Below are 1,153,433 nucleotides of genomic sequence, written 5' to 3'. Positions count from 1 at the left end.
CCGCATCCACGGCTAGACTCAAACAGACCCGCAGCTGTCCCTGGTGCGACATATTAGTCTATATGGAGTCCAGCACCGCACCTTGATGGGAAACCTGTTGGCATACACCAACAAGATCCCCGAATTAAGCATTGAGGATGGGGTCATCTTGTGGGGGACGCGCATGTTGGTTCCCGAGCACGGATGTGAGCCACTTTTGCAGGGCCTCCACAATGGGAACCTGGGGGTTTCCAAAATGAAGATGCTGGCCTATAGCTACATGTGGTGGGCAGGGATTGAAGTGGACATCGTTCTGGAACTGCTTTCGCGAGTGTGGATTTTGGGGAGTTCTTTGCTGCAAACAGCATTTGACACATGTGTACCGCCCCATACAACCCAGTGTCAAATGGATTAACAGGTTTTAAACTTGGAATGAAGAAATAGACCTTGGGTTTCCGGGAGATTTGGCTGGCATGATTTCTCTTCTGTTACCAGACAACGCCGCATGCCACAATGGGGGTTGCTCCGGCTGAATTACTGATGGGCTGGCTTTTAAAAATCGTGATACTGGTGCCCTAGCTGATGAGGAAGAGAGAGGAGGAAGGACATGGAGAGGCGCGACCGGGGGCTGCTGGTTCTGACACTGGCGGGCAGGCTGGGGTGGCCCTGTCAGGGCCGGGGATGGTGGTTATGGGGGAATGGGCCATGTAGCTGGGTGACCCCCCTGCAGGGCCCTGGACGGTGCCCAGGCATGGACCGTCATAGCTGTTGCCTGCAAGGCAGCTAGCTTGCTCTGCACTCCACTGACCACCCTCCGGCCATATGGATACCCCCACCACATCACCCTAGCCCCCATTCTCTCACCTCACCATCCCTGCACCCCAGTCGCCAACCGACCGCAGATAACTAAAGGGTTAATTATAACATCTAGCTGTAACACTACCACTAGACGGCACCATAGATCTCACTATAAGTATCAGCTCCCAGAGGATCTTGGTCTCTTTCCACCCAGGAGTGACTCGACAGCAGTAGTGTTGGAGAGATAGATCACAGCATATTTCGCACGTGTAGTTTTGAATCAGTTAATACATTAATATTTAATTACTTGTAATAGTTCTGCAGCGTGTCAAACTCAATTATAATTAACGTTACTTAATAAATTAGTTTGCTTTACGTTTAGACTCGTGGCTTCTTCAGAAACACACCATCAGACCCTTCTGGGTATACAGTAACTAGTAACTAAAGACATCACTGAACCCAGCAATATAACACGTACCACCTCGCCCCCCCCGCATCCCAGACCCCATCGTACAACCCCCCTGCACCCCACCCTCCGCCATACTCACCCCCAACCATCGGCAGGGCATCAGGCGTCCCACCCAGGGCAACGCCCACTGTAGTTCCCTATGGGGGTGCCAGCATTCTGCTAGCAAGGGCAGTGCCAGCCGATGGTACCCTTGGCAGCACAGACCGGCGCCAGGGTCAGAGGTCCCCACGATTCAGGCCATCGACGGGGCCTGGGTGCAGAGTGGAGGGCGGGAGGGGAACATGCAGGAGCAGAGCCCCAACCGGGGCACCATGTATCCTGTTGGACCTGGTTGGGCGCAGGGGTATGCACCATGCTAAGATGTCGGCATTTCACCCCCTACAGACAATCGATATTAGAATACAACCAACAACTGTGGTCTTCCTGCTGATTGCCACAGCCCTGGGGGATGCCCTGCAGCTGTACAAGCTGGAGCTGCTTGAGGAGGAGGAAGCCGCAGCAGCAGAGTATGTAACAGCGGGGCGTGCAGCAGTGCAATAGGAGGCAGTTGACCAGGATGGAGAGCCGGCCACCCAACAGGCCGAGGAGGATGAGGAGGTGCAAAGGAGGTGCCGCATGAGGCCTCGTGTGCACCGGCAACGCCTGTCAGTCGAGGACCTGTTGGGCCAGGCAGGGTGTCGAAGACTCCAGCTGAGCAGGGGGCAGCTCGACATATCTGCCAGATCATAGCATACCTGGCACCCGGTGGCCATCGAGGTGATGGTCGCCCTGAACCTCTATGCCACGGGGTCCTTCCAGGTGCCGAGTGTGGACCTGTCCAAGATCTCACAGAGCTCGGTGCACAGGTACATCCGCACCATCACGGAGGCCCTATATGCCCAGTCTGCACAGTACACCCATTTCAATGTGGACTGAGCGCACCAGGATGCCCAGACAGCGGGGTTTGCCACCATCGCTGACATGCCCCAGGTCCATGGGGTGATCGGCGGGATATATGTCGCTCTACGAACACCTGCAGGTGACAGGCCGCTCTACACAAACCAAAATGGGTTCCACTCAAAGAACAAACAAAGAACAAAGAAATGTACAGCACAGGAACAGGCCCTTCGGCCCTCCAAGCCCGTGCCGACCATGCTGCCCGACTAAACTACAATCTTCTACACTTCCTGGGTCCGTATCCTTCTATTCCCATCCTATTCATATATTTGTCAAGATGCCCCTTAAATGTCCCTATCGTCCCTGCTTCCACTACCTCCTCCGGTAGCGACTTCCAGGCACCCACTACCCTCTGCGTAAAAAACTTGCCTCGTACATCTACTCTAAACATTGCCCCTCTCACCTTAAACCTATGCCCCCTAGTAATTGACCCCTCTACCCTGGGGAAAAGCCTCTGACTATCCACTCTGTCTATGCCCCTCATAATTTTGTATACCTCTATCAGGTCTCCCCTCAACCTCCTTCGTTCCAGTGAGAACAAACCGAGTTTATTCAATCGCTCCTCATAGCTAATGCCCTCCATACCAGGCAACATTCTGGTAAATCTCTTCTGCACCCTCTCGAAAGCCTCCACATCCTTCTGGTAGTGTGGCGACCAGAATTGAACACTATGCTCCAAGTGTGGCCTAACTAAGGTTCTATACAGCTGCAACATGACTTGCCAATTCTTATACTCAATGCCCCGGCCAATGAAGGCAAGCATGCCGTTTGCCTTCTTGACTACCTTCTCCACCTGTGTTGCCCCTTTCAATGACCTGTGGACCTGTACTCCTAGATCTCTTTGACTTTTAATACTCTTGAGGGTTCTACCATTCACTGTATAATCCCTACCTGCATTAGACCTTCCAAAATGCATTACCTCACATTTGTCCGGATTAAACTCCATCTGCCATCTCTCCGCCCAAGTCTCCAGACAATCTAAATCCTGCTGTATCCTCCGACAGTCCTCATCGCTATCCGCAATTCCACCAACCTTTGTGTCGTCTGCAAACTTACTAATCAGACCAGTTACATTTTCCTCCAAATCATTTATATATACTACAAAGAGCAAAGGTCCTAGCACTGATCCCTGTGGAACACCACTGGTCACAGCCCTCCAATTAGAAAAGCATCCCTCCATTGCTACTCTCTGCCTTCTATGGCCTAGCCAGTTCTGTATCCACCTTGCCAGCTTACCCCTGATCCCGTGTGACTTCACCTTTTGTACTAGTCTACCATGAGGGACCTTGTCAAAGGCCTTACTGAAGTCCATATAGACAACATCTACTGCCCTACCTGCATCAATCATCTTAGTGACCGCCTTGAAAAACTCTATCAAGTTAGTGAGACACGACCTCCCCTTCACAAAACCGTGCTGCCTCTCACTAATACGTCCATTTGCTTCCAAATGGGAGTAGATCCTGTCTCGAAGAATTCTCTCCAGTAATTTCCCTACCACTGAAGTAAGGCTCACCGGCCTGTAGTTCCCGGGATTATCCTTGCTACCCTTCTTAAACAGAGGAACAACATTGGCTATTCTCCAGTCCTCCGGGACATCCCCTGAAGACAGCGAGGATCCAAAGATTTCTGTCAAGGCCTCAGCAATTTCCTCACCAGCCTCCTTCAGTATTCTGGGGTAGATCCCATCAGGCCCTGGGGACTTATCTACCTTAATATTTTTTAAGACACCCAACACCTCGTCTTTTTGGATCACAATATGACCCAGGCTATCTACACCCCCTTCTCCAGACTCAACATCTACCAATTCCTTCTCTTTGGTAAGCACTCGATGAAGGTGCAGCTGATACGTGACCATCAGATGCGCATCATGCATGTCTGCACCCGATACCCAGGCACTATACATGATGCCTTCATCCTGGCACTCGAGACAATTCCGGGCCTCTTTGAGACGCCCCTTGGCTTGGGGCTGGCTGCTGGGCGACAGGGGTTATCACTGCAGTCATAGCTGGTGATACCTATCTGTAGACCACAAACCGACATGGAGACTCGTTACAACAATGCCCATGCAGCGACAACGAGCATGATCGAGCAGTGCTTCGGCCTCCTGAAGATATGGTTCAGTGCCTTGACCGTTCTGGAGGGACTGTCCAGTATGGCGCTGAGAGGATTGCTCACAATGTGGTGGCCTGCTGTGTCCTCTACAACATCGAGCAGCAGAGGGACGAACGCCAGGCCTCCTCCGATGAGGGGAATGTGGGAGGGCGAGGATAGGCAGGACATGCAGCCCAGGCTGGCACGGTTGGCCGCACAAAATGTGCGCTAGGGCCAATCCGCACAGGGCGTTCTGGTTGCCTCCAGATTCACCGATTAGGGGGAGGGTTGGAGAAGGCCATGGACACCGCATCCCACCCGCACAATCCCCTACCCCCAGCCAACCCCCTGCCTGCAACCCTTCTCCGTGATACATACCTGCCACACTACGGGGATGTAGCCCTGGTTTGGAGGATGCTGACAACTCGCTCTGTGGTGAGCTCTGTTGCTCCGCATAATTCGTCAACTTCTGACTCCTGCCCACAGTAGTACTTCCCACCATCTACCTTGGTGACTCCCGCATGAGAACTGCCCATCGGATCTAGGGGGGCGGATGTGGGGACCGTGAGGGGGAGGGGGTGGAGCCCAGTCCACCCACAATGGCTGCCCATTCCCCCTCACCCTCCCATGCCCCTTCTCTGACCATCCCAGATCAGTCCACCCCTCACATCCATCTGATCGAGCACCAAGACAGCTTTTAACAGTTTGAACAATTGTTTAATGTGAACAAATATATACAGAGTCGTGCCGTAGCCCCTATCACTGTACTGTTCCCTGCAGCCATGTCAACTTAATTGGTGTCTAAATTTCTGACCTTACAGGCCCTAATGCTATGATTAGGTGGATCCCCAGACGGTACAGCAGGCGTGAAGGCGGCCTACTGTGATTCCCGCCTTGTGACCTGAGACCCTGTTGGCGGCCATCTTCTGGGGCGACTGTGCCTGGATGGGCCTGGCTGCTGTTCAAGTGTCCCAGGTGGCATGGTGCTGCCCTGTTCTGCCGATGCCTACCAGAGACAGGAGGGGGGGCGGGGGGAGTCCAAGGTACTGTGGTGTTCCGGCACCCCCCTTGCGGAAGTCACCGGCACGGCCCCTTTATCTCCTCCTCCCTCGGGATGCCCGATGGGCTACCCCATGGGACAGGGATGCGAGCTGAGCTAACCCCTGAGGCTCCCCGCCACCTGGTGTTGCCAGTCCTGGAGGCCCGTTCTGGTCTTCACCAGGGTCTGCACGTTCACAGCCATGCAGCACAGGGGGTGGCCCACATGTCTGGGACTGCGCCGCATCACCATTGACTGTGCCACCACCTTCTGGGTCTGTGTCACATCAGTCAATGACTGCGCCATCTCCCTCTGGGACTGGGTCAACTCCCTCTGTTTCTGTGCCATGTCGGCCAGCGCCTGCGCAATGCCGCCGACACTCTCAGCCATGACCCGCTTGTGACATTATGGGAAATGTTCAGAATACAAAGGGTTAATGTCATATCATAATTAACCACTAGATGGGGCCAGATGCAGAACTATATAAAGCACTGACTCACGGACTTCTGGGAGAGACCTGGAGGAGAGCTAGAGAGAGCAGTGATAGAGAGTACAATTCCGTAACAGATAGAGTGTGGAGACTAGTGTTAGTTGAGTGTAGATTGTAGATTACTAGAATATTGTTTACTATAGGAGTAAGTGGTCGAACTTAATTAAGTAGTGTAAATAAATGTTAGCTTTAAGAATGAACTTAGCTTCTGTGGTCTTTGTAAACACTATGAAATGAAAATCACTTATTGTCACAAGTAGGCTTCAAATGAAGTTACTGTGAAAAGCCCCTAGTCGCCACATTCCCACGCCTGTTCGGGGAGGCTGGCCTTGTTCTGCTTTACAAGCCAGCTGTTTAGCCCACTGTGCTAAGCCAGCCACTACAACATCTACCCTGAGAAAAATAATCACAAAGAGCATCACATGATTCCATGCATGTGTCCTTAAAAGTAAGCAGTAAGTGTAGAAAGTTAGTATAGCTTCTCGAAAGAAGGAAGGACAATCAAGCCGCTACCTGATCTCAAAGACAGCACCAAGTTACTGAGAGTAAGATGGAAGATCTGAAAAAAACAGAACACTTCAGGCTGACTGGTAAACTAAGTCTAAACTGGAAAAATTTCAAACAGCAATTTGAAGTTTTTTTATCTGCCTCCGTGTTAGAACCAGCTCCCGATCATAGATAAAATGTGCTCCTCCTCAATTTGGCTGGATCGCAGGCATTAGACTTGTTTACTTTATTTGAATTCAGAGACAGTGTGAATAAAAAGAAATTTGAACGGGTCGTGGAGAAATGTGATGTGCATTGCAAAGCGCAAGTAAATGAAAACGAACGATACATGTTCAGAAAAAGGCTGCAGCTTAAAGGAGAATGGACAGATGCGTTTATTACTGATTTAAGGCTGAGAGCGCAGTTCTGTAATTTTTCCTCCGTTGTGGATTTGATGTTGTGGGATCAAATAGTGTTTGACATAAATGATGACCGCTTGTGAGAAAGATTATTAAGAAGACTGATTTTGTCCTTTGAAGAAGCCATAAACCTGTGCAAAGCCAGTGAGCGATCTATTAACGAATATGCAGAGTTCAGGGCAAAGGAAAAAGGCGCAAACGCGGGCAACGTGGCCGACGCCGTTAATGTTGTGTCGCAATACAGAAAACAGCGCACCACTGATGGTGGCCATTTTGAAAGTAACATCATGAACGTGATGATGTGCACACGCTGTGGAAACGCCCACGATAGAAAAAATTGTCCTGCAAAAGGGAATGCTCGCGATGTAACAAGTTCAATCAATTTGCCTCACAATGCCGTTTTACTTCAGCGATACCGGCAAACAACTTTAAAAAATCATTCTACACAAATAAAAGGATACAGAGTATACAAAGTGAAGGACCTGACGAAAAAATTGTAACTTCATATAATGATTCCTCTAACTTTACTCTGCAGGATGACTTCATGGTAGAAGCGATAACTGTCATAATATACACCAGTATATCATGGTGCAGATACACACACACTGATGGACACACAGCAAGACCAATCAACGCACACAACACAGCAGCCAATCACCAGTTAGAGCACACTCACTATAAAGACGGGGGGGCATCAGAGTTCTCGCTCATTCGGGATGCTGCCTCCTAGAAGGACAGAGCTTACAGCTTACAGCACAGATCTTCACCATGTACTGCGTGCATAGACTGGTTAGGACAGGCAAAGGTCTTTAGTTTAATCTAAGTGTTAACCCACAGTGAAAGTATGTTCAACAGTTCCTAACTTAATAAAATAGTGTTGCACTATTTTAAGTGTTGGTGGCCTGTATGTGTTCCACGGATCCAGAGCACCCAACACATCAATAACCAGGGCAGCACGGTGGCGCAGTGGGTTAGCACTGCTGTCTCACGGCGCCAAGGTCCCAGGTTCGATCCCGGCTCTGGGTCACTGTCCATGTGGAGTTTGCACATTCTCCCCGTGTTGCCGTGGGTTTCACCCCCACAACCCCAAGATGTGCAGGGTAGGTGGATTGGCCATGTTAAATTGTCCCTTAATTGGAAAAAATGAATTAGGTACTCTAAATTTATTTTAAAAAAAGAAGTGATAACCAGAGTTAATGCACTGGACACTAATGATAAACAAATATTGCAAATCTCCAATTTAATTGAAGATTGGACTGTAACTTTGAATATAAATGAGTCTGATGTTCCATTCAAGCTAGGCACAGTGCACATGCACATTTAATCACAGAAGCAGATCTGAGACAAGTGCACAAAATTCCAAAAATAAGAGAATCAAACTGCAGATTGGCAGATTACAATGGCAATGTCATACTGACCAAAGGGTCCTGCTGCCTCACGGTGCAGCATGGTGACATCTGCATGCCAGTAGACTTCAAAATTATGGATGATACGAAGTCATCACTATTTGGAGTAGATGCATGTATTATGGACCAGCGTTTAGAGAACACCAAAGTATATCATGGAGTTTACCTGACCCACAACTTTTAATAGATTTTGGTTATGGGGAGCACAAGGCCCACTTTACAGGTGTGTTACAACAGAGATCTAAAGTATTTTTAAACAAAACAATGTTTATTCTATGAATCCAGTTAATATTTTATAAACACACAGTAAACATCCTATCAACTACCAACACTGATAACCCCCCCAAAGATACAATACTCTATAGATAACCCTTAGTAACTCTCCTAACAATATCCATAAGTCCAAGACCCTTTTTAACAAAGACAGGTATTACTTTGAAATAATCAAGTGATCTGGAAACATTCTTTAGCCTGCAGAGAGAGAGACCAAAATACACTTCCTTGGTTTGAATGCAGCTCTCCAACTGAAAACGAAACTAAAACTCAGAGCCAAAAACAGCTTCCAGCTCAAAACTAAAGTAAAAAACAGAGCCAGAGTCCAGCTCCACCCACACAATGACATCACTGCAGTCACTTGAGAAGACCAGCATTTCTTAAAGTGACATTCCCATGACACATGCATTAAACTAAATTTGGTCCAAACAACACACACAGCCAGAAGTTTAAATGGATCACTCAATCATCCAATTGAGGACATTTTGAGCAACTTCAAGCATGTCCTTAGGGCACCTTACCATTCACATATAGCATTAAACTCAAAAATCATGCTAAGCCAGCAATACATGCGCCCAGAAGAGTGCCAGCACCATTAAGAGACCGTCTCAAGGGCAAGTTAGATAGAAGGCAACAATGCGATATCATATCAAAGGTGACTGAGCCGACAGATTAGATAGGCTCTATGGTGTGTGTGCGTAAACTGAATGGGGACCTAAGGGTATGTATTGATCCGAAAGACTTGAACATTAGCATAAGACGAGAACACTATCCCATACCTAAAACAGAAGAGATAACTGCAGAAATGGCGCATGCCAAATATTTCACTAAATTGGACGCTTCCAAGGGATTCTGGCAACTACGTCTCGATAGTAGAAGAAGAAAATTGTGTCCCTTTAACACTGCCTTTGGCCGATATTGTTTTAATCGATTACCTTTCGACATTATATCAGCTTCCGAGATTTCCCACTGTGCAATGGAAAGCATCATTGAAGGCATACCAGGTGTTTGTGTGCATGCAGATGATGTAATAATATGGTCCAACACTCCGGCAGAATACTGTGAAAAGCTTCTGAAAGTCCTAGCAAGGGTTAATTCCTATGGGTTAAAGTTGAACAGAGAAAAGTGTCAATTTGGCATACAGAAACTAAATTTTCTTGGAGATGTCATATCAAAAGAAGGTATACAACCAGATCAAGCTAAGATTCATGCCATTGGTCAGATGCCAATCCCGACGGATAAGAAGGCAATTCTACGGATGCTGGGTGTAGTTCATTTTATGAGCAGAACAGCAGCTTTACGAAACCTGATCAAAAAGAAGGTAGAATTTCTGTGGACACCTCAGCATGTAGCTGAGTGGCAAGACACAAAATCAGCACTAACCACAGCTCCGGTGCACATATTTCTTGATTCCACAAAGGAAACATTAATATCAACAGATGCCAGTCAGAATGGCATTGGTGCAGTTTTGTTACAGAAGGCTGATGATGATCAATGGAAGCCAGTTGCGTGTGCATCTCACGCTATGACTCAGAGGTATGCACAGATAGAAAAAGAATACCTAGGCCTGTTAATGGGCATCAGTAAATTTCACTATTATGCATATGGCCTACCACACTTTGTTGTGGAAACAGATCATCAAAGATCTCAATGACATGTCGCCGAGACGTCAGCGTATGCTGATGAAGATAAGAAGATATGACTTCACGTTAGTTTATATCCCGGGCAAAGAGCTAGTTGTTGCAGATGTAGTGTCAAGAACCACAAGTTACAATGATGAGAATGCATCAGAAATAGTACTCAATGTCGAAGCACAAGCCACATTTGACGCAGACATGTTACCCTTGTCTGCCGCAAAACTAAAGTTAATGTGGGATGAAACTGGAAAAGACACAATACTTTAACGGGTAATCAAAAACCTAAGAGAAGGATGGCCTAACGGCAATTGTAGAAGTTTTCAAAGCATTAAGGATGACCTTACTGTGATAAACGGATTCCTGTTGAAAGGAGACAGAATAATAATACCCTCCTGCCTAAGAAGAAGTATTCTGGAAAAGATACATGAAGTGCATCAAGGGATAGAGAAGTGCCAGACAGTCAGTGTACTGGCCGGACATTAATAGAGATGTTGACAACTACATGCAAGAGTGTAGTGCCTGTCAAACACATCAACCATCCCAGTGTAAAGAAACCTTTGTAGCAAGTGAGATGATCACAAACCCATGGTCAAAGATTGGGATGAACCTGTTCTATTTCAGAGGGAATGATTATTAAATTATTATTGATTACTATTCTAATTATCCTGAAGTCATAACATTGTCAGATTCGATTGCTCACTCAGTGATAAGAGCAACGAAGTCTGTATTTGCTCGACACGGAATTCCTGTAAAAGTCGTGACGGATAATGGACCCTGTTTCAGTAGTTGGGAATAGTTGTCATTTGCAGAAGCATACAACTTCCAACATGTTACGTCTAGTCCATTATATCCCCAATCTAATGCGAAGGCCGAGAAAGGAGTCGGGATAATAAAGCAACTCTTCAGGAAGGTGTATAATGACAAAAAGGACTTATCGTTAGTGCTGGTAAGCTACAGAGCTATGTCTTTATCGTTAGGATTTTCATAGAATTTACAGCGCAGAAGGAGGCCATTCAGCCCATCGAGTCTGCACCGGCTCTTGGAAAGAGCACTCTACCCAAGCCCGCACCTCCACCCTATCCCCATAACCCCACTCAACACTGAGGGCAATTTTGGACACTAAGGGCAATTTAGCATGGCCAATCCATCTAACCTGCACATCTGTGGACTGTGGGGGGAAACCGGAGCACCCGGAGGAAACCCACACGGTTTCACACGGGGAGAACGTGCAGATTCCGCACAGACAGTGACCCAAGCTGGGAATCAAACCTGAGACCCTGGAGCTGTGAAGCAATTGTGTTAACCATTATGCTACCGTGCTGCCCAAATGCTCATGGGAAGGAAGATTCGTACAAAATTGCCTGCCATCACAGTTCTTAACATTGATGAACAGTTAATTCATGAACGAATCAAGCAAAAACAATGCAAGCAAAAAGCATACCACGACATGCATGCAAAACAATTGCAACCACTCAAAGAAGATGATACGATCAGAATAGGAAATCCAAATGGTGGTTGGTCAGAAGTTGCGTAGGTATTAAATGAGGTTGCACCACGATCGTATGTGGTACAAACTGCGGCTGGACTGATGTTTCGCAGAAATAGACGAGCATTACTCAAAGTTAAGAATTCGCTGCAGTTTACAAAGCCAAATATAACAAACCCAGACACCATGTTTTCTAACACTGACTTACCGGCAGCCTTATTATCAACTACACAAATGGAACAAATGACAGAAAACTCCAATGACAATGAAAGGACATCGAGAAGATCAAAAAGAACAAACCACCATATAGACTGAATTTGTAAAAACACTAACACTGTAACTCTGAAAATGAAATTATGAAATGTAAAATAACTTTAAAGCATGAAATGTATGAAAGCATTCTCAAACATGTAGGTAAAAAAAATGTTAGTAAGTATTTAAAATATTTTTTCTCAAAGAAAGGGGGATGTGGCATTTAGGGAAATGTTCAGAATACAAATGGCAAATGTCATATCATAATTAAGGCGTGGAGATGCCGGTGTTGGACTGGGGTGAGCACAGTAAGAGGTCTTACACCACCAGGTTAATGTCCAACAGGTTTGTTTCGAATCACTAGCTTTCGAACCACTGCTCCTTCCTCAGGTGAATGAAGAGGCGGGTTCCAGAAACATAGGAAAGTCTACATTAAACTGCATTTATTTCAATGCAAGGGGCCTGACGGGCAAAGCGGATGAACTCAGGGCATGGATGGGCACATGGGACTGGGATATTATAGCTATGACTGAAACATGGCTAAGGGAGGGGCAGGACTGGCAGCTCAATGTTCCGGGGTACAGATGCTATAGAAAGGATAGAACAGGAGGTAAGAGAGGAGGGGGAGTGGCGTTTTTGATTAGGGAGAACATCACGGCAGTAGTTAGATCATAGATCATAGATCATAGATCATAGATCAGAGATCATAGATCATAGATCATAGAATTTACAGTGCAGAAGGAGGCCATTCGGCCCATCGAGTCTGCACCGGCTCTTGGAAAGAGCATCCCACCCAAGGTCAACACCTCCACCCTATCCCCATAACCCAGTAACCCCACCCAACACTAAGGGTAATTTTGGACACTAAGGGCAATTTATCATGGCCAATCCACCTAACCTGCACATCTTTGGACTGTGGGAGGAAACCGGAGCACCCGGAGGAAACCCACGCACACACGGGGAGGATGTGCAGACTCTGCACAGACAGTGACCCAAGCCGGAATCGAACCTGGGACCCTGGAGCTGTGAAGCAATTGCGCTATCCACAATGCTACCATGCTGCCCCCAAGGGGCATTAGAGGGGATATATCCGAAGGTTCGCCCACTGAGTCTATATGGGTGGAACTGAAAAATAAGAAGGGAGAGATCACCTTGATAGGACTGTACTACAGGCCCCCAAATAGTCAGCGGGAAATTGAGGACCAAATATGTCAGGAGATTACAGATAGCTGCAAGAAAAATAGGGTGGTAATAGTAGGGGACTTTAACTTTCCCAACATTGACTGGGACAGCCATAGCATTAGGGGCTTGGATGGAGGGAAATTTGTTGAGTGTATTCAGGAGGAATTTCTCATTCAGTATGTGGATGGACCGACTAGAGAGGGGACAAAACTTGACCTCGTCTTGGGAAATAAGGAAGGGCAAGTGACAGAAGTGTTAGTGAGGGATCACTTTGGGACAAGTGACCATAACTCCATTAGTTTTAAGATAGCTATGGAGAATGATAGGTCTGGCCCAAGAGTTAAAATTCTTAATTGGGGCAAGGCCAATTTTGATAGTATCAGACAGGAACTTTCAGAGGTAGATTGGGGGAGACTGTTGGCAGGCAAAGGGGCGGCTGGTAAATGGGAGGCTTTTAAAAATGTGTTAACCAGGGTTCAGGGTAAGCACATTCCCTTTAGAGTGAAGGGCAAGGCTGGTAGAAGTAGGGAACCCTGGATCACTCGAGATATTGAGACTCTGGTCAAAAAGAAGAAGGAGGCATATGACGTACATAAACAACTGGGATCAAGTGGATCCCTTGAAGAGTATAGAGATTGTCGAAATAGAGTTAAGAGGGAAATCAGGAGGGCAAAAAGGGGACATGAAATTGCTTTGGCAAATAATGCAAAGGAGAATCCAAAGAGCTTCTACAGATACATAAAGGGAAAAAGAGTAACTAGGGACAGAGTAGGGCCTATTAAGGATCAACAAGGACATCTATGTGCAGAGCCACAAGAGTTGGGTGAGATCCTGAATGAATATTTCTCATCGGTATTCACGGTGGAGAAAGGCATGGATGTTAGGAAACTAAGGGAAATAAATAGTGATGTCTTGAGAAGTGTGCATATTACAGAGGAGGAGGTGCTGGAAGTCTTAAAGCGCATCAAGGTAGATAAATCCCCGGGACCTGATGAAATGTAACCCAGGATGTTGTGGGAGGCTAGGGAGGAAATTGCGGGTCCCCTAACAGAGATATTTGAATCATCGGCAGCCACAGGTGAGGTGCCTGAAGATTGGAGAGTAGCGAATGTTGTGCCCTTGTTTAAGAAGGGCAGCAGGGAAAAGCCTGGGAACTACAGACCAGTGAGCCTAACGTCTGTAGTAGGTAAGTTGCTAGAAGGTATTCTGAGAGACAGGATCTACAAGCATTTAGAGAGGCAAGGACTGATTCGGGGCAGTCAGCATGGTTTTGTGCGTGGAAAATCATGTCTCACAAATTTTATTGAGTTTTTTGAGGGGGTGACCAAGAAGGTAGATGAGGGCAGTGCAGTAGACGTTGTCTACATGGACTTTAGCAAAGCCTTTGACAAGGTACCGCATGGTAGGTTGTTGCAGAAGGTTAAAGCTCACGGGATCCAGGGTGAGGTTGCCAATTGGATTCAAAATTGGCTGGACGACAGAAGAAGAGGGTGGTTGAAGAGGGTTGTTTTTCAAACTGGAGGCCTGTGACCAGTGGTGTGCCTCAGGGATCGGTGCTGGGTCCACTGTTATTTGTGATTTATATTAATGATTTGGATGAGAATTTAGGAGGCATGGTTAGTAAGTTTGCAGATGACACCAAGATTGGTGGCACAGTGGATAGTGAAGAAGGTTATCTAGGATTGCAACGGGATCTTGACCAATTAGGCCAGTGGGCCGACGAATGGCAGATGGAGTTTAATTTAGATAAATGTGAGGTGATGCATTTTGGCAGATCGAATCAGGCCAGGACCTACTCAGTTAATGGTATGGCGTTGGGGAGAGTTATAGAACAAAGAGATCTAGGAGTACAGGTTCATAGATCCTTGAAGGTGGAGTCGCAGGTGGACAGGGTGGTGAAGAAGGCATTCGGCATGCTTGGTTTCATTGGTCAGAACATTGAATACAGGAGTTGGGACGTCTTGTTGAAGTTGTACAAGACATTGGTACGGCCACACTTGGAATACTGTGTGCAGTTCTGGTCACAGTAAGGATATTATTAAACTAGAAAGAGTGCAGAAAAGATTTACTAGGATGTTACCGGGACTTGATGGTTTGAGTTATAAGTAGAGGCTGGATAGACTGGGACTTTTTTCCCTGGAGCGTAGGAGGCTTAGGGGTGATCTTATAGAGGTCTATAAAATAATGAGGGGCATAGATAAGATAGATAGTCAACATCTTTTCCCAAAGGTAGGGGAGTCTAAAACTAGAGGGCATAGGTTTAAGGTGAGAGGGGAGAGATTCAGAAGGGCCCAGAGGGGCAATTTCTTCACTCAGAGGGTAGTGAGTGTCTGGAATGTGCTGCCAGAGGTAGTAGTAGAGGCGGGTACAATTGTGTCTTTTAAAAAGCATTTAGATAGTTACATGGGTAAGATGGGTATAGAGGGTTATGGGCCAAGTGCGGGCAACTGGGACTAGCTTAATGGTAAAAACTGGGCAGCATGGACTGGTCGGGCCGAAGGGCCTGTTTCCATGCTGTAAACGTCTCTGATTCTATGATTCTATCTATGATATGTAAAGACAAAGTCAATGATGCAAGACGATACTTTGAATGCAAGTCTTTGCAGGTAATTAAGTCTTTACACGTCCAGACAGAGCAACTGGAGAGAGGGATAATCACAGGTTAAAGAAGTGTGAATTGTCTCAAGCAAGGTCAGTTGGTAGGATTTCCCAAGTCCAGGCCAGGTGGTGGGGGGTGAATGTAATGCGACATGAATCCAAGGTCCCGGTTGAGGCCGTACTCATGTGTGCGTAACTTGGCTATAAGTTCCTGCTCGGCGATTCTGTGTTGTCGTGTGTCTCGAAGGCCGTCTTGGAGAATGCTTACCCAAAGATCAAAGGCTGAATATCCTTGACTGCTGAAGTGTTCCCCGACTGGAAGGGAACATTCCTGCCTGGTGATTGTTGCGCAATGTCCGTTCATCCATTGTCGCAGCATTTGCATGGTCTCGCCAATGTACCACGCTTCGGGACATCCTTTCCTGCAGCGTATGAGGTAGAGAACATTGGCCGAGTCGCACGAGTATGTACTACGTACCTGGTGGGTGGTGTTCTCACGTGTAATAGTGTCGATGATCTGGCATGTCTTGCAGAGATTGCCATGGCAGGGTGTGTGGTGTCGTGGTCGCTGTTCTGAAGACTGGGTAGTTTGCTGCAAACAATGGTCTGTTTGAGGTTGTGTGGTTTTTTGAAGGCAAGTAGTGGGGGTGTGGGATGACCTTGGCAAGATGTTTGTCTTCATCGATGATGTGTTGAAGGCTACAAAGAAGATGTCGTAGTTTCTCCGCTCCGGGGAAGTACTGGACGACGAAGGGTACTCTGTCGGTTGTGTCCCATGTTTGTCTTCTGAGGAGGTTGGTGCGTTTTTTTGCTGTGGCGCGTTGGAACTGGCGATCGATGAGTCGAGCGCCATATTCCATTAGTACGAGGACATCTTTCAGCATCTGTAGATGTCTGTTATGCTCCTCCTTGTCTGAACAGATCCTGTGTGTATGAGGGCTTTGCCATAGGGGATGGCTTCTTTAATGTGTTTAGGGAGAAAGCTGGAGAAGTGGAGCATCGTGAGGTTATCCGTGGGTTTGCGGTAAAGCGAAGTGCTGAGGTGACCGTCCTTGATGGAGATGAGTGTGTTCAAGAATGCAACCAATTCTGCAGAGTATCCATGGTGAGTCTGATGGTTGGATGGAACTTATTGATATCATCGTGTAGTCATTTCAGTGATTCTTCGCCGTGGGTCCAAAGGAAAAAAATGTCATTGATGTATCTGGTGTATAACGTTGGTTGAAGGTCCTGTGCGGTGAGGAGGTCTTTTTCAAACTTGTATATGAAGATGTTGGCATATTGAGGTGCGGATTTGGTCCCCATGGCTGTTCCATGTGTCTGGATGAAGAACTTTGTTGTCGAAGGTGAAGACGTTGTGATCCAGAATGAAGTGGATGAGTTGCAGAATCACGACTGGAGATTGGCAGTTGTCTGTGTCGAGTACTGAGACTGTTGGAGCAATGCCGTCGTCATGGGGGATGCTGATGTAGAGTGCCGTGACGTCCATTGTGACGAGGAATGTTCCTGGTTCAACTGGTCCATGGGTGCTGAGTTTCTGTATCATAATTAACCACTAGATGGGGCCAGATGCAGAACTATATAAAGCACTGGCTCACAGACTTCTGGGAGAGAGCTCGGGGAGAACTAAAGAGAGCAGAGATAGAGAGTTCAGTTCCGTTACAGACAGAATGTAGAGACTAGTGTTAGTTGAGTGTAGGTTGCAGATTACTAGACTATTGTTTACTATAGAAGTAATTGACTAGTGTAAATAAATGTTTTTGTTAATGAACTTAGCTTCTGTGGTCTCTGCGAACACGACAACATCCATCCTGAGAACAGGAATCACAAAGAACACCACACCGCTGTGACTGGACCACACTCAGGAGCGCCGCTGCAATGCCCAGGTGGCTCTGACACATGGCTTCTTGTGCGAGGGCAGCCCTGTCCTGGGACTCGGCTAGCGCCTGCACAGATTGCCCCAGGCCTTGGACACACTGATCCATCGCCAAAACCCTTGCCCTCAATGCCTCCACCGTGAACTATGTGGTTTTGGCCTGGGTGGCACGCATGGTCGGTTCCACCTCCTGCTTTGCATGTGGTTGGACTCCTCCACCTGCACCTTCAGGTGCTGGATGCTCACCGACAACCCCTCATGCAGTTTCTGGCTCTGCGGATTCATCTCCACTATAGGTTGGACTGTCCATTCCAGAAGCCCGAAAATTGTCTGGATGGCAGCTAGTGCTCCAACCGTCCACCCCACGGGAGTTCCTACTTCCACCTGATGTACTAGAGCAGCTATGTGGTGAGCACCAGAGAGTGTCCCAGGAGCCTCCTCACTAAAGCCCAACTGAGGTGAGTGTCTTTGGGATGGTGGAGGGTGTTGGAGACAGCTGTGGCGGTAAATCAACATTGGAATCGAGCTCAGGTGTCCTGGGTTTCAGGGGGGGTTAGTGGGTGTGGGACTGAGGATGGTGCGGGGGTGAGGGTGGTGTGGGAGTGAGGCTGGCATGAGGGTGGTGTGGGAGTGAGGCTGGTGTGAGGGTGGTGTGGGAATGAGGCTGGTGTGAGGGTGGTGTGAGGGTGGTGTGAGGATAGTGTGAGGGTGGTGTGGGGGTGAGGGTGGGGGTGGGCCTGGTGTGAGGGTGGTGTGAGGGTGGTGTGAGGATGGTGTGAGGGTGGTATGGGGGTGAAGGTGGTGTGAGGGTGGTGTGGGAATGAGGCTGGTGTTAGGGTGGTGTGAGGGTGGTGTGAGGGTGGTGTGAGGGTGGTGTGAGGATGGTGTGAGGATGGTGTGGGGGTGAGGGTGGTGTGAGGGTGGTGTGGGAATGAGGCTGGTGTGAGGGTGGTGTGAGGGTGGTGTGAGAATGGTGTGGGGGTGAGGGTGGTGTGAGGGTGGTGTGGGAATGAGGCTGGTGTTAGGGTGGTGTGAGGGTGGTGTGAGGATGGTGTGAGGATGGTGTGAGGGTGGGGGTAGGCCTGGTGTGAGGACGTTGAGGGTGGTGTTGGGGGGGTGGCTGGGTTGACTCATGTGGCACGGGAACTGCAACTATGCAGGGTCTCACTTCCTCGCTCGCGGCCGTTTTCCCCCCCAGCGACCTCCCTTTCCTCAGGCCCGCCAACCACATCCAGGACCCACTGCTCTGCCGCAGTGAGGTTGAGCAAATCCTGCCGTCCCCTCCAGTTTTCTCCTGCTCCCGGTGGCTATGGGCAGCCTTCTCCAATGGGGGGGGGGGGGACAGATAATGCACAGTGTTAAACAGTCCGACGCGTGCAGCCCAGGGAATGGGTAACTTCAGTGCCAGGACAGCCGTCCATGTCGGCCGATATGGGTACCAGTATGTGGTGCAGGGTGGGGGTTCGACCGCCCTCTGAGAAGGGTGTGTGGGTTATGGGTGTATGGGACGGGGGTTGGTACCAGGGGCACAGTGCTGCCTACTCACCCTGCCCTCCCTGAGGAGGTTGTGTAGTTCCTTCCTGCACTGCAGGCCAGTGCAGACAGTGTTGCTCATAGTGCTCACTGCCTCTGCCACCTGCGCACAGCAGTGGGTGGCACCTCGTCCTGGGCTGGAGTACAGGGTGGTCTGCCTCTCCTCCACTGCATCCAGGAGGGTCTCCAGCTCGGCTAGTGGGGCCGTATGGAACAGCGCGTCTTGCTGCCATCTTATTGGCTGGAATGGTGTGTGTGGGGAGCGACGTGTGTATAATAATAATAATAATCTTTATTAGTGTCACAAGTAGGCTTACATTAACAATGCAATGAAGTTACTGTGAAAATCCCTGAGTCGCCACATTCCGGCGCCTGTTCGGGTCCACAGAGGGAGAATTCAGAATGCCCAATTCACCTACAGCACGTCTTTCGGGACTTGTGGTAGGAAAGCGGAGCACCCGGAGGAAACCCGTGCAGACACGGGGAGAACGTGGAGACTCCGCACAGACAGTGATCCAATCCGGAATCGAACCTGGGTCCCTGGCGCTGTGAAGCAAAAGTGCGGCTGCAGCTTGTCAGCCTCCTGAGTGTCAATAGCGAACCTGGCAAATCCAGCACCGTTTTTCATTGGAATTGACAGTCACTCGGTCCAGGTGAGGCGCCAGTTTTGCTGTCGTGGCGTTCCAGAATCCTGCCCAGCATCAACACTTAGTCTCAGGAACAGAGATTCCTGCTGCCAGTCTTTGTTTTCTACCTGCTTGTCTATGTGTGCTACTTTGGCAGATTCTACAATCACCCAAGTCCGGAATCGAATCAGGGTCTCTGGCGCAGTGAGGCAGCAGTGCTATCCGCTGTGCCAGCAGTTTGATGATGCATTGGGCTTGTTTGCTGATGTTTAATCTCTGGAATTTGAGTTTGTGTCCAGCTCAGATACTTGGGATGAAAATCTGGCTGGTCATCACCCCACTCAAGATCAGAAACAAACTGCTTAGTTAATTCAAAAATTAAAATTTTAAGTGAAAATTATGTTGTGTACATTTGAAATTAGATTGTATAGGACAATTTCTTTGGTACTTGAAAAATACCTATTGACAAAGAAGGCATGTTATTTCCTATGTGTCAGTGATGCTAATGCATATGATTTATATTCAGCCTGAGTATGAGGAAATACATTGCATTTGGTGCATTGATATTAACTTGACCTTCAATTAAACTTTACCGGAGAACTCTGCAAACACACTATTTATTTGGATTGAACAAAATGTGAATTATTAATACAGTTACAATTTTGAAATGCATTTCAGATCCAATATTTGGATTGAGAAAGGTAGCTATTATACAGTATCTTATACTTAAAATTGCAAAGCAAATATCGAACACTTTGCACAAAAACATATATTGAAGAATGATTTAGAATTTACAGTGCAGAAGGAGGCCTTTCGGCCCATCTAGTCTGCACGGCCCTTGAAAGAGCATGCTACCCAAGGTCCACACCTCCACCCTACCCCCGCAATCCTTTTGGACACTAAGGGTAATTTAGCGTGGCCAATCCACCTAACCTGCACATCTTTGGACTGTGGGAGTAAACCAGAGCACCCGGAGGAAACCCACGCACACACGGGGAGAACGTGCAGGCTCTGCACAGACAGTGACCCAAGCCGGGAATTGAACCTGTGACCCTGGAGCAACTGTGCTAATCACTATGCTACCGTGCTGCCCACGATTTTATATATAATGTTGTCCTAAGTCTGTAAAAACCTTTAAGGCTTTGATCTCAGTGAAAGTGCGGAGTGAAAAATTAATTTCAGAACTGGAGTTATAATGCCGCCCAACGGACAATAGATTCAACTGAAACTTATCTCCCTGCTTGTTCAGAGTGGGTAGTTTTGATGCTTTGACTCATTTCGTCAACTAATACCATAAAATGGGTTAATTTGTCATTCATGGCAATGCTATTTGTGGAGATTCTTGCTCGGTGATATATGCCTGTCATATATACTGAGTTACTACATATTGAAGAAACTCACTCCCACAAAATGATTTGAAAGGTTTCAACAAAGCAAATATAAATGCGAATTTATTTAACAAATGAAGTTTTTAGTGATGAATTAACAATGCTGTGCTCCCGTGTTGAGTTGCATTTCATGGAGAATGACTCAGAGAGAACTGTGAAGCCATCATTCTCTAAAATCTGATGAGATGAACCCAGCTCTCTGCTGGAAGACAGGATTGCAAACTCTTCCCCTATCAGCCCATGCACTTCCATTCAAAAGGCTACATGTTTCAATGCTATGTTTTGAGGTTAAAAGGTTGAATCGATCAATTGACTGCATGCATTGCCAATCTGCTACAGAAATAGTGACAAGTGGATAAAATGGATCAACCCTTTTCTTCCTGTTAAACGACGTACCTGGACAATGTAGATTTTCTACACAAGGACACCAAAATATAATTTACTTTGTTCATTTCCTTCAGAACAAAACGTTCACTATTGATTCCATAAATACTCCAGTAACATCATCATTTATCAACCAAATTTTGTTACTCAGGTACATAATATTTAGATTATTGTCATCTAATAATGATTACACAGCTCTTTTACATGATGACCGAGATACTGCAGTTAGTGGATGGTAAACGATTGGGCTTGGCAGCTAATAGAGTCAGAAATCTATTACATATACCCATCATGGTGCCAGCATTTACTGCATGAACAGAGGTGCAAACAACCTGTGGGGAGATCGTTTAGAAAGGATTTCATGCACGGGGGAACAAACTACTACAAGGAACATTACACAGAAACTTACATAGAAAATGGAAGCAGGAGAAGGCCATTCAGCCCTTTGAGCCTGCTCTGCCATTCATTATGATCATGGCTGATCATCAAGTTCAATACCCTGATCCTGCTTTCCCCCCCATATCCCTTGATCCCTTTAGCCCGAAGAGCTATATCTAATTCCTTCTTGAAATTAGATAACATTTTGGCCTTAACTACTTTTTATGGTAATGAATTCCACCACTCTCTGGGTAAAGGAATTTCTCCTCACCTCAGTCCTAAAAGGCTTACCCCATTTCCTCAAACTATAACCCCTATTTCTGGGCTCCCCCACCATCAGGAACATTCTTTCTGAATATGAACATTCTAGAGCACATCATTAGCATCTTTGGAGGAGCCCTGCAATACTCAGCTGAGTGGGAATGGGGAATGCATGCATTAAGCACCCCCAATCTGGACATCATGATGGAACAGCCATTAATCAGGCCACAAGCTGAGGAGCAGGAGGAAGAGAAGGAATAGAACAAGAAGTTGGGGGACAGGAAGAGGAAGGGAGAATGCAGTATAGACAATCCCTTTCTTGCCTGATCAAATAATTTATCATCAATAGTAGCAATGTCAACCACACCTCCTGATTTACCAACAGTCCCAGACTCTACACCTTTTCTCTATCACTGATGAGCAAATTGTCCTCTTTCCAAAAACACAAAAGTAAAAAGCCATCGAAAAATACTTATTTCAAACCAGTTTTTAAAAATTCAATCATCTAATTCTGTATACAATACAGAATTGTGCTGGCTTTACGCCCCCTCGTGTACCGAGCTTCCCATGTGTTGAAGTGTGGCTGGTGGAAGGCTGCTGACATTCGGTTGAGGAGGCTGCACACGGCCTTGGATAGTGACCACAAGCAGTTCTGGGCTTAGGGAGCTAGAGTCTGACTGACTGCAGATTAGCAAGGGCAGGGTGGAATGGCTGCAATTCACCCATACTTAGAGTGGACTGTGGGATTGTGCTCCATGAAGCCACTTCCAATATTCTGGGATGGCACCGGCAGGACAAGGCGGCGCGGGCGGGCTCCGGGGTCCTGGGGGGATCTGAACCCGGGGACTGCCCCCACGGTGGCCTGGCCCGCGATCGTGGCCCACCGATCCGCGGGCGGGCCTGTGCCGTGGGGGCACTCTTTTCCATCCGCCTTCGCCACGGTCTCCACCATGGCGGAGGCGGAAGAGACTCCCTCCACTACGCATGCGCGGGGATGCCGTGAGTGGCCGCTGACGCTCCTGCGCATGCGCTGCCCGGCAATGTCATTTCCGCGCCAGCTGGCGGGGCACCAAAGGCCTTTCCCGCCGGCTGGCGGGGCGGAAATCAGTCCGGCGCGGGCCTAGCCCCTCAAAGTTAGGGCTGGGCTGCTCAAGGGGCGGAGGATTCCGCACCTTTGGGGAGGCGCGATGCCGGACTGGTTCGTGCCGTTTTTGGCGCCGGTCGGCAGTCATCGCGCCGATGACGGAGAATTCGCCCATGATTTGAAATGTTTTTGAAATTGACAATTCCTTATTCTAATTGAGTACGAAGAACAAAGAACAAAGAAAAGTACAGCACAGGAACAGGCCCTTCGGCCCTCCAAGCCCGTGCCGACCATACTGCCCGACTAAACTACAATCTTCTACACTTCCTGGGTCCGTATCCCTCTATTCCCATCCTATTCATGCATTTGTCAAGATGCCCCTTAAATGTCACTATCGTCCCTGCTTCCACCACCTCCTCCGGTAGCGAGTTCCAGGCACCCACTACCCTCTGTGTACAATACTTGCCTCGTACATCTACTCTAAACCTTGCCCCTCGCACCTTAAACCTGTGCCCCCTAGTAATTGACCCCTCTACCCTGGGGAAAAGCCTCTGACTATCCACTCTGTCTATGCCACTCATAATTTTGTAGACCTCTATCAGGTCGCCCCTCAACCTCTTTCGTTCCAGTGAGAACAAACCAAGTTTATTCAACCGCTCCTCATAGCTAATGCCCTCCATACCAGGCAACATTCTGGTAAATCTCTTCTGCACCCTCTCAAAAGCCTCCACATCCTTCTGGGAGTGTGGCGACCAGAATTGAACACAATACTCCAAGTGTGGCCTAACTAAGGTTCTATACAGCTGCAACATGACTTGCCAATTCTTATACTCAATGCCCCGGCCAATGAAGGCAAGCATGCCGTATGCCTTCTTGACTACCTTCTCCACCTGTGTTGCCCCTTTCAGTGACCTGTGGACCTGTACACCTAGATCGCTCTGACTTTCAATACTCTTGAGGGTTCTACCACTCACTGTATATTCCCTACCTGCATTAAACCTTCCAAAATGCATTACCTCACATTTGTCTGGATTAAATTCCATCTGCCATCTCTCCACCCAAGTCTCCAAACAATCTAAATCCTGCTGTATCCTCTGACAGTCCTCATCGCTATCTGCAATTCCACCAACCTTTGTGTCGTCTGCAAACTTACGAATCAGACCAGTTACATTTTACTCCAAATCATTTATATATACTACGAACAGCAAAGGTCCCAGCGCTGATCCCTGTGGAACACCACTAGTCACAGCCCTCCAATTAGAAAAGCATCCTTCCATTGCTACTTTCTGCCTTCTATGACCTAGCCAGTTCTGAATCCACCTTGCCAGCTCACCCCTGATCCCGTGTGACTTCACCTTTTGTACTAGTCTACCATGAGGGACCTTGTCAAAGGCCTTACTGAAGTCCATATAGACAACATCCACTGCCCTACCTGCATCAATCATCTTTGTGACCTCCTCGAAAAACTCTCTCAAATTAGTAAGACACGACCTCCCCTTCACAAAACCATGCTGCCTCTCACTAATACGTCCATTTGCTTCCAAATGGGAGTAGATCCTGTCTCGAAGAATTCTCTCCAGTAATTTCCCTCCCACTGACGTAAGGCTCACCGGCCTGTAGTTCCCTGGATTATCCTTGCTACCCTTCTTAAACAGAGGAAGAACATTGGCTATTCTCCAGTCCTCCGGACATCACCTGAAGACAGTGAGGATCCAAAGATTTCTGTCAAGGCCTCAGCAAGTCCCTCTGTCGCCTCCTTCAGTATTATGGGGTAGATCCCATCAGGCCCTGGGGACTTATCTACCTTAATATTTTTCAAGACGCCCAACATCTCGTCTTTTTGGATCTCAATGTGACCCAGGCTATCTATACACATTTCTCCAGACTCAACATCTACCAATTCCTTCTCTTTGGTGAATACTGATGCAAAGTATTCATTTAGTACCTCGCCCATTTCCTCTGGCTCCACACACAGATTCCCTTGTCTATCCTTTAGTGGGCCAACCCTTTCCCTGGCTACCCTCTTGCTTTTTATGTACGTGTAAAAAGCCTTGGGATTTTCCTTAACCATATTTGCCAATTACTTTTCGTGACCCCTTCTAGCCCTGCTGACTCCTTGCTTAAGTTCCTTCCTACTTTCCTTATATTCCACACAGGCTTCGTCTGTTTCCAGCCTTTTTGCCCTGACAAATGCCCCCTTTTTCTTTTTGACGAGGCCTACAATATCTCTCGTTATCCAAAGTTCCCGAAAATTGCCGTATTTATCCTTCTTCCTCACAGGAACATGCCGGTCCTGAATTCCTTTCAACTGACAATTGAATGCCTCCCACATGTCAGATGTTGATTTACACTCAAACATCCGCCCCCAATCTAGGTTCTTCAGTTCCCGCCTAATATTGTTATAATTAGCCTTCCCCCAATTTAGCCCATACATCCTAGGACCACTTTTATCCTTGTCCACCAGCACTTTAAAACTTACTGAATTATGGTCACTGTTCCCGAAATGCTCCCCTACTGAAATTTCTACCACGTGGCCGGGTTCATTCCCCAATACCAGCTCCATACAGCCCCTTCCCTAGTTGGACTGTCTACATATTGTTTTAAGAAACCCTCCTGGATGCTCCTTACAAACTCTGCCCCATCTAAGCCCCTGGCACTAAGTGCGTCCCAGTCAATTTTGGGGATGTTGAAGTCTCCCATCACCACAACCCTGTTGTTTTTACTCTTTTCCAAAATCTGTCTCCCTATCTGCTCCTCTATCTCCCGCTGGCTTTTGGGAGGCCTGTAGTAAACCCCCAACATTGTGACTGCACCCTTTTTATTCCTGATCTCTACCCATATAGCCTCACTGCCCTCTGAGGTGTCCTCCCGTAGTCCAGCTGTGATATTCTCCCTAACCAGTAACGCAACTCCACCACACCTTTTACATCCCCCTCTATCCCGCCTGAAACATCTAAATCCTGGAATGTTTAGCTGCCATTCCTGCCCTTCCCTCAGCCAGGTCTCTGTAATGGCAACAACATTATGGGCGAGATTATCCAAGCCCCCGCCGGGTCGGAGAATCGCCGGGGGCTGGCGTGAATCCCGCCCCCGCCTGTTGCCTAATTCTCCGGCACCGGATATTTGGCTGGGGGCGAGAATCACGCCTCGCCAGTTGGCGCCCCCCCCCCCCCCCCCCCGCGATTCTCCGGCCCGGATGGGCCGAAGTCCCGCTGCTAGAATGCCTGTCCCGCCGGCGTAGATTAAACCACCTACCTTACTGGTGGGACAAGGCGGCGCGGGCCGGCTCCGGGGTCCTGGGGGGGGGGGGGGGGGGGGGGGGGGGGCGATCTGGCCCGGGGGGGTGCCCCCACGGTGGCCTGGCCCGCGATCAGGGCCCACCGATCCGTGGACGGGCCTGTGCCGTGGGGGCACTCTTTTCCTTCCGCCTTTGCCACGGTCTCCACCATGGCGGAAGCGGAAGAGACACCCTCCACAGCTCATGCGCAGGGATGCCGTGAACGGCCACTAACGCTCCCACGCATGCGCCACCCGGAGATGTCATTTCCGCGCCAGCTGGCGGGGCTCCAAGGGCCTTTCCCGCCAGCTGGCGGGGCGGAAATTAGTCCGGCGCGGGCCTAGCCCCTTAAGGTTGGGTCTCGGACCTCTAAGATGCGGAGGGTTCCGCACATTTGGGGCGGCGTGATGCCCGACTGATTTGCGCCGTTTTGGGCACCGGTCGGCGGACATCGCGCCGATACCGGAGAATTTCGCCCCATAGTTCCAAGTACTAATCCAAGCACTGAGTTCATCTGCCTTACCCGTACTACTTCTTGCATTAAAACATATGCACTTCAGGCCACCAGACCCGCTGTGTTCAGCAACTTCTCCCTGTCTGCTCTGCCTCAGAGCCCCACTGTCCCTATTCCCTAGTTCTCCCTCAATGCTCTCACCTTCTGACCTATTGCTCCTGTGCCCACCCCCCTGCCATACTAGTTTAAACCCTCCCGTGTGACACTAGCAAACCTCGCGGCCAAGATATTTATGCCTCTCCAGTTTAGATGCAACCCATCCTTCTTATGTAGGTCACATCTGCCCCGGAAGAGCTCCCAGTGGTCCAGATAATGGAAACCCTCCCTCCTACACAAGCTGTTTAGCCACGTGTTTAGCTGCTCTATCTTCCTATTTCTAGCCTCACTGGCACGTGGCACAGGGAGTAATCCTGAGATTACAACCCTGGAGGTCCTGTCTTTTAACTTTCTGCCTAGCTCCCTGAACTCCTGCTGCAGGACCTCATGCCCCTTCCTGCTTATGTCGTTAATACCAATATGTACAACGACCTCTGCCTGTTTGCCCTCCCCCTTCAGGATGCCCTGTACCCGTTCGGAGACATCCTGGACCCTGGCATAAATTATAATTTAGATGGGTATCTAAGCCAGAGATTGGAAAGCACTGTATTTAGCTTTCACATTTATAGTAGAAATCTAGTGCTAGGAAACATATAGTTAACTGTAACTTTAAAAAAAACTTTTAACTTTAATTGACTAATTAATTGACGCAATGTCAGTTAGAGGGGTGCAGTGCTCTCTCTGACTGTGAGATGTGGCAGGTCCGGGAGGCTTCCAGCGTCCCGGATGGCTTCATCTGCAGAAAGTGCACCCAACTGGAGCTCCTCACAGACCGCATGGTTCGGTTTGAGCGGCAGTTGGATGCACTTAGGAGCATGCAGGTGGCGGAAAGCATATAAATGTGGTCACACCCAAGGTGCAGGCAGAGAAATGGGTGACCACCAGAAAGGGCAGGCAGTCAGTGCAGGAATCCCCTGTGTTTGTCCCCCTCTCGAACAGGTATACCCCTTTGGATACTGTCGGGGGGGATAGCCTATCAGGGAAAAACAGCAGCAGCCAGAGCAGTGGCACCACGGCTGGCTCTGATGTTCAGAAGGGAGGGTCAAAACGCAGAAGAGCAATAGTCATAGGGGACTCTATAGTCAGGGGCACAGATAGGCGCTTCTGTGGACGTGAAAGAGACTCCAGGATGGTATGTTGCCTTCCTCACCTGAGGAAGGAGCAGCGCTCCGAAGGCTAGTGACATCGAAACAAACCTGTTGAACTTTAACCTGGTGTTGTAAGACTTCGTACTGTGCTCACCCCAGTCCAACGCCGGCATCTCCACATTATAATTAAGTAATTATGTTTAATTTGTTTGCCAATGCTTAATTTTTTAAATTTAGTGTAGATTCCCAACCAGCTAATCAGGTCACAGCTTTTCTGTGATGTCACTTAAATTCCCCCCCACACACACACACACAACTTGAAAAGGTAATAAAAGTAAAAATGAGTAAAGATCACTTACTTACCTTCTGAGGGTCTCAGATGCTCTCAGGTTCTCTCCCTGCTGATTAAAAGTTACAGGCCAGAAGAAAGAGAGAGAACAAAACAGTAAGGACAAAGCACCTTCTCCCACTCTGCACCGAATTACCTCACTGCACCAAATTACCAAGTTTCAAATTCCCACTCTGGATGTGTCTCACTCACTCAGGCTGTGACTCTTTGACCTGCGCAAAGCTTACTGAGTGCGCTTTCTGTCTGTCTTTTATACAGACTTCAGGATGACTCACACTACTTAAACTTCAAAGAGAAGAATACAATGTGTACCTTTGTGCCCCTAAACAGGCCTCAGGTGACTGCCAGATAACTGCCTCTCAGCAATTAGTGTGGGGGCAACTTCAGCCAATCAGACACAAATCTACACTGCACTTTTAACTGAAAAACAGCAGAATTAGATTTACCACTTACCTTTCCTGGTTACCTCCCTGCACCAAATTACTAAGTTTCAAATTCCCACTCTGGATGTGTCTCACTCACTCAGGCTTTGTTTCTTTGACCTGCGCAACGAGTAAATGGACAAAATAAATCTGTCTTAAAATTAAAATGCATACAAAATGTTCTTAAGATACATTAGAGTTCCCTTAGAGCAATTCCATATTTTTTTTTAAAGAAAATGCATTTCAGTTTCAATTTAATATTTCTGCTTCATGTATCTTTGCAGCAGTCAGAAATTCATTCTAGAAGATCCACTTGCCGAATGATGAAGTCATCTGCATATAAATTCCATCAGAATTCCCAGTCATTGTCGAGCTTGTGTGAGGAAGAAGCACTTGGCTGGACCTCATTATTTTATTTAGGTGACATTGCAAGGAAAAGACCACTTAGCTAGCCAGTACATGTCAACCTTTATTATCCAGGGACCAAACAGTACCACTTGTAATTATAAGAGACTAAACGCAGACTGGGTGATCACTTTGCTGAGCACCTTCGGTCTGTGTGCATTCAGGACCCTGACCTTCCCGTTGTTTGCCATTTTAACAAAAGACACTGCTCCCATGCCCACATGTCTGTCCTTGGCCTGCAGCAATGTTCCAGTGAAGCTCAATGCAAACTGGAGGAACAACATCTCATTTTCCGGTCTCAACATCGAATTGAACAACTTCAGATGAGTATCTCTACCCAATCTTGACCCATTTGTCTTCATCCCATTTCATTTTAACAGTCTATTACCATTTCTCTCTCTCTTGTCTTTCTTTATATATATTTACCTCCCCCACTTTTCCTTACCCTTTCTCCCCTTTACTCCCCTCCTCCCCCACATCTACATCTGATGTTAGTTCCTCTGCAGTTTGGCCTTTCACACCTTTTGTTCTCTCTGGGGACTGCTATTAGCACTCTTTAGATCATAGATCATCGAATTTACAGTGCAGAAGGAGGCCATTCGGCCCATCGAGTCTGCACCAGCTCTTGGAAAGAGCACCCTACCCAAGGTTAACACCTCCACCCTATCCCCAGAACCCAGTAACCCCACCCAACACTAAGGGCAATTTTGGACACTAAGGGCAATTTATCATGGCCAATCCATCTAACCTGCACATTTTGGACTGTGGGAGGAAACCGGAGCACCCGGAGGAAACCCACCCACACACGGGGAGGATGTTCAGACTTCTCACAGGCAGTAACCCAAGCCGGAATCGAACCTGGGACCCTGGAGCTGTGAAGCAATTGTGCTATCCACAATGCTACCGTGCTGCCCTTGGTTTCGGTGGCTATTAGCACCCCGTTTCCCTGGATTTCTGTGGCTATGACTCATCTTTCATTCTCACTCCACTTTCCCACTATTTCCCACTTTCTCTGTCTTTAGCTTTGACAAAGGGTCATCTGGTCTCGAAACGTTAGCTCTTTTCTTTCCGTACAGATGCTGCCAGACCTGCTGAGATTTTCCAGCATTTTCTCTTTGGTTTTAGATTCCAGCATCTGCGGTAATTTGCTTTTAACCACTTATAATTTACCCACTCACATTGATGTTAATTTAATTACCAATCTGGAATGAACATTATTTGCACAAGATTCCTCCAGGTTGACAGAGAAACTCACACTTAACAATTTCAAACTTGCTGCCTGACATAATATAAAATTGTTCAGCAGTGTCTTACAGAAACATCGAAGCAGGAATAGGCCATTTGGCCCTTCAAGCCTGCTCTGCCATTCAATAACAATCCTACCATTTTAGGAGTCAGCCTGGTGAACCTTTGTTGCCCTCCCTCTATGGCAATATATCCTTTCTTGGTAAGGAGACCAAAACTGCACACAATACTCTAGCTCAGTGTTTTTAAAAATTTTTGCCCGGGGTCAATATTTACCAACCAGCCAACCTTCGTGACCCACGCCAGCCAATCTTAGCGACCCATGCCAGCCAAACTTGCTGAACAATGCTGGCTGAACTTCGTGACTGACTTTTTTGCTTACCTTTAATGCAACAGGTGAACCTGCTTTGTCCTCAAGATCTCACTTGCTTTGTTATTCAATGTTACATTTCTGCTTAGGGCTGCAGCTGATGATTTAAGTTTTCGCTGAATCGTTTGAAAACAAAGAGGTTTGTCCTCAAACACGCCATGCTTTATATTAATTGCCTCCCCCACTTTTCCTTACCCTTGAAATACTTTTGAAGTTTTGAATGTTTAATTTTTCATTTTCACTTCGCTGCACATAATGCACATGGGCATAAAACCTGATTTGCATTAGCACAATTAATAAAGTCATATCTCAAGAAATCATCTTTATACTGCTTTGTTTCTGATTTCAGTTGAATAAACTCGGTTTGTTCTCACTGGAACGACGGAGGTTGAGGGGCGACCTGATGGAGGTCTACAAAATTATGAGGGGCATAGACAGAGTGGATAGTCAGAGGCTTGGCCCCAGGGTAGAGGGATCAATTACTAGGGGGCATAGGTTTAAGGTGCAAGGGGCAAGGTTTAGAGGAGATGTACGAGGCAAGTTTTTTACACAGAGGGTAGTGGGTGCCTGGAACTCGCTACCGGAGGAGGTGGTGGAAGCAGGGACGATAGGGACATTTAAGGGGCATCTTGACAAATACATGAATAGGATGGGAATAGAAGGATACGGACCCGGAAATGTAGAAGATTGTAGTTTAGTCGGGCAGCATGGTCGGCACGGGCTTGGAGGGCCGAAGGGTCTGTTCCTGTGCTGTACATTTCTTTGTTCTTTGTTTGTTCAGCTTCTTCTTAATGGGTTGTTCATCAGAGGCCCTGGAGCTCACACCAGCACTGTTTTGTCCACTATTATTGCTCTCTATTATATTACTGTTTCTGATAGTGATGTTGTATTGCTTTGTGCAATATAAGTTACTCACTTGCGTCTTCCAGAATGACCCTTAGCTCGATGTTGATTAACACTCATAGTTTTAAAATTAGAGCAAATACTTTATTGAGTAACGTTGATGAATTAACTGTGAGTTTGTTCTCTCTCCAAAGCCTGTGAAGAGAGTGATCCTCGCTTCCGTCTGTCTATTTATACGTCTCTTGAGCTGTCCTCTAGTGATTGCTCAGTTGTGGTGCCTTTACATTAACCCCTTGTGTACATACAGATATGCAATCACTACACTCTCTGCGGCAGATCCAGTTGTGAGATCCTGGCCTTTTTTTTTGTCTCTGACTCTCTGTTCCTTATTACAAAATGTTCCATCTTCAGTTGTTCACAGTCCTGTTGCTTGCTTGCTGGCAACTACTAAGTGGAGCATTCTCTCTTTCAGGATTTTGCAGCCAAAGCACGGGTTGCGTGATATCAGTGTACGTGCTGGGCACGTGACTTGCTCTCTCAAACCACTTCTGGGGCGTCATTCTCCGACCCCCCAGCGGGTCGGAGAATGGCCGTTGGCCGCCGTGAATCCCGCCCCCGCCAGTTGCCGAAGTCTCCGGTACCGGATATTCGGTGGGGGCGGGAATCGGGTCGCGCCGGTTGGCGGGCCCCCCCGCTGGATTCTCCGGCCCGGATGGGCCGAAGTCCCGCCGATAAATTGCCTGTCCCGCCGGCGTAAATTAGAGTACCTATTAACGGCGGGACAAGGCGGCGTGGGCGTGCTCCGGGGTCCTGGGGGGGGCGTGGGGCGATCTGACCCCGGGGGGTGCCCCCAAGGTGGCCTGGCCCGCGATCGGGGCCCACCGATCCGCGGGTGGGCCTGTACCGGGGGGGCACTCTTTCCCTTCTGCCTCCACAACGGTCTCCACCATGGCGGAGGCGGAAGAGACTCTCCCCACTGCGCATGCGCGGGAAACAGTCAGCGGCCGCTGACGCTCCCGCGCATGCGCCGCCCCGACATGTCATTTCCGCGCCAGCTGGCGGGGCAACAAAGGCCGTTTCCGCCAGCTGGCAGGGCGGAAATCCCTCCGGCGCCGGCCTAGCCCCTCAATGTTGGGGCTCGCCCCCCAAAGATGCGGAGCATTCCGCACCTTTGGGGCGGCGCGATGCCCATCTGATTGGCGCCGTTTTGGGCGCCAGTCGGCGGACATCGCGCCGTTTGGGGAGAATTTCGCCCCTGGTGTGCAGACTCCCGTTTTTAATGAGAAATTTGGTCCTGGGACAGCAGGCTAACGTCAGCAGGAGGTGGTATGGGGACAGCGTGCTGACATCAGGAGGAGGCGGTACTGGGACAATGTGCTGAAGTTAGGGCGAGACGGTACTTGGAATATCGCGCTGACGTCAGGAGGTGGCATTTTGCACCACTGGGCACTGGGTCTGTGCACTGCCACATCTGCCTGAGGTGGCATGCATACGGACGGCATTTTCTTTTTTTTTTAAACAGCACATGGTGTCCCACAAGTTTTATTTGTAAAGGCTGAAAACTTATAATACACCATTATAGTGACACGATTGCAGAGGTTTCAAACATTTTCACACAGATTTCACATGCTGATGCTTAAATTTCACTTGCCCTGCCCCAGAGGAGAATCACACATCATTTATTTTCTGTGATTGCTGCTGGTACCTTCTTCTTGGATCTCAGTTTGAAGAACAATCAAATTTCTGCAATCCCTGTTTATGTAGCTATCATATAATTCCCTTTCCCTATGATGGTGTAGGTATTGAAGTACTTATGGGAGCCAATGAACTGGTGCTGACTGCCAGCTCTGTAACCCACCATTCACATCCCTCACATTGGAGCCCCTCAGCTAGTTGTGCTCTGGGCAGAGTGGTACCCTGGCACTCCTGCTGCCACCCAAGCACCTTGGATTATAAATGTAGTGGGCAATTTAAGGGTTAAACAAAGAACAAAGAACAACAAAGAAATGTACAGCACAGGAACAGGCCCTTCAGCCCTCCAAGCCCGTGCCGTCCATGCTGCCCGACTAAACTACAATCTTCTACACTTCCTGGGTCCGTATCCCTCTATTCACATCCTATTCATGTATTTGTCAAGATGCCCCTTAAATGTCACTATCGTCCCTGCTTCCACCACCTCCTCCAGTAGCGAGTTCCAGACACCCACTACCCTCTGCGTAAAAAACTTGTCTCGTACATCTACTCTAAACCTTGCCCCTCTCACCTTAAACCTATGCCCCCTAGTAATTGACCCCTCTACCCTGGGGAAAAGCCTCTGACTATCCACTCTGTCTATGCCCCTCATAATTTTGTACACCTCTATCAGGTCTCCCCTCAACCTCCTTCGTTCCAGTGAGAACAAACCGAGTTTATTCAACCGCTCCTCATAGCTAATGCCCTCCATACCAGGCAACCTTCTGGTAAATCTCTTCTGCACCCTCTCTAAAGCCTCCACATCCTTCTGGGAGTGTGGCGACCAGAATTGAACACAATACTCCAAGTGTGGCCTAACTAAGGTTCTATACAGCTGCAACATGACTTGCCAATTCTTATACTCAATGCCCCGGCCAATGAAGGCAAGCATGCCGTATGCTTTCTTGACTACCTTCTCCACCTGTGTTGCCCCTTTCAATGACCTGTGGACCTGTACTCCTAGATCTCTTTGATTTTCAATACTCTTGAGGGTTCTACCATTCACTGTATATTCCCTACCTGCATTAGACCTTCCAAAATGCATTACCTCACATTTGTCCGGATTAAACTCCATCTGCCATCTCTCCGCCCAAGTCTCCAAACAATCTAAATCCTGCTGTATCCTCCGACAGTCCTCAACGCTATCCGCAATTCCACCAACCTTTGTGTCGTCTGCAAACTTACTAATCAGACCAGTTACATTTTCCTCCAAATCATTTATATATACTACAAAGAGCAAAGGTCCCAGCACTGATCCCTGTGGAACACTACTGGTCACAGCCCTCCAATTAGAAAAGCATCCTTCCATTGCTACTCTCTGCCTTCTATGGCCTAACCAGTTCTGTATCCACCTTGCCAGCTCACCCCTGATCCCGTGTGACTTCACCTTTTGTACTAGTCTACCATGAGGGACCTTGTCAAAGGCCTTACTGAAGTCCATATAGACAACATCCACTGCCCTTACCTGCAGCAATCATCTTAGTGACCTCCTCGAAAAACTCGATCAAGTTAGTGAGACACGACCTTCCCTTCACAAAACCGTGCTGCCTCTCACTAATACGTCCATTTGCTTCCAAATGGGAGTAGATCCTGTCTCGAAGAATTCTCTCCAGTAATTTCCCTACCACTGAAGTAAGGCTCACCGGCCTGTAGTTCCCGGGATTATCCTTGCTACCCTTCTTAAACGGAGGAACAACATTGGCTATTCTCCAGTCCTCCGGGACATCCCCTGAAGACAGCGAGGATCCAAAGATTTCTGTCAAGGCCTCAGCAATTTCCTCTCCAGCCTCCTTCAGTATTCTGGGGTAGATCCCATGAGGCCCTGGGGACTTATCTACCTTAATATTTTTTAAGACACCCAACACCTCGTCTTTTTGGATCCCAATGTGACCCAGGCTATCTACACACCCTTCTCCAGACTCAACATCGACCAATTTCTTCTCCTTGGTGAATACTGATGCAAAGTATTCATTTCCTCTGGCTCCACACATAGATTCCCTTGCCTATCCTTCAGTGGGCCAACCCTTTCCCTGGCTACCCTCTTGCTTTTTATGTACGTGTAAAAAGCCTTGGGATTTTCCTTAACCCTATTTGCCAATGACTTTTCGTGACCCCTTCTAGCCCTCCTGACTCCTTGCTTAAGTTCCTTCCTACTTTCCTTATATTCCATGCAGGCTTCGTCTGTTCCCAGCCTTTTAGACCTGACAAATGCCTCCTTTTTCTTTTTGACGAGGCCTACAATATCTCTCGTCATCCAAGGTTCCCGAAAATTGCCGTATTTATCCTTCTTCCTCACAGGAACATGCCGGTCCTGAATTCCTTTCAACTGCCACTTGAAAGCCTCCCACATGTCAGATGTTGATTTGCCCTCAAACATCCGCCCCCAATCTATGTTCTTCAGTTCCCGCCTAATATTGTTATAATTAGCCTTCCCCCAATTTAGCACATTCATCCTAGGACCACTCTAGGACCACTAAAAGCCTGGGGTTAGTGTGGTTTTGATTAGGGAAGTGGCTAGAGAGTTAATGATTTGCAACCTGCGGTGATGCTGAGCTGGATTCTCCGTCAGGCAACATCGAAAACGGGAAAGGTGATTGTGGTGATCTTTGTGAGGGGGTTTCCAGGATTGTTGACATGGAGATCACAAAAATACACAAAGCTCTTTTTAAAGAACTAAACTAACTTTATTTTAACACTACTAAATGTGAGGTCGACACTTATTCCAAAAAGCAAAAAAAAATAAGAATTTATCTACACCTACTAACACTATCTATATCTATATCACCTGAGGAAGGAGCAGCGCTCCGAAAGCTAGTGACATCAAAACAAACCTGTGGACTTTAACCTGGTGTTGTAAGACTTCGTACTGTATATCTATTAACTATAGCAATTATATTTTAACTAACTCTGCATTACACTATGAATCTAATCTCTTCGTGCTCCAACCTAATCTGCCCCAGGAGTCCCAAGAGCCTGTGCAATGTATAGCACTGTCCCTTCGCTCCCTCTAGTGGTTAGGCTTAACATAACATTAACACTTTACATGCTGTACATTTGTATAATGACATAGTGATTGGGCGGAGAATCGGTTTTGACGCCAAAATGGTGATGTGTGCTGGGTCCATGACAAATCCCAATTCTCCTGAACCTCGACAGCGGCGTCAATGCATTCCACCCTGCATGTACAGTAAACGCAGTTTGCATATCATTCGTGGGCCTGACCTGGTATTCTCTGAGGCCGCCACGATTTTTCGCCTCCATCTGTGGGGGGATTCCTGACGTCGAGGTTCACTTCTACTTTTAAAAATCGGAAAACAGGTACCGTAGCTGATGAGGGAGAGAGAGAGGAGGTCGGACATGTAGAGGCATGACTGTGGGCTGCAGCTCCCGACACTGGCCAAGCTGATTAGAGGAGGGGGGAGGGCCTGGGGTGGGAGGCCCTACCAGGTCCAGGGGGGTGGTGATGGGGGGACGGGCCATGGGGCCGGGGTGACCCTCACGTGACTGGGACTGAGACTGTGTCAGGGATGGACCGCCATTGCTGTGGCCAACAAGGCAGCCACCTTGCTGCGCACCCCACTGACCACCCACCGTGGCCTGTGGTTCCGCAGAATGCCACCAGCCAAATGGGTACCTCCACCCATTAGGTACCGCCCACCCCTGCACCCCACACTCTGTCATACCACTCTCACAAGGCATCACGTGACCTACCCAAGGGCAACAGGGGGCGCTAGGTGGGGGCAGCACCAGCCGATGTCCCCGTGGCAGCGGGGATGGGCACCAGGGTCAGAGGCCTCTACGTTCCAGACACAAATGGGGCCAGTGGTGCGGGGATGGGGGAGACATTTGGGGACAGGGTCCGCAGTGCCAGCCAGGGCTATCATATTGCCCGGTAGACCTGGTTGGACACAGGAGAACGCACCACGCTAACATGTCGTCCTTTCACCCCCTGCAGACATGGATATTGGAATTCAACCAGCAATGGTGGCCTTCCTCCTAGACACTGCAGCCCTGGGGGATGCCCTGCAGCTGCACGAACTGGAGCTGCTTGAGGAGGAGGACTGTGTAGGAGGAGAGCTTGCCCCAGAGGAACAGGATGCAGCAGGTGAGGATGGAGAGCCATCCACCCAACAGGCTGAGGAGGAGGAGGTGCAAAAGAAGTGCCGCATGAGGCTTCGTGCGTAATGGCAACGGCTGTCATTCGAGGACCGGACCGGGCAAGTCGTCAAAGACAAATAATGGGACCTATGTGTCATGATATTCAAACACACACATCATGATAGACACACCAACAGACAAATCAGAACACACAACACCACAACCAATGACAGAAAGATATAAAAGCACAGACACGACCCCCGGTGGTCAGTATTAGCTGCAGAGGAGGACCAGGACACATCTGCCACCAAACACACTCAGGGAGACAGCACGTGCAGAGTATCCAGAACGAACTGTATTATAAGAGTTAAAATAAAATAGAGTTGTACCACATACAACTGTGTTGGTTCATCTGTGCACCAGAGCACCCAACACCACATGGTACAGGAGTGGATCGATACCTGCCGGCATACCTCAGTGTACAGAGACAACCAGCAGTGCCCAGGCAAAATGATAGAGCTCCCGGTTCCGCAGCCGCTCCAGTGCCACGGCGACCTCCGCGAAAACTGGCGGCGATTCCGGCAATGGTTCGAATTGTTCCTGGTGGCAGCTGAACTCCAAGACCTGGATGATAGCGAAAAAATTGAATTTCTCCTCACCATCGCCGGTGCAAGGGCAAGAGAAATATTCACAAGGTTCAGGTTCTTCAGGAGGCAGCAAAGGTACGATTACCAGGCAGTCCTGGGCAAATTCTCCAAGTACTGTGAAGAAAACGCAATCCAATCGGCAAGTACAGGTAAGAAAAGCTGCAGTACTCACCTCGTGGCTGGGATCCCGGAGCCCGAATTCCCAGAGGCCGAAATCCCGGGCCTGAGAGAGGGCTGGGTCGAGGTCGGCGGCCATCTTGCTAAAGGTATCACGCTAGCACAGTTGCGCGAGCAGTGCGCAGAACCGGAAGTATCGTTTGCGCATGCGCGAGATGCTGCGCATGCGCAGTCAAGAAAACGGCCATCGGTAAAGGAACAGCAATTTGAGCATGCGCAGTCGCTTCCTACGTGCTACATACCGAGCGTCAGGATGTCAGAGGCCCCAGACTGCACCAATTTAAAGGGGAAACGTCCCAAATCCAATTTAAAAGGGAAACATCCCAAATCAAAAAAACAAAAATCTGTTAAAGCGGTAAAACAACCTTCCCTCACCTGGAATGACAGCACAGTGCCGCAAATTGACCCAGGAGATGAATTTGACCTCCGAAGAACCCTCCGACAAGCAGTTACCTACGCACAAGCCGATGATTCCGACCTCGAATACTTCGATGACGATCTTTACAGTGTTTCCGGACCTCGCGAGCCCAATGATAGCTCCGTGGTCCTATACGACTATGACTCGGACGAACCTTTCGTGTTGCACATTGGCGGCCCCCACATTGAATCCGACGCAGATGCGGATTCATTTTTCGGATTTGAGGATCTTCAATCCAGCAGATATGACGTTCCAACTTATCAGTACCGGATGATGCTGCAGCCTGACATTAACAGACAGGGAGCGGTGCAAGCACACGGAGAGTGCCCTGCTGCCACACAGAGCGTGGTCCACATCCCGCTCAACGTTCCCGACTCTATGAAAGAAGACATGCAAGACTCCAGAGTGCAGTCCTCGCATGAACCAGAAGTGACTCCAGTGTCACAAGCTTCCACAGCAAGCTCGTGGACAGACTCCACAATTGCAGAAATGCAAGACTCCAGAGCGCAGTCCTTGCACGGACAAGAAGTGACTCCAGTGTCACAAGCCTCCACAGAGAGCTCGTGGACAGCCTCCACGATAGAAGCAACGCAAGACTCCAGAGCGCAGTCCTTGCACGAACAAGAAGTGACTCCAGTGTCACAAGCCTCCACAGAGAGCTCGTGGACAGCCTCCACGATAGAAGCAATGCAAGACTCCAGAGCGCAGTCCTTGCACGAACAAGAAGTGACTCCAGTGTCACAAGCCTCCACAGAGAGCTCGTGGACAGCCTCCACGATAGAAGCAACGCAAGACTCCAATGTGCAGTCCTTGCAGGAACAAGACCATGAGGGTCTAGCAACCTCTCCTGACCAACCAGCGGCAGACGGTGCAAGTCTGCCATGCTCACGTGAACAGCAAGAAGGCTATAACAGCCTACCATGCTCCACTACACAGCAGCATGACCATGACGGTCTCTCATGCTACAATGAAGGGCACAGCGCTGAAGACTGTTCAAGCCCAACTGAAGACAAGCCAAAGGAATCGCCTCGTCCAAGCCCGAAGAAAAAAGGTTTATGCGCTGACCTTCAGGATCATTATAGCCGAACAGAGATTAATAATGCTGCACGGCCACAGAAGGATGCTGAGGATTTGCTAACAAAATTAATTGAATGTTTAACTTGCAAGGAGCAGACTGAGAATTGCCAGTGTTTTAGTACGGATCGAAAAAATGGACAAGACATTGATCCTCAGGTAATGGAAATAACACAACCTGAATCATATCTACAGCAGGGACAAATGTCTCCCTTCAACACAACGCCGCAAAATCCCAACTTCGGAGACCAGCAGTTAGTCAGTAATGACTCTTCAAACCTTGAGGGGAACATTAATTGCATTGAACCTATACACACTCCACTGATTATTGAGCAGAACATTGGAGCAAGAATCCTGAGGACACCGACATCGAGTAGCCAGATAACGAATTTAAAACCCACAGCAGTTTCAAGTGAACCAAGTGTGCTTTCCACTAATGGTGAAGATGCAGATAAGGTCGACCTGATTATCCATTGTACCACACTAACCCCAGTGATTAAGCAGTTATGTATGGGGAGTATAATGTGGGCAATTGAGAACAGTAAAAGAGAGACTGTGACCATGCCAGTCCCAGCAAAATCAGACCCAGAGACCATGAAGGCATGTACATTAGACAAAGTTACATATGAGGTACCTGAGAAGAAAAGTGAAACGGAATGTTCTTTGGAAAATAGTACAATGTCGATAGAAACATTGGATCCTATATTCGAGACCATACATATGGGAGAATTTGGGGGTAATAAACAAGGTTCTGCAATGTCTGGGGGAAGATTTAAAATTCCAAAGAAGAAAAGCCCAAATGAAGGACAATGGCAAGACAATGACAGTCCACCGACATGGTGTGCACCACCAGATGAAAACTCTGACAATTTACCCAACCCTAGTGAACAGCAAGCTGCTAATGAGGATCTATCCACGGGATGTGAGACGAGTGACGACAGCATCCCACTTCCCATGCAAAAGGTGCAAGGTGACAGACCTCGCCTAGTGCGTACCGAGGCACTCGACGATCACGGTGGGACCACTGACGACTGCGGTGGCGGCGCACCGCTTCCACCCTCGATGGCTCGAGCCTCTCCACTGGTTGGTGCATTCCTGCATGTTCCGACTCCAGAAGTGCAGCTTCAGGGAATCTCGGCTGCCTCCAGTGAACCTGTTGGGACTCCGGACGGGGGGCATCGACGGAAGGCAGACCGGACTCCAGATGGGGAGCAGCCAAGCGCCGACTCTGATTTGCGCACGCCAGACCTTGCTCCGGACGGGCGGTGTCGCGGCCTCGGTGATGGCACGCTCAGGGTGACGGCGGATGCCACGGCGACAGGGAATGGATCGCGTGGCAGTCCCACTGGGTCGGCAGTGGCAACCAGCACCGGCGGTCCAAGATGGACACACCAATTCGCGCCATCGCCAGACGTTGATGCGAGCAACAATTCTCTCTCCAAGGCGACATGCTTCGACGTTTCTCTGCGGAGTCGCCCTTCCGGCACAGCAGGTGGCCGGAACCAGCGCACACGGTCTCGATAAACTTCCACATCTGGCACAGTCATCGCCTTGCATGATATTAGTGATGGTGCTACTTCGATGGCAACGACCCATCGGCTACAAGATGCCGTCCACCACAAACATAAAAATAAAACAGACTCCACCTTGTTCCTGGCATGCAGGGCGGATGGATTGGTGCGTAGGCGCAATCAGCGGGCTTTGCGCCGCCTTCCACGCTCGCAACTGAACCGTACGCACACGCCGGATCCTCCACTGGTTCCCAAGGATGACTTCGTGGAGATGCCACGGATCATGCCCCTTCCATCGCCACCAGAACCAAACCACAGCCAAGGCACCACTAACAAAGATGTTGAATGTTATATTTGCACGAATGAAAAAACCAAGCACTGCACGAAGTACAACAAATGGTAAAGTAGAGACTTCGGCAACAGCATCACCTCCAACAGTCCAAGGTGAACCAATGTGACCCCAAATCTCCACAGCTGAACCGGCTTGAGGACCAGCCCATTCTTGAGGCGGTCACCCATTAGACTGGACTTATAACGCTGTTCATACGTTCAAAAAGTCAAACACTTCTGTATTATAACCTGTTGTTGTTTATTGTTCCAGATATCGTCTGACCAGACCAATGTTCAAGTTTTTTTTTCTCTCGCATCCAAGTTTTGTTATGGTACAACCTTGTTAGTGTGACGCACCCGACATCGCCCCATGTAAATAGTTACGTTCAATACACACGCTGTACACAACACACACACACACTCTTAGATGCACTCACGACACAATTATATTTACAACCACGTAGGCACATATCTTTGTAAAAAGGGGGGATGTCATGATATTCAAACACACACATCATGATAGACACACCAACAGACAAATCAGAACACACAACACCACAACCAATGACAGAAAGATATAAAAGCACAGACACGACCCCCGGTGGTCAGTATTAGCTGCAGAGGAGGACCAGGACACATCTGCCACCAAACACACTCAGGGAGACAGCACGTGCAGAGTATCCAGAACGAACTGTATTATAAGAGTTAAAATAAAATAGAGTTGTACCACATACAACTGTGTTGGTTCATCTGTGCACCAGAGCACCCAACATCACACTATGCCTTTAAGATGGACTTCACCTTTAATTTTAAACAAAAGGAAACTTCAGCAGGATGTGCATTTTGGTCTGATATCAGTGATGACACGTTTGCTGGACTTGGCTGTCGGCCCATAGACTATTTTGAATTGCTGGTCTTCATCAATGGATCGTGCTGATTGATCAGGGTTTTCCCTGGAATGTTCCTTCCTCTGTGAGACTGTGTTTCCATTTTTAGTTTTGTTTTGAACTCAGAACTAAAGGAGGCTATTATGAGTTTCTCTCTCTCTGAAAGGGTGAATCTCTCTGAAACACCCAGTTGGAGACACAATTTTCTGTTCAGTAAAGCTGGAGGATATTCTAGTGAGACTGGAAACCAAGTAAGAATTAAATCCTGGCTCAGAACTGGGTTTTAGGGGAGACAAAGAAAACCTTCAGGAAATCCAGACAGGCCACCAGATGAAAGCAGGTTCAGTTGTTTAAAAAACCCTTTTTTAAATCTTGTGTGGGGAACTTTTCTTGTTTCAGAAAGGCTGTTGGTCATTCTGGTGGAGTTAGAAATAAATGCGAATTGTTCAGTCCTGAGGATGTCAGGGAGTCCTATAGCTGGGAATTCTGACTGAATGCTACTGGCAGAAGATCCTTGTTAGGGATCCAACTGGTGGTTCCAATCACTTTGCATCTTGGGAGGACAGCCTGCTAAATGACTTCAACATCTGTAGCAAGGACACTCATCATCCATTTCATATTCCCCTCTCTCTGTGTATCTGTCTTGTGTGTGTTTGGATAGAGGATGGGACGGTAAAAGGGGGGGGGGGGGGGGTTATTCTATTGTAATTATGCATGTCCTATCTCTATTTTTGTTACAAATAAACAATTGTTGTGTTTCACTTACAAATCTGGCGTCTAAGTTATTGGCGCAGTTAAGGGCCAGAAATCTCAGAAACTTTATATAAATTATTGGTTAATTTTGTTGTGACTTTGTGGTCTGTGGGGCTGGAATTGACTGTGCACCTGCCCAGGATGTCATAACACTTGCTGTTTGAGATTGCCTGAAATCAAAAGTTAATGTTTGTTAGCCTTTTGATTGAATGACATCCCATTCTTACTATTTCATTCAAACTGAAATATTCTTGCAAATTTCTTTCTTATTAAGGGTTCATCACCTTCTTGCAACAGCTTTGGTTATATTTCAGCTTGTTTGCATTTGGAATGAGAAATCCTCTTAATATATTGAAAACAATATGGTTCATCTTCAAATTGATTACTTCTTTGGTCAGTTGACTTTTTTTTCATCAAAATCATAATGAAAACATCATTGATATCTCACATCTTATTTGACTTGGAACAATATTAGCCAGTGCATTCGGCTTTACTCTTGATGATCAGTATCATTGAATTTTATTATCCCCTATGTCATAACCTTGACCATGTCTAGCTTAAGGATATTACCTAGAGTGCCACCTTACTGCTATATTGAGGTGTTAGTATTATATGCGGATCACAGTCACCCAGTGCTCTAATTAAGGGGCAGACTGTCTAAGCCAACAGAATCACACTGGGCATGCCAATAGATGTATTATTGGGTTTTAACTTCAGAAAAAAAGATTACCAATGTGGGTTCTTTTCACAATTTCACTATAAATAATCAAGCAGGAGTCTTCCTCCCCCTCTCCCATCAAGTGTTGCCTTGCCGACTGGTAGCTTCCGATCCGTCCATTAGAGAACTAAATAAATGCCACAATGGTTGTGATGATAGTTTGTCTAAACCAGCCAGCACAATTATCCATCCATATTTTCCATACATGCAAGGTTTAAAAGAATACAGCACTCCTGATGGTAAGGTCAGTTATAATATTGTGAAGATTAAATATATAACGTTGTCACATGAAATAGATGGTTAGGCAATTTTTTCCATTTCCAATTTATTTCTTTGCCTGAGGACAAGGTTTTATTATTAAAGAGGCTTCATTCCCACAGTAAGGGAAGTCTGCACAAAATAATGTCGACCTAAATTGCAATCATTCAAGATTACAGAGTGAATGCAAGACATGTGTAGCAGTGTCTTCTCATACCGAGTTAATAAGACTGAGGGAGAAGGTGGTCAGTGAGGATTTGAGTGATGATTTTCCTGGCGGTGGAGAATAGGGAGATTCCTTGGTAGTTAAGAGCACCAGCCTCGAGGCAATGATCATCCAAAACCAACACTGCTGGGCCAGCCAGGTGCTTCGGATGTCAAAGTCTTGAATGTCAAAGAAAATCTTCTTTGCCCAGCTCAAGGAAGGCTTCTGAACAAGAGGAGGACAAAGGACGCATTTTAAAGACACCCTAAAGGTTTACTTAACACTCTGCATGGGACCTACACGATGGGAATTATACATGATATATGGGAATGATATATGAATATGGAACAGCTTTATTAGAGTTAGAGTCATAGATGTTTACAGCATGGAAACAGGACCTTCGGTCCAGCTTGTCCATGCTATCCAGTTTCTATCACTAAGCTAGTCCCACTTGCCCGCATTTGGCCCATATCCCCCTGTACCCACCCTGCCCATGTAACTGTCCAGCATTGTACCTGCCTCTATCACTGCCTCTGGCAGCTCGTTCCAGATGCTCACCACCCTGAATAAGCTCCGTAATTGGTTGGTCTGCGGCATAAATAATATGGAAACACAAAGGAAACTTTTGGGCAAAATCTCCTTGACTTTTCAACAGGTGCTGCAGGTCTCTTTGTCCTGAGAAAGCACGGGATGCAGAATCCAAGAGATACAAGGAATGGAGGTGAATTGTTTGGGAAGATGCTCCTCACCTTTTATCCCCACAGCCCGGACCGACCGCTGCGGCGACTCGGCCTCGGGACGAAGAGTAGGTGGCAGAGCAGTGAGGTTTCCCTGAACTCGGCTGAAGGCAAATCTGGCCTGTGTGCGATGTGCAGGTGCCGGTCCAGGCATACTCATAGGCTGCAGGAGGGCCAGTGTTCCTGCCGCCACGGTCGAGATAGGCATCAGTCCTGGGGCCAGAAATGCCCCAGAACAGGCCGACGGTGTAGTTAAACTGTTTGGCAGTGCTCCTTGTGGCCCCTATTCATGTCCCAATGCAAGTGGATGGCCATATGCTCCAAATGGAGTTGGATCGGGAAGCTGCCATTTCTGTGGTGGCACAAAGCACCTTTGATCCTATTAAACACGGTGTGCATACTTTAACTTTGGCTAACCTTTGCAGAAGAAGAACATTCGGCTCATCGAGTCTGCACAGGCCCTCAGAAAGAGCATTCTACCTAATCCCACACCCCGACCCTATCCCCAGAATCCAGTAACCCCACCTAAACCTTTGGATACTAAGGCAATTAATCATGGCCAATCCACCTGCCCTGCACATCTTTGGACTGTGGGAGGAAACCGGAGCACCCGGAGGAAGTCCACGCAGACACTGATGAAAGTGCAAACTGCATGTGCAGTATTTTAGCGCGCTATAAGAAACCTGTTCCAGATCCTTCGGCCTAATTGCCGAACCAGCCTGCTGTGACGCCGCCAGTCTCCCTCGACACCGACATGCCCGGCATTGTGTCTTCTGACTCTGAAATGAAGACGCAGACATCTGGGGCGGGATTCTCCCTTCTGGGGACTAAGTCCCCACGCCGGCGGGAAAACCGGCGGCAACCACTCCGGCGTCAAATGCGGAATTCTCAGCATTTCCGGGGTCTCGGTGGATGGCGGAGGGGATAGCACTGCTCCAGCCAGTGCGGAAGGGTCAGCGCGAGTTCGCGCCTGCACGGAACGGCCGGTGTGATTCCGCGCATGCGCAGACCGGCGGCATATTGTTGCGCATGCGCGGGGGGTTCTCTTCTCCGCACCGGCCCCTGGGCAATATGGCGGAGCCCTACAGGGGCCCGGCGCAGAAGAAAGAAGTGCCCCCACAGAACAAGCCCGCCCGCAGATCGGTGGGCCCCGATCGCGTGCCAGGCCACCGTGCGGGCCTCCCCATGGTCAGATCCGCCTGCGCTCCCACGAGGACTGCCCCCGCATACTCACCTGCCAGGCCCCACCATGCGTGAGGTGAGTAATTCACAGCGGCGGGGACACAGCATCATGACCAAAAATGGACGGCCACTCGGTCCATCGGGGCCGGGAAAATCACCGCTGTCAACGGCCCCCGACCGACGTGACGGGAATCCTGCCACCCCCCAAAAAACGGCGCCAAAAATATGGCAGCCGCGTTGGGGCGGCGGTGCGGGATTCGCGCCTCCCCCCGGGGATTTTCAGGTCCGGCGGAGGGTCGGAGAATCCCGGCCCTGATGTGTCAGCCGCCGATTCAACAGTTCAACCCCCACCCTGACAATCATCCTCCACAACATTCCTGCCGTAGCCGACCTTCATCGCCGAGGTATACGACGACTGATTCAGCGCATTGGGAACATGATGAAGAGAGTCTGACATCCTCCACCTGATCCTGCTCCTTCTCCTCATCAGTCATCAAGTGAGTCTTTGGATTTTGGGGAGGAGGAATGTTGATATCCCGCGCGACTCCTACGGGGTGGGAATGGTTATCTTCCTCGTGGTCCTCCCGGAGTATGAGCTCCCCTGCTAGGGGTAGTGGAACTCTAATTAACCAATGTACAAAAGGTCAGCCAGTAAGGCACCGATCTGAAAGAGACCCGGTAGGGAGCTACCAGGCAGTGTATATACCGTATTGTAAAATCAATTTGTCACTTTACTCGGTCTCCTCGTGTCCTTATGAAACTTATCCCAAGAAATGCCGCATCGACGTCAATCCCTGGGAGACTTTGCTCAGGAGAGACCTACTTTTAGGAACCTCCTGAACCTCGAGGACACCTGACGGTAAGAAGGAGGCCTGGAAAAGGAGCTTGAGAAAGGAATACCAGTTATCTAGAGTCAAAGAACCGTTCCCATGTCCCCAAAAAAGCTGCCACGTGTGCGATCAAAGATGCGGCTCTAGGATCGAGCTCAGCAGCCACACAACGCATGACCAGTAACCACAGATACTTGTACACGTTAGCGAGTGATCGCCGAAGAAGAAGAAATAAGACTGAAATTAAGGTACATATTAATTTGCTTCCCAATTCTGCAGTTTCCCCTGATGTATTACAGATGGTTGTGGAACGTGGCGTCTCACCCAAAAAAGTTGTAACATGTCTCTTTAGGTTACAATGAGAATGGACTATGTTCAGCGTATTACCCAACAACTCAACAGATCTGTGGTTTAGGTTCACTAGTATAATTTAGTGTCAATTTCAATTTGCTTCTGTTGCCTGTTTAGAACAAGTTGTAAACTCTTGTAGTGAATTGATTAAGCAGCATGAAGATGAATAAGGAAAGACGTTGAGACCTACACAGAAATACATTATGCAGTAACTATGTAGGATACATAGTTACTGCAACCAGTAAGGATACAAAATTGATGTACGCTTAGGTGATTTGTATTGCTTTGTCTATGTGCTTAATCAGCTATGTAATTTGTAATTTTTTTTGTCTTGTAAACCCAGGACTTCAAAACAATCAATTATATGGGAGAATTTCGAACCAGAGACCAATATAAATCACTTGAGTATCCAAATGTATAGTCAATGCCACAGGACAAATCCACAATCAAATAATTCTGCATGGAAAGCTTTTCAAAGTTGTGGTAAGTGTAAGATATTGACATTATTAGGTTAATAAGAACTGATAAATGTTTAGAAGGTGACTAAAGAAAAAAAATGGAAAAAATAAGTAAGCAAAGGAGAGAGATATTCTTCATCGAGAGCGATCAGATACATGACCTGTTTCAAGAAGAATGAAGAGCCAATCGTTCATGTCTGTTTCTGCCAGGGATTATGTAATCTGTTGCTAATGAGCATAATTAGATGTTTCATATACTTCACTAGAGATCAAGAGCATCATCTCAAATTTCACCAGAGCTCTGTTCAGAGTAGCAACTTAACAAGGCTTTTGATGTACTGAGGAAAAATCAAACGTTTCAGGAATATTACAAAATGATACTCAATGAGGCGGTGGTATTGAACCATAAGTGGCTGTTTTATCATAGAATTTACAGTGCAGAAGGAGGCCATTCAGCCCATCGAGTCTGCACCGGCTCTTGGAAAGAGCACCCTACACAAGGTCAACACCTCCACCCTATCCCCATAACCCAGTAACCCCATTCAACACTAAGGGCAATTTTGGACACTAAGGGCAATTTATCATGGCCAATCCACCTAACCTGCACATCTTTGGACTGTGGGAAGAAACCGGAGCACCCGGAGGAAACCCATGCACACACGGGGAGGATGTGCAGACTCCGCACAGACAGTGACCCAAGCTGGAATCGAACCTGGGACCCTGGAGCTGTGAAGCAATTGTGCTATCCACAATGACACCGTGCTGCCCACGGTTCTTCCAGACAGTTTCCTTTACACTGTCTGACTTGCCTCTTTTACATATGGGAATTGTTTTAGATTAGATTTTTGTATTGATTCATGAAATTAGGGAACTAATAGCATGGGTGCAACTTTGCAGCCTTGTCGTGGCGGAGGCTGAGCCCAGGAAATGTGGTGAGAATGGATGTTCTTGGCAGCAGGAGGAGTGGTACAATTCTGCCCCACATCTGCCTGAAAATTAAATTTCACACCCCGGCGATAAGTTTCTGATTTAGACCCAAAGAGCTATTTTGTACATATGAGACCAAATGAGTGTTCAATCTGTTGGTAACTCAAATTATTTTACTGGGCACACCATTTAAATGAAGGTGCCCAGTGGACTAATCCCATGTTAAATTCAAGAAGGTAGATTCATTTAACTGGTTAATTTTCTGCCTATTTTTGTGCATGGCCTCGGGAGATAGGGGGCATTGTAGATAAATGAGGAGAAACTCACTGCTGTATCAGGGGAGCCAGGAATTATCCACTAAAGGATGCAGCGTCATTCAATCGTTCAGGGAAATATATATGTTCAATGGTCTGCATCCTTACTTCCTCGCTTTTTCCAGTTTCACAGAAGCGATTACAGATGGCTGGAGAAGTAAAAGCACGGGAAAATTAGATACAATTTTGAAGCAGAGGAAGAGTTGTGAGGCCTCTTCTGATTACTCTCGGTATCATCAAACTGGTGTGGAAGCAAGTTATCCCCAATCCCAGGATTGATTCTGCCCAAGAAGAGATTTCCCCATTTTTGGAGACAGTGCCATCAAGCTATCCTAGGTTAAAGCACCAAGGGTGTTGACAAGAGCTCCCTTTGTAAGTGCATCAGGTCATGCCCATAACACATGAGATCACAAACTGCTTGAGTTCAATCTGGATGAGTCTGAAGTGATGCACTTGTGAGGTGTGGGGTGAGTCAGGACAAACAAGGCAAGGGAATACATCATGAATGGCAGGGCCCTGGGTAGCACCGAGGATCAGAGAGACCTTGGTGTGAATTTACACCGGTCCTTTAAGGTAGCAGAGCAGATTGATACAGTGGTTAAGAAGGCATATGGTATACATGCCTTTATTCTCCGATCCCACGGCCAAGTTCTGATGGCGGCGTCAAAAGCGGCACGAGACACTACGGCATCAACCGCCCACCAGGCCCGGGTATTCACGCCTTCCTAGTTGGCTAGTACAGCGCCAGAGTGGTGTCCGCTGCTCCGGAGCTCGAAAGCCGGCGCCCCACGGCCAGCGGGAAACCGCGCATGCGCGCCGTGGCACCATGGCAATATGGCAGAGTCATACAGGGGCTCGGCATGGAGGAACATAGACCCCCCATGGAACTAGCCCACCTGCCATTCAGTAGGCCCCAATCGCGGGCCAGGCCACCGTGGAGGGCCGCCCTGGGGTCAGATCCCCCCGCCCCCCCCCCAACAGGACGGTCCCCGCAGCCAGAACTCCGAGGTCCCGCCCGGTAGGACCATATGTAACCTATGCCGGCAGGACTCGGCCGAACCCGGCGGGCACTCGGCCCGTTGAAGCACGGAGAATCGCCGGTGGGGGGGAACCGCTTTCAACGGCCCCCGACCGGCGTGGCGGTGATCTCCCAGGCGCCCGGGAATTGGCGCCGGAGAATTGGCGGGCCGGCGTCGGAGCGGCGTGGCGTGATTCTTGCGCCCCTCCGGCGGTTCTCCGACCCGGCGCGGGATCGGAGAATCCCGGCCAGAGAGTTTAACGGCAGGAGGTTATGGTGGAGCTGTATAAACGTTCGTTCATCCACAGTGAGAGTTTTATGTGCAGTTCTGGAGTCCACATTGTGGGAGGGATGTGATAGCACTAGAAATGGTGCAGAGGAGACTTACCAGGATGTTGCCTGGGCTGGAGAGTTTATCTTTTAAATAAGGTATAACACAATCCGTACAGTGCAGAAAGAGGCCATTCAACCCATCGAGTCTGCGCCGACCCTCTGAAAGACATCCTACCTATGGCCACAACCCCATAACCACACCTAACCTTTTGACACTAAGGGGCAATTTATCTTGGCCAATCCACCTAACCTGCACATCTTTGGACTGTGGGAGGAAACCGGAGCATCTGGATGAAACCCACGCAGACATGGGGAGAACGTGCAGACCCCGCATAGACTGTCACCCAAGGTCGGAATTGAACCCGGGACTCTGGCGCTGTGATGCAGCAGTGCAACTGTGCCAATCCCTGGTTCTGTATGGTCCGTTTCCTGATGTTGGTCAAGAAGGGATGGGGTCGCCTAAGCCAACCGGGCTCCGCCCCCCCCCCCCCCCCCCCTGCTGGAGACTAGGTAGCTGACTGCCTGGGCTCGGTCGAGTCAGAATGTTGGAAGTAATGAGCTTTGTGTTCCAATCGTTGGAATCCCTGGAAGATCCTGAAGAGTTTTCTCCATTTCAAATCCTGCTTTATGCTGGGTATCAGCAGAATGATCTTTGACCTGGTGACTGTGGTGATGTGCATCAATGTAAATGCATGTAGGCTAGCTAGACACTAGAGGGAGCACAAGAGACATCACACACACACACTCAACCAATAGATCAAGTAGATAGGACACGACCAATAGACATTCACGATGCACAAGGAGGTGACACGACCACAGGGGGGCATTACCCCAACCCATATGGGTAGCTATAGTAGGATTAGCAGTAGTGTCGAACCCGAGTAATAGAAGTGTAAATAGTTTAATAAACGTGTTGAAGTTATCTCCACGTCTGAACCTTCCTTTGTCAAGTGCACCACAAGGAAGCCGCTTATGTTACACCTACAACATAACAAATCATGGTACCAGCAGTGAACTGTTTCAATCACATAACCATACCTCAGCGTACAGTGACAACCAGCAACGATACCCAGGCAAGATGTTCGAGATCCGGGTTCCGCAGCAGCTCCAGTGCCACGGCGATCTCCGCAAAACTGGCGGGCATTCCGGCAAAAGTTTGAAATCTTCCTGGTGGCAGCCAAACTAGAAGACCTGGCTGATGCTGAAAGGACAGAGCTTTCCCTCACCATAGCCAGTGCCAGAGCAGATGAAATCTTTTAAAAATTCAAATTCTCCAAAGGGAAAAACAGGAGCGACTTCCAGGCAGTCCTGGACAAATTCGGCGAATACTGTGAGGAAAACACACTCCAACCAGCAAGAAAAGGTAAGAGAAGCGCCAGTACTCACCACGAGGCCGAGATCCCGGAGCAGAGAACAGTTTTGATTGGCGGCCATCTTTCTAAAGGTACTGCACTTGCGCAGTTGCGCGAAGCCGCGCATGCGCAAATGAGAACAAGGCCCAAAGTAAAGAAACAGCGATCTGCGCATGCGTAATCGCTTCCTACGCGCTACGTCAAGTGCGTCATGACGTCAGAGGCCCCGGACCACGCCCATTTAAAGGGGAAGCGTCCCAAATCAAAGAAAAAATCTTTTAAAGCCATAAAACAACCTTCCTTCACCTGGAATGACAGCACAATGCCTCAAATTGAACCAGGGAATGAAATTAACCTCCGAAGAACCCTGCAACCAGCAGTTACCTACGCCCAAACCGATAATTCCGACCTTGAATACTTCAATACCGACCTTTACATTTTCTCTGGACCTTGCGAGCCCAATGCCAGCTCCGACGCAAACAGTGATGATATGGTCCTAGAAGACTATGGCTCAGATGAACCTTTCACCTTGGGAGGCTACCCCAGTACCAAATCCGAACCGCAACTAGACGTGTTGCAGATTGAAGACCCCCGTCCTGAATCCGATGCAGACGTGGATTCGTTCTTCGGATTTGAGGATCTTCAGCCCAGCAGATATGACATCCCGACTCGTGAGTGCCGGATGATGCTGCGGCCTGACACCAAGAGACAGAGAGTGGTACAAGCCCAGAGAGAGCGGCCTGCTGCCACACAGAGCGTGGTCCACGCACCGCTCAGGGTTCCCGACTCTACGAAAGAAGACATGCAAGACTCCACACCGCAGTCCTTGCACGAACAAGAAGTGGCTCCAGTGTCACAAGCCTCCGCTGCGAGCTCGTGGACAGCCTCCACGATAGAAGCAACAAAAGACTCCGACGCGCAGTCCTTGCAGGAACAAGACCACGAGGGTCTAGCAATCTCCTCTGACCAACTAGCAGCAGATGATACAATTCTGCCATGCTCAAGTAAACAGCAAGAAGACTATGACAGTCTACCACACTCCAAGGCACAGCAGGATGACCATGATGGTCTATCATGCTACAGCGAAGAACAAAGCGAAGATGACAGTCCAACCCCAAATGCAGGACAACAGCAAGACAATGACAGTCCACCCACATTGTTTGCACCATCAGATGAAGACTCTGACAATTTACCCAACCCAAGTGAACAACAAGCAGCTACTGAGGCTCTACCCACGGTATGTGAGACGAGTGACGACAGCATCCCACTTCCCATGCAAGATGTACAAAGTGACAGACCTCAGCTGGTGTGTACAGAGGCACTCGACGATCACTGTGAGACCACTGGTGATTCCGGTGACACCATGATACTTCCACCCTCATTCGCTCGAACCTCTCCACAAGTCAATGCATTCCTGCATGTTCCGACTCCAGACATGCAGCTTCAAGAAATCTCAGCTGACTCCAGTGAACCTGCTAAGACTCCAGACGGGGAGCATCAACAAACCAACACTGACTCAGTTAAAACAGACCAGACTCCAGATGGGGAGCATCCAAACGCCGACTCTGATTCACGTCTGATTCATCCTCCAACTGTATTTTAAATTCCACCATATTGTGGTCGCTCCTTCCAAGAGGATCCCGAACTATGAGATCATTAATCAATCCTGCCTCATTACACAGGACCTTGTTCCCTTGTAGGTTCCATTACATACTGTTCCAGGAAATTATCCCAGGCACATTCTATAAACTCCTCCTCAAGGCTGCCTTTACCAACCTGGTTAAACCAATCTATATGCAGATTAAAATCTCCCATGATAACCGCTGTACCATTTCTACATGCATCCGTTATTTCTTTGCTTATTGCCTGCCCTACCATCCTGTTACTATTTGGTGGCCAATAGACTACTCCTATCAGTGACCTTTTCGCCTTACTATTCCTGATTTCCACCCAAATTGATTCAACCTTGTCCTCCATAGCACCAATATCATCCCTTACTATGAGGAATACACCAATATTCACCATAGCTATATCCACACATTTTTTCCACACCAGCAGTGCAGCCAATGACAGCTCTTGCTGGTCAAACCCAGTATTCAGGCATGCAGCAGCCAGCAGTCTGTGCAGCATATTCTCAAACAGGCCAGCACTACGGATTGCCCACTAATGGAATCAAGACCGAAGGAGGAAAACTGCAAGCGCAATCTGCACTACAGACTGGATGCCTTAGTTACAGCCCAGGATTTGCTGCACCCCAGCCTGGCCAGACGGTATATTCCTATCAGATGCAAGGTTCTAGTTTCACACCATCACCAAGTATTTATGCGAGCAGCAATTCTGTTTCCAATTCGACAAGCTTCAATGGTTCTCAGCAGGATCACCCTTCCTGCACAGCATGTGGCCAGAACCAGTATGTACAGTCTTATCCAACTTCAACATATGGCACATCCATGACCTCGAATGATACTGTTGATGGTTCCTCTTCAACGTCAACACCTTATCAGCTACAAGATCCCATCCGACAGCACCATCACAAACATTGGAAAAAGAAAGGGACTCCAAATCAGACAGCGAAGTGATTTGACCACTTCTTGGTTCCTGTGGCACAGGGACGTTGATGGTATTCATACCCAAGAGAGACATTTGACCATGATGATTGATGGTTTTTGGACTCACATGAATGATTTGGACTTATTGGTTAATCACTGTTCCCATGACTTGTATATACCTTACCTTATCAACCTGTTCTTTGTTCAATTTTCTCAAAGCGTGCAGAAAATATGTGACATAAAAAGGGGGGGATGTGGTGATGTGCATCAATGTAAATGTATGTAGGCTAGCTAGACACTAGAGGGAGCACCAGAAACATCACACACACACACTCAACCAATAGATCAAGTAGATAGGACACAACCAATAAACATTCACGATACACAAGGAGGTAACACGACCACAAGGGGGCATAACACCAACCCATATATAAAGGACACCACACACATGATCTGCCTCTTTCCAGTGGAGACAGTCCGTGAGTACAGACACAGGGTTGATTCAATATTACACCCACCACGTGTCTGTGCGGAGTCTGCACATCCTCCCCGTGTGTGCGTGGGTTTCCTCCGGGTGCTCCGGTTTCCTCCCACAGTCCAAAGATGTGCGGGTTAGGTGGATTGGCCATGCTAAATTGCCCATAGTGTCCAAAACTGGTTAGTCAGTCTGGGTAACTATAGTAGGATTAGAAGTAGTGTCGAACCCGAGTAATAGAAGTGTAAATAGTTTAATAAACATGTTGAAGTTATCTCCACGTCTGAACCTTCCTTTGTCAAGTGCACCACAAGGAAGCCGTTTATGTTACACCTACAACATAACAAATCAGTGACTGCCTCGTTTCTCAGTTGTTATCCTGGATTTTATTCCCTGGTAATCATGTGGTTTGCTGTGTTGTCAATTTATTTGTTTGTGGGGTAGTAAATATTTTGCGTGTTATGTCCTAGTTATCTTGATTTCATATGTTTTTATGATGTTCGGCAGCACGGTAGCATTGTGGATAGCACAAATGCTTCACAGCTCCAGGGTCCCAGGTTCGATTCCGGCTTGGGTCACTGTCTGTGCGGAGTCTGCACATCCTCCCCGTGTGTGCGTGGGTTTCCTCCGGGTGCTCCGGTTTCCTCCCACAGTCCAAAGATGTGCGGGTTAGGTGGATTGGCCATGCTAAATTGCCCATAGTGTCCAAAATTGCCCTTAGTGTAGGGTGGGGTTACTGGGTTATGGGGATAGGGTGGAGGTGTGGACCTTGGGTAGGGTGCTCTTTCCAAGAGCCGGTGCAGACTCGATGGGCTGAATGGCCTCCTTCTGCACTGTAAATTCTATTATAATCTATGAAATTGATTTGGGGATTTTTGCAGTTTCTTTCCCTTAATATATCCTTGGGGACAGGATGATCAAAGCGGAGCTGAGGAGGGGTACGGGGTCATGTTGGTAATGTTAGATTTGTCCTTGCTACGTTTGAGGAAGGTTCCCCACAGAGTTGTATATTTTTTATTTTTTAGCCGTACCTTGTTCTTCTTCAGGCTCAGGCAGACTTTGTATGATCCTGTTGAGGACTCAGGTGGAGGTGGTGCTGGAGGGTACGCCTTGATATGGTGGAGTTTCGGATGCGGTTCGAGAACAAGGAGCAAAGAACAATACAGCACAGGAACTGGCCCATCCGGCCCTCCAAGCCTGTAACGGTCATGATATCACACTTGGCCAAAACCCTCAGCACTTCCTAGTGCCGTATCCCACTATATCCATCCTATCCATGTATTTGTCAAGATGCCTTTTGAACTCAGTTAATGTATCTGCTTCCACAACCTCCCCTGGCAACGGGTTCCTGAGTTCCAGGCACTCACCACCTTCTGTGTAAAAAATCTACCTTGCATATCTTCTCTAAACTTTTCCCCACGGATCTTAAGCCGATGCATCCTGGTGACTGGCCCCTCCACCCTGGGAAAGAGCGCCTGCCCATCCAATCTATCCATGCCCCCCATAATCTATCAGGTTGCCCCTCAACCTCCATTGTTCTAATGAAAACAGTCCGAGTCTATTCAGCCTCTCCACATAGCTAACACCCTCTAGACCAGGCAACATCCTGTTAAACCTCCTCTGCACCCTCTCCAAATCCTCCACATCCTTCTGGTAGAGTAGCGACCAGAATTCTGCGCAATATTCCAAGTGTGGCTTTACCAACATTCTATACACTGTATCATGACGTGCCAGTTTTTGTACTCGGTGCCCCGTCCAATGAAAGCAAGCATTCCGTATGCTTTCTTGACTACCTTGTCCACTCGTGTTGCCACTTTCAAAGATCTGTGGACCTGCACGCCCAGGTCTCTCTGACTTTCTATATTCCTAAGAGTTTTGCCATTTACAGTATAACTCCCCTCTGTGTTAGACCTACCAAAATGCATTACCTCACATATGTCCGGATTAAACTCCATTTGCCATTTCTCTGCCCAAGTCTCCAACCTACCTATGTCCTGCTGTGTCCTCTAACAACCCTCAACACTATCTGCCACTCCACCAACCTTGGTGTCATCTGCGAACTTACTAATCAGACCAGCTACATTTTCCTCCAAATTGTTTATCTACAAACAACAGATCCCTGCAGAACACCACTAGTCACAACCTTCCATTCAGAAAAACACCCTTCTACTGCTACCCTCTGCCTTCTGTGACTGAGCCAGCTCTGTATCCAACTTGTCACCTCACCTCTGATCCGGTGTGACTTCACCTTCCCCAACCCCCCCGCTGTCCTGAAGTGGTCCAATCCTTTCCCTAGCCACCCTCTTGCTTTTTGCATATGAATGAAAAGCTTTGGTATTCAACTTAATCCTGTGTGCCAAGGACTTTTCATGACCCCTCCTAGCCATCCTAATTTCCCGCTTAAGTATCTTCCTACTTGCTTTATACCCCTCAAAAATTTGACTGCCCCACTCTTCTAGACCGTACGAAAGCCTCCTTTTTCTTTTTGATGGGATTCACAATATCCCTCGTTATCCAAGGCTCCCTAAACTTCCCATACTTATCCTTTATTTTCTCAGGAACGTGATTTTCCTGAATCCTAATCAACTGTCGCTTGAAGGACTCCCACATGTCCGATGTTGATTTACCCCCCAACAGCCGCACACAATCCAAATTCTTCAATTCCTGTCTAATGTTATCGTAATTTGCCTTTCCCCAGTTAGGCATCGTAACGCGAGGGTTACCGTCATCTCTATCCAAAATACCATAAAACGTACCGAATTGTGGTCACTCCTCATAAAATGTTCCCCTACTGAAACCTCAACCACCTGTCCAGACTTATTCCCCAATACCAGGTCCAGTACTGCCCCATCCAAGCCTCTAGCACAAAGTCAGTAACAGTCAATATAGGGGAAGTTAAAATTCCCTACCACAACAACCCTGTTAGTTTTGCACCTATCCAAAACCTCTCTACCTATCTGCTCTTATATCTCTTGTTGGCAGTTTGCGGGCCTGTAATAAACTCCCAACACTGTGATTACCCCCTTCCTGTTCCTGAGCTCTACCCAGATTGCCTCATTGTATGAGCCCTTCAAGATGTCCTCCTGCAATATGACTATAATATTTTCCTTAACCAGTAATGCTACTTAGACCCTTAGACATCACCCCTCACCCCTTAGACATCCCCACTATCTCTCCTGAAGCACCTATATCCTCCAATGTTCAGCTGCCAATCCTGCTATTCCTTTAACCATGTTTTTGTGATAGCCACAACATCATTGTTCCAAGTACTAATCAGTTCACCTGCCTTATCTGCTGTACTCAATGTTGGCCGTTGGCTGGCATAGTCCTTTTCTTTACTTGAGCAGTCCTGGTTGTGGGCAGAGGGGGAGGACCCGTGGCTCTGGTGGGGGGTGGGGTGCCGGGGTAGGTCGTCCTTCCCTCCCAGGGCGCTCCCCAGTTTGGGTATCACACTGACAGCCCTCCTGTCCTGGAGTGGGTCAACGATTGGAATCAGTCTATGCTCCATTTTATTATTGGCCTCATGATATCTGGTTGTCCTATTGGTGTCGGTGGTCCGGGGATCTGTTTTGTCCATCGGTGGGGGGTTGCCCCTGGGTGAGGGGGTGGGTATCCCATGACACTCCCTGGATGTCTGTACCCATAGCGGGGGCAGCTGTCTGCTGCCTATCTGTGCCACCGACCACCCATTACCCCCACTCCGGTGACCTCCGGATGCACAGCTGAAAGCCATTGCTAATGGGAAATTGACAATTATAGTAATGTGAGCACTCCACAGCTCCCAAGTGGATTCCTGTAGGTAGACATGCCATGTTGCAGGTGAGAGTTCCTGCCTCGCATCCCAACCAGACTGTTTGGCATGGACATTCTGCCTGAACACCGGAGGCTTCAACACCACAAGACAGCAGCCAACATCCAAACATCCAAGAGCTGGGCCTCAGCACCTGGGACATCCCCACAATCAGGGGAGGGTGGGGGGGAGGGGGGGTGTACCGGGGGGTGGGGGGGTGGGGAGGGACCAGCACCCCGCCCAGGTAACGTTATCAGTGGATGCCTGGGGTACAGTGTCTGGGGTCCGTTGCCCAGGGGCTCCCACTGCGATCAGGGGCTCATGTGCAGGGCATATTGGATTGTACCCTGAAGGATGGCAGGGGATGTGAGCGGGGGATGTGAGGAGGGAGTCTTGGGGGACCGGAGGGTACCAGCCTGAAAGCCATAGTTGATTGTCTGTCCATCACCCTCATCCTTGCCTTACAGATATTGCACGAGATGAATATTATCTTGGACCCCATAGTGGCACTATCATGGTGCTGGAGGCAGGCCACGAACCCAGACGCCGGAGAAGGTGGCGGCAGAAGCGTCGACGGAGGCTCGAAGTGGCAGCGCATGTGCAGGGGCCCACCTCACACTCTGTGGACTCGGCCTCTATTAAGCCAGGGAGGGACCTAAGGGGGAGGCTGGTGACAATCCAAGGTGTACAGGCATCACTGATCATTCGAACAAATGACGAACAGCATGTGCCACCAAAGGCTCCACCCCAGAAGGGAACGGTGCGGCACCGGTGCCTTTCCTTGTTGACTTGGCACCACATGGAGGGGGAAGGTACCCACTCCCGGTGGCTGCCATGGTCACCGCAGCCCTGAACCTTAATGCGTTCTGATCATTCCAGGGCTCGATAGGGGACTTGTGTGTCATATCCCAACCAACAGCCCACTAGTGCAACCGTGAAGTCACAGATGCTCTGTTTACCCAGGCAGCAACATATAGAAACTTTGACCTAGACCAGGCCCAACCAGATGCTCGAGCAGCAGGATTCTCCTCCATTGCCAGGTGCCCGGGTCCAGAGCATTATAGACGGTATGCATGTCGCCTTGCGCGCACCAGGGCGTCAGTGAGTGCCCTTCATCAACAGGAAGGCATTCTACGCATAGAATTTTCAACTTGTGTGTGACCACCATGTGCAGATCATGAACATGTCTGTGCACTCTTCACAGGGAGTGTGTATGACAGATACATTCTGGGGCAGTCGGAGATCCACAGCCTCTTTGAGGACCACTCCAGGTGACCGGTTGGCACTTGAGGGATAAGGGGTATACACTTAGGATCTGGCTAATGATGCCAGTGCAGAAGCCGAAGACCGAGCTGGAGACCCAATATAACGAGGCCCATGCAGCCTCCCAGGCTGGCATTGAATGGTGCATCGGACTCCTCAAAATGCGCTTCCGATGCCTTGACTGGTCTGGTGGTGCCTTGCAGTACACCCTCCGGACGGGCGCCCGCTTTACATAGATACCTAGAAGATAGGAGCAGGAGGAGGCCTTTTGGCCTTCGAGCCTGCTCCGCCATTCATCACGATCATGGCTGATCATCCAACTCAATAGACTGATCCTGCTTTCTCCCTATAGCCTTTGATCCCATTCTCCCCAAGTGCTATATTTAGCTGCCTCTTGAATATATTCAAAGTTTTAGCATCAACTACTTCCTGTGGTAATGAATTCCATAGACTGACCACTCATTGTGTGAAGAAATGTCTCCTTATCTCTGTCCGAAATGGAATCCTCAGACTGTGACCCCTGGTTCTGGACACACCCACCATTGGTAACATCATCCCTGCATCTACCCTGTCTAGTCCTGTTAGAATTTTATAAGGCTCTATGAAATTCCCCCTCATTCTTCTGAATTCCAGCGAGAACAATCCCAACCTAGTCAATCTCTCCTCATATGACAGTCCCGCCATCCCTGGAATCAGTCTGGTAAACCTTTGCTTCATTCCCTCGAGAACAAGAACATCCTTCCTCAGAGAAGGACACCAAAACTGCACACAATACTCCAGGTGTGGCCTCACCAAGGCCCTGTACAATTGCAGCAACACATCCCTGCTTCTATACTCGAAACCCCTCGCAATGAAGTGTGGCGGTATCCACGCTACTCACCAGAACTGACTTTATATTAAATCATGTATTAACTCTATATTAAAAGCTGATGAATTGTATTAACTCTATATTAAAAGCTGATGAATTGTATTAACTCTATATTAAAAGCTAATGAAGCCATGTATTTCTTGTAAACCATAAAATTGATGCTACTTTTGGCAATAATGTCTTTCAACAAGTACTGCAGACATTACCTTTGTGGATGCCCAGCTGCAGTGAGCTTACTAGTCTAGTGGCCTTGTTTAGTGGCCTTATCTAGTGGCCTTGTCTAGTGGCCTTGCCAACTACGGGAGGCTTCTGTTTGTCTCGAAATGGCTGTTGGGTGTTAATCTAGTATCTTCAGAAGCAGAGGTCTGCTAAAAACTCCCTAGAACTCCCTAAGTAAAAACCATATAAAGTTTAAGCAAAAAGCTGCGGAGGCAATCACTTCAAGAGCTGTTTAGAAGATTGCTGAGCGTTTACCTGACCAAGCCGCTGCCTTTATCTCGACTCGTAGAGTTCTGCTCTTGGTTGAGTATTGAATTCCGAGACTACTAGCTGTTGTGAGTATGAATTGTTCATAGCTTAGGTAACAATGTAGTTAGGGAATTCAAGGGCTAACTCATCTATATCTTGTATTTGCCGAACTGTATCATTTACTAAAAACTTGTATTAACCTTATTCTTTAAATAAATTGCGTATATATTTTACCGCACAGATCTGTGTCTATTTTCAAAAATAAGTGTGATATTTAACGAAGGCTCATCATATCCTCACCTCTGAGGCTACTGGAGGATGACTTACCCATACCCGGCTCTCAGAATAAGAAAGATTTAGTTACAGTTAAGGATAAGATAGCCCGCTAAGTGATAGTCTCTCTCGTATACTGACATTAGTGAAAGCAAGGAACATTGTTGATACTACAATTAGACTTCACAAACAGCGAGTCTTATTTTAGACATTGACAAGACCTTGGCTGGTAGCTTACAACCTCAACTAATCGGGAAGATCTTAGGTAGAATACTCCTCGACTGTCACATCTGGTGCCAAATGTGGGGCCCGAGATTTAATCTTGAGCCTCAAAAAATAGACACAATAACTCTGTCACTGGAATGTAGTTAATTTATAAACCAAACTAAAAAAGTGCAAAATTAGACCCTTAAGTAAGGTCAGAACAACATAAAATGAAGCGCTAATACCAGCAAAACTAAATCGAATTCGACTACTATAGTTAGACTGTGTTTACTAGTAGAAAAGACCAAGTATATATTCTTAAAATACTTTGGCTATGGCCCACCTATGGCGCGACCTTCCAGTAATCGCTGATGCCCTCACGGGTCAAACATTTAATGTCCAAAAGGAACATTACTGTCGATCATTTACTCGCACTGCAACCTCCTTTCGTAGGCGGACAGAGGTTTACACTAGAAATAACAGAATTTTTCGCGGGGAAAAACCACAGACAGGGCTGCCAGCTAGAATTAGCAAGCTGCCTAATCAGACCAGGTTGTAGTGTACAACCTAATGACTAGTTCTCTTTGTGGTATGTCACTCAGAAGATATAGACCCGCGCAATGCTAGCAGGGTCTTGGGGTTAACAGTGCATGCTTATCCCGTTCCGGTCCCGCAAACCCCTGCCTTTGACCCAGGGAATCCCTGGGGAGATGCAATAGTTATTCTTAGTGACCTTAATATCCTCGCACTTCTGACACCGGCTCAGACAGATATAGCGAGAAGAGCCATTGCAGGGATGAATCATACCCTCCTAACAGCACCTAAACCAGCAGGCGGACCAGCGGTCCCTGTCAGGATGAGATCAATAATTGGGGAACACACCGTGTCCGTATTTAAAGATACCTTCGGACCAGGGGGTCCTGGGGGACCAGACGATAAACAAGCCCTTAAATGGTTTTTTGAAAAAATGTCCATGCTCGAAATATTTTTCGGACCTCTAACACCAAGAGATAAACAACAACTATTGCGCGTAACACCTGGAATCTGGAACCCTGTTTCAATTCCTAGCTGCAGCACATAAGAACATTTACGGACATGGCATACAAGGAGGATTCCGAAATATTCTTTTAAACGCCCTTAAAGTAGGAAGCATCAGAGAAGCTTTCCAGCTAGTCCTACAATTACAATTTGACTTTCCTCAAGTCAGCAGATTGTTACTAAAATCAGTCACAGACTCAGCCCATCGCCTGCACCTACAGGACACAGCGCACGGTCAACAAAACTAGGCTGCTAAATACCACGCAGTTATTCAGGCATGTGGAGACCTTGAGGAACTCTGCCAACTGTCGGCTGCCGAACTAGGAGGACTTAGGGACGCTCCCTCCACCTCTGGGACACAACCCAGAGGGGGAGCAGGAGCATCGGTTGCCCCTCGTACTCCATGCAGGAGACAAACCCCCGCCGGAAAGTCCCCAGGAACCTCTGCGCGAGCCCCAGCCTCAGGTCCCAGACAGCAGCCTTTCAGACAAACTCCCAGGCAGACACCACCGGAACCTCCTCGGGACCCACAACAGGCAGTACCTCGTCGCCTATTCGAGGGCAGAGGTCCGTGATACCCCCAGTACCCTCCTCAACAAGGACGGTATGCGTTCCAAGATCGAGCTAATATCCGCCCCCCTGGAAGATACCAGGATGATAGAAATCCACAGAGGCAACAACAACAATACCAGGATCAGCCTAGAACTAATGGCAGTACTGGACAAAACAGAGCTAGAAATTCTAGAGGCGGCTGCGTTCCGGCCACCAACCGAATGTACACCGCCTCTAAGAATCGCTATTGACTAACAGGCCGGTCCGCTCACAAATTCTCCCAAATCGCTCCCGCTCAATTCCCATACATAAATGCCACCCTGTACCTTAACCCAAAATTACTAACCACTATGATAGGGGTAATTTTACTCCTAGATACTGGGGCAGAAATGCCCCTCATAGACGAAGGATTTGCCCGCTACCATTCCTTAAATAAATCCATAACAAGGACAATGAACGTAAAAGGCATAACTTCAGAAGTAAGACAAATACCATTGGTACAGATTACCCTTTTAGCTAATGATCAAATAATTAGATGTCAAGCTGGACTATGGCCTGATTTAGACAAAGACCATGATTGCGACATTATCCTATCCCAAGACATAATTCAAAAATATGACTTACTTCTATTAGCCCCTCACGATAACAGACGAGAACAGTTAGAGGAAATTCTTAGGGATAACCCGGACAAACAAACAAAAGCACAAATTAAGAACTTAATTCTCAGACACTGGGATTTATTCCAAAAACATCAGAATCACTGCGGACTGCTAAAAATTCAACCAGTCACAACCGGAGTCAACGACTTCCCGGTTCAGAAACAATGGTTCATCCAAGACCCGGAGTGCAGAGCCGCGCTCCAAAAAACAATCGACTCCTTATGCCAACAAGGCGTTCTGATTAAAAAATCATCTCTGTATAACTCCCCTATGTTTGGGATTCCCAAAGCTAAAGGCGGAGTCAGACTTTTAGTCGACTACCGAGAACTAAACCGCGTTACGATTCCAAATGCAGCCCAATCCACTAGCATGCAACAAGTTACACAACAGATCAGCCGAAAAAAGTACAAATCCACTTTAGACTTATCCAACGGCTTCTGGTCACACCCGATCCTCCCCGAGGAGTATGATTACACAGCGTTCACTGGTGCTAACGGCCACCAGTACGTCTGGGCCCGACTCCCGCAGGGCTTCCGCAATTCGCCTCAGCTCTTCGCGGCCTGTGCTATTTCAGCATTAGCGCCCAGACGTCATAAGTACGATACTGACGTCTATGTAGACGACGTGTACGTGACAACCGACACCCGTGAACAACACCTAGAAGCCCTGGACAAAATTGTTACCCTTTTAAAGATCCATGGATACATAGTCGGCCTTAAGAAATGCCAATTACTTAAGAATTCAGTTGAATACCTCGGCATCAATGTCACAGACACAGGCCGAGGCCTCACTGACTCCTTTTCCGAGAAACTCTCGGCTATTAAAAATCCTACTTCCCTTAAACAACTATAATCTATACTGGGACTGCTTAACGTTTGTACCGGCATTCGCTCCACTTTCAGCTCCCTTGTATGAGTACTCTACCCCAACAAATAAACCTTTCTGCTTCCCGGAGCATGCAAAGGAAGCCCTTACACAGCTCATTCTTGCAGTAAAAAATGCCACTGACCTTAGCTCAAGAGACCCATCCAGGGATATCTGTCTCATCCCTTGGATCACCTTTCGTGCAGCCCGAGCAGCCCGAGCAGCCCGTGCAGCCTGTGCAGCCCGAGCAGCCTGTGCAGGCTGTGCAGCCCGAGCAGCCCGAGCAGCCTGTGCAGCCCGAGCAGCCCGAGCAGCCTGTGCAGCCCGTGCAGCCCGAGCAGCCTGTGCAGCCCGAGCAGCCTGTGCAGCCCGTGCAGCCCGAGCAGCCTGTGCAGCCCGTGCAGCCCGAGCAGCCTGTGCAGCCCGTGCAGCCTGTGCAGCCCGAGCAGCCCGAGCAGCCCGTGCAGCCTGTGCAGCCCGAGCAGCCCGTGCAGCCCGAGCAGCCTGTGCAGCCCGAGCAGCCCGTGCAGCCTGTGCAGCCCGAGCAGCCTGTGCAGCCCGAGCAGCCCGTGCAGCCCGTGCAGCCTGTGCAGCCCGAGCAGCCCGTGCAGCCTGTGCAGCCCGAGCAGCCCGTGCAGCCTGTGCAGCCCGAGCAGCCCGTGCAGCCTGTGCAGCCCGAGCAGCCCGTGCAGCCTGTGCAGCCCGAGCAGCCTGTGCAGCCCGTGCAGCCCGAGCAGCCCGTGCAGCCCGAGCAGCCTGTGCAGCCCGAGCAGCCCGTGCAGCCCGTGCAGCCTGTGCAGCCCGAGCAGCCCGTGCAGCCTGTGCAGCCCGTGCAGCCTGTGCAGCCCGAGCAGCCTGTGCAGCCCGAGCAGCCCGTGCAGCCCGTGCAGCCTGTGCAGCCCGAGCAGCCTGTGCAGCCCGTGCAGCCCGAGCAGCCTGTGCAGCCCGTGCAGCCCGAGCAGCCCGTGCAGCCCGAGCAGCCTGTGCAGCCTGTGCAGCCTGTGCAGCCCGAGCAGCCTGTGCAGCCCGAGCAGCCCGTGCAGCCCGAGCAGCCCGTGCAGCCTGTGCAGCCTGTGCAGCCCGAGCAGCCTGTGCAGCCCGAGCAGCCTGTGCAGCCCGTGCAGCCCGTGCACCCCGAGCAGCCCGTGCAGCCCGAGCAGCCCGTGCAGCCCGAGCAGCCTGTGCAGCCCGTGCAGCCCGTGCAGCCTGTGCAGCCCGTGCAGCCTGTGCAGCCCGAGCAGCCTGTGCAGCCTGTGCAGCCCGTGCAGCCTGTGCAGCCTGTGCAGCCCGAGCAGCCTGTGCAGCCCGTGCAGCCTGTGCAGCCCGTGCAGCCTGTGCAGCCCGTGCAGCCCGTGCAGCCTGTGCAGCCCGAGCAGCCCGTGCAGCCCGTGCAGCCTGTGCAGCCCGAGCAGCCTGTGCAGCCCGAGCAGCCCGTGCAGCCCGAGCAGCCCGTGCAGCCTGTGCAGCCCGTGCAGCCTGTGCAGCCCGTGCAGCCCGTGCAGCCTGTGCAGCCCGAGCAGCCCGTGCAGCCCGTGCAGCCTGTGCAGCCCGAGCAGCCTGTGCAGCCCGAGCAGCCCGTGCAGCCCGAGCAGCCCGAGCAGCCTGTGCAGCCCGTGCAGCCCGAGCAGCCTGTGCAGCCCGTGCAGCCTGTGCAGCCTGTGCAGCCCGAGCAGCCTGTGCAGCCCGTGCAGCCTGTGCAGCCCGTGCAGCCTGTGCAGCCCGTGCAGCCCGTGCAGCCTGTGCAGCCCGAGCAGCCCGTGCAGCCCGTGCAGCCTGTGCAGCCCGAGCAGCCTGTGCAGCCCGAGCAGCCCGTGCAGCCCGAGCAGCCTGTGCAGCCCGAGCAGCCTGTGCAGCCCGAGCAGCCTGTGCAGCCCGTGCAGCCCGTGCAGCCTGTGCAGCCCGTGCAGCCTGTGCAGCCCGTGCAGCCTGTGCAGCCCGTGCAGCCTGTGCAGCCTGTGCAGCCCGAGCAGCCTGTGCAGCCCGTGCAGCCTGTGCAGCCCGTGCAGCCTGTGCAGCCCGTGCAGCCTGTGCAGCCCGAGCAGCCCGTGCAGCCCGTGCAGCCTGTGCAGCCCGAGCAGCCTGTGCAGCCCGAGCAGCCCGTGCAGCCCGAGCAGCCTGTGCAGCCCGAGCAGCCTGTGCAGCCCGAGCAGGCCGAGCAGCCCGAGCAGCCTGTGCAGCCTGTGCAGCCCGTGCAGCCCGAGCAGCCCGTGCAGCCTGTGCAGCCCGTGCAGCCTGTGCAGCCCGAGCAGCCCGTGCAGCCCGAGCAGCCCGTGCAGCCCGAGCAGCCCAAGCAGCCCGAGCAGCCCGTGCAGCCCGAGCAGCCTGTGCAGCCCGTGCAGCCCGTGCACCCCGAGCAGCCCGTGCAGCCCGAGCAGCCCGTGCAGCCCGAGCAGCCTGTGCAGCCCGTGCAGCCCGTGCAGCCTGTGCAGCCCGTGCAGCCTGTGCAGCCCGAGCAGCCTGTGCAGCCTGTGCAGCCCGTGCAGCCTGTGCAGCCTGTGCAGCCCGAGCAGCCTGTGCAGCCCGTGCAGCCTGTGCAGCCCGTGCAGCCTGTGCAGCCCGTGCAGCCCGTGCAGCCTGTGCAGCCCGAGCAGCCCGTGCAGCCCGTGCAGCCTGTGCAGCCCGAGCAGCCTGTGCAGCCCGAGCAGCCCGTGCAGCCCGAGCAGCCCGTGCAGCCTGTGCAGCCCGTGCAGCCTGTGCAGCCCGTGCAGCCCGTGCAGCCTGTGCAGCCCGAGCAGCCCGTGCAGCCCGTGCAGCCTGTGCAGCCCGAGCAGCCTGTGCAGCCCGAGCAGCCCGTGCAGCCCGAGCAGCCCGAGCAGCCTGTGCAGCCCGTGCAGCCCGAGCAGCCTGTGCAGCCCGTGCAGCCTGTGCAGCCTGTGCAGCCCGAGCAGCCTGTGCAGCCCGTGCAGCCTGTGCAGCCCGTGCAGCCTGTGCAGCCCGTGCAGCCCGTGCAGCCTGTGCAGCCCGAGCAGCCCGTGCAGCCCGTGCAGCCTGTGCAGCCCGAGCAGCCTGTGCAGCCCGAGCAGCCCGTGCAGCCCGAGCAGCCTGTGCAGCCCGAGCAGCCTGTGCAGCCCGAGCAGCCTGTGCAGCCCGTGCAGCCCGTGCAGCCTGTGCAGCCCGTGCAGCCTGTGCAGCCCGTGCAGCCTGTGCAGCCCGTGCAGCCTGTGCAGCCTGTGCAGCCCGAGCAGCCTGTGCAGCCCGTGCAGCCTGTGCAGCCCGTGCAGCCTGTGCAGCCCGTGCAGCCTGTGCAGCCCGAGCAGCCCGTGCAGCCCGTGCAGCCTGTGCAGCCCGAGCAGCCTGTGCAGCCCGAGCAGCCCGTGCAGCCCGAGCAGCCTGTGCAGCCCGAGCAGCCTGTGCAGCCCGAGCAGGCCGAGCAGCCCGAGCAGCCTGTGCAGCCTGTGCAGCCCGTGCAGCCCGAGCAGCCCGTGCAGCCTGTGCAGCCCGTGCAGCCTGTGCAGCCCGAGCAGCCCGTGCAGCCCGAGCAGCCCGTGCAGCCCGAGCAGCCCAAGCAGCCCGAGCAGCCCGTGCAGCCCGAGCAGCCCGTGCAGCCTGTGCAGCCCGTGCAGCCCGTGCAGCCCGTGCAGCCCGAGCAGCCCGTGCAGCCCGTGCAGCCCGAGCAGCCCGTGCAGCCTGTGCAGCCCGAGCAGCCTGTGCAGCCCGAGCAGCCCGTGCAGCCCGAGCAGCCTGAGCAGCCTGTGCAGCCCGTGCAGCCCGAGCAGCCCGTGCAGCCTGTGCAGCCCGAGCAGCCTGTGCAGCCCGTGCAGCCCGTGCAGCCTGTGCAGCCCGTGCAGCCTGTGCAGCCCGTGCAGCCTGTGCAGCCCGTGCAGCCTGTGCAGCCCGAGCAGCCCGAGCAGCCTGTGCAGCCCGAGCAGCCCGTGCAGCCCGAGCAGCCTGTGCAGCCCGTGCAGCCTGTGCAGCCCGTGCAGCCTGTGCAGCCCGTGCAGCCTGTGCAGCCCGAGCAGCCTGTGCAGCCCGAGCAGCCTGTGCAGCCCGTGCAGCCTGTGCAGCCCGTGCAGCCCGTGCAGCCTGTGCAGCCCGAGCAGCCCGAGCAGCCTGTGCAGCCCGAGCAGCCCGTGCAGCCCGAGCAGCCTGTGCAGCCCGTGCAGCCTGTGCAGCCCGTGCAGCCTGTGCAGCCCGTGCAGCCCGAGCAGCCTGTGCAGCCCGTGCAGCCCGTGCAGCCCGAGCAGCCTGTGCAGCCCGAGCAGCCCGTGCAGCCCGAGCAGCCCGTGCAGCCCGAGCAGCCTGTGCAGCCCGTGCAGCCCGTGCAGCCTGTGCAGCCCGTGCAGCCTGTGCAGCCCGAGCAGCCCGTGCAGCCCGAGCAGCCTGTGCAGCCCGAGCAGCCTGTGCAGCCCGAGCAGCCCGTGCAGCCCGAGCAGCCTGTGCAGCCCGTGCAGCCCGTGCAGCCCGAGCAGCCTGTGCAGCCCGTGCAGCCCGAGCAGCCCGTGCAGCCCGAGCAGCCTGTGCAGCCCGAGCAGCCTGTGCAGCCCGAGCAGCCCGTGCAGCCCGAGCAGCCCGTGCAGCCCGTGCAGCCTGTGCAGCCCGAGCAGCCTGTGCAGCCCGAGCAGCCTGTGCAGCCCGTGCAGCCTGTGCAGCCCGAGCAGCCCGTGCAGCCTGTGCAGCCCGTGCAGCCTGTGCAGCCTGTGCAGCCCGAGCAGCCCGAGCAGCCCGAGCAGCCTGTGCAGCCCGAGCAGCCCGTGCAGCCTGTGCAGCCCGAGCAGCCCGAGCAGCCCGAGCAGCCTGTGCAGCCCGAGCAGCCTGTGCAGCCCGAGCAGCCTGTGCAGCCCGAGCAGCCTGTGCAGCCTGTGCAGCCCGAGCAGCCTGTGCAGCCCGTGCAGCCCGAGCAGCCCGAGCAGCCCGAGCAGCCTGTGCAGCCCGAGCAGCCTGTGCAGCCCGAGCAGCCTGTGCAGCCCGAGCAGCCTGTGCAGCCTGTGCAGCCCGAGCAGCCTGTGCAGCCCGAGCAGCCCGAGCAGCCTGTGCAGCCTGTGCAGCCCGTGCAGCCTGTGCAGCCCGAGCAGCCTGTGCAGCCCGAGCAGCCCGAGCAGCCTGTGCAGCCTGTGCAGCCCGTGCAGCCTGTGCAGCCCGAGCAGCCTGTGCAGCCCGAGCAGCCCGAGCAGCCTGTGCAGCCTGTGCAGCCCGTGCAGCCTGTGCAGCCCGAGCAGCCCGAGCAGCCCGAGCAGCCTGTGCAGCCCGAGCAGCCCGTGCAGCCTGTGCAGCCCGTGCAGCCCGAGCAGCCTGTGCAGCCCGTGCAGCCCGTGCAGCCTGTGCAGCCCGAGCAGCCTGTGCAGCCCGAGCAGCCCGAGCAGCCCGAGCAGCCTGTGCAGCCCGAGCAGCCTGTGCAGCCCGAGCAGCCTGTGCAGCCCGAGCAGCCTGTGCAGCCCGAGCAGCCCGTGCAGCCTGTGCAGCCCGAGCAGCCTGTGCAGCCCGAGCAGCCTGTGCAGCCCGAGCAGCCCGAGCAGCCTGTGCAGCCTGTGCAGCCTGTGCAGCCTGTGCAGCCCGAGCAGCCCGTGCAGCCTGTGCAGCCCGAGCAGCCCGTGCAGCCTGTGCAGCCCGAGCAGCCCGTGCAGCCTGTGCAGCCCGAGCAGCCTGTGCAGCCCGTGCAGCCCGAGCAGCCCGTGCAGCCCGAGCAGCCTGTGCAGCCCGAGCAGCCCGTGCAGCCCGTGCAGCCTGTGCAGCCCGAGCAGCCCGTGCAGCCTGTGCAGCCCGTGCAGCCTGTGCAGCCCGAGCAGCCTGTGCAGCCCGAGCAGCCCGTGCAGCCCGTGCAGCCTGTGCAGCCCGAGCAGCCTGTGCAGCCCGTGCAGCCCGAGCAGCCTGTGCAGCCCGTGCAGCCCGAGCAGCCCGTGCAGCCCGAGCAGCCTGTGCAGCCTGTGCAGCCTGTGCAGCCCGAGCAGCCTGTGCAGCCCGAGCAGCCCGTGCAGCCCGAGCAGCCCGTGCAGCCTGTGCAGCCTGTGCAGCCCGAGCAGCCTGTGCAGCCCGAGCAGCCTGTGCAGCCCGTGCAGCCCGTGCACCCCGAGCAGCCCGTGCAGCCCGAGCAGCCCGTGCAGCCCGAGCAGCCTGTGCAGCCCGTGCAGCCCGTGCAGCCTGTGCAGCCCGTGCAGCCTGTGCAGCCCGAGCAGCCTGTGCAGCCTGTGCAGCCCGTGCAGCCTGTGCAGCCTGTGCAGCCCGAGCAGCCTGTGCAGCCCGTGCAGCCCGTGCAGCCTGTGCAGCCCGAGCAGCCCGTGCAGCCCGTGCAGCCTGTGCAGCCCGAGCAGCCTGTGCAGCCCGAGCAGCCCGTGCAGCCCGAGCAGCCCGTGCAGCCTGTGCAGCCCGTGCAGCCTGTGCAGCCCGTGCAGCCCGTGCAGCCTGTGCAGCCCGAGCAGCCCGTGCAGCCCGTGCAGCCTGTGCAGCCCGAGCAGCCTGTGCAGCCCGAGCAGCCCGTGCAGCCCGAGCAGCCCGAGCAGCCTGTGCAGCCCGTGCAGCCTGTGCAGCCCGTGCAGCCCGTGCAGCCTGTGCAGCCCGTGCAGCCCGTGCAGCCTGTGCAGCCCGAGCAGCCCGTGCAGCCCGTGCAGCCTGTGCAGCCCGAGCAGCCTGTGCAGCCCGAGCAGCCCGTGCAGCCCGAGCAGCCTGTGCAGCCCGAGCAGCCTGTGCAGCCCGAGCAGCCTGTGCAGCCCGTGCAGCCCGTGCAGCCTGTGCAGCCCGAGCAGCCCGTGCAGCCCGTGCAGCCTGTGCAGCCCGAGCAGCCTGTGCAGCCCGAGCAGCCCGTGCAGCCCGTGCAGCCTGTGCAGCCCGAGCAGCCTGTGCAGCCCGAGCAGCCTGTGCAGCCCGTGCAGCCCGTGCAGCCTGTGCAGCCCGAGCAGCCCGTGCAGCCCGTGCAGCCTGTGCAGCCCGAGCAGCCTGTGCAGCCCGAGCAGCCCGTGCAGCCCGAGCAGCCTGTGCAGCCCGAGCAGCCTGTGCAGCCCGAGCAGCCTGTGCAGCCCGTGCAGCCCGTGCAGCCTGTGCAGCCCGTGCAGCCTGTGCAGCCCGTGCAGCCTGTGCAGCCCGTGCAGCCTGTGCAGCCTGTGCAGCCCGAGCAGCCTGTGCAGCCCGTGCAGCCTGTGCAGCCCGTGCAGCCTGTGCAGCCCGTGCAGCCTGTGCAGCCCGAGCAGCCCGTGCAGCCCGTGCAGCCTGTGCAGCCCGAGCAGCCTGTGCAGCCCGAGCAGCCCGTGCAGCCCGAGCAGCCTGTGCAGCCCGAGCAGCCTGTGCAGCCCGAGCAGCCCGTGCAGCCCGAGCAGCCCAAGCAGCCCGAGCAGCCCGTGCAGCCCGTGCAGCCTGTGCAGCCCGTGCAGCCTGTGCAGCCCGTGCAGCCTGTGCAGCCCGAGCAGCCCGTGCAGCCCGAGCAGCCCGTGCAGCCCGAGCAGCCCAAGCAGCCCGAGCAGCCCGTGCAGCCCGAGCAGCCCGTGCAGCCTGTGCAGCCCGTGCAGCCCGTGCAGCCCGTGCAGCCCGAGCAGCCCGTGCAGCCCGTGCAGCCCGAGCAGCCCGTGCAGCCTGTGCAGCCCGAGCAGCCTGTGCAGCCCGAGCAGCCCGTGCAGCCCGAGCAGCCTGAGCAGCCTGTGCAGCCCGTGCAGCCCGAGCAGCCCGTGCAGCCTGTGCAGCCCGAGCAGCCTGTGCAGCCCGTGCAGCCCGTGCAGCCTGTGCAGCCCGTGCAGCCTGTGCAGCCCGTGCAGCCTGTGCAGCCCGTGCAGCCTGTGCAGCCCGAGCAGCCCGAGCAGCCTGTGCAGCCCGAGCAGCCCGTGCAGCCCGAGCAGCCTGTGCAGCCCGTGCAGCCTGTGCAGCCCGTGCAGCCTGTGCAGCCCGTGCAGCCTGTGCAGCCCGAGCAGCCTGTGCAGCCCGAGCAGCCTGTGCAGCCCGTGCAGCCTGTGCAGCCCGTGCAGCCCGTGCAGCCTGTGCAGCCCGAGCAGCCCGAGCAGCCTGTGCAGCCCGAGCAGCCCGTGCAGCCCGAGCAGCCTGTGCAGCCCGTGCAGCCTGTGCAGCCCGTGCAGCCTGTGCAGCCCGTGCAGCCCGAGCAGCCTGTGCAGCCCGTGCAGCCCGTGCAGCCCGAGCAGCCTGTGCAGCCCGAGCAGCCCGTGCAGCCCGAGCAGCCCGTGCAGCCCGAGCAGCCTGTGCAGCCCGTGCAGCCCGTGCAGCCTGTGCAGCCCGTGCAGCCTGTGCAGCCCGAGCAGCCCGTGCAGCCCGAGCAGCCTGTGCAGCCCGTGCAGCCTGTGCAGCCCGTGCAGCCTGTGCAGCCCGTGCAGCCCGTGCAGCCTGTGCAGCCCGAGCAGCCTGTGCAGCCCGTGCAGCCCGAGCAGCCCGTGCAGCCCGAGCAGCCTGTGCAGCCCGAGCAGCCTGTGCAGCCCGAGCAGCCCGTGCAGCCCGAGCAGCCTGTGCAGCCCGTGCAGCCCGTGCAGCCCGAGCAGCCTGTGCAGCCCGTGCAGCCCGAGCAGCCCGTGCAGCCCGAGCAGCCTGTGCAGCCCGAGCAGCCTGTGCAGCCCGAGCAGCCCGTGCAGCCCGAGCAGCCCGTGCAGCCCGTGCAGCCTGTGCAGCCCGAGCAGCCTGTGCAGCCCGAGCAGCCTGTGCAGCCCGTGCAGCCTGTGCAGCCCGAGCAGCCCGTGCAGCCTGTGCAGCCCGTGCAGCCTGTGCAGCCTGTGCAGCCCGAGCAGCCCGAGCAGCCCGAGCAGCCTGTGCAGCCCGAGCAGCCCGTGCAGCCTGTGCAGCCCGAGCAGCCCGAGCAGCCCGAGCAGCCTGTGCAGCCCGAGCAGCCTGTGCAGCCCGAGCAGCCTGTGCAGCCCGAGCAGCCTGTGCAGCCTGTGCAGCCCGAGCAGCCTGTGCAGCCCGTGCAGCCCGAGCAGCCCGAGCAGCCCGAGCAGCCTGTGCAGCCCGAGCAGCCTGTGCAGCCCGAGCAGCCTGTGCAGCCCGAGCAGCCTGTGCAGCCTGTGCAGCCCGAGCAGCCTGTGCAGCCCGAGCAGCCCGAGCAGCCTGTGCAGCCTGTGCAGCCCGTGCAGCCTGTGCAGCCCGAGCAGCCTGTGCAGCCCGAGCAGCCCGAGCAGCCTGTGCAGCCTGTGCAGCCCGTGCAGCCTGTGCAGCCCGAGCAGCCTGTGCAGCCCGAGCAGCCCGAGCAGCCTGTGCAGCCTGTGCAGCCCGTGCAGCCTGTGCAGCCCGAGCAGCCCGTGCAGCCCGAGCAGCCTGTGCAGCCCGAGCAGCCCGTGCAGCCTGTGCAGCCCGTGCAGCCCGAGCAGCCTGTGCAGCCCGTGCAGCCCGTGCAGCCTGTGCAGCCCGAGCAGCCTGTGCAGCCCGAGCAGCCCGAGCAGCCCGAGCAGCCTGTGCAGCCCGAGCAGCCTGTGCAGCCCGAGCAGCCTGTGCAGCCCGAGCAGCCCGTGCAGCCCGAGCAGCCCGTGCAGCCCGAGCAGCCCGTGCAGCCCGAGCAGCCCGTGCAGCCCGAGCAGCCTGTGCAGCCTGTGCAGCCCGAGCAGCCCGTGCAGCCTGTGCAGCCCGAGCAGCCTGTGCAGCCCGTGCAGCCCGAGCAACCCGTGCAGCCCGAGCAGCCCGTGCAGCCTGTGCAGCCTGTGCAGCCCGAGCAGCCTGTGCAGCCTGTGCAGCCCGTGCAGCCTGTGCAGCCTGTGCAGCCCGAGCAGCCTGTGCAGCCTGTGCAGCCCGAGCAGCCTGTGCAGCCCGTGCAGCCCGAGCAACCCGTGCAGCCCGAGCAGCCCGAGCAGCCTGTGCAGCCCGAGCAGCCTGTGCAGCCTGTGCAGCCCGAGCAGCCTGTGCAGCCCGAGCAGCCTGTGCAGCCCGAGCAGCCTGTGCAGCCCGAGCAGCCCGAGCAGCCTGTGCAGCCTGTGCAGCCCGTGCAGCCTGTGCAGCCCGAGCAGCCTGTGCAGCCCGAGCAGCCTGTGCAGCCCGAGCAGCCTGTGCAGCCCGAGCAGCCTGTGCAGCCCGAGCAGCCTGTGCAGCCCGAGCAGCCTGTGCAGCCCGAGCAGCCTGTGCAGCCCGAGCAGCCCGAGCAGCCTGTGCAGCCCGAGCAGCCTGTGCAGCCCGAGCAGCCTGTGCAGCCCGAGCAGCCTGTGCAGCCCGAGCAGCCCGTGCAGCCCGTGCAGCCTGTGCAGCCCGAGCAGCCCGTGCAGCCCGAGCAGCCTGTGCAGCCTGTGCAGCCCGAGCAGCCTGTGCAGCCCGAGCAGCCTGTGCAGCCTGTGCAGCCCGAGCAGCCTGTGCAGCCCGAGCAACCCGAGCAGCCCGAGCAGCCTGTGCAGCCTGTGCAGCCCGAGCAGCCTGTGCAGCCCGAGCAGCCTGTGCAGCCTGTGCAGCCCGAGCAGCCTGTGCAGCCCGAGCAGCCCGAGCAGCCTGTGCAGCCCGAGCAGCCCGTGCAGCCCGAGCAGCCCGTGCAGCCCGAGCAGCCTGTGCAGCCTGTGCAGCCCGAGCAGCCTGTGCAGCCCGAGCAGCCTGTGCAGCCTGTGCAGCCCGAGCAGCCTGTGCAGCCCGAGCAGCCCGAGCAGCCTGTGCAGCCCGTGCAGCCCGAGCAGCCCGTGCAGCCTGTGCAGCCCGAGCAGCCCGAGCAGCCTGTGCAGCCCGAGCAGCCTGTGCAGCCCGAGCAGCCCGAGCAGCCTGTGCAGCCCGAGCAGCCTGTGCAGCCCGAGCAACCCGAGCAGCCTGTGCAGCCTGTGCAGCCCGAGCAACCCGAGCAGCCTGTGCAGCCTGTGCAGCCCGAGCAGCCCGAGCAGCCCGTGCAGCCCGAGCAACCCGAGCAGCCCGAGCAGCCTGTGCAGCCCGAGCAGCCTGTGCAGCCCGAGCAGCCCGAGCAGCCCGTGCAGCCTGTGCAGCCCGTGCAGCCTGTGCAGCCCGAGCAGCCTGTGCAGCCCGTGCAGCCTGTGCAGCCTGTGCAGCCCGAGCAGCCTGTGCAGCCCGAGCAGCCCGAGCAGCCCGTGCAGCCCGGGCAGCCTGTGCAGCCCGTGCAGCCTGTGCAGCCCGAGCAGCCTGTGCAGCCTGTGCAGCCCGAGCAGCCTGTGCAGCCCGAGCAGCCTGTGCAGCCCGTGCAGCCCGAGCAGCCTGTGCAGCCTGTGCAGCCCGAGCAGGCTGTGCAGCCCGAGCAGCCTGTGCAGCCCGAGCAGCCCGTGCAGCCTGTGCAGCCCGAGCAGCCTGTGCAGCCCGAGCAGCCTGTGCAGCCCGAGCAGCCCGAGCAGCCTGTGCAGCCCGAGCAGCCTGTGCAGCCCGAGCAGCCCGTGCAGCCTGTGCAGCCCGAGCAGCCTGTGCAGCCTGTGCAGCCCGAGCAGCCTGTGCAGCCCGAGCAGCCTGTGCAGCCCGAGCAGCCCGAGCAGCCCGAGCAGCCTGTGCAGCCTGTGCAGCCCGAGCAGCCTGTGCAGCCCGAGCAGCCTGTGCAGCCCGAGCAGCCTGTGCAGCCCGAGCAGCCCGTGCAGCCTGTGCAGCCCGAGCAGCCTGTGCAGCCTGTGCAGCCCGAGCAGCCTGTGCAGCCCGAGCAGCCTGTGCAGCCCGAGCAGCCCGAGCAGCCCGAGCAGCCTGTGCAGCCTGTGCAGCCCGAGCAGCCTGTGCAGCCCGAGCAGCCTGTGCAGCCCGAGCAGCCTGTGCAGCCCGAGCAGCCTGTGCAGCCCGAGCAGCCTGTGCAGCCCGTGCAGCCTGTGCAGCCCGAGCAGCCTGTGCAGCCCGAGCAGCCCGAGCAGCCCGTGCAGCCTGTGCAGCCCGAGCAGCCCGAGCAGCCCGAGCAGCCTGTGCAGCCCGTGCAGCCCGAGCAGCCCGAGCAGCCCGTGCAGCCTGTGCAGCCCGAGCAGCCTGTGCAGCCTGTGCAGCCTGTGCAGCCCGAGCAGCCCGAGCAGCCCGTGCAGCCTGTGCAGCCCGAGCAGCCTGTGCAGCCCGAGCAGCCTGTGCAGCCTGTGCAGCCCGAGCAGCCTGTGCAGCCTGTGCAGCCCGAGCAGCCCGAGCAGCCTGTGCAGCCCGAGCAGCCTGTGCAGCCCGTGCAGCCTGTGCAGCCCGAGCAGCCCGAGCAGCCTGTGCAGCCTGTGCAGCCCGAGCAGCCTGTGCAGCCTGTGCAGCCCGAGCAGCCCGAGCAGCCCGAGCAGCCCGTGCAGCCTGTGCAGCCCGAGCAGCCCGAGCAGCCTGTGCAGCCCGAGCAGCCCGAGCAGCCCGAGAAGCCTGTGCAGCCCGAGCAGCCTGTGCAGCCCGAGCAGCCTGTGCAGCCTGTGCAGCCCGAGCAGCCTGTGCAGCCCGAGCAGCCTGTGCAGCCCGAGCAGCCTGTGCAGCCCGAGCAGCCTGTGCAGCCCGAGCAGCCCGTGCAGCCCGAGCAGCCTGTGCAGCCCGTGCAGCCCGAGCAGCCTGTGCAGCCTGTGCAGCCCGTGCAGCCTGTGCAGCCCGAGCAGCCTGTGCAGCCCGAGCAGCCCGTGCAGCCCGTGCAGCCCGAGCAGCCCGTGCAGCCTGTGCAGCCTGTGCAGCCCGTGCAGCCCGTGCAGCCCGTGCAGCCTGTGCAGCCTGTGCAGCCCGTGCAGCCCGTGCAGCCCGAGCAGCCCGTGCAGCCTGTGCAGCCTGTGCAGCCCGTGCAGCCCGTGCAGCCTGTGCAGCCCGAGCAGCCCGTGCAGCCCGAGCAGCCTGTGCAGCCTGTGCAGCCCGTGCAGCCCGTGCAGCCTGTGCAGCCCGTGCAGCCCGTGCAGCCCGAGCAGCCCGTGCAGCCTGTGCAGCCTGTGCAGCCCGAGCAGCCTGTGCAGCCCGTGCAGCCCGAGCAGCCCGTGCAGCCTGTGCAGCCCGTGCAGCCCGTGCAGCCCGAGCAGCCCGTGCAGCCTGTGCAGCCCGAGCAGCCTGTGCAGCCCGTGCAGCCCGAGCAGCCCGTGCAGCCTGTGCAGCCCGTGCAGCCCGTGCAGCCCGAGCAGCCCGTGCAGCCCGTGCAGCCCGAGCAGCCCGAGCAGCCCGAGCAGCCCGTGCAGCCCGAGCAGCCCGTGCAGCCCGTGCAGCCCGTGCAGCCCGTGCAGCCCGAGCAGCCCGAGCAGCCCGAGCAGCCCGTGCAGCCCGAGCAGCCTGTGCAGCCCGAGCAGCCCGAGCAGCCCGTGCAGCCCGTGCAGCCCGAGCAGCCCGTGCAGCCCGAGCAGCCTGTGCAGCCCGAGCAGCCTGTGCAGCCCGAGCAGGCCGAGCAGCCCGAGCAGCCTGTGCAGCCTGTGCAGCCCGTGCAGCCCGAGCAGCCCGTGCAGCCTGTGCAGCCCGTGCAGCCTGTGCAGCCCGAGCAGCCCGAGCAGCCCGAGCAGCCCGTGCAGCCCGAGCAGCCTGTGCAGCCTGTGCAGCCCGTGCAGCCCGAGCAGCCTGTGCAGCCTGTGCAGCCCGAGCAGCCCGAGCAGCCCGTGCAGCCTGTGCAGCCCGTGCAGCCCGTGCAGCCCGTGCAGCCCGAGCAGCCCGTGCAGCCCGTGCAGCCTGTGCAGCCCGTGCAGCCCGTGCAGCCCGTGCAGCCCGAGCAGCCCGTGCAGCCTGTGCAGCCCGAGCAGCCTGTGCAGCCCGAGCAGCCCGTGCAGCCCGAGCAGCCCGAGCAGCCCGAGCAGCCTGTGCAGCCCGAGCAGCCTGTGCAGCCCGTGCAGCCCGTGCAGCCCGAGCAGCCCGAGCAGCCCGAGCAGCCTGTGCAGCCCGAGCAGCCTGTGCAGCCCGTGCAGCCCGTGCAGCCCGAGCAGCCCGAGCAGCCCGAGCAGCCTGTGCAGCCCGAGCAGCCTGTGCAGCCCGTGCAGCCCGTGCAGCCCGAGCAGCCCGAGCAGCCCGAGCAGCCTGTGCAGCCCGAGCAGCCTGTGCAGCCCGTGCAGCCCGAGCAGCCCGTGCAGCCCGAGCAGCCCGTGCAGCCTGTGCAGCCCGAGCAGCCTGTGCAGCCCGTGCAGCCTGTGCAGCCCGTGCAGCCTGTGCAGCCCGAGCAGCCCGAGCAGCCTGTGCAGCGCGTGCAGCCTGTGCAGCCCGTGCAGCCTGTGCAGCCTGTGCAGCCCGAGCAGCCTGTGCAGCCTGTGCAGCCCGAGCAGCCCGAGCAGCCCGTGCAGCCTGTGCAGCCCGAGCAGCCCGAGCAGCCTGTGCAGCCCGAGCAGCCTGTGCAGCCTGTGCAGCCCGAGCAGCCCGAGAAGCCTGTGCAGCCCGAGCAGCCTGTGCAGCCCGAGCAGCCTGTGCAGCCTGTGCAGCCCGAGCAGCCTTTGCAGCCCGAGCAGCCTGTGCAGCCCGAGCAGCCTGTGCAGCCCGAGCAGCCTGTGCAGCCCGAGCAGCCCGTGCAGCCTGTGCAGCCTGTGCAGCCTGTGCAGCCCGTGCAGCCTGTGCAGCCTGTGCAGCCCGTGCAGCCCGAGCAGCCTGTGCAGCCCGAGCAGCCCGTGCAGCCTGTGCAGCCTGTGCAGCCCGTGCAGCCCGTGCAGCCCGAGCAGCCCGTGCAGCCTGTGCAGCCTGTGCAGCCCGTGCAGCCCGTGCAGCCCGTGCAGCCTGTGCAGCCTGTGCAGCCCGTGCAGCCCGTGCAGCCCGAGCAGCCCGTGCAGCTCGTGCAGCCTGTGCAGCCCGTGCAGCCCGTGCAGCCTGTGCAGCCCGAGCAGCCCGTGCAGCCCGAGCAGCCTGTGCAGCCTGTGCAGCCCGTGCAGCCCGTGCAGCCTGTGCAGCCCGTGCAGCCTGTGCAGCCCGTGCAGCCCGAGCAGCCCGTGCAGCCTGTGCAGCCTGTGCAGCCCGTGCAGCCCGTGCAGCCTGTGCAGCCCGTGCAGCCTGTGCAGCCCGAGCAGCCTGTGCAGCCCGTGCAGCCCGAGCAGCCCGTGCAGCCTGTGCAGCCCGTGCAGCCCGTGCAGCCCGAGCAGCCCGTGCAGCCTGTGCAGCCCGAGCAGCCTGTGCAGCCCGAGCAGCCCGAGCAGCCCGTGCAGCCTGTGCAGCCCGAGCAGCACGTGCAGCCCGAGCAGCCCGAGCAGCCTGTGCAGCCCGAGCAGCCTGTGCAGCCCGTGCAGCCCGAGCAGCCCGTGCAGCCCGAGCAGCCCGTGCAGCCCGAGCAGCCTGTGCAGCCCGAGCAGCCTGTGCAGGCCGAGCAGCCCGAGCAGCCTGTGCAGCCTGTGCAGCCCGTGCAGCCCGAGCAGCCCGTGCAGCCTGTGCAGCCCGTGCAGCCTGTGCAGCCCGAGCAGCCCGAGCAGCCCGTGCAGCCCGAGCAGCCCGAGCAGCCCGTGCAGCCCGTGCAGCCCGAGCAGCCCGTGCAGCCCGAGCAGCCCGTGCAGCCCGAGCAGCCTGTGCAGCCCGAGCAGCCTGTGCAGGCCGAGCAGCCCGAGCAGCCTGTGCAGCCTGTGCAGCCCGTGCAGCCCGAGCAGCCCGTGCAGCCTGTGCAGCCCGTGCAGCCCGTGCAGCCCGAGCAGCCCGAGCAGCCTGTGCAGCCCGTGCAGCCCGAGCAGCCCGTGCAGCCCGAGCAGCCCGAGCAGCCCGAGCAGCCCGTGCAGCCCGAGCAGCCTGTGCAGCCTGTGCAGCCCGTGCAGCCCGAGCAGCCTGTGCAGCCTGTGCAGCCCGAGCAGCCTGTGCAGCCCGTGCAGCCCGTGCAGCCCGTGCAGCCCGAGCAGCCCGTGCAGCCTGTGCAGCCCGAGCAGCCTGTGCAGCCCGAGAAGCCCGTGCAGCCCGAGCAGCCCGAGCAGCCTGTGCAGCCCGTGCAGCCCGAGCAGCCCGTGCAGCCTGTGCAGCCCGAGCAGCCTGTGCAGCCCGTGCAGCCCGTGCAGCCCGTGCAGCCTGTGCAGCCCGTGCAGCCTGTGCAGCACGAGCAGCCTGTGCAGCCCGAGCAGCCCGAGCAGCCTGTGCAGCCCGAGCAGCCCGTGCAGCCCGAGCAGCCTGTGCAGCCCGTGCAGCCTGTGCAGCCCGTGCAGCCTGTGCAGCCCGTGCAGCCTGTGCAGCCCGAGCAGCCCGAGCAGCCTGTGCAGCCCGTGCAGCCTGTGCAGCCCGTGCAGCCTGTGCAGCCCGAGCAGCCTGTGCAGCCCGTGCAGCCTGTGCAGCCCGTGCAGCCTGTGCAGCCCGAGCAGCCCGAGCAGCCTGTGCAGCCCGAGCAGCCCGGGCAGCCCGAGCAGCCTGTGCAGCCCGTGCAGCCTGTGCAGCCCGTGCAGCCTGTGCAGCCCGTGCAGCCCGAGCAGCCTGTGCAGCCCGTGCAGCCCGTGCAGCCCGAGCAGCCTGTGCAGCCCGAGCAGCCCGTGCAGCCCGAGCAGCCTGTGCAGCCCGTGCAGCCCGTGCAGCCCGAGCAGCCTGTGCAGCCCGTGCAGCCCGTGCAGCCTGTGCAGCCCGTGCAGCCTGTGCAGCCCGAGCAGCCCGTGCAGCCCGAGCAGCCTGTGCAGCCCGTGCAGCCTGTGCAGCCCGTGCAGCCTGTGCAGCCCGTGCAGCCCGTGCAGCCTGTGCAGCCCGAGCAGCCTGTGCAGCCCGTGCAGCCCGAGCAGCCCGTGCAGCCCGAGCAGCCTGTGCAGCCCGAGCAGCCTGTGCAGCCCGAGCAGCCTGTGCAGCCCGAGCAGCCCGTGCAGCCCGTGCAGCCTGTGCAGCCCGAGCAGCCCGTGCAGCCCGAGCAGCCCGTGCAGCCCGAGCAGCCCGTGCAGCCTGTGCAGCCCGTGCAGCCTGTGCAGCCCGAGCAGCCCGTGCAGCCCGTGCAGCCTGTGCAGCCCGTGCAGCCTGTGCAGCCCGAGCAGCCTGTGCAGCCCGTGCAGCCTGTGCAGCCCGAGCAGCCCGTGCAGCCTGTGCAGCCCGTGCAGCCTGTGCAGCCTGAGCAGCCCGAGCAGCCCGAGCAGCCTGTGCAGCCCGAGCAGCCTGTGCAGCCCGAGCAGCCTGTGCAGCCCGAGCAGCCTGTGCAGCCTGTGCAGCCCGAGCAGCCTGTGCAGCCCGAGCAGCCTGTGCAGCCCGAGCAGCCCGAGCAGCCTGTGCAGCCTGTGCAGCCTGTGCAGCCTGTGCAGCCCGAGCAGCCTGTGCAGCCCGTGCAGCCTGTGCAGCCCGAGCAGCCCGTGCAGCCTGTGCAGCCCGTGCAGCCCGTGCAGCCCGAGCAGCCCGAGCAGCCCGAGCAGCCTGTGCAGCCCGAGCAGCCTGTGCAGCCCGAGCAGCCTGTGCAGCCCGAGCAGCCTGTGCAGCCTGTGCAGCCCGAGCAGCCTGTGCAGCCCGAGCAGCCTGTGCAGCCCGAGCAGCCCGAGCAGCCTGTGCAGCCTGTGCAGCCTGTGCAGCCCGAGCAGCCTGTGCAGCCCGTGCAGCCCGTGCAGCCTGTGCAGCCTGTGCAGCCCGAGCAGCCTGTGCAGCCCGAGCAGCCCGAGCAGCCTGTGCAGCCTGTGCAGCCTGTGCAGCCCGAGCAGCCTGTGCAGCCCGAGCAGCCCGAGCAGCCTGTGCAGCCTGTGCAGCCTGTGCAGCCCGAGCAGCCTGTGCAGCCCGTGCAGCCTGTGCAGCCTGTGCAGCCCGAGCAGCCTGTGCAGCCCGAGCAGCCCGAGCAGCCTGTGCAGCCTGTGCAGCCTGTGCAGCCCGAGCAGCCTGTGCAGCCCGAGCAGCCCGAGCAGCCTGTGCAGCCCGAGCAGCCCGAGCAGCCTGTGCAGCCTGTGCAGCCTGTGCAGCCCGAGCAGCCTGTGCAGCCCGTGCAGCCTGTGCAGCCTGTGCAGCCCGAGCAGCCTGTGCAGCCCGAGCAGCCCGAGCAGCCTGTGCAGCCTGTGCAGCCTGTGCAGCCCGAGCAGCCTGTGCAGCCCGTGCAGCCTGTGCAGCCCGTGCAGCCTGTGCAGCCCGTGCAGCCTGTGCAGCCCGTGCAGCCCGTGCAGCCTGTGCAGCCCGAGCAGCCTGTGCAGCCCGTGCAGCCCGAGCAGCCCGTGCAGCCCGAGCAGCCTGTGCAGCCCGAGCAGCCCGTGCAGCCTGTGCAGCCCGTGCAGCCCGAGCAGCCTGTGCAGCCCGAGCAGCCCGTGCAGCCTGTGCAGCCCGAGCAGCCTGTGCAGCCTGTGCAGCCCGAGCAGCCTGTGCAGCCTGTGCAGCCCGAGCAGCCTGTGCAGCCCGAGCAGCCCGAGCAGCCTGTGCAGCCCGAGCAGCCTGTGCAGCCCGTGCAGCCTGTGCAGCCCGAGCAGCCTGTGCAGCCCGTGCAGCCTGTGCAGCCCGAGCAGCCTGTGCAGCCCGAGCAGCCCGAGCAGCCTGTGCAGCCTGTGCAGCCCGAGCAGCCCGTGCAGCCTGTGCAGCCCGAGCAGCCCGTGCAGCCCGAGCAACCCGTGCAGCCCGAGCAGCCTGTGCAGCCTGTGCAGCCCGAGCAGCCCGAGCAGCCTGTGCAGCCCGAGCAACCGTGCAGCCTGTGCAGCCCGTGCAGCCTGTGCAGCCTGTGCAGCCCGAGCAGCCTGTGCAGCCCGAGCAGCCTGTGCAGCCCGAGCAGCCTGTGCAGCCTGTGCAGCCCGAGCAGCCTGTGCAGCCCGAGCAGCCCGAGCAGCCTGTGCAGCCCGTGCAGCCTGTGCAGCCCGAGCAGCCTGTGCAGCCCGAGCAGCCCGAGCAGCCCGAGCAGCCCGAGCAGCCTGTGCAGCCCGAGCAGCCCGAGCAGCCCGTGCAGCCTGTGCAGCCCGTGCAGCCCGAGCAGCCTGTGCAGCCCGAGCAGCCCGTGCAGCCTGTGCAGCCCGAGCAACCCGAGCAGCCCGTGCAGCCTGTGCAGCCCGTGCAGCCCGAGCAGCCTGTGCAGCCCGAGCAGCCCGTGCAGCCCGAGCAGCCCGTGCAGCCTGTGCAACCCGAGCAGCCCGAGCAGCCTGTGCAGCCCGTGCAGCCCGAGCAGCCTGTGCAGCCCGAGCAACCCGAGCAGCCCGAGCAGCCCGTGCAGCCTGTGCAGCCTGTGCAGCCCGAGCAGCCTGTGCAGCCCGTGCAGCCTGTGCAGCCCGAGCAGCCTGTGCAGCCCGTGCAGCCCGAGCAGCCTGTGCAGCCCGAGCAGCCCGTGCAGCCTGTGCAGCCTGTGCAGCCCGAGCAGCCCGAGCAGCCCGTGCAGCCCGAGCAGCCTGTGCAGCCCGAGCAGCCCGTGCAGCCTGTGCAGCTCGAGCAGCCTGTGCAGCCCGAGCAGCCCGTGCAGCCTGTGAAGCCCGTGCAGCCCGTGCAGCCTGTGCAGCTCGAGCAGCCCGTGCAGCCCGAGCAGCCCGTGCAGCCTGTGAAGCCCGTGCAGCCCGAGCAGCCTGTGCAGCCCGAGCAGCCTGTGCAGCCCGAGCAGCCCGTGCAGCCTGTGCAGCTCGAGCAGCCCGAGCAGCCTGTGCAGCCTGTGCAGCCCGTGCAGCCTGTGCAGCCCGAGCAGCCTGTGCAGCCCGAGCAGCCCGTGCAGCCTGTGCAGCCCGAGCAGCCTGTGCAGCCCGAGCAGCCCGTGCAGCCTGTGCAGCTCGAGCAGCCCGTGCAGCCTGTGCAGCCCGAGCAGCCCGAGCAGCCTGTGCAGCCCGTGCAGCCCGAGCAGCCTGTGCAGCCTGTGCAGCCCGAGCAGCCCGAGCAGCCCGTGCAGCCTGTGCAGCTCGAGCAGCCCGTGCAGCCTGTGCAGCCCGTGCAGCCCGAGCAGCCTGTGCAGCCTGTGCAGCCCGAGCAGCCCGAGCAGCCCGTGCAGCCTGTGCAGCCTGTGCAGCCCGAGCAGCCCGTGCAGCCTGTGCAGCTCGAGCAGCCCGTGCAGCCTGTGCAGCCCGAGCAGCCCGAGCAGCCTGTGCAGCCCGTGCAGCCCGAGCAGCCTGTGCAGCCCGTGCAGCCCGAGCAGCCCGAGCAGCCCGTGCAGCCTGTGCAGCTCGAGCAGCCCGTGCAGCCTGTGCAGCCCGTGCAGCCCGAGCAGCCTGTGCAGCCTGTGCAGCCCGAGCAGCCCGAGCAGCCCGTGCAGCCTGTGAAGCCCGTGCAGCCCGTGCAGCCCGTGCAGCCTGTGCAGCCCGTGCAGCCCGAGCAGCCTGTGCAGCCCGAGCAACCCGAGCAGCCCGAGCAGCCTGTGCAGCCCGTGTAGCCCGAGCAGCCTGTGCAGCCCGAGCAGCCTGTGCAGCCCGAGCAACCCGAGCAGCCCGAGCAGCCTGTGCAGCCCGAGCAGCCCGAGCAGCCCGAGCAGCCTGTGCAGCCCGAGCAGCCCGAGCAGCCTGTGCAGCCCGAGCAGCCTGTGCAGCCTGTGCAGCCCGAGCAGGCTGTGCAGCCCGAGCAGCCCGAGCAGCCTGTGCAGCCCGAGCAGCCTGTGCAGCCTGTGCAGCCCGAGCAGGCTGTGCAGCCCGAGCAGCCCGAGCAGCCTGTGCAGCCCGAGCAGCCCGAGCAGCCTGTGCAGCCCGAGCAGGCTGTGCAGCCCGAGCAGCCCGAGCAGCCTGTGCAGCCCGAGCAGCCCGAGCAGCCTGTGCAGCCTGTGCAGCCTGTGCAGCCCGAGCAGCCTGTGCAGCCCGAGCAGCCCGAGCAGCCTGTGCAGCCTGTGCAGCCCGTGCAGCCCGTGCAGCCTGTGCAGCCCGAGCAGGCTGTGCAGCCCGAGCAGCCCGAGCAGCCCGAGCAGCCTGTGCAGCCTGTGCAGCCCGAGCAGCCCGTGCAGCCTGTGCAGCCCGAGCAGCCTGTGCAGCCCGAGCAGCCCGAGCAGCCTGTGCAGCCTGTGCAGCCCGAGCAGCCTGTGCAGCCCGAGCAGCCTGTGCAGCCCGTGCAGCCCGAGCAGCCCGAGCAGCCCGTGCAGCCTGTGCAGCCCGAGCAGCCCGAGCAGCCCGTGCAGCCTGTGCAGCCCGTGCAGCCCGTGCAGCCCGTGCAGCCTGTGCAGCCCGAGCAGCCTGTGCAGCCCGAGCAGCCCGTGCAGCCCGAGCAGCCCGTGCTGCCTGTGCAGCCCGAGCAGCCCGTGCAGCCCGAGCAGCCCGTGCTGCCTGTGCAGCCCGAGCAGCCTGTGCAGCCCGTGCAGCCCGAGCAGCCCGTGCAGCCCGAGCAGCCCGTGCAGCCCGAGCAGCCTGTGCAGCCCGAGCAGCCCGTGCAGCCCGTGCAGCCCGAGCAGCCCGTGCAGCCCGAGCAGCCTGTGCAGCCCGAGCAGCCTGTGCAGCCCGAGCAGGCCGAGCAGCCCGAGCAGCCTGTGCAGCCTGTGCAGCCCGTGCAGCCCGAGCAGCCCGTGCAGCCTGTGCAGCCCGTGCAGCCTGTGCAGCCCGAGCAGCCCGTGCAGCCTGTGCAGCCCGTGCAGCCTGTGCAGCCCGTGCAGCCCGAGCAGCCCGTGCAGCCTGTGCAGCCCGAGCAGCCCGAGCAGCCCGAGCAGCCCGTGCAGCCCGAGCAGCCTGTGCAGCCTGTGCAGCCCGTGCAGCCCGAGCAGCCTGTGCAGCCTGTGCAGCCCGAGCAGCCCGTGCAGCCCGAGCAGCCTGTGCAGCCTGTGCAGCCCGTGCAGCCCGTGCAGCCCGTGCAGCCCGAGCAGCCCGTGCAGCCTGTGCAGCCCGAGCAGCCTGTGCAGCCCGAGCAGCCCGTGCAGCCCGAGCAGCCCGAGCAGCCTGTGCAGCCCGTGCAGCCCGAGCAGCCCGTGCAGCCTGTGCAGCCCGTGCAGCCCGTGCAGCCCGTGCAGCCTGTGCAGCCCGTGCAGCCTGTGCAGCCCGTGCAGCCTGTGCAGCCCGTGCAGCCTGTGCAGCCCGAGCAGCCCGAGCAGCCTGTGCAGCCCGAGCAGCCCGTGCAGCCCGAGCAGCCTGTGCATCCCGTGCAGCCTGTGCAGCCCGTGCAGCCTGTGCAGCCCGTGCAGCCTGTGCAGCCTGAGCAGCCCGAGCAGCCTGTGCAGCCCGTGCAGCCTGTGCAGCCCGTGCAGCCTGTGCAGCCCGAGCAGCCCGTGCAGCCCGTGCAGCCTGTGCAGCCCGTGCAGCCTGTGCAGCCCGTGCAGCCTGTGCAGCCCGAGCAGCCTGTGCAGCCCGTGCAGCCCGTGCAGCCCGAGCAGCCTGTGCAGCCCGAGCAGCCCGTGCAGCCCGAGCAGCCCGTGCAGCCCGAGCAGCCTGTGCAGCCCGTGCAGCCTGTGCAGCCCGTGCAGCCTGTGCAGCCCGAGCAGCCCGTGCAGCCCGAGCAGCCTGTGCAGCCCGTGCAGCCTGTGCAGCCCGTGCAGCCTGTGCAGCCTGTGCAGCCTGTGCAGCCTGTGCAGCCCGAGCAGCCTGTGCAGCCCGTGCAGCCTGTGCAGCCTGTGCAGCCCGAGCAGCCTGTGCAGCCCGTGCAGCCTGTGCAGCCCGTGCAGCCTGTGCAGCCCGTGCAGCCCGTGCAGCCTGTGCAGCCCGAGCAGCCTGTGCAGCCCGTGCAGCCCGAGCAGCCCGTGCAGCCCGAGCAGCCCGAGCAGCCCGAGCAGCCCGTGCAGCCCGTGCAGCCTGTGCAGCCCGAGCAGCCTGTGCAGCCCGTGCAGCCTGTGCAGCCCGAGCAGCCTGTGCAGCCCGTGCAGCCTGTGCAGCCCGAGCAGCCTGTGCAGCCCGAGCAGCCCGAGCAGCCTGTGCAGCCCGTGCAGCCCGTGCAGCCTGTGCAGCCCGAGCAGCCTGTGCAGCCCGAGCAGCCTGTGCAGCCCGTGCAGCCTGTGCAGCCCGAGCAGCCTGTGCAGCCCGAGCAGCCCGAGCAGCCTGTGCAGCCCGAGCAGCCTGTGCAGCCCGAGCAGCCCGAGCAGCCTGTGCAGCCCGAGCAGCCTGTGCAGCCCGTGCAGCCTGTGCAGCCCGAGCAGCCTGTGCAGCCCGTGCAGCCTGTGCAGCCCGAGCAGCCTGTGCAGCCCGAGCAGCCCGAGCAGCCTGTGCAGCCTGTGCAGCCCGTGCAGCCTGTGCAGCCCGAGCAGCCCGTGCAGCCCGAGCAACCCGTGCAGCCCGAGCAGCCCGTGCAGCCTGTGCAGCCCGTGCAGCCTGTGCAGCCTGTGCAGCCCGAGCAGCCTGTGCAGCCCGAGCAGCCTGTGCAGCCCGAGCAGCCCGAGCAGCCCGAGCAGCCTGTGCAGCCCGAGCAGCCCGAGCAGCCCGTGCAGCCTGTGCAGCCCGTGCAGCCTGTGCAGCCCGAGCAGCCTGTGCAGCCCGAGCAGCCCGAGCAGCCCGAGCAGCCTGTGCAGCCCGAGCAGCCCGAGCAGCCTGTGCAGCCTGTGCAGCCCGTGCAGCCCGAGCAGCCTGTGCAGCCCGAGCAGCCCGTGCAGCCCGAGCAGCCCGTGCAGCCTGTGCAACCCGAGCAGCCCGAGCAGCCTGTGCAGCCCGAGCAGCCCGTGCGGCCCGAGCAGCCCGTGCAGCCCGTGCAGCCCGTGCAGCCTGTGCAGCCCGAGCAGCCTGTGCAGCCCGTGCAGCCCGAGCAGCCTGTGCAGCCCGAGCAACCCGAGCAGCCCGAGCAGCCTGTGCAGCCCGAGCAACCCGAGCAGCCCGAGCAGCCCGAGCAGCCTGTGCAGCCCGTGCAGCCTGTGCAGCCCGAGCAGCCTGTGCAGCCCGTGCAGCCCGAGCAGCCTGTGCAGCCCGAGCAGCCCGAGCAGCCTGTGCAACCCGAGCAGCCCGAGCAGCCCGAGCAGCCTGTGCAGCCCGTGCAGCCTGTGCAGCCCGAGCAGCCTGTGCAGCCCGTGCAGCCCGAGCAGCCTGTGCAGCCCGAGCAGCCCGAGCAGCCTGTGCAACCCGAGCAGCCCGAGCAGCCCGAGCAGCCTGTGCAGCCCGTGCAGCCCGAGCAGCCTGTGCAGCCCGAGCAGCCCGAGCAGCCTGTGCAACCCGAGCAGCCCGAGCAGCCCGAGCAGCCTGTGCAGCCCGTGCAGCCCGAGCAGCCTGTGCAACCCGAGCAGCCCGAGCAGCCCGAGCAGCCTGTGCAGCCCGAGCAGCCTGTGCAACCCGAGCAGCCCGAGCAGCCTGTGCAGCCCGAGCAGCCTGTGCAGCCCGTGCAGCCCGAGCAGCCTGTGCAGCCCGAGCAGCCCGAGCAGCCTGTGCAACCCGAGCAGCCCGAGCAGCCTGTGCAGCCCGTGCAGCCCGAGCAGCCTGTGCAACCCGAGCAGCCCGAGCAGCCCGAGCAGCCTGTGCAGCCCGTGCAGCCCGTGCAGCCCGAGCAGCCTGTGCAGCCTGTGCAGCCCGTGCAGCCCGTGCAGCCCGTGCAGCCCGTGCAGCCCGAGCAGCCTGTGCAGCCCGTGCAGCCCGAGCAGCCTGTGCAGCCTGTGCAGCCTGTGCAGCCCGAGCAGCCCGTGCAGCCTGTGCAGCTCGAGCAGCCCGAGCAGCCCGAGCAGCCCGTGCAGCCCGAGCAGCCTGTGCAGCCCGAGCAGCCTGTGCAGCCCGAGCAGCCCGTGCAGCCTGTGCAGCTCGAGCAGCCCGAGCAGCCTGTGAAGCCCGAGCAGCCCGTGCAGCCCGAGCAGCCCGTGCAGCCCGTGCAGCCCGTGCAGCCCGTGCAGCCTGTGCAGCTCGAGCAGCCCGTGCAGCCTGTGAAGCCCGTGCAGCCCGTGCAGCCTGTGCAGCTCGAGCAGCCCGAGCAGCCCGTGCAGCCCGTGCAGCCTGTGAAGCCCGTGCAGCCCGAGCAGCCCGTGCAGCCCGTGCAGCCTGTGCAGCCCGTGCAGCCCGAGCAGCCTGTGCAGCCCGAGCAGCCTGTGCAGCCCGAGCAGCCCGAGCAGCCCGTGCAGCCCGTGCAGCCCGAGCAGCCCGAGCAGCCCGAGCAGCCTGTGCAGCCCGAGCAGCCTGTGCAGCCCGTGTAGCCCGAGCAGCCTGTGCAGCCCGAGCAGCCTGTGCAGCCCGAGCAACCCGAGCAGCCTGTGCAGCCCGAGCAGCCCGAGCAGCCCGAGCAGCCCGAGCAGGCTGTGCAGCCCGAGCAGCCTGTGCAGCCCGAGCAGCCCGAGCAGCCCGAGCAGCCCGAGCAGGCTGTGCAGCCCGAGCAGCCCGAGCAGCCCGAGCAACCCGAGCAGCCTGTGCAGCCCGAGCAGCCCGAGCAGCCCGAGCAGGCTGTGCAGCCCGAGCAGCCCGAGCAGCCCGAGCAACCCGAGCAGCCCGAGCAGCCTGTGCAGCCCGAGCAGCCTGTGCAGCCCGAGCAGCCCGAGCAGCCTGTGCAGCCCGAGCAGGCTGTGCAGCCCGAGCAGCCCGAGCAGCCTGTGCAGCCTGTGCAGCCCGAGCAGCCCGAGCAGCCTGTGCAGCCCGAGCAGGCTGTGCAGCCCGAGCAGCCCGAGCAGCCCGAGCAGCCTGTGCAGCCCGAGCAGCCTGTGCAGCCCGAGCAGCCCGAGCAGCCTGTGCAGCCCGAGCAGGCTGTGCAGCCCGAGCAGCCCGAGCAGCCCGAGCAGCCCGTGCAGCCCGTGCAGCCCGAGCAGCCCGAGCAGCCCGAGCAGCCTGTGCAGCCCGAGCAGCCTGTGCAGCCCGAGCAGCCCGTGCAGCCTGTGCAGCCCGAGCAGCCTGTGCAGCCCGAGCAGCCTGTGCAGCCCGAGCAGCCTGTGCAGCCCGAGCAGCCTGTGCAGCCCGAGCAGCCCGAGCAGCCCGAGCAGCCTGTGCAGCCCGTGCAGCCCGTGCAGCCCGTGCAGCCTGTGCAGCCCGAGCAGCCCGAGCAGCCCGAGCAGCCCGTGCAGCCTGTGCAGCCCGAGCAGCCTGTGCAGCCCGAGCAGCCCGAGCAGCCTGTGCAGCCCGAGCAGCCTGTGCAGCCCGAGCAGCCCGTGCAGCCTGTGCAGCCCGAGCAGCCCGAGCAGCCCGAGCAGCCTGTGCAGCCCGAGCAGCCTGTGCAGCCCGAGCAGCCCGTGCAGCCTGTGCAGCCCGAGCAGCCCGAGCAGCCCGTGCAGCCTGTGCAGCCCGAGCAGCCTGTGCAGCCCGAGCAGCCCGAGCAGCCCGTGCAGCCTGTGCAGCCTGTGCAGCCCGAGCAGCCCGAGCAGCCTGTGCAGCCTGTGCAGCCCGAGCAGCCCGAGCAGCCTGTGCAGCCCGTGCAGCCCGTGCAGCCCGAGCAGCCTGTGCAGCCCGAGCAGCCCGAGCAGCCCGTGCAGCCCGAGCAGCCTGTGCAGCCCGTGCAGCCCGAGCAGCCTGTGCAGCCCGAGCAGCCCGAGCAGCCTGTGCAGCCTGTGCAGCCCGAGCAGCCCGAGCAGCCTGTGCAGCCCGAGCAGCCCGAGCAGCCTGTGCAGCCCGAGCAGCCTGTGCAGCCCGAGCAGCCCGAGCAGCCTGTGCAGCCCGAGCAGCCTGTGCAGCCCGAGCAGCCTGTGCAGCCCGAGCAGCCCGAGCAGCCTGTGCAGCCCGAGCAGCCTGTGCAGCCCGAGCAGCCCGAGCAGCCTGTGCAGCCCGAGCAGCCCGAGCAGCCTGTGCAGCCCGAGCAGCCCGAGCAGCCTGTGCAGCCCGAGCAGCCTGTGCAGCCCGAGCAGCCTGTGCAGCCCGAGCAGCCCGAGCAGCCTGTGCAGCCCGAGCAGCCTGTGCAGCCCGAGCAGCCCGAGCAGCCTGTGCAGCCCGAGCAGCCCGAGCAGCCTGTGCAGCCCGAGCAGCCCGAGCAGCCTGTGCAGCCCGAGCAGCCTGTGCAGCCCGAGCAGCCCGTGCAGCCCGAGCAGCCCGAGCAGCCCGTGCAGCCCGTGCAGCCCGAGCAGCCTGTGCAGCCCGAGCAGCCTGTGCAGCCCGAGCAGCCTGTGCAGCCCGAGCAGCCCGAGCAGCCCGTGCAGCCCGAGCAGCCCGTGCAGCCCGAGCAGCCTGTGCAGCCCGTGCAGCCCGAGCAGCCCGAGCAGCCCGTGCAGCCCGAGCAGCCCGAGCAGCCCGAGCAGCCCGAGCAGCCCGTGCAGCCTGTGCAGCCCGAGCAGCCTGTGCAGCCCGAGCAGCCTGTGCAGCCCGAGCAGCCCGAGCAGCCCGTGCAGCCTGTGCAGCCTGTGCAGCCCGAGCAGCCCGAGCAGCCTGTGCAGCCCGAGCAGCCCGAGCAGCCTGTGCAGCCTGTGCAGCCCGAGCAGCCCGAGCAGCCTGTGCAGCCCGAGCAGCCCGAGCAGCCTGTGCAGCCTGTGCAGCCTGTGCAGCCCGAGCAGCCCGTGCAGCCTGTGCAGCCCGAGCAGCCTGTGCAGCCCGAGCAGCCCGAGCAGCCTGTGCAGCCCGAGCAGCCCGAGCAGCCTGTGCAGCCCGAGCAGCCCGAGCAGCCTGTGCAGCCCGAGCAGCCCGTGCAGCCCGAGCAGCCCGAGCAGCCCGTGCAGCCCGTGCAGCCCGAGCAGCCTGTGCAGCCCGTGCAGCCTGTGCAGCCCGAGCAGCCTGTGCAGCCCGAGGAGCCTGTGCAGCCCGAGCAGCCTGTGCAGCCCGTGCAGCCCGTGCAGCCCGAGCAGCCCGTGCAGCCCGAGCAGCCCGTGCAGCCCGAGCAGCCTGTGCAGCCCGTGCAGCCCGTGCAGCCTGTGCAGCCCGAGCAGCCCGTGCAGCCTGTGCAGCCCGAGCAGCCCGTGCAGCCCGAGCAGCCTGTGCAGCCCGTGCAGCCTGTGCAGCCTGTGCAGCCCGTGCAGCCCGTGCAGCCCGTGCAGCCCGAGCAGCCCGTGCAGCCCGTGCAGCCTGTGCAGCCTGTGCAGCCCGTGCAGCCCGTGCAGCCTGTGCAGCCTGTGCAGCCCGAGCAGCCTGTGCAGCCCGTGCAGCCTGTGCAGTCCGAGCAGCCTGTGCAGCCTGTGCAGCCCGTGCAGCCCGAGCAGCCCGTGCAGCCCGAGCAGCCTGTGCAGCCCGTGCAGCCCGTGCAGCCTGTGCAGCCTGTGCAGCCCGTGCAGCCTGTGCAGCCCGAGCAGCCTGTGCAGCCCGTGCAGCCTGTGCAGTCCGAGCAGCCTGTGCAGCCTGTGCAGCCCGTGCAGCCCGAGCAGCCCGTGCAGCCCGAGCAGCCTGTGCAGCCCGTGCAGCCCGTGCAGCCTGTGCAGCCTGTGCAGCCTGTGCAGCCCGTGCAGCCCGTGCAGCCCGAGCTGCCTGTGCAGCCCGTGCAGCCCGTGCAGCCCGAGCAGCCCGAGCAGCCCGTGCAGCCCGTGCAGCCCGTGCAGCCTGTGCAGCCCGAGCAACCCGTGCAGCCCGAGCAGCCCGTGCAGCCTGTGCAGCCCTTGCAGCCCGAGCAGCCCGTGCAGCCCGTGCAGCCCGTGCAGCCCGAGCAGCCCGTGCAGCCCGAGCAGCCCGTGCAGCCTGTGCAGCCCGTGCAGCCCGAGCAGCCTGTGCAGCCCGTGCAGCCCGTGCAGCCCGAGCAGCCCGAGCAGCCCGTGCAGCCCGTGCAGCCCGTGCAGCCTGTGCAGCCTGTGCAGCCCGAGCAGCCCGTGCAGCCCGTGCAGCCCGAGCAGCCCGTGCAGCCCGTGCAGCCCGAGCAGCCCGTGCAGGCTGCTTTGATGATGGGGCCACGATGCCGTTCCAATTCCTCTCCCTTAACTCCTCCCCCTGTGAACAGAGATTGACCGCCTTAGAACGCTGCATGGTCCTCATCCTACATGCCGTAAGATCCTTACGGAAGGTTCAGGCCAATACAAGCATTATAATTAAAATGGGATTTCCCCAACTAAGATGACAGGAAGGAATGCCAGGGAACGAACGCAAGACACTAAGTGGCACCATCTTTTATATGATACCTCACTGAGCTTTGAATACAATGGAAAATACTCGCAGGACATACTCCGTTTCCCCGGTTTTGAAAAACTAGACAAAGAGGAGCCGGATATTCCGAGTCTCAAATTTACCGTAACTCCCCTAGAGGACGTCGACCGTGTAATTTACTGTGACAGATCGGCAATGCCCATCCCTGGTAGACAAGGCAGCATGCGCACGATAGCTGGTAGTAGTTACTAGGTTCTCATTCAAATAGAAAATAGAACATAACAGCGCAGTATAGCCCTTCAGCCCTCGATGTTGCGCCGACCTGTGAAACCACTCTAAAGCCCATCTACACTATTCCCTTATCGTCCATATGTCTATCCGATGACCATTTGAATGCCCTTAGTGTTGGTGAGTCCACTACTGTTGCAGGCAGGGCATTCCACACCCTTACTACTCTCTGAGTAAAGAACCTACCTCTAACGTCTGTCTTATATCTATCTCCCCTCAATTCACCTCTTAACCTTCTTCTCTCTAACAAAAACAGCCTCAAGTCCCTCAGCCTTTCCTCATAAGATCTTCCCTCCATACCAGGCAACATCCTGGTAAATCTCTTCTGCACCCTTTCCAATGCTTCCACATCCTTCCTATAATGCGGCGACCAGAATTGCATGCAATACTCTAAATGCGGCCGCACCAGAGTTTTGTACAGCTGCAACATGACCTAATGGCTCCGAAACTCAATCCCTCTACCAATAAAAGCTAACACCCCGTACGCCTTCTTAACAACCCTCTCAACCTGGGTGGCAACTTTCAGGGATCTATGTACATGGACACCGAGATCTCTCTGCTCATCCACACTACCAAGAATCTTACCATTAGCCCAGTACTCTGTCTTCCTGTTATTCCTTCCAAAATGAATCACTTCACACTTTTCTGCATTAAACTCCATTTGCCACCTTTCAGCCCAGCGCTGCAGCTTATCTATGTCCTTCTGTAGCTTGTAACATCCTTCCGCACTGTCCACAACTCCACCGACTTTAGTGTCATCTTCAAATTTACTCACCCATCCTTCTACGCCTTCCTCCAGGTCATTTATAAAAATGACAAACAGCAGTAGCCCCAAAACAGAACCTTGTGGTACACCACTAGTAACTGGACTCCAGTCTGAACATTTCCCATCAACCACCACCCTTTGTCTTCTTCCAGCTAGCCAATTTCTGATCCAAACTGCTAAATCACCCTGAATCCCATGCTTCCGTATTTTCTGCAATAGCCTACCGTGGGGAACCTTATCAAACGCTTTACTGAAATCCATATATATCACATCAACTGCTTTACCCTCATCCACCTGTTTGGTCACCTTCTCAAAGAACTTAATAAGGTTTGTGAGGCACGACCTACCCTTCACAAAACAGTGTTGACTATCTCTAATCAAATTATTCCTTTCCAGATGATTATACATCCTATCTCTTATAAACCTTTCCAAGATTTTGCCCACAACAGATGTAAGGCTCACTGGACTATTGTTACCGGGGTTGCCTCTACTCCCCTTAAAATGGAACCTTTAACCCCACCAAATCAATTTCAAGGACCCTGGATCCCCATAATGCCCAATATGCAGAGGCACTGGCATTATTATTAGCCTTTCAACAAATACCTTCTAATGACACTAAAACATTAATCTGCACTGATTGCGCCTATTGCCAAAAGGCTGCAAATACTTTCTTACCAATATGGAGAAAAAATACCTTTAAGACAGATGAAGGAAAACCAATAGCTCATATATCCTTATGGCAAAAAATTGCTCAGCAACTAGACAACAAGCGTCATGTTACCATTATGCATGTCCCGGGCCACACAAAAGGAGGCCCCCACAGCATCGGGAACCAAATGGCAGACAACGCTGCAAAACAAGCAGTGACCCTAGATAGGGACAGAACATGTAAAGGTCCTGATAATTACAAGATAAATGTACAGTGACAATCAGGATGATGAGTTACGTCTACTTATTTCCGGGAAAACCCCGCACGGGTACCCATCCAGCTATAACTATCATTGCAATGAAATTGGAAGAGTCTTGGTTCCTCTTCCAGGAAACAGGCTAAGGTTATCCCACCAACAAAGAAACGCCGAAGTTTAATACAGGAGGCCCACGTTAGCCATGGTTCCGGCCATCCTGGAGCCAAAGCAACAATGGCTAAACTACTGCTCACCTATTGGTGGCCTTATATATTAACTGATTGCAAAAAATTCGTGGCAAATAGTCCTCAGTGCCTCCAGACATCGAAAGGAGGAGGAGTCACCAGATCTAAATTCATCTCAAGAACAAAACCAGACGCCCTCCACCATGTGTGTCAGGCTGATTATGTGGGACCCTTTACTGGGCACCCTCCTTATACAGGACAAAACCAGTACATCTCAGTAGTTGTTGACACCTGTACCTCCTACACGTGGTTGGTGCCCACAACCCGCTGTACGGAAAACGCAACTGTACATGCATTTGAATACATCATTTTTCCTTACGCTGGTTCCCCCATCTGTCTCCACACAGATCTGCCTTTGTTGGAAAGGCGTTCCAGAAAATGTGTATCGACAGAGGTATTAGATTGGAACACAGCACTCCTTTGCATCCACAATCAAGTGGGTCAGTGGAGCGGCGCTACCAAGATGTGAAGCTTTGTGAGGCCTGAAGATGTGAGGCCCGAAGTGCATATGTTTTAATGCAAGAAGTATGACGGGTAAGGCGGATGAACTTAGAGCTTGGATTAGTACTTGGAACTATGATGTCGTTGCCATGACAGAGACCTGGTTGAGGTAAGGACAGGATTGGCAGCTAAACGTTCCAGGATTTAGATGTTTCAGACGGGATAGAGGGGGATGTAAAAGGGATGGCGGAGTTGCGCTACTGGTTAGGGAGACTATCACAGCTGTACTACGGGAGGATACCTCAGAGGGCAGCGAGGATATATGGGTAGAGATCAGTAATAAGAAGGGTGCAGTCACAATGTTGGGGGTTTACTACAGGCCTGCCAACAGTCAGCAGGTGATAGGGGAGCAGATAGGTAGACAGATTTTGGAAACGAGTAAAAACAACAGGGTTGTTATGATGGGAGACTTCAACTTCCCCAATATTGACTGGGACTCACTTAGTGCTAGGGTCCTGGACGGGGCAGAGTTTAAGGAGCATATATTTCATAGAATTTACAGTGCAGAAGGAGGCCATTTAGCCCATCGAGTCTGCACCGGCTCTTGGAAAGAGCACCCTACCCAAGGTCAACAGCTCCACCCTATCCCCATAACTCAGTAACCCCACCCAACACTAACGGAAATTTTGGACACTAAAGGCAATTTATCATGGCCAATCAACCTAACCTGCACATCTTTGGACTGTGGGAGGAAACCGGAGCACCCGGAGGAAACCCATGCACACACGGGGAGGATGTGCAGACTCCGCACAGACAGTGACCCAAGCCGGAATCGAACCTGGGACCCTGGAGCTGTGAAGCAATTGTGCTATCCACAATGCTACCATGCTGCCCTATCCAGGAGAGCTTCTTAAAACAATATGTAGACAGTCCAACTAGGGAAGGGGCTGTACTGGACCTGATATTGGGGAATGAGCCCGGCCAGGTGGTAGAAGTTTCAGTCGGGGAGCATTTCGGGAACAGTGACCACAATTCAATAAGTTTTAAAATGCTGGTGGACAAGGATAAGTGTGGTCCTCGGGTGAATGTGCTAAATTGGGGGAAGGCTAATTATAACAATATTAGGCGGGAACTGAAGAACCTAGATTGGGTGAAGATGTTTGAGGGTAAATCAACATCTGACATGTGGGAGGCTTTCAAATGTCAGTTGAAAGGAATTCAGGTCCGGCATGTTCCTGTGCGGAAGAAGGATAAATACGGCAAATTTCGGGAACCTTGGTTAACAAGAGATATTGTAGGCCTCGTCAAAACGAAAAAGGAGGCATTTGTCAGGGCTAGAAGGCTGGGAACAGACGAAGCCTGTGTGGAATATAAGGAAAGTAGGAAGGAACTTAAGCAAGGAGTCAGGAGGGATAGAAGAGGTCACGAAAAGTCATTGGCAAATAGGGTTAAGGAAAATCCCAAGGCTTTTTACACGTACATAAAAAGCAAGAGGGTAGCCAGGGAAAGGGTTGGCCCACTGAAGGATAGGCAAGGGAATCTATGTGTGGAGCCAGAGGAAATGGGCGAGGTACTAAATGAATACTTTGCATCAGTATTCACCAAAGAGAAGGAATTGGTGAATGTTGAGTCTGGAGATGGATGTGTAGATAGCCTGGGTCAGATTGAGATCCAAAAAGACGAGGTTTTGGGCGTCTTGAAAAATATTAAGGTAAATAAATCCCCAGGGCCGGATGGGATCTACCCCAGAATATGAAGGAGGCTAGAGAAGAAATTGCTGAGGCCTTGACAGAAATCTTTGGATCCTCACTGTCTTCAGGTGATGCCCCGGAGGACTGGCGAATAGCCAATGTTGTTCCTTTGTTTAAGAAGGGTAGCAAGGATAATCCAGAAGAACATAAGAACTAGGAGCAGGAGTAGGCCATCTGGCCCCTCGAGCCTGCTCCACCATTCAATGAGATCATGGCTGATCTTTTGTGGACTCAGCTCCACTTTCGGGCCCGAACACCATAACCCTTAATCCCTTTATTCTTCAAAAAACTATCTATCTTTATCTTAAAAACATTTAATGAACGAGCCTCTACTGCTTCACTGGGTAAGGAATTCCATAGATTCACAACCCTTTGGGTGAAGAAGTTCCTCCTAAACTCAGTCCTAAATCTACTTTCCCTTATTTTGAGGCTATGGCCCCTAGTTCTGCTTTCACCCGCCAGTGGAAACAACCTGCCCGCATCTATCCTATCTATTCCCTTCATAATTTGATATGTTTCTATAAGATACCCCCTCATCCTTCTAAATTCCAATGAGTACAGTCTCAGTCTACTCAACCTCTCCTCGTAATCCAAACCTTGCAGCTCTGGGATTAACCTAGTGAATCTCCTCTGCACACCCTCCAGTGCCAGTACATCCTTTCTCAAGTAAGGAGACCAAAACTGAACACAATACTCCAGGTGTTGCCTCACTAACACCTTATAAAATTGCAGCATAATCTCCCGAGTCTTAAACTACATCCCTCTAGCAATGGAGGACAAAATTCCATTTGCCTTCTTAATCACCTGTAAACCAACTTTTTGCGACTTATGCACTAGCACACCCAGGTCTCTCTGCACAGCAGCATGTTTTAATACTTTATCATTTAAATAATAATCCCTTTTGCTGTTTTTCCAACCAAAATGGATAACCTCACATTTGTCAACATTGTATTCCATCTGCCAGACCCTAGCCCATTCACTTAGCCTATCCAAATCCCTCTGCAGACTTCCAGTATCCTCTGCACTTTTTGCTTTACCACTTATCTTAGTGTCATCTGCAAAACTGGACACATTGCCCTTGGTTCCCACCTCCAAATCATCTATGTAAATTGTGAACAGTTGTAGCCCAACACTGATCCCTGAGGGACACCACTAGCTACTGATTGCCAACCAGAGAAACACCCATTAATCCCCACTCTTTGCTTTCTATTAATTAACCAATCCTCTATCCATGCTACTACTTTCCCCTTAATGCCATGCATCTTTATCTTATGCAGCAACCTTTTGTGTGGCACCTTGTCAAAATCTTTCTGGAAATCCAGGTATACCACATCCATTGGCTCCCCGTTATCTACCGCACTGGTAATGTCCTCAAAAAATCCCAATAAATTAGTTTGGCACGACCTGCCCTTTATGAACCCATGCTGCGTCTGCCCAATGGGACAATTTGCATTCAGATGCCTCGCTATTTCTTCCTTGATGATAGATTCCAGCATCTTCCCTACTACCGAAGTTAAGCTCACTGGCCTATAATTACCCGCTTTCTGCCTACCTCCTTTTTTAAACAGTGGTGTCACGTTTGCTAATTTCCAATCCGCCGGGACCACCCCAGAGTCTAGTGAATTTTGATAAATTATCACTAGTGCAGTTGCAATTTCCCTAGCCATCTCTTTTAGCACTCTGGGATGCATTCCATCAGGGCCAGGAGACTTGTCTACCTTTAGCCCCATTGGCTTGCCCATCACTACCTCCTTGGTGATAACAATCCTCTCAAGGTCCTCACCTGTCATAGCCTCATTTCCATCAGTCACTGGCATGTTATTTGTGTCTTCCACTGTGAAGACCGACCCAAAAAGCCTGTTCAGTTCCTCAGCCATTTCCTCATCTCCCATTATTAAATCTCCCTTCTCATCCTCTAAAGGACCAATATTTACCTTAGCCACTCTTTTTTGTTTTATTTATTTGTAGAAGCTTTTACGATCTGTTTTTATATTCTGAGCAAGTTTACTCTCATAATCTAACTTACCCTTCTTTATAGCTTTTTTAGTAGCTTTCTGTTGCCCCCTAAAGATTTCCCAGTCCTCTAGTCTCCCACTAATCTTTGCTACTTTGTATGCTTTTTCCTTCAATTTGATACTCTCCCTTATTTCCTTAGATATCCATGGTCGATTTTACCTCTTTCTACCGTCCTTCCTTTTTGTTGGTATAAACCTTTGCTGAGCACTGTGAAAAATCACTTGGAAAGTTCTCCACTGTTCCTCAACTGTTTCACCAGAAAGCCTTTGCTCCCAGTCTACCTTAGCTAGTTCTTCTCTCATCCCATTGTAATCTCCTTTGTTTAAGCACAAAACACTAGTGTTTGATTTTACCTTCTCACCCTCCATCTGTATTTTAAATTCCACATATTGTGATCGCTCCTTCCGAGAGGATCCCTCACTATGAGATCATTAATCAATCCTGTCTCATTACACAGGACCAGATCTAGGACCGCTTGTTCCCTCGTAGGTTCCATGACATACTGATCTAGGAAACTATCGCGGATACATTCTTTCAACACCTCCTCAAGGCTGCCTTGACCGATCTGGTTAAACCAATCGACATGTAGATTAAAATCCCCCATGATAACTGCTGTACCATTTCTACATGCATCAGTTATTTCTTTGTTTATTGCCTGCCCCACCATAATGTTACTATTTGGTGGCCTATAGACTATTCCTATAAGTGACTTTTTCGCCTTACTATTCCTGATGTCCACCCAAATGGATTCAACCTTATCCTCCATAGCACCGATGTCTTCCCTTACTGTTGCCCGGATGTCATCCTTAAATAACAGAGCTACACCACCTCCCTTACCATCCACTCTGTCCTTCCGAATAGTTTGATACCCTTGGATATTTAACTCCCAGTCGTGACCATCCTTTAACCATGTTTCAGTAATGGCCACTAAATCATAGTCATTCACGATGATTTGTGCCATCAACTCATTTACCTTATTCCGAATGCTACGAGCATTCAGGTAAAGTACACTTATGTTGGCTTTTTTACCTCTGTTCTGGATCTTAACACCGCGATCAGTAACCTCTCCTAAGTTATATTTCCTCTTAAACTTTCTCCTAATTTTCCTTGTCGTTGAACCCATATCTTCATGTAACAACCTGCTGCGTCGCTTACCATTAATGTTTTCACTTCCAGTTTTATTCCTTTTAGTATTCCTGGTCCAATTCACTGAGCTCCCCTCAGTCACTGTACCTTGTACTGTCGCCCTTTTTGATTTTTGACTATGGCTTCTCTGCCTTACACTTTCCCCCTTCCTGCCTTTTGTTTCTGTCCCTGTTTTACTACCTTCCAACTTCCTGCATCGGTTCCCATCCCCCTGCCACATTAGTTTAAACTCTCCCCAACAGCTCTAGCAAACACCTCCCCTAGGACATCGGTTCCAGTCTTGCCCAGGTGCAGACCGTCCGGTTTGTACTGGTCCCACCTCCCCAGAACAGGTTCCAATTCCCTAGGAATTTGAATCCCTCCCTCTTGCACCATCTCTCGAGTCAACCATTCATCCTATCTATCCTGACATTCCTACTCTGACTAGCTCATGGCACTGGTAGCAATCCTGAGATTACTACCCCTTTGAGGTCCTACTTTTTAGTTTAACTCCTAACTCCCTGAATTCAGCTTGTAGGACCTCATTCCGTTTTTGACCTATATCGTTGGTGCCTATGTGCAGCACGACAGCTGGCTGTTCACCCCCCCCCCCCCCCCCCCCCCCCCCCCAGAATGTCCTGCAGCCACTCCGAGACATTCTTGACCCTTGCACCAGGGAGGCAACATACCATCCTGGAGTCTCGATTGCGTCCGCAGAACCGTCTGTCTATTCCCCTTACAATTGAGTCCCCTATCACTATAGCCCTGCCATTCTTTTTCCTGCCCAGCTGCGCAGCAGAGCCAGCCACGGTGCCATGAACCTGGCTGCTGCTGCCTTCCCCTGGTGAGCCATCTCCCTCAACAGTATCCAAAGCGGTATATCTGTTTTGCAGGGAGATGACCGCAAAGGACACCTGCACTGCCTTCCTACTCTTGCTCTGTCTTTTGGTCACACATTTTCTATCTCCGTCAGTACCTTTCACCTGCGGTATGACCAACTCGCTAAATGTGCTATCCACGACATCCTCAGCATCGCGGATGCTCCAAAGTGAGTCCATCCGCAGCTCCAGAGCTGTCAAGCGGTCTAACAGGAGCTGCAAATGGACACGCTTCTTGCACGTGAAGGAACCAGGGACAGTGGACGTGTCCCTGAGCGCCCTCATCGCACACAAGGAGCATGACACGGGTCTGAGATCTCCTGCCATGTCTTAAACCTTCGGTTAACTTCAACAATTACAATTCCCCCCCCCCCCAAAAAAATAAAATAAATAAACAACAAAGAAAATAAATAAATAAATATACCAATGACAAGAAAAGGAAAACAGAAACACTACTTACCAGTCAATCCAGGGAACTAAAGGCCGGTGAGCCTTAAGTCAGTGGTAGGGAAATTACTGGAGAGAATTCTTCGAGACAGGATCGACTCCCATTTGGAAGCAAATGGACGTATTAGTGAGAGGCAGCACGGTTTTGTGAAGGGGAGGTCGTGTCTCACTAGCTTGATAGAGTTTTTCGAAGAGGTCACAAAGATAATTGATGCAGGTAGGGCAGTGGATGTTGTCTAAGTGAACTTCAGTAAGGCCTTTGACAAGGTCCCTCATGGTAGACTGGTACAACGGTGAAGTCACACGGGATCAGGGGTGAGCTGTCAAGGTGGATACAGAACAGTCTAGGTCATAGAAGGCAGAGAGTAGCAATGGAAGGGTGCTTTTCTAATTGGAGGGCTGTGACTAGTGGTGTTCCGCAGGGATCAGTGCTGGGACCTTTGCTGTTCGTAGTATATATAAATGATTTGGAGGAAAATGTAACTGGTCTGATTAGTAAGTTTGCAGACGACACAAAGGTTGGTGGAATTGCAGATAGCGATGAGGACTGTCAGAGGATACAGCAGGATTTAGATCGTTTGGAGACTTGGGCGGAGAGATGGCAGATGGAGTTTAATCTGGACAAATGTGAGGTAATGCATTTTGGAAGGTCTAATGCAGGTAGGGAATATACAGTGAATGGTAGAACCCTCAAGAGTATTGAAAGTCAGAGAGATCTAGGTGTACAGGTCCACAGGTCACTGAAAGGGGCAACACAGGTCGAGAAGGTATTCAAGAAGGAAGAAGGCATACGGCATGTTTGCCTTCATTGGCTGGGGCATTGAGTATAAGAATTGGCAAGTCATGTTGCAGCTGTATAGAACCTTAGTTAGGCCACACTTGGAGTATAGTGTTCAATTCTGGGCACCACACTAACAGAAGGATGTGGAGGCTTTAGAGAGGGTGCAGAAGAGATTTACCAGGATGTTGCCTGGTATGGAGGCAATTGGCTATCAGGAGCGGTTGAATAAACTCGGTTTGTTCTCACTGGAACGAAGGAGGTTGAGGGGCGACCTGATAGAGGTCTACAAAATTATGAGGCGCATAGACAGAGTGGATAGTCAGAGGCCTTTCCCCAGGGTAGAGGGGTCAATTACTAGGGGGCATAGGATTAAGGTGCGAGGGGCAAGGTTTAGAGTAGATGTACGAGGCAAGTGTTTTACACAGAGGGTAGTGGGTGCCTGGAACTCGCTGCCGGAGGAGGTGGTGGAAGCAGGGATGATAGTGACATTTAAGGGGCATCTTGACAAATACATGAATAGGATGGGAATAGAGGGTTACGGAACCAGGGAGTGTAGAAGATTTTAGTTTAGATGGGCAGCATGGTCGGCACCGGCTCGGAGGGCTGAAGGGCCTGTTCCTCTGCTGTACTTTTCTTTGTTCTTTGCATGACCAAACTGCTAATGACACGAGGACGCAGTTGGGCCAAATTGGTGCTGGAGGTACAGCTGGCAGTCAACAATGTACTCCTGGGTCACGTAGGACCTGAAAAACACATCACACCTTACTTTTTAATGTTTAAGGTACAAATGAATACCGCCCAGCAGGCGTCCGAAGGAGTAATTTTTCAATACAACCCAGAATTAGCTTATTGTCTCAAATGCAGCCTCCTAAACCGCCAGTGTCACCACAAGAAGGTGACTGGGTACAAGAAAAGAAAAATCCTAAGAATACCTTACTTAGACCTAAATGGAAACCCCCCGTTTGTGTCAAACAGATCCAGGGTCGGACACTTCTAGTTGACCATGGGACGAAAGGTTACAAACTAATATCCATTGATAACTGTCGACCAGTTCCCAAAGCCTTCGAACCACAGGTAACAACAAAATGACAAGTTGGTATGCACGATATGAGGTTAGATCCCATAACGAGACAGAATTAGATGAACCTCCAGAGGAAATACCTCTGACTCAAGTTATTACTACACCTAGGAAGACCTGTCTCAAAGGTAACCCTCAACTTTTAAAGTTTAAGGCCAAAGTACAAAAGATTATACGTTCCCAAAAGACATGGTCCAAAAAGCACAAATGCCAGTGCTGCTGCCTTACCGCACTCGGCATTACCTTTTCACTTATCCTTTTTAGCCTCAAACTTGGCACTATTACGGTCTCCCTCACTGCAACGCAAACTTTTGACCTAAACTCTAATATGGGCCTGGACCTTAATTATACAGAACTGAATAATAATGACAATAATAACAGGCAAAAGCGACACCTTCTTTCATTGGAAGAACCAAACTCCACGGTCTCCGTACCGTCAGAGACACCGGTTCAACGATCTTGGGTCAAGAAGAACAAAGAAAAATTATAGCACAGGAACAGGCCCTTCGGCCCTCCAAGCCTGCGCCGATCCAGATCCTCTATCTAAAACTGTCGCCTATTTTCTAAGGATCTGTATCCCACTGCTCCCTGCCCATTCCTGTATCTGTCTAGATACATCTTAAATGACGCTATCGTGCCCGCCTCTACCACCTCCACCGGAAATGCGTTCCAGGCACCGACCACCCTCTGCGTAAAGAACTTTCCACGCATATCTCCCTTAAACATTTCCCCTCTCACCTTGAACTCGTGACCCCTAGTAATTGAGTCCCCGACTCTGGGAAAAGCTTCTTGCTATCCCCCCTGTCTATACCTCTCATGATTTTGTAGACCTCAATGAGGTCCCCCCTCAACCTCCGTCTTTCTAATGAAAATAATCCTAATCTACTCAACCTCTTTTCATAGCTAGCGCCCTCCATACCAGGCAACATCCTGGTAACCTCCTCTGCACCTTCTCCAAAGCATCCACATCCTTTTGGTAATGGGGCGACAAGAACTGTACGCAGTATTCCAAATGTAGCCGAATCAAAGTCTTATACAACTGTAACATGACCTGCAACTCTTGTACTCAATACCCCTTCTGATGAAGGAAAGCATGCCGTATGCCTTCTTGACCACTCTATCGACCTGCGCAGCCACCTTCAGGATACAATGGACCTGAACACCCAGATCTCTCTGTACATCAATTTTGCCCAGGGCTTTTTCATTTACTGCATAGTTCGCTCCTGAATTGGATTTTCCAAAATGCATCACCTCGCATTTGCCCGGATTGAACTCCATCTGCCATTTCTCCACCCAACTCTCCAATCTATCTATATTCTGCTGTATTCTCTGACAGTCCCCTTCACTATCTGCTACTCCACCAATCTTAGTGTCATCTGCAAACTTGCTAATCAGACCACCTATACCTTCCTGCAGATCATTTATGTATCTCACAAACAATAGTGGTCCCAGCACGGATCCCTGTGGAACACCACTAGTCACCTTTCTCCATTTTGAGAAACTCCCTTCCACTACTACTTTCTGTCTCCAGTTGCCCAGCCAGTTCTTTATCCATCTAGCTAGTACACCCTGGACCCCATGAGACTTCACTTTCTCCATTAGCCTACCATGGGGAACCTTGTCAAATGCCTTACTGAAGTCCATGTATATGACATCTACAGCCCTCCCCTCATCAATCAACTTTGTCACTTCCTCAAAGAATTCTATTAAGTTGGTAAGACATGACCTTCCTTGCACAAAACCATGTTGCCTACCACTGATAAGCCCATTTTCTTTCAAATGGGAATAGATCCTATCCCTCAGTATCTTCTCCAGCAGCTTCCCTACTACTGGCGTCAGGCTCACCGGTGTATAATTACCTGGATTATCCGTGCTACCCTTCTTAAACAAGGGGACAACATTAGCAATTCTCCAGTCCTCCGGCATCTCACCCGTGTTCAAGGATGCTGCAAAGATATCTGTTAAGGCCCCAGCTATTTCCTCTCTCACTTCCCTCAGTAACTTGGGATAGATCCCATCCGGACCTGGGGACTTGTCCACCTTAATGCCTTTTAGAATACCCAACACATCCTCCCTCCTTATGCCGACTTGAGTGATCAAACATCTATTCCTAACCTCCACATCCGTCATTTCATTCTCCTCGGTGAATACCAATGCAAAGTACCCGTTAAGAATCTCACCCATTTCCTCTGACTCCACGCATAACTTTCCTCCTTTGTCCTTGAGTGGGCCAACCCTTTCTCTAGTTACCCTCTTGCTCCTTATATATGAATAAAAGGCTTTGGGATTTTCCTTAACCCTGTTTGCAAAAGATATTTCATTCCCCCTTTTAGCCCTCTTGATTCCTTGTTTCAGATTTGTCCTACATTCCCGATATCCTTCCAAAGCTTTGTCTGTCTTCAGTCGCCTAGACATTATGTATGCTTCCTTTTTCCTCTTAGCTAATCTCACAATTTCACCTGTCATCCATGGTTCCCTAATCTTGTCATTTCTGTCCACATTCATATCAAATGTGGATTTATCTTCAAACAGCTGCTCCCAATCTACATTCCCCAGCTCCTGCCGAATTTTGGTATAGTTGGCCTTCCCCCAATTTAGCACGCTTCCTTTAGGACCACTCTCGTCTTTGTCCATGAGTATTCTAAAACTTACCGAATTGTGATCACTATTTCCAAAGTAATCCCCGACTGAAACTTCAACCACCTGGTCGGGCTCATTCCCCAACACCAGGTCCAGTCTGGCCCCTTCTCGAGTTGGACTATTTACATACTGCTCTATAAAACCCTCCTGGATGCTCCTTACAAATTCTGCTCCATCTAGACCTCTGACACTAAGTGTATCCCAGTCAATGTTGGGAAAATTAAAATCTCCTATCACCACCACCCTGTTGCTCCTACATCTAGCATTGCACTGGTCAAGGATACACAGCCTGAGTGAGTGAGACACAGACAGAGTGAGAATTTGGTATTTTGGTGCAGTGAGGGAACCAGGAAAGGTAAGTGGTTAATCTAATTGTGCTGTTTTTCAGTTAAAAGTGCAGTGTAGATTAGTGTCTGATTGGCTGAAGCTGCCCCCACCCTAATTGCTGAGAGGCAGTTATCTGGCAGTCACCTGAGGCCTGTTAAGGGGCACAAAGGTACACGTTGTATTCTTCTCTTTGAAGTTTTAGTGTGAGTCATCCTAAATTCTGTATAAAAGACAGACAGAAAGCGCACTTAGTAAGCATTGCGCTGGTCAAGGAGACACAGCTTGAGTGAGTGAGACACAGACAGAGTGAGAATTTGGTAATTTGGTGCAGTGAGGTAATTCGGTGAAGAGTGGGAGAAGGTGCTTTTTCCCTACTGTTTTGTTCTCTCTCTTTCTTCGGACTTAATTTTGGGAGCCGTTCGGAGGAGGAGGAGCAGTCTCTGTGAGTATAAAAAACTAATGGTAACTTCCTGTTTTACAGTTTGTTTGTTTCCAAAAGTGACGTCAGAGGGAAGCTGTGATCTGATTGGTTGATAGCAAATCTGCCCCAAATTTAAAAACAAAACACAGCTAAACTCGTAAACTTAAATTAAACTAATTAATTAATTAATGATGGCTGGTCAGGTGATGTGCTTGAGCTGCTTGATGTGGGAGCTGGCAGATCCCATTGCGAGCTGCAGCGACCACATCTGCAGTAAGTGTTGGCTGCTCGAAGAGCTCCGGCTCAGAGTTGATGAGCTGGAGTCTGAGCTTCAAACACTGAGGCACATCTGGGAGGGGGAGACTTACCTGGACACTGTGTTTCAGGAGGCAGTCACACCTGTCAGAGTAAGTAGTTTAAATCCTGCCAGTGGCCAGGGACAGCAGGGTGTGACTGCAAGTCAGGCAGGGAAAGGGAACCAGCAGTCAGGAACTCAGGAGCCTCAGCTCTTGACCCTGTCCAACAGGTATGAGGCACTTGCTCCCCGTGTGGATGGCGAACAGGGCTGCAGGAAGGATGAGTCAGCTGACCAAGGCACCATGGTACAGCAGGCCATTCAAGTGGAGGGAGTAAATAGGCACGTTGCAGTTGTAGGGGATTCTATTATCAGGGGGATAATAGTATCCTTTGTGAGCAGGATAAAGAGTCCCGCATGGTATGTTGCCTGCCCGGTGCTAGGGTGCGGGACATCTCTGACCGGCTTGAAAGGATACTGGAGAGGGAGGGGGAGGATCCAGTTGTTGTGGTCCATGTCGGTACCAACAACATAGGCAAGTCTAGGAAAGAGCACCTGTTTAGAGATTATAAAGACCTAGGATTCAAATTAAAAAACAGGTCCTCAAGGGTCATAATCTCCGGATTACTGCCCGAGCCATGTGCAAATTGGCATAGCGAGGCAAGAATAAGGGAAGTTAACACGTGGCTGAAAGAGTGGTGTGGGAAAGAGGGGTTCTTTTTCATGGGGCACTGGCATCAGATTTGGGACAGGGGGGACCTATACCGTTGGGATGGTCTCCACCTGAACCGAGCTGGGACCAGTGTTCTGGCGAAAAGAGTAAATAGGGTGGTCAATAGGACTTTAAACTAGAGATTGGGGGGGGGGGGGGGGGGGGGAAGGGAAAGTCAGGGAACCAAGAGGTGAAGTAATCAGTGGGAAGCATAGCTGCTTAGGAATACAAAAAAGCACGAAAAGACAGAACTCAGGAGAGGTTACGATAGTCCTCATCCCACAAAATATGACACAGTGTATGGAAAGGCTCAGTAAACCAAGGTCCACCACACTAAGAAAACAAAAAGGGACGGTCAATAGAGAATTAAAGGTGCTATATTTAAATGCGCGCAGTGTACGGAACAAGGTAGATGAGCTTGTGGCCCAGATTGTGACTGGCAGGTATGATGTGGTAGGCATCACAGAGACGTGGTTGCAGGGGGTTCAGGACTGGCATTTAAACATCCAGGGATTCACAACCTATTGAAAAGACAGAGAGGTGGGCAGAGGGGGCGGGGTTGCCTTGTTAATTAGGAATGAAATTAAATCAATAGCACTAAACGACATAGGGTCAGATGATGTGGAGTCTGTGTGGGTAGAGTTGAGGAACCACAAAGGCAAAAAAACCATAATGGGAGTTATGTACAGGCCTCCTAACAGTGGTCAGGACCGGGGGCACAAAATGCACCATGAAATAGAAAGTGCATGTCAGAAAGGCAAGGTCACAGTGATCATGGGGGACTTTAATATGCAGGTGGACTGGGTAAATAATGCTGCCAGTGGACCCAAGGAAAGGGAATTCATTGAATGTTTACAGGAGGGCTTTTTGGAACAGCTTGTGATGGAGCCCACGAGGGAACAGGCCATTCTGGACTTAGTGTTATGTAATGAGCTAGACTTGATTAAAGATCTTAAAGTAAGGGAACACTTAGGAGGCAGTGATCATAATCTGGTAGAATTCAATCTCCAATTTGAAAGAAAGAAGGTAGAATCAGATGTAAAGGTGTTACAGTTAAATAAAGGTAACTACAGGGGCATGAGGGAGGAACTGACAAAAATCGACTGGGAGCAAAGCCTAGTGGGAAAGACAGTAGAACAGCAATGGCAGGAGTTTCTGGGAGTAATTGAGGACACAGTACAGAGGTTCATCCCAAAGAAAAGAAAGGTTATCAGAGGGGGGATTAGGCAGCCATGGCTGACAAAGGAAGTTAGGGAATGCATCACAGCAAAAGAGAAAGCCTATAATGTGGCAAAGAGTACATAGAACATAGAACATAGAACAATACAGCGCAGTACAGGCCCTTCGGCCCACGATGTTGCATCGAAACAAAAGCCATCTAACCTACGCTATGCCATTATCATCCATATGTTTATCCAATAAACTTTTAAATGCCCTCAATGTTGGCTACTGTAGCAGGTAGGGCATTCCACGGCCTCACTACTCTTTGCGTAAAGAACCTACCTCTGACCTCTGTCCTATATCTATTACCCCTCAGTTTAAAGTTATGTCCCCTCGTGCCAGCCATATCCATCCGCGGGAGAAGGCTCTCACTGTCCACCCTATCCATCCCCCTGATCATTTTGTATGCCTCTATTAAGTCTCCTCTTAACCTTCTTCTCTCCAACGAAAACAACCTCAAGTCCATCAGCCTTTCCTCATAAGATTTTCCCTCCATACCAGGCAACATCCTGGTAAATCTCCTCTGCACCCGCTCCAAAGCCTCCACGTCCTTCCTATAATGCGGTGACCAGAACTGTACGCAATACTCCAAATGCGGCCGTACCAGAGTTCTGTACAGCTGCAACATGACCTCCCGACTCCGGAACTCAATCCCTCTACCAATAAAGGCCAACACTCCATAGGCCTTCTTCACAACCCTATCAACCTGGGTGGCAACTTTCAGGGATCTATGTACATGGACACCTAGATCCCTCTGCTCATCCACACTTTCAAGAACTTTACCATTAGCCAAATATTCCGCATTCCTGTTATTCCTTCCAAAGTGAATCATCTCACACTTCTCTACATTAAACTCCATTTGCCACCTCTCAGCCCAGCTCTGCAGCTTATCTATATCCCTCTGTAACCTGCTACATCCTTCCACACTATCGACAACACCACCGACTTTAGTATCGTCTGCAAATTTACTCACCCACCCTTATGCGCCTTCCTCTAGGTCATTGATAAAAATGACAAACAGCAACGGCCCCAGAACAGATCCTTGTGGTACTCCACTTGTGACTGTACTCCATTCTGAACATTTCCCATCAACCACCACCCTCTGTCTTCTTTCAGCTAGCTAATTTCTGATCCACATCTCTAAATCACCCTCAATCCCCAGCCTCCGTATTTTCTGCAATAGCCTACCGTGGGGAACCTTATCAAACGCTTTGCTGAAATCCATATACACCACATCAACTGCTCTACCCTCGTCTACCTGTTCAGTCACCTTCTCAAAGAACTCAATAAGGTTTGTGAGGCATGACCTACCCTCACAAAGCCATGCTGACTATCTCTGATCATATTATTCCTATCTAGATGATTATAAATCTTGTCTCTTATAATCCCCTCCAAGACTTTACCAACTACAGACGTGAGACTCACCGGTCTATAGTTGCCGGGGTTGTCTCTGCTCCCCTTTTTGAACAAAGGGACCACATTTGCTGTCCTCCAGTCCTCTGGCACTACTCCTGTAGCCAATGATGACATAAAAATCAAAGCCAAAGGTCCAGCAATCCTGGCCTCCCAGAGAATCCTAGGATAAATCCCATCAGGTCCCGGGGACTTATCTATTTTCAGCCTGTCCAGAATTGCCAACACCTCTTCCCTACGTACCTCAATGCCATCTATTCTATTAGCCTGGGGCTCAGCATTCTCCTCCACAACATTATCTTTTTCCTGAGTGAATACTGACGAAAAATATTCATTTAGTATCTCGCCTATCTCTTCAGACTCCACACACAATTTCCCATCCCTGTCCTTGACTGGTCCTACTCTTTCCCTAGTCATTCGCTTATTCCTGACATACCTATAGAAAGCTTTTGGGTTTTCCTTGATCCTTCCTGCCAAATACTTCTCATGTCCCCTCCTTGCTCGTCTTAGCTCTCTCTTTAGATCCTTCCTCGCTACCTTGTAACTATCCATCGCCCCAACCGAAACTTCACACCTCATCTTCACATAGGCCTCCTTCTTCCTCTTAACAAGAGATTCCACTTCCTTGGTAAACCACGGTTCCCTCGCTCGACGCCTTCCTCCCTGTCTGACCGGTACATACTTATCAAGAACACGCAGTAGCTGATCCTTGAACAAGCCCCACTTATCCAGTGTGCCCAACACTTGCAGCCTACTTCTCCACCTTATCCCCCCCAAGTCACGTCTAATGGCATCATACTTGCCCTTCCCCCAACTATAACTCTTGCCCTGCGGTGTATACTATTTCCCTTTCCATCATTAACGTAAACGACACCGAATTGTGGTCACTGTCCCCAAAGAGCTCACCTACTTCCAAATCCAACACCTGGCCTGGTTCATTACCCAAAACCAAATCCAATGTGGCCTCGCCTCTTGTTGGCCTGTCAACATATTGTTTCAGGAAACCCTCCTGCACACACTGTACAAAAAACGACCCATCTATTGTACTCGAACTATATCTTTTCCAGTCAATATTTGGAAAGTTAAAGTCTCCCATAATAACTACCCTGTTACTTTCGCTCTTATCCAGAATCATCTTCGCCATCCTTTCCTCCACATCCCTAGAACTATTAGGAGGCCTATAAAAAACTCCCAACAGGGTGACCTCTCCTTTCCTGTTTCTAACTTCAGCCCATACTACCTTGGAAGAAGAGTCCCCATCTAGCATCCTCTCCGCCACCGTAATACTGCTCTTGACTAGCAGCGCCACACCTCCCCCTCTTTTGCCTCCTTCTCTGAGCTTACTAAAACACCTAAACCCCGGAACCTGCAACATCCATTCCTGTCCCTGCTCTATCCATGTCTCTGAAATGGCCACAACATCGAAGTCCCAGGTACCAACCCATGCTGCCAGTTCCCCTACCTTGTTTCGTATACTCCTGGCATTGAAGTAGACACACTTCAAACCACCTACCTGAACACTGGCCCCCTCCTGCGACGTCAAATCTGTGCTCCTGACCTCTATACTCCCATTCTCCCTTACCCTAAAACTACAATCCAGGTTCCCATGCCCCTGCTGCATTAGTTTAAACCCCCCCAAAGAGCACTAACAAATCTCCCCCCCAGGATATTTGTGCCTCTCAGGTTCAGATGTAGACCATCCTGTCTGTAGAGGTCCCACCTTCCCCAGAAAGAGCCCCAGTTATCCAGAAATCTGAATCCCTCCCGCCTGCACCATCCCTGTAGCCACGTGTTTAAATGCTCTCTCTCCCTATTCCTCATCTCACTATCACGTGGCACGGGCAACAACCCAGAGATAACAACTGTGTTTGTTCTAGTTCTGAGCTTCCATCTTAGCTCCCTGAAAGCCTGCCTGACATCCTTGTCCCCTTTCCTACCTATGTCGTTAGTGCCAATGTGGACCACGACTTGGGGCTGCTCCCCCTCCCCCTAAGGACCCGGAAAACATGATCCGAGACAGTGGGAAGTCAGAAGATTGGGAAGGCTACAAAAACAAACAGAGGATAACAAAGAGAGAAATAAGGAAAGAGAGGATCAATTATGAAGGTAGGCTAGCCAGTAACATTAGGAATGATAGTGAAAGTTTCTTTAAATACATTAAAAACAAACGGGAGGCAAAAGTAGACATTGGGCCGCTCCAAAATGACGCTGGTAATCTAGTGATGGGAGACAAGGAAATAGCTGAAGAACTGAATAAGTACTTTGCGTCAGTCTTCACAGTAGAAGACATGAGTAATATCCCAACAATTCAGGAGAGTCAGGGGGCAGAGTTGAATATGGTAGCCATCACAAAGGAGAAAGTGCTAGAGAAACTAAGAGGTCTAAAAATTGATAAATCTCCGGGCCCAGATGGGCTACATCCTAGAGTTCTAAAGGAGATAGCTGAAGAAATAGTGGAGGCGTTAGTTATGATCTTTCAAAAGTCACTGGAGTCAGGGAAAGTCCCAGAGGATTGGAAAATCGCTGTTGTAACCCCCCTGTTCAAGAAGGGAACAAGGAAAAAGATGGAAAATTATAGGCCAATTAGCCTAACCTCGGTTGTTGGCAAGATTCTAGAATCCATTGTTAAGGATGAGATTTCTAAATTCTTGAAAGTGCAGGGTCGGATCAGGACAAGTCAGCATGGATTTAGTAAGGGGAGGTTGTGCCTGACAAACCTGTTAGAGTTCTTTGAAGAGATAACAAATAGGTTAGACCAAGGAGAGCCAATGGAAGTTATCTATCTTGACTTCCAAAAGGCCTTTGATAAGGTGCCTCACGGGCGACTGCTGAGTAAAATAAGGGCCCATGGTATTCAAGGCAAGGTACTAACATGGATTGACGATTGGCTGTCAGGCAGAAGGCAGAGAGTTGGGATAAAAGGTTCTTTTTCGGAATGGCAACCGGTGACGAGTGGTGTCCCGCAGGGTTCAGTGTTGGGGCCACAGCTGTTCTCTTTATATATTAACGATCTAGATGACGGGACTGGGGGCATTCTGGCTAAGTTTGCCGATGATACAAAGATAGGTGGAGGGGCAGGTGGTATGGAGGAGGTGGGGAGGCTGCAGAAAGATTTAGACAGTTTAGGAGTGTGGTATAATCAATTAAAGATCTGTCTAACTCATCCTTAACTTTACTCACATTCCCAGCATCCACTGCACTCTGGGGTAGCAAATTCCACAGATTCACAACCCTTTGGGAGAAGTTGTTTCTCCTCAACTCTGTTTTAAGTTTGCTGCCTCTTATCATAAGACCTTTTATCCATACCTTCTCTTACTTGTAAGAAAATGATTCATCTGCACCATCCTCTTGCCTTGCTTGCCAGCAGCTAGAAATGGAAGTAGCTCTCCTCGGTGATTTGGCCACAAAAGCGCATACATACAAGGCGCTTGACGTCAAGGGTGCGTGCAGAGTGCGTAATGTGCTCACTGCTGCCGCTTCTGGCCGGAAGACTGCACACAGCCTCATCTCCTTCTTATTTAAAAGCCGTCAGTGGCCTCCATTCTTAATAAAAATGGCGCTTGCGGCCATTGGATGCTTCTCCCGCGATCGGGACCACCATTGGAGTGCTGTGATTGATCGCTCTGCGTCTCTCCCGACTTACACCCGCAACCCACCCATGGGTCATGACCCGGACTTTGAAAAACCCTGCCAGAGAGAACACTGGTTTGGCCTCAGCTGGTGTATTGTGTCCAACTCTCAGCAGAAGAGGGAAATGAAGGCATTCGGAAGGGTAGAGAAGGGATTTACCAGAATGGTTCCAGGGATGAGGGGTTATAGCTTTTTGGAGAGATTGGAGAAGCTGGGGTTTTCCTTCTTCGAACAGAGAAGACTAAGAAGCGGGTTAATAGAAAGTGTTTAAAATTATGAAGGGTTTAGATAGAGAACATAATGATCAATTGTTTCCAATGGCTGTAGAGGACCATATTCTGATAGCCAAAGGGCACAGATTGAAGGTAATTTATATAATCATTCATTATAATCTAATTCCACTGTCCCCACTTAAAGAATGACATGGCAGCATTTTCCATTGCTTCCTGTTGCTACAAACACTGCAAAACCTGTTATTATTATCATTCCATTGCTGTCATGGCATCAGTCAGGTTTAACAATTTTACTCTTTCACGTCACTGTCCTTAAATCGATTATTACACATGAATAAATGGCCTTTGTACTTACAGAGCATATAATTTGTAATTTGGACAACTACATGTATTTTAATAACACTTTCATTAGGCAGATGTGATCACTCCAGGGATTTTGTAATGTGTGTAATATTCATGAATGCCCTCAGAAAATGTGTTGAAATTAAGATGTTTAAGTTTACAAATGATGTTAAGTTTAGGGAAAAGGTGAATACCTTTTAGTATTCTTCAAAAACATGGTGTAAGAAAGATCTTTGGGCAATAATGTAAGACTGATGGTAGCAAGTCAACAACTTATTTTACATTTTCACAGTTATTGTTTCCACTGAAGTCAATCAGGTAGATATGAAATGGGTTCCCAACTCATACTCTCCTATTTCACATTGTCAAACAAAGTTAAACACTCAATTTCACTTCCATTCAGGTTAGGAATGCTGAGGGCGCCTTGCATCAGCTGGCAGAGACTCTTCATGTGAACAATCAGAATTTATTGATAACAGGTACAGAGGCCACACAGAGCTGCTGCTCCAGCCTTTTCATCTTCACTACATGGCTCCCCGATGCATTCTGCCCGGGAGGGGACTCCACCCTCTGGCGCATGATCACCCGCTCTCGATCCCTATTGGTCCCTGGAGTCAGGTGACCCTCCACTCTACTGTCTTAAAGTGACAGGCACCTCAATCTACGACAGGTGTGTTCAATTCTGTATATTGCACTAGAAGCAGGGTCAGAGAAATTGATGTAAATTATCAAAATTTAGAAATCATTGTTTCAATTGCAGATGGAGTATTGTGTCCGAAACTTTCAGAAGGATGTAAAGGCCTTGGACAGAGTGCAGAGGACATTTCCCAGAAGAATAACAGGACTAAGAGAATTCAGTTACGTGGAAAGCTTAGAGACTGGGACTGGGACGAAAAGAAGGAGATTAAGTGAGGTATTCAAAATTATGCAAGATTGAATTGAGTAAATAGAAGAAACAGTTTGCACTCATGGGTGAATTTATAAGTAGAGGACACCGATCTGCCATTGGCAAAGTGACCAAATTTTAATGCAGTGAGTTCCTGTCATCTGGAATGCACTGCCTGGAGTTTCGAGAGCATTGCCACTCAATGACAAACAAGAATGCATTGAGCCACAGAGGTGAGAATAACTGTCTCACCTCAGTGTCTCAGGATGCAAATTCAGATTGTGCACGTTTGGCATCGGTGAATTCCTCCTCCTCAAGACAGACTCATTCATCTGGGCCCTGATGCCAGATATAGGATTACATTTATATTGTAACCAAAACCGTTCTTACCCAATGCTGCAATTGGAGTGTAAATACTACTGAAATATAAACTATCCTTCTCTAAACAACACTAATTGAATGCAAAGCACCTGAGAAACTATCTTACAGATGATTGAACTAAGTCACCTCTCTCAAAAAGTACAGGTTTCAAATGCTGAATGGGAAGTTAGAGGAATGCTGATGAGAAGTCATTTTGAATTAACATTACTTTATCTTGAGCAGTACAGCTGGGCTATCATGGATAATTTGAATAAATTTATCATGCTTGCTTACATCTTTTGAAATAAATTATTTTGCAGGTGTTAATGACAATCTAATAATCATTTCCTAGGAATTGAGTTCAAAGGATTTTAGGCTAATTAATTCAGGGTTATAAACATTATAATGAATGAATGTCAATTATTATGAAGGAATGTCATAATCAGGATTTCAATGAAAAAAATGGAATGTCATGGAGTCTTAGAGTCCTATAGCACAGAAAAGGCCCTTTGATCCACCGTGTCAGTGCTGGTCAAAAACAACTACCTAACCTAATCCCATTTCCCAGCACTTGGCCCATAGCCTTGTATGCCTTGGCATTGCAAGTGCACATCTAAATACTTCTTTTTTTAAAATAAATTTAAAGTACCCAATTCATTTTTCCAATTAAGGGGCAATTTAGTGTGGCCAATCCACCTATCCTGCACATCTTTGGGTTGTGGGGGCGAAACCCATGTAAACACAGGGAGAATATGCAAACTCTACAATGACAGTGACCCAGAGCCGGGATCGAACCTTGGACCTCGGTGCCGTGAGGCAGCAATGCTAACCACTGCGCCACTGTGCTGCCCCCATCTAAATACTTCTTAAATGTTATGAGGGTCTCTGCCTCCACCAGGATTAGAGGGATCTTGGTGTGCATGTATACTTGTCCCTTTCAGGTAGTGAGTTCCAGACTCCCACCATCCTCTGGGTAAAAAGGTTTTCCCTCACATATATTCTATACCTCCTGCCCCTTAGCTTAAATCTATGCCCCCTGGTCATTGACCCCTCCACCAAGTGTTAGTGCTCTTTGGGGGTGGTTTAAACTAATACAGCAGGGGCATGGGAACCTGGATTATAGTTTTAGGGTACGAGAGATTGGGAGTATAGAGGTCAGGAGCACAGAATTGACTTCGCAGGAGGGGGCCAGTGTTCAGGTAGGTGGTTTGAAGTGTGTCTACTTCAATGCCAGGAGTATACGAAATATATAGGGGAACTGACAGCATGGGTTGGTACCTGGGACTTCGATGTTGTGGCCATTTCGGAGACATGGATAGAGCAGGGACAGGAATGGTTGTTGCAGGTTCCGGGGTTTAGGTGTTTTAGTAAGCTCAGAGAAGGAGGCAAAAGAGGGGCAGGTGTGGCGCTGCTAGTCAAAAACAGTATTACGGTGGCGGAAAGGATGCTCGATGGGGACTCTTCTTCCAAGGTAGTATGGGCTGAGGTTAGAAACAGGAAAGGAGAGGTCACCCTGTTGGGAGTTTTCTATAGGCCTCCAAATAGTTCTAGGGATGTAGAGGAAAGGATGGCGAAGATGATTCTGGATAAGAGCGAAAGTAACAGGGTAGTTATTATGGGAGACTTTGGGCGAAATTCTCCGTTATCGGCGGAAACTCCGCCGATCGGCGCAAAAAACGGCGCAAATCCCACTTGCGTCACGTCATAAAAATGGGCCGATAGTCTGCGGCCCGAAATGGGCTAGCAGCGACGTAACGGGATCCGCGCTTGCGCAGTGGTTCACGCCGTGCAGCGTCATACGCGCTGCACGGCGTGACGGCTCATAAGGCCGCGCAGCTCCCCCCCCACCCGACCGGAACAGCCGACCGCAACACCCGACTTGATGGCTGGCCGTCGCTCAGCCCCGAGGTTCGAGTCACGCGATGTGGAGGCGCTCCTGGATGCGGTGGAGCAGAGGAGGGACGCCCTGTATCCCGGGCACGGCCGCAGAGTTGCCCCACGCCACAGCCGGCGTCTGTGGAGGGAGGTGGCAGAGGCCGTCACCGCTGTGGCCCTGACACCACGGACAGGCACCCAGTGCCACAAGAAGGTGAACGACCTCGTCAGAGCAGGCAGGGTGAGCGTCCCCCATATCCCCCATATCCCCTCTCCCCCAAATCCCCCCCTCCCCCATATCCCCCATATCCCCCCTCCCCCATATCCCCCATATTCCCCCCTCCCCCATATCCCCCCCTCCCCCATATCCCCCATATTCCCCCCTCCCCCATATCCCCATATCCCCCCTCCCCCATATCCCCCCTCCCCCATATCCCCCCCTCCCACATATCCACCCTCCCCCATATCCCCCCCTCCCCCATATCCCCCATATTCCCCCCTCCCCCATATCCCCATATCCCCCCCTCCCCCATATCCCCCCTCCCCCATATCCCCCCCTCCCACATATCCACCCTCCCCCATATCCCCCCTCCCCCATATCCCCCATATCCCCCCTCCCCCATATCCCCCCCTCCCCCATATCCCCCCTCCCCCATATCCCCCCTCCCACATATCCACCCTCCCCCATATCCCCCCTCCCCCATATCCCCCATATCCCCCCTCCCCCATATCCCCCCCTCCCCCATATCCCCCCTCCCCCATATCCCCCCTCCCACATATCCCCCATATTCCCCCCTCCCCCATATCCCCCCTCCCCCATATCCCCCATATCCCCCCCTCCCCCATATCCCCCATATCCCCCCTCCCCCATATCCCCCATATCCCCCCTCCCCCATATCCCCCCTCCCCCATATCCCCAAGTGAATCCAGCCCTAACCTTAACCTCTGCAATGCACGCGCAACCGATGGCGTGCATTCATATACCTGCCTAACACTGTTGCCTTTTACCCCTGCCACCACCCCCCCCCCCCCCCCCCCAGGAGAAGCGCGCACACAACAATAGGGAGCATGTGAGGACTGGAGGAGGGCCCGCTGATGAGAGGCCACTGACCGTACACGAGGAAAGGGCCCTGGAACTGGCTGGCGGACCTGACGACCGGGAGGTTGCTGATGCAGAGGTCGGGGCCCCACGAGCAAGTGAGCCACCAACAGCCCGTCCCCATATCCCCCCTCCCCTATATCCCCCTCTCCCGTATCACCTGATCACTGCCTGATGTCTAACCATGCATGCTTCATTGTGTATCGCAGGACCAAACGTCCAGGCACCCATCCCCGCAGATGCAGACCGCCCGCAGGATGCCCCTCGGAGACCACGGGAGACGGAGAGACCCGAACCCTCCAGCATGCGACGCCCGCAGGATGCCCCTCGGAGACCACGGGAGACGGAGAGACCCGAACCCTCCAGCATGCGACGCCCGCAGGATGCCCCTCGGAGACCACGGGAGACGGAGAGACCTGGAGCAACAGGGAGACGACACCCCCGTCACGTGCGGGAGCGACCACCCAGCGATGAGGGGGGCAGCCACAGGCCCCCGTCACATCCGAGCCAGGACACCACTACCCAGGACACCACTATCCAGGACACCCCTACCCGGGACACCACTACCCAGGACACCCCTACCCGGGACAGCACTACCCGGGACAGCACTACCCAGGACACCCCTACCCGGGAAGACGAAATACCGGACAGTGACTCAGAGTGGATGGGTGGAGACGAACCCCCACCCCAAAGTGCCATGGACTCAGAGTGGGACGAAGAGCACGACACAACGCCACTGCTGTCACCAACACCCTCCACCATCGCAGAAACACTCACCACGGTTGGGCACTTTAGTGATGAGGCGTCTGGTACACTCACTGGTGCGCACAACACAGCCGTCCCGGTACAGCAGGTGGAGGTAGGAGCAGCAGAGGGACCGGGCGGTCGGAGGGCAGCCCAGGCCAAGCGAACATCTGCCGCCCAGATGGATCCCGGGTTCCTGCAGTTACCACACCCACACATAGATCCGATGCAACCACCGACACGGAGACGAGCGAATAGGGTGACGGGTGGCTTGCGGCGGCTGCGGTCGCAGGTGGAGGAGTCCACCCGCGTCCAGGAGCTGGGAGTGGTCCCGGTCATGCGTGCCACCCAGGCTGACACCGCACGGGTGGCGTCCGCGGTGGAGGCAATGGGTGCGACGGTGTCAGACATGGGGAACGGTTTGCGAGGCCTGGGGCCTTCCGTGCAGGCGGCGTCTGTGGCCCAGGAAATGGCTGCCCTCTCACAGGAGGCCATGAGCCAGTGCCAGCGCCAGATGGCAGAGGCGCTCAACGCCATAGCCCAGTCTCAGCAGGCCATGGCCCAGTCTCAGCAGGCCATAGCCCAGTCTCTGCAGGCCATGGCCCAGTCTCTGCAGGACATGGCCCAGTCTCAGCAGGCCATCGCTGAGGGCATCGGCGCCAGTGGCCATGTGCGAGCTGGCGTCGCACTGTCGCAGACAGGGTTCGACAACCCCCTGGGCTCCATGGCTGCAAACCTGCAGACCCCTGTCGATACCAGCACGGGCCTCCAGGACTGGCAGCGCCAGATGTCGGGGGCGCGTCGGATGGCCAGTCCGTTCGCATCCCCCACCCATGTAGAGGCCTGGGGGCCATCGGGCACCCCGAGGGAGGAGGAGGTGGTGTGGTCCATCCCGGCTCCCTCTGTAGGGGAGGTCCCGGTACACCGCGACACCTCGGACTCCCCCCCTTCCGTCCCAGGTGCATCGGGTGGGCAACGGGCAGGACAGGCTGGCAGCTCGCCATCCCAGTCGCCCGGGCCGCAGCCTGGCCCATCTAGGCCAGGACGCCCCAGGAAACGGCCGCCAAAGGGATCCAGTGTCAGAGGGCAGGAATCACAGGAGTCCACCTCCAGTTCTGCTGTACCGTCTGGGGAACCACGTAGACGTAGTCAAAGGGCCCGTAAGGCCAAACAATTAGACACTGAGTAAGTTGGCACGGGTGCAGGGCACAGATGAGTTTTAGGCGCTAGGGCACGTGCATGAACTCCTTTGGTTATTAAAGTCAATGTTACACCTACCGAAGCTGCCTTTATGCTCTGTCCAAAGTGTGCGGGGGTGTCATGTACGTTGAGCGCAAGTGTGTGTGTGAGGGGTGGTCTTACCTCAGCCCCAGGTGAGTCTGCCCCCTTCCCCCTGGGCCGCCATCAACATCCCCCGGGCAGAGGACGGGACCGTGCGCTGCAGTATCACAGCCGCATGCAGGGATGGTCCGGGTGGATGGTGGTACTGTGGCCATGGGTCAGACATAGTCCAACGATGTAGAGCCAGGAGCTCATCGGAGGCGGGCTGTCATCATTCTCCATGGCCTGCGATAGACACGCGTCCACCCGCAACTGGGTGAGCCCGGCCCGTTGTGCCGCCGGTGGATCGGCAATTGGGAGTGGGGGGGTGGTGTGCATGCGGGTGGGGTGTGTGGGGTTGGGGAGGGGGGTGATGGTGCTGGGTGGATGGATGGGTGGGGGGTGTGGGTGGTCGGCTGTTGTCATGGTGTGCGGTCTGTGGCCATACTACCCGATTCCCACGCCCATCTAGTCAGTGAAGCGGGCGTCTATCAGTCTGTCCCGTGCCCGCTGGGCCAGCCGGTAACGGTGGACAGCCACCCGTCTGTGTCTACCCCGTCTGCCCTGACCATTGCCCCCATCCCCCTCATCTGGGGAGGACTGGGCCTCTTCCTGCTGCTCCTCCACTCCGCCCTCCTCTGCCTGCGGCACATCGCCCCTCTGCTGGGCTATGTTGTGCAGGACGCAGCACACCACAATGATGCGGCCGACCCTATCTGACCGATACTGGAGGGCGCCCCCAGAGAGGTCCAGGCACCTGAAACGCATCTTCAGCACGCCAAAGCACCTCTCGATCACTCCCCTTGTCGCTACATGGGCATCATTGTAGCGGTTCTCCGCCTCATTGCGTGGCCTCCGTATAGGCGTCATCAGCCACGATCGCAATGGGTAGCCCCTGTCGCCCAGCAACCAGCCCCTCAGCCGGGGATGGCGTCCCTCGTACATGCCGGGGATGGATGACCGCGACAACACGAATGAGTCGTGTACACTGCCTGGGTAACGGGCGCAGACGTGCAGGATCATCATGCGGTGGTCGCAGACCACCTGTACGTTCATCGAATAGGTCCCCTTCCTATTAGTGAACACGGCCCTGTTATCTGCAGGTGGCCGCACGGCGACGTGCATCCCATCGATCGCGCCCTGGACCATGGGGAACCCGGCAATGGCAGAGAAGCCCACGGCCCGGGCATCTTGGCTGGCCCGGTCCACGGGGAAGCGGATGTAGCGGTGCGCCATGGCATAAAGGGCATCTGTCACTGCCCGGATGCACCGATGCACCGATGTCTGCGATATGCCGGACAGGTCCCCACTCGGTGCCTGGAATGACCCCGTTGCATAAAAGTTCAGGGCCACCGTAACCTTGACGGACACGGGGAGAGGGTGTCCCCCGCCAGTGCCACGCGGTGACAGGTGTGCCAGCAGGTGGCAGATGTGTGCCACGGTTTCCCGGCTCATGCGGAGTCTCCTCCTGCATTCCCGGTCCGTGAGGTCCTGGTATGACTGCCGGGGCCGGTACACACGGGGCGCCCTCGGGTGCCTCCGTTGCCGTGGGGCCGCGACGTCCTCCTCCCCCTCCTCGTCCTGTCGGTCAGGTGTCCCTCCAGCCTGGGCGGCTGCCGCCTGCCCCTCTGCGGCAGCCTGCGCCGCCTCTCTGGCACGCTCCTCCTCCTCCTCCTCCTCCTCCTCCTCCTCATCCAGGGCAACATAGACATGAGCGGCTGCCACCACGGCGGCCAACATCGCTGGATGATCTGAAAACATGACGACCTGGTGGGGGGGAGGGGAACGACGACATGTCATCATTGCCCATATCCCCTCCTCCCCCCAGCCAGGTGGCATGGACCGCATGGGTCCAACTGTTGGAGGCTGGCACCTGGCCAGGTGGACCAACTCATTTGCCCTCCCATCACCCACCCCGGCACGGACCCCCCCCCGCCCCAACCTCCACCCCAGCACGGACCCCCTCCACAACCTCCACCCCGGCACGGACCCCCTCCACAACCCCCAACCTCCACCCCAGCACGGACCCCCCCCCCCCAACCTCCACCCCGGCACGGACCCCCTCCACAACCCCCAACCTCCACCCCGGCACGGACCCCCTCCACAACCTCCACCCCGGCACGGACCCCCTCCACAACCCCCAACCTCCACCCCGGCACGGACCCCCTCCACAACCTCCACCCCGGCACGGACCCCCTCCACAACCCCCAACCTCCACCCCAGCACGGACCCCCCCCCCCCAACCTCCACCCCGGCACGGACCCCCTCCCCAACCCCCAACCTCCACCCCAGCACGGACCCCCCCCCCCCAACCTCCACCCCGGCACGGACCCCCTCCACAACCCCCAACCTCCACCCCGGCACGGACCCCCTCCACAACCTCCACCCCGGCACGGACCCCCTCCCGGCACTCCCCCGGAGCCCAGCCTACTCTAACCACCCCCCCCCCCCCCCGCCGCACACACACACAAGCCGAGACACACCTCTTCTCAGGCAATCAGTCTGCGGCCACGCCATTTCCTGCCCAGAGCCAACCCCCCAGGCCGTCACTCACCTCCTCGCTGGTCGGCGTGAGCCTGGAGCACCGGGTCACGCCGATGAAAAGGAGGTTTGATTGACGTCGACGTGAACGGTCATCACGTCGACGGGACTTCGGCCCATCCGGAAGGGAGAATATCGGCAGGCCGAAAATCGGCTGCCTTGCGCAGGCCCGTGACATTCTCCGCGGCAGCGGCGCCATTAGCGCCCCGCCGACTTTTCTCCCTTCGGAGACTTCGGCGGGGGCGGGGGCGGGATTCACGGCGGCCAACGGCCATTCTCCGACCCGGCGGGGGGTCGGAGAATGACGCCCTTTAACTTTCGAAATATTGACTGGAAAAGATATAGTTTGAGTACATTAGATGGGTTGTTTTTTGTACAATGTGTGCAGGAGGGTTTCCTGACACAATATGTTGACAGGCCAACAAGAGGAGAGGCCACATTGGATTTGGTTTTGGGTAACGAACCAGGCCAGGTGCACTTTGGGGACAGTGACCAAAATTCGGTGACGTTTACGTTAGTGATGGAAAGGGATAAGCATACCCCGCAGGGCAAGAGTTATAGCTGGGGGAAGGGCAATTATGATGCCATTAGACATGACTTGGGGGGGATAGGTTGGAGAAGTAGGCTGCAAGTGTTGGGCACACTGGATATGTGGAACTGGTCTAAGGAACAGCTACTGCGTGTTCTTGATAAGTACGTACCGGTCAGGCAGGGAGGAAGGCGTCGAGCGAGGGAACTGTGGTTTACCAAAGAAGTGGAATCTCTTGTTAAGAGGAAGAAGGAGGCCTATGTGAAGATGAGGAGTGAAGTTTCAGTTGGGGCGCTTGATAGTTACAAGGTAGCGAGGAAGGATCTAAAGAGAGAGCTAAGACGAGCAAGGAGGGGGGACATGAGAAGTATTTGGCAGGTAGGATCAAGGAAAACCCAAAAGCTTTCTACAGGTATGTCAGGAATAAAAGAATGACTAGGGTAAGAGTAGGGCCAGTCAAGGACAGGGATGGGAAGTTGTGTGTGGAGTCTGAAGAGATAGGCGAGATACTAAACGAATATTGTTCGGCAGTATTCACTCAGGAAAAAGATAATGTTGTGGAGGAGAATGCTGAGACCCAGGCTATTAGAATAGATGGCATTGAGGTACGTAGGGAAGAGGTGTTGGCAATTCTGGACAGGCTGAAAATAGATAAGTCCCCAGGGCCTGATGGGATTTATCCTAGGATTCTCTGGGAAGCCAGGGAAGAGATTGCTGGGTCTTTGGCTTTGATTTTTATGTCATCATTGGCTACAGGAATAGTGCCAGAGGACTGGAGGATAGCAAATGTGGTCCCTTTGTTCAAGAAGGGGAGTAGAGACAACCCCGGCAACTATAGACCGGTGTGCCTCACATCTGTTGTGGGTAAAGTCTTGGAAGGGATTATAAGAGACAAGATTTATACTCATCTAGATAGGAATAATATGATTAGGGATAGTCAGCATGGCTTTGTGAAGGGTAGGTCATGCCTCACAAACCTTACCGAGTTCTTTGAGAAGGTGACTGAACAGGTAGACGAGCAGTTGATGTGGTGTATATGGATTTCAGTAAAGCGTTTGATAAGGTTCCCCACTATTGCAGAAAATACGGAGGATGGGGATTGAGGGTGATTTAGAGATGTGGATCAGAAATTGGCTAGCTGAAAGAAGACAGAGGGTGGTGGTTGATGGGAAATGTTCAGAATGGAGTTCAGTTACAAGTGGCGTACCACAAGGATCTGTTCTGGGGCCGTTGCTGTTTGTCATTTTTATCAATGACCTAGAGGAGGGCGCAGAAGGGTGGGTGAGTAAATTTGCAGACGACACTAAAGTCGGTGGTGTTGTCGACAGTGCGGAAGGATGTAACAGGTTACAGAGGGACATAGATAAGCTGCAGAGCTGGGCTGAGAGGTGGCAAATGGAGTTTAATGTAGAGAAGTGTGAGGTGATTCACTTTGGAAGGAATAACAGGAATGTGGAATATTTGGCTAATGGTAAAGTTCTTGGAAGTGTGGATGAGCAGAGGGATCTAGGTGTCCATGTACATAGATCCCTGAAAGTTGCCACCCAGGTTGATAGGGTTGTGAAGAAGGCCTATGGAGTGTTAGTCTTTATTGGTAGAGGGATTGAGTTCCGAAGTCATGAGGTCATGTTGAAGCTGTACAAAACTCTGGTACGGCCGCATTTGGAGTATTGCGTACAGTTCTGGTCACCGCCTTATAGGAAGGACGTGGAAGCTTTGGAGCGGGTGCAGAGGAGATTTACCAGGATGTTGCCTGGTATGGAGGGAAAATCTTATGAGGAAAGGCTGATGGACTTGAGGTTGTTTTCGTTAGAGAGAAGAAGGTTAAGAGGAGACTTAATAGAGGCATACAAAATGATCAGGGGGTTAGATAGGGTGGACAGTGAGAGCCTTCTCCTGCGGATGGAAATGGCTGGCACGAGGGGACATAGCCTTAAACTGAGGGGTAATAGATATAGGACAGAGGTCAGAGGTAGGTTCTTTACGCAAAGAGTGGTGAGGCCGTGGAATGCCCTACCTGCAACAGTAGTGAACTCGCCAACATTGAGGGCATTTAAAAGTTTATTGGATAAGCATATGGATGATAATGGCATAGTGTAGGTTAGATGGCTTTTGTTTTTTGACTTCCCATGTCGGTGCAATATTGTGGGCCGAAGGGCCTGTACTGCGCTGTATCGTTCTATGTTCTATGTTCTAAGTTCTAAATGTTTGTTTCTGTCTACTCTATCTATGCCCCTCATAATTTTATACATCTCAATCATGTCCCCCCTCAGTCATCTGTGCTCCAATGAAAACAACCCAAGTCTATCCAATCTCTTTTCATAGCTAAAACTCTCCAGCCCAGGCAACATCCTGATGAAGCTCCTCTGCACCCTTTCCAGTCCTATCACATCTCTCTTATAATGTGGATTTCAGAGCTGCACACAATACTCTCGCTGTGGCCTAACCAACATTTTATACAGATCCAGCATATCCTTTCTGCTCTTAAACTCTGTGCCTCAGCTAATAAAGGCAAGTATACCTTCTTAACTACTTTGCTTCCATAAGGGACAAGTATACTGTTGCTCTCTTTATTTGGTTCTCAATATGGTGGTCTATATGGTCGCCTTCCTTATTCCTAATTACGTTCGCTTTAGAGTCGCCAGGTATCTTTCGATACCGCCACAAGGTTCAAACCTGAATACTGATCAAAGAGCCAATACACCAGTTAGTTAGTTCAAAGTCAATACTATTTATTTACACACACAGTAATATCTACTCATGCACAAAGTACTACAAACTAAACTATCTCTAACGCCTATATTTAGCTTCGGGTGCCCCCTCAGTCAGAGGAACAATGGCAGTCGAAGTGGTACAGGAGAACAGCTAAGGTTGTCCGTCTGGTAGTGAGCGTTGACCTTGGACTTACTTGCTTCTGGTGTAGCTGGTGGAAGGGTCTCTCCGCTGTGAGAGCCGATTCCAAGAGAGCGATTCTCTCTCAGGGCCTTCTTCTTATACCTGAAAGGGCTTTGTGCGCTTTGGGCGGGCCTTGAACTTGGCCCCAATCAATTGGGCCGTATCTTGATATTGACCAATAAAGCGGTGGGTGCCCTGATAGCTGGGCGTGTCCTAGGTGGCCGTTGGCCTGGCTTTGTTTGTGCTTTCGGTTTGGGAACTGGCGCCAGGATGTCTGAGGCTAGATCGATTGCTTGAGTATCTTTCCTTTGTTCCTGGAGATGGGCCATCAATATGCTAATAGACCTCCAGCTTCAGTCTTGTCTGGGAACTGCGGTTCCAATACGCATACAGGCTCTGCGCCTGCTTGCTTTCTTAGCATTGTCCATAGTTCCCTACAGTCTTTGCAAACATCCATTTTTGTATTGTGGAAGTGGCCATCCCAGATGGCTACAATACATGCACCAAGATCCTTCTGATCCTCAGTGCTTCCCAGGGTCCCGGCATTTATCATTGCCTTGACTTTTTTGTCCAGCCCAGGTGCATCACCTCACATTTATCTGGACTGAATTACATTTGTCACTGATGAGCCCATCTGACCAGCCCGTCTATGACCTCCTGTAATCGAAGGCTATCCTCCTCACTATTCATTACCTGACCAATTTTTATATCATCTGTGAACTTACTGATCAACCCTCCGACATTGATATCTAAATCATTTATATAAATCACAAACAGCAAGGACCCCAACACTGATCCTTGTGGGACCCCACTGGACACAGGCGTCCAGTCAGAAAAACAGCCCTCGACCATCACCCTCTGCTTCCTGCCACTCAGCCAATTGTGGATCCAATTTGCCAAATTTCCTTGGATCCCACGGGCTCTTGCCTTCACTACTTGCAAGACAATTATCACTCAGTGGATCCCGCCTCTATGTCTGAGGTCCAATTCAGATAGCATCCAGCCCAAGATCTATCTGAATGACCCAGTCATCTGTAACTCTCCGTCCCCTCAGAAATGGTGGAATCACATTGTGCGCCATTGCCACTGCATTGGCATGTCATCGGCAGGCCATCCCGCAATGCTCCGCCCCCGATGGGCCGAGTTCCCGACAGCGCGGGACACGTGTGGTCCTAGCGATCTGGAAGCCGGCGTAGTGGCTGCAGACTGTGTCCAGCGCCACCGCACTCGTCCGGGATCCCTGTCGCTGGCTGGGGGGACTGCTGAGGGGAGGCCAGGAGGTGGCCAGGGATGGCTTGTGGGGTCGCGGATAGCGGGTCTGGTCCATGCACGGCCAGTGCCATGTTGTACGGCGCGACTGCTGCAGGTCGTCGCTGTGCGCCTGCATGGCCAGAGACCCGGCTATTCTCCGGCCGTTTTCGACGCGGGAAACGGGAGTTTCACCCGGTGCCGCTGCTAGTCCCTCACTGGTCCCGGAATCAGTGAGGGGTCAGTGTCGATTATTTTGTCATAAGACACCCGCGGATTCTCCGTTTGAGCCGGCACGTATCCGCTGAAATGGAGAATCCAGTCCCATGTCTCCATTTGGACTCTCCCACGCACCTGTATGGTCTAGCCGTGCCATCGGTGAGACAGAACATGCTGATATTCCAGAGGCATTAAGCACTTTGACGGTAAAAATCAGGGGTGGGATTCTCCATCGGCCGAGACTGGAATAGAGAAATGCAATAGGGCGTCACCGGGGCCTGCAGAATACCAAGCTCCGGCGCTTCGACAGCAGCGTCAAAGAGTTCTACTCCACACATACATTAAGATCCATTCACATATCATTAGTGGGCCTGACCCGGTATTCTCCGGGGCCTCCGCGATGCTCCGCCTCTGCCGGGGGGAATTACCTAAGGCAAATTTCACTTGTGGTTTTGAAAATCGTGAAACAGGCGCCGTGGCTGATGAGTGAGAGAGAGGGGGTAGGAAATGCACAGGTCCGCCCATGGGCTGCTGATCCTGCAGCTGACTGGAGAATTAGACACCGTTTTCATTGGAATTGCTCGGGTTCCAGGGCAGCACGGTGGCAAGCACTGCTGCCTCACAGCTCCAAGGACCCAGTTTCCATTCCAGCCTGTCTGTGTGGAGATTGCACTTTCTCCCCTTGTCTGCGTGGGTTTCCTCCGGGTGCTCCGTTTTGTTATATGCTGACAGATATTACATAAAAGCCAATGAAGGATGCACTGACTGAGATAGACTACAATGTGCATTGATATTTGATCCGCCAAGATCCACATTGAACACTCATCAATGTGGAAGCATCAGGAAACTAAAGCAGCCTCCAGCATCTAAATTCAGGAGATATTAAACTTAACCTCTGAGGTGGGTCACAGAGATATGGGGACCACCAAGTTCATAGGGCCAGAGGTTTCACTCCTGTCAATACCATGCAGAGACTGGGCAGGCACTGTAATGAGACGGTAAGAAATGCCATTGACCTGAGGCAGACAATGTGACATCTGTGAAGAGTTGGGGAGGCAACACTTGCCTGACCGCACAACCTATTATCAGAGAGAAGAGATGAGCAGTAAAAAAGACGTTGACTGAAGTAAATCATATTGACATGTGTGTAGATTATGTACAGGTTGTGTACACCCATGTTACCTTTGAGTTCTCAGCATTTCTTCATTTTTCTTGCTGCGGCTGGGTGCATCCCTGATATCCGCAGCAGAGGTGGAGGCCGCTTGCTGATTGCTCTGCCATGTTGCATGTTATGACTTTGGCAGGTGTCCTCTGGAGGGCAGAGGCCTGTAGGGCCCCAGTTTGTTTTGCGTGCCCTGTTGTGGGGCAGGTGTACCCTCCTTGGCTGTGGAGCTGCAGATGATGGAGTCATAGGCAAAGGAATGGAATCAGCCAGACCCTCACTTGGGGATGGCCCCTGGGTGTCTGCCTGATCTTGCTCCTCTCTTTGGGTGCTCAAGGACCCTGCCTGACTTCCTGAGGAGAAGGGGCACCTGCAGTGAGGTTGTGGTGCCCGATTCCCATCTTGTCTACCATTTTATGGATCCCACCAATGGCTAGAGAGATGCAAGTCTGGGGCATATCAGGACTAAGGTCTTTATGGCACTGGCCATCCTACTAGTGTTAACCTCTGTCACAATACCCTGGGAGAGTGCACAGTCAGTTCCAGCCCAACAGACCCCGGAGACCCAACATAAGTGAATTAACTAATAATTTGTGTTTGGTGTTTTCCACAACCTTTGGCTGCTCCAATGAGTTACAGCAGTGTTTTTCAAAGTGGGGGTCGCGACCCGGATGATGTAAAATGGGTCGCCAAAAGGTCTCCAAAAATGATCCCCGGGGATCGCCTGACCTTCTTCCCCATTTTCTCCCTGGGTGAATTCTGGCTACAGTGCAGTGTGTGGCCACGTTAGGCTGAGGTAGAGGCCAGTCCGTGGACTTTCTGCCTCCCTGGGTCACTGTTACAGTCACTGCCACTGACACAGCCTCCAGCATCCACTCCCGTTCCTGCAGCAGATGATCAGCCAGGTTAGTCAGCACCTGCACATACAACTGAAGAGTTTAAAATAAAAAGTCAATTATCTTTAATTGTATATCCTGCAGATACTCCTTCTGCACAACGTTAGTTTCCAGCAGTGTTTCGCGTTCTGTTTTTTCTAGGCCTGCATCCCCACCCACAAACAACTGACTGCCAACTGGAATATCTATCCACAAGTACCGCAGTCAGTAACTCATAGCTGGAGTATTCCCTTATACTGGATCTAGCTCTAACAGATAATTCCTGTGTCTCCTGTGGGGTTCTCCTCACCTTTCAATTGGTCCATTTTCACAAAGTTGATTTATGTTTGCCCCATTCCAAACCCGCTCTGGGGCGATGTGTGTGTTGTTTTGGGAAGTCCAACCATCCCAGTCAGGGGGGAACTACATCTGTTCAAGTGCAGATAATAGGAAGCACAGAGCCAATGATCACACAAAGAGGCCAAGTTCAGGTTTAACGTCCTGAATCGGATGCATGGTTAATGTCTGCCATTGTTACCATTGTCCATTAATCTTGAAATTCTGTCACCATTATTGTCATGATATCCACATCAGCATATCATGGTGCAATCACACACACACACTGATGGACAGGTAGTTGGACCAACCAACACACACACAACATCGCAGCCAATCACCAGTGAGAGCACACGCACTATAAAACAGGGAACACCACAGTTCCCGCTCATTCTACCAGGAGATAGCTCAGAGCACAGAGCTCACAGCATGCCACTCAGACATGGACCATGTGCTGAGTGCCTCACCAAGATAGGGCTGGGTCCACAGGTTACCTGGTGAAGCACGAACCTAAACCAGCAATTAGTAGTTGTCATTGTTTAAGACAATAAAACAGAGTTGTACCATCTACAGCCGTGTTGGATCATTTGTGCATCGGAACACCCAACACGACAATTATCAGTCAGTATTCGTTCAATTTCTGTGACAGTTAATCTTGTTGATGTCAACCTTGTTACTCCTAACCTTGTCAATCAGATCTATGTTTAAAGTTGTACCGTGTGTGCATAATGGGTGTGGTGTATGTTTAAAATGGAGAGCCACTCTCTGCTCACTTTCTGAGATCAGCCGCTCTTTCAGAAAGACTGACTTCGCGATCAATGATGAGTGTCCTTCCTTCCCCATCAGCCCAAAATCCAGGCGTGTTTCCAACAATTGCCTCATTCCCCCTTCAAACACCTCAGGAGTCTGGGATCAAAAGTGTTGCTCACTGATCTGTGCAGATATTTTTATTACAAGTTATTGAGATCTCCTAATAACAACAAAAATAGAAAATATATTTTCATTCACAATTTTTTTCATTTAATAATACAGAAGTGCCAACAATGAACGTGATGCTTTAAAAGGTAACTGTGGAGAATTTATTGTCTATTGAATCCATAACGTGGCGTGGGTCGTGAGAGGCGGCTATTTTGCAAAAATGGGTCACCAGAAAAAAATTTGAATAACACTGAGTTACAGACACCAGATTTATAAGTAAAACAGTAACAGACTGTTTTTTGATAATAAGAGTATGAGGAGAATGGATTACCAGTCTACTTAACCCTTAAACCCCATCCCACTCCCCACCCAGACACACACCAGACAGACAAACAGTAAGGGAAGGAGAAGATTAAAAAAAGAAGGGATTAAAGGAAAAGGTTTAAGATGAATCTTCGCTGCTGCGCCTGTGACCTCTGGGGAACAGCTTTATGTTATGTTACTCTGGGCGAGTGTACGGGCTGTTCCAGCCCCACAGACCCTGGAGTCCCAACATAAGTGAATTAACCAATAATTTGTGTTTTCCTGAGATCTTAAACCCTCAACTGATCAAATGAGTTACAGACATCAGGGGAGGGATTCTCCAATTGCCGATGCCTAAATCCTATTCGGCCATCGGCCGGAAAATCCGTTTGTATGCCGAAATCGGGGACGGTGCCATTTTTTGGATGCTCCGCCGCCTCATACTCGAGGAGTATGCCACACGCCATTGGGACGGCTTCAGGACGTCACCTGAGGCCCTCCACCAATGGCTGACTTCCCGATGGCGTGGGACACGTGTCCTCTCCACTTTTGTGAACCTGGTGTGGCGGCTGCAGACTGTGTTTCGTGCCGCCACAGTCAAAGGGGGGAGCTGTTCCTCCAGCAGGGGGGCTTCGGCCGGGGCTAGGGGGAGCGGTGGTTCGGGGGTGGCAACTGCGGTTACAGGGGGGCACTATCTGGCAGGTTGGGTCCGCACACGGCTGCCGCAGGTCACCGCCGTGAGCATACGCGGCCACGGAACCGGCCATTCTGCGTCCGGATCTGCAGGTTACATGGCGTGGCTGCTATCCCCCCACCGGGTGGAGCATCAGTGCGGGGGCGCCGCCGAAAGTTTGGTCATAAGGCCACATGCTTCCCCCGGACATAGCCACAAAATCGGAGAATCCAGCCCCCGATCTGTAAGTAAAACAAACTGTTTATTAATAATAAGAGGAAAAGATGAGTGTATATAAAGAAATAACAGGACAATTGTCTACCAGTCTACCTAATTCCACAACATTGTCTCACCCTTCACCCAGACACATACAAGACAGATGGACGGTAAGGGTAGGAGAGGATTAAAAGAAAATGGTAGGAGAGGATTAAAAGAAAAAGTAGAATAAATGGAAACGTTTGAGGTGACCAGATAGTGCTGTACACAGGATGTTCAGATCAGTGCAATTCTGCTTGTCTACCACCAGATGAAGCTTTCGTCTCCCTGTGAAATTACTGGGCTTTACTCTGGAATTAGTAGACTTCCACTTGCCTTATTTCTGTACAGAACTCTGGCTGTGTTATCACGGAAGCTCTCACCTTAACCTTCAATTTTGAGCTCTTCCCAGCCCTTCAGAGAGATAAGTAAGAGTGTTACCGGCCTGTGGAAAACTGGCTGGCAACTTTGCATTCAAGAGATATCTCTTCCAGTTCTGACGGCTGTCTATGCCTTTTAAACAAGAAAGACTGAGCTAGATTTAGCTAGAATGCCTCTTAAAGTAATGTGTCAAAGAGAAAGAGAGAGACAGGGATATTCTTCACTATCTTCTAGCTAAGCCTCCTTCACAGAACTGAAGACAAAAGATGGAACTCTTCAGAAGTCCCACCTCTCTTCTGGAAGTTTTTGACTGGCTCCACCAAACACAGGCAACAATAGGAGATGGCTGAGAATTCCACATTCACTAGTTGACTGCTTGCCACGTCTATCAAATTGACATTACATGTTCTGCCACAGAACCTAATGGGACATCTTGGGTTAGTTTCAGTATGCCGAGAATTTGTAGTTTCAATGGAAATCTCAGAAAACAGCAAGAAGATTGTGGAAAAGACAGCGAGGACAGGAATTCACAGAGCAGACAAAGGATTTACAACAGTATCCTAACAATTTATTCAAGAGATTCAGGTCAACGCAGTTCCATCCTTCGATCACGTGATAGAGCTTTACACAAAAGATCCAGACCAGTGCAATTCTCACCTCCGACCACCGGATGGAGCTCTACATTGAAGATTCAGATCGATGCACATATTAGCACTCCACTCCCCACACACACTCATTCCAGCCAACAAGATGGCAGCATGGAGAGTGGTAGCCCGGTTCGCGGATCCAGAGCTGGAGACCTTACTGGACGCCATGGAGGAGAAATGGGCCTCCTTGTTCCCCGGGGTGGGAAGGAGTTTGCCACCCGCCGCCATGCACTGGGCCTGGACGTGGGTGGCAGAGGCCATGAGTGCCGTGGGCCCCACTGCCAGGACCAAGCAGCTGGCAGCTGTGCAGAAAGAAGCTGCACGACCTCCTCAGTGCCACCAGGGTGAGTAGTCAGCACTGTGCCCCTGGCACGAACCCACATCCCAAACACCCCAATCTGAGGGCGACCGAGCCCCATCTACCAGCAGTTTGCGCGCACCCCATCCTACACCACATGCCAGCATGCATACCGAACACCATGGTGCCCTGGCAGCGATGGCTATCAGCTGTCCACCCCAGGGCTGCCCACTTCCGACTGCTTAACTTTTTTTAAAATTTAGAGTACCCAATTATTTTTTTCCAATTAAGGGGCAATTTAGCATGGCCAATCCAGCTACCCTGCACATCTTTGGGTTGTGGGGGTGAAACCCACGCAAACACGGGGAGAATGTGCAAACTCCACACGCACAGCGACCCAGAGCCGGGATCGACCATGGGACCTTGGCGCCGCGAGGCAGCTGTGCTAACCACTGCACCACAATGCTGCCCTTCGGCTGCCGAACTCTTTGCGCTTTCTGTCTCACCCCGCCCCCTGGAGAAGGCGGCGCATAACCGCAGAGAGAGAGAAGACTGGAGAAGACTGCTGGACCTGCGACCCATCATCGTCGCAGAGCAGCAGGCACTGGACCTTGTCAATGGGCGCAGAGGGAGGGAAGTCACCGAGGCAGAGGTCAACATCAGGCAACCAAGTGAGCTCCCGCTGTGGTGCAGTTTTCCATGGCAAGAGGGGCATGACCTCTACCCCACCTCCCCCACACCCCCATCCCAACACCCCCCACACCACCCATCACCCCCACCCCCCCACACCCCCCACACCACCCATCACCCCCCCCCCACACCCCCACCCCCCCAGCCCCCACACCCCCATCCCAACACCACCCCCACACCCTCCCACACCCCCCCACACCACCCATCCCGCCCCCCCCCACACCCCCACCTCCACCGCACCCACATCCCAACACCACCCCGACACCACCCATCACCCCCCCACCCCCCCCACACCCCCACACCACCCGCCCCCACACCCCCAAACCCCCCCGCATCCCCAGCCCCCACACCCCCACACTCCCATCCCAACACCACCCCCACACCCTCCCACAGCCCCCCACACCACCTATCCCGCCCCCACCCCCACAACCCCCCCACACCACCCATCACCCCCACCCCTCCACGCCCCCACCCTCCACCCCCCCACACCCCCAGACCCCCACACCCCCATCCCAACACCAACCCCACCCCCCCCCCACACCCACCTCCCCCACACCCCCATCCCAACACCACCCCCACACCCCCTCACACTACCCATCACCCCCACACCACCCATCACCCCCACACCCCAACCCCTCCACTCCCCCGCCCCCCCCACCCCACCCCACACCCCCATCCCGACACCATCCCCACACCATCCCCCCCCAACACCACCCCCACACCATCTTCCACCATCGCAGAGACACTCACCTCGGCTCCTCCTGGGGCACTACCTGGTGAGCACTACACACATGCCGCAGTACATCAGCTGGAAGTAGGAACCTCGGTGGACAGAGACGGTCAGAGGGCGGCCCCACCGGAGGGAGGAGCCGCCGTCCAGACGGCTTCTGGTAATGGTGGTCCCATTGATAATAGAAGTACAAACACAGAGCCAGGGACCACATGAGGGGGTGTCACCAACCACACAGCGCCTGCCGGTGCAGTTGGAGGATTCCAACCGCATGCAGGGGCAGGAGGCAGTGCTGACAATGCATGCCAACCACGCCAACATCGCACTGGTGGTATCTGCGCTGGAGGCCTTGGGGGCGAAGGTATTGGCCATGGGTCAGGATGTCCAGGTCCTGTGACAATCTGTGCACGTGGTGGTCGAGGCACAGAATGGGGCTGTCCTCTCACAGGCAGCTATGTACCAGGGCCATCTGGACATTGCAGTGACGCTGTCGAGCTTGGCTCAGTCACAACGGGTTATGGCTGAGGGCGTTGTCAGCATTGTCCAGGTGCTGGCTGACCAGTGCCAGTCCTGGAGGGAGGTGACACAGCACTGAGTGATGTGGTACAGTCCCAGGGGGAGGTGACACAGCACTGAGTGATGTGGTACAGTCCCAGGGGGAGGTGACACAGCACTGAGTGATGTGGTACAGTCCCAGTGGGAGGTGACACAGCACTGAGTGATGTGGTACAGTCCCAGGGGAAGGTGGACCAGTTCCTGTGTTCCATGGCTGCGAGCATCTAAACCCTGGTCGAGTTGAGACCAGGTCTCCAGGACTGCGGATGCCAGGTGGCGGGGCACTCCAGGAGTTTGTTCTGGTCGTACCCCCATCCCATAGATTATCCCAGGGGCCATCGGGTACCCAGGGGTCCATCCTGGTGACTCCTGTGTGCTGGAACACCACACCGCTTCAGACTCCCCCTCCTGTCCCTGGCGCATCCGATAGAACAGGTTGGCACCTCGCCATTTGGGATACCCGAGCAACTGTCGAGCCCATTCAGGCCGGGTCGTTCCAGATGACGGCCGCCAAAGTGGACCTATGTCACAGGGCAGGATTCGCAGCAGGCCGCCTCCACTCCTGATGGAGCACCTGGGAATCAACCTAGACGTATCGATAGAGCCCGTTAAGCCAGATAGATAGACACCAGTTAAGATGGCACGGGTGCGGCACATAGTATAGTGATAGGTGCTAGGGCACAAAGCTGTGTAGTGATTGATGTGTTGGGTGTTCTGGATCACAAACAGGTCGCCAACACTGGAAATGGTGCAACTCTATTTTATTATAAGGTTAACTATATTAAAATACTTGAACAGTGGGTAAATGCAATACCAGCTTTAACTGTTGACCCTTGCCTAGTCCTAACCAGGTGATGCACTCAGCACATGGTGAATGTCTGTGTTGCAGGCTGTGAGCTCTGCGCTCCGAGCTGGCTGCTACTAGAATGAGTGGGAACTCTCCTGTCCCCTGTCTTTATAGTGCGTGTGCTCTCACTGGTGATTGGCTGCCGTGTTGTGTATGCTGATTGGTCCCACTGCATGTCCATCAGTATGTGTGTGTGTCTGCACCATAATATACTGGTGTATATTATGACATCCCCCCATTTATATAAAGAACATGTGCCTGCGTGACAATAAATATTGTGTAGTTAATGTACCTGACTATGTGTGCGTGTTATTTACATGACTATGTACATGAGGCTAATCTATTTACACGGGAAGGTGCCTGGTGCAGAGAAATAGGGTATCACACCAACAACAAAATGAACATTATATACAAACTACTGGAACAATGAAACAGGATAACAGAACAGATCAAAGAGTCCAACATTGTAAAACTCATAAGTCAAGTCTCTCAGGTGGGCGATGAATTCTGGTTGACCGCCTCAAGAGTGGGTCAGGAGCCACCGGCTGAGGAACGGGCTGGGCCGCGGCAAAGTGAGGAGGATGTAGTGTATTCGGAAACTCCACATAGTCCAGGTTGGGGACAACAGGGGGGCGTGGCACCGGTGGAGGATCACGTAGCGAGCGTGGAACGAGACGAAGGGCATGCCGATTGCGGCGGCGAATGGAACCATCTGGCAGACGAACCAGGAACGAGTGGGGAGACACCTGCCGAAGAACCACAGCAGTTGCAGACCAGCCACCCTCCGGAAGATGGATGCGGACGTTGTCATCCGGTGCCAGAGGAGGGAAATCAGTCGCCTGAGCGTCATGCGCCGCCTTGTGTTGTGCACGAGACTGTTGCATCCGCTGAAGGACCGGAACGTGGACGAGGTCTGTGACGTGAATGGATGGCACCGTGGTCCTGAGGGTGCGACCCATGAGCAGCTGGGCTGGCGACAGGCCCGTGGAGTGTGGGGCCGAACGATAGGACAGCAAGGCGAGGTAGAAGTCGGATCCCACATCGGCAGCCTTGCAGAGAAGCCGTTTGACGATGTGGACGCCCTTTTCCGCTTTGCCATTGGATTGGGGGTGCAGGGGACTGGATGTCACATGCACAAAGTTGTACTGCCTGGCAAAGTTGGACCATTCCTGGCTCGCGAAGCAGGGGCCATTGTCCGACATCACAGTGAGTGGGATGCCGTGACGAGCAAAGGTCTCCTTGCAGGCACGGATGACCGCCGATTATGTGATGTCGTGCAGGCGTACGACCTCCGGGTAGTTAGAAAAATAGTCTACAATCAGAACATAGTCCCTGCCGAGTGCACGGAACAGGTCAACGCCTACCTTAGACCAAGGGGACGTGACCAACTCATGGGGCTGTAGGGTCTCACGTGGTTGGGCCGGCTGGAACCGCTGACAGGTGAGGCAGTTGAGCACTGTGTTGGCGATGTCCTCATTGATGCCGGGCCAGTACACAGTCTCTCGGGCCCTCCGTCGGCACTTCTCCACGCCAAGATGGCCCTCGTGTAGCTGTTCAAAAACGAGCCTGCGCATGCTGTGCGGGATCACGATGAGGTCCAGCTTCAGGAGGACACCATCGACTACTGCCAGATCGTCTCTGATATTGTAGAACTGCGGGCATTGGCCCTTGAGACAACCGTCTGTCATGTGGCGCATGACACGCTGTACTAGGGGTCAGCTGCAGTCTCGCAGTGAATGTGGATAAGGCGTTCATCCGTGGCCGGCAGATTGGAGGCCGTGAAGGCCACATGGGCGTCAACCTGGCAGACGAACCCCTCTGGGTCACACGGAGTGTTGACTGCCCTGGACAGTGCGTCGTCTATGATCAGGTCCTTGCCCGGGGTGTATAGGAGCTGGAAATCGTACCGCCGGAGTTTAAGCAGAATGCGCTGGAGGCGAGGGGTCATATCATTCAGGTCTTTTTGTATAATGGTCACCAGCGAGCGATGGTCGGTCTCGACAGTGAATTGGGGAGGCCGTACACGTAATCATGAAATTTGTCGACCCCAGTCAACAGGCCCAGGCACTCCTTTTCGATCTGCGTGTAGCGCTGTTCCGTGGGGGTCATGGCACGTGACGCATATGCAACGGGAGCCCATGATGAGGCCTCATCGCGTTGCAGGAGCACCGCCCCAATGCCGATTGGCTGGCATCCGTTGAAATTTTTGTTTCCTTCATGGGATCAAAAAATGCCAATACCGGGGCCGTGGTTAGCTTGGTCTTAAGCTCCTCCCATTCGCGCTCGTGGGTGGGAAGCCATTGGAAGGAACATTTGGCTCTGTTGAGGCGAAGGCCTTGGTCCCGTATTCGTTTGAAAGCGCGCTGGAGGCGACTGATATGCTCCTGCATATCATTTGGTGGACCAAATGATGATGTCGTCAACAGAGACGTGTACACCCTCAATGCCCTCCACCATTTGCTCCATGATCCGGTGGAAAACTTCTGATGCCGATATAATCCCAAATGGCATCCTGCTGTAGCAGTATCTGCCAAACGAGGTATTAAAGGTACACAGCTTTCTGCTGGACCTGTCTAGTTTAATTTGCCAGAATCTTTTTGAGGTGTCAAGTTTAGTGAAGATGTTGGCCCGAGCCATCTCGCACGTGATCTCCTCGCGCTTGGGGATAGGGTAATGCTCCCTCATTATGTTGCGATTCAGATCCTTTGGGTCAATGCAGATCCGGAGCTCGCCGGAAGGCTTCTTTACGCACACCATGGAACTGGCCCAGTCGGTTGGTTCCGTCACTCTGGGGAGCACTCCTTGGTCCTGGAGGTCCTGCAGCTGCTGCTTGAGGCGGTCCTTGAGGGGTGCTGGGACTCTGCGAGGTGCATGAACCACAGGAACCCAGTCTTGTTTGAGCAGGATTTTGTAAGTGTATGGAAGCGTGCCCATGCCTTCGAAAACGTTGCGGTGCTGGTCGATAATGGCATTGAGTTGCGCCCTGATGTCCGCATCCTGGAAGGCAGACGTGTCCTCTGGAGAGAGAGAGTGTACTCGTTGAACGAGGTTTAGGGATTTGCACGCCTGTGCGCCTAGCAGAGAGCCCTTCGAGGAGCCCACGATCTCGAAGGGAAGGATGGCTTTTCGCGAGTTGTGCGTCACTTCGAGTTGGCATCAACTGGTAGCAGGAATGACGTTGCCATTGTAGTCCACTAGTTGGCAGGTCGAAGGAAGAATGGTTGGTTTAACCCCAAGGGTCTGAAATTCTGACCACGCGAGGAGATTAGCGTCAGCACCAGTGTCCAGGCGGAATCGTATCTGGGATCGGTTGACCGTCAGGGTGGCACACCACTCGTCGGTTGGATCAATGCTGTGCACCAACAGCGGCTGGTGGTTTTGATTCGGGGACAGCCTGTTCTTTGTTATAACAGCGACTCAAAAAGGTTCCCTCGAGTCCTCAGTGTCACTGATCTGCGGGAAGTCAGAATCGGACTCGGTGAACGTGGGTTGAATTGCCCGAACGTTCCTGCGAGGCTGGCTGAAACGATGCGAATTGGCAGGCTGAGCTGCTCGACAGCAGGCAGCGTAGTGGCCACGTCTGCCACATCGTAGGCATTGACGTGATTTTGCAGGACATTGCCACTTTAAATGGGCGGAGCCACAGTTGCCGCACGTCGTGACGCCAGTACGCTCGTTGCGCCACCGTGCATTCACAGTGCGGTCCTGCGCGGTGCACGTTCCTCCAGGTCACCGTCCCCTCGTTTGGCGCATACAAGCACGGTAGGCCGCGAAAAGCGCGCGAAATGGCCGCCCTCATCCAGGCTGCAGCCTTGGATGTGTTCAGTTGGTTGAACCCGTTCCGCCTCGTGGGGACCTTGCCGCGCCGTTTCAGCCACCTGTATGTGCGAGTAGCGGCTTGTGGCATTTTCATACAGGACACAGGTCTCGATGGCAGTCGCCAGGGTGAGTTGCTTAACTTTGAGGAGCTGCTGACGTAGGGTGTCCGACAGAACACCAAATATGATCTGGTTGCGTATCATGGAGTCGGAGGTGGGCCTGTAGCCGCAGGACTGCGCAAGGATGCGGAGGTGTGTTAAAAAGGATTGGAAAGGCTCGTCCTTACCCTGCAAGCGCTGCTGGAACAGGTATCTTACGAAGCTTTCACTGACCTCTATGCTGAAGCGGGTATCGAATTTGAGGAGAACCGACTTGTACTTTGCCTTGTCTTCGTCGTCTGCGAATGTGAGGGGGTTGAAGATGTGGATGGCGTGTTGCCCGGCTGTGGAGAGGAGCAGAGCAATGTTCCTGGTGTCCGAGGTGTTCTCCCTGACCGTGGCTTCGAGGAAGAGCTGGAAGCGCTGTTTAAAAATCTTCCAATTGACCCCGCGATTGCCGGCGATGCGGAGCGGCTGCGGCGGGTTGATGTTCTCCATACTTCAGGATGCCAGAATGCTGATTAGTGGCAGGTGGGTCTCAGAAGTGCGAGTATGCAACCATTCCTTGTACCATGATGTGTTGGGTGTTCTGGATCACAAACAGGTCACCAACACTGGAAGTGGTGCAACTCTATTTTATTATAAGGTTAACTATATTAAAATATTTGAACTGTGGGTAAATGCAATACCAGCTTTTCCTGTTGACCCTTGCCTAGTCCTAACCAGGTGATGCACTCAGTACATGGTGAATGTCTGTGTTGCAGGCTGTGAGCTCTGTGCCCCGAGCTGGCTGCTACTAGAATGAGTGGGAACTCTCCTGTCCCCTGTCTTTATAGTGCGTGTGCTCTCACTGGTGATTGGCTGCCGTGTTGTGTATGCTGATTGGTCCCACTGCATGTCCATCAGTGTGTGTGTGTGTCTGCACCATAATATACTGGTGTATATTATGACATCCCCCCTTTTATATAAAGAACATGTGCCTGTGTGACAATAAATATTGTGTAGTTAATGTACCTGACTATGTGTGCATGTTATTTACATGACTATGTACATGAGGCTAATCTATTTACACGGGAAGGTGTTTGGTGCAGAGAAATAGAGTGTCACACCAACAACGAAATGAACATTATATACAAACTACTGGAACGATGAAACAGGATAGCAGAACAGATCAAAGAGTCCAACATTGTAAAACTCATAAGTCAAGTCTCTGAGGTGGGCGACGAATTCTGGTTGACCGCCTCAAGGGTAGGTCAGGAGCCACCGGCTGAGGAACGGGCTGGGCCGCGGCAAAGTGAGGAGGATGTAGTGTATTCGGAATCTCCACATAGTCCAGGTTGGGGACAACAGGGGGGCATGGCACCGGTGGAGGATCACGTAGCGAGCGTGGAATGAAACGAAGGGCACGCCGACTGCGGCGGCGAATGGAACCACCTGGCAGATGAACCAGGAACGAGCGGGGAGATACCTGCCGAAGAACCACAGCAGTTGCAGACCAGCCACCCTCCGGAAGATGGATGCGGACGTTGTCATCATATCATAGAATTTACAGTGCAGAAGGAGGCCATTCGGCCCATCGAGTCTGCACCGGCTCTTGGAAAGAGCACCCAACCCAAGGTCAACACCTCCACCCTATCCCCATAACCCAGTAACCCCAACCAACACTAAGGGCAATTTTGGACACTAAGGGCAATTTATCATCGCCAATCCACCTAACCTGCACATCTTTAGACTGTGGGAGGAAACCGGAGCACCTGGAGGAAACCCACGCACACACGGGGAGGATGTGCAGACTCCGCACAGCCAGTGACCCAAGCCGGAATTGAACCTGGGACCCTGGAGCTGTGAAGCAATTGTGCTATCCACAATGCTACCGTGCTGCCCTGGCGCCAGAGCAGGGAAATCAGTCGCCCGAGCGTCATGCGCCGCCTTGTGTTGTGCATGACACTGTTGCATCCGCTGAAGGACCGGAACGTGGACGAGGTCTGCTCCGAGCGGGAACTCTCCTGTCCCCTGTCTTTATAGTGCGTGTGCTCTCACTGGTGACTGGCTGCGGTGTTGTGTATGCTGATTGGTCCCACTGCATGTCCATCAGTGTGTGTGTGTGTGTCTGCACCATAATATACTGGTGTATATTATGACAGTGATGTTCACATGTTATTTTCAAAATAAACACCTGTGCACAAAAATTCAAACCTGCCTCAGTGCTCTTTCAGAAAGGGGTGAGGGATGGGCTGCAGAGGGAGGTGGGGGAAAATGGACGGATGGAGGAGAAGGGGAGATGGTCATGGGCCAGGCCCCCCACTTCAGATGCAAGGACAAATATGAATGCGGAATACAGGGTTAACGGTAGGGTTCTTGGCAATGTGGAGGAGCAGAGAGATCTTGGGGTCTATGTTCATTCATCTTTGAAAGTTGCCACTCAAGTGGATAGAGCTGTGAAGAAGGCCTATGGTGTGCTAGCGTTCATTAACAGAGGGATTGAATTTAAGAGCCGTGAGGTGATGATGCAGCTGTACAAAACTTTGATAAGGCAACATTTGGAGTACTGTGTACAGTTCTGGTTGCCTCATTTTAGGAAGGATGTGGAAGCTTTGGAAAAGGTTCAAAGGAGTTTTACCAGGATGTTGCCTGGAATGGAAAGTTGGTCTTACGAGGGAAGGTTGAGGGTGCTAGGCCTTTTCTCATTAGAACGGAGAAGGATGAGGGGCGACTTGAGAGAGGTTTATAAGATGATCAGGGGAATAGATAGAGTAGACAGTCAGAGACTTTTTCCCCGGGTGGAACAAACCATTAAAAGGGGACATAAATTTAAGGTGAATGGTGGAAGATATAGGGGGGATGTCAGAGGTAGGTTCTTTACCTAGAGAGTAGTGGGGGCATGGAATGCACTGCCTGTGGAAGTAGTTGAGTCGGAAATATTAGGGACCTTCAAGCAGCTATTGGATAGGTACATGGATTACGGTAGAATGATATAGTGTAGATTAATTTGTTCTTAAGGGCAGCACGGTAGCATTGTGGATAGCACAATTGGTTCACAGCTCTAGGGTCCCAGGTTCGATTCCGGCTTGGATCACTGTCTGTGCGGAGTCTGCACATCCTCCCCATGTGTGCGTGGGTTTCCTCCGGGTGTTCTGGTTTCCTCCCACAGTCTAAAGATGTGCAGGTTAGGTGGATTGGCCATGATAAATTGCCCTTAGTGTCCAAAATTGCCCTTAGTGTTGGTGGGTTACTGGGTTATGGGGATAGGGTGGAGGTGTTGACCTTGGGTAGGGTGCTCTTTCCAAGGTGCAGGTTCGATGGGCCGAATGCCCTCTTCTGCACTGTAAATTCTATGATAATCTATGATTAATCTAGGACAAAGGTTCTGCACAACATCGTGGGCCGAAGGGCCTGTTCTGTGCTGTATTTTTCTATGTTCTATTAAGGTATTGTAATATATCTCAACATTGACACAATGCTGAGAACGGTAAAATTACTTTTGCAGGATGGAGCTCTATAATCAATGTAATAAAATCACAGAGGGACAGGAGGAGGCCATTCAACCCATCAATTTGCTCCACCATTCAATGATATCATGGCTGATTTCCATTTCAATTCCTTTTCCTCACACTATCCCCATATCCCTTCATGTCATTGGTATTTGGAAATCTGCCGATTTCTGCTTTAAACATACTCAATGACAGAGCTTCCACAGCCCTCTGGGGTAGAGAATTGGAAAGATTTGCAGCCCTTTGTGGCAAGAAAATTCTTCTCATTTCGATCCTAAATGGCTTCCCCTTATTTTTAAATTGTGCCCACTGCATCTACCCTGTATACCCCTTTAAGTATTTTAGAAATTTCAATGAGATCACCTCTCAGACTTTGAAAGTCTGCAGAATGCAGGCCCAGTTTCCCCAATCTCTTCAAAAGACAGTGCCGACATCCCGGGAACAAGTCTGGTGAACCTTCGCTGCACTCACTCTCTGACAACAATGTTCTTTCGAAGGTAAGGGGGAACAGCACTCCAGGTGTGGGCTAACCAAGCTCTTATGCAATTGAAGCAAGACTTTTTCACTCCTGCACTCAAATTCTCTTGTGATAAAGGCTAACGCGCCATTAACCTTCCTAATTGCTTGCTGCACCTGCATATTAACCTTCAGTGACTCATTGACAAGGACACCCAGGTTCCTTTGTACATTTACACTTTCAAATCTCTCATTTTAGGAAATATTCCTTCTAGTGAATCCGATAACCTCACATTTTGCAACGTTATATTCCATCTGCCATGTTCTTGCCCACTCCCTAAGTCTGTCTAAATCTGCTTGAATTCACTTTACATCTTTCTCACAATATTCAATCCTTAATTTTACATTTCAATCCTTAATCCATGTCAGTATTTTGCCTCCTGCTACATGCTTTAATTTTGCTCGCCAACCTCCAGTGTGGGACTTCATCAAAAGCCTTCTGAAAATCCAAGTCCACTGACTCTCCTTTGTCAATTTTGTGAGCTAGCTTGCGGGGGGTGGGGGGGGGGTGATCATAGATCATAGAATTTACAGTGCAGAAGGAGGCCATTCGGCCCATCGAGTCTGCACCGGCTCCAGGAAAGAGCACCCCACCCAAGGTCAACACCTCCACCCTATCCCCATAACCCAGTAACCCCACCCAACACTAAGGGCAATTTTGGACACTAAGGGCAATTTATCATGGCCAATCCACCTAACCTGCACATCTTTGGAATAATAATAAAGGTTGAGGTTTTAATATGATTACTTGGTGAGGTTTATGAATGAATAAGAAAATAATAGAAAAGGTTTACAGATCTCTTTGTTGCAAAAGTCAGAATTCAAGCACATTCTAACAGCAATTGACATTCGTAAGACTTAAAGAAACGTCAGCAGAATCTCCGACTGCAAGGACTGCATCAGCTGACCCCGTAAATGATGACAATGTCTTAGAGTCAGATGGCAAGAATAGTTGTCTTAGTACCAGATGGAGATGGGAGCTGATAGTCATACCAAGATAAGTTAGAAGCCTCTGCAAAGGGTGTAGGCATAGATATGTGGCTAATACAAGATGTACCTGCTTTTGGTACAATATACGTGTAACATCAGATCGTAATTTAAACCATGCCTGTTTACGTGCCATGATATAAAAATGTATAGTTTCTCTATCAACAGCAGAGTTCAGATTAGCTGATGGTTGATCAAACTCTCCCTGCATATGCCTGAATAAACGATCATAACCTGCTCTGAGTCTCTGAGCTTGTCAGAAGTCAGCAGTAACAGATTGACTAACATAGCAATAACATCTTCAACAACCTCCAGCAAATTCGTCAAACATGATTTCTCATTCATAAATCCATGTTGACTATGCCTGACAGATCATTGTTATCTATGTGTCCATTTATCACATCCTGTTTAACAGGTTCCAGCATTTTCCCAATTCTGATATAAGTCTGTAATTCTGGGTGTTCTCTCTCCCTGCCCCGGGGACTTACCAACCTTCATTCCCATTAATTTCTCCAATACAACCTTTTTACTAAAACTAATTTCTTTCAATTTCACTTTCTCCCTAATCCTTTGGATCTCTAATTCTGGGAGATTTTTTTGTATCTTCCACAGTGAAACAGATACAAAGTAATCATTTAACTTATCTGCCATTTCTCTATTCCCCATTATGAATGTTCCTGACTTTGCCTATAATGGACCCACATTTGACTTAGTAAACATGTCCGCTTTGCAAACCTATAGAATATTTTACAGTTTGTTTTATGTTTTTTGCTCGATTGCATTCATATTCTGTTCTCACTTTATCAGTTTCTTTGTCCTTGTTTGCTGTATTCTGAAAAACTCCCAAATCTTCAAATTTAACTTTTTCTGGCAACTTTATAGGCCTTTAAATCTTATACAACTCTTAACTTCCTTTATTAACTATATTGACTGACTTTTCTTCACCCCTCACCCCTTCATCATTTCCTTTATCAGATTTAACACTCTGGCTTCAGATTGAACTACCTCGCTTTCAAACATCATGTAAAATTCTGGCCGGGATTCTCCGTTGTGAGTCTGCCCCGTTACCGCTGTCAGTGAGAATGGGGAATTTGGCGCTCAGCCAACACTTCATTCACTGCAGTGGGACTGGAGAATCCCCCCAGCATCAATAAATGGAGAATCCCGTCTTCTATCATCTTATTGTCACTCATCCCTAAAGGTTCTTTTGCAACAAGAATATTAATTCATCCTTTTTCATTACCTGATACTAGGTCTGAAATAGCAAGTTCTCTAGTCGGTTGCTCAAGATACTGCTCTACAAAACCATCCCTAACACACTCTAGAAACTCATCTTCCACAGAATTATTGCTCATGTGGTTTACCCAGTCTATATTCAAATTGAAGTCACCCCATGATTACTGTATTACCCACACTACATACTTCTCTAATCTCCTGATTCATACGATGCCCCACACTATCACTACTGTTTGGCGGCTTATAAGCAACTCCTACCAATGTTTGCTGACCGTTGCTGTTTCTTAGCTCCACCCAATCTGATTCCACATTTTGTTGTTCCGATCTGGGATCCTCACTAACTAATGTACCGATCCCATCCTTATTATCAGCGTAACACCAACTCCTTTTCTTTTTTGTCTGAAAATCCTTGAATATTCAGATCTCAGTCTTGGTCACCCTGCAGCCATGTTTCCATAATGGCAACGAGATCATACTCATTTTCTGCCTTTAAACCATCTATCTTGTTGTGAATGTTGCATCCATTCACAGAGAGTGCCCTTAACTTTGTATTTTTTAACATTATTCCACATTCTAATATTTCCCTTTTACAATCAAGTCCTCGCCCTTGTTTCATTTGCCTTCTAATTTTGTTTGCTGCTTTTTTACTTCCCATTATCAGCTTTACTTCCTTCCAATTTGAGTTACCCCTCAGATTCCCACTCCCCTAACAAGCTAGTTTAAACCCTCCACAATTCCACTCGCAAATCTCCCTATGAGGATATGAATTCCGGTCCTGTTAGGGAGTAACCGATCCATCTCGTACAGGTCCAATCTGCCCCAGAGCCAGTGTCAATGCCTCAGAAATCTGATGCGCCCCCTCCTACATCAATTCCCCAGCCACATGTTAAATAGTCAATCCTCCTATACTGACTAGCATGTGGCACTGGGAATAATCCTGAGTTTGCTGTTTTGAGGTCCTGCTTTAAATTTCCTTCCTAGCCCATTAAAACCTGCTTTCAGGATCTCATTCCTCTTCCTATGTTATTAGTACCAACATGAGGATTCTTCCCCCCTCTCCCCCCTGCGGATGTACTGTGACATCCTTGACCCTAATACCAGGAAGGAACACACAATGTTGGAATTACGTTTACTACTGCAGAAATGCCTGTCTGAATGTTTGATTATCGAACCCCCCCAACAGTATTGCCGTCATACTCTTCTTCCTCCCTTCCTGTGCAACTCAGCCATGACTCCACGGATTTGTCTCTGACCGCATTGCCCTGAGGAACCTTCGCCCTTACCAGTATCCAAAATGGAAAACTGATTAACAAGTAAGATGGACTCTGGGGAGTCTTGCACTACCTGCCTGGTTCTCTTAGACTGGCTGGTGGTCACATATTCCTTCTCTGCTCACATGTTCCTAACCTGTGTTATGACCAGCTTCCTAAACAAGCCATCAGCGTAGTTCTTTGCTTTGAGTAACTCCAGATGCTGCACAAGGGGCTGGTTTACCACACTGGGCTAAATCACTGGCTTTTAAAGCAGACCAAGGCAGGCCTACAGCACGGTTCAATTCCCGTACCAGCCTCCCCGAACAGGCGCCGGAATGTGGCGACTAGGGGCTTTTCACAGTAACTTCATTGAAGCTTACTTGTGACAATAAGCGATTTTCATTTCATTTCATTTTCAAGTTCCAAAAACCAGAGCTCAAGCTTCTGCAGCCAGTGGCACAACCTAAAGATCTGTACGCCTGGGACACATGGTGATTCCGTTACTTCCCACCTACTTCAGGGTGCACATTCCACATGGCCGAGCTTCCTATCCTATATCTAATGAATATTAAATACTTATAAGTTACTAATGAAACAAAAATGGTTTTCTAATATTCAAAAGAGTATATTACTTTCAGAACCTTTGTTGAATTAAAGATTGAGTGGTTTGTGACCAACAGGGCATTTGCGTGACTTGATCTGATTTCTGGAAAAGGGATTTTGGATTAACATTCAACGTCAGCATCATAGTTCTGTTCAAACAGCTAAACAAGCAACTGCCTTGAGTCCACAGCACTGCCTCATAACAAGGACTGCAGAGCATGTTAATACAGGTCAGCCAGGCAGTAAAATTGGCAATATATATTCCACACTTGAATTAATTCTGCACCTTCTGTCCAGCAGTGAGCATATAATAAGAGATTTATAGTTTCATTAATAGAATTTGGCTTGTAAAGAAGACCAACATTGCTCTTTATTTAATTAAACGTCCTATTTTATTCTATGTAGTGAAATGCAGCAAATATAATAAGTAGACAATCATTAACTTACATTCAAAAACATTCTGAATTTATAATTTCAGACCTTATTATATCTGGTATAGTGATTGACACCTTTTTAAAAAATATATATATTTATTAAAGTTTTTTAACAACACAATTTTTTACCCTTACAAACAATAAGTGATTGACACCTTTGATGAAAATATACCAATTCACTTTACTTCAACAATGGCCAGAATTCTCTGACCGTTGGGATTCCCGGGCTGGGATTCTTCGAGCCTCACCACCGAAATGGCGCTCGGCGCAGGGGTGGAGAATGGGGCCTCAGACCCGCGATCGGGTCTGACGCCGGGACACCATTCTCTGCCGACCGGAGAATCGGCTCCCGTCGCGTGAGCGCGGTCGACGCGGTGCCGGTCGGGGGCCGCTGAAAGAGGGCCCCACGGTGATTCTCTGCGGCCGACCGGCTGAGTTCCTGCCGGCGTGGTTCACGTATGGTTCCACCCGGTGGGAGCTTGGTGTCTCAGCTGTGGTGGCTGTCCTGGTGGGGGGGCAGGGGGAGGATCAGTCTCCGGGGGGAGCCCCCATGACGGCCAGGCCCGCGATTGGGGGCCACCTTCTTCCGCGCCGGCCCACTGTGTGGCTCCGCCATGTGGTGCGGCACCGGCGCAGAACCGGCTGCCGCATGCATGCGCGGATCTGAGGCCAGCAGTGCAGGGCCGCGTACGGCAGCTGGAGCAGCGAGGAACACTCCGGCGCCGTTCTGGCCCGCTGTGGGCCACGGAATCGCTGGGCTAAGAGGCCCATTGACGCCGGCGTGAAACACTCCGGTGTTGACGCCGGCATCAACACTTAGTCATGTTTTTGTATAATCCTGGCCCCTATTCCTGCCGGCAGCGCAACCTCGTTCCACCCCGTGGGTTTCCCAACGGCTTCAATGGGAAATCCCTTTGACCAGCGGCGGGAGAAGAGAATCATGCCACCAGGAAATGGTGCGCCATCGAGAAACATGAGGCTGGGTCTCCGGAGAATCCCACCCAATATTTTCCAATTGTCAAACTTCTTTGAATTGGTAAAGTTATAAACCCAATGGAGGTCCTTGGATCAGGACTAAACGATTTCCTGTGACCTCCCCGGAATATGAACTTCCCCTTTAAAACAGGCAGGCCTTCCCCTTTAAGGGCGTGGGGTTTCCCCTTTACACGTGAGTCCCAGGTTGGGGGTGGAGGCCCTTAGGGAAGTGGAGGAATATTGTAAGTGTATTGAAATTGTCGCCATCTAAAATGGGCACCTGAAAAGGACCATGGGAATAGTGATCAACTGGGACACAGCCTCTGTGTATTGTGCAAAGAAGCCAGACCTGACAGAAACTTGCGCCCATTAAAAGTCAATCACCATTTCCCCCAGGACAATAGAATTCAAATCAATTCAAATCAAGTAGCAGACTAACCGGCATCACTTTCCCTTATTTGGAAAGGCATACGTGCCTGGGGCAATGACAGCTAGGACCCGCCCAGCCACCGAGGTATCCGTCCCTTAATTGGGCAGGATCAATAAGGGTGATCAAAACCCTATCGATCCATTGGATCTGGAGTTAGGACCGCCCAAAGGGCGCAAAAGAGAAGAAGGATAAGAAGCCCTGTGCACTAAGGATCGGCCTCTTTTGGACCAGCCTCTGTGCGACCAATTGCAGCATATCAACCAGCCAAGTTCAAGGATTCGCAATCGCTACCTGAAGGACGAGCCCAGCCGAGACGAACCTGACGACTTCCAACCGACCCACGTGGGCACAGATAAAGGCCTTATCTTCCGCACAGAGCTGGTCACCCCGAAGTTAAGTAAAGGTCATCTTATTTATTAGGTCTAGTTTAGTGCATCGCCGCATAAATTATTGCATATAGAAATAAGGTTCCCCACGGTAGGCTATTGCAAAAAATACGGAGGCTGGGGATTGAGGGTGATTTAGAGATGTGGATCAGAAATTGGCTAGCTGAAAGAAGACAGAGGGTGGTGGTTGATGGGAAATGTTCAGAATGGAGTTCAGTCACAAGTGGCGTACCACAAGGATCTGTTCTGGGGCCGTTGCTGTTTGTCATTTTTATCAATGACCTAGAGGAGGGCGCAGAAGGGTGGGTGAGTAAATTTGCAGACGATACTAAAGTCGGTGGTGTTGTCGATAGTGTGGAAGGATGTAGCAGGTTACAGAGGGATATAGATAAGCTGCAGAGCTGGGCTGAGAGGTGGCAAATGGAGTTTAATGTAGAGAAGTGTGAGGTGATTCACTTTGGAAGGAATAACAGGAATGCGGAATATTTGGCTAATGGTAAAGTTCTTGAAAGTGTGGATGAGCAGAGGGATCTAGGTGTCCATGTACATAGATCCCTGAAAGTTGCCCCCCAGGTTGATAGGGTTGTGAAGAAGGCCTATGGAGTGTTGGCCTTTATTGGTAGAGGGATTGAGTTCCGGATTCGGGAGATCATGTTGCAGCTGTACAGAACTCTGGTACGGCCGCATTTGGAGTATTGCGTACAGTTCTGGTCACCGCATTATAGGAAGGACGTGGAGGCTTTGGAGCGGGTGCAGAGGAGATTTACCAGGATGTTGCCTGGTATGGAGGGAAAATCTTATGAGGAAAGGCTGATGGACTTGAGGTTGTTTTCGTTGGAGAGAAGAAGGTTAAGAGGAGACTTAATAGAGGCATACAAAATGATCAGGGGGTTGGATAGGGTGGACAGTGAGAGCCTTCTCCCGCGGATGGATATGGCTGGCACGAGGGGACATAACTTTAAACTGAGGGGTAATAGATATAGGACAGAGGTCAGAGGTAGGTTCTTTACGCAAAGAGTAGTGAGGCCGTGGAATGCCCTACCTGCTACAGTAGTGAACTCGCCAACATTGAGGGCATTTAAAAGTTTATTGGATAAACATATGGATGATAATGGCATAGTGTAGGTTAGATGGCTTTTGTTTCGGTGCAACATCGTGGGCCGAAGGGCCTGTACTGCGCTGTATTGTTCTATGTTCTATGTTCTAAGTCTTGTGTTTGTTAATAAACTGTCTTTGAACTAATATACTGGTTGTGTGGGCATTCAGTTAATATAAGAAACAGCTTGTGGTTCACATAGAAATAACGAAGTCAACATTTTTTGGCGACTCTGGCGGCACCTCGATTAGAAGTGACTTTGTTACTCCGAGAAAGAGCCCACAGCTTTGAATTAAATTGGAGAAAAGAAAAACGAACCACAAGAGTAAGTTTCAGATCGACCAAATAACCGAATTTCGGAAGTGTGCATTAACAGCATGCATAACTAACAGGGAGGGATAAGGTAAACTCGTATGACTTGCATGCAAGTCTAGAGGGATCGTAAACGTAATATAGCCGTAAACGTACCCGTTGTTCGATCGACTCCTTATTCCCCCTGTTCCAAATTATAAGTAGAGAAGAGATGGCAGCGCAGATGTTAGAGAGAATGATGAAACCACAGCAGCAACTCGAGGTTGCAGTAGTCGACAAATCAGAGCAGTGCCCCATATGGGAGGATGTATTGAGGAAGTATTTAAAGGGGAAAGGATGGCCCCTTTCGTCGAATTTTTGTGCAAATACTGAGTCAGGTCCAGGAAAGATAGGACAGACTTGGTGGGAGAATTTATGTGAAGTCGACAAGAAAAACGCAGTAAAGTTCAGAAAGCCAATGGCAATAGTATACTGGTTGGCACAGTTGTGAGGCACCGAGGAGGTCGTTGAGACACTCCACAGTCAGTTAGTAGAGAAGGAGGAGGAGAATGAGGGAAGCAGTAAGGAAAGCGAGAAAATTATTGAGGAACTCCAGGAGAAGTTAGCTGCTAAAGACAGGGAAATCGCCGATGTTAAACGCGCCCACCAGTCTTGCATAATACACCTTAGCAGCTTCCAAACCCAGTACAACAAGGCCTATCAAGACACACAGCACGCAGTCTTGGTAAGAGAGGAGACTGAACACCAGGTCACTCAGTTAACAAACAAATGTGCCGATTTACAGACAGCTTTAAGAGCGCTCCACCTGCCCACTAAAGAACAAAGGCAGAGCACCGTTGACCATACTAAATGCCAGCAGGAGATAGATAAGTTCCAGTCGTTACTTTCCGTTCAGAATGGTTTTATGTGTACCTTCGGGATAGACGAGACAGATGAAGAAGAGATGGCAGATTGGGAAGAGTTAAATGAAAGCGTGCACATGTATGTAGAGAGAACGGAGAGTCAAAAACAACCGCCACGCATCCCAAAAAGAAAGGCACCAGCAGCACCGGCTGCACAGGTCGCACCAACCCCCACAACTGCCCCGACACCACAGAAAGGCTTAGATAGGGTGGATGTAGGGAAGTTGTTTCCATTAGCAGGGGAGACTAGGACCCAGGGGCACAGCCTTAGAATAAAAGGGAGTCACTTTAGAACAGAGATGAGGAGAAATTTCTTCAGCCAGAGAGTGGTGGGTCTGTGGAATTCATTGCCACAGAGGGCGGTGGAGGCCGAGACGTTGAGTGTCTTTAAGACAGAAGTTGATAAATTCTTGATTTCTCGAGGAATTAAGGGCTATGGAGAGAGAGTGGGTAAATGGAGTTGAAATCAGCCATGATTGAATGGTGGAGTGGACTCGATGGGCCGAATGGCCTTACTTCCGCTCCTATGTCTTATGGTCTTATGGTCTAAAGAAGGATAAGGGATCAGGCAGGCCCAGATATCACCTACACCACCCCACTTTCATCACCTACACTACACCACCCCACTTTCGGTAACCCAGTTAAGGGACGCTTGCACTAAAATCACTCCATTTCAGCCCACCGCAGACCTGCATAGCTTCTTTGAGGAGGTGCGTCAACAAAAAGCTATGTACGGATTAGATGAGAGGGAGGAAGTTAAATTGATCATAATGAGCCTCAGCCAGTCAGTACGGTCAGCTTTGCCAGATCCCCAAAACGTAGGAGGAGGAACCCCAGAGGAAATGAAGGCTGCAATATTAGACGCTATTGGATACAACAAAGGGGATCCGGTAGAGGGTTTAAACGAATGCAGACAAAAGAAAGGGGAGCACCCGACCAACTTTGTCGGTCGCCTCTGGATACATTTCAAGGCAGTATATGGAAACTTAAACCGTGCTCACCTAGATGAGCAAGAAACCACTAAATGGTCCCGTACCTTAGTTTTGCATGCCACTGAAGCAGGTAAAAGGGCTTGCGCAAATTATGACCTGGCAGATACCACACACAATGAGATTTGGGTACTCAGACATTTATCTAGGGCATGGGAACAGTCATTACAGGATCCGATGGACCACGACGGATTAGTAGCCACAATGTACCCAGTTAGAACTAGCCAGGAACCCGCACGGACAAATGAGGACAGAAGAGAGGAACACTATCCCCGAGAACAGTACCCCAGAGCACAAGGCCCAACCCTCGCACCACGCGGTTCCTGTTACATTTGTGGACAAGTAGGACATTTTGCCCGCGATTGCCGACACATCCCCCCACAAAGCCAACGACCCCAACAGCCCAAACCCCCACCCAGAAACAATAGGCCAGACCACGATCGCCAGCCACGTCAACTAGTAGGCAACGTTCACCCCATCCATACTGTAAATGCCCGCTCAGATAACCTCGCTTATAACTCCTTAGATTGCGGTGTCCGCAGTCTCCAAAATGGGTCTGTGACATGCGCTGGGATAATGTCAGACAACCGGTAGTCAAAGGCACAGTCCGGGGACATGCAGTAGATTTTCTCTGGGACACAAGAGGGTCCCGAACCACACTAAACTCCTCAAATCTGATCCAAAAAACACAGATACCATTACACTCAGTGGATTCACAGGCCACATGCAAGAGGGATACATCACAGCCCCTATACCTGGCCAGATAGGAAATGTAGCCACTAAACACCCTTTTGTTTTCGTCGACCTACCCCCAACTGCAGAACACATCCTAGGTATAAATTTCATGAACTCTCATAGCCTCTCCTTCGACCCCATAAACAAGTGTGTCCGGCCGATGTCCAAAACAGCCAGAGCCCCCACCACGCTCTCAATAGGAGATTATGAAAACAGGATTTGCTCAGTGGGGGACTATTGGTTTAACCCTTCAGCAATTAGCACAGACGTGACCATTAAACAGGTCCTAACCACACACAAAGGCGCTTTTGCCCAGCGCAAGCATGAATGTGGGCAGCTTCCTGGCACAGTTATGATTTCAGGATCCGACCCCAAACCACAGAAACAGCAGGCTGAGAGCAAAATTTTAAAAGTCATTAACAGTCTGTTAAAACAAGGAGTGATCCGACTCGTAGCCTCCACAAATAATGCCCGATTTGGCCCGTAAAGAAACCACACGGTTCATGGCGACTCACAAATGACTATCGCGAACTAAATAAAGTTACGTCTTTAACAGCCCCCACCATTGCCCCGAGTCCTGCGACCATGCTTAAGCAGGGAGTGCAAGCAAAGTATTTCACCGTGTTGGATATTAGAAATGGTTTTTCGTCCATTCCCCTAGATTGAGCTTGCCAATATAAATTTGCATTCACTTTTCAAGGACAACAGTCCACGTGGACGTGTCTCCCCCAAGGATTCCATAACTCCCCTCCATTTTCCACAGACAGCTAGCTGCTGGTCTCTCTAAATTCTCCCGCCCCGAATGCCTAGTTCAGTATGTAGACGACCTGCTCCTGCAAACCTATACCAAGGAAGAGCATGTGGCTCTGTGAGCTGAGTTACTAACCCTGCTCCAGTCCATCAGATGTAAAGTAAACCCCAAAAAGGCACAGATATTGAGGGAAAAGGTCCTCTATTTAGGCACCATTATTACCCACGGCAAACGCGAGATTGAACAGAAGCGAATTGACTCTATTGTGAAATTGCCCCTGCCCCGTAATGTAAGTGCACTCCGTTCATTCCTAGGTTTAGTGGGATACTGTAGGAATTACATAGATGGTTTTGCCACCAAGGCCTCCCCACTCTCAGAGCTTCTGAAAAAGAACACACCAAGGAATTGGCTTCCACAGCACACAGACGCCATCCACGATTTAAAACGCACCCTAGGCACAGCTCTCGCTTTGCAAGTCCCCGACCTTGACTTGCCATACGCCATAGAAGTAGCAACCACCGACCGAACCCTATCAGCAGTGCTCCTACAGGATCGCCATGACCGATTAGGAGCGGTAGCCTATGCCTCTAGAGTTTGAGACCCTGCAGAACAAGGATTTTCTGTCTGTGAACGACACTTGCTTGCAGTCTTTTGGGCAGGCCTCAACCCAGTCACGATCCTGATCGAGCACACGTCCACTCAACTTTTGTTAGACGGCAGACGAAAAGATGGTTCAGTTAGCCAGATCAGAGCAGCTCGCTGGACACTCTTATTACAAGGCAGGGATATCTCTGTGAAACGCACCAAGACTCACATATTTTTGGCAGACAATTTGCAACACGCAGGGACCCCACATGAATGCTAGATAATTGCAGCCAACCCCCACACAGGATTCCCAAGTCACTACAACCACGTGTTAGCTGTGAAACATAAAGTTCCCAAGACACAGGGGACACAGTAAAAATCTATGTAGATGGCTTTTCCACTGTTGAGGATGGTGTAAGAATCACTGGATGCGGGATTTATATGGAGGGTTCACAGGGACGCCCACTAGAAGAGGTATCTTTAAAATTGCTCGGCCACTTAGGTTCACAAGCAGCAGAACTCGCAGCCATAGCTTATGTAGTTGATCACCCGGACACTTTTCCAACGCCTGCAGACATACACTCAGACAGCTTGTATGTTTGCAACAGTTTGACCGAATTCCTCTCCCTATGGGAACCTCGAGGTTTTGTATCTGCCGACGGAAAACCCCTACCCTCTGCCCCTTTACTGAAACACAGTCTTAAAGAAGCCACCGGCCGCACATACGGTATCATTAATGTAACGAGCCATCACCGCACCGCCCCACCCGGTAATCGCAAGGCTTATCTAAAGCAGGATCACACAATGGTCACTTCTGGCAACCACCCGAAGGTGAACAGATGCATTCAATCCAGGTTTCCCAAACCAATATTGAAGATCTATCCCAAGCACAGAAAGCAGCCGACTCCCTTAAACAGATACTGAACGGCACCTACCCAGCCCCCTATGATAAATGGAAGAACACACTCACAATACAGGACGGCATAGTTTTAAAGGATGGAATTTATGTGGTCCCCACCCAAGACATAAACCAGTTAATCTAACAGTTCCATGACGGACAAGGACATCAGGGAATAGACACCACCATTGCCCATTTAAGACCTTTATGCTGGTGGCCCGAATTGAAAAGCGATGTCATACATTATGTTGAGAATTGCCTCATTTGCACTCAGAACAATCCAGAACATTATGCAAAGAAGGGACAATTAAGACAACCAACCTGTAGAAGGCCCCTGGACAAATCTGCAAATTGATTACATTGCCCCCCTTGCAGAAACGGTTTCAAGTATGTGCTGGTTGTTGTAGATACATTTACAAAATGGGTTGAAGCATTCCCCACACGTTCAAACACAGCAAAGGCCACCGCTAAAATTTTGACCCAACAGATATTTACGCGCTGGGGTCTTCCACGAAGCATTGAGTCAGACCAAGGTTCCCACTTCACCGGCAGGGTAATACAAAATGTTGTGACTATTTTCTGCATCAAACAGAAATTCCACATAGCATACCACCCCCAATCCAGCGGTATAGTAGAGCGCATGAATCACACTCAAAAACGACCATTAGGAAAACAGTATAATGGGGAGGCGGTGGCATAGTGGTATTGTCCTTGGAAACTAGAGATCCCAAGTAATGCTCGGGGGACCCAGGTTCAAATCCCATCACTGCAGATTACAAAATTTGAGGAAAACGGTACAGCAGAACAATACCACTTGGTACACAGTGCTACCCTTCGCTCTCATGATTTTCAAACGCGCAATAAAGAGGGCTAAAAGGGGTCATGAAATATCTTTGGCTAACAGGGTTAAGGAAAATCCCAAAACCTTTTATTTGTATATAAGGAGCAAGAGGGTAACGAGAGAAAGGATTGGCCCACTCAAAGATAAAAGAGGGAATTTATGCGTGGAGTCAGAGGAAATGGGTGTGATTCTTAATGAGTACTTTGCATCGGTATTCACCAAGGAGAGGAACATGACGGATGTTGAGGCTAAGGATGGATGTTTAAATACTCTAGGTCAAGTTGGCATAAGGAAGGGGGAAGTTTTGGGTATTCTAAAAGGCATTAAGGTGGACAAGTCCCCAGGTCCTGATGGGATCTATCCCAGGTTACTGAGGGATGCGAGGGACGAAATAGCTGGGGCCTTAACAGGTATCTTTGCAGCATCCTTGAGCACAGGTGAGGTCCCGGAGGACTGGAGAATTGCTAATGTTGTCCCTTTGTTTAAGAGGGGTAGCAGGGATAATCCAGGGAATTATAGACCTGTGAGCTTGACGTCAGTGGTAGGCAAACTGTTGGAAAAGACACTGAGGGATAGGATCTATTCACATTTGGAAGAAAATAGACTGATCAGTGATAGGCAGCATGGTTTTGTGCAGGGAAGGTCATGTCTTACAAACCTAATAGAATTCTTTGAGGAAGTGACAAAGTTAATTGATGAGGGAAGGGCTGTAGATGTCATATACATGGACTTCAGGAAGGCGTTTGATAAAGTTTCCCATGGCAGGTTGATGGAAAAAGTGAAGCCTTATGGGGTTCAGGGTGTACTAGCTAGATGGATAAAGAACTGGTTGGGCAACAGGAGACAGGGAGTAGTGGTGGAAGGGAGTGTCTCAAAATGGAGAAAGGTGACTTGTGGTGTTCCACAGGGATCCGTGCTCGGACCACTGTTGTTTGTGATATACACAAATGATCTGGACGAAGGTATAGGTGGTTTGATTAGCAAGTTTGCAGATGATACTAAGATTGGTGCAGTTGCAGATAGCGAAGGGGACTGTCATAGAATACAGCAAAATATAGACAGATTGGAGAGTTGGGCAGAGAAATGGCAGATGGAGTTCTATCCAGGCAAATGCGAGCTGATGCATTTTGGAAGATCTAATTCAAGAGCGGACTATACGGTCATGGAAGAGTCCTGGGGAAAATTAATGTACAGAGAGATCTGGGAGTTCAGGTCCATTGTACCCTGAAGGTGGCAACGCAGGTCGATAGAGTGGTCAAGAAGGCATACAGCATGCTTGCCTTCATCAGACGGGGTATTGAGTACAAGAGTCGGCAGGTCATGTTACAGTTGTATAGGACCTTGGTTAGGCCACATTTGGAATACTGCGTGCGGTTCTGGTCGCCACATTACCAGAAAGATGTGGATGCTTCAGAGAGGGTGTAGAGGAGGTTCACCAGGATGTTGCCTGGTATGGAGTGTGCTAGCTATGAAGAAAGGTTGAGTAGTTTAGGATTGTTTTCGTTGGAAAGACGGAGGTTGAGGGGGGACCTGATTGAGGTCTACAAAATTATGAGAGGATTGGACAGGATGGATAGCAACAAGCTTTTTCCAAGAGTGGGGGTGTCAATGACAAGGGGTCATGATTTCAAAGTGAGAGGGGGAATGTTTAAGGGAGATGTGCGTGGAAAGTTTTTTACGCAGAGGGTGGTGGGTGCCTGGAACACTTTGCCAGCAGAGGTGGTAGAGGCGGGCACAATAGCATCATTTAAGATGCATCTAGACAGATATATGAATGGGCGGGGAACAGAGGGAAGTAGATCCTTGGAAAATAGGTGACAGATTTAGATAAAGGATCTGGATCGGCGCAGGCTGGGAGTGCCGAAGGGCCTGTTCCTGTGCTGTAATTTTCTTTGTCTTTTCAATACATGGTTTTAATTGATGTCGCCTAACACCCGATTTCTTTATACAGTTATATTTACTCTTCTCACAGAAACATAAAACAAGATGCGGTCTACTGACCAATGGCCGCTAAATGTACGCCTGTTGGATCTCACATGACTACAAATTCTTTCCGCTCATTTCGGTCACCCAGTAGGGAGTCACGGCACTGAGCCCCGCTCTACCTGAGGGCCCCAGAATTATCCGGTCTATTCAAGCTTGGGTAATGGAGTAACGGCACTAACTCCTGCCCTACCCGGGGATCCCACCAATTCTTATCCCGCAGCAGCCCACAAGCACCTCATGTTCCCTTCACTCTCCCTGGAATGGTTTACTACACGCTACACTGATTTGGGCAGGTCTTGAATTTTCCTTTCGCTCCACAGTCTAAACCCTTACTTCTTTCACTTTTCTTTAGACCCCTTTGGGTCGCTTCCAAATGCTATTTACACTTAAAAAACCACAATGGTTGGTTATCACTGCTGCTACCTCTGAGCCCCGGGATGAAACTTTATGAAACTGGCCCGCCCTAAAATTTGTCTGGTTAAGCAAAGCCTCAACCTCCCATGGTTGTTAGTAAAGATGGAGACTGGTAGAAGGAAGCATCCGCCCACTCCTAGCATCAACCACACAAGCTGTGAGAAACTTGAACGATTGCATGCGGCACTTGAATTAGTGCCTCTCAAAATTTAAAATAAATAAAAATGGGGAAGTCACACATGATGACAATTATAAAACGTAATTGGAACAGACTAATACACACAGATATTAACCTACGATAATGACATGACACTATGCTTGATTCCCTAGGATTACACGGAGAACAGACACACCGCAGGATGTATCCAGGACACATATTCTTCACATGGATAATCGCTGGACTGACCGGAGTCCGAGCATAAAACACCAAGGACTCTCCACAGCCCGGCGGCTTGTGGTTTAAACCCTCAGATGCAGGGGAATGCAAGGACGAGACATTGTGGGTCAAGCCCAACAGAAGCATCCTATTTGGTTGTATGTAGATGGACACCGAGATCTCTCTGCTCATCCACATTACCAAGAATCTTACCATTAGCCCAGTACTCTGTCTTCCTGTTAGTCCTTCCAAAATGAATCACCTCACACTTTTCTGCATTAATCTCCATTTGCCACCTCTCAGCCCAGCGCTGCAGCTTATCTATGTCCCTCTGTAACTTGTAAAATCCTTCTGCACTGTCCACAACTCCACCGACTTTAGTGTCATCTGCAAATTTACTCACCCATCCTTCTACGCCCTCCTCCAGGTCATTTATAAAAATGACAAACAGCAGTAGCCCCAAAACAGAACCTTGTGGTACACCACTAGTAACTGGGCTCCAGTCTGAACATTTCCCATCAACCACCACTCTTTGTCTTCTTCCAGCTAGCCAATTTCTGATCCAAACTGCTAATTCATCCTGAATCCCATGTCTCCGTATTTTCTGCAGTAGCCTACTTTGGGGAACCTTATCAAACACTTTACTGAAATCCATATACACCACTTCAACTGCTTTACCCTCATCCACCTGTTTGGTCACCTTCTCAAAGAACTCAATAAGGTTTGTGAGGCACGACCTACCCTTCACAAAACCGTGTTGAATATCTCTAATCAAATTATTCCTGTCCAGATGATTATACATCCTATCTCATATAATCCTTTCCAAGACTTTGCCCACAACAGAAGTAAGGCTCACTGGTCTATAGTTACCGGGGTTTTCTCTACTCCCCTTCTTGAACAAGGGGACAACATTTGCTATCCTCCAGTCTTCTGGCACTATTCCTGTTGACAAAGACGACTTAAAGATCAAAGCCATAGGCTCAGCAATCTCCTCCCTAGCTTCCCAGAGAATCCTATGATAAATCCCCATCCGGCCCAGGGGCCTTATCTATTTTCACCCTTTCCAGAATTGTTAACACCTCCTCCTTATGAACCTCAAGCCCTTCTAGTCTAGTAGCCTGAATCTCAGTATTCTCCTCGACAACATTGTCTTTTTCCTGTGTGAATACTGACGAAAAATATTCATTTAGCCTCTCTCCTATCTCCTCGGACTCCAAGCACAACTTCCCACTGCTGTCCTTGACTGGCCCTACTCTTACCCTAGTCATTCTTTTATTCCTGACATATCTATAGAAAGCTTTAGGGTTATCCTTGATCCTACCTGCCAAAGACTTCTCATGTCCCCTCCTGGCTCTTCTTAGCTCTCTCTTTAGGTCCTTCCTAGCTAACTTGTAACTCTCGAGCGCCCTAACTGAACCTTCATGTCTCATCTTTACATAAGCCTCCTTCTTCCTCTTGACAAGTGTTTCAACTGCTTTAGTAAACCACGGTTCCCTTGCTCGACCACTTCCTCCCTGCCTGACAGGTACATACTTATCAAGGACACGCAGTAGCTGTTCCTTGAACAAGCTCCACGTTTCCATTGTGCCCATCCCCTGCAGTTTTCCTCTCCATCCGATGCATCCTAAGTCTTGCCTCATCGCATCATACTTGCCTTTCCCCCAGATTTAACTCTTGCCCTGCGGTATATACCTATCCCTTTCCATCACTAAAGTAAACGTAATCGAATTGTGGTCACTATCACCAAAGTGCTCACCTACCTCCAAATCTAACACCTGTCCTGGTTCATTACCCAGTACTAAATCCAATATAGCCTCGCCTCTCGTTGGCCTATCTACATACTGTGTCAGGAAACCCTCCTGCACACATTGGACAAAAACGGACCCATCTAAAGTACTCGAACTATAGCTTTTCCAGTCAATATTTGGAAAGTTAAAGTCCCCCATACCAACTACCCTGTTGCTTTCGCTCCTATCCAGAATCATCTTTGCAATCCTTTCCTCTACGTCTCTGGAACTTTTCGGAGGCCCATAGAAAACCCCTAACAGGGTGACCTCTCCTTTCCTGTTTCTAACCTCAGCCCATACTACCTCAGTAGACGAGTCCTCATCAAACGTCCTTTCTGCCGCTGTAATACTGTCCTTGACTAACAATGCCACCCCTCCCCCTCTTTTACCACCTTCCCTGAGCTTACTGAAATATCTAAACCCTGACACCTGCAACAACCATTCCTGTCCCTGCTCTATCCATGTCTCCGAAATGGCCACAAAGTCCCAGGTACCGACCCATGCCGCAAGTTCACCCACCTTATTCCGGATGCTCCTGGCATTGAAGAAGACACACTTTAAACCACCTTCCTGCCTGCCGGTACACTCCTGCAACTTTGAAACCTTACTCATGTCCTCACTACTCTCAACCTCCTGTATACTGGAGCTGCAATTCAGGTTGCCAAGACCCTGCTGAACTAGTTTAAACCCTCCCGAAGAGCATTAGCAAATTTCCCCCGCAGGATATTGGTACCCCTCTTGTCCAGGTGTAGACCATTCCATTTGTAGAGGTCCCACCGACCCCAGAATGGGCCCCAATTATCCAGAAATCTGAAACCCTCTCTCCTGCACCATCCCTGTAGCCACATGTTCAACTTCTCTCTCTCCCTATTCCTCGTCTCGGTAGCACGTGCCACGGGTAACAACCCAGAGATAATAACTCTGTCCTAGATCTAAGTGGCACCTGGGAGGCAACACACCAACCGCGAGTCTGTCTCGTTTCCACAGAATTTCCTATCTATTCCCCTAACTATGGAGTCTCCAATGACTAATGCTCTACTCCTCTCCCCCCTTCCCTTCTGAGCAACAGGGACAGACTCTGTGCCAGAGATCTGTACCCCATGGCTTACCCCTGGTAAGTCCCCCCCCAACAGTATCTAAAGCAGTATACTTGTTACTAAGGGGAACAACCACAGGGAATCCCTGTACTGACTGCTTCCTCCCAGCCCCTCTGACCGTCACCCATCTATCTTTATTCTTCGGAGTAACTACATCCCTGAAGCTTCTATCTATGACCATCTCTGCCTCCCGAATGATCCGAAGTTCATCCAGCTCGAGCTCTATTTCCCTAACGCGGTTTCTGAGGAGCTGGAGATGGGTGCACTTCCCACAGATGAAATCAGCAGGGACACTGACGGTGTCTCTCACGTCAAACATTCTGCAGGAGGAACATTGCACTGCCTTCCCTCTCGATAAAAAAAGAAAAAGAAAGAAAGAGCTTACCTGTTATTCACTCTCCCCCTTAGGTTAAAGGAGGTGGAAGGGTGGGGCGACACTACAAGTGTAGTGTCTAGGGTTTAGAAACTGCCCAACTTAAATACAGGTAAAAATAAAACACTTAACCAGCAATCACTGCGCCCCACACAAAAACAGAAAACTGCTGTTATTGGCCTGCGCAAACAATTTAATTCTTTATACTTACCCAGCAGTCACCCTGTCCTCACTCTGACCGGATTCAGCTGGAAACTCCCTGCAGTAATTTAAAAAAAAAATTTTTTTACTCCCCTTCTCAGCGAACACTCACTCAGCAACCTCTGCGCCCCGCACGATAACACCTGAGGGAAAATAAGCCAGTCCTAAACCCCACCACACAACAGACAACCTCCAGTCAGGATACCACCCAGCAACTGTTAGAGATCGAGACCGAAATGCTCACCTGGTGGGAATGCATTGAAAAATGGAACCCACTCTCATACATTGTAAAGGCCCTCTTCCTGATTGCGATAATACACATAGTTGTCCTCACACTCCGACTCCGCAAATGGAAGGCAAAAGCCTCCCGCCCCCCTATATACACAGTTCAAGCCCCCTTCTTTGGAATTCAATAAAGCTATCATAAGAATGTATTACTTACAATCAACTGTAACAACTGCTGCTAAATGGGCCATTTGTGCTGAATGAATGTATGTAATAATGAATTAGGTAAGATTGTGCAATAACTTTAGGACAGAGCAGAGTAGGACCTTTACTGACTTAAAGGGTGGCCAAACCAACAAGACAGATATGGGATCAATAGTGTGATCCACCATGCTTCACGTTCAGGATCAAGAGGATGGAATGTAGCCATCTAAAATGGCCACCTGCAAAGGACCATGGGAATTGTGGTCAACTGGGACACAGACAAGTACACAGCCTCTGTGTATTGTGCAATGAAGCTAGACCTGACCGAAACTTGCACCCATTAAAAGTCAATCAACATTTCCCCCAGGACAATAGAATTCAAATCAAGGAACTACAACAGTAGCAGACTAACCGGCACAACTCCCCCTTATTTGGAAAGGCATACGTGCCTGGGACAATGACAGCTACCGAGGTATCTGTCCCTTAATTGGCCAGGATCAATGAGGCTGATCGAAACCCTGTCTATCCAATCGATCTGGAGTTAGGACCACCCAAAAGGTTGCGAAAGAGAAGAAGGATAACAAGCCCTGCGCACTAAGGATTGGCCACTTTTGGACTGGTCTGTGTGTGACCAATTACGACATATCAACTAGCCAAGTTCAAGGACCCGCGATCGCGACCTGAAGGACGAGCCCAGCCGAGACGAACCTGAAGACTTCCAACCAACACACGTGGACACAGATAAAGACCTTTGGTGGGATTCTCCGCAATCGGCGCGATGTCCGCCGACCGGCGCCAAAAACGGCGTCGTGCCATCCCAAAGGTGCGGAATTCTCCACATCTTGAGGGGCCGAGCCCTCAGCTTGGGGGGCTAGGCCCGCGCCGGACTGATTTCCGCCCCACCAGCTGGCGCGGAAATGACTTTGCCGTGTGACGCATGCGCGGGAGCGTCAGCGGCCGCTCACGGCATCCCCGCGCATGCACAGTGGAGGGTGAAGACCATGGCGAAGGCGGAAGGAAAAGTGTGCCCCCACGGCACAGGCCCGCCCGCGGATCGGTGGGCCCCAATCGCGGGCCAGGCCACCGTGGGGCCACCCCCCGAGGCCAGATCGCCCCATGCCCCCCTCAGGACCCCGGAGCCCGCCCGCGCCGCCTTGACCCGCCGTTCGAAAGGTGGTTCAATCCACGGCCGGCGTGGGTTGACAGCGGCGGGACTTCGGCCCATCACGGACCGGAGAATCGCCGGGGGTGGGCCCGCCGACCGGCGCAATTTCCGCCGACCGGCGCGGCGCAATTCCCGCCCCCGCCGAATCTCCGGTGGTGGAGAATTCGGGACACGGCGGTGGTGGGATTCACGCCGGCCCCCGGCGATTCTTCGATCCGGTGGAGCGTCGGAGAATCGCGCCTCTTATCTCCCATACAGAGCCGGTCACCCCGAAGTTAAGTAAAGGTCATCTTAGTTATTAGGTTTAGTTTAGTGCGTAGCCGCATGTATCATTGCATTTAAATCAAGTGTGTTTGTGAATAAACTGTCTTTTGAACTAATATACTGGTTGTGTGGTCATTCAGTTAATATAAAAATCAGCTTGTGGTTCACATAGAAATAAAGAAGTCAACAAAATAAATCTTGTTCTATAACTTCTACTTCTGTCTGTATGTTCTGCCCAAAAAAACAGTGGATGCCCTTTGCAACATTCAGCCTTCAGTAAAGCATTTGATAAGGTTCCCCACGGTAGGCTACTGCAGAAAATACGGAAGCATGGGATTCAGGGTGATTTAGCAGTTTGGATCAGAAATTGGCTAGCTGGAAGAAGACAAAGGGTGGTGGTTGATGGGAAGTGTTCAGACTGGAGTCCAGTTACTAGTGGTGTACCACAGGGATCTGTTTTGTGGCCACTGCTGTTTGTCATTTTTATAAATGACCTGGAGGAGGGCGTAGAAGGATGGGTGAGTAAATTTGCAGATGACACTAAAGTCTGTGGAGTTGTGGACAGTGCGGAAGGATGTTACAAGTTACAGAGGGACATAGATAAGCTGCAGCGCTGGGTTGAGAGGTGGCAAATGGAGTTTAATGCAGAAAAGTGTGAGGTGATTCATTTTGGAAGGAATAACAGGAAGACAGAGTACTGGGCTAATGGTAAGATTCTTGGTAGTGTGGATGAGCAGAGGGATCTCGGTGTCCATGTACATAGATCCCTGAAAGTTGCCACTCAGGTTGAGAGGGTTGTTAAGAAGGCGTACGGTGTGTTAGCTTTTATTGGTAGAGGGATTGAGTTTCGGAGCCATGAGGTCAAGTTGCAGCTGTACAAATCTCTGGTGCGGCTGCATTTGGAGTATTGCGTGCAATTCTGGTCGCCTCATTATAGGCAGGATGTGGAAGCATTGGAAAGGGTGCAGAGGAGATTTACCAGAATGTTGCCAGGTATGGAGGGAAGATCTTATGAGGAAAGGCTGAGGGACTTGAGGCTGTTTTCGTTAGAGAGAAGAAGGTTAAGAGGTGACTTAATTGAGGCATACAAGATGATCAGAGGATTGGATGGGGTGGACAGTGAGAGCCTTTTTCCTCGGATGGTGATGTCTAGCATGAGGGGACATAGCTTTAAATTGAGGGGAGATAGATATAGGACAGATGTCAGAGGTAGGTTCTTTACTCAGAGTAGTAAGGGCGTGGAATGCCCTGCCTGCAACAGTAGTGGACTCGCCAACACTAAGGGCATTCAAATGGTCATTTGATAGACATATGGACGATAAGGGAATAGTGTAGATGGGCTTTAGAGTGGTTTCACAGGTCGGCGCAACATCGAGGGCCGAAGGGCCTGTACTGCGCTGTTATGTTCTATGTTCTATGTTTGTTGATATTGCGAATAATGCAGTTAAGTGGGCTTGGTCCACCTAAGATTGCAATACAGAGTTCGTACCCGGAGTTATGAGTAGAGTACATGTGCTGAAAGGTTCAGCCAGTGGCTTGGCCTGTGGCATAAGCAAAATATTGCAGATTCTTGTATCTGAAACAAGAACAGGAAATGCTGGAAAAATTCAGCAGGTCTGGCAGCATCTGTAGAGTAAGAGGTTTTACAACACCAGGTCATAGCAACTCCACATCATAGCATCTGTAGAGAGAGAGATAAACAGAGTTAATTTTCAACGCTGTTTGGCTCTTCATTAGAAGTAAAGAGTTAGAGCATGGTGTTAGATATTAAACAGTAGCTGGGAATGATCTCAACAAGATGTAGCAACCTCAAGGACACGAGACATATGGTCCAATGTGGGGTGGGATTGTGGGGGGGGGGGGGGTGGCGCACAAAGACTCCATGAGACAAATAGAGTGAAGTCGATGAGGCTTTATTAAGCGTGTCTGTTCCCCAGCAGCCCGATAGTAAACTGGCCTGCGGGGGAAGGCACCGGCTTCTTATACTTCGCCTTCAGGGCGGAGTATGAGGTCAACGGCCAACCAGGACCCGGGATCTGGAAGGCTGTGTACTTGCGGTCACTTGGGCGGATGGGGAGCTGATGGTAGGCGGACTTGAGGTCCACGGTGGAGAAGACTTTATACTGGGCAATCCGATTGACCATGTTGGATATGCGGGGGAGAGGGTACGCGTCTAGTTGTGTGTACCTGTTGATGGTCTGGCTATAGTCAATGACCATCCTTTGTTTCTCCCCTGTCTTCACTACTACCACCTGCGCTCTCCAGGGACTATTGCTGGCCTGGATTATGCCCTCCTTTAGTAGCCGCTGGACTTCGGAGCGAATGAAGGTCCGGTCCTGGGCGCTGTACCGTCTGCTCCTAGTGGCGACGGGTTTGCAATCCGGGGTGAGGTTCGCAAACAAGGACGGGGGTTGCACCTTGAGGGTGGCGAGGCCGCAGATAGTGAGTGGGGGTATGGGGCCGCCGAATTTAAACGTAAGGCTCTGTAGGTTACATTGAAAATCTAAGCCCAGCAAGGTGGGGGCACAGAGTTGGGGAAGGACGTTAAGTTTGTAGTTTTTGAATTCCCTCCCCTGTACCGTTAGGGTAACTATGCAGAATCCCTGGATCTGTACGGAGTGGGATCTTGCAGCTAGGCAAATCTTTTGTGCGCTGGGGTAGGTAGTTAAGGAACAGCGTCTTACCGTGTCGGGATGTATAAAACTTTCCGTGCTCCCGGAGTCGACTAGGCATGGCGTCTCGTGGCCGTTAATTAGGACCGTTGTCGTCGTCGTCTGGAGAGTCCGGGGCCGAGCCTGATCGAGTGTAACCGAAGCGAGCCGTGGTTGTAGTAGTGGGGTGGGGTCCGTTGTTGCCGTCCAAGATGGCGTCGGGGATGGATAAAATGGCCACCCCCATACCTCGCCCGTAGATGAGGGGTCACAAGATGGCGTCGGGGGTGGACAAAATGGCCGCCCCCATGCGTCGTACAGGTCGGGGGCGGTCCAAGATGGCGGGGCCCCTCCTCCCCTCGTGGTGGTCGGGACCCAAAATGGCGGCGTCTGCGGGTCGCACATTGAGTGCTGGGGGGTCTGGGGGGCGCTAGGACTGCGCGGAGTTCCCGGGCTGCGGGCGCTAGGACCGCGCGGAGTTCCTTGGCTGTGAGCGCCAGGGCCGCGGGCGCTAGGACCGCGCGGAGCTCCCTCGCTGGGGACCGCGGTGTTCGGGGCCAAGGCCGGCAGGTCAGTACTGCGAGCGCTGGGACCGTGAGGAGGTCCCTCGCCGGGGACGGAGATCGGGGTCCAGGTAAGTTGTATTGCCGGCGGGTCAGGCGTGGGGCGCGGGACGGGGGTGAGGGCCCAGGTCGGCGGCGCTGGCGGGTCAGGCGTGGGGCGCGGGACGGGGGCGAGGGCCCACGTCGGCGGCTCCGGCAGGTCAGGCGTGGGGCGCGGGACGGGGGCGAGGGCCCAGGTCGGCGGCGCTGGCGGGTCAGGCGTGGGGCACGGGACGGGGGTGAGGGCCCAGGTCGGCGGCTCCGGCGGGTCAGTCGTGGGGCCGCGAGCGCTGGCACCGTGCGCAGCTCCCTCGCCGGGGACAGCGGTGGTCGGGGTCAAGGTAGGTGGCGCCGGCGGGTCAGGCGTGGGGCGCGGGACGGGGGTGAGGGTGGCGTTCGGGATACGAAAAACCCCTTCCTCTCCGTGGAGAGTGTTGGCCGGCACCCAAATCGGGAGCGCCGGCGGCGGGTCGTACATGGGCTGCGGGGAGGGGGGTTGGGGAGCGTAGGCGGCGTGCAGGGCTCCCAGTTCTCCCGGGGCCGCGGTGGTCGGGACCCAAAATGGCGGCGCCTGGGGGTCGCACATGGCGTGCTGGGGGGGTTGGGAGGCATAGACTGCCTGTAGGGCTCCCTGTTCTCCCGGGACGGCGGCGACCACACGGGATCGGCACACCACCGCATAGTGGCCCTTTTTCCCGCAGCTTTTGCAGATGGCTGCGCGGGCCGGACAGCGTTGTCGGGGGTGCTTCGCCTGGCCGCAGAAATAACAGCGGGCGCCCCCGGTGCGACTCGGCGTTTGGACTGCGCAAGTCTGTGGGGTGTCCGGGGGGGGGGTAGGGGGTTTGCCGCGGCGGGTACGTACGGGGCCCAATGGCCTGCCGCGCGGTCGGGGCCGTAGGCGCGGGTATTACGCGCGGCTATGTCCAGCGAGGCTGCCAGGGCCCGTGCCTCTGAGAGTCCTAGTGACTCTTTTTCTAGAAGTCTTTGGCGGATTTGGGAGGATTGTATACCTGCAACAAAAGCATCGCGCATTAACATGTCCGTGTGTTCGTTTGCGTTCACCGACGGGCAGCTGCAGGCTCGTCCCAAAATCAGCAGCGCGGCGTAGAACCCGTCCATCGATTCTCCGGGAGCTTGCCGTCTCGTCGCGAGCTGGTAGCGAGCGTAGATTTGGTTAACTGGGCGAACGTAGAGACTTCTCAGTGCTGTGAAGGCCGTCTGGAAATCGCGGGTGTCTTCAATGAGGGTGAAAATCTCCGTGCTCACCCTCAAGTGCAGGACCTGCAGTTTTTGTTCGTCTGAGACTCAGCCTGTGATGTAGGCCTCGAAGCAAGTCTGCCAGTGTTTGAAGGCTGCTGCCGCATTCACTGCGTGGGGGCTGATCCTCAGGCATTCTGGAATGATCCTGAGCTCCATAGTCCTTTTTAGACACGCTTAATAAATTGTGGCGCACAAAGACTCCATGAGACAAATAGAGTGAAGTCGATGAGGCTTTATTAAGCGTGTCTGTTCCCCAGCAGCCCGATAGTAAACTGGCCTGCGGGGGAAGGCACCGGCTTCTTATACTTCGCCTTCAGGGCGGAGTATGAGGTCAACGGCCAACCAGGACCCGGGATCTGTCAGCCAATGACATTAGGGCTTCCAGTCCCACATGACCCCTAATACATACTACCACAGGGGGGGGGGGGGGGGGGAGAGAGAGAGAGAGAGAGTCATTGCAATGAGACAAATCATAGAATAGAATCCCTTCAATGCAGAAGGAGGCTGTTCATCCCATCGAGTCTGCACCGACTCTCTGAAAGAGCACTCCACCTAGGCCCACTCCCCAACCACATACACATATGCCAGTAACCCCACCTAACCTTTTGGTCATAAAGGGGCAATTTAGCAAGGCCTCACCTACACATTTTTGGACTGTGGGAGGAAACTGGAGCAGCCGGAGGAAACCCACGCAGACACTGGGAGAACGTGCAGACTCCACACACAGTGACCCAGCGGGGAATTGAACCTGGGTCTCTGGTGCTGTGAGGAGCAGTGCTAACCACTATGCCACCATGTCACCCTAAAGTAATAAAGTTTGGGACATTTTTATAAATGGGAGTAAGATGGAAAAGAAAGGTCACAGTCTAAAGTTGTTGAAGTCAATGTTGAGCTCTGAGGGTTGTAACGTGCCTAATCGGAAGATGAGATGCTGCTCGGCAGCACGGTAGCATAGTGGTTAACACAATTGCTTCACAGCCAGGGTCCCAGGTTCGATTCCCGGCTTGCGTCACTGTCTGTGCGGTGTCTGCACATTCTCCCCGTGTGTTTGTAGGTTTCCTCCGGGTGCTCCGGTTTCCTCCCACAGTCCAAAGACTGGGTTAGGTGGATTGGCCATGCTAAATTGCCCTTAGTGTCCAAAAATGTTAAGTGGGATTGCTGGGTGGCTGGGATAGGGTGGAGGTGTGGGCTTGGGTGGGGTGCTCTTTCCAAGGGCCGGTGCAGACTTGATGGGCCGAATGGCCTCCTTCAGCACTGTAAATTCTATGATTCCTTGCGTTGGGTCTCACTGGAGCATTGCAGCAGGACAAGGACAGACATGTGGACATGAGAGCAGGATGCTGAGTTAAAATGGCAAGGAACAGGAAGGTTGTGGCCAGGCTTGTGGAATGAGCGAAGGTGTTCTGCAATGTGGTCACCCAGTCTGCATTTAGTCTCCCCAATGTAGAGGAGACCACATTTCAGCAGTGAATACAACAAACCAAACTGAAAAAGGCGCAAGTGAAACGCTGCTTAACCTGAAGAATCGTTTTTTTTTTCCAGAGCTTGCTAACCTGGGCTGTGACATTGCATGATTGACGTATTTGTACTCCAAGATCCCTTTGTTATTCTACTTGTCATGACACCCTGGGCTTGTGCATTGTCAATCCCAGCCCCACTTGACCCAGAGTCGCAACACAAGTGAAATTAGATTTTATTTTAAAATACCTGAGGATCTTGGTTGAGCCCAATAAACTGCAGTCACCCAGTTTGTAAATTGAACACACAAACAACATTTTATTATTTAACAATAATAAACTAACAAAAATGTAACTTATCGACAAATGCCCCTTACCCAATCCCAGCTTTCCAACTTGCCCACTGTAGCGCACAAAGACTCCCGAGAGACGAATAGAGGTGACGTCGATGAGGCTTTATTAAGCGTGACTCGTTCCCCGCAGTTCAGCAACAGACTGGATCTGCGGGGAGAATTCCTGGTTCTTATACTCTGCCTTCAGGGCAGAGCTAGAGATCAACAGCCAACCAGGACCCGGGATCTGTCAGCCAATGACATCACGGCTGCACAGTCCCACATGACCCCTAATGCATACTGCCACATTCACCCCTTGTTTAAAATGAACCCGGCGGGGTGGTGCTTCGCATGGTGGTAGGGGTTTACAAGGCTGGTCCTGGGAGGAAAAACGTTTGCATGTCATTACAGTGCCCTACACTGGGCTATGTACAGGGTTTTTTTGTTTTGAACTATTTACAGTATTCGTAAGAGGGAAAAGGGAAGAAAAAAACATTCTCGTTAAAGTCCACAACATTCTAGTGTGGGAAGAAAAAAAAACACTCTCGTTAACGTCCACAACATTCTAGTGTTACACCGATGCCACGAGTCGGGCGGGCGGTCTGGTCGTCCTTGTCGATCGCCTCAGCCCCGGTGGTGGTGGTGCTTGTTCCAGTGTTGTCGCCTCCGGGAGCTTTACGGTTTCTGCTTCAGCTTCACTTCTGGTCGGACCTGGGAGGAGGACCGATCGTCCCGGGAAGGGGGCTGTCGCGGGGTGCGCCGGTGGCAGGGAGGGGGTGATTGGTGTCGAGGGGGTGTGTGTGTTGCCTGTCGGCCGTCGGGGTACTCCATGTAGGCGTACTGCGGGTTCACGTGGAGGAGGTGAACCCTCTCGACCAACGGGTCCGACTTGTGCGCCCGCACATGTTTCCGGAGCAAGATGGGTCCTGGGGCCGCCAGCCAGGTCGGCAGCGACGTTCCAGAGGAGGACTTCCTGGGGAAGACAAGGAGGCGCTCATGAGGCGTTTGGTTAGTGGTGGTACACAGTAGCGACCGGATGGAGTGGAGGGCGTCCGGGAGGACCTCCTGCCACCGTGAAACTGGGAGATCCCTGGACCGTAGGGCCAGTAGGACGGTCTTCCAGACCGTGCCGTTCTCCCTCTCTACTTGCTCGTTCCCCCGGGGGTTGTAGCCCGGTCGTCCTGCTCGAGGCTATACCCTTGCTGAGCAGGAACTGGCACAGCTCGTCACTCATGAAGGAGGACCCCCTGTCGCTATGGACGTATGCGGGGCAACCGAACAGTGTGAATATGGTGTTAAGGGCTTTAATGACTGTGGCCGCTGTCATGTCAGGGCAGGGGATGGCGAAGGGGAAACGGGAGTACTCGTCCACCACGTTCAGGAAGTATGTGTTGCGGTCGGTGGAGGGGAGGGGGCCCTTTGAAATCCAGACTGAGGCGTTCAAAGGGACGGGAAGCCTTGATCATGTGCGCACTATCCGGCCTGAAAAAATGCGGTTTGCACTCTGCGCAGATGTGGCAGTTCCTTGTGGCTGTACGGACCTCCTCCACGGAGTAGGGAAGGTTGCGGGACTTTATAAAATGGTAGAACCGAGTGACCCCCGGGTGGCAGAGGTCCTCGTGGAGGGTTTGGAGGCGGTTAATGTGTGCGTTGGCACATGTGCCGCGGGATAGGGCATCGGACGGCTCGTTCAGCTTTGCGGGACGGTACAAGATCTCATAGTTGAAGGTGGAGAGCTCGATCCTCCACCTTAAGATCTTGTCATTTTTAATTTTGCCCCGCTGTGCATTATCGAACATGAAAGCTACCGACCGTTGTTCAGTGAGGAGAGTGAATCTCCTGCCGGCCAGGTAATACCTCCAATGTCGCACAGCTTCCACTATGGCTTGGGCTTCCTTTTCCACTGAGGAGTGGCGGATTTCTGAGGCGTGGAGGGTTCGGGAGAAAAAGGCCACGGGTCTGCCCGCTTGGTTAAGGGTGGCCGCTAGAGCTACATTGGAGGCGTCGCTCTCGACCTGGAAGGGGAGGGACTCGTCGATGGCGCGCATCGTGGCCTTTGCAATATCCGCTTTGATGCGGTTGAAGGCCTGGCAAGCCTCTGTCGACAGAGGGAAGGTCGTGGTCTGTATTAGGGGGCGGGCCTTGTCTGCGTACTGGGGGACCCACTGGGCGTAATATGAAAAGAACCCCAGGCAGCGTTTTAGGGCTTTTGAGCAGTGAGGGAGGGGAAATTCCATGAGGGTGCGCATACGTTCGGGGTCGGGGCCTATTATCCCATTGCGCACTACATATCCCAAGATGGCTAGCCGGTTTGTGCTAAAAACGCACTTGTCCTCGTTGTATGTGAGGTTCAAGGCTTTAGCGGTCTGGAGGAATTTTTGGAGATTGGCGTCGTGGTCCTGCTGATAGTGGCCGCAGATGGTTACGTTGTCGAGATACGGGAACGTGGCCTGCAATCCGTGTTGATCAACCATTCGGTCCATCTCCCGTTGGAAGACCAAGACCCCGTTTGTGACGCCAAATGGGACCCTTAGGAAGTGGAAGCCCGTCTGCCTCGAAGGCTGTGTACTTGCGGTCACTTGGGCGGATGGGGAGCTGATGGTAGGCGGACTTGAGGTCCACGGTGAAGAAGACCTTATATTGGGCAATCCGATTGACCATGTCGGATATGCGGGGGAGAGGGTACGCATCTAGCTGTGTGTACCTGTTGATGGTCTGGCTATAGTCTATGACCATCCTTTGCTTCTCCCGTGTCTTTACTACTACCACCTGTGCTCTCCAGGGACTATTGCTGGCCTGGATTATGCCTTCCTTCAGTAGCTGCTGGACTTCGGACCGAATAAATGTCCGGTCCTGGGCGCTGTACCGTCTGCTCCTAGTGGCGACGGGTTTGCAATCCGGGGTGAGGTTTGCAAACAAGGGTGGGGGCTCAACCTTGAGGGCTGCGAGGCCGCAGGTAGTGAGTGGGGGTATTGGGCCGCCGAATTGGAAAGTTAGGCTCTGCAGATTGCACTGGAAGTCTAATCCCAGTAATGTGGGCGCGCAGAGTTGGGGAAGGACGTAGAGCCCGTAGTTTTTAAACTCCCTCCCTTGCACCGTTAGGGTCACTATGCAGAAGCCTTTGGAGTGGGATCCTGCAGCTAGGGAAATCTTTTGCGCACTGGGACGGATGGTCAAAAAACAGCGTCTTACCGTGTCGGGGTGGATGAAGCTTTCTGTGCTCCCGGAGTCGACCAGGCATGGTGTCTCGTGTCCGTTGATCAGCAACGTTGTTGTCGTCGTCTGGAGCGTCCGGGGCCGTGCTTGGTCCAGCGTCATTGAGGCCAGACGTGGTCGTAGTGCTTCAGCGTCTTCCTCGAACCCCGTGGAGCCGTCGATGTTGGGGTCCATTGTTGCCGTCCAAGATGGAGGCGGGGGTGAACAAAATGGCCGCCCCCATGCGTCGCGCAGGGCTGGGGGGTCCCAAGATGGCGGCGCCCCTCCTCCCCTCGTGGTGGCCAGGACCCAAAATGGCGGCGCCTGCGGGTCGCACATGGGGCGCTGGGGGGGGTTGGGGAGCGTTTGGAACGCGCAGGACTCCTTCTTCTCCGGGGACAGCGGCGACCTCCCGGGACCGGCACACAGCCGTGAAATGGCCCTTTTTCTCGCAGCTCTTGCAAATCGCTGCGCGGGCCGGGCAGCGCTGCCGGGGGTGTTTCGCCTGGCCGCAGAAATAGCAGCGGGCTCCTCCGGGACGACTTGGCGTCTGAACCGCACAATCCTGTGGGGGGGGTGTTTGTCGCGACGGGGGTCCACGGAGCCCAAGGGGCTGCCGTGCGGTCGGGGCCGTACGCGCGGGCATTTCGCGCGGCCACATCTAGTGAGGCTGCAAGGGCCTGTGCCTCTGAGAGTCCTAGCGACTCTTTTTCTAAAAGTCTTTGGCGGATTTGGGGAGAGTTCATACCAGCCACGAACGCATCGCGAATTAACATGTCCGTGTGTTCAATCGCGTTTACCGGTGGGCAGCTGCAGGCCCGTCCCAAAATTAGCAGCACGGCGTAGAATTCGTCTAGCGATTTTTCGGGACTTTGTCGTCTCGTTGCGAGTTGGTAGCGTGTGTAGATCTGGTTCACTGGGCGAACATAGATGCTCTTTAGTGCTGCGAACGCCGTCTGGAAATCCTCTGCGTCTTCTATGAGAGGGTAAATTTCCGGGCTTACCCTCGAGTGCAGGACCTGTAGTTTCTGGTCTTCTGTGACCCGGCCGGGGCCGTTCGGAGGTATGCTTCGAAACAAGTCTGCCAGTGTTTAAAAACTGCTGCTGAGTTCACGGCGTGGGGGCTGATCCTCAGGCATTCCGGGACAATCCTGAGCTCCATAGTCCTTTAAGCACGCTTAATAAATTGTAGCGCACAAAGACTCCCGAGAGACGAATAGAGGTGAAGTCGATGAGGCTTTATTAAGCGTGACTCGTTCCCCGCAGTTCAGCAACAGACTGGATCTGCGGGGAGAATTCCTGGTTCTTATACTCCGCCTTCAGGGCGGAGCTAGAGATCAACAGCCAACCAGGACCCGGGATCTGTCAGCCAATGACATCACGGCTGCACAGTCCCACATGACCCCTAATGCATACTACCACACCCACTCTATACACACAGTCACAAACACCCAGCCATTATAGAGGGAAAGGGTGGTGGAGAGGGAAGAAAAAATGATGATTAAGTAAAAAGGTTAAAAAATCTCCGATGCACTATGATGGTTTCCAGTTAAAGTCTTTCAGGAGTTCAAGCTTTCGCTTCAATGCTTCTTCCTTCTAACCTTGAGATGGTTTTCTCTGGCAAGGCTGTCTACTTTCTTTGCAGATTCATTTCAACTGTATAGTAAAGAGGACCAAAGCACTCATTCATTTTAGAACAATAAAGCAGCTATTTACTTCAGCAGAAAGAGAGAGAGTGATATTTCCTTCATGAATGGTTTAATAGAATAAAATAAGGAAAGACTGTTTCCAGTTTCAGAAGGTACCCAGAGGGCACAGATGTAATTGCCAAATGAGTCAGAGGTAAGATGAGGAAATCTGTTTATAAGTGCATTGTTATGTACTGGAATACTTTCTGAAAGAGCAGTGAAAGCTGATTCAATCAGCGGCACGGTAGCACAGTGGTTAGCACTGTTGCTTCAGCCCCAGGGTCCCAGGTTTGATTCCCAGCTTGGGTCACTATCTGTGCAGAGTCTGCGCATTTTCCCCGTGTCTGCGTGGGGTTCTTCTGGGTGCTCCGTTTTTACCCCACAAGTCCCGAAAGACATGCTGTTTGGTAATTTTGACATTCTGAATTCTCCCTTTGTGTACCTGAACAAGCGCCAGAATGTGGCGACGAGGGGCTTTTCACAGTAACTTCATTGCAGTATTAATGTAAGCCTACTTGTGACAATAATAAAGATTATATAATTTTGATATATTATAATCGTACTTTTTAAGAGAATTGAGTAAATATTTAAAGGGAAAAAAGGGGTAACAGCCTCCCCGAACAGGCGCCGGAATGTGGCGACTAGGGGCTTTTCACAGTAACTTCATTTGAAGCCTACTTGTGACCATAAGCGATTTTCATTTCATTTCATTTCAGGGGGTCGGTGAGACTAATGTATAGCTCTTTTCATAGATCTGGCACAGGTACAATGGCCTCTTGGTTTCATTCTGTGCTATATTATTCTGTTGGGGTATTCTTTGAATTTAATCACCAAACACAAACAGGACTCACTTCCCTGCTACATTGTATCTGCTGAACATTGGGAACAGCTTCAAATCAGAAAAGCACCCTGAGGGGCGACCTGATAGAAGTCTACAAAATTATGAGGGGCATGGACAGAGTCTTTTTCCCAGGGTGGAAGAGTCAATTACTAGGGGACATAGCTTTAAGGTGCGAGGGGCAAAGTTTAGAGGAGATGTGTGAGGGAAGTTTTTTACACAGAGGGTAGTGGGTGCCTGGAACTCACTGCCGGAGGAGGTGGTGGAAGCAGGGACGATAGTGCCGGTTAAGCGGCATCTTGACAAATACATGAATAGCATGGGAATAGAGGGATATGGACACCAGAAGTGTAAAAGATTTTAGGTTAGACGGGCAGCATGGTCGGCGCAGGCTTGGAAGGCCGAAGGGCCTGTTTATGAGCTGTACTTTTCTTTGTTGATTGTTCTTTGAAAGTTTGGGGTCCCAGACAGTGAAGGATATGGCAAAGATGCAGGTGTATCATCTTCTGTGATTACAAGGGAATGGGCCGTGGGAAGGGGATGAAGAATTGGGGGTAATGGAGAAGTGAACTGAGGGAGCTGTCCATATGGAATGCTGATGGGGGAGGTGGGGGGAAGATATGTTTTATGGTAGCATCATGCTGGAGTTGGTGGGAAAGACGGAGGATGATCCTTTGAATGTGGAGGCTGGTAGATGGAAAGTGAGGACAAGGAGAATCCTATCATGGTACTGGGAGGGAGGGGAAGGCGTGAGGGCAGATGTGTGGGAGATGGGTCAAACCTGGTTGAGCGCTCTGTCAACCATAGGTTGGGGGGGAAACCTCGGTTAGGGAAAAAAGCTGACACATCAGAAGTGTCATTTTCGAAGGGGAGAGAGGAACTTGGTAAAATTACAATCATGAAGGAAGCTGTACTGAGCACACTGCCGGAGCTGTGGCTAATAAGTCTGTTGATCCTGATGGGGCAGCGCGGTAGCATAGTGGTTAGCACAATTGCTTCACAGCTCCAGGGCCCCAGTTTCGATTTCCAGTTTGGGTCACTGTCTGTGCGGAGTCTGCACGTTCTCCCCGTGTGTGCGTGGGTTTCCTCTGGGTGCTCCGGTTTCCTCCCACAGTCCAAAGAAGTGCAGGTTAGGTGGATTGGCCATGCTAAATTGCCCTTAGTGTCCAAAATTGCCCTTAGTGTTGGGTGGGGTTACTGGGTTATTGGGATAGGGTGGAGATGTGGGCCTGGGTAGGGTGCTCTATCCGAGAGCCGGTGCAGTCTCGATGGGCCGAATGGCCTCTTTCTGTACTGTAAATTCTATGATTCTATGATCTCATCCTCGAGCCGTAAAACAGATAGCTAATGATGCATTGGTGTTAATTTTCCAAAGTTCCCTCGATTCTGGAAAGCTTCCATCAGCCTGGAAAGTAGCAAATATAATCCTTCTATTCAAAAAGGAAGGGAGGAAGAAAACAGGAAATTATAGGCCAGTTAGTTTGTCATCTGTTGTGGAGAAGGTGTTACAGTCGATTATTAAAGAGATTACAGCTGAGCACTTGGAATCCTCTTGGAAGAATTAGCATGATTTTGTGAATGAGAAATCATATTGAGCTAATTGATTGGATCTTTGATAGAATAACATGCTCTGTGGATAAAGAGGAATCTTTTCAACATGCTATACTTGAACTTCCAGGAGGCATTTGATAAGGTGCCACACCAAATGTTATTGTAGAAAATAAAAGCTCATGTTTGCGTTGATAGAAGACTGGTTGGCTGGCAGAAACAGAAAGTATGCATAAATGGATACTTTTGAGATTAGCAGGGTGTGACGAGTGGACTCTCCCAGAGGACTGTCCTGGGGCCTCTACATTTTATAATTTATATCAATGAGCAAAGAACGACGTGGCAGCTGAATTTGCAGATAACAAAGGAAAGTATGTTGTGAAGAAGATAAAAAAGTTTGCAGATGGACATAAGTTGACTGAGTTGGCAAAAATCTGGCAGATGGAGTATAATGTGGGAAAATGTGATGTTGTTCACTTTGGCAGGAAGAATAAAAAAGCAGAGTATCGCTGAAACAGAGAGGGCAGGATTCTGTGATCCTGAGGCTAAGCGCCATTCTTGACGGCGTCAACATGCCTTCAGAAGCTGAAATTCTGACCCACACCACTCCAGCTGTTGATCCTCGACGTCAGATGGGTGCCGCGGGTCTGCGCATGCACAGTGGCTCCCTTCTGAGCGCCTGCTCCGACACAACATGGCGTAGAGCTACAGGGGCCGGCGCGGAACAAAAGAGGCCCTCGGCCCGAGAGGCCGGCCCGCCGATCGGTAGGCCCAGATCGCGGGCCAGGCCACAGCGGAGGCCACCCCCGGGGTCGGACCCCCTTCCCCCCACCAGGCTGTCCCCAGATGCATCCACGCCGAGGTCCCGCCTGGTAAGAGCAAGTGCGAACATCGCCGGCGGGACTCGGCTTCTTAGGCGTGGCCGCTCAGGCCTTCCCGGGCTGAGAATCGCTGGGGGGGGCCCCGTAGAGTGGCCCCCGACCGGCGCCGCACCGACCGTGCCGGTGCCAATGCCGCCGATTCTCCGCTCTCCGGAGAATCGGCGGACCGGCGTCGGGGGAGCGTCCCGGGGGTGAGAGAATCCCGCCCAGAATGACTACAGAATTTTGAGGTGCGGAGGGATTTAGCTGTTCTCGCCCATGAGTCACACAGGGTTGGTATGCAGCTGCTGCATGTCATCAAAAGAAGGCTAATGAAATGATGTCCTTGATTATGAGAGGAATTGAACGTATAAATAAGGATGTTATGCTTCAGTTATACAGAGCATTGGTGAGAACATACCTCAAATGCTATACACAACTTTAGTCTCCTTATTTGAGGAAGGATGTAAGTGCATTGAAGATGATTCAGAGGAGGTTCACTGGATTGATACCTGGAATGAGTGGGTTGTCTTATGAGGAAAGGTTAGACAGACTGGACTTGTTTACATTGGAGTTTAGAAGAGTGAGGGGTAACTAGATTGAAGTTTATGAGATCCTGAATGGTATTGACAAGGTGACCTGAAAAGGATGTTTCCTCTTGTGGGTGAGTCCAGAACTCGAGGGCACTGTTTTAAAATTAGGAGTAAATCATTTAGGGCAGAAATGAGGAGAATTTCTTCTCTCAGAGAATGTGTGACTTTGGAACTCTTCCCTAGAAGGCAATGGAAGTGGTGTCACCCTATATTTTTGAGGTGGAGGTAGATAGTTTCTCGTGAGGCAAGGGGATCAAAGATTCTCGGGGATAGATGGAAATGTGGAACGCAAAACACAAAAAAAAAGCTATGATCTTATTGAATGGAGAAGCAGGCTCAAGAGGCCGAATGGCCTCTGGGGAAAATTGATGTACAGAGAGATATGGGTGTTCAGGTCCATTGTACCCTGAAGGTGGCTGCGCAGGTCGCTAGAGTGGTCAAGAAGGCATACAGCATGCTTTCCTTCATCGGAAGGGGTATTGAGTACAAGAGTTGGCAGGTTATGTTACAGTTGTATAAGACTTTGGTTCGGCCACTTTTGGAATACTGCGTACAGTTCTGGTTGCCACATTACCAAAAGGATGTGGATGCTTTGGAGAAGGTGCAGAGGAGGTTCACCAGGGTATTGCCTGGTATGGAGGGCGCTAGCTATGAAGAGAGGTTGAGTAGATTAGGATAATTTTCATTAGAAAGACGGAGGTTGAGGGGGGACCTCATTGAGGTCTACAAAATCATGAGAGGTATAGAACATAGAACATAGAACATAGAACAATACAGCGCAGTACAGGCCCTTCGGCCCACGATGTTGCACCGAAACAAAAGCCATCTAACCTACACTATACCATTATCATCCATATGTTTATCCAATAAACTTTTTAATGCCCTCTATGTTGGCGAGTTCACTACTGTAGCAGGTAGGGCATTCCACGGCCTCACTACTCTTTGCGTAAAGAACCTACCCCTGACCTCTGTCCTATATCTATTACCCCTCAGTTTAAGGCTATGTCCCCTCGTGCTAGCCATTTCCACCCGCGGGAGAAGGCTCTCACTGTCCACCCTATCTAACCCTCTGATCATTTTGTATGCCTCTATTAAGTCTCCTGTTAACCTTCTTCTCTCTAACGAAAACAACCTCAAGTCCATCAGCCTTTCCTCATAAGATTTTCCCTCCATACCAGGCAACATCCTGGTAAATCTCCTCTGCACCCGTTCCAAAGCCTCCATTTCCTTCCTATAATGCGGTGACCAGAACTGTACGCAATACTCCAAATGCGGCCGTACCAGAGTTCTGTACAGCTGCAACATGACCTCCTGACTCCGGAACTCAATCCCTCTACCAATAAAGGCCAACACTCCATAGGCCTTCTTCACCACCCTATCAACCTGGGTGGCAACTTTCAGGGATCTATGTACATGGACACCTAGATCCCTCTGCTCATCCACACTTTCAAGAACTTTTCCATTAGCCAAATATTCCACATTCCTGTTATTCCTTCCAAAGTGAATCACCTCACACTTCTCCACATTAAACTCCATTTGCCACCTCTCAGCCCAGCACTGCAGCTTATCTATATCCCTCTTTAACCTGCTACTTCCTTCCACACTATCGACAACACCACCGACTTTAGTATCGTCTGCAAATTTACTCACCCACCCTTCTGCGCCTTCCTCTAGGTCATTGATAAAAATGACAAACAGCAACGGCCCCAGAACAGATCCTCGTGGTACTCCACTTGTGACAGAACTCCATTCTGAACATTTCCCATCAACCACCACCCTCTGTCTTCTTTCAGCTAGCCAATTTCTGATCCACATCTCTAAATCACCCTCAATCCCCAGCCTCCGTATTTTCTGCAATAGCCTACCGTGGGGAACCTTATCAAACGCTTTGCTGAAATCCATATACACCACATCAACTGCTCTACCCTCGTCTACCTGTTCAGTCACCTTCTCAAAGAACTCGATAAGGTTTGTGAGGCATGACCTACCCTTCACAAAGCCATGCTGACTATCCCTGATCATATTATTCCTATCTAGATGATTATAAATCTTGTCTCTTATAATCCCCTCCAAGACTTTACCCACTACAGACGTGAGGCTCACCGGTCTATAGGTGCCGGGGTTGTCTCTGCTCCCCTTTTTGAACAAAGGGACCACATTTGCTATCCTCCAGTCCTCTGGCACTATTCCTGTATCCAATGATGACATAAAAATCAAAGCCAATGGTCCAGCAATCTCTTCCCTGGCCTCCCAGAGAATCCTAGGATAAATCCCATCAGGTCCCGGGGACTTATCTATTTTCAGCCTGTCCAGAATTGCCAACACCTCTTCCCTACGTACCTCAATGCCATCTAATCTATTTACCTGGAGCTCAGCATTCTCCTCCACAACATTATCTTTTTCCTGAGTGAATACTGACGAAAAATATTCATTTAGTATCTCGCCTATCTCTTCAGACTCTACACACAACTTCCCATCCCTGTCCTTGACTGGTCCTATTCTTTCCCTAGTCATTCGCTTATTCCTGACATACCTATAGAAAGCTTTTGGGTTTTCCTTGATCCTTCCTGCCAAATACTTCTCATGTCCCCTCCTTGCTCGTCTTAGCTCTCTCTTTCGATCCTTCCTCGCTACCTTGTAACTATCCATCGCCCCAACTGAAACTTCACACCTCATCTTCACATAGGCCTCCTTCTTCCTCTTACAAAGAGATTCCACTTCTTTGGTAAACCACGGTTCCCTCGCTCGGCACCTTCCTCCCTGCCTGACCGGTACATACTTATCAAGAACACGCAGTAGCTGATCCTTGAACAAGCTCCACTTATCCAGTGTGTCCAACACTTGCAGCCTACTTCTCCACCTTATCCCCCCCAAGTCACGTCTAATGGCATCATAATTTCCCTTCCCCCAGCTATAACTCTTGCCCTGCGGTGTATACTTATCCCTTTCCATCCTTAACGTAAACGTCACCGAATTGTGGTCACTGTCCCCAAAGTGCTCACCTACCTCCAAATCCAACACCTGGCCTGGTTCATTACCCAAAACCAAATCCAATGTGGCCTCGCCTCTTGTTGGCCTGTCAACAAACTGTGTCAGGAAACCCTCCTGCACACACTGTACAAAAAACGACCCATCTAATGTACTCGAACTATATCGTTTCCAGTCAATATTTGGTAAGTTAAAGTCTCCCATAATAACTACCCTGTTACTTTCGCTCTTATCAAGGATCATCCTCGCCATCCTTTCCTCTACATCCCTAGAACTATTTGGAGGCCTATAGAAGACTCCCAACAGTGTGACCTCTCCTTTCATGTTTCTAACCTCAGCCCATACTACCTCGGAAGATGAGTCCCCATCTAGCATCCTCTCCGCCACCGTAATACTGCTCTTGACTATCAGCGCCACACCTCCCCCTCTTTTGCCTCCTTCTCTGAGCTTACTAAAACACCTAAACCCCGGAACCTGCAACATCCATTCCTGTCCCTGCTCTATCCATGTCTCCGAAATGGCCACAACATCGAAATCCCAGGTACCAACCCATGCTGCCAGTTCCCCTACCTTATTTCGTATACTCCTGGCATTGAAGTAGACACACTTCAAACCACCTACCTGAACACTGGCCCCCTCCTGCGACGTCAAATCTGAGCTCCTGACCTCTATACTCTCATTCTCCCTTACCCTAAAACTACAATCCAGGTTCCCATGCCCCTGCTGCATTAGTTTAAACCCCCCCCATAGACAGGTATAGACAGGGTGGATAGCGAGACGTTTTTTCCCAGAGTGGGGGACTCAATTACTGGGGGTCACGAGTTCAAGGTGAGAGGGGGAAAGTTTAAGGGAGATGTGCATGGAAAGTTCTTTACGGAGAGGGTGGTGGATGCCTGGAACGCATTGCCGGTAGAGGTGGTAGAGGCGGGCACGATAGAGTCATTTAAAATATACCTAGACAGATACATGAATGGGCAGGGAGCAGAGGGATGTAGATCCTGAGAAAATAGGTGACAGTTTTAGATAGAGGATTTGGATTGGCGCAAGCTTGGAGGGCCGAATGGCCTGTTCCTATGCTGTAATTTTTCTTTGTTCTTTGTTCTTCGTTCTGCTCCCGTTTCATATGTTCATATATCTTTATCACAACATAACTCCCAGCCAAACTGACCCAAGCCAAATCTGTCAGGCTTTTTTATTTGACTTATCTGTCAACAAACTGTGTTCTCTTCCCTTTTATTTAGGGTCAATCCATCTTATTTTCTTCGCACTTTTCCCCTCTATTTCAGTTCCATGGTAAACCTCCTCCCAATTACCTACTTTAAATTTATAGTTTTAAGATTCTAATGTCAAACCCAATTGGATAGGAACACAGCTGTATAGCTCTTCGTTGCCCAAGCTGTGTCTCTTGCATGAAGCATATTTATCCAATGCCAAACTGTTAACTGTTACATTTCAAACTATCTTGATGGAGATTAAAATTCAATACCAACAGAAGCATTAATTATACGATATTCCATTCTGTAGTTATAAATACAAAGTGTAACATTTGGAAATGTAGCTTGCCGACAATGGAGAGATGTAGGGTAGGGTGGAATCCAACTTTGCTCAAGAAACCTGAAACTAATATCAGTACTGAATTTTTAATTCCGCCACCTCATGATCATTTTACTTCCGGGTTCAGCACTGATTGTGTGGCGGGGGTGCGAGGGTCCACGTGACACAATGTCAACTCCAGCATTTAAGGGTCAATCTAAAAACACAATTTGCTGGAGTTGGAGGAATTCTCAGTATGGAATCCAAGGCTACCCCCAGATTGATCATCTGCTGGGAGTTAAGGAATTGGACAGACACCGCCCACCCCACCCCCAACCCCACCCACACCCCAAACAATAGGAGAAAATTCCCTGCTTGGGAAGATGTGGGCACTGGAGAGCTGAGAGAACCCTGCAGTGTTGAGAGTCAGAGTCCCACTCTGCTCCTTCAGTCCTCTGTTTAGAAACATTTGCAATAATTCCATGGTGAATCGGTCCTTATCACAAGACTGCTGAGCAGTATAACTCATTAAGCTATAATCACATTTCCTCCACAGCTCATACGCAGCCTTCTTTTTCCCACAAGGCGTAGGAGCAGAATTAGGCCACTCGGCCCATCGAGTCTGCTCCGCCATTCAATGATGGCTGATATTTTTCTCATCCCCATTCTCCTGCCTTGATCCCCTTATTAATCAAGAATCTATCTATCTCTGTCTTAAAAGACACTCAGTGATTTGGCCTCCACAGCCTTCTGCGGCAAAGAATTCCACCGATTCACCATTCCCATCATGCTTTAAGATGTTAGTCATTAGCCATATGGCTATATAAGGTAACGCATCTGTAAAGCTCAGACATTGATCACTATCAGGGGAGGGGACATGTACCTGGAGGAAACAATTACATATTTTGTTTAAAATCCTTTTCTGGGACTCTTCTGGCCCTGGATCCACAGACTATAAGGTTTCCCCAGACTGTTCTATACTGTGCACAACTCCATACAACACTGTGCTAAGATCGCAGTCACATTCAAATTTCACATCCAAGATGGGTACATTGACTCACTCCTGTCTTGCGGGAAGCCCCTCACATTCCTCCTGAAATTCAGGACGGTAAATTGATAGGCTGTGACTGTGCAGAGAAAAGGGAGAAGCAATAATCTGTCCCTAATTTAATCTCTAGCAGCACCCAGCCTTGTTGAGTGTGCCAGTTGCAGTTACTGCTATATTGTCTGTCTTTCTGTGTGAAATTGTCAATTTAATATTGTTGGCTTGTCCAGGAAGTTACATGCTGGGGACATCTATCTGCAAAAGAGTCAGTCGAAACTGACTAAAACCAATTCACACATGACCAGCGGTGTTGCATTAGTATATTATGACTTTTACCTTTAACATTTACCTCTGAAACACTGCTCAGGAATTAATTTATTTCCCATTTATAAGGGTGAAGAAACATGATGCTTCAGCAATTGCAATCTTATTGAACATATAATATTAAAACAACACTGAAATGTCATTGCACACAACAGTAAATGTTAAACTATATTTTCCTAAATATTACGGCGGTGTGTGTGCAATTTGACTTCCAGAATTTATTTTCCAGTTATTTAGCCACCTGATTGTACATGGTGAACAGTCTGAGTGTATTCCTTTACAAGATCAAGTTGTGGTTTATAACTAAAATAATGGCCAGAATATTATGCGGGCCAAGCAGGCGCGTGATAGATGTGGACGGTTGTGAAATGAAGTGCAATGATGTTGGGAAGGGGGTCAAAATGTCATCACGTCGCCTCGTAATATTTCAGTCTAGTGGGCAGTGTGGAAGTGGGAAATGCATCCACTGACAGTTAAAGGGCAAACTAAACCCATTTAAAAAGCAATTGACTGCAATTTTGATTGACCTGTGTGTTTTTACGCTTGTCCCAGGTGGCCTTCACGTTTCACATCCAATCTACACCCAGGGCAGCAGAAAAACCCACAGCGTGTTGCCACGGTGTAAGGTTTTCGGGCAATTCGGCCCTTTTGGAACTGCCCAAGCATAAAAACTCAGAGACTGTAAACTGACTTTTCAGCCAAGAGAACAGAACCAGTTTTCCCAGCAGGCTTGGTCCGCTGAGCTGAGTAGGGACATAAGTCCATAAATATTTACAAACACCCCCCTAGGAGCTACAAGGAAGAAGGAGCCAGACAACAAGATAACATCAAAACACAGACAAAGGGGCACGGGAATACACAGGAGGCTTGCATGCAAGCAGGACAATGGGATGGTCATAGCCCCATGCAGATGTAAAGGACTTTGCCTCCACCAGAGCAGAATCCAATCAACACCCCATCAACATAGCAGCTATCTCCGGAGCAGATGGAAGTCTTTGAAAATCTTCAAGGGAGCTCAACCTCGTTGTCTCAAAAAAAACAGACTGGAGGCGGACCTAGGGGAGGTACTCCCATCTCGACAGGTCTGACCGGCCCAAAGGGGGCGGGACCAGCGGGAACTTTAAACCTTACCTTTTTCAATGCAAAAGGGGCTGGCCGATCACAGGACAAAGCCAGGTAAAACAATATAAAAGGGGCTGTGTTTCGATTGAGGGGCTCTTCGTTCTTGGCTCGACCTCTGCACCCCTGACTTGACCTCTGCAGCCTGTGACCGTAAGTATCCTGCAGCAGCTTGCGAAACTCCCTTGACTTTAATAGTGGTTGAGGCTTTGGGGAAGGGAACTTGTTTTGTGCCTTGTGCTATTGCTAAAACTGTGTAAGCATAAGAATTTTCGTTGTGTCCGCTATATTACCTTTGAATAGACTTAGTGTGTATTAGAGCATAAGATTTTATTGTGTTTCTTCTGTTGATGATTTTGACCTGGGTTTTGCAATAAACCTTGATTTGATGATAATTGGAGTCGTTTAAATTCTTCAATCTTTCACCAGCGATCTCTGACCAAGTCATTGTTAAAATACTCCTCACCTTAATTCCGGGTTCAAGAATCGAGGGTCATCTTGAGCGATTCACTCAGGACAGACTGCTGGTTAGGAAATAAACAGCAGTGTCCTATTCTCTCTCTTGGGAAAGCTACTCTAGTGGAGTAGGAACCGGGTGGGTGTTGTACCACCGGCAAGAGAGAGAATCACCTGGGTATTGGTAGGGGTCTGGAGATCTGTGTGATATAAGTCTCAGGCTGTCGGTTAGGAATAAACGGCAGGCTTGAATCAGTGCTCTCTTCAGTGGAAGTGTCCCAGTGCGACATCCCCTGGCCTCTGAAGTTTCAGTGCCAGCTGGAGAGAGACACACACAGATATTCAAACCCCAGATATCGGCCCAGTAGTGGAGTAGCGGAGATGGCACCCTCTACAACGGTGATGAATTCAGGGTTTTTTCTGGGAGTTGTTGCGAGTTGTGTGGAGATTGTTTCTGGCATTTGTTTTGGTGTTTTGGAGAACTGTCTGATTTTTAAACATTTGTAGAGGTTTTCTGCAGAAATACCCTATTTAATGCAGAAACCTGTGCCACAATCTGGGCATATGGGGGATTGTTTATGCTGCTGGAGTAGAGGAGGAAGGGGCCTGAAGGAAGAGGAGGCCAGTTACCCACAGGCACCATCCCGGAGTCTGCCCCCTGAGCTGAGAGGCACCGGCAGAAGGGCCATCAGGAAATGCAAGGCAGAAGAGTCTGGAAAAGACGCCATTACCCAGCGGGTAGAGTGCACATACAGGCAATGATTATGCTTCCTGGGCACATCAGAGGTCCAGTGCCAAAGAAGTCTCTACCTTGCCAGGGATACTGTCCCCTCTAACTGTGAGATGATTGGTGCTGAAATAGCTTCCAGTTGTGTAGGCGGTTACCCTATGCCAGTGGCTCTGAAGGTGACAGTGTCCCTGAACCTTTATGCTGATGGTTCTTTCTAAGGGTTTGTGAGAGATCGCTGTGGGTCTCACAATTCACTGCCCATAGCTGCATCAAGCTAGCCACTGACCTCAAAGGTCAGCACCCTTATCCACTTCAGGACAGATGAGGCCAGCCAGGCTGAGTGGGCCAGAGGTTTCACTGCAACTGCAAGATTTCCCTGAATTCAGGATCTATTGACTTATTGAATGTGCCTAGAATGGTGCCAGTGCAGTACAGCATGCCTTTGTCAATTGAAAGGGCTTCCACTCTCTAAACGTCCAGATTGTGTGTGACGACAAGAGTCAGATATGTCAGGTACCCAGGAAGCTGACATGAGCGGCACGGTAGCACAATAGTTAGGACAGTTGCTTCACAGCTCCAGTGTCCCAGGTTCGATTCCCGGCTTGGGTCACTGCCTGTGCGGAGTCTGCATTTTCTCCCCGTGTCTGCGTGGTTTTCCTCCGGGTGCTCCGGTTCCTCCCACAGTCCAATGACGTGCAGATTAGGTGGATTGGCCGTGCTAAATTGCCCTTAGTGTCCAAAAAGGGTAGGTGGGGTTACTGAGTTACGTGGGTAGGGTGGAGGTGTGGGCTTAGGTAGGGTTCAAACTAAAATGGCATGGGGATGGGAACCTATGCAATGAGTCAGAGGGGGAAACAAGGACCAAATAAAAGACAGAAAGGGGAATAAGAAAAGTGATAGGCTGAGAAACCAAGGGTCAGAATCAGTGAAAAATAGTGGGAATGAGCCAAGTAATGTTAAAAAGACAAACCTTGAGGCATTGTGCCTTAACACACGGAGTATTAGCAATAAAGTGGATGAATTAATCTGACTGAACGGATATGCGATAATCGGGATTACAGAGGCAGAGCTGCAGAGTGGCCAGGGATGGCAATTGAACATTCACGGGAATTCAGTATTTAGGAAGGACAGACAAAAAGGAAAAGGCGGTGGGGTTGCAGTGATGGTTAAAGTGGAAATTAACGCAATAGTGAGGAAGAATATTAACTCCAACAATGTGGAACCTGTATGGGTAGAGCTCAGAAACACCAAGGGGCAAAACAAATTAGTGAGCATCGTATCTAGACCCCAAACTGCAGTGGTGATGTTGGGAATGACATAAAACAGGAAATTAGAGATGCATGTAATAAAGGAACAACTGTAATTATGGTTGATTTTAATCTGTGTATAGACTGGCCAAATCAAATCAGTAACAATGAGGTAGAGTAGAAATTCCCGGAGTGTAGTGCCCAGAGTGGCCAGTGGATGGAGGATTGCTGGAGATCAGGATCAGACAGTGTCCAAGGAAGAGGGTGAGCTTCTGTAGCGAGAGGCAGCACGGTTTTGTGAAGGGGCGGTCGTGTCTCACTAACTTGATAGAGTTTTTCGAGGAGGTCACAAAGAAAGATGATTGATGCAGGTAGGGCAGTGGATGTTGTCTATGTGGACTTCAGAAAGGCCTTTGACAAGGTCCCTCATGGCAGACTGGTACAGAAGGTGAAGTCACATGGGATCAGAGGTGAGCTGGCAAGATGGATACAGAACTGGCTAGGTCATAGAAGGCAGAGAGTAGCAATGGAAGGGTGCTTTTCTGATTGGAGGCATGTGACTAGTCGTGTTCCGCAGGGATCAGTGCTGGGACCTTTGCTGTTCTCAATATATATCAATGATTTGGAGGAAAATGTAACTGGTCTGATTAGGAAGTTTGCGGACGACACAAAGGTTGGTGGAATTGCGGATAGCGATGAGGACTGTCAGAGGATACAGCAGGATTTAGATTGTTTGGAGACTTGGGCGGAGAGATGGCAGATGGAGTTAAATCCGGACAAATGTGAGCTAATTCATTTTGGAAGGTCTAATACAAGGAACGGAATATACAGTGAATGGTAGAACCCTCAAAAGTATTGGCAGTCAGAGAGATCTTGGTGTACAGGTCTACAGGTCACTGAAAGGGGCAACACAGCATACGGACTCCCTGTGTTTGCGTGGGTTTTGCCCCCACAACCCAAAGATGCACAGGCTAGGTAATTGGCCACGCTAAATTGCCCCTTAATTGGAAAAATGATTTGGGTATACTAAATTTATTAAAAACAAAAAAGAAAGAAGGCATACGGGATGCTTGCCTTCATTGGCCGGGACATTGAGTATAAAAATTGGCAAGTCATGTTGCAGCTGTACAGAACCTTAGATGACCACACGTGGAGTATAGTGTTCAATTCTGCTCACCAAACTACCTGAAGGAGGTGGAGGCTTTGGAGAGGGTGCAGAAGAGATTTACCAGGATGTTGCCTGGTATGGAGGGCATTAGCTATGAGGAGAGGTTGAATAAACCTGGTTTGTTCTCACTGGAACGAAGGAGGTTGAGGGACGACCTGATAGAGGTCTACAAAATTATGAGGGGCATAGACAGAGTGGATAGTCAGGGACTTTTTCCCAGGGTAGAGGGGTCAATAACTAGGGGGCATAGGTTTAAGGTGCGAGGGGCAAGGTTTAGAGGAGATGTACGAGGCAAGTTTTTTACAGAGTGTAGTGGGTGCCTGGAACTTGCTGCCGGAGGAGGTGGTGGAAGCAGGGACGATAGTGACATTTAAGGGGCATCTTGACAAATACATGAATAGGGTGGGAGTAGAGGGATATGGACTCCGGAAGTGTTCAAGATTTTAGTTTAGACGGGCAGCATGGTCGGCGCAGGCTTGGAGGGCCGAAGGGCCTGTTCCTGTGCTGTACATTTCTTTGTTCTTTGTTCTTTTGTATACGGAGTGGTTTCTGGATCAATACGTTAAGGAACCAACTGTAGAGTACGCCATCCTAGACTGGGTACTGTTTAATGAGAATAGAATCATTGGCAATCTAGTTGTGCGAAGCCCCTTGGGGATGAGCGACCATGATATGATGGAATTTTTCATCAAGGTGGAGAGTAACATCTATGATTCTGAGACTAGGGTCATGAATCTAAATAATGGAAACTATGATAAAATGTGCCATGATTTAGCTGTGATGTATTGGGGAAGGTTACTTCAAGGGATGGCAGTCGATAGGCAATGGCAAACATGCAAGGAGCGCAGAGGTGAACTGCAACAATTGTTTATTCCTGTCTGGAGTAAAAATAAAATAGAAAAGGTGGCCAAACCATGGCAAACCAAGGGAAATTAGAGATAGTATTAGATCCAAGGAAGAAGCATACAAATTGGCCAAGATAAACAACAGATATGAGGATTGGGAGCAGTTTAGAATTCAGTAAAGGAGGGCAATGGGATTGACTAAGAATGGGAAAATAGAATACGAGAGTAAGCTTGCAGGGAACATAAAGATTGACTGTAAAAGTTGTTATAGGTATGAGAAGAGATCGGTGAAGAGAAAATAATTGGTGAAGATAAATGTAAGTTTCTTAGTCAGAAACGGGAATTGATAATGGGGAACAAAGAACCAACAAAATAAATACTTTGGTTCTGTCTTCAAAGAGGAGGACACAAATAACATACCAGAAATGTTGGGGAACACAGGGTTTAGTGAGAGGGAGGAACTGGAGGTAATCCGTATTAGTAGAGAAATGGTACTGGGGACATTTTTGGGATTGAAGGCCGATAAATCCCCAGGGCCTGATAATCTACATCCCGGAGTACTTAAAAAAAAGTGGCTCTAGAAATAATGGGTGTATTGTGTAGCTATCTGGATGGCCACTTTCTGTGTATAAAATGGACACTCGCAGAGCTTATAGGGAAAAATGGACAATACAAAGCAACAAGCAGGCACAGAGCCTGAATGTATATTTGAAAGGCAGTCAGCAGACGGAACCGAAACTCTGGTTTGATTTACATATTGATGGCGCATCTCTGAGGAACAAAGGACTAGTGCTCAGGTAGCCGATACTGTCTCAGACATTCCGGCGCCACTACCCCAACCAAAAGACACATACAAAGCCAGGCCAATGCCACCTAGGGCACGCACCCGCCCCTTTATTGGTTTAGATCGATGACAATGATCAAGAAGCTGCCCAATTAATTGGAACCAAGTTTAAGACTCGCCTAAAAGCGCGTGAAGCCCCTCCAAGTATAAGAAGCAATCCCCGCCAAAGGTTCAGTCTCTTGGATTCGGCTCTCAAGCGGAGAAACCCTTCCACCAGCATCACCAGAAGCAAGTAAGTTCAAGGTCAACGCTCACTACCAGACGGACGACCTTAGCTGTACTCCTGTTACCTCTTCGAACCCAACAGCCTCAGATCCGAACAACAACCGTTGTTCCTCTGACCTAAGTGGGCACCCGAAGTTAAGTATAGGTGTTAGTGATAGAGATAGTTTAGCCTGTAGTGTTATTGTGCATGAGTAAATCATACTGTGTGTAAATAAATACCATTGACTTTGAACTAACTAACTGGTGTATTGGCTCTTTGATCGGTATTCGGGTTGAACCTTGTGGCAGTATCGAGAGATACCTGGCGACTCTGAAAGTATACTCATAATTAGGATTAAGAAAGGCGACCTTATTAACCGCCATATTTATAGCAAGTAAACAGAGCAACATTACTTGTGACATATGACGACTCGACCTAGAAGTGGCTTTGTCACTCCGAGAGAACCCAAATTTGAATTGGAAAAAGTAAAAACCACAAGCGTAAGACCAATATCGATCAAACCACCAAGATTCGGAAGTGTGTTATTTGCATGCGTACTAACAAGGGATATAAGGTAAACTTGGTAGATTTTGTTGCATAAAACTGTCGGGAGTTTTGTTGACCGGAAAATAGTGTAAGCCGTACCCGTGTTTACATCACCACTTTATTTCCCCCTGTTCCAAATTCGGTAGAAACCCATAGATAACGATAGAGATGGCAATGAAGGCAATGAAGGCCTTATGAACCCCCAGGAATTCAAGGTCGCAGCGACCAATAGAGCAGGGCATGGGAAGAGGAAATTCGGAAATATCTAAACGGGAAAGGATGGCCCCTTTGGAGCGGATTTTGTGCAAACGACGAAACAGGTCCTGGAAGTATAGGACATAGTTGGTGGGAGAACATGACCGAGATTCATAAAAAAAGCTTAGGGAAAGCTCGTAAGCCGATGGCAATCGTGTCCTGCTTGGCACAATTACGAGGCACAGAGGAGGTCGTGAAGATGCTCCGCAGAGAGATTCAGGACAGAGAGAAGAATAGTGAGGGAGACGTTAGCGAGTGCGAGAAAGTTAATAAGCAACTCAGAGAGCAGTTAACGGCGAAGGACAAGGAGATGGCTGATGTCAAAGGGCACACCAATCTTGTCTTGCTCACCTAACCAGCTTTCAGTCGCAATATGATAAGGCCTACCAAGACACGCAACGCACGGTGTTGGTACGAGAAGAGACAGAACACCAAGTCGAGCAGTTACAGAAACAATGTAACGATTTAAAAGCGGCCCTACGAGCACTCCACAGTTCCACAACGGAACAAAGGCAGAGTTCGGTAGACCATGCCAAATGCCGAAAATTGCAGACCTGCAATCCCTGCTCTCAGTACAAAATGGTTTCCAGAATACATTTGGACCCCAGTTAGATCAGGAAAATGGCCCCGATTGGCATGAGTTAAATGAAACTGCCCACCGCTATGTACATGGAACATGTATTCAGGATAAACCTCAGAAAAGAAAAGCACCCCCACCCCCGACTGCACAGGTAGCGCACAACCCCATGAACCCTGTCACCACAAAGTGCAGGGCCACAACAAACGGAGACCCCGATTTCTGTACACCACCCCATTAACCGTCACCCAATTAAGGGACGGGTGTGACAAAATCAAACCGTTCCACCCCACATCGGACCCACACCATTATTTTGCAGGGGTTAAACAACAGGCGACCATGTGCGGCCTGGATGAAAAAGAACAAGTGAAGCTCAGTTTTGAGCCTCAACCCCTCAGTCGTGGCAGCCCTTCCCGACCCACAAAATGTTTCTGGAACATACCTCTTCATTCACCTGAGGAAAGAGCAGCACTCCGAAAGCTAGTGACATCGAAACAAACCTGTTGGACTTTAATGGTGTTGTAAGACTTCTTACTGTGCTCACCCCAGTCCAACGCCGGCATCTCCACATCACAAAATGTAGGAGGAGGCACCCTCCAAGAAATGCAAGCAGCGATCCTAGATGCGATCGGCTACAATAAATGTAGGCAGAAAAGGACTAAGCACCCAACAGCGTTTGCTGGATGCCTTTGGATTCATTTCACAGCAGTATTCGGAGAGTTAGCCCGCGCCCATTTTACACCAGACAATATGGCCAAATGAACTTGAACCCTAGTCTCTCACGCGACCGAAGCAGGTCAGAGAGCTTGCGCCAATTATGACCCCTCAGACGAGACCTACAATGAGAAATGGGTACTGAAGAGATTATCCCGAGCTTGGGAACAGTCTCTTCAGGGAAAATCAGATTTCGGCAAAACAGAGGAAGAGCAGGCAGATGCTAACATGCATCCAGTCAGGACGCATCAGAACCCCGTATGGATAAACGAGGGAAGAAATAGCCCACAGCAGCCTAAATCCCACGAGTGCTAAAATTGTGGACAGTTAGGACAATTACGCCCGAGAGTGCAATGCCCCCCAGAAACAGCAGCAAAACCAGCAGGCAAATACAAAGAACAAAGAACAAAGAAATGTACAGCACAGGAACAGGCCCTTCGGCCCTCCAAGCCCGTGCCGACCATGCTGCCCGACTAAACTAAAATATTCTACACTTCCTGGGTCCGTATCCCTCTATTCCCATCCTATTGGATTTCGGCGGCAGCGGTGCGCAGGGGCCTTCTGGGAGGTGAGTAGTGAGTTTAAAAGCTCTTACCTTTACAGGAGCAGCCCTTTGGATTTCGGCGGCAGCGGTGCGCAGGGGCCTTCTGGGAGGTGAGTAGTGAGTTTAAAAGCTCTTACCTTTACAGGAGCAGCCCTTTGGATTTCGGCGGCAGCGGTGCGCAGGGGCCTTCTGGGAGGTGAGTAGTGTATTTAAAAACCTTACCTTTACAGGAGCAGCCCTTTGGATTTCGGCGGCAGCGGTGCGCAGGGGCCTTCTGGGAGGTGAGTAGTGTATTTAAAAACCTTACCTTTACAGGAGCAGCCCTTCGGATTTCGGCAGCAGCGGTGCGCAGGGGCCTTCTGGGAGGTGAGTAGTGTACTTAAAAACCTTACCTTTACAGGACCAGCCCTTTGGATTTCGGCACAGCGGTGCGCAGGGGCCTTCTGGGAGGTGAGTAGTGAGTTTAAAAGCTCTTACCTTTACAGGAGCAACCCTTTGGATTTCGGCGGCAGCGGTGCGCAGGGGCCTTCTGGGAGGTGAGTAGTGAGTTTAAAAGCTCTTACCTTTACAGGAGCAGCCCTTTGGATTTCGGCGGCAGCGGTGCGCAGGGGCCTTCTTGGAGGTGAGTAGTGAGTTTAAAAGCTCTTACCTTTACAGGAGCAGCCCTTTGGATTTCGGCGGCAGCGGTGCGCAGGGGCCTTCTTGGAGGTGAGTAGTGTATTTAAAAACCTTACCTTTACAGGAGCAGCCCTTTGGATTTCGGCGGCAGCGGTGCGCAGGGGCCTTCTGGGAGGTGAGTAGTGAGTTTAAAAGCTCTTACCTTTACAGGAGCAGCCCTTTGGATTTCGGCGGCAGCGGTGCGCAGGGGCCTTCTTGGAGGTGAGTAGTGTATTTAAAAACCTTACCTTTACAGGAGTAGCCCTTTGGATTTCGGCGGCAGCGGTGCGCAGGGGCCTTCTTGGAGGTGAGTAGTGAATTTAAAAAGCCTTGCCTGGTCCCGTGTCTGTTCTTCTTTTCTGTTTTATTTGTTTTTATATAAGGCGGGAACCGGAAGTTCGACCTCTGGCAAGTCCCCCCCCCAACCAATAAATTCTGGTGGAGAGGAAACCCGAGACACTACACGTGTAGTGTCTCCCACCCGCCCTCCTCCTCTAACCTAATAATAAGACACATTGGTGTAAGGTAAGTGCCATATTATATTATTATATTATTAGCATTGTGCAGGTCAAGGATCGGAGGTGGAGGAGCAGTCTCTGTCAGCGTGAGAACCTGAGAACATCTCAGACACTCAGAAGGTAAGAAGGTAAGTAAGTGATTTTTACTTTTATACCTTTTTTCAAATTGTGTGTGTCGGGGGGAAACTGAAGTGACATCACAGAAAAGCTGTGACCTGAGTGGCTGGTTGGGATTCTAACCTAAATTTAAAAAAAAAAAAAAAATTTGAGTATTTGGGAACTAATTAAACATAATAACTTAATTATAATTTAGAGGATATCTAAGCCAGAGATCGGAGAATATTATAGTTAGCTATCGCATTTCTATTAGAAATCTAGTGCTAGGAAACAGACAGTTGACAGTAACTTTGCAATTTAAAAAAAAAGTATTTATAAAAAAAAAGACAAATTTTAATTTTAATTAATTGACGCAATGTCAGTTAGAGGGGTGCTGTGCTCTGACTGTGAGATGTGGCAGGTCCGGGAGGCTTCCAGCGTCCTGGATGGCTTCATCTGCAGAAAGTTCACCCAACTGCAGCTCCTCACAGACCGCATGGTTCGGTTGGAGCAACAATTGGATGCACTTAGGAGCATGCAGGTGGCGGAAAGCGTCATAGATCGCAGTTATGTAAATGTGGTCACACCCAAGGTGCAGGCAGAGAAATGGGTGACCACCAGAAAGGGCAGGCAGTCAGTGCAGGAATCCCCTGTGGTTGTCCCCCTCTCGAACAGATATACCCCTTTGGATACTGTCGGGGGGGATAGCCTATCAGGGGAAAACAGCAGCAGCCAGAGCAGTGGCACCACGGCTGGCTCTGATGTTCAGAAGGGAGGGTCAAAGCGCAGAAGGGTAATAGTAATAGGGGACTCTATAGTCAGGGGCACAGATAGGCGCTTCTGTGGACGTGAAAGAGACTCCAGGATGGTATGTTGCCTCCCTGGTGCCAGGGTCCAGGATGTCTCCGAACGGGTAGAGGGAATCCTGAAGGGGGAGGGCAAACAGGCAGAGGTCGTTGTACATATTGGTACTAACGACATAGGCAGGAAGGGGCATGAGGTCCTGCAGCAGGAGTTCAGGGAGCTAGGCAGAAAGTTAAAAGACAGGACCTCGAGGGTTGTAATCTCGGGATTACTCCCTGTGCCGCGTGCCAGTGAGGCTAGAAATAGGAAGATAGAGCAGACAAACACGTGGCTAAACAGCTGGTGTAGGAGGGAGGGTTTCCGTTATCTGGACCACTGGGAGCTCTTCCGGGGCAGGTGTGACCTGTATAAGATGGACGGGTTGCATCTAAACCGGAGAGGCATAAATATCCTGGCCGCGAGGTTTGCTAGTGTCACACGGGAGGGTTTAAACTAGTATGGCAGGGGGGTGGGCACGGGAACAATAGGTCAGAAGGTGAGAGCATTGAGGGAGAACTAGGGAATAGGGACAGTGTGGCTCTAAGGCAGAGCAGACGGGGAGAAGTTGCTAAACACAGTGGGTCTGGTGGCCTGAAGTGCATATGTTTTAATGCAAGGAGCATTACGGGTAAGGCAGATGAACTTAGAGCTTGGATTACTACTTGGAACTATGATGTTGTTGCCATTACAGAGACCTGGTTGAGGGAAGGGCAGGATTGGCAGCTAAACGTTCCAGGATTTAGATGTTTCAGGCGGGATAGAGGGGGATGTAAAAGGGGAGGCGGAGTTGCGCTACTTGTTCGGGAGAATATCACAGCTATAATGCGAGAGGACACCTCAGAGGGCAGTGAGGCTATATGGGTAGAGATCAGGAATAAGAAGGGTGCAGTCACAATGTTGGGGGTATACTACAGGCCTCCCAACAGCCAGCGGGAGATAGAGGAGCAGATAGGTAGACAGATTTTGGAAAAGAGTAAAAACAACAGGGTTGTGGTGATGGGAGACTTCAACTTCCCCAATATTGACTGGGACTCACTTAGTGCCAGGGGCTTAGATGGGGCAGAGTTTGTAAGGAGCATCCAGGAGGGCTTCTTAAAACAATTTGTAAACAGTCCAACTAGGGAAGGGGCGGTACTGGACCTGGTATTGGGGAATGAGCCCGGCCAGGTGGTAGATGTTTCAGTAGGGGAGCATTTCGGTAACAGTGACCACAATTCAGTAAGTTTTAAAGTACTGGTGGACAAGGATAAGAGTGGTCCGAGGATGAATGTGCTAAATTGGGGGAAGGCTAATTATAACAATATTAGGCGGGAACTGAAGAACATAGATTGGGGGCGGATGTTTGAGGGCAAATCAACATCTGACATGTGGGAGGCTTTCAAGTGTCAGTTGAAAGGAATACAGGACAGGCATGTTCCTGTGAGGAAGAAAGATAAATACGGCAATTTTCGGGAACCTTGGATGACGAGTGATATTGTAGGCCTCGTCAAAAAGAAAAAGGAGGCATTTGTCAGGGCTAAAAGGCTGGGAACAGACGAAGCCTGTGTGGCATATAAGGAAAGTAGGAAGGAACTTAAGCAAGGAGTCAGGAGGGCTAGAAGGGGTCATGAAAAGTCATTGGCAAATAGGGTTAAGGAAAATCCCAAGGCTTTTTACACGTACATAAAAAGCAAGAGGGCAGCCAGGGAAAGGGTTGGCCCACTGAAGGATAGGCAAGGGAATCTATGTGTGGAGCCAGAGGAAATGGGCGAGGTACTAAATGAATACTTTGCATCAGTATTCACCAAAGAGAAGGAATTGGTAGATGTTGAGTCTGGAGAAGGGGGTGTAGATAGCCTGGGTCACATTGTGATCCAAAAAGAGGAGGTGTTGGGTGTCTTAAAAAATATTAAGGTAGATAAGTCCCCAGGGCCGGATGGGATCTACCCCAGAATACTGAAGGAGGCTGGAGAGGAAATTGCTGAGGCCTTGACAGAAATCTTTGGATCCTCGCTGTCTTCAGGGGATGTCCCGGAGGACTGGAGAACAGCCAATGTTGTTCCTCTGTTTAAGAAGGGTAGCAAGGATAATCCCGGGAACTACAGGCCGGTGAGCCTTACTTCAGTGGTAGGGAAATTACTGGAGAGAATTTTTCGAGACAGGATCTACTCCCATTTGGAAGCAAATGGACGTATTAGTGAGAGGCAGCACGGTTTTGTGAAGGGGAAGTCGTGTCTCACTAACTTGATAGAGTTTTTCGAGGAGGTCACTAAGATGATTGATGCAGGTAGGGCAGTAGATGTTGTCTATATGGACTTCAGTAAGGCCTTTGACAAGGTCCCTCATGGTAGACTAGTACAAAAGGTGAAGTCACACGGGATCAGGGGTGAACTGGCAAGGTGGATACTGAACTGGCTAGGCCATAGAAGGCAGAGGGTAGCAATGGAGGGATGCTTTTCTAATTGGAGGGCTGTGACCAGTGGTGTTCCACAGGGATCAGTGCTGGGACATTTGCTCTTTGTAGTATATATAAATGATTTGGAGGAAAATGTAACTGGTCTGATTAGTAAGTTTGCAGACGACACAAAGGTTGGTGGAATTGCGGATAGCGATGAGGACTGTCTGAGGATACAGCAGGATTTAGATTGTCTGGAGACTTGGGCGGAGAGATGGCAGATGGAGTTTAATCCGGACAAATGTGAGGTAATGCATTTTGGAAGGGCTAATGCAGGTAGGGAATATACAGTGAATGGTAGAACCCTCAAGAGTATTGAAAGTCAAAGAGATCTAGGAGTACAGGTCCACAGGTCATTGAAAGGGGCAACACAGGTGGAGAAGGTAGTCAAGAAGGCATACGGCATGCTTGCCTTCATTGGCCGGGGCATTGAGTATAAGAATTGGCAAGTCATGTTGCAGCTGTAAAGAACCTTAGTTAGGCCACACTTGGAGTATAGTGTTCAATTCTGGTCGCCACACTACCAGAAGGATGTGGAGGCTTTAGAGAGGGTGCAGAAGAGATTTACCAGAATGTTGCCTGGTATGGAGGGCATAAGCTATGAGGAGCGATTGAATAAACTCGGTTTGTTCTCACTGGAACGAAGGAGGTTGAGGGGCGACCTGATAGAGGTATACAAAATTATGAGGGGCATAGACAGAGTGGATAGTCAGAGGCTTTTTCCCAGGGTAGAGGGGTCAATTACTAGGGGGCATAGGTTTAAGGTGAGAGGGGCAAAGTTTAGAGTAGATGTACGAGGCAAGTTTTTTACGCAGAGGGTAGTGGGTGCCTGGAACTCACTACCGGAGGAGGTAGTGGAAGCAGGGACGATAGGGACATTTAAGGGGCATCTTGACAAATATATGAATAGGATGGGAATAGAAGGATACGGACCCAAGAAGTGTAGAAGATTGTAGTTTAGTCGGGCAGTATGGTCGGCACGGGCTTGGAGGGCCGAAGGGCCTGTTCCTGTGCTGTACATTTCTTTGTTCTTTGTTTGTTATTTGTCAAGATGCCCCTTAAATGTCACTATCGTCCCTGCTTCCACCACCTCCTACGGAAGCGAGTTCCAGGCACCCACTAAAAAACTTGCCTCGTACATCTACTTTAAACCTTGCCCCTCTCACCTTAAACCTATGCCCCCTAGTAATTGACCCCTCTACCCTGGGGAAAAGCCTCTGACTATCCACTCTGTCTATGCCCCTCATAATTTTGTAGATCTCTATCAGGTCGCCCCTCAACTTCCGTCGTTCCAGTGAGAACAAACCAAGTTTATTCAACCGCTCCTCATAGCTCATGCCCTCCACACCAGGCAACATTCTGGTAAATCTCTTCTGCACCCTCTCTAAAGCCTCCACATCCTTCTGGTAGTGTGGCGACCAGAATTGAACACTATACTCCAAGTGTGGCCTAACTAAGGTTCTATACAGCTGCAACATGACTTGCCAATTCTTATATCAATGCCCCGGCCAATGAAGGCAAGCATGCCGTATGCCTTCTTGACTACCTTCTCCACCTGTGTTGCCCCTTTCAGTGACCTGTGGACCTGTACACCTAGATCTCTCTGACTTTCAATACTCTTGAGGGTTCTACCATTCACTGTATATTCCCTACCTGCATTAGACCTTCCAAAATGCATTACCTCACATTTGTCCCTGAATAAGAATAGAGCCAAGCCCATTCATAGTGTTAGTGCCCGTTACGAGAATGCAGACATGAACGGCACCGATTGACGGTGTTCAGACTCCCCAACTTGGGTCTGCGACACACTTTAGGACAAGTCCGGAAGACCGGTAGTGGCAGGCACAGTCCGGGGACACCCCGTAGAATTTCTTTGGGACACAGGAGGGTCCCGTACCATGTTAAATTCCTCCACAATGTTCCACGGGATACATGGCCCACCACAGACACCATTACCCTCAGCGGTTTCACAGGACACTTGCAACAGGGACACATCACAGCCCCTGTAGCGATTCAGATGGGAAACATTAAAACCAAACACCCCGTCGTTCTCGTAGATCTACCCAAGACAGCCAAACACATTTTGGGGAAAGACTTTATGAGCTCCCACAATCTTTCGTTCGACCCCGTCAATAAATGTGTGTGGAGAATGGCAAAGGTCGCACGAGCCCCCGCCACGCTCACAGTTGGAGACTATGCACACCGGATTAGCGCATAGGTGACTTCTGGTTCGATCCACGAGCCATTAGTCAGGACAAAGACGCTAGAGACGTTTTGCAGCGACACAAAGCTTCTTTTGCCCAGCACAAGCACGACTGCGGCAAGATAGCAGGTTTAGTCAACATTACAGGACCCGACTCCAAACCCCCAAAACAGTACGGTTTTCCCCAACAAACAGAGGGAGAAATCGCAAAGGTCATTCAGAGTTTGCGTACTCCGTTCAGTAGCCTCAACAAACAATGCCCCAATTTGGCCCGTCGATTACAGGGAACTAAACAAAGTAACCCCAGTAGCAGCCCCCACCGTAGCCATGAGTCCCGAGACAATGCTAAAACAGGGACTCCAGTCAAAAAAAAGTTTGGTTTTGGACATCAGCAACGGCTTTTGGTCCATTCCATTGGATAAAGCGTGCCAATATAAATTTGCTTTCACCTTCCAGGGACAGCATTATACGTGGACGTGCCCACCACAAGGCTTCCACAACTCCCCCTCCATTTTCCACCGACAGCTGGCAAATGGATTAGCTAAATTTTCCCGACCCAATTGCCTTGTCCAGTGTGTAGACGACTTGCTTCTACAGACGGACACTAAGGGAGAGCACATTTCGCTTCTCACCAAATTATTAGGACTCCTTCATGAAATTGGATGTAAGGTAAACCCCAAAAAGGCCCAGATTCTACAAGAAAAAGTAATTTATTTAGGCACAGTCGTCACCCATGGCAAACGCGAGGTCGAGGAGAAACGCATCGACTCCATTGTTAAATTACCCTTGCCCCATAATGTCACAGCCCTCTGGTCATTTCTAGGACTGGTTGGCTACTGCAGGAATCACATAGACAGTTTTGCCACAAAGGGAGCCCCTCTTTCCGAACTCCTAAAAAGGTAAGCCCACGGATGCCGTGGATGCATTAAAACGAGCCCTCAGCACAGCTCCCGCATTACAGGTCCCAGATCCACTCTCCCCATACACAATTGAGGTTGCAACCACCGACCGAACCCTTTCGCCCGTGCTCCTCCAAGAAAGACACGATCGTTTAGGCCCCGTACCATACGCCTCACGAGTTCTCGACCCAGTTGAGCAAGGAGTTTCTGCCTACGAAATGCACCTGCTCGCAGTTTTTTGGGCTGTTGAGTACTTCGCCTACATAACAGGACTCAACCCCGCACCATTTTAACAGAGCACACCCCAACCCAACTTCTACTAGACAGTAGACTAAAGGACGGCACAGTCAGCCAAATTCGCGCTGCACGATGGACCCTACTCTTACATGGACAGGACATTACAGTAAAAAGGACTAAAACACACACGTTCCTCGCAGATAATTTACAGTATGCAGGCACCCCACATGAGTGTGAAATCATCACCACCAGGCACAATACAGGACCCTTTGTACCCAAATCAGCTCCCCCGAAACCAGACACGACACCCCAGAGATCCCAGCCCACAGACACAGACGCACCCCTTAAGATTTATGTGGATGGCTCCTCCACAGTTTTGAACGGTAAACAAATTACTGGTTGTGGCATTTATGTAGAGGACGCGCAGGGACGCGCGTTAGAGGAGATATCATTGAAATTGCCTGGATACCTCGGTTCACGGGCAGCAGAATTAGCAGCCGTAGCATATATCGTAGAGCACCCCGATTCGTTCCCGACCCCAGCCGACATATACTCCGACAGCTTATATATCTGCAATAGTTTAACGGAATTCCTACCCCTGTGGGAATCTAGAGGTTTTGTTTCCGCGGATGGAAAGCCCTACCCTCAGCCCCATTACTCCAGTATATTCTCAGGCCAACTAAACACTGTAAATATGGTATCATTAAAGTTTGTAGCCACCATCGTTCTTCCCCCCCTGGTAACGTTAAGGCAGATGCCCGAGCAAAGGCAGGTTCCAGACATGGTCACTTTTGGAATCCCCCCGAGAGTGCCCCAGTACACGCAGTCCAGGTCTCACAGACCAACATTCAAGATTTAGCTCAGGCCCAAAAGGAAGATGCACAGCTCAGGGAAGTTTTAAAAGGTAACTTCCCAGCCCCCTACGATAAGTACAGAAACACTTTAACAACACATGACGGCATAATTTTAAAGGATGGTATTGATGTCGTCCCCACCCAAGACAGAAACCAAATTATCTGCCAAGTCCATGACAACCATGGACACCAAGGGGTATAAGCAACCTTTGCCCACCTCAGACCTCTCTGCTGGTGGCCTGATTTGAAATCCAATGTAACGCATTACATTGAAAATTGTTTACTCTGCGCCCAGAACAATCCAGATAGATATGCAAGGAAAGGTCAGCTCAGTCACACCCGCCCTGTTAATGGCCCCTGGACGAATTTACAGATTGATTACATAGGTGCCCTAACTCCCTGCAAGAATGGTTTTAAGTATGTGTTGGTAGTAATCGACACCTTCATGAAATGGGTGGAAGCTTTTCCATCTAGAACTAACATGGCTAAAACAACAGCCAAGATCCTAACGCAGCACATCTTCACAAGATGGGGACTTCCCATAGTATAGAGTCAGACCAAGGCTCACATTTAACAGGACGCGTCATGAAAAATGTCCTCACAATTTTTGGCATCCGACAAAAATTCCATATTGTCTATCACCCCCCAGTCAAGTGGAATCATAGAGAGAATGAATGGAACCCTCAAGGCAACCTCAGGAAAATGGTGCAACAGCACAATACCACATGGGACACAGTTCTCCCCTTTGCACTAATGTTCATAAGGAACACGGTATCCACTTCGACAGGATACACCCCCCACACCCTCATGACCGGACGACCCATGAAGAGAACAGAATACTTGTCAGGACTTGATTTGGCCAGCCCCACAGTCACCACCCTCACCCATGAAAAGGCAGTACAGCAGATTATCGATAATGTTAAAGCAGCCCAGCTCACTGCAGCTGTTAGTCTTGGCACACAAAAGAAGCAAAGTGAAGTTTGTTTTGACACACGGTACTCACACGCCACAGAATGTTCAGTAGGGCAGCAGGTCATGCTCTCCCTGTACAACCCCAGTTCATTTCTTTACCCCAAATTCTCAGGACCCTACTCCATTTCAGATAAAGTCAGCCCCTCCGTTTATAAGATCATTTATCCCAATAGCAAGTCAGGATGGTTTCACATAAACCAGCTTAAGGCTTATGGCACACAGAGCAACCACTCACACCACATCTCACTTGCAGCAGCAGGTGAACAGGCCCTGCCCATGGACGACGTACTCCTACCCTCCTCCAACCAGTCCAGCCCGTCCTCGGGCACCACTTCGACCCCACCCCCCAGAGGCATGACTCCGCCTCTCCCTTCATTCGACCAGCACCGACAGCAACAGCAATAGCACTGATACGTTAGACCCCATGGAACCACCACACGATTTAAACTCTGCACCAGGCCCCACTCCCAGCGACTCCGAACACGACATGTTTGACCCCTTCGAGACCACTTATATAAAAGCCCCTGAACCGGACCCACCGCCCGATAACGATAGATTGCCCCCTACTGCTTCCAACCTAGACACTAAACATTGGCACCGCGACAATTCCTACAGACTCATCTGTAACGATGAGATGGACCCCACATCGACCCAGGCCACCTTGGCAAACCTACTCCAGCCACGGGTTTGGCAACCGGGAGAAGATGATGACTCAGAGTCTGACTCCCACCAGGCCAGCCCCTTTGCGACTCTTTTCGCAGCAGAACAATGAGGTGTCCAGATGATGGTAAGAAGGAACCGCTGGAGATTTACGGTGTCCTTCTTTCTGATGGAGCCTGCCCGATTTTGTTATTTTAGTTTGTTAATTTTAAATGTTGTATGTTTGTTTGTGCACTTAAAGTTTATTCATGGCACCACGCCACATCGTGAAACAGTCATAACCACTCTTTTTAAAAAAATAAATGTTTTATTAAAGTTTTTCCAAAGAGCGTTTTTACATAACAAAAATAGAAATACAGATAATAAAAAATAACAATCAACATATCCCAAAGCTTACAGTGAAACTACTTACACAACAGAAAAGTTTTTCCCTTTTTTTTAAACAGAACAAGGTGGGTTTTGTCTCCATGCCCAACTCACATTATATCAACAGTACCCCCACCTGAACCACCCCCCCCCCCCCCCTGCCCTCCCCCCCAGGATGCTGCTGCTGCTGACACTTACTGCTCCCCTAGAAAGTCAAGGAAAGGTTGCCACCACCGGGAGAACCCCATCAAGGACCATCTCAAGGCAAACTTTATTCGCTCCAGGCTGAGGAACCCCGCCATATCGCTACCCCAGGTCTCCATACCCGGGGGTTTTGAGTCCCTCCACATTAGCAAGATCCATCTCCACCTCGGCCTCTTTCGCTTCCTGCACTCCCGGATCCTCCGACACCCCAAATATCGCTACTGTTGAACTCACCTTCACCCGAGTGTCCAAAATCCTAGACATCACCCTCGCAAACCCCTGCCAGAATTCATTAAGCGCCAGGCATGCCCAAAACATATGGGCATGGTTCACCGGACTCCCTGCACATCTCGGGAACCTGTCCTCCACCCCAAAAAACTTACTCATTCTTGCCGCCGTTATATGCACCCGATGCACCATCTTAAACTGAATTAAACTGAGCCTGGCACATGATGAGGAGGAGTTTGCCCTGCCCAGGGCGTCGGCCCACAGGCCCTCATCCAGCTTCTCACCCAGCTCCTCCTCCCACTTGCCCTTCAACTCCTCCACTGAGGCTTCCTCAACCTCCTGCAGCTCCTGATATATGTCCGACACCTTCCCCTCCCCTACCCAGATGCCAGACACCACCCTGATAACCACTCTTTTAATGCCAAGTGGCAGTTAAAGGAACAAGTTTGTCGGCAGCAACCCATTCATAGCTACTCTTCTGATTTGAAGGTAATCATAAGAGGCATTATCCACGATGAACACAAATTCTTTCCGTTCTTGTCCAGTCGCTCAGGCAGTGGAATAACAGCACTGATCCCTGCCCTGCCTGTGGACCCCCATCTGGTTAGCTACACTCGGGTAGTGCACCTATGGCACTGGTCACCGTCCACCCAGGGATTTCACCCATTCTTGCCCCGCCGCAGCCCATACGCACCCCATTCGGAGCTTTTGGTTCAAAACTCTTTTACTGTTCTTTTAGTCTGTGGTTTAAAGAATGTTCTTTGCCACAAGTTTTGTTTGTTTTCTGGCGACCCTTAGGTCGTTCTCCCATATGCTATTTACATCCTCAAACACTTGGATGGAACACTTTACTGCTGGACGGAGAGATTGTGCGCCCACTCACCGCATCGATAACACAGGCTGCGAGACTGCTCGCCCTGTGACAGCATTTTCTTTACATGTCTTGTCCCCAAAATATTTGGTTTAAAAAAAAATGAGCGAGTCAGATTTGGTGACAATTCTAATGGGCAATTGATAATAAAAGGACAGACAGACAGACATACGAGATCTTAAACAAGGTAATAACAGATATTATGCTTGTGTCCACAGGAAATCCAAAACACCAGAAGACAGAGGAAGACCAGGAAGGAAAAAGACAACATGAAGGCAGACTTCATGACCTACATTTGGATCTTCGTGGGATCACTACAATTGAGCGCGGACGTGACCCCCCTGGCCCCTACCCCACAGGCCGTGAATGTTTCCCATCCCTGCCATACACCACACCCAGAGACAGCAACTGATACACCAACCTGGTGTGACAAATTAATCAAATGGTATTCCCTGTGATACATCGTGGAAGAACTGTTAGTCATAGTGATACTCTGTAGTGTCATTCAGACACTAAGACTTCGGAAATGGCGAAGGAAAGCCTCCCATACTCCGGTATATACCCTCAAACCCCATATTTTCGGACTTCAGCAAACCCCCCACTCCCTCTAAGTAAATAAAGTGCGTCGACTAAATTTTTTTGTTTGTTCTAATAAAGGATGTGTAATTCTGTACTTGACCGCCAAGATACAGAGACATGTAATGCTGCTATTGTATAGTTTATACTGTTGTAAATTCTTTTAATTGACGAAGGATAGTTTAGAGAAGAATAGTTAGAGGTTCCTGTGTTTTAAATGAAAAATAAATGTAATGCATGCCTGAATGTCATAGCGCCCCTTAGGAATTTATAATAATGTGATGTACATAAAGCAATTTAGGTAAAGGTTCCACTCCATAGGACAGAGTAGAATAGAACCTGTCCTTGATTGCGGGTGCTCGACTTAGGCAGAGAACAAAGAAGATTCAGCAATATGATCCTTCACGCTCCGCGTTGAGGATCACAAGGAGAGATGTGTAGCCATCTGGATGGCCACATTCAGTGTATAAAATGGACACTCGCAGAGCCAATAGGGAAAAATGGACAATACAAAGCAACAAGCAGGCACAGAGCCTGAATGTATATTTAAAATGCAGTCAGTAGACAGAACCGAAACTCTGGGTCGATTTGCACATTGATGGCCCATCTCTGAGGAACAAAGGACTAGTGCTCAGGTAGCCGATACTGTCTCAGACATTCCGGCGCCACTACCCCAACCAAAAGACACATACAGAGCAAGGCCAATGGCCACCTAGGACACGCACCCGCCCCTTTATTGGTTTAGATCGATGACAATGATCAAGAAGCTGCCCAATTAATTGGAACCAAGTTTAAGGCCCAACTAAAAGTTCACAAAGCCCCTCCAAGTATAAGAAGCAATCCCCGCCAAAGGTTCAGTCTCTTGAATTCGGCTCTCAAGCTGAGAGACCCTTCTACCAGCATCACCAGAAGCAAGTAAGTTCAAGGTCAACACTCGATACCAGACAGACGACCTTAGCTGTACTCTTGTTACTTCTTCGAACCCAACAGCCTCAGACCGAACAACGGCCATTGTTCCTCTGACCTAAGTGGGCACCCGAAGTTAAGTATAGGTGTTAGTGATAGAGATAGTTTAGCCTGTAGTGTTATTGTGCATGCGTAAATCATACTGTGTGTAAATAAATACCATTGACTTTGAACTAACTAACTGGTGTATTGGCTCTTTGATCGGTATTCGGGTTGAACCTTGTGGCAGTAACGAGAGATACTGGCGACTCTGAAAGTATACTCATAATTAGGATTAAGAAAGGCGACCTTATTAACCGCCATATTTATAGCAAGTAAACAGAGCAACAATTGGTGGTCATCTTTCAAGATTCTATAGACTCTGGAAAAGTTCCTGCAGATTGGAGGGTAGCTGATGTACCCACAGTATTTAAAAAGGAAGGTAGAGAGAAAAATAGACCAGTCAGCCTGACATCAGTGGTGGGGAAAATTCTAGATTCCATTACAAAAGATTTTGTAGCAGAGCATTTGGAAAACAGAATCGGACAGAGTCAGCATGGATTTATGAAGGGGAAATCGTGCTTGATAAAACTACTGGAAATTCTTTGAAGATGTAACAAGTAGAGTTGATGAAGGGGAGCCAGTGGATGTGGTGTATTTGGACTTTCAGAAGACTTTCAATAAAATCCCACAAGAGATTAGTGTGTAAACTTTAAGTGCATAGGATTATTGGTAGTGTATGGAGATGGATAGATAGCTGGTTAGCAGCCAGGAAACGGTGGGAATAAATGGGTCTTTTTCAAATTGGCAGGCAGTGACTAGTGGGGGTACCACAATACATATTAATGATTTAGATGAGGGAATAAAACGTAATATCGCCAAATTTACAGATGGCACATAGTTGTATGGGAGGGTGAGCAGTGAGAAGGATGCAGAGATGCTTCAGTGTGATTTGGACAAGTTGAGTGAGTGGGCGAATGGATGGGTGATGCGGTATCATTTGGATAACTGAGGCCATCTAATAATAATAATCTTTATTTTTGTCATAAGTAGACTCACATTAACAGTGCAATGAAGTTACTGTGGAAATCCCCGAGTTGCCACACCAGTTGCACCAGTGGTGGGGAAAATTCTAGAATCCATTATAAAAGATTTTGTAGCAGAGCATTTGGAAAACAGGATCGGACAGAGTCAGCATGGATTTATGAAGGGGAAATCGCGCTTGACAAAACTACTGGTTTCGGTACACAGAGGGAGAATTCAGAATATCCGATTCACCAAGCACATCTTTCGGGAATTATGGGAGGAAACCGGAGCACCTGGAGGAAACCCACGCAGGCATGGGGAGAACGTGTAGGCTCCGCACAGACAGTGACCCAAGCCAGGAATCGAACCTGGGACCCTGGCACTGTGAAGCAACTGTGTTGACCACTGTGCTACTGTTATCTACTTTGGTAGCCAAAACAGAAAAGCAGATTATTATCTGAATGGCTAGGGGAATGTGCCACAAGACCCGGATGTCCTCGTACACAAGTCTCTGAAAGTAAGCATGCAGGAAATGTAGAAGATTTTAGTTTAGACGGGCAGCATGGTCAGCGCAGGCTTGGAGGGCCGAAGGGCCTGTTCCTGTGCTGTACTTTTCTTTGTTCTTTGTACAGCAGATGGTAAAGAAGGCAAATGGTATGTTGTCCATCATAGCAAGACGATTCGTGTACAGGAGCAGGGATGTTTTGCTGCAATTATACAGGGCCTTCATGAGACCACATCTGGAATATTATGTGCAGTCTTGGTCTCCTTATCTGAGGAAGGATATTCTTGCTATACAGGGAGTACAAAGAAGGTTACCAGACTGATTCCTAGGGTGGCTGGAATGACATATCAGGAGAGATTGAGTCGGTTAGGATTGTATTCGCTGGAGTTCTGAAGAATGAGGCAGGATCTCATAGAAACCAAAAATCCAAGGTGCAAGAAGGATGCTCTCGATGGTGAGGGTGCCCAGAGATGGAGAGAAGTCCAAAGATGTCCACGTTAGCTGGATTGGCCATACTAAATTGCCCCTTAGTGTGCAAAGATGTGCAGGTTAGGTGGGATAGGGTACTCTTTCAGAGGGTTGGTGCAGACTTGAAGGGCCGAATGGCACAGTCCGAGGATTAGTAGTGGACCATTTAGGACTGAATAAGGAGAATTTCTTCTCCCAGAGGGGTGAGCTTGTGGAACTTGTTACCACAGAAATCAGTTGAGGCCAAAATATTGTTGTCTGGATTGGCGGTGTGGGATGGCCACAATGGGAAATTCCACTGGCAGGTTGTGGGAATGGAGAATCCCGCTCTCAGCAAGGGCGTGCCACCCAGGAAAATGCGGCTTGCAGACAGGAGAATCCCGCCCAGAATGTTTTCAAGAAACAGTTAAATATAGCACTTGGGATGAACAAAGAACAATACCGCACAGGAACAGGCCCTTCAGCTTTCCAAGCCTGTGCCGACCATGGTACCTGCCTAAACTAAAACCGTCTGCACTTACGGAGTCTGTATCCTTCCATTCCCACCCTATTCACATATTTGTCTAGATGTCCCTTAAATGCCACTATCGTACCTGCTCCCACCTCGCCAGGCAGGTCATTCCATATATTTACCACCCTCGATGTAAAAAAACATGCCTTGTACATCTGTTCTAAACTTTTCCCCATGCACTTTAAACCTATGTCCCTTAGTACTTGACTCTCCTACCCTAGGAAAGAGCACCTGACTATCCACTCTGCCCATGCCACTCGTAATCTTGTAGACTTTTATCAGGTTGTAGCTCAACCTCCATCGCTCCAGTGAGAACAGACGGAGTTTATCTATCCTCTCCTCATGGCTAATGCCCTACATATCAGGCAACATCCTAGTAAACCGCTTCTGTACCCTCTCCAAAGCATCCACATCCTTCTGGTAGTGTGGTGACCAGAATTGAACACAATATTCCAAATGAGGCCTAACTAAGGTCCTGTACTGCTGCAACATGACTTGCCAATTTTTATATTCAATGACCGATGAAGGCCAGCATGCCGTAAGCCGGCATGAAGGGGATCAAACGGGGCAGATCATCCAACCCAGACTATTGAGTTGGATGATCAGCCATGATCATAATGAATGGAGGAATAGGCTCGAAGGGCAGAATGGCCTCCTTCTGCTACGAATTTCTATGTTTCTACGATGGCAAGGGAAATACCACCTAACTGATTGATGCTGATGAAGCTTCTGTCACTCTTCACTTAAGTCCCGATCTCTGGAATAAACTTTGGAGCTCTGTATACGTGTGAGCACAACTCTCAGGCCTCTCCACTAACAATTGCACGAAGCACACTAAGGCCATTGCACATCATTTAACATTTTAAGAATTGAAGCAAAGATGTATATTCACCATTGCACACAGGGCAATGAGAAAATTATCCCCTTCTGTGATTATTATGATTTAAATTTCCATTTGCGAGGGCTCCCTCTTGGTTCCTCCCCATCACTGGCAGCTGGATTGGAGACAGGCTGCTGACTTTGATGCCCTGTTGGCCTTCTGGTCACCAGGACCTGCGCGGGCCCTGTTTGGGCAGGAGAGTCCATGCCTGGGCAGTCCTCAGTCATCATCGTCTCCTCAGCTACAATGGTGACAACCAAAATTGAATAGCGGAGCAGACTCGATGGGCTGAGTGGCCTAATTCTGCTCCTATGTCTTCTGGTCTTACACCGTATCAACATTCATCAACTCATCAAAAAACTCAAGCAAGTGAGTTATACATCATTTTCCTTTAACAGATTCTTGCTGCTCTTCCTTTACTAACCTACAATTGTCCAAATGACTCATAATTTGTCCTGGATTAACATTTTTTAAATCTTTCCCACCACCGAGGTTAAACTGCTTGGCTGATAGTTGCTGGGTTTGTCCTTACACTATTTTTTTGAACAAGGGTGTAACATTTGCAATTCACCAGCCCTCTGGCGCCACCCCTGTCAGAACCATAGTTCCCTGTTCCCTGTATCTGAGGAAGATTATGGTCAGTGCCTCTGTAAATTCAACCTTACTTCCCTCAGTAACATTGGCTGCATCTCGTATGATCCTGGTGACTTATCAACTCAATTGCCAACTCATTTTACATCTACCAATGGTCATCTTTAAGTTATATCATTTATTATTTATGGACCTGGATATTTAGCTCATCAGGAGAGTGTGATTGGCAGGACCGGAAGCTGCTGTGAACTCTGCTCTCGCCTTTGATTGGCTGCGGACATCAATTACAGGCTGGCTGGCCGGTTAACTCCCGGCCAGCATGAATCACGTTCTGAGACACGTTAAGCGTTGTTGTCAGGGACAGGCCGAGGGCAGGAACTGGAACCAGTAAAGGCGCGGGCAGCGGATGTAAATGGAGCTCCCAGATGTTTGCACTCTGGAGCCTCAGGGAGCTGCTTTGAAACTCACTTTTTTCGACACATCACTTCAGTTAGAGAGCTTCACTGTCTCCAGAATGCTATTGGTACCCGGAGCCCATGTCAGGCAGGACAGAAATGTCCAAAGACAGTCTGCACCCCTCTTTCTCCCGCCCCCCCCCCCCCAACAGCACCCCCCCCCCCCCACCACCACGCCCATCCCGCCCGTTTTTCCAATGAGTGTCTGAGGGTGTTGCTGGGTCAGTGCCCAGCGTGATCTCCCAATGCTGCAGACCAGTAAGAGGAGGCCATGCGATGTGATGAAGAAGTCCATGCCCCTCATAATCTTGTACACCTCGATCAGGTTGCCCCTCAGTCTTCTCTGCTCCAGTGAAAACAACCCAAACCTATCCAACCTCTCTTCATAATTCAATGTTCCATTCCAGGCAACATCCTGATGAATCGCTTCTGCGCTCTCTCCAGTGCAATCACATCCTTCCTGTACTGCAACCAAAGGCACCACAAACAGACACGGGGACAACATGCAGCAAACTTCACACAGTCACGCAAGGCAGGATTGAACCCCGGACCGTGGGGCTGTGAGGAAGTAGTGTGCCTCAATCAGAATATTGTGAGAATTCGGCTAACTGCATTTTCGGAAGGATGTGAAGGTTTAAGACAGAGCACAGACAAGATTTATAAGAAATGTTCCAGCGATGAGGGACTTCAGTTCTGTGGATAGTTTGGAGAAGCTGTTTTGTGCTTGGAGTAGAGGAGATTTGGTAGATATTCCAAATCATGAGGGGTTCGGACAGAGTGGATACAGAAAAGCTGTTGCCATTGGGATAAAGTTGAAGACCCAAGGACACTGATGGAAGGAGAATTGCAAAAGAACCAGTGGTGACATGAGTAAAAGGTTTGTGACGCAGTGAGAAGCTAAGCTCAAGAACACACTGTTTGAGAACGGAGGCAGGTTCAATCGAGGCATTCAAAAAGGGAATTCATTCAACATAAAACATAGAATATAGAATATTACAGCGCAGTACAGGCCCTTCGGCCCTCGATGTTGTGCCGACCTGTGAAACCACTCTAAAGCCCAACTACACTATTCCCTTATCGTCCATATGTCTATCCAATGACTATTTCAATGCTCTTAGTGTTGGCGAGTCCACTACTGTTGCAGACAGGGCATTCCACGCCCTTACTACTCTCTGAGTAAAGAACCTACTTCTGACATCTGTCCTATATCTATCTCCCCTCAATTTAAAGCTATGTCCCCTCGTGCCAGACATCACCGTCCGAGGAAAAAGGCTCTCACTGTCCACCCTATCCACTCCTCTAATCATCTTGTATGCCACAAGTAAGTCACCTCTTAACCTTCTTCTCTCTAACGAAAACAGCCTCAAGTCCCTCAGCCTTTCCTCATAAGATCTTCCCTCCATACCAGGCAACATTCTGGTAAATCTCCTCTGCACCCTTTCCAATGCTTCCACATCCTTCCTATAATGCGTCGACCAGAATTGCACGCAATACTCCAAATGCGGCCGCACCAGAGTTTTGTACAGCTGCAACATGACCTCATGGCTCCGAAACTCAATCCCTCTGCCAATAAAAGCTAACACACCGTACGCCTTCTTAACAACCCTCTCAATCTGGGTGGCAACTTTCAGGGATCTATGTACATGGACACCGAGATCTCTCTGCTCATCCACACTGCCAAGAACCTTACCATTAGCCCAGTACTCTGTCTTCCGGTTATTCCTTCCAAAATGAATCACTTTTCTGCATTAAACTCCATTTGCCACCTCTCAGCCCAGCGCTGCAGCTTATCTATGTCCCTCTGTAACTTGTAACATCCTTCCGCTCTGTCCACAACTCCACCGACTTTAGTGCCATTTGCAAATTTACTCACCAATTCCTTCTACGCTCTCCTCCAGGTCATTTATAAAAATGACAAACAGCAGTGACCCCAAAACAGATCCTTGTGGTACACCACCAGTAACTGGACTCCAGTCTGAACATTTCCCATCAACCACCACCCTTTGTCTTTTTCCAGCTAGCCAATTTCTGATCCAAAGTGCTAAATCACCCTGAATCCCATGCCTCCGTATTTTCTGCAGTAGCCTACCGTGGGGAACCTTATCAAACGCTTTACTGAAATCCATATACACCACATCAACTGCTTTACCCTCATCCACCTGTTTGGTCACCTTCTCAAATAACTCAATAAGGTTTGTGAGGCACGACCTACCCTTCACAAAACCGTGTTGACTATCTCTAATCAAATTATTCCTTTCCAGATGATTATACATCCTATCTCTTATAAACATTTCCAAGATTTTGTCTACAACTGAAGTAAGGCTCACTGGTCTATAGTTACCGGGGTTTTCTCTACTCCCCTTCTTGAACAAGGGGACAACATTTGATATCCTCCAGTTTTCTGGCACTATTCCTGTAGACAAAGATGACTTAAAGCTCAAAGCCAAAGGCTCAGCAATCTCATCCCCAGCTTCCCAGAGGATTCTAGGATAAATCCCATCTGGCCCAGGAGACTTATCTATTTTCACACTTTCCAGAATTGCTAACACCTCCTCCTTATGAACCTCAAGCCCTTCTAGTCTAGTATCCTGAATCTCAGTATTCTCCTCGACAACATTGTCTTTTTCCTGTGTGAATACTGACGAAAAATACGGATGTAGCGCACAATGACTTACGAGAGAGACGAGTAGAGATGAAGTCGATGAGGCTTTATTAAGCGAGACTTGTCCCCAGCAGTTCAGCAACAGAATGGAGCGGCGGGGAGAAGTTTGGGTTCTTATACTCCGCCTTCAGGGCGGAGCCAGGAGTCAACATTGTTTTTTTCCTGTGTGAATACTGATGAAAAATATTCATTTAGCACCTCTCCTATCTCCTCGGACTCCAAGCACAACTTCCCACTACTGTCCTTGACTGGCCCTACTCTTACCATAGCATTCTTTTATTCCTGACATATCTGCAGAAGGTTTTAGTGTTATCCTTGATCCTACATGCCTAAGACTTCTCATGTCCCCTCCTGGCTTTTCTTAGCTCTCTCTTTAGGTCCTTCCTAGCTAACTTGCAATTCTCGAGCGCCCTAACTGAACCTTCATGCCTCATCTTTACATAAGCCTCCTTCTTCCTCTAGATAAGTGTTTCGACTGCTTTAGTAAACCACGGTTCCCTTGCTCAACCACTTCCTCCCTGCCTGACAGGTACATACTTATCAAGGACACGCAGTAGCTGTTCCTTGAACAAGCTCCACATTTCCATTGTGCCCTTCCCCTGCAGTTTTCCTCTCCATCCGATGCATCCTAAGTCTTGCCTCATCGCATCGTAATTGCCTTTCCCCCAGATATAACTCTTGCCCTGCGGTATATACCTATCCCTTTCCATCATTAAAGTAAACGTAATGTAATTGTGGTCACTATCACCAAAGTGCTCATCTACCTCCAAATCTAACACCTGTTCTGGTTCATTACCCAGTACCAAATCCAATATGGCCTCGCCTCTCATTGGCCTATCTACATACTGTGTCAGGAAACCCTCCTGCACACATTGGACAAAAACAGACCCATCTAAAGTACTCGAACTATAGCGTTTCCAGTCAATATTTGGAAAGTTAAAGTCCCCCATAACAACTACCCTTACAAAACTTTGGTAAGGCCACATTTGGAGTACTGTGTACAGTTCTGGTCGCCTCATTTTAGGAAGGATGTGGAAGCTTAGGAAAAGGTGCAAAGAAGATTTACCAGGATGTTGCCTGGAATGGAGAGTAGGTCTTACGAGGAAAGGTTGAGGGTGCTAGGCCTTTTCTCATTAGAACGGAGAAGGATGAGGGGCGACTTGATAGAGGTTTATAAGATGATCAGGGGAATAGATAGAGTAGACAGTCAGAGACTTTTTCCCCGGGTGGAACAAACCATTACAAGGGGACATAAATTTAAGGTGAAAGGTGGAAGATATAGGAGGGATATCAGAGGTAGGTTCTTTACCCAGAGAGTAGTGGGGGCATGGAATGCACTGCCTGTGGAAGTAGTTGAGTCGGAAACATTAGGGACCTTCAAGCAGCTATTGGATAGGTACATGGATTACGGTAAAATGATATAGTGTAGATTTATTTGTTCTTAAGGGCAGCACCGTAGCATTGTGGATAGCACAATTGCTTCACAGCTCCAGGGTCCCAGGTTCGATTCCGGCTTGGGTCACTGTCTGTGCGGAGTCTGCACGTCCTCCCCGTGTCTGCGTGGGTTTCCTCCGGGTGCTCCGGTTTCCTCCCACAGTCCAAAGATGTGCGGGTTAGGTGCATTGGCCAATGATAAATTGCCCTTAATGTCCAAATTGCCCTTGGTGTTGGGTGGAGGTGTTGAGTTTGGGTAGGGTGCTCTTTCCAAGAGCCGGTGCAGACTCAAAGGGCCGAATGGCCTCCTTCTGCACTGTAAATTCAATGATAATCTATGATTAATCTAGGACAAAGGTTCGGCACAACATCGTGGGCCGAAGGGCCTGTTCTGTGCTGTATTTTCTATGTTCTATGTTCTATGTACCCTGTTGCTTTTGCTCCGATCCAGAATCATCTTTGCAATTGTTTCCTCTACATCTCTGGAACTTTTCTCGGAGGCCTATCGAAAACCCCATAACAGGGTGATCTCTCCTTTCCTGTTTCTAACCTCAGCCCATACTACCTCAGTAGACGAGTCCTCATCAAACGTCCTTTCTGCCACCGTAATACTGTCCTTGACTAACAATGCCACCCCTCCCCCTCTTTTACCACCTTCCCTGAGCTTACTGGAATATCTAAACCCCGGCATCTGCAACAACCATTCCTGTCCCTGCTCTATCCATGTCTCCGAAATGGCCACAACATCGAAGTCCCAGGTACCAACCCATGCCGCAAGTTCACCCACCTTATTCCGGATGCTCCTGGCATTGAAGAAGACACACTTTAAACCACCTTCCTGCCTGCCGGTACACTCCTGCAACTTTGAAACCTTACTCATGACCTCACTACTCTCAACCTCCTGTGAACCGGAGCTACAATTCAGGTTCCCAATCCCCTGCTGAACTAGTTCAAACCCTCCCGAAGAGCATGAGCACATTTCCCTCCCAGGATATTGGTATGCCTCTGGTCCAGGTGTAGACCATCCCATTTGTAGAGGTCCCACCGACCCCAGAATGAGCCCCAATTATCCAGAAATCTGAAACCCTCCCTCCTGCACCATCCCTGTAGCCACGTGTTCAACTCCTCTCTCTCCCTATTCCTCATCTCGCTATCACATGACACGGGTAACAACCCAGAGATAATAACTCTGTTTGTCCTGGATCTAAGCTTCCACCCTAGCTCCCTGAATTCCTGCCTTACATCCCTATCCCTTCTCCTACCTATGTCGATGGTACCTATGTGGACCACGGCTTGGGGCTGCTCCCCCTCCCCCTTAAGGATCCTGAAAACACGATCCGAGACCTCACGCACCCTGGCACCTGGGAGGCAAAACACCAACCGCGAGTCTCTCTCGTTCCCACAGAATCTCCTATCTATCCCCCTAACTATGGAGTCTCCAATGACTAATGCTCTACTCCTCTCCCCCCTTCCCTTCTGAGCAACAGGGACAGACTCTGTGCCAGAGACCTGATCCCCATGGCTTACCCCTAGTAAGTCCCCCCTGCAACAGTATCCAAAGAGGTATACTTGTTACTAAGGGGAACGACCACAGGGGATCCCTTTACTGACTGCTTCCTCCCAGCCCCTCTCACCAGAGGAAGAGTTTGCAGTACGACAAGGATTGAATGGGTTCCTTTTGCGTTTTAACCATTAAGTGATTGGCAGCGTGTGTGCTCAAATTCCTTTACCACAGCAGTGGATGTCTAACATTTGTAGAGTCCAATCATCATGTTTCAGAATCTTTCAACCATTTCACTGGGGATACCACAGTGATAGAATTCCTGATGGGAATGCTGCCCTCTGACTATGCCGCTCATCTGTCTTTACATCCTCAACACTTACAAATGTTTAATATCACTTTGCTTGCAAGTGGAGTATTAGTATATCAATAACCATTCTGTTGTGGTTTGAAGAAATCCACTTATTATCCTGCTTTAACAAAAGCCTCAATTATAGAGAACAGAAAATAGTTGAATCCCAGCAGCACTTAATTAAAGTACTTCATAACTTTATTTTCATTAAATTAATGCTGCATGTGTTTAAGTACTAATCAAAGACAAATATAATACAAAAAGTCTTATAAAATGCTTGAATTCCCTGCAAAGGTTTACTTGATGGAATATTTCTCAAAGCTCTTTATAGTGTTCTGCCATGGTGACTGTATATATTATTTAAAATAACAGGCAATTAAGGGACAACGTAGCTGTTGATTCGCACACTACCACAGTATCATCTGCACACTCAAAAGGCAATTTTCATTGCTTGTATAACGGTCTCAAACTTTGCGGAACACTCAAAGGATTGTCTTAAAAATTAATGGTGAAGAGTTAGGAGTATTACTAAACTGCCTCAGGCCCACAATGATCTGTATATTCAAATGTATCAATACAGACATCAAAACAATTCTAACGTTAAAAAAAAGCAACCAAATGACTAATTACATCAAATTATTCTATTACGCCATAATTTTGTTGGCAAAAACGATGATTAACAGAAAGAATAGCAGCCAAGAGATAACTTAGCTGACTGAAAGAATCAATTAACTTTAAAAAATACATATTTGAAGATTTTCTAACTATAATAGCTTGATGCATAAATCAAAATCAGTGCCCCATTCACAGTTCAAGTGCTTATTCTGGGAATGCCTCCTAGCACAAAGTTCTAATTGGTGTACAATTATTCCAACATCTTTTCAAACAAAACTTTCATTAGGTGCTTGTGCACAATTCTGTAAACCTCCTCAATCTCTCCTCCTCTCGACCCCTCACTTCTCCTTTAAGTTGCTCCTTAATAGCTAACCTCCTTTGTCAAGTGTTTGGTCACCTGTCCAGATGGAACAGTGCATGCCATGGAGTATGTGCTGAAAGAGCCCCTTCCTGCAAACTCCAGCTGAAAATTGTTTCTGATTTTCACTTTTGCAAGTTTGAACTGATAACAGCATGGTGAGGGCAAAAAGTCATCAAGAACTTCAGCCAATAGTGGGATGAACTATGTATCTCCTTAACCAATGAGATTTAAGGAAGGGAAGCTGCTGGAGAAGATACTGAGGGATAGGATCTATTCCCATTTGGAAGAAAATGGGCTTATGAGTGATAGGCAACATGGTTTTGTGCAGGGAAGGTCATGTCTTACCAACTTAATAGAATTCTTTGAGGAAGTGATAAAGTTGATTGATGAGGGAAGGGCTGCAGATGTCATATTCATGGACTTCAGTAAGGCATTTGATAAGGTTCCCCATGGTAGGCTGATGGAGAAAGTGAAGTCTCATGGGGTCCAGGGTGTACTAGCTAGATGGATAAAGAACTGGCTGGGCAACAGGGGACAGAGAGTAGTAGTGGAAGGGAGTTTCTTAAAATGGAGAACTGTGACCAGTGGTGTTCCACAGGGATCTGTGGTGGAACCACTGTTGTTTGTGATATACATAAATGATCTGGAGGAAGGTATAGGTGGTCTGATTAGCAAGTTTGCAGATGACACTAAGATTGGTGGCGTAGCAGATAGTGAAGGGGACTGTCAGAGAATACAGCAGAATATAGATAGATTGGAGAGTTGGGCGGAGAAATGGCAGATGGAGTTGAATCCGGGCAAATGCGAGGTGATGCATTTTGGAAGATCCAATTCAAGAGCGAACTATACGGTAAATTAAAAAGTCCTGGGGAAAATTGATGTACAGAGAGATCTGGGTGTTCAGGTCCATTGGACCCTGAAGGTGACTGCGCAGGTTGATAGAGTGGTCAAGAAGGCATACCTTCATCGGAAGAGGTATTGAGTACAAGAGTTGGCAGGTCATGTTACAGTTGTATAAGGCTTTGGTTCGGCCACATTTGGAATACTGCGTACAGTTCTGGTCACCGCATTACCAAAAGGATGTGGATGCTTTGGAGAAGGTGCAGAGGAGGTTCACCAGGATGTTGCCTGGTATGGAAGGCGCAAGCTATGAAGAGAGGTTGGGTAGATTAGGATTATTTTCATTAGAAAGATGGCGGTTGATAGGGGACCTCATTGAGGTCCACAAAATCATGAGAGGGTGGGTAGCAAGAAGCCTTTTCCCAGAGTGGGGGACTCAATTACTAGGGGTCACAAGTTCAAGGTGAGAGGGGAAAAGTTTAAGGGAGATGTGCGTGGAAAGTTTTTTTACACAGAAGGTGGTGGGTGCCAGGAACACATTGCCGGCGGAGGTGGTAGCGGCGGGCACGATAGCGTCATTTAAGATGTATCTAGACAGATACATGAATGGGCAGGGAGCAGAGGGATACAAATCCTTAGAAAATAGGCGACAGTTTTAGATAGAGGATCTGGATCAGCGCAGGCTTGGAGGGCCGAAGGGCCTGTTCCTGTGCTGTAATTTTTCTTTGTTCTTTGTTTCCTTTGAATGAGAAAGAAGTAGGAATGACAGACCAGGGAGATAGAAATCTAATAATAACTGTGTGCCCACAGTTTAAAAAAATTAGTTGAAAGGTCTTGCAATGAACTAAAATATATGGTCTGAACTTTAATCTGGTGGAGTGCAGATGTATGGTTGCAGGTGAAGGATTAAAACTGCCAAAATTGATCAGTAAGCCAGTTTGAACCTACTAATTTTCACACTTCATTCGAGCTGTGCACGTACAATTAACATGTGTTAAGCACTCAATTACACAAACTTTTTACCATTGGGTGCATGGATTTCCTGAGTTACCTGGAACATGACAGAAATCGAGGTGGATCAATTCATCCCAAGGAACTTTGAAAGAATATGTGTTCCTGTCTGTTTTAGAGCCTTGGACAACCCACAGCAGGTACTTTATAGCGCCAACAGAAATACTCTCAGCAATGTCTTTGCAAGATCTTCTTAGTCCAGTAGAAAGGGGGAGGGGGAGCAGCCAGAAGTCATTGTGCACATTGGCACAAATTACATAAATAGAAATCGGGTTGAGGCCCTGAGGAGTGATTGTAAAGAGCTTGAAAAAAGGTTAAGAAGCAGGACCTCGAGGATCGTAATCTCTGGAAGTTTTGGTCCCCTTAGCTTCAAAAGGATATTGCTGTCATAGAGGGAATGCAACAAAGGTTTACCAGATTTGTTCCTGGGATGTTGGGACTGTGTTATGAAGAGAGATTGGGGAAATTGGGCCTGTATTCATCAGAGTTTCAAAGTCTGAGAGGTAATTTCATTGAAATCTATCAAATACTTAAAGGGATATCCAGGGTAGATGCAGTTAAGCACGACACTGTAGCACAGTTGTTAGCACTGTTGCTTTACAGCGCCAGGGTCCCAGGTTCGATTACCAGCTTGGGGCTGTATGGAGTCAGCACATTCTCCCCGTATCTGTGTGGGTTTCCTCCGGGTGCTCCGTTTTCCTCCCACAAGTCCCGAAAGACGTGCTCGTTAGGTGAATTGGACTTTTGGAATTCCCGTTCAGTGTTGTCATGTGAGAGTACCTTGAAGAACTGGGTGTTTTTTATAGAATAACTGTAGTGGGTGTACCTTTCAGAAATGGGTGTTTATTACTGCAGTGATGTCAGAGTGTGGGTGGAGCTGTGCTGTCTGTCAGCGTTTGGTTTCATTTTGAGAAAAGCTTAGGTGTGACTGTTTTTTGGTTTTGTTTTGGTGTTGGAGCTGCAGCCAGCCAAAGAAGGTGTAATGTTGTTCTCTCTGCCATATAAAGACTATCTCTTGATCATTTGGTGAATTCAGATTGATAACTGTTCTCAGTCATGAACTTAAACATGATGTGCTTCTGTTAAAAGTTTTTTTTAAATGTCTTATGGATGTTAAAAGGAAAGTTTAAGGATTACTTAGTGTTGTATCCTTTAGGGGTTGTATCTGAATTGATGGTTGCTAAGATGTTCACTGTATGTTTTAAAAAGGTTAACTTGAGTTCATAGAATAAACATTGTTTTGTTTTAACAATTACTGATAGATGCCTACTGCGCCACACTTGTGGAGTGGACCGTGTGCTCCCCATACCACGATCCAGTAAAAGTTGTGGGTCAGGTGAACTCCATGAAACACTTTGGGGTTCTCTAAACCCTGTACTCGAACAGGCGCTGGAGTGTGGCGACTAGGGGTTTTTCGCAGTCATTTCAATGTTAATTTAACATTAATTTAAGCCTACTTGTGACACTAATAAAGATTATTATTAAGTGGGCCGAGAAATGGCAAATGCAATTCATTACAGATAAGTGTGAGGTGTTGCATTTTGGAAAGTGAAATCAAGGTAGGACTTTCACGCTGAATAATAGGATCTTGGGGTGTATCATGGAACAGAGCGACCTTGGAGTTCAGGTGCACGGTTCTCTAAAGGTGGAGTCCCAGGTAGATAGGACAGTGAAGAAGACTTTTGGCATGCTGGCCTTCATCATTGGGCATTGAGTATAGAAGTTGAGAAGTTATATTACAGTTCATAGAACTTACAGTGCAGAAGGAGGCCATTCAGCCCTTCGAGTCTGCACCAGCCCTTGGAAAGAGCACCCTAGTTAAGCCCACGGCCTCCACCCCATCCCCGTAACCCAGTAACCCCACCTAGCCTTTTTGGACACTAAGGGCAATTTAGAATGGCCAATCCACCTAACTTGCACATTTTTGGTGGAGGGAGTGAATATTTGTGTAAGGGGTGTCAATCAAGCAGGCTGCTTTGCCCTGGATGGTGTTGAGCTTCTTGAGTGTTGTTGGCATTCTAAGTGTTAAGCCAGCTACTCATTTTGTTTGTAGATTTTTTTTAGGAAAACATCCTAGTTGTCAATTTTAAACAGATTACAATAAATTCATCAAGGCAGAGACTGGATACTAATTGTAAAATAGAGTCCTCAGGAAGTTTGCATACATTCCTTGTGGGAAGTGGATTGCTTGTCACATTTCTGAATAAAAAATAACGTGTGTCCATAGCCCACAGCTATAGCAGACATTAGGGTCCTTGAAATGAAGGGTATAATGTCTTTTGAAACTCCCACTTCAAAATTGATTTGCATGTGGCTTCTAAATCCACCTCTCTCGACTTCATAAAAACTAGGAGCAAGAGTAGGCCATCTGGCCCCTCGAGCCTGCTTCGCCATTCAATAAGCTCTTGGCTGATCTTTTTATGGACTTAGCTCCACTTACCCACCTGCTCACCATAACCTTTTATTCCTTTACTTTTCAAAAATCTACCTATCTTTGCCCTAAAAACATTCAACGAGAAAGCCTCAACTGCTTCACTGGGCAGGAAATTCCACAGATTCACAACCCTTCCTCAGTCCTAAATCTGCTCCCCCTTACTTTGAGCCTACAATCCCTAGTTCTCGTCTCACCCACCAGTGGAAACAACCTCCCTGCTTCTATCTTATCAATTCCCTTCATAATATTATATGTTCTATAAGGTACCCCCCTCATTCTTCTAAATTCCAATGAGTATAGTCCCAGTCTACTTAGTCTTTCCTCATAAGCCAGTCCTCTCAACTCCGGAATCAACCTAATGAATTTCCTCTGCACACCGTCCAGTGCCAGTCCATCCTGACATCTTACCCAAATCTTTTCCCTCGCTTTCTGTTGGTTTTATTTATCTGAGAGCCATTGAGATGTGAGTAGTGGTTGGATATTACTTTGCTTTTTCCTGGTTGTAATGAAACCTGAGGTATAGTGCTGTGGCCTACCTTATCCCTAAACATTGAAGCATGGAACATACATGCAGCCTGAACACACACCCTGCATACAAACCCTGTACACGCATCCAAAATGGGTACATTTCAAGGCCATTGTTTCCCTGTCATGAGGCTCTTACGAGATTTCTGTTATATTCCCTGGGTCATCGCAAAGAGAAAAGGTTAGCTGGCGCCAGGATTCCATCTCCTGCCGATTGTAAATGGGATCTCCCATTGTAACACCCCAAGCTGCCGCAAACCCACTGGCAGAAAAATTGAATCAACAACCAGAGAATTTAAACCTTTATATTTTCAATGGCCCCCTGACTACAATGGGTAACCTATTTTGATTCACCCCTCACAATTTCTCTGAACAGACGACAACGAAAGGAAAAAATAAAGTTTAATATAATATTCAAAGTAGTTTATAGTTCTGGACAAATTACAGACAAGTATCGGTTTTAAGCTTTCATATGCCATTACGAATACATTGTTCACATATATATGAAAAATTAATTGACAGCCGTACACATTTGACATTCACTGTGAGCACTCATTTCCTATTCTGCTGAAAATAATTAAAAATGTGATTTTGAGAAAATTGCCCTTAGTGTCCAAAATTGCCCTTAGTGTTGGGTGGGGTTACTGGGTTATGGGGCTAGGGTGGTGGTGTTGACCTTGGGTGGGGTGCTCTTTCCAAGAGCCGGTGCAGACTCGATGGGCCGAATGGCCTCCTTCTGCACTGTAAATTCTATGAAATCTATTCTATGAAACCTCAGCCATACCAGAAAGATTTTAAAAAATAGTAAATGCTAGAAATCTGAAATACAATAAATGAAAACTGAGCTGAATGCTGTAAGTTTAATGCAAAATTATTCCTGGAGGAGAATCATTCTGTGTCAGAGACTGTGGTCAGAGTTTTCCTGTGTTTTCTGGCAGCAGAGACGGCTCATTCTTGGAAGATCCCGTCGGAGTCTGCGGCATTTTGTATGGCTCGCCCGCCCCACTGCTGGGAACCTGCCACGAGGTGCGCATTCAAGCTGCACGTATGCCCTGTGCTTCAATGTTTAGGCTTAAGGTAGGCATGTGAGTAGTAGTTGGATATTACTTTGCCTTCCTCTGGTTGTAATGAGGCCTAAGGCTCAATTGGCAGGACCAGAAGATCCAACTTGGTGGGAAGGACCAGAAAAACCTGTGTACAATGGAGATGTAGAAAATGTTCCTTAAAGCAGTTATTAAAGCCATATGGTCTATTTTTTGATTTTAGAGTCCACATTAATTTTACACCGATACCTGTTTCATGCAACTATTACATTTTAACAATGTTAAATAATTTTACTCATCTCCTTAAAGGTTATTGTAGCCTATACCATTTGTATTTTGCGCAGAAGAGTGAATTCATTGCCACTGAAAAGACATCTCAGTGTGTGTTGTTGCTGCATCTCACACCCCTGAGTGGAACAGGTCCCACCATTCTGGAAAAGTAACACACTTTATGTCAACTGATGATAAAATGTGGACTTGAAAAGCAATTACTGAGCATGTCATTGGCCCCTGCGCAAACTGGTTAATGAAAAAAGACAATTTGCTCCATTTGCTATCTGTTAAAATAGAGGGTGAGAAAACAGCGTCATTTCTTTTTCTAAGGTGCAGTAAATTTTGTGTGAACAAAGAACAAAGAAATGTACAGCACTCAATTTTCCAACACTCTATTTTGGTTCAGGTCATGTTTATCCTCTACAGGCTGTCAACCAGCATAGCATTAAATCGGAAGGTGGAATATACTTCATCTGACATGATGTACCTCGCATTATTGAGGATTTATTGCATGCCATTGACTGGTTGCTGTTAGGCTCACAGATAAATCGGCGCAGGAAATATGATTGACCACAGGCCATGGACAACCTCAGGGAATTATTCTGTCAAATGGCTCTACTTGATCATTACTTACCTGGGACTAACTTGTAACCATTTTTTAACTCTATATCTCACTAAAAACCAGCATGTACATTGACAATAGACGCATGAGATGTTCACCTCAAAGTAAATTTATTGATTTGACTTTGAATCTATCTTTTGCTTTAATGGTTCATTTGATTAAATGTTGAAGTACAGATATAAAGACCACCTGCTCACACCCAAATATTTGCCTATTCCAAACCATCATTCAGCCAGGAACCGCTACAAACAGGTGCAGGGTTAATGAATAACTGCAAATCAAGGTAAAATGACACAGTCACAACCTTCAACACCATCCTCAATTCTGATCATGCTGCCGCCACCTTTTTTTACAGCATGGATGGTACAAATTGGGAGGCAGATATTTCTATAATTAAACGGTCAGCAGCACCTCTAGTGAAATTGCTACAAAGCTTTAATTTGTCTTATTATCCTGAGTGGTCACAATTTTCAGTTGCTGGCTGCCATTTCTCACCTGGAGTCAACTGGAGGTTGAAAGTTATGTTGGGGATGGGAGCAGATATTTTGGGTGAGATTTTAATGGCCACACTGCCTGAGAAGCGGCGCATTGTGGCCAATGAAAGCCGCAAAACCCTGCCCTCAGGATCTACCCAGCTCGCAACACTTGGTGAGATCTAATGTGGTGTTACAAGACATTGCGATGTGAATCCTGCCCAGGAGAGCTCGTCTCACTTTAATGTGCAAATTCTGAGGTAATCGAGGCATGGGATCTATCCCCTTCGCCTCGAAGACCTCGGGTGAGAGCTGTTCAGCACTGGTCTTCAGAAACGGAGGCCAGACAGAATGGCACTCGTGGGGGTCTCCCAGGGGATCCGAGGCACCCAGGTGCATGCCCTTTGGGCAGGGTGGTATCCTGACAGTGCCAGCCTGGCACCCTGACAGTGCCAGCCCGGATGCCAGCCTGGCACTGCCAAGGTGCCAGGCTAGCATCTTGTGTGCAGGTGCGATCACGTCGGAGGTGCCCTGTGCGGTTGTTGGGGGAAGTGCGGGGTGGGGGAGGGGCAATCCCATAGTGCGTTCCCCAGTTCGCTCCCGTACCAGCCTCCCTGAACAGGCGCCGGAATGTGGCGACTAGGGGCGTTTCACAGTAACTTCATTTGAAGCCTACTTGTGACAATAAGCGATTTTCATTTCATTTCATTGGGGCCCCTTATGAAAACGAGTCGCGTTTACAGTGTTGTGTTTCTCAGCACTGGGAGCGCCGGGAAACATGCGGCTAAACGCACTGCCTATGGAACTTTATTCCCATTTAGCTAAATCATGCCCTTTGGCTGCATTACGACAGACCAAGGCTTGAATGATTGTATTTTCAGGCAGTTGGGTATATGGTATAGTAACAGGCTGACAGGAGTCTGCTAACATATGTAAACTGCAAATTTCAGCTTTATGTGCATGGCGTGTTGTTATGAGCAATGTATAATTTTAAGTTGAATATATATATATATATTTGTATGTTGAGAAACATAAACAAAATGGGTTCAGTTTCATTTAGATTTTGTTTATGAGCCTTGGTGCCTCGGTGTCTGGATAGACTTGTGGCTGAAGTTTCAGGTTTTTGGGGGTTTGTTTGTACAGATGCATTTTGAATCTTATCTATAAAACCTCTGAAGTTAAAGAGGTGGGCGGAGGTGGCAGCCATTCGTTGACTTCTTCGCGGAGAATTAATCGTCAGCAGGGGAGGGGGGGAGGGGAGCTAGGGTAGCGTAGAGTAGGGAGTTGCTTAGGCAGGTTCTTGCGAGAGGGGAGCCGATGCTTGCATTATGTCTTATTTGCTTTTTGTACACTACGGTATAATGTTGCTGTTTTATATGCCAAAAATTCCTCAATAAAATACCTCAAAATAATAGTAATCAAGAGACACAGACACAGGAAAGACAGGGGGTGCAATTCTCCGGCCTCGCTACACGCTCACTCAAGCAAAATAGCGGGATAGGCCAAAAACAAGAACCCCGCCAGGCCCAAACAGTCTGCAATGCAACTGTCCCGCTCCGTAGGCGAAACCGGGATCTCGCAGTAGCGTGGCGAGAAACCAATTATCACCACTTAAGCCCCATTTTCATGCAATAAACGGCCTCCTGTCATTCAGAGGCTTCCCCAGCAACTGGTCACACTGGCGTCAATTAGTTCTCCTTTTGAAAAACGTGAATCTGGCAGAAGAGCTTCAATGGGGAGCCGAGGAGGTGAGTCGCATTCTTTGCCTCACAGGCAAAGAGCTCGGGTGTGCCTGGCTTGCCACCCCAGTGCTCGGCAGGGGACAAGGGGCAGGGTGCCTCGGCTGTGGGTGGGTGACCCTCCGCAGGAGTGAGTTGCAATAGGAGGTTGGGGGGAGGCGCAGGGGGGGCAACCGGGGAGCAACCACTCACGTCTCCACCATGATAACCTCTGGATCATGTATACCCATCCTGAGGTAACCCTTGTCCCTGCCCATCTGCCCCACCGACCACCCATAACCCCCACCGACTGCCGAGGCCTCAAGGCCGTACTGCTAATAGAGAATTGGCAATCGTGGTTAAGTGAGCACTTCACACAATCCAAGTGAATTCCCGTGGGTGGGCGGGCCATGTTGCATATGGAGCTGATTACCTAGCACCTCAATCACGCCTTGATAGCTGGACACTGTACTTGAACATTGCGGGAGACAGCACTACTGATGCAGCAGCCAACATCCGAACACCCAGGGGATGGGACACCGCTCCAGGCACAAGTACATGGCTGGAAGATGGGTGAGTGCCACGGGGATGGGGAGATACCTGGAGAGATGGGCCAAGGGTTCGGAGGTCGGCCCGTATTGCGGAAGAAGGTGACAGAGGCATCATGCTGGTTGTGCATAAAGGTGTTTAGTGTGTTTGACAATTCCCCACCCTCCTGATGGTGCCACCCCACTCCCCCCTCACCCCCTCCCCCTTCCCCTGGTGCCCTCAGTGATGTGCTTGGCCCTCCTAGCTCTACCACTACATCTGGGTGTTTCCCCAGGATGCACACTGAGGTGGAGGCAGCCAGCTGCTCACCACGTCCCCGTGGCCTTCGGTGCCCCTGGTGGGCATCCTCTGGGGGCTCTGAGGTTGGAGGGTCCAGGCTCACTTAATGATATATGCACAGCTGTGCCTCCCTGTCCCGTGTGCTGACTCTGAGATGCAGCCTCATCAGAGGGATGGAAATCGAGGGAGCTGGTGGCCACGGTTCCAGGTTGGCACCCAGCGCCCCCTCCTCCTGATCGATGCTCACAGAGCAATGGGGTTCACATTGGGATGGAGGGGCAGATGGTTTGAGCCCCGGCTGCCCCTGCATCATCTGGATCTGCCAACCCTGGCGGTTCCCATGGTCCGCACGATCGTGTTGATGCCCTCAGCGATGCTCCTCAGTGACTGGGCCATGCTCTGCTGCGCCTTGGCAATGCCCACCTGCGACTGGGACAAGCTCCACAGTGCCTCGGCCATGCCTATCTGAGAGCGGGATATATCCCACAGAACTTCATCAAGGTCAGCCTGGTACTGGGTGACATCCCCCAGCGAGGCGGACATTCTGCCGAGGCCCTCAGCCATGGCCGTCACCATCAAGATGCGTCTATCTGCTCTGGTAGGAAGTGGGGATGACAATTGTGACGCCTCGATCATGGCACTTCCTTGTGCCGTATCCCTCTATACCCATCCTATCCATGTGTTTGTCAAGATGCCTTTGAACGCCGTTAATGTATTTCCCCTGACAATGTGTTCAAGGCACTCACCACCCTCTGTGTAAAAAGCCTGCCTCTAAACTTTGCCCCACGGACCTAAACGTATACCCCCTGACTGACCCCTCCACCATTGGAAAGAGTTTCTGCCCATCCACTCTACCCATGCCCCTCATAATCTTGTAGACCTCTATCAGATCCCCCTCAACCTCCGTCTTTCTAATGAAAACAATCCGAGCCTATTCAGCCTCGCACATCTCCTCTAAACTTTGCCCCTCGCACCTTAAACCTATGCCCTCTAGTAATTAACACTTCCACCCTGGGAAAAAGCTTCTGACTATCCACTCTGTCCATGCCCCTCATCATTTTGTAAACTTTTATCAGGTCTCCCCACAACGTCCGTCGTTCCAATGTGAACAAACCGAGTTTATCCAACCGCTCCTCATAGCCAATGCCCTCCATACCAGGCCTCACCCTGGTAAACCTCCTCTGCACCCTCTCCAAAGCCTCCACATCCTTCTGGTAGTGTGGCGACCAGAATTGTGCGCAATGTTCCAAGTCCGGCCGTACCAAGGTTCTATACAACTATAGCATGATTTGCCAGTTTTTATACTCAATGCCCCATCCAATGAAGGCAAGCATTCCATATGCTTTCTTGACATTTGTTTGCTTTGCTGTTGAAGAAACAGTGAGGTTAATGTATGATTTTCGGATCTCTGGGTAGAAGATTTGGGTAAGAAGCATTGAGTGGATACTCAGGAATTCACGAGAAGAAAATCATTTGCAAGTGTGCCAATCCCAAAAGCCTTTGGATCAAGCTCGTGGTTTATATATCTATAAGGATATTTCTGGATAAAGGTATATTGGGAATTTGAATCAATTTCTTCTCTTTGTATTAGGGATGGGATTCTCTGATTCAGAAACGAAGGGCTGGATTCACCATTTTTGAGGCTAAATGCCGACGCTGGCATGGGAACTGTGGTGTTTTACGATGCCAAAATTGGCGCCGATCCTGCGACTGGTGACGGGCTGCCAGCTGTGCCAAGAAAAACTCCCTGCTCCCACGATATCCACGGCTGGAGAATGGCTGGGTCCGTGGCAGCGCATGCGCACGGCAGCAACCTGCAGCGTTCACGCTGTAAAACATGGCGTGGCCGTGCGTGGCCCCGACCTGCCAAATACCTCCCTCCTGGCTATTTGCTGGCCACCCCCCACCAGTCCCCTAAGCCTTCGTGGAATCCCCCCCCCCCCCCCCCCCGCCCCCCCCCCCGCTGACCAGCAGCAAGGCCCAGGCCAACTGGCAGCGCTGGACACAGTCCTCAGCATCCACACTTGGTTCCCGACTGGTGAGACCACATGACCCCAGTGCTGCCGGGAACTCGGCCCATCGCGGCAGAGCATCGGGGGAGGGCCTCCAGATGCTGAGCAACGCTATTCCAATGGCGTGCGGCGCGCGACACGATGACGCTATTTCAGAGGGGGTAGAGGTTAGAAAACTGGCGTCAAACTGCCGCTGCCCTGACTTTGGCCGTCGGAAGGAATTCTCCACCCGATCGCCAGAAGAGAATTGGGACTGTATCCCGCTGGCGCTAGAAGCATCACTGGGTTGGGATTCTCATACCTTAACTATGCAAAATTATGCATAGCGATAAACATAGCAGTTTTCCTGCACTTACTGTTCTTGGGCCCCAGTTTTGAACGAGCATCCCGTTCCCAGCAGCCAGAGGCAGGACCGCCTTCCCCCACAATGCAAATGTTGACACCCCTGCTGAGAAGTGGAGAACCCCTAACCCCTCATCAATGAGGGACATCCTCCCGCTCACCACGGGAATAACGGGTCTTACCCTCCCCATACCACACATTCATGAGTGGGACCTGGCCCCTTCCCTCCCCCTCCCCCTCAGGCCCTGCCTGTGACAATGCTGTAATGCCCCTTGGTACCATGGCACTGACACCCCGGGAGTGACACACTGGCCTGGCATTCTGGACCTGGAAGGGGTCAAGGTGGTTAGTCCATTGCTTATGTGACCCTCTGCCACTGCCAGGTTGCAGAGGGAGTGTCCCCCAAGGACCCTCGGGGTGGGCTCAGTCGGTGGGTAAGGGGTTCACCCCGGGATCCTTCCCCGGGATGGGGGTCCCCTGTCTGAACTGCCCCTTTGAGCCCTGGGCAACCTGAAGATCTTTCTTGGCATGGTCATCTCACGTAGCGTTCTGTTCAAAATCATCATCCTTGTCTGACTTGTTCAAACTCTGCAGTAGCCTTCTCACTCTAGCTGCTCTACCTGTCAGCTGATGAGCAGAACAGACAGTTCATTGAAGATTCAAGCCAGGAAGACTTTCCCTCTCCTGCTCCATCACCCTAATGCATTTAAAACTGCTGCTTTTTGAAGTGTCTGAGCCTTCCTAGAAGTCCCAATACACTTGAAAAACATTTACGTCCCCAGAGAGCCTTTGAAATGCTTTGCATTCATTCAATTTCACTGTGTAGTACATTTTACTAGGCTTTGATTGATATGGATTAAACAAAACAAGCTGGAGGTTTGTTTATTTATCTTCCCTTCATGCTTGAATGCACCCGAAATACCCTCCATTTTTCCTAACCGCAATGTTTATAAACATCCTTGTTCTGATTGACAGCTGCTGACCACTTCAACAATGTTAATAGCTTTCACTTCCTCTTTTTCACAGAAAGCACTTAGCATTGGTGATCCTGTTTTTCGGCCTACGCGGGATTCTCTGCACAATTGGGATTCCCGATTTTAGTGACAAGGGCGTTGAATTCCACCCGAGACATTTCCAACTTTCTCGTCTAGTGTAATATAGTTCACTTTGTGTTTTAATAAATAGTTTATTCTTTGTATTAAAAGTTGATCAGCAGGACTCCTGTGAACTGTTCAGTAACTTACTTCCACATTTCTAAAATATATAACCTCTTCCAACCCTACAATATTTGTCAGCTTTGACAAAGGGTGATCTGGACTCGAATAGTTAGCTCTTTTCTCTCCCTACAGATGCTGCCAGACCTGCTGAGATTTTCCAGCATTTTCTCTTTGCCTACAATATTCTGAGACTTTCAGGATATGATGAGAAGGAAAAGAGAGGCTTTTAGCAATTACAAGGAGAGCAAATCAGCATTAGTGGAGTACAGAAAGTGCAATATAGAGTTTAAGAAAGCAATTAGGATAGCATAGAGGGGATATGAGAAAGCTCTGGCTGGTAAAAGGAGGGTCAATCCCAAGTTATTCCATAAGCATATAAATGGGAAGAGGATAACCAGGGAAAGAGGTGGTCCATTAGGGACAAAGAGATAAATCTGTGGGTGGAGCCAGAGGATATTGATAGGGTTTTGAATGAATATCACATCTGTCTTCCCCCAAGAGAATGCGGATGTAGGTATGGAATTCAGGGAGAGAGACGGTGAGGCTCTTGAGCCAACTGATATCTGGAATGACAAGGTATTGGAGGTGTTGGCAGGCTTAAAAGTGGACAACTCTCCAGGTCCAGCTAAATTGTGTCCCAGGTTGCTGTGGGAGGCAAGGGAGGAGATTGCAGGGGCTCTGACCCAAATTTTTAATTCCTCTCTGGCCATGGGGGAGATGCCAGGGGACTGGAGGATCGCCAATGTGGTCCCACTATTCAGTGAATTTTGTCAAGACAGGCCAGGGAACGACAGACTAGTGAGTCTCACATCAGTGGTTGGGAAACTATTAGAGAAAATTCTGAAGGACAGAATCTACCTCCACTTGGAGAGGCAAGGTTTGATCAGGAATAGTCAGCAAGGCTTTGTCAGAGGGAGGTAATGCCCAACAAATTTGATTGAATTCTTTGAGCATGTGACCAGGTTTGTAGCTGAGGGTAGTGCAGTTGATATAGTTTACAAGGACTTCAGAAAAGCCTTTGACAAGGTTCCACATGGGAGACTTAAAAAGAAGATGTAGCCACCTAAAATGGCTGATTCCCGAGTAAAATGGCCAAACCCCGATCTAAAATGGCGAACGTAAGAGGCTGATGGGAAAATCAGCCAACAGGACTCAAATGGACAGCTGCAGGCAAAACAGCGTATTCGGCTCTGGGGAAGTCGGCCCAAACCGATACCTGCAACCATTAACAGCACATCAACCCAGCCATCTGCATTTTAATCAGCCATCCCTGAGAACAATTGCTACAAATTAGCAATTGAAAGCCGATCCAGACTTTTCGCCGCCAGCAGGGGCCGAGACAAAGAAAGGTGGACGACCACCCCCCGATCAAGGAATCGCCCCATTATTGGAGCATATCGAACCCAGTGATTGGGACCAAGTCCAATCACTTGGGACCAGGGTCAAGGTCTGCCCCGAGAGGCGGGAAGCCCCTAGGGACTATAAAAATAGGGGCCAAGTTCAGATCGACCCTTCTTCTCCTACTTGCAAACTTCAAGACCCTTCGACGAAAGAACAAGTAAGTCTTACTCCAGCGATCGCTACCTGATAGGTGTTCCAGACTATCGACCCGTACCAGCCTTTTTGAATCCCGCAGGCCAGACCCAATTCGATAAGCCATTCGTTTCCCTGACCTGGTGGGCCATCACCAAAGTTACGTATTGGCCTTTAGTGGGAGGTAATAGTCTAGAGGTAGGATAATTTAGAAGTATTCATTGCTGTATATAATAAATGATCGTTGATTTAACATTTACTAAGCGGTGTGCTGTAATATTAATCATTACACTTGAGCTTGAACCACGTGGCGGTATCAGAAAGATACCTGGCGACTTGTGAGCAAAGGGGACAGAATTAGAGCTAATAAAACTAAGGCTAATAAGAGCAACATTTTGGCGACATCCTGACGGGACCCGATCTAGAAGTGGAAAACCACTCCGGGAGAACCCAAGAAATTTTGATTTAGAATCCAATTGGAATCAAAAAACCACAAGTGTTCAAGCGGTTCTGATTAATAATTCATAATTCGGAAGTGTGTGTATGCATGCGTAACTAACAGGGCTATAAGGTAAAACTGATAGATTTTTGTTGCGTCAAAACTGTCGGAAGTCTGTATTTTCGGAAATAAGCGCAAGCCGTACCCGCATCTATGACACCACCTAAGCCCCCTGTTCCAAATTCAACCGATGCAAGCAGATAGGAGAGATGACCATGCAGGCAATGCAACACCTCATGAAACCCGAGGAATTTGCGGTCGCAGCGACCAGCAGCAGTAGAGTGGGACAGTGCCCCACTTGGGAAGAGGAAATTCGGAAATACCTCAAGGGCAAAAGATGGCCCACGTGGAATGATTTCTGTAATAATGACGACTCAGGTCCCGGAAGTATAGGGTATACTTGGTGGGAGAACATGAGTGAAATCCACAAAAAGAATTTAGCAAAAGCTCGCAAGCCGTTGGCAATTGTGTCCTGTCTGGCACAATTGCGAGGCACAGAGGAGGTCGTCAGGACGCTCCGCAAAAAAGTAGAGGGCATACATCGTATGAGTAAAGTCGATGTATGCGAGGTGGAGAAAGAGAATCTGGAATTAAGGCGGAAATTAGTAGCAAAGGACGAAGAGGTGGCTGACGCCAAACGGGGTCACCGGTCTTAGAACATACATAGAACATAGAACGATACAGCGCAGTACAGGCCCTTCGGCCCACGATGTTGCACTGAAATAAAAGCCATCTAACCTACACTATGCCATTATCATCCATATGTTTATCCAATAAACTTTTAAATGCCCTCAATGTTGGCGAGTTCAATACTGTAGCAGGTAGGGCATTCCACGGCCTCACTACTCTTTGCGTAAAGAACCTACCTCTGACCTCTGTCCTATATCTATTACCCCTCAGTTTAAAGCTATGTCCCCTTGTGCCAGCCATTTCCATCCGCGGGAGAAGGCTCTCACTGTCCACCCTATCTAATCCCCTGATCATTTTGTATGCCTCTATTAAGTCTCCTCTTAACCTTCTTCTCTCCAACGAAAACAACCTCAAGTCCATCAGCCTTTCCTCATAAGATTTTCCCTCCATACCAGGCAACATCCTGGTAAATCTCCTCTGCACCCGCTCCAAAGCCTCCACGTCCTTCCTATAATGCGGTGACCAGAACTGTACGCAATACTCCAAATGCGGCCGTACCAGAGTTCTGTACAGCTGCAACATGACCTCCTGACTCCGGAACTCAATCCCTCTACCAATAAAGGCCAACACTCCATAGGCCTTCTTCACAACCCTATCAACCTGGGTGGCAACTTTCAGGGATCTATGTACATGGACACCTAGATCCCTCTGCTCATCCACACTTCCAAGAACTTTACCATTAGCCAAATATTCCGCATTCCTGTTATTCCTTCAAAAGTGAATCACCTCACACTTCTCTACATTAAACTCCATTTGCCACCTCTCAGCCCAGCTCTGCAGCTTATCTATATCCCTCTGTAACCTGCTACATCCTTCCACACTATCGACAACACCACCGATTTTAGTATCGTCTGCAAATTTACTCACCCACCCTTCTGCGCCTTCCTCCAGATCATTGATAAAAATGACAAACAGCAACGGCCCCAGAACAGATCCTTGTGGTACTCCACTTGTAACTGAACTCCATTCTGAACATTTCCCATCAACCACCACCCTCTGTCTTCTTTCAGCAGCCAATTTCTGATCCACATCTCTAAATCACCCTCAATCCCCAGCCTCCGTATTTTCTGCAATAGCTACCGTGGGGAACCTTATCAAACGCTTTGCTGAAATCCATATACACCACATCAACTGCACTACCCTCGTCTACCTGTTCAGTCACCTTCTCAAAGAACTCGATAAGGTTTGTGAGGCATGACCTACCCTTCACAAAGCCATGCTGACTATCCCTGATCATATTATTCCTATTTAGATGATTATAAATCTTGTCTCTTATAATCCCCTCCAAGACTTTACCCACTACAGACGTGAGGCTCACCGGTCTATAGTTGCCGGGGTTGTCTCTGCTCCCCTTTTTGAACAAAGGGACCACATTTGCTATCCTCCAGTCCTCTGGCACTATTCCTGTAGCCAATGATGACATAAAAATCAAAACCAAAGGTCCAGCAATCTCTTCCCTGGCCTCCCAGAGAATCCTAGGATAAATCCCATCAGGACCCGGGGACTTATCTATTTTCAGCCTGTCCAGAATTGCCAACATCTCTTCCCTACGTACCTCAATGCCATCTATTCTAATAGCCTGGGTCTCAGCATTCTCCTCCACAACATTATCTTTTTCCTGAGTGAAAACTGATGAAAAATATTCATTTAGTATCTCGCCTATCTCTTCAGACTCCACACACAACTTCCCATCCCTGTCCTTGACTGGTCCTACTCTTTCCCTAGTCATTCGCTTATTCCTGACATACCTATAGAAAGCTTTTGGGTTTTCCTTGATCCTACCTGCCAAATACTTCTCATGTCCCCTCCTTGCTCGTCTTAGCTCTCTCTTTAGATCCTTCCTCGCTACCTTGTAACTATCGATCACCCCAACTGAAACTTCACACCTCATCTTCACATAGGCCTCCTTCTTCCTCTTAACAAGAGATTCCACTTCTTTGGTAAACCACGGTTCCCTCGCTCGACGCCTTCCTCCCTGCCTGACTGGTACATAGTTATCAAGAAAACGCAGTAGCTGATCCTTGAACAAGCTCCACTTATCCAGTGTGCCCAACACTTGCAGCCTACTTCTCCACCTTATCCCCCCCAAGTCACGTCTAATGGCATCATAATTGCCCTTCCCCCAGCTCTTGTCTGGCGCATTTGAGTAGTTTCCAGTCCCAGTATGAAAAGGCTTATCAGGACACGCAGCGTGCAGTCCTGGTAAAGAAAGAGACAGAGAAGCAGGTGGAGACGCTACAGAAGCAATGTAGTGATCTCAAGGCAGCCTTGAGAGCGCTCCACGCTGCAACCACGGAACAAAGGCAGAGCACCATAGACCATGCAAAGTGCCGGAAGCAAATTGCAGACCTGCAATCACTGCTTTCTGTGCAAAAGGGATTCCAAGAAACCTTTGGGGAAGGTTTAGACCAGGAAGATGGCCCTGATTGGGAAGAATTACAGGAAACAGCGCAGAGATATGTTCAGGGAACATGCGCGCAGGGAAAGTCCCAAAGGAGAAAAGCATCCCCACCCCCCACACAGCAGGTAGTTCAGGCTCCGATGAACCCTGTAACAACCCTCCGCACAGCCACACCGGACGATGCGGCATATCTATATTCCACCCCCTTGACAGTGACCCAATTACGGGACGCGTGCGAGAAGATCACACCGTTCCTCCCCAGCTCGGATCCCCACCAGTTCTTTGCCACAGTTCAACGCCAGGCGCACATGTACGTCTTGGATGAGAGAGAGCATGTAAAGCTCATGGTTCTAAGTTTAGACCCATCGGTAGCAGCAGCCCTTCCTGATCCACAGAACGTAGGAGGAGGCACCCTTGCAGAAATGCATACCGCGATCCTGGATGCGATCGGGTATAACCGGGGTGACCCCGTAGATGGCCTAAATAAGTGTAGGCAGAAGAAGTCTGAGCACCCCACAGCGTTCGCAGGACGCTTGTGGATTCACTTCGAAGCCGTTTTTGGAGACGTAGACCGTGCCCATTTGTCCCCAGACAATATGACCAAATGGACCCGCACCCTTATCTCCCATGCCACAGAGGCAGGACAGAATGCCTGTAGTAGTTATGATCCCTCGGAGGAGGCTCATAGCGAGAAGTGGGTGGTTAAAAGATTGTCCCGCATTTGGGAGCAGTCCGTTCACAATCGACCCGCCGCTAAAACCACCGAGGAAAAGCAAGCCGCCGCAGACATGCAGGCAATAAAAGCCACACCTCACAACCCTGCGTAGGTAAATGAGGGAAAGAACAGCCCCCCAACAAAACCGCAAGAATGTTACAACTGCGGACAGTTGGGACATTTTGCAAAAGAGTGCAATGCCCCTAAAACGCCACCGAGAGCCCAACAGACAGGCACTCTCAGTAAGAAAAAGGCAGAGCCCATACATAGCGTTAGTGCCCGTTCGGATCAGACAGACTTGATCGGAACGGACTGACGGTGTACAGGCTCACCAAGTTGGGCCTGCGATACCCTTTGGTATAGGTCAGGACGACCCGTAGTCGCAGCGAAAATTCGGGGACAGCCTATCGAGTTTCTTTGGGACGCAGGAGGGTCTCGCACCACCATAAATTCCTCCACCCTTTTTCAGGACACGTGGCCCACTACAGCCACTATCACCCTCAGCGCCTTTACAGGCCACGCACAGCAGGGACACATCACAGCCCCTGTACCCATTCAAATAGGAAACATTACCACAAAACACCCCGTAGTTTTAGTCGACCTGCCCCACATAGCAGAACACATTCTGGGAATCGCCTTTATCAATTCCCACCACCTATCCTTCGATCCAGTCAACCAGTGTGTCTGGAAGATGGCGAAATCCGCTAGAGCCCCGCAACGCTCAACATAGGGGACTATATGAACAAAATTAGCGCAGTAGGCGAGTTTTGGTTCAACCCCACCACACTCAGCACGGACCGGCAGGTTAGGGCAGTCCTGCAAAAGAACAGGGCAGCATTCACGACCCACAAGCACGACTGTGGACGGATGACTGGCTCCGTACAAATAACAGGACCGGACCCTAGACCCCAAAAACAGTACGGATTCCCCCTAGAAGCAGAGGGAGAAATCCTAAAAATTATAGAGAGCTTATTAGAGCAGGGCGTACTAAGATCGGTAGCCTCAACTAATAATAACAAAGAACAAAGAACAAAGAAATGTACAGCACAGGAACAGGCCCTTCGGCCCTCCAAGCCCGTGCCGACCATACTGCCCGACTAAACTACAATCTTCTACACTTCCTGGGTCCGTATCCTTCTATTCCCATCCTATTCATATATTTGTCAAGATGCCCCTTAAATGTCCCTATCGTCCCTGCTTCCACTACCTCCTCCGGTAGTGAGTTCCAGGCACCCACTACCCTCTGCGTAAAAAACTTGCCTCGTACATCTACTCTAAACTTTGCCCCTCTCACCTTAAACCTATGCCCCCTAGTAATTGACCCCTCTACCCTGGGGAAAAGCCTCTGACTATCCACTCTGTCTATTCCCCTCATAATTTTGTATACCTCTATCAGGTCGCCCCTCAACCTCCTTCGTTCCAGTGAGAACAAACCGAGTTTATTCAATCGCTCCTCATAGCTTATGCCCTCCATACCAGGCAACATTCTGGTAAATCTCTTCTGCACCCTCTCTAAAGCCTCCACATCCTTCTGGTAGTGTGGCGACCAGAATTGAACACTATACTCCAAGTGTGGCCTAACTAAGGTTCTATACAGCTGCAACATGACTTGCCAATTCTTATACTCAATGCCCCGGCCAATGAAGGCAAGCATGCCGTATGCCTTCTTGACTACCTTCTCCACCTGTGTAGCCCCTTTCAGTGATCTGTGGACCTGTACTCCTAGATCTCTTTGACTTTCAATACTCTTGAGGGTTCTACCATTCACTGTATATTCCCTACCTGCATTAGCCCTTCCATAATGCATTACCTCACATTTGTCCAGGTTAAACTCCATCTGCCATCTCTCCGCCCAAGTCTCCAGACAATCTAGATCCTGCTGTATCCTCAGACAGTCCTCATCGCTATCCGCAATTCCACCAACCTTTGTAATGCTCCTATTTGGCCAGTAAGAAAGCCCGACGGATCATGGCGCTTGACCACTGATTATCGGGAACTCAATAAAGTCACCCCCGCAGCAGCCCCCACCGTAGCAACAAGTCCCGAGACCATGCTCAAACAGGGACTCAATTCCCGATATTTCATGGTTTTGGACGTCAGTAATGGATTCTGGTCCATTCCATTGGCAAAGGCGTGCCAGTATAAATTTGCCTTCACTTTCAGAGCGCAACAGTACACGTGGACATGCCTGCCACAAGGTTTCCACAACTCCCCCTCCATTTTCCACCGACAGCTGGCAAATGGACTAGCGAAATTTTCTCGCCCCGAATGCCTGGTACAGTATGTAGATGATCTACTGCTGCAGACAGACACTAAGGAATAGCACATTGAGCTTCTGTCCAAACTCCTGGAATTGTTACATTCCATTGGCTGTAAAGTAAACCCCAAAAAGGCCCAGATATTGGAAGAAAAAGTGGTATATTTGGGTACCATTATCACACACGGCAAACGTGAGATCGAGCACAAAAGAATTGACTCGATCGCTAAATCGCCCCTTCCCCAACACGTTTCAGCCCTCCGGTCGTTTTTAGGACTGGTTGGCTACTGCCGAAACCACATCTACGGTTTCGCCAGCAAGGCAGCACCCCTCTCAGACCTCCTAAAGAAAGGAGCCCCCTGGGAGTGGCTTCTGCAGCATACGGATGCTGTGGAATCATTAAAACAGGCGCTCATAGCCGCCCCCGCACTACAAGTTCCAGACCCGCTTTCCCCTTACGCAATAGAGGTAGCGACCACAGACCGCACCCTTTCAGCCGTGCTCCTACAGGAACGACATGACCAGCTAAGACACGTGGCTTATGCCTCCCGAATTTTAGATGCTGTGGAGCAGGGATTTTCAGCCTGTGAGAGGCTGCTGCTCGCAGTTTTCTGGGCAGTCCAGTACTTTTCATACATTACCAGACTGAACCCCATCACCATTCTGACCGAGCACACCCCCACCCAACGTTTACTGGACGGACGACTTAAAGACAGTACCGTCAGCCAAATACGCGCAGCTAGGTGGACCCTTCTCTGGCAAGGACGGGACATCACAGTCAAACGGACAAAGATTCACACATATTTAGTGGACAATTTACAGTACCCTGGAACCCCCCATGAATGTGAAATCATCTCTCCCACCACAACACAGGCCCCTTTATAGCTAAAACACCCCCCAGAAAATTAGCCAATCCATCTCAGAGCCCCCCTCACCCGGACACGTGTGACCCCATTAAGATTTATGTGGATGGATCTTCCACAGTCTTAGATGGGCAACGCATAACAGGTTGCAGGATTTATGTTGAGGACGCACAGGGACGCGCTCTCATGGCGATAGCATTAAAACTCCCCGGACACTTAGGCGCGCAGGCAGCAGAGCTTGCGGCCATCGCGTACATTGTAGAGCACCCAGATTCCTTCCCAGCCCAGCAGACATATACTCAGACAGCCTATATCTCTGCAACAGCCTTATAGAATTTCTGCCCCTGTGGGAAACAAGAGGATTTGTTTCCGTGGATTGGAAACCCCTCCCCTCAGCCCCATTACTCCGCCATATTTTACAAAAAGCCCAGAACAGGACCTTTGGCATTATAAAAGTCCGCAGCCACCATCGCTCCTCCCCCCCTGGAAATGTAAAAGCCGACGCATTGGCCAAGGCAGGATCCAGACATGGGTACTTTTGGAAACCCCCCGAAAGCGCGCCAGTGAGTGCAGTTCAGGTCACGCAGACTAGGATCGAGGATCTAGTAGAGGCCCAGAAGCAGGATAGCGCTCTCACTGAGATCGTGAAAGGGAAGTTTCCAGCCTCCTACGAGAGGTTCAGAAACACACTGACCACACATGACGGTGTGGTGTTAAAGGACACCCTTTATGTAGTTCCTGAGCAGGATAGGAACCAATTAATTTGTTTATTCCATGATGGTCATGGACACCAGGGAATCGATCCTACTACAGCCCACCTCAAACAGCTTTGTTGGTGGCCAAATCTCAAGGAAGATGTAAGCCATTACATTGAGAATTGCCTTATCTGTGCGCAGAACAACCCCGATAGATATGCAAAAAAGGCCCAACTCAGCCACACCCAACCCGTTAACGGCCCCTGGACTAACCTCCAGATTGATTTTATAGGTCCATTGCCCCCTTGCAGGAATGGCTATAGATATGTTCTGGTGGTCATAGACACTTTTACAAAGTGGGTGGAAGCATTTCCAGCCCGCACCAACACCGCGAAAACACAGCCAAGATCCTAACCCACCACATCTTTACAAGACGAGGACTCCCCCGCAGTATTGAATTGGACCAAGGTTCTCACTTTATGGGACGGGTCATGCAGAACGTCCTCACGATATTTGGCATAACCCAAAAATTCCACATTGCGTACCACCCACAGTCGAGTGGTATAGTGGAGCGCATGAATCGGACCCTAAAAACCACCCTCCGACAAATGGCCCAGCAGAACCACACCACTTGGGACTCAGTCCTCCATTTTGCGCTGATGTTTTTGCGTAACACTGTTTCCACCTCCACAGGTTACACCCCACACACTCTTATGACCGGACGCCCCATGAAAGGGACAGAATACTTGTTAGGTTTAGACCTGACCAGCCCTGAAGTTACGGCCCCCACCCACGAGAAAACCGTTGAGCAATTAGTTGCTAATGTAAAAACGGCTCAGTTAGCAGCCGCAGTTAAATTGGCACCAAATAAAAACAGAGCAAGGCCTGTTTTGATAAGACAGTGCATGCAACGGAGTATGAGAAAGGGCAGCAAGTGATGTTGTCTGTATATAACCCCAGCACCTTCCTATCTCCAAAATACTCGGGTCCATACTCCATTACGGATAAAGTAAGCCCATCGGTATATAAAATAAAATACCCAAATGGTAAGACTGCGTGGTTTCTTATAAACCAGTTAAAGGCTTATGAAGCACAGTCAAACCATGCCCACCACGTCATGCTTGACGCAGCAGACCACACCCCGCCCACAGCCAACGTCACCAGACCAACCCCCACCACGTCCAGCCCAGCCACGGACTCGCCCTCGACTCCACCCCCAAAATCTACACTCCGCCCCGGCACGCCCACAGACTGCAGCAGCAGAGACAGCGACTGTGACTCGGACGATAGCCACAGCACGCCTCCCCCCATACAACCGGACCCACACCCAGCGACTCTGATTTTGACTCCAGTGATCCCTTCATGATCACTTTTCTAAACAAATCCCACCACCAACCACCGAACCACACGGACGACCCCAACTTTGTCCCCATACAACTCGACACAACTCATTGGCACCGCAACAACTCCTACAGACTCGTCCGCAATGACGAAAGCAACCCCAACTCACACCACGCAGCCCTCTCAGCCTTAATTCACTCCAGAGTTTGGCACCCGGGAGAAGGGGACGACCTCGAGTCGGACTCCCAAGCCGCCAACCCCTTTGCGACCCTGTTCGCAACAGAGAACTGAGGTGTCCACATGATGTTTAAAGGAAACGCTTGGGAGAAGTGTTGTCCTTCCTGATGGAACCTGCAGGATGTTTTATGTTGTTCGTACGTTTGTTTTGTGTTGTTCGTCCCACAGGAAATTTTTTTCCAGCCGCTTGTTCAGCGGTACCAACTTGTCTACAGACACTGGTCAACAGACCACATGCTTGTTCAGTGGAACTAGCTTTTCGGCAGATACCTGCTCACCAGACGCCCGATCGTAACTGCTCTTCTGATTCAAGGGTAGAATCACTACAGCAGCCCCACCACGATGACTACATTTTTGCCCGTTCTTGTCGGTTGCTCAGGCAGTGGAGAAACGGCGTGAGACCCGCCCTGCCTGGGGACCCCCCCATTGGTCAAACACGCTCGGGTAGGGGAGATACGGCATTGGTAGCCGTCCTACCCGGGGACTCCATCCAAATCTTAACCGTCGCGGCCCATACGCACCTCATTTGGCACTTTTCATTTCAAAAAGTTTTTATTTGTTTAGGCGACCTTTAGGTTGCTGCCATATGCTATTTACATCCGGGAACATTCGAATGGTAAATCAGCACTGGGCCGTCATTGGGAAGTGTGCCGTGTCCTAAAATTTGTTTTTAGGGAAAAAAATGAGGGAGTCACACATTGTGACCAATTATGAGGGAATAATTGGCCCTAAAGGACAGACACGCTAACACACCGGATATTAAACCAAGGTAGTTACAGATACTATGCTTGTTTTTCCAGAACTCCAGAGGCTCCAGGACCGGAGAAAATAAAAGAACACAAGAAGGAAAAGGAAAGAGGACAGCCATGAGGACCTCTTTCATCGTGCTTAACACCCTTTTTATGAACATTTGGTTGCGTGGGAACGCGGACCCCATTACTTCAAACCTCCCTGCCGTTAATGTTTCACTGCCCCGCAGTATCCAGAGCCCAGTCACCAGCGACACTGCATCTTCCTGGTGTGACAGGGTCATAACCTGGTACTCCCTGTCCTACGTGATTGAAGCACTGTTAGCGTTGGCGATACTCTGCTGTGTAGTGCAGACTATGCGCCTCCGCAAATGGAGAAGGAGAGCGTACCGCGCTCGAACCTCAGTATACCGGATCCGATCCCCTATATTCGGTTATGACCCGACCCCCGCGACTTATAACACAATAATAAAGAACATGCACTTGCGTTTTTTCTGTAAATAAAAGATGTACAAAACTTTTCATGAACAAAAAATGTATGATCCTGAGCTTGACTGCCAAGCCAGGAAAGAGTATATTGAATGTTATGATTGTTGTTGTATGTTTTAGGAAGATAGGATAATGCAATGTTTAGTGAGTATAGTGTATTTAGGTAAAATTAGAGGTTCCAACTTTTTTATTTTGTAAATGCATGTCCCTGCCTGACATAGCGCCCTTAGAATTGTTTAGGTTAAAAAAAAATTGTGGCCATGTAGGAGGTGTCCCCCCTGGTCAGGGAATGGAAAGAACAAAATTTATGTGATCCTTCACGCTTCGCGTTAGGATCACAAGGAGGGTGTGTAGCCACCTAAAATGGCTGATTCCCGAATAAAATGACCAAACCCCGATCTAAAATGGCGAACGAAAGAGGCTGATGGGAAAATCAGCCAACAGGACTCAAACGGACAGCTGCAGGCAAAACAGCGTATTCAGCTCTGGGGAAGTCGGCTCAGACCGATACCTGCAATCATTAACAGCACATCAACCCAGCCATCTGCATTTTAATCAGCCATCCCCGGGAACAATTGCTACAAATTAGCAATTGAAAACCGATCCAGACTTTTCGCAGCCAGCAGTGGCTGAGACAAAAAAAGGTGGACGACCACCCCCCGATCAAGGAATCGCCCCATTATTGGAGCATATCGAACCCAGTCACTTGGGACCAGGGTCAAGGTCCGCCCCGAGAGGCGGGAAGCCCCTAGGGACTATAAAAATAGGGGCCAAGTTCAGATCGACCCTTCTTCTCCTACTCGCAACCTTCAAGACCCTTCGACGAAAGAACAAGTAAGTCTTACTCCAGCGATCGCTACCTGATAGGTGTTCCAGACTATCGACCTGTACCAGACTTTTTGAATCCCGCAGGCCAGACCCAATTAGATAAGCCATTCGTTTCCCTGACCTGGTGGGCCATCACCAAAGTTAAGTATTGGCCTTTAGTGGTAGGTAATAGTCTAGAGGTAGTATTATTGTAGAAGTATTTATTGCTGTATATAATAAATGATCGTTGATTTAACATTTACTAAGCGGTGTGCTGTATTATTAATCATTACTTGAGCTTGAACCACGTGGCGGTATCAGAAAGATACCTGGCGACTTGTGAGCAAAGATGACAGAATTAGAGCTAATAAAACTAAGGCTAATAAGAGCAACAAAGGCAAATGCACAAGGGATACAGGATAACATGATGAGTTGGATTCATAATTAGCTTCGCTGTAATAGTCAGAGGGTGACGACAGACGGCTGCTTTAGTGACTGGAAGCCAGTGTCAGTGGCGAACCACAGGGTCTGTACTGGGTCTCTTATTATTCACCAAATTTTTAAAAGACTTAGATGACTATGTGGCGGGTAGGATCATTAAGTTTGTGGATGACACAAAGATTGGCCGGGTGGTTAACAGTGAGGTTGAGTGTCTTGGGTTACAGGAAGATATAGATGGGTTGGTCAAATGGGCAGAAAAGTGGCAGATAGAATTTAACCCAGTCAAGTGTCAGTGATACACTTTGGAAGGAGCAATTTGACAATGAAGTATTCAATGAATGGCACCACACTGGGAAGATCCAAAGAACAAAGGGACCTTGGCGCGTTTGTCCATAGGTCTCTGAAGGCAGAAGGGCAGGTTAATTAGGTGGTGAAAAAGACATATGGGACAGTTGCCTTTGTTATGGGCCAGGGTTTAGAGAACCCCAAAGGGTATCATGGAGTTCATCCGACACCTACCTTTAAAAGATTGTGGTGTGGGGAGCCCACGGCCCACTCTACAGGTATGGTAGAGCAGATTTCCCTGCTGATTTCATCTGTGGGAAGTGCACCCATCTCCAGCTCCTCAGAAACCGCGTTAGGGAACTGGAGTTGGAGTTGGATGAACTTTGTATCATTCAGGAGGCAGAGGTGGTCATAGATAGAAGCTTCAGGGATGTAGTTACTCCGAAGAATAAAGATAGATGGGTGACGGTGAGAGGGGCTGGGAGGAAGCAGTCAGTACAGGGATCCCCTGTGGCTGTGCCCCTTAGTAACAAGTATACCGCTTTAGATACTGTTGGGGGGGGGAATTACCAGGGTTAAGCCATGGGGTACAGGTCTCTGGCACAGAGTCTGTCCCTGTTGCTCAGAAGGGAAGGGGGGAGAGGAGCAGAGCATTAGTCATTGGAGACTCCATAGTTAGGGGGATAGATAGGAGATTCTGTGGGAATGAGAGAGATTCACGGTTGGTGTGTTGCCTCCCAGGTGCCAGGGTGCGTGATGTCTCGGATCGTGTTTTCGGGATCCTTAAGGGGGAGGGGGAGCAGCCCCAAGTCGTGGTCCACATCGGTAGGAAAAGGGATGGGGATGTAAGGCAGGAATTCAGGGAGCTAGGGTGGAAACTTAGATCTAGGACAAACAGAGTTATTATCTCTGGGTTGTTACCCGTGCCACGTGATAGCGAGACGAGGAATAGGGAGAGAGAGGAGTTGAACATGTGGCTACAGGGATGGTGCAGGGGGGAGGGTTTCAGATTTCTGGATAATTGGGACTCATTCTGGGGTCAGCGGGACCTCACAAACGGGATGGTCTGCACCTGGACCAGAGGGGTACCAATATTCTGGCAGGGAAATTTGCTAATGCTCTTCGGGAGGGTTTAAACTAGTTCAGCAGGGGCTTGGGAACCTGAATTGTAGCTCCAGTATACAGGAGGTTGAGAGTAATGAGGTTATGAGTAGGATTTCAAAGTTGCAGGAGTGTACCGGCAGGCAGGAAGGTGGTTTAAAGTGTCTTCTTCAATGCCAGGAGCATCCAAAATAAGGTGGGTGAACTTGCGGCATGGGTTGGTACCTGGGACTTCGATGTTGTGGCCATTTCGGAGACATGGATAGAGCAGGGACAGGAATGGTTGTTGCAGGTGCCGGGATTTCGATATTTCAGTAAGCTCAGAGAAGGTGGTAAAAGAGGGGGAGGGGTGGCATTGTCAGTCAAGGAAAGTATTACGGTGGCAGAAAGGACGTTTGATGAGGACTCGTCTACTGAGGTAGTATGGGCTGAGGTTAGAAACAGGAAAGGAGAGGTCACCCTGTTAGGGGTTTTCTATAGGCCTCCGAAAATTTCCAGAGATGTCGAGGAGAGGATAGCAAAGATGATTCTGGATAGGAGCGAAAGCAACAGGGTCGTTGTTATGGGGGACTTTAACTTTCCAAATATTGACTGGAAACGCTATAGTTCGGGTACATTAGATGGGTCCGTTTTTGTCCAATGTATGAAGGAGGGTTTCCTGACACAGTATGTAGATAGGCCAACGAGAGGCGAGGCCATATTGGATTTGGTACTGGGTAATGAACCAGGACATGTGTTAGATTTGGAGGTAGGTGAGCATTTTGGTGATAGTGACCACAATTCGATTACGTTTACTTTAGTGATGGAAAGGGATAGGTATATACCGCAGGGCAAGAGTTATATCTGGGGGAAAGGCAATTATGATGCGATGAGACAAGACTTAGGATCCATCGGATGGCGAGGAAAACTGCAGGGAATGGGCACAATGGAAATGTGGAGCTTGTTCAAGGAACAGCTACTGCGTGTCCTTGATAAGTATGTACCTGTCAGGTAGGGAGGAAGTGGTCGAGTGAGGGTACCGTGGTTTACTAAAGCAGTCGAAACACTTATCAAGAGGAAGAAGGAGACTTATTTAAAGATGAGACAGGACGGTTCAGTTAGGGCGCTCGAGAGTTGCAAGCTAGCTAGGAAGGACCTAAAGAGAGAGCTAAGTAGAGCCAGGAGGGGACATGAGAAGTCGTTGGAAGGTAGGATCAAGGATAACCCTAAAGCTTTCTATAGAGATGCCAGTAATAAAAGAATGACTCGGGTAAGAGTAGGGCCAGTCAAGGACAGTAGTGGGAAGTTGTGCTTGGAGTCCGAGGAGATAGGAGAGGGGCTAAATGAATATCTTTTGTCAGTATTCACACAGGAAAAAGACAATGTTGTCGAGGAGAATACTGAGATTCAGGCTACTAGACTAGAAGGGCTTGAGGTTCATAAGGAGGAGGAGCTAGCAATTCTGGAAAGTGTGAAAATAGAGAAGTCACCTGGGCCGGATGGGATTTATCCTAGGATTCTCTGCGAAGCTAGGGAGGAGATTGCTGAGCCTTTGGCCTTGATCTTTAAGTCATCTTTGTCTACAAGAATAGTGCCAGAAGACTGGAGGATAGCAAATGTTGTCCCTTTGTTCAAGAAGGGGAGTAGAGCCAACCCCGGTAACTATAGACCAGTGAGCCTTACTTCTGTTGTGGGAAAAATCTTGGAAAGGTTTATAAGAGATCGGATGTATAATCATCTGGAAAGGAATAATTTGATTAGAGATAGTCAACACGGTTTTGTGAAGGGTAGGTCGTGCCTAACAAACCTTACAGAGTTCTTTGAGAAGGTGACCAAACAGGTGGATGAGGGTAAAGCAGTTGATGAGGTGTATATGGATTTCAGTAAAACGTTTGATAACGTTCCCCATGGTAGGCTACTGCAGGAAATACGGAGGCATGGGATTCAGGGTGATTTAGCAGTTTGGATCAGAAATTGGCTAGCTGGAAGAAGACAAAGGGTGGTGGTTGATGGGAAATGTTCAGACTGGAGTCCAGTTACTAGTGGTGTACCACAAGGATCTGTTTTGGGGCCACTGCTGTTTGTCATTTTTATAAATGACCTGGAGGAGAGCGTAGAAGGATGGGTGAGTAAATTTGCAGATGACACTAAAGTCGGTGGAGTTGTGGACAGAGCGGAAGGATGTTACAAGTTACAGAGGGACATAGATAAGCTGCAGCGCTGGGCTGAGAGGTGGCAAATGGAGTTTAATGCAGAAAAGTGTGGGGTGATTCATTTTGGAAGCAATAACAGGACGACTGAGTACTGGGCGAATGGTAAGATTCTTGGTAGTGTGGATGAGCAGAGAGATCTCGGTGTCCATGTACATAGATCCCTGAAAGTTGCCATCCAGGTTGAGAGGGTTGTTAAGAAGGTGTACGGTGTGCTAGCTTTTATTGGTAGAGGGATTGAGTTTCGGAGCCATGAGGTCATATTGCAGCGATACAACACTCTGGTGCTGCCGCATTTGCGTGCAATTCTGGTCGCCGCGTTATAGGAAGGATGTGGAAGCATTGGAAAGGGTGCAGAGGAGATTTACCAGAATGTTGCCTGGTATGGAGGGAAGATCTTATGAGGAAAGGCTGAGGGACTTGAGGCTGTTTTCGTTAGAGAGAAGAAGGTTAAGAGTTGACTTAATTGAGGCACACAAGATGATCAGAGGATTGGATAGGGTGGACAGTGAGAGCCTTTTTCCTCGGATGGTGATGTCTAGCACAAGGGGACATACCTTTAAATTGTGGGGAGATAGATATAAGACAGATGTCAGAGGTAGGTTCTTTACTCAGAGAGTAGTAAGGGCGTGGAATGCCCTGCCTGCAACAGTAGTGGACTCGCCAACACTAAGGGCATTCAAATGGTCATTGGATAGACATATGGACAATAAGGGAATAGTGTAGATGGGCATTAGAGTGGTTTCACAGGTCGGCGTAACATCGAGGGCCATAGGGCCTGTACTGCGCTGTAATGTTCTATGTTCAAAAAATGGAAGAGTATTTTTTAAAACAAAACCATGTTTATTCTATGAACCCAAGTTAACCTTTTTAAAACATACAGTGAAAATCTTAGCAACCATTAATTAAAATACAACCCCCAAAGAATATAACACTAAGTAATCCTTTAAGCTTTTCTTTTAACATCCATAAGACGTAAAACACCTTTTACCAGAAGCACATCAGGTTAAAGTCACTACTGTTATTAGTTTTAAATCACCAGGATCGATTTACAGTCTTTAGGTTATAGACAGAGACTCTCATACACTTTCTGGCTGTGACTGCAGCTATCCAGCTCTGAAAACGAAACTAAAGCACACCCTGCAGCAAACAGCCTGAAACAAAAATAAAAAGCCGACAGACAGCCCAGCTCCACCCACACTCTGACATCACTGAAGTAATATGAGCAGCCAAACATTTCTTAAAGCGACATTCTCATGACATCTCCCTCCAAGAAAAAAGCCCCCCATCAAATTCAAGATTGGGTTTCATTTTTCACCTTTTCACTATACTTTAAAGCACACAGTAAATATACTTTTTCGTTTCAAAAACAACACACGCAAACAGGTAGAATAATATAATCCATTTTTGTTCGTTCTTCCAACTGATATCCTTCTCAATTGACAGTCTCTTTGAACACAAAGTTCTCTGCACAAAATGTCCATTTCTCTACGCCTCGGCAGTTCTCTTTAAAGTCAGATACTTCAGTTCAATCTGATCACAGAGTCCCCTGTAATTCTCCAACACATGAGCATTGGTTATCACAGCTTTCAGGCAGTTAAATGCCTGTTGAAAACCTACTGTCCATTGAAATTTTCGATGTTTCTTCAGCAAGTCCATCAGTGGAGCAATCACGCTACAAAACGTTTCCACAAATGTTCGATCAAATCCACTCATGCCAAGAAATCGCATTATTTCCCTTCGCCTTGAGGGTGTCGGAAACTCATCAATAACTGTTGGTTTCACATCCTGTGTGACCATTCGACCCTGTCCGATTGTATGGACCATTCGACCCTGTCCGATTGTATGGCCAAGGAAAGTGACTTGGGCTTTTCCAAATTCACTTTTGTCTAGGTTTATCACCAAACCCGCCTCCTGAAGTCGATCAAATAACTCCATCAGATGTTTTAAATGTTCTTTCCATGTCTGGCTGAAAATTACCAGATCGTCGATGTATACCGCACAATTGGGTAATCCTGAAACAACTTTGTTAGTTAACTGTTGAAATGTGGCTGGGGTGTTTTTCATGCCAAACGGCATACCTTTGAACTAGAATATACCATATGGAGTCACAAAAGCTGAAATCTCCTTCGCCCTTTCGGATAAAGGTACCTGCCAGTAACCTTTAAGTAAATCCAGTTTGGAAATAAAAGCTGATTTTCCCACTTTCTCAATGCAATCCTCCAAACGTGGGATAGGATAAGAGTCCATTCTTGTAAGTTTGTATGGATGTTGGTTGACTGGAACAGCATTTCCCACATCTACATCATGTATAGCCATTTTAGTACTTCCCAATTTATCTTCACAAACTTGCTCATGTGATATCAATAACTCTTTCAGGTCAGTTCGTTTTTCCTCTGGAAGGTGACTCAACAATTTATCCCAATTTTTGAGAACATCCTCGTTTTCCAATTTAATTTGAGGTATGTCAAATTCACAGTCATCTGAATTTGGTTTGTCACTTTGAGTTAGAATCATTAAAACCTCCCTTTTTCTCTCCTTCCCTTTCAAAGTACCTTTTAAGCATATTCACATGACACACTCGGTGAGTTTTCCTTCTATCTGGTGTTTTTACCACATTATTCACCTCACTTAATTTACTTTCAATCTGATAAGGTCCACAAAACCTTGCTTTTAAAGGTTCACCTACCACTGGTAACAACACTAAAACTTTATCTCCACGAGCAAAACAACGAATGTTGGATTTCTTGTCCACTACCGGTTTCATCCCATTTTTTGCAACTTTTAATTGTTGTCAATCCAATTCACCTGCTCTATTTAATCGTTCCCTAAAATTTGACATGTAATCCAATGATGTAATTTCTGATTTCCACTCACCAATTTTTCCTTAATCAATTTAAGTGGTCCTCTTACCTCATGACCAGAAATTAATTGAAAAGGACTAGATTTGGTTGACTCATTAGGTGCATCCCAAATTGCAAAGAGTATGAATGGAATTCCTTTATCCCAATCCTCTGGATGATCTTGAGAATAAGTCCTCAACATTGTCTTTAATGTCTGATGCCACCTTTCTAATGCTCCCTGCGATTCTGGATGGCACGCAGTTGATTTAAATTGTTTTATTCCTAAGCTATCCATAACTTCTTTGAATAACCTTGAGGTAAAATTCGATCCTTGATCCGATTGTATTTCTGTGGGTAGTCCATATCTAGTAAAGAATTTAAGTAACACCTCCACAATCTTTTTAGCTGTAATATTGCGTACTGTAATGGCCTCTGGAAACCTAGTAGACACATCTATTATCGTCAAAAGATATTGATTCCCACTTTTTGTTTCAGGAAGCGGTCCTACGCAATCAATTAGGACCCTTGTAAAAGGTTCCTCAAATGCTGGAATGAGTATTAAGGGCGCTGGTTTTATTACTACTTGAGGTTTCCCTATCACTTGACATGTGTGACATGATTGACAAAATTTAACTACATCTTTATGTAGTCCAGGCCAATAAAAATGTTTTTGGAATTTAGCTTGAGTTTTCCTTATTCCCAAATGACCTCCCACTGGTACCTCATGTGCAACTCGCAACACCTCCTTTCTATACCCTACCGGCAAGACTACTTGATGAACTTCTGCCCACTTTTCACCCGCCTGCATATGTAAAGGTCTCCATTTTCTCATCAAGACTTCACTTTTACGGTAATAACACTCTGGTATACATTCAGATTCCTCGTCCGTGTATGCTTTCTGATACATCCGTTTTATTTCTATATCTTTTTGTTGTAACTCCGCCAATTTTCCTTAACTAAAAATATCCGCCTCATCCTCCACTTGAACTTGTTATTTTTCAACTATCTGATCAAAAATTGTTTCTGATAATTGCACTTCAACGTCATCTTCACTCTTCGATTTCTCCTCTTGTTTCAACCTGTGACTTTGCGTCCTTGTTACTACACAATCCAGATAAATTCCCAGGATATTCGTCCTTCAACACTTCAGTTGTCTGATTTTCCACTGGCTTATCCACCACAGTAGGCATCACTCCCACCTGCGATCCAGCTATATCATTACCCTAGATAAACTGTATTCCTGGACAAGATAGTTTCTCTATTACTCCTACTACCACTTCACCACTCTTCACTGGACTTTCCAACCTTACCTTACATAATGGAACACTACTTCTCTCACCCTGAATTCCACATATTACCACCTTTTCTGGCAACATTCTTCCCAAACTACAGAACTCCTCATCTCTTACCACAAAAAATTGACTCGCTCCCGTACCTCTTAAAATTGTGTCTTTTTTACCTACTCCTCCTGCTACACGAGTAAACTTTACCCACACAAGTAAATTCTTCAAAGAGATCTGGCACCTTCTTATCAATCACCTCTTTATTCGGCTGTACAATCTTTTGCACCTCCTTCGCTTCATTTGGGCTTTCCTTTACCACTTTAACAAACCCCATTGTCTTATCCTGTTTTACCACATCAGTCTTCCCAGTGCTTTTCTTCAACCACCAACACTGTGACTTTACATGGCCTAGTTTATTACAGTGAAAACATTTGAAACTTTTCATTTCTTTGCCACCCTCCTGGATTTCTTTTTTAATCTGAGGTACACTTATTATCTCCCAGCAGATCACCCTTACCTTTCCCACTTGAGTATTTCTCATGTCCCCAGTTTCTATCCCTCACAGGCTGAAACTGATGTCGGAAACCAAGCTTTGATTTGATGAACTAATTCATAACCATCTGTCATTTCTGCTGCTAATCTCGCAGTTTTAACCCTCTGCTCTTCCACATGAATTCTCACTACATCATGAATTGAACTTTTAAACTCCTCCAAAAGTATAATTTCTCTGAGAGCTTCATACGTTTGGTCTATTTTCAAAGCCCTTATCCACCTATCAAAATTACTCTGTTTGAGCCTTTCAAACTCCATGTATGCTTGACCAAATTCTTTCCTTAAATTTCTAAACCTTTGTCTGTAAACTTCAGGCACCAGTTCATATGCACCTAAAATAGATTTTTTTCACCTCCTCATACGACCCAGATACCTCCTCCGGTAGTGATGCAACACTTTACTAGCCCTACCTACCAGCTTTGTTTGAATCAGTAATACCCACATGTCCTGTGGCCATTTCATTTGCTTAGCCACCTTCTCAAATGAAATGTAAAAGGCTTCCACTTCCTTCTTGTCAAACCTTGGCAATGCTTGGGCATATTTAAATAGATTCCCACCAAGCCTTCAACTTTGACACTCTTTCTCACTTTCCTCATCACTATCATCCAACTGTACGTTTCCCTTTACGTCTGTCAATTTTAACTGACTGTCATGTTTCATGGCCATTTTCTGAAGTTCAAACTCTCTCTCTTTATCTTTTTCCCTGATGTGTATCTCCCTTTCTCTTGTTGTTCTGCTAGGGCTATTCTTTCTGTTTTCCTTTCTTTTCACTTTTTCCTCTCTCTCTCTTTCTCTTTCTCTTTCCTCTCTCTCTCTTTCGTATTCAAGCTGCTTTCATTCTTTCTCATGTTCCATTTGTTTAATTTGTAACTGAAGTTTTGCCATTTCCAATGAGTCAAACTGTATCTCAGGCAACTTTAAATGCTTAGCCACCGCAATAATTACCTCATATTTTCGCATTTTGTCAGGTAATGTTAACTGCAATGTTTTTGCCAAATCTAACAGTCTGCTTTTAGTCTCTGTCCGTAAGGTACTGCGTGTGACCATCTCCACCCCAAAAAACTTCAGAGCCTCTGATAGAGCCATTGTCCACACTCCCTACTTAAACTAAAATGCCACTTTCACCCCTCGCTGTCTTTAAGTTCACTAAGCCAATCCAATAAAGACTTTTATACCCCTCGAGCCCCCAATTTGTTATAGGCCAGGGTTTAGAGAACCCCAAAGTGTATCATGGAGTTCACCTGACCCACAACTTTTGATAGATTGTGGTATGGGGAGCACACGGCCCACTCTACAGGTGTGGTAGAGCACAAATGGAAAAGTATTTTTTTAATGCAAAACAATGTTTGTTTTATGAACTCAAGTTAACCTTTTTAAAACATACAGTGAACATCTTAGCAACCATTAATTCAAATACAACCTCCAAAGAATACAACACTAAGTAATCCTATAAACTTTCCTTTGAACATCCATAAGACTTAAAACACCTTTGACCAGAAGCACATCAGGTTAAAGTCACTACTGTTATTAGTTTTAAATCACCAGGATCGATTTACAGTCTTTAGGTTATAGACAGAACTCTAATACACCTTCTGGCTGTGACTGCAGCTATCCAGCTCTAAAATCAAAACTAAAACACACCTTGCAGCAAACAGCCTAAAACGAAAGTAAAAAGCTGACAGACAGCGCAGCTCCACCCACACTCTGACATCAATGAAGTAATATGAGCAGCCAAACATTTCTTAAAGCGACATTCTCATGACACCTCCCCCGAAGAAAAAAAAAACCATCAAGTTCAAGATTGGGTTTCATTTTTCACCTTTTCACTATCCTTTAAGAAATACGCACAGTAAATATACTTTTTAGTTTCAGAAAACAACACACGCAAACAGGTATAATAATATAGTCCCTTTTTGTCCATTCCTCCAACTGAAATCCTTCTCAATTGACAGTCTCTTTGAACAAGAAGGTCTCTGCCCGATCCATCCATTCGTTTACGCCTCGGCATGTCTCTTTAAAGTCAGATACTTTAGTTCAATCTGATGACAGAGTCCTTTGTAATTCTCCAATGAGCATTGTTTATCACAGCTTTCAGGCAGTCAAATGCCTGTTGAAAGTCCGCTGTCCATTGAAATTTTCGACGTTTCTTCAGCAAGTACATCAGTGGAGCAATGACGCTATAAAACCTTTGCACAAATGTTCGAGCAAATCCACTCATGCCAAGAACTCGCATTATTTCCCTTCGTCTTGAGGTTTTCGGAAACTCATCAATAACTGTTGGTTTCACATCCTGTGTGACCATTCGACCCTGTCCGATTGTATGGCCAAGGAAAGTATCTTGGGCTTTTCCAAATTCACTTTTGGCTCGGTTTATCACCAAACCCGCCTCCTGAAGTCGATCGAATAACCCCATCAGATGTTTTAAATGTCCTTTCCATGTCTGGCTGAAAATTACCAGATCGTAGATGTATACCGCACAATTGGGTAATCCTGAAACAACTTTGTTAGTTAACCGTTGAAATGTGGCTGGGGCATTTTTCATGCCAAATGGCATAACTTTGAAATGGAATATACCATATGAAGTCACAAAAGCTGAAATCTCCTTCGCCCTTTCGGATAAAGGTACCTGCCAATAACCTTTAAGTAAATCCAGTTTGGAAATAAAAGCTGATTTTCCCACTTTCTCAATGCAATCCTCCAAACGTGGGATAGGATAAGAGTCCATTCTTGTAAATTTGTATGGATGTTGGTTGACTGGAACAGCATTTCCCACATCTACATCATGTATAGCCATTTTAGGACTTCCCAATTTATCTCCACAAACTTGCTCGTGTGATATCAATAACTCTTTCAGGTCAGTTCGTTTTTCCTCTGGAAGGTGACTCAACAATTTATTCCAATTTTTGAGAACATCCTCGTTTTCCAATTTAATTTGAGGTATGTCAAATTCATAGTCATCTGGATTTGGTTCATCACTTTGAGTTAGAATCATTAAAACCTCCTCCTTTTTCTCTCCTTCCCTTTCAAAGTACCTTTTAAGCATATTCACATGACACACTCGGTGACTTTTCCTTCCATCTGGCGTTTTTACCACATTATTCACCTCAGTTAATTTACACTCAATCTGATAAGGTCCACAAAACCTTGTTTTGAAAGATTCACCTACCACTGGTAACAACACTAAAACTTCATCTCCACTGGCAAAACTACGAACTTTGGGTTTCTTGTCCGCGACCCGTTTCATCACATTTTGTGCAACTTTTAAATGTTGTCTAGCCAATTCATCTGCTATATTTAATTGTTCCCTGACCCACAACTTTTAATAGACTGTGGTATGGGGAGCACACGGCCCACTCTACAGGTGTGGTAGAGCAGTAATGGAAAATTATTTTTTAAAGCATAACAATGTTTATTTTATGATCTCAAGTTAACCTTTTTAAAACATACAGTGAACATCTTAGCAACCATTAATTCAAATACAACCTCCAAAGAATACAACACTAAGTAATCCTTTCAACTTTCCTTTTAACATCCATAAGACTTAAAACACCTTTTACCAGGAGCACATCAAGTTAAAGTTGTTAGGGTTGTGAAGAAGGCCTATGGCGTGTTGGCCTTTATTGGTAGAGGGATTGAGTTCCGGAGTCATGAGGTCATGTTGCAGCTGTACAAAACTCTGGTACGGCCGCATTTGGAGTATTGCGTACAGTTCTGGTCACCGCATTATTGGAAGGACGTGGAAGCTTTGGAGCGGGTGCAGAGGAGATTTACCAGGATGTTGCCTGGTATGGAGGGAAAATCTTATGAGGAAAGGCTGATGGACTTGAGGTTGTTTTCGTTAGAGAGAAGAAGGTTAAGAGGAGACTTAATAGAGGCATACAAAATGATCAGGGGGTTAGATAGGGTGGACAGTGAGAGCCTTCTCCCGCGGATGGAAATGGCTAGCACGAGGGGACATAGCCTTAAACTGAGGGGTAATAGATAGAGGACGGAGGTCAGAGGTAGGTTCTTTACGCAGAGTGGTGAGGCCGTGGAATGCCCTACCTGCAACAGTAGTGAACTTGCCAACATTGAGGGCATTTAAAAGTTTATTGGATAAGCATATGGATGATAATGGCATAGTGTAGGTTAGATGGCTTTTGTTTTTTGACTTCCCATGTCGGTGCAACATCGTGGGCCGAAGGGCCTGTACTGCGCTGTATCGTTCTATGTTCTATGTACTATGTAAAGTCACTACTGTTATTAGTTTTAAATCACCAGGGTCGATTTACAGTCTTTAGGTTACAGAGAGAGACTCGAATACACCTTCTGGCTGTGACTGCAGCTATCCAGCTTTGAAAACTAAACTAAAACACACCCTGCAGCAAACAGCCTGAAACAAAAGTAAAAAGCTGACAGACAGCGCAGCTACACCCACACTCTGACATCACTGAAGTAATATGAGCAGCCAAACATTTCTTTAAGCGACATCCTCATGGCACCTTTCTCAATCGAGGCACAGTTTAGAAAAGCAGGGAGGTCATGTTGGAGTTGTATAGAACTTTAGTGAGGCCACAGCTGGAGTACTGTGTGCAGTTCTGGACGCCACATTATAGGAAGGATGTGATTACACTGGAGCAGCTGGAGAGTCGATCCACCAGGATGTTGCCTTGTATGGAACATTTTAGTTAGGAAGAGAGGTTGGATAGGCTTGGCTTGTTTTCAGTGGAGCAGAGAAGACTGATGGGCAACCTGATGAAGGTGTACAAGATTATGAGGGGCATGGACAGGGTGCATAGGGAGCAGCAGTTGAAAGGTGTAGCCACCTGGGTTGGCCAATTCCCAACGTAAAATGGAGAACAGCAAAGGCTGAAGGGAAATGCAGCCAACACAGGCAAAAACTAGCAGGTGTAAGTTTACTGTGTCTTCGACGCTGCAAAAGCCCAGACAGCATCGATACCAGCAACCATTGGCATAATAATGTAGCAGCCATCTACATACTAATGAGCGATCCCCGGGAACAAGCGAAACATTTAAGGTAAACAAGGCCAAGCCAGATTCCTCGGCGCCAGCAGGAGCCAACACAAAAGAGGTTAACGGACACTTAAAAACCGCCCAACGATCAGGGAACTGCTCCAGCATTGGAGAAATCGAACCAAGTGATTGGAACGAAGTCCAATCACTTGAAACCAGGTATGGGGTCTGCCCCGAAGGGCGGGAAGCCCCTGGGGACTATAAAGTAAAGCCCCCAAGTTCAAATCGTTCTTCTTGACAGGGTCACTCAGCAACACGAACCAACCCTTGACAGTGACCTGTCCAGCTGCCTCTAAAGAACGTAAGTTTCAAGTGAACGCTCGCTATGAGATAGGCGCTCCCAGCTACGAGTCCATACCAGCTTTTGAATCCCGCAGACTCAGAACCCGAACGAATGGCCATTTGTTCCCCTGACCTGGTGGGCCAGTCCGAAGCTGAGTATTGGCCTGTTAGTGATAGAAATAGCTTAGAAAGTAGAGTTTATGCATGAGTAGCGATTTACTGTGTATAATAAATGTGCTTTGATTTGAATCTTACTAATTGGTGTATTGAGTTATTGATCATGACTTGAACTTGAACCTCGTGGCGGTATCATAAAGATACCTGGCGACTCGAGAGCAAAGGTTATAAACAGAGCCAATTGAACCAACCTAAAGTTAGCAACAAAGGTCAGTGACGAGGAGACACAAGTTTAATGTAAGGGGTGGGAGGTTTAGGGGGGATTTGAGGCAAAACCTTTTTACTCAGGGGGTGGTGATGGTCTGGAATGCACCACCTGAGAGGGTGGTAGAGGCGGGTTGCCTCACATCCTTTAAAAAGTACCTGGATGAGTACTTGGCCGTTATAACATTCAAGGATATGGCCCAAGTGCTGGTAAATGGGATTAGGTGGGCAGGTCAGGTGTTTTTAATGTGTCAGTGCAGACTCGATGGGCCGAAGTGCCTCTTCTGCAATGTATTATTATGTGATTCTGAGATCTTCACATTTTTCCAGTTCTGTCTTTTTGTGCATTCCTGATTTACATTGCTCAACTCTTGCCTAACTCTTCCTGCTTTAAACCTCTCTAACTCTCTGTCTTACTTTAAAAATCCCATTAAAACCTTTCTTTATCTTATCCCAATGTCCCTTTACTTGACTGTGTCATAAGAACATAAGAAAATAAGAACTAGGAGCAGGAGTAGGCCATCTGGCCCCTCGAGCCTGCTCCGCCATTCAATGAGATCATGGCTGATCTTTTGTGGACTCAGCTCCACTTTCCGGCCCGAACACCATAACCCTTAATCCCTTTATTCTTCAAAAAACTATCTATCTTTATCTTAATAACATGTAATGAAGGAAACAGAGTTAAGGAAAATCCCAAAGCCTTTTATTCATATATAAGGAGCAAGAGGGTAACTAGAGAAAGGGTTGGCCCACTCAAGGACAAAGGAGGAAAGTTATGCGTGGCGTCAGAGAAAATGGGTGAGATTCTTAACGAGTACTTTGCATCGGTATTCACCGAGGAAAGGGACATGACGGATGTTGAGGTTAGGGATAGATGTTTGATTACTCTAGGTGAAGTCGGCATAAGGAGGGAGGATGTGTTGGGTATTCTAAAAGGCATTACGGTGGACAAGTCCACAGGTCTGGATGGGATCTATCCCAGATTACTGAGGGAAGTGAGAGAGGAAATAGCTGGGGCCTTAACAGATATCTTTGCAGCATTCTTGAACACGGGTGAGGTACCGGAGGACTGGAGAATTGCTAATGTTGTCTCCTTGTTAAAGAAGGGTAGCAGGGATAATCCAGGTAATTATAGACCGGTGAGCCCTGTGGTAGGGAAGCTGGTGGAGAAGATACTGAGGGACAGGATCTATTCCCATTTGGAAGAAAATGGGCTTATCAGTGATAGGCAACATGGTTTTGTGCAGGGAAGGTCATGTCTTACCAACTTAATAGAATTTTTTGAGGAAGTGACAAAGTTGATTGATGAGGGAAGGGCTGTAGATGTCATATACATGGACTTCAGTAAGGCATTTGATAAGGTTCCCCATGGTAGGCTGATGGAGAAAGTGAAGTCTCATGGGGTCCAGGGTGTACTAGCTAGATGGATAAAGAATTGGTTGGGCAACAGGAGACAGAGAGTAGTAGTGGAAAGGAGTTTCTCAAAATGGAGAACTATGACCAGTGATGTTCCACAGGGATCCGTGCTGGGACCACTGTTGTTTGTGATATACATAAATGATCTAGAGGAAGGTATAGGTGGTCTGATTAGCAAGTTTGCAGATGACACTAAGATTGGTGGAGTAGCAGATAGTGAAAGAGACTGTCAGAGAATACAGCAGAATACAGATAGATTGGAGAGTTGGGCGGAGAAATAGCAAATGGAGTTCAATCCGGGCAAATGCGAGGTGATGCATTTCGGAAGATCCAATTCAAGAGCGAACTATACGGTAAATGAAAAAGCCCTTGGGAAAATTGATGTACAAAGAGATCTGGGTGTTCAGGTCCATTGTGCCCTGAAGGTGGCTGCACAGGTTGATAGAGTGGTCAAGAAGGCATACGGCAAGCTTTCCTTCATCGGAAGGAGTATTGAGTACAAGGGTTGGCAGGTCATGTTACAGTTGTACAAGACTTTGGTTCGGCCACATTTCGAATACTGCATACAGTTCTGGTCGACAGATGTGGATGCTTTGGAGAAGGTGCAGAGGAGGTTCACCAGGATGTTGCCTGGTATGGACGGTGCTAGCTATGAAGAGAGGTTGAGTAGATTAGGATTATTTTCATTAGAAAGACGGAGGTTGAGGTCTACAAAATCATGAGAGGTATAGGCAGGGTGGATAGCAAGAAGCTTTTTCCCAGAGTGGGGGGACTCAATTACTAGGGGTCGCGAGTTCAAGGTGAGAGGGGAAAAGTTTAAGGGAGATATACATGGAAAGTTCTTTACGCCGAGGGTGGTGGGTGCCTGGAACGCATTGCTGGCGAAGGTGGTAGCGGCGGGCACAATAGCGTCATTTAAGATGTATCTAGGGAGATACATGAATGGGCAGGGAGCAGAGGGATACAGATCCTTAGAAAATAGGCGACAGTTTTAGATAGAGGATCTGGATCAGCGCAGGCTTGGAGGGCCGAATGGCCTGTTCCTGTGCTGTAATTTTTCTTTGTTCTCTTTGTTGTTTGCTGTCCTCGCTGCCATCGTTTTGACTGGGACGGTGTGTGTGGGGAGTGTAGTGTGGAGATGCGACTGCAGCTTCTCTGCCTCACAGTGTCAAACGCGAATCCGGCAAAACCGGCAACGTTTCTCAATGGAATTGATTGTATCCCACGTGGTGTCGGTGCTAGCCCCTCAACAGTCGCTGAATCGGTCTAGGTGCGGCACCACCTTTGCTGCCGTGGAAGTCCATGAAACCTGCCCCGGTGTCGACACTTCATCTGAGGAATGGAGAATCCAGCCGATGATCTTTATGATTATAGGGAGTGTGAATATAGAGATAAGTCATTTATGAAATAGAAGGAGGCCATTTGGTCCATCAAGTCAATGGAACAATCCAGGCATTCCCACACTCACACTCATCCCCATAGTCCTAGGGGTTTATTTCCTACAACGTGCCTCCAATTTCCTTTTGAAATCATTGATTGTTTCCGCTCCCACCTCCCTCTTGGGCAGTGAGTTCCAGATCATCATCCTCACTGTGTAAAAATGCTCTTCCTTCACATACCTCCTCCATCTCATGCCCAAAACCTTTAAATCTGTGTCTCCTGATCCCCATACTGTCTGCTAATGGGAAGAGTGTTTCCATCTCTACCTTATCAAAACCTGATAATAATCTTCCACCTACACTTCTATCAATTCTCCCCTCAATCTCCTTCCCTCCAACGAGACCAACACTAATTTTCCCAAGGCTAGCCTTTTACCCAAACGCCCTATCCCTGGAACCATTCTGGTCAATCTCTCCTGGAGACTCCCAGGACCCTCATATCCTATCCACACTATGACCCTTGAAACAGCAAAATTAGGATCAGTTTGCACTCTGCACGAATTTCAAATGTCCCTGCTTGAGTTTGGATTTCCCGCCTGTGTGATTCATGTGCTTCCCACTGCTGGCAGAAAACTGGGATCTGATGGAAATGGAGATGGAACCTCTGCATTTGGGGTCCGCCAACCATTTTTAAAGGCCTCTGAAATTGGCCCAAGTGTGCGAAAATCCAGCCCTCACTACCCCTTCTGACAAAATGTATCACCTGACACATCTCTGCATTAAGTCGGCAAATTTTGAAATTCTACCAATATCCAAGTCATTTAAATATAGCACAAAAATCAATGGTCCGAATGCCGACTTTAGCAACACCACCACCCTCCAGTCTGAAATATGATTGCAGTTTTCTGTCCTTTCGCGAATTTTTATCCATAGAATCCCAACACTGCAGAAGGAAGCCATTCGGCCCATCGAGTCTGCACCAACCTTCTGGAGAGCACTCTACCTCAGCCTACTTATCCCCGTAACAACTGTTAGGATCTCAGACCAGAACCCAACTATTTGCAATTTGTAAAACTGTGAGAAAATGTTCCTGCACCACAGCAGTGATAACACTGACCAATGGGGATCTTTTATGTTAAAACAAACTTTAATTTAAACACAGAATTAACCACATTAATAACAAAGAACTAGCTTTACAGTCAACAGTTACAACAGTTCTTCGGTAATAGAGAAAACCTCGAGCTGGATTCTCCCTTTGGGAGACTTGCCGCTGGGATTGAATTGCATGCGGTTCGTGTTCCCATTGGGGCGCTATTCTGGAAGCGAATCAGGACATGCAATTGGGTCAACACTCTGCCCATATGAATTGAGAGCAATTCGCTGGGGCCAGAATTAGCACTGACACGCTGGAGCTGCTTGGAAGTGCTCCACTCCCCACACACTCATTCCAGCCAAGGAAATGGCACAAAGAGGAAATGCGCCATGTTTCCTGGAGAGTGAGCTGGACGGAATGCTGGACGCAGTGGAGGAGAGGAGGGAAAGCCTTTTCCCCAGGGTGGGCCGCTGTCTAAATTGAGCTGTACACCAACAGGTGTCACACTTCTGGAAAGCATGATCTCATAAGACCATAAGACATAGAACATAGAACATTACAGCGCAGTACAGGCCCTTCAGCCCTCGATGTTGCGCCCACCTGTGAAACCACTCTAAAGCCCATCTACACTATTCCCTTATCGTCCATATGTCTAACCAATGACCATTTGAATGCCCTTAATGTTGGCGAGTCCACTACTGTTGCAGGCAGGGCATTCCACGCCCTTACTACTCTCTGAGTAAAGAACCTACCTCTGACATCTGTCCTATATCCATCTCCCCTCAATTTAAAGCTATGTCCCCTCGTGCTAGACATCACCATCCGAGGAAAAAGGCTCTCACTGTCCACCCTATCTAATCCTCTGATCATCTTGTATGCCTCAATTAAGTCACCTCGTAACCTTCTTCTCTCTAACGAAAACAGCCTCAAGTCCCTCAGCCTTCCCTCATAAGATCTTCCCTCCACACCAGGCAACATTCTGGTAAATCTCCTCTGCACCCTTTCCAATGCTTCCACATCCTTCCTATAATGCGGCGACCAGAATTGCATGCAATACTCCAAATGTGGCCGCACCAGAGTTTTGTACAGCTGTAACATGACCTCATGGCTCCGAAACTCAATCCCTCTACCAATAAAAGCTAACACACCATACGCCTTCTGTGGTGGTATGTATTAGGGGTAATACGGTACACCACGTGTCGACAGGCTATTGGTGGAGGGATGCCAGGTCCTGATAGGATCTGCCACCTACTGGACTCCACCCAGAAATGCCGGTATAAGAACCCAGTTTTTCCCTCCATTTCCTTCAGCAGCTGCATTCTGTTGCCACGCTGCTGGGGATAAAGTTCTGCTAAATAAAGCCTTCAATTGACATTACCTCAACCTGCCTCGCGTCATATTGACGGTGCTACAATTTATTAAGCAGAATTTAAATTGAAGAAAACGACGTGGGAACATGGAGCTCCGAATCACCCCGGAGTGCCTGCGCATCGCACCTCAAGCAGCTAACTCGGCCTCTATCTTCAAGCACTGGATGGCATGCTTTGAGGGCTACCTCCGAACGGTCCCCGGCACACCAACAGACGAACAAAAGATGCAGGTCCACTATTCCAGGGTGAGGCCTGACGTCTACTCCCTTATCGAGGACGAGGACGGTTTCACCGGTGCCATCGCCGCGCTGAAGGTTTTCTACATCCGGCCCGTCAACCACGTTTTTGCTCGCTACCAGCTCGCCACACGACGGCAATTTCCGGGGGAATCGCTGGACGAGTTTTATAACGCCCTGCAGATCCTGGGTCGAAACTGCAACTGCCCAGCGGTAACAGCGAGTGAACACACAGAGCTCCTGGTCCGCGATGCATATGTGGCAGGTTTGGCCTCTTCCCAGATCCGCCAGAGGCTTCTGGAGAAAGAATCTCTGGGACTTAAAGACGCTCGGGCCCTGGCGGCATCCCTCGATGTGGCCTCGCGTAACGCCCGCGCCTACGCCCCCGACCGCACTACAGCCCCTTGGGCTCCGTGGACCACCGCTGCGGTCGACTCTCCGATACACCCCCCCCCTCGCAAACCTGCGCGGCCAAAACACCAGACCAACCGGGGGGGCCCCGCTGCTATTTTTGCGGCCAGCCGAAACACCCTCGGCAGCGCTGCCCGGCCCGCGCGGCTATCTGCAAAAGCTGCGGGAAGAAGGGCCACTACGCGACGGTGTGCAAGTCCAGCGGGGTCGCCACTATCTCCGGGGAAGAAACGGGACCACAGACCCAGCACCCCCCAGCGATCCACGTGTGACCAACGGACGCCGCCATTTTGGACCCCGGACGCCACGAGGGAGAGATGGGCGCTGCCATTTTGTCCACCCCCGACCGCGCTCGATCTGTGGTCACCGCCATCTTGGCTGAAGGACCCCGACACAGACGGCCACATACTGCCTGATTACGATGCTCAATTTCAACAACCACGTCTGGCTTCAACGACCCTCGACCAGTCGCGACCCCGGACGCTCCAGACTGCAACCACTACAGTCTTAGTGAATGGCTACGAGACGCCGTGTCTTATCGACTCTGGGAGCACGGAGAGCTTCATTCATCCGGACACGGTAAGGCGGTGTTCCCTTGTAATTTCGGCCAAGCACCCAGAACATTTTCCTGCCGGTGGGATCCCACTCCGTTCAGATCACGGGGTTCTGCATTGCTAACCTAACGGTGCAGGGGAGGGAGTTCCGAAATTACCGGCTGTATGTCCTCCCCCATCTATGTGCACACTCCTAGGGTTGGACTTCCAATGCAACCTCCAGAGTTTAACATTTAAATTTGGCGGCCCTATACCCCCACTGACTGTCTGCGGCCTCGCGACCCTCAAGGTTGAACCGCCTTCCTTGTTTGCGAACCTCACCCCGGATTGCAAACCCGTTGCCACAAGGAGCAGACGGTACAGCGCCCAGGACCGAGTATTTATCCAGTCCGAAGTCCAGAGGCTGCTGAAGGAAGGCATCATCCAGGCTAGCAACAGTCCCTAGAGAGCCCAGGTGGTAGTTGTTAAGACCGGGGAGAAACAGAGGATGGTCATCGACTATAGTCAGACCATCAACAGGTACACTCAGCTAGATGCGTACCCTCTCCCCCGCATATCCGACATGGTCAATCGGATTGCACAGTACAAGGTCTTTTCCACCGTGGACCTCAAGTCCACCTACCACCAGCTCCCCATCCGTCCTGGTGACCGCAACTATACTGCCTTCGAAGCAGACGGGTGATTATACCATTTTTTAAGGGTTCCATTCGGCGTCACGAACGGAGTCTCGGTCTTCCAACGAGAGATGGACCGAATGGTTGACCAGCACGGTTTACGGGCCACGTTCCCGTATCTCGACAACACCACCATCTGCGGCCACGACCAGCAGGACCACGACGCCAATCTCCAAAAATTCCTCCAGACCGCTCACGCCCTGAACCTCACTTACAACAAAGAAAAATGCGTGTTCCGCACCGATCGTCTAGCCATCCTGGGCTATGTAGTGCGTAATGGAGTGATAGGCCCCGACCCTGAATGCATACGCCCCCTCATGGAGTTCCTTCTCCCTCATTGTGCCAAAGCCCTGAAACGTTGCCTGGGCTTCTTTTCTTATTACGCCCAGTGGGTCCCCCAGTACGCAGACACGGCCCATGCACTAATCCAGTCCACTACTTTTCACCTGACAACAGAGGCATGCCAGGCCTTTAGCCGCATCAAAGCGGATATCGCAAAGGCCACGATGCGCGCCATCGACGAGTCCCTCCCCTTCCAGGTCAAGAGCGACGCATCGGATGTAGCTCTGGCGGCCACCCTCAACCAAACAGGCAGACCAGTGGCCTTCTTCTCCCGAACCCTCCACGCTTCAGAAATCCGCCACTCCTCAGTGGAAAAGGAGGCACAAGCAATAGTGGAAGCTGTGCGACACTGGAGGCATTACCTGGCCGGTAGGAGATTCACTCTCCTCACTGACCAACGGTCGGTTGCCTTCATGTTCGATAATGCAAGGCGGGGCAAGATCAAAAACGACAAGATCTTGCGGTGGAGGATCGAACTCTCCACCTTCAATTATGAGATCTTGTATCGTCCCGGAAAGCTGAACGAGCCGCCCGATGCCCTATCTCGCGGCACATGTGACAATGTACAAGTGGACCGTCTACAAGCCCTCCACGAGGACCTCTGCCACCCGGGGGTCACTCGTTTCTACCTCTTCCTTAAGGCCCGCAACCTCCCTTACTCCGTCAAGGACGTCCGAACAGTCACCAGAAACTGCCAGATCTGCGCTGAGTGCAAACCGCACTTTTTCAGGCCAGATAGAGCGCACCTGGTTAAGGCCTCTCGACCCTTTGAACGCCCAGTTTGGATTTCAAAGGCCCCCTCCCTTCCACCGATCGCAACGCGTACTTCCTGAACGTCGTTGACGAATACTCCCGTTTCCCTTTCGCCATCCCATGCCCCGACATGACAGCGTCCACGGTCATTAAAGCCCTCGGTACCATTTTTACACTGTTCGGATTCCCCGACTATATCCATAGCGACAGGGGGTCCTCCTTCATGAGTGACGAGCTGCGTCAATTCCTGCTCAGCAGGGGCATAGCTTCGAGCAGGACGACCAGCTACAACCCCTGGGGGAACGGGCAAGTAGAGAGGGAGAACGGCACGGTCTGGAAGACCGTCCTACTGGCCCTACGGTCCAGGGATCTCCCAGTTTCCCGGTGGCAGGAAGTCCCCCCGGACGCTCTCCACTCCATCCGGTTGCTGCTGTGTACCACCACTAACCAAATGCCTCATGAGCTCCTCCTTGTCTTCCCCAGGAAGTCCTGCTCCGGAATGTCGCTGCCGACCTGGCTGGCGGCCCCAGGACCCACTTTGCTCCGGAAACATGTGCGGGTGCACAAGTCGGACCCGTTGGTCGAGAGGGTTCACCTCCTCCACGCGAACCCGCAGTACGCCTACGTGGCGTACCCCGACGGCCGACAGGACACGGTCTCCCTGCGAGACCTGGCGCCCGCCGGCAACACACACACCCCCCCGACACCGATCATCCACGCCCTGCCACCGGCGCACCCCGCGAGCGCCCCCTACCCAGGAGGATCGGTCCTCCTCCCGTGTCCGCCCAGGAGTGAAACAGGAACAAATACCGAAACGCTCCCGGAGACGACAACGCCGGAACAAGCACCTGCACCACCACCGGGGCTAAGGCGATCGACGAGGAAGACCAGACTGCCCGCTCGACTCGTGGCATCGGCGTGACACCAAGAATGTTGTTGGACTGCAACAAAAATGTTTTCCCTTACTAATAATGTAAATAGTTTCACAAACCTTGTACATAGCCCAGTGTAGGGCCAAAACTGTAATGACATGCCCGAATATTTCCTCCCAGGACCAGCCTTGTAAACCCCTACCACCATGCAAACCAACACCCCGCTGGGTTCATTTTTTAACAAGGGGTGAATGTGTTAGTATGTATTAGGGGTCATGTGGGACTGTGAAGCCGTGATGCTATTGGCTGACAGATCCCGGGTCCTGGTTGGCTGTTGACTCCTGGCTCCGCCCTGAAGGCGGAGTATAAGAACCCGAACTTCTCCCCGCCGCTCCATTTTGTTGCTGAACTGCTGGGGACAAGACTCGCTTAATAAAGCCTCATCGACTTCATCTCTACTCGTCTCTCTCGTAAGTCATTGTGCGCTACATCCGTATTTTTCGTCAGTATTCACACAGGAAAAAGACAATGTTGTCGAGGAGAATACTGAGATTCAGGATACTAGACTAGAAAGGCTCGAGGTTCATAAGGAGGAGGTGTTAGCAATTCTGGAATGTGTGAAAATAGATAAGTCACCTGGGCCGGATGGGATTTATCCTAGGGTTCTCTGGGAAGCTAGGGAGGAGATTGCTGAGCCTTTGGCCTTGATCTTTAAGTCATCTTTGTCAACAGGAATAGTGCCAGAAGACTGGATGATAGCAAATGTTGTCCCCTTGTTCAAGAAGGGGAGTAGAGATAACCCCGGTAACTATAGGCCAGTGAGCCTTACTTCTGTTGTGGGAAAAATCTTGGAAATGTTTATAAGAGATAGGATGTATAATCATCTGGAAAGGAATAATTTGATTAGAGATAGTCAACACGGTTTTGTGAAGGGTAGGTCGTGCCTCACAAACCTTACAGGGTTCTTTATAAGAGATAGGATGTATAATCATCTGGAAAGGAATAATTTGATTAGAGATAGTCAACACGGTTTTGTGAAGGGTAGGTCGTGCCTCACAAACCTTACAGGGTTCTTTGAGAAGGTGACCAAACAGGTGGATGAGGGTAAAGCAGTTGATGTGGTGTATATGGATTTCAGTAAAGCATTTGATAAGGTTCCCCATTGTAGGCTACTGCAGAAAATACGGAGGCATGGGATTCAGGGTGATTTAGCAGTTTGGATCAGAAATTGGCTAGCTGGAAGAAGTCAAAGGGCGGTGGCTGATGGGAAATGTTCAGACTGGAGTCCAGTTACGAGTGGTGTACCACAAGGGTCTGTTTTGGGGCCAATGCTGTTTGTCATTTGTATAAATAACCTGGAGGAGGGCGTAGAAGGATGGGTGAGTAAATTTGCAGATGACACTAAAGTCGGCGGAGTTGTGGACAGAGCGGAAGGATGTTACAAGTTACAGAGGGACATAGATAAGCTGCAGCGCTGGGCTGAGAGGTGGCAAATGGAGTTTAATGCAGAAAAGTGTGAGGTGATACATTTTGGAAGGAATAACAGGAAGACAGAGTACTCGGCTAATGGTAAGATTCTTGGCAGTGTGGATGAGCAGAGAGATCTCGATGTCCATGTACATAGATCCCTGAAAGTTGCCACCCAGGTTGAGAGGGCTGTTAAGAAGGCGTACTGTGTGTTCGCGTTTATTGGTAGAGGGATTGAGTTTAGGAGCCATGAGGTCATATAGCAGCTATACAACTCTCTGGTGCGGCCGCATTTGTAGTATTGCGTGCAATTCTGGTCGCCGCATTATAGGAAGGATGTGGAAGCATTGGAAAGGGTGCAGAGGAGATTTACCAGAATGTTGCCTGGTATGGAGGGAAGATCTTATGAGGAAAGGCTGAGGGACTTGAGGCTGTTTTCGTTAGAGAGAAGAAGGTTAAGAGGTGACTTAATTGAGGCATACAAGATGATCAGAGGATTGTATAGGGTGGACAGTGAGAGCATTTTTCCTCGGATGGTAATGTCTAGCACGAGGGGACATAGCTTTAAATTGAGGGGAGATAGATATAAGACAGATGTCAGAGGTAGGTTCTTTACTCAGAGAGTAGTAAGGGTGTGGAATGCCCTGCCCTGCTGGTGTCTCGCACAGGGGAGTTCAGGAACACTGAGCCCTTCTGAATCCCTCCCAACTGACACTGGTGCATCTCATGGGCAGTGGGCAGAACAGAGCGGCACATCATCACATTTGACACCCAAAAGTCAGCTAGAGCCATATTGGCCCAAGTCCTCCAGAAGATGGCTGCCAATGGCACCACAGGTAAGACGGTGATGTGTTGTCTGAGGTTACATGTAGTAGGAGGTGATAGAGCACATGAGATGAGTAAGTTAGATAACCTTGGCTTGGGTGTAGCACATAAGTGATAGTTAGGGGCTAGGGCACAACAATGTATACACTTACCATTAAACACTTCTGCACCAACAGTCTGATCTGCCTTTAACCTCTGACTGCGTGTTAGTGATGAGCTAGGCCTGGATATAGAGGATATGTCGGGTGGGGGTCAGGGGCTGGAGGATGGGGTAGGGCAGGGTACCCATGACACATGAACATCCCACTTGTTGTCAACCTCAGCAAGAAGTGGAAAGGCACGGGGCCAGCAGTGATATCACAGCAACCCCAGTGAGTGATCCCTAACCGGTCAGTTTCTCCCAGATCCCCACCCACCACGATATATGGCCCTTTGAGAAGGAATGGCCAGCACACATGCAGGGATCACCCGGGCAGACAGTGAAATGTGATCCTAAAGCCAGTGAGTCATTATCATCGTCCATGTTGTGGATTAGACCTGTTGATACTGCCTGCCCAGGGCCAACACCCTGTGGTGATGCTGGTAGGACCCTTGAGGTGGGGGGGAGATCTGGTAATGGAAAGGAGTGGAAGACTAGGGGAAAAGTGGAGTGAAGGACTGAGGGAGATGGAAGGGGGAAGTTGTTATGGGGAAGGTTGTTGTATTTTTAAATGATTTCGGGAGAGGGGGAAGCAGACAGGGTGGCGGAGCTGCCGGTGGCCAGGCCTCTTAGTTGGAAAATCAGGAGATGATGATGCTGTCCCATGTGTGGCAGCCCTGGGTCACACTTTGGGCAGCCTGCCCTGCCAGCCCAAGCTCCACGCGCGGGTCTTCATGGTTAGCCTTCTCATCCTTCTCATTAGAAAAGGTCTGGCATTCTTCTTCCTCTTCTAGCATGACCCCCTCTGCTGCCTGATGTTGTGCAGGATGCAGCAGGCCAACACGATATTTGAGACCCTCCTGGGCTATATTAGAGAGCTCCATTAGAACAGTCCAGACATTGGAGACGCATCTTGAGGATGCTGATGCACCGCGCAATGATGCTCCAGGTTGCTGCATGGACAGTGTTATAGTGGTTCTCCACCTTAGCCTGGGGCCTCTGAGAAATTCACTACACCAAGGAATCTCAGAACTGCTTTTTTATCTTCTGCGATGGACATTTTCTGGATGGCAGCAATGTTATCATCATCTGGTTGCACACCATGTTACGATATTAGGTCACCCAGAAATCTTAACCTTGAGATACCAAAGTTGCACTTGGCCCAATTAAGCTTCAATCCACATTTGCGTATTCTTTGTAACACTTGTAAGAGTCTTGCATTGTGTTCTTCACATGTAGATGACAGTATAATATAATAGACAGAAGAGTATAACGTCATCAACATACACACAAACTCCATCTATGCCTTCTGACATCTGTTCCATGGAACAATGGAATATCTCAGATGCTGAGATTATGCCAAATGGCATTCTGTTAAAGCAGTAACGACCATATGATGCGTTGAATGTACACAGTTTTTTGCTTGTGTCATCCAGTTACATTTGCCAAAAACCTCTGGAAACATCTAGTTTGGAGAATATCTTGGCATTAGCCATCTCACTCGTTATTTCCTCACGTTTCAGTATTGGAGAGTGTTCACTCCTAATGTTCATATCCAGATCCTTCGGATCAATACAAATCATGAGGTCACCATGGGGTTTTTTCACGCACACCATCGAGCTTACCAATCTGTAGGTTCTGTGATCTTGGAAATATTCCCAAGGTGCTGCATGCATTCCAGTTCTTGCTTGGGATGGTCACGTAACGGAGCAGGAACTCTTCTAGGAGGGTTCAGCATTTGCTTTTAGGTGAATTTTGTATTAGAAAGGAAGAGTACCCATATCTTCAAATACCTGAGGAAACATTGCTAGGATGCTTTCAATATCATCCTGCACAGGTTGAAGAGTTTTGTCGGTGCTGTAGATTCGTTTCACAAGGTGTAAGTCTTGACAGGCTTGTGCACCTAATAGTGATGTACGTCTAGCTTCAACAATCTCGAACCGCAAAGACATCGCAATGTCGTTGTTTATCACTAAGAGATAGCATGACCCTAAAGAAACAGTCATGTTATCATTGTAGTCACGTAACTGGAAGTCAGTTTCTGAACCTTAGGTCTATGACATGGCTGTGATAAATCAAGAGTATTGATTAAATTAGCAGGTGCTCCCGTGTCCAGTTTGAACACAATCTCGAACCATTGACTTGCAATGGCGTGTTCCCTTCAGATTCCACGTTAATCAATTGTATGGGATACAGTATCTGTGGATAGGAAGTGTTCTTTACAGTTGTGTGGAACCTCTCAACAATACCCACAAAGAAAGAATCTTCAAGACAATAAGCATCTGTGTCCCTTTTAATGCAGATGTTTTAAAGTGTGTCCCTTTTACTGCAGATCTGCACTAGACAGCAAAGTGATTCTGTTTGCCACATTTGGAGCACATTTTTACATGTGCTGGACATTTTTTGTCTGGGTGGGCATGTCCACAACGTCCACACGGCATGACGTTGCTTTCGTCATGCGCAAATTGGTTGCGCGCATGCGCAGAACGGTCTTCGTCCAAATCATGTAGTTTGTTGAAGTGCGCATGCGCAGAACAACTATGCGCATGCGCAATACGGTTGCCGTTCAAAACGCACATGTTTCTCAACTGCGCCATAGATCCAACGCAATCGGCCCCGATGTGCGTTTTCACGCCCTTTTCTTTTATCAGTATTTCTGAATACTGATTTTTGGATATTTCCATAAGACTATAAGACCATAAGACATAGGAGCGGAAGTAAGGCCATTCGGCCCATCGAGTCCACTCCGCCATTCAATCATGGCTGATTTCAACTCCATTTACCCGCTCTCTCTCCATAGCCCTTAATTCCTCGAGAAATCAAGAATTTTCATTCGTTCTCCACATTTAAACTGCATCTTCCAATTTCAAATATTTTTGCCTTAATAAACGTTCTCTTAGCTTTTCATCTTTGATGCCAAAAACGATTTGATCCCTGATCGTTGAGTCTGACAAAATTGAGAAGTTGCAGGTTTGTGACTTTCATCATAAATCAGTAATGAAGCAATTTACGGATTCTCCATCTTTCTGCACTCTCGTTTTAAAGACAACTTGTTCATAAGTTTCATTAATTTGAGCTTTGCAATGAAGGTCAAATTTTTCAATCACTGCACTAAAATTTCCTTTTATCATCTTCTGTGGAGAATTGGAAGGACTTATATAGTTCAATAATCTGTGGGCCAGCCATCGTTAAAAATAACGTGAGTTTACTGTTATCAATAGCTGTATCTAAATCTGAGGCAGAGAGGTATAGTTGAAATTGCTGCTTGAAAATTTTCCAATTAACATCAATTTTACCAGAAGTCCGGAATGTTTCAGAGTCTGTAGTTTCTCCATGAGGTCTGAACTTGTCTGTGTGAGTTATGTAACAGATCTGGAAGCAGTCTTGCCATCAAAGTCTGAGCACATGTTGATTTTCTTTCTTCGTAGATTCTATCTAATTTTAGCCAAACTACTTCAGTAATTACCTGGTACCATGTGGTATGTGATGTTCCTTGTACAGCTAAAAGTTGTAGTGTTTACAAAGAACATCAATCTATGTATTTAAAACAAAGCTAGTTTATTTTACACTACTTTAAGTAGTTTGCACACTCTATTAAGTAATAGCTAACAAAATAATAGTATTGAATCTATGTTACAGTAATCTATTATGTCTCTCTAAGACAACTAACACTCTATCTCACCCTTGCACTATCCTTCTCCATCAGGGGCTTGTTTAGCACACTGGGCTAAATCGTTAGCTTTTAAAGCAGACCAAGGCAGGCCAGCAGCACGGTTCAATTCCCATACCAGCCTCCCTGAACAGGCACTGGAATGTGGTGACTAGGGGCTTTTCACAGTAACTTCATTTGAAGCCTACTTGTGACAATAAGTGATTTTCGTTTAATTCTCCCAAAATGCTTAGAGACACAGCCTTTTATAAGACTACTCAGTGATGTCATCTAGTGTTGAGATAAAAGAATATCATCTTGTTAACCCTTCACTCTCCTTAGATTATCCATATCATTACACCGCTAAAACTCATTCCAGACAATTCCCATCTCTCCCCACACCCCCTGTGTCAAAACAATGGCCCCCATGCCCACACAACCAACAATGCCCACCCCTGTGCCCAAACAATGGCTGGTATTTTCAATCCCTTAACCCCGGCGAGATCTTCTGATCCCGCTGATGTGAACAAAGGTTTAAAAGGCTCATCGGTTCCAGTGCAGGGAAACCAACTGCTGCATGTAGGGCGGGGCGGGGGGGGTGGGGGGAGGGGATTGGAAAATTCTGGCCAATGCTTCACCTCACCCCCACTACCAACAATCTTCACTCCCACTGAGTTCCATGACAACATGGTTCAGCTGCATATTTGATCAGTAAATTCCCCCCACGTTGTCTGTTTGTTAATGTCAAGTGTGCAGTGCCGCCCAGTGAGAGAGTCATGAATTTGGTTACAAGCTATTCAGCCTGCCATATATTGCCTGGGATTTGTTTAAAAGGTAGTTTCAATCAACAATGCAGTTACAATGCCCAAACCATGTGACAGCTCTGGAGAGGCAGTCTCATCTTTACAACGTCCTGCCCCTTCAACAACATTACCATTTTCATATCGGTCTGCTGGTCAAGTTATTTTGGATTGATGTAACAAGGATATACTGGCAATCTAAATGTGGCTCTAGGCAGAATAATTAGACCAGGATTATTACCTGGATTGAAACACTCTTTTATAGAACATAGAACAATACAGCGCAGTACAGGCCCTTCGGCCCACGATGTTGCACCGAAACAAAAGCCATCGAACCTACACTATGCCATTATCATCCATATGTTTATCCAATAAACTTTTAAATGCCCTCAATGTTGGCGAGTTCACTACTGTAGCAGGTAGGGCATTCCACGGCCTCACTACTCTTTGCGTAAAGAACCTACCTCTGACCTCTGTCCTATATCTATTACCCCTCAGTTTAAAGTTATGTCCCCTCGTGCCAGCCATATCCATCCGCGGGAGAAGGCTCTCACTGTCCACCCTATCCAACCCCCTGATCATTTTGTATGCCTCTATTAAGTCTCCTCTTAACCTTCTTCTCTCCAACGAAAACAACCTCAAGTCCATCAGCCTTTCCTCATAAGATTTTCCCTCCATACCAGGCAACATCCTGGTAAATCTCCTCTGCACCCGCTCCAAAGCCTCCACGTCCTTCCTATAATGCGGTGACCAGAACTGTACGCAATACTCCAAATGCGGCCGTACCAGAGTTCTGTACAGCTGCAACATGACCTCCCGACTCCGGAACTCAATCCCTCTACCAATAAAGGCCAACACTCCATAGGCCTTCTTCACAACCCTATCAACCTGGGTGGCAACTTTCAGGGATCTATGTACATGGACACCTAGATCCCTCTGCTCATCCACACTTTCAAGAACTTTACCATTAGCCAAATATTCCGCATTCCTGTTATTCCTTCCAAAGTGAATCACCTCACACTTCTCTACATTAAACTCCATTTGCCACCTCTCAGCCCAGCTCTGCAGCTTATCTATATCCCTCTGTAACCTGCTACATCCTTCCACACTATCGACAACACCACCGACTTTAGTATCGTCTGCAAATTTACTCACCCACCCTTCTGCGCCTTCCTCTAGGTCATTGATAAAAATGACAAACAGCAACGGCCCCAGAACAGATCCTTGTGGTACTCCACTTGTAACTGTACCCCATTCAGAACATTTCCCATCAACCACCACCCTCTGTCTTCTTTCAGCTAGCCAATTTCTGATCCACATCTCTAAATCACCCTCAATCCCCAGCCTCCGTATTTTTTGCAATAGCCTACCGTGGGGAACCTTATCAAACGCTTTGCTGAAATCCATATACACCACATCAACTGCTCTACCCGCGTCTACCTGTTCAGTCACCTTCTCAAAGAACTCAATAAGGTTTGTGAGGCATGACCTACCCTTCACAAAGCCATGCTGACTATCCCTGATCATATTATTCCTATCTAGATGATTATAAATCTTGTCTCTTATAATCCCCTCCAAGACTTTACCCACTACAGACATGAGGCTCGCCGGTCTATAGTTGCCGGGGTTGTCTCTGCTCCCCTTTTTGAACAAAGGGACCATATTTGCTGTCCTCCAGTCCTTTGGCACTATTCCTGTAGCCAATGATGACATAAAAATCAAAGCCAAAGGTCCAGCAATCTCTTCCCTGGCCTCCCAGAGAATCCTAGGATATTTGTTCACATCACTTTCGCTCATATCCAGAATCATCTTCGCCATCCTTTCCTCTACATCCCTAGAACTATTAGGAGGCCTATAAAAAACTCCCAACAGGGTGACCTCTCCTTTCCTGTTTCTAACTTCAGCCCTTACTACCTCTGGAAGAAGAGTCCCCATCTAGCATCCTCTCCGCCACCGTAATACTGCTCTTGACTAGCAGCGCCACACCTCCCCCTCTTTTGCCTCCTTCTCTGAGCTTACTAAATCACCTAAACCCCGGAACCTGCAACATCCATTCCTGTCCCTGCTCTATCCATGTCTCCGAAATGGCCACAACATCGAAGTCCCAGGTACCAACCCATGCTGCCAGTTCCCCTACCTTGTTTCGTATACTCCTGGCATTGAAGTAGACACACTTCAAACCACCTACCTGAACACTGGCCCCCTCCTGCGACGTCAAATCTGTGCTCCTGACCTCTATACTCTCATTCTCCCTTACCCTAAAACTACAATCCAGGTTCCCATGCCCCTGCTGCATTAGTTTCAACCCCCCCCAAAGAGCACTAACAAATCTCCCCCCCAGGATATTTGTGCCCCTCAGGTTCAGATGTAGACCATCCTGTCTGTAGAGGTCCCACCTTCCCCAGAAAGAGCCCCAGTTATCCAGAAATCTGAATCCCTCCCGCCTGCACCATGCCTGTAGCCACGTGTTTAAATGCTCTCTCTCCCTATTCCTCATCTCACTATCACGTGGCACATTTTATTCAAAGAGTTAAATATTTCAGAACTTACAAGTGGATTCAAAGTTAAACCAATAACATTGACATGAGTCATTGAAGTTCTCAGTTCGATTTAATGCTTTGTGGTTAGGAATTGCTTCTTAAGAAGAATTGTTGGACTGAAAATATAGAAAAAAGAATCTGTCTTCGGGGAGAGATTCCTCACGTTGTTCAGCATATGTTCAGCAGTAACAACGGCTGTGCTACTTCACACTAAAACAATTGAAGACATTTGTATTTCAGCTCATGAAGCTGTTTAGTTGGCATTGTTGATGTAAATTCTCTCAATCTTTTGACAAATTTGAGAATCCACCCATCCAAACCTCAAGCGACAACAACCTAGTGGATGAGAATGTCCAATTGTAATGTTGCTATTGTGGCGCGGTGGGTTAGCACCATGACCTTTGAGCCAGAAGCTCCTGGTTCGGGGAGGGGGAGGGGGAGGGGGAGGGGGAGGGGGGAGGGGGGGGAGGGGGGAGGGGGGGGATGAGGGTGAGGGTGAGGGGGGGAGGGTGAGGGGGGAGGGTGAGGGTGAGGGTGAGGGGGAGGGGGGAGGGGGGAGGGGGGAGGGGGGAGGGGGGGAGGGGGAGGGGGGAGGGGGGGAGGGGGGGAGGGGGGGAGGGGGGAGGGGGGAGGGGGGGAGGGGGGGAGGGGGGGGAGGGGGGGAGGGGGGAGGGGGGGGAGGGGGGAGGGGGGAGGGGGGGAGGGGGGAGGGGGGGAGGGGGGGGAGGGGGGAGGGGGGGTGGGAGGGGGAGTGAGGGGGGGAGAGGGGGGGAGAGGGAGGGAGGGGGGGAGGGGGGGGATTTTTTTATTAATCTTATAAAATCATTTCAGTTTACCACCGGAACAGATTTATGCAAACATAGCCAAACCCATTTATATGCAAATTAAAAATAAGCAAATTCTAGGAGAAGTCCAAATGTAAATTTATTTTGGAAATTCGACTATGATTTTGGGTTTTGGCCTTTTCACAAAGCTCAATTGCCAACATTTCTTTAATGTTTAAACACAATTAATCCTCTTGGTATTTTTATGGAAACACACCACTTGTGGGCAAGTGGCAGGCAAGCCGAGAAAGTCATACATCAGCAGATCAATTTAAATATTTTGTACGATTCATACAATCAGAAACTGCCGGAGGAAAAGCAAAAGTCATTCAGTCAATCGAGCTTCTATACCCTATGTGCAATTTATCCTTCATAACACATTAATTTATTGATGAAAGGTTATGTAAAGTTTCTGCTTTCCCTACATCATTAAATCAAGTAAAATTATGCACCAGTCCTTTTTCTGTTCTTACATATAGCATATGAAATAAAACGGCAGAATACAGAGCTCTCTATGCTTTAGGAACATAGGAGCAGAAGTCGGCAATTCTTCCCTTTGAGCCTGCTCCATCATTCAATCAGATCATGGCTGATTTCTTCCTGGTCTCCAATCCACCTCCCTCCCTGTTCCCCATATCCCTGTAACCCATTTGTAAAATCAGAAATTTCCAATTTAATATATGCTATGAGAGTGGTTACCACTGCTGCCTCACAGCACCAGGGACCCCGATTTGATTCTGGCCTTGGGTGACTATATAAGTGGAGTTTGCACCTTCTCTCCTTGCTTGTTTGTTTGTTTATTGTCACGTGTACCGAGGTACAGTGAAAAGTATTGTCCTGCGTGCAGCTCAAACAGATCATTTGTACATGAAAAGAAAAGAAAATACGTGATAGGGCAACACAAGGCACACGGTGTAAATACATGGACACCGGCATCGGGTGAAGCTTACAGGGGTGTAGTATTAATCAGATCAGTCTATAAGAAGGCCATTTGGGAGTCTGGTAACAGTGGGGAAGAAGTTGTTTTTGAATCTGTCAGTGCGTGTTCTCAGACTTTTGTATCTCCTGCCCGATGGAAGAAGTTGGAAGAGTGAATAAGCTGGGTGGGAGGGGTCTTTGATTGTGCTGTCCACTTTCCCCAGGCAGCGGGAGGTGTAGACAGAGTCAATGGATGGGAGGTAGGTGCATTATATACATAGTATATCATGGTGCAGACACACACACTGATGGACACACGGACCTGTATGTGTTCCATGGATCCAGAGCGCCCAACACAACATGATACCAGGTGTTGAGGGATATTAGCACTTCTTCGACCTACTTGCAAGTGATCTGCCTTCCGCCAGCAACATGGACATCAGCCCGCCGCCGCCGCTCCGCATCGCCGGCAACCTAGGGGCCAACTGGAAGATATTCAAACAGCGCTTCCAACTCTACCTTGAGGCATCAGACAGGGAGGACGCCTCGGATACCAGGAAGATTGCTCTCCTGCTATCCACGGCCGGGGACCATGCCATCCACATTTTCAATTCTCTCACCTTTGCGGATGATGAAGATAAAACAAAGTTCAAGACGGTCCTCCTCAAGTTTGACACTCACTGCAGCGTAGAGGTGAATGAAGGTTTCAAGCACTACGTGTTCCAATAGCATTTGCAGGATAAGGATGAACCTTTCCAATCCTTTCTCACTCACCTCCGCATCCTTGTGCAGTCTTGCAGCTACGGGCCCACCTCCGACTCCATGATACGCAACCAGATTGTTTTCGGTGTTCAGTCGGACCCCCTATGACAGCAGCTCCTCAAAGTAAAGCAGCTCACCCTAGCGACTGCCATCGTGCCCTACACGAAAACGCCATGAGTCGGTATTCCCACATCCAAGTGGCTGAAACGGCGCGGCAAGGTCCCCACGAGGCGGAACGGGTCCAAGAAATTGAGCAACTCCAGGGCCTCAGCCTGGATGAGGGCGGCCATTTTGCGTGCTTTCCGCGGACTCCCGTGCTTGTGCACACCAAACGAGGGGACGGCGACGTCGAAGAACATAATGCGCAGGTGCGCACCACGCACGATCGCACTGCACATGCGCGGTGGTGCAGCGAACGTGCTGACGCTACGACGTGCGGCAACTGTGGCTCCGCCCATTTAAAACGGCAATGCCCTGCCAAATCTCGACAATGCCTAAGATGTGGCAGACTTGGCCACTATGCTGCCTTATGCCGAGCAGCTCAGCCTGCCAATTCATATCGCTTCAGCCAGCCTCGCAGGAATGTCCGGGCAATTCAACCCACGGTCACCGAGTCCGATGTGGACCTCCCACACATCTGTGACACCGAGGACCCGAAGGCGCCTTTTCGAGTCAGTACCGTGACAAAAAACAGGGTGTCCCCGAAGCAAAGACACCAGCCGCTGTCGGTATACAGCATCTGTTCTTGCGTTTGATCGTTTACATGGTTTGTATATAGTGTTCATCTCGTTATTCTTGTTGCATATTGTTTTTCTGCACCAGGCACCTTCCCATGTAAATAGCTTAGTTCTCATGTACATAGTCCTGTAAATATGTCTTTCGCACACACGTAGTTAGGGACATTCTCACCATACACTATTTATTGCCACACATGTACATTTTTTTATAAAAGGGGGATGTCATGATATACACCTGTATGTCATGGTGCAGACACACACACTGATGGACACACAGTGGGACCAATCAACACACACAACACCGCAGCCAATCACCAGTTAGAGCACACGCACTATAAAGACAGGGGGCATCAGAGTTACCGTTCATTCGAGTTGCAGCTAGCTAGTAGGACAGAGCTCACAGCCTGCAGCACAGACATTCACCATGTGCTGAGTGCATCGACTGGTTAGGACAAGGCAAAGGTCTTTAGTTAAAGCTAGTATCGTGTTAACCCACAGTGAGAGTATGTTAAACAGTTAATGACTCAATAAAATAGTGTTGCACTATTTCAAGTGTTAGTAACCTGTATGTGTTCCACAGATCCAGAGCGCCCAACACAACAGTAGGTTTGTGTGATTGACTGGGCTGTGTTCACGACTCTGAAGTTTCTTACGGCCTTGGACTAAGCAGTTGCCATACCAGGCTGCGATGCAGTCAGATAGGATGCTTTCTATGGTGCATTTGTAAAAGTTGGTAAGAGTCAAGGTGGACATGCCGAATTTCCTTAGTTTCTTGAGTAAGTATAGGCGCTGTTGTCTTTCTTGGTCATAGTGTCGACGTGGGTGGACCAGGACAGATTTTTGGTGATGTGCACACCTCGGAATTTGAAGCTGTCGACCATCTCCACCTTGGCCCATTGATGCAGACAGGGGTGCGTACAGTACTTTGCTTCCTGAGTCAATGACCAGCTCTTTAATTTTCCTGACATTGTTGTTGTTACACCACTCCACTAGGTTCTCTCATTTTGTGTGTAGGTTTCCTTCGGATACTCCAGCTTCCTCCTACAGTCCAAAGAAGTGCAGGTTTGGTGGATTTGCCATGCTAAATTGCCCCCTAGTGACCAGGAATGTGCAGGTTATGTTACGAGGGCTAGGGCGTGGTGGGCAGGGATTGGACCTGGGTAGGGTACCCTCTCAGAGGGTTGATGCGGACTGGATGGGCTCATTTTGCTCTGTAAGGACCCTGTGCTGAATGCACCAAAGTGGCAGACGCGAACTGGTGTTGATGTGATATTGTTCACTCCGTATTGCTCTGACAACATACACTTTTATACTTTGTTACAGTCTGGAGGTATGAGAGTGAGGTATGGGGAGTGATTCTTTCCAAGAATCCCTCCCGGTCTTACCATCTGCCATTAGCAAATTCTGGAAGGATTAACAAGCTGACTCTCAATCTGTTCGTCTAAATTATGATCATGCCTCCCTTGATCATCCAGGAACTGTATAAAATAGTCTAGTGCCTCTGCCTCCACCACCAACCCAGGCAGCGATTTCCAGACTCCTATTATCCTCTGCGTAAAAAAGGTTTTCCTCATGTCCACTTGACAATTCTGCCACTTATCTTGAATCTATGTCCCCTGGTTCTATAATTCTCCACCAAGGGAAACAATTTCATCCTATCCACTCTATCTTTTCCCCTAATAATTTTGTACACCTCAATTAAGTCACCTCACAGCCTTCTTTGTTCCTAGGAAAATAACCACAGCCTATCCAATCTCTCCTCATAGCTACACTTTTCTAGCCCTGGCAACATTCTCCTCTGCACACTCTCCAGGACAATTACATCCTTCCTGTAACGTGGTGACCAGAACTGCATACAGTTGTGGGCAGTAGAGCGGAGCTGCTGATTGGCTGTTGCGGGGAAATATTGCATCAGTGCATTGCGGTCAACGTATCTTGAAGGTGGTTTGTAGAGGAGCTGTTGTCAAGTGACAGTTAAACCCGAAACACTTCTTCAGTGTTTCCCTACCTCCTCTTCGAACCCCCAAAAAAGGCCAATCACTGTAAGGATCCCAGCCGAGTAAAGATCAAGAGGGAGACTCGAGGGTAGGTAGAAGTAGAAAGAAGTTAAACCATGACATCACAGCATGCAGCTAAGTGATTGGCTGGTGACTGGTAAGCAGTTTTTCTTTTCCCTGAGGTGTTATCGTGCTGGGTGCAGTGGTTGCTGAGTGAGTGCTTGCTGAGAAGGGGAGTAAATTTAAAAAAAACTTACTGTTGGGAGTTTCCAGCTGAATCCGGTCGGAGTGAGGACAAAGTGACTGCTGGTGAAAGAGCGCGAAGAGGGCGGCGGGGACTCAGTGAAAGAGCGCGATGAGAGCGGCGGAGACTCAGTGAAAGAGCGCGAGGAGAGCGGCAGAGACTCAGTGAAAGAGCACGAGGAGCACAGCGGGGACACAGGACAAAAAAGCGTGAGGAGAGTGGCGGGGAACAGTGAAAGAGCGCGAGGAGAGCGGCGAGGACACAGCTGCCGGAGAAGTGGCCTTCAGATTTTTGGCGGGAGCAGTGGCCAAGGGTCTGTCGAGAAGGTACGTTTTCCTCTTTAAAAACTTGAAAAACTTAGCTTGAAGAGCGAGAGCAATGCAGTGACCTGATTGGCTGGTAAGGAAATTGCTCCAATTAGCAGTAGCTGGGAGAAATTTAACTCTTCGTGTGTTGGTAAGTATTGTGATTGGTAAGTAAAATCTTTATTCCTTTCACTTATTCATTATTTGATGTTATATTTGTAATCAGTTGAGATAAAGTGTGAAAATGGCAGGAGATCCCAGACCCGTGTTATGCTCCTCGTGCTTAATGTGGGAGTTCAGGGATGAGGCCGATGCCCCTGACTCCTTCATGTGCGGGAACTGTGTCCAGCTGCATCTCCTGTTAGACCGCATGATGGCTCTGGAGCTGCGGATGGACTCACTTTGGAGCATCTGCTGAGGAGGTCGTGGATAGCACGTTCAGTGAGTTGGTCACACCGCAGATTAGAATTGGTGAGGGAGACAGGGAATGGGTGACCAAAAGACAGAGAAAGAGCAGGAAGGCAGTGCAAGTGTCCCCTGCGGTCATCTCCCTCCAAAACAGCTCCACCATTTTGGATACTGTTGGGGGAGATGACTCACCAGGGGAAGGCAGTAGTAGCCAGGATCATGGCACCGTGGCTGGCTCTGCTGCACAGAAGGGCGGGAAAAAGACTGGCAGGGCTATAGTCATAGGGGATTCAGTCATAAGGGGAGTAGACAGTCGTTTCTGTGGTCGAAAACGAGACTCCCGCATTGGGATGTTGCCTCCCGCGTGCACGGATCAGGAATGTCTCAGATCAGCTGCAGGACATACTGAAGGGGGAGGGTGAACAGCCAGTTGTCGTGGTGCATATAGACACCAACGATATAGGTAAAAAACGGGATGAGGTCCTACAATCAGAATTTAGGAAGTTAGGAGATAAGTTAAAAAGTAGGATCTCAGGATTGCTACCAGTGCCACGAGACAGTCAGAGTAGAAATTCAAGAATAGTCAGAATGAATACGTAGCTTGAGAGATGGTGCAGGAGGGAGGGGTTCAGATTTTTGGGACAATGGAACCAGTTCTGGGGGTGGTGGGACCATTACAAACCGGATGGTCTGCACCTGGGCAGGACTGGATCCAATGTCCGAGGGGGTGCTTTTGCTAACACTGTTGGGGAGGTTTTAAACTAATGTGGCAGGGGGATGGGAATCAGATTAGGAAATTAGAGGTCAGTAAAGAGGCAGCAACTAAAGCCAGTAAGGTACTAGATAATAAACTCAATGTGAATAAGGGGAAGAGTACACAGGGAAGAGATGATGAAAGCAAAGGGACAGGTGGTCTGAGGTGCATTTGTTTCAATCGGAGTGGTTTGCGCTCCGCGCCCCCCCAGGACCCCAGAGCCTGCCCGCGCCGCCTTGTCCCGCCGTTCAAAAAGTGGTTTAATCCACGCTGGTGGGACAGGCCCATCACGGGCCGAAGAATCGGAGGGGGTGGGCCCTCCGACCGGCGCGGTGCGATTCCCACCCCCGCCGAATCTCTGGTGGTGGAGACTTCGTGACACGACGGGGGGTGGGGGGATTCACGCCAGCCCCTGGCGATTCTCCGACCCGGCGTGGGGTCGGAGAAACCTGCCCCAGATTTGTAAATAAAACATTAACAGCTCCTGGAAGCACGAGTTTCAGAGCTGGAGCGGCGGCTGGGGACACTGTGGAACATCCGCGAGTCGGAGAGAATCGTGGATAGCACGTATAGAGAGGTGGTCACACCGCAGGCTCAGACTCCACAGGCAGGAAGGGAATGGGTGACCACCAGACAGAGCAAGAGAGCGAGGCCGGTAGTGCAGGAATCTCCTGTGGCCATTACCCTGCAGAACAGATCTACCGTTTTGGATACTGTTGAGGGGAATAGTTTCTCAAGGGAAAACAGCAACAGCCAAACTCGTGGCACCACGGTTGGTTCTGCTGCAGAGGGGAGGGGTAAGTGTGCCAGTGCAATAGTTATAGGGGACTCAATTGTAAGGGACATAGACAGGCGTTTCTGTCGCTGCAAACGAGACTCCAGGATGGTATGTTGCCTCCCTGGTGCTAGGGTCAAGGATGCCTCGCAGCGGGAACAGGACATTCTGGAGGGGGAGGGTGAACAGCCAGTGGTCGTGGTTCACATCGGTACAAACAACATAGGTAAAAAAAGAGATGAGGTCCTAAAAGCAGAATACAGGGAGCTAGGAACGAAGTTAAGAAATCGGACGTCAATCCTCAGGATTACTACTGGTACCACGTGCTAGTCAGAGTAGAAATTACAGGATAAATAGGATGAATACGTGGCTGAAGAGATGGTGTCAGGGGAAGCGTTTCAGATTCCTGGGGCATTGGGACCGGTTCTGGGGGAGGTGGGACCTGTACAAACCGGACAGGTTACACCTGGGCAGGACTGGAACAGATGTCCTAGGGGGGCTATTTGCTAGAGTGGTTGGGAGGGTTTAAACTAATATGCCAGGGGATGGGAACCTATGCAAGGAGTCAGAGAAAGAGGGAGCAAGGACAAAAACAAAGGTGGAAAAGTGAATAAGAAAAGTGATAGGTGGAGAAACCAAGGGCAAAATTCAAACAGGGCAATAGAGAAAAATATTGGGAACAAGCCAAGTATTGTGAAAAAGACAAACTTAAAGGCTCTGTGCCTTAATGCACGGAGCATTCGCAATAAAGTGGATGAACTAATCGCGCAGATAGATATAAATGGGTATGATATAATTGGGATTAGGGAGACATGGCTGCAGGGTGAACAGGGATGGGAACTGAATGTCCCAGGGTTGTCAGTATTTAGGAGGGACAGGCATAAAGGAAAAGGTGGTGGTGTGGCGCTGCTGGTTAAAGAGGAAATTAACACAATAGTGAGAAAGGATATTAGCTCTGACAATGTGGAATCTGTATGGGTAGAGTTGAGAAATACCAAGGGACAAAAATACATTAGTGGGTATCATATATAGACCCCCAAACTGCACTGGTGAGATTCGGAATGGCATTAAACACGAAATTAGAGATGCTTGTATCAGGGGAATATTGGTGATCATGTGTGATTTTAATCTTCACATAGATTGGGCAAATCAAATTAGCCACAATGCAGTAGAGGAGGAATTCCTGGAGCGTATATGGGATGGTTTTCTTGACCAATATGTGGAAGAACCAACTGGAGAGCAGGCCACCTTAGACTGGGTACTGTGTAATGAGAAGGGAATTATTGCCAATCTGGCTGTACGAGACCCCTTGGAGATGAGCGACCATCACATGATAGAATTTTTTATCCAGATGGAGAGCGAAGTAGTTGATTCAGAAGAGATGCTGGTGCTGAATCTTAATAAAGGGAACTATGATGATTTGAGGCGTGGGTTGGCCTTGATAGATTGGGGAGAGTTACTTAAAGGGATGACAGTGGATAGACAGTGGCAAACATTCAAGGAACGCATGGGGGGACTACAGCAACTGTTCCTTATTGTCTGGCACAAAAGCAAAGGGGATAAGAGGGCCAATCCATGGCTAACAAAAGAAATTAGAAATAGTGTCCGATACAAGGAAGAAGCATACAGATTGGCCAAGAAAAATAATAGATCTGAGGATTGGGAGCAGTTTAGAATTCAGCAAAGAAGGACAAAGAGATTGATTAAGAAGGGGAAAGTACAGTATGAAAGGAAGCTTGCAGGGAACATAAAGACTGACAACAAGCATTTCTATAGATATGTGAAGAGAAAAAGATTGGTAAAGAGAAATGTAGGCCACCTACAGGCAGAAACAGGGGAATAAGGGACAAAGAAATGGCTGAGCAATTGAATACGTATTTTGGTTCTGTCTTCACAAATGAGGACCCAAATCAGATCCCAGAAATGTTGGAGAATGAAAGGTTTAGTGAGAGGGAAGAACTGGGGGAGATCAACATTAGTAGAAAAATGGTGTTCGGAAAATTGATGGGATTGAAGACGGTATAAATCCCCAGGGCCTGAGAACCTGCATCCCAGAGGTGGCTCTGGAAATAGTGGATGCATTGGTGGTCATCTTCCAGGATTCTATAGACTCTGGAAATGTCGCTGCAGACTGGAGGGGAGCTCACGTCATTCCGATATTCAAGAAGGGAGGTAGAGAGAAAGCAGGGAATTATAGACCAGTAAGCCTAACATCGGTACCGAGGAAAATGCTTGAATCCATTATCAAGGACTTTATAGCGGAACATTTAGAAAGCAGTGGCAGGATCAGTCAGAGTCAGCATGGATTTGTGAAGGGAAAATCATGCTCGACAAATCTTTGGAATTCTTTGAAGAGGTAACCAGTACAGTTGACAAGGGGGAGCCAGTCGATGTGGTATATTTGGACTTTCAGTAGGTGTTTGACAAAGTCCCGCAAAAGAGTTTATTGTGCAAAATTAAAGTGCATGGGATTGGGGGAAATGTATTGAGGTGGATAGAAAACTGGTTGGCAAAGAGGAAACAAAGAATAGGGATTAATGGGTCCTTTTCAAATTGGCGGGCAGTAACTAGTGGGGTACCACAGGGATCGTTGCTGGGACCCCAGCTATTCACAATATATATTAATGATTTGGATAAGGGAACAAAATGTAACATCTCAAAGTTTGCAGATGATACCAAATTAGGTGGAAGGGTGAATTGTGATGAGGATGCAGGGATCCTACAGCAAGATGTGGATTGTTTGGGCGAGTGGGCAAATCAATGGCAGATGCAGTATAATTTGGATAAGTGTGAGGTTATTCACTTTGGAAGCAAAAACAGAAAGGCAGACTACTACCTGAATGGTTGTAAATTGGGAGAGGGGAGTGTGCAGCGGGACCTGGGTGTCCTTGTGCACCAGTCGCTGAAGGTAAGCATGCAGGTGCAACAGGTGGTAAAGAAAGCTATTGGTATGTTGGCCTTCATTGCGAGAGGGTTCGAGTATAGAAGCAGGGATGTGTTGCTGCAGTTGTACAGGGCCTTGGTGAGGCCACACTTGGAGTATTGTGTGCAGTTTTGGTCTCCTTCTCTGAGGAAAGATGTTCTTGCTCTTGAGGGAGTGCAGCGAAGGTTTACCAGACTGATTCCAGGGATGGCGGGACTGTCATATGAGGAGAGATTGACTGGGTTGGGATTGTTCTCGCTGGAGTTCAGAAGAATGAGGGGGGGTCTCAGAGACTTATAAAATCCAGCAGAGGGCAGTAGAGCGGAGCTGCTGATTGGCTGTTGTGAGGAAAATTTGAATCAGTGCATTACGGTCACCGTATCTTGAAGGTGTACCTGAGCAAGACACCCTAGGTGTTCAAGTGAAGACAAGAATCTAGCAGAGGGCAGTAGAGCGGAGCTGCAGATTGGCTGTTGCGGGGAAAGTTTGCATCAGTGCATTGCGGTCACCGTATCTTGAAGGTGGTTTGTGGAGGTGCTGTTGTCAAGTGACAGTTAAATCCGCAACACTTCTTCAGTGTTTCCAACCCTACCTCCGCCTCCAACCAAAAAAAAAGACAATTGCTGTAAGGATCCCAGCCGAGTAAAGATCAAGAGGGAGACACGAGGAGGTAGAAGTAGAAAGAAGCTGAACCGTGACATCACAGCCTGTAGGTAAGTGATTGGCTGGTGATTTCACAGGTCGGCGCAACATTGAGGGCCGAGGGCCTGTACTGAGCTGTAATGTTATATAGAACATAGAAAAATACAGCAAAGAACAGGCCCTTCGGCCCACGATATTGTGCCGAACCTTTGTCCTTTATTAATCATAGATTATCATTGAATTTACAGTGCAGAAGGAGGCCATTCAGCCCATTGAGTCAGCACCGGCTCTTGGAAAGAGCACCCTACCCAAAGTCAACACCTCCATCCAACACTAAGGGCAATTTTGGACACTACGGGCAATTTATCATGGCCAATTCACCTAACCTGCACATCTTTGGACTGTGGGAGGAAACCGGAGCACCCGGAGGAAACCCACGCAGACACGGTGAGGATGTGCAGACTCCGCACAGACAGTGGCCCAAGCCGGAATCGAACCTGGGACCCTGTAGATGTGAAGCAATTGTGCTATCCACAATGCTACGGTGCTGCCCTGAAGAACAAATAAATCTACACTATATAATTTTACCATAATCCATGTACCTATCCAATAGCTGCTTGAAGGTCCCTAATATTTCCGACTCAACTACTCCCACAGGCAGTGCATTCCATGCCCCCACTACTCTCTGGGTAAAGAACCTACCTCTGACATCCCCCCTATATCTTCCACCATTCACCTTAAATTTACGTCTGCTTGTAATGGTTTGTTCCACCCGGGGAAAAAATCCCTGACTGTCTACTCTATCTATTCCCCTGATCATCTTATAATCCTCTATCAAGTCGCCCCTCATCCTTCTCCGTTCTAATGTGAAAAGGCCTAGCACCCTCAACCTTTCCTCGTAAGACCTACTCTCCATTCCAGGCAACATCCTGGTAAATCTCCTTTGCACCTTTTCCAAAGCTTCCACATCCTTCCTAAAATGAAGCGACCAGAACTGTACACAGTACTCCAAATGTGGCCTTACCAAAGTTTTGTACAGCTGCATCATCCCCTCACAGCTCTTAAATTCAATCCCTCTGTTAATGAACGCTAGCACGCCATAGGCCTTCTTCACAGCTCTATCCACTTGAGTGGCAACTTTCAAAGATGTATGAACAAAGACCCCAAGATCTCTCTGCTCCTCCACATTGCCAAGAACTCTACCGTTAACCCTGTATTCCGCATTCATATTTGTCCTTCCAGAATGGACAATCTCACACTTTTCAGGGTTAAACTCCATCTGCCACTTCTCAGCCCAGCTCTGCATCCTATCTATGTCTCTTTGCAGCCGACAACAGCCCTCCTCACTATCCACAACTCCACCAATCTTCGTATTGTCTGCAAATTTACTGACCCACCCTTCAACTCCTTCATCCAAGTCATTAATGAAAATCACAAACAGCAGAGGACCCAGAACTGATCCCTGCGGTACGCCACTGGTAACTGGGATCCAGGTTGAATATTTGCCATCCACCACCACTCTCTGACTTTTATCGGTTAGCCAGTTCGTTATCCACCTGGCCAAATTTCCCACTATCCCATGCCTCCTTACTTTCTGCATAAGCCAACCATGGGGAACCTTATCAAATGCCTTACTAAAATCCATGTACACTACATCCACTGCTTTACCTTCATCCACATGCTTGGTAACCTCCTCAAAGAATTCAAAAAGACTTGTAAGGCAAGACCTACCCCTCGCAAATCCGTGCTGACTATCCCTAATCAAGCAGTGTCTTTCCAGATGCTCAGAAATCCTATCCTTCAGTACCCTTTCCATGACTTTGCCTACCACCGAAGTAAGACGAACTGGCCTGTAATTCCCAGGGTTATCCCTATTCCCTTTTTTGAACAGGGGCACGACATTCGCCACTCTCCAATCCCCTGGTACCACTCCTGTTGACAGTGAGGATGAAAAGATCATTGCCAACGGCTCTGCAATTTCATCTCTTGCTTCCCATAGAATCCTTGGATATATCCCGTCAGGCCCGGGGGACTTGTCTATCCTCAAGTTTTTCAAAATGCCCAACACATCTTCCTTCCGAACAAGTATTTCCTTGAGCTGACCAGTCTGTTTCACACTGCCCTCTCCAACAATATGGCCCCTCTCATTTGTAAATACAGAAGAAAAGTACTCGTTCAAGCCCTCTCCTATCTCTTCAGACTCAATACACAATCTCCCGCTACTGTCCTTGATCGGACCTACCCTCGCTCTAGTCATTCTCATATTCCTCACATATGTGTAAAAGGCATTGGGGTTTTCCCTGATCCTACCCGCCAAAGATTGTTCATGCCCTCTCTTAGCTCTCCTAATCCCTTTCTTCAGTTCCCTCCTGGCTATCTTGTATCCCTCCAATGCCCTGTCTGAACCTTGTTTCCTCAGCCTTACATAAGTCTCCTTTTTCCTCTTAACAAGACATTCAACCTCTCTTGTCAACCATGGTTCCCTCACTCGACCATCTCTTCCCTGCCTGACAGGGACATACATATCAAGGACACGTAGTACCTGTTCCTTGAACAAGTTCCACATTTCGCTTGTGTCCTTCCCTGACAGCCTATGTTCCCAACTTATGCACTTCAATTCTTGTCTGACAACATCGTATTTACCCTTCCCCCAATTGTAAACCTTGCCCTGTTGCACGCACCTATCCCTCTCCATTACTAAAGTGAAAGTCACAGAATTGTGGTCACTACCTCCAAAATGCTCCCCCACTAACAAATCTATCACTTGCCCTGGTTCATTACCAAGTACTAAATCCAATATTGCCCCTCCTCTGGTCGGACAATCTGCATACGTTGTTAGAAAAGCTTCCTGGACACACTGCACAAACACCACCCCATCCAAACCATTTGATCTAAAGAGTTTCCACTCAATGTTTGGGAAGTTAAAGTCACCCATGACTACTACCCTGTGACTTCTGCACCTTTCCAAAATCTGTTTCCCAATCTGTTCCTCCACATCTCTGCTACTATTGGGGGGCCTATAGAAAACTCCTAACAAGGTGACTGCTCCTTTCCTATTTCTGACTTCAACCCATACTACCTCATTAGGCTGATACTCCTCGAACTGCCTTTCTGCAGCTGTTATACTATCTCTAATGAACAATGCCACCGCCCCACCTCTTTCACCACCCTCCCTAATCTTATAGAAACATCTGTAACCAGGGACCTCCAACAACCATTTCTGCCTCTCTTCTATCCAAGTTTCCGTGATGGCCACCACATCGTAGTCCCAAGTACCGATCCATGCCTTAAGTTCACCCATCTTATTCCTGATGCTTCTTGCGTTGAAGTATACACACTTCAACCCATCTCCGTGCCTGCATCTCCTCCTTTGTCAGTGTTCCCTTCCCCACTGCCTCATTACACGCTTTGGCGTCCTAAATATCGGCTACCTTAGTTGCTGGACTACAAATCCGGTTCCCATTCCCCTGCCAAATTAGTTTAAACCCTCCCGAAGAGTACTAGAAAACCTCCCTCCCAGGATATTGGTGCCCCTCTGGTTCAGATGCAACCCGTCCTGCTTGTACAGGTCCCACCTTCCCCAGAATGCACTCCAATTATCAAATACCTGAAGCCCTCCCTCCTACACCATTCCTGCAGCCACGTGTTCAGCTGCACTCTCTCCCTATTCCTAGCCTCGCTATCACGTGGCACCGGCAACAAACTAGCGATGACAACTCTGTCTGTCCTGGCTTTTAACTTCCAGCCTAACTCCCTAAACTCATTTATTACCTCCACACTCTTTTTCCAGCTTACGTCGTTGGTACCAATGTGCACCACGACTTCTGGCTGGTCACCCTCCCCCTTAAGGATCCTGAAGTCACGAACCGAGACATCCCTGGCCCTTGTAGTGTCCCCCACCCTTCCACCTCCTTTAACCTAAGGGCTAGCGTGAATAACAGGTAACCTCTTTCTTTCTTTTTTTATTTAGAGGGGATGGCAGGGAAGGTAGTGCAATGTTCCTCCTGCAGAATGTTTGAGGTGTAGGACGCCGTCAGTGTCCCTGCTGATTTCACCTGTGGGAAGTGCACCCATCTCCAGCTCCTCAGAAACCGCGTTAGGGAGCTGGAGCTGGATGAACTTCGGATCATTCGGGAGGCAGAGGTGGTCATAGATAGTAGCTTCAGGGATGTAGTTACTCCGAAGAATTAAGGTGGATGGGTGATGGTGAGAGGGGCTGGGAGGAAGCAGTCAGTGCAGGGATCCCCTGCGATCGTTCCCCTCAGTAACAGGTATATTGTTTTGGATACTGTTGAGGGGGCGACCTACCAGGGGTAAGCCACAGTGACCGGATCTCCAGCAAAGAGTCCATCCCTGTGGCTCAGAAGGGAAGGTGGGAGAGCAGGAGAGCAATAGATGTTGGGGACTCAATAGTTAGAGGGACAGATCGTCTATCTGTCTCACGGATGGTATGTTGACACCCGGGTGCCAGGGTCCGTGACGTCTCAGACCCTGTTTTCAGAATCATTAAAGGAGCAGTCACAAGTCGTGGTACACATCGGTACCAACGACATAGGTAAGAGAAGGGACGGGGATTTAAAACAGGAATTTAGGGAGCTAGGGTGGAAGCTGAGAGCCAGGACAAACCATGTTGTCATCTCTGGTTTGTTGCCGGTGCCACGTGCTGGTGAGGTGAGGAACAGGTAGGGAGTGCAGATAAACACGTGGCTGCAGGGATGGTGAAGGAGGGAGGGTTTCAGTTACGTGGATAATTGGAGCACATTCTGGGGAAGGTGGGACCTGTACAGACAGGACGGTTTGCACCTGAACCAGAGGGGCACCAAAATCCTGGGAGGGAAATTTGCTACGGCTCTTCGGGGGGGTTTAAATTAATTTGTCAGGGGGCTGGGAAAACTAGCTGTGTTCCAGAAGCCAGCGTCAAGAGTAGTGAGGTACTGAGGAGGGTATCAAGGTCGCAGGAGTGTACCGGCAGACAGGAAGGTGGGTTGAAGTGTGTCTACTTCAATGCAAGGAGCATCCGGAATAATGTAGGTGAACTTGGAGTGTGGATTGTACTTGGGACTACGATGTTGTGGCCATTACGGAAACATGGTTAGAACAGGAACAGGAATGGTTGTTGGAAGTTCTGGGGTATAGATGTTTCAGTAACAGTCGGGAAGGTGGTAAAAGAGGTGGAGGAGTAGCATTGTTAATCAAGGATAGTTTAACGGCTGTAGAAAGGCAGTTTGAAGGGGATCTGCCTACCGAGGTAATATGAGCCGAAGTTAAAAATAGGAAAGGAGCAGTCACGTTGTTAGGAGTTTTCTATAGGCCCCCAAATAATAATAGAGATGTGGAGGAAGAAATTGCAAAACAGATTATGGATAGGTGTGGAGGTCTCTGGGTAGTTGTCATGGGTGACTTTAACTTTCCAAATGTTGATTGGAACCTCTATAGGTCGAACAGTTCGGATGGGGCAGTTTTTGTAGTGTGTTCAGGAGGGTTTCCTGACACAATATGTGGATAGGCCGACAAGACGTGGGGCCACATTGGATTTGGTACTGGGTAATGAGCCGGACCAAGTGTTAGATTTGTTTGTGGGAGAGCACTTTGGAGATAGTGACCACAATTCAGTGCCTTTCACTATTGCAATGGAGAGGGATAGGGCCATACGGCAGGGCAAGGTTTATAATTAGGGGAGGGGTAATTATGATGCGATTAGGCAAGAATTAGGGAGCATAAGATGGGAACAGAAACTGTCTGGGAAAGGCACAAATGAAAAGTGGAGCTTGTTCAAGGAACAAATACTGCGTGTCCTTGATAGGCATGTCCCTGTCAGGCAGGGAGGAAATGGCCGTGTGAGGGAACCATGGTTCACAAAAGAGGCTGAATGTCTTGTCAAGAGGAAAAAGGAAGAGTATGTAAGGATGAGAAAACAAGGTTCAGTCGGGTCGCTTGAGGGTTACAAGTTAGCAAGGAATAAGCTGAAAAAAGGGCTTAGGAGAGCTAGGAGGGGGCATGAGAAGTCCTTGGCGGGTCGGATGAAGGAAAACCCCAAGGCTTTTTACTCTTATGTGAGAAATAAAAGAATTACCAGGGTGAGGTTAGGGCCGGTCAAGGACAGTAGTGGGAACTTGTGCATGGAGTCAGAAGAAATAGGAGAGGTGTTGAATGAATACTTTTCTTCAGTGTTCACAAAGGAGAGGGGCCATGTTTTTGAGGATGAGAGTGTGATTCAGGCGGGTAGGCTGGAGGAAGTAAATGTTCCGAGGAAGGATACATTCGCAATTTTGAAAAACCTGAGGGTCGACAAGTCCTCTGGGCCAAATGGGATATACCCAAGGATTCTTTGGGAGGCAAGGGATGAGGTTGCAGAGCCTTTGGCTTTGATCTTTGGGTCCTCGCTGTCCACGGGGATAGTGTCAGAGGACTGGAGAGTGGCGAATGTTGTTCCTCTGTTCAAGAAAGGGAATAGGAATGACCCTGGTAATTATAGGCCAGTTAGTCTTACTTCGGTGGTCGGGAAGATAATGGAAAAGGTCCTGAAGGATAGGATTTATGACCATTTGGAAAGATGCAGCTTAATCCGGGATACTCAACACGGATTCGTGAAGGGTAAGTCTTGCCTCACAAATTTGATTAATTTCTTTGAGGAGGTCACTAAGTGTGTAGATGAAGGTAGAGCAGTTGATGTCGTATGCATGGATTTTGGTAAGGCATTTACATAAGAACATAAGAACGAGGAGCAGGAGTAGGCCATCTGGCCCCTCGAGCCTGCTCCGCCATTCAATGAGATCATGGCTGATCTTTTATGGACTCAGCTCCACTTTCCGGCCCGAACACCATAACCCTTAATCCCTTTATTCTTCAAAAAACTATCTATCTTTATCTTAAAAACATTTAATGAAGGAGCCTCTACTGCTTTACTGGGCAAAGAATTCCATAGATTCACAACCCTTTGGGTGAAGAAGTTCCTCCTAAACTCAGTCCTAAATATACTTCCCCTTATTTTGAGGCTATGCCCCCTAGTTCTGCTTTCACCCGCCAGTGGAAACAACTTGCCTGCATCTATCCTATCTATTCCCTTCATAATCTTATATGTTTCTATAAGATCCCCCCTCATCCTTCTAAATTCCAACGAGTACAGTCCCAGTCTACTCAACCTCTCCTCGTAATTCAACCCTTTCAGCTCTGGGATTAACCTAGTGAATCTCCTCTGCACACCCTCCAGCGCCAGTACGTCCTTTCTCAATTAAGGAGACCAAAACTGAACACAATACTCCAGGTGTGGCCTCACTAACACCTTATACAATTGCAGCAGAACCTCCCTAGTCTTAAACTCCATCCCTCTAGCAATGAAGGACAAAATTTAATTTGCCTTCTTAATCACCTGTTGCACCTGTAAACCAACTTTTTGCGACTCATGCACGAGCACACCCAGGTCTCTCTGCACAGCAGCATGTTTTAATATTTTATCATTTAAATAATAATCCCTTTTGCTGTTGTTCCTACCAAAATGGATAACCTCACATTTGATGAGATTCCCCATGCTCGGCTCATGAAGAAAGTAAGGAGGTGTGGGATAGAGGGAAATTTGGCCAATTGGATAAGTAACGGGCTATCACATAGAAGACAGAGGGTGGTGGTGGATGGAAAATTGTCAGACTGGAGACCATTTACCAGCAGTGTACCACAGGGATGAGTGCTGGGTCCTCTGATAATTGTGATTTTTATCAATGACTTGGAGGAGGGGGCTGAAGGGTGGGTCAGTAAATTTGCTGATGACACCAAGATTGATGGAGTAGTGGATGAGGTGGAGGTCTGTTGTAGGCTACAAAGAGACATTGATAGGATGCAGAGCTGGGCCGAAAAATGGCAGATGGAGTTTAACCCTGATAAGTGCGAGGTGATTCATTTTGGTAGAAAATATTTGAATGCGGATTACAGGGTCAACGGCAGGGTTCTGAGGAATGTGGCGGAACAGAGATCTTGGGGTTCATGTCCACAGATCTCTGAAGGTTGCCACTCAAGTGGATAGAGCCGTGAAGAAGGCTTCTCGTGTGTTAGCGTTTATTAACAGAGGGCTTGAGTTTAAAAGCTGCGGGGTTATGCTGCAACTATGCATGACCCTGGTGAGACCACATTTGGAGTATTGTGTACAGTTCTGGTCACCTCATTATAGGAGGGATGTGGAAGCATTGGAAAGGGTGCAAAGGAGATTTATCAGGATGCTGCCTGGTTTGCAGGATAGGTCTTATGAGGAAAGGTTGAGGGAGCTAGGGCTTTTCTCTTTGGAGCGGAGGAGGATGAGAGGCGACTTAATAGAGGTTTATAAGATAATGAGGGGGATAGATAGAGAGAACGTTCAGAGATTATTTCCTCGGGTGGATGTAGCTGTTACAAGGGGGCATAACTATAAGATTCAGGGTGGGACATATAGGAGGGATGTCTGAGGTAGGTTCTTTACTCAGAGAGTGATTAGGGTGTGGAATGGACTGGCTGCTGTGATAGTGGAGTCGGACACTTTAGGAACTTTCAAGCGATTATTGGATAGGCACATGGAGTACCCCAGAATGACAGGGAGTGGGATAGCTTGATCTTTGTTTCGGACAATGCTTGGCACAACATCGAGGGCCAAAGGGCCTGTTCTGTGCTGTGCTGTTCTATGTTCTATGTTCTAACAGGATTAGACAGGGTAGATGCTACCAATGATGGGTTTGTCCAGAACCAGGGGTCACAGTCTGAGGATTCAGGGTAACCCATTTTGGACAGAGATAAGGAGACATTTTTTCACACAAAGAGTAGTGAGCCTGTGGAATTCATTCCTACTGGAAGTAGTTGATGCTAAAACATTGAATATATTCAAGAGGCATCTGAATATAGCACTTGGGGAGAATGGGATCAAAGGCTATGGGGAGAAAGCAGGATTAGGTTATTGAGTTGGATGATCAGCCATGATCGTAATGAATGGCGGAGCAGGCTCGAAGGCATCCTCCTGCTCCCATCTTCTATGTATCTATGCATCTACGAGGAAAGAATAAATATATGATGTAATAACAGAACAATGGTCTAACAATCTTCCTAATTCCCAAAACCCTGTATCACCCTCCATCCAGACACACACAAGACGGAAATGGAGGGGAAAGGTTTAAAATGAAAAAGGAATTAATCGTTATGAGATTGTTCTTTGCTGCCGATGTCGCTCTTTGTAGCCAGCGATCTCCTAATCATGTATCTGTTGCTCTTTTTAGTAATGGTGCCCTTTAGAGTCGCCAGGTATCAAATGATACCACCTTTACTGGATATCGATCAAAGGACCACACAACCAGTTAGTCAGTTCAAGTTCAAAGATAATCTATTTACACACACGGATTACTTCGACATGCAACACAAAACACTACAAGTTAAAGTACACCTATCAACAACAATAACCTATACTTAACTTCAGGGCAACCGGCTCTATGCAGATGGTTTGTTCGGATCTTGCGTGGCTGTGTGGAAGAAGTGGCTTTGTTTCTGTTGGGCTCATCCGTCTGGTAGTGATCGTTGGTCTTGAACTTGTCTGTCTGGTCGTTAAGCTGCACTTGGGTTGGCATAGGCCGGATCCAAGAGAGACCGAGCACATGGCTGTGTCTCTTCTTATCCCTCTGGGATTTGCGCTCTTTGGGGCGGTCCTTAACTTGGACCTAATAATGCGACAGGTTTCGATCACTGCCTTCGAATTTGGCCAATAAAGGGGCGGGTGCCTTGATGGCTGGGCGTGTTCTTAGCGGTCATTGACCTTGACTGTTTGGGCTCCCTGAGCAAAGGGAGTGGCGCCGCTTAGTCTGTATCTGTATCGGTTACCTGAGTACAGTTCTTTTGTTCTGGGGAAATGGGCCATGAGAATGCAAACGAGCGGGGGTTTTGATAGCGTCTAGCTATCTGGGTAGCAAATCCACACACAAGCTTGGAGTCTGCCTGAGTCCTGGGTTGGCCATAATTCCCATGGTCCTTTGCAGGTGGCCATCTGAGATGGCTACATCCTGTCCTCTTGATCCTGAAAGCAAAGCATGGTGGATCACACTGTTGATCCCTTATCCATCCCTCGTGTGCTGGTTACCCTTAGTCAAGGACTACTCTGTCCTATGTTTTTGGTGCATTTACCTTACATTTTTATGAACACATCATACATTCATAATTTCTAACGGGTCACTATATAACATTTCACTGTTCCACACAATTGAATATCTAACTAACACTATCTAAACTACTCTCATGCTGCTGGCAAATATCAAAAAAGAACTTGTGTACAATACAAGATTTCAAAACAGCAGCATCACATTCCTTCTTAATCCATCAAAGTTAGAGAGGTATACGGTCTTCATTTTTATCAGCGATTACAGTGTTTGTTGAGTTGGGTGAATTCCAAAGAAGTGGGCTCGGAGTGTATATATCGGGAAGCGGGGGGCTCCTTTTCGCCATTTGTGGAGTCTAAGTGTCTGGATGAGACTGACAGATTATTTCAATTACCAGAAGGGTCTCTACTGTGTATGAAAGGGGGTACTACCATTTGGCAATGTTTTCGCACCAAGTGGGGGTTTCAGTGTCTATCTCTATGTGTGGTGGTGTCCGGGCTACGGGTGTCATGTTGTGTGGTGGTGTTCAGGGCCGGTGTGGTGTGTGGTACAGAGGCTTGTAACGCGCGCAGTTGTAGGAGTCCAGCGATGATCACAATGTAGGTCATCAGTCCTCTCTTCATCTTGTCTTCTGTCTTCCGTTTTCCGTATATTCCTGGGGGTGCAAGCATAATATCTGTTATTCTCTTCGGTTAATAACTTGTTTATTTGTCTTTCTCTCCTTAGCTTCAATTACCCATTAGAATCGTCACCATGTCTGACTCCCTCATTTTTTTTTTTGAAATAACACTTTGAGTGACAAGACATTGCCCCAAAAAAATTTATTTGTAAGTGCAGAGATTCTCGCAGCTGGTGGTCGATGCGGGGAGTGGGTGGACAATTTCTCCGTCCAGTCTTTCCTTTACTGCAACCAGTGATGGCTGAGGCTCACCTTAACTAGCCAAATTTTAGGGCGGCCAGTTTTATAGAGTTTCGTCGACCCAGGGTCCAGAGGTAGTTTGTGTGTAGCAGCATATGTGGCAACCAAGTGTGTCAAATGTGTAAATAGCAGGTAGGGAACGACCAGAGGGTTGCGGAAGGTAAAGGGATGAGTGTACAGACTGTGGCAAAGGGCATTCTTCAAACCACAATGAAAAGCAGAGAAGGGGAAACTAAGACCTGCCAAAGACATTCCAGAGTACTCGAAGTGACGGGAACATGAGGTGCGTGTGGGTCGCGGCAGGGCAAGAATGGGTAGAATCCCCGAGTAGGGCGGTAATCAGTGCCGTTGCTCCACTACCCAAGCTTAACTGACCGGATGCATTTGGGGCCCTCAGGCAGGGCGGGGATTAGTGCCTTTATTCCCTATCTGGGTGACCGAAAGGAGCGGAAAGAATTTGTAACACATGTGAGATCCAACAATTGTTCCTTTAACGGCCATTGGTCAGTAAATGGCATTGGAAGAGTAACTATGACTGTATCAAGAAATTGGGTGCAAGGCTGACATTAATTAAAACCACATAACAAGGAGAAAGAAAGAAGGAAAATGAAAAGGCGGCAGGCTCCATCAGGAAGTAGGACACCGTAATTCTTATGCGGCTCCTTTTTCTCATCATCTGGACACCTCGGGGTTCTGTATCCAAAAGCGTTGTAAAAGGATTACCATAACGGGAGTCAGAATCTGAATCATCACAATTTCCCGGTTGCCAGGCTCATGTCTGCCGTTTTTGCGCCGTGGCCGCATGGGCTGTCGTGGAATCCGAATCGTCATGTCTAACGAGTCTACAAGAGTTGTCGCGGTGCCAAAAGGGGTTTGTTTGTCATGAGGCATAGGGGCGGTGGCAGTGAAGGGCAAGTTACTGTTGTCGGGCGGTGGCGGTGGCTCTGGCTCTGGAAGGGGTTATCGGGGGCCAAACGTGACTTGGCCGTGGTACCAGGGGCTAGAGTGACTGGGGCTGGGGTGGTTGTACCAGTGATCAGTGATCGCGGTCAATTCGGGGAGGCTGGCGCCGTCATCGGAGTCAAGCTCTAGGTGGAAGGTCGTACCCATGGGCGGAGACAAGGTCGGGTCTGTGGGCATGGACGTGCTGTCAGGGCTGGGGGAGGGTTGGACTAGGTTGACGCTGGGTGGGGCATAATCGTCTGCTATTGCTCTTGAGATGTGGTGGGAGTGGCTACATTGGGTTCCATAGATTTTGAGCTGGTTGATGTGGAACCAACCAGTTTTACCATTGGGGTACATTATCTTGTACACAGAGGGGCTTACTTTGTCCGAAATGGAGTAGGGTCCTGCAAATGTGGGGGAGAGGAAAGAACTGTGGGATTGTAAAGGGAAATCATTACTTGCTGACCGACTGTGTACTCTACGGGGTGGCCGGTTTTGTCAAAGCAGTCTTTACTCCGCTTCTTTCTAGCGCCTAGGTGGACAGCTGCAGCGAGTTGTGTTGCTTTAATATTGTCTGTGACTTGTTGGACCGCTTTTCATGGGTGAGGGCGGTGACTGTGGGGCTTGCCAAATCGAGACCTAATAAATATACAATTCCTTTCATGGGTCGTCCGGTCATGAGAGTGTGGGGGGTGAAACCTGTGGAACTGGATACTGTGTTCCGAATAATCATAAGCGCGAATGCGAGAACTGTGTCCCACGTGGTATTGTTCTGTTGCACCATCTTTCTAATGGTCGCTTTTAAAGTGCGATTAATTCTCTCAACAATGCCGCTGGATTGGGAGTGACATGTGGAACTTTTGTTTGATTCCGAAAATCGTTAGAAGGTTTTAAATTGCTCTGCCGGTGAAATGAGAACCTTGGTCTGACTCAATGCTGCGGGGGAGACCCTACCGTGTAAATATCTGTTGGGTCAAATCTTAGCTGTGGCCTTTGCAGTGTTTGGCCGTGAGGGAAATGCTTCTACCCATTTTGTCAAGGTGTCGATTACCTCTAATACGTATTTGAAACCATATCTGCAAGGGGGCGGGGGCCAATGTAGTCGAGTTGCAAATTTGTCCAAGGGCCATTAATAGGTCGGGTGTGTCTCAATTGTCCCTTCTTGGAGTACCTTACAGGATTGTTCTGTGCACAGATTAAACAGTTCTCAACATAATGCGTGACATCTGCTTTTAAATTGGGCCACCAACACAAAGGTTTTCAATGGGCAATGGGATTGACTGATGTACATGTACGTCATGAGTTGGAAAATTATCTGGTTTCTGTCCTGGGTGGGGGCCACATAAATTCCATTTTTCAAAACTATACCATTCTGTACTGTCAGTGGGTCCTTGTATTTGTCGTAGAGGGCTGGGAAGTTACCGTCGAAAACTTGTTTGAGAGTGTCGTCTGCCTTTTTGGCCTGGGGTAGATCCTCGATATTGGTCTGAGAAACCTGGACTGCGGTATCGGTTCACTTTTGGGGGATTGCCAAAAGTGACCATGGCGTGATCCTGACTTAGCTAAGGCGTCTGCCTTTACATTACCATTTCGGAAACATGGATAGAGCAGGGACAGGGATGGTTGTTGCAGGTGCCGGGGTTGAGATATTACAGTAAGTTCAGGGAAGGTGGTAAAAGAGGGGGAGGGGTGGCATTGTCAGTTGAGGACAGTATTACGGTGGCAGAAAGGACGGTTAATGAGGACTCGTCTACTGAGGTAGTATGGGCTGAGGTTAGAAACAGGAAAGGAGAGGTCACCCTGTTAGGGGTTTTCTATAGGCCTCCGAAAAGTTCCAGAGATGTAGAGGAAACGATTGCAAAGATGATTCTGGATAGGAGCGAAAGTAACAGGGTAGTTGTTATGGGGGACTTTAACTTTCCAAATATTGACTGGAAACGCTATTGTTCGAGTACTTTAGATGGGTCCGTTTTTGTCCAATGTGTGCAGGAGGGTTTCCTGACACAGTATGTAGATAGGCCAACGAGAGGTAGGTGAGCACTTTGATGATAATGACCACAATTCGATTACGTTTACTTTAGTGATGGAAAGGGATAGGTATATACCGCAGGGCAAGAGTTATATCTGGGGGAAAGGCAATTATGATGCGATGAGGCCAGACTTAGGATGCATCGGATGAAGAGGAAAACTGCAGGGAATGGGCACAATGGAAATGTGGAGCTTGTTCAAGGAACAGCTACTGCATGTCCTTGATAAGTATGTACCTGTCAGGCAGGGAGGAAGTGGTCGAGTAAGGGAACCGTGGTTTACTAAAGCAGTTGAAACACTTGTCAAGAGGAAGAAGGAGGCTTATGTAACGATGAGACATGAAGGTTCAGTTAGGGCGCTCGAGAGTTACAAGTTAGCTAGAAAGGACTTAAAGAGAGCTAAGAAGAGCCAGGAGGGGACATGAGAAGTCTTTGGCAGGTAGGATCAAGGATAACCCTAAAGATTTCTATAGATATGTCAGGAATAAAAGAATGACTAGGGTAAGAGTAGGGCCAGTCAAGGACAGTAGTGGGAAGTTGAGCGTGGAGTCCGAGGAGATAGGAGAGGTGCTAAATGAATATTTTTCATCAGTATTCACACTGGAAAAAGACAATGTTGTCGAGGAGAATACTGAGATTCAGGCGACAAGACTAGAAAGGCTTGAGGTTCATAAGGAGGAGCTGTTAGCAATTCTGGAAAGTGTGAAATAGGATTTGGTGGGAAGCTAGGGAGGAGATTGCTGAGCCTTTCGCTTTGATCTTTAAGTCATCTTTGTCTACAGGAATAGTGCCAGAAGACTGGAGGATAGCAAATGTTGTCCCCTTGTTCAAGAAGGGGAGTAGAGATAACCCCGGTAACTATAGACCAGTGAGCCTTACTTCTGTTGTGGGCAAAATCTTGGAAAGCTTTATAAGAGATAGGATGTATAATCATTTGGAAAGGAATAATTTGATTAGAAATAGTCAACACGGTTTTGTGAAGGGTAGGTAGGTCGTGCCTCACAAACCTTATAGAGTTCTTTGAGAAGGTGACCAAACAGGTGGATGAGGGCAAAGCAGTTGATGTGATGTATATGGATTTCAGTAAAGTGTTTGATAAGGTTCCCACGGTACGCTACTGCAGAAAATACGGAGGCATGGGATTCAGGGTGATTTAGCAGTTTGGATCAGAAATTGGCTAGCTGGAAGAAGACAAAGGGTGGTGGTTGATGGGAAATATTCAGACTGGAGTCCAGTTACTAGTGGTGTATCACAAGGATCTGTTTTGGGGCCACTGCTGTTTGTCATTTTTATAAATGACCAGGAGGAGGGCGTAGAAGGATGGGTGAGTAAATTTGCAGATGATACTAAAGTCAGTGGAGTTGTGGACAGTGCGAAGGATGCTACAAGTTACAGAGGGACATAGATAAGCTGCAGTGCTGGGCTGAGAGGTGGCAAATGCAGTTTAGTGCAGAAAAGTGTGAGGTGATTAATTTTGGAAGGAATAACAGGAAGACAGAGTACTGGGCTAATGGTAAGATTCTTGGCTGTGTGGATGAGCAGAGAGATCTCGGTACCCATGTACATAGATCCCTGAAAGTTGCCACCCAGGTTGAGAGGGTTGTTAAGAAGCTTTTATTGGTATAGGGATTGAGTTTCGGAGCCATGAGATCATGTTGCAGCCGTTCAAAACTCTGGTGCGGCCACATTTGGAGTATTGCGTGCAACTCTGGTCGCCGCATTATAGGATGGATGTGAAAGCTTTGGAAAGGGTGCAGAGGAGATTTACCAGAATGTTGCCTGGTATGGAGGGAAGATCTTATGAGGAAAAGCTGAGGGACCTGAGGCTCTTTTCGTTAGAGAGAAGAAGGTTAAGAGGTGATCAGAGGATTTGATAGGGCGGACAGTGAGAGCCTTTTTCCTCGGATGGTGATGTCTAGCACGAGGGGACATAGCTTTAAATTGAGGGGAGAAAAATATAGGACAGATGTCAGAGGTAGGTTCTTTACTCAGAGAGTAGTAAGGGTGTGGAATGCCCTGCCTGCAACAGTAGTGGACTCGCCAACATAAGGGCATTCAAATGGTCATTGGATAGACATATGGACGATAAGGGAATAGTGTAGATGGGCTTTAGAGTGGTTTCACAGGTCGGCGCAACATCGAGGGCTGAAGGGCCTGTACTGCGTTGTAATGTTCTATGTTCTATGACCAGGTGGGGAGGAACGGTGATGGCTTCTCACTTTAATAATACCGTAATGGAGCTGAGGGTAGGTGTTTACCATCAGCGGATACGAATCCTCGAGATTCCCACAGGGGCAGGGATTTTGCCAAGCTTTAGCACACATATAAACTGTCCGAATGCATGTCCACTGGGGTCGGAAAGGAATCTGGGTGCTGCACTAGATATGCTATTGCTGCTAGCGATCCTAGGTGGCCGGGCAAGTTTAAAGATATTTCTTCTAATATCTGTGCGTCCCTGTGCGTCTTCTACATAAATTCCACAACCAGTTATTCTCTTTCCATTTTCTATCATGGAGGAACCGTCTGCATAAATCTTTTAAGCGTTGTCTATGGTCTGGGAATCCTGTGCTTTACTGCCTGCTCGTGTGTGCAGTGACTTCGGAATAACGGATCCTGTGTGGTGTTGGCCTGCTATGATCTGGCACTTGCATACTGAAGATTGCCTGCTAGAAATGTGTGGGTCTTTGTACGTTTGACTGTAATGTCCCTTCCTTGTAACAACAGTGTCCAGCGAGCTGCTCTGATCTGGCTGACTGATCCGTCCTTTAACCTATCATCTAACAATAGCTGCGTTGGGTTGTGCTCGGTTAAAATCGTCACTGGGTTAAGGCCTGTGATGTATGCAAAATACTGCACTGCCCAAAAGACTGCAAGCAAGTGCCAGATCATAGCAGGCCAACATACAGGCTGTAAATCCGTGCTCTACGGAATCCAAACTTCGTGAGGCATAGGCTACGGGTCCTAAGCGGTCATGTCTTTCCTGTAGGAATACTGCTGATAGGGTTCGGTCGGTGTTTGCTACTTCTATGGCATAGTGAGAGTGTGAACAAAGAACAAAGAAAATTACAGCACAGGAACAGGCCCTTCGGCCCTCCCAGCCTACGCCGATCCAGATCCTATATCTAAACCTGTCGCCTATTTTCCAAGGATCTACTTCCCTCTGTTCCCCACCCGTTCATATATCTGTCTAGATGCATCTTAAATGATGCTATTGTGCCCGCCTCTACCACCTCCGCTGGCAAAGCGTTCGAGGCACCCACCACCCTCTGCGTAAAAAACTTTCCACGCACATCTCCCTTAAACTTTCCCCCTCTCACCTTGAAATCGTGACCCCTTGTAATTGACACCCCCACTCTTGGAAAAAGCTTGTTGCTATCCGCCCTGTCCATACCTCTCAATTCTGTAGACCTCAATCAGGCCCCCCCCCCCCTCAACCTCCGACATTCCAACGAAAACAATCCTAATCTACTCAACCTTTCATTATAGCTAGCACCCTCCATACCAGGCAACATCCTGGTGAACCTCCTCTGCACCCTCTCTAAAGCATCCACATCCTTCTGGTAATGTGGCGACCAGAACTGCACGCAGTATTCCAAATGTGGCCTGACCAAAGTCCTATACAACTGTACTCTTGTACTCAATACCCCGTCCAATGAAGGCAAGCCTCATCGATGGTGTCCGTGTGCTGAGGAAGCCATTCCCATGGGGCGTTCTTTTTAAGGAGCTCTGAGAGTGGGGCTGCTTTTGTGGCAAAACCATCAATATGGTTCCTACAATATCCAACTAATCCTAAGAATGACCTGAGTGCAGTGGTATTGTGGGGCAGGGGCAATTTAACTATTGACTCAATTAGCTTCTGTTCGATCTCTCTCTTCCCGTGGGTGATAATGGTGCCTGAATAAAGGACCTTTTCTTTTAAGATCTGGGCTTTTTTGGAAATGACCTTGCATCCAATGGATTGCAAAAGACCTAGTAATTCTGAAAGAAGCTTAACATGCTCTTCCTTTGTGTCCGTCTGTAGGAGTAAGTCGTCCACATGCTGTATAAGGCATTCGGGGCGAGAAAATTTGGAAAGTCCGTTGGCCAATTGTCGGTGGAAAATGGAGGGGGAGTTGTGGAATCCTTGTGGGAGGCATGTCCACCTATACTGCTGCCCTTGAAATGTGAACGCGAACTTATATTGACAGGTCTTGTCTAGCGGGATGGACCAAAAGCCATTGCTGATGTCCAGCACTGTGAAATACTTTGCCTACACTCCCTGCTTGAGCATGGTCTCGGGACTTGTGGCAACGGTGGGGGCTGCTAAAGGGGTGACCTTGTTAAGCTCTCGGTTGTCGATTGTCAGTCGCCAAGAACCATCGGGTTTTTTCACGGGCCAAATTGGGGCATTATTTGTTGAGGCTACCGGCCGAATTACTCCTTGATCTAATAAGCTATTGATGGCTTTTGAAATCTCACCCTCGGCCTGCTGTGGGAAACCATATTGCTTTTGTGGCTTAGGATCGGGACCTGAAATTGTGCCCATTCCTGGGATCTTCCCACAATTGTGTTTGTGTTGGGTGAAGGAAGCTTTATGTTTTCTGAGGACCTCTCTAATTGTCTGGTCTGTACTAATTGTTTGCGGATCAAACCAATAGTCTCCTACTGAGCAAACCCTATGTTCATAGTCCCCTCCTGTGAGCCCAGCTCCATACACATCTATTCACGGGATCAAAGGAAAGGTTGTGGGAGTTCATAAAATCGATTTCTAGAATGTGCTCGGCTGTTTGGGACAAGTTGACTAAAACAACGGAGTGTCTGGTACTTAAGGTTCCTATCTGAATATCTGCAGGGCTGATATGTATCCCTGCTGTACGTGTCCGGTAAATCCACTAAGGTTGATGGTGTCTGTGGTGGGCCATTTGTCACGCTGGAACATTGTGGAGGAGTTTAAAGTGGTGCGGGGCTCTCCTGTGTCCCAAAGGACTCTACTGGATGTCTCCGGACTGTGCCTGTGACTACTGGCCTGCCTGATTTGTCCCAGAGTGTGTCACAGACCCTAGTTGGGAGTCTGAACACCGTCAATCTGTGGTGTTGATCGCTGAATTATCTGAACGGGCGCTAACACTATGTATGGGCTTAACATTGTTCCAAGGTGGGAGGTTTGATTGTTGGTATCGTTGTTGGTTCGAGGGGTTTTGTCGGCATTCGCGGGCGTAATGTCCCATGTGTCCACAATTGTAGCAACCTCGTGGTGCCTGTGCTCTGGGGTGCTGTCCTTCATGTCTACCCTCATTTATCCATATTGGGTCCTGGTTAGTCCTGACTGGGTGCATATTGCTTCTATCTGTTCCTGATCTGCCTTCCTGTGTAGGGATTGTTCACAAGTTCTGGAGAGTCGCTTTAAAAGCCAAATTTCATTATGTGTGTGGCCTGCGGGGTCGTAATTCACACAAGCCTTTTGACCAGCTTCTGTGGCGTGGAAGTGTGGGCCCATTTAGTTGTGTTGTCGTTATCTAAGTGTGCACAGTTCAAATCCACAAATACTGCTCTAAAATGGATCCAAAGGCGACCTGCAAATGCGGTCGGATGCTCTCCCTTCTTTTGCCTACAACGGTTCAGACCTTCTACTAGGTCTCCCATGCTGTACCCGATCGCATCTAAAATGGCCGTTTTCATCTCCTGTAGGGTTCCTCCTCCTACATTCTGGGGTTCTGGCAAAGCTGAGCTAATGGACTGGTCAAGGCTCATTACTATAAGTTTAATTTCCTCCCTTTCGTCTCGACTGTACCTTTTGCTGGCGTACTCTCTCAAAGAAATTATGCGGGTCTGCGGTGGGTTCGAATGGATCAATTTTAGCGTAGGCATCTCTCAATTGGGTGATGGATAATGGGGTGGTGTAAACGCAATCGGGCTCCTCCCGATCCGATGACTTGCGCTGTGTGGTGACTGGATTCATGGGGATGTGTGCTGCATGTGCAGTTGGTGGTGTGGGTTCTTTCCTTTTCAGGGCATGGGGGGGGCTCTATTGTGATTTTCTGTGTTCTCCACATACCTCTGGGCGGTTTCATTTAGTTCTTGCCAATTGGGGCCATTCTCCTCATCTAAATTTTGTCCAAAGGTATCTCTAAATCAGTTTTGCACTGAAAGCAGTGACTGCAACTTCTCTATTTGTTGTCTACATTTCGCGTGGTCTACTGTGCTCTGTCTTTGTTCTGTAGTGGAGCTATGGAGCGCTCGTAAAGCTGCCTTTAAATCTGCGCATTGTCTCGTTAACTGTGCTACCTGCTGTTCTGTCTCTTCTCGTACCAAGACTGCGCACTGTGTATCTTGGTAGGCTTTATCGTACTGGGTCTGAAAGCTGCTAAAGTGAACTAAACAAGATTGGTGTGCCCGTTTGACATCAGCCATCTCTTTCTCTTTAGCTTCCAACTGTTCCCGGAGTTGCTCATTAATCTTTTCACTTTCACGGTAGTTTCCCTCATTCTTCTCCTCTTTCTCAACTAGCTGTCGGCGGAGCGTCCTCACGACCTCCTCTGTGCCTCACAACAGTGCCAAACAGGACACTATTGCCATCGGCTTTCGAACTTTCGCTGCATTTTTCTTATATACCTCGGTTAGGTTGTCCCACCAGGTTTGTCCCATGCTTCCTGGACCTGACACATCATTTGAACAAAACTCAGACCAAAGGGGCCACCCTTTCCCCTTCAAATACTTCCTCAATTCCTATTCCCATATGAGGCACTGCTCTGCTCTGTTGGTCACTGCGGACCTTGGGTACCTATGGGTTCATCAAATGTTCCATCGCTTTTGTGGCCATTGCTACTCTTATTTCGTTTTTGCTACTGTGAATCTCCGTTTTTCCCACCATTAATCTCTGTTTTTCCTTCCGTTAATCTCTGATTTTCCTACCGTTAATTTGGGATAGGGGGAATAAGGCGGTGATTCGAACAACGGGTATGGCCTAGGCTATTTTCCAGTTCACAATACTCCCGATGGTTGTACGCAAAACCTAACAAGTTTACCTTATATCCCTGTTAGTACCCATGCAAGTTAATGCACACTTCCGAATCTTGGCGATTTGATCGATAGGGGCCTTACACTTGTGGTTCTTTCTGTTTGTTGTTTTTGCAATTGGATTTCAAAGTTTTGTGGGTTCTCTCGGAGTGACAAAATCACTTCTCATCGAGTCCCGTCTAATGTCGCCAATAATGTTGCCAATCGCCACCAGAGTCACTGTTGCTCTTTAGAGTTGCTAGGTATCAAATGATACCACCACAAGGCTCTACCCGATATCGATCAAAGGACCACACAACCAGTTAGTCAGTTCAAGTTAGAAGATGGTTCATTTACACACAAGGATTACTTCGACATGCAACACAAACACTACAAGTTAAACTGCACCTAACAACTACAACGACCGAAAATTAACTTCAGGGCAATTGGCTCTATGCAGATGGACAAGGCCTTTGTCCGGATCTTGCATGGCTGGGTGGAAGAAGTGGCTCTGTTTCTGCTGGGCTCATCCGTCTGGTAGCGATCGTTGGTCTTGAAATTGTCTGTCTGGTCGTTCTGCTGCACTTGGGTTGGCATAGGCCGGATCCAAGAGAGACCGAGCACATGGCTGTGTCTCATCTTACCCCTCTGGGTTTTCGTGCTCTTTGTGGCAGTCCTTAACTTGGACCCAATAATTTGACAGGCTTCGATCACTGCCTTCGATTTTGGCCAATAAAGGGGCGGGTGCCTTGATGGCTGGCCGTGTCCTGGGCGGTCATTGACCTTGGCTGTTTGGGCTCCCTGAGTAAAGGGAGTGGCGCCGATTAGTCTGTATCTGTATCGGTTACCTGAGTACAGTTCTTTTGTTCTGCGGAAATGGGCCATTAGAATGCAAACGAGCGGGGGTTTCGATCGCGTCTAGCTATCTGGGTAGCAAATCCACACACAAGCTCTGAGTCTGTCGGAGTCCTGGGTTGGCCATAATTCCCACGGTCCTTTGCAGGTGGCCATCTGAGATGGCTACATATCCAATCAAATACACAGGCTGCAGAATGCTCTCTCTCTAGAGAGAGACAGACAGACAGACAGAGAGAGAGACACAAATTTAAAACTGCCTCATGCCTGGATCTCTTCACTGAACAGCACACAAAATGGCACTCTTCAGAAGACCTGCCTTCCTTCTGGAACTTTCTGTCTGGCCTCACCAACCATCGGAGAAGGTTGAAAATTGTACAAATCCTGATTTGCTGCATGGCAAGGCCATCAAATTATCATCACGGGTTTTGCCACATAACCTAAAGGGGATGTCTTGGCTTGGTCCATCATGAGAGGGGGTTTCAACTCTGCCTGAAATCTATAGTTTAAACAGAAATCACAGATGGGTGTAACAATGTCATAGCAACTAACCAGAAGTCAGGCAGCAGAGTAGGGATAAACAGGGGAACACAGGACAGATAGACGTATATTAACATTTGAATATTAAGCACCCAACCTCACCATTTTGAAGCACATTCGTTATAGTCACAACATAATATTCCAACATGGCATTTGTGTCTGTCGCTCACCAACCTTATTCACCACACTTTCTGCATTTACATGCATGCTTTGTAAGCATGCCTTTATATTTCTTGTGGTCCCTCTTAATATGTTGCTACAGACAGAATTTATGTGTCTTCTTACTGCCCATGATAAATGTGTTTTATTGTAATAAGTCCACGGAGGCAGAAGCCCCGTCACCAGAATTCCTTGTATTTACAAACCCAACAGCTGAACAACCATGACCATTCAGTCTGCTGTCTACACCGGGAGTGCAGAGGATCTGACATTTCCTGTTGTATACACAGAAAGGGGTTCCCTCAGGGAACTCGTATTCTAATTTGCCAATCTCAAAGGCCTGGCCTAAGTCATTACACCCCTCCCCCCCCCAAAGTCCGAGGAGCTCCCGTGGTCCTCCTGACTCGCGGGTCTCCTGCTTCGTATTTGCGCTGGGTCCAGCTCCTCCACTTCAGCCTCTGACGTGGGGGGAGGGGGTTATAACGGCTAGGCGCTCGTCTTTTCCGATGTGAGCGCCTGAGGGGTTCGCCCCTTTCCTCCGGTGGCAGGATTACAGCTGCGGTATTATCCACGGTGTTCATATCCGAGTCCGATGTCCTCACCAGTGGTGTTGGAGGGGCGTGAATAGTTTGTCAGGGAGGACTCTCCACGGTCCTTGGTCTGAGTCAGCTCCGGAAGAGGAAACGAATCTGAGGCCTGCACCTGGTCCATGTGTTTCTTTATTACATGTTTTCCCACAAGTATCTCATATGACACAGGGCCTGTCCTGGCCTTGACTGTTCCTGCTACCCATGTGGGGCCATTCGCATAATTCTGACCCATACATTTTCACCTGTGTGGAACTGCCTTTCTCAGCGAGTGTTGTCATGGCCCCTGCATTGGGCGTCTTGGTGTTGCTCTATCCTGCCACTTAAATTCGGGAATAGTAAACTCAGCCGGGTTCGGAGTCATCTGCCCATGAGTAGTTCTGCCGGTGCTATTCCCATTGTGGTGTGTGGGGTTGTTTTGTAGTCAAATAGTCGGCGCGACAGTTTGGTGACCACTGATGCTGCTGACTGTTTCTTCAACCCGACTTTAAGGTCTGGACGACTCTCTCCGCCAAACCATTCGATGCCGCGTGGTTTGGTGCCATCCTTATGTGCCGGATGCCATTCAACTTCATACATTTTGTGAAGCCCTGGCTGGTGAAAACCGATCCATTATCCGAAACTAACACCTCCGGGATACCATGAGTTGCAAACGAGGTGCAGAGTTTTTCCAATAGTAGTTGTTGAATTTGCAGAGTTCAATTTGTCGACATCCAGCCATTTGGAATGGGCGTCTACTATTATAAAAAACATTGAACCCATAAACGGGCCTGCAAAATCGACGTGAAGTCGCGACCATGGTCTACCTGGCCATTCCTATGGGTGCAGCGGGACTGCCAGTGACACCTTCTGCCCTTGTTGGCATTCTTGGCACCGACCTACCAATGTCGCTATGTCTGTGTCCAGGCCTGGCCACCAGACATAGCTTCTGGCCAGCATCTTCATTTTTGAGACTCCGGGGTGCCCATGAAGTTCAGCCAGTATGGCTCGACAGCCTTGACTTGGAACTATTACTCGAGCCCCCCATAGCAGGATCCCGTCTTCCACGGTGATCTGCTCTCTCCTGCTCCAGTAAGGGTGGAATTCCGCCTGGACCAGTCTTTCCATCTCCCCAGTTAGCACCATGTGTTTTATTTTTGATAAAACCGGGTCCCTTTGAATCCATAAACGAATGTTTTGTGCGGCCACTGGAAGGGTGTCCAGGAAATGTAACATCATTACCGTTTCCTCTATTTTGGGTACTAACGGCAGGGCGTCCGGTAATGGCAGCCTGCCTAGTGCATCGGCGTTTGCCACCCGGGTTCCTGGCCGATGCTCCAGTTGTTACAATAGTAGGGCCCAGCGTTGGATCCGGACCAAAGCTATTGGTGGTATTGCTTTGTCTTCTTCCAACAAACCCAGCAATGGCTTGTGGTCTGTAATTATAGTGAATTTCCGCCTGTACAAGTACTGGTGAAATTTCTTCACCGCGAACATCACAGCCAGTCCTTCCTTTTCGATTTGGGCGTACTTTCGTTCTGCTGCTGCCAACGTCCTGGAAGCAAACGCTTTAGGTCGTTCCTGTCCGTTTTGCCCTCTGTGTGCCAAAACTGCACCAACGCCATATGGAGGCGTGTCGCACGTGAGCACCAACTCTTTCCTGGGGTCGTAGTGTGCCAAGACGTTCTCTGAGGAAAGCTGTTCTTTTATCTTCTTGAAAGCCCTGTCTTGGTGGGCGGACCACTCCCAGGCTTGCCCCTTTTTTAGTAATTGGTGTAGGGGGTCCAAGATGGAAGCTCTGTTCTGTATGAACTTTCCATAATATGTCACCAGTCCTAAAAAAGATCTTAACTCCTGGATTGTGGTGGGGGCCGAGGCATCTTTAAATCACCCTCACCCGATCCTCCAAAGGCTGTAACCCTGACTTGTCAACCTTGAACCCAGATAAGTTACTTGAGGTGCTGGTAAAACACATTTATCCCTCTTTGGACACACGCCTGCTGCTGAAAACCTCCTAAGGACTTCCTCCAGGCTTTGCAGGTGTTCTGCCTTTGTTGTTCCTGTGATGAGGACGTCGTCCAGGTAAATGGTGACCTGTGGTAGCCCTTGCAATATATTCTCCATTGTCCTCTGGAATATCGCACAAGCTGACGATACCCCGAAGGGTAATCTTGTATACTGAAAAAGGCCCTTCAGGGTGTTTATCGTTGAGAATCTTTGGGACTCTTCATCCAGCTTCAGCTGTAGATGTGCATGGCTCATATCCAGCTTTGAGAATAGGTGTCCTCCAGCCAGCTTTGCATACAAATCCTCAATCCGGGGAATTGGATATTTGTCCAGTTGTGAGTAGCGATTAATCGTTTGTTTGAAATCTCCACAAAGGCGGACCGAGCTGTCCGGCTGAAGGATAGGCACCATGGGTGCCGCCCACTCTGCAAACTGGACCGGTTTTATTATTCCCTCGCGCTCTAATCGTTTTATTTCCATATCGATTTTCTGCCTTAATGCGAAGGGTACTGGTCGGGCCTAGTAGAATTTTGGAACTGCCTCTGGATCTACATGCAATGTCGCCTTTGCTCCCTTTATTGTTCCGAGCCCTTCTCGGAAAACCTCTGGGTATTTGCAGAAGAGTTCTCTCAGGCGACCATTTTCCAGCTGGAAAATGTTTACCCAATCCAGCTGGATCTCTTTTAGCCAGTTTTGTCCCAATAAGCTTGGCCCCACACCTTTCACTACCATTAAAGGCAGCCTAGCCAGTTGCTCTCTCTAAGCCACAGTTACATGCGTTGTGCCCAACACTCTCAGTGGTTCCCCTGTGTATGTCCTCAGTTTTGCCGAGGTCCTGGTTAGGAATAAGGGTTGGAGTCCAGTGCGAATTTTATTGAATACTGTTTCCCCTCTGACTGATACGGCTGCTCCAGTGTCGACTTCCATCAGTGTGGGACGTCCATTCAACCTTATGGATAATTTAATGGGTTTTGATTTCACCATCATTACACAATTTAGTTGTTCCTCGTCGGAGGCAGGCGGGGCTTCTAGGGTAGGCATTCTCTTGTACCCCAACCTACGTGACCTTCACCAAGATGATGGTTTTGGGCTTCTATTTCTCTTTTCTGGCTCCGATCTCTGGCAACAACTACAATATTTTGCTGGGCGAAAGGCTACAGGGGCTGCCGTCTGTCTGGACCTAATTTATCTTGCTTGGGAGGGCTTCTGCGAGTGGGCCTGGTTAACTTAGTATCCGAGTCGTTCCTGAGGGTGGCTATGCAGTTGCCTATCCCCCAGTGGTAGTCCCTTAACTCAGTTTCACTGGTATGGGCGTCTACCTCCATCGGAGTACCCTGCAACTCCTGCGCTCCGCTTACCGCTTTTTCGAAGGACAATGCCAGCTGCAATGCTTGTTTCCAATCCAGCTCAGCCTCTGCTAACAGACGTTTCTGTATTGCTAAATTATTTATTCCACATACCAAACGGTCTCAGAGCATCTCATTTAGCGTCAGGCCAAATGCGCAAGCCTCTGTTAATCGCCTTAATCTTGTTAAAAAGTTTGTAACTGACTCCCCAGTGTCTCGGAATACTGAGTAAAACCAGTATCTTCGCAGGATTAGAGGTGCCTTGGGGTCATAGTACTCTTTTACTAAGTCCGTCAATTCCTGGAAAGTTTTTGTGTCCAGTGCCTCCAGAAAAGTTTGCATAATGGCAAAGGCTGCTGGCTCACACGCGGTCAGCAGAATGGCCCGTTGCTTTTCATCGGGAATTATATCGTTTGCTCTAAAGAAGTACTTCAGCCGCTCTACATAGTGGACTCAGTCTTTCACTGCAGGGTCAAAAGTGTCCAACTTTCCGAAAAAGGCATTTTGCCTGTCAGTGACTGACCTTCAATATGCGGCAGCTGCTGACAAGCAGGTTTCTTCGGGGCGTTCCATTTTCCTTGTCGCCACTGTAATAAGTTCACGGAGGCAGAAGTTCCGTCACTAGAATTCCTTTTATTTACAAACCCAACAGCTGAACAACCATGACCATTCAGTCTGCTGTCTACACCGGAAGTGCAGAGGACCTGACACTCCCTGTTATAGACACAGAAAGGGGTTCCCTGATTGAGCCACTAATCAGGGAACCCGTATTCTAATTGGCCAATCTCAAAGGTCTGGCCCAAGTCATTACATTTATTTATGATGGATGTGTGCAATAAGAAGAACAAAGAAAAATTACAGCACAGGAACAGGCCCTTCGGCCCTCCCAGCCTGCGCCGATCCAGATCCTATATCTAAAACTGTCGCCTATTTTCTAAGGATCTATATCCCTCTGCTCCCTGCCCATTCATGTATCTGTCTAGATACATCTTAAATTAGGCTATCGTGCCCGCCTCTACCACCTCCTCCGGCAATGCGGTCCAGGCAACCGCTACCCTCTGCGTAAAGAACTTTCCACGCATACCTCCCTTAAACCTTTGCCCTCTCATCTTGAACTCGTGACCCCTAGTAATTGGGTCCCCCACTCTGGGAAAAAGCTTCTTGCTATCCACCCTGTCTATACCTCTCATGATTTTGTAGTCCTCAATGAGGTCCAACTCAACCTCCGTCTTTCGAATGAAAATAATCCCAATCTACTCAACCTCTCTTCATAGAACCTAGAACATAGAAAAATACAGCACAGAACAGGCTGTTTGGCCCACGATGTTGTGCCGAGCCTTTGTCCTAGATTAATCATAGATTATCATTGAATTTACAGTGCAGAAGGAGGCCATTCAGCCCATTGAGTCTGCACCGGCTCTTGGAAAGAGCACCCTACCCAAAGTCAACACCTCCACCCAACATTAAGGGCAATTTTGGACACTAAGGGCAATTTATCATGGCTAATCCACCTAACCTGCACATCTTTGGACTGTGGGAGGAAACCGGAGCACCCGGAGGAAACCCACGCAGACACGGGGAGGATGTGCAGACTCCGCACAGACAGTGACCCAAGCCGGAATCGAATCTGGGACCCTGGAGCTGTGAAGCAATTGTGCTATCCACAATGCTACCGTGCTGCCCTTAAGAACAAATTAATCTACACTATATCATTCTACCATAATCCATGTACCTATCCAATAGCTGCTTGAAGGTCCCTAATGTTTCCGACTCAACTACTTCCACAGGCAGTGCATTCCATGCCCCCACTACTCTCTGGGTAAAGAACCTACCTCTGATATCCCCCCTATATCTTCCACCATTCACCTTAAATTTATGTCCCCTTGTAATGGTTTGTTCCACCCGGGGAAAAAGTCTCTGACTGTCTACTCTATCTATTCCCCTGATCATCTTATAAACCTCTATCAAGTCGCCCCTCATCCTTCACCGTTCTAATGAGAAAAGGCCTAGCACCCTTAACCTTTCCTCGTAAGACCTACTCTCCATTCCAGGCAACATCCTGGTAAATCTCCTTTGCACCTTTTCCAAAGCTTCCACATCCTTCCTAAAATGAGGCGACCAGAACTGTACACAATACTCCAAATGTGGCCTTACCAACATTTTGTACAGCTGCATCATCACCTCACGGCTCTTAAATTCAATCCCTCTGTTAATGAAGCACACCATAGGCCTTCTTCACAGCTCTATCCATTGAGTGGCAACTTTCAAAGATGTATGAACATAGACCCCAAGATCTCTCTGCTCCTCCACATTGCCAAGAACTCTACCGTTAACCCTGTATTCCGCATTCATATTTGTCCTTCCAAAATGGACAACCTCACACTTTTCAGGGTTAAACTCCATCTGCCACTTCTCAGCCCAGCTCTGCATCCTATCTATGTTTCTTCGCAGCCGACAACAGCCCTCCTCACTATCCAAAACTCCACCAATCTTCATATCGTCTGCAAATTTACTGACCCACTGTTCAACTCCCTCATCCAAGTCATTAATGAAAATCACAAACAGCAGAGGACCCAGAACTGATCCCTGCGGTACGCCACTGGTAACTGGGATCCAGGCTGAATATTTGCCACCCACCACAACTCTCTGACTTCTATCGGTTAGCCAGTTTGTTATCAAACTGGCCAAATTTCCCACTATCCCATGCCTCCTTACTTTCTGCAGAAGCCAACCATGGGGAACCTTATCAAATGCCTTCCTAAAATCCATGTACACTACATCCACTGCTTTACCTTCACCCACATGCTTGGTCACCTCCTCAAAGAATTCAATAAGACTTGTAAGGCAAGACCTACCCCTCATAAATCCGTGCTGACTATCCCTAATCAAGCAGTGTCTTTCCAGATGCTCAGAAATCCTATCCTTCAGTACCCTTTCCATGACTTTGCCTACCACCGAAGTAAGATTAACTGGCCTGTAATTCCCAGAGTTATCCCGAGTCCCTTTTTTGAACAGGGGCACGACATTCGCCACTCTCCAATCCCCTGGTACCACCCAGTGAGGATGAAAAGATCATTGCCAACGGCTCTGCAATTTCATCTCTTGCTTCCCATAGAATCCTTGGATATATCCCGTCAGGCCCGGGGGACTTGTCTATCCTCAAGTTTTTCAAAATGCCCAACACATCTTCCTTCCGAACAAGTATTTCCTTGAGCTTACCAATCTGTTTCACACTGCCCTCTCCAACAATATGGCCCCTCTCATTTGTAAATACAGAAGAAAATACATACTCGTTCAAGACCTCTCCTATCTCTTCAGACTCAATACACAATCTCCCGCTACTGTCCTTGATCGGACCTACCCTCGCTCTAGTCATTCTCATATTCCTCACCTATGTGTATAAGGCCTTGGGGTTTTCCTTGATCCTACCCACCAAAGATTGTTCATGCCCTCTCTTAGCTCTCCTAATCCCTTTCTTCAGTTCCCTCCTGGCTATCTTGTACTCCTCCAATGCCCTGTCTGAACCTTGTTTCCTCAGCTTTACATAAGTCTCCTTTTTTGGCAGCACGGTAGCATTGTGGATAGCACAATTGCTTCACAGCTCCAGGGTCCCAGGTTCGATTCCGGCTTAGGTCACTGTCTGTGTGGAGTCTGCACATCCTCCCCGTGTGTGCGTGAGTTTCCCCCGGGTGCTCCGCTTTCCTCCCACAGTCCAAAGATGTGCAGGTTAGGTGGATTGGCCATGATAAATTGCCCTTAGAGTTCAAAATTGCACTTAGTGTTGGGTGGGGTTACTGGGTTATGGGGATAGGGTGCAGGTGTTGACCTTGGGTGGGGTGCTCTTTCCAGGAGCCGGTACAGACTCGATGGGCCGAATGGCCTCCTTCTGCACTGTAAATTCTATGATAATTCTATGATAATTTTCCACTTAACAAGACATTCAACCTCTCTTGTCAACCATGGTTCCCACACTCGACCACCTCTTCCCTGCCTGACAGTGACATACATATCAAGGACACGTAGTATCTGTTCCTTGAACAAGTTCCACATTTCACTTGTATCCTTCCCTGACAGCCTATGTTCCCAACTTATGCACTTCAATTCTTGTCTGACAACATCGTATTTACCCTTCCCCCAATTGTAAACCTTGCCCTGTTGCACGCACCTATCCCTCTCCATTACTAAAGTGAAAGTCACAGAATTGTGGTCACTATCTCCAAAATGCTCCCCCACTCACAAATCTATCACTTGCTCTGGTTCATTACCAAGTACTAAATCCAATATTGGCCCTCCTCTGGTCGGACATTCTACATACTGTGTTAGAAAAGCTTCCTGGACACACTGCACAAACACCATCCCATCCAAACCATTTGACCTAAACAATTTCCACTCAATGTTTGGGAAGTGAAAGTCACCCATGACTACTACCCTGTGACTTCTGCACCTTTCCAAAATCTGTTTCCCAATCTGTTCCTCCACATCTCTGCTACTATTGGGGAGCCTATAGAAAACTCCTAACAAGGTGACTGCTCCTTTTCTATTTCTGACTTCAACCCATACTACCTCAGTAGGCTGATACTCCTCGAACTGCCTTTCGGCAGCTGTTATACTATCTCTAATTAACAATGTCACCCCCCCCACCTCTTTTACCACCCTCCCTAATCTTATTGAAACATCTATAACCAGGGATCTCCGACAACTATTTCTGCCCCTCTTCTATCCAAGTTTCCGTGATGGCCACCACATCGTAGTCCCAAGTACCGATCCATGCCTTAAGTTCTCCCACCTTGTTCCTGATGTTTCTTGCGTTGAAGTGCATCATTCAACCCATCTCCGTGCCTGCAACTACTCTCCTTTGTCAGTGTTCCCTTCCCCACTGCCTCATTACACACGTTGGCGTCCTGAGTATCGGCTCCTTAGTTGCTGGTCTACAAATCCGGTTCCCATTCCCCTGCCAAATTAGTTTAAACCCTCCCGAAGAGTACTAGAAAACCTCCCTCCCAGGATACTGGTGCCCCTCTGGTTCAGATGCAACCCATCCTGCTTGTACAGGTCCCACCTTCCCCAGAATGCGCTCCAATTATCCAAATACCTGAAGCCCTCCCTCCTACACCATTCCTGCAGCCACGTGTTGAGCTGCACTCTTTCCCTATTCCTAGCCTCGCTATCACGTGGCACCGGCAACAAACCACAGATGACAACTCTGTCTGTCCTGGCTTTTAACTTCCAGCCTAACTCCCTAAACTTGTTTCTTACTTCCACACCCCTTTTCCTACCTACGTCGTTGGTACCAATGTGCACCACGACTTCTGGCTGCTCCCCTCCCCCTTAAGAATCCTGAAGACACGATCCGAGACATCCCTGGCCCTGGCACCCGGGAGGCAACATACCTTCCGGGAGTCTCGCTCGCGACCACAGAATCTCCTGTCTATTCCCCTAACCATTGAATCTCCTACAACTATTGCTTTTCTATTCTCCCCCCTTCCCTTCTGAACCCCAGAGCCAGACTCAGTGCCAGTGACCTGGCCGCTAGGGCCTTCCCCCTGTAATTCATCCCCCCCCAACAGCATCCAAAACGGTATACTTATTTTGAAGGGGAACGACCACGAGGGATCCCTGCACTGTCTGCCTGTTTGTTTTTTTCCCCCTGACGGTGACCCAGCTATTCTTGTCCTGTACCTTGGGTGTGGTTACCTCCCTGTAACTCTTCTCTATCACCCCCCTCTGCCTCCCGGATGATCCGAAGTTCATCCAGCTTCAGCTCCAGTTCCCTAACACAGTCTCTGAGGAGCTGGAGTTGGGTGCACTTCCCGCAGGTATAGTCAGCTGGTGTTATCCCTCACCACCCACATCCTACAGGAGAAGCATGCAACTTGCCTAGCCTCCATCCCCTCTTACCTTACAGAATATAATTGCCCTATGAACCAACTGGATCTCCGCCCTCCGACTCTGCTCCCAGTCAGCTGCACTCTCCGTAAACTCCTGGCTCTCTTCTCACTCTTTGCGGAAATGTAGGAAACAAACTGAAAGGAGCACCTTACTCCCTCCTCACCTAACTCCCTCAGTCACCAAACTCTCACTATAGCACTCAAATGCACCAAATTCAGCACTCCCTCAGCCACCAAACTCTCATTATAGCACTCAAATGCACCAAATTCAGCACTCCCTCAGTCACCAAACTCTCACTATAGCACTCAATTGCACCAAATTCAGCACTCCCTCAGCCACCAAACTCTCACTATAGCACTCAATTGCACCAAATTCAGCACTCCCTCAGTCACCAAACTCTCACAATAGCACTCAAATGCACCAAATTCAGCACTCAGTGCAAACAAAGTCTGCACTGTAGGGGATCACTTTTATACTGTGAATCTAGCGTCTGAAAACTGGCCTAATCCAATTAACTAATTAGCAAGCTCCAGCTGCACGTGCCTACAAGTAGAAGCTTTGTTTAAAGCTGATTGAAAATTCACCTTCTTCTAAACCAAAGAGCAACTTTTAAGTTAATGAACTAAATAAAAGAAAGACTAGACTTTCGATAAAAATGAAGCCTTATACTCCCTCAGTCACCAAACTCTCACTATAGCACTCAAATGCACCAAATTCAGCACTCAGTGCAAACATCAGGCAACATCCTGGTGAACCTCCTCTGCACCTTCTCCAAAGCATCCACATCCTTTTGGTAATGTGGTGACCAGAACTGTACGCAATATTCCAAATGTGGCCGAACCAAAGTCTTATACAACTGTAACATGACCTGCCAACTCTTGTACTCAATACCCCGTCCGATGAAGGAAAGCATGCCATATGCCTTCTTGACCACTCTATCGTCCTGCGCAGCGACCTTCAGGGTACAATGGACCTGGACACCCAGATCTCTCTGTACATCAATTTTCCCCAGGGCCTTTTCATTTACCACATAGTTCGCTCTTGAATTGGATCTTCCAAAATGCATCACCTCGCATTTGCCCAGATTGAACTCCATCTGCCATTTCTCTGCCCAACTCTCCAATCTATCTATATTCTGTTGTATTCTCTGACAGTCCCGTTCACTATCTGCTTCTCCACCAATCTTAGTGTCATCTGCAAACTTGCTAATCAGACCACCTATATCTCCTCCAGATCATTTATGTATATCACAAACAACTGTGGTCTCAGCACGGATCCCTGTGGAACACCACTGGTCACAGTTTTTCATTTTGAGAAACTCCCTTCCACTACTACTCTCTGTCCCCTGTTGCCCAGCTAGTTCTTTATCCATCTAGCTAGTACACCCTGGACCCCATGAGACTTCACTTTCTCCATCAACCTACCATGGGGAACCTTATCAAATGTCTTACTGAAGTCCATGTATATGACATCTACAGCACTTCCCTCATCAATCAACTTTGTCACTTCCTCAAAGAATTCTATTAAGTTGGTAAGACATGACCTTCGCTGCACAAAACCATGTTGCCTATCACTGATAAGCCCATTTTCTTCCAAATGGGAATAGATCCTATCCCTCAGTATCTTCTCCAGCAGCTTCCCTACCATTGACATCAGGCTCAACGGTCTAGAATCACCTGGATTATCCCTGCTACCCTTCTTAAAATTTTTTTTTTTATTAAATAAAATATATATATATATATATATTAAAACATGCTGCTGTGCAGAGAGACCTGGGTGTGCTAGTGCATGAGTCGCAAAAAGTTGGTTTACAGGTGCAACAGGTGATTAAGAAGGAAAATGGAATTTTGTCCTTCATTGCTAGAGGGCTGGAGTTTAAGACAAGGGAGGTTATGCTGCAATTGTATAAGGTGTTAGTGGGGCCACACCTGGTGTATTGTGTTCAGTTTTGGTCTCCTTACTTGAGAAAGGACGTACTGGCACTGGAGGGTGTGCAGAGGAGATTCACTAGGTTAATCCCAGAGCTGAAGGGGTTGGATTACGAGGAGCGGTTGAGTAGACTGGGACTGTACTCGTTGGAATTTAGAAGGATGAGGGGGGATCTTATAGAAACATATAAGATTATGAAGGGAATAGATAGGATAGATGCGGGCAGGTTGTTTCCACTGGCGGGTGAAAGCAGAACTAGGGGGCATAGCCTCAAAATAAGGGGAAGTAGATTTAGGACTGAGATTAGGAGGAACTTCTTCACCCAAAGGGTTGTGAATCTATGGAATTCCTTGCCCAGTGAAGCAGTAGAGGCTCCTTCATTAAATGTTTTTAAGATAAAGATAGATAGTTTTTGAAGAATAAAGGGATTAAGGGTTGTGGTGTTCGGGCCGGAAAGTGGAGCTGAGTCCACAAAAGATCAGCCATGATCTCATTGAATGGTGGAGCAGGCGCGAGGGGCCAGATGGCCTACTCCTGCTCCTAGTTCTTATGTTCTTATGTTCTTAAACAAGGGGACAACATTAGCAATTCTCCAGTCCTCCGGTACCTCACCCGTGTTCAAGGATGCTGCAAAGATATCTGTTATGGCCCCAGCTATTTCCTCTCTCACTTCCCTCAGTAACCTGGGATAGATCCCATCCGGACCTGGGGACTTGTCCACCTTAATGCCTTTTAGAATGCCCAACACATCCTCCCTCCTTATGCCGACTTGACCTAGAGTAATTAAACATCTATCCCGAACCTCAACATCCGTCATGTCCCTCTCCTCGGTGAATACCGATGCAAAGTACTCGTTAAGAATCTCACCCATTTTCTCTGATTCCATGCATTACTTTCCCCCTTTGTCCTTGAGTGAGCCAACCCTTTCTCCAGTTACCCTCTTGCTCCTTCTTTATGAATAAAAGACTTTGGCATTTTCCTGAACCCTGTTTGCTCAAGATATTTCATGACCCCTGTTAGCCCTCTTGATTCCTCGTTTCAGATTGGTCCTACATTCCCGACATTCTTCCAAAGCTTCGTCTGTCTTCAGTCGCCTAGACCTTATGCATCCTTCCTTTTTCCTCTTAGCTAGTCTCACAATTTCACCTGTCATCCATGGTTCCCTAATCTTGCCATTTCATTCCCTCATTTTCACAGGGACATGTCTGTCCTGCACTCTAATCAACCTGTCTTTAAAAGCCTCCTACATATCATATGTGGATTTACCTTCAAACAGCTGCTCCCTACCCACATTCCCCAGCTCCTGCCGAATTTTGGTAGGGTTGGCCTTCCCCCAATTTAGCACTCTTCCTTTAGGACCACTCTCGTCTTTGTCCATGAGTATTCTAAAACTTACGGAATTGTGATCATTATTCCCAAAGTAATCCCCGACTGAAACTTCAACCACCTGGCCAGGCTCATTCCCCAACACCAGGTCCAGTATGGCCCCTTCCCGAGTTGGACTATTTACACACTGCTCTAGAAAACCCTCCTGGATGCTCCTTATGAATTCTGCTCCATCTAGACCTCTGACACTAAGTGTATCCCAGTCAATGTTGGGAAAATTAAAACCACCACCCTGTTGTTTCTACATCTCTCCATAATCTGTTTACATATTTGTACCTCTACCTCAAGCTCGCTGTTGGGAGGTCTGTCGTACAGCCCCAACATTGTTACCGCACCCTTCCTATTTCTGAGCTCTGCCCATATCGCCTCACTGCTCAAGTCCTCCATTGTGCCCTCCTTCAGCACAGCTATGATATCCTCTCTGACCAGTAATGCAACTCCTCCACCCCTTTTACCTCCCTCTCTATCCCGCCTGAAGCAATGATATCCTGGGTTATTTAGTTGCCAATCATGCCCTTCCCTCAACCAAGTCTCAGTAATAGCAATAACATCATATTCTCAGGTACTAATACAAGCCCTAAGTTCATCTGCCTTACCTGCTACACTTCTTGCATTGAAACAAATGCACCTCAGACCACCAGTCCCTTTGTGTTCATCATCTGCTCCCTGCCTACTCGTCCCTTTAGTTACGCTGACTTCATGATCTAGTTCCTTACAGGCTTTAGTTACTACCTCCTTACTGTCCACTAACCTCCTCATTTGGTTCCCATCCCCCTGCCACATTTGTTTAAACCCTTCCCAACAGCGTTAGCAAAAGCACCCCCAAGGACATTGGTTCCAGTCCGGCCCAGGTGTAGACCGTCCAATTTGTAGTAGTCCCACGTCCCCCAGAACCGGTCCTAATGTCCCAAAAATCTGACCACCTCCCTCCTGCACCATCTCTCAAGCCACGCATTCATCCCGCCTATTCTTTCATTTCTACTCTGACTACCACGTGGCACTGGTAGCAATCCTGAGATTATTACCTCTAAGGTCTGACTTTTTAACTTGGCTCCTAACTCCCTAAATTCTGCTTGTAGGACCTCATCCCATTTTTTACCTATATCATTGGTGCCTAGATGCACAACGACAACTGGCTGTTCACCCTCCCCCTTCAGAATGTTCTGCAGCCGATCTGAGAAATCCCTGACCCGTGCACCTAGGAGGCAACATACCATTCGGGAGTCTCGTTCTCGACCACAGACCGCCTATCTACTCCCCTTACAATTGAATCCCCTATGACTATAGCCCTTCCTCTCTTTTTCCCGCCCTTCTGTACAGCAGAGCCAGCCACGGTGCCATGAACCTGGCTACTGCTGCCTTCCCCTGGTGAGCCATCTCCCCAACAGTATCCCAAACTGTATACCTGTTTTGGAGGGAGATGACCGCAGGGGACACCTGCACTGCCTTCCTGCTTTTTCTCTGCCTTTTGGTCACCCATTCCCTTTTTCCCTCAGCAATCCTAATCTGTGGTGTGACCAATTCGCTAAACATGCTATCCACGACCTCCTCAGCATCGCGGATGCTCCAAAGTGAATCCATCTGCAGCTCTTAAGCCGTCAAGTGGTCTAACAAGAGCTGCAGCTGGACACACTTCCCGCACGTGAAGGAGCCAGGGACATCAGCCACGTCCCTGAGCTCCCACATTGAGCATGGGGAGCACAACACGGGTCTGAGATCTCCTGCCATTTTTAATCTTAAGCTTAACTTAGTCCAACTATAATATCAAATAATAGATAAATGAAAAAGGAAAAAAAAAGAAAAATTGTAACCAATCACAAGATATAATCAGGGTGAGTGTCGCAATTGAAATAATTCCAGCAGCAAGCTTTTTCTGAAATTAAAAATTGGAAGGTTATTGTTTATCAAACACTTGCCCCAGAGGTTTAAAAACAGGACAGCCCATAACTTTCTCAGAGTGCCGATCTCCTGTGGATTGCCCCTGTGTCACGCAACGTTCCTCACTCAGGCTGGGGGAGACGCAAACAGTGAAGCACGCCCTGTATCAGTGTGGAGTAACTGGGGTGTAGAGAGTGGGACCACTGGACCTGCAGCTCTGACCGTGGCTGAGCAGAGGGCCCTTCACGTGGTCGGCGGCCCGGAGGAAAGGGAGGTCGCCAGGGTGGAGTTTGGCCGTGGGCGAGGAAGTGCGACCCTGCTGAGTCACATGGGTGTCAACCGGCCCCAACACCACCCTCACCATCACGCCCACCCCCACACTTACACCACCCTCACCCCCACCCTCAGCCTCGCCCCCATCCTCATCACCCCCTCATGCTCACCATCACCCTCAGCCCCACCCTCACCACCTCCACAACACCCCTGCCCGCGGTCTAATCATACGTATTGTCTTGTGTCTTGCAGGACCTGCTGGAGATGGGGCGGGTCCATCTGGTGTCGCCCTCCCCAAGCCAGTGCCACAGCCGGACACCCCCCGCACATGAGCTGGGCACCGACGATGAAAACAGCTCAGATGCCAGCCCTCGACCCGAGACACAGGACACCCCGCCTCCGTGACACCGCAGATGCAGCTGTGCACCTTGCTTTGTGAGATTCTGGACAGGTCGCCACTCGGCACCTGGAAGGACCCCGTGGCGTAAACATTCAGGGTGACTGTCTCCTTGAAGGCCACTGGAGATGGTGTCCTCTCCCATTCCCCCACAGTGCCAGGTGTGCCATCATCTGTCTTCTTGCTCAGCCAAGAGTCTCCGACGGCGTGCCCAGTCTGGTAGGTCCTCAAATGATAGGCGCTGCTGATATACATGGAGCCTCATGCAGCACCTCCTTGGCACCTCCTCCTCCTCAGCCTGTTGGGCAGCCAGCTCTCCACCCTGGGCGGCTGCTTCCTGTTCCAATGGGGCAGGCTCCGATGCTGCAAGTTCCTCCTCCTCGAGCAGCTCCAGCTCATACAGCTGTAGGGCATCCCCCAGTGCTGCGTTGACTAGCAGGAAGGCCAACATTGCAGGTTAAATTTCAATAGCCATTGTCTGCAGGAGGTAAAAGGCCGACATGTTAACATGGTGTGTACCGATGCACGATCAATGACCACTAAAGCGAGGTTGTAGTCTACCTGAAGGCTTTAATAAGCTATATGTTTCCCCCAGCAGCTCACGTACAGAATGAGGGCTGCTGGGGCGGCACGGGTTCCTATACCCCGCTTATCAGGGCAGAGCTATCATACACTCTAACCAATAGAAAGCGTACGGTTTCCACCAAGGTTGCTTTAGCCTATCAGGTACCGTAATACCTATAATACCACTGTCACCCCCTGTTAAAAAAAGAGTCCAGCGGGGGTGGTGGCCAGAAACTACAAAACATAGCAACATGGTATAATTAGTTATGGAGGTACCGTAATACCTCCGTAAGTGTTTAGTAACTATTTACAAGTCTGGTAGCTATGTACATTTGATGGTTTATATTTACAGATTACAGTTAAAATGAAGCAATCAGTCGATCGGGGGCCCTGGTCGTCCTCTGTGATCGTCGGAGCTTCGGTGGTGACTCCGGTGGAGGCACGGGCGTCTGTGACTCCGGGAGCGCGGCTTCGATCACCATGGCAGCTTCGTCGCCCCTAGATGGCGCTGGTGGGAAAAACGGCTGACCTGGGAAGGGTGGGGGGGCCTAGATGGGGGCGGCGGAAGGACCGATCCTCCTGAAAGTTGCTGCGGTGGAGGGGAGGGTGGGACTGGTGGCTGGAATGTGCGTGGGTTTCCGGCGGGCACCTGATCCAGTAGGGAGACTGTATCTTGTCGGCCGTCGGGGTACGGGCGTACTGGGGGTTAGCATGGAGCAGATGGACTCTCTCGACCAACGGGTTTGACTTGTGCACCCACACGTGTTTTCGGAGCAGGATGGGTCCGGGTGCTGCCAGCCAGGTCGGGAGCGAGGTCCCCGAGGAGGACTTCCTGGGGAAAACAAGGAGACGTTCGTGAGGTGTCTGATCGGTGGTCGTACAAAGCAGTGACCGGATGGAGTGGAGGGTTTCCGGGAGGACTTCTTGCCAGCGGGATACTGGGAGGTTCCTGGACCGTAGAGCCAATAGGACGGTCTTCCAGACCGTTCCGTTCTCCCTCTCTACCTGTCCGTTACCCCACGGGTTGTAACTGGTCGTCCTGCTCGAGGCGATGCCCTTGCTGAGCAGGAATTGATGCAGTTCGTCGCTCATAAAGGAGGACCCCCTATCACTATGTATGTAAGCGTGGAACCCGAACAGTGCAAAGATGCTATGGAGGGCCTTGATGACGGTGGTTGCGGTCATGTCAGGGCAGGGGACGGCGAATGGGAACCAGGAGTACTCGTCAATCACGTTCAGGAAGCACGTGTTGCGGTCAGTGGAGTGGAGGGGGCTTTTGAAGTCCATGTTGAGGCGTTCAAAGGGACGGGAAGCCTTTATCAGGTGCGCTTTCTCTGGCCGGTAGAAGTGCGTTTGCACTCCGCGCAGATTCGGCAGACCCTGGTGGCTGTCCTGGCCTCCTCGATGGAGTAGGGCAGGTCGCGGGTCTTGATGAAGTGGAAAAAGCGAGTGACCCCCGGGTGGCAGGGGTCCTCGTGGAGGGCTCGGAGGCGGTCCACTTGTGCGGTGGCACATGTGCCATGGGACAGGGTGTCAGGAGGCTTGTTTAGCTTCCCAGGACGATACAAGATCTCGTAATTGTAGGTGGAGAGTTCGATCCTCCACCGCAAGATCTTGTCGTTTTTATCTTGCCCCGCTGTGCATTATCAAACATGAAAGCCACCGACCGTTGGTCAGTGAGGAGAGTGAATCTCCTGCCGGCCAGGTAATGCCTCCAATGTCGCACAGCTCCTACTATGGCCTGGGCCTCCTTTTCAACTGAGGAGTGGTGGATTTCGGAAGCATGGAGGGTATGGGAGAAGAAGGCCACGGGTCTGCCCGCTTGATTGAGGGTGGCCGCCAGAGCTATGTCGGACGCATCGCTCTCGACCTGGAAGGGGAGGGACTTGTCGATGGCGTGCATCGTGGCCTTTGCAATGTCTGCTTTGATGCGGCTGAAGGCCTGGCGGGCCTCTATCGACAGGGGAAAAACTGTGGATTGGATCAGGGGACGGGCCTTGTCCGCGTAGTTGGGGACCCACTGAGCGTAGTAGTTAAAAATCCCAAGGCAGCGTTTCAGGGCCTTGGAGCAGTGAGGGAGGGGGAACTCCATAAGGGGGCGCATGCGTTCAGGGTCAGGGCCTGTAACTCCATTTCGCACTACGTAGCTCGCGAGGATGGCTAGACGGTCGGTGCTAAACACGCATTTATCCTTGTTGTATGTAAGGTTAAGGATTTTAGCAGTCTGGAGAAATTTTTGGAGGTTGGTGTCGTGGTCCTGCTGGTCGTGGCCGCAGATGGTGACATTATCAAGGTACGGGAATGTTGCCCGTAAACCGTACCGGTCAACCATTCGGTCCATCTCGCGCTGGAAGACCGAGACCCCATTGGTGACACCGAAGGGAACCCTTAAGAAGTGATAGAGCCGCCCATCTGCCTCGAAGGCAGTGTATTCGCGTTCACTAGTGCGGATGGGAGCTGGTGGTAGGCGGACTTGAGATCCACCGTGGAGAAGACCGTATAATGCACGATCCTGTTTACCAGGTCGGACATGCGGGATGGAGAGGGTGTGTAAACCTGTTGATGGTCTGACTGTAGTCGATGACCATCCTATGCTTCTCCCCGATCTTTACCACCACTACTTGAGCTCTCCAGGGGCTGTTACAGGCTTCAATGACCCCTTCCCTCAGTAGCCTTTGGACCTCTGATCAAATAAAGATCTGGCCCTGGGCACTGTAGCATCTGCTCCTGGTGGCGACGGGTTTGCAATCCGAGGTGAGGTTCGCAAATAGGGAAGGCGGGTCGACCTTAAGGGTCGCGAGGCCGCAGACAGTAAGGGGGGGTATAGGGCCGCCGAATTGGAAGGTCAGACTTTGAAGGTTACACTGGAGTCTAAATCCTCGCCAACATTGAGGGCATTTAAAAGTTTATTGGATAAACATATGGATGATAATGGCATAGTGTAGGTTAGATGGCTTTTGTTTCGGTGCAACATCGTGGGCCGAAGGGCCTGTACTGCGCTGAATTGTTCTATGTTCTATGTTCTAGTGTAGCCGCGCAGAGGTGGGGAAGGATGCAGAGACTGAAGTTTTTGAACACCTTTCCCTGGACTGTGAGGTTTGCTACACAAAACCCTTTATCTCCACTGAGTGGGAACCGGAAGCCAGGGAGATTTTTTGATTAACGGGGTGGATGAGGAGAGAACAGCGCCTTACCGTGTCAGGGTGTATGAAGCTCTTCGTGCTCCCAGAGTCGATTAGGCAGGACGTCTCGTGCCCGTTGATGAATACGGTCGTCGTAGCGGTTGAGAGCGTTCGAGGCCGAGACTGATCCAGAGTCACCGAGGCTAGTCACAGCAGTTGAGAGTTCTGTTCGGACAGTGTGTGGTCAGCCGAGCTGGGGTCCTGGGGGTTCATCCAAGATGGAGTCTCCCATTGGTCGCACATGGCTGGGGTTGCACAAAATGGCGGCGCCCATCCCTCTAACATGGCGTCCGCGGAACAAGATGGCGGTGCACAGGGTCCGCCCGTGACCCTGGGATATGGAGGTGGAGGCGACCGCTGGCCGCATGGGGTCCGTAGAGAACTTTGTGATCGCAGTCCGCATTCGCCGCTGCAGACCGCGGCAACCGCCTGGGCCTGGCATACCCCCACAAAATGGCCCTTTTTGCCGCCTCCCTTGCAGGTGGATGCGCGGGCCGGCAGCGCTGGTGGGGGTGCTTGGCCTGCCTGCAAAGGTAGCAGCGGGGTCCCTCGGGGTTGCCAGGCTGCCTTGCAGCGCAGGCCTGTGGGGGAATGGGGGAAGTCTCGGGGTCGGCCGCAGAGGGGTTCCGCGCTGTCCAGTTGGCTGCCGCGCGGTCGGGAACGTAAGCACGGGCATTCGTGGAGGCCACGTCCAGGGAACCTGCAAGGGCCTGTGCCTCCCTGAGACCCAGGGTGTCCTTTTCTAACAGGCGCTGGCGGATTTGTGGCGATAGTATACCTGCCACGAAAGCGTCCCAGACTAAGAGTTCCGTGTGTTCGCGCGCCGAAATTTGCGGGCAACACCAGGAGTGCACGGTAGAATCCCTCCAGTGATTCCCCAGGGGTTTGTCGCCTTGTTGCAGGCAGGTGCCGGGCGTAGACCTGGTTTACCGGACGAATATAGTGTCCTTTTAGCAGCTCTATTGCTGCATCAAAGTCTTCCGCTTCCTCGATGAGGGTGTAAATCTCCGGGCTCACCCTTGATGCATGACGTGCAGTTTCTGCTCTCACATGGGTGCGGCTGAGTTCGCCACATGGGGTCTAAGTTGCAGACACTCAAGCTTGATTCGGAGCTCCATCCTTTCTTCTTAAAAAAAACTAGCTTATTAAATTGATGCACGATCAATGACCACTAAAGCGAGGTTGTAGTCCAACTGAAGGCTTTAATAAGCGAGATGTTTCGCCAGCAGCTCAGGTACAGAATGAGGGCTGCTGGGGCGGCACGGGTTCTTATACCCCGACTATCAGGGCGGAGTTATCATACACTCTAACCAATAGAAAGCATACAGTTTCCACCAATGGTGCTTTAGCCTATCAGGTACCGTAATACCTATAATACCACACCCCCGTAACCAACCTAGTCCAAAGGGCTACGTGGCGACCTCAGTTGGCACTATGGGCTCCGCCCCTGCATGTCCCCCACCCATCTCCCCAACCCTGGCCCCGTCGGTGCTCGGCACCATGGAGGCCTCTGACGCTGGTGTCCATCCTGCTGACAGAGGTACCGTCGGCTGCCGCAGCCCTTGCCAGTGGTACGATCTGCAGCCCCTGCCGGGTACCCCCATAGGGGCTACAGTGGGGGTTTCCCTTGCGGTTGGAATCTGGGTGGGGAGGGGGTATAGCGAAGGTTGGGATGCCGTTTGGAGGGGTGGGAGGACCAATACGGCCGGTGTCACTCTGCAGAACCAGTGACCAATGTGGTTGGTGAGTGGGTTGCGCAGGAAGATGGCTGCTTTGCAAGGCACAGAAATGGCAGTTCATGCGTGAACAGTAAATTCTATGACTATGACTGCCCCTGTTCAGTGGGAGGGTCACCCCGGCCCCATGGCTCTTCCCCCACCTCCCTTGGCCCTGGCAGGAAACTCCCCCCCCCCCCCACCCAGGCCTGTATCCGGCTTGGCAGCCCACGGTTGTGCCTCTCTGTTTCCTATCTCTCCTCTCTCCCTCATCAACCACAATGTCGGTTTCACGATTTTTGAAAGCACAAGTGAATTGCGCATCCGGAACTCGGCCCATCGGAGGCGGGGAATCGCAGAGGCCCCGGAGAATACTGGGTCAGGCCCGTTAATGAGATGCAAACGGCGTTTACTATACATGCATTCTGGAACACATTGATGCTTCTGTTGAGGTGATGGAGAATTGTGATTTGGCGTCAAATTGGCTCCCGCCGCGCTTTTGGTGTCGAAACCTAATCTCTGCCGAATCGCGTTTCCCGATTCCGGTGTCAGTCAACTGAGAATCCTGCCCAGTATTTTTACAATTTACGGCCGTCTCTTTCATCGCATGCCTGTAATTTCTTAGATGAGTTGACACATTGGTTGCAGTGAAGTTCGCGTAAAGCATCAGGGTTTTCAGTAAGCTTTCCGTCAAATTTCCAGGTGGATGGTTCCCAGGTGAACTTGAAGTTAGAACAGGTTGGGGGAGGCTTTCTCCCACTCTCAAGCTATTACATTGGCTGCTTGGATGACATTCAGCTGGTTTAATAGCTTTCTGATGGAACTCTATCTCTGAGTGGCCTCTTGCTGAATTTTTAAAGCAGACCACAAAATGGCCTCTTTACCATGTGACTTGTACAAGTTCAAAATCCTTGTTCCAAAAAGGATGCATTGTGTTGATTGCACCTGTGTTGCAGTTTGACACTTTCTAATTTACCCAGTCTGGGTTGGATGAGGGAACATCAATATGCAATGAAAGGTCAATGAGAATACATTTACATTGATCTTAATACACATTGAGTTTTAATGTTTCTTTTGGCCATTGTAAGGGTGCTTCCTGTTGATTCCCTTATTTCTCATTTCTTTTACTTTGTGGCTATCATTTTTGATTCATGGATATTTAATCGATAAGTTAAGCTGAGGAAGTGAGGAACTCAAAAGTTGCAATATAATACGCTGTGCTAGCTTTTGAACAGCAAACTCAGTCGGGACGGCACGGTGGCACTGTGTTTAGCACTGCTGTCTCACAGCTCCAGGGACCCGGGTTCAATTCCGACCTTTGGTGACTGTGTGGAGTTTGTACTTTTCCCCCGTGTCTGCGTGGGATTACTCCGGGTGCTCCGGTTTCCACACACATTCCAAAGATGTGCAGGTTAGATGGATTGGCCCTGATCAATTGCCCCTTGATGTGCAAGTTGGATGGGGTTACGGGGACAGGATTAGGGTTAGGGTTTAAAAAGGAGAGGTGGGATTACTGGGTTACATGGAAAGGGTGGAGGCATGGGCCTAAGTAAGGTGCTCTTTCCAAGGGCTGGTGCATACTGAATGGCCCGAATGGTTTCCTTCTGCACTGTAAATTCTATGAGTGCAAAAAACCATGATTCACACCCCTTAGTACAGAGAACATACAGTGCAGAAGGAGGCCATTTGGCCCATCGAGTCTGCACCGACCCACTTAAGCCCTCACTTCCACTCTATCCCCGTAACCCAATAACCCCTCCTAACCTTTTTTGGACACTAAGGGCAATTTAGCATGGCCAATCCACCTAACCTGCACATCTTTGGACTGTGGGAGGAAACCAGAGCACCCAGAGGAAACCCACGCAGACACTGGGAGAAAATGCAGACTCCGCACAGACAGAGACCCAGCGGGGAATCAAAACTGGGATCCTGGTGCTGTGAAGCCACAATGCTAACCACTGTGCTATCGTGCTGGCCCACATGCTGTCCCACCTAGGATAGGGTCTTCTGGTTTGGAAAATGGTCAGGGACAGGGGTGCGTGACTGCAACTGAGGCAGGTAAGGGAACCCAGAGGGCAGAAATGTCAGCCTCTACAACCTACAGTTATGAGGTTCTCTCAGCTTCTTTATTTATTCATTTGTGGGCTGTTGGTTTCGCTGGCCAGACCAGCATTTACTGCCCATCTCTAGTTGCCCTTGAGAAGGGGGAGATGAGCTGCCTTCTTGAACCACTGCAGTCCCTGAGCTGTAAGTACACCCACAGTGCTGGAGTTTTGATCATAGGATGGAAGGAAGGTCATTGATAAAGCAGCTGAAGGTAGTTGGTCCTAGAACACTACTCTGAGGAACTCCTGCTGTGATGTCCTGGAGCTGAGATGATTGACCTCCAACCATCACAACCATCTTCCTTTGTGCCAGGTATGACTCCGACCAGTGAAGAGTGTTCCCCCTGATTCCCATTGAATCCAGTTTAGCTAGGGCTCCTTGATGCCATACTCGGTCAACTGCTGCCTTGATGTCAAAGGCTGTCACTCTCACTTCATCTCTGGAGTTCAGCTCTTTTGTCCATGTTTGAACAAGGCTGTAATGAGGTCAGGAGCTGAGTGACCCTGGCGGAACTCAAACTGAACGTCGATGAGCAGGTTATTGCTGAGTAAGTGCCGCTTGACAGCACTGTTAATGACTCCTTCTGTCGCTTTACTGATAATCGAGAGTAAACAAATAGGGTGGTAATCGGCTGGGTTGGATTTGTCCTACTTTTTGTACAAAGGACATACCTGAGCAATTTTCCACATTGCCAGGTAGATGCCAGTTTTGTAGCTGTACTGGAACAGTTTGGCCATGGGTGCGGTAAATTCTGGAGCACAAGTCTTCAGAACTATTGCCGGAATATTGTCAGAACCCATAGCCTTTGCAGTATCCAGTGCCTTCAGGACTTTTTTGAAATCATGTGGAGTGAATTGAATTGGCTGAAAGCTGACATCTGTGATAGAAACATAGAAAATATGTGCAGGAGGAGGCCATTCAGCCCTTCGAGCATGCAACACCATTCAATACGATCATGGCTGATCATGCAAATTCAGTATCCCACTCCCGCTTTCTCTCCATACCCTTGATCCCTTTAGCCACAAGGGCACGTCCAGCTCCTTCTTAAATATATCCAACGAACTGGCCCCAATAGCTTTCGGTGCTAGAGAATTCCACAAGTTTACAACTCTCTGAGAGAAGAAGTTCTTCCTCATCTCAGTCCTGAGTGGCTTACCCCTTATTCTTAGGCTGTGACTTCGAGTTCTGGGCATCCCCAACATCGGGAACATTCTTCCTACATTTAGCCTGTCCAGTCCCATCAGGAATTTATATGTTTCTATGAGGTCCCCTCTCATTCTTCTAAACTCCAGTGAGTACAATCCCAGTCGATCCAGTCTTTCTTCATATGTCAGTCCTGCCGTCCTGGGAATTAGTCTGTGAACCTTCGCTGGACACCCTCAATATTACGAATGTCCTTCCTCAATCTAGGAGACCAAAACTGCACATAATATTCAAGGTGTGGCCTCACCATGGCCCTGTATAACTGCAGCAAGACATCCCTACTCCTTTACTCAAATCCTCTCGCTATGAAAGCCAGCATATCATGAGCTTTCCTCACTGCCTGCTGACCTGCATGCCAACCTTCAGTGACTGTTCCACCATGACACCAAGATCTCGGGCGAAATTCTCCCCCAACGGCGGGATGCCCGCCGACTGGCGCCAAAGCCGGCGCAAATCAGACGGGCATCGCGCCGGCAAAAAGGTGCGGAAGTCTCCGCATCTTTGGCGGCCTAGCCCCAACATTGAGGGGCTAGGCCGACGCCGGAGGGATTTCCGCCCCGCCAGCTGGCGGAAATGGCGTTTGTTGCCCCGCCAGCTGGCGCGGAAATGCGGCGCATGCGCGGGAGCGTCAGCGGCCGCTGTCAGTTTCCCCGCGCATGCGCGGGAGCGTCAGCGGCCGCCGAAAGTTTCCCGCGCATGCGCAGTGGGGAGAGTCTCTTCCGCCTCCGCCATGGTGGAGGCCGTAGCGGAGGCGGAAGGGAAAGAGTGCCCCCACGGCACAGGCCCGCCCGCGGATCGGTGGGCCCCGATCGCGGGCCAGGCCACCGTGGGGGCACCCCCCGGGGCCAGATCGCCCCGCGCCCCCCCCCAGGACCCCGGAGCCCGCCCACGCCGCCTGGTCCCGCCGGTAAATACCAGGTTTGATTTACGTCGGCGGGACAGGCAATTCCTGGGCGGGACTTCGGCCCATCCGGGCCGGAGAATCCAGCGGGGGGTCCCGCCAACCGGCGCGGCTGGATTCCCGCCCCCGCCCAATCTCCGGGAGCGGAGACTTCGGCGGGGGCGGGGGCGGGATTCACGGCGGCCAACGGCCATTCTCCGACCCGGCGGGGGGTCGGAGAATGACGCCCCTCGTTGCACTTCCCCTTTTCCTAAACTGCCACCATTCAGATAATAATCTTCCTTCCTGTTTTTGCCGCCAAAATGGATAACCTCACATTTACCTATATCATATTGCATTTGCCAAGTATTTTCCCACTCAGCCAGCCTGTCCAAGTCACCCTGCAGCCTTTTTGTATCCTCCTCACAGCACACACTGCCACCCAGCTTCGTGTCATCTGCAAATGTGGAGATATTGCATGAAGTCCCGTCATCCAAATCATTAATGTATATTGTGAACAGCTGGGGTCCCAGCACTGAACCCTGCTACCCCACTAGTCACTGCCTGCCACTCTGAAAAGGACCTGTTTATTCTCACTTTCTGCTTCCTGTCTGCCAACTAGTTCTCTATCCACATCAATACATTACCCCCAATACCATGAGCTTTAATTTTGCTCACTAATCTCTTATGTGGGACCTTGTCAAAAGCCTTTTGAAAGTCCAGATACACAACATCCACTGGTTCACTCTTGTCTACTCTGTTGGTCACACCCTCAAAAAATTCCAGAAGATTTGTCAAGATGATTTCCCTTTAGTGAATCCATGCTGACTTGGACCGATCCTGTCCCCACTTTCCAAATGCTCAGTTATTTCATCCTTAATAATTGACTCCACCACCGATGTCAGGCTAACCGGTTTATAATTCCCCGTTTTCTCTCTCCCTCCTTTTTTAAAAAGTGGGGTTATATTAGCTACCCTCCAATCCATTGGAACTCTTCCAGAGTCAATAGAATGCTGGAAAATGATCCCCAATGCGTCCACCATTTCTAGGGCCACTTCCTTAAAACTTATTGTGTTTAAATCTTATCAATTTCCCCAATTCAATTTCCTGACTAATAAGGATTTCCTTCAGTTTCTCCTTCATGCTAGGCCCTCTGTCTCCTAGTATTTCCAGAAGGTTATTTGTGTCCTCCATAGTAAAGACAAATCCAAAGTAATTGTTCAACTGGTCTGACATCTCTTTGTTGCCCATTAAGAATTCACCTGATTATAACTGGATGGGGCCTACATTTGTCTTCACCAGTCTTTTTCTTTTCACATATCTATAGAAGCTTTTGCAGTCAGTTTTGATGTTTTCTGCAAGATTATTTTCATATTCTATTTTCCCCTTCTGAATTAAACCCTTTGTGCTCCTCTGCTGAATTTTAAATTTATCTCAGTCCTCAGGCTTGCTGCTTGTTCTGGCTAATTTATATGCCTCCTCTATGGCTTTAACACTATCCCTGATTTCCCTTGTTAGCTATGGTTGAGCCAGACAGGGATGTACAATTGTTGAAGTTCACGCATGTGTTCTTTAAATGTCTGCCATTGCCTATCCACGGTCAGCTCCTTAAGTACCTTTGCAAGCTTATCCTAGCCAATGCACGTCTCATACCATCAAAGTGAGTTTTCTTTAAGTTCAGGACTCGACTCTCAGACTTAACTGTGTCACTCTCCACCTTATTGAATAATTCGAACATATTATGGTCACTCTTCCCTAAAGGAGCTTGCTCTACAACATTGCTAATTAATCCTCTCTCATTACACATTGCCCAAACTCAGATGGCCTGCTCTCTAGTTGGTTCCTCATGACGAGGCCGAGGTGAGTCATCCACTCGGCACTTTTGGCTGAAGATTGTTAGAACATAGAACATACAGGGCAGAAGGAGGCCACTCGGTCCATCGAGTCTGCACCGACCCACTTAAGACTTCATTTCCACCCTATCCCCGTGGTAACCTAATAACCCGTCCTAACCTTTTTGTGTAGGCTTCAGCCTTATCTGAAGTTCTTGGCTCTTCCATCATTGAGGATGGGAATATTTGTGGAGCCTCCTTCTCCAATAAGTTGTTTAATTGTCCACTACCATTCACGAGAGGATGTAGTAGGCTGCAGAGTTTACATCTAATCTGTTGTGGAATCATTTAGCTCTGTCTGTCATTTGCTGTTTATGCTCTTTAGCATGCAAGTAGTCCTATGTTGTAGCTTCACCAGGTTGACACCCCATTTTTCAGTATGCTTGATGCTGCTCCTGGCACACTCTCCTGCACCCTTCATTGAACCAGGGTTGATCCCTGGTTTGGTGGTAATGGTAGTATGGGGATAATCCAGGCCATGAGGTGCAGATTGAGGTAAATACAATTCTGCTGCTGCTGATGGCCCACAGCGCCTCATGTATGCCCAGTCTTGAGTTGCTAGATCTGTTCAAAAGCTATTTAATTTAGCACGGTGGTAGCACCACACAACATGATGGAGGGTATCCTCAATGTGAAAATGGGACTTTGTCTCCATGAGGACTGTGCATTGGTCACTCCTACTGACACTGTCATGGACAGATGTATCTGCAGCAGGCAGGTTGGTGAGGATGAGGTCAAGAACGTTTTTCCCTCTTGTTGGTTCCCTCACCACCTGCTGCAGTCCCACTCCAGCAGGTATGTCCTTTAGGACCTGGCCTGCTCCATCTGTGGTGGTGCTACTGAGCTAATCTTGGTGCCGAACATTGAAGTCTCATGCCCAGAGTACATTCTGCATCCTTGCCACCCTCAGTGCTTCTTCCGACTGGTGTTCAACATGGAGGAGTACTGATTCATCAGCTGAGGAGGGGAGATGGTAATTGGTAATCAGCAGGAGATTTCCTTGCCCATATTTGACCTGGTGTCATGAGACTTCATAGGGTCGACGTTGAGGACCATCATACACCTCCTTCCTGACTGTGTCTGTCCTGCTGTTGGGACGGGACATTCCCAAGGATGATGGTAGTGGTGTCTGGGAGATTATCTGCAAGATTTGATTACGTGAGTATGACTATGTCAGGCTGTTGCATGACTCGCTCTGAGACAGCTCTTACAACAAGCCCCCAGAAGTTAGTTGTAGGTTGACAGGGCAGGATTTGCCATTGTAATTTCCAGTGCCTAGGCTGATGCCAGGTTGTCCATCCGGTTTTGTTCCTTTTTATTATTTGAATGAATGTGAGGGCTGCAAGGTGGATGAGCTGACTAACCATGGCACCGTGGTATAGGAAACCCTTCAAGTGAGAGAGCACATAAGAATGTATTGGTAGTAAGGGACAGTATAGTGAGGGGGAGATTGATACTGTTCTCTGCAGCGATGTTGCCTGCCTGGTGCCAGGGTTCGGGACACCTGCTCTGGCTGGAGAGGAACGTGCCATGGGAGGGGAGGATCCTGTTGTCTGCTGTATTCTGCTTGATCTCACCCAGCAGAGAGGAAAGATCTTGCAACTCAAGGATGTGGATCAGACTCACTCTGCCATTGAGGAGGAGGCACAAGAAGCAAGTCAGCATATGATGAATGTTTAGTTCATGGTTCATGGTAATATTTTAAAGGTAATTTTTAGTTCTGGGAAGAATAACATTCAACTGTAGAAAATGGGATAAATGTAATTAAAGCAGCTTGGAGACTATTTCACAGGTTGACTTTAGGATTAAACACTAGAAAGATAAGAACCATAAAACAAGCAGATCGACTTGCTTAGCTGGAGGATTGGTGATGTGGCATCAACACTACTTGCAAAGAAGTGAAATACAGAGATGTTGTGTGTTGGGAATTAGAGATGAATTAAATTAAAAGCATTCCGAGAAGATTCTTTGCATTCATTTTATCAAGGTATTCTGTTCTGCAGCAGGGCAAGAGACTGCACCAAAATGGTGCTACTGCCAGCAAGCACAAGGCATTTCAGGCTGGAAGAAGCCCTGAGAGCCATGATACAGTTGTTGTAGTTTGGCCCTTGTGTGGTTCACATCTCACAGAATAGATGTGGGAGTAGTTAGGGCTCAACAAAATCATGGGGAGTTGAGAAGGTGAGATCACAAACACTGTGCTGGGTGGTTAGAACTTGGAGAAGTCCCAGGAGCTATTTACAACTGAGTTCAGCTGGAAGACTGGGGTTGGAGAAACCCCAGCAGTGCCAGCTTAGTGGGGCAGCTTTATGAATCCTGTGGAATGCAGTCTCATAGTAACATAAGAACACAAGAACTAGGAGCAGGAGTAGGCCATCTGGCCCTTCGAGCCTGCTCTGCCATTCAATGAGATCATGGCTGATCTTTTGTGGACTCAGCTCCATTTTCCGGCCCGAACACCATAACCCTTTATTCTTCAAAAAACAATCCATCTTCATCTTGAAAACATTCAATGAAGGAGCCTCAACTGCTTCACTGGGCAAGGAATTCCATAGATTCACAACCTTTTGGGTGAAGAAGTTCCTCCTGAGCTCAGTCCTGAATCCACTTCCCCTTATTTTGAGGCTATGCCCCTAGTTCTGCTTTCACCTGCCTGTGGAAACAACCTGCCCGCATCTATCCTATCTATTCCCTTCATAATTTTATATGTTTCGATAAGGTCCCCCCCCCCCCATCCTTCTAAATTCCAATGAGTACAGTTCCAGTCTACTCAACCTCTCCTCGTAATCCAACCCCCTCAACTCTGGGATTAACCTAGTGAATCTCCTCTGCACACCCTCCAGCGCCAGTACATCCTTTCTCAGGTAAGGAGACCAAAACTGAACACAATACTCCAGGTGTGGCCTCACTAACTGTATGGCCTTATACAGTTGCAGCATAATCTCCCTAAGTCTTAAACTCCATCCCTCTAGCAATGAAGGACAAGACTCCATTCGCCTTCTTAATCACCTGTTGCACCTGTAAACCAACTTTTTGTGACCCATGCACTAGCACACCCAGGTCTCTGCACTGCAGCATGTTTTAATATTTTAGCAGTTAGATAATAATCCCTTTTGTTGTTATTCCTACCAAAATGGATAACCTCTCATTTGTCAACATTGTATTCCATCTGCCAGATCCTAGCCCATTCACTTAGCCTATCCTAATCCCTCTGCAGACTTCCAGTATCCTCTGCACTTTTTTGCTTTACCACTTATCTTAGTGTCGTCTGCAAACTTGGACACATTGCACTTGGTCCCCAACTCCAAATCATCTGTATAAATTGTGAATAATTGTTGGGCCAACACTGACCCCTGAGGGACACCACTAGCTACTGATTACCAACCAGAGAAACACCCATTAATCCCCATCTCATGGGAAGAGATTGAACCACAGAAAATTGTGCAGCCATTGAAGCAATTGGAATTGGAGGGGCCTTTGAAGAAATTCAGAGGCTAATTCTTCAAAAGTGACAAGTTGAAATGCCTCATGAGGGAGTCAGATTTTCAACGCAATATTGTGACTCACAGTGGTCACTGACATCTGAGTGAGTTGTTGAGATATCTTTGTCACAGCTGTTGTTGCCTCTTTGGACTAACAGTACAAAAGATATACATTGTAAATGCATGTGGGGTTGAAAGCAACAGTAACAGAGGTTTATTAAATGGGTCTTCACTGCACAAAGGCTGGTGCTAGGCTAATGGCAAAAGCCCGTGAAGAGCTGACAGTCTCACACAGATCAGGTGATTCAGTTCATAGAGAGACATTGCGGCAACTACAATAATCCACAAAAATAACAGCTGCCATTTAATGTGTTCATCCATACCTCATTTTAATTCTAAATCTTAGGGTATATGGTAGATATTGTAGATTGTTTTACATTCCTTAACATTCCTTACTTTGTATAGTAAAGTTTATTTTTGTTCGTTTAAAACAGTGGAATCTTGTGATATTCCTCTTGTGAGTAACTGGGATTTCAAATTTAGTCTATGTTAAACAAAACATTTGGCATCAGATTAGTCACCTGTTCCATGAGTAACATGCTGTGGAAACAGACGAAAGTCTGCCTTAGTGCATCACTAGGTGTGGGAAGAGAATTCAATGGAAACAAAAAGTTACAGGCCCCGAATTGGATCATAACAATTGGATCGTGGCAATTGGATCGTAGCAATTGGATCGTAACAATTGGATTGTAACATTTGGATCGTAACAAGCAACATCAACCGCCTGTAGCAGAAGCTAAAACCTTGAGGATATGCACGAGAGAGGCTTGTGACAATTTGGTTCACAGATATTTCCACTGGACCCAAGACCCCTGAGCTGGCTGTTATGTCTCACCCACAACACATCATTCTTACCATTGCTCACTGCCCAGCCCCTCCAATCCCAGTTCCCCAACAGCAAGATGGCATACTCCCTTTTCAACCCTACAAACAGGTAGACAAGGACCCATGGGAAGACAGCACCATTCAGAAGCACTGAATAAAGGATGCAGGGATAAATGCATCAACGGGAACGACTCAGCGACCGTGTTGTGCCTGGTATGGATCGGGACATGCCGGGTGAATAGTGGGAGAGGGCAAGATTGAGATTCGCACCAGGCGTGAACCATTTTGTGATTCAGCCCGCTCCCGATGGAAAGTTCCGGATCTTGCTCAGAAATTGCGAGAATATCATTAACCTTAATTGAAGTTGAATGCACTGACCTCCCAGGAATTACCCAACTTCCCATCGGGAAGTCACACGGGCATCATTTATTACTTCTTTTCAAACACGGGAATCTGGCAAAATGGCTACTGAGGGGAATTGAGGAGGTGAGTTGCCATTTCCATTTGCCGACATGCAGCTCAAGGGCACAGCAGCTGCTGCTACTATGGGAGGGGGGTTGAGGGGGGTTGGGGTTATTCGAGGGGCTGGAGGGGTCCAAGTTGGAAGTCACCCCTGGGCTGGGGAGGAGGATGGGGAGTGAAGGGCTTTGTGTCTGTGAGGTCTTCATCTTTAAATATTGTGGAGACCCATAACAGGAGCCATTATAGCTGCAGCCGGTCCTACCAAACTCTCCCAGGACAGCACATCTACAGTTTCTCTCCTGAAAGTCAAGTTCACCCCCTTTGACTGTGAGCAACCTCTAGCTTCACAGCTGAAGGCTATTTCAAATGAGAAATGAGTTTTGTTAGTTGTGACTCCTCAATTGCCTCCTCCAAGTGCCATGACTGAGAGGATGATTAATGCACTGCATGTCCAGGAACCTTTGATACCTGAACAGTGTGCCTGAACTCTAGGAGCGTCAGCACCATAGAGGCATCTGCCAACAATCAAACACTAAAGAGCAGGGGTTTATCACTGTGGACCATCTCGCGAGCAAAAGGTAAGTGTATGGATGAGTCGTGGGCAACTGGGCACGTCCTCCCTAATGTTCGCGGCAGAGGTCTGTGGTCTAAGGGCTCCTGATGTGGCCGGGTGTGAGAGTGTAGAGCAAGGTTTTCCAGCAAACTGACCCGCTGGATGACACTCTGAGAGAAGGCGGGGCAGTCATGGTAAGGGTTGGGAGGTTTGGGGGATTAGAGGGTCCCAGAATGGAAGCCCTAACTGATTGTCGGTCTCTCTCCTCCTACAATTCTTTCCAGATACAAAAAAGTCTTCAGAATTAGCTTTGTTAGTTGTGACTCTCAAAGGCCCAAGTGCCATGTCTCAGAGAATGATTAGCACACTGCATGTCCAGCTTTACTGCCGTCAATCCCGTGGAGGCTGCCCTCACTCTGCTCATAACAGCAGAGTATGGCAGACGCTGGAGACAGCTGCAATGCCAACACAGGCTGGAGGCCATCACAGGTGCAGGGGGCCGCTGCACACCCTGAAGACTTGGCTGCACATCAGGCTGAGGAGGGAGCCAGAAAGGGAGTCCAGCAACAGCCCAAGGTGTACAGTCATTGGTTCTTCCAGGAGCTGGCTGGCAGCATATGCCGCAAAAGGCTCCATCTCAGCAAGGAGCAGTGCAGCATCTGTGACATGTTCTCGCAGACATGGTACCCCATGGAGGAGGAAGACACCCACTCCTGGTGTCCGTGAAGGTCACTGCAGCCCTAAAAGTCTATGCCACCTGGTCATTCCAGAGCTTGAACGGGAACCTGTGTGGCATATCACAGTCATCATGGAAGCCCACAGGCGCTTCCGGGAGGTGTCGGATACTCCGTCTGCCCGGGCATCAGACTATATCAACTTTGATCTGGGCCAGGCCCACCAAGGTGCCCGGGTGGCAGGATTTGCATCATCGCCGGGTTGCCCGAGGTCCAGGGGGTGATCGATGACATGCATGTCACCCTGCGAGCACCAGGCTTATATTAGCACCAGGCAGTGTCCTATATTAACAGGCAAGGTTTCCACTTCCTGAATGTTCAGATTGTGTGCGACCACAGTGTCAGAATCATGCACGTGTGTGCCCGCCACCCTGGGAGTGTGCACATGACAACTACATGCTGAGGCACTTGCAGATCCCTGGTGTCTTTGAGGACCACCTCAAGATGATGGGTTGGCTCGGGGAGGGACAAGGAATACCTGCTGAGGACATTGCTGATAACACTGGTGGTGGAGGCCTGAGACAGAGGCAGTGTCCCGTTATAATGAGGTCCACACTTCCACTGTGCTGTCATTAAGCAGTGCATCGGGCTGCTCAAGACAGGCCCTCTGTGAAGATTAATGTGACAGAAGCTTCACATGTATCAGGTGTGACATGCTTTCACAGTGAACATTTTACTGGGACAGATTTACAATCCCTGAAGCTACAGATAATGACCTCACCAGTGCCCATTTAATGCTTCTCACTCTTCTTGATCTTTCGCAGTCTAGTGTTACGCTAGGTTTGTCCCCAGGATGCACTCAGAGATAGAGGCAGCCTGCTGTTTACTGTGCCCTGTGGCCTTTGATGCCCTTGGTGGATGTTCTCTGGAGGGCCTGGTGCGGGAGGACCCCGACTGACTTACCGGTGTAAGAGACATCCTTCATCAACTGGGAGATGATGTTGAGGCCCTCAGCCATGGTCATCACAGACTGAGCCATGCCGTGGACACCACCACTCATGGCGAGGACATTGGTTTTCCACTGTGATCACCACCCTAACAGTGTTGGCCTCAGTGCCATGCATCGTTGGCACCATCTCCTGCACCTGCAGCCTATGGGACTCCTTCAATTGGCTCACGGCTTTGGCCTGTCACCTACATCAGCTCTGGGAGTATCTTGTCCAGAGGCGTGGCAGAGTAGATGCGATGGGCCGAATGTCCTAATTCTGCTCCTATGTCTATGGTCTTATTTGGTTTCTCATTGATTTGAGTATCTTTTTATAAAAAATATTTATTATTCCAAAATTAAACAAAATTGGTGTACAAACTAGTGTAGCAAATTTGGAAGTGCTAAACTCCCCCAACTCACCTTTTCCTCTGCAAAGAGCCCTGCTGATTCTCAGTGTCTTGCCTGTCCACACTAACTTGGAAATAAATCCATCCACCCTTTGGAAAAAGGCCTCAGGGAGAAACATGAAATGAAATGAAATTCGCTTATTGTCACAAGTAGGCTTCAAATGAAGTTACTGTGAAAAACCCCTAGTCGCCACATTCCGGCACCTGTTTGGGGAGGCTGGTATGGGAATTGAACTGTGCTGCTGGCCTGCTTGGTCTGCTTTCAAAGCCAGCGATTTAGCCCTGTGCTAAACAGCCCCTGGGAGTGACTAGACGATAAACAGGAACACACTCATCTTAACGGCCTGCACCCTCCCAATGACAATGGCAAGGCGTCCCATCTTCTCAGACCCCCCTTAACCCTCTCCACCAGGCCCGGTAAGTTCCATCTGTGCATCGTTACCCAATCGTGCGCAACCTGAATCCCCAGATATCAGAACCTAACCGCACCCTCAATTGCTCTCGACCAGTCTCCCTGCATTTCCTAATGTTGTTGTCGAAATTCATCTTTAATGAAGCTCATAAGCAGCTCCATCTGCGACGTGGCCGATGACCCATCCCCCGCCGCCATCTTTCCCACTAGTGCTGCACCACGAGGATCCTCCAACTCCTGGGCGAGGGCTCTCACTGACTTGTGCCGGGTCTGGTACCCCTTCGTCATGCCACACTGGGGGAGAATCCACCACACATCTCTCCTCACAATTTGTCACCAATTTAATGGGCAGGAAGTTCCAAAACCAATACCTCCACTCAGGAGCCACCCAGTGTGCGGCCGGCCAGACCATGGCCGCCACCGGAAGTTCTTGATTTGAGTATCTAAAATGAATTTGCTTCCTCAATTACAAGGTGGAGGAAGTTTGTTTTTTCACATTGAAGAGAGCAGATTTTCACCAATAGATGATGAAATTGGATTCTTACTCATTTAGACCTGTACCCACTCCTCCTGCCTTATGCAGCATATCGCTCGGGATTTTACATTGACATCTTTTGAAAGTGCATACATCTGGAAAATGTGTACAATTTTTACAAATTCCTCAAGGGTTGATCAACATTCTTACCCAGAAATAGAAATGAGCATTTTATTTATAGCTTTGATCTATACGGATAAATAATATGATGTATAACAAAATATAAATACACCAGCAACTGAAAAGTGGTTGCTGAACTCCAGCGCATTTCACATAATTGCAAATATATATTTTTAACCTCGATGAAGGGAGAAGCAAGCGCAGACAAAAAAAACATTGCACCAAACCAAAAGCTGTATGAATCACGCTGACACTTTCAATTTTAGTGCATCCATTGTTAGCGATATGAATTTAGCTGCAACAAGCTAAATACTACTAAAACTATTTATTATAGTTAACTGTGTCAGGCGAATCTGTATTCTATTTGTCAACTTGATTCAGCAATGTTCCAATTTCTAATATCGCTCCACCGCATGGAGCCAGAAATTGAAAAAAACATTGATTTTTTTTCTCCTTATTGCTTTTTTTCAGATTGCTTACCTCTGGCATCTTTTGGAAATTTAATATCTTACAGTCATGTTACTGTTTTTCTGTTTTCCCAGAAATAAGTCGAATGTACCTTGCAGGCAATGGATTGCAAACTCTTTCATTAAGAAATATCCAATACATTCTTTAAGTTGCCTTTACAAACTGAATACCTGTCAATCAGATTCATTTCCTGAACGGTTTTGTTATTGCTTTTTGCCATGGTTTATTCAATCATCTTGCCAGGAGCATTAAAATTAAGACTTAATCTTCATAACCAGGTTAATTACAATGATTTATCATCCAAGGCCTAGAATGCAATAGCAGGGAGGTTGTGCTAGAACATGATAGAACACTAGTTAAACAGCAACTAGAGTATAGTGTACAGTTCTGATCACTGACATTCAAAGGAAGAAAATGCTAACACAGGAGAGGGTACAGGAGAAGATTTACAAAGATGGAACCAGGAATGGAAAATTCTAGCCTGGATGGAAGATTGGATAGGTTGGAATTGTTTCTGTGGAACAGATGAAGGTTCAAAGGAGATCTTATCAAAGAACAAAGAACAAAGAAATGTACAGCACAGGAACAGGCCCTTCGGCCCTCCAAGCCTGCGCCGACCATGCTGCCCGTCTAAACTAAAATATTCTACACTTCCGGGGTCCGTCTCCCTCTATTCCCAACCTATTCACGTATTTGTCAAGACGCCCCTTAAACGTCACTATCGTCCCTGCTTCCACCACCTCCTCCGGCAGCGTGTTCCAGGCACCCACTACCCTCTGTAAAAAAAATAGGCTTGTACATCTACTCTAAACCTTGCCCCTCGTTCCTTAAACCTATGCCCCCTAGAAATTGACCCCTCTACCCTGGAAAAAAGTCTCTGACTATCCACTCTGTCTGTGCCCCTCATAATTTTGTAGACCACTATCAGGTCGCCCCTCAACCTCCTTCGTTCCAGTGAGAACAAACCAAGTTTTATTCAACCTCTCCTCATAGCTAATGCCCTCCATATCAGGCAACATCCTGGCAAATCTCTTCTGCACCCTCTCTAAAGACTCCATATCCTTCTGGTAGTGTGGCAACCAGAATTGAACACTATTCTCCAAGTGTGGCCTAACTAAGGTTCTATACAGCTGCAACATGACTTGCCAATTTTTATACTCAATGCCCCGGCCAATGAAGGCAAGCATGCCGTATGCCTTCTTGCTACCTTCTCCACCTGTGTTGCTCCTTTCAGTGACCTGTGGAGCTGTACACTAGATCTCTCTGACTGTCAATACACCTGAGGGTTCTACCATTCACTGTATATTCCCTACCTGCATTAGACCTTCCAAAACCTTCCTCACATTTGTCCGGATTAAACTCCATCTGCCATCTCTCCGCCCAAGTCTCCAAACGATCTAAGTCCTGCTGTATCTTCTGATAGTCGTCATCACTATCCGCAATTCCACCAACCTTTGTGTCGTCCACAAACTTACTAATCAGGCCAGTTACATTTTCCTCCAAATCATTGATATATACTACGAACAGCAAAGGTCCCAGCACTGAGCCCTGCTGAACACCACTAGTCACATCGCTCCAATCAGAAAAGCACCCTTCCATTGCTACTCTCTGCCTTCTATGACCTAGCCAGTTCTCATAGATTATCATAGAATTTACAGTGCAGAAAGAGGCTATTCGGCCCATCGAGTCTGCACCGGCTCCCGGCAAGTGCACCCTACCCAAGGTCAACACTTCCACCCTATATGGATGATAATGGCATAGTGTAGGTTAGATGGCTTTTGTTTCGGTGCAACATCGTGGGCCGAAGGGCCTGTACTGCACTGTATCGTTCTATGTTCTATGTTCTATGTTCTATCCCCATGACCCAGTAACCCCACCCAACACTAAGGGCAATTTTGGACACGAAGGACAATTTATCATGGCCAATCCACCTAACCTGCACATCTTTGGATTGTGGGAGGAAACTGGAGCACCCGGAGGAAACCCACGCACACACGGGGAGGATGTGCAGACTCCGCACAGACAGTGACCCAAGCCGGAATCGAACCTGGGACCCTGGAGCTGTGAAGCAATTGTGCTATCCACAATGCTACCGTGCTGCCTCCATCTTGTATCCACCTGTATCCATCTTGCCAGCTCACCTCTGATCCCGTGTGACTTCACCTTCTGTACCAGTCTGCCATGAGGGACCTGTCAAAGGCCTTTCTGAGTCCATATGGACAACATCCACTGCCCTACTTGCATCAATCATCTTTGTGACGTCCTCAAAAAACTCTATCAAGTTAGTGAGACACGTCCTCCCCTTCACAAAACCGTGCTGCCTCTCGCTAATACAGAAGCTCATCATCTTCCTTGGCCACTGTCTGATCCAGATCTCCAGCAATCCTCCATCTGCTTGCACGCCGGGCACTCTGGGCACTCTCTGTCTCCGTCAGTGAGTGTGTTGTGCCACCCCATAGTGCACCACCATAACAGCCCCTGACATGAAGCCCACCGGCGTGCTTGTGCCTGCGCTAGTGTTCGTGCGGAGAGAGGTTCTGACGTGGATGCATCTGTCTGCGCCACCTCGGGAGTTAATGAAAAACTCTATCAAGTTAGTGAGACACGACATCCCCTTCACAAAACCGTGCTGCCTCTCACTAATACAACCCCTTGCTTCCAAATGGGAGTAGATCCTGTCTCGAAGAATTCTCTCCAGTAATTACCCAACCACTGACGTAAGGCTCACTGGCCTGTAGAACATAGAACATTACAGCGCAGTACAGGCCCTTCGGCCCTCGATGTTGCGCCGACCTGTGAAACCACTCTAAAGCTCTTCTACACTATTCCCCTATCATCCAAATGTCTATCCAATAACCATCCGAGGAAAAAGGCTCTCACTGTCCACCCTATCCAATCCTCTGATCATCTTGTATGCCTCAATTAAGTCACCTCTTAACCTTCTTCTCTCTAACGAAAACAGCCTCAAGTCCCTCAGCCTTTCCTCATAAGATCCGTAGTTCGCTGGGTTATCCTTGCTACCCTTCTTAAACAAAGGAACAACATTGGCTACTCTGGGACATCACCTGAAGACAGTGAGGATCCAAAGGTTTCTGTCAAGGCCTCAGCAATTTCCTCTCTTGTCTCCTTCAGTATTCTAGGGTAGATCCCATCAGGCCCTGGGGACTTACCCACCTTAATATTTTTCAAGATGCCCAACACTTCCTCTTTTTGGATCTCAGTGTGACCCAGGCTATCTACGCACCCTTCACCCGACTCAACATCTATCAATTCCTCCTCTTTGGTGAATACTAATGCAAAGTATTCATTTAGTACCTCGCCCATTTCCTCTGGCTCCACATATAGATTCCCTCCCCCGTCCTTCAGTGGGCCAATGCTTTCTCTTGCTTTTTATGTATGTGTAAAAAGCCTTGGGATTTTCCTTAACCCTATTTGCCAATTTCTTTTTGTGACCGCTTTTAGCCCTCCTGACTCCTTGCTTATGTTCCTTCCTACTTTCCTTATATTCCACAAAGGCTTCATCTGTTCCCAGCCTTCTAGCCCTGATAAATGCCTCCTTTTTCTTTTTGACGAGGCCTATCGTTATCCAAGGATCGCAAAATTTGCCATATTTATCCTTCTTCCTCGCAGGAATGTGCCGGTCCTGAATTCCTACCAACTGACATTTGAAAGCCTCCCAAATGTTGATGTTGATTTACCTTCAAACATCCGCCCCCAATCAATGGGATCCTCCGCCCCACCTGACGCATGGAGTGGCCCATAATGGGAAACCCCATTGGGCGGCTGCGGGAGCAGAGAATCCCGCCCCATATATTTTGCAATTTGAATCAAATAAATCAAATCTAATTGTGGATGATCTTTGAATTTAGGAAGATCACAGAGTCGAGCTCCTTCGATGTATATGCTCATGCAAAATATACAGACATGAAAATACTTAGAAATAGGAGTAGGAAGAGACCATATGGCCTCGTGAGTGCATTCTGACATTCCATAAGATCGTGACTGACCTTGTACCCTAACAGCACAGTAGCACAGTGGTGTGCACAGTTGCTTCAGAGCTCCAGGGTCCCAGGTTTGATTCTTGGCTGGGTTACTGTCTGTGCAGAGCCTGCACATTCTCCCCGTGTCTGCGTGGGTTTCCTCAGGGTGCTCCAGTTTCCACCCACAGTCCAAAGATGTGCGGTTTAGATGGATCGGCCATGCTAAATTGCCCAAAAAGGTTAAGTGGGGGTTACTGGGTTATGGGGATAGGGTAGCTATGTGGGCTTCAGTAGGGTGCTCTTTATACAGGCCGGTGCAGACTCGATAGGCCGAATGGCCTCCTTCGGCACTGTAAATTCTATGAACACCACTTTCCCACATTAACCCCATATTCCTTAATTCTCAAAGTTCAAAAATCTATTGATCTCAGCCTTGAATAAAGTCAATGACAGAGCAGCCTTCATCCACTGGGGTTGCGAATACCAAAGATTTAAAATCTTCTGAATGAAGACATTGGACATCTTTCTCCATTTATCTGATTGAATAAATCTGCACAGTAAGTGCACCAATTCCTCTTTTAATGCTATGAAAAGTAATACACAGTGTAAACACATTCTCCTATAATACAACTGTGAAATCTTTGCAACACTGGAGCACACATACGGGGTGGGATTCTCCCGCAACTGGCTGGATGACCAGACGCCGGCGCCATGAACGGCGCGAACCACTCCGGACTCCGGAAGTTGCGGTATCCTGCGCACTTCCGGGGGCTAGGCCAGCGCCGGAGGAGTTGGCGCCGTGCCAATCGGCGGCGAAGGGCGCTGTGGGCCGGCACGAACCGGTGGCGTGTTTCCTGCGCATGTGCAGGGGGTTTCTTCTCCGCACCGGCCATGGCGGAGCCCTACAGAGGCCGACGCGGAGGGAAAGAGTGCTCCCACGGCACAGGCCCGCCCGCAGATTGGTGGGCCCCGATCGCAAGCCAGGCCACTGTGGGGCCTCCCCCCGTGGGCCGGATCCTCCCGCGCCCCTCCAAGGACTCCGGTAGACGGACTTCTAGCCAGGTCCCACCATGATGGACCATGTCCATTTCACGGGACTGGCCGCTCGGCACATCAGGGCCCGGAGAATTGCCGGGAGGGCCGCTGCCAACGACCCCCGACCAGTGTGGCGTGATCCCCGCCCTCTCCCGAAAACCGGCGTCGGAGAATTCGGCAGCCAGCGGCGGGGCGGGATTCACACCGGCCCCCGGAGATTTTCCGACCCGGCGAGGGGGGCAGAGAATCCCGCCCATGGAGTTCTAATACCCAACTGGTTTATTCTGCTTTGCTTATATACATACACACAGAATTGGCCACAGCAAGATGCTATTACACTCCTCCCTGCTTAATGAAGACGTCACACAAAGTTCAAATTCCATACAACTTCTATACATTTTTTGGATTTCATTTATTCCCAAATCCAACTTAACCATTACTTTTCTATACCTTAGAGGATATAGAGGATATACTGGAGAGAATTCTTCGAGACAGGATCTACTCCCATTTGGAAGCAAATGGACGTATTAGTGAGAGGCAGCATGGTTTTGTGAAGGGGAGGTCGTGTCCCACTAACTTGAAAGAGTTTTTCGAGGAGGTCACTAAGATGATTGATGCAGGTAGGGCAGTGGATGTTGTCTATATGGACTTCAGTAAGGCCTTTGACAAAGTCCCTCATGGTAGACTCATACAAAAGGCGAATGGTAGAACCCTTTGAAAGTCAAAGAGATCTAGGAGTACAGGTCCACAGCTCACTGAAAGGGGCAACACAGGTGGAGAAGGTAGTCAAGAAGGCATACGGCATGCTTGCCTTCATTGGCCGGGGCATTGAGTATAAGAATTGGCAAGTCATGTTGCAGCTGTATAGAACCTTAGTTAGGCCACACTTGGAGTATAGTGTTCAATTCTGGTCGCCACACTACCAGAAGGATGTGGAGGCTTTAGAGAGGGTGCAGAAGAGATTTACCAGAACGTTGCCTGGTATGGAGGGCATTAGCTAAGAGGAGCGGTTGAATAAACTCGGTTTGTTCTCACTGGAACGAAGGAGGTTGAGGGACGACCTGATAGAGGTCTACAAAATTAGGAGGGGCATAGACAGAGTGGATAGTCAGAGGCTTTTCCCCAGGGTAGAGGGGTCAATTACTAGGGGGCATAGGTTTAAGGTGAGAGGGGCAAGGTTTAGAGGCGATGTACAAGGCAAGTTTTTTACACAGAGGGTAGTGGGTGCCTGGAACTCGCTGCCGGAGGAGGTGGTGGAAGCAGGGACGATAGTGACATTTAAGGGGCATCTTGACAAATACATGAATAGGATGGGAATAGAGGGATACGGACCCAGGAAGTGTAGAAGATTGTAGTTTAGTCGGGCAGCATGGTCGGCACGGGCTTGGAGGGCCAAAGGGCCTGTTCCTGTGCTGTACATTTCTTTGTTCTTTGTTCTTTGATACCTCCTTTCTTAACACAAACCTTCAGAATATGAGGAAGTACCTCGGCAAAATGCAATGTGACCCCAAGGAGAGATTTGAAGATGATTTTGCCCTTGACCTTGAATTAATCTTCTTCAGATGTCTCTTAATCAGATCTGAACTGGGTTCGGGCTCAGCCTGTGTTGGAGTGCACAAGTTGCATGTTGCTATATTGGTACTCTGCTTGTATCATAGAATAGAATTCTCACAGTGCAGAAGCAGGCCATTTGGCCCATCGGGTCTACGCTGCCCCTCTGAAAGAGCACCTTACCTAGGACCACTCCCCCCCCCCACCCACCCCCCCACACCCCGTAATCCCACCTAACAATGGGGACACTAAGGGCAATTTATCATGGCCAATCCGCCTAACCTGCACATCTTTGGACTGTGGGAGGAAATCGGAACACCTGGAGGAAACCCATGAAGACCCTGGGAGAAAGTGCCAACTTCTCACAGTCACCCAAGCCTGGAATCGAGCCTGGCTCCCAGGCACTGTGAGGCAGCAGTGCTAACCACTGTGCCACTGTATCCCAACCATCCAATTCATCAACTCCTTTAATTCTTCCCAATGTTATTCTTCATGTGAATCTCTGAAGGTAAAACATGGTATATCTGTACTAACATCACCAAACATCCTGACCAAATATGTATGAGGAACGCATACTTTCAGGACTGTTCCTGGTAGCCACTTCAATCAGTTATGATGATATTTTTTCATCTTAATTTCCAGGTTCAATGTCAGACTTCTTTCCCTCGCTCTATCCCTGTCAAATATAGTTTCAGCCAGGAAAACCTCATTCTGGGTGTCCTCTAAGAAACAATTCAACTGGCGTTCTGCTGGGAACAGTGTGAGGTGCGTTCCAATAAATAAATAAACAAACTAACAAATGAATCACCAGTTTGTGAATCAATGACATCTGCATTTCTTCCAGTTGTGTCCAACATTTTCTTTACAGGAGTATATTTAACAATTTGTGCTGTGTACTCTGCTTTTCCATGTAAAGCTGGATGATATGGTTGCCCGTTTTAACCTCGTTCATTCCCACAAAATATGAAATTCTTCTGAAATAAACTGTGGTCCGTTATCCGATCCAGTTTCTTCCTGGAACCCATAAACTGTAAATAAACTACACAAAATATCTAGCTTTGCTCAAACCACTTTAGAACATAGAACATAGAACGATACAGCGCATTACAGGCCCTTCGGCCCACGATGTTGCACCAAAACAAAAGCCATCCAACCTACACTATGCCATTATCATCCATATGTTTATCCAATAAACTTTTAAATGCCCTCAATGTTGGTGAGTTCACTACTGTTGCAGGTAGGGCATTCCACGGCCTCACTATTCTTTGCGTAAAGAACCTACCTCTGACCTCTGTCCTATTTCTATTACCCCTCAGTTTAAAGCTATGTCCCCTCGTGCCAGCCATTTCCATCCGCGGGAGAAGGCTCTCACTGTCCACCCTATCCAACCCCCTGATCATTTTGTATGCCTCTATTAAGTCTCCTCTTAACCTTCATCTCTCCAACGAAAACAACCTCAAGTCCATCAGCCTTTCCTCATAAGATTTTCCCTCCATACCAGGCAACATCCTGGTAAATCTCCTCTGCACCCGCTCCAAAGCCTCTACGTCCTTCCTATAATGCGGTGACCAGAACTGTACGCAATACTCCAAATGCGGCCGTACCAGAGTTCTGTACAGCTGCAACATGACCTCCCGACTCCGGAACTCAATCCCTCTACCAATAAAGGCCAACACTCCACAGGCCTTCTTCACAACCCTATCAACCTGGGTGGCAACTTTCAGGGATCTATGTACATGGACACCTAGATCCCTCTGCTCATCCACACTTCCAAGAAATTTACCATTAGCCAAATATTCCGCATTCCTGTTATTCCTTCCAAAGTGAATCACCTCACACTTCTCTACATTAAACTCCATTTGCCACCTCTCAGCCCAGCTCTGCAGCTTATCTAGATCCCTCTGTAACATGCTACATCCTTCCACACTATCGACAGCACCACCGACTTTAGTATCGTCTGCAAATTTACTCACCCACCCTTCTGCGCCTTCCTCTAGGTCATTGATAAAAATGACAAACAGCAACGGCCCCAGAACAGATCCTTGTGGTACTCCACTTGTAACTGAACTCCATTCTGAACATTTCCCATCAACCACCACCCTCTGTCTTCTTTCAGCTAGCCAATTTCTGATCCACATCTCTAAATCACCCTAAATCCCCAGCCTCCGTATTTTCTGCAATAGCCTACCGTGGGGAACCTTATCAAACGCTTTGCTGAAAACCATATACACCACATCAACTGCTCTACTCTCGTCTACCTGTTCAGTCACCTTCTCAAAGAACTCGATAAGGTTTGTAAGGCATGACCTACCCTTCACAAAGCCATGCTGACTATCCCTGATCATATTATTCCTATCTAGATGCTGATAAATCTTGTCTTTTATAATCCCCTCCAAGACTTTACCCACTACAGACGTGAGGCTCACCGGTCTATAGTTGCCAGGGTTGTCTCTGCTCCCCTTTTTGAACAAAGGGACCACATTTGCTATCCTCCAGTCCTCTGGCACTAATCCTGTAGCCAATGATGACATAAAAATCAAAGCCAAAGGTCCAGCAATCTCTTCCCTGGCCTCCCAGAGAATCCTAGGATAAATCCCATCGGGACCCGGGGACTTATCTATTTTCAGCCTGTCCAGAATTGCCAACACCTCTTCCCTACGTACCTCAATGCCATCTATTCTATTAGCCTGGGTCTCAGCATTCTCCTCCACAACATTATCTTTTTCCTGAGTGAATACTGACAAAAAATATTCATTTAGTATCTCGCCGATCTCTTCAGACTCCACACACAACTTCCCATCCCTGTCCTTGACTGGTCCTACTCTTTCCCTAGTCATTCGCTTATTCCTGACATACCTATAGAAAGCTTTTGGGTTTTCCTTGATCCTACCTGCCAAATACTTCTCATGTCCCCTCCTTGCTCGTCTTAGCTCTCTCTTTAGATCCTTCCTCGCTACCTTGTAACTATCCATCGCCCCAACTGAAACTTCACACCTCATCTTCACATAGGCCTCCTTCTTCCTCTTAACAAGAGATTCCACTTCTTTGGTAAACCACGGTTCCCTAGCTCGACGCCTTCCTTCCTGCCTGACCGGTACATACTTATCAAGAACACGCAGTAGCTGATCCTTGAACAAGCTCCACTTATCCAGTGTGCCCAACACTTGCAGCCTACTTCTCCACCTTATCCCCCCCAAGTCACGTCTAATGGCATCATAATTGCCCTTCCCCCAGCTATAACTCTTGCCCTGCGGTGTATACTTATCCCTTTCCATCATTAACGTAAACGTCACCGAATTGTGGTCACTGTCCCCAAAGTGCTCTCCTACCTCCAAATCCAACACCTGGCCTGGTTCATTACCCAAAACCAAATCCAACGTGGCCTCGCCTCTTGTTGGCCTGTCAACATATTGTTTCAGGAAACCCTCCTGCACACACTGTACAAAAAACGACCCATTTAATGTACTCGAACTATATCTTTTCCAGCCAATATTTGGAAAGTTAAAGTCTCCCATAATAACTACCCTGTTACTTTCGCTCTTATCCAGGATCATCCTCGCCATCCTTTCCTCTACATCCCTAGAACTATTTGGAGGCCTATAGAAGACTCCCAACAGTGTGACCTCTCCTTTCCTGTTTCTAACCTCAGCCCATACTACCTCGGAAGATGAGTCCCCATCTAGCACCCTCTCCGCCACCGTAATACTGCTCTTGACTAGCAGCGCCACACCTCCCCCTCTTTTGCCTCCTTCTCTGAGCTTACTAAAACACCTAAACCCCGGAACCTGCAACATCCATTCCTGTCCCTGCTCTATCCATGTCTCCGAAATGGCCACAACATCGAAGTCCCAGGTACCAACCCATGCTGCCAGTTCCCCTACCTTATTTCGTATACTCCTGGCATTGAAGTAGACACACTTCAAACCACCTACCTGAACACTGGCCCCCTCCTGCGACGTCAAATCTGTGCTCCTGACCTCTATACTCTCATTCTCCCTTACCCTAAAACTACAATCCAGGTTCCCATGCCCCTGCTGCATTAGTTTAAACCCCCCCAAAGAGCACTAACAAATCTCCCCCCCAGGATATTTGTGCCCCTCAGGTTCAGATGTAGACCATCCTGTCTGTAGAGGTCCCACCTTCCCCAGAAAGAGCCCCAGTTATCCAGAAATCCGAATCCCTCCCGCCTGCACCATCCCTGTAGCCACGTGTTTAATTGCTCTCTCTCCCTATTCCTCATCTCACTATCACGTGGCACGGGCAACAACCCAGAGATAACAACTCTGTTTGTTCTAGTTCTGAGCTTCCATCCTAGCTCCCTGAAAGCCTGCCTGACATCCTTAGCCCCTTTCCTACCTATGTCGTTAGTGCCAATGTGGACCACGACTTGGGGCTGCTCCCCTTCCCCCCTAAGGACCGGGAAAACACGATCCGAGACATCACGTACCCTTGCACCTGGGAGGCAACATACCAAACGTGAGTCTCTCACACTCCCACAAAATCCCCTATCTGTGCCCCTGACTATCGAGTCCCCAATTACTAATGCTCTGCTCCTCTCCCCCTTCCCTTCTGAGCAACAGGGACAGACTCCGTGCCAGAGGCCCGTACCCCATGGCTTACCCCTGGTAAGTCGTCCCCCCCACAAGTATCCAAAGCGGTATACTTGTTTCTCAGGGGAACGACCGCAGGGGATCCCTGCACTGACTGCTTTTTCCCAGTTCCTCTTACAGTTACCCACCTATCTCCAATCTTTGGTGTAACTAATTCCCTGAAGCTGCTATCTATGACCCCCTCTGCCTCCCGAATGATCCGAAGTTCTTCCAACTCCAGCTCCAGTTCCCTAACTCGGTCTTGGAGGAGCTGGAGATGGCAGCACTTCCTGCAGGTAAAATCAGCAGGGACACTAACGGCATCCCTCACCTCAAACATCCTGCAGGAGAAACATTGCATTCCCTTCACTGCCATCCCTCTAACTTTGAATGACTATCTCTCACAACGAATAGCTGTTGGCTATTCTGTGCAATCTATGTGCAGCCTCTGCCATGCTCTAGCTGGCCATTTCCATGGTTACAGAGGTACCAACTATAGCTTATTTTCCATAGCTTGACATACTCTAAAGTGTTTCACTTTCTTTTGTGTCCTTTTTAACTTTAACAACCAAAGATAGCTTCTCACTGGATTCTATATCAAGGTCGTTCCCGAAGTGAAGATCACATTGAAACTGCCAACTGTGCCTTTCATGAGTTACAGCTCTGGCTCCCCGTGTGACATAATATTTATTAACTGAAAATTCATTCGTACACATAAAACATGGCCTGATTTCTAAATCTAATATCTGTGTTGGCTACCCATTTGCAATATAGTTGTATATTGCTGCCAATAGTTGGTCCCGAGTAATAGTTTGTTCAATGTTACGGTGGCCCAGTGGTTAGCACAGCTGCCTCACAGCGCCAGGGACCCGGGTTCAATTCCGACCTCGGATGACTGTGTGGAGTTTGCAGTTTCTCCCCTTGTCTGCGTTGGTTTCCTCCGGGTGCTCCGGTTTCCTCCCACAGTCCAAGATGGGCAGGCAAAGATATGCAGATTAGGTGGATTGATCATGAACAATTGTCCCTACTGTGCAAAAGTTAGGTGGGGTTATGGGATTGCCAAGGGGTGGGCCAAGGCAGGGTGCTCTTTCAGAGGGTCAGTGCAGACTCGATGGGCCGAATGGCCTCTTGTGCACTGTAAGGATCCTCAGCGGAATTCAGCGGCAGCGGGATCCTCCGGACCGCCGGCAATGCACCCACGCATTAAACTAGTATGGCACGGGGGTGGGCACCAGAGCAATAGGTCAGAAGGTGAAAGCGTTGAATAGGGAATAGGGCCAGTATGGCTCTGAGGAAGACCAGACAGGGAGATGTTGCTGAACACAGCGGGTCTGGTGGCCTGAAGTGCATATGTTTTAATGCAAGATGTATTACGGGTAAGGCAGGTGAACTTAGTACTTGGAACTATGATGTTGTTGCCATTACAGAGACCTGGTTGAGGGAAGGACAGGATTGGCAGCTAAACGTTCCAGGATTTAGATGTTTCAGGAGGGATAGAGAGGGATGTAAAAGGGGTGGCGGAGTTGCGCTACTGGTTAGGGAGGATATCACAGCTGTACTACGGGAGGACACCTCAGAGGGCAGCGAGGCTATATGGGTAAAGATCAAGAATAAGAAGGGTGCAGTCACAATGTTGGGGGTTTACTACAGGCCTCCCAACAGCCAGCGGGTGATAGAGGAGCAGATAGGTAGACAGATTTTGGAAACAAGTAAAAACAACAGGGTTGTTGTGATGGGAGACTTCAACTTCCCCAAAATTGACTGGGACTCACTTTGTGCTAGGGGCTTAGATGGGGCAGAGTTTGTAAGGAGCATCCAGGTGGGCTTCTTAAAACAACATGTAGACAGTCCAACTCGGGAAGGGGCTATACTGGACCTGGTATTGTGGAATGAGCCCGGCCAGGTGGTAGAAGTTTCAGTAGGGGAGCATTTCAGGAGCAGTGACCACAATTCAGTAAGTTTTAAAGTACTGGTGGACAAGGATAAGAGTGGTCCTAGAATGAATGTGCTAATTTGGGGGAAGGCTAATAATAACAATAATAGGCGGGAACTGAAGAACCTAGATTGGGGGCAGATGTTTGAGGGTAAATCAGCATCTGACATGTGGGAGGCTTTCAAATGTCAGTTGAAAGGAATTCAGGACCGGCATGTTCCTGTGCGGAATAAGGATAAATACGGCAAATTTCGGGAACATTGGATAACGAGAGATATTGTAGGCCTCGTCAAAAAGAAAAAGGAGGCATTTGTCAGGGCTAGAAGCCTGTGTGGAATATAAGGAAAGTAGGAAGGAACTTAAGCAAGGAGTAAGGAGGGCTAGAAGGGGTCACGAAAAGTCATTGGCAAATAGGGTGAAGGAAAATCCCAAGGCTTTTTACACAAAAATAAAAAGCAAGAGGGTAGCCAGGGAAAGGGTTGGCCCACTGAAGGATAGGCAAGGGAATCTATGTGTGGAGCCAGAGGAAATGGGCGAGGTAATAAATGAATACTTTGCATCAGTATTCACCAAAGGAATTGGTCGATGTTGAGTCTGGAGAAGGGTGTGTAGATAGACTGGGTCACATTGAGATCCAAAAAGACAAGGGGCAAAATTCTCCGGAAACGGCGCGATGTCCGCCGACTGACGCCCAAAATGGGGCAAATCAGACGGGCATCGCGCCGCCCCAAAGGTGCGGAATGCTCCGCATCTTTGGGGGCCGAGCCCCAACATTGAGGGGCTAGGCCGACGCCGGAGGAATTTCCGCCCCGCCAGCTGGCGGAAAAGACCTTTGTTGCCCCGCCAGCTGGCGCGGAAATTACATCTCCGGGCGGCGCATGCGCGGGAGCGTCAGCGGCCGCTGACAGTTTCCCACGCATGCGCAGTGGAGGGTGTCATGATATTCAAACACACACATCATGATGGACACACTAACAGGCAAATCAGAGTACACAACACCACAACCAATCACAGACAAGAACACCAACCACATAAAAAGCACGAGCACGACACCTGGAGGTCGGTAGGTCTGGGGAGAAGGAAGCATGAAAGAGCTGTTGAAACACCACAAGCAGGGAGCCCCCCACGTGCAGAGTGCAAAGACCAAGTTGTAAATAGTGAGTTTAAATAAACAAGCGTTGTACCATATGCAACTGTGTTGGCTCTTCTGTGTGTTAGAACACCCAACACCACATGGTACAGGAGTGGATCGATACCTGCCTACCAACCTGCCATTCTGGACATGGACCACACCGGCAAACCGCAGCCGATGCAAGTCACGGGGAACCTAGGCACCAACTGGAAGCTCTACAGGCAGCGATTTGACCTGTACATCCGTGCCACCGAAAAACAGAATGTCTCGGATGATTCGAAGATTGCAATGCTCCTCTTCTACGCAGGCCCCCACCCAAATGATGTCTTTAATTCACTGGTGTTCGAGGAAGGCGAAAACCAGGCCAAATATGACACGGTCATCCTCAAACTGGACCAGCACTTTCAAACTGAAGTAAACGAAACTTTCGAAAGATACATCTTTCAGCAACGCCTGCAAGGTAAGGAGGAGCTTTTTCAACCCTTTTTGACGCACCTCCGGATTCTGGCGCAGTCCTGCGGTTACGGCACCACCACAGAGTCCATGATCAGGGACCAGATTGTTTTTGGCGTTGCCTCCAGTGGCCTACGCCAGCAGCTTCTTAAAATAAAGAGCCTCACCTTAGCGTCTGCTGTGGAAGCCTGTGTCCTCCATGAAAATGCTACCTGCCGTTTTGCCCGATTTCAGGCGTCCGAGTTGGCACGGAGGGGGTCCCCAGCCGTCGAATCGGCAAGCCAGGCCGCCCACGACGTTGAACGCATCCAGGCCGTCGATTTCTTCCCGCCCCACGGCCCGGACGACAGCGGCCGCTTCCCGCGCTTTTCGCGGTCTCCCGCGCAGGTGCGCGCCAAGAATAACGGCCACAACGAGGGACGCACTGCGCAGGCGCGCCCACCGCAAGATCGCACTGCGCATGCGCAGTGGCGCAACGAACGCCGTGACGTCATGACGTGCAGCAAGTGTGGAGGTCTACACTTAAAAGGGCAATGTCCTGCAAAATACCAACAGTGCAACAGATGTGCCATGATAGGCCACTACGCAGCCCGCTGTCGTGCGGCTCAACCCATGGATCCGGCGCATCCTCGACAACCTCGCACACGAGTCAGGACCGTCCAGCCCACGCATCAAGACTTCCAGTTAAGTGATGCAGATGACCAGGATGACTTCAGAGTTGCCGTCATTGATGTCAACAAGGTCAATGCCATCAATCCAGACGATGAGTGGTGTGCCACCCTGACGGTCAACCGATCGCGCGTCGCCTTCCGTCTGGACACCGGCGCATCCGCCAACCTGATTGCTTACTCTGCAGTCCAGGCCATGAAGGTCAAACCACTCATCACACCATCCCGGCTTAAGATGGTTGACTATAACGGGAACGTTATCCCGTCCGTAGGATCTTGCCAGCTACAGGTGACTCACAAGAGGTACACGGCCACACTCCCCTTCGAAGTTGTGGGCTCATCAAAGGACTCGTTACTGGGCGCACAAGCGTGTAAGGTCCTTCACCTGGTACAGCGCATCATGTCTCTCTCTCCAGATGAGATATCCGACTTCCCGGATGCTGAGTTCCACGCGAATCTCCATTCCCTCCTCGCTCACAACCAGGAGGTTTTTGAAGGCATGGGGACATTGCCACACACGTACAAGATTCGACTCAGACCGGACGCCATCCCTGTCGTTCACGCACCTCGCAGGGTTCCTGCGCCTCTCAAAGACCGCCTCAAGGCACAACTGCAGATTCTTCAGGACCAAGGGGTCCTATCCAAGGTCACGGAGCCCACGCCATGGGTCAGCTCCATGGTCTGTGTAAAGAAGCCCTCTGGCGAGCTCCGTATATGTATAGATCCAAAAGATCTGAACAACAACATCATGCGGGAACACTATCCCATCCCGAAACGAGAAGACCTCACCAGCGAGATGGCGCGAGCCAACATATTCACTAAATTGGATGCGTCCAAAGGATTCTGGCAGATCCAACTGGACCCGGCCAGCCGAAGACTATGCACATTCAACACCCCTTTTGGCAGATTCTGCTACAACCGGATGCCATTCGGCATCATTTCGGCATCTGAAGTATTCCACCGCATTATGGAGCAGATGATGGAAGGCATCGAAGGGGTACGTGTATATGTGGACGATATCATCATTTGGTCCACCACTCCGCAGGAACACATGCATCGTCTTCGACGTGTCTTCACCCGCATACGGCAAAATGGCCTGCGTCTCAACCGTGCGAAGTGTGCTTTCGGCCAGACGGAGCTGAAATTCCTCGGGGACCACATCTCAAGGTCCGGGGTCCGTCCCGATGCAGACAAGGTTAGCGCCATCACAGCCATGCCACGACCGGCTGACAAGAAGGCTGTCTTAAGATTCCTGGGCATGGTCAACTTCCTTGGGAAGTTCATTCCCAACCTGGCTTCTCATACAACAAACATGCGCCATCTCGTAAAAAAATCGACGGAATTCAACTGGCACCAGTCGCATCAGCAGGAATGGGAGGAGCTCAAGCACAAACTGGTCACGGCACCAGTGCTGGCCTTCTTTGACGCGACTCGCCCTACAAAGATCTCAACAGACGCCAGCCAATCTGGTATTGGAGCGGTACTCCTGCAAAAAGACAGCACGTCATCATGGGCCCCGGTTGCGTATGCCTCACGAGCCATGACCCCTACCGAACAGCGCTACGCGCAAATCGAAAAAGAATGCCTGGGCTTGTTAACTGGACTGGACAAGTTCCACGACTATGTGTATGGCCTGCCACGATTCACGGTCGAAACTGACCACCGCCCCCTGGTCAACATCATTAACAAAGACCTGAACGACATGACTCCTCGCCTCCAGCGCATCTTACTCAAACTCAGGAGGTACGATTTTGAACTGATCTACACTCCGGGGAAGGAACTCATAGTGGCGGACACTCTTTCCCGAGCAGTGAGCACACCACCAGATGCGGAGGGGTTCGTGCGTCAAATTGAGGCACACGTGACTCTGACAGCAGCAAATATGCCAGCTGATGATCCTTGTCTGGCCCACATACGCGCAGAGACGGCGACTGACCCTCTGCTGCAGCGAGTGATGCGCCACATGACGGAAGGGTGGCTAAAAGGGCAGTGCCCCCAGTTTTATAATGTGCGAGATGATCTCACCAATATAGACGGGGTCCTTATGAAATCGCATAGGATCGTCATTCCACACAGTGTGCGCCAGATGATTCTTCGTCAACTACACGAAGGCCACTTGGGTGTCGAAAAATGCAGACGAAGGGCCCGGGCGGCGGTATATTGGCCGGGTATTAATGAAGACATAGCCAACATGGTGCTCAACTGCACAACCTGTCAGAGGTTTCAGCCGGCGCAACCTCCGGAAACACTTCTACCACACGAGATGGTGACGTCCCCCTGGGCGAAGGTGGGTGTTGACCTATTTCACGCGCTCGGCAGAGATTACATTGTTATTATAGACTACTTCTCAAACTACCCGGAAGTCATGCCTCTCCATGATCTGACGTCGTCCGCAGTCATCGGGGCCTGCAAGGAAACGTTTGCTCGCCATGGCATTCCAAGGACTGTCATGTCAGACAATGGACCTTGTTTTGCCAGCCGTGAATGGTCGTCCTTTGCCGCAGCATATGGTTTCACTCATGTGACATCCAGCCCTCTGCATCCACAATCGAACGGGAAGGCTGAAAAGGGTGTCCACATCGCAAAGCGGCTCCTGTGCAAGGCGGCTGATGCCGGATCGGACTTTAACCTTGCCTTGCTGGCCTATCGATCGGCCCCGTTATCCACGGGCCTCTCGCCAGCGCAGCTACTAATGGGTCGCTCCCTCAGGACGACGGTACCTTCCGTCCTGGCACCGACAACAGACCATGAGGCGGTTCTTCGGGACATGCAACTGCAGCGTGATCGCCAGAAAGGTCGGTACGACACACGAGCGACGGACCTGCCCCCCCTGTCCTCCGGAGACAAAGTACGCGTCCATCAACCGTATGGTGGCTGGTCAGCACCGGCCGAAGTCCTCCGACAAGTGGCTCCCCGCTCGTTCCTGGTTCGCATGCCGGATGGTTCCGTGCGTCGCCGCAATCGGCGCGCCCTTCGCCGACTTCCACGTTCACAGCCACACAACACGCCAGATCCTCAACAGGCTTCCGAGGATGACTTTGTGGAGCTGCCGCACATCACGCCCTTTCCATCGCCACCCATGGCCATGCCTGCACAGCAGCCGGTGGTTCTTGATCCACCCTTAAGGCGGTCAACCCGAATTCGTCGCAAACCCATTAGAATGGACTTATAATACAGTTCATATGTTTAATAAGTTGGACAATTTTACATGATAACCTGTTGTTGTTTATCGTTCCAGATGTCGTCTGACTGGACAACTGTTCAAAATTTTTTTTCTTCTTCTCTCGTTCGCATTTCTGTTATGTTATGGTACAACTGGATTCATGTGACGCACTCGACATCGCCCCATGTACATAGTTCCGTCATAGACACATGCTGCACACGACACACACACACTCTTAGATGCACTCACGTCACGATCATATTTATTACCACGTAGGCACATATCTTTGTAAAAAGGGGGGATGTCATGATATTCAAACACACACATCATGATGGACACACTAACAGGCAAATCAGAGTACACAACACCACAACCAATCACAGACAAGAACACCAACCACATAAAAAGCACGAGCACGACACCTGGAGGTCGGTAGGTCTGGGGAGAAGGAAGCATGAAAGAGCTGTTGAAACACCACAAGCAGGGAGCCCCCCACGTGCAGAGTGCAAAGACCAAGTTGTAAATAGTGAGTTTAAATAAACAAGCGTTGTACCATATGCAACTGTGTTGGCTCTTCTGTGTGTTAGAACACCCAACACCACAGAGGGAGTCTCTTCCGCCTCCGCTACGGTGGAGACCGTGGCGGAGGCAGAAGGGAAAGAGTGCCCCCACTGCACAGGCCCGCCCGTGGATCGGTGGGCCCCGATCGCGGGCCAGGCCACCGTGGGGGCACCCCCCGGGGCCAGATCGCCCCGCCCCCAGGACCCCGGAGCCCGCCCACGCTGCCTTGTCCCGCCGGTAAGGTAGGTGGTTCAATTTACGCCGGCGGGACAGGCAATTTATCGACAGGACTTCGGCCCATCCGGGCCGGAGAATCGAGCGTGGGGGCCCGCCAACCGGCGCGGCGTGACTCCCGCCCCCGCCGAATATCCGGTGCCGGAGACTTCGGCAACCGGCAGGGGCGGGATTCACGCCAGCCCCCGGCGATTCTCCGACCCGGCGGGGGGGTCGGAGAATTTTGCCCAAGGTGTTGGACGTCTTGAAAAATATTAAGGGAGTCCCCAGGGCCTGATGAGATCTACCCCAGAATACTGAAGGAGGCTAGAGAGGAAATTGCTGAGGTCTTGACAGAAATCTTTGGATCCTCACTGTCTTCAGGTGATATCCCGGAGGACTGGAGAATAGCCAATGTTGTTCCTTTGTTTCAGGAGGGTAGCAAGGATAATGCAGGGAACTACAGTTCGGTGAGCCTTACGTCAGTGGTAGGGAAATTACTGGAGAGAATTCTTCGAGACAGGATCTACTCCCATTTGGAAGCAAATGGATGTCTCAGTGAGAGGCAGCATGGTTTTGTGAAGGGGAGGTCGTGTCTCACTAACTTGAAAGAGTTTTTCGAAGAGGTCACAAAGATGATTGATGCAGGTAGGGCAGTAGATGTTGTTTATATGGACAACAAGTAAGGCCTTTGACAAGGTTCCTCATGGTAGACTGGTACAAAAGGGGAAGTCACATGGGATCAGGGGTGAGCTGGCAAGGTGGATACAGAACTGGCTAGGTCATAGAAGGCAGAGAGTAGCAATGGAAGGGTGTTTTTCTTATTGGAGGGCTGTGACTAGTGGTGTTCTGCAGGGATCAGTGCTGGGACCTTTGCTGTTCGTAGTATATATCAATGATTTGAAGGAAAATGTAACTGGTCTGATTAGTAAGTTTGCAGACGACACAAATGTTGGTGGAATTGCAGATAGCGATAAGGACTGTCAGAGGATACAGCAGGATTTAGATTGTTTGGAGACTTGGGCGGAGAGATGGCAGAAGGAGTTTAATCCAGACAAATGTGAGGTAATGCATTTTGGAAGGTCTAATGCAGGTAGGGAATATACAGTGAATGGTAGAACCCGCAAGAGTATTGACAGTCAGAGAGATCTAGGTATACAGCTCCACAGGTCACTGAAAGGGGCAACACAGGTGGAGAAGGTAGTCAAGAAGGCATACGGCATGCTTGCCTTCATTGGCCGGGGCATTGAGTATAAGAATTGGCAAGTCATGTTGCAGCTGTGTAGAACCTTAGTTAGGCCACACTTGGAGTATAGTGTTCAATTTTGGTTGCCACACTACCAGAGGATGTGGAGGCTTTCGAGAGGGTGCAGAAGAGATTTACCAGGATGTTGCCTGGTATGGAGGGCATTAGCTATGAGGAGCGGTTGAATAAACTTGGTTTGTTCTCACTTGAAAGACGGAGGTTGAGGGGCGACCTGATAGAGGTCTACACAATTATGAGGGGCATAGACAGAGTGGATAGTCAGAGGTTTTTCCCCAGGGTAGAGGGGTCAATTACTAGGGGGCATAGGTTTAAGGTGCAAGGGGCAAGGTTTAGAGGAGATGCACGAGGCAAGTTTTTTTACACAGAGGGTAGTGGGTGCCTGGAACTCGCTGCCAGAGGAGGTGGTGGAAGCAGGGACGATAGCGACATTTAAGTGGCATCTTAACAAATACATGAATAGGATGGGAATAGAGGGATATGGACCCAGGAAGTGTAGAATATTTTAGTTTAGTCGGGCATCATGGTCGGCACGGGCTTGGAGGGCCGAAGGGCCTGTTCCTGTGCTGTACTTTTCTTTGTTCTTTGTTTGTTCTTATGCCCACGAGTTTACTGATGGAGTGGAGCGGCCATATTGGAAAACCCCATTGGCCAGCTGCGGGAACGGAGAATCCGTGCTGGAAAACCCGGTTGGTGAACCGGAGAATCCCGCCCGCTATGTTTCTATGTTTCATCTCCTGTGATGGTAACTCATCCACACGTGAAATTAAAAACACGTTCTCCCTGTTGGGCTCTCCCTCTGAGGGATTGGCCATCTAGACATCGCAGCAAAATTATAAAGATCTCTAATCAGGGGCGAAATTCTCCGGTATTGGCGCGATGTCCGCCGACCAGCGCCCAAAACGGCGCAAATCAGTCGGGCATCGCGCCGCCCCAGAGGTGCGGAATTCTCCGCATCTTGGGGGGCCGAGCCCCAACCTTAAGGGGCTAGGCCCGCCCCGGACAAATTTCCGGCCCACCAGCTGGCGGAAAAGACCTTTGGTGCCCCACTAGCTGGCGCGGAAATGACATCTCCGGGCGGCGCATGCGCGGGTGCGTTAGCGGCCGCTGACGGCATTCCCGCACATGCGTAGTGGAGGGAGTCTCTTCCGCCTCCGACATGGTGGAAGGAAAAGAGTGCCCCCACGGCACAGGCCCACCTGCGGATCGGTGGGCCCCGATCGCAGGCCAGGCCACAGTTGGGGCACCCCCCGGGGCCAGATCGCCCCGCCCCTTAAGGTTGGGGCTTGGCCCCCCAAGATGCGGAGAATTCCGCTCCTCTGGGGCGGCGCGATGCCCGACTGATTTTCACCGGCGATTCTCCGACCCGGCGGGGGGTCGGAGAATCTCGGCCCATCTGTCTTACGAATAAACTGACAAAATCAAAGCTCATCTCTGCATTCAACCTGCAGCTAAAGTGGGTACTCAGGGTTTTGGATACAAAATGGCTTTCAGTGGTTTATGGTCAGTTTTGATCATGAAACTACAACCACACAGGTACTTATGAAATCATCTCATTTCATAAATCATCCAACACCGGAGATAGAAACACAGCACTTACTCCGCATGGTGGGGCATCGCATGCTGGTTGAATCTTTTTAGACACATCTTAATGTACAACCATTGTACCATTTACCAATTGACTTTTACATAACTGGAACACTTTGGCACACTCATTTGTCAAATTCCACAGAACATCCTCTCTCAGCAGTTTATTCAAAGCATACATTAAGGTTGAGTAATTTGGTATCAATTTACTGTCATTATTCATTAAGTGCAAAAGATCACTGAGCTCAGGTACTCTGAGAGAGTGCTGAATTGCCTATTGCTTGGACCTTACTCAAGATTAGACAGAAATCCTCAACTCATTAATGAAGTGTCTGGATATGCACCTGAAGTTCTGTAATCTCCAGGGCTGTGGGCCAAGTGCTGGAAATGGGATTAGGCTGCGTGGTAGTATGCATTAGGGGTCATGTGGGACTGTGAAGCCGTGATGCCATTGGCTGACAGATCCTGGGTCCTGGTTGGCTGTTGATCTCTCGCTCCGCCCTGAAGGCGGAGTATAAGAACCAGGAGTTCTCCCCGCAGCTCCAGTCTGTTGCTGAACTGCGGGGAACAAGTCACGCTTAATAAAGCCTCATCGACTTCATCTCTATTCGTCTCTCGTAAGTCATTGTGCGCTACAATTTATTAAGCGTGCTTAAAGGACTATGGAGCTCAGGATCGCCCCGGAATGCCTGCGGATCAGCCCCCACGCAGTGAACTCAGCAGCAGTTTTTAAACACTGGCAAGCTTGTTTCGAAGGCTACCTCCGAACGGCCCCCGGCCGGATCACAGAAGACCAGAAACTGCAGGTCCTGCATTCGAGGGTAAGCCCGGAAATTTACCCTCTCATAGAAGACGCAGAGGATTTCCAGACGGCGTTCGCAGCACTAAAGAGCGTCTACGTTCGCCCAGTGAACCAGGTCTACGCACGCTACCAACTCGCAACGAGACGGCAAAGTCCCGGAGAATCGCTAGACGAATTCTACGCCGCGCTGCTAATTTTGGGACGGGCCTGCAGCTGCCCGCCGGTAAACACGGCTGAACACACGGACATGTTAATTCGCGATGCGTTTGTGGCAGGTATGAACTCTCCCCAAATCCACCAAAGACTATTAGAAAAAGAGTCGCTAGGACTCTCAGAGGCACGGGCCCTTGCAGCTTCCCTAGATGTGGCCGCGCAAAACGCCCGCGCATACGGCCCCGACCGCGCGGCAGCCCCTTGGGCTCCGTGGACCCCCGTCGCGACAAACCCCACCCCTCACAGGCTTGCGCGGTTCAGACGCCAGGTCATCCCGGGGGGGCCCGCTGCTATTTCTGCGGGCAGGCAAAACACCCCCGGCAGCGCTGCCCGGCCCGCGCAGCGATTTGCAAGAGCTGCGGCAAAAAGGGCCATTTCGCGGCTGTGTGCCGGTCCCGGGGGGTCGCCGCTATCCCCGGAGAAGAAAGAGTCCAGCGCATCCCAAACGCTCCCCAACCCTCCCAGCGCCCATGTGCGACCCGCAGGCGCCGCCATTTTGAGTCCCGGCCACCACGAGGGGAGGATGGGCGCCGCCATCTTGTGACCCCCAGCCATGTGCGATGCATGGGGGCGGCCATTTTGTCCACCCACGCCGCCATCTTGGGACCCCCCAGCCATGTGCGACGCATGGGGGCGGCCATTTTGTCCACCCCGCCGCCATCTTGGATGACAACAAAGGACCCCAGCATCGACGGCTCCACGGGGTTCGAAGAAGACGCTGAGACACTGCGACCACATCTGGCCTCGGTGACGCTGGACCAAGCACGGCCCCGGACGCTCCAGACGACAACAACAACGGTGCTGATCAACGGACACGAGACACCATGCCTGATCGACTCCAGGAGCACCGAAAGTTTCATCCACCCCGACACGGTAAGACGCTGTTTCTTGACCATCCGCCCAAGTATGCAAAAGATTTCCCGAGCTGCAGGATCCCAACTCCGTACAGATCAAAGGGTTCTGCATAGTGACCCTAACGGCGCAAGGGAGGGAGTTTAAAAACGACAGGCTCTACGTCCTTCCCCAACTCTTCGCGCCCACATTACTGGGATTAGACTTCCAGTGCAACCTGCAGAGCCTAACATTCCAATTCAGCGGCCCAATACCCCCACTCACTATCTGCGGCCTCGCAACCCTCAAAGTTGAACCCCCATCCTTGTTTGCAAACCTCACCCCGGATTGCAAACCCGTCGCCACTAGGAGCAGACGGTACAACGCCCAGGTCCGAAGTCCAGCGGTTGCTGAAGGAAGGCATAATCCAGGCCAGCAATAGTCCCTGGAGAGCACAGGTGGTAGTAGTAAAGACAGGGAAGAAGCAAAGGATGGTCATAGACTATAGCCAGACCATCAACAGGTACACACAGCTAGATGCGTACCCTCTCCCCCGCATATCCGACATGGTCAATCGGATTGCCCAATATAAGGTCTTCTCCACCGTGGACCTCAAGTCCGCCTACCACCAGCTCCCCATCCGCCCAAGTGACCGCAAGTACACAGCCTTCGAGGCAGACGGGCGACTATACCACTTCCTAAGGGTCGCATTTGGCTTCACAAACGGGGTCTCGGTCTTCCAACGGGAGATGGACCGAATGGTTGATCAACACGGGTTGCAGGCCACGTTCCCGTATCTCGACAACATAACCATCTGCGGCCACGATCAGCAGGACCACGACGCCAACCTCCAAAAATTCCTCCAGACCGCTAAAGCCTTGAACCTCACATACAACGAGGACAAGTGCATGTTTAGCACAAACCGGCTAGCCATCTTGGGATATGTAGTGCGCAATGGGATAATAGGCCCCGATCCCGAACGCATGCGCCCTCTCATGGAATTTCCCCTATCCCACTGCTCCAAAGCCCCAAAACGCTGCCTGGGGTTCTTTTCATATTACGCCCAGTGGGTCCCCCAGTACGCAGACAAGGCCCGCCCCCTAATACAGACCACTACCTTCCCCCTGTCGACAGAGGCTCGCCAGGCCTTCAGCCGCATCAAAGCGGATATCGCAAAGGCCACGATGCGCGCCATCGACGGGTCCCTCCCCTTCCAAGTCGAGAGCGACGCCTCCGACGTAGCTCTGGCTGCCACCCTTAACCAAGCATGCAGACCCGTGGCCTTTTTCTCCCGAACCCTCCACGCCTCAGAAATCCGCCACTCCTCAGTGGAAAAGGAAGCCCAAGCCATAGTGGAAGCTGTGCGACATTGGAGGCATTACCTGGCCGGCAGGAGATTCACTCTCCTCACTGAACAACGGTCAGTAGCTTTCATGTTCGATAATGCACAGCGGGGCAAAATTAAAAATGACAAGATCTTAAGGTGGAGGATCGAGCTCTCCACCTTCAACTATGAGATCTTGTACCGTCCCGGAAAGCTGAACGAGCCGTCCGATGCCCTATCCCGCGGCACATGTGCCAACGTACAAATAGACCGTCTCCAAACCCTCCACGAGGACCTCTGCCACCCGGGGGTCACTCGGTTCTACCATTTTATAAAGTCCCGCAACCTCCCCTACTCCGTGGAGAAGGTCCGTACAGTCACCAGGAACTGCCACATCTGCGCAGAGTGCAAACCGCACTTTTTCAGGCCGGATAGAGCGCACCTGATCAAGGCTTCCCGTCCCTTTGAACGCCTCAGTCTGGATTTCAAAGGGCCCCCTCCCCTCCACCGACCGCAACACATACTTCCTGAACGTGGTGGACGAGTACTCTCGTTTCCCTTTCGCCATGCCCTGCCCCGACATGACAGCGGCCACAGTTATTAAAGCCCTTAGCACCATATTCACACTGTTCGGTTACCCCGCATATATCCATAGCGACAGGGGGTCCTCCTTCATGAGTGATGAGCTGCGCCAGTTCCTGCTCAGCAAGGGTATAGCCTCTAGCAGGACGACCAGCTACAACCCCCGGGGGAACGGGCAAGTAGAGAGGGAGAACGGCACGGTCTGGAAGACCGTCCTACTGGCCCTACGGTCCACGGATCTCCCATTTTCACGGTGGCAGGAGGTCCTCCCGGACGCTCTCCACTCCATCCGGTCGCTGCTGTGTACCACCACTAATCAAACGCCTCATGAGCGCCTCCTTGTCTTCCCCAGGAAGTCCTCCTCCGGAACGTCGCTGCCAACCTGGCTGGCAGCCCCAGGACCCATCTTGCTCCGGAAACATGTGCGGGCGCACAAGTCGGACCCGTTGGTCGAGAGGGTTCACCTTCTCCACGCGAACCCGCAGTACGCCTATGTGGCGTACCCCGACGGCCGACAGGACACGGTCTCCCTGCGAGACCTGGCGCCCTCCGGCAACACGCACACACCCCTGACACCGATCATCCCCTCCCTGCCACCGGCGCACCCCGCGACCGCCCCCTTCCCGGGAGGATCGGTCCTCCTCCCATGTCCGACCAGGAGTGAAGCAGAAGCATACACCGTAAAGCTCCCGGAGACAACAACGCTGGAACAAGCACCTGCACCACCACCGGGGCTGAGGCGATCGACAAGGAAGACCAGACCGCCCGCTCGACTTGTGGCATCGGTGTAACACAAGAATGTTGTGGGACTATAACGAGAAGGTTCTGTTCCTCTTACGAATATTGTAAATAGTTCACAAACCCTGTACATAGCCCAGTGTAGGGCAAAGTGTAGGGCACTGTAATGACATGCAAAAAGTTTTTTTCCTCCCAGGACCAGCCTTGTAAACCCCTACCACCATGCGAAGCACCACCCCGCCGGGTTCATTTTTAACAAGGGGTGAATGTGGTAGTATGCATTAGGGGTCATGTGGGACTGTGAAGCCGTGATGCCATTGGCTGACAGATCCCGGGTCCTGGTTGGCTGTTGATCTCTAACTCCACCCTGAAGGCGGAGTATAAGCACTTGTCTTTGCAGGGGCAGGCCAGTCGATTTCAGCGGGAGAACAGCTGGTGAGTCAGTTTCAGCGGGAGCATTGCGGAAGTGGTTGCTGGGAGGTAAGTCTGTCCTTTAAAAGCACATGTCTTTGCAGGGGCAGGCCAGTCGATTTCGGCAGGAGAATCAGCTGGTGAGTCAGTTTCAGCGGGAGCATTGCGGAAGTGGTTGCTGGGAGGTAAGTCTGTCCTTTAAAAGCACTTGTCTTTGCAGGGGCAGGCCAGTCGATTTCGGCGGGAGAACAGCTGGTGAGTCAGTTTCAGCGGGAGCATTGCGGAAGTGGTTGCTGGGAGGTAAGTCTGTCCTTTAAAAGCACTTGTCTTTGCAGGGGCAGGCCAGTCGATTTCGGCAGGAGAATCAGCTGGTGAGTCAGTTTAAGCGGGAGCATTGCGGAAGTGGTTGCTGGGAGGTAAGTCTGTCCTTTAAAAGCACTTGTCTTTGCAGGGGCAGGCCAGTCGATTTCGGCGGGAGAACAGCTGGTGAGTCAGTTTCAGCGGGAGCATTGCGGAAGTGGTTGCTGGGAGGTAAGGCTGTCCTTTAAAAGCACTTGTCTTTGCAGGGGCAGGCCAGTCGATTTCGGCGTGAGAACAGCTGGTGAGTCAGTTTCAGCGGGAGCATTGCGGAAGTGGTTGCTGGGAGGTAAGTCTGTCCTTTAAAAGCACTTGTCTTTGCAGGGTCAGGCCAGTCGATTTCGGCGTGAGAACTGCTGGTGAGTCAGTTTCAGCGGGAGCATTGCGGAAGTGGCTGCTGGGAAGTAAGTCAACCTTTAAAAGCACTTGTCTTTGCAGGGGCAGGCCAGTCGATTTCGGCGGGAGAACAGCTGGTGAGTCAGTTTCAGCGGGAGCATTGCGGAAGTGGTTGCTCGGAGGTAAGTCTGTCCTTTAAAAGCACTTGTCTTTGCAGGGGCAGGCCAGTCGATTTCGGCGTGAGAACAGCTGGTGAGTCAGTTTCAGCGGGAGCATTGCGGAAGTGGCTGCTGGGAGGTAAGTCAACCTTTAAAAGCACTTGTCTTTGCAGGGGCAGGCCAGTCGATTTCGGCGGGAGAACAGCTGGTGAGTCAGTTTCAGCGGGAGCATTGCGGAAGTGGTTGCTCGGAGGTAAGTCTGTCCTTTAAAAGCACTTGTCTTTGCAGGGGCAGGCCAGTCGATTTCGGCGTGAGAACAGCTGGTGAGTCAGTTTCAGCGGGAGCATTGCGGAAGTGGCTGCTGGGAGGTAAGTCAACCTTTAAAAGCACTTGTCTTTGCAGGGGCAGGCCAGTCGATTTCGGCGGGAGAACAGCTGGTGAGTCAGTTTCAGCGGGAGCATTGCGGAAGTGGTTGCTCGGAGGTAAGTCTGTCCTTTCAAAGCACTTGTCTTTGCAGGGGCAGGCCAGTCGATTTCGGCGTGAGAACAGCTGGTGAGTCAGTTTCAGCGGGAGCATTGCGGAAGTGGTTGCTGGGAGGTACGTCTGTCCTTTAAAAGCACTTGTCTTTGCAGGGGCAGGCCAGTCGATTTCGGCGGGAGAACAGCTGGTGAGTCAGTTTCAGCGGGAGCATTGCGGAAGTGGTTGTTGGGAGGTAAGTCTGTCCTTTAAAAGCACTTGTGTTTGCAGGGGCAGGCCAGTCGATTTCGGCGTGAGAACTGCTGGTGAGTCAGTTTCAGCGGGAGCATTGCGGAAGTGGCTGCTGGGAGGTAAGTCAACCTTTAAAAGAACTTGTCTTTGCAGTGGCAGGCCAGTCGATTTCGGCGGGAGAACAGCTGGTGAGTCAGTTTCAGCGGGAGCATTGCGGAAGTGGTTGCTGGGAGGTAAGTCTGTCCTTTAAAAGCACTTGTCTTTGCAGGGGCAGGCCAGTCGATTTCGGAGTGAGAACAGCTGGTGAGTCAGTTTCAGTGGGAGCATTGCAGAAGTGGTTGCTGGGAGGTAAGTCTGTCCTTTAAAAGCACTTGTCTTTGCAGGGGCAGGCCAGTCGATTTTGTCGTGAGAACAGCTGGTGAGTCAGTTTCAGCGGGAGCATTGCGGAAGTGGTTGCTGGGAGGTAAGTCAACCTTTAAAAGCACTTGTCTTTGCAGGGGCAGGCCAGTCGATTTCGGCGTGAGAACAGCTGGTGAGTCAGTTTCAGCGGGAGCATTGCGGAAGTGGTTGCTGGGAGGTAAGTCTGTCCTTTAAAAGCACTTGTCTTTGCAGGGGCAGGCCAGTCGATTTCGGCGGGAGAACAGCTGGTGAGTCAGTTTCAGCGGGAGCATTGCGGAAGTGGTTGCTGGGAGGTAAGCCTGTCCTTTAAAAGCACTTGTCTTTGCAGGGGCAGTCCAGTCGATTTCGGCGTGAGAACAGCTGGTGAGTCAGTTTCAGCGGGAGCATTGCGGAAGTGGTTGCTGGGAGGTAAGTCTGTCCTTTAAAAGCACTTGTCTTTGCAGGGGCAGGCCAGTCGATTTCGGCGTGAGAACAGCTGGTGTGTCAGTTTCAGCGGGAGCATTGCGGAAGTGGTTGCTGGGAGGTAAGTCTGTCCTTTAAGAGCACTTGTCTTTGCAGGGTCAGGCCAGTCGATTTCGGCGTGAGAACAGCTGGTGAGTCAGTTTCAGCGGGAGCAATGCGGAAGTGGTTGCTGGGAGGTAAGTCTGTCCTTTAAAAGCACTTGTCTTTGCAGGGGCAGGCCAGTCGATTTTGGCGTGAGAACAGCTGGTGAGTCAGTTTCAGCGGGAGCATTGCGGAAGTGGCTGCTGGGAGGTAAGTCAACCTTTAAAAGCACTTGTCTTTGCAGGGGCAGGCCAGTCGATTTCGGCGAGAGAACAGCTGGTGAGTCAGTTTCAGCGGGAGCATTGCGGAAGTGGTTGCTGGGAGGTAAGTCTGTCCTTTAAAAGCACTTGTCTTTGCAGGGGCAGGCCAGTCGATTTCGGCGGGAGAACAGCCGGTGAGTCAGTTTCAGCGGGAGCATTGCGGAAGTGGTTGTTGGGAGGTAAGTCTGTCCTTTAAAAGCACTTGTCTTTGCAGGGGCAGGCCAGTCGATTTCGGCGTGAGAACAGCTGGTGAGTCAGTTTCAGCGGGAGCATTGCGGAAGTGGCTGCTGGGAGGTAAGTCAACCTTTAAAAGAACTTGTCTTTGCAGGGGCAGGCCAGTCGATTTCGGCGGGAGAACAGCTGGTGAGTCAGTTTCAGCGGGAGCATTGCGGAAGTGGTTGCTGGGAGGTAAGTCTGTCCTTTAAAAGCACTTGTCTTTGCAGTGGCAGGCCAGTCGATTTCGGAGTGAGAACAGCTGGTGAGTCAGTTTCAGTGGGAGCATTGCAGAAGTGGTTGCTGGGAGGTAAGTCTGTCCTTTAAAAGCACTTGTCTTTGCAGGGGCAGGCCAGTCGATTTCGTCGTGAGAACAGCTGGTGAGTCAGTTTCAGCGGGAGCATTGCGGAAGTGGTTGCTGGGAGGTAAGTCAACCTTTAAAAGCACTTGTCTTTGCAGGGGCAGGCCAGTCGATTTCGGCGTGAGAACAACTGGTGAGTCAGTTTCAGCGGGAGCATTGCGGAAGTGGTTGCTGGGAGGTAAGTCTGTCCTTTAAAAGCACTTGTCTTTGCAGGGGCAGGCCAGTCGATTTCGGCGGGAGAACAGCTGGTGAGTCAGTTTCAGCGGGAGCATTGCGGAAGTGGTTGCTGGGAGGTAAGCCTGTCCTTTAAAAGCATTTGTCTTTGCAGGGGCAGGCCAGTCGATTTCGGCGTGAGAACAGCTGGTGAGTCAGTTTCAGCGGGAGCATTGCGGAAGGAGGTTGCTGGGAGGTAAGTCAACCTTTAAAAGCACTTGTGTTTGCAGGGGCAGGCCAGTCGATTTCGGCGTGAGAACTGCTGGTGAGTCAGTTTCAGCGGGAGCATTGTGGAAGTGGCTGCTGGGAGGTAAGTCAACCTTTAAAAGAACTTGTCTTTGCAGGGGCAGGCCAGTCGATTTCGGCGGGAGAACAGCTGGTGAGTCAGTTTCAGCGGGAGCATTGCGGAAGTGGTTGCTGGGAGGTAAGTCTGTCCTTTAAAAGCACTTGTCTTTGCAGGGGCAGGCCAGTCGATTTCGGCGTGAGAACAGCTGGTGAGTCAGTTTCAGCGGGAGCATTGCGGAAGTGGTTGCTGGGAGGTAAGTCTGTCCTTTAAGAGCACTTGTCTTTGCAGGGGCAGGCCAGTCGATTTCGGCGTGAGAACAGCTGGTGAGTCAGTTTCAGCGGGAGCATTGCGGAAGTGGTTGCTGGGAGGTACGTCTGTCCTTTAAAAGCACTTGTCTTTGCAGGGGCAGGCCAGTCGATTTCGGCGGGAGAACAGCTGGTGAGTCAGTTTCAGCGGGAGCATTGCGGAAGTGGTTGTTGGGAGGTAAGTCTGTCCTTTAAAAGCACTTGTGTTTGCAGGGGCAGGCCAGTCGATTTCGGCGTGAGAACAGCTGGTGAGTCAGTTTCAGCGGGAGCATTGCGGAAGTGGCTGCTGGGAGGTAAGTCAACCTTTAAAAGAACTTGTCTTTGCAGGGGCAGGCCAGTCGATTTCGGCGGGAGAACAGCTGGTGAGTCAGTTTCAGCGGGAGCATTGCGGAAGTGGTTGCTGGGAGGTAAGTCTGTCCTTTAAAAGCACTTGTCTTTGCAGGGGCAGGCCAGTCGATTTCGGAGTGAGAACAGCTGGTGAGTCAGTTTCAGTGGGAGCATTGCAGAAGTGGTTGCTGGGAGGTAAGTCTGTCCTTTAAAAGCACTTGTCTTTGCAGGGGCAGGCCAGTCGATTTTGTCGTGAGAACAGCTGGTGAGTCAGTTTCAGCGGGAGCATTGCGGAAGTGGTTGCTGGGAGGTAAGTCAACCTTTAAAAGCACTTGTCTTTGCAGGGGCAGGCCAGTCGATTTCGGCGTGAGAACAGCTGGTGAGTCAGTTTCAGCGGGAGCATTGCGGAAGTGGTTGCTGGGAGGTAAGTCTGTCCTTTAAAAGCACTTGTCTTTGCAGGGGCAGGCCAGTCGATTTCGGCGGGAGAACAGCTGGTGAGTCAGTTTCAGCGGGAGCATTGCGGAAGTGGTTGCTGGGAGGTAAGCCTGTCCTTTAAAAGCACTTGTCTTTGCAGGGGCAGTCCAGTCGATTTCGGCGTGAGAACAGCTGGTGAGTCAGTTTCAGCGGGAGCATTGCGGAAGTGGTTGCTGGGAGGTAAGTCTGTCCTTTAAAAGCACTTGTCTTTGCAGGGGCAGGCCAGTCGATTTCGGCGTGAGAACAGCTGGTGTGTCAGTTTCAGCGGGAGCATTGCGGAAGTGGTTGCTGGGAGGTAAGTCTGTCCTTTAAGAGCACTTGTCTTTGCAGGGGCAGGCCAGTCGATTTCGGCGTGAGAACAGCTGGTGAGTCAGTTTCAGCGGGAGCAATGCGGAAGTGGTTGCTGGGAGGTAAGTCTGTCCTTTAAAAGCACTTGTCTTTGCAGGGGCAGGCCAGTCGATTTTGGCGTGAGAACAGCTGGTGAGTCAGTTTCAGCGGGAGCATTGCGGAAGTGGCTGCTGGGAGGTAAGTCAACCTTTAAAAGCACTTGTCTTTGCAGGGGCAGGCCAGTCGATTTCGGCGAGAGAACAGCTGGTGAGTCAGTTTCAGCGGGAGCATTGCGGAAGTGGTTGCTGGGAGGTAAGTCTGTCCTTTAAAAGCACTTGTCTTTGCAGGGGCAGGCCAGTCGATTTCGGCGGGAGAACAGCCGGTGAGTCAGTTTCAGCGGGAGCATTGCGGAAGTGGTTGTTGGGAGGTAAGTCTGTCCTTTAAAAGCACTTGTCTTTGCAGGGGCAGGCCAGTCGATTTCGGCGTGAGAACAGCTGGTGAGTCAGTTTCAGCGGGAGCATTGCGGAAGTGGCTGCTGGGAGGTAAGTCAACCTTTAAAAGAACTTGTCTTTGCAGGGGCAGGCCAGTCGATTTCGGCGGGAGAACAGCTGGTGAGTCAGTTTCAGCGGGAGCATTGCGGAAGTGGTTGCTGGGAGGTAAGTCTGTCCTTTAAAAGCACTTGTCTTTGCAGTGGCAGGCCAGTCGATTTCGGAGTGAGAACAGCTGGTGAGTCAGTTTCAGTGGGAGCATTGCAGAAGTGGTTGCTGGGAGGTAAGTCTGTCCTTTAAAAGCACTTGTCTTTGCAGGGGCAGGCCAGTCGATTTCGTCGTGAGAACAGCTGGTGAGTCAGTTTCAGCGGGAGCATTGCGGAAGTGGTTGCTGGGAGGTAAGTCAACCTTTAAAAGCACTTGTCTTTGCAGGGGCAGGCCAGTCGATTTCGGCGTGAGAACAACTGGTGAGTCAGTTTCAGCGGGAGCATTGCGGAAGTGGTTGCTGGGAGGTAAGTCTGTCCTTTAAAAGCACTTGTCTTTGCAGGGGCAGGCCAGTCGATTTCGGCGGGAGAACAGCTGGTGAGTCAGTTTCAGCGGGAGCATTGCGGAAGTGGTTGCTGGGAGGTAAGCCTGTCCTTTAAAAGCATTTGTCTTTGCAGGGGCAGGCCAGTCGATTTCGGCGTGAGAACAGCTGGTGAGTCAGTTTCAGCGGGAGCATTGCGGAAGGAGGTTGCTGGGAGGTAAGTCAACCTTTAAAAGCACTTGTCTTTGCAGGGGCAGGCCAGTCGATTTCGGCGTGAGAACAGCTGGTGTGTCAGTTTCAGCGGGAGCATTGCGGAAGTGGCTGCTGGGAGGTAAGTCAACCTTTAAAAGCACTTGTCTTTGCAGGGGCAGGCCAGTCGATGTCGGCGGGAGAACAGCTGGTGAGTCAGTTTCAGCGGGAGCATTGCGGAAGTGGTTGCTGGGAGGTAAGTCTGTCCTTTAAAAGCACTTGTCTTTGCAGGGGCAGGCCAGTCGATTTCGGCGGGAGAACAGCTGGTGAGTCAGTTTCAGCGGGAGCATTGCGGAAGTGGTTGCTGGGAGATAAGTCTGTCCTTTAAAAGCACTTGTCTTTGCAGGGGCAGGCCAGTCGATTTCGGCGTGAGAACAGATGGTGAGTCAGTTTCAGCGGGAGCATTACGGAAGTGGTTGCTGGGAGGTCAGTCTGTCCTTTAAAAGCACTTGTCTTTGCAGGGGCAGGCCAGTCGATTTCGGCGGGCGTGGAGCTGGCTGGTTAGTCAATTTCAGCAGGAGCTGAGAATTTTTCTTTTTTTTTAAATTAGTTTTTTAGGCAGGAACAGGAAGTCGACCCGCGGACGTCTGGGAAGACCCTCACTAATAAATTCTGGTGGAGAGGAAACCCGAGACACTACACGTGTAGTGTCTCCCACCCGCCCTCCTCCTCTAACCTTATAATAAAACCCATTGGTCTGAGGTAAGTACCATATTTTATTATATTATTATTATTTTTTATAAAAATTTAATTTAGTTGTTAGCCAGATCTTGGTAGAAAGTTAGAGGAATGGCAGGGAAGGGAGTGCAATGTTCCTCCTGCAGGATGTTTGAGGTGAGGGATGCAGTTAGTGTCCCTGCTGATTTTACCTGCAGGAAGTGCTGCCATCTCCAGCTCCTCCAAGACCGAGTTAGGGAACTGGAGCTGGAGTTGGAAGAACTTCGGATCATTCGGGAGGCAGTAGGGGTCATAGATAGCAGCTTCAGGGAATTAGTTACACCAAAGATTGGAGATAGGTGGGTAACTGTAAGAGGGACTGGGAAAAATCAGTCAGTGCAGGGATCCCCTGCGGTCGTTCCCCTGAGAAACAAGTATACCGCTTTGGATACTTGTGGGGGGGGGGACTTATCAGGGGTAAGCCATGGGGTACGGGCCTCTGGCACGGAGTCTGTCCCTGTTGCTCAGAAGGGAAGCGGGGAGAGGAGCAGAGCATTAGTAACTGGGGACTCTATAGTCAGGGGCACAGATAGGAGATTTTGTGGGAGCGTGAGAGACTCACGTTTGGTATGTTGCCTCCCAGGTGCAAGGGTACGTGATGTCTCGGATCGTGTTTTCCCGGTCCTTAGGGGGGAGGGGGAGCAGCCCCAAGTCGTGGTCCACATTGGCACTAACGACATAGGTAGGAAAGGGGCTAAGGATGTCAGGCAGGCTTTCAGGGAGCTAGGATGGAAGCTCAGAAATAGAACAAACAGAGTTGTTATCTCTGGGTTGTTGCCCGTGCCACGTGATAGTGAGATGAGGAATAGGGAGAGAGAGCAGTTAAACACGTGGCTACAGGGATGGTGCAGGCGGGAGGGATTCGGATTTCTGGATAACTGGGGCTCTTTCTGGGGAAGGTGGGACCTCTACAGACAGGATGGTCTACATCTGAACCTGAGGGGCACAAATATCCTGGGGGGGAGATTTGTTAGTGCTCTTTGGGGGGGTTTAAACTAATGCAGCAGGGGCATGGGAACCTGGATTGTAGTTTTAGGGTAAGGGAGAATGAGAGTATAGAGGTCAGGAGCACAGATTTGACGTCGCAGGAGGGGGCCAGTGTTCAGGTAGGTGGTTTGAAGTGTGTCTACTTCAATGCCAGGAGTATACGAAACAAGGTAGTGGAACTGGCAGCATGGGTTGGTACCTGGGACTTCGATGTTGTGGCCATTTCGGAGACATGGATAGAGCAGGGACAGGAATGGATGTTGCAGGTTCTGGGGTTTAGGTGTTTTAGTAAGCTCAGAGAAGGAGGCAAAAGAGGGGGAGGTGTGGCGCTGCTAGTCAAGAGCAGTATTACGGTGGCGGAGAGGATGCTAGATGGGGACTCTTCTTCCGAGGTAGTATGGGCTGAAGTTAGAAACAGGAAAGGAGAGGTCACCCTGTTGGGAGTTTTTTATAGGCCTCCTAATAGTTCTAGGGATGTAGAGGAAAGGATGGCGAAGATGATTCTGGATATGAGCGAAAGTAACAGGGTAGTTATTATGGGAGACTTTAACTTTCCAAATATTGACTGGAAAAGATATAGTTCGAGTACAATAGATGGGTCGTTTTTTGTACAGTGTGTGCAGGAGGGTTTCCTGAAACAATATGTTGTCAGGCCAACAAGAGGCGAGGCCACGTTGGATTTGGTTTTGGGTAATGAACCAGGCCAGGTGTTGGATTTGGAAGTAGGAGAGCGCTTTGGGGACAGTGACCACAATTCGGTGACGTTTACGTTAATGATGGAAAGGGATAAGTATACACCGCAGGGCAAGAGTTATAGCTGGGGGAAGGGCAATTATGATGCCATTAGACATGACTTGGGTGGGATAAGGTGGAGAAGTAGGCTGCAAGTGTTGGGCACACTGGATAAGTGGGGCTTGTTCAAGGATCAGCTACTGCGTGTTCTTGATAAGTATGTACCGGTCAGACAGGGAGGAAGGCGTTGAGCGAGGGAACCGTGGTTTACCAAGGAAGTGGAATCTCTTGTTAAGAGGAAGAAGGAGGCCTATGTGAAGATGAAGTGTGAAGTTTCGCTTGGGGCGATGGATAGTTACAAGGTAGCGAGGAAGGATCTAAAGAGAGAGCTAAGACGAGCAAGGAGGGGACATGAGAAGTATTTGGCAGGAAGGATCAAGGAAAACCCAAAAGCTTTCTATAGGTATGTCAGGAATAAGCGAATGACTAGGGAAAGAGTAGGACCAGTCAAGGACAGGGATGGGAAATTGTGTGTGGAGTCTGAAGAGATAGGCGAGATACTAAATGAATATTTTTCGTCAGTATTCACTCAGGAAAAAGATAATGTTGTGGAGGAGAATGCTGAGCCCCAGGCTAATAGAATAGATGGCATTGAGGTACGTAGGGATGAGGTGTTGGCAATTCTGGACAGGCTGAAAATAGATAAGTCCCCGGGACCTGATGGGATTTATCCTAGGATTCTCTGGGAGGCCAGGGAAGAGATTGCTGGACCTTTGGCTTTGATTTTTATGTCATCATTGGCTACAGGAATAGTGCTAGAGGACTGGAGGACAGCAAATGTGGTCCCTTTGTTCAAAAAGGGGAGCAGAGACAGCCCCGGCAACTATAGACCGGTGAGCCTCACGTCTGTAGTGGGTAAAGTCTTGGAGGGGATTATAAGAGACAAGATTTATAATCATCTAGATAGGAATAATATGATCAGGGATAGTCAGCATGGCTTTGTGAAGGGTAGGCCATGCCTCACAAACCTTATTGAGTTCTTTGAGAAGGTGACTGAACAGGTAGACGAGGGTAGAGCAGTTGATGTGGTGTATATGGATTTCAGCAAAGCGTTTGATAAGGTTCCCCACGGTAGGCTATTGCAAAAAATACGGAGGCTGGGGATTGAGGGTGATTTAGAGATGTGGATCAGAAATTGGCTTGCTGAAAGAAGACAGAGGGTGGTGGTTGATGGGAAATGTTCAGAATGGAGTACAGTCACAAGTGGAGTACCACAAGGATCTGTTCTGGGGCCGTTGCTGTTTGTCATTTTTATCAATGACCTAGAGGAAGGCGCAGAAGGGTGGGTGAGTAAATTTGCAGACGATACTAAAGTCGGTGGTTTTGTCGATAGTGGGGAAGGATGTAGCAGGTTACAGAGGGATATAGATAAGCTGCAGAGCTGGGCTGAGAGGTGGCAAATGGAGTTTAATGTAGAGAAGTGTGAGGTGATTCACTTTGGAAGGAATAACAGGAATGCGGAATATTTGGCTAATGGTAAAGTTCTTGAAAGTGTGGATGAGCAGAGGGATCTAGGTGTCCATGTACATAGATCACTGAAAGTTGCCACCCAGGTTGATAGGGTTGTGAAGAAGGCCTATGGAGTGTTGGCCTTTATTGGTAGAGGGATTGAGTTCCGGAGTCGGGAGGTCATGTTGCAGCTGTACAGAACTCTGGTACGGCCGCATTTGGAGTATTGCGTACAGTTCTGGTCACCGCATTATAGGAAGGACGTGGAGGCTTTGGAGCGGGTGCAGAGGAGATTTACCAGGATGTTGCCTGGTATGGAGGGAAAATCTTATGAGGAAAGGCTGATGGACTTGAGGTTGTTTTCGTTGGAGAGAAGAAGGTTAAGAGGAGACTTAATAGAGGCATACAAAATGATCAGCGGGTTGGATAGGGTGGACAGTGAGAGCCTTCTCCTGCGGATGGATATGGCTGGCACGAGGGGACATAACTTTAAAATGAGGGGTAATAGATATAGGACAGAGGTCAGAGGTAGGTTCTTTACGCAAAGAGTAGTGAGGCTGTGGAATGCCCTACCTGCTACAGTAGTGAACTCGCCCACATTGAGGGCATTTAAAAGTTTATTGGATAAACATATGGATGATAATGGCATAGTGTAGGTTAGATGGCTTTTGTTTTGGTGCAGCATCGTGGGCCGAAGGGCCTGTACTGCGCTGTATTGTTCTATGTTCTATGTTCTAAGTGCAGACGCAGAGCCAGGCAGGCTGTCTACTGGCCCGGTCGTCACCAGGACATCTCAAACATGGTCCTCAACTGTGCGACCTGTCAATGCTTCCAGCCAGCGCAGAACAAGGAGACACTCCAGCAGCATGAAATCGAAACCTCCCTGTGGTCCAAGGTTGGCACCGACCTCTTTCGTGTGAATGGTCGTGATTACGTGTTGATTATTGACTATTTCTCCAATTACCCTGAAGTCGTGAAGCTCTCAGACCTCACATCTCGGACTGTCATCAAGGCCTGTAAGGAGACGTTCTCCAGGCACGGTATCCCACTCACTGTCATGAGTGACAATGGCCTGTGCTTCAACAGCCACGAGTGGTCTATGTTTGCCAAGTCATACCATTTCAAACATGTCACTTCCAGCCCACACTATCCACAGTCCAATGGGAAGGTTGAAAAAGGGGTGCACATTGTGAAACAGCTCATCTGCAAGGCCGCGGATTCTGCTTCTGACATCTACCTCGCGCTGCTTGTGTACAGGGCGACCCCACTGTCCACTGGCATGTCGCTGGCTCAACTCCTGATGAACAGGGACTTGTGGACGACACTCCCAGCCACACACTTGCCCAACCTGGATCACCTCCCGGTGCTGCAGAAGGTGCAGCAGCTCCGAAACCAGCAAAAGCAGGGCTATGATGCTCATGCCACCGATTTGCCAATGTAAACCTGGCAGACACTGTCAGGATCAAGATACCGGATGGTGGCTGGTCTGCTCCAGCTGTCGTTGTTCGACAGGCTGTGCCCCGCAAGTATGTTGTACTGTATGATGGTTCTGTTGTGCGATGAAACAGACGGGCACTGCGCAAAGTTGCCTGCCCACAACCGCTTTCTTCTCCGTTTCCGTCCGTCGTTTTGCCACCTCCTGATACCTCGAACTACGAGGCCACCAGTCAGGCTTCCGGCCCTCTTGTCAAGGTGCCGTCGTCCCCACCACCAACTCTCCTGCAGTCGACAAGGACCAGACGCAAGCCCCAGAGACTGGACTTATGAACATTTGTTTTGTTTGCTATGTTCTGTTTTCTCACATTAGACAGCTGTCTTCACATGTATGTACGTTCACATATGCCACCGCTTGTAAATATGTTAATGTATGCCACCAAATGTAAGTACGTTCCCAATGTGCCAACAAAATATTTTTAAAAAGTGGAGATGTCATGATATGCAGACATGCAGATAATAATATACAGACAGGCACAGACAGGCAGCTAATGAACACAGAGAACAGGACATGACCAATGGGCAGGCAGGACACTCAGGGGTGGTATCTCACTATAAAAGGCACGCTGCACTCTCACTATAAAAGGCACGAGGCACTCACACTCTGCCTCTTTCCACTGATTAACATCTACAGAGTGAGTCAGGGTGTATGTACAGTATCACACCTCCAGCACGTGGCTAAGAGCTAGTCTGGTTCAGTCAGACAGAGTAACCACATTTAGGTTAGCAGAGAGTCGAACTCATAGAGAACTGTGCTAACTGTGCTACTGGTTCCATAAATCAGATTGAACTAACTTCAAGGTCTGGAGTATCTTTTGGTTAAAGTTGCATCCAGTTGCAGCCTGTGTTATCCCAGAGTACATAACACAACAGGGGCAATTTAGCATGGCCAATCCACCTAACCTACACATCTGTAGACTGTGGGAGGAAACTGGAGCACCCGGAGGAAACCCACGCAGTCATCCGTGTGAGGCAGCAGTGCTAACCACTGTGCCACCGTGCAGCCTGAATTATAGTCTGTAAGCCTGACTTTGAATCAACTACGTTGCTGACAATGCACCCTCTTCAGACTTATATTAAGTTCCGTTAATTAAGGGCGGGATTCTCTCAGCCCGGAGCCGTGCCGGAGAGTCCCCGTGACCGGCGTGAATCGCGCCATGCCTCCCCACGCCGGCACACGATTCTGCACAGAGCGGAGAATCGACGCCATTGGCGCTGGCGTGGTTGGAGCGGCACTGGTCGGGGGCCGCTCTATACGGCCGTCGTACAAAACCCGAGTCCCGCCGGTGCCGTCCACACCTGCTCTCAGCCGGCAAGAACTCAGCGTGGAAGGGTCGGGGAGGCGGCCTGTGAGGGGGAGGGGGGGGGGGGTCCGACCCCGGGGGGGGGGGCCTCCGATGTGGCCAATCGGTGGGCCGGCCTCTCTGCTGGCTGATGGGCCTCCTTTCTTCCGCGCCGGCCCCTGTAGTCCTGCGCCTAGTTGCGTCGGGGCCGACGCGTTGAAGGGAGCCACTGTGCATGCGCGCGTTGGCGCCGGTACCACTGTGCATGCGTGCGTTGGCACCAGTACCACTGTGCATGCGTGCGTTGGCACCGGTACCACTGTGCATGTGTGCGTTGGCACCGGTACCACTGTGCATGCGCGCGTTGGTGCCGGTACCACTGTGCATGCGTGCGTTGGCACCGGTACCACTGTGCATGCGCGCGTTGGCGCCGGTACCACTGTGCATGCGCGCGTTGGCGCCGGTACCACTGTGCATGCGTGCGTTGGCACCGGTGCCACTGTGCATGCGTGCGTTGGCGCCGGTACCACTGTGCATACGTGTGTTGGCGCCGGTACCACTGTGCATGCGCGCGTTGGCGCCGGTACCACTGTGCATGCGTGCGTTGGCACCGGCACCACTGTGCATGCGCACGTTGGCGCCGGTACCACTGTGCATGCGTGCATTGGTGCCGGTACCACTGTGCATGCGCGCATTGGCGCCGGTACCACTGTGCATGCGCGCATTGGCGCCGGTACCACTGCACATGCGCGGATCCCGCGGCGCCCAGTTCACGACAGGATCAGCAGCTGGAGCGGCGTGAACCGCTCCAGTGCCGTGCTGGTCCCCTGTAGGGACCAGAATTGCTGATCCTGAGGCTATGTTGAAGCCGTCGAGAAACACAACGGCGTTTCCGACAGCGTCAACATTTAGCCTCAGGATCACAGAATCCCGCCCAAGGTTCTTTGAATAGGCCAATTTGCAACTAACTGTGCAATATTTTCACTTTCTAACAGATTCCTTCAATGAAAACAGAATCTCTCCGCATTAATCTACATCTTCTCGATATCCTTCAGGCTTGAAATGTTCTAGGATCCAGATTCCAATTACCTCCAGCAAGCGAAAATGAATGCCATCAGCTCCAGCAACTTGATCTATATCAAGGCAGGAATATTCTTGACTTCCAAGGATTTTATATTAATTGCTCCTCTGTCTGTTCCCACTGGCAACTTAGCATCATTGTTGATGGTAGAAACCATTGTAAGTTTATCCCTGAATAAGTTGGACTTTTCCATTGCCACCAGCGGAGGGAAACGTAATGGGCAGTGATACTAAATGTTGAGTGATACAAAAAGTCACTTTAGCGCTGGCGGGGGGCATCCATTCGGAATTTCTTTCTCCCAATGGCGTGTTAAAGGCGGGTTGAGTTTCCCTTTTATCCATGCTGGGAGCCACATTTGCATTCATGAATATGAAAAACAAAGAACAATACAGCACAGGAACAGGTCCTTCGGCTCTCCAAGCCTGTACCGGTCATGATACCACCCTTGGCCAAAACCCTCAGCACTTCCTAGTGCCGTATCCCTCTATACCCATCCTATCCATGTATTTGTCAAGATGCCTTTTGAACGCCATTAATGTGTCTGCTTCCACAAACTCCCCTGTCAGCACGTTCCAGGCACTCACCATCCTCTGTGTAAAAAATCTGCCCTGCACGTCTCCTCTAAACTTTGCCTCACGGCCTTAAACCTATGACCCCTGGTGACTGACCCCTCCACCCTGGGAAAAAGTGCCTGCCCATCCACTCTATCCATGCCCCTCATAATCATGTAGACCTCTATCAGGTCACCCTTCAACCTCCGTCTTTCTAATGAAAACAGACCGATCTATTCAGCCTCTCCACATAGCTAACACCCTCCAGACCAGGCAAAAACCTGGTAAAGCTTCTCTGCACCCTCTCCAAAGCCTACACATAGTGTGGCGACCAGAATTGTGCGCAATATTCCAAGTGCGGCCTTGCCAAGATTCTATATAACTGTAGCATGACTTGCCAGGTTTTATACTCGATGCCCCATCCAATGAAGGCAAGCATTCCGTACGCTTTCTTGACTACCTTGTCAACTTGTGTTGCCACCTTCAAAGATTTGTGGACCTGCACCCCTGACTTTCTATATTCCGAAGAGTTTTGCATTTACGGTATATTTCCCCTCTATGTTAAACCTACCAAAATGCATTACCTCACATTTGTCTGGATTAAACTCCATTTGCCATTTCTCTGCCCAAGTCTCCAACCTATCTGTGTACTGCTGTATCTTCTGACAATCTTCAACACTATCTGCCACTCCACCAACCTTGGTGTCATCCGCAAACTTACTAATCAGACCAGCTACATTTTCCTCCAAATCGTTTATGCACACTACAAACAGCAGAGGCCTCAGCACAGATCCCTGTGGAACACCACTAGTCACAACCTTCCATTCAGAAAAACACCCTTCCACTGCTACCCTTTGCCTTCTGTGACTGAGCCAGCTCTGTATCCATCTTACCACCTCACCTCTGATCCCGTGTGACTTGACCTTTTGTACCAGTCTGCCATGAGGCACCTTGTCAAAGGCTTTACTGAAGTCCAAGTAAACAACATCCACCGCCCTCCTGTCATCAATCGTCTTTGTCACCTCCTCAAAAAGCTTGATCAAGTTAGTGAGGCACGACCTCCCCTTCACAAAACCATGCTGTCTATCGCTGATGAGTCCATTTGTTTCCAAATGGGTATAAATCCTGTCCCTGAGAATTCTGTCCAATAATTTACCTACTACCGACGTGAGGCTCACCGGCCTACAGTTTCCAGAAATATCCCTACTACCTTTCTTAAACAGCAGTATCACATTCGCTATTCTCCAGTACTGGGATCTCACCTGCAGCCAATGAGGATGCAAAGATGTCAGTCAAGGCCCCAGCAATTTCCTCCCTTGCTTCCCTCAGTATTCTGGGGTAAATCTCATCTGGCCCAGGAGACTTATCTACCTTAATATATTTTCAAAGATCCAATACCTCGTCCTTTTCGATGTTAATATGGTCCACACACCTTACCCAAGGATCATCTTCCACAAAGTCACTTTCTTTGGTGAACACTGATGCATAGTACTCATTTAGTACCACGCCCATTTCCTTTGGCTCAACACATAGATTCCTCCCACTGTCCTTAAGTGGTCTAATCCTTTCCCAGGCCACCCTCTTGATTTTTAAATATGAATAAAAAACTTTGGGATTCACCTTAATCCTACTTGCCAAGGATTTTTCATGACTCCTCCCAGCCCTCCTAATTTCCTGCTTCAGTACCTTCCTTTTTTAAAATAAATTCAGAGTACCCAATTATATTTTTTCCAATTAAGGGGCAATTTAGCTTGGCCAATCCACCTAACCTGCACATTTTTGGGTTGTGGGGGTGAAATCCACGCAGTCATGGGGAGAATGTGCAAACTCCACACGGACAGTGACCCAGGGCCGAGATTCGAACCAGGGTCCTCAGCGCCGCAGTCCCAGTGCTAACCGCTGCGCTACATGCCGCCCTAAGAACGGGACTTTCCTGAATCCTAATCAACTGTCGCATGAAAGACTCCCACATTTCCGATGTTGATTTCCTATCCAACAGCCGCACCCAATCCAAATTCTTCAATTCCGGTCTAATGTTATCGTAATTTGCCTTTCCCCAGTTTAGCACCTTAACGCGAGGGTTATCCTCATCCCTGTCCAAAAGTACCCTAAAACGGACAGAATTGTGGTCACTACTCCCAAAATGTTCCCCTACTGAAACCTCAACCATCTATCCAGGCTCATTCCCCAATACCAGATCCAGTACTGCCCCTTCCCTAGTTGGACTATCTACATATTGCATCAAGAAGGCTTCCTGGATACACCTCACAAACTCTGCCCCATCCAAACCCCTAGTACTAAGTTAGTCCCAATCAATATGGAGGAAATTAAAATTCCCTACCACAACAACCCTGTTACGTTTGCACCTATCCAAAATCTCTCTACCTACCTGCTCCTTCAACTCTCGCTGGCTGTTTGGGTGCCTGTAATGAATGCCCAACATTGTGATTGCCCCCTTCCTGTTCCTGAGCTCTCCTAATTTGTGACATTTATCAGAGTTCAAGGCATACATGAGGCTTCCCTGTATTTGATTGCAGCAAGCCACCTGGGCCTCAGCTTCCTTCTCACTCTTCTGTCCCCTGTGCATGGTGACTCATCGTGTCCTCAAGGTCAGTATTGGTATTCTCCTGTAAGCTTATAAATGATACTGGGCTTTGAAAAGAGAGATGAGAGAGATGTTGAACAGTGAGATACGTTTGTAGAAAACTGCCAGGAGCTTGCTCCTCAAATTATTTTTTAACACATAAAGAACAAGTGCTGGAAAACTGGCTGCAGAGATTTCATCAATGGGACTTTAGATGTCTCTGATTGCGTGTGATATCTGTGTGTATGCCTGTGTGGGAGTGAGTGAGTGAGCGAGTGAGGACATCACACAGGACCAGGATAGTACAGTACTGAGCTTGGAGGAGGTCTGACGCACAAACCTCTCCATGTTCTGATATGCAAGATCTCCCTCCTCCGTAGGAGGATTGCAATTTTCCCGCATTTCTCTCGTTTTTGTCCGTTCTTTTTATTCGGCAGCAACTTTCCCAATGTAACTACCAAGTTATCCTTTTGAAATAAGATATATTCAAAGATGGCAGCAGCACCTGGTCGACATACCAGATGAGAGGGCATTGCAGTGGGCACTCCGCCACCCCCTCCACTGATTCTCTGGCGAATCCCTGCACAATCACATGGACAGTGATGCATGATCAATGACCACTAAAGCGAGGTCGTAGTCCAACTGAAGGCTTTAATAAGCTAAATATTTCCCCCAGCAGCTCAGGTACAGAATGAAGGCTGCTGGGGCAGCACTGGTTCTTATACCCCGCCTAGCAGGGCGGAGCTATCATACATTCTAACCAATAGAAAGCATACAGTTTCCACCAATGGTACTTTAGCCTATCAGGTACCGTAATACCTATAGTACCACAGACAGTAAGAAGTCTTACAACACCAGGTTAAAGTCCAACAGGTTTGTTTCAAATCACTAGCTTTCGGAGCACAGCTCCTTCCTCAGGTGAATCACATGGAGGTGGTGATTGCCAGGCGGGATATCCTGATGCTGTGGGATGGCAAGCAGAGGCCATCCCAACAGATGAAGATGTCTTGGGCAGAGGTGGCAGCTGAGTACAGGGGGCAGAGCCTGGTGCACCGCATCTGGATATAGTGCTGATAAAGGTTCAATGATCTTCTGTGCTGGGCGAGGTGAGTACCGAGTTGGCAGGGTCCAGTGTGGAGAATCTTCAAGTATTGCCATTGTTAGCAGTGTTCTAAGGTGTAAGAATCAGAGTAACAGAAGGCACATGTACCTGTGCATGTTAAGATCAGAAGCCTGGTTCCATCTAAGCGACGGGTGTGCAAAGATGACGGGAATTTCAACATGTCTCGTGGGGATGGGGGTGGAGGGTACGGGTGAAAGCATGCTATGGTGTTGCAGGTGGGGGCTGATGTCGTGTCATAACCCCCATGAGGACCACGGGGACCCTCCTGTGGGACCCGTGGAGTACATGCTTCTCAGATAGGGGGCAGAGGCCATCTGCCCGGGACTCGTTATGTACTGATATGAAAGCTGGCCCAAAACAGGGCCCAGACTGACTACCCCTCCAAGTAATGATTGTACTGGGAGAGAGATGCTGCTTCACATAGAACTTTGTATATAGTTAAAATAAATTAATGTTCAACTTTTGCCTGTTTTCTCAAGATACTAAAGCAGTGAATGGACCTTTGTACTTATTGTAGAAGAGAAGCCATAATTCCGCTGGTGGTGGGGTGGCTAACCTTGTAATCTTCACCAGGTATGGATGGATGCCCAGGAGATTGAATATGAGCACAGTCCTCATGTCATGGAGAGGCAGATATCTCAGAGGAAAGTAAGAATTCAGAGGACTGAAATGGGGCAGGCGGAGACTGTAAACAATGTAAGCCATTGCCTGGGATGGAACATTTAAGTTATGAAGAGAGGTTGGATAGGCTTGGGTTGTTTTCACTGCAGCAGGGAAGGCTGAGGAGCGACTTGAACGAGGTGTACAAGATTATGAGGGGCATGGACAGAGTGGCTATGCAGCAACTGTTCCCCTTAGTTAAAGGGTCAATCACAAGGGACACAAGATTAAGGTGAGGGACAGGGGGTTTAGGGGGGATGTAGAGAAAAAGCTTTTTTACCCAAAGTGTGGTGACGGTCTGGAATGCACTGCCTGGGAGAGTGGTAGAGTCAGGTTGCCTCACATCCTTTAAAAGGAACTGGATGAACATTTGGCACGTTACAAGGGCAGCACGGTAGCACAGTGGTTAGCACAGTTGCTTCACAGCTCTAGGGTCCCAGGTTCGATTCCCGGCTTGGGTCACTGTCTGTGCGGAGTCTGCACATTCTCCCCGTGTCTGTGTGGGTTTCCTCTGGGGGCTCCAGATTCCTCCCACAGTCCAAAAATGTGCAGTTTAGGTGGATTGACCATGCTAAATTGCCCTTAATGTCCAAAAGATTAGGTGGGGTAATGGGTTGCAGGGATAGGGTGGAGGTGTGGGCATAGGTAGGTTGCTCTTTCCAAGGGTCGGTACAGACTCGGTGGGCTGAATGGTCTCCTTCTGCACTGTAAATTCTATTCTATGATTCTATGATAACATTCAAGGCTATGGGGCAAGTGCTGCCAAATAGGATTAGGTAGGCAGGTCAGGTGTCTTTCACACTCGATGGACCAAAGGGCATCTTCTTCTCTGTACTTTCTGTGATTCAGAATGTAGTGTCATCTAATTTCTCACAGGAATCCTCGGGGCGGCATAGCGGTTAGCACTGCTGCATCATGGCATAGAGGACCCGGGGCCAATACTGACTGATTCCACCCTCCCTCAGATGAGACATCGTCCAGAGCCAGCCGGGACCCCTGGGACCCTTCATTAACTCCCGAGGTGGCGCAGGCAGATCCACCCACATCACAACCTTTCTCCGCACGAACACTAGCGCAGACACAAGCACGCCGGTGGGCTTTATGTCAGGGGCTGTGATGGTGGTGCACTATGTGGTGGCACAACACACTCACTGGCGGAGGCAGAGAGTGCCCAGAGTGATGGAGGATTGCTGGAGATCAGGATCAGACAGTGTCCAAGGGAGATGATGAGCTTCTGTATTAGCGAGAGGCAGCACGGTTTTGTGAAGAGGAGATTGTGTCTCACTAACTTGATAGAGTTTTTCGAGGAGGTCACAAAGATGATTGATGCAGGTAGGGCAGTAGATTTGTCTATATGGACTTCAGTAAGGCTTTTGACAAGGTCCCACATGGCAGACTGGTACAAAAGGTGAAGTCACACGGGATCAGGGGTGAGCTGGCAAGATGATACAGAACTGGCTAGGTCATAGAAGGCAGAGAGTAGCAATGGAATGGTGCTTTTCTGATTGGAGGGCTGTGAATAGTGGTGTTCCGCAGGGATCAGTGCTGGGACCTTTGCTGTTCGTAGTATATATAAATGATTTGGAGGAAAATGTAACTGGTCTGATTAGTAAGTTTGCAGACAACACAAAGGTTGGTGGAATTGCGGATAGCAATGAGAACTGTCAGAGGATACAGCAGGATTTAGATCGTTTGGAGACTTGGGCGGAGAGATGGCAGATGGAGTTTAATCCAGACAAATGTGAGGTAATGCATTTTGGAAGGTCTAATGCAGGCAGGGAATGTACAGTGAATGGTAGAACTTCAAAGCGTATTGACAGTCAGAGAGATCTTGGTGTACAGATCCACAGGTCACTGAAAGGGGCAACACAGTTGGAGAAGGTAGTCAAGAAGGCATACAGCATGCTTGCCTTCATTGGCCGGGGCATTGAGTATAAAAATTGGCAAGTCATGTTACAGCTGCACAGAACCTTAGTTAGGCCACACTTGGAGTATAGTGTTCAATTCTGGTCGTCACACTACCAGAAGGATGTGGAGGCTTTAGAGAGGGTGCAGAAGAGATTTACCAGGATGTTCCTGGTATGGAGGGCATTAGCTATGAGGAGGGGTTGAATAAACTCGGTTTGTTCTCACTGGAATGACGGAGGTTGAAGGGCGACCTGATAGGGGTCTACACAATTATGAGGGGCAGAGACAAAGTGGATAGTCAGGCTTTTTCCCAGGGTAGAGCGGTCAATTACTAGGGGGCATAGGTTTAAGGTGCGAGGGGCAAGGTTTAGAGGAGATGTACGAGGTAAGTTTTTTACACAGAGGGCAGTAGGTCCCTGGAACACGCTGCCGGAGGAGGTGGTGGAAGCAGAGACGATAGTGACGTTTAAGGGGCATCTTGACAAATACATGAATAGGATGGGAATAGAGGGATACGGACCCCGGAAGTGCAGAAGATTTTAGTTTAGACAGGCAGCATGGTCGGCACAGGCTTGGAGGGCAGAAAAGCCTGTTCCTGTGCTGTACTTTTCTTTGTTCTTTGTTCTGTTCTTTGGAATTGTACATATGGTGGCAGATGCTGGATGTCCAGCAGGATGCGTGGGAAGATTTGGTGGAGGGTTTGAGTGCAATCATCTCTATCATGGAGGAGTTCATGAGAAGACTGAGCAATGCATTGACCTTGAGCATCAAGAGGAGTTGAATGCGTGGCTACAGGGATGGTGCACGAGGGAGGGTTTCAGATTTCTGGCTAATTGGGGCTCATTCTGGGGTCGGTGGGACCTCTACAAATGGGATGGCCTACACCTGGGCCAGAGGGGTACCAATATCCTGGGGGGGAAATTTGCTAATGCTCTTCGGGGGGGTTTAAACTAGTTCAGCAGGGGCTTGGGAACCTGAATTGTAGCTCCAGTATACAGGAAGTTGAGAGTAGTGAGGTCATGAGTAAGGGTTCAAAGTTGCAGGAGTGTACCGCAGGCAGGAAGGTGGTTTAAAATGTGTCTTCTTCAATGCCAGGAGCATCCGGAATAAGGTGGGTGAACTTGTGGCATGGGTTGGTACCTGGGACTTCGATGTTGTGGCCATTTCGGAGACATGGATAGAGCAGTGGCAGGAATGGTTGTTGCAGGTGCCGGGGTCTAGATATTTCAGTAAGCTCAGCGAAGGTGGTAAAAGAGGGGGAGGGGTGGCATTATTAGTCAAGGACAGTATTACGGTGACAGAAAGGACGTTTGATGAGGACTCGTCTACTGAGGTAGTGTGGGCTGAGGTTAGAAACAGGAAAGGAGAGGTCACCCTGTTAGGGGTTTTCTACAGGCCTCCGAAAAGTTCCAGAGATGTAGAGGAAAGGATTGCAAAGATGATTCTGAATAGGAGCGATGGGGGACTTTAACTTTCCAAATATTGACTGGAAACGCTATAGTTCGAGTACTTTAGATGGGTCCGTTTTTGTCCAATGTGTGCAGGAGGGTTTCCTGACACAGCATGTAGATAGTCCAATGAGAGGCGAGGCCATATTGGATTTGGATTGTCAATCCCATGCCTCCGTATTTTCTGCAATAGCCTACCATGGGGAACCTTACCAAACGCTTTACTGAAATCCATATACACCACATCAACTGCTTTACACTCGTCCACCTGTTTGGTCACCTTCTCAAAGAACTTAATAAGGTTTGTGAGGCACGACCTACCCTTCACAAAACCGTGTGGTATCCCTAATCAAATTATTAATTTCTAGATAATTATAAATCCTATCTCTTACAATCCTTTCCAAGACTTTGCCCACAATAGAAGTAAGGCTCACTGGTCTATAGTTACCCGGGTTGTCTCTACTCCCCTTCTTGAACAAGGGGACAACATTTGCTATCCTCCAGTCTTCTGGCACTATTCCTGTAGACAATGACAACATAAAGATCAAAGCCAAAGGCTCTGCAATCTCCTCCCTAGCTTCCAAGAGAATCCTAGGATAAATCCCATCTGCTCAAGGGACACTTGATATTTTCACACTTTCCAGAATTGCTAACACCTCCTTCTTATGAACCTCAATCCCGTCTAGTCTAGTAGCCTGTATCTCAGTATTCTCCTCAACAACATTGTCTTTTTCCTGTGTGAATACTGACGACAAATATTCATTTGCCGCCTCTCCTATCATCCATGCACAATTTCTCACTACTACCCTTGACTGGCCCTACTCTTACCCTAGTCATTCTTTTATTCCTGACATACCTATCGAAAGTTTTAGGGTTTTTCTTGATCCTAACTGCCAAAGACTTCTCATGTCCCCTCCTGGCTCGTCTTAGCTCTCTCTTTAGGTCCTTCCTGGCTAACTTGTAACTCTCAAGTGCCCTAACTGAACCTTCACGTCTCATCTTTACATAAGCCTCCTTCTTCCTCTTGACAAGTGATTCAACTACTTTAGTAAACCACGGTTCCCTCATGTCGTGTTGGGTGTTCCGCTATACAGACGGACCAACGCGGTTGTAGATGGTACAACTCTGTTTTATTACTCTTAATAACAACATCTGTAAACTTATGACTGTGGTTCGTAATTTACCCGTTAACCTGTGGACCTAGCCCTAACACTATCTTAGAGAGGCACTCAGCACATGGTGTATGTCTGAGTGGCTTGCTGTGAGCTCTGTGCCCTGAGCTGTCTCCTGCTGGAATGAGCGGGAACTGTGGTGTTCCCCGTTTTATAGTGCTTGTGCTCTCACTGGTGATTGGCTGTGATGTTGCGTGTGTGTTGATTGGTCCGTTGATCTGTCCATCAGTGTGTATGTGTGTTTGCACCATGATATGTTTATCTGAATATCATGACACCTCGCACGACCACTGCAGTTTCCCTGCAGTTTCGACCATTCCCTGCTGTTTCCTTCCCCATCCTATGCATCCTAAGTCTTGCCTAATCGCATCATAATTGCCTTTCCCCCAGCTAGAACTCTTGCCCTGCGGTATATACCTATCCCTTTCCACCGCTAAAGTAAACGTAACCGAATTGTGGTCACTATCACCAAAGTGATAGTCACCACTACCTCCAAATCTAACACCTCGCCTGGTTCATTACCCAATACCAAATCCAATGTGGCCTCGCCTCTTGTTAGCCTATCTGCATACTGTCAGGAAATCCTCCTGCACACATTGGACAAAAACTGACCCATCTAAAGTACTCGAACTATAGGGTTTCCAGTCAATATTTGGAAAGTTAAAGTCCCCCATAACAACTACCCTGTTACTTTCGCTCCTATCCAGAATCATCTTTGCAATCCTTTCTTCTACACCTCTGGAACTTTTCAGAGGCCTATAGAAAACCCCTAACAGGGTGACCTCTCCTTTCCTGTTTCTAACCTCAGCCCATACTACCTCAGTAGACGAGTCCTCATCAAATGTCCTTTCTGCCACCGTAATACTATCCTTGACTAACAATGCCACATCTCCCCCTCTTTTACCAACTTCCCTGAGCTTACTGAAATATCTAAATCCCAGAATGGGTGTGAATGGAACTGGTGCAAATGGGACGGGTGTAAATGGGCTGGGTGTGAATGGACCAGGTGTAATTGGGCTGGGTGTGAATAGACCGGGTCTAAATGGACCTGGTGTAAATGGACTGGGTGTGAATAGACCGGGTGTAAATGGGCCGGGCTTGAATGGTCCGCTTGTAAATGGACCGGGTGTGAATTGTCCGGGTGTAAATGGGCCGGGTTTGAATGGCCCGGGTGTAAATGGACCGGATGTGAATGGTCCGGGTGTAAATGGACCAGGTGTGAAAAGACCGGGTGTGAATTGACCAGGTGTGAATGGGCCAGTTGTGAAAGGACCAGGTGTAAAGGGACCGGGTGTGAATGGACCGGGTGTAAAGGGACCGGGTGTGAATGGACCGGGTGTGAATGGACCGGGTGTGAATGGACTGGGTGTGAATTGACCGGGTGTGAAGAGACTGGGTGTGAATGGCCCGGGTGTGAATAGACCGGGTGTAAATGGACTGGGTGTGAAAGGACCAGGTGTGAAGTGGCCGGATGTAAATGGCCCGGGTGTCAATAGACCGGGTGTGAATGGACCGTGTGTGAATGGACCGGGTGTAAATGCGCCGGGTGTAAATGGACCGGGTGTGAATGGACCGGGTGTGAATTGTCCGGGTGTGAATGGACTGGGTGAGGATAGGCCAATGTGTGAATAGACCGGGTGTGACTAGACCAGGTGTTAATAGTCTGCGTGTGAATGGTCTGGGTGTGAATGGACCGGGTGTAAATGGACCGGGTGTAAATGGACTGGGTGTGAATGGTCTGGGTGTGAATGGGCCAGGTGTGAATTGACCGGGTGTGAATGGACCGGGTGTGAATTGTCCGGGTGTGAATGGACTGGTTGAGGATAGGCCAATGTGTGAATAGACCGGGTGTGACTGGACCAGGTGTTAATAGTCTGCGTGTGAATGGACTGGGTGTGAATAGACCGGCTGTGAAAGGAATGTGTGTGAATGGACCGGGTGTGAATGGTCGCTGTGAAAGGAACGGGTGTGAATGGACCGGGTGAGGATAGGCCGGGTGTGAATGGACCGGGTGTGAATTGTCCGGGTGTGAATGGACCGGGTGAGGATAGGCCGGGTGTGAATGGCCAATGTATGAATAGACCGGGTGTGGCTGGACCAGGTGTTAATAGTCTGGGTATGAATTGACTGGGTGTGAATGCACCAGGTGTGAATTGACTGGGTGTGAATGGACTGGGTGTGAATAGACCGGCTGTGAAAGGAACGGGTGTGAATGGACTGGGTGTGAATGGTCCGGGTGTGAATGGACCGGGCGTGGATAGGCCGGGTGTGAATACACCGGGTGTGAATGACCAAGGTGTGAATAGACTGGGTGTGAATTGACTGGGTGTGAATGGACCAGGTGTGAATTGACTGGGTGTGAATGGACTGGGTGTGAATAGACCATCTGTGAAAGGAACGGGTGTGAATGGACTGGGTGTGAATGGGCTGGGTGTGAATAGACCGGGTTGTGAATTGATGTGTGTGAATGGACCAGGTCTGAAGAGGCCGGGCGTAAATGGACCGGGTGTGAATAGACCGGATGTAAAACGAGCGGGTGTGAATGGACCGGGTGTGAATAGACTGGTTCCGTATGACCCTGGTATGAATGAACTGGGTGTAAATGGGCCGGGTGAATAGATGGGGTGTGAATGGACCGGTTGTGAGTAGATTGGGTGTGAATGGACTGTATGTGAATCGACCGGTTGTGAATGAGCCGGGTGTGAATGAACCAGGTTTGAATGGGCTGGGTGCAAACTGGCCGGGTGTGAATGGACCAGGTGTGATTGGGGCGGGTGTAAATGAGTCAGGTGTGAATAGACTGGCTGTGAATGGGCCGGGTGTGAATGGACCGGGTGTAAATGAGCTGGGTGTAAATGGTCCAGGGGTGGGTGAGCCGGGTGTAAATGAGCTATGTGTGAATGGGCCGTTTGTGAATGGACCGGGTGTGAATGCGATGGGTGTTAATGAGCCAATGTGAGTGGACCGTGTGTGAATGAGCCGGGTGTAAATGGACCGGGTGTTAATGCCCTGGGTGTAAATGGATTGGGTGTGAATGAGCTGGGTGTAAATGAGCCAGGTGTAAATGGACAGGGTGTGAATGAGCCAGGTGTAACTGGGGTGGGTGTGAATGGACCAGGTCTGAATGGGACGGGTATAAATGAGTCAGGTGTAAATAGACCGGGTGTAAATGGCCCGGGTGTAAATTGGCCGGGTGTGAATGGACAGGATGTGAATGGATCGGGTGTAAATGGACCGGGTGTAATTGGGCCTGGTGTAAATGGACTGGGTGTGAGTAGACTGGATGTGAATGAGCCGGGTGTGAATGAGCCAGGTGTAAATGGACCTGGTGTAAATGGGCTGGGTGTAAATGGACCGGGTGTAAATGGGCTGGGTGTAAATGGACCGGGTGTGAATGGACCAGGTGTGAATTGGCCTGGTGTAAATGGACCAGGTGTGAATAGACCGGGTGTGAATATACCTGGTGCGAATGGACCGGGTGTGAATATACCTGGTGCGAATGGACCGGGTGTGAATGGAGCGGCTGTGAATGGACCGAGTATCAATGAGCCGGGTGTTAATGGACCGGGCGTGAATACACAGGGTGTGATTGGACCAGGTGTGAATAGACCGTGTGTGACTGGTCCGGCTGTTAATAGTCTGGGTGTGAATTGACCGGGTGTGAATACGCAGAGTGTGAATAGACCGGCTGTGAATGGACCGGGTGTGAATGGACTGGGTGTGAATGGACCGGGTGTGAATGGACCAGGTGTGAATGGGCTGGGTGTGAATAGACAGGGGTGTGAATGGATGGGTGTGAATGGACCGGGTGTGAATAGACCGGGTGTAAATGGACCGGGTGTGAAGAGGCCCGGTGTAAATGGACCGGGTGTGAATAGACCGGGTGTAAATGGGCCGGGTGTGAATGGACCGGGTGTGAATAGACTGGGTCTGAATGTCCCGGGTGTGAATGGACCGGGTGTGAATGAACCGGGTGTGACTGGGCCAGATATGCATGGACCCGGTGTGAATAGACGGGGTGTAAATGGGCCGGGCGTAAATAGACTGGGTCTGAATGTCCCGGGTGTGAATGGACCGGGTGTGGATGAACCGGGTGTGAATGGACCGGTTGTGAATGGACCAGATATGCATGGACCCGGTGTGAATAGACCGGGTGTAAATGGGCCGGGTGTGAATAGACTGGGTCTGAATGGCCCGGGTGTGAATACACCAGGTGTAAATGGGCCAGGTGTGAATGAACCGCCTGTAAATGGGCTGGGTGAATAGACGGGGTGCGAATGGACCGGGTGTGAATAGACTGGATCTGGTGTGAATGAACCGGGTGTGAATGGACCGGTTGTGAATGGACCAGATGTGCATGGACCGAGTGTGAATAGACCAGGTGCTATTCCCCCAGGGTGTGAATAGACCAAGTGTTCATAAACTGGGAATATATGGAAGTAGTTCAAAGAATTATTTGTTTGAGATGAGGTACCAACAGGTTGGGATTTAACTCGCCAATTTGTGACCGATCTTCCAAGCTGATTGTGGCTGTATATTTCTTTGGAGGCTGTTTGACTTTCTTTTCCAGATTCCTACAGTATGAGTTTTCACAGGAGTTTCATAGAATTTACAGTGCAGAAGGAGGCCATTCGGCCCATCGAGTCTGCACCGGCTCTTGGAAAGAGCACCCTACCGAAGCCCACACCTCCACCCTATCCCCATAACCCCTTAACCCAGTAACCACACCCAACACTAAGGGCAATTTTGGACACTAAGGACAATTTAACATGGCCAATCCACCTAACCTGCACATCTTTGGACTGTGGGAGGAAACCGGAGCACCCGGAGGAAACCCACGCACACACGGGGAGGACGTGCAGACTCCGCACAGACAGTGACCCAAGCCAGGAATCGAACCTGGGACCCTGGAGCTGTGAAGCAATTGTGCTATCCACTATGCTACCGTGCTGCCCATGTTGTGTTTGGTCATTCTGCTCCAATGTCATCTACCATTATACACCATAAGACCATAAGACCATAAGACATAGGAGCAGAATTAGGCCATTCAGCCCATTGAGTCTGCTCCGCCATTCAATCATGACTGATATTTTTCTCATATCCATTCTCCTGCCTTCTCCCCATAACCCCTGATCCCCTTATTGATCAAAAACCTATCTATCTATCTATCCGTGATTTGGCCTCCACAGCCTTCTGCGGCAAAGAGTTCCACAGATTCACTGCCCTCTGGCTGAAGAAATCCCTCCTCATCTCTGTTTGAACATGCTCAGTATTAAAATGCTCTGAGAAAATATTATTCAGGAATTTGACTGAACGATGAATTAATGCAAAGAATGATTAAGCAACTGGAAGAGCTACTTCGAACAAGACACAAATAAAATGATGAAAACCTTCAACCTTCAGAATTTAATCAACAATTCAACTAAGAGCATAAAGAAATTTGGATTTAAGGATCAACATTAAAATATTGGTGTGTGTTAAACATAAAGGAATGTTAAAATCTGGAACTTACATTAATATGTTTGGTTGAAAGTAATGTAAATAGTACCACATTAGAATGACATCTTACAGAAGCCTTATTAAAAATCTAAATGTTAGCAGGTCTAAGCATTTTGTACACTGACGTTGTTTCAAGATTTCCCAATCAACAAATAATTTTAAACATCAATACAGCTGCGTACACCGACAAAAGGGATAGTTCAGTCTGATCTTTCAGCTTGTTCAGTGTACATGTGGAACAAGGTGTTTACATTGCCCTTCCTGGTGTCAGGGCCAGATGGAAGTCAACAACTGCTGCTTCAACATTGGTCATCTCCTAATACCTCTGGGATTTCACTCAAGTCCAATGATGTTTCTGGCATCAATGATTTAATTGTTCTTGTGGTAGGGTCTGCAAAGACTTCTACCGAACTGGATACTGACTGGACCGATCTTTCTCTGAAATAGTTGACGGCCTCACGATCGACGAACATCTGCTCTTCTCTGAGGCTTTGCTCAAAGAGTTTCCGCTTGTGGCGAAACTCGACGACAGTTTTAGTGTATGAGTTCAGTGTGGTGACAGAAGCTGCCATGCAACAAGTAAACGAGCCCCATGCGAGACTGTGGAGAGACAAGGAGGAAGAGTTAGACAGGGCACATTTACTGCTGCAAACCCTTCATGTTTTTGGAAGACAGTTTGAACATGGTGATATGAAACACATCAGTTTTGGAGAAGGGAACACCTTTCCACATAACTCTTCAATTCTGTATCAGTTAATCTCAAATCATATCAGACATAGATTGTTGCATCTTCTGCTATTTCCCAGTAAAACTTTTGCTAAACTTTATGAATTTCTTCAGCCAGACGGTGGTGAATCTGTGGAACTTTTTGCCGCAGAAGGCTGTGGAGGCCAAATCACGGAGTGTCTTTAAGACAGAGATAGATAGGTTCTTGATTAATCAGGGGTTATGGGGAGAAGGCAGGAGAAAGGGGATGAGAAACATATGAGCCATGATTGAATGGTGGAGCAGACTCGATTGGGCTGAATGGCCTAATTCTGCTGCTATGTCTTATGGTCTTAAAACTGCTTGTTCTGACGATTGTGATATTTATTTTGAGTCTGAGTGAGTAGTACTAGCTTATGTAGACATTGCGTGTTTACTGACACTGTGCCAACTGCCAAAAGGTATTTTACCCAGGGAGTGTTGGGGGATCTGCAATTCACTGCCTGAGAGGACAATAGATGCAGAAGCACTCACTGTATTAAAAACAAATCTTGGGAAGTGCTGCAACCTCACGGATTTCAAACCAAAAATTGGAAAGTAGGATTAGGCTGGATAGTTCTTTTTCCGCCAGCACAGACATAACAGGCTGAACGTTATCCCTAGGTACTGTTAATTTTCTATGTTTCTACCTAGTCTGGATTCAAGCACCAGTGTCATAGATGAAAAGGCAGAGTGAGATATTGCACTGTATCACACTGTCCCCATTCCCAAGTACATTTTAATTGGCTGTCTTTGAGTTCTGCATACAAAGAGACTACCAGCGTTAAATTCTCAGCTGTAATCTTTGCTAATTTCACAGAGTGACAGAAAGTCTGTGAAACACAGAGGAGGACATTCAACACGTCTTTCCTGTCTTGGATCATTGAATGAGCAGTCGTACTCAATCCCACATCCTCTTTGAAATTAACCACAAGGGGAGTTGGCGTAGTGGTATTGTCACTGGAGCTAGTAATTCAGAGACCCACAATAATGCTCTGGAAACCAGGTTTGAATCCTACCATGGCAGATGGTGAAATTTTAATTAAATAAACAACATGGAATTAAAAATCTAATGATGAGTAAAAACTCACCCGATTCACTAATGTGCTTAACATAGAACATAGAAAATACAGCACAGAACAGGCCCTTCGGCCCACGATGTTGTGCCGAACCTTTGTCCTAGATTAATCATGGATTATCATTGAATTTACAGTGCAGAAGGAGGCCATTCAGCCCTTTGAGTCTGCACCGGCTCCTGGAAAGAGCACCCTACCCAAACTCAACACCTCCACCCAACACCAAGGGCAATTTTGGACATTAAGGGCAATTTATCATTGGCCAATTCACCTAACCTGCACATCTTTGGACTGTGGGAGGAAACCGGAGCACCCGGAGGAAACCCACGCAGACACGGGGAGGACGTGCAGACTCCGCACAGACAGTGACCCAAGCCGGAATCGAACCTGGGACCCTGGAGCTGTGAAGCATTGTGCTATCCACAATGCTACCGTGCTGCCCTTAAGAACAAATAAATCTACACTATATCATTTTACCATAATCCATGTACCTATCCAATAGCTGCTTGAAGGTCCCTAATGTTTCCGACTCAACTACTTCCACAGGCAGTCCATTCCATGCCCCCACTACTCTCTGGGTAAAGAACCTACCTCTGATAGCCCTCCTATATCTTCCACCTTTCACCTTAAATTTATGTCCCCTTGTAATGGTTTGTTCCACCCGGGGAAAAAGTCTCTGACTGTCTACTCTTATCTATTCCCCTGATCATCTTATAAACCTCTATCAAGTCGCCCCTCATCCTTCTCCGTTCTAATGAGAAAAGGCCTAGCACCCTCAACCTTTCCTCGTAAGACCTACTCTCCAGGCAACATCCTGGTAAATCTTCTTTGCACCTTTTCCAAAGCTGCCACATCCTTCCTAAAATGAGGCGACCAGAACTGTACACAGTACTCCAAATGTGGCCTTACCAAGGTTTTGTACAGCTGCATCATCACCTCACGGCTCTTAAATTCAATCCCTCTGTTAATGAACGCGAGCACACCATAGGCCTTCTTCACAGCTCTATCCGCTTGAGTGGCAACTTTCAAAGATGTATGAACATAGACCCCAAGATCTCTCTGCTCCTCCACATTGCCAAGAACTCTACCGTTAGCCCTGTATTCCGCATTCATATTTGTCCTTCCAAAATGGACAACCTCACACTTTTCAGGGTTAAACTCCATCTGCCACTTCTCAGCCCAGCTCTGCATCCTATCTATGTCTCTTTGCAGCCGACAACAGCCCTCCTCACTATCCACAACTCCACCAATCTTCGTATTGTCTGCAAATTTACTGACCCACCCTTCAACTCCCTCATCCTAGTCATTAATGAAAATCACAAACAGCAGAGGACCCAGAACTGATCCCTGCGGTACGCCACTGGTAACTGGGATCCAGGCTGAATATTTACCATCCACCACCACTCTCTGACTTCTATCGGTTAGCCAGTTCGTTATCCAACTGGCCAAATTTCCCACTATCCCATGCCTCTTTACTTTCTGCATAAGCCTACCATGGGGAACCTTATCAAATGCCTTACTAAAATCCATGTACACTACATCCACTGCTTTACCTTCATCCACATGCTTGGTCACATCCTCAAAGAATTCAATAAGACTTGTAAGGCAAGACCTACCCCTCACAAATCCGTGCTGACTATCCCTAATCAAGCAGTGTCTTTCCAGATGCTCAGAAATCCTATCCTTCAGTACCCTTTCCATTACTTTGCCTACCACCGAAGTAAGACTAACTGGCCTGTAATTCCCAGGGTTATCCCTAGTCCCTTTTTTGAACAGGGGCACGACATTCGCCACTCTCCAATCCCCTGGTACCACCCCTGTTGACAGTGAGGACGAAAAGATCATTGCCAACGGCTCTGCAATTTCATCTCTTGCTTCCCATAGAATCCTTGGATATATTCCGTCAGGCCCGGGGGACTTGTCTATCCTCAAGTTTTTCAAAATGCCCAACACATCTTCCTTCCTAACAAGTATTTCCTCGAGCTTACCAATCTGTTTCACACTGTCCTCTCCAACAATATCGCCCCTCTCATTTGTAAATACAGAAGAAAAGTACTCGTTCAAGACCTCTCCTATTTCTTCAGACTCAATACACAATCTCCCGCTACTGTCCTTGATCGGACTGACCCTCGCTCTAGTCATTCTCATATTTCTCACATATGTGTAAAAGGCCTTGGGGTTTTCCTTGATCCTACCTGCCAAAGATTGTTCATGCCCTCTCTTAGCTCTCCTAATCCCTTTCTTCAGTTCCCTCCTGGCTATCTTGTATCCCTCCAATGCCCTGTCTGAACCTTGTTTCCTCAGCCTTACATAAGTCTCCTTTTTCCTCTTAACAAGACATTCAACCTCTCTTGTCAACCATAGTTCCCTCACTCGACCATCTCTTCCCTGCCTGACAGGGACATACATATCAAGGACACGTAGCACCTGTTCCTTGAACAAGTTCCACATTTCACTTGTGTCCTTCCCTGACAGCCTATGTTCCCAACTTATGCACTTCAATTCTTGTCTGACAACATCGTATTTACCCTTCCCCCAATTGTAAACGTTGCCCTGTTGCACGTACCTATCCCTCTCCATTACTAAAGTGAAAGTCACAGAATTGTGGTCACTATCTCCAAAATGCTCCCCCACTAACAAATCTATCACTTGCCCTGGTTCATTACCCAGTACTAAATCCAATATTGCCCCTCCTCTGGTCGGACAATCGACATACTGTGTTAGAAAAGCTTCCTGGACACACTGCACAAACACCACCCCATCCACAAACTATTTGATCTAAAGAGTTTCCACTCAATATTTGGGAAGTTAAAGTCGCCCATGACTACTACCCTATGACTTCTGCACCTTTCCAAAATCTGTTTCCCAATCTGTTCCTCCACATCTCTGCTACTATTGGGGGGCCTATAGAAAACTCCTAACAAGGTGACTGCTCCTTTCCTATTTCTGACTTCAACCCATACTACCTCAATAGGGTGATACTCCTCGAACTGCCTTTCTGCAGCTGTTATACTATCTCTAATTAATAATGCCACCCCCCCACCTCTTTTACCACCCTCCCTAATCTTATTGAAACATCTATAACCAGGGACCTGCAACAACCATTTCTGCCCCTCTTCTATCCAAGTTTCCGTGATGGCCACCACATCGTAGTCCCAAGTACCGATCCATGCCTTAAGTTCACCCACCTTATTCCTGATGCTTCTTGCGTTGAAGTATACACACTTCAACCCATCTCCGTGCCTGCAAGTACTCTCCTTTGTCAGTGTTCCCTTCCCCACTGCCTCACTACACGCTTTGGCGTCCTGAATATCGGCTACCTTAGTTGCTGGACTACAAATCCGGTTCCCATTCCCCTGCCAAATTAGTTTAAACCCTCCCGAAGAGTACTAGAAAACCTCCCTCCCTCCTTGAGCGAAGGAAATCTGCCGTCCTTACTTGGTCTGGCCGACATGTGACTCCAGATCCACAGCAATGTGGTTGATATTAAGTGCATTCTGAAATTGCCTAGCAAGCCACTCAGTTGTATCAAACCACTGGAGAGGAATGAAACCGGATGGATCACCCAGCATCAACCTAGGCCCCAGAAATATCAACCGCAAAGCCAGCCCTGTTGACCCTGAAAAGTCTTCCTTATTACCATCTGGGGGCATGTGCCAGAGTTGGGAGAGCTGTCTCGCAGACTAGTCAGGCAACAGCCTGACATAGTCATACTCATGGAATCATATCTTATAGATAATGTCCCTGACACCACTATCACCATCTCTGGGAATGTCCTGTCTCAGCAGCAGGACAGACCCAGCAGAGGTGGCAGCTCAGTGGTATACAGTCAGGAGGGAGTTGCCCTGGGAGTCCCCAACATTGACTCTGGACCCCATGAAGTCTCATGGCTTCAGGTCAAACATGCGCAATTTCCTGCTGATTACCACATACCATCCACCATCAGGTGATGAATCAGTATTCCTCCATGTTGAACACAACTTGGAGGAAGCACATAGAATTTACAGTGCAGAAGGAGGCCATTCGGCCCATCGAGTCTGCACCGGCTCTTGGAAAGAGCACACCACCCAAGCCCACACTCCCACCCTATCCCCATAACCCAGTAACCCCATCCAACACTAAGGGCAATTTTGGACACTATGGGCAATTTAGCGTGGCCAAAAGGTGCAAAATATGCTCTGGGTGGATATGCTCAATGTCCATCGCCCGAAGTGGCTCAATAGCATCACTACTGACTGAGCTGGCTGGGTAGTAAAGGACATAACTGCTAGACTGGGCCTGCAACAGGTTTGAAGATCCAACAAGAGGGAAAAACATACTTGACCTCATCCTCACCAACCTGCCTGCTGAGATGAATCTGTCAATGAGAATACAGGTAAAAGTGACCATCGCACAGCCCTGTGACAGTCCCAGTCTCACGTTGAAGATACCATCCATCGTGTTGAGAGGCACTACCACTGTGCTAAATGGAATAGCTTTTGAGCACATTTAGAACTCAAGATTCGGCAACCATGAGGCTCTGTGGGCCATCAGCACCCGCAGAATTGTATTCAGCTACAATCTGCAACCTCATGGCCTGGCATATCCCCCACTCTACAATTACCACCAAACCAAGGGATCAACCCTGGTTCAATGAAAAGTGTAGGAGGAGATGGCAGGAGCAGCACCAGGCATACTGAAAAATGAGTTGTCAACCTGGTGAAGTTACTACACAGGATTACTTGCATACCAAACAACATTAGCAGCAAGCAACAGAACTAAGCGATCTCACAACTAACGGATCAGATCTAAGCTCTTTAATGCCACATCCAGTCATGAATGGTGGGAGGCAATTAAACAACTCACTGGAGCAGGAGGATCCACAAATATCCCCATGGAGGAGCCCAGCATATCTGTGCAAAAGGCAAGGCTGAGGCATTCGCCCGTCTAACCTAAAACCTTTTAGACTTCTGGGGTCCATATCCCTTCATTCCGAGCTATTCATATATTTGTCAAGTCACCCCTTAAACGTCACTATCGTACCTGCTTCTATCACCTCCTCCAGCAGCGAGTTGCTCGGTGGGAATTCGAAGCTAGGTGGGAATTCGAAGCTGGGTGGGGAGGAGGTGCTTTTTATCCCTTGATTTGTTACACTCAAATTTCCACGGAGTGGCCTTGTTCTGCTGCAGGTGACTACAAGGGAGAGAACTGATTGGCGAATCGCAGGTAAGGCAGGTAAAACCTTCATATCTGGAGCGAAATCCGGAGTGCAGTCTGGGAAGGTAAGCGTTATTTGTGTCTGTGTCTGTGTCTCTGAGCGGGAGAAATCCGGAGTGCAGTCTGAGAGGGTAAGTGGTATTTGTGTCTGTGTCTGTGTCTCTGAGCGGGAGAAATCCGGAGTGCAGTCTGGGAAGGTAAGTGGTATTTGTGAGTGTGTCTGTGTCTCTGAGCGGGAGAAATCCGGAGTGCAGTCTGGGAAGGTTAGTGATATTTGTGTCTGTGTCTCTGAGTGGGAGAAATCCGAGTGCAGTCTGAGAGAGTAAGTGTTATTTGTGTCTGTGTCTGTGTCTCTGAGCGGGGGAAATCCGGAGTGCAGTCTGGGAAGGTAAGTGGTATTTGTGTCTGTGTCTTTGAACGGGAGAAATCCGGAGTGCAGTCTGGGAAGGTAAGTGGTATTTATGTCTGTGTCTTTGAACGGGAGAAATCCGGAGTGCAGTCTGGGAAGGTAAGTGGTATTTGTGAGTGTGTCTGTGTCTCTGAGTGGGAGAAATCCGGAGTGCAGTCTGGGAAGTTAAGTGGTATTTGTGAATGTGTCTGTGTCTCTGAGCGGGAGAAATCCGGAGTGCAGTCTGGGAAGGTAAGTGGTATTTGTGAGTGTGTCTGTGTCTCTGAGCGGGAGAAATCCAGAGTGCAGTCTGGGAAGGTAAGTGGTATTTGTGTCTGTGTCTCTGAGTGGGAGAAATCCGGAGTGCAGTCTGGGAAGGTAAGTGATATTTGTGCCTGTGTCTGTGTCTTTGAGTGGGAGAAATCCGGAGTGCAGTCTGGGAAGGTAAGTGATATTTGTGTCTGTGTCTCTGAGTGAGAGAAATCCGGTGTGCAGTCTGGGAAGGTAAATGATATTCGTGTCTGTGTCTGTGTCTCTGAGTGGGAGAAATCCGGTGTGCAGTTTGAGAAAGTGTGGTAGTCACCATTGTTGTATTGTATATACTGCATACAAGGGTATTACGGTAAGGCCCCTGTACTACAGGTGCAGGGGTAGATCCCTGCCTGCTGGCTCCGCCCAGTAGGCGGAGTATAAGTGTTTGGGCTCTCCGAGCTGCAGCCATTTCAGCAGCAGCTGTGGGAGGCTCCACATCTCTGCGTAATAAAACCTTGATTACTCTCCACTCTTGTCTCATCGTAATTGATAGTGCATCAATTTATTACGCAGAGATTTTACAACGATGGATCTCCGCATCAAGCCTGATCGCCTGCAGCTGCACCCTCAAGCAGATAATGCCAAGTCGGCCTTCGCACGTTGGCTATCTTGCTTTGAAGCATACATTGGATCTGCGACAGACCCACCCTCAGAGGCACAGAAGCTCCAGATCCTTTACACGCGGCTGACCTCCGATATTTTTCCCCTCATCCGGGACGCACTGACCTACGCTGAGGCCATGGCGCTACTGAAGGAGAACTACACTCAGCAGACCAACAAAATCTATGCCAGGCACCACCTGTCCACGTGACATCAACTCCCCGGTGAGTCCATGGAAGATTTCTGGCATGCCCTGCACGTCCTGGTGAGAGACTGTGATTGCCAGGCCGTTTCAGCCACTGAACATCCTGACCTGCTACTTAGAGGCGCGTTCGTTACGGGCATAGGGTTGGCCTACATCCGCCAGCGCCTCTTAGAAGGGGCTACCCTCGACCTCGCGGCGACCAAGAAACTAGCGCTCTCGCTCACAGTCGCCTCACGCAATATACAGGTGTATACCCCCCGACCGCACGGCCCACCCCTCCTGCGCATCGTGGACCCCACCAGCGAACACCCCACCGTGGACCCCATCAGTGACCTCCCCCAGCCAACCCCAGGCCTGCGCTGCATGGCAGCCAACCAACCCCGGAGGACCAAAGTGCTATTTCTGCGGACAGTCAAAACACCCCCAGCAGCGCTGTCCGGCACGGAGCGCGCTCTGCAAAGCCTGCGGGAAGAAAGGACATTTCGCTGCTGTGTGCTAGGCCCACTCGATCGCCGCTATTGTCCCTGCACCCCCCACGTACGAACTGTGGGCGCTGCCATCTTTCTCCCCTCACAACACATGCAGCCCGTGGGCACCGCCATCTTGCTCGCATCACAACACGTGCGGCCCGTGGGCACCGCCATCTTGCCTGCCTCAGGACACATGCGGCCTGTGAGCGCCGCCATCTTCCCCGCCTCAGGACCCCTGCTCGTCAGGCACCTCATCGGGCCGCTCATCGCCTGCAACCACCGCCGACCAGCCACGTCTGGCCTCCATCACGATCGACCAGTTCTGACCGCACAACCTCGCGACCGCGTCGACGGCAGTGAAGGTCGACGGGCACAAGATATCCTGCCTTTTGGACTCTGGGAGCACTGAGAGCTTCATCCACCCCGATACGGTAAGGCGCTGCTCCCTCACGGTACACCCCATTAACCAAAGAATCTCCCTGGCCTCCGGATCCCACTCAGTGGTGATCCGGGGATATTGCACCACCACCCTCACCATCCAGGGCGTAGAGTTCAGCGGCTTCCGGCTCTATGTCCCCCCCCAACCTCTGCACTGCCTTGCTATCGTTGCGGCATTGGAGGCATTACCTGGCCGGCAGGAGATTCACTCTCCTCACTGACCAACGGTCGGTTGCCTTCATGTTTAACAACTCACACCGGGGTAAGATCAAAAATGATAAGATCTTGAGGTGGAGGATCGAGCTCTCCAGCAACAATTACGAGATTTTGTATTGCTCCGGTAAGCTCAACGAGCCACCCGATGCCCTATCCCGAGGTACATGTGCCAGCGCACAAGTGGACCGACTCCGGACCCTGCACGACGATCTCTGTCACCCAGGGGCCACCCGCTTTTATCATTTCATAAAGGCCCGCAATCTGCCCAACTCCATCGAGGAAGTCAGGGCTGTCACCAGAGACTGCCAGGTCTGCGTGGAATGTAAACCGCACTTCTACCGGCCAGACCGTGCGCGCTTGGTGAAGGCCTCCCGCCCCTTTGAACGCCTCAGCATGGACTTCAAAGGGACCCTCCCCTCTACTGACCGCGACACGTACTTTCTTAATGTGGTCGATTAATATTCCAGATTCCCCTTCGCCATCCCATGTCCCGATATGACGTCTGCCACCGTCATCAAAGCCCTCAACACCATCTTCGCTCTGTTTGGTTTCCCCACCTACGTCCACAGCGACCGGGGATCCCCATTTATGAGCGATGAGCTGCGCCAGTACTTGCTCAACAGGGGCATTGCCTCGAGCAGGACAACCAGCTACAACCCCCGGGGAAACGGGCAGGTGGAGCGGGAGAATGGGACGGTCTTGAAGGCCGTCCAGCTGGCCCTACGGTCCAGAAATTTCCCGGCCTCCCGCTGGCAGGAGGTCCTCCCCGACACCTTTCGCTCCATTCGGTCGCTCCTGTGCACTGCGACTAACGAAACTCCCCATGAACGTCTCTTTGCCTTCCCCAGGAAGTCCACCTCCGGGGTTTCACTCCCAACATGGCTGGCAGCTCCAGGACCTGTTCTCCTCCGCAAGCATGTGCGGCTCCCCAAGACGGACCTGTTGGTTGAGAGGGTACAGCTACTCCAAGCGAACCCGCAGTACGCCTATGTAGTGTATCCCGACGGCTGCCAAGACACAGTCTCCCTCAGGAACCTGGCACCAGCTGGGTCCACACACACCACCCCCTCTGCCCCGGCCCCACCCTCCCTCCCCCCAGCGCACCCCACCCTCCCTCCCCCCAGCGCACCCCACCACAGCCCCCACTCCAGGACGATCCGTCCTCCCCTTGGTCCCACCCGGGGATGAAGATGAGGTCGACACGCTCCCTGAGTCACCAACGACCGAACCGACGCCTGAATCACCACCAGAATTGCGGCGCTCGCAACGACGGATCAAGGCGCCCGATCGTCTAAATTTGTATACGCTTTCTAAAATTTGAAACAACCTGTATGTAAATAGTTTTCCACCACCACTAGAGTTAGTGATATTTGTGTCTGTGTGTCTCTGAGCGGGAGAAATCCGGAGTGCAGTCTGGGAAAGTAAGTGTTATTTGTGTCTGTGTCTCTCTGAGCGGGAGAAATCCAGAGTGCAGTCTGGGAAGGTAAGTAATATTTGTGTCTGTGTCTCTCTGTGTGTCTCTGAGCGGGAGAAATTGGGAGTGCAGTCTGAGAAGGTAAATGGTATTTGTGTCTGTGTCTCTCTGAGCGGGAGAAATCTGAGTGCAGTCTGAGAGAGTAAGTGATATATGTGTCTGTGTCTGTGTCACTGAGCGGGAGAAATCCGAGTGCAGTCTGGGAAGGTAAGTGTTATTTGTGTCTGTGTCTCTCTGAGCGGGAGAAATCTGAGTGCAGTCTGAGAGAGTAAGTGATATATGTGTCTGTGTCTGTGTCACTGAGCGGGAGAAATCCGAGTGCAGTCTGGGAAGGTAAGTGTTATTTGTGTCTGTGTCTGTGTTTCTGAGTGGGAGAAATCCAGAGTGCAGTCTGGGAAGGTAAGTGATATTTGTGTCTGTGTCTCTCTGTTTTCAAATTGTGGGGGGGGGAAAACAAAGTGACATCACAGTAAAGCTGTGACCTGATTGGCTGGTGGGGGATCTGTGTTGAATTTGAAATAAAAACATTGAAAACACTAATTACTTAACTAGGTGGAGGTGTAAGTAAATCTGAGGGCAGAGATTAGTATTTAGCATTTAATTTTGCAGTAAGATCTAGTGCCAGGGACCACATAGTTAATTGTAACTTAATCTAATAACAATTTAAGTGATTGTTGTTAATTAATTAACTAGTGCTTAAACGTCACTCAGCGGGGTGCAGTGCTCTAACTGTGAGATGTGGGAGATCCGTGATGCTTCCAGCATTCCTGTTGACTCCATCTGCAGGAAGTGTAACCAATGGCAGCTCCTCACAGGTTCGGTTGGAGCAGCACTTGGATAACTTAGAAGCATGCAGGTGGCGGAAAGCATCATAGATAGAAGTTATAGAGACATGGTCACACCCATGGGATCCAGAGGCCAGACAGATAGGTGACCGCTAGAAAGAGCAGGCAGGCTGTGCAGGAATCCTCTGTGGCTGTCCCCCTCTCTAACAGGTATACCATTTTGGATACAGTTGAGGGGGATTGCCTATCAGGGGAAAACAACAACAGCCTGAACAGTGGCATCACAACTGGCTCTGTTGCTGAGCAGGGTAGAGCAAAGTGCAGGAGAGCGATAGTTATAGAGGACTCCATAGCTGCTTCTGTGGATGGGAAAGAGATTTCAAGATGGTATGTTGCCTCCCTGGTGCCAGGGTCAAGGATGCCTCTGAACGAACACACGAGATTCTGAAGCTGGAGCATGAACAGCCAGAGGTCGCAGTACACATAGGTACTAATGACATAGGCAGGCAGAGTGATGAGGTCCTGCAGAAGGAGTTCAGGGAGTTAGGCAGTAAGCTAAAAAGCAGGACCTCGAGGGTTGTAATCTCAGGATTACTCCCTGTGTCACGTGCCAGTGAGGCTAGAAATAGGATAGTGCAGCTAAATACATGGCTAAACTAGTAAGATAGGAGGGAGGATTTCAGATTTCTGGACCACTGGGATCTCATCCAAGGCAGGTGTGACCTGTACAAGAAGGACGGGTTTCATCAAAACTGGAGCGGCACTGATATCCTGGCTGGGAGGTTTGCTGCAGTCACTCGAGAGGATTTAAACTAGTATGGCAGGGGGGTGGGAACCAGAGCGTTAGCTTCAAAGTGTAATAACTGAAGGGGAAATAGAGAACAAAAATAAGAGAACAACATCTCCCTGTCTGCTTAAATGCAGTGGTTTGAAGTGTATTTGTTTCAACACCAGATGATTGGCAGGTAAGGCAGGTGAACTTAGAGCATTTATTAGTACTTGGAATTACAATTATCATAGAATTTACAGTGCAGAAGGAGGCCATTGGGCCTATAGAGTCTGCACCAGCTCTTGGAAAGAGCACCCTACCCAAGGTCAACACCTCCACCCTATCCCCATAACCCAGTAACTCCACCCAACACTAAGGGCAATTTTGAACACAAAGGGCAATTTATCATGGCCAATCCACCTAACCTGCACATCTTTGGACTGTGGGAGGAAACCGGAGCACCCGGAGGAAACCCACGCACACACGGGGAGGATGTGCAGACTCCGCACAGACAGTGACCCAAGCCGGAATCGAACCTAGGACCCTGGAGCTGTGAAGCAATTGTGCTATCCACAATGCTACCGTGCTATCACAGAAACATGGTTAAAGAAAGGGCAGGATTGGCAGCTGAATGTTGAAGGATATACATGCTTTAGGAGAGATAGAGGGGGATGTAAAAGGGGTGGGGAGTAGCATTAAAACTTACGGAATTGTGGTCACTACTCGCAAAATATTCCCCTACTGAAACCTCAAATTTAAATCCCGACCACCTTGGAGGGCTCATACAATGAGGCAATCTGGGTAGAGCTCAGGAACAGGAAGGGGCAATCACAATGTTGGATGTTTATTACAGGCCCCCCAACTGCCAGCGAGAGATAGAGGAGCAGATAGGAAGAGAGATTTTGGACAGGTGCAAAAGTAACAGGGTTGTTGTGGTCGGGGATTTTAATTTGAGGTTTCAGTAGCGAGTAGTGACCACAATTCCGTAAGTTTTAGAGTACTGTTGGACAGGGGTGAGGGTAACCCTCGCGTTACGATGCTAAACTGGGGAAAGGCAAGTTACGATAACATTAGACAGGAATTGATGAATTTGGATTGGGTGCGGCTGTTGGATAGTAAATCAACATCAGATGTATGGGAGTCTTTAAAGCGACAGTTGATTAGGATTCAGGAAAGTCACGTTCCTGTGGTAGTCACCACTAACAGTATTATATGTATTATGGTAAGGCACGTATACCAGAGGTACAAGGGTAAATCCCTGCCTGCTGGCTCCGCCCAGTAGGCAGCGTATAAATGTGTGTGCTCGCCGGTGCTGCAGCCATTCTGGTTCCAGCTACAGGAGACACCACATCTTTGCTCAATACAGCCTCGATTATTCCACTACTCTCGTCTTTGTGGTAATTGATAGTGCATCAATTTATTGAGTAAAGATTTTTTTAAATGATGGATCTCCGCATCAAGCCTGATTGCCTGCAGCTGAGCCCTCAAGCAGCCAACGCTACATCCGCCTTTGAGCACTGGCTAGCCTGCTTCAATAGCTACCTACGGACATCCACTGAGGAAAGGGACATTACGTTCGACCAGTCAATCAACTATACGCCAGGCACCTCCTGTCCATGAGACAGCAACTCCCCAGTGAGTCTCTGGACAATTTCTGGCGCGCCCTGCACATCCTAGGTAGGAACTGTGACTGCCAGGCAGTTTTGGCAGTCCAGCACACAGAACATTTAATTCGAGACACTTTTGTTCCGGGCATGAGGTCTGTGTACGTCCGCTAGTGGCTACTGGAAGGGACCACGCTTGATCTTGCGGGAACTAGGCAGCTCGCTAACCCGTTAGAAGTTGCCTCCCGTAACGTCCAGTCTTACGCCCCCCACCGCGCGGCACCATCGTGGGCATCCTGGGCCCCACCAGCTGTGACTCCAGCTCACCGCAAGCCTGTGCCACGCAGCAGCCAGCCAACCCTGGGGGGGGCCCAAGTGCTATTTTTGCGGGCAAAACAAACACCGAAGGCAGCGCTGCCCGGTGCGGAGCGCGACCTGCAACAGATGTGGGAAGAAGGGACACTTTGTTTCTGTTTGCCAGGCCCGGTCGGTCGCCGCTGTTTCCATGCCCAGCGTTCCTGCACCCGCACGTGCGGCCCGTGGGCACTGCCATCTTCTTCACCGCAAACCACGTGGATGCCGCCCGCCATGTGTGCCCCTTGGGCGCCGCCATCTTCGGCACCATTTTGGACGGCGCCTCAGGACCCTGGCCGTTCATCGCCTGCCGCTACCTCCACCACCGCTGTCCAGCCCGGGGCCTCCCAGCATCTGCCGCAGCTCGCCTTGATCACCCTGGATCAGTCCCAGCCCCGCAACCTCGCGACCGCAACAATGACGGTGAAGATCGATGGGCACGAGACGACCTGCCTTTTTGACTCCGGGAGCATAGAGATCTTCATCCACCCCACTATGGTAAGGTGCTGCTCCCTCCTGGTACACCCAGTCACGCAGAAAATCTCCCTGGCCTCCGGATTCCATTCTGTGGAAATCCGAGGGTACTGCATCGCGACCCTCACCATCCAAGACGTAGAGTTTAGCAACTTCCAGCTCTAGGCGGACTTCAGGTCCACTGTGGAAAAGACCTGATACTGCGCAATCTGATTGACCATGTCAGATATGCGTGGGAGGGGGTACGCGTCGAGCTGCATGTACCGATTGATGTCCTCAGGGACCTGGCACCAGCGGGTTCCACACACACACCCCCCTCCGGCCCGGCGCCACCCTCCCCTCCCCCAGCGCTCCCAGCATTAACCCCACCAGGACCATCCGTCCTTCCCCTGCCCATGCCTGAGGATGAAGAGGATTTTGGCACGCTCCCGGAGTCACCGAACATCAGGCCAGCATCGACATCGCCGCCACCACTACGTCTCTCCCAGCGGAACATCAAGGCACCGGACCGGTTAAATCTCTAACTGGCACCGGACTTCAAATTACATTTTTTTTTTCTAATCAAATACTGTAAATATAAATTCATTGCTGTATATAGTTCGCCACCATCCCCGCCGGATTCAATTTTAACAGGGGGTGAATGTGGTAAACCACTGTTTCTCCTGTATTAGGTGATGTAAGGTAGGACCTGCACTACAGGTTCGCCGGTCGTCCCTGCCTGCTGGCTCCGCCCAGTAGGCGGAGTATAAATATGCATGTCCTCCATTCAGCAGCCATTTCACCAGCTGCTGTGGGAGGCCACACATCTTAGAGCAATAAAGCCGCAGTTGTATCCAACTCTAGTCTTTGTACAATTGATCGTGCCTCAGTAGATGATGCTAAAACTTTGAATATATTCAAGAGGCGGCTGGATATAGCACTTGGGAAGAATGGGTTCAAAGGCTATGGGGAGAAAGCAGAATTAGGCTATTGAGTTAGATGATCAGCCATGATCGTGATGAATGGCGGAGCAGGCTCAAAGGGCCAAAAGGCCTCCTCCTCCTATCTTCTATGTATCTATGTATCTATGTATTCTTCCAGCGTCTGCGTGAGTCTCACCCCACAACCCAAAAAGATGTGCTGGGAAAGTGGATTGGCCATGCTAAATTGCCCCTTAATGGGAAAGAAATAATTGAGTACTCTAAATTTATAAAGAATAATAGAATTCTTTTCCACAGAGAGGACTGGAGGCTGGTTCAGTGAATATATTCAAGCCTGAGGTAGACTGGTTTTGATTCTATGAGGGAAACAAAGGTTAACGGGGGCATGCAGGAACGTGGAGTGAAAGCCGCAATCAGGTTATCCATGAATAAGCTCAAGGGGCCGAATGGCCGACTTCTGCTCCTATTTCTTATGATCTTATTATCTGATGGCAGAGAAGTCAATTGAGCTTTTCAAACCTGTTGCAGAGGTGGGTGCAGGGGCCAGAGTCCAGCGGTTTAAAGAGACAAAAATGCAGGTGAAAATCCAGCTCTGTATGTCAAAAGTCAGAAGTCTCGACGAATCCAGGACAAAAATCTATTCTCTTTGCTGCAGCACATAACCTTGAACATGTCAAAGTCAATCGTACCCTTCAGTCTTTGAATTTTAATGGGTTCAGCTTGTATTCATTGGCTGAAAGATTATGTGCTTTGATTTTAATGTTGTATTTTGTGCTCCAGGTTTAATAGCATGTGGGTTCCTTTATAAAGTAATGTGTGCCCGCCACTCATTCAACAGCTTCCACAATCCCTGAGAGGAAAATTGTAGGCACAAATACATCAATGTAGTTCTATTTATCTTCTTAATGAATCAGACAGGTGTTGTGCTCCAAGCATACTAACAGGGTGAATGAACAGGTTGAGAAGGTAAATGATTGCCCAAAACTGACTGATGATCCACTCTTCAAAGTTTGACTTTGACATTTCTAAATTCTGTTTCTACTTGTCAGCATAAGGATCACATCAGATTGAGTGAACTATACAATGAAAGGTAATTATAGAATAGTACAGAACACAGGGAGGCCATTCAGCCCATTGACTCTGTGCGAGCATATTGGGAAAGCAACTCAGTTGTTCTATTCTCACACTTCCCTGTATTTTTTTTTAAAAAGTATTTTATCCGATTCATTCCCTGACAAGCCTGTGCCCGATTAGGCATATAAAATTCAAACCACTCATTGCTAAAAGGGTTTATGTTGCTTTCTGTTCTTTTTCCAATACTTTTAAACCTGTACCCTCTGACTACAGATTCATCAGCCTTTGGAACAGTTTCTTTATCCAAATTCTGCATGATTTTAACATCTCTTTCACAGCAGAATCAGCCGCAAAACGAGGCAGGAAGCCTCCAATCCAAAGGAAATAAGAAAAGAGACTGGCAGCTGACATAAAAGGGAATCAAGAAACCTTTTATAGCTATATAAGAGCACGAGAGCAGCAAGAGGAGCACGAGATAGAGCAAGACTGAGAGCGGAACCAGGAGACGGAAAACAGCGTAAATGGAGAGACAGTCAGGAGATTGAGAATGGCGCGAGAGAGCAGTGCGAAGTCTGAATGCTAGTTTGGAGTTTGGAGATCCTGAGGTGATGTCAGGATTCAAAACTGATGCGGGGTAAGAGCGGCTGCTTGTGCGAGTACATTTGGGTAAGTATTTACTATTATTATTGGTAAGGCCTTTATTTTGTGGTATATAGTTGGTAAGGGCTATATTCTGTAGTTAACAAGGACCAGGGAAGAAGGGTCCCATGTAAATTGACATTATTTGATTTTAAGTATCTTCCAAAAGATTTAATTTAAAGGGTTAAGTCATGGCAAGAAAGCTCAAAGACATGGTGTGCTCTTCCTGCTCTATGTGGGAAGCCAAGAACATTTCCAGTGCCGGGGCCAGCATGTGTGCATGACGTGTCTCCTGCTGCAAATCCTAGAAGCCTAGGACTTGGAACTTGAGCGATGGCTGGGGACACTGTGGAGCATCCGCAAGGCGTAGAGTATCATTGATAGCACAGATAGGGGAGATAGTCAGACCGCAGGCTAAGACTCCACAGGCAGAAAGGGGATAGGTGATCACCAGGCAGAGCAACACGACTAGGCAGCAGTACAGGAATTTCCTTCAATTCTCCTGCAGAGCACATATACCTCTTTGCCTCTCAGGGGAAAGCAGCAACAGACAAATTAATTGCACCATGGTTGACTCTGCTGCATAGAGGAGGAGTTAAAAGTGTGGGAATTCAATAGTTATAGGGAATTAAATTGTAAGGGGAACAGATATGTATTTCTCTGGCCGCAAATGAGACTCCAGGTGGTGTGCTTCCTCCCTGTTGCTAGGGTCAAGGATGTCTCAGAATGGTTATAGGACATTCTGGAAGGCGAGGGTAACCAACCAGTGGTTGTAGTACACATCGGTACCAATATCATAGTGAAAAAAGGAATGAGGTCCTAAAAGTAAAATACAGGGAGTTCAGAAGAAAGTTGAAAAGTAGGATTACAAAGGTAGTAGGTAGTGATTGCAGGATTACTACCAGTGCCACATGCTGGCCAGAGCAGAAATATCAGAATATATTGGATGAATACGTGGCTGAAGAGGTGGTGCAATGGGAGGGTTTCAGGTTCCTGGGATATTGGGATTGGTTCTGGGGGAGGTGGGACCAGTAAAAACTGGATGCATTACACCTGGGCAGTACAGGGACTTATGTTCTCATAGGAGTATTTCCTAGAGTGGCTGGGGAGAGTTCAAACTAAAAAGGCAGGGGGATGGGAACCATAGAATCATAGAATTTACAGTGTAGAAGGAGGCCATTCAGCCCATCAAGTCAGCATCGGCCCTTGGAACGAGCACCCCACTTAAGCCTTCCACCCTATCCCCGTAACCCAATAACCCCACCCAACCTTTTTGGACACTAAGGGCAATTTATCATGGCCAATCCACCTAACCTGCACAGCTTTGGACTTTTGGGAGGAAACGGAGAACCCAGAGGAAACCCAGGCAGACACAGAGAGGACATGCAGACTCCGCACAGACAGTGACCCAAGCCGGAATCAAAACTGGGACCCTGGAGCTGTGAAGCAACTGAGCTAACCACTGTGCTACCGTACTGCCCTTTGAAAGGAGGCTGAGGAAGGAGAAACAAGGACAAGAAGAAAAGAAAGAAAGGGGAATAAGAAAACTGATAGGCAGAGAAATCAAGGGCCAGAATCAAACATGGCAACTGTGAAAAATAATGGAAACAGGACAAGGAATGTTTGAAAGTCAAGCCTTAAAGCTTTGTGCTTTAATGTGCAGAGCATTCACAATAAAGTGAGTGATTTAGTTGCGCAAATAGATGTAAATGGATATGATAGAGTCGGGATTATGGAGACATGGCTGCTGGGTTACCTGAGAAGGGATTTGGACATTCAGGTATATTCATTATTTAGGAAGGACAGACAAAAAGGAAAAGTCAGTGGAGTGGCAGTGCTGATTAAAGAGGAAATTAACACAACAGTGAGGAAGAATATTTGCTCCAACAGTGTGGAATCTATATGGGTAGAGCTGAGAAAGACCAATGGACAAAAAATGATAGTGGGGTTTGCATATAGACAGTGATGAATGTTGGGATTTCAGATATATAATAATATGAGTATTTGGTGAAGTAAGGGTTAAAAGCCTGGATTAGTATTTTTAAAGAATTTTGGGCTGAAAGATTTTGGGAGCCAGGGATGCATTTAAAGCATAGCCAAAAGCTTGGGATAATGGAATGTTGTTTGGATTAAGGGGAATTCCTGTGGAGTTCATTAGATTTCAGCTTGGAAAAATGATGTAATCACAGGGAGGAACCAAGGTATCAGGCATGTTGCAGAAGGTGCAGAAGGAAAGGAGTTTCAGTTGAGTTTTAGATGGAGATGTGAGCAAAAGTCAAGGATCTCAGTTCAGTTACAGATATGTCTGTCGCTACATTAGCATTTTCTATACAAGCAGTTCAGAATTGTATGATTGGAATGTAAACTAAAACAAGTTGGAGCAGCTTTTGAATAAATACAACCAAAGTTTCTGCATGGTTCTGACAGGATTCTGATCTTTTCTTCAAAGCAGTGTTGAAAGATCTATTTGTCTCAAAGTAGAGTATCCAGACATCTGTAACCTATAACAGCCACGACACTATCTACAACTCCACCAACCTTCTTATCATCGGCAAACTTACTAACCCACCCTTCCACTTCCTCATCCAAGCCATTTATAAAAACCACAAAGAGCAGAGGTCCCAGAACAGATCCCTGCGGGACACCGACTTCCAGGCGGAATATTTTCCATCCACTACCACTCGCTGTCTTCTTTCGGCCAGCTAATTCGGTATCCAGGCAGCCAAATTTCCCTGCATCCCATGTCCCCTGACCTCCTGAATGAGCCTACCATGGGGAACCTTATCAAATGCCTTACTGAAATCCATATACACCAGATCCGCTGCCCGACATTCATCAATGTGACTCATCACATCCTCAAAGAATTCAATGAGGCTTGTGAGGCATGACCTGCCCCTCACAAATCCATGCTGACTATCTTTAATCAAACTATGTTTTTCTGAATAATCATAAATCCTATCTCTCAGAATCCTTTCCAGTATTTTGCTCACCACAGAAGTAAGACTGACTGGTCTATAATTCCCAGGGATTCTCCTATTCCCTTTCTTGAACAGGGGAACAACATTCGCCTCCGTCCAATCATTCGGTACTACTCAAGTGGAGAGTGGGGACGCAAAGATCATCACCAACAGCGCAGCAATCTCCTCCCTCGCTTCCCGTAGTAACCTTGGGTATATCCCCTCTGGCCCAGGGGACTTATCTATCCTGACGCTCTTCAAAATTGCCAGCACATCCTCCTTCTTAATATCAACCTGTTCGAGTCTATTAACCTGGTTCATGCTGTTCTCATGAGCAACAAGGTACCTCTCTCTAGTGAATATTGAAGCAAAGTATTCATTTAGGGCCGCCATTGAAGGCCGATAAATCCCCAGGGCCTGATAATGAAAAAAATGAAAATCGCTTATTGCCACGAGTAGACTTCAATGAAGTTACTGTGAAAAGCCCCAAGTCGCCACATTCCGGCACCTGTTCGGGGAGGCTGGTACTGGAAATGAACCGTGCTGCTGCCCTGCCTTGGTCTGCTTTAATAGCCAGTGATTTAGCCCAGTGAGCTAAACCAGCCAGGATGTAAATCTACATCCCAGGGTACTTCAGGAAGTGGCCCTAGAAATAGTGGATGCATTGGTGGTCATCTTCCTGAATTCGATAGACACTGGATCAGTTCCTGCAGATTGGAGTGTAGCTAATGTAATTCCACTATTTAAAAAGGGAGGTAGAGTGAAAACAAGGAATTATAGACCAGTAAGCCTGATGTTGGTAGTGGGGAAAATGCTAGTGTTCATTATAAAAGACTTAACAGCAAAATACTTGGCAAACCGTGCCAGGATAGGACAGAGTCAGCATGAATTTACGAAAGGGAAATCATGCTTGACAAATCCACTGGAATTCTTTGAGGATGTAGTCAGTGTAGAGTTACCAAGGGGAAGCCAGTGAATGTGGTTTATTTGGACATTGAGAAGGCTTTCGACAAAGTCTCACACAAGAGATTAATGTGCAAAATTAAAGCACATGGGATTGGGGGTAGTGTATTGAGATGGATAGAAAACTGGTTGGCAGACAGGAAACAAAGAGTAGGAATTAAAGGGTTGTTTTAAAAATGGCAGGCAGTGACTAATGGGGTACCGCAGGGATTGGTGCTGGGACCCCAGTTATTCACAATCTATATTAATGATTTGGATGAGGGTACAAAATGTAACAGCTCCAAATTTGCAGATGACACAAGGCTGGGTGGGAGGGTGAGCTGTGAGGAGGATGGAGGGATCCTGCAATGTGATTTGGACAAGTTGAGTGAGTAGCAAATGCAGTATAATGTAAGTAAATGTGAAGTTATCCACTGATGTAGCAAAAACAGGAAGGCAGACTATTATCTGAATGGCCATAAATTAGGAGAAAGGAATGTGCAACGTGATGGACCATCAATTCACACGAGTCGAGTTGTAGAAGAGAACAGTGGTTTTAATAAGCTAAGAAGTATGCCAGCCTGCTGCTGCTCCCGCACTGAGAGCTGGCCACAGCTCTGCCAATTATATACCTCCCCGAGGGGTGGAGCCACAGGCGGAGCCAACAGAAGCATTAACACAACAACAGTAAGTAACAGTGAATAAGAACAACAGTGAACATATATACAGTGATGGATAACAGTAGGATGAATAACGGTAAATATATATATAGTAGCAATACGTGGTTCACCACATTCACCCCCAGTTAAAAAAAAGTCCAGTGGGGGTGAAGTGGACTCACAGGTTGAGTCTGACGGGAGCCTTGATCTTCCGCCATGATCGCCTCAGCACCGGCTGCGGTGTGGGCACGGTGTCGGGACATTCGACTCCGGGAGCGTTTCGTCTGCAGCTTCATCGTAATGTGTTGACGGAGAGGGAGACGGTGTATGGGCGTGGGCGGTGGTAACGGCCCCAGGGAGGGCTGCCGGTGCCATGTCCCACCACATTCGAGTGATGGTGATAGGCGGTGTAGGGGTGGGCACATTGGTGATGGTTGCTGGGGAATCTGCGGGTGCCAAATCCCGGAGGGAGACTGTTTCCTGCCATCCGTCGTGGTGTGCCACATATGCATACTGAGGGTTTGCATGGAGGAGCTGAACCCTCTCGACAAGGGGGTCGGACTTATGGCTCCTCACGTGCTTCCTGAGGAGGACAGGCCCTGGTGTTGACAGCTAGGACGGAAGCGAGACCCCAGAGATGGACTTCCTGTTGAAGACAAATAAACGTTTGTGAGGGGTCTCGTTAGTGGCAGTGCAGAGAAGCGATCATATGGAGTGGAGCGCATCGGGAAGGACCTCCTGCCAGTGGGAGACTGGGAGACCTCTAGACCGTAGGGCAAGAAGGACGGCCTTCCAGACCGTCGCATTCTCCCTCTCCACCTGCCCGTTTCCCCGGGGGTTGTAGCTGGTAGTCCTGCTTGAGGTGATGCCCTTACTAAGCAGGAACTGACGCAGCTCATCGCTCATAAAAGAGGAGCCCCGATCACTGTGGATGTAGGTGGGGAAACCGAACAAGGTGAAGATGTTGTGTAGGGCCTTGATGACAGTGGTCGAGGTCATGTCGGGGCATGGGATGGCAAAGGGAAAACGGGAGTACTCGCCAACGGTGTTGAGGAAGTACACGTTACGGTCAGTGGAGGGGAGGGGCCCTTTGAAATCGACGCTGAGGCGATCAAAGGGGCGGGAGTCCTTCACCAGGTGAGCCCTGTCTGGCCGATAGAAGTGCGGCTTGCACTCCGTGCAGTCCCTGGTCATGGTCCTTACCTCCTCGGTGGAGTAGGGCAGGTTGCAGGCCATGATGAAATGGAGAAGTCGGGTGACCCCCGGATGACAGAGGCCATTATGGATGGCCCAAAGTCGGTCTTTTTGCGCGCTGGCGCATGTACCGCGGGACAGGGCATCTGGGGGCTCATTGAGCTTCCCAGGACGATACAAGATATCGTAGTTATAGGTGGAGATTTCCATCCTCCACCTCAAGATCTTGTCGTTCTTGATCCTGCCCCGCTGTGTGTTATTGAACATGAAGGCAACCGACCGTTGGTCAGTGAGGAGAGTGAATCAACTGCCGGCCAGGTAATGCCTCCAATGTCGCACAGCTTCCACAATGGCTTGGGCTTCCTTCTCGACAGAGGAGTGTCGAATCTCGGAGGCATGGAGGGTACGGGAAAAGGAAGCCACGGGCCTTCCTGCCTGGTTGAGGGTAGCGGCCAGGGCAAAGTCCGACGGATCGCTCTCCACCTGGAACGGAATGGACTCGTCCACAGCGTGCATCGTGGCCTTGGCAATGTCTGTCTTGATACGGTTGAAGGCCAGGCGGGCCTCAGCCGTCAGGGGAAAAATGGTGAATTTGATAAGTGGGCGGGCCTTGTCCGCATAATTGGGGACCCACTGGGCATAGTAGGAAAAGAACCCCAGGCATCTCTTCAGGGCCTTGGGGCAGTGGGGGAGGGGAAGTTGCAGGAGGGGGCGCATGCGATCAGGGCTGGGCCCTAGGACTCCGTTTTCCACGACATAGCCAAGGATGGCTAGTCGGGTTGTGCGGAAAACGCATTTCTCCTTGTTATAGGTCAAATTAAGGAGTTGGGCGGTGTGGAGGAATTTCTTAAGGTTAACGTCATGGTCCTGCTGATGATGGCCGCAGATGGTGACATTATCCAAATACGGGAACGTGGCCCGCAGCCCGTACTGGTCAACCATTCGGTCCATCGTTCGTTGGAAGACCGAGACCCCATTGGTGACGCCGAAGGGAAGCCTGAGGAAGTGGTAGAGGTGGCCGTGTACCTCAAAGGCAGTGTAGTGGCGATCCTACGGGCAGCACGGTAGCATTGTGGATAGCACAATTGCTTCACAGCTCCAGGGTCCCAGGTTCGATTCCGGCTTGGGTCACTGTCTGTGCGGAGTCTGCACATCCTCCCCGTGTGTGCGTGGGTTTCCTCCGGGTGCTCCGGTTTCCTCCCACAGTCCAAAGATGTGCAGGTTAGGTGGATTGGCCATGCTAAATTGCCCTTCGTGTCCAAAATTGCCCTTAGTGTTGGGTGGGGTTACTGGGTTATGGGGATGGGGTGGAGATGTTGACCTTGGGTAAGGTGCTCTTTCCAAGAGCCGGTGCAGACTCGATGGGCCGAATGGCCTCCTTCTGCACTGTAAAATCTATGATAATCTACGGGCGGATAGGGAGCTGGTGGTACGCGGACTTCAAGTCTACCATGGAGAAGACTCGATAGTGCGCAATCTGGTTGACCATGTCAGATATGCGGGGAAGAGGGTACGCATCGAACTGCGTGTACCGGTTGGTCGTCTGACTGTAGTCGACGACCATCCAGTTCTTCTCCCCGCTCCTGACACCCACCACTTGGGCTTTCCAGGGGCTGTTACAGGCCTCAATGATCCCTTCCCGCAAGAGTCGCTGGACCTCAGACCTGATAAAGACCTTGTCCTGTATTGTCTGCTCCTGGTGGCGATGGTCTTACAGTCGGAGGTTTGGTTCGGAAAGAGTGAGGGAGGGGCGACCTTAAGGGTCGCAAGACTACAGGCGGTGAGATTATCATAGAATTTACAGTGCAGAAGGAGGCCATTCGGCCCATCGAGTCTGCACCGGCTCTTGGAAAGAGCACCCGACCCAAGGTCAACACCTCCACCCCATCCCCATAACCCAGTAACCCCACCCAACACGAAGGGCAATTTTGGACACTAAGGGGCAATTTATCACGGCCAATCCACCTAACCTGCACATCTTTGGACTGTGGGAGGAAACCGGAGCACCCGGAGGAAACCCACGCACACACGGGGAGGATGTGCAGACTCCGCACAGACAGTGACCCAAGCCGGAATCGAACCTGGGACCCTGGAGCTGTGAAGCAATTGTGCTATCCACAATGCTACCATGCTGCCGATGGGGCAGGGGTTCACTGAACTTCAATGTCAGGCTTCGGAGGTTACACTGGAAATCCAGTCCTAATAAGAGGGGAGCGTAGAGATGGGGGAGGGCGTAAAGTTTAAGTTGGCATACTCGACGCCCTGTATCACAAGGTTTGCGACACAGTACCCCTGGATCTGCATGGAATGTGATCCGGAAGCAAGGGAGATTGTTGGGACACGGGGAAAATCCAGAGGGAGCAGTGCCTTACCGTATCCGGATGGATGAAGCTATCCGTGCTCCCGGAGTTGAAGAGGCAGGACGTCTCATGCCCATTGATCCGGACGGCCATCATAGAGTTCTTGAGGTGATGGGGCCGGGACTGGTCGAGTGTAACAGAGCCGAGCTGCGGATGACTGGTCCGGTCGGCGGTAGCGGGGTGGTCCCAAATTCGCGGCCTTCGTGAGTCGCACGTGACGGGCGTCGTCGAAGATGGCGGCCCCCATGGGTCGCACATGGCGGGCGGCGTTAAAATGGCAGACAAAATGGCCACCCCCACGGACTGCATGAGGTGAGTGATGCGTCAGAAGGGGGCGGTACCGGCAGGCACGATGCCGCACTGCGGGATCTGTGAGCTTCACGTCGGGCCTGGCAGGCTTTCGATTTGGGAACTTTAGGTCGGGCCAGGCAGACTTTGGCAAAATGCCCATTCTTACCGCACTCGTTGCAGGTCACGTTCCAAGCAGGACAACGCTGCCTGGGGAGCTGGCCCTGGCCGCAGAAGTAGCAGAACGGCCCCCCAGAGATGGCGGGCAGCCGCGCGGCACAGGCATGGGACACACCCGGTTCAGGTGACGACCGCACCTCCGACATCCACGAGGATGCCGCGTGGTCAGGCGTGAAGGCATCCAAACTCTGGAATGCTATCTCTAACGAGGTAGATAGCTGTACCGTGTCCTTGAGGTCGAGGGCACCCCTTTTGAGCAGTCGTTGCCGGATATAACTGGACCGGACTCCGGCCACATTGGTGTCCCGGATCATGAGTTCCGTATGTTGCACTGCCGTAACTGCCTGGCAGTTACAATTCCTGGCGAGTACCCTCAGGTCACGCAGGAATTCTGCCAGCGATTCATCAGGGCGCTGACGCCGCGTGGTAAGAAGATGTCGCGTGAACACCTCATTCACCGGCCTCACGAACTGTCCTTTCAACAGTGCAACCGCCTCTTCGTATGAGGCCGCATCTCTAATTGATAGGATAATTTTGAGGCTCATCCAAGCGTTGAGGAGACGCAGCTTGTGCGCCCCGGAGACGTCGTCAGTCGAGGAGTCGAGGTAGGGCTCGGCACAACATAGCCAATGCTCAAAGATTGCAGTGGCTTCAGCTGCCTGCGGGTCGAGTTCAAGTCGGTCAGGCTTAAGAGCGGCGTCCATTGTGATATCTTAGCTTATTAAATTGATGGACCATCAATTCACATGAGTCGAGTTGTAGAAGAGAACAGTGGTTTTCATGAGGTAAGAAGTATGCCAGCCTGCTGCTGCTCCCGCACTGAGAGCTGGCCACAGCTCTGCCAATTATATACCTCCCCGAGGGGTGGAGCCACAGGCGGAGCCAACAGATGCATCAACACAACAACAGTAAGTAACAGTGAATAAGAACAACAGTGAACATATATACAGTGATGGATAACAGTAGGATGAATAACGGTAAATATATGTATAGTAGCAATACGTGGTTCACCACACGAGTCCTGAGTGTCTTTGTGCACCAGTCGCTGACGGTAAGCATGTGGGTGCAGCAGGAGGCGAGAAGATTTGAGTACAGGAGCAGGGATGTCTTGCTGCAAGTATACAGGGCCTTTGTGTGGCCACACCTGGAATATTGTGTGCAGTATTGGTCTCCTTATCTGAGGAAGGATGTTCTTGCTAGAGAGAGAGTGCAGAGAAGATTTACCAGGCTGATTCCTGAGATGGCGGGACTGATTAATTAGGAGGCATTGAGTCGATTAGGATTATATTCGCTGGAGTTTTGAAGAATGAAGGGGATCTCATAGAAACCTATAAAATTCTAATAGGAGGGCAGAACGGTGGCACAGTGGGTTAACACTGCGGCCTCACGGCGCCGAGGTCCCAGATTCGATCCCGGTTCTGGGTCACTGCCTGTGTGGAGTTTGCACATTCTCCACGTGTTTGCGTGTGTTTCACCCCCACAACCCAAAAGATGTGCAGGGTAGGTGGATTGGCCACGTTAAATTGTCCCTTAATTGGAAAAAAATGAATTGGGTATTCTAAATATAAAGGAAAAAATTCTAATAGGACTTGACAGGGTAGATTCAGGAAAGAAGTTCCCAATTGGCCGGGGGGGTGGGGAGTCCAGAACCAGGGTCAGTCTAACGATACTGGGTAAACTATTTAGGACAGAAATAAGGAGAATTTTTTTCATCCAGAGAGTGGTCGGCCTGTGGAACTCGTTACCACAGAAAGCAGTTGAGGCCAAGACATTGTATGTTTTTAAGAAGGAGCTAGATATAGATTTTGGGGCCAAATGGATCAAAGGATATGGGGGGAAAGCAGGGACAGGTTACTGAGTTGGATGATCATCCATGATCATAATGAATGGCAGAGCAGGCACGAAGGGTCGACTGACCTCTTCCTGCTCCTATTTTCTATGTTTTGCTGATAACCCCCACGAGGACCATGGGGGGTCAATAACAAGCCAGTGGAGCATCAGTTCCCCTGGTAACGGGCAGAGGCCTGTCCAGCTTGGATTAATTAACTCAGCCCTTTATATGGCGACCTGAAATGGACCGGCAGTTCTGGTAGCCCTAGGCTGGGGCTTTGTTGTCGTACACCATGGTAGTGGCTTTACTTTTGAGTTATAAATAAACAAAATTAACCTTGCAGGCCATCTTTCCTATATGACTACACTGGCGATGAGAAGGAAGAATAAGATTCTGGACAGCCTTGCCATAGGTCTCTACTGGTAAGAAAAGACAGAGAAAATCCAAAAATTGCACTATTTGACAAACTAGATCCAAATGATGCGGGAGTGGAAGATTGACCCCAGTATGTCGAAATATTGCAATATTTATTTGGGGTAAACAGTGTAGAAGGTGATGACCGACTGATAGTGATTCTCCTGACCACTTTCAGAGCCCCAATATTCAGCATCATTAAAAGCGTGACCCACCCAAGAGCGGATTCAAAATCCTTTAATGAATTGATAGACCAAGTAGCGATTTGTGATATTGCAATGTTTTCAATTCAAGACGGCTAGAATAATCAGAAACAGAATTCCTGACAAGACGTCAAAAGCTGGCGGAACATTGCAAGTATGGACTGTCCCTCCCAGAGATGCTGCGTGACCGACTAGTGTGTGAGATAAATAATATCGCAACCCAGAGGAAACTGCTGGCAGAACCTACCCTGGACCTTAAAAGAACCAGAGAATTAGCCGTGCCCTGCAAGAACGCTGACAAAGGGACCCAGGAATTCCAGCGTTCCATGGATCAAACCATCCTCAGCATCGGACGACCCCACACAGGGGAAACCCGTTTTCCCTGGAGGAACAGTACCCTCAACATCCTTCATACCGGCCTACGACAGGGAAGGTAGCCCATGCTGGACCTGAGCGCCAGTCAGCAAGACGAGGAGGATTGGACAAGGAGGACTTATGGGCGGCACGGTAGCATAATGGTTAGCACAGTTGCTCCACAGCTCTAGGGTCCCAGGTTCGATTCCCAGCTTGGGTCACTGTCTGTGCAGAGTTTGCACTTTCTCCCCGTGTCTGCGTGGGTTTCCTCTGGGTGCTCCGGTTTCCTCCCACAGTCCAAAAATGTGCAGGTGAGGTGGATTGTCCATGCTAAATTGCCCTTAGTGTCGAAAAAGGGTGAGTTGGGTGTGGTTACTCGGTTACAGGGGTAGGATGGGGGTGTGGGTGCTCTTTCCAAGGGACGATGCAGATTTGATAGGACGAATAGCGTCCTTCTGCACTGTAAATTCTATGATTCTATGATTCTATGACTCCAAAATGGAAGTAGGAGTGACAGAACCCCAGCCGGAAGTCGCCGTCGAGGAAGCTGCCTTTCAATGCTCATCGTGAAAGAGACGATCCCGCATTTGCTATACCCCCCCCGACCTGGCTCCACTGCTGGTAGACACACAGCCACATGGCAGAGTAGGCCCCACTATCATGGGAGTGAGGAGGAACATTTGGACTGTGGGTGGAGGGATGTGATAACCCCCATGAGGACCGGGGGGGATCAATAATAAATCTCCCCGTGGGGGCCGTGTTTCTCTGGTAACGGGTGAAGCCCTGCTGGAACTCGTTAACTCAGTCCTTGAAATGCCAGAACAGCAGCTGTGGTAGCTCTGGGTTGGTGCTCTATTGGTGTACACGGGTGGTGGCGGCTTTACCTTTGAGTAATAAATAAACAAAGTTCACCTTCCTGGCCGTGCCTCTTGGATTACTGCAGTTTCGATGTTTCTTTATAAAAGTGCAGTAAGAGGTGTTGATCTGAATAGGGATCAAAAAGGAGATCTATCTACACATGGAGACAGAGTGAATGGCTGAGGTATTAAATAAGCACTTTATATCTGTCTTTACCAAGGAAACAGACATTACAAAACTCACAATAAACAAGGGGCTATTTCCGACACTGATGGAATAAAAATTGATAAAGAGGAGGTTTTAGAAAGGCAGGTCGTTCATTCAAGTTTATAAATTACCGCGGTCAGTGGGATACTTGCGAGGAATGGAAGTGAGGCTGAAAATTATGTCGGCAGCAAAATTTCTAATCCTCCTTAGGTACACAGGTGGTGTTAGAGCACTGGAGAATTACAAATGTTACACCCTTGTTCAAAATAAGTGCGCAAATATAAACCCAGCAACTAACTACAGGCCAGTCAGTTTGATCTCAGTGGTGTGAATGTTTTAATAATTTGGGTCTAAACAAACAGTCAGTTGGATAAATGTGGATTAATTAAGGAAAGTCAGCATTAATTTGTTAAAAGTCAAATTCTGATCATGTAATTTGATTGAGTTTTTTGATAACCGAGAGGATTGACGAAGTTGGCTGAGTGTGTAATCCGCTAAAGTAGCCCGCATTGACCAATCAGGTGGAAAACAAAGGTTAGGGGCTGGATTCTCCATCGGCGGGATCCTCCGTTTCGCTGGCAGTGCATTCATGTCTGCGGATTTCCCAACAGCATGGGGGAGCCCACAATGGGGAAACCCCATTGGCTGGCTGCAGGGACAGAGAATCCCGCCGTAGGTTTATTTACCATATACAAGATCTCCACTCCCCGAAGGGTCTCCCTCTCCGACCTGCACCCAGACCGGGGCTTTCATACTCGTGATCTAACCCCCTGTTAAGGGGGAACCCTGTCCCTTGTTACCGGGGAAACTTGTATTCAGTGGAGGTCACAGGGAATCTGGTAGTCCTGATGCAGTGACCTCCATGGGGGTTATAATACTGAGTGACAGGAAGTAGTGGCTGGTTGCTTTACAGACTAGAGGAAGGCATACAGTAGTTTTTCAAAGGAGTGGGTACTATATGTACAATATATATTAATGATTGGAACTTTGATGTACAGGGGATGATTTGAACATTTTTCGATGACTCAAAACTTTGGAGTCTTGTGAACTGTGAGGAGAATAGTGACTGACTTCAAACGGACATAGATGAACTCTGTCTAGCACCACTACAGGAGATGCACTCCATGGCACAGATACATTCACAAGTGCCAAGGCCGGAGGGCAGCTTCTCTAGCTCCAGGTGCTCTTCCATCCCAAGGTGGAAGGCAGGGGCCCTCAGGCACCTATAGGGAGGAGGATCAACTGCTCCTCCCTCGCCTGACATGAGCCTGAACAGTGAGGGTGCGCTGCCTGCAGTCAGACAGTAGAGCAATGCTCACAGCAGGAAGGTTCAGTAGTTCACATCATCTTCATCATGAATCTAATGGTTCCGAGTGCGCCCTGTTCTCTGCTGCCCTGTCAGCACATCGCCACTGCATGATGGCTGACCTCCTCATTGTTCAGGACCTCCTCTTCTCCATCAACCTTTACGTCCTCCCCATTAGAGGAGACAAGCCATTCCTCCATCTCCTCCTCAGGCAGTTCCTCTCATCGTTGCAACACCAGGTTGTGTAGGGCACAGCATGTGGCCATGCTGCGTGACACCCTCTGTGGACTGTATTGCAGGGCTCCACCAGACCGATCCAGGCACTGGATCCTCATTTTCAGCATCTTAGTGGTCCCATGGTGCAAGTTACATCATGAGCCTCACTGTACCTCCTCTCAGATGCACTCTATGGCCTCCACACTGGCGTCATCAGCCACATCCTCAGTGGCTAGCCCTTGTCCTGAGGTGCCAGCCTTGCAGCCTCTGTGGTCCTGAAATGTGTCAGGGATCTGAGAACGGCTCAAAATGTAAGAGTCGTGCACACCCCCGAGAACCGCGCACACCCTTGGAGGATGTGTCTGGTGTGGTCGCAGACCAGTTGAACATTTCGGAAATGGAATCCTTGCGGTTGATGAACTACACTCATTGATGCCCCAGGGATCAGAGAATCACAGGAGTGCAGGCGATGGCACCCTACACTGATGGAAAAACTAAAATCTGGGCGTGTCCCATTGGTTCTGAATCGTGGTTAGCTGATCCCAGTCAAAATTGACGTAATTTTGTGGCCTTGCAAAAAGGACATCCGTCATCTCCTTGATTCGCTTATGTGTGGAGGCTTGTGAGGTGCCGCAAAGGTCATTCATGGAGCTATGAAAGGAGGATAAAGGTTGAGGGTGGCTCTGACTTCCAAAGCCACAGACAGTGGATGCCCCAAGTCCCTGTGGCGCCAATTCCAGCAGAGGGTTACATAAGTGAGCCGCCAGGTGGCTGGACAGACAAAGTCTTCATCGACAGCTAGCTTCAGGAAGGTCAGCTGCCATCTGTACACCTTAGGTCTTGTAAGGCACTTCAGAATGACCACTCTTTGTGGTCCCTCCTGTGGCAGCAGAGCAGGCCTTGCCACCCTTCCCTCCTCGGTGGCATCCTCTCTCCTCCATATGTGCCAGAAGAATGATAGCCATATCCACAGGCTTCATTACTCCTTCGTGCTAATCATTGCACAAGTAAAGAGCGAGAGAGTTGATTTTTAGCATTTGTGTCCAATAATGAGCATTTGCCAATTCACCTTCAGTCATTGCATCTCAACGGCCAGTGACTCATGTGCGTGCCAAACATTGATGACTGCTCCTTCACTCAGTCCCAGAATAAATAAAACCCCACACCACCCTTGCCCCACACAGCTTGACAAAGCCACCACAGCCTTGGCCACTCTACTGCACCCTGAGCTCTCATCTGAGGTGCAAGCATCACTCCAAAGCCTTGTGCGCAACCATGTCAATGCACGGGGGGGGGGGGGGGGGGGGGGGGGGGGGGGGGGGTCCGACAGGTCCGACAGCTGACCTTCCTGAAGCTAGCTGTCGATGAAAACTTTGTCTGTCCAGCCACCTGGCGGCTCACTTATGTAACCCTCTGCTGTATATAACCCCAGCACATTCCTGTCACCAAAATACTCGGGTCCGTACTCCATTGCGGACAAAGTAAGCCCTTCCGTATATAAAATAAAGTATCCCAACGGTAAGACTGTGTGGTTCCATATCAACCAGCTGAAGGCATATGGGACACAGTCGAACCACGCACACCACCCCGCCCACAGCCAACGTAACCCTACCATCCCCCAACACGTCCAGCCCAGCCACGGGCTCGACCTCGACTCCACCCCCAAAATATACACTCCGCCCCGGAACGCCCACCGACTGCAGCAGCAGAGACAGCGACTGTGACTCGTACGATAGCCACAGCACGCCTCCCTACTACCCCCATGCAACAGGCCCCACACCCAGCGATTCCGACTGCGATCCAAGTGATCCCTTCATGATCACTTTCCTAAATAAACCCCACCACCGACCACTGAACTACACTGACGACCCCGATTCCGTCCCCACACAACTAGACACCAACTATTGGCACAGAGACAACTCGTTCCGACTCGTCCGTAATGACGAGAGTGACCCCACCTCACACCATGCAGCCCTTTTAGCCCTGATACACTCAAGAGTTTGGCACCCGGGAGAAGATGACGACCTTGGGTCTGACTCCCAAACCGAGAACCCTTTTGCGACCCTGTTCGCAACCGAGAACTGAGGTATCCAGATGATGTTTCAGAAGGAACCGCTTGGGAGAAGTGGTGTCCTTTCTGATGGAACCTGCAGCATGCTTTATGTTGTTTGTAAGTTTGTTAAATGTTGTATGTCCGACAGGAAAAAAAATTTCACGGCCCCACGCCTTTTCAGCCGAAACCTCTGAGAACTTGTCCGCACGCTCATCAGCAGAAACCTCTGAGGACTTGCCCACAGAGACTTGCTACTGTCCCAGACGCCTGTTCAGCGGAACTCATCTGTCGACAGATACCACATGCCCGTTCATAACTGCCCTTCTGGTTCGAGGGAAGAACCACTACGGCAGCCCCCCACGATGACTACATTTCTTGCCCGTTCTTGTCGGTTGCTCAGGCAGTGGAGAAACGGCTTGTGACCCGCCCTGCCTGGGAACCCCCCCCCCCTCTGGTCAACTACGCTGGGGTAGGAGAGACACGGCATTGGTAGCCGTCCTACCCGGGGACTCCATCCAACTCTTACCCGTCGCGGCCCATACGCACCTCATTTTGGAAATTTCAGTTCAAAATGTTTTGTTTTGTTTCAGGTAACCCTTAGGTTGCTAACCACATGCTATTTACATACTGAAACATTTGGATGGTAAATTGCACAGTCTGCGAGACGGGTCGCACTGGTTCATTATTTGGAAGTGTATCTTGTCCTAAAATTCGGTTTTTGAAAAAAAAATGAGGGAGTCACACATAGTGACCAATTATAAAGTGAGTAATTGGCACTAAAGGACAGACAGACTATCGTACGAGATGTTAAACCAAGATAGTTACAGACACTATGCTTGTTTCCACAGAACTCCAGAAGCTCCAGGACCGGAGGAGAAGAAAGAAAAGGAAAGAGAAGAGCCATGAGGACTTCCTCCACATGGATCATCAGCTTTATGGACATTTGGTTGCGCGTGAACGCGAACCCCATGACTTCAAGCCCCCCAGCCGTTAATGTTTCACTTCCCCGCAGTACCCAGAGCCCAGTCACCAGCGACACCACACCATCTTGATGTGCCAGGTTTATAACCTGGTACTCTCTATCATATGTAATAGAAACCTTACCAGTATTAGCGATACTATGCTGCATCGTGCAGACTATGCGTCTAAGGAAATGGAGAAGGAGAGCCTACCACGCTCGAACCCCGGTATATAGGATCAGATCCCCTATTTTCGGATACGACCAGACCCCCGACCCCCGCGATCTATAATAAAGAGCATTCATTTGCGGTTCTATTGTAAATAAAGAAATGTAAAGAACTATTCATGAGCAAATTGTACGATCCTGAGCTTGACTGCCAAGCCAGGAAAAATGTGTATAGACTGCTATGATTTTGTTTGTATGGTTGAGGAAGGTAGAATGATGAAATGTTTAAGTGAGTGTAGTGTATTAAGAATAGTTAGAGGTTCCCAGTTTATTGGTTTGTAATGCATGTCCCTGTTTGACATAGCGCCCTTAGAATTGTCAGTTAAAAATTTTTTGCATAGTTATGGTCAGTGTAGAGGCCATGAAGGAAGTGCCCCCCCAGGTCAGGGAATGGAAAGCAACACAGTTATGTGATCCTTCATACTTCGCGTTAGGATCACAAGGAGGGAACGTAGCCACTTAAATTGGCCAACTCCCGATTTTAAAATGGCGAACGGCAAAGGCTGATGGGAAAGTCAGCCAACAAGACAAAAATCAGCAGCTGCAGGTTTGCTGTGTATTTACCTCTGCAAAAACCAGACAACATCGATAACAGCGACCATCAGCATAACAAAGTGAACAGCCATCTGCATACTGATGAGCAATCCCCGGGAACAATAAGTAACATTTTGACACACAAAGCAAAGCCAGACTCCTCGGCACCAGCAGGAGCCAATACAAAGGAGGTGAACGAGCACCTCAAGACCACCCATCGATCAGGGAACCGCTCCAGTATTGGAGAAAATCGAACCAAGCGATTGGGACAAAGTCCAATCACTTGGGACCAGGTACAGGGTCCGCCCCGAAAGGCGGGAAGCCCCTGGGGACTATAAGAATTGAGCCACAAGTTCAAATCGCTCTCTTCTTCACCTCTTCGCTCTCTTCACGCTCTTCTTCCTGCCCGGGTCACTCAGCAACAACGAACCAACATTGACCGTGATTGGTGCAGTGACTCCAGTGATCATCGAACTCGTAAGTCTTAATTCAACGCTCGCCACGAGATAGGCGCTCCTAGCTAACAATCCGTACCAACTTCGAATCCCGCAGACTCAGAACCCGAACGAAAGGCCATTTGTTCCCCTGACCTGGTGGGCCAGTTCAAAGCTAAGTATAGGCCTGTTAGTTGTAGAAGTAGCTTAGACGTAAAATTTGTGCATGAGTAGCGATTACTGTGTACAATATATGTGCTTTGATTTAAATCTTACTAATCGGTGTATTGGATTATTGATTGTTACTCGGACGTGAACCTCGTGGCGGTATCATAAGGATACCTGGCGACTTGAGAGCAAAGATAATAAAACAGAGCAATTGAACCAAGGAGAAAATCAGCAACACGCCCATCAGTCTGTGGATGTACCGGTTGCTTGATTGGAGTTCCATTGTCCTGGGAAAATGGGCCATTAAAATGCAAACAAACGGGTTTCGATCAGGTCTGGTTACCTGTGCTTCAAATACACATAGGCTCTGTATCTGTCTAAGTCCTGGGTTGGCCATAATTCCCATGCTCCATTGCAGGTGGCCGTCTTAGATGGCTACAACCCGTCCTCTTGATCCTGAACGCGAAGCATGGTGGATCCTACTATCGATCCCTGTTCATCCTTGGTGGAGCGGTCACCTTTGGCCAAGGCAAGGTTCTACTCTGCTCTATCTTATGGTTTGGGACATTTACCTAATATTTCGTTGATACATTCATAAATTAATTAATCTCTAATGGTCACTATAATTTAGGTCACTATAAAACATTTAATTTATCCGCACAGTTGATCTCTAGCTAACACTATCTAAGCTACTCTCATGCTGCTGGTGAATATCAAAGAACTTATATACAGTCCAAAATTTAAAACAGCAGCATCACATTTCTACTTAATCCTGGTAAAGTTACAGAGGTACATGGTTTATTCTTAGCAGTGATTAGTGCATGAATTAAATTTTGTTAGATTCCAAAGAAGGGGGATCAGACTGTATATATCGGGGAGCAGGAGGCTTTTGCTCGCCATTTACGGAGTCGAAGTGTCTGAATGACACTGCAGATTATTGCCATTACTAGAAGGGCCTCTCCTATGTATGAAAGGGGGTTCCATTTGGCAATGTTTTTGCACCAAGTGGGGGTCTCGATGTCTTGTCTTTATGTGTGGTGTAGTGTCCGGGCTGGTGGTGGCCTGTTGTGTGGTAGTGTTCGGGGCTGGTGTGGGGTTTGTAACGAACATGTGTTGCGCACGTAGTTGCAGAAGTCCAGCGATGATCCAAACGCATGTCAACAGTCCTTGCTTCATCCTGTGTTTTCTGTTTTCCAGGTGATCCTGGGGGTGCAAGCATTGTATCCGTTATTATCTTTGGTTAATATCTTGTTTTAATAGTCTTTCTCTCCTTACTTCAATTATCCATTATGATTGTCACCACGTGTGACTCCCTCATTTTTTTTTTTTGAAATACCATTTTGAGAGACCGGGGGCGGGATTCTCCGACCCCCCGCCGGGTTGGAGAATTGCTGGGGGCTGGTGTGAATCGCGCCCCCGCCGGTTGCCGAATTCTCCGGCACCGGATATTCAGTAGGGGTGGGAATCGCGCCGGTTGGCGGGCCCCCCCCGGTGATTCTCCGGCCCGCGATGGGCCGAAGTCCAGCTGCCTGAATGCCTGTCCTGCCGGCGAGAATCAAACCACCTCTCTTACCAGCGGGACAAGGCAGCGCGGGCGGGCTCCGGGGTCCTGGGGAAGACGCGGGGCGATCTGGCCCCGGGGGGTGCCCCCACGGTGGCCTGGCCGGCGATCGGGGCCCACCGATCCGCGAGTGGGGCACTCTTTTCCTTCTGCCTTCACCATGGTCTCCACTATGGCGGAGGTGGAAGAGACCCCCTCCACTGCGCATGCGCGGGGATGTCGTGAGCGGCCGCTGACGCTCCCGCGCATATGCCACACTGCAAAGTCATTTCCGCGCCAGCTGGCGGGGCACCAAAGGCCTTTCCTGCCAGCTGGCGGGGCGGAAATCTGTCCGGCGCAGGCCTAGCCCCTCAAGGTGAGGGCTCGGCCCCTCAAGATGCGGAGAATTCTGCACCTTTGGGGCGGCGCGATGTCGGACTGATTGGCGCCGGTCGGCGGACATCGCGCCGATTGCGGAGAATCCCGCCCAAGAAATGCAAATTTTAAAGTACAAAGACTCTCGCAGCTTGTGGTCGATGCGGGGAGTGGGTGGACAATTTCTCCGTCTTTTCTTCAATCACAGCCATGGGAGGTTGAGGCTAATCTTAACCAGCCGAATTTTAGGGCGGCCAGTTTTATAGAGTTTTGTCCCAGGGTTCAGAGGTAGTTTGCGTGTAGCAGCGTGTATAGCAACCAATTGTACCAGATGTGTAAATAGCAGGTGGGGAGCGATCTGGGGTCATAGAAGGTAAAGGAAAGAAGGGGTGAGCTTACGGAACGTGGCAAAATGCATTCTTCATACCACAACCAAAGAGAGAATAGAGAAGGTGAAAGTAAGGCCTGCCAAAGACAATGCAGAGTGTAGCGAACCATTCCAGAGCGTATGAAGCGACAGGAACAAGAGGTGCGTTTGGGCCACTGCAGGATAAGAATGGGTGGTATCCCCGGGTAGGGCGGGGGTTAGTGCCGTTACTCCACTACCCGAGCTTAACGGACCGGATGCATTTGGGGTCCTCAGGTAGTGCGTGGTCCAGTGCCGTTACTCCCTACCTGGGTGACCTGGGTGGATGGTAAGAGTTTGTAGTCGTGTGGAAACTGGGCATAAAGACTGGGAGAACAGTGATCTCTTTTCCGACAAACTTGTGACTTTAACTGTCATGGGGCATCGTACCCTCGAATCAGAAGAGTAATTTTGTGTTGGGCGACATGAGTTAAAACCATGTAGTAGAAAAAAGAAGGAAAAAGGCGGGTAGGCTCCATCAGAACTTGGACACCTTAATACTTAGGCGGTGTCTCTTTCTCATCATCCGGACACCTCAGGGTTCTGTACCACACAGTGTTGTAAAAGCATTACCGAAACGAGAATCATCACCATCTCGCGGTTGCCAGAATCGTGTTTGCCATTTCTGCGCCATGGCTGCGTGGGCCGTCGAATATTCCAAATCGTAGTGCCTTACTAGTCTGCAAGAGTTGACGCGGTGTCAAAGAGGGGCTTGTTTGTCGTGAGGCGTAGGGGCGTTGGGAGTGGAGGGCAAGTTATTGTCGTCGGGTAGTGGCTGTGGCGGTGGCTGGGGGAGGGAAGATAGGAGGTCAAAGATATCTAAGTAGTGGTTCCATGGGGTCGGGTGACTGGTGGCAGAGAGATTGCGCCAGTGATCAGGGATAGTAATCAAATCCGGGTGGCTCTCGCTGTCTTCGGAGTCAAGTTCAAGGTGAACGTCTGTACCTGTGGGCGGAGACAAGTTTGGGTCTGTGGGCAAGGGATAAATGCCGGCATGACTGGGGAGGGTTGGCGTAGGGGTTGGACTAGGTTGTCGATGGGCGGGGCATAATTGTCTCCTATTGCCAGAGAGATGTGGTGGGAGTGGCTCCATTGTGATCCGTAGACTTTGAGTTGGTTGATATGGAACCAATCAGTTTTACCATTGGGATACGTTATCTTGTACACGGAAGTGCTCACTTTGTCGGAAATGGAGTTGGGTCCTGCAAATTTTGGGGAGAGGAAAGAGCTGGGGTTGTAAAGTGAAACCATTACTTGCTGACCGACTGTGTACTCTACGGGGTGGACGGTTTTGTCAAAGCAGGCTTTACTCTGCTTCCTTCTAGCGCCTAATCGGACAGCTGCAGCGAGTTGTGCCGCTTTAATGTTATCTGTAACCTGTTGGACAGCTTTTTCGTGGGTGAGGGTGGTTACTGTGGGGCTTCCCAAATCAAGGCCTAAAAAATATTCAATACCCTTCATGGGCCGTCCGGTCATGAGAGTGTGGGGGGGTGAAAACTGTGGAAGTAGAAACGGTGTTCCAAATAAACATGAGAGCAAACAGGAGAACTGTGTCCCATGTGGTATTGTTCTGTTGCACCATCTTCCTAATGGTCGCTTTTAAAGTTCGATTCATTCTCTCGATAATGCCGCTGGATTGGGGGCGATATGCTATACGGAATTTCTGCCTGATCCCAAATATTGTTAAAACATTTTGCATGACTCCACCGGTGAAGTGGGAACCTTGGTCTGACTCAATGCTTTGGGGGAGACCCCAGCATGTAAATATTTGTTGGGTCAAAATCGTGGCGGTGGCCTTTGCTGTGTTTGTCCGTGAGGGAAAAGCTTCTACCCATTGAGTAAAGGTGTTGATTACAACCAGCACGTACTTGGAACCATTTGTGCAAGGGGGAAAGGGGGAAGGGGGCCAATGTAATCGAGTCGCAAATTTGTCTAAGGGCCATTCACAGATCGGGTGTGACGTAATTGTCCTTTCTTTGAGTAACATTCAGGATTGTTCTGAGCACAGATAAGGCAATTCTCGACACAATGGGTTCCATCGGTTTTTAAATCGGGCCACCAACACAAAGGTCTTAAATGGGCAATGGTATTGTCTATTCCCTGATGTCCGTGTCCGTCATGAAATTGGTAAATGAGCTGGTGTCTGTCTTGGGTGGGGACCACATAAATTCCGTTTTTTAAAACTATGCCGTCCTGTACAGTCCATCCATTTATCATCGGGGGCTGGGAAGTTGCCGTCTAAAACATGTTTGAGGGTGTCGTCTGCTTTTTGGGCTTGGGATAGATCCTCAATATTGGTGTGGGGAACCTGGACTGAGTGTATCGGTTCGCTTTCAGGTGGCTGCCAGAAGTGACCATGGCGGGATCCTGCTTTGGCTAAGGCGCCTGCCTTTACATTGGGGAGGAGCGATGATGGCTTCTTACTTTAATAATACCGTATGTGCGGTCTGAGGCTGTCTTGAGAATGTGCTTTAACATCGGGCCAGAGGTTTTCCATCGGCTGAAACAAAACCTCAAGATTCCCACAGGGGCAGGAATTCTATTAAACTGTTGCACACATACCGGCTGTCCGAGTGTATGTCTGCGGGGATTGCAAAAGAGTCGGGGTGCTGAACTACATCGGCTATGGCTGTGAGGTCTGCTGCTTGTGAACATAGGTGGCCGGGCAATTTTAAAGAGATCTCTTCTAGTGGGCGTCCCTGCGCGTCTTCTATGTAAATTCCACAACCAGTAATCCGAACTCCATTTTCGATTGTGGATGAACTGTCTTCATAAATTTTTTAAGCATCCCCTGTGGCTTGGGAATCCTGTGTCTTGCTGCCTGCTTGTGGGTGTAGTGACTTTGGGATAAAGGGTCCTGTGTGGTGCTGGGCTGCTATGATCTGGCACTCATGTGGGGTCCCTGCTTATTGGAGATTATCGGCCAGAAATGAGTGGGGCTTGGTGCGTTTTACCGTAATGTCCCTGCCTTGTAACAGTAGTGTCCAGCGAGCTGCTCTGATTTAGCTGACTGAACCGTCCTTTAATCTACCGTCTAGTAATAGTTGCGTGGGGGTGTGCGCGGTCAAGATTGTGACTGGGTTGAGGCCTGTGATGTACGCAAAGGACTGTACTGCCCAAAAGACTGCAAGCAAGTGCCGTTCGCAGGCTGAGAATCCTTGCTAAAAGGGGTCTAATACTCTTGAGGCATAGGCTACGGGTCCTTACTGATCGTGCCGGTCTTGCAGGAGGGCTGCTGATAGGGTTCGGTTGGTGGTTGCTACTTCTATGGCATAGGGCAAGTCTGGGTTTGGAACTTGTAAAGCGGGGGCTGTGCCTAGGCCATGTCTTAAATCATCAATGGCGTCTGTGTGCTGTGGAAGCCATTCCCATGGAGCGTTCTTTTTAAGGCGCTCTGAGAGTGGGCTGCTTTAGTGGCCAAATCATCTATATGATTTCGGCAATATCCTACCAAACCTAGGAATGAATGGAGTGCAATGACATTTTGGGACAGGGGCAATTTAACGATGGATTCGATCCGTTTTTGCTCAATTTGCCTAAATAAAGAACTTTTTCCTTTAAAATCTGGGCCTTTTTGGGGTTGACCTTGCATCCGATGGATTACAGTAGGCCTAGTAATTTCGATAAGAGCTCTACGTGTTCCTCCTTTGTGTCCGTTTGCAGGAGCAGATCATCTACATATTGTATGAGGCATTCAGGTCGGGAAAATTTAGAAAATCCGTTGTCCAATTGTCAGTAGAAAATGGAGGGGGAGTTATGGAATCCTTGTGGGAGGCATGTCCACATGTACTGCTGCCCTTGAACCGTAAATGCAAACTAATACTGGCAGACCTTGTCTAACGGGATGGACCAAAAGCCATTGTTGATGTCCAGCACTGTGAAGTACTTTGCCTGTACTCCCTGTTTCAGCATGGTCTCGAGACTCGTGGCACAGTGGGGGCTGATAAAGGGGTTACCTTATTAAGTTCTCGGTAGTAGATCGTTAGTCGCCATGAATCATCGGGCTATTTTCCGTCCAAATTGGGGCATTATTTGTGGACGGTACGGGTCGAATAACTCCTTGATCTAACAAACTGTTAATAACCTTCGAAATCTCACCCTCGGCTTGCTGTGGGAAACCGTGTTGCTTTTACGGCTTTGGATTAGGACCTGAAATCTTTACCGTACCTGGGATCTTCCCACAATCGTGTTTGTGTTGTGCAAACAAAGCTTTGTGTTTTATGAGGACCTCTCTAATTGTCTGGGCTGCACTAATTGTTTGCAGATTAAACCAATAGTCCCCTACTGAGCAAATCCTGTTTTCATAATACCCCATTGTGAGCATAGCGGGAGCCCTAGGTGTTTTGGCCATTCGCCATACACATTTGTTTACTGGGTCAAACAAAAGATTATGGGAGCTCATAAAATCAGTGCCTAGAAGGTGCTCAGCTGTTTGGGGTAAGTCAACTAAAATGACGGTGTGTCTGGTGCTAATGTTCCCTATCTGAATGGGTACGGGAGCTGTGACATATCCTTGCTGTATGTGGCCGGTGAATCCACTCAGGGTGATGGTGTCTGTGGTGGGCCATTTGTCCCGTTGAAACATGGTGGAGGGGTTCAAAGTGGTGCGGGATCCTCCTGTGTCCCAAAGAAAATCGACTGTATGTCCCCGGACTGTGCCTGTAACTACTGGTTTGCCTGATTTGTCCCAGCGTGTGTCACAGACCCAAGTTGGGGAGTCCGAACACCGTCAATCTGTGGAATTAAACGCTAAATCGTCTGAACGGGTGCTAACATTATGCATGGGCCTAACATTGTTCCTAGATGGGGGTTTGGTTGTTGGTATCGGTCGCTGGTTCGGGGGGTTTCGTCAGCAATCACGGGCGTAATATCCCATGTGGCCACAATTGTAACAACCTCGTGGTGCCTGTGCTCTGGGGTGCTGTCCCTCGTGTCTACCCTCGTTTATCCATGCTGGGTCCTGGCTAGTCCTAACTGGGTGCATGTTTGCTTCTATCTCGTCCTGATCTGTCTGTTGGTGCAGGGTTTGTTCCCATGCTCTGGAAAGTCGTTTCAATACCCAAACTTCATTGTGTGTGTGGTCTGCGGGGTCGTAGTTTACACAAGCCTTTTGACCTGCGTCTGTGGCATGCGAGACTAAGGTGTGGGACCATTTAGTGGTGTTCTCCTCATTTAGGTGTGCGCGGTTCAATTGTCTGTATACTGCCGTGAAATGAATCCATGGACGACCAGCAAATGTGGTCGGATGCTCTCCCTTCTTTTGCCTGCAGTGATTTAGACCCTCGACTGGATCTCCTTTGTTATACCCGATGGCATCTAATATTGCTGTTTCCATTTCCTGTCGGGTTCCTCTTGCTACATTTTGGGGTTTCTGGCAAAGCTGATCTAATGGACTGGCTAAGACTCATAACTATTAGCTTTCCTTCTTCTCTCTCATCTAGGCCGTACATAACTTTATGTTGGCGCACCTTCTCAAAGAAGCTGTGCGGGTCTGCGGTGGGCTGGAATGGACTAATTTTCGTGCAAGCTTCTCTTAATTGGGTTCTGGATAGTGGGGTGGTGTAAACGACATCAGGCTCATCCTGATCCGATGACTTGCGTTGTGTGGTAACCGGATTCATGGGGGTCGAATTGTGAGTGGGGCTGTGTGCTGCCTGTGCAGTCGGTGGTGCGGGTGCTTTCCTTTTGGGGTGTGTAGGACTCGATTTTGATTTCCCGTGTCCTCTATGTATCTTTGGGTGCTTTCGTTTAATTCTTGCCAATCGGGAGCATTTTCCTCATCTAAATCCTGCCCAAAAGTGTACCTGAAGTCATTCTGTACTGAGAGTAGCGACTGTAATGTTTCTATCTTCTGTCGACATGGTCAACGGTACTCTGCCTCTGTTCCTTAGTGGAGCTGTGCAGCGCTCTCAAGGCTGCTTTTAAATCCGCTCATTTGCTAGTTAGCTGGGCGACCTGTTGTTCTGTTTCCTCTCTTATCAGGACTGTGTATCTTGGTAGGCTTTATCGTACTGGGTCTGAAAGCTACTTTGGTGAACTAGACAAGATTGATGTGCACGTTTTACATCGGCCATTTCTTTATCCTTAGCTGCTAACTGTTCTCGGAGTTGCTCAATTATCTTCTCGCTTTCGTTACTGTTTCCCTCGTTCTTTTCTTCCTTCTCAATTAACTGCCTATGGAGCGTCTTCACGGCCTCCTCTGTGCCTCGCAATTGTGCCAAACAGGACACTATTGCCATCGGCTTTCTGACTTTCCCTACATTTTTCTTGTTGTCCTCGCTTAGGTTCTCCCACCAAGTTTGTCCTATCTTTCCTGGACCTGACTCATCATTAGTGCAAAAATTCGACCAAAGGGGCCATCCTTTCCCCTTTAAGTATTTCCTTAACTCTTCCTCCAATATGGGGCATTGCTCTGCTCTTTTGGTCATTGCGACCTCGGGTTCCATCAATCGTTCCATTGCTTTAGTGGCCATTACTTCTCTTATCTCTTGCTCTACTTTTAATATCTTTCTCTACTTTTAATATCTCTTTCTCTACTTTTAATTTGGGACAGGGGAATAAGGCGGTGATTTTAACAGTGGGTATGGCTTAAGCTATCTTCCGGCTCACAATCTCTCGATAGTTGTACACAATTCTAACGAGTTTACACCTTACTCTTCCTGTTAGGTACGCATGCGGGTTAGTACACACTTCAGAAATTCGGTTATTTGGTCGATATGGGACTTGCACTTGTGGTTCTTTCTCGCAATTGGATTCAAAGTTTGTGGGTTCTCTTGGAGTGTCAAACTCACTTCTAATCGAGTCCCGTCAGAGTTCGCCAATAATGTTGCTCGTTTTTCGATCCCAACAGCGTCGCCAATACTGTTACTGATATTAATGATGTTGATGAACCACAAGCTTTCCCTTATATCGATCAAGTGACCACACAACCAGTTAGTTAGTTCAAAAGATGGCTTATTTACATACACAAGCGTTATGTCAACATGCAAACACAATACCTACTACGAGTTAAACTACACCTATCAGCTACAATAACCTACACTTACCTTCAGGGTGACTGGCACTGTGCAAATGTATAACGCCTTTATCTGGATTTCACTTGGCTGGTTCGAAGAAAGTGGCTCTGTCTCTGCTGGGCTCATCCGTCAGGTAGCGATCGTTGGTCTTGAACTTGCTGGCTGTTCCTGCTACAGTTGGGTTGGCACAGGCCGGATCCAAAAGAGACAGAATACATGGCTGTGTCCTCTTTTATCCCTCTGGGATTTCGTGCTCTTTGGGGCGGTCCTTAACCTTAGACCCAATAGTTCGGAAGGGCTCTGACCTCTGTCTTCGATTTCGGCCAATTAAGGGGCGGGTGCCTTGGTAGTTGGGTGGGTCTTTAGCGGTCATTGACCTTGGCAGTTGGGCTCTCTGAGTAAAGGGAGTGGCGCCCATCAGTCTGTGGCTGTACCGGTTGCTTGATTGGAGTTCTATTGTCCTGGGAAAATGGGCTATTAAAAATGCAAAACGAGTGGGGGGGGTCGATCAGGTCTAGTTACCTGTGTTTCAAATACACATAGGCTCTGTATCTGTCTGAGTCCTGGGTTGGCCATAATTCCCATGGTCCTTTGCAGGTGGCCACCTTAGATGGCTACAATTCCAGATCCTAACCACTGACTGACTGTTGGGCAGCACGGTAGCATTTTGGATAGCACAACTGCTTCACAGCTCCAGGGTCCCAGGTTCAATTCCGGTTTGGGTCACTGTCTGTGCGGAGTCTGCACATCCTCCCTGTGTGTGCGTGGGTTTCCTCCTTGTGGTCCGGCTTCTTCCCACAGTCCAAAGATGTGCAGGTTAGGTGGATTGGCCATGCTAAATTGCCCTTAGTGTCCAAAATTGCCCATAGTGTTTGGTGGGGTTGCTGGGCTATGGGGATAGGGTGGAGGTGTGGACCTTGGGTAGGTTGCTCTTTCCAAGAGCCGGTGCAGGCTCAATGGGCCGAATGGCCTCCTTCTGCACTGTAAATTCTATGAAATGAATCAGTCTCCACCACACTCACAGCCAGTACATTGCAGATCCTAACCACTCATTGTCTGAATCTGTCTCCACCACACTCACAGAGTGCATTCAACATCCTCCCACTTCACTGCGTGAAAATGTTTTTCCACATGTTGTTATGCTTCTTTTGCAAATTACCTTAAATCTGAATCCTCCAATTCTTGATCCTTCCACTGGTTGTAATGATTTCTCCCTTTCTGCCCTTTCCAGACCTATATGAGTTTGAACACCTCTATCAAATCTGCTTTCTTCAGTTCCTAATCCTCCGGATTAGCAGTCACTGTGCCACTATATTGTTATGGGCCAGGGTTTAGAGAACCCCAAAGTGTATCATGGAGTTCACCCGACCCACAACTTTTATTAGATTGTGGTATGGGGAGCACACAGCCCACTCTACAGGTGTGTACAGCAGAAATCGAAAAGTATTTTTTAAAGCAAAACAATGCTTATTGTATGAACTCAAGTTAACCTTTTTAAAACATACAGTGAACATCTTAGCAACCATTAATTCAAATACAACACCCAAAGAATACAACACTAAGTAATCCTTTAAGCTTTCCTTTTAACATCCATACGACTTTAAAAAAAAACTTTTAACAGAAGCATATCAGGTTTAAATTCATTACTGAGAACAGTTATAACTCTGAATTCACCAAATGATCACGAGATAATATTTACATGGCAGAGAGAACAACATTACATATTCTGTGGCTGACTGCAGCTCCAACACTGAAACAAAACCAAAAAAACAGACACACCCACGCTTTTCTCAAAGTGAAACTAAAAGCTGACAGACAGACTAGCTCCACCCACACCCTGACATCACTGCAGTAATAAACACCCATTTTTTTAAAGGTACACCCACTGCAGTTATTCTATAAAAAACCCTTCTTAAAGGTACTCGCACATGACAATATCGCCATACTGCACCTTGAGAACATACCTTCTTGAGAAGCTATTTGTTACAATAAAATATATCCAATAGTTCCTCAAAAGAATTTGAATGGCAAAAAGTAGCACAGAATAGTTACCACTTTACTGCTTTCTTCCCAATTTTTGCAATTTCCTTATAGTTATAGCAGATGAACACAAACTCATTCACAAATTGTTTATACAAAACCATTTTTACACAGCCCAAAGGCTCGGTCAACTTCATGCAGAAATATAATTTATATATGCAAATATCATAAATTTTCGGGAATAGAGTTTCAGTATAAAAACACACATTCAATCACCAATTTTTCAACCTCATGTGTGAAAAATTTTTCTGCCGTGTTTTCAATTCTAGAGCCTTTATATTTCAATATGTAAAAGCCAATCAGATATATGCTATCATATCCCCTTTGAGATGGGGCGGGATTCTCCGGCCGCCCGCTGGGTCGGAGATTCGCCGGGGGGGAGGGGCGGCGTGAATTCCGCCCCCACCGGCCACCGAATTCTCCAGCACCGCAAATTCGGCGGGGGCGGGAATCACGCCGCGCCGATCGGCGGGCCCTCCCCGGAGATTCTCCGGCCCGCGATGAGCCGAAGTCCCGCTGCTGTCATGCCAGTCCTGCCGGCGTGAATCAAACCACCTCCCTTACCGGCGGGTCTGGCTGCGCTGGCGGGCTCCGGGGTCCTGGGGGGGTGCCCCCACAGTGGCCTGTCCTGTGATCGGGGCCCACTGATCCGCGAGCGGGCCTGTGCCATGGGGGCACTCTTTTCTTTCAGCCTCGGCCATAGCCTCCACTATGGCCGATGCGGAAGTGACCCCCCCCTGCGCATGCGCGGGGATGACGTCAGAGCCGATAATGCTCCCGCGCATGCGTGGACTTCGGCCCCGGATGGTGTGGCACCAAAGGCCTTTCCTGCCGGCCGGCGGCGCGCCAACCACTCGGGCGCGGGCCTAGTCCCTCAAGGTGAGGGCTTGGCCCCTAAAGGTACGGAGAAATCCGCACTTTTGGGGCGGCCCGACGCCGGAGTGGTTCCCGCCACTCCATCCCGCCGGGACCCCCCGCCCCGCCAGGTGGGGGAGAATCCCGGCCCAGAGCTGACAGCTTTTGGCATATCACTTCAACACCTTTAAATGTGCAATGGTAGAAAAATCGTTGGACTAAATCAAGATGAGAATTTTGACAAACTCTCTCTTGTCTTGAGGAATTGAACAAACGAATGTGATATAAAATAGCTAGTTCAAATATTAGTTACAATAATGTAGATGTGAGCCAGTCTGATAGTAGTGAGTTCACAAACAAAGGACAAAGGGATTCAGAAAGCATGGCAAGGAGGGGGAAAAGGATGCTGGGTAACAAGGGTTAAGGAATGCGAAGTGAGCCAATCAGGATATATGGCCAGGTCAGGAGGTGTATAGGATGACCTATGGGAATCTTGTATGTGAAACTTGATGTCATTTGAAAGAGATTTGTAAAGATTTCTTTGTCTCCGATAGCACTCGGCTCTGGAGCTCCAGGAGACCGCTTGTGTGTTCTGAATCTCTGTGGAGCGAGTCAGCCTTGCAAGTTGGTTAAAAATAAATAATCCTATACCTACAAATCCATCTCGAGTTTTATTGAGGCCAGACTGACGGATAAAGAATTCAACACTGTCACTCTGATTAGCTTGGTAATCTATCAGTGCTTCGTAATTGTCCATAGCCCATTCCGTTATTCCTATTGCCCCAAAAGAGGTGGTGCTTTAAAATGATCTTTTGTAAGTGTGATTTTTACAGAATTTTGTATTGGTTCAATTGAATTATCATTTGGAAGATCATCAGGTGAATAGAAATGCAGTAAGGTGGTTTCACCCATTTTAATATAAGTGTAGAGGGATCTTGGAGTACATGTCCACAGTTCCCTGAGGTTGCAGAATGGTAGATAAAGTGGTTCGTATGGTATTCAGAATAATTTCCTTTATTAATCAGAGGATTGCATATAGGATCTAGGTGGCCATGAAAGAATTCCACTTTAAAATTGCCTCTATTTCTCCCAACTCCCCACAATGGCACAGACATGCATGCGCACACACATGCACACAAAGAAAGAACAAAGAACAATACAGCACAGGAATAGGTCCTTCAGCCCATCATGCCTATACCGGACATGATACCACCCTTGGCCAAAACCGTCAGCACTTCCTTGTGCCATATCCCTCTTTACCCATGCATTTATCAAGATACCTTTTGAATGCCGTTAATGTATCTGCTTCCACAACCTACCTTGGCAGCACGTTCCAGGCACACACAGCCCTCTGCGTAAAAAAATCTGTCTCGCACATCTCCTCTAAACTTTGCCCCATGGACCTTAAGCCTATGCCCCTGGTGACTGATCCCTCCACCTTGGGAAAGAGGGCCTGCCATCCACTCTATCCATGCCCTTCATAATCTTGTAGACCTCTATCAGGTCACCCCTCAACCTCCGTCTTTCTAATGAAAACAGTCCGAGTCTAATCAGCCTCTCCACATAGCTAACACCCTCCAGACCAGGCAACTTCCTGGTAAACCTCCTCTGTACCCTCTCCAAACCCTCCACATCCTTCTGATAGTGTGGTGACCAGAATTGTGCGCAATATTCCAAGTGCGGCCTTACCAAGGTTCTATACAACTGTAGCATGACTTGCCAGTTTTTATACTCGATGCCCCATCCAAAGAAGGCAAACATTCCGTATACTTTCTTGACTACCTTGTCCACTTGTGTTGCCACCTTCAAAGGTCTGTGGACCTGCACGCCCAGATCTCTCTGACTTTCTATATTCATAAAAGCTTTGCAATTTACGGTATATTTCCTTCCATATTTGACCTCTCAAAATGCATTACCTCACATTTGTCTGGATTAAACTCCATTTGCCATTTCTCTGCTAAGATTCCAACCTATCTATGCCCTGCCATGTCCTCTGACAATCCTCGACACTATCTGCCACTCCACCAACCTTGGTGTCATCCGCGAACTTACTAATCAGACCGGCTACATTTTCCACCAAATCGTTTATGTACACTACAAACAACAGAGGGCCCAGCACAGATCCCTGTGGAATACCACTAGTCACAACCTTCCATTCAGAAAAACACCCTTCCACTGCTACCCTTTGCCTTCTGTGACCGAGTCAGTTCTGTCTCCATCTTACCACCTCACCTCTGATCCCGTGTGACTTCACTTCTTGTACCAGTCTGCCATGAGGCACCTTGTCAAGGGCTTTACCGAAGTCCATGTAAACAACATTCACTGCCCTCTCCTCATCAATCTTCTTTGTCACCTCCTCAAAAAACTCTATCAAGTTAGCGAGGCACAACCTCCCCTTATCAAAACCATGCTGTCTATCGCAAATGAGTCTATTTGTTTCCAAATGGGTATAAATCTTGTCCCTGAGAATTCTCTTCAATAATTTGGCGGGCACGATAGCATCATTTAAGATGTATCTAGATAGATATATGAACGGGCGGGGAACAGAGGGAAGTAGATCCTTGGAAAATAGAAGACAGGTTTAGATAAAGGATCTGGATCGGCGCAGGCTGGGAGTGCCGAAGGGCCTGTTCCTGTGCTGTAATTTTCTTTGTTCTTCTTGTTCTACGACCGACGTGAAGCTCACCAGCCTATAGTTTCCAAGATTATGCCTGCTACCTCTCATAACAGCGGTACCACATTGGCTATTCTCCAGTCCTCTGGGATCTTACCTGTAGCTAATGAGGATACAAAGATGTCAGTCAAGGCCCAGCAATTTCTTCTCTTGCTTCCCTCAGTATTCTGGGGAAAATCCCATTCAGCCTTATCTACCTTAATATCTTTTAAAAGACCCAATACCGCCTCCTTTTCGAAACAGCAAACAGGGCAACCCAGCCAATTATTGCCCTATCAGTCTACTCTCCATCATCATCAAAGTGATGGAAGGAGTCATCAACAGTGCTGTCAAACGGCACTTACTCAGCAATAACCTGCTCACGGATACCCAGTTTAGGTTCCGCCAGGGGCACTCAGCTCATGACCTCATTATAGCCTTGGTTCAAACATGAACAAGAGAGCTCAATGCCAGATGTGAGGTGAGAGTGACAGCCCTTGACATCAAGGCAGCATTTGACTGAGTATGGCATCAAGGAGCCTTAGCTAAACTGCAGTCAATGGGAATCAGGGGGAAAACCCTCCACTGGTTAGAGTCAAACCTCGCACAAAGGAAGATGCTTGTGGTGGTTGGAGGTCAAATATCTCAGCTCCAGGACATCATTGCAGGAGTTCCTCAGGGTAGTGTCCTAGGCCCAACCATCTTCAGCTGCTTCATCAATGACCTCCCTTCCATCATAAGGTTAGAAGTTGGGATGTTTGTGGATGACTGCACAATGTTCAGCACCATTCGCGACTCCTCAGATAATGAAGCAGTCTATGTCCAAATGCAGTAAGACCTGGATCATATGCAGGCTTGAGATGACAAGTGGCAAGTTACATTTGTGCCTCACAAGTGCCAGGCAATGACCATCTCTTACAAGAGAGGATCTCACCATTGCCCCTTGACATTCAATGGCATTACCATCACTGAATCCCCACAATCAACATCCTGGGGGTTACCATTGATTAGAAACTGAACTGGACTAGCCACGTTAATACCATGGCTCCCAGGGCAGGTCAAATGCTAAGAATCCTACGGTGAATAATTAGCCTCCTGGCCCCCCCAAAGCCTGTCCACCATCTGCAAGGCACAAGCCAGGAGTGTAATGGAATAGTCTCCACTTGCCTGGATGAGTACAGCTCCAACAACACTCAAGAAGCTCGATACCATCCAGGACAAAGCAGCCTGCTTGATTGCTCCCTCTTCCGCAAACATTCAAGCCCTCTATCACCGATGAACATTGACAGCCGTGTGTACTATCTACAAGATGAACTGCAGTAACTCACCATTAGTAACTCATTAGTGTGGACCAGTGCTAAACGGCGCCACGGCGACGTCTCCCAGGGGTGGGCATTCAATCCCAGGCCTTGTATGACTCCGGCGCAGACATATTTAATTGAAGCAATTCATGCGTGGAGTCAGAGGAAATTATGTGTGGCGTCAGAGGAAATTATGCGTGGAGTCAGAGGAAATGGGTGAGATTCTTAATGAGTACTTTGCATCGGTATTTACCAAGGAGAGGGACATTACGGATGTTGAGACTAGAGATGGATGTTTAAATACTCTAGGTCAAGTCGGCATAAGGAAGGGGGACGTTTTGGGTATTCTAAAAGGCATTAAGGTGGACAAATCCCCAGGTCCGGATGGGATCTATCCCAGGTTACTGAGGGAAGCGAGGGACGAAATAGCTGGGGCCTTAACAGATATCTTTGCAGCATCCTTGAGCACGGGTGAGGTCCCGGAGGAATGGAGAATTGCTAATATTGTCCCTTTGTTTAAGTAGGGTAACAGGGATAATCCAGGGAATTATAGACCTGTGAGCTTGACGTCAGTGGTAGGCAAACTGTTGGAGAAGATACTGAGGGATAGGATCTATTCACATTTGGAAGAAAATAGACTTATCAGTGATAGGCAGCATGGTTTTGTGCAGGGAAGGTCATGTCTTACAAACCTAATAGAATTCTTTGAGTTAATTGATGAGGGAAGGGCTGTAGATGTCATATACATGGACTTCAGTAAGGCGTTTGATAAAGTTTCCCATGGCAGGTTGATGGAAAAAGTGAAGTCGTATGGGGTTCAGGGTGTACTAGCTAGATGGATAAAGAATTGGCTGGGCAACAGGAGACAGAGAGTAGTGGTGGAAGGGAGTGTCTCAAAATGGAGAAAGGTGACTAGTGGTGTTCCACAGGGATCCGTGCTCGGACCACTGTTGTTTGTGGTATACATAAATGATCTGGATGAAGGTATAGGTGGTCTGATTAGCAAGTTTGCAGATGATACTAAGATTGGTGGGGTTGCAGATAGCGAGGAGGACTGTCAGAGAATACAGCAAAATATAGATAGATTGGAGAGTTGGGCAGAGAAATGGCAGATGGAGTTCAATCCAAGTAAATGCAAGGTGATGCATTTTGGAAGATCTAATTCAAGAGCGGACTATACGGTCAATGGAAGAGTCCTGGGGAAAATTGATGTACAGAGAGATCTGGGAGTTCAGGTCCATTGTACCCTGAAGGTGAAAACGCAGGTCGATAGAGTGGTCAAGAAGGCATACAGCATGCTTGCCTTCACCGGACAGGGTATTGAGTACAAGAGTCAGCAGGTCATGTTACAGTTGTATAGGACTTTGGTTAGGCCACATTTGGAATACTGCGTGCAGTTCTGGTCGCCACATTACCTGAAGAATCTGGATGCTTCAGAGAGGGTGTAGAGGAGGTTCACCAGGATGTTGCCTGGTATGGAAGGTGCCAGCTATGAAGAAAGGTTGAGTAGATTAGGATTGTTTTCGTTGGAAAGACGGAGGTTGAGGGGGGACCTGATTGAGGTCTACAAAATTATGAGAGGTATAGACAGGGTGGATAGCAACAAGCTTTTTCCATTTTTCCATTTTCCAGAGTGGGGGTGTCAATTACAAGGGGTCACGATTTCAAGGTGAGAGTTTAAGATAGATGTGCGTGGAAAGTTTTTTACGCAGAGGGTGGTGGGTGCCTGGAACGCTTTGCCAGCGGAGGTGGTAGAGGCGGGCACAATAGCATCATTTAAGATGCATCCAGACAGATATATGAATGGGCGGGGAACAGACGGAAGTAGATCCTTGGAAAATAGAAGACAGGTTTAGATAAAGGATCTGGATCGGCGCAGGCTGGGAGGGCCGAAGGGCCTGTTCCTGTGCTGTAATTTTCTTTGTTCTTTGTTCAAACTGCTCATTTAAATATGCAAATCTGAATCCCTCGCAGTGATCGTAACATCTCGTGAGGTCTCATTGGAGCTCATGAGCCATCCCGAGCATCGTAAATCTTGTGAGAAGCCTCTCACAAGATTTAACGGCCTTGTTGCGTCATTGAGTTGGGTGCAAAGAGGCTGTTCGATCACGTCCATAATCTTGTATTTTGGTGAGCTCGCACCACTGACACTTTATTCCCCTTCCTTAGCTCCTGTGCACTAGCCATGTACAAAATACACACCTTATCCTTGCCCTTAAAGTACAGTTGGCGTCAGTATCTGAGTGAAGGGTGAGAAGTCTGGCCACTTCTTCCTTGTGGCAGAGCTACCTGCAAATCTTCAGCTCCTCAAATCAGAGAGAGGGTCAAGGGTTAACTTGTCGTGTGAAGAATGAGCAGCTGAATAAACCTGCAGTTGGTCATGTGGACTGCGTGGAATGAGATTGAAGCAATAAAGGAAAGAGGACGCAGAATGAAGAAACCTCACTTGACGCTTCCTCAGGTTTTGCCAGTTACCTCAACCCTTACTCCTTGTAATTGCTAACATTGAGGGGGATGTGGTGTGCAGCAGGGTTTGACTTCCCTTGCTGTTTACTGCGGTTTGGTGTGTAGGCAGCCTTCCCCTGCAATAAAGGACAGATGTTGGTGATAGTTTGGTCAGTTGATTGAGATGATGTAATTGTTCCCATATAATGTGTCAGATGTTGGGTGTGGAGAAGTCAGGGTAGCAATAGTGGCGAGTGAATTATTGAGAGAAGGAGTTTGAGAGAAGTGTGGTGCAGTGGTACGAGGAAAGCCAAGTGTAGCAGAAAATGGGATTATAGTGAGTCGTGAGGCTGTATGTAACTAAAAGGTGACCAGAGGGTAATATTCTCACCTTCACAATTTAGCTCATTGACGTTTTTCTAGCATTGCAACTATGTCTTTGAAGCTAAGCACCTGACATTGCCTCCTCAGAAACCCATGCCTATTGGTGCTTAAATGGATAGCTGGAGAGTTTTCTGGCCCCTAATGGGATGGAGGACAACCCTTCTCCTGTCCATTGCCTGCACCATCGCCTCTCGAGACATATCTGAGAACCTTGTTGTTATGTTCTGTGTTATGGTTGTGGTAATGATGTCCACAGAACATCTAGTTCTTTAACTAGTAAAATTATTTATTAACAAACACATGTAAAGATAACTAATGGACTATCATACAGACGATGGATAGTGATTGAATTCGGTGAATTCTCCTGGAGCTACATCTTGTGCGATGTCCTCTAGTTCGACTTACTACCAACTGACGGGTGTCTCGAGTCACATGGTAAATCTCTATCGCCACCAGCTGGTTGGAGGTCGCATTGTTAACTATGTGCCTTGATGGATAACTATATAAACTGTGCACAGGCATATCACCACACTTGTCACTTGATTCTGCAGGTCTTCAGCTTTATATCTCCTTACAACTTTAACCATTGGTTACTGCCAGAATGCACCTCTCTCTTTTAAGTTGACTGACTTTATGTGGTGTCAGAGATGACCATAATTCGACCCCTCAAACAGGCAGGTAGCCAATGAACAAACGTGGGTAATACTAGCTGCATGAATGACTGATGGTAATGTTTCAGACACTTTCCTGCTGCAGTAACCAAGTCACAACCACAAAGATGGTTTTGAACTTGGAACGGTCAAGATGGCAGTAAAATGGTATAGTTCGCAAAGAACATTCTGGAACATCGCAATAAAAATTTAACCTCAGATAATTGGAATCACCTGAATAGAATGAGCTTAGATAAATTAGTTTTGTAAAATAATCGTAAATTGAAAGGAAACACTGTTTTAATCTAGGGCTTGAGTCACATCATTCCAGGATTGGGTTATCCTAGGAAATTAACCGGTATTAATGAACTGTGCTGTTTGCTGAAGATAAATTTCTCCGGGAGCACAACCGTTGTCATCTTTGTTGCTTGAATCTCTACACATCATTGGTCAGCTCATCAAGATGTAGCTTTTTATGAACTGCCTAATTATGTGAGAATAATGAGTGTTATAGCATCGCAATCAAGTGTATTAGGGATGGAGGTGCCTTATAATGCAGAAATCCTAAATGAGAAAACATTATAAGGAATGCTGATTGTAAAATAATCATTGGAATAACGTTAAACTAATAAAACATTCCATCATATATTAATTATACATCTAAAAATGAGTTGCAATCCAATGTCATGCATGAAGAACTTCAGAGTCAGAATATTTTACTAAATGCTTCTGCTAATCTTACAAACACTTGATAGAATACATCTTTAATTAGCAAATCTCTTAGAGGGTTTCAGGAACATAGAAAGAGGTTAGAACTTGAATTAAAATATCTGGGGAATATTTGCATCCCTGCCCATTCAGCTTGCGTTTAAACATAGAGCAGTAATGGGATCAAAGTAAGACTGAAGAATATAAGAACATTCAACCCTCAAGCTATTCAATCAGGTCATGGTTTAACTTCATCTTGATCAATCTTGATTTCATAGCCCATTAAAATCTTGTTTTTTTCTTCAGGTACCATGACCTAAGGGCATTGATAACCATGAATTTCGATGTGCTGGGCTATGGCTATGCTTGTCAAGGTACTGCAGTGGTTTGCCATTGCATTCTGCAGGTTCTGGCAGGTAAAAGACTCAGCCACTCTTACAGCTTGCCACAGCGCAAAAGCTTGCCATGATCGCGCCCTCCCCCCATCAGTGAAGGCTGCGTTTTCTGCCATTCAACTCTGACTGGGAGTGACCAGCATTGACTTGGGGGTATCAGCTCTGACTGGGAGTGACCAGCATTGACTTGGGGGTATCAGCTCTGACTGGGAGTGACCAGCATTGACTTGGGGGTATCAGCTCTGACTGGGAGTGGCTAGCATTGACTTGGGGGTATCAGCTCTGACTGCGGGTGACCAGTTTCGACTCTGGGGTATTGGCTCTGACTGGGGTTGACCAGCTTTTGACTGGGGGGTACCGTGAGGGTGAAATGGCTTCACTTGGCGGCTACTGGAGGGAGACTGGGGGTCTAGTCGGAGGGGACTGTGGTGGAAGGCCCCAGACCACGGGGGGCGAAGATTCTAGGCCACTAGAAAGCCTGGGCAGAATTAAACATTATGTTCCAAATGTGGTTCTATACAGCTGCAGCATGACTTGCCAATGTTTATACTCAATGCCCGGCCAATGAAGGCAAGCATGCCGTATGCCTTTTTGACTACCTTCTCCACCTGCTTTGCCACTTTGTAACCTGTGGACCTGTACACCCAGATCCCTCTGCTTGTCAATTCTCTTAGGGGTTCTGCCATTTACCATATATTTCCCACTTGTATTAGACCTTCCAAAATACATTACCTCACATTTGTCCGGATTAAACTCCATCTGCCATCTCTCCGCCCAAGTCTCTAATCAATCTATGTCCTGCTGTATCCTCTGACAGTCCTCATTGCTATCCGCAATTCCAGCAACCTTTGTGCCATCCACAAACTTTCTAATCAGATCACTTACATTTTCCTCCAAATCATTTATGTATATTATGGACAACAAAGATGCAGCACAGATCCCTGCGGAACATCACTAGTCACAGCCCTCCATTCAGAAAAGTACCATTCCACTGCTACCCTCTGTCTTCTATGTCCAAGCTAATTCTGTATCCCTTTACCAGCTCTCCTCTGATCCCATGTGACTTCACCTTCTGTACCAGTCTGTCATGAGGGACCGTGTTAAAGGCTTTACTGAAGTTTATTTAGACAACATCCATTGCCCTCCCTAATTATCTTCGTCACTTCCTCGAAAAACTCGAGACATAACCTCACCTTCACAAAACCATGCTGCCTCTCACTAATACATCCAATTGCTTCCAAATGGGAGTAAATCCTGTCTCGAAGAATCTTCTCCAATAATTTCCCAACAACTGACGTAAGGTTCAGCAGCCTGCAATTTCCTGACTAATATGTCAATAAAAATGACAAGGTTGAAGCATTTGCAAACACCTTCAACCAGAAGTGCCAAGTGGATGATTTCATTGGAGAAAGTGATATAGTGATAATACCACTAGATTAGTAATCCAGACACTCAGGCTAATGCTCTCAGGCAAATCTCACCACAGTAGCTGGTGGAAGTTAAATTCAATTAATAAAATTGGAATAAAGGCTAGTCTCACTATTGGTAACTGTAGCAATTATTATTCATTGTTCTAAGAACTAATTTTTTCTGCAAAGCCAAGGAAATCTGCCATCCTCACCTTGTCTGGACTACGCGTGACCCCAGACCCACAGCGATGTGCTTGACTTTTAACTGTCCTCTGAAATGGTCGAGAAAATAGTTCAGTTCAAGGTTATTTTTACTGAATCAAACACTTTAACACATTATGCCATTGTTGGGATATTGTTGTAAAACCTTGGGCTGGATTCTCCACCGGCAGGAGGCTCTGTTTTACCGGCAGCCCGGGGATTTCCTGACGGCGTGGGGAAGGCCCACAATGGGAAACTCCATTGACCAGCCGGCATAACGGAGCATCCCGCCGGCGGGGTGAAACAGAAATGTGGCATGTCGGGGCAGAGAATCCAGCCCCTTTTGTCTGTCCAGTGTTCCCCTTTTTATCCCCGTCCTGCTGCCTGCTTTGATCTACAGTCTTCTGGTTAGTGGCTATAACATTACTACACTCTTTGGGATTCCTGTTTAAATTACAGTCTTTGGACACTGGAACACCCCTGTCCTTGGACCAGGCCAAGGTGTCTCCTCTAGGTTCTGGGGCAGAACCTGTGATGTCGATTTGATAGACTTGGCAAGCAGCCAATCGGTGTATGTAGAGTTCTCAGCCTTCTCCTATTGTTGCCTGTGATTTGTGGAGCCAGTCAGAAACGTTCAGGAAAAAAGGCGGGTCTTCTGCAGAGTTCCATCTTTTGTTCAGTTCTGAGAAGGTTTCAGCCAGGTCTCAGTAGAAGGCACTCTCTCTTTCTGCTGCTCTTTCTCGCTTTTGGTCAGACGATATCTGAAACCTGCAACCCATTTCTGTGAAGGCTCTCCTAATGAGAAGACAGACAGCACACAAGTTTGTGAAAGGCTTCTGGAGAAAGAAAACAAGCAGTCGATCACCAGGTCTGGAATCTTTTAATCCTCTCTGTGGAAGGCTGGGAAGAGCTCAAACTTGGAGCATTCTTTAAAATACCGTGGGCATTTGTGCAAAGAAATCAGGCAAATGAAAGGCCTCCAAACTTTAAAGCCCGATAATATCTCAAGGATGCAGAAGCTCCATCTGGTGGTACAAGAATGGACGTGAATCGACGTGGGTCCTGTGTAAAGCTCCATCTGGTGGTGGAAAGGCAGAATTGCACAGATCTGAAACTCTTGGGTGAAACACCACCTGGTGGTTGAAGGGCGGATTTTCCCTGAACCTCTTGAGTAAATCTATTTGCCAGAGCCTGCAACTGCAGCAATGAAGAGTCATCTCAAACCTTCCCTTTTAATCCCAGTTTTTTAATCCTCTGTCACACAAGGGTATGTCTGGGTGGAGGGTGAGATGGGGTTTTGGGAATAGGTAGATTGGTAGACCATTGCTCTGTTTTTTCTTGATATATATATGTTCATCTTTTCCTCATATTATTAATAAACAGTTTGTTAATGTTTTATTTATAAATCTGGTGTCAGTAACTCATTGGAGCAGTCAAGGGTTAAAGATCTTCAGAAAATACAAATTAGTGGTTAGGTTGGTGTCTGTGGAGCATGAACTGACCGCATACACGCCCAGGTTGGCGTAACATCATAACTAACATTGTTATGTTACAGATGCTTATGTACATTAGCAAGACAGACTCTTGGGTGGACGCCTGTCTCATTTTGGCAGAAGACAACATTCAGCAACTTCGCTCTAAGGCATACCAGGAGTGTCTTCTTGTGCACTGGTCAGTGTTACATCTGGTGAAACCAACTCAGGAACTGTCTCTGGTTTTGTGGATGATTCTGTCATACTCATGGATATAAAGGTTGTAGTGGAAGTATATTTCTCAAGACAGCCCAGGATTGGCAAAACCCAACCGTCTCCTTTATTTGGGCATCCGATCCGGGCTACCATAATAGCTTCTCACCAACTCCTTCATTCTAACTACACCAGGATGACCCTTGTGTAGCTGTTCCAGGATTCTACTTTGTAGACACGGCGGAAAGATTGCTACGCAACAATATTCCACTTTGTACTGTCAACTCAAGAGACCTTGCATATTGGATTTAAGGTGTGGAATCTCAGTTAGAGTGCCTTTTTGAATCATGTCCAACACCTTTTCTATCACCGGATCTGTTTGGGTAAATTTTCACACCTGAGAAGATGTTACCGGAACATTTTTCACATGAGGCAGAGAAAATATGTCATTGAAGTGTTCATCAGATTCATGCTTAATCTTTTTGGTCTTGTTGATCTTCCAGCGGCAGCCTAGACAAAGAATCTGTGTTCACATGCTGATCAGACCTACGATATTCAATTACATAATCATGTGCCTAGCAACGAATGAAGAGATCTCTTTATGTAGCCCCAAATTGTTAAGGGACGATGGTCCGTCAATAGGGTAAATAAATTTGACGGCCAAATAAATAATGGTGGAACCTTTGAATACCAAAATAATGCTGAGAGCTTCTTTCTCAAGTTGAGCATATTTGGACCCAACACTAGTCAATGTCCTGGAAGCAAATGCTATTGGTCGCTGTTCGCCTGAAGGCATTACATGTGAGTCAACTGCTCCAAATCCACAGGGTGATGCACTGCAAGATGCAACTTCAGTTCTGTGCTATAATATACCAATAACTCCGATTTCTGTCATTATTTTTTGGTAAGCATTCTCACAAGCTTTGGTGAAGTTGCAGCCTTGCAAGAGTAGCTTCTAGATTCTTTACATGCTCTACATCTTCAAACCTGTAATCAAAATGTCATCCTGGTAGCATTGTACAGCCGATAGACCACTCAATATCTGATCCATGGATGGTTGGAAGAGAGCCGGTGCTGACGTTATCCCAAACAGAGCCTCCGATATTGAAATGGACCCTTGTGTGTTACTATGATCAGTAATGTTTGAGATTCAATAGCTACGTGCATTTGCAGACATGCCTGGGAAAGATCAATTTTGTTACATTTTTGGCCACCTGAGATACCTGCAAAAAGGTCTTTAATAAGTGGTAAAGGGTACTGATCAGTACCAACAATAAAGGGTTGAGTGTCGTTATGAAATACCGACATATTCGCACTGAACCATCCTTCTTTAAGACGGGGACGATTGGGGTTGCCTAATCGTTGGTGGTAACAGGTTCAATGACTCCTGTCTTCAGTAACCCCTCGAGATCTTCTTCCGAATAGCATAGGGTACGGTATTCGTTTTAAACACTGATGCACACTGTCTGCCTTGATCTTGAGTTATGGATCCAAGTGACTCGTTGAATATCATAGATTATCATAGGATTTACAGTGCAGAAGGAGGCCATTCGGCCCATCGAGTCTGCACCGGTTCTTGGAAAGAGCACCCTACCCAAGGTCAACACCGCCACCCTATCCCCATAACCCAGTAACCCCACCCAACACTAAGGGCAATTTTGGACACTAAGGGCAATTTATCATGGCCAATCCACCTAACCTGCACATCTTTGGACTGTGGGAGGAAACCGGAGCACCCGGAGGAAACCCACGCACACACGGGGAGGATGTGCAGACTCCGTACAGACAGTGACCCAAGCCGGAATCGAACCTGGGACCCTGGAGCTGTGATGCAATTGTGCTATCCACAAGGCTACCGTGCTGCCCCAGATATGAATATCTTTTCATACTTTCTCAGACGTGGTTAAAGATCATCCGTAGAATCAAAAGTTGGTTCATGTTGGCCTATTTTAGCTTAATCTTCCTGAACCAAGATTTCCTGAACAATGCTGGAAAGTTTCCTTGAACAATGTGAAGATGCAACTCCACTTTCTGCTTGTTAACTTCCACAGTCACCTTGATGAAGCCTTTCCGAGGCAAACCCTCCTCAGTATATGTGCTCAAGGCCACATCAGATGGTTGTACTGGCAGATCATAGACTCATAGAATTTACAGTGCAGAAGGAGGCTATTCGGCCCATCAAGTTTGTGCCAGCTCTTGGAAAGAGCACCAGACCTAAGCCCACGCCTCCACCCTATCCCCATAACCCAGTAACCCAACCTAACCTTTTGGACACTAAGGGGTAATTTATCACGGCCAATCCACCTAACTTGCACATCTTTGGACTGTGGGAGGAAACTGGAGCATCCAGAGGAAACCCACGCAGACACAGGGAGAAAGTGCGAACTCCACACTGACAGTCACCTGAGGCCGGAATTGAACCCGGGACCCTGGTGCTAACCACTGTGCCACCATGCCACCCGCGAGGCCCCATTTTGTTATGTTCTTTATTGTAGCTGCCAAGAGAAAGAATCAGAGGTGGAACACATCAAGTTCAAAGAACATAAATGGGTGTATTTACAAGATGCTGCTCAAACAGGGTACAACGGTGAACTCCACAAAAGCCCACAAAACGCTTTGATAATGTCATTGCCTAACACGTGACATTACACCAGCCAATGAAGTTACTCTGATACATAATAATAACAAATGCTGGAATCTCAACCTCCTCCTGGTATCCCCACTATCACAGATGTCAGCCTTCAGCCAATTCGATTCACTTCACATGATTTCAAGAAACGGCTGATGGCAGTGGATACCGCATAGACTATGGGCCCTGACAATATTCTGGCAATAGTACTGAAGACTTATGCTAGAGAACTTTCTGCACCCCTAGCCAAGCTGTTCCAGTACAGCTACAGCATTGGCATTTACCTGGCAATGTGGAAAATTGCCCAGGTATGTCCGGTACAAGCAGGACAAATCCAACCTGGCTAACTACCCCTATAAAAGCTGGAGTCAATTGGAATCAGGGAGAAAACTCTCCGCTGGTTGGAGTTGTACCTGGCACAAAGCAAGATGGTTGTGGTGGTTGGAGGGCAATCATCTCAGCTCCAGGACATCCCTGCAAGAGTTCCTCAGGGTAGCTTCAAAGGCCCATCCATCTTTAGCTGCTTCATCAATGATCTTCCTTCCATCATAAGGTCAGGGGGAGGATGTTCGCTGATGATTGTATAATGTTCAGGTTTGATTAGGAAAATTGTTGAATTATGTGAAATATTATCAGGGATGGGCAATAAATGCTAACCAGCGATTCCCAGGTCCCATAAACAAATTTTAAAAAGTAAAAAGTCTGGATATTAAACATGATGATGCAACGAAGTTACATAAAGTGCAGTAAAAGAAGGACCTGTTAAGGAAACCTGGGTAACATCAAGAAGAGAGGAACAACAATTAGACACCAATGAGATGCAGATGCTGAGATGGGGGAGTGGAGTGAGCTGAAAGGACCAAGTAAATCATGGGGTCAGTGAAGATTGTGCAAGTATTGAAGAAAGTAGCCGAAAAGAGATTGAAGTGAAATTATTATCTTTTGCGGAGAGAGAGTGGAAATGTGCTGAGGTGACTGATGGTAATGGGATGGCTAGGAAGGAGGAGAACAGGAAGGCATCAGACCAAATGGGAAAGATGTGGTGTCGAGAGACTGAATTACAGCAGAATTTGAGGAGAGATGGGTGACTGACAAGAGATAGAGAAGGGTGATTGCACAGTGGCACAGTGCCTCATAGTGCCAGAGACCCAGGTACGATTCCCGGCTTAGGTCACTGTATGTGTGAAGTCTGCACATTCTCCCCGTGTCTGCGTGGGCTTCCTCCGGGTGCTCCGGTTTCCTCCTACAAGTCCTGAAAGTGCTTGTAAGGTGAATTGGCCATTCTGAATTCTCCCTCCGTGTACCTGAACAGGCGTCGGAATGTGACGACAAGGGACTTTTCACAGTAACTTCACTGCAATGTAATGTAAGCCTACTTGTGACACTAATAAATTACAAGAACCAGGATCGGCATGACTTGAAGTGAAATGGGAGAAGTTGAAAGAATAAGAAGATTGCAGAGTGTTCAGTATCATTCACAATTCCACAGATACTGTCCAGCAAGACCTGGACAATATCCAAGGCTTGTGCTGACAAGTGATAAGTACTATTCAGGCCTCACGAGTGTCAGCCATTGCCAACAAGAGAGAACTGGACCATGTCCCCTTGACATCTGACATTACCATCACTGAGTTCCCCGACTATCAACATCCTGAGGGTTACCATTGATCAGAAGCTGAACTGGACTAGTGACATAAATACTGTAGCTACAAGAGCAGGTCAGAGCCTGAGAATTTCATAGAGAGTAATTCATGTCCTGACTCGCCTAACCCTCTCTACCATTTACAAGGCACAAGTCAGGAGTGTGATGGAATATTCTCCACTTGTCTGGATGAGTGCAGCTCCAACAACACTCAAGATGCTCAGCATCATCCATATTGAAGCAGCCCTGTTTGATTCGCATCCCATTCACCATCTCAAGCATTCACTTTCTCCACTACTGACGCACAGTAGCAGCCGTGTATACCATCTACAAGATGTACTGCAGCAACTCACCAAGGCTCCTTCAGTACTTTCCTGTGCCTATATTCCGAGAAGGACAAGGGCAGCGGAACCCTTTTCTTTCCCTTATCCCCCCTTTTACTGTCTGAGAGCAAAAGGGGTAAGCATTACAAAACCCCATCCTGTATTTTGTGTGTGTGTAAAGTAAACCAACCCTCTTATGTGACCACATCTCAGGTTTGCTGCAGGGTTGTTAATAGCGGTTTGGATCATGCCAAACTGAAGGTTTTGGGAAAACATGAAGGGAGAAATCAAAAAATCTAAATCACCTTTCAGTTCACAGGTGGGTAGTGAGTGGAGAAATCAGGACTGTTTAAATTAATACCCTCCTGTCCGTAACAACGCAAACTGCAGCAGTTCAAGATGGCAGCGTATCAGCACCTTCTCAAGGGCAATTTGGAATGGGCAATAAATGCTCGCCTAGCTAGTGATGATCACATCCCTTCAAAAAATGAAAATGCAAATATTCTGTGGATTCCTGTCTGAGCGACAGTCAAACTAGTCAGTGGATGGTAGTGGATGCATAACTCATAGCTGAGGCCCAATGGGGCAGTTAGCAGAGGCAGAACACTGATGTGTTACCTAAGCTGTGTGTTGTGCGTAGGCAGGAGGATATTTTCACTCCTCTCTCTCCTGGCTCAGATAGAGTATGGAAGGGATCAGGGGTGAAGAAACGCGATTGGGCGGAGAATCAGTTTTGACACCGAAATCGGGAGTGCACCGGGTTCATGCCAAATCGCTATTCTCCATTGCCTCGACAGTGGTGTCAATACATTCCATTTTGCACATACAGTAAACGCCTTTTGCATTTCATTAGCTGACCCGACTCGGTATTCTCCAGGTCCACCGCGATTCTCCACCTCTACCAGAGGGGGATTCCCAACGGCAAGGTTCACTTGTGCTTTTAAAAATCAAGAAAGAGGTGCCATGGCTGATGATGGAGAGAGAGGAAGTAGGGCATGCAGAGGCGCGACCGTGTGCTGCCTCTCCTGACACTGGCCGGCTTGGCTGGGGGTCCCTGCGAGGCCGAGGGGTGATGGGAGATGGGCCTTGGGGACGGGATGACCCCCACAGGACCAGGCACGGACCACCATTGTCAAGGCCTGCAAAGCAGCCATCTTGCTATGCACCCCACTGACCACCCACCTTAGTCCATTGTTCTGCAGAGTGAAACTGGACGTATGGGTGCTCGCACCCTACCACCCCTGCACCCCACCCTCAGCCATGCCACCCCCCTCCCAACTGGCCGCCACCCACCGGTGGGGCATCACATGGCCCGCCCAAGAGCAACACCCACAGTAGCCCCGACAGAGGAACGCTGGATGGGGGACGTGGAGTGTGCTGCTGGAAAGGGCAGCGCCACCCGATGGTACCCCCGGCAGCAGAAATGGGCACCAGTGCCTGAGGCCCCACAGTGTCGGGCACCGATGGGACCAAGGGTACGGGGATGGGGGAGGGGGAACATGCAGGATCCAGGTCCAGAGTGTCAACTGGGGCCACCTTGTAGCTTATTGGAGCCGGTTGGGCATGGGGGTACGCACCACGCTAACATGTCAGTCTTTCACCCCCTGCAAACAATGGATATTGGAATTCAACCAGCAAGAGTGGCCTTCCTCCCAGTCACCGCAGCCCTTGGGGTTGCACTGCGGCTGTACGAGCTGGAGCTGCCGGAACAGGAGGCAGCTGGTGAGGATGGACAGCTGACCGCCCAACAGCAAGGAGGAGGAGGTGCAAAGGAAGCGCTGCATGAGGCCTCGTGTGTACCAACCGCGACTGTCATTCAAGGACCTGCCGGACCGGGCATGCCGTCGAAGACTCTGGCTGAGCAGTGGGACAGTGCTACATATCTGCCAGATCATGATGCATCTGGCACCCTGGGGGAATGGGGGAGGACACCCGCTCCTGGTCGCTGTCAAGGTGACGGTCGCACTGAACTTTTATGCCAGGGAGCCCTTCTAGGCGCCGAGTGGGGACCTGCCCGGGATCTCACAGACATCGGTGCACAGGTGCATCCGCGCCATCACGGAGGCCTTGTATGCCCAGTCAGCACAATACATCCAATGTGGATTGAGCCCATAGGGAGGCACAGGCAGCGGGGCTCGTCGCCATTGCTGGAATGCCCAGGGTCCAGGGGGTGACCGACATGCATATCACCCTGCGAGCACCTGCAGATGTCAGCCTGTCCTTCACAAACTGAAAGGGATTCCACTCGCCTGTGACCTTGGTCCCCTTTGGCAGCCGTTGTCTTGGGCGACCAGACCTGGATAGGCTCGGCTGCTGCCCGGGTGTCCCAGGTGGCATGGTGCTGCCCTATTCTGCCCGCTGCTCATGCGATGTGCCATGGCCAGGAGGCTGACAAGCTGCAGCCACATATACACACTTCACTCACCACACACACCATCCCAGCCAACAAGATGGCAGTGAGGAGAGCGGCACCCCGTTTTACGGATGCCGAGCTCAACACCCTGCCATGCAGGAGAGGCGGGCGACCGTCTAACCAGACCTGGGAAGGAGGCTGCAAGCCGCTGCCGTTCTTGGGTGCAGGTAGCAGAGGTGGTCAGCGCCGTGAGCAACACCATTCATTTCCTTTCAGGTGGCCATGACACCTGAAACATACAGTGCAGAAGGAGGCCATTCGGCCCATCGAGACTGCACCGACCCACTTAAGCCCTCACTTCCACCCTATACCCGTAACCCAATAACCTCTCCTAACCTTTTTGGTCATTAAGGGCAATTTAGCATGGCCAATCCATCTAACCTGCACGTCTTTGGACTGTGGGAGGAAACCGGAGCACACGGAGGAAACCTACACAGACACGGGGAGAACGTGCAGACTCTGCACAGACAGTGACCCAAGCCGGGAATCGAACCTGGGAGCCTGGCACTGTGAAGACACAATGGATGGGATTGTCCGTTCCAGAAGCCCGAAACCCATTTCGACAGCAGCTAGTCCCTGGATTTGGTCAGCGCAACGTCCGTCCACCCCCTTGGCAGTTTTTACCTCCACCTGCTCTACTGGAGCATGTGTGTGGTTCACACCAGACAGTGCCCTAGGGGCCTCTTCACTCCCAACAAACTCTGGGATGGTGGAGGATTTTGGAGACAGCTATGATGGGAAATCAGTGTCATCCTCGGACTGAAGTTCCGGGAGTCCTGGGTCTCGAGTCGATGGCGCCCCTCTGTATCGGTGTCATCCTTGTCGCTGGTCAGAACCTGGAGTTCTGCCTGCGGCTGTGGCTGGGGTCGGGGGACACCATAAGGGCCCGCCCCGTCCCCAACTGCTCTTGCAAGACACAAAACAAGACGCACGATAAGACGTGGGTCGGGGGGAGGAGGGGGGTGGTGTCGGGGGGGTGGGTGAGTGGGGATGTGTTGGGGAGGGGGCTGTTTTTGAGACTGGGGAGTAGGGGTGGTAGTGGTTGTGGTGGAGCGAGGGTGTGGGGTGGTGATTGGTGTGTGGTGGTGTGGGGTGGGGTGACACACCTGTCTCGGGGAACCCCAATTCAGCAGGGTCTCACTTCCTGTTTCGATGCTGACCTTAATGATCGCGAGGCTACAGACGGTGAGGGGGGGGGGCAGGGATCCACCGAACTTTAAAGTAAGGCTTTGGAGGTGGCACTGGAAGTCGAGCCCCAGTAATAGGGCAGTGCAGAGATGGGGAAGAACGTAGAGCTTAAAGTTAGTGTACTCTATGCCTTGTACGGTAAGGGTCGCGACACAGTACCCCTGGATTTCTACTGAATGTGATCCGGAAGCCAGGGAGATTTTCTGGGTCGCGGATAAAATTGCGAGGGAGCAGCGCCTTATCGTATCTGGGTGTATGAAGCCGTCTGTGCTCCCGGAGTCGAAAAGGCAAGCCATCTCCTGCCCGTTGATCCGGACGGTCATCATAGATTTTGTGAGGTGATGAGGCTGGGATTGGTCGAGCATGATGGAGGCAAGCTTCGGAAAGTGATTGGTAGGCTGGTCGGAGGTGGCTGCGGAGTGGTCCCAATATGGTGGCCCCCATGGGTCGCGCGTGGCGGGCACAATCGAAGATGGCGGCGAAGATGGCGGCGAAGATGGCGGCGCCCACAGGTCGCACATGGCGGGTGGTGTGGCAGCTGGGGGAGGCCCCGACAGGCAACAGGCAGCGCTGCTGGGCCTAGGAATTTTAGGGAGAGATCGGGCCTGGCAGGTTTTCGCAAAGTGGCCCTTCCTCCCACGCCCGTTGCAAGTCGCGTTCCGTGCAGGGCAGCGTTGTCTGGGATGCTTACCCTGGCCGCAAAAGTAGCACTTCGGGCTTCCAGTGTTGGCGGGCTGCTGTGCGGCACAGGCTTGCGCCGCACTCGAGTCGGATGATGGTGGCGCCCACGAGGTCCACGAGGATGCCGCTTGGTCGGAGGTGTCGGCCTCCATGTTCTGGAAGGCCACCTCCAGCGAGTTTGAGAGCTGCACTGTCTCTGGGAGGCCGAGTGTACCCTCTTCTAGCAAGCGCTGGCGGATGTAGTTCGATTTCATGCCTGCGACATAGGCATCCCTGATCAACAGCTCCACGTGCTGGGTAGCCGATACCGCCTGGCAATCACAGTTCCGGCCGAGTACCCACAAGGCACGCAGGAATTCTGCTAGTGATTCCCCAGGGCGTTGTCGCCTCATGGCAAGAAGGTGCCTAGCATACACCTCGTTTACAGACTTTACATATTGTCCCTTCAACAGCATTATCGCCTCCGTATACGAGGGGGCGTCTCTGGTGAGAAGGAAAACCTGCGGGCTCACCCGTGCGTTGAGGATCTGTTTCTTTTGGAGGTCGGTGAAATCTTCGGTGGAGGATCCTGATGTGTTGGGTTTGCTGGGTCTGCGAGGACTGCGTTTGCCAGAGCAGTGAGAGAGACAGGCTACAAACACTTGTAGAAGTACACTCTATTTTATTTAGCTGTGAGCTGTTAAACATACTTGCACTGTGGGTTGACACTATGTTAGGTTGACTGGAGACCTGAGGCTAACCTGACCAGACTATACTGCTAGCACATGGTAGATGTTCATGTTACTGATCACGGGTTCTGGCTGTCTCAGAGGCTGCATCCCGAATGAGCGGGAAAACTAGTGCCCTCTGGCTATATAGTGACCGTGTCCAGTCTGGTGATTGGCTGCTGTGTTCTGTGTGTTGATTGGTCTTTCAGTGTGTCAGTCAGTGTCTGTCTTTGCACCATCATATACTTGTGTGTATATTATGACATCTCCCCCTTCCTTTTTGAAAAAAAAATATGTGTACGTGACAATAAATAGTGTGGTATGTGAATGTTCCTGACTATGTGGAGAATATGTGAGCATATTTACAGGACTATATACAAAAATTCTAACATATTTACACAGGAAGGTGTCCAGTGCAGATAGACTGTATGTAACAAAGCACGGGACATGAATAACAGTATGTGCAAACTAGCGAACAAATAACCAGGGTAATGAAACAATCAGTCCATGAGTTTAGAGAGTTCATAAATTCAAGCAGTTCATAAATTCAGTCTCTGTGGTGGGCGACAAATTCTGGTTGACTGCCGCAAGGGTGGGTCAGGGGCCGCCTGCTCTGGAACGGGCGGGACTGTGTCAGTCGCAGAGGGTGGCAACAGAAGAGGCAGATTTGCAAGCTCTTGGACAGGCCTGTCCTGAGGGCGAGGCAGGGCATCATGATCTGGCGGCGAGCGTGGAAGGAGCCGCAGTGCCCGCCTATTTCGGCGAAGAAAAGACCCATCCTGCATATGAACCAGGAACGACCTGGGGGCCACTTGCTTGATTACCACCGCAGAGGCAGACCAGCCACCTTCAGGAAGATGTACACGAACCTGGTCATCAGGAACGAGAGTAGGGAGATCTGTGGCGCGGGCGTCGTACGCCGACTTGTGTTGGGCCCGAGACAGTTGCATTCGACGCAGGACCAGAAAGTTGCCCAAGTCTGGGGCGTGTATTGCAGGCACCATCGTTCGTAATGTGCGGTTCATTAACAATTGAGCTGGTGACAGGCCAGTGGACAATGGAGTTGACCTGTAGGCAAGTAGTGCGAGGTAAAAGTCAGATCCCGCATCGGCCGCTATGCACAGGAGTCGTTTGACAACATGTACCCCCTTCTCAGCTTTGCCATTCAACTGGGGGTAGTGGGGACTTGAGGTGACATGAGTGAAATTATACCACCGGGCAAAGATGGACCACTCCTGACTAGCAAAACATGGGCCATTATCGGACATGTGAGTGGGATCCATGGCGAGCAAAAGTCTTCTTGCACGCACGGATGACCGCTGTCAACGTGAGGTCATGCAGCCTAACTACCTCTGGGTGGTTAGAGAAGTAGTCCACTATGAGGACATAGTCCCGGCCTACTGCATGGAAAAGATCAATACCAACCTTGGTCCAGGGGGGCGACACCAGTTCATGTGGCTGCAAGGTCTCTTTTGGCTGAGCTGGCTGGAACCATTGGCATGTCGGGCAGTTGAGAACGGCGTTGGCGATGTCATGGTTGATGCCAGGCCAGTACACTGCCTCACGGGCCCGCCGTCGGCACTTCTCCAACCCCAGGTGACTCTCATGGAGCTGCTCAAGAACGAGCTCCCGCATACTGTGTGGGATGACGATCCTGTCCAACTTTAGCAGAATTCCATCTACCACTGCCAGGTCATCTTTGATGTTGTAAAATTGCGGGCATTGGCCCTTGAGCCATCCGTCTGTAAGATGGCGCATGACGCATTGGAGCAAAGGATCCTTGGCTGTTTCACGACAAATCTGGATGAGTCGTTCGTCCATGGAGGGCAAGTTAGATGCACAGAACTCAACATGAGCATCAATTTGGCACACGAAGCCCGGCGGCTCACAGAGCATAGTGACAGAACCGGAGAGTGCATCGGCGACGATGAGCTCCTTACCCGGGGTGTAGACCAGTTTGAAGTCATACCGCCTGAGTTTAAGGAGGATGTGTTGCAGGCGTGGCGTCTATCGTTAAGGTCCTTCTGTATAATGTTGACCAGTGGCCTGTGGTCTGTTTCGACCGTAAATTTGGGGAGTCCATAGACGTAGTCGTGGAATTTGACAATTCCCGTGAGGAGGCCCAGGCACTCTTTTTCGATTTGCGCATAGCGTTGCTCGGTGGGCGTCATTGCATGCGATGCGTATGCGACTGGAGCCCATGAGGAGGCGTCGTCGCGTTGGAGGAGCACTGCTCCAATGCCGGACTGGCTCGCATCAGTGGAGATCTTCGTCTCCTTGGCAGGGTCGAAGAATGCCAATACCGGGGCCTTGATGAGTTTCGCCCTGAGTTCACGCCACTCTTGCTCGTGGGCGGGGAACCATTGGAATTCGGTTGTCTTCTTCACCTGATTGCGGAGAGCCATGGTGTGGGATGCGAGGTTGGGGATGAACTTCCCCAGGAAGTTGACCATGCCCAGGAAGCGGAGGACCGCCTTCTTGTCCTCCGGTGTCTTCATGGCATTGATTGCCGACACCTTGTCAGCATCCGGCTGCACACCAAACTGTGATATGTGGTCGCTGAGGAATTTTAGTTCTGTTTGACCAAAGGAGCATTTGGCTCTGTTGAGGCGGAGTCCATGCTCATGGATTCTCCGGAAGATGCGTTGGAGGCGATCAATGTGTTCCTGCGGGGTGGTAGACCAGACGATGATGTCGTCTACATATACCCGCACCCTTTCGATGCATCCATCATCTGCTCCATTATTCGGTGGAACACCTCCGAGGCTGAGATTATGCCAAACGGCATCCGGTTGTAACAAAACCGGCCAAATGGGGTGTTAAAGCTGCAGAGCTTCCAACTGGATGCGTCAAGTTGTATATGCTAGAACCCCTTGGATGCATCTAGCTTTGTGAAAAAATTGGCACGAGCCATCTCGCAGGTGGGTTCTTTGCGCTTTGGGATAGGGTAGTGTTCCCTCATGATGTTCCAGTTCAGATCTTTGGGGTCGATGCGGATGCGTAGTTCTCCGGATGGTTTCTTAACACACACCATGGAGCTGACCCAGTCGGTTGGTTCTGTTACTTTAGATATGACGCCCTGATCCTGGAGGTCCTGCAGCTGCTGCTTGAGGCGGTCCTTGAGGGGCGTCGGTACCCGGCGAGGTGCATGAATCACAGGCATGGCATTTGGTTTTAAAAGAATTTTGTACATGTATGGGAGTGTGCCCATGCCCTCGAAAACGCTGTGGTATCGAGTGATGATGTTCTTCAGTTGTGTTTGAAAGTCGGCGTCCGGTGATGCTGAAGCCTCAGCGGGTGACATGGAGTGAACCCTTTGGATGAGGTTTAGGATCTTGCACGCCTGAGCACCGAGCAGGGAAGCTTTAGTGGCCCCTACAATCTCGAAGGGCAGGGTGGCCTTTAGGGAACGGTGCGACACCACAAGCTGGCATAAGCCGCTGGCAGCAATGGCATTGCCATTGTAGTCAAGAAGCTGGCAGGCAGATGGAAGGATGGTCGGCTTAACGTGGAGGCTGTCCAGGTCAGACCACGCAATGAGGTTGGCTGAAGCGCCGGTGTCCAGCCTGAATCGGATGCGAGATTTCTTGACCGTGAGGGTGGCACACCACTCATCATCTGGATCAATGCTCATCACTGGGAAGGGCTTGGCCTTTTTCTTTTGAAACACCGTGTGCTTGGTGATGATGCCCACCCGGAATGGGGATTTGAGATCCTCGGTGTCAGGGTATGGAACCATGTCAGAGTCGGAATCGGTGACCGGTTGTTGTACGGTTCGGACGTCCCTGTGCTGCTGGTGTGAGCAACGGGAGGCAGGTGCTTGAGCAGACCTGCACAGGGCTGCGAAGTGGCCAAGCTTGCCACACTGGAGACAGCGTCGAGATTTCGCGGGACATTGCCGCTTTAAGTGGGAGGAGCCACAGTTGTCGCATGTCGTGATGTCAGAATGCTCAGTGCGCCACCGCGCATGCGCGGTGCGGTCGTACGTAGTGCGCGCCTGCACAGTTCGGTCTTCGGCCTCGCCATCCCCTCGGTCGTTGCGCGCATGCGCGCATGCGCGGGAGCCCGGGAAAAGTGCGCAAAATGGCCGACCTCATCCAGGCTTAGGCCCTGGAGCTGTTTTACAGCCTGCACCCGCTCTGCTTCGTGGGGGCCTTGCCGCTTGAATGTGCGAGTATCGGTTAGTGGCGTGCTTATGCAGAACGTAGGTTTCGATGGCTGTAGCGAGGGTGAGCTGTTTAACTTTGAGGAGCTGCTGGCGAAGGGGTTCTGAGTGCATATTGAAAACGATCTGGTCGCGGATCATTGAATCGGAGGAGGAGCCGTGATTGCAGGATTGTGCAAGGATGCGAAGATGGGTGAGGAAATATTGAAAAGGTTCATCCTTACCCTGCAGACGCTGGTGAAAGACGAAACGTTCAAAACTTTCGTTGACTTCGATGTCACAGTGGCTGTCAAATTTGAGCAGGACTGTCTTGAACTTGGACTTGTCCTCACCTTCAGCGAATGTGAGGGAGTTGAAAATATGGATGGAGTGGTCCCCGCCCATGGAGAGAAAGAGAGCAATCTCTCTGGCGTCTGAGGCAGCTTCCAGATCGGTAGCTTCAAGGTACAGTTGAAACTTTTGTTTAAAAATCTTCCAGTTCACCCCGAGGTTGCCGGTGATGCAGAACGGCGGGGGAGGGCGGACGCTGTCCATACTACCGGATGGCTGATCGCTGGTCGAAGGCAGATTATTTGAGGGTCGGTCCATCAAACGCTAACATCACATACTGGTACCATGATGTGTTGGGTATGCTGGGTCTGCGAGGACTGCGTTTACCAGAGCAGTGAGAGAGACAGGCTACCAACACTTGTAGAAGAACAACTCTATTTTATTTAGCTATGAGCTGTTAAACATACTTGCACTGTTGGTTGACACAATGTTAGGTTGACTGTAGACCTGAGGCTAACCTGACCAGACTATACTGCTAGCACATGGTAGATGTTCGTGTTACTGATCACAGACTCTGGCTGTCTCAGAGGCTGCATCCTGAATGAGCGGGAAAACTAGTGCCATCTGGCTATATAACGGCCGTGTCCTGTCTGGTGATTGGCTGCTATCTTCTGTGTGTTGATTGGTCTTTCGGTGTGTCAGTCAGTGTCTGTCTCTGCACCATCATATACTTGTGTGTATATTATGACAGATCCGAGGTACGCTTCGAAGCAGCTTAGCCAGTGCTCGAATGTTGCAGTGGCGTTGGCTGCCTGTGGGTCCAGCTCCAGGCGATCAGGCTTGAGCAATGAATTCATCTTAGAAGTTTAGTTTATTAAATTGATGTGCCAACAATGAACACAAAACGAGTAGTGAACGTAACTGAGGCTTTAATAAACTAAACAGAATGCCTCCTGGCCCTGATCCCGAACTGGGTCAGAGGCGGATACCAGCCACCTTAATACCGGGCCCGAGGGGAGGCGGAGCCATAGGGTAGTGGTTTACTACATTACATGTAATACAGTAGCTGTTCACCACAATACACATATTATATACTACAGTAGTTTACCACAGTAATCTACCTAACATCACAGTGGGAACAGAAACCGCACAGTGTTAGACAATCTGACATGTGCAACCCAGTGGGTAGCTAGCTGGTGGCTTCTGTGGCCAGGACACCCGGCCATGCCAGCTGGTATGGGTGCCGACATGTGGTGTTCGGCTAGTGTGGGGGTGTTGGATTACGAGTGTGTGGGTCAGGGGTTGGTGCTTGGGGCACCATGCTGACTACTCACTCTGGCGGACCTGAGGAGGTCGTGCAGTTTCTTCCGCCATTGCTGGCCGGTCCAGATGGTGTTGCTCACGGTGCTGACCACCTCCGCCACCTGCACCCAGGCTGGCCACCTCCTTCCGAGGTCTGGTTAGAGGGTCGCCTGCCTCTCCTCCACAGCGGATAGCTGGGTGTTGAGCTCAGCATCCTTAAAACAGGGTGCGGCTCTCCTCACTGCCATGTTGTTGGCTGGGGCGGTGTGTCGGGAGTGAAGTGTGTATATAGTCCCTCAATGAAGCTAGTCCCTCAATGGTCGTTGAACCGATCCAGGTGCAGAGCTAGTGTTGCTATCGTAGAAGTCCACGAATCCTGCCCCTGCGTTAACACTTAGTCTCAGGTACGGAGAATTCCACCGCACACCTTTATCACTTAGAATATTTAGTATCAATATATCCTTTGGGATATATTGTGGGGAATCACACAGTACAGGCCTCTCAATATTAAATTGCAGCACTGATGTTATTTTCAGGCTTTGCTGTTTGAATGTTAATTAGGCTCTGATGAGGGCAGCATGGTGGCACAGTGGTTAGCACTGCTGCTTCACAGCGCCGAAGACCTGGGTTCGATCCCAGCCCTGGGTTACTGTCCGTGTGGAATTTTCACATTCTCCCTGTGTCTGCGTGGGTCTCACCCCCACAACCCAAATCGATGTGCAGGATAGGTGGATTGGCCACGCTAAATTGCCCCTAACTTGGAAAAAAAGAATTGGGTACTCTAAATCTATTTAAGAAAAATTAGGCTCTGGCGAGGATTTTGCCAGCGTTTCCTCGACAGCCTGATTTGTGCTTCTCAAATCCGTGGTAGTATCCATTTGTTTAGTTCCAACACAACCATCTCCCACACTTTGAAGGGTTAAACTAGAAACCATAGTTTAGAAATATGCAATTTTATTTTTCGATTTTCTTATCAAACCTCAAAAGATGCTGCTAATGTTATGATATTTTCTAAAACGATTTTTAAAATACCAGTTACGTGGAATATCAAAATGAAATGACAGTTCTTCCACTCCTTGAGGCATATTTACAAGAAGACAATTTTAGTTCCATTGATTTAATTGCAAAACAGTTTAATCACATAGAATTGGACATGAAACATAAAGAAAATCTATTGGGTTTCTGTCTCATAAATTCATATAATAATACCCGAGGAGCTGACAATTGTATAATTACCAAATGTTCTCACTTTATCAGCTTTCGCTGGTGTCGACTATTCTGGGTGCACACTTCAATGCAAATTAAGCAGAGAGCTCTATGCACTTGCTCAGGTCAATTAAAATAATCACATGTAATGTTAATAAAATGCCTGTAAATTATAAATTGAGGATTAGTGCCCTGAAATTCTGGGAGGGGAGGATGGAAGACAGGTAAAACATGGTGGCACATCAGAGCATGTGGGCTGGATTCTCCGGTTCATCGGCTATATCCGCAGGATCCGTCTGGTCTTACGACTAACAAAGCGCAGATCCGTGGGCAGCACGGTAGCATAGTGGGCAGCACGGTAGCATAGTGGCTATCACAGTTGCTTCACAGCTCCAGGGTCCTAGGTTCGATTCCCGGCTTGGGTCACTATCTGTGTGGAGTCTGCATGTTCTCCCTGTGTATGCGTGGGTTTCCTCCGGGTGCTCCGGTTTCCTCCCACAGTCCAAAGATGTGCAGGTTAGGTGGATTGGCCATGCTAAATTGCCCATAGTGTCCAAAAAGGTTGGTGGCGTTACTGGGTTACGTGGAGGCGTGGGGCTCAAGTAGGGTGCACTTTCCAAGGGCCAGTGCAGACTCGATTGTCTAAATGGCCTCCTTTTGCACTGTAAATTCTATGTCTATCCGGCCTGCCAGATAGTGCCCCCCTGTAACCCCCATCGCCACCCCGGATCAGCCCCCACCTGTCCCCCCAGCCCCCGCCGAAGCCCCCCAGCAGACACAGTCCGCAGCCGCCACACAAGGTTCTCAAAAAGTGAGAGGACACGCGCCCCACACCGTCGGGGACTCGGCCCATCGGGGGCAGAGCATGGGGGGTGGGCCTCAGGTGACGTCCTGAGGCCATCCCCAAGGCGTGGGGCGTACTCCTTGAGTTTTTGAGGGGGCGGAGCATCAGAAAAACGGCACCACCCCTGATTCCGGCGTATAAATGGATTCTCTGGCCGATCCCCAAACGTGATTTCGGCCTCGGCGATTGGAGAATCCCGCCCTGTGTTTATTTGGATGCCTATTCAGTTGTGGTAGAAAATACAGAAAACCAAGGATTTAAATACGAAAGTTTAAAACTAAATTTTATTTTATTTTGCTTTAATGTTATGGATCTAAAATTCTCACACCTTTGTTAAAATCTTCAAAGGGCACACATGGTAAATTAGATTGGATGCACAGCGACTGAATATTGGCAGTAATGATATCTGTGATTGGTTTAAAATATTGACAAAGGACAATACAATTCATGTATTTTTCCAAATTATTTAAGAATAGTTATATTCTATAGTTTTGCACATCTTACCAGTGACTTACATCCATCATGCACCTTTTACTTATTCTGTTTCATATAGTGCTGACTCTAATTGATCTCACATTCTGTTTAATAATGGCATTCTTTGCCTCGGGTTCCTTGCAGCCGTTTCTGTCATTTGTGACCATTGATAAATATATTGCGTGACGTGTTTTTTGGGCCTCCATTTGCAGCCAGCTTGGCTGTCCAACGTTGCTGGAGCTGAGATTGATGTTGTTCTCTTACTTCTGTTTTAAGCAACAGGAATCAAGATAATAATAGGAAGCGGTTGGCTATTCTTCATTAGAAGTGACTAGTGGTGTCCCACAAGGATCTATGTTGGGGTGTCAACTATTCACAATGCAGTAATTGTTAATGGTTTAGATTGTGCAGTAGAGAGCCATATATCCAAGTTTGATGATAGCACAAAGATTGGTAGCATAATAAACAATGTGGAGAGCAGCATAAAATTACTAAGAGACTTTGATAGATTAACAGAATGGAGGAAATTGTGGCTGATGGATTTCAGTGCAGGTGTGTGTGGCCACTCATACTGGATCAAACATAAGGGATAGATCTTTGCATTTTTTAAATGGTGGGAAGATGGAAACAGTGGAGGTCCATGGGCATTTAGCAATCTGTGTACACACATCATTAAAATGGAGCAGACAGGTGCAAAAAAATTAAAAAGGTTCAGAGATTAAGTTTTGCTCCCAGATATACATGTGGGGTACTGTGTTCAATTATGGACGCTGCAGCTTCGGAAGGGTATATTAATTTTGGAACGAGTGTGTCGTCTGCGAACTTACTAATCAGATCAGCTACATTTTCTTCCAAATCATTTACATACACCACGAACAAAAAAGGCCCCAGAACCGATCTCTGTGGAACGCCGCTAGTCAGAGCCTTCCACTCAGAAAAGCACCCTTCTACTGATTCTCTCTGTCTTCTGAGCCCAAGCCAGTTCTGTATCAAACTTGCCAGCTCACCCCTGATCCCGTGTGACTTCACCTTTTGTACCAGTCTACCATGAGGTACCTTGTCAAAGGCTTTACTGAAGTCCATGTATACAACATCTACTGCCTTTCCCTCATCTATCATCTTTGTCACTTCCTCAAAATACTCGATCAAATTAGTGAGGCGCGACCTCCCCTTCACAAAACCATGCTGTCCATCATTAATAAGTCCATTTGTTTCCAAATGTGAGTAAATCCTATCTCTAAAAGTCTTTTCCAATAATTTCCCTACCACAGACATAAGGCTCACCGGCCTATAATTTCCTGGACTATCCCGACTGCCCTTCTTAAGCAATGGAACAACATTGGCTACTCTCCAGTCCTCTGGAACTTCACCTGTAGCCAATGAGGACACAAAGATTACTGTCAAGACCCCAGCAATTTCCTCCCTTGCCTCCTGCAGTATTCTGGGGTAGATTCCATCGGGCCCTGGGGACTTATCTATTTTAATGCTTTTTGAGATGCCCAGCCCCTCCTCTTTATTAATATCAACATGACTCATAATATCTACATACTCTACCCGATACTCCTCATTCACCAAGTCCTTCTCTTTGTGAATACTGAGGAAAAGTATTCATTTAGTATCTCTCCCATTTTCTCTGGTCCCATACATAGATTTCCTCCAATATTCCTGAATGGACCAACCCTTTCTCAGGCTACCCTCTGGCTCTTTACACATGTATAATACACCTTAGGAGTTTCCTTAATCCTATTTACCAATAACATTTCAGGATCCCTTTTAGCCTTCCTAACTCCTACTTTTAATTCCTTCCTACTTGCTTTATATTCTTAAAGGGTTTCATCTGTCCTAAACTTTTTAGACCTTACGAATGCTTCCTTTTTCTTTTTGACAAGATTCATAATATCCCTCATTATCCAGGGTTCCCTATACTTGCCACCTTATCTTTCGTCCTCACAGGTACATGCCGGTCCTAAATTCTAATCAACTGACATTTGAAAGCCTCCCACATGCCGGATGTTGATTTTTCCTCAAACAGCCTCTCCCAGTCAACACTCTCCAGATCCTGCCTAATGCTATTGTAATTAGCCTTCCCCTGTCTTACACCTTCACCTGAGAACCACTCTTGTCCTTATCCATAAGCATCTTAAAACTTACAGAATTATGATCACTGTTCCCAAAATGATCTCCAACTGAAACTTTGATCACCTAGCCTGGCCCATTTCCCAGCACCAGGTCTAATATGGCCCCTTCCCAAGTTGGGCTATTTACATATTGTTTCAAGAAACCCTCCTGGATGCTCCTTACAAATTCTGCTCCATCCATGCCTCTAGCAGTAAGTGTGTCCCAGTCAATATAGGGAAAGTTAAAATCACCCACCATGACAACCTTATTATTTATTCATCTTTCCAAGATCTGTCTGCATATCTGCTCCTCTATCTCCCGCTGGCTGTTAGGAGGTCTGTAGTAAACTCCCAACAGCACCCTTCCTATTCCTGAGCTCTACCCATATTGCCTCACTGCCTGAACCCTCCAAGGTGTCCTCCCTCAGCACAGCTGTGATATTCTCCTTAACCAATAATGCAACTCCCTCACCCCTTTTGCATCCCCCTCTATCCTGCCTGAAGCATCTAAATCCTGGAATGTTTAGTTGCCAATCCTTTCACTCTTTTAACCAAATTTCTGTAATAGCAACAACATCATAATTCCACGTACTAATCCAAGCTCTAAGTTTATCTGTTTTACCTGAAATACTCCTTGCATTGAAACAAATGCACTTCAGCCACCAGCCCCGCTGCCTTGACCAACTACTCCCTGCCTGCTCTTCCTCTTTATCTTACTGCCCTTAGTCTGTAGCTCTCCCCCAGTTATTTCTTCCGCTGACCTACTGCTCTGGTTCCCACCCCCCTGCCATACTAGGCAGTTCAATCTGTTTCTCTGCCTTCCACTTTTCTCCTTACTAGCTTTTGTTTCTGTCACCTCTTCACTACCCTCTGACGTCTTGTATTGATTCACATCCCCCTGTCACAGTAGTTTAAACCCTCCCCAACAGCGCTAGCAAACAACCCCCCCAGGGCATTGGTTCCAGTCCTGCCCAGGTGCAGACCATCAAGTTGCGAGCCAACAGCATAGAATGAACAACCTGGGATAATGGTGAAAGTAATCAACTTCCTGAGATTCTCATAAACAACGGAAACTTAACAACGTAACATTCTGTCCAATAACTTTGTGTGTACTTTTAGCCAATTACAAAGCTTTCCTCTTAGGTGCTTTAAGTCTCATAGCTTCAGCAGAGATTGAGGCAGCTGCTCTGATGGCTGAGGTGCTCTTTTTATGTTTATTTTTTAATGGGATGTGGGCATCATTAGCCAGGCCAGCAATTAATACCCACTCCTAAGCAGCCATTAAACTGAATGGCTCGCTCGGCTATTTCAGGAGGCAGTTGCTGTGGGTCTGGAGTTACATATAGGCCCAACCAGGTAAGGATGGCAGATTTCCTTCCATTAAGGGCATTAGCGAAGCAGATGGGTTTTTACAGTTGATGATTGTTTCATGATCACCATTACTGAGACTAGCTTTTAATTCCAGATTTACTAATTGAATTGAAATTCCACCAGCAGTTGTGAATTGAACCCATGCTCCCAAAGCATTAAAATGTGCCTCTGCATCATCAATTCAGTGACACTGCCACGATAACACCATCTGTCCCTCGGCACCTTGGCCAATCTCCTCTGGATTTTGGAGTTGTACCTGTGCTGGGGCAGACTAAGCCATTGGGAGATGTGGCAACGTGTGGTCTGCTGACTAGGGTGTGGAGTCGTGGTAAGAAAAGGCTGATTCCAATGTCCCCTTTCCCTAATGTCCCTCTCCCGGGTCAGTGACACATCACTCATCACTGTGCTGGAGAGCAGCAGAGTGACGAGCGGCAAGGCTAAGGTGTCTGTCATCCCATTGATGTTTGTAGTGTTTGGATAGCTGTGGCCAAAGCCTGCATGCAATCATTTAATTCCTGCGATGGAAGTTTCACAGCGCTGGGCATCCTCTCCATGCATGAATCACAATATCCTAATACACGGTTTGGCAATTTGCCTGAACGAGCAGCAAGTGCATTGTCAGTCACCATGGTGCTTCAAAACTGTACAGCTGAACAGAGCTGGGAGAGAGTTACATCCTCCACCATGGAAATATAATTCCTGTCCCTGCTACCATCATCTGCTCTTGTGAAGTGTGCCACCAGGTGAAGCTTGTTTCTGAGGTGTTACTGTCTGAGTTGGTGCCTGGCCTGAAGCTCCTCGGAGGAATCTGGGAGCCACAACAACTGCTGTTTTTCCGGGAAAAGACATGGCAAGAATGTTATCACCATGGCTGGATTTTACTTGCTGCTGGACCGTGTATGTATGTCACTGAAATTTAATCGTACCACCAACACCTCTGGTCAGGAACAGTGAGACAGCACTGATCTCCTGTGCCTCCTCCTTTGCAGCTGTCACTGTACAATCTTCGGAGGGCTGCCTCTAGCTCTGTCCCTCACCCTCGCTTTCTAATGGGGCAAAGAATAGCGGGACTCGAAAAGATTTGGCAAGGGTAGTATCTCTGGGACACTAAATTTTATTTAGTTGAGGGTGAGTGTCAGAGGTGGAAGGGGAAGCGAGGAAGTGTATAGACGGAGAGGGAGGTATGCGGGTATGACGTGTGATGTGATGGAGGAAGCAAAAGAAGGCAGGGAGATGGAATGAAGTGATTCACACCGCAGGATATAGGAGAATATGGAACCGTGCCCATCTCAGTTAGAACTCTCTAAAGTTCTTCCTGCACCGTATACAAGAGCACGGCGCTGCGTTCCTATAGCTGACCTCCTGGGCCAGTTTACTGCCACAGCAGCAGGTTTTGTATTTCTGTTGCTACAAGGAGTATCTCTTTCTGATTCTTCCCCACACCCAGCAGCACAGCATGTGATGCAGCATTTGATCTTGGTGCAGGCGTGACTCCTGAATCCATTACAGCACCCCACCCTCTCACTTGGAGCTGCAATGTCAAAGGTGCCATCTTATTCCTCAATCAGCATCACAAAAACAGATTTTCCGGTCATTTGAGATTACTGTTTGTGGAAGTGTGTTGTGTGTAATTTAGTGTCCTGTATTTTCACATTAGCTACATTTCAAAAGTCTCTCAAAGGGGCACAGTGGGCTAAACAGCTGGCTTGTAATGCAGAACAATGCCAGCAGCGCGGGTTCAATTCCCGTACTGGCCTCACGAACAGGCGCCGGAATGTGGCGACTAGGGACTTTTCACAGTAACTTCATCGAAGCCTACTTGTGACAATAAACGATTATTATTATTATTAGCTGTCAAACACTTTGGGATGTACAGTAAATGTGAAGGCTGCTATATGAATACTTTCTTGCATTTTCCTTGGATTGACCCTTTAAATTCTCCAGTTGAGAACAAGAATACAGGTCACATCAAGCATTGGATACCAAACCCAGATGTAATATTGTGATGAGGTGATCCTGTTGAAACTGTGCAAATTGTCACACTAAAACTTTGGAGCGGGTGCAGAGGAGATTTACCAGGATGTTGCCTGGTATGGAGGGAAAATCTTATGAGGAAAGGCTGATGGACTTGAGGTTGTTTTCGTTGGAGAGAAGAAGGTTAAGAGGAGACTTAATAGAGGCATACAAAATGATCAGGGGGTTGGATAGGGTGGACAGTGAGAGCCTTCTCCCGCGGATGGAAATGGCTGGCTCGAGGGGACATAGCTTTAAACTGAGGGGTAATAGATATAGGACAGAGGTCAGAGGTAGGTTCTTTACGCAAAGAGTAGTGAGGCCGTGGAATGCCCTACCTGCTACAGTAGTGAACTCGCCAACATTGAGGGCATTTAAAAGTTTATTGGATAAACATATGGATGATAATGGTATAGTGTAGGTTAGATGGCTTTTGTTTCGGTGCAACATCGTGGGCCGTAGGGCCTGTACTGCGCTGTATTGTTCTATGTTCTATGCTCTATGTTCTAAAACCTCTCAATTTCAGATGCAGTATTGTAGCTGCCAGTGTTCTCTCTGCTGTTAACTCTATTTCTCCGCAGTTGCTCCCCAACCTGCTGAGCATTTCCAGGATCTTCTGCAATAATAATGTAGCCGCTGTTTCCTCATTAATATTTAGATTGGCTCCATGCTTAATTTAGGCAGGCACCTGGGACATTGAAGGATAATTTAGTCGTGAGCAATCTATACACAGGTTGGTATGTTGTGGAATAGTGTCACTTCTTTTAAATAATTGGTGAGTTCCAACGTCCGTCTTCCTCATGGACATGAGGTCCTGATGAAGCCATGAGCACCCAGCTGCAATTGTAATCGGAGGGCTGAGTATGGTTCCTTCAGTCCAGCCCTGTCAAGAGCTGTATCCTGGATCAAAAGAGACCTAGGTAGATTCCCTAACTTTAATTGAGGTTTTCTTGTCGGCGTGGGGTGCTCATGGCAAAGCCTTGCTTCTCTGTATCTATGGGTTTGCCCTTGCCCTACTACATCCAGAACTCCGTCCTCACATTTGCACCATAAACCCTTCCTCCCAATCATGGCTGACACTGCGCTCTATCGCACCCCCCAATCTCTGATCATTTCCAGAGGGGTCACACCCCCCCATCCCCAGATGACTGGCCGGGACCTTTCCCACCATTCAGATCTAGCTGAGTTTGGAAGGACTTGGGGAGAATTCTTACAAATGAGAGTTGACCATTCAGATCAATTCCCCACTTTCTCTCTATCTCATGTGCTGGGACTCCAGCTTTCAGATCGGGACTTATCTTGTTCATTTTTAATGGCTGATGATTCTAGACGTCGGTTATTGACATTTATAATGCGCCCACACAAAACACAATTCTCCAGTGCGTTTGGGTTTTCTGCAAAGTAACATATAAGCAGACTACTTTTGTAATTAAATTGCTACAATAAACTGTTCCTATCCTAGCAGTAACTGTTCTCAGTTTCGTTTTGACAATTCCAATATTTTAATCATTAAGCAGGAACTGTGATTATGCCCTGACTGATATGAGAAAATTATAATGGTGTATATGCATAGTTGAATATTCTCTTTATAAAAGGTGGTGAAAAATAATAAAAACAGGAAGAAGCCAGCTTAATCTGATTCATTTGGAGAATGTGAAGAACCCTGAAGTAAATCCATGATACAGTATGTATGGTACCAAGTAACATCCTCTCAGTTCACATCAGTGAAATTAAAATGATTTAAAATATGTCTATGAATAATGCCTTGAGTTTTTTTCCTGTATATAAACAATGTCTCTTCAGTCTGCTTTATGTCATTAATTTTGCCTACATTACCTGACCAGGCATTAGTGAGCAAGGATCAACAGATCCTGCTTCATTTCCAACACTGATTAATCAATGGAATATTATTCCCAGGAGTAATAAAAATCAACAACCATCAGTAAAAATAAAAAGCAGGGGAATTCACATTGTGAAATATATTTTGGTTACTGGGGGATGAGTATCTTGACTGTAATTTGAACAATGTGACTCATGGGCAGCTTCATACCAGAATGACCAACCATAGTCCCAGGAGTCTGGTCTCCAATCTTCAGGTCCAAGGCTGACTGTCACTTGGAACACCTGCGTATACATCACGTGAGCCACCATCCCCAACAGTCCTAGGAAGGAAGAAAAACATCCTCTTGTAAAGTCAACCAAAAAGCACTGACATTCAGTTTGTAAAATAGCACAGAACATGTTTGTACATAGGCAAGGTGAGAAAAGTTGAAGGGAAATGTGGTGATGTGCATCAATGTAAATGCATGTAGGCTAGCTAGACGCTAGAGGGAGCACCAAAGACATCACACACACTCAACCAATAGATCAGGTAGATAGGACAGGACCAATGGACACTCATGATACACAAGGATGTAACACGACCACAGGGGGGCATTACACCAACCTATATATAAAGGACACCACACACATGGGGCAAAATTCTCCGTTATCGGCGTGATGTCCGCCAACCGGCGCCAAAAACGGCGCAAATCCCACCTGCATCACGCCGCTCCAAACGTCGCAAAGTCTCCGCCCGGAATGGGCTAGCAGCGACGTGACGCTATCCGCGCTGGCTCACGTGGTTCACGCTGCGCGGCGTGACGGCTCATAAGACGCGCTGCTCCCCCCACCCGACCAGAAGAGCCGACCGGATGGCCGCCCGCCGCTCAGCCCCGAGGTTTCAGTCCCGCGATATTGAGGCGCTCCTGGATGCAGTGGAGCAGAGGAGGGAGGCCCTGTATCCCGGACACGGCCGCAGAGTCACCCCACGCCACAGCCGGCATCTGTGGAGGGAGGTGGCAGAGGCTGTCAGCGCTGTGGCCCTGACACCACGGACAGGCACCCAGTGCCACAAGAAGGTGAACGACCTCGTCAGAGCAGCCAGGGTGAGCCTCCCCCCCTGCCCGATATCCATATCCCCCATATCCCCCCTCCCCCATATCCCCCTCCCCATATCCCCCCTCCCCCATATCCCCCCTCCCCCATATCCCCCCTCCCCATATCCCCCATATCCCCCCTCCCCCATATCCCCCTCCCCCATATTGCCCATATCCCCGCTCCACCATATCCCCCTCCCCATATCCCCCCTCCCCCATATCCCCCCTCTCCCATATCCGCCTTCCCCCATTTCCCCAAGTGAATCCAGCCCTAACCTTAACCTCTGCAATACACGTGCAACCGATGGCGTGCATTCATATACCTGTCTAACACTGTTGCCCGTTACCCCTGCCACCACCACCACCTACCACAGGAGAAATGCACACACAACACCAGGGAGCATGTGAGGACTGGAGGAGGCCCAGCTGATGAGAGGCCACTGACCGAACATGAGGGAAGGGCCCTGGAACTGGCTGGTGGACCTGAGGACCGGGAGGTTGCTGATGCAGAGGTCGGGGGCCCACCAGCAAGTGAGCCACTGACAGCCCGTCCCCATATCCCCCCTCCCCCATATCCACCCTCCCCCATATCCCCCATATACCCCTCCCCATATCCCCCATATCCCCCCTCCCCCATATCCTCCCTCCCCCATATCACCTGATCACTGCCTGCGTGTCTAACCATGCATGCTTCATTGTGTATCGCAGGAGCAAACGTGGAGGCACCCATCGCCGCAGATGCAGACCGCCCGCATGATGCCCCTCGGAGACCACGGGAGACGGAGAGACCCGGACCCTCTGGCATGCGACGCCCGCAGGATGCCCCTCGGAGACCACTGGAGACGGAGAGACCCGGACCCTCTGGCATGCAACGCCCGCACGATGCCCCTCGGAGACCACGGGAGACAGAGAGACCTGGAACAACAGGGAGACGACGCTCCCGTCTCGTGCGGGTGCGACGACGCAGGCGTGTGCCACCCAGCGATGAGAGGGGCAGCCACAGACCCCCGTCACAGCCGAGTCACGAAACCACAACCCAGGACACCCCTACCCAGGACACCCCTACCCAGGACACCCCTACCCAGGACACCACTACCCAGGAAACTGAAATACAGGACAGTAACACAGATTGGATGGGCGGAGACGAACCGCCACCCCAAAGTGCCATGGACTCAGAGTCGGACGATGCGCACGACACAACGCCACTGCTGTCACCAACACCCTCCACCATCGCAGAAATACTCACCTCAGTTGGGCACTTTAGTGATGAGGCGTCTGGTACACTCACTGGTGCGCACAACACAGCCGTCCCGGTACAGCAGGTGGAGGTAGGAGCAGCAGAGGGGCCGGGCGGTCGGAGGGCAGCCCGGCGCAAGCGAACATCTGCCGCCCAGATGGATCCCGGGTTCCTGGAGTTACCACACCCACCCATAGCTCCGATGCAACCACCTGAGATGAGCGAAGAGGGTGACGGCCAGCTTGCGGCGGCTGCAGTCGAAGGTGGAGGAGTCTACCCGTGTCCAGGAGCTGGCAGTAGTGCCGGTCATGCGTGCCACCCAGGCTGACACCGCACGGGTGGCGTCTGCGGTGGAGGCAATGGGTGCGACGGTGTCAGACATGGGGAGCGGTTTGCGAGGCCTGGGGCTTTCCGTGCAGGCGGCGTCTGTGGCCCAGGACATGGCTGCCCTCTCACAGGAGGCCATGAGCCAGCGCCAGCGGCAGATGGCAGAGGTGCTCAATGCCATGGCCCAGTCTCAGCAGGCCATGGCCCAGTCTCAGCAGGCCATCGCTGAGGGCATCGGCGCCATTGCCCATGTGCTAGCCGGCATCGCACAGTCACAGACAGGGATTGCCAACTCCCTGAGCTCCATGGCTGAAAACCTGCAGACCCTTGTCGATACCAGCACGGGCCTCCAGGACTGGCAGCGCCAGATGTCGGGGGGGCGTCGGATGGCCAGTCCGTTGGCATCCCCCACCCATGTAGAGGCCTGGGGGCCATCGGGCACCCCGAGGGAGGAGGAGGTGCTGGGGCCTGTTCCGGGTCCCATTGTAGGGGAGGTCCCGGAACACCTCAACACCTCGGGCTCCCCCCCTCCTGTCCCAGGTGCATCGGGTGGGCAACGGGCAGGACAGGCTGGCAGCTCGCCATCCCAGTCGCCCGGGCCGCAGCCTGGCCCATCTAGGCCAGGACGCCCCAGGAAACGGCCGCCAAAGGGATCCCCTGTCAGAGGGCAGGAATCACAGGAGTCCACCTCCAGTTCTGCTGTACCGTCTGGGGAACCACCTAGGCGTAGTCAAAGGGCCCGTAAGGCCAAACAATTAGACACTGAGTAAGTTGGCACGGGTGCAGGGCACAGATGAGATTTAGGGGCTAAGGCACGTGCATGAACTCCTTTCGTTATTAAAGTCAATGTTACACCTACAGAAGCTGCCTTTGTGCTGTCCAAAGCGTGCGGGGGTGTCATGTACGTTGAGCGCAAGTGTGTGTGTGAGGGGTGGTCTTACCTCAGCCCCAGGTGAGACTGCCCCCTTCCCCCTGGGCCGCCATCAACACCCCCCGGGCAGAGGACGGGACCGTGTGCTGCAGTGTCACAGCCGCATGCAGGGAAGGTCCGGGTGGATGGTGGCACTGTGGCCATGGGTCAGACATAGTCCAACGATGTGGAGCCAGGAGCTCATCGCAGGGCGGGTTGTCATCATCCTCCATGGCCTGCAATAGACACGCGTCCACCGACAACTGTGTGAGCCCGGCCGTTGTGCCGCAGGTGGATCGGCAATGGGGGGGGGTGTGCATGCGGGTGGGGTGGGTGGGGTTGGGGAGGGGGGTGAGGGTGCTGGGTGGGTGGATGGGTGGGGGGTGTGGGTGGTCGGGTGTTGCCATGGTGTGCGGTCTGTGGCCATACTACCCGATTCCCATGCCCATCTAGTCAGTGAAGCGGGCGTCTATCAACCTGTCCCGTGCCCGCTGGCCCAGCCGGTAACGGTGGACAGCGACCCGCCTGTGTCTAGCCCGTCTGCCCTGACCATTGCCCCCATCCCCCTCATCTGGGAGGATTGCGCCTCTTCCTGCTGCTCCTCCACTCCGCCGTCCTCTGCCTGCGGCACATCGCCCCTCTGCTGGGCTATATTGTGCAGGACGCAGCACACCACAATGATGCGGCCGACCCTATCTGACCGATACTGGAGGGCGCCCCCAGAGAGGACCAGGCAGCTGAAACGCATCTTCAGCACGCCAAAGCACCTCTCTATCACTCCCCTTGTCGCGACATGGTACTAGAGGTACTAAATGAATACTTTGCATCAGTATTCACCAAAGAGAAGGAATTGGTAGATGTTGAGTCTGGAGAAGGGGGTGTAGATAGCCTGGGTCACATTGTGATCCAAAAAGACGAGGTGTTGGGTGTCTTAAAAAATATTAAGGTAGATAAGTCCCCAGGGCCGGATGGGATCTACCCCAGAATACTGAAGGAGGCTGGAGAGGAAATTGCTGAGGCCTTGACAGAAATCTTTGGATCCTCGCTGTCTTCAGGGGATGTCCCGGAGGACTGGAGAATAGCCAATGTTGTTCCTCTGTTTAAGAAGGGTGGCAGGGATAATCCCGGGAACTACAGGCCGGTGAGCCTTACTTCAGTGGTAGGGAAATTACTGGAGAGAATTCTTCGAGACAGGATCTACTCCCATTTGGAAGCAAATGGACGTATTAGTGAGAGGCAGCACGGTTTTGTGAAGGGGAGGTCGTGTCTCACTAACTTGATAGAGTTTTTCGAGGAGGTCACTAAGATGATTGATGCAGGTAGGGCAGTAGATGTTGTCTATATGGACTTCAGTAAGGCCTTTGACAAGGTCCCTCATGGTAGACTAGTACAAAAGGTGAAGTCACACGGGATCAGGGGTGAACTGGCAAGGTGGATACAGAACTGGCTAGGCCATAGAAGGCAGAGGGTAGCAATGGAGGGATGCTTTTCTAATTGGAGGGCTGTGACCAGTGGTGTTCCACAGGGATCAGTGCTGGGACCTTTGCTCTTTGTAGTATATATAAATGATTTGGAGGAAAATGTAACTGGTCTGATTAGTAAGTTTGCAGACGACACAAAGGCTGGTGGAATTGCGGATAGCGATGAGGACTGTCTGAGGATACAGCAGGATTTAGATTGTCTGGAGACTTGGGCGGAGAGATGGCAGATGGAGTTTAACCTGGACAAATGTGAGGTAATGCATTTTGGAAGGGCTAATGCAGGTAGGGAATATACAGTGAATGGTAGAACCCTCAAGAGTATTGAAAGTCAAAGAGATCTAGGAGTACAGGTCCACAGATCACTGAAAGGGGCTACACAGGTGGAGAAGGTAGTCAAGAAGGCATACGGCATGCTTGCCTTCATTGGCCGGGGCATTGAGTATAAGAATTGGCAAGTCATGTTGCAGCTGTATAGAACCTTAGTTAGGCCACACTTGGAGTATAGTGTTCAATTCTGGTCGCCACACTACCAGAAGGATGTGGAGGCTTTAGAGAGGGTGCAGAAGAGATTTACCAGAATGTTGCCTGGTATGGAGGGCATAAGCTATGAGGAGCGATTGAATAAACTCGGTTTGTTCTCACTGGAACGAAGGAGGTTGAGGGGCGACCTGATAGAGGTATACAAAATTATGAGGGGCATAGACAGAGTGGATAGTCAGAGGCTTTTCCCCAGGGTAGAGGGGTCAATTACTAGGGGGCATAGGTTTAAGGTGAGAGCGGCAAAGTTTAGAGTAGATGTACGAGGCAAGTTTTTTACGCAGAGGGTAGTGGGTGCCTGGAACTCACTACCGGAGGAGGTAGTGGAGGCAGGGACGATAGGGACATTTAAGGGGCATCTTGACAAATATATGAATAGGATGGGAATAGAAGGATACGGACCCAGGAAGTGTAGAAGATTGTAGTTTAGTCGGGCAGTATGGTCGGCACGGGCTTGGAGGGCCGAAGGGCCTGTTCCTGTGCTGTACATTTCTTTGTTCTTTGTTCTTTATGGGCATCATTGTAGCGGTTCTCCGCCTCATTGCGTGGCCTCCGTACAGGCGTCATCAGCCACGATCGCAATGGGTAGCCCCTATCGCCCAGCAGCCAGCCCCTCAACCGGGGATGGCGTCCCTCGTACATGCCGGGGATGTATGACTGCGACAACACGTATGAGTCGTGTACACTGCCCAGGTACCGGGCGCAGACGTGCAGGATCATCATGCGGTGGTCGCAGACCACCTGTATGTTCATCGAATAGGTCCCCTTCCTATTGGTGAACACGGCCCTGTTATCTGCAGGTGGCCGCACAGCGACGTGCATCCCATCAATCACGCCCTGGACCATGGGGAACCCGGCCACGGCAGAGAAGCCCACGGCCCGGGCATCTTGGCTGGCTCGGTCCACAGGGAAGCGGATGTAGCGGTGCGCAATGGTATATAGGGCGTCTGTCACTGCCCGGATGCACCGGTGCACCGATGTCTGCGATCCTGTTGCATAAAAGTTCAGGGCCACCGCAACCTTGACGGACACGGGGAGAGGGTGTCCCTCCGCCCGCCAGTGCCACACGGTGACAGGTGCGCAAGCAGGTGGCAGATGTGTGCCACAGTTTCCCGGCTCATCCGGAGTCTCCTCCTGCATTCCCGGTCCGTGAGGTCCTGTTATGACAGCCGGGGCCGGTACACACGGGGCGTCCTCGGGTGCCTCCGTTGCCGTGGGGCCGTGACGTCCTCCTCCCCCTCCTTGTCCTGTCGGTCAGGTGTCCCTCCAGCCTTGTCGGCTGCCGCCTGCCCCTCTGCGGCAGCCTGCGCCGCCTCTCTGGCACGCTCCTCCTCCTCCTCCTCCTCCTCCTCCTCATCCAGGGCAACATGGACATTGCGGCTGCCACCACGGCGGCCAACATCGCTGGCTGACCGGAAAACATGGCGGCCTGTGCGGTGGGGGGGGAACGACGACGACATGTCACCATTGCCCATACCCCCTCCTTCCCCCAGCCAGGTGGCATGGACCGCATGGGTCCGACTGTTGGAGGCTGGCACCTGGCCAGGTGGACCAACTCACTTGCCCTCGCACCCCATCTCCCTGGCACGGACCCCCCCCCCCCTCCCCGTCACGCACTTCCCCCCCCGTCCCCTCCCCGGCAGGCACCTCCCCACCCGTCCCCTCCCCGGCACGCACCCCCACCCCCCCCCTCCCCCTCCCCGGCACGGACCCCGTCCCCGTCCCCCTCCCCGGCACGGACCCCGTCCCACTGTCCCCCTCCCCGGCACGGACCCCGTCCCCCCGTCCCCCTCCCCGGCACGGACCCTGTCCCCCCGTCCCCCTCCCCGGCATGGACCCCGTCCCCCCGTCTCCCTCCCCGGCACGGACCCCATCCCCCCTCCCGTCCCCCTCCCCGGCACGCAGCCCCCCCCCCGTCCCCCTCCCCGGCACAGACCCCGTCCCCCCCATCCCCCTCCCCGGCACGGACCCCGTCCCCCGTCCCCCTCCCCGGCATGGACCCCGTCACCCCCGTCGCCCTCCCCGGCACGGACCCCGTCCCCCCGTCCCCCTCCCCAGCACGGACCCCGTCCCCCCGTCCCCCTCCCCGGCACGGATCCCGTCCCCCCCCGTCCCCCTCCCCGGCACGGACCCCCGTCCCCCGTCCCCCTCCCCGGCACTGACCCAGCCCCCCCATCCCCCTCCCCGGCACGGACCCCCCGTCCCCCTCCCCGGCAGTCATCCTCCCGTCCCCGGCACTCACCCCCCCTCCCGGCACTCCCCCGGAGCCCAGCCCACTCTAACCACCCCCCCCCCCCCCGCCGCACACACACACACACACAGCCCTACACACACCTCTCCCCCACACATACAGACTGCGGCTACGCCATCGCCTCTCCAGCGGCCAACCTCCCAGGCCATCACCCACCTCCACGTTGGTCGGCGTCAACCTTGAGCACTGGTTGACGCCGATTGAAAGGTGGTTTGATTTACGCCGACGTGACCCATGGTCACGTCGGCAGGACTTCGGCCCATCCGGACGGGAGATTATCGGCAGCCCCGAAAGCCATTGCCTCGCGACCACACGTGCTATTCTCCGAGGCGTGCGGCACGATTGACGCCCCGCCGACTTTTCTCCCTTCGGAGAATTCGGCGGGCGGCGGGGGCGGAATTCACGACGGCCCACGGCGATTCTCCGACCCGGTGGGGGGTCGGAGAATCTCGCCCATGATCTGCCTCTTTCCAGCGGAGACAATCAGTGAGTAGAGACACAGGGTTGATTCAATATTACACCCACCACTTCGATTGCAGCAGCTGGTTAGTCAGTCTGGGTAGCTATAGTAGGATTAGCAGTAGTGCCGAACCCAAGTAATAGAAGTGTAAATAGTTTGATAAACGTGTTGAAGTTATCTCCACGTCTGAACCTTCCTTTGTCAAGTGCACCACAAGGAAGCCGCTTATGTTACACCTACAACATAACAAATCATGGTACCAGCAGTGACCTGTTTCAATCACATAACCATACCTCAGCGTACAGTGACAACCAGCAACGATACCCAGGCAAGATGTTCGAGATCCCGGTTCCGCAGCAGCTCCAGTGCCACGGCGATCTCCGCGAAAACTGGCGGGCATTCCGGCAAACGTTTTAAATCTTCCTAGTGGCAGCCGAACTAGAAGAAGTGGCCAATCCTGAAAAAACAGAGCTTCTCCTCACCATCGCCGGTGCCAGAGCAGAAGAAATCTTTTAAAAATTTAAGTTCTCTAAGGGGCAAAACAGGAGCGACTCCCAGGCAGTCCTGGACAAATTCGGCAAATACTGTGAGGAAAACACACTCCAACCAGCAAGAAAAGGTAAGAGAAGCGCCAGTACTCACCACGAGGCTGAGATCCCGGAGCAGAGAACAATTTTGGTCGGCGGCCATCTTTCTGCAGGGACTGCACTTGCGCAGTTGCGCGAGAAGCACACAGAACGGGAATGTTCATTTGCGCATGCGGGAGAAGCCGCACATGCGCAATCACTAAAAACAACCATCGGTAAAGGAACAGCGATCTGCGCATGTGCAATCGCTTCCTACGCGCTACGTCACATGCGTCATGATGTCAGAGGCCCAGGACCACGCCCATTTAAAGGGGAAACGTCCCAAATCAAAGAAAAAATCTTTTTAAGCCATAAAAAAACCTTCACCTGGAATGACAGCACAATGCCTCAAATTGAACCAGGAAATAAAATTAACCTCTGAAGAACTCTCCAACCAGCAGTTACCTACGCCCAAACTGATGATTCTGACCTTTAATACTTCGATACCGACCTTTACTTTTTCTCTAGACCTCGTGAGCCCAATGCCAGCGCCGACTCAAACAGTGATGAGATGGTCCTAGATGACGATGACTCGGACGAACCTTTCACCTTGGGAGACTACCCCAGTACCAAATCCGAACAGCAACTAGACGTGTTGCACATTGGCGAGCCCCGTATTGAATCCGAAGCAGACGCGGATTCGTTCTTCGGATTTGAGGATCTTCAGCCCAGCAGATATGACATCCCAACTCGTGAGTGCCGGATGATGCTGCAGCCTGAAACCAAGAAATAGAGAGCGGTACAAGCCCACAGAGAGTGGCCTGCTGCCACACAAAGCATGGTCCATGCCCCGCTCAGGGTTCCCGACTCTACGAAAGAAGACACGCAGGACTCCACTCCACAGTCCTTGCATGAACAAGAAGTGACTCCAGTGTCACAAGCCTCCACAGCAAGCTCGTGGACAGACTCCACGATAGGTGATACGCAAGACTCCAGAGTGCAGTCCTTGCAGACTCCACACAGACAGTGACCCAAGCCAGGAATCGAACCTGGGACCCTGGAGCTGTGAAGCAATTGTGCTACCCACAATGCTACCATGCTAAGGAGGCATGGAGTAGAGGGAAATTTGGCCGATTGGATCAGTAACTGGCTATCACATAGAAGACAGAGGGTGGTGGTAGATGGTAAATGTTCATCCTGGCGCCCAGTCACCAACGGTGTACCACAGGGATCAGTGCTGGATCCTCTGCTATTTGTGATTTTTATCAATGCCTTGGATGGTGGGGTTGAAGGTTGGGTTAGTACATTTGCTGATGACATCAAGATTGGTGGAGTAGTAGATAATGTGGAGGGCTGTTGTAGGCTGCAAAGAGACATTGATAGGATGCAGACCAGGGCTAAAAAGTGGCAGATGGAGTTTAACCCTAATAAGTGTGAGGTGATTCATTTTGGTCGGACAAATTTGTATGCGGATTACAGGATTAACGGCAGGGTTCTGAAGTACGTGGAGGAGCAGAGAGAGCTCGGAGCTCATGTCCATAGATCTCTGAAAGTTGCCACCCAAGTGCATAGAGCTGTGATGAAAGCCTATAGTGTGTTAGCATTTATTAACAGGAGGATTGAGTTTAACAGCCATGAGGTTATGAGAACATAAGAACTAGGAGCAGGAGTAGGCCATCTGGCTCCTCGAGCCTGCTCCGCCATTCAATGAGATTATGGCTGATCTTTTGTGGACTCAGCTCCACTTTCCAGCCCGAACACCATATCCCTTAATCCCTTTATTCTTCAAAAAACTATCTATCTTTATCTTAGAAACATTTAACGAAGGAGCCTCAACTGCTTCATTGCGCAAGGAATTCCATAGATTCACAACCCTTTGGGTGAAGAAGTTCCTCCTAAACTCAGCCCTAAATCTACTTCCCCTTATTTTGAGGCTATGCCCCCTAGTTCTGCTTTTACCCGCCAGTGGAAACAACCCGCCCGCATCTACCCTATCTATTCCCTTCATAATTTTATATGTTTCTATAAGATCCCCCCTCATCCTTCTAAATTCCAACGAGTACAGTCCCAGTCTACTCAACCTCTCCTCATAATCCAACCCCTTCAGCTCTGGGATTAACCTAGTGAATCTCCTCTGCACACCCTCCAGTGCCAGTACGTCCTTAAGGAGGAGACCAAAACTGAACCCTTAAGGTAAGGAGACCAAAACTGAACACAATACTCCAGGTGTGGCCTCACTAACACCATATACAATTGCAGCATAACCCCCCTAGTCCATCCCTCTAGCAATGAAGGACAAAATTTCATTCGCCTTCTTAATCACCTGTTGCACCTGTAAACCAACTTTTTGCGACTCATGCACTAGCACACCCAGGTCTCTCTGCAGAGCAGCATGTTTTCATATTTTATCATTTAAATAATAATCTATTTTGCTGTTATTCCTACCAAAATGGATAGCCTCACATTTGTCAACATTGTATTCCATCTGCCAGACCCTAGCCCATTCACTTAACCTATCCAAATCCCTCTGCAGACTTCCAGTATCCTCTGCACTTTTTGCTTTACCACTCATCTTAGTGTCATCTGCAAACTTGGACACATTGCCCTTGTTCCCCAACTCCAAATCATCTATGTAAATTGTGAACAATTGTGGGCCCAACATTGATCCCGGAGGGACACCACTAGTTACTGATTGCCAACCAGAGAAATACTCATTAATCCCCACTGTTTGCTTTCTATTAATTAACCAATCCTCTATCCATGCTACTACTTTCCCCTTAATGCCATGCATCTTTACCTTACGCAGCAACCTTTTGTGTGGCACCTTGACAAAGGCTTTCTGGAAATCCAGACATACCACATCCATTGGCTCCCCGTTATCTTCCGCACTGGTAATGTCCTCAAAATATTCCACTAAATTAGTTAGGCACGACCTGCCCTTTATGAACCCGTGCTGCGCCTGCCCAATGGGACAATTTCCATCCAGATGCCTTGCTATTTCTTCCTTGATGATAGATTCCAGCATCTTCCCTACTCCCGAAGTTAAGTTCACTGGCCTAAAATTAACCGCTTTCTGCCTACCTCCTTTTTTAAACAGTGGTGTCACGTTTGCTGATTTCCAATCTGCCGGGACCACCCCAAAGTCTAGTGAATTTTGGTAATTTATCACTAGTTGCATTTGCAATTTCCCTCGCCATCTCTTTTAGCACTCTGGGATGCATTCCATCAGGGCCAGGAGACTTGTCTACCTTAAGCCCCATTAGCTTGCCCATCACTACCTATTTAGTGATAACAATCCTCTCAAGGTCCTCACCTGTCATAGCCTCATTTCTATCAGTCACTGGCATGTTATTTGTGTCTTCCACTGTGAAGACCGACCCAAAAAACCTGTTCAGTTCCTCAGCCATTTCCTCATCTCCCATTATTAAATCTCCCTTCTCACCCTCTAAAGGACCAATATTTACCTGAGCCACTCTTTTTTGTTTTATATATTTGTAGAAACTTTTACTATCTGTTTTTATATTCTGAGCAAGCTTACTCTCATAATCTATCTTACTCTTCTTTATAGCATTTTTAGTAGCTTTCTGTTGCCCCTAAAGATTTCCCAGTCCTCTAATCTCCCACTAATCTTTGCCACTTTGTATGCTTTTTCCTTCAATTTGATACTCTCCCTTATTTCCTTAGATATCCACGTTCGATTTTCCCTCTTTCTACCGTCCTTCCTTTTTGTTGGTATAAACCTTTGCTGAGCACTGTGAAAAATCACTTGGAAGGTTCTCCACCATAAAGTCTTTGCTCCCAGTCTACCTTAGCTAATTTCTCTCTCATCCCATTGTAATCTCTTTTGTTTGATTTTTACCTTCTCACCCTCCATCTGTATTTTAAATTCCACCATATTGTGATCGCTCCTTCCGAGAGGATCCCTAACTATGAGATCATTAATCAATCCTGTCTCATTACACAGGACCAGATCTAGGACCGCTTGTTCCCTCGTAGGTTTCACTACATACTGTTCTAGGAAACTATCGCAGATACATTCTATAAACTCCTCCTCAAGGCTGCCTTGACCGACCTGGTTAAACCAATTGACATATAGATTAAAATCCCACATGAATACTGCTGTACCATTTCTACATGCATCAGTTATTTCTTTGTTTATTGCCTGCCCCACCATAATGTTACTATTTGGTGGCCTATAGACTACTCCTATCAGTGACTTTTTCGTCTTACTATTCCTGATTTCCACCCAAATCGATTCAACCTTATCCTCCATAGCACCGATGTCATCCCTTACTATTGCCCGGATGTCATCCTTAAATAACAGAGCTACACCACCTCCCTTACCATCCACTCTGTCCTTCCGAATAGTTTGATACCCTCGGATATTTAATTCCCAGTCGTGACCATCCTTTAACCATGTTTCCGTAATGGCCACTAAATCATAGCCATTCACGATGATTTGCGCCATCAACTCATTTACCTTATTCCGAATACTACAACTGTACAAGATTTTGGTTAGACCACATTTGGAGTATGTGTGCAGTTCTGGTCACCTCATTATAGGAAGGATGTGGAAGCACTGGAAAGGGTGCAAAGGAGATTTACTAGGATGCTGCCTGGATTGGAGGGTATGTCTTATGAGGAAAGGTTGAGGGAGCTAGGGCTCTTCTCATTGGAGCGAAGGAGGCTGAGAGGTGACTTAATTGAGGTGTATAAGATGATGAGAGGGATAGATAGAGTGGACGTTCAGTGACTTTTTCCTCGGGTGGATGTAGCTGTTACAAGGGGACATAACTATAAGGTTCATGGTGGAAGATATAGGAGGATGTCAGAGGTAGATTCTTTACTCAGAGCGGGGTTGGGGCGTGGAACGCACTTCCACCTATGGTAGTGGAGTCGGACACTTTAGGAACTTTCAAGCGGTTATTGGATAGGCATATGGAGTGCACTAGAATGATTGGGAGTCTGTTGATTTGATCTTAGTTTCAGACTAGTTCGGCACAACATCGTGGGTCGAAGGGCCTGTACTGTGCTGTACAGTTCTATGTTCTAGTCAGCGCTCAGCCTCCACGAGGCCGGGGTCAGTCGGCCAGAAAGCAATGCACCACCCTTGTTGGCAGGGTGGACCTCAGATAACAGAGTGCAGCAAGTTCAGAAGGGGATAGGTTGGAGTGAGTGAGTGGAGTCCCCTTCAACGGAGGCCAGAATAATCTTCAACAACCGCCTCCTGCCTCTGCCTGCCTGTACTTGTTCTTTCATTGAATAATTTTTCCTTCAACTATCTCACTTCCTCTAAATAGAAGGTGTGGCTATGGGTATCTGCATGTGCCCGAATTATGCTGTCTTTTTGTGGGGGTATGTGGAACATTCCTTGTGCTTGTTCTATTCTGCCCCCCTCCACTGAGGACTGCATCAATGCAGCCTCTTGTTCTCATTGCAAATGGAAAATTACATCAAGCTTGCTTTCAATCTCAACCTTCACATTCTCCATCTCTGATGCTTTCCTTCCCTCTCTTGATTTCTTTGTCTCTATGTATGGAGATAGAGTCTTAAAGCCCACCGACTCTCACAGCTACATTGACTACACCTCCTCACACCTGACTTCCTGTAAGGACTTCATTCCATTCTCCCAGTTTCTCTCCCTCCATGCTCTGATGATGCAACATTCTCCAATGACACTGCTGACATCCTCAGCCGAGGATTCGCCGCCAACTGCGATTTACAGGATCTTCAACCATGTCCGACCCATTACCCACACCTCCATCCTCACCCCATCCTTGCCCTCCCAGAACCATGATAAGGGTCTTCTTGTCCTCACTTTTCACCTTACCAGTCTCGAAGGATTATCCTCCGCTAACTCCAGCACTCCAGCATGGAGACAAACACATCTTCACTCCCCCCTCATCCCTCCCGTCAGAATTCCGAAGTCAACCCGATCCACTCCTCAATTAGCTCTAACACTTCGTCCCCCCCTTTCCCATGGCATTTTCCCATGCGAAGGGGTGACACCTGCCCCTTTATCTCCTCTCTTCTCACAGTCCAAGGTCCCAAACATTCCTTGCAGGTGAAACAGTGACGTACAAGTGACGTACTTGTAATTCTTTCAATTTGGTCGACTGTATTCACTGCTCCCAATGTGGTCTCCTCCACAATGGGGAGTCTAAACACAGACTGGGTGATCACTCAGTCCACAAGAATGACCTCAACCTTCCTATCGCTTGCCATTTCAATCCTCATGCTCTTACACTCACATTTCTATCCTCAACCTGCTGAAACGTTCCAGTGAAGCGCAATGCAAGCTCAAGGGACAACACTTCATTTTCCAATTTGGCACTTTACAGCACACTAAACTCAACATTGAGTTAATCAAATTCAGACAATGGGCACTATCTTCCTAAAAGACAACAAAGTGCCCGAGCAAGGGCATTTAACCGTGTATTTCCTGGCACTCGCAACTCATGTTGAATAAGGGCCCTGAATGGGGAACGCGCAGCCGAGGCAGCACATAGCCCAGTTTGCTGGAACTCCCCACTGTAGCGAGAAACCGGGAAGCCATTTAAAAATGGCGAGGGGCCCAAAAGAATTCCCGACTTCTCCCTCAGACCAAACGCAATAGGATCCCCATTCCACTGGCACCCCAAACACCCACGGCGGCCAGCCCTGGCCCGATTGCGCGCACGCAAAATATGCCAGCTTGGCATCTTCGGAGTGCCAACCTGGCATCTTGACAGTGCCCTGCCAGCTGGCAATGCCACATGGGCACTTTGGCAGTGCCAGCTGGCACCCTGTTGGTGCCACCTGAGTGCCAACCTGGCATATTGGCAGTGCTAGGCTGGCATCCAGGTGGCACCACCAGGGTGCCAGGCTGGCACTGTCAGGGTACTCAGGTGCCACCAGCAGTGCCAGGGCATCATCCTGCCCAGTGGACATGCAGCTCGTGGCCTCTGATCCCCTTGGACACCACCACGAGTGCCAATAGAACAATAGAACATTACAGCACAGTACAGGCCATTCGGCCCTCGATGTTGTGCTGATCTGTGAAACCACTCCAGAGCCAATCTACACTATTCCATTATCATCCATATGTTTATCCAATGACCATTTAAATGCCCTTAATGTTGGCGAGTCCACTACTGTTGCAGGCAGGTCACGCCATGCACCTACTATTAGGTAAAGAACCTACCTCAGACATCTGTCCTATATCTATCTCGCCTCAATTTAAAGCTATGTCCCCTCATGCTAGCCATCACCATCCGAGAAACAAGGATCTCACTGTCCACCCTATCTAACCCCCTGATCATTTTGTATGCCTCTATTAAGTCTCCTCTTAACCTTCTTCTCTCTAACGAAAACAACCTCAAGTCCATCAGCCTTTCCTCATACGATTTTCCCTCCATACCAGGCAACATCCTGGTAAATCTCCTCTGCACCTGCTCCAAAGCTTCCACGTCCTTCCTATAATGAGGTGACCAGAACTGTACGCAATACTCCAAATGCGGCCGTACCAGAGTTTTGTACAGTTGCAACATGACCTCATGACTCCGGAACTCAATCCCTCTACCAATAAAGGCCAACACTCCATAGGCCATCTTCACAACCCTATCAACCTGGGTGGCAACTTTCAGGGATCTATGTACATGGACACCTAGATCCCTCTGCTCATCCACACTTCCAAGAACTTTACCATGGGCCAAATATTCCGCATTCCTGTTATTCCTTCCAAAGTGAATCACCTCACACTTCTCTACATTAAACTCCATTTGCCACCTCTCAGCCCAGCTCTGCAGCTTATCTATGTCCCTCTGTAACCTGCTACATCGACTTTAGTGTCGCCTGCAAATTTACTCACCCACCCTTCTGCGCCCTCCTCTAGGTCATTGATAAAAATGACAAACAGCAACGGCCCCAGAACAGATCCTTGTGGTACTCCACTTGTAACTGAACTCCATTCTGAACATTTCCCATCAACCACCATCCTCTGTCTTCTTTCAGCTAGCCAATTTCTGATCCACATCTCTAAATCACCCTCAATCCCCAGCCTCCGTATTTTCTGCAAAATATACACGTGCCCTAGCCCCTACAACTAAACTGTGCCCTGCACCCGTGCCAACTTACTAGGTGTCTAACTTCCTGGCCTTATGGGCCCCAGCACTACGTCTGTGTGCCTCCCCAGACGGAACAGCAGGCGTGGAGGTGGACTGCTGAGACTCCTGCCCTGCAACTTGGCACTCGTTTCCTGGGCCGGCCCAGCTTGGATGGGCCAGGCTGCTCCACGGGTGTGCTGGATGGTGTGGTGCCACCCTGGTCCACCCGCTGTCCACCAGATGCACCAGGGACGGAACGGGGGCAGTCCGAGGTGCCGCGGTGTTCTGGGCCCTGCCTTGCAGGTGTCACCGGCAAGGGCCCCAGAACCTCCTCCCCCCTTGGGGTGCCCGGTGGCTCCCGGGCCTCTCTATGGAACGGGGGTGTGAGCGGACAAGCCCCGACGCACCACCGACAGCTCGCGCTGCCAGACCTGGAGGCCCGCTGTGGTATCGACCAGGGTCCTTACGTCAGCTGCGATGGAGCCCAGGGAGTGGGCCATCCAGAGGAGGACGTGGTGGATGCAGGGACGATAGTGACTTGTAAGGGGTATCTTGACAAATACATGAATAGGATGGGAATAGAGGGATACGGACCGCGGAAGTGTAGAAGATTTTAGTTTAGACGGGCAGCATGGTCGGCACAGGCTTGGAGGGCCGAAGGGCCTGTGCTGTGCTGTACTTTTCTTTGTTCTTTGTTCTATCCCTGTCTGGGACTGCGCCACCTCCCTCTGGGCTTGTGCGACGCCATCAAGCATCTGGCCAATGCCATGGATACTTTTTAAAAATAAATTTAGAGAACCCAATTATTTTTTTTCCAATTAAGGGGCAATTTAGTGTGGTCAATCCACCTACCCTGCACATTTGTGGATTGTGGGGGCGAAACCCACGTTAACACGGGGAGAATGTGCAAACGCCACACGGAGAGTGACAAAGAGCCAGGATCGAACCTGGGACCTCGGCGCCGTGAAGCAGCAGGGCTAACCCACTGCGCCACCGTGCTGCCCTTAATGCCGCGGATACTCTCAGCGATGGTCTGCTGAGACTGGGCCATCGCCTGGGCAATGTCGCCGATGCTCACAGCGATGGTCTGCTGAGACTCAGCCATCGCCTGGGCAATGCCGCGATGCTCTCAGCGATGGTCTGCTGAGACTGAGCCATCGCCTGGGCAATGCCGCGATGCTCTCAGCGATGGTCTGCTGAGACTGAGCCATCGCCTGGCAATGCCGCGATGCTCTCAGCGATGGTCTGCTGAGACTGAGCCATCGCCTGGGCAATGCTGCCGATGCTCCCAGCGATGGTCTGCTGAGACTGAGCCGTCGCCTGGGCAATGCCACGATGCTCTCAGCGATGGTCTGCTGAGACTGGGCCATCGCCTGGGCAACGCTGCCGATGCTCTCAGCGATGGTCTGCTGAGACTGGGCCATCGCTTGGGCAATGTCGCCGATGCTCACAGCGATGGCCAGCTGAGACTGAGCCATCGCCTGGGCAATGTCGCCGATGCTCTCAGCGATGGCCTGGTGAGACTGGGCCATCGCCTGGGCAACGCTGCCAATGCTCACAGCGATGGTCTGCTGAGACTGGGCCATCGCCTGGGCAACGCTGCCGATGCTCACAGCGATGGTCTGCTGAGACTGGGCCATCGCCTGGGCAACGCTGCCGATGCTCACAGCGATGGTCTGCTGAGACTGGGCCATTGCCTGGGCAATGTCGCCGATGCTCACAGCGATGGTCTGCTGAGACTGGGCCAGACTGCAGAATACGGCTGAGATGTCCAGCTGGCTCTGGCACATGGCTGCCTGTGAGAGGGCAGCCCTGTCCTGGGCCACGGATGACGCATGCACATGAAGCCCCACGCCTTGCATGACCTGACCCATGGCCGACACCTTTGCCCCCATTGCCTCCACTGCAGACGCCACCCGTGCAGTGTCGGGTGGGTGGCAGCCATGACCGGCACCACTCCCTGCTCTTGGTCGCAGATGGACTCCTCCACCTGCGTCTCCAGTTGCTGGAAGCCAGCCGTCATCCCGTTGTCTAGTCCCTGGGTGTCCAAATGCATCGGATCTGTGGGTGGGTCTGGAAAGTCCATTAACCCGGGAGCCGTCTGGGCGGCAGCTGGTTTGCTGGGGCCGGACTGCCCTCCTACCGTCCGGCCCCTCGGCTGCTCCTACCTCCACCTGCTGTACTGGTACGGCAGTGTGATGCGCACCAGTGAGTGTCCCAGAAGCCTTATCGCTAAAGTGCCCAACCGAGGTGATAGTCTCTGCAATGGTGGAGAGTGTGGGAGACAGCAGTGATGCAAAGTTCATGTCCTCATCGGAGCCAAAGTCCGGGGTCTCCTGCGTCGACCCTTGGCTCGATGGTCCTTGTCTCGCCCCCGTCTGAGGGTCACTGTCCGTCCGTCTGTCCGTCAACTGGGTTCCCGTCCTCTGTGTTTCAGTGTCCTGGGTGTCGTGTGCCTCTGTGTTCTACGTCTCTGTGTCCTGGCTGACAGTGTCCTGGGTGTCCGTCCTCTGTGCATCAGTGTCCTGGGTCTCAGTGTCGGTGGAAGGACTTCCTTGCCGTCTGCCCTCCCCGCCATGGCGTGCGTCCCTGGGGGCCTCTGGACCTGGCACTGGTCGTGGGCGAGGTACACCAGATGGGCCGGAACGACTGGCGGCAGGTCCTGGAAGACACAAGACAGCAAGTGTCGTTAGACAGGCGGACTGGGGTGACGGGGTGGAGTGGGGGAGAATGGGGTGATGGGGTGGAGTGGGGGGGAATGGGGTGATGGGGTGGAGTGGGGGAGGGGGGTTAGGGTGAGGGGGTGGAGTGGGGGGTGGATGGGCTGAAGGGGTGGAGTGGGGGGTGAATGGGGTGAGGGGGTGGAGTGGGGGGGAATGTGGTGAGGGGGTGGAGTGGGGGACAATGGGGTGAGGGGGTGGAGTGGGGGGTGAATGGGGTGAGGGGGTGGAGTGGAGGGGGTAATGGGGTGAGGGAGTGGAGTGTGGGGGATAGTGGGGTGACGGGGTGGAGTGGGGGGTGAATGGGGTGAGGGGGTGGAGTGGGGGGGGTAATGGGGTGAGGGGGTGGAGTTGGGGGTGAAGGGGTGGAGTGGGGGTGTAATGGGGTGAGGGGTTGGAGTGGGGGGGGTGAATGGGGTGAGGGGGTGGAGTGGGTGGTGAATGGGGTGAGGGGGTGGAGTGGGGGTGAATGGGGTGAGGGGGTGGAGTGGGGGGGGAATGGGGTGAGGGAGTGGAGTGGAGGGGTGAATGGTGTGAGGGGGTGGAGTGGGGGTGAATGGGGTGAGGGGGTGGAGTGGGGGGTGAATGGGGTGAGGGGGTGGAGTGGGGGGTGAATGGGGTGAGGGGGTGGAGTGGGGGGGTAATGGGTGAGGGGGTGGAGTGGGGGGGGAACGGGGTGAAGGATGGAGCCAGGCAGGGGAGTCTCACTTGCTGGTGCACCTCCGATCTGGCAAGAGGCAACCCCTGGACTTCGGCTCCGCCAATGAGGTCCAGTGCCCACTGCTCGTGGACGGTGAGGGGGTGCAGTATGGATGTATCCCCTCCAGTTCTCTCACGCTCCTGGTGGTTGTGGGCGGTCTTCTCCTGGGGGGGCGAAAGCATCAGAGTTAGGCGGTCCGCCGCCTGTTGGCAAGATGATGGCATAGGAGCACGGGGCACCCGGCCAAAGCGACTCACATGGAGGGTCAGGTGGGGTTTTTTGCCCTCCTCCTGGGGGGGGGGGGGGGGCGGTTACTTTCACATGTGTGGGTGGTAGGGTTGGGGTGGTGCCAGGGTCACGTCTCTGTTTACTCACCCTGGCTGCCCTCGACAGGTCGTGCATCTTTTTCCGGCACTATTCGCCGGTCCGTGGGGTGTGCCCCACTGCACTGACGGCATTGCCCACCTCCCTCCAATTCTGCTGGACTGTGCTGCTTGGGTGGCGGTGTCCCTGTCCAGGGCACAGGATCGCCCTCCTCTGCTCGACCGCGTCCAGCAGTGTATCGAGGTCGTGGTCCCTGAACCTTGGGGCGGCACGGCGGCCACCTTGCGGGTCTCGGGACTGTGCGTCGCTCGTGCACCTTTAGGCGCCGCGTCATTGACGTGTCCGCGTATCCGATGCCAGTCTGCCCCCACGCTTCCCGCGGTGCCCGTGTTGGCCCCATTTGCGGGCCAGAATCGCTCCTCAGAGCGGCCCGTTTTACGACGGCATTTACGATGGCGTCAACACTCTGCCGAGGGATGAGAGAATCCTGCCCTGGATACTTACAGATGTTGAGCTTGAGGCAGTGAGAGGATAATCTATGCTCGTCACCAGACATAATGATACACTTTCAGAGACACTTTCAGAGACTTGATTGGTGAACAGAGATTTATTAACAAGCCTTGTAGAGCAGCATGTTTGCAGCTAATTCTAAATTATCTCTACACTCGAAGAGCTCCCGCCCCCCCGGCGTGATTCAACATTCTGAGTCCCAATTGATCACTCAGTCCAAATGACCCTTCCTCTATTATGTTATCCTTAATGAAAAATGAAAATGAAAATGAAAATCTCTTATTGTAACAAGTAGGCTTCAAATGAAGTTACTGTGAAAAGCCCCTAGTCGCCACATTCCGGCACCTGTTCGGGGAGGCTGGTACGGGAATTGAACCGTGCTGCTGGCCTGCCTTGGTCTGCTTTCAAAGGCAGCGACTTAGCCCTGTGCTAAACAGCCCCTGTAAAGATGCCTTAAAGGGGCATCGCCACACATGCCAAAAATGCAGTGCCAACCCGATGAAGCTACAACACAGGACTGCTTGTGTGCCTAACGGTATAGGCAGTCCTGCCACATTCAGCCATGAATCGTGGTGGATGATTCACTGGAGGACGAGAGTCCACAAATATCCATATCCTCAATGATGGAGGGGCCCAGTAAATCAGTGAAAAAGACATGGCTGAAACATCTTCAGCCAATAATATTGATGTGGATGATCCATCCCATCCTCTTGCTGAGGTCCTCAGCCTCACAGATGCCGGTCTTCTGCCAATTCAATACACAGTATGTGAAATAAAGGAATGGCTGAAGACACTGGGTACTGCAAAGACGATGGGACCTGACTATATTCCCATTGATTCCAGTTTTTCTCGGGCTCTTTGATGCCATAATCGGTCAAATGCTGCTTGGAGGTCAAGGGCAGTCACTTCTAAGTTCCCCACGATATTCCATTTTTGCAACATAGAACAGTACAGCACAGTACAGGTCCTTTGGCCCACGATGTTGTGCTGACCATTTATCCTAATCTAAGATCAATCTAACCTACACCCCTTCAATTTACTGCTGTCCATGTGCCTGTTCAAGAGTCGCTTAAATGTCCCTAATGGCTGAGACTCCACCACCTCCGCTAGCTGTGCATTCCATGCACCCACCACTCTCAGTGTAAGGAACCTTCCAATACCTTCCAATACCAATACCTTCCTCCAATCACCTTAAAATTATGTCCCCTGTGACAGGCATTTCCGCCCTGGGGAAAAGTCTCTGGCTATCCACTCTATCCATGCTCTCATCACCTTGTACACGTCTATCAAGTCACCTCTCTTCCTTCTTTGCTCCAGTGAGAAAAGCCCTAGCTCCCTCAACCTTTCTTCATAAGACATGCCCTCTGTCATAATATACACCAGTATATCATGGTGCAGACACACACACACACTGATGGACATGCAGTGGGACCAATCAGCATACACAACACCGCAGCCAATCACCAGTGAGAGCACACGCATTATAAAGACAGGGGACAGGAGAGTTCCCGCTCATTCTAGTAGCAGCCAGCTCGGAGCACAAAGCTCACAGCCTTCAACACAGACATTCACTATGTGCTGAGTGCATCACCTGGTTAGGACTAGGCAAGGGTCAACAGTTAAAGCTGGTATTGCATTTACCCACAGTTCAAGTATGTTAATTAAGTTAACCTCATAATAAAATAGAGTTGCACCACTTCCAGTGTTGGTGACCTATTTGTGATCCAGAACACCCAACACATCATGGTACAAGGAGTGGTAGCATACTAGCACTTCTGAGACCCACCTGCAACTAATCAGCATTCCGGCATCTTGAAGTATGGAGAACATCAACCCGCCGCCGCCGCTCCGCATCGCCGGCACCGCAGCGCACAGTGACAACCAGCAACGATACCCAGGCAAGATGTTCAAGATCCGGGTTCCGCAGCAGCTCCAGTGCCACGGCGATCTCCCCGAAAACTGGCGGGCATTCTGGCAAAAGTTTGAAATCTTCCTGCTGGCAGCCGAACTAGAAGACCTGGCCGATTCTGAAAAAACAGAGCTTCTCCTCACCATCGCCGGTGCCAGAGCAGAAGAAACCTTTTAAAAATTCAAATTCTCCAAGGGGCAAAACAGGAGCGACTTCCAGGCAGTCCTGGACAAATTCAGCAAATACTGTGAGGAAAACACACTCCAACCAGCAAAGAAAGGTAAGAGAAGCGACAGTACTCACCTCGAAGCCAAAATCCCGGAGCAGAGAACGATTTTGGTTGGCGGCCATCTTTCTAAAGGGACTGCACTTGCTCAGTTGCGCGTCGCCGCGCATGCGCAATCACGAAAACGGCCATCAGTAAAGGAACCGCGATCTGCGCATGTGCAAACACCTCCTACGTGCTACGTCACGTGCGTCATGACGTCAGAGGCCCCTGACCATGCCCATTTAAAGGGGAAATGACCCAAATCAAAGAAAAAATCTTTTAAAGTTGTAAAACAACTTTCCTTCACCTGGAATGACAGCGCAATGCCTCAAATTGAACCAAGAAATGAAATAAACCTCAGAAGAAGCCTGCAGCAAGCAGTTACCTACCCCCAAACCGAGTCCGACTCCAACTTCCTGCAGACAAGTGACACCAAGGACCCGAGGGAGCCTTTTCGAGTCGCTGTTATAACAAAGAACAGGCTGTCCCCGAATCAAAATGACCAGCCGCTATCGGTGCACAGCATTGATCCAGACGACGAGTGGTGTGCCACCCTGACGGTCAACCAGAATTTGTCGCCCACCTCAGAGACTTGACTTATGAGTTTTACAATGTTGGACTCTTTGACCTGTTCTGTTATCCCGTTTCATCGTTCCAGTAGTTTGTATATAATGTTCATTTCGTTGTTGGTGTGACACCCTATTTCTCGGCACCAGGCACCTTCCCGTGTAAATAGATTAGCCTCATGTACATAGACGTGTAAATAACACGCACACACATTCACTACACAATATTTATTGTCACGCAGGCACATATTCTTTATATAAAAGGGGGGATGTCATAATATACACCAGTATATCATGATGCAGACACACACACACACACTAATGGACATGCAGTGGGACCAATCAGCATACACAACACCGCAGCCAATCACCAGTGAGAGCACATGCACTATAAAGACAGGGGACAGGAGAGTTCCCGCTCATTCTAGTAGCAGCCAGCTCGGAGCACAGAGCTCACAGCCTGCAACACAGACATTCAACATGTGCTGAGTGCATCACCTGTTTAGGACGAGGCAAGGGTCAACAGTTAAAGCTGGTATTGCATTTACCCACAGTTCAAGTATGTTAATATAGTTAACCTTATAATAAAATAGAGTTGCACCACTTCCAGTGTTGGTGACCTGTTTGTGATCCAGAACACCCAACACATCACCCTCCAGTCCAGGCAGCGTCCTGGTAAAACTCCTCTGTACCCTCTCCAAAGCATCCACATCCTTCCTAAAATGAGGCGACCAGAACTGGACACAATTTTCCAAGTGTGGTCTAACCAGGGTTTTATAAAGCTGCAGCAAAACCTCACACCTCTTAAACTCAATCCCCCTGTTAATGAAAGCCAACACACAATACGCCTTCTTAACAACCCTATCAGCCTGGGTGGCAACTTTGAGGGATCTATGAACGTGGACTCCAAGATCCCTCTCTTCCTCCACATTTCCAAAAATCCTGGGCGGGCTTCTCAAATCCCTCGGCAGAATGTTGACGCCGTCGTAAACGGCGTCACGTTTTACAACGGCATGAACGGGCCGCTCTGAGGAGCGATTCTGGCCCGCAAATGGGGCCAGCACGGGCGCCGCGAGAAGCGCGGTGGCAGACTGGCGTCGGATACGCGGGACGCGTCAATGACGTGGCGCTGCAGCGCCTAAAGGTGCGCGAGCGGCGCACAATCCCGGGACCCGCAAGCTGGCCGCCAGCCGCCGTGCCGCCCCAAGGTTCAGGAACCATGACCTCGATACTAGCTGGACGCGGTCAAGGAGAGGAGGGTGATCCTGTGCCCCAGACGGGGACACCGCCACTCGAGCAGCCCAGTCCGGCGTAATTGGAGGGAGGTGGGCAATGCCGTCAGCGCAGTGGGGCACACCCCACGTACCGGCAAACAGTGCCGCAAGAAGATGCACGATCTGACGAGGGCAGCCAGGGTGAGTGAGTACACAGAGAGGTGCCCCTGGCACCACCCTGCCACACTCCCCCGCCCCCCCCCCCCCCCCCCAGGAGGAGGGGAAAAAAAACACCTGATCCACATGTGCTGCACCCACCCATGTGAGCTGCTTTGGCCGGGTGCCCCGTGCTCCCATGCCATCATCGAGCCAACAACTGCACTGGATGCATTGGTGGTCATCTTCCGGGATTCTATAGACTCTGGAACTGTCCCTGCAGATTGGAGGGTAGCTCACGTCACTCCGAAATTCAAGAAGGGAGGTAGAGAGAAAGCAGGGAATTATAGACTAGTAAGCCTAATATCGGTAGTGGGGAAAATGCTTGAATCCATTATCCAGGACTTTATGGCGGTAAACTTAGAAAGCAGTGGCAGGATCAGTCAGAGTCAGCATAGATTTATGAAGGGAGAATCATGCTTGACAAATCTGTTGGAATTCTTTGAAGAGGTAACCAGTACAGTCGACAAGGGGGAGCCAGTCGATGTGGTATATTTGGACTTTCAGAAGACGTTTGACAAAGTCCCGCATAAGAGATTATTGTGCAAAATTAAAGCGCATGGGATTGGGGGAAATGTATTGATGTGGATAGAAAACTAATTGGCAGAGAGAAAACAAAGAATAGGGATTAATGGGTCCTTTTCAAATTGGCAGGCAGTAACCAGTGGGGTACCACAGGGATCAGTGCTGGGACCCCAGCTATTCACAACATATATTAATGATTTGGATGAGGGAACAAAATGTAACATCTCAAAGTTTGCAGATGATACCAAATTAGGTGGGAGGGTGAATTGTGACGAGGATGCAGGGATCCTACAGCAAGATCTGGACAGGTTGGGCAAGTGGGAAAACCAATGGCAGATGCAGTATAATTTGGATAAGTGTGAGGTTATTCACTTTGGAAGCAAAAACAGGAAGGCAGATTATTACCTGAATGGTTGTAAATTGGGAAAGGGGAGTGTGCAGCGGGATCTGGGTGTCCTTGTGCACCATTCGCTGAAGGTAAGCATGCAGGTGCAGCAGGCGGTAAAGAAGGCCAATGCTAGTTGGCCTTCATTGCAAGAGGTTTCAAGTATAGAAGCAGGGATGTGTTGCTGCAATTGTACAGTACCTTGGTGAGGCCACACTTGGAGTATTGTGTGCAGTTTTGGTCTCCTTCTCTGAGGAAGAATGTTCTTGCTCTCGAGGGAGTGCAGCGAAGGTTTACCAGACTGATTCCAGGGATGGCGGGACTGTCATATGAGGAGAGATTGACTGGGTTGGGGTTTTCTCGCTGGAGTTCAGAAGAATGAGGGGGGATCTCATATAGTCTTATAGAATTCTAACAGGACTAGACAGAGTAGATGCAGGGAAGATGTTACCAATGATGGGTGTGACCAGAACTAGGGGTCACAGCCTGAGGATTCAGGGTAAACCATTTCGGAGAGAGATAAGGAGACATTTCTTCACACAAAGAGTGGTGAGCCTGTGGAATTCATTACCACAGGAAGTAGTTGATGTGAAAACTTTGAATATGTTCAAGAGGCGGCTAGATATAGAAGTTGGGGAGAATGGGATCAAAGGCTGTGCGGATAAAGCTATTGAGTTGGATGATCAGCCATTATCGTGATGAATGGCGGAGCAGGCTCGAAGGGCCAAAGGCCTCCACTGGCTCCTATCTTCTATGTATCTATGTATATGTTTAACAATGGCACATGGCCCCCTCTCCAGCCAGGTGCCATGGGCTACATGTCAGCCCCGGTTGGCTGATTCCTCCACAGCAACGCATGCACCCAGGCCCCTGCCCACACCCTCCGTGCTCCGACCACTATTGCCCGTCCCTCCTGCTAGCGCCGCCATTGGATGGCACTGCCCTCACGGGGGGCTGCCATTGGTGTGGCTCTGGACCTACCCGCCGGTGGGTGCCACCAGCTGGGAGGGCAGCCCCCTGGTGGGTCCGGCACCCAAGCACACGTCCGGCAGGCTTGCGCTCAGCCAATGCTTGGGGTTGGTGCCCATCAGCCTGGCTGACGATGTGGGAGCAGGAGGTGAGAGGCCGATGTGTGGGGGACCTTGGGCTGGCGGGACGGGCACGGCCATGGCTGGGGGCGAGGGAGGGAGGGCCCCCATGTTCGGGGTGGGTGGAGGTAAATGGGCGGGAAGGAGAAGAATGGTGTGGAGGTAGAAGGGGAGGGGGGATTGCAGAAACAAGCCTGGTCCTCCGGGCATGCAGGACTCTTGCCGACACCTGTCCTCCATCCTCCAGCTCCTCCATGGGCTCGTCCTCCATCCCCTCATGATCCGCCTCCTCCTCAGATGAAACCACAGGTCCTTCCTCCTCCTCCTCCAGCATGTATGCCAGGTTGTGGAGGGCATGGCAGACTACTGCAAAGTGGGAGACCCTCTGGGGGTTGTACTGCAGTTGATTGCCGGAGCGACTCAGGCATCGGAACCGCATTTTGAGTAGTCCGATGCACTGCTCACTGACTGTTGAACATTCAGGGAGTGGAATCCCATCCTGTTAATGAAGGGCACTCCCTGATGCCCCGGTGCACACAAGGTGACATGCGTGCCATCTATTGCCTCCTGGATCTGGGGCATCCCGGTGACGATGAAGAATCCTGCAACCCAGGAATCTTGGTGGGCCTGGTCCAGTTCACAGTTAATACAGTCTGATTCCTGGGCATATAGAGCATCCATGGCTGTCGCTTGCCTCACAAGTCCCCGCACTGGAATGGTCCAGTTTCATAGAAGTTCAGGGCTGCAGTGACCTTCATGACCACCGGGAGTGCGAGTCCTCCTTTTCCACAGGGTACCATGTCCTCGAGGACGTGGCACGGTTGCCGCACTGTCTCTTTGTTGAGACGGAGTCTCCATGCTGTCCGTCATCTCCTCGAAAGACCAATGGCGTCTGTACACTTAGGGCCATCACTGGCCTCCCCTGCTGGGTTCCTCCTCGGCCTGATGGGCTATTGGGTCTACAGGGTGTGCGGCAGCCCCCTGCATATGTGGTGCCGCCTCCAGCCTCCAGCCTACGTCGATGTCACTGCCTTCTCCGGCGTCTGGTTGCTTGGGCTACGCCCAAGTACTGCCCAAGTACTGCGAGGGCAGAATCTGCAGGACCAATAACACCAGCCATATTGTTATATCTGTAAGGATTTGGAGAAGGAAAGAAACTGACAATCAGTTCGGACTTCCATCCTGGGACCCTCATATCCCCTTATGTGTCACGCTTTCTCTCAGCGTGCCATCCACTGAGTCAATTCTGCTGAAGAATCTCACTCTGCACACCCACATCTGGCAAGGGGAGATGGTGGTATAGTGGTATTGTCACTGGACTTGTGATACAGAGGCCCAGGGTAATGCTCTCAAGACCTGGGTTTGAATCCCACCACCGACATGGTGAAATTTGAATTCTAAAAATTTGGAATTGAAAATCTGATTAAGTCGATTTGTTGTAAAAACTCATCTGGTTCACTAAAATGTCTTTTTGTGAAGGAAATCTGCTGTCCTTACCTGGCCTGCCTACATGTGACTCTTAACCGCTCCCTCAAGGGCAATAAATGCTGGCCCAGCCAGCGATGCTCATGTCTCATGAACAATTAGAAAAAAACATCAGAGGCGGGATCCTCTGTCCCGCCGCACCTTTTTTCTGGTGTGCTGCGCCCCCGCCGGCAGCGGGATCCTCCATCGCGGCAGCTGGCCAATGGGGGGCTGGATTCTCCGATTTTCAGGCTGTGTCCTGATGCCGGCGTAGGCACGGTGGCGTCTTACGACCAAAGATTCAGCATAACACGGCCACCGATCCTCCATTTGGTGGGGAGCTAGCAGGCAGGCAGCGCAGAACACCTGGCTCTAGCTGCCAATACGGCCGGAGGATTTCCGGGTCTGTGGCCGCGCATTTACATGGTGGCGGCCTGCAGCGGCCACGCCGTGCAACATGGCGCTGGTAACACGGGGACCCGGCCTGCCAAATAGTACCCCCCATTTGGCCGGCTCGTGATCCCCGGACAACCCCTCAACAGTGCCCCCAGCCCCGACTGTGGCGACGCTGGACTGAGTCCGCAGCTGCCACGCCGAGTTCCCGACAAATAATAGCATGAGAGACCCACGTCATCGAGATGTAGGCTGATTGGGGGCGGAGCATCGGGGTCGGGCCTCAAGCAACGTACTGAGGCCGTCGATACAGCGTGCGGCATACTCCCAGAGTACGGCGCTTTGGAAGGGGCAGCCCTTCGCGATAGCGGCACCGCCCCCAATTTCGGTGCGAACGTTGATTCTCCAGCCGATCGCCGAACACAATTTCGGCGGCAGCAACCGGAAAATCCCGCCCAGAGTTTACCATTGTGGGCACCTCCCTGCCATTGGTAAATCTGTAGATGTGAGTGCTCACTGGCGTAACGGAGGATCCCACCAATGGAGAATCCAACTCCAGGAGTCCCTAGACTCTCGACCCCAGGCCCCTGCCGGGAACGTTAGGGTGCCCCCCCCGATCCACACACTCACCCTTTGGTCGTGAGGATATCCCCAGTGCTGAAGCCCAGCTCTCGAGTGTTCGATTGTTGGCTGCTGCCTCTGTGGTACTGATGCTTCTCGAATTCAGGCTTCAAAGTTTGATTGAAATGCGATGCAATCATTTTTGTCTAATTCATGGCACATGTGTCCATGAGATGCCACTTGAGATTATTTTGTTTATTAAACAGTCAACAGTAACAAAGATTTGAAAATCAACTACTTAATATTCCACATATCACATTAACAATTAAACAACAAGGAAACATCCCCGTTCCACATTGGTATCAATACAAAGCTACATCAGCTCATTTTCGCAACACAGGGTATCACCCATTGGAGGTTCCTCAACAGAAACAGGGGATAAGCCTGGGAATCTGTTATCACGCTTTGTTATAAAAATGATCTGTCCATCAATGTGAGACTTGTTCCATGTATCAGTGCCATTCTCCGTCCAGGAGCCACGGCTGGACAGGTCCACCCACACGGCCCAATTTCATCAGAATCAAATCCTGGCATCCACAATATTCTACTGGTGCTCAAGGTGCAGGTGAACACCTTTGACTTCCAGTTTGTTTAACCCACGGTGACGTGCCAGTTACATGCAGCACTTACCACACCAGCAACAAAAGCATCAGCAATCTGTGTAAGCATTTCTTCAACGCGCCATCAGGTGGCCCATTTGGATCAATGTCATGCATCAGGTCCCGCAGCATCTTCTTGCTTCAAATCGAATTGCCTTCTGGGCCCCTATATCCATCCACCTGAGCCCGGTATTCCAGGGCCCGAGTACCTTAAAAACTTTTTGAATAGGGGTGTAACTTTTGTAAGTCTCCAGTCCTCTGGCACCTTCCCTGAGTCTAGGGATTATGGCCAGCGCCCCTACAATTTCCATTTTCACTCCCTTAAATATCCATAGATGCATCTAGCCTCGGTTACTTATCAACTTTCAATACTGCCAGTCTATTCAACACTTACTAATTTTAAACCCTTCGAGTGATAGAGTTTCCTCGTCTGTTGCCCTGGCCTGGGTAGCATTTACCTCCTTGATAAATATGCAAAGTATCAATTTAATATCTCAGTCATGCCCCCAGACTCCATGTGCAAATTACATTTAGGGTCCCTAATTGTCCCTATTCTTCCTTTCACCACCCTTTTACTATTTATATGCCGATAGAAGACTTGGCGATTCTCTTTATGTTTGCTGCCAGTCCATAAGACCATAAGACATAGGAGTGGAAGTAAGGCCATTCGGCCCATCGAGTCCACTCCACCATTCAATCATGGCTGATTTCAACTCCATTTACCCGCTCTCTCTCCATAGCCCTTAATTCCTTGAGAAATCAAGAATTTATCAACTTCTGTCTTAAAGACACTCAACGTCCCGACCCTCCTGCACACATTGGACAAAAACAGATCGATCTAAAGTACTCGAACTATAGCGTTTCCAGTCAATATTTGGAAAGTTAAAGTCCCCCATAACAACTACCCTATTGCTTTTGCTCCTATCCAGTATCATTTTTGCAATCCTTTCCTCTACATCTCTGGAACTTTTTGGAGGCCTATAGAAAACCCCTAACAGGGTGACCTCTCCTTTCTTGTTTCTAACCTCAGCCCATACTACCTCAGTAGACGAGTCCTCATCAAACATCTTTTCTGCCACTGTAATACTATCCTTGACTAACAATGCCACCCCTCCCCCTCTTTTACCACCTTCCCTGAGCTTACTGAAATATCTAAACCCCGGCACCTGCAACAACCATTCCTGTCCCTGCTCTATCCATGCCTCCGAAATGGCCACAACATTGAAGTCCCAGGTACCAATCCATGCCACATGTTCACCCACCTTATTCCGGATGCTCCTGGCATTGAAGTAGACACACTTTAAACCACCTTCCTGCCTGCCGGTACACCCCTGCAACTTTGAAACCTTACTCGTGACCTCACTACTCTCAACCTCCTGTATACTGGAGCTACAATTCAGGTTCCCAATCCCCTGCTGAACTAAGTTAAACACTCCCGAACAGAATTAGCAAATTTTCCTCCCAGGATATTGGTACCCTCTGGTCCAGGTGTAGACCATCCCATTTGTAGATGTCCCACCGACCCCAGAATGAGCCCCAATTATGCAGAAATCTGAAACCCTCCCTCCTGCACCATCCGTGTAGCCACGTGTTCAACTCCTCGCTCTCCCTATTCCTCATCTCGCTAGCACATGGCACGGGTAACAACCCAGAGATAATAACTCTGTTTGTCCTAGATCTAAGTTTCCACCCTAGCTCCCTGAATTCCTGCCTTACATCCCTATCCCTTTTCCTACCTATGTCATTGGTACCTATATGGACCACAACTTGGGGCTGCTCCCCCTCCCCCTTAAGAATCCCCAAAACACGATCCGGTTTATGATCAGTGTGACAGAGATCACTCTGGGATCTGACTCTCTGCAATGGTCATAACACATGTTAACTTGTCATTGTATAACCGACTGCACAGTCATATTTTTATTCTCAAATATTGCACGTGATTTGCCAAGTCGGGCGCAACGAGGCCATTGAACCGCGTGGGATTTGCAACACTCAAGAGATTTCATGGAGTCTCGCAAGACGTTGTGATCTGGATTTCACCCTCTCTCTGGGCGAGATCCAGATATGCATATTTAAATCATTCATTAGGCTCATTTACATATGTTTTTGCCAGATTCATGTGGTGCCCGGAACCTAACAGCCATGCCTTGGGTGACATCACCAGGGTTCCATTCAGCACTGGTTTCCACAAAAGTGGACCAGTCATAACGGCGCCTGGGAGGGTCTGCCAGGCCATTATAGACCCCGGGTGGTTGGGAGAGGGCAGGGTCGTGACCCTGCACTCTTGCTAGCAACTGGGTTTTGCTCAGTTGGCTGGGCAGCTGATTCGTGATGCAGAGCAAGGCCGAACGTGTGGGTTCAATTCCTGTACCAGCTGAGGTTATTCATGAAGGCCCTGTCTTCTTAACCTTGCCCCTCACCTGAGGGGTGGTGACCCTCAGGTTAATTCACCACCAGTCAGCTCTCTCTCTCAATGGGGGAAAGCAGGCTATGGTCATTTGGGACGAAGGCGACTTATCTTTGTGTCTGCAGTGCAATATTATCTTCCTATTTTTAGACAGAAAACTTCATTGGGAACATTAAACATTTGAAATGGATCTCTCACTGAAACTCATTGGAACAATATTATGATTTTGCCCAACGAGTGAGAGTTTTTTTTATTGCGTGCCATACCAATCAGATTTGGTTGTACATGCCCATTTTCGAAGTATACATTTACAGTGTCAGAAAATTATAGACATTCTCAGTCTGATTTTCCAGTTTGTGTTGTCAGCTGAAAACTTCATCCAATCAATCGTTTCTTGAAATTGAAAACTATAGGATCCCTAACCTCCCTCTGACACGCATTTCAAATCCAAATTGACCTCAGCTTTTTTATTTTCCCTGCACTTTGCAAAAACGATTATTTGACTGGTTTGTGCTTTATTCTTGTAAAAGGTACGGAGTGAAGGAAACATAAATGATTTGTTTTGCGACACTAAGATTATAGTGAAATGAGTTGAAGCAAAATACCAACTATATTTTACAAATAAAATACTACTTTAGAATCAGATTATACAATTTATCTGTCAGATGTTGTTGCTTGAATAAAGACAATGGGCGCGATTCTCTAGGAAAATTTCGAACTGTGGTAGCGAGCGGGAACTGCCGTGAGCTTCCCGTTGTCCGGCTCGACGAGGCCGACAACACTATTCAATGTTAATATGTCCACTTAATGAGGCCCCATGGGCTTCTCACCTCAAATGAAGTCTCGCCAGCCGATTCGCCGTGACCACGTACATCAGCACCCCCCACTAACAAGGTCGAGCAGCACTTAAGCAGCAGTTGTGCTGCCAGCCCCACTCAGCTCGCAGCCATGGCGCCGAGATGACTGGGCCCAAGATTCGGGGATGCAGCTCTGGGGAGGCTCATCGATGTGGTGGAAGCCAGGAGGGATGTCCCGTTCCGCCGAGGGCTACAGGACAGCCAGTGTGGCCTGGGATGAGATGGTGCCAGCTGTCAGTTCGGGGAGAGTGACCAGGAGGACTGGCCTCCAGTGATTCAAGAAGGTCTGCTATTTACACCGGGCAGCATGGGTGAGTTGACACGAACAACCACACCCCCCCCCGAAGACTTTTCTACCCCCATGCAGACATCCTCACCCCCAACCCGCCATGCAGCCCCTCACCCTCCCCTCACCATTGTGAACCATGCGTCCGGCTAATGATGCCCTCTGTGTGTCTCCGTCGGGGAAGCTCTCCCACAATTGCTGGGAGAGGGCCAGGACTGGTGGAGGGAAATGGACATACGAATCCTCACCACCTTTGAGGAATGGGCCCTGGATGTGACTGGGGTGGCCGAGAACAGAGCGGTTACCAATGCAGAGGTCAGTGCATATCGCACAGGTGAGGATCCACCAGGCCCCACCTGCAGGACTTGTCACACATGAGTTGTTATTGCCATACTGACTGACCCAGCGCTCCCACTGACCACACGTCCATTCTCCCGCAGGTCCTCCAGCTGACAGTGCCTCCCAGGAGAACACCTCAGAGGAGAGCTCTGAGGCTGCTATGAGCGAAGCGTCATAGCTGTCATCCCCACCCTCCACCAGCACAGGTACCCACACGTCGGTGGGAAATATTAGTGGTCAGGCTTCTGGGACAGAATCTGGTGAGCGCCACACAGTTGTTGATGTGCAGCAACCCCCCAGCGAGACAGCAGTCAGAGGGCTGCTGGATCCCAGGTCTCAGCTGGGTCCCAGCCAGATGCTAAGCCTCTGGAGCAGGATTACCCAGAGCTGATGGAGACGTTAGGGAGCGGTTGGGACGTTCACTGTGATACTTCAACCGGTCCATAGCCGATTGGAGGAGTTCTAGAGCTTACAGGTGGAGGAGATGCCGCTGGCAATGTGTGGCACCAAGGCCAACGCAGTGGAGACATCAGCACCATTATTAGAGGTGCCAAGATGTCGCTGACAGCCATGGTGAGGGCCTCGACAGAATGTCCAACTTTCTGGGGGATGTGACCCAGTACAAGGCTGACCTTGATGAGGTTCTACTGGACATGTCCCGCTCTCAGATGGAATGTCTGAGGCGCTGGGGAGAGGCCCAATCACTGAGGAGCATCGCCGACGGCATTGACACCTTGGTGCAGACATTGGGGAGCCGCCAGGGCTGGCAGAGCTAGAACCAGCTGCCCCTCCGTCCCAAGGTGAGCCCCGGTGACCTATGGGCACCAAGTGAGAGGAGAGGGCGCTGGGTGCCAAACGAAAGCCGTGCCATGGAGTGCGGATGGTGGCCACCAGCTCCCCTCGACTGATGAGGATGCGTCTCAAAGTTGTCATGATATGTATATTGACTGGGATGTAAAAGGTTAACAAGTCAATGATAATGATTCATACCACTAGAGGGAATCACAGAACAATCATATATATCATGTGACTTGGGGATTCTGGGATTAGATTAGATAGTGAGAGGATTCGATCGTGAGGTGTGCGAGAGAGCAGTTGTAAAGTTGAAAGTTCTGTAAGTTAGAGATAGCATAGTTTTATACAATAACCTTCTACTTCAGGAATGTGAATGAATCTTAGTTAGTAGTTTTGTTTGTGAACAAAGCTTTGTGTTCTTTATTCAACACTACGCATCCAAGCCATCCAGATAAAGCAGAATAGAGAACACAACATGGTACAAGGAGTGGACAGTTCCGACATGGTGCCAAGAGTGATCCAAGAGTAGAATAGTTAGGTTTCGGGAGAAAGAGTCTCCATTTGAAGAAAAAAAAAGTGTGAAAAAAAAATCTCAACCAGACTCCAGTAGCAACAACCAGCAGCATCAGAAAGAAAGAAATAGCCAGCCGAAGTATCATGGAAGGTCTGCAGTTTCCAAAATCATTCAGCATATCGGGTAGAGTAGATGTGAACTGGAAAACTTTCAAACAAGAGTTTGAACAATGCCTCTCAGCCTTAAATCTAGAAGAGGCCAGTGAAAAGCGAAAGATTGCGCTGTTAGTGAATTGGGCAATCGAATTGTATTACTCATTAAACTTTGAGAATGAAGTTGAAAAAAATAACTTTGAAGTGGTCATTAAAAAATTTGAGCTTAAAAGAAATGAAAAGCTCAGTAAACAATCTGAAACTAAAAGTAAAGCTGGAGGATTCGATTAAAATGTCCCATGTGAGGGAAGAATCTAAAAATAGAAGTGACAAACAAATGTTGCCTTTGTTCAAGCTGTGGCACAGTTAAATATTTATCGCGCTGGAAAAGACCAAGCTGCGCAAGCGCACCCGAAAAGAAAAGAACGACCGCTTCAGGGGCGAAATTCTCCCCCAACGGCACGATGTCCACCGACTGGCGCCAAAAACGGCGCCAATTAGACGGGAATCGCGCCGGCCCAAAGGTGCGGAATGCTCCGCATCTTTGGGGGCCGAGCCCCCCCAACATTGAGGGGCTAGGCCGGCGGCGGAGGGATTTCCGCCCCGCCAGCTAGCGGAAATGGCGTTTGTTGCCCCGCCAGCTGGCGGAAATGCCGTTTGTTGCCCCGCCAGCTGGCGCGGAAATGTGGCGCATGCGCGGGAGCGTCAGCGGCCGCCGACAGTTTCCTGCGCATGCGCAGTGGGGGGAGTCTCTTCCGCCTCCGCCATGGTGGAGGCCGTGGCGGAGGCGGAAGGGAAAGAGTACCCCCACGGCACAGGCCCGCCCGCGGATCGGTGGGCCCCGATCGCGGGCCAGGCCACCGTGGGGGCACCCCCCGGGGTCAGATCGCCCCGCGCCCCCCCCAGGACCCCGGAGCCCGCCCACGCCGCCTGGTCCCGCCGGTAAATACCAACTTTGATTTATGCCGGCGAGACAGGCAATTTCTGGGCGGGACTTCGGCCCATCCGGGCCGGAGAATTGAGCGGGGGGTCCCGCCAACCGGTGCGGCCCGATTCCCGGCGGGGGGCTGGAGAATGACGCCCCAGAAGTCGGACATTTCAGACATACGCAGTTAAAAAAAAAAACGTGCGTTTCGGATTCTGAATGTTCTGTGGGGCCAGTTTGCACATGCGCACTTTGAAAAAAGACCTGACCCGACAGAATACCATTCTGCGCACTTGAAAAAAGAACTCACTCCGGTCGACGATCTATTTGCGCATGCGCAATGCATGTTTGCGCCTGACGTCATGGTTGTGATGATGTCAGAACGTTGTGGGCACGCCTACTTAAAGAAAAACTGCCCGGAAACCGAAAAAACAAGTATTAAAGGCACAAAACAGAAGTTGTTACCTCGCAAGGCAGAACATTCCCTGCATTTGAACAAACAGTTGAAGAAGATCTTTGCAGCACCATGAACAAATGTTTGCAGCATGCAACAAGAAGAAAATGTTAACAAATCTAAAAATAAAGAAGATAAATCCTACCTCGAGGAATATTACTCGGATATGGCAGAGATATTCGGGTTAGATAATTATTGTGTTAGCAACACGATTGAAAAGCTAAATAGCACTCTACTAATGGTAGATGAATCCAATACATTGATGGAATTTCATACCGTTGCTACATCGGATAGCAGTAACCAGACAAATGAACAACCAGAAGAAAAAGACTATGAAAGTCTATCCGCTGTATTTGCCAGAAAGGACACCAGTGAAGAAACAGATAATGAGTAACAAAAAGAAGACTATGATCCACTTTATTTGTGAATTGTGACAAAGTGACCCCAAGCAGCATACAAGCTATGTAGGACAAAGGCAAGACTGACAGATCTCAGCTGGACTGTACAAAACAACATGACAATCAGAGTGCAACAATGAATGAATCATTGAGAACACATCAATTGTGAACAACCTACAAGAAAATGACATCTTTGAGAAGTTGATGCCAGATGAAAAGCACCAAGAACTCAACAATACATTGGATCATCCGGAAGGGACTGATGTCACAAAGCTCAACGATGCATCAGATCATCCACAAGAACCTGAAATCATAAAGTGCAGCGAAACATGAGATAATACAAAGGACACTGATATTAAAAAGTTTGAAAATGAATCAAACAATCCAGAAGGAACAGATCCTGAGCACACAAAGTGCAACTACGGAACAACACTGTCCACAATGGTACGACTCTGAAAGGACAACTGAACAGCATAGTCCAATGCAATGGCAAGAAAGTGTTAGAACTTGCAGTCATACTTGACAGACCATACAGAATGGGATGAAATCCAGATTGCAACCGAGCAAGGGACTGAAGGACAGTGTGTGAAACACAGCTACAGGTCGAGGTAGAACAAACGAATGTGTGTGGAGACAATACAAAATTCACACATAATGACACCAATGTCAGGAAGAACAGGTCATTGTTTAGACAAAAAAGAAGTCATGCCAATGAATTTAATGAGTTCGTATTTGCTCAAGGACCAAAAAGCAAACCGTTTTTTGGGGGAAAGGATACACAAACTCGACACGACAAACACAGAAAAAAGACCAGGTCAGACAACAAAATGGTTCAACCGGCCGGCTACCTGATCAATTTGGACTGATGACTTCAACACATCACGAGTGAAGACTGAGTACAGACTCAATTTGTGCAGTGTAAAAAGTAAAACAAAATTGTTGACTGGTACTCAATTACTTGTAATGAACAGACAATGATGTTGACATATGCTTGTAGAAATTTCCAAATGTCTTTGAAAGAAAGGGGGATGTCATGATATGTATATTGACTGGGATGTAAAGGGTTAACAAGTTAATGATAATGCTTCATACCACCAGAAGGAACCACAGAACAGTCACATATATATCATGTGACTTGGGATTCTGGGATTAGAAGATTAAGAAAATTAGATAGTGAGAGGATTAGATAGTGAGCTGTGAGAGAGAGCAGTTGTATACTTGAGAGTTCTGTAAGTTAGAGATAGCATAGTTTTATACAATAACCTTCTACTTTAGGAATGTGAACAAATTTTAGTTGGTAGTGTCAATAAATTTATTGTTTTGTTTGTTAACAAAGCTTTGTGTTCTTTATTCAACACTATGCATCCGAGCCATCCAGGTAAAGCAAATTAGAGAATACAGCAGAAGTCAGCACATGGGACATGTCGGCATGGCTGTGCATATGCCTTGGACATGTGCAACAGGGCCCTCCGGCCGCAGAACCCCAAGAGGGTGCCCACTAGGGGCATTTAAGGCCATGGGACATGGTAAGCCACTGGCTGCGTCCACCTCAGATGTGCATCCTGCGGGAAAGCTAGACGTAGCGGTAGAGCAAGGAACGTTAAGCATGTTAAGGATCATTGAGGGCACCAGAGAAGGGGGAAGAGGGCGCGGACGGGGGGTTACGTAGGCGGTGAGGCTGTGAGGGGGGTGGTAGGGTGAGTGGGACAACACCATGAGGAAAGTGGGACATTGTTGGACACCTGTGATACATTAAAAACCCTTGACCGGAAGTAGTATGACACCTCTGTCACTTTCTTGGGCAATGCGGGGCCCGACCTCCGAAATTTTGGCCCATCTCTCGAGGCATAGGCATCTCCACCCCCCCTTCCCCCCCCCCCCCCTTAGCACTTACCACCCTCCAACCGTGGACATGTCTCCGGAGTTGTGTCCCATCCCCTGGGTGTTCAGACCTTGACTGCTGCATGTGTGGTGTTGCCTCCCGCAGTGTTCAAGCACAGTGGCCATGCAACAAGGTGTGATTGAGATGCTATGCAATGACTCTCACAGGATACATGGCCCGCCTACCCATGGGAATCCACTTGCGTTGTGTGAAGTGTCCACTTAACCATGATTGCCAATTCCCTATTAGCGATAGCCTTCAGCCGCATGGCCAGAGGCCTCGGCAGTCAGTGGGTGTTTTGGGTGGTCGGTGGGGCAGGGGCTAAGATTGCCACCGGAATGGGTACACCCGATCCAGGGGTTGGCATGCTGGTGCCAGGCATAGTTGCCCCCCAGCACCTCCCCCCTCCTCCTTAACCCCCCTTCGTATGGCAGCCCATCTCTGCGGAAGGTGCACCTCCCAGCCAAGGGTCCCCCACTCCTCGTTGAGCACTCGGGCGGCAAGCCCAGCACCCCCGGGCTCTTTGCCTGTGAGCAAAGACGGCTACTCACCTGTTCAGCTCCCCACAGATGCCCTTCTCCCAGGTTCACGTTTTACAAAAGGAGTACTAATTGACGCCAGCATGACCACTTGCTGGGGAGGCCGTTGAATCACGGGAGGCCATTGGATATGGGGTCGCTCCAATTAATTGTATGGAAATAGGGCTTAAGTGATGATAATTGTTTCTTGCCACGCTACGGCGGGATCCCGATGTCACTTACAGGAGCAGGGCAGTTGCATCATAAATTGTTTGCCACCCGGCGCGGTTCTTCTTTTTGGCCTCTCCAGCTATTAACCAGCCTTGTTGCGCTGGAGCGAGAGTGTAACGATGCCTTGGAATCATGCCCAATGGTTAATATGGTTATAGGTACTTGCAATTAGAGGTACCTGCTGCACAACCTTTGCCGAATTCTCCTTTCCCCGCTAGCAGAGCACCCCTGCCCATGGGTTCCCAGTGGCGTAGGGTGGCTTTGATGGGAAATTCCACTGCTTAAGCGCTAAGAGCATAGAATCATGCCACCAGCGAATGGCGTGCCGCTGAGAAACACATGGCTGGGGGCCCGGAGAATCCAGCCCTTTATCTTTGAGTGAGTATCTTAAGTGGGTGAAGTGTGTGCAGTGAATGGAACAGTGTGTGAGGCTGGTAGTGCAGGTGATGGGACATGGTATCTGAGGATGTATTTACTGACCTTGACCACTCATGTAAGGTCATTAAACTTCTTCATGTCCTGCATCCAGATCCTCAGGGCTGTTCAGCTTGGGTGTACACCTTAATTATGGTAACTAACAAGCAGCAACACCTTTGTGTACTTACTGCCTTCATCACTTTGAACAGACTTGGGTTAATCATACATCACAGCCCTTATACCTGAAGGTCATTTAGACCATTGAGTCCGTGTTAGCTTTTTCAAACAGCAATCATGTTAATCGTATCTAACTCTGCTCTCTCGGAATACTGCTGTGATCTTTTCTCCTTCAGTTATTTATTCAATTCCCTATTGAAGTTATATCCACCATTCTACTAGGCATTCCAAATCTAAACCACTCATTTTCACCTCTCATTCTTTTACTAATCACCTTAAATTTCTATATTTGGTTACCAATTCTTTATCTACTTTATTTAATTATTTCATGAGTTCAAACATCTCTTTCAAATCTTCTCTTAGCCTTCTTTGTTCAAAGGAGAATAATTGTAGTTTCTTCAGTCTCTGCAGAATTTTAATCCTTCAATCCTGGAGCCATTCTACAAAATCTCTTCTGAACCTTGTCCAAATCCTCACATTCTTCTTATAGTATGGTGGCCAGGATTGGACACAATACTCCAGCAGTGGCTGAACTAATTTTGTATGTAGGTTTAACATAGCTTTGTAGCTTTTGTATTCTCTGGGCTGGAGTTTCATCTTTGAGGTGGGAATTGGAGTCAGAAGATTCCCCGTATGACAATCCCACCTCTTACCCAGCAGCTTCTGCCGAAGTCATTTTTATCTAGTGGAGCAAGGGGTGACCTGGAAGTGGGACTGACACATGCTGAGGTAGAGATGGATGCCATGGTGACCAGGTGAAAAGGCGTACCTCCATTCGCTCAATTTAGGAATAGAAGGAATAAGAGCATTCGGCCAATCGAGTCTGCTCCACCATTCAATACCATCATGTCTGCTCTTGGACTTTAACTCCATTTTCCCACCCACTCCCCATATCCGTTAATTCCCAAGGGACCATCAATCTGTCTGCACCAGCCTTAAATATATTCAATGATGGAGCAACTACAGCCCTGTGGGGTAGAGAATTCCAAAGATTCACGACCCTTTGTTTAAAGAAATTCCTCCTTATCTCAGTCCTAAGTGATCGGCTCCCTTACCTTTATTTCCAATCTTAATTGTTGTTTGAGACTTCAAAATGTTAAGTTTCAAAATTAAAATGTAAAAAAAGCTACTGTCATGTGAGAGTACTTTGGGATTCTCTAAACCCGGACCCATATAACTCTACTTTTTTACTTTTCCATTATCATTTTTTGCACCTTCTTAATCTAATCTTTCTTCTCCTCTCTTTATTCCTCGTTCTTTACGTGATTGGACAGCCCATGGTTTTGCAATTCTTCGACCTGACTGCGTAAGGAGACACACAATTGCCTCACATGAAATTCCAGTATACAGATATCTTCACTGAGACTTTATCAAATCAAACTTTGCACAGCTTGGCATTGACAAAATGAAACCTAAACGTATCTCAACTGAAGGTGCTGCTCCTTCAGCAAATTATGCCCATTGTTGAAAGTAAAAGGCAGTTCTTGATTAGTGTGGTAGTATGTATTAGGGGTCATGTGGGACTGTGAAGCCGTGATGCTATTGGCTGACAGATCCCGGGTCCTGGTTGGCTGTTGACTCCTGGCTCCGCCCTGAAGGCGGAGTATAAGAACCCGAGCTTCTCCCCGCCGCTCCATTCTGTTGCTGAACTGCTGGGGACAAGTCACGCTTAATAAAGCCTCATCGACTTCATCTCTACTCGTCTCTCTCGTAAGTCATTGTGCGCTACAATTTATTAAGCGAGCTTAAAGGACTATGGAGCTCCGGATCGCCCCGGTATGCCTGTAGATCAGCCCCCACACAGCGAACTCGGCAGCAGTTTTTAAACACTGGCAAGCTTGTTTTGAAGGCTACCTCCAAACGGCCCCCGGCCGGATCACAGAAGACCAGAAAATGCAGGTCCTGCATTCGAGGGTAAGCCCGGAAATTTACCCTCTCATAGAAGACGCAGAGGATTTCCCGACGGCGCTCGCAGCACTGAAGAGCATCTACGTTCGCCCCGTGAACCAGGTCTACGCACGCTACCAACTCGCAACGAGTCGGCAAAGTCCCGGAGAATGGTTAGAGGAATTCTACGCCGTGCTGCTAATTTTGGGACGGGGCTGCAGCTGCCCGCCGGTGAACGCGATTGAACACACGGACATGCTAATTCGCGATGCGTTTGTGGCAGGTATGAACTCTCCCCAAATCCGCCAAAGACTTTGAGAAAAAGAGTCGCTAGGACTCTCAGAGGCACGGGCCATTGCAGCTTCCCTAGATGTGGCCTCGCAAAACGCCCGCGCCTACGGCCCCGACCGCGCGGCAGCCCCTTGGGCTCCGTGGATCCCCGTCGCGACAAACCCCCCCCCTCCCTCACAGGCTTGCGCGGTTAAAGCGCCAGATCATCCCAGATCATCCCGGGCTGCTGCCCGCTGCTATTTCTGCGGGCAAGCGAAACACCCCCGGCAGTGCTGCCCGGCCCGCGCAGCTATTTGCAAAAGCTGCGGCAAGAAGGGCCATTACGCGGCTGTGTGCCGGTCCCGGGGGGCGCCGCAATCCCCGGAGAAGAACGAGCCCAGCGCATCCCAAACGCTCCCCAACCCCCCCAGCGCCCCATGCGCGACCCGCGGGCGCCGCCATTTTGGGTCCCGGCCACCACGAGGGGAGGATGGGCGCGCCATCTTGTGACTCCCCAGCCACGTGCGATTCATGGGGGCGGCCATTTTGTCCACCCCCGACCACGTGCGATCCATGGGGGCGGCCATTTTGTCCACACCCGGCCGTGTGCGATTCATGGACGCCGCCACCTTGGATGACAACAAAGGACCCCAGCATCGACGGCTCCACGGGGTCCGAAGAAGAAACCGAGACACTACGACCACGACTGGCTTCGGTGACGCTGGATCAATCACCGCCCCGGACGCTCCAGACGACGACAACAACGGTGCTGATCAACGGACACGAGCCATCATGCCTGATCGACTCCGGGAGCACCGAAAGTTTCATTCACCCCGACACGGTAAGACGCTGTTTTCTGACCATCCATCCAAGTACGCAAAAGATTTCCCTAGCTGAAGGATCCCACTCCATAGAGATCAAAGGGTTCTGCATCGCAAACCTAACTGTGCAAGGGAGGGAGTTTAAAAACTACAGGCTCTACGTCCTTCCCCAACTCTGCGCGCCCACATTACTGGGATTAGATTTCCAGTGTAACCTGCAGAGCCTAACATTTCAATTCGGCGGCCCAATACCCCCACTCACTATCTGCGGCCTCGCAACTCTCAAGGTTGAACCGCCGTCCTTGTTTGCAAACCTCACCCCGGATTGCAAACCCGTCGCCACTAGGAGCAGACGGTACAGCGCCCAGGACCGGATATTTATTCGGTCTGAAGTCCAGCGGCTGCTGAAGGAAGGCATAATCCAGGCCAGCAATAGTCCCTGGAGAGCCCAGGTGGTAGTAGTAAAGACCGGGGAAAAGCAAAGGATGGTCATAGACTATAGCCAGACCATCAACAGGTACACACAGCTAGATGCGTACCCTCTCCCCCGCATATCCGACATGGTAAATCGGATTGCCCAGTATAAGGTTTACTCCACCGTGGACCTCAAGTCCGCCTACCACCAGCTCCCCATCCGCCCAGGTGACCGCAAGTACACAGCCTTCGAGGCAGACGGGCGTCTATACCACTTCCTAAGGGTCCCATTTGGTGTCACGAACGGGGTCTCGGTCTTCCAACGGGAGATGGACCGAATGGTTTACCAACACAGGTTGCAGGCCACGTTCCCGTATCTCGACAACGTAACCATCTGCGGCCACGATCAGCAGGACCACGACGCCAACCTCCAAAAATTCCTCCAGACCGCTAAAGCCTTGAGCCTCACATACAACGAGGAAAAGTGCGTTTTTAGCACAAACCGGCTGGCCATCCTGGGATACGTAGTGCGCAATGGGATAATAGGCCCCGACCCCGAACGCATGCGCCCCCGCATGGAATTTCCCCTCCCCCACTGCTCCAAAGCCCTGAAACGTTGCCTGGGGTTCTTTTCATATTACGCCCAGTGGGTCCCGCAGTATGCAGACAAGACCCGCCCGCTAATACAGACCACTACCTTCCCCCTGTCGACAGAGGCTCGCCAGGCCTTCAGCCGCATCAAAGCGGATATCGCAAAGGCCACGATGCGCGCCATCGACGAGTCCCTCCCCTTCCAGGTCGAGAGCGACGCCTCCGACGTAGCTCTGGCGGCCACCGTTAACCAAGCGGGCAGACCCGTGGCCTTTTTCTCCCAAACCCTCCACGCCTCAGAAATCCGCCACTCCTCAGTGGAAAAGGAAGCCCAAGCCATAGTGGAAGCTGTGCGACATTGGAGGAATTACCTGGCCGGCAGGAGATTCACTCTCCTCACCGACCAACGGTCGGTAGCCTTCATGTTCGATAATGCACAGCAGGGCAAAATTAAAAATGACAAGATCTTAAGGTGGAGGATCGAGCTCTCCACCTTCAACTACGAGATCTTGTACCGTCCCGGAAAGCTGAACGAGCCGTCCGATGCCCTATCCCGCGGCACATGTGCCAACGCACAAATAGACCGTCTCCAAGCCCTCCACGAGGACCTCTGCCACCCGGGGGTCACTCGGTTCTACCATTTTATAAAGTCCCGCAACCTCCCCTACTCTGTGGAGGAGGTCCGTACAGTCACCAGGAACTGCCACATCTGCGCGGAGTGCAAACCGCACTTTTTCAGGCCGGATAGAGTGCATCTGATCAAGGCTTCCTGCCCCTTTGAACGCCCCAGTCTGGATTTCAAAGGGCCCCTCCCCTCCACCGACCGAAACACATACTTCCTGAACGTGGTGGACGAGTACTCCCGTTTCCCCTTCGCCATCCCCTGCCCCGACATGACAGCGGCCACAGTCATTAAAGCCATTGGCACCACATTCACACTGTTCGGTTGCCCCGCATATATCCCTAGCGACAGGGGGTCCTCCTTCATGAGTGACGAGCTGCGCCAGTTCCTGCTCAGCAAGGGCATAGCCTCGAGCAGGACGACCAGCTACAACCCCCGGGGGAACGGGCAAGTAGAGAGGGAGAACGGCACGGTCTGGAAGACTGTCCTACTGGCCCTATGGTCCAGGGATCTCCCAGTTTCACGGTGGCAGAAGGTCCTCCCGGACGCCCTCCACTCCATCCGGTCGCTACTGTATACCACCACTACCCAAACGCCTCATGAGCGCCTCCTTGTCTTCCCCAGGAAGTCCTCCTCCGGAACGTCGCTGCCGACCTGGCTGGCGGCCCCAGGACCCATCTTGCTCCGGAAACATGTGCGGGCGCACAAATCGGACCCGTTTGTCGAGAGGGTTCACCTCCTCCACACGAACCCGCAGTACGCCTACGTGGCGTACCCCGACGGCCGACAGGACACGGTCTCCCTGCAAGACCTGGCGCCCGCCGGCAACACACACACCCCCCCCCCGACACCAATCACCCCCTCCCTGCCACCGGCGCACCCCGCGACAGCCCCCTTCCCGGGAGGATCGGTCCTCCTCCCGTGTCCGCCCAGGAGTGAAACAGGAACAAACACCGAAACGCTCCCGGAGACGACAACGCCGGAACAAGCACCTGCACCACCACCGGGGCTGAGGCGATCGACGAGGAAGACCAGACCGCCCGCTCGACACGTGGCATCGGCGTGACACCAAGAATGTTGTTGGACTGTAACAAAAATTTTTTCTCTTACTAATATTGTAAATAGTTTCACAAACCTTGTACATAGCCCAGTGTAGGGCTAAAACTGTAATGACATGCCCGAAATTTTCCTCCCAGGACCAGCCTTGTAAACCCCTACCACCATGCGAACCACCACCCCGCCGGGTTCCTTTTTAACAAGTGGTGAATGTGGTGGTATGTATTAGGGGTCATGTGGGACTGTGAAGCCGTGATGCTATTGGCTGACAGATCCCGGGTCCTGGTTGGCTGTTGACTCCTGGCTCCGCCCTGAAGGCGGAGTAGAAGAACCCGAGCTTCTCCCCGCCGCTCCATTCTGTTGCTGAACTGCTGGGGACAAGTCTCGCTTAATAAAGCCTCATCGACTTCATCTCTACTCGTCTCTCTCGTAAGTCATTGTGCGCTACAATTAGTTTATCAAGAGAAGAGTGGGATATGGAAATCCACAAGTGCACTTTATTGCTTGTTAAATGCTTCCATTTGCATATTGTATATACCAAAGGCATTTCCGGAGTTTATCTTGGTAAGTGCATTGCCTCGTTTGTAACTAAGCCATACTCTTAGGTCTTTGAAGGGTCACTAACAGGTGCAGAACTGATCTCATCACTTTGAACCAAGGAGGGGATTAAGCAACCAAGATTCTCGTTCATGTTTCAAATGCTAAACTCCTGGGGCTGGATTCTCCTTGGCTCGACGCCGAAATCGTGACCGGCGATTGGGCTGAGAATGGATTCTGACGTCCGAATCGGGGCTGGCACCGGTTTGACACAATGGTCCGCCATGCTCCGCCCCCTCTAGACCGGCATCATCGTGACGTGCGGCTCGCGCCGTTGGCACATCATCGGCTCGCCCACCCACGATGCTCCAACCCTGATGGGCCAGCTTCCGCCACCCTCATCCGGGATCCAAGCTGCTGGCTGGGGGGGGATGGGCTTCTGCTAGGGCTGCGGGGACTGGTGGGGGATGGCCAGGGAGTGGGCTGCGGGTTTGCAGTTGGCGGGTTAGCGTTCGAGCACAGCCGGCAGGTTTTACGGCGCGACCGGAACAGGTCGTTAGCCCTGTGCGTGTGCACGAGAATGGGACCCGACCATTCTCCGGCTGTTTTTGCCGCGAGATGGAGTTTAATCCGGACAGATGTGAGGTAATGCATTTTGGAAGGTCTAATGCAGGTAGGGAATATACAGTGAATGGTCGAACCCTCAAATGTATTGACAGTCAGAGAGATCTAGGTGTACAGGTCCACAGGTTACTGAAAGAGGCAACACAGGTGGAGAAGGTAGTCAAGAAGGCATACGGCATGCTTGCCTTCATTGGCCGGGGCATTGAGTATAAAAATTGGCAAGTCATGTTGCAGATGTAGAACCTTAGTTAGGCCACACTCGGAGTATGTATTCAATTCTGGTCGCCAGACTACCAGAAGGATATGGAGGCTTTAGAGAGGATGCAGAAGAGATTTACCAGGATGTTGCCTGGTATGGAGGGCATTAGCTATGAGGAGAGGTTGAATAAACTTGGTTTGTTCTCACTAGAACGAAGAAGGTTGAGGGGCGACCTGATAGAAGTCTACAAAATTATGAGGGGCATAGACAGAGTGGGTAATCAGAGACTTTTTCCCAGGGTAGAGGGGCCAATTACTAGGGGGCATAGGTTTAAGGAGCGAGGGGCAAGGTTTAGAGGAGATGTCCGAGGTAATTTTTTTACACAGAGGGTAGTGGGTGCCTGGAATTCGCTGCCGGAGGAGGTGGTGGAAACAGGAACGATAGTGACGTTTAAGGGACATCTTGACAAATACATGAAGTGGGCAGTACGGTAGCATTGTGGATAGCACAATTGCTTCACAGCTCCAGGGTCCTAGGTTCGATTCTGGCTTGGGTCACTGTCTGTGCGGAGTCTGCACATCTTCCCTGTGTGTGCGTGGGTTTCCTCCGGGTGCTCCGGTTTCCTCCCACAGTCCAAAGATGTTGGGTGGGGTTACTGGGTTATGGGGATAGGATGGAGGTGTGGACCTTGGGTAGGGTTCTCTTTCCAAGAGCCGGTGCAGACTCGATGGGCCGAATGGCCTCCTTCTGCACTGTAAATTCTATGATGAATAGGATGGGAATAGAGGGATACGGACCCCGGAAGTGTAGAAGATTTTAGTTTAGATGGGCAGCATGGTCAGTGCAGGCGTGGAGGGCCGAAGGGCCTGATCCTGTGCTGTAGTTCTTTGTTCTTTCATCCGCAGGAATTTCACGCAGCGCCAGTGCTAGCCCCTCACTGGTACCGGAATCGGTGAGGGGTTCGTGCAGAATTTCCTGTTGTGAACTTCCCACTGAGTCTCTGTTCACGCCGGCACATAGCGTCGGAAACAGAGAATCCAGCCCCCGGTGTGCTTCTTTACTACTGTCTGTGGTTATCTCGAATTCTTCCTTCGACCTGCACCAACTATTGGGTTTTAGCAGTGTCGGAATTGAAGCAATCTACCTTCGTTTAGCACTGTCAGATCACTCAACACGGAATGTAACAGCCCTTTGTTTAGGAAGGATGGTGTTTTGATGATTACCAAGGTCAGCATTGGGGAATGGAACCTTTCAAACTCATTATCAGCATCACACAATGTCACACATGTGTTTGTTAGATGCAGAGTGAGGTTTTGTCCCTATTGTTACAATGTCACGTGAGCACTCCTTAAATGGGATTTAATCTCAGTCATTGTTCATAAGTCTTACGATCCCAGACTAGACCCCAACAGTGGCTAGGATACTAGCACGGTGGCGCAGTGGTTAGCATTGCTGCCAAAGACGCCGCGGACCACGGTTCGATCCCGGCCCTGAGTCACTGTCCGTGTGGAGTTTGCACATTCTCCCCGTGTCTGCGTGGGTTTCACCCCCACAACCCAAAGATGTGAAGGGAGGCGTTTTGGCCACGCTAAATTGCCCCTTAATTTGAAAAAAAGAATTGGGTACACAAAATTTTAAAAAAAGATACTGGGCCTAAACCCCAATATTTTAGGTTATTTGGAAGACTTTGCGGAAAGCATGATTCGCTCCAGGAGTGATTGCATGAAGAAATAGAAAATTGGTATTTTAAAACAAAACATTTATTTTAAATATATTAACTTTTAACTTTACACCTGAAAACAACAGCGTACAATTACCCCTGAAACAAACAGCTCCTAATCCATCTTAAAATTAGCAGCGACTAGGTAATACTTGCTTTGTAAAACTGATTTGGCTCCAGTTGGAACCCCTGCAGGTTCTATCTGAATATCTTCAAATAGCTGCTTCAACTGTGTTGTTTCAGCCTCTTCCTTGTCTTCAGACAAGACTACTCTGCTTTAAAATATTATTACTTTTTTAAATATCCTACTTGGAAAGAATTGTGTACTCAGAGTCAATCAGATCAGAATTTAGCTCCTCACTCTGTCAAAGCCTCCCTGCCTTTCAGAACTTCACCCAGCCATGATCGCATCTCCCCAAACTGAAACACATTGGGCAGGATTCTCCGTCAGCCCACGCCCACGCCCTGTAGGGAGGCAGGTAGGAATCTCCCTCCCTTGCACCTCCTCCATGATTCTTACCTGCTTCACTACAGGGTGTGGGCCCCGGGTTGGCAGTAACAGCGGGCCTGGCCCATGTGATGGAGGATGATGACAAGCCACTCTGGGAGGAGCTCTGGTGCTCCGCATCATTCAGCAATATCTGACTACTGCCCACAGTAGCACTTTCCACTGTCCAAATTGGTGATTCCTGCATGCGAGCTGGCCATTCCATCATACAATCCCATCAAATCCCTGGGGTGACGGAGGTGAGGACATTTGAAGGGGCGGGGGGAGGATGGGGCTGGGACATCGGAGCAGTGAGAACTGGCTGCAGTTCCTGGGGCAAGCCCACCCACAATGTCTGCCCATCCCCCCCCCCCCATCCCCCAAAACCACTTGTGACCCCTCTCTGGTCAGCCCAGACCAGCCCATCCCTCAGACCCTTCTGACAGAGCACCGAGGCAGGTTATAACATTGTGCACAGGTGTTTAATGTGAACAAATATATAGAGGTTTGTGCCTGTCATGTGAGAGTACCTTTAAGAAATGGGTGTTTATAAATGGGTGTGTATATAAATATCTGTAGTGAGAGTACCTTTAAGAAATGGGTTTTACTACTGCAGTGATGTCAGAGAGTGGGTGGAGCTGAGCTGTCTGTCAGCTTTTTTGCTTTCGTTTTAGGCTGTTTGTTGCAGGGTGTGTTTTAGTTTCATTTTCAGTGTTGGAGCAGAAACCAGACAGAGCAGGTGTACTGCTGATTCTGCCATGAAAAGACTATCTCTTGATCATTTGGTGAATTCAGAATTATAAATGTTCTCAGTCGTGAATGTAAATCTAATGTGCTTCTGTTAAAAGGTGTTTCTTTTGTTTTCTGGATATTGTTTGGGAAGTTATTAAGCATTGCTTAGTTTTTTATTCTTTAGGGGTTGTATTTGAATTAATGGTTGCTAAGATGTCCACTGTATGTTTTAAAAAGGTTAACTTGAGTTCAGAGAATAAACATTGTTTTGCTTTAAAAAATACTTTTCCATTTCTGCTCTACCACACCTGTAGAGTGGGCCATGTGCTCCCCATACCACAGTCTATTAAAAGTTGTGGGTCAGGTGAACTCCACGATACACTTTGGGGTTCTCTAAACCCTGGCCCATAACAGTGCCTTATCCCCTAACGCTTATAGTGTGCCTTGCACCTGTGCCAATTTAACTGGTGTCTACCTTCTGGCCTTACGGGTCCTCACGCTACGCCCAGGTGGATCCCCATCTTGAGTGGAGGTGGCCTGCTGCGATTCCCGTCCTGTGACCAGGGTTCCCTTTGGTTGCGGTCTTCTCGGGCGACGTAGGTGGTGTTGTGTCACCCTGTTCTGCCCAGTGACAGGAGGGAGTGGGAGTCCAAGACGTTACTATGTTCTGGCACCTCCCCTTTGTGAGTCACCAGCATGGGCCCCATCACTTCCTCGAGATGCCTGATGGCCACCGGGCTACTCCATGGGATGGGGTGCGAGCGGAGCGAACCCCTGAGGTCCCCCCCCCCACCGCCCCCCCCCCCCCCCCCCCCCCCCGCCACCTGGCGGCTCCAGTACTGGAGACCTGCTCTCAAAGAACAAAGAACAAAGAAATGTACAGCACAGGAACAGGCCCTTCGGCCCTCCAAGCCCGTGCCGACCATGCTGCCCGACTAAACTACAATCTTCTACACTTCCTGGGTCCGTATCCCTCTATTCCCATCCTATTCATGTATTTGTCAAGATGCCCCTTAAATGTCACTATCGTCCCTGCTTCCACCACCTCCTCCGGTAGCGAGTTCCAGGCACCCACTACCCTCTGCGTAAAAAACTTGCCTCGTACATCTACTCTAAACCTTGCCCCTCTCACCTTAAACCTATGCCCCCTAGTAATTGACCCCTCTGCCCTGGGGAAAAGCCTCTGACTATCCACTCTGTCTATGCCCCTCATAATTTTGTATACCTCTATCAGGTCTCCCCTCAACCTCCTTCGTTCCAGTGAGAACAAACCGAGTTTATTAAACCGCTCCTCATAGCTAATGCCCTCCATACCAGGCAACATTCTGGTAAATCTCTTCTGCACCCTCTTTAAAGTCTCCACATCCTTCTGGTAGTGTGGCGACCAGAATTGAACACTATACTCCAAGTGTGGCCTAACTAAGGTTCTATACAGCTGCAACATGACTTGCCAATTCTTATACTCAATGCCCTGGCCAATGAAGGCAAGCATGCCGTATGCCTTCTTGACTACCTTCTCCACCTGTGTTGCCCCTTTCAATGACCTGTGGACCTGTACTCCTAGATCTCTTTGACTTTCAATACTCTTGAGGGTTCTACCATTCACTGTATATTCCCTACCTGCATTAGACCTTCCAAAATGCATTACCTCACATTTGTCCGGATTAAACTCCATCTGCCATCTCTCCGCCCAAGTCTCCAAACAATTTAAATCCTGCTGTATCCTCCGACAGTCCTCATCGCTATCCGCAATTCCACCAACCTTTGTGTCGTCTGCAAACTTACTAATCAGACCAGTTACATTTTCCTCCAAATCATTTATATATACTACAAAGAGCAAAGGTCCCAGCACTGATCCCTGTGGAACACCACTGGTCACAGCCCTCCAATTAGAAAAGCATCCTTCCATTGCTACTCTCTGCCTTCTATGGCCTAGCCAGTTCTGTATCCACCTTGCCAGCTCACCCCTGATCCCGTGTGACTTCACCTTTTGTACTAGTCTACCATGAGGGACCTTGTCAAAGGCCTTACTGAAGTCCATATAGACAACATCCACTGCCCTACCTGCATCAATCATCTTAGTGACCTCCTCGAAAAACTCTATCAAGTTAGTGAGACACGACCTTCCCTTCACAAAACCGTGCTGCCTCTCACTAATACGTCCATTTGCTTCCAAATGGGAGTAGATCCTGTCTCGAAGAATTCTCTCCAGTAATTTCCCTACCACTGAAGTAAGGCTCACCGGCCTGTAGTTCCCGGGATTATCCTTGCTACCCTTCTTAAACAGAGGAACAACATTGGCTATTCTCCAGTCCTCCGGGACATCCCCTGAAGACAGCGAGGATCCAAAGATTTCTGTCAAGGCCTCAGCAATTTCCTCTCCAGCCTCCTTCAGTATGCTGGGGTAGATCCCATCAGGCCCTGGGGACTTATCTACCTTAATATTTTTTAAGACACCCAACACCTCGTCTTTTTGGATCTCAATGTGACCCAGGCTATCTACACACCCTTCTCCAGACTCAACATCTACCAATTTCTTCTCTTTGGTGAATACTGATGCAAAGTATTCATTTAGTACCTCGCCCATTTCCTCTGGCTCCACACATAGATTCCCTTGCCTATCCTTCAGTGAGCCAACCCTTTCCCTGGCTACCCTCTTGCTTTTTATGTACGTGTAAAAAGCCTTGGGATTTTCCTTAACCCTATTTGCCAATGACTTTTCGTGACCCCCTTCTAGCCCTCCTGACTCCTTGCTTAAGTTCCTTCCTACTTTCCTTATATTCCACGCAGGCTTCGTCTGTTCCCAGCCGTTTAGCCCTGACAAATGCCTCCTTTTTCTTTTTGACGAGGCCTACAATATCTCTCGTCATCCAAGGTTCCCGAAAATTGCCGTAAAATTGCTCATTTCGAAAGGGTCTGCATGCTCGCAGCCATGGAGTGGGCCATCACCCAGTGACTGTGTTACCACTTTCTGGGTGTGTGCCACATCAGCCAGTGACTGTGCCATCTCCCTCTGGGACTGGGCCATCTCCCTCTAGGTCTGTGCCTCGTCAGCCAGCGTCTGGACAATGCCGCCGACGCTCTCAGACATGGCCCGTTGTGACTGGGACATGCTCTGGAGCGCCGCTGCACTGTCCAGGTCGCCTTGGTATATGGCTGCCTGTCATAGGGCAGCCCTGCCCTGGGCCTCGGCCACCACCTGTACAGATTGCCCCAGCCTTGAGCATGTTCACCCATGGCTGACAACTTTGCCCCAAGGCATCCACCTCAGATGCCACACATGCAGCATTGGCCTGTGTTACATGCATGGTTGGCACCACCTCCTGCTCCTGCACGTGGTTGGACTCCTCCAACTGCGCCTGCAGGTGCTGGATGCTCACCGACAACCCCTCAGGCAGTCCCTGGCTCTGCAACTGTATGTCCACAAACAATGGGGTTGTCCGTTCCAGAAGCCCAAAACCCATCTGGGTGGCAGCTGGTCCCTGGGTCGGCCTGCCCGCCGACCGTCCGCCTCGGGAGTTGCTCCCTCCACTTGTTATACCACAACACATGTGTGGTGCACACCAAATAGTGCACCAGGAGCCTATTCATGAGTGTCTCTGGGATGGTGGAGTGTGCTGGACACAGCTGTGATGGGAATCCGTGTCTTCCCCAGACTCGATCTTTGAGGTGTCACAGGATGTGGGTCGATGGCTTCCATCCATGTCGGTGTCCTAGTCATAACTGCTCGACACCTGGGGCTATGGTTATGGTTGGGGCCGATAGACACCAGAAGGGCCCACCTCATCACGGTAGCACAGTGGCTAGCACTGTTGCTTCACAGTTCCAGGGACCCGGGTTCGATTTGCGGCTTGGGTCACTGTCTGTGCGGAGTCTGCACGTTCTCCCCGTGTTTGCGTGGGTTACCTTCGGGTGCTCCGGTTTCCTCTCACAGTCCAAAGACGTGCAGGTTAGGTGGATTGGTCATGATGAAATGAAATGAAAATCGCTTATTGTCATGAGTAGGCTTCAATGAAGTTACTGTGAAAAGCCCCTAGCCGCCACATTCCGGCGCCTGTTCGGGGAGGCTGGTACGGGAATTGAACCGTGCTGCTGGCCTGCCTTGGTCTGCTTTAAAAGCCAGCGATTTAGCCCAGTGAGTAAATTACCCTTTATATCCAAAAAAGGTTTGGTGGGGTTACTGGGTACAGGAATAGGGTGGAGGTGTGGGCCTAGGTAGGGTGCTCTTTCCAAGGGCCGGTGTTGACCTGTTGGGCTGAATGGTCTCCTTCTGCACTGTAAATTCTATGATCTATGATCACCAGCGGCTCCTGAAAGAAACAAGACAAGACGCATGATTGCATTACGGGCCAGGGGGAGGGTGCCTGTGTAGGGAGAGAGGAAGGGGCGGTGGTAGATAGGGGGTTTGCGGTGGTGGTGGCAGTAGAATGGTGGGTGTGTGGGGGTGGTGGGTGTGGGTGGTGCGGGGGTGGTGTTGGGGCCGGGTGATAGACGTGCCACGGGGAACAGCAATTCTTCGCCCGGTGTCAATCTCCGCCCGGCCACTGCCATTTCTTCGAGCCTTTCAATCATATCCACTGACCTCTGTTCTGCTGTGGTGAGGGCCGGAAACCTGGTGCTTCCCCTCCAGTCTTCTCCCACTCTCGGTAGTTGTGTGTGGTTTTCTCTAGGGGGGTGGCAAACAGGAAACGCACAGTGTTAGACAGTAAAACACATGCAGCCCAGGGGGTGGTATCTGGTGGCTTCAGTGGCCAGGGCAGCCGGCCATGGTGGCTAGTATGGGTGCCGGCATGTGGTGCAGGGTGCAGCTGCCCTCCGGATGGGGGGAATAGGGTTACAGGTGTGTGAAACGAGGTTTGGTGCGAGGGGCACCGTGCCGTCCTAAGGAGGTTGTGCAGTTTTCTTTGGCACTGTTGGCCGGTTCTCACGGTGTAACCCGTGGCATTGATCATCTCTGCCACCTGCATCCAGGCTCAGTCAACAGCAGCGGCTGGCAGCCTCCTTCCCACCCTGGGGTACGGGGTGGTCTGCCTCTCCTCCACTGCATTCAGCAGGCTCTCGAGTTCAGCGTTCATGAAACGGGGTGCCGCTCTCCTTGTATATTCAGCTGCACCTTGTCAGCCTCCTGACTGTCAATACCGAACCCATCGAATCCAGCACCGTTTCTTATTGGAATCGATCGTGTTCCACATGCTAGCCCCTTAAATGTTGGTGAATTGGTCCAGGTGCTGCGTCCGTGTTGCTGTCTTATAAGTCCGCGAATCCTGCCCGGCGTCAACACAATCTCAGGAAAGGAGTATCTGGTCCATTATCTCTGCAGGTTGCTAAAGCTCATTAACTCCCAAGGGGCTTCCCCAGATAAACTACCGTGCATTAACCCAGACTGAAAAACTCATTCCTTGTTAATTTCACCTCTGTTTCCCGGAAGCAAAACTAAATCTATTTGAAACAAACACATTCTAACACCTGGCTTTTCATCCTTAATGTGCCCACTACATTTATAATCCAATTTTCCAAGCATCTTCCAATGGTCACATAAGTGAGGCTACAAATTGCAGCTTTTATGTTTTGTGTATGTACATTCACCAAAGGACAACCATCAGTTTTGTGAGCTGTCCAGTAGTTTGCCAGCTAAATGCTCAGTGTGGTACATTCACATAAACTAGAGGCAGAATTGCATCTCTGGTCTTAATGAAACCAGCTGATTTGAATGTCTGGTCATTGAGCTGTTAGTCACACTTCGTTGCTGGATGGTGCTCAGGCTCAAGGCTTGAGTTTGTCTGTGGTAGTCTTCAAGCCCAATCAAAATCAAGAACTCACGACCTCAGCTTGAAGTGGTGGAATACAGAAGATGGAGGGGCGCTGTCTTTGGAACCATGTCGCAGGATAAGATACATCACCTTCACCAGGAGACCAGTGGGGGCAGACAGTATAAAAACACCCTTATTTCATACAGGACAGGAGGTATTTATTCATACCTTCAATCAGCTATTATTCAGAAAAAAGTCTGTTAGGAAAAGTATGTTGCTGCAGTCCACCGTCTATACTTGCATTATTCCATTTTATTTTGCATGATTACAAGGAATTATTTACTTAAAGTAGAGGCTTTGCAATGAATCACTGCAGCGCTCCCCAGGAATCAAATTATCACAACAAAACCATTTTATGTGAACAAGTTTCTATTAAGCAGTAAAATGGAACAAAATAAATGTTTTGTTGAAAAAAAATCATGCTGTTGAAGCTTTTCATCTTGAACTTATCAGAATAGAATACAAGAATACCAATTGTAAAGGGAGCAACAATTTACACTGCTTGAAAAGATTGTTCATTCATTGGAAAGTGGACTCTGCTCGAGGCATTGCCATGAAGGATGTATCAGAGAACAGTTAACCTAGTTTACAGTTAAGATGCTCACAGTGCGGCAAAGTTGTGCATGCTAGAAGCCACATATATTCACACACAAGATCATATATTTTGCAGATAGAAGGAGAATGTCCACATATTGCACATTTTGCAACTAAACAAAAGATTGTAGTTGGGGGAGGGGGAAGAACAGCTATTTTCCAGTTCATTCACCATAGCAATGCCTCTACCAATCAGAGTTTACATTCCAACCAATCAGCACGCTTATCTTATGCGGTATAAATTGTTGCTGCCTTTACCTTTACTATTGATATTCTTGTGAATCTGTGTTGCTCAGTGCAGGGTGAAAAGATTCACCAACATGTCTTTCCTTCAGCAATGCTCCAGTTCAATGCTACCAAATGACTAAATGTTGTTTTCTATCATTGATCACCCAGTTCAGACATGAGTAAGGTACTGACCTACTGAGAGCTAATATCGATCTTTAATCACGTTTAATGCTTGAACATGTAGCAGTGTTATAAAATAACTCATTTTAATTTTAGTTATGATTAGCCTTTGATAATGGAACATTTGGATGTTGATTGAAAATTAACTGACATATCATTAAAAAGCTTCCCAATACCAAAATCACATTTTTCTCTACTTTTACATTAAATCTGCAAGATATTAAATTTGATTCAATTCAAAGGGCATTATAATGGCAACAGAAATTAATTAACATGTTAATGCTGCTGTAACATTTTGTTGAACAGAGTATATTTCTGCTTCATCCTGATTTCACTGTCGTTCACTGGTGAGATCCAGTCAGGAGCTGTGCTCAACTGGAATAGTTCATCTGGAAGTTGCTATCCAAGCATTGTTTACAGTAGGGCTTTTTTGACTTAACTCTTTGATGATTACATGCATATATACAAATGAGCATCAGAATTAGGAGCAAGAGTAGGACACGTGGCCCCTTCGAGACTGCTGTATCATTCAATAACATCATGGCTGTTTCAATTGTGGCTACAACTCTTCATTCTGCATTCCCCCTGTCTCAGAAACAGAATCCAAACATTCTTATTTCTTTTTTAAAAAATTGTTTCCAAATCGCGAACAATTTAGCGAGGCCAATCCACCTACCCTGCACATCTTTGGGTTGTGGGGGTGAGACCCATGCAGACATGGTAAGAATGTGCAAACTCCACATGGCCAGTGACCCGGGGCTGGGATCGAACCCAGATCCTTGGCACTTTAAGGCAGCAGTGCTAACCACTGCACCACAGGATCACTCCAGAATCAGAATTACAGAATAATACAGTGCAGCAGAGGCCCTTTAGCCCATCGAGGCTGCATCGACGCATAAAAATCACCTGACCTGCCTACCTAATACCATTTGCCATCACTTGGCCCATAGCCTTGAATGTTATGACGTGCCAAGTGCTCATCCATTTTATATGAATAAGATTCGATTAGGCAGTAAAATGGAATAATAAGAAATGTTTTGTTGAAAAAAAGAGGCATACGGTCGAAGCTTTTCATCTTGAACTCATCAGGACAAGACTACCAAATGTTGAACGATTAACAATTTATACTGTATCCTGGAGGACTCGGAGCCCCCAAAATCGGGGGTATGGGTTAGCGACATGGCTGGGTTTCTCAGGCTTGAGAAATTAAGTTCGCCCTGAGAGGATCAATGTTAGGGTTCGTCCTGAAGTGGCAGCCGTTTATCGACTTCTTTGGGGAAAACTAAACTGTTAGCAAATACGATAGAAGGGGGGTGGTTAGGGAACGGGAGTGGGGTAGGGGGTTAGTTTAGTTTAGTTCAGGCGGGAGGAGATGGAGAGATTGGGGAATTGTGTGTATAAGTCATGTTGGCTGGGTATGGTTGTTGGCTGGGGGAGCGTGTTTTGTATGGAATTATGTTTACATTTGTTTTTGTACTTTCTGCTGTTATAAAATCTTAAATGCCTTAATGAAATGTTTAAAAAAAAATTATACTGCATAAAAAGAGAGTGTTCATTCATTGAAAGGTGGACTCTGCTGGAGGCATTTCCATGAAGGATGTACCAGAGGATGGTTAACCTAGGTTACAGTTAAGATGATTACTGTGCGGCAAAGGGTGTGAGGCAACATGCCTCTACCACCCTCTTGGGCAGTGCATTCCAGACCATCATCACCCTCTGGGTAAAAATGTTTTTCCTGTAAGCCCCCCTAAACCTCCTGCCCCTCACCTTAAACCTATGCCCCCTTGTCCTCCAACTGTGGCCTCACCAAAGTTCTATACAAATGCAATGTGACCTCCCTTTGATTTCTTGTCAATCAAGAATCTATCGACCTCTACCTTAAAAATATTTATTGACCTTGCCTGCACCGCTCTCTGAGGAAGAGAGCTCCAAAGATCCACGACCTCTGAGAGAAAATATTTCTTCTCATCTCAGTGTTCAGTGGGAGACCCCTTTTTTTAAACTGTAAGTAGTGTCTCCCAAGGGGAAAATATCCTTTCAGCAGCCACCCTGCCAAGTCTCCTCAGTATCTTATGTTTCAATAAGATTACCTCTCATTCCTCTAAACTCCAATAGATACAGGCCCTTCCTGCCCAGCCTTTCCTCAGAAGAAAAACCCCTTCATCCCAGGTATCAGCCGAGTGAACTTTCACTAAGCTGCTTCTAATGCATTTATATAATTCCTTCAACAAAGAGGCCAAAATTGTGCATCACACTCTCGATGTGGGAGGTGATTTTTTGGCTGTATTGGCCCCTGATGCACATCCCGCTATAGCGGGAGAATAGCGAGAGAGCCCCTGAATGTGCCTCACTGCAGGCGACAAACAAATTATTGCAAGTATACAAAAAGGAGAGAGTAGCTGAAATAAAGTCTCTTAGAATCATAAAAAGAATAAATTATCATGGGAAATGAGGAATAGGCAGAGAAATCTGTTTGTGTGCTTGTACGAGGAGTGTAGAGAGTTAGCATGCAGGTGCAGCAAGCAGTTAGGAAGGCAAATGGCACATTAGCCTTTATTCTGAGGGGGTTTAAGTACAAGAATAAAGAAGTCTTGTGACAATTGTACAGGGTTTGGGCGAATGTTGTGTACAGTTTTGGTGTCTGTACTCAATGCAATACTTGCATTGGGGGCTATATTCTGAAGGTTGGATGGGTCCCTGGGTTAGGGGGGGAGGTTGTCGTGTGGTGACAGGTTGAGTAAATTCCATCTATATTCTCTGGAGTTTAAAAGAGTAAAAGCTGTAACACTGAAACATTCAAGAATCTGAAGGGGCTGAACAGAATAGAACTGAGATATTGTTCCCCTGGCTGGGGAATCTAAACCACGGAGCAAAGTTTCAGAATAATGGGCCAATCATTTTGCGACTGAGATCACAGAATCCCTACAGTGCAGAAGGAGGGAATTTGGCCCATTGTATTGAGTCTGCACCGACCCTTTGAAAGAACACTCCACCCATGTCCACTCCCGCCTTATTCCCGTAATCCCACACATTGATCATAGCCAATCCACCTAACCTTCCCCTTTTTGGATTTTTGGAGGAGAAATTTCTTCACTCAAAGTCTTGTGAATATTTGGCATAATTGCTCATTTAAAAATGCGTGCCAGTACCTCGTCAGGCAAGGACGAGATCCAAATTGTGATGTGCCGTGAGATTCCATTGAATCTCACAAGACAATTTCTAGTGTCGCGAGACTCACGAGAAGCCTCTTGTGAGATTCAACAACATTGTCCCAACACTAAGTTGGGCGCCATTAGGTCACTGAAACATGCCCGAAGAGTACAAATTAAGAAGCTTCTCGTTATAAAGGTCAAGATGCTACTCCAGAAGGGAACAGCTACGCTGTATGCTCTACCCAGACTAGGAATGGGGTAATACTGTTCTGCTTCCCTGTAAATAACTATTAAATACTAAAGCGTTTGAATATGCTCTTGCATATTCACTGTTCACTGGAAATAATCCACTGTTGTATCCAAATTAGGCTCACTTCACACTCTTTAAACACTAAGGCTAGACTAAAAGAAAGTAATTGGTGGTAATGAGGCCAGTGGTGCTAAGGAGTGTGAGACTGTTGCTGTCTTGGGGTTGGAAGGGTTAATTCAGGTGGGACCCTTTGGGTCAGCTGTTCTCTATGAACTTTGGCAGCCATGGTTCAGTGTTACTCCGATTCAGTTCCTGTGGGCTGAACTGGACAACACCAAAAATGCTGCTCTCAATATTCTGTCAAGATATTGAAGTAATCCATTTATACATTTCTTGGTGGGGACCATTCATTTGATACCTTGAATTGTTAAATCATCTTAGGAAAGTATGATGGTGAACTTCCATGGGATTTGATCCTGGCAGCTCTGCCGGTCCCTTATGGTCCAGGGATATGGGATCTCTTCTGTCCACTTCTGTCCAATTATTTGGCTGCCCTTGCGGAGGAGGAGGAGGATTTTCGCAATGCACTTGGGACCCAGAATATCTGAGTCTCAGCCTAATCCCGTGGTTTTCTGTTGGACTCCCATGAATTCCAAATGCAACCTGGCCAAATGGCCAAGGATATTTAGCCACTCTCTGGCTCTAGCAGCTGTTGACTTTGAAAAATAATATTTTACTGACATTTTCATTTGTAGGAAATAGTACATAAATGGGAAATATAATTACTGTTATTTTTTAAATTGAATTACATAACAAAATAGCAGGTGTTGTTTGAATTCCATGTTGATTGACATGTTTGTTTTGATTGCCATGATTATTTCATTGGCATGATTATTTCATTCAGTTTGATGATTTTAAGTTCCGGCTTTGAACAATATCATTAATTTGACCGATGAGATGGAAAGTATTTCCACCTGTTTCTCTTTTACCATAATTAATATGATATAATCTGTTGCTAGAGACAATCATTGTGGGTGTTGACCCCACTGGTGTCTGGGGCCCACCACATCCTGACAAAATGGGGCCTCTCAGCGAGCTCCATAATTAAGAATGGCAGCTGGGGTTCAATGTTGGGAAGCTGGATATGACTACGAGTCACTTTGGAAGTGTGGGGCTCTCAGACGGAACAATAGTACAAGGGAGGGTGCCTTCAGTAGGAGGGGGCTGCTATTGCATCAGGTACAGTAGTAGCAGAGACACAATCTCCACGTTATGCCATGTAAGGGCATGTCTTCTGCATGGGAATTCATGAACATTCAGAATTACTATTGGCAAATGATTAAAAGGCCTCAATTGTTACACAGTTTCAACCTCCCTCTGTAAAGTCATCTCTGATTCATTAAAGGGCTTCTGACACAATGGGGTTCCATACAATGGCAGTAAATGTGCCTACCTGTATGAAAATGGCCAGTAATTCAGGATTTAAATGTTTTTATTACCTTCTCACCTCCCATTAGTGTGCAGCTGATTACATTCACAGCTAGGTCCTGGGGAATTTGTTTGGAGGTATGTAGGTGACCTGATGCGACCATCAATTCACTCAAGGACTCGTGTCGGAGTAAAACAGTGGTTTTAATTAACTATCAACTTTTCCTGCCTGCGACTGGTACATACTGAGGACAGTCCCACAGGCCAGCTACTCTTATACTCCTTCAATGGGGCGGAGCCATGGGCGGAGCCCGTACATGCTCCAACATCCTCCAACATCTCCCCTTGCGGGTGAAGCCATACAATGGCCCACAGATAAAACCTACAGGGTTAATAACATAGAACATAACTGGTGAATTAACTGTATTTACAAACATAGAACATAACTGGTGAATTAACTGTATTTACATTCACCACACGTCCCTCCTGTTTATTCCTTTAATTCCATTTCCTTTTATTTAGCTGTTATCATTTTTAATCCATTTATGATTACCGAATATGTATCTTTAAGTCAAACAGGATTAGTGGACATGTCTCTTTCAGGCAAGCAACAGAGTTCTGAAGATACCGGAGAAAATACTAGTTTGTGTTGGTTTGGACAGGAGGTTCTAGACTTGGCACCAAAGAGAGAGAGATGGGGCGGACCCGTTTTGATCGATTTCCTGGTTGCTATTGAATGGGCATAAAAGGCCATACTCTGCCTGATAATGAGTGGTGATTGGATCCTATCCCAGTGTATTCCAGAGTCCAAAGGACTTGCAGTTTGACTCCTGTCAGTTTAGAGAGAAGATCCTACTCTCTGTCCTCTGTGTTTCTCTCTCTCCAGACGGTCTGCAAGTGTTGTACTTCTGAACCTGCAGAGTACCGGAATGAATCTATCTACAGGGAAAACAGTACAGGCTGCAAACAAAGACCAGAATTTGCTACCTGTCTCGAAAACGGTTGTGACTGTTGTACTCCTGAAGTTGTAGAGAACCTGGATGAATGAATCTACAGAGAAAACCATTACAGGCTGCAGACAGAGACTTTAACTTACAAGCCTGCTGTGAAGCTAAAAACATCATCTGAATCAAAGACTCTTTTACATTTTGCGTATGATTTTTATCCTTTCCACCTCTCTATGTTTGTCCATCTAGTGTGTGTTGGGGGTGAGGGGGGGCAGGGGGGAGAGTGGGGGGAAGGGGAGTTAAAGTAGGGAGTTTGAAATTAGTCAACCAGTTGTATTTGCTGCATGTTTCATCATATTTCTTGTTGTAAATAAACAGTAATTTTAGTTTAAACTAATGTGGCAGGGGGATGGGAACCGATGTAGGAAGTCAGTGGGGACGGAAACAAAAGGCAGGAAGGGAGAGTGTGTAAAGCATGACCAGAGAAAGCAGGGCAGAGAGCAAGGAAAGTCTACATTAAACTGCATTTATATCAATGCAAGGGGCCTGACGGGCAAAGCGGATGAACTCAGGGCATGGATGGGCACATGGGACTGGGATATTATAGCTATGACTGAAACATGGCTAAGGGAGGGGCAGGACTGGCAGCTCAATGTTCCGGGGTACAGATGCTATAGAAAGGATAGAACAGGAGGTAAGAGAGGAGGGGGAGTGGCATTTTTGATTAGGGAGAACATCACGGCAGTACTTAGAGGGGATATATCCGAGGGTTCGCCCACTGAGTCTATATGGGTGGAACTGAAAAATAAGAAGGGAGAGATCACCTTGATAGGACTGTACTACAGGCCCCCAAATAGTCAGCGGGAAATTGAGGAGCAAATATGTAAGGAGATTACAGATAGCTGCAAGAATAATAGGGTTGTAATAGTAGGGGACTTTAATTTTCCCAACATTGACTGCAACAGCCATAGCATTAGGGGCTTGGATGGAGGGAAATTTGTTGAGTGTATTCAGGAGGAATTTCTCATTCAGTATGTGGATGGACCGACTAGAGAGGGGGCAAAACTTGACCTCGTCTTGGGAAATAAGGAAGGGCAAGTGACAGAAGTGTTAGTGAGGGATCACTTTGGGACAAGTGACCATAACTCCATTAGTTTTAAGATAGCTATGGAGAATGATAGGTCTGGCCCAAGAGTTAAAATTCTTAATTGGGGCAAGGCCAATTTTGATGGTATCAGACAGGAACTTTCAGAGGTAGATTGGGGGAGACTGTTGGCAGGCAAAGGGATGGCTGGTAAATGGGAGGCTTTTAAAAATGTGTTAACCAGGGTTCAGGGTAAGCACATTCCCTTTAGAGTGAAGGGCAAGGCTGGTAGAAGTAGGGAACCCTGGATGACTCGAGATATTGAGACTCTGGTCAAAAAGAAGGAGGCATGTGACGTACATAAACAACTGGGATCAAGTGGATCCCTTGAAGAGTATAGAGATTGTCGAAATAGAGTTAAGAGGGAAATCAGGAGGGCAAAAAGGGGACATGAAATTGCTTTGGCAAATAATGCAAAGGAGAATCCAAAGAGCTTCTACAGATACATAAAGGGAAAAAGAGTAACTAGGGACAGAGTAGGGCCTCTTAAGGATCAACAAGGACATCTATGTGCAGAGCCACAAGAGTTGGGTGAGATCCTGAATGAATATTTCTCATCGGTATTCACGGTGGAGAAAGGCATGGATGTTAGGAAACTAAGGGAAATAAATAGTGATGTCTTGAGAAGTGTGCATATTACAGAGGAGGAGGTGCTGGAAGTCTTAAAGCGCATCAAGGTAGATAAATCCCCGGGACCTGATGAAATGTATCCCAGGATGTTGTGGGAGGCTAGGGAGGAAATTGCGGGTCCCCTAACAGAGATATTTGAATCATCGGCAGCCGCAGGTGAGGTGCCTGAAGATTGGAGAGTAGCGAATGTTGTGCCCTTGTTTAAGAAGGGCAGCAGGGAAAAGCCTGGGAACTACAGACCGGTGAGCCTAACGTCTGTAGTAGGTAAGTTGCTAGAAGGTATTCTGAGAGACAGAATCTACAAGCATTTAGAGAGGCAACGACTGATTCGGGGCAGTGAGCATGGCTTTGTGCGTGGAAAATCATGACTCACAAATTTGATTGAGTTTTTTGAGGGGGTGACCATGAAAGTAGATGAGGGCAGTGCAGTAGACGTTGTCTACATGGACTTTAGCAAAGCCTTTGACAAGGTTACCGCATGGTAGGTTGTTGCAGAAGGTTAAAGCTCACGGGATCCAGGGTGAGGTTGCCAATTGGATTCAAAATTGGCTGGACAACTAAAATTGGTTGTTTTTCAAACTGGAGGCCTGTGACCAGTGGTGTGCCTCAGGGATCGGTGCTGGGTCCACTGTTATTTGTGATTTATATTAATGATTTGGATGAGAATTTAGGAGGCATGGTTAGTAAGTTCGCAGATGACACCAAGATTGGTGGCACAGTGGATAGTGAAGAAGGTTATCTAGGATTGCAACGGGATCTTGATCAATTAGGCCAGTGGGCCGACGAATGGCAGATGGAGTTTAATTTAGATAAATGTGACGTGATGCATTTTGGCAGATCGAATCAGGCCAGGACCTACTCAGTTAATGGTATGGCGTTGGGGAGAGTTATAGAACAAAGAGATCTAGGAGTACAGGTTCATAGCTCCTTGAAGGTGGAGTCGCAGGTGGACAGGGTGGTGAAGAAGGCATTCGGCATGCTTGGTTTCATTGGTCAGAACATTGAATACAGGAGTTGGGACGTCTTGTTGAAGTTGTACAGGACATTGGTACGGCCACACTTGGAATACTGTGTGCAGTTCTGGTCACCCTATTATAGAAAGGATATTATTAAACTAGAAAGAGTGCAGAAAAGATTTACTAGGATGTTACCGGGACTTGATGGTTTGAGTTATAAGGAGAGGCTGGATAGACTGGGACTTTTTTCCCTGGAGCGTAGGAGGCTTAGGGGTGATCTTATAGAGGTCTATAAAATAATGAGGGGCATAGATAAGGTAGATAGTCAACATCTTTTCCCAAAGGTAGGGGAGTCTAAAACTAGAGGGCATAGGTTTAAGGTGAGAGGGGAGAGATTCCGAAGGGCCCAGAGGGGCAATTTCTTCACTCAGAGGGTAGTGAGTGTCTGGAATGTGCTGCCAGAGGTAGTAGTAGAGGCGGGTACAATTGTGTCTTTTAAAAAGCATTTAGATAGTTACATGGGTAAGATGGGTATAGAGGGTTATGGGCCAAGTGCGGGCAACTGGGACTAGCTTAATGGTAAAAACTGGGCGGCATGGACTGGTTGGGCCGAAGGGCCTGTTTCCATGCTGTAAACGTCTATGATTCTATGAATTGTGTTTAAATTACAAACTTGGTGACTGTAATTATTGGGCAACCAAGAGCTACAGACTTTGGGTATTTTTATCAGAACTATTGGTTAATTCACTTGGGTGGTGACTTCAGGACAAGTGGGGCTGGAATTGACCACCCACTTGCCCAGGGTGTGCTGAAAGTTGGAACACACCACGAAGCTGATCTGATTGTTAAATTTCAATCTTCCTTCAAAACTCCATTTTCACATTGCTGAGAAAACACCAGCTGAAATCAAGATCCAGATTTGGACTGGTGTTTTGTTGCAGCATAGATGCTACATTGACAAATCAAATCAAAGGAATGTTATTAACAGTTGCAATCGAAACACACAAATGGGGTGCATGTTTTCTGGCTCACTAACTCTTGGCCATAAAGGGATTTGGGTCGGTGAGATCTCAGAATCTTGATGGGCGTGAACCTGATTTCCATTAATTTAAATTCCATAAGGGATGGCACGGTGGTACAGTGGTTAGCACTGCTGCCTCGCAGCTCCAGGGACCCAGGTTTGGGTGACTGTCTGTATGGAGTTTGCATTTCCTCCCTGTGTCTGCATGGGTTTCCTTCGGGTGCTCCAGTTTCTCCCACAGCCCAAAGATGCGCAGGTTGGGTGGATTGGCCGTGATAAATTGTCCCTTGGCTTCAAAATGGTTAGGTGGGGCTACTAGGTTACAGGGATAGGATGGGTATATGGGCTTATATGCTCTTTCCAAGGGCCAGTGTTGACTTGATGGGCCGAATGCCCCCTTCTGCACTAAGTTCTACGAATCTATATATAATTTTAAATATCATTAAATGGCTTCACGCTGTGCCGTCCAGCCCCGTGTGATATTCCCCAGCTGGCGGCATGACGTCACACTGGCGAACCAGTCACGATGACCACACCGGGGGTATGAAGGTACCTCGAAGCCCGGGATTGAGGACCGAGGCTGATAAATGCCCTCCGGTGCCCTGGCAGTGCCCCTTGGCATTGCTGAAGGGAGCACTGAGGTGGGCAGTGCTGGGGGCAAACCCTTCTCCACTGGGGGAGAGGGGATTCTCCTTATCTGTGGTGGGGGGGGGGGGGCGAGAAGAGTGCACACCAGACACTGTATGGAGGAGGGGAGGAAGAGGGGAAAAGAGTCCAACCCCCCCCCCCCCCGATACTTCTGTGGTGTGATGGTTGCCCCGGAGCTTGTTGGGGGGTGTTCTCCATAGCTGTGGGAGGGTGGGTGGGAGGAAGTACAGCTTTAACTTAGATTGAGGCACCCGTTGAAGATTCTTTTCTGACAAAGCATCAGACGATCTGGAGAGAAAACCTTACTGTACTCCTGGGGGGAAACATGTTAGTTTTCAATCAGAACCTGGCAACTTGCCATTTTGGGGAAAATTCTGCCCATAGTTTCAGAGGCTGACATGCCTTTCGATTGATTCCTCAATGTAGAATTGCCATTGGAACAGTGTCACGGTTGTGTCAGAGGCAATGTTTTAGAGTTCAGGTATTTGTTTTTTTGCTTTGACAGGTTAATTTTCCAGGTTTGATAAAGTGACCAATCTATTCACCCTTCAGCAATAAAAGCCTATCTTTCTGTTCTCCTGCTCAAACCTGTTCCTGTGTCCGCAATTCAAGTATGAATAGCGCTTTGTGAGTGAAATCAGTGGACGTTGACATAATAAACATGGACTTTAATTATGAGCTCCAATCTTAGCTAACTGCTCAACTGCCAGAGCTTTCACCCCGGTCCTGCCAATGGCCTGGACTGACCACAGGAAACGTCAATTTAAACAATCAAGTAAATCTCCATTCTTGGACAAGATCACTCATTTGAAACTGATGAGTGGATGTAGTTTGTAAGGCTTTTAGCAAATCTCCTGAAGTGCTGCTCAAAGTAAACTAGACAAAATAATCTTTCAATATGGCAGCCACAGAGAGGGTACAACATTGTTTCTAATATTAAGGTGCGAGTTGTTTCTTTAAGGCCATATTAAAACTAATTTCAATCTACATAAATTATTCTGAGGACAATTAGAAACGAATTGCAGTTGGTGAGGGATATTTCATAATATATTTATAAATCATTTTTTTAAATTTAGGGTAGCCAATTCTTTTTTTTTTCCAATTAAGGGGCAATTTAGCGTGGCCAATCAATCTACCCTGCACATCTTTGGGTTGTGGGGGCGAAACCCACGCAAACACGGGGAGAATGTGCAAACTCCACACGGACAGTGACCCAGAGCCGGGATCGAACCTGGAACCTCAGCGTTGTGAGGCAGCAGTCCTAACCACTGCGCCGCCCTTATATGTTTATAAAGTGTGACTCCAGCTCAGAAGAAAATATCAAGAATGGAATCTTATTTTCATTGTGTATATGTTTTTCACACTGACTCTGACCCAACCTCTTCAAATCTCACTGATGAGGGAAATCGCATTCATATCCTTTTCAAAGAATTTGCTTCTCATAAACAAAACAATGTAAGATTGTTTAGTTATGCCCCAGATGACGAGGCGTGACCTGGCTCCCTTCTACTCAACCTCCTCAGTTGGTCAAACCAAAGGTTTAAATTTCTTTCAAGGGATCATAGGTTTAAGGTGCGAGGGCAAAGTTTAGAGGAGATGTGCGAGGGAAGTTTTTTACACAGAGGGTAGTGGATGCCTGGAACTCACTGCCGGAGGAGGTGATGGAAACAGGTACGATAGTGACGTTTAAGGGACGTCTTGACAAACACATGAATAGGATGGGAATAGAGGGATACGGACCCCGGAAGTGTCGAAAGTTTTAGGTTAGACGAGCAGCTTGGTTGGCGCAGGCTTGGAGGCCCGAAGGGCCTGTTCCTCTGCTGTACTGTTCTTTGTTCTTGTTCTTTCAAGGACATGCTTTCTCCAAATCAGAATGTATTTAACTATTAAAGCTGTGAGAAATATGAAGCCAATCAAACAAGGTTTGTGTGGAATCCGCTAAAGCAGCACGCATTGACCAGGCACATATAAAAGATTATATTTATTTACAATCTCCACTCCCTGAAGGGTCTCCCTGCTCCAAGGTTGGTGTTTTTATACATGAGGTCTGATTCCCCCGGTTAAGGGGGAAACCCCAGCCCCTCGTTACCAGGGGAACTCATATTAAGAGGAAGTCACCTGGAATCCAATTGTCCTGATACCGTGACCTTCTTGAGGGTCATAACATCCCCCCCTCCCCCCCACTTCCGCCAAGCCCAGGCATACATCTATGTCTATGTCTGTGGCCGGGTCTACTGTTGCCTGAGGCGTCCTAGCCCGGGAATGGCCGTCAAGGGCGTCTGGTGGTGTGTACCGAACTGAGGAGCAGCGCTTCCACATGGAGCATCTTGGTGGGGTCATAGGCACTGCCATGGCCAGGGACGTTGAGGCTCTGGCAGTTGCATTATGTCCATGTTGACCTCAGAATCAGAGTTCAGTCGGTCTTCGTCCTGTATTTCGGCATTCTCTACGTCTGAAATCAGCTGGTGCACCCGGGATCACGGCAGCGACTGGGGCAGAAGCAGTTCAAGCTGGGGCGGTTTTGATCTGAAGCCTCTGGAATCGGATCTGGTGTCTCTTGGAAGCGTCCTCAGAAGTGATCCACATGGTGTTCAATTCACGTCTGTGTGCCCTCACTTGATATGAGACCAGTCCTGTCTGGGCCAGCATGTCGCCTGGTGTCCACGTGGCTCCTTCTCCAAAGTTTCGGAAGTATCCTAGGTCTCCTACCGTGAAGGTGCCTAAGGACGAACGTCACCTGTTGTGTTCTGTGGTTCCACCGTTGGCAAAGATACACACAGAACATATATGTGTTTAACTGGAACAATGATTTATTGTCAAACACATGAAAAAATAACTAACAGATTTATATACAGACAAAGTTACTTGAATTCCTCAGGAGCTGCTCTAAGGGCGACTGTACTGTTGTACGTCCTACTACCAACTGGCGGGTCACTCCAGTCACGTGATGGATGTCTGACGGCACCTGCTGGCCGGAGGTCAAACCAATGATTACATGTACTGATATGCAACTTTATACATTTATAAAACTATATATATTTATGGGTGCATGCATATCACCGCACTCCAACCCATGGCGGTCTACCCGATAACCTAGATAAGTAACCTCGGTTACGTTAAAACACATTTTTCCCTGCGGAGGTGGATCCCTGCTTCCTCAAAACACCAGAGGACCTCAGCCAAATTTTCCAAATGATCCTGGTCCGACAATCCAGAGATTAGGACATCGCCGAGGTACACCACTACTCTGGGAAGTCCATGCAGGATGTTTCCATTACCTGCTGGAAGGTTGCGCAAGCGGAGGGAACCCCGAAGGGAAGCCGGGTGTACTGATATAGTCCTCGTATGTATTGATGGTAACAAACTTCCTAAAGTCCGGGGTCAAAGGCAGCTGCAGGTATTTGGAAAACGTGCAACCACCGGGTAGCGTTCATGTCATCGTAGACATCCACTCGAAGTGACTGGATGTCCAGCCTCTGCTTTCGACCACCACGGTGGACACAGTGTGCCAGGTTTTTGGCATTCATGGTCTACCTGAGGTGAATGTCTCAGCCAACAGTACTGAAATGAAAATCGCTTATTGTCACAAGTAAGCTTCAAATGAAGTTACTGTGAAAAGCCCCTAGTCGCCACATTCCGGCGCCTGTTCGGGGAGGCTGGTACGGGAATTGAATCGTGCTGCTGGCCTGCCTTGGTCTGCTTTCAAAGCCAGCGGTTTAGCCCTGTGCTAAACCTGCCTTCACAGCCGCAGTGTTTCAATTCTGCATTAAGTCCAATGGGATCCAAAACGTAAGGATAGCCCCTTCCACCCTGCATCAAACGGGCTGGTCGAAAGAATTGTCCAAACATTCAAAGCATTGATGAAAAAATAAGTTAATAGGCCACTACTGCTTCACTTAGAGGACTTCTTGCTCTCGTACAGTTCAACAACCCCGCATAGGACAACTGGTGTTACCCCAGCTGTGTTGTTAATGGGCCGGCATCTCAAGAACCAGCGCAACCTTATTTTTCATAAATCTGTGGGGGATTCTGGAGCCTAAGAAAGCCTCACAGAAAAGCCACAATGATACAGGAAAGAAAGGCAGATTGTTTCAAAGTGAAGATTTAGTTTACGCGCGGAACAATGGTGGAGGACCAGAATGGTCACCGAGAAGAGATTTTTACCAGGACTGGGCCAATATCTTGTCATAGATCCAAAGGGCCATGAGGCTCGAAAACACGTTGACCATTTAAGAATGAGAGAAACGGACATCCCCGAAAACGGGGCGGTGGACCTAATCCCAGCTACCAGTGTACCACTTGCCGAGGCCATGCCGTTAGAACCGAGATCTTCTCAAGGTGATTCATCGGGGCCACCGAGCGATCTGGTGTGTTCATCAGCATAACCACTGTTGTGAACTCTACTGATTTACCTGCCTTTGCTGGTGACTCAGGCTCCTAATCTGGAAAAGCCAGTGGCTAAATTGAGATGTTCAGCAAGAGTTAGGAAGTCACTTGATAGACTTACCTTATGAACTTTGCTTTGAGCTCCCTTACTGTAACTCTCTTGTCTGTGTTTAACTATAAATAAGAGGTTTTCTGTTTTTGTATTTCGGGGATTGGTAAAGGAACTTAAGGGGAGAGGAATGGGGTAGTGTGAGCCTTTTAAGGGGCGATCATTCACGGGTCATGTGACAGGCCGAGAGCCTATGGGGATGCAGCCTATCAGGAGTTTAGGCGCAGTTCTGGCCATTTGGGCTTATTCAGAGTAACACGGGAGTTGTGGGAACAAGGGGCGAAATTCTCCCCCAACGGCGGGATGCCCGCCGACTGGCGCCAAAGCCGGCGCAAATCAGACGGGCATCGCGCCAGCAAAAAGGTGCGGAAGTCTCCGCATCTTTGGCGGCCTAGCCCCAACATTGAGGGGCTAGGCCGACGCCGGAGGTATTTCCGCCCCGCCAGCTGGCGGAAATGGCGTTTATTGCCCCGCCAGCTGGCGCGGAAATGCGGCGCATGCGCGGGAGCGACAGCAGCTGCTGTCAGTTTCCCAGCGCATGCGCGGGAGCGTCAGCGGCCGCTGTCAGTTTCCCGCGCATGCGCAGTGGGGAGAGTCACTTCCTCCTCCGCCATGGTGGAGGCCGTGGCGGAGGCGGAAGGGAAAGAGTGCCCCCACGGCACAGGCCCGCCTGCGGATCGGTGGGCCCCGATCGCGGGCCAGGCCACCGTGGGGGCACCCCCCGAGGTCAGATCGCCCCGCGTCCCCCCTAGGACCCCGGAGCCCGCCCATGCCGCCTGGTCCCGCCGGTAAATACCAGGTTTGATTTACGTCGGCGGGACAGGCAATTCCTGGGCGGGACTTCGGCCCATCCGGGCCGGAGAATCCAGCGGGGGGTCCCGCCAACCGGCGCGGCCGGATTCCCGCCCCCGCCCAATCTCCGGGAGCGGAGACTTCGGCGGGGGCGGGGGCGGGATTCACGGCGGCCAACGGCCATTCTCCGACCCGGCGGGGGGTCGGTGAATGACGCCCATGGTCTGTGTAGTAATTGTGCTGTCCAGTGTATACCGCTCGCTTTAGTTCAATAAACCTCGCTTGTGTTTCCACACTGCCTCGTCGATCACCTCGCAATATAACAACTTAGTTATGTTGCCTTTAAGCAATGAGCATTCAGTTCTTGATTTACATACTCAGCTGGATAATAGACTGCTTCAGAAAATTGCCCTTGATACTTAGGAATGAACAGGAATGCCCCTTGACAATCAATGGCATTACCATCGCTGAATCCCCCACAATCAACATCCTGGGGGTTACCATTGATCAGAAACTGAACTGGACTAGCCACATTAATACTGTGGCTACCAGGGCAGGTCAAAGGCAACTCATCTCCATACCACCTAAAGCCTGCCCACCATCTACAAGGCACAAGTCAGGAGTTTAATGAAATACGCCCCGCTTGCCCGGATGAGCACAGCACCAACAACACTCCAGAAGCTCAACACCATCCAGGACAAAGTAGCTGCTTGATTGCTGCCCCTTCCACAAACATTCAAACCGTCCACCACTGACGCACAGTGGCAGCTGTGTGTACCATCTACAAGATGCAGTGCAGTAACTCACCAAGGTTTCTTAGACCGCATCTTCCAAACCCACGTCCACTACCATCTGGAAAGACAAGAGCAGCAGATACCTGGGAACCCCACCACCTGGAGGTTCCTCTCCAAGCCACTCACCACCCTGACTTGGAAATATATTGCCGTTCCTTCTCTGTCGCTGGGGCAGCATCCTGGAACTCCCTCCCTAACAGCACTGTTGGTGTGCCTACACTTCAGGAACTACAGCGGTTCAAGAAGGCAGCTCACCACCACCTTCTGAAGGGCAACTAGGGATGGACAATATATGCTGGCCTAGTCAATGACACCCACATCCATTAAATACATTTTAAAAAGACACTTAAAACCATAAATAGAATTTGACCCCCAAAGCTCTTACATTTCATGCAGTCTTGGTAACAATAAATTTCTCCCCCAAGTTTTGCTAGCCTTTCCCCATAGCTCCTCATTGAGTTTGATCTTATTGCTCTTTTCCATGTTTGCTGTCATTCTTCTTTGTTTTGAGGTTCAGCACAAAATTTCAAGCTAATAGTTTAAATGTGGATTGATTGATGAATAATAGGATGCCTCGCAGATCATCTAGAGATGTGACTTCATTCTTTGATCTGGTCATCCCAATGTTCCACTGGCTTTTTTAATTGCTTTTCCACAAAATCCAGATATTGAAAGTAATAAATCAACAATCACCCCATATATTAGTATTCCTCACACTCGAGCATTAAACTGAGCACAGTCTTGCTACACTGTTGTCTCTGTAGATCATAGATCAGATCATAGAATTTACAGTGCCGAAGGAGGCCATTCGGCCCATCGAGTCTGCACCGGCTCTTGGAAAGAGCACCCTACCCAAGGTTAACACCTCCACCCTATCCCCATAACCCAGTAACCCCACCCAACACTAAGGGCACATTTGGATACTAAGGGCAATTTAGCATGGCCAATCCACCTAACCTGCACATCTTTGGACTGTGGGAGGAAACCGGAGCACCCGGAGGAAACCCACGCACACACGGGGAGAACGTGCAGACTCCACACAGACAGTGACCCAAGCTGGGAATCGAACCTGGGACCCTGGAGCTGTGAAGCAATTGTGCTAACCACTATGCTACCGTGCTGCCCCCAGTGACTGATATGGCCAGTGCCCAAAATGTGATCATTGCAGCTTGCTGTCACTTAAACAACTCCCGACCATCCCAGAACGTATTTGAAAAGATTCATCAGTCAGTTGCATCTGCGATATCCACGTGACTTTAGAAATTGCAGAAATAAATCTAGAATGCATCGTCAGGGGGAATCGGCTTTATTTTTCTATCAATTGGAGAAGCTGAAATTATACGTACCTGAAAGAACAGTGAAGACAGCAGCAAATGCATTCAGTTTGAGGCCATCTATCACATTATTTGAATGAAAGAGCTCCAGACACATCAGGCTGAAACCAACAACTAAAAGCACGATATATAAAACTTCAGAGATGACCGACAACCAAAGAACACCTGTAACACAGGAGACACACACTGAGAAATCACATAGAATGATAGACTACAGGAGCAAATTTCTCACAGTGCATACTGGCCATGATATGAGAAATACTCAGTTCTATGATGGTGACATAGCTACAAGTTGTGAAGTTGCATTAAAATATATAATGTCGCAGGATGATTCAAAGATGACTCAATATGTTGTGAGATATGGAAAGTTCTGAGAAAACGACACATTGCCAAATACAGTTCAGATACTGAAAGAATGGAGTTTAGAATATACAGAGTGATCAGGATTCTCCGGTTGTGCGCTTCACTTTTCCCGCTGGCTGCTCACCCACGCCCATGGGTCTCCCGACAGCGTGGGTGGCTGCAATGAGAAATCTCATTGAGAAGCAGCGACATGATAGAATCCCACCGCCGGGACGGCCGAGAAACACATGGCTGGGGAATCGGAGAATCCAGCCCAGTGACTTCGAAAATCTAGAAGAAAGTCATGGGCGGGATTCTCCGCCCCGCCAGCCTCATTTTCCTGTGCAGCCGGGTTCTCCATTCCTGCAGGCAGTCAATGGGATTTCCCGTTGTGGGCGACTCTGAGCCTTCGGGAAATGCGTGGGCGTGGTTGCGCTGCCCGTGGGGCGGAGGATCCTGCCAGTGGAGAATCCCGTAGCATGTATTGCACTCCAGTGACCTTTAAACAATTAATTAAAATTACAGCGACTTTTATATTAATGATTTTTTAATACCTGTAATATAATTGATTTTTAAAATGAAAAGCTCACTGAAGCATTAATAAAATGCAGTTCAATTCTAATTTTCAGTCTAAGAGTTCTCTCACCTTTCCACATCCTGCTCGTTAATAAAACAAATTACTCCAGGAAATAACAGATTTCATGTTAAAATCGATTGAATTAATCTTTTAAGACAGCAGTTTTTCTCTGAGATGAAAAATGTTGGAACTCCAGAATTGCAAGGTTTCCCGATCCATTAACAGAAATACAGCAGAGTGACTTCCAGCCAGCGATGGACAGGGACGTCAACCCCACCGAGTATCCTGGGGGCAGCTGCTTCATACATGCTGGGAGGGGTAACACTGTTCAGACACAGGCAGATAAAATCGCAGAAATGTCACCAACTGACAAACGAGGAGCTGAGGATGAGGAGAAAGAGACAGAAGAGGATGAAGAAGAGAACGGGTTGGTGGAGGAGGAGGAGGAGGATGAGGAGGGGAAGATGGAGAAGAGGAGAAAGAGGAGGAGAATTGGCAGGAGAGAGAGGAAATGGAGGGAGAGGATGTGGAAGAGGAGGGGAAGGGAGGAGGAAGGGGAGTAGGAAAAGGAAAATGAGGGGGAGGGGAGGAGGCAGAGGGGAAGGGGAAGAGAAAGAGGAGGAGGGGAGGTGGAAGGTTGCGAGGGTGGAGGGGAAGGGGAGGAGAAAGAGGAGGAGGGGAGGGAGGAGGAGGGGAAGGAGACAGAAGAGGAGGAGAAGGGAGAAAGGGAGGAAGAGGAGGGGAGGAGGAAGAGGAAGAGGAGAGGAAGGAAAATGAGAGCGAGGAGAGGACAAAGGAGGAGGCAGAGAAATTAAAGGAGTAGGAGGGGGAGGTCGAAGAAGAGGAGGATGTTGTGCATTCATGTTTGCTCCTAGTTGGAACAAGGTCACTTTAAGAATATGGGGCGTCATTCTCCGACCCCCCGCCGGGTCGGAGAATGGCCGTTGGCCGCCGTGAATGCCGCCCCCGCCCCCGCCGAAGTCTCCGAAGGGAGAAAAGTCGGCGGGGCGTTAATGGCGCCGCTGCCGCGGAGAATGTCACGGGTCTGCGCAAGGCAGCCGATTTTCGGCCTGCCGATATTCTCCCTTCCGGATGGGCCGAAGTCCCGTCGACGTGATGACCGTTCACGTCGACGTCAATCAAACCTCCTTTTCATCGGCGTGACCCGGTGCTCCAGGCTCACGCCGACCAGCGAGGAGGTGAGTGACGGCCTGGGGGGTTGGCTCTGGGCAGGAAATGGCGTGGCCGCAGACTGATTGCCTGAGGAGAGGTGTGTCTCGGCTTGTGTGTGTGTGCGGCGGGGGGGGGGGGGGTGGTTAGAGTAGGCTGGGCTCCGGGGGAGTGCCGGGAGGGGGTCCGTGCCGGGGTGGAGGTTGGGGGTTGGGGAGGGGGTCCGTGCCGGGGTGGAGGTTGGGGGTTGGGGAGGGGGTCCGTGCTGGGGTGGAGGTTGGGGGTTGGGGAGGGGGTCCGTGCTGGGGTGGAGGTTGGGGGTTGTGGAGGGGGTCCGTGCCGGGGTGGAGGTTGGGGGGGGGGGTCCGTGCCGGGGTGGAGGTTGGGGGTTGGGGAGGGGTTCCGTGCCAGGGTGGAGGTTGGGGGGTGGTCCGTGCTGGGGTGGAGGTTGGGGGTTGGGGAGGGGGTCCGTGCTGGGGTGGAGGTTGGGGGTTGGGGAGGGGGTCAGTGCCGGGGTGGAGGTTGGGGGGGGGGTCCGTGCCGGGGTGGAGGTTGGGGAGGGGGTCCGTGCCGGGGTGGAGGTTGGGGAGGGGGTCCGTGCCGGGGTGGAGGTTGGGGGTTGTGGAGGGGGTCCGTGCCGGGGTGGAGGTTGGGGAGGGGGTCCGTGCCGGGGTGGAGGTTGGGGGTTGTGGAGGGGGTCCGTGCCGGGGTGGAGGTTGGGGGGGGGTCCGTGCCGGGGTGGAGGTTGGGGGTTGGGGAGGGGTTCCGTGCCGCGGTGGAGGTTGGGGGGGGGTCCGTGCTGGGGTGGAGGTTGGGGGTTGGGGAGGGGGTCCGTGCCGGGGTGGGTGATGGGAGGGCAAATGAGTTGGTCCACCTGGCCAGGTGCCAGCCTCCAACAGTTGGACCCATGCGGTCCATGCCACCTGGCTGGGGGGAGGAGGGGATATGGGCAATGATGACATGTCGTCGTTCCCCTCCCCCCCAGCAGGTCGTCATGTTTTCAGATCATCCAGCGATGTTGGCCGCCGTGGTGGCAGCCGCTCATGTCTATGTTGCCCTGGATGATGAGGAGGAGGAGGAGGAGCGTGCCAGAGAGGCGGCGCAGGCTGCCGCAGAGGGGCAGGCGGCAGCCGCCCAGGCTGGAGGGACACCTGACCGACAGGACGAGGAGGGGGAGGAGGACGTCGCGGCCCCACGGCAACGGAGGCACCCGAGGGCGCCCCGTGTGTACCGGCCCCGGCAGTCATACCAGGACCTCACGGACCGGGAATGCAGGAGGAGACTCCGGATGAGCCGGGAAACCGTGGCACACATCTGCCACCTGCTGGCACACCTGTCACCGCGTGGCACTGGCGGGGGACACCCTCTCCCCGTGTCCGTCAAGGTTACGGTGGCCCTGAACTTTTATGCAACGGGGTCATTCCAGGCACCGAGTGGGGACCTGTCCGGCATATCGCAGACATCGGTGCATCGGTGCATCCGGGCAGTGACAGATGCCCTTTATGCCATGGCGCACCGCTACATCCGCTTCCCCGTGGACCGGGCCAGCCAAGATGCCCGGGCCGTGGGCTTCTCTGCCATTGCCGGGTTCCCCATGGTCCAGGGCGCGATCGATGGGATGCACGTCGCCGTGCGGCCACCTGCAGATAACAGGGCCGTGTTCACTAATAGGAAGGGGACCTATTCGATGAACGTACAGGTGGTCTGCGACCACCGCATGATGATCCTGCACGTCTGCGCCCGTTACCCAGGCAGTGTACACGACTCATTCGTGTTGTCGCGGTCATCCATCCCCGGCATGTACGAGGGACGCCATCCCCGGCTGAGGGGCTGGTTGCTGGGCGACAGGGGCTACCCATTGCGATCGTGGCTGATGACGCCTATACGGAGGCCACGCAATGAGGCGGAGAACCGCTACAATGATGCCCATGTAGCGACAAGGGGAGTGATCGAGAGGTGCTTTGGCGTGCTGAAGATGCGTTTCAGGTGCCTGGACCTCTCTGGGGGCGCCCTCCAGTATCGGTCAGATAGGGTCGGCCGCATCATTGTGGTGTGCTGCGTCCTGCACAACATAGCCCAGCAGAGGGGCGATGTGCCGCAGGCAGAGGAGGGCGGAGTGGAGGAGCAGCAGGAAGAGGCCCAGTCCTCCCCAGATGAGGGGGATGGGGGCAATGGTCAGGGCAGACGGGGTAGACACAGACGGGTGGCTGTCCACCGTTACCGGCTGGCCCAGCGGGCACGGGACAGACTGATAGACGCCCGCTTCACTGACTAGATGGGCGTGGGAATCGGGTAGTATGGCCACAGACCGCACACCATGACAACAGCCGACCACCCACACCCCCCACCCATCCATCCACCCAGCACCCTCCCCCCTCCCCAACCCCACACACCCCACCCGCATGCACACCACCCCCCCACTCCCAATTGCCGATCCACCGGCGGCACAACGGGCCGGGCTCACCCAGTTGCGGGTGGACGCGTGTCTATCGCAGGCCATGGAGAATGATGACAACCCGCCTCCGATGAGCTCCTGGCTCTACATCGTTGGACTATGTCTGACCCATGGCCACAGTACCACCATCCACCCGGACCATCCCTGCATGCGGCTGTGACACTGCAGCGCACGGTCCCGTCCTCTGCCCGGGGGATGTTGATGGCGGCCCAGGGGGAAGGGGGCAGACTCACCTGGGGCTGAGGTAAGACCATCCCTCACACACACACTTGCGCTCAACGTACATGACACCCCCGCACACTTTGGACAGAGCACAAAGGCAGCTTCGGTAGGTGTAACATTGACTTTAATAACCAAAGGAGTTCATGCACGTGCCCTAGCGCCTAAAACTCATCTGTGCCCTGCACCCGTGCCAACTTACTCAGTGTCTAATTGTTTGGCCTTACGGGCCCTTTGACTACGTCTACGTGGTTCCCCAGACGGTACAGCAGAACTGGAGGTGGACTCCTGTGATTCCTGCCCTCTGACACTGGATCCCTTTGGCGGCCGTTTCCTGGGGCGTCCTGGCCTAGATGGGCCAGGCTGCGGCCCGGGCGACTGGGATGGCGAGCTGCCAGCCTGTCCTGCCCGTTGCCCACCCGATGCACCTGGGACGGAAGGGGGGGAGTCCGAGGTGTCGCGGTGTACCGGGACCTCCCCTACAGAGGGAGCCGGGACGGACCACACCACCTCCTCCTCCCTCGGGGTGCCCGATGGCCCCCAGGCCTCTACATGGGTGGGGGATGCGAACGGACTGGCCATCCGACGCGCCCCCGACATCTGGCGCTGCCAGTCCTGGAGGCCCGTGCTGGTATCGACAGGGGTCTGCAGGTTTGCAGCCATGGAGCCCAGGGGGTTGTCGAACCCTGTCTGCGACAGTGCGACGCCAGCTCGCACATGGCCACTGGCGCCGATGCCCTCAGCGATGGCCTGCTGAGACTGGGCCATGGCCTGCAGAGACTGGGCCATGGCCTGCAGAGACTGGGCTATGGCCTGCTGAGACTGGGCCATGGCCTGCTGAGACTGGGCTATGGCGTTGAGCGCCTCTGCCATCTGGCGCTGGCACTGGCTCATGGCCTCCTGTGAGAGGGCAGCCATTTCCTGGGCCACAGACGCCGCCTGCACGGAAGGCCCCAGGCCTCGCAAACCGTTCCCCATGTCTGACACCGTCGCACCCATTGCCTCCACCGCGGACGCCACCCGTGCGGTGTCAGCCTGGGTGGCACGCATGACCGGGACCACTCCCAGCTCCTGGACGCGGGTGGACTCCTCCACCTGCGACCGCAGCCGCCGCAAGCCACCCGTCACCCTATTCGCTCGTCTCCGTGTCGGTGGTTGCATCGGATCTATGTGTGGGTGTGGTAACTGCAGGAACCCGGGATCCATCTGGGCGGCAGATGTTCGCTTGGCCTGGGCTGCCCTCCGACCGCCCGGTCCCTCTGCTGCTCCTACCTCCACCTGCTGTACCGGGACGGCTGTGTTGTGCGCACCAGTGAGTGTACCAGACGCCTCATCACTAAAGTGCCCAACCGTGGTGAGTGTTTCTGCGATGGTGGAGGGTGTTGGTGACAGCAGTGGCGTTGTGTCGTGCTCTTCGTCCCACTCTGAGTCCATGGCACTTTGGGGTGGGGGTTCGTCTCCACCCATCCACTCTGAGTCACTGTCCGGTATTTCGTCTTCCCGGGTAGGGGTGTCCTGGGTAGTGCTGTCCCGGGTAGTGCTGTCCCGGGTAGTGCTGTCCCGGGTAGGGGTGTCCTGGGTAGTGGTGTCCCGGGTAGGGGTGTCCTGGATAGTGGTGTCCTGGGTAGTGGTGTCCTGGCTCGGATGTGACGGGGGCCTGTGGCTGCCACCCTCATCGCTGGGTGGTCGCTCCCGCACGTGACGGGGGTGTCGTCTCCCTGTTGCTCCAGGTCTCTCCGTCTCCCGTGGTCTCCGAGGGGCATCCTGCGGGCGTCGCATGCTGGAGGGTTCGGGTCTCTCCGTCTCCTGTGGTCTCCGAGGGGCATCCTGCGGGCGTCGCATGCTGGAGAGTCCGGGTCTCTCCGTCTCCCGTGGTCTCCGAGGGGCATCCTGCGGGCGTCGCATGCTGGAGGGTGCGGGTCTCTCCGTCTCCCGTGGTCTCGGAGGGGCATCCTGCGGGCGTCGCATGCTGGAGGGTGCGGGTCTCTCCGTCTCCCGTGGTCTCGGAGGGGCATCCTGCGGGCGTCGCATGCTGGAGGGTGCGGGTCTCTCCGTCTCCCGTGGTCTCCGAGGGGCATCCTGCGGGCGTCGCATGCTGGAGGGTGCGGGTCTCTCCGTCTCCCGTGGTCTCCGAGGGGCATCCTGCGGGCGGTCTGCATCTGCGGGGATGGGTGCCTGGACGTTTGGTCCTGCGATACACAATGAAGCATGCATGGTTAGACATCAGGCAGTGATCAGGTGATACGGGAGAGGGGGATATAGGGGAGGGGGGATATGGGGACGGGCTGTTGGTGGCTCACTTGCTCGTGGGGCCCCGACCTCTGCATCAGCAACCTCCCGGTCCTCAGGTCCGCCAGCCAGTTCCAGGGCCCTTTCCTCGTGTACGGTCAGTGGCCTCTCATCAGCGGGCCCTCCTCCAGTCCTCACATGCTCCCTATTGTTGTGTGCGCGCTTCTCCTGGGGGGGGGGGGGTGGTGGCAGGGGTAAAAGGCAACAGTGTTAGGCAGGTATATGAATGCACGCCATCGGTTGCGCGTGCATTGCAGAGGTTAAGGTTAGGGCTGGATTCACTTGGGGATATGGGGGAGGGGGGATATGGGGGAGGGGGGATATGGGGGATATGGGGGAGGGGGGAATATGGGGGATATGGGGGAGGGGGGAATATGGGGGATATGGTGGAGGGGGGATATGGGGGAGGGGGGGATATGGGGAATATGGGGGAGGGGGGATATGGGGGATATGGGGGAGGGGGGATATGGGGGAGGGGGGATATGGGGGATATGGGGGAGGGGGGAATATGGGGGATATGGTGGAGGGGGGGATATGGGGAATATGGGGGAGGGGGGATATGGGGGAGGGGGGATATGGGGGATATGGGGGAGGGGGGATATGGGGGAGGGGGGATATGGGGGAGGGGGGAATATGGGGGATATGGTGGAGGGGGGATATGGGGGAGGGGAGGATATGGGGAATATGGGGGAGGGGGGATATGGGGGAGGGGGGATATGGGGGATATGGGGGAGGGGGGATATGGGGGAGGGGGGGATATGGGGGAGGGGGGATATGGGGGAGGGGGGATATGGGGGATATGGGGGAGGGGGGGATATGGGGGAGGGGGGGATATGGGGGAGGGGGGATATGGGGGATATGGGGGATATGGGGGACGCTCACCCTGCCTGCTCTGACGAGGTCGTTCACCTTCTTGTGGCACTGGGTGCCTGTCCGTGGTGTTAGGGCCACAGCGGTGACGGCCTCTGCCACCTCCCTCCACAGACGCCGGCTGTGGCGTGGGGCAACTCTGCGGCCGTGCCCGGGATACAGGGCGTCCCTCCTCTGCTCCACCGCATCCAGGAGCGCCTCCACATCGCGTGACTCGAACCTCGGGGCTGAGCGACGGCCAGCCATCAAGTCGGGTGTTGCGGTCGGCTGTTCCGGTCGGGTGGGGGGGAGCTGCGCGGCCTTATGAGCCGTCACGCCGTGCAGCGCGTATGAACCACTGCGCAAGCGTGAACCACTGCGCAAGCGCGGATCCCGTTACGTCGCTGCTAGCCCATTTCGGGCCGCAGACTATCGGCCCATTTTTATGACGTGACGCAAGTGGGATTTGCGCCGTTTTTTGCGCCGATCGGCGGAGTTTCCGCCGATAACGGAGAATTTCGCCCATGATCTCGTGATGTATTATTGATGCCATCAGCTGCTTGTGTGGGTAAATAAGCAATCTAACTTTACAGTCTGTTGCATAACCACATTTCCAATAAAACTCTTCTATGTTAGAACCTTCATGATCTGCACGCCTAACCTTTAAAAGAAGCACAAAGGAAATTGCCGATGAGGAGGTCAGAACCACCCTGGCAAACTCCCGGAGATGTAAAGAAGAATAGAAAAATTGTCGTTCCATGTGCAGACATCCAAAAAGGAATAAGAAGCTAAAAACGTTGCTACACCAAAACTGGTGATGGAGGGGTGCCAAATATCAGTAGCAGCCATAGATTTTGGAGGAAACAACATTGAAGAGAAGCTTGCCATGACCGAGTAAGGTGTTTGACATGGGATGGGCCGAGCGGCCTTCGTGAAAATGCCGAGTCCCGCCGGCACCGTCCACACCTGCTAGGCGGATACAGAACTGGCTCGGTTATAAAAGACAGAGGGCGGAATTCTCTCAGCCTGGTGCCGGGCCGGAAAATCCCCGCCACCGGCGTGAATCGCGCCACGCCGCCCCGATGCCGGCATGTGTTTCTCCACAGAGCGGAGAATCGGCACCTTTGGCGCCAGTGTGGTTGGCGCGGCGCCGGTCGGGGGCTGCCCTACGCGGCCTCCCCGGCGATACTCGGTCCGGGATGGGCCGAGCGGCCTTCCTGAAAATGCCGAGTCCCGCCGGCGCCGTCCACACTTGCTCTCAGCCAATGGGACCTCAGCGTGGAAGGGTCGGGGGGGCGGCCTGTGGGGGGGTTCCGACCGCGTGGAATGCCTCCGATGTGGCCTGGGCCGCGATCCGGGCCCACCGATCGGCGGGCCGGCCTCTCTGGCTGGGGGCCTCCCTTCCTATGCGCCAGCCCCTGTAGTCCTGTGCCATGTTGCGTCGGGGCCGGCGTGTTGAAGGAAGCCACCGCGCATGCGCGCATTGGCGCCGGCGCCTCTGCACATGCGCAGATCCCGCGGTGCCCAGTTTGCACCGGGATCAGCAGCTGGAACGGGATGAACCGCTCTCCAGTGCCGTGTAGGGGCCAGAATTAGTAGTCAGATCGGCCCGTTCACGCCGTCGTAAAACGCGACACCGTTTATGACGGCGTGGGCACTCTGTCGCGGGATTAGAGAATCCTGCCCAGACAGTAGTGGTGGAAGGGTGTTTTTCAGAATGGAGATCTGTAGCTAGTGGTATTCCGCGGGGATCAGTGTTGGGACCTCTGTTGTTTGCAGTATATATAAATGATCTGGAGGAAAATGTGGATGGTCTGATTAGTAAGTTTGCAGATGGACAAAGATTGGCGGAGTTGCTGATAGTGCCGAGGATTGTCAGAGGAGACAACAGGATATATTAGAGACTTGGGCACAGAAATGGCAGATGGAGTGTAATCCGGACAAATGCAAGGTGATGCATTTTGGAGGATCCAGATATGAATTATCCTGTAAATGGCAGAACCCTTAGGAACATTAGCATACAGAGGGATCTGGATGTGCAGGTCCACAGTTTCCTAAAAGTGGCAACACAGGTGCCAAGGCGATTAAGAAGGCATATCGCATGCTTGTCTTCATCAGCCAGAGTACAGGAGTTGGGAAATCATGTTGCAGCTATTTAAAACCTTGGTTAGGCCGCATTTGGAGTATTGCGTGCAGTTCTGGTCGCCACATTATCAGAAGGACGTGGAAGCTTTGGAGAGAGTGCAAAGAAGGTTACCCAGGATGTTGCCTGGTGTCGAGGGCGTTGGCTGTGAGGAGAGGTTGAATAAACAAGGATTGTTTTCATTGTAAAGACGGAGGTTGAGGGACGACCTGATAGAGGTCGACAAAATTATGAGAGGCATAGACAGGGTGGATAATCAGAGGCTTTTTCCAAAGGTGGAAGTGTCAATTACAAGGGGGCACAGGTTCAAGATGAGAGGGGTGATGCACTATCAATTACGACGAGACAAGAGTAGAGAGTAATCGCGACTTTATTAAGCAGAGATGTGTTGGCTCCTGCAGCTGCTACCGAAATGGTTGCAGCTCGGTGAGCACATACATTTATACTCCACTTACTGGGCAGAGCCAGCAGGCAGGGATCTACCCCCGTACCTGTAGTACAGGAGCCTTACCGTATTACCTCTCATATACGTATTACACAAACAGTGGTGACTACCACATTCACCCCCTGTTAAAAAAAAGAGTCCAGCGGGGCTGGTAGAAAAACTATTTACATGGTATGTGAGCATATTTAGAGTGTACAGTTTGGTGAAAGTTCACAAATTCAGCCGATCGGGTGCCTTGATCCTCCGTTGTGAGCGCCGCAGTCCTGGTGGTGATGCAGGTGCCGGCTTGGTCGCCTGTGACTCCGGGAGCATGTACTCCTCATCTTCATCCCCGGGTGGAACCAATGGGAGGACGGATCGTCCTGGAGCGGGGGCTGTAGTGAGGTGCGCTGGGGGGAGGATGGGTGGCGCCGGGGCAATTGGAGGGGGGGTGGGGAACCAGCTGGTGCCAGGTCCCTGAGGGAGACTGTGTCTTGGCGGCCGTCGGGGTTCGCCACAAAGGCGTACTGTGGGTTTGCATACAGCAGCTGTACCCTTTCGACCAACGGAGACCCTTGTAAAAGGTTCCTCAAATGCTGTAATAGGGATGAAGGGTGCTGGTTTTCTCACTGCGTGAGGTTTCCCGATCACTTGACATGTGTGACATGATCGACAAAATTTAACCAAATCTTTATGTAGTCCAGGCCAATAAAATGTGTTTGTATTTTAGCTTGAGATTTCCTTACTCTGAAATGAACTCCCACTGGTACCTCATGTGGCCTCCCTAACACCTTGTACAATTGCAGCATAACCTCCCTAGTCTTAAACTCCATCCCTCTAGCAATGAAGGACAAAACTCCATTTGCCTTCTTAATCACCTCCTTTCGATACCCTACCGGCAATACCACATGATGAACTTCTGCGTACTTTTCATCTGCTTGCATATGTAAAGGTCTCCATTTATATAAGAACTAGGAGCAGGAGTAGGCCATCTGGCCCATCGAGCCTGCTCCACCATTCAATGAGATCATGGCTGATCTTTTGTGGACTCAGCTCCTCTTTCGGGCCCTTAATCCCTTTATTCTTCAAAAAACTATCTTTATCTTAAAAACATTTAATGAAGGAGCCTCAACTGCTTCACTGGGCAAGGAATTCCATAGATTCACAACTCTTTGGGTGAAGAAGTTCCTCCTAAGCTCAGTCTTAAATCTACTTCCCCTTATTTTGAGGCTATGTCCCCTAGTTCGGTTTTCACCCGCCAGTGGAAACAACCTGCCCACAGCTATCCTATCTATTCCCTTCATAATTTTATATGTTTCTATAAGATCCCCCGCATCCTTCTAAATTCCAACGAGTACAGTCCCAGTCTACTCAACCTCTCCTCGTAATCCAACCTCCTCAACTCTGGGTTAACCTGGTGAATCTCCTTTGCACACCCTCCAGTGCCAGTACCTTCTTTCTCAGGTAAGGAGACAAAAACTGAACACAATACTCCAGGTGTGGCCTCACTAACACCTTATACAATTGCAGCATAACCTCCCTAGACTTAAACTCCATCCCTCCAGCAATGAAAGACAAAACTCCATTTGCCTTCTTAATCACCTGTTGCACCTGTAAACCAACTTTTTGCGACTCATGCACTAGCACACTCAGGTCTCTCTGCACAGCAGCTTGTTTTAATATTTTATCATTTAAATATTAATCCCTTTTGCTGTTATTCCTACCAAAATGGATAACCTCACATTTGTCAACATTGTATTCCATCTGCCAGACCCTAGCCCATTCACTTAACCTATCCAAATCCCTCTGCAGACTTCCGGTATCCTCTGCACTTTTTGCTGTACCACTCATCTTAGTGTCGTCTGCAAACTTGGACACATTGCACTTGGTCCCCAACTCCAAATCATCGATGAAATTGTGAACAATTGTGGGCCCAACACTGATCCCTGAGGGACACCACTAGATACTGATTGCCAACCAGAGAAATACCCATTAATCCCCACTCTTTGCTTTCTATTAATTAACCAATCCTCTATCCATGCTACTACTTCACCCTTAATGCCATGCATCTTTATCTTATGCAGCAACCTTTTGTGTGGCACCTTGTCAAAGGCTTTCTGGAAATCCAGATATACTACATACATTGGCTCCCCGTTATCAACCGCACTGGTAATGTCCTCAAAAAATTCCACTAAATTAGTTTGGCACGACCTGCCCTTTATGAACCCATGTTGCGCCTGCCCAATGGGACAATTTCCATCCAGATGCCTCGCTATTTTTTCCTTGATGATAGATTCCCGCATCTTCCCTACTACCGAAGTTAAGCTAACTGGCCTACAATTACCTGTTTTCTGCCTACCTCCTTTTTTAAACAGTGGTGTCACGTTTGCTAATTTCCAGTCCACCGGGGCCACCCCAGAGTCTAGTGAATTTTGGTAAATTATCACTAGTGCATTTGCAATTTCCCTAGCTGTAATACCGCTGCAATTACCTCCTCTTTCCATACTTTGTCAGGCAATGTTAACGGCGATGTTTTTGTCAAATCTAAAAGCCTTTTCTTAATCTCCGTTTGTAAGGTACAGCGCGTGACCTGCTCCATCCCCAAAAGCCTTTGGGCCTCTGAAAGAGCCATTGTCCACAACACACTCCCTATTTAACTTGAATACACCTGAAAAGCAAATAAAAATATGCTCAACCCTCACTGCCTTTAAGTTCACTAAACCAATCCCAATCATGAAAGATAGACTTTTATCCTATGAGCCCCCAATGTTGTTATGGGCCAGGGCTTAGAAACTCCAAAGTATGTTATGAAGTCCATCTGACCTACAACCTTTGTGTTGAATTTGGCTAGGATGAGCACAAGAGCCTTCCCTTCAGGTTTGATTCAACAGTCTTTCTGGACACTTTAATCAAAATAAGCTTTGTTCTTAGACCTGAGTTAACAGATATATAAAAAGCCCAGCAACAATTCTTATCAATTACAAACATAAAGCCACCCCACAGCTACAGTAATCTATATATCACACTTAATGAATTCCCCCTTAACTGTTCCAATTCAAAAACAAAATCCCATAAACCACAATGCCCTTTTCAAGGGCGTAGCCCAGCACTCTGCATTCTCACTTGAATAATACTGGCTTTTCCTGAGATTCTGACCACGTCTCACCAGCAGGTTTAAACACTTCTGGAAAGCAAACTACATATTTTAAGTTACCAAAGCAGGGAGCTATAATCAATGTTTCTTTTACTGGAACAGATATTTAAAATGGAAATAGAGAGAGACAGGCTAAAACACTTATTTTCTCTGTCTGTAGTCCACAGTAGTCAAAACAAAAATGAAATCAAAAACCTCACAGAGCCACTGCCCAGCTCCATCCACGCAATGACATCACTGAAGCCATATGATAAGACAAAAACTTTTCTGAAAGGGACACTCCCATGGCAAAGGTAACAGGGATAAGACAGGAGAGTGTGATTTGGTCGAATGACCTTTCAGTGAGCCAGTGTAGACGCAATGGGCCGAATGGCCTCCTTCTGCACTGTAAAGATTCTGTGATGATTCTTTATGAAGCTATGCTGATCCTAAAAAATCACATGCATGATTAGGAAATTGAAGTTTTGGGGCAGAATTTTATGTCTGAGGGATTTTTGGTCCCGCTGAAGTCGATGGAACTCTGAAAGGTTCGCCACATTTCATGGTCCATCCCCTTGTGCTTGCTGATATATGGTAGTTCAAATTCAAAGCCCTTTGCTGGGCTGCCCACAACTGAGGAATGCAGATAATCAGCAACGTTTATTGCTCTCTCCCTTTCTTTGTCTGTGTGAATTTGCACACAATCCCAAGAAACTGTCAATAGTTTGGAAAGGTAATTGTATGTTCAACTGTAGCCACCTGAGTTGGCCATCTCCCAATGTAAAATGGAGAGCAGCAAAGGCTTCAGGGAAATTCAGCCAACACAGGCAGAAACCAGCAGGTACAAGTTACTGTGTATTAAACTCTGCAAAAGCCCAGACAGCATCGATGCAAGCAGCCATCTGCACAATAATGTAGCATCCATCTACAGACTAATAAGCAATCCCCGGGAACAATCGCAACATTTGGGACAAACAAAACTAAGATAGACTCCCCGGCGCCAGCAGGAGCCAACACAAAAGAGGTTAACGGACACCTCAAGACCGCCCATCGATCAGGGAACCGCTCCAGTATTGGAGAAATCAAACCAAGCGATTGGAACAAAGTCCAATCATCTGGAACCGCACCCGAAAGGCGGGAAGCCCCTGGGGACTATAAAGTTAAGCCCCCAAGTTCAAATCGTTCTTCTTGACAGGGTCACTCAGCAACGCGAACCAACCCTTGAGAGTGAACTGTCCAAGCTGCCGCATCACTGAAGTAAGTCTCAAGTCGACGCTCGCTACGAGATAGGCGCTCCTAGGTACCAGTCCATACCGGCTTTGAATCCCGCAGTTTCAGAATCCGAACGAAAGGCAATTTGTTCCCCTGACCTGGAGGGCCAGTCCGAAGCTAAGTATAGGCCTGTTAGTTGTAGAAGTAGATTAGAAGTAGAATTTATGCATAAGTGGCGAGTTATTGTGTATAATAAATGTGCTTAGATTTGAATTACTAACTGGTGTGTTGAGTTATTGATCATTACTTGAACTTGAACCTCGTGGCGGTATCATAAAGATACCTGGTGACTCGAGAGCAAAGGTTATAAAACAGAGCCAATTGAACCAACCAAAAGTTAGCAACATATTACTGGCAACATTCTGATGGGACTTGAACTAGAAGTGGCTTAACCACTCCGGGAGAACCCAAAAATTTGAATTAGAGATCCAATTGGGAACAGAAAACCACAAATGTTCAAGCAGTTCTGATCAATCCTCATAATTCAGAAGTGTGTTAAATGCATGCATAACTAACAGGGCCATAAGGTAAACTGATAGATTTTTTGTTGCGACAAAACTGTTGAGAGTTTGTATTTCGGAAATTAGCGAAAGCCGTACCCGTATTTACAGCAACGCCTTAGTTCCCCTGTTCCAAATTTAAAAGAAGCATTCGGATAAGAAAGGTGGCAATGCAGCGCCTCATGAACCCAGAAGAATTTGCGGTCACAGCGACCAGCAGCAGTAGAGTAGGATAGTGCCCCATATGGGAGGAAGAAATCAGGAAGTACCTCAAAGGGAAAGGATGGAGCGAATTCTGTAGCAATGAGGAAACAGGTCCCGGGAGTATAGGACATACCTGGTGGGAGAACCTGAGCGAGATTCACAAGAAGAGCTTAGGGAAAGCTCGCAAGCCGATGGCAATCGTGTCCTGCTTGGCACAATTGCGAGGCACAGAGAGGTCGTTAGGACGCTCCGGAAAGAGATAGAAGGCATACATCGAATGAGTAAGGTCGATGTCAGTGAGGTAGAAAGAGAGAACTTAGAGTTAAGGAGGAAGTTGGCAGCAAAAGACGGAGAGGTGGATGATGCCAAGTGGGCACACCAGTCTTGTCTGGCGCACCTAAGCAGCTTCCAGTCTCAGTATGAATAGGCCAATCAGGACACGCAACGTGCAGTCCTGGTACGAGAAGAAACCGAGAAGCAGATAGAAGCATTGCAGAGACAGTGCGGTGACCTGAAGGCAGCATTAAGAGCACTCCATGCTGCCACCACGGAGCAAAGACAAAGCTCGTTAGACCACGCAAAGTGCCAGAAGCAGATTGCAGAGCTGCAATCTCTGCTTTCAGTTCAAAAAGGATTCCAGGAAACCTTTGGATCAAAATTAGATGAGGAAGACGGCCCTGATTGGGAAGAGTTAAATGAGACAGTGCAGAGATATGTTCAGGGAACATGTGCGCAGGGAAAGCCCCAAAAGAGGAAAGCGCCCCAACCCCCCACAGAGCAGATCGTTCAGGCTCCAATGAAACCAGTCACCACCCACCGCACAGCCACATCGGACGATACGGAATTTCTGTACACCACCCCCTTAACAGTGACCCAATTACGGGACGCGTGCGAGAAAATCACACCGTTCCTCCCCACCTCAGACCCCCATCATTTCTTTGCCAGAGTAAAGCAGCAGGCGACCATGTACGGCCTGGATGAGTGAGAGCATGTAAAGCTCACAGTTTTGAGTTTGGACTCTTCGGTCGTAGCAGCCCTTCTCGACCCACAGAATGTAGGAGGAGGCACCCTTGCAGAAATGCATACCGCGGTCCTAGATGCGATCGGGTATAACCGGGGTGACCCCATAGATGGCCTCAATAAATGTAGGCAAAAGAAAACTGAGCACCCCACAGCGGTAGTTGCAGCGAAAATACGGGGACAGCCCATCGAGTTTCTCTGGGACACAGGAGGGTCCCGCACCACAATACATTCCTCCACATGTTCCAAAAGGACACGTGGCCCACTACAGCCCCTATCACCCTCAGTAGGCTTACACGCCACTCATAGCTGGGACACATCACAGCCCCTGTACCCATTCAAATCGGCAACATCACCACCCAGCACCCCGTAGTTTTAGTTGACCTGCCCCACACAGCAGAACACATTTTGGGAATAGACTTCATGAACTCCCACCACCTTTCATTTGATCCAGTCAACCAGTGTGTCTGGAAAATGCAAAATCTGCAAGAGCCCCCGCAACACTCACAATAGATGAATACGCCAACAAAATTAGCGCAGTAGGCGAATTTTGGTTTAACGCGACGACAATTAGCACGGACAAGCAGGTTAGGGCAGTTTTACAAAAGAACAGGGCAGCATTCGCGACCCACAAACACGACTGTGGCCGGATGGCTGGTTCAGTACAAATCACAGGACCTGACCCTAGACCCCAAAAACAGTATGGATTTCCCCAAGAGGCAGAGGGAGAATTCGCAAAAGTAATCAAAAGCTTATTAGAGCAGGGCGTACTTAGATCAGTAGCCTCCACTAACAATGCAACGATTTGGCCAGTGAGAAAGCCCGATGGATCATGGCGACTGACCATCGATTACCGGGAACTCAACAAAATCACCCCCGCAGCAGCCCCCACAGTAGCCACAAGTCCCGAGACCATGCTCAAGCAGGGAATCAATTCCCGATACTTTACGGTTTTGGAGATCAGTAATGGATTCTGGTCCATTTCATTGGCAAAGGCGTGCCAATACAAATTTGCTTTCACCTTTAAAAACCAACAGTACACGTGGACATGCTTTCCACAAGGATTCCACAACTCCCCCTCCATTTTCCACCGACAGCTGGCAAATGGTTTAGCCAAATTCTCTCGCCCCGAATGTCTGGTCCAGTACGTAGACGACCTACTACTGCAGACAGACACCAAGGAAGAGCACATCAAGCTTCTGTCCGAACTCCTGGAACTCTTACATTCAATTGGTTGTAAAGTTAACCCCAAAAAGGCCCAGATTTTGGAAGAGAAGGTGATATATTTGGTTACAATTATCACACACGATAAACGCGAGATCGAGCATAAAAGGATTGACTCGATTGCTAAATTGCCCCTTCCCCAGAACGTTTCAGCCCTCCGGTCGTTTTTAGGACTGGTTGGCTACTGCCGAAACCACATTGACGGTTTCGCCAGCAAGGCAGCACCCCTCTCGGAACTCCTAAAGAAAGGAGCCCCTTGGGAATGGCTTCCGTAGCATATGGATGCTGTGGACTCTTTGAAACAAGCACTCATAGCAGCCCCCGCACTACAAGTTCCAGACCCGCTTTCCCCCTATGCGATAGAGGTAGCAAGCACAGACCGCACCCTTTCGGCCCTGCTCCTCCAGGAACGGCATGAACAGTTAAGGCCCGTGGCTTACGCCTCCAGAGTTTTAAATGCTGTGGAGCAGGGATTTTCAGCCTGCGAAAGGCACCTGCTTGCCGTATTCTGGGCAGTGCAGTATTTTTTGTACATTACCGGACTCAACCCCATCACAATTCTCACCAAACACACCCCCACCCAACTTTTACTGGACGGCCGACTCAAGGACGGTACAGTCAGTCAGATTAGAGCAGCTAGATGGACCCTTCTTTTGCAGGGACGGGACATCACTGTTAAAAGGACAAAGACCCACACTTTTTTAGCCGACAACCTACAGTACCCCGGTACCCCCCATGAATGTGAAATTATATCTCCACACCACAACACAGGCCCTTTTATTGCTAAAACACCCCCCCAGAAAGATAGGTAGTTCAACCCAGAGCCCCAAGCACACAGACACGTGCGAACCCATAAAGATATATGTGGATGGATCTTCCACAATATTAGAAGGGAAGCGCATAACAGGATGCGGTATTTATGTCGAGGACGCACAGGGATGCGCCCTAGAAGAAATAGCAATAAAACTTCCAGCACACTTAGGCGTGCAGGCGGCAGAACTTGCAGCCATCACATACATAGTGGAACACCAAGATTCCTTCCCCAGCCCAGCAGACATATACTCGGACAGCCTCTATGTCTGCAACAGCCTTACAGAATTCCTACCCCTGTGGAAAGTAAGAGGATTTGTTTCCGCAGACGGGAAACCCCTTCCTTCAGCCCCATTGCTCCGTCACATTTTAGAGCGAGCACAGAACAGGACTTTTGGAATAGTCAAAGTTCGTCGTCACCATCGTTCCTCCCCCCCTGGAAATGTAAAAGCCGATGCACTGGCTAAAGCAGGTTCCAGGCACGGATATTTTTGGACACCCCCAAAAGCGCACCAGTGAATGCAGTTCAGGTCTCGCAGACTAATATCGAGGATCTAGTGGAGGCCCAGAAGCAGGACAGCAATCTCAAGGAGATTGTAAAAGGAAAATATCCAGCTCCCTATGAGAGGTTCAAAAATGCACTGACCACACATGACGGTGTGGTGTTGAAAGACACCCTTTATGTGGTTCCTGAACAGGACAGGAATCAACTGATTTGTTTATTCCATGACGGTCATGGACATCAGGGAATTGATCCCACTACAGCCCACCTCAAGCAGCTCTGCTGGTGGCCGAGTTTAAAGGACGATGTAAATCGTTAGAACCTTAGTTAGGCCACACTTGGAGTATAGTGTTCAATTCTGGTCGCCACACTACCAGAAGGATGTGGAGGCTTTAGAGAGGGTGCAGAAGAGATTTACCAGAATGTTGCCTGGTATGGAGGGCATTAGCTATGAGGAGCGGTTGAATAAACTCGGTTTGTTCTCACTGGAACGAAGGAGGTTGAGGGGAGACCTGATAGAGGTATACAAAATTATGAGGGGCATAGACAGAGTGGATAGTCAGAGGCTTTTCCCCAGGGTAGAGGGGTCAATTACTAGGGGGCATAGGTTTAAGGTGAGAGGGGCAAGGTTTAGAGTAGATGTACGAGGCAAGTTTTCTACGCAGAGGGTAGTGGGTGCCTGGAACTCGCTACCGGAGGAGGTGGTGGAAGCAGGGACGATAGTGACATTTAAGGGGCATCTTGACAAATACATGAATAGGATGGGAATAGAGGGATACGGTCCCAGGAAGTGTAGAAGATTGTAGTTTAGTTGGGCAGCATGGTCGGCACGGGCTTGGAGGGCCGAAGGGCCTGTTCCAGTGCTGTACATTTCTTTGTTCTTTGTTTGTAAATCACTACATTGAGAATTGCCTTATCTGTGCCCAGAACAACCCGGACGATATGCCAAGAAGGCTCAGCTCAGTCACACCCGCCCGTTAATGGCCCCTGGACTAACCTCCAGATTGATTTTATAGGACCATTGCCCCCTTGTAGGAATGGTTATAAATATGTACTTGTGGTGATAGACACGTTTACAAAATGGATGGAAGCATTCCCATCCAGAACAAACACTGCAAAGACCACAGCCAAGATCCTAACCCACCACATCTTTACGAGATGGGGATTCCCCCGCAACATTGAATCCGACCAAGGTTCCCATTTTACGGGACGTGTCATGCAGAACGTCCTCACGATATTTGGCATCATCCAAAAATTCCACATCGCATACCACCCCCAGTCGAGTGGTATCGTGGAGCGCATGAATCGGACCCGAAAATCCACCCTCAGAAAACTGGTCCAGCAAAACAACAGCACTTGGGACTCAGTCCTCCCTTTTGCGCTGATGTTTTTGCGAAATTCGGTTTCCACATCCACAGGTTACACGCCACACACTCTCATGACCGGACGCCCCATGAAAGGCATAGAATTTTCATTAGGCTTAGATCTGACCAGCCCCGAAGTGGCGGCCCTCACACACGAGAAAGCAGTGGAACAATTAATGGCGAATGTTAAAATGGCTCAGCGAGCAGCCGCAGTGAAATTGGGCACAAGAAAGAAACAGAGCAAGGCCTGTTTTGATAAGATAGTGCATGCGACTGAGTTCAGCGTAGGACAGCAAGTCATGCTCTCCGTATACAACCCAAGCACATTCCTGTCACCAAAGTACTCAGGTCCGTACTCCATTGCGGACAAAGTAAGCCCTTCCGTCTACAAGATAAAGTACCCCAATGGAAAGACTGCATGGTTCCATATCAACCAGATGAAGGCATATGGATCACAGCCTAACCACGCACACCATGTCATGCTCGACGCAGCAGACCACGCCCCACCCACAGCCAACGTAACCCTACCCTCCCCCAACACATCCAGCCCAGCCACGGACTTAACCCCGACTCCACCCACGAACTATAGACTCCGCCCCGGAACGCCCACAGACTGCAGCAGCAGCGACAGCGACTGTGACTCGGACGATAGCCACAGCACACCTCCCTACTATCCCCATGCAACAGGCCCCACACCCACCGAATCTGAGCACGATTCGAGTGATCCCTTCACGATCACTTTCCTAAACAAACCCCACCACCGACCACCGACCTACAATGACGACCCCAATTCCATCCCCACAGAACTAGACACCACCTATTGGCAAAGAGATAATTCATACAGACTCGTCCGGAATGACGAGAGCGACACCTAATCACACCATGCAGCCCTATCAGCCCTGATACACTCGAGAGTTTGGCATCCAGGAGAAGATGACGACTTTGAGTCTGACTCCCAGAACGAGAACCCCTTTGCGACCCTGTTCGCAACCGATAACTGAGGTGTCCAGATGATGTTTTAAAAGGAACCGCTTGGGAGAAAACGGTGTCCTTTCTGATGGAACCTGCAGCATGTTTTATGTTGTTTTGTACTTGTACTGTTAAATGTTGTATGTCAGACTGGAAATTTTTTTCCACGGCCCCACGACACCACCCTTCTGACGCCCACTGGCAGTCAGAGAAACTAGTTTGGCCAGACGCTAGTTCAGAGGAACTAGTTTGTCCGCAGACTTGTTAAGGTCCCAGACGCCAGTTAAGAGGAACTCGTCTGTCAACGGAAACACAGACCCCCGTTCATAACCTTCTGGTTCGAGGGAAGAACCACTACGGCAGCCCCCCATGATGACTCCATTTCTTGCCCGTTCTTGTTGGTTGCTCAGGCAGTGGAGAAACGGCATTGGGACCCCCTGCCTGGGAACCCCCTCTGGTCAGCTACGCTCGGGTAGGGCACACATGGCATTGGTCGCCGTCCTACCCGGGGACTCCATCCAAATCTTACCCGTCGCGGCCCATACGCACCTCATTTCGGAAAGTTTGGTTCAAAAACTTTTCTTTTGTTTTCAGGTGACCCTTAGGTTGCCAACCTTATGCTATTTACATCCTCAAACATTTGGATGGTAAATCGCACAGCCTGCGAGACGGCTCGCACTGGTTCATTATTTGTAAGTGTGTCTTGTCCTGAATTTCAGTTTTTGAAAAAAAAATGAGGGAGTCACACATAGTGACCAATTATAAAGGGAGTAATTGGCACTAAAGGACAGACACACTATCATACGAGATATTAAAACAAGGTAGTTACAGACACTATGCTTGATCCCACAGAACTCCAGAAGCTCCAGGACCGGAGAAGAGAAGATAAGAGAAGAGAAGTGAAAGAAGAAGAACCATGAGGACATCCTCCGCGTTGCTCATCATTATCATGGACATTTGGTTGCACGTGAACGTGAACCCCCTGACCTCAACCCCCCCCCCAGCTGTTAATGATTCACTCCCCCACAGTACCCAGAGCCCAGTCACAAACACCACCACACCATCTTGGTGTGACAGGTTTATAACCTGGTACGCCCTGTCCTACGTGATAGAATCCCTATTGGTATTGGCGATACTCTGCTACATCGTGCAGACTATTCGTCTGAGAAAATGGAGAAGGAAAGCCTACCACGCTCGCACCCCGGTATATAGAATAAGATCCCCTATTTTCGGATACGACCAGACCCCCGCGATCTATAATAAAGAGCATTCGTTTGCGTTTTGTTGTAAATAAAGAAACGTTCATGAGCAATTGTACAATCCTGAGCTTGACTGCCAAGCCAGGAAAATGTGTATAAAAATGCTATGTTTTTGTTTGTATGGTTTAGTAAGTTAGTGTGATGAAATGTTTGAGTGAGTGTAGTTTATTAAGGATAGTTAGAGGTTCCCATTTTTTTTGTTTTGTAATACCTGTCCCTGTTTGACATAGCGCCCCTCAGAATTGTCAGTTAAACATTTTTTGCATAGTTATGGTCAGTGTAGAGGCCATAGAAAAGTGCACGCCGGGTCAGGGAATGAAAACCAACACAGTTATGTGATCCTTCATGCTTCGCATTAGGATCACAAGGAGGGGGTGTAGCCACTTGGGTTGGCCAACTCCCGATGTAAAATGAAGAACAGCAAAGGCTGCAGGGAAATTCAACCAACACAGGCAGAAACCAGCAGGTGCAAGTTACTGTGTATTAAACTCTGCAAAAGCCCAGACAGCATCGATACAACCAGCCATCTGCATAATAATGTAGCAGCCATCTACATACTGATGAGCAATCCCCGGGAACAATCGCAACATTTGGGACAAACAAAGCTAAGCCAGACTCCCCGGCACCAGCAGGAGCCAACACAAAAGTGGTTAACGAACACCTCAAGACCGCCCATCGATCAGGGAACCGCTCCAGTATTGGAGAAATCAAACCAAGCGATTGGAACAAAGTCCAATCACCTGGAACCAGGTACGGGGTCCGCCCTGAAAGGCGGGAAGCCCCTGGGGACTATAAAGTTAAGCCCCCAAGTTCAAATCGTTCTTCTTGACAGGGTCACTCAGCAACGCGAACCAACCCTTGAGAGTGGACTGTCCAAGCTGCTGCATCACTGAAGTAAGTCTCAAGTCGACGCTCGCTACGAGATAGGCGCTCCTAGGTACCAGTCCATACCGGCTTTGAATCCCGCAGTTTCAGAATCCGAACGAAAGGCCATTTGTTCTCCTGACCTGGTGGGCCAGTCCGAAGCTAAGTATAGGCCTGTTAATTGTAGAAGTAGCTTAGAAGTAGAATTTATGCATGAGTAGCGATTTACTGTGTATAATAAATGTGCTTTGATTTGAATCTTACTAACTGGTGTGTTGAGTTATTGATCATTACTTGAACGTGAACCTCGTGGCGGTGGCATAAAGATACCTGGCGGCTCGAGAGCAAAGGTTATAAAACAGAGCCAATTGAACCAACCAAAAGTTAGCAACACAACACACTCCCTTTAATCAATCATTTCCACCTTAATCAGCAGTTCTGGTTAATTCAATTCAATTTCATTTCATTATCTACACCAAAATCCATACAGAAATTCACTTCTGGCAACATTGCTCATTCGTTTCAAAAAATTACATTTAAATGTACAATAACATGACGAGAAAGAAAATGACCCTATCACAGAGATTTATCTTAAATTAAATATGTATTAAAAAACTATTCCAATGCAATAAAATAGTCTGTACCCAATGTTCAATTAGACAGCTGCATACTAAGGCAGAGTTTAGAACAGATTTCTTCACCCTGGGCACAATCTAACAGCCGCATCCATCACGGGCCCAAATCCCGGATTGGCTGCTAAATCTCACAGGCAGTCCTTACAGCTGTGATAATACCACATGCACACGCTCCAGCATGGCGCAGAAGAAGTGCAGCTCTGCAGTCCTTACAGCTGTGATAATACCACATGCACAAGCTCCAGCATGGTGCAGGAGAAGTGCAGCTCTGCGCCCTTCTGACGCGGCCATCTTGGGAATGCCCATTGAGGGCAGGCATTTAAATAGATTTAGATAGAAAACAACAGACAAATATTTTAACATATGTTGTAAAGGTATATAGATTTGTTTTAACAGTTATTTTGCTGTTTCTTTTAAACAGGCATTACTATTGTTGCTGATTCTTTTAAAGCAATATTAACATTTTTTATGATTAACGGTGATTATTTATAAGTAAACATTTGTTTGGTTTTTTGTTTTATGTCTGTGAAACTATGTAAATCTGCACTATATTATTATACAATTTCACATGTGGCATGCTTAAAAATGTTCGTATGTTTTTAATTTGGATTATGGTCATAAGATTTTAAAAGCGTCCCAGGGCTTTTTGCTGTCACTGTCCTTGTAACATCTGCTTTTTTTTTGATTAGTCTTTGTACAATCACTGCAGTGCAGAAAAAAGCCATTCCCCGCAAAAGTCTGCACTGACACTCCAAATGAGCACCCCACCCAGGCCCACAACCCCGCCCTATCCCCATAACCCCACCTAACCTTTGGACACTAAAGGGTAATTTAGCACAGCAAATCCACCTAACCTACACATCCTTTGGAATGTGGGAGGAAACTGAAGCATCCAGAGGAAACGGCGGCGGCACGGTGGCACAGTGGGTAGCACTGCTGTCTCACTGCGCCAGGGACCTGAGTTCAATTCCAGCCTTGGGTGACTGTGTGGAATTTGCACTTTCTCCCTGTGTCTGCGTGGGTCTCCTCCGGGTGCTCTGGTTTCCTCCCACAGTCCAAAGATGTGCAGGTTAGGTGGATTGGCCATGCTAAGTTGTCCCTTAGTGTCCAGGGATGGTTTTGGGGATCGGGTAGGGGAACGGACCCAGGTAGGGTATTCTTTCAGAGGGTCAGCCAGACTTGATGGGCTGAATGGCCTCCTTCTGCATTGTAGGAATTCTATGGTTCTATTCCATGATCCTAGGAAATCCTTGCAGACACGGTGAGAATGTGCAAACACCACAGTCACCCAAGGTCCGAAATGAACACACGTCCCTGGGAGCAGCAGTGCTAACTAGTGTGCCACCGTGTTACGTGTGTTAAATATGTTTCTGCCTTGTTTACTTCAATTATCTTGTTCATTTATAATTAACTAAATTAAGTGTTGTGTTCTAATGTTTCAGTAACGCATCTGTAGAAGCTTGTGAAGTTTAATGTAAAACATTTAGTGACAAAAATAATTTTATAAGTACAAAACTTTAAAACCAGTTAACATTTAACTTAACCTTTAACTTTATCAGTTAAACAATGACAAAACTGCCTCAACTTTTACAAATTTTGTGCAATAAAATATATTTTCTCACTTAAACACAACGGTCCCATCTATTTTCAATGAAGGGAGAGGGAAGTGGGGGGGGGGGGGGGGGCGAAAAGGGGAGAGTTTTGGACAATTGTTAATTGAAAAGCTCAACGTCTGAAAGCAGCAGCAGCTCCTCTGACATCATTTTGTGATGTCCTTGGCAGTACACTCTTAGGGGTGGGTTACTGATTCACTGCAATACCTGTCAGACAGATAGTTAACATTAGCTCACAAGAGACTTGCACATATGTAATGTCGTGCGTTGGTCGTGTGACTCGGCCAACGTTGTCTACCTCATACGCTGCAGGAAAGGATGTCCCGAAGCGTGGTACATTGGCGAGACCATGCAGACGCTGCGACAACGGATGAACAGGCATTGCGCGACAATCGTCAGGCAGGAATGTCCCCTTCCAGTCGGGGAACACTGCAGCAGTCAAGGGCATTCAGCCTCCGATCTCCGGGTAAGCATTCTCCAAGGCGGCCTTCAGGACGCGCGACAACACAGAATCACCGAATAGAAATTTATAGCCAAGTTCCGCACACTTGAGTACGGCCTCAACCGGGACCTTGGGTTCATGTCGCATTACATTCACCCCCCACCATTTGGCCTGGGCTTGCGAAATCCTACCAACTGTCCTGGCTTGATACAATTCACACCTCTTTAACCTGGGATTACCCCTCTCTCTGGATCTGTAAAGACGTAATTACCTGCAAATGCTCACATTCAAAGCATCGTCTTGCATCTTTGACTTTGTCCATATAAATGCTTCTGGAACCCACCTCTTCATTCACCTGAGGAAGGAGCAGTGCTCCGAAAGCTGGTGATTTGAAAGACTTCTTACTGTATATCAACTTAGGTCTTAAACTTTGTTAAAGCGTTTGAAGTAATCACTGAGGCTTCCAGCAACGAACATTACATCAGGGAGACTAGTAAATAACTCAGCTTAAAATACATTGCCAAATCCAAATGTACTTTAGTTCTGAATCAGTTGATCAGTTGGGAGGACAAGCGTGCTAACATTACTGTCCTTGAAGGAGTCAATAGCACCAGTATCGAGACCATCCAAAACCAACTCCGCTGGCTGCCCATATGCTTAGGATGTTAGAGTCCCGACTGCCAAAGCAAATCATCTTCAGCCAGCTCAAGGAAGGATTCCTGAACAAGAGGAGGACAATGCAATCTCTTCAAAGACACCTTGTAGACTTACCTAAAGAAATGGAACATAGACATCAATGCCTGGGAGACCTTTGCTCAGAAGAGACCTACTTGGAGAAATGGTCACAATTCTTCGAGAACACCCAATGGCAAGAGGAGGCCCAGAAAAGGAGCATGAGAAAGAAATACCCACGACTTAGCATCCAAAGACTGATGCCACCTTTTTGAAACTCTGCCAAGTGGGTGGTTATGATCAGGCTCATCAGCCACACAAGGACCCACAGAACCCGTGGCCAGTAACACAAAGTATCTTAGCTGGACAATCATACCAGTGAGTGAGTGACCACCGCATTCTGTCCATTTTCATTTCTTCAATGGAATTAACATCCTCATCACAAACCAAAGTTTAAAAAAATAATTTTTCACCTTCTGTGACTCCAAACTCACTTTATACAGTAAAGTACCCTTTTATGGAAAGCACAGCCTCATGACAAACCAAGTTTAAAAAAATATATATTTTCCTTTCATTTTATTTACATTTTAAACATATTTATAAATGCTGAGCACTAATAAAGTAAAACTTTAACCTGCCAAAAAAGTCTCCCGATGCCTCCTGCCTCTGCTAGACCGAAAATGTTCAGTGTAAATAAAAAGGGGCAAAAACTCACCAAATATTCAGGTAAGTGGCCCAAGTTAGTGCCGCAGCTGCATTTTTCATTCCACAGCTCAGAGCTTCAAGCAGACAATAAAAATGGCCAGGAGTTTGAACGCCGCTCACTTTTAGCATGCACGCCTGAACGTCCGTGCTTACAGGTCGTCATGCCACCCATGTGCAGCGCACCAGCGACTTAGAGTCATGGATCCTCCAGGAAGTTATCGGCCAATATTCTTCAGGTTCTCCGCCAGGTCATGACCTGGGCCATTCCTTCACTGTCACTGGGTCAAAATTCTGGAACATTCTGCCTAACAGCATCTTCACTGCAAGGGCTGTAACTGCTCAAGACAAAGAGCCACAACTGTCATGATATTCAAACACACACATCATGATAGACACACCAACAGACAAATCAGAACACACAACACCACAACCAATGACAGAAAGATATAAAAGCACAGACACGACCCCCGGTGGTCAGTATTAGCTGGAGAGGAAGACCAGGACAGACCTGCTACCAGACACACTCAGGGAGACAGCACGTGCAGAGTATCCAGAACGAACTGTATTATAAGAGTTAAAATAAAATAGAGTTGTACCACATACAACTGTGTTGGCTCATCTGTGCACCAGAGAACCCAACACCACATGGTACAGGAGTGGATCGATACCTGCCGGCATGCCTCAGTGTACACAGACAACCAGCAGTGCCCAGGCAAAATGATAGAGCTCCCGGTTCCGCAGCCGCTCCAGTGCCACGGCGATCTCCGTGAAAACTGGCGGTGATTCCGGCAAGTGTTCGAATTGTTCCTGGTGGCAGCTGAACTCCAAGACCTGGATGATAGCGAAAAAATTGAATTTCTCCTCACCATCGCCGGTGCAAGGGCAAGAGAAATATTCACAAGGTTCAGGTTCTTCAGGAGGCAGCAAAGGTACGATTACCAGGCAGTCCTGGACAAATTCTCCAAGTACTGTGAAGAAAACACACTCCAATCGGCAAGTAAAGGTAAGAAAAGCTGCAGTACTCACCTCGTGGCTGGGATCCCGGAGCCCGAATTCCCAGAGGCCGAAATCCCGGGCCTGAGAGAGGGCTGGGTCGAGGTCGGCGGCCATCTTGCTAAAGGTATCACGCTAGCACAGTTGCGCGAGCAGTGCGCAGAACCGGAAGTTTCGTTTGCGCATGCGCGAGATGCTGCGCATGCGCAGTCAAGAAAACGGCCATCGGTAAAGGAACAGCGATCTGAGCATGCGCAGTCGCTTCCTACGTGCTACATACCGAGCGTCAGGATGTCAGAGGCCCCAGACTGCACCAATTTAAAGGGGAAACGTCCCAAATCCAATTTAAAAGGGAAACATCCCAAATCAAAAAAACACAAATCTGTTAAAGCTGTAAAACAACCTTCCCTCACCTGGAATGACAGCACATTGCCGCAAATTAACCCAGGAGATGAATTTGACCTCCGAAGAACCCTCCGACAAGCAGTTACCTACGCACAAGCCGATGATTTCGACCTCGAATACTTCGATGACGATCTTTACAGTGTTTCCGGACCTCGCGAGCCCAATGATAGCTCCGTGGTCCTATACGACTATGACTCGGACGAACCTTTCGTGTTGCACATTGGCGGCCCCCACATTGAATCCGACGCAGATGCGGATTCATTTTTCAGATTTGACGATCTTCAATCCAGCAGATATGACGTCCCAACTTATCAGTACCGGATGATGCTGCAGCCTGACATTAACAGACAGGGAGCGCTGCAAGCACACGGAGAGCGCCCTGCTGCCACACAGAGCGTGGTCCACGTCCCGCTCAACGTTCCCGACTCTATGAAAGAAGACATGCAAGACTCCAGAGCGCAGTCCTCGCATGAACCAGAAGTGACTCCAGTGTCAAAAGCCTCCACAGCAAGCTCGTGGACAGACTCCACAATTGCAGAAACGCAAGACTCCAGAGCGCAGTCCTTGCACGAACAAGAAGTGACTCCAGTGTCACAAGCCTCCACAGAGAGCTCGTGGACAGCCTCCACGATAGAAGCAACGCAAGACTCCAGAGCGCAGTCCTTGCATGAACAAGAAGTGACTCCAGAGTCACAAGCCTCCACAGGGAGCTCGTGGACAGCCTCCACGATAGAAGCAACGCAAGACTCCAGAGCGCAGTCCTTGCACGAACAAGAAGTGACTCCAGTGTCACAAGCCTCCACAGAGAGCTCGTGGACAGCCTCCACGATAGAAGCAACGCAAGACTCCAGTGTGCAGTCCTTGCAGGAACAAGACCATGAGGGTCTAGCAACCTCTCCTGACCAACCAGCAGCAGACAATGCAAGTCTGCCATGCTCACGTGAACAGCAAGAAGGCTATAACAGTCTACCATGCTCCACTACACAGCAGCATGACCATGACGGTCTCTCATGCTACAATGAAGGGCACAGCGCTGAAGACTGTTCAAGCCCAACTGAAGACAAGCCAAAGGAATCGCCTCGTCCAAGCCCGAAGAAAAAAGGTTTATGCGCTGACCTTCAGGATCATTATAGCCGAACAGAGATAATAATGCTGCACGGCCACAGAAGGATGCTGAGGATTTGCTAAAGAAATTTATTGAATGTTTAACTTGCAAGGAGCAGACTGAGAATTGCCAGTGTTTTAGTACGGATCGAAAAAATGGACAAGACATTGATCCTCAGGTAATGGAAATAACACAACCTGAATCATATCTACAGCAGGGACAAATGTCTCCCTTCAACACAACGCCGCAAAGTCCCAACTTCGGAGACCAGCAGTTAGTCAGTAATGACTCTTCAAACCTTGAGGGGACCATTAATTGCATTGAACCTATACACACTCCACTGATAAATGAGCAGAACATTGGAGCAAGAATCCTGAGGACACCGACATCGAGTAGCCAGATAACGAATTTAAAACCCACAGCAGTTTCAAGTGAACCAAGTGTGCTTTCCACTAATGGTGAATATGCAGATAAGGTCGACCCGATTATCCATTGTACCACACTAACCCCAGTGATTAAGCAGTTATGTATGGGGAGTATAATGTGGGCAATTGAGAACAGTAAAAGAGAGACTGTGACCATGCCAGTCCCAGCAAAATCAGACCCAGAGACCATGAAGGCATGTACATTAGACAAAGATACATATGAGGTACCTGAGAAGAAAAGTGAAACGGAATGTTCTTTGGAAAATAGTACAATGTCGATAGAAACATTGGATCCTATATTCGAGACCATACATATGGGAGAATTTGGGGGTAATAAACAAGGTTCTGCAATGTCTGGGGGAAGATTTAAAATTCCAAAGAAGAAAAGCCCAAATGAAGGACAACGGCAAGACAATGACAGTCCACCGACATGGTGTGCACCACCAGATGAAAACTCTGACAATTTACCCAACCCTAGTGAACAGCAAGCTGCTAATGAGGATCTATCCACGGGATGTGAGACGAGTGACGACAGCATCCCACTTCCCATGCAAAAGGTGCAAGGTGACAGACCTCGCCTAGTGCGTACCGAGGCACTCGACGATCACGGTGGGACCACTGACGACTGCGGTGGCGGCGCACTGCTTCCACCCTCGATGGCTCGAGTCTCTCCACTGGTTGGTGCATTCCTGCATGTTCCGACTCCAGAAGTGCAGCTTCAGGGAATCTCGGCTGCCTCCAGTGAACCTGTTGGGACTCCGGACGGGGGGCATCGACGGAAGGCAGACCGGACTCCAGATGGGGAGCAGCCAAGCGCCGACTCTGATTCGCGCACGCCAGACCTTGCTCCGGACGGGCGGTGTCGCGGCCTCGGTGATGGCACGCTCAGGGTGACGGCGGATGCCACGGCGACAGGGAATGGATCGCGTGGCAGTCCCACTGGGTCGGCAGTGGCAACCAGCACCGGCGGTCCAAGATGGACACACCAATTCGCGCCATCGCCAGACGTTGATGCGAGCAACAATTCTCTCTCCAAGGCGACATGCTTCAACGTTTCTCTGCGGAGTCGCCCTTCCGGCACAGCAGGTGGCCGGAACCAGCGTGCACGGTCTCGGCCAACTTCCACATCTGGCACAGTCATCGCCTTGCATGATATTAGTGATGGTGCTACTTCGACGGCAACGACCCATCGGCTACAAGATGCCGTCCACCACAAACATAAAAAGAAAAAAGGCTCCACCTTGTTCCTGGCATGCAGGGCGGATGGATTGGTGCGTAGGCGCAATCAGCGAGCTTTGCGCCGCCTTCCACGCTCGCAACTGAACCGTACGCACACGCCGGATCCTCCACTGGTTCCCAAGGATGACTTCGAGGAGATGCCACGGATCATGCCCCTTCCATCGCCACCAGAACCAAACCACAGCCAAAGCCAAGGCAACACTAACAAAGATGTTGAATGTTATATTTGCACGAATGAAAAACCAAGCACTGCACGAAGTACAACAAATGGTAAAGTAGAGACTTCGGCAACAGCATCACCTCCAACAGTCCAAGGTGAACCAGTGTGAACCCAAATCTCCACAGCTGAACCAGCTTGAGGACCAGCCCATTCTTGAGGCGGTCACCCATTAGACTGGACTTATAACGCTGTTCATACGTAAAAAAAGTCAAACACTTCTGTATTATAACCTGTTGTTGTTTATTGTTCCAGATATCGTCTGACCGGAACACTGTTCAAGTTTTTTTTTTCTCTCGCATCCATGTTTTGTTATGGTACAACCTTGTTAGTGTGACACACCCGACATCGCCTCATGTAAACAGTTACGTCATATACACACACTGTACACAACACACGCACACATTCTTAGATGCACTCACGACACGATTATATTTATAACCACGTAGGCACATATCTTTGTAAAAAGGGGGGATGTCATGATATTCAAACACACACATCATGATAGACACACCAACAGACAAATCAGAACACACAACACCACAACCAATGACAGAAAGATATAAAAGCACAGACACGACCCCCGGTGGTCAGTATTAGCTGGAGAGGAAGACCAGGACAGACCTGCTACCAGACACACTCAGGGAGACAGCACGTGCAGAGTATCCAGAACGAACTGTATTATAAGAGTTAAAATAAAATAGAGTTGTACCACATACAACTGTGTTGGCTCATCTGTGTACCAGAGCACCCAACACCACAACAACAACAGAGGATGATTAACAAATGGCAGCTTTGTAATCTATCTATCTATCTTCCAGCAACGAACATTACATCAGGGAGACTAGTAAATAACTCAGCTTAAAATACATTGCCAAATCCAAATGGACTTTAGTTTTGAATCAGTTGATCAGTTGGGAGGTCAAGCGTGCTCACATTACTATCCTTGAAGGAGTCAATAGCACCAGTATCGAGACCATCCAAAACCAACTCAGCTGGGCTGCCCATATGCTTAGGATGTTAGAGTTAGAGCGGAGTCTGCACGTCCTCCCCGTGTCTGCGTGGGTTTCCTCCGGGTGCTCCGGTTTCCTCCCACAGTTCAAAGATGTGCAGGGTAGGTGGATTGGCCATGATAAATTGCCCTTAGTGTCCAAAATTGCCCTTGGTGTTGCGTGGAGGTGTTGAGTTTGGGTAGGGTGCTCTTTCCAAGAGCTGGTGCAGACTCAGGGGGCCGAATGGCCTCCTTCTGCACTGTAAATTCAATGATAATCTATGATTAATCTAGGACAAAGGTTCGGCACAACATCGTGGGCCAAAGGGCCTGTTCTGTGCTGTATTTTCTATGTTCTATGTTCTGTCTAACAATTCACCTATCCAACAATTAATCTGACTGTCTATCTATCCATCTATCTATCTATCCATCTATCCAACAATTAGTCTGTCTATGTGGCTGCATCTAGAGGATCAAGAGAAGAGTTTTTTTGTTTGATATCATCAAATCAAACTGCATCTTTTGAAGGCAACAATGAAAATCAATCACAACAAGATTAAAGAAAGTGAAAACTAATTTCTCAATAGAATCGTATTTTATGCAAAAAGACTTGCTCAATGATTCCAGCAAAAGCTGCAGCAAATACATTTTAATGAATTGGAAGTTCATGAGAGGCCAACAGCAAAACAGGAGCAGTGCAATATAATTCAGTGTTTGCATTGTATTTACAGAGTGAACTGGCAAGCAAATCAAACATTCATCATTACAGGAATGGAATGATTGATTTCTGTCTTAGACTATGGTTTTGATCATTCTATTATACATCATGAATTTCAAGCAGTGCGGAGTTTGCTCCCTTTTCAAATAATCAGCAAAAGCCTGAGACCTGACAATACTTCTACCCATTATGTGCCCAAATGCTTGGATAGTTTTACATCTGCACACATTCCAATTTCATTGTTATCTGTTGTGCCATATCTTAGATCCCTCTTCTTAAAATCTTATTAAAATTATTAATAGATGAGGAAAGCAGGTTTTCAAATACTTCAATTTCAGTCACACGGTGATTAATATTAACTTTGTGAGGGGGGATGGGTGGGAGGGTTGGGGGGAGGGGTGTGTTGATGGTGACTGTGGGTGATTCCTGATTCCTTTTTGTCATTTGTTTATGTGAACATGCGGGCGAATGTTTGGGGTTTGATGGGAGGATGGGATTGTTGTTATTGATATGGGGATTGACATATTTGTTACTGATTATTGCTTATTGTTGGTGGGTGTAAATTTGGGAGAAAATGTGAAAAAGGAGGAGAATAAAGAAATATATTTTTTAAAAATATTAACTTTGTGAAGGTGTTTTTTGGTTTCTTGCTCAAATCTGTCCATGACTAACTTTTGATTTTCTTTCATTACAATCCCTTAAAATTCTATTCTGGGCAGTGTTGGAGAAAAAGAAACAACAACTCAAATATCAAATCGCCTGTTTGGGTCAACGTATTCCTTTATCCGAGCTGTTTTAATTTCAAATTGCAATTCCTTTCTGAATAGTGCAGCAGTCAGCAGCAAGGCTGTTAAATTCTGCTGCACACATCAACCTCTAACTTTTGTCATCCTTCAGCTCATGTATCAGAATTATTGACAAGTTGATGGTAAATGAGAACATTATTGACTGCCTTGTGGAATAACTTGATATAGGAATGGAATTATTACAAATATACTCAGCGAGTGGATTCCCCAGTGCCCCAGCTGCTCGTTACTCGGGGGTGCACCGTTCGCTGGTGGCGAGATTCTCTGCTCCCACCGCTTGCCAATGGGAATTCCCATTGAAGCCATACCACCGGGAAAATCGCCGACAGCGGTGCATTACCGACGAGAACAAGAATCCCACCGACAGCGAACAGCCAGAGAATTCGGCCCATATGAAGAATGAAGTAATCAAACAAATTCCAATGCTTCAGTTAGACTGCAGAACTAGTTTATGACCAGTTAGTGCAGTTAGTTAGTTCATAAACATCAAAGCCCCAGAAATATGGTTCACCCCTGAGCCAAAGCATGTAGGCCAGATGCCTACCAATATTGGGCCTTATACTTCACTTCCAGCAGACTGGTAAGTTACAGATGCCTGCTGGAGATTCACTAGGTTGATTCCGGAGTTGAGAGGATTAGCTTATGAGGCGAGACCAAGTAGACTGGGACTATACTCATTGGAATTTAGAAGAATGAGGGGGGGATCTTACAGAAACATATAAAATCATGAAGGGAATAGATAGGGTAGAAGCAGGGAGGTTGTTTCCACTGGCAGGTGGAACTAGAACTAGAGGGCAAAGCCTCAAAACAAGTGGGGACAGATTTCAGATTGAGTTGAGGAGGAACTTCTTCACCCAATAGGTCTGTGGAATTCCCTACCCAGTGAAGCAGTTGAGGCTACCTTGTTGAATGTTTTTAAGGCAAAGGTAGATAGATTTTTGAACAGTAAAGGAATAAGAGGTAATGGTGAATAAGCAGGTAAGTGGAGCTGAGTCCACAAAAAGATCAGCCATGATCTTATTGAATGGCGGAGCAGGCTCGAGGGGCCAGATGGTCTATTCCTGCTCTTAGTTCTTACATTCCTATGAAATTAGTTCAATGTGAGAGCGGTCCTTACGGTTGAGCACACCAACATTTCCACATGCAGTTAGGTGAAGTGGGGCAAGGGCAGTTTATAGGAGATCTGACAGGTCAAGTTAAAAATAGGTTTAGAGCAGCTGGACAAGGACCTTTAGGCAATGATAAATGATGATGGGGCAAGAGATCCAGGAGGAAAGGGAAGAAGAACTTTCTTTCACTGTATGTAGTAATGAGCTGAAACTCGTTGCAGACAAGGATGGTGGGGCAGAAGTGATCAATGATTTTAAAAAGGAAATTGGATACACACCTGAGGGAAATAAACTTGCAGAACTGCAGAGGTAGAGCAGGGAAATGGGTCTGTACAGAGAGCCAGCCAGGACTCAATGCTGTTCTATAATGTCTCTATGACGCTGGCGAGGGTTGGGGTGGGCGAGGGGCTGGACCATAAAATTGGGTGCCATGTTGTGGGCACTGTTCCTAGTGCCTACCAGCTGAACATTTATCAGCAGTTCTAATAATAATAATAATCTTAATTGTCACAAGTAGGCTTACATTAACACTGCAATGAAGTTACTGTGAAAAGCCCCTAGTCGCCACATTCCGGCACCTGTTAGGGTACATGGAGGGAGAATTCAGAATGTCCAATTCACCTTACAAGCACGTCTTCCAGGACTTGTGGGAAGAAACTGGAGCACCCGCAGGAAACCCACGCAGACACAGAGAGAACCTGCAGACTCCGCACAGTGACCCAAGCCTGGAATCGAACCTAGGACCTTGGCGCTGTGAAGCAACAGTTTTAACCACTGTGCTACCGTTCCATAAATATGGCACCAGAACCTTTGAACCCGTCAGCTGACAGCAGGCAGACAATTCAGCTGCCGGCCCATCAGGTAACTTGGAGGGAAACTTGCCTGTGCATAATTATGTGCACGATAATGCAATTCGCATACCGCCACAACTGGTCCACAACAGACGCCATCTCCTTGGCCCTGCACTCATCCCTGGAGCATCTCAACAACAAGGACCCCTCGATCAGACTCCTATTCGTTGACTACAGCTCTGCCTTCAACACCATAATCCCAGCCAAGCTCATATCAAAGTTCCAAAACCTAGGCTTGGCTCTTCCTTGGATCCTTAACTTCCTGACCCATAGACAACAATCAGTAAGGATAAACACCTCCTCCATGATAGTCCTCAATACTGGGGCCCTGCAAGGCTGCATACATAGCCCCCGACTCTACTTCCTATACACACACGACTGTCTGGCAAAATGTGGCTCCAATTCCATCTACAAGTTTGCTGATGACACGACTGTAGTGGGTCGGATCGCAAACAATGATGAGTCAGAGTACAGGAGGGAGAAGAGAGAACCTACTGGAGTGGTATAATGATAACACTCTCTCCCTTAACATTGGTAAATATAAAAAGCTGGTCACTGACTTCAGGAAGCGAAGTATCGTACACATCCCTGTCTGCATCAATGGTGCCGACGTGGAGATGGTTGGCAGCTTCAAATTCCTAGGTGTGCATATCACCAAAAATTCAATCTGGTCCTCCCATGTTGATTCTACCACCAAGAAAGCACAACAGCGGTTATACTTCCTAAGGGAACTAAGGAAATTCAGTATGACTCTTACCAATTTTTACAGATGTACCATAGCAAGTGTGGTGTTCTTTGTGTTGGTTATTTAGAATGGATTGCGTAGTGTTCCACAACGACCACAGTATAGCTTTTACTTAAAGCTATGATTTTATTTACACTACTAAACTGGGTTTCTACAATGAATCCTTTTAGAATACAGAATGGATCAGTAACATCTAACTACACTCACCTACTGCTAATCTCACTCACTGGTATAACTATAATCTAACTACTCTGATGACCTTCCCTAGCTGTCTCCTGCTTACACTCCTCCCCTAAGGTCTAGCATCACTGCTTTATATAGTAGTACCTGCAGCCCTATCTAGTGGCTATGCATGGTACTCCATTAATCCTTGGAATGATGATAGTTATGATAATACCACATCCCCCTTTCTTTGTGAAAGAAAACATTATTACAGTGAGACCATACGACCATAAGACATTGGATCAGAATTAGGCCATTCGGCCCATCGAGTTTGCTCCGCCATTAAATCATTGCTGATATTTTCTCACCCCCATTCTCCTGCCTTCTCCCCATAACCCCTGACCCCCTTATTAGTTGTGATATTTTCTTTTAACTCTGACCTAACATTATTGCTATCTAAATAACTAGTAACTATCACTATCTTATTATCATACAATACAGTATTGCTTTTCGTTATGACATTTACATCACTTAGATGAGAACAGGTTAAAGTACAATCACAAGCTCAGTCTCTCTGGAGGTTGTCTTCTTCTGGTAGAACGTCTCAGTGGAATATTCAAGGCATTAGATTGCTCTAGTCCATCTCCTGGCTGTGTTAGTGTTAATCTTGGATCTAGTATGGCAATATCCTTGAACATGTTGTCTCGCGGAACAACTTGTTCACTTTGAGCTGGAATACTGTGCTTGACATGTAGTAGTGCTCGTCTGTTTCTCCTGAGCAGCAATCCTTGTTCTGTTTGCACTAGGTAGGACCTGGGTGCTACTTGTTTTAGAACGTTTGTGACATTTGGAGAAACCACCTCTGGATCTTGAATCCTCACAAAGTCCCCTTCGTGAAGCGCAGCTAAAGGCTTGGTATGTCTATTGTAGACCTTTTGTTGCTGCGTCTTTGTCTTCGTGATTCTTTCACTTATTTTCTTTTTATCAGTTTCTGGACTGATGATCTGTGGTAAAGTGGTTCACTGTCTTCTCCCCATGAACATTTGTGCAGGTGAGAGACCCGTCGATAACGATGTTGCTCGGTAAACTAACAGCGCTAATGACCATCTTCACTTGCCTTTCGGAACAATCCCTTAATTATCCTGACTCCTCGCTCTGCTTTCCCATTCGATAAATATATGAATGGGGTGGGAATGGAAGGGTACGGACTCCTTAAGTGAAGACAGTTTTTGTTTAGGCGCGTACCATGGTCGGAGCAGGCTCGGAGGGCCGGAGGGTCTGTTCTTGTTCTTAAGAACATAAGAATTAGGAACAGGAGTAGGCCATCTGGCCCCTCGAGCCTGCTCCGCCATTTAATGAGATCATGGCTGATCTTTGTGGACTCAGCTCCACTCTCCGGCCCGTACACCATATCCCCGAATCCCTTTATTCTTTAGAAAGGCATCTATCTTTTTCTTAAAAACGTTTAAAGAAGGAGCCTCAACTGCTTCACTGGGCAAGGAATTCCAGAGATTCACAACCCTTTGGGTGAAGAAGTTCCTCCTACACCCCGTCCTAAATCTACCTCCCTTTATTTTGAGGCTATGCCCCCTAGTTCTGCTTTCCCCGACCAGTGGAAACAACCTGCCCGCATCTATCCTATCTATTCCCTTCATAATTTTTTTGTCTCAATAAGATCCCCCCACATCCTTCTAAACTCCAATGAATACAGTCCCATGGGTAGTCTACTCAACCTCTCGTCATAATCTAATCCCCTCAACTCTGGGATCAACCTAGTGAATCTCCTCTGCACTCCCTCCAGTGCCAATATGTCCTTTCTCAGGTAAGGAGACCAAAACTGAACACAATACTCCAGATGCAGTCTCACCAACACCCTATACAATTGCAGCATAACCTCACTAGTCTTGAACTCCATCCCTCTAGCAATGAAAGACAAAACTCGATTAGCCTTCTTAATCACCTGTTGCACTTGCACACCAACTTTATGCGACTCATGCACCAGCACACCCAGGTCCCTCTGCACCGCAGCATGTTTTAACATCTTACCGTTTAAATAATAATCCATTCTGCTGTTATTCCTCCCAAAATGGATAGCCTCACACTTGGCAACATTGAATTCCATCTGCCAGACCCTAGCCCATTCACCTAACCTATCCAAATCCTTCTGCAGACTTTCGGTATCCTCTGCACTTTTTGCTTTACCATTCATCTTAGTGTCGTCTGCAAACTTTGACACATTGCACTTGGTCCCCAACTCCAAATCGTCTATGTAAATTGTGAACAACTGCGGGCCCAACACTGATCCTTGAGGGACCCCACTAGTTACAGGTTGCCAACCAGAGAAACACCCATTTATCCCCACTCTCTGCTTTCTGTTAGTTAACCAATCCTCTACCCATGCTACCACTTTACCCTCAATGCCATGCATCTTTAGTTTATGCAGCAACCTTTTGTGTGGCACCTTGTCAAAAGCTTTCTGGAAATCCAGATATACCACATCCATTGGCTCCCCGTTATCTACTGCACTGGTAACGGCCTCAAAAAATTCTAACAAATTAGTCAGACACGACCTACCCTTTGTGAACCCATGCTGCATCTGCCCAATGGGACAATTTCTCTCCAGGTGCCCCGCTATTTCCTCCTTAATGATAGATTCCAGCATTTTCCCTACAACCGAAGTTAAGCTTACCGGCCTATAATTACCCGCTTTCTGCCGACCTCCTTTTTTAAACAGTGGTGTCACGTTTGCTACTTTCCAATCCTCTGGGACCACCCCAGAGTCTAGTGAATTTTGATAAATTATCACGAGTGCGTTTACAATTTCCCTAGCCATCTCTTTTCACACTCTGGGATGCATCCCATCAGGGCCAGGAGACTTGTCTACCTTTAGCCCCATTAGCTTGCCCAATTCTGCCTCCTTAGTGATTACAATCATCTCAAGGTCCTCACCTATCATATCCTTATTTCCATCAGTCACTGGCATGTTATTTGTGTCCTCCACTGTGAAGACTGACCCAAAAAACCTGTTCAGCTCCTCAGCCATTTCCCCGTCTCCTATTATTAAATCTCCCTTCTCATCCTCCAAAGGACCAATATTTACCTTAGCCACTCTTTTTTGTCTTATATATTTGTAGAAACTTTTACCATCTGCTTTTATGTTCTGAGCCAGTTTACTTTCATAGTCTACCTTACTCTTCTTTATGGCTTTTTTAGTAGCTTTCTGTTGTCCCCTAAAGACTTCCCAGTCCTCTAGTCTCCCACTAATTTTTGCCACTTTGTATGTTTTTTCCTTCAATTTGATACTCTCCCTCACCTCCTTACATATCCACGGTCGATTTTTCCCCTTTCTACCGTCTTTCTTTTTTGTCGGTATGAACCTTTTCTGAACACTGTGAAAGATCGCTCGGAAGGTTCTCCACTGTACCTCAACTGCTTCACCATGAAGTCTTTGCTCCCAGTCTACCTTAGCTAGTTCTTCTCTCATCCCATTGTAATCGCCTCTGTTGAAGCACAAAACACTAGTGTTTGATTTTACCTTGTCATTCTCCAACTGTATTTTAAATTCCATCATATTGTGGTCGCTCCTTCCAAGAGGATCCCGAACTATGAGATCATTAATCAATCCTGCCTCATTACACAGGACCAGATCTAGGACCGCTTGTTCCCTTGTAGGTTACATTACATACTGTTCCAGGAACTTATCCCGGGCACATTCTATAAACTCCTCCTCAAGGCTGCCTTTACCAACCTGGTTAAACCAATCGATATGCAGATTAAAATCTCCCATGATAACCGCTGTACCATTTCTACATGCATCCGTTATTTCTTTGCTTATTGCCTGCCCTACCATCCTGTTACTATTTGGTGGCCTATAGACTACTCCTATCAGTGACCTTTTCGCCTTACTATTCCTGATTTCCACCCAAATTGATTCAACCTTGTCCTCCATAGCACCAATATCATCCCTTACTATTGCACGGATGCCATCCTTAAACAACAAAGCTACACCACCGCCCTTACCGTCCATTCTATCCTTTCGTATAGTCTGATACCCTTGGATATTTAACTCCCAGTCGTGACCATCTTTTAACCATGTTTCAGTAATGGCCACTAAATCATAGTCGTTCACGATGATTTGCGCCATCAACTCATTTACCTTATTTCGTATACTACGAGCATTCAGGTAAAGTACACTTATGCTGTTTTTTATGTCTTTGTTATGAATCCTAACACCTTGATCAGTAACTTTTCGCAATTTATTTTTCCTCTTACCCTTTCTCCTAATTTTCCTTGTCTTTGAACCCATATCTCTACATAATAACCTGTCACGTAACCTGCTGCCTTGATCTCCATTAACCATTATACTGTCCATAGCTTTACACTTCCCTTCCCCCCAACTTGCTAGTTTAAAGTCCTTGTGACCAACCTATTTATCCTATTCGCTAGAACACTGGTCCCAGAATGGTTCAGGTGAAGACCGTCCCAACGGTACAGGTCCCTCCTGCCCCAGTACTGATGCCAATGCCCCATGAAATGGAATCCCTCTTTCCCTCACCACTCCTTTAGCCATGTGTTAACTTCTCTAATTTTCTCGACCCTATGCCAATTGGCACGTGGCTCGGGTAGTAATCCAGAGATTATAACCCTGGAGGACCTGCTCTTTAATTTAGTCCCTAGTGTTTGATAATCCCCAAACAGGTCCTCTTTCCTAGTCTTACCTATGTTGTTAGTCCCAACGTGGACCACAACAACTGGATCCTCCCCCTCCCTCTCCAAAATCCTTTCAAGCCGATCAGAGATGTCCCTCACCCTGGCACCAGGCAGGCAACATACCATGCGGGACTCTCGATCTGGCTTACAAAGGATGCCATCAATCCCCCTAATTATAGAATCCCCTACAACTACCACTTGTCTTTTTGCTCCCCCCTCTTGAATGGCTTCCTGTACCACAGTGCAGTGGTCAGTCAACGCATCCTCCCCACAGCCCTCTTCCTCATCCACACAGGGAGCAAGTACCTCATACCTGTTGGACAAGGTCAAGGGCTGAGGCTCCTCAACTCCTAAACTCAGGATCCCCCTACCTGCCTCCCTTGCAGTCACACCACTCTGTCCCTGACCACTGTCCGAATTAACAGAACTTATTCTACCGGGTGTGACTGCCTCCTGAAACAAAGCGTCCAGGTAATGTTCCCCCTCCCTGATGTGCCGCAGTGTGTGCAGCTCGGTCTCCAGCTCATCAATTCTGAGCCGAAGTTCTCGAGCAGCCAACACTTGCTGCAGATGTGGCCACTGGCGGTCTCAATGGGATCCACCAGTTCCAACAAAGAACAAAGAACAAAGAAATGTACAGCACAGGAACAGGCCCTTCGGCCCTCCAAGCCCGTGCCGACCATACTGCCCGACTAAACTACAATCTTCTACACTTCCTGGGTCCGTATCCTTCTATTCCCATCCTATTCATATATTTGTCAAGATGCCCCTTAAATGTCCCTATCGTCCCTGCCTCCACTACCTCCTCCGGTAGTGAGTTCCAGGCACCCACTACCCTCTGCGTAAAAAACTTGCCTCGTACATCTACTCTAAACTTTGCCCCTCTCACCTTAAACCTATGCCCCCTAGTAATTGACCCCTCTACCCTGGGGAAAAGCCTCTGACTATCCACTCTGTCTATGCCCCTTATAATTTTGTATACCTCTATCAGGTCGCCCCTCAACCTCCTTCGTTCCAGTGAGAACAAACCGAGTTTATTCAATCGCTCCTCATAGCTTATGCCCTCCATACCAGGCAACATTCTGGTAAATCTCTTCTGCACCCTCTCTAAAGCCTCCACATCCTTCTGGTAGTGTGGCGACCAGAATTGAACACTATACTCCAAGTGTGGCCTAACTAAGGTTCTATACAGCTGCAACATGACTTGCCAATTCTTATACTCAATGCCCCGGCCAATGAAGGCAAGCATGCCGTATGCCTTCTTGACTACCTTCTCCACCTGTGTAGCCCCTTTCAGTGATCTGTGGACCTGTACTCCTAGATCTCTTTGACTTTCAATACTCTTGAGGGTTCTACCATTCACTGTATATTCCCTACCTGCATTAGCCCTTCCAAAATGCATTACCTCACATTTGTCCAGGTTAAACTCCATCTGCCATCTCTCCGCCCAAGTCTCCAGACAATCTAAATCGTGCTGTATCCTCAGACAGTCCTCATCGCTATCCGCAATTCCACCAACCTTTGTGTCGTCTGCAAACTTACTAATCAGACCAGTTACATTTTCCTCCAAATCATTTATATATACTACAAAGAGCAAAGGTCCCAGCACTGATCCCTGTGGAACACCACTGGTCACAGCCCTCCAATTAGAAAAGCATCCCTCCATTGCTACCCTCTGCCTTCTATGGCCTAGCCAGTTCTGTATCCACCTTGCCAGTTCACCCCTGATCCCGTGTGACTTCACCTTTTGTACTAGTCTACCATGAGGGACCTTGTCAAAGGCCTTACTGAAGTCCATATAGACAACATCTACTGCCCTACCTGCATCAATCATCTTAGTGACCTCCTCGAAAAACTCTATCAAGTTAGTGAGACACGACCTCCCCTTCACAAAACCGTGCTGCCTCTCACTAATACGTCCATTTGCTTCCATCATCATACAGCAACAGCACATCACCTGTCCAGCCATATTCAACTAGTTAATTAATTTAAATATTTATTTTTTTATTTTCTTTATAGGACCTCAAGGATAAACCCGAACACCAACAAAAACACAGCCACTCACCCGAACTCAGTCACTCACCTAAACTCAGATGCACTCTGTTCCAATCAGCACTCCGTGACAAAAGGCACTCCTGCCACACCTTTTGTGCACTCACCTCTCCCAGCACTGTCCCGGCTCTCTCCTCCCGCGCTTTTTAAATCTCCCGGCTCTCTCCTCCGGCGCTGTTTTCGCTGTCCCGGCTCTCTCTGCTCCCGCGCTGTTTTCGCTGTCCCGGCTCTCTCCTCCCGCGCTTTTTAAATCTCCTGGCTCTCTCCTCCGGCGCTGTTTTCGCTGTCCCGGCTCTCTCTGCTCCCGCGCTGTTTTCGCTGTCCCGGCTCTCACCTCCCGCGCTTTTTAAATCTCCCGGCTCTCTCCTCAGGCGCTGTTTTCGCTGTCCCGGTTCTCTCTGCTCCCGCGCTGTTTTCGCTGTCTTTGTTCTTTGTAGTCTGTGGATAATGTGGGCTAGACATCACATGGTTAAAATTATATTGCTCTGCAAACTGTATCCACTCCCAACTCGAGAAACACGGACCATTGTCAGAGACAACGTTAAGCGGAATACCATGATGTGCAAAAATCGATTTTGTTGCCTTTATCATTGATCTGGCAGTCGAATCTTTTAACAACATCATCTCTGGAAAGTTGGAATAATAGTCTATGGCTATCAAGAAGTCATGACACTGGAAATGAAATAGATCCATGTCTACTTTGTTCCATTGATTGGTCACAATCTCCGTCTGTTGCATGGTTTCTTTGCTCTGTGCAGGTTGATGCATCTGACAAGTCGGACATGCTTGCACATACTGATCGATCCCTCTGTTTATTCTTGGCCAATACACCAATTGTCTGGCTCGCCTATGACACTTTTCAATGCTTTAATGACCCTTGGGAACCTGCTGCAAAATCCCTTAAGTAAACTGGTAGGTATCACTATCCTGTCACTTTTTAGCAGGACTCCATCAATCGTAGTCAGATCATCTCTTCTGTCTTGAAAGGGTGATTTAAATCCAGCAGGCCATCCTACCCTGAGGTATTGTTTTACCTTCTGGAGTGTCACGTCCTTTTCAGTTTCGGCTTTTATGGTCTGTCGTTTGCGGTCAGATACTGGTAGAATCTCAGAAATTAAATGAGCTTGCAATTCCATTATTTGGACTAACTCAGGTTATGATGTTTCCGCATCAGTAGTTGCCCTTTTTTCTGATGTTTCAGCATCAGTCGAAGCTTTGTTTCCTGAAGTTCCATCATCAGTATTAGCTTTGGAGAGATCGTTCACATCACCTCGGTCTTCCCTGGACTCTTCATCTGTCTCACCTGAAGTACTGGTTGAGTGAATCCTTTCCACTAGCTGCAATCTTTCACAAGCAGAAACACCAATCAATGAATATTTCTGACCCTCTACTACCTCAAAGTCGATGGGTAACTTTATTTATTTTCCCATTCTTCAAGAGACCCCTTTGTAGCTATTGTGTTACCATTGTAATCTGTGAGTTTACAGGTGGACTGATTTATCAGAGGCTTTCTGATTGCTTGCTTTAAAGATCGGAACATGATAGTATTTGTGTGCGCTACTGTGTCAATCTTGAATGGGATCAATGCACCATTTATTTCAAGTGAGCCAGTCCACTCGTTAATATCTTTGAGAGTGTGTTTATTGGTCTTTCATCCTGATCTAATAAATCAATCATGGTAATGACTTCCACCATGAAGATATCTGACAATGCATAAGGTGAGAAATCCTCTCTATCTTCTGTGATTTTGGATTTTTTCTCAACACTTTACACACTTTGGATCCTTCTGCCATCCCAAAATGGTGTTTAAATTTGGTCACTGGAACAGTTGGTTCAAAACGGCACTGTGATGCAAAGTGATTCAATTTACCACAATTGGAACAATGTATTCCTCTCGCCGGTCAATCTTTTATGCTGTGGGCATGTTGTCATGTGAGAGTACCTTTAAGAAATGGGTGTTTATAAATGGGTGTGTACATAAATATCCATAGTGAGAGTACCTTTAAGAAATGGGTGTTTACTACTGCAGTAATGTCAGAGAGTGGGAGGAGCTGGGCTGTCTGTCAGCTTTTTACTTTCGTTTTTGAGCAGGCTGCAAGGTGTGTTTTAGTTTCGTTTTCAGTGTTGGAGCTGAAGCCAGCCAGAGCAGGTGCTAGTTGATCTCTCTGCCATGAAAAGACTATCACTTGGTCATTTAGTGAATTCAGAATTATAAATGTTCTCAGTAGTGAATGTAAACCTAATGTGCTTCTGTTGAAAGGTGTTTTAAGTCTTATGGATGTTAAACGGAAAGCTTAAAGGATTACTTAGTGCTGTAGTCTTTGGGGGTTGTATTTGAATTGATGGTTGCTAAGATGTTCACTGTATATTTTAAAAAGGTTAACTTGAGTTCATAGAATAAACATTGTTTTGCTTTAAAAAATACTTTTCCATTTCTGCTGTACCACACCTCTAGAGTGGGCCTTGTGCTCGCCCTACCACAGTCTATTAAAAGTTGTGGGTCAGGTGAACTCCATGATACACTTTGGGATTCTCTAAACCCTGGCCCATAACAATGTCCACAGTGTGTGCACAGTATGTGCACGTCATCACACTCGTGACATCACAATCAAAATGTACGCAGTTTTCTTTCCGGTGACAGAGCCACGTTTATCGATTTCGCGCTCTTGTCCTTAGCCACAAATTTGGCATATTCGCTTGTGCCTGCTCGCCGGCTTTACATATATTTATAGCGTCTTCAATCGACAACACCGGTTTTCTGAGAGTTTTTTTCGCACATCCGTTCTCCATTTATTCTGAACATAACTTTGTCTCGCAGTGTAGACTCGGAGCCTGAGGCAAATTTATCACATTGCACTTGGAGCTTAAGATCTGTACTTCTGAATCTACAAATTCTACTCTGAACTGCAGCCATTCATTTAACATGCAGCGTTCATAGAATTTTTTCCCAATAAGACACCTCTGTAGCACCATGCTGTATTTAGTTTTGTCCTCATCTGCACTGAATTCAAACAAATTGAATAACTCCAATGCTTGCGGTCCAGCTAAATTTAGTAGGAGAGCTATCTTACGTTGGTCTGATGCAATTTCTAGCATGGAGGCTGAAATAAAGATTTTGAACTGTTGCTTAAAGAAAGAAAGTTCTGGCATAGTTTACCATGTGTCTTGAAGTTGTCAGGCTCCTTGAGACCGTCCATCTTCCGATCAGTCTTTACTGTAGGTTTTTTTCCGAGATGTAGCTTCTTGATTGCTTTCCCCAATCTCCAATGCTAGTCTAATTACTGTCAGCTTTGATAAAATCACACAAGTCATCCGATCTGGCTGCATCACAGCCTGGTATGGCAACTGCTCTGCCCAAGACCATAAGAAACTACAGAGAGTCGTGAACACAGCCCAGTCCATCACACGAACCTGCCTCCCATCCATTGACTGTCTACAACACTCGCTGCCTTGGGAAAGCAGGCAGCATAATAAAAGGCCCCTCCCACTGGATTAGTCTCTCTTCCAACCTCTTCCATTGGGCGGGAGATACAAAAGTCTGAGAACACACACTGACAGGTACAAATACAGCTTCTTCCCCGCTGTTACTAGACTCCTGAATCACCCTCTTATGAACTAAACTGATCTCTTCACACTGTTATGGACCAGGGTTTTAAAAAACTGCAAAGTACATTATGGAGTTCACCTGACCTATAACTTTTAGTTCAATTTTAATAGGATGAACACAAGAGCCTTCGCTTGAGGTGTTATTCACTCAGAGTTCACTCTGTGGGTGAGTTAATTCAGAGTTCGCTCTGTGGGTGGGTTCATTCAGAGTTCACTATGTGGGTTGGGTTCATTCAGAGTTCGCTCTGTGGGGTGGGTTCATTCAGAGTTCGCTCTGTGGGGTGGATTCATTCAGAGTTCGCTCTGTGGGGTGGGTTCAGTCAGAGTTCACACTGTGGGGTGGGTTCATTCAGAGTTTGATCTGTGGGTGTGTTCATTCAGAGTTCGCTCTGTGTGTCGGTTCATTCAGAGTTCACTCTGTGGGGTGGGTTCATTCGGAGTTCACTCTGTGGGTGGGTTCATTCAGAGTTCGCTCTGTGGGGTGGGTTCATTCAGAGTTCACTCTGTGAGCTGGGTTCATTCACAGCTCGCTCTGTGGGTGGGTTCATTCAGAGTTCGCTCTGTGGGGTCGGTCCATTCAGAGGTCGCTCTGTGGGTGGGTTCATTCAGAGGTCGTTCAGTGGGGTGGGTTCAGTCAGAGTTCACACTGTGGGTGGGTTCAGTCAGAGTTCACTCTGTGGGTGGGTTCATTCAGAGTTCACACTGTGGGTGGGTTCAGTCAGAGTTCACTCTGTGGGTGGATTCATTCAGAGTTCACTCTGTGGGTGGGTTCACTCAGATTTCGCTCTGTGGGGTGGATTCATTCGGAGTTCGCTCTGTGGGGTGGGTTCACTCAGATTTCGCTCTGTGGGGTGGATTCATTCGGAGTTCGCTCTGTGGGGTGGGTTGACTCAGATTTCGCTCTGTGGGTGGGTTCACTCAGATTTCGCTCTGTGGGGTGGATTCATTCGGAGTTGGCTCTGTGGGGTGGGTTCACTCAGATTTCGCTCTGTGGGGTGGATTCACTCAGAGTTCACTCTGTCGGTGGGTTCATTCAGATTTCGCTCTGTGGGGTGCGTTCATTCAGAGCTCGCTCTGTGGTGTGGGTTCACTCAGAGATCGGTCTGTGTCTGGGTTCATTCAGGGTTCACTCTGTGGGTTGGTTAATTGTGGGTTCGCAAAATGGGTGGGTTCATTCAGAGATCTGTCTGTGTCTGGGTTCATTCAGAGTTCGCTCTGGTGGGTGGGTTCATTCAGAGTTCGCTCTGTGGGTGGGTTCATTCAGGGTTCGCTCTGTGGGTGGGTTCATTCAGAGTTCGCACTGTGGGTGGGTTCATTCAGGGTTCGCTCTGTGGGTTGGTTAATTCTGGGTTCGCAAAGTGGATGGGTTCATTCAGAGATCGGTCTGTGTCTGGGTTCATTCAGAGTTCGCTCTGTGGGTGGGTTCATTCAGGGTTCACTTTGTGGGTGGGTTCATTCGGAGTTCGCTCTGTGGGTGGGTTCATTCGGAGTTCGCCCTGTGGGTGGGTTCATTCAGAGTTCACTCTGTGCGGTGGGTTCATTCAGAGTCAGCTCCGTGGGTGGGTTCATTCAGGGTTCACTCTGTGGGTTGGTTGATTCTGGGTTCGCAAAGAGGGTGGGTTCATTCAGAGATAGGTCTCTGTCTGGGTTCATTCAGAGTTCACTCTGTGGGTGTGTTCATTCAGAGTTCGCTCTGTGGGTGGGTTCATTCAGAGTTCACTCTGTGGGTGGGTTCATTCTGAGTTTACTCTGTGGGTGGGTTCATTCAGAGTTCACACTGCGGGTGGGTTCATTCAGAGTTCGCACTGCGGGTGGGTTCATTCAGAGTTCACTCTGCGGGTGGGTTCATTCAGAGATCGCTCTGTGGTGTGGGTTCTTTCAGAGTTCACTCTGTGGGGTGGGTTCTTTCGGAGTTCACTCTGTGGGTGGGTTCATTCAGAGTTCGCTCTGTGGGGTGGGTTCATTCAGAGTTCACTCGGTGAGGTGGGTTCAATCAGAGCTCGCTCTGTGGGTGGGTTCATTCAGAGTTCGCTCTGTGGGGTCGGTTCATTCAGAGGTCGCTCTGTGGGTGGGTTCATTCAGAGGTCGTTCAGTGGGGTGGGTTCAGTCAAGAGTTCACACTGTGGGTGGGTTCAGTCAGAGTTCACTCTGTGGCTGGGTTCATTCAGAGTTCACACTGTGGGTGGGTTCAGTCAGAGTTCACTCTGTGGGTGGGTTCATTCAGAGTTCACTCTGTGGGTGGGTTCACTCAGATTTCGCTCTGTGGGTGGGTTCACTCAGATTTCGCTCTGTGGGGTGGATTCATTCGGAGTTCGCTCTGTGAGGTGGGTTCACTCAGATTTCGCTCTGTGGGTGGGTTCACTCAGATTTCGCTCTGTGGGGTGGATTCATTCGGAGTTCGCTCTGTGGGGTGGGTTCACTGAGAGTTCGCTCTGTGGGTGGGTTCATTCAGAGTTCGCTCTGTGGGTGGGTTCACTCAGATATCGCTCTGTGGGTGGGTTCACTCAGATTTCGCTCTGTGTGGTGGATTCATTCAGAGTTCGCTTTGTGGGTGGGTTCACTCAGAGTTCACTCTGTGGGTGGGTTCATTCGGAGTTCGCTCTGTGGGTGCGTTCATTCAGTGTTCGCTCTGTGGGGTGAATTCATTTAGAGTTCATTCTGTGAGTGGATTCATTCGGAGTTCGCTCTGTGGGTGGGTTCACTCAGAGTTCACTCTGTGGGGTGGGTTCATTCAGAGTTCACTCTGTGGGTGGGCTCATTCAGAGTTCGCTCTGCGGGTGGGTACATTCAGAGTTCACTCTGTGGGTGGGTTCATTAAGAGTTCGCTCTGTGGGTGGGTTCATTCGGAGTTCGCTCTGCGGGTGGGTTCATTCGGAGTTCACACTGTGGGTGGTTTCATTCAGAGTTCGCACTGCGGGTGGGTTCATTCAGAGTTCACTCTGTGGGTGGGTTCATTCAGAGTTCGCTCTGTGTGGTGGGTTCTTTCAGAGTTCGCTCTGTGGGTGGGTTCATTCAGAGTTCACTCTGTGGGTGGGTTCATTCAGTGTTCGCTCTGTGGGGTGTGTTCATTCAGAGTTCGCTCTGTGGGTGGGTCCACTCAGAGTTCGCTCTGTGGGTGGGTTCATTCAGGGTTCACTCTGTGGGTTGGTTAATTCTGGGTTCGCAAAGTGGGTGGGTTCATTCAGAGGTTGCTCTGGGGTGGGTTCATTAAGAGTTCGCTCTGTGGGTGGGTTCATTCAGAGCTCGCTCTGTGGGGTGGGTTCATTCAGTGTTCCATCTGTGGGTGGGTCCACTCAGAGTTCGCTCTGTGGGTGGGTTCACTCAGAGTTCACTCTGTGGGTGGGTTCATTCGGAGTTCGCTCTGTGGGTGGGTTCACTCAGAGTTCACTCTGTGGGGTGGGTTCATTCAGAGTTCGCTCTGTGGGTGGGTTCATTCAGAGTTCGCTCTATTGGGTGGGTTCATTCAGTGTTCGCTCTGTGCGTGCGTTCATTCAGAGATCGCTCTGTGTGTGGGTTCACTCAGAGTTCGCTCTGTGGTGTGGGTTCATTCAGAGGTCGCTCTGTGGATTGGTTCACTCAGAGTTCACACTGTGGAATGGGTTCATTAAGAGTTCGCTCTGTGGGGTGGGTTCACTCAGAGTTCACTCTGTGGGGTGGGTTCCTTCAGAGTTAGCTCTGTGGGTGGGTTCATTCAGGGTTCACTCTGTGGGTTGGTTTATTCTGGGTTCGCAAAGTGGGTGGGTTCATTCAGAGATCGGTCTGTGCCTGTGTTAATTCAGAGTTCGCTGTGTGGGTGGGTTCATTCAGAGTTCGCTCTGTGGGTGGGTTCATTCAGAGTTCACTCTGTGGGGTGGGTTCATTCAGTGTTCGCTCTGTGGGGTGAATTCATTTAGAGTTCACTCTGTGAGTGGGTTCATTCGGAGTTCGCTCTGTGGGTGGGTTCACTCAGAGTTCACTCTGTGGGGTGGGTTCATTCAGAGTTCACTCTGTGGGTGGGCTCATTCAGAGTTCGCTCTGCGGGTAGGTACATTCAGAGTTCACTCTGTGGGTGGGTTCATTCAGAGTTCGCTCTGTGGGTGGGTTCATTCGGAGTTCGCTCTGTGCGTGGGTTCACTCAGAGTTCACTCTGTGGGGTGGGTTCATTCAGAGTTCGCTCTGTGGGGTGGGTTCATTCAGAGTTCACACTGCGGGTGGGTTCATTCAGAGTTCACTCTGTGGGTGAGTTCATTCAGAGTTCGCTCTGTGCGGTGGGTTCTTTCAGAGTTCGCTCTGTGGGTGGGTTCATTCCGAGTTCACTCTGTGGGTGGGTTCATTCAGTGTTCGCTCTGTGGGGTGCGTTCATTCAGAGTTCGCTCTGTGGGTGGGTCCTCTCAGAGTTCGCTCTGTGGGTGGGTTCATTCAGGGTTCACTCTGTGGGTTGGTTAACTCTGGGTTCGCAAAGTGAGTGGGTTCATTTAGAGGTTGCTCTGGGGTGGGTTCATTAAGAGTTCGCTCTGTGGGTGGGTTCATTCAGAGCTGGCTCTGTGGGGTGGGTTCATTCAGAGTTCGCTCTGTGGGTTGGTTAATCCAGAGTTCGCTCTGTGGAGTGGGTTCATTCAGAGTTCGCTCTGTGGGGTGCGTTCATTCAGTGTTCGCTCTGTGGGTGGGTCCGCTCAGAGTTCGCTCTGTGGGTGGCTTCATTCAGGGTTCACTCTGTGGGTTGGTTAATTCAGAGTTCGCTCTGTGGGGTGGGTTCATTCAGAGTTCGCTCTGTGGGTGGGTTCATTCAGAGTTCACTCTGTGGGGTGGGTTCATTCAGAGTTAGCTCCGTGGGTGGGTTCATTCAGAATTCACTCTGTGGGGTGGGTTCATTCAGAGTTAGCTCCGTGGGTGGGTTCATTCAGGGTTCACTCTGTGGGTTGGTTTATTCTGGGTTCGCAAAGTGGGTGGGTTCATTCAGAGATCGGTCTGTGCCTGGGTTAATTCAGAGTTCGCTGTGTGGGTGGGTTCATTCAGAGTTCGCTCTGTGGGTGGGTTCATTCAGAGTTCACTCTGTGGGGTGGGTTCATTCAGTGTTCGCTCTGTGGGGTGAATTCATTTAGAGTTCACTCTGTGAGTGGGTTCATTCGGAGTTCGCTCTGTGGGTGGGTTCACTCAGAGTTCACTCTGTGGGGTGGGTTCATTCAGAGTTCACTCTGTGGGTGGGCTCATTCAGAGTTCGCTCTGCGGGTAGGTACATTCAGAGTTCACTCTGTGGGTGGGTTCATTCAGAGTTCGCTCTGTGGGTGGGTTCATTCGGAGTTCGCTCTGTGCGTGGGTTCACTCAGAGTTCACTCTGTGGGGTGGGTTCATTCAGAGTTCGCTCTGTGGGGTGGGTTCATTCAGAGTTCACACTGCGGGTGGGTTCATTCAGAGTTCACTCTGTGGGTGAGTTCATTCAGAGTTCGCTCTGTGCGGTGGGTTCTTTCAGAGTTCGCTCTGTGGGTGGGTTCATTCCGAGTTCACTCTGTGGGTGGGTTCATTCAGTGTTCGCTCTGTGGGGTGCGTTCATTCAGAGTTCGCTCTGTGGGTGGGTCCTCTCAGAGTTCGCTCTGTGGGTGGGTTCATTCAGGGTTCACTCTGTGGGTTGGTTAACTCTGGGTTCGCAAAGTGAGTGGGTTCATTTAGAGGTTGCTCTGGGGTGGGTTCATTAAGAGTTCGCTCTGTGGGTGGGTTCATTCAGAGCTGGCTCTGTGGGGTGGGTTCATTCAGAGTTCGCTCTGTGGGTTGGTTAATCCAGAGTTCGCTCTGTGGAGTGGGTTCATTCAGAGTTCGCTCTGTGGGGTGCGTTCATTCAGTGTTCGCTCTGTGGGTGGGTCCGCTCAGAGTTCGCTCTGTGGGTGGCTTCATTCAGGGTTCACTCTGTGGGTTGGTTAATTCAGAGTTCGCTCTGTGGGGTGGGTTCATTCAGAGTTCGCTCTGTGGGTGGGTTCATTCAGAGTTCACTCTGTGGGGTGGGTTCATTCAGAGTTAGCTCCGTGGGTGGGTTCATTCAGAATTCACTCTGTGGGGTGGGTTCATTCAGAGTTAGCTCCGTGGGTGGGTTCATTCAGGGTTCACTCTGTGGGTTGGTTTATTCTGGGTTCGCAAAGTGGGTGGGTTCATTCAGAGATCGGTCTGTGCCTGGGTTAATTCAGAGTTCGCTGTGTGGGTGGGTTCATTCAGAGTTCGCTCTGTGGGTGGGTTCATTCAGAGTTCACTCTGTGGGGTGGGTTCATTCAGTGTTCGCTCTGTGGGGTGAATTCATTTAGAGTTCACTCTGTGAGTGGGTTCATTCGGAGTTCGCTCTGTGGGTGGGTTCACTCAGAGTTCACTCTGTGGGTGGGCTCATTCAGAGTTCGCTCTGCGGGTAGGTACATTCAGAGTTCACTCTGTGGGTGGGTTCATTCAGAGTTCGCTCTGTGGGTGGGTTCATTCGGAGTTCGCTCTGTGCGTGGGTTCACTCAGAGTTCACTCTGTGGGGTGGGTTCATTCAGAGTTCGCTCTGTGGGGTGGGTTCATTCAGAGTTCACACTGCGGGTGGGATCATTCAGAGTTCACTCTGTGGGTGAGTTCATTCAGAGTTCGCTCTGTGCGGTGGGTTCTTTCAGAGTTCACTCTGTGGGTGGGTTCATTCCGAGTTCACTCTGTGGGAGGGTTCATTCAGTGTTCGCTCTGTGGGGTGCGTTCATTCAGAGTTCGCTCTGTGGGTGGGTCCTCTCAGAGTTCGCTCTGTGGGTGGGTTCATTCAGGGTTCACTCTGTGGGTTGGTTAACTCTGGGTTCGCAAAGTGGGTGGGTTCATTCAGAGGTTGCTCTGGGGTGGGTTCATTAAGAGTTCGCTCTGTGGGTGGGTTCATTCAGAGCTGGCTCTGTGGGGTGGGTTCATTCAGAGTTCGCTCGGTGGGTTGGTTAATCCAGAGTTCGCTCTGTGGAGTGGGTTCATTCAGAGTTCGCTCTGTGGGGTGCGTTCATTCAGTGTTCGCTCTGTGGGTGGGTCCGCTCAGAGTTCGCTCTGTGGGTGGCTTCATTCAGGGTTCACTCTGTGGGTTGGTTAATTCAGAGTTCGTTCTGTGGGGTGGGTTCATTCAGAGTTCGCTCTGTGGGTGGGTACATTCAGAGTTCACTCTGTGGATGGGTTCATTCAGTGTTCGCTCTGTGGGTGGGTTCATTCGGAGTTCGCTCTGTGGGTGGGTTCCCTCAGAGTTCACTCTGTGGGTGGGTTCATTCGGAGTTCACTCTGTGGGTGGGTTCACCCAGAGTTCACTCTGTGGGGTGGGTTCATTCAGAGTTCGCTCTGTGGGTGGGTTCATTCAGAGTTCGCTCTGTTGGGTTAGTTCATTCAGTGTTCGCTCTGTGGGTGGGTTCATTCAGAGTTCGCTCTGTGGGTGGGTTCATTCTGGGTTCGCAAAGTGGGTGGATCCATTCATAGGTCGCTCTGTGGGTTGGTTCACTCAGAGTTCGCTCTGTGTGTGGGTTCACTCAGAGATCGTTCTGTGGTGTGGGTTCATTCAGAGGTCGCTCTGTGGGGTGGGTTCATTCAGAGTTCGCTCTGTGTCTGGGTTCATTCAGTGTTCGCTCTGTGTGGTGGGTTCATTCGGAGTTCACACTGTGGAATGGGTTCACTCAGCGTTCGTTCTGTGGGGTGGTTTCACTCAGAGTTCACACTATGGGGTGGTTTCACTCAGAGTTCACTCTGTGTGGTGGGTTCTTTCAGAGTTCGCTCTGTGGGGTGGTTTCACTCAGTTTGCTCTGTGTGGTGGGTTAATTCAGTGTTCGCTCTGTGGGTGGGATCATTCAGAGCTCGCTCTGTGTGGTGGGTTCATTCGGAGTTCACACTGTGGGGTGGTTTCACTCAGACTTCACTCTGTGTGGTGGGTTCATTCAGAGGTCGCTCTGTGTGGTGGGTTCATTCAGTGTTCGCTCTGTGTGGTGGGTTCATTCGGAATTCACACTGTGGAATGGTTTCACTCAGAGTTCGCTCTGTGGGTGGGTTCATTCAGAGTTCGCTCTGTGTGGTGGGTTCATTCAGAGTTCGCTCTGTGGGGTCGGTTCATTCAGAGTTTGCTCTGTGTAGTGGGTTCATTCAGAGTTCGCTCTGTGGGGTGGTTTCACTCAGAGTTCACACTGTGGGGTGGTTTAACTCAGAGTTCACTCTGTGTGGTGGGTTCATTCAGAGTTCGCTCTGTGGGGTGGTTTCACTCAGTTTTCGCTCTGTGGGTGGGTTCATTCAGTGTTCACACTGTGGTGTGGTTTCACTCAGAGTTCACTCTGTGTGGTGGGTTAATTCAGTGTTCGCTCTGTGGGTGGGATCATTCAGAGCTCGCTCTGTGTGGTGGGTTCATTCGGCGTTCACACTGAGGGGTGGTTTCACTCAGACTTCACTCTGTGTGGTGGGTTCATTCAGAGTTCGCTCTGTGGGGTGGTTTCACTCAGAGTTCACTCTGTGGGGTGGGTTCACTCAGAGTTCGCTCTGTGGGTGGGTACATTCAGAGTTCACTCTGTGGATGGGTTCATTCAGTGTTCGCTCTGTGGGTGGGTTCATTCGGAGTTCGCTCTGTGGGTGGGTTCACTCAGAGTTCACTCTGTGGGTGGGTTCATTCGGAGTTCGCTCTGTGGGTGGGTTCACCCAGAGTTCACTCTGTGGGGTGGGTTCATTCAGAGTTCGCTCTGTGGGTGGGTTCATTCAGAGTTCGCTCTGTTGGGTTAGTTCATTCAGTGTTCGCTCTGTGGGTGGGTTCGTTCAGAGTTCGCTCTGTGGGTGGGTTCATTCTGGGTTCGCAAAGTGGGTGGATCCATTCATAGGTCGCTCTGTGGGTTGGTTCACTCAGAGATCGTTCTGTGGTGTGGGTTCATTCAGAGGTCGCTCTGTGGGGTGGGTTCATTCAGAGTTCGCTCTGTGTCTGGGTTCATTCAGTGTTCGCTCTGTGTGGTGGGTTCATTCGGAGTTCACACTGTGGAATGGGTTCACTCAGCGTTCGTTCTGTGGGGTGGTTTCACTCAGAGTTCACTCTGTGGGGTGGGTTCACTCAGTTTTCGCTCTGTGGGTGGGTTCATTCAGTGTTTTCTCTGCGGGTGAGTTAGTTCAGAGTACTTTCAGTGGGGTGGGTTCACTCAGAGTTCACTCTGTGGGTGGGTTCATTCAGAGTTCGCTCTGTGGGTGGGTTCACTCAGAGTTCGCCCTGCGGGCGGGTTCATTCAGAGTTCACTCTGTGGGGTGGGTTCATTCAGAGTTCGCTCTGTGGGGTGGGTTCATTCAGAGTTCGCTCTTTGGGTGGGTTCATTCAGAGTTCACTCGGTGGGTGGGTTCATTCTGGGTTCACTCTGTGGGTTTGTTCATTCTGGGTTCGCACCATGGGTGGGGTCATTCAGAGGTCGTCCTCTGGACGGGTTCATTCAGAGTTCACTCAGTTGGTGTGTTCATTCTGGATTCGCAAGGTGGTTGGGTTCATTCAGAATTCGCTCTGTGGGATGTGTTCATTCAGAGTTCGCTCTGTGGGTGGTTCCTCTCAGAGTTTGCTCTGTGTGCTTGGTTCATTTGGAGTTCGCTCTGCGGGTGGGTCCACTCAGAGTTTGCTCAATGGGTGGCTTAATTCGGATTTCACTCTGTGGGTGGGTCCACTCATCGCTTGCTCGGTGGGTGGGTTCATTCAGATTTCGCTCTGTGGTTTGAGTTCATTCAGAGTTTGCTCTGTCGGTGTGTTCATTCTGGGTCCGATCGGTGGGTGGGTTCATTCTCGGTCTGCTCGGTGGGTGGGTTCATTCAGAGTTCGCTCTGTGGGTGGGTATACTATGACTTCGCTCTGTGGGTGGGTCCACTCAGAGTTTGCTCTGTGGGTGGGTTCATTCAGAGTTCTCTCTGTGGGTGGGTTCATTCAGAGTTCGCTGTGGGGTGGGTTCACTGAGAGATCGCTCTGTGGGGTGGGTTCACTCAGATTTCGCTCTGTGGGGTGGGTTCACTCAGATTTCGCTCTGTGGGGTGGGTTTACTGAGAGTTCGCTGTGTGGGATGGGTTCATTCAGAGTTCGCTCTGTGGGGTGGGTTCACTCAGATTTCGCTCTGTCGGGTGGGTTCACTGAGAGTTCGCTCTGTGGGGTGGGTTCATTCAGAATTTGCTCTGTGGGGTGGGTTCATTCAATGTTCGCTCTGTGGGGTGGGTTCACTGAGAGTTCGCTCTGTGGGGTGGGTTATTTCAGAGTTCGCTCTGCGGGTGGGTTCATTCAGAGTTCACTCTGTGGGTGGGTTCACTCCGAGTTCGCTCTGTGGGTGGGTTCACTCAGATTTTGCTCTGTGGGGTGGGTTCACTCAGATTTCGCTCTGTGGGGTGGGTTCACTGAGAGTTCGCTGTGTGCGGTGGGTTCATTCAATGTTCGCTCTGTGGGGTGGGTTCACTGAGAGTTCGCTCTGTGGGGTGGGTTCATTCAGAGTACGCTCTGTGGGTGGGTTCATTCAGAGTTTTCTCTGTGGGGTGGGTTCACTCGATTTCGCTCTGCGGGGTGGGTTCACTGAGAGTTCGCTCTGCGGGTGGGTTCATTCCGAGTTCGCTCTGTGGGGTGGGTTCACTGCGAGTTCGCTCTGTGGGGTGGGTTATTTCAGAGTTCGCTCTGCGGGTGGGTTCATTCAGAGTTCACTCTGTGGGTGGGTTCACTCCGAGTTCGCTCTGTGGGTGGGTTCACTCAGATTTTGCTCTATGGGGTGGGTTCACTCAGATATCGCTCTGTGGGGTGGGTTCAATGAGAGTTCGCTGTGTGCGGTGGGTTCTTTCAGAGTTCGGTCTGTGGGGTGGGTTCATTCAATGTTCGCTCTGTGGGGTGGGTTCACTGAGAGTTCGCTCTGTGGGGTGGGTTCATTCAGAGTACGCTCTGTGGGTGGGTTCATTCAGAGTTTGCTGTGTGGGGTGGGTTCGCCCGATTTCGCTCTGCGGGGTGGGTTCACTGAGAGTTCGCTCTGCGGGTGGGTTCATTCCGAGTTCGCTCTGTGGGTGGGTCCACTCAGAGTTTGCTCTGTGGGTGGGTTCATTAAGAGTTCGCTCTGTGGGTGGGTTCATTAAGAGTTCGCTCTGTGGGGTGTGCTCATTCAGAGTTCGCTCTGTTGGTGGGTTACCTCAGAGTTTGCTCTGTGGGTGAGTTAGTTCAGAGTTCGCTCTGTGGGGTGAGTTCATTCAGAGTTCGCTCTGTGGGATGGGTTCACTCAGAGTTCGCTCTGTGTGCTGGGTTCATTTGGAGTTCGCTCTGTGGGTGCGTTCATTCAGAGTTAACTCTGTGGGGTGGGTTCATTCAGTGTTCGCTCTGTGGGGTGGGTTCATTCGGAGTTCGCTCTGTGGGTGGGTTCACTCAGATTTCGCTCTGTGGGGTGGGTTCACTGAGAGATCGCTGTGTGGGGTGGGTTCATTCAGAGTTCGCTCTGTGGGGTGGATTCACTGAGAGTTCGCTCTGTGGGGTGGGTTCATTCAATGTTCGCTCTGTGGGGTGGGTTCACTGAGAGTTCGCTCTGTGGGGTGGGTTCATTCAGAGTACGCTCTGTGGGTGGGTTCATTCAGAGTTTTCTCTGTGGGGTGGGTTCACTCGATTTCGCTCTGCGGGGTGGGTTCACTGAGAGTTCGCTCTGCGGGTGGGTTCATTCCGAGTTCGCTCTGTGGGGTGGGTTCACTGCGAGTTCGCTCTGTGGGGTGGGTTATTTCAGAGTTCGCTCTGCGGGTGGGTTCATTCAGAGTTCACTCTGTGGGTGGGTTCACTCCGAGTTCGCTCTGTGGGTGGGTTCACTCAGATTTTGCTCTATGGGGTGGGTTCACTCAGATTTCGCTCTGTGGGGTGGGTTCAATGAGAGTTCGCTGTGTGCGGTGGGTTCTTTCAGAGTTCGGTCTGTGGGGTGGGTTCATTCAATGTTCGCTCTGTGGGGTGGGTTCACTGAGAGTTCGCTCTGTGGGGTGGGTTCATTCAGAGTACGCTCTGTGGGTGGGTTCATTCAGAGTTTGCTGTGTGGGGTGGGTTCGCCCGATTTCGCTCTGCGGGGTGGGTTCACTGAGAGTTCGCTCTGCGGGTGGGTTCATTCCGAGTTCGCTCTGTGGGTGGGTCCACTCAGAGTTTGCTCTGTGGGTGGGTTCATTAAGAGTTCGCTCTGTGGGTGGGTTCATTAAGAGTTCGCTCTGTGGGGTGTGCTCATTCAGAGTTCGCTCTGTTGGTGGGTTAACTCAGAGTTTGCTCTGTGGGTGAGTTAGTTCAGAGTTCGCTCTGTGGGGTGAGTTCATTCAGAGTTCGCTCTGTGGGATGGGTTCACTCAGAGTTCGCTCTGTGTGCTGGGTTCATTTGGAGTTCGCTCTGTGGGTGCGTTCATTCAGAGTTAACTCTGTGGGGTGGGTTCATTCAGTGTTCGCTCTGTGGGGTGGGTTCATTCGGAGTTCGCTCTGTGGGTGGGTTCACTCAGATTTCGCTCTGTGGGGTGGGTTCACTGAGAGATCGCTGTGTGGGGTGGGTTCATTCAGAGTTCGCTCTGTGGGGTGGGTTCACCCAGATTTCGCTCTGTGGGGTGGGTTCACTGAGAGTTCGCTCTGTGGGGTGGGTTAATTCAGTGTTCGCTCTGTGGGGTGGGTTCACTCAGATTTCGCTCTGTGGGTGGGTTCACTGAGATTTCGCTCTGTTGGTGAGTTAATTCCAAGTTCTCTCTGTGGGGTGGGTTCATTCAGAGTTCGCTCTGTGTGTTGGTTCATTCAGAGTTCGCTGTGTGTGTTGGTTCATTCAGAGTTCGCTCTGTGGGGTGGGTTCATTCTGTGCTCGCTCTGTGGGTGGGTTCACTCAGTTTTCGCTCTGTGGGTGGGTTCATTCAGAGTTTGCTCTGTGGGTGAGTTAGTTCAGAGTTTGTTCTGTGGGGTGGGTTCACTCAGAGTTCACTCTGTGGGTGGGTTCATTCAGAGTTCGCTCTGTGGGTGGGTTCACTCAGAGTTCGCTCTGTGGGTGGGTTCATTCAGAGTTCACTCTGTGGGTGGGTTCATTCTGGGTTCACTCTGTGGGTTTGTTCATTCTGGGTTCGCACTGTGGGTGGGTTCATTCAGAGTTCGCTCTGTGGGATGGGTTCATTCAGAGTTTGCTCTGTGTGTGGTTTCATTCAGAGTTCGCTCTGTGTCCGTGGTTCATTTGGAGTTCGCTCTGTGGGTGGTTCCACTCAGAGTTTGCTCTGTGTGCTTGGTTCATTAGGAGTTCGCTCTGCGGGTGGGTTGAGTCAGAGTTTGCTCAGTGGGTGTCTTAATTCGGATTTCACTCTGTGGGTGGGTCCACTCATCGCTTGCTCGGTGGGTGGGTTCATTCAGAGTTCGCTCAGTGTCGTGGGTTCATTCAGAGTTCGCTCTGTGGGGTGGTTTCACTCAGCGTTCGCTCTGTGTGGTGGGTTAATTCAGTGTTCGCTCTGTGGGTGGGATCATTCAGAGCTCGCTCTGTGTGTTGGGTTCATTCGGAGTTCACACTGTGGGGTGGTTTCACTCAGAGTTCACTCAGTGTGGTGGGTTCATTCGGAGTTCACTCTGTGGGGTGGGTTCACTCAGTTTTCGCTCTGTGGGTGGGTTCATTCAGAGTTCGCTCTGTGGGTGGGTTCACTCAGAGTTCGCTCTGCTGGTGGGTTCATTCAAAGTTCACTCTGTGGGGTGGGTTCATTCAGAGTTCGCTCTGTGGGTGGGTTCATTCAGAGTTCGCTCTGTGGGTGGGTTCATTCAGAGTTCACTCTGTGGGTGGGTTTCATTCTGGGTTCACTCTGTGGGTTTGTTCATTCTGGGTTCGCACCGTGGGTGGTGTCATTCAGAGGTCGTCCTCTGGACGGGTTCATTCAGAGTTCGCTCTGTTGGTGTGTTCATTCTGGGTTCGCACCGTGGGTGGGTTCATTCAGAGTTCGCTCTGTGGGATGGGTTCATTCAGAGTTTGCTCTGTGTGTGGTTTCATTCAGAGTTCGCTCTGTGTCCTGGGTTCATTTGGAGTTCGCTCTGTGGGTGGTGCCACTCAGAGTTTGCTCTGTGTGCTTGGTTCATTTGGAGTTCGCTCTGTGGGTGGGTCCACTCAGAGTTTGCTCAGTGGGTGGCTTAATTCGGATTTCACTCTGTGGGTGGGTCCACTCATCGCTTTCTCGGTGGGTGGGTTTATTCAGATTTCGCTCTGTGGTTTGAGTTCATTCAGAGTTTGCTCTGTCGGTGTGTTCTTTCTGGGTCCGATCGGTGGGTGGGTTCATTCTCGGTCTGCTCGGTGGGTGGGTTCATTCAGAGTTCGCTCTGTGGGTGGGTATACTATGACTTCGCTCTGTGGGTGGGTCCACTCAGAGTTTGCTCTGTGGGTGGGTTCATTCAGAGTTCTCTCTGTGGGTGGGTTCATTCAGAGTTCGCTGTGTGGGGTGGGTTCATTCAGTGTTCACTCTGTGGGGTGGGTTCACTGAGAGATCGCTCTGTGGGGTGGGTTCACTCAGATTTCGCTCTGCGGGGTGGGTTCACTCAGATTTCGCTCTGTGGGGTGGGTTTACTGAGAGTTCGCTGTGTGGGATGGGTTCATTCAGAGTTCGCTCTGTGGGGTGGGTTCACTCAGATTTCGCTCTGTGGGGTGGGTTCACTGAGAGTTCGCTCTGTGGGGTGGGTTCATTCAGAATTTGCTCTGTGGGGTGGGTTCATTCAATGTTCGCTCTGTGGGGTGGGTTCACTGAGAGTTCGCTCTGTGGGGTGGGTTATTTCAGAGTTCGCTCTGCGGGTGGGTTCATTCAGAGTTCACTCTGTGGGTGGGTTCACTCCGAGTTCGCTCTGTGGGTGGGTTCACTCAGATTTTGCTCTGTGGGGTGGGTTCACTCAGATTTCGCTCTGTGGGGTGGGTTCACTGAGAGTTCGCTGTGTGCGGTGGGTTCATTCAATGTTCGCTCTGTGGGGTGGGTTCACTGAGAGTTCGCTCTGTGGGGTGGGTTCATTCAGAGTACGCTCTGTGGGTGGGTTCATTCAGAGTTTGCTCTGTGGGGTGGGTTCACTCGATTTCGCTCTGCGGGGTGGGTTCACTGAGAGTTCGCTCTGCGGGTGCATTCATTCCGAGTTCGCTCTGTGGGTGGGTCCACTCAGAGTTTGCTCTGTGGGTGGGTTCATTAAGAGTTCGCTCTGTGGGTGGGTTCATTAAGAGTTCGCTCTGTGGGGTGAGTTCATTCAGAGTTCGCTCTGTGGGATGGGTTCACTCAGAGTTCGCTCTGTGTGCTGGGTTCATTTGGAGTTCGCTCTGTGGGTGCGTTCATTCAGAGTGAACTCTGTGGGGTGGGTTCACTCAGAGTTCGCTCTGTGGGGTGGGTTCATTCGGAGTTCGCTCTGTGGGTGGGTTCACTCAGAATTTGCTCTGTGTGCTTGGTTCATTAGGAGTTCGCTCTGCGGGTGGGTTGAGTCAGAGTTTGCTCAGTGGGTGTCTTAATTCGGATTTCACTCTGTGGGTGGGTCCACTCATCGCTTGCTCGGAGGGTGGGTTCATTCAGAGTTCGCTCTGTGTCCGTGGTTCATTTGGAGTTCGCTCTGTGGGTGGTTCCACTCAGAGTTGGCTCTGTGTGCTTGGTTTATTAGGAGTTCGCTCTGCGGGTGGGTTGAGTCAGAGTTTGCTCAGTGGGTGTCTTAATTCGGATTTCACTCTGTGGGTGGGTCCACTCATCGCTTGCTCGGAGGGTGGGTTCATTCAGATTTCGCTCTGTGGTTTGAGTTCATTCAGAGTTTGCTCTGTCGGTGTGTTCATTCTGGGTCCGCTCGGTGGGTGGGTTCATTCTCGGTCTGCACGGTGGGTGGGTACATTCAGAGTTTGCTCTGTGGGGTGGGATCGCTCAGATTTCGCTCTGTGGGTGGGTCCACTAAGAGTTCGCTCTGTGGGTGGGTTCATTCAGAGTTCGCTCTGTGGGTGGGTCCACTCAGAGTTTGCTCTGTGGGTGGGTTCATTCAGAGTTAACTCTGTGGGTGGGTCCACTCAGAGTTTGCTCTGTGGGTGGGTTCATTCAGAGTTTGCTCTGTGGGGGAGTTCACTCAGATTTCGCTCTGTGGGGTGGGTTCACTCAGATTTCGCTCTGTGGGTGGGTTCATTCAGAGTTTGCTCTGTGGGTGAGTTAGTTCAGAGTTCGTTCTGTGGGGTGGGTTCACTCAGAGTTCACACTGTGGGTGGGTTCATTCTGGGTTCGCACCGTGGGTGGGTTCATTCAGAGTTCGCTCTGTTGGTGTGTTCATTCTGGGTTCGCACCGTGGGTGGGTTCATTTGGAGTTCGCTCTGTGGGTGGTGCCACTCAGAGTTTGCTCTGTGTGCTTGGTTCATTTGGAGTTCGCTCTGCGGGTGGGTCCACTCAGAGTTTGCTCTGTGGGTGGGTTCATTCAGAGTTCGCTCTGTGGGGTGGGTTCATTCAGAGTTCGCTCTGTGGGTGGGTTCATTCAGAGTTTGCTCTGTGGGTGGGTTCATTCAGTGTTCGCTCTGTGGGGTGGGTTCACTGAGAGTTCGCTCTGTGGGTGGGTTCATTCCGAGTTCGCTCTGTGTGTGGGTTCATTCAGAGTTCACTCTGTGGGTGGGTTCATTCTGGGTTCACTCTGTGGGTTTGTTCGTTCTGGGTTCGCACTGTGGGTGGGTTCATTCAGAGTTTGCTCTGTGTGTGGTTTCATTCAGAGTTCGCTCTGTGTCCTGGGTTCATTTGGAGTTCGCTCTGCGGGTGGGTCCACTCAGAGTTTGCTCAGTGGGTGGCTTAATTCGGATTTCACTCTGTGGGTGGGTCCACTCATCGCTTGCTCGGTGGGTGGGTTCATTCAGATTTTGCTCTGTGGTTTGAGTTCATTCAGAATTTGCTCTGTCGGTGTGTTCATTCTGGGTCCGCTCGGTGGGTGGGTTCATTCTCGGTCTGCTCGGTGGGTGGGTTCATTCAGAGTTCTCTCTGTAGGTGGGTTCATTCAGAGTTCTCTCTGTGGGTGGGTTCATTCAGAGTTCGCTGTGTGGCGTGGGTTCATTCAGTGTTCGCTCTGTGGGGTGGGTTCACTGAGAGTTCGCTCTGTGGGTGGGTTCATTCCGAGTTTGCTCTGTGGGGTGGGTTCATTCAGAGTTCGCTCTGTGGGGTGGGTTCATTCAGTGTTCGCTGTGTGGGGTGGGTTCATTCAGAGTTCGCTCTGTGGGTGGGTTCATTCAGTGTTCGCACTGTGGGGTGGGTTCACTGAGAGTTCGCTCTGTGGGTGGGTTCATTCCGAGTTTGCTCTGTGGGGTGGGTTCACTGAGAGTTCGCTCTTCGGGGTGGGTTCATTCAGAGTTCGCTGTGTGGGGTGGGTTCATTCAGAGTTCGCTGTGTGGCGTGGGTTCATTCAGTGTTCGCTCTGTGGGGTGGGTTCACTGAGAGTTCGCTCTGTGGGTGGGTTAATTCAGAGTTTGCTCTGTGGGGTGGGTTCACTGAGAGTTCGCTCGGCGGGGTGGGCCCATTCAGAGTTCGCTGTGTGGGGTGGGTTCACTGAGAGTTCGCTCTGTGGGTGGGTTCATTCAGTGTTCGCTCTTTGGGGTGGGTTCACTGAGAGTTCGCTCTGTGGGTGGGTTCATTCCGAGTTCGCTCTGTGGGTGGGTTCACTGAGAGTTCGCTCTGTGGGTGGGTTCATTCCGAGTTCGCTCTGTGGTGTGGGTTCATTCAGAGTTTGCTCTGTGGGTTGGGTTCACTCAGATTTCGCTCTGTGGGGTGGGTTCACTGAGAGTTCGCTCTGCGGGTGGGTTCATTCCGAGTTCGCTCTGTGGGTGGGTCCACTCAGAGTTTGCTCTGTGGGTGGGTTCATTAAGAGTTCCCTCTGTGGGCGGGTTTATTAAGAGTTCGCTCTGTGGGGTGGGCTCATTCAGCGTTCGCTCTGTGGGAGGGTTCACTCAGAGTTCGCTCTGTGGGTGGGTTCATTCAGAGGTCGCTCTGTGGGTGGGTTCATTCAGCGTTCGCTCTGTGGTGTGGGTTCACTCAGAGATCTCTTTGTGTGTGGGTTCATTCAGAGGTCGCTCTGTATGTGGGTTCACTCAGAGTTCACACTGTGGGGTGGGTTCATTCAGGGTTCACTCTGTGGGTGGGTTCATTCAGAGTTTGCTCTGTGGGTGAGTTAGTTCAGAGTTCGCTCTGTAGAGTGGGTTCATTCAGAGTTCGCTCTGTGGGTGAGTTAGTTCAGAGTTCACTCTGTGGGTGGGTTCATTCAGAGTTTGCTATGTGGGTGAGTTAGTTCAGAGTTCGCTCTGCGGGATGCGTTCGTTCAGAGTTCACACTGTGGAATGGGTTCATTCAGAATTAACTCTGTGGGGTGGGTTCATTCAGTGTTCGCTCTGTGGGGTGGGTTCATTCGGAGTTCACTCTGTGGGTGGGTTCACTCAGAATTTCCTGTTTGGATGTGTTCACTCAGAGTTTGCTCTGTGTGTGGGTTCATTCAGAGTTCACTCTGTGGCTGGGTTCATTTGGAGTTCGCTCTGTGGGTGGGTTCATTCAGAGTTCGCTCTGTGGGTGAGTTAGTTCAGAGTTCGCTCTGTGTGGTGGGTTCACACAGAGTTCGCACTGTGGGGTGGGTTCATTCAGAGTTCGCTCTCTGTGTGGGATCATTCAGAGTTCGCTCTCTGTGTGGGATCATTCAGAGTTCGCTCTGTGGGTGGGTTCATTCAGAGTTCGCTCTGTGGGGTGGGTTCATTCACAGTTCGCTCTGTGGGGTGGGTTCATTCAGAGTTCGCTCTGTGGGTGGGTTCATTCAGAGTTCGCTCTGTGGGGTGGGTTCATTCAGAGTTCGCTATGTGGGGTGGGTTCATTCAGAGTTCGCTCTGTGGGGTGGGTTCATTCAGAGTTTGCTCTGTGGGGTGGGTTCACTCAGATTTCGCTCTGTGGGGTGGGTTCACTGAGAGTTCGCTCTGCAGGTGGGTTCATTCCGAGTTCACTCTGTGGGTGGGTCCACTCAGAGTTTGCTCTGTGGGTGGGTTCATTAAGAGTTCGCTCTGTGGGCGGCTTTATTAAGAGTTCGCTCTTTGGGGTGGGCTCATTTAGAGTTCGCTCTGTGGGAGGGTTCACTCAGAGTTCGCTCTGTGGGTGGGTTCATTCAGAGGTCGCTCTGTGGGTGGGTTCATTCCGAGTTCGCTCTGTGGTGTGGGTTCACTCAGAGTTCTCTTTGTGTGTGGGTTCATTCAGAGGTCGCTCTGTGTGTGGGTTCATTCAGAGTTTGCTCTGTGGGTGAGTTAGTTCAGAGTTCGCTCTGTAGGGTGGGTTCATTCAGAGTTCGCTCTGTGGGTGAGTTAGTTCAGAGTTCACTCTGTGGGTGGGTGCATTCAGAGTTTGCTCTGTGGGTGAGTTAGTTCAGAGTTCGCTCTGTGGGGTGGGTTCGTTCAGAGTTCACACTGTGGAATAGGTTCAATAAGAGTTCGCTCTGTGTGCTGGGTTCATTTGGAGTTAGCTCTATGGGTGTGTTCATTCACAGTTAACTCTGTGGCGTAGGTTCATTCAGTGTTCGCTCTGTGGGGTGGGTTCATTCGGAGTTCGCTCTGTGGGTGGGTTCACTCAGAATTTGCTCTTTGGATGGGTTCACTCAGAGTTCGCTCTGTGTGTGGGTTCATTCAGATTTCACTTGTGAGGTGGGTTCATTCAGAGTTTGCTCTGTGGGTGGGTTCATTCAGAGTTCGCTATGTGGGGTGGATTCACTCAGAATTTGCTCTTTGGATGGGTTCACTCAGAGTTCGCTCTGTGGGGTGGATTCATTCAGTGTTCGCTCTGTGGGTGAGTTAATTCCAAGTTATCTCCGTGGGGTGGGTTCATTCACTGTTCGCTCTGTGTGTGGGTTCACTGAGAGTTCGCTCTGTTCGTGGGTTCATTCAGTGTTCGCTCTGTGGGGTGGGTTCACTCAGATTTCGGTCTGTGGGTGAGTTAATTCCAAGTTCTCTCTGCGGGGTGGGTTCATTCAGAGTTTGCTCTGTGTGTGGGTTCACTCAGTGTTCGCTCGGTGGGGTGGGTTCACTGAGAGTTCGCTCTGTGGGTGGGTTCATTCAGTGTTCGCTCTGTGGGGTGGGTTCACTCTGATTTCGCTCTGTGGGTGAGTTAATTCCAAGTTCGCTCTGTGGGGTAGATTCATTCAGAGTTCACTCTGTGAGGTTGATTCATTCAGAGTTCGCTTGTGAGGTGGGTTCATTCAGAGTTTGCTCTGTGGGTGGGTTCATTCAGAGTTCGCTATGTCGGGTGGATTCATTCAGAGTTCGCTCTGTGGGTGGGTTCATTCAGTGTTCGCTCTGTGGGGTGGATTCATTCAGAGTTCGCTCTGTGGGGTGGATTCATTCAGAGTTCCCTATGTGGTGTGTGTTCATTCAGAGTTCGCTTTGTGGGTGGGTTCATTCACAGCTGCTCTTTAGGTGGGTTCATTCAGAGTTCGCTCTGTGTCCTGGGTTCATTCCGAGTTCGCTCTGTGTTCACTCAGAGTTTGCTCTGTGTGCTGGGTTCATTTGGAGTTCGCACTCTGGGTGGGTCCAATCAGAGTACGCTCCGTGGGTGGGTTAATTCTGGGTTCACTCTGGAGGGTTGGTTCATTCAGAGGTCGCTCTGTGGGTGGGTTCATTAAGAGTTCGCTCTGTGGGGTGGGCTCATTAAGAGTTCGCTCTGTGGGGTGGGCTCATTCAGAGTTCGTTCTGTGGGTGGGTTCACTCAGAGTTCGCTCTGTGGGTGAGTTAGTTCAGAGTTCGCTCTGTGGGTTGGTTCTTTTTGAGTTCACACTGTGGGGTGGGTTCATTCAGCGTTCGCTCTGTGTCCTGGGTTCATTCCGAGTTCGCTCTGTGGGTGGGTCCACTCAGAGGTCGCTCTGTGGGTGGGTTCATTCAGAGTTTACTCTGTGTGCTGGGTTCATTCGGAGTTCGCACTGTGGGTGGGATCAATCAGAGGTCGCTCTGTGGGTGGGTTCACTCAGAGTTCACACTGTGGGGTGGGTTCATTCAGAGTTTGCTCTGTGGGTTGGGTTCACTCAGATTTCGCTCTGTGGGGTGGGTTCACTCAGATTTCGCTCTGTGGGTGGGTTCATTCAGAGGTCGCTCTGTGGGTGGGTTCATTCAGCGTTCGCTCTGTGGTGTGGGTTCACTCAGAGATCTCTTTGTGTGTGGGTTCATTCAGAGGTCGCTCTGTATGTGGGTTCACTCAGAGTTCACACTGTGGGGTGGGTTCATTCAGAGTTCACTCTGTGGGTGGGTTCATTCAGAGTTTGCTCTGTGGGTGAGTTAGTTCAGAGTTCGCTCTGTAGAGTGGGTTCATTCAGAGTTCGCTCTGTGGGTGAGTTAGTTCAGAGTTCACTCTGTGGGTGGGTTCATTCAGAGTTTGCTCTGTGGGTGAGTTAGTTCAGAGTTCGCTCTGCGGGATGCGTTCGTTCAGAGTTCACACTGTGGAATGGGTTCACTCAGAGTTCGCTCTGTGTGCTGGGTTCATTTGGAGTTCGCTCTGTGGGTGGGTTCATTCAGAATTAACTCTGTGGGGTGGGTTCATTCAGTGTTCGCTCTGTGGGGTGGGTTCATTCGGAGTTCACTCTGTGGGTGGGTTCACTCAGAATTTCCTGTTTGGATGGGTTCACTCAGAGTTTGCTCTGTGTGTGGGTTCATTCAGAGTTCACTCTGTGGCTGGGTTCATTTGGAGTTCGCTCTGTGGGTGGGTTCATTCAGAGTTCGCTCTGTGGGTGAGTTAGTTCAGAGTTCGCTCTGTGTGGTGGGTTCACTCATAGTTCGCACTGTGGGGTGGGTTCATTCAGAGTTCGCTCTCTGTGTGGGTTCATTCAGAGTTCGCACTGTGGGGTGGGTTCATTCACAACACGCTCTGTGGGGTGGGTTCATTCAGAGTTCGCTCTGTGGGTGGGTTCATTCAGAGTTCGCTCTGTGGGGTGGGTTCATTCAGAGTTCGCTATGTGGGGTGGGTTCATTCAGAGTTCGCTCTGTGGGGTGGGTTCATTCAGAGTTTGCTCTGTGGGGTGGGTTCACTCAGATTTCGCTCTGTGGGGTGGGTTCACTGAGAGTTCGATCTGCAGGTGGGTTCATTCCGAGTTCACTCTGTGGGTGGGTCCACTCAGAGTTTGCTCTGTGGGTGGGTTCATTAAGAGTTCGCTCTGTGGGCGGCTTTATTAAGAGTTCGCTCTGTGGGGTGGGCTCATTTAGAGTTCGCTCTGTGGGAGGGTTCACTCAGAGTTCGCTCTGTGGGTGGGTTCATTCAGAGGTCGCTCTGTGGGTGGGTTCATTCCGAGTTCGCTCTGTGGTGTGGGTTCACTCAGAGTTCTCTTTGTGTGTGGGTTCATTCAGAGGTCGCTCTGTGTGTGGGTTCATTCAGAGTTTGCTCTGTGGGTGAGTAAGTTCAGAGTTCGCTCTATAAGGTGGGTTCATTCAGAGTTCGCTCTGTGGGAGGGTTCACTCAGAGTTCGCTCTGTGGGGTGGATTCATTCAGAGTTCCCTATGTGGTGTGTGTTCATTCAGAGTTCGCTTTGTGGGTGGGTTCATTCACAGCTGCTCTTTAGGTGGGTTCATTCAGAGTTCGCTCTGTGTCCTGGGTTCATTCCGAGTTCGCTCTGTGTTCACTCAGAGTTTGCTCTGTGTGCTGGGTTCATTTGGAGTTCGCACTCTGGGTGGGTCCAATCAGAGTACGCTCCGTGGGTGGGTTAATTCTGGGTTCACTCTGGAGGGTTGGTTCATTCAGAGGTCGCTCTGTGGGTGGGTTCATTAAGAGTTCGCTCTGTGGGGTGGGCTCATTAAGAGTTCGCTCTGTGGGGTGGGCTCATTCAGAGTTCGTTCTGTGGGTGGGTTCACTCAGAGTTCGCTCTGTGGGTGAGTTAGTTCAGAGTTCGCTCTGTGGGTTGGTTCTTTTTGAGTTCACACTGTGGGGTGGGTTCATTCAGCGTTCGCTCTGTGTCCTGGGTTCATTCCGAGTTCGCTCTGTGGGTGAGTTAGTTCAGAGTTCGCTCTGTAGGGTGGGTTCATTCAGAGTTCGCTCTGTGGGTGAGTTAGTTCAGAGTTCACTCTGTGGGTGGGTGCATTCAGAGTTTGCTCTGTGGGTGAGTTAGTTCAGAGTTCGCTCTGTGGGGTGGGTTCGTTCAGAGTTCACACTGTGGAATAGGTTCAATCAGAGTTCGCTCTGTGTGCTGGGTTCATTTGGAGTTAGCTCTATGGGTGTGTTCATTCACAGTTAACTCTGTGGCGTAGGTTCATTCAGTGTTCGCTCTGTGGGGTGGGTTCATTCGGAGTTCGCTCTGTGGGTGGGTTCACTCAGAATTTGCTCTTTGGATGGGTTCACTCAGAGTTCGCTCTGTGTGTGGGTTCATTCAGATTTCACTTGTGAGGTGGGTTCATTCAGAGTTTGCTCTGTGGGTGGGTTAATTCAGAGTTCGCTATGTGGGGTGGATTCACTCAGAATTTGCTCTTTGGACGGGTTCACTCAGAGTTCGCTCTGTGGGGTGGATTCATTCAGAGTTCGCTCTGTGGGTGGGTTCATTCAGTGTTCGCTCTGTGGGTGAGTTAATTCCAAGTTATCTCCGTGGGGTGGGTTCATTCAGTGTTCGCTCTGTGTGTGGGTTCACTGAGAGTTCGCTCTGTTCGTGGGTTCATTCAGCGTTCGCTCTGTGGGGTGGGTTCACTCAGATTTCGGTCTGTGGGTGAGTTAATTCCAAGTTCTCTCTGCGGGGTGGGTTCATTCAGAGTTTGCTCTGTGTGTGGGTTCACTCAGTGTTCGCTCGGTGGGGTGGGTTCACTGAGAGTTCGCTCTGTGGGTGGGTTCATTCAGTGTTCGCTCTGTGGGGTGGGTTCACTCTGATTTCGCTCTGTGGGTGAGTTAATTCCAAGTTCGCTCGGTGGGGTAGATTCATTCAGAGTTCACTCTGTGAGGTTGATTCATTCAGAGTTCGCTTGTGAGGTGGGTTCATTCAGAGTTTGCTCTGTGGGTGGGTTCATTCAGAGTTCGCTATGTGGGGTGGATTCATTCAGAGTTCGCTCTGTGGGTGGGTTCGTTCAGTGTTCGCTCTGTGGGGTGGATTCATTCAGAGTTCGCTCTGTGGGGTGGATTCATACAGAGTTCCCTATGTGGTGTGTGTTCATTCAGAGTTCGCTTTGTGGGTGGGTTCATTCACAGCTGCTCTTTAGGAGGGTTCATTCAGAGTTCGCTCTGTGTCCTGGGTTCATTCCGAGTTCGCTCTGTGTTCACTCAGAGTTTGCTCTGTGTGCTGGGTTCATTTGGAGTTCGCACTCTGGGTGGGTCCAATCAGAGTACGCTCCGTGGTTGGGTTAATTCTGGGTTCACTCTGGAGGGTTGGTTCATTCAGAGGTCGCTCTGTGGGTGGGTTCATTAAGAGTTCGCTCTGTGGGGTGGGCTCATTCAGAGTTCGTTCTGTGGGTGGGTTCACTCAGAGTTCGCTCTGTGGGTGAGTTAGTTCAGAGTTCGCTCTGTGGGTTGGTTCTTTTTGAGTTCACACTGTGGGGTGGGTTCATTCAGCGTTCGCTCTGTGTCTTGGGTTCATTCCGAGTTCGCTCTGTGGGTGGGTCCACTCAGAGGTCGCTCTGTGGGTGGGTTCATTCAGAGTTTGCTCTGTGTGCTGGGTTCATTCGGAGTTCGCACTGTGGGTGGGTTCAATCAGAGGTCGCTCTGTGGGTGGGTTCACTCAGAGTTCACACTGTGGGGTGGGTTCATTCAGAGTTCTCTTTGTGTGTGGGTTCATTCAGAGGTCGCTCTGTGTGTGGGTTCATTCAGAGTTCACACAGTGGGATGGGTTCATTCAGAGTTCTCTTTGTGTGTGGTTTCGTTCAGAGGTCGCTCTGTGGGGTGGGTTCATTCAGAGTTTGCTCTGTGGGGTGGGTTCACTCAGATTTCGCTCTGTGGGGTGGGTTCACTCAGATTTAGCTCTGTGGGTGGGTTCATTCAGGGTTTGCTCTGTGGGTGGTTTCATTCAGAGGTCGCTCTGTGGGTGGGTTCATTCCGAGTTCGCTCTGTGGTGTGGGTTCACTCAGAGTTCTCTTTGTGTGTGGGTTCATTCAGAGGTCGCTCTGTGTGTGGGTTCATTCAGAGTTTGCTCTGTGGGTGAGTTAGTTCAGAGTTCGCTCAGTAGGGTGGGTTCATTCAGAGTTCGCTCTGTGGGTGAGTTAGTTCAGAGTTCCCTCTGTGGGTGGGTTCATTCAGAGTTTGCTCTGTGGGTGAGTTAGTTCAGAGTTCGCTCTGTGGGGTGGGTTCGTTCAGAGTTCACACTGTGGAATGGGTTCAATCAGAGTTCGCTCTTTGTGCTGGGTTCATTTGGAGTTCGCTCTATGGGTGGGTTCATTCACAGTTAACTCTGTGGGGTAGGTTCATTCAGAGTTTGCTCTGTGGGTGGGTTAATTCAGAGTTCGCTATGTGGGGTGGATTCACTCAGAATTTGCTCTTTGGACGGGTTCACTCAGAGTTCGCGCTGTGGGGTGGATTCATTCAGAGTTCGCTCTGTGGGTGGGTTCATTCAGTGTTCGCTCTGTGGGTGAGTTAATTCCAAGTTATCTCCGTGGGGTGGGTTCATTCAGTGTTCGCTCTGTGTGTGGGTTCACTGAGAGTTCGCTCTGTTCGTGGGTTCATTCAGCGTTCGCTCTGTGGGGTGGGTTCACTCAGATTTCGGTCTGTGGGTGAGTTAATTCCAAGTTCTCTCTGCGGGGTGGGTTCATTCAGAGTTTGCTCTGTGTGTGGGTTCACTCAGTGTTCGCTCGGTGGGGTGGGTTCACTGAGAGTTCGCTCTGTGGGTGGGTTCATTCAGTGTTCGCTCTGTGGGGTGGGTTCACTCTGATTTCGCTCTGTGGGTGAGTTAATTCCAAGTTCGCTCGGTGGGGTAGATTCATTCAGAGTTCACTCTGTGAGGTTGATTCATTCAGAGTTCGCTTGTGAGGTGGGTTCATTCAGAGTTTGCTCTGTGGGTGGGTTCATTCAGAGTTCGCTATGTGGGGTGGATTCATTCAGAGTTCGCTCTGTGGGTGGGTTCGTTCAGTGTTCGCTCTGTGGGGTGGATTCATTCAGAGTTCGCTCTGTGGGGTGGATTCATACAGAGTTCCCTATGTGGTGTGTGTTCATTCAGAGTTCGCTTTGTGGGTGGGTTCATTCACAGCTGCTCTTTAGGAGGGTTCATTCAGAGTTCGCTCTGTGTCCTGGGTTCATTCCGAGTTCGCTCTGTGTTCACTCAGAGTTTGCTCTGTGTGCTGGGTTCATTTGGAGTCCGCACTCTGGGTGGGTCCAATCAGAGTACGCTCCGTGGGTGGGTTAATTCTGGGTTCACTCTGGAGGGTTGGTTCATTCAGAGGTCGCTCTGTGGGTGGGTTCATTAAGAGTTCGCTCTGTGGGGTGGGCTCATTAAGAGTTCGCTCTGTGGGGTGGGCTCATTCAGAGTTCGTTCTGTGGGTGGGTTCACTCAGAGTTCGCTCTGTGGGTGAGTTAGTTCAGAGTTCGCTCTGTGGGTTGGTTCTTTTTGAGTTCACACTGTGGGGTGGGTTCATTCAGCGTTCGCTCTGTGTCCTGGGTTCATTCCGAGTTCGCTCTGTGGGTGGGTCCACTCAGAGGTCGCTCTGTGGGTGGGTTCATTCAGAGTTTGCTCTGTGTGCTGGGTTCATTCGGAGTTCGCACTGTGGGTGGGATCAATCAGAGGTCGCTCTGTGGGTGGGTTCACTCAGAGTTCACACTGTGGGGTGGGTTCATTCAGAGTTTGCTCTGTGGGTTGGGTTCACTCAGATTTCGCTCTGTGGGGTGGGTTCACTCAGATTTCGCTCTGTGGGTGGGTTCATTCAGAGGTCGCTCTGTGGGTGGGTTCATTCAGCGTTCGCTCTGTGGTGTGGGTTCACTCAGAGATCTCTTTGTGTGTGGGTTCATTCAGAGGTCGCTCTGTATGTGGGTTCACTCAGAGTTCACACTGTGGGGTGGGTTCATTCAGAGTTCACTCTGTGGGTGGGTTCATTCAGAGTTTGCTCTGTGGGTGAGTTAGTTCAGAGTTCGCTCTGTAGAGTGGGTTCATTCAGAGTTCGCTCTGTGGGTGAGTTAGTTCAGAGTTCACTCTGTGGGTGGGTTCATTCAGAGTTTGCTCTGTGGGTGAGTTAGTTCAGAGTTCGCTCTGCGGGATGCGTTCGTTCAGAGTTCACACTGTGGAATGGGTTCACTCAGAGTTCGCTCTGTGTGCTGGGTTCATTTGGAGTTCGCTCTGTGGGTGGGTTCATTCAGAATTAACTCTGTGGGGTGGGTTCATTCAGTGTTCGCTCTGTGGGGTGGGTTCATTCGGAGTTCACTCTGTGGGTGGGTTCACTCAGAATTTCCTGTTTGGATGGGTTCACTCAGAGTTTGCTCTGTGTGTGGGTTCATTCAGAGTTCACTCTGTGGCTGGGTTCATTTGGAGTTCGCTCTGTGGGTGGGTTCATTCAGAGTTCGCTCTGTGGGTGAGTTAGTTCAGAGTTCGCTCTGTGTGGTGGGTTCACTCATAGTTCGCACTGTGGGGTGGGTTCATTCAGAGTTCGCTCTCTGTGTGGGTTCATTCAGAGTTCGCACTGTGGGGTGGGTTCATTCACAACACGCTCTGTGGGGTGGGTTCATTCAGAGTTCGCTCTGTGGGTGGGTTCATTCAGAGTTCGCTCTGTGGGGTGGGTTCATTCAGAGTTCGCTATGTGGGGTGGGTTCATTCAGAGTTTGCTCTGTGGGGTGGGTTCATTCAGAGTTTGCTCTGTGGGGTGGGTTCACTCAGATTTCGCTCTGTGGGGTGGGTTCACTGAGAGTTCGCTCTGCAGGTGGGTTCATTCCGAGTTCACTCTGTGGGTGGGTCCACTCAGAGTTTGCTCTGTGGGTGGGTTCATTAAGAGTTCGCTCTGTGGGCGGCTTTATTAAGAGTTCGCTCTGTGGGGTGGGCTCATTTAGAGTTCGCTCTGTGGGAGGGTTCACTCAGAGTTCGCTCTGTGGGTGGGTTCATTCAGAGGTCGCTCTGTGGGTGGGTTCATTCCGAGTTCGCTCTGTGGTGTGGGTTCACTCAGAGTTCTCTTTGTGTGTGGGTTCATTCAGAGGTCGCTCTGTGTGTGGGTTCATTCAGAGTTTGCTCTGTGGGTGAGTAAGTTCAGAGTTCGCTCTATAAGGTGGGTTCATTCAGAGTTCGCTCTGTGGGAGGGTTCACTCAGAGTTCGCTCTGTGGGGTGGATTCATTCAGAGTTCCCTATGTGGTGTGTGTTCATTCAGAGTTCGCTTTGTGGGTGGGTTCATTCACAGCTGCTCTTTAGGTGGGTTCATTCAGAGTTCGCTCTGTGTCCTGGGTTCATTCCGAGTTCGCTCTGTGTTCACTCAGAGTTTGCTCTGTGTGCTGGGTTCATTTGGAGTTCGCACTCTGGGTGGGTCCAATCAGAGTACGCTCCGTGGGTGGGTTAATTCTGGGTTCACTCTGGAGGGTTGGTTCATTCAGAGGTCGCTCTGTGGGTGGGTTCATTAAGAGTTCGCTCTGTGGGGTGGGCTCATTAAGAGTTCGCTCTGTGGGGTGGGCTCATTCAGAGTTCGTTCTGTGGGTGGGTTCACTCAGAGTTCGCTCTGTGGGTGAGTTAGTTCAGAGTTCGCTCTGTGGGTTGGTTCTTTTTGAGTTCACACTGTGGGGTGGGTTCATTCAGCGTTCGCTCTGTGTCCTGGGTTCATTCCGAGTTCGCTCTGTGGGTGAGTTAGTTCAGAGTTCGCTCTGTAGGGTGGGTTCATTCAGAGTTCGCTCTGTGGGTGAGTTAGTTCAGAGTTCACTCTGTGGGTGGGTGCATTCAGAGTTTGCTCTGTGGGTGAGTTAGTTCAGAGTTCGCTCTGTGGGGTGGGTTCGTTCAGAGTTCACACTGTGGAATAGGTTCAATCAGAGTTCGCTCTGTGTGCTGGGTTCATTTGGAGTTAGCTCTATGGGTGTGTTCATTCACAGTTAACTCTGTGGCGTAGGTTCATTCAGTGTTCGCTCTGTGGGGTGGGTTCATTCGGAGTTCGCTCTGTGGGTGGGTTCACTCAGAATTTGCTCTTTGGATGGGTTCACTCAGAGTTCGCTCTGTGTGTGGGTTCATTCAGATTTCACTTGTGAGGTGGGTTCATTCAGAGTTTGCTCTGTGGGTGGGTTAATTCAGAGTTCGCTATGTGGGGTGGATTCACTCAGAATTTGCTCTTTGGACGGGTTCACTCAGAGTTCGCTCTGTGGGGTGGATTCATTCAGAGTTCGCTCTGTGGGTGGGTTCATTCAGTGTTCGCTCTGTGGGTGAGTTAATTCCAAGTTATCTCCGTGGGGTGGGTTCATTCAGTGTTCGCTCTGTGTGTGGGTTCACTGAGAGTTCGCTCTGTTCGTGGGTTCATTCAGCGTTCGCTCTGTGGGGTGGGTTCACTCAGATTTCGGTCTGTGGGTGAGTTAATTCCAAGTTCTCTCTGCGGGGTGGGTTCATTCAGAGTTTGCTCTGTGTGTGGGTTCACTCAGTGTTCGCTCGGTGGGGTGGGTTCACTGAGAGTTCGCTCTGTGGGTGGGTTCATTCAGTGTTCGCTCTGTGGGGTGGGTTCACTCTGATTTCGCTCTGTGGGTGAGTTAATTCCAAGTTCGCTCGGTGGGGTAGATTCATTCAGAGTTCACTCTGTGAGGTTGATTCATTCAGAGTTCGCTTGTGAGGTGGGTTCATTCAGAGTTTGCTCTGTGGGTGGGTTCATTCAGAGTTCGCTATGTGGGGTGGATTCATTCAGAGTTCGCTCTGTGGGTGGGTTCGTTCAGTGTTCGCTCTGTGGGGTGGATTCATTCAGAGTTCGCTCTGTGGGGTGGATTCATACAGAGTTCCCTATGTGGTGTGTGTTCATTCAGAGTTCGCTTTGTGGGTGGGTTCATTCACAGCTGCTCTTTAGGAGGGTTCATTCAGAGTTCGCTCTGTGTCCTGGGTTCATTCCGAGTTCGCTCTGTGTTCACTCAGAGTTTGCTCTGTGTGCTGGGTTCATTTGGAGTTCGCACTCTGGGTGGGTCCAATCAGAGTACGCTCCGTGGTTGGGTTAATTCTGGGTTCACTCTGGAGGGTTGGTTCATTCAGAGGTCGCTCTGTGGGTGGGTTCATTAAGAGTTCGCTCTGTGGGGTGGGCTCATTCAGAGTTCGTTCTGTGGGTGGGTTCACTCAGAGTTCGCTCTGTGGGTGAGTTAGTTCAGAGTTCGCTCTGTGGGTTGGTTCTTTTTGAGTTCACACTGTGGGGTGGGTTCATTCAGCGTTCGCTCTGTGTCTTGGGTTCATTCCGAGTTCGCTCTGTGGGTGGGTCCACTCAGAGGTCGCTCTGTGGGTGGGTTCATTCAGAGTTTGCTCTGTGTGCTGGGTTCATTCGGAGTTCGCACTGTGGGTGGGTTCAATCAGAGGTCGCTCTGTGGGTGGGTTCACTCAGAGTTCACACTGTGGGGTGGGTTCATTCAGAGTTCTCTTTGTGTGTGGGTTCATTCAGAGGTCGCTCTGTGTGTGGGTTCATTCAGAGTTCACACAGTGGGATGGGTTCATTCAGAGTTCTCTTTGTGTGTGGTTTCGTTCAGAGGTCGCTCTGTGGGGTGGGTTCATTCAGAGTTTGCTCTGTGGGGTGGGTTCACTCAGATTTCGCTCTGTGGGGTGGGTTCACTCAGATTTAGCTCTGTGGGTGGGTTCATTCAGGGTTTGCTCTGTGGGTGGTTTCATTCAGAGGTCGCTCTGTGGGTGGGTTCATTCCGAGTTCGCTCTGTGGTGTGGGTTCACTCAGAGTTCTCTTTGTGTGTGGGTTCATTCAGAGGTCGCTCTGTGTGTGGGTTCATTCAGAGTTTGCTCTGTGGGTGAGTTAGTTCAGAGTTCGCTCAGTAGGGTGGGTTCATTCAGAGTTCGCTCTGTGGGTGAGTTAGTTCAGAGTTCCCTCTGTGGGTGGGTTCATTCAGAGTTTGCTCTGTGGGTGAGTTAGTTCAGAGTTCGCTCTGTGGGGTGGGTTCGTTCAGAGTTCACACTGTGGAATGGGTTCAATCAGAGTTCGCTCTTTGTGCTGGGTTCATTTGGAGTTCGCTCCATGGGTGGGTTCATTCACAGTTAACTCTGTGGGGTAGGTTCATTCAGAGTTTGCTCTGTGGGTGGGTTAATTCAGAGTTCGCTATGTGGGGTGGATTCACTCAGAATTTGCTCTTTGGACGGGTTCACTCAGAGTTCGCGCTGTGGGGTGGATTCATTCAGAGTTCGCTCTGTGGGTGGGTTCATTCAGTGTTCGCTCTGTGGGTGAGTTAATTCCAAGTTATCTCCGTGGGGTGGGTTCATTCAGTGTTCGCTCTGTGTGTGGGTTCACTGAGAGTTCGCTCTGTTCGTGGGTTCATTCAGCGTTCGCTCTGTGGGGTGGGTTCACTCAGATTTCGGTCTGTGGGTGAGTTAATTCCAAGTTCTCTCTGCGGGGTGGGTTCATTCAGAGTTTGCTCTGTGTGTGGGTTCACTCAGTGTTCGCTCGGTGGGGTGGGTTCACTGAGAGTTCGCTCTGTGGGTGGGTTCATTCAGTGTTCGCTCTGTGGGGTGGGTTCACTCTGATTTCGCTCTGTGGGTGAGTTAATTCCAAGTTCGCTCGGTGGGGTAGATTCATTCAGAGTTCACTCTGTGAGGTTGATTCATTCAGAGTTCGCTTGTGAGGTGGGTTCATTCAGAGTTTGCTCTGTGGGTGGGTTCATTCAGAGTTCGCTATGTGGGGTGGATTCATTCAGAGTTCGCTCTGTGGGTGGGTTCGTTCAGTGTTCGCTCTGTGGGGTGGATTCATTCAGAGTTCGCTCTGTGGGGTGGATTCATACAGAGTTCCCTATGTGGTGTGTGTTCATTCAGAGTTCGCTTTGTGGGTGGGTTCATTCACAGCTGCTCTTTAGGAGGGTTCATTCAGAGTTCGCTCTGTGTCCTGGGTTCATTCCGAGTTCGCTCTGTGTTCACTCAGAGTTTGCTCTGTGTGCTGGGTTCATTTGGAGTTCGCACTCTGGGTGGGTCCAATCAGAGTACGCTCCGTGGGTGGGTTAATTCTGGGTTCACTCTGGAGGGTTGGTTCATTCAGAGGTCGCTCTGTGGGTGGGTTCATTAAGAGTTCGCTCTGTGGGGTGGGCTCATTCAGAGTTCGTTCTGTGGGTGGGTTCACTCAGAGTTCGCTCTGTGGGTGAGTTAGTTCAGAGTTCGCTCTGTGGGTTGGTTCTTTTTGAGTTCACACTGTGGGGTGGGTTCATTCAGCGTTCGCTCTGTGTCTTGGGTTCATTCCGAGTTCGCTCTGTGGGTGGGTCCACTCAGAGGTCGCTCTGTGGGTGGGTTCATTCAGAGTTTGCTCTGTGTGCTGGGTTTATTCGGAGTTCGCACTGTGGGTGGGTTCAATCAGAGGTCGCTCTGTGGGTGGGTTCACTCAGAGTTCACACTGTGGGGTGGGTTCATTCAGAGTTCTCTTTGTGTGTGGGTTCATTCAGAGGTCGCTCTGTGTGTGGGTTCATTCAGAGTTCACACAGTGGGATGGGTTCATTCAGAGTTCTCTTTGTGTGTGGTTTCGTTCAGAGGTCGCTCTGTGGGGTGGGTTCATTCAGAGTTTGCTCTGTGGGGTGGGTTCACTCAGATTTCGCTCTGTGGGGTGGGTTCACTCAGATTTAGCTCTGTGGGTGGGTTCATTCAGGGTTTGCTCTGTGGGTGGTTTCATTCAGAGGTCGCTCTGTGGGTGGGTTCATTCCGAGTTCGCTCTGTGGTGTGGGTTCACTCAGAGTTCTCTTTGTGTGTGGGTTCATTCAGAGGTCGCTCTGTGTGTGGGTTCATTCAGAGTTTGCTCTGTGGGTGAGTTAGTTCAGAGTTCGTTCAGTATGGTGGGTTCATTCAGAGTTCGCTCTGTGGGTGAGTTAGTTCAGAGTTCCCTCTGTGGGTGGGTTCATTCAGAGTTTGCTCTGTGGGTGAGTTAGTTCAGAGTTCGCTCTGTGGGGTGGGTTAGTTCAGAGTTCACACTGTGGAATGGGTTCAATCAGAGTTCGCTCTGTGTGCTGGGTTCATTTGGAGTTCGCTCTATGGGTGGGTTCATTCACAGTTAACTCTGTGGGGTGGGTTCATTCAGTGTTCGCTCTGTGGGGTGGGTTCATTCGGAGTTCGCTCTGTGGGGTGGATTCATTCAGAGTTCCCTATGTGGTGTGTGTTCATTCAGAGTTCGCTTTGTGGGTGGGTTCATTCACAGCTGCTCTTTAGGTGGGTTCATTCACAGTTCGCTCTGTGGGGTGGGTTCATTCAGAGTTCGCTCTTTGGGTGGGTTCATTCAGAGTTCGCTCTGTGGGGTGGGTTCATTCAGAGTTCGCTATGTGGGGTGGGTTCATTCAGAGTTCGCTCTGTGGGGTGGGTTAATTCAGAGTTTGCTCTGTGGGGTGGGTTCACTCAGATTTCGCTCTGTGGGGTGGGTTCACTGAGAGTTCGCTCTGCAGGTGGGTTCATTCCGAGTTCACTCTGTGGGTGGGTCCACTCAGAGTTTGCTCTGTGGGTGGGTTCATTAAGAGTTCGCTCTGTGGGCGGCTTTATTAAGAGTTCGCTCTGTGGGGTGGGCTCATTTAGAGTTCGCTCTGTGGGAGGGTTCACTCAGAGCTCGCTCTGTGGGTGGGTTCATTCAGAGGTCGCTCTGTGGGTGGGTTCATTCCGAGTTCGCTCTGTGGTGTGGGTTCACTCAGAGTTCTCGTTGTGTGTGGGTTCATTCAGAGGTCGCTCTGTGTGTGGGTTCATTCAGAGTTTGCTCTGTGGGTGAGTTAGTTCAGAGTTCGCTCTGTAGGGTGGGTTCATTCAGAGTTCGCTCTGTGGGTGAGTTAGTTCAGAGTTCACTCTGGAGGGTTGGTTCATTCAGAGGTCGCTCTGTGGGTGGGTTCATTAAGAGTTCGCTCTGTGGGGTGGGCTCATTCAGAGTTCGTTCTGTGGGTGGGTTCACTCAGAGTTCGCTCTGTGGGTGAGTTAGTTCAGAGTTCGCTCTGTGGGTTGGTTCTTTTTGAGTTCACATTGTGGGGTGGGTTCATTCAGCGTTCGCTCTGTGTCCTGGGTTCATTCCGAGTTCGCTCTGTGGGTGGGTCCACTCAGAGGTCGCTCTGTGGGTGGGTTCATTCAGAGTTTGCTCTGTGTGCTGGGTTCATTCGGAGTTCGCACTGTGGGTGGGTTCAATCAGAGGTCGCTCTGTGGGTGGGTTCACTCAGAGATCACACTGTGGGGTGGGTTCATTCAGAGTTCTCTTTGTGTGTGGGTTCATTCAGAGATCGCTCTGTGTGTGGGTTCACTCAGAGTTCACACAGTGGGATGGGTTCATTCAGAGTTCTCTTTGTGTGTGGTTTCGTTCAGAGGTCGCTCTGTGGGGTGGGTTCATTCAGAGTTTGCTCTGTGGGGTGGGTTCACTCAGATTTCGCTCTGTGGGTGGGTTCATTCAGAGGTCGCTCTGTGGGTGGGTTCATTCCGAGTTCGCTCTGTGGTGTGGGTTCACTCAGAGTTCTCTTTGTGTGTGGGTTCATTCAGAGGTCGCTCTGTGGGTGAGTTAGTTCAGAGTTCGCTCAGTGGGGTGGGTTCATTCAGAGTTCGCTCTGTGGGTGAGTTAGTTCAGAGTTCACTCTGTGGGTGGGTTCATTCAGAGTTTGCTCTGTGGGTGAGTTAGTTCAGAGTTCGCTCTGTGGGGTGGGTTCGTTCAGAGTTCACACTGTGGAATGGGTTCAATCAGAGTTCGCTCTGTGTGCTGGGTTCATTTGGAGTTCGCTCTATGGGTGGGTTCATTCACAGTTAACTCTGTGGGGTGGGTTCATTCAGTGTTCGCTCTGTGGGGTGGGTTCATTCGGAGTTTGCTCTTTGGGTGGGTTAACAAACAACAAAGAACAAAGAAATGTACAGCACAGGAACAGGCCCTTCGGCCCTCCAAGCCCGTGCCGACCATACTGCCCGACTAAACTACAATCTTCTACACTTCCTGGGTCCGTATCCTTCTATTCCCATCCTATTCATATATTTGTCAAGATGCCCCTTAAATGTCCCTATCGTCCCTGCCTCCACTACCTCCTCCGGTAGTGAGTTCCAGGCACCCACTACCCTCTGCGTAAAAAACTTGCCTCGTACATCTACTCTAAACTTTGCCCCTCTCACCTTAAACCTATGCCCCCTAGTAATTGACCCCTCTACCCTGGGGAAAAGCCTCTGACTATCCACTCTGTCTATGCCCCTCATAATTTTGTATACCTCTATCAGGTCGCCCCTCAACCTCCTTCGTTCCAGTGAGAACAAACCGAGTTTATTCAATCGCTCCTCATAGCTTATGCCCTCCATACCAGGCAACATTCTGGTAAATCTCTTCTGCACCCTCTCTAAAGCCTCCACATCCTTCTGGTAGTGTGGCGACCAGAATTGAACACTATACTCCAAGTGTGGCCTAACTAAGGTTCTATACAGCTGCAACATGACTTGCCAATTCTTATACTCAATGCCTCGGCCAATGAAGGCAAGCATGCCGTATGCCTTCTTGACTACCTTCTCCACCTGTGTAGCCCCTTTCAGTGATCTGTGGACCTGTACTCCTAGATCTCTTTGACTTTCAATACTCTTGAGGGTTCTACCATTCACTGTATATTCCCTACCTGCATTAGCCCTTCCAAAATGCATTACCTCACATTTGTCCAGGTTAAACTCCATCTGCCATCTCTCCGCCCAAGTCTCCAGACAATCTAAATCCTGCTGTATCCTCAGACAGTCCTCATCGCTATCCGCAATTCCACCAACCTTTGTGTCGTCTGCAAACTTACTAATCAGACCAGTTACATTTTCCTCCAAATCATTTATATATACTACAAAGAGCAAAGGTCCCAGCACTGATCCCTGTGGAACACCACTGGTCACAGCCCTCCAATTAGAAAAGCATCCCTCCATTGCTACCCTCTGCCTTCTATGGCCTAGCCAGTTCTGTATCCACCTTGCCAGTTCACCCCTGATCCCGTGTGACTTCACCTTTTGTACTAGTCTACCATGAGGGACCTTGTCAAAGGCCTTACTGAAGTCCATATAGACAACATCTACTGCCCTACCTGCATCAATCATCTTAGTGACCTCCTCGAAAAACTCGATCAAGTTAGTGAGACACGACCTCCCCTTCACAAAACCGTGCTGCCTCTCACTAATACGTCCATTTGCTTCCAAATGGGAGTAGATCCTGTCTCGAAGAATTCTCTCCAGTAATTTCCCTACCACTGAAGTAAGGCTCACCGGCCTGTAGTTCCCGGGATTATCCCTGCCACCCTTCTTAAACAGAGGAACAACATTGGATATTCTCCAGTCCTCCGGGACATCCCCTGAAGACAGCGAGGATCCAAAGATTTCTGTCAAGGCCTCAGCAATTTCCTCTCCAGCCTCCTTCAGTATTCTGGGGTAGATCCCATCCGGCCCTGGGGACTTATCTACCTTAATATTTTTTAAGACACCCAACACCTCGTCTTTTTGGATCACAATGTGACCCAGGCTATCTACACCCCCTTCTCCAGACTCAACATCTACCAATTCCTTCTCTTTGGTGAATACTGATGCAAAGTATTCATTTAGTACCTCGCCCATTTCCTCTGGCTCCACACATAGATTCCCTTGCCTATCCTTCAGTGGGCCAACCCTTTCCCTGGCTACCCTCTTGCTTTTTATGTAAGTGTAAAAAGCCTTGGGATTTTCCTTAACCCTATTTGCCAATGACTTTTCATGACCCCTTCTAGCCCTCCTGACTCCCTGCTTAAGTTCCTTCCTACTTTCCTTATATGCCACACAGGCTTCGTCTGTTCCCAGCCTTTTAGCCCTGACAAATGCCTCCTTTTTCTTTTTGACGAGGCCTACAATATCATTCGTCATCCAAGGTTCCCGAAAATTGCCGTATTTGTCTTTCTTCCTCACAGGAACATGCCTGTCCTGTATTCCTATCAACTGACACTTGAAAGCCTCCCACATGTCAGATGTTGATTTGCCCTCAAACATCCGCCCCCAATCTATGCTCTTCAGTTCCCGCCTAATATTGTTATAATTAGCCTTCCCCCAATTTAGCACATTCATCCTCGGACCACTCTTATCCTTGTCCACCAGTACTTTAAAACTTACTGAATTGTGGTCACTGTTACCGAAATGCTCCCCTACTGAAACATCTACCACCTGGCCGGGCTCATTCCCCAATACCAGGTCCAGTACCGCCTCTTCCCTAGTTGGACTGTTTACATATTGTTTTAAGAAGCCCTCCTGGATGCTCCTTACAAACTCTGCCCCGTCTAAGCCCCTGGCACTAAGTGAGTCCCAGTCAATATTGGGGAAGTTGAAGTCTCCCATCACCACAACCCTGTTGTTTTTACTCTTTTCCAAAATCTGTCTACCTATCTGCTCCTCTATCTCCCGCTGGCTGTTGGGAGGCCTGTAGTTCACTCAGAATTTGCTCTTTGGATGGGTTCACTCAGAGTTCGCTCTGTGTGTGGGTTCATTCAGATTTCGCTCTGTGGGTGGGTTCATTCAGTGTTCGCTCTGTGGGTGAGTTAATTCCAAGTTATCTCTGTGGGGTGGGTTCATTCAGTGTTCGCTCTGTGTGTGGGTTCACTGAGAGTTCGCTCTGTGGGTGGGTCCATTCAGTGTTCGCTCTGTGGGTGGGTCCATTCAGTGTTCGCTCTGTGGGGTGGGTTCACTCAGATTTTGGTCTGTGGGTGAGTTAATTCCAAGTTTTCTCTGCGGGGTGTGTTCATTCAGAGTTTGCTCTGTGTGTGGGTTCACTCAGTGTTCGCTCGGTGTGGTGGGTTCACTGAGAGTTCGCTCTGTGGATGGGTTCATTCAGTGTTCCCTCTGTGGGTGAGTTAATTCCAAGTTATCTCCGTGGGGTGGGTTCATTCAGTGTTCGCTCTGTGTGTGGGTTCACTGAGAGTTCGCTCTGTGGGTGGGTTCATTCAGTGTTCGCTCTGTGGGGTGGGTTCACTCAGATTTCGGTCTGTGGGTGAGTTAATTCCAAGTTCTCTCTGCGGGGTGGGTTCATTCAGAGTTTGCTCTGTGTGTGGGTTCACTCAGTGTTCGCTCGGTGGGGTGGGTTCACTGAGAGTTCGTTCTGTGGGTGGGTTCATTCAGTGTTCGCTCTGTGGGGTGGGTTCACTCTGATTTCGCTCTGTGGGTGAGTTAATTCCAAGTTCGTTCTGTGGGGTAGATTCATTCAGAGTTCACTCTGTGAGGTTGATTCATTCAGAGTTCGCTTGTGAGGTGGGTTCATTCAGAGTTTGCTCTGTGGGTGGGTTCATTCAGAGTTCGCTATGTGGGGTGGATTCATTCAGAGTTCGCTCTGTGGGTGGGTTCATTCAGTGTTCGCTCTGTGGGGTGGATTCATTCAGAGTTCGCTCTGTGGGGTGGATTCATTCAGAGTTCCCTATGTGGTGTGTGTTCATTCAGAGTTCGCTTTGTGGGTGGGTTCATTCACAGCTGCTCTTTAGGTGGGTTCATTCAGAGTTCGCTCTGTGTCCTGGGTTCATTCCGAGTTCGCTCTGTGTTCACTCAGAGTTTGCTCTGTTTGCTGGGTTGATTTGGAGTTCGCACTCTGGGTGGGTCCAATCAGAGTACGCTCCGTGGGTGGGTTAATTCTGGGTTCACTCTGGAGAGTTGGTTAATTCTGGGTTCGCAATGTGGGTGGGTTCATTAAGAGTTCGCTGTGTGGGGTGGGCTCATTAAGAGTTCGCTCTGTGGGGTGGGCTCATTCAGAGTTCGTTCTGTGGGTGGTTTCACTCAGAGTTCGCTCTGTGGGTGAGTTAGTTCAGAGTTCGCTCTGTGGGTTGGTTCTTTTTGTGTTCACACTGTGGGGTGGGTTCATTCAGGGTTCGCTCTGTGTCCTGGGTTCATTCCGAGTTCGCTCTGTGGGTGGGTCCACTCAGAGGCCGCTCTGTGGGTGGGTTCATTCAGAGTTTGCTCTGTGTGCTGGGTTCATTCGGAGTTCGCACTGTGGGTGGGTTCAATCAGAGGTCGCTCTGTGTGTGGGTTCATTCAGAGTTCACACTGTGGGGTGGGTTCATTCAGATTACGCTCTGTGTGTGGGTTCATTCAGAGGTCGCTCTGGGCGAGTTAGTTCAGAGTTCGCTCTGTAGGGTGGGTTCATTCAGAGTTCGCTCTGTGGGCGAGTTAGTTCAGAGTTCACTCTATGGGTGGGTTCATTCAGAGTTTGCTCTGTGGGTGAGTTAGTTCAGAGTTCGCTCTGTGGGGTGGGTTCGTTCAGAGTTCACACTGTGGAATGGGTTCAATCAGAGTTCGCTCTGTGTGCTGGGTTCATTTGGAGTTCGCTCTATGGGTGGGTTCATTCACAGTTAACTCTGTGGGGTGGGTTCATTCAGTGTTCGCTCTGTGGGGTGGGTTCATTCGGAGTTCGCTCTTTGGGTGGGTTCACTCAGAATTTGCTCTTTGGATGGGTTCACTCAGAGTTCGCTCTGTGTGTGGGTTCATTCAGATTTCGCTCTGTGAGTGGGTTCATTCAGTGTTCGCTCTGTGGGTGAGTTAATTCCAAGTTATCTCTGTGGGGTGGGTTCATTCAGTGTTCGCTCTGTGTGTGGGTTCACTCAGAGTTCGCTCTGTGTGTGGGTTCATTCAGATTTCGCTCTGTGGGTGGGTTCACTCAGATTTCGGTCTGTGGGTGAGTTAATTCCAAGTTCTCTCTGTGGGGTGGGTTCATTCAGAGTTTGCTCTGTGTGTGGGTGCACACAGTGTTCGCTCTGTGTGTGGGTTCATTCAGAGTTTGCTCTGTGGGTGGGTTCATTCAGAGTTCGCTATGTGGGGTGGATTCATTCAGAGTTCGTTCTGTGGGTGGTTTCATTCAGTGTTCGCTCGGTGAGGTGGATTCATTCAGAGTTCGCTCTGTGGGGTGGATTCATTCAGAGTTCCCTATATGGTGTGTGTTCATTCAGAGTTCGCTTTGTGCGTGGGTTCATTCACAGCTGCTCTTTAGGTGGGTTCATTCAGAGTTCGCTCTGTGTCCTGGGTTCATTCCGAGTTCGCTCTGTGTTCACTCAGAGTTTGCTCTGTGTGCTGGGTTCATTTGGAGTTCGCACTCTGGGTGGGTCCAATCAGAGTACACTCCGTGAGTGGGTTAATTCTGGGTTCACTCTGGAGGGTTGGTTCATTCAGGGTTCGCAATGTGCTTCGGTTCATTCAGAGGTCGCTCTGTGGGTGGGTTCATTAAGAGTTCGCTCTGTGGGGTGGGCTCATTAAGAGTTCGCTCTGTGGGGTGGGCTCATTCAGAGTTCGCTCTGTGGGTGGGTTCACTCAGAGTTCGCTCTGTGGGTGAGTTAGTTCAGAGTTCGCTCTGTGGGTTGGTTCTTTTTGAGTCCACACTGTGGGGTGGGTTCATTCAGAGTTCGCTCTGTGTCCTGGGTTCATTCCGAGTTCGCTCTGTGGGTGGGTCCACTCAGAGGTCGCTCTGTGGGTGGGTTCATTCAGAGTTTCCTCTGTGTGCTGGGTTCATTCGGAGTTCGCACTGTGGGTGGGTTCAATCAGAGGTCGCTCTCTGGGTGGGTTCACTCAGAGTTCACACTGTGGGGTGGGTTCATTCAGAGTTCTCTTTGTGTGTGGGTTCATTCAGAGGTTGCTCTGTGTGTGGGTTCACTCAGAGTTCACACTGTGGGGTGGGTTCATTCAGAGTTCTCTTTGTGTGTGGGTTTGTTCAGAGGTCGCTCTGTGGGGTGGGTTCATTCAGAGTTTACTCTGTGGCTGGGTTCATTTGGAGTTCGCTCTGTGGGTGGGTTCATTCAGAGTTCGCTCTGTGGGTGAGTTAGTTCAGAGTTCACTCTGTGTGGTGGGTTCACTCAGAGTTCGCACTGTGGGGTGGGTTCATTCAGAGTTCGCTCTGTGTGTGGGTTCATTCAGAGTTCGCTCTGTGGGTGGGTTCATTCAGAGTTCGCTCTGTGGGGTGGGTTCATTCAAAGTTCGCTCTGTGTGTGCGTTCATTCAGAGTTCGCTCTGTGGGGTGGGTTCACTCAGATTTCGCTCTGTAGGGTGGGTTCACTGAGAGTTCGCTCTGCAGGTGGGTTCATTCCGAGTTCGCTCTGTGGGTGGATCCACTCAGAGTTTGCTCTGTGGGTGGGTTCATTAAGAGTTCTCTTTGTGTGTGGGTTCGTTCAGAGGTCGCTCTGTGGGGTAGGTTCATTCAGAGTTCACTCTGTGGCTGGGTTCATTTGGAGTTCGCTCTGCGGGTGGGTTCATTCAGAGTTCGCTCTGTGGGTGAGTTAGTTCAGAGTTCGCTCTGTGGGTGGGTTCATTCAGAGTTCGCTCTGTGGGTGAGTTAGTTCAGAGTTCACTCTGTGTGGTGGGTTCACTCAGAGTTCGCACTGTGGGGTGGGTTCATTCAGAGTTCGCTCTGTGTGTGGGTTCATTCAGAGTTCGCTCTGTGGGTGGGTTCATTCAGAGTTCGCTCTGTGGGGTGGGTTCATTCAGAGTTCGCTCTGTGTGTGCGTTCATTCAGAGTTCGCTCTGTGGGGTGGGTTCATTCAGAGTTTGCTCTGTGGGGTGGGTTCACTCAGACTTCACTCTGTGGGGTGGGTTCACTGAAAGTTCGCTCTGCAGGTGGGTTCATTCCGAGTTCGCTCTGTGGGTGGATCCACTCAGAGTTTGCTCTGTGGGTGGGTTCATTAAAAGTTCTCTTTGTGTGTGGGTTCGTTCAGAGGTCGCTCTGTGGGGTAGGTTCATTCAGAGTTCACTCTGTGGCTGGGTTCATTTGGAGTTCGCTCTGTGGGTGGGTTCATTCAGAGTTCGCTCTGTGGGTGAGTTAGTTCAGAGTTCGCTCTGTGTGGTGGTTCACTCAGAGTTCGCACTGTGGGGTGGGTTCATTCAGAGTTCGCTCTGTGTGTGGGTTCATTCAAAGTTCGCTCTGTGGGTGGGTTCATTCAGAGTTCGCTCTGTGGGGTGGGTTCATTCACAGTTCGCTCTGTGGGGTGGGTTCATTCAAAGTTCGCTCTGTGTGTGGGTTCATTCAGAGTTCGCTCTGTGGGGTGGGTTCATTCAGAGGTCGCTCTGTGTGTGGGTTCATTCAGAGTATGCTCTGTGGGTGAGTTAGTTCAGAGTTCACTCTGTGGGTGGGTTCATTCAGAGTTTGCTCTGTGGGTGAGTTAGTTCAGAGTTCGCTCTGTGGGGTGGGTTCGTTCAGAGTTCACACTGTGGAATGGGTTCAATCAGAGTTCGCTCTGTGTGCTGGGTTCATTTGGAGTTCGCTCTATGGGTGGGTTCATTCACAGTTAACTCTGTGGGGTGGGTTCATTCAGTGTTCGCCCTGTGGGGTGGGTTCATTCGGGGTTCGCGCTGTGGGTGGGTTCATTCAGAATTTGCTCTTTGGATGGGTTCACTCAGAGTTCGCTCTGTGTGTGGGTTCATTCAGATTTCGCTCTGTGGGTGGGTTCATTCAGTGTTCGCTCTGTGGGTGAGTTAATTCCAAGTTATCTCTGTGGGGTGGGTTCATTCAGTGTTCGCTCTGTGTTTGGGTTCACTGAGAGTTTGCTCTGTGGGTGGGTTCATTCAGTGTTCGCTCTGTGGGGTGGGTTCACTCAGATTTCGGTCTGTGGGTGAGTTAATTCCAAGTTCTCTCTGCGGGGTGGGTTCATTCAGAGTTTGCTCTGTGTATGGGTTCACTCAGTGTTCGCTCGGTGGGGTGGGTTCACTGAGAGTTCGCTCTGTGGGTGGGTTCATTCAGTGTTCGCTCTGTGGGGTGGGTTCACTCAGATTTCGCTCTGTGGTTGGGTTCATTCAGTGTTCGCTCTGTGGGGTGGATTCATTCAGAGTTCACTCTGTGAGGTTGATTCATTCAGAGTTCGCTTGTGAGGTGGGTTCATTCAGAGTTTGCTCTGTGGGTGGGTTAATTCAGAGTTTGCTATGTGGGGTGGATTCATTCAGAGTTCGCTCTGTGGGTGGGTTCATTCAGTGTTCGCTCTGTGGGGTGGATTCATTCAGAGTTCGCTCTGTGGGGTGGATTCATTCAGAGTTCCCTATGTGGTGTGTGTTCATTCAGAGTTCGCTTTGTGGGTTGGTTCATTCACAGCTGCTCTTTAGGTGGGTTCATTCAGAGTTTGCTCTGTGTGCTGGGTTCATTTGGAGTTCGCACTCTGGGTGGGTCCAATCCGAGTACGCTCCGTGGGTGGTTTAATTCTGGGTTCACTCTGGAGGGTTGGTTCATTCTGGGTTCGCAATGTGGGTCGGTTCATTCAGAGGTCGCTCTGTGGGTGGGTTCGTTAAGAGTTCGCTCTGTGGGGTGGGCTCATTAAGAGTTCGCTCTGTGGGGTGGGCTCATTCAGAGTTCGTTCTGTGGGTGGGTTCACTCAGAGTTCGCTCTGTGGGTGAGTTAGTTCAGTGTTCGCTCTGTGGGTTGGTTCTTTTTGAGTTCACACTGTGGGGTGGGTTCATTCAGGGTTCGCTCTGTGTCCTGGGTTCATTCCGAGTTCGCTCTGTGGGTGGGTCCACTCAGAGGTCGCTCTGTGGGTGGGTTCATTCAGAGTTTGCTCTGTGTGCTGGGTTCATTTGGAGTTCGCACTGTCGGTGGGTTCAATCAGAGGTCGCTCTGTGGGTGGGTTCACCCAGAGTTCACACTGTGGGGTGGGATCACTCAGAGTTCTCTTTGTTTGTGGGTTCATTCAGAGGTCGCTCTGTGTGTGGGTTCACTCAGAGTTCACACTGTGCGGTGGGTTCATTCAGAGTTCTCTTTGTGTGTGGTTTCGTTCAGAGGTCGCTCTGTGGGGTGGGTTCATTCAGAGTTTGCTCTGTGGGGTGGGTTCACTCAGATTTCGCTCTGTGGGGTGGGTTCACTCAGATTTCGCTCTGTGGGTGGGTTCATTCAGAGTTTGCTCTGTGGGAGGGTTCATTCAGAGGTCCCTCTGTGGGTGGGTTCATTCCGAGTTCGCTCTGTGGTGTGGGTTCACTCAGAGTTCTCTTTGTGTGTGGGTTCATTCAGAGGTCGCTCTGTGTGTGGGTTCATTCAGAGTTTGCTCTGTGGGTGAGTTAGTTCAGAGTTTGCTCTGTAGAGTGGGTTCATTCAGAGTTCGCTCTGTGGGTGAGTTAGTTCAGAGTTCACTCTGTGGGTGGGTTCATTCAGAGTTTGCTCTGTGGGTGAGTTAGTTCAGAGTTCGCTCTGTGGGGTGGGTTCGTTCAGAGTTCACATTGTGGAATGGGTTCAATCAGAGTTCGCTCTGTGTGCTGGGTTCATTTGGAGTTCGCTCTATGGGTGGGTTCATTCACAGTTACCTCTGTGGGGTGGGTTCATTCAGTGTTCGCTCTGTGGGGTGGGTTCATTCGGAGTTCGCTCTGTGGGTGGGTTCACTCAGAATTTGCTCTTTAGAACATAGAACATAGAACAATACAGCGCAGTACAGGCCCTTCGGCCCACGATGTTGCACCGAAACAAAAGCCATCTAACCTACACTATGCCATTATCATTCATATGTTTATCCAATAAACTTTTAAATGCCCTCAATGTTGGCGAGTTCACTACTGTAGCAGGTAGGGCATTCCACGGCCTCACTAGTCTTTGCGTAAAGAACCTACCTCTGACCTCTGTCCTATATCTATTACCCCTCAGTTTAAAGTTATGTCCCCTCGTGCCAGCCATATCCATCCGCGGGAGAAGGCTCTCACTGTCCACCCTATCCAACCCCCTGATCATTTTGTATGCCTCTATTAAGTCTCCTCTTAACCTTCTTCTCTCCAACGAAAACAACCTCAAGTCCGTCAGCCTTTCCTCATAAGATTGTCCCTCCATACCAGGCAACATCCTGGTAAATCTCCTCTGCACCCGCTCCAAAGCCTCCACGTCCTTCCTATAATGCGGTGACCAGAACTGTACGCAATACTCCAAATGCGGCCGTACCAGAGTTCTGTACAGCTGCAACATGACCTCCCGACTCCGGAACTCAATCCCTCTACCAATAAAGGCCAACACTCCATAGGCCTTCTTCACAACCCTATCAACCTGGGTGGCAACTTTCAGGGATCTATGTACATGGACACCTAGATCCCTCTGCTTATCCACACTTTCAAGAACTTTACCATTAGCCAAATATTCCGCATTCCTGTTATTCCTTCCAAAGTGAATCACCTCACACTTCTCTACATTAAACTCCATTTGCCACCTCTCAGCCCAGCTCTGCAGCTTATCTATATCCCTCTGTAACCTGCAACATCCTTCCACACTATCGACAACACCACCGACTTTAGTATCGTCTGCAAATTTACTCACCCACCCTTCTGCGCCTTCCTCTAGGTCATTGATAAAAATGACAAACAGCAACGGCCCCAGAACAGATCCTTGTGGTACTCCACTTGTGACTGTACTCCATTCTGAACATTTCCCATCAACCACCACCCTCTGTCTTCTTTCAGCTAGCCAATTTCTGATCCACATCTCTAAATCACCCTCAATCCCCAGCCTCCGTATTTTTTGCAATAGCCTACCGTGGGGAACCTTATCAAACGCTTTGCTGAAATCCATAAACACCACATCAACTGCTCTACCCTCGTCTACCTGTTCAGTCACCTTCTCAAAGAACTCAATAAGGTTTGTGAGGCATGACCTACCCTTCACAAAGCCATGCTGACTATCCCTGATCATATTATTCCTATCTAGATGATTATAAATCTTGTCCCTTATAATCCCCTCCAAGACTTTACCCACTACAGACGTGAGGCTCACCGGTCTATAGTTGCCGGGGTTGTCTCTGCTCCCCTTTTTGAACAAAGGGACCACATTTGCTGTCCTCCAGTCCTCTGGCACTATTCCTGTAGCCAATGATGACATAAAAATCAAAGCCAAAGGTCCAGCAATCTCTTCCCTGGCCTCCCATAGAATCCTAGGATAAATCCCATCAGGTCCCGGGGACTTATCTATTTTCAGCCTGTCCAGAATTGCCAACACCTCTTCCCTACGTACCTCAATGCCATCTATTCTATTAGCCTGGGGCTCAGCATTCTCCTCCACAACATTATCTTTTTCCTGAGTGAATACTGACGAAAAATATTCATTTAGTATCTCGCCTATCTCTTCAGACTCCACACACAATTTCCCATCCCTGTCCTTGACTGGTCCTACTCTTTCCCTAGTCATTCGCTTATTCCTGACATACCTATAGAAAGCTTTTGGGTTTTCCTTGATCCTTCCTGCCAAATACTTCTCATGTCCCCTCCTTGCTCGTCTTAGCTCTCTCTTTAGATCCTTCCTCGCTACCTTGTAACTATCCATCGCCCCAACCGAAACTTCACACTTCATCTTCACATAGGCCTTCTTCTTCCTCTTAACAAGAGATTCCACTTCCTTGGTAAACCACGGTTCCCTCGCTCGACGCCTTCCTCCCTGTCTGACCGGTACATACTTATCAAGAACACGCAGTAGCTGATCCTTGAACAAGCCCCACTTATCCAGTGTGCCCAACACTTGCAGCCTACTTCTCCACCTTATCCCCCCCAAGTCACGTCTAATGGCATCATAATTGCCCTTCCCCCAGCTATAACTCTTGCCCTGCGGTGTATACTTATCCCTTTCCATCATTAACGTAAACGTCACCGAATTGTGGTCACTGTCCCCAAAGTGCTCTCCTACCTCCAAATCCAACACCTGGCCTGGTTCATTACCCAAAACCAAATCCAACGTGGCCTCGCCTCTTGTTGGCCTGTCAACATATTGTTTCAGGAAACCCTCCTGCACACACTGTACAAAAAACGACCCATCTATTGTACTCGAACTATATCTTTTCCAGTCAATATTTGGAAAGTTAAAGTCTCCCATAATAACTACCCTGTTACTTTCGCTCATATCCAGAATCATCTTCGCCATCCTTTCCTCTACATCCCTAGAACTATTAGGAGGCCTATAAAAAACTCCCAACAGGGTGACCTCTCCTTTCCTGTTTCTAACTTCAGCCAATACTACCTCGGAAGAGTCCCCATCTAGCATCCTCTCTGCCACCGTAATACTGCTCTTGACTAGCAGCGCCACACCTCCCCCTCTTTTGCCTCCTTCTCTGAGCTTACTAAAACACCTAAACCCCGGAACCTGCAACATCCATTCCTGTCCCTGCTCTATCCATGTCTCCGAAATGGCCACAACATCGAAGTCCCAGGTACCAACCCACGCTGCCAGTTCCCCTACCTTGTTTCGTATACTCCTGGCATTGAAGTAGACACACTTCAAACCACCTACCTGAACGCTGGCCCCCTCCTGCGACGTCAAATCTGTGCTCCTGACCTCTATACTCTCATTCTCCCTTACCCTAAAACTACAATCCAGGTTCCCATGCCCCTGCTGCATTAGTTTAAACCCACCCAAAGAGCACTAACAAATCTCCCCCCCAGGATATTTGTGCCCCTCAGGTTCAGATGTAGACCATCCTGTCTGTAGAGGTCCCACCTTCCCCAGAAAGAGCCCCAGTTATCCAAAAATCTGAAACCCTCCCGCCTGCACCATCCCTGTAGCCACGTGTTTAAATGCTCTCTCTCCCTATTCCTCATCTCACTATCACGTGGCACGGGCAACAACCCAGAGATAACAACTCTGTTTGTTCTAGTTCTGATGGGTTCACTCAGAGTTCGCTCTGTGTGTGGGTTCATTCAGATTTCGCTCTGTGGGTGGGTTCATTCAGTGTTCGCTCTGTGGGTGAGTTAATTCCAAGTTATCTCTGTGGGGTGGGTTCATTCAGTGTTCGCTCTGAGAGTTCACTGAGAGTTCGCTCTGTGGGTGAGTTCATTCAGTGTTCGCTCTGTGGGGTGGGTTCACTCAGATTTCGGTCTGTGGGTGAGTTAATTCCAAGTTCTCTCTGTGGGGTGGGTTCATTCAGCGTTTGCTCTGTGTGTGGGTTCACACAGTGTTCGCTCTGTGGGGTGGGTTCACTGAGAGTTCGCTCAGTGGGTGGGTTAATTCCAAGTTCGCTCTGTGGGGTAGATTCATTCAGAGTTCACTCTGTGAGGTTGATTCATTCAGAGTTCGCTCTGTGAGGTGGGTTCATTCAGAGTTTGCTCTGTGGGTGGGTTCATTCAGAGTTCGCTATGTGGGGTGATTCATTCAGAGTTCGTTCTGTGGGTGCTTTCATTCAGTGTTCGCTCTGTGAGGTGGATTCATTCAGAGTTCGCTCTGTGGGGTGGATTCATTCAGAGTTCCCTATGTGGTGTGTGTTCATTCTGAGTTCGCTTTGTGGGTGGGTTCATTCACAGCTGCTCTTTAGGTGGGTTCATTCAGAGTTCGCTCTGTGTCCTGGGTTCATTCCGAGTTCGCTCTGTGTTCACTCAGAGTTTGCTCTGTGTGCTGGGTTCATTTGGAGTTCGCACTCTGGGTGGGTCCAATCAGAGTACGCTCCGTGGGTGGGTTAATTCTGGGTTCACTCTGGAGGGTTGGCTCATTCAGGGTTCGCAATGTGGGTCGGTTCATTCAGAGGTCGCTCTGTGGGTGGGTTCATTAAGAGTTCGCTCTGTGGGGTGGGCTCATTAAGAGTTCACTCTGTGGGGTGGGCTCATTCAGAGTTCGCTCTGTGGGTGGGTTCACTCAGAGTTCGCTCTGTGGGTGAGTTAGTTCAGAGTTCGCTCTGTGTGTGGGTTCATTCAGAGTTCGCTCTGTGGGTGGGTTCATTCAGTGTTCGCTCTGTGGGGTGGGTTCACTGAGAGTTCGCTCTGTGTGTGGGTTCATTCAGTGTTCGCTCTGTGGGGTGGGTTCATTCAGTTTTCGCTCTGTGGGTGGGTTCATTCAGAGTTCGCTCTGTGAGTGAGTTAATTCCAAGTTCTCTCTGTGGGGTGGGTTCATTCAGAGTTCGCTCTGTGGGGTGGGTTCATTCAGAGTTCGCTCTGTGTGTGGGTTCATTCAGTGTTCACTCTGTGGGGTGGGTTCACTGAGAGCTTGCTCTGTGGGTGGGTTCATTCAGAGTTCGCTCTGTGGGGTGGGTTCACTCAGATTTCGCTCCATGGGTGAGTTAATTCCAAGTTCTCTCTGTGGGGTGGGTTCATTCAGAGTTCGCTCTGTGGGGTGGGTTCATTCAGAGTTCGCTCTGCGGGTGGGTTCATTCAGAGTTCGCTCTGTGGGGTGGGTTCATTCAGAATTTGCTCTGTGTGTGGGTTCATTCAGTGTTCGCTCTGTCGGCTGGGTTCACTGAGAGTTCGCTCTCTGGGTGGGTCCACTGAGAGTTCGCTCTGTGGGGTGGGTTCACTGAGAGTTCGCTCGGTGGTGTGGGTTCATTCAGAGTTCGCTCAGTGGTGTGGGTTCATTCAGAGTTCGCTCTGTGGGGTGGGTTCATTCAGAGTTCGCTCTGTGGGGTGGGTTCACTCAGATTTTGCTCTGTGGGTGAGTTAGTTCAGAGTTCGCTCTGTAGGGTGGGTTCACTCAGATTTCGCTCTGTGGGTGAGTTAATTCCGAGTTCTCTCTGTGGGGTCGGTTCATTCAGAGTTCGCTCTGTGGGGTGGGTTCACTTAGAGTTCACTCTGTAGGTGAGTTCATTCTGAGTTCGCTCTGTGGGTGGGTTCACTCCGAGTTCGCTCTGTGGGTGGGTTCACTCAGATTTCGCTCTGTGGGGTGGGTTCACTGAGAGTTCGCTCTGTGGGGTGGGTTCACTCAGAATTTGCTCTGTGGGTGGGTTCATTCAGAGTCCTCTGTGTGGGGTGGGTTCACTCAGAGTTCGCTCTGTGGGGTGGGTTTATTCAGAGTTCGCTCTGTGCGGTGGGTTCATTCAGTGTTCGCTCTGTGGGGTTTGTTCATTCAGAGTTCTCTGTGGGGTGGGTTCATTCAGAGTTCGCTCTGTGGGGTGGGTTCATTCAGAGATCGCTCTGCGGGTGGGTTGATTCAGAGTTCACTCTGTGGGGTGGGTTCATTCAGAGTTTGCTCTGTGTGTGGGTTCACTCAGATTTCGCTCTGTGGGGTGGGTTCATTGAGAGTTCGCTCTGTGGGGTGGGTTCATTGAGAGTTTGCTCTGTGTGTGGGTTTATTTCAAGTTCTCTCTGTGGGGTGGGTTCATTCAGAGTTCGCTCTGTGGGGTGGGTTCATTCAGAGTTCGCTCTGTGGGGTGGGTTCCCTCAGATTTTGCTCTGTGGGTGAGTTAGTTCAGAGTTTGCTCTGTAGGGTGGGTTCACTCAGATTTCGCTCTGTGGGTGAGTTAATTCCGAGTTCTCTCTGTGGGGTGGGTTCATTCAGAGTTCGCTCTGTGGGGTGGGTTCACTTAGAGTTCACTCTGGGGGGTGGGTTCACTCCGAGTTCGCTCTGTGGGTGGGTTCATTCGGAGTTCACTCTGTGGGTGGGTTCATTCAGATTTTGTTCTGTGGGGTGGTTTCATTCAGAGTTCGCTCTGTGGATGGGTTCATTCGGAGTTCGCTCTGTGGGTGGGTTCATTCAGATATTGTTCTGTGGGGTGGGATCATTCCGAGTTCGCTCTGTGGGGTGGGTTCACTTAGAGTTCACTCTGTGGGGTGGGTTCATTCAGACTTCGCTCTGTGGATGGGTTCATTCGGAGTTCGCTCTGTGGGTGGGTTCATTCAGATATTGTTCTGTGGGGTGGGTTCATTCAGAGTTCGCTCTGTGAGTGGGTTCATTCAGAGTTCGCTCTGTGGATGGTTTCATTCGGAGTTCGCTGTGTGTGTGGGTTCTTTCAGAGTTCGCTCTGTGGGATGGGTTCATTCAGAGTTCGCTCTGTGGGGTGGGTTCTTTCAGAGTTCGCTCTGTGGGGTGGGTTCATTCAAAGTTCGCTCTGTGGGGTGGGTTCTTTCAGAGTTCTCTGTGTGTGTGGGTTCTTTCAGAGTTCGCTCTGTGGGATGGGTTCATTCAGAGTTCGCTCTGTGGGGTGGGTTCTTTCAGAGTTCGCTCTGTGGGGTGGGTTCATTCAAAGTTCGCTCTGTGGGGTGGGTTCTTTCACAGTTCGCTCTGTGGGTGGGTTCATTCAGAGTTCGCTCTATGGAGTGGGTTCTTTCAGAGTTCGCTCTGTGGGGTGGGTTCATTCAAAGTTCGCTCTGTGTGGTGGGTTCATTCAGAGTTCGCTATGTGGGGTGGATTCATTCAGAGTTCGCTCTGTGGGATGGGTTCATTCAGAGTTCGCTCTGTGGGATGGGTTCATTCAGAGTTCGCTCTGTGGGGTGGGTGCTTTCAGAGTTCGCTCTGCGGGTGGGTTTATTCAGAGTTCGCACTGTGGGGTGGGTTCTTTCAGAGTTCGCTCTGTGGGTGTGTTCATTCAGAGTTCGCTCTGTGGGTGGGTTCATTCAGAGTTGGCTCTGCGGGTGGGTTCATTCAGTGTTCGCTCTGTGGTGTGGGTTCACTCAGAATTCGCTCTGTGGGTGGGTTCATTCACAGTTTGCTCCGTGGGTGAGTTAGTTCAGAGTTCGCTCTGTGGGTGGGTTCATTCAGTGTCCGCTCTGTGGGGTGGGTTCACTTAGATTTCGCTCTGTGGGTGAGTTAATTCCGAGTTCTCTCTGTGGGGTGGGTTCATTCAGAGTTTGCTCTGTCGGGTGGGTTCATTTAGAGTTTGCTCTGTGGGTGAGTTAGTTCAGAGTTCGCTCTGTGTGGTGGGTTCACTCAGATTTCGCTCTGTGGGTAAGTTAATTCAAAGTTCTCTCTGTGGGGTCGTTTCATTCAGAGTTCGCTCTGTGGGGTGGGTTCATTCAGAGTTCGCTCTGTGTGTGAGTTAATTCCGTGTTCTCTCTGTGGGGTGGGTTCACTCAGATTTCGCTCTGTAGGATGGGTTCACTTAGAGTTCACTCTGTGGGGTGGGTTCATTCAGAGTTCGCTCTGTGTGGTGGGTTCACTCCGAGTTCGCACTGTGGGTTGGTTCACTTAGATTTCGCTCTGTGGGGTGGGTTCACTGAGAGTTCGCTCTGTGGGGTGGGTTCACTCAGAATTTGCTCTGTGGGTGGGTTCATTCAGAGTCCTCTGTGTGGGGTGGGTTCACTCAGAGTTCGCTCTGTGGGGTGGGTTTATTCAGAGTTCGCTCTGTGCGGTGGGTTCATTCAGTGTTCGCTCTGTGAGGTTTGTTCATTCAGAGTTCTCTCTGTGGGGTGGGTTCATTCAGAGTTCGCTCTGTGGGGTGGGTTCATTCAGAGATCGCTCTGCGGGTGGGTTGATTCAGAGTTCGCTCTGTGGGGTGGGTTCATTGAGAGTTCGCTCTGTGGGGTGGGTTCATTGAGAGTTCGCTCTGTGGTGTGGGTTCATTTCAAGTTCTCTCTGTGGGGTGGGTTCATTCAGAGTTCGCTCTGTGGTATGGGTTCATTCAGAGTTCGCTCTGTGGGGTGGGTTCATTCAGAGTTCGCTCTGTGGGGTGGGTTCACTCAGATTTTGCTCTGTGGGTGAGTTAGTTCAGAGTTCGCTCTGTAGGGTGGGTTCACTCAGATTTCGCTCTGTGGGTGAGTTAATTCCGAGTTCTCTCTGTGGGGTGGGTTCATTCAGAGTTCGCTCTGTGGGGTGGGTTCACTTAGAGTTCACTCTGTGGGGTGGGTTCATTCAGACTTCGCTCTGTGGGTGGGTTCACTCCGAGTTCGCTCTGTGGGTGGGTTCACTCAGAGTTCGCTCTGTGGGTGGGTTCATTCGGAGTTCACTCTGTGGGTGGGTTCATTCAGATTTTGTTCTGTGGGGTGGGTTCATTCAGAGTTCGCTCTGTGGATGGGTTCATTCGGAGTTCGCTCTGTGGGTGGGTTCATTCAGATATTGTTCTGTGGGGTGGGTTCATTCAGAGTTCGCTCTGTGAGTGGGTTCATTCAGAGTTCGCTCTGTGGGGTGGGTTCTTTCAGAGTTCGCTCTGTGGGGTGGGTTCTTTCAGAGTTCGCTCTGTGGGGTGGGTTCATTCAAAGTTCGCTCTCTGGGTGGGTTCATTCCGAGTTCGCTCTATGGAGTGGGTTCTTTCAGAGTTCGCTCTGTGGGGTGGGTTCATTCAAAGTTCGCTCTGTGGGGTGGGTTCATTCAGAGTTCGCTCTGTGGGGTGGGTTCATTCAGAGTTCGCTCTGTGGGATGGGTGCTTTCAGACTTCGCTATGCGGGTGGGTTTATTCAGAGTTCGCTCTGTGGGGTGGGTTCTTTCAGAGTTCGCTCTGTGGGTGTGTTCATTCAGAGTTCGCTCTGTGGGTGGGTTCATTCAGAGTTCGCTCTGCGGGTGGGTTCATTCAGTGTTCGCTCTGTGGTGTGGGTTCACTCAGAATTCGCTCTGTGGGTGGGTTCATTCACAGTTTGCTCCGTGGGTGAGTTAGTTCAGAGTTCGCTCTGTGGGTAGGTTCATTCAGTGTCCGCTCTGTGGGGTGGGTTCACTTAGATTTCGCTCTGTGGGTGAGTTAATTCCGAGTTCTCTCTGTGGGGTGGGTTCATTCAGAGTTCGCTCTGTAGGGTGGGTTCATTCAGAGTTTGCTCTGTGGGTGAGTTAGTTCAGAGTTCGCTCTGTGTGGTGGGTTCACTCAGATTTCGCTCTGTGGGCAAGTTAATTCAAAGTTCTCTCTGTGGGGTGGTTTCATTCAGAGTTCGCTCTGTGTGGTGGGTTCACTCCGAGTTCGCTCTGTGGGTGGGTTCACTCAGATTTCGCTCTGTGGGGTGGGTTCACTGAGAGTCCTCTGTGTGGGGTGGGTTCACTCAGAGTTCGCTCTGTGGGGTGGGTTTATTCAGAGTTTGCTCTGTGCGGTGGGTTCATTCAGTGTTCGTTCTGTGGGATTTGTTCATTCGGAGTTCACTCTGTGGGTGGGTTCATTCAGATTTTGTTCTGTGGGGTGGGTTCATTCAGAGTTCGCTCTGTGGATGGGTTCTTTCAGAGTTCGCTCTGTGGGGTGGGTTCATTCAAAGTTCGCTCTGTGGGGTGGGTTCATTCAATGTTTGTTCTGTGGGATGGGTTCATTCAGAGTTCGCTCTGTGGGGTGGGTTCTTTCAGAGTTTGCTCTGTGGGGTGGGTTCATTCGGAGTTCGCTCTGTGGGTGGGTTCATTCAGATATTGTTCTGTGGGGTGGGTTCATTCAGAGTTCGCTCTGTGAGTGGGTTCATTCAGAGTTCCCTCTGTGGATGGTTTCATTCGGAGTTCGCTGTGTGTGTGGGTTCTTTCAGAGTTCGCTCTGTGGATGGGTTCATTCAGAGTTCGCTCTGTGGATGGGTTCATTCGGAGTTCGCTGTGTGTGTGGGTTCTTTCAGAGTTCGCTCTGTGGAATGGGTTCATTCAGAGTTCGCTCTGTGGGGTGGGTTCTTTCAGAGTTCGCTCTGTGGGGTGGGTTCTTTCAGAGTTCGCTCTGTGGGGTGGGTTCATTCAAAGTTCGCTCTCTGGGTGGGTTCATTCAGAGTTCGCTCTATGGAGTGGGTTCTTTCAGAGTTCGCTCTGTGGGGTGGGTTCATTCAAAGTTCGCTCTGTGGGGTGGGTTCATTCAGAGTTCGCTCTGTGGGGTGGGTTCATTCAGAGTTCGCTCTGTGGGATGGGTTCATTCAGAGTTCGCTCTGTGGGGTGGGTGCTTTCAGACTTCGCTATGCGGGTGGGTTTATTCAGAGTTCGCTCTGTGGGGTGGGTTCTTTCAGAGTTCGCTCTGTGGGTGTGTTCATTCAGAGTTCGCTCTGTGGGTGGGTTCATTCAGAGTTCGCTCTGCGGGTGGGTTCATTCAGTGTTCGCTCTGTGGTGTGGGTTCACTCAGAATTCGCTCTGTGGGTGGGTTCATTCACAGTTTGCTCCGTGGGTGAGTTAGTTCAGAGTTCGCTCTGTGGGTAGGTTCATTCAGTGTCCGCTCTGTGGGGGGGGTTCACTTAGATTTCGCTCTGTGGGTGAGTTAATTCCGAGTTCTCTCTGTGGGGTGGGTTCATTCAGAGTTCGCTCTGTAGGGTGGGTTCATTCAGAGTTTGCTCTGTGGGTGAGTTAGTTCAGAGTTCGCTCTGTGTGGTGGGTTCACTTAGATTTCGCTCTGTGGGTGAGTTAATTCCGAGTTCTCTCTGTGGGGTGGGTTCATTCAGAGTTCGCTCTGTGGGGTGGGTTCATTCAAAGTTCGCTCTGTGGGGTGGGTTCTTTCAGAGTTCTCTGTGTGTGTGGGTTCTTTCAGAGTTCGCTCTGTGGGATGGGTTCATTCAGAGTTCGCTCTGTGGGGTGGGTTCTTTCAGAGTTCGCTCTGTGGGGTGGGTTCATTCAAAGTTCGCTCTGTGGGGTGGGTTCTTTCACAGTTCGCTCTGTGGGTGGGTTCATTCAGAGTTCGCTCTATGGAGTGGGTTCTTTCAGAGTTCGCTCTGTGGGGTGGGTTCATTCAAAGTTCGCTCTGTGTGGTGGGTTCATTCAGAGTTCGCTATGTGGGGTGGATTCATTCAGAGTTCGCTCTGTGGGATGGGTTCATTCAGAGTTCGCTCTGTGGGATGGGTTCATTCAGAGTTCGCTCTGTGGGGTGGGTGCTTTCAGAGTTCGCTCTGCGGGTGGGTTTATTCAGAGTTCGCACTGTGGGGTGGGTTCTTTCAGAGTTCGCTCTGTGGGTGTGTTCATTCAGAGTTCGCTCTGTGGGTGGGTTCATTCAGAGTTGGCTCTGCGGGTGGGTTCATTCAGTGTTCGCTCTGTGGTGTGGGTTCACTCAGAATTCGCTCTGTGGGTGGGTTCATTCACAGTTTGCTCCGTGGGTGAGTTAGTTCAGAGTTCGCTCTGTGGGTGGGTTCATTCAGTGTCCGCTCTGTGGGGTGGGTTCACTTAGATTTCGCTCTGTGGGTGAGTTAATTCCGAGTTCTCTCTGTGGGGTGGGTTCATTCAGAGTTTGCTCTGTCGGGTGGGTTCATTTAGAGTTTGCTCTGTGGGTGAGTTAGTTCAGAGTTCGCTCTGTGTGGTGGGTTCACTCAGATTTCGCTCTGTGGGTAAGTTAATTCAAAGTTCTCTCTGTGGGGTCGTTTCATTCAGAGTTCGCTCTGTGGGGTGGGTTCATTCAGAGTTCGCTCTGTGTGTGAGTTAATTCCGTGTTCTCTCTGTGGGGTGGGTTCACTCAGATTTCGCTCTGTAGGATGGGTTCACTTAGAGTTCACTCTGTGGGGTGGGTTCATTCAGAGTTCGCTCTGTGTGGTGGGTTCACTCCGAGTTCGCACTGTGGGTTGGTTCACTTAGATTTCGCTCTGTGGGGTGGGTTCACTGAGAGTTCGCTCTGTGGGGTGGGTTCACTCAGAATTTGCTCTGTGGGTGGGTTCATTCAGAGTCCTCTGTGTGGGGTGGGTTCACTCAGAGTTCGCTCTGTGGGGTGGGTTTATTCAGAGTTCGCTCTGTGCGGTGGGTTCATTCAGTGTTCGCTCTGTGAGGTTTGTTCATTCAGAGTTCTCTCTGTGGGGTGGGTTCATTCAGAGTTCGCTCTGTGGGGTGGGTTCATTCAGAGATCGCTCTGCGGGTGGGTTGATTCAGAGTTCGCTCTGTGGGGTGGGTTCATTGAGAGTTCGCTCTGTGGGGTGGGTTCATTGAGAGTTCGCTCTGTGGTGTGGGTTCATTTCAAGTTCTCTCTGTGGGGTGGGTTCATTCAGAGTTCGCTCTGTGGTATGGGTTCATTCAGAGTTCGCTCTGTGGGGTGGGTTCATTCAGAGTTCGCTCTGTGGGGTGGGTTCACTCAGATTTTGCTCTGTGGGTGAGTTAGTTCAGAGTTCGCTCTGTAGGGTGGGTTCACTCAGATTTCGCTCTGTGGGTGAGTTAATTCCGAGTTCTCTCTGTGGGGTGGGTTCATTCAGAGTTCGCTCTGTGGGGTGGGTTCACTTAGAGTTCACTCTGTGGGGTGGGTTCATTCAGACTTCGCTCTGTGGGTGGGTTCACTCCGAGTTCGCTCTGTGGGTGGGTTCACTCAGAGTTCGCTCTGTGGGTGGGTTCATTCGGAGTTCACTCTGTGGGTGGGTTCATTCAGATTTTGTTCTGTGGGGTGGGTTCATTCAGAGTTCGCTCTGTGGATGGGTTCATTCGGAGTTCGCTCTGTGGGTGGGTTCATTCAGATATTGTTCTGTGGGGTGGGTTCATTCAGAGTTCGCTCTGTGAGTGGGTTCATTCAGAGTTCGCTCTGTGGGGTGGGTTCTTTCAGAGTTCGCTCTGTGGGGTGGGTTCTTTCAGAGTTCGCTCTGTGGGGTGGGTTCATTCAAAGTTCGCTCTCTGGGTGGGTTCATTCCGAGTTCGCTCTATGGAGTGGGTTCTTTCAGAGTTCGCTCTGTGGGGTGGGTTCATTCAAAGTTCGCTCTGTGGGGTGGGTTCATTCAGAGTTCGCTCTGTGGGGTGGGTTCATTCAGAGTTCGCTCTGTGGGATGGGTGCTTTCAGACTTCGCTATGCGGGTGGGTTTATTCAGAGTTCGCTCTGTGGGGTGGGTTCTTTCAGAGTTCGCTCTGTGGGTGTGTTCATTCAGAGTTCGCTCTGTGGGTGGGTTCATTCAGAGTTCGCTCTGCGGGTGGGTTCATTCAGTGTTCGCTCTGTGGTGTGGGTTCACTCAGAATTCGCTCTGTGGGTGGGTTCATTCACAGTTTGCTCCGTGGGTGAGTTAGTTCAGAGTTCGCTCTGTGGGTAGGTTCATTCAGTGTCCGCTCTGTGGGGTGGGTTCACTTAGATTTCGCTCTGTGGGTGAGTTAATTCCGAGTTCTCTCTGTGGGGTGGGTTCATTCAGAGTTCGCTCTGTAGGGTGGGTTCATTCAGAGTTTGCTCTGTGGGTGAGTTAGTTCAGAGTTCGCTCTGTGTGGTGGGTTCACTCAGATTTCGCTCTGTGGGCAAGTTAATTCAAAGTTCTCTCTGTGGGGTGGTTTCATTCAGAGTTCGCTCTGTGTGGTGGGTTCACTCCGAGTTCGCTCTGTGGGTGGGTTCACTCAGATTTCGCTCTGTGGGGTGGGTTCACTGAGAGTCCTCTGTGTGGGGTGGGTTCACTCAGAGTTCGCTCTGTGGGGTGGGTTTATTCAGAGTTTGCTCTGTGCGGTGGGTTCATTCAGTGTTCGTTCTGTGGGATTTGTTCATTCGGAGTTCACTCTGTGGGTGGGTTCATTCAGATTTTGTTCTGTGGGGTGGGTTCATTCAGAGTTCGCTCTGTGGATGGGTTCTTTCAGAGTTCGCTCTGTGGGGTGGGTTCATTCAAAGTTCGCTCTGTGGGGTGGGTTCATTCAATGTTTGTTCTGTGGGATGGGTTCATTCAGAGTTCGCTCTGTGGGGTGGGTTCTTTCAGAGTTTGCTCTGTGGGGTGGGTTCATTCGGAGTTCGCTCTGTGGGTGGGTTCATTCAGATATTGTTCTGTGGGGTGGGTTCATTCAGAGTTCGCTCTGTGAGTGGGTTCATTCAGAGTTCCCTCTGTGGATGGTTTCATTCGGAGTTCGCTGTGTGTGTGGGTTCTTTCAGAGTTCGCTCTGTGGATGGGTTCATTCAGAGTTCGCTCTGTGGATGGGTTCATTCGGAGTTCGCTGTGTGTGTGGGTTCTTTCAGAGTTCGCTCTGTGGAATGGGTTCATTCAGAGTTCGCTCTGTGGGGTGGGTTCTTTCAGAGTTCGCTCTGTGGGGTGGGTTCTTTCAGAGTTCGCTCTGTGGGGTGGGTTCATTCAAAGTTCGCTCTCTGGGTGGGTTCATTCAGAGTTCGCTCTATGGAGTGGGTTCTTTCAGAGTTCGCTCTGTGGGGTGGGTTCATTCAAAGTTCGCTCTGTGGGGTGGGTTCATTCAGAGTTCGCTCTGTGGGGTGGGTTCATTCAGAGTTCGCTCTGTGGGATGGGTTCATTCAGAGTTCGCTCTGTGGGGTGGGTGCTTTCAGACTTCGCTATGCGGGTGGGTTTATTCAGAGTTCGCTCTGTGGGGTGGGTTCTTTCAGAGTTCGCTCTGTGGGTGTGTTCATTCAGAGTTCGCTCTGTGGGTGGGTTCATTCAGAGTTCGCTCTGCGGGTGGGTTCATTCAGTGTTCGCTCTGTGGTGTGGGTTCACTCAGAATTCGCTCTGTGGGTGGGTTCATTCACAGTTTGCTCCGTGGGTGAGTTAGTTCAGAGTTCGCTCTGTGGGTAGGTTCATTCAGTGTCCGCTCTGTGGGGGGGGTTCACTTAGATTTCGCTCTGTGGGTGAGTTAATTCCGAGTTCTCTCTGTGGGGTGGGTTCATTCAGAGTTCGCTCTGTAGGGTGGGTTCATTCAGAGTTTGCTCTGTGGGTGAGTTAGTTCAGAGTTCGCTCTGTGTGGTGGGTTCACTCAGATTTCGCTCTGTGGGTAAGTTAATTCAAAGTTCTCTCTGTGGGGTGGTTTCATTCAGAGTTCGCTCTGTGTGGTGGGTTCACTCCGAGTTCGCTCTGTGGGTGGGTTCACTCAGATTTCGCTCTGTGGGGTGGGTTTATTCAGAGTTCGCTCTGTGCGGTGGGTTCATTCAGTGTTCGCTCTGTGGGATTTGTTCATTCAGAGTTCTCTCTGTGGGGTGGGTTCATTCAGAGTTCGCTCTGTGGGGTGGGTTCATTCAGCGTTCGCTCTGTGGGGTGGGTTCATTCAGAGTTTGCTCTGTGTGTGGGTTCAGTCAGTGTTCGCTCTGTCGGCTGGGTTCATTCAGAGTTCGCTCTGCGGGTGGGTTGATTCAGAGTTCGCTCTGTGGGGTGGGTTCATTCAGAGTTTGCTCTGTGTGTGGGTTCACTCAGATTTCGCTCTGTGGGGTGGGTTCATTGAGAGTTCGCTCTGTGGGGTGGGTTCATTGAGAGTTCGCTCTGTGGTGTGGGTTCATTTCAAGTTCTCTCTGTGGGGTGGGTTCATTCAGAGTTCGCTCTGTGGTGTGGGTTCATTCAGAGTTCGCTCTGTGGGGTGGGTTCACTCAGATTTTGCTCTGTGGGTGAGTTAGTTCAGAGTTCGCTCTGTAGGGTGGGTTCACTCAGATTTCGCTCCGTGGGTGAGTTAATTCCGAGTTCTCTCTGTGGGGTCGGTTCATTCAGAGTTCGCTCTGTGGGGTGGGTTCACTTAGAGTTCACTCTGTGGGGTGGGTTCATTCAGACTTCGCTCTGTGGATGGGTTCACTCCGAGTTCGCTCTGTGGGTGAGTTTATTCTGAGTTCGCTCTGTGGGTGGGTTCACTCAGAGTTCGCTCTGTGGGTGGGTTCATTCGGAGTTCACTCTGTGGGTGGGTTCATTCAGATTTTGTTCAGTGGGGTGGGTTCATTCAGAGTTCGCTCTGTGGATGGGTTCATTCGGAGTTCGCTCTGTGGGTGGGTTCATTCAGATATTGTTCTGTGGGGTGGGTTCATTCAGAGTTCGCTCTGTGGGGTGGGTTTATTCAGAGTTCGCTCTGTGAGTGGGTTCATTCAGAGTTCGCTCTGTGGATGGTTTCATTCGGAGTTCGCTGTGTGTGTGGGTTCTTTCAGAGTTCGCTCTGTGGGATGGGTTCATTCAGAGTTCGCTCTGTGGATGGGTTCATTCGGAGTTCGCTGTGTGTGTGGGTTCTTTCAGAGTTCGCTCTGTGGGATGGGTTCATTCAGAGTTCGCTCTGTGGGGTGGGTTCTTTCAGAGTTCGCTCTGTGGGGTGGGTTCATTCAAAGTTCGCTCTGTGGGGTCGGTTCTTTCACAGTTCGCTCTGTGGGGTGGGTTCATTCAAAGTTCGCTCTGTGGGTGGGTTCATTCAGAGTTCGATCTATGGAGTGGGTTCTTTCAGAGTTCGCTCTGTGGGGTGGGTTCATTCAAAGTTCGCTCTGTGGGGTGGGTTCATTCAGAGTTCGCGCTGTGGGTGTGTTCATTCAGAGTTCGCTCTGCGGGGTGGGTTCATTCAGAGTTTACTCTGTGTGTGGGTTCAGTCAGTGTTCGCTCTGTGGGGTTTGTTCATTCAGAGTTCTCTCTGTGGGGTGGGTTCATTCAGAGTTCGCTCTGTGGGGTGGGTTCATTCAGAGTTCGCTCTGTGGGGTGGGTTCATTCAGAGTTTGCTCTGTGTGTGGGTTCAGTCAGTGTTCGCTCTGTCGGCTGGGTTCATTCAGAGTTCGCTCTGCGGGTGGGTTGATTCAGAGTTCGCTCTGTGGGGTGGGTTCATTCAGAGTTTGCTCTGTGTGTGGGTTCACTCAGATTTCGCTCTGTGGGGTGGGTTCATTGAGAGTTCGCTCTGTGGGGTGGGTTCATTGAGAGTTCGCTCTGTGGTGTGGGTTCATTTCAAGTTCTCTCTGTGGGGTGGGTTCATTCAGAGTTCGCTCTGTGGTGTGGGTTCATTCAGAGTTCGCTCTGTGGGGTGGGTTCATTCAGAGTTCGCTCTGTGGGGTGGGTTCACTCAGATTTTGCTCTATGGGTGAGTTAGTTCAGAGTTCGCTCTGTAGGGTGGGTTCACTCAGATTTCGCTCTGTGGGTGAGTTAATTCCGAGTTCTCTCTGTGGGGTCGGTTCATTCAGAGTTCGCTCTGTGGGGTGGGTTCACTTAGAGTTCACTCTGTGGGGTGGGTTCATTCAGACTTCGCTCTGTGGGTGGGTTCACTCCGAGTTCGCTCTGTGGGTGAGTTAATTCTGAGTTCGCTCTGTGGGTGGGTTCACTCAGAGTTCGCTCTGTGGATGGGTTCATTCGGAGTTCGCTCTGTGGGTGGGTTCATTCAGATATTGTTCTGTGGGGTGGGTTCATTCAGAGTTCGCTCTGTGAGTGGGTTCATTCGGAATTCGCTCTGTGGATGGGTTCATTCGGAGTTCGCTGTGTGTGTGGGTTCTTTCAGAGTTCGCTCTGTGGGATGGGTTCATTCAGAGTTCGCTCTGTGGATGGGTTCATTCGGAGTTCGCTGTGTGTGTGGGTTCTTTCAGAGTTCGCTCTGTGGGATGGGTTCATTCAGAGTTCGCTCTGTGGGGTGGGTTCATTCAAAGTTCGCTCTGTGGGGTGGGTTCTTTCAGAGTTCGCTCTGTGGGGTGGGTTCATTCAAAGTTCGCTCTGTGGGTGTGTTCATTCAGAGTTCGCTCTATGGAGTGGGTTCTTTCAGAGTTCGCTCTGTGGGGTGGGTTCATTCAAAGTTCGCTCTGTGGGGTGGGTTCATTCAGAGTTCGCTCTGTGGGGTGGGTTCATTCAGAGTTCGCTCTGTGGGATGGGTTCATTCAGAGTTCGCTCTGTGGGGTGGGTGCTTTCAGAGTTCGCTCTGCGGGTGGGTTTATTCAGAGTTCGCTCTGTGGGGTGGGTTCTTTCAGAGTTCGCTCTGTGGGTGTGTTCATTCAGAGTTCGCTCTGTGGGTGGGTTCATTCAGAGTTCGCTCTGCGGGTGGGCTCATTCAGTGTTCGCTCTGTGGTGTGGGTCCACTCAGAATTCGCTCTGTGGGTGGGTTCATTCACAGTTTGCTCCGTGGGTGAGTTAGTTCAGAGTTCGCTCTGTGGGTGGGTTCATTCAGTGTCCGCTCTGTGGGGTGGGTTCACTTAGATTTCGCTCTGTGGGTGAGTTAATTCCGAGTTCTCTCTGTAGGGTGGGTTCATTCAGAGTTCGCTCTGTCGGGTGGGTTCATTCAGAGTTTGCTCTGTTGGTGAGTTCACTCAGATTTTGCTCTGTGGGTAAGTTAATTCAAAGTTCTCTCTGTGGGGTGGTTTCATTCAGAGTTCGCTCTGTGGGGTGGGTTCATTCAGAGTTCGCTCTGTGGGTGAGTTAATTCCGAGTTCTCTCTGTGGGGTGGGTTCACTCAGATTTCGCTCTGCAGGATGGGTTCACTTAGAGTTCACTCTGTGTGGTGGGTTCACTCCGAGTTCGCTCTGTGGGTGGGTTCACTCAGATTTCGCTCTGTGGGGTGGGTTCACTGAGAGTTCGCTCTGTGGGGTGGGTTCACTCAGAATTTGCTCTGTGGGTGGGTTCATTCAGAGTCCTCTGTGTGGGGTGGGTTCACTCAGAGTTCGCTCTGTGGGATGGGGTCATTCAGAGTTCGCTCTGTGTGGTGGGTTCATTCAGAGTTCGCTCTGTGGGGTGGGTTCACTCCGAGTTTGCTCTGCGGGGTTGGTTCATTCAGAGATCGCTCTGTGTGGTGGGTTCATTCAGAGTTCGCTCTGTGGGGCGGGTTCACTCAGAGTTCACTCTGTGGGATGGGTTCATTCAGAGTTTGCTCTGTGTGCTGGGTTCATTCGGAGTTCGCACTGTGGGTGGGTTCACTCAGAGTTCACTCTGTGGGTGGGTTCATTCAGAGTTCACTCTGTGGGTGGGTTCATTCAGAGTTTGCTTTGTGGGTGAGTTAGTTCAGAGTTCGCTCCGTGTGTGGGTTCATTCGGAGTTCGCTCTGTGGGTGGGTTCATTCGGAGTTCGCTCTGTGGGTGGGTTCATTCAGAGGTCGCTCTGTGGGTGGGTTCATTCAGTGTTCTCTCTGTGGAGTGGGTTCATTCACTCTCTATGTGGTGTTTTTTTTAATAGAGAATCTACGACACGGAGACAGCCTCTTCAGTCCAAACTGGTCCAAGCCAACCAAAAAGCCCATTTAAGCTAACCCCATTTGGTCCATATGCCTCTAAACCCTTCCTATCCTAGTTTCTGTCCAAATGACTTTTAAACGTTGTCAATGTACCTGCCTCAACCACTTCTTACGGCAGCTCATTCCATGTACGTTCCACCCTCTGTGTAAACAAATGTTGCTCCTCGGGTTCCCATTAATTCTTTCCCCTCTTAACTTCAATCTATGCTCTCTAGTTCTCGATTACCCAACCCCTGGGAAATAGACTGAGTGCATTCACCCTATCCATGCCTCTCATGATTTTATACACCTCTATAAGATCACCCCTAAGTCTCCTACGCTCCCAGCCTGTCCAATCTCTCCCTCTCACTCATTCCCTTGAGTCCTGGCAACAGCCTTGCAAATCTCTTCTGCTCTCTCTCCAGTTTAATAACATATTTCCTATAGCAAGGCGACCAAAACTGAACACAATACTCCAGGTGCTGCCTCACCAATGTCCTGAACAACTGCAACCTAACTTCCCAACATCTATACTCAATGCCCTGACTGATGAAGGCCAGCATGCCAAAAGCCTTCTTCACTGCCCTATCTACCTGTGACTGCACCTTTAGAGAACCATGGATCTGAACCACAAGGTTCCCTCTGTGTTCTAGGGCAGAGGTCACCTCTTTAAGAGGGATGGGTTGCATCTCAACTGGAGGGGGATCAATATCCTGGGGGACAGATTTGCTGCTGTTACAAGGGAGGGTTTGAACTAGATTCAGTAAGAAGTCTTGCAACACCAGGCTGAAGTCCAACAGGTTTATTTGGAATCACGAGCTTTCAGAGCGTAGCTCCTTCATGAGTGAGTGAGCTAGATTGGCGGGGGGGGGGGGGGGGGGGGGGGGGGGGGGGGGGAATCCTCAGCAGGAGAGCAAATGAAGGGCTGAAAGGAGATGCAGTACTCAGCAAAATCAAGCTGAATAGGCATGGGAGGCAGGAGCACGGCAGGGAGCGGAGAAAACCTGTTGGATTAAATTGCATCTATTTCAATGCAAGAGGGCTGACAGGTATTGCTGCTGAACTCAGGGCATGGATAGGTATGTGGGACTGGGATATTATAGCCATAACTGAAACATAGCTAAGGGAGGGACAGGACTGGCAGCTTAACGTTCCAGTGTACAGGTGCTTTAGGCGGGACAGAGTTCGCTCCGTAGAATGGGTTAATTCAAAATTCGCTCCACAGTGTGGGTTCATTCAGAATTCGCTCCATAGGGTGGGTTCATTCAGAGTTCGCTCCGTAGGGTGGGTTCATTCAGAGTTCCGCTCTGCAGAGGGGTTCATTCAAGGCCCTCCCCACCAGCACAACATCATTGGACCTCCCTGCATCCATTTGTTTTCTCTTAGGTGTTTAAAAATACGGTGGGAAACTCAGCTTTGCAGCTGGCTGTCCTCTGCTTTCCCCACCCCAGACAATTTCAAAGAAAAATTGAAAATTTTGCTCTGTATATCAGTGTTAAAACTTTGCAGCAAATCACAAAGGGTTACACCCAAATCTCTAATTCATACTCCTGAGACATGAAGCTGTGTACTAGAAGTGCTGAAGACAGGCCTTAGCCCAGAAGTGCAATGTTTGATGTGCCTATAAACTGATTGGAACTCAAGAGTCAACCATGTGTTCTCCCTAATCCCTCCAGCGCTCAATTTAATAGAATTTATCATCAGTGTGCCTGAACAGAATGTGCAAATTAATTTGAAACAACTTCAATGCCGAGTAATGTACAATGAATAAATCTGAAACTACGAACAATGTCCAGACACTTTGGGTTCATCTGCCTGATAATCTAAAGCACTCAGACTTTCTTCAAACTTATTTGATGAATTTTACCGACCTTCCCGCCAACGAGGTTTTCCAGTCCCGCGGAACTCAATGGACCTATGAACGGCTCGCCGCATTTTCTACCCCTGCCTCCCTGTCGTGACGCGGCCATCAACGTCCGCACTATCGTTCTCTAAATGCACTATCTACCAGGAATGTCTGTACCCTTTGTATGGTGTTTCTAATTTACGATTACGGGATAGCTGTTTGATGTTTCATTCCAACTTCCACATTTCAAATGAGTCTTCATAGTGCTTGGGCCTGGGAGGCAAAACGTTCAGTCTGTAAAGTTCATACAAAGTAAAGTCGCCATAGTCCCAGAGGCTGCTTTCCCCTTTGAGGGGGAGAGCTGACTGGTAGTGATTTAACCTGAAGATCACCAAACCTCAGGCGAGAGGCAAGGTTTAACCTGACGATCACCACACCTCAGGCGAGAGGCAAGGTTTAACCTGACGATCACCACACCTCAGGCGAGAGGCAAGGTTTAACCTGATGATCACCACACCTCAGGCGAGACCTTCATGATTAACCTCAGCCAGTATGGGAATTAAACCCACGCTTTTGGCCTTGCTCTGCATCACAAACCAGCCATCCAGCCAATTGTCTAATTGCTTCTTTTCCAGAGACGAACATCCTCCAGCTCCACAGGAAAATAAAATAAATTTGATTTTATTGGTGGAACAGGCTCTGCACCTGATCTGTTGACAGGAAAACAATTTTAACAAGTGGATCAAAAGCAGGTGTCAGTCCCTTCATTTATTTCAGTGAAGACCATAATCCCTAATAGGGGCAATGACAATGCAGAAGCAGACATTCTGTAATTGTAGTTCTGTCTCAGGATTCTTTGCTTTCTGACTATAGAAGAGGCAATGATCTTTCATTCAAAATAGTTTACTATTTACATCACAAACTATTGACAGGGTTATGGAACAGCAGGACCTCTCTGAGGTGCTTCTCGCATTGAGTAATATCATGTTGACATATATCCTTGTGCACATGCTCAGTAGCTATTATTTGGGCTGCATTTGAGTGCTAAAGTGGGAATACTTTGACTGGGGGAGTTCGGTGAGGAGGGAGCAAGGTGCACTTTTCATTTCCTACTTGTCCTCAAAGAGCATGAGGGGAGCCGGGTGTTTACAAAGAGCGCAGCTGATTCATCAGAGTGGTGAGTAAATAAAGTAACTTAACTCAGGGATTCGCGGCCTCGCCCCCAGGGAGCAATCTCGGTGGGCAGAGCATCGGAACGGTGAGTATCCGGGATTCCGCTGAAGCAGAAAATAACTGAAAAGGTAACGTCACAGGAAAGCTGTGACCTGGTGAGTTGGTAGGAAATATGTGCTAAATTTGCGAAAAAAAGACTGATAAACAAATGAATAAATGAATTAACTAACTAGAGATGGTTGGGCAGATGACGTGATGTAGTTGCATGATGTGGGAGCTGGCAGAGTTGATGAGCTGGAGTCTGAGCTTCGGACAATGCGGCACAAGCAGGAGGGGGAGAGTTACCTGGACGCTTTATTTCAGGAGGCAGTCACACCTGGTAGATTATGTACCCCAAATTCGGCAAGTGGTCATGGACAGCAGGGTGTGACTGCGAGTGAGGCAGGTAGAGGGATCCTGAATTCAGAAATGAAGAAGCCTCAGCTATGGGGAGAAAGCAGGATTAGGCTATTGAATTGGATGATCAGCCATGATCGTGATGAATGGCGGTGCGGGCTCGAAGGGCCAGAAGGCCTCCTCCTGCTCCTATCTTCTATGTATCCATGACCTTGTCCAATAGGAACGAGGTACTTGCTCTCTGCGTGGATGAGGAAAAGAACTGTAGGGAGGATGAGCTATCTGGGTCCGCAGCCACCACCGGCCGTTCCTGACAGGCAAAACGTGGTTAGAACCACGGCATCGGGAACTCGTCCAGTTTTCCTCGGAGAATCACTGCGGGGGCCTCTGTCAATGGCGTAGACTGCGTGCGTATGATTCGCGGCGATTCTCCGGGGAACGGATTTCGGCGCAAACGCCCATTCTTCGCCCCTGCGCTGATTGCGATTTCGGAGCGGAGGCTTGGAGAATCCAGCCCCTGGTACCTAAATGCACGCAGTATTCGGAATGAGGTCAATGAGCTGACAGCACAAATAGAGACAAATGGATATGATTTGGTGGGGATCACTGAAACATGGTTATGGGGGACAGGGACTTGGAGTTGAATGTCCAATGGTCAATATTCCGAAAGGGTAGACAGGATGGAACAGGAGGTGGAGTTGCTTTATTGGTTAAAGGTGACATAAAGGATGTATTAAGAAATTATATTGGCACTGGGGACCAAGATGTTGAATCGATCTGGGTGGAAATAAAAAAAACAAGGGAAAAAAACTCCTTGACAGGAGTAATGTACAGCTCCCAAGCAATACTTCCAAAGTGCGGCATAATATAAACCAAGAAATAATGAGGAATTGTGCCCTGTCACAGGCAGCTGTGTATCAGAGCACCTGGACATTGCAGCGGCACTCCAGAGTTTGGCCCAGTCACAACAGATTATGGCAGAGGGACATGTGGCATTTCCCAGGTGCTGGTTGACCTGACCAGGCACAGAGGTAGGAGGCCCGGTCCCTGTGCTCCATGGCCGTGAGCATGGAGACCTATGTCGAGACGAGAGTGGGCCTCCAGGACATGTGTCGCCAACTGGCGAGGGAGCCCCAGGATTTGCACCTGTCGCACCCCCGTCCCATGGTGTACCTCAGGGCCATCGGGCACCCCATGGGAAGAGGAAGTGATGGGGCTTGTGCCGCTGAGATATCCCCCCCCCCTCTCCAGTCCCTGGCACATCGGGTGGGCAGCAGGCACCCCATTGAAGCCAAATCACACCAGTTGTCACTAATGGAGTGGAGTGTTCACTCCGGGAGTGGGAGTGCTCACTCCGGGAGAGGAGAGTTCACTCTAAGAGAGGGGTGTTCACTCCGGGAGAAGGGTATTGATTTTGGCCGATAGGTGTTCACGCTGAGAGAGGAGTGTCACACCGGAAGTGGGATTGTACACTCCGAAAGAGGGATGATCATTCTGGGAGACGTGCCGGTCTGGGAGAGAGGTGTTCATACCGAAAGAGGAGAGTTCACTCCGAAAGAGAGTTGTTCACTCCGAAAGAGAGGTGTTCACTCCGGGAGAGGGGGGTTCATTACGGGAGAGAAGTATTCAGTCCGGGAGTGGGGTGTTCATTCCGGGACAGGGGTATTCATTCCGGGAGAAGGGTGTTCACTCCGGGAGAGGGGCGTTCACTCCGGGAGAGAGGCGTTCACTCCGGGAGAGAGGCGTTCACTCCGGGAGAGAGGCGTTCACTCTGGGAGAGAGGTGTTCACTCCGGGAGAGGGGCGTTCACTCGGGGAGAGAGGCGTTCACTCCGGGAGAGAGGTGTTCACTCCAGGAGTGGGGTGTTCATTCCAGGAGAGAGTAGTTTCCTCCGAAAGAGAGGAGTTCACTCCCAAAGAGAGGTGTTCGATCCAGGAGAGGGGGGTTCACTCCGGGAGAGAGGTATTCACTCCAAGATTGGGGTGTGCACTCCGGGAGAGAGTTGTTCTCTCTGGGAGAGAGGTATTCACTCCGTGAGTGTGGCCTTCACTCCGGGAGAGAGGAGTTCACTCCGGGAGAGGGGTATTCACTCCGGGAGAGGGGTGTTCACTCCAAAAGTGAGGTGTTCACTCCGGGAGAGGGGCGCTCATTCCGGGAGAGAGGTATTCACTCCGGGAGTGGGGTGTTCATTCCGGGACAGGGGTTCTCACACCGGGAGGGAGGTGTTCATTCCGGGAGAGGGGTTTGCATTCCGGGAGAGGGGTGTTCACTCCGGGAAAGGGGCGTTCACTCCGGGAGAGAGGTGTTCACTCCTGGAGAGGGGCGTTCACTCTGGGAGAGAGGCGTTCACTCCGGGAAGAGGGGTGTTCACTCCGGGAGAGAGGTATTCATTCCAGGAGAAGAGTGTTCACTCCGGGAACGGGGCGTTCACTCCGGGAGAGGGGGGTTCATTCCGGGAGAGGGGGGTTCATTCCGGGAGAGGGGGGTTTCCTCCGAAAGAGAGGTGTTCACTCCCAAAGAGAGGTGTTTGATCCAGGAGAGGGAGGTTCACTCCGGGAGAGAGGTATTCACTCCAGGATTGGGGTGTGCACTCCGGGAGAGAGTTGTTCTCTCTGGGAGAGAGGTATTCACTCCGTGAGTGTGGCCTTCACTCCGGGAGAGAGGAGTTCACTCCGGGAGAAGGGTGTTCACTCCGGGAAAGGGGCGTTCACTCCGGGAGAGAGGTGTTCACTCCGGGAGAGGGGCGTTCACTCTGGGAGAGAGGCGTTCACTCCGGGAGAGGGGCGTTCACTCTGGGAGAGAGGCGTTCACTCCGGGAGAGGGGTGTTCACTCCGGGAGAGAGGTATTCATTACAGGAGAAGAGTGTTCACTCCGGGAAAGGGGCGTTCACTCCGGGAGAGAGGTGTTCACTCCGGGAGAGGGGCGTTCACTCTGGGAGAGAGGTGTTCACTCCAGGAGTGGGGTATTCATTCCGGGAGAGAGGAGTTCACTCCAGGAGAGGGATGTTCACTCCGGGAGAGGGGGGTTCATTCCGGGAGAGGGGGGTTCATTCCGGGAGAGTCGTGTTTACTCCGAAAGAGAGGTGTTCACTCCGAAAGAGAGGTGTTCGCTCCAGGAGATGTAGGTTGTGGTAGTATGCATTAGGGGTCATGTGGGACTGTGAAGCCGTGATGTCATTGGCTGACAGATCCCGGGTCCTGGTTGGCTGTTGATCTCTAGCTCCGCCCTGAAGGCGGAGTATAAGAACCAGGAATTCTCCCCGCAGATCCAGTCTGTTGCTGAACTGCGGGGAACGAGTCACGCTTAATAAAGCCTCATCGACTTCACCTCTATTCGTCTCCCGGGAGTCTTTGTGCGCTACAATTTATTAAGCGTGCTTAAAGAACTATGGAGCTCAGGATCGACCCGGAATGCCTGAGGATCAGCCCCCACGCAGTGAACTCAGCAGCAGTTTTTAAACACTGGCAGACTTGTTTCGAAGCCTACCTCCAAACGGCCCCCGGCCGGGTCACAGAAGACCAGAAACTACAGGTCCTGCACTAGAGGGTAAGCCCGGAAATTTACCCTCATAGAAGTCGCAGAGGATTTCCAGACGGCGTTCGCAGCACTAAAGAGCATCTATGTCCGCCCAGTGAACCAGATCTACGCACGCTACCAACTCGCAACGAGACGGCAAAGTCCCGGAGAATCGCCAGATGAATTCTACGCCGCGCTGCTAATTTTGGGACGGGCCTGCAGCTGCCCGCCGGTAAACGCGATTGAACACACGGACATGTTAATTCGCGATGCTTTTGTGGCAGGTATGAACTCTCCCCAAATCCGCTAAAGACTTTTAGAAAAAGAGTCGATAGGACTCTCAGAGGCACGGGCCCTTGCAGCCTCACTAGATGTGGCCGCGCGAAATGCCCGCGCCTACGGCCCCGACCGCGCGGCAGCCCCTTGGGTTCCGTGGACCCCCGTCGCGACAAACCCCCCCCCCCACAGGCTTGCGCGGTTCAGACGCCAAGTCGTCCCGGGGGAGCCCGCTGCTATTTCTGCGGCCAGGCGAAACACCCCCGGCAGCGCTGCCCGGCCCGCGCAGCGATTTGCAAGAGCTGCGGGAAAAAGGGCCATTTCGCGGCTGTGTGCCGGTCCCGGGGGGTCGCCGCTGTCCCCGGAGAAGAAGGAGTCCTGCGCGTTCCAAACGCTCCCCAACCCCCCCAGCGCCCCATGTGCGACCCGCAGGCGCCGCCATTTTGGGTCCCGGCCACCACGAGGGGAGGAGGGGCGCCGCCATCTTGTGACCCCCCAGCCCTGTGCGACGCATGGGGGCGGCCATTTTGTCCACCCCGCGCCATCTTGTGACCCCCAGCCATGTGCGATGCATGGGGGTGGCCATTTTGTTCACCCCCGCCGCCATCTTGGACGGCAACAATGGACCCCAGCATCGACGGCTCCACGGGGTTTGAGGAAGACGCTGAAGCACTACGACTACGTCTGGCCTCAATGACGCTGGACCAAGCATGGCCCCGGACGCTCCAGACGACGACAACAATGGTGCTGATCAACGGAGCACAGAAAGCTTCATCCACCCCGACACGGTAAGACGCTGTTTTTTGACCATCCGTCCCAGTACGCAAAAGATTTCCCTAGCTGCAGGATCCCACTCCGTACAGATCAAAGGCTTCTGCATAGTGACCCTAACGGTGCAAGGGAGGGAGTTTAAAAACTACAGGCTCTACGACCTTCCCCAACTCTGCGCGCCCACATTACTGGGATTAGACTTCCAGTGCAATCTGCAGAGCCTAACTTTCCAATTCGGCGGCCCAATACCCCCACTCACTATATGCGGCCTCGCAACCCTCAAGGTTGAGCCCCCATCCTTGTTTGCAAACCTCACCCCGGATTGCAAACCCGTCGCCACTAGGAGCAGACGGTACAGCGCCCAGGACCGGACATTTATTCGGTCCGAATTCCTGCGGCTACTGAAGGAAGGCATAATCCAGGCCAGCAATAGTCCCTGGAGAGCACAGGTGGTAGTAGTAAAGATAGGGGAGAAGCAAAGGATGGTCATAGGCTATAGCCAGACCATCAACAGGTACATACAGCTAGATGCGTACCCTCTCCCCCGCATATCCGACATGGTCAATCGGATTGCCCAATATAAGGTCTTCTCCACCGTGGACCTCAAGTCTGCCTACCATCAGCTCCCCATCCGCCCAAGTGACCGCAAGTACACAGCCTTCGAGGCAGACGGGCGATTATACCACTTCCTAAGGGTCCCATTTGGCGTCACAAACGGGGTCTCGGTCTTCCAACGGGAGATGGACCGAATGGTTGATCAACACGGGTTGCAGGCCACGTTCCCGTATCTCGACAACGTAACCATCTGCGGCCACGATCAGCAGGACCACAACGCCAATCTCCAAAAATTCCTCCAGACCGCTAAAGCCTTGAACCTCACATACAACGAGGACAAGTGCGTTTTTACCACAAACCGGCTAGCCATCTTGGGATATGTAGTGCGCAATGGGATAATAGGCCCCGACCCCGAACGTATGCGCCCCCTCATGGAATTTCCCCTCCCTCACTGCTCAAAAGCCCTAAAACGCTGCCTGGGGTTCTTTTCATATTACGCCCAGTGGGTCCCCCAGTACGCAGACAAGGCCCGCCCCCTAATACAGACCACGACCTTCCCTCTGTCGACAGAGGCTTGCCAGGCCTTCAGCCGCATCAAAGCGGATATCGCAAAGGCCACGATGCGCGCCATCGACGAGTCCCTCCCCTTCCAGGTCGAGAGCGACGCCTCCGATGTAGCTCTAGCGGCCACCCTTAACCAAGCGGGCAGACCCGTGGCCTTTTTCTCCCGAACCCTCCACGCCTCAGAAATCCGCCACTCCTCAGTGGAAAAGGAAGCCCAAGCCACAGTGGAAGCTGTGCGACATTGGAGGCATTACCTGGCCGGCAGGAGATTCACTCTCCTCACTGACCAACGGTCGGTAGCTTTCATGTTCGATAATGCACAGCGGGGCAAAATTAAAAATGACAAGATCTTAAGGTGGAGGATCGAGCTCTCCACCTTCAACTATGAGATCTTGTACCGTCCAGGAAAGCTGAATGAGCCGTCCGATGCCCTATCAAAGAACAAAGAACAAAGAAATGTACAGCACAGGAACAGGACCTTCGGCCCTCCAAGCCCGTGCCGACCATACTGCCCGACTAAACTACAATCTTCTACACTTCCCGGGTCCGTATCCTTCTATTCCCATCCTATTCATATATTTGTCAAGATGCCCCTTAAATGTCCCTATCGTCCCTGCTTCCACTACCTCCTCCGGTAGCGAGTTCCAGGCACCCACTACCCTCTGCGTAAAAAACTTGCCTCGTACATCTACTCTAAACCTTGCCCCTCTCACCTTAAACCTATGCCCCCTAGTAATTGACCCCTCTACCCTGGGGAAAAGCCTCTGACTATCCACTCTGTCTATGCCCCTCATAATTTTGTATACCTCTATCAGGTCTCCCCTCAACCTCCTTCGTTCCAGTGAGAACAAACCGAGTTTATTCAATCGCTCCTCATAGCTAATGCCCTCCATACCAGGCAACATTCTGGCAAATCTCTTCTGCACCCTCTCTAAAGCCTCCACATCCTTCTGGTAGTGTGGCGACCAGAATTGAACACTATACTCCAAGTGTGGCCTAACTAAGGTTCTATACAGTTGCAACATGACTTGCCAATTCTTATACTCAATGCCCCGGCCAATGAAGGCAAGCATGCCATATGCCTTCTTGACTACCTTCTCCACCTGTGTTGCCCCTTTCAATGACCTGTGGACCTGTACTCCTAGATCTCTTTGACTTTCAATACTCTTGAGGGTTCTACCATTCACTGCATATTCCCTACCTGCATTCGACCTTCCAAAATGCATTACCTCACATTTGTGGCACATGTGCCAACGCACAAATTAACCGTCTCCAAACCCTCCACGAGGACCTCTGCCACCCGGGGGTCACTCGGTTCTACCATTTTATAAAGTCCCGCAACCTCCCCTACTCCGTGGAGGAGGTCCGTACAGTCACAAGGAACTGCCACATCTGCGCAGAGTGCAAACCGCATTTTTTCAGGCCGGATAGTGCGCACCTGATCAAGGCTTCCCGTCCCTTTGAACGCCTCCGTCTGGATTTCAAAGGGCCCCTCCCCTCCACCGAACGAAACACATACATCCTGAACGTGGTGGACGAGTACTCCCGTTTCCCCTTCGCCATCCCCTGCCCTGACATGACAGCGGCCACAGTCATTAAAGCCCTTAGCACCATATTCACACTGTTCGGTTGCCCCGCATACGTCCATAGCGACAGGGGGTCCTCCTTCATGAGTGACGAGCTGCGGCAGTTCCTGCTCAGCAAGGGTATAGCCTCGAGCAGGACGACCAGCTACAACCCCCGGGGGAACGGGCAAGTAGAGAGGGAGAACGGCACGGTCTGGAAGACTGTCCTACTGGCCCTATGGTCCAGGGATCTCCCAGTTTCACGGTGGCAGAAGGTCCTCCCGGACGCCCTCCACTCCATCCGGTCGCTACTGTATACCACCACTACCCAAACGCCTCATGAGCGCCTCCTTGTCTTCCCCAGGAAGTCCTCCTCTGGAACATCGCTGCCGACCTGGCTGGCGGCCCCAGGACCCATCTTGCTCCGGAAACATGTGCGGGCGCACAAGTCGGACCCGTTGGTCGAGAGGGTTCACCTCCTCCACGCGAACCCGCAGTACGCCTACGTGGAGTACCCCGACGGCCGACAGGACACGGTCTCCCTGCGAGATCTGGCGCCCGCCGGCAACACACACACCCCCTCGACACCAATCACCCCCTCCCTGCCACCGGCGCACCCCGCGACAGCCCCCTTCCCGGGAGGATCGGTCCTCCTCCCAGGTCCGACCAGAAGTGAAGCTGAAGCAGAAACCGTAAAGCTCCCGGAGGCGACAACACTGGAACAAGCACCACCACCACCGGGGCTGAGGCGATCGACAAGGACGACCAGATCGCCCGCCCGACTCGTGGCATCGTGTAACACTAGAATGTTGTGGACTTTAACGAGAATGTTTTTTTTCCTTTTACCTCCTACGAATACTGTAATTAGTTCAAAACAAAAAAACCCTCCGGGAGAGAGGTGTTCCCTCCGGGAGAGAGGTGTTCCCTCCGGGAGAGAGGTGTTCCCTCCGGGAGAGAGGTATTCCCTCCGGGAGAGAGGTATTCCCTCCGGGAAAGGGGTATTCGCTCTGGGAGAGAGGTGTTCACGCCGGGAGAGAGATATTCACTCCGGGAGAGGGGTGTACATTCCGGTAGAGGTGTGTTCACTCCAGGAGAGAGGTGTTCACTCCGGGAGAGAGTTGTTCTCTCTGGGAGAGAGGTATTCACTTCATGAGTGGGGCCTTCACTCCGGGAGAGAGGGGTTCACTCCGAAAGAGAGGTGTTCACTCCGGGAGAGGGGGGCTCATTCCGGGAGAGAGGTATTCACTCCGGGAGTGGGGTGTTCATTCCGGGACAGGGGTTCTCACACCGGGAGAGAGGTGTTCACTCCGGGAGAGGGGTTTGCATTCCGGGAGAAGGGTGTTCACTCCGGGAAAGGGGCGTTCACTCCGGGAGAGAGGTGTTCACTCCGGGAGAGGGGCATTCACTCTGGGAGAGGGGCGTTCACTCTGGGACAGAGGCGTTCACTCCGGGACAGAGGTGTTCACTCCAGGAGTGGGGTGTTCATTCCGGGAGAGAGGAGTTCACTCCGGGAGAGGGGTGTTCACTCCGGGAGAGGGGGGTTCATTCCGGGAGAGTGGGGTTCATTCCGGGAGAGTGGGGTTCATTCCGGGAGAGGCGGGTTTACTCCGAAAGAGAGGTGTTCACTCCAGGAGAGGTAGGTTCACTCCGGGAGAGAGGTATTCACTCCAGGAGTGGGGTGTGCACTCCGGGAGAGAGTTGTTCTCTCCGGGAGAGAGGTATTCACTCCGTGAGTGGGCGTTCACTCCGGGAGAGAGGTGTTCACTCCGGGAGAGAGGTGTTCACTCTGGGAGAGAGGTGTTCACTCTGGGAGAGAGGTATTCACTCTGGGAGAGAGGTATTCACTCTGGGAGAGAGGTATTCACTCTGGGAGAGAGGTATTCACTCTGGGAGAGAGGTATTCACTCCGGGAGAGAGGTATTCACTCTGGGAGAGGGGTATTCACTCCGGGAGCGAGGTATTCACTCTGGGAGAGAGGTGCTCACTCCGGGAGAGAGGTATTCACTCCGGGAGAAAGGTGTTCATTCCGGTAGAGGTGTGTTCACTCTGGGAGAGAGGTGTTCACTCTGGGAGAGAGGTGTTCACTCTGGGAGAGAGGTGTTCACTCTGGGAGAGAGGTATTCACTCTGGGAGAGAGGTATTCACTCTGGGAGAGAGGTATTCACTCCGGGAGAGAGGTATTCACTCTGGGAGAGGGGTATTCACTCCGGGAGCGAGGTATTCACTCTGGGAGAGAGGTGCTCACTCCGGGAGAGAGGTATTCACTCCGGGAGAAAGGTGTTCATTCCGGTAGAGGTGTGTTCACTCCAGGAGAGAGGTGTTCACTCTGTGAGAGGGGTGTTCACTCTGGGAGAGGGGTGTTCACTCCGGGAGAGGGGGGTTCATTCCGGGAGAGAGGTATTCAATCCGGGAGTGGGTTGTTCATTCCGGGACAGGGGTTCTCACACAGGAAGAGAGGTGTTCACTCCGGGAGAGAGGTATTCATTCCAGGAGAAGAGTGTTCACTCCGGGAAAGGGGCGTTCACTCCGGGAGAGAGGTGTTCACTCCGGGAGAGAGGTGTTCACTCCGGGAGAGAGGTGTTCACTCCGGGAGAGAGGTGTTCACTCCGGGAGAGAGGTGTTCACTCCGGGAGAGGGGTGTTCACTCTGGGAGAGAGGCGTTCACTCCGGGAGAGAGGTGTTCACTCCAGGAGTGGGTGTTCATTCCGGGAGAGAGGGGTTCACTCCGGGAGAGGGGTGTTCAATCCGGGAGAGGGGTGTTCAATCCGGGAGAGGGGGTTTATTCCGGGAGAGGGGGGTTCATTCCGGGAGAGGGGTGTTTACTCCGAAAGAGAGGTGTTCACTCCGAAAGAGAGGTGTTCACTCCAGGAGAGGTAGTTTCACTCCAGGAGAGAGGTATTCACTCCAGGAGTGGGGTGTGCACTGCGGGAGAGAGTTGTTCTCTCTGGGAGAGAGGTATTCACTCAGTGAGTGGGGCGTTCACTCCGGGAGAGAGGTATTCACTCCGGGAGAGAGGTGTTCACTCTGGGAGAGAGGTATTCACTCTGGGAGAGGGTTATTCACTCCGGGAGAGGGTTATTCACTCCGGGAGAGGGGTATTCACTCCGGGAGAGAGATATTCACTCCGGGAGAGAGATATTCACTCCGGGAGAGTGGTATTCACTCTTGGAGTGGGGTGTTCACTCCGGGAGAGAGGTGTTCACTCCGGGAGAGGGGTTTGCATTCCGGGAGAAGGGTGTTCACTCCGGGAAAGGGGCGTTCACTCCGGGAGAGAGGTGTTCACTCCGGGAGAGGGGCATTCACTCTGGGAGAGGGGCGTTCACTCTGGGACAGAGGCGTTCACTCCGGGACAGAGGTGTTCACTCCAGGAGTGGGGTGTTCATTCCGGGAGAGAGGAGTTCACTCCGGGAGAGGGGTGTTCACTCCGGGAGAGGGGGGTTCATTCCGGGAGAGTGGGGTTCATTCCGGGAGAGGCGGGTTTACTCCGAAAGAGAGGTGTTCACTCCGAAAGAGAGGTGTTCGCTCCAGGAGAGGTAGGTTCACTCCGGGAGAGAGGTATTCACTCCAGGAGTGGGGTGTGCACTCCGGGAGAGAGTTGTTCTCTCCGGGAGAGAGGTATTCACTCCGTGAGTGGGCGTTCACTCCGGGAGAGAGGTGTTCACTCCGGGAGAGAGGTGTTCACTCTGGGAGAGAGGTGTTCACTCTGGGAGAGAGGTATTCACTCTGGGAGAGAGGTATTCACTCTGGGAGAGAGGTATTCACTCTGGGAGAGAGGTATTCACTCCGGGAGAGAGGTATTCACTCTGGGAGAGGGGTATTCACTCCGGGAGCGAGGTATTCACTCTGGGAGAGAGGTGCTCACTCCGGGAGAGAGGTATTCACTCCGGGAGAAAGGTGTTCATTCCGGTAGAGGTGTGTTCACTCCAGGAGAGAGGTGTTCACTCTGGGAGAGAGGTGTTCACTCTGGGAGAGAGGTGTTCACTCTGGGAGAGAGGTATTCACTCTGGGAGAGAGGTATTCACTCTGGGAGAGAGGTATTCACTCCGGGAGAGAGGTATTCACTCTGGGAGAGGGGTATTCACTCCGGGAGCGAGGTATTCACTCTGGGAGAGAGGTGCTCACTCCGGGAGAGAGGTATTCACTCCGGGAGAAAGGTGTTCATTCCGGTAGAGGTGTGTTCACTCCAGGAGAGAGGTGTTCACTCTGTGAGAGGGGTGTTCACTCTGGGAGAGGGGTGTTCACTCCGGGAGAGGGGGGTTCATTCCGGGAGAGAGGTATTCAATCCGGGAGTGGGTTGTTCATTCCGGGACAGGGGTTCTCACACAGGAAGAGAGGTGTTCACTCCGGGAGAGAGGTATTCATTCCAGGAGAAGAGTGTTCACTCCGGGAAAGGGGCGTTCACTCCGGGAGAGAGGTGTTCACTCCGGGAGAGAGGTGTTCACTCCGGGAGAGAGGTGTTCACTCCGGGAGAGAGGTGTTCACTCCGGGAGAGAGGTGTTCACTCCGGGAGAGGGGTGTTCACTCTGGGAGAGAGGCGTTCACTCCGGGAGAGAGGTGTTCACTCCAGGAGTGGGTGTTCATTCCGGGAGAGAGGGGTTCACTCCGGGAGAGGGGTGTTCAATCCGGGAGAGGGGTGTTCAATCCGGGAGAGGGGGTTTATTCCGGGAGAGGGGGGTTCATTCCGGGAGAGGGGTGTTTACTCCGAAAGAGAGGTGTTCACTCCGAAAGAGAGGTGTTCACTCCAGGAGAGGTAGTTTCACTCCAGGAGAGAGGTATTCACTCCAGGAGTGGGGTGTGCACTGCGGGAGAGAGTTGTTCTCTCTGGGAGAGAGGTATTCACTCAGTGAGTGGGGCGTTCACTCCGGGAGAGAGGTATTCACTCCGGGAGAGAGGTGTTCACTCTGGGAGAGAGGTATTCACTCTGGGAGAGGGTTATTCACTCCGGGAGAGGGTTATTCACTCCGGGAGAGGGGTATTCACTCCGGGAGAGAGATATTCACTCCGGGAGAGTGGTATTCACTCTTGGAGTGGGGTGTTCACTCCGGGAGAGAGGTATTCACTCCGGGAGAGAGGTGTTCACTCCGGGAGAGAGGCGTTCTCTCTGGGAGAGAGGTATTCACTCCGGGAGAGGGGTATTCACTCCGGGAGACAGATATTCACTCCGGGATAGGGGTATTCACTCTTGGAGTGGGGTGTTCACTCCGGGAGAGGGGTGTTCATTCCGGTAGAGGTGTGTTCACTCCAGGAGAGAGGTGTTTACTCTGGGAGAGGGGTGTTCACTCTGGGAGGGAGGTGTTCACTCTGGGAGAGGGGTGTTCACTCCGGGAAAGGGTGTTTCATTCCGGGAAAGGGTGTTTCATTCCGGGAGAGGGGGGTTCACTCCGAAAGAGAGGTGTTCACTCCGAAAGTGAGGTGTTCACTCCGAAAGAGAGGTGTTCACTCCGAAAGAGAGGTGTTCACTCCGGGAGAGGGGGGTTCACTCCGAAAGAGAGATGTTCACTCCGAAAGGGAGGTGTTCACTCCGGGAGAGGGGTGTTCACTCCGGGAGAGGGGCGTTCACTCCGGGAATGAGGTGTTCACTCCGGGACAAGGGTGTTCACTCCGGGAGAAAAGCGATCACTCCGGGACAGGGGTATTCATTCCGGGAGAGAGGTGTTCACTCCAGGAGTGGGGTGTTCACTCCGGGAGAGAGGTGTTCACTCCGGGAGAGAGGTGTTCACTCCGGGAGAGAGGTGTTCACTCCGGGAGAGGGGTGTTCACTCTGGGAGAGAGGCGTTCACTCCGGGAGAGAGGTGTTCACTCCAGGAGTGGGTGTTCATTCCGGGAGAGAGGGGTTCACTCCGGGAGAGGGGTGTTCAATCCGGGAGAGGGGTGTTCAATCCGGGAGAGGGGGTTTATTCCGGGAGAGGGGGGTTCATTCCGGGAGAGGGGTGTTTACTCCGAAAGAGAGGTGTTCACTCCGAAAGAGAGGTGTTCACTCCAGGAGAGGTAGTTTCACTCCAGGAGAGAGGTATTCACTCCAGGAGTGGGGTGTGCACTGCGGGAGAGAGTTGTTCTCTCTGGGAGAGAGGTATTCACTCAGTGAGTGGGGCGTTCACTCCGGGAGAGAGGTATTCACTCCGGGAGAGAGGTGTTCACTCTGGGAGAGAGGTATTCACTCTGGGAGAGGGTTATTCACTCCGGGAGAGGGTTATTCACTCCGGGAGAGGGGTATTCACTCCGGGAGAGAGATATTCACTCCGGGAGAGTGGTATTCACTCTTGGAGTGGGGTGTTCACTCCGGGAGAGAGGTATTCACTCCGGGAGAGAGGTGTTCACTCCGGGAGAGAGGCGTTCTCTCTGGGAGAGAGGTATTCACTCCGGGAGAGGGGTATTCACTCCGGGAGACAGATATTCACTCCGGGATAGGGGTATTCACTCTTGGAGTGGGGTGTTCACTCCGGGAGAGGGGTGTTCATTCCGGTAGAGGTGTGTTCACTCCAGGAGAGAGGTGTTTACTCTGGGAGAGGGGTGTTCACTCTGGGAGGGAGGTGTTCACTCTGGGAGAGGGGTGTTCACTCCGGGAAAGGGTGTTTCATTCCGGGAAAGGGTGTTTCATTCCGGGAGAGGGGGGTTCACTCCGAAAGAGAGGTGTTCACTCCGAAAGTGAGGTGTTCACTCCGAAAGAGAGGTGTTCACTCCGAAAGAGAGGTGTTCACTCCGGGAGAGGGGGGTTCACTCCGAAAGAGAGATGTTCACTCCGAAAGGGAGGTGTTCACTCCGGGAGAGGGGTGTTCACTCCGGGAGAGGGGCGTTCACTCCGGGAATGAGGTGTTCACTCCGGGACAAGGGTGTTCACTCCGGGAGAAAAGCGATCACTCCGGGACAGGGGTATTCATTCCGGGAGAGAGGTGTTCACTCCAGGAGTGGGGTGTTCATTCCGGGAGAGAGGGGTTCACTCCGGGAGAGGGGTGTTCACTCCGGGAGAGGGGTATTCACTCTGGGAGTGGGGTGTTCACTCCGGGAGAGAGGTATTCACTCCGGGAGAGAGGTGTTCACTCTGGGAGAGGGGTGTTCACTCCGGGAGAGGGGTGTTCACTCCGGGAAAGGGTGTTTCATTCCGGGAGAGGGGGGTTCACTCCGAAAGAGAGGTGTTCACTCCGAAAGAGAGGTGTTCACTCCGAAAGAGAGGTGTTCACTCCGAAAGAGAGGTGTTCACTCCGGGAGAGGGGGGTTCACTCCGAAAGAGAGATGATCACTCCGAAAGAGAGGTGTTCACTCCGGGAGAGGGGTGTTCACTCCGGGAGAGGGGCGTTCACTCCGGGAATGAGGTGTTCACTCCGGGACAAGGGAGTTCATTCCGGGAGAAAAGCGTTCACTCCGGGACAGGGGTATTCATTCCGGGAGAGGGTTGTTCACTCCAGGAGAGAGGTGTTCACTCCGGGAGAAGGGTGTTCACTCCGGGAGAGAGGTGTTCACTCTGGGAGAGAGGTGTTCACTCTGGGAGAGAGGTATTCACTCCGGGAGAGGGGTATTCACTCCGGGAGAGAGGTATTCACTCCGGGAGAGGGGTATTCACTCTGGGAGTGGGGTGTTCACTCCGGGAGAGAGGTATTCACTCCGGGAGAGAGGTGTTCACTCCGGGAGAGGGGTGTTCATTCCGGTAGAGGTGTGTTCACTCCAGGAGAGAGGTGTTCACTCCGGGAGAGGGGTGTTCAGTCTGGGAGAGGGGTGTTCACTCCGGGAGAGGGGTGTTCACTCCGGGAAAGGGTGTTTCATTCCGGGAGAGGGGGGTTCACTCCGAAAGAGAGGTGTTCACTCCGAAAGAGAGGTGTTCACTCCGAAAGAGAGGTGTTCACTCCGAAAGAGAGGTGTTCACTCTGAGAGGTGTTCACTCCGAAAGTGAGGTGTTCACTCCGAAAGAGAGGTGTTCACTCCGGGAGAGGGGGGTTCACTCCGAAAGAGAGATGTTCACTCCGAAAGAGAGGTGTTCACTCCGGGAGAGGGGTGTTCACTCCGGGAGAGGGGCGTTCACTCCGGGAATGAGGTGTTCACTCCGGGACAAGGGTGTTCACTCCGGGAGAAAAGCGTTCACTCCGGGACAGGGGTATTCATTCCGGGAGAGGGTTGTTCACTCCAGGAGAGAGGTGTTCACTCCAGGAGAAGGGTGTTCACTCCGGGAGAGGGGCGTTCACTCCGGGAATGAGGTGTTCACTCCGGGACAAGGGTGTTCACTCCGGGAGAAAAGCGATCACTCCGGGACAGGGGTATTCATTCCGGGAGAGAGGTGTTCACTCCAGGAGTGGGGTGTTCATTCCGGGAGAGAGGGGTTCACTCCGGGAGAGGGGTGTTCACTCCGGGAGAGGGGTATTCACTCTGGGAGTGGGGTGTTCACTCCGGGAGAGAGGTATTCACTCCGGGAGAGAGGTGTTCACTCTGGGATAGGGGTGTTCACTCCGGGAAAGGGTGTTTCATTCCGGGAGAGGGGGGTTCACTCCGAAAGAGAGGTGTTCACTCCGAAAGAGAGGTGTTCACTCCGAAAGAGAGGTGTTCACTCCGGGAGAGGGGGGTTCACTCCGAAAGAGAGATGATCACTCCGAAAGAGAGGTGTTCACTCCGGGAGAGGGGGGTTCACTCCGAAAGAGAGATGATCACTCCGAAAGAGAGGTGTTCACTCCGGGAGAGGGGTGTTCACTCCGGGAGAGGGGCGTTCACTCCGGGAATGAGGTGTTCACTCCGGGACAAGGGAGTTCATTCCGGGAGAAAAGCGTTCACTCCGGGACAGGGGTATTCATTCCGGGAGAGGGTTGTTCACTCCAGGAGAGAGGTGTTCACTCCGGGAGAAGGGTGTTCACTCCGGGAGAGAGGTGTTCACTCTGGGAGAGAGGTGTTCACTCTGGGAGAGAGGTATTCACTCCGGGAGAGGGGTATTCACTCCGGGAGAGAGGTATTCACTCCGGGAGAGGGGTATTCACTCTGGGAGTGGGGTGTTCACTCCGGGAGAGAGGTATTCACTCCGGGAGAGAGGTGTTCACTCCGGGAGAGGGGTGTTCATTCCGGTAGAGGTGTGTTCACTCCAGGAGAGAGGTGTTCACTCCGGGAGAGGGGTGTTCAGTCTGGGAGAGGGGTGTTCAGTCTGGGAGAGGGGTGTTCACTCCGGGAGAAAAGCGATCACTCCGGGACAGGGGTATTCATTCCGGGAGAGAGGTGTTCACTCCAGGAGTGGGGTGTTCACTCCGGGAGAGAGGTGTTCACTCCGGGAGAGAGGTGTTCACTCCGGGAGAGAGGTGTTCACTCCGGGAGAGGGGTGTTCACTCTGGGAGAGAGGCGTTCACTCCGGGAGAGAGGTGTTCACTCCAGGAGTGGGTGTTCATTCCGGGAGAGAGGGGTTCACTCCGGGAGAGGGGTGTTCAATCCGGGAGAGGGGTGTTCAATCCGGGAGAGGGGGTTTATTCCGGGAGAGGGGGGTTCATTCCGGGAGAGGGGTGTTTACTCCGAAAGAGAGGTGTTCACTCCGAAAGAGAGGTGTTCACTCCAGGAGAGGTAGTTTCACTCCAGGAGAGAGGTATTCACTCCAGGAGTGGGGTGTGCACTGCGGGAGAGAGTTGTTCTCTCTGGGAGAGAGGTATTCACTCAGTGAGTGGGGCGTTCACTCCGGGAGAGAGGTATTCACTCCGGGAGAGAGGTGTTCACTCTGGGAGAGAGGTATTCACTCTGGGAGAGGGTTATTCACTCCGGGAGAGGGTTATTCACTCCGGGAGAGGGGTATTCACTCCGGGAGAGAGATATTCACTCCGGGAGAGTGGTATTCACTCTTGGAGTGGGGTGTTCACTCCGGGAGAGAGGTATTCACTCCGGGAGAGAGGTGTTCACTCCGGGAGAGAGGCGTTCTCTCTGGGAGAGAGGTATTCACTCCGGGAGAGGGGTATTCACTCCGGGAGACAGATATTCACTCCGGGATAGGGGTATTCACTCTTGGAGTGGGGTGTTCACTCCGGGAGAGGGGTGTTCATTCCGGTAGAGGTGTGTTCACTCCAGGAGAGAGGTGTTTACTCTGGGAGAGGGGTGTTCACTCTGGGAGGGAGGTGTTCACTCTGGGAGAGGGGTGTTCACTCCGGGAAAGGGTGTTTCATTCCGGGAAAGGGTGTTTCATTCCGGGAGAGGGGGGTTCACTCCGAAAGAGAGGTGTTCACTCCGAAAGTGAGGTGTTCACTCCGAAAGAGAGGTGTTCACTCCGAAAGAGAGGTGTTCACTCCGGGAGAGGGGGGTTCACTCCGAAAGAGAGATGTTCACTCCGAAAGGGAGGTGTTCACTCCGGGAGAGGGGTGTTCACTCCGGGAGAGGGGCGTTCACTCCGGGAATGAGGTGTTCACTCCGGGACAAGGGTGTTCACTCCGGGAGAAAAGCGATCACTCCGGGACAGGGGTATTCATTCCGGGAGAGAGGTGTTCACTCCAGGAGTGGGGTGTTCATTCCGGGAGAGAGGGGTTCACTCCGGGAGAGGGGTGTTCACTCCGGGAGAGGGGTATTCACTCTGGGAGTGGGGTGTTCACTCCGGGAGAGAGGTATTCACTCCGGGAGAGAGGTGTTCACTCTGGGAGAGGGGTGTTCACTCCGGGAGAGGGGTGTTCACTCCGGGAAAGGGTGTTTCATTCCGGGAGAGGGGGGTTCACTCCGAAAGAGAGGTGTTCACTCCGAAAGAGAGGTGTTCACTCCGAAAGAGAGGTGTTCACTCCGAAAGAGAGGTGTTCACTCCGGGAGAGGGGGGTTCACTCCGAAAGAGAGATGATCACTCCGAAAGAGAGGTGTTCACTCCGGGAGAGGGGTGTTCACTCCGGGAGAGGGGCGTTCACTCCGGGAATGAGGTGTTCACTCCGGGACAAGGGAGTTCATTCCGGGAGAAAAGCGTTCACTCCGGGACAGGGGTATTCATTCCGGGAGAGGGTTGTTCACTCCAGGAGAGAGGTGTTCACTCCGGGAGAAGGGTGTTCACTCCGGGAGAGAGGTGTTCACTCTGGGAGAGAGGTGTTCACTCTGGGAGAGAGGTATTCACTCCGGGAGAGGGGTATTCACTCCGGGAGAGAGGTATTCACTCCGGGAGAGGGGTATTCACTCTGGGAGTGGGGTGTTCACTCCGGGAGAGAGGTATTCACTCCGGGAGAGAGGTGTTCACTCCGGGAGAGGGGTGTTCATTCCGGTAGAGGTGTGTTCACTCCAGGAGAGAGGTGTTCACTCCGGGAGAGGGGTGTTCAGTCTGGGAGAGGGGTGTTCACTCCGGGAGAGGGGTGTTCACTCCGGGAAAGGGTGTTTCATTCCGGGAGAGGGGGGTTCACTCCGAAAGAGAGGTGTTCACTCCGAAAGAGAGGTGTTCACTCCGAAAGAGAGGTGTTCACTCCGAAAGAGAGGTGTTCACTCTGAGAGGTGTTCACTCCGAAAGTGAGGTGTTCACTCCGAAAGAGAGGTGTTCACTCCGGGAGAGGGGGGTTCACTCCGAAAGAGAGATGTTCACTCCGAAAGAGAGGTGTTCACTCCGGGAGAGGGGTGTTCACTCCGGGAGAGGGGCGTTCACTCCGGGAATGAGGTGTTCACTCCGGGACAAGGGTGTTCACTCCGGGAGAAAAGCGTTCACTCCGGGACAGGGGTATTCATTCCGGGAGAGGGTTGTTCACTCCAGGAGAGAGGTGTTCACTCCAGGAGAAGGGTGTTCACTCCGGGAGAGGGGCGTTCACTCCGGGAATGAGGTGTTCACTCCGGGACAAGGGTGTTCACTCCGGGAGAAAAGCGATCACTCCGGGACAGGGGTATTCATTCCGGGAGAGAGGTGTTCACTCCAGGAGTGGGGTGTTCATTCCGGGAGAGAGGGGTTCACTCCGGGAGAGGGGTGTTCACTCCGGGAGAGGGGTATTCACTCTGGGAGTGGGGTGTTCACTCCGGGAGAGAGGTATTCACTCCGGGAGAGAGGTGTTCACTCTGGGATAGGGGTGTTCACTCCGGGAAAGGGTGTTTCATTCCGGGAGAGGGGGGTTCACTCCGAAAGAGAGGTGTTCACTCCGAAAGAGAGGTGTTCACTCCGAAAGAGAGGTGTTCACTCCGGGAGAGGGGGGTTCACTCCGAAAGAGAGATGATCACTCCGAAAGAGAGGTGTTCACTCCGGGAGAGGGGGGTTCACTCCGAAAGAGAGATGATCACTCCGAAAGAGAGGTGTTCACTCCGGGAGAGGGGTGTTCACTCCGGGAGAGGGGCGTTCACTCCGGGAATGAGGTGTTCACTCCGGGACAAGGGAGTTCATTCCGGGAGAAAAGCGTTCACTCCGGGACAGGGGTATTCATTCCGGGAGAGGGTTGTTCACTCCAGGAGAGAGGTGTTCACTCCGGGAGAAGGGTGTTCACTCCGGGAGAGAGGTGTTCACTCTGGGAGAGAGGTGTTCACTCTGGGAGAGAGGTATTCACTCCGGGAGAGGGGTATTCACTCCGGGAGAGAGGTATTCACTCCGGGAGAGGGGTATTCACTCTGGGAGTGGGGTGTTCACTCCGGGAGAGAGGTATTCACTCCGGGAGAGAGGTGTTCACTCCGGGAGAGGGGTGTTCATTCCGGTAGAGGTGTGTTCACTCCAGGAGAGAGGTGTTCACTCCGGGAGAGGGGTGTTCAGTCTGGGAGAGGGGTGTTCAGTCTGGGAGAGGGGTGTTCACTCCGGGAGAGGGGTGTTCACTCCGGGAAAGGGTGTTTCATTCCGGGAGAGGGGGGTTCACTCCGAAAGAGAGGTGTTCACTCCGAAAGAGAGGTGTTCACTCCGAAAGAGAGGTGTTCACTCCGAAAGAGAGGTGTTCACTCCAGGAGAAGGGTGTTCACTCCAGGAGAAGGGTGTTCACTCCGGGAGAGAGGTGTTCACTCTGGGAGAGAGGTATTCACTCCGGGAAAGAGGTGTTCACTCCGGGAGAGGGGTATTCACTCTGGGAGTGGGGTGTTCACTCCGGGAGAGAGGTATTCACTCCGGGAGAGAGGTGTTCACTCTGGGATAGGGGTGTTCACTCCGGGAGAGGGGTGTTCACTCCGGGAAAGGGTGTTTCATTCCGGGAGAGGGGGGTTCACTCCGAAAGAGAGGTGTTCACTCCGAAAGAGAGGTGTTCACTCCGAAAGAGAGGTGTTCACTCCGGGAGAGGGGGGTTCACTCCGAAAGAGAGATGATCACTCCGAAAGAGAGGTGTTCACTCCGGGAGAGGGGTGTTCACTCCGGGAGAGGGGCGTTCACTCCGGGAATGAGGTGTTCACTCCGGGACAAGGGAGTTCATTCCGGGAGAAAAGCGTTCACTCCGGGACAGGGGTATTCATTCCGGGAGAGGGTTGTTCACTCCAGGAGAGAGGTGTTCACTCCGGGAGAAGGGTGTTCACTCCGGGAGAGAGGTGTTCACTCTGGGAGAGAGGTGTTCACTCTGGGAGAGAGGTATTCACTCCGGGAGAGGGGTATTCACTCCGGGAGAGAGGTATTCACTCCGGGAGAGGGGTATTCACTCTGGGAGTGGGGTGTTCACTCCGGGAGAGAGGTATTCACTCCGGGAGAGAGGTGTTCACTCCGGGAGAGGGGTGTTCATTCCGGTAGAGGTGTGTTCACTCCAGGAGAGAGGTGTTCACTCCGGGAGAGGGGTGTTCAGTCTGGGAGAGGGGTGTTCAGTCTGGGAGAGGGGTGTTCACTCCGGGAGAGGGGTGTTCACTCCGGGAAAGGGTGTTTCATTCCGGGAGAGGGGGGTTCACTCCGAAAGAGAGGTGTTCACTCCGAAAGAGAGGTGTTCACTCCGAAAGAGAGGTGTTCACTCCGAAAGAGAGGTGTTCACTCCAGGAGAAGGGTGTTCACTCCAGGAGAAGGGTGTTCACTCCGGGAGAGAGGTGTTCACTCTGGGAGAGAGGTATTCACTCCGGGAAAGAGGTGTTCACTCCGGGAGAGAGGTATTCACTCCGGGAGTGGGCGGTTCACTCCAGCAGAGAGGTGTTCACTGCGGGAGAGGGGTGTTCACTGCAGGAGAGGGATGGTCACACCAGGGGCGTCATTCTCCGACCCCCCGCGGGAATCCGGCCGCGCCGGTTGGCGGGACCCCCCGCTGGATTCTCCGGCCCGGATGGGCCGAAGTCCCGCCCAGGAATTGCCTGTCCCGCCGGCGTAAATCAAACCTGGTATTTACCGGCGGGACCAGGCGGCGTGGGCGGGCTCCGGGGTCCTGGGGGGGGGGGGGGGGGGGGGCGCGGGGCGATCTGACCCCGGGGGCTGCCCCCACGGTGGCCTGGCCCGCGATCGGGGCCCACCGATCCGCGGGCGGGCCTGTGCCGTGGGGGCACTCTTTCCCTTCCGCCTCCGCTACGGCCTCCACCATGGCGGAGGTGCAAGAGACTCTCCCCACTGCGCATGCGCGGGAAACTGACAGCGGCCGCTGACGCTCCCGCGCATGCGCTGGGAAACTGACAGCGGCCGCTGACGCTCCCGCGCATGCGCCGCATTTCCGCGCCAGCTGGCGGGGCAACAAACGCCATTTCCGCCAGCTGGCGGGGCGGAAATCCCTCCGGCGTCGGCCTAGCCCCTCAATGTTGGGGCTAGGCCGCCAAAGATGCGGAGACCTCCGCACCTTTTTGCCGGCGCGATGCCCGTCTGATTGGCGCCCGCTTTGGCGCCAGTCGGCGGGCATCCCGCCGTTGGGGGAGAATTTCGCACCAGGAGAGAGGTTTTCACTCCGGGAGAAGGGCGTTCACTCTGGGAGAGGGGTATTCACTCCGGGAGAGAGGCATTCACTCTGGGAGAGAGGCGTTCATTCCGGGAGAGGGGGGTTCACTCCGAAAGAGAGGTGTTCACTCCGAAAGAGAGGTGTTCACTCCGGGAGAGGGGTATTCACTCCGGGAATGAGGTGTTCACTCCGGGAGAAGGGTGTTCACTCCGGGAGAGGGGTGTTCACTCCGGGAAATGGGGTTTCATTCCGGGAGAGGAGGGTTCACTCCGAAAGAGAGGTGTTCACTCCGGGAGAGGGGGGTTCACTCCGAAAGAGAGATATTTACTCCGAAAGAGAGGTGTTCACTCCGGGAGAGGGGCGCTCATTCCGGGAGAGAGGTATTCACTCCGGGAGTGGGGTGTTCATTCCGGGACAGGGGTTCTCACACCGGTAGAGAGGTGTTCACTCCGGGAGAGGGGTTTGCATTCCGGGAGAAGGGTGTTCACTCCGGGAAAGGGGCGTTCACTCCGGGAGAGAGGTGTTCACTCCGGGAGAGAGGTGTTCACTCCGGGAAGGAGGTGTTCACTCATGGAGAGAGGTATTCACTCAGGGAGTGGGCGGTTCACTCCAGCAGAGAGGTGTTCACTGCGGGAGAGGGGTGTTCATTGCGGGAGAGGGTAGTTCACACCAGGAGAGAGGTGTTCACTCCGGGAGAGGGGGGTTCACTGCGAAAGAGAGATATTTACTCCGAAAGAGAGGTGTTCACTCCGGGAGAGGGGCGCTCATTCCGGGAGAGAGGTATTCACTCCGGGAGTGGGGTGTTCATTCCGGGACAGGGGTTCTCACACCGGTAGAGAGGTGTTCACTCCGGGAGAGGGGTTTGCATTCCGGGAGAAGGGTGTTCACTCCGGGAAAGGGGCGTTCACTCCAGGAGAGAGGTGTTCACTCCGGGAGAGAGGTGTTCACTCCGGGAAGGAGGTGTTCACTCATGGAGAGAGGTATTCACTCAGGGAGTGGGCGGTTCACTCCAGCAGAGAGGTGTTCACTGCGGGAGAGGGGTGTTCATTGCGGGAGAGGGTAGTTCACACCAGGAGAGAGGTGTTCACTCCGGGAGAAGGGTGTTCACTCCGGGAGAGGGGTATTCACTCCGGGAGAGAGGTATTCACTCAGGGAGTGGGGTGTTCACTCTGGGAGAGAGGCGTTCACTCAGTTTCCCGGAGTGAACACCTCTCTCCCGGATTGAACACCTCTCTTTCGGAGTGAACACCTCTCTCCCGGTGTGAACACCACTCTCCCAGAATGAACACCCCTCTCCCAGAAGAACACCTCTCTCCCGGAGTGAACACCCCTCTCCCGCAGTGAACACTCTCTCGCGGAGTGAACACTCTCTCGCGGAGTGAACACTCTCTCGCGGAGTGAACACTCTCTCGCGGAGTGAACACTCTCTCGCGGAGTGAACACTCTCTCGCGGAGTGAACACCCCTCTCTCGCGGAGTGAACACCCCTCTCTCGCGGAGTGAACACCCCTCTCTCGCGGAGTGAACACCCCTCTCTCGCGGAGTGAACACTCTCTCGCGGAGTGAACCCCTCTCTCGTGGTGTGAACCACTCTCTCGCGGAGTGAACACCCCTCTCCCGGAATGAACACCCCTCTCCCAGACTGAACACACCTCATTCCCGGAGTGAACGCCCCTCTCCCGGAGTGAACACCCCTCTCCCAGAGTGAACACCCCTCTCCCAGAGTGAACAGCCCTCTCCCGGAGTGAACATCTCTCTCCCGGAGTGAACATCTCTCTCCCGGAGTGTACGCCCATCTCCCGGAATGAACGCCCATCTCCCGGAGTGAACACCCCTCTCCCAGAGTGAATACCCCTCTCCCAGAGTGAACACCTCTCTCCCGGTGTGAACACCGCTCTCCCTGAATGAACACACCTCTCCCAGAGTGACCACCCCTCTCCTGGAGAGAACACCTCTCTCCCGGAGTGAGCGCCCCACTCACGGAGTGAACCCCCCTCTCCCGGAGTGAACCCCCCTCTCCCGGAGTGAACCCCCCTCTCCCGGAGTGAACCCCCCTCTCCCGGAGTGAACACCCCTCTCCCAGAGTGAACACCCCTCTCCCGGAATGAAGACACCTCTCTTTCGGAGTGAACACCCCTCTCCCAGAGTTAACACCTCTCTCCTGGTGTGAATACCCCTCTCCCGGAGTGAACCTCCCTCTCCCGGAGTGAACACCTCTCTTTCGGAGAAAACACCTCTCTTTCAAGTGAACCCCCCTCTCCCGGAATGAAACCTCCTCTCCCGGAGTGAACATCCATCTCCCGGAGTGAACACCCCTCTTCCGGAATGAACACCCCACTCCCGGAGTGAACATCCATCTCCCGGACTGAACATCCATCTCCCGGAGTGAACACCCCACTCCCGGAGTGAGTACCTCTCTCCCGGAGTGAATACCCCTCTCCCGGAGTTAACGCCCCTCTCCCGGAGTGAAATCCTCTGTCCCGGAGTGAACACCCCTCTCCGGGAGAGGAGGGTTCATTCCGGGAGAGGGGGGTTCACTTGAAAGAGAGGTGTTTTCTCCGAAAGAGAGGTGTTCACTCCGGGAGAGGGAGGTTCACTCCGGGAAAGGGGCGTTCACTCCGGGAGAGAGGTGTTCACTCCTGGAGAGGGGCGTTCACTCTGGGAGAGAGTTGTTCTCTCTGGGAGAGAGGTGTTCACTCCAGGAGTGGGGTTTTTATTCCGGGTATGAGGTGTTCACTCCGGGAGAAGGGTGTTCACTCCGGGAGAGGGGTGTTCACTCCGGGAGAGAGGTGTTCACTCCGGGAGAGAGGTGTTCACTCCGGGAGAAGGGTGTTCACTCCGGGAGAGAGGTGTTCACTCCGGGAGAGGGGTGTTCACTCCGGGAGAGAGGTGTTCACTCCGGGAGAGAGGTGTTCACTCCGAGAGAGAGGTGTTCACTCCGGGAGAGAGGTGTTCACTCTGGGAAGGAGGTGTTCACTCATGGAGAAAGTATTCACTCCGGGAGCGGGCGGTTCACTCCAGCAGAGAGGTGTTCACTGCGGGAGAAGGGTGTTCACTGCGGGAGAGGGATGTTCACACCAGGAGAGAGGTATTCACTCCGGGAGAGGGGTGTTCATTCCGGTAGAGGTGTGTTCACTCCAGGAGAGAGGTGTTCACTCAGGGAGAGGGGTGTTCACTCCGGGAGAGGGGTGTTCACTCCGGGAAAGGGGGTTTCATTCCGGGATAGGAGGGTTCACTCCGAAAGAGAGATATTTACTCCGAAAGAGAGGTGTTCACTCCGGGAGAGGTGCGCTCATTCCGGGAGAGAGGTATTCACTCCGGGAGTGGGGTGTTCATTCCGGGACAGGGGTTCTCACACCGGTAGAGAGGTGTTCACTCCGGGAGAGGGGTTTGCATTCCGGGAGAAGGGTGTTCACTCCGGGAAAGGGGCGTTCACTCAGGGAGAGAGGTGTTCACTCCGGGAGAGGGGTGTTCACTCTGGGAGAGAGATGTTCTCTCTGGGAGAGAGGTGTTCACTCCAGGAGTGGGGTTTTCATTCCGGGAGAGTGGAGTTCTCTCCGGGAGAGGGCTGTTCACTCCGGGAGAGGGGGATTCATTGCGGGAGAGGGGGGTTCATTCCGGGAGGGGGGGGTCATTCCGGGAGAGAGATGTTCACTCCGAAAGAGAGGTGTTCACTCAGGGAGAGGGCTGTTCACTCCGGGAGAGGGGCGTTAACTCCGGGAATGTGGTGTTCACTCCGGGACAAGGGTGTTCACTCCGGGAGAAAAGCGTTCACTCCGGGACAGGGGTATTCACTCCGCGAGAGAGAGTTCACTCCGCGAGAGAGAGTTCACTCCGCGAGAGAGTGTTCACTCCGCGAGAGAGGTGTTCATTCCGCGAGAGAGTGTTCACTCCGCGAGAGAGGGTTCACTGCGGGTGAGGGGTGTTCACTCCGGGAGAGAGGTGTTCTTCTGGGAGAGGGGTGTTCATTCTGGGAGAGTGGTGTTCACACCGGGAGAGAGGTGTTCACTCCGAAAGAGAGGTGTTCAATCCGGGAAAGGGAGGTCCACTCCGGGAGACGGGTATTCACAGCGGGAGAGAGGTGTTCACTCCGGGAGAGAGGTATTCACTCCGGGAGAGAGGTGTTCACTCCGGGAGAGAGGTATTCACTCTGGGAGAGAGGTATTCACTCTGGGAGAGAGGTATTCACTCTGGGAGAGAGGTATTCATTCCGGGAGAGAGGTATTCCTTCCGGGAGAGGGGTATTCACTCTGGGAGAGGGGTATTCAATCTGGGAGTGGGGTGTTCACTCCGGGAGGGGGGTATTCACTCCGGGAGAGGGGTGTTCACTCCGAAAGAGAGGTGTTCACTCCGGGAGAGGGGGGCTCATTCCGGGAGAGAGGTATTCACTCCGGGAGTGGGGTGTTCATTCCGGGACAGGGGTTCTCACACCGGGAGAGAGGTGTTCACTCCGGGAGAGGGGTTTGCATTCCGGGAGAAGGGTGTTCACTCCGGGAAAGGGGCGTTCACTCCGGGAGAGAGGTGTTCACTCCGGGAGAGGGGCGTTCACTCTGGGAGAGAGGCGTTCACTCCGGGAGAGAGGTGTTCACTCCAGGAATGGGGTGTTCATTCCGGGAGAGAGGGGTTCACTCCGGGAGAGGGGTGTTCACTCCAGGAGAGGGGGGTTCATTCCGGGAGAATGGGGGTTCATTCCGGGAGAGGCGGGTTTACTCCGAAAGAGAGGTGTTCACTCCGAAAGAGAGGTGTTCGCTCCAGGAGAGGTAGGTTCACTCCGGGAGAGAGGTATTCACTCCAGGAGTGGGGTGTGCACTCCGGGAGAGAGGTATTCACTCCGGGAGAGAGGTATTCACTCCGGGAGAGAGGTGTTCACTCCGGGAGAGAGGTGTTCACTCCGGGAGAGAGGTGTTCACTCCGGGAGAGAGGTGTTCACTCCGGGAGAGAGGTGTTCACTCCGGGAGAGAGGTGTTCACTCCGGGAGAGAGGTATTCACTCTGGGAGAGAGGTATTCACTCCGGGAGAGAGGTATTCACTCCGGGAGAGGGGTATTCACTCTGGGAGAGGGGTATTCACTCTGGGAGTGGGGTGTTCACTCCGGGAGAGAGGTATTCACTCCGGGAGAGGGGTGTTCATTCCGGTAGAGGTGTGTTCACTCCAGGAGAGAGGTGTTCACTCAGGGAGAGGGGTGTTCACTCTGGGAGAGGGGTGTTCACTCCAGGAGAGTGGGGTTCAATCCGGGAGAGAGGTATTCACTCCGGGAGTGGGGTGTTCAATCCGGGACAGGGGTTCTCACACCGGGAGAGAGGTGTTCACTCCGGGAGAGAGTTATTCATTCCAGGAGAAGAGTGTTCACTCCGGGAAAGGGGCGTTCACTCCGGGAGAGGGGTGTTCACTCTGGGAGAGAGGCGTTCACTCCGGGAGAGAGGTGTTCACTCCAGGAGTGGGGTGTTCATTCCGGGAGAGAGGGGTTCACTCCGGGAGAGGGGTGTTCACTCCGGGAGAGGGGGTTTATTCCGGGAGAGGGGGGTTCATTCCGGGAGAGGGGTGTTTACTCCGAAAGAGAGGTGTTCACTCCGAAAGAGAGGTGTTCGCTCCAGGAGAGGTAGGTTCACTCCGGGAGAGAGGTATTCACTCCAGGAGTGGGGTGTGCACAGCGGGAGAGAGTTGTTCTCTCTGGGAGAGAGGTATTGACTCCGTGAGTGGGGTGTTCACTCCGGGAGAGAGGTATTCACTCTGGGAGAGAGGTATTCACTCCGGGAGAGGGGGTTTCATTCCGGGAGAGGGGGGTTCACTCCGAAAGAGAGATGTTCACTCCGAAAGAGAGGTGTTCACTCCGGGCGAGCGGTGTTCACTCCGGGAGAGGGGCGTTCACTCCGGGAATGAGGTGTTCACCCCGGGACAAGGGTGTTCCCTCCGGGAGAAAAGCGTTCACTCCGGGACAGGGGTATTCATTCCGGGAGAGGGTTGTTCACTCCAGGAGAGAGGTGTTCACTCTGGGAGAGAGGTGTTCACTCCGCCAGAGAAGGTTTCACTCCGCCAGAGAAGGTTTCACTCCGCCAGAGAAGTGTTCACTCCGCGAGAGAGGTGTTCACTCCGCGAGAGAGGTGTTCACTCCGCAAGAGAGGTGTTCACTCCGCGAGAGAGTGTTCACTCCGCGAGAGAAGGTTCACTGCGGGAGAGGGGTGATCACTCCGGGAGAGATGTGTTCTTCTGGGAGAGGGGTGTTCATTCTGGGAGAGTGGTGTTCACACCGGGAAAGAGGTGTTCACTCCGAAAGAGAGGTGTTCATACGGGAAAGGGAGGTCCACTCCGGGAGATGGGTATTCACAGCGGGAGAGAGGTGTTCACTCCGGGAGAGAGGTGTTCACTCCGGGAGAGAGGTGTTCACTCCGGGAGAGGGGTGTTCACTCCGGGAGAGAGGTGTTCACTCCGGGAGAGAGGTGTTCACTCCGAGAGAGAGGTGTTCACTCCGGGAGAGAGGTGTTCACTCTGGGAAGGAGGTGTTCACTCATGGAGAAAGTATTCACTCCGGGAGCGGGCGGTTCACTCCAGCAGAGAGGTGTTCACTGCGGGAGAAGGGTGTTCACTGCGGGAGAGGGATGTTCACACCAGGAGAGAGGTATTCACTCCGGGAGAGGGGTGTTCATTCCGGTAGAGGTGTGTTCACTCCAGGAGAGAGGTGTTCACTCAGGGAGAGGGGTGTTCACTCCGGGAGAGGGGTGTTCACTCCGGGAAAGGGGGTTTCATTCCGGGATAGGAGGGTTCACTCCGAAAGAGAGATATTTACTCCGAAAGAGAGGTGTTCACTCCGGGAGAGGTGCGCTCATTCCGGGAGAGAGGTATTCACTCCGGGAGTGGGGTGTTCATTCCGGGACAGGGGTTCTCACACCGGTAGAGAGGTGTTCACTACGGGAGAGGGGTTTGCATTCCGGGAGAAGGGTGTTCACTCCGGGAAAGGGGCGTTCACTCAGGGAGAGAGGTGTTCACTCCGGGAGAGGGGTGTTCACTCTGGGAGAGAGATGTTCTCTCTGGGAGAGAGGTGTTCACTCCAGGAGTGGGGTTTTCATTCCGGGAGAGTGGAGTTCTCTCCGGGAGAGGGCTGTTCACTCCGGGAGAGGGGGATTCATTGCGGGAGAGGGGGGTTCATTCCGGGAGGGGGGGGTCATTCCGGGAGAGAGATGTTCACTCCGAAAGAGAGGTGTTCACTCAGGGAGAGGGCTGTTCACTCCGGGAGAGGGGCGTTAACTCCGGGAATGTGGTGTTCACTCCGGGACAAGGGTGTTCACTCCGGGAGAAAAGCGTTCACTCCGGGACAGGGGTATTCACTCCGCGAGAGAGAGTTCACTCCGCGAGAGAGAGTTCACTCCGCGAGAGAGTGTTCACTCCGCGAGAGAGGTGTTCATTCCGCGAGAGAGTGTTCACTCCGCGAGAGAGGGTTCACTGCGGGTGAGGGGTGTTCACTCCGGGAGAGAGGTGTTCTTCTGGGAGAGGGGTGTTCATTCTGGGAGAGTGGTGTTCACACCGGGAGAGAGGTGTTCACTCCGAAAGAGAGGTGTTCAATCCGGGAAAGGGAGGTCCACTCCGGGAGACGGGTATTCACAGCGGGAGAGAGGTGTTCACTCCGGGAGAGAGGTATTCACTCCGGGAGAGAGGTGTTCACTCCGGGAGAGAGGTATTCACTCTGGGAGAGAGGTATTCACTCTGGGAGAGAGGTATTCACTCTGGGAGAGAGGTATTCATTCCGGGAGAGAGGTATTCCTTCCGGGAGAGGGGTATTCACTCTGGGAGAGGGGTATTCAATCTGGGAGTGGGGTGTTCACTCCGGGAGGGGGGTATTCACTCCGGGAGAGGGGTGTTCACTCCGAAAGAGAGGTGTTCACTCCGGGAGAGGGGGGCTCATTCCGGGAGAGAGGTATTCACTCCGGGAGTGGGGTGTTCATTCCGGGACAGGGGTTCTCACACCGGGAGAGAGGTGTTCACTCCGGGAGAGGGGTTTGCATTCCGGGAGAAGGGTGTTCACTCCGGGAAAGGGGCGTTCACTCCGGGAGAGAGGTGTTCACTCCGGGAGAGGGGCGTTCACTCTGGGAGAGAGGCGTTCACTCCGGGAGAGAGGTGTTCACTCCAGGAATGGGGTGTTCATTCCGGGAGAGAGGAGTTCACTCCGGGAGAGGGGTGTTCACTCCAGGAGAGGGGGGTTCATTCCGGGAGAATGGGGGTTCATTCCGGGAGAGGCGGGTTTACTCCGAAAGAGAGGTGTTCACTCCGAAAGAGAGGTGTTCGCTCCAGGAGAGGTAGGTTCACTCCGGGAGAGAGGTATTCACTCCAGGAGTGGGGTGTGCACTCCGGGAGAGAGGTATTCACTCCGGGAGAGAGGTATTCACTCCGGGAGAGAGGTGTTCACTCCGGGAGAGAGGTGTTCACTCCGGGAGAGAGGTGTTCACTCCGGGAGAGAGGTGTTCACTCCGGGAGAGAGGTGTTCACTCCGGGAGAGAGGTGTTCACTCCGGGAGAGAGGTGTTCACTCCGGGAGAGAGGTGTTCACTCCGGGAGAGAGGTATTCACTCTGGGAGAGAGGTATTCACTCCGGGAGAGAGGTATTCACTCCGGGAGAGGGGTATTCACTCTGGGAGAGGGGTATTCACTCTGGGAGTGGGGTGTTCACTCCGGGAGAGAGGTATTCACTCCGGGAGAGGGGTGTTCATTCCGGTAGAGGTGTGTTCACTCCAGGAGAGAGGTGTTCACTCAGGGAGAGGGGTGTTCACTCTGGGAGAGGGGTGTTCACTCCAGGAGAGTGGGGTTCAATCCGGGAGAGAGGTATTCACTCCGGGAGTGGGGTGTTCAATCCGGGACAGGGGTTCTCACACCGGGACAGAGGTGTTCACTCCGGGAGAGAGTTATTCATTCCAGGAGAAGAGTGTTCACTCCGGGAAAGGGGCGTTCACTCCGGGAGAGGGGTGTTCACTCTGGGAGAGAGGCGTTCACTCCGGGAGAGAGGTGTTCACTCCAGGAGTGGGGTGTTCATTCCGGGAGAGAGGGGTTCACTCCGGGAGAGGGGTGTTCACTCCGGGAGAGGGGGTTTATTCCGGGAGAGGGGGGTTCATTCCGGGAGAGGGGTGTTTACTCCGAAAGAGAGGTGTTCACTCCGAAAGAGAGGTGTTCGCTCCAGGAGAGGTAGGTTCACTCCGGGAGAGAGGTATTCACTCCAGGAGTGGGGTGTGCACAGCGGGAGAGAGTTGTTCTCTCTGGGAGAGAGGTATTGACTCCGTGAGTGGGGTGTTCACTCCGGGAGAGAGGTATTCACTCTGGGAGAGAGGTATTCACTCCGGGAGAGGGGGTTTCATTCCGGGAGAGGGGGGTTCACTCCGAAAGAGAGATGTTCACTCCGAAAGAGAGGTGTTCACTCCGGGCGAGCGGTGTTCACTCCGGGAGAGGGGCGTTCACTCCGGGAATGAGGTGTTCACCCCGGGACAAGGGTGTTCCCTCCGGGAGAAAAGCGTTCACTCCGGGACAGGGGTATTCATTCCGGGAGAGGGTTGTTCACTCCAGGAGAGAGGTGTTCACTCTGGGAGAGAGGTGTTCACTCCGCCAGAGAAGGTTTCACTCCGCCAGAGAAGTGTTCACTCCGCGAGAGAGAGTTCACTCCGCGAGAGAGGTGTTCACTCCGCGAGAGAGGTGTTCACTCCGCAAGAGAGGTGTTCACTCCGCGAGAGAGTGTTCACTCCGCGAGAGAAGGTTCACTGCGGGAGAGGGGTGATCACTCCGGGAGAGATGTGTTCTTCTGGGAGAGGGGTGTTCATTCTGGGAGAGTGGTGTTCACACCGGGAAAGAGGTGTTCACTCCGAAAGAGAGGTGTTCATACGGGAAAGGGAGGTCCACTCCGGGAGATGGGTATTCACAGCGGGAGAGAGGTGTTCACTCCGGGAGAGAGGTGTTCACTCCGGGAGAGAGGTGTTCACTCCGGGAGAGGGGTGTTCACTCCGGGAGAGAGGTGTTCACTCCGGGAGAGAGGTGTTCACTCCGAGAGAGAGGTGTTCACTCCGGGAGAGAGGTGTTCACTCTGGGAAGGAGGTGTTCACTCATGGAGAAAGTATTCACTCCGGGAGCGGGCGGTTCACTCCAGCAGAGAGGTGTTCACTGCGGGAGAAGGGTGTTCACTGCGGGAGAGGGATGTTCACACCAGGAGAGAGGTATTCACTCCGGGAGAGGGGTGTTCATTCCGGTAGAGGTGTGTTCACTCCAGGAGAGAGGTGTTCACTCAGGGAGAGGGGTGTTCACTCCGGGAGAGGGGTGTTCACTCCGGGAAAGGGGGTTTCATTCCGGGATAGGAGGGTTCACTCCGAAAGAGAGATATTTACTCCGAAAGAGAGGTGTTCACTCCGGGAGAGGTGCGCTCATTCCGGGAGAGAGGTATTCACTCCGGGAGTGGGGTGTTCATTCCGGGACAGGGGTTCTCACACCGGTAGAGAGGTGTTCACTCCGGGAGAGGGGTTTGCATTCCGGGAGAAGGGTGTTCACTCCGGGAAAGGGGCGTTCACTCAGGGAGAGAGGTGTTCACTCCGGGAGAGGGGTGTTCACTCTGGGAGAGAGATGTTCTCTCTGGGAGAGAGGTGTTCACTCCAGGAGTGGGGTTTTCATTCCGGGAGAGTGGAGTTCTCTCCGGGAGAGGGCTGTTCACTCCGGGAGAGGGGGATTCATTGCGGGAGAGGGGGGTTCATTCCGGGAGGGGGGGGTCATTCCGGGAGAGAGATGTTCACTCCGAAAGAGAGGTGTTCACTCAGGGAGAGGGCTGTTCACTCCGGGAGAGGGGCGTTAACTCCGGGAATGTGGTGTTCACTCCGGGACAAGGGTGTTCACTCCGGGAGAAAAGCGTTCACTCCGGGACAGGGGTATTCACTCCGCGAGAGAGAGTTCACTCCGCGAGAGAGAGTTCACTCCGCGAGAGAGTGTTCACTCCGCGAGAGAGGTGTTCATTCCGCGAGAGAGTGTTCACTCCGCGAGAGAGGGTTCACTGCGGGTGAGGGGTGTTCACTCCGGGAGAGAGGTGTTCTTCTGGGAGAGGGGTGTTCATTCTGGGAGAGTGGTGTTCACACCGGGAGAGAGGTGTTCACTCCGAAAGAGAGGTGTTCAATCCGGGAAAGGGAGGTCCACTCCGGGAGACGGGTATTCACAGCGGGAGAGAGGTGTTCACTCCAGGAGAGAGGTGTTCACTCCAGGAGAGAGGTGTTCACTCCGGGAGAGAGGTGTTCACTCCGGGAGAGAGGTATTCACTCTGGGAGAGAGGTATTCACTCTGGGAGAGAGGTATTCACTCTGGGAGAGAGGTATTCATTCCGGGAGAGAGGTATTCCTTCCGGGAGAGGGGTATTCACTCTGGGAGAGGGGTATTCAATCTGGGAGTGGGGTGTTCACTCCGGGAGGGGGGTATTCACTCCGGGAGAGGGGTGTTCACTCCGAAAGAGAGGTGTTCACTCCGGGAGAGGGGGGCTCATTCCGGGAGAGAGGTATTCACTCCGGGAGTGGGGTGTTCATTCCGGGACAGGGGTTCTCACACCGGGAGAGAGGTGTTCACTCCGGGAGAGGGGTTTGCATTCCGGGAGAAGGGTGTTCACTCCGGGAAAGGGGCGTTCACTCCGGGAGAGAGGTGTTCACTCCGGGAGAGGGGCGTTCACTCTGGGAGAGAGGCGTTCACTCCGGGAGAGAGGTGTTCACTCCAGGAATGGGGTGTTCATTCCGGGAGAGAGGAGTTCACTCCGGGAGAGGGGTGTTCACTCCAGGAGAGGGGGGTTCATTCCGGGAGAATGGGGGTTCATTCCGGGAGAGGCGGGTTTACTCCGAAAGAGAGGTGTTCACTCCGAAAGAGAGGTGTTCGCTCCAGGAGAGGTAGGTTCACTCCGGGAGAGAGGTATTCACTCCAGGAGTGGGGTGTGCACTCCGGGAGAGAGGTATTCACTCCGGGAGAGAGGTATTCACTCCGGGAGAGAGGTGTTCACTCCGGGAGAGAGGTGTTCACTCCGGGAGAGAGGTGTTCACTCCGGGAGAGAGGTGTTCACTCCGGGAGAGAGGTGTTCACTCCGGGAGAGAGGTATTCACTCTGGGAGAGAGGTATTCACTCCGGGAGAGAGGTATTCACTCTGGGAGAGGGGTATTCACTCTGGGAGAGGGGTATTCACTCTGGGAGTGGGGTGTTCACTCCGGGAGAGAGGTATTCACTCCGGGAGAGGGGTGTTCATTCCGGTAGAGGTGTGTTCACTCCAGGAGAGAGGTGTTCACTCAGGGAGAGGGGTGTTCACTCTGGGAGAGGGGTGTTCACTCCAGGAGAGTGGGGTTCAATCCGGGAGAGAGGTATTCACTCCGGGAGTGGGGTGTTCAATCCGGGACAGGGGTTCTCACACCGGGAGAGAGGTGTTCACTCCGGGAGAGAGTTATTCATTCCAGGAGAAGAGTGTTCACTCCGGGAAAGGGGCGTTCACTCCGGGAGAGGGGTGTTCACTCTGGGAGAGAGGCGTTCACTCCGGGAGAGAGGTGTTCACTCCAGGAGTGGGGTGTTCATTCCGGGAGAGAGGGGTTCACTCCGGGAGAGGGGTGTTCACTCCGGGAGAGGGGGTTTATTCCGGGAGAGGGGGGTTCATTCCGGGAGAGGGGTGTTTACTCCGAAAGAGAGGTGTTCACTCCGAAAGAGAGGTGTTCGCTCCAGGAGAGGTAGGTTCACTCCGGGAGAGAGGTATTCACTCCAGGAGTGGGGTGTGCACAGCGGGAGAGAGTTGTTCTCTCTGGGAGAGAGGTATTGACTCCGTGAGTGGGGTGTTCACTCCGGGAGAGAGGTATTCACTCTGGGAGAGAGGTATTCACTCCGGGAGAGGGGGTTTCATTCCGGGAGAGGGGGGTTCACTCCGAAAGAGAGATGTTCACTCCGAAAGAGAGGTGTTCACTCCGGGCGAGCGGTGTTCACTCCGGGAGAGGGGCGTTCACTCCGGGAATGAGGTGTTCACCCCGGGACAAGGGTGTTCCCTCCGGGAGAAAAGCGTTCACTCCGGGACAGGGGTATTCATTCCGGGAGAGGGTTGTTCACTCCAGGAGAGAGGTGTTCACTCTGGGAGAGAGGTGTTCACTCCGCCAGAGAAGGTTTCACTCCGCCAGAGAAGTGTTCACTCCGCGAGAGAGAGTTCACTCCGCGAGAGAGGTGTTCACTCCGCGAGAGAGGTGTTCACTCCGCAAGAGAGGTGTTCACTCCGCGAGAGAGTGTTCACTCCGCGAGAGAAGGTTCACTGCGGGAGAGGGGTGATCACTCCGGGAGAGATGTGTTCTTCTGGGAGAGGGGTGTTCATTCTGGGAGAGTGGTGTTCACACCGGGAAAGAGGTGTTCACTCCGAAAGAGAGGTGTTCATACGGGAAAGGGAGGTCCACTCCGGGAGATGGGTATTCACAGCGGGAGAGAGGTGTTCACTCCGGGAGAGAGGTGTTCACTCCGGGAGAGAGGTGTTCACTCCGGGAGAGGGGTGTTCACTCCGGGAGAGAGGTGTTCACTCCGGGAGAGAGGTGTTCACTCCGAGAGAGAGGTGTTCACTCCGGGAGAGAGGTGTTCACTCTGGGAAGGAGGTGTTCACTCATGGAGAAAGTATTGACTCCGGGAGCGGGCGGTTCACTCCAGCAGAGAGGTGTTCACTGCGGGAGAAGGGTGTTCACTGCGGGAGAGGGATGTTCACACCAGGAGAGAGGTGTTCACTCCGGGAGAAGGGCGTTCACTCCGGGAGAGGGGTATTCACTCCGGGAGAGAGGTATTCAATCCGGGAGAGAGGCGTTCACTCTGGGAGAGAGGCGTTCTCTCCGGGAGAGGGGTGTTCACTCCGGGAGAGAGGATTTCACTCCGGGAGAGAGGATTTCACTCCGGGAGAGGGGCGTTAACTCCGGGAGAGGGGTATTCACTCCGGGAGAGAGGTACTCACTCCGGGAGTGGGGTGTTCACTCCGGGAGATGGATGTTCAGTCCGGGAGAGGGGTATTCACTCCGGGAGAGGGGTGTTCATTCCGGAAGAGGGGTGTTCTCTCCGGGCGATGGATGTTCACTCCGGGAGAGGAGGGTTCATTCCGGGAGAGGGTGGTTCACTTGAAAGAGAGGTGTTTTCTCCGAAAGAGAGGTGTTCACTCCGGGAGAGGGAGGTTCACTCCGGGAGAGGGGTATTCACACCGGGAGAGAGGTGTTAACTCTGGGAGAGGGGTGTTCACTCCGAACGAGAGGTGTCTTCATTCCGGGAGAGGGGTGTTCACTCCGGGAGAGGGGTGTTCACTCAGGGAGAGGGGGGTTCACTCCGGGTCATAGGGTTCACTCCGGGAGAGACGTATTCACTCCGTGAGTGGGGCGCTCACTCCGGGAGAGAGGTGTTCTCTCCAGGAGAGGGGTGGTCACTCTGGGAGAGGGGTGTTCATTTAGGGAGAGGGGTGCTCACACCGGGAGAGAGGTGTTCACTCTGGGAGAGGGGTATTCACTCCGGGAGAGGGGTGTTCACTCCGGGAGATGGGCGTTCACTCCGGGAGATGGGTGTTCACTCCGGGAGAGAGGTGTTCACTCCGGGAGAGGCGGGTTAATTCCGGGAGAGGGGGGTTCACTTGAAAGAGAAGTGTTTCGCCGAAAGAGAGGTGTTTACTCCGGTAGTGTGGTGTTCAGTCCGGGAGAGGGGTGTTCACTCCGGGAGAGAGATGTTCACTCCGAAAGAGAGGTGTTCAATCCGGGACATGGAGGTTCACTCCGGAGACGGGTATTCACACTGGGAGAGACGGGTATTCACACTGGGAGAGACGTGTTCACTCCGGGAGAGGGGTATTCACACCGGGAGAGAGGTGTTAACTCTGGGAGAGGGGTGTTCACTCCGAAAGGGAGGTGTCTTCATTCCGGGAGAGGGGTGTTCACTCCGGGAGAGAGGTATTCACTCCGTGAGTGGGGCGCTCACTCCGGGAGAGAGGTGTTCAGTCTGGGAGAGGGGTGTTCATTCCGGGAGAGGGCTGTTCACTCTGGGAGAGGGCTGTTCACTCTGGGAGAGGGGTGTTCACTCCGGGAGAGGGGTGTTCATTCCGGGAGAGGGCTGTTCACTCTGGGAGAGGGGTGTTCACTCCGGGAGAGGGGCGTTCACTCCGGGAATGAGGTGTTCACTCCGGGAGAGGTGTGTTCACTTCGGGAGAGGTGTGTTCAGTCTGGGAGAGGGGGTGATCATTCCGGGAGAGGGGTGTTCATTCCGGGAGAGGGGTGTTCACTCTGGGAGAATTGTGTTCACTCCGGGAATGAGGTGTTCACTCCGGGAGAAGGGTGTTCACTCCGGGAGAGGGGTGTTCACTCCGGGAGAGGGGGTTTCATTCCGGGAGAGGGGGGTTCACTCCGAAAGAGAGGTGTTCACTCCGAAAGAGAGGTGTTCACTCCGGGAGAGAGGTGTTCTTCTGGGAGAGGGGTGTTCATTCTGGGAGAGTGGTGTTCACACCGGGAGAGAGGTGTTCACTCCGAAAGAGAGGTGTTCAATCCGGGAAAGGGAGGTCCACTCCGGGAGACGGGTATTCACAGCGGGAGAGAGGTGTTCACTCCGGGAGAGAGGTGTTCACTCCGGGAGAGAGGTGTTCACTCCGGGAGAGAGATATTCACTCTGGGAGAGAGGTATTCACTCTGGGAGAGAGGTATTCATTCCGGGAGAGAGGTATTCCTTCCGGGAGAGGGGTATTCACTCTGGGAGAGGGGTATTCAATCTGGGAGTGGGGTGTTCACTCCGGGAGGGGGGTATTCACTCCGGGAGAGGGGTGTTCACTCCGAAAGAGAGGTGTTCACTCCGGGAGAGGGGGGTTCATTCCGGGAGAGAGGTATTCACTCCGGGAGTGGGGTGTTCATTCCGGGACAGGGGTTCTCACACCGGGAGAGAGGTGTTCACTCCGGGAGAGGGGTTTGCATTCCGGGAGAAGGGTGTTCACTCCGGGAAAGGGGCGTTCACTCCGGGAGAGAGGTGTTCACTCCGGGAGAGGGGCGTTCACTCTGGGAGAGAGGCGTTCACTCCGGGAGAGAGGTGTTCACTCCAGGAATGGGGTGTTCATTCCGGGAGAGAGGAGTTCACTCCGGGAGAGGGGTGTTCACTCCAGGAGAGGGGGGTTCATTCCGGGAGAATGGGGGTTCATTCCGGGAGAGGCGGGTTTACTCCGAAAGAGAGGTGTTCACTCCGAAAGAGAGGTGTTCGCTCCAGGAGAGGTAGGTTCACTCCGGGAGAGAGGTATTCACTCCGGGAGAGAGGTATTCACTCCGGGAGAGAGGTGTTCACTCCGGGAGAGAGGTGTTCACTCCGGGAGAGGGGTGTTTACTCTGGGAGAGGGGTGTTTACTCTGGGAGAGGGGTGTTTACTCTGGGAGAGGGGTGTTCACTCCGGGAGAGGGGTGTTCACTCCGGGAGAGGTATTCACTCCGGGAGAGAGGTATTCACTCCGGGAGAGGGGTAGGTTCACTCCGGGAGAGAGGTATTCACTCCAGGAGTGGGGTGTGCACAGCGGGAGAGAGTTGTTCTCTCTGGGAGAGAGGTATTCACTCCGTGAGTGGGGTGTTCACTCTGGGAGAGAGGTATTCACTCTGGGAGAGAGGTATTCACTCCGGGAGAGGGGTATTCACTCCGGGAGAGAGATATACTCCGGGAGAGGGGTATTCACTCTGGGAGAGAGGCGTTCACTCCAGGAGAGAGGTATTCACTCCGGGAGAGGGGTGTTCATTCCGGTAGAGGTGTGTTCACTCCAGGAGAGAGGTGTTCACTCTGGGAGAGGGGTGTTTACTCTGGGAGAGGGGTGTTCACTCCGGGAGAGGGGTGTTCACTCCGGGAGAGGGGGTTTCATTCCGGGAGAGGGGGGTTCACTCCGAAAGAGAGGTGTTCACTCCGAAAGAGAGGTGTTCACTCCGGGAGAGGGGGTTTCACTCCGAAAGAGAGATGTTCACTCCGAAAGAGAGGTGTTCACTCCGGGCGAGCGGTGTTCACTCCGGGAGAGGGGCGTTCACTCCGGGAATGAGGTGTTCACCCCGGGACAAGGGTGTTCCCTCCGGGACAAAAGCGTTCACTCCAGGACAGGGGTATTCATTCCGGGAGAGGGTTGTTCACTCCAGGAGAGAGGTGTTCACTCTGGGAGAGAGGTGTTCACTCCGGGAGAGAGGTATTCACTCTGGGAGAGAGGTATTCACTCTGGGAGAGAGGTATTCATTCCGGGAGAGAGGTATTCCTTCCGGGAGAGGGGTATTCACTCTGGGAGAGGGGTATTCAATCTGGGAGTGGGGTGTTCACTCCGGGAGGGGGGTATTCACTCCGGGAGAGGGGTGTTCACTCCGAAAGAGAGGTGTTCACTCCGCGAGAGAGTGTTCACTCCGCCAGAGAAGTGTTCACTCCGCGAGAGAGAGTTCACTCCGCGAGAGAGAGTTCACTCCGCGAGAGAGGTGTTCACTCCGCGAGAGAGGTGTTCACTCCGCGAGAGAGTGTTCACTCCGCGAGAGAAGGTTCACTGCGGGAGAGGGGTGATCACTCCGGGAGAGAGGTGTTCTTCTGGGAGAGGGGTGTTCATTCTGGGAGAGTGGTGTTCACACCGGGAAAGAGGTGTTCACTCCGAAAGAGAGGTGTTCATACGGGAAAGTGAGGTCCACTCCGGGAGATGGGTATTCACAGCGGGAGAGAGGTGTTCACTCCGGGAGAGAGGTGTTCACTCCGGGAGAGAGGTGTTCACTCCGGGAGAGAGGTGTTCACTCCGGGAGAGGGGTGTTCACTCCGGGAGAGGGGTGTTCACTCCGGGAGAGAGGTGTTCACTCCGAGAGAGAGGTGTTCACTCCGGGAGAGAGGTGTTCACTCTGGGAAGGAGGTGTTCACTCATGGAGAAAGTATTCACTCCGGGAGCGGGCGGTTCACTCCAGCAGAGAGGTGTTCACTGCGGGAGAGGGGTGTTCACTGCGGGAGAGGGATGTTCACACCAGGAGAGAGGTGTTCACTCCGGGAGAAGGGCGTTCACTCCGGGAGAGGGGTATTCAATCCGGGAGAGAGGCGTTCACTCTGGGAGAGAGGCGTTCTCTCCGGGAGAGGGGTGTTCACTCCGGGAGAGAGGATTTCACTCCGGGAGAGGGGCGTTAACTCCGGGAGAGGGGTATTCACTCCGGGAGAGAGGTACTCACTCCGGGAGTGGGGTGTTCACTCCGGGAGATGGATGTTCAGTCCGGGAGAGGGGTATTCACTCCGGGAGAGGGGTGTTCATTCCGGAAGAGGGGTGTTCTCTCCGGGCGATGGATGTTCACTCCGGGAGAGGAGGGTTCATTCCGGGAGAGGGTGGTCCACTCCGGGAGACGGGTATTCACAGCGGGAGAGAGGTGTTCACTCCGGGAGAGAGGTATTCACTCCGGGAGAGAGGTGTTCACTCCGGGAGAGAGGTGTTCACTCCGGGAGAGAGGTATTCACTCTGGGAGAGAGGTATTCATTCCGGGAGAGAGGTATTCATTCCGGGAGAGAGGTATTCCTTCCGGGAGAGGGGTATTCACTCTGGGAGAGGGGTATTCAATCTGGGAGTGGGGTGTTCACTCCGGGAGGGGGGTATTCACTCCGGGAGAGGGGTGTTCACTCCGAAAGAGAGGTGTTCACTCCGGGAGAGGGGGGCTCATTCCGGGAGAGAGGTCTTCACTCCGGGAGTGGGGTGTTCATTCCGGGACAGGGGTTCTCACACCGGGAGAGAGGTGTTCACTCCGGGAGAGGGGTTTGCATTCCGGGAGAAGGGCGTTCACTCCGGGAAAGGGGCGTTCACTCCGGGAGAGAGGTGTTCACTCCGGGAGAGGGGCGTTCACTCTGGGAGAGGGGCGTTCACTCTGGGAGAGAGGCGTTCACTCCGGGAGAGAGGTGTTCACTCCAGGAATGGGGTGTTCATTCCGGGAGAGAGGAGTTCACTCCGGGAGAGGGGCGTTAACTCCGGGAGAGGGGTATTCACTCCGGGAGAGAGGTGCTCACTCCGGGAGTGGGGTGTTCACTCCGGGAGATGGATGTTCAGTCCGGGAGAGGGGTATTCACTCCGGGAGAGGGGTGTTCATTCCGGAAGAGGGGTGTTCTCTCCGGGCGATGGATGTTCACTCCGGGAGAGGAGGGTTCATTCCGGGAGAGGGTGGTTCACTTGAAAGAGAGGTGTTTTCTCCGAAAGAGAGGTGTTCACTCCGGGAGAGGGAGGTTCACTCCGGGAGAGGGGTGTTCACTCCGGGAGAGGGGTGTTCACTCAGGGAGAGGGGGGTTCACTCCGGGTGATAGGGTTCACTCCGGGACAGACGTATTCACTCCGTGAGTGGGGCGCTCACTCCGGGAGAGAGGTGTTCTCTCCAGGAGAGAGGTGTTCACTCTGGGAGAGGGGTATTCACTCTGGGAGAGGGGTATTCACTCCGGGAGAGGGGTGTTCACTCCGGGAGATGGGCGTTCACTCCGGGAGATGGGTGTTCACTCCGGGAGAGAGGTGTTCACTCCGGGAGAGGCGGGTTAATTCCGGGAGAGGGGGGTTCACTTGAAAGAGAGGTGTTTCGCCGAAAGAGAGGTGTTTACTCCGGTAGTGTGGTGTTCAGTCCGGGAGAGGGGTGTTCACTCCGGGAGAGAGATGTTCACTCCGAAAGAGAGGTGTTCAATCCGGGACATGGAGGTTCACTCCGGAGACGGGTATTCACACTGGGAGAGACGGGTATTCACACTGGGAGAGACGTGTTCACTCCGGGAGAGGGGTATTCACACCGGGAGAGAGGTGTTAACTCTGGGAGAGGGGTGTTCACTCCGAAAGGGAGGTGTCTTCATTCCGGGAGAGGGGTGTTCACTCCGGGAGAGAGGTATTCACTCCGTGAGTGGGGCGCTCACTCCGGGAGAGAGGTGTTCACTCCGGGAGAGGGGTGTTCACTCCGGGAGAGGTGTGTTCAGTCTGGGAGAGGGGTGTTCATTCCGGGAGAGGGCTGTTCACTCTGGGAGAGGGGTGTTCACTCCGGGAGAGGGGCGTTCACTCCGGGAATGAGGTGTTCACTCCGGGAGAGGTGTGTTCACTTCGGGAGAGGTGTGTTCAGTCTGGGAGAGGGGGTGATCATTCCGGGAGAGGGGTGTTCATTCCGGGAGAGGGGTGTTCACTCTGGGAGAGGTGTGTTCACTCCGGGAATGAGGTGTTCACTCCGGGAGAAGGGTGTTCACTCCGGGAGAGGGGTGTTCACTCCGGGAGAGGGGGTTTCATTCCGGGAGAGGGGGGTTCACTCCGAAAGAGAGGTGTTCACTCCGAAAGAGAGGTGTTCACTCCGAAAGAGAGGTGTTCACTCCGGGAGAGAGGTGTTCTTCTGGGAGAGGGGTGTTCATTCTGGGAGAGTGGTGTTCACACCGGGAGAGAGGTGTTCACTCCGAAAGAGAGGTGTTCAATCCGGGAAAGGGAGGTTCACTCCGGGAGACGGGTATTCACAGCGGGAGAGAGGTGTTCACTCCGGGAGAGAGGTATTCACTCCGGGAGAGAGGTGTTCACTCCGGGAGAGAGGTATTCACTCTGGGAGAGAGGTATTCACTCTGGGAGAGAGGTATTCACTCTGGGAGAGAGGTATTCATTCCGGGAGAGAGGTATTCCTTCCGGGAGAGGGGTATTCACTCTGGGAGAGGGGTATTCAATCTGGGAGTGGGGTGTTCACTCCGGGAGGGGGGTATTCACTCCGGGAGAGGGGTGTTCACTCCGAAAGAGAGGTGTTCACTCCGGGAGAGGGGGGCTCATTCCGGGAGAGAGGTCTTCACTCCGGGAGTGGGGTGTTCATTCCGGGACAGGGGTTCTCACACCGGGAGAGAGGTGTTCACTCCGGGAGAGGGGTTTGCATTCCGGGAGAAGGGCGTTCACTCCGGGAAAGGGGCGTTCACTCCGGGAGAGAGGTGTTCACTCCGGGAGAGGGGCGTTCACTCTGGGAGAGGGGCGTTCACTCTGGGAGAGAGGCGTTCACTCCGGGAGAGAGGTGTTCACTCCAGGAATGGGGTGTTCATTCCGGGAGAGAGGAGTTCACTCCGGGAGAGGGGTGTTCACTCCAGGAGAGGGGGGTTCATTCCGGGAGAATGGGGGTTCATTCCGGGAGAGGCGGGTTTACTCCGAAAGAGAGGTGTTCACTCCGAAAGAGAGGTGTTCGCTCCAGGAGAGGTAGGTTCACTTCGGGAGAGAGGTATTCACTCCAGGAGTGGGGTGTGCACTCCGGGAGAGAGTTGTTCTCTCTGGGAGAGAGTTATTCACTCCGTGAGTGGGTGTTCACTCCGGGAGAGAGGTATTCACTCCGGGAGAGAGGTGTTCACTCCGGGAGAGAGGTGTTCACTCCGGGAGAGATGTGTTCACTCCGGGAGAGAGGTGTTCACTCCGGGAGAGAGGTGTTCACTCCGGGAGAGAGGTGTTCACTCCGGGAGAGAGGTGTTCACTCCGGGAGAGAGGTGTTCACTCCGGGAGAGAGGTATTCACTCTGGGAGAGAGGTATTCACTCTGGGAGAGGGGTATTCACTCTGGGAGAGGGGTATTCACTCTGGGAGAGGGGTATTCACTCCGGGAGAGAGGTGTTCACTCCGGGAGAGAGGTGTTCACTCCGGGAGAGAGGTGTTCACTCCGGGAGCGAGGTATTCACTCCGGGAGCGAGGTATTCACTCTGGGAGAGAGGTGTTCACTCCGGGAGAGAGGTATTCACTCCGGGAGAGGGGTGTTCATTCCGGTAGAGGTGTGTTCACTCCAGGAGAGAGGTGTTCACTCAGGGAGAGGGGTGTTCACTCTGGGAGAGGGGTGTTCACTCCAGGAGAGTGGGGTTCAATCCGGGAGAGAGGTATTCACTCCGGGAGTGGGGTGTTCAATCCGGGACAGGGGTTCTCACACCGGGAGAGAGGTGTTCACTCCGGGAGAGAGGTATTCATTCCAGGAGAAGAGTGTTCACTCCGGGAAAGGGGCGTTCACTCCGGGAGAGGGGTGTTCACTCTGGGAGAGAGGCGTTCACTCCGGGAGAGAGGTGTTCACTCCAGGAGTGGGGTGTTCATTCCGGGAGAGAGGGGTTCACTCCGGGAGAGGGGTGTTCACTCCGGGAGAGGGGGTTTATTCCGGGAGAGGGGGGTTCATTCCGGGAGAGGGGTGTTTACTCCGAAAGAGAGGTGTTCGCTCCAGGAGAGGTAGGTTCACTCCGGGAGAGAGGTATTCACTCCAGGAGTGGGGTGTGCACAGCGGGAGAGAGTTGTTCTCTCTGGGAGAGAGGTATTCACTCCGTGAGTGAGGTGTTCACTCCGGGAGAGAGGTATTCACTCTGGGAGAGAGGTATTCACTCCGGGAGAGGGGTATTCACTCCGGGAGAGAGATATACTCCGGGAGAGGGGTATTCACTCTGGGAGAGAGGCGTTCACTCCAGGAGAGAGGTATTCACTCCGGGAGAGGGGTGTTCATTCCGGTAGAGGTGTGTTCACTCCAGGAGAGAGGTGTTCACTCTGGGAGCGGGGTGTTCACTCCGGGAGAGGGGTGTTCACTCCGGGAGAGGGGTGTTCACTCCGGGAGAGGGGGTTTCATTCCGGGAGAGGGGGGTTCACTCCGAAAGAGAGGTGTTCACTCCGAAAGAGAGGTGTTCACTCCGGGAGAGGGGGTTTCACTCCGAAAGAGAGATGTTCACTCCGAAAGAGAGGTGTTCACTCTGGGCGAGCGGTGTGCACTCCGGGAGAGGGGCGTTCACTCCGGGAGAGGGGCGTTCACTCCGGGAATGAGGTGTTCACCCCGGGACAAGGGTGTTCCCTCCGGGAGAAAAGCGTTCACTCCGGGACAGGGGTATTCATTCCGGGAGAGGGTTGTTCACTCTGGGAGAGAGGTGTTCACTCCGCGAGAGAGGTGTTCACTCCGCGAGAGAAGTGTTCACTCCGCGAGAGAGGTGTTCACTCCGCGAGAGAGGTGTTCACTCCGCGAGAGAGTGTTCACTCCGCGAGAGAGGTGTTCACTCCGCGAGAGAGTGTTCACTCCGCGAGAGAGTGTTCACTCCGCGAGAGAGGTGTTCACTCCGCGAGAGAGGTGTTCACTCCGCGAGAGAGGTGTTCACTCCGCGAGAGAGGTGTTCACTCCGCGAGAGAGTGTTCACTCCGCGAGAGAAGGTTCACTGCGGGAGAGGGGTGATCACTCCGGGAGAGAGGTGTTCTTCTGGGAGAGGGGTGTTCATTCTGGGAGAGTGGTGTTCACACCGGGAAAGAGGTGTTCACTCCGAAAGAGAGGTGTTCATACGGGAAAGGGAGGTCCACTCCGGGAGATGGGTATTCACAGCGGGAGAGAGGTGTTCACTCCGGGAGAGAGGTGTTCACTCCGGGAGAGAGGTGTTCACTCCGGGAGAGAGGTGTTCACTCCGGGAGAGAGGTGTTCACTCCGGGAGAGGGGTGTTCACTCCGGGAGAGAGGTGTTCACTCCGAGAGAGAGGTGTTCACTCCGGGAGAGAGGTGTTCACTCTGGGAAGGAGGTGTTCACTCATGGAGAAAGTATTCACTCCGGGAGCGGGCGGTTCACTCCAGCAGAGAGGTGTTCACTGCGGGAGAGGGGTGTTCACTGCGGGAGAGGGATGTTCACACCAGGAGAGAGGTGTTCACTCCGGGAGAAGGGCGTTCACTCCGGGAGAGGGGTATTCACTCCGGGAGAGAGGTATTCAATCCGGGAGAGAGGCGTTCACTCTGGGAGAGAGGCGTTCACTCTGGGAGAGAGGCGTTCTCTCCGGGAGAGGGGTATTCACTCCGGGAGAGAGGTACTCACTCCGGGAGTGGGGTGTTCACTCCGGGAGATGAATGTTCAGTCCGGGAGAGGGGTATTCACTCCGGGAGAGGGGTGTTCATTCCGGAAGAGGGGTGTTCTCTCCGGGCGATGGATGTTCACTCCGGGAGAGGGGTATTCACACCGGGAGAGAGGTGTTAACTCTGGGAGAGGGGTGTTCACTCCGAACGAGAGGTGTCTTCATTCCGGGAGAGGGGTGTTCACTCCGGGAGAGGGGTGTTCACTCAGGGAGAGGGGGGTTCACTCCGGGAGAGGGGTATTCACACCGGGAGAGAGGTGTTAACTCTGGGAGAGGGGTGTTCACTCCGAACGAGAGGTGTCTTCATTCCGGGAGAGGGGTGTTCACTCCGGGAGAGGGGTGTTCACTCAGGGAGAGGGGGGTTCACTCCGGGTGATAGGGTTCACTCCGGGAGAGACGTATTCACTCCGTGAGTGGGGCGCTCACTCCGGGAGAGAGGTGTTCCCTCCAGGAGAGGGGTGGTCACTCTGGGAGAGGGGTGTTCATTTAGGGAGAGGGGTGCTCACACCGGGAGAGAGGTGTTCACTCTGGGAGAGGGGTATTCACTCCGGGAGAGGGGTGTTCACTCCGGGAGATGGGCGTTCACTCCGGGAGATGGGCGTTCACTCCGGGAGATGGGCGTTCACTCCGGGAGATGGGTGTTCACTCCGGGAGAGAGGTGTTCACTCCGGGAGAGGCGGGTTAATTCCGGGAGAGGGGGGTTCACTTGAAAGAGAGGTGTTTCGCCGAAAGAGAGGTGTTTACTCCGGTAGTGTGGTGTTCAGTCCGGGAGAGGGGTGTTCACTCCGGGAGAGAGATGTTCACTCCGAAAGAGAGGTGTTCAATCCGGGACATGGAGGTTCACTCCGGAGACGGGTATTCACACTGGGAGAGACGTGTTCACTCCGGGAGAGGGGTATTCACACCGGGAGAGAGGTGTTAACTCTGGGAGAGGGGTGTTCACTCCGAAAGGGAGGTGTCTTCTTTCCGGGAGAGGGGTGTTCACTCCGGGAGAGAGGTATTCACTCCGTGAGTGGGGCGCTCACTCCGGGAGAGAGGTGTTCACTCCGGGAGAGGGGTGTTCACTCCGGGAGAGGGGTGTTCACTCCGGGAGAGGTGTGTTCAGTCTGGGAGAGGGGTGTTCATTCCGGGAGAGGGCTGTTCACTCTGGGAGAGGGGTGTTCACTCCGGGAGAGAGGCGTTCACTCCGGGAATGAGGTGTTCACTCCGGGAGAGGTGTGTTCACTTCGGGAGAGGTGTGTTCAGTCTGGGAGAGGGGGTGATCATTCCGGGAGAGGGGTGTTCATTCCGGGAGAGGGGTGTTCACTCTGGGAGAGGTGTGTTCACTCCGGGAATGAGGTGTTCACTCCGGGAGAAGGGTGTTCACTCCGGGAGAGGGGTGTTCACTCCGGGAGAGGGGGTTTCATTCCGGGAGAGGGGGGTTCACTCCGAAAGAGAGGTGTTCACTCCGGGAGAGAGGTGTTCTTCTGGGAGAGGGGTGTTCATTCTGGGAGAGTGGTGTTCACACCGGGAGAGAGGTGTTCACTCCGAAAGAGAGGTGTTCAATCCGGGAAAGGGAGGTCCACTCCGGGAGACGGGTATTCACAGTGGGAGAGAGGTGTTCACTCCGGGAGAGAGGTATTCACTCTGGGAGAGAGGTATTCACTCCGGGAGAGGGGTGTTCACTCCGGGAGAGAGGTGTTCACTCCGGGAGAGAGGTGTTCACTCCGGGAGAGAGGTGTTCACTCCGGGAGAGAGGTATTCACTCTGGGAGAGAGGTATTCACTCCGGGAGAGAGGTATTCACTCTGGGAGAGAGGTATTCATTCCGGGAGAGAGGTATTCCTTCCGGGAGAGGGGTATTCACTCTGGGAGAGGGGTATTCAATCTGGGAGTGGGGTGTTCACTCCGGGAGGGGGGTATTCACTCCGGGAGAGGGGTGTTCACTCCGAAAGAGAGGTGTTCACTCCGGGAGAGGGGGGCTCATTCCGGGAGAGAGGTATTCACTCCGGGAGTGGGGTGTTCATTCCGGGACAAGGGTTCTCACACCGGGAGAGAGGTGTTCACTCCGGGAGAGGGGTTTGCATTCCGGGAGAAGGGTGTTCACTCCGGGAAAGGGGCGTTCACTCCGGGAGAGAGGTGTTCACTCCGGGAGAGGGGCGTTCACTCTGGGAGAGAGGCGTTCACTCCGGGAGAGAGGTGTTCACTCCAGGAATGGGGTGTTCATTCCGGGAGAGAGGAGTTCACTCCGGGAGAGAGGTGTTCACTCCGGGAGAGGGGCGTTCACTCTGGGAGAGAGGCGTTCACTCCGGGAGAGAGGTGTTCACTCCAGGAATGGGGGGTTCATTCCGGGAGAATGGGGGTTCATTCCGGGAGAGGCGGGTTTACTCCGAAAGAGAGGTGTTCACTCCGAAAGAGAGGTGTTCGCTCCAGGAGAGGTAGGTTCACTCCGGGAGAGAGGTATTCACTCCAGGAGTGGGGTGTGCACTCCGGGAGAGAGTTGTTCTCTCTGGGAGAGAGTTATTCACTCCGTGAGTGGGTGTTCACTCCGGGAGAGAGGTGTTCACTCCGGGAGAGAGGTGTTCACTCCGCGAGAGAGGTGTTCACTCCGGGTGAGAGGTGTTCACTCCGGGAGAGAGGTATTCACTCTGGGAGAGGGGTATTCACTCCGGGAGAGGGGTATTCACTCTGGGAGAGGGGTATTCACTCTGGGAGTGGGGTGTTCACTCCGGGAGAGAGGTGTTCACTCCGGGAGCGAGGTATTCACTCCGGGAGCGAGGTATTCACTCTGGGAGAGAGGTGTTCACTCCGGGAGAGAGGTATTCACTCCGGGAGAGGGGTGTTCATTCCGGTAGAGGTGTGTTCACTCCAGGAGAGAGGTGTTCACTCAGGGAGAGGGGTGTTCACTCTGGGAGAGGGGTGTTCACTCCAGGAGAGTGGGGTTCAATCCGGGAGAGAGGTATTCACTCCGGGAGTGGGGTGTTCAATCCGGGACAGGGGTTCTCACACCGGGAGAGAGGTGTTCACTCCGGGAGAGAGGTATTCATTCCAGGAGAAGAGTGTTCACTCCGGGAAAGGGGCGTTCACTCCGGGAGAGGGGTGTTCACTCTGGGAGAGAGGCGTTCACTCCGGGAGAGAGGTGTTCACTCCAGGAGTGGGGTGTTCATTCCGGGAGAGAGGGGTTCACTCCGGGAGAGGGGTGTTCACTCCGGGAGAGGGGTGTTCACAACGGGAGAGGGGGTTTATTCCGGGAGAGGGGGGTTCATTCCGAAAGAGAGGTGTTCACTCCGAAAGAGAGGTGTTCGCTCCAGGAGAGGTAGGTTCACTCCGGGAGAGAGGTATTCACTCCAGGAGTGGGGTGTGCACAGCGGGAGAGAGTTGTTCTCTCTGGGAGAGAGGTATTCACTCCGTGAGTGGGGTGTTCAGTCCGGGAGAGAGGTATTCACTCTGGGAGAGAGGTATTCACTCCGGGAGAGGGGTATTCACTCCGGGAGAGAGATATTCACTCCGGGAGAGGGGTATTCACTCTGGGAGAGAGGCGTTCACTCCAGGAGAGAGGTATTCACTCCGGGAGAGGGGTGTTCATTCCGGTAGAGGTGTGTTCACTCCAGGAGAGGGGTGTTCACTCCGGGAGAGGGGTGTTCACTCTGGGAGAGGGGTGTTCACTCCGGGAGAGGGGTGTTCACTCCGGGAGAGGGGTGTTCACTCCGGGAGAGGGGGTTTCATTCCGGGAGAGGGGGGTTCACTCCGAAAGAGAGGTGTTCACTCCGAAAGAGAGGTGTTCACTCCGAAAGAGAGGTGTTCACTCCGGGAGAGGGGGTTTCACTCCGAAAGAGAGATGTTCACTCCGAAAGAGAGGTGTTCACTCCGGGCGAGCGGTGTTCACTCCGGGAGAGGGGCGTTCACTCCGGGAATGAGGTGTTCACCCCGGGACAAGGGTGTTCCCTCCGGGAGAAAAGCGTTCACTCCGGGACAGGGGTATTCATTCCGGGAGAGGGTTGTTCACTCCAGGAGAGAGGTGTTCACTCTGGGAGAGAGGTGTTCACTCTGGGAGAGAGGTGTTCACTCCGCCAGAGAAGTGTTCACTCCGCGAGAGAGGTGTTCACTCCGCGAGAGAGGTGTTCACTCCGCGAGAGAGGTGTTCACTCCGCGAGAGAGGTGTTCACTCCGCGAGAGAGTGTTCACTCCGCGAGAGAGTGTTCACTCCGCGAGAGAAGGTTCACTGCGGGAGAGGGGTGATCACTCCGGGAGAGAGGTGTTCTTCTGGGAGAGGGGTGTTCATTCTGGGAGAGTGGTGTTCACACCGGGAAAGAGGTGTTCACTCCGAAAAAGAGGTGTTCATACGGGAAAGGGAGGTCCACTCCGGGAGATGGGCATTCACAGCGGGAGAGAGGTGTTCACTCCGGGAGAGAGGTGTTCACTCCGGGAGAGAGGTGTTCACTCCGGGAGAGGGGTGTTCACTCCGGGAGAGAGGTGTTCACTCCGGGAGAGAGGTGTTCACTCCGGGAGAGAGGTGTTCACTCTGGGAAGGAGGTGTTCACTCATGGAGAGAGGTATTCACTCCGGGAGCGGGCGGTTCACTCCAGCAGAGAGGTGTTCACTGCGGGAGAGGGGTGTTCACTGCGGGAGAGGGATGTTCACACCAGGAGAGAGGTGTTCACTCCGGGAGAAGGGCGTTCACTCCGGGAGAGGGGTATTCACTCCGGGAGAGAGGTATTCAATCCGGGAGAGAGGCATTCACTCTGGGAGAGAGGCGTTCTCTCCGGGAGAGGGGTGTTCACTCCGGGAGAGAGGATTTCACTCCGGGAGAGGGGCGTTAACTCCGGGAGAGGGGTATTCACTCCGGGAGAGAGGTACTCACTCCGGGAGTGGGGTGTTCACTCCGGGAGATGGATGTTCAGTCCGGGAGAGGGGTATTCACTCCGGGAGAGGGGTGTTCATTCCGGAAGAGGGGTGTTCTCTCCGGGCGATGGATGTTCACTCCGGGAGAGGAGGGTTCATTCCGGGAGAGGGGGGTTCACTTGAAAGAGAGGTGTTCACTCCGGGAGAGGGAGGTTCACTCCGGGAGAGGGGTATTCACACCGGGAGAGAGGTGTTAACTCTGGGAGAGGGGTGTTCACTCCGAACGAGAGGTGTCTTCATTCCGGGAGAGGGGTGTTCACTCCGGGAGAGGGGTGTTCACTCCGGGAGAGGGGTGTTCACTCAGGGAGAGGGGGGTTCACTCCGGGTGATAGGGTTCACTCCGGGAGAGACGTATTCACTCCGTGAGTGGGGCGCTCACTCCGGGAGAGAGGTGTTCTCTCCAGGAGAGGGGTGGTCACTCTGGGAGAGGGGTGGTCACTCTGGGAGAGGGGTGTTCATTTAGGGAGAGGGGTGCTCACACCGGGAGAGAGGTGTTCACTCTGGGAGAGGGGTGTTCACTCCGGGAGATGGGCGTTCACTCCGGGAGATGGGCGTTCGCTCCGGGAGATGGGTGTTCACTCCGGGAGAGAGGTGTTCACTCCGGGAGAGGCGGGTTAATTCCGGGAGAGGGGGGTTCACTTGAAAGAGAGGTGTTTCGCCGAAAGAGAGGTGTTTACTCCGGTAGTGTGGTGTTCAGTCCGGGAGAAGGGTGTTCACTCCGGGAGAGAGATGTTCACTCCGAAAGAGAGGTGTTCAATCCGGGACATGGAGGTTCACTCCGGAGACGGGTATTCACACTGGGAGAGACGTGTTCACTCCGGGAGAGGGGTATTCACACCAGGAGAGAGGTGTTAACTCTGGGAGAGGGGTGTTCACTCCGAAAGGGAGGTGTCTTCATTCCGGGAGAGAGGTGTTCCCTCCGGGAGAGAGGTATTCACTCCGTGAGTGGGGCGCTCACTCCGGAAGAGAGGTGTTCACTCCGGGAGAGGGGTGTTCACTCCGGGAGAGGTGTGTTCAGTCTGGGAGAGGGGTGTTCATTCCGGGAGAGGGGTGTTCATTCCAGGAGAGGGCTGTTCACTCTGGGAGAGGGCTGTTCACTCTGGGAGAGGGGTGTTCACTCCGGGAATGAGGTGTTCACTCCGGGAGAGGTGTGTTCACTTCGGGAGAGGTGTGTTCAGTCTGGGAGAGGGGGTGATCATTCCGGGAGAGGGGTGTTCATTCCGGGAGAGGGGTGTTCACTCTGGGAGAGGTGTGTTCACTCCGGGAATGAGGTGTTCACTCCGGGAGAAGGGTGTTCACTCCGGGAGAGGGGTGTTCACTCCGGGAGAGGGGGTTTCATTCCGGGAGAGGGGGGTTCACTTCGAAAGAGAGGTGTTCACTCCGAAAGAGAGGTGTTCACTCCGAAAGAGAGGTGTCCACTCCGGGAGAGGGAGGTTCACTCCGAAAGAGAGATGTTCACTCCGAACGAGAGGTGTTCACTCCGGGAGAGGGGTGTTCACTCCTGGAGAGGGGTGTTCACTCCTAGAGAGGGGTGTTCACTCCGGGAGAGGGGCGTTCACTCCGGGAATGAGGTGTTCACTCCGGGACAAGGGTGTTCACTCCGGGAGAAAAGCGTTCACTCCGGGACAGGGGTGTTCATTCCGGGAGAGGGTTGTTCACTCCAGGAGAGAGGTGTTCACTCCGGGAGAAGGGTGTTCACTCCGCGAGAGAGGGGTTCACTCCGCGAGAGAGGGGTTCACTCCGCGAGAGAGGGGTGTTCACTGCGGGAGAGGTGTGTTCACTCCGCGAGAGTGTTCACTCCGCGAGAGAGGTGTTCACTCCGCGAGAGAGTGTTCACTGCGGAAGAGGGGTGTTCACTCCGGGAGAGAGGTGTTCTTCTGGGAGAGGGGTGTTCATTCTGGGAGAGTGGTGTTCACACCGGGAGAGAGGTGTTCACTCCGAAAGAGAGGTGTTCAATCCGGGAAAGGGAGGTTCACTCCGGGAGACGGGTATTCACTCCGGGAGAGAGGTGTTCACTCCGGGAGAGAGGTGTTCACTCCGGGAGAGAGGTGTTCACTCCGGGAGAGAGGTGTTCACTCCGGGAGAAGGGTGTTCACTCCGGGAGAAGGGTGTTCACTCCGGGAAAGAGGTGTTCACTCCGGGAGAGAGGTATTCACTCCGGGAGTGGGCGGTTCACTCCAGCAGAGAGGTGTTCACTGCGGGAGAGGGGTGTTCACTGCGAGAGAGGGACGGTCACACCAGGAGAGAGGTTTGCACTCCGGGAGAAGGGCGTTCACTCCGGGAGAGGGGTATTCACTCCGGGAGAGAGGCATTCACTCCGGGAGTGGGGTGTTCACTCCGGGAGTGGGGTGTTCACTCCGGGAGTGGGGTGTTCACTCCGGGAGTGGGGTGTCACTCTGGTAGAGAGGCGTTCTCTCCGGGAGAGAGTTATTCACACCGGGAGTGGGGTGTTCACTCCGGGAGAGGGGTGTTCACTCCGGGAGAGGGGTGTTCACTCCGGGAGAGGGGTGTTCACTCCGGGAGTGGGGGGTTCACTCCGAAAGAGAGATATTTACTCCGAAAGAGAGGTGTTCACTCCGGGACAGGGGTGTTCACTCCTGGAGAGGGTTGTTCACTCCGGGACAGGGGTGTTCACTCCTGGAGAGGGTTGTTCACTCCGGGAGAGGGGCGTTCACTCCGGGAATGAGGTGTTCACTCCGGGACAAGGGTGTTCACTCCGGGAGAAAAGCGTTCACTCCGGGACAGGGGTGTTCATTCCGGGAGAGGGTTGTTCACTCCAGGAGAGAGTAGTTCACTCCGGGAGAAGGGTGTTCACTCCGGGAGAGAGGTGTTCACTCCGCGAGAGAGTGTTCACTCCGCGAGAGAGTGTTCACTCCGCGGGAGAGTGTTCACTCCGCGGGAGAGTGTTCACTCCGCGAGAGAGGTGTTCACTCCGCGAGAGAGTGTTCACTCCGCGGGAGAGTGTTCACTCCGCGGGAGAGTGTTCACTGCGGGAGAGGGGTGTTCACTCCGCGAGAGAGTGTTCACTCCGCGAGAGAGTGTTCACTCCGCGAGAGAGGTGTTCACTCCGCGAGAGAGTGTTCACTCCGCGAGAGAGTGTTCACTGCGGGAGAGGGGTGTTCACTCCGGGAGAGAGGTGTTCTTCTGGGAGAGGGGTGTTCATTCTGGGAGAGTGGTGTTCACACCGGGAGAGAGGTGTTCACTCCGAAAGGGAGGTGTCTTCATTCCGGGAGAGGGGTGTTCACTCCGGGAGAGAGGTATTCACTCCGTGAGTGGGGCGCTCACTCCGGGAGAGCGGTGTTCACTCCGGGAGAGGGGTGTTCACTTCGGGAGAGGTGTGTTCAGTCTGGGAGAGGGGTGTTCATTCCGTGAGAGAGGTGTTCACTCCGGGAGAGAGGTGTTCACTCCGGGAGAGAGGTGTTCACTCCGGGAGAGAGGTGTTCACTCCGGGAGAGAGGTGTTCACTCCGGGAGAGAGGTGTTCACTCCGGGAGAGAGGTATTCACTCTGGGAGAGGGGTATTCACTCTGGGAGAGGGGTATTCACTCTGGGAGAGGGGTATTCACTCCGGGAGAGAGGTGTTCACTCCGGGAGAGAGGTGTTCACTCCGGGAGAGAGGTATTCACTCTGGGAGAGGGGTATTCACTCTGGGAGTGGGGTGTTCACTCCGAAAGAGAGGTGTTCAATCCGGGACATGGAGGTTCACTCCGGAGACGGGTATTCACACTGGGAGAGACGTGTTCACTCCGGGAGAGGGGTATTCACACCAGGAGAGAGGTGTTAACTCTGGGAGAGGGGTGTTCACTCCGAAAGGGAGGTGTCTTCATTCCGGGAGAGAGGTGTTCCCTCCGGGAGAGAGGTATTCACTCCGTGAGTGGGGCGCTCACTCCGGAAGAGAGGTGTTCACTCCGGGAGAGGGGTGTTCACTCCGGGAGAGGTGTGTTCAGTCTGGGAGAGGGGTGTTCATTCCGGGAGAGGGGTGTTCATTCCGGGAGAGGGCTGTTCACTCTGGGAGAGGGGTGTTCACTCCGGGAGAGGGGCGTTCACTCCGGGAATGAGGTGTTCACTCCGGGAGAGGTGTGTTCACTTCGGGAGAGGTGTGTTCAGTCTGGGAGAGGGGGTGATCATTCCGGGAGAGGGGTGTTCATTCCGGGAGAGGGGTGTTCACTGTGGGAGAGGTGTGTTCACTCCGGGAATGAGGTGTTCACTCCGGGAGAAGGGTGTTCACTCCGGGAGAGGGGTGTTCACTCCGGGAGAGGGGGTTTCATTCCGGGAGAGGGGGGTTCACTTCGAAAGAGAGGTGTTCACTCCGAAAGAGAGGTGTTCACTCCGAAAGAGAGGTGTCCACTCCGGGAGAGGGAGGTTCACTCCGAAAGAGAGATGTTCACTCCGAACGAGAGGTGTTCACTCCGGGAGAGGGGTGTTCACTCCTGGAGAGGGGTGTTCACTCCTAGAGAGGGGTGTTCACTCCGGGAGAGGGGCGTTCACTCCGGGAATGAGGTGTTCACTCCGGGACAAGGGTGTTCACTCCGGGAGAAAAGCGTTCACTCCGGGACAGGGGTGTTCATTCCGGGAGAGGGTTGTTCACTCCAGGAGAGAGGTGTTCACTCCGGGAGAAGGGTGTTCTCTCCGGGAGAGAGGTGTTCACTCCGCGAGAGAGTGTTCACTCCGCGAGAGAGGGGTTCACTCCGCGAGAGAGGGGTTCACTCCGCGAGAGAGGGGTGTTCACTGCGGGAGAGGTGTGTTCACTCCGCGAGAGTGTTCACTCCGCGAGAGAGGTGTTCACTCCGCGAGAGAGGTGTTCACTCCGCGAGAGAGTGTTCACTCCGCGAGAGAGTGTTCACTCCGCGAGAGAGTGTTCACTGCGGAAGAGGGGTGTTCACTCCGGGAGAGAGGTGTTCTTCTGGGAGAGGGGTGTTCATTCTGGGAGAGTGGTGTTCACACCGGGAGAGAGGTGTTCACTCCGAAAGAGAGGTGTTCAATCCGGGAAAGGGAGGTTCACTCCGGGAGACGGATATTCACACTGGGAGAGAGGTGTTCACTCCGGGAGAGAGGTGTTCACTCCGGGAGAGAGGTGTTCACTCCGGGAGAGAGGTGTTCACTCCGGGAGAGAGGTGTTCACTCCGGGAGAAGGGTGTTCACTCCGGGAGAAGGGTGTTCACTCCGGGAAAGAGGTGTTCACTCCGGGAGAGAGGTATTCACTCCGGGAGTGGGCGGTTCACTGCGGGAGAGGGGTGTTCACTGCGAGAGAGGGACGGTCCCACCAGGAGAGAGGTTTGCACTCCGGGAGAAGGGCGTTCACTCCGGGAGAGGGGTATTCACTCCGGGAGAGAGGCATTCACTCCGGGAGTGGGGTGTTCACTCCGAGAGTGGGGTGTTCACTCCGGGAGTGGGGTGTTCACTCTGGTAGAGAGGCGTTCTCTCCGGGAGAGAGTTATTCACTCCGGGAGTGGGGTGTTCACTCCGGGAGTGGGGTGTTCACTCCGGGAGAGGGGTGTTCACTCCGGGAAAGGGGGTTTCATTCCGGGAGAGGGGGGTTCACTCCGAAAGAGAGGTGTTCACTCCGGGAGTGGGGGGTTCACTCCGAAAGAGAGATATTTACTCCGAAAGAGAGGTGTTCACTCCGGGAATGAGGTGTTCACTCCGGGACAAGGGTGTTCACTCCGGGAGAAAAGCGTTCACTCCGGGACAGGGGTGTTCATTCCGGGAGAGGGTTGTTCACTCCAGGAGAGAGTAGTTCACTCCGGGAGAAGGGTGTTCACTCCGGGAGAGAGGTGTTCACTCCGCGAGAGAGTGTTCACTCCGCGAGAGAGTGTTCACTCCGCGAGAGAGTGTTCACTCCGCGAGAGAGGTGTTCACTCCGCGAGAGAGTGTTCACTCCGCGGGAGAGTGTTCACTGCGGGAGAGGGGTGCTCACTCCGCGAGAGAGTGTTCACTCCGCGAGAGAGGTGTTCACTCCGCGAGAGAGTGTTCACTCCGCGAGAGAGTGTTCACTGCGGGAGAGGGGTGTTCACTCCGGGAGAGAGGTGTTCTTCTGGGAGAGGGGTGTTCATTCTGGGAGAGTGGTGTTCACACCGGGAGAGAGGTGTTCACTCCGAAAGAGAGGTGTTCAACCGGGAAAGGGAGGTCCACTCCGGGAGACGGGTATTCACACTGGGAGAGAGGTGTTCACTCCGGGAGAGAGGTATTCACTCCGGGATAGAGGTGTTCACTCCGGGAGAGAGGTGTTCACTCCGGTAGAGAGGTGTTCACTCCGGGAGAGAGGTGTTCACTCCGGGAAAGAGGTGTTCACTCCGGGAGAGAGGTATTCACTCCGGGAGTGGGCGGTTCACTCCAGCAGAGAGGTGTTCACTGCGGGAGAGGGGTGTTCACTGCAGGACAAGGGTGTTCACTCCGGGAGAAAAGCGTTCACTCCGGGACAGGGGTGTTCATTCCGGGAGAGGGTTGTTCACTCCAGGAGAGAGGTGTTCACTCCGGGAGAAGGGTGTTCACTCCGGGAGAGAGGTGTTCACTTCGGGAGAGGCGGGTTAATTCCGGGAGAGGGGGGTTCACTTGAAAGAGAGGTGTTTCGCCGAAAGAGAGGTGTTTACTCCGGGAGTGTGGTGTTGAGTCCGGGAGAGGGGTGTTCACTCCTAAAGAGAGGTGTTCAATCCGGGACATGGAGGTTAACTCCGGAGACGGGTATTCACACTGGGAGAGACGTGTTCAATCCGGGAGAGGGGTATTCACACCGGGAGAGAGGTGTTAACTCTGGGAGAGGGGTGTTCACTCCGAAAGGGAGGTGTCTTCATTCCGGGAGAGGGGTGTTCACTCCGGGAGAGAGGTATTCACTCCGTGAGTGGGGCGCTCACTCCGGGAGAGAGGTGTTCACTCCGGGAGAGGGGTGTTCACTTCGGGAGAGGTGTGTTCAGTCTGGGAGAGGGGTGTTCATTCCGTGAGAGGGCTGTTCACTCTGGGAGAGGGGTGTTCACTCCGGGAGAGGGGCGTTCACTCCGGGAATGAGGTGTTCACTCCGGGAGAGGGGTGTTCACTTCGGGAGAGGTGTGTTCAGTCTGGGAGAGGGGTGTTCATTCCGTGAGAGGGCTGTTCACTCTGGGAGAGGGGTGTTCACTCCGGGAGAGGTGTGTTCAGTCCGGAAGAGGGGGTGTTCATTCCGGGAGAGGGGTTTTCACTCTGGGAGAGGTGTGTTCACTCCGGGAATGAGGTGTTCACTCCGGGAGAAGGGAGTTCACTCCGGGAGAGGGGTGTTCACTCCGGGAAAGGGGGTTTCATTCCGGGAGAGGGGGGTTCACTCCGAAAGAGAGGTGTTCACTCCGAAAGAGAGGTGTTCACTCCGAAAGAGAGGTGTTCACTCCGGGAGAGGGGGGTTCACTCCGAAAGAGAGATGTTCACTCCGAACGAGAGGTGTTCACTCCGGGAGAGGGGTGTTCACTCCTGGAGAGGGGTGTTCACTCCTGGAGAGGGGTGTTCACTCCTGGAGAGGGGTGTTCACTCCTGGAGAGGGGTGTTCACTCCTGGAGAGGGGTGTTCACTCCGGGAGAGGGGCGTTCACTCCGGGAATGAGGTGTTCACTCCGGGACAAGGGTGTTCACTCCGGGAGAAAAGCGTTCACTCCGGGACAGGGGTGTTCATTCCGGGAGAGGGTTGTTCACTCCAGGAGAGAGGTGTTCACTCCGGGAGAAGGGTGTTCACTCCGGGAGAGAGGTGTTCACTCCGCGAGAGAGTGTTCACTCCGCGAGGGAGGGGTTCACTCCGCGAGAGAGTGTTCACTCCGCGAGAGAGGGGTGTTCACTGCGGGAGAGGTGTGTTCACTCCGCGAGAGTGTTCACTCCGCGAGAGAGGTGTTCACTCCGCGAGAGAGTGTTCACTCCGCGAGAGAGTGTTCACTGCGGGAGAGGGGTGTTCACTCCGGGAGAGAGGTGTTCTTCTGGGAGAGGGGTGTTCATTCTGGGAGAGTGGTGTTCACACCGGGAGAGAGGTGTTCACTCCGAAAGAGAGGTGTTCAACCGGGAAAGGGAGGTCCACTCCGGGAGACGGGTATTCACACTGGGAGAGAGGTGTTCACTCCGGGAGAGAGGTATTCACTCCGGGATAGAGGTGTTCACTCCGGGAGAGAGGTGTTCACTCCGGGAGAGAGGTGTTCACTCCGGTAGAGAGGTGTTCACTCCGGGAGAGAGGTGTTCACTCCGGGAGAGAGGTGTTCACTCCGGGAAAGAGGTGTTCACTCCGGGAGAGAGGTATTCACTCCGGGAGTGGGCGGTTCACTCCAGCAGAGAGGTGTTCACTGCGGGAGAGGGGTGTTCACTGCAGGACAAGGGTGTTCACTCCGGGAGAAAAGCGTTCACTCCGGGACAGGGGTGTTCATTCCGGGAGAGGGTTGTTCACTCCAGGAGAGAGGTGTTCACTCCGGGAGAAGGGTGTTCACTCCGGGAGAGAGGTGTTCACTTCGGGAGAGGCGGGTTAATTCCGGGAGAGGGGGGTTCACTTGAAAGAGAGGTGTTTCGCCGAAAGAGAGGTGTTTACTCCGGGAGTGTGGTGTTGAGTCCGGGAGAGGGGTGTTCACTCCTAAAGAGAGGTGTTCAATCCGGGACATGGAGGTTAACTCCGGAGACGGGTATTCACACTGGGAGAGACGTGTTCAATCCGGGAGAGGGGTATTCACACCGGGAGAGAGGTGTTAACTCTGGGAGAGGGGTGTTCACTCCGAAAGGGAGGTGTCTTCATTCCGGGAGAGGGGTGTTCACTCCGGGAGAGAGGTATTCACTCCGTGAGTGGGGCGCTCACTCCGGGAGAGAGGTGTTCACTCCGGGAGAGGGGTGTTCACTTCGGGAGAGGTGTGTTCAGTCTGGGAGAGGGGTGTTCATTCCGTGAGAGGGCTGTTCACTCTGGGAGAGGGGTGTTCACTCCGGGAGAAGGGTGTTCTCTCCGGGAGAGAGGTGTTCACTCCGCGAGAGAGGTGTTCACTCCGCGAGAGAGGGGTTCACTCCGCGAGAGAGGGGTTCACTCCGCGAGAGAGGGGTTCACTCCGCGAGAGAGGGGTGTTCACTGCGGGAGAGGTGTGTTCACTCCGCGAGAGTGTTCACTCCGCGAGAGAGGTGTTCACTCCGCGAGAGAGGTGTTCACTCCGCGAGAGAGTGTTCACTCCGCGAGAGAGTGTTCACTCCGCGAGAGAGTGTTCACTGCGGAAGAGGGGTGTTCACTCCGGGAGAGAGGTGTTCTTCTGGGAGAGGGGTGTTCATTCTGGGAGAGTGGTGTTCACACCGGGAGAGAGGTGTTCACTCCGAAAGAGAGGTGTTCAATCCGGGAAAGGGAGGTTCACTCCGGGAGACGGATATTCACACTGGGAGAGAGGTGTTCACTCCGGGAGAGAGGTGTTCACTCCGGGAGAGAGGTGTTCACTCCGGGAGAGAGGTGTTCACTCCGGGAGAGAGGTGTTCACTCCGGGAGAGAGGTGTTCACTCCGGGAGAAGGGTGTTCACTCCGGGAGAAGGGTGTTCACTCCGGGAAAGAGGTGTTCACTCCGGGAGAGAGGTATTCACTCCGGGAGTGGGCGGTTCACTGCGGGAGAGGGGTGTTCACTGCGAGAGAGGGACGGTCACACCAGGAGAGAGGTTTGCACTCCGGGAGAAGGGCGTTCACTCCGGGAGAGGGGTATTCACTCCGGGAGAGAGGCATTCACTCCGGGAGTGGGGTGTTCACTCCGAGAGTGGGGTGTTCACTCCGGGAGTGGGGTGTTCACTCTGGTAGAGAGGCGTTCTCTCCGGGAGAGAGTTATTCACTCCGGGAGTGGGGTGTTCACTCCGGGAGTGGGGTGTTCACTCCGGGAGAGGGGTGTTCACTCCGGGAAAGGGGGTTTCATTCCGGGAGAGGGGGGTTCACTCCGAAAGAGAGGTGTTCACTCCGGGAGTGGGGGGTTCACTCCGAAAGAGAGATATTTACTCCGAAAGAGAGGTGTTCACTCCGGGAATGAGGTGTTCACTCCGGGACAAGGGTGTTCACTCCGGGAGAAAAGCGTTCACTCCGGGACAGGGGTGTTCATTCCGGGAGAGGGTTGTTCACTCCAGGAGAGAGTAGTTCACTCCGGGAGAAGGGTGTTCACTCCGGGAGAGAGGTGTTCACTCCGCGAGAGAGTGTTCACTCCGCGAGAGAGTGTTCACTCCGCGGGAGAGTGTTCACTCCGCGAGAGAGGTGTTCACTCCGCGAGAGAGTGTTCACTCCGCGGGAGAGTGTTCACTCCGCGGGAGAGTGTTCACTGCGGGAGAGGGGTGTTCACTCCGCGAGAGAGTGTTCACTCCGCGAGAGAGGTGTTCACTCCGCGAGAGAGTGTTCACTCCGCGAGAGAGTGTTCACTGCGGGAGAGGGGTGTTCACTCCGGGAGAGAGGTGTTCTTCTGGGAGAGGGGTGTTCATTCTGGGAGAGTGGTGTTCACACCGGGAGAGAGGTGTTCACTCCGAAAGAGAGGTGTTCAACCGGGAAAGGGAGGTCCACTCCGGGAGACGGGTATTCACACTGGGAGAGAGGTGTTCACTCCGGGAGAGAGGTATTCACTCCGGGATAGAGGTGTTCACTCCGGGAGAGAGGTGTTCACTCCGGTAGAGAGGTGTTCACTCCGGGAGAGAGGTGTTCACTCCGGGAAAGAGGTGTTCACTCCGGGAGAGAGGTATTCACTCCGGGAGTGGGCGGTTCACTCCAGCAGAGAGGTGTTCACTGCGGGAGAGGGGTGTTCACTGCAGGACAAGGGTGTTCACTCCGGGAGAAAAGCGTTCACTCCGGGACAGGGGTGTTCATTCCGGGAGAGGGTTGTTCACTCCAGGAGAGAGGTGTTCACTCCGGGAGAAGGGTGTTCACTCCGGGAGAGAGGTGTTCACTTCGGGAGAGGCGGGTTAATTCCGGGAGAGGGGGGTTCACTTGAAAGAGAGGTGTTTCGCCGAAAGAGAGGTGTTTACTCCGGGAGTGTGGTGTTGAGTCCGGGAGAGGGGTGTTCACTCCTAAAGAGAGGTGTTCAATCCGGGACATGGAGGTTAACTCCGGAGACGGGTATTCACACTGGGAGAGACGTGTTCAATCCGGGAGAGGGGTATTCACACCGGGAGAGAGGTGTTAACTCTGGGAGAGGGGTGTTCACTCCGAAAGGGAGGTGTCTTCATTCCGGGAGAGGGGTGTTCACTCCGGGAGAGAGGTATTCACTCCGTGAGTGGGGCGCTCACTCCGGGAGAGAGGTGTTCACTCCGGGAGAGGGGTGTTCACTTCGGGAGAGGTGTGTTCAGTCTGGGAGAGGGGTGTTCATTCCGTGAGAGGGCTGTTCACTCTGGGAGAGGGGTGTTCACTCCGGGAGAGGGGCGTTCACTCCGGGAATGAGGTGTTCACTCCGGGAGAGGGGTGTTCACTTCGGGAGAGGTGTGTTCAGTCTGGGAGAGGGGTGTTCATTCCGTGAGAGGGCTGTTCACTCTGGGAGAGGGGTGTTCACTCCGGGAGAGGTGTGTTCAGTCCGGAAGAGGGGGTGTTCATTCCGGGAGAGGGGTTTTCACTCTGGGAGAGGTGTGTTCACTCCGGGAATGAGGTGTTCACTCCGGGAGAAGGGAGTTCACTCCGGGAGAGGGGTGTTCACTCCGGGAAAGGGGGTTTCATTCCGGGAGAGGGGGGTTCACTCCGAAAGAGAGGTGTTCACTCCGAAAGAGAGGTGTTCACTCCGAAAGAGAGGTGTTCACTCCGGGAGAGGGGGGTTCACTCCGAAAGAGAGATGTTCACTCCGAACGAGGGGTGTTCACTCCGGGAGAGGGGTGTTCACTCCTGGAGAGGGGTGTTCACTCCTGGAGAGGGGTGTTCACTCCTGGAGAGGGGTGTTCACTCCTGGAGAGGGGTGTTCACTCCGGGAGAGGGGCGTTCACTCCGGGAATGAGGTGTTCACTCCGGGACAAGGGTGTTCACTCCGGGAGAAAAGCGTTCACTCCGGGACAGGGGTGTTCATTCCGGGAGAGGGTTGTTCACTCCAGGAGAGAGGTGTTCACTCCGGGAGAAGGGTGTTCACTCCGGGAGAGAGGTGTTCACTCCGCGAGAGAGTGTTCACTCCGCGAGGGAGGGGTTCACTCCGCGAGAGAGTGTTCACTCCGCGAGAGAGGGGTGTTCACTGCGGGAGAGGTGTGTTCACTCCGCGAGAGTGTTCACTCCGCGAGAGAGGTGTTCACTCCGCGAGAGAGTGTTCACTCCGCGAGAGAGTGTTCACTCCGCGAGAGAGTGTTCACTGCGGGAGAGGGGTGTTCACTCCGGGAGAGAGGTGTTCTTCTGGGAGAGGGGTGTTCATTCTGGGAGAGTGGTGTTCACACCGGGAGAGAGGTGTTCACTCCGAAAGAGAGGTGTTCAACCGGGAAAGGGAGGTCCACTCCGGGAGACGGGTATTCACACTGGGAGAGAGGTGTTCACTCCGGGAGAGAGGTATTCACTCCGGGATAGAGGTGTTCACTCCGGGAGAGAGGTGTTCACTCCGGGAGAGAGGTGTTCACTCCGGTAGAGAGGTGTTCACTCCGGGAGAGAGGTGTTCACTCCGGGAGAGAGGTGTTCACTCCGGGAAAGAGGTGTTCACTCCGGGAGAGAGGTATTCACTCCGGGAGTGGGCGGTTCACTCCAGCAGAGAGGTGTTCACTGCGGGAGAGGGGTGTTCACTGCAGGACAAGGGTGTTCACTCCGGGAGAAAAGCGTTCACTCCGGGACAGGGGTGTTCATTCCGGGAGAGGGTTGTTCACTCCAGGAGAGAGGTGTTCACTCCGGGAGAAGGGTGTTCACTCCGGGAGAGAGGTGTTCACTTCGGGAGAGGCGGGTTAATTCCGGGAGAGGGGGGTTCACTTGAAAGAGAGGTGTTTCGCCGAAAGAGAGGTGTTTACTCCGGGAGTGTGGTGTTGAGTCCGGGAGAGGGGTGTTCACTCCTAAAGAGAGGTGTTCAATCCGGGACATGGAGGTTAACTCCGGAGACGGGTATTCACACTGGGAGAGACGTGTTCAATCCGGGAGAGGGGTATTCACACCGGGAGAGAGGTGTTAACTCTGGGAGAGGGGTGTTCACTCCGAAAGGGAGGTGTCTTCATTCCGGGAGAGGGGTGTTCACTCCGGGAGAGAGGTATTCACTCCGTGAGTGGGGCGCTCACTCCGGGAGAGAGGTGTTCACTCCGGGAGAGGGGTGTTCACTTCGGGAGAGGTGTGTTCAGTCTGGGAGAGGGGTGTTCATTCCGTGAGAGGGCTGTTCACTCTGGGAGAGGGGTGTTCACTCCGGGAGAGGGGCGTTCACTCCGGGAATGAGGTGTTCACTCCGGGAGAGGGGTGTTCACTTCGGGAGAGGTGTGTTCAGTCTGGGAGAGGGGTGTTCATTCCGTGAGAGGGCTGTTCACTCTGGGAGAGGGGTGTTCACTCCGGGAGAGGTGTGTTCAGTCCGGGAGAGGGGGTGTTCATTCCGGGAGAGGGGTTTTCACTCTGGGAGAGGTGTGTTCACTCCGGGAATGAGGTGTTCACTCCGGGAGAAGGGAGTTCACTCCGGGAGAGGGGTGTTCACTCCGGGAAAGGGGGTTTCATTCCGGGAGAGGGGGGTTCACTCCGAAAGAGAGGTGTTCACTCCGAAAGAGAGGTGTTCACTCCGAAAGAGAGGTGTTCACTCCGGGAGAGGGGGGTTCACTCCGAAAGAGAGATGTTCACTCCGAACGAGAGGTGTTCACTCCGGGAGAGGGGTGTTCACTCCTGGAGAGGGGTGTTCACTCCTGGAGAGGGGTGTTCACTCCTGGAGAGGGGTGTTCACTCCGGGAGAGGGGCGTTCACTCCGGGAATGAGGTGTTCACTCCGGGACAAGGATGTTCACTCCGGGAGAAAAGCGTTCACTCCGGGACAGGGGTGTTCATTCCGGGAGAGGGTTGTTCACTCCAGGAGAGAGGTGTTCACTCCGGGAGAAGGGTGTTCACTCCGGGAGAGAGGTGTTCACTCCGCGAGAGAGTGTTCACTCCGCGAGGGAGGGGTTCACTCCGCGAGAGAGTGTTCACTCCGCGAGAGAGGGGTGTTCACTGCGGGAGAGGTGTGTTCACTCCGCGAGAGTGTTCACTCCGCGAGAGAGGTGTTCACTCCGCGAGAGAGGTGTTCACTCCGCGAGAGAGTGTTCACTCCGCGAGAGAGTGTTCACTGCGGGAGAGGGGTGTTCACTCCGGGAGAGAGGTGTTCTTCTGGGAGAGGGATGTTCATTCCGGGAGAGGGGTGTTCACTCCGGGAGAGGGGTGTTCACTCCGGGAGAGGGGTGTTCATTCCGGTAGAGGTGTGTTCACTCCAGGAGAGAGGTGTTCACTCCGGGAGAGGAGTGTTCACTCTGGGAGAGGGGTGTTCACTCCGGGAGAGGGGTGTTCACTCCGGGAGAGGGGTGTTCACTCCGGGAGAGGGGGTTTCATTCCGGGAGAGGGGGGTTCACTCCGAAAGAGAGGTGTTCACTCCGAAAGAGAGGTGTTCACTCCGAAAGAGAGGTGTTCACTCCGGGAGAGGGGGTTTCACTCCGAAAGAGAGATGTTCACTCCGAAAGAGAGGTGTTCACTCCGGGCGAGCGGTGTTCACTCCGGGAGAGGGGCGTTCACTCCGGGAATGAGGTGTTCACCCCGGGACAAGGGTGTTCCCTCCGGGAGAAAAGCGTTCACTCCGGGACAGGGGTATTCATTCCGGGAGAGGGTTGTTCACTCCAGGAGAGAGGTGTTCACTCTGGGAGAGAGGTGTTCACTCCGCGAGAGAGTGTTCACTCCGCCAGAGAAGTGTTCACTCCGCGAGAGAGAGTTCACTCCGCGAGAGAGGTGTTCACTCCGCGAGAGAGGTGTTCACTCCGCGAGAGCGTGTTCACTCCGCGAGAGAAGGTTCACTGCGGGAGAGGGGTGATCACTCCGGGAGAGAGGTGTTCTTCTGGGAGAGGGGTGTTCATTCTGGGAGAGTGGTGTTCACACCGGGAAAGAGGTGTTCACTCCGAAAAAGAGGTGTTCATACGGGAAAGGGAGGTCCACTCCGGGAGATGGGCATTCACAGCGGGAGAGAGGTGTTCACTCCGGGAGAGAGGTGTTCACTCCGGGAGAGAGGTGTTCACTCCGGGAGAGAGGTGTTCACTCCGGGAGAGGGGTGTTCACTCCGGGAGAGAGGTGTTCACTCCGGGAGAGAGGTGTTCACTCCGGGAGAGAGGTGTTCACTCTGGGAAGGAGGTGTTCACTCATGGAGAGAGGTATTCACTCCGGGAGCGGGCGGTTCACTCCAGCAGAGAGGTGTTCACTGCGGGAGAGGGGTGTTCACTGCGGGAGAGGGATGTTCACACCAGGAGAGAGGTGTTCACTCCGGGAGAAGGGCGTTCACTCCGGGAGAGGGGTATTCACTCCGGGAGAGAGGTATTCAATCCGGGAGAGAGGCATTCACTCTGGGAGAGAGGCGTTCTCTCCGGGAGAGGGGTGTTCACTCCGGGAGAGAGGATTTCACTCCGGGAGAGGGGCGTTAACTCCGGGAGAGGGGTATTCACTCCGGGAGAGAGGTACTCACTCCGGGAGTGGGGTGTTCACTCCGGGAGATGGATGTTCAGTCCGGGAGAGGGGTATTCACTCCGGGAGAGGGGTGTTCATTCCGGAAGAGGGGTGTTCTCTCCGGGCGATGGATGTTCACTCCGGGAGAGGAGGGTTCATTCCGGGAGAGGGGGGTTCACTTGAAAGAGAGGTGTTTTCTCCGAAAGAGAGGTGTTCACTCCGGGAGAGGGAGGTTCACTCCGGGAGAGGGGTATTCACACCGGGAGAGAGGTGTTAACTCTGGGAGAGGGGTGTTCACTCCGAACGAGAGGTGTCTTCATTCCGGGAGAGGGGTGTTCACTCCGGGAGAGGGGTGTTCACTCAGGGAGAGGGGGGTTCACTCCGGGTGATAGGGTTCACTCCGGGAGAGACGTATTTACTCCGTGAGTGGGGCGCTCACTCCGGGAGAGAGGTGTTCTCTCCAGGAGAGGGGTGGTCACTCTGGGAGAGGGGTGTTCATTTAGGGAGAGGGGTGCTCACACCGGGAGAGAGGTGTTCACTCTGGGAGAGGGGTGTTCACTCCGGGAGATGGGCGTTCACTCCGGGAGATGGGCGTTCACTCCGGGAGATGGGTGTTCACTCCGGGAGAGAGGTGTTCACTCCGGGAGAGGCGGGTTAATTCCGGGAGAGGGGGGTTCACTTGAAAGAGAGGTGTTTCGCCGAAAGAGAGGTGTTTACTCCGGTAGTGTGGTGTTCAGTCCGGGAGAGGGGTGTTCACTCCGGGAGAGAGATGTTCACTCCGAAAGAGAGGTGTTCAATCCGGGACATGGAGGTTCACTCCGGAGACGGGTATTCACACTGGGAGAGACGTGTTCACTCCGGGAGAGGGGTATTCACACCAGGAGAGAGGTGTTAACTCTGGGAGAGGGGTGTTCACTCCGAAAGGGAGGTGTCTTCATTCCGGGAGAGAGGTGTTCCCTCCGGGAGAGAGGTATTCACTCCGTGAGTGGGGCGCTCACTCCGGGAGAGAGGTGTTCACTCCGGGAGAGGGGTGTTCACTCCGGGAGAGGTGTGTTCAGTCTGGGAGAGGGGTGTTCATTCCGGGAGAGGGGTGTTCATTCCAGGAGAGGGCTGTTCACTCTGGGAGAGGGGTGTTCACTCCGGGAGAGGGGCGTTCACTCCGGGAATGAGGTGTTCACTCCGGGAGAGGTGTGTTCACTTCGGGAGAGGTGTGTTCAGTCTGGGAGAGGGGGTGATCATTCCGGGAGAGGGGTGTTCATTCCGGGAGAGGGGTGTTCACTCTGGGAGAGGTGTGTTCACTCCGGGAATGAGGTGTTCACTCCGGGAGAAGGGTGTTCACTCCGGGAGAGGGGTGTTCACTCCGGGAGAGGGGGTTTCATTCCGGGAGAGGGGGGTTCACTTCGAAAGAGAGGTGTTCACTCCGAAAGAGAGGTGTTCACTCCGAAAGAGAGGTGTCCACTCCGGGAGAGGGAGGTTCACTCCGAAAGAGAGATGTTCACTCCGAACGAGAGGTGTTCACTCCGGGAGAGGGGTGTTCACTCCTGGAGAGGGGTGTTCACTCCTAGAGAGGGGCGTTCACTCCGGGAGAGGGGCGTTCACTCCGGGAATGAGGTGTTCACTCCGGGACAAGGGTGTTCACTCCGGGAGAAAAGCGTTCACTCCGGGACAGGGGTGTTCATTCCGGGAGAGGGTTGTTCACTCCAGGAGAGAGGTGTTCACTCCGGGAGAAGGGTGTTCTCTCCGTGAGAGAGGTGTTCACTCCGCGAGAGAGTGTTCACTCCGCGAGAGAGGGGTGTTCACTGCGGGAGAGGTGTGTTCACTCCGCGAGAGAGGGGTGTTCACTGCGGGAGAGGTGTGTTCACTCCGCGAGAGTGTTCACTCCGCGAGAGAGGTGTTCACTCCGCGAGAGAGTGTTCACTCCGCGAGAGAGTGTTCACTCCGCGAGAGAGTGTTCACTGCGGAAGAGGGGTGTTCACTCCGGGAGAGAGGTGTTCTTCTGGGAGAGGGGTGTTCATTCTGGGAGAGTGGTGTTCACACCGGGAGAGAGGTGTTCACTCCGAAAGAGAGGTGTTCAATCCGGGAAAGGGAGGTTCACTCCGGGAGACGGGTATTCACAGTGGGAGAGAGGTGTTCACTCCGGGAGAGAGGTGTTCACTCCGGGAGAGAGGTGTTCACTCCGGGAGAGAGGTGTTCACTCCGGGAGAGAGGTGTTCACTCCGGGAGAGAGGTGTTCACTCCGGGAGAAGGGTGTTCACTCCAGGAGAGAGGTGTTCACTCCGGGAGAAGGGTGTTCTCTCCGTGAGAGAGGTGTTCACTCCGCGAGAGAGTGTTCACTCCGCGAGAGAGGGGTGTTCACTGCGGGAGAGGTGTGTTCACTCCGCGAGAGAGGGGTGTTCACTGCGGGAGAGGTGTGTTCACTCCGCGAGAGTGTTCACTCCGCGAGAGAGGTGTTCACTCCGCGAGAGAGTGTTCACTCCGCGAGAGAGTGTTCACTCCGCGAGAGAGTGTTCACTGCGGAAGAGGGGTGTTCACTCCGGGAGAGAGGTGTTCTTCTGGGAGAGGGGTGTTCATTCTGGGAGAGTGGTGTTCACACCGGGAGAGAGGTGTTCACTCCGAAAGAGAGGTGTTCAATCCGGGAAAGGGAGGTTCACTCCGGGAGACGGGTATTCACAGTGGGAGAGAGGTGTTCACTCCGGGAGAGAGGTGTTCACTCCGGGAGAGAGGTGTTCACTCCGGGAGAGAGGTGTTCACTCCGGGAGAGAGGTGTTCACTCCGGGAGAGAGGTGTTCACTCCGGGAGAAGGGTGTTCACTCCGGGAGAAGGGTGTTCACTCCGGGAAAGAGGTGTTCACTCCGGGAGAGAGGTATTCACTCCGGGAGTGGGCGGTTCACTCCAGCAGAGAGGTGTTCACTGCGGGAGAGGGGTGTTCACTGCGAGAGAGGGACGATCACACCAGGAGAGAGGTTTGCACTCCGGGAGAAGGGATTTCACTCCGGGAGAGGGGTATTCACTCCGGGAGAGAGGCATTCACTCCGGGAGTGGGGTGTTCACTCCGGGAGTGGGGTGTTCACTCCGGGAGTGGGGTGTTCACTCTGGTAGAGAGGCGTTCTCTCCGGGAGAGAGTTATTCACTCCGGGAGTGGGGTGTTCACTCCGGGAGAGGGGTGTTCACTCCGGGAAAGGGGGTTTCATTCCGGGAGAGGGGGGTTCACTCCGAAAGAGAGGTGTTCACTCCGGGAGTGGGGGGTTCACTCCGAAAGAGAGATATTTACTCCGAAAGAGAGGTGTTCACTCCGGGACAGGGGTGTTCACTCCTGGAGAGGGGTGTTCACTCCGGGAGTGGGGCGTTCACTCCGGGAATGAGGTGTTCACTCCGGGACAAGGGTGTTCACTCCGGGAGAAAAGCGTTCACTCCGGGACAGGGGTGTTCATTCCGGGAGAGGGTTGTTCACTCCAGGAGAGGATAGTTCACTCCGGGAGAAGGGTGTTCACTCCGGGAGAGAGGTGTTCACTCCGCGAGAGAGTGTTCACTCCGCGAGGGAGGGGTTCATTCCGCGAGAGAGTGTTCACTCCGCGAGAGAGGGGTGTTCACTGCGGGAGAGGTGTGTTCACTCCGCGAGAGTGTTCACTCCGCGAGAGAGGTGTTCACTCCGCGAGAGAGTGTTCACTCCGCGAGAGAGTGTTCACTGCGGGAGAGGGGTGTTCACTCCGGGAGAGAGGTGTTCTTCTGGGAGAGGGGTGTTCATTCTGGGAGAGTGGTGTTCACACCGGGAGAGAGGTGTTCACTCCGAAAGAGAGGTGTTGAATCCGGGAAAGGGAGGTCCACTCCGGGAGACGGGTATTCACACTGGGAGAGAGGTGTTCACTCCGGGAGAGAGGTGTTCACTCCGGGAGAGAGGTGTTCACTCCGGGAGAGAGGTGTTCACTCCGGGAGAGAGGTGTTCACTCCGGGAGAAGGGCGTTCACTCCGGGAGAGAGGTGTTCACTCCGGGAAAGAGGTTTTCACTCCGGGAGAGAGGTATTCACTCCGGGAGTGGGCGGTTCACTCCAGCAGAGAGGTGTTCACTGCGGGAGAGGGGTGATCACTGCGGGAGAGGGATGGTCACACCAGGAGAGAGGTTTGCACTCCGGGAGAAGGGCGTTCACTCCGGGAGAGGGGTATTCACTCCGGGAGAGAGGCATTCACTCCGGGAGTGGGGCGTTCACTCCGGGAGTGGGGTGTTCACTCCGGGAGTGGGGTGTTCATTCCGGGAGAGAGGCGTTCACTCTGGTAGAGAGGCGTTCTCTCCGCGGGAGAGTGTTCACTCCGCGGGAGAGTGTTCACTGCGGGAGAGAGTGTTCACTCCGCGAGAGAGGTGTTCACTCCGCGAGAGAGTGTTCACTCCGCGAGAGAGTGTTCACTGCGGGAGAGGGGTGTTCACTCCGGGAGAGAGGTGTTCTTCTGGGAGAGGGGTGTTCATTCTGGGAGAGTGGTGTTCACACCGGGAGAGAGGTGTTCACTCCGAAAGAGAGGTGTTCAACCGGGAAAGGGAGGTCCACTCCGGGAGACGGGTATTCACACTGGGAGAGAGGTGTTCACTCCGGGAGAGAGGTATTCACTCCGGGATAGAGGTGTTCACTCCGGGAGAGAGGTGTTCACTCCGGTAGAGAGGTGTTCACTCCGGGAGAGAGGTGTTCACTCCGGGAAAGAGGTGTTCACTCCGGGAGAGAGGTATTCACTCCGGGAGTGGGCGGTTCACTCCAGCAGAGAGGTGTTCACTGCGGGAGAGGGGTGTTCACTGCGGGACAAGGGTGTTCACTCCGGGAGAAAAGCGTTCACTCCGGGACAGGGGTGTTCATTCCGGGAGAGGGTTGTTCACTCCAGGAGAGAGGTGTTCACTCCGGGAGAAGGGTGTTCACTCCGGGAGAGAGGTGTTCACTTCGGGAGAGGCGGGTTAATTCCGGGAGAGGGGGGTTCACTTGAAAGAGAGGTGTTTCGCCGAAAGAGAGGTGTTTACTCCGGGAGTGTGGTGTTGAGTCCGGGAGAGGGGTGTTCACTCCGAAAGAGAGGTGTTCAATCCGGGACATGGAGGTTAACTCCGGAGACGGGTATTCACACTGGGAGAGACGTGTTCAATCCGGGAGAGGGGTATTCACACCGGGAGAGAGGTGTTAACTCTGGGAGAGGGGTGTTCACTCCGAAAGGGAGGTGTCTTCATTCCGGGAGAGGGGTGTTCCCTCCGCGAGAGAGGTGTTCACTCCGCGAGAGAGTGTTCACTCCGCGAGAGAGTGTTCACTCCGCGAGAGAGTGTTCACTGCGGAAGAGGGGTGTTCACTCCGGGAGAGAGGTGTTCTTCTGGGAGAGGGGTGTTCATTCTGGGAGAGTGGTGTTCACACCGGGAGAGAGGTGTTCACTCCGAAAGAGAGGTGTTCAATCCGGGAAAGGGAGGTTCACTCCGGGAGACGGGTATTCACAGTGGGAGAGAGGTGTTCACTCCGGGAGAGAGGTGTTCACTCCGGGAGAGAGGTGTTCACTCCGGGAGAGAGGTGTTCACTCCGGGAGAGAGGTGTTCACTCCGGGAGAGAGGTGTTCACTCCGGGAGAAGGGTGTTCACTCCGGGAGAAGGGTGTTCACTCCGGGAAAGAGGTGTTCACTCCGGGAGAGAGGTATTCACTCCGGGAGTGGGCGGTTCACTCCAGCAGAGAGGTGTTCACTGCGGGAGAGGGGTGTTCACTGCGAGAGAGGGACGATCACACCAGGAGAGAGGTTTGCACTCCGGGAGAAGGGATTTCACTCCGGGAGAGGGGTATTCACTCCGGGAGAGAGGCATTCACTCCGGGAGTGGGGTGTTCACTCCGGGAGTGGGGTGTTCACTCCGGGAGTGGGGTGTTCACTCTGGTAGAGAGGCGTTCTCTCCGGGAGAGAGTTATTCACTCCGGGAGTGGGGTGTTCACTCCGGGAGAGGGGTGTTCACTCCGGGAAAGGGGGTTTCATTCCGGGAGAGGGGGGTTCACTCCGAAAGAGAGGTGTTCACTCCGGGAGTGGGGGGTTCACTCCGAAAGAGAGATATTTACTCCGAAAGAGAGGTGTTCACTCCGGGACAGGGGTGTTCACTCCTGGAGAGGGGTGTTCACTCCGGGAGTGGGGCGTTCACTCCGGGAATGAGGTGTTCACTCCGGGACAAGGGTGTTCACTCCGGGAGAAAAGCGTTCACTCCGGGACAGGGGTGTTCATTCCGGGAGAGGGTTGTTCACTCCAGGAGAGGATAGTTCACTCCGGGAGAAGGGTGTTCACTCCGAAAGAGAGGTGTTCAACCGGGAAAGGGAGGTCCACTCCGGGAGACGGGTATTCACACTGGGAGAGAGGTGTTCACTCCGGGAGAGAGGTATTCACTCCGGGATAGAGGTGTTCACTCCGGGAGAGAGGTGTTCACTCCGGGAGAGAGGTGTTCACTCCGGTAGAGAGGTGTTCACTCCGGGAAAGAGGTGTTCACTCCGGGAGAGAGGTATTCACTCCGGGAGTGGGCGGTTCACTCCAGCAGAGAGGTGTTCACTGCGGGAGAGGGGTGTTCACTGCGGGACAAGGGTGTTCACTCCGGGAGAAAAGCGTTCACTCCGGGACAGGGGTGTTCATTCCGGGAGAGGGTTGTTCACTCCAGGAGAGAGGTGTTCACTCCGGGAGAAGGGTGTTCACTCCGGGAGAGAGGTGTTCACTTCGGGAGAGGCGGGTTAATTCCGGGAGAGGGGGGTTCACTTGAAAGAGAGGTGTTTCGCCGAAAGAGAGGTGTTTACTCCGGGAGTGTGGTGTTGAGTCCGGGAGAGGGGTGTTCACTCCGAAAGAGAGGTGTTCAATCCGGGACATGGAGGTTAACTCCGGAGACGGGTATTCACACTGGGAGAGACGTGTTCAATCCGGGAGAGGGGTATTCACACCGGGAGAGAGGTGTTAACTCTGGGAGAGGGGTGTTCACTCCGAAAGGGAGGTGTCTTCATTCCGGGAGAGGGGTGTTCCCTCCGCGAGAGAGGTGTTCACTCCGCGAGAGAGTGTTCACTCCGCGAGAGAGTGTTCACTCCGCGAGAGAGTGTTCACTGCGGAAGAGGGGTGTTCACTCCGGGAGAGAGGTGTTCTTCTGGGAGAGGGGTGTTCATTCTGGGAGAGTGGTGTTCACACCGGGAGAGAGGTGTTCACTCCGAAAGAGAGGTGTTCAATCCGGGAAAGGGAGGTTCACTCCGGGAGACGGGTATTCACAGTGGGAGAGAGGTGTTCACTCCGGGAGAGAGGTGTTCACTCCGGGAGAGAGGTGTTCACTCCGGGAGAGAGGTGTTCACTCCGGGAGAGAGGTGTTCACTCCGGGAGAGAGGTGTTCACTCCGGGAGAAGGGTGTTCACTCCGGGAGAAGGGTGTTCACTCCGGGAAAGAGGTGTTCACTCCGGGAGAGAGGTATTCACTCCGGGAGTGGGCGGTTCACTCCAGCAGAGAGGTGTTCACTGCGGGAGAGGGGTGTTCACTGCGAGAGAGGGACGATCACACCAGGAGAGAGGTTTGCACTCCGGGAGAAGGGATTTCACTCCGGGAGAGGGGTATTCACTCCGGGAGAGAGGCATTCACTCCGGGAGTGGGGTGTTCACTCCGGGAGTGGGGTGTTCACTCCGGGAGTGGGGTGTTCACTCTGGTAGAGAGGCGTTCTCTCCGGGAGAGAGTTATTCACTCCGGGAGTGGGGTGTTCACTCCGGGAGAGGGGTGTTCACTCCGGGAAAGGGGGTTTCATTCCGGGAGAGGGGGGTTCACTCCGAAAGAGAGGTGTTCACTCCGGGAGTGGGGGGTTCACTCCGAAAGAGAGATATTTACTCCGAAAGAGAGGTGTTCACTCCGGGACAGGGGTGTTCACTCCTGGAGAGGGGTGTTCACTCCGGGAGTGGGGCGTTCACTCCGGGAATGAGGTGTTCACTCCGGGACAAGGGTGTTCACTCCGGGAGAAAAGCGTTCACTCCGGGACAGGGGTGTTCATTCCGGGAGAGGGTTGTTCACTCCAGGAGAGGATAGTTCACTCCGGGAGAAGGGTGTTCACTCCGGGAGAGAGGTGTTCACTCCGCGAGAGAGTGTTCACTCCGCGAGGGAGGGGTTCATTCCGCGAGAGAGTGTTCACTCCGCGAGAGAGGGGTGTTCACTGCGGGAGAGGTGTGTTCACTCCGCGAGAGTGTTCACTCCGCGAGAGAGGTGTTCACTGCGGGAGAGGGGTGTTCACTCCGGGAGTGGGGTGTTCACTCCGGGAGTGGGGTGTTCACTCTGGTAGAGAGGCGTTCTCTCCGGGAGAGAGTTATTCACTCCGGGAGTGGGGTGTTCACTCCGGGAGAGGGGTGTTCACTCCGGGAAAGGGGGTTTCATTCCGGGAGAGGGGGGTTCACTCCGAAAGAGAGGTGTTCACTCCGGGAGTGGGGGGTTCACTCCGAAAGAGAGATATTTACTCCGAAAGAGAGGTGTTCACTCCGGGACAGGGGTGTTCACTCCTGGAGAGGGGTGTTCACTCCGGGAGTGGGGCGTTCACTCCGGGAATGAGGTGTTCACTCCGGGACAAGGGTGTTCACTCCGGGAGAAAAGCGTTCACTCCGGGACAGGGGTGTTCATTCCGGGAGAGGGTTGTTCACTCCAGGAGAGGATAGTTCACTCCGGGAGAAGGGTGTTCACTCCGGGAGAGAGGTGTTCACTCCGCGAGAGAGTGTTCACTCCGCGAGGGAGGGGTTCATTCCGCGAGAGAGTGTTCACTCCGCGAGAGAGGGGTGTTCACTGCGGGAGAGGTGTGTTCACTCCGCGAGAGTGTTCACTCCGCGAGAGAGGTGTTCACTCCGCGAGAGAGTGTTCACTCCGCGAGAGAGTGTTCACTGCGGGAGAGGGGTGTTCACTCCGGGAGAGAGGTGTTCTTCTGGGAGAGGGGTGTTCATTCTGGGAGAGTGGTGTTCACACCGGGAGAGAGGTGTTCACTCCGAAAGAGAGGTGTTGAATCCGGGAAAGGGAGGTCCACTCCGGGAGACGGGTATTCACACTGGGAGAGAGGTGTTCACTCCGGGAGAGAGGTGTTCACTCCGGGAGAGAGGTGTTCACTCCGGGAGAGAGGTGTTCACTCCGGGAGAGAGGTGTTCACTCCGGGAGAAGGGCGTTCACTCCGGGAGAGAGGTGTTCACTCCGGGAAAGAGGTTTTCACTCCGGGAGAGAGGTATTCACTCCGGGAGTGGGCGGTTCACTCCAGCAGAGAGGTGTTCACTGCGGGAGAGGGGTGATCACTGCGGGAGAGGGATGGTCACACCAGGAGAGAGGTTTGCACTCCGGGAGAAGGGCGTTCACTCCGGGAGAGGGGTATTCACTCCGGGAGAGAGGCATTCACTCCGGGAGTGGGGCGTTCACTCCGGGAGTGGGGTGTTCACTCCGGGAGTGGGGTGTTCATTCCGGGAGAGAGGCGTTCACTCTGGTAGAGAGGCGTTCTCTCCGCGGGAGAGTGTTCACTCCGCGGGAGAGTGTTCACTGCGGGAGAGAGTGTTCACTCCGCGAGAGAGGTGTTCACTCCGCGAGAGAGTGTTCACTCCGCGAGAGAGTGTTCACTGCGGGAGAGGGGTGTTCACTCCGGGAGAGAGGTGTTCTTCTGGGAGAGGGGTGTTCATTCTGGGAGAGTGGTGTTCACACCGGGAGAGAGGTGTTCACTCCGAAAGAGAGGTGTTCAACCGGGAAAGGGAGGTCCACTCCGGGAGACGGGTATTCACACTGGGAGAGAGGTGTTCACTCCGGGAGAGAGGTATTCACTCCGGGATAGAGGTGTTCACTCCGGGAGAGAGGTGTTCACTCCGGTAGAGAGGTGTTCACTCCGGGAGAGAGGTGTTCACTCCGGGAAAGAGGTGTTCACTCCGGGAGAGAGGTATTCACTCCGGGAGTGGGCGGTTCACTCCAGCAGAGAGGTGTTCACTGCGGGAGAGGGGTGTTCACTGCGGGACAAGGGTGTTCACTCCGGGAGAAAAGCGTTCACTCCGGGACAGGGGTGTTCATTCCGGGAGAGGGTTGTTCACTCCAGGAGAGAGGTGTTCACTCCGGGAGAAGGGTGTTCACTCCGGGAGAGAGGTGTTCACTTCGGGAGAGGCGGGTTAATTCCGGGAGAGGGGGGTTCACTTGAAAGAGAGGTGTTTCGCCGAAAGAGAGGTGTTTACTCCGGGAGTGTGGTGTTGAGTCCGGGAGAGGGGTGTTCACTCCGAAAGAGAGGTGTTCAATCCGGGACATGGAGGTTAACTCCGGAGACGGGTATTCACACTGGGAGAGACGTGTTCAATCCGGGAGAGGGGTATTCACACCGGGAGAGAGGTGTTAACTCTGGGAGAGGGGTGTTCACTCCGAAAGGGAGGTGTCTTCATTCCGGGAGAGGGGTGTTCCCTCCGGGAGAGAGGTATTCACTCCGTGAGTGGGGCGCTCACTCCGGGAGAGAGGTGTTCACTCCGGGAGAGGGGTGTTCACTTCGGGAGAGGTGTGTTCAGTCTGGGAGAGGGGTGTTCATTCCGTGACAGGGCTGTTCACTCTGGGAGAGGGGTGTTCACTCCGGGAGAGGGGCGTTCACTCCGGGAATGAGGTGTTCACTCCGGGAGAGGTGTGTTCACTTCGGGAGAGGTGTGTTCAGTCCGGGAGAGGGGGTGTTCATTCCGGGAGAGGGGTTTTCACTCTGGGAGAGGTGTGTTCACTCCGGGAATGAGGTGTTCACTCCGGGAGAAGGGTGTTCACTCCGGGAGAGGGGTGTTCACTCCGGGAAAGGGGGTTTCATTCCGGGAGAGGGGGGTTCACTCCGAAAGAGAGGTGTTCACTCCGAAAGAGAGGTGTTCACTCCGAAAGAGAGGTGTTCACTCCGGGAGAGGGGGGTTCACTCCGAAAGAGAGATGTTCACTCCGAACGAGAGGTGTTCACTCCTGGAGAGGGGTGTTCACTCCTGGAGAGGGGTGTTCACTCCTGGAGAGGGGTGTTCACTCCTGGAGAGGGGTGTTCACTCCTGGAGAGGGGTGTTCACTCCGGGAGAGGGGCGTTCACTCCGGGAGAGGGGCGTTCACTCCGGAAATGAGGTGTTCACTCCGGGACAAGGGTGTTCACTCCGGGAGAAAAGCGTTCACTCCGGGACAGGGGTGTTCATTCCGGGAGAGGGTTGTTCACTCCAGGAGAGAGGTGTTCACTCCGGGAGAAGGGTGTTCACTCCGGGAGAGAGGTGTTCACTCCGCGAGAGAGTGTTCACTCCGCGAGGGAGGGGTTCATTCCGCGAGAGAGTGTTCACTCCGCGAGAGAGGGGTGTTCACTGCGGGAGAGGTGTGTTCACTCCGCGAGAGTGTTCACTCCGCGAGAGAGGTGTTCACTCCGCGAGAGAGTGTTCACTCCGCGAGAGAGTGTTCACTGCGGGAGAGGGGTGTTCACTCCGGGAGAGAGGTGTTCTTCTGGGAGAGGGGTGTTCATTCTGGGAGAGTGGTGTTCACACCGGGAGAGAGGTGTTCACTCCGAAAGAGAGGTGTTGAATCCGGGAAAGGGAGGTCCACTCCGGGAGACGGGTATTCACACTGGGAGAGAGGTGTTCACTCCGGGAGAGAGGTGTTCACTCCGGGAGAGAGGTGTTCACTCCGGGAGAGAGGTGTTCACTCCGGGAGAGAGGTGTTCACTCCGGGAGAGAGGTGTTCACTCCGGGAGAAGGGCGTTCACTCCGGGAGAGAGGTGTTCACTCCGGGAAAGAGGTTTTCACTCCGGGAGAGAGGTATTCACTCCGGGAGTGGGCGGTTCACTCCAGCAGAGAGGTGTTCACTGCGGGAGAGGGGTGATCACTGCGGGAGAGGGATGGTCACACCAGGAGAGAGGTTTGCACTCCGGGAGAAGGGCGTTCACTCCGGGAGAGGGGTATTCACTCCGGGAGAGAGGCATTCACTCCGGGAGTGGGGCGTTCACTCCGGGAGTGGGGTGTTCACTCCGGGAGTGGGGTGTTCATTCCGGGAGAGAGGCGTTCACTCTGGTAGAGAGGCGTTCTCTCCGGGAGAGAGGTATTCACTCCGGGAGTGGGGTGTTCATTCCGGGAGAGGGGTGTTCATTCCGGGAGAGGGGGTTTCACTCCGAAAGAGAGGTGTTCACTCCGAAAGAGAGGTGTTCACTCCGGGAGAGGGGTATTCACTCCGGGAATGAGGTGTTCACTCCGGGAGAGGGGTGTTCACTCCGGGAAAGGGGGTTTCATTCCGGGAGAGGGGGGTTCACTCCGAAAGAGAGGTGTTCACTCCGGGACAGGGGTGTTCACTCCTGGAGAGGGGTGTTCACTCCGGGAGAGGGGCGTTCACTCCGGGAATGAGGTGTTCACTCCGGGAAAAGGGTGTTCACTCCGGGAGAAAAGCGTTCACTCCGGGAGAAAAGCGTTCACTTCGGGACAGGGGTGTTCATTCCGGGAGAGGGTTGTTCACTCCAGGAGAGAGTAGTTCACTCCGGGAGAAGGGTGTTCACTCCGGGAGAGAGGTGTTCACTCCGGGAGAGAGGTGTTCACTCCGCGAGAGAGTGTTCACTCCGCGGGAGAGTGTTCACTCCGCGGGAGAGTGTTCACTCCGCGGGAGAGTGTTCACTGCGGGAGAGGGGTGTTCACTCCGCGAGAGAGTGTTCACTCCGCGAGAGAGGTGTTCACTCCGCGAGAGAGTGTTCACTCCGCGAGAGAGTGTTCACTGCGGGAGAGGGGTGTTCACTCCGGGAGAGGGGTGTTTATTCTGGGAGAGGGGTGTTCATTCTGGGAGAGGGGTGTTCATTCTGGGAGAGGGGTGTTCATTCTGGGAGAGTGGTGTTCACAACGGGACAGAGGTGTTCACTCCGAAAGAGAGGTGTTCAACCGGGAAAGGGAGGTCCACTCCGGGAGACGGGTATTCACACCGGGAGAGAGGTGTTCACTCCAGGAGAGAGGTATTCACTCCGGGAGAGAGGTGTTCACTCCGGGAGAGAGGTGTTCACTCCGGGAGAGAGGTGTTCACTCCGGTAGAGAGGTGTTCACTCCGGGAGAGAGGTGTTCACTCCGGGAAAGAGGTGTTCACTCCGGGAGAGAGGTATTCACTCCGGGAGTGGGCGGTTCACTCCAGCAGAGAGGTGTTCACTGCGGGAGAGGGATGTTCACTCCGGGAGAGAGGTATTCACTCCGGGAGAAGGGCGTTCACTCCGGGAGAGGGGTATTCACTCCGGGAGAGAGGTTTTCACTCCGGGAATGAGGTGTTCACTCTGGGAGAGGTGTGTTCACTCCGGGGATGAGGTTTTCACTCTGGGAGAAGGGTGTTCACTCCGGGAAAGGGGGTTTCATTCCGGTAGACGGGGGTTCACTCCGAAAGAGACGTGTTCACTCCGAAAGAGAGGTGTTCACTCCGAAAGAGAGGTGTTCACTCCGGCAGAGGGGGGTTCACTCCGAAAGAGAGAGGTTCACTCCGAAAGAGAGATGTTCACTCCGAAAGAGAGGTGTTCACTCCGGGAGAGGGGTGTTCACTCCTGGAGAGGGGTGTTCACTCCGGGAGAGGGGCGTTCACTCCGGGAATGAGGTGTTCACTCCGGGACAAGGGTGTTCACTCCGGGAGAAAAGCGTTCACTCCGGGACAGGGGTGTTCATTCCGGGAGAGGGTTGTTCACTCCAGGAGAGAGGTGTTCACTCCGGGAGAAGGGTGTTCACTCCGTGAGAGAGTGTTCACTCCGCGAGAGAGTGTTCACTGCGGGAGAGGGGTGTTCACTCCGGGAGAGAGGTGTTCTTCTGGGAGAGGCGTGTTCATTCTCGGAGAATGGTGTTCACACCGGGAGAGAGCTGTTCACTCAGAAAGAGAGGTGTTCAATCCGGGGAAGGGAGGTCCACTCCGGGAGACGGGTATTCACAACGGGAGAGAGGTGTTCACTCCGGGAGAGAGGTATTCACTTCGGGAGAGAGGTATTCACTTCGGGAGAGAGGTGTTCACTCCGGGAGAGGGGTGTTCACTCCGGGAGATGGTTGTTCACTCCAGGAGAGAGGTGTTCACTCCAGGAGAAAGGTGTTCTTCTGGGAGAGGGTTGTTCACTACGGGAGAGGGGGGTTCATTCCGGGAGAGGGGTGTTCACTCCAGGTGATGGGGGTTCTCTCCGGGAGAGAGGTATTCACTCCGGGAGAGGTGGGTTCACTCCGGGAAAGGTGTGTTCATTCCGGGAGAGGGGTGTTCACTCCAGGAGAGAGATGTTCACTCCGGGAGTGGTGTGTTCACTCCAGGAGAGGTGTGTTCAGTCTGGGAGAGGGGTGTTCACTCGGGGAGAGGGGTGTTCACTCCGGGAGAGGAATGTTCACTCCGGGAGAGGAATGTTCACTCCGGGAGAGGTGTTCACTCCGGAAGAAGGGTGTTCACTCCGGAAGAGGGGTGTTCACTCCGGGAAAGAGGTGTTTACTCCGGGAGAGGGGTGTTCACTCCGGGAGAGGAGTGTTCACTCCGGGACAGGGGTGTTCACTCCAGGAAAGGTGGTTTCATTCTGGGAGAGGGGGGTTCACTCCGAAAGAGAGGTGATCACTCCGAAAGAGAGGTGTTCACTCCGGGAGAGGGGCGTTCACTCCGGGAATGAGGTGTTCACTCCGGGAGAGGTGTGTTCACTTCGGGAGAGGTGTGTTCAGTCTGGGAGAGGGGGTGTACATTCCGGGAGAGGGGTGTTCATTCCGGGAGCGGGGTGTTCACTCTGGGAGAGGTGTGTTCACTCCGGGAATGAGGTGTTCACTCCGGGAGAAGGGTGTTCACTCCGGGAGAGGGGTGTTCACTCCGGGAAAGGGGGTTTCATTCCGGGAGAGGGGGGTTCACTCCGAAAGAGAGGTGTTCACTCCGAAAGAGAGGTGTTCACTCCGAAAGAGAGGTGTTCACTCCGAAAGAGAGGTGTTCACTCCGGGAGAGGGGGGTTCACTCCGAAAGAGAGATGTTCACTCCGAACGAGAGGTGTTCACTCCGGGAGAGGGGTGTTCACTCCTGGAGAGGGGTGTTCACTCCTGGAGAGGGGTGTTCACTCCTGGAGAGGGGTGTTCACTCCGGGAGAGGGGCGTTCACTCCGGGAATGAGGTGTTCACTCCGGGACAAGGGTGTTCACTCCGGGAGAAAAGCGTTCACTCCGGGACAGGGGTGTTCATTCCGGGAGAGGGTTGTTCACTCCAGGAGAGAGTAGTTCACTCCGGGAGAAGGGTGTTCACTCCGGGAGAGAGGTGTTCACTCCGCGAGAGAGTGTTCACTCCGCGGGAGAGTGTTCACTCCGCGGGAGAGTGTTCACTGCGGGAGAGGGGTGTTCACTCCGCGAGAGAGTGTTCACTCCGCGAGAGAGGTGTTCACTCCGCGAGAGAGGTGTTCACTCCGCGAGAGAGTGTTCACTCCGCGAGAGAGTGTTCACTGCGGGAGAGGGGTGTTCACTCCGGGAGAGGGGTGTTCTTCTGGGAGAGGGGTGTTCATTCTGGGAGAGTGGTGTTCACACCGGGAGAGAGGTGTTCACTCCGAAAGAGAGGTGTTCAACCGGGAAAGGGAGGTCCATTCCGGGAGACGGGTATTCACACCGGGAGAGAGGTGTTCACTCCAGGAGAGAGGTATTCACTCCGGGAATGAGGTGTTCACTCCGGGACAAGGGTGTTCACTCCGGGAGAAAAGCGTTCACTCCGGGACAGGGGTGTTCACTCCAGGAGAGAGTAGTTCACTCCGGGAGAAGGGTGTTCACTCCGGGAGAGAGGTGTTCACTCCGCGAGAGAGTGTTCACTCCGCGAGAGAGGTGTTCACTCCGCGAGAGAGGTGTTCACTCCGCGAGAGAGTGTTCACTCCGCGGGAGAGTGTTCACTCCGCGGGAGAGTGTTCACTCCGCGGGAGAGTGTTCACTGCGGGAGAGGTGTGTTCACTCCGCGAGAGAGTGTTCACTCCGCGAGAGAGTGTTCACTCCGCGAGAGAGGTGTTCACTCCGCGAGAGAGGTGTTCACTCCGCGAGAGAGGTGTTCACTCCGCGAGAGAGTGTTCACTCCGGGAGAGGGGTGTTCTTCTGGGAGAGGAGTGTTCATTCTGGGAGAGTGGTGTTCACACCGGGAGAGAGGTGTTCACTCCGAAAGAGAGGTGTTCAACCGGGAAAGGGAGGTCCATTCCGGGAGACGGGTATTCACACCGGGAGAGAGGTGTTCACTCCAGGAGAGAGGTATTCACTCCGGGAATGAGGTGTTCACTCCGGGACAAGGGTGTTCACTCCGGGAGAAAAGCGTTCACTCCGGGAGAAAAGCGTTCACTCCGGGACAGGGGTGTTCACTCCAGGAGAGAGTAGTTCACTCCGGGAGAAGGGTGTTCACTCCGGGAGAGAGGTGTTCACTCCGCGAGAGAGTGTTCACTCCGCGAGAGAGGTGTTCACTCCGCGAGAGAGGTGTTCACTCCGCGAGAGAGTGTTCACTCCGCGGGAGAGTGTTCACTCCGCGGGAGAGTGTTCACTCCGCGGGAGAGTGTTCACTGCGGGAGAGGTGTGTTCACTCCGCGAGAGAGTGTTCACTCCGCGAGAGAGTGTTCACTCCGCGAGAGAGGTGTTCACTCCGCGAGAGAGGTGTTCACTCCGCGAGAGAGGTGTTCACTCCGCGAGAGAGGTGTTCACTCCGCGAGAGAGTGTTCACTCCGGGAGAGGGGTGTTCACTCCGGGAGAGAGGTGTTCTTCTGGGAGAGGGGTGTTCATTCTGGGAGAGTGGTGTTCACACCGGGAGAGAGGTGTTCACTCCGAAAGAGAGGTGTTCAACCGGGAAAGGGAGGTCCACTCCGGGAGACGGGTATTCACACTGGGAGAGAGGTGTTCACTCCGGGAGAGAGGTGTTCACTCCGAGAGAGAGGTGTTCACTCCGGGAGAGAGGTGTTCACTCCGGGAGAGAGGTGTTCACTCCGGTAGAGAGGTGTTCATTCCGGGAGAGGGTTGTTCACTCCAGGAGAGAGGTGTTCACTCCGGGAGAGAGGTGTTCACTCCGCGAGAGAGTGTTCACTCCCCGAGAGAGGGGTTCACTCCGTGAGAGAGTGTTCACTCCGCGAGAGAGTGTTCACTGCGGGAGAGGGGTGTTCACTCCGGGAGAGAGGTGTTCTTCTGGGAGAGGCGTGTTCATTCTCGGAGAATGGTGTTCACACCGGGAGAGAGCTGTTCACTCAGAAAGAGAGGTGTTCAATCCGGGAAAGGGAGGTCCACTCCGGGAGACGGGTATTCACAACGGGAGAGAGGTGTTCACTCCGGGAGAGAGGTATTCACTTCGGGAGAGAGGTATTCACTTCGGGAGAGAGGTGTTCACTCCGGGAGAGGGGTGTTCACTCCGGGAGATGGTTGTTCACTCCAGGAGAGAGGTGTTCACTCCAGGAGAAAGGTGTTCTTCTGGGAGAGGGTTGTTCACTACGGGAGAGGGGGGTTCATTCCGGGAGAGGGGTGTTCACTCCAGGTGATGGGGGTTCTCTCCGGGAGAGAGGTATTCACTCCGGGAGAGGTGGGTTCACTCCGGGAAAGGTGTGTTCATTCCGGGAGAGGGGTGTTCACTCCAGGAGAGAGATGTTCAGTCCGGGAGTGGTGTGTTCACTCCAGGAGAGGTGTGTTCAGTCTGGGAGAGGGGTGTTCACTCCGGGAGAGGGGTGTTCACTCCGGGAGAGGAATGTTCACTCCGGGAGAGGAATGTTCACTCCGGGAGAGGTGTTCACTCCGGAAGAAGGGTGTTCACTCCGGAAGAGGGGTGTTCACTCCGGGAAAGAGGTGTTTACTCCGGGAGAGGGGTGTTCACTCCGGGAGAGGAGTGTTCACTCCGGGACAGGGGTGTTCACTCCAGGAAAGGTGGTTTCATTCCGGGAGAGGGGGGTTCACTCCGAAAGAGAGGTGATCACTCCGAAAGAGAGGTGTTCACTCCGGGAGAGAGGCGTTCACTCCGGGAATGAGGTGTTCACTCCGGGAGAGGTGTGTTCACTTCGGGAGAGGTGTGTTCAGTCTGGGAGAGGGGGTGTACATTCCGGGAGAGGGGTGTTCATTCCGGGAGCGGGGTGTTCACTCTGGGAGAGGTGTGTTCACTCCGGGAATGAGGTGTTCACTCCGGGAGAAGGGTGTTCACTCCGGGAGAGGGGTGTTCACTCCGGGAAAGGGGGTTTCATTCCGGGAGAGGGGGGTTCACTCCGAAAGAGAGGTGTTCACTCCGAAAGAGAGGTGTTCACTCCGAAAGAGAGGTGTTCACTCCGGGAGAGGGGTGTTCACTCCTGGAGAGGGGTGTTCACTCCTGGAGAGGGGTGTTCACTCCGGGAGAGGGGCGTTCACTCCGGGAATGAGGTGTTCACTCCGGGAGAAAAGCGTTCACTCCGGGACAGGGGTGTTCATTCCGGGAGAGGGTTGTTCACTCCAGGAGAGAGTAGTTCACTCCGGGAGAAGGGTGTTCACTCCGGGAGAGAGGTGTTCACTCCGCGAGAGAGTGTTCACTCCGCGGGAGAGTGTTCACTCCGCGGGAGAGTGTTCACTGCGGGAGAGGGGTGTTCACTCCGCGAGAGAGTGTTCACTCTGCGAGAGAGGTGTTCACTCCGCGAGAGAGGTGTTCACTCCGCGAGAGAGGTGTTCACTCCGCGAGAGAGGTGTTCACTCCGCGAGAGAGTGTTCACTCCGCGAGAGAGTGTTCACTGCGGGAGAGGGGTGTTCACTCCGGGAGAGGGGTGTTCTTCTGGGAGAGGGGTGTTCATTCTGGGAGAGTGGTGTTCACACCGGGAGAGAGGTGTTCACTCCGAAAGAGAGGTGTTCAACCGGGAAAGGGAGGTCCACTCCGGGAGACGGGTATTCACACCGGGAGAGAGGTGTTCACTCCAGGAGAGAGGTATTCACTCCGGGAATGAGGTGTTCACTCCGGGACAAGGGTGTTCACTCCGGGAGAAAAGCGTTCACTCCGGGACAGGGGTGTTCACTCCAGGAGAGAGTAGTTCACTCCGGGAGAAGGGTGTTCACTCCGGGAGAGAGGTGTTCACTCCGCGAGAGAGTGTTCACTCCGCGAGAGAGGTGTTCACTCCGCGAGAGAGGTGTTCACTCCGTGAGAGAGTGTTCACTCCGCGGGAGAGTGTTCACTCCGCGGGAGAGTGTTCACTCCGCGGGAGAGTGTTCACTGCGGGAGAGGGGTGTTCACTCCGCGAGAGAGTGTTCACTCCGCGAGAGAGTGTTCACTCCGCGAGAGAGGTGTTCACTCCGCGAGAGAGGTGTTCACTCCGCGAGAGAGGTGTTCACTCCGCGAGAGAGTGTTCACTCCGGGAGAGGGGTGTTCACTCCGGGAGAGAGGTGTTCTTCTGGGAGAGGGGTGTTCATTCTGGGAGAGTGGTGTTCACACCGGGAGAGAGGTGTTCACTCCGAAAGAGAGGTGTTCAACCGGGAAAGGGAGGTCCACTCCGGGAGACGGGTATTCACACTGGGAGAGAGGTGTTCACTCCGGGAGAGAGGTATTCACTTCGGGAGAGAGGTATTCACTTCGGGAGAGAGGTGTTCACTCCGGGAGAGGGGTGTTCACTCCGGGAGATGGTTGTTCACTCCAGGAGAGAGGTGTTCACTCCAGGAGAAAGGTGTTCTTCTGGGAGAGGGTTGTTCACTACGGGAGAGGGGGGTTCATTCCGGGAGAGGGGTGTTCACTCCAGGTGATGGGGGTTCTCTCCGGGAGAGAGGTATTCACTCCGGGAGAGGTGGGTTCACTCCGGGAAAGGTGTGTTCATTCCGGGAGAGGGGTGTTCACTCCAGGAGAGAGATGTTCACTCCGGGAGTGGTGTGTTCACTCCAGGAGAGGTGTGTTCAGTCTGGGAGAGGGGTGTTCACTCCGGGAGAGGGGTGTTCACTCCGGGAGAGGAATGTTCACTCCGGGAGAGGAATGTTCACTCCGGGAGAGGTGTTCACTCCGGAAGAAGGGTGTTCACTCCGGAAGAGGGGTGTTCACTCCGGGAAAGAGGTGTTTACTCCGGGAGAGGGGTGTTCACTCCGGGAGAGGAGTGTTCACTCCGGGACAGGGGTGTTCACTCCAGGAAAGGTGGTTTCATTCCGGGAGAGGGGGGTTCACTCCGAAAGAGAGGTGATCACTCCGAAAGAGAGGTGTTCACTCCGGGAGAGAGGCGTTCACTCCGGGAATGAGGTGTTCACTCCGGGAGAGGTGTGTTCACTTCGGGAGAGGTGTGTTCAGTCTGGGAGAGGGGGTGTACATTCCGGGAGAGGGGTGTTCATTCCGGGAGCGGGGTGTTCACTCTGGGAGAGGTGTGTTCACTCCGGGAATGAGGTGTTCACTCCGGGAGAAGGGTGTTCACTCCGGGAGAGGGGTGTTCACTCCGGGAAAGGGGGTTTCATTCCGGGAGAGGGGGGTTCACTCCGAAAGAGAGGTGTTCACTCCGAAAGAGAGGTGTTCACTCCGAAAGAGAGGTGTTCACTCCGGGAGAGGGGTGTTCACTCCTGGAGAGGGGTGTTCACTCCTGGAGAGGGGTGTTCACTCCGGGAGAGGGGCGTTCACTCCGGGAATGAGGTGTTCACTCCGGGAGAAAAGCGTTCACTCCGGGACAGGGGTGTTCATTCCGGGAGAGGGTTGTTCACTCCAGGAGAGAGTAGTTCACTCCGGGAGAAGGGTGTTCACTCCGGGAGAGAGGTGTTCACTCCGCGAGAGAGTGTTCACTCCGCGGGAGAGTGTTCACTCCGCGGGAGAGTGTTCACTGCGGGAGAGGGGTGTTCACTCCGCGAGAGAGTGTTCACTCCGCGAGAGAGGTGTTCACTCCGCGAGAGAGGTGTTCACTCCGCGAGAGAGGTGTTCACTCCGCGAGAGAGGTGTTCACTCCGCGAGAGAGTGTTCACTCCGCGAGAGAGTGTTCACTGCGGGAGAGGGGTGTTCACTCCGGGAGAGGGGTGTTCTTCTGGGAGAGGGGTGTTCATTCTGGGAGAGTGGTGTTCACACCGGGAGAGAGGTGTTCACTCCGAAAGAGAGGTGTTCAACCGGGAAAGGGAGGTCCACTCCGGGAGACGGGTATTCACACCGGGAGAGAGGTGTTCACTCCAGGAGAGAGGTATTCACTCCGGGAATGAGGTGTTCACTCCGGGACAAGGGTGTTCACTCCGGGAGAAAAGCGTTCACTCCGGGACAGGGGTGTTCACTCCAGGAGAGAGTAGTTCACTCCGGGAGAAGGGTGTTCACTCCGGGAGAGAGGTGTTCACTCCGCGAGAGAGTGTTCACTCCGCGAGAGAGGTGTTCACTCCGCGAGAGAGGTGTTCACTCCGTGAGAGAGTGTTCACTCCGCGGGAGAGTGTTCACTCCGCGGGAGAGTGTTCACTCCGCGGGAGAGTGTTCACTGCGGGAGAGGGGTGTTCACTCCGCGAGAGAGTGTTCACTCCGCGAGAGAGGTGTTCACTCCGCGAGAGAGGTGTTCACTCCGCGAGAGAGGTGTTCACTCCGCGAGAGAGTGTTCACTCCGGGAGAGGGGTGTTCACTCCGGGAGAGAGGTGTTCTTCTGGGAGAGGGGTGTTCATTCTGGGAGAGTGGTGTTCACACCGGGAGAGAGGTGTTCACTCCGAAAGAGAGGTGTTCAACCGGGAAAGGGAGGTCCACTCCGGGAGACGGGTATTCACACTGGGAGAGAGGTGTTCACTCCGGGAGAGAGGTATTCACTCCGGGAGAGAGGTGTTCACTCCGGGAGAGAGGTGTTCACTCCGGGAGAGAGGTGTTCACTCCGGGAGAGAGGTGTTCACTCCGGGAGAGAGGTGTTCACTCCGGGAGAGAGGTGTTCACTCCGGTAGAGAGGTGTTCACTCCGGGAGAGAGGTGTTCAACCGGGAAAGGGAGGTCCACTCCGGGAGACGGGTATTCACACCGGGAGAGAGGTGTTCACTCCAGGAGAGAGGTATTCACTCCGGGAATGAGGTGTTCACTCCGGGACAAGGGTGTTCACTCCGGGAGAAAAGCGTTCACTCCGGGACAGGGGTGTTCACTCCAGGAGAGAGTAGTTCACTCCGGGAGAAGGGTGTTCACTCCGGGAGAGAGGTGTTCACTCCGCGAGAGAGTGTTCACTCCGCGAGAGAGGTGTTCACTCCGCGAGAGAGGTGTTCACTCCGCGAGAGAGTGTTCACTCCGCGGGAGAGTGTTCACTCCGCGGGAGAGTGTTCACTCCGCGGGAGAGTGTTCACTGCGGGAGAGGGGTGTTCACTCCGCGAGAGAGTGTTCACTCCGCGAGAGAGTGTTCACTCCGCGAGAGAGGTGTTCACTCCGCGAGAGAGGTGTTCACTCCGCGAGAGAGGTGTTCACTCCGCGAGAGAGGTGTTCACTCCGCGAGAGAGGTGTTCACTCCGCGAGAGAGTGTTCACTCCGGGAGAGGGGTGTTCACTCCGGGAGAGAGGTGTTCTTCTGGGAGAGGGGTGTTCATTCTGGGAGAGTGGTGTTCACACCGGGAGAGAGGTGTTCACTCCGAAAGAGAGGTGTTCAACCGGGAAAGGGAGGTCCACTCCGGGAGACGGGTATTCACACTGGGAGAGAGGTGTTCACTCCGGGAGAGAGGTATTCACTCCGGGAGAGAGGTGTTCACTCCGGGAGAGAGGTGTTCACTCCGGGAGAGAGGTGTTCACTCCGGGAGAGAGGTGTTCACTCCGGTAGAGAGGTGTTCACTCCGGGAGAGAGGTGTTCACTCCGGGAAAGAGGTGTTCACTCCGGGAGAGAGGTATTCACTCCGGGAGTGGGCGGTTCACTCCAGCAGAGAGGTGTTCACTGCGGGAGAGGGGTGTTCACTGCGGGACAAGGGTGTTCACTCCGGGAGAAAAGCGTTCACTCCGGGACAGGGGTGTTCATTCCGGGAGAGGGTTGTTCACTCCAGGAGAGAGGTGTTCACTCCGGGAGAAGGGTGTTCACTCCGGGAGAGAGGTGTTCACTTCGGGAGAGGCGGGTTAATTCCGGGAGAGGGGGGTTCACTTGAAAGAGAGGTGTTTCGCCGAAAGAGAGGTGTTTACTCCGGCAGTGTGGTGTTCAGTCCGGGAGAGGGGTGTTCACTCCGGGAGAGAGATGTTCACTCCGAAAGAGAGGTGTTCAATCCGGGACATGGAGGTTAACTCCGGAGACGGGTATTCACACTGGGAGAGACGTGTTCAATCCGGGAGAGGGGTATTCACACCGGGAGAGAGGTGTTAACTCTGGGAGAGGGGTGTTCACTCCGAAAGGGAGGTGTCTTCATTCCGGGAGAGGGGTGTTCACTCCGGGAGAGAGGTATTCACTCCGTGAGTGGGGCGCACACTCCGGGAGAGAGGTGTTCACTCCGGGAGAGGGGTGTTCACTTCGGGAGAGGTGTGTTCAGTCTGGGAGAGGGGCGTTCACTCCGGGAATGAGGTGTTCACTCCGGGAGAGGTGTGTTCACTCCGGGAGAGGGGTGTTCACTCCGGGAAAGGGGGTTTCATTCCGGGAGAGGGGGGTTCACTCCGAAAGGGAGGTGTCTTCATTCCGTGAGAGGGCTGTTCACTCTGGGAGAGGGGTGTTCACTCCGGGAGAGGGGCGTTCACTCCGGGAATGAGGTGTTCACTCCGGGAGAGGTGTGTTCACTCCGGGAGAGGGGTGTTCACTCCGGGAAAGGGGGTTTCATTCCGGGAGAGGGGGGTTCACTCCGAAAGAGAGGTGTTCACTCCGAAAGAGAGGTGTTCACTCCGAAAGAGAGGTGTTCACTCCGGGAGAGGGGGGTTCACTCCGAAAGAGAGATGTTCACTCCGAACGAGAGGTGTTCACTCCGGGAGAGGGGTGTTCACTCCTGGAGAGGGGTGTTCACTCCTGGAGAGGGGTGTTCACTCCGGGAGAGGGGCGTTCACTCCGGGAATGAGGTGTTCACTCCGGGACAAGGGTGTTCACTCCGGGAGAAAAGCGTTCACTCCGGGACAGGGGTGTTCATTCCGGGAGAGGGTTGTTCACTCCAGGAGAGAGGTGTTCACTCCGGGAGAAGGGTGTTCACTCCGGGAGAGAGGTGTTTACTCCGCGAGAGAGTGTTCACTCCGCGAGGGAGGGGTTCACTCCGCGAGAGAGGGGTGTTCACTGCGGGAGAGGTGTGTTCACTCCGCGAGAGTGTTCACTCCGTGAGAGAGTGTTCACTGCGGGAGAGGGGTGTTCACTCCGGGAGAGAGGTGTTCTTCTGGGAGAGGGGTGTTCATTCTCGGAGAGTGGTGTTCACACCGGGAGAGAGCTGTTCACTCAGAAAGAGAGGTGTTCAATCCGGGAAAGGGAGGTTCACTCCGGGAGACGGGTATTCACAACGGGAGAGAGGTGTTCACTCCGGGAGAGAGGTATTCACTTCGGGAGAGAGGTATTCACTTCGGGAGAGAGGTGTTCACTCCGGGAGAGGGGTGTTCACTCCGGGAGAGGGTTGTTCACTCCGGGAGAGAGGTGTTCACTCCGCGAGAGAGTGTTCACTCCGCGAGAGAGTGTTCACTGCGGGAGAAGGGTGTTCACTCCGGGAGAGGGTTGTTCACTCCGGGAGAAGGGTGTTCACTGCGGGAGAGTGTTCACTCCGCGAGAGAGTGTTCACTGCGGGAGAGGGGTGTTCACTCCGGGAGAGAGGTGTTCTTCTGGGAGAGGGGTGTTCATTCTCGGAGAATGGTGTTCACACCGGGAGAGAGCTGTTCACTCAGAAAGAGAGGTGTTCAATCCGGGAAAGGGAGGTCCACTCCGGGAGACGGGTATTCACAACGGGAGAGAGGTGTTCACTCCAGGAGAGAGGTATTCACTTCGGGAGAGAGGTATTCACTTCGGGAGAGAGGTGTTCACTCCGGGAGAGGGGTGTTCACTCCGGGAGATGGTTGTTCACTCCAGGAGAGAGGTGTTCACTCCAGGAGAAAGGTGTTCTTCTGGGAGAGGGTTGTTCACTACGGGAGAGGGGGGTTCATTCCGGGAGAGGGGTGTTCACTCCAGGTGATGGGGGTTCTCTCCGGGAGAGAGGTATTCACTCCGGGAGAGGTGGGTTCACTCCGGGAAAGGTGTGTTCATTCCGGGAGAGGGGTGTTCACTCCAGGAGAGAGATGTTCACTCCGGGAGTGGTGTGTTCACTCCAGGAGAGGTGTGCTCAGTCTGGGAGAGGGGTGTTCACTCGGGGAGAGGGGTGTTCACTCCGGGAGAGGAATGTTCACTCCGGGAGAGGAATGTTCACTCCGGGAGACGGGTATTCACAACGGGAGAGAGGTGTTCACTCCGGGAGAGAGGGATTCACTCCGGGAGAGAGGTATTCACTCCGGGAGTGGGCGGTTCACTCCAGCAGAGAGGTGTTCACTGCGGGAGAGGGGTGTTCACTGCGGGAGAGGGATGGTCACACCAGGAGAGAGGTTTGCACTCCGGGAGAAGGGCGTTCACTCCGGGAGAGGGGTATTCACTCCGGGAGAGAGGCATTCACTCCGGGAGAGGGGTATTCACTCCGGGAGAGGGGTGTTCACTCCGGGAGAGGGGTATTCACTCCGGGAGAGAGGCATTCACTCCGGGAGTGGGGTGTTCACTCCGGGAGTGGGGTGTTCACTCCGGGAGTGGGGTGTTCACTCCGGGAGAGAGGCGTTCACTCTGGTAGAGAGGCGTTCTCTCCGGGAGAGAGGTATTCACTCCGGGAGTGGGGTGTTCATTCCGGGAGAGGGGTGTTCATTCCGGGAGAGGGGGTTTCACTCCGAAAGAGAGGTGTTCACTCCGGGAAAGGGGTATTCACTCCGGGAATGAGGTGTTCACTCCGGGAGAGGGGTGTTCACTCCGGGAAAGGGGGTTTCATTCCGGGAGTGGGGTGTTCACTCCGGGAGTGGGGTGTTCACTCCGGGAGTGGGGTGTTCACTCCGGGAGAGAGGCGTTCACTCTGGTAGAGAGGCGTTCTCTCCGGGAGAGAGGTATTCACTCCGGGAGTGGGGTGTTCATTCCGGGAGAGGGGTGTTCATTCCGGGAGAGGGGGTTTCACTCCGAAAGAGAGGTGTTCACTCCGGGAGAGAGGTGTTCACTCCGGGAGAGAGGTGTTCACTCCGGGAAAGAGGTGTTCACTCCGGGAGAGAGGTATTCACTCCGGGAGTGGGCGGTTCACTCCAGCAGAGAGGTGTTCACTGCGGGAGAGGGATGTTCACTCCGGGACAGAGGTATTCACTCCGGGAGAAGGGCGTTCACTCCGGGAGAGGGGTATTCACTCCGGGAGAGAGGTATTCACTCCGGGAGAGAGGTATTCACTCCGGGAATGAGGTGTTCACTCTGGGAGAGGTGTGTTCACTCTGGGAGAGGTGTGTTCACTCCGGGAATGAGGTTTTCACTCTGGGAGAAGGGTGTTCACTCCGGGAGAGGGGTGTTCACTCCGGGAAAGGGGGTTTCATTCCGGTAGACGGGGGTTCACTCCGAAAGAGAGGTGTTCATGCCGAAAGAGAGGTGTTCACTCCGAAAGAGAGGTGTTCACTCCGAAAGAGAGGTGTTCACTCCGGCAGAGGGGGGTTCACTCCGAAAGAGAGATGTTCACTCCGAAAGAGAGGTGTTCACTCCGGGACAGAAGTGTTCACTCCTGGAGAGGGATGTTCACTCCGGGAGAGGGGCGTTCACTCCGGGAATGAGGTGTTCACTCCGGGACAAGGGTGTTCACTCCGGGAGAAAAGCGTTCACTCCGGGACAGGGGTCTTCATTCCGGGAGAGGGTTGTTCACTCCAGGAGAGAGGTGTTCACTCCGGGAGAAGGGTGTTCACTCCGGGAGAGAGGTGTTCACTCCGCGAGAGAGTGTTCACTCCCCGAGAGAGGGGTTCACTCCGTGAGAGAGTGTTCACTCCGCGAGAGAGTGTTCACTCCGTGAGAGAGTGTTCACTCCGCGAGAGAGTGTTCACTGCGGGAGAGTGTTCACTGCGGGAGAGGGGTGTTCACTCCGGGAGAGAGGTGTTCTTCTGGGAGAGGCGTGTTCATTCTCGGAGAATGGTGTTCACACCGGGAGAGAGCTGTTCACTCAGAAAGAGAGGTGTTCAATCCGGGAAAGGGAGGTCCACTCCGGGAGACGGGTATTCACAACGGGAGAGAGGTGTTCACTCCGGGAGAGAGGGATTCACTCCGGGAGAGAGGTATTCACTCCGGGAGTGGGCGGTTCACTCCAGCAGAGAGGTGTTCACTGCGGGAGAGGGGTGTTCACTGCGGGAGAGGGATGGTCACACCAGGAGAGAGGTTTGCACTCCGGGAGAAGGGCGTTCACTCCGGGAGAGGGGTATTCACTCCGGGAGAGAGGCATTCACTCCGGGAGTGGGGTGTTCACTCCGGGAGTGGGGTGTTCACTCCGGGAGTGGGGTGTTCACTCCGGGAGAGAGGCGTTCACTCTGGTAGAGAGGCGTTCTCTCCGGGAGAGAGGTATTCACTCCGGGAGTGGGGTGTTCATTCCGTGAGAGAGTGTTCACTGCGGGAGAGGGGTGTTCACTCCGGGAGAGAGGTGTTCTTCTGGGAGAGGGTTGTTCATTACGGGAGAGGGGGGTTAATTCCGGGAGAGGGTGGTTCACTCCGAAAGAGAGAGGTTCACTCCGAAAGAGAGGTGTTCACTCCGAAAGAGGGGTGTTCACTCCGGGAGAGGTGTGTTCACTTCGGGAGAGGTGTGTTCAGTCTGGGAGAGGGGGTGTACATTCCGGGAGAGGGGTGTTCATTCCGGGAGAGGGGTGTTCACTCTGGGAGAGGTGTGTTCACTCCGGGAATGAGGCGTTCACTCCGGGAGAAGGGTGTTCACTCCGGGAGAAGGGTGTTCACTCCGGGAGAGGGGTGTTCACTCCGGGAAAGGGGGTTTCATTCCGGGAGAGGGGGGTTCACTCCGAAAGAGAGGTGTTCACTCCGAAAGAGAGGTGTTCACTCCGAAAGAGAGGTGTTCACTCCGGGAGAGGGGGGTTCACTCCGAAAGAGAGATGTTCACTCCGAACGAGAGGTGTTCACTCCGGGAGAGGGGTGTTCACTCCTGGAGAGGGGTGTTCACTCCTGGAGAGGGCTGTTCACTCCGGGAGAGGGGCGTTCACTCCGGGAATGAGGTGTTCACTCCGGGACAAGGGTGTTCACTACGGGAGAAAAGCGTTCACTCCGGGACAGGGGTGTTCATTCCGGGAGAGGGTTGTTCACTCCAGGAGAGAGTAGTTCACTCCGGGAGAAGGGTGTTCACTCCGGGAGAGAGGTGTTCACTCCGCGAGAGAGTGTTCACTCCTCGACAGAGGTGTTCACTCCTCGACAGAGGTGTTCACTCCGCGAGAGAGGTGTTCACTCCGCGGGAGAGTGTTCACTCCGCGGGAGAGTGTTCACTCCGCGGGAGAGTGTTCACTGCGCGAGAGGGTGTTCACTCCGCGAGAGAGTGTTCACTCCGCGAGAGAGGTGTTCACTCCGCGAGAGAGTGTTCACTCCGCGAGAGAGTGTTCACTGCGGGAGAGGGGTGTTCACTCCGGGAGAGAGGTGTTCTTCTGGGAGAGGGGTGTTCACTCCGCGAGAGTGGTGTTCACTCCGCGAGAGAGTGTTCACTCCGTGAGAGAGTGTTCACTGCGGGAGAGGGGTGTTCACTCCGCGAGAGAGTGTTCACTCCGCGAGAGAGGTGTTCACTCCGCGAGAGAGTGTTCACTCCGGGAGAGGAGTGTTCACTCCGGGAGAGGAGTGTTCACTCCGGGAGAGGGGTGTTCACTCCAGGAAAGGGGGTTTCATTCCGGGAGAGGGGGGTTCACTCCGAAAGAGTGGTGTTCACTCCGGGAGAGGGGCGTTCACTCCGGGAATGAGGTGTTCACTCCGGGAGAAGGGTGCTCACTCCGGGAGAAAAGCGTTCGCTCCGGGACAGGGGTGTTCATTCCGTGAGAGGGTTGTTCACTCCAGGAGAGTAGTGTTCACTCCGGGAGAAGGGTGTTCACTCCGGGAGAGAGGTGTTCACTCCGGGAGAGAGGTGTTCACTCCGCGAGAGAGTGTTCACTCCGTGAGAGAGTGTTCACTGCGGGAGAGGGGTGTTCACTCCGCGAGAGAGTGTTCACTCCGCGAGAGAGGTGTTCACTCCGCGAGAGAGTGTTCACTGCGGGAGAGGGGTGTTCACTCCGGGAGAGAGGTGTTCTTCTGGGAGAGGGTTGTTCATTACGGGAGAGGGGGGTTAATTCCGGGAGAGGGTGGTTCACTCCGAAAGAGAGGTGTTCACTCCGAAAGAGAGGTGTTCACTCCTGGAGAGGGGTGTTCACTCCTGGAGAGGGGTGTTCACTCCTGGAGAGGGGTGTTCACTCCGGGAGAGGGGCGTTCACTCCAGGAATGAGATGTTCACTCCGGGAGAAGGATGCTCACTCCGGGAGAAAAGCGTTCACTCCGGGACAGGGGTGTTCATTCCGTGAGAGGGTTGTTCACTCCAGGAGAGTCGTGTTCACTCCGGGAGAAGGGTGTTCACTCCGGGAGAGAGGTGTTCACTCCGCGAGAGTGGTGTTCACTCCGCGAGAGAGTGTTCACTCCGCGAGAGAGTGTTCACTGCGGGAGAGGGGTGTTCACTCCACGAGAGAGTGTTCACTCCGCGAGAGAGGTGTTCACTCCGCGAGAGAGGTCTTCACTCCGCAAGAGAGTGTTCACTCCGTGAGAGAGTGTTCACTGAGGGAGAGGGGTGTTCACTCCGGGAGAGAGGTGTTCTTCTGGGAGAGGGTTGTTCATTACGGGAGAGGGGGGTTAATTCCGGGAGAGGGTGGTTCACTCCGAAAGAGAGGTGTTCACTCCGAAAGAGAGCTGTTCACTCCGAAAGAGAGGTGTTCACTCCGGGAGAGGGGTGTTCACTTTGGGAGAGGAGTGTTCACTCCGGGACAGGGGTGTTCACTCCAGGAAAGGTGGTTTCATTCCGGGAGAGGGGGGTTCACTACGAAAGAGAGGTGTTCACTCCGAAAGAGAGGTGTTCACTCCGGGAGAGGGGCGTTCACTCCGGGAGTGAGGTGTTCACTCCGGGAGAGGTGTGTTCACTTCGGGAGAGGTGTGTTCAGTCTGGGAGAGGGGGTGTACATTCCGGGAGAGGGGTGTTCATTCCGGGAGAGGGGTGTTCACTCTGGGAGAGGTGTGTTCACTCCGGGAATGAGGCGTTCACTCCGGGAGAAGGGTGTTCACTCCGGGAGAGGGGTGTTCACTCCGGGAAAGGGGGTTTCATTCCGGGAGAGGGGGGTTCACTCCGAAAGAGAGGTGTTCACTCCGAAAGAGAGGTGTTCACTCCGAAAGAGAGGTGTTCACTCCGGGAGAGGGGGGTTCACTCCGAAAGAGAGATGTTCACTCCGAACGAGAGGTGTTCACTCCGGGAGAGGGGTGTTCACTCCTGGAGAGGGGTGTTCACTCCTGGAGAGGGGTGTTCACTCCGGGAGAGGGGCGTTCACTCCGGGAATGAGGTGTTCACTCCGGGACAAGGGTGTTCACTCCGGGAGAAAAGCGTTCACTCCGGGACAGGGGTGTTCATTCCGGGAGAGGGTTGTTCACTCCAGGAGAGAGTAGTTCACTCCGGGAGAAGGGTGTTCACTCCGGGAGAGAGGTGTTCACTCCGCGAGAGAGTGTTCACTCCTCGACAGAGGTGTTCACTCCTCGACAGAGGTGTTCACTCCGCGAGAGAGGTGTTCACTCCGCGGGAGAGTGTTCACTCCGCGGGAGAGTGTTCACTCCGCGGGAGAGTGTTCACTGCGGGAGAGGGGTGTTCACTCCGCGAGAGAGTGTTCACTCCGCGAGAGAGGTGTTCACTCCGCGAGAGAGTGTTCACTCCGCGAGAGAGTGTTCACTGCGGGAGAGGGGTGTTCACTCCGGGAGAGAGGTGTTCTTCTGGGAGAGGGGTGTTCACTCCGCGAGAGTGGTGTTCACTCCGCGAGAGAGTGTTCACTCCGTGAGAGAGTGTTCACTGCGGGAGAGGGGTGTTCACTCCGCGAGAGAGTGTTCACTCCGCGAGAGAGGTGTTCACTCCGCGAGAGATTGTTCACTGCGGGAGAGGGGTGTTCACTCCGGGAGAGAGGTGTTCTTCTGGGAGAGGGTTGTTCATTACGGGAGAGGGGGGTTAATTCCGGGAGAGGGTGGTTCACTCCGAAAGAGAGGTGTTCACTCCGAAAGAGAGGTGTTCACTCCGAAAGAGAGCTGTTCACTCCGAAAGAGAGGTGTTCACTCCAGGAGAGGGGTGTTCATTCGGGGAGAGGGGTGTTCACTCCGGGAGAGAGGTGTTCTCTCCGGGAGAGAGGTATTCACTCCGGGAGAGGTGGGTTCACTCCAGGAAAGGTGTGTTCATTCCGGGAGAGGGGTGTTCACTCCAGGAGAGAGATGTTCACTCCGGGAGTGGTGTGTTCACTCCAGGAGAGGTGTGTTCAGTCTGGGAGAGGGGTGTTCACTCCGGGAGAGGGGTGTTCACTCCGGGAGAGGAATGTTCACTCCGGGAGAGGTGTTCACTCCGGAAGAAGGGTGTTCACTCCGGGAGATAGGCGTTCACTCCGGGACAGGGGTGTTCACTCCGGGAAAGAGGTGTTTACTCCGGGAGAGGGGTGTTTACTCCGGGAGAGAGGTGTTCTTCTGGGAGAGGGTTGTTCATTACGGGAGAGGGTGGTTAATTCCGGGAGAGGGTGGTTCACTCCGAAAGAGAGGTGTTCACTCCGAAAGAGAGGTGTTCACTCCTGGAGAGGGGTGTTCACTCCTGGAGAGGGGTGTTCACTCCGGGAGAGGGGCGTTCACTCCGGGAATGAGATGTTCACTCCGGGAGAAGGATGCTCACTCCGGGAGAAAAGCGTTCACTCCGGGACAGGGGTGTTCATTCCGTGAGAGGGTTGTTCACTCCAGGAGAGTAGTTTTCACTCCGGGAAAGGGTGTTCACTCCGGGAGAGAGGTGTTCACTCCGCGAGAGTGGTGTTCACTCCGCGAGAGAGTGTTCACACCGTGAGAGAGTGTTCACTGTGGGAGAGGGGTGTTCACTCCGCGAGAGAGTGTTCACTCCGCGAGAGAGGTGTTCACTCCGCGAGAGAGGTGTTCACTCCGCAAGAGAGTGTTCACTCCGTGAGAGAGTGTTCACTGCGGGAGAGGGGTGTTCACTCCGGGAGAGAGGTGTTCTTCTGGGAGAGGGTTGTTCATTACGGGAGAGGGGGGTTAATTCCGGGAGAGGGTGGTTCACTCCGAAAGAGAGGTGTTCACTCCGAAAGAGAGGTGTTCACTCCGAAAGAGAGGTGTTCACTCCGGGAGAGGGGTGTTCATTCGGGGAGAGGGGTGTTCACTCCGGGAGAGAGGTGTTCACTCCAGGAGAGGGGTGTTCATTCGGGGAGAGGGGTGTTCACTCCAGGAGAGAGATGTTCACTCCGGGAGTGGTGTGTTCACTCCAGGAGAGGTGTGTTCAGTCTGGGAGAGGGGTGTTCACTCCGGGAGAGGGATGTTCACTCCGGGAGAGGAATGTTCACTCCGGGAGAGGTGTTCACTCCGGAAGAAGGGTGTTCACTCCGGGAGATAGGCGTTCACTCCGGGACAGGGGTGTTCACTCCGGGAAAGAGGTGTTTACTCCGGGAGAGGGGTGTTCACTCCAGGAGAGGAGTGTTCACTCCGGGACAGGGGTGTTCACTCCAGGAAAGGTGGTTACATTCCGGGAGAGGGGGGTTCACTCCGAAAGAGAGGTGTTCACTCCGGGAGAGTGGCGTTCACTCCGGGAATGAGGTGTTCACTCCGGGAGAAGGGTGCTCACTCCGGGAGAAAAGCGTTCATTCCGGGACAGGGGTGTTCATTCCGTGAGAGGGTTGTTCACTCCAGGAGAGTAGTGTTCACTGCGGGAGAGCGGTGTTCACTCCGCGAGAGAGTGTTCACTCCGCGAGAGAGGTGTTCACTCCGCGAGAGAGTGTTCACTGCGGGAGAGGGGTGTTCACTCCGGGAGAGAGGTGTTCTTCTGGGAGAGGGTTGCTCATTACGGGAGAGGGGGGTTAATTCCGGGAGAGGGTGGTTCACTCCAGGAGAGAGATGTTCACTCCGGGAGTGGTGTGTTCACTCAAGGATAGGTGTGTTCAGTCTGGGAGAGGGGTGTTCACTCCGGGAGAAGGGTGTTCACTCCGGGAGATAGGCGTTCACTCCGGGACAGGGGTGTTCTTCTGGGAGAGGGTTGTTCATTACGGGAGAGGGGGGTTAATTCCGGGAGAGGGTGGTTCACTCCGAAAGAGAGGTGTTCACTCCGAAAGAGAGGTGTTCACTCCGAAAGAGAGGTGTTCACTCCGGGAGAAGGGTGTTCATTCGGGGAGAGGGGTGTTCACTCCGGGAGAGAGGTGTTCTCTCCGGGAGAGAGGTATTCACTCCGGGAGAGGTGGGTTCACTCCAGGAAAGGTGTGTTCATTCTGGGAGAGGGGTGTTCACTCCAGGAGAGAGATGTTCACTCCGGGAGTGGTGTGTTCACTCCAGGAGAGGTGTGTTCAGTCTGGGAGAGGGGTGTTCACTCCGGGAGAGGGGTGTTCACTCCGGGAGAGGAATGTTCACTCCGGGAGAGGTGTTCACTCCGGAAGAAGGGTGTTTACTCCGGGAGAGGAATGTTCACTCCGGAAGAAGGGTGTTCACTCCGGGAGAGGAATGTTCACTCCGGGAGAGGTGTTCACTCCGGAAGAAGGGTGTTCACTCCAGGAGATAGGCGTTCACTCCGGGACAGGGGTATTCACTCCGGGAAAGAGGTGTTTACTCCGGGAGAGGGGTGTTCACTCCGGGAGAGAGGTGTTCTTCTGGGAGAGGGTTGTTCATTACGGGAGAGGGGGGTTAATTCCGGGAGAGGGTGGTTCACTCCGAAAGAGAGGTGTTCACTCCGAAAGAGAGGTGTTCACTCCTGGAGAGGGGTGTTCACTCCTGGAGAGGGGTGTTCACTCCTGGAGAGGGGTGTTCACTCCGGGAGAGGGGCGTTCACTCCGGGAATGAGATGTTCACTCCGGGAGAAGGATGCTCACTCCGGGAGAAAAGCGTTCATCCGGGACAGGGGTGTTCATTCCGTGAGAGGGTTGTTCACTCCAGGAGAGTAGTGTTCACTCCGGGAGAAGGGTGTTCACTCCGGGAGAGAGGTCTTCACTCCGCGAGAGTGGTGTTCACTCCGCGAGAGAGTGTTCACTCCGGGAGAGAGTGTTCACTGCGGGAGAGGGGTGTTCACTCCGCGAGAGAGTGTTCACTCCGCGAGAGAGGCGTTCACTCCGCGAGAGAAGTGTTCACTCCACGAGAGAGTGTTCACTCCGTGAGAGAGTGTTCACTGCGGGAGAGGGGTGTTCACTCCGGGAGAGAGGTGTTCTTCTGGGAGAGGGTTGTTCACTGCGGGAGAGGGGTGTTCACTCCGTGAGAGAGTGTTCACTGCGGGAGAGGGGTGTTCACTCCGGGAATGGGATGTTCACTCCGGGAGAAGGATGCTCACTCCGGGAGAAAAGCGTTCACTCCGGGACAGGGGTGTTCATTCCGTGAGAGGGTTGTTCACTCCAGGAGAGTAGTGTTCACTCCGGGAGAAGGGTGTTCACTCCGGGAGAGAGGTGTTCACTCCGCGAGAGTGGTGTTCACTCCGCGAGAGTGGTATTCACTCCGCGAGAGTGGTGTTCACTCCGCGAGAGTGGTGTTCACTGCGGGAGAGGGGTGTTCACTCCGCGAGAGAGTGTTCACTCCGCGGGGGTGGTGTTCACTCCGCGAGAGAGGTGTTCACTCCGCGAGAGAGTGTTCACTCCGCGAGAGAGTGTTCACTCCGTGAGAGAGTGTTCACTGCGGGAGAGGGGTGTTCACTCCGGGAGAGAGGTGTTCTTCTGGGAGAGGGTTGTTCATTACGGGAGAGGGGGGTTAATTCCGGGAGAGGGTGGTTCACTCCGAAAGAGAGGTGTTCACTCCGAAAGAGAGGTGTTCACTCCGGGAGAGGGGTGTTCATTCGGGGAGAGGGGTGTTCACTCCGGGAGAGAGGTGTTCTCTCCGGGAGAGAGGTATTCACTCCGGGAGAGGTGGGTTCACTCCAGGAAAGGTGTGTTCATTCCGGGAGAGGGGTGTTCACTTCAGGAGAGAGATGTTCACTCCGGGAGTGGTGTGTTCACTCCAGGAGAGGTGAGTTCAGTCTAGGAGAGGGGTGTTCACTCCGGGAGAGGGGTGTTCACTCCGGGAGAGGAATGTTCACTCCAGGAGAGGTGTTCACTCCGGAAGAAGGGTGTTCACTCCGGGAGATAGGCGTTCACTCCGGGACAGGGGTGTTCACTCCGGGAAAGAGGTGTTTACTCCGGGAGAGAGGTATTCACTCCGGGAGTGGGCGGTTCACTCCAGCAGAGAGGTGTTCACTGCGGGAGAGGGGTGTTCACTGCGGGAGAGGGATGTTCACTCCGGGAGAGAGGTATTCACTCCGGGAGAAGGGCGTTCACTCCGGGAGAGGGGTATTCACTCCGGGAGAGAGGTATTCACTCCGGGAGTGGGGTGTTCACTCCGGGAGAGAGGCGTTCACTCTGGGAGAGAGGCGTTCTCTCCGGGAGAGAGGTATTCACTCCGGGAGTGAGGTGTTCATTCCGGGAGAGGGGTGTTCACACCGGGAGAGAGGATTTCACTCCGGGAGAGGGGCGTTAACTTCGGGAGAGGGGTATTCACTCCGGGAGAGAGGTACTCACTCCGGGAGTGGGGTGTTCACTCCGGGAGATGGATGTTCACTCCGGGAGAGGGGTATTCACTCCGGGAAAGAGGTGTTCACTCCGGGAAAGAGGTGTTCACTCCGGGAGAGAGTGTTCACTGCGGGAGAGGGGTGTTCACTCCGGGAGAGAGGTGTTCTTCTGGGAGAGGGTTGTTCACTGCGGGAGAGGGGTGTTCACTCCGTGAGAGAGTGTTCACTGCGGGAGAGGGGTGTTCACTCCGGGAATGGGATGTTCACTCCGGGAGAAGGATGCTCACTCCGGGAGAAAAGCGTTCATCCGGGACAGGGGTGTTCATTCCGTGAGAGGGTTGTTCACTCCAGGAGAGTAGTGTTCACTCCGGGAGAAGGGTGTTCACTCCGGGAGAGAGGTCTTCACTCCGCGAGAGTGGTGTTCACTCCGCGAGAGAGTGTTCACTCCGGGAGAGAGTGTTCACTGCGGGAGAGGGGTGTTCACTCCGCGAGAGAGTGTTCACTCCGCGAGAGAGGCGTTCACTCCGCGAGAGAAGTGTTCACTCCACGAGAGAGTGTTCACTCCGTGAGAGAGTGTTCACTGCGGGAGAGGGGTGTTCACTCCGGGAGAGAGGTGTTCTTCTGGGAGAGGGTTGTTCACTGCGGGAGAGGGGTGTTCACTCCGTGAGAGAGTGTTCACTGCGGGAGAGGGGTGTTCACTCCGGGAATGGGATGTTCACTCCGGGAGAAGGATGCTCACTCCGGGAGAAAAGCGTTCACTCCGGGACAGGGGTGTTCATTCCGTGAGAGGGTTGTTCACTCCAGGAGAGTAGTGTTCACTCCGGGAGAAGGGTGTTCACTCCGGGAGAGAGGTGTTCACTCCGCGAGAGTGGTGTTCACTCCGCGAGAGTGGTATTCACTCCGCGAGAGTGGTGTTCACTCCGCGAGAGTGGTGTTCACTGCGGGAGAGGGGTGTTCACTCCGCGAGAGCGTGTTCACTCCGCGGGGGTGGTGTTCACTCCGCGAGAGAGGTGTTCACTCCGCGAGAGAGTGTTCACTCCGCGAGAGAGTGTTCACTCCGTGAGAGAGTGTTCACTGCGGGAGAGGGGTGTTCACTCCGGGAGAGAGGTGTTCTTCTGGGAGAGGGTTGTTCATTACGGGAGAGGGGGGTTAATTCCGGGAGAGGGTGGTTCACTCCGAAAGAGAGGTGTTCACTCCGAAAGAGAGGTGTTCACTCCGGGAGAGGGGTGTTCATTCGGGGAGAGGGGTGTTCACTCCGGGAGAGAGGTGTTCTCTCCGGGAGAGAGGTATTCACTCCGGGAGAGGTGGGTTCACTCCAGGAAAGGTGTGTTCATTCCGGGAGAGGGGTGTTCACTTCAGGAGAGAGATGTTCACTCCGGGAGTGGTGTGTTCACTCCAGGAGAGGTGTGTTCAGTCTGGGAGAGGGGTGTTCACTCCGGGAGAGGGGTGTTCACTCCGGGAGAGGAATGTTCACTCCGGGAGAGGTGTTCACTCCGGAAGAAGGGTGTTCACTCCGGGAGATAGGCGTTCACTCCGGGACAGGGGTGTTCACTCCGGGAAAGAGGTGTTTACTCCGGGAGAGAGGTATTCACTCCGGGAGTGGGCGGTTCACTCCAGCAGAGAGGTGTTCACTGCGGGAGAGGGGTGTTCACTGCGGGAGAGGGATGTTCACTCCGGGAGAGAGGTATTCACTCCGGGAGAAGGGCGTTCACTCCGGGAGAGGGGTATTCACTCCGGGAGAGAGGTATTCACTCCGGGAGTGGGGTGTTCACTCCGGGAGAGAGGCGTTCACTCTGGGAGAGAGGCGTTCTCTCCGGGAGAGAGGTATTCACTCCGGGAGTGAGGTGTTCATTCCGGGAGAGGGGTGTTCACACCGGGAGAGAGGATTTCACTCCGGGAGAGGGGCGTTAACTTCGGGAGAGGGGTATTCACTCCGGGAGAGAGGTACTCACTCCGGGAGTGGGGTGTTCACTCCGGGAGATGGATGTTCACTCCGGGAGAGGGGTATTCACTCCGGGAAAGAGGTGTTCACTCCGGGAAAGAGGTGTTCACTCCGGGAGAGAGTGTTCACTGCGGGAGAGGGGTGTTCACTCCGGGAGAGAGGTGTTCTTCTGGGAGAGGGTTGTTCACTGCGGGAGAGGGGTGTTCACTCCGTGAGAGAGTGTTCACTGCGGGAGAGGGGTGTTCACTCCGGGAATGGGATGTTCACTCCGGGAGAAGGATGCTCACTCCGGGAGAAAAGCGTTCACTCCGGGACAGGGGTGTTCATTCCGTGAGAGGGTTGTTCACTCCAGGAGAGTAGTGTTCACTCCGGGAGAAGGGTGTTCACTCCGGGAGAGAGGTGTTCACTCCGCGAGAGTGGTGTTCACTCCGCGAGAGTGGTATTCACTCCGCGAGAGTGGTGTTCACTCCGCGAGAGTGGTGTTCACTGCGGGAGAGGGGTGTTCACTCCGCGAGAGAGTGTTCACTCCGCGGGGGTGGTGTTCACTCCGCGAGAGAGGTGTTCACTCCGCGAGAGAGTGTTCACTCCGCGAGAGAGTGTTCACTCCGTGAGAGAGTGTTCACTGCGGGAGAGGGGTGTTCACTCCGGGAGAGAGGTGTTCTTCTGGGAGAGGGTTGTTCATTACGGGAGAGGGGGGTTAATTCCGGGAGAGGGTGGTTCACTCCGAAAGAGAGGTGTTCACTCCGAAAGAGAGGTGTTCACTCCGGGAGAGGGGTGTTCATTCGGGGAGAGGGGTGTTCACTCCGGGAGAGAGGTGTTCTCTCCGGGAGAGAGGTATTCACTCCGGGAGAGGTGGGTTCACTCCAGGAAAGGTGTGTTCATTCCGGGAGAGGGGTGTTCACTTCAGGAGAGAGATGTTCACTCCGGGAGTGGTGTGTTCACTCCAGGAGAGGTGTGTTCAGTCTGGGAGAGGGGTGTTCACTCCGGGAGAGGGGTGTTCACTCCGGGAGAGGAATGTTCACTCCGGGAGAGGTGTTCACTCCGGAAGAAGGGTGTTCACTCCGGGAGATAGGCGTTCACTCCGGGACAGGGGTGTTCACTCCGGGAAAGAGGTGTTTACTCCGGGAGAGAGGTATTCACTCCGGGAGTGGGCGGTTCACTCCAGCAGAGAGGTGTTCACTGCGGGAGAGGGGTGTTCACTGCGGGAGAGGGATGTTCACTCCGGGAGAGAGGTATTCACTCCGGGAGAAGGGCGTTCACTCCGGGAGAGGGGTATTCACTCCGGGAGAGGGGCGTTAACTTCGGGAGAGGGGTGTTCACTGCGGGAGAGGGATGTTCACTCCGGGAGAGAGGTATTCACTCCGGGAGAAGGGCGTTCACTCCGGGAGAGGGGTATTCACTCCGGGAGAGAGGTATTCACTCCGGGAGTGGGGTGTTCACTCCGGGAGAGAGGCGTTCACTCTGGGAGAGAGGCGTTCTCTCCGGGAGAGAGGTATTCACTCCGGGAGTGAGGTGTTCATTCCGGGAGAGGGGTGTTCACACCGGGAGAGAGGATTTCACTCCGGGAGAGGGGCGTTAACTTCGGGAGAGGGGTATTCACTCCGGGAGAGAGGTACTCACTCCGGGAGTGGGGTGTTCACTCCGGGAGATGGATGTTCACTCCGGGAGAGGGGTATTCACTCCGGGAAAGAGGTGTTCACTCCGGGAAAGAGGTGTTCACTCCGGGAGAGAGTGTTCACTGCGGGAGAGGGGTGTTCACTCCGGGAGAGAGGTGTTCTTCTGGGAGAGGGTTGTTCACTGCGGGAGAGGGGTGTTCACTCCGTGAGAGAGTGTTCACTGCGGGAGAGGGGTGTTCACTCCGGGAATGGGATGTTCACTCCGGGAGAAGGATGCTCACTCCGGGAGAAAAGCGTTCACTCCGGGACAGGGGTGTTCATTCCGTGAGAGGGTTGTTCACTCCAGGAGAGTAGTGTTCACTCCGGGAGAAGGGTGTTCACTCCGGGAGAGAGGTGTTCACTCCGCGAGAGTGGTGTTCACTCCGCGAGAGTGGTATTCACTCCGCGAGAGTGGTGTTCACTCCGCGAGAGTGGTGTTCACTGCGGGAGAGGGGTGTTCACTCCGCGAGAGAGTGTTCACTCCGCGGGGGTGGTGTTCACTCCGCGAGAGAGGTGTTCACTCCGCGAGAGAGTGTTCACTCCGCGAGAGAGTGTTCACTCCGTGAGAGAGTGTTCACTGCGGGAGAGGGGTGTTCACTCCGGGAGAGAGGTGTTCTTCTGGGAGAGGGTTGTTCATTACGGGAGAGGGGGGTTAATTCCGGGAGAGGGTGGTTCACTCCGAAAGAGAGGTGTTCACTCCGAAAGAGAGGTGTTCACTCCGGGAGAGGGGTGTTCATTCGGGGAGAGGGGTGTTCACTCCGGGAGAGAGGTGTTCTCTCCGGGAGAGAGGTATTCACTCCGGGAGAGGTGGGTTCACTCCAGGAAAGGTGTGTTCATTCCGGGAGAGGGGTGTTCACTTCAGGAGAGAGATGTTCACTCCGGGAGTGGTGTGTTCACTCCAGGAGAGGTGTGTTCAGTCTGGGAGAGGGGTGTTCACTCCGGGAGAGGGGTGTTCACTCCGGGAGAGGAATGTTCACTCCGGGAGAGGTGTTCACTCCGGAAGAAGGGTGTTCACTCCGGGAGATAGGCGTTCACTCCGGGACAGGGGTGTTCACTCCGGGAAAGAGGTGTTTACTCCGGGAGAGAGGTATTCACTCCGGGAGTGGGCGGTTCACTCCAGCAGAGAGGTGTTCACTGCGGGAGAGGGGTGTTCACTGCGGGAGAGGGATGTTCACTCCGGGAGAGAGGTATTCACTCCGGGAGAAGGGCGTTCACTCCGGGAGAGGGGTATTCACTCCGGGAGAGAGGTATTCACTCCGGGAGTGGGGTGTTCACTCCGGGAGAGAGGCGTTCACTCTGGGAGAGAGGCGTTCTCTCCGGGAGAGAGGTATTCACTCCGGGAGTGAGGTGTTCATTCCGGGAGAGGGGTGTTCACACCGGGAGAGAGGATTTCACTCCGGGAGAGGGGCGTTAACTTCGGGAGAGGGGTATTCACTCCGGGAGAGAGGTACTCACTCCGGGAGTGGGGTGTTCACTCCGGGAGATGGATGTTCACTCCGGGAGAGGGGTATTCACTCCGGGAAAGAGGTGTTCACTCCGGGAAAGAGGTGTTCACTCCGGGAGAGAGGTATTCACTCCGGGAGAGGGGTGTTCATTCCGGAAGAGGGGTGTTCTCTCCGGGAGATGGATGTTCACTCTGGGAGAGGAGGGTTCATTCCGGGAGAGGGGGGTTCACTTCAAAGAGAGGTGTTTTCTCCGAAAGAGAGGTGTTCACTCCGGGAGAGGGAGGTTCACTCCGGGAGAGGGGTATTCACACCAGGAGAGAGGTGTTAACTCTGGGAGAGGGGTGTTCACTCTGAAAGAGAGGTGTCTTCATTCCGGGAGAGGGGTGTTCACTCCGGGAGAGGGGTGTTCACTCCGGGAGAGGAGGGTTCACTCCGGGAGAGGGGGGTTCACTCCGGGAGAGAGGTATTCACTAAGTGAGTGGGGCGCTCACTCCGGGAGAGAGGTGTTCTCTCCGGGAGAGGGGTGGTCACTCTGGGAGAGGGGTGTTCATTCAGGGAGAGGGGTGTTCACACCGGGAGAGAGGTGTTCACTCTGGGAGAGGGGTATTCACTCCGGGAGAGGGGTGTTCACTCCGGGAGATGGGCGTTCACTCCGGGAGATGGGTGTTCACTCCGGGAGAGAGGTGTTCACTCCGGGAGAGGCGGGTTCATTCCGGGAGAGGGGGGTTCACTTGAAAGAGAGGTGTTTCCGCCGAAAGAGAGGTGTTCACTCCGGGAGTGGGGTGTTCAGTCCGGAAGAGGGGTGTTCACCCCGGGAGAGAGGTGTTCACTCCGAAAGAGAGGTGTTCAATCCGGGACATGGAGGTTCACTCCGGAGACGGGTATTCACACTGGGAGAGACGTGTTCACTCCGGGAGAGGGGTATTCACACCGGGAGAAAGGTGTTAACTCTGGGAGAGGGGTGTTCACTCCGAAAGGGAGGTGTCTTCATTCCGGGAGAGGGGTGTTCACTCCGGGAGAGAGGTATTCACTCCGTGAGTGGGGCGCTTACTCCGGGAGAGAGGTGTTCACTCCGGGAGAGGTGTGTTCACTCCGGGAGAGGTGTGTTCAGTCTGGGAGAAGGGTATTCATTCCGGGAGAGGGCTGTTCACTCTGGGAGAGGGGTGTTCACTCTGGGAGAGGTGTGTTCACTCCGGGAATGAGGTGTTCACTCTGGGAGAGGGGTGTTCACTCCGGGAAAGGGGGTTTCATTCCGGTAGACGGGGGTTCACTCCGAAAGAGAGGTGTTCACTCCGAAAGAGAGGTGTTCACTCCGAAAGAGAGGTGTTCACTCCGGGAGAGGGGGGTTCACTCCGAAAGAGAGATGTTCACTCCGAAAGAGAGGTGCTCACTCCGGGAGAGGGGTGTTCACTCCTGGAGAGGGGTGTTCACTCCGGGAGAGGGGCGTTCACTCCGGGAGAGGGGCGTTCACTCCGGGAATGAGGTGTTCACTCCGGGACAAGGGTGTTCACTCCGGGAGAAAAGCGTTCACTCCGGGACAGGGGTGTTCATTCCGGGAGAGGGTTGTTCACTCCGGGAAGAGGTGTTCACTCCGCGAGAGAGTGTTCACTCCCCGAGAGAGGGGTTCACTCCGTGAGAGAGTGTTCACTCCGCGAGAGAGTGTTCACAGCGGGAGAGGGGTGTTCACTCCGGGAGAGAGGTGTTCTTCTGGGAGAGGGGTGTTCATTCTCGGAGAGTGGTGTTCACACCGGGAGAGAGCTGTTCACTCAGAAAGAGAGGTGTTCAATCCGGGAAAGGGAGGTCCACTCCGGGAGATGGGTATTCACTTCGGGAGAGAGGTATTCACAACGGGAGAGAGGTGTTCACTCCGGGAGAGGGGTGTTCACTCCGGGAGAGGGTTGTTCACTCCAGGAGAGAGGTGTTCACTCCAGGAGAAAGGTGTTCTTCTGGGAGAGGGTTGTTCACTACGGGAGAGGGGGCTTCATTCCGGGAGAGGGGTGTTCACTCCAGGTGAGGGGGGTTCACTCCGGGAGAGAGGTATTCACTCCGTGAGTGGGGCGCTCACTCCGGGAGAGAGGTGTTCTCTCCGGGAGAGGTGTGTTCATTCCGGGAGACGGGTGTTCACTCCAGGAGAGAAATGTTCACTCCGGGAATGGTTTGTTCACTCCAGGAGAGGTGTGTTCACTCCGGGAGAGGGGTGTTCACTCCGGGAGAGGGGTGTTCACTCCGGGAGAGGGGTGTTCACTCCGGGAGAGGTGTTCACACCGGAAGAAGGGTGTTCACTCCGGGAGATAGGCGTTCACTCCGGGACAGGGGTGTTCACTCCGGGAGAGGGGTGTTCACTCCGGGAGAGGAGTGTTCACTCCGGGACAGGGGTGTTCACTCCAGGAAAGGTGGTTTCATTCCGGGAGAGGGGGGTTCACTCCGAAAGAGAGGTGTTCACTCCGAAAGAGAGGTGTTCACTCCGGGAGAGGGGCGTTCACTCCGGGAATTAGGTGTTCACTCCGGGAGAAGGGTGCTCACTCCGGGAGAAAAGCGTTCATTCCGGGACAGGGGTGTTCATTCCGTGAGAGGGTTGTTCACTCCAGGAGAGTAGTGTTCACTGCGGGAGAGCGGTGTTCACTCCGCGAGAGAGTGTTCACTCCGCGAGAGAGTGTTCACTCCGCGAGAGAGGTGTTCACTCCGCGAGAGAGTGTTCACTGCGGGAGAGGGGTGTTCACTCCGGGAGAGAGGTGTCCTTCTGGGAGAGGGTTGTTCATTACGGGAGAGGGGGGTTAATTCCGGGAGAGGGTGGTTCACTCCGAAAGAGAGGTGTTCACTCCGAAAGAGAGGTGTTCACTCCGGGAGAGGGGTGTTCATTCGGGGAGAGGGGTATTCACTCCGGGAGAGAGGTGTTCTCTCCGGGAGAGAGGTATTCACTCCGGGAGAGGTGGGTTCACTCCAGGAGAGGTGTGTTCATTCCGGGAGAGGGGTGTTCACTCCAGGAGAGAGATGTTCACTCCGGGAGTGGTGTGTTCACTCCAGGAGAGGTGTGTTCAGTCTGGGAGAGGGGTGTTCACTCCGGGAGAGGGGTGTTCACTCCGGGAGAGGTGTTCACTCCGGAAGAAGGGTGTCCACTCCGGGAGAGGTGTTCACTCCGGGAGAGGGGTGTTCACTCCGGGAGAGGGGTGTCCACTCCGGGAGAGGTGTTCACTCCGGAAGAAGGGTGTTCACTCCGGGATATAGGCGTTCACTCCGGGACAGGGGTGTTCACTCCGGGAGAGGGGTGTTCACTCCGGGAGAGGAGTGTTCACTCCGGGAAAGGGGTGTTCACTCCAGGAAAGGGGGTTTCATTCCGGGAGAGGGGGGTTCACTCCGAAAGAGAGGTGTTCACTCCGGGAGAGGGGCGTTCACTCCGGGAATGAGGTGTTCACTCCGGGAGAAGGGTGCTCACTCCGGGAGAAAAGCGTTCACTCCGGGACAGGGGTGTTCATTCCGTGAGAGGGTTGTTCACTCCAGGAGAGTAGTGTTCACTCCGGGCGAAGGGTGTTCACTCCGGGAGAGAGGTGTTCACTCCGTGAGATAGGTGTTCACTCCGTGAGAGAGGTGTTCACTCCGTGAGAGAGGTGTTCACTCCGGGAGAGAGGTGTTCACTCCGGGAGAGAGGTGTTCACTCCGCGAGAGAGGTGTTCACTCCGCGAGAGAGTGTTCACTCCGCGAGAGAGTGTTCACTCCGCGAGAGAGTGTTCACTCCGCGAGAGAGTGTTCACTGCGGGAGAGGGGTGTTCACCCCGCGAGAGAGTGTTCACTCCGCGAGAGAGGTGTTCACTCCGCGAGAGAGTGTTCACTCCGTGAGAGAGTGTTCACTGCAGGAGAGGGGTGTTCACTCCGCGAGAGAGTGTTCACTCCGCGAGAGAGTGTTCACTCCGCGAGAGAGGTGTTCACTCCGCGAGAGAGTGTTCACTGCGGGAGAGGGGTGTTCACTCCGGGAGAGAGGTGTTCTTCTGGGAGAGGGTTGTTCATTACGGGAGAGGGGGGTTAATTCCGGGAGAGGGTGGTTCACTCCGAAAGAGAGGTGTTCACTCCGAAAGAGAGGTGTTCACTCCTGGAGAGGGGTGTTCACTCCTGGAGAGAGGTGTTCACTCCGGGAGAGGGGCGTTCACTCCGGGAATGAGATGTTCACTCCGGGAGAAGGGTGCTCACTCCGGGAGAAAAGCGTTCACTCCGGGACAGGGGTGTTCATTCCGTGAGAGGGTTGTTCACTCCAGGAGAGTAGTGTTCACTCCGGGAGAAGGGTGTTCACTCCGGGAGAGAGGTGTTCACTCCGCGTGAGAGGTGTTCACTCCGCGAGAGAGTGTTCACTCCGTGAGAGAGTGTTCACTGCGGGAGAGGGGTGTTCACTCCGCGAGAGAGTGTTCACTCCGCGAGAGAGATGTTCACTCCGCGAGAGAGGTGTTCACTCCGCGAGAGAGTGTTCACTCTGTGAGAGAGTGTTCACTGCAGGAGAGGGGTGTTCACTCCGGGAGAGAGGTGTTCTTCTGGGAGAGGGTTGTTCATTACGGGAGAGGGGGGTTAATTCCGGGAGAGGGTGGTTCACTCCGAAAGAGAGGTGTTCACTCCGAAAGAGAGGTGTTCACTCCGGGAGAGGGGTGTTCATTCGGGGAGAGGGGTGTTCACTCCGGGAGAGAGGTGTTCTCTCCGGGAGAGAGGTATTCACTCCAGGAGATGTGGGTTCACTCCAGGAAAGGTGTGTTCATTCCGGGAGAGGGGTGTTCACTCCAGGAGAGAGATGTTCACTCCGGGAGTGGTGTGTTCACTCCAGGAGAGGTGTGTTCAGTCTGGGAGAGGGGTGTTCACTCCGGGAGAGGGGTGTTCACTCTGGGAGAGGAATGTTCACTCCGGGAGAGGTGTTCACTCCGGAAGAAGGGTGTTCACTCCGGGAGATAGGCGTTCACTCCGGGACAGGGGTGTTCACTCCGGGAAAGAGGTGTTCACTCCGGGAGAGAGGTATTCACTCCAGGAGTGGGCGGTTCACTCCAGCAGAGAGGTGTTCACTGCGGGAGAGGGGTGTTCACTGCGGGAGAGGGATGTTCACTCCGGGAGAGAGGTATTCACTCCGGGAGAGAGGTACTCACTCCGGGAGTGGGGTGTTCACTCCGGGAGATGGATGTTCACTCCGGGAGAGGGGTATTCACTCCGGGAAAGAGGTGTTCACTCCGGGAGAGAGGTATTCCCTCCGGGAGAGGGGTGTTCATTCCGGGAGAGGGGTATTCACTCCGGGAAAGAGGTATTCACTCCGGGAGAGAGGTATTCACTCTGGGAGAGGAGGGTTCATTCCGGGAGAGGTGGGTTCACTTGAAAGAGAGGTGTTTTCTCCGAAAGAGAGGTGTTCACTCCGGGAGAGGGAGGTTCACTCCGGGAGAGGGGTATTCACACCGGGACAGAGGTGTTAACTCTGGGAGAGGGGTGTTCACTCCGCGAGAGTGTGTTCACTCCGCGAGAGAGGTGTTCACTCCGGGAGAGGGGTGTTCACTCCGGGAGAGGGGTGTTCACTCCGGGAGAGGTGTTCACTCCGGAAGAAGGGTGTTCACTCCGGGAGATAGGCGTTCACTCCGGGACAGGGGCGTTCACTCCGGGAGAGGGGTGTTCACTCCGGGAGAGGGGTGTTCACTCCGGGAGGGGAGTGTTCACTCCGGGAAAGGGGTGTTCACTCCAGGAAAGGGGGTTTCATTCCGGGAGAGGGGGGTTCACTCCGAAAGAGAGGTGTTCACTCCGGGAGAGGGGCGTTCACTCCGGGAATGAGGTGTTCACTCCGGGAGAAGGGTGCTCACTCCGGGAGAGTAGTGTTCACTCCGGGCGAAGGGTCTTCACTCCGGGAGAGAGGTGTTCACTCCGTGAGAGAGGTGTTCACTCCGCGAGAGAGGTGTTCACTCCGCGAGAGAGTGTTCACTCCGCGAGAGAGTGTTCACTCCGTGAGAGAGTGTTCACTGCGGGAGAGGGGTGTTCACCCCGCGAGAGAGTGTTCACTCCGCGAGAGAGGTGTTCACTCCGCAAGAGAGTGTTCACTGCGGGAGAGGGGTGTTCACTCCGGGAGAGAGGTGTTCTTCTGGGAGAGGGTTGTTCATTACGGGAGAGGGGGGTTAATTCCGGGAGAGGGTGGTTCACTCCGAAAGGGAGGTGTTCACTCCGAAAGAGAGGTGTTCACTCCTGGAGAGGGGTGTTCACTCCTGGAGAGAGGTGTTCACTCCTGGAGAGAGGTGTTCACTCCGGGAGAGGGGCGTTCACTCCGGGAATGAGATGTTCACTCCGGGAGAAGGGTGCTCACTCCGGGAGAAAAGCGTTCACTCCGGGACAGGGGTGTTCATTCCGTGATAGGGTTGTTCACTCCAGGAGAGTAGTGTTCACTCCGGGAGAAGGGTGTTCACTCCGGGAGAGAGGTGTTCACTCCGCGAGAGAGTGTTCACTCCGTGAGAGAGTGTTCACTGCGGGAGAGGGGTGTTCACTCCGCGAGAGAGTGTTCACTCCGCGAGAGAGATGTTCACTCCGCGAGAGAGGTGTTCACTCCGCGAGAGAGTGTTCACTCTGTGAGAGAGTGTTCACTGCGGGAGAGGGGTGTTCACTCCGGGAGAGAGGTGTTCTTCTGGGAGAGGGTTGTTCATTACGGGAGAGGGGTGTTCACTCCGAAAGAGAGGTGTTCACTCCGAAAGAGAGGTGTTCACTCCGAAAGAGAGGTGTTCACTCCGAAAGAGAGGTGTTCACTCCGAAAGAGAGGTGTTCACTCCGGGAGAGGGGTGTTCATTCGGGGAGAGGGGTGTTCACTCCGGGAGAGAGGTGTTCTCTCCGGGAGAGAGGTATTCACTCCAGGAGAGGTGGGTTCACTCCAGGAAAGGTGTGTTCATTCCGGGAGAGGGGTGTTCACTCCAGGAGAGAGATGTTCACTCCGGGAGTGGTGTGTTCACTCCAGGAGATGGATGTTCACTCCGGGAGAGGGGTATTCACTCCGGGAAAGAGGTGTTCACTCCGGGAGAGAGGTATTCACTCCGGGAGAGGGGTGTTCATTCCGGGAGAGGGGTATTCACTCCGGGAAAGAGGTATTCACTCCGGGTGAGAGGTATTCACTCTGGGAGAGGAGGGTTCATTCCGGGAGAGGTGGGTTCACTTGAAAGAGAGGTGTTTTCTCCGAAAGAGAGGTGTTCACTCCGGGAGAGGGAGGTTCACTCCGGGAGAGGGGTATTCATACCGGGAGATAGGTGTTAACTCTGGGAGAGGGGTGTTCACTCTGAAAGAGAGGTGTCTTCACTCCGGGAGAGGGGTGTTCACTCCGGGAGAGGGGTGTTCACTCCGGGAGAGGGGGGTTCACTCCGGGAGAGGGGGGTTCACTCCGGGAGAGGGGGGTTCACTCCGGGAGAGGGGGGTTCACTCCGTGAGAGGGGGGTTCACTCCGGGAGAGAGGTATTCACTCCGTGAGTGGGGCGCTCACTCCGGGAGAGAGGTGTTCTCTCCGGGAGAAGGGTGGTCACTCTGGGAGAGGGGTGTTCATTCAGGGAGAGGGGTGTTCACACCGGGAGAGAGGTGTTCACTCTGGGAGAGGGGTATTCACTCCGGGAGAGGGGTGTTCACTCCGGGAGATGGGCGTTCACTCCCCGAGAGAGGGGTTCACTCCGTGACAGAGTGTTCACTCCGCGAGAGAGTGTTCACTGCGGGAGAGGGGTGTTCACTCCGGGAGAGAGGTGTGTTCACTCCGGGAGAGAGGTGTTCTTCTGGGAGAGGGGTGTTCATTCTCGGAGAATGGTGTTCACACCGGGAGAGAGCTGTTCACTCAGAAAGAGAGGTGTTCAATCCGGGAAAGGGAGGTCCACTCCGGGAGACGGGTATTCACAACGGGAGAGAGGTGTTCACTCCGGGAGAGAGGTATTCACTCCGGGAGAGAGGTGTTCACTCCGGGAGAAAGGTGTTCTTCTGGGAGAGGGTTGTTCACTACGGGAGAGGGGGCTTCATTCCGGGAGAGGGGTGTTCACTCCAGGTGAGGGGGGTTCACTCCGGGAGAGAGGTATTCACTCCGTGAGTGGGGCGCTCACTCCGGGAGAGAGGTGTTCTCTCCGGGAGAGGTGTGTTCATTCCGGGAGAGGGGTGTTCACTCCAGGAGAGAAATGTTCACTCCGGGAGTGGTGTGTTCACTCCAGGAGAGGTGTGTTCAGTCTGGGAGAGGGGTGTTCACTCCGGGAGATAGGCGTTCACTCCGGGACAGGGGTGTTCACTCCGGGACAGGGGTGTTCACTCCGGGAGAGGGGTGTTCACTCCGGGAGAGGAGTGTTCACTCTGGAAGAGGGGTGTTCACTCCAGGAAAGGGGGTTTCATTCCGAAAGAGAGGTGTTCACTCCGGGAGAGGGGCGTTCACTCCGGGAATGAGGTGTTCACTCCGGGAGAAGGGTGCTCACTCCGGGAGAAAAGCGTTCACTCCGGGACAGGGGTGTTCATTCCGTGAGAGGGTTGCTCACTCCAGGAGAGTAGTGTTCACTCCGGGAGAAGTGTGTTCACTCCGGGAGAGAGGTGTTCACTCCGGGAGAGAGGTGTTCACTCCGGGAGAGAGTGTTCACTGCGGGAGAGGGGTGTTCACTCCGCGAGAGAGTGTTCACTCCGCGAGAGAGGTGTTCACTCCGCGAGAGAGTGTTCACTGCGGGAGAGCGGTGTTCACTCCGGGGGAGAGGTGTTCTTCTGGGAGAGGGTTGTTCATTACGGGAGAGGGGGGTTAATTCCGGGAGAGGGTGGTTCACTCCGAAAGAGAGGTGTTCACTCCGAAAGAGAGGTGTTCACTCCGGGAGAGGGGTGTTCACTCCTGGAGAGGGGTGTTCACTCCTGGAGAGGGGTGTTCACTCCGGGAGAGGGGCGTTCACTCCGGGAATGAGGTGTTCACTCCGGGAGAAGGGTGCTCACTCTGGGAGAAAAGCGTTCACTCCGGGACAGGGGTGTTCATTCCGTGAGAGGGTTGTTCACTCCAGGAGAGTAGTGTTCACTCCAGGAGAAGGGTGTTCACTCCGGGAGAGAGGTGTTCACTCCGCGAGAGAGGTGTTCACTCCGCGAGAGAGTGTTCACTCCGTGAGAGAGTGTTCACTGCGGGAGAGGGGTGTTCACTCCGCGAGAGAGTGTTCACTCCGCGAGAGAGGTGTTCACTCCGCGAGAGAGTGTTCACTCCGTGAGAGAGTGTTCACTGCGGGAGAGGGGTGTTCACTCCGGGAGAGAGGTGTTCTTCTGGGAGAGGGTTGTTCATTACGGGAGAGGGGGGTTAATTCCGGGAGAGGGTGGTTCACTCCGAAAGAGAGGTGTTCACTCCGGGAGAGGGGTGTTCATTCGGGGAGAGGGGTGTTCACTCCGGGAGAGAGGTGTTCTCTCCGGGAGAGAGGTATTCACTCCGGGAGAGGTGGGTTCACTCCAGGAAAGGTGTGTTCATTCCGGGAGAGGGGTGTTCACTCCAGGAGAGAGATGTTCACTCCGGGAGTGGTGTGTTCACTCCAGGAGAGGTGTGTTCAGTCTGGGAGAGGGGTGTTCACTCCAGGAGATGGGTGTTCACTCCGGGAGAGGGGTGTTCGCTCCGGGAGAGGTGTTCACTCCGGAAGAAGGGTGTTCACTCCGGGGGAGAGGTGTTCACTCCAGGACAGGGGTGTTCACTCCGGGAGAGGGGTGTTCACTCCGGGAGAGGAGTGTTCACTCCGGGAGAGGGGTGTTCACTCCAGGAAAGGGGGTTTCATTCCGGGAGAGGGGGGTTTACTCCGAAAGAGAGGTGTTCACTCCGAAAGAGAGGTGTTCACTCCGGGAGAGGGGCGTTCACTCCGGGAATGAGGTGTTCACTCCGGGAGAAGGGTGCTCACTCCGGGAGAAAAGCGTTCACTCCGGGACAGGGGTGTTCATTCCGTGAGAGGGTTGTTCACTCCAGGAGAGTAGTGTTCACTCCGGGAGAAGGGTGTTCACTCCGGGAGAGAGGTGTTCACTCCGCGAGAGAGGTGTTCACTCCGCGAGAGAGTGTTCACTCCGTGAGAGAGTGTTCACTGCGGGAGAGGGGTGTTCACTCCGGGAGAGAGGTGTTCTTCTGGGAGAGGGTTGTTCATTACGGGAGAGGGGGGTTAATTCCGGGAGAGGGTGGTTCACTCCGAAAGAGAGGTGTTCACTCCGAAAGAGAGGTGTTCACTCCGGGAGAGGGGTGTTCACTCCGGGAGAGGGGTGTTCACACCGGGAGAGGGGTGTTTACTCCGGGAGAGGGGTTTTCACTCCGGGAGAGGCTTGTTCACTCCGGGACTGAGGTGTTCACTCCGGCAGAGATGTTTTCACTCTGGGAGAGGGGTGTTCAGTCCGAGAGATGGGTTTTCAATCCGGGAGAGGGGTGTGCACTCCGGGAGAGATGTGTTCACTCCGGGAGAGATGTGTTCACTCCGGGAGAGATGTGTTCACTCCGGGACAGGGCTGTTCACTCTGGGAATGGGCTCTTTACTCCGGGAGTGGGGTGTTCACAAAGGAGAGGGGTGTTCACTCTGGGAGAGGTGTGTTTCTATATTTTATGTACATAAAGACAAAATAATACATACATGGGAGCAAATGAACACGATCTGAGTTTTGCATCTTGCTGAATACATTTATCCACACATTATTGTTGAGTATTTACCGTGCATGAATTAATTTTTAGTTCTCAGTATTTAGTCCATTATAAACTTCAGACATGGAAGCGAGAAAATGAGTCATGATCTTTCATCTGTACCTATAATATTGATTCTGTTTCTTTCTCACATTTTGTTGGCTGACCTGCTGATTCTTTCTGGAATTTTCTGTTTTGCTTTTTGCTTTCCAGTAACCGCAGTTTGGAGATCTACAGCACTGAAAAGACCCTTCAGCCCATCGGTCTGTACCAGTCAAAACAACCACCGAAATTGTCTAATCCCATTTTCTAGCACTTGGCTTTGTATGCCTTGTCATCACAAGAGCACATCAAAATACTTCTTAAATGTCTCTGCCTCCACCACCCTTTCAGGCAGTGAGATCCAAACTCCCACCACTCTTTGGGTGAAAATGTTTTTCCTCACATCCCCTCTAACCTCCTGCTCCTTACCTTAAATCTATGCCTCCTGGGCATTGATCCCTCCACCAAGGGGTAAAGTTTGTTCCTGTCTCCTCTATCTATGCCCCTCATAATTTTATTCATCTCTATCATGTCCTCCCTCAGTCTCCACTGCTTCAAGCATAACAACGCCAGTCTATCCAATCTCTCTTCATAACTAAAACTCTCCAGGCCAGGGAACATCCTGGTAAATCTCCTCTGCACCCTTTCCAAAGCTTTCTAATATTTTGAAAAATTGACTGCCCTCACTGAACTGTCACAACCCATTGCTTTCTTATTACTTTTTCTGAAATCAATACCTTAATTATCTTGCTTATTGAATTAATTTCATGTGTACAATGTACCCTTTCTGGACTAAATACATTTAACAATGTTACCTCAGAATTTCACAGAGTTAACAGAATTTCCCAGGACTAACTTGAAGGGAAAAGTCATTTCTGTCCTTTTTCTGTCCAAGAAATGATGCACCAAGTTTGAGATTGTGATGTCACCTGTCCTGGGAGCCACCCTGATAGGTACAAGTGATATAAATGTAGGCCAGCACCGCTGGTTCTCGGAATTTCACTCAATATGCTAAACCAAGAAATTTAAGGCACACTTGTGACCAAGATCTGGTGGATGAGGAGTCAAATTTGAACACCAAGATTTCAGAAAGTTCCAGTACTAATTAACCAAAGCAACACGGTAGCACAGTGGTCAGCTATGCTGCCTCCCTGCCGCCCTGGCTGCCTCACAGTGCCAGGGATCCGGGTTCAATTCTGACCTTGCGTGACTGTGCGGAGTTTACGCGACCTCCCCACGTCTGCGTGGGTTTCCTCGTGGTCCCCTGGTTTCCTCCCACAGTCCAAAGATGTGCAGGTTATGTGAATTGGCCATGATAAATTGCCCCTAAGTGTCCAAAGATGTGCTGGTTAGGTGGGGTTATGGGGATAGGTAATGTGGATGGGGTGTGGGCCTTGGTAGGCTTCTCTTTCAGAGGGTCAGTGTAGACTTGATGGGCTGAATGTTCTCCTTCTGCCCTGTAGGGATTCTATGGTATTTGGCAGGTGTTATCCTGTTTCTCCTTTCTAGATAGTGTGGAATCACAGTGATATGTGTCCCCAAATTCAGTGAGAGTTTCAGTCGACATCTCTGACTCTTCTAATGCACTATGTCATTTCAACAATTTCCACTCTCTTGGCCAGAAGCACCTCCTCTTGATGATGGGTGCCCAATCTCTCTATCTCTTATCCACCACTGGGACATTCTGAGGTCCCTCCACTTCTTCATTGAACAGAGGCTTAACCAGCCCCCATACACCCTCCTCCACTTGCCTGAACTAGTCCTCTGAACAATTTCTTTATCTCCTCTTTCCTCACTGCCCAAGATCACAAACACTCCTTCCAGGTGAAGCAAAAGTTTGCTTGTACCTTTTTCAATTGTGTCCACTGTGTGTTCGTGTTCACAATGCGGCCTCTGATCATTTGTCATTTCAATTCACCATCCTGCTCACACTCTCACATGCCCGTCCTTGCTGTTCCAGTGAAGCCCAATGCAAACTGGAGGAACAGCACATCATCTTCTGATTAGGCACATTGAAGCCTTCTCGACTCGATGCTGAGTTCAACAATTTCCGACCATGAGCTCTGTTTGTTATGTGTAGGCCTGCATCTTATTTTTCTTGTTTCTGATTTTTGATAGAGCTGTTCAATATTCTGCCAGTCACACTCACTCTGGGCAAATCTCTTTGCTAAAATTATTACTATTCCTTTTGTCTTTTGCACCACAACATCTTTGGTATTTAATCTCTCCCGTCCACTACCCTATCCCAGACTTTCCCTTTAGTTATTCCTCTCGCCTACCTCTTTTAACAGCACATTACCACCACCTCCTTCAGTGTCTACCCTCTCAGGTCTGAAGAATAGTCATATTCCACCAGGAACATTAACTTTGTTTCTCACATTAGAGTTGCTCTATTTTTCTTGCAATTTGTGTTTTTATTTGAAGTCTCCGGCACCTGCAGTGTGTTGCTTTTGTTTGACAGTTTTAGAGGGTCAGGTATGTGAAATCCGATGGGCATACATTAATGTGTTAACATTATTATGGAGGAGAAGCAGTTAGGGAGAATGGCTGAAAGGAGAGTGAGGCAGCTAACAAGAAGGAAACACTTCATTGTATCAGCCCTGCTTTTATGTTGAAGGTGATAGTGAGAATAACTCACCTTTATTTCAAAATGAGTCAGTCTGTAACTTCCAGATTATGCACATGTGTAATTAAACTTAGGTTCAGAAGTTGTAGTTTGAGTTCCCCTGTTCTCCAATAGATTGATCGATCATAGTACCTTGTTGATAGACTTGGCATTAAAATCTATGTAAGGTCATGAAGTTGCATTATTCAATCACTAGTTACCCAATAAATAAGATAGGGAAAGCTAGGGCTGGCACATTCAAGTATAAGTGCTGAGTTCCATGACTTTGTATCCAAAGTAATCTACTCTGGGAAGCTGACACAGTTCATCCTAATGGTTCCTTTGTGACATGTGATGCAACCTTATTAACATGTCCACTTCCTCATGGATCGATCATGATCAATCTACCAACCCTTCACTGTCGCTGGATCAAATTCCTGGAATTCCTTCCCTCACAGGACAGTGGATGTAGCTACACCACATGGACTGCATCAGTTCAAGTAGGTAGCTCAGCACCACCTTCTCAAGGACAATTAGGGATGGGCAATACATGCTGGCATAGATTGCGACGGCCATACCCCATGAAAGAGTAAAACAAATCAGACAGGGAAGACCTGAGGTCCAAACAATTACATGTTATCTGGATCTTATTTATCATCGTCACATTCCATGAAGGCAACTTTCCTTCTCTTTTGTCCTTTTCTTCATCCTTTTCCCCCATTAAAGTGCTGTTAAAGTGCTGGAAGGGATTTTAAAGTTCTTCACATAACTCATATGTGACAGGAATTTCATCTGAACTTTCTTGTTTTGTCTCTTCACCCTCAGCAGGAATCCCTTGGAAACAACATTTGCATCAAACTTCTGACAATCGCTGTGGCAGGAGAAATGCCTGATTAAGCCGTGAGATCCCAAATTAGTGCATCCTCCTGTCCGAGAATGCAATGTTTCAGATGCAGCTTTTCATTTTATTGGGCAGTGCAGATGTAAGGATACAGAGAGTGGACAGCCTATACCTTGTGGGCCCTGGTCAGGTCAATGAACCTGTTCTCAGTGAGCTTCCTCCCCTGAAGGCCCAGCTGTCACGCCTTCCATTGCTGTAATTCTCAGAAGGATTTGGAGGCTGTTCTGATTGACGTAGAGTTTTTTGGGTTATGATATCTTGCCATAGTCTCACTTCTTTGGCTGACTGGTCCAGCACTGAGGGGCAGCATGGTGGCATTGTGGATAGCACAATTGCTTCACAGCTCCAGGGTCCCGGGTTCGATTCCGGCTTGGGTCACTGTCTGTGCGGAGTCTGCACGTTCTCCCAGTGTGTGCGTGGGTTTCCTCCGGGTGCTCCGGTATCCTCCCACAGTCCAAAGATGTGCAGGTGCGGTGGATTGGCCATGATAAAGTGCTCTTAGTGTCCAAAATTGCCCTTAGTGTTGGGTGGGGTAACTGGGTTATGGGGGATAGGGTGGAGGTGTTGACCTTGGGTAGGGTGCTCTTTCCAAGAGCCGGTGCAGACTCGATGGGCCGAATGGCATACTTCTGCACTGTCAATTCTATGATCTATACTCCAGCGAACGATGTTGAAAAGTGAGACAAAAATCGCACATGGAATAATAGAATTATCGAATAATACAACACACAGAAGCAGGCAATTCATCTCATTGTGCCTTTGTCAGTTCTTTGAGCACACCCCTGCTCTAACTGCCTAGCAATGCGGTTTTTATCTAATTCCTTTTCGGATGTTACTATTGATCCTGCTTCAGAATCTACTTTCTACTTTCAGACATCACCCCTCTGGTTGTGTATTCTTTTCTTACATTGAAATCCTTAGATTACTAAATATTTTGCCACTGAAATAATAATTTATCCCTAATTAATCAGTCAAGCGCTCTCATCATTTTGATCACCGATATTAAATCTTCACCTTAACCTGTTCAAAGGAGAACAATCGCAGTTTCTGTCACTTCTTCACATAAACAAAGCCCCTGATCCTTTGAACTACTTTAATAAATTTCTTCTGCATTCTCTGCAGTCAATTCACATCTGTACTCCAGGATTCAAAGAACAAAGAACAAAGAAAAGAACAGCACAGGAACAGGCCCTTCGGCCCTCCAAGCCTGCGCCGACCATGCTGCCCATCTAAACTAAAATTTTCCACACTTCTGGGGTCCGTATCCCTCTATTCCGATCCTATTCATGTATTTGTCAAGATGCCCCTTAAACATCACTATCGTACCCAGTTCCACCACCTCCTCCGGCAGCGAGTTCCACTACCCTCTGTTTAAAAAACTTGCCTCGTACATCACCTCTAAACCTTGCCCTCGCACCTTAAACCTATGCCCCCGAGTGATTGACCCCTCAACCCTGGGAAAAAGCCTCTGACTATCCACTCTGTCTAGGCCCCTCATAATTTTGTAGACCTCTATCAGGTTGCCCCTCACCCTCCTTCGTTCCAGTGTGAACAAACAAGTTTATTCAACCTATCCTCATAGCTAATGCCCTCCATACCAGGCAACATACTGTTAAATATCTTCTGTACCCTGTCTAAAGCCTCCACATCCTTCAGGTAGTGTGGTGACCAGAATTGAACGCTATACTCCAAGTGTGGCCTAACTAAGGTTCTATACAGCTGCAACATGACTTGCCAATTTTTATATTCAATGCCCCGGCCAATGAAGGCAAGCATGCCGTATGCCTTTTTGACTACCTTCTCCACCTGTGTTGCCAGTTTCAGTGACCTGTGGACCTGTACACCTAGATCTCTCTGACTGTCTCTGATTAGTAAGTTTGCAGACAAAGGTTGGTGGAATTGCGGATAGCGATGAGGACTGTCAGAGGATACAGCAGGATTTAGATTGTTTGGAGACTTAGGCGGAGAGATGGCAGATGGATTTCGGCGGCGTGAGAGCAGCTGGTTAGTCAGTTTCAGCGGGAGCATTGCGGAAGGAGGTTGCTGGGAGGTAAGTCAACCTTTAAAAGCACTTCTCTTTGCAGGGGCAGGCCAGTCGATTTCGGCGGTGTGAGAGCAGCTGGTTAGTCAGTTTCAGCGGGAGCATTGCGGAAGGAGGTTGCTGGGAGGTAAGTCAACCTTTAAAAGCACTTCTCTTTGCAGGGGCAGGCCAGTCGATTTCGGCGGCGAGAGAGCAGCTGGTTAGTCAGTTTCAGCGGGAGCATTGCGGAAGGAGGTTGCTGGGAGGTAAGTCAACCTTTAAAAGCACTTCTCTTTGCAGGGGCAGGCCAGTCGATTTCGGCAGTGTGAGAGCAGCTGGTTAGTCAGTTTCAGCGGGAGCATTGCGGAAGGAGGTTGCTGGGAGGTAAGTCAACCTTTAAAAGCACTTCTCTTTGCAGGGGCAGGCCAGTCGATTTCGGCGGTGTGAGAGCAGCTGGTTAGTCAGTTTCAGCGGGAGCATTGCGGAAGGAGGTTGCTGGGAGGTAAGTCAACCTTTAAAAGCACTTCTCTTTGCAGGGGCAGGCCAGTCGATTTCGGCGGCGAGAGAGCAGCTGGTTAGTCAGTTTCAGCGGGAGCATTGCGGAAGGAGGTTGCTGGGAGGTAAGTCAACCTTTAAAAGCACTTCTCTTTGCAGGGGCAGGCCAGTCGATTTCGGCGGCGAGAGAGCAGCTGGTTAGTCAGTTTCAGCGGGAGCATTGCGGAAGGAGGTTGCTGGGAGGTAAGTCAACCTTTAAAAGCACTTCTCTTTGCAGGGGCAGGCCAGTCGATTTTGGCGGGAGTGGAGCTGGCTGGTTGGTCAATTTCAGCAGGAGCTGAGAATTTTTCTTTTTTTTTTAAATTAGTTTTTTAGGCGGGATCAGGAAGTCGACCCGCGGACCTCTGGGAAGACCCTCCCAATAAATTCTGGTGGAGAGGAAACCCGAGACACTACACGTGTAGTGTCTCCCACCCGCCCTCCTCCTCTAACCGAATAATAAAACCCATTGGTCTGAGGTAAGTACCATATTTTTATTATATTATTATTATTTTTTATAAAAATTTAATTTAGTTGTTAGCCAGATCTTGGTAGAAAGTTAGAGGAATGGCAGGGAAGGGAGTGCAATGTTCCTCCTGCAGGATGTTTGAGGTGAGGGATGCAGTTAGTGTCCCTGCTGATTTTACCTGCAGGAAGTGCTGCCATCTCCAGCTCCTCCAAGACCGAGTTAGGGAACTGGAGCTGGAGTTGGAAGAACTTCGGATCATTCGGGAGGCAGAAGGGGTCATAGATAGCAGCTTCAGGGAATTAGTTACACCAAAGATTGGAGATAGGTGGGTAACTGTAAGAGGGACTGGGAAAAAACAGTCAGTGCAGGGATCCCCTGCGGTCGTTCCCCTGAGAAACAAGTATACCGCTTTGGATACTTGTGGGGGGGACGACTTACCAGGGGAAAGCCATGGGGTACGGGCCTCTGGCACGGAGTCTGTCCCTGTTGCTCAGAAGGGAAGGGGGGAGAGGAGCAGAGCATTAGTAATTGGGGACTCTATAGTCAGGGGCACAGATAGGAGATTTTGTGGGAGCGTGAGAGACTCACGTTTGGTATGTTGCCTCCCAGGTGCAAGGGTACGTGATGTCTCGGATCGTGTTTTCCGGGTCCTTAGGGGGGAGGGGGAGCAGCCCCAAGTCGTGGTCCACATTGGCACCAACGACATAGGTAGGAAAGGGGACAAGGATGTCAGGCAGGCTTTCAGGGAGCTAGGATGGAAGCTCAGAACTAGAACAAACAGAGTTGTTATCTCTGGGTTGTTGCCCGTGCCACGTGATAGTGAGATGAGGAATAGGGAGAGAGAGCATTTAAACACGTGGCTACAGGGATGGTGCAGGCGGGAGGGTTTCAGATTTTTGGATAACTGGGGCTCTTTCTGGGGAAGGTGGGACCTCTACAGACAGGATGGTCTACATCTGAACCTGAGGGGCACAAATATCCTGGGGGGGAGATTTGTTAGTGCTCTTTGGGGGGGTTTAAACTAATGCAGCAGGGGCATGGGAACCTGGATTGTAGTTTTAGGGTAAGGGGGAATGAGAGTACAGAGGTCAGGAGCACAGATTTGACGTCGCAGGAGGGGGCCAGCGTTCAGGTAGGTGGTTTGAAGTGTGTCTACTTCAATGCCAGGAGTATACGAAACAAGGTAGGGGAACTGGCAGCGTGGGTTGGTACCTGGGACTTCGATGTTGTGGCCATTTCGGAGACATGGATAGAGCAGGGACAGGAATGGATGTTGCAGGTTCCGGGGTTTAGGTGTTTTAGTAAGCTCAGAGAAGGAGGCAAAAGAGGGGGAGGTGTGGCGCTGCTAGTCAAGAGCAGTATTACGGTGGCGGAGAGGATGCTAGATGGGGACTCTTCTTCCGAGGTAGTATTGGCTGAAGTTAGAAACAGGAAAGGAGAGGTCACCCTGTTGGGAGTTTTTTATAGGCCTCCTAATAGTTCTAGGGATGTAGAGGAAAGGATGGCGAAGATGATTCTGGATATGAGCGAAAGTAACAGGGTAGTTATTATGGGAGACTTTAACTTTCCAAATATTGACTGGAAAAGATATAGTTCGAGTACAATAGATGGGTCGTTTTTTGTACAGTGTGTGCAGGAGGGTTTCCTGAAACAATATGTTGACAGGCCAACAAGAGGCGAGGCCACGTTGGATTTGGTTTTGGGTAATGAACCAGGCCAGGTGTTGGATTTGGAGGTAGGAGAGCACTTTGGGGACAGTGACCACAATTCGGTGACGTTTACGTTAATGATGGAAAGGGATAAGTATACACCGCAGGGCAAGAGTTATAGCTGGGGGAAGGGCAATTATGATGCCATTAGACGTGACTTGGGGGGGATAAGGTGGAGAAGTAGGCTGCAAGTGTTGGGCACACTGGATAAGTGGGGCTTGTTCAAGGATCAGCTACTGCGTGTTCTTGATAAGTATGTACCGGTCAGACAGGGAGGAAGGCGTCGAGCGAGGGAACCGTGGTTTACCAAGGAAGTGGAATCTCTTGTTAAGAGGAAGAAGAAGGCCTATGTGAAGATGAAGTGTGAAGTTTCGGTTGGGGCGATGGATAGTTACAAGGTAGCGAGGAAGGATCTAAAGAGAGAGCTAAGACGAGCAAGGAGGGGACATGAGAAGTATTTGGCAGGAAGGATCAAGGAAAACCCAAAAGCTTTCTATAGGTATGTCAGGAATAAGCGAATGACTAGGGAAAGAGTAGGACCAGTCAAGGACAGGGATGGGAAATTGTGTGTGGAGTCTGAAGAGATAGGCGAGATACTAAATGAATATTTTTCGTCAGTGTTCACTCAGGAAAAAGATAATGTTGTGGAGGAGAATACTGAGCCCCAGGCTAATAGAATAGATGGCATTGAGGTACGTAGGGAAGAGGTGTTGGCAATTCTGGACAGGCTGAAAATAGATAAGTCCCCGGGACCTGATGGGATTTATCCTAGGATTCTATGGGAGGCCAGGGAAGAGATTGCTGGACCTTTGGCTTTGATTTTTATGTCATCATTGGCTACAGGAATAGTGCCAGAGGACTGGAGGACAGCAAATGTGGTCCCTTTGTTCAAAAAGGGGAGCAGAGACAACCCCGGCAACTATAGACCGGTGAGCCTCACGTCTGTAGTGGGTAAAGTCTTGGAGGGGATTATAAGGGACAAGATTTATAATCATCTAGATAGGAATAATATGATCAGGGATAGTCAGCATGGCTTTGTGAAGGGTAGGTCATGCCTCACAAACCTTATTGAGTTCTTTGAGAAGGTGACTGAACAGGTAGACGAGGGTAGAGCAGTTGATGTGGTGTATATGGATTTCAGCAAAGCGTTTGATAAGGTTCCCCACGGTAGGCTATTGCAAAAAATACGGAGGCTGGGGATTGAGGGTGATTTAGAGATGTGGATCAGAAATTGGCTAGCTGAAAGAAGACAGAGGGTGGTGGTTGATGGGAAATGTTCAGAATGGAGTATAGTCACAAGTGGAGTACCACAAGGATCTGTTCTGGGGCCGTTGCTGTTTGTCATTTTTATCAATGACCTAGAGGAAGGCGCAGAAGGGTGGGTGAGTAAATTTGCAGACGATACTAAAGTTGGTGGTGTTGTCGATAGTGTGGAAGGACGTAGCAGGTTACAGAGGGATATAGATAAGCTGCAGAGCTGGGCTGAGAGGTGGCAAATGGAGTTTAATGTAGATAAGTGTGAGGTGATTCACTTTGGAAGGAATAACAGGAATGCGGAATATTTGGCTAATGGTAAAGTTCTTGAAAGTGTGGATGAGCAGAGGGATCTAGGTGTCCATGTACATAGATCCCTGAAAGTTGCCACCCAGGTTGATAGGGTTGTGAAGAAGGCCTATGGAGTGTTGGCCTTTATTGGTAGAGGGATTGAGTTCCGGAGTCGGGAGGTCATGTTGCAGCTGTACAGAACTCTGGTACGGCCGCATTTGGAGTATTGCGTACAGTTCTGGTCACCGCATTATAGGAAGGACGTGGAGGCTTTGGAGCGGGTGCAGAGGAGATTTACCAGAATGTTGCCTGGTATGGAGCGAAAATCTTATGAGGAAAGGCTGACGGACTTGAGGTTGTTTTCGTTGGAGAGAAGAAGGTTAAGAGGAGACTTAATAGAGGCATACAAAATGATCAGGGGGTTGGATAGGGTGGACAGTGAGAGCCTTCTCCCGCGGATGGATATGGCTGGCACGAGGGGACATAACTTTAAACTGAGGGGTAATAGATATAGGACAGAGGTCAGAGGTAGGTTCTTTACGCAAAGAGTAGTGAGACCGTGGAATGCCCTACCTGCTACAGTAGTGAACTCGCCAACATTGAGGGCATTTAAAAGTTTATTGGATAAACATATGGATGATAATGGCATAGTGTAGGTTAGATGGCTTTTGTTTCGGTGCAACATCGTGGGCCGAAGGGCCTGTACTGCGCTGTATTGTTCTATGTTCTATGTTCTATGGAGTTTAATCCGGACAAATGTGAGGTAATGCATTTTGGAAGGTCTAATGCAGGTAGGGAATATACAGTAAATGGTAGAACCCTCAAGAGTATTGAAAGTCAAAGAGATCTAGGAGTACAGGTCCACAGGTCATTGAAAGGGGCAACACAGGTGGAGAAGGTAGTCAAGAAGGCATACGGCATGCTTGCCTTCATTGGCCGGGGCATTGAGTATAAGAATTGGCAAGTCATGTTGCAGCTGTATAGAACCTTAGTTAGGCCACACTTGGAGTATAGTGTTCAATTCTGGTCGCCACACTACCAGAAGGATGTGGAGGCTTTAGAGAGGGTGCAGAAGAGATTTACCAGAATGTTGCCTGGTATGGAGGGCATTAGCTATGAGGAGCGGTTGAATAAACTCGGTTTGTTCTCACTGAAACGAAGGAGGTTGAGGGGAGACCTGATAGAGGTCTACAAAATTATGAGGGGCATAGACAGAGTGGATAGTCAGAGGCTTTTCCCCAGGGTAGAGGGGTCAATTACTAGGGAGCATAGGTTTAAGGTGAGAGGGGCACGGTTTAGAGTAGATGTACGAGGCAACTTTTTTACGCACAGGGTAGTGGGTGCCTGGAACTCGCTACCGGAGGAGGTAGTGGAAGCAGGGACGATAGTGACATTTAAGGGGCATCTTGACAAATACAAGGGGACATAAATTTAAGGTGAAAGGTGGAAGATATAGGAGGGATATCAGAGGTAGGTTCTTTACCCAGAGAGTAGTGGGGGCATGGAATGCACTGCCTGTGGAAGTAGTTGAGTCGGGAACATTAGGGACCTTCAAGCAGCTATTGGATAGGTACATGGATTAAGGTAAAATGATATAGTGTAGATTTATTTGTTCTCAAGGGCAGCACGGTAGCATTGTGGATAGCACAATTGCGTCACAGCTCCAGGGTCCCAGATTCGATTACGGCTTCGGTCACTGTCTGTGCGGAGTCTGCACGTCCTTCCCGTGTCTGCGTGGGTTTCCTCCGGATGCTCCGGTTTCCTCCCACAGTCCAAAGATGTGCGGGTTAGGTGAATTAGCCAATAATAAATTGCCCTTAATGTCCAAATTGCCTTTGGTGTTGGGTGGAGGTGTTGAGTTTGGGTAGGGTGCTCTTTCCAAGAGCCGGTGCAGACTCAAAGGGCCGAGTGGCCTCCTTCTGCACTGTAAATTCAATGATAATCTATGATTAATCTAGGACAAAGGTTCGGCACAACATCGTGGGCCGAAGGGCCTGTTCTGTGCTGTATTTTCTATGTTGTATGTTCTATGTTCTATGAATAGGATGGGAATAGAGGGACCCAGGAAGTGTAGAAGATTGTAGTTTAGTCGGGCAGCATGGTCGGCACGGGCTTGGAGGGCCGAAGGGCCTGTTCCTGTGCTGTACATTTCTTTGTTCTTGTTGTTTGTTGTCAATACTCTTGAGGGTTCGACCATTCACTGTATATTCCCTACCTGTATTAGACCTCCAAAATGCATTACCTCACATTTTTCCGGATTAAACTCCATCTGCCATCTCACCTCCCAAGTCTCCAAACAATCTAAATCCTGCTGTATCCTCTGACAGTCCTCATCGCTATCCGTAATTCCATCAACCTTTGTGTCGTCCGCAAACTTACTAATCAGACCAATTACATTTTCCTCCAAATCATTTATTTTTACTACGAACAGCAAAGGTCGCAGCACTGATCCCTGCGGAACACCACTACTTACAGCCCTCCAATCAGAAAAGCACTCTCTGCCTTCTAAGACCTAGCCAGTTCTGTATCCATCTTGCCAGCTCACCTCTGATCCCATGTAACTTCACCTTTTGTACCTTGTCAAAGGCCTTACTGAAGTCCATATAGGCAACATCCACTGCCCTGCCTGTATCAATCATCTTTGTGGCCTCCTCGAAAAACTCTATCAAGTTAGTGAGTCACGACCTCCCCTTCACAAAACCGTGCTGCCTCTCGCTAATACGTCCACTTGCTTCCCAGTAGATCCTGTCTCGAAGAATTCTCTCCAGTAATTTCTCTGCCACTAACGTAAGGCTCACCGGCCTGTAGTTCCCTGGATTACCCTTCTTAAACAAAGGGACAACATTGGCTACTCCCTTGTCTGGGACATCACCTGAAGACAGTGAGGATCCAAAGATTTCTGTCAAGGCCTCAGCAATTTCCTCTCCAGCCTCCTTCAGTATTCTAGGGTAGGTCCCATCAGGCCCTGGGGACTTCTTGACCTTTATATTTTTCAAGGCGCCCAACACCTCGTCTTTTTGGATCTCAATGTGACCCAGGCTATCTACACACCCTCCTCCAGACTCAACATCCACCAATTCCTTCTCTTTGGTGAATACTGATGCAAAGTACTCATTTAGTACCTCACCCATTTCCTCTGGCTCCACACATAGTTTCCCTCCCCTGTCCTTCAGTGGGCCAACCCTTTCCCTGGCTACCCTCTTGCTTTTTATGTACGTGTAAAAAGCCTTGGGATTTTCCTTAACCCTATTTGCCAATGACGTTTCGTGACCCCTTTTAGCCCTCCTGACTCCTTGATTAACCCTCAACCATCCGCCCCCAATCTATGTTCTTCAGTTCCCACCTAATATTGTTATAATTAGCCTTCCCCCAATTTAGCACATTCACCCTTGGACCACTCTTATCCTTGTCCAACAGCACTTTAAAACTTACTGAATTGTGGTCACTGTTCCCGAAATGCTCCCCTTCTGAAACTTCTAACACTTGGCCAGGCTCATTCCCCAATACCAGGTCCAGTACAGCCCCTTCCCTAGTTACTATCTGCATATTATTTTAAGAAGCCCTCCTGGATGCTCCTTACAAAGTCTGCCCTGTGCAAGCCATTAGCACTAAGTGAGTCACAGTCAATATTGGGGAAGCTAAAGTCTCCCATCACAACAACCCTGCTGTTTTTGCTCCTTTCCAAAATCTGTCTACCTATCTGCTCCTCTATCTCCCATTCGCTGTTGGGAGGCCTGCAGTAAACCCCCAGCATTGTGACATTCTTATTCCTGATCTCTACCCATATCGCCTCGCTTCCCTCTTGAGTTCTCTTCCCGCTGTGATATTCTCCCGAACCAGTAGCGCAACTCCTCCACCCCTTTTACAGAATTGTGCAGAATAATACAAAATGCTCCAGGTGAGGCCTAACTAGTGATCTATAAATTGCAGCATGGCATCCTTACTTTTGGACACTATTCCTCTAGGCTAAGGAACCCATATGTTTTTTAACAATCTTATCAACCTGTCATGATTTGTGTATGCAGATACCCTCATCTCTCTGTTCCTACACCAACCTGAAAATAGGTTTATTTTATATTGCCTCCCCTTATCATTCCCACCAAAATACATCACTTTGCACTTCTCTGCACTAAACCTAGGATGGGGTTCTCCCATCCTGTCCACAGCGGGTTTGTGGCGGAAGGGGGGTGGGGGAGGGGAGAATCTCAGCCAAATAGTATGAAACCCCCTGGCATTAAATCCCGTTGCAGTTCTCCTAATTGCGAGTTAATGGCGAGCCGGCCATCCCATTGCCTGATGATGTGAACGCCATTTGCATTCCGTAAATATTCATTAGGGCAGCACGGTAGCATTGTGGATAGCACAATTGCTTCACAGCTCCAGGGTCCCAGGTTCGATTCCTGCTTGGGTCACTGTCTGTGCGGAGTCTGCACATCCTCCCCGTGTGCGCGTGGGTTTCCTCCGGGTGCTCCGGTTTCCTCCCACAGTCCAAAGATGTGCAGGTTAGGTGGATTGGCCATGATAAATTGCCCTTACTGTCCAAAATTGCCCTTAGTGTTGGGTGGGGTTACTGGGTTATGGGGACAGGGTGGAGGTGTTAACCTTGGGTAGGGTGCTCTTTCCAAGAGCTGGTGCAGACTCGATGGGCCGAATGGCCTCCTTCTGCACTGTAAATTCTATGTAAATTACAACAGCTGCCCGCCGGAATCCCATCTATCCTTCCAATCTTACATTTTTTTAAAATTCGCCCATGGGACTTCACATATAGGCCAGGCCAGGTAAGGACGGCAGATTTCCTTCGCTGAAGGACATGAGTGAAGTTTTTACGGTGGGTTTTTACAAAAATCGACAATGGTTTCATGATCATCACTGGGCTTTTAATACTAATTTTTATTGAATTCAAATTTAACCATCTGCAATGGTAGGATTTGAACCTGGGACCCAGAGTACTTCGAGTCTCTGGATTACTAGTCCAGTGAAAATACTACTGTGCCACTGCCTCCCCATCACGCCAGCAGGAAATTATATCAGTCTCAAACCTGATTGAAATGAAATGAAAATCGCTTATTGTCACAAGAAGGCTTCAAATGAAGTTACTGTGAAAAGCCCCTAGTCACCACATTCCGCCGCCTGTTCAGGGAGGCTGGTACGGGAATTGAACCGTGCTGCTGGCCTGCCTTGGTCTGCTTTCAAAGCCAGCGATTTAACCCTGTGATAAAGAGTGGTGTGCACAAGGTGGTCCTCAGATCACCAGAGACTTTGGCGGTGAGTACAACAGCTTTCTGCTACAGCTCTGCGCTGTTCCTGATGCGCTGGGGGACACCGGTTCCTGCCTCCATCTTCCTACTGAGCTGGTCTTCATGGAGAGCATTGTGTGGCTAGACCCATAGACCTCCTGTGCCACCATCTCAGTTGAGTTCTGTGCCTGGGGTTGGGGAGTACTGGGGTCTCCTTCCCTCTGGTGCCACTCATCAGTGTCTATGTAGACAGGACTGTACTGCGGGACTCTTGCAGCCACCGTAACAAAGGTTTGAAGCTCAACTGGGGGTTGTGGTGTCCTTTGTGTTGCTTATTTAGGATGGCTGGCACAGTGTTCCACAAAGGCCACAGTATAGCTTTTACTTAAACAAAGCTATGATTTTATTTACACGACCAAACTGGGTTTCGACACTTAGTCCTTTAGAATACAGAACTGATCAATAACATCCAACTACACTCATCTACTGCTAATCTCACTACTGGTATAAACTATAATCTAATCTTCTGACACCAACTGCTCTTATGACCTTCCCAAGCTGTCTCCTGCATACACTCCTCCCCTAAGGTCTGGCATCACTGCTTTCTCGAGTTGTATCTGCAGCTCCCTCTAGTGGCTACTTGTATACTACATTAACCCTTGTAATGCTGATAGTTATGATAATACCACAGGGGTGGAGTGTGAGGTGAGACTGGGGATGGGTGGGGGGGGAGAGCTGCTGACAAAAACAAAGGGGGCAAAGTGGAAGGGAGGGTGGAGTGAAGGGTGAGGGCTCTCAATGACACAAAGGTACACATTGTATTCTTCTCTTTGATGTTTTAGTGTGAGTCATCCTAAAGTCTGTATAAAAGACAGACAGAAAGCGCACTTAGTAAGCATTGCGCTGGTCAAGGAGACACAGCCTGAGTGAGTGAGACACAGACAGAGTGAGAATTTGGTAATTTGGTGCAGTGAGGTAATTCGGTGAAGAGTGGGAGAAGGTGCTTTTTCCCGACTGTTTTGTTCTCTCTTTCTTCGGGCCTAATTTTGGGAGACGTTCGGAGGAGGAGGAGGAGCAGTCTCTGTGAGTATAAAAACCTAACGGTAACTTCCTGTTTTACAGGTTTTTTTTCTCCAAAAATGACGTCAGAGGGAAGCTGTGATCTGATTGGTTGACAGCAAATCTGCCCCCAATTTTTTTTTAAAACACAGCTAAACTCGTAAACTTAAATTAAACTAATTGATTAATTAGTGATGGCTGGTCAGGTGATGTGCTTGAGCTGCTGGATGTGGGAGCTGGCAGATTCCATTGCGAGCTGCAGCGACCACATCTGCAGTAAGTGTTGGCTGCTCGAAGAGCTCCGGCTCAGAGTTGATGAGCTGGAGTCTGAGCTTCAAACACTGAGGCACATCCGGGAGGGGGAGACTTACCTGGATACTGTGTTTCAGGGGGCAGTCACACCTGTCAGAGTAAGTAGTTTAAATCCTGCCAGTGGCCAGGGACAGTAGGGTGTGACTGCAAGTCAGGCAGGTAAAGGGAACCAGCAGTCAGGAACTCAGGAGCCTCGGCCCTTGACCCTGTCCAACAGGTACGAGGCACTTGCTCCCTGTGTGGATGGCGAACAGGGCTGCAGGAAGGATGAGTCAGCTGACCAAGGCACCATGGTTCAGCAGGCCATTCAAGGGGAGGGAGTAAATAGGCAAGTTGTAGTTGTAGGGGATTCTATTATCAGGGGGATAGATAGTATCCTTTGTGAGCAGGATAAAGAGTCCCGCATGGTATGTTGCCTGCCCGGTGCTAGGGTGCGGGACATCTCTGACCAGCTTGAAAGGATACTGGAGAGGGAGGGGGAGGATCCAGTTGTTGTGGTCCATGTCGGTACCAACAACATAGGCAAGTCTAGAAAAGAGGACCTGTTTAGAGATTATAAAGAGCTAGGATTCAAATTAAAAAACAGGTCCTCAAGGGTCATAATCTCCGGATTACTGCCCAAGCCACGTGCAAATTGGCATAGGGAGGCAAGAATAAGGGTAGTTAACACGTGGCTGAAAGAGTGGTGTGGGAAAGAGGGGTTCCTTTTCATGGGACACTGGCATCAGTTTTGGGATAGGGGGGACCTATACCGTTGGGCTGGTCTCCACCTGAACCGAGCTGGGACCAGTGTTCTGACAAAAAGAGTAAATAAGGTGGTCAATAGGACTTTAAACTAGAGATTGGGGGGGGAAGGGAAAGTCAGGGAACCAAGAGGTGAAGTAATCAGTGGGAAGCGTAGCTGCTTAGGAATACAAAAAAGCACGAAAAGACAGAACTCAGGAGAGGTTACGATAGTCCCCATCCCACAAAATATGACACAGTGTATGGAAAGGCTCAGTAAACCAAGGTCCACCACACTAAGAAAACAAAAAGGGACGGTCAATAGAGAATTAAAGGTGCTATATTTAAATGCGCGCAGTGTACAGAACAAGGTAGATGAGCTTGTGGCCCAGATTGTGACTGGCAGGTATGATGTGGTAGGCATCACAGAGACATGGTTGCAGGGGGTTCAGGACTGGCATTTAAACATCCAGGGATTCACAACCTATCGAAAAGACAGAGAGGTGGGCAGAGGGGGCGGGGTTGCCTTGTTAATTAGGAATGAAATTAAACCAATAGCACTAAACGACATAGGGTCAGATGATGTGGAGTCTGTGTGGGTAGAGTTGAGGAACCACAAAGGCAAAAAAACCATAATGGGAGTTATGTGCAGGCCTCCGAACAGTGGTCAGGACCAGGGGCACAAAATGCACCACGAAATAGAAAGTGCATGTCAGAAAGGCAAGGTCACAGTGATCATGGGGGACTTCAATATGCAAGTGAACTGGGTAAATAATGCTGCCAGTGGACCCAAGGAAAGGGAATTCATCGAATGTTTACAGGAGGGCTTTTTGGAACAGCTTGTGATGGAGCCCACGAGGGGACAGGCCATTCTGGATTTAGTGTGATGTAATGAGCCAGACTTGATTAAAAATCTTAAAGTAAGGAAACACTTAGGAGGCAGTGATCATAATATGGTAGAATTCAATCTCCAATTTGAAAGAAAGAAGGTAGAATCAGATGTAAAGGTGTTACAGTTAAATAAAGGCAACTACAGGGGCATGAAGGAGGAACTGATGAAAACCGACTGGGAGCAAAGCCTAGTGGGAAAGACAGTAGAACAGCAATGGCAGGAGTTTCTGGGAGTAATTGAGGACACAGTACAGAGGTTCATCCCAAAGAAAAGAAAGGTTATCAGAGGGGGATTAGGCAGCCATGGCTGACAAAGGAAGTTCGGGAATGCATCAAAGCAAAAGAGAAAGCCGATAATGTGGCAAAAAAGTAGTGGGAAGTCAGAAGATTGGGAAGGCTACAAAAACAAACAGAGGATAACAAAGAGAGAAATAAGGAAAGAGAGGATCAATTATGAAGGTAGGCTAGCCAGTAACATTAGGAATGATAGTAAAAGTTTCTTTAAATACATTAAAAACAAACGGGAGGCAAAAGTAGACATTGGGCCACTCCAAAATGACACTGGTAATCTAGTGATGGGAGACAAGGAAATAGCTAGGAACTAAATAAGTACTTTGCGTCAGTCTTCACAGTAGAAGACATGAGTAATATCCCAACAATTCAGGAGAGTCAGGGGGCAGAGTTGAATTTGATAGCCATCACAAAGGAGAAAGTGCTAGAGAAACTAAGAGGTCTAAAAATTGATAAATCTCCAGGCCCAGATGGGCTACATCCTAGAGTTCTAAAGGAGATAGCTGAAGAAATAGTGGAGGCGTTAGTTATGATCTTTCAAAAGTCACTGTAGTCAGGGAAACTCCCAGAGGATTGGAAAATCGCTGTTGTAACCCCCCTGTTCAAGAAGGGAACAAGGAAAAAGATGGAAAATTATAGGCCAATTAGCCTAACCTCGGTTGTTGGCAAGATTCTAGAATCCATTGTTAAGGATGAGATTTCTAAATTCTTGGAAGTGCAGGGTCGGATTAGGACAAGTCAGCATGGATTTAGTAAGGGGAGGTCGTGCCTGACAAACCTGTTAGAGTTCTTTGAAGAGATAACAAATAGGTTAGACCAAGGAGAGCCAATGGATGTTATCTATCTTGACTTCCAAAAGGCCTTTGATAAGGTGCCTCACGGGAGACTGCTGAGTAAAATAAGGGCCCATGGTATTCGAGGCAAGGTACTAACATGGATTGACGATTGGCTGTCAGGCAGAAGGCAGAGAGTTGGGATAAAAGGTTCTTTTTTGGAATGGCAACCGGTGACGAGTGGTGTCCCGCAGGGTTCAGTGTTGGGGCCACAGCTGTTCTCTTTATATATTAACGATCTAGATGACGGGACTGGGGGCATTCTGGCTAAGTTTGCCGATGATACAAAGATAGGTGGAGGGGCAGGTAGTATGGAGGAGGTGGGGAAGCTGCAGAAAGATTTAGACAGTTTAGGAGAGTGGTCCAAGAAATGGCTGATGAAATTCAACGTGGGTAAGTGCGAGGTCTTGCACTTTGGAAAAAAGAATAGAGGCATGGACTATTTTCTAAACGGTGACAAAATTCAGAATGCTGAAGTGCAAAGGGACTTGGGAGTCCTCGTCCAGGATTCTCTAAAGGTAAACTTGCAGGTTTAGTCTGTAATTAAGAAAGCAAATGCAATGTTGTCATTTATCTCAAGAGGCTTGGAATATAAAAGCAGGGATGTACTTCTGAAGCTTTATAAAGCATCAGTTAGGCCCCATTTAGAATACTGTGAGTAATTTTGGGCCCCACACCTCAGGAAGGACATACTGGCACTGGAGCGAGTCCAGCGGAGATTCACACGGATGATCCCAGGAATGGTAGGCCTAACATACGATGAGCGTCTGAGGATCCTGGGATTATATTCATTGGAGTTTAGGAGGTTGAGGGGAGATCTAATAGAAACTTGCAAGATAATGAATGGCTTAGATAGGGTGGACGTAGGGAAGTTGTTTCCATTAGCAGGGGAGACTAGGACCCGGGGGCACAGCCTTAGAATAAAAGGGAGTCACTTTAGAACAGAGATGAGGAGAAATTTCTTCAGCCAGAGAGTGGTGGGTCTGTGGAATTCATTGCCACAGAGGGCGGTGGAGGCCGGGACGTTGAGTGTCTTTAAGACAGAAGTTGATAAATTCTTGATTTCTCAAGGAATTAAGGGCTATGGAGAGAGAGCGGGTAAATGGAGTTGAAATCAGCCATGATTGAATGGTGGAGTGGACTCGATGGGCCGAATGGCCTTACTTCCGCTCCTATATCTTATGGTCTAAAGAGCAAAAGGAGGTGGATAAAGAAGATGAACAATAGTTGGGAGAGAAGCTGGACCCTGAAAAGGCTGCATTAAAACCTCACAAACAAGGGGGTCAAAGGGCTACTTCAATGTTTATTGGAAGGGAATGGGCGAAGACTCCAGATAGGGTGAGTACAGACCCAAGCGTGGCAATTGGTGTGTCGCAGGTGATGGGCTGGGGGGGGGGGGAGGGGGGGGTGGACTGGACAAATTTCTTCTTGCGGTTGTTCGCCTTTTCTCTCGGAGTTGCAAACATCCTGCACAGTCTGGTGAATACAGATGGGCTGGAGGGTGATATGAGTCTGCTGGACTGGTATTTTAATATGGCGTCAGGATCTTTGAACCCATCAGCTGACAGCAGGTGGACAAATCAGTTGCTGGCCCACCAGGGGGGTCGGAGGGGAATTTGTCTGTGCATAATTAATGAGGTTACATGTGCAGAATGATCCCACCATTCTGGCCAGTGGGAAAGGTGCCAACCGCCACTGCAATTAATCTCAAAAATAGATAATTCTGCCCCTCATCTCCTACTTTCAGCCCATTTTACCATTCTGCCCATTTCATTAAAACATAAGGGCCGGAATCCTCCAGCCATTGTGATTCTCTTTTCCCACTGGTGGCGCACCCCACCCATGGGTTTCCCAGCGGCGTGGCGTGGCTTTAATAAGAAATTCCATTGAAAGGGGCACCAGCGGCAAATGGGGCAACGCGAAACAAGTGGCTGGGGGACCGGAGAATCCCGCTCAAGAAATAGGAGCAGGAGTGGACCATTCGACCCCTTGAGCCTGCACCACTATTCATAGAAACATAGAAAATAGGAGCAGGAGGAAGCCATTTGGCTCTTCAAGCCTGCAACACCTTTTATTATGATCATGGCTGATCATCCAACTCAATCGCCTGATCCCACTTTCCCTCCATATCCTTTGATTCCCTTTGCTGTGCTATATCTAACTGCTTCTTGAAAACATACAGAGCAGAAACGTTTTCTGGTGCGGTGCGCCCCAACCAACAGCAGATCCTCCGACCTGGCAGTCGGCCAGTGGGGTTTCCCATTATGGCCACCCCCACACTGTCGGGAAATCTGTGGGTGTGAGTGCGTTACCGACAAAACGGAAGCTCCCGCCAATGGAGAAACCCACCCCCTATGTTTTGGCCTCAACTACTTCCTGTGATAATGAATTCCACAGGCTCACCACTCTCATCATAGAATTTTCATCATAGAATTTACAGTGCAGAAGGAGGCCAATCGGCCCATCGAGTCTGCACCGGCTCTTGGAAAGAGCACCCTACCCAAGGTCCACACCTCCACCATAACCCAATAACCCCATCCAAAACTAAGGGCAATTTTGGACACTAAGGGCAATTTAGCATGGCAAATCCACCTAACCTGCACATCTTTGGACTGTGGGAGGAAACCGGAGCACCCGGAGGAAACCCACGCAGACACGGGGAGGATGTGCAGACTCTGCACAGACAGTGACCCAAGCCGGACTCGAACCTGGGACCCTGGAGCTGTGAAGCAATTGTGCTATCCACAATGCTACCGTGCTGCCTCTCAGTGAAGGAACTTCTCATCTCTGTACTAAATGGTCTCCCCTGTATCTTCAGACTGTGACCCCTGATGCTGGACACACTCACCATTAGGAACATCCTTCCTGCATTTACCTTGTCTGGTCCTGTTAGAAGTTTATACGTTTCTATGAGATGCCCCCTCGTTCTTCTCCAGCGAATACAATCCTAACCAATTCAATCTCTCCTCAAACGTCATGCCAGCCATCCCAGGAATCAGTCTGGTAAACCTTCTCCGCACTCGCTCTATAGCAAGAACATCCTTCTTCAGACAAAGAGACCAAAACTGCACACAATGTTCCAGATGTGGACTCGCCAAGACCCTGTATAATTGCAGCAAGGCTCTTGCACTTGAAATGTCCCTATGAAGGCCTATCTGATTAGGGCTGTCGTTCAGTTCCAATTTCTCCTTTCTGACCATCCTCCCTCCATCTAGATTCCGCGAGACACCAAAAAGGGTCTATCCTGGCCTGAAATATATTTAATGTCTCCTTCTATCCTCCATACTAATTACAACATTTCTGACTTTTGAGTCATTGCAAACTTTGAAACTATGCCCTTTAAGCCCAAGGCCAAGGCATTAACACACATCAGAACAGCAACACTCATAATTCCCAGGACCTCACTGTGTCCCTATGGCTGACAAACAGCTGTTCACTGCTACTCTTTGCTTTCTGTCTCAGGCCGTTTTGTTTCCATGCTGTCCTTTAATCTCATGGGCTTCAATTTGCTAACAAGTCTATTACGTGGCACTTTATCAAACAGCTTTTATGTCTATTATGTGATACTTCATTAAAAATGGGCCATTAGGTGCAGCTACTTGGCAGTCAGCTCACTAAGCCAAGCATTTTTCTACTTCCTTAATGTTCCCCCAGCCTTTCTGCTGTCTTCTGCCAGACTTGACTTTTTAAAGGATGTACATTACTCTTGTTTGATATGTAATTTGTACTGGTAAACAATTAGGGATAGAGGAACAGGAGTAGGCCATTCAGTCCCTCAAGCCTGTTCCATTAGGCCATGGCTGATCTGTACCTCAAATCCATTCAGCTGCCTTTGAATATGCTTTAATGTTGCCTAGAAAAGAAAATCTGTTCACCTCAAGGCTTGAAAGATTTTACACCCACAATCTTATCAGGAGATTTCCACAACGGTTTCTGTGAAGACCTGTTTCTTGATATAGTTCCAGAATGACCGAGTTCAAATTTGAAGATTGTACCTCTTGTTCTAGATTATCTGTATTCTGTTGAAGTCTTTCATAATTTGAATACTTTAACTAAATTAGCTCTTTATACCAAAGAGAAAGCGAGTCCTCTTTATGCAACCTGTCCTCAGCGGTTTCATTATTTTACCTCGGCATTAATCTGGTGAATCTGTTTTGCACTCACTCAAAGACCAATGTTTCCCGAAGTTCACCCGAAGGGTGAAAACGGATCATGTCTTAACAAGACATACCGGTCTGAAAGTATGGATTTTGCTCACCATCTTGGTCCCAATGGCTGATTATGATCATTGGAACGAAAGGTGCAGGGAAATGACTCAATAGGTAATTGCGAGGACCCGCAGATTCAGTGACTCTGAATTGGGAAGCATAGTCAGAAAAGTAGAGTACAGGGAAAGGTATTCTCTCTGCAGACTGGTCAGCAGCTCTCAAGGCAGTTGGCAGGAGAAGTGAGTGTAGAGACTGACCCCGCAGACATGACAGCTAGAAAAAATTGAGTGGGCGGCACGGTAGCACAATAGTTAGCACAGTTGCTTCACAGCTCCAGGGTCCCAGGTCTGATTCCCGGCTTGGGTCACTGTCTGTGCGGAGTCTGCCTGTGTCTGCGTGGTTTTCCCCCGGGCGCTCCGGTTTCCTCCCACAGTCCCACAGTCCAAAGTTAGGTGGATTGGCCATGCTAAATTGCCATTAAGTGTCCAAACAGGTTAGGTGGGGTTACTGGGTTATGGGGATGGGGTGGAGGTGTGGGCTTGGGTAAGGTTCTCTTTCCAGGGGCTGGTGCAGACTCGATGGGCCGAACGGCCTCCTACTGCACTGTAAATTCTATGGCTCTCTGAATGACCTCACGTGTGTGGTCAAGGTACATCTTCATTTGACATTTCACAACACCACTCCAGAAACCCCTCACACTGCTCAGTGTTTCACACCCACACCCTATCACCCATCTAACAACAGCCCTGGCTCATGTTGTGTTATGTACTCTGGGATAACACAGGCTGCAACTGGATGCAGCTTTAACCAAAAGATACTACAGACCTTGAAGTTAGTTCAATATGATTTAGTTAGCACAGTTCTCTATGAGTTCGACTCTCTGCTAACCTAAGTGTGGTTACTCTGTCTGACTGAACCAGACTAGCTCTTAGCCATGTGTTGGAGGTGTGGTACTGTACATACATACACCCTGACTCACTCTGTAGATGTTCATCAGTGGGAAGAGGTGGAGTGTGAGTGCCTCGTGCCTTTTATAGTGAGATACCACTCCTGAGTGTCCTGCCTGCTCATTGGTCATGTCCTGTTCTCCGCCTGTCTATGCCTGTCTATATATCATTATCTGCATGTCTTCATATCATGACATCTCTCCCTTTTTTTTAATGTTTTGTTGGCACATGGGAACATACTTACATGTGGTGGCATATATTAACATATTTACAAGCGGTGGCATATGTGAACGTATTTACATGTGAAGATAGCTGTCTAATGTAAGAAAACAGAACATAGCAAACAAAATAAATGTTCATAAGTCCAGTCTCTGAGGCTTGCGTCTGATCCTTGTCGACCGCCGGAGAGGTGGTGGTGGGGACGACGGCGCCTTGACAGGCGGGACGGAAGCCTGACTGGTGGCCTCGTAGTTCGAGGTATCGGGAGGTGGCAAAACAATGGACGGAAACGGAGATGAAAGCGGTTGCGGGCAGTGCCCGTCTGTTTCGTCAGAACCATCAGCCATACGGACAACATTAGAGCAGGGCGCAGCCTGTCGAACAACAACAGCTGGAGCAGACCAGCCACCATCCGGTACCTTGATCCTGACAGTGTCTGCCGGGGATAAATAGGGCAAATCGGTGGGATGAGCATCATAGCCCTGCTTTTGCTGGTTTCGGAGCTGCTGCATCTTCTGCAGCACCGGGAGGTGATCCAGGTTGGGCAAGTGTATGGCTGGAAGTGTCGTCCACAGGTCCCTGTTCATCAGGAGTTGAGCCGACGACATGCCAGGGACAGTGGGGCCCTGTATGCAAGCAGCGCGAGGTAGATGTCAGAAGCAGAATCCGCGGCCTTGCAGATGAGCTGTTTCACAATGTGCACCCCTTTTTCAACCTTCCCATTGGACTGCGGATAATGTGGGCTGGATGTGACATGTTTGAAATGGTATGACCTGGCAAACATAGACCACTCGTGGCTGTTGAAGCACGGGCCATTGTCACTCATGATAGTGAGTGGGATACCATGCCTGGAGAACGTCTCCTTACAGGCCTTGATGACGGTCCGAGATGTGAGGTCTGAGAGCTTCACGACTTCAGGGCAATTGGAGAAATAGTCAATAATCAACACGCAGTCACGACCATTCGCACGAAAGAAGTCGATGCCAACCTTGGACCACGGAGAGGTTTCGATGTCATGCTGCTGGAGCGTCTCCTTGCTCTGCGCTGGCTGGAAGCGTGACAGGTCGCACAGTTGAGGACCATGTTCAAGATGTCCTGGCTAATACCGGGCCAGTAGACAGCCTGCCTGGCTCTGCGTCTGCACTTCTCGACGCCCAAGTGTCCCTCATGGATTTGGGGGAGCACCAAGCTCTTGGAGACTGAGTGGAATGACAATCCAGTCCAGCTTGAGGAGGATACCATCAATCACCGCCTGGTCGTCCTTTACATTGTAAAATTGAGGGCACTGCCCTTTCTGCCAGCCATTGGTGAGGTGGTGCATGACACGCTACAAGAGGGGATCTTTGGCTGTCTCCTTGCGGATACGAACCACCTTCTCATCAGACGCCGGGAGGGTGCTAGCACACAGCTGCACCTGTGATTCAATCTGCCGGATGATTTCCAGCGGTTCACTAGGCAATGTGATGGAGCGGGACAATGCATCAGCGATGGTGTGCTCCTTGCCAGGCGTGTACACTAAGTCAAAGTCGTACCTTCTGAGTTTGAGGAGGATGCGCTACAACCAAGGTGTCATGTCGTTCAGGTCCTTGTGGATAATGTGGACCAGAGGCCTATGATCTGTCTCGACAGTGAATGTCGGCAGGCCGTAGATATAGTGGTGAAACTTCTGAATGCCAGTGAGAAGACCCAGGCATTCTTTCCCTATTTGCGCATACCTTGTTTCTCGGTGGGTGTCATGGCCCTCGATGCGTAGGCTACCGGTGCCCAGGATGAGTGTCATCGCGTTGAAGCAGCACCGCACCGATGCCATCTTGGCTCACATCTGTCGAGATCTTCGTCTCCCTGTCTGGGTCGAAAAATGCCAAGACGGGTACAGTGGTGAGCTTGGCTTTCAGCTCCAACCACTCTGCGTGATGTGCTGCCTTCCACTCAAAGGCAGTAGACTTTTTTTACCAGATTTCATAGGGCCGTGGTGTGTGAGGCCAGGTTTGGGATGAACTTGCCCAGAAAATTGACCATGCCCAGGAAGCGCAGCACCGCCTTCTTGTCTTCAGGGAACTTCATGGCTTTGATGGCCTTGACCTTGTCTGTGTCTGGGTGCATGCCCTACTGAGATATCTGGTCACCTAGGAGTGTCGACATGCCAAAGCAACATTTGGATCTGTTCAGCTTCAGGCCATTGGCATGGACACGGCAGAATACCTGCTGGAGATGGGAAACATGCTCTTCTGGGGTCGTGGATCATATGGTGATATTGTCCATGTACACACGAACCCCTTCAATGCCCTCCATCATCTGCTCCATATGCGATGGGAGATCTCCGATGCCGAGACAATGCCAAATGGCATGCGATTATAGCAGTATCTGCCAAACGGTGTGTTGAAGGTGCAGAGCCTTCTGCTGGACTCATCCAGCTGGATTTTCCAAAATCCATGTGACGCATCTAACTTGGTGAAAAAACGTGCGTGTGCCAATAAAAATATAATGCGTGAACACTATCCCATCCCGAAGCAGGAGGAACTCACCAGTCCTGCCTGCTCATTGGTCATGTCCTGTTCTCTTTGTTTATTAGCTGCCTGTCTGTGCCTGTCTGTATATCATTATCTGCATGTCGGCATATCATGACAGCTCACACCTAAAATCTGCATACTTCACCTCACTCTCACACATCTACCAATGCTATCTGCCTCACTCTTATTTCTCGCTGCCTCCACAGACGTCCAGCTACTCAGCTGTGAGAGGCACCTCACCCAAACACAATTGAGCACAATGACTGATACTCTGCCCACTCGCTTCTTGATAAAGGAGAGAAAGAGCAGTGGCAAAGACCCCACATATCATTGAGAAGATGGTTTTCTGAATTCCTGGGCCAACGCGTGTCATCCAGTTCTACAGAGGCTGTACAGGATGATGGGAGGTGAGGACCATATGCTCCTCCTCGCCTCCATCCTGAGATTTAACATGAAGTAGAAACTGCAGATAGTGTGACAATGAGTTCATATTTCCCCTCCTCACCACCTCTCCCTAATCCCAACATTTCCCTTGTCCTTTCCCATTGTCTGCAACTGTCACTGGGAGAGCTTCAACACCACCAAGATGAGGAGGAAAACCATCCCCACAGTGGTAATAAGGAGGCACCAGTTCAACTGTTATTTTGTAATTGATGAATATTTCTATGTGCTTTCCCAGCACATTATGACATGTCAGAATCCTTTGTCAGTGGGAGTCTTAACCCATTGCTACAAATCGACAAATTTGAGACTGATATAAACTTCAGCAGGGTTGGACAGTAGCAAAATCGATTAAACTGATACAAACACTGCAGCATCTTCTAACTCTATTGTTCTGCCTTTTCTGTAACATTAAATTGTTAGTGGAGTTTTGAACTCATCCAAAGTGGTCCACACAGTGACCTCGGTAACCTTGGTACTTTGCTACTGAATAAATTTTGCTACTGTCATGTGAGAGTACCTTTAAGACATGGATGCTTAAGCAATGTACCTTTAAGAAAACAGTGATGTCAGAGAATGGGTGGGGCTGAGCTCAGATCAGCCATTTTGCAGTAGAGTTTTGCAGGTTTGAAAAAGAGCTTGTGTGTGTCTGTGTGTTTCCAGAGAGCTGCAGTTTTAAAAAGCAGCTTGTGTGTGTCTGTGTGTTTCCAGAGAGCTGCAGTTTGGAGAAAAAGAGCTTGGGGAGTGTCTGTGTTTGCAGTGAGCTGGATCTCTGCCATGAAAGACTATCTCTGGATCATTTGGGTGATTTAAACTCATAATAGTAAAGCGTTTAACCTGATGTGATTCTGTTTAAAGGTGTTAAGTCTCTTGGAAGTTTGAAGGAACATTTTGAGGAATTATTTACTGTTGCAATATTTTCGGAGTTATCTTTGAAGTAAGGGGTGTTAAGAGATCCAATGTTTATTTAAGATGTTAAGTTGAGTTCATGGAATAAACAGTGTTTTGTGTTTAAAAACCCATGTGTCGATAATTGTAATCCCACCCCTGGGGAACAAGCCGTGTGCGAGGGAAAGCAACAAATACATTAAAGGAAGAGGTTGGTTGAACTCCATTTTGGGGTTCTGAAAACGCCTCCCCATAACACTACATTAAGAGGAATAACTTTCCCAGTTTCAGCATTTTCATCATAATTTATAATGGTGCAATCATTGAATCCATTCGGAGTCAGGCCATTACTATTTCCATTTATTTGCATAACAAATCCTCTATAGGAGCCGCTGCAGATTGGGACTGAACAGCAGAGGAGGTCACTGCTAAAATGAGAGCTTCAAGATGTTGTCAGGGCAGGGTCTGGCCCCTTCGTGTCTCCAGCAAGGCTACTCGAAGTGTACCCTTAATTGTGCATGTGCCCATTATTCATAGAATTTACAATGCAGAAGGAGGCCATTCGAATCCAAGTGCACCAGCCCCTGGAAAGAGCACTCTCCCCTTGCCCCCATCTCCACCCTATCCCCGAATTTACAGTGCAGAACCCATCGAGTCTGCACTGGCTCTTGGAAAGAGCACCCTACCCAAGGTCAACACCTCCACCCTACCCCATAACACAGTAACCCCACCCAACCCACCCTTTTTGGACACTAAGGGCAATTTAGCATGGCCAATCCATCTAACCTGCAAATCTTTGGACTGTAGGAGGAAACCGGAGCACCCGGAGGAAACCCACACAAACACGGGGAGGACATGCAGAGTCCGCACAGACAGTCACCCAAGCCGGGAATCGTACCTGGGACCCTGAAGCTGCGAAGCAACTATGCTAACCACTGTGCTACCATGCTGCCCACAAGTTCTCAGATCTCCCCATGACCCCATGAGTTTTGGTGGGGTCTCAAGCGAGTCCATTTTGAGTTTGAAGGTGGGTTCATTCCCATTGATTTTATGGTTTGCCTTGAGAATCAGCAAAGGGGAATTTGTCAATCTAGCCAGACCCCAGCCAGTCCCAGGCTCTTATACCAATGGTGTGGAGGTGCACAATGACTCTGTCCCCATAAAGATTTCTGGGAATTCACCATGAGCAAGCCATTTCCTCAGCTTTTCTGGCAGTTCTGTTCCAGTTTAGCAGGAGTATTCTTGAAGGCTAAGGGCTATTTTATCTAATAGTCTTTTTAAACATTCACCTTTGGAAATCTGAACATTTTTGTCTAATCTTCATTTCATAACATTCTTGAAATGACCATGCTGAAGCTTGTACAGAGAGGTGATGTCCTGGTAGATTGCAGCTGGTATTTAACAGTGCTGTGATCTTTAAATTCATGCTGCAGCAGCAGAATATTCCTGCACATCTCAATGTTACCAGTGCATGAATATTCAAATATCTTTAACTGAAATTGCACTTTCCACTTATCCCCATAGAAAAGGTCAATCCCACTACTGAAAAAGCAGGAGGCACAATTTCAGTCAAATTTATTAAATGCTTGTGATTATATGATAATGGCCCAGACTTGCTTTCAGCGGTGCAACATGAGCACTTGACGCTAACCTTGGAGAAAACTGCCTGTTCAGATCAAACAAGAATTCCCCTATCCAGACGCAAGTTTAAATCCCGTGTCCCAGTCAAGGGAACCTCCAACAATGGTATCAGCAAGCATGGGCAACCAATTAGATTGAAGTATTCTCACATACAGCTAACCAGAAAGTTAAAAACATTGAAAAACCATAACTTTTATTGACATTTTTAGGTAGCAAAAATATACGTATTTGTAATGAGATGGAACTTAAAATAAACATAAACACAGTTTAAAAATAATATTTTCCCAATATGTAGTTTTTAGCATTTGGAAGAATTCTACAAATATGAAATTAGTTTTTCAAGGTCAGGTAAGGCGTTTAACAGTAATTGTGGAGTTGATATGCTATTTACAAACACAGCTCAACCTCATTCAGCACAGTGTAACTTTTTCCAGGGTTTTTACAGTCAGCCTATGTAAGTCATGATTGAAATGGGAATTTCAGCCAGTGGGAAACTCTGCAGCACTTTAAGCATGAGCATACACTCACTGGATTAAACTCTGCAGCACCCTGAGCGTGAGCAGACACTCACTGGATTAAACTCTGTAGCACCCTGAGCGTCAGAACAAAGAACAAAGTAAAGTACAGCACAGGAACAGGCCCTTCGGCCCTCCAAGCCCGTGCCGACCATGATGCCTGTCTAAACTAAAATTGTCTACACTTCCTGGGTCCGTATCCCTCTATTCCCATCCTATTCATGTATTTGTCAAGATGCCCCTTAACCATCATTATCGTCCCTGCTTCCACCACCTCCTCTGGCAGTGAGTTCCAGGCACCCACTACCCTCTGTGTAAAAAAACTTGCCTTGTACATCTCCTCTAAACCTTATCCCTCACACCTTAAACCTATGCCCCCTAGTAATTGACCCCTCGACCCTGGGGAAAAGCCTCCGACTATCCACTCTGTCTAGGCCCCTCATAATTTTGTAGGCCTCTCAGGTCCCCCCTCAACCTCCGTCATTCCAGTGAGAACAAACCGAGTTTATTCAACTTCTCCTCATAGCTAATGCCCTCCATACCAGGCAACATTCTGGTAAATCTCTTCTGCACCCTCTGTAAAGCCTCCACATCCTTCTGGTAGTGTGGCGACCAGAATTGAACACTATACTCCAAGTGTGGCCTAACTAAGGTTCTATACAGCTGCAACATGACTTGCCAATTATTATACTCAATGCCCCGGCCAATGAAGGCAAGCATGCCGTATGCCTTCTTAACTACCTTCTCCACCTGTGTTGCCCCTTTCAGTGACCTGTGGACCTGTACACCTAGATCTCTCTGATTGCCAGTACTCTTGAACATAGAACATAGAAAATACAGCACAGAACAGGCCCTTCGGCCCACGATGTTGTGCCGAACCTTTGTCCTAGATTAATCATAGATTATCATTGAATTTACAGTGCAGAAGGAGGCCATTCGGCCCCCTGAGTCTGCACCGGCTCTTGGAAAGAGCACCCTACCCAAACTCAACACCTCCACCCAACACCAAGGGCAATTTTGGACACTAAGGGCAATTTATCATGGCCAATCCACCTACCCTGCACATCTTTGGACTGTGGGAGGAAACCGGAGCACCCGGAGGAAACCCACGCAGACACGGGGAGGACGTGCAGACTCCGCACAGACAGTGACCCAAGCCAGAATCGAACCTGGGACCCTGGAGCTGTGAAGCACTTGTGCTATCCACAACGCTACCGTGCTGCCCTTAAGAACAAATAAATCTCCACTATATCATTTTACCGTAATCCATGTACCTATCCAATAGCTGCTTGAAGGTCCCTAATGTTTCCGACTCAACTACTTCCACAGGCAGTGCATTCCATGCCGCCACTACTCTCTGGGTAAAGAACCTACCTCTGACATCCCTCCTATATCTTCCACCATTGACCTTAAATTTATGTCCCCTTGTAATGGTTTGTTCCACCCGGGGAAAAGGTCTCTGACTGTCTATCTATTCCCCTGATCATCTTATAAACCTCTATCAAGTCGCCCCTCATCCTTCTCCGTTCTAATGAGAAAAGGCCTAGCACCCTCAACCTTTCCTCGTAAGACCTACTCTCCATTCCAGGTAACATCCTGGTAAATCTTCTTTGCACCTTTTCCAAAGCTTCCACATCCTTCCTAAAATGAGGTGACCAGAACTGTACACAGTACTCCAAATGTGGCCTTACCAAGGTTTTGTACAGCTGCATCATCACCTCACGGCTCTTAAATTCAATCCCTCTGTTAATGAACGCGAGCACACCATAGGCCTTCTTCACAGCTCTATCCACTTGAGTGGCAACTTTCAAAGATGTATGAACATAGACCCCAAGATCTCTCTGCTCCTCCACATTGCCAAGAACTCTACCGTTAACCCTGTATTCCGCATTCATATTTGTCCTTCCAAAATGGACAACCTCACACTTTTCAGGGTTAAACTCCATCTGCCACTTCTCAGCCCAGCTCTGCATCCTATCTATGTCTCTTTGCAGCCGACAACAGCCCTCCTTACTATCCACAACTCCACCAATCTTCGTATCGTCTGCAAATATACTGACCCACCCTTCAATTCCCTCATCCAAGTCATTAATGAAAATCACAAACAGCAGAGGACCCAGAACTGATCCCTGCGGTACGCCACTGGTAACTGGGATCCAGGCTGAATAATTGCCATCCACCACCACTCTCTGACTTCTATCGGTTCGCCAGTTCGTTATCCAACTGGCCAAATTCCCCACTATCCCATGCCTCCTTACTTTCTGCAGAAGCCTACCATGGGGAACCTTATCAAATGCCTTACTAAAATCCATGTACACTACATCCACTGCTTTACCTTCATCCACATGCTTGGTCACCTCCTCAAAGAATTCAATAAGATTTGTAAGGCAAGACCTACCCCTCACAAAGCCGTGCTGACTATTCCTAATCAAGCAGTGTCTTTCCAGATGCTCAGAAATCCTATCCTTCAGTACCCTTTCCATTACTTTGCCTACCACCAAAGTAAGACTAACTGGCCTGTAATTCCCAGGGTTATCCCTAGTCCCTTTTTTGAACAGGGGCACGACATTCGCCACTCTCCAATCCCCTGGTACCACCCCTGTTGACAGTGAGGACGAAAAGATCATTGCCAACGGCTCTGCAATTTCATCTCTTGCTTCCCATAGAATCCTTGGATATATCCCGTCAGGCCCGGGGGACTTGTCTATCCTCAAGTGTTTCAAAATGCCCAACACATCTTCCTTCCTAACAAATATTTCCTCGAGCTTACCAGTCTGTTTCACACTGTCCCCTCCAACAATATCGCCCCTCTCATTTGTAAATACAGAAGAAAAGTACTTGTTCAAGACCTCTCCTATCTCTTCAGACTCAATACACAATCTTCCGCTACTGTCCTTGATCGGACCTACCCTCGCTCTAGTCATTCTCATATTCCTCACATATGTGTAAAAGGCCTTGGGGTTTTCCTTGATCCTACCCGCCAAAGATTGTTCATGCCCTCTCTTAGCTCTCCTAATCCCTTTCTTCAGTTCCCTCCTGGCTATCTCAGCCTTTTTCCTCTTAACAAGACATTCAACCTCTCTTGTCAACCATGGTTCCCTCACTCAACCATGTCTTCCATGCCTGACAGGGACATACATATCAAGGACACGTAGTACCTGTTCCTTGAACAAGTTCCACATTTCACTTGTGTCCTTCCCTGACAGCCTATGTTCCCAACTTATGCACTTCAATTCTTGTCTGACAACATCGTATTTACCCTTCCCCCAATTGTAAACCTTGCCCTGTTGCACACACCTATCCCTCTCCATTACTAAAGTGAAAGTCACAGAATTGTGGTCACTATCTCCAAAATGCTCCCCCACTAACAAATCTATCACTTGCCCTGGTTCATTACCAAGTACCAAATCCAATATTGCCCCTCCTCTGGTCGGACAATCTACATACTGTGTTAGAAAAGCTTCCTGGACACACTGCACAAACACCAACCCATCCAAACTATTTGATCTAAAGAGTTTCCACTCAATATTTGGGAAGTTAAAGTCGCCCATGACTACTACCCTGTGACTTCTGCACCTTTCCAAAATCTGTTTCCCAATCTGTTCCTCCACATCTCTGCTACTATTGGGGGGCCTATAGAAAACTCCTAACAAGGTGACTGCTCCTTTCCTATTTCTGACTTCAACCCATACTACCTCATTATGGTGATACTCCTCGAACTGCCTTTCTGCAGCTGTTATATTATCTCTAATTAACAATGCTACCCCCCCACCTCTTTTACCACCCTCCCTAATCTTATTGAAACATCTATAACCAGGGACCTCCAACAACCATTTCTGCCCCTCTTCTATCCAAGTTTCCGTGATGGCCACCACATCGTAGTCCCAAGTACCGATCCATGCCTTAAGTTCACCCACCTTATTCCTGATGCTTCTTGCGTTGAAGTATACACACTTCAACCCATCTCCGTGCCTGCAAGTACTCTCCTTTGTCAGTGTTCCCTTCCCCACTGCCTCATTACACGCTTTGGCGTCCTGAATATCGGCTACCTTAGTTGCTGGACTACAAATCCGGTTCCCATTCCCCTGCCAAATTAGTTTAAACCCTCCCGAAGAGTACTAGAAAACCTCCCTCCCAGGATATTGGTGCCCCTCTGGTTCAGATGCAACCCGTCCTGCTTGTACAGGTCCCACCTTCCCCAGAATGCGCTCCAATTATCCAAATACCTGAAGCCCTCCCTCCTACACCATTCCTGCAGCCACGTGTTCAACTGCACTCTCTCCCTATTCCTAGCCTCGCTATCACGTGGCACCGGCAACAAACCAGAGATGACAACTCTGTCTGTCCTGGCTTTTAACTTCCAGCCTAACTCCCTAAACTTGTTTATTACCTCCACACCCCTTTTCCTACCTCTGTCGTTGGTACCAATGTGCACCACGACTTCTGGCTGCTCCCCCTCCCCCTTAAGGATCCTGAAGACACGATCCGAGACACCCCTGACCTTGGCACCCGGGAGGCAACATACCTTCCGGGAGTCTCGCTCGCGACCACAGAATCTCCTATCTATTCCCCTAACCATTGAATCTCCTACAACTATTGCTTTTCTATTCTCCCCCCTTCTCTTCTGAGCCCCAGAGCCAGACTCAGTGCCAGAGACCTGGCCGCTAGGGCCTTCCCCCGGTAGGTCATCCCCCCCAACAGCATCCAAAACGGTATACTTGTTTTGAAGGGGAACGGCCACGAGGGATCCCTGCACTGTCTGCCTGTTTGTTTTTTTCCCCCTGACTGTAACCCAGCTATTCTTGTCCTGTACCTCGGGTGTGGTTACCTCCCTGTAACTCTTCTCAATCACCCCCTCTGCCTCCCGGATGATCCGAAGTTCATCCATCTTCAGCTCCAGTTCCCTAACACGGTCTTTGAGGAGCTGAAGTTGGGTGCACTTACCGTAGGTATAGTCAGCGGGGACACCGGTGGTATCCCTCACCACCCACATCCTACAGGAGGAGCATGCAACTGGCCTAGCCTCCATCCCCTCTTACCTGACAGAATATAGCTGCCCTGTGGACTAACTAGACCTCCGCCCTCCGACTCTGCTCCCAGTCAGCTACACTTTCTGTAAACTCCTGGCTCTCTTCTCATTCTTTGCGGAAATGTCGGAAACAAAATGAAAGGAGCACCTTATTCCCTCCTCACCTAACTCCCTCGGTCACCAAACTCTTACTATAGCACTCAAAATGCACCAAATTCAGCACTCAGTTCTACCATTCACTGTACCATTGAGGGTTCTACCATTCACTGTATATTCCCGACCTGCATTCGACATTTCAAATAGCATTACCTCACATCTGTCTGGATTAAACTCCATCTGCCGTCTCTCCGCCCAAGTCTCCAAACGATCCTGCTGTATCCTCTGACAGTCCTCATCGCTATCCGCAATTCCACCAACCTTTGTGTCGTCTGCAAACTTACTAATCAGACCAGTTACATTTTCCTCCAAATCATTTATATATACTACGAACAGTAAAGGTCCCAGCGCTGATCCCTGCGGAACACCACTAGTCACAGCCCTCCAATTAGAAAAGCACCCTTCCATTGCTACTCTCTGCCTTCTATGGCCTAGCAGGTTCTGTATCCACCTTGCCAGCTCACCCCTGATCCCGTGTGACTTCACCATTTGTACCAGTCTACCATGAGGGACCTTGTCAAATGCCTTACTGAAGTCCATATAGACAACATCCACTGCCCTACCTGCATCAATCATCTTTGTGACCTCTTCGAAAAACTCCATCAAGTTAGTAAGACACGACCTCCCCTTCACAAAACCATGCTGCCTCTCACTAATACGTCCATTTGCTTCCAAATGGGAGTAGATCCAGTCTCGAAGAATTCTCTCCAGTAATTTCCCTACCACTGACGTAAGGCTCACCGGCCTGTAGTTCCCTGGATAATCCTTGCTCTCCTTCTTAAACAAAGGGACAACATTGGCTATTCTCCAGTCCTCCAGGGCATCACCTGAACACAGTGAGGATCCAAAGATTTCTGTCAAGGCCTCAGCAATTTCCTCTCTTGCCTCCTTCAATATTCTGGGGTAGATCCCATCCAGCTCTGGGGACTTATCTACCTTAACATTTTTCAAGATGCCCAAAATCTCGTCTTTTTGGATCTCAATGTGAACCAGACTATCTACACACCCTTCTCCAGACTCAACATCCACCAATTCCTTCTCTTTGGTGAATACTGATACAAAGTATTCATTTAGTACCTCGTAAATCTCCTCTGGCTCCACACATAGATTCCCTCCCCTGTCCTTCAGTGGGCCAACCCTTTCCCTGGCTACCCTCTTGCTTTTTATGTATGTGTAAAAAGCCTTGGGATTTTCCTTAACCCTATTAGCCAATGACTTTTCGTGACCCCTTCTAGCCCTCCTGACTCCTTGCTTCAGTTCCTTCCTACTTTCCTTATTATCCACACAGGCCTCGTCTGTTCCCAGCCTTCTAGTCCTGACAAATGCCTCCTTTTTCTTTTTGACGAGGCCTACAATATCTCTCGTTATCCAATGTTCTCGAAATTTGCCGTATTTATCCTTCTCCCTCACAGGAACATGCTGGTCCTGAATTTCTTTCAACTGACATTTGAAAGCCTCCCACATGTCAGATGTTGATTTACCCTCAAACATCCGCCCCCAATCTAGGTTCTTCAGTTCCCGCCAAATATTGTTATAATTAGCCTTCCCCCAATTTAGCACATTCACCCTAGGATCACTCTTATCCTTGTCCACCAGCATACACTCACTGGATTAAACTCTGCAGCCCCCTGAGCGTGAGTATACACTCACTGGATTAATGGGATACTTTTCACACCTATTCAGAAAGGAATACTCCAGCCGTTTGCTAGCAGCAGGATTCTCTGCTCCCGCTGATAGCACAACCCCACCCATGGGTTTCCAGCAGCGTGGGTGGCTTTGATGGGAAATCCCAATGACAATCCTCCGTCCTCCCTAGCAGTGGTAGTGGAGGGGGTCTCTCACAGAAGAATCCCAGCCCAAATGTCTTGAAGTACAGCCAATTAAGGACTTTGTTTTGAAGTGTACTATTGCTGTCATGTAGGGAACGCAGCAGCCAACATGTGCACAGCAAGTTCCCACAAACAGCAAGGTAATAGTGATGAGATCATCTGTTTTTGTGATGTTAATTGAGGGTTAAATATTGGCCAGATCCCATTTCCTGGATTTACCCGGCTCTCACTTTCTAGCAAATCTGCATATTAGAGTGAGACAGCTAGTCACACTCTAATATGCGTTCCCGAGATCTAGGTGTGGGATCAAAACCCTTTGCCTTGGAGACTTTGGGCAAGTGCCATTCAGTACTGGTCTCCACAAACAGGGACCAGATGGAATAGCACTTGTGGGGGGTTTCCAGGGGATTGGAGGATCCCAGGTGCATGCCCACTGGACAGGGTGGTACCCTAGCTGGTGCTATTTGGGCACCCTGGCAGTGCCAGCATGACACTCTGGTAGTGCTATCTGTGTGCCAGCTAGAACTGCTGAGGTACCCAGGTGACACTGCCAGGCTGGCATTTTTTGCGCAGAGGTGATTGGGACGGGTGGTGCCCTGCATAGGTGCGGGACCTAGTGATCCCCTCAGAGTGTGTGGGTCACATTGGGGACTCGAGAGATCCCTTGCTGCATTAAGGAGTTCCGGAGAGCAGAGCTTCTCAATGCAGAAAACCAGGCCATGTGCGACCTTGTCGGGGATCTTCCTGCTGGGGCCCCTGATTTACATGGATGGGCATTAAAAAGCGGGGTGATTCGAGGCCCTCTGAGCACGGGGAAACACCCGGCCAATCTCGGGCACTACTGGACTCTGTCCTCATTCGGATAGATCGCACACTCTGTTTCTCTCTCCACAGATGCTGGCCAGTCCTGCTGAGTTTATCCAGCAATTTTCTGTTTTTGTTTACTTGTTGCATGTTAATAGTCTCATGCTTGGTATTGTTCAAGGATAGTGTTGAAAGCATAAATATTCAGAAATGTGAAACATTTTTCTTAAATCAAGATAATTTCCAGTTGCAGTAAAAAGGTTCAACCACTGGGTAGGGGATTCTCTGTTCTGTTTTGTTACTCACTTCTCTCAGATGCAGGAGCTAGATCAATAAATTTCCGGCACTTTTCACCTAAAACAAGAAAAGCTCAAATTATTTCATTACATTGATCTCACATCGAACATACAGTGCAGAAGGAGGCCATTTGGTCCATCGGATCTGCACCGACTCATTTAAGCCCTCACTTCCACCCTAACACCGTAATCCAATAACCCCTCCTACAGTTTTGGACACTAAGGGTAATTTATCATGGCCAATCCACCTAACAGCACGTCTTTGTACTGTGGGAGGAAACCGGAGCACCCGGAGGAAACCCATGCAGACACGGGGACAACGTGCAGACTCCGCACAGACAGTGACCCTCGTGCCGTGAAGCCACAGTGCTAGCCACTGTGCTACCATACTGTGACTTATTGACTTCAATGAAATCTAAGCACATACTTTCACCATCTTACACATCCCATGGAGCTGGCTTTCCTGACTGCCTGGGAAGTACTCAATCTGAGGAAAATGGAGAATTGGAAAGATATCAAAATTATAACACAGAAAAGGTCCATGTCAATATTCACCTTCGATATAAACAAATAGATCTGTAATCAGGAGAAAGGGTTCTTTTGTTCCTTAAGTGTAATCCTGAGATTTCTGGAGCATTCTTGGGGATAGAGAACTTGAATATGCCTCACACTGTGCATGCAAAGTGGAGATAGGGGGAATGTGGGAATGTTGAGTCGGGGACAGAGGGGGGCAGGGGGTTGGTGTGGGGAGTGGGCATATGCCAACTTTCCTACCCCAGCCTCCTGTTCCTGCGACTATCTGATATCCATGTGACAAAGCACCCTTTCAAACTGGCATTAGGTAGACAGAGCCCCGCTGTAGATCCAAGAGGACCCCAAAATATGAGTTTAACATTTTTCTTAGCACATCGTATCTTTGACCCTATGGGTATTCAATTTGCTGGTCTTCAGCTAGGATTGGTGCGAGAGGTAATACAGAGGCAGGCTTCTGAAGCTTGATGCTGATCTCAATTTACTCTGAGAACCCACAAGGAGCATGCATTGAAAATTGCAACCTTCCCCGAGCTTGGGCACGTAAGTATTTGGGTTCCTTTCACTTCTCAAGCACTGTGGAATATCAGACACAATAATTTCGGGGCATTTGAATGTCCAGAAAATATAAGGTCCCCACCAGTGATAGTCAACTATGTCCTTTTAAAGCAGCTCTCTGTTAAGCTGGTTTTGAATGGAATGAAGGGGGAGGGTTTGGTGGGTTAACCATTGGTTTCAGAATGGCCACAAACACGCTTTTGTGCCCACAAAGCAGGGCATAAGCAGGAAACCCAATCAGACTTTAAAAGGCCAAATTATGGCGAGGCGTTGGTGTGGTTGCATTGTCACTGGACTACTAATTCAGAGCCCAGCCTGATGGTTTGAGGACCAAGGGTTCAAATTCCACCACGGCATCTGGTGGAATTTAAATTTAGTTAATAATCTAAAATAGTAAAGTAGTCTCAGTGATGATGACAATGAAATCATTGTCAATTGTCATAACCCCCCTCCCCTTCCCTAGTTTATTAATGTTCTTCAGGGAAGGAAATCTGATGTTGTTACCTGAACTGGCCTACATGTGCCTTCTTAAATGGCCCAGCAAGCCAATCAGCTCAAAGACAGTTAGGGATTGGCAACAGTTACTGATATTGCCAGTGGTATCCACATCCCATGAAAGAATAAATTAAACAAAATTGCAGCCACCGAACAATTGTGGTGAACCCCCAGAAGTGTTGTTTTTCCTTTACCTTATTCCAAATGCCAGTTATGGGGTCATTTCAATATTAGGAGGGACACGTATGATATGAACAGTGGCACTGGGCACTCACCCACGTGTTCAGCAATAGTACACACTGGCATGGTGCCCATCTCGGGAGTTGGGTGGAGGGTGGTAACAGGTTTGTATCCACATCTATCAATTTTAAATGATGCTACTCAATTAGGTGGCGCTGATCCCGAACGGCGATCAGTTTCTCTTTAGCTGAATGCCATTTGCTTGTGTGTGGGTCCAGAATTGGCCATGTATGGTATGTACGTGTTCCAAGCTATGCTGTAGCTGCAACTAACTCGATATCTGGAGGAAGCTATCTTCCAGCTCCAACAATTACTTCACAACATGGAGGACAGACAGAAAAAGCTGCTCCACCTTCCACTGGAATGTCCCCTTCTGTCCAAATTGCTGGAAATGAGTTCTGACTCAAATTCCTGTCACTCTCCTCTCACTCTGTTGTAATTTTGCATTGTGTCATGTCGAAAATGCAAACAAATATAGAAACACAGTTTCAAAAGTTCAACGTTTTAAAAAATAATTATTTTGTTCTATCAGGTGTCTGACTCCCAAAACGATGTCTAACAATCTCCAAAATATTGAGAAATCCACTTGGGTAAGATTTTTAACTTTCTCAGCGTGGGAACAAAATGCTTTCTTCTCGTATCACACATCCTAACCAAATTCAGAGAGTTTAGGTGGAGGTGACTAATTTTCAGAGATTAGGGACCAGCAGCTGGGTGCTTGGGCTGAATTACCTGAAATCACAGTTTATCAGCAAACGTGCTCCTGCATGACTAGCAGCACCTTTGCAAATCGACATTGATTATATGGAAATGAGCAGTGAGAATCCTAGTTTCCGGTCTCCCCCTCCAAGGTATATCACCAACAATGTCACTCTGATACTGCCTCGCTCGGGTATTACAACATCATGTCCAATGCAGAGAAACGATGCGAGACGGACGAAACCTGATCTGCGCATGCGCGAAGAAGTGTCGCGCGTAATGACGTCAACGTCATGGCGTGTTCAAGGTGTGGATTCTCCCACTTCCAAAAAAGATGCCCTGCCAGAGGAAAACAATGCTCACAATATGGCAAATTAAGCCATTTTGCTGCACAGTGCAAATTCTCACTCGCATTTAAATCTGCTAAACAGGCTTCAAGACAGAATAATGTACGAAGTGTTGAATCCAAAGATAAAATTTAGAAGACAAATTTTCAGCAGACACAGACAGTTACTCTCTGGAAAACACATTCTTTGGAGGACTAACAGAGAAATCTGAAGACTGCACTGAAGTAACATCACCTCCTAAATTAATAAACTCCATAGATTTGGACACTGAATGGAACACTATTTTGAAAGTAAACAACTGTCCAATTAAATTCAAATTGGATACAGGCGCTTCAGATAACTTGCTGTCAAAGCTTGATCTCACAAAGCTTAAGCAAAGACCTGAGATACTTCCAGCAGCCTGTAGATTGGATAATGCTATTTCCAACAAGAATATTGTGACTTCACTAAGACTCAAGATTGTCAAGGCAGATAAATCATCTCTCTTGGGTGCACAATCCTGCAAGAAGGTGCACCTAATACAGCAAATTTATACTGCAACTACGTCTCAACCCATACTGCATGATGATATCTAAAGTATATTAAATCAATATCCAGATGTCTTTAAAGGCATGGGTACGCTGCCATTCAAGTATAAGATCTTGTTAAGGACGGATGCCAAACCTGTGGTACATCCTCCAAGGAAAATTCCTGCTCCACTAAGAGAAAGTTTAAAACTAGAATAGAAAGGCTACAACAATAAAAAACAATTTCCAGAGTCACTGAACCGACTGACTGGGTCAGTTCGATGGTTTGCGTGAAGAAACCATCAGGTGATCTACGGATATGTAGACACCCCAAGGATCTCAACAAAAACATCATGAGGGAACACTATCCCATTCCAAAACAAGAGGCGATCACCAGCGAGATGGCAAATGCACACATCTTCATCAAATTAGATGCATCGCAAGGTTTCTGCCAAATGTGACTGGAATACTCAAGCAGAAAGCTCTGAACATTCAATACACATTTTGGAAGATTTTGCCTCAATAGGATGCCTATTGGAATAATCTCTGCGTCTGAAATATTCCACCGCATTATGGAACAAGTGACTGAGAGAATAGAGGGTGTTCGTGTCTACGTCGATGATATTATATGGTCATCAACAAAGGAAGAACATATTGAAAGACTGAAAAAAAGTTTTTCAGCGCATACATAAGTATGGTCTTAAGTTAAATCATTCTAAGTGTACTTTTGGCACTTCAACGCTCAAGTTCCTGGGAGACCTGGGGCGGGATTCTCCGATAATCGGCGTGATGGCCGGGACTCGGCGGCAAAAACGGCGAGAATCACTCCGGCGTCGGGCCCCCCCAAACGGCCCAAAGTCTCTGGCCCCGAATGGGCTACTAACAGCGTGAGACCATTCGCGACGGCATCACCCGCCACGGATGCGCGGCGTCACAGCACAAAAGACGCCGCCCCCCCAAACGCAGAGATCCGACAAGATGGCCGCCCGCCACGTAGCCCCGAGGTTCTAGGAGCGCGACATCGAGGCGCCTGGACGCAGTAGAGGAGAGGAGGGAGGCGCTGTACCCCGGATACGGCCGCAGGGTCACCCCATGCCTCAGCCGGTGCATGTGAAGGGAGGTGGCAGAGGTCGTCAGCGCTGTGGCTGTGACACAAAGACAGACGCCCAGTGCCACAAGAAGGTGAATGACCTGATCAGGGCAGCCAGGGTGAGTACCCTCCAACCCCCCCGATGTGCGGCACACCCCCAGGTGCAACCAACCCTAACGCTAACCCTAACCTTAATCCTAATGTGCTGCGCACCTCTGCCAATATACGCACAACCGCTGGTCTACATTTATATCCCTGACTAACACCGTTGCCCTTTATCCCTGCCACCCACCCGCCCGCCCCCCCCCCCCCCCCCCCCCCCCCCACAGGAGAAGCGCGCACACAACAGGGAGCGTGAGAGGACTGGAGCGGCCCAGCTGATGAGAGACCACTCACCATTCCCATATCCCACATATTCCCCGATCACTGCCTACTTGTCTAACCATACATGCTGTATTGTGTATTGCAGGACCAAACATCGAGGCACCCGTCCCCACGGATGCCGACCGGCCGCACAACGCTCCAGGGTGGCCACGAGACAGGGACAGGCCCGGACCCTCCGGCATGCGATGCCCACACAACGCCCCAGGGCGGCAATGAGACAGGGACAGGCCCGGAGCAACAGGGAGACGACAACCCCGTCTCGTGCGAGTGCGGCGACGCAGGCGTGTGACACCCAGCGGCAAGGGGGGCAGCCACAGGCCCCCGTCGCAGCAGAGCCAGCCTACCCAGGACACCCCTACCCAGGACACCACAACCCAGGACAGCCCTACCCAGGACACCACTACCCAGGACACCACTACCCAGGACACCACCACCCAGGACAGCCCTACCCAGGACACCACTACCCAGGACAGCCCTACCCAGGATACCACTACCCAGGACACCACTACCCAGGACACCACTACCCAGGACACCACCACCCAGGACAGCCCTACCCAGGACACCACTACCCAGGACAGCCCTACCCAGAACACCACTACCCAGGACACCATTACCCAGGACAGCCCTACCCAGGACACCACTACCCAGGACACCCCTACCCAGGACACCCCTACCCAGGCCACCACTACCCAGGACAGCCCTACCCAGGACACCACTACCCAGGACACCACTACCCAGGACAGCCCTACCCAGGACACCACTACCCAGGACAGCCCTACCCAGACAGCCCTACCCAGGACAGCCCTACCCAGGACACCGCTACCCAGGACACCACTACCCAGGACACCACTACCCAGGACACCGCTACCCAGGACACCTCTACCCAGGACAGCCCTACCCAGGACAGCCCTACCCAGGACACCACTACCTAGGACAGCCCTACCCAGGACATCACTACCCAGGACAGCCCTACCCCGGACACCCCTACCCAGGACAGCCCTACCCAGGACAGCCCTACCCAGGACAGCCCTACCCAGGACACCGCTACCCAGGACAGCCCTACCCAGGACACCCCGACCCAGGACAGCCCTACCCAGGACAGCCCTACCCAGGACACCGCTACCCAGGACAGCCCTACCCAGGACACCCCGACCCAGGACAGCGCTACCCAGGACACCCCTACCGAGGACAGCCCTACCCAGGACACCCCTACCCAGGACACCGCTACCCAGGACACCTCTACCCAGGACAGCCCTACCCAGGACAGCCCTACCCAGGACAGCCCTACCCAGGACACCACTACCTAGGACAGCCCTACCCAGGACACCGCTACCCAGGACACCTCTACCCAGGACAGCCCTACCCAGGACAGCCCTACCCAGGACAGCCCTACCCAGGACACCACTACCTAGGACAGCCCTACCCAGGACATCACTACCCAGGACAGCCCTACCCCGGACACCCCTACCCAGGACAGCCCTACCCAGGACAGCCCTACCCAGGACAGCCCTACCCAGGACACCGCTACCCAGGACAGCCCTACCCAGGACACCCCGACCCAGGACAGCCCTACCCAGGACACCCCTACCCAGGACAGCCCTACCCAGGACACCCCTACCTAGGACACCCCTACCCAGGACACCGTTACCCAGGACACCGTTACCCAGGACACCACTACCCAGGACAGCCCTACACAGGACAGCCCTACACAGGACAGCCCTACCCAGGACACCACTACCCAGGATACCACTACCCAGGACACCACTGCCCAGGACAGCCCTACCCAGGACAGCCCTACCCAGGACACCCCTACCCAGGACACCCCTACCCAGGACACCACTACCCAGGACACCACTGCCTAGGACACCCCTACCCAGGACAGCCCTACCCAGGACACCCCTACCCAGGACAGCCCTACCCAGGACACCCCTACCCAGGACAGCCCTACACAGGACACCACTACCCAGGACACCACTACCCAGGACACCACTGCCCAGGACACCCCTGCCCAGGACAGCCCTACCCAGGACAGCCCTACCCAGGACACCCCTGCCCAGGACAGCCCTACCCAGGACACCACTACCCAGGACACCACTACCCAGGGCACCACTACCCAGGACACCACTACCCAGGACACCACTGCCCAGGACAGCCCTACCCAGGACAGCCCTACCCAGGACAGCCCTACCCAGGACAGCCCTACCCAGGACAGCCCTACCCAGGACAGCCCTACCCAGGACACCACTACCCAGGACACCACTACCCAGGACACCACTGCCCAGGACACCCCTACCCAGGACACCCCTACCCAGGACACCCCTACCCAGGACAGCCCTACCCAGGACACCCCTACCCAGGACACCACTACCCAGGACACCACTACCCAGGACACCACTGCCCAGGACACCCCTACCCAGGACACCCCTACCCAGGACAGCCCTACCCAGGACATCACTACCCAGGACACCCCTACCCAGGACAGCCCTACCCAGGATACTACTACCCAGGACAGCCTTACCCGGGACACCGACACACATGCAACCCCTACCTGGGACACCGACACACATGACTCCGAAATACAGGACACTGACACACAGTGGACGGGTGGACATGAACCGCCACCCCAGGGGACCATGGACTCTGGATCGGACGATGCTCACGATACAACGCCACTGCTGTCTCCAACACCCTCCACCATCGCAGAGACACTCACCTCGGTTGGGCACTTTAGCTTTGAGGCATCTGGTACACTCACTGGTGCGCACAACACAGCCGTCCCGGTACAGCAGGTGGAGGTAGGAGCAGCAGCGGGGCCGGGAGGTCGGAGGGCTTCCTGGCGCAAGCAAACATCTGCCGCCCAGATGGATCCCGGGTTCCTGGAGTTACCACACCCACCCATAGCCCCAATGCAGCCACCGAACTTGGGATGATCGAAGAGGGTGACGGCTGGCTTGCGGCAGCTGCAGACGCAGGTGGGGATTGCACCCGTGTCCAGGAGCTGGGAGTGGTGCCGGTCATGCGTGACAACCAGGCTGAAACCGCATGGGTGGCGTCCGCGGTAGAGGCAATGGGTGCGACAGTGTCAGACATGGGGAGCAGTATGTGAGGCCTGGGGCTTTCCATGCAGGCGTCGTCTGTGGCCCAGGACATGGCTGCCCTCTCACAGGAAGCCATGAGCAGAGCCAGCGGCAGATGGCAGAGGCGCTCAACGCCGAGGTCCTGTCTCAGCAGGCCATGGCCCAGTCTCTGCAGGCAGTGGCCCAGTCTCAACAGTCCATCACTGAGGGCATCGGCGCCATTGCCCATGCGCTAGCCGGCATCGCCCAGACGCAGACAAGGATGGCCAACTCTGAGCTCCATGGCTGCAAACTTGCAGACTTTGTTGATTACAAGGGCGGGCCTCCAGGACTGTCAGCGCCAAGTGTCGGGGGGGGCGTCGGTTGGCCGGTCCGTTCGCACCCCTGACCCATGTAGAGGCCCGGGGGCCATCGGGCACCCCGAGGGAGGAGGAGGTGCTGGGGCCCGTCCCGGAACACCGCAGCACCTCAGACTCCCCCCCCTTCCGTCCCAGGTGCATCGGGTGGGCAACGGGCAGGACAGGCTGGCAGCTCGCCATCCCAGTCGCCCGAGCCGCAGCCTGGCCCATCTAGGCCGGGCTGCCCCAGGAAACGGCCGCCAAAGGGATCCCGAGTCACAGGGCACGAATCGCAGGATTCCAGTTCTGCTGTACCATTTGGGGAACCACCTAGACGTAGTCAAAGGGCTAGTAAGGCCAAACAATTACACATTGAGTAAGTTGGCACGGGTGAAGGGCACAGACGAGTTATAGGGGCTAGGGCATGTGTATGGACAGTTTGTTATTAAAATCACTCTCACACCTACAGAAGCTGCCTTTGTTCTCTGTCCGAAGCATGCGGGGGTGTCATTTGCGTTTAGTGCCAGTGTGTGTGTGAGGGGTGGTCTTACATCGGCCCCAGGTGAGTGTGCCCCCCACCCTCCCTCCGGGTCGCCCTCGCCACCCGCCCGGGCAGAGGACAGGACCATGCGCTGCAGTGTCACAGCCGCATGCAGGGATGGTCGGGGTGGAGGGTGGTACTGTGGCCATGGGTCAGACATTGTCCAACGATGTGGAGCCCAGAGCTCATCGCAGAGCGGGTTGTCATCATCCTCCATGGCCTGCAATAGACACACTTCCACCGGCGGCTGTGTGAGCCCGGCCCGTTGTGCCGCAGGTGGATCTGCAATGGAGGGGTGGTGTGCATGCGGGTGGGGTGGATGTGGTTGGTGGGTGGTTGGGGGGGGGGGGGGGGTGAGGGTGTTGGTGGTGGGTGGGTGGGGGGGTGAGGGTGTTGGTGGTGGGTGGGTGGGGGGGGTGAGGGTGGTCAGATGGTGCCGTGATGTGCGTTCTGTGCCCATACTCGCCGATTCCCATGCCCCCCCTAGTCAGTGAACTGGGCGGCTATCAGCCTGTCCTGTGCCCGCTGGCCCAGCCGGTAACGGTGGGCAGCCTCCCGCCCATGACCAGCCCGTCTGTCCTGACCATTGCCCCCATCCCCCTCATCTGGGGAGGACTGCGCCTCCACTCCCTCCTCCTCTGCCTGCACCACATCGCCCCTCTGCTGGGCTATGTTGTGCAGGACGCAGCACACCACAATGATGCGGCCGACCCTATCGCGGGTACTGGAGGGCCCTCCCAGAGCGGTCCGGGCACTTGAAACGCATTTTGAGCACGCCAAAGCACCTCTCGATCACACCCCTTGTCGCTGCATGGGCATCATTGTAGCTGTTCTCCGCGTCATTCTGTGGCCTCAGCCGGGGGTGGCATCCCTCGTACATGTCGGGGATGTAAGACCGCGACAATACGTATGAGTCATGTACACTTCCCGGGTACCGGGCGCAGATGTGGAGGATCATCATACGGTGGTCGCAGACCACCTGGATGTTCATGGAATAGGTCCCCTTCCTATTGGTGAACACGGCCCTGTTATCTGCAGGTGGCCGCACGGCGACGTGCATCCCATCGATTGCGCCCTGGACCATGGGAAACCCGGCCATGGCAGAGAAGCCCATGGCCCGGGCATCCTGGCTGGCCCGGTCCACAGGGAACTGGATGGAGCGGTCTGCAATGGCATATATGGCGTCTGTCACTGCCCGTATGCACCGGTGCACCGATGTCTGCGAGATGCCGGACAGGACCCCACTCGGCGCCTGGAATGACCCTGTGGCATAAACGTTCAGAGCCACCGTAACCTTGATGGACACGGGGAGAGGGTATCCTCCCCCGGGGCCACGCGGTGCCAGGTGTGCCATCAGGTGGCAGATATGTGCCACGGTTGCCCAGCTCATCCGGAGTCTCCTCCTGCATGCCCGGTCCGTGAGGTCTTGGTACGTCGAGTGTGGCCGGTACACACGGGGCCTCCTCGGGCGTCTCCGTCGCCGTGGCGCCACGACCTCCTCCTCCCCCTCCTCGTGCTCCTCCTCCTCTTCGTGCTCCCCCTGCTCCTCCTCCTCCTCATCCTGTCGGGCGGGCGGCCCTCCAGCCTGGGCGGCTGCCGCCTGCCCGTCTGCGGCATGCTCCTCTGTGGCAGCCTGCGCCGCCTCTCTGGCACGCTCCTCCTCCACCCCCAGGGCAACATGTAGAAGTGCGGCTGCCGCCACGGCGGCCAACATCGCTGGCTGATCAGCAAACATGACGGCCTGCAGGGGGTACGGGCGGGGGTAACGACGACATGCCATCATTGCCCGTAACCACCCCACCCCCTCAGCCAGGTGCCATGGGCTGCATGGGCGCGACTGTTGGAAACTGGCACCTGGCCAGGCGGACGACCTCCCTCGCCCTCTCCCCGCCCCACGGCACTTGCCCTCTCCCTCCCTCCCCCTGGCACTCGCCCTCCCTCCCCGGCACTCGCCCTCACCCCCCTCCCCAGCACTCGCCCTCATCTCGGCACTCGCCCTCTCCCCCCTCCCCGGCACTTGCCCTCTCCCCTCTTCCCTGCACTCGCCTTCACCCCCCTCCCCGGCACTCGCCCTCATCCCGGCACGCGCCCTCACCCCCCTCCCCGGCACTCGCCCTCTCCCCCCTCCCCGGCACTCACTCTCTCCCCCCTCCCCGGCACTCGCCCTCTCCCTCCTCCCCGGCACTCGCCCTCTCCCCGCTTCCCGGCACTCGCCCTCACCCCCCTCCCCGGCACTCGCCCTCATCCCGGCACGCGCCCTCACCCCCTCGCCCCGGCACCCGCCCTCTCCCCCCTCCCCGGCACTCACTCTCTCCCCCCTCCCCGGCACTCGCCCTCTCCCCCCTCCCCGGCACTCACTCTCTCCCCCCTCCCCGGCACTCGCCCTCTCCCCCCTCCCCGGCACTTACTCTCTCCCCCTCCCCGGCACGCGCCCTCTCCCCCCCTCCCCGGCACTCGCCCTCTCCCTCCTCCCCGGCACTCGCCCTCTCCCTCCTCCCCGGCACTCGCCCTCTCCCTCCTCCCCGGCACTCGCCCTCTCCCCCCTCCCCGGCACTCGGCCGCTCCCCCCTCCCAGGCATTCGCCCTCACCTCGGCACTCGCCCTCTCCCTCCTCCCCGGCACTCGCCCTCTCCCCCCTCCCCGGCACTCGGCCGCTCCCCCCTCCCAGGCATTCGCCCTCACCTCGGCACTGGCCCTCTCCCCCCTCCCCGGCACTTGCCCTCTCTCCCCTCCCCGGCACTTGCCCTCTCTCCCCTCCCCGGCACTCGCCCTCTCCCCCCTCCCTGGCACTCACCCTCACCACCATCCACCCCTCTCACCCACCCCTCTCAGCCCCCCCTCTTACCCCCCACACACACACACACACACACCCACACACACAGACTGCGGCCACGCCGTCACTTCTCCTGCGGCCACCCCACGCTGTGACCTACCTCCGCGCTGTACGGCGTCAACCATCAGCACTGGTTGACGCCGTTTTATAGGTGGTTTAATTTACATCGGCGTGACTCGTGATCACGTCGGCAGGACTTCGGCCCATCAGGCCGGGAGAATTCGGGCAGCCCCGGGCGCGATTCATGCCTCGGCGACTTTTGTGGGGTCGGAGACTTCGGGGGATGATGAGGGCAGGATTCACGCCAGCCGCTGGCGATTCTCCGACCCGGCGGGGGGTCGGAGAATCTCACCCATGGTGTGCGACCTGACACTGAGAAGATTACAGCCATTCAGGGAATGAAAATCCCAGAAGACCAAAAAGCAGTTCTACGATTTCTAGGCATTGTCAACTTCTTAGGCAAATTCATACCTAATTTGTCAACTGTAGCACCGTCAATATGACGCGAGGCAGGTTGAGGTAATGTCAATTGAAGGCTTTATTAAGCAGAACTTTATCCCCAGCAGCGTGGTTACAGAATGCAGCTGCTGAGGGAAATGGAGGGAAAAACTGAGTTCTTATACCGGCATTTCTGGGTGGAGTCCAGCAGGTGGCAGATCCTATCAGGACCTGGCATCCCTCCACCAATAGCCTGTCGACACGTGGTGTACCGTAGTACCCCTAATACATACCACCACAATAACCAGAACAACAGCTCTTAGAAACCTGATCAAGGAATCAACCTCTTTCGTGTGGACAAGTGATCATCAAAAAGAGTGGGTTGATTTGAAATCATAGTTAACGACTTCACCTGTATAAGCATTTCTCGATCCAAACAGGGAGACGAAAATTTCAACTGATGCAAGTCAGGACGGAATAGGAGCAGTACTGTTGCAAAAAGATGACAGCTCGTCTTGGGTTCCTGTTGCATATGCATCTGGAGCGATGACATCAACATAATGTCAATATGCTCAATTGAAAAAGAATGTCTTGGACTACTAACAGGCATATTGAAATTCCAAGACTATGTCTATGTGCTCCCCACTTTCACTGTAGAAATGGATACAGACCAATGGTACATATAATTCAGAAGGATCTCAATGACATGACTCCACGACTCCAGAGAATCTTGATGAAACTTAGAAGGTATGACTTCGACCTCATCTAAACACCAGGAAAAGATCTGATCAAAGCAGATGCGCTATCATGCTCCATAACGTCTGCAAGTGAACCTTTTGAGTTCATACAAGATGTTGAAGCTCAAGCACAGCTGTGTGCAGCAAATCTACCTGCCTCGGATGAAAAGATCAACCTCATCCGAACTGAGACAAAGAAGGATGCAATGCTAGAACACGTTATTCACCATTTCAATAATGGGTGGCCGAAAGGGCAGTGTCCTCAATTTAGAAATGTTCCGGCAGATTTGACGATCGTGGATGGACTTCTTCTTCGACTCGACTGGATAGTAATACCACTGTGTCTCAGACCAATGATACTTGTTCAAATTCATGAGCGTCACCTCGGAATTGAGAAGTGTAAGCGGAGGGCGAGGCAAGCAGTATACTGGCCAGAAATAAGTCAGGACATAACTGACACGGTTCTAGCATGTGAGACATGTCAGAAGTTTCAGCTTGCACAGTGCAAGGAGACTCTACAGCAACATGAGTTAGTCTCCTCTCCTTGGGCCAAAGTTGGTGTAGACCTATTTCACTCCAATGGTTGTGACTATGTTCTGATCATCGACTATTACTCAAATTATCCTGAGGTCATGAAGCTACCAGATCTAACATCCAAATCGGTCATCAAAGCCAGCAAAGAAACATTCGCGAGACATGGGATACCTACCACTGTCATGTCAGACAATGGACTGTGTATTGACAGCAATGACTGGGCCGGGCTTTCAAGACAATACAATTCCAAACATGTTACATCAAATCCACATTACCCACAGTCGAACGGGAAAGTAGAAAAAGGAGTACACATCATAAAAGAACTCATCAATAAAGCTTTGGGATTCTGCATCAGACATCCATCTTGCGCTTCTATCCTACAGAGCTACTTCTCTAGCAACTGGACTTTCACTGGCACAGATGTTAATGAACAGAGATTTGAGAACGACATTGCCATCAATACATCTTCCAAATCCAGATCATCTGCCAGTGCTACAGAAAATGAAACAGCAACGTACTCGTCAACAAATGTACTACGACATGCATACAACCCAGCTGGAAACATTGCTTCCAGATAACACCGTCAAGATCAAGATACCTGATGGAGGATGGTCTGCTCCTGCCAGAATCATAAGACAAGCAGCACCCAACTCATACATAGTTAAGAAGGCTGAAGGAAACATTCTTCGACGAAATCACCGAGCACTTCAAAAAATTAGGCTACACACTAAAAATGTTCCGAACTTACAACTACATGAAACAATATTTCAAGATACTTTAACCAACACTCAAAGTTGTGATGTCACGCAAAGAACTGTAAAAACATCATCGTCACCTCCTCTTCAATTAAGAAGATCAACGAGGAAGAAAACCTAATGGAATGAATTTGTAAATATTTACAGTAAATTGTGTGATCGTTACTCATTTTGCCATGTACAAAGATATACATATCAAGTTTTGTTTTTTTATTGTTATACATTTTTCCTTCTATTACACATAAGTAAGAAATGTTTTTAAAAAGGGGGATGTAGTGATATGTATATATAGAGACATGTAAATGGTTAATGATTACATCTTAGTACAACACAACCACTAGAGGGCAACACTAGATTCCACTATATATATATATGAGAACTCAAAGCATCTTGGGTCTCTTCCAACCGGGAGTGACTAGGCAGCAGGGTGTTAGAGAGATAGATCACAGCATAGTTAGCACATGTAGTTTAAATTAGTTGATACTTTAATACAGATTACTTGATTATTAGTTATCGTTCTATAGAGTGTGCAAACTCAGTATTAATTATTCAATAAATCGGTTTTGCTTCAAGTTGAAGATTGGTGGTTTCTTAAGAATCACACCATCAGACCATTCTGGATATATAAAGCAAAGAGTAACGATATAGTACCAAAGAGTGATATAACAATGAGGTTCATAACTGGGGCAAGCTTCTATAAAAATGTCCTGCAAATAATAATCAGATATCTGAATATTAACAACAGTGGAAAGTGTGAATATGAGTCAATTGAAAAGTGAACGCTTCAATGAGATGAAATAAGATTTTCAGAGGTGTCTTTTATCAAGGCTATCTTTTACAGCAGCAGTATTCAGTGACATTTACTCTGTCACTTCAATGGCCTTAATTCTCTGCACTATAATGATCAAATATTTCTGAGCAATATATCATTTTTAAGCCATCTAAAGGCTTCAACCATTATAACAAACCCCAACATTTAAAAAATACTTGAAGGATCAGAATTATAAATCTAATGGAAGTGTCACATACCTATTTAAAGAACAGCACATCACTTTTTAGAAAGGTAAGTACAAAGAATAGCAATGGAAAATGCTGAAAAAAACCCTCTTTCATGAACTCTTCCTGGCTCCAATTATTCCACATGAATTCCAATTGAAATTCCAAGAAGGCATACGGCATGCTTGCCTTCATTGGCCGGGGCATTGAGTATAAGAATTGGCAAGTCATGTTGCAGCTGTATAGAACCTTAGTTAGGCCACACTTGGAGTATAGTGTTCAATTCTGGTCGCCACACTACCAGAAGGATGTGGAGGCTTTCGAGAGGGTGCAGAAGAGATTTACCAGAATGTTGCCTGGTATAGAGGGCATTAGCTATGAAGAGCGGTTGAATAAACTCGGTTTGTTCTCACTGGAACGAAAGAGGATGAGGGGAGACCTGATAGAGGTCTACAAAATTATGAGGGGCATAGACAGAGTGGATAGTCAGAGGCTTTTCCCCAGGGAAGAGGCGTCAATTACTAGGGGGCATAGGTTTAAGGTGAGAGGGGCAAGGTTTAGAGTAGATGTACGAGGCAAGTTTTTTACGCAGAGGGTAGTGGGTGCCTGGAGCTCGCTACCGGAGGAGGTGGTGGAAGCACGGACGATAGTGACATTTAAGGGGCATCTTGACAAATACATGAATAGGATGGGAATAGAGGGATACGGACCCAGGAAGTGTAGAAGATTGTAGTTTAGTCGGGCAGCATGGTCGGCACGGGCTTGGAGAGCCGAAGGGCCTGTTCCTGTGCTGTACATTTCTTTGTTCTTTGTTCTTTGTCCACCCTTTATGTTTCAGATCTGCCGATGATTACAGCAATCTCCTAAATATTTCTCAAATTACCTTGCTTGCCACATCCTGAGATCCACACAGTGCCACATACATGCCACACGCACACTCTAAACCTTTCTTCTCAGCAGCACTGACTCCCTTTGCCCCATTGGGCAAAGTTCCTTGTTTCTCTCTTTCAGAAAACAGGCTTCAAGATCTCTTGGGTGCCAGATCTTTCTGGAACCTTTTTGCCCTTCCATTTCCTCTGGCCCCTTTCCCTCCTTCCAATCTCACCCTCTGACGTATTTTACTTGCTCTCTGACTTGCCTCTCTCTGGCTCTATAAAAGCTCAGGAGTCCCGAGAAGGTAAGTTCAGACGAAGCTTAATTCAACGACAAAACCAAGCGTCGCTTACAGTCTAAAGGTCCCAACTGGAATTACCGATCCCGCCGGTCGCAGTCCGAGCCGAGTTTTATGAGGCGATTTTTACGAGCCCCAACTGATGGGCCTCTGCCCACTAGTGGGGGAGCTTATATTCTACAGTCCCACAGGGAGAGCTATTGGAGTGTCCCCCTGGATCTCGTGAGGGCTATTACAGGCCCTGAATGATCAGTTCTCGGAAAGACATGGGCCGGGATTCTCCACCGGCATGATTCTCCGTTATGTCAGCACCCGGGGGTGTCCCGACGGCGTGGGGCTGCCCCACAATGGGAAACCCAATTGACCGGCCGGCGTAATGGAGAATCCCGCCGGCCCGTCGGGGCAGAAATGTGGCGCGGCGGGGCGGAGAATCCCAGCTGTCATGTTCGTCCCTTTATAATCTCATTCCATTAGCTTTGAGCTCGGCACGATATTGAGTTCTCCTTCTATCACCTTCGCTTTCATTACCGCAGGAAACTGCCCCCACACAAGCTAAAAGGGAAGGTATTACATCTTTTGTTTATTCATTTGGTCCAAACTAATGTGGCAGGGAGATGGGAACTGATGCAGGAAGTCAGAAGTTAGTAAAACAGGGACAGGAACAAAAGGCAGTAAGGGGGAAAGTGTAAGGCAGAGAAGCCATAGTCAAAAATCAAAAAGGGTGACTGTACAAGGTACAGTGACTGACGGGAGCTCAGTGAACAGGACCAGTAATACTAAAAGGAATAAAACGGGAAGTAAAAACATTAATGGTAAGCGACGCGGCAGGTTGTTACATGAAGATATAGGTTCAACGACAAGGAAAATAAGGAGAAAAGTTAAGAGGAAATATAACTTAGGAGAGCTTACTGATCAAGGTGTTAAGATTCAAAACAGAGGTATAAAAGCCAACATAAGTGTACTTTACCTGAATGCTCGTAGTGTTCGGAATAAGGTAAATGAGTTGATGGTGCAAATCATTGTGAATGACTATGATTTAGTGGCCATTACTGAAACATGGTTAAAGGATGGTCACGACTGGGAGTTAAATATCCAAGGGTATCAAACTATTCGGAAGGACAGAGTGGATGGTAAGGGAGGTGGTGTAGCTCTGTTATTTAAGGATGACATCCGGGCAATAGTAAGGGATGACATCGGTGCTATGGAGGATAAGGTTGAATCCATTTGGGTGGAAATCAGGAATAGTAAGGCGAAAACGTTTACTCACAGAGGCTGGAGACAGGAGGAAGTTTCAGTCAGTATGAAGCTCAATCTTCACTCAGAGCCAGAGGAGCAGCAACTTTGCTGGGCAGACAGTGGAGGAAGCTCCGTGCAGCCAGTAATACAAAATCCGGACCCTGATTTGCTGGAGTCCCAGCATATTTCCGGTCACTGATAGGAGTATGCTAGTGACTGATAGGCCACCAAATAGTAACATTCTGGTGGGGCAGGCAATAAACAAAGAAATAACGGATGCATGTAGAAATGGTACAGCAGTTATCATGGGGGATTTTAATCTACATGTCGATTGGTTTAACCAGGTCGGTCAAGGCAGCCTTGAGGAGGAGTTTATAGAATGTATCCGCGATAGTTTCCTAGGACACTATGTAATGGAACCTACGAGGGAACAAGCGGTCCTAGATCTGGTCCTGTGTAATGAGACAGGATTGATTAATGATCTCATCATTAGGGATTCTCTCGGAAGGAGCGATCACAATATGGTGGAATTTAAAATACAGATGGAGGGTGAGAAGGTAAAATCAAGCACTAGTGTTTTGTGCTTAAACAAAGGAGATTACAATGGGATGAGAGTAGAGCTAGCTAAGGTAGACTGGGAGCAAAGACTTTATGGTGAAACAGTTGAGGAACTGTGGAGAACCTTCCAAATAATTTTTCACAGTGCCCAGCAAAGGTTCAGACCAACAAAAAGGAAGGATGGTAGAAAGAGGGAAAATCGACCGAGGATATCTAAAGAAATAAGGGAGAGTATCAAATTGAAGGAAAAAGCATACAAAGTAGCAAAGATTTGTGGGAGACTAGAGGACTGGGAAATCTTTAGGGGGCAACAGAAAGCTACTAAAAAAGCTATAAAGAAGAGTAAAATAGATTATGAGAGTAAACTTGCTCAGAATATAAAAACAGATATTTATAGTTTCTACAAATATATAAAACAAAAAAGAGTGTCGAAGGTAAATATTGGTCCTTTAGAGGATGAGAAGGGAGATTTAATAATGGGAGATGAGGAAATGGCTAAGGAACTGAACAGGTTTTTTGGGTCGGCCTTCACAGTGGAAGACACAAATAACATGCCAGTGACTGATGGAAATGAGGCTATGACAGGTGAGGACCTTGAGATGATTGTTATCATTAAGGAGGGAGTGATGGCCAAGCTAATGGGGCTAAAGGTAGACAAGTCTCCTGGCCCTGATGGAATGCATCCCAGAGTGCTAAAAGAGATGGCTAGGGAAATTGCAAATGCACTAGTGATAATTTACCAAAATTCACTGGACTCTGGGGTGGTCCCGGTGCATTGGAAATTAGCAATTGTGACACCACTGTTTAAAAAAGGAGGTAGGCAGAAAGCGGGTAATTATAGGCCCGTTAGCTTAACTTCGGTAGTCGGGAAGATGCTGGAATCTATCATCAAGGAAGAAATAGCGAGGCATCTGGATGGAAATTGTCCCATTGGGCAGACGCAGCATGGGTTCAAAAGGGCAGGTCGTGCCTAACTAATTTCGTGAAATTTTTTGAGGACATTACCAGTGCGGTAGATAATGGGGAGCCAATGGATGTGGTATATCTGGATTTCCAGAAAGCTTTTGACAAGGTGCCACACAAAAGGTTGCTGCATAAGATAAAGATGCATGGCATTAAGGGGAAAGTAGTAGCATGGATAGAGGATTGGTTAATTAATAGAAAGCAAAGATTGGGGATTAATGGGTGTTCCTCTGGTTGGCAATCAGTAGCTAGTGGTGTCCTTCAGGCATCAGTGTTGGGCCCACAATTGTTCACAATTTACAAAGATGATTTGGAGTTGGGGACCAAGTGCAATGTGTCCAAGTTTGCAGACGACACTAAGATGAGTGGTAAAGCAAAAAGTGTAGAGGATACCGGAAGTCTGCAGAGGGTTGTGGATAGGTTAAGTGAATAAGGGGAAGTACATAAGAACATAAGAACATAAGAGCTAGAAGCAGGAGTAGGCTATCTGGCCCCTCGAGCCTGCTCCACCATTCAATGAGATCATGGTTGATCTTTTGTGGACTCAGCTCCACTTTCCGGCCCGAACACCATAACCCTTAATCCCTTTATTCTTCAAAAAACTATCTATCTTTATCTTAAAAACATTTAATGAAGGAGCCTCTACTGCTTCACTGGGCAAGGAATTCCATAGATTCACAACCCTTTGGGTGAAGAAGTTCCTCCTAAACTCAGTCCTAAATCTACTTCCCCTTATTTTGAGGCTATGCCCCCTAGTTCTGCTTTCACCCGCCAGTGGAAACAACCTGCCCGCATCTATCCTATCTAGTCCCTTCATAATTTTATATGTTTCTATAAGATCCCCCTCATCCTTCTAAATTCCAATGAGTACAGTCCCAGTCTACTCATCCTCTCCTCGTAATCTAACCCCTTCAGCTCTGGGATTAACCGAGTGAATCTCCTCTGCACACCCTCCAGTGCCAGTATGTCCTTTTTCAAGTAAGGAGACCAAAACTGAGCACAATACTACAGGTGTGGCCTCACTAACACCTTATACAATTGCAGCATAACCTCCCTAGTCTTAAACTCCATCCCTCTAGCAATGAAGGACAACATTCCAGTCGCCTTCTTAATCACCTGTTGCACCTGTAAACCAACCTTTTGCGACTTATGCACTAGCACACCCCGGTCTCTCTGCACAGCAGCATGTTTTAATATTTTATCATTTAAATAATAATCCCTTTTGCTGTTATTCCTACCAAAATGGATAACCTCACATTTGTCAACATTGTATTCCATCTGCCAGACCCTAGCCCATTCACTTAGCCTATCCAAATCCCTCTGCAGACTTCCAGTATCCTCTGCACTTTTTGCTTTACCACTTATCATAGTGTCATCTGCAAACTTGGACACATTGCCCTTAGTCCCCAACTCCAAATCATCTATGTAAATTTAGGACTGAGCTTAGAAGGAACTTCTTCACCCAAAGGGTTGTGAATCTATGGAATTCCTTGCCCAGTGAAGCAGTTGAAGCTCCTTCATTAAATGTTTTTAAGATAAAGATAGATAGTTTTTTGAAGAATAAAGGCATTAAGGGTTATGGTGTTTGGGCCGCAAAGTGGAGCTGAGTCCACAAAAGGTCAGCCATGATCTCATTGAATGGCGGAGCAGGCTGAAAGGGCCAGATGGCCTACTCCTGCTCCTAGTTCTTATGTTCTTATGTTCTTACGGATGGGGGGGCCATTTTTAAATGCCGCCACGATCTTTCGAACCTCATCAGCCACTCCACTGCGGCCTCCAGACTGCACCCACATTACCTCTCCTGGGGTCATTAAACAAACCCTCACCCCATTTCTTAAAGGCAAGGAACCCCCAGGCCCGGTCTCTTTCACGGGAAACCTGGTATCCGGGCACTTTGGCACTGTCAGCCTGGCACCACCCCAGCCAGCCTCGCAGTGCCAAGGTTCCCGGGTGCCAGTGGGAATGTCAGAGTAGCACCCTGCCCAGAGCCCGATCACCCCAGAGTCTCTAATGGCCTTAGAGACCCCTCCAGGTGCCATTACACCTGATCCACCTTCGTGGAAACCAGTGCTAGATGGCGCCATAGCAAGGTGTCCCAGGAGGGGCCATTAGTTCCCGGGCCCCGAGTGAATACGGCACAGACATACTTAAATGAGCCTAATTGCTCACTTAAATATGCTAATCTGGATCTCTTCCAGCAAGGGCTAGATCAAGATCGCAATGTCTCCTGAGATTCCATGATAGGACTTCCGGGTGCGGCTATGCAGAGCTAGGTCGCATATTCGGTAGCTCCCGCTTGGAACGGACTTTTGGGCTCTTTTACAGGGCCCCCACGGCATTTGTTTGACATTTCCCGGTGTGGCAGGAAGACTGCAACATTCCCCTGACAGTGTCGCCCAGGAATTTTATGTCTTTTGGCTACCAGACCCGGCAGAAACAGTAAAAGATTTGGCTGTAACTGCAGGATAAACAGAGCCTCTTCCAGCATGCAGGCAGGGGAAGGGCAAGCTTAAAGCTGCAAACTGACCTGAGGGACTTTATCAAAGTTGAATTCGAACAGCAGAGGGAACAACTGTGAAAAGATCTCACCAAGGCCACTGAAGAAGCGGGGACGAGGCTTCCGGTGGCGGGCATGGAGGAGTAGGTTGCGCATTCGGCAGCTCCCGTCTGGAACGGACACTTAGACCTTTTTCAGGAGTTTCCACAGACATTTTGGGGTAGATTGGTGAAGCGAACACTGCCAAAAGGATTCCCTCTCGAGACTTCCGGTTGCGGCTATGCGGAGCTAAGTCGCACATTTGGCGGCTCCCGCAAAAACGGACTTTTGGGCTCTTTTCTGGCCCCCAAGGGCACTTTTTCGACGTTTCCCGGTGTGGGAAGGAGTTAATAATAGCTCCCCGTCAGTATATGGCTGTAACTAGGAGCGGGGTGACAAAAAAAGGTGGTGGTGGACCAGAAGAAGGGAGAGAAGAAGGACAAAATGGCGGCGGGCGGAGACCAGGCAGCGTGGAGGCAGTGGGCGGAGGAGCAACAGGAGGGTATCCAGCGCTGCCTCAGAGAGATTAAAACGGACCTGCTAGAGCCGATGAAGGCTTCTATTGATAAGCTGCTGGAGACACAGACGGCCCAGGGGGTGGCGATCCGAGAGGCACAACAAAAGATCTCTGACAATGAGGACAATATCTAAGTCCTGGCGGTAAAGGTGGAGGCGCACGAGGCGCTCCACAAGAAATGGCAGGAATGGTTCGAGGAGAGGGAGAATCGGTCGAGGCGGAAGAATCTGCGTATTCTGGGCCTCCCGGAGGGGCTGGAGGGGCCGGACGTGGGGGCCTATGTGGTCACCATGTTAAACACGCTGATGGGAGCGGGGTCCTTCCAGGGGCCCCTGGAGCTGGAAGGGGCCCATAGAGTGTTGGCGAGGAGGCCCAAGGCTAACGGGCCTCTGCAGGCGGTGCTGATGCGGTTCCATCGGTTCGTCGATCAGGAGTGTGTGCTCAGGTGGGCCAAGAAGGAGAGGAGCAGCAGGTGGGAGAACGCGGAGGTTCGGATATATCAGGACTGGAGCGCGGAGGTGGCGAAGAGGAGGGCCGGGTACAATCGAGCGAAGGCGGTGCTGCACAGGAAAGGGGTTTCCTCCCACAGTCCAAAGATGTGCAGGTTAGGTGGATTGGCCATGATAAATTGCCCTTAGTGTCCAAAATGGCCCTTAGTGTTGGGTAGGGTTACTGGGTTATGGGGATAGGGTGGAGGTGTTGACCTTGGGTAGGGTGCTCTTTCCAAGAGCCGGTGCAGACACGATGGGCCGAATGGCCTCCTTCTGCACCGTAAATTCTATGATTCTATGACCTGATAGAGATCTACAAAATTATGAGGGGCATAGACAGAGTGGATAGTCAGAGGCTTTTTCCCAGGGCAGAGGGGTCAATTACTAGGGGGCATAGGTTTAAGGTGCGAGGGGCAAGGTTTAGAGGAGATGTACGAGGCAAGTTTTTTTACACAGAGGGTAGTGGATGCCTGGAATTCGCTTCCGGAGGAGGTGGTGGAAGCCGGGACGATAGTGACATTTAAGGGGCATCTTGATAAATACATGAATAGGATGGGAATAGAGGGATAAGGACCGAGGAAGTGTAGAAGAGTTTAGTTTAGACGGGCAGCATGGCCAGCATAGGCTTGGAGGGGCGAAGGGCCTGTTCCTGTAATTTTCTTTGTTCTTTGTTCTTTGTGCAGACTCTGCACAGACAGTACCCAGCGGGGAATCGAACCTGGGACCTGGCGCTGTGAAGCCACAGTGCTATCCACTTGTGCTACCATCCTTCCCTAAAGGACATTAGCAAACCATCTGGGTTTTTTGCAACAATCAGCAATAGTTTCTTGGTTATCAATACCTTTTAATTCCAGATATTTATTGGATTCAATTTCAACCACCTACCATGGTGGAATTCAAACCTAGGTATTCAGAATATTACCTTGGCTCTCTGCATCACCAGTCCAGTGACAATACCACTATGCCACTGCCTCCCCTGTGCTACTGGTCATGTGTTCTGTGGGTTCTTGTGGGCTGATGAGCCCGATCCGAGTGCCGCACATTCGACCTCACACTTGGCAGGTGTTTCCGGGAGGTGGGATTGATCTTTGGACTCTAGGTCATGCGCATTCCTTTCTCAGGCTCCTTTTCCAGACCTCCTCTTGCCATCAGTTGTCCTCGAAGAAGTATGACCCTTTAATCAGGAGGTTCCACTAAGTAGGTCTCTTTTGAGGAAGGGTCTCCCAGATGTTGATGTCGATGTTGCATTTCTTTGTCCTCCTATTGTTTGGGAGTCTTTTTTGAGTTGGGAAAAGTTTTTGATTTGGCAGTTTGGACTAATCATCCTAATCACATGGCTTGCCCAGTGGAGTTGGTTTTGGATGATCATGGCCTCGATGCTGGTGCGATTGGCTCCTTCAAGGCCGCTGATGTTAATACACCTGTGTTCCCAGCTGATGCAGTGAATCCGTCTCAGACAGCAATGATGATACCTCTCAAGGGCCTTGAGGTGGTGTCTCTATGCAGTCCATGTTTCTGAGCCAAAACAGAGTTGAGAGGATGACAGCCTTGCACACGATCTTGGTGTCAACATGGATGTCACAGTCATCAAAGACGTTCGAGCTTAGGCATCCCAAAGAGGCGCTCGCGGGTTGGATATGATTTTGGATCTCCTCATTGATGTCAGCCTTGGAGGAGATGTGGCTCCGCAGATAGGGGAAATGTTCCACATTTGGGAGACTGTCTCCATTGATCTTGATGGAGGTAGAGACCAGACCTTGCCCTGGACTTGGTTGGTAAAGGATTTGCATCTACAATTAGCCATTTAATTGGCTATTCAGTTGGGGAGCAGAGTTTCCATCTACTCTGGGAGGCAGGGGCTTAGTGGTATTATCGCTGGAATTGTAATCCAGAGACCCAGGATTATGCTTGGAGACTTGGGAACCTGAGTTTGAATCCCACCAGGGCAGATGGTGGAATTTGAATTCAATAAAAGTCTAGAAATAAAAAGTACAATGATGACAATGAAACCATTCTCAATTTTCGGTAAACACCCATCTGGTTCACTAATGTCCTTTAGGGAGGGAAATCTGTCATCCTTACCTGGTCTGACCTACATGTGACTCCAGACCCACAGCAATGTGGTTGACTCTTAAATGCCCTCAGGGATGGGCAATGAATGCTGGACCAGCCAGCGATGCCCACATTCCAAGGATAAATAAAGAAAAAACTCTCCCAACAGTTTCATGTGAAATGCCACTTCAAAGCCATTTTCAATTCCCCGCCTCCAAGAAAGGCCTATTTTTTCAAAGTAAATTTCTGGCTGAGGTTTATGACGAGGTTTATTTCCCCGAGATAAGTACAATTTTAGGGGGCAATATAAGGAAAATCCACTGTGCAGGTGGGAACTTGAGGGGAAATTCAGAGAGGAGAGAAAAACTGGCGGTGGCAAGTCGAGAATTATTAACGGACAAGGTGGATATATCGGAGAGTGGTATCGAGGTAAATAGAATACTTGGAGGGTTTGATAGAATTAAAGTAGGCTGGACTAAGTCATTAGATGGGGGAAGAGCTAGGGGGAAAGTTAAAATGGCTAAATCAGGGTGAACATGCATATATGTGAAAGCACGGGGTGTAGTTCATAAGATTAGTGAATTACAGACACAGACTGCCAATGGAATTGTGATATTATTACTATAACAGAGACCTGGTTCAAAGGAGGGCAGGACTGGGAGGTAAATATTCCTGGGTACAGGGTGTTTAGGAGAGACAGGAAAGGAAGACAAGAGGGTGGAGGGAGTTGTTGATTAAAAATGGTATTACAGTACTGGAGAGAGAGGATGTTCCAGAGGGAGCCAAGGACGGAATCTCTCTGGCTTGTGGGAAGGAATAAAACGGTGCAATAACATTGATCATAGAACATACAGTGCAGAAGGAGGCCATTAAGCCCATCAAGTCTGCACCGACCCACTTAAGCCCTCACTTCCACCCTATCCCCGTAACCCAATAACCCCATCTAACATTTTTGGACACGAAGGGCAATTTATCATGGCCAATCAAACTAACCTGCACGTCTTTGGACTGTGGGAGGAAACCGGAGCACCCGAAGGAAGCCCACGCAGACATGGGGAGAACGTGCAGACTCCACACAGACAGTGACCCAGTGGGGAATCGAACCTGGGACCCTGGCGCTGTGAAACCACAGTGCTAGTCACTTGTGCTACCATGCTGCCCAGTATGGTATACTTCCACCAACTACTGGAGGGGTTGTAGAGAAACAAATTTTCAAAGAAATTAGAGAGATACAAGAATTATAGTCATTTTAATGGGGGGCTTCAATTCTCGAAATATCGACTGGGACAGGGATGGTGCAAAGAGACAAGCGGGATGAGAGTTCCTAGAGTGTGCTCAGCATAATTTGCTGCAGCAGTGTGTTTCCCATCTGACGATGGACCTGGTTCTGGGGAATGAGTCAGCCCAAGTGGGTCAAGTATCAGTGGGAGAGCATTTAGGGGACAGCAACCATTGAATCATAAAGTTTAGATTGGCCATGGAAAAGGACAAGGAGCAATCCAGAACAGGGATAATTAATTGGGGAAAAATCTGAGTTGTCTCTGAGTTGAGTGAGTTGGAGTCAAATGTTGGCAGAAAAGATGGTGGCTGAACAATGGGCCACCGACAAGGAGATAGTATTGCAGAAAGTGTCAAGGTATATTCCCTTGAAGGGGAAGTGTCGGACAAATAAATCTCAAGCACCCTGGATGACGAGAGAGATAGGGATGAAGATGAAAAGGAAATATGATGGAGAAACAGGCTGAAGAGATTGGACCATAGACTATAGACGGAAAGTGAAAGCAAGAAGAGAGCATGAAAAGAGACTGGCAGATAACTTGAAAGGGAATCCCAAAGTCTTGTATAAACATATAAACTATAAAAGGGTGGTAAAAGAAATACAAGGGCCAATTAGGTACATAAAAGGAGACTTGCATGTGGAGGCAGGAGAAATAGCGGAGGTATTAAATGAATACTTTGTATCGGTATTTACAAAGTAACAGTATACTACCCAGGCCGAGGTAAGGGAGGAGGTAACTGGTACACTCGATGAATTTACAATAAGGAAGGAGAAGGTGTTAGAAAGGCTAAATTCACTAAAAATTGATAAGGTACCAGGAACAGATGAGATGCATCCGAGGATACTGAGGGAAGTGAGAGTGAAAATTGCAGAAACATTGGTGATAATCTTCTAGTCATCCTCAGACACAGGGGGGTGCAGAGGACTCGGGAATTGTGAATGTTCAAAACAGGGTGCAATGATAAAGCCGGTAACTGCAGACCAGTCAGTTTGGTGGTAGGGAAACGTCTGGAAAGTAGTTCAGGACAAAATCAGTCATCATTTGGACAAGCGCAGGATAATTATGGAAAACCAGCATGAATTCATCAAGGGAAAATTATGTTTAACTAACATGCTGGAGATTTTTGAGGTGGTAACAGAGAAGGTTGATGAGAGCAGTGCTGCTGATGTGATGTATATGGATTTTAAAAAGGCATTTGATACAGTGCCACACTACAGACATGTGATCAAAGTTCACAATAAAAGGCAAATGTTATGGGCCAGGGTTTAGAGAACCCCAAAGTGTATCATGGAGTTCATCTGACCCACAACTTTTAATAGATTGTGGTATGGGGAGCACACGGCCCACTCTACAGGTGTGGTACAGCAGAAATAGAAAAGTATTTTTTTAAATGAAACAATGTTGATTCTATGAACTCAAGTTAACCTTTTTAAAACATATAGTGAACACCTTAGCAACCATCAATTCAAATACAACCCCCAAAAAATACACCACTAAGTAATCCTTTAATAGAACATAGAACATAGAACATTACAGCGCAGTACATGCCCTTCAGCCCTCAATGTTGCGCCGACCTGTGAAACCACTCTAAAGCCCATCTACACTATTCCCTTATTGTCCATATGTCTATCCAATGACCATTTGAATGTCCTTAGTGTTGGCGAGTCCACTATTGTTGCAGGCAGCGCATTCCACGCCCTTACTACTCTCTGAGTAAAGAACCTACCTCTGACATCTGTCTTATATCTATCTCCCCTCAATTTAAAGGTATGTTCCCTCGTGCTAGACATCACCATCCGAGGAAAAAGGCTCTCACTGTCGACCCTATCCAATCCTCTGATCATCTTGTATGCCTCAATTAAGTCACCTCTTAACCTTCTTCTCTCTAACGAAAACAGCCTCAAGTCCCTCAGCCTTTCCTCATAAGATCTTCCCTCCATACCAGGCAACATTCTGGTAAATCTCCTCTGCACCCTTTCCAATGCTTCCACATCCTTCCTATAATGCGGTGACCAGAATTGCACGCAATACTCCAAATGCGGCCGCACCAGAGTTTTGTACAGCTGCAACATGACCTCATGGCTCCTCAACTCAATCCCTCTACCAATAAAAGCTAACACACCGTACGCCTTCTAAACAACCCTCTCAACCTGGGTGGCAACTTTCAGGGATCTATGTACATGGACACCGAGATCTCTCTGCTCATCCACACTGCCAAGAATCTTACCATTAGCCCAGTACTCTGTCTTTCTGTTATTCATTCCAAAATGAATCACCTCACACTTTTCTGCATTAAACTCCATTTGCCACCTCTCAGCCCAGAGCTGCAGCTTATCTATGTCCCTCTGTAACTTGTAACATCCTTCCGCACTGTCCACAACTCCACCTACTTTAGTGTCATCTGCAAATTTACTCACCCATCCTTCTACCTCCACCAGGTCATTTATAAAAATGACAAACAGCAGTGGCCCCAAAACAGATTCTTGTGGTACACCACTAGTAACTGGACTCCAGTCTGAACATTTCCCATCAACCATCACCCTTTGTCTTCTTCCATCTAGCCAATTTCTGATCCAAACTGCTAAATCACCCTGAATCCCATGCCTCCGTATTTTCTGCAGTAGCCTGCCATGGAGAACCTTATCGAACGCTTTACTGAAATCCATATACACCACATCAACTGCTTTACCCTCATCTACCTGTTTGGTCACCTTCTCAAAGAACTCTATAAGGTTTGTGAGGCACGACCTACCCTTCACAAAACCGTGTTGACTATCTCTAATCAAATTATTCCTTTCCAGATGATTATACATCCTATCTCTGATAAACTTTTCCAAGATTTTTCCCACAACAGGAGTAAGGCTCACTGGTCTATAGTTACCGGGGTTATCTCTACTCCCCTTCTTGAACAAGGGGACAACATTTGCTATCCTCCAGTCTTCTGGCACTGTTCCTGTAGACAAAGATGACTTAAAGATCAAGGCCAAAGGCTCAGCAATCTCCTCCCTAGCTTCCCAAAGAATCCTAGGATAAATCCCATCCAGCCCAGGTGACTGATCTATTTTCACACTTTCCAGAATTGCTAACACCTCCTCCTTATGAACCTCAAGCCCTTCTAGTCTAGTAGCCTGAATCTCAGTATTCTCCTCGACAACATTGTCTTTTTCCTGTGTGAATACTGACGAAAAATATTCATTTAGCACCTCTCCTATCTCCTCGGACTCCAAGCACAACTTCCAACTACTGTCCTTGACTGGCCCTACTCTTACCCTAGTCATTTGTTTATTCCTGACATATCAATAGAAAGCTTTAGGGTTATCCTTGATCCTACCTGCCAAAGTCTCCTCATGTCCCCTCCTGGTTCTTCTTAGCTCTCTCTTTAGGTCCTTCCTAGCTAACTTGTACCTCTCGAGCGCCCTAACTGAACCCTCATGTCTCATCTTTACATAAGTCTCCTTCTTCCTCTTGACAAGTGTTTCGACTGCATTAGTAAACCACGGTTCCCTCACTCGAACACTTCCTTCCCTGCCTGACCGGTACATACTGATCAAGGACACGCAGTAGCTGCTCCTTGAACAAGCTCCACATTACCATTGTGCCCATCCCCTGCAGTTTTCCTCTCCATCTGATGTCTTGCCTCATCGCATCATAATTGCCTTTCCCCCAGATATAACTCTTGCCCTGAGGTATATACCTATCCCTTTCCATCACTAAAGTAAACGTAATCGAATTGTGGTCACTATCACCAAAGTGCTCACCTACCTCCAAATCTAACACCTGTCCTGGTTTATTACCCAGTACCAAATCCAATATGGCCTCGCCTCTCGTTGGCCTATCTACATACTGTGTCAGGAAACCCTCCTGCACACATTGGACAAAAACGGACCCATCTAATGTACTCGAACTATAGCGTTTCCAGTCAATATTTGGAAAGTTAAAGTCCCCCATAACAACTACCCTGTTGCTTTCGCTCATATCCAGAATCATCTTTGCTATCCTCTCCTCTACATCTCTGGAACTTTTCGGAGGCCTATAGAAAACCCCTAACAGGGTGATCTCTCCTTTCCTGTTTCTACCTCAGTAGACGAGTCCTCATCAAACGTCCTTTCTGCCACTGTAATACTGTCAAAGAACAAGAACAAAGAACAAAGAAATGTACAGCACAGGAACAGGCCCTTCGGCCCTCCAAGCCCGTGCCGACCATGCTGCCCGACTAAACTACAATCTTCTACACTTCCTGGGTCCGTATACCTCTATTCCCATCCTATTCATGTATTTGTCACGATGCCCCTTATTTTAAAAAAAAAATATTTTATTGAAAATTTTTGGTCAACCATCACAGTACATTGTGTATCCTTTACACAATAATATAACAGTATAAATAACAATGACCTGTTATATAAACAAAGAATAAATAATATATAACAAAAACTAAAACTAAAACTAAATGGCAACTGCCTTGTCTCAGATAAACACTCTCCAAAAATATGATTTAACAGTCCAATATACAATTATTTATAGCAACGACCTATACATATTATACATATATATTAACAACCCTGAGAGTCCTTCTGGTTCCTCCACCCCCCCTCCCCCCCCCCCCCCCCCCACGGGCTGCTGCTGCTACCTTCTTCTTTTCCATTCCCTCTATCTTTCTGTGAGGTATTCGACGAACGGTTGCCACCGCCTGGTGAACCCTTGAGCCGATCCCCTTAGGACGAACTTAATCCGTTCCAGCTTTATAGACCCTGCCATGTCATTTATCCAGGTCTCCACCCCCGGGGGCTTGGCTTCCTTCCACATCAACAGTATCCTGCGCCGGGCTACTAGGGACGCAAAGGCCAAAACATCGGCCTCTCTCGCCTCCTGTACTCCCGGCTCTTGTGCAACCCCAAATATAGCCAACCCCCAGCTTGGTTCGACCTGGACCCCCACTACTTTCGAAAGCACCTTTGTCACCCCCATCCAGAACCCCTGTAGTGCCGGACATGACCAGAACATGTGGGTGTGATTCGCTGGGCTTCTCGAGCATCTCGCACACCTATCCTCTACCCCAAAAAATTTACTGAGCCGTGCTCCAGTCATATGCGCCCTGTGTAACACCTTAAATTGAATCAGGCTCAGCCTGGCACACGAGGATAATGAGTTTACCCTACTTAGGGCATCCGCCCACAGCCCCTCCTCAATCTCCTCCCTCAGCTCTTCTTCCCATTTCCCTTTCAGCTCATCTACCATAATCTCCCCCTCGTCCCTCATTTCCCTATATATATCTGACACCTTACCGTCCCCCACCCATGTCTTTGAGATCACTCTGTCCTGCACCTCATGCGTCGGGAGCTGCGGGAATTCCCTCACCTGTTGCCTCGCAAAAGCCCTCAGTTGCATATACCGGAATGCATTCCCTTGGGGCAACCCATATTTCTCGGTCAGCGCTCCCAGACTTGCGAACTTCCCATCCACAAACAGATCTTTCAGTTGCGTTACTCCTGCTCTTTGCCATATTCCAAATCCCCCATCCATTCTCTCCGGGGCAAACCTATGGTTATTTCTTATCGGGGACCCCACCAAGGCTCCCGTCTTTCCCCTATGCCGTCTCCACTGTCCCCAAATTTTCAAAGTCGCCACCACCACCGGGCTTGTGGTGTATTTCTTCGGTGAGAACGGCAATGGGGCCGTCACCATAGCTTGTAGGCTAGTCCCCCTACAGGACGCCCTCTCCAATCTCTTCCACGCTGCTCCCTCCTCCTCTCCCATCCACTTACTCACCATTGAGATATTGGCGGCCCAGTAGTACTCACTTAGGCTCGGTAATGCCAGCACCCCCCTATCCTACTATGCTGTAAGAATCCCTTCCTCACTCTCGGGGTCTTCCCGGCCCACACAAAACTCATGATACACTTTTCGATCCTTTTGAAAAAAGCCTTTGTGATCACCACCGGGAGGCACTGAAACACAAAGAGGAATCTCGGGAGGACTACCATTTTAACCGCCTGCACCCTCCCTGCCAGTGACAGGGATACCATGTCCCATCTCTTGAAGTCCTCCTCCATTTGTTCCACCAATCGCGTTAAATTTAACCTATGCAATGTACCCCCATTCTTGGCTATCTGGATCCCCAAGTAACAAAAGTCCCTTGTTACCTTCCTCAGCGGAAAGTCCTCTATTTCTCTGCTCTGCTCCCCTGGATGCACCACAAACAACTCACTTTTCCCCATGTTCAGTTTATATCCTGAGAATTCTCCAAACTCCCGAAGTGTCCGCATTATCTCTGGCATCCCCTCCGCCGGGTCCGCTGCATATAACAACAAATCATCCGCATACAGAGATACCCGGTGTTCTTCTCCTCCTCTAAGTACTCCCCTCCACTTCTTGGAACCCCTCAATGCTATTGCCAGGGGCTCAATCGCCAGTGCAAACAATAATGGGGACAGAGGGCATCCCTGCCTTGTCCCTCTATGGAGCCAAAAGTATGCAGATCCCCGTCCATTCGTGACCACACTCGCCACTGGGGCCCTATACAACAGCTGCACCCATCCAACATACTCATCTCCAAAACCAAATCTCCTCAGCACCTCCCACAGATAATCCCACTCCACTCTATCAAATGCTTTCTCGGCATCCATCGCCACCACTATCTCCGCTTCCCCCCCTGGTGGGGGCATCATCATTACCCCTAGCAGCCTCCGTATATTCGGATTCAGCTGTCTCCCCTTCACAAACCCAGTTTGGTCCTCATGGACCACCCTCGGGACACAATCCTCTATCCTCATTGCCATTACCTTGGCCAGAATCTTAGCGTCTACATTTAGGAGGGAAATAGGTCTATAGGACCCGCATTGTAGCGGGTCCTTTTCCTTCTTTCGGAGAAGCGATATCGTTGCCTCTGACATAGTCGGGGGCAGCTGTCCCCTTTCATTTGCCTCATCAAAGGTCCTCATCAATAGCGGGGCGAGCAAGTCCACATATTTCCTGTAAAATTCAACTGGGAATCCATCCAGTCCCGGAGCCTTCCCCGCCTGCATGCTCCTAATTCCTTTCACTACTTCCTCTATTTCAATCTGCGCTCCCAGTCCCACCCTTTCCTGCTCCTCCACCTTGGGAAATTCCAGCCGGTCCAGAAAGCCCATCATTCTCTCCCTCCCATCCGGAGGTTGAGCTTCGTATAATTTTTTATAAAATGCCTTAAACACTCCATTCACTCTCTCCGCTCCCCGCTCCATCTCTCCTTCCTCATCCCTCACTCCCCCTATTTCTCTCGCTGCTCCCCTTTTCCTCAATTGGTGGGCCAGCAACCTGCTCGCCTTCTCCCCATATTCGTACTGTACACCCTGTGCCTTCCTCCACTGTGCCTCTGCAGTACCCGTTGTCAGCAAGTCAAATTCTACGTGTAGCCTTTGCCTTTCCCTGTACAGTCCCTCCTCCGGTGCCTCCGCATATTGCCTGTCCACCCTCAGAAGTTCTTGCAGCAACCGCTCCCGTTCCCTACTCTCCTGCTTTCCTTTATGTGCCCTTATTGATATCAGCTCCCCTCTAACCACTGCCTTCAGCGCCTCCCAGACCACTCCCACCTGGACCTCCCCATTGTCATTGAGTTCCAAGTACTTTTCAATGCACCCCCTCAACCTTAGACACACCCCCTCATCTGCCATTAGTCCCATGTCCATTCTCCAGCGTGGGCGCCCTTCTGTTTCCTCCCCTATCTCCAAGTCCACCCAATGTGGAGCGTGATCCGAAATGGCTATAGCCGTATACTCCGTTCCCCTCACCTTCGGGATCAACGCCCTTCCCAAAACAAAAAAGTCTATTCGCGAATAGACTTTGTGGACATAGGAGAAAAACGAAAACTCCTTCCTCCTAGGTCTGCTAAATCTCCACGGGTCTACTCCTCCCATCTGCTCCATAAAATCTTTAAGCACCTTGGCTGCTGCCGGCCTCCTTCCAGTCCTGGACCTCGACCTGTCCAGCCCTGGTTCCAACACCGTATTGAAATCTCCCCCCATTACCAACTTTCCCACCTCTAGGTCCGGGATGCGTCCTAGCATACGCCTCATAAAATTGGCATCATCCCAGTTCGGGGCATATACGTTTACCAAAACCACCGTCTCCCCCTGTAGTTTGCCACTCACCATCACGTATCTGCCCCCGCTATCCGCCACTATAGTCTTTGCCTCAAACATTACCCGCTTCCCCACCAATATAGCCACCCCCCTGTTTTTCGCATCTAGCCCCGAATGGAACACCTGCCCCACCCAACCTTTGCGTAGTCTCACCTGGTCTATCAGTTTCAAGTGCGTTTCCTGTAACATAACCACGTCTGCCTTAAGTTTCTTAAGGTGTGCGAGTACCCGTGCCCTCTCTATCGGCCCATTCAGCCCTCTCACGTTCCACGTGATCAGCCGGGTTGGGGGGCTTTTTACCCCCCCCTTGTCGATTAGCCATCCCCTATTCCCAGCTCCTCACCCGGTTCCCACGCAGCTGTGTCCCCCACAGGCGGTGCCCCCCCGCCCATCCCACCCCATGCCAGCTCCCCCCTCTCCCCAGCAACAGCAGCCCAATAATTCCCCCCTCCCACCCCCCCCCCCCGCTAGCGTAATTACACCCCCCATGTTGCTCCCAGAAGTCAGCAAACTTTGGCCGACCTCGGCTTCCCCCCGTGACCTCGGCTCGCACCGTGCGACGCCCCCTCCTTCCTGCTTCCCTATTCCCGCCATGATTATCATAGCGCGGGAACCGAGCCCACGCTTCCCCCTTGGCCCCGCCCCCAATGGCCAACGCCCCATCTCCTCCACCTCCTTTCCTCCCCCCACCACCTCCTGTGGAAGAAAGAAAAGTTACCACATCGCAGGATTAATAACATAAAACTCCTCTTTCCCCCCTTTTTACCCCCCTCTTCGCCCCCCATACTCGCCCCACCACTTTGTTTCAAACGTTCTTTTTTTAATAACCCGCTCATTCCAATTTTTCTTCCACGATAAAAGTCCACGCCTCACCCGCCGTCTCAAAGTAGTGGTGCCTCCCTTGATATGTGACCCACAGTCTTGCCGGTTGCAGCATTCCGAATTTCATCTTCTTTTTGTGAAGCACCGCCTTGGCCCGATTAAAGCTCGCCCTCCTTCTCGCCACCTCCGCACTCCAGTCTTGGTATACGCGGATCACCGCGTTCTCCCACTTACTGCTCCAAGTTTTCTTTGCCCATCTAAGGACTATCTCTCTATCCTTAAAACGGAGGAATCTCACCACTATGGCTCTAGGAATTTCTCCTGCTCTCGGTCCTCGCGCCATCACTCGGTATGCTCCCTCCACCTCCAGTGGACCCGCCGGGGCCTCCGCTCCCATTAACGAGTGCAGCATCGTGCTCACATATGCCCCGACGTCCGCTCCCTCCGCACCTTCAGGAAGACCAAGAATCCTGAGGTTGTTCCTCCTCGCGTTGTTCTCCAGCGCCTCCAGCCTTTCCACACATCGTTTATGGTGTGCCTCGTGCATCTCCGTCTTCACCACCAGGCCCTGTATGTCGTCCTCATTCTTGGCAGCCTTTGCCTTCACGACCCGAAGCTCCCGCTCCTGGGTCTTTTGCTCATCCTTTAGCCCTTCGATCGCCTGTAATATCGGGGCCAACAGCTCCTTCTTCATTTCCTTTTTGAGTTCTTCCATGCAGCGTTTCAAAAACTCATGTTGTTCAGGGCCCCATATTAAACTGCCACCTTCCGACGCCATCTTGGTTTTTGCTTGCCTTCCTTGCCGCTGCTCTAAAGGATCCACCGCAATTCGACCACCTTCCTCTCCTTTTTTCATCCGTATCCAGGGGGGATTCCCTTCTGGTTCACCGCACAGTACTTTTAGCCGTTAAAATTGCCGTTGGGGCACTTATTAAGAGCCCAAAAGTCCGTTCCACCGGGAGCTGCCGAAACGTGCGATTCAGCTGGTCATCGCCGCACCCGGAAGTCAAGATGCCCCTTAAATGTCACTATCGTCCCTGCTTCCACCACCTCCTCCGGTAGCGAGTTCCAGGCACCCTCTGCGTAAAAAACTTGCCTCGTACATCTACTCTAAACCTTGCCCCTCTCACCTTAAACCTATGCCCCCTAGTAATTGACCCCTCTACCCTGGGGAAAAGCCTCTGACTATCCACTCTGTCTATGCCCCTCATAATTTTGTAGACCTCTATCAGGTCTCCCCTCAACCTCCTTCGTTCCAGTGAGAACAAACCAAGTTTATTCAACCGCTCCTCATAGCTAATGCCCTCCATACCAGGCAACATTCTGGTAAATCTCTTCTGCACCCTCTCTAAAGCCTCCACATCCTTCTGGTAGTGTGGCGACCAGATTGAACACTATACTCCAAGTGTGGCCTAACTAAGGTTCTATACAGCTGCAACATGACTTGCCAATTCTTATACTCAATGCCCCGGCCAATGAAGGCAAGCATGCCGTATGCCTTCTTGACTACCTTCTCCACCTGTGTTGCCCCTTTCAGTGACCTGTGGACTTGTACACTGTAAGGTTTTCGGGCAATTCGGCCCTTTTTGGACTGCCCAAGAATAAAACCCAGAGACTGTAAACTGACTTTTCAGCCAAGAGAACGTAACCAATTTTCCCAGCAGGCTTGGTCCGCTGAGCTGAGTAGGGACATAAGTATTTACAAACCCCCCCCTAGGAGCTACAAGGAAGAAGGAGCCAGACAACGAGATAAGATCAAAACACAGACAAAGGGGCACGGGAATACACAGGGGGCCTGCCTGCAAGCAGGACAATGGGATGGTCATAGCCCCATGCAAATGTAAATGACCTGGCCTCCACCAGAGCAGAATCCAATTAACACCCCATCAACATAGCAAGGTGAGAATAGCAGCCATCTCCGGAGCAGCTGGAAGACCTTTTGAAAATCTTCACAAGAGAGCCTAACCTTGTTATCCCAAAAAGCAGACTGTCTGGGCTCAGTACATTGCGCTGGAAAAGCCCCTTGAAGATAAGCGGTAGAAAAAACCAAGTTGGAGGCGGACCTGGGGGAGGTACTCCAATCTTGACAGAAGCTACCGGCAGGAACTCACTGGGAGAAGGGGGCGGAGTCAGCGCCAAATTCAAATCGCGGACGGTAGAAAAAACCAAGTTGGAGGCGGACCTGGGGGAGGTACTCCAATCTTGACAGAAGCCACCGGCAGGAACTCACTGGAAGGAGGGGGCGGAGTCGGCGCCAAATTCAAATCGCGCAGGTCTGCCCAGCTGGAAGGAGCGGACCTGCGAGGAATACCCGGAAACAAACAGCTCTGACCGGCTCAAAGGGGGCGGGACCAGCGGGAACTTTAAACCTTACCTTTTCAATGCAAAAGGGGCTGGCCGAACACAGGACAAAGCCAGGTAAAACAATATAAAAGGGGCTGTGTTTCGATTGAGGGTCTCTTGGCTCTTGGCTCGACCTCTCCACCTTTGACTTGACCTCTGCAGCCTGTGACCGTAAGTACCCTGCAGCAGCTTGCGAAACTCCCTTGACTTTAATAGTGGTTGAGGCTTTGGGGAAGGGGACTTGATTTGTGTTTTGTGCTATTGCTAAAACTGTGTAACCATAAGATTTTTCGTTGTGTCCGTTATAGTACTTTCTGAATAGACTTAGTTTGTGTTAGAGTTTAAGATTTTATTATATTTTCTTCTGTTGATGATTTTGACCTGGGTTTTGCAATAAACCTTGATTTGCTGATAATTGGAGTCGTTTAAATTCTTCAATCTCTCACCAGCGATCTCTGACCAAGTCATTGTTAAAATATTCCTCACCTTAATTCCGGGTCCAAGAATCAAGGGTCATCTTGAGCGATTCACTCAGGACAGGCTGCTGGTTAGGTAATAAACAGCAGTGTCCTATTCTCTCTCTTGGGAAAGCTACTCCAGCGAAGTAGGAACCGGGTGGGTGTTGCACCACCGGCAAGAGAGAGAATCACCTGGGTATTGGTAGGGGTCTGGAGATCTGTGTGATATAAGCCTCAGGCTGCCGGTTAGGGATAAACGGCAGGCTTGTTTCAGTGCTCTCTTCAGTGGAAGTGTCCCAGTGCGGCATCCCCTGGCCTCTGAAGTTTCAGTGCCAGCTGGAGAGAGACACACACAGATACTCAAACCCCAGATATCGGCCCAGTAGTGAAGTAGCAGAGATGGCACCCTCTACAATGGCGACCGCGGCAGGACCCCGGTGGTTTGGAGTATGTGACTTGGTAGAGGGGGTGAGGGAACGAAGTAAAATGGAGGAGAGAATCTCCTCGTATTTGTGGCAAAAGGTCAACCTCACCAAACCTTGGGTCTCAGAACTAATCAATGCGGAGCAACCGGTAATGGCAGCGGCTGCATGGACAGAAAGTAAGGCGCACAAAAAGCACTTGGAGAAGGCAGTTTGGCTGGTTTGCCTGTCCGAGCAGGTAGTAAAAACAGAGCAAAGGGTCGAAGAGTTAGAGCAGGAGTTGAGAGAAGTGAGGGCCAGCGCAGGGGACAGCGCTAGCGCAGTGGAACGACTGCGGGAGGAATTGGCAGAAATGAAACAGGAAAGCGAGTCTAACCGGTGTGAGAAGGACTATCTCCACTGCCAGATAGTGGAGGGTAAAGAAAAGGAACGGAGGCTCCAGGAACTCTATGCTCGGAGTACAGAGCAGTGTAGGAAGCTGGAGGGGAAGTTCCGGGACATCCAGGCAGCGTACCGGGTGGCTCGCGAGGAAGTAGGGGACTGTGCCCATGGGCCGTGCCAGGCACGAATAACGGAGTTGGAGGAGGCCTTGTCCAAGGTCAGGGGACAGGTACACCTGGTAGGTCCAGGGGGGTTCCCAAGGGGCAAGGTGCTCCTCGCAGCGGATGATTCCCCACAGGCCAAGGGGAATAGACCGCCTCCTGAGGCACCGGGATCGTGCCCGGGTCGGCAGGCGGGGAACGGACTGCACGTTCAGGGGCAGGTCCAAGGGGGGTCAGTGGTGTATCCCCAGATAGCGGCATCTCCTATATGGGTAGCTAGCCCGGGGACAGGGGGGCTACCCAACGGGGCAGGAGAGCTGGACAGTGGGGAGGAGGAGCAGGAACCCCAGGTAGGGCAGATGTGCCCTGTCAGGCAAAGATGGTATGGTCCCCCGGCGGGGATGGCAAATAGGGGACCGGTTGAGGGCGACATTATCGTTCCTCATGGGGCATCCGCGCTCAGGGGGATGGTGGCCCACGTTCCCAGACTAACTCCAAAAGGGGATCCGTCGCTTCATTTTATGGAGGTGGAACAGGCAGCCAGCATCAATGACTGCGACGAAGGGGAGCAAATAAGGATGCTCCTGATGACCCTAGATGCACAGCTATGCAGGACAGTGACCTCTGGGAATGGGGGAAGACCTGACACATGGGCGGCAGCACAGACTGCTGTTCTGGAGGCGATGGGCTTGAATCTGGGAAGCCCTTTCATGAGAGTGGGGGAAACCAAGCAGCAACCAGGGGAATCTCCCACCATGTTCGCAGACAGGCTGTGGATTGTCTATATGGAGGCATGCGGGATTCAAGCGGATAGACGGAATTTAGGGGAAAGAACCGCCCACTGGCTGAAGACCCTAGTTGCCAACTGTCTCCCTAACGTTAGGGCAAAAGCCGAACACTGGTTCGACCCGCAGACCCCGGCCCTTAATGAGGAAGAGGTCCTTAGGAAACTTACCCTCGCATATCGTAATGGGGAGAGGGGTGAGGACAAGCCCCTTAAGGGTAGGGTGCATGAAATCGCGCCAGCAGCCCCTAAGAGAGAGTGGAAGCATGAGGGCACCCGGACCTCCGACAAGAAACCGGTATGCTACGGGTGTGGGAAGGCCGGGCATTTCAAGAGGGAATGTAAAAACCCTAGCAAGGAGGAGAGGGCTCCCGCAGTAGAGAGTCAGACCCCGGCGGCAGGAGCAGCTGCCCCGGAAACCTTCGAGGTAAAGAAACTTTTAGCCTTTTTGCAGAGCCTAGCAGCTGGGTCGGGACAGGTGGCAATGGCAACGGGCCAGGGCCTGCCCGCACCCACACCACAAGAACCCGTATGACTACCCAGGGAGCAGCCTCAGGAAAAAGGGAGCGCAGGGGTAGTTCTAGCCCCAGACCCTGGTCCGGTCCAGGTGCAGGGTCCCATTCTGGAGGCTGCCTCAGCGGCTATTTGCAGTTTAAATCCCTTAAGGTGGGACCCATGCCAACGCCACATCAGTCAATTTAAATTGTTCCACCCCATAAGGACAAGAAAGAGCAAGGTGGGGGGGGGACTGGGGGTGATAGTGGAGAAACCGCCTGCAGAATTAACGACGGTGGGGGAGGTCCCTGACTCCACGATCACACAACCGGTGACAAGGTGCTGTCCCGAAGGGGCAGTCCCAAAGAGACCGACAGTGCTGCAAGCACCCAGCCCAGGGACAGTAGCGATTCCCAAGCCCTTACCTGTGGGTCAGGTGGCCTGCCTTAGTATAGAGGCTAAGGAGGCGGAGGAAGTGGAGGTATCACCTTGGGCTTGGGAACCAGTCAGGGGACGAAGGAGCAATCGGGTCTCCAAGCCCCCTCTAAGATGGTCCCCATCACACCTCCCTAGAACCCGGTCCCGCAGTAAGGGGGCCCGAGTAGAAGGGAACGCTGAGGGATCCCCGAACCCTGTTGGGGAAGGAGAGGCAAGGGGCAGCCCGAACCCCCGGGAGGGGACGGTCTGGCCCGAGCCGTTGGACCAAACAGGTGAACTGCCCCAGTTTAGCGGGGCCCAGTTTTAATTTGGCCACCCGGAGACGGGTGGCATTGTATATAGCATTCCCCCCCTGTTAGTTCTAATTAGTGTGTAGTGGTGTGTGAATTATTTAGGATCGTGGGAACACAGAAGCGCCTAGTGCAATGGTAAAATGATGAAGCAGCAGGCACTCGGACCCTGGTGCAGCCGGGCTGTGGACACAGAATCACAGACAGGCTGCGGCAACTTCAAAGCGGGAGCTGCTGCTGCCGCCGGATCGCAGCAGGCACTAGGACCCTGGGGAGCCAGGCTGTGGACACAGAATCACAGACAGGCTGCGGCAATTTCATGTTGATTTCACAACTTCAAAGCGGGAGCTGCTGCTGCCGCTGGATAGAACCCATGCACTTTAAGGTAGGTAGTTCTGTAGAGGCAAGGATGTGTTTTGTTTTTTTACAGATGGAGCACCCGACGATGTGGAGTTTGCTGATCCTGGCGATGGTGGGACCGGGAGAACTCCGCAGAGGCGAGACAGAAGAGTCCTTTGTCTATGGGTGTTCTGGCGGCAGAGCCCCTCTGGTCACTACCGGACAGGGAAACCAGGTGGCCACAGAGCAGGCCCGCTACTCACACCTGGGGAGGTGGCCTCGGTGGCTGGGGTCGAACTCGACCAGGTACTCCAGCCACCAGAGCTTCACCTATGGAGAGGCCTCTGTACTCTGCGAGGAGATACAGGTGGCGACTGACCGGGTTAGGGTGACTGAGGGCAGGCGGGTGTGTTTAACCTGTGAGGGCGACGTTCCTTTGGGGAGATGGTGGTGGCTCAGGAAGCTGAGCCTGGACATGAGGGATCGGTCCTCGGACTGGGAACAAATGGACAACAACACCTACCGGACCATCACGGGGTCACCGGGTAGGATCACCGTTTGCTGGGATAAGTGGTGGGCTTCCGACCAGGGCATTTATCTATGTTTGTGGGGGTCGGCCAAGGCATGTCCACAAGGGGCATCAATCACCTTTGTGAGGTGGTGGCAAGACACCGGGCATGGGATAAATTGGGACCATAATGGGAAGGGATGTGTAACCCCCGGAGGGGAAGAAACCGTGAGAGCTACCGAACTGCTGGTTCAGGTAAAGCGACCCCTGCCCACAGCCCAACCGATCGACCCTCACAACTGTCCGATCACCACCAGGGGGGGCCTGAGAATGGTTTAGTGTTTGCCCCCACAAATAAAATGTTGTACAGGGGGTACATTATGCTGTCGCCTCAGTTGGACTAAACCTCTCAGCTGCAGGTATCGACGATGGAGGAAAAATGAAGAGCCTTCAACGGGAAGAAGCGAAGTGCAGCCAAGAAAGGAGGATCCTTGGTGAAATAAAGAGATGCAATTGTAAATAGTTGTATGGATTCGCGGGTTTCAGTTACTTGATTGTGATATATGTACAGGGACCCTTACGTTTGGGGTTCCGGTGAAATGTGTATATGTTACTGTGTGTTTGAATTAAGTATGGTCTTGTCTTTCCCTTTCATTGAAATCAGGGGTAGCCTAGATTAAGGGAACTGTCTTGGGACTTGTAGTTTCGCATGTTGTTGAGGGGGGGCCTACGGTCCACACAAAAGGAAATAATTGCCCTTCACCTGTGTCGATACGGTCCAAGCAGGTAGGGACGTATCGAAGGGGCATCTGTAAGGTTTTCGGGCAATTCGGCCCTTTTTGGACTGCCCAAGAATAAAACCCAGAGACTGTAAACTGACTTTTCAGCCAAGAGAACGTAACCAATTTTCCCAGCAGGCTTGGTCCGCTGAGCTGAGTAGGGACATAAGTATTTACAAACCCCCCCCTAGGAGCTACAAGGAAGAAGGAGCCAGACAACGAGATAAGATCAAAACACAGACAAAGGGGCACGGGAATACACAGGGGGCCTGCCTGCAAGCAGGACAATGGGATGGTCATAGCCCCATGCAAATGTAAATGACCTGGCCTCCACCAGAGCAGAATCCAATTAACACCCCATCAACATAGCAAGGTGAGAATAGCAGCCATCTCCGGAGCAGCTGGAAGACCTTTTGAAAATCTTCACAAGAGAGCCTAACCTTGTTATCCCAAAAAGCAGACTGTCTGGGCTCAGTACATTGCGCTGGAAAAGCCCCTTGAAGATAAGCGGTAGAAAAAACCAAGTTGGAGGCGGACCTGGGGGAGGTACTCCAATCTTGACAGAAGCTACCGGCAGGAACTCACTGGGAGAAGGGGGCGGAGTCAGCGCCAAATTCAAATCGCGGACGGTAGAAAAAACCAAGTTGGAGGCGGACCTGGGGGAGGTACTCCAATCTTGACAGAAGCCACCGGCAGGAACTCACTGGAAGGAGGGGGCGGAGTCGGCGCCAAATTCAAATCGCGCAGGTCTGCCTAGCTGGAAGGAGCGGACCTGCGAGGAATACCCGGAAACAAACAGCTCTGACCGGCTCAAAGGGGGCGGGACCAGCGGGAACTTTAAACCTTACCTTTTCAATGCAAAAGGGGCTGACCGAACACAGGACAAAGCCAGGTAAAACAATATAAAAGGGGCTGTGTTTCGATTGAGGGTCTCTTGGCTCTTGGCTCGACCTCTCCACCTTTGACTTGACCTCTGCAGCCTGTGACCGTAAGTACCCTGCAGCAGCTTGCGAAACTCCCTTGACTTTAATAGTGGTTGAGGCTTTGGGGAAGGGGACTTGATTTGTGTTTTGTGCTATTGCTAAAACTGTGTAACCATAAGATTTTTCGTTGTGTCCGTTATAGTACTTTCTGAATAGACTTAGTTTGTGTTAGAGTTTAAGATTTTATTATATTTTCTTCTGTTGATGATTTTGACCTGGGTTTTGCAATAAACCTTGATTTGCTGATAATTGGAGTCGTTTAAATTCTTCAATCTCTCACCAGCGATCTCTGACCAAGTCATTGTTAAAATATTCCTCACCTTAATTCCGGGTCCAAGAATCAAGGGTCATCTTGAGCGATTCACTCAGGACAGGCTGCTGGTTAGGTAATAAACAGCAGTGTCCTATTCTCTCTCTTGGGAAAGCTACTCCAGCGAAGTAGGAACCGGGTGGGTGTTGCACCACCGGCAAGAGAGAGAATCACCTGGGTATTGGTAGGGGTCTGGAGATCTGTGTGATATAAGCCTCAGGCTGCCGGTTAGGGATAAACGGCAGGCTTGTTTCAGTGCTCTCTTCAGTGGAAGTGTCCCAGTGCGGCATCCCCTGGCCTCTGAAGTTTCAGTGCCAGCTGGAGAGAGACACACACAGATACTCAAACCCCAGATATCGGCCCAGTAGTGAAGTAGCAGAGATGGCACCCTCTACAACACCAAGATCTCTCTGACTGTATATTGTATATTGTAAATTGTAGATGGTATATTGTATATTGTAATTGTATATACCCTATACAATTGTTCATTTTGAACTTCGGGGGCTCATTTCACTGAACTTTCTACAGTTTGCCAATTTTATTTAAAGTCTATTTTTTATTTCCACACGGCCCCTAAATTATCAGATTGAAATCCTTGAACTAAATTGAGAGCAAGAGAGATTCATCACCCATTGAATGCAATACAACTTCCAACCATTTTCCAGTCCCAGTTTAACTGGATATGATTAAGTAATTGTTTTCTGTACTGCAAACCACATTTTTCCATGGTGCTACATGCTGTCTTGTATCATAAAATCACAGCCTCCTTCCCGGGCCGGAGTACAGGATGGCCAGCAGCTCCTCCACTGCGTCCAGGAGGATCTCCAGCTCGGCGTCAGTGAAGCGTGGTGCCGCACGCCTTGCTGCCATCTTGTTGACTGGGATGGTGTGTGTGGGGAGTGAAGTGTGTATATCATAGTGATTCAAAACAGAGGTAAAAAAGCCAACATAAGTGTACTTTACCTGAATGCTCGTAGTATTCGGAATAAGGTAAATGAGTTGATGGCGCAAATCATCGTGAATGACTATGGTTTAGTGGCCATAACTGAAACATGGTTAAAGGATGGTCACGACTGGGAGTTAAATATCCAAGGGTATCAAATTATTCGGAAGAACAGAGTGGACGGTAAGGGAGGTGGTATAGCTCTGTTATTTAAGCATGACATCCGGGCAATAGTAAGGGATGACATCGGTGCTCTGGAGGATAAGGTTGAATCCATTTGGGTGGAAATCAGGAATGGTAAAGCGAAAAAGTCACTGACAGGAGTAGTCTACAGGCCACCAAATAATAACATCATGGTGGGGCAGGCAATAAACAAAGAAATAACAGATGCATGTAGAAATGGGACAGCAGTTATCATGGGGGATTTTAATCTACATGTCAATTGGTTTAACCAGGTCAGTCAAGGCAGCCTTGAGGAGGAGTTTATAGAATGTATCCGCGATAGTTTCCTAGAACAGTATGTAATGGAACCTACGAGGGAACAAGCGGTTCTAGATCCGGTCCTGTGTAATGAGACAGGATTGATTCTGGATCTCACAGTTAGGGATCCTCTCGGAAGGAACGATCTCAATATGGTGGAATTTAAATACAGATGGAGGGTGAGAAGGTAAAATGAAACACTCGTGTTTTGTGCTTAAACAAAGGAGATTACAATGGGATGAGAGAATAACTATCTAATGTAGACTGGGAGCAAAGACTTTATGGTGAAACAGTTGAGGAACAGTGGAGAACATTCCAAGCAATTTTTCACAGTGCTCAGCAAAGGAACAAAAAGGAAGGACGGTAGAAAGAGGGAAAATCGACCGAGGAAATAAGGGAGAGTATCAAATTGAAGGAAAAAGCATACAAAGTAGCAAAGATTAGTGGGAAACTAGAGGACTGGGAAATCTTTAGGGGGCAACAGAAAGCTACTAAAAAAGCTATAAAGAAGAGTAAGTTAGATTATGAGAGTAAACTTGCTCAGAATATAAAAACAGATCGTAAAAGCTTCCACAAATAAATAAAACAAAAAAGAGTGGCTAAGGTAAATATTGGTCCTTTAGAGGATGAGAAGGGAGATTTAATAATGGGAGATGAGGAAATGGCTGAGGAACTGAACAGGTTTTTTGGGTCGATCTTCACAGTGGAAGACACAAATAACATGCCGGTGACCGATGGAAATGAGGCTATGACAGGTGAGGCCCTTGAGAGGATTGTTATCACTAAAGAGGTAGTGATGGGCAAGCTAATGGGGCTAAAGGTAGACAAGTCTCCTGGCCCTGATGGAATGCATCCCAGAGTGCTAAAAGAGATGGCTAGGGAAATTGCAAATACACTAGTTATAATTTACCAAAATTCACTAGACCCTGGTGTGGTCCCGGCGGATTGGAAATTAGCAAACGTGACACCACTGTTTAAAAAAGGAGGTAGGCAGAAAGCGGGTAATTATAGGCCAGTTAGCTTAACTTTGGTAGTAGGGAAGATGCTGGAATCTATCATCAAGGAAGACATAGCGAGGCATTTGGATGGAAATTGTCCCATTGGGCAGACGCATCATGGGTTCATAAAGGGCAGGTCATGCCTAACTAATTTAGTGCAATTTTTTGAGGACATTACCAGTGCGGTAGATAACGGGGAGCCAATGGATGTGGTGCATCTGGATTTCCAGAAAGCCTTTGACAAGGTGCCACACAAAAGGTTGTTGCATAAGATAAAGATGCATGGCATTAAGGAGAAAGTAGTAGCATGGATAGAGGATTGGTTAATTAATAGAAAGCAAAGAGTGGGGATTAATGGGTGTTTCTCTGGTTGGCAATCAGCCAGTGGTGCCCCTCAGGGATCAGTGTTGGGCCCACAATTGTTCACAATTTACAAAGATGATTTGGAGTTGGGGACCAAGGGCAATGAGTCCAAGTTTGCAGACAACACTAAGATGAGTGATAAAACAAAAAGTGCAGAGGATACTGGAAGTCTGCAGCCGGATTTGGAAAGGCTAGGGTCTTGTTGACAAATGTGAGGTTATTCATTTTGGTAGGAATAACAGCAAAAGGGATTATTATTTAAATGATAAAATATTAAAACATGCTACTGTGCAGAGAGACCTGGGTGTGCTAGTGCATGAGTCGTAAAAAGTTGGTTTACAGATGCAACAGATGATTAAGAAGGCGAATGGAATTTTGCCCTTCATTGCTAGAGGGATGGAGTTTAAGACTAGGGAGGTTATGCTGCAATTGTATAAGGTGTTAGTGAGGCCACACCTGGAGTATTGTGCTCAGTTTTGGTCTCCTTACTTGAGAAAGGACGTACTTGCACTGGAGGGTGTGCAGAGGAGATTCACTAGGTTAATCCCAGAGCTGAAGGGGTTGGATTACGAGGAGAGGTTGAGTAGGCTGGGACTGTGCTCTTTGGAATTTAGAAGGATGAGGGGGGATCTTATAGAAACATAAAAACATATAAAATTATGACGGGAATAAATAGGATAAATGCGGGCAGGTTGTTTCCACTGGCGGATGAAAGCAGAACTAGGGGGCATAGCCTCAAAGTAAGGGGAAGTAGATTTAGGACTGAGTTTAGGAGGAACTTCTTCACCCAAAGGGTTGTGAATCTATGGAATTCCTTGCCCAGTGAAGCAGTTGAGGCTCCTTCATTAAATGTTTTTAAGATAAAGACAGATAGTTTTTTGAAGAATAAAGGGATTAAGGGTTATGGTGTTCGGGCTGGAAAGTGGAGCTGAGTCCACAAAAGATCAACCATGATCTCATTGAATGGCGGAGCAGGCTCGAGGGGCCAGATGGCCTGCCCCTAGTTCTTATGTTCTTATGTAAGAGCACCCTACCTAGGCTGACTCCCCCACCCTATCCCCATAATCCCACCTAACCTTTTGGGTGCTGAGGGACAATTTAGCGTGGTCAATCCACCTAACCTGCAGATCTTTGAACTGTGGGAGGAGACGGGAGCACCCGGAGGAGACCCATGCAGACACGGGGAGAAAGTGCAAACTCCACACAGACAGTCACTCAAGGCCGGAATTGAACCCAGATCCCTCGCACTGTAAAGCAGCATGCTGCCCACTGGGCCACTGTGCCACCTGTGTGCAGCTGGAAAAAAATTGTCATTACATTCCAAAACTCTATTGGTGTTGTTAGAGCACTGGAGCGAGGCATTAACAATCAACGTGGTATAAAATATTAGTTTGGCTACAGTTAGAACACTGATCGGAATATACAAATCTGCATTGCAGAAATGAATGAAAGTCAAAAAGAGATTGATCATGATTATCATAGAATTTACAGTGCAGAACCCATCGAGTCTGTACCGGCTCTTGGAAAGAGCACCCTACCCAAGGTCAATACCTCCACCCTATCCCCATAACCCAGTAACCCCACCAAACACTAAGGGCAATTTTGGACACTAAGGGCAATTTATCATGGCCAATCCACCTAACCTGCACATCTTTGGACTGTGGGAGGAAACCGGAGCACCCAGAGGAAACCCACATGCACACGGGGAGGATGTGCAGACTCCGCACAGACAGTGACCAAGCCGGAATCAAATCTGGGACCCTAGAGCTGTGAAGCCATTGTGCTATCCACAATGCTACCGTGCTGCCCAAATGATGATGTCAGGTATGTTAAATGATGGTTTTAAGAAGAATTTTGAAATACTGGGACTATTTGCACTGGAGCAGGTAACACTAAGAGAAGATTTATGAGAGCTTTTAAAACCTTGAAGAATTTTGATGGAATAAATGGGAAAGACAATTTCTTCTGATTGGTGAGACAATGAAACGGGAGGAAAAATACCAAGAAGAGTACGAAGAGAGAGATAAAGAGAAACTTGTTTACACTAAGATAGTTGTAACATGGATTACTTTGGCGGTGAGGCAATGCTGACTGCAGCCTTTCAGCGAAAATTGGATAAATGTTTGAAGCAGAAGATGGTCAAATTCTATGTAAGGATAGGCAGATCAGTTTAGGCATGTTTTAGCAAAGGACCAGCAATGACATAATCAAGTAGGTAACTTCTCTCTGTGCTATAAAGCACTGTGCTACTCGCAACCCTGAATGCCTATTGTGTGCTGGCGTGAATATTAATAAGTGCAAATGATGACAAATGGGACATGATTTTACCACATCATTACCCTCTCTCATCTGGGTCATGCGCTGACTGAAAAATGGACAGGGGCTCCTGCTGGCTGACTGAAACTATAAACGAGGCCAGGGCAAACAATGGCTGCAGATCAATTGCAACAGATCACTGTGCCGCAGCCCAATGACGCCCACTTGATTAGTGCCAGAACATCTAGATGCCAGCAGAAACTGTGGCTTCCTGCCAAGTTGTCTTGGGCAGAAGCCAGAAAGGACAAAACTCTCAGTGCAATGTGAATTTTAATGTTTCAGCTGAGAAAGACTCGTACTTAATTAAAACATTGATTTAAAAAAAACTTCTAAGCTCAGGGGATTGAAGATGATTTCACTTCAAGAAATTATCTTCTTAAGGCAGTCAGAGTTATCTACTTAAGAAAGGTCCCAAGGCGAGTGGAGTGTAGCAAGTAGACCTGTCAATCAATTTATTGCATGATCATTGGTCCTATCTCTGAGTGTACAGGATACCATCATCCATGAAATATAGTGATCATTTTATTAGACAACTGGGATTCAATCTAATCAACACTGAGATAGACGGAGAAATATATTTAATGGATCTTTCCTGTGACAAAACCAAAATAGGAAAAACCTAAATTAGATAGGTTTCACTTTAAATTTGACCAGTTAAACCAAGGCTGAAGCTTCCTTCATAGGGACAACAAGCCACCGTGCCCAAAGTTGTGCTTATTTTGTGAAATTATCATAGATTATCCTAGAATTTACAGTGCAGAAGGAGGCCATTCGGCCCATCGAGTCTGCACCGGCTCTTGGAAAGAGCACCCTACAAAAGCCCACACCACCACCCTATCCCCATAACCCAGTAACCCAACCCAACACTAAGGGCAATTTTGGACACTAAGGGCAATTTATCATGGCCAATCCACCTAACCTGCACATCTTTGGACTGTGGGAGGAAACCGGAGCACCCGGAGGAAACCCACGCACACACGGGGAGGATGTGCAGACTCCGCACAGACAGTGACCCAAGCTGGAATCGAACCTGGGACCCTGGAGCTGTGAAGCAATTGTGCTATCCACAAGGCTACCGTGCTGCCCTAGTATTATGCCCAAGTATCTTCGCTAACTAATTATTTTGTGGGCCGTGTAAGTATCTGCGAGTCAGAGCATGACAGGCACAGAATTGGACCAATGTCAATGTGGGGGTGAAATCTAAATCCTGGGATGCCTGATGGGATGGAGAATCGGAAAAAATGAATCGGCGCTGGGCATCCTGCGCACCAGCGGGATGATGTAAATGAATGCAAATTGGTCTTTGCATCCATTTAGCGGCCTGGCACGCTATTTTCTGGCCCTCCGTGATTCTCTGCCCCCTAGGCTGGGAACCACGTAGGTGAGGATTACCACAGGTTTCACCAAACGTTCAAAGAAGACATGGCCATTCCACTCCTGTGATAGGAGATTTTAATTTTCCCAACATTGACTGGGATACACTTAGTGTTAGAGGTCTAGATGGAGCAGAATTTGAAAGGAGCATCCAGGAGGGTTTTCTAGAGCAGTATGTAAATAGCCCAACTCGGGAAGGGGCCATACTGGACCTGGTATTGGGGAATGATCCCGGCCAGGTGGTTGAAGTTTCAGTTGGTGATTACTTTGGGAATAGCGATCACAATTCCGTAAGTTTTAGAATACTCATGGACAAAGACGAGAGTGGTCCTAAAGGAAGAGTGCTAAATTGGGGGAAGGCCAACTATACCAAAATTCGGCAGGAGCTGGGGAATATGGATTGGGAGCAGCTGTTTGAAGGTAAATCCACATTTGATATGTGGGAGGCTTTTAAAGAGAGGTTGATTAGAGGGCAGACAGACATGTCCCTGTGAAAATGAGGGATAGAAATGGCAAGATTAGGGAACCATGGATGACAGGTGAAATTGTGAGACTATCTAAGAGGAAAAAGGAAGCATACATAAGGTCTAGGCGACTGAAGACAGACAAAGCTTTGGAAGAATATCGGGAATGTAGGACCAATCTGAAACGAGGAATCAAGAGGGCAAAAGGGTTCATGAAATATCTTTAGCATACCAGGTTAAGGAAAATCCAAAAGCCTTTTATTCATATATAAGGAGCAAGAGGGTAACTACAGAAAGGGTTGGCCCACTCAAGGACAAAGGAGGAAAGTTATGCATGGAGTCAGAGAAAATGGGTGAGATTCTTAACGAGTACTTTGCATCGATATTCACCGAGGAGAGGGACATGATGGATATTGAGGTTAGGGATAGATGTTTGATTACTCTCGGGCAAGTCGGCATAAGGAGGGAGGATGTGTTGGGTATCCTAAAAGGCATTAAGGTGAACAAGTCCCCAGGTCCGGATGGGATCTATCCAGGTTCCTGAGGGAAGTGAGAGAGGAAATACTGGGGCCTTAACAGATATCTTCGCAGCATCCTTGAACACGGGTGAGGTACCGGAGGACTGGAGAATTGCTAATGTTGTCCCCTTGTTTAAGAAGGGTAGCAGGGAGAATCCAGGTAATTATAGACCGGTGAGCCTGACGTCAGTGGTAGGGAAGCTGGTGGAGAAGATACTGAGGGATAGGATCTATTCCCATTTGGACAAAAATGGGCTTATCAGTGATAGGCAACATGGTTTTGTGCAGGGAAGGTCATGTCTTACCAACTCAATAGAATTATTTGAGGAAGTGACAAAGTTGATTGATGAGGGAAGGGCTGTAGATGTCATATACATGGACTTCAGTATGGCGTTTGATAAGGTTCCCCATGAAAGCTAATGCTCGCATTCCAAACATTGTCTGGCATCTTTGAATTTGTCTATATATGTGTTTCTGGAACAGACCTCTTCATTCACCTGAGGAAGGAGCAGCGCTCCGAAAGCTAGTGACATCGAAACAAACCTGTTGGACTTTAACCTGGTGTTGTAAGACTTCGTACTGTGCTCACCCCAGTCCAACGCCGGCATCTCCACATCATGGTAGGCTGATGGAGAAAGTGAAGTCTCATGGGTTCCAGGGTGTACTGGCTAGATGGATAAAGAACTGGCTGGGCAACGGAGACAGAGAGTAGTAGTGGAAGGGAATTTCTCAAAATGGAGAACTGTGACCAGTGGTGTTCCACAGGGATCCGTGCTGGGACCACTGTTGTTTGTGATATGCATAAATGATCTGGAGGAAGGTATAGGTAGGCTGATTAGCAAGTTTGTAGATGACACTAAGATTGATGGAGTAGCAGATAGTGAAGGGGACTGTCAGAGAATACAGCAGAATATAGATAGATTGGAGAGTTGGGCAGAGAAATGGCAGATGGAGTTCAATCCGGGCAAATGAGACATTATGCATTTTGGAAGATCCAATTCAAGAGCGAACTATACGGTAAATGAAAAAGCCCTGGGGAAAATTGATGTACAGAGCGATCTGCGAGTTCAGGTCCATTGTACCCTGAAGGTGGCTGCACAGGTCGATAGAGTGGTCAAGAAGGCATCCGGCATGCTTTCCTTCATCGGAAGGGGTATTGAGTACAAGAGTTGGCAGGTCATGTTACAGTTGTATAAGACTTTGGTTCGGCCACATTTGGAATACTGCGTACAGTTCTGGTCGCCACATTACCAAAAGGATGTGGATGCTTTGGAGAAGGTGCAGAGGAGGTTACCAGGATGTTGCCTGGTATGGAGGGCGCTAGCTATGAAGAGGGGTTGAGTAGATTAGGATTATTTTCATTAGAAAGATGGAGGTTGAGGGGGGACCTCATTGAGGTCTACAAAATCATGAGAGGTATGGACAGGATGGATAGCAACAAGCTTTTTTCCAGAGTGGGGGGACTCAATTACTAGGGGTCACGAGTTCAAGGTGAGAGGGGAAAAGTTTCAGGGAAATGTACATGGAAAGTACTTTACGCAGAGGGTGGTGGGTGCCTGGAATGCATTGCCGGTGAAGGTGAAAAATACTTTTCACTGTACCTCGGTACACGTGACAATAAACAAATCCAATCCAAACCTGATTGAGGGAAGGACAGGATTGGCAGATAAACATTCCAGGATTTAGATGTTGCAGGCGGGATAGAGGGGGATGTAAGGGGTGGAGGAGTTGCGCTACTGGTTAGGGAGAATATCACAGCTGTACTGCGGGAGGACACCTCAGAGGGCAGCAAGGCTATATGGATAGAGATCAAGAATAAGAAGGGTGCAGTCACAATGTTGGGGGTTTACTACAGGCCTCCCAACAGCCAGCAGGAGATAGAGAAGCAGATAGGTAGACAGATTTTGGAAATGTTGGAAAGGAGTAAAAGGAACAGGATTGTTGTGATGGGAGACTTTAACTTCCCCAATATTGACTGGGACTCACTTAGTGCTCGTGGCTTGTAAGGAGCATCCAGGAGGGCTTCTTAAAACAATATGTAGATAGTCCAACTAGGGAAGGGGCTGTACTAGGCCTGCTATTGGGGAATGAGCCCTGCCAGGTGGTAGAAGTTTCAGTAGGGGAGCATTTCGGGAACAGTGACCACAATTCAGTAAGTTTTTAAGTTCCGGTGGACAAGGATAAGAGTGGTCCTAGTGTGAACGTGCTAAATTGGGGGAATGCTAATTATAACAATATTAGGTGGGAACTGAAGAACATAGATTGGGGGCGGATGTTAGAGGGTAAATCAACATCTTATATGTGGGAGGCTTTCAAATGTCAGTTGAAAGGAATTCAGGACCCCCATTTCTTAAAGTACTCTCACTACAGATATTTATATACACACCTATTTATAAACACCCATTTCTTTAAGGTGCTCTTATAGCCAATGTTGAATCCGTGATAAGTAGAATGCATAGACGATAGTAGAAAATACAAATAAAGTTCATTTCAATACAATTCTAATGCTCCTCCACTCACCTAAGGGTCTCCTTTGCTGATTTGCACCTAGGCTGGGGTTTTAATACAGCTCGGGCTCTCCTTGTCGAGGGTAAGCCCCGCCCCTTAAAGGGGAAGTTCATATTCCAGGGAGGTCATGGAAAATAATATTGTCCTGATCTCAGGACCTCCATTGGGGTTACAACACAAACCAAATTGCCAGATCTCAGCTCCATGAGGGGAGGGAAACGAACTGGAAACACTATGTTAGGCAATCCTAATCCCTTCAACATCACTTTGAGGGGAAAGTGGTCTCAGGTCATGGGGTGATTGAACTTGTATTTATTTGGGAATAGAGTCCACAATAGTCAGCACTGACCCTGGCGACTGTCATAACCCCCACGAAGACCACGGGGAGACAATCATTGATCTCTCCCTGGGACCTGTGAGTATGAGCTCCCCAGGTAGGGGACGAAGGCCAACCACCTGGGGTTGGTTATGATCAAGGTATAAAAGCATGTCCAACTCTGGGCCTGGTGCAACAAGCCCTCCCAGCTATGATTGCATTGGGAGTGAGATGCTGCCTTACCCAGACTATTGTAAATATGTAAATAAATCCATCTTTGTTTGCACCAACTTTCCTCTTGAGTTATTATAGCGACATTCCATTATTCACCCGCTGCTAATTTGAAAATGTTTGTTCATATCCACTCTCTGCTTTCTGTCCGTTAACTAATTCTTTACCCATGCTAAAATATTACTCCAACCCCTTGAGCTCTTATCATGCCTATTGACCTTTTGTGTGACACCTGTGGAAGTCCAGGTATAGTACATCAACTGGTTCCCCCAAATCTACCCTACTAGCTGCACCCTCAAAAAAACTCTCATAAATTTGTCAAACAGGATTTGCCTTTAGTAAAACTTTAGTATCCCTTTAGTAAAAGGGATATGGGCCAACTGCTGGCAAATGGAGTTAGCTTAGATGGGTTTTTGGTTGGCATGGACCAGTTTGGGCCAAAGGGCCTGTCTCCGTGCCGTAGATTCTATATTCTACATTCTATATCACAGAACTATGAAGCATCCACAGCCCTCTGGGGTAGAGAATTCCAAAGATTTACAATCCTTTGAGTGAAGAAATTTCTCCTCATCTCAGTCCAATGGACCTAGGGTGAATGTGCTAAATTGGGGGAAGGCTAATTATAACAATATTTGGCGGGCACTGAAGAACCTAGATTGGGGGTGGATGTTTGAGGGTAAATCAACATCTGACATGTGGGAGGCTTTCAAATGTCAGTTGAAAGGAATTCAGGACCGGCATGTTCCTGTGAGGAAGGATAAATATGGCAAATTTCGGGGACCTTGGATATCGAGAGATATTGTAGATCTTGCCAAAAAGAGAAAGGAGGCATTTGTCAGGGCTCGAAGGCTGGGAACAGAAGAAGCCTGTGTGGAATATAAGGAAAGTAGGAAGGAACTTAAGCAAGGAGTCAGGAGGGCTAAAAGGGGTCACGAAAAGTAATTGGCAAATAGGGTTAAGGAAAATCCCAAGGCTTTTTACACTTACATAAAAAGCAAGAGGGTAGCCAGGGAAAGAGTTGGCCCACTGAAGGGCCTGATGGGATCTATGTGTGGAGCCAGAGGAAATGGGTGAGGTACTAAATGAATACTTTGCATCAGTATTCACCAAAGAGAAGGAATTGGTGGATGTTGAGTCTGGAGAAGGGTGTGTGGATATCCTAGGTCACGCTGAGATCCAAAAAGACAAGATTTTGGCCGTCTTGAAAAATATTAAGGTAGATAAGTCCCCAGGGCCTGATGGAGTCTACCCCAGAATACTGAAGGAGGCAAGAGAGGAAATTGCTGAGGCCTTGACAGAAACCTTTGGATCCTCACTGTCTTCAGGGGATGTCCCGGTGGACTGGAGAACAGCCAATGTTGTTCCTTTGTTTAAGAAGGGTAGCAAGGATAATCCAAGGAACTAGAGGCCAGTGAGCCTTATGTCAGTGGTAGGGAAATTACTGGAGAGAATTCTTCGAGACAGGATCTACTCCCATTTGGAAGCAAGTGGATGTATTAGCAAGAGGTAGCATGGTTTTTTGAAGGGGAGGTCGTGTCTCACTAACTTGATAGAGTTTTTCGAGGAGGTCACAAAGATGATTGATGCAGGTAGGGTAGTGGGTTGTTGTCTATATGGACTTCAGTAAGGCCTTTGACAAGGTCCCTCATGGTAGACTGGTACAAAAGATGAAGTCACACGGGATCAGAGGTGAGCTGGCAAGATGTATACAGAACTGGCTAGGTCATAGAAGGCAGAGAGTAGCAATGGAAGGGTGCTTTTCTGATTGGAGGGCTGTGACGAGTGGTGTTCCGCAGGGATCAGTGCTGGGACCTTTGCTGTTTGTAGTATATATAAATGATTTGGAGGAAAATGTAACTGGTCTGATTAGTAAGTTTGCGGATGACACATAGGTTGGTGGAATTGCGGATAGTGATGAGGACTGTCAGAGGATACAGCAGGATTTAGATCATTTGGAGTCTTGGGCGGAGAGATGGCAGATGGAGTTTAATCCGGACAAATGTGAGGTAATGCATTTTGGAAGGTCTAATACAAGTAGGGAATATACAGTGAATGGCAGAACCCTCAAGAGTATTGACAGTCAGAGAGATCGAGGTGTACAGTTCCACAGGTCACTGAAAGGGGCAACACAGGTGGAAAAGATAGTCAAGAAGGCATATGGCATGCTTTCCTTCATTGGCCGGGGCATTGAGTATAAAAATTGGCGAGTCATGGCAAGTCATGTGTAGAACCTCAGTTAGGCCACACTTGGAGAATAGTGTTCAATTCTGGTCGCCACACTACCAGAAGGATGAGGAAGCTTTAGAGAGGGTGCAGAAGAGATTTACCAGGATGTTGCCTGGTATGGAGGGCATTAGCTATGAGGAGAGGCTGAATAAACTCGGGTTGTTCTCACTGGAACGAAGGAGGTTGACCTGATAGAGGTCTACAAAATTATGAGGGGCAGAGACAGAGTGGATAGTCAGAGACTTTTTCCCATGGTAGAGGGGTCAATTACTAGGGGGCAGAGGTTTAAGGTGCGAGGGGCAAGGTATTAGAGGAGAGGTACGAGGCAAGTTTTTTACACAGAGGGGAGTGGGTACCTGGAACTCGCTGCCGGAGGAGGTGGTTGAAGCAGGGACGATGGTGACGTTTAAGGGGCAGCTTGACAAATACATGAATAGGATGGGAATAGAGGAATATAGACCCTGGAAGTGTAGATTTTAGTTTAGACGGGCAGCATGGTCGGCGCAGGCTTGGAGGGCCGAAGGGCCTGTTCCTGTGCTGTACTTTTCTTTCTTCTTGTTCTTAATCAACCTGAAACTGTGACCCCGTGCTTTAGATCCTCGAACCAGCCAAAACAATCTTTCAACATCGACCCATCAAACCCACTCAGAATTGTGTCGGTTTCATTGAGATCACCTCTCATTCTTCTAATCACTAAACTCTCCTAAATATAGATTATAAACTCAGTTTACTCAGCCTCTCATCACAGGACAACCCCCCCAACCCCACCGCCTCTGCTCCACCCCCCATTCCGATCCCAGTGACCAATCCAGTGAACCTTCACTGTAATGCCTCCAATGCAAGTGTATCATTTCTTGGATGTGGAGACCAAAACTGCGCACAGTATTCAACATGTGGTCATCATGATGCAACTAGAGAGAGACTTCTTTATTCCTGCACTCCAGTACCCTGGCGATAAAGGCCAACATGCCATGTGCCATCCTAATTTCTTGCTATACTTCTGTGCTGACTTTCTGCATTCTTTGTATGGAGGACAAGGAGAACCTGTGTTAGCACACAGTTATACCACTATGATAATAATAATCTTTATCATTGTCACAAGTAGATTACATTAACATTGCAATGAAGTTAGTGTGAAAATCCCCTAGTCGCCACACTACGGTGCCTGTTCGGGTACACAGAGGGAGAATTCATGAATGTCCAAATTACTTAACAGCACGGGCGGGATTCTCCGCAATCGGCGCGATGTCCGCCGACCGGCGCCAAAAACAGCGCGAATCAGTCCGGCATCGCGCCGCCCCAAAGGTGCGGAATTCACCACATCTTGAGGGGCCGAGCCCTCACCTTGAGGGGCTAGGCCGCGCCGGACTGATTTCCGCCCCGCCAGCTGGCGGGAAAGGCCTTTGGTGCCCCGCCAGCTGGCACGGAAATGACTTTGCTGGGCGGTGCATGCGTGGGAGCGTCAGCGGCCACTCACGGCATCCCCGTGCATGCACAGTGGAGAGGGTCTCTTCCGCCTCCGCCATAGTGGAGACCATGGCGAAGGCGGAAGGAAAAGAGAGCCCCTATGGCACAGGCCCGCCCGCGGATCGGTGGGCCCCGATCGCAGGCCAGGCCACCGTGGGGGCACCCCCCCGGGCCAGGTCGCCCCGCGCCCCCCCCAGGACCACGGAGCCCGCCCGCGCCGCCTTCTCCCGCCGGTAAGAGAGGTGGTTTGATTCTCGCCGGCGGGACAGGCATTCCAGCAGCGGGACTTCGGTCCATCGCGGACCGGAGAATCGCCGGGGGGGGCCCGCCAACCGGCGCGGAGCGATTCCCACCCCCGCCGAATATCCGGTGCCAGAGAATTCGGCAACCGGCGAGGGCGGGATTCACGCCAGCCCCTGGTGATTCTCCGACCCGGCGGGGGGGTCGGAGAATCCCGCCCCACGTCTTTCGGGACTTGTGGGAGGAAACCGGAGCACCCGGAGGAAACCCACGCAGACACGGGGAGAACATGCAGACTCCACACAGACAGTGACCCAACCCTGGCGCTGTGAAGAAACAGTGTTAACCACTGGTATGTCTTTGGACTTGATCATCAGCCACTGGGACATTCTCAATCTGTGAACAGTTTCCGTGCCACCCACAAGTGGATCCCTGTGACGGTTTTGGCTCAGACTGATCCAATATCCGGCACGGTCTAAAAGACAGATGAATACATGTGGAGATGACATGCAGATCAATTATTGTCAACACGTGCTGGTGTGTCAGTTCCAGGACTGCCTCAAGAGGTAAAAGTCTCTGTTACATCTGACTGTGCAACCTCTCATTCATCTACAGAAGAGTAGATTACATCAGAAGTACCTGCTACTACTAGTGTTCCTTTGGAAAAAGAGACTGTCACGTCTTCCAGGGCAGACATCTACTGAAGAACCTGAAAATACATCGAAGGTCGAGAATAACAAAATTCCAGAAGTGCGCAGACAACCAGTAAGAAATAGACGCCCACCTGATTGTCTAACTTATTAACTGCGTTACTACAATGTAATAATATGATGCCTTCACTTGTATATAGTTGTAAATGACTTTGTGAAAATACTAGTTATTATTCGTGTTGGACCTTAGAAGGAAAGGGGGATGGATGTTATACATGTGGTTATTGTAGTTGTCTCTTTAAGAATGGAGTCACGCGATATGCCTGACATCATCGGCTACTTTACAAGCTTTTGACAGTTGTACCAAATGTTGTAAACCTCTGTGAATTTTGTATCAAACCCACGTGCTACGGCAATCTATTTCTTTAGGGTCACAGTGCAAAAGACACAACAATTAATACCTCTTCAACAATCTGTCTCGAGCTGATAGATCTTCGTGGAATACAATGATGTCCTGACTCTGTAAAATGCAAATCTTCAGATCAATCTAAAGAAATTGGGCTCAATTTAATGGCTGTGTTGCGCTTAATCGAGAGCGTGACGAGGCAGTTAAATGGCGGGCCAAGCTAAAAGCGAGGACCACGCCAGGCGCCGATCTGTTTGTAATCTAACCAGCTCGATCCCATTGCCAAAATCAGGATACCGCATTAGCATGGCGAGAAACCAATAATCACCACTTAAGCCCAATCTTCATACAATTAATGGGAGCGACCCCCTATCAAACAGGCTCCCATGATCTAACGGCCTCCCCAACAAGTGGTCACGCTGGTGCCGATTAGTATTCCTTTTTAAAAACGTGAAACTGGCGGAAGGGCTGCTGCAGGGACCCAAGGAGGTGAGTAGCCATCTTCACTCCCAGGCAATGAGCCCAGGGACACGTGGGTAGGCATGCCATGTAGCATGTGGGGTTTATTGCCTGATATCCCACTCAGACCGTGAGGCCAGGACACTTGCCTGAAAACTGCGGGAGGCAACCTAGGACACAGCAGCCAACATCCAAACACCCAGGAGCTGGGCTCCAGCACCGGGGACATTTCCACGACCAAAGGATGGGTGTGTGCCTCAGGGAGGAGGCCAGTGCCCCATCCAGGTAACGTTATGTGCGGGTATCTGGGGTACAGGGTGTGGGGTCCGGTGACTAGTGGCCCCGCTGCGGCCGGGAGTGCATGGGCAGGGTGTGCCGGATGTTGGGATGGGATGGAGCAACAGGGGGACCTGGAGGGACCCGGGGTGGAAGACACCGCTGATTGTCAGTCTCTCACCCTCTCCAATTCCTTACAGATATTAAACGGTATGGACAATATCTTGGACCCTGCGGATGCCGCCCTCGTGGTGCTGCTGGCAGGCCAGACGCCGAAGAAGGCGGCAGCAGCAGCCAGCGTCAACAAAGGCTTGAGCCGGCAGCCCATGTGGCGTGCCCTGCTCCACACCCTGAGGACCCGGCCGACCATCAGGCCATGGAGGGACGCAGAGGGGGAGGTCCACGACGGCCCATGGTATACAGACGTTGCTGGTCGAACAGATAACGACAGCATGTGCTCCTGGAGGCTCTGGCTCAACATGGAGATGGCGTGGCGCCTGTGCCATGTCGTCACAGACTTGGAACCACATGGAGGATGAGGATACCCACTCATGGTGGCCGCCAAGGTCACCGCAGCCCTGAACATCTACACCTCTGGATCATTCGCGGGTTCGAGCAGGGACTTGTATGGTGTCCCGCAGGCTACAGCCCACAAGGGATGCCCTGTTTGCCCGGGCAGTGGACTACATAAAATTTGACTTGGACCAGGCTCAACAAGATGCCAGGCAGCAGGATTGTCTCGGTCTCTGGGATGCCCCAGGTCTAGGGGGTAATAGATGGCACGCATGTTGCCTTGCACTCACCGGGCCATCAGGGAGTGCCTACATCAACAGGAAGTGGTTCTACCCCCTCAACATACAGCTCATGTGCGGCTACCACATGAAGACCACGCACGTGTGTGCATGCTTCCCGGGGACTTTGCAAGAGAGCTACACCCTGGGACAGTCGGACATCCCCGGCTGCTTTGAGGACCAGCCTAGGATAGCCAGTTGGCTCTTGGGGGATAAGGGGTACCTCCTGAGGCCCTGGCTAATGATGTCTGCACAGAGCTCGGTGACCGATGTGGAGACTCAATACAATGAGCCCCATGTGGCAGTCATTGAGTGGTACGTCAGACTCCGAAAGATGCGGTTCCGATGCCTCACCCACTCGACTGGTGTCCTGCAGTACACCCCCTGGAGTATCACATCTTAGGACCTGCAAGGTTTATTTCAGAGATCGGGACTTGAGTGAAGAGTGACAGGAACCTCATCAGCAGCAATCAGTTGGTTGGTATCTTCCTTGCCGCCATCTTACTCCTTGCTTTAGATTCTTAACTGAAAGTCCTCTATATCCCAGGCCTCCCTGGTCTCCCTGCTTACCATAACCATTCCCAATTCGGGATCTTGCTCTTCACACTGGGGCTTTTCTGGTTCCTCTTCAGAACTTGAATCATCCTCTGTGGCCTGTGGAACAGCATCACTGTCTTCATCTTCCAACAGTTCCTCCCTTGACAGAGCCATATTGTGCAATGCACAGTAGACTACAGCAATAAGGGAGATGTGTTTCGGAGGATATTGCGGTGACCTCCTGAGGACTCAAGCAGCAGAACCACATCTTGAGTCAGCCTATGATCCTCTCAATTATTGCCCTTTTGGGGCTGTGACTATGATTGTAGCTCCCTCGGCTGCAGTCCTTGGGTGTCTCAGTGGTGTCATCAGTCACCTTTTCAATGGGTAGTCCTTGTTCTCCAGTTGCCAGCCATCCCAGTGAGCTGGAGCAATGATCAGACTTGGTGCCTGGGAGTGGGGCAGGATACAGGTATTGTGTCAGCTTCCTGGATATCTGGCACATTCCTGCCCTATCTGACTTTTGTGGCCACACACAATCTGAACATTTGGAGAGTGGAAACCTTTTATATTGGCAAGGCACTCTGTATTCCACTGGAATCGCCATAGGCACATTCGAAAAGTCAATTGATCCCTGAACCAGGGGAAATCCTGCAGTTGCAGGGAAGCCAATGGGCGGGATCTTACGGCCTCTTTACGCTCTCACTCAAGCGAAACGAGGCTGGTGATTCGCCGGAGAGGCCAAAACCGAGAACCGCACCAGGCGCCAAACAGTTTGTGATACAACCAGCCCGCTCCTGTAGGCGAAATAGGAATCTCTCCGTAGTGTGGCGAGAAACCAATTATCCCCACATAAACCCAATTTCCAAATAATTAATGAGAGCCACTCCATATCCAACGGCCTTCCATCATTCAGCGGCCTCCCCAGCAAGTGCTCACGCTGGAGCCGATTAGTACTCCTTTTGAAAAATGTGAACCTGGTGAAAGGGCTTCTGTGGGGAGCCAAGGAGGTGAGTAGCCATCTTTGCTCACAGGCAATGAGCCCGGGGATGCTGGGATTGTCACCCAAGCTCTCAGTGGGGGATAGGGGACCCTCAGCTGGGGGTGGGGTCCCTTAGTTGGACTGGCCGCCATAGGAGGATGGGAGGGGGGAACAACCGGGGGACAATCGCTCAGGGCACCAGCATGCCAATGCCTGAACTGTTTACCCATTCTGGGGGCAACCCTTGTCCCTGAATGTCTGCCCCACCGACCACCCATAACGCCACTGACTGCTGGGGCCTCTGGCTGCGCGGCTGAAACCTATTGCTGATAGGAATATGGCAATCGTAGTTAAATGAGCACTTCACAAATCCCAAGTGGATTCCCATAGGTAGGCAGGCCACTGGTGCATGTGGGAGTCATTGCCTAGCATCTCAGTGACACCTTGTTGCATGGATACTCTGCTTGAACACTGCGGGAGGCAACAACACATACGCAGCAGCCAAGATCCGAACACCGAAGGGATGGGACACAGCTCTGGGGACATGCCGAGGCCGGAGGGTGGGTGGGTGACACGGGGAGGGGAGGGGGCGGGATGCCTGGAGAGATGGGCCAAGGGTTTGGAGGTCAGCCCGCATTGTAGAAGAAAGTGACACAGGCATCATACTGGTTGTGCACAAAGGTGTTTAATGTGCTTTACAACTCCCCACTCTCCCAATGGTTATGGCTCCTCCCCCCCCAACCCTCACCCCCACCCCCTTCCCCCCTCCCCCGGTGCCCTCAGTGATCCTCAACATGCTTTTCCCTCCTATCTCTACCACGACATCGAGTTGTGTGCCCAGGATGAATATCTGATGTGGAGGCAGCCAGCTGCTTACATCGTCCTGTGGCCTTCGATGCCCCTGGTGGGTGTGCCTTGGGGGCTCTGGGGCCAGAGGGCCCCGACGCACTTGTCGACGGCACATACAAAGCCGTGCCGCCCAGTCCCATGTGCTGACTCTGAGATGCGGCCTCATCAAAGGCATGGAACTCGTGGGAGCTGGTGGCCACCGTCGCCACTCCATGGGACGGTTCCAGGTTGGCACTCAGAGCCCCCTCCTCCAGGTCGGTGCCCATAGGGCTCTGGGGTTCACACTGGGATGGAGGGGTAGCTGGTTCAAGCCCCGGCTACCCCTGCATCATCTGGCTCTGCCAACCCTGGTGGTTCCCCATGGTCCGCACCATTATGCCTACACCCTTGCCGATGCTCCTCAGTGACTGGGACACGCTCTGCAGCGCCTCAGCAATGCCCATCTGAGAGTGGGACATGTTCCGCAGAACCTCATCAAGGTCAGCTTGGTACTGGGTGCCATCCCCCAGCGCGTCGGACATTCTGCCGAGACCCTCAGCCATGGCTGCCACCGACTGTGTGATGCCTTGGACACCTTCACTAATAGAACAAAGAACAAAGAAATGTACAGCACAGGAACAGGCCCTTCGGCCCTCCAAGCCCGTGCCGACCATGCTGCCCGACTAAACTACAATCTTCTACACTTCCTGGGTCCGTATCCCTCTATTCCCATCCTATTCATGTATTTGTCAAGATGCCCCTTAAATGTCACTATCGTCCCTGCTTCCACCACCTCCTCCGGTAGCGAGTTCCAGGCACCCACTACCCTCTGCGTAAAAATCTTGCCTCGTACATCTACTCTAAACCTTGCCCCTCTCACCTTAACCCTATGCCCCCTAGTAATTGACCCCTCTACCCTGGGGAAAAGCCTCTGACTATCCACTCTGTCTATGCCCCTCATAATTTTGTAGACCTCTATCAGGTCTCCCCTCAACCTCCTTCGTTCCAGTGAGAACAAACCAAGTTTATTCAACCACTCCTCACAGTTAATGCCCTCCATACCAGGCAACATTCTGGTAAATCTTTTCTGCACCCTCTCTAAAGCCTCCACATCCTTCTGGTAGTGTGGCGACCAGAATTGAACACTATACTCCAAGTGTGGCCTAACTAAGGTTCTATACAGCTGCAACATGATTTGCCAATTCTTATACTCAATGCCCCGGCCAATGAAGCAAGCATGCCATATGCCTTCTTGACTACCTTCTCCACCTGTGTTGCCCCTTTCAATGACCTGTGGACCTGTACTCCTAGATCTCTTGACTTTCAATACTCTTGAGGGTTCTACCATTCACTGTATATTCCCTACCTGCAATAGACCTTCCAAAATGCATTACCTCACATTTGTCCGGATTAAACTCCATCTGCCATCTCTCCGCCCAAGTCTCCAAACAATCTAAATCCTGCTGTATCCTCTGATAGTCCTCATCGCTATCCGCAATTCCACCAACCTTTGTGTCGTCTGCAAACTTACTAATCAGACCAGTTACATTTTCCTCCAAATCATTTATATATACTACAAAGAGCAAAGGTCCCAGCACTGATCCCTGTGGAACACCACTGGTCACAGCCCTCCAATTAGAAAAGCATCCTTCCATTGCTACTCTCTGCCTTCTATGACCTAGCCAGTTCTGTATCCACCTTGCCAGCTCACCCCTGATCCCGTGTGACTTCACCTTTTGTACTAGTCTACCATGAGGGACCTTGTCAAAGGCCTTACTGAAGTCCATATAGACACCATCCACTGCCCTACCTGCATCAATCATCTTAGTGACCTCCTCGAAAAACTCTATCAAGTTAGTGAGACACGACCTCCCCTTCACAAAACCATGCTGCCTCTCGCTAATACGTCCATTTGCTTCCAAATGGGAGTAGATCCTGTCTCGAAGAATTCTCTCCAGTAATTTCCCTACCACTGAAGTAAGGATCACCGGCCTGTAGTTCCCTGGATTATCCTTGCTACCCTTCTTAAACAGAGGAACAACATTGGCTATTCTCCAGTCCTCCGGGACATCCCCTGAAGACAGTGAGGATCCAAAGATTTCTGTCAAGGCCTCAGCAATTTCCTCTCCAGCCTCCTTCAAGATCCCATCAGGCCCTGGGGACTTATCTACCTTAATATTTTTTAAGACACCCAACACCTCGTCTTTTTGGATCTCAATGTGACCCAGGCTATCGACACACCCTTCTCCAGACTCAACATCTACCAATTTCTTCTCTTTGGTGAATACTGATGCAAAGTATTCATTTAGTACCTCGCCCATTTCCTCTGGCTCCACACATAGATTCCCTTGCCTATCCTTCAGTGGGCCAACCCTTTCCCTGGCTACCCTCTTGCTTTTTATGTACGTGTAAAAAGCCTTGGGATTTTCCTTAACCCTATTTGCCAATGACTTTTCGTGACCCCTTCTAGCCCTCCTGACTCCTTGCTTAAGTTCCTTCCTACTTTCCTTATATTCCACGCAGGCTTTGTCTGTTCCCAGCCTTTTAGCCCTGACAAATGCCTCCTTTTTCTTTTTAACGAGGCCTACAATATCTCTCGTTATCCAAGGTTCCTGAAAATTGCCGTATTTATCCTTCTTCCTCACAGGAACATGCCAGTCCTGAATTCCTTTCAACTGACACTTGAAAGCCTCCCACATGTCAGATGTTGATTTGCCCTCAAACATCCGCCCCCAATCTATGTTCTTCAGTTCCCGCCTAATATTGTTATAATTAGCCTTCCCCCAATTTAGCACATTCATCCTAGGACCACTCTTATCCTTGTCCACCAGTACTTTAAAACTTACTGAATTGTGGTCACTGTTACCGTAATGCTCCCCTACTGAAACATCTACCACCTGGCCGGGCTCATTCCCCAATACCAGGTCCAGTACCGTCCCTTCCCTAGTTGGGCTGTCTACATATTGTTTTAAGAAGCCCTCCTGAATGCTCCTTACAAACTCCGCCCCGTCTAAGCCCCTGGCACTAAGTGAGTCCCAGTCAATATTGGGGAAGTTGAAGTCTCCCATCACCACAACCCTGTTGTTTTTACTCTTTTCCAAAATCTGTCTACCTATCTGCTCCTCTATCTCCCGCTGGCTGTTGGGAGGCCTGTAGTAAACCCCCAACATTGTGACTGCACCCTTTTTATTCCTGATCTCTACCCATATAGCCTCACTGCCCTCTGAGGTGTCCTCCCGCAGTACAGCTGTGATATTCTCCCGAACCAGTAGCGCAACTCCGCCTCCCCTTTTACATCCCCCTCTATCCCGCCTGAAACAGCTAAATCCTGGAACGTTTAGCTGCCAATCCTGCCCTTCCCTCAACCAGGTCTCTGTAATGGCAACAACATCATAGTTCCAAGTACTAATCCAAGCTCTAAGTTCATCTGCCTTACCCGTAATACTTCTTGCATTAAAACATATGCACTTCAGGCCACCAGACCCGCTGTGTTCAGCAACTTCTCCTTGTCTGCTCTGCCTCAGAGCCTCACTGTCCCTATTCCCTAGTTCTCCCTCCATGCTCTCACCTTCTGACCTATTGCTCCCGTGCCCACCCCCCTGCCATACTAGCTTAAATCCTCCCGTGTGACACTAGCAAACCTCGCGGCCAGGACATTTATGCCTCTCAGGTTTAGATGCAACCTGTCCTTCTTATATAGGTCACACCTGCCCCGGAAGAGCTCCCAGTGGTCCAGATAACGGAAACACTCCCTCCTACACCAGCTGTTTAGCCACGTGTTTAGCTGCTCTATCTTCCTATTTCTAGTCTCACTGGCACGTGGCACAGGGAGTAATCCCGAGATTACAACCCTAGAGGTCCTGTCTTTTAACTTTCTGCCTAGCTCCCTGAACTCCTGCTGCAGGACCTCATGCCCCTTCCTGCCTATGTCGTTAGTACCAATATGTACAACAACCTCTGCCTGTTTGCCCTCCCCCTTCAGGATGCCCTCTACCCATTCGTAGACATCCTGGACCCTGGCACCAGGGAGGCAACATACCATCCTGGAGTCTCTTTCACGTCCACAGAAGCGCCTATCTGTGCCCCTGACTATTGAGTCCCATATTACTATTGCTCTTCTGCGCTTTGACCCTCCCTTCTGAACATCAGAGCCAGCCGTGGTGCCACTGCTCTGGCTGCTGCTGTTTTCCCCTGATAGGCTATCCCCCCCCCGACAGTATCCAAAGGGGTATACCTGTTCGAGAGGGGGACAACCACAGGGGATTCCTGCACTGACTGCCTTCCCTTTCTGGTGGTCACCCATTTCTCTGCCTGGACCTTGGGTGTGACCACATTTACATAACTGCGATCTATGACGCTTTCCGCCACCTGCATGCTCCTAAGTGTCTCCAATTGCTGCTCCAACCGAACCATGCGGTCTGTGAGGAGCTGCAGTTGGGTGCACTTTCTGCAGATGAAGCCATCCGGTACGCTGGAAGCCTCCCAGACCTGCCACATCTCACAGTCAGAGCACTGCACCCCTCTAACTGACATTGCTGATGTTGTGCGCCAGGCTCTCCACTACAGTCGGCAACCTAGCGGTGTTGGCCTCGGTGCCACGCAGTGTGGTGACATCTTAGGTGCCCGTAGCCTCTGGGATTCCTCCAATCGGCTATGGATCTGCTGGAGTGTCGCTGGCATCTCCCTCTGAATGTCTCAGCTGTTCCCTATCGTTTACAACAGCTCCGGGCACCTCTGCACCAGTGGCTCAGCATCAGGCTGGGGCCTAGTCGGGTCCGGGGATCCAGCAGACCTCCGATTGCTGTCTCGCCTGAGACTTCCCACCTCCACCAGATTAACATCAGCAGTATTGTGGTGCTCCCGAAGCCTGCCCACTAACATGTCCCACCGAGGTGTGTATCTGTGCTGGTGGAGGGTGGGGCTGACACTATAATGGTTGCATCCTCAGAGCTCTCCTCCGAGGTGTTCTCCTGGGAGTCAGGAGAAGGTGCTGGGATTGACTGGCACTGTCATCTGGAGGACCTGCGGGAGAATGGACATGTGGTCAATGGGAGGGATGGGTCAGTCACTAACGCAATAACAACTCACATTTGACAGGTCGTCCAGGTGGGGCCTGGTGGTTCCTCACCTCTGCGGTGTCGGCCAGCCTCCCCGTGGGTGACCGCTTTGTTCTAGGTCACCCCAGTAACCTCCAGGGCCCACTCCACAAAGGAGATCAGGGCCCTCTCCCAGCAATTGTGGGAGAGCTTTTCCTGAGGAGACACAGATGGGCATCATTAGCCACACTTGTGGTTCACAGTAGTGGGAGGGGCTGTAAAGGGCGGGTTGTAGTTGGGGTGGGTTCAAGGGGGAGCGGGTGGTGGGAGGGGTGGGGGTTGCATGGGGAGTTGGGGGGTATATGCTACCTTAGTGGCTCGGGGGAGTGTCTACTCACTCGTGCTGCCCGGAGTAGGTCGTTGACCTTTTATCGTCACTGGAGGCCAGTTCTCCTGGTCACACTCCCTGAGCTCATAGCTGCCACCACCTCATCGCAGGCAGTACTGGCTGCCCTGTGTCTGACTCTCCGTAACCCTGGGCGGAACCGGACATCCTTCCTGACCTCCACAGCGTCTAGCAGCCTCCCCAGATCTGCGTTCCCGAATCTTGGGGCCGGTTTGCTCGGCACCATTATTGCGAGCTGGCTGGGGTTGGCTGAGCAAGTGCAGCTTGACCATGTTTCGATTTCGGCGTGAGAACAGCTGGTGAGTCAGTTTCAGCGGGAGCATTGCGGAAGGAGGTTGCAGGGAGGTAAGTCAACCTTTAAAAGCACTTCTCTTTGCAGGGGCAGGCCAGTCGATTTCGGCGGGAGAATCAGCTGGTGAGTCAGTTTCAGCGGGAGCATTGCGGAAGGAGGTTGCTGGGAGGTAAGTCAACCTTTAAAAGCACTTGTCTTTGCAGGGGCAGGCCAGTCGATTTCGGCGTGAGAACAGCTGGTGAGTCAGTTTCAGCGGGAGCATTGCGGAAGGAGGTTTCTGGGAGGTAAGTCAACCTTTAAAAGCACATGTCTTTGCAGGGGCAGGCCAGTCGATTTCGGCATGAGAACAGCTGGTGAGTCAGTTTCAGCGGGAGCATTGCGGAAGGAGGTTGCTGGGAGGTAAGTCAACCTTTAAAAGCACTTGTCTTTGCAGGGGCAGGCCAGTCGATTTCAGCGGGAGAATCAGCTGGTGAGTCAGTTTCAGCGGGAGCATTGCGGAAGGAGGTTGCTGGGAGGTAAGTCAACCTTTAAAAACACTTGTCTTTGCAGGGGCAGGCCAGTCGATTTCGGCGGGAGAATCAGCTGGTGAGTCAGTTTCAGCGGGAGCATTGCGGAAGTGGCTGCTGGGAGGTAAGTCAACCTTTAAAAGCACTTGTCTTTGCAGGGGCAGGCCAGTCGATTTCGGCGTGAGAACAGCTGGTGAGTCAGTTTCAGCGGGAGCATTGCGGAAGGAGGTTGCTGGGAGGTAAGTCAACCTTTAAAAGCACTTGTCTTTGCAGGGGCAGGCCAGTCGATTTTGGCGTGAGAACAGCTGGTGAGTCAGTTTCAGCGGGAGCATTGCGGAAGGAGGTTGCTGGGAGGTAAGTCAACCTTTAAAAGCACTTGTCTTTGCAGGGGCAGGCCAGTCGATTTCGGCATGAGAACAGCTGGTGAGTCAGTTTCAGCGGGAGCATTGCGGAAGGAGGTTGCTGGGAGGTAAGTCAACCTTTAAAAGCACTTGTCTTTGCAGGGGCAGGCCAGTCGATTTTGGCATGAGAACAGCTGGTGAGTCAGTTTCAGCGGGAGCATTGCGGAAGGAGGTTGCTTGGAGGTAAGTCAACCTTTAAAAACACTTGTCTTTGCAGGGGCAGGCCAGTCGATTTCGGCGGGAGAACAGCTGGTGAGTCAGTTTCAGCGGGAGCATTGCGGAAGGAGGTTGCTGGGAGGTAAGTCAACCTTTAAAAGCACTTGTCTTTGCAGGGGCAGGCCAGTCGATTTCAGCGGGAGAATCAGCTGGTGAGTCAGTTTCAGCGGGAGCATTGCGGAAGGAGGTTGCTGGGAGGTAAGTCAACCTTTAAAAACACTTGTCTTTGCAGGGGCAGGCCAGTCGATTTCGGCGGGAGAATCAGCTGGTGAGTCAGTTTCAGCGGGAGCATTGCGGAAGTGGCTGCTGGGAGGTAAGTCAACCTTTAAAAGCACTTGTCTTTGCAGGGGCAGGCCAGTCGATTTCGGCGTGAGAACAGCTGGTGAGTCAGTTTCAGCGGGAGCATTGCGGAAGGAGGTTGCTGGGAGGTAAGTCAACCTTTAAAAGCACTTGTCTTTGCAGGGGCAGGCCAGTCGATTTTGGCGTGAGAACAGCTGGTGAGTCTGTTTCAGCGGGAGCATTGCGGAAGGAGGCTGCTGGGAGGTAAGTCAACCTTTAAAAGCACTTGTCTTTGCAGGGGCAGGCCAGTCGATTTCGGCGTGAGAACAGCTGGTGAGTCTGTTTCAGCGGGAGCATTGCGGAAGGAGGTTGCTGGGAGGTAAGTCAACCTTTAAAAGCACTTGTCTTTGCAGGGGCAGGCCAGTCGATTTCGGCGGGAGAATCAGCTGGTGAGTCAGTTTCAGCGGGAGCATTGCGGAAGGAGGTTGCTGGGAGGTAAGTCAACCTTTAAAAGCACTTGTCTTTGCAGGGGCAGGCCAGTCGATTTCGGCGTGAGAACAGCTGGTGAGTCAGTTTCAGCGGGAGCATTGCGGAAGGAGGTTGCTGGGAGGTAAGTCAACCTTTAAAAACACTTGTCTTTGCAGGGGCAGGCCAGTCGATTTCGGCGGGAGAACAGCTGGTGAGTCAGTTTCAGCGGGAGCATTGCGGAAGGAGGTTGCTGGGAGGTAAGTCAACCTTTAAAAGCACTTGTCTTTGCAGGGGCAGGCCAGTTGATTTCGGCGGGAGAATCAGCTGGTGAGTCAGTTTCAGCGGGAGCATTGCGGAAGGAGGTTGCTGGGAGGTAAGTGAACCTTTAAAAACACTTGTCTTTGCAGGGGCAGGCCAGTCGATTTCGGCGGGAGAATCAGCTGGTGAGTCAGTTTCAGCGGGAGCATTGCAGAAGTGGCTGCTGGGAGGTAAGTCAACCTTTAAAAGCACTTGTCTTTGCAGGGGCAGGCCAGTCGATTTTGGCGTGAGAACAGCTGGTGAGTCAGTTTCAGCGGGAGCATTGCGGAAGGAGGTTGCTGGGAGGTAAGTCAACCTTTAAAAGCACTTGTCTTTGCAGGGGCAGGCCAGTCGATTTCGGCGTGAGAACAGCTGGTGAGTCAGTTTCAGCGGGAGCATTGCGGAAGGAGGTTGCTGGGAGGTAAGTCAACCTTTAAAAGCACTTGTCTTTGCAGGGGCAGGTCAGTCGATTTCGGCGTGAGAACAGCTGGTGAGTCAGTTTCAGCGGGAGCATTGTGGAAGGAGGTTGCTGGGCGGTAAGTCAACCTTTAAAAGCACTTGTCTTTGCAGGGGCAGGCCAGTCGATTTCGGCGTGAGAACAGCTGGTGAGTCAGTTTCAGCGGGAGCATTGCGGAAGGAGGTTGCTGGGAGGTAAGTCAACCTTTAAAAGCACTTGTCTTTGCAGGGGCAGGCCAGTCGATTTTGGCGGGAGAATCAGCTGGTGAGTCAGTTTCAGCGGGAGCATTGCGGAAGGAGGTTGCTGGGAGGTAAGTCAACCTTTAAAAGCACTTGTCTTTGCAGGGGCAGGCCAGTCGATTTCGGCGTGAGAACAGCTGGTGAGTCAGTTTCAGCGGGAGCATTGCGGAAGTGGCTGCTGGGAGGTAAGTCAACCTTTAAAAGCACTTGTCTTTGCAGGGACAGGCCAGTCGATTTCAGCGGGAGTGGAGCTGGCTGGTTAGTCAATTTCAGCAGGAGTGAGAATTTTTCTTTTTTTTTTAAATTTGTTTTTTAGGCGGGAACAGGAAGTCGACCCGCGGACGTCTGGGAAGACCCTCACCAATAAATTCTGGTGGAGAGGAAACCCGAGACACTACACGTGTAGTGTCTCCCACCCGTCCTCCTCCTCTAACCTAATAATGAAACCCATTGTTCTGAGGTAAGTACCATATTTTATTATATTATTATTATTTTTTATAAAAATTTAATTTAGTTGTTAGCCAGATCTTGGTAGAAAGTTAGAGGAATGGCAGGGAAGGGAGTGCAATGTTCCTCCTGCAGGATGTTTGAGGTGAGGGATGCAGTTAGTGCCCCTGCTGATTTTACCTGCAGGAAGTGCTGCCATCTCCAGCTCCTCCAAGACCGAGTTAGGGAACTGGAGCTGGAGTTGGAAGAACTTCGGATCATTCGGGAGGCAGAAGGGGTCATAGATAGCAGCTTCAGGGAATTAGTTACACCAAAGATTGGAGATAGGTGGGTAACTGCAAGAGGGACTGGGAAAAAACAGTCAGTGCAGGGATCCCCTGCGGTCGTTCCCATGAGAAACAAGTATACCGCTTTGGATACTTGTGGGGGGGACGACTTACCAGGGGTAAGCCATGGGGTACGGGCCTCTGGCACGGAGTCTGACCCTGTTGCTCAGAAGGGAAGGGGGGAGAGGAGCAGAGCATTAGTAATTGGGGACTCTATAGTCAGGGGCACAGATAGGAGATTTTGTGGGAGCGTGAGAGACTCACGTTTGGTATGTTGCCTCCCAGGTGCAAGGGTACGTGATGTCTCGGATCGTGTTTTCCGGGTCCTTAGGAGGGAGGGGGAGCAGCCCCAAGTCGTGGTCCACATTGGCACTAACGACATAGGTAGGAAAGGGGACAAGGATGTCAGGCAGGCTTTCAGGGAGCTAGGATGGAAGCTCAGAACTAGAACAAACAGAGTTGTTATCTCTGGGTTGTTGCCCGTGCCACGTGATAGTGAGATGAGGAATAGGGAGAGAGAGCATTTAAACACGTGGCTACAGGGATGGTGCAGGCGGGAGGGATTCAGATTTTTGGATAACTGGGGCTCTTTCTGGGGAAGGTGGGACCTCTACAGACAGGATGGTCTACATCTGAACCTGAGGGGCACAAATATCCTGGGGGGGAGATTTGTTAGTGCTCTTTGGGGGGGTTTAAACTAATGCAGCAGGGGCATGGGAACCTGGATTGTAGTTTTAGGGTAAGTGAGAATGAGAGTATAGAGGTCAGGAGCACAGATTTGGCGTCGCAGGAGGGGGCCAGTGTTCAGGTAGGTGGTTTGAAGTGTGTCTACTTCAATGCCAGGAGTATACGAAACAAGGTAGGGGAACTGGCAGCATGGGTTGGTACCTGGGACTTCGATGTTGTGGCCATTTCGGAGACATGGATAGAGCAGGGACAGGAATGGATGTTGCAGGTTCCGGGGTTTAGGTGTTTTAGTAAGCTCAGAGAAGGAGGCAAAAGAGGGGAGGTGTGGCGCTGCTAGTCAAGAGCAGTATTACGGTGGCGGAGAGGATGCTAGATGGGGACTCTTCTTCCGAGGTAGTATGGGCTGAAGTTAGAAACAGGAAAGGAGAGGTCACCCTGTTGGGAGTTTTTTATAGGCCTCCTAATAGTTCTAGGGATGTAGAGGAAAGGATGGCGAAGATGATTCTGGATATGAGCGAAAGTAACAGGGTAGTTATTATGGGAGACTTTAACTTTCCAAATATTGACTGGAAAAGATATAGTTCGAGTACAATAGATGGGTCGTTTTTTGTACAGTGTGTGCAGGAGGGTTTCCTGAAACAATATGTTGACAGGCCAACAAGAGGCGAGGCCACGTTGGATTTGGTTTTGGGTAATGAACCAGGCCAGGTGTTGGATTTGGAGGTAGGAGAGCACTTTGGGGACAGTGACCACAATTCGGTGACGTTTACGTTAATGATGGAAAGGGATAAGTATACACCGCAGGGCAAGAGTTATAGCTGGGGGAAGGGCAATTATGATGCCATTAGACGTGACTTGGGGGGGATAAGGTGGAGAAGTAGGCTGCAAGTGTTGGGCACACTGGATAAGTGGGGCTTGTTCAAGGATCAGCTACTGCGTGTTCTTGATAACTATGTACCGGTCAGACAGGGAGGAAGGCGTCGAGCGAGGGAACCGTGGTTTACCAAGGAAGTGGAATCTCTTGTTAAGAGGAAGAAGGAGGCCTATGTGAAGATGAAGTGTGAAGTTTCGGTTGGGGCGATGGATAGTTACAAGGTAGCGAGGAAGGATCTAAAGAGAGAGCTAAGACGAGCAAGGAGGGGACATGAGAAGTATTTGGCAGGAAGGATCAAGGAAAACCCAAAAGCTTTCTATAGGTATGTCAGGAATAAGCGAATGACTAGGGAAACAGTAGGACCAGTCAAGGACAGGGATGGGAAATTGTGTGTGGAGTCTGAAGAGATAGGCGAGATACTAAATGAATATTTTTCGTCAGTATTCACTCAGGAAAAAGATAATGTTGTGGCGGAGAATGCTGAGCCCCAGGCTAATAGAATAGATGGCATTGAGGTACGTAGGGAAGAGGTGTTGGCAATTCTGGACAGGCTGAAAATAGATAAGTCCCCGGGACCTGATGGGATTTATCCTAGGATTCTCTGGGAGGCCAGGGAAGAGATTGCTGGACCTTTGGCTTTGATTTTTATGTCATCATTGGCTACAGGAATAGTGCCAGAGGACTGGAGGACAGCAAATGTGGTCCCTTTGTTCAAAAAGGGGAGCAGAGACAACCCCGGCAACTATAGACCGGTGAGCCTCACGTCTGTAGTGGGTAAAGTCTTGGAGGGGATTATAAGAGACAAGATTTATAATCATCTAGATAGGAATAATATGATCAGGGATAGTCAGCATGGCTTTGTGAAGGGTAGGTCATGCCTCACAAACCTTATTGAGTTCTTTGAGAAGGTGACTGAACAGGTAGACGAGGGTAGAGCAGTTGATGTGGTGTATATGGATTTCAGCAAAGCATTTGATAAGGTTCCCCACGGTAGGCTATTGCAAAAAATACGGAGGCTGGGGATTGAGGGTGATTTAGAGATGTGGATCAGAAATTGGCTAGCTGAAAGAAGACAGAGGGTGGTGGTTGATGGGAAATGTTCAGAATGGAGTACAGTCACAAGTGGAGTACCACAAGGATCTGTTCTGGGGCCGTTGCTGTTTGTCATTTTTATCAATGACCTAGAGGAAGGCGCAGAAGGGTGGGTGAGTAAATTTGCAGACGATACTAAAGTCGGTGGTGTTGTCGATAGTGTGGAAGGATGTAGCAGGTTACAGAGGGATATAGATAAGCTGCAGAGCTGGGCTGAGAGGTGGCAAATGGATTTTAATGTAGAGAAGTGTGAGGTGATTCACTTTGGAAGGAATAACAGGAATGCGGAATATTTGGCTAATGGTAAAGTTCTTGAAAGTGTGGATGAGCAGAGGGATCTAGGTGTCCATGTACATAGATCCCTGAAAGTTGCCACCCAGGTTGATAGGGTTGTGAAGAAGGCCTATGGAGTGTTGGCCTTTATTGGTAGAGGGATTGAGTTCCGGAGTCGGGAGGTCATGTTGCAGCTGTACAGAACTCTGGTACGGCCGCATTTGGAGTATTGCGTACAGTTCTGGTCACCGCATTATAGGAAGGATGTGGAGGCTTTGGAGCGGGTGCAGAGGAGATTTACCAGGATGTTGCCTGGTATGGAGGGAAAATCTTATGAGGAAAGGCTGATGGACTTGAGGTTGTTTTCGTTGGAGAGACGAAGGTTAAGAGGAGACTTAATAGAGGCATACAAAATGATCAGGGGGTTGGATAGGGTGGACAGTGAGAGCCTTCTCCCGCGGATGGATATGGCTGGCACGAGGGGACATAACTTTAAACTGAGGGGTAATAGATATAGGACAGAGGTCAGAGGTAGGTTCTTTACGCAAAGAGTAGTGAGGCCGTGGAATGCCCTACCTGCTACAGTAGTGAACTCGCCAACATTGAGGGCATTTAAAAGTTTATTAGATAAACATATGGATGATAATGGCATAGTGTAGGTTAGATGGCTTTTGTTTCGGTGCAACATCGTGGGCCGAAGGGCCTGTACTGCGCTGTATTGTTCTATGTTCTATGTTCTATGTTAGCGAGAGGTTGCCGAGCACAGTCCCGGTGAATGAGCTGGTGAGCCTTCATTTGTGGCGAGAAGCCCATGGGGCCTCTTTAAGTGGAACAAATAATGTTGAATTGCATTTCCGGCCTCGCTGGGCCGAGCGCCGGGAAGCTCACGGAAATTCCCGCTCACTACCACACTTAGCAATTCTTCCGGAGAATCGGGTCGTCTGGCTGGCCTCATCTGTCCTGAAGTGGATGAAGATGCTGACTCTTGGGAACAGAGTGTTAGTGGCTAGTTTGATGCAGCTGTAACAATTGGACTGTGAGACACCACAGCAATCTCCCGTTAACCCCGAGAAAGAGCCATCGGCATAAAGGTTCAGGCACACTGTTACCTTTAGAGCCACTGGCATAGGGTTACCGCCAACACAACTGGAAGCTATTTCAGCACCAATTATCTCACAGTTAGAGGGGACAGTGCCCCTGGCGACGTGGAGACTTCTTTGGCACCGGACCTCTAATGTGCCCAGGAAGCATTACCATTGTTTGTGTGTACACTCTACCTGCTGGGTAATGGCGTCTTTTCCAGACTCTTCTGCCTTACATTTCCTGATGGCACTTCTGCCGGTGCCTCATGGCCAGGGGGAAGACTCTGGGATGGTGCCTGTGGGTAATGTCATGATATTCAGGTGAACATCATAGCACATACATACATACATAATGATGGACAGATCAACGGACCAATCATTACACACAACATGACAGCCAATCACAGACAAGAGCATACACAGTACAAAACAGGGAACACAACACTTCCTGCGCACTCGAGCAGGAGACGGCTCAGGGCACAGACCTCATTGCCAGCCACCATAAAACTGCGTTGTAGCATTCGCAACCGTGTTGGTTCGTCTGTGTCTCAGAGTATCCAACACTTCAGGTAACTGGCCTCCTGTTCCTTCTGGCCCCTTCCTCCTCTACTCCAGCAGCATAAACAATCCCCCATTTGCCCGGATTGTGGCACAGGTTTCCGCACTAAAAGGTGTCTTTCTACAGAAAGCCTCTACAAATGTTTAAAAATCAGGCAGTTCTCAAAAACACAAAACAAATGGCAGAAACAATCTCCACACAACTCACAACAACTCATCGAAAGACACCCAGCTCTTCACCATGGCAACACGCTCTGAGTTTTTTTCTCCTGCCCTGGGTGCAGATTGGATGAGAAATGTGAAGGCCACCTGGCTGAATTGTCCGGGGGCATGGCTGAAAAACACACGGGCCAATCAAAATCGCATTCAATTACATTTTAAATGGGTAATTGGTCCTTTAACTGTCGGTGGGTGCGTTTCCCACTTCCCCGCCACCCGCTGACTGAAATAACATGAGGCAGCGGGATGACATTGGGACCCCCTTCATTTTACGACTGCTCATGTGTACCGATTGCCCACTTGAACAATGCAAAATTCTGGCCTATATCTCACTATTAACTTACATCAGTTTAAAAGCTAAGATCAGTTATATTGTCTCATATACGTTACCCTGTATTCAAGAATCAGCATCTATTTATTGGAATTCATGGGCTATGCTGTAGTACTGACATCATAAAACACAATATTCCCCATCTATCTTAACCTGACAGTTTAGCTGAGTGTCACTGTCACTGCAGTGCAAGGCGGTTGTGGATTGAGGCCTGGCTACAGATAACATGATGTACGATAAACTGCAGTGTCATATTGAAGGAATGCTAATTGTCTGCGGCCCATTTTTCAAATGAGACAATCAACACCTCCGAAAGTGAAATCAGGTGGGATGAGTGCAGGTGGCAGATTGTCAACAAACACTTTCCATTGTCAAAAGTTATAAGCTTCTCTCAAAACGTTTGGCTGTAAAGCATTGGAGAATGTCCTTGAGGGGTAGAAAGATGCTAAATAATCTTTCTCCTTTTAATGGACTCATCGTGCTATTTATAGAGTGGGTACAATGGAACCTATAAGACTGCAACTGTTGGGTTAAAAGGAAGATTTTAACTCGCACTAACCTCCAGTTCCTGAATAATATTACACTGTAATGTTTAAAATGACAGATTGGATATTGTACTTGGTGAGTACAAATGCAAATTAAACTGCCTATTTAAAAAGCTAATGCTAATTGTGCAATGTTGCATTCTATTAAGATATGAATCAGTTGAGTATTGTGCTGCTGCCTCATAATGCATATCATAATGAGAATGGCAGTGTTAGAACATGAGGTAGAGATTTTTGTCAGAGAGTATTGATTGATTAATAGCTGCAGTTAGGCTTTGACCTTCAGTGATGTCAGTGGACATAAATTAAAATGTACATAAAAATGGAACATTTAATTCAGTGCTGACTTTCAACCATAAAGTTTCTTTGCGAATGTAAATTTGTTGTAGAGCACATCAACAAATAGGGGCAATACCAGCCGGAAGATGATGATCTTAAACTCATTTTGTGGCACCAAAAATTAAAGTTTTTCAGTTAATTTTCTTTACAAGGTCCAATGTTAAGAAATAAAAATACAAATTTCTGGAATTGTAAATGACTTGCTCGTGAAAAGAAGGTGAGCACTTATTTTTCAAAGAGGATTGGCTGGTGATGTAAAAGCAAATTACTGCGGATGCTGGAATCTAAAACAAAAACTGGAAATATTGGACAATCTCATCAAGTCTAGCAGCATCTGTGGAGAGAGAAGGGAGCTAACATTTTGGGTCTGGGTGACTCTTTGTCAAAGGATTTGATGATGATATGTTTGAAAGATGGTTTTTAATATCATGATATCGGGCAATCAATGTTCTGTATTACAGATTGACAACAGCAATTCTCAGAGTAAATGAAAGTTGCTAATAGTTTCCAGATAGATCTTTAGTAAAGGCTATTTTTCCTATTTTTTTCACCAGGGCATCACTATTAATAACTATCGTGTGGGCCATTCTGTTTATATTCAGAGCAATTAAAGGTCCAGTGAATAAACCGACCCTGAGCCTGTAAATCATTTTGAGAGAGATGCCCAGCCTGTGGCAATCTAGACACAAGCTTTTGAAACCTCTAAACTAGTCACCATGAAAATTAAGAATCAGTTGAAAAAACTGTGTGACTAATAGACGTAAACCTGAATTATACAAGTTGAGGATAGTGATGAAGATTGTCAGAGAATACATGGGCTGCAAAATTCGGCAGAGAAATGGCAGATGGAATTTAACCCGGACAAATGTGAGGTGATGCATTTTGGTAGATCCAATTCAGGTGGGAGCTACAAAATAAATGGCACAACCATCAGGAGCACAGAAACACAGAGACATCTGGGTGTACAGGTCCACAGATCCTGAAAAGTGGCATCACATATGGAAATGGCGGTAAAGAAAGCATTCGGCATGCTTGCCTTCATCGGCCAGGATATCGAGCATAAAAGCTCCAAAATTATGTCACAATTATATAGAACGTTGGTTAGGCCACATTTGGAATACTGTATCCAATTCTGGTCACCACATTACCAAAAGGACGAGGAGGCTTTGGAGAGAGTACAGAAAAGGTTTACCAGGATGTTGCCTGGTATGGAGGGTATTAGCTCTGAGAGATTGAATAAACTGGGATTGTTCTCCCGAAAGAGATGGAGGCTGAGGGGCGACCTGATAGAAGTTAAAAAAATTATTAGGGGTATAGATACGGTGAACAGTTGGAGGCTTTTTCCCAGGGAGGAAATTACAATTAAAAGTTCAAGGTGAGGGGGGGAAAGGTTCAGTGGAGATGTGTGGGGGAAGTCTTTTAGGCAGAGGGTGGTGGTGGCCTGGAATGCACTGCCAGGTGAGGTGGTTGAGGCAGATACTTTAGTGACCTTTAAAACTTATCTGGATAGGTACATGAACAGATGGGGTATAGAAGGATACAGGCGGTTGGTCTAGATGGGACACGTGATCAGTGTAGCCATGAAGGGCCGAGAGGCCTGTTCCTGTGCTGAATTGGTCTTTGTTCTTTTCTGAGATGGCAGTGGTCATGGGTTTGGAAGGTGCTGTCTGCTTTTAATGTTCAGGTCATTTTAAATGGCATCTTTTTATTTGCTTCTGTCGTTTGTTGAGTTTCCTGAATAATTCTTCAGGTGAAATACAACAGAAACGCTCCTGATTTTACCTGAATCACAAAAACACAGGAAAGTACAGCACAGTCGGAGGTCATTCAGCCTATCCAGTGTTCAACAGCTATTTCACATTCCTGCATTTTGTCTTGTTCAAAGATGCTGCAGGTACATGGGGACACCACCACTTTCAAATTAATTTCCAAGTCCCACACAGATTTGGAATTTTATATTGACGTACCTTCACTGTGGCTGAGTCTAAATCGTCAGGGAAAGTCAAATGAGCAGACTATTTTTTAAGTTTTTCAAATTTTGCTTGGTTGATCCAGGAGGAGGAGATGTTCTCACGTGGCTCCTACAGAGGATGCTCAGGCATCCTCTTCCCAGGACTATCCACCACTCCCACATCTTTCCCAGATCGCAGGTCCCCACATTTACCCGACTACAACAGCCAAGTCCTAAATTTCCCCAACTTGACACTTACTCCCTAACTGTCTTGTGAGAAAACAAATTACCTGTTCAGTGTGGGATCTTGCTGGTCACAAATTGACTGCAAATCACTTTGGGACACCTGAATGCTGCTGCTATATTTGGAAGAAAGAGAAGGACAGTGGGGTACATGGAAGAAGCTGTATAAAAGTACATCTTTCTTTGTTTCTTTCGGAGGACCACATTTTTCTTCTGCTGTGCATCGTCCTGGGTTTTACAAGAGGGTAGCTGGACAAGGCTTTTGCACCGGTCTTGAGGCAGTAGTGGCAGATGTAGGTAGGAGCACTGTACATTGAGGGTGGATTCAGAGCGTTTGAGTGTAAGCAGAAGTGGGTACATCAATGTGTGTTGTTATTATTGGTTGTTTTTGGTATCTGTCAATCTCTGAGAGACGAGGGAAACACGGCCTCAGAGCTTTGAGGTCAGATGAAGTCAGCTGCACTGTCTGATGCTGAACAAGCCGATTCTGGAAAAGCAAATTCTGACACAAGTGTCACACATGAGGTCCTCCCATGTCAGTGGAACGTGATGGTTTGTACTGACACGTGTTTACATGGCCGCTGTCTGCTTTGGAGCTTCTGAAACCAGATGTTGTCATGGCGACAAACTCCTGCATACGGCTGGTGTCACCATTTGCATCGATTGTTGGCTAAAGTTTCCCGTTTGTCATGATTGATGTTGGGAGATTTCATGTCCCTTTTGACAAAATCCTTGAATCGGAGCCTTTGGAGACTCTGCTGGTCTCTTTTCACAGGCTTCTCCCCAAAAAACATAACCTTGGGGATGCAGTCATCTTCCATCCTGTTGACATTCCCAATCCAGTGAACCCTTTGCTTGATTCGTACCAGCAGGCTCTGTATATTTACCCTAAAATAGGCTGCCTCATAGAGGACTTTGTTTTTCTATGTGATGCCAAGAATGAATCACAGACACGAGATGGAACCCTTGTCTCTTAGTAGGTGTAGAATGTCCAGTTTTCACTGCCATGCAGCAATGTGCTGAGAATACAGGCCTCACAGATAAACACCTTGAAGGTCGGTTTTTTTTGTTAAAATTTAGAGTACCCAATTATTTTTTCCAATTAAGGGGCAATTTAGCATGGCCAATCCACCTAACCTGCACATCTTTGGGTTGTGGGGGTGAAATCCACGCAGACACGGGGAGAATGTGCAAACTCCATACGGACAGTGACCCAGGGCCGGGATTCGAACCCGGGTCCTCCAGCGCCGTAGGCAGCAATGCTAACCACTGTCCCACCGTGCTGCCCCGGTTTGTTACTTTTGATTGGAGGACAGAGATTATTATTATTATTAGATGGAGGACGTAATTGAATAGCCTCGTTGCATATGACTAGGTGATGCGACAAGATCATTTAATCTCGCGAGAGGCCTCTTGCAGGATTTGCGATGCTTGAAATGTCTCACGAGCTTTAACGGAATCTTGTGAGACATGACGATCTGGATCTCACGTTCACTGGGACTTAAGTGAGCAATTAGGCTCATTTAAATATGTCTGTGCCGCATTCTCCCAGGGTCCGGCAACTAGCGGCCTCTCCTGGGAGACCTCACCATGGCACCGTTTAGCTCTGGTGAGGTGGACCAGGTGTAACAGCACCTGGAGAGTCTCCCAGGCCATCAGAGACCACTGGGTGGTCGGGCTATGGGCAGGGCAGTACCCTCCCACTCCCACTCGGCCAGGGTGTCCAGGTGGCACTGATAGGCTGTCAGGGACACTGCCAGGGTGCCAGGCTGACAGTCTCAAGGTGCCCGGGTGCCAGGTTGCCCGTGCCAGTGATCGGGCATAGGGGTTTCTTGCCCTGAGGAGGTGGGGTGAGGCGAAGTTCGAGGACCCCGTAAGAGGTAATTGAGTGCAGTGGCGGGAGGGGTCTCGCGGCTGCGATGGGGTGGTGAGGAGGATCAAAAACTCATGGGGGCATTTAAAAATGGTGCCCCGATCCGCAAATACTCTTTCTGCACTGGCAAGCTGAGTTCATCAGTGGAGGAAATTATGTAAGTGAGGCCTTGACAGGGCGTTCCTGGCCACGGCCAAAAAAACCCAGCAAAATACTGTTAAATAGCAGGTCTTTCTTGGTTCTGCAGGCGCTGAGAAACACCCCGCTAAACACACCCAAAACGGGATTCTGTTTCTGTCCCATTAAATCGTGCCCAGAAAGTGGGGGAATGACGATGCTTGCTAGAGCTGGGCTAGAATAGAGTAATCCTGTTTAGCTCCTTCACTAACACATCCATGGTATGTGAGAACATTGGGAAGGGAGGCAGCTCGGGCAGCAGACATTTTGTTGGAAGGGGAATTTCTGAAATGCGTCACAGATGGCTGTTTGGGAAGATTTCTCACAGGGCCTTTCAAAGTGCAGCTCGTGATCTGCAGGTGGGTCGCGGGTGGGTGCCGGGAGGTTCACGGTGTTCCCACAGTGTTCCCAATCACAGGAGAAGTGCCCGGAGGGCACTGGTTTAGCACATTGGGCTGGTTTAGCACATTGGGCTAAATCGCTGGCTTTTAAAGCAGACCAAGGCAGGCCAGCAGCGCGGGTTCAATTCCCGTACCAGCCTCCCCGAACAGGCGCCGGAATGTGGTGACTAGGAGCTTTCACAGTCGCTTCATTGAAGCCTACTTGTGACAATAAGCGATTTTCATTTCATTTTCATTTTCAAAGGCCGCTACCAGCTTTTAAACTGGAAGGAAATGAGGATGTGTGCAGTTTTCCGGCCATAAGCGGCAGCAGTGAGCAGGTCACGTGCCCTGCAGATACACTTGACGTCAATTGCCCTGCATGTATGCGTTTTGGCACCAACTCATGGAGGACAGCTTCTTTGATTTTTCAGCTGCTAGCAAGTAAAGCAAGACGATTGTGATGATGGATCATTTTGTTCCAAGAACGAGACGGTCAAAGACACAAATAGGCAGAGTACCTCCTGGCCAGGATCTCACATCTGAATCTGCTGGAGAGAGCTATCAGGAGAGTCCAGGGCAGGACAGAGCAGTACTTGTGTTGGCTCTGTACAGAGTTCCAGGGCCTCTGGTTAACAACCTAGAAAGAAGAAACTTAACTCGGGAACAAAGAAGTACACAGATGATTTCTTGAGGTATGGTTTTTGTCAATCGTACCAATGGGGCCCATATGTGTGTTATATGCAGAGAAATACTGGCAAACAAGAAGAGGGGTTTCAGTTTTGAAAGAGAAGTGGAGGGTGAAAAATTCCTTTTGAGATTGAGACACCAGAGTCAGCCATCAACTTACAGCCAAATGAAAAGACTATGCTGCTGTACCTGACCTGTGACAGCACATTAAAAACACACCAAAAGTCCAGGAGGTTGTCAGCATTCTGGAGTCGTACCACCCAGGAGTTTCTAGTTTTGAGCAAAACAAGCATTTTGTTGCTATTTCTTCATGACGACCTATATGTGCGAGTTTGGATTTTCCGTTCTCACAAAGATGGAGACGCACAAAGGACGGCTGAACTCTGTACCTGATATGCCTCTCTTCCTGTGAACCTGATTGGAATGAGATTGTGAAGACCAAGCGGGCTCCCCATTCCATTAAATGGAAGCGAACATGGCGTGTGTCGCGAAGGTCGACACACGTGGGTCGTGAACATCAGCCGCTGTGGGTAACGGTGGTCAGTCAATGTGATTCGTGAAGGTCAGCCTGTTGGCAAAAGTGGGTCCTGGGAAAAAAAAGTTTGAAAAATGCTGGTTTTGCAGATGCCGTGCTCACCTGTCACTCATTTCAGTATCTATTTCAAAATGGACCACCGGCCTGCCAGATTATTTACATTCTTCTCATGTCAATTTTGATTTCCTTTGCCTGTTTGGACTTCAGCCTTAATTTTTACTGTTACGTTTCATATTTTGCAACTTCCCTAATTTTCCCTCATATTTATTTGAAGCTGCCTTTATGTCTGCTCAGAAACCTAACATTCCTGACCCTGTCAAGGAAATGTTAGAGCCCCAGAGTGACTATTGTTATTCTCACATTTCACCTCACACACACTGCGACGATGATAAATAACCTAATATTATCAGCAGCGGCTGAAACATTGCCTGTTATTATTGAAAAAATGTACACGTATAAAATTCCAAACGAATCCTGCTTTGTATGTTCTTTTTATTTTCCATATTCTGCTTTGTCCATTTTGTTTGATATATTATTGCTACACTCTGCATTTCCTTTTTCAATCCCCCTTCCCAATTTGCTCCTATCCTATGGCAAAGACCTATCTGGAATGGTTGTCCGCTGCTGCTATTAGACCATAATCCGAGTGACACGAGAGGCGAAGGAAGGTTCCTGAACAAGATTTTCTGCTTTGTCCTCACATAACATCATTCGCTGCACACAAATCACCGGGAATTATTCAGCAGCATGAACCCTGATCTCTAATCACCCTTACCTGACCTAACAATATTAGGAGCAAAAATAACAATTCCATCATTTCCTTGACTGATGTTAGTGTAATCAATGTAGATTAGTTGGGTTTCTTGGTCGTGAACATTCTGTATCTTCCCAATTTATTTCCGCTAGTTTTAAGTATTCTGTTTTTAAATGCTTGCTTCTGCTTCCCGAATATATTGCATTTTCTTCGAGACCAGATCCATCTCAGTAAAAAAATAATCTTTGGAAACAACGGTGATTGTTCCATTAAGGGCAATACCGCAGGACAGAGTCACCTGTGTTATGGGTCCGGGTTTACAGAACCCCAAAGTGTTTAATGGAGTTCAACCGACCCACACCTTTTAGTAGATTGTGGTGTGGGAAGCACACGGCGTATTCTCCAGGTGTCGTACAGCAATTATGGACAAATGGTTTTTAAAACAAAACAATGTTTATTCTATGAACTCAATTTATCCTTTAAAAAACAAACATTGAATATCTTAACACCCATTAATTCAAAGATAACCCCAAAACATTACAACACTAAATAATCCTTCAAACTGTTCCTTTAAACATCCAAAAAACTTCAACTTTTAAAAACAGACATAAGGTTACATTCAATATATTTATAGTCTTTGGATTTGCAGACACCAACAGACCAGCTCTGTTTCTTCCTGCAGCTCTCAACACAACACCCAGCTTTCTCCTCAAACTGAAACTAAAACCCAGTACTAATTTCAAAATGGCCGAACTGAGCTCAGCTCCACCCACTCTCTGACATCACTATTTTCTTAAAGGTACATTGCTTAAACATCCATTTCTTAAAGGTACTCTCACATGACACCTCCCCCCAAGAACGAAAACCCCATCAACTTCAAGATGGTTTCATTTTTAACCTTGCACCATCAATTAAGAAATGTACACAGTAAAAATGCTTTTTTGTTTAAAAAAAAACAACACACGCAAACAGGCATAATAATATAGTCAATTTTTCCCGTTCTTCTTCCTCCAACCGAAAACCTCCTCGATTGACAGTCTCTTTCAACAAGAAAGTCTCTGCACAATCCATCCATTCCTCTACTCCTCGGCATTTCTCTTTAGAATCAGATACTGTAGTTCAATCTGACCACAGAGCTCCTTGCAATTCTCCAATACAGGAACACTGGTGATCACAGCTTTCAGGCAGTCAAATGCCTGTTGAAAGTCCGCTGTCCATTGAAATTTTTTACTTTTCTTCAGCAATTCCATCAGTGGAGCAATCACGCTACACATCTTTTACACAAAGGTTTGATCAAATTAATTCATGCCAAGAGATCGCATTAGTTCCCTTCGCGTTGAGGGTATCGGAAACACCACAAGGAATGTGATTCGGGCTTCTCCAAATTCACTTACGGCTAGGTTAATCACCAAACCCACCGCCTGAAGTCGATCGAAAAACTCCATACGATGTTTTAAATGTTCATTCCATGTCTGGAAGTCGGAAATAAAAGCAGATTATCCCAATTTCTCAATGCAATCCTTCAAATGTGGGATACGGTAAGAGTCCGTTCTTGTAACTGCATTCACCTTTCTATAGTCCACACACAACCGTTGGGTACTGTCTGGGTTAGGTACCATCACTATGGGTGAGCTCCATTGGCTGCAACCCACTTCAATTATGCCATTTTTAAGCATTCTCCCACTCTCTTTGTTAACCTGTGCCAATTTTAAAGGATTAAGTCTATATGGATGTTGTTTGATTGGAACAGCATTTCCCACATCTACATCATGTATAGCCATTTTAGTACTTCCCTATTTATCTCTACAAACTTGCCAATGTGATATCAATATCTCTTTCAGGTCAGTTCGTTTTTCCTCTGGAAGATAACTCAAAATTGGTTTATTCCTAAACTATCCATAGCTTTGAGGTAAAATTTGATCCTTGATCCGATTCAATTTCTGTAGGTAGTCCATATCTAGTAAAGAATTTAAGTAACTCCTCCACAATCTTTTTAGCTGTAATATTACATACTGGAATGGCCTCTGGAAACCTAGTAGACACATCCATTATAGTCAAAAGATATTGATTCCTACTTTTTGTTTTAGGAAGCGGTCACACGCAATCAATTTGGACCCTTGTAAAAGGTTCCTCAAATGCTGGAATGGGTATTAAGGATGCTGGTTTTATCACTGCTTGAGTTTTCCCTATCACTTGACATGTGTGATATGATTGAAAAAATTTAACTACATCTTTATGTAGCCCAGGCCATTAAAAATGTTTCTGGATTTTAGCTTGAGTTTTCCTTATTACCAAATGACTTCCCACTGATACCTCATGTGCCACTCGCAACACCTCCTTTCTATACCCTACCGGCTATACTACTTAATGAACATCTGCCCACTTTTCATCCGCCTGCATATGTACAGGTCTCCATTTTCTCATCAAGACAACACTTTTACGGTAATAACACTCTGGTATACTCACAGATTCCTCTTCCGGATATGCTTTCTGATATATCCGTTTTATTTGAAATGAAAATGAAAATCGCTTATTGTCACAAGTAGGCTTCAAATGAAGTTGCTGTGAAAAGCCCCTAGTTGCCACATTCCGGCGCCTGTTCGGGGAGGCTGGTACCTGTTGCATCTCCGCCAATTTTCCTGAACTAAAAATATCCGCCTCATCCTCTACCTGTTCTTGTTCTTTTTCAACCATCTGATCAAAAATCGTTTCTGATAATTGCACTTCAACTTCATCTTCACTCTTTGATTTCTCCTCTTGTCTTAACCTGTGACTTTACGACCTTGTTACTACACAATCCGGAGAAATCCCAGGATATTCGTCCTTGAACACTTCAGTTGTCTGATTTTCCACTGGCTTATCATCCACAGTGGGCATCACTCCAACCTGCTATATCATTACCCAAGATAAACTGTATTCCTGGACAAGATAGTTTCTCTATTACTCCTACTACCACTTCACCACTCTTCACTGGACTTTCCAACCTTACCTTATATAATGGAACGATACTCCACATATCACCACCTTTTCTGGCAACAATCTTCCCAAATTACATAATTCCTCATCTCTTACCATTAAAGATTGGCCAGCCCCTGTATCTCTTAAAATCGTGACTTCTTTACCTGCTCCTCCTGATACACATGAGTAAACTTTACCCACACAAGTAAATTCTTTAAAGACATCTGGCACCTTCTTATCAATCACCTCTTGATCAGGCTGTACAATCTTTTGCACCTCCTTCGCTTCACTTGGGCTTTCCTTTACCACTTTAACAAACCCCACTGTCTTATCCTGTTTTATCACATTAGCCTTCCCAGTGCTTTTCTTCAACCACCAACACTGTGACTTTACATGGCCTAGTTTATTACAGTTTATTATTTGAAACTTTTCATTTCTTTTCCACCCTCCTGGATTTCTTTTTAAATCTGAGGTACACTCTCATTATTATCTCCCATCAGATCACCGTTACATTTACCACTTGATTATTTCTCATGTCCCCAGTTTCTATCCCTCACCGGCTGAAACTGATGTCGGAAACCAAGCCTTGATTTATGAACTAATTCATAATCATCTGCCATTTATGCTGCTAACCGCACAGTTTTAACCCTCTATTCTTCCACATGAGTTCTCACTACATCAGGAATTGAATTTTTAAACTCCTCTAAAACTATAATTTCTCTGAGAGCTTCATACGTTCGATCTATTTTCAAAGCCCTTCTCCACCTATCAAAATTACTCTGCTTGAGCCTTTCAAACTCCATATATGTTTGACCAAATTCTTTCCTTAAATTTCTAAACCTTTGTCTGTAGGCTTCAGGCACTAGTTCATATGCACCTAAGATGGATTTTTTCACCTCCTCATACATCCCAGATACCTCCTCCGGTAGTGATGCAAACTCTTCACTAGGTCTACCTACCAGCTTTGTTTGAATCAGTAATACCTGTGGCCTGTGGCCATTTCATTTGTTTAGCTACCTTCTCAAATGGAATGAAAAAGGCTTCTACCTCCTTCTCGTCAAACCTTGGCAATGCTTGGACTTATTTACTAGATTCCCACCAAGCCTTCGACTATGACGCTCTCTCTCACTATCCTCATCACTATCATTCAACTGTACGTTTCCCTTTACATCTGCCAATTTTAACTGACTGTCATGTTTCATGGCCATTTTCTGACGTTCAAACGCTCTCTTTATCTTTTTCCCTGATCTGTATCTCCCTTTCTTTTTCTTTTTGTTCTGCTAGGGCTATTCTTTATTTTCTCCTTTCTTCTCTCTCCTTTTCTTTTTCCTCTCTCTCTCTTTCTTTTTCCGCTCTCTCTCTTTCTTTTTCCTCTCTCTCTCTTTCTTTTTCCCCTCTCTCTCTTTCGTATTGGAGCTGTTTTAATTCTTTCTCGTGTTCCATTTGTTTAATTTGCAACTGAATTTTTGCCATTTCTAATGAGTCAGACTGTATCTCAGGCAACTTTAAATGCTTAGCCACTGCCATAATTACCTCATCTTTTCGCAGTTTTCTTCCTGCAGCTCTCAGCAAGCTCTGTGTTTTCTTCCTGCAGCTCTCAGCAAAACACACAGACACTCCCAGCTTTCTCCTCAAACTGAAACTAAAACCCAGAACTAACCTCAAAATGGCCGAACTGAGCTCAGCTCCACCCACTCTCTATCATCACTATTTTCTTAAAGGTACATTGCTTAAGCATTCATTTCTTAAAGGTACTCTCACAAGACACCTGGTTTGGGGGACCAATTGGGACTTAGAGTGTAGACTCACCCCAGGGGCTGGAGCCCTTTCAAACAGGAGACATGTCGGGAGCAAGCTGCGGCTATGAGGCAGTTGAACAATTCTTAAACACCTTCAGTGTTCATTAATGAAGTCTCTGAAAGTGCATCGTTACAGTTGGCAATGAAGATGGGATTATCCTGACACTGCCTCTGGCCCAACACCCGTGAGTATCCTGTTTTAATGGAAGTCTAAAACAAATACTCACTGGAATGCCTCTTTTTGCACAAATATGCCCATTTGAGATATTGAGACATTGCCAGACTCTGAGTAATATAAAATGGGAGAAGGTGGACAGAGATAAGAGGCTCAGTGCATTAAAGAAATTTAAAGATAGACGTAGAAAAAACAAACCTGCATAATTGGCTGGCAGAGCTGAAAGTTTCAAAAAGAAACGCACAGAGTAAAAAAAAAAGCAATGGAAATTGCCATGTGGAGCTGTGGCTTCACATTTTTGAAGAAGGAATTTGTACAACAAGATTTGCTGCAGTAAAAATGTTCAAACGCTTCAAAAAATGCCTGGAACTGGAAAATGCCTGGAACTGGAAAGCAGTGTTGCAGGTTCAAGATTACACAAAAAAGAAACAGCTCAGCGCACTCTGGGCGCGATCTAACCAAACTCATTCAAAGGGAATACCGGGAGTTTCCCAACAGCCGACCTGGTGAGGCCATCACAGGTATATAACGTTAAGTAGGCCACTTAATGGAGTCCCATGTGCTTCACACCGCAAATGGCTGTCCTGCAGGCAGATTTGCCGCTCAGCAGCTCCCCGCTAATGGGAGACGGGGGGCGGGGGGGGGGAGATCAGCACTTAAACCGGTCCCATAGAGCAAACCTCAGAGCACGTAGCCATGTCACGATGCAGACTGGCTCCATGATTCGGGGACGTCGACTTGGCCAAACTAATGGATGTAGTGGAGTCAAGATGGGACATTCCTCCGAGGGGGTCGGAGGGTAAGCCAGTGCCACCTACGAGGCAGTGGCGGGGCTATCAGCTCGGGGAGTGTGGCAAGAGGGACCACCACCCAGTGCCGCAAGAATCTCAACGCCCTCCACCGGGCCACACGGGGGATTTGGCACCGTCCCCCTGGCACCAGTCCCGCCGGCTACACCCAGGTGCCGTCCCAAAGGACCCATCGCATGCCTCCCCCAGCACAATACAGCCATGTGACACAACAGACCCTGGCATCTACCAGCGCACCCACCCATGACCAATGCGGTGCCCACGCCAGTACCCACCATGCCCCAACCTCCCCCCGCGATGCATGACGCATGCGGCTCACAATGTTCTCTTTCTGTCCCCGCAGGACAAACAACAGTTGGGACAGGACCCAGAAGGATGGCGGTGTGCTGGACATCAGGTTCCTCAACCCTACTAGGAATGGGCCCTGGAGGTTGCAAGGGTGGTCGAGGACTGATCGGTCATTAACATCGAGCTTGGGCTATGCCGTGGAGATGAGTATCCACCGGCCCCCACCCAGATGACATGCCTCATGTGAGTTGTTCATGCCAGGATGAAGATCCTTCCCTCTCACTGACCACATGTCCATCCTCCCACAGGATTGCAACCCTGGGGTGCTGGCACATCTGGGAGGTGGGGGGGGGGGCAACTGCTTTCCAACAGGCGCCCATCTGCTTTCCAACAGAACCACCTCAGAGGAGAGCATCATGACTCCACCAGTGCAGAGACACACACCTTGGTGGGCGAAAGTAGTGGACAGGCTTCTGGGGCACAATCTGGTGAGCATCACGCAGTTGAAGATGCACATCAGGTGGAGGCAGTCGGAGGTCTGCTGGATCCCAGGATCTGCTGGCCATCTGCGGACCCAGCCTGCCAAAAACTGCCACCCCTGTAACCTCCCTCGCCACCCGCCAACCACCCCCCTCTGCAGTGCCCCCAGCCCCCGCCAAATCCCCCCTGCCCACGGAACGGCTCCCCCTGTCTGTGGCAGCGCTGGTCTCAGTCCGCAGCCGCCACGGCTGGTTCATGAAAATAAAAAGGATAAGTGTTCCACACCGTCGGGAACTCGGCCCATCGGGGGAGGACCATCAGAGGAGGGCTTCAGGTGATGTCCCTTCTGCGGCAAAGAGTTCTACCAGATTCATCACCCTCTGGCTGAAGAGATTCCTCATCATCTCTGTTTTAAAGGATTGTCCCTTTAGTCTGAGATTGTGTCCTCTGCTTCTCGTTTTTCCTACAAGTAGAAACATCCACTCTATCCAGGCTTTGCAATATCCTGACAGCTTCAATAAGATCCCCCTTCATTCTTCTAAACTTCAATAAGTACAGACCCAGAGTCCTCAACTGTTCCTCATACGACAAGCTCTTCATTCCAGGGATCATTCTTGTGAACCTCCTCTGGACCCTTTCCAAGACCAGCACATCCTTCCTTAGATATGGGGCCCAAAATTGCTCACAATACTCCAAATGGGGTCTGACCAGAGCCTTATATAGTCTCAGAAGTACATCCCTGGTCTGGTATTCTAGCCCTCTTGACATGAATGCTAACATTGCATTTGCCTTCCTAACTGCCGACTGAACCTGCACGTTAACCTTTAGAGAATCGTGAACAAGGACTCCCAAGTCAGTTTGTGCTTCTGATTTCCTAAGCATCTCCCCATTTAGAAAATAGTCTATGCCTCCATTTCTCCTTCCAAAGTGTATAACCTCACACTTTTCCACATTGTATTCCATCTGCCACTTCTTTGCCCACTCCTCGCCTTTCCAAGTCCTGCTGCAGCCCGCCTGCTTCCTCAATCCTACCTGCCCCTCTACAGATCTTTGTATCATCTGCAAACTTAGCAACAGTGCCCTTAGTTCCTTCTTCCATATCATTAATGTACATTAAGAAGGGCAGCATGGTAGCTCAGTGGTTAACATTGTCGCTTCACAGCTCCAGGACCCCAGGTTTGATTCCCGGCTTGGGTCACTGGCTGTGCGGAGTCTCCACGTTCTCCCTGTGTCTGTGTGGGTTTCCTCCAGGTCCTCCGGTTTCCTCCCACAGTCCAAAGACGTGCAGGTTAGATGGATTGGCCATGCTAAATTGCCCTTAGTGTCCAAAGGGGTTGGGTGGGGTGGCTGGGTTCCAGGTATGGGGCGGAGTTCTGGGCTTAAATGGGGTGCTCTTTCCAAGGGCCGGTGCAGGCTCGATGAGCCGAATGGCCTCCTTCTGCACTGTAAATTCTATGTTCTATATTGTGAAATATTGTGGTCCCATCACAGACCCCTGAGGCACACCACTAGTCACCGGCTGCCATCCTGAAAAAGACCCCTTTATCCCCACTCTCTGCCTTCTGCCAGTCAGCCAATCCTGCATCCATGCCAGGATATTACCCTTAACACCGTGGGCTCTTACCTTATTTAACAGTCTCCTATGCGTCAGCTTGTCAAAATCTAAATAAATCACGCCCACTGGTTCTCCTTTGTCTAACTTCCTTGTTACTTCCTCAAAGAACTCTAACAGATTTGTCAGACATGGCCTCCCCTTGACGAAGCCGTGCTGACTCAGTCCTATTTTATCATGCACTTCCAAGTACTCGGGGATCTCATCTTTAATAATGGACTATAAAATCTTGCCAATGATTGAAGTCAGGCTAACCGGCCTATAATTTTCTGTCTTCTGCCTCCCTCCCTTCTTAAACAGCAGTGCTACATTAGCCACTTTCCAGACCTCTGGGACCCTTCCTGCCTCCAGTGATTCCTGAAAGATCACCACCAATGCCTCCACAATCTTCTCAGCTATCTCTTTTGGAACCCTTGGGTGTAGTCCATCCGGTACAGGTGATTTATCCACCTTCAGACATTTCAATTTCCCCAGAACCTTCTCCTTAGTGATGGTCACTGCACTCACCTCTGCCCCCTGGTTCTCCTGGAGCTCTGGCATCCCTCTGGCTTCCACCGTGAAGGCCGATGTAAAGTAACTATTCAGTTACTCTGCCATTTCTTTGTTTCCTGTTATTACTTCTCCAGCCACATTTTCCAGTGGTCCAATGTCAATTTACCTCTCTCTTACCTTTTATATATTAAAAAAAACTCTTCCTATCTTTCTTTATATTACTAGCTAGCTTGCACTCATATTTCATCTTCTCCCCCTTATTGCTTTCTTAGTTGTCCTCTGCTCGCTTTTAAAGACTTCCCAATCCTTTGGCTTCCCACTAATCCTCGCTACTTTGTCTGCTTTTTCTTTAGCTTTTATGCTGTCCTTGACTTCCCTCGTCAGCCATGGATGCCTTGTCCTCCCCTTAGCATGTTTCCTCCTCCTTGGGATGAATTTATGTTGTGCCTCCCGAATAACCTCCAAAAACTCCCGCCATTGCTGTTGTACTGTCTTCCCTGCTAGGCTCCTTTTCCAATCAACTCTGGCCAACTCCTCCCTCATGTCTTTGTAGTTACCCTTATTTGATTGTTATACCATTACATCTGATTGCAGCTCTCAAACCTCTCAAACTGCAGTGCAAATTCTATCATATTGTGGTCACTGCTCCCTTAGGGTTCCTTCACCTTAAGTTCCCTAATCAAGTCTGCCTCATTACACTTCACCAAATCCAGAATTGCCTGTTCCCTAGTCGGCTTTCACAAGCTGCTCCAAAAAAACATCTCTTAGACATTCCACAAATTCCTTTTCTTGGGATCACTACCAACCTGATTTTCTCAGTCCACCTGCACATTGAAGTCACCCATGATTATTGTAATATTGCCTTTTTTACATGCCTTTTCTATCTCTTGATTCATTTTCTGAACAAGCTCATTTACCTTGTTCCCACATCCTGACTACTGCTAGGGGGCCTGCACTTAACTCCCATTAGGGTCTTTTACCTTTGCAATTCCTCAACTCTACCCACAGAGATTCTATGCCTTCTGATCCTATATCGCTCCTTGTTATCGATTTAACTTCATTCCTTACTAACAATGCAACCCCGCCTCTTTTGCCAATCTGCGTGACCTTTCGATAGGACACATATCTTTGGATATTTAGATCCCAACCCTGATCCCCTTGCAGCCACGTCTCTGTGATGCCCACAACATCGTATTGGCCAATTTCAATGTGCTCACAAGCTCATTTAACTTGCTCCGTATACTGCGCACATTAAGGTACAACACCCTCAACCCTGCATTAACCATCTCCCTTTTCACACTTGTCACCTTTTTTACTCTGCCTGAGGGTGATTTTGTTCTTTTATTTTGGTTCTCTATTTCGCCTTCAGTTATTACACCTTCTAAGTTCACATTCTGGTTCCCACCCCCCCTGCCATGCTAGTTTTAATCCTCCCGAGTGACTCTAGCAAACCTCCTAGCCAGGATACCAGTGCCGCTCCAGTTTAGATGCAACCCATCCTTCTTATACAGATCCCACCTGCCCCAGAAGAGATCTCAATGGTCCAGAAATCTGAAACCCTCCCTGCTACGCCACCAGTTTAGCCACGTGTTTAGTTGCAGTATCCTCCTATTTCTAGCCACACTGGCATGTGGCACAGGCTGTAATCCTGAGAGGTCCTGCTCATTAGCTTACTGCCTAACTCTCTGAACTCCTTCTGCAGGGCCTCATCACTCTTCCTGCCTATGTCGTTAGTACCTTTGTGAACTACGACCTCTGGCTGTTCACCCTCCCCCTTCAGGATGTTCTGTGTTCATTCAGAGACATCCTTGACCATGGCACCAGGGAGGGAACATACCATCCTGGAGTCTCTTTCACGTCCACAGAAACACCTATCTGTGCCCCTCAATATAGAGTCCCCTATAACTATCACTCTCCTGCACTATGCCCTCCCCTGCTGAGCAACAGAGCCAGTTGTGGTGCCACTGTTCTAGCTGCTGTTGTTTTTCCCTGATAGGCTATCCCCCTCAACAGTATCCAAAACGGTATACCTGTTTGAAAGGGGGACAGCGTGACCACGTCTCTATAACTCCTATCTATGATGCTTTCCGCCACCTGCATGCTCCTGAGTGCATCCAATTGCTGCTCCAACCAAACCACATGGTCTGTGAGGAGCTGCCATTGGTTACACTTGCTGCAGACTTAGTCGACCGGAACTCTGGAAGCGTCACAGATCTACCACATCTCACAGTTGGAGCACTACACCCCATGAGTGACACTTAAGCACTAGTTAATTAATTTAAAATAAATACTTGAATTATTGTTAGATTGAGTTACAATTAACTATATGGCCCTGGTGCTAGATGTTTACTGTAAAATTTAATGCTAAACACTAATCTCTGCCCTCAGGTTTAGTTACTCCTCTACCTAGTTAATTAGTAAGTTTTAATTTTTTTTTCAATGTTTTATTTTTCAAATTTAACAGATTTCCTACCAGCCAATCAGGTCACAGCTTTACTGTGATGTCACTTCCGTTTCTCCCCCCCACAATTTGAAAAGGTATTTAAATCACCTACCTTCCCAGGATGTACTCTGGATCTCTCCCTGCAAATTAACAGTTGCAAAGCCAGAAGCAGAAAACAAAACAAAAAGGGAAAAAGCACCACCTCCCACTCTGCACCGAATTACCACACTGGTCCAAATTACCAAGTTCCAATCCCCACTCTGTCTGTCTCAATCACTCAGGTTGTCTCAACTTCATGTGCGCAAAGCTTACTCCTCCCAGTATTGACAAAGTCTTTTAGCATATGTCATGCTCCTCGCTGCAGATTTTAGCAACGTTAGAAATGCCCAAACTCTTCGTCAATCACAGCACCATTCAGTGGAATACAATGAGCCACTCACTTAATAACTTTGATGATACCTTTAAGCAGAGCTGCTTGGGAGGTTGAATGCCTGTTCAGCTGTGTACAGTTAGTTGGATTGTTGTCCTCCAAAATCTCAGCACTGGTATCAAATTAGCGTGTGTGTCACAATAAAGGTAACCTGTATAATTACGAAGGACACTCACTTGACACACATTAATGGCCTTAATAAAATAGTGTCTGGCATAGCTAGCACCAGGAGGCATGCTCACACACAGCAGGCACCACTGTAGAGGCAAAATGATGCTCATAACATTAAAATTAAACAGGTGCAAAGAAGGTAAATTTCACAGTCTATGTCTGAATTCATAATCATATTGTCACTGACATTTAATACGATAACTTGTTCAAATACAATTCCTCACTATCATATTCTTTCATGTTGCTGCAGTCCATGGAGCTATTTTTTAAATTTAACTTCTGGCTCCTAGTTGCAATGAACAATCTAGTCATTGAATGAAGTAAGGTTTCTTTTTCTGATATTGTGATACTTTCCATTTCAATGGCTGCAGAAAAATGAGAGAGTTTTAATCCTAGTCTCGGACAGAAACATTACAAATCCAGTATTATGGGTCCGACACAAATTGTCCCTAATTTGAATTTCTTCCTTCAACACGTGCATGGAAATTTGCTGTATGACATTTGCCGTTTAATCCTTGAATAATATGCTTCGAACAACAACAAAAATCAATTGTGATTAATCAAAATATATTTTGTGGAGTTCTTGTATCTCAAACCTGCCATCTCGAAAACATCTGTCGGCACAGATCCAAAATCATTTGGAAAATCCATTTTGCTTTCATATAATGAGATGAATAAGAATCTTTCACTTTGTGCAGAACATTTCATCGCCATCATTTTAATCCTGTTTGCTGTAGTATAATTGTTGGTTGTCAAGATTCAGATTAGGAGTGTCCCAAATCTTGGACTGCTTATTGTGGAGGATTTACCCTGTGATCTTCAGTATACTATTCTCAGGCTCAAATGGAGGTCAGAAATGAAAACAATGTGGAAACAATAACCTGGGATTTTCCTCAAAGTGGAACAAGTCTGTCAAATGAAGGAGATTGGATGCCTGACCAATAGGAAGCCTTAGATTTGCAGCAGTATCAGCTGCTCTGGCAGGAAAATGAGAGATTGATTGCTTGATTGATTTATTGTCACATGTCCTGAAGTACAGTGAAAACTATTTTTCTGCGGCCAACGGAACGTACACAGTACGTACATAGTAGACAAAAGAATAATCGACAGAGAACATTGACAATGGTACATCAGCAGGAGAGCATCATAAGAGGGTGATGCCCTTTCTCCAACTTAAAAGAAATAACAAAGTCCTTAGCTGTCGGGCCACCACTGCTGCTGTTGTTGTGGAGAAGGGGGAAGCCCCTACACAGGGCAGCCCATGGCTGTAGTTGAAGCCAGGCAGGCTGGGAGGGCATTAAAGCCTGCAATGCCCAGCACCCCCCTCCCCACCACCCACCAATGGCAGTTAGTCTGCCACCAGGAGGTTTTGCCCAGACAGATAAACTGACCCCCACCACTGTGGCGGGACCTGTCGCACAACTGGAAAACCTCAAGATTTTCTCTGGAAAACCTTGAGCGATGTGGGTGTTCAGGGACACGTCCACTGTCCCTGACGTATTCACGTGCAAGAAGTGTGTCCAGCTGCAGCTCCTGTTAGACTACTTGATGGCTCTGGAGGTGCTGATGAACTCACTTCGGAGCATCCACGGTGAGGAAATCGTGGATAGCACGTTTAGCGAGTTGGTCACACCACAGATAAAGAGTACTGAGGGAGATAGGGAATGGGTGAACAACAGGCAGAGGAAGATTAGAAAGGCAGAGCAGGGGTCCCCTGCGGTCATCTCCCTCCAAAACAGGTATACCGTTTTGGATACTGTTGAGGGAGATGGCTCTCCAGGAGAAGGCAGCAGTAGCCAAGTTCATGTCACCGTGGCTGGCTCTGCTGCGCAGGAGGGCAGGAAAAAGAGTGATAGAGCTATTGTAATAGGGGATTCAATTCTAAGGGGAGTAGATAGGCATTTCTGCGAACGCAAACGAGACTCCAGGAAGGTATGCTGCGGGTACATGAGTCCTGGATGTCTCAGAGCGGCTGCAGGACATTCTAAAAGGGGAGGTTGAACAGCCAACTGTCATGGTGCATAAGGTAGACAAGTCTCCTGGACCTGATGGAATGCATCCCAGAGTGCTAAAAGAGATGGCTAGGGAAATTGCAAATGCAATAGTGATAATTTACCAAAATTCACAAGACTCTGGGGTGGTCCCGGCGGATTGGAAATTAGCAAACGTGACACCACTGTTTAAAAAAGGAGGTAGGCAGAAAGTGGGTAATTATAGGCCAGTGAGCTTAACTTCGGTAGTAGGGAAAATGCTGGAATCTATCATCAAGGAAGAAATAGCGAGGCATCTGGATGGAAATTGTCCCATTGGACAGACGCAGCATGGGTTCATAAAGGGCAGGTCGTGCCTAACTAATTTAGTGGAATTTTTTGAGGACATTAACAGTGCGGTAGATAACGGGGAGCCAATGGATGTGGTATATCTGGATTTCCAGAAAGCCTTTGACAAGGTGCCACACAAAAGGTTGTTGCATAAGATAAAGATGCATGGCATTAAGGGGAAAGTAGGAGCATGGATAGAGGATTGGTTAATTAATAGAAAGCAAAGAGTGGGGATTAATGGGTGTTTCTCTGGTTGGCAATCAGTAGCTAGTGGTGTCCCTCAGGGATCAGTGTTGGGCCCACAACTGTTCACAATTTACATAGATGATTTGGAGTTGGGGACCAAGGGCAATGTGTCCAAGTTTGCAGACGACACTAAGATAAGTGGTAAAGCAAAAAGTGCAGAAGATACTGGAAGTCTGCAGAGAGATTTGGATAGGCTAAGTGAATGGGCTAGGGTCTGGCAGATGGAATACAATATTGACAAATGTGAGGTTATCCATTTTGGTAGGAATAACAGCAAAAGGGATTATTATTTAAATGATAAAATATTAAAACATGCTGCTGTGCAGAGAGACCTGGGTGTGCTAGTGCATGAGTCGCAGAAAGTTGGTTTTCAGGTGCAACAGCTGATTAAGCAGGCAAATGGAATTTTGTCCTTCATTGCTAGAGGGATGGAGTTTAAGACTAGGGACGTTTTGCTGCAATTGTATAAGGTGTTAGTGAGGCCACACCTGGAGTATTGTGTTCAGTTTTGATCTCCTTACTTGAGAAAGGACGTACTGGCACTGGAGGGTGTGCAGAGGAAATTCACTAGGTTAATCCCAGAGCTGAAGGGGTTGGAGTACGAGGAGAGGTTGAGTAGACTGGGACTGTACTCGTTGGAATTTAGAAGGATGAGGGGGGATCTTATAGAAACATATAAGATTATGAAGGGAATAGATAGGATAGATGCGGGCAGGTTGTTTCCACTGGCGGGTGAAAGCAGAACTAGGGGGCATAACCTCAAAATAAGGAGAAGTAGATTTAGGACTGAGTTTAGGAGGAACTTCTTCACCCAAAGGGTTGTGAATCTATGGAATTCCTTGCCCAGTGAAGCAGTAGAGGCTCCTTCATTAAATGTTTTTAAGATAAAGAGGGCAGCACGGTAGCCTTATGGATAGCACAATTGCTTTACAACCCCAGGGTCCCAGGTTCGATTCCAGCTTGGGTCACTGTCTGTGCGGAGTCTGCACATCCTCCCCGTGTGTGCGTGGGTTTCCGCCGGGTGCTCCGGTTTCCTCCCACAGTCCAAAGATGTGCAGGTTAGGTGGATTGGCCATGATAAATTGCCCTTAGTGTCCAAAATTGCCCTTAGTGTTGGGTGGGGTTACTGGGTTATGGGGTTACTGGGTTATGGGGATAGGGTGGCGGTGTTGACCTTGGGTAGGATGCTCTTTCCAAGAGCCGGTGCAGACTCGATGGGCCGAATGGCCTCCTACTGCACTGTAAATTCTATGTAAAGAGAGATCGTTTTTTGAAGAATAAAGGGATTAAGGGTTATGGTGTTCGGGCCGGAAAGTGGAGCTGAGTCCACAAAAGCTCAGCCATGATCTCATTGAATGGTGGAGCAGGCTCGAGGGGCCAGATGGCCTACTCCTGCTCCTAGTTCTTATGTTCTTATGTTCTTATATAGGCACCAATGATATAGTGAAAATCAGGATGAGATCCTACATGCTTAATTTAGGGAGTTAGGAGCTAAACTAAAAGGTAGGACCTCAAAGGTAGTAATCTCGGGATTACTACCAGTGCCACGTGCTTGTCAGAGTAGGAATGACAGTGGGCAGCACGGTGGCGCATTGGTAGCACTGCAGTCTCACGGCACCGAGGTCCCAGGTTCGATCCCGGCATGTGGAGTTTGCACATTCTCCCCGTGTTTGCGTGGATTTCACCCCCACAACCCAAAGTTGTGCAGGGTAGGTGGATTGGCCACGCTAAATTGCCCCTTAATTGGAAAAAATTAATTGGGTACTCTAAATTTAATTTTAAAAAAGAGTAGGAATGACAGGATAGACAGGCTGAATGCGTGGCTTGAGAGATGGTGCAGGAGGGTGGGGTTCAGATTTTTGGGACATTGGAACCGGTTCTGAGAGAGGTGGGACTATTACAAAATTGGACAGTCTACACCTGGGCAGGACTGGAACCAATGTCCTCGGTGGGTTGTTTTCTAGAGCTGCTGGGGAGCATTTAAACTAATGTGACAGGGGGATGGGAACCAATGCAGGAAGTCAGAGATAGTAAAGAAGGGATAGAAACAAAAGCCCGTTAGGAGAAAAGTGGAAGGCAGAGAAACAGATTGAACTGCATTGAGTTCAATGCAAGAGGCCTAACGGGCAAGGCAGATGAACGCAGGGCATGGATAGGTACATAGGATTGAGATACTATAGCAATTACTGAAACATGGCTAAAGGATGGGCAGGAACTCTCAGACTGCTGCTCCGGTTCATTGGTTGTCTCCTTGGGTTCGCTGTCGGCCTCTTGGGGTCTGTGGAAGGACATCCGGAGCCTCATTCACCTGATGAATTCCTCCGAGTCTGCCGTGAGACTGATGGGGTCCATTTTGGTGTTGGTGCAAAAATTGAGTCCTCTGCTGAGGACTTCGATTTCGTCTGGTTAAAGGGTGTAGTCCGACAAGTTTATATTGTATTGTTTTCTACTGTGGTACCGGGGAGGCTTGGTTGCTGCTGGTCATGATGCCGAGTTTCTCAAGCTTTCTGTTCTTGGTGTACATTTAGGTGGCGTAGTACCATTGTCTCATCTGTTTGGCGGTGTCCCGCAGCTGGTCTGCTGCGTCCTGAGCGCAAGTTGAGAATATGGCCTCTATCTTGGTTTCCAGGTCGCGGCGTCTGCTGTAGAGCTGGTGTACGAGGTGGTTGAGGAGTGTGAGAGAGGTGCGACGACAGAGTCTCTCAGCATAGTCTGTGTTGTAGGTCGACTTGAGTGTGTTTGTGATCTGTAGTCCTTTCATGATCTTGTCTGCTTTCTTGCATATTTATAGAAACTTAATGTCAGTGTCTATCTGTGTCTTGGCTCCTCACTCTGCAACTGGATCCTCGACTTTCTGACCCACAGACCACGATCAGTAAGAATAAACAACACCTCCTCCACAATAGTCCTCAATACTGGGGCCCCGCAAGGCTGCATACTTAGCCCCCTACTCTACACTCCGTGTACACACACGACTGCGTGGCAAAATTTGGTTCCACACCCTAACTACTCTCTGAGTAAAGAACCTACCTCTGATATCCCTCCTATATCTCCCACCCTGAACCTTACAGTTATGCCCCCTTGTAACAGCTACATCCACCCGAGGAAATAGTCTCTGAACGTCCACTCTATCTATCCCCCTCATCATCTTATAAACCTCTATTAAGTCACCTCTCATCCTCCTTCGCTCCAATGGGAAAAGCCCTAGCTCCCTCAACCTTTCCTCATAAGACCTACCCTCCAATCCAGGCAGCATCCTGGTAAATCTCCTTTGCACCCTTTCCAATGCTTCCACATCCTTCCTATAATGAGGTGACCAGAACTGCACACAATACTCCAAATGTGGTCTCACCAGGGTCCTGTACAGTTGCAGCATAACCCCACGGCTCTTAAACTCAAGCCCCCTGTTAATAAACGCTAACACACTATAGGCCTTCTTCGCGGCTCTATCCACTTGAATGGCAACCTTCAGAGATCTGTGGACATGAACCCCAAGATCTCTCTGTTCCTCCACAGTCCTTAGAACCCTGCCGTTGACCCTGTAATCCGCATTCAAATTTGTCCCACCAAAATGAATCACCTCGCACTTATCAGGGTTAAACTCCATCTGCCATTTTTCGGCCCTGCTCTGCATCCTATCAATGTCTCTTTGCAGCCTACAACAGCCCTCCACCTCATCCACTACTCCACCAATCTTGGTGTCATCAGCAAGTTTACTGACCCACCCTTCAGCCCCCTCCTCCAAGTCATTGATAAAAAATCACAAATAGCAGAGGACCTAGCACTGATCCCTGTGGTACACCGCTGGTAACTGGTCTCCAGTCTGCAAATTTTCCATCCACCACCACCCTCTGTCTTCTATGTAATAGCCAGTTACTTATCCAATTGGCCAAATTTCCCTCTATCCCACACCTCCTTGCTTTCTTCATGAGCCGACCATGGGGAGCCTTATCAAACGCCTTACTAAAATCCCTGTATACGACATCAACTGCTCTACCTTCATGGGTAGAATAGGTGAGGCCTCCCGCCAGCGTGGCGTAGAGATCCATAATTCAGGGGAATGGATATCGGGCGACCTGGGCAGCATGATAGTTGGTCATCTTACAGTCCCCAGAAATCCTTATCGACCGATCAGGTTTAAGGACATGGACTATAGGTGCCGCCCACTCTGAAAACTGAACCGACTTGATTATACCCTGCTCTTACAATCTCTATGGCTCGGCTTCAACCTTCTGATGCAATGCGTATGGCACTAGTCTGACTCCGAAGAGCTTTGGCATCAAATCCGGATTGACATCTATCTTGGCTGTTATGTCCTTAATCTGGCATGATTCCTTGTGGAAGACGTCTTCCCTTAAGGCATCTTAAGATATCTGGAGGAAGCTGTTGGATATTTTGAAGATCTGCAGCCAGTTGAGCCAAATCTTCTGTAACCAGTCATCTCTTCCCAAAAGACTGGGTCAATATCCTTCCATGACAACCAAAAGCAGATTGTCCCCCTGTCTTCTGTAGGCCACTGAGGTATCGGGTGTTCTGAGGATTTTTTAAATTTCCCTGGTGTATGTTGAAAGCTTGAAGTGTATCATGCGAGAGTGCCTTTAAGAACTGGATGTTTAAGCAATGTACCTTTAAGAAAACAGTGATGTCATAGAGTGGGTGGAGCTCAGCTCAGTTAAGCCATTTTGCAGGTTTTTAGTTTCAGTTTGAAAAGTGCCTGGCTGTTTTTGCTGAGAGCAGTTTAAAAGTGTCTGGCAGTTTTGCTGGAGCTGAAGGCAACCAAGATAATATATCTCTGCCATGTTACAGAAAATATATATATCCTTTAACCTGATGTGATACTGTTTAAAGGTGTTAAGTCTCTTGGAAGTTTGAAGGAAAATTTTAAGGAGTTATTTACTGTTGCAATATTTTCTGAGTTATCTTTGAAGTAAGGGGGGTTAAGAGATCCAATGTTTATTTAAGATGTTAAGTTGAGTTCATGGATCAACAGTGTTTTGTTAAAAACCCACGTGTTCATACTTGTAACCCCACACCTAGGGAAAAAGCCGTGTACTAGGAAAAGCAACAAATACATTAAAGGGAGAGGTTGGTTCAATTCCATGATACATTTTGGGGTTCTGAAAACGCCTCCCCCATAACAATTGGGGGCTCGAGGAGGATAAAAGTCTATCTATTGGATCGGCCTTTGTGAACTTAAAGACAGTGAAGGATTGTTGCTTTTCCGGTGTGGTATTTTAGTTTAAGTGGGGAGAGTGTTGTGAACCATGGCTCTTTCAGAGGCTCAGAAGGTTTTGGGGGTGGAGAATGTTACACGTAGTACCTTACGGACAGAAACGAAAAGCAGACTGTTAGATTTGGCAAGAGCATTGCAGTTAACAATACCTGACAAAATGCGAAAAGGTGAGGTAATTTTGGCGGTGGTTAAGCATTTAAGGTTGCCTGAGATAGAGTTTGACTCATTGGAAATGGCAAAAATTCAGTTGCAAATTAAACAAATGGAACATGAGAAAGAATTAAAGCGGCTGGCATACGAGAGTGAGAGAGAGGAAAGAGAAAGAGAGAGAGGAAAAAGAAAGAGAAAGAGAGGAAAAAGAAAAGGAGAGAGAAGAAAGGAGAAAAGAAAGAATAACACTAGCAGAACGAAAAGAAAAAGAAAGGGAGATACAGATCAGGGAAAAAGATAAAGAGGGAACTTCAGAAAATGGCCATGAAACATGACAATCAGTTAAAATTGGCAGACGTAAAGGGAAACGTACAGTTGGATGATAGTGATGAGGATAGTGAGACAGAGCGTCATAGTCGAAGACGTGGTGAGCATCTATTTAAATATGTCCAAGTATTGCCAAGGTTTGACGAGAAGGAAGTGGAAGCCTTTTTCATTTCATTTGAGAAGGTAGCTAAACAAATGAAATGGCCAGAGGACACGTAGACTGATTCAAACAAAGCTGGTAGGTAGAGCTAGTGAAGTGTTTGCATCACTACCGGAGGAGGTATCTGGAACGTATGAGGAGGTGAAGAAATCCATCTTAGGTGCATATGAACTAGTGCCTGAAGCCTACAGACAAAGGTTTAGAAATTGAAGGAAAGAATTTGGTCAAACATACATGGAGTTTGAAAGGCTCAAACAGAGTAATTTTGATAGGTGGATAAGGGGTTTGAAAATAGACCAAACGTATGAAGCTCTCGGAGAAATTATACTTTTGGAGGAGTTTAAAAATTCAATTCCTGATGTAGTGAGAACTCATGTGGAAGAATAGAGGGTTAAAACTGCGAGATTAGCAGCGGAAATGGTAGATGATTATGAATTAGTTCATAAATCAAAGATTGGTTTCCGACATCAGTTTCAGCCGGTGAGGGATAGAAACTGGGGACATGCGAAATACTCAAGTGGTAAAGGTTATGGTGATCTGATGGGAGACAATAAAGAGAGTGTACCTCAGATTAAAAAAGAAATCCAGGAGGGTGGAAAAGAAATGAAAAGTTTCAGATGTTTTCATTGTGATAAACTAGGCCTTGTAAAGTCACAGTGTTGGTGGTTGAAGAAAAGCACTGGGAAGGCTGATGTGGTAAAACAGGATAAGACAGTGGGGTTTGTTAGAGTGGTAAAGGAAAGCCCAAGGGAAGCGAAGGAGGTGCAAATGATTGTACAGCCTGTTCAAGAAGTAATTGTTGAGAAGGTGCCTGATGTCTTTAAAGAATTTACTTGTGTGGGTAAAGTTTACTCATGTGTATCAGGAGGAGCAGGTAAGGAAGTCACAATTTTAAGAGATACAGGGGCTGGTCAATCTTTAATGGTAAGAGATGAGGAATTATGTAATTTGGGAAGATTGTTGCCAGAAAAGGTGGTGATATGTGGAGTATCGTTCCATTATATAAGGTAAGGTTGGAAAGTGAAGAGTGGTTAAGTGGTAGTAGGAGTAATAAAAAAACTATCTTGTACAGGAATACAGTTTATCTTGGGTAATGATTTAGCTGGATCGCAGGTGGGAATGATGCCGACTGTGGTTGATATGCCAGTGGTAAATCAGCCAACTGAAGTGTTGAAGGACGAATATCCTGGGATTTTTCCGGATTGTGTAGTAACAAGGTAACACAGCAACCAAGCTCATCAGCGAATACATCTAAAGAAGACCAGACTTTAAAGAAGATTGATTGTCAAGTTGGGCCTGAAGGTCCCTTCAACCAACCAGAAGGATCCAGAAGCAAGATCTTTTTACTTTTCTGTAAAGACAGTGATTGCATCTTTTAAAAAGAGAAAAAAATATATAATAAAATAACTTTAAAATTTTAACCTGAAACAGTGGTTATTAGTCTACTTTACTTATTTAGCAATGCGGGACCCAGGATTGATGCTACTAAGTGGTAAGTAGATGAAATCTTCGGTGAAGGTATGGGTTATACCGGGGGATAACTTGAAAATATAGTTTGACCTGAATAGAACCCACTGAAGCCTGTATTGGAGTCGGGGAGTGCGAATCCCTGATCACCATTTAGAATGTCGGCCCTTTTTGGTATAGGAGGAATTCTAAGAATGGTGGTGAGTTTTCAAAAACATGGTTAACCTCCCCTTCAGCCATGCTCTGGAGCTCAGTGGCATCTTTTTCAGCATACTCCATCACTTGAGCTATCTCAATCACTTTTTCCAATGTAAATGTGACCTCTGCCGAAGCTTCTTCTGGATATGAAGGTTATGGATCCCACAAACCAGTCGATCATGCAACATGTCACTAAACTCACAATGCTCAGCAAGCTGGCAAAGCCTGGCTTTGAAGGCTGAGACAAATTATTGTGGGGATGTGAGCTTCCTAATTAAATTATACGTTTGGAGCCTGTAAACTGTCAGAAGTATCACCTTCTGCTTGTCCGCACCTGTGATCTTGTTCAGGGTAAAAATAAATGAGCAGTTCGATGTACTGACTCCAATCCTCAACCCCTTGGTCAAATAGGTCTAGTTTCTCAATGATTAGGGCTGCACAGTTAGCACTGCTGTCTCACGGCGGCGATGACCCGGGTTCGATCACGACCCCGATCACTGTCCATGTGAAGTTTGTACAGTCTCCACGTGTCTGCATGGGTCTCACCCCCACAACACAAAGATGTGAAGGGTAGGTGGATTGACCACGCACAATTGCCCCTTAATTGGAAATATTAAAAAATAAATCATGGTTTCTCAATAATAGGTCTTTTCAATCATGATTTAAATGATTCTTGCTTGAGCTGCTGCACTTTCTCTATTGTTTCTTCCTCCCCCCCTCAATCTCCAAAGACTGTCGGCTGTAATCGAAAACTTTTACCTCGTCGCCAAAGTGATAGCTCGAGACGTACACTGAAGGCTCCCAATAGTTAACAAAAAGTGGTTTATTGATGAAAGGAAAAGATAGCTAAATAACACACAGAGAACACAATACAACACGTTGGCTCCCTGGACTTCCTTGGCTCCTGCTCCCAGGGATCAACGCAAACTACCCATTGGCCGGGGTACGCACACTCCCATGCGATTGGCCCCAAGCCGGTCATGTGGTCTGTGGAGCCCGCTCCCTAAAGAGGCCACTTTATCATATTCTCAATCGTTTTTGAATATCTTGCCATCTCTCTCTCTGACTCCTGAAGCAGATTCGATCAACAGTCTTGAGTACAGAACTATCAATAGACATGTTTTCGATTGTGAACTTAATTAATGAGTGTCAGGGGACACTCTGACTGTAAGTACATTACAGCTGAGCTATACTGATCTGTGCAATCGTTCCAATCCTATTTTAATTTTTACTCACCCCAATAATGATACGGAGACCAACAAAGGACTTACACAATAATAAGATAACAATAATCTTCAATGGTGTCACAAGTGGGCTTATATTAACACTGCAATGAAGTTACTTTGAAAATCCCCGTCACCACACTCCGGTGCCTGTTTGGGTACACAGAGGGAGAATTCAGAATGTCCAATTCATTTAACAAGCACAGTTTTCGGGACACGTGGGAGGAAACTGGAGCACCTGGAGGAAACCCACGCAGACACAGGGAGAACATGCAGACTGCACAGACAGTGACCCAAGCCAGGAATTGAATCCGGGTCCCTGGCGCTGTGAAGCAACAGTGCTAACCACTGTGCTACCAATTTTGCCGAAACACTGAGATTCTTCCTTACTAATTTTGTTATTTGTTACTACATTTAGAGAAGTAATCTTTTCCTTTCCAACAGCAAAATACTGCAGATGCTGAAAATCTGAAATAAAAGCAGAAAATGCTGGAAACCCTCAGCAGTCAGACAGCATCAGTGGAGAGGGAAACAGAGCTAATCACCCAAATTTGTGCTGAGTCGGCTGACACTGGAGGTATTTGAACATGGTGGGCAGAACTGATTCTGGGATCCCTACCCCATTCCTGTTTTCAGTAATTTTATACAAGTGGGATCAAGGTACAGGTAGCAAGCCCACACACAGATTTCCCATCCTTGGCAGATCTCTTGCAGGGGTGGGCAGTTCAAATCCCCCCCTCCCCAACCCCCCCCCCCCCCGCTTCTGTACGTTGACGTGGTTCACAGTATCTCAGAAGTGTCATACTGTCAAAGAGGAGCCTCAGTCTCAAGACATCAACCAAATACAAATGGCAATCAATATTCCCATTGAAATCCATTAGTCCAACTGCATTTGTTTTCATAAAAGTTATCAATCGATCACAACCATTCATTGTATGATTGTCAGAAGCTTTTTGCCCACTTTGCAACTCTTAATATTGTATAACTAAGCCAAGAAACAGTCATAGAATCATAGAATTTACAGTGCAGAAGGAGGCTATTCAGCCCATCAAGTCTGCACTGGTCCTTGGAAAAAGCACCCTACCTAAAACCCACGCCGCCACCTATCCCCTTTATCCCCGTAACCCAGTAATCCCAACAGTCAAACATTCTTCAAGGAGCAAGCTACTGCAAAGTAACAGAAATGTCACTGAAACAAAGCTTTCACAATCCTTTGCAGCTCTATAAATGATTCTTGTTGAGACTGAAGGGCATTCTCCACTCTTAGAACTCAGCCAATCATTCACAATGAAGTCATATAGTCAGCCTGCTTTAAGTGAAAAGGTTGTCTCTCTGGAACAAAAGAATGGATAGTAGGGGCCTCCTTGATGGAGATGGGTTTGTAGAGTCATAGAGGTCGACAGAGTTGGGAACTTTGCTGACCCCTGGTGCCCATCTCCCCCATACAAATCCAGCCCAATGTTCCAGGTTGATGAACTTTGTTGAGGAGAAAGGACAGAAAGACAGAAGGAAAGGTACCTTTTTCAAGGGTTTTCTGGGGCTTTTCATACACAGTTAAGATGGAAGTGTGGGGAAACCCTTTGCAGAACTCCACCACAGGTGGTGTATTACAGTCTATTCAGCAGGTCAAATTTGTTATGGAAACATACACTTTGACATGCATGTTGTCATCTGGAGCTATGGATAGTGAAGGGCGAGGCTTCAAAGTTCTTTCCATCATTTGGTCTTTCCCGCTCTTCTTCACATTGGAATGTGTCAAAAGGATTTACAGGTTGATACTCAGCATGTTTGCTTTATGAACACACCTTCCGAGGCCATCAGGTCCTGGAGTGGAACTTGAATCTAGAGTTTCTGGTTCAGAGGGAGGGACGCTATCCACTGCACCACAGGAAATCCTGAATGAATAGAGCCAACTTCAACTTTATCATTTTGAAGTTTCCAGCTTTTAAAAAACATGCAGATATCAATCGTATTAATTCTCGAGATCCCATTTCTTTTGAAAATAGACTCACACTTACATAAAGAATACAGAGAATTCAACCTGTACCAACAGCAATTTCTTCAGCTTTATTCCTGAGATCAGAGGGTTATCTCCAGATCTTCCAGTTTAACTTGAGCAGAAAGTCTATGGAGGCTCTGAAGGCGTGTCTTAAACAGGTGGAAATTCAAACCAAAGGGGAAGAAACTTGTGCCCTCTCCCAGGTCATGTTTGATTATGGGTGAGTTCCTGGAAGGATTTCTCTTTCAAAGGAACTAAGTGGTTAATTGAGGGACTTGTCATTGGGAAGGATGAATGCTGCTAAGGGCCAACCCCTGCCTTTTCTGTGAACTCCTCTCCCATGGTCCCCTGCACCATCCACCCTGCAATCCCCTTCCCACATCACTCACCTGGATCTGAGTCACACAGTCATCCCCAGCTGGGGTTTTTCTATTCATTCAGGAGATGTGGGCATCGCTGGCTGGGCCAGCATTTATTGCCCATCCCTACTTACCCTTGAACTGAATGGTTCGCCAAGCCATTTCAGAGGCCATTTAAGAGTCAACCGCATTGCTGTGGATCTGGAGTCACAGGTAGGCCAGATCAGGTAACGATGGCAGATTTCTTCCCTGAAGGACACGAGTGAACCAGATGTGTTTTACAACAATCGACAATGGTTCATGGTCACCATTAGACTTTTGATTCCAGATTTTTTATTGAATTAAAATTTCACCATCCATCTTGGTAGGGTTTGAACCAGGATCCCCAGGACATTATCCTGTGTCACTGGGTTACGAGTCCAGTGAGAATACCACTACGCCACTGCCTCCGTGCGATGCTGATGTGTACTGAAGAGCTGTGAGTCTCTAATTGGCCAACAGTTCTTTGAGGGTGGGACTTCCTCTCAGGGGTACTTGGTCCCAGGGCAAGGCCCATCACTGGCCTTATTGATACAAGTGTAACATGCCTTCTCAAAAAGAGGCGACGTGGGGTCTCTCTGGAATTCCAGCCGGGTGCCAAAATCCCTGTTGGGCCAATAGGATTCTACCCCAATTATGGTGAAAACCGAAATGTTGTTCCTGCGATTGTGTTTTCACTGAAAATCGCTCTCACAGCACCACTTATAGGTATAACCACATTTGCAGGTATATAATGACACTCAACATGTGACCTTCCATCAGATCCTTCAACACCCTTACAGCTTATATCTGGAGAAAGTTGGTTCCTTCTAGCTAGATGCACTATTAATAGAATTGTACCATCTAATTGATCCATGTAATTTTGTGTCCAAGTAATATACAGCTAAAATTAACAATGTGATTTTAAAATCTTGCATTCTGTCTGAGGAAACAATTATACTGATGCATCACTAACTTGCGTACATTAATTCCTGCTGTTGTATTTGCTCTCAGGTTCTCGAAGGCAATCATAAACAGTTGTGAGCATTTCACAATGCTGCGTCCTTTCGCTTACACATGTTGGCCTGAATTTAATAGCCGTGACAGCGGCCCTGTCCACCTGCCAGAAAATTGGGGTATTTTAATCACAACTATTGTCAGAAGCCCGAACAGAATTCAATGCCCATCAGGCAGGTAATGTCTCCTGTCAGGGTTTTAATGCTGTTAAGGTCAGAGGTGCCACGTCGAAGGGTTTCTGGACAATCAGAGGGTTGGCAGCTGTTCAGCACCAGCAGTGCCACAGAGGGTGATGATGACTGCTGGTACTGCAGCATGTTGTATTCGGTGTTCGATGTCGAGCAAGGAATCTACCAAGCGACTTGTGACCTGTCCAAACCAAGATTGTTGCTGAATCACACATGGTAAGATAACAAACTGTTACAGAGCATGTTATCATGGAGTTTCTTTGTACTCCCCTGGAACCACACCTCGGCACATAGGACACCACAGTGCAGAGGATGCCATTCGGCCCTTCGAGTCTGCACTGACCCACTTAAGCCCTCACTTCCACCCTACCCCTGTATCCCAATAACCCCATCTAACCTTTTTGGACACGAAGGGCAATTTAGCATGGCCAATCCACCTAACCTGCACATCTTTGGGCTGTGGGAGGAAACCGGAGCACCTGGAGGAAATCCACGCAGACACGGGGAGAATGTGCAGACTCCGCAGAAACAGTGACCCAGCGGGGAATCGAACCTGGGACCCTGGTGCTGTGAAGCCACAGTGCTAGCCACCATGCTACCGTGTTGCCCATTTGTTTGTCCACTTATAGGTCATGCAACCATCCCTTTGTTACCAGATGTGCCACACTTATATGTGAGCCTGTTGTCACATGACTCCTGTCTGGGGACCGCATGGTTAATCTGTACTGCCACTTGCTGGTTGGAGCACCACCAGCCATCTGCAATTTTGCTTACAGGCATATCACCACACAGCAGACCCCAGAGCAACAAAATGGAGAATGTCCCAAAGTACAGGTGAATTGGTTAGGCCTCACAGGGGCAAGTCAGGCAGGTCCCATTGCGGGTGAATGGTTGCTGTGAAGGACAAGGGGGTTTCTTTCGGTTAGGACATCCTTGCGACTAATCAGCTGGGTCTGGATCCATGGGACACATTATGACTGACCAATATGGCACAAGCCCCCAGGGAGACAGCCTCCCCATGTGGTGTACAACCCTTACCCCCACCCAGAATCGCAGTGATGGTCATAATTGGTGTAATATCCTGCACGGGACCTACGGTCTGGGAATGCTTGTCTTCCCCGTTCTCCTTTCTGAGTGCGAGCACCCCCACTAAGGGCGGGGTACCCCAATTACCCAATGTATTTACGGTGGGCCAGTAAGGCACCGACCAGAGAGGAACCCGGTAGGAGTCCACCAGGAGGTGCACATATATCATTGTAAATAAGATATTGTTTTATTTTTACTCGGTGTGGACTCCCGGTGTTCTAATTAAAATTGGCTACTTAAAGGCCTCAATTGACCTTGGGCAGTCAGGCCATCCTAGATGTTTGCTACCCCTGATCTATTTGGAAAGATTCTGGAACTTGATGGGCACTCCACTCTTCTGGCTGAATGTTACAGGTTGCATGGTCCTCGCCTCCCAAAGATTTATGTTCTAGGAATCACAGAATCACAGAAAAATACAGTGCAGAAAAAGCCCTTCGGCCCATCGAGTCTGCACCACCGCATGATCTGATCTGCCAATCCTAATCCCATTTTCCAGCACTTGGCCCATAGCCTTGAATGTTATGATGTGCCAAGTGCTCATCCAGGTACTTTTTAAAGGATGTGAAGCAACCCACCTCTACCACCCTCCCAGGTAGTGCATCCCAGATCGTCATCACCCTCTGGGTAAAAATGTTTTTCCGCAAATCCCCCCTGAACCACCCACCCCTCACCTTGAACTTGTTTCCCTTCGTAACTGACCCTTCAACGATCAACCCAATTCGTGCCCCTCATAATCTCATACACCTCGATCAGGTCACCCCTCAGTGTTCTCTGCTCCAGCGAAAACAACCCAAGCCTATCCAACCTCTCTTCATAATCTAAATGTTCCATCCCAGGCAACATCCTGGTGAATCGCCTCTGCACCCTCTGTGCTATCACATCCTTCATATAATGTGGCAACCAGAATTGCACATGGTCCTCCAGCTGTGGCCTCATCAATGTTCTATACAATTCCAACATGACTTCCTTGCTTTTATAATCTATGCCTCCATTGATAAAGGCAAGGGTCTTTTTCACCACCCTATTCACCTGTCCATCTGCCTTCAGAGATCTGTGGACAAACACACTGTGCTAGCTTCTCTGTTTCTGCGCCTAAGTGCCGATGCTGGCATGGGCCCTGTGGTGCTTCACAACCGGCAAATCAGCGCAAACCCCTCACCGATTCCGGTACTGGTGAGGGGCTAGCACCGGTGCAGCGTGAAACGCCTGCGGATCGTGCAGAAAACATAAGAACATAAGAACTAGGAGCAGGAGTAGGCCATCTGGCCCCTCGAGCCTGCTCCACCATTCAATGAGATCATGGATGATCTTTTGTGGACTCAGCTCCACTTTCCGGCCCGAACACCATAACCCTTAATCCCTTTATTCTTCAAAAAACTATCTATCTTTATCTTAAAAACATTTAATGAAGGAGCCTCTACTGCTTCACTGGGCAAGGAATTCCATAGATTCACAACCCTTTGGGTGAAGAAGTTCCTCCTAAACTCAGTCCTAAATCTACTTCCCCTTATTTTGAGGCTATGCCCCCTAGTTCTGCTTTCACCCGCCAGTGGAAACAACCTGCCCGCATCTATCCTATCTATTCCCTTCATAATCTTATATGTTTCTATAAGATCCCCCCTCATCCTTCTAAATTCCAACGAGTACAGTCCCAGTCTACTCAACCTCTCCTCGTAATCCAACCCCTTCAACTCTGGGATTAACCTAGTGAATCTCCTCTGCACACCCTCCAGTGCCAGTACGTCCTTTCTCAAGTAAGGAGACCAAAACTGAACACAATACTCCAGGTGTGGCCTCACTAACACCTTATACAATTGCAGCAAAACGTCCCTAGTCTTAAACTCCATCCCTCTAGCAATGAAGGACAACATTCCATTTGCCTTCTTAATCACCTGTTGCACCTGAAAACCAACTTTTTCAGCTGGAGAATGGCCGGATCCTGGTCCGCGCATGCGCACGGCTGACAACCTGCAGCGGTCGCGCCATACAAAATGGCGCCGGCCGTGCATGTAACCGAACAAGCAGACCGCGACCCCTGGCCACCCGTTGGCCACCCCTTGGCCACCTCCCACCAGTCCCCCAGCGGCACGGATCCCGGCTGAGTGTGGCGGTGCTGGACACTATCCGCAGCTGGCACGCTAGGCCCACACGTGGTCCGCGCCGTCGGGAACTCGGCCCATCAGAGGTGGTGCATTGCGGGTGGGTGGCCGATGGAGCTCTGACAGGATTGCAACTTTGTACAGCGCGCGTCCCATTGATGCCGATTTGTAGGGGGCGGAGAATCGCGAACCAGCGCCAAACCGCCGCCTGCCCCGACTTCGGCGCCGGGAGCCATTCCGCGCCCAATCACCGTTCTCGATTTCAACCCTGGGCTACGGAGAATCCGGCCCGTAGTCTCCCAAATGAAGAATCCTGGCCAATATCTTTGAATAAATTATAGTTCAGTCAGTGCAATTCTGAAATGTAATTCGCTGCAAATTGAATGCTTTGAAATTTATAGGATATTAAAACCGCTCACCAGGAGATGTGGATTCATGAATCCTTTCAAGTGTGAGAAATTCTCTTGTAGTTTTTTGCTGAAGAGAGACGTGGCCTTCTGGACAGATATGCTATTAATAAGTTTCATGTTTTTTAATTTGTCTCCACTTTTTGCCCAAATAACAATAATAACAAATGACATGAAAATCGTGCAGATTTCCCTGGAGGAAAATGAATGTTACACAAATGGATTCTAAGTCATACAAAGTAATTGCTGCTAAAGTGCTGACTTTTAGACTTCCAAACACAATGAAGTAATCATAAACAGCAGATCGGAAACAATTGTTGACATTTAGAAGTACCATGTCCCTTTTTAATACTTACACACACTTTCTCTGACATTGCCAAATATCTTTGACACTCACTTCTGACAGTGGAGATGTGAAAAATCATTTTCAAACTGTTCACTTGAAACTTGAATTTTCAGTGACCATTTCCATTATCATCGCTGAACATTGTTATTCTTCTTGTATCCTCAAACAACTGCAGCAAACCTAGTGTAACATGTCATTAAAGGCAATATAACAGGTAGCCTGTCCACAGTATGAACATGGATTGACACAGGCCATGTACATTACTTAAAGGAAACAAATTACTACACTCAGTGGACAAGCACATCGATTAAAAATGGCTTTTGCATTTGATGTACAGATTGGCAACATTGGCCTTAACAAATTTAGGGGCCCACTTTGAACAAGAACTAATCCAAATTTCAGACTTGAAGTTACAATGTTAAAGTTACACTGTGCTTCTCCAATAGCAAAAACAACTTGCATTTATATAGTACCTTAAAACATTCCCAAGAACTTAATTGCAGCATTATCGTATACAATATTTAACACCAGATCATACAAGGAGATATGAGGCCAGGTGACCAAAAGCATTATCAAACAGGTAGCTTCAAAACAGTGTTGTAACAGAAGAGGGAAGTGGAGTGTAATGACATCCAATTGGCATTATTGGTTGGCCAATTGGAATATGAGCTCCCTCGATGATAGCTCATTGAGGGGGCCCATATAAGCACCTGTGTAGGCTTTGTGAGGCGGTCTTAAGTTGACTGGAATGCTAGCAGCACTGTTTGGAGCTGCTCTTGGATATAGTTATTGCAAATAAATACTGGTGTAGTGACAGAACCCCTGCCTCCTGTGGATTATTACATGGAGACATTTAGACAGGGACATGTGCAATGTCCCCAGACTCGGCTAAAGGCCCTTGTGCAGTGTGTGGACACCAGTCGAGGCTTGGCAGCAGGAGGGCCAGTGCCTCAGGGGTCACAGTCGAGGTAGGCTTCAGTTTTGGGGCCGGGCCTTGCATCTGGGATGACCCAGAAGAGGCTGAGGATGAGGCTGAGATGCAGCTGATGTGGCACAGTGGTATTGTCACTGGACCGTCATCCAGAGACCCAGAGTAATGCTTTGGGGACCCACGTACGAATCCCATTAACAATAATTTAAAAAGGCTTCATCCTGTGGCCTAGTCACGAGTGGTACAGGTCACTGAACTGGTAAACCACAAACCTAGGCCAATGCACTGGGGTCCCTGGCTCAAGACCCACTGCGGTAGATGGTTTCAATAAAAATCAGCCTGTGGCAGACATGGTGAGCTACAAAAATTACAAACATTGAAACATTGACTTCAAATGGTTTGGCCTGAAAATGAAGTGTGTACAAAATATCAAACCTCTTGAGAGTGAAAGCTGGGTTGTAACCCAAAACTCAAAATGCGAGAATATTTTGCTTATTTATTCAGATAATATTCCTTGTTATGGGCAAGGCATTTTCAGAACCCCAAAATGTATCATGGAGTTCAACCAACCACTCCCTTTAATGGATTTGTTGCTTTTCCAGCACACGGTTTGTTCCCCTAGGTGTGGGATTACAATTATGGACATGTGCGTTTTTAAACACAAAACACTGTTTATTCCATGAACTCAACTTCACATCTTAAATAAACATTGGATCTCTTATCACTCCTTACTTCAAAGATAAGTCTGAAAATATTGCAACAGTAAATAATTCCTTAAAATGTTCCTTCAAACTTCCAAAAGACTTAACACCTTTAAACAAAATCACATCAGGTTAAAGGCTTCACTTTAAATCACTCAAATGATCCAGAGATAGTCTTTCATGGCAGAGATCCAGCTCACTGCAAAAACACTGACACACACACAGCTCTTTCCCTCCAAACTGCAAAACTAAACTGCAAAATGGCTGACCTGACCTCCGCTCCACCCACTCTCTGACATCACTGTTTTCTTAAAGGTACATTGCTTAAACATCCATGTCTTAAAGGTACTCTCACATGACATTCCTGAAATATAGTTTTACTTTTGTTGCATTTATTAACACAGGAAATAATTCCTGCTGATCATTTTGTTGCAATTGAGCTTCTAAGTCCTAAAAACAGCATAAACATTCAGCTCTGAACAAATTAAAATAAGTCCGACGATAAACAGCTCAAAGCAGGAGATGATCTTTTTCATATATTTTTGTAGGTTTTACTGCTCAACCTGATGTCAATTCCTGCAGTCCGATTTTTTAAATCTATGATTGAGCTCATCAGACTGTCAGCGATAGTAAATAGTCCTATCCATTCATGAAATTCTGAAAAAATATTACATATTAAATCAATGTGCTTTCATAATGGAAATCAATCTCCTCATTAAAGGTGCTTAGTTTTTGTGCCGGGAGCTTCGTCCAGAGCTGGCGGGAGTAGTGGGGGGTGGTCAGGAGGTGGGCTATGGGGTTGGGGTGGACTGGTACGCAGTCCAGCACAACTGTCGCCATCTTTTCAGGCGCGATCGGTGAGTGTGTGCGGGGTGTAAGCGTACACACAGCTGCAGCTGTTGAGCCCTGCATCTGTCCAGATCAGACTCGGCAATTACCCCACCGTTTTCCACGTGTTCCGCGAGTGTTTCATGCGGCACGGTGCTAGCCCCTCACCGGTAGCGGAATTGGTGCAGGTGTGGCGCCGATCTTTCCGTCTTGGAAAGCCACGGCTCCTCCGTTGGCGTCAGCACTTAGACACAGGAACGGAGAATCCAGCTTGCTAGTTGTTTTAAACTGTGGAGGGCAGTTTCTGAACAGAATCACAAGAGTCTGCTGATGAACTTTTAACAAAAGAATAAAGTGTTTATTAAACAAGGATGATGAACTATATTACACTGGACAAAATATTTCAACATAAACATCAGTCAAATTGCAGTACTCCATCATCGCAACTATACCTTTACAGATACATGAACATTAGGTTAGCACAATTTACAAAAAAATATTCATTGTAGGTATGCAGCACATGTAAACTAACAAGTGAACTGTGGTCAGATGCACTACCCTCAAGTGTTTTCTCATCAAATCCCCAGATGCGTGTTACAGTGTGAGCCAACCGTCGCACTGAAACTCGGTCTTTCGCGTGAGGGCTTTGAATCTTGTTATGGGCCAGGGTTTAGAAAACTCCAAAGTATATTATGGAATTCACCTGACCTATAACTGTTTATTGATTTTGGTTACGATGAGCACAAGAGCCTGCCTTTCAGGTGTTATTCAATACACTTCTAAGGCGCTTTTAATCAAAAAATAAGCTTTATTCTACGAATTTAGTTAACATGTATATAAACACACACAGTAAGAATTTTTATCAACTACAACTATAAAGACTCCACACAACTACAGTAATCTATGTATAACCCTTAATGAATTCCCCCTAACTGTTCCAAATCAATAACAAAATCCAAGTAAAGCCAGAAACTCCTTTTCAAAGGTATGGCCCAGCACACAGCATTCTTACTGGTATAAAACTTGTTAGAGGTACTCTGTTCCCCTTTTCAGACAGCAGGTTTGAATTCTTCCAGAAAGCAATTATCTCTTTTAAGTTACCAAGTAGTCTGAAAGCAACCTTTAAATGAAGATAGAGAAACACTTCTTTCAACCTTTGCAGTTCAAACCAGTCCAAACTCAAAAGCGAAAGTAAAACTCAGAGCCACAGCCCAGCTCCACCCACACAATGACATCACTGAAGCCATGTGATGAGACAAAAATATTTCTTAAAGGGACACTCCCATGACAATCTCCTCAAAAGACTGCCCTGGAATTCTTTCCCAATAGAACAAAGAACAAAGAAATGTACAGCACAGGAACAGGCCCTTCGGCCCTCCAAGCCCGTGCCGACCATGCTGCCTGACTAAATTACAATCTTCTACACTCCCTGGGTCCGTATCCCTCTATTCCCATCCTATTCATGTATTTGTCAAGATGCCCCTTAAATGTCACTATCGTCCCTGCTTCCACCACCTCCTCCGGTAGCGAGTTCCAGGCACCCACTACCCTCTGCGTAAAAAACTTGCCTCGTACATCTACTCTAAACCTTGCCCTTCTCACTTTAAACCTATGCCCCCTAGTAATTGACCCCTCTACCCTGGGGAAAAGCCTCTGACTATCCACTCTGTCTATGCCCCTCATAATTTTGTAGACCTCTATCAGGTCTCCCCTCAACATCCTTCGTTCCAGTGAGAACAAACCAAATTTATTCAACCGCTCCTCATAGCTAATGCCCTCCATACCAGGCAACATTCTGGTAAATCTCTTCTGCACCCTCACATCCTCCACATCCTTCTGGTAGTGTGGCAACCAGAATTGAACACTAGACTCCAAGTGTGGCCTAACTAAGGTTCTATACAGCTGCAACATGACTTGCCAATTCTTATGCCCAATGCCCCGGCCAATGAAGGCAAGCATGCCGTATGCCTTCTTGACTACCTTCTCCACCTGTGTTGCCCCTTTCAATGACCTGTGGACCTGTACTCCTAGATCTCTTTGACTTTCAATACTCTTGAGGGTTCTACCATTCACTGTATATTCCCTACCTGCATTAGACCTTCCAAAATGCATTACCTCACATTTGTCCAGATTAAACTCCATCTGCTATCTCTCCGCCCAAGTCTCCAAACAATCTAAATCCTGCTGTATCCTCTGACAGTCCTCATCGCTATCCGCAATTCCACTAACCTTTGTGTCGTCTGCAAACTTACTGATCAGACCATTTTCTTCCAAATCATTTATATATACTACAAACAGCAAAGGTCCCAACACTGATCCCTGCGGAACACCACTGGTCACAGCCCTCCAATTAGAAAAGCATCCTTCCATTGCTACTCTCTGCCTTCTATGACCTAGCCAGTTATGTATCCACCTTTCCAGCTCACCCCTGACCCCATGTGACTTCACCTTTTGTACTAGTCTACCATGAGGGACCTTGTCAAAGGCCTTACTGAAGTCCATATAGACAACATCCACTGCCCTACCTGCATCAATCATCTTTGTGACCTCCTCAAAAAACTCTATTAAGTTAGTGAGACACGACCTCCCCTTCACAAAACCATGCTGCCTCTCACTAATACGTCCATTTGCTTCCAAATGGGAGAAGATCCTGTCTCGAAGAATTCTCTCCAGTAATTTCCCTACCACTGAAGTAAGGCTCACCGGCCTGTAGTTCCCTGGATGATCCTTGCTACCCTTCTTAAACAGAGGAACAACATTGGATATTCTCCAGTCCTCCGGGACATCACCTGAAGACAGTGAGGGTCCAAAGATTTCTGTCAAGGCCTCAGCAATTTCCTCTCCAGCCTCCTTCAGTATTCTGGGGTAGATCCCATCAGGCCCTGGGGACTTATCTACCTTAATATTTTTTAAGACGCCCAACACCTCGTCTTTTTGGATCTCAATGTGACCCAGGCTATCTACACACCCTTCTCCAGACTCAACATCCACCAATTCCTTCTCTTTGGTGAATAGATGCTTTCACTCAGAGATCTTCACAAGGGTCCACTCCAAAGTTTCAGTCTCTGATTCTGATGTTCCTTTCACCTCGATCACTAAACGCATTCAAGCTTTACCAGCCACATGCACACTCAGTTATTCACCTGCACCAAGCAGAACAACACAGTTCCAAAGGTCTACAGTAAGCAGTTACTAACCTTCCGCTGCTTCCTCAGATCTTCTGGTGTATGTCAAGCCACTAGGTTTGCTCTCTGAAGCTCTGTCTCTTTGATTCAGAGACTTTTATCTGCTCCTAACATTTAAGTTTACTTAACAGGACCTGTTTCAGATTCCTGTCCTTGTCTCTTAAATTGACCATCTTGGTGGGACGTCTTTCTGTCCCACTCAATGATGTGAAGCCTTATCTTTTGTTTAAGACCTTCTCCTGTCCCCCTTCTGTGCCTGCTCACTGAAACTCTTTCTGTTGAATGGTGCTCCCCTTCTACCTCAGCCGTCCTTTTACACATTGTTTCATTGTTTTTCTCTTTTCTTCTGTGCAAGCACAGATCTGGTCTAAAATAATAATACATGTAGGGTCACGCCCCAGTCTAACAGTAAGGAAATGGACCAACTGATCCTGTCTGGCCATTCTCCAGCTGGCAGATGCACAGAAACCCCCAAAACACAAAACAACTGCACAAAAACAGCAGCAGCCCCAAGGTTCACTGGAAACTGTTATTCCTGAACTCAGAGGGCTCAATATCCAAATTCAAGATTAGTTACTTTCTTCTTCTTAGTGTTCTGTATACCTCGCTCCTCAGAAACAGAAGTAAACTCCACGACCGTCAGGGATTCTTTACAAGAACTTATCATTCACTTCCCCGAACAGGCGCCGGAATGTGGCGACTAGGGGCTTTTCACAGGAACTTCATTTGAAGCCTACTTGTGACAATAAGCGATTTTCATTTCATTTCATTACATACTATCTGAATAAACTTTTCATCTCTACACATGTCAAAACAAAGTCAACATATACAAATAGTAAGTCGAGCAGATTTTCTACATCATAGAATCATAGCTAAAATCTTGTGTAAATTTTTTTCTTATTCCCAGTCTTTAACTCTACAAATGATGGAGGCACAGTGGTTAGCACTGCTGCCTACAGCGCTGAGGACTTGGGTTTGATCCTGGCCCCGGGTCACTGTCTGTGTGGGTTTGCATATTCTCCCCGTGTCTGCGAGGGTTTCACCCCCACAACCCAAAGATGTGTAGGTTAGGTGAATTGGCCACGCTAAATTGCCCCAATTGGAAAAAAATAGCTGGGTACTCTAAATTAAAAAAAAAACCTCTACAAATAATGTTTTATTTAAGTCCACAGCCCAAATGAGACCCTAGCTGTTCAAGTGAAGACAAGCTTCCAGCAGAGGGCAGTAGAGCAGAGCTGCTGATTGTCTGTTGTGGGGGAAATTTGCATACGTCTGTGTGCTCACCCTAACTTGAAGGTGTACCTGAGCAAGAGACCCTAGCTGTTCAAGTGAAGACAAGCATCCAGCAGAGGGCAGTAGAGCGGAGATGCTGTTTGGCTGTTGCGGGGGAAATGTGCATACCACCGTGTGCGCACCCTAACTTGAACGTGGTTTGTGGAGGAGCTGTTGTCAAGTGACGCTTAAACCCGAAACACTTCTTCAGTGTTTCCCTCCCTACCCCCTCCTCTAAACAAAAAAAAAAACAACTGCTGTAAAGATCAAGAGGAAGGCTCGAGGGCAGGTAGAAGTAGAAAGAAGTTGAACCGTGACGTCACAGCCTGCAGGTAAGGGATTGGCTGGTGACTGGTAAGCAGTTATTCTTTTATTTTCCATCAGGTGTTATCGTGCGGGGCGTAGAGGTTGCCAAGTGAGTGCTTGCTGAGAAGGGGAGTGAATAACAGGTAAGCTCTTTCATTCTTTTTCTTTTTTTATCCAGAGGGGATGGCAGGGAAGGTAGTTCAATGTTCCTCCTGCAGAATGTTTGAGGTGAGGGACGCCATCAGTGTCCCTGCTGATTTCATCTGTGGAAAGTGCACCCATCTCCAGCTCCTCAGAAACCGCGTTAGGGAACTGTAGCTGGAGCTGGATGAACTTCGGATCATTCGGGAGGCAGAGGTGGTCAGAGAAGCTTCAGGGATGTAGTTACTCCGAAGAATAAAGATAGATGGGCGATGGTGAGAGGGGCTGGGAGGAAGCAGTCAGTACAGGGATCCCCTGTGGTCATTCCCCTTAGTAACAAGTATACCGCTTTGGATACTGTTGGGGGAGACAACTTACCAGGGGTAAGCCATGGGGTACAACTCTCTGGCACAGAGTATGTCCCTGTTGCTCAGAAGGGAAGGGGGGAGAGGAGTAGAGCATTAGTCATTGGAGACTCCATAGTTAGGGGGATAGATAGGAGATTCTGTGGGAACAAGAGAGACTCGCGGTTGGTGTGTTGCCTCCCAGGTTCCAGGGTGCGTGATGTCTCGGATCGTGTTTTAGGGATCCTTAAGGGAGAGGGGGAGCAGCCCCAAGTCGTGGTCCACATAGGTACCAACGACATAGGTAGGAAAAGGGATCGGGATGTAAGGCAGGAATTCAGGGAGCTAGGGTGGAAACTTAGATCGAGGACAAACAGAGTTATTCTGTGTTGTTACCTGTGTCACGTGATAGCAAGACGAGGACTAGGGAGAGAGAGGAGTTGAACACGTGGCTACAGGGATGGTGCAGGAGGGAGGGTTTCAGATTTCTGGATAATTGGGGCTCATTCTGGGGTCGGTGGAACCTCTACAAATGAGATGGTCTACACCTGGACCAGAGGGGTACCAATATCCTGGGGGGGAAATTTGCTAATGCTCTTCGGGAGGGTCTAAACTAGTTCAGCAGGGGCTTGGGAACCTGATCTGTAGCTCCAGTATACGGGAGGTTGAGAGCAGTGATGTCATGAGTAAGGTATCAAAGTTGCAGGAGTGTACCGGCAGGCAGGAAGGTGGTTTAAAGTGTGTCTTCTTCAATGCCAGGAGCATCCGGAATAAGGTGGGTGAACTTGCAGCATGGGTTGGTACCTGGGACTTCGATGTTGTGGCCATTTCGGAGACATGGATAGAGCAGGGACAGGAATGGTTGTTGCAGGTGCCGGGGTTTAGATATTACAGAAAGCTCAGGGAAGGTGGTAAAAGAGGGGGAGGGGTGGCATTGTTGGTCAAGGACAGTATTACGGTGGCAGAACGGACGTTTGATGAGGACTCGTCTACTGAGGTAGTATGGGCTGAGGTTAGAAACAGGAAAGGAGAGGTTACCCTGTTAGGGGTTTACTATAGGGCTCCGAAAAGTTCCAGAGATGTAGAGGAATGGATTGCAAAAATGATTCTGGATAGGAGCGAAAGCAACAGGGTAGTTGTTATGGGGGACTTTAATTTTCCAAATATTGACTGGAAACGCTATAGTTCGAGTACTTTAGATGGGTCCGTTTTTGTCCAATGTGTGCAGGAGGATTTCCTGACACAGTATGTAGATAGGCCAACAAGAGGCGAGGCCATATTGGATTTGGTACTGGGTATTGAACCAGGACAGGTGTTAGATTTGGAGGTAGGTGAGCACTTTGGTGATAGTGACCACAATTCGATTACGTTTACTTTAGTGATGTAAAGGGATAGGTATATACCGCAGGGCAAGAGTTATATCTGGGGGAAAGGCAATTATGATGCGATGAAGCAAGACTTAGGATGCATCGGATGGGGAGGAAAACTGCAGGGGATAGGCACAATGGAAATGTGGAGCTTGTTCAAGGAACAGCTACTGCGTGTCCTTGATAAGTATGTATCTGTCAGGCAGGGAGAAAGTGGTCGAGCAAGGGAACCGTGGTTTACTAAAGCAGTCGAATCACTTGTCAAGAGGAAGAAGGAGGCTTACGTAAAGATGAGGCATGAAGGTTCAGTTAGGGCACTCGAGAGTTACAAGTTAGCTAGGAAGGACCTAAAGAGAGAGCTAAGAAGAGCTCGGAGGGGACATGAGAAGTCTTTGGCAGGTAGGATCAAGGATAACCCTAAAGCTTTCTGTAGATATGTCAGGAATAAACGAATGACTAGGGTAAGTGTAGGGCCAGTCAAGGACAGTAGTGGGAAGTTGTGCTTGGAGTCTGAGGAGATAGGAGAGGGGCTAAATGAATATTTTTTGTCAATATTCACATAGGAAAAAGACAATGTTTTAGCATAGCATAGAATTTACAGTGCAGAAGGAGGCCATTCAGTCCATCGAGTCTGCACCGGCTCTTGGAAAGAGCACCCTACCCAAGGTCAACACCTCCACCCTATCCCCATAACCCAGTAACCCCACCCAACACTAAGGGCAATTTTGGACACTAAGGGCAATTTATCATCTTTGGACTGTGGGAGGAAACCGGAGCACCCGGAGGAATAAACGAATGACTAGGGTAAGAGTAGGGCCAATCCAGGACAGGAGTGGGAAATTGTGCTTGGAGTCCGAGGAGATAGGAGAGGTGCTACATAAATATTTTTTGTCAGTATTCACACAGGAAAAAGACAATGTTGTCGAGGAGAATACTGAGATTCAGGCTACTAGACTAGAAGGGCTTGAGGTTCATAAGGAGGAGGTGTTAGCAATTCTGGAAAGTGTGAAAATAGATAAGTCCCCTGCGCCGGATGGGATTTATCCTAGAATTCTCTGGGAAGCTAGCGAGGAGATTGCTGAGCCTTTGGCTTTGATCTTTAAGTCATCTTTGTCTGTAGGAATAGTGCCAGAAGACTGGAGGATAGCAAATGTTGTCCCCTTGTTCAAGAAGGGGAGTAGAGACAACCCCAGTAACTTTAGACCAGTGAGTCTTACTTCTGTTGTGGGCAAAATCTTGGAAAGGTTTATAAGAGATAGGATGTATAATCATCTGGAAAGGAATAATTTGATTAGAGATAGTCAACACGGTTTTGTGAAGGGTAGGTCATGCCTCATAAACCTTATTGAGTTCTTTGAGAAGGTGACCAAACAGGTGGATGAGGGTAAAGCAGTTGATGTGGTGTATATGGATTTCAGTAAAGCGTTTGATAAGGTTCCCCACGGTAGGCAACTGCAGAAAGTACGGTGGCATGGGATTAAGGGTGATTTAGCAGTTTGGATCAGAAATTGGCTAGCTGGAAGAAGGCAAAGGGTGATGGTTGATGGGAAATGTTCAGACTGGAGTCTAGTTACTAGTGGTGTACCACAAGGATCTGTTTTGGGGCCACTGCTGTTTGTCAATTTTATAAATGACCTGGGGGAGGGCGTAGAATCGCTGGCTTTTAAAGCAGACCAAGGCAGGCCAGCAGCACAGTTCAATTCCCGTACCAGCCTCCTCGAACAGGCGCCGGAATGTGGCGACTAGGGGCTTTTCACAGTAACTTCATTGAAGCCTACTCGTGACAATAAGCGATTTTCATTTCAGAAGGACGGGTGAGTAAATTTGCAGATGACACTAAAGTCGGTGGAGTTGTGGACAGTGCGGAAGGATGTTACAAAGTTACAGAGGGACATAGATAAGCTGCAGCGCTGGGCTGAGAGGTGGCAAATGGAGTTTAATGCAGAAAAGTGTGAGGTGATTCATTTTGGAAGGAATAACAGGAAGACAGAGTACTGGGCTAATGTTAAGATTCTTGGCAGAGAGATCTCGGTGTCCATGTACGTAGATCCCTGAAAATTGCCACCCAGGTTGAAAGGGTTGTTATGAAGGCGTACGGTGTGTTAGATTTTATTGGTAGAGGGATTGAGTTTCGGAGCCATGAGGTCATGTTGCAGCTGTATAAAACTCTGGTGTGGTCGCATTTGGAGTATTGCGTGCAATTCTGGTCGCCTCATTATAGGAAGGATGTGGAAGCATTGGAAAAAGTGCAGAGGAGATTTACCAGAATGTTGCCTGGTATGGAGGGAAGATCTTATGAGGAAAGGCTGAGGGACTTGAGGCTGTTTTCGTTAGAGAGACGAAGGTTAAGAGGCGACTTAATTGAGGCATACAAGATGAGCAGAGGATTCGATAGGGTTGACAGTGAGAGCCTTTTTCCTCGGATGGTGATGTCTAGCATGTGGGGACATTGCTTTAAATTGAGGGGAGATAGATATAAGACAGATGCCAGAGGTAGGTTCTTTACTCCGAGAGTAGTAAGGGTGTGGAATGCCCTGCCTGCAACAGTAATGGACTCGTCAACATTAAGGGCATTCAAATGGTCATTGGATAGACATATGGACGATAAGGGAATAGTGTAGATGGGCTTTAGAGTGGTTTCACAGGTTGGCGCAACATGGAGGGCCGAAGGGCCTGTACTGCGCTGTTATGTTCTTGGGTGCTCTTTCGTAGAATATACAGTGCAGAAGGAGGCCAGTCGGCCCATCGAGTCTGCACCGCCCCTTGGAAGTAACATTACTGATGTATCAAACTCAGTAATGGGTCATATAGAAGCAGCTGATGTCCCAGCAGAATTGGAAATTAAGAATTGTCAACACATTTAAGCACACACTTCCAACTTTCCTTGTAACCCATTAACCCCACCTAACCTTCTTGAACACTAAGGGCAATTTATCATGGCCAATCCACCTAACCCGCAGAACCTTGGACTGTGGGAGGAAACCGGAGCACCCGAAGGAAACCCACGCAGGCACTGGGAGAATGTGCAAACTCCACACAGACAGTGACCTGAGCCGGGAATCGAACCTGGAACTCTGGAGCGGTGAAGCAACTGTGCTAACCACAATGCTGCTGTTGCAGACTCGATGGGCCGAATGGCCTCCTCTCCACTATAAATTTTATGATTCTGTGAAATGTCCTTCTGCTTAGCGGTTGGCATAATTCCATCCTCTTGCTTATTTTCCAAACTCACATGTGGTAAGTTCTTATTTCGCGATAAGGTCATAATGGCATCTTTGTATGTTCACCATAGAATTGCTATACCCAACTAACCTGCACATCACTGGACACTAAGGGCAATTTTGGACACCAAGGGCTATTTAGTATGCCAATCCACCTAACCTGCACATCTTTGGACTGGGAGGAAACCGGAGCACCCAGAGGAAACCCACGCAGACACGGGCGGAACGTGCAGACTCCGTACAGACAGTTACCCGAGGCCGGAGCACGGTAGCGCAGTGGTTACCACTTTTGCTTCACAGTGCCAGGGTCCCAGGTTCGATTCTGACTTGGGTCACTATCTGTGTGGAATCTGCACGTTCTCCCTGTGTCTGCATGGATTTCCTCCAGGCGCTCTGGTTTCCTCCCACAAGTCCCAAATCACGTGCTATCAGGGGAATTGGACATTCTGAATTCTCCCTCAGTGTCCCCGAACAGGCGCCAGAGTGTGGTGAATAGGGGCTTTTCACGGTAACATCATTGCAGTGTTCATGTAAGCCTACTTGTGACATTAATAAACATTATTATTATTAGTATTAGTTGAACCCAGGTCCCTGGTGCTATGAGGCAGCAGTGCTAAGCACTCATTTCTCCTCTGATGAAACTTTGTTTTAGCCATCTCAAGGATATTATTTAGATGCGTTTTATGTTCACGAAGAAGAACTTCATACTCCTGCTTTGTTTGAAGTTTGAACATTTTATGATCTTGTAGTTTCTCCCATTCCCATTTCAGACAGGTCTTTTTCCATTCTCTTTGAGTAACGTCAAGCACTTCCTCCTTCTGGAGATTTACTGTTCATTCTAATCCTTCATCTCGTTTATATAACTCATCTCTTTTACGTAACTCACTAATTATATCATTCCACTCCTTTGGAGGATTTGAATGGACTTTTATAAACTGTCCACTTGCCTCGATTCTAGTTGCTGTATCTAGTGCATCAACACTGATAAGCACTTGTACATCAATCTCTCTTGTCATTGATCCTTCCAGAACATTTTTCAATATCAGTCCTTTTTGTTGACAATTCTTAATTTCCAATTCTGCTGGGACATCAGCTGCTTCTATATGACCCATTACTGAGTTTGATACATCAGTAATGTTACTTGGATCAGTTCTTTGTTCAACTGGATCACAATTTGGCAAGGAGATTTTATTCACAAGAACAGCTTTGGGGCTGTGACACTACAATCCACACATCCCCTCTTTCATTTTCACCAAATTGCATCAAGATTCAAGAACCTCACCACTCTTTCGACAAGGTTCGGACAGTTCAATAATTTTGGTTCTAAATTCCATATCTAACCAACTATTTTGATTCACCACCAATTGCTTTTCCTGTTCAAGACATTTTGCATGATACTAAATGGACTTCAGGTGCTTGAAGTTTATTAAGTTTAAACTGAAGATTGACCTTTGTTAAATTCACTTCCACAAGTTTATCAATTCCTCAGCCAAGTGTTTATTCTCGGTGACTGACGCACAATTCTCACCAATTGTCACTTCTTATTTGCAATCTCATCTTTTATATGAGAAAATTGGTTCTCTACGTTGAACAGGTATTCTTTCAATTGCTCATTATTGGCAAAAGGCTTCTTGGTTTTGGCCACAGTACTTTTTAGGCATTAGTTGAAATTAGCACGATCATACGCCTGCTGCAATACAGTTATCTGTTGCTATCTCCACTAGCCAAATCATTACCAGAATAGAATCATAGACTCATAGAATCATAGAACAGTTACAGCACAGAAGAAGGCCATTCAGCCCATCTTGTGCATGCCAGCCCGTGGACACCCAGGTGCCCTTTCTAATCCCACCCTCCTGCACTCGGTCCATAGCTCTGCATCTTTCAGCACTTAAAGGACAGGTCCAGCTACTTTTTAAAAGAGTCTAGGGTTTCTGCCTCAACCACCGACTCGGGCAGGGAATTCCAGACTCCCACTACCCTCTCCATTTCCTCATGTCCCCTCTGCACCTTCTGCCACTTATCTTGAACCTATGTCCCCTGGTTCTAGAATTCTCCACCGGGGAAACAATTTTATTCTGTCCACTCTATCTGTTCCCTTCATAATTTTGTACACCTGAAGTCACCCCTTAGACTTCTTTGTTCCAAGGAAAATAACCCCAAGCTATCATTATCTCCTCATTGCTGGCAACATTCTTGTAACCTCCTGTAGCCACCTGGGTTGGCCACTTCCCGACTTAAAATGGAGGTCCGCAAAGACTACAGGGAAATTCAGCCAACACAGGCAAAAACTAGCAAGTGCAAAAATCCTGTGTATTAGAACTTGCAAAAGCCCAGATAGCACTGAAACTCACAGCCATCTGCATACTAATGAGCGATCCCCGGGAACAATTGAAACATGTAAGGTGAATAAGGCCAAGCCAGACTCCTCGGCGCCAGCAGGAGCCAAGACAAAGGAAGGCCAACGGACACTCAGGGACCGCCCAGCGATCAAGGAATGGCTCCAGTATTGGCGAAATCGATCCAAGTGATCGGAATGTAGTCCAATCACTTGGAACCAGATACGGGGTCCGCCCCGAATGGCGCGAAGCCCCTGGGGACTATAAAGTAAAGCCCCCAAGTTCAAGTCGGTCTTCTTGGCAGGGTCACTCAGCAGCGCGGAACAACCCTTGACAGTGAACTGCCTGGCTGCCGCAACAACCAAGTAAGTCTCCAGTCAACACTCGCTACGAGATAGGAGCTCCGAGCTACCAGTCCATACCAGCTTTTGAATCCTGTAGGCTCAGAATCGAACGAAAGGCCATTTGTTCCCCTGACCTGGTGGGCCAGTTCCGAAGCTAAGTATAGGCCTTTTAGTGATAGAGATAGTCTAGTAAGTAGAGTTTTATGCATGAGTAGTGAGTTACTGTGTATAATAAATGTGTTTTGATTTGAATCTTACTAATTGGTGTGTTGAGTTATTGATCAGTGCTTGAACTTGAACCTTGTGGCAGTATCATACAGATACCTGGCGACTCTAGAGCAAAGGTTATATAAACAGAGCAAATTCAGTAAAGACCCAATGGGCAACGAATTAAGAGCGAACCAAAGTTAGGAACATTTACTCCGCCGGGACCCGATTTCGAAGTGGCCTAACCACTCCCGGGAGAACCCATAATTTGAATTAGAATCCAATTGGGAACAGAAAACCACAAATGTTCAAGCAGTTCTGATCAATCCTCATAATTCGGAAGCATGTTAATGCATGCATAACTAACAGGGCTATAAGGTTAACACCCTTAGTGTTGGGTGGGGTTACTGGGTTATGGGGATAGGGTGGAGGTGTTGACCTTGGGTAGGGTGCTCTTTCCAAGAGCCTGTGCAGACTCGATGGGCCGAATGGCCTCCTTCTGCACTGTAAATTCTATGAAAACTGATAGATTTTTGTTGCAAAAAACTGTCGGGAGTTTGTATTCCGGAAAATAGCGAACGCCATACCCGTGTTTACAGCACCGCCTTAGTATCCCTCGTTCCAAATTTTAAAAGAGCATTCAGATAAAGAAAATGGCAATGAAGGCAATGGAACGCCTTATGAACCCCCACGAATTCGAGGTCGCAGCGACCAGCAGTAGAGTAGGACAGTGTCCCGTTTGGGAAGATGGGATAAGAAAATATCTCAAAGGGAAAGGATGGCCCTTTTGAGTGAATTCTGTGATAATGAGGAAACAGGGCCCAGGAGTATAGGACATACTTGGTGGGAGAACCTTTCAGAGATCCATAAGAAAAGTTTAGGGAAAGCTCGCAAGCCGATGGCAATCGTTTCCTGTCTGGCACAATTGCGAGGCACAGAGGAGGTCGTTCGGACGCTCTGCAAAGAGATGGAAGAGACACATCGAATGAGCAAGGTCGATGTTAGTGAGATTGAGAGAGAGAATATAGAATTAAGAAGGAAGTTGGCAGCAAAGGACGGAGAGGTGGATGATGCCAAGTGGGCACACCAGTCTTGTCTAGCGCATCTGAGCAGCTTCCAAACATAGTACGATAAGGCCTATCAGGACACGCAACGTGCAGTCCTGGTAAGAGAAGAGACAGAGAAACAGGTAGAGGCATTGCAAAGGCAGTGCAGTGATTTAAAGGCAGCATGAAGAGCACTCCATGCTGCCACCGCGGAGCACAGACAAAGCTCATTAGATCATGCGAAATGCAGGAAGCAGATTGCGGAACTGCAGTCTTTGCTTTCACTGCAAAATGGGTTTCAGAGCACCTTTGGATCCCAATTAGATGAGGAATATGGCCCTGATTGACAAGAATTAAACGAAACCGCGCAGAGATATGTTTAGGGAAAGCACCAAAGGAGAAAAGCACCACAACCCCCCACAGAGCAGATAGATCAGGCACCCATGAATCCAGTAATTACCCACCGCACAGTCACATCGGAAGGAGACGCAGAATTCCTTTACACCACCCCCTTAACCGTGACCCAATTGCGGGCCGCGTGCGAAACGATCACACCGTTCCTCCCCATCTCAGACCCCCACCACTTCTTTGCTAGAGTAAAGCAGCAGGCGACCATGTATGGCCTGGATGAGCATGAGCAAGTGAAGCTCACCGTCTTGAGCTTAGACTCTTCGGTTGTAGCAGCCCTTCCCGACCCACAGAATGTAGTAGGAGGCACCCTTGCAGAGATGCACACGGCGATCCTAGATGTGATCAGTTACAACAGAGGTGACCCAGTAGAAGGCCTTAATAAGTGTAGGCAGAAGAAAACGGATCACCCCACAGCGTTTGCTAGACGCCTGTGGATTCATTTTACAGCAGTTTTTGGGAACTTAGAACGCGCCCATTTGTCCCAAGACAACATGGCCAAATGGACGCGCACCCTTATCTCCCGTGCCACAGAGGCAGGACAAAAAGCCTGTATCAATTATGACCCCTCGGAAGAAGCACACAACGAAAAATGGGTTGTCCCGCACCTGGGAGCAATCTGTCCAAAACAAACCCGCAATTAGGAAACCCGAAGAACAGCAGGCAGAGGCAGATATCCAGGCAGTGAAAACGCACCAGAACCCCGCATGGGTGAACGAAGGCAGGAACAGCCCCCCACAGAAACCACAGGAGCGTTACAACTGTGGACAGTTAGGACACTTTGCACGAGAATGCAATGCCCCACGAAAGCCACAGAAAGCCCAGCAGGCAGGCACTCTGAATAATAACAAGACAAAGCCCATACATAGTGTGAGCGCCCGTTCAGACCAGACAGACCTGAACGGAACTGACTGACTGTGTTCGGGCTCCCCCAGTTGGGTCTGCGACACCCTTTGGGATAGGTCCGGCCGACCAGTCGTTGCAGCGAAAATACGTGGTCAGCCCATCGAATTTCTCTGGGACACAGGAGGGTCCCGCACCACAATCAATTCCTCCATCATGTTCCAGAAAGACATGTGGCCCACTACAGCCACAATCACCCTCAGCGGCTTCACAGGCCACTCACAACAGGGACCCATCACAGCCCCTGTACCCATTCAAATTGGCAATATTACGACAAAACACCCCATAGTTTTGGTCGATCTGGACCACACAGCAGAACACATTTTGGGCATTGACTTCATGAACTCCCACGACCTTTCATTTGATCCAGTAAATTAATGTGTCTGGAAAATGACAAAGTCAGCAAGAGCCCCCGCAACGCTCACAGTAGGTGAGTATACAAACAAGATTAGCGCTGTCGGCTATTTTTGGTTTGACCCGACCTCGATTAGTGCAGACAAACAGGTTAGGGCAGTCCTTCAGAAAAACCGGACCGCATTTGCAAGTCATAAACATGACTGCAGCAGAATGGCTGGTTCGGTTCAAGTAATAGGACCTGACCCTGGACCCCAGAAGCAATACGGATTTCCCCAAGAGGCAGAGGGAGAAATCTCAAAGGTTATTGAGAGCTTATTAGAACAAGGCGTACTTAGATCGGTAGCCTCTTCTAGTAATGCCCCGATTTGGCTAGTGAGAAAGCCCGATGGATCATGGCGACTGACCATCGATTGCCGGGAACTCAACAAAGTCACCCCCGCAGCAGCCCCCACGGTAGCCACAGGTCCCAAGACCATGCTCAAACAGGGACTCTACTCATGTTATTTTACGGTTTTGGACATCAGTAACGGATTCTGGTCCATTCCATTGGCAAAAGCGTGCCAGTATAAATTTGCCTTCACTTTTAAAAATCAGCAATACACGTGGACATGCCTTCCACAAGGATTCCACAACTCCCCCTCCATTTTCCACCGACAGCTGGCAAATGGATTATCAAATTCTCTCGCCCCGAATGTCTGGTCCAGTATGTGGACGACCTATTACTGCAGACAGACACCAAGGCAGAGCACATCGAGCTTCTGGCCGAACTCCTAGAACTCCTCCAGCAGATTGGATGCAAAGTGAACCCCAAAAAGGCCCAACTTTTGGAAGACAAAGTGGTGTATTTGGGAACGATTATCACGCATGGTAAATGCGAGATTGAGCCTAAAAGAATTGACTCGATTGTCAAATTGCCCCTTCCCCAGAACGTTTTAGCCCTCCGGTCGTTTTTAGGACTGGTTGGCTGCTGCCGAAACCATATTGCCAGTTTCGTCACCAAGGCAGCACCCCTCTCGGAACTCCTAAAGAAAGGAGCCCCTTGGGAATGGCTTCCGCAGTACATGGATGCCGTAGATGTTTTAAAGCGCGCACTCATTGCAGCCCCCGCATTACAGGTTCCAGACCCGCTTCCCCCCTATGCTATAGAGATAGCAAGCACAGACCGCACCCTTTCGGCCGTGCTCCTCCAGGAATGGCACAAACAGTTAAAACCCGTGGCTTACACCTCCAGAGCTTTAGATGCTGTGGAGCCGGGATTTTCGGTCTGTGAAAGGCACCTGCTCGCAGTTTTCTGGGCAGTCCAATACTTTTCATACATCACCGGACTAAACCCCATCACAATCCTCACGGAACACACCCCCACAAAACTTTTACTAGACGGACGACAGTACAGTTAGCCACATTAGAGCAGCCAGATGGACCTTTCTTTTGCAGGGACGGGACATCACTGTAAAAGGGACCAAGGCCCACACTTTCCTAGCCGACAACCTTCAGTACCCAGGCAACCCCCACGAATGTGAAATCAGCTCCCCGCACCACAACACAGGCCCCTTTATTGTGAAAACACCCCCCAGAAAGATAGGTAGTTCACCCCAGAGCTCCCAGCACACAGGCACGTGCACTCCCTTGAGAATCTATGTGGATGGTTCTTCCACGGTATTAGATGGGAAGCGCATTACAGGATGCGGCATCTATGTCGAGGACGCGCAGGGATGCGCCCTAGGAGAAATCTCCTTAAAACTACCAGGACACTTAGGCGCGCAGGCGGCAGAACTAGCAGCCATTGTGTACATCATAGATCACCCAGATTCCTTCCCCAGCCCAGCAGACATATACTCGGACAGCCTCTATGGCTGTAACAGCCTCACAGAATTCCTACCCCTGTGGAAAGCAAGAGGATTTGTTTCCGCGGACGGAAAACCCCTCCCTTCAGCCCCATTACTCCACCACATTTTAGATAAAGCACAGGACAGGATTTTTGGCATCGTTAAAGTTCGAAGTCACCACCGTTCCTCCCCACCTGGAAATGTAAAAGTCGACGCACTGGCTAAAGCAGGTTCCAGACATGGATTTTTTGGAACCCCCCCGAAAGCGCCCCAGTGAATGCAGTTCAGGTCTCACAGAATAATATCAAGGATTTAGTGCAGGCCCAGAAGCAAGACAGTAATCTCAGGGAGATTTTAAAAGGAAGCTTTCCAGCCCCATACGATAGGTTTAAAAATGCACTGACCACACATGACGGTGTGATCCTAAAATACACCCTTTATGTGATTCTTGAACAGGACAGGAACCAGCTCATCTGTTTGTTCCACGATAGTCATGGGCATCAGGGAATTGACCCCACTACAGCCCATCTCAGGCAGCTCTGTTGGTGGCCGAATTTAAAGGAAGATGTCACGCACTACGTTGAAAATTGCCTTATCTGTGCCCAAAACAATCCGGACAGGTACGCAAAGAAAGCTCAGCTTAACCACACCCGCCCCGTTAATGGCCCCTGGACTAACCTCCAGATTGATTTTATAGGACCATTGCCCCCTAGCAGGAATGGTCACAAGTACGTGTTAGTTGTCATAGACACGTTTACGAAATGGGTAGAAGCATTCCCATTGAGGACAAATACGGCAAAGACTACCGCAAAGATTTTAACCCACCACATCTTTACGAGATGGGGACTCCCCCGCAACATTGAATCCGACCAAGGTTCCCATTTTATGGGACGTGTCATGAAGAATGACCTCACGATATTTGGCATTACCCAAAAATTCCACATCACATACCACCCCCAGTCCAATGGTATCGTGGAGCGAATGAATCGGACCCTAAAGGCAACCCTCAGGAAAATGGTCCAACAAAACAGCACCACTTGGGATTCAGTCCTCCGTTTTGCATTAATGTTTTTACGTGACACCGTTTCAACATCCACAGGATACACCCCACACACTCTCATGACCGGACGCCCCATGAAAGGCACACAATTTTTATTAGGACTTGACTTGACCAGCCCCAAAGTGACGGCACTCATACACGAGAACGCAGTCAAACAATTAGTGGAAAATGTAAAAACGGCTCAGCTAGCAGTCGCAGTAAGATTAGGCACCAGGAAGAAACAGAGCAAGGCCTGTTTCGACAAGACAGGGCACGCGACTGAGTTTGAAGTAGGACAGCAGGTTATGCTCTCCATTTACAACCCCAGCACGTTCCTGTCACCAAAGTACTCGGGTCCATACTCCGTTGCGGACAAAGTAAGCCCCTCCATGTATAAAATTAAGTACCCCAATGGGAAGACCGCGTGGTTCCATATTAACCAGCTCAAGGCATATGGCTCGTAGTCTAACCATGCACACCATGTCATGCTCAACGCAGCAGACCATGCCCCGCCCACAGCCCACGTATCCCTACCCTCCCCCAACTCGTCCATCCCATCCACGGACTCGACCTCGACTCCACCCCCGAACTCTAGACTCTGCCCCGGAACGCCCACTGACAGCACCAGCAGCAGCGACAGCGACTGTTACACAGGCAATAGCCACAGCACGCCTCCCTACTATCCCCATGCAACAGGCCCCACACCCAGCGAATCTGAACACGATTCGAGTGATCCCTTCCTGATCACATTCCTCAACAAACCTCACCAAAGACCACCGCCCTATGATGACGACTCCGTCCCCACAGAATTAGATACAACTTTTTGGCACCGTGACAATTCATACAGGCTCGTCCGAAACGACGAGATGGACCCTAAGTCACACCATGCAGCTTTGGCAACCCTCATCCATTCACGAGTATGGCATCCGGGAGAAGATGACGACTTTGAGTCTGACTCCCCTTTGCCACCCTATTCGCAACTGATAACTGAGGTGTCCAGATGATGTTTAAAAAGGAACCGCTTGGGAGAAATGGTGTCCTTTCTGATGGAACCTGCAGCATGTTGTTCAATGTTTGTTTGTTAGTGTTATTATTATGTGTTGTTTGTAAACTCGGAAGTTCCACAGCCACACGCCGTATTTGTCGGCAGAAAACGCTGAGAGCTTGCCAGACCCCCGTTCATAACTGCTCTTCTGGTTCGACGGTAGAACCTTTACAGCAGCCCCCCACGACGAGCACATTCTTGCCCGTCTTGCCGATTGCTCAGGCAGTGGAGAAACGGCATTGGTATCCGCCCTGCCTGAGGACCCCCCTCTGGTCAACTATGCTCGGGTAGAGCACATACGGCATTGATCACCGTCCTACCCGGGGATACCATCCAAATCTTACCCGCCGCGGCCCATACACACCCCATTTTTGGCTCATTATGTTCAAAACTCTTTTTGTTTGGTTTTGGCAACCTATGGTTGCTTCCCTCTGCTATTTACATCCTCAAACACTAGGATGGTAAATCACATAGGCTGCGAGACGACTCGCAGTACGGCAGTATTTTCTTAGATGTCTAGTCCAAATTTTCGGTTTAAAAAAAAAATGAGGGAGTCACACATGGTGACCAATTATAAAGGGAAATTGGCACTAAAAGACAGACAGGCTAACATTCAAGATATTAAACAAGATAGTAACAGAAACTATGCTTGATTTACAGTGTTCCAGAAGCTCCAGGAAGAGAGAAGAGACAAAAAGGAAGAGAAGAAAGGAAAAGAAGGGAACAATGAAGACGGCATACGTGTTTTTCATTATAATGTATATGCGGTTACGCGCGGACGCGAACCCCCTGACCCAAATCCCCCCGGCCGTCAATGATTCACTTCCCCATAGCACCCAGAGCCCAGTGACAAGTAACAACACACCATCATGGTGTGATACGTTTATAACCTGGTATTCACTATCATACGTAATTGAATCCCTTTTAGTATTGGCGATATTCTGCAGCATCATGCAGACTATCCGCATGAGGAAATGGTGAAGGAGAGCCTACCGCTCTCGCACCCCGGTAAACAGGGTGAGATCCCCTATTTTTGGTTTTCACCAGGCCCCCGAGCCCCTTGATCTACAATAAAAGACATTGGTTTGCGTCATTTTGTGAATAAAGACAATAGAGAGAATGTAAACCTCTGTGCTTGACTGCCAAGCCAGAGCAACTTGTGTTGCTGCTATTTGTACATTTAAAGTGTTTTAGATTAATTTTGATTGTTTGAGTGAGGATAGTTTATTGAGGATAGTTAGTGGTACCGTTTTTTAAATGTTGTAATGCATGTCCCTGTTGTGACATAGCGCCACTTAGAATTGTTAGTTAAAAATTTTCATACATAGTTATGGTCAGCGTAGAGGCCATGGAAGAGTGCTCGCTGGGTCAGGAAGTGAAGACAACGCAGTTATGTGATCGTTCACGCTTTGCGTTAGGGATCACGAGCAGGGAGTGTAGCCACCTGGGTTGGCCACTTCCCGACTTAAAATGGAGGTCCGCAAAGACTACAGGGAAATTCAGCCAACACAGGCAAAAACTAGCAAGTGCAAATATCCTGTATATTAGAACTTGCAAAAGCCCAGACAGCACTGAAACACACAGCCATCTGCATACTAATGAGTGATCCCCGGGAACAATTGAAACATGTAAGGTGAATAAGGCCAAGCCAGACTCCTCGGCGCCAGCAGGAGCCAAGACAAAGGAAGGCCAACGGACACTCAGGGACCGCACAGCGATCAGGGAACGGCTCCAGTATTGGAGAAATCGATCCAAGTGATCGGAACGTAGTCCAATCACTTGGAACCAGATACGGGGTCCCTCCGAATGGCGCAAAGCCCCTGGGAACTATAAAGTAAAGCCTCCAAGTTCAAATCGGTCTTCTTGGCAGGGTCACTCAGCAGCGCGGAACAACCCTTGACAGTGAACTGCCTGGCTGCCGCAACAACCAAGTAAGTCTCCAGTCAACGCTCGCTACGAGATAGGCGCTCCTAGCTACCAGTCCATACCAGCTTTTGAATCCTGCAGACTCAGAATCGAACGAAAGGCCATTTGTTCCCCTGACCTGGTGGGCCAGTTCCGAAGCTAAGTATAGGCCTTTTAATGTTAGAGATAGTCTAGTAAGTAGAGGTTTATGCATGAGTAGTGAGTTACTGTGTATAATAAATGTGTTTTGATTTGAATCTTACTAATTGGTGTGTTGAGTTATTGATCAGTGCTTGATCTTGAACCTCGTGGCAGTATCATAAAGATACCTGGCGACTCTAGAGCAAAGGTTATGGAAACAGAGCAAATTCAGTAAAGCCCCAACGGGCAACAAATTAAGAGCCAACCAAAGTTAGCAACACTCCTCTGCATTCTCCCCAGAGCAATTACATCCTTCCTGTAACGTGGTGACCAGAACTGCATACAACACTCCAGTTGTGGCCTCACCAGTGTTTTATACAATTCTAACATTATATCCTTACTTTTGTATTCTATACCTCTGCCAATGAAGCAGAACATTTCAGATGCTGTCTTTACAACCTTGTCTACTTGAACTGCTGCGCTTAGGGACCTGTGTACTTGTACACTTGACAGTTTGGCTCAAGATAGAATAGAGCTTGATGGGAAATGGAATGTCAAAGCTTTGTGTAAACTGGAATGTCAAAGCTTTGTAACTGTGTACATGACTTTCGAGATGAATCGCTTCTGCTTTTGCACTAGACAGTCTGCAATAACAAGACGCAGTTGGGACTGGGTTCCTCATTCTAAAGATAATTATAACTGAGCTGAGAGCAACAGAATGTCGTAATTTGGGCCTCCCCTAAGGGGGCCGTCTTCAGAAAAGGAAATGTGTCATATATTGTATATAAGCTACTGTCGGATGTACTAATTTTGGATTGCTGCTGTACCTCCCCGAAATACAGTGGTGCAGCCCCGGCCGTGAATAAATGTACGTTGAAGTGACTTGGTGTTCTATTGATCATTTCATCCGGACTGACAATAGCGAATTCGCATTTGGTGTCAGAAGTGGGATCTCACGGAGCCTCGCCAGGAGCAGATGGTGTAACTGACTGATCATTTCCGGACGCGAAGGAGGGATTGGGCCCCCAAATGTGAGTACCCTTGTTACCACTTTGGTTTCCCCCTCCGCTGTTCCGAGTGCGACCTAGTCCTACTGTCTGTTTCTGGAGAGACTCTTACGAGATCCAGGTCAGTCCGGCGAACCCTTTACAGTCCGGGTTCGAGGCCCGTAAGAGGTTAGAGTCCTCTTCGAATCAGGGTTAGAGGCCCGTAAGAGGTTAGAGTCCTCTTCGAATCAGGGTTAGAGGCCCGTAAGAGGTTAGACTCCTCTTCGAATTAGGGTTAAAGGCCCGTGCACGAGTGTTAGAGGCCCTCGGCCGAAGAAAGGTGCTTGGCTGATGATGATCCTTCTGGTTGCTTGATACCTTCGCGAATAAAGGTTGCCCTTAAAACAAGTGATTGTCTCAACCAGTGTCTTGACTTGTTCAACACTCCAGGTTGGCTATTGGCTACAGCGGAGCCCGATAACTCCGTCCAAAATATAGTACTTCCCATCAGGTGCGGATGACGCCTTAGCCTCCACAATAAACAGGGTGTCATTGTCGCGCACCCTGTCGGAATACTCGTACAATTGCTTAAATTCTTGATTGGGTTGAGGGGCAGGATAACCCCGTTCTAATTCTTGATTGAATAAGAGAATTAGGCTCGCTGCCAAATTAAGTGAGTAACCGTGAGGATCATCCGAGGATAGGAAACAATGGGTAATACTCTGGATAGCACCTCTGATAGTGGAAGCGCGCTTCAGACTCTGCGAACAGTATCCGGAACATTCTAAGCAGCTGTGGCAGTTATCGGGGAACTGCATAAAAATCTGGGACAGGGAAAATGGCCGAAAGATTTGCCTACGGTTGTAGAGGCACAACAAATTATCTGGCAACATAACCGTAGCTCCACGGCTAAGAAATTGATTGTGTTATGGCGGGAGTACTGTCAAAAATTAAAAGATGCATCTCTATTGGCTAGCTGGCAGAATAATGCCTTAAAGTTGGGCATTGAATTAACAGAAGGGGGAATTGTTAAAACTGCGGAGGTTTTGAAAAAAGAATGTGCCCACCATAAGAAACCTAAGTCTCTCGAGACCCCGACCCCTAAACCAGGACTGTGCGGTCGAATGGCCGGCCTTGCCTTGACCGAGGGAGACGATGACGATGACCCTGAAAATTGGCAATATCGGGGGCAGCCGACTGCTCCTCCACCACCACCACCCTGCCTGCATTCAAATTCTTGCATCTATCTACAACAGCCTCCAGTCAGCGGCTAACCTTACCCTCCAGCAGGACATTGTGGTTAACAGTTCCCACTCTGTCACGGCCCTGCTCGGACAGCTCCAAACCCAACATTTAACCATGGCTCGGCAGAACAAATATTAGATTTACCTCCTAAATAATCCCAAACTCCAATTTCGCCACTGCACCACTATCAATCCGGCGAATTTTCTCTCCGAGCCACCCTCAGAATGCTCACAGCCTGGCCACGATTGCCTGACGCTCCTCAAAGAGGAGGCCTCAGTGCGAGACGACCTCACTGATACTCCCCTGCCCGATGCAGAATTAACTGTTTTCACCGATGGGAGTGCTTCCGTCGGCGAAAGGGGGGATAGATTATCAGGGTACACCATAGTTAACCAACAAGGCGAAAATCTGGAAGCAGCAGCATTTGAAACGCCGTTCTCCGCTCAACAAGCCAAACTATTTGCACTAATCCGTGCGTGTGTACTGGGAAAGGACAAGAAAATAAAAATTTACACAGACTCCAGATACGCACTTGGAGTCACACACGACTTCGGCCAATTATGGAAGAACAGGGGATTTTTTACATCTGCAGCCACTCAGATATCCCACAAACAGTTGGTTACACAATTACTACAGGCTTTAATGCTCCCTAAACAAATAGCCGTAATAAAGTGCGCTGCCCATACGACAGGCAAAACCCTGGTGGACGTGGGTAATCGGCAGGCGGACCACCAAGCCAAAAAGGCTTCTCACTTAAAAGACATGCTGGTGCCCAAAATGATGAGTCAGACTAAAAGCTCTAAGGGTCAGTCTCCCTCTGAAAAGCCAATGCCGACCATCATGGTCGAATGATGGTTGAATGATGTCATTCAATTACAGGAGGACGCTCCTGGCTGTGTAAAAAGATTATGGGAAGAATTGGGATGTTGTTATGATCCTGTAAAAAAATTGTGGGTCACCCCGGCAGGGCAAACTTGTATGCTCGATGTATTAGCAGCCTGGGTCACCGAATGTGTTCACTTTGCAACTCATTGTGGTGCGCGAACCACGGGTGATATATTGCTGAAGACTTGGTGGCATCCAAGACTGCAGGACATAGCACAAAACATTCGCAGCCATTGCCTGGTATGTCAGCGATATAACCCTGGAAAAGCAGTACCCTGTGAAAGGGGTAAAACCCCGCTACCGGACGGTCCCTTTGAGACACTCCAGATGGATTACATTGAGTTGGAAAGATGCCAATGTTATAAACATGTATTGGTTATTGTTGATGCATTTAGTAAATGGATAGAAGCTTACCCCACTGTAGATAACAAAGCTTCCACGGTAGTAAAAGTTTTAATGCGAGAAATTGTTCCTAGATTTGGGATTCCATATCGATTAAGCTCTGATAATGGACCTCATTTTGTGGGACAGATCAATAAGGAATTTTGTACTCAGCTAGGAATAAAACAATAATTACATTGCGCGTACCGACCCCAGGCAGCGGGAATGGTAGAAAGGGCTAATCAGACATTAAAAACAAAACTGGCAAATCTACAGGCAGAGACTGGAGCCACTTAGCTCAAATTATTGCCTATTGCCCTCTTCCAAATACGTGCAACCCCAGCTGGAAAGACACGACTGAGTCCCGCCAAAATTCTATATGGAAGACCCTTTCGCACTCCCTGGGATCAAGGAAGTCCTAACGAAGTACAGTTTCACCATATGACTACTGAAATGGCCAACTATGTGATAGGGTTGACCAAAGTGCTAAACGGCCTCCATTCACGGGTGCGAGTTGCTTATGAGGAGATACCTCCCTTGTCCAGTTCTGTCACTATTAATCCGGGAGAGTCTGTCCTGATTCGTAATTGGATTAGGAAAGGATTAGAACCCCAATGGGAAGGACCACACCAGGTCCTACTCACTACTCCCACTGCTGTAAAAGTGAAAGGCAGAAATGCCTGGATCCACATCCACCATTGTAAGGTTGTGAAAATGCAATAGAAAATAACCCTCTGTTTTGAGCCCTAGGTAATAACTCCGGCATCACTTAAAGAATGAAGGCCACACTTATTATTGTAACCCTGCTGGGACTTTTGGAGACGAAGGGAGAGGCCAAGTGAAAGATCTGCCATCCCAAGGGAAGGCGGACTCATCACCTCTGTCGAGGAGACACCTTACAATGCACCAGTCAAGGCTCAGGAGAAGGACCTTGGGACGCGACCCCTGTGGACAGATGTTCGGCCTACGTACAGCGATGCAATCAGACCATACTCATCAGTGGAGTGACTAAGGGCAACCTACCCTGTCATCGGGTCAACTTTAAATGGGACTATAGCTGCAGAAACAAAAATAAGACTTTACCCTTGGGATGCGTTGACCAAGGGAGGGTAAAGTTGCGAAAAAAACGGAAATTACATGTAAACACATTTCTGCATATGTCATATGTGTACGCAAAGGATATGAATGTTTCTGGTTGCTGGGTATATACATATATCCCGACCCATGCTAAGGGAGGGATCCCCCTCAGACCTGTTCCGCTTAACCTGTCGGAAACAGTAGAATGGTATATTTACCAGAATGGTACTCGTCAATCCCCCAGGACTATAAGAATTGCATCTATGGTAAGATACCCAGATGGCGGGGCAGCTTCTAGTTTATCGTTTCTCCCCATATCCCCAAGACCTTGGAAAGAGGGGGGCTATCCAATGAACCCCTTTGAGATGTGGTACCAACCAAGTTATAACAAATCCCACCAGCCTCCGTTTCTTACCCTCACTAATACCACCAACATGGGAAGACCACTGGGAATAATATGTTTAGTAAGGAATGTAGTTAAAGGGATATTCGTAGGTGCTAGTCGATGCAAGCACAAATTTGTAGTGGCCAACACATCCAAGGTCTATCCCGTCGTCTCCTCAGTTTTATGGGTGTACACTAGACATCCCATACGCTAATGGGACAGGTACCTTCAAGTACTCCCTGATGGCTGAAGGGTTTGACGTAGACAAACTCACTTCATACAATGGGACGTACTTTATTTGTGGCCACAAGGCATATCCCTGGCTGCCAGAGAATTGGACGGGATCCTGTTATCTGGGGTATGTAGTCCCCATTATACACCACCTCGCCAATCTAGGCAACCATTACCAAATGATAAAGCGACAAAAGAGAGCAATAACCGAAACGCAACGATACTTTGGGATCCTGCTTCCCCCTATCAGGATAGCTCTTGCAATAAAGGAAATAAGGAAGGTAGCAAAAATCCTGGAAGAGGTAGCAAACGACACCACTGAAGCATTGACTGAGATAAATAATGAAATGGTGGCAATAAGAACCGTAGCCCTCCAAAACCGAATGGCCCTCGATTACCTCCTTGCAAACAAAGGTGGGGCATGTGCCGTGATCGGTTCGGAATGTTGCACCTACATCCCCGATAGTTCAGAGAACATCACCCACCTCGTGGATCATATCCGCAAAGAGGTTAAAAAACTGCATGAAACATCAAGAGATGGGTGGTTAGATTGGTTGTTTGACAGATCATGGGGGTCTTACCTGGTGCATGGATTAATAATCCTGGTAGTTGTAATACTTGTAATAATCATGCTTAGCTTCCTAATGAAATGCTTGTGTAAAAGTGTCGGTGCAACAGTAATTTCCCAACAGTTAATACAGCAACATGAAATGAGCCTTGAAGAGAGAATGGTTGTATTTGTATTGTATATAAGCTACTGTCGGATGTACAAATTTTGGCTTGCTGCTGTACCTCCCCGAGATACGGTGGTGCAGCCCCGGCCGTGAATAAACATATGTTGAAGTGACTTGGTGTTCGATTGATCGTTTCATCCGGACTGACAATAGCGAATTCTCACACTCAGATCTCTTATTTCATCTACCCCTCTTATATTCCCATTTATTGTGTTCTCCCTTCTACCCCTTCAATAGGAGATCTAGGAATAATTACTACTGTTCCGATTCAATTTATGGAATTCCTTCATAAATCATCTATGAAAGGAACAGATTCATAAATTCCATTGATACCCCATATTAATAGTTTATTCAAGGAAAATGTACTGGAACTCAAACTATATCGTCAGCCACAATTAATGACTCGTCTGCCCAGTATATCTCAATTTTAAAATTTGTTTACCTATTTTGTTGGAGGAGTAAGGAAACATTTCTCCCTTTGCGATAACAGGTCCAACAACCTGACCTTCTCTAACAGTATTCAAAACCAAATTCTCTGGACAATCCTGATCTATGTCCCCCTGTCCTAGAGCTGTTGGGGAGAGTTTAAACTAATGTGGCAGGGGGATGGGAACCAATGCAGGAAGTTGGAAGGTAGTAAAACAGGGACAGAAATAAAAGGCAGTAAGGGGGAAAGTGTAAGGCAGAGAAGCCATAGTCAAAAATCAAAAAGGGCGACAGTACAAGGTACAGTGACTGAGGGGAGCTCAGTGAATAGGACCAGGAATACTAAAAGAAATAAAACGGGAAGTGAAAACATTAATGGTAAGCGACGCAGCAGGTTGTTACAGGAAGATATGGGTTCGACGACAAGGAAAATTAGGAGAAAGGTTAAGAGGAAATATAACTTAGGAGAGGTTACTGATCGAGGTGTTAAGATTAAGAACAGAGGTAAAAAAGCCAACATAAGTGTACTTTACCTGAATGCTCGTAGTATTCGGAATAAGGTAAATGAGTTGATGGCGCAAATCATCGTGAATGATTATGATTTAGTGGCCATTACTGAAACATGGTTAAAGGGTGGTCACGACTGGGAGTTAAATATCCAAGGGTATCAAACTTTTCGGAAGGACAGAGCGGATGGTAAGGGAGGTGGTGTAGCTCTGTTATTTAAGGATGACATCCGGGCAATAGTAAGGGATGACATCGGTGCTATGGAGGATAAGGTTGAATCTATTTGGGTGGAAATCAGGAATAGTAAGGCAAAAAAGTCACTGATAGGAGTAATCTATAGGCCACCAAATAGTAACATTATGGTGGGGCAGGCAATAAACAAAGAAATAACAGATGCATGTAGAAATGGTACAGCAGTTATCATGGGGGATTTTAATCTACATGTTGATTGGTTTAACCAGGTCGGTCAAGGCAGCCTTGAGGAGGAGTTTATAGAATGTATCCGCGATAGTTTCCTCGAACAGTATGTAATTGAACCTACGATCAATAGGGAACAAGCGGTCCTAGATCTGGTCCTGTGTAATGAGACAGGATTGATTCAGGATCTCATAGTTAGGGATCCTCTCGGAAGGAGCGATCACAATATGGTGGAATTTAAAATACAGATGGAGGGTGAGAAGGTAAAATCAAGCACGAGTGTTTTGTGCTTAAACAAAGGAGATTACAATGGGATGAGAGAAGAACTAGCTAAGGTAGACTGGGAGCAAAGACTTTATGGTGAAACAGTTGAGGAACAGTGGAGAACCTTCCAAGTGATTTTTCACAGTGCCCAGCAAAGGTTTATACCAACAAAAAGGAAGGACGGTAAAAAGAGGGAAAATCGACCGTGGATATCTAAGGAAATAAGGGAGAGTATCAAATTGAAGGAAAAAACATACAAAGTAGCAAAGATCAGTGGGAGACTAGAGGACTGGGAAATCTTTAGGGGGCAACAGAAAGCTACTAAAAAAGCTATAAAGAAGAGTAAGATAGATTATGAGAGTAAACTTGCTCAGAATATAAAAACAGATAGTAAAAGTTTCTACAAATACATAAAACAAAAAAGAGTGGCTAAGGTAAATATTGGTCCTTTAGAGGATGAGAAGGGAGATTTAATAATGGGAGATGAGGAAATGGCTGAGGAACTGAACAGGTTTTTTGGGTCGGTCTTCACAGTGGAAGACACAAATAACATGCCAGTGACTGATGGAAATGAGGATATGACAGGTGAGGACCTTGAGAGGATTGATATCACCAAGGAGGTAGTGATGGGCAAGCTAATGGGGCTAAAGGTAGACAAGTCTCCTGGCCCTGATGGAATGCATCCCAGAGTGCTAAAAGAGATGGCTAGGTAAATTGCAAATGCACTAGTGATAATTTACCAAAATTCACGAGACTCTGGGGTGGTCCCGGCGGATTGGAAATTAGCAAACGTGACACCACTGTTTAAAAAAGGAGGTAGGCAGAAAGTGGGTAATTATAGGCCAGTGAGCTTAACTTCGGTAGTAGGGAAGATGCTGGAATCTGTAATCAAGGAAGAAATAGCGAGGCATCTGGATGGAAATTGTCCCATTGGACAGACGCAGCATGGGTTCATAAAGGGCAGGTCGTGCCTAACTAATTTAGTGGAATTTTTTGAGGACATTAACAGTGCGGTAGATAACGGGGAGCCAATGGATGTGGTATATCTGGATTTCCAGAAAGCCTTTGACAAGGTGCCACACAAAAGGTTGTTGCATAAGATAAAGATGCATGGCATTAAGGGGAAAGTAGTAGCATGGATCGAGGTATGGTTAATTAATAGAAAGCAAAGAGTGGGGATTAATGGGTGTTTCTCTGGTTGGCAATCAGTAGCTAGTGGTGTCCCTCAGGGATCAGTGTTGGGCCCACAACTGTTCACAATTTACATAGATGATTTGGAGTTGGGGACCAAGGGCAATGTGTCCAAGTTTGCAGACGACACTAAGATAAGTGGTAAAGCAAAAAGTGCAGAGGATACTGGAAGTCTGCAGAGGGATTTGGATAGGCTAAGTGGTTAATTAAGTGGGCTAGGGTCTGGCAGATGGAATACAATGTTGACAAATGTGAGGTTATCCATTTTGGTAGGAATAACAGCAAAAGGGATTATTATTTAAATGATAAAATATTAAAACATGCTGCTGTGCAGAGAGACCTGGGTGTGCTAGTGCATGAGTCGCAGAAAGTTGGTTTTCAGGTGCAACAGGTGATTAAGAAGGCAAATGGAATTTTGTCCTTCATTGCTAGAGGGATGGAGTTTAAGACTAGGGAGGTTATGCTGCAATTGTATAAGGTGTTAGTGAGGCCACACCTGGAGTATTGTGTTCAGTTTTGGTCTCCTTACTTGAGAAAGGACGTACTGGCACTGGAGGGTGTGCAGAGGAGATTCACTAGGTTAATCCCAGAGCTGAAGGGGTTAGATTACGAGGAGAGGTTGAGTAGACTGGGACTGTACTCGTTGGAATTTAGAAGGACGAGGGGGGATCTTATAGAAACATATAAGATTATGAAGGGAATAGATAGGATAGATGCGGGCAGGTTGTTTCCACTGGCGGGTAAAAGCAGAACTTTTGAACCCTCAAAATAAGGGGAAGTAGATTTAGGACTGAGTTTAGGAGGAACTTCTTCACCCAAAGGGTTGTGAATCTATGGAATTCCTTGCCCAGTGAAGCAGTTGAGGCTCCTTCATTAAATGTTTTTAAGATAAAGATAGATAGTTTTTTGAAGAATAAAGGGATTAAGGGTTATGGTGTTCGGGCCGGAAAGTGGAGCTGAGTCCACAAAAGATCAGCCATGATCTCATTGAATGGTGGAGCAGGCTCGAGGGGCCAGATGGCCTACTCCTGCTCCTAGTTCTTATGTTCTTATGTTCTTATGTTTTCCGTAGGTTCTGAGGGAACACATTTTACCTGTATCATTGCTACAGTTTTACCAACCATTTTCTTTTCTGGTGTGGCCTTTTCTGAGAATCCATTAAGTGTTCATAATACTGCAATAGGTTACCCATTTAATTTCCAGCAATTAGCTTTAATATGTCCAGGTTTATTATAATGGAAATATACCATTTTCTCTCAGGTTCTGGTCTTTCCCTTGATTATTTTGGCTTACTTCTGTCTTTTCTCTAGAACTATTACGTTTTCTATTATCAGATTTCCTATCTCCCCTCAATTTTCCTGTTCATTCTCATGTGCCCATTTCCTCTGATGTGACTGCCTGTGTGAGATATCATAGGAATCAGCCAAAACTGCCGCTTCTCAGTGATACTTGACACTCATCCAACAAAAGTCTTAATGGTTCCTGGAATGTAGTTTTGGAATTCTTCCATAACGGTTTCCCTCGTGTCTCAAAGGTTTCTCTAACTTCAGTGATTAAAATCACTGATCCCATACATTTATTTTTCTCTTGCAAACTCAACAAATGTCTGATTAGGTTTCTTTCTAATCGTCCTAAACTTCAATTGATATGTTTCAGCGAAAAATTCATAAGCATTGATTAATGCTCCGTTGGCCACATTATAGCCTGCAAATTGCTCTTCTGACAACCCAGTATAAGCACTCATAGCTGTGCCTGGCAGAACACTTTGTAACATTGAGGTGCAAACACCTTTTGGCCACTTCAACTTCACAGATATCTTTTGTTTTGTAATGGCCATGAAAAACCCAGCACGAGTTTGTAGTCAAAAGAAAATAACTTTATTTACAATTATATACACACAGCAGCAGTCGTACTCCACCACTGCTTCATGGCTCTAGCTGGTACCGCACTGGCCAACTCTATTTATTCAGGTGAAACTGCTAATGATTTCCCTGCCCCCCTGATTGAGGGAGTTCACACTCCACCTGAGTAGCTTATGCTTTGAGGAGCAGGAGGGGAATCTGTCTCCGAACTCCTGCTGCTTCGAGCTGTAACCCTGCTTCTGGACCTGGTGTGCTATTCTGTATGTTGGCTGCCTTTTCTGGACTTTGAAGCCTGCACTACGGCAAGGGGGGACGGTGCTACGACCAGTTAAATGGTGGAAAAGGGGTGCCTGTTGCTGCTGCCAGGTGCTTGCAAGGGAGAGAGAGGAGAGTGCTTGCCTGCAGTTGCCACGCCTGGGATTCATACTTGTCACTGGCTGTCTTTTTGCTTATCGGCTTGGAGTGGAGCGAAGAGCAGATCTTGGGTGGCCTGCTGACAGGCTGAAAGTGGAGTTAAATGGACTCGCTTTTGCAATTTTAGACTAGATGGTGTCTGGAGACCGGGGGCGGAATTCTCCCCACCCACGCCGGGTGGGAGAATCGCCGGGGCGCCGCGCGAGTCCTGCGACGCCGCCCCCGGCATCCGGGGCGCAATTATCCCATCCCCCCCCCCCCCCAACCAGCGCGGCGCGAAACACGGCTGGCCGCTGGGAGAATCACCACTCGCTGTTTACAGCAGGTGAGCGGCGATTCTCCGGCCCGGATGGGCCGAGCGGCCTGCCCAACGTGACGGGTTCCTTGCCTCGTACCTCTCCTCTAAACCTTGCACCTCGCACCTTAAATTTATGCCCCCTAGTAATTGACCCCTCTACCCTGGGGAAAAGACTCTGACTATCCACTCTGTCTATGCCCCTCATAATTTTGTAGACCTTTATCAGGTTGCCCCTCAACCTCCTTCGTTCCAGCGAGAACAAACCAAGTTTATTCAGCCTCTCCTCATAGTTAATGCCCTCCATACCAGGCAACATCCTGGTAAATCTCTTCTGCACCCTCTCTAAAGCCTCCACATCCTTCTGGTAGTGTGGCGACCAAAATTGAACACTATAAGTGTGGCCTAACTAAGGTTCTGTACAGCTGCAACATGACTTGCGAATTTTTATACTCAATGTAGGTAAGTTAGGGCAGCACGGTAGCATTGTGGATAGCACAATTGCTTCACAGCTCCAGGGTCCCAGGTTCAATACCAGCTTGGATCACTGTCTGTGCGGAGTCTGCACATCCTCCCCGTGTGTGCGTGGGTTTCCTCCGGGTGCTCCGGTTTCCTCCCACAGTCCAAAGATGTGCAGGTTAGGTGGATTGGCCATGATATATTGCCCTTAGTGTCCAAAATTGCCCTTAGTGTTGGGTGGGGTTACTGGGTTATGGGGATAGGGTGGAAGTGTTGACCTTGGGTACGGTGCTCTTTCCAAGAGCCGGTGCATACTCAATGGGCCAAATGGCCTCCCTCTGCACTGTAAATTCTATGATAATCTATGATAAAATGCCCCGGCCAATGCTTCTTGACTACCTTCTCCACCTGTGTTGCCCCTTTCAGTGACCTGTGGACCTGTACATCTAGATCTCTCTGACTGTCAATACACTTGAGGGTTCTACCATTCACTGTATATTCTCTACCTGTATTAGACCTTCCAAAATGCATTACTCACATTTATTGCCGAAATCTGAGGGCCTGATGTCCAATTCTAGGAAAGGTAAGTTACATTTTTCCTTTGGGTTTGTCACCTAAGTTATACCTAAAGATGAGGTATCAACCTGGCGAAGCGACAGCACAGGACGACTTGCATGACAAACAGTGGAAGAGTCCTTTGATAGAGCTCGGCGATCCTACAACCAACTAATTATATGAAATCTCTGCAGTCCTGCCACATCCAGCAATGAATGGTGGTGGACAATTAAACAACTCACTGGAGGAGGACGCGCCACAAATATCTCCATCCTCAATGATTGGTCAGTCCAGCAATTAGTGCAAAAGACAAGGCTGAAGTATTTGCAACCATCTTCAGCCAGAATGCCGAGTCGATGATCCATCTCGGTCTCCTCCAGCGGTCCACACCACCACACATGTCAGTCTTCAGCCAATTCGATTCACTCCACGTGATATCAAGAAACGGCTGAAGGCACGGGATACTGCATAGGCGATGAGCCCTGATAATATTCCGGCAATAGTACTGAAGCTTGTGCTCCAGAACTTGCCTTGCCCCCTAGCCAAGCTGTTCCAGTACAGCTACACACTGGCATCTACCCAGCAATGTGGAAAATTGCCCAGGTATGCCCTATACATAAGAAATAGGATTAATCCAACCCGGCCAATTACTGCCCCATAAGTCGATACTCGATCATCAGTAAGGTGATGGAAGGAGTCATCAATAGTGGTTTCAGGCGGCACTTTCTCAGCAATAATTTGCTCACTGATGCACCTGAGCTCATTCAAACCTCAGTTCAAGCATGAAAAATAACTCGAGGGATGAGATGAAAGTGACATCAAGATATAATTTAGGAGCCACATAAAAACTGTGGTTAAAAGAGCAGGTCAGAGACTGGGAATTCTGTGACAAGTTCCTGACTCAGACTTGGGGCAGCACAATAGCATAGTGGTTAGCACAGTGGCTTCACAGATCCAGGGTCCCAGGTTAGATTCCTGGCTTGGGTCACTGTCTGTGTGGAGTCTGCACGTTCTCCCCATGTCTGCGTGGGTTCCTCCGGGTGCTCCGGTTTCCTCCCACAGTCCAAAGATGTGCAGGTTAGGTGGATTGGCCATGCTAAATTGCCCTTAACATCCTAAAAGGTTAGGTGGGGTCACTGAGTTGCGGGGATAGGGTGGAGGTGTGGGCTTAAATGGGGTGCCCATTCAAACGGCCGGTGCTGACCCGATGGGCCGAATGGCCTCCTTTTACACTGTAAATTCTATGACGCCCCAAGACCTGTCCACCATATACAAGTCACAAGTCAGGAGTGTGATGGAATACTCACCACTTGCCTGAATGAGTGCAGTTCCAACAACACTCAAGAAGCTCGACAATATCCAGGATAGAGCAGCTTGTTTGATTAGCACTCCTTCCGCAAACGTTCACTCCCTCCACAGCCAATGGGCAGTAACAGCCGTGTGTACAATCTACATGATGCACTGCAGAAACTCACCAACGCTCCTTCCAAACCCAGAATCTCCACCACTTTGAAACACAAGGCAGCCAATGCATGGGAACACCACCACCGGCCAGTTCCCCTCCCAGGAGAACTAGGAATGGACAATTTAGGCTGGTCTAGCCTGTGATGTTCACATCCCAAATTTAATAAAAAAGTCACTCACCATCCTGACTTAGAGATATATCACCGTCCCTTCACTGTCGCTGGGTCAAAATCCTGGAACTCCCCTCTAACAGTGCTGTGAGTGTACCTACATCACATAGACTTCAGCAGTTCAAGAAGTCAGCTCACCACCACCTACCTTCTCAAGGACAATTAGGGATGGGCAACAAATGCTGGATGAGCCAACAAAGCCCTCATCCCATAATATGATAGGTTTTACATCATGGCGGAGAGTGACATAGTTGATTCTGAGGCAAACAAGGAACTACAATGATATAAGGGGCGGGCGGGTTGGGTATGATGGATGGGGATACGTGACTTAAAACGGTGGATAGGCAATGGCAAACATTCAAGGAGTGTTTGGGTGAACTGCAACAATTGTTTATTCCTGACTGGTAAAGTAAAGTGGGAAAGGTGGCCAAACTATGGTTTGCAAGGGAAATTAGAGATAGTGTTCTATTCAAGGAAGAAGCATACAAATTGACCAAGAAAAACAATAGACCTGAGTATTGGGAGCAGTTTAGAATTCAGCCGAAGGATTGATTAAGAAGGGGAAAATAGAGTATGACAGTGAGATTGCAGGGAACATAAAACTGACTGTAAAAGTTTATTTCGGTACGTGAAGAGAAAAAGATTGATGAAGGCAGGTAGGGCCCTTACAGTTACAAACTGGGGAATTTAAAATGAGGAACAAAGACATGGTTGACCAACTAAGTACATACTTTGGTTCTGTCTTCACAAATGAGGACACACAAATAACATACCAGAAATGTTGGGGAACACAGCGTTTAGTGAGAGGGAGGAACTGAAGGAGATCAATATTAGTAGAGAAATGGTTTGGGGGAAATTGATGGGATTCAAAGCCGATAAATCCCCAGCACCTGATAATCTACATCCTAGAGTACTGAAGGAAGTGGGTCTAGAAATAGCGGATGCATTGATGGTCATCTTCCAGGATTCTATAGCCTTTGGAACAGTTCCTAAAGATTAGAGGGTAGCTAATGTAAATTCAAAGAACAAAGAACAAAGAAAAGTACAGCACAAAAAATTCTCTATTTAAAAAGGGAGGTAAAGAGAAAACAGGCAATTATAGTCAGCCTGACGTGGGTCATGGGGAACATTCTAAAATCCCATTATCAAAGATTTTATAGCAGAACACTTGGAAAACTTTGGCAGGATCGGACAGAGTCAGCATGGATTCATGCTCGACAAATCTACTGGAATTCTTTGAGGATGCAACTAGCAGAGTTGATGAAGGGGAACTAGTAAATGTGGTTTATTTGGACTTTCAGAAGGATTTTGACAAAGTCCTATATGAGAGATTAGCATGCAAAATTAAAGTGCATAGAATTGGGGTAGTGTATTGAGATGGATAGAAAACTGGTTGGCATACAGGGAGCAAAGAGTAGGAATAAACAGGTCTTTTTCAAATGCCAGGCAGTGACTAGTGGGGTACCACAGGGATTGATGCTGGGACCCCATATATTCACAATATCTATTAATGATTTAGATGAGTGAACAAAATGGAATATCTGCAAACTCACAGATGACACCAAGTTGGGTGGGAAGGTGAGTGTGAGAAGGATGCAGAGATCCTTCAGTGTGATTTGAACAAGTTGAGTGAGTGGGCAAATAAATGGCAAATACAATGTAATTTGGATAAATGTGAGGTTATTCACTTTGGTAGCAAAAATGGGAAAGCAGATTATTATCTGAATGGCCATAAATTAGGAGAGGGGAATGTGCAAAGAGACCTGGATGTCCTCGTACACCAGTCACTGAAGGTAAATATGGAGGGACAGCAGGTGGTAAAGAAGGCAAATAGTATGCTGACCTTCATAGCGAGAAGATTCAAATACAGGAACAGGGGTGTCTAGTTGCAATTATATAGGGCCTTGGAATATTGTGTGCCGTCTTGGTCTCCTTATCGGAGAAAGGATGTTCTTGCTTTGAGGGAGTGCACAGAAGGTTTTCCACTGATTTTTGGGATGGCAGGACTGGCATATGAAGAGAGATTGAGTTGGTTAGGATTGTATTCGCTGGAGTTCAGAAGAATGAGGGAGCTCTATTAGAAACCTATAGAATTCTACCAGGACTATCGGGCAGCATGGTAGTACAGAGGTTAGCACAGTTGCCTCACACTCCAGGGTCCCAGGTTCGATTCCACACTTAGGTCACTGTCTGTGCGGAGTCTGCACGTTCTCCCCGAGTCTGCGTGAGTTTCTCCGGGTGCTCCGGTTTCATCCCACCGTCCAAAGATGTGAAGGTTAGGTGGATTGGCCATGATAAATTGCCCTTAGTGACCAAAAAAGGATAGGTGGGGTTACTGGGTTATGGGGATAGGGTGGAGGCGTGGGCTTAAATGGGGTGCTCTTTCCAAGCGCCGGTGCAGACACAATGGGCCAAATGGCCTCCTTCTGCACTGTAAATTCTATGATTCTATGATAAGGACTAGACAAGGTAGATGCAAAAAAGATGTTCCCAATGGTGGGTGTAGCCAGAACCAGGAACCAGGGGTCTCAATCTGTAGATTTGGGGTAGATCATTTAGGACAGAGATGAGGAGAAATGTATTTATCCAGAAAGAGAGTGGTGAGCCTGTGGAAAGCAGTTTAGGCCAAAACATTGTTTTCAAGAAGCAGTTAGATATAAGACTAGGGGCAAAGCGGCTCAAAGGATATGGGGAAGGCGGGATCAGGTGGGATCAGAGTAGGGTGATCAGCCACGAATAGCAGAGCCAGCTGGAAGGGCCGAATGGCCTCCTCCTGCTTCTATTTTCTATGATTCTATTAAATAAATATTAACAATCTCTCTTTTTGCAAAATCTGTTTCCAAATCGATCATAGAGTTAAGATTTAGAAGATGTTCCCTTCTTGTCAGATTTGTTTGATACTTATCATTAAATCTAACATGGACTGCTCCCTTGTCAATTCCATAACTCTCCCAAATATATTCTCTAAATTCATTGCGTTAATCGCTTTAGCTGTCCTGCTTCTCTCAGAGAGGCAAAACAATAAATATTGAAATCTTCCATCATAACTACAGTGTTTTTAATGTGTGTTTTGGAATGTAAATAGAACATATAGAACAAAAGGAGAAGTGCAGAAGGAGGCCATTCGGCCCATCAAGTCTGCACCAACCCACTTAAGCCCCCTCTTCCACCTTATCCCCACAACCCCTCTTAACCTTTTTGGTCACTAAGGACAATTTATCATGGCCAATCCACCTAACCTGCATGTCTTTGGACTGTGGGAGGAAACCGGAGCACCCGGAGGAACCCCACGCAGCCACGGGGAGAACGTTCAGACTCCACACAGACAGTGACCCAGTGGGGAATTGAACCTGGGATCCTGGCGCTGTGAAGTCACAGTGCTATTTACTTGTGCTATCGTGCTGCCTGTATCTGTCCATTTGCTATTTCACTGTGATATGAATGTGGGTTGACAACTCCTAGCATGGCTTTGATTCTTATGCAGTATGATTCTAACCAGAGTGAAGCAGTCTCTGGTAATTTAGAGGTCCAAACTATTGCTCCAGAGACAAGAGTTCAAATTCCACCATGGCAGCTGGGAAATAAAAATTCAATAAATTGATAAATCCGGAATCAAAAAGCTAGTGTTACAAATAATGAACAGGAAACTATTAGAATGTTGTAAAAAGAATTTGATCCTTTAGGAGAAGAAATCTGCTGTCCTTACCCGGTCTGGCCTACATGTAACTCCAAAGATACCCCATGACTCTTGAACTGTCTTCTAAAACGACTGAGCAAGCCAGCCCTGGAAGTCCGGTACCCAGAGAACTTACTGTGCCTTTGCTGCACTCAATACTTCTTTCATCTGCCAGACTGGATTGTAGAATCATAGAAGTCTCATTAATGACTTGGATGAGGGAGTTGAAGGGTGGGTCAGTAAATTTGCAGAAGATACGAAGATTGGTGGAGTTGTGGATAGTAAGGAGGGCTGTTGTCGGCTGCAAAGAGACATAGATAGGATGCAGAGCTGGGCTGAGAAGTGGCAAATGGAGTTTAACCCTGAAAAGTGTGAGGTTGTCCATTTTGGAAGGACAAATATGAATGCGGAATACAGGGTTAACGGTAGAGTTCTTGGCAATGTGGAGGAGCAGAGAGATCTTGGGGTCTATGTTCATACATCTTTGAAAGTTGCCACTCAAGTGGATAGAGCTGTGAAGAAGGCTTATGGTGTGCTCGCGTTCATTCACAGAGGGATTGAATTTAAGAGCCGTGAGGTGATGATGCAGCTGTACAAAACTTTGGTAAGGCCACATTTGGAGTACTGTGTACAGTTCTGGTCGCCTCATTTTAGGAAGGATGTGGAAGCTCTGGAAAAGGTGCAAAGAAGATTTACCAGGATGTTGCCTGGAATGGAGAGTAGGTCTTACGAGGAAAGGTTGAGGGTACTAGGCCTTTTCTCATTAGAGCGGAGAAGGATGAGGGGCGACTTGATAGAGGTTTATAAGATGATGAGGGGAATAGATAGAGTAGACAGTCAGAGACTTTTTCCCCGGGTGGAACACACCATTACAAGGGGACATAAATTTAAGGTGAAAGGTGGAAGATATAGGAGGGATATCAGAGGTAGGTTCTTTACCCACAGAGTAGTGGGGGCATGGAATGCACTGCCTGTGGAAGTAGTTGAGTCGGAAACATTAGGGACCTTCAAGCAGCTATTGGATAGGTACATGGATTACAGTAAAATGATAGTGTAGATTTATTTGTTCTCAAGGGCAGCACGATAGCATTGTGGATAGCACAATTGCTTCACAGCTCCAGGGTCCCAGGTTCGATTCCGGCTTGGGTCACTGTCTGTGTGGAGTCTGCACGTCCTCCCCGTGTCTGCGTGGGTTTCCTCCGGGTGCTCCAGTTTCCTCCCACAGTCCAAAGATGTGCGGGTTAGGTGAATTGGCCAATGATAAATTGCCCTTAATGTCCAAGTTGCCCTTGGTGTTGGGTGGAAGTGTTGAGTTTGGGTAGGGTGCTCTTTCCAAGAGCCGGTGCAGACTCAAAGGGCCGAATGGCCTCCTTCTGCACTGTAAATTCAATGATAATCTATGATTAATCTAGGACAAAGGTTCGGCACAACATCGTGGGCCGAAGGGCCTGTTCTGTGCTGTATTTTTCTATGTTCTATGTTCTAATTCCTGCAGTGCAGAAGGAGGCCATTCAGCCCATCAAGTCTGCACCCACCCTCTAAAACAGCACCCAATCTAGGCCCACTCCCCTGCCCTATCCCCATAACCCCAGCTAACCCATGGACACTAAGGGGCGGTTGATCATGGCCAATCCACCTAACCTGCACATCTTTGTCTGTGGGAGGAAACTGGAGCACCCGGAGCAAACCCACACAGACACGGGGAGAATGTGCAGACTCCACACAGTTACCCAAGGTCAGAATTGAATCCAAGTCCCTGGGGCTGTGAGGCAACAGTGCTAACCACTCTGCCACCATGCTGCCCTGTGTGACAGGTGGCGAGAGAACCAACAAGAGGGGGAAAAATCTATTTGCCCTCGTCCTCACTTATCTCTCACAGATGCAACTATCTGTGACGCAATTGACTGGAATGACTGCCGTACAGTCCTTGGGCTGAGGAAGTACCATCTTCACACTGAGGACACTTTTCATCTTGTGTACCACTGTCACTGAACTAAATGGGATAGGCTCTGAACAGAACTAGCAACTTAACACTGAGTATTGTCATGATCTCCATTGAGACTGCTTGAATATAACATTTGAATATAAATTTGAACACCCAGTTATTTAATGAAAGAATGAAGCTACACAATTCCATGGTTTAAATCAAATGGGGCTGAATTCTCTGTCGGCAGGATCCTCCTTTTCGCCAGCAGCGCACTCACACCTGCAGATTTCCCGATGTAGTGGGGGATTCCCACAATGGGAAATCCTATTGGCCGGCCTCGGGACGGAGAATCCCAGCCATGAATTTTACAATAAAAGAATCAAGTAAAGCAAACAGTACTCAATAAACCCTGTCTCGGGTAATTACTTATACTTTACATCGAAAGGCACAATGAAACAGAAGAGTATTTTAAAATAAAACCTGAACTGAACCTTCCTTTTTTTACCGTGACTCTTTGCAACCATCATATCTAAACTCTGCAGTCCAGCGACACCTACTCATGAATGGGGGTAGATTATCAAACAAACAATGAACTGGTGGGGAAGATGACTTCAAAATCATTCCCATTCTCAATGCATATCAGTGCAAAAGACCAGGCTGAAGCATTTGTAAATATCTTTGGCCAGAAGTGTCGAATGGATGATCTAACCTGGATTCCTCCAGAGGTCCCCAGCAACACAAATGTCAGTCTTCAACCAATCCGATTCACTCCATGTGACATTAACAAATGGCTGAATGTATTGGATACTGCAAAGGCTATGGGCCCTGATAATATTCCAGCATAAGCGTTGAAGACTTATTTTCACCTTAGTCAAGCTATCCCAGTACAGCTACAGCACTGGCATATATCCAGCAGTATGGAAAATTGTCCACAATCACAGAATAATACAGCACAGAAGAGGCCCTTCGGCTCATCGAGCCTGCACTGATGCATGAAAAATACCTGACCTGCCTACCTAACCTATTTGCCAGCCCATAGGCTTGAATGTTCAGACGTGCCAAGTGCTCATCCAGAAACTTTTTAAAGGATGTGAGGCAACCCGTTTCTACCACCCTCCCAGGCAATGCATTCCAGACCATCACCCCCTCTGGGTAAAAACGTTTTTCCTCCAATCCCCCCTAAACCTACTGCCCCTGATCTTGAACTTGTGTCTCCTCATATCCGACCTTTCAATTAAGGGGAGCATCTGTCCATGCCCCTCATGATCTTTTACACCTCAATCAGGTCACCCCTAATCTTCTCTGCTCCAGCGAAAACAACCCAAGCCTATCCAACCTCTCTTCATAACTTAAATCTTCCATCCCAGGCAACATCCTGGTGAATCACCTCAGCACCCCCTCCAGTGCAATCACATCCTTCCTTTAATGTGGCGACCAGAATTGCACACAGTACTCCAGCTATGGCCTCACCAAAGTTCTACACAGCACCATCATGACTTCTCTGCTTTTGTAATCTATGCCTCGATTGATAAAGGCAAGTGTACCATATGCCTTTTTCACCACCCTATTAACCTGCCTTTCTGCCTTCAGAGATCTATGGACAAACATGCCAAGGTCCCTTTGTTCCTTGGAACTTCCCAGTGTCAGGCCATTCAGTGAACACTTCCTTGTCACATTACTCCTTCCAAAGTGCACCACCTCACACCTTTCTGGATTAAATCCCATCAGCCACTTTTCTGCCCAATGACCATCCCGTCTATATCTTCCTGTGACCTAAGACACTCAACCTCACTGTTAACCACCCGGTTATCCGCAAACTTCTTGATCCTACCCTCACATAGTCATCTATGTTGTTTATATAAATGATGTGGAGATATAAATGACAAACAATAGGGGACCCAGCACAGATCCGTGTGGTACGCCACTGACACTGGCTTCCAGTCACTAAAGCAGCCGTCTGTCATCACCATCTGTCTCCTACAGCTCAGCCGGCTTTGAATCCACCATATCAAGTTACCTTATATCCTGTGTGCATTTGCCTTACACAAAAAGCAGGACAAATCCAACCTAGCTCATTAACGTCCCATTAGTCCACTCTCAATCATCAAAGTGATGTAAGATAACACTTAACGAGCAATGTTGTTCAGTTCGAGTTTTGCCAGTGCCGTTGACCTTGGTCCAATCAGCTGAACTTCAGTGGTCAGGTGAGAGCGACTGCCCTTGACATCAGGGCAACATTTGTCTGTGTGTGGCACCAAGGAGCCTGAGCAAAACTGGAGTCAATGGAAATCAGGGGAAGACCCTTTGCTGGTTGGAGTCATACCTGGCACAAAGGAAGATGGCTGTTGGAGGCCAATTATTTCAGCCCCAGGACATCACTGCAGGAGTTCCTCAACAATCACTGATAGTACCATGGTCAACATTACTCAGACAAGTTTTCAATTCAAGACTATTAGCCAAATTTAAATTCCACCAGTTGCCTTGGTGGGATTTAAACTCGTCCCCAGAGTAGTTGCCTGGACCTCTGGAGTACAAGTGTTACCACCATCTCTCTGTTAACAAAAGAGAGAGACAAGGAGATATGCATGTGGAAAGTAGTGAAGGTGGCAAGGAGAGTTGAGAAAGTGGTTTATTTGGCATAACTTTACACTCTTCTCTCTGAGAGAGTATAGGAAGGATTTTGCAAGCTTATTAACAGGCTCTGTCAAGTGAAATGAACACTCCTTATATGGCCAACGAGCCCTAGGGATTTGAACTCAACGCCTTGCAGCTCAGAGGCAGGATTGCTATCAAGTGAGCCACACAGAGGGAAGTGTCCTAGGTAAAACTAACTTCCAGTGCATCAATGAATGACCTTCCCTCCATTCATAAGGTCAAAAATGGTAATGTTCATTAAAGCCCATTCGCAACTCCTCAGATCCTGGAACAGTCCGTGTCAACATGAAATGGAACATTCTTCACTTGCCTGGATGAGTGCAGCTTCAAAAACACTCAAGAAACTCAACACTATCCAGCACAAAGCAGCATGCTTGATTGGTACCTCTTCCACAAACATTCTCTGCCTCTAGTACCAGCTATAAGAAGCACTGCTGCCATTCACCAAGGCTCCTTCGACAGCACCCTCCAACCCCACTACCATCTGGAAGGACAAGAGTCACAGAAGCATTGGAACATCACCACCTGGAAGCTTCCCACCAATCATGTGGACCTCACTGTCGCCAGACAAAAATGAAGAATTCCCTCGCTAAGAGCACTGCGGGTGTACCTACAATACATAAACTTTAGCGGTTCAAGAAGGGACTTCCTTCTCAAGGTCAATTAGAAATGGATGATAAAAGCTGTGGCTTCACAGCGCCAGGGTCCCAGGTTTGATTTCTGGGTCACTGTCTGTGCGGAGTCTGCACGTTCTCCCCGTGTGTGCGTGGGTTTCCTCTGGGTGCTCCGGTTTCCTCCAAGACAAGCAGGTTAGGTGGATTGGCCATGATAAATTGCCCTTAGTGACCAAAAAGGTTAGGAAGGGTTATTGGTTAACAGGGATAGGGTGGAAGTGAGGTCTTAAGTGGATCGGTGCAGACTCAATGGGCCAAATGGCCTCCTTCTGCACTGTATGTTCAATGTTCTATGTTCAAATTACTCACATATTAGATCCTAAAATGTTACTCCTTGAAAGAAATCGCACTCATTTTACAACTGAATGACTTGTTTTCATCCTATCCTTAGGGAGTGTATTCCACAGATTGATCAACCCCTCCCTAAATATTAATATTGCCAAATTTGTTGGGCAGGTGTCCTCCCCTATTTAACCGTACCTTTCACCCATTTTCAATATTTTCCCTCCACTTGAACACCTCCCTCTGGTCTCTTACTTTTTATCGAGAGCTGCCCATGTGACATCTGCCATCTCAATTTCTCTGCACCCCTCACTCACTCTAACCTGCCTCCCTCTGAACTTGCTGCACTCCATGCTCTCAGGTCCAACCCCAACATTGTTTTCAAACCTACTGACAAAGGCGGTACTATTGTTGTCTGGTCAATCCTCCGAAACTTTCTCCTACCTCCCTCCAGACCATAAAACAACTCCGAACATTGTTTCCAGAACAGTCACTGACGTCATCTCCTTTGGTGATCTTTCCTCCATGGCTTCCCATGTCATAGTCCTCCAACCTCGAACAGCTTGCTTCTAACACCTTTCCACGGCCATTGTGGTACTGACGGCAGGTTGATATAGACAAAATACCTTCAGGCTGAAAACAGGAACTACCAAATAAGACTCTGGCTGGAATTGATTATGGCTCTCTGCCAGATCACTCAAGTCAGCACAGAAATTTGTTATCACGAGATGGAACATTGCGATTACCCAGTTACTGTATTGAACAAAACAAAAGCAGAAAATACTGGGCGTTCTCAACATATCTGACAGCATCTGTGGAGAGAAAAGGGAATTAACGTTCGAGTCTGGATGACTCTTTATCAAAGTCAACCAGACACAAAACGTTAGCTCCCTTTCTCTCCACAGATGCTGTCAGACCTGTGAGATTGTCCAGTATTCTCCTGTTTCAGATTCCAGCATCCACAGTAATTTGCTTTTATATACTGTATTGATCACGTTGTCACAAAAGAAAAAGACCATGCTATAAATATTTAGCTAACTTTGAGACAGTAGAGATCAACTTGGCATAAGGAAGAATGATATACAAAGAGGCCATCATGGGCTAACGGCTGGTCACACAAGATTGTTTCAGAGGACAATAGATTTTCACTCTGACTGACCAGGAGTATTCTTTTTATTTAAATTTTTTTTTTTTTTTAATTTCCAATTGAGGGGCAATTCAGCTTGGCCAATCTACCTACCCTGCGCATCTTTGGGTTGTGGAGGTGATGCCCATGCAGACATGGGGAGAATGTGCAAACTCCAAATGGACAGTGACTCGGGGTCGGGATCTTTTTATTTCAATAAATAAGTTTAAGTCTTGATGAGACAATATAACACAGGCCAGGTGTGTGTGCATCATGACTCAGAACTAGGGAAACCTGGATAAAAGAAAGGACATCGGAACACATCATCAGCGACAACCCAGGAATCCCCGGGGGCAACTATCACAGAAGAGGAGCCTTGAGCTCAGAGTTCAGAGAAGAAGATATCCACACCGAGTGATCTTAGCCTGGCCAGTCTCCTTCACGAGTGCAAGTAATATCTACAGCTCAGTAGTAAGTCTGAGTCATCTTGTACTATATTTTCAGAAATCACGATTAAGCTAGCTCTTCTAAAAAAAGTAGAGTTCTACTAAATTCAGGATCTTTATCGTGTCTGTCGAAGCCAATCAAGCAGGGCCTGAGTGAACACCATAAACAGCACTACACTGGTAGACCTGTCGTTTCAACCTGTTACTGTCCCACTGAACCAATTTTTTCCTACCTTGACTATTGTTTCTCCCTTTGTCCAGTCACCCATCACTCACACCTATGACTCATCAGGTGCCCTCTGTTAACAGTTTCCAATGTCCTGGCTCTAACTGTCTCCTCTTCACCATGGACAACCAATCTATGTACACCTCCATCCCCCACCAGGATGATCTCTGAGTTCTGTCTGCTTCTTCCTTGAATGGATGCCCAACCAATTTCCATCGATCAGTACCTTGACTGAATTTATTTTTGAACAATTTCTCCTGTAACTCATATCACTTCCTTCAAATACAAGTGTAGCCATGTAAAATGGCTGACTCCCGATTAGAATGGTCAAATCCCGATCTAAAATGGCGAACAAAAGAGGCTGATGGGAAAATCAGCCAACAGGACTCAAACGGACAGCTGAGGGTAAAACAGTGTATTCGCCTTTGGGGAAGTCAGTCCAGACCGATACCTGCAGCCATCAACATCACAACAACCCAGCCATCTGCATTTTAATCAGCCATCCCTGGGAACAATTGCTACAAATTAGCAACTCAAAACCGACCCAGACCTTTCGGCGCCAGCAGGGGCTAACATAAAGAAAGGTAAATGACCACCCCCCCGATCAAGGAATCGCTCCAGTATTGGAGCATATCGAACCAAGTGATTGGGACCAAGTCCAATCACTTGGAACCAGGTACAAGTTCCGCCTCGAGAGGCGGGAAGCCCCTGGGGACTATAGGAATAGGGGCCAAGTTCAACTCGACCCTTCTCTTCCTGCTCGCAACCTTCGAGACCCTTCTACAAGAAACCGTAAGTTTTACTCCAGCGATCGCTACCAGATAGGCACTCCTGACTATCGACTTGTACCAGCTTTTGACTCGCGCAGGCTCAGAACCAATTCGAAAGACCATTTGTTTCCCTGACCTGGTGGGCCATTTCCAAAGTTAAGTATTGGCCTTTAGTGGTAGGTAGTAGTCTAGAAGTAGGATTATTGTATAAGTATTAATTGCTGTATATAATAAATGAGCGTTGATTTAACTCTTACTAAGCGGTGTGTTGCATTATTAATCATTACTTGGACTTGAACCACGTGGCGGTATCAGAAAGATACCTGGCGACTCATGAGCAAAGGTGACAGAATAAGAATACGTAAACTAAGGCTAAAACGAGCAACACAAGGCATTGCTATGGGTACCTGTATGGGATTTAGCTAAGTCTTCCTTTTTATGACTCAAACCAATGGACAGTTTTCCCTCTGATTCTCAAAGATTTCAAGTTTGCTATGTCTCCTTGATGTCACACTCATTTCTTTATCTCAAGGGCCTTCAGCATATCTCTGGAATTCAGGTATTTTCTCCATGTTTGGATCAAAGTTATAAGGGGGTCTGGAAAAGAATGGTTCTGGCACTTCCCAAAGTCAAGCAGGTTGCACTCAATGCCACTTGATAGCATGGCCAGAGACCCCTTTGATTACTTTGCTGATGATTTCGACTAAACTAATGGGAGAGAGTTGAATAATTTGGATTGGTCCTGCTTTTTGTGTACACAACATATCTGGGCAATTTTACACCAGTGTTGTAGCTCCACTAGAATAGTTTGGTTAGAGGTGCAGTTGGTTCTGAAACATAGGTCTTCAGCACTATAGTATGTTGTCATGACACACAGCCTTTTCTGTGTCCATAGAAACCCTATAATGCAGAAGAAGGTCATTTGGCCCATCAAGTCTGCACTGACCCTCTGAAAGAGAACCGTATCTATGTCCACTCACCCACTCTATGCCTGTAATTCTATCTAACCTGCACGTCTTTGGACTGTGGAAGGAAACTAAAGCACCCTGATGAAAGCCACGCAGACACACGGAGAATGTGCAAACTCCAGTCACCCAAGGCCAGCATCAAACCCAGGTCCGTGGCACTGTGAGGCATCACTGTGCCACTGCGCCGTCCAATGTGCTCAGCAATTTCTTGCTATGATGGAAGAGTGGGCTGTTTTAGCACACTGGGCTAAATCGCTGGCTTTGAAAGCAGACCAAGGCAGGCCAGCTGATGGTTCGATTCCCATAACAGCCTCCCCGAACAGGTGGCGGACTGTGACGACTAGGGGCTTTTCACAGTAACTTCATTTGAAGCCTACTTGTGACAATAAGCGATTTTCATTTCATTTCATTTCAATTGGTTCAAGACTGACTTCAGTGGTGGTGGAGTCTCAGGAGCAGATTGAGATGGATCATGCACTCGGTATTCTGGCTGAAGGTGAATGCAAATACTTCAGCCTTGTCCTTTTCGCTCACATTCTGGGTTTACCATCCTTCAGGATGGGGATGTTTGTAGAGACTCCTCCTACTCCCTCACCTTTGTTGTTTAATTTTCCACCACCCTAATAAAAAGGAATCTCCAAGAGAAAAGCTCTCGCTGTCCTGGGTATGAACAGAATGAAATCACTCATTCCCCTTTCAAACAATCTGTGCACAAGAAGTGGAAAACCATTTCCTCTGAAGGAAATGTGAGAGGGGAGAAAGAGAGAATATCAGGAGTGTAGCAGCTTATGCTAAATGGAAAATACAAGTATTTTGAGCCAGATGGAAATTTATATCGGAATTTATTGTCCATGGAATGTGGGAGGTAGAAAATACTAAATTTACAAATCCAGGGTCCAAATCAAATTAACAGAATAATCATCAATTTATTTTTGCTCCCACTTCTTTCTGCCAGTTGAATGTTCACTGGAGAACCCAGTGCTTTAAATGATCCACTTTCACAAGGCAGAATATCTCTCGGCCAGCACAAGTCACAGCTGTCATAGTTAAGAAAAACAGCAACAATGAAATCTTCATCCATAAATTACGTGAGCGATTGACCAGGCCAAGCAGGAGGGCGGGGTAAAGAAAGTTCTGCTCACTCCACCCTTTACACTTCTCAAGAGTTTGAAATTGGAATGAATAATCATTTGCAAGCTGAAAGAGTTGAAGGTTGAATCACGGCGCTCTCTCTGTACTGTAGTCCTCACTCCCAAACTGAAAACTAATAGCAATCGCTAATACACTTACTTTTCTGGTTCCACATGTAACCTTCATGATTCGATATAAAACCAGCATTTCAGACACAACACAAGGGGTCAGTACAAAGGGAAACAGCTGTGCCAGGTGTTGAAAGATATATTTTGACTATTTATCCGCAATTCCCATTTCTGTTGCCTTTCATTCTAACCGAGAGTGGCAGACAGGCACATACTACAAGCTGCTGTAAGAGACTTTCCACTGGCTAATGAAGAAACCCCGATAGGCTGACAGTTTGTTAACACACTCACCGATACCATTTAGATTCTCTTCACAGGAGTACCAGATGCCCGTGTGGAAATAGCGGAATACAAATTTCTCATCTCCGGTGTCCCAGCTGTAATGAACCTGGTTGGGTTTGGAGATGTTCGGCGTGGCGGTGGTGCTGTTAAAGTTGATGCAGTTTAATTTAGTCTCCTTGTCACAGTTTGGTTTGGGGACTTTCTGGGTTCCTTCACACCAGTATGTAGTGATGAAAGCAGTTGTAGAAAAAACCAGAGCTACCGAGTTTAAGCCCACCGCCAGCATAGCTCTACATTTTCTGCTGGTTTTCATTGTAACATGAACTGCTCCCCGGATTGAGAGCGAGCCTTCACTGCCAGAACCTCTGAACAAAATAAACAGCTCCTTCCTATCCGCAGTAAGTCAGTCAGTGCCACCAGTTCTTCCCTTCACTCAAGGCAGAATCCTCCTTTATATCTGCTTCTCCAAGGTGAGGTCAGGTATATGTCCCAGATGGAATGGAGGGAACAGACGGGGGAAGGCTGTGTGTTCACCCGGCTGGAGACACAGCAGCATCTTCAGCAGTGGGACCAGTGCCTCCCTCTGACAGTCGCCTGCTGCTGAGCAAGATTCACCGGCAGTATTTGCCTGAATTCCATCCAGAAAGCTGCTGCCCAAAGTGTGCACTGTTTCTGCAGCATGTCTCACACACACTTGTCCCGGGTCAACTATTGGATACCAGTGATAGGTTTAATAGAGAGAGAGAGTGTGTGTGTGTGATCTAACTCACAGCTCGTTTTAGATGCACCGGGTATTTTTGAAGTGTAGGACTCCTTGGGGAAAATGATTTCTTAAATAACCTCCTGGTCATCATTTGAAATAGAAGGGAACAAATAGAAACGGAGCGAATATATTTGCAGAAAAATAATTCGAACCTGACCCTGTTTCTTTTTTAAAAGCAACTGAAAGCAGAAATGAACCAGCATCACAGAATTGTTCCGGTGCAGCAGGAGACCATTCGGCCCTTTATATCTGGACCAGCTCTCCAAATGAGCCTTATGATTGAGGGTCATTACCCTGCCTTTTCCCGTGACCCTGTTCAAATAATCATCTCATGCCTTCTTCGATTGAACCTGCCTTCACCACACTTCCAGGCAGCGTATTCCAGAAAAAAAAGATTTTTCTCACAATTTATCTCAACGAGGCATAAGATTCTCCCTTAAAGGAGACTGACGCTCTTCCACTGTGTGAGATTCGAGAGGCACGCCCATCAATTCTAGGTGAATATTTATCTCAATTTTAAAATCTTCCCTTTTAAGTAAATGTGGTTCGATTAAGAGTTTGGAACTGAGGGAATGGACCATTAGTTAATGCCGATTATCCCAGCGATGGACTAGTATTAATATATCAATCAAACTATCACCAGAATTTCATATCAATGTTGGTGTGATGTGTGATGTTTGTCTGTAAACATGGGAATGCTGAGAGTTGGAGCTGAATTTTAACCTGGAACAGTGTGTGGATGCGGGTCAGTGTTTGAAGAAAATGTGCTGGTACAGCGATCTCCACACTCAATCTGAACACCTTACACTGGGTGTGTGCGGAGCCCCCTGGGGAGAGGCGGGTAGTTACCCAATTAAAGCAATATTGACCATTCTGACTTGGGTTTTCGGGACATTCTGAAAGTAGGATGTGAGGGCACACAACTGAGGGCTGATCAAACTGTTGGAAATCCCGCCTTAAACACTCCTTATTCTTCCCTGCTGGTGGGAATTGACTTGTTCACAGTACATTTGCTGAGCGTTTACTCTCTACACTTTGGCTCTATTATATTGGGCGGGTAATGTTGCTGCCTTCATTAGGTTGCCATGATGTGGAGAAGCCGGCGTGAGTCTCACTTGATAAAGGTGCTGTGCTCCGAAAGCTAGTGATTTGAAACAAATCTGGTGTTGTAAGACTTCTTACTGTGCCCATCCCAGTCCAACGCCGGCATCTCCACATCATGGCAACCTAGTGAAGGCAGCAACATTACCCACCCAATATAATGGAGCCAAAATGTAGAGTCTCACCTGGTGAAGGAGCTACACTCCGAAAGCGAGTGATGGACTTTAACCTGGTGTTGTATGACTTCTTCATTCGGTTGGACATCAGGGCCGGGATTCTCCACCGGCGGGATTCTCCATTTTGCCGGTGCCCGGGGGTTTCCCAACAGCATGGGGCTTCCCCACAATGGGAAGCCCCATTGACCGGCCGGCATAACGGAGAATCCCGCCGGCGAGTCGGGGCAGAAATGTGACGCGGCGGAGCGGAGAATCCAGCCCCAGATTCCTGTTGAGGTTCCTGCACATGTCTGAACATGTGTCCCAGTAGACTCATGGTGTCAGGTCAGGTAATATCAGATATCTGCAGCCTCCTATTGGAAGACATACTGCCTGCTGTATCAGGTGGATACCTGTGTCCGTCAAAGTCACCATCACCCTTAACTATTTTGCCTCAAAATCGTTTCAGGGTTCTGTCAGAGAAATATCTAGAATCTGCCATGTCAGTGAATCATAAATGTCTTAGACGTGTAACCGACAGGCTGTTTGTCAATTTTACCTGTGACCGTGCCTGTCAGCATGAGGGGTTTGTGACTCTCCCTGGCTTCAGGGCAACATTGACTGCCCTTATGTGACAATCCGGGTACCTCCAGATCACCTAGGGTATATCCATCAGCCACAAGGTCTTCCACTCCATCAATGTACAGCTGGTGAAATACAAGGTATTTCTGCAAATGTGCACAAGATTCCCGAGGAACTGCCATGACGCTTTCAACCTGTGTCTTCCCAAACTCACTGAGACCTGGAAGTGAAGTTAAATGGTGGTTGCTGCACAACAAAACAGTGCACCCATCAGAAACTCCAACACCGAAGTCCGACACTGTTGCAATAAATGCCAAATCTCCAAACTATGACTGAGAAAACTATTTACATACAGTGAGGGGACTAAGACTGCACATCATTTACTGTTAAAAAATTAGACATAGCTGTAGATGGGGCTACCTCTAAAATGTTAAAAAGTGGACAAAGACCTTTTACAATTTGAATCTGTGTCTGTTACCAGTGAACAAAGGGAGTGATTTGAAGAAATTTACACATTGCTATATCTGAAGAGACACTAACAATCTCTTTGGGCTGCAGAGACAAAGGCCATTTTCATTTCATAATCCAGGCTGGTCACTGGGGTCTATCCATCAGTTAGGACAAAGGACCCCACAACCATTTCAATTCACAATGATTGGAACATTTAACCACCCTTATCAAAGACAATGTGGAAAGATGGGAATTATGTGACATGAACTTTAGCTGGTGGAACCAGTTATATTGCCTTGCTGTACTGCAAACTAAACTTGCCATTTTACTACTGGCAGCATCCCAGATAAAGGGGTCTGCCCAAATTGATTACCTGACCCTGTTTACACAAAGCTGGAGCATCTGTACCATTGCCTACAAGACTGATTTATCTCTGCATACATATCTCATTGCGTGAAGTCAATTCTACTGGAAAACTGAATTATACAGCATCAGTTTTCAACCTGCCAACCTCCATGAAGGAATACATCATTGGACTTTGGTGCTGGTCTCTTGAACCAAAGGAAACAATATGGATGGGATTCTCCGCCAGCGGGATTCTCCGTTTTGCCGGCTCCTGGGGGTTCCCGATGGCGTGGGGCTGCCCCATAATGGGAAACCCCATTGACCAGCCGGCATAATGGAGAATCCCGCTGGTGGGTCGGGGCAGAAATGTGGTGCGGCGGGGCGGAGAATCCAGCCCTATATCTTTCCTCTGTGTTCTCTGCCCTGTAAATCTTTTTTCTCTATCCCTCTTTTACTGCATGAACACAAAGGAACTAACATTTAAACCCTATTCCTGTGTTTTGAGTGAACAAACAAACAAAGGACAAAGAAATGTACAGCACAGGAACAGGCCCTTCGGCCCTCCAAGCCCGTGCCGACCATACTGCCCGACTAAACTACAATCTTCTACACTTCCTGGGTCCGTATCCTTCTATTCCCATCCTATTCATATATTTGTCAAGATGCCCCTTAAATGTCCCTATCGTCCCTGCCTCCACTACCTCCTCCGGTAGTGAGTTCCAGGCACCCACTACCCTCTGCGTAAAAAACTTGCCTCGTACATCTACTCTAAACTTTGCCCCTCTCACCTTAAACCTATGCCCCCTAGTAATTGACCCCTCTACCCTGGGGAAAAGCCTCTGACTATCCACTCTGTCTATGCCCCTCATAATTTTGTATATCTCTATCAGGTCGCCCCTCAACCTCCTTCGTTCCAGTGAGAACAAACCGAGTTTATTCAATCGCTCCTCATAGCTTATGCCCTCCATACCAGGCAACATTCTGGTAAATCTCTTCTGCACCCTCTCTAAAGCCTCCACATCCTTCTGGTAGTGTGGCGACCAGAATTGAACACTATACTCCAAGTGTGGCCTAACTAAGGTTCTATACAGCTGCAACATGACTTGCCAATTCTTATACTCAATGCCCCGGCCAATGAAGGCAAGCATGCCGTATGCCTTCTTGACTACCTTCTCCACCTGTGTAGCCCCTTTCAGTGATCTGTGGACCTGTACTCCTAGATCTCTTTGACTTTCAATACTCTTGAGGGTTCTACCATTCACTGTATATTCCCTACCTGCATTAGCCCTTCCAAAATGCATTACCTCACATTTGTCCAGGTTAAACTCCATCTGCCATCTCTCCGCCCAAGTCTCCAGACAATCTAAATCCTGCTGTATCCTCAGACAGTCCTCATCGCTATCCGCAATTCAATGTGTGGGAATAAACTAACCCTTTGAGTTCCTCCTATCTCACGTTTCAGAAAATTGGACTAAAATTGGAAAAATCAAAACAACTTTCAGGTTTAACATGGATGGTGAGAGGAGAAATCAATTTTGTTTGAATTAACCCTCCTTCTGTCCCAAACCGAAATTGGGAGCTGAAATCCAGGTTAACCCATTGGAATTTGACCAGAGTCCAAGTTAAAATGAGCAAAACCTGATGCAAAAGGGACAATTGAAAGCTTACAGGAAAGACCCAGTGCCTGGTTAAACCACAGTAACTTACAACAGCAAAATCCCTTTCCCTAACACTAAGAATATGGCAACAGTAAAATGAAGAGAAGGGAACTGATTCAGTTGTTGATAGAACATTAGAATCTCATGTTAGAGCAGATAGATATAAGGCTCAACTATGACTCTGAAACACTTTCTCAAGCCAAATTCTAGCTGGAAGAAGTCATAGTATAGCTAGACTTTCAAGAAAGTGTAAGAGAGTGAGAGGGAGCAAGGGAAAGAGAAAGAGAGAGAGAAAGAGAGAAAGAAAGGGAGAGAGAGAATTCCAGCTTCGAAAATTGGAAATGGAGCTAGCAGCTCAAAAGGGAGCGAGAGAGAGAAGACCACTGGAAACTGTGGAGGGGAAATCTCTCGACCCAGTAACATGTAATGTACAATTTCAATAACCCTGACCAACTCCCTGAGACCCGCAAGTGCACTCCAAATATTCCCAAATTTGAAGAGAATGATGTGCAATCCTTTTAACTACTTTTGAGTAAGTAGCTCAGGACAGCTAAAATTGCATCAGTTTTATTTCAAGGCAGCAATACGGGAAAACCCAGGAGGTTTATTCCTAGTCCACTGGTTATGAACAGACCAAGATTGCCATCCTTCGTGCCTATGTGTTAGCCCCAGAGGCAGATTGCCAGCAATTCCGGAACATCCATGAGGAAAACCACAAACCCACTGGAGTCTGAATGGCTGAAGCAAATCATGACTGATTGATGGGTAAAGTTCCTAAGAATCACTTCCACCTATGAGGGGATACATGAGTTGGTATTGTTGGAAGAATTTTAAAATTGTTCATTCCCCAGCTTGCAGACACACTTAGCATCTCTACTTAGTACTTGACGGAGCAGAAAGCCAGTCTAGTTCTCTATGCATCCGCGGATGCAGCAGTCACAGCAGGCAGCAACAATCTGACTCGCAAGACCCGGAAATTCAGGCAAACCCTTTCCAAAACACTTCCATGATCATCCAGAACAGAAAACACAAAACAGGATGCAGCCTGAAAGGTGAACTCTCAGAGGCCGGTATGTTCTCCTTGTAATAAAATAGGCCATTCCAGGCTTGAGTGCTCCAAATGAGTAATCCCCAAAGGACACCCTATTAGCTATTGCAGCAGAGGAAGCAGAAACTCTCGCTGCTGAAACTCACCCTTTGGAGAACAAGGCACTGTGTATGTCCGGGCCAGCCAAACTCCCAGAGGGCGTCCGGAGATTGGTTCTTTCAGGAAAAGTGTTCCCATACTGTGAGAAAGTCCACTGTACTGCTGCGGGACACAGAACCCACTTAGTCCTTGATGTTGGAGTTAACCTTTATTCAAAAAAGGAGGGAGAAAGAAAGCAGGAAACTAAAGGCTAGTTAGCCTTGTATCTGTCATAGGGAAAATGTCAGAAGAAATGATTAAACATGTTATGGCCGGGCACTCAGAAAAATTCAAGGCAATGAGGCAGAGTCAGCATGGTTTTGTGAAAGGGAAATCATATTTTTTTTCATATAAAAATTTAGAGTACCCAATTATTTTTTTCCAATTAAGGGGCAATTTAGCGTGGCCAATCCACCTAACCTGCACATCTTTGGGTTGTGGGGATGAAACCCACGCAGACCCGGGGAGAATGTGCAAAGGAAATCATATTTAACCAATTTCGTTGCCACAGAACCGTCTATCTGTCCCCGATAGTTCGAGGGACAGATAGACGGTTCTGTGGCAACGAAAGAGACTCCTGGACGGTATGTTGCCTCTCGTGTGCCAGGATCCGTGACGCCTCGGACCGTATTTTCAGAATCCTTAAGGGGAGGGGGAACAGTCACAAATCGTGGTACACATCGGTACCAACGACATAGGTAAGAGAAGGGACGGTGATTTAAAACAGGAATTTAGGGAGCCACGGTGGAAGCTGAGAGTCAGCACAAACCATGTTGTCATCTCTAGTTTGGTGCCGGTGCCACGTGCTAGCGAGGTAAGGAACAGGGAGAGAGTGCAGATAAACACATGGCTGCAGGGATGATGCAGGAGGGAGGGTTTCAGTTACGTGGATAATTGGAGCGCATTCTGGGGAAGGTAGGACCTGTACAGACAGGACGGTTTGCACCTGAACCAGAGGGACACCAATATCCTGGGAGGGAAATTTGCTACGGCTCTTCGGGGGGGGGTTTAAACTAATTTGTCAGGGGGATGAGAAAACGAGCTGTAGTCCAGAAGCCAGTGTTGAGAGTAGTGAAGTACTGAGGAGGTATCAAGGTCGCAGGAGTGTATCGGCAGACAGGAAGGTGGGTTGAAGTGTGTCGACTTCAATGCACTGTCTGTGCGGAGTCTGCATGTCCTCCCCGTGTGTGCGTGGGTTTCCTCCGGGTGCTCCGGTTTCCTCCCACAATCCAAAGGTGTGCAGGTTAGTTGGATTGGCCGTGATAAATTGCCTTTAGTGTCCAAAATTGCCCTTAGTGTTGGGTGGGGTTTCTGGGTTGTGGGGATAGGGTGGAGGTGTTGACCTTGGGTAGGGTGCTCTTTCCGGTGCAGACTCGATGGGCCGAACGGCCTCCTTCTGCACTGTAAATTCTATGATAATCTATGAATGCAAGGATCATCCGGAATAAGGTGGGTGAACTTGGAGTGTGGATTGGTACTTGGGACTATGATGTTGTGGCCATTACGGAGACATGGTTAGAACAGGGACAGGAATGGTCGTTGGAAGTACCGGGCTATAGATATTTCCGTAAGAGTAGGGAAAGTGGTAAAAGAGGTGAAGGAGTAGCATTGTTAATCAAGGATAGTTTAACGGCTGCAGAAAGGCAGTTTGAAGGGGATCTGCCTACCGAGGTAATATGGGCCGAAGTTAGAAATAGGAAAGGAGCAGTCACATTGTTAGGAGTTTTCTATAGGCCCCCAAATTGTAATAGAGATGTGGAGGAAGAAATTGCAAAACAGATTATGGATAGGTGTGGAGGTCTCAGGGTAGTTGTCATGAGTGACTTTAACTTTCCAAATATTGTTTGGAACCTCTACAGGTCGAACAGTTTGGATGGGGCAGTTTTTGTACAGTGTGTGCAGGAGGGTTTCCTGACACAATATGTGGATAGGCCGACAAGAGGGGGGCCACATTGGATTTGGTACTGGATAATGAACCGGGCCAAGTGTTAGATTTGTTTGTGGGAGAGCACTTTGGAGAAAGTGACCACAATTCGGTGTCTTTTACTATTGCAATGGAGAGGGATAGGGCCATACGGCAGGGCAAGGTTTATAATTGGGGGAGGGGTAATTATGATGCGATTAGGCAAGAATTAGGGAACATAAGATGGGAACAGAAGCTGTCAGGGAAAGGCACAAATGAAAAGTGGAGCTTGTTCAAGGAACAAATTCTGCGTGTCCTTGATAGGTATGTCCCTGTCAGGCAGGGAGGAAATGGCCATGTGAGGGAATTATGGTTCACAAAAGAGGTTGAATGGTCTTGTCAAGAGGTAAAATGAAGCGTATGTAAGGAGGAGAAAACATGGTTCAGTTGGGTCGCTTGAGGGTTACAAGGTAGCAAGGAATGAGCTAAAAAAAGGGCTTAGGAGAGCTAGGAGGGGGCATGAGAAGTCCTTGGCGGGTCAGATCAAGGAAAACCCCAAGGCTTTTTACTCTTATGTGAGAAATAAAAGAATGACCAGGGTGAGGTTAGGGCTGGTCAAGGACAATAGAGGGAACTTGTGCATGGAGTCAGAAGAAATAGGAGAGGTGTTGAATGAATACTTTTCTTCAGTGTTCACAAAGGAGAGGGGCCATGTTTTTGAGGATAAGAGTGTGATACAGGTGGGTAGGCTGGAGGAGGTAGATGTTCTGAGGAAGAATGTATTAGCAATTTTGAAAAACCTGAGGGTCGCCAAGTCCCCTGGGCCAGATGGGATACAGCCAAGGATTCTTTGGGAGGCAAGGGATGAGTTTGCAGAGCCTTTGGCTTTGATCCTTGGGTCCTCACTGTCCACGGGGATAGTGCCAGAGGACTGGAGAGTGGCGAATGTTGTTCCTCTGTTCAAGAAAGGGAATAGGAATAACCCTGGTAATTATCGGCCGGTGAGTCTTACTTCGGTGGTCGGTAAGTTAATGGAAAAGGTCTTGAAGGATAGGATTTATGACCATTTGGAAAGATGCAGCGTAATCCGGGATAGTCAACACGGATTCGTGAAGGGTAAGTCTTGCCTCACAAATTTCATTGAATTCTTTGAGGAGGTAACTCAGTGTGTAGATGAAGGTAGAGCAGTTGGTGTCTTATACATGGATTTTAGTAAGGCATTTGATAAAGTTCCCCATGGTCGGCTTATGAAGAAAGCAAGGAGGTGTGGGATAGAGGGAAATTTGGCCAATTGGATAAGTAACTGGCTATCACATAGAAGACAGAGGGTGGTGGTGGATGGCAAATTTTCAGACTGGAGACCAGTTACCAGTGGTGTACCACAGGGATCAGTGCTGGGTCCTCTGTTATTTGTGATTTTTATCAATGACTTGGAGGAGGGGCTGAAGGGTGGGTCAGTAAATTTGCTGATGACACCAAGATTGGTGGAGTAGTGGATGAGTGGAGGACTGTTGTAGGCTGCAAAGAGACATTGATAGGATGCAGAGCTGGGCCGATAAATGGCAGATGGAGTTTAACCCTGATAAGTGCGAGGTGATTCATTTTGGTCAAAAAAATTTGAATGCGGATTACAGGGTCAACGGCAGGGTTCTGAGGAATGTGAAGGAACAGCAAGGGGCAGCACGGTAACCTTGTGGATAGCACAATTGCTTCGCAGCTCCAGGGTCCCAGGTTCAATTCCGGCTTGGGTCACTGTCTGTGCGGCGTCTGCACATCCTCCCCGTGTGTGCGTGGGTTTCCCCCGGGTGCTCCGGTTTCCTCCCACAGTCCAAAGATGTGCAGGTTAGGTGGATTGGCCATGCTAAATTACCCTTAGTGTCCAAAATTGCCCTTAGTGTTGGGTGGGGTTACTGGGTTATGGGGTGGAGGTGTTGACCTTGGCTAGGGTGCTCTTTCCAAGAGCTGGTGCAGACTCGATGGGCCGAATGGCCTCCTTCTGCACTGTAAATTCTATGATAATCTATGACAACAGAGAGATCTTGGGGTTCATGTCCACAGATCTCTGAAGGTTGCCACTCAAGTGGATAGAGCCATGAAGAAGGCCTATAGTGTGTTACCATCTATTAACAGGGGGCTTGAGTTTAGGAGCCGCTGGGTTATGCTGCAACTGTACATAACCTTGGTGAGACCACATTTGGAGTATTGTGTGCAGTTCTGATCACCTCATTATAGGAAGGATGCGGAAGCATTGGAAAGGGTGCAAAGGAGATTTACCAGGATGCTGCCTGGTTTGCAGGATAGGTCTTATGAGGAAAGGTTGAGGGAGCTAGGGCTTTTCTCTTTGGAGCGGAGGAGGATGAGAGGCGACTTAATAGAGGTTTATAAGATGATGAGGGGGATAGATAGAATGGACGTTCAGAGACTATTTCCTTGGGTGGATGTTGCTGTTACAAGAGGGCATAACTATAAGGTACAGGGTGGGAGATATAGGAGGGATGTCCGAGGTAGGTTCTTCACTCAGAGAGTGGTTAGGGTGTGGAATGGACTGCCTGCTGTGATACTGGAGTCGGACACTTTAGGAACTTTCAAGCGGTTATTGGATAGGCACATGGAGCACACCAGAATGACAGGGAGTGGGATAGCTTGATCTTGGTTTCGGACAAGGCTCGGCGCAACATCGAGGGCCGAAGGGCCTGTTCTGTGCTGTACTGTTCTATATTCTATGAATTACATGCGGTGTGGAGAAAGGGGAACTCGTAGTTATACTGCACTCAAATTTCCAGAAGATATTTGATAAAATGCCACATCAATTTGCCATAAATGGGTATTTTTCTGGTTGGCAGGATGTGACAAGTGGTGCCACAGGGATCAGTGCTGAGGTCTCAGCTTTTTATAATTTATATAACGGAAGGGACAGAAGATATGATTGCTAAATTGCTGACGATGCAAAGATAGGTACAACGGTAAATTGTGAAGAGGATGTAAGGTGGCTACAAAATTACATAGACAGGTTAAGTGAGTGGGCAAAAATACGGCAGTATAATGTGGGAAATAGTGAAATTGTTTATTTTTGCAGGAAGAATGAAAAATAAGCTTATTATGTACTGGGTGGGAGATTGCAGATCTCGGCAATGCAGAGGGGTCTGGGTGCTCTAGTGCATGAATCACAAAAGGCTGGTATACAGATACAGCAAGTAATTAGGAAAGTTAACAGAATTTTATCATTTATTGTGAGAGGAATTGAATACAAAAGTTATGCTCCTGTTGTACATGGCATTGGTGAGACTACATCTGGAGTACTGTGTACAGTATTGGTCTCCTTATTTTAGGAAATATGTAGGGATTAGAAGCAGTTCAGACAAAGTTTACTAGACTAATACCAGGAATGGGCAAGTTGTCTTATGAGGAAAGGTTGGAGAGGTTAGGTTTGTATCCACTGGAGTTTAAAAGAGCGAGAGGTGACTTGATTGAAACCTTTAAGATCCTCAGGGGTATTGACAGGGTGGATGTGGAGATGATGTTTCCTCGTGTTGGTGAAGCTAGAAGTAGGGGTCGCCCATTTAAGACGGAGATGAGGAGAAAGCATTTCTCTAAGAGGGCCGTGAGTCTCTGGAACTTTCTTCCTGAAAAAGCAGTGGAAGCAGATTCTTTGAATATTTTTAAGAGAGATTTGTCTAGATTCTTGATTAACAAGGGGGGTGAAAGGTTGTCGGGGGTTGAAAGGTTGTCGGGGGTCAGCAGGAATGTGAGGTTGAGGCTACATTCTGATCAGCCATGATATTATTGAATGGTGGGATAGGCTCAAGAGGCTGAGTAGCCAATCTTGCTCCTAAATCATATGTGAACCTTTACCTACTCCCTGAGTACTCTCTGGAACATTGATCAGGGGAGTTGGAGGAGGATTGGTGTTTGCAGCTCTCCTAGAGTGTCAGCTTTCAGGCCCTGTCACAGTAGGAATTATACCTGAACGACCAGGAGCAGGAATTTATTTTCTCCTCGTCAGCGAACCGACTGACAACAAGGTGTTAGCCAGCGAGAGAACAGAGACCACCCTCAGCAGAAATGCGCAGCAGAGCAGAAAGCTGGGGAAGGTCGAGCCAAAAAGGTGAGATAACATCCATGAACATTTAATGGAGCCTTCTTGGATGTAGCAAGGCCGAAGCCAGGCCAGTAAAGCCAAAAGAGGAAAGGAAGGGCCAATGGAATTTAAAATAAACTGTCAGAATATCCCAAAATTAAACGGGAGCTAGAGAAATCCCAGAGCAGGGAAAGATATCGTGAGGGAGATGCCCCACATAGTCAAAAAGCCTTCAGGAAGGAAATCTCTTAAATCAGGAAAAGCAACGGTTAAGGAATTTTGGTAAGTATGGCTGATGGAAACTTTCTTTCCAAGATTAAATAAGGACAAATGGAGCTTCCGAACCGATGAGCAAATAGCAAATAATGAGTCTCCCAGTCAAAAGCCACAAGGAATTATAGCTGGAGCTGCACTTCCACTTTCGTGCAATGGTGTTCCTTATATATGGAACAACTGGGAGAGTGCCCTTTCCAAATCCCAGAGCTTGGCTAAGTAGAAATTGATTGGTTGGCTAGAGTTTTACAGTAAATTTAAATGGGGACATGACAAATTCTCAAATTGGCCCAGAAACAGTAAGTATGCTGCCTTACTTAGTTGAAAAGCCACGTAGAGATACAGTGAGAGTTAACCATCCACCAGAGGGCAGTAGTGCTTCCAAAGCCTACCAACCAATTGACCAGCAGAGGGACCCCAACGGTTTGGATTGGTGAAGAATCATGCAGCAGTCTGACATTGCTGCCGACTGCATTTAAAATGATCCAAAACAACCTATCAGGCTACAGCACTGTAGCTCTACCTGGTATAGTCTTCCTATCAAAGAATAAAAAACAAAGAACAGTACTGCACAGGAACAGGCCCTTAGGCCCTCCAAGCCTGCGCTAATCATGATACCCGTCGAAACAAAAACCTTCTACACTTCCGGGCTCTGTATCCCTCTATTTCCATCTATTCATGTATTTGTCAAGATGCCTCTTAAATGTTCCTATCGTACTTGCTTCCACCACCTCCTCCGCCAGCGAGTTAAAGGCACTCACTACCCTCTGTGTAAAAAATTTCCCTCACACATCTCTGAACTTTGCTCCTCACACCTTAAACCTAAGTCCCCGAGTAATTGACGTTTCCACCCTAGGAAAAAGCTTCTGATTATCCACTCTGTCAATCATGTGGTCAGTAATAATTCCAGGAGGTGCGGAGTGAAAAGCCAAACTGGTTTATTTTAAACTGAAAATAAAGCTGCTACCGCGGCCACAAAACAAATGTCCCAGCCCAGGACTATCAGGTACTGCTGGTCCGGGCCTGGGAGCTACATTTAAAGGTCCTGCTGGGTCTTGTTAGCAGGACATTTAATCATTCTCTCAAACATGGCATCTGTCCCTTCGAGGAAGCACTTGAGAGTTGAGGAGCGCGAAATGCTATCACAACTAACAAGACTAATTTCTCTTTTGAAATAGCCTTCAGCTGTGAAGCCAGAGACTTTCAGGATAGAAGCTGTTCTGTCCTGGGAGAGTTTGGTGGGACGGACAGGCTGTAGCTGTGGTTGCCCCTGTTATGGGTCTCCACAATATGTAAAGATGGCTTGAAGGCCACACAAACGCAGAGCCTCGCAATCCCCCTCCCGGCCCAGGGGCAAGCTTTGACCTGAATCTTTCCAGTCCCCCGAACAACTTAAACTCCCTGAAGGGCTCTCCACCACCCACTTCTCCCCCCGAGCACTGGGGCAGCAACTCCGGTGCCCTTGAGCTGCTTGCCAGTAAATGTAAATGGCTACTCACCTCCTCACTTTCCCTCGGTAGCCAATGCGGCAGCTTCACGTTTTTGAAAATGAGTGCTAAAGAACACCCGCATGATGTCCCACTGGGGAGTCAGGTAATCTCGCGAATGAGATTTAAATGATTGCATATTAGGCTTAATATGCCTAATACGCCCTCGAGAACGGACTGGGTGAATTGATAAATGTTTTGTGCCCAGCGCAAATCTCGATTGTGACCTTTCGCGCTATTCACCCAGTGCACCCCAATCCACACTGGGCGCAATATGGTGGCTTGATCACGCCCATTGTCTCTACTGAAATAGTCTCCGCTGGAGTGGGTTCTCTCGTTCTCAGGTGCTCCAGATGTTTCTCCATGGCTTTTCCTTGGACTTTGACTTTATTCAAAACCAGACCAGCTTTTCCAGCATAACTCCTGGGATCCATTGGTATCCTTTGCCAAAATACCACACACAGGCGGCATCTCCTGTTCTGAAGGTCTTTTCGAGTCTTCTGGTGTCGTAGTTCCTTTTTTGGGTCTCCTGCTTTGACTCCACCTTCCACACCAAGTTGGGAAACAGCGGGCTGAGCCTGGTTCATCCCATTAACAATTCCACTGGTGCGACTCCGGTCATCTTGTGTGGCGTGGTTCTAAAATTAAAGAGGAACTGGGCCAATATCGCATCCAGGGAATCAGCAGCTGTTTCTTCCTTCTGGTTTTGAATGTTTGAACTGCCTGTTTGGTCAGGCCATTAGACGACTGATGGTAGTATAGCCATCTGGGGTGGCCACTCCCTGATTACAAAATGGACACTTTGCAAAGATTGCAGGGAAAATGGACAATGCCGAGAAAACAAGCAGGTTCAGAGCTTGTCTGTATATTGGAGCCGCAGCTCCCAGACAAGACCAAAACTGTAGGCACATTAGCATACTAATGGCCCATCTCTGGGAACATAAGAGTAACATTTGAGTACCCGATACTAAGGCAGACACCCCGGCGCCAGAGGAGACCGAAACAAAGCAGGCCAACGGCCACCTAGGACACGCCCAGCAATCAGGGCACCCACCCCTTTATTGGATGAAATCAATAGGAATGATCAAGAAACGGCCCAATTGATTGGGGCCAAGTTCAAGGCCCGCCTAAAAGTGCGCGGGGCCCCTTTGGGTATCAGAAGGAGCCCCCAAGAGAGAATCGCTCTCTTGGACTTGGCTCTCACAGCAGAGAGACCGGTCCACCGGCTGCACCAGAAGCAAGTAAGTCCAAGGTCAACGCTCGCTACCAGACAGACGACCTTAGCTGTTCCCCTGTACCAGCTCCACCCCAGCAGCCTCAGAACCGGACAACGGCCATTGTTCCTCTGACTGAGTGGGCGCCCGAAGCTAAGTATAGGCTTTAGCAGTAGTGATAGTTTAGTCTGTCGATTTTTCGTGCATGAGTAGATTTAACTGTGTGTGTAAATAAATAAGCATTGACTTTGAACTAACTAACTGGTGTACTGAGTCTTTGATCAGGATTCGGGTTTGAACCTTGTGGCAGTATCGAAAGATACCTGGCAACTCTAGAGCAAACGTAATTAGAATTCAGGAAGGCGACCATATTGACCGCCATATTCAGAGCCAACCAAAGAGAGCAACATTTACTGGCGACTCTGGTGGGACTCGACTTAGAAGTGGCCTAGTCATTCCGAGAGAACCCAAATTTGAATTGGAATCCAATTGGAAACAGAAAAACCACAAGTGTGAGAATGGTACTGATCAAACCTCCGAGATTTGGAAGTGTGTTAATGCATGCGGACTAACAGGGATATGAGGTAAACCTGAGAGATTTTGTTGTGTAAAACTGTCGGGAGTTTTGTAGGCCAGAAAATAGCATTAAGCCGTACCCGTGTTTACTTCACCACGTTATCACCCCCTGTTCCAAATTAAGTAGAGAACCCAGAAATAGAGAGAAAATGGCAATGAAGGCAATGGAACGCCTTATGAACCCCCAAGAATTCGAGGTCGCAGCGACCAGTAGAGTATGACCGTGTCCTGTATGGGAAGAAGAGATCAGAAAATATCTCAAAGGGAAAGGATGGCCCCTTTGGACTGAAATCTGCGCCAATGATGAAACAGGTCCCGGGAGTATAGGACATAGTTGGTGGGAGAACCTGTCAGAGATTCATAAGACGAGCTTGGGGAAAGCTCGCAAGCCGATGGCAATCGTGTCCTTCTTGGCACAATTGCGAGGCACAGAGGTGGTCGTTAGGACGCTCCGTAGAGAGATTGAGGAGAGAGACAGAAATAGTGAGGGAGATGTGAGCGAATTTGAGAAAGAGAATAAGGAGTTAAGAGAACAGTTAGCAGCGAGGGACAGAGAGGTGGATGATGCCAAGCGGGCACACCAGTCTTGTCTCACCCATTTGAGTAGTTTTCAGACCCAGTACGATAAGGCCTACCAGGACACGCAAAGACAATAAACCGAGCAACAGGTAGAGCAATTGCAGAACAGTGCAATGATTTAAAAGCAGCCCTACGAGCGCTCCACACTTCCACGAAATGAAAATGAAATGAAAATTGCTTATTGTCACAAGTAGGCTTCAAATGAAGTTACTGTGAAAAGCCCCTAGTCGCCACATTCCGGCACCTGTTCGGGGAGGCTGTTACAGGAATTGAACCGTGCTGCTGGCCTGCCTTGGTCTGCTTTCAAAGCCAGCGATTTAGCCCTAGCTCCGTAGATCACGCAAAGTGCCGGAAGCAAATTGCAGAATTGCAATCTCTGCTTTCTGTCCAGAATGGGTTTCAAAGTACGTTTGGACCCCAGTTAGACCAGGAAAACGGCCCCGATTGGCAGGAGTTAAATGAAACTGCCCACAGATACGTACATGGGACATGTACGCAAGGAAAAACCCAGAAAAGGAAAACCCCCCAACCCCCAACTGAACAGGCAGAACACACTCCCATGAACCCTGTATGAAAATGAAATGAAAATCGCTTATTGTCTCAAGTAGGCTTCAAATGAAGTTACTGTGAAAAGCCCCTAGTCGCCACATTCCGGTGCCTGTTCGGGGAGGCTGTTACGGGAGGCTGTAACCACACATCACAGGGCCGCAGCAGAAGGAAACGCAAATTTCCTATATACAACCCCGTTAACCGTGATCCAATTACGGGACGGGTGTGGAAAAAGTACACCGTTCCTTCCCACATCAGACCCACACCAGTTTTTCGCTAGAGTTAAACAGCAGGCTACCATGTACGGCCTGGACGAAAAGGAGCAAGTGAAGCTCACAGTTTTAAGCCTCGACCCTTCAGTCGTGGCAGCCCTTCCCGACCCACAGAATGTAGGAGGAGGCACACTCCAAGAAATGCACACGGCGATCCTGAATGCGATCGGCTATAACAGAGGAGACCCCGGAGAAGGCCTAAACAAGTGTAGGCAAAAGAAAACAGAGCACCCCACAACGTTTGTTGGACGCTTGTGGATACATTTCACAGCAGTAATTGGAGAGTTAGCCCGCGCCCATTTATCCGTGGATAATATGGCCAAATGGACTCGAATCCTAGTGTCTCATGTGACAGAGGCAGGACAGGGAGCTTGTTCAAATTACAACCCCTCAGATGAGGCCCACAACGAGAAATGGGTTTTGAAAAGATTGTCCCACACTTGGGAACAATCTGTCCAAGGCAAAACCGCATTTGCAAAACCAGAGGAAGAGTTGGCAGACATGCATCCAGTGAGGACGCACCAGAACCCCGCATGGGTAAGTGAGGGCAGGAACAGCTCACCGCAGCCTAAATCCGAGGAATGCTACAATTGTGGACAATTAGGGCACTTTGCACGAGAGTGCAACGCACACCAAAAGCAGCAGAGAAACCAACAGACAGGCACCCTAGATAAGAATAGGGCAAAGCCAATCCATAGTGTTAGCGCCCGTTCAGAGAACGCAGACATGAACGGCACAGACTGACGGTGTTCAGGCTCCCCAACTTGGGTCTGCGACAGCCTTTGGGACAAGTCCGGTAGACCGGTAGTAGCAGGCAAAGTCCGGGGACACCCCGTAGAATTTCTTTGGGACACAGGAGAGTCCCGCACAACGCTCAATTCCTCCACGATGTTTCAACGAGACTTGTGGCCCACCATGGACACCATCACACTCAGCGGCTTTACAGGTCATTTACAACAAGGACACATCACAGCCCCTGTAGTGATACAAATAGGAAACATTACGACTAAACACCCCGTAGTTTTCGTCGATCTACGCCAGACAGCTGAACACATCCTAGGAATCAACTTTATGAGCTCCCACAACCTCTCATTTGATCCGGTAAATAAATGTGTATGGAGAATGGCAAAGGCAGCACGAGCCCCCTCTACGCTCACAGTTGGAGAGTATGCAAACAGAATCAGCGCAGTAGGAGACTTCTGGTTCGACCCTCTAGCCATTAGTCAGGACAAACAGGTTAGGGAAGTCCTGCAGCAACACAAAGCAGCATTTGCACAGCACAAGCACGGCTGTGGCAAGATAGCTGGCTTAGTGAATATTACAGGTCCCGACCCCTGACCCCAAAAGCAGTACGGTTTTCCACAAGAAGCAGAGGGAGAAATCTCCAAAGTAATAGAGAGTTTGTTGGATCAAGGCGTACTTAGATCAGTAGCCTCCACGAATCACGCACCAATTTGGCCCGTCAGGAAACCCGATGGATCATGGCGACTGACCATTGATTACCGGGAACTGAACAAAGTAACCCCAGTAGCAGCGCCCACCATAGCCACGAGTCCTGAGACCATGCTCAAACAGGGACTCCAATCAAATCTTTTTCCAGTTTGGGACATTAGCAACGGCTTTTGGTCCATTCCATTGGATAAAGCTTGCTAATACAAAATTCGCCTTTACATTCCAGGGACAATACACGTGGAGGTGCATTCCACAAGGCTTCCACAACTCCCCCTCCATTTTCCACCGACAGCTGGCAAATAGACTAGCAACATTTTCCCGACCCGATTGTCTGGTCCAGTATGTAGATGACTTGCTACTACAGACAGACACAAAGGGAGAGCACATTTCACTTCGCGCCAAATTCCTAGGACTCCTAAAACAGATTGGATTTAAAGTCAACCCCAAGAAAGCCCAGATTTTGCAGGAAAAAGTGATTCACTTGGGTACAGTAATCACACATGGTAAACGCGAGATCGAGCAAAAGAGAATTGACTCGATCATCAAATTGCCCCTTCCCCATAATGCCTCAGCCCTCCGGTCATTTTTCGGACTGGTTGGCTACTGCAGAAACCATATGACGGTTTTGCCACAAAAGCAGCGCTCCGATCCGACCTTCTCAAGAAGCAGGCACCTTGGGAATGGCTTCCACAGCACATGGATGCCGTGGATGCTTTAAAGAGAGCCCTCAGCAATACAGGTCCCAGATCCACTTTCCCCATACGCATTCAAAGTAGTAAGCACCTACCGAACCCTTTCGGGGGTGCTCCTCCAGGAACGCCATGACCACTTAGGCCCCATGGCATACGCCTCACGCGTGTTAGATCCTGTCGAACAAGGATTTTCTGCCTGCGAAATGCACCTGCTCGCATTTATTTGGGCAGTACAGTACTTCGCCTACATTACCATTCTCAACCCCATCACCATTCTCACTGAACACACCCCAACACAGCTATTATTAGATGGTCGACTTAAAGTCAGCCAAATCTGTGCAGCCCGTTGGACCCTTGTTTTACAGGGACGGGACATTACAGTTAAAAGAACCAAGACCCACACTTTCCTAGGCGACAATTTGCAATATGCAGGTACCCCTCATGAGTGTTAGATCATCACCACAAGCCATAATTCAGACCCATTTATACCTAAGTCAGCTCCCAGGAAAGCAGGTAACACACCCCAGAGACCCCAGCCCACAGACACGTGCGCACCCCTGAAAATTTATGTGGATGGCTCCTCCACAGTTTTGAATGGAAAGAGAATCATCGGTTGCGGCATTTATGTAGAGAACGCGCAGGGACCTGTCCTTGAAGAGCTTCCATTAAAGTTGCCAGGACATCTAGGCTTGCAGGCAGCAGAACTGGCAGCCATAGCTTACATTGTTGATCACCCCGACTTGTTTCCGACCCCAGCAGACATATATTCGGACAGTTTATATGTCTGCAATAGTTTAACAGATTTCCTACCCCTGTGGGAAACTAGAGGATTTGTTTCCGCAGACCCATCAGCCCCAATACTCCGGCATATCCTAGAGACAGCTCAAGATAAGAAATATGGTATCATTAAGGTTCGCAGTCATCACCGTTCTTCCCCCCTAGTGAAGGCAGGATCCAGACATGGTTACTGTTGGAACCCCCCCCCCCCCCCCCCGAGAGCACCCCAGTACACACGGTTCAGGTCTCACAGACCAACATTCAGGATCTAGCGAAAGCCCAAAAGGAAGATGAAAAGCTCAGGGAAGTTTTAAAAGGAACCTTCCCAGCCCCGTACGATAAGTTTAAGAACGCAATAACCACACACAACGGTGTGATTTTGAAAGAAGGAATTTATATAGTTCCCAGTCAGGACAGGAACCAGATTATTTGTCAGTTCCATGACAATCATGGACACCAAGGCATTGAACCCACTCTAAAACACCTCAGACCGCTCTGCTGGTGGCCTGATTTAAAAACCGATGTAACCCATTACATTGAAAATTGCTTCATCTGTGCCCAGAACAATCCGGATAGATATGCAAGAAAGGCTCAGCTTAGTCACACCCGCCCCGTTAATTGCCCCTGGACGAATTTGCAGATAGATTACATCGGACCCCTACCCCCCTGCAGAAATGGTTTTAAGTCTGTGTTGGTGGTCATCGACACCTTCACGAAATGGGTGGAAGCTTTTCCATCCACATCAAACACGGCCAAAACGACAGCTAAAATCCTAACACAGCCCATCTTCACAAGATGGGGGCTCCCATGCAGTATAGAGTCCGATGAAGGCTCCCATTTTACAGGACGAGTAATGAAAAACCCCCTCACAATTTTCGGAATTAGGCAGAAGTTTCACATAGCATACCACCCCCAGTCAAGCGGCATTGCAGAGAGGATGAACAGAACTCTAAAAGCTGCTCTCAGGAAATGGTGCAACAGAACAACAGCACCTGGGATTCAGTTCTCCCATTTGCTTTAATGTTCTTGTGGAACACGGTATCCACGTCCACAGGATACACCCCCCACACCCTCATGACTGAGCGCCCCATGAAAGGGACTGGATTTGGCCAGCCCTGCAGTCACCACCCTCACGTATGAAAATGCTGTACAGCAGTTTATTGAGAATATAAAGGCAGCCCAACTCGCAGCAGCTGTGAGACTTGGGACCAGGAGGAAACAAAGCAAAGCTTGTTTCGATAAAACAGTACACGCCACCGAGTTTGTAGTAGGGTAGCAAGTGATGCTTTCCCTATACAACCCCAGTTCATTCCTTTCCCCCAAATTTTCCGGACCGTACTCCATTTCAGACAAAGTAAGCCCCTCTGTTTCCAGGGTCACATATCCCAATGGCAAGTCTGCATGGTTTCACATAAACCAGCTTAAGGCTTATGGCTCACAGAACAGCCATGCACACCACATCTTGTTCGCAGCAGCAGACGAGCACGCCCCGCCCACAGATGACGCATTCCTACCCTCCCCCAGCTTGTCCAGCCCGTCCTCAGACACATCTTCAACTCCACCCCCAGAGGCACGACTCCGCCTCTCCCTTCCTTCAACCAACAGTGACAGTGATAGCAATAGCAATGGCGAAAGCCACAGCACACCACGTTATGATTACACCCCTGCACCATGCCCCACTCCCAGCGAATCCGAGCATGATTCCAGTGACCCCTTCGAAATCACATACATCAAAGCCCCTGACCCAGACCCACCACCCGACGATTACGGGTTAAAACCTTGTAGCTCCAACCTCGACACACGATTCTGGCACCGAGACAATTCGTTCAGGCTCATCCGGAATGATGAGATGGACCCCAATTCGCCCCAAACAGCTTTAGCCAATCTAGAGTATGGCAGCCGGGAGAAGATGATGACATAGAGTCTGACTCCCACCAAACAAATCCATTTGCGACTCTGTTCGCTACTGAACAATGAGGTGTCCAGATGATGGTAAAAAGGAACTGATGGAGAGATACGGTGTCCTTTCTGATGGACCCTGCACCATGTTTGTCGTATGTTTGTTTGTTTAATGTACATGTTAAAATGTTGTTTGTGAATTTACAAGGTTTCATGGCCCCACGCCACCACTCTTTTAACGCCCACTGGCAGTTAATGGAACAAGTTTGTCGACAGACAACCTTTCAGAGGAACAAGTTTGTCGGCAGACAACCAATCATAACTACTCTCCTGAATTGAAGGTAATCACGAGAGGCAGCCCCCACGACGACCACATTCTTACCCGTTCTTGCCGGTCGCTCAGTCAGTGGAGAAACGTCTCTGGTCCCCGCCCTGCCTGAGGACCCACCCTCTGGTCAGCTACGCTTGGGTAGAGCACAAACGACACAGATCACCGTCCTACCCGGGGTTTCCACCCATTCTTACCCGCCGCGGCCCATACGCACTCCATTTTGGCACTTTCAGTTCGAAACGCTTTTGTTTGTTTCTGGCGACCCTTAGGTTGCTTCCGTATGCTATTTACATCCTCAAACACTAGGATAGTAGATCGCACAGGCTGCGAGACGGCTCGCACTGTGTCAGTATTTTTCTCGGATGTCTTGTCCAAATATTCGTTTTTTTTTAAAATGAGGGAGTCGCAGATGGTGACCAATCATAATGGGTAATTGGCAACAAAGGACAGACAGACAGACATATGAGATTTTAAGCAAGATAATAACAGATATTATGCTTGTGACCACAGAACTCCAGAACCTCAGGAACCCCAGAGGAAGAAAAAGAAGAAGACCGACAAAAGGAAAGATGAAGACAACCTTCATGTTCACCTGGATCTTAGCGGGACCCCTTCAGTTGTGCGCGGACGCTATACCACTGATCCCTTCCACACAGGCCGTGAATGATTCCCACCCCTGCCATACACTGTACCCCGAGATCGTTACCCCCGAGACAGTTACCGACACCCCGACCTGGTGTGACAAGAAAACAAGCAGGTTCAGAGTTTGTCTGTATATTGAAGCCGCAGCTCCCAGACAAGACCAAAACCGCAGGCCCATTAGCATACTAAAGGCCCATCTCCGGGAACAAAAGAGTAACATTTGAGTAACCGATACTAAGGCAGACACCCTGGCGGCAGAGGAGACCAAAACAAAGCAGGCCAACGGCCACCTAGGACACGCTCAGCCATCAGGGCACCCACCCCTTTAATGGGTGAGATCCATAGGAATGATCAAGAAACGGCCCAATTGATTGGGGTCAAGTTCAAGGTCCGCCCAAAAGAACGCGAAGCCCCTTTGGGTATCAGAAGGAGCCCCCAAGAGAGAATCACTCTCTTGGACTTGGCTCTCACAGCAGAGAGACCGGTCCACCAGCTGCACCAGAAGCAAGTAAGTCCAAGGTCAACGCTCGCTACCAGACAGACGACCTTAGCTGTTCCCCTGTACCAGCTCCACCCCAGCAGCCTCAGAACCGGACAACGGCCATTGTTCCTCTGACTGAGTGGGCGCCCGAAGCTAAGTATAGGCTTTAGCAGTTGTGATAGTTTAGTCTGTAGAGTTTTTGTGCATGAGTAGATTTAAGTGTGTGTGTCAATAAATAAGAATTGACTTTGAACTAACTAACTGGTGTACCGAGTCTTTGATCAGTATTCGGTTTTGAACGTTGTGGCAGTATCAAAAGATACCTGGCGACTCTAGAGCAAACGTAATTAGAATTAAGGAAGGTGACCATATTGACCACCATATTCAGAGCCAACCAAAGGAAGCAACAGTAGGCACTGTTCGGGTGTGTTTAATGCCATTCGACTTCATGAATGCCTGAAATTGTTCACTGGTAAAGAGGGTACCATTGTTGTATACGAGGACCTCTGGTATGCTGTGGGACAGAACCCATCCAGATTTTCTATTTTTGCATGAGAAGTCATGGAGGACATCGATGGACTTTTAACCATTTAAAATGTGCGTTGACCTTAATATAGAACATTGATCCCAAGAACGAGCCAGTGAAGTCCACATGCACCCGTACCCATGGTCTTCCAGGCCATTCCCATGGATGCAAAGAGGTCAAAGGTGGGAGCTTCTGGTTCTCCTGGCACAAGGAGCATTGCATCACAAATTCTCAATGTCTGATCAAGTCTGTGACACCTGGTTGCGAGAATTTTCATCTTGGACACCCATTGTGGAATTCTATCAGGTTTGGCCACTGACCTGGGTGGGGGATGACTATTTCGGCTCCCCATAGAACATAGAACAGAGAACATAAAACATTACAGCACAGTACAGGCCCTTCGGCCCTCGATGTTGCGCCGACCTGTGAAACCCCTCTAAAGCCCATCTACATTATTCCCTTATCGTCCATATGTCTATCCAATGACCATTTGAATGCCCTTAGTGTTGGCGAGTCCACTACTGTTGCAGGCAGGGCATTCCACACCCTTACTACTCTCTGAGTAAAAAACCTACCTCTGACATCTGTCTTATATCTATCTCCCCTCAATTTAAAGCTATGTCCCCTCGTGCTAGAAATCACCATCTGAGGAAAAAGGCTGTCACTGTCCACCCTATCCAATCCTCTGATCATCTTTTATGCCTCAATTAAGTCACCTCTTCACCTTCTTCTCGCTAACGAAAACAGCCACAAGTCCCTCAGCCTTTCCTCATGTGGGGCGTCATTCTCCGCCGGCGGGAGTCTCCATTTTGCCGGCGCCCGGGGGTTTCCCGACGGCGTGGGGCTGCCCCACAATGGGAAACCCCATTGACTGGCCGGAGCATCCCGCCGGCGGGTCGGGGCAGAAATGTGGCGGGGCGGGATGGAGAATTTCGCGCAAGATCTTCCCTCCATACCAGGCAACATTCTGGTAAATCTCCTCTGCACTCTTTCCAATGCTTCCACATCCTTTCTATAATGCGGTGACCAGAACTGTACGCAATACTCCAAATGCGGCCGCACCAGGGTTTTGTACAGCTGCAACATGACCTCATGGCTCCGAAACTCAATCCCTCTACCAATAAAAGCTAATACACCGTACGCCTTCTTAACAACCCTCTCAACCTGGATGGCAACTTTCAGGGACCTATGTACATGGACACCGAGATCTCTGTGCTCATCCACACTGCCAAGAATCTTACCATGAGCCCAGTACTCTGTCTTCCTGTTATTCCTTCCAAAATGAATCATTTCACACTTTTCTGCATTAAACTCCATTTGCCACCTCTCAGCCCAGCGCTGTAGCTTATCTATGTCCCCCTGTAACTTGTAACATCCTTCCGCTCTGTCCACAACTTCACACCGACTTTAGTGTCATCTGCAAATTTACTCACCCATCCTTCTACGCCCTCCTCCAGGTCATTTGTAAAAATGACAAACAGCAGTGGCCCCAAAACAGATCCTTGTGGTACACCACTAGTAACTGGACTCCAGTCTGAACATTTCCCATCAACCACCACCCTTTGTCTTCTTCCAGCTAGCCAATTTCTGATCCAGACTGCTAAATCGCCCTGAATCCCATGCCTCCGTATTTTCTGCAGTAGCCTACTATGGGGAACCTTATGAAACACTTTACTGAAATCCATATACACCACATCAACTGCTTTACACTCATCCACCTGTTTGGTCACCTTCTCAAAGAACTCAATAAGGTTTGTGAGGCACGACCTACCATCTTCTACATTCAGCTCTTGTCATTTAGTAGGAAGGGCTTCATGTCATCCATGTGGTGTCCTCGGATTCCGCCACTGGGGATCATATTGTGCAATTTTGTCAGTTTGGGGTCCTTCTGGGTCCACTTTTGAGTCTGCTTTGTGGATACTGGCAATTTATCCAGGAGGTTCAAGGTCATGATGACTTCCAGTGTCGGCAGGGGGGCCAATCCTGTGGGCAGCGAGAGGTGACTCAGGGCATCCGCGTTGGCAATGTGTGTTCTTGGGCAGTGCTCCAGAGAGTATTTGTAGGTTGCTAACAATAATGCCCAATGTTGAAACCCAGCCGGGGCAAGAGGGAGAATCACTTTATCCTCTTTGAAAAGGCCCAGCAAGGGTTTATGGTCTGTTCCGATTGTGAAATGTCGGCCGGAGGCATATGGGTAGAATTTCTTCACCACACAAATAACTGATAATTCTTCCTTTTCGATCTGAGAATAGCATCTTTCTGTGTACGTCAATGTTCTGGATACATATGCTATAGGTCCCTCTGTGCCATTGTCCCATCGAATGGAAAGGATTGCCCCAACTCCACATGGAGAGGTATCACATGTTACTACCAGTTCTCTCTTGGGATTGTAATGAGCCAGGCTGTTTGATGATGGTAACTGCTGCTTCACCTTCGTGAAGGCTTCATCCTGCATCGTCTGCAACAACCACTTCAGGTGTGTTTTAACAGTGTTTGCAGGGGTGACAATCAAGTGGCCAAGTTTGTGATAAATTTCCCACAGTAGTTTATGAGGCTGAGGAAAGATTTTAATTCTGCCGTAGTTCATGGGGCCGGTGCCTCTTTGATTGCCTTAACTGTATCCTCCACTAAGTGTAGGCCTTTTTTATTGACTCAGATCACAGGTGGATCACTTCGCTTGACTGGAACACATTTTTCTAGTTTGAGATGGACAACTGCATCAGAAAATCATCTCAAAACCTCTTCCAGGTTTACGAGGTGCTCTTTTTCCATGGCTACTATGAAAAGTATGTCATTTAAGTATACTGCCACCTTACGTAGTCCTTGGAGAATGTCTGCACATGCCGTCGAGACTCCAAAGGGCAGGGATGTCTATTCATGTAAACCCTTATCGGTGCTAATCGTCATGTGCTTCGTGGATGACTCATCTAGTTCCAGCTAGAGGCAGGCATAGCTAATATCTAGTTTTGTGAAGGTTTGACTCCCTGCCAGTTTGGCAAAGAGATCTTCTATGCATGGCATGGGGTAGCAATCTAACCATGAGGCTTTATTGACCATTATTCTCTAGTCCCCATAAAGGTAAACTGACTTAAGAGGCTTGAGGACAGGAACACTGGTGCAGCCCACTCTGCGAACTGCGTTGGTCATATTATGCTGAGGCTCTCTAACTGCTCGTGTTCGGTCGCTACTTTGGTACGTAAAGCGCATGGGACTGGTCGTGGCTTGAAATAATTGAGTAGGGCATTGGGGTCCACATAAATAATTTCCCTTGCTCCTTTTATTATACCAAGGGCTTCTTGGAATACCACTGGCTATTTGCCAATGAACTCGTAAAGTCCACCAGTGTCTAGTTGGGAATGATCGTGTTTTCGGGATACTTAAGGGGGAGGGGGAGCAGCCCCAAGTCATGGTCCACATAGGTACCAACGACATAGGTAGGAAAAGGGATAGGGATGTAAGGCAGGAATTCAAGGAGCTAGGGTGGAAACTTAGATCTAGGACAAACAGTGTTATTATCTCTGGGTTGTTACCCGTGCCACGTGATAGTGAGACGAGGAATAGGGAGAGAGAGGAGTTGAACACGTGGCTACAGGGATGGTGCAGGAGGGAGGGTTTCAGATTTCTGGATAATTGGGGCTCATTCTGGGGTCGGTGGAACCTCTACAAATGGGATGGTCTACACCTGGACCTTGGAGGGAAATTTGCTAATGCTCTTCGGGAGGGTTTAAACTAGTTCAGCAGGGGCTTGGGAACCTGAATTGTAGCTCCAGTATACAGGAGGTTGAGAGTAGTGAGGTCATGAGTAATGTTTCAAAGTTGCAGGAGCGTACCGGCAGGCAGGAAGGTGGTTTGAAATGTGTCTTCTTCAATGCCAGGAGCATCCGGAATAAGGTGGGTGAACTTGCGGCATGGGTTGGTACCTGGGACTTTGATGTTGTGGCCATTTCGGAGACATGGATAGAGCAGGGACAGGAATGGTTGTTGCAGGTGCCGGGGTTTAAATATTTCAGTAAGCGCAGGGAAGGTGGTAAAAGAGGGGGAGGGGTGGCATTGTTAGTCAAGGACAGTATTACGGTGGCAGAAAGGACATTTGATGAGGACTCGTCTACTGAGGTAGTATGGGCTGAGGCTAGAAACAGGAAAGGAGAGGTCACCCTATTAGGGGTTTTCTATAGGCCTCCGAAAAGTTCCAGAGATGTAGAGGAAAGGATTGCAAAGATGATTCTGGATTGGAGCGAAAGCAACAAGGTAGTTGTTATGGGGGACTTTAACTTTCCAAATATTGACTGGAAACGCTATAGTTTGAGTACTTTAGATGGGTCCGTTTTTGCCCAATGTGTGCAGGAGGGTTTCCTGACACAGTATGTAGATAGGCCAACGGGAGACGAGGCCATATTGGATTTGGTACTGGGTAATGAACCAGAACAGGTGTTAGATTTGGAGGGAGGTGAGCACTTTGGTGATAGTGACCACAATTCGATTACGTTTACTTTAGTGATGGAAAGGGATGGGTATATACCCCAGGGCAAGAGTTTTATCTGGGGGAAAAGCAATTATGATGCGATGAGGCAAGACTTAGGATGTATCAGATGGAGAGGAAAACTGCAGGGGATGGGCACAATGGAAATGTGGAGCTTGTTCAAGGAACAGCTACTGCGTGTCCTTGATAAGTATGTACCTGTCAGACAGGGAGGAAGTGGTCGAGCAAGGGAACCGTGGTTTACTAAAGCAGTCGAAACACTTTTCAAGACGAAGAAGGAGGCTTATGTAAAGATGAGACATGAAGGTTCAGTTAGGGCTTTCGAGAGTTACAAGTTAGCTAGGAAGGACCTAAAGAGAGAGCTAAGAAGAGCCAGGAGGGGACATGAGAAGTCTTTGGCAGGTAGGATCAAGGATAACCCTAAAGCTTTCTATAGGTATGTCAGGAATAAACGAATGACTAGTGTAAGAGTAGGGCCAGTCCAGGACAGTAGTGGGAAGTTGTGCTTGGAGTCCGAGGAGATAGGAGAGGTGCTACATAAATATTTTTCATCAGTATTCACACAGGAAAAAGACAATGTTGTCGAGGACAATACTGAGATTCAGGCTACTAGACTAGAAGGGCATGAGGTTCTTAAGGAGGAGTTGTTAGCAATTCTGGAAAGTGTGAAAATAGATAAGTCCCCTGGGCCAGATGGAATTTATCCCATGATTCTCTGGGAAGCTAGGGAGGAGATTGCTGAGCCTTTGGCTTTGATCTTTAAATCATCTTTGTCTACAGGAATAGTGCCAGAAGGCTGGAGGACAGCAAATGTTGTTCCCTTGTTCAAGAAGGTATGTAGAGACAACCACGGTAACTATAGACCAGTGAGCCTTACTTCTGTTGTGGGCAAAATCTTGGAAAGGTTTACAAGAGATAGGATGTATAATCATCTGGAAAGGAATAATTTGATTAGAGATAGTCAACACGGTTTTGTGAAGGGTAAGTCGTGCCTCACAAACCTTATTGAGTTCTTTGAGAAGGTGACCAAACAGGTGGATGAGGGTAAAGCAGTTGATGTGGTGTATATGGATTTCAGTAAAGCTTTGATAAGGTTCCCCATGGTAGGCTACTGCAGAAAATACGGAGGCATGGGATTCAGGGTGATTTAGCAGTTTGGATCAGAAATTGGCTAGCTGGAAGAAGACAAAGGGTGATGGTTGATGGGAAATGTTCAGACTGGAGTCCAGTTACTAGTGGTGTACCACAAGGATCTGTTTTGGGGCCACTGCTGTTTGTCATTTTTATAAATGACCTGGAGGAGGGCGTAGAAGGATGGGTGAGTAAATTTGCAGATGACACTAAAGTCGGTGGAGTTGTGGACAGTGCGGATGGATGTTACAAGTTACAGAGGGACATAGATAAGCTGCAGCGCTGGACTGAGAGGTGGCAAATGGAGTTTAATGCAGAAAAGTGTGAGGTGATTCATTTTGGAAGGAATAACAGAAAGACAGAGTACTGGGCTAATGGTAAGATTCTTGGCAGTGTGGATGAGCAGAGAGATCTCGGTGTCCATGTACATAGATCCCTGAAAGTTGCCACCCAGGTTGAGAGGGTTGTTAAGAAGGAGTACGGTGTGTTAGCTTTTATTGGTAGAGGGATTGAGTTTCGGAGCCATGAGGTCATGTTGCAGCTGTACAAAACTCTGGTGCGGCCGTATTTGGAGTATTGCGTGCAATTCTGGTCGCCGCATTATAGGAAGGATGTGGAAGCATTGGAAAGGGTGCAGAGGAGATTTACCAGAATGTTGCCTGGTATGGAGGGAAGATCTTATGAGGAAAGGCTGAGGGACTTGAGGCTGTTTTCGTTTAAGAGAAGAAGGTTAAGAGGTGACTTAATTGAGGCATACAAGATGATCAGAGGATTGCACAGGGTGGACAGTGAGAGTCTTCTTCCTCAGATGGTGATGTCTAGCACGAGGGGACATAGCTTTAAATTGAGGGGAGATAGATATAGGACAGATGTCAGAGGTAGGTTCTTTACTCATAGAGTAGTAAGGGCGTGGAATGCCCTGCCTGCAACAGTAGTGGACTCGCCAACACTAAGGGCTTTCAAATGGTCATTGGATAGACATATGGACGATAAGGGAATCGTGTGGATGGGCTTTAGAGTGGTTTCACAGGTCGGCGCAACATCGAGGGCCGAAGGGCCTGTACTGCGCTGTAATGTTCTGTGATCGCGACGACATCTGTAAATAGTATAGGGGCTTTCACACAATCTATCTGACAGTGGCCATTCATCTTATCAAAGATGGTTTACACGGAGATTATGAATGTTTGAAATTCTCTACCCCAGAGGACTGTGGAAGCTCATTGTTTTTGTTTAAAGCAGAGATTGATACATTTCTGATTAACCATAACATAAAAAGGTTATGCGGATAGTGCGTGTAAAAGGCATTGAATTTTCTGATCAACCATGATTGTGTTAAAATGATGGAGCAAGCTTGAAGGGCTACGTGGCCTACCTCTGTTCCTATGTTCCTATTAGCTGCCCTGTGGTGTCAGTATTAAATACCACCTATCTGGAATACTCTTTAACCTCAGTCGGCTCCGTACCAAAACTTAACTGACCACTACATGATCGACAGTTTGTAGGTGAGTGCAGTGTCATTGCCCACTCTGCTCCAGATTTAGAAGTCGCTCTCGATCTCTTGAATTCTGCAGACAAGAAACTTGGCCAGTCCTTGAATGTTGCTAAAACAAAACTAATTTCAACCCACACCTGATCAGCAAAATTTTCCACCTCCTGTATTTGTTGAAGGAGAGACATTGGAATACATTGAGCACTTCTCACCTCTCTCACCATTAACGAGGATATCCAACACTGCATAATCTGTTTCAGTTCTACAAAAACCCCAGTGAGTGTTTGACAAGAAAGATCTCACTAGTCAACAATAGCCTCAGTGTATAGAGCAGTTGTCATCATCACACTCCTGTACTACAGTGAGCCTGGACTGCATATCAACAACACACAAGAGTGCTGGAGAAACTCCATCATCAATGTCTCCGCCACATCTTCCAGATTCACTGGGAAGACCGTCAAATGAAGGCTTGTGTCGGTCTTGAAATGAGCTCCACAAGCATTCAGATAAACCTCCTGCAGAATCAAATTTGATGGAGTGGACATTGTGTCCAGATGGTTGAAAACCATCTCCACAAACAGGTCCTGCTTTCTCAACTTGAATGGCCAGTGTCCTAGGAATTTCAAACATGATATGTCCAGACATTATTGGAATAATCTTGCCTTATGGAAATCCTAAATCCTAACCATTGGAAATAGTACCTCCGGAATGGATTGTGAAATGTTGTTTGTACTTAAGGGCTCTTTTCGAAATGTACCAACTTGTAACATTCGTAATGTCAGGTTTAGAGGAAAAATTGGCATTCACAAACTTGGGGTTTAATTCCTCACATATGGCATTGTTTCAATACTACTTTCAAATTCTTTGGGTCTAAAGACCAAAGAACAAAGAACAAAGAAGAACAAAGAAAAGTACAGTAAGAAGTCTTACAACACCAGGTTAAAGTCCAACAGGTTTGTTTCGATGTCACTAGCTTTCGGAGCGCTGCTCCTTCCTCAGGTGAATGAAGAGGTATGTTCCAGAAACATATATATAGACAGATTCAAAGATGCCAGACAATGCTTGGAATGTGAGCATTAGCAGGAGATTAAATCTTTACAGATCCAGAGATGGTAAGACTTCTTACTGTGCTCACCCCAGTCCAACGCCGGCATCTCCACATCAAGAAAAGTACTGCACTGGAACAGACCCTTCGGCCCTCCAAGCCTGTGCCGACCATGCTACCCATCTAAACTAAAATCTTCTGCACTTCCGAGGTCCGTATCCCTCTATTCCCATCCTATTCATGTATTTGTTGAGATGCCCCTTAAACGTCACTATCGTCCCTGTTTCCACCACCTCTTCCGGCAGCGAGTTCCAGGCACCCACTACCCTCTGTGAAAAAAACTTGCCTTGTACATCTCCTCTAAACCTTGCCCCTCTCACCTTAAACCTATGCCCCCTAATAATTGACCACTCTACCCTGGGGAAAAGACTCTGACTATCCACTCTGTCTATGCCCTTCATAACATTGTAGACCTCTATCAGGTCGTTCCTCAACCTCTGTCGTTCCAGTGAGAACAAACCGAGTTTATTAAACCTCTCCTCATAGTTAATGCCCTCCATACGAGGCAACATCCTGGTAAATCTCTTCTGCACCCTCTCTGAAGCCTCCACATCCTTCTGGTAGTGTGGCGACCAGAATTGAACACTATACTCCGAGTGTAGGTCAAGAGGTCAAGAGCTATCTTTTTTGGTAACACTTCTGATGGAGCTACGTCAAATGTTGTGGTGTTGGACTTTATGGATTATTTCCTAGAATTTACAGTGCAGAAGGAAGCCAGTCGGCCCATTGAGTCTGCACCGGCCCTTGGAAAGAACACCCTACCCATGTCCACACCATCAGTCTATCGCCGTAACCCAGTAACCCCACCCAACCTTTTTTGAACACTAAGGGCAATTTAGCATAGCCAATCCATCTAACCTGCACATCTTTGGACTGTGGGAGGAAACCGGAGCACCCGGAGGAAACCGACGCAGACACGGGGAGAACGTGCAGACTCCGCACAGATGGTGACCCAAGCCGGGAATCGAACCTGGGACCCTGAAGCTGTGAAGTAATTGTGCTAACCACTATGCTACCACGCTGCCCCAATTATGCCATCTCGTTCCACCTTACCCAATTCAACTTTGAAATTACTCCATGGAAGCAGTAATGTGTCTGCAACTATACGTAATATTGCATCACCTTTGAAACTTCCAATTCTGTTGAACCTATCTGGATATAATGACATTACGGCAGCTACAGAGGTAATAGGTTGTTCTTGTGTTTACTTGTCACCATGTTGATGCAATGAATGGTAACCATGGGTAGGCCTCTGCAAGCCAATAGGCTGGCAATGCAGGGGAGGCTGTGTCGTCATGATATTGTCGCTACACTTAGGGGCTGGTTTAGCATAGGGCTAAATAGCTGGCTTTTAAAGCAGCCCAAGGCAGGCCAGCAGCATGGTGTAATTCCCGTACCAGCCTCCCCGAACAGGTGCCGGAATGTGGCGACTAGGAGCTTGTCACTATAACTTCATTTTGAAGCCTACTTGTGACAATAAACGATTTTAATTTTCATTTTCATTTCATTTTATTTCACTAGTAATCCAGACGTCCAGAATAATGTTCTTGAGACCTGGAGTTGAATCCCACCATGGCAGATGGTGAAATTTGAATTCAATAAGAATCTGTAATTAAACGTCAAATGTTGACCATGAAACCATTGTCGATCGTCATAAAGAAACATCTGGTTCACTGATTCCCTTTGTAGCCACCTAAAATGGCTGATTCCTTATTAATTTGGCCAAAACCCGATTTAAAATGGCTGACCGAAAAGGCTGATAGGAAAAGCAGCCAACAGGACACAAACGGACAGCTGCAGACAGAATAGCGTATTCGGCTCTGGGGAAGTCGGCCCAGATCGATACTCAAGACTATTAGCAGCACATCAACCCAGACATCTGCAGTTTAATCGGCTATCCCCGGGAACAATTGCAACATATTAGCAATTGAATGCCGGGCCAGACCTGTCGGCGCCTGCAGTGGCCAAAACAAAGACAGGTGAACGACCACCCTCCGATCGAGGAATCGCCCCATTATTGTAGCATATCGAACCCAGTGATTGGGAACAAGTCCAATCACTTGGGACTCAGGGTCAAGGGCCGCCCCGAGAGGCGGGAAGCCCCTGGGCCCTATAAAGTGAGGGGCCAAGTTCAGATCTCTCTCTCTCTCCCTTCTTCACCTGATCGCGACCTTCGCAAGAACCTTCAACAAAGAACCATAAGTTTGACTCCAGCGATCGTTACCCGATAAAGACTCCTAGCCATCGACCCATGTCAGCCTTTTGAATCCCGCGGGCCAGATCCGATTCGATAAGCCATTCGTTTCCCTGACCTGGTGGGCCCTTCCTAAAGTTAAGTATTGGCCAGTAGTGGTAGTTTTCGATATAGATAGTAGGTTTATTGTGTAAGCATTAATTGTTGTATATGATAAATGACCGTTGATTTCAATCTTACTAAGCGGTGTGCTGACTTATTAATCATAACTCGAGCTTGAACCACGTGGCGGTATCAGAAAGATACCTGGCGACTCGTGAGCAAAGGTGACATAATCAGAGGTAATAAAACTAAGGCTAAAAAGAGAAACTCCTTTAGGGAAAGAAATCTTGTCATGAGAATGTCACTTTAAGAAATGTTTCTGCAGTGATGTCAGAGTGTGGGTGGAGCTGAGCTGTGGCTCTGCTTTTTAGTTTCACTTTGAGACAACCTTGGGTGTGTCTGTGTTCTTGGGGTTTTGTTTCAGTGTTGGAGCTGAAGCCAGACAAAGCAGGTGTACTGTTGTTCTCTCTGCTATGAAAAGACTATCTCTTGATCGTTTGGTGAATTCAGAATTATAAATGTTCTCAGTAGTGAATTTAAACCTGATGTGCTTCTGTTAAAAGGTGTTTCTTTTATCTTCTGGATATTGTTTGGAAATTTATTAAGGGTTTTGTATTCTTTGGGGGTTGTATTTGAATTAATGGTTGCTAAGATGTTCACTGTATGTTTTAAAAATAAACATTGTTTTGCTTAAAACAATACTTTTCGATTTCTACTGTACCACACATGTAGAGTGGGCCATGTGCTCCCCATACCACAATCTATTAAAAGTTGTGGGTCAGGTGAACTCCATGATACACTTTGGGGTTCTCTAAACCCTGGCCCATAACAATCTGCCACCTTCACCTGGTCTGGCCTACATGTGGCTACCCAGATTGAAATAATTGGAAAAAAATACATTGCTGGACCAAATACATTAGTGTCCACCGTGTATCTACGATGGCCATAGTGAGTTGTTGTTGCAACATTCAAGTGTGAGGAATTCACTGCATCATTTGAGGCTGGGTGCCTACAATTAACCATCACTTTCCACTTCCAGATGTTCATGATTTTCAGGATACAAAGTTGGAGAATGTTAGCACTCGCGCCTATATCAGTTTTGTCCACACTGTATGTTTCCCAGACTTCCCCGGTGGAGACATGGCAGATCGAGTTTAATTCGGACAAATGTGAGGTAATGCATTTTGGAAGGTCTAATTCGATGGGAAATGTACAGTAAATGGCAGAGCCCTTAAGAGTATTGAAAGGCTTAGGGAACTGGGTGTACAGGCCCCACAGGTCACAGAAAGTGGCAACACAGCTGGAGAAGGTAGTGAAGAAGGCATAGGGCATGCTTGCCTTCATTGGCCGGGGCATTGAATATAAAAATATATATTTTTAAAATCTTTATTAGTGTCACAATTCGGCTTTCATTAACCATCACTTTCCAATGAAGTTACTGTGAAAATCCCCTAGTCGTCACACTCCGGCGCCTGCTCGGGTACACAGAGGGAGAATTCAGAATGTCCAATTCACCTGTCAAGTACGTCTTTCAAGACTTGTGGGAGGAAACCGGAGCACCCGGAGGAAACCCACGCAAACACGGGGAAAATTTGCAGACTCTGCACATGCAGTGACCCAAGCCGGGAATCGAACCCAGGTGCCTGGCGCTGTGAAGCAACAGTGCTAATGACATGTCTTGTTGCAGCTTTATCGAACCTTAGTTAGGCCACACTTAGAATATATGTTCAATTCTGGTTACCACACTCCCAGAAGGATGTGGAAGCTTTGGCGAGGGTACAGAAGAGGTTTACCAGGATGTTGCCTGGTATGGAGAGCATTAGCTGCCAGGAGAGGTTGGATAAACTCGGTTTGTTCTCACTGGAACGACAGGGGTTGAAGGATGACCTGTTAAAAATCTACAAAATTATGAGGGGCATGGACAGAGTGTTGAGAGTGTCAGAAGGTTTTTCCCAGGGTGAAAGACTCAATCACTAGAGGATACAGGTTTAAGGTGTGAAGGACAGAGATTAGAGGAGATGTGTGAAGGATTCTTTTTACACAGAGGGTGGTTGGTGCCTGGAACTCGGTGCTGGAGGAGGTGGTGGAAGCAGGGACGATAGTGACGTTTAAGGGGCATCTTGACAAATACATGAATAGGATGGGAATAGAGGGATTCAGACCCTGGAAGTGTAGAAGATTTTAGGTTAGACAGGCAGCAAGGTCGGCGCAGGCTTGGAGGACGGAAGAGCCTGTTCCTGTGCTGTACTTTTCTTTGTCCTTTGTCTGTGGGCCAAAATGTGAACAGTGTCAGAGGCTTTGGATGAAATAACAGTTCCAATACATTCTGTGCTGTTGCCTGCTCGCTGTGTGTGCTAAAGCTCAGATCCTCCTCAACATCCAACCTTGTAGTTTAGCTGGTTACTTTGTATATTTGCTGTTTTTGAAATTTAGAATGCTCCTTGTGTTTTCTGGAATGCTATATATTTCTTGTATCTGATTTGTATCTGACTATGTCCTGTTGGGAGGGCTCGAAGATTCGCGACGACCATAAGATTCGCGAGGGCCGGAAGATTCAGGAGGCCTGGAAGATTCGGGAGGGCCGGATGATTGGCGAGATTGCTTGGATTGGATTTGTTTATTGTCACATGTGCCGAGGTACAGTGAAAAGTATTGTTCTGCGCACAGTCGAGACAGATCGTTCCGTACATTGAAAAAAAACATAGGATATATATAAATACACAATGTAAATACATAGACACAGACATCGGGTAAAACTTACAGGACTGTAGTATTAATCAGGTCAGTCCATAAGAGGGTCGTTTAGGAGTCTGGTAACAGCGGGGAAGAAGCTGTTTTTGAGTCTGTTAGTGCGTGTTCTCAGATATTTGTATCTCCTGCCCGATGGAAGTAGTTGGGAGAGTGAATAATCCAAGTGAGAGGGGTCTTTGATTATGCTGCTCGCTTTCCTCGGGCAGCGGGAGGTGTAGGTAGAATCAATGGATGGGAGGCAGGTTCATGTGATGGACTGGGCTGTGTTCACGACTCTCTGAAGTTTCTTGTGGTTTTCGGCCAAGCAGTTGCCATACCAGGCTGTGATGTGTTTCCAGATAGGATGCTTTCTATGGTGCATCTCTAAAAATTGTGAAGAGTCAATGTGGACCTGCCAAATTCCCTTAGTTTCCTGAGGAAGTATCGGCAATTTATGCATTCTTGGTCGTAGCGTCGATGTGGGTGGACCAGGACAAATTGTTGGTGATGTGTATACCTAGGAATTTGAAGCTGTCGACCATCTCCACCTCAGCACTATTGATGCAGCCAGGGGTGTGTACAGTACTTTGCTTCCTGAAGTCAATGGCCAGCTCCTTAGTTTTGCTGACGTTGAAGGAGAGATTGTTGTCATTACCTTACTCCACTAGGTTCTCTATCTGCCGCCTGTATTCTGACTCATCGTTGTTTGAGATCTGACCCACTACATCGGTGTCATCAGCAAATGTGTCATGGAGGAGGTGTTGTTGTTTATCCTTACTGATTGTGGTCTGAGTCAGGAAGTCGAGGATCCAGTTGCAGAATGAGGAGCCAAGTCCTAGGTTTTGGAGTTTTGATATGAGCTTGGCTGGGATTATGGTGTTGAAGGCAGAGCTGTAGTCAATAAATAGGAGTCTGATGTAGGAGTCCTTGTTGTCGAGATGCTCCAGGGATGAGTGTAGGGCCAGCGAGATGGCGTCTGCTGTGGACCAGTTGTGGCGGTTTGCGAATTGCAGTGGATCAAGGCATTCTGAGAGTTAGAAGATTTGGGAGGGCCGGGAAGTTCGGGAGGGCCGGGTAGTTCGGGAGGGCCGGGATATTTGGGAAGGGTGAAAGATTGGAGAAGGGCTGGAACTGGAAGCGTGGCCCAAAGTGGAAGGAAATAACATTGGTAACAGGAAGTAGTAATGGGACTAGCAGGCAGGAGAAACACAACAAAGCATCAAGTATGCTGCAGAATGGTGTCAAAAAGATTACATTATGGGCATTCTACCTGAACACACTCAGCATTCAAAAAAAGCATATGACCTAAAGGCACAAATAGCAGTAAATGGGTATAATATAATTGCCATTACTGGAATATAGCTGCATGGGGACCACAACTGGGAACTGAATATTCAAGGATATTCAATTTTTAGGAAAGATAGACAAGGAAGGAAAGCAGGTGGAGTTGTGCTGATTATTAGGGATGTGGTCAGTCTCAGATCAGAAGAACAATGCTTGGAATCTGTTTGGATGGAGCTAAAAAACAGCAAAAAGCAGCAGCCATTGGTTGAAGTTGTTTCAAGGCCACCAAATAGTATTGGTAATGTGGTGCATGCTATTAATCAGGAAATGAGAGAAGCATAGAGCATGTGCAATACTGTGATCATGGATGACTTCAATCTGAATATAGTCTGGTTAAACAAGTGAGCAGTAGTGCTGAGAACGAAAAGTTTCTGCAGTGTGTTAGGGATTAGTTTCTAGAGCAGTATGTCGGAGAGACAATGAGAGGACAGGTTATTTTAGATCTAATATTATGTAATGAAAAAGAGCTCATTAATAATCTAGCTGTAAAAGAGGCTGAGGGATGAGTGGCCACAAGATGACAAAAGGGTCAACCATCTTCAGCAGCTTCATCAATTACCGCCCTCCCATCATAAGGTCAGAAGGGAGGATGTTTGCACATAACTGCACAATGTTCAATATCATTCCCCAGAAACAGAAGCAATCCATGTGCAAATGCAACAAGAACTGTACAATAGTTAGGCTTGGGTTGACAAGTGGCAAGGAACATTCACACCACACAGGTGTTAGGCAATGACCATCTCCAACAAGAGCGGATCTAACCACCGTCCCTTGACATTCAATGACAGTACCATCGCTGAATGTCCCACTATCAATATCCTGGGGGTTACCATTGACCAGAAACTGAACTGGACTAGCCACGTTAATACTGTGACTGCAAGAGAAGGTCAGAGACCAGGAATCCTACGGCGAGTAACTCCCCTCCTGACTCCCCAAAGCCTGTCCACCATCTACAAGGCACAAGTCAGGGTGTAATGAAATACTCTCCACTTGCAGACAGAGGGTAGCAGTGGAAGGGTGCTTTTCTGAATGGAGGGCTGTGACGAGTGGTGTTCTGCAGGGATCCGTGCTGGGACGTTTGCTGTTTGTAGTATATATAAATGATGTGGAGGAAAATGTAACTGGTCTGATTAGTAAGTTTGTGGACGACACAATGGTTGGTGGAACTGCAGAAAGCGACGAGGACTGTCAGCAGGATATGGATTGGTTAGTGATTTGGGCGGGGAGATGGCAGATGGAATCCGGGCAAATGTGAGGTAAGCATTTTGGAAGGTCTAATACAGGTGGCAAATATACAGTAAATGGCAGAACCCTTAAGGGCAGGCAGAGTGATCTGGGTGTACAGGTCACTGAAATTGGCAGACAGGTACGGACCACCATAAGTTCACCACTAAGACACCTACACTGCTGGGAAAAAGGTCCCAGTCTATCCAGCCTCTCCTTATAACTCAAACCATATATTCAATATGGGTGAAAGATTCGGGAGGTCTGGAAGATTCGATATGGGTGTGTAGAGGGTGCCATCTCTGCTACTCCACTACTGGGCCGATATCTGGGGTTTGAGTATCTGTGTGTGTCTCTCTCCAGCTGGCACTGAAACTTCAGAGGCCAGGGGATGCCGCACTGGGACACTTCCACTGAAGAGAGCACTGAATCAAGCCTGCCGTTTATCCCTAACCGGCAGCCTGAGGCTTATATCACACAGATCTACAGACCCCTACCAATACCCAGGTGATTCTCTCTCTTGCCGGTGGTGCAACACCCACCCGGTTCCTACTTCGCTGGAGTAGCTTTCCCAAGAGAGAGAATAGGACACTGCTGTTTATTACCTAACCAGCAGCCTGTCCTGAGTGAATCGCTCAAGATGACCCTTGATTCTTGAACCCGGAATTAAGGTGAGGAATATTTTAACAATGACTTGGTCAGAGATCGCTGGTGAGAGATTGAAGAATTTAAACGACTCCAATTATCAGCAAATCAAGGTTTATAGCAAAACCCAGGTCAAAATCATCAACAGAAGAAAATATAATAAAATCTTAAACTCTAACACAAACTAAGTCTATTCAGAAAGTACTATAACGGACACAACGAAAAATCTTATGATTACACAGTTTTAGCAATAGCACAAAACACAAATCAAGTCCCCTTCCCCAAAGCCTCAACCACTATTAAAGTCAAGGGAGTTTCGCAAGCTGCTGCAGGGTACTTACAGTCACAGGCTGCAGAGGTCAAGTCAAAGGTGGAGAGGTCGGGCCAAGAGCCAAGAGACCCTCAATCGAAACACAGCCCCTTTTATATTGTTTTACCTGGCTTTGTCCTGTGTTCGGCCAGCCCCTTTTGCATTGAAAAGGTAAGGTTTAAAGTTCCCGCTGGTCCCGCCCCCTTTGAGCCGGTCAGAGCTGTCGACTTCTGGGTTTTCCTCCTCCTTTGCGTTGTATCAGTCCAAGTTTAAAGTTCCCGCTGGTCCCGCCCCCTTTGAGCCGGTCAGAGCTGTTTGCCTCCGGGTATTCCTCGCAGGTCCGCTCCTTCCAGCTAGGCAGACCTGCGCGATTTGAATTTGGCGCCGACTCCGCCCCCTCCTTCCAGTGAGTTCCTGCCGGTGGCTTCTGTCAAGATTGGAGTACCTCCCCCAGGTCCGCCTCCAACTTGGTTTTTTCTACCGTCCGCGATTTGAATTTGGCGCTGACTCCGCCCCCTTCTCCCAGTGAGTTCCTGCCGGTAGCTTCTGTCAAGATTGGAGTACCTCCCCCAGGTCCGCCTCCAACTTGGTTTTTTCTACCGCTTATCTTCAAGGGGCTTTTCCAGCGCAATGTACTGAGCCCAGACAGTCTGCTTTTTGGGATAACAAGGTTAGGCTCTCTTGTGAAGATTTTCAAAAGGCCTTCCAGCTGCTCCGGAGATGGCTGCTATTCTCACCTTGCTATGTTGATGGGGTGTTAATTGGATTCTGCTCTGGTGGAGGCCAGGTCATTTACATTTGCATGGGGCTATGACCATCCCATTGTCCTGCTTGCAGGCAGGCCCCCTGTGTATTCCCGTGCCCCTTTGTCTGTGTTTTGATCTTATCTCGTTGTCTGGCTCCTTCTTCCTTGTAGCTCCTAGGGGGGGGTTTGTAAATACTTATGTCCCTACTCAGCTCAGCGGACCAAGCCTGCTGGGAAAATTGGTTACGTTCTCTTGGCTGAAAAGTCAGTTTACAGTCTCTGGGTTTTATTCTTGGGCAGTCCAAAAAGGGCCGAATTGCCCGAAAACCTTACAGGTGGAAGATTCGATTTGGGTGGAAGATTCAATATGAGTGGAAGATTCGATATGGGTGGAAGATTCGATATGGATGGAAGATTCGATATGGATGGAAGATTCGATATGGGTGGAAGATTCGATATGGATGGAAGATTCACTATGGATGGAAGATTCGATATGGGTGGAAGATTCGATATGGGTGGAAGATTCGATATGGATGGAGGGTTCGATGTGGATGGAAGATTCGATATGGGTGGAAGATTCCATATGGGTGGAAGATTCGATATGGATGGAAGATTCGCTATAAGTGGAAGATTCAATATGGGTGGAAGATTCGATATGGGTGGAAGATTCGATATGGGTGGAAGATTCGATATGGATGGAAGATTCACTATGGATGGAAGATTCGATATGGGTGGAAGATTCAATATGGGTGGAGGATTCGATATGAGTGGAGGATTCGATATGGGTGGAAGATTCGATATGGATGGAGAATTGGATATGGATGGAAGATTCAATATGGTTGGAGGATTCGATATGGATGGAAGATTCAATATGGGTGGAAGATTCGATATGAGCGGAGGATTCGAGAGGGCTGGAAGATTCGATATGGGTGGAAGATTCGATATGGATAGAAGATTCGATCTGGGTGGAAGATTCGATATGGGTGGCATATTCGATATCGGTGGAAGATTCGATATGGGTGGAAGATTCGATATGGGTGGAAGATTCAATATGGGTGGAAGATTCTATATGGGTGGAAGATTCGATATGGGTGGAAGATTCGAGAGGGCTGGAAGATTCAATATGGGTGGAAGATTCGATATGGGTGGAGGATTCGATATTGGTGGAGGATTCGATATGGGTGGAAGATTCGATATGGGTGGAATATTCGCTATGGGTGGAAAATTCGATATGGGTGGAAGATTCGATTTGGGTGGAAGATTCGATATGAGTGGAGGATTCGATATGAGTGGAGGATTCGAGAGGGCTGGAAGATTCGATATGGATGGAGGATTCGATATCGGTGGAAGATTCGATATGGGTGGAAGATTCAATATGAGTGGAGGATTCGATATGAGTGGAGGATTCGATATGGGTGGAAGATTCGATATGGATGGAGGATTCGATATGGGTGGAAGATTCGATATGGATGGAGGATTCGATATGGGTGGAAGATTCAATATGGATGGAAGATTCGAATTGGTTGGAAGATTCAATATGGATGGAAGATTCGATATGGGTGGAATATTCTATCTGGGTGGAGGATTCGATATGGATGGAAGATTCGATATGAGTGGAGGATTCGAGAGGGATGGAAGATTTGATACGGGTGGAGGATTCAATATGGGTGGAAGATTCGATATGAGTGGAGGATTCGAGAGGGCTGGAAGATTCGATATGGGTGGAAGATTCGATATGGATAGAAGATTCGATCTGGGTGGAAGATTCGATATGGGTGGAATATTCGATATCGGTGGAAGATTCGATATGGGTGGAAGATTTGATATGGGTGGAAGATTCAAATGGGTGGAAGATTCGATATGGGTGGAAGATTCGATATGGGTGGAAGATTCAATATGGGTGGCAGATTCGATATGAGTGGAGGATTCGATATGGGTGGAAGATTCGAGAGGGCTGGAAGATTCGATATGGGTGGAAGATTCCATATGGATGGAAGATTCAATATGGGTGGAAGATTCGATATGGGTGGAGGATTCAATATGGGTGGAAGATTCGATATGGGTGGAGGATTCGATATTGGTGGAGGATTCGATATGGGTGGAAGATTCGATATGGGTGGAATATTCGCTATGGGTGGAAAATTCGATATGGGTGGAAGATTCGATATGGGTGGAAGATTCGATATGAGTGGAGGATTCGATATGAGTGGAGGATTCGAGAGGGCTGGAAGATTCGATATGGATGGAGGATTCGATATCGGTGGAAGATTCGATATGGGTGGAAGATTCAATATGAGTGGAGGATTCGATATGAGTGGAGGATTCGATATGGGTGGAAGATTCGATATGGATGGAGGATTCGATATAGGTGGAAGATTCAATATGAGTGGAGGATTCGATATGGATGGAAGATTCAATATGGGTGGAAGATTCGATATGAGTGGAAGATTCGATATGGGTGGAAGATTCGATATGGGTGGAATATTCTATCTGGGTGGAGGATTCGATATGGATGGAAGATTCAATATGGGTGAAAGATTCGATATGGATGGAAGATTCGATATGAGTGGAAGATGCGATATGGGTGGAAGATTCGATATGGATGGAAGATTCGATATGGGTGGAATATTCTATCTGGGTGGAGGATTCGATGTGGGTGGAATATTCTATATGGGTGGAAGATTCGATATGAGTGGAAGATGCGATATGGGTGGAAGATTCGATATGGGTGGAAGATTCGATATGAGTGGAGGATTCGAGAGGGCTGGAAGATTTGATACGGGTGGAGGATTCAAGAAGGCTGGAAGATTCGATATGGGTGGAGGCTTTGCTATGGATGGAGGATTCGAGATGGCTGGAACATTCAAGAGGGCTGGAAGATTCAATATGGGTTGAAGATTTGTTAGGGCTGGAAGATTCAATATGAATTAAAGAATCACAGAAAAATACAGTGTAGGAAAGGCCGTCGGCCCATCGAGTCTGCACCGATGCACGAAAGGCACCTGATCTGCCAATCCTAATCCCATTTTCCACCACTTGGCCCATAGCCTCGAATGTTATGACATGCCAAGAGCTCATCCAGGCGTTTTTTGAAGGATGTGAGGCAACCCACCTCTACCATCCTCCCAGGCAGTGCGTAGCAGACCATTACCAGCCTCTAGGCAAAAATGTTTTTCATCAAATCCCCCCCGAATCTCCCACTGCTCACCTCGTAACTGACCCTTCAACTAAGAGGAACAATTGTTCCCTATTGTTGCTCTTTTTAGCCTTAGTCTATTGGCTCTGATTACGGCGCCTTTGCTCACGAGTCACCAGGTATCTTTATGATACCGCCACGTGGTTCAAGTTCAGGTTATGATTAATAATACAGCACACCGCTTAGTAAGGATTAAAACAACGGTCATTTATTATATACAACAAGCAATATTAATACACTAATACTACTATCTATATAATAAACCTATCACTCCTGGCCAATACTTAACTTAGGAAGAGCCCACCAGGTCAGGGAAACGAATGGCTTGTCCAATCAGATCTGGCCCGCGGGATTCAAAAGGCTGCTACAGGTCAGTGGCTAGGTGTCTCTACCGGATAGCAATTGCTGGATTCAAACTTACTGTTGCCGGTTGCTGTTCTTGCGAAGGTCTCGAGCAGGCGAAGAGGAGAGAGAGAGAGATCTGAACTTGGCCCCTCACTTTTATAGGGCCAGGGGCTTCCCGCCTCCCGGGGCGGCCCTTGACCCTGAGTCCCAAGTGATTGGATTTGTCCCCAATCCCTGGGGTCGATGTGTCCAATGGTGAGGCGATTCCTCGATCGGGGGGTGGTCGTTCACCTGTCGTTGTTTCGGCCACTGCAGGCGCCGACAGGTCTGGCCCGGTATTCAATTGCTAATATGTTGCAATTGTTCCCGGGGATAGCCGATTTAACTGCAGATGCCTGGATAGATGGGCTGCAAACAGTCCTGAATGTAACTGCAAATACCTGGGTTGATGGGCTATTGATAGCCCTGAGTATCGATCTGGGCTAACTTCCCCAAAGCCGAATATGCAATACTGTCTGCAGCTGCCTGCTTGTGTCTTGTTAGCTGCTTTTCCCAGCAGTCTTTCGGGTTAGCCATTTCAAACTGGGTTTTGGCCAGATTAATCGGAACGCAGCCATTTTACGTGGCTACACTATCCACCCACTCCATGCCCCTCATAATCTTTTGTCATGTGGCTGTCCCTTTAAGAAAGGTTTTTGGCTTATCACATGGCTTCAGTGATGTCATTATGTGGGTGGAGCTGGACTGTGGCTCTGTGAGGCTTTTGGTTTCTCTTTCATTTTTTTTGACTGCTGTGGATTCAGACAGGAGAAAGAAATGTTTTGGCCTGTCTCTCTCCAGTTTCATTTTAAATATCTGTTCCAGTAAAAATCACCTTGGTGGTGGCTTTAAAGATATAGTTTCCTTTCCGGAAAGGTTTAAACCTGCTGGTGAGATGGGGTCAGAATCTCAGGGAAAGCCAATCTTATTCAAGTGGGAATGCAGAGTGCTGGGCCATGCCCTTGAAAAGGGTTTTTTGGTTTAGAGGATTTTGTTTTTGAATTGGAACAGTTAAGTCGGAATTCATTAACTGTTATACATAGGTTACTGTAGCTGGGGGTGTCTTTATGTTTGTAATTGATAAACATTCTTGCTGTGTGTTTATATAAATGTTAACTAAGTTCTTGAATTAAAGCTTATTTTGATTAATGTGTCTAGGAAGACTGTTGAATAACACCTGAAGGGTAGGCTCTTGCGCCCACCCTAGCCAAATTCAACAAAAAGTTTCACGTCAGCTGAACTCCATAATGCACTTTGAAGTTTTTAAAACCCTGGCCTATAACACTTATTTACCTTGATCAGGTTTCCCTCAATCTTCTCTGCTCTAGTGAAAACAATCCAAACCTATCCAACCTCTCTTCATAACTTTAATGTTCCACCCAGGCAGCATCCTGGTGAATCTCCTCTGTACCCGCTCTAGTGCAATCACATCCTTCCTATAACGTGGCAACCAGAACTGCACACAGTACTCCAACTGTGGCCTCACCAAAGTTCTATATAACTCCAACATGACTTCCCTGCTTTTGGAACCTATGTCACGATTGATAAAGGCAAGTGCACTATATGCCTTTTTCACCACCCTATTAACCTGTCCTTCTGCCTTCAGAGATCTATTTATAAACACGCCAAGGTCTCTTTGTTCCTCAGGACTTCCCAGTGTGGTGCCATTCATTGAATATTTCCTTGTCAAATTACTCCTTCCAAAGTGTGACACCTCACACTTTTCAAAATTAAATTCCATCTGCCACTTTTCTGCCCATTTGACCATCTCGTCGATATCCTCCTGTAACCCAAGACTCTCAGACTCACTGTCACCCCACCTATCTTTGTATCATCCACAAACTTCTTGATCCAACTAAACAGTTGGCTTGTAATGCAGAACAATGCCAGCAGCGCGGGTTCAATTCCCGTACTGGCCTCCCCGAACAGGCGCCGGAATGTGGCGACTAGTGGCTTTTCACAGTATCTTCATTGAAGCCTACTTGTGACAATAAGCTATTATTATTGAGTTAATTTGGACAAATGGCGAATAACAGGGGACCCAGCACTGATCCCTGTGGTTCGCCACTGACACTGGCTTCCAGTCACTAAAGCTGCCGTTTGTCATCACCCTCTGTCTCCTACAGCTCAGCCAGCTTTGAATCCACCTGATCAAGTTCCCCTGTATCCCATGTGAATTTACCTTCTTTATAAGTCTCCCATATGGGACCTTGTCAAATGCTTTGCTGAAATCTATGTCAGCTACATCAACTGCACTACCCTCATCTACACACTGAGTCAAGTGCTCAAATAATTCAATCAAATTTGTTAGGCATGACCTCCCTCTGACAAAGCCATACTGACTATTCCTGATCAAACCTTGCCTCTCCATGTGGAGATAGATTCTCTCCTTCAGAATTTTCTCCATTAGTTTCCCCACTGTCTCACTGGCCAGTAGTTTCCTGGCTTATCCCTACAGTCTTTCTGAAGTAATGGGAACCACATTTTCGGTTCTCTAGAACTCTGGCACCTCTCCCGTGGCCAGAAAAGAATTAAAAATTTGGATCAAGACCCCTGCAATCTCCTCCCTTGCCTCCCACAGCAACCTGGGACACAATTGACCTGGAGATTTGTCCACTTTTAAGCCTGCCAACACCTCCAATACCTCGTCCCTCCCTATGACAACTTGCTCAATAACCTCATAGTCTCTCCCTCTCCTAGTTCCATATCGATCTCGATAACAACATCCACCGCCTTCCCCTCATCAATCATCTTTGTCACCTCCTCAAAAAACTCGATCAAGTTAATGAGGCACGATCGCCCCATTACAAAACCATGCTGCCTATCGCTAATGAGTCCATTTGTTTCCAAATGGGTGTTAATCCTGTCCCTGAGAATTTTCTCCAATAATTCACCTACTACCGACGTGAGGCTCACCGGCCTATAGTTTCCAGGGTTATCCCTGCTACCTTTTTTGAACAGTGATACCACATTAGCTATTCTCCAGTCCTCTGTGATCTCCTGTAGCCAATGAGGATACAAATATATCAGTTAAGATAACAGCAATTTCCTCTCTTGCTTCCCTCAGTATTCTGGGGTACGTATCTACCTTAGTATCTTTTAAAAGACACAATACCTCGTCCTTTTCAATGTCAACATGATCCAGACTGTCCACACACGCTACTCAAGAATCATCTTCCACAAAGTACTTTTCTTTGGTGAACACTGTTGCAAAGTACTCGTTTGGTACCTCGCCCATTTCCAGAGCTCAACACATAGATTCCCCCCATTGTCCTTAAGTGGTCTAATCCTTTCCCTGGCCACCCTCTTGCTTTTTACATATGAATAAAAAGCTTTGGGATTAATAGATACATTAACGGCATTCAAAAGGCATCTTGACAAACACGTGGATAGGATGGGTGTAGAGGGATACGGCACAAGGAAGTGCTGAGAGTTTCGGCAAAGATGGTATCATGACCAGTACAGGCTTGGAAGGCTGAAGGGCCTGTTCCTGAGCTGTATTTTTCTTTGTTCTTTGTATTTACCTTAACCCTATTTACCAAGGACTTTTTATGACCGCTCCCAGCCCTCCTCATTTCCCGTTCTAAGTACCTTCCTACTTCCTTTATCCTCCTCAAGGGTTTTGACTGTTCCCACCCTTCTAGACTGTTCAAAAGTCTCCTTTTTCTTTTTGACAAGGTTTACAATATCCCTCGTTACCAAGACTCCATAAACTTCCCATACTTATCCTTCATTCTCTTAGGAACGTGGCTTTCGTGAATGCTAATCAACTGTCGCTTAAAAGACTCCCGCATGTCTGATGTTGATTTCCTATCCAACAGTTGCACCCAATCTAAATTCTTCAATTCCTGTCTAATGTAATCGTAATTTGCCTTTCCCCAGTTTAGCACCTTAATGCGAGGGTTACCCTCATCCCTATCCAAAAGAACTCTAAAACCTACGGAACTGAGTTCACTGCTCACAAAATGTTCCCTTACTAATACCTCAACCACCTGTCCAGGCTCATTTCCCAATACCAGATCCAATACTGCTCCTTCCCCAGTTGGACTATCGACACATTGCATCTAGAAGGCTTCCTGGATACACCTCACAAACTCTGTCCCATCCAAACCCCAAGCACTAAGTGAGTCCCAGTCAATATGGGGGAAACGAAAATCCCTGACCGCAACAACCCTGTTACTTTTGTACCTATCCACAATCTCTCTACCTATCTGCTCCTTTATCTCTGGCTGGCAGTTGGGGGGCCTGTAATAAATGCCCAACATTGTGATTGCCCCTTCCTGTTCCTAAGCTCCATCCTGCACTTTCTATACTCCACTAATGCCCCTGTTGATCTGCTCCCCTTGTACTTATTAAAAACCTCTCTTCCTTCTCATTGAATCCTGCATATCTCTAGTCATCCATAGTTCTCTGGGCTTGATACTCCTTCCTATTACCTTGGAGGGAACATGTTGGGCCTGTACCCTCCCCATTTCCTCTTTGAACACCACCCACTGCTCTTCTATAGATCTCCCCACCAGTAACTTGTTCCAATCTTCCTTTCCCAAATCCTGCTTTATTTCACTAAAGTCTGCTCTCCCCAATCCAAGACTTTTACTTCAATTTGTCTATTTCCTTGTCCAAAACAAACTTAAATTGCACAGTGTTGTGGTCGCTGTCATTAAAATGCTCCCCAACCATCACATCAACCCCCTGTCTGGCTTCATTCCCCAGAATTAGGTCCAGCACTGCACCATCCCTTGTTGGACCCTTATTGGATATGGATGGAATATTTGAGAGGACTGAAAGATTCCAGAGAGCTGGAAGCGATCCCAAACTGAAACTCAATGATTTTATCAGCCAGTTCTGACTCTAAAAAGTCAGTCATTCCCCTTATCTCTGCCAATGTTTACAATCTGGACTATCATAAAATAGAATCATAGATTCACTACAGTGCAGAACGAGGCCATTCGGCCCATTGAATCTGCACCGACTATCTCAAATAACACCCTACCTAGGCCCACGACCCATCCTATCCCTGTACCTCAATAACCCCACCTAACTTTTGAACACTAAGGGGCAATTTAACATGGTCAATCCACCTAACCTGCACATCTTTGGAATGTGGGAAGAGACTGGAGCACCCGGAGGAAACCCACGCAGACACGAGGAGAAGGTGCAAACTCCACACAGACAGTGACCAAGGCAGGAATCGAACCCGGGTCCTTGGCGCTGTGAGACAGTGGTGCTAACCACTGTGCCACTGTGCCACCCACCTCCTTGGGTTACCATCTGAAATACATAAATTCGAGACAATGTATGTGAAAATTGAAATTATTTTGCTTGGGTCTTTGAGATTGTCAGTCAACAGACCTGATTTGTTCTGTCTGTGGACACCTTGGTTTCCGAAGTTAATATTTATGTTTCTGGATTGTTTGTTCTGGTTTTAAAATATCCAGGTCCAGAAAACATAGTCCCATTCATTGGCTGAACTCTGTCAGGAGGCGTGCCATCTTCCAATTCTGAGATGGAGAGTCCGTACTCATCCTGTCAGCATTCACAGATGTCTCATGATATCTGTGGCAGGAGCAAGTATTCATGTTGTACATTTCTTCAGGGTTTGAATTCTGTGGCTCTACTGACTCACACAGATGGCCATATGCTGCTGTCAGGATTAAGATTGACAGTGCTGTTACTGTTGTCCCTTGCTTTTGTTAGGCTTGTGCATAAAACTGGGTTTCAGAGTGAACATGCTTTGACATCTCAAGAAATGATTTAGTGGTGGTGAATGTCTTTTTCAGACTTCTTCAAGCTAGTGGAGGCTGCTGCTCAATTGACTCATTTTTCCTGCCACAAATGTTTGAGCATTCCCTGTTACTCCTGATCTGGTGGTCCTCAGCAGAGACATTTGTTCTTTTGAATGAAGCCTTGCCCAGAACTATACCACGTGGAGTTGGTTCTCGAACTGTTGGTTCCTTCACAAGTTATTTCACTGGAATCCGATAACTGTCTGTTGAAGCAAGCTGTAGATCTGTTGTGTACTGGATGCACTCACGCAGACATTGTACATCTTGCAGGATGTTCGGTCTCCAAATTTTCACCCACTGGAATTCCAATATGTGCAGCAGTTCATAAGACCATAAGACATAGGAGCAGAATTGGACCACTCGGCCCATCGAGTCTGCTCCGCCATTGGCACCGGAGCAACAGGCCTGAAGGTGAAAAAATTGAGGGAGAACTTGGAAATAGGGCCACTCTGGCTCTGAGGAAGAGCAGACAGGGAGATGCTGCTGAAAACAACAGGACTGGGGGCCTGAAGTGCATATGTTTTAATGCAAGAAGTATTATGGGTAAGGCAGATGAACTTAGAGCTTGGATTAGTACTTGGAACTATGATGTTGTTGCCATTACAGAGGCCTGGTTGAGGGAAGGGCAGGATTGGCAGCTAAACATTCCAGGATTTAGATGTTTCAGGCGGGATAGAGGGGGAGGTAAAAGGGGCGGAGGAGTTGCGCTACTGGTAGCAAGGCAGCATGGTAGCATGGTGGTTAGCACAATTGCTTCACTGCTCCAGGGTCCCAGGTTCGATTCCCGGCTTGGTTCACTGTCTGTGCGGAGTCTGCACGTTCTCCCCGTGTGTGCATGGGTTTCCTCCGGGTGCTCCGGTTTCCTCCCACCGTCCAAAGATGTGCAGGTTAGGTGGATTGGCCATGATAAATTGCCCTTAGTGTCCAAAATTGCCGTTAGTGTTGGGTGGGGTTACTGGGTTATGGGGATATGGCAGACATGTGGGCTTGGGTAGGGTGCTCTTTCCAAGAGCCGGTGCAGACTTGATGGGCCGAATTGCCTCCTTCTGCACTATAAATTCTATGTAAATTCTATGAAATCTATGGTTAAGGAGAATGTCACAGCTGTACTGCGAGAGGACACCTCAGAGGGCAGCGAGGCTATATGGGTAGAGATCAGGAATAAGAAGGGTGCAGTCACAATGTTGTGGGTTTACTACAGGCCACGCAACAGCCAGCGGGAGATAGAGGAGCAGATAGGTAGACAGATTTTGGAAAGGAGTAAAAGGAACAGGGTTGTTGTGATGGGAGACTTTAACTTACCCAATATTGACTTGGACTCATTTAGTGCCAGGGGCTTGGACGGGGCAGAGTTTGCAAGGAGCATCCAGGAGGGCTTCTTAAAACAATATGTAGATAGTCCAACTAGCGAAGGGGATGTACTGGACCTGGTATTGGGAAATGAGCCCGGCCAGGTGGTAGAAGTTACAGTGGGGGAGCATTTCGGGAACAATGACCACAATTCAGTAAGTTATTGGTGGACAAGGGTAAGAGTGGTCCTCGGGGGAATCTGCTAAATTGGGGGAAGGCTAATTATAACAATATCAGGCGGGAACTGAAGAACATAGATTGGGGGCGGATGTTTGAGGGTAAATCAACATCTGACATGTGGGAGGCTTTCAAATGTCAGTTGAAAGGAATTCAGGACCGGCATGTTCCTGTGAGGAAGAAGGATAAATATGGCAAATTTCGTGATCCTTGGATAACGAGGGATATTGTAGGCCTCGTCAAAAAGAAAAAAGAGGCATTTGTCAGGGCTAAAAGGCTGGGAACAGACAAAGCCTGTGTGGAATATAAGGAAAGTAGGAAGGAACTTAAGCAAGGAGTCAGGAGAGCTAATAGGGGTCACGAAAATTCATTGGCAAATAGGGTTAAGGAAAATCCCAAGGCTTTTTACACGTACATAAAAAGCAAGAGGGTAGCCAGGGAAAGGGCTGGCCCACGGAAGGACGGGGGAGGGAATCTATGTGTGGAGCCAGAGGAAATGGGCGAGGTACTAAATGAATACTTTGCATCAGTATTCACCAAAGAGAAGGAATTGGTGGATGTTGAATCTGATGAAGGGTGTGTAGATAGCCTGGGTCACATTGAGATCCAAGAAGACGAGGTGTTGGGCGTCTTGAAAAATATTAAGGTGGATAAGTCAACAGGGCCTGATGGGATCTGCCCCAGAATACTGAAGGAGGCAAGAGAGGAAATTGTTGAGGACTTGACAGCAATCTTTGGATCCTTAATATCTTCAGGTGATGTCTCAGAGGACTGGAGAATAGTCAATGTTGTTTCTTTGTTTAAGAAGGGTAGCAAGGATAATCCAGGGAACTACAGGCCGGTGAGCCTTATGTCAGTGGTAGGGAAATTACAGGAGAGAATTCTTCGAGACAGGATCTAGTCCCATTCGGAAGCAAGGGGTCATATGAGCGAGAGGCAGCATGGTTTTGTGAAGGGGGGTTGTGTCTCACTAACTTGATAGAGTTTTTCAAGGCAGTCACAAAGATGATTATTGCAGGTAGGGCAGTGGATGTTGTCTATATGGACTTCAGTAAGGCCTTTGACAAGGTCCCTCATGGCAGACTGGTACAAAAGGTGAAGTCACATGGGGTCAGAGATGAGCTGGCAAGATGGATACAGAACTGGCTAGGTGATCGAAGGCAGAGAGTAGCAATGGAAGGGTGCTTTTCTTATTGGAGGGCTGTGACTAGTGGTGTTCCGCAAGGATCAGTGCTGGGACCTTTGCTCTTTGTAGTATATATAAATGATTTGGAGGAAAATGTAACTGGTCTGATTAGTGAGTTTGCAGACGACACAAAGGTTGGTGGAATTGCGGATAGCGATGAGGACTCTCAGAGGATACAGCAGGATTTAGATTGTATGGAGACTTGGGCGGCGAGATGACAGATGGAGTTTAATCCGGACAAATGTGAGGTAATGCATTTTGGAAGGTCTCATCCAGGTAGGGAATATACAGTGAATTGTAAAACCCTCAAGAGTATTGACAGTCAGAGAGATCTTGGTGTACAGGTCCACAGGTCACTGGAAGGGGCAACACGGGTGGAGAAGCTAGTCAAGAAGGCATACAGAATGCTTGCCTTCATTAGCCAGGGCATTGAGTATAAAAATTGGCAAGTCATGTTGCAGCTGTATGGAACCTTAGTTAGGCCACACTTGGAGTGTTCAATTCTGGTCACCACACTGCCAGAAGGATGTAGAGGCTTTAGAGTGGGTGCAGAAGAGATTTACCAGGATGTTGCCTGGTATGGAGGGCATTAGCTATGAGGAGAGGTTGAATAAACTTGGTTTGTTCTCACTGGAACAAAGAAGGTTGACGGGCGACCTGATAGAGGTCTACAAAATTATGAGGGACATAGACAGAGTGGATAGTCAGAGACTTTTTCCCAGGGTAGAGGGATCAATTACTAGGGGCATTGGTTTAAGGTGCGAGGGGCAAGGTTTAGAGGAGATGTGCGAGGCAAGTTTTTTGCACAAAGGGTAGTGGGTGCCTGGAACCCGCTGCCGAGGAGGTGGTGGAAGCAGGGCTGATAGTGACGTTTAAGGTGTATCTTGACAAATACATGAATAGGATGGGAATAGAGGGATACGGACTCCGGAAGTGCAGAAGGTTTTAGTTTAGACGGGCAGCATGGTCGGCGCAGGCTTGGAGGGCCGAAGGGCCTGTTCTTGTGCTGTACTTTTCTTTGTTCTTTGTTTGTTCTTTGTATTCAATCATTGCTGATATTTTTCTTATCCACATTCTCCTGCCTTCTCCCCATAACCCCTGATCCCCTGATTAATCAAGAACCTATCTATTTCTGGCTTTAAGACACTCAGTGATTTGGCATCCAGAGCCTTCTGCGGCAAAGATTCACCACCCTCTGGCTGAAGAACTTCCTCCTCATCTCTGTTTTAAAGGATCGTCCCTTTAGTCTGAGGCTGTGGTCTCGGGTTATAACTTTTCCCACTCTGTAATATAATTTGATATGATATAATATAATATAATATAATAAAATATAATATAATATATATAATATAATATAATATAATCTTTATTATTGTCACAAGTAGGCTTACATTAACACTGCAAGGAAGTTACTGTGAAAATCCCCTCATAGCCAGACTCCAGTGCCTGTTTAGGTACACTGAGGGAAGAATTCAGAATGTCCAATTCACGTAACAGCACGTCTTTCGGGACTTGAGTGTCGTGTTAGGTACACTGGTCTAACACTGGCTGCAACTGGATGCAGCTTAGGTTAGAAAGATAGTCCAGACGTTGAAGTTAGTTCAATCAGGTTTATTGAACAAATAGCACAGTTAGCACAGTTCTCTGTGAGTTCGACTCTCTGCTACTTAAGTGTGGTTACTCTGTCTGACTGAACCAGACTAGCTCTTAGCCACGTGGTGGAGGTGCGAGATTGTAACAACACCCTTGACTGACTCTCGAGATGTTCATCAGCGGAAAGAGGCAGAGTGTGAGTGCCTCGTGTTTTTCATAGTCAGATCTCACCCCTGAGTGTCCTGCCTGCTTATTGGTCATGTGCTGTTCTCTGTGTCCATTAACTGCTTGTCTGTGTATCATTATGTGTGTGTCTGCATATCATGACATCTCCCCTTTTTTATTATGTTTGGATGACATATGTGAACATATTTACAAGAATAGACCAATATTAACATATATACATACAGTGGATATGAACATCTGTCCATGTGAAAACGGCTGTCTAATGCGAGAACACAGAACATAGCAAACAGAACAAATGTTCATAAGTCCAGTCGCTGTGGCTTGCGTCTGATCCTGGTCGACCGCCGGAGAGGTGGTGGTGGGGATGACAGTGCCTTGATGGGCGGAATTGAAGCCAGACTGGTGGCTCGTGAGTCGAGGTATCATAGAACATAAGAACATAAGAACATAAGAACTAGGAGCAGGAGTAGGCCATCTGGCCCCTCGAGTCTGCTCCACCATTCAATGAGATCATGGCTGATCTTTTGTGGACTCAGCTCCACTTTCTGGCCCGAACACCATAACCCTTAATCCCTTTATTCTTCAAAAAACTATCTATCTTTATCTTAAAAATATTTAATGAAGGAGCCTCTACTGCTTCACTGGGCAAGGAATTCCATAGATTCACAACCCTTTGGGTGAAGAAGTTCCTCCTAAACTCAGTCCGAAATCTACTTCCCCTTATTTCGAGGCTATGCCCCCTAGTTGTGCTTTCACCTGCCAGTGGAAACAACCTGCCCGCATCTATCCTATCTATTCCCTTCATAATTTTATATGTTCCTATAAGATCCCCCCTCATCCTTCTAAATTCCAACGAGTACAGTCCCAGTCTACTCAACCTCTCCTCGTACTCTGGGATTAACCTAGTGAATCTCCTCTGCACACCCTCCAGTGCCAGTACGTCCTTTCTCAAGTAAGGAGACCAAAACTGAACACAATACTCCAGGTGTGGCCTCACTAACACCTTATACAATTGCAGCAGAACCTCCCTAGTCTTAAACTCCATCCCTCTAGCAATGAAGGACAAAATTCCATTTGCCTTCTTAATCACCTGTTGCACCTGAAAACCAACTTTCTGCGACTCATGCACTAGCACACCCAGGTCTCTCTGCACAGCAGCATGTTTTAATATTTTATCATTTAAATAATAATCCCTTTTGCTGTTATTCCTACCAAAATGGATAACCTCACATTTGTCAACATTGTATTCCATCTGCCAGACCCTAGCCTATTCAATTAGCCTATCCAAATCTCTCTGCAGACTTCCAGTATCTTCTGCACGTTTTGCTTTACCACTTATCTTAGTGTCGTCTGCAAACTTGGACACATTGCCCTTGGTCCCCAACTCCAAATCATCTATGTAAATTGTGAACAGTTGTGGGCCCAACACTGATCCCTGAGGGACACCACTAGCTACTGATTGCCAACCAGAGAAACACCCATTAATCCCCACTCTTTGCTTTCTATTAATTAACCAATCCTCTATCCATGCTACTACTTTCCCCTTAATGCCATGCATCTTTATCTTATGATGTGGAGATGCCGGCGTTGGACTGGGGTGAGCACAGTACAAAGTCTTACAACACCAGGTTAAAGTCCAACAGGTTTGTTTCGATGTCACTAGCTTTCGGAGCGCTGCTCCTTCCTCAGGTGAATGAAGAGGTCTGTTCCAGAAACACATATATAGACAAATTCAAAGATGCCAAACAATGCTAGGAATGCGAGCATTAGCAGGTGATTAAATCTTTACAGATCCAGAGATGGGGTAACCCCAGGTTAAAGAGGTGTGAATTGTACCAAGCCAGGACAGTTGGTAGGATTTTGCAGGCCAGATGGTGGGGATGAATGTAATGCGACATGAATCCCAGGTCCCGGTTGAGGCCGCACTCATGTGTGCGGAACTTGGCTATAAGTTTCTGCTCGGCGATTCTGCGTTGTCGCGGGTCCTGAAGGCCGCCTTGGAGCACGCTTACCCGGAGATCAGAGGCTGAATGCCCTTGACTGCTGAAGTGTTCCCCGACTGGAAGGGAACATTCCTGCCTGGTGATTGTTGCGCGATGTCCGTTCATTCGTTGTCGCAGCGTCTGCATGGTCTCGCCAATGTACCACGCTTCGGGACATCCTTTCCTGCAGCGTATGAGGTAGACAACGTTGGCCGAGTCGCACAAGTATGTACCGCGTACCTGGTGGGTGGTGTTCTCACGTGTAATAGTGGTATCCATGTCGATGATCTGGCACGTCTTGCAGAGATTGCCATGACAGGGTTGTGTGATGTCGTGGTCACTGTTCTGAGGACTGGGTAGTTTGCTGCAAACAATGGTTCGTTTGAGGTTGCGCGGTTGTTTGAAGGCAAGTAGTGGGGGTATGGGGATGACCTTGGCAAGATGTTCATCGTCATCAATGACGTGTTGAAGGCTGTGAAGAAGATGACGTAGTTTCTCCGCTCCGGGGAAGTACTGGACGACGAAGGGTATTCTGTCGGTTGTGTCCCATGTTTGTCTTCTGAGGAGGTCGGTCCGGTTTTTTGCTGTGGCGCGTTGGAACTGTCGATCGATGAGTCGAGTGCCATATCCCGTTCGTACAAGGGCATCTTTCAACGTCTGTAGATGTCTGTTACGCTCCTCCTCGTCTGAGCAGATCCTTTATCTTATGCAACAACCTTTTGTGTGGCACCTTGTCAAAGGCTTTCTGGAAATCCAGATATACCACAACAATTGGCTCCCCGTTATCTACCGCACTGGTAATGTCCTCAAAAAATTCTACTAAATTAGTTAGGCACGACCTGCCCTTTATGAACCCATGCTGCGTCTGCCCAATGGGACAATTTCCATCCAGATGCCTCGCTATTTCTTCCTTGATGATAGATTCCAGCATCTTTCCTACTACCGAAGTTAAGATCACTGGCCTATAATTACCCGCTTTCTGCCTACCTCCTTTTTTAAACAGTGGTGTCACGTTTGCTAATTTCCAATCCGCCGGGACCACCCCAGAGTCTAGTGAATTTTGGTAAATTATCACTCGTGCATTTGCAATTTCCCTAGCCATCTCTTTTAGCACTCTGGGATGCATTCCATCAGGGCCAGGAGACTTGTCTACCTTTAGCCCCATTAGCTTGCCCATCACTACTTCCTTCGTGATAACAATCCTCTCAAGGTCCTCACCTGTCATAGCCTCATTTCCATCAGTCACTGGCATGTTATTTGTGTCTTCCATTGTGAAGACCGACCCAAAAAACCTGTTCAGTTCCTCAGCCATTTCCTCATCTCCCATTATTAAATCTCCCTTCTCATCCTCTAAAGGACCAATATTTACCTTAGCCACTCTTTTTTGTTTTATGTACTTGTAGAAACTTTTACTGTCTGCTTTTATATTCTGAGCAAGTTTACTCTCATAATCTATCTTACTCTTCTTTATAGCATTTTTAGTAGCTTTCTGTTGCCCCCTAAAGATTTCCCAGTCCTCTAGTCTCCCACTAATCTTTGCCACTTTGTATGCTTTTTCCTTCAATTTGATACTCTCCCTTATTTCCTTAGATATCCACGGTCGATTTTCCCTCTTTCTACCGTCCTTCCTTTTTGTTGGTATAAACCTTTGCTGAGCACTGTGAAAAATCGCTTGGAAGGTTCTCCACTGTTCCTCAACTGTTTCACCATAAAGTCTTTGCTCCCAGTCTACCTTAGCTAGTTCTTCGCTCATCCCATTGTAATCTCCTTTGTTTAAGCACAAAACACTAGTACTTGATTTTACCTTCTCACCCTCCATCTGTATTTTAAATTCCACCATATTGTGATAGCTGCTTCCGAGACGATCCCTAACTATGAGATCCTGAATCAATCCTGTCTCATTACACAGGACCAGATCTAGGACCGCTTGTTCCCTCGTGGTGTGAGGTGTCAGCTAGTGATTTGTGGGTGGGGGGCTTTTGGGAATTTGAGGGGTGGCAGGCAGAACTAATTCCAGGAGAGAGGTGATCACTTAACCTTGCAGCTCGGTGGAGGTAGTTTGTCAACATTTGACGTCACTCCTCCTTGTCATGCTTCCTGCATTCACTGCCGCTGCCACTGTCTGCCAGGCAGCATTGCTGACATTAGATTCTTCTGGGAAACAGGGAGCGCGATTCTCCACTCCCACGCCGAAGTGGCCGCACCGTCGTGAACGCCGTCGATCCCGACCGATTCAGGGCCCGAAAAAGGGCTAGGATCGGGGCCGCGAGAACCTCGGGGGGGCGTTCCGCGAAGGCTGCATCGTCACGGTGCGACGCCCGAATGACGCTCCGCTGCGTCATAAATTGCACAGAGGACCCGGAGGAGAACTGAGGAGATGGCTGAGCCCCGAAGAGCCGCACTAAGGTTCCGGGATACGGACCTGGACACCCTGGTGGATGAGGTGGAGCGGAGAAGGGCCACCCTCTTCCCAAGTCGTGGGCATCGCCAGCCATCCAGCGCGGTGAGGCGCGGCTGGCGGGAGGTGGCCACTGCAGTCAGTGCTGTGGGGCAGACCCCCCCGGACGGGGGAGCAGTGCCGCAAGAAGCTGCACGACCTCACCCGGGCTGCTAGGGTAAGTGCCATGAGGGTGCCCCCAGGCTCCCCCCCGCCCCCGGCACGGGGGGGGAAGTGGGGTTGGGGGGGGCGTTGGGAGTGTTGGGGGGGACTGGGGCATCAGGGGCGATGTTGCGGGGGTCAGGGGGTTTGGGGGGGTCATAGGGGGTTGGGGGGGCAGGGGCGTTGGGAGTGTTGGGGGGGACTGGGGCATCAGGGGCGATGTTGGGGGGGTCAGGGGGTTTGGGGGGGTCACAGGGGGTTGGGGGGGCAGGGGCGTTGGGAGTGTTGGGGGGGACTGGGGCATCAGGGGCGATGTTGGGGGGGTCAGGGGGTTTGGGGGGGTCAAGGGGGTTGGGCTGGCGGGGGCGTTGGGAGTGTTGGGGGGACTGGGGCATCAGGGGCGATGTTGGGGGGTGTCAGGGGATTTGGGGGGGGTCACGGTGCCCAACTATCTACTTGACCCACATGAGCCCCGGGACCCCCCTGGAGCGAACCCATGGCGTGCTGACTCCTGAACCAGCAACAATGTTGTCAATATCTGCATGCCCTGATGATACCCGCCTAATGGTGATGCTTTATCCGACCCCCCCCCCCCTCCCCCCCCCCCACCCCCAGGACAAGACAGCGCATAACCAGCGGGAGCGCATGAGAGAACCTGAGGTGGTTCTCCGGTCCTGCACCCCCTAACCATTCACGAGCAGAGGGCCCTGGACCTCGCTGGGGGATCCGCCACCCGGAAGATCGCGCCATGCCAGGTCGGAGGCACAGAAGCAAGTGAGAGAACCCTGCATGTCCTCCCCACCCCCAACCCGTCATCGCCCCCCTCACACTCTGGCCACTGCGCCCCAGATCCCATCCCCCCTCACACTCTGGCCACTGCACCCCAGATCCCATCCCCCCTCACACTCTGGCCACTGCACCCCCGATCCCATCCCCCCTCACACTGTGCACCCACCACCACCATACACCCGGGCCACCGTGTCTAACGAACCCCGAATCTTTAATGTTCCCCAGGGCCATCGGCCGAACCTTCAGGGACGTCTTGCCCAGGAAGCAGCGCAACGCCACCCACCGCAACGGCACCCAGGGACGCACGCCAGAGGTTCGCAGTTGGTCGGACAGGAGGGCAGACCTTACAGTCTGGGACACAGGACCGGGACGCTGAGACCTCCGGGACAGACATTAGTCAGGGGCACAGGGTGGACAGTCATGCCGAAGCCCACATCACGACCACACACCCGCTGGATCGAACTGGAGGTCAAGACGACATGGCCCGCATGGAGCTTGCGCCTGGCCATGAGGGGGAACAATACACACCAGACTTCTTGATGGATGATGACCTCGAGCTTGCGGCACTGCTGTCTCCCACACCATTCACCATCGCAGAGACACTCACCTCGGTTGGGCAGATAAGTGATGAGGCTCCCGGGTCACAGTCTGGTGCGCACCCCACAGCCGAGCCGGTACAGCAGGTGGAGTTTGGAGCAGCCGAGGGGCTGGACGGTCGGCGGGCAGCCCAGGCCCAGCTGCCACCCAGACGGTTCCCGGGTTCCTGGATGTAATTGACCCACCCGGACAACTGATGCGTATGGACACCCAGGGATGAGTAACAGGATGAGGGCCATCTTCCCGGACCTGCACACGCAGTTGGAGGAGATTATCCGCGTCCAGGAGCAGGGAGTGGTGCCGCTCATCGCAGCCACCCAGGCCGACACCGCACTGGTGGCGTCCGCGGTGGAGGCAATGGGTGAAACGGTATCGGCAATTGGTCAGGTTCTGCAAGGCGTTGGGCTTCACGTTCACGCGTCATCCATGGCCCACGAGCGGGCTGCCCTCTCACAGGAGCCATGCGCCAGAGCCAACACGACATTGCCGCCGCTCTCCGGGCCCTGGCTGAGTCTCACCATGCCATGGCCCGGTCCCAGCAAGCGTGATGGATGGCGTCGCGCACTCACAGGTCGAGATCGCACAGACCTTGGCAGGAATGTGGCACTCCCTGGGCCCCGTCTCGGCGAACATTCGGACCGTGGTCGATACCGCTGCAGGCCTCCAAGACTGGCAGCGCCAGGTGTCGGGGGTGCGACGGGGCATGTCTCCGAGCGCATCTCCGTCCCACAGTGAGGCCCGGGGGCCACCGGGCTCCCTGAGGGAGGAGGACGTTCTGGGGCCCGTCCCGGTAGCTCCATCAAGGGACGTCCCGGTACACTCGGCCTCCCCCCGTTCCGTCCCTGATGCATCTGGTGGGGAGCGGGCAGGTCAGGGTGGCACCACGCCATCCAGCACGCCCGCTGAGCAGCCTGGCCCATCGAAGCCGGGCCGCCCCAGGAAACGCGTGCCGAAGGGGAGCCATGTCAAAGGGCGTGATTCTCAGCAGTCCACCTCCACTCCTGCTGTACCATCTGGGAACACACCTAGACGTAGTGGTAGGGCCCGTAAGGCAAAGTTGTTAGGCACGTAAGAAGTTGGCACGGGTGCAGGGCACAGTTTAGTTGTAGTGGGTAGGGCACCTATGTTCACCACACGAATAAACGCACTGTTAAATTTGACTTGTAAGACTGTGTGCTATGTCCGGTGCCAGGGGGCTCGGGAGGGTGCCCGATTGGCGTTGTGGTATACGAGCCGTTCAAGGTCTGTTCCGGATGTGGTGACCCCCCCCCAAAATCGGACACCGTTGTCCTCGGCACACCGACGCCAACCACCCCACGGCATGTGGTGAAATATCCGTCACGAGGGCTCTGACCACCCGAGTTCATGGTTCAGCTATAGCCATGAGTCAGACCTCGGCTGGCGAATCTGAGCACACAGCCCATCGCTGAGCGGGCTGTCATCATTCAACATGGCACTGATCACACCCGCTTACCCAATCATCAATGTTGTGCAATCCCGTAGTGCCGCAGTGGTAAGGTGATGTGGAATTGTTGCCGTGAACGCGGTGCGGGGGTGCGGGGGGGCGGGGGGGGGGGGGGCTGGGGGGAGGTGGTGGGCGCTGTGTACAGTGTACAGTGTACAGTGTGGTGGGCACTGCCCGTGTGCAGGAGTGACGGTGCAAGTGGCAGTGTTCAGCGAATCCCACCCCCACAGTGCGTGAACCGTGCGGCCACCAACGCATCGCGTGCCCGCTGTCCGCGGCGGTGCCGTCGCGCAGCCTCCTGGACGTAACGAGCTGCCGGGCAGTGTCTGTGTCCTGCGCCCCCCCCCCCCCACCCTGATGCGCCCCATCATCCTCCTCCTTCGCATCCTCCTCTTCCCCGTCCCCCTCGTTTGCGTTGGCTCCGGTGCCGTCGGGCCCTCCCTCCGACCCCTCCACCAGGTCATCTCCCCTCTGCCTGGCAATGTTGTGCAGCGCATAGCAGACCACAACTGTGCGACTGACCCTGTCGGGCCGGTACTGCAGGGCCCCTCCTGATTGGTCCAGGCATCTGAAGCGCATCTTCAGCAGACCAAAGCACCGCTCCACCACACCCCTGGTTGCTGCATGTGCCTCGTTGTATAGGCTCTCCGCGTTGGTGTGAGGCCTCCGTATTGGCGTCAGCAGCCATGACCGCAATGGATAGCCCCTGTCGCCCAGCAACCAGCCCCTCAGCCGGGGGGGGGTATCCATCGAACATTGCAGGGATGAACGACTGTGCCAGAATGTAGGCGTCATGCACACTGCCGGGGTACTTTGCACACATGTGCATGATCTTCATGTGGGGGTCGCACACCACCTGAATGTTCATGGAGTATGCGCCCTTCCTGTTCATGAACACGTCCCTGTTGTCTGCAGGTGGGCGCATGGGGACGTGCACACCATCGATGACACCCTGGACCATCGGTATCCCGGCCACCTTGGCGAATCCACGTGCCCGTGCTTCCTGCTGTGCTCGGTCCTCGGGGAATTGAATGTACCTGTCCGCGATGGCGTACAAGGCGTCGGTCACGGCCCTGATGCACCTGTGGACCGATGCCTGTGATATCCCGGAGAGGTCCCCACTAGGCGCCTGGAAGGAACCGGTCGCATAAAGGTTTAGGGCCACCGTCACCTTGACGGAGTCTGGTATCGCGTGTCCTCCTCCCATTCCACGTGGTGCGAGGTGCGCCACGAGCTGGCATATATGTGCGACAGTCTCCCTGCTGAACCGTAGTCTCCTCCTGCATATGATGTCTGGTAGTGCCTTGAACGACATTCTGTCACGGTACACCCTCGGCCTTGTTGGACGCCTGTGGCGCCCTGGCAGCACCATCAGTGGATCCTCCTGCTCCACCTGCTCCTCCTCCTCCTCCTGCTCCCCCCCAAGCACTTCCTCTGCATTCCTCGCCGTCTGGCGGTCAATGTTCCCTTCGGCATCCCCCTGTACATTCGGGTCCTGAACGCCTGCGGCCTGCGCGGCGACGACGGGCCACTCCGCGGCCATCCCCTCTGCTGCACCGGCAACCGCTGCATCTGCAGCCACTGTGGGCCGTCCGACTCTATGCTGCCGGATGGCAAACTCCAGAACTGCGGCTCCAACCACGGCAGTGAACATCGCTGTCTGGTTGGCATACATGGTGACCTGCAGGAAGGTGGTGGGGGGCAGAGAAACGGCATGTTACACCAAGGTTCTTCCACACCTCACCAGCCGGGCTGCATGGGATCCCTGTGTGCCCCGGTGGCCTGGTCGCGCTGCAGATACGCAGCCAGCCTAACACCTGGTCACTGTCTGCGCCCATCGGTCACTTCACACCGTACAGCTCACCAGTGTGCCAGTCGCCTGTGCCCATCAGCCACACGCACCCTGCGGCCGTGTCCTCGTCACCGTCCTGCCATATCAGGGCGGCTGACATGTGGCAGCCGCGGATGGACGATACAATCCACACTCTCCCTCACCCCCCTCCCACCTTCACACTCTCCCACCCCCCCCACCTGCACACTCTCCCGCCCCCCCTCCCACCTGCACACTCTCCCGCCCCCCCTCCCACCTGCACACTCTCCCGCTCCCCCCTCCCACCTGCACACTCTCCCTCACCCCCCCACCTGCACACTCTCCCACCCCACCCCTCCCACCTGCACACTCTCCCGCCTCCCCCCCTCCCACCTGCACACTCTCCCGCCTCCCCCCCTCCCACCTGCACACTCTCCCGCTCCCCCCTCCCACCTGCACACTCTCCCTCACCCCCCCCACCTGCACACTCTCCCACCCCACCCCTCCCACCTGCACACTCTCCCTCACCCCCCTCCCACCTGCACACTCCCCCCCCCTCACCTGCACACTCTCCCACCCCACCCCTCCCACCTGCACACTCTCCCTCAACCCCTCCCACCTGCACACTCTCCCGCCTCCCCCCCTCCCACCTGCACACTCTCCCGCTCCCCCCTCCCACCTGCACACTCTTCCTCACCCCCCCCACCTGCACACTCTCCCACCCCACCCCTCCCACCTGCACACTCTCCCTCACCCCCCTCCCACCTGCACACTCCCCCCCCCCCACCTGCACACTCTCCCACCCCACCCCTCCCACCTGCACACTCTCCCTCAACCCCTCCCACCTGCACACTCCCCCCCCCCCCCACCTGCACACTCTCCCGCCCCCCTCCCACCTGCACACTCTCCCGCACCCCCCCCCTTTGCCGCAGCCTTCTCAGGGAAGCCGACCCGGTCTGCAGGAGCTCCGGAACAGTCCGCTCACCTCCTCCCTGCTCAGCGTCAGCCAGCACAACTGGCTGACCACTTTAAAAAGCAGGAGTGAATGGCGACGGTGTGAACTGGGGTCACGCCGTCGGGACTTCGGCCCATCCGGGCCTGAGAATAGCAGGGGTGCCGGAGAATCGCCGTTTTGGGTGTCTCGGGCGATTCTCCGGCCTGCGGCCCGCGAAACTCGACCGGGCCATTCCCGCCGCTTAGGAGAATCGCGGGAGGGCGTCGGACCGGCGTCGCGGGACATTTTGGCGGCCCAGGCGATTCTCCCAACCGACGTGGGAGTGGAGAATCGCGCCCAGGATGTCTTGACTCTCATTGACGGCGTCGCGAAGCCTGGCGTGGTCGGCATCCCCAAAGCGAGGAGCAGGTCTGTGCGCTGCCATGCCTGTGTGTTGATTGGGAGTAAGTGAGTGGTGAGGGAGCGCTGAAAAGCAGCTGCCCCTGGTCAGTGGTGAGCAGCTGAGGCACAACTCAGACAAATCAGTTGGCGAGGGAGCCAGTAATGGCGGGAATCTTGTGGGAGCTCATTTTTGACACTAAGTGTCATTGAATACAGGCTGTGATCTCTCCACCGAGAAACACCCCGCCGAACACGCCCACAATGACATTTTGAAGTGTGTACCAGGAGCTGAAGACATCTGTTTAATATAAACATATATGTGGACAAGATTGGAATTTAAACAATGTTCTGTGTGTGTGTCCAACAATGTATAAATATGATTAAAATTTGTGATTTGGCAGAGTGTTGCATTGGGGGTTCTAAGATAGTGCTCTTCCTGTATGTTTGAATAAATGATCGTGACCTGTACCCAAGTCTCCTGTGATCAGTTTGTTGAAGTCACCCACAACAAATGTGTGTTTTAATTTAACAGTTATAAGCCAGATTTTATTAGTTTCATTAGTCCTGTACATAGTGTATGCTGAATAAATGTATATGGAAGAACCAGGGGCGAAATTCTCCGTTATCGGCGGAAACTCCGCCGATCGGCGCAAAAAACTGCGCAAATCCCACTTGCGTCACGTCATAAAAATGGGCCGATAGTCTGCGGCCCGAAATGGGCTAGCAGTGACGTAACGGGATCCGCGCTTGCGCAGTGGTTCACGCCGTGCAGCGTCATACGCGCTGCACGGCGTGACGGCTCATAAGGCCGCGCAGCTCCCCCCCACCCGACCGGAACAGCCGACCGCAACACCCGACTTGATGGCTGGCCTTCGCTCAGCCCCGAGGTTCGAGTCACGCGATGTGGAGGCGCTCCTGGATGCGGTGGAGCAGAGGAGGGACGCCCTGTATCCCGGGCACGGCCGCAGAGTTGCCCCACGCCACAGCCGGCGTCTGTGGAGGGAGGTGGCAGAGGCCGTCACCGCTGTGGCCCTAACACCACGGACAGGCACCCAGTGCCACAAGAAGGTGAACGACCTCGTCAGAGCAGGCAGGGTGAGCCTCCCCATATCCCCCATATCCCCTCTCCCCCAAATCCCCCCCTCCCCCATATCCCCCCCTCCCCCATATCCCCCCTCCCCCATATCCCCCCTCCCCCATATCCCCCCCCATATCCCCCCATATCTCCCCCTCCCCATATCCCCCATATCTCCCCCATCCCCCATATCCCCCCTCCCCCATATCCCCCATATCCCCCTCCCCATATCCCCCATATTCCCCCTCCCCATATCCCCCCTCCCCATATCCCCCCCTCCCCCATATCCCCCATATCCCCCCTCCCCCATATCCCCCATATCCCCCCTCCCCATATCCCCCCTCCCCATATCCCCCATATCCCCCCTCCCCCATAACACCCATATTCCCCCCTCCCCCATATCCCCCCTCCCCCATATCCCCCATATCCCCCCTCCCCCATATCCCCATATTCCCCCTCCCCCATATCCCCCTCCCCATCCCCCCCCCATATCCCCCATATCCCCCTCCCCCATATCCCCCATATTCCCCCCCATATCCCCCCTCCCCCATATCCCCCCTCCCCCATATTCCCCATATCCCCCCCTCCCCCATATCCCCCTCCCACATATCCCCCCTCCCCCATATCCCCCATATCCCCCCTCCCCCATATCCCCCCCTCCCCCATATCCCCCAAACCCCCCCTCCCCCATATCCCCCATATCCCCCCTCCCAATCCCCATATCCCCCCTCCCCCCCATATCCCCCCTCCCCCATATCCCCCATATTCCCCCCTCCCCCATATCCCCATTCCCCCCCCATATCCCCCCTCCCCCATATCCCCCATATCCCCCTCCCCATATCCCCCATATTCTCCCCTCCCCCATATCCCCCCTCCCCCATATCCCCCATATCCCCCCTCCCCCATATCCCCCATATTCCCCCCTCCCCCATATCCCCCCTCCCCCATATCCCCCTCCCCCATATCCCCCATATCCCCCATATCCCCCATATTCCCCCCTCCCCCATATCCCCCCTCCCCCATATCCCCCCTCCCCCATATCCCCCATATCCCCCCTCCCCCATATCCCCCATATTCCCCCCTCCCCCATATCCCCCCTCCCACATATCCCCCATATCCCCCCTCCCCCATATCCCCCATATTCCCCCCTCCCCCATATCCCCCCTCCCCCATATCCCCCATATTCCCCCCTCCCCCATATCCTCCCTCCCCATATCCCCCATATCCCCCCTCCCCCATATCCCCCATATCCCCCCCATATCCCCCCTCCCCCATATCCCCCATATCCCCCCCATATCCCCCCTCCCCCATATCCCCCCTCCCCCATATTCCCCATATCCCCCCCTCCCCCATACCCCCCTCCCACATATCCCCCCTCCCCCATATCCCCCATATCCCCCCTCCCCCATATCCCCCCTCCCCCATATCCCCCAAACCCCCCCTCCCCCATGTCCCCCATATCCCCCCTCCACCATATCCCCCATATTCCCCCCTCCCCCATATCCCCCATATCCCCCCTCCCCCATATCCCCCATTTCCCCCCCTCCCCCATATCCCCCCCTCCCCCATATCCCCCATATCCCCAAGTGAATCCAGCCCTAACCTTAACCTCTGCAATGCACGCGCAACCGATGGCGTGCATTCATATACCTGCCTAACACTGTTGCCTTTTACCCCTGCCACCACCCCCCTCCCCCCCGCAGGAGAAGCGCGCACACAACAATAGGGAGCATGTGAGGACTGGAGGAGGGCCCGCTGATGAGAGGCCACTGACCGTACACGAGGAAAGGGCCCTGGAACTGGCTGGCGGACCTGAGGACCGGGAGGTTGCTGATGCAGAGGTCGGGGCCCCACGAGCAAGTGAGCCACCAACAGCCCGTCCCCATATCCCCCCTCCCCTATATCCCCCTCTCCCGTATCACCTGATCACTGCCTGATGTCTAACCATGCATGCTTCATTGTGTATCGCAGGACCAAACGTCCAGGCACCCATCCCCGCAGATGCAGACCACCCGCAGGATGCCCCTCGGAGACCACGAGAGACGGAGAGACCCGCACCCTCCAACATGCGACGCCCGCAGGATGCCCCTCGGAGACCACGGGAGACGGAGAGACCCGAACCCTCCAGCATGCGACGCCCGCAGGATGCCCCTCGGAGACCACGGGAGACGGAGAGACCCGGACCCTCCAGCATGCGACGCCCGCAGGATGCCCCTCGCACACCACGGGAGACGGAGAGACCTGGAGCAACAGGGAGACGACACCCCCGTCACGTGCGGGAGCGACCACCCAGCGATGAGGGGGGCAGCCACAGGCCCCCGTCGCATCCGAGCCAGGACACCACTACCCAGGACACCACTATCCAGGACACCCCTACCCGGGACACCACTACCCAGGACACCCCTACCCGGGACACCACTACCCGGGACAGCACTACCCGGGACAGCACCACCCGGGACAGCACTACCCGGGACAGCACTACCCAGGACACCCCTACCCGGGAAGACGAAATACCGGACAGTGACTCAGAGTGGATGGGTGGAGACGAACCCCCACCCCAAAGTGCCATGGACTCAGAGTGGGACGAAGAGCACGACACAACGCCACTGCTGTCACCAACACCCTCCACCATCGCAGAAACACTCACCACGGTTGGGCACTTTAGTGATGAGGCGTCTGGTACACTCACTGGTGCGCACAACACAGCCGTCCCAGTACAGCAGGTGGAGGTAGGAGCAGCAGAGGGACCGGGCGGTCGGAGGGCAGCCCAGGCCAAGCGAACATCTTCCGCCCAGATGGATCCCGGGTTCCTGCAGTTACCACACCCACACATAGATCCGATGCAACCACCGACACGGAGACGAGCGAATAGGGTGACGGGTGGCTTGCGGCGGCTGCGGTCGCAGGTGGAGGAGTCCACCCGCGTCCAGGAGCTGGGAGTGGTCCCGGTCATGCGTGCCACCCAGGCTGACACCGCACGGGTGGCGTCCGCGGTGGAGGCAATGGGTGCGACGGTGTCAGACATGGGGAACGGTTTGCGAGGCCTGGGGCCTTCCGTGCAGGCGGCGTCTGTGGCCCAGGAAATGGCTGCCCTCTCACAGGAGGCCATGAGCCAGTGCCAGCGCCAGATGGCAGAGGCGCTCAACGCCATAGCCCAGTCTCAGCAGGCCATGGCCCAGTCTCAGCAGGCCATGGCCCAGTCTCAGCAGGCCATAGCCCAGTCTCTGCAGGCCATGGCCCAGTCTCTGCAGGCCATGGCCCAGTCTCAGCAGGCCATCGCTGAGGGCATCGGCGCCAGTGGCCATGTGCGAGCTGGCGTCGCACTGTCGCAGACAGGGTTCGACAACCCCCTGGGCTCCATGGCTGCAAACCTGCAGACCCCTGTCGATACCAGCACGGGCCTCCAGGACTGGCAGCGCCAGATGTCGGGGGCGCGTCGGATGGCCAGTCCGTTCGCATCCCCCACCCATGTAGAGGCCTGGGGGCCATCGGGCACCCCGAGGGAGGAGGAGGTGGTGTGGTCCGTCCCGGCTCCCTCTGTAGGGGAGGTCCCGGTACACCGCGACACCTCGGACTCCCCCCCTTCCGTCCCAGGTGCATCGGGTGGGCAACGGGCAGGACAGGCTGGCAGCTCGCCATCCCAGTCGCCCGGGCCGCAGCCTGGCCCATCTAGGCCAGGACGCCCCAGGAAACGGCCGCCAAAGGGATCCAGTGTCAGAGGGCAGGAATCACAGGAGTCCACCTCCAGTTCTGCTGTACCGTCTGGGGAACCACGTAGACGTAGTCAAAGGGCCCGTAAGGCCAAACAATTAGACACTGAGTAAGTTGGCACGGGTGCAGGGCACAGATGAGTTTTAGGCGCTAGGGCACGTGCATGAACTCCTTTGGTTATTAAAGTCAATGTTACACCTACCGAAGCTGCCTTTGTGCTCTGTCCAAAGTGTGCGGGGGTGTCATGTACATTGAGCTCAAGTGTGTGTGTGAGGGGTGGTCTTACCTCAGCCCCAGGTGAGTCTGCCCCCTTCCCCCTGGGCCGCCATCAACATCCCCCGGGCAGGGGACGGGACCGTGCGCTGCAGTGTCACAGCCGCATGCAGGGATGGTCCGGGTGGTACTGTGGCCATGGGTCAGACATAGTCCAACGATGTAGAGCCAGGAGCTCATCGGAGGCGGGTTGTCATCATTCTCCATGGTCTGCGATAGACACGCGTCCACCCGCAACTGGGTGAGCCCGGCCCGTTGTGCCGCCGGTGGATCGGCAATTGGGGGTGGGGGGGTGGTGTGCATGCGGGTGGGGTGTGTGGGGTTGGGGAGGGGGGTGAGGGTGCTGGGTGGGTGGATGGGTGGGGGGTGTGGGTGGTCGGCTGTTGTCATGGTGTGCGGTCTGTGGCCATACTACCCGATTCCCACGCCCATCTAGTCAGTGAAGCGGGCGTCTATCAGTCTGTCCCGTGCCCGCTGGGCCAGCCGGTAACGGTGGACAGCCACCCGTCTGTGTCTACCCCGTCTGCCCTGACCATTGCCCCCATCCCCCTCATCTGGGGAGGACTGGGCCTCTTCCTGCTGCTCCTCCACTCCGCCCTCCTCTGCCTGCGGCACATCGCCCCTCTGCTGGGCTATGTTGTGCAGGACGCAGCACACCACAATGATGCGGCCGACCCTATCTGACCGATACTGGAGGGCGCCCCCAGAGAGGTCCAGGCACCTGAAACGCATCTTCAGCACGCCAAAGCACCTCTCGATCACTCCCCTTGTCGCTACATGGGCATCATTGTAGCGGTTCTCCGCCTCATTGCGTGGCCTCCGTATAGGCGTCATCAGCCACGATCGCAATGGGTAGCCCCTGTCGCCCAGCAACCAGCCCCTCAGCCGGGGATGGCGTCCCTCGTACATGCCGGGGATGGATGACCGCGACAACACGAATGAGTCGTGTACACTGCCTGGGTGACGGGCGCAGACGTGCAGGATCATCATGCGGTGGTCGCAGACCACCTGTACGTTCATCGAATAGGTCCCCTTCCTATTAGTGAACACGGCCCTGTTATCTGCAGGTGGCCGCACGGCGACGTGCATCCCATCGATCGCGCCCTGGACCATGGGGAACCCGGCAATGGCAGAGAAGCCCACGGCCCGGGCATCTTGGCTGGCCCGGTCCACGGGGAAGCGGATGTAGCGGTGCGCCATGGCATAAAGGGCATCTGTCACTGCCCGGATGCACCGATGCACCGATGTCTGCGATATGCCGGACAGGTCCCCACTCGGTGCCTGGAATGACCCCGTTGCATAAAAGTTCAGGGCCACCGTAACCTTGACGGACACGGGGAGAGGGTGTCCCCCGCCAGTGCCACGCGGTGACAGGTGTGCCAGCAGGTGGCAGATGTGTGCCACGGTTTCCCGGCTCATCCGGAGTCTCCTCCTGCATTCCCGGTCCGTGAGGTCCTGGTATGACTGCCGGGGCCGGTACAAACGGGGCGCCCTCGGGTGCCTCCGTTGCCGTGGGGCCGCGACGTCCTCCTCCCCCTCCTCGTCCTGTCGGTCAGGTGTCCCTCCAGCCTGGGCGGCTGCCGCCTGCCCCTCTGCGGCAGCCTGCGCCGCCTCTCTGGCACGCTCCTCCTCCTCCTCCTCCTCCTCCTCCTCATCCAGGGCAACATAGACATGAGCGGCTGCCACCACGGCGGCCAACATCGCTGGATGGTCTGAAAACATGACGGCCTGGTGGGGGGGAGGGGAACGACGACATGTCATCATTGCCCATATCCCCTCCTCCCCCCAGCCAGGTGGCATGGACCGCATGGGTCCAACTGTTGGAGGCTGGCACCTGGCCAGGTGGACCAACTCATTTGCCCTCCCATCACCCACCCCGGCACGGACCCCCCCCCCCCCCCCAACCTCCACCCCGGCACGGACCCCCTCCCCAACCTCCACCCCGGCACGGCCCCCTCCCCAACCTCCACCCCGGCACGGACCCCCCCCCCCCAACCTCCACCCGGACACGGACCCCCTCCCCAACCTCCACCCCGGCACGGACCCCCTCCCCAACCTCCACCCAGGCACGGACCCCCTCCCCAACCCCCAACCTCCACCCCAGCACGGACCCCCCCAACCTCCACCCCGGCACGGACCCCCCACCCCAACCTCCACCCCGACACGGTCCCCCTCCCCAACCTCCACCCCGGCACGGACCCCCTCCCCAACCTCCACCCAGGCACGGACCCCCTCCCCAACCCCCAACCTCCACCCCAGCACGGACCCCCCCAACCTCCACCCCGGCACGGCCCCCTCCCCAACCCCCAACCTCCACCCCAGCACGGACCCCCCCCCAACCTCCACCCCGGCACGGACCCCCTCCCCAACCCCCAACCTCCACCCCAGCACGGACCCCCCCCCCCCCCACCTCCACCCCGGCACGGACCCCCTCCCCAACCTCCACCCCGGCACGGCCCCCTCCCCAACCTCCACCCCAGCACGGACCCCCCCCCCCCAACCTCCACCCCGACACGGACCCCCTCCCCAACCTCCACCCCGGCACGGACCCCCTCCCCAACCTCCACCCAGGCACGGACCCCCTCCCCAACCCCCAACCTCCACCCAGCACGGACCCCCCCAACCTCCACCCCGGCACGGCCCCCTCCCCAACCCCCAACCTCCACCCCAGCATGAACCCCCCCCAACCTCCACCCCGGCACGGACCCCCTCCCCAACCTCCACCCCAGCACGGACCCCCTCCCCAACCTCCACACCGGCACGGACCCCCTCCCCAACCCCCAACCTCCACCCCAGCACGGACCCCCCCCCCAACCTCCACCCCGGCACGGACCCCCTCCACAACCCCCAACCTCCACCCCAGCACGGACCCCCCCAACCTCCACCCCAGCACGGACCCCCCCAACCTCCACCCCGGCACGGACCCCCTCCCCAACACCCAACCTCCACCCCAGCACGGACCCCCCCCCAACCTCCACCCCGGCACGGACCCCCCCCCCAACCTCCACCCCGGCACGGACCCCCTCCCCAACCTCCACCCCGGCACGGACCCCCTCCCCAACCTCCACACCGGCACGGACCCCCTCCCCAACCCCCAACCTCCACCCCAGCACGGACCCCCCCCCCAACCTCCACCCCGGCACGGACCCCCTCCACAACCCCCAACCTCCACCCCGGCACGGACCCCCTCCCGGCACTCCCCCGGAGCCCAGCCTACTCTAACCACCCCCCCCCCCCGCCGCACACACACACAAGCCGAGACACACCTCTCCTCAGGCAATCAGTCTGCGGCCACGCCATTTCCTGCCCAGAGCCAACCCCCCAGGCCGTCACTCACCTCCACGCTGGTCGGCGTGAGCCTGGAGCACCGGGTCACGCCGATGAAAAGGAGGTTTGATTCACGTCGACGTGAACGGTCATCACGTCGACGGGACTTCGGCCCATCCGGAAGGGAGAATATCGGCAGGCCGAAAATCGGCTGCCTTGCGCAGACCCGTGACATTCTCCGCGGCAGCGGCGCCATTAACGCCCCGCCGACTTTTCTCCCTTCGGAGACTTCGGCGGGGGCGTGGGCGGGATTCACGGCGGCCAACGGCCATTCTCCGACCCGGCGGGGGGTCGGAGAATGACGCCCCTGAGTCTGGATTCTCCAAATGTGAGGCTCTGTCCTCACGCCGGCATGGGAACAGTGGCGTTTTACGCCCATAAATTCAGCGCAAAACGGCCACCGATCCTCCGTGTAGCCGGGGCTAGCATGTCGGCAGCTTGGAGCACCCGGCTCCAGCTGCCAATACGGCCCAGAGGATTGCCAGGTCCGTGGCTGCGCATGCACACAGTGGCGGCCTGTAGCAGCCGTGTCGTGCAACATGGCGGCGGCCGTGCGCGGACTCGGCCTGCAAAATAGTGCCCGCCCTTTGGTCGGCTTGTTCGCCCCGGACCACCCCCCAACAGTGTCCCCAGCCCCCGCCAAAGCCCGCGGATCGGCCCTCTCCCGACTGAGGCGGCGCTGGACTTAGTCCGCTGCCGCCACGCCGAGTTCCCGACGCGTAAGACCATGAGAGACCCGCGCCGTTGGGAACCTGGCCGGTCGGGGGTGGAGCATCGGGTGTTGGGCCTCAGGCAATGTCCTCAGGCCGTCAATACGACGTGCTGCGTACTCTCTGCGTACGCCGCTTTGGAGGGGGTGGAGCATCGCGAAAGCGGTGCCGCCCCCGATTTGGTCGTGAACGGGGATTCTCCGGCCAATCGTTGAACGGGATTTTTGCGTCGGTGACCGGAGAATCCCACCCCAGGTGTTGGAATGGAGGACATGGGGGCCATTAGGAGTGGGTAGAACATGAACATAGAACATAGAACATAGAACATAGAGTGCAGAAGGAGGCCATTCGGCCCATCGAGACTGCACCGACCCACTTAAGCCCTCACTTCCACCCTATTCCCATAACCCAATAACCCCTCCTAATCTTTTTTGGTCTCGAAAGGGAATTTTATCATGGCCAATCCACCTAACCTGCACGTCTTTGGACTGTGGGAGGAAACCGGCGCACCCAGAGGAAATCCACGCGCACACGGGGAGAATGTGCAGACTCCGCACAGACCCAGCAGGGAATCGAACCTGGGACCCTGGCGCTGTGAAGCCACAGTGCTAATCACTTGTGCTACCATGCTGAGTTGGCATGGTGGCTATAAGGGTCCATAACGGTAGGTGAATGGGATTGGAACGGCCACAATTGGCATGAGTGGCATGGGATCATAGAATAGAATCATAGAATCACTACAGTGCAGAAGGAGGCCATTCATCCTATCGCGTCAGCGCCGGTCCTTGGAAGGAGCACTCTACTTAAGCTTGCTCAGGTCAAGAAGACTACACAATGTGATGCAAGTCTCCAAGTGCTACAGGAAGTAGTGATTAAAGAATAGTCTGAAATTATCAATGGTATTGGTACATCTGTTGCTACAAGAAAGTATTAGGGCATACAGAATAGAGTTATTGGCCAAACATGAGCAATGAGATTGAGGACCCACATCAGCCAATGCAATGCTTGGAATGAACATAAAGCTGTGCAAGATGAAGAGCCGCTTCTGACGCTCCAAACAGACTATGGATGAAGTTTGCAGGAAACCTCTTCGATCTCACTGGAATTGATTGCCTCATCACAGTTGACTACTATTTAGACTACGAGAGTCAGACCAGATGATGTCAATGACTAAAAGTGAGTTCGTAGAATGGTTGAAAGCACACTTCAGTCATCATTACATTCCTGACATTGTGATGAGTAACAATGGCCTTTAGTTCATGAATGAAGAATTCAGACAGTTCATGAATGGTTGGTAAATTCATCATCTCCGCAGCATCCCCAGTCAAATAGAGGCAGTGGTGAAAATTGCTGAAGGGATCATCGAAAAATCAAATAGATTCAGCACTGATGGAGGCAATGCTGGAGTGGAGAAACACACCTACTACAGGCATGGAAAGTAGTCCAGGCTACTCTTGCAATAGTTTTTTAAAACATCTATTGAAGCCAGAAATAGTAACAGGAATGAGTGACAAAATCAAAGTGAAATTACAGAAGGCCAAATTTCAATTTGATCAAGCTGCATAATCATTGCCAGAATTGAGAGTTGGAGAGCTGGTCAGAGTGTAAACATGCAACAAAAGTCAGCCCACTTAGCAACTTCGGACTTATGTAGAGAATTGTCACGTCAGTTGTGCATGATGAAAATGAATAATCAGATCACGGAATCGTAGAATTCCTACAGTGCAGAAGGAGGCCATTTGGCCCATGGAGTCTACACCGACCCTCTGACAGAGCACTCCACTCAAGCCCACTTGACTGCCCTATCCCAATAATCCCTTAACTTAACCTGCACACTAAGGGGCAATTTAGCATGGACAGTCCACCTAACCTGCACACCTTTGGACTGTGGGAGGAAACTGGAGCACCCGGAGGAAACCCACGCAGACACGGGGAGAATTTGCAAACTACACATAAACAGTCACCCAAAGCCGGAATTGAACCCGGGACCCTGGCACTGTGAGGTAGCAGTGGGAGAGGGGCACGGGGACTTGCAAAGGCAGGGGCTGGAGCCAGGGCCAGGGCCACCGTGTAATCCATTGAACCTGGTTGGACACGGGGGTACGCACCATCTTAACATGTCTGCCCTTAATCTCCTGTAGACAATGGATTGCGGAATCCAACCCGGAATGGTGGCCTTCATCCTAGCCTCGACAGCCCCGGGGGAAGCACTGAGGCTGTACGAGCAGGAGCTGCTGGGGGAGGGCCTTGCAGCAGTAGAGCTTGATCCAGAGAAATAGGAGCTAGATGGTTAGGATGGAGAGCCAGCCACCTAACAGGCCGAGGAGAGGGTGGGAAGGAGGTGCCACATTAGGTGTCATGTGTACCGGCAGCGCGTTCATTCGAGGACCTGCCGGACCGGGCTTGTCATTGAAGTGAACAAGTGGACTATACTGCATAACTGCCGGATTATGGTGTACCTGGAACCTCGGGGGTATGGGGGAGGACACCCGCACTGGCTGGTCATCAAGTTGACAGTCTCCCTCATCTTTTTCACCACAGGGTCTTTCCAGGCATCGAGTGGGGACCTACCTGGGATCTCACAGACTTCAGTGCACAAGTGCATCCGTGCCATCATGGAGGTCCTATACGCCTGCTCGGCATAATTTATCAGCTTCAATGTGGATGGAGCCCACCAGCTCGCTCGGGCAGCGGGGTTTGCCACCATTGCCGGGATGCCCAGGTCAGGGAGTGATCGGTGGCCACTTGACAGCGGCGTGAATGTGTTCTTTGCCGCACGTTGTCATGGGCATACAAATTGTGCAGTAAAGGCCGTTGGCATAGAAACATAGATAAATATAGAAAATAGAAGCGGGAGGAGGCCATTCGGCCCTTCGAGCCTGCACATTCATTATGATCATGGCTGGCGATCAAGTTCAATACCCTGATCCTGCTTTCCCCCCCATATCCCTTTACCCCCTTAGACCCAGGGGTTAAATCTTATTCTTTCTTAAAATTACACAATGTTTTGGTCTCAGCTTCATTCTGTGGTAGTGAATTCCACAGATTCACCACTCTCTGGGCGAAGAAATTACTCCTCATCTCAGTCCTACCCCTTCTTCTCGAAGTATAGCCCCTGGTTCCGGACTCCCCACCTTCGGGAAATCATTAACGGGCCTGCCCCGGCATTTTCCAGGCCTTCCGCGATATTCCGCCTTGCCAGGAGGAATTACCAACGCTGGAGGGTGTCTGCCAGGGCCGAGGGGAGTAATGGGGGGTGGCTAGAAAGTGGGTCGTAGGGTCGGGGTGGCTGGGCATGGACTGCTGACTGCACACCGGGACCCTAGTGCCACTGGGCATATGGTACCCCTCTAGGCCAATCGCTAGGTTCCCTCTGGCCCAGCCAACATAGCAACAAGATGGGCGTACTCCAGCGCAATCAATGCCATCATTTTGACTGGGATGAGGCTTGGCATGCATTGGAATTGCACAAGTTCTACGTGGGACAGGTGCTAGCCCATTAACAGGACCTGAATCGCTCCGGGACTGGCACCGCTTTCGTCTAAGTAGAACACTCGCCATTCATTCCCAGCATCACCACTTTTTCCCACAGGTGTTTCATTTATCACATGCTGCTGTTCTGTCCATTGTTAATGAATTTAAACAGATGTCAGCTTTGCTTGAAATGTAAGCGTTGGCAATTCAATATCTAGTTTCTTTCAAAGGCTTTTTTTTTTACAACCTTTCAGCTCAACAGACTGCAGGCTGTGAAAGTTTGTAAATTGCATGTGCTCAAATTGGAAGGTCAGGTCAGCTGTTGTGAGGCAATGATATTTAGTTCATTCCTCGGCTTTCAAGAAAGACCTCGAAATAAAAAAGTTCAATAAAGATACAAAAAGCCACTGCTATAAATACGAAGGTTATAACATTGTTATGCTTAGACTGATTCTCAATTTAGTACAAAATTGAATCTGTTTTGAATTCTGTTCACATAAACCTGGGTAGTTTGATTGTTAAGGATTAAAGGGGGTGGGTTTGCTGAGGAGAAGTTGCAAGTTATTTACACATGTAGACAATGGCAAACATGCCTGTGCTGACAGTGGATAAACTGGTATTTCCCCAAGTTCCAGAGAAGTGTTAAGAATGCCAGTATTTATCAATGGTTATATTTTAACTATCTATTTAGTTTTGAAATAGAACAGTGTTGGAAGTCTAAAGGATAACTAACAAGCATTTCTACCTGGATACAAGACCTACCTGATTCACATTGCCATGGAGATGTGCTTGAAGAGGGGAAGGGTCCATAGAAAGACATTTGCAGGATTATGCTACAGGCCTTCCAAAAGACATTCTTGAATCACACAGACAAATCTTTCTGCCAGGGTCCAAGAGAGAGAGAAAGAGAGCAACTGGACGGAGCCAGTGCCTATGATTCACCATGCAGGAATGCAGATGGGAGCTTGTGCTCAGGTTGATAAGACTAATTTCATGTGAAGTGGGCTAGAAGATTCACCTAGGTTGGGCTGGAGGGAGGATTTCCAGGAAAAGCACAAATCAGAAAAGACAGTTCCCAGGCTGGGAAAGGAAAATAATATGAGGAAACCTTTGGGAGCTAAGAATCACCTTGGACCTGGGACAATTGATGGCCTATTTACGAGACAGAGTGAGCCACAGATTGGGACTTTCAGTTGTGGTAGAAATAAAAGGGGGAAGATTGGTTCTGTCGTTTAACCAATAAGTTGCCTAAAAAATGTTTATTTAATGTTGCTTTTAGTTTGTTTCTTGCGGCGAAGATCTTGGGACGAATTCTCTGTCGGCGGGATCCTCCGCTTCACCAGTAGCGCACTCACGCCCACGGATTTCCTGATGGCGTGGGGGAGACCACAATGGGAAACCCCATTGGCCGGCCGCCGGGACGGAGGATTCCGCTGCTGACTGGGGCGCACTGCACCAGAAAACGGATCTGGCGGGACGGAGAATCCCGCCCCTTAAATGTGAAACCCTGTCATATACTTCTTTGAGATAGTTATTGGATATTCAATTTATTTTTGAAAGTTAGCAGTCTTTAGAGATCGTAACACCACAAAGGATGGGTAAATGTATTTAAGTTATGGCAATTTGTTTCAAAGTTTTTAATTTGCGAAGCAATTAATTTTTAATGCTACAAATGCCAATTAATTTATTTTAGTTTTTTCAATTGAACTATATTCTATTTAAACAAGTAGCATTTTAGCAATTCTGTATAATTTTTTTACGAGAGGCTTGGAATTGTCTGAAGGAACAAATGAACGAAACTGATCAAGAATTTCCACTTCTTGGTGAGTTTAGGACTGTCAAATACATTACAAATCATATTTAATCATGAAAAAAATAGCCTGCTCTTGAATCCATTAAACTCATGGAGTTTGTGACAATTATTTTTTTTTTTAAATTAAATGAATATTTATAATAGCATTGGTGTGATAAATCAACAATTGCATCTTGTGTGGCTTCTTACCCAATTATTTGAGAACATTATTTGAGAATTATCTGGGTCTTGTATAAAACATTGGATAACAGGCTGTCCTTTGTTAATTTGTTAACAGATTGCTTGGTTCCTATTTTTGACATTTCTGTTCATTTAAAAACAGATCCATCATTTTTTTAGCCACGACTTGGTCCACAGGTTTATTGGAGCAATTCTGGAAAATGTTTTCAGCTTGAAGGAATGCAGTGAAACCACTTCACCCATAGATGAACCCTTTGACTGCCATGAAAGAAAGTGTGAAAGGCAGTCTGGCAATGAATCACTGCTCTACCTCCATAAATTATAACACAGCAGGGTTTGTTAATTTTTAACCAGATACACCCAATGCAGAGACGAAAAAGATTACGGAATTAAAGTTCAAGTTATATTCTGTCAAACATTCTGGGCGGGATTTTCCGACGCAGAATTCATGGAGTACCACAACAGCAAAGCTGGCGCCACACCTGGGTCGATTTCGCTACTATTAAGAGGCTAGCACCGGCACCATCCAGAACACAATCGATTATAATGAGAAATGCTGCCGGATTCGCTGGGTCTGAGATTGACAGTAAGGAGGCTGACAAGCTGCAGCCACATATACACACTTCATTCCCCACACATACCATCCCAGCCAACAAGATGGCAGCAAGGAGTTCACGGATGCAGAGCTCGAGATCTTCCTGGATGCCGTGGAGGAGAGGAGGATGACCCTCTAACCCGGTCCAGGATGATGCGATTATGGGGGGGAGGGGAGTGGGGGAGATAGACTCGGGTGGTCTCTACCATCATGACCCTGGCATGGTTGACCTCGTTGCCCCCTTGGCCAACCGCGAGATCCACCACGTCAGTTTCACGATTGCTGAGACCACAAGTGAAGTTTGCCCACATGATTCCTGGCTGCAGGTACCTGAAAACTACGGGAGGCTGCAGTATAGGGTGCCGGGCCCAGTAAATAGATGCAAATGGGTCATTACGACCCTTTTGCATTTATTTCCATGCTCTTGCTGTAGTGCGATGTGGAACACGATCACGCAGCCAGCGGGGCACCAGAGAATGGTGTTTGGGTTGGCACCAATCCCAATTTTGTTCAAATGTCCAATTCTCCATCCCACCGGGGAATGCATTTTGGACATTCCGGGTGTGGTAAACCCCACTCAATAACTTTGCCTTATTTATGAATGACATTTTCTAAGTTGTAAACTCCTTCTTACCTCTCCTTGAAATTCAAAAGCTAAAAATTCAAATCCTCCCTTATTCCCTGATGCAAATTTCTAATCACATTGTGTTTATTTGTGGAGCATCTAACTTGCCCCTATAGATAGCATTGAGGTACGTAGGGAAGAGGTTTTGGCAATTCTGGACAGGCTGAAAATAGATAAGTCCCTGGGGCCTGATGGGATTTATCCTAGGATTCTCTGGGAAGCCAGGGAAGAGATTGCTGGGCCTTTGGCTTTGATTTTTATGTCATCATTGGCTACAGGAATAGTGCCAGAGGACTGGAGGATAGCAAATGTGGTCCCTTTGTTCAAGAAGGCGAGCAGAGACAACCCCGGCAACTATAGACCGGTGAGCCTCACGTCTGTTGTGGGTAGAGTCTTGGAGGGGATTATAAGAGACAAGATTTATAATCATCTAGATAGGAATAATATGATTAGGGATAGTCAGCATGGCTTTGTGAAGGGTAGGTCATGCCTCACAAACCTTATTGAGTTCTTTGAGAAGGCGACTGAACAGGTAAACGAGGGTAGAGCAGTTGATGTGGTGTATATGGATTTCAGTAAAGCGTTTGATAAGGTTCCCCATGGTAGGCTATTGCAGAAAATACGGAGGCTGGGATTGAGGGTGATTTAGAGATGTGGATCAGAAATTGGCTAGCTGAAAGAAGACAGAGGGTGGTGGTTGATGGGAAATGTTCAGAATGGAGTTCAGTTACAAGTGGCGTACCACAAGGATCTGTTCTGGGGCCGTTGCTGTTTGTCATTTTTATCAATGACCGAGAGGAGGATGCAGAAGGGTGGGTGAGTAAATTTGCAGACGACACTAAAGTCGGTGGTGTTGTCGACAGTGCGGAAGGATGTAGCAGGTTACAGAGGGACATAGATAAGCTGCAGAGCAGGCCTGAGAGGTGGAAAATGGAGTTTAATGTAGAGAAGTGTGAGGTGATTCACTTTGGAAGGAATAACAGGAATGCGGAATATTTGGCTAATGGTAAAGTTCTTGGAAGTGTGGATGAGCAGAGGGATCTAGGTGTCCATGTACATAGATCCCTGAAAGTTGCCACCCAGGTTGATAGGGTTGTGAAGAAGGCCTATGGAGGTGTTGGCCTTTATTGGTAGAGGGATTGAGTTCCGGAGTCATGAGGTCATGTTGCAGCTGTACAAAACTCTGGTACGGCCGCATTTGGAGTATTGCGTACAGTTCTGGTCACCGCATTATAGGAAGGACGTGGAAGCTTTGGAGCGGGTGCAGAGGAGATTTACCAGGATGTTGCCTGGTATGGAGGGAAAATCTTATGAGGAAAGGCTGATGGACTTGAGGTTGTTTTTGTTAGAGAGAAGAAGGTTAAGAGGAGACTTAATAGAGGCATACAAAATGATCAGGGGGTTAGATAGGGTGGACAGTGAGAGCCTTCTCCCGCGGATGGAAATGGCTAGCACGAGGGGACATAGCCTTAAACTGAGGGGTAATAGATATAGGACAGAGATCAGAGGTAGGTTCTTTACGCAAAGAGTGGTGAGGCCGTGGAATGCGCTACCTGCAACAGTAGTGAACTCACCAACATTGAGGGCATTTAAAAGTTTATTGGATAAGCATATGGATGATAATGGCATAGTGTAGGTTAGATGGCTTTTGTTATGTGACTTCCCATGTCGGTGCAACATCGTGGGCCGAGGGGCCTGTACTGCGCTGTATCGTTCTATGTTCTATGTTCTATTCACTTCAAATACCTGCCTTTCACACTTTTCCCCTTTTATGTCCTCAATTTTGTAGACATTCAATACACAGCTTAATTAAATGAGTCACACACACACATATATACACACAACACAATGCCACAGTACAGAATACAGTAAATCCCAGATATATGTCAAAAATATTCTCCACCGGAATCTGACATTTTGCCTTCTGCACTGTTATCACTCCCTGCTTGCCTCGTTCCCCATTTCAGAAAGCAACATTAGATTGTAACATAGATTTTTTTAAACATTGTCTTTTGCAATATGTTTGGAATTTAGACATGTTGTAGATGGGGAGTCTTGAATTAAATTAAATACTGCAGGAAAAAGCTGAATAAATCCTTTGAACCAAAAGGTGATCCCTGCCTATACAACTTTGCTGTTATCTCTATCACAATTGACAACTTTGTGAAGCTTTCAACTAGAAGCAATATCCAGGCTTGGGCTGATAAATGGCATGTAATGTTCATGTCACACAAGATCATTTCCAACTCGAGAGAATATAACCATCTCCCCTTGACAGTCAATTCCATTACCATCTGTCAGGATACTGGACCAGATCCCAATTTTTGTTAGGATACCGAATGAGAAACCCCAAACAATTTGCAAATTTTAATACCGTGAGGAAATGAAACCTGGCACATCCCATTAATTATATTATCTGTATACCACTGAGATGTCTCATGACCTACTGAACTAGGACTAAACACAAACCCTCATATATTATCTACACTCCAGGGAAGACATAAACAATATTCCATTCGCCATCTCTCTGTAAACAAGTAAATGGTTAAAATCAATGATTACCACACCTTTGTGACTCCTTAATCACAGCTTAAGCATACTGCCTTTATGTGTATAACCCAGGGTTTATAATAACAATACAATGCCAAAATATAAAATATAATAAATAAAAATGGCTAGCATTCATCACACATCAGTGAATCCCCCACTATCAACATCCTTGGGCACCATTGACAAAAAACTGAACTAGACTAACCAGATTGTGTCTACAAGAGCAGATCAGAGGGTGGAAATTCTGTGGTGAGTAACTCACCTCCTGACTCCTCAGTGGGCATTCACAAGGCACAAGTCAGGAGTGTAAGGCAACATTGTCCATTTGCCTGAATGTGAGTGTCTCCAATAACATGCAGTTAGCTCAACATCATCCAGGAAAAAGCAGCTGTTTACCATCTTCAAACATCATTTCTTCCACCACCAACATACTGTGTAGTGTACCATCGACATGATGCATTGCAGGAACTCACCAAGGTTCCTTAGGCAGCACCTTATAAACCCACACACATGAACATCTAGAAAGACAGAAGCAGCAGATACTTGGAAACACCACCACCTGGAAGCTCTCCTCCAAATATCTCACCAGTCTAAAATATATGGACATTCCTTCACTGCCGCTGGGGCAAAACCCTGGAATTCCATCTCTAAAAGCACTGTGGGTGTACCTACACCACATGGATTGCAACAGTTCAAGAAGGCAGCTCAGTGCCACCTTCTCAAGGGCAGTTAGGGATGGGCAATAAATGCTGGCCTGACCAGTGATACCCACATTCCGTGAATGGATAAATAAAACTTAGTTTGATATAAAATCTGTATCATTCAGGACCTATGAATAGTTCATGTTGAAAGTAAGAAATTATAATACAGAATTCCCAGCAATAAATTGGAATAATTCCAATCATATTAAAATAATTTCACTGCAGAAATGTCACCTCAGCACCTAAAAGATTCTGATTGCAAAATAATTCCAATCATATTCTCATTACCATGTTTCTAATGAGATACAATACTGACCTTCAAAACATTTGAACTTGGAAATTGCGGGGGTCAGATAGACCCCAGACAAGACTATATATCTTGTAAGTTGCTCTTTGCTATTTTTATTAATGATGTCATGTGTGTTGGAGGCACGATATGCAAATTCTATTGAAAGCTGAGAGTCAGGGCTGCAAACTGCACTCAATAACTTTAAGTGGACATTAATGTGTTGGGAAATTGTGACAGGAAAATTGTGCTTAAGTTGGATAAATACGACGTTCTGCATGAGAACAGGGCTCCACATTCATGCATCCTTCAGCGAAAAGCTTTAAACAAGGTGGAGAAATAAAGTAAATAGATCTCTAATGCACAAGCAATGCTGTGAAATTATGCTGGAGGAAATAGGATGTTGAGGCTCATCCACAGGACAATTCATTCTCCCCTTTGAAAACATGAGGGGCTGGATTCTCCGCACCCAACACTGAAATCACTTTCGGCGACGGGATGGAGAATCCAGTTTCATGCATGAAATCGGGACCGGCGGCGGTTCGGCGATTCTCCGATCCCCGAAAAGTGGCGTACTCGGGGAGTAACCACCCCTGAGGCCATTGCCTGAGGACCGTCCGCTATTCTCACCACCCCCCGAACTGCCGAATTCCTGACGGCGTATTTCTAATGTGGTCCTGCCTTCGGGAATCTCAGTCCGTGGCCGCCACAGTTGGGGGCTGGCCGATCAGAGGGCAGGGGGGCCTTATTTGGGACTGGTGTATTTTTGAGCGGGTGGTCCAGGTCGGACGCCGGCGATCGGGGACACTATTTGCGTGGTGCACGACACGGCCGCTGGAGCAATAGCTGCCTGCGAGCCCCTGCAAGGCAGTGAATCTGTGGCCTTTTGATGCCAGTTTTTCTGCCGTAGAAGACCACGGGCTGGATTCTCCACCTCACTGTGCCACATTTCTGTTTCACCGCGCCGGCGGGATGCTCCATTATGCTGGCTGCTCAATGGGGTTTCCCATTGTGGAACAGCCCCACCCTGTCGGAAAACCCCCGGGCTGCCGGCAAAACGGAGCATCCCGCCGGCGGAGAATCCAGCCCCACAGTTTTCACGACGGCGTGGGGACATAGTCCTGAAAATGGAGAATCCAGCCCGAGGTCCTCCAAAACTCCACTCCACATGTCTTAACTCATAGCAAGTCCCAATCCCCAATCAACCTTGAGCTCACTGATAGTCCACGTCCACTGTCCCTGGCTCCTTCACGTGCAAGAAGTGTGTCCAGTTGCAGCTCCTGTTAGACCGCTCGATGGCTCTGGAGCTGCGGATGGACTCACTTTGGAGCATCCGCGATGCTGAGGACGTCGTGGCTAGCACGTTTAGCGAGTTGGTCACACCACAGGTGAAAGGTACTGAGGGAGATAGAAAATGGGTGACCAAAAGACAGAGCAAGAGTAGGAAGGCAGTGCAGGTGTCCTCTGCGGTCATCTCCCTGCAAAACAGATATACCACTTTGGATACTGTTGAGGGAGATGGCTCACCAGGGGAAGGCAGCAGCAGCCAGGTTCATGACACCGTGACTGGCTCTGCTGCGCAGCTGGGCAGGAAGAAGAATGGCAGGGCTATAGTGATAGGGGACTCAATTGTAAGGGGAATAGACAGGCGGTTCTGCGGACGCAATCGAGACTCCAGGATGGTATGTTGCCTCCCTGGTGCAACGGTCAAGAATGTCTCGGAGCGGCTGCAGGACATTCTGGGGGGGAGGGTGAACAGCCAGCTGACGTGGTGCACATAGGCACCAACGATATAGGTACAAAACGGGACGAGGTCCTACAAGCTGAATTTAGGGAGTTAGGAGTTAAACTAAAAAGTAGGACCTCAAAGGTAGTAATCTCAGGATTGCTACCAGTGCCACGAGCTAGTCAGAGTAGGAATGTCAGGATAGAGAGGATGAATGCATGGCTCGAGAGATGGTGCAAGAGGGAGGGATTCAGATTCCTGGGACATTGAAACCGGTTCTGGGGGAGGTGGGACCAGTACAAACAGGACTGTCTGCACCTGGGCAGGACTGGAATCAATGTGTTTGCTAGAGCTGTTGGGGAGAGTTTAAACTAATGTGGCAGGGGGATGGGAACCGATGCAGGAAGTTGGAAGGTAGTAAAACAGGGACAGAAACAAAATGCAGTAAGGGGGAAAGTGTAAGGGAGAGAAGCCATATTCAAAAATCAAAAAGGGCGACAGTACAAGGTACAGTGACTGAGGGGAGCTCAGTGAATAGGACCAGGAATATTAAAAGGAATAAAAAGGGAAGTGAAAACATTAATGGTAAGCGACGCGGCAGGTTGTTACAGGAAGATATGGGTTCGACGACAAGGAAAATTAGGATAAAGGTTAAGAGGAAATCTAACTTAGGAGAGGTTAGTGATCGAGGTGTTAAGATTCAAAACAGAGGTAAAAAAGCCAACATAAGTGTACTTTACCTGAATGCTTGTAGTATTCGGAATATAGTAAATGAGTTGATGGCGCAAATCATCGTGAACTACTATGATTTTGTGGCCATCACTGAAACATGGTTAAAGGATGGTCACGACTGGGAGTTAAATATGTGAGGGTATCAATCTATTCGGAAGGACAGAGTGGATGGTAAGGGAGGTGGTGTAACTCTGTTATTTAAGGATGATGTCCGGGCCACAGTAAGGGATGACATCGGTGCTATGGAGGATAAGGTTGAATCCATTTGGGTGGAAATCAGGAATAGTAAGGCGAAAAAGTCACTGATAGGAGTAGTCTATAGGCCACCAAATAGTAACATTATGGTGGGGCAGGCAATAAACAAAGAAATAACTGATGCATGTAGAAATGGTACAGCAGTTATCATGGGGGATTTTAATCTACATGTCGATTGGTTTAACCAGGTCAGTCACCCACTGTGGCCATCTCCCTCAACAGTATCCAAAGTGTTATATCTGTTTTGCAGGGAGATGACCGCAGAGGACACCTGCACTGGCTTCCTACTCTTGCTCTGTCTTTTGGTCACCCATTTTCCATCTCCCTCAGTACCTTTCACCTGTGGTGTGACCAACTCGCTAAACGTGCTAGCCACGACGTCCTCAGCATCGCGGATGCTCCAAAGTGAGTCCATCCGCAGCTCCAGAGCCATCGAGCGGTCTAACAGGAGCTGCAACTGGACACACTTCTTGCAATGAAGGAGCCAGGGACAGTGGACGTGGACTATCAGTGAGCTCAAGGTTGATTGGGGATTGGGACTTGCTATGAGTTAAGACATGTGGAGTGGAGTTTTGGAGGACCTCGGGCTGGATTCTCCGTTTTCAGGACTATGTCCCCACGCCGTCGTGAAAACTGTGGGGCTGGATTCTCCGCCGGCGGGATGCTCCGTTTTGCCGGCAGCCCGGGGGTTTCCCGACAGGGTGGGGCTGTTCCACAATGGGAAACCCCATTGAGCAGCCAGCATAATGGAGCATCCCGCCGGAGCGGTGAAACAGAAATCTGGCACAGTGAGGTACCCACAAACCTTTTCCACACACATCTCCCTTAAACTTTCCCCCTCTCACCTTGAAATCGTGACCCCTTGTAATTGACACCCCCACTCTTGGAAAAAGCTTGTTGCTATCCACCCTGTCCATACCTCTCATAATTTTGCAGACCTCAATCAGGTCCCCTCTCAACCTCCGTCTTTCCAATGAAAACAATCCTAATCTACTCAAACTTTCTTCATAGCTAGCACCCTCCATACCAGGCAACATTCTGGTGAACCTCCTCTGCACCCTCTCCAAAGCACCCACATCCTTCTGGTAATGTGGCGACCAGGACTGCACGCAGTATTCCAAATGTGGCCTAACCAAAGTCCTATACAACTGTAACATGACCTGCCGACTCTTGTACTCAATACCCCGTCCGATGAAGGCAAGCATGCTGTATGCCTTCTTGACCACTCTATCGACCTGCGTTGCCACCTTCAGGGTACACTGGACCTGAACTCCCAGATCTCTCTGTACATCAATTTTCCCCAGGACTCTTCCATTGACCGTATAGTCCGCTCTTGAATTAGATCTTCCAAAATGCATCACCTCGCATTTGCCCGGATTGAACTCCATCTGTCATTTCTCTGTCCAACTCTCCAATCTATCTATATTTTGCTGTATTCTCTGACAGTCCTCCTCGCTATCTGCAACTCCACCAATTTTAGTATCATCTGCAAACTTGCTAATCAGACCACCTATACCTTCGTCCAGATCATTTATGTATATCACAAACAACAGTGGTCCGGGCACGGATCCCTGTGGAACACCACTAGGGATGGTGTTTTCTCCATTTTGAGACACTCCCTTCCACCACTACTCTCTGTCTCCTGTTGCCCAGCCAGTTCTTTATCCATCTAGCTAGTACACCCTGAACCCCATACGACTTCACTTTTTCCATCAACCTGCCATGGGAAACTTTATCAAACGCCACACTGAAGTCCATGTATATGACATCTACAGCCCTTCTCTCATCAATTAACTGCTGCACGTCCTCAAAGAATTCTATTAGGTTTGTAAGACATGACCTTCCCTGCACAAAACCATGCTGCCTATCACTGATAAGTCTGTTTTCTTCCAAATGTGAATAGATCCTATCCCTCAGTATCTTCTCCGACAGTTTGCCTACCACTGACGTCAAGCTCACAGGTCTATAATGCCCTGGATTAGCCCTGCTACCCTTCTTAAACAAAAGGACAACATTAGCAATTCTCCAGTCCTCCGGGACCTCACCCGTGCTCAAGGATACTGCAAAGATTTATGTTAAGCCCCCAGCTATTTCGTCCCTCGCTTCCCTCAGTAATCTGAGATAGATCGCAGCCGGACCTGGGGACTTGTCCACCTTAATGCCTTTTAGAATACCCAAAACTTCCTCCTTCCTTATGCCGACTTGACCTAGAGTATTTAAACATCCATCCCTAGCCTCAACATCCGTCATGTCCCTCTCCTTAGTGAATACCGATGCAAAGTATTCATTAAGAATCTCACCCATTTCCTCTGAGTCCACGTATAAATTCCCTCTTTTGTCTTTGAGTGGGCCAATCCTTTCTCTAGTTACCCTCTTGCTCCTTATATATGAATAAAAGGCTTTGGGATTTTCCATAACCCTGCTAGCCTAAGATATTTTGTGACCCCTTTTAGCCCTCTTTATTGCGCGTTTGAGATTTGTCCTACTTTCCCGATATTCCTCCAAAGCTTCATCAGTTTTAAGTCGCCTCGATCTTATGTATGCTTCCGTTTTCATCTTAGCTAGGCTCACAATTCCACCCGTCATTCATGGTTCCCTAATCTTGCCATTTCTATTCCTCATTTTCACAGGGACATTTCTGTCCTGCACTCTAACCACCCTTTCCTTAAAAGACTCCCACATTTCAAATGTGGATTTACCCTTAAACAGCTGCTCCCAATCCACATTTCCAAGCTCCTGCCGAATTTTGTTATACTTGGCCTTTCGCCAATTTAGGACCCTTCCTTTAGGACCACTCTCGTCTTTGTCCATGAGTATTCTAAAACTTACGGAATTGTGATCGCTATTCCCAAATTAATCACCGACTGAAACTTCAACCACCTGGCTGGATCATTCCCCAATACCAGGTCCAGTATGGCCTCTTCCCGAGTTGGACTATTTACATACTGCTCTAAAAAACTCTCCTAGATGCTCCTTACAAATTCTGCTCCATCTACGCCTCCAACACTACATGAGTCCTATTCAATGTTGGGGAAGTTAAAATCTCCCATCACGACCACCCTATTGCTCCTACATTTTTCTATAATCTGTCTACCTATTTGTACCTCTACTTCACGCTCACTTTTGGGAGGCCTGTAGTAAAGTCCCAACAATGTTACTGCACCCTTCATATTTCTTAGCTCTACCCATATTGCCTCAGTGCTCGAATCCTCCATCGTGCCCTCCTTAATCACAGCTGTGATATCATCTCTGACCAGTAATCCAACACCTCCACCCCTTTTACCTCCATCTCTATCCCTCCTGTAGCATCTATACCCTGGGATATTTAGTTGCCAGTCTTGCCCTTCCCTCAACCAAGTCTCAGTAATACCAATAACATCATATTCACAGGTACCAATCCAAGCCGTAGGTTCATCTGACTTACCTGCGACACTTCGCGCATTGAAACAAATGCACCTCAGACCACCTGTCTCTTTGCATTCATCATCTCTTCCCTGTCTCCTCTTCCCCTTAGTCACATTGAGTTTATTATTTAGTTCCTTACTGGCTTTAGTTGCTGCCTCTTTACTGACCTCTAACTTCCTAATCTGGTTCCCATCCCCCTGCCACATTAGGTTAAATCCTCCCCAACAGTGTTAGCAAAAGCACCCCCTAGGACATTGGTTCCAGTCCTGCCCAGGTGTAGACCATCCAATTTGTAATGGTCCCATCACCCCCAGAACCGGTTCCAATGTCCCAGAAATCTGAACCCCTCCCTCCTGCACCATCTCTCAAGCCACGTATTCATTCTGACTATTCTTGAATTTCTATTCTGACTGTCTCGGGGCACTGGTAGAAATCCTGAGATTATTACCTTTGAGGTCCTACTTTTTAACTTACCTCCTAACTCACTAAATTCTGATTGTAGGACCTCATCCTGTCTTTTACCTATATCATTGGTGCCTATATGCACCACGGCAACTGGCTGTTCACCCTCCCCCTTCAGTATGCCCTGCAGCCAATCTGAGACATCCCTGACCCGTGCACCCAGGAGGCAACATCCCATTCGGGAGTCTCGTTTTCGACCACGGAAATGCCTGTATTTCCTTACGATTGAATTCCCTATGACTATAGACCTGCCAGTCTTTTTCCCGCCCTTCTGTGCAGCAGAGCCAGCCACGGTGCCTGGGTACTACTGCCTTCCCCTGGTGAGTCATCTCCCCCAACAGTACCCAAAACGGTATACCTGTTTTGGAGGGAGATGACCACAGGGGACACCTGCACTGCCTTCCTGCTCTTTCTCTGCCTTTTGGTCACCCATTCCCTGTCTCCCTCACCAATCCTAATCTGCGGTGTGATCAACTCACTGAACGTGCTATCCACGACTTCCTCAGCATCGCGGATGTTCCAAAGTGAGTCCATCTGCAGCTCCAGAGCCATCATGCGGTCTAACAGGAGCTGCAGCTGGACACATTTGCCGCACATGAAGGATTCAGGGGCATCGGCCACGTTCCTGAACTCCCACATTGAGCACGAGGAGCAGAACACGGGTCTGGGATCTCCTGCCATTTTTACACTTTACCTTAACTGATTACAAATATAATATCAAATAATGAATAAGTGAAAGGAATAAAGATTTTACTTACCAATCACAACACTTACCAACACACAAAGAGTTAAATTTCTCCCAGCTACTGCTAATTGGAGCACTTTCCTTACCAGCCAATCAGGTCACTGCTTTGCTGTGATGTCACTCTTCAAGGTAAGTTTTTAAAGTTCTTAAAGAGGAAAACTTACCTTCCCGACAGAGCCCTGGCCACTACCCCCACCGAAAATCTGAAGGCCTCTTCTCCGGCAGCTGTGTCCCCGCCGCTCTCCTCGTGCTCTTTTATCCTGTGTACCCGCCGTTCTCCTCGCGCTCTTTTATCCTGTGTCCCTGCCGCTCTCCTTGCGCTCTTTTATCCTGTGTCCCCGCCGCTCTCCTCGCGCTCTTTTATCCTGTGTCCCCGCCGCTCTCCTCGCGCTCTTTCACTGTATCCCCGCCGCTCTCCTTTATCTTTTATCCTGGCTCTCCTCGCGCTCTTTCACTGAGTTTCTGCCACTCTCCTCGCATTCTTTCACTGAGTCCCCGCCGCCCTCCTCGCGCTCTTTCATCAGCAGTAACTCTGTCCTCACTCTGACCGGATTCAGCTGGAAACTCCCAACAGTAGGCTTTTTTAAAATTTACTTCCCTTCTCAGCAAGCACTCATTCAGCAACCACGGCACGATAACACCTTCGGGAAAAGAAAAACTACTTACCAGTTACCAGCCAATCACTTACCTGCAGGCTGTGAAGTCACGGTTCAACTTCTTTCTACTTCTACCTACCCTCGGGTCTCCCTCATGATCTTTACTCGACTGGCATCCTTACAGTGATTGTGTTTATTTTTGGTTAGAGGAGGAGGTAGCGAGGAAACACACGGGCCTACTTTGCAGGTGTGATGCAACAGAAATCTGCAGTACTTTTAAATTAAAACACTGTTTATTTATGAAAGCAGTTAACACTTTATAAACCAACAGTAAACACCTTAACAACTATCAATACCAATAAATCCCCCAAAGAATACAGCACTCTCGAAGTAACTCTTAATCTTTCCTTGCAACATCCATAAGACAAAATAATCCTCTTTACAGAAAGACATCAGGTTTAACTTCACGACTGAGACAGTTACCACTTTGAAATCACCAAATGAACATTCAAAAGCTTGTAGAGATTCATACACATCTTGCTGTGATTGCAGCTTTTCCAAATCTAAAACAAAACTAAACACACCCTGTAGCAAACAGCCTAAAGTGAAAGTAAAAGCAGACAGACAGCCTAGCTCCACCCACACTCTGACATCACTGATAAACACCCATTTCTTAAAGGTACATCCACTACAGACATTTTTCTAAACACCCATTTCTTAAAAGTACTCTCACATGATATATGGTTTAACAAAACAATAAACTGACCATTTGTCAAAGCCCTTTGGGTCATCTGGACTCAAAACCTTAGCTATTTTCCCTTCTTACAGATGCTGCCTGACCTGCTGAGATTTTCCAGCATTTCTCTATTGGTTTCAGATTCCAGCATCCGCAGTAATTTACTTTAATAAACTTATATATATTCTTGACAGTCCCTTAAACCCTTCACATCTTCTGGTCCAGCAATATGATTTTTTAAAAATTAAATGCCTGCTGTAATAGACTCCAATGCAATCATCAAGTGTTGGGGTCCCAAAACATTTCCAGGAATGTTAATGGATTGTTATGTGTACACATGACTGCCTCTGTAAGATTACTAGCAATGGAAATTTCAAAGCGTTGTAGTACCAGTTAAAATTTCTTTTACTTAAAGCTACTTTTTCAATGGTGAAATATTTCTTATAGACTTAAAATCTTAAAGTCTTCAAGTCTTAAAATCTTAAAGTCTTAAAGACATAAAGTTAATTTTTCAGTGGTGGAATATTTCTTCTGATGACTGTTTAGTTTTCTGGAAAAATACCCCACTGGTTTTTCGATTCTCTGGTCACCCTCCTGCAACAAAGCGTCCTCCACACGAATGTCACTCGTGTCAATTTGAATTGTTTCTGATAGTTGCTAACACTGGATAGTCATTGTGACAATTTGTAACTGTCTAAATTCTGCTTTACAGTCTCCTGTCCATTTAAACGGTTTGCTCTTTTTCAACAGTTCAGTGAGTGGATGTATGACACTGCCGAAAATTGGCACAAATTTGCAATAAAAGCACGGTAGCCTTGTGGATAGCACAATTGCTTCACAGCTCCAGGATCCCAGGTTCGATTCCGGCGTGGGTCACTGTCTGTGCGGAGTCTGCACGTCCTCCCCGTGTGTGCGTGGGTTTCCTCCGGGTGCTCTGGTTTCCTCCCACAGTCCAAAGATGTGCAGGTTAGGTGGATTGGCCATGCTAAATTGCCCTTAGTGTCCAGAATTGCCCTGAGTGTTGGGTGGGGTTACTGGGTTATGGGGATAGGGTGGCGGTGTTGACCTTGGGTAGGGTGCTCTTTCCAAGAGCCGGTGCAGACTCAATGGGCCGAATGGCCTCCTTCTGCACTGTAAATTCTATGTAAATTCTATGAAAAAGCCACTGATTCCCAAGAAACTCAGAGTCAAGTTCCTTGATGTGAGTTCAGAGAAATTCCAAGTGGCTTTCACCTTTGCATCCTGTGGTGCCATTTGGCAATGCCCCATAGTATGCCTCATGTATGCAATTTGTCTGGGGGGCACGTTGCACAGTGGCTAGCACTGCTGCCTACAGTGCTGAGGATCCGGGTTCGAATCCTGGCCCTGGGTCACTGTCCGTGTGGAGTTTGCACATTCTCCCCGTGTCTGTGTGAGTTTCACCCCCACAACCCAAAGATGTGCAGGTAAGGCAGATTGGCCACGCTAAATTGCCCCTTAATTGGAAAAAAAATAATTGAGTCCTCGAAATGTATTAACAAAAAAAAAGTAGGTAATTTGTAGCTTTGGTGAAATCGCTCTTGGTCAAATTTATGATAAGTCCAGCCCTTTCCAAATGCATGAATAACTCCTTCAGGTGTCTTAGATGGTCCTCCCAATTCTGGCTGAACACAAACAAGTCTTTGATATAAACTGCGAGTGGCTCAAACCTTGAACCACCTCATTAGTAAGCGTTTGAAACATTGCAGGTGCATTCTTCAAGCCAAAAGGCATCGCCTTAAACTGATAGAATCCATTGCGTGTCACAAAGGCAGGGATCCCCTTTGCCCTTTCAGACAAAGGCACTTGCCAGCTTGTTGACATTGGTAATAGAACATTACAACGAAGTACAGTCCCTTCGGCCCTCGATGTTGCGCCAACCTGTGAAACCACTCTAAAGCCCATCTACAATATTCCCTTATCGTCCATATGTCTATCCAATGACCATTTGAAAGTCCTTAGCGTTGGCAAGTCCACTAATGTTGCAGGCAGGGCATTCCACGCCCTTACTTCTCTCTGAGTAAAGAACCTACCTCTGACATCTGTCCTATATCTATCTCCCCTCAATTTAAAGCTATGTCCCCTCGTGCTAGACATCACCATCCGAGGAAAAAGGCTCTCAATGTCCACCCTATCCAATCCTCTGATCATCTTGTATGCCTCTATTAAGTCACCTCTTAACCTTCTTCTCTCTAACGAAAACAGCCTCAAGCCCCTCAGCCTTTCCTCATAAGATCTTCCCTCCATACCAGGCAACATTCTGGTAAATCTCCACTGCAGCCTTTCCAATGCTTCCACATCCTTCCTATAATGCGGCGACCAGAATTGCACGCAATACTCCAAATGCGGCCGCACCAGAGTTTTGTACAGCTGCAACATGACCTCATGGCTCCGAACCTCAATCCCTCTGCCAATAAAAGCTAACACACCGTACGCCTTCTTAACAACCCTCTCAACCTGAGTGGCAACTTTCAGGGATCTATGTACATGGACACCGAGATCTCTCTGCTCATCCACACTACCAAGAATCTTACTATTAGCCCAGTACTCTGTCTTCCTGTTATTCCTTCCAAAATGAATCACCTCACACTTTTCTGCATTAAACTCCATTTGTCACCTCTCAGCCCAGCTCTGCAGCTTATCTATGTCCCTCTGTAACTTGTAACATCCTTCCGCACTGTCCACAACTCCACCCATTTTAGTGTCATCTGCAAATTTACTCATCCATCCTTCTATGGCCTCCTCCAGGTCATTTATAAAAATGACAAACAGCAGTGGCCCCAAAACAGATCCTTGTGGTACACCACTAGTAACTGGACTCCAGGCTGAACATTTCCCATCAACCACAACCCTTTGTCTTCCAGCTAGCCATTTTCTGATCCAAACTGCTAAATTACCTTGAATCCCATGCATCTGTATTTTCTGCAATAGCCTACTGTGGGGAACCTTATCAAACGCTTTACTGAAATCTATATACACCACATCAACTGCTTTACTCTCATCCACCTGCTTGGTCACCTTCTCAAGGAACTCAATAAGGTTTGTGAGGCACGACCTACCCTTCACAAAACCGTGTTGACTATCTCTAATCAAATTATCCCTTTCCAGATGATTATACATCCTATCTCTTATAAACCTTTCCAAGATTTTGCCCACAACACAAGTAAGGTCTATAGTTACTGGGGTTGTCTCTACTCCCCTTCTTGAACAAGGTGACAACATTTGCTATCCTCCAGTCTTCTGGCACTCTTCCTGTAGACAAAGATGACTTAATGATCAAAGCCAAAGGCTCAGCAATCTCCTCCCTAGCTTCCCAGAGAATCCTAGGCTATATCCCATCCGGCCCAGGGGACTTACCTATTTTCACACTTTCCAGAATTGCTAACACCTCCTACTTATGAATGTCAAGCCCTTCTCGTCAAGTAGCTTGTAACTCATTATTCTCCTCAACAACATTGTCTTTTTCCTGTGTGAATACTGACAAAAAATATTCATTTAGCACCTCTCCTATCTCCTCGGACTCCAAGCACAACTTCCCACTACTGTCCTTGACTGGCCCTACTCTTACCCTAGTCATTCTTTAATGAACTTAGAACATCCGATTCTCTTAATGCAACCATCCAAGCATGGAATAGGGAATGCGTCTCTTCTGGTAGCAGCATTTACTTTTCTGTAGTCCACACACATTCTTTATGTTCCATCAGGTTTTGCCACCATCATTATAGGAGAGCTCCATTTGCGAGAACTTAAGGGGCAGCACGGTAGCATTGTGGATAGCACAATTGCTTCACAGCTCCAGGGTCCCAGCTTCGATTCCGGCTTGGGTCACTGTCTGTGCGGAGTCTGCACATCCTCCCCGCGTGTGCGTGGGTTTCCTCCGGGTGCTCCGGTTTCCTCCCACAGTCCAAAGATGTGCAGGTTAGGTCGATTGGCCATGATAAATTGCCCTTAGTGCCCAAAATTGCCCTTAGTGTTGGGTGGGGTTACTGGGTTATGGGGATAGGTTGGAGGTGTTGACCTTGGGTAGGGTGCTCTTTCCAAGAGCCGGTGCAGACTCGATGGGCCAAATGGCCTACTTCTGCACTGTAAATTCTATGATTAAGCAACAATATAATTTTTCATCATAAACTCAATTTCCTCATAAGTTTAGCTAGATTAAACTGAATTAAACTCTCCATGTCTTTGCCCTTTCCCTCTTATTATGTGTAATATCCCACATGGTAGCTACGAGGTGGGAATGCTTGCCTTCTCCATGCTCCTCACGGAGTATGAGCTCCCCCATTAGGGGTGGGATATTGCAATTATCCAATGTCTATAAGGTCGGCCAGTACATACCGACCAGAGATGAACCCAGTAGGGGTTACAGGGATGTGTATTTTGTAAATAAAACTTGGTTCTTATTTGACATGGTGTGAACTCCCCATGTGTTTATTACATTATTGGCTACCTTCTCCTGCAGGGACAAAAAGAGGACATTGTGAGCTGCATGTTTGATGGGTCAGGGTTGTCGAGAGCAGGTGGCATGTCTGGCACTGCATCTGGACATGAAGGGTTTGCGCTGGTGGGTGCCGGGGGTTCTCAAAGAACAAAGAACAGAGACATGTACAGCACAGGAACAGGCCCTTCGGCCCTCCAAGCACGGCCGACCATGCTGCCCGACTAAACTACAATCTTCTACACTTCCTGGGTCCGTATCCCTCTATTCCCATCATATTCATGTATTTGTCAAGATGCCCCTGAAATGTCACTATCGTCCCTGCTTCCACCACCACCTCCGGTAGTCAGTACAAGGCACCCACTACCCTCTGCGTAAAAAACTTGCCTCGTACATCTACTCTAAACCTTGCCCCTCTCACCTTAAACCTATGCCCCCTAGTAATTGACCCCTCTAGCCCGGGGAAAAGCCTCTGACTATCCACTCTGTCTATGCCCCTCATAATTTTGTAGACCTCTATCAGGTCGCCCCTCAACCTCCTTCGTTCCAGTGAGAACAAACCGAGTTTATTCAACCGCTCCTCATAGCTAATGCCCTCCATACCAGGCAACATTCTGGTAAATCTCTCCTGCACCCTCTCTAAAGCCTCCACATCCTTCTGGTAGTGTGGCAACCAGAATTGAACACTATACTCCAAGTGTGGCCTATCTAAGGTTCTATACAGCTGCAACATGACTTGCCAATTCTTATACTCAATGCCCCGGCCAATGAAGGCAAGCATGCCGTATGCCTTCTTGACTACTTTCGCCACCGGTGTTGCCCCTTTCAGTGACCTGTGGACCTTTACTCCTAGATCTCTTTGACTTTCAATACTCTTGAGGGTTCTACCATTTACTGTATATTCCCTACCTGCATTACACCTTCCAAAATGCATTACCTCACATTTGTCCGGATTAAACTCCATCTGCCATCTCACCGCCCAAGTCTCCAAACAATCTAAATCCTGCTGTATCCTCTGACAGCACGGTAGCATTGTGGATAGCACAATTGCTTCACAGCTCCAGGGTCCCAGCTTCGATTCCGGCTTGGGTCACTGTCTGTGCGGAGTCATCACATCCTCCCCGTGTGTGCGTGGGTTTCATCCGGGTGCTCCGGTTTCCTCCCACAGTCCAAAGATGTGCAGGTTAGGTGGATTGGCCATGATAAATTGCCCTTAGTGTCCAAAATTGCCCTTAGTGTTGGGTGGGGTTACTGGGTTATGGGGATAGGGTGGAGGTGTTGACCTTGGGTAGGGTGCTCTTTCCAAGTGCCGGTGCAGACTCGATGGGCTGAATGGCCTCCTTCTGCACTGTAAATTCTATGACTTCTATGACAGTCCTCATCGCTATCCGCAATTCCACCAACCTTTGTGTCATCTGCAAACTTACTAATCAGACCAGTTACATTTTCCTCCAAATCATTTATATATACTACAAACAGCAAAGGTCCCAGCACTAATCCCTGTGGAACACCACTGGTCACAGCCCTCCAATTAGAAAAGCATCCTTCCATTGCTACTCTCTGCCTTCTATGACCTAGCCAGTTCTACATCCACCTTGCCAGCTCACCCCTGATCCCGTGTGACTTCACCTTTTGTACTAGTCTACCATGAGGGACCTTGTCAAAGGCCTTACTGAAGTCCATATAGACAACATCCACTGCCCCACCTACATCAATCATCTTAGTGACCTCCTCGAAAAACTCTATCAAGTTAGTGAGACACGACCTCCCCTTCACAAAACCATGCTGCCTCTCACTAATACGTCCATTTGCTTCCAAATGGGAGTAGATCCAGTCTCGAAGAATTCTCTCCAGTAATTTCCCTACCACTGAAGTAAGGCTCACCGGCCTGTAGTTCCCTGGATTATCCTTGCTACCCTTCTTAAACAGAGGAACAACATTGGCTATTCTCCAGTCCTCCCGGACATCCCCTGAAGACAGCGAGGATCTAAAGATTTCTGTCAAGGCCTCAGCAATTTCCTCTCCAGCCTCCTTCAGTATTCTGGGGTAGATCCCATCAGGCCCTGGGGACTTATCTACCTTAATATTTTTTAAGACACCCAACACCTCGTCTTTTTGGATCTCAATGTGACCCAGGCTATCTACACACCCTTCTCCAGACTCAAAATCTACCAATTTCTTCTCTTTGGTGAATACTGATGCAAAGTATTCATTTAGTACCTCGCCCATTTCCTCTGGCTCCACACATAGATTCCCTTGCCTATCCTTCAATGGCCAACCCTTTCCCTGGCTACCCTCTTGCTTTTTATGTACGTGTAAAAAGCCTTGGGATTTTCCTTAACCCTATTTGCCAATGACTTTTCGTGACCCCTTCTAGCCCTCCTGACTCCTTGCTTAAGTTCCTTCCTAATTTCCTTATATTCCACGCAGGCTTCATCTGTTCCCAGCCTTTTAGCCCTGACAAATGCCTCCTTTTTCTTTTTGACGAGGCCTACAATATCTCTCGTTATCCAAGTTTTTAGAGTCGATTTCGGCGGCGTGAGAGCAGCTGGTTAGTCAGTTTCAGCGGGAGCATTGCGGAAGGAGGTTGCTGGGAGGTAAGTCAACCTTTAAAAGCACTTCTCTTTGCAGGGGCAGGCCAGTCGATTTCGGCGGGGTGAGAGCAGCTGGTTAGTCAGTTTCAGCGGGAGCATTGGAAGGAGGTTGCTGGGAGGTAAGTCAACCTTTAAAAGCACTTCTCTTTGCAGGGGCAGGCCAGTCGATTTCGGCGGCGTGAGAGCAGCTGGTTAGTCAGTTTCAGCGGGAGCATTGCGGAAGGAGGTTGCTGGGAGGTAAGTCAACCTTTAAAAGCACTTCTCTTTGCAGGGGCAGGCCAGTCGATTTCGGCGGCGTCAGAGCAGCTGGTTAGTCAGTTTCAGCGGGAGCATTGCGGAAGGAGGTTGCTGGGAGGTAAGTCAACCTTTAAAAGCACTTCTCTTTGCAGGGGCAGGCCAGTCGATTTCGGCGGCGTGAGAGCAGCTGGTTAGTCAGTTTCAGCGGGAGCATTGCGGAAGGAGGTTGCTGGGAGGTAAGTCAACCTTTAAAAGCACTTCTCTTTGCAGGGGCAGGCCAGTCGATTTCGGCGGCGTGAGAGCAGCTGGTTAGTCAGTTTCAGCGGGAGCATTGGAAGGAGGTTGCTGGGAGGTAAGTCAACCTTTAAAAGCACTTCTCTTTGCAGGGGCAGGCCAGTCGATTTCGGCGGCGTGAGAGCAGCTGGTTCGTCAGTTTCAGCGGGAGCATTGCGGAAGGAGGTTGCTGGGAGGTAAGTCAACCTTTAAAAGCACTTCTCTTTGCAGGGGCAGGCCAGTCGATTTCGGCGGCGTGAGAGCAGCTGGTTAGTCAGTTTCAGCGGGAGCATTGCGGAAGGAGGTTGCTGGGAGGTAAGTCAACCTTTAAAAGCACTTCTCTTTGCAGGGGCAGGCCAGTCGATTTCGGCGGCGTGAGAGCAGCTGGTTAGTCAATTTCAGCGGGAGCATTGCGGAAGGAGGTTGCTGGGAGGTAAGTCAACCTTTAAAAGCACTTCTCTTTGCAGGGGCAGGCCAGTCGATTTCGGCGGGAGAACAGCTGGTGAGTGGTGAGTCAGTTTCAACAGGAGCTGAGAATTTTTCTTTTTTTTAAATTAGTTTTTTAGGCGGGATCAGGAAGTCGACCCGCGGACGTCTGGGAAGACCCTCACCAATAAATTCTGGTGGAGAGGAAACCCGAGACACTACACGTGTAGTGTCTCCCACCCGCCCTCCTCCTGTAACCTAATAATAAAACCCATTGGTCTGAGGTAAGTAACATATTTTTATTATATTATTATTATTTTTTATAAAAATTTAATTTAGTTGTTAGCCAGATCTTGGTAGAAAGTTAGAGGAATGGCAGGGAAGGGAGTGCAATGTTCCTCCTGCAGGATGTTTGAGGTGAGGGATGCAGTTAGTGTCCCTGCTGATTTTACCTGCAGGAAGTGCTGCCATCTCCAGCTCCTCCAAGACCGAGTTAGGGAACTGGAGCTGGAGTTGGAAGAACTTTGGATCATTCGGGAGGCAGAAGGGGTCATAGATAGCAGCTTCAGGGAATTAGTTACACCAAAGATTGGAGATAGGTGGGTAACTGTAAGAGGGACTGGGAAAAAACAGTCAGTGCAGGGATCCCCTGCGGTCGTTCCCCTGAGAAACAAGTATACCGCTTTGGATACTTGTGGGGGGGACGACTTACCAGGGGTAAGCCATGGGGTACGGGCCTCTGGCACGGAGTCTGTCCCTGTTGCTCAGAAGGGAAGGGGGGAGAGGAGCAGAGCATTAGTAATTGGGGACTCTATAGTCAGGGGCACAGATAGGAGATTTTGTGGGAGCGTGAGAGACTCACGTTTGGTATGTTGCCTCCCAGGTGCAAGGGTACGTGATGTCTCGGATCGTGTTTTCCGGGTCCTTAGGGGGGAGGGGGAGCAGCCCCAAGTCGTGGTCCACATTGGCACCAACGACATAGGTAGGAAAGGGGACAAGGATGTCAGGCAGGCTTTCAGGGAGTTAGGATGGAAGCTCAGAACTAGAACAAACAGAGTTGTTATCTCTGGGTTGTTGCCCGTGCCACGTGATAGTGAGATGAGGAATAGGGAGAGAGAGCATTTAAACACGTGGCTACAGGGATGGTGCAGGCGGGAGGGTTTCAGATTTTTGGATAACTGGGGCTCTTTCTGGGGAAGGTGGGACCTCTACAGACAGGATGGTCTACATCTGAACCTGAGGGGCACAAATATCCTGGGGGGGAGATTTGTTAGTGCTCTTTGGGGGGGTTTAAACTAATGCAGCAGGGGCATGGGAACCTGGATTGTAGTTTTAGGGTAAGGGAGAATGAGAGTATAGAGGTCAGGAGCACAGATTTGACGTCGCAGGAGGGGGCCAGCGTTCAGGTAGGTGGTTTGAAGTGTGTCTACTTCAATGCCAGGAGTATACGAAACAAGGTAGGGGAACTGGCAGCGTGGGTTGGTACCTGGGACTTCGATGTTGTGGCCATTTCGGAGACATGGATAGAGCAGGGACAGGAATGGATGTTGCAGGTTCCGGGGTTTAGGTGTTTTAGTAAGCTCAGAGAAGGAGCAAAAGAGGGGGAGGTGTGGCGCTGCTAGTCAAGAGCAGTATTACGGTGGCGGAGAGGATGCTAGATGGGGACTCTTCTTCCGAGGTAGTATTGGCTGAAGTTAGAAACAGGAAAGGAGAGGTCACCCTGTTGGGAGTTTTTTATAGGCCTCCTAATAGTTCTAGGGATGTAGAGGAAAGGATGGCGAAGATGATTCTGGATATGAGCGAAAGTAACAGGGTAGTTATTATGGGAGACTTTAACTTTCCAAATATTGACTGGAAAATATATAGTTCGAGTACAATAGATGGGTCGTTTTTTGTACAGTGTCTACAGGGTTTCCTGAAACAATATGTTGACAGGCCAATAAGAGGCGAGGCCACGTTGGATTTGGTTTTGGGTAATGAACCAGGCCAGGTGTTGGATTTGGAGGTAGGAGAGCACTTTGGGGACAGTGACCACAATTCGGTGACGTTTATGTTAATGATGGAAAGGGATAAGTATACACCGCAGGGCAAGAGTTATAGCTGGGGGAAGGGCAATTATGATGCCATTAGACGTGACTTGGGGGGGATAAGGTGGAGAAGTAGGCTGCAAGTGTTGGGCACACTGGATAAGTGGGGCTTGTTCAAGGATCAGCTACTGCGTGTTCTTGATAAGTATGTACCGGTCAGACAGGGAGGAAGGCGTCGAGCGAGGGAACCGTGGTTTACCAGGGAAGTGGAATCTCTTGTTAAGAGGAAGAAGAAGGCCTTTGTGAAGATGAAGTGTGAAGTTTCGGTTGGGGCGATGGATAGTTACAAGGTAGCGAGGAAGGATCTAAAGAGAGAGCTAAGACGAGCAAGGAGGGGACATGAGAAGTATTTGGCAGGAAGGATCAAGGAAAACCCAAAAGCTTTCTATAGGTATGTCAGGAATAAGCGAATGACTAGGGAAAGAGTAGGACCAGTCAAGGACAGGGATGGGAAATTGTGTGTGGAGTCTGAAGAGATAGGCGAGATACTAAATGAATATTTTTCGTCAGTATTCACTCAGGAAAAAGATAATGTTGTGGAGGAGAAAGCTGAGCCCCAGGCTAATAGAATAGATGGCATTGAGGTACGTAGGGAAGAGGTGTTGGCAATTCTGGACAGGCTGAAAATAGATAAGTCCCCGGGACCTGATGGGATTTATCCTAGGATTCTATGGGAGGCCAGGGAAGAGATTGCTGGACCTTTGGCTTTGATTTTTATGTCATCATTGGCTACAGGAATAGTGCCAGAGGACTGGAGGACAGCAAATGTGGTCCCTTTGTTCAAAAAGGGGAGCAGAGTTAACCCCGGCAACTATAGACCGGTGAGCCTCACGTCTGTAGTGGGTAAAGTCTTGGAGGGGATTATAAGGGACAAGATTTATAATCATCTAGATAGGAATAATATGATCAGGGATAGTCAGCATGGCTTTGTGAAGGGTAGGTCATGCCTCACAAACCTTATTGAGTTCTTTGAGAAGGTGACTGAACAGGTAGACGAGGGTAGAGCAGTTGATGTGGTGTATATAGATTTCAGCAAAGCGTTTGATAAGGTTCCCCACGGTAGGCTATTGCAAAAAATTACGGAGGCTGGGGATTGAGGGTGATTTAGAGATGTGGATCAGAAATTGGCTAGCTGAAAGAAGACAGAGGGTGGTGGTTGATGGGAAATGTTCAGAATGGAGTACAGTCACAAGTGGAGTACCACAAGGATCTGTTCTGGGGCCGTTGCTGTTTGTCATTTTTATCAATGACCTAGAGGAAGGCGCAGAAGGGTGGGTGAGTAAATTTGCAGACGATACTAAAGTCGGTGGTGTTGTCGATAGTGTGGAAGGATGTAGCAGGTTACAGAGGGATATAGATAAGCTGCAGAGCTGGGCTGAGAGGTGGCAAATGGAGTTTAATGTAGAGAAGTGTGAGGTGATTCACTTTGGATGGAATAACAGGAATGCGGAATATTTGGCTAATGGTAAAGTTCTTGAAAGTGTGGCTGAGCAGAGGGATCTAGGTGTCCATGTACATAGATCCCTGAAAGTTGCCACCCAGGTTGATAGGGTTGTGAAGAAGGCCTATGGAGTGTTGGCCTTTATTGGTAGAGGGATTGAGTTCCGGAGTCGGGAGGTCATGTTGCAGCTGTACAGAACTCTGGTCCGGCCGCATTTGGAGTATTGCGTACAGTTCTGGTCACCGCATTATAGGAAGGACGTGGAGGCTTTGGAGCGGGTGCAGAGGAGATTTACCAGGATGTTGCCTGGTATGGAGGGAAAATCTTATGAGGAAAGGCTGACGGACTTGAGGTTGTTTTCGTTGGAGAGAAGAAGGTTAAGAGGAGACTTAATAGAGGCATACAAAATGATCAGGGGGTTGGATAGGGTGGACAGTGAGAGCCTTCTCCCGCGGATGGATATGGCTGGCACGAGGGGACATAACTTTAAACTGAGGGGTAATAGATATAGGACAGAGGTCAGAGGTAGGTTCTTTACGCAAAGAGTAGTGAGGCCGTGGAATGCCCTACCTGCTACAGTAGTGAACTCGCCAACATTGAGGGCATTTAAAAGTTTATTGGATAAACATATGGATGATAATGGCATAGTGTAGGTTAGATGGCTTTTGTTTCGGTGCAACATCGTGGGCCGAAGGGCCTGTACTGCGCTGTATTGTTCTATGTTCTATGTTCTATGTTCCCGAAAATTGCCGTATTTATCCTTCTTCCTCACAGGAACATGCCGGTCCTGAATTCCTTTCAACTGACACTTGAAAGCCTCCCACATGTCAGATGTTGATTTGCCCTCAAACATCCGCCCCCAATCTATGTTCTTCAGTTCCTGCCGAATATTGTTATAATTAGCCTTCCCCCAGTTTAGCACATTCATCCTCGGACCACTCTTATCCTTGTCCACCAGTACTTTAAAACTTACTGAATTGTGGTCACTGTTACCAAAATGCTCCCCTACTGAAACATCTACCACCTGGCCGGGCTCATTCCCCAATACGAGGTCCAGTACCGCCCCTTCCCTAGTTGGACTGTCTACATATTGTTTTAAGAAGCCCTCCTGGATGCTCCTTACAAACTCCGCCCCATCTAAGCCCCTGGCACTAAGTGAGTCCCAGTCAATATTGGGGAAGTTGAAGTCTCCCATCACCACAACCCTGTTGCTTTCACTCTTTTCCAAAATCTGCCTACCTATCTGCTCCTCTATCTCCCGCTGGCTGTTGGGAGGCCTGTAGTAAACCCCCAACATTGTGACTGCACCCTTCTTATTCCTTATTCCTGATCTCTACTCATATAGCCTCACTGCCCTCTGAGGTGTCCTCTCGCAGTACAGCTGTGATATTCTCACTAACCAGTAGCGCAACTCTGCCTCCACTTTTACATCCCCCTCTATCCCGCCTGAAGAACATGCTTGAAGATCAGATGTGGGGAGAGTACGAGATGCCAGCCAGTCAGTTTTTTGTGGGGAGGGAGGAGGGGGGCAATTGGAAATGTGAGGGGTGAGAGGTTGAACTGATGACAGGTGAGAGGTGGTAATGAAACCCTGCAGCTCGATGGAGGTCTTTTATCTTCTTCCGACATTGGACGGCGGTCCTCTTGCCAGTGTCTTCCAGGCAACATTGCTGACCCGGCTACTGGTTCTCTGACACCCTCAGGGGGCCAGGGGGCCTTGCCTCATATCCATTGTGTCGAGAAGCCTTGTGAAGATGGCATTCCCAAAGTGAGGAGTACGTCTGTGCACTGTCATGCTTGTGTGTTGACTGGGAGTGAGTGGTGAGGGAGCGTTTAAAAGCAGCTCCCGCTTGTTAGCAGCGGGCAGCTGAGGTGTGAGTCGGGCGAATCCTAGGGAGAGGGAGCCAGCTATGTCGAGAATCTCGTGGGGGCTCATTTTTGGTACTAAGTGCCGCTGAATACAGGCAGCCAAAAAACACCTCTCCAAAAACACTGAAAAGTAGACTTAGAAATATTCCCGCTGATTGGTGCCCAGAGAATGGGAATAAATAGATCTCTTTCCGAGTGGCAGGCAGTGATTAGTGGCGCACCGCAGGGATCAGCACCTGGGCTCCAGCTGTTAACAATTTATAAAAATTATCTGGATGAGGGAACCAAATGTAACATTTAAACTAATGCAACAGGGGCATGGGAACCTGGATTGTAGTTTTAGGGTAAGGGAGAATGAGAGTATAGAGGTCAGGAGCACAGATTTGACGTCGCAGGAGGGGGCCAGTGTTCAGGTAGGTGGTTTGAAGTGTGTCTACTTCAATGTCAGGAGTATACGAAATAAGGTAGGGGAACTGGCAGCATGGGTTGGTACCTGGGACTTCGATGTTGTGGCCATTTCGGAGACATGGATGGAGCAGGGACAGGAATGGATGTTGTAGGTTCCGGGGTTTAGGTGTTTTAATAAGCTCAGAGAAGGAGGCAAAAGAGGGGGAGGTGTGGCGCTGCTAGTCAACAGCAGTATTACGGTGGCGGAGAGGATGCTAGATGGGGACTCATCTTCTGAGGTAGTATGGGCTGAGGTTAGAAACAGGAAAGGAGAGGTCACCCTGTTGGGAGTTTTCTATAGGCCTCCAAATAGTTCTGGGGATGTAGAGAAAAGGATGGCGAGGATGATCCTGGAGAAGAGCGAAAGTAACAGGGTAGTTATTATGGGAGACTTTAACTTTCCAAATATTGACTGGAAAAGATATAGTTCGAGTACATTAGATGGGTCGTTTTTTTGTACAGTGTGTGCAGGAGCGTTTCCTGACACAATATGTTGACAGGCCAAAAGGAGGGGAGGCCACGTTGGATTTGGTTTTGGGTAATGAACCAGGCCAGGTGTTGGATTTGGAGGTAGGAGAGCACTTTGGGGACAGTTTCCACAATTCGGTGACGTTTACGTTAATGATGGAAATTGGTATACACCGCAGGGCAAGATTTATAGCTGGGGGAAGGGCAATTATGATGCCATTTGACGTGACTTGGGGGGGGGGGGGGTAGGGTGGAGAAGTAGGCTGCAAGTGTTGGGCACACTGGATAAGTGGAGCTTGTTCAAGGATCAGCTACTGCGTGTTCTTGATAAGTATGTACCGGTCAGGCAGGGAGGAAGGCGTGGAGCGAGGGAACCGTGGTTTACCAAAGAAGTGGAATCTCTTGTTAAGAGGAAGAAGGAGGCCTATGTGAAGATGAGGTGTGAAGTTTCAGTTGGGGCGATGGATAGTTACAAGGTAGCGAGGAAGGATCTAAAGAGAGAGCTAAGACAAGCAAAGAGGGGACATGAGAAGTATTTGGCAGGTAGGAACAAGGAAAACCCAAAAGCTTTCTATAGGTATGTCAGGAATAAGCGAATGACTAGGGAAAGAGTAGGACCAGTCAAGGACAGGGATGGGAAGTTGTATGTGGAGTCTGAAGAGATAGGCGAGATACTAAATGAATATTTTTTGTCAGTATTCACTCAGGAAAAAGATAATGTTGTGGAGGAGAATGCTGAGACCCAGGCTATTAGAATAGATGGCTTTGAGGTACGTAGGGAAGAGGTGTTGGAAATTCTGGACAGGCTGAAAATAGATAAGCCCCCGGGACCTGATGGGATTTATCCTAGGATTCTCTGGGAGGCCAGGGAAGAGATTGCTGGACCTTTGGCTTTGATTTTTATGTCATCATTGGCTACAGGAATAGTGCCAGAGGACTGGAGGATAGCAAATGTGGTCCCTTTGTTCAAAAAGGGGAGCAGAGACAACCCCGGCAACTATAGACCAGTGAGCCTCACGTCTGTAGTGGGTAAAGTCTTGGAGGGGATTATAAGAGACAAGATTTATAATCATCTAGATAGGAATAATATGACCAGGGATAGTCAGCATGGCTTTGTGAAGGGTAGGTCATGCCTCACAAACCTTATCGAATTCTTTGAGAAGGTGACTGAACAGGTAGATGAGGGTAGAGCAGTTGATGTGGTGTATATGGATTTCAGTAAAGCGTTTGATAAGGTTCCCCACGGTAGGCTATTGCAGAAAATACGGAGGCTGGGGATTGAGGGTGATTTAGAGATGTGGATCAGAAATTGGCTAGCTGAAAGAAGACAGAGGGTGGTGGTTGATGGTTGATGTTCAGGACGGAGTTCAGTTACAAGTGGCATACCACAAGGATCTGTTCTGGGGCCGTTGCTGTTTGTCATTTTTATCAATGACCGAGAGGCAGGCGCAGAAGGGTGGGTGAGTAAATTTGCAGTCGACACTAAAGTCGGTGGTGTTGTCGACAGTGTGGAAGGATGTAGCAGGTTACAGAGGGATATAGATAAGCTGCAGAGCTGGGCTGAGAGGTGGCAAATGGAGTTTAATGTAGAGAAGTGTGAGGTGATTCACTTTGGAAGGAATAACAGGAATGCGGAATATTTGGCTAATGGTAAAGTTCTTGAAAGTGTGGATGAGCAGAGGGATCTAGGTGTCCATGTACATAGATCCCTGAAAGTTGCCACCCAGGTTGATAGGGTTGTAAAGAAGGCCTATGGAGTGTTGGCCTTTATTGGTAGAGGGATTAAGTTCCGGAGTCAGGAGGTCATGTTGCAGCTGTACAAAACTCTGGTACGGCCACATTTGGAGTATTGCGTACAGTTCTGGTCACCGCATTATAGGAAGGACGTGGAGGCTTTGGAGCGGGTGCAGAGGAGATTTACCAGGATGTTGCCTGGTATGGAGGAAAAATCTTATGAGGAAAGGCTGATGGACTTGAGGTTGTTTTCGTTGGAAAGAAGAAGGTTAAGAGGAGACTTAATAGAGGCATACAAAATGATCAGGGGGTTAGATAGGGTGGACAGTGAGAGCCTTCTCCCGCGGATGGAAATGGCTGGCACGAGGGGACATAGCTTTAAACTGAGGGATAATAGATATAGGACAGAGGTCAGAGGTAGGTTCTTTACGCAAATAGTAGTGAGGCCGTGGAATGCCCTACCTGATACAGTTGTGAACTCGCCAACATTGAGGGCATTTAAAAGTTTATTGGATAAACATATGGATGATAATGGCATAGTGTAGGTTAGATGGCTTTTGTTTCGGTGCAACATCGTGGGCCGAAGGGCCTGTACTGCGCTCTATCGTTCTATGTTCTATTTCCAGCTTTGCTGATGACACAAAACTAGGCGGAATTGTGAGTGGTGAGGAGGATGCAAGGAAGCTTCAAGGTGATTTAGATAAGTTGAGTGAGTGGGCAAATGCATGGCAGGTGCACGATAATGTGTCTAATTGTGAAGTTATACACTTTGGTGTGAAAAAAAAAGGAAGAGTATTATTTAAATGGTGATATAATGGGAAGTGTGGACGTACAAATGGATCTATGTGTCCTTGTACACCAGTCAAAAGGTGAAGAGGCAGGTGCAGCAAGCAATTAGAAAGACAAATGGGATGTTTGCCTTTATTGCAAGAGGTATGAGTTCAGAAGTGGGGATGTCTTCCTACAGTTCAACAGGGCCTTCGCGAGACCACACCTGGAGTATTGTGTGCAGTTTTGGTCTCCTAAGAAAGGATAGACTTGCCAGAGTGCAATGGAGGTTCACTGGGCCGAAACCGGAGTTGCGGGATTGTCCTATCAGGAGAGACTGGTTTGACTGGGCCTGTATTCACTCGAGCTTAGAAGGGTGAGAGGAGTTCTAATTTGATTTAAAAAGAGATTCAAAAAGAGCGGGAGCTGAGAGTCAGAACGGAGATTTAAAAAGATGCTGGGGAAACTGAAACGTCTGAAGGTGGATAAATCCTAGAATCCCAGAATCTATTACAGTAAGAAGTCTTACAACACCAGGTTAAAGTCCAAGAGGTTTGTTTCAAACATTAGCTCAGTTGAGGAAGGAGCAGTGCTCCGAAAGCTAGTGTTTGAAACAAACCTGTTGGACTTTAACCTGGTGCTGTAAGAATTCTTACTGTGCTCACCCCAGTCCAACGCCGGCATCTCCACATCAACTTTTCCTAACATCGAATTTACTGTGCAGAAGGAAGCCATTCGGCCCATCGAGTCTGCACCGGCCCTTTGGAAAGAGCACCCTATCTAACCCATATCTCCACCCTATCCCCACACCTCCACCCTATCCCCATAACCCGCCTACCTTTTTTGGACACTAAGGGCAATTTAGCATAGCCAAGCCACCTAACCTGCACATTAAGATCAACCATGATCTCATTGAATGGCGGAGCAGGCTCGAGGGGCCAGGTGGCCTATGCCTGCTCATAGTTCTTATGTTCTTATTATCTTTGGACAGTGGGAGGAAACTGGAGCACCCGGAGGAAACCCATGCAAACACTGGGAGAACATGCAGACTCTGCACAGACAGTGACCCAAACCGGGAATCGAACCTGGGACCCTGGAGCTGTGATGCAATTGTGCTAACCACTATGCTACCATGCTGCCCTATCCATGTATCTGTCCAAATACCTTTTAAATGTTGTCCCTGCCTCAACCACTTTCTCTGGCAGCTCATTCCACATACGTACCAGCCTCTGTGCAAAAAAAAAAAAATTGCTCCTCAGGTTCCCATTAATTGTTTCCCCTCTTAACTTAAACCTATGCCCTCTAGTTCTCAATTCCCCAACCCTGGGAAAAAGTCTGAGTGCATTCACCCTATCCATGGCTCTCATGATCTTATACACCTCTATAAGAGCACCCCTCAGTCTCATACACTCCAAGCAAAAAAGTCCTAGCCTGTCCAATCTCTCCCTATAACTCAATCCCTTGAATCCTGGCACCATCTTTGTAAATCTCTTCTGTTCTCTTTCCAGTTTAATAACATCTTTTCTATAGCAGGGTTACCAAAAATGAACACAATACTCCAGGTGCGGCCTCACCAGCGTCCTGAACAACTGCAACCTAACTTCCCAACTTCTATACTCAATGCCCTGACTGATAAAGGCCAACATGCAAAAAGCCTTCTTCACTGCCATATCTACCTGCCACTCCACCTTTAGAGAACTGTGCACCTGAACTCCAAGGTCCCTCTGTTCCACGATACTCCCAAAGGTCCTATCATTCACCGTGAAAGTCGTATCTTGATTTGACTTTCCAAAATGCAACACATCACACTTCTCTGTGTTGAACACCATTTGCCATTTCTCAGCCCACTTCCCCAGGTGATCAAGATCCTGCTGCAATTTTTGATAACCTTCCTCACTGCCTACAATACCACCTATTTTAGTGTCATCTGCAAACTTGCTGATCACCCAGACCGGATGGACTACACCCCAGGTTTCTGAAGGAGATAGCTGAGGAGATTGAGAAGGCATTGGTGGTGATCTTTCAAGAATCACTGGAGGCAGGTCTCAGAGAATTGTAAAATGGCTAATGTAACACCCCAGTTTAAGCAGGGAGGGAGGCAGAAGATAGGAAATTATAGGCCGGTTAGCCTGACTTTGGTCATTGCTAAGATTTTAGAGTCCACTATTAAGGATGAGATTGCAGAGTTCTTAGAAGTGCATGGTAAAATAGGACTGAGTCAGCACACAAGGTCATATCTGACAAATCTGTTAGAATTCTTTGAGGAGGTAAGGAGGTTAGACAAAGGAGAACCAGTGGATGTGATCTATTTGAATTTCGAGAAGTTCTTTGACAAGGTGCCATACAGGAGGCTGCTAAATAAAATAAGAGCCCATGGTGTAAGGGGCAAGATCCTGGCATGGATAGAGCCTTGACTGACTGCCAGAAGGCAGAGTGGGGATAAAGGGGTCTTTATCAGGATGGGAGCTGGTGACTCATGGTGTTCTGCAGAGGTCAGTTTTGGGACCACAGCTATTGATGATATACATTAATGACCTGGAAGAAGGAACTGAAGGCACTGTTGCTAAGTTTGCAGATGATACAAAGATATGTAGAGGGACAGGTTGTGTTGAAGAAGCAGTGGGGGCTGCAGAAGGGCGTGGACGGACTAAGAGAGTGGGCAATGAAGTGGCAGATGGAATACAATGTGGAAAATGTGAGGTTATGCACTTTGTAGGAAGAATAGGGGCTATTCTTCTAAATGTTAAATCAGAAGCACAAAGGGACTTTGGAGTTTTAGATCAAGATTCTCTAAATGTTAACATGCAGGTTCTGTTGGCAGTTAGGAAGGCAAATACAATGTGTTAGGATATTGTCTGTCTGTCCTGTGTTCGCTTTTTAATCCCTGTCCTGCTGCCTGTTTTGATATACATTTCTATTTATATTGGAATCTTTGGACACTAGGAAACCCCCCTTTTAGATGGGCTGGTCCGAAACATCCCCTTTAGGTTCTGTGGCAGAATCCGTGATGGTGTTTGATAGACTTGGAAAACTGCCAATCAGTGCATAGAAGATTTTCAATTTTCGCCTTGCGGCCTATGGTTGGTGAAGCCAGTCAGTAACTTTCAGGGAAGAAGGTACGTCTTCTGGAGAGAGCTATCTGCTGTTCAGTTCTGTTAAGCAGCCAGTGAACAAGGATCCTGAAGTCTCCCTCGCTCCTCCCTTTTACTCTCTCTCTACGGGACAATTTTAAGAAGTATTGTTGCCAAATCTGTGAAGACTTTCCTGTGTTAAAGGTGTTGCCTTTTTACCCTTTTTGTGAACCACAAGCCTTTTCTTATATTGAGCAAATGACCACACAACCAGTATGTTAGCTCAAAAACACAGTTTATTAATAACACAAGACTTGTATCTCTGCAATATTGCATGGGGCTCCATACTAAACTACACCTAACAACTAAGATGACCTTTACTTAACTTCGAGTGACCGGCACTGTGCGAGATAAGGCCTTTATCCGGGTCCACGTGGTCGGTTGGAAGTTGTTGGGTTCGTCTCAGCTGGGCTCGTCCTTCAGGATGGTCGCAGGTCCTTGAACTTGGTTGTTCTGCTACAATTGGTCGCACCCAGGCCAGTCCCAAAAGAGACCGATCTCTAGTGCGTAGGGCTTTTAATCCTTCGTCTCTTTTGTGCCCTTTTGGGCGGTCCTTACTCCAGGTCCAATGGATCGATAGGGTTTTCGATCACCCTCATCGATCTTAGCCAATTAGAGGACGGATACCTCGATGGCTGGGCTGGTCCCAGCTATCATTGTCCCAGGCACATAGGCCTTTCCAAATAAGGGGTGGTGGCGCCTGTTAGTCTGCTATCGTTGATGGTCCTTAATGTGAATGTTATTGTCTTGGGGAAAATGGTAATTGATTCTCAATGGATGCAAGTTTCAGCCAAGTCTGGTTTTTATGCACAAAGCACAGAGGCTGTGTACCTGTCTGTGTCCCAAATTGACCACAATTCCCATGGTTCTTTACAGGTGGCCATTTTACATGGCTGCATTCCGTCCTCTTGCTCCTGAATGCAAAGCATGGTGGATCACAGTCTTGATCCCGGTGTCTACCTTATCACACCGGCCACTGGTCAGTCAGTTCAGGTCCTACTCTACTCTGTCCTAGACTTCATTGCACAATTTTACCTAATACCTTATCACATACATTCATTAAAACAATTCACTACAACTGGCTATTTTATATCCAAAGTTTATTCATATAAATTAATTAAACTTAAATTCATACTAAATGGTTGGTTGCTAACTAAACTTTCTATGCTACACTCATGCTGCTGTTTTTACATAAAGAACTTATCTACAACACAAAATCTACAAAACAGCACCACATTCTTGCTTCTTATCACATTTCATCAGTTCAGAGGCACAAAGGGTCCATTTAGCAGTGGTTATCACAGTTTATTTTATATAAGTTGTACATTCTTAGTAGAGCTCTATTGGATTCCAAAGAGGGTGGCTCGAACTGTGTATATAGGGGTCTGGGAGGCTTTTGCCTTCCAATTATGGAGTTTGAATATGAGGACTACATTCTAGATTACTACAGTCAGGAGGATGGTCTCTATTATGTATGAGAGTGGGTTCCATTTAGCAATGCCTTCCCACCAGGTGGGGTTTTGGTCTCTATCTCTAACAGTTGTTGTGTGGTATCCTGACTGGAGGTGGTCTGTGGGGTGGTGTCGCTCGGGGCTAGCTTAGGTCCGACTCTAATTATGATTATTTCCAAATTACCTTTAGTGGGTGTCCTGGGGCAATTTTGTCCGATTCTTATTGTGTTCCCTGCAATTTTATTTTAACATCCAATTTTGGGGCACCCTTCATCAGTAAGTTCCCATCAATCATCTGTTCCGGTTGTGCTAATGTAACATTCTGATGTGGACCCGTTGGGCTTCCTGTAAATTGTCCTTTAGTTATTGCACCCAAATATGACGCTTATGTTCATACGCACCCATAGGGTGCCACTCTCACATTCCCCTGCATCTGGGGGGCGGTACCACAGACCGCCGGGCTGTGGAAAGTCTTGGGTATCTTGTGCTCGGAGTCCGGTAAGTGCGGCAATTATCCATACGAAGGTCATGGGTGCTGGGTTCATCCTGCGGTGTCTGGTTTCCGTGTAATCCTAGGGAATCAAGCATAGTATCATGTCAGTATCATTGGTTAATATCTGTGTGTGTTAGTCTCTCCCTCTTAATTTCCCTTTATGATTATCACCATGTGTGTCTCCCCCAATTTAAAAAAAAAACGAAATTTGGAGAGGTACTAATCCAATTGTCTCAATTCAAGTATTCACGTGTCTCACAGCTTGTGTGGTCGATGCGAGGAGTGGGTGGATGCTTTCTTCACCCATTCCCCATCTTTACTCGCAACCACGGGAGGTTGAGGCTTTGCTTAACCAGCCAAATTTCAGGGTGGCCAGTTTTATAGAATTTCGTCCCAGGGGCTCAGAGGTAGCAGCAGTGATCAGCAACCATTCTGTTTCAAGTGTAAATAGCATTTGGAAGTGACCCGAAGGGGTCTGAAAGAATGGTGGAAGATTCAAGGATTTAGATTTGGAACGGAAAGGAAGATTCAAGATCTTTCGAAGCAGCAGAGGGTGTAGTAAACCATTCCAGAGAGCATGATGAGAAATGTGGGGGGCGTGTGGGCCCCTGCGGGAGAAGAATGGGTGGGATCCCCGGGTAGAGCGGGGATTAGTGCCGTGACTCCACTACCCGAGGGTCATTGACCGGATAATTTTGGGGCCCTCAGGTAGGGCGGGGATCAGTGCTGTGACTCCCTACTGGGGTGAACAGGAAGAATTTGCAGTCGCATTGTAATGCATTCAACTGCCATTGGTCAGTAGACCCCGTATGACGGTTCAATCAGAAGAGTAGTTATGACTGTATAACCGAGTGCCAGGTCAACATAGATTAAAACCATGTTTTGGAGAGAAGAGGAGGTTAAAACAAGAAGACGGGCAGGCACCATCAGAAATTTGGATATCTTAATTCTTAGGTAGTGTCCGTTTCTCATCATCTGGACACCTCAAATATTTGCGTGCATCAGTTCCATTAAATCATTTCCCAGCAGGGGCTCACCACTTCAATCATCACCTTCTCCTGGTTGCCAGACTCGTGTCTGCAGATTCCGGTCGGTAGCCGCGTAGGCCTGTGGGTGGTCCGATTCGTCGTGTCTTACCAACCTGTAGGAATTGTCACGGTGCCAGAAAGGAGTATCGGGATTGTGGTGTGATGGAGGCTAGTCGGTAACTGGCGTACTGGAAGTGGAAACAATGTTGCTGGGAGTGGGCGTAGAAAAAGTCGTTGGGTGGGGGCGGTCGTACAAGGGGTCGGAAAAATCCAAGGCGTCGTTCCGGGGGCTGATGGTGGGGATGTCGCTCGGGTTGGAGTCAAATCCGGGAGGCTTTCATCAGAGTCAAACTCGAGGTTGAAATCTGTGATTATGGGCAGAGTCGAGGGGAGAATGTCGTCCGGAGTGGGGGAGGGTTGGAGTGGATGTCGGGCTGAGTCGTCAGTGGGCAAAGCGCCATCCTCTCCCTTTACCAAGGCTAAGTGGTGGGCGTGGCTACGCTGTGATCCGTAGAGTTTGAGTTGGTTGTTGTGGAACTAACAAGTCTTACCGTTGGAGTACGCTATCTTGTGCACAGAGGGGCTTACTTTGTTAGAGTATGGGCCTGCGAATTTAGGGGCTAGGAAGGAGCTGGGGTTGTACAACAAGATCATAACTTGCTGGCCGACTGTATACTCTATGGGGTGAACCTTTTTGTCAAAGCTGGCTTTACTCTGCTTTTTCTGAGCGCCTAGTCGGACAGCAGCAGCTAGTTGTGCCGCTTTAATGTTTTCTGTGACCTGTTGCACTGCTTTTTCGTGGGTGAGCGCGGATACTGAGGGATTTGCCAAATCGAGCCCTAATAAATATTCAGTGCCTTTCATGGGTCTGCCTGTCATAAAGGTGTGGGGGTGAAACCTGTGGAACTGGAAACTGTGTTCCCGATAATCATGAGAGCAAAGGGTAATACCGTGTCCCAAGTGGAATTGTTCTGTGTACCATTTTCCTAATGGTTGTATTTAAAGTGCGGTTCGTGCTCTCTACTAGGCTGCTGGACTGGGGGTGGTAGGCTATGTGGAATTACTGTTTGATACAGAAAATGGTCTTAACGTTTTGCAATACTCTGCTGGTGAAGTGGGAACCTTGATCTGACTCACTGCTGCGTGGAAGGCACCAGTGCATAAATATCTGATGGATCAAAATTTTAGCAGTGGCCTTTGCTGTGTTTGAACATGTGGGGAATGCTTCGACACATTTTGTAAATGTATCTATGATGCCCAGCACTTACTTGAAACTGTTTCTGCAGGGGGGGAGGGGACCAATGTAATCAATTTGCAGATTTGTCCAGGGGCCATCTACAGGTTGGGTGTGTCTTAATTGTACCTTCTTTGCATAATGTTCTGGATTGTTCTGGGCGCAAATGAGGCAATTGTCGACATAATGTGTGACATCGCTTTTTAATTCGGGCCACCAGCACAAGGGCCTTAAATGGGCAATATTTGTGTCTATTCCCTGATGTCCGTGTCCGTCATGGAATTGGTAGATTAACTGGTTTCTGTCTTGGGTGGGGACCACATAAATTCCGATCTTTAACACTATTCCGTCCTGTATTGTGAGTGTGGCCTTCCATTTGTCATAGGGGGCTGGGTAGATGCCGTTCAGTATCTGTTTAAGGGCGTCATCTGCTTTCTGTGCCTGAGATAAATCCTCAATATTGGTTTGGGAGACTTGGATTGAATGTATCTGTTCACACTCGGGGGGTTGCCAGAAGTGACCAGTGCGTGATCCAGCTTTAGATAAGGCGTAGGCTTTGCGATTCCCAGGTGGGGAGGTGCGGTGATGACTCTTTACTTTGATGATGCCGTATGTGCGGCCGGTGGCTTTTTTAAGAATATGTTTCAGGAGATGGGCGGAGGGTAGGGATTTTCCGTCGGCGGATACGAAACCTCGAGATTCTCGTAGGGGAAGGAATTCTGTTAGACTGTTGCAAACATACAAGCTGTATGTCCGCAGGCGTTGGAAAGGAGTCTGGGTGATCAATTACATAAGCTATGGCTGCCAGTTCGGCTGCCTACGAACCCAAGTAGCCGGGCAATTTTAAAGATATCTCTTCTAGTGGGCGTCCCTGTGAGTCCTCCATGTAAATCCTATGATTCTTACTCCATTCTCAACAGTGGAGGAGCCATCTACATAGATCTTTACTGTGTCCCTTGTGTCTTGGGAACTTTGTGTCTCACCGTTTACACGTGGTTGTAGCGATTTGGGAACAAAGGGTCCTGTGGGGTGTGTGGCTTCAATTATCTGGTATTCCTGTGGGGTCCCTGCGTATTGTAAATTGTCTGCTAAGAACGTGTGGGTCTTGGTGCGTTTCACAGAAATATCCCTGCCTTGTAGTAAGAGTGTCCAGCGAGCTGCTCTGATCTGGCTAACTGAACCATCCTTTAGTTTGCCATCTAACAAAAGCTGAGTGGGGGTGTGCTCGGTTAATATCGCGACTGGGTTGAGGCCTGTAATGTAGGCAAAGTACTGGACTGCCCAGAAGACTGCAAGCAAGTGTCGTTCACAGGCAGAAAATCCTTGTTCTGCAGGGTCTAAAACTCTAGAGGCATAGGCTACCGGGCCACCGGGCCTAATCGGTCATGGCGATCCTGTAGGAGGACTGCTGATAGGGTTCGGTCGGTGGTTGCTACTTCTATGGCATAGGGCAAGTTGGGGTTGGGGACTGGTAAAGCGGGAGCTGGGCCTAGGGTGCGTTTTAAATCGTGGATGGCGTCTGTGTGCTGGGGAAGACAATTCCATGGGGTGTTCTTTTTCAGAAGATCTGAGAGCGGGACGGCCTTGGTGGCAAAACAATCAATATAATTTCTGCAGTATCCCACTAAACCTAGAAATGAGCGGAGTGCACTTACATTACGGGACAGGGACATTTTCATAATGGAGTCAATTCGTTTTAATTCAATTTCACGTTTGCCGTGGGTAATAATGGTGCCTAAATAAAGTACCTTTTCCCTCAATCTCTGTGACTTTTTGATGTTTACCTTACATCCGATGTACTGGAGCAGGGTTATTAATTCGGCTAACAGAGCCACATGCTCTTCCTTGGTATCGGTTTGCAGGAGCAGGTCGTCTATCATAGATTATCATAGAATTTACAGTGCAGCAGGAGGCCATTCGGCCCATCGAGTCTGCACCGGCTCTTGGAAAGAGCACCCTACCCAAGGTCAACACCTCCACCCTATCCCCATAACCCAGTAACTCCACCCAACACTAAGGGCAATTTTGGACACTAAGGGCAATTTTATCATGGCCAATCCACCTAACCTGCACATCTTTGGGCTGTGGGAGGAAACCGGAGCACCCGAAGGAAACCCACGCACACGGGGAGGACGTGCAGACTCCGCACAGACAGTGACCCAAGCCGGAATCGAACCTGGGACCCTGGAGCTGTGAAGCAATTGTGCTATCCACAATGTTACATACTGAATTAGGCATTTGGGGTGGGAGAATTTGGAAAGACCAGTAGCTAGCTGTCTGTGGAAAATGGAGGGGGAATTATGGAAGCCTTGGGGGAGACACGTCCAGGAGAACTGTTGTCCTTGAAAAGTGAATGCAAATTTATATTGGCAAGCTCGGTCTAGGGGAATGGACCAAAAACCATTGCTGATATCCAGTATGGTGAAATACTTTGCTTGCACTCCCTGCTTAAGCATGGTCGCAGGACTCGGGGCAATGGTGGGGGCTGTTAAAGGAGTAACTTTGTTTAGTTCGCGGTAGTCAATGGTGAGTCACCATGAACCGTCTGGTTTCTTTACGGGCCAAATCGGAGAATTATTAGTGGAAGCTATGGGTCGAATCACTCCTTGTTTTAACAAACTGTTAATTACCTTTACAATTTTGCCCTCAGCCTGCTGTGGAAATCCATACTGTTTCTGTGGTTTGGGGCCTGGACCTGAGATCATAATCGTACCTGGAATGTGCCCACAGTCGTGCTTGTGCTGGGAAAATGCACCTTTGTGTGTGGTTAATACCTGTCTAATGGTCTGTGCTGAAGGGTTAAACCAATAGTCCCATACTGAGCAAATCCTGTTTTCGTAATCTCCTACTGAGAGCGTGGCGGGGGCTCTCGCTGTCTTGGACATGCGCCAGACACACTTGTTTACGGGGTCGAAGTAGAGGTTATGTGAGTTCATAAAGTCTATGCCTAGGATGTGTTCTGCAGTTGGGGTAGGTCTACTTGAACAATGGGGTGGGTAGTGGCTACGTTTCCTATTTGGACGGATATAGGGGCTGTGATGTATCCCGCTTGCATGTGGCCTGTGAATCCACTGAGTGTGATGGTATCTGTGGTGGGCCAGGGTGTGTTTTGGAATAGGTTTGCGGAGTTTATTGTGGTTCGGGATCCTCCTGTGTCCCAAAGAAAATCAACTGCGTGTCCCCGGACTGTGCCTGTGACTACCGGTCTTCTTACGTTGTCCCAGCGCGTGTCACAGACCCATGTTGGAGACTCTGGACACCGTTAATCTCGGGAGTTATAAGCGAGGTTATCTGAGCGGGCGTTTACGTTATGCATGGGGCGAGCGTTGCCTTCTAGCTGTCGCGGTTGGCGATCGTGGTCTGGCCTATTATTTCTTGGTGGTGGGTTGGGCTGTTGGGGTCGTTGGTGGTGTGGGGGATTTTGTCTGCAACCGCGGGCGAAATGTCCTGCGTGTCTACCATTGTAACATGAACCTCCTGGTGCGTGGGCTGGGGCTTGTGCTCTGGGGGTAATATTCCTCTCTTCTGCCCTCATTTATCCATGTGGGTTCCTGGCTAGTTCTGACTGGGTACATTGTGGCTTCTAATCCATTCTGGTCCATCTGATCCTGAAGTGACTGTTCCCATGCCCTGGATAGGAGTCTAAGTACCCAAATCTCATTATGTGTGGTATCTGCCAGGTCATAATTTGCTCAAGTCCTTTTACCTGCTTCCGTGGCATGTGAAACTAATGTACTGGACCAGTTAGTCATTTCTTGCTCATCTAGGTGAGCGCGGTTTAAATTTATACTGCCTTGAAATGTATCCAGAGGCGACCGGCAAAGGCGGTCGGATGTTCCCCTCTCTTTTGCCTGCATTTGTTCAAACCCTCCACCCGATCCCCTTTGTTGTATCCGATAGCGTCTAATATTGCAGCCTTCATTTCCTCTGGGGTTCCTCTTCCTACGTTTTGGGGGTCTGGCAAAGCTGACCATACAGTCTGGCTGAGGCTCATTACAATCAATTTAACTTCCTCCCTCTCATCTGATCCGTACATGGCCTTTTGCTGGCGCACCTCCTCGAAGAAGCTATGCGGGTCTGTGGTGGGCTGAAATGGAGTAATTTTACCGCAAGCATCCCTTAACTGAGTTACCGAAAGTGGGGTGATGTAGGTGATAACTGGACCTGCTTGGTCTCTCATCCTTCTCTCTGTGGTTATCGGATTCATGGGTTTTGGGGCAGCTGTGGGGGTTGGAGCGACCTGTGCAGCCGGTGCTGCCGGTGCTTTTCGTTTTGGGATGCTTGGCGGCTGCTTTTGACTTTCCGTTCCTTTAACATACATGTGCACGCTTTCAGTCAACTCTTCCCAATCTGCCATCTCTTCCTCATCTGTCTCGTCTGTCTCGAAGGTACACATAAAACCATTCTGAACTGAAAGTAACGACTGGAACTTATCTATCTTCCGCTGGTATTTAACGTGGTCAACGGTGCTCTGTCTTTGTTCTTTAGTGGGCAGGTGGAGCGCTCTTAAAGCTGTCTGTAAATCGGCACATTTCTTTGTTAATTGGGTGACCCAGTGTTCAGTCTCCTCTCTTACCAAGACTGCCTGCTGTGTGTCTTGATAGGCCTTGTCGTACTGGGTCTGGAAGCTGCTAAGGTGTACTATGCAAGACTGGTGGGCACATTTAACATTGGCGATTTCCTTGTCTTTGGCAGCTAACCTCTCCCGGAGTTCCTCAATAATGTTCTCACTTTTCATAGAATTTACAGTGCAGAAGACCATTCAGCCCGTCGAGTCTGCACCGGCTCTTGGAAAGAGCACCCCCCCCAAGCCCACACCTCCACCCTATCCCCATTACCCAGTAACCCCACCCAACACTACGGGCAATTTTTGACTCTAAGGACAATTTAGCATGGCTAATCCACCTAACCCACATATCTTTGGATTGTGTGAGGAAACCGGAGCACCCGGAGGAAACCCATGCACACACGGGGAGAACGTGCAGAATCCGCACAGGCAGTGACCCAAGCCGGAATCGAACCTGGGACCCTGGAGCTGTGAAGCAATTGTGCTAACCACTATGCTACCGTGCTGCCCTGCACTTTCCTTAATGTTTATCTCATTCTCTTCCTCCTTCTCTACTAACCGTCTGCGGAGCGTCTCGACGATCTCCTTGGTGCCTCGCAACTGTGCCAAGCTGCACATTGGCTTTCTAAACTTTACTGTGTTTTTCCTGTATATCTCACAAAGAATCTCCCACCAATTCTGTCCTATCTTTCCTGGACCTGTCTCGGTGTTTGCACGAAAATATGACCAATATCCTTTCCCCTTTAAATACTGTCTCAACACAGCCTCCAATACGGTGCACTGCTCCGATTTGTCGGCTACTGCGACCTCAGGTTGCTGCTGTGGATTCATCATTCTCTGTATCATTTGCGCTGCCATCTCTTCTCTACTTAAAATTTGGAACAGGGGGGAATAAGGAGTCGATCGAACAATGGGTATGGCTTACGGCTATATTCCGGTTCTCAATCAATCAATCAGGAACTTGCAGAGGTAGATTGGGGGAGACTGTTGGCAGGCAAAGGGACGGCTGGTAAATGGGAGGCTTTTAAAAATGTGTTAACCAGAGTGCAGGGTAAGCACATTCCCTTTAGAGTGAAGGGCAAGGCTGGTAGAAGTAGGGAACCCTGGATGACTCGAGATATTGAGACTCTGGTCAAAAAGAAGAAGGAGGCATATGACGTACATAAGCAACTGGGATCAAGTGGATCCCTTGAAGAGTATAGAGATTGTCGAAATAGAGTTAAGAGGGAAATCAGGAGGGCAAAAAGGGGACATGAAATTGCTTTGGCAAATAATGCGAGGGAGAATCCAAAGAGATTCTACAAATACATAAAGGGGAAAAGAGTAACTTGGGACAGAGTAGGGCCTCTTAAGGATCAACAAGGGCATCTATGTGCAGAGCCACAAGAGCTGGGTGAGATCCTGAATGAATATTTCTCATCGGTATTCACGGTGGAGAAAGGCATGGATGTTAGGAAACTAAGAGAAATAAATAGTGATGTCTTGAGAAGTGTGCATATTACAGAGGAGGAGGTGCTGGAAGTCTTAAAGCGCATCAAGGTAGATAAATCCCCGGGACCTGATGAAATGTATCCCAGGATGTTGTGGGAGGCTAGGGAGGAAATTGCGGGTCCCCTAACAGAGATATTTGAATCATCGGCAGCCACAGGTGAGGTGCCTGAAGATTGGAGAGTGGCGAATGTTGTGCCCTTGTTTAAGAAGGGCAGCAGGGAAAAGCCTGGGAACTACAGACCGGTGAGCCTAACGTCTGTAGTAGGTAAGTTGCTAGAAGGTATTCTGAGAGACAGGATCTACAAGCATTTAGAGAGGCAAGGACTGATTCGGGGCATCAGCATGGCTTTGTGCATGGAAAATCATGTCTCACAAATTTGATTGAGTTTTTTGAGGGGGTGACCAAGAAGGTAGATGAGGGCAGTGCAGTAGACATTGTCTACATGGACTTTAGCAAAGCCTTTGACAAGGTACCGCATGGTAGGTTGTTGCAGAAGGTTAAAGCTCACGGGATCCAGGGTGAGGTTGCCAATTGGATTCAAAATTGGCTGGACGACAGAAGGCAGAGGGTGGTTGTAGAGGGTTGTTTTTCAAACTGGAGGCCTGTGACCAGTGGTGTGCCTCAGGGATCGGTGCTGGGTCCACTGTTATTTGTGATTTATATTAATGATTTGGATGAGAATTTAGGAGGCATGGTTAGTAAGTTTGCAGATGACACCAAGATTGGTGGCACAGTGGATAGTGAAGAAGGTTATCTAGGATTGCAACGGGATCTTGGTCAATTAGGCCAGTGGGCCGACGAATGGCAGATGGAGTTTAATTTAGATAAATGTGAGCTGATGCATTTTGGCAGATCGAATCAGGCCAGGACCTACTCAGTTAATGGTATGGCGTTGGGGAGAGTTATAGAACAAAGAGATCTAGGAGTACAGGTTCATAGCTCCTTGAAGGTGGAGTCGCAGGTGGACAGGGTGGTGAAGAAGGCATTCGGCATGCTTGGTTTCATTGGTCAGAACATTGAATACAGGAGTTGGGACGTCTTGTTGAAGTTGTACAAGACATTGGTACGGCCACACTTGGAATACTGTGTGCAGTTCTGGTCACCCTATTATAGAAAGGATATTATTAAACTGGAAAGAGTGCAGAAAAGATTTACTAGGATGTTGCCGGGACTTGATGGTTTGAGTTATAAGGAGAGGCTGGATAGACTGGGACTTTTTTCCTTGGAGCGTAGGAGGCTTAGGGGTGATCTTATAGAGGTCTATAAAATAATGAGGGGCATAGATAAGGTAGATAGTCAACATCTTTTCCCAAAGGTAGGGGAGTCTAAAACTAGAGGGCATAGGTTTAAGGTGAGAGGGGAGAGATTCAGAAGGGCCCAGAGGGGCAATTTCTTCACTCAGAGGGCAGTGAGTGTCTGGAATGGGCTGCCAGAGGTAGTAGTAGAGGCGGGTACAATTGTGTCTTTTGAAAAAAATTTAGATAGTTACATGGGTAAGATGGGTATAGAGGGTTATGGGCCAAGTGCGGGCAACTGGGACTAGCTTAATGGTAAAAACTGGGCGGCATGGACTGGTTGGGCCGAAGGGCCTATTTCCATGCTGTAAACTTCTATGATTCTATAATCCCTCTAGATTTGCAATGAAAGTCTGATGAGGTTACGCATGCGGTTAGTGCACACTTCCGATGTGAAACTTACTCTTGTGGTTCGTTCTCTTTCCCCATTTTAATTCAAAGTTGTGGGATCCCTCGGAGTAACAGAGTCACTTCTAATCGAGGTTCCGTCAGAGTCGCCAATAAATGTTGCCTTTTTACCCTTTATGTGAACCACAAGCTGTTTCTTATATTGACCAAATGACCACACAACCAGTATGTTAGCTCAAAAACACAGTTTATTAATAACACAAGACTTGTATCTCTGTGCAATAATACATGCAGCTCCATACTAAACTACACCTGACAAATAAGATGACCTTTACTTAACTTCGAGTGACCGGCACTGTGCGAGATAAGGCCTTTATCCGGGTCCACGTGATCGGTTGGAAGTTGCTGGGTTCGTCTCAGCTGGGCTCGTCCTTCAGGATGGTCGCGGGTCCTTGAACTTGGTAGTTCTGCTACAGTTGGTCGCGCACAGGCCAGTCCCAAAAGAGACATCTCTAGTGCGCAGGGCTTTTTATCCTTTGTCTCTTTTGCGCCCTTTTGGGCGGTCCTTACTCCAGGTCCAATGGATCGATAGGGTTTTTGATCACCCTCATCGATCTTAACCAATTAGGGGGCGGACACCTCGATGGCTGGGCGGGTCGTAGCTATCATTGTCCCCCGCACATAGGCCTTTCCAAATAAGGGGGGGGTGGCGCCGGTTTGTCTGCTATCGTTGATGGTCCTTAATGTGAATGCTATTGTCTTGGGGAAAATGGTAATTGATTCTCAATGGATGCAAGTTTCAGCCAAGTCTGGTTTCTTTGCACAATACACAGAGGCTGTGTACCTGTCTGTGTCCCAAATTGACCACAATTCCCATGGTCCTTTGCAGGTGGCCATTTTACAGGGCTACAAATGGCTTCACCAACAGATCTGGGAAAGAGATCTTGACTGTGAAAGTACAAGTTTTCCCAAAGGTCAGTAACCTTGAACAGTGTGTGTCAGGGGCTGGAAAGAGCTGAAGAATTAAAGCTTAAGGTGGAAGCATTTGTGATAAAGCCACCAGAGCTTTGTACAGGAATCAGACAAGGATAAACAGCTGAATTCCAGGAGCAGAGCTGTATTGTTCTCACAGGGAGGTGAATGCCGCACACCATATCGACGGCCTCAGGATGTGCCTGAGGCCCCTCCCCCAATGCTCCACCCCTGACTGGCTGAGTTCCCGAAGGCATGGGTCTCTCATGGTATTACCTGTAGGGAACTCAGCGTGGCTGCTGCGGACTTAGTCTAGCGCCGCCACAATCGGGGTAGAGCCGATCTGCAGGCAGGGGGAATTTGGCAGGGGCTGGGGGCACTGTTGGGGAGTGGTCTGGGGCTTGCAAGCCAGCCAAAGGGGGGCACTATTTTTCAGGCCAGGTCCGCGCGCAGCCGGCGCCATGCTGCACAGCAGGGCCTCTGCAGGTGGCCGCCATGCACATGCGTGGCCACGGACCCGGCAATTCTCCAGGCCGTATCGGCAGCGAGAACCGGGAGCTCTACGCTGCCTTTCTGCTAGCCCCCAGCCAAAAGGAGGATCAGTGGCCGTTTTGCGCCATATTTTCAGTCGTAAAAGTCCATCGTTCCCACGCCGGCATCAAGACATAGCCTGGGAATCGGAGAATCCAGCTCCTTGAGTCTCCTTGTCTTTGCTGGAGATCATGTCTCCAAAGAAAGTGTTTTCTAGACACACCTCATCAATGGCACTGATACTCTTTGTTTGTTCAGTCCTTTTTGTTGTAGAATATTGGGCTGCAAAATGATTCCTACCATTACAGATGGCACATGTTTTCCCATAAGCAGGGCATTGCCATGGCATATGCTGTTGCCACATCGTGGACACAAAATAGAGGATCGGGTTGGCTGCTCAAAATGGCCGCTTGCACTGGGAGCACGTTTCTTATTCGGCTGCTTCACCATACTAATGGCATTGGCGCCCCTTCTGCCTTTGCACCAGAACTACGGAGATTCAACATGTCAAGCTGCTTTGCAGCCAGCTCACTAGCGTAACATTTTGAATGGCATTTTCAAGTTTCAGATCTATTTCTCATAGTAGCCGCTCGCGTACTTTATTATTATAGTTTCAAAAGACTATCTTGTCTGTCATGGAAGTGTCCCTTTAAGAAATGTTTTGTCTTATCACATGGATTCAGTGATGTCATTGTGTGTGTGGAGCTGGCCTGTGGCTCTGAGTTTTACTTTCCCTTTGGTTTGTGATTGTTTTGTGGCTCTGAGTTGTTGCTTTCATTTTCACATTTGGCTGCTGGATTCAGACAGAGAAGTCTTGTCTTGTCTCGCTCTCTGCATTTTAAAAGCTGTTTCTAGATTACTTGATAACTTGAAAATAAATAATTGTTTTCTGGAAGAAATTCAAACCTGCTGTTTTGGAAAGGACACAAGAGCATCTAAACCAGGTCTTGAGTTCTGAGTCACACCCTTGAAAAGGGGGTACTGGTTTATGGAATTTTGTTATAAAATTGGAACAGTTAAAGAGAGAAATGTATTAAGAGTTATATATAGAGAGTGCTGTAGCTGTGTGGGGTATTTATATTTGTAGTTGATAAAAATGTTTATTGTGTGTGTTTATAAAAATGTTAACTAAATTTGTAGAATATATTTTGTTTTTGATTAAAAGTGCTGAAGGCCTCTGTTGAATAACACCTGAAAGGTAGGCCCTTGTGCTCCTCATAACCAAAATTAATAAACAGTTGTAGGTCAGGTGAACTCCATGATATACTTTGGAGTTTTCTAAACCCTGGGCCATAACAAATCTCTAATCATCGCCAACTGGAGTGTGCCGAACGTCTCCGCTTTCAATCGCAAGTCAGTGAGAAAGCTATCGAATGCCTCTCCTGGGTTCTGAGTGTGCATACGGAACTTATAGCACTCAAAGGTTTCGTTTTTTCTAGGGAGCAATGCTGATTGAATCCTTTAAGCACTTCTTTGAAGCTTTTGCCATCAGCCTCGTCTTCAAATGCAAATGCACATTTACATATTTTGAAGCTTTCCTGAAGGTGTTTACAGTTTGAATATTCTGCGTGGATATAGTTGATTTAAAGGCTTGTGATGAAACAAGTTGTTTCTGGGCATGGCTGGCCTGGTCGGATTCCCTGTGGGAATTAAACATGACTGGAAGAATGTAGAGAGGCCACATAGAGCAGGATAGTTCTGGAAGAGGGAGGTTCAGGGACACATGAGTTCTCAGCAGGAGACCATATTTACCCAGGGTCTTCAATAAACAATTCTCTTACCTCAGCTTTAGCGCCTTCTGTTCAGAAAAGGGTTTGTGGCCGAAATCTGCCAATTGCTGCAGCTATAGCTGCAACCACAAAGCTGGTAGGAATGACATTGCCCGGAGAGGTCAAGGTGACTGTTGTGCTTACATTTTATGCATCTGGCTTCTTCTACCTTCTGAAGGTACAAGTGAAATCTCACTGGAACTTCCTCTCTTAGTCATTCCACATCAACTCCACTTCCCTGCTGGATCCTCATAACCCTTGATTTCCAAGAACCTATCAATCTATGTCTTATTTGTTAACGATGCTGGTTGGAATTCTTCAGCCATTGAGATTCTCTTTTCCCGCCGACATTTCACCCCTGCCCGTGGGTTTCCCGGTGGCTTGGGCTGGCTTCAATGGGACATCCCATTGACAAGCGATGGGTCAAGAGCTTCACGTCACCAGCAAACGGTGCACCGCAGACAAACACGCAGCTGGGAGACAGGGAAATCCAGCCCGCTCGCTAAATTGTAGTTCTTATGTTGATCTCAATCTTTAATGTACATGGCGATAAAGCACCCTCTGCCCTTTGGGTTGGAGAATTCTGAAGGTTCACAATCAACTGAACTAAAAATCATTCGCTCCACCTTAGTCCTAAATGTTTGATCACTTATCCTAATTATTTCCCCAATATTCCAACCACAGGAAACAACCTCTGAGAATCTTTCCCCTCAAATCCTCTCAGAACTTAGAAATCAAATGAGAGAATGCGAGAAGTACTTGGCAGCATCTGCGGAGATAGAAACAGAGTTAACGGGAGCGATTCACCTGAATAATTTCGATGTCCGGTTTCGGGAACTTATAGCAGCGGGTTTCCCGTTGACTGCAGAGCTGAGCAACATCTTGCTGTTTTCTTTGGGCTCGGGGAGATTCTCTCCACCGAGGCCATACTCAGGGATTTATCACCAGCTGGAAAGGCTCCTTGCAGATCAGGGAGCCATTCTGTCTGGCTGACTCGATGTTTCCCCCTCCCCCCCACCTCTCAGGCACCCTCATTTCCTCATCTTTCATCCCGTCAGCCTACAGTATAAATATCTCCCACTTTATATGTCTTTTAGCTTTGACAAAGCGTCACCCGGACTCGAAACGTTAGCTCTTTTTTCTCCCTACAGATGCTGCCAGACCTGCTGAGATTTCCAAGCATTTTCTCTTTTGGTTTTCAGATTCCAGCATCTGCAGTAATTTGCTTTTATCCAGTGTTTAACTCACTGCCACTTCTATTCCGGGAATGCCTACCCTGAAGAAGTACTGCACTTCTCTCCGACAGGATTTCCGTATGCCCCTCCCCCACTATCCACCTTCACTGCTTTCCATTTCTCTCTTAGTTTTGGACAAGGTATTTACCAAGACTCGCTTCCACAGTCATATTTCCTTCCTCAGTGACTGTCTTCGTCTCCGACTTACCCCACGGGGATTTCAACTTAAATTCCACCCTGCATGTAACCTCCAGGATTACAGGTACCTCCAGCATATACAACAGTCTTCCAACTGCTGCTCTCGCCGCATCCTAAAAGCCACACTCAGTGCCATGTGCCGCCACATGAAGACACTCGACATCTCTCTCCAGCAGCACCGTCTTACTCTCTCTCAAAGCTGTCCCTGTCCCAGTTTCATTTCGTCCTTCACATCATTCACACCTGAACAAGAAACTTTCCTGTTTCTTGCAGATGTTAAGGAATGCAAGCTCAACAACTTATCAACACGCCCATCCTAGGCGCTCCACCAGTCCCAATCCCTCGTACCCATTTTCCCAGCCCTTGCTGCATGTTCACCATACCCTCTGACCTTCCTCCCTCTGAGGCTGAGCATGCTGTTCTCAGCAAAGGACTCAGTTTTGTACCGTTACGTCTCCACCTAATGAATTCCGGGCTCGACATGATGTTAAACTCTTCTTACATTGCCTTCATCTCCGTGCCCACTTCCTTGGGAAAGAGTCCTCCCCTTGTTCCATAAGACCATAAGACAGAGGAGCGGAAGTAAGGCCATTCGGCCCATCGAGTCCACGCCACCATTCAATCATGGCTGATTTCAACTCCATTTACCCGCTCTCTCTCCAGAGCCCTTAATTCCTCGAGAAATCAAGGATTTATCAACTTCTGTCTTAAAGACACTCAACGTCCCGGCCTCCACCACCCTCTGTGACAATGAATTCCACAGACCCACCACTCTCTGGCTGAAGAAATTTCTCCTCATCTCTGTTCTAAAGTGACTCCCTTTTATTCTAAGGCTGTGCCCCCGGGTCCTAGTCTCCCCTGCTAATGGAAACAACTTCCCTATGTCCACCCTATCTAAGCCATTCATTATCTTGTAAGTTTCTATTAGATCTCCCCTCAACCTCCTAAACTCCAATGAATATAATCCCAGGATCCTCAGACGTTCATCGTATGTTAGGCCTACCATTCCTGGGATCATCCGTGTGAATCTCCGCTGGACCCGCTCCAGTGCCAGTATGTCTTTCCTGAGGTGTGGGGCCCAAAATTGCTCACAGTATTCTAAATGGGGCCTAACTAATGCTTTATAAAGCTTCAGAAATACATCCCTGCTTTTATATTCCAAGCCTCTTGAGATAAATGACAACATTGCATTTGCTTTCTTAATTACGGACTCAACCTGCAAGTTTACCTTTAGAGAATCCTAGACTAGGACTCCCAAGTCCCTTTGCACTTCAGTATTATGAATTTTGTCACCGTTTCGAAAATAGTCCACGCCTCTATTCTTTTTTCCATAGTGCAAGACCTCGCACTTGCCCACGTTGAATTTCATCAGCCATTTCTTGGACCACTCTCCTAAACTGTCTAAATCTTTCTGCAGCCTCCCCACCTCCTCCATTCTACCTGCTCCTCCACCTATCTTTGTATCATCGGCAAACTTAGCCAGAATGCCCCCAGTCCCGTCATCTAGATCGTTAATATATAAAGAGAACAGCTGTGGCCCCAACACTGAACCCTGCGGGATACCACTCGTCCCCGGTTGCCATTCCGAAAAAGAACCTTTCATCCCAACTCTCTGCCCTCTGCCTGACAGCCAATCGTCAATCCATGTTAGTACCTTGCCTCGAATACCATGGGCCCTTATTTTACTCAGCTGTCTCCCGTGAGGCACCTTATCAAAGGCCTTTTGGAAGTCAAGATAGATAACATCCATTGGCTCTCCTTGGTCTAACCTATTTGTTATCTCTTCAAAGAACTCTAGCAGGTTTGTCAGGCACGACCTCCCCTTACTAAATCCATGCTGACTTGACCTAATCCAACCCTGCACTTCCAAGAATTTAGAAATCTCATCCTTAACAATGGATTCTAGAATCTTGCCAACAACCGAGGTTAGGCTAATTGGCCTATAATTTTCCATCTTTTTCCTTGTTCCCTTCTTGAACAGGGGGGTTACAACAGCGATTTTCCAATCCTCTGGGACTTTCCCTGACTCCAGTGACTTTTGAAAATGAAATGAAATGCCATAACTAACGCCTCCACTATTTCTTTAGCTATCTCCTTTAGAACTCGAGGATGTAGCCCATCTGGGCCCGGTGATTTATCAATTTTTAGACCTCTTAGTTTATCTAGCACTTTCTCCTTTGTGATGGCTACCATATTCAACTCTGCCCCCTGACTCTCCTGAATTGTTGGGATATTACTCATGTCTTCTACTGTGAAGACTGACGCAAAGTACTTATTTAGTTCCTCAGCTATTTCCTTGTCTCCCATCACTAGATTACCAGCGTCATTTTGGAGCGGCCCAATGTCAACTTTTGCCTCCTGTTTGTTTTTAATGTATTTAAAGAAACTTTTACTATCATTCCTAATGTTACTGGCTAGCCTCCCTTCATAATTGATCCTCTCTTTCCTTATTTCTCTCTTTGTTATCCTCTGTTTGTTTTTGTAGCCTTCCCAATCTTCTGTCTTCCCACTACTCTTTGCCACATTATAGGCTTTCTCTTTTGCTTTGATGCATTCCCTACCTTCGTTTGTCAGCCATGGCTGCCTAATCCCCTCTCTGATAACCTTTCTTTTCTTTGGGATGAACCTCTGTACTCCCAGAAACTCCTGCCATTGCTGTTCTACTGTCTTTCCATCTAGGCTCTGCTCCCAGTCGATTTTCGTCAGTTCCTCCCTCATGCCCCTGTAGTTACCTTTATTTAACTGTCACACCTTTACATCTGATTCTACCTTCTTTCTTTCAAATTGGAGATTGAATTCTACCATATTATGATCACTGCCTCCTAAGTGTTCCCTTACTTTAAGATCTTTAATCAAGTCTGGCTCATTACATAACACTAAGTCCAGAATGGCCTGTCCCCTCGTGGGCTCCATCACAAGCTGTTCCAAAAAGCCCTCCTGTAAACATTCAATGAATTCCCTTTCCTTGGGTCCACTGGCAGCATTATTTACAAGGTCCACCTGCATATTGAAGTCCCCCATGATCACTGTGACCTTGCCTTTCTGACATGCACTTTCTATTTCGTGGTGCATTTTGTGCCCCTGGTCCAGACCACTGTTAGGAGGCGTGGACATAACTCCTATTATGGTTTTTTTGCCTTTGTGGTTCCTCAACTCTACCCACACAGACTCCACATCATCTGACCCTATGTCGTTTAGTGCTATTGATTTAATTTCATTCCTAATTAACAAGGCAACCCCGCCCCCTCTGCCCACCTCTCTGTCTTTTCGATAGGTTGTGAATCCCTGGATGTTTAAATGCCAGTCCTGAACCCCCTGCAACCACGTCTCTGTGATGCCTACCACATCATACCTGCCAGTCACAATCTGGGCCACAAGCTCATCTACCTTGTTCCGTACACTGCGCGCATTTAAATATAGCCCCTTTAATTCTCTATTGACCGTCCCTTTTTGTTTTCTTAGTGTGGTGGACCTTGGTTTACTGAGCCTTTCCATACACTGTGTCATATTTTGTGGAATGGGGACTATTGTAACCTCTCCTGAGTTCTGTCTTTTCGTGCTTTTTTGTATTCCTAAGCAGCTACGCTTCCCACTGATTACTTCACCTCTTGGTTCCCTGACTTTCCCTTCCCCCTCAATCTCTAGTTTAAAGTCCTTTCAACAGCCTCAACAGCGGCATCAATGCAGTCCGGAACGCACTTACAGTAAACACCGTTTGCATGTCATTAGCTGGCCTGACCCAGTATTCTCCGGGGCCTCCGCGATTCTCCGCCTCTAATGGGGCGAATTCCGGAAGGTGAGGTTCACTTATGCTTTTAAAAATCGTGAAACAGGCGTTGTGGCTGCTGAGGGAGAGAAGGGTTAAGGGAAATGTCCAATATCACCACAGTTTACTGACAGCTGTGCTGCTGGCTGGGGGGTTTCTGTCAGGGCCAGGGGAGTAGCGGGGGATGACTTGGAGGTGGGCTGTGGGGTCGGGGTGGATGGACAAGGCAGCCGCTGACTTCCCACTGTGAACATAAGGCCACAATTCGTATAGTTGTTCCCCCAGGTTACCCCCCTAGGTGTCCTCTGGCCCCAGCTGACCCACCAGCTGTATGGGCGCGCTCCAGCACAACCGGTGCCATTTTGCTGGCTGGGATGAGTGTGTGTGTGGGGAGTGAAGTTTGTATATGCGGCTGCAGCTTGTCAGCCTCCCAAGTGTCAAACACGGACCCAGCGAATCCATCGTCGTTTTTCATTGGAATCGATTGTGTTCCACATGGTAGCAATGCTAGCCCCCCCACAGTTGCTGATCGGTCCAGGTTCGGCGCCAGTTTTGCTGTCATGAAAGTCCAACGATTCTGCATCGGCGTCAACACTTCGTCTCAGAAACAGAGAATCCTGCCCCATGACAATTTGTATATTGTATGGTAAATGAAGGGTTAACAATTTGATGTGAATGTTTCCAATCACTAGATGGTGATCAAGAGCACACACATAAATTACGTGATACCTTGATTCTGGGAGTAGGGGATTAGGTGGCATAGAGAGTAGTCGTGTTTTCAGAAGCTCCGTAGATAGATTAATAGTCTTCATATTTTGTAATATATACATCTTAGTAAGTTGGTTTGAATCTTCTTTAGTTGTAATGTTCATAAATGAGCTTGATTTGAAACATTGCTTGATGTTCGTTGTAAGACACTATACTTCAAAGCCATCAACATCCTCAAAGCAGAGAACATCACACGCCCCAGTTCTCTGAAGCTTCTTCCAAATATATGGTCCAACTCTAAATCCTTTTCACTGGATCATCAGGAAGTATTGTTCAGGCGTTCTATAAAAATGTATAATTGGGATCATGATTTTGTCTTTTAGCAAGCTGTGAAATTGTAAGCTTTGTTCCTGTGGCGAGTGGAGTTATATGGAATTATTCTTGTTCAATTATCAGTTCTTTGATTTTCTTTTTCTCCAAGTTCCAAACTAGTCTGAATGTAGATGCCTAGTTTGCAAGACAGCAGCGAGGAGTTAGAGAATGTACAAGACCAGCAAAAGTCAGAGGAGAGGTGGAATCATCCAAAGAATGCAATGACCATGTCGTCCTGTGTGCTGTCTCTGCTGTTTGATATGATTGTCGCCCAAGATGTTGCCAGTCATGAACTCGATTTAAAGACAGCCTGCACCACTTTAAAGCGAAGATTCATTTTGATTACATGAATTGGTCGGAATCATTTGAAAACTGAGTGCGTACTGATCATGACACTCCCATGAATATATCAGAACACATCTATCAATGTTACCAGCCCATACACTGGAGGTCACAGAAGAGGAGCAGGGGAAAGAAGAGCCAGAGGGCCTCTGATCGCCGACTCCGAAATCGCGTTCGGCAAACGGCCGGAAAATCCAGGTTTGCGACCAAATTGGGGGCAGCGCCGCTTTCGCGATGTTCCGCCCCCCTCCAAAGCGGCGTACTCTCCCAGTACGCCGCGCCACCTTTCGATGGAATCAGGCATCACCTGAGGCCCGGCCCCGATGCTCCGCCCCCTACCGGCCGGGTTCCCGACGGCGTGAGTCTCTCATGGTCTCATCCATCTGCAGACTCAGTCCATCACCGCACAGTCGGGGAGGGCCGATCCGCAGGCGGTGGAGGGTATTATTCGGGGCTGGGGGCACTGTGAGGCGGTGGTCCGGGGTGCGCGAGCTGGCCGAAGCGGGGTCTATTTCGTGGGCCGGGTCTGCGGACTGCGTCTGCCATGAAGCACGGCGAGGTCATTGCAGGTCGCCGCCGTGTACATGGACCCGGCAATTCTCCGGGGCATATCGGCAGCTAGAGCCGGGTGCTCTGCGCTGCCACCCTGCTAGCCCCCAGCAAAACGGGGAATCGGTGGCCATTTTGTGCTAGTTTTCCTGGCGCCGTTTCCACGCTAGCGTGGGGACACAGCCCCAGATTCGGAGAATCCAGTCCCGTATCTTGTTGGAGCACATGCCCTCTGGACATATGCTTAGAGGTAATAGGAAGTGGTTGTTGTGTTAGGTACACTGGTCTAACACTGGCTGCAACTGGATGCAGCTTAGATCAGAAAGATACTCCAGACCTTGAAGTTAGTTCAATCAGGTTTATTGAACTAATAGCACAGTTAGCACAGTTCTCTGTGAGTTTGATTCTCTACTAACTTAAGTGTGGTTACTCTGTCTGACTGAACCAGACTAGCTCTTAGCCACGTGGTGGAGGTGTGAGATTGTAACAACACCCTTGACTGACTCTCGAGATGTTCATCAGTGGAAAGAGACAGAGTGCGTCTTTTATAGTCAGATCCCACCCCTGAGTGTCCTGCCTGCTTATTGGTCATGTCCTGTTCTCTGTGTCCATTAGCTGCTTGTCTGTATATCATTATGTGTGTGTCTGCATATCATGACAGTGTTATAGAGGTGGTCAATGTCAGGAATATTGCTCCAAGAACATGGATAGAGAAAGTTTTACACTCTTATGAATAGTCAAGCGGTGAAATTCCGTGTTCCAGAAACTAGGTGTTGATGTCGGGCCTGAATTGGTTGTGCAGTACGACAGGAAAATTGCTGCCGTTCCCAGAGCAATTCATTGACAGTTAAGGGGTTAGAACTGGCGCCACGTGGAATTTGACTGATTCCAATGAAAAACGGTGTCTGATTCGCTGGAGTCGAGATTGACACACTAGAGGCTGACAAGCTGCAGCTGCATATACGCTCTCCCCTCCCCACACACACCATCCCAACCAACAAGATGGCAGCAAGGAGAGCGGTACCCCATTTCACCAATGCTGAACTAGAGAGGCTGCTGGACACAGTGGAGGAGAGGTGGCCACCCTGTACCCCGGGGTGGGGAGGAAGTGGCCGCTTGCCGACATGCAGTGGGCCTGGGCACAGGTGGATGCCGTGAGCGCCCACAGGACCGGCCAGCAGTGTCGTAAGGAATTGCACAACCTCCTCAGGGCGGCTAGGGAGAGTAGGCAGCGCTGTGCTCCTTGTACAACCCCCGACCCACATACCGTTAACCCCACCCCTCCCCCCCACCCTGAGGGCGTCCGAACTGCCACTCTGCACCATATGCCAGCAGCAATACCTGTCGGCATGGCTGGTTACCCTGACCACAGAGGCCAGCAGCTACCCATCCCCTGTGCTGCATGCATCCGACTGTCTAACACTGTGCACTTTCTGTCTCCCTCCCCCCCGGCCTCGGAGAATTCAGCCCACAATCACCGGAAGGGGACCACCAGACCTGCGGCCCCCTCACCACAGCAGAGCAATGGGCACTGGACCTGACCAGTGGGCCCGAGCAGAGGGCAGTCACTGAGGCAGAGGTCGGCAATGGGTGAGCAAGTGAGACCCAGCTGAGTTGCAGTTCCCCATGGCACGTGTCGCCAAAACCTCCACCACCTCCACCCGACACCCCCTCACCCCCCTCCGCCACCTCCATCTGACACCCCCACACCCACCTCCACCCGACACTCCCACACACCCCTCCACCACCTCCACCCGACACCCCCACAGCCCCCTCCACCCTCACCCCCCTCCACCACCTCCATCCGCACCCCCACACCCCCTCCACCCGACACTGCCACACCCCCCTCCACCACCTCCACCCGACACCCCCACAGCCCCCTCCATCACATCCACCCGACACCCCCACAGCCCCCTCCACCCTCACCCCCCTCCACCACCTCCATCCGCACCCCCACACCCCCCTCCACCCGACACTGCCACACCCCCATCCACCACCTCCACCCGACACCCCCACAGCCCCCTCCATCACATCCACCCGACACCCCCACACCTCCCCTCCACCATCACCACCCTCACCCCCCTCCATCATCACCACCCTCACCCCCCCTCCACCACCTCCACCCGACACCCCCACACCCCCCTCCACCATCACCACCCTCACCCCCCTCCACCACCTCCACCTGACACCCCCCTCCACCACATCCACCAGCACCACCCTCACCCCCCCTCCACCACCTCCACCCGATACCCCCACACCCCCCCTCCACCATCACCACCCTCACCCCCCCCAACCATCACCACCCTCACCCCCCTCCACCATCTCCACCATAACAACCCTCACCCCCCCCCTCCACCACCTCCACCCGACACCCCCACACCTCCCCTCACCATCACCACCCTCACCCCCCCTCCACCATCACTACCCTCACCCCCCCTCCACCATCACCACCCGACACCCCCACACCTCCCCTCCACCATCACCACCCTCACCTCCCCCTCGACCATCACCACCCTCACCCCCCTCCACCATCACCACCCTCACCCCCTCCACCATCACCACCCGACACCCCCACACCTCCCCTCCACCATCACCACCCTCACCTCCCCATCGACCATCAGCACCCTCACCCCCCTCCACCATCACCACCCTCACCCCCCTCCACCATCAGCACCCTCACCCCACACCTCCCCTCCACCATCACCACCCTCACCTCCCCCTCGACCATCACCACCCTTACCCCCCCTCCACCATCACCACCCTCACCCCCCTCCACCATCAGCACCCTCACCCCCCTCCACCATCACCACCCTCACCCCCCTCCACCATCAGCACCCTCACCCCACACCTCCCCTCCACCATCACCACCCTCACCTCCCCCTCGACCATCACCACCCTTACCCCCCCTCCACCATCAGCACCCTCACCCCCCTCCACCATCACCACCCTCACCCCCCTCCACCATCACCACCCTCACCTCCCCCTCGACCATCACCACCCTTACCCCCCCTCCGCCATCACCACCCTCACCCCCCCTCCACCATCAGCACCCTCACCCCCTCACCTCTCCTCCACCATCACCACCCTCACCCCCCCTCCTCCACCACCACCCCCACAACCCACTGCAGACCCTGCCCAACATGTCTGCCCCTCCTCACCTTCCCATCCGCACACCCACCCCGGCATTCTGACCACCGCACCCCTCACCAAACCGGAGCCTGTCCCTGTTGCTGGGGATACCGTTGGCTGGAGCCACCACTGCTAATGCTATGCTCCATGGTCCCCATCCGCCGCCCCCCTGTAGGGGCAACTGTGGACATTGCCCTTGCCAGCGAGTGGTGGTTGGTTGGGGGGGGGGGGGGGGGAGAATTAGTGGCTTGAGGAGTTGCTAATTGTGTTTCTCTTAATTTGGCTCTGAAGATGGCGGCCAATATGGTCGCCTTCCTTAATTCTAATTACGTTTTGCTCTAGAGTCGCCAGGTATCTTTCGATACCGCCACAAGGTTCAAAACCGAGTACTGATCAAAGCCTCGATACACCAGTTAATAAGTTCAAACTCAATGCTCATTTATTTACACACACAGTCAAATCTACTCATGCATAAAACTCTACAAACTGAACTATCACTACTGCTAAAGCCTACACTTAGCTTCGGGCACCCACTCAGTCAGAGGAACAGTGGCCGTTGTTCGGTTCTGAGGCTGCTGGGGTCGAATTGGTATGGAATAACAGCTAGGAACATCTGTCTCGTAGCGTGCGTTGACCTTGGACTTACTTGTTCTGATGTTGCTGTTGGGCAGGTCTCTCCTTGGTGAGAGCCAGAGCCACAAGAGAGCGATTCTTTCTTGGGGGATCCTTCTTATACCCAAAAGGGGCTTTGTGCGCCTTTGGGTGGGCCTTGAACTTGGCCCCAATTAATTGGGCCATTTCCCAATCGTTCCTATCGATTTCCTCCAATAGAGGGGTAGGTGCCCTGATGGCTGGGCGTGTCCTAGGTGGCCGTTGGCCTGCTTTGTTCTGGTCTCCTCTGGCGTTGGGGTGTCTGCCTTGGTATCGTTTACTTTAATGTTACTCTTTTGTTCCTGGGGATGGCTCATTAATATGGTAATGGTTTTGCAATTTCGGTCTTGTCTGGGAGCTGCGGCTCCAATCAACAGACAAACCCTGCACCTGCTTGTTTTCTCAGTATTGTCCATTTTCCCTGTAATCTTTGCAAAGTGTTCATTTTGTAATCGGGAAGTGGCCATCCCAGATGGCTACACTGCCTCCTTGCGATCCTCAATGCGAAGCGTGGAGGATCACATTACTGTGCATCTTCATTCTCTGACCAAGCGAGGAACCCATAAGCAGTTCATGGGCTCTACACTGTCCTATCCTATGAAACACAAGTTTTACCTAAAATCATTTTACTTACATACATCAGTATAAAACTCTACGGGCCGCTATGACATTCAGGCATGCATTACAAAATTTAAAAACTGGAACCTCTAACTATCCTCAATAAACTATCCTCACTCAAACAATCAACAAGAATTCTACAACATTTTAAATGTACAAATAGCAGCAACACAAGTTTCTCTGGCTTGGCAGTCAGGCACAGATGTTTACATTTCTTTATTGAACAAAACGCACATAAAGAAAAACGGATGCACTTTAATTTACTCAAGGGGTTGGAGGGTTTGGTGAAGTCCGAAAATAGGGGATCTAAATGTGTACACCGAGGTGCGAGAGCGGTAGGCTCTCCTTTGCCATTTTCTGAGTCTAAGTGTCTGCACGACACTGCAGAGTATCGCCACTACCAAGAGTGATTCTAGAACATAGAACATAGAACATTACAGAACATCTACTATGTACGATAGTGAATACCAAGTTATGAACCAGGTCGTGGTGTCGTTAACTATCTCGGGGTTAACTATCTCGGGGTACGGTGTACGGTAGGGGAGGGAATCATTCACGGCCTGTGTGGTAGGGGTCAGGGGGGTAGCGTCCCCGCGCAACTGAAGGGATCCCGCTAAGATCCAGGTGAACATGAAGGTTGTCTTCATCTTTCTGTCTTCTTCTTTTTCTTCCTCTGGGGTTCCTGAGGTTCTGGAGTTCTATGGACACAAGCATAATATCTGTTATTATCTTGCTTAAGATCTCGTATGTCTGTCTGTCTGTCCTTTGTTGCCAATTACCCATTATGATTGGTCTCCATCTGTGACACCCTCATTTTTTTTTTAACCAAATATTTGGGACAAGACATCCGAGAAGAATACTGATATAGTGCGAGCTGTCTCGCAGCCTGTGCGATATACTGTCCTAGTGTTTGAGGATGTAAATAGCATCCAGAAGCAACCTAAGGGTTGCGAAAAACAAACAAAAGAATTTTGAACGTAACGAGCCAACATGTATGGGATGCGGCGGGTAAGAAATGGGTGAAATCCCCGGGTAGGACGGTGACATGTGCCGTATGTGCTCTACCCGAGCATAGCTGACCAGAGGGGAGTCCTCAGGAAGGGCAGGGACCAGTGCCATTTCTCCACTGCCTGAGTGACCGGCAAGAACGGGTAAGAATGTGGTCATCGTGGGGGCTGCCTCTCGTGATCGAATCAGGAGAGTAGCTATGAGTGGTGTCTAATGACAAACTAGTTCCTCTGAACGGTTGTCTGTCGACAAACTAGTTCCTCTGAACGGTTGTCTGGGGTCAAACTTGTAGTTTGGCTAAAGCTGCTTGGGGTGAATTGTGGTCTATTTCATCATTCCGGATGAGCCTGAACAAATTGTCTCAGTGCCAGAATCGTGTGTCGAGGTTGGAGCTACTAGGTTGTAATCCGTAATCATCGGGCGGTGGGTCTGGGTCAGGAGCTTTGATGTATGTGATTTCGAAGGGGTCACTGGAATCATGCTCGGATTCGCTGGGAGTGGGGCCTGGTGTGGGGGTATAATTATAACATGATGTGCTGTGGCTGTCGTCATTGCTGTCGCTATCACTGTCGCTGCTGGTTGAAGGAAGGGAGAGGCGGAGTCGTGCCTCTGGGGGTGGAGTTGAAGTTGTGTCTGAGGACGGGCTGGACTGGCTGGGAACTACATAAATGCCTTCTTCAAAATCACACCGTCGTGTGTGGTGATTGCGTTCTTAAACTTGTCATACGGGGCTTGGAAGGTTCCTTTTACAACTTCCCTATGTTTTTCATCTTCCTTCCAACTAGCTCCTGAATGTTGGTCTGTGAGACCTGAACCACATGTACTGGGGTGCTCTCAGGAGGGTTCCAAAAGTAACCATGTCTGGAACCTGCCTTCGCTAGGGCATCTGCTTTAACATTACCAGGGGGGGGAAGAACGGTGATGACTGCGAACTTTAATTATGCCATATTTCCTATATTTGGCTATCTCTAGGATATGTAGGAGTAATGGGGCTGAGGGTAGGGCTTTCCATCTGCGGAAACAAATCTTCTAGTTTCCCACAGAGGTAGGAATTCCGTTAAGCTATTGCAGACATATAAGCTGTCCGAATAGATGTCTGCTGGGATCGGAAACGAGTCAGGGTGGTCGACAATGTACACTATGGCTGCCAGTTCTGCTGCCTGCAAGCCTAGATGTCCTGACAATTTTAATGAAATCTCTTCAAGGGCGCATCCCTGCGCGTCCTCTACATAAATGCCACAACCGGTAATTCTCTCTTCGTTCAAAACTGTGGAGGAGCCATCCACATAAAATTTTAGGGGTGTGCACGTGTCTGTGGGCTGGGGTCTCTGGGGTGTATTACCTGCTTTCCTGGGAACTGTCTTGGGTATAAATGGGCCTGTGTTGTGTTTTATGGTGATGATCTCACCCTCATGTGGGGTACCTGCATATTGCAAATTATCGGCTAGGAAAATGTGGGTCTTGGTTCTTTTAACTGTAATGTCCCGTCCCTGTAAAACAAGGGTCCAACGGGCTGCACAGATTTGGCTGACTTTAAGTCGACTGTCTAATAATAGCTGTGTTGGGGTGTGTTCAGTGAGAATGGTGATGGGGTTGAGTCCTGTAATGTAGGTGAAGTACTGTACTGCCCAAAAAACTGTGAGCAGGTGCCTTTCGCAGGCAGAAAATCCTTGCTTGACAGGATCTAACACACGTGAGGCGTATGCCATGGGGCATAATTGGTCATGGCGTTCCTGGGGGAGCACGGCCGAAAGGGTTCGGTCGGTGCTTGCAACTTCGATTGCGTACGGGGAAAGTGGATCTGGGACCTGTGCTGAGGGCTCTTTTTAAAGCATCCACGGCATCCATGTGCTGTGGAAGCCATTCCCAAGGTGCCTGCTTCTTGAGAAGGTCGGATAGGGGCACTGCTTTTGTGGAAAAACCATGGATATGGTTTCGGCAGTAGCCAGTCCTAAAAATGACCGGAAGGCTGAGACATTATAGGGAAGGGGTGATTTGATGATCGAGTCAATTCTCTTTTGCTCCATCTCGCGTTTACCATGTATGTTTACTGTACCCAAGTAAATCACTTTTTCTTGCGAAATCTGGGCCTTCTTGGGGCTGACTTTACATCCAATTTCTTTTAGGAGTGCTAGGAGTTCGGCAAGAAGCAAAATGTGCTCTCCCTTTACGTCCGTCTGTAGTAGCAGATCATCTACATATTGGACCAGACAATCGGGGCGGGAAAACTTTGCTGGTCCATTTGCCAGCTGTCGGTGGAAAATGGAGGGGGAGTTGTGGAAGCCTTGTGGAAGGCACGTCCACGTATATTGTTATCCCTGGAACATAAAGGCAAATTTGTACTGGCACGCTTTATCCAATGGAATGGACCAAAAGCCGTTGCTAACGTCCAAAACCGATTTTTTTTTTTGACTGGAGTCCCTGTTTGAGCATGGTCTTGGGACTCATGGCTATGGTGGGGGCTGCTACTGGGATTACTTTGTTCAGTTCCCGGTAATCAATGGTCAGTTGCCACGATCCATCGGGTTTCCTGACGGGCCAAATCGGTGCGTTGTTTGTGGAGGCTACTGATCTGAGTACGCCTTGATCAAGCAAACTCTATATTACTTTTGAGATTTCTCCCTCTGCCTCTTGGGGAAAACCACACTGCTTTTAGGGTCTGGGGTCGGGACCTGTAATGTTTACCAAGCCAGCTATTTTGCCACAGTCGTGCTTGTGCTGTGCAAATGCTGCTTTGTGTTGCTGCAGGACTTCCCTAACCTGTTTGTCCTGACTAATGGCTCGAGGGTCGAACCAGAAGTCTCCTACTGAGCTAATCCTGTTTTCATAGTCTCCAACTGTGAGCGTGGCAGGGGCTCGTGCTGCCTTTGCCATTCTCCATACACATTTATTAACTGGATCAAATGAGAGGTTGTGGGAGCTCATAAAATCGATTCCTAGGATGTGTTCAACTGTCTGGGGTAGATTGACTAAAACTACGGGGTGTTTAGTTGTAATGTTCCCTATTTGTATCGCTACAGGGGCTGTGATGTGTCCTTATTGTAAATTACCTGTAAAGCCGCTGAGTGTGAAGGTGTCTGTTGTGGGCCACGTGTCTCGCTGAAACATCATGGAGGAATTGAGTGTGGTGCGGGACCCTCCTGTGTCCCAAAGAAATTCTATAGGGTGTACCCGGACTTTGCCTGCTACGACCGGTCGACCGGACTTGTCCCAAAGGGTGTCCCAGACCCAAGTTGTGGAGCCCGAACACCGTCAGTCAGTGCCGTTCATGTCTATGTTCTCTGAACGGGCGCTAACACTATGGATTGGCTTTGCCCTATTCTTATTTAGGGTGTCTGTCTGTTGGTTTCTCTGCTGCTTTTGGGGTGCGTTGCACTCTCGTGCAAAGTGTCCTAATTGTCCACAGTTGTAACATTCCTGGGGTTTTGGCTGTGGTGGGCTGTTCCTGCCCTCATTTACCCACGCGGGGTTCTGGTGCGCTTTAACTGGATTCATGTCTGTCTGCTCTTCCTCGGGTTTTGCAAATGCGGTTTTGCCTTGGACTGATTGTACCCAAGCGTGGGACAATCTTTTCCAAACCCATTTCTCGTTGTGGGCCTCGTCTGAGGGGTTGTAATTTGCGCAAGCTCTCTGTCCTGCCTCTGTCGCATGAGAGACTAGGATTCAAGTCCATTTGGCCATATTATCTGGAAACAAATGGGCACGGGCTAACTCTCCGAAAACTACGGTGAAATGTATCCACAAGTGTCCAGCAAATGCTGTGGGGTGCTCTGTCTTCTTTTGCCTGCACTAGTTTAGGCCTTCTACCGGGTCTCCTCTGTTATAGCCGATCGCATCTAGGATCGCTGTGTGCATCTCTTGGAGTGTACCTCCTCCTACATTCTGTGGGTCGGGAAGGGCTGCCACGACTGAAGGGTCGAGGCTTAAAACTGAGCTTCACTTGCTCCTTCTCGTCCAGGCCGTACATGGTAGCCTGCTGTTTAACTCTAGCGAAAAACTGGTGGGGGTCTGATGTGGGAAAGAAGGGTGTAATTTTTCCACACACGTCCCGTAATTGGATCATGGTTAACAGGGTTGTATACAGGAAATCTGCGTTTCCTTCTGCTGTGTGTGTGGTTACAGGGTTCATGGGGGTGTGTTCTGCCTGTTCAGTCGGGGGTTGGGATGCTTTTCTCTTTTGGGGTTTTTCTTGCGTACATGTCCCATGAACGTATCTGTGGGCAGTTTCATTTAACTCCTGCCAATCGGGGCCGTTTTCCTGGTCTAATTGGGGTCCAAACGTACTTTGAAACCCATTCTGGACAGAAAGCAGAGATTGCAATTCTGCAATTTGCTTCCGGCACTTTGCGTGATCTACGGAGCTCTGCCTTTGTTCCGTCATGGAAGTGTGGAGCGCTCATAGGGCTGCTTTCAAATCATTGCACTGTTTCTGCAATTTGTCTACCTGGTGCTCGGTTTCTTGCCTTACCAAGACTGCACATTGCGTGTCCTGGTAGGCCTTATCATATTGGGTCTGAAAACTACTCAAATGGGCGAGACAAGACTGGTGTGCCCACTTGGCATCATCCACCTCTCTGTCCCTTGCTGCTAACTGTTCTCTTAACTCCTTATTCTCCTTCTCAAATTCGCTCACATCTTCCTCACTATTTCTGTCTCTCTCCTCAATCTCTCTACGGAGCATCCTAACGACCTCCTCTGTGTCTCGCAATTGTGCCAAGCAGGACACGATTGCCATCGGCTTGTGAGCTTTTCCTAAGCTCTTCTTGTGGATCTCTGACAGGTTCTCCCACCAAATATGTCCTATACTCCCGGGACCTGTTTCATCATTCGTGCAGAATTCGCTCCAAAGGGGCCATCCTTTCCCTTTGAGGTACTTTCTGATTTCCTCTTCCCAATCGGGACACTGTCCTACTCTACTGGTCGTTACAACCTTGAATTCCTGGGGGTCCATAAGGCGTTCCATTGCCTTCATTGCTATTTTCTCTATCTGGGTTCTCTACTGAATTTGGAACAGGGGTGATAAAGCGGTGATGTAAACACGGGTACGGCTTACGCTAATTTCCGGCATACAAAACTCCCGACAGTTTTACGCAACAAAATCTCTCAGGTTTACCTTATATATCCCTGTTAGTGCGCATGCATTAACAAACTTCCGAATCTCGGAGGTTTGATCAGTATTGTTCTTACATTTGTGGTTTTTGTGTTTCGAGGCAGCACGGTAGCATTGTGGATAGCACAATTGCTTCACAGCTCCAAGGTCCCAGGTTCGATTCCGGCTTGGGTCACTGTCTGTGTGGAGTCTGCACATCCTCCCCGTGTGTGCGTGGGTTTCCTCCGGGTGCTCCGGTTTCCTCCCACAGTCCAAAGATGTGCAGGTTAGGTGGATTGGCCATGATAAATTGCCCTTAGTGTCCAAAATTGCCCTTAGTGTTGGGTGGGGTTACTGGGTTATGGGGATAGGGTGGAGGTGTTGACCTTGGGTAGGGTGCTCTTTCCAAGAGCTGGTGCAGACTCGATGGGCCGAATGGCCTCCTTCTGCACTGTAAATTCTATGAGTCTATGAATTGGTTTCCAATTCAAATTTGGGTTCTCTCGGAGTGGTCAGACCACTTCTAAGTCGAGTCCCATCAGGTGTCGCCAGTAAATGTTTCTAATTGTGTTTCTCTGTATTTGGCACTGAAGATGGTGGCCAATATGGTCGCCTTCCTTAATTCTAATTACGTTTTGCTCTAGAGTCGCCAGGTATCTTTCGATACCGCCACAAGGTTCAAAACCAAATACTGATCAAAAACTCGATACA

General features: G+C 50.2%; 1 protein-coding gene and 1 long non-coding RNA gene across 4 annotated transcripts; both read right to left on the bottom strand.

Moving 5' to 3' along the window:
- Nucleotides 1-302,221: 302,221 nt before the first annotated feature.
- Nucleotides 302,222-314,977, bottom strand: LOC140393555 (uncharacterized). The gene is made up of 2 exons (XR_011935659.1): nucleotides 314,277-314,977; nucleotides 302,222-303,657 (listed from the first exon to the last, which is right to left on the bottom strand). It is a non-coding gene; the product is annotated as an uncharacterized lncRNA (long non-coding RNA).
- A 92,844-nt stretch (nucleotides 314,978-407,821) lies between these two features.
- On the bottom strand, nucleotides 407,822-1,006,785 carry gsg1l (gsg1-like). Of its 3 annotated transcripts, XM_072480755.1 has the most exons (5): nucleotides 1,006,076-1,006,784; nucleotides 838,602-838,649; nucleotides 568,420-568,572; nucleotides 493,470-493,581; nucleotides 407,822-408,529 (listed from the first exon to the last, which is right to left on the bottom strand). In XM_072480755.1, the coding sequence occupies exons 1-5, from the start codon at nucleotides 1,006,377-1,006,379 to the stop codon at nucleotides 408,229-408,231; spliced, it is 918 nt and encodes a 305-aa protein (XP_072336856.1). In that variant the 5' UTR covers nucleotides 1,006,380-1,006,784; the 3' UTR covers nucleotides 407,822-408,228. The 3 variants fall into 3 exon arrangements, with proteins under 3 accessions (XP_072336856.1, XP_072336858.1, XP_072336857.1); XM_072480757.1 differs by lacking the exon at nucleotides 568,420-568,572 and having other exon boundaries at nucleotides 1,006,076-1,006,785; XM_072480756.1 differs by lacking the exon at nucleotides 838,602-838,649.
- Nucleotides 1,006,786-1,153,433: the final 146,648 nt, after the last annotated feature.

Source organism: Scyliorhinus torazame, chromosome 17 (assembly GCF_047496885.1).
Source record: "Scyliorhinus torazame isolate Kashiwa2021f chromosome 17, sScyTor2.1, whole genome shotgun sequence".
Lineage (NCBI taxonomy): Eukaryota > Metazoa > Chordata > Chondrichthyes > Carcharhiniformes > Scyliorhinidae > Scyliorhinus > Scyliorhinus torazame.
This window is presented reverse-complemented; position numbering and strand designations above follow the sequence as displayed.

Bases quoted from the DNA above. Each gene is read 5' to 3' on its own strand.
- gsg1l (XM_072480755.1), bottom strand. From the start codon at position 1,006,379: ATGAAAACCAGCAGAAAATGTAGAGCTATGCTGGCGGTGGGCTTAAAC. The intron at 838,650-1,006,075 runs GTGAGTGTGTTA...TTCTTGTTTTAG, and splicing joins AGAGAATCTAAATGGTATCG to GTGAAAAGTGCCGGAAATTT. The intron at 568,573-838,601 runs GTGAGTAACAAA...CCTGTGTTACAG, and splicing joins AGCTCCTGCATCTGAGAGAA to GTGTTCTTTGGTTGTCGGTC.